Source organism: Nyctereutes procyonoides, unplaced genomic scaffold (assembly GCF_905146905.1).
Source record: "Nyctereutes procyonoides isolate TBG_1078 unplaced genomic scaffold, NYPRO_anot_genome, whole genome shotgun sequence".
Taxonomy (NCBI): domain Eukaryota; kingdom Metazoa; phylum Chordata; class Mammalia; order Carnivora; family Canidae; genus Nyctereutes; species Nyctereutes procyonoides.
The window spans coordinates 28,016,989-29,170,421 of NW_026575082.1; the positions used below are offsets into that span (position 1 = coordinate 28,016,989).

Sequence of the window (1,153,433 nt, forward strand, 5' to 3'; positions counted from 1 at the left end):
CAGAGCCAGGGAACAGGCAGGCCATCAAAACTCTCTCTCTCTCTCTCTCTCTCTCTCTCTCTACTTCTTGTCCCTGATTTCTCTTTGTATTGGCTTCCCTTTTTCTCACTGTAGATCATCCCCAACCCCCAACCCCCAAACGTCAGGAAAGCCAACTGCCAGGGGTCCCGGGGTTTCATTCTTCAATGTCTATCACTAGATAGGGATAAATGTTTGCTTGGAGTTTCAGTTTGGAAAAAAAAGCTAGGGAAAGTCTATGATTGGCCAGGGCTTATGTGTCTACCCCTAGACCACTCAGTCCGAGTCAGAAACTTTGTAAGATCTTTGAGGAATACCATGGTGGGAAGGTTCCCAAAAGAAGAGGGATGACATTCTCAGAAAAAGAACATGGTGCTGGGCTGGCAAAACAATTAGATGACCACTCTCTCGTCCCAGGGCTACCTTTTTCTCTTACTCACTCAAACCTCCTTCCTTAAGAAGGCTTCCCTGACTTACTAAACACCCACCACGGGTAGGTGTCCTCCTTGTTGCCCTCATAATCTCCTATGCATATCTCTATCACTACACTCTCATGGGCAATGATACCTGCCTCACCTGTATGTCTCTAGCACCTAGCACAGAGTAGGCAGCATGCTGAATAAGGAATCCGACCTAGAAGGAAGCTCTCCTGAGTAAGAATCCCAGCCCTGCCACTCACTAGATGTGGGAACCATGGCCAGGTATTTAATTTCCTTAAGACTCAATTTTATCTCCATAATTGGAATAATAATCATCTCATAGCGTTTTTGAGGGGATTAGATGAAATAATACTGTTAAAGTACCTAGCATGGCACCTGACACACACATGGTATAAACCTTTAGATATTAGTTGTGATTGTTGCTGTTCTGTGCTGAATAAGTGACGGTAAAACAAATGTATTACTTGGTTCATTTAAGGAGTACATCTGTTGCTTAAATGCAAGTGCACCTGGGAATACAGTTTCTCAGCCTAGCTGAGAAGACAGACCTACTAAAATAAACCTTCGTAATCCATTATGAGCAGCACCAATTCGATTTCCTGTCCTCAGATGCAGCGAAAGTAGGTTAGAAAAAGACCCAAGCACCACATTCTCATCATTTCTGTAGTTCTCAGGCCCTGGCTCAGACACCCACCAACTTCAGCAGTCACCCTCACGATATACTGGAGAGGTCAGCCCAATCCCCGGTTTCCCCGAGCCCACTGAGGATTACCAGAACCTCACGCACACTGAGAAGGTCTGAAAAAGTCAGCACATGGATAACCTGGGGTGGAGAGACCTGTGTGTCCCTGGGTTCGTGTGTCACTTATTCATTCGTCTATTCCCTCATCAACTATTAATGGAGCAAATGACGTTTGCTGCCACTATATATATCTAGGTTTATTAAGTGAGCTCTTTACAGGAGAGTTAATTAAGAGGGTGCCTGGGTGGCTCAGTCGGTTGAGCGTCCGGCTCTTGGTTTTGGCTCAGGTCATGGTCTCAGGGTTGTGAGATCAAATCCCATGTCAGGCTCTACACTCAGTGGGAGTCTGCTTGAGATTCTCTCTCTCCCTCTCCCTCTGCCTCTTCCCCCAACCACCCCCTGTCAAAATAAATTATTTAATTTTTTTAAAAAGGGGGTTAATAAAGACTTCCCCCTTCCCTCCCACCCACTTGCTACTTGAGAGGAAATTACCTAAAGGTAATGACTGAGAAGTAAGAGTACCCTGGGCAGACTGCTCTCAGTGGTGGCTAAAAAGGCTTAATCAAGGAGATGGAGTGGGGGGAAAAAAGGAGACAGACTAGGTAGGACTGAAAAATCATAGGGAAAGCCTATGAATGGCCTGGGCTTAAAAAAATTGAAGAGATACCCGAGCACAGAAAACAAAGGAGGAAATAGATAAATTGAACAACATCAAATTTATACACTTTTATGCATCAAAGGATAATATTAATAAAGTGAAAGGGCGACTCACAGAAAGGAAGAAAATATATGCAAATCACATACTGGTTAAGGGATGTCCGGAATATATAAAGAACTACTACAAATCAACAGTAAAAGAAAATCTGATTTTAAAATAGGCAAAGGGCTTGAACAGATATTTCTCCAAAGAAGATATACAAATGACCAATAAGCACATGAAAAGATGCTCAACACCATTAATCTTGGAGAAGTGCAAATCAAAACCACAATGAGATACCACTTCTTCGCATGCATTAAGCAACAACAGCAGAAAGTAAGTGTTGAAGATGTGGAGAAATTGAAACTCTTGTGTCCTGTTGGTGGGAACAAAATGGTGCAGACACCACGGAACACAGTTTAACAGCTCCTCAAAAAATTAAAAAGAGATTAGCATATGATCCAGCAATTCTACTTCTGCATATATACTCCAAAGAATTGAAATCAGGGATTCAGATATTTATACACCCATCCTCATAGTAGTATTATCTTCAATAGCTAAAATGTGGTGGCAAACCAAGTGTACATCTATGGATAAGTGAATACACAAAATGTGGTATATACATATAATAGAATATTATTCAGTCTTAAAAATAAATTCTGAGGGGACGCCTAGGTGGCTCAGCAGGTTGAGCATCTGCCTTTGACTCAGAGCGTGATACTGGAGCCCTGGGATTGAGACCCACGTCGGGCTCCCTGCATGGGGCCTGCTTCTCCCTCTGCCTGTGTCTCTGCCTCTCTCTCTCCCTCTCTGTGTCTCTCATGAATAAATAAATTTTAAAAATCTCAAATAAATAAATAAATACTGATATAAGCTACAATATGTATGAACCCTGAGGAAATTATGTTAAGAGAAACGAGAAACTCACAAGAAGACAAATACTATATCATGCCACTTAGAGTATTCAAATTCATAGGAGAGAAAGTAGAATGGTAGTTGCCAGGGGCGAGGGAGGGGAGAATGGGGAGTTATTATTTAATGAGTATGGAGTTTTAGTTTGGGAAGATAAAAAAATGTTCCAAAGATTGATGGTGGTGGTGACTGCCTAAGAATGTGAATGTACCTAATGCCACTGAACTGTACACTTAATAATGGTTAAAATTGCAAATATTATACTATAAAATATAACATAAATTTTTTATTGTGGTATATTTTACCATGATTTTAAAAAGATTGAACCCCCTGTGTAGCATTGGTAGGGAGGCAAATCAGTGGAGCCACTATGGAAAATAATACGGAGATTCTTCAAAAAAATTAAAGATAGAAATACCTGATAACCCAGCAATCCCACTTCTGGGTATTTATCCACAGGAAATGAAATCCTGGTCTCAAGAAGATATATACACTCCTATGTTCATTGCAGCATTATTTACAATAGCCATGCTATGGAAACGACCCAAGTGTCCACCAACAGAGGAATGGATAAAGAAGATACACACACACACAAACCTACTGAGTGTGCAGGTTAAAATAAGAAATAAAATAGGAAACATCACCATTTGCAACAACATAAATGGACCTTGATGGCATTATACTAAGTGAGATAAGTCAGAGAGACAAAGATAGCTACCGCATGATCTCACTTATATGTGAAATCTTATTTTTTTTATCTCACTTATATGTGAAATCTAAACAAACAACCAGACTCATAGACACAGTAAACAGGTTGGTGGTTGCCAGAGGCATGGGATGGGAGTGGGGAAATTGGAAGAAGGGGGTCAACGGTATGAACTTCCAGTTTTAAGATAAATAAGTCCTAGGGATGTAATGTACAGCATGGTAATGACAATGTATACTGTGTTGCATGTTTGAAAGTTGCTAAGACAATAAAGCTCTCATCACACACAAAAAAGCTGGTCACTATACATGGGGACGGATGTTAACTAAACTTATCATGGTGATCACTTCACAAGAGATACATATGTCAAATCATTATGTTGTGCACCTGAAATTAAGGCAACTGTATCTCAATTTTTAAAAATATATGATAACTTGGAAAGAACAAGAAATTGACCTTTGAAAATTTTCCTGAACAGCTCTTGCCCACAGGGCTCTCTGCTTTGGCACCTGAGCACGTGCTGCCTTGCAATGACATTTCCTGCTGTTGTCTGGTACTGTTCTCTAGTTCCTTCCATTTCACAGTTCTTTCTGATAAATGTCTTTTTTAAAAAAAGATCTTGTCTATTTATTTGAGAGAGAGAGGACGAGTGGGGAGGAGGAGCAGAGGGAGAGGGAGAAGCAGATTCCCCGCTGAGCAGGGAGCCAGACATGAGGCTTGATCCCAGGACCCAAGAGATCATGACCTGAACCGAAGGCAGATGCTCAACCAACTGAGCCACCCAGGTGCCCCCTTCTGCTAACTGTCTTGTGTGTGTGTCTTGCTCTTGTCTCTGTGGGGATCGTGCATTATTTACATACTTGACAGATATTTTCTGAATGATCAATCCATGTCCATCATGATGGTGATGATGGCGAGGACAAATGAACCCAAAAATAAATTGCATTGGAGATGGAGCCCTGGGCTCAGGACCTACATTTTTCATTCCTGTTCTGCTGCTAATGAGTTTCATGACTTTGGAAAACGAATTCAGCTTCTCTGAATGATTTTTCTTTTTCTCCATCTGCCAAAATGGCGCTAAAAATATTATCTATTCTGGATGAGTGAGAATTGAAAGAGAGATCTGTGAGAAAATGATTTGGAAATAAAATCTGGAAGAGATTGTGAATTGATTGGGGGAATCACCCCCCACAAAAAAACATGAAAAAAAGAGAAAGAAGGCAAATATTAATATAAAGTTAATTATTCCAAGGGTTGGCATAGGGCCAGGCACAAAGTAGCAACTCAATAAACGTCTTTCATACATTCATACATCATTCATTCATTCATTCATTCACTCAAAAATATGAACCCTCGGGGGGGATCCCTGGGTGGCTCAGTGGTTTAGCATCTGCCTTCACCCAGGGAGTGATCCCGGGTCCCAGGATCGAGTCCTACATCGGGCTCCCTGCATGGAGCCTGCTTCTCCCTCTGCCTGTGTCTCTGCCTCTCTGTCTCCATCTCTTGAATAAATAAATAAAATCTTTAAAAAATATATATGAATTCTCCGTTACAGAACTGAATCCCCAAGGAGCCTAGTGGGTGAGTCATTTGCCTAAGGGGATGATCAAGTCCTGGTGCCTTGATGTTGGTGCCTGCTTAAATTAACAGGTGTGCTGTGCTCTTCCGGGACAATACCCACTCCGCTCCTCTCTTTGCTGACCCAGCAAGGCCTTCCCCAGGCAGGGATCTACGGGGCCTAGGAAAGCAGTCAGTGAACTCACTGCATAGCACAGGGTAAGGGCCTCAAACAGACCCGACATTCCCCAGCCACAATTTATCCCGACGCCCCCACCAGCCACACTTGTGTGGCCCTGAAACTTCACAACTGAGATAAAGCAGAGAGTGGGGAATTACCTGGATCATTCAGGCAATGCTGAACAGCCTCCCTCTGACTTGCTTGAGCCCAATAGAAGTCAAGGCCAAGGGCAGCCCCTGTGGCGCAGCGGTTTAGTGCTGCCTGCAGCCTGGGGTGTGATCCTAGAGGCCTGGGATCGAGTCCCATGTGGGGCTCCCTGCATGGAGCCTGCTTCTCCCTCTGCCCCTCTCTCTCTCTCTCTGTGTCTCTATGAATAAATAAATAAAAATCTTCAAAAAAAAAAAAACAAACAAAGCGATGCTTTCTCCCCCACACCCACATTCTCTCCCGAGTTACCAGAATCATTTTTGTGAGCACACTGCTTCTCTCTATTCAGCTCACTCCTAGAGAGCGGTTTCCATCCCCGTCTCTACAGCCAGTAAGAAGTGTAAATTGAAGCAATTATCTAGATTGTTCAAGGAAAAAAAGCTTCAGAAATTCTTCTGCCTGAGTGATCTAGGTAATTGCTTCAATTTTCACATCAGCTCCCCGTCTTCAGCAGTCACTGGGATAGCCATTTAACTCAGACCCTGGGGTCTGCAGGTCCCTGTGTGGGTTTAATCATTTCTGATTGCCCAGGCCCAGCTTCATTCCTATAAGTGCAAAAAATATCTGTACCCAGTGAAGATTAAAAACCAATCGGACAAAAATATTTTTAAAGAGGTTGAAAAAAACCTTTACAACTTGCAAAAATCGGCTATTGCCATTGAATAGGAAACCTGGATGCCTTTTAAGATACAGCATCTCAGTTCCAGCTGTCCAGGTGAGCCAGCTCAGCGGGGAAGCAGCAGAGGCTGTCGCCCCCCCACCCCCTTAACATGACATTAGCTGATCAGAGGGAGAGAGCCTGCTCTTGGTCTTGCTGACGTGTCAACTGAGATTCATTTTACGAGATTAGACTTTTAGTATGAATGTTTGCAGAAAAAATTCAGGGCTTTGGAAAAGTAAGATGCAGAACCGTTTATTCTAAGGAAAAAGAGGAGATGAGAGAGGAGCCCCATTTGGCCCTCCCCTTGGAGCCCCCTGGGCTCACCCTCAGTGCGGCTTGGGGTCGGCTGCTCCCTCCTCTGAGTCTAAGCCCATCCAGGCCCATCTGGAGACAGAACTCCACACTGGTAGTTCCTCTAAAACCTCCACTTTACTTAAAATAGATGAGGGATTTCTATTACACCCCACAGTGATCTACTCAAAAATCACTAGAGCCTTGGTGTCTCCAAAGTCCCGTCTCCACTGTGCCCCGCAGAGCGCGACCCGCATGGCTCTTCCCTCCTGGTCCTGACTGGCCCTGGCCAGTCCATGGTGTCCCAGCTCTGCCCTGGGCTTGTACAACCCAGCTCGTTGCTCAGCCAGGTGCAGGGCCTCCTCTAGGCAGCAGCCCCATCCTCCTCCTCACCGCGCGGAGGAAGAGTAAGGAGAGCGGGGCCCGGGCCCGCAGTGAGGACACACAGCGGCAGCCTCAGCCATCAGTGTCTTGGAAATATGTTAAGGACAACAGAGGTTTCTGGGGTTGATGTGATCCCCTAGAGAGGTTTCTCCTTTACTCTTTGAGACAGTAAATGAGGTGGGGGGGGGGAGTAATAAAAGTCAAAGAAAAGTATCCAAAGACAAGAAGCCTTTGTTTTTTTCTTCCAACAATTGTGTTCGTGATCTGTTGCTGTGTAACAAATAACCTCAACACCTAGAAGCTTAAAACACCTGTTATTTCACAGTGAGGAGGGGATCTGGGCGTCCCTTAGCTGAGTTCCCTCAGTGGCCCAGGTTCTCTCCCTAATGCAGCCAGGGCGAAGACCGTCTCGAGGCTCAAGGGGGGAAGGTTCCACTTCCAAGCTTGCTCTTGTGGTTTTGGTAGGATCCCATTCCTCACGACTGATGGTGACCCTCAGCTCCTTGTCCCGTAAGCCGCCCGAGAGCAATAGGCCTCAACAGAACAAGGGAGAGAAAGAAAACAAGGCAAGTGTCACAGTCTGTTTTCTTTAAAGATCTACTTTATCTATTTCAGAGAGAGAGACAGAGAGAGAGAGAGAGAGAGAGACTCAAGGGGAGGAGGGGCAGAGGAAGAGGGAGGGGAAGCAGGCTCCCTGCGGAGTGCAGAGCTCCTCGCAGGCCTCTATCCCCATCCCGTGCCTGGAGATCATGCCCTGAGCTGAAACTAAGAGTCCTATGCTGGGCTCCCGGGGTGGCTCAGCAGCATGATCCTGGAGTCCTGGTATCGAGGCCCATATCAGGCTCCCTGCATGGAGCCTGCATCTCCCTCTGCCTGTGTCTCTGCCTGCCACCACGCCCCACCCCCCGTGTCTCTCATGAATAAATAAATAAAATCTTAAAAAAAAAAAAAAGAGTTGTACGTTCAACTGACTGAACCACTCAGATGCCTTAGATATCATAGTTTGGGGTTTTTTAAGATTTTATTTATTTATTCGCGAGAGACACAGAGAGAGGCAGAGACACAGGCAGAGGGAGAAGCAGGCTCCATGCAGGGAGCCCAACGCGGGACTCGATCCCAGGACTCCGGGGTCACGCCCTGGGCCAAAGGCAGACGCTCAACTGCTGAGTCACCCAGGCGTCCCGATATCATAGTTTTTTATAGCTTAATCTCATCCATCCATTTTTGTCACACTCCATTGACAGATACACATCACTGGACCAGCACACTTTCAAAAGAAGGTGTTCCACGTAGGTGTGAAGAAGAGGCATGGATCCCTGGAGCCACCTTAGATAGCTGAATAGCCATTAAATGAATTAACTGTCACTTACTGATCACTTATACTGAAATTGGGCAGAGAGTAGAATTATGCAATACAATTTTGGAAGCAGATCCTTCTCTGAAAGAGTTTCAGTCCAGTTGGGAGATAAGATGTACGGTGAGTAGGGGCGCCTGGGTGGCTCAGTCAGTTAAGCATCTGCCTTCAGCTCAGGTCATGATTCCAGGGTCCTGGGATCGAGCCCCGCATCAGGCTCCCTGCTTGTTCCTCTGACCCTCCCCCCTCTCATGCTCTCTTCCTCTCACTCTCTCTCAAATAAATAAATAAAATCTAAAAAAAAAAAAGAGAGAGAGAGAGAGAGATACAGTGGTTAGAAGAGAAGCAACAACTATTTTAACTAAAAAAAACCTAAGACAGCAATCATCAAAGGAAAAAAGCAACATGTTAAATTGCATAAAAATACAAAATCCCATACATCAAAAGTCATACACAATAATAAAACAAAACAATCCACCAAGGAAGGTTTTTGCAACATATGTGACAAAGAGTCAATATCATTAATAAAGAATTCTTATAAATCAATGTGACAGTTGTAATGCACAATAGAAAAACTAGCCCAGAACATAAAAACTCAATATACAAAAGAATTACAAATTAACCTTAAATGCATGAGAAACTTTTCCACCTCATTAGTAACCAAAGGAACGCCTATCGCATTGGCAAATTACAAAGAATAATAATGCACAATGTTGTAATATATACTGGGAAGGGAACATTCTTTTATCCTACAGGTACAAAGGTAGATGTGTATAATTTTTCTGGGAGGGCAACATGAATCAAACCCTGAAAAGTGTACAGGTACAGGCCTCCCTGACATAAAAGTACTTGTACCTTCAGGGAACATAAGGATGGAATGGAGATATCTGGGGACTAAAATTGGAAAATGGGTTTATCCCAAACCACGGAGAGCCTTGGACAACAGATTGTGGTGTCTCGATGGTGTTCAACCGATAGAGGGAAGTCACTAGAAGTTTTTAAGTAGGGGAGTAATGTGACGAAAGATGAGTCCTAAGCCCGGTTAGAAACATCAGTGAGATAGGAATCCAGGGATAGAATCGGATAGACCCCGTCACTCTCTCCACAGGATCTCTGATTCTCCGTCTCTGCTTCACTGTCCAGCAGATCCAAACAGATTGCCCTTCTTACTGAACAGAGACTTGGAGGGATAGTCTAGCCTTTTGGGCTCCTTTGATCTCCGACATTTGAGACCTATCTGCAGGAGCCAGAGGGAGGGAGATGTCATCTCCCATCAGTCGCAGAACTGGACACACCACAAATGGCAGCGATGGAAGTGCATAGTCCAGGGTGTGTTCCTCAGGATTTCTTGGGTTGCAAGCAACAGAAGTCTACTCGAGCTAGCTCAAGCAAAAGCAGGAAGGGAGTTAATTGTAATTCTTAAAGGAATAAGGCTGGACTGCAACTGTTACTCCCCAAGTTCCATCAATACCAACACCATGGTTTTTTTCCAGGGCTTCCCCTTTCCTGGAACCTGCCCACTCCCCACCCCAGTCCACTTGGTTAAGGGCAACATCACGTTCAACGATCGTGGTTGTCAGAAGTAAGACCTTAACCAGCAGAGGCCATGAGAGAGACATCATCTTTCCCCTACAGAATTCTTCCCCAAAGTGTTGCCAATACAGCAATATTCAACACTGTGTGACTTCCGCCATACCCCTCATCTCAGATTCAATCCTACCAGCTTCACATCCCCATTTTCTCTTCCCCCCTGCCAACTTCTCTCCCTCGTTCTCTCTCTCTCTCTCTCTCTCTCTCTCTCTCACACACACACACACACACACACACACACACACAGATTACCTAATAACAGTCAGCAAAATCCAAAGTAAACAGAGTCCTGATATGGCCACCAGTCAGCCTCTCCTTTGGGAAACCAACTAACTCATTTGGTTCAGCTCCCGTGTGGACAGCTTAAAGGTGGCTTTTTTTTTTTTCTTTAAATGACCCATTCCTTTTGAGAGAACATAAATTGAACTATAAAGAACTAACTGGATAAAACACTCTAAACTGACCCAGAAAAGATATGAATTCGATAAAGTACTTTAAAAAACCCAACACTGAAAACAGTGATGCTTCCAGGCTCTGCTAGCATAAACACATAGTTGTGAGCCGAGTGACAGCTTGAACCCATTTGGCAAAAGATTCCCCAGCCCCATTTGAAGGACGTCTTACTCCTACAGTACATTTGTTGTCAATATTCAGCTTTTAAATTCTGATTAATGAAAATGAAATTAGTTAATGTTGTTTCTTTGTCCACTTTTACTGGCATTCATCTGTCCACCTCAGCAAATTTGCTGAGGTTTGATTGCATCAAAACCTAAATCCTTGGGCCCATTTTACTCTATTTGATCCATACCATAAGCACTTATATGTGTACATGTGTAAGTATCTGTATATATTTATGTTTATATACACACACACATGTACTATATATATGTGATGGAGATCTTTCTAGTTCTAGTGTTTTGAAAAATGTATTCATTTACTCACTCATTCCATTGCTTTCCATAGGCATCCATTCACTTGACAAACATTTATAAAATACTCACTAAATGCCAGATACTGTTCTGGGTGCTGGGGATGCAATGGTGACAAGACAGACATAATCCAAGCCCTCATTGTCCTAAATTCTACTGGAAGAGATAGACAATAAACAAATAAGTATGTGCCATAATATGTCACATAGTAATACAAGCACTGAAGAAAAGTAAAGCAGGGTGAAAGGCTAGTGAGGAATGGTGGTTTCTTTTCTAGTTCAGGTGATCAAGAATCAAAGGAAATTTGGAGATGTGTTTCAATCCTTAAACTCAAACACAAGAAGAAATGTAAGGGAAAACACGCACAAACATATACACACAAAAAAAAAAAAAAAGGAAAGAGAAAGAATGAAGGGAAGGATTTAGGAAGAGGGGGATGATACCAGTTAGCTATTGCCGAGTAACAAACCACTCCAAAATGCAGTGGCATAAAACAAGAACCATTTGTCACTTTTCACCAGACTAGGGGGCCTTGGGCAGTTCTGCTAAACTAGGCCAGGCCCTGCTGACCTCAGCTGGGATCTCTCACATTTCAGGGTATCAGCTGGTTGTCAGTTGGTTCTAAGATGGTCTTGGCTCTTCTCCAAATGCCTCTCGCATAGCTCGGGGAGGCTAAGCCAGGTATGATGTCATGGCAAGCTAGAGGTGTGAGAGCGAACAAGCCCAACTGTGTTAGGGATTAAATGCAATTGTGCATTTATTTTCAAGCCTCTGTTTGCCTACCATTTACTAACATTGATCATATCAAACCACGTGGCTGAGATCAGAGACACAGTGAGAGGTGATTGCAAAGCTATAGGGCCAAGGGGGTCCATATGTTGAAGTCCCAACCTCCAAAGTGACTGTATCTGGAGATAAAGGGTCTTTGGGAAGGTAATGAAGTTAAACGAGGTCATAAGAGTGGGGTTCTGATCTGATAGGACTGTGGCCTTATGAGAAGAGGAAGAGAGAAATCCCTTTCTCCTTATCCATCATGTGAGGGCACAGTGAGAAGATGGCCATCTGAGGCCAGGAAGGAAGTTCTCACCAGAACCTGACTCTGCCAGCACCTTGATCTGGGACTTCCCAGCCTCTAGAACTGTGAGGAAATCCATTTCTGTTGTTTAGCTACCCAGGCTATGGTATTTTGTTACGGCTGCTGGAGCTAAGACAGGTGTGGACACAGAAAGGCCATTTGCTACCACAAGAAGGGAGAAGGAAGGAAAGAAGGCAGAGAAGAAGAGAGGTTTGCTTGTTTTAAAATGTGCATAGTTAACAACAACAACAAAATAATAAAAAAAAATGTGCGTAGCTGAAAAGATGAACACATTTCACTCTCCTTCATCGGAAAGTGGGTCGCGTGCTCGGTGACCATCTGCAACCCCCATCTGTAAGCAGAAGGCAGTGAGAGGGTGAAGAGGATTGGGACCAGGGAGAAAGGGACCAGGACTGGCTCACTTCCTTCCAAAAATACTTAGAAATGGTTTGGGAATTTTCCATGCCTGGAACAAAACAGTGTTGTGTGAAAGGTTTTCGTTCCACCTGGACAACTCTCATCACAGCCTATTCTCTTCTTATCTTCAGAATGTCAGGTAAGCCTTAGGAGTAGATTTAAAAAACAAAACATGTCTTCCTATTTAATACATTTTGAGGACAACTATAGGCGCCCTACTTTAAAATATAAATATGGGGGTGTCTGGGTGGCTCAGTCAGGTAAGCTTCTGACTCTTGATTTCAGCTCAGGTCATGGTCTCAAGGTCATGGAATCAGCCCACTTCGGGCTTCACACTGAGCCAGGAGTGTGGGAGGGAGAGGGAGCTCCGTCCCCCCTCCTCCTCCTACTCCTGCTCTCTTTCTCTTTCTAAAATAAATAAATAAGTCTTTAAATATATGTATAAATATAACATTGGTTTCAACTAGCAAACCCACCTTAATAACACTTTGGGTTGAGTTACTGCAAAATCCTAATAAAAAAAAATAATAGCACTTTGGGTTGAGTTACTGCAAAATCCTAATCAAAAAAGAATATTTATTCATTCATTTGATGAGATTGATCCTAAGACCCTGTCCTAGGAGCTCTAAAGCCTCCGCTAACTCAAAACTGAAATGCATATTCTTGCTACCAGCCCCGGAGCTACTAAGATATGCAGGATAAGCAAAACATGACTCCTGTGCTCCAGGGGAGGAACACAGACACAGGAAGCAGTGGTGTGAATGTTGGGCTGGGCTTGCCTTCACACATTCGGAAGAGTGGACCTGGGCATTTACAGAGGAGCCTTGCTCTTGTGGGAGAGGAGGTGTAGGGTCTCCTGGGGGGGGGGCAGACATGCCAAGGTCACCACCCTGGAAGAGGGAAGGAGGCAGGCTTCAGGCAGATGGGAGATGGTTCCAGGTTCTCCTGAGCCCTCTCTGTTTGGGAGCCTGGACATCAGCAGGTCCAGGGGTGGGGGGACCCGAGAGTGTCCCGTGTATAACCCAAGGATGCCCCTTCCTCTGCTCTCGGGCATCAGGAGCAGGAGAGGAGAGCGTAAGGAGTGAGCATTGCTTCTCTTCCCCAGGAGGGCCAGCTCACCAAGGAATGAGGGCACGTGCCTCAGTGACTCAGGGAACGTCCTTTCCTGGCTTCCTCATCTCTGGACACTGGCCAAGTGGCTTCCATCAACAGGTCTGTAGTGATCCCCCCAGAGCGGCCGGCCTGCCGGGACCACCCGGCCCCAGGGGCCTCCTCTTCGAGGTGCTGCCTCTGTCACTACACTTACCACTGCCAGGCAGGGGGAGGTCTTCTCTGACCTGACAGAGAAGCTTTGTAGAGTGAAGAGGGTGTGTAAGGTGGCCCACACAGCTGTGTCTTAGGTTGAGCTCTCCAGGAGCAGAGCCCCCCATGGGCATCCCCGTGGAAGTAGGTTCTTGAAGGGTGAGGGGAGCGGGGAGTGGGGCAACAGTGCCATGGGGGGCGGGTTGCAGCCTGCTTCCACCAGAAAATTCTGGCACACAAGCTGTGCCACCTAGGGCAAGGCGGGGAGCGGTTTATACCCCTGCGTGGGGCCCTGGTCATGTGCTGAGCCCTCCTGGCTGGGACTGTTCACAGCCAACACTCCCAGAGGCTGGAGAGGGGAGCACAGCTGGTGAGAGGGGCTGGGTGGGGCACGATGGCATCCTCAATGTGGGGGGGGACACACTCAGCAGAGAGAAGGACCCACGTGTGCAAAGACCGTTCTGTGTTTGGAGATGTGTGTAAATTATGACAGTAGAGTGAGCAGCACATGAAGTCATGTAGGTGAAAGTACAGTCTACCCATAAGGCGCCAGTGAAATGTCCCACTTCCATGGTTCTCCCGGGCTTGACGTGAAGACCAGTTGGGGCACAATAGAAAAAAAAATGTTACTCTATAAACTGGAAAAGCTCTATACAAGGGTTAATTATTCAAGATATGTTTATTTTTGAGAGTCATGAATACATTTATTAAGCATTAAGATTATGTCCTGTATGCCAGGCACAGCGGGAACAAATCCAGCCTTGGCTCATGCCCTCACGGAGCGGGAAGTGGTTCTCACAGTCCTACAAATACCTCTTGACTTGCAACTGTAGCAAATAATTTGGAAAGAAAAATGCAGGATGCATGGTGGTATGGGTTGGAGGACTGGGGTGATGAGGGAGGGCTCACTGAGCAAATGCCATTTAAACTAAGATGGTGGGAAATAGGGAATAGAACGTGTGAAAAATGTGAGGGTAAGGATACTGGTGGTTTTGAGGGGGAAAAAAAGAAGCTTGTGGGTCTGGAGCAGACAGACAGGCAATGCGCCGGATAGTTCAAGGATCAAAGGCTGAGCCATGGAGATTTGATTTTCAAAAATCAGGTCAATACACAGGCCCATCCATAGGTAGACAGATCCATAGAGAGATGATGGATGGATATACAATAGACTCTCTCTCTCTCTCTCATCCATCTGCTAATGCTATCATACACTAGACTTGTGGTTCATTTCCTTCCTCTTACCTCCTTTTATTTATTTTTTACTTAATTTTTTTAAAGTAGGCCTCACACTGGGTGTGGAGCCCAATGAAGGGCTTGAACTAACAAACCCCTGAGATCAAGACTTGAGCTGAGTGAGATCAACAGTTGGACGGTTAATGCACGGAGCCCCCAGGCGCCCTCCTCCTAGCACTTTTTAGATGTTTTCAGACACGATCAATAGATACGAATGTCTGTTACAAATTTTCACCATTAGGTAGAGCGCACCAGATTTCAGGTAAGATGTATTTATTTATTGCTCACCCACAACCTTAAATCCAGTAAATTCTTTATCTGAAATGTCTTTCCTATATATCCCTTCTTTTTACGTCCTTATCAATCATCCTAGACTAAGCCATTATGACATCACACCAAAACTACTGCAGTCGCTTCCTCACTGCTCATTCTGCCCCTGTGCTCTCTGCTCTCATATTTATTCTTCCAATGGCCACTCTAAATCGTAATTCCACTTTTACTAGTCCATAAGCTATAGCCAAGGTGGTAAGGCAAGTTACAGAAATGAGAGGCACAGTTGTAGAAAAACTGGAGGCAAAACTATATGTAACTGCAGGAAAGATTATTATTCACCCCTCCCCCATTATAAGAGCTAGCGAAAAAGCTAATAGACGTAATATAAGAGTTCAGTAAAGTGGCTAGGTGAAAAATAAATATATGAAATCACCCTTTTTATATTCATCAAATATTTAGCTTCATAAAGGCGATGAAATGCCTTTGATAAGAGGTCAGGGTTTCCTGTAGAAGTGGAAGGAAATGGACAGTTTCCTTGAGCACACAGCAAGGGGAGTAAGAGCCAGGCTCTGGAAGTAAATGGCATGGATTTCGATCATAACTCCGCTTCTTCCTAGCTGAGGGACTTTGGGCAAGCTACTTAATCTCTCTGTGCCTCCATTTCCTCATCACTGAGTACGATAATTGTGTTATTTTAAAGGTTACTACGAAGACCAATGAGATAATGCACATTAAGTATTAGAGCACTGCCTGGCATAGAATAAGCCTGGTAAAAGTGCTTGTTATTATTATTTTTTAGTAATCAACTCTCAGCTACACTTTGTCATCTGCCCTGAAATTTTGCATTAACCCCTGAGTCCCACAAATTCTTTCATGAAAACAATTCTATTATCTCTTAATCTCCATCCCTTTGACTAATATAGAGGTTCAGTGCAAGTCTAAGGCCCAGGCACTGTGCTAGTACTTCCATCATTATTATTGCTCCCTCCTTAGTTAAGGGAATTCTCTCCAAAAGCAATGCAAGTATGTCCAGCTACAACTCAGCATCCAGCAAGGACACCTTCATTTAGAAGAGGATATTAACATTACCAAAATCCCCACTTGAATGTAATTCTAGGAGCAAAAGAATTATTTCTATAAGTAAATGACTTGTGACTTTTAGTGACAGAAGTTGTTTGTTTTTTATACTCTTAATTATCAAGGTTTCAAAAAAAAATATTAGGACCCAGGTCTCGGCTTGGACATGCCAGATACAGATGTCCATTTTCATACTCCAAAGGCTTTAAAATAAAGTAATGGCTGCATCTGGATAGTTTTGCCATTGGAATCTAAAGATGACAAGGCATCAAAGTGATCTCTATTTGGAGGCAAGAGAACAATAGGGACCTCAAGCTAAAGAGGAGTAAAACAGATTACCTAATGTTATTTTACTGTCTTTATTTCCCCTTTGTTACTGTGGGCTTTCAATAATCTTTAAAGAAATCTCCTAGTCTATTCTCAGCTGTGCCAAATGGACTTAAGGGAAGAGTTGTAAGTTGTGTATCCTCATACTTGAGCTGAACCCTCAAAATGAAAGCAGAGACCCCTGCGGCCAGCCGATAGGTGGTAGGAGCAATTAGTGAAGGAGCCCCAGGAGAGAAGTGAATCTCGGAGCAGCAATGAGGTCTTTGAGGTCCAGCCAGCACTCTTCTCTTGGTGATTCCTCCCCCACAGTCAGCCTTGAAGAATCTGAGCTAGATTTTATTAGGCTAGCCATCTGGTTCCTTTCAGGATAAACCTAAATAATGTTATTACAAGGGGGGGGGGAGTCATATCATGTATCAGTACCACAGGGAGTTAGAGGTAAGTATTATGAGAATTCAAAGAAAAAAAAAAGAAAGAGAAACCATTTTTAGCTGTCAAGGAGTCAGACAAGACTTCAGAGGAAGTGACGCTTGAGCAAAAGAATGGCTTAAACACAGAGGGATTTATGTTCTTTATAAGAAGGCAATCCAGGACTGATACGGCTCCAGGATATGACAAAGAACTCCGTCATCAAAGCAAAGAAGTTTTCACTGTTTCTACTGTGCCATCCTCACCATGTAACTTCCACCTGCAAGACTGCCTCATTGACCAGGATGACTTCTAGCACATCAGCCACCAACACTCTGTTCTAGTCAACAAGAAAAGCCAAAGAGTCACAATCCTGACTGAACAGCTCACTGACAGCCGTTTTTCTTAGACAGAGGCAACATTTCTACTTACATCTCAATGACCAGAGCTCATTCACATGACCACACCACATCACTTAGCTGGGTGCACTGCTGCTCCAAAGAATGCTGGGATTCCGTGCTTGAAGAGCAAGGGTGACATGGATATTAAGTCACAGGTAGTCCCTGGCACTAGTTGTGAAATTTTGACAATTTCTAACAAAGTAATGATATCAATCAAAACACCCCAAGGAAAGCCACTTCATCAGCAGAATATGAAATGGCCTGGATGGAAATTTCGCTCCTAGGTTGGTAGCCACGAGTTGCTGAGCAGACCTGTTCCCCAGCAATATAAGCAAAGGTCTTGGAAAGTATTTTTTAAACAACCATTTTGAAGTCTGAGGGTATGAAATTGTCCTAAGGGTGTGCAACACATAAAGAAACATTTATTCAAGGAAATCCATTAAACTTGATAAGGGCAGTGAATATGTGTGGCATTTGAGCCACAACTGCCTACCGTCCACTCCCTACCCTAACTCAGCTTAATGGAAGCCCCACCCCAAGTAGGTTTGGTCAAGAAGACAGGGCTTCCTTTTCCCTCATCTCTCAATCAATAGTTACCATGTCTCCCTGGGAGAGGCAAGCCACCAGCGTTTCTCATCCTTTCCAGCTTCAAGTTAAAGAGGCAATACTCCTCCTTCTTTAATCCAGCATTAACTCATAGGATGGAGGTTCCCTAACAGGTCTAACAAACCAAGAACACTGGGGCCTCATTCATCCCCATCTGAGCTTGCTCACCTGTAGGGTGAGGCTAAGCCAAGAAAACCAGAGGCCACCACACCAGCCAGTGCTCAGAGTAGTGTCTCAGAGATTTCCCCAAGGGGAGAGGCAGTCCATAAGAAAAGAGAGGTCTAAAGCTCTCATTAGGGCAGCCCAGGTGGCTCAGCGGTTTAGTGCCGCCTTCAGCCCAGGGCGTGATCCTGGAGGCCTGGGATCGAGTCCCACATCCAGGCTCCCTGCATGGAGCCTGCTTCTCCCTCTGCCTGTGTCTCTGCCTCTCTGTGTCTCTCATGAATAAATAAATAAAATCTTTAAAAATAAATAAATAAAAATAAAGCTCTCATCAAAGGGAGTGATTATTTGAAGGCCTCCTAGGTGGCTCTATTGGTTAAGTATCTGACTTCAGCTCAGACCATGCTCTCAAGGCCCTGAACTGAGCCCTGCATCAGGCCCCCACCTTAGGAGCCCACTTGTCACTCTGCCCCTCCTGCCACTCATGTACTGTCTCTCTCAAATAATTTTTTTTAAAAAGGAACTGATTATTTGAAACTGAGTGTGCAGTAGTTCAAGCTTAAGAGTGCTCTAGAAAAACAATAGCTCCTTTTAATTAAGAGCAGTAAAGCTAAGCCATAGACTAGCTAGTTCGCCAGAGAGAACCAGGGAAAGAGACTGCTAAAAACAGCCCACCTGGGGTCAGAACAAACCTCAATGACTGGCCTAAAACACTAGCCTTGGGAGGATTATTCTAAGAAGAGGGCAGAGTAGGAAGCGCCAGAAATCTTTCCCCTCACCTAGACAGCAATTGCAGTGGCAGAAACAGTCTAGTGTAACTACTTTGGAATTGCAGTAATTTCAGTCAATTTCAGTGCTTAGCACAACAGCAATGACCCCATCCCCTACCCCAGCTCCATGGAAGGCAGCAGCGCACATGTTCCAGGAGCAGCTTGCAGCCTGCACGCAAAAGCCAGGTTTGGCCAAAAGGACACTGCCCTCAAGATATTAGTGATCTGTTCTCTGGTCAGTAATTGCTGCTTCTGAGCACAGATGTACAGACAAAGAGTTGGTGGCCATTGTCATATTTCTCTGCACTGTTGTAAGCCCCAGCCCCTTTGGCTGAAGTGACTTCTAGGTGATTTAAAGGACCAGTGATTTTCTTCCCTTTCCATTTTTCAGTTTTTCCCACTTGGGGAGCCATGCATTGAAGACTAGGACATTCAAAAGCAAACTTGTATATGGGGGAAATTAGAAAGTCCCTGTACATGGCCAGGGAAAAGCATAGCCTCAGAAAAGACCTGAGAAGAACTACCGTTTACACCTGAGCCTGATCTTCAGCACAGAGACAGCTGACAACAACTAAAAAACAAAAGCAAAAACAAAACCCAGCAAACCCTGGGAAAGGGGAAGAATCTAATTTCCAGACTTACTATATAATTTTTTAACTTATTATTATTATTATTTAGTATTCTCTATACCAAACATTGGGCTTGAACTTACATCTCTGAGATCAAAAGTCATATACTTTTGCAACTGAGCCAGCCAGGCACCCTCAGACTTATTACATTATTAAATTCAAATGTACACCAGGAATTCCTGGGTGGCTCAGTAGTTTAGTGCCTGCTTTTGGCCCAGGGTGTGATCCTGGAGTCCCGGGATCAAGTCCTGGGATCGAGTCCCATGTTGGGTTCCCTGCATGGAGCCTGCTTCTCCCTCTGCCTGTGTCTCTGCCTCTCTGTCTCTCTCTGTCTCTTGTGAATAAATAAATAAAACCTTAAAAAGTTCAAATGTATAGTTTTCAGCAAAAACAACAAATCACAGTGGATACAAAAACAAGAAAGTATGGCCCATTCAAAGGGAAAATATATATCAACAGAAATTGTTCCTAAAAAAGCAGATCTATTAGAAGAAGAAAAAAAATAACTGTCCTAAAGATGCTCAAGAAACTAAAAGATGTTGTGGAGAAACTCAAGATAAACAAAGTATGAACAAAACAGGAATGCCAATAAACAGATAGAAAACCTAAAAAGAAACCAAAAGAAGTACTGGAGCTAGAAAATCACAATAAATTATGTGCCATCTTCACTAGGGGGATTCAAAGGCAGATTTGATCAGGCCAAAGGAAAAATCAGCAAACTCAAAGATAGGAAAATGTAATTTATTTAGTCCAAGGAACAGAAAGAAAAAAAGGTCAAATAAAAGTGAACAAAGCCTAAGGGATCTGTGAGATTCTATAAAGCAGACCAATATACACATTGTGGAAGTCTCACATGGAGAAGATAAAGGGTAGAGAGAATTGCAGAAGAAATAATGACCGAAAATTGCCCAAATTTGGTGAAATACATGAATATAAACATCCAAGAAGCTCAATGAGACACATTATAACCAAACTGCCAAATGACAAAGAGAAAGCACCAAGAAGGAAGTAACTTGTCACATAGAAAGGATACATAATAGGACCATCAGCAGATTTCTCACTAGAAACATTGGAGGTCAGTAGGCAGTTGGCTGATAAGTTTAAGTGCTACAAGAAAAAAAAATCAATCAAGAAACCTATATCCAGCAAAACTGTCCTTAAAAAGCGAGGGAAAATTTAAGCTACCCCCAAATGAACAAAAGCTTAGGGAGTCTAGCCCCAATAGATTTGCCCTGAAAACTCTCCCACAGACTGAAATGAAAGGACACTTGAGGGCAGATTGGGTGGCCTTCAGTCCGGGGTGTGATCCTGGAGTCTCGGGATCGAGTCCCATGTAGGGCTCCCTGCGTGGAGCCTGCTCCTCCCTCTGCCTGTGTCTCTGCCTCTGTGTGTGTGTGTGTGTGTGTGTGTGTGTGTGTGTGTCTCATGAGTAAATAAAATCTTTAAAAAGAAAAGAAAAGACACTTGATAGTAGCTTCAAGCTGCATGAAGAAAAAAGGGCCTGAGTAAAGGTAATATATGAGCAGTTATAAAAACGATATTATTGTCACAATGGTCACTTGACAGAAGAACCAGACAGGAGACGAGTATGGGAATAGGTGTAAACAACATAACACACCGCCTAGAGGTAAGGGGCACATACGAAACACTACCCAACAACAGCGGAATACGTTCTTCTCAAATGCACACGAGACATTTTCCAGGGCAGACCATGTGTTAGTCTGTCTGTATTTTCTCTGATTACAAAGAGATAGAGTTAGAAATCAGGACAGAAGGAAAACTGGAAAATTCACAAATCTATGAAAATGAGCAGTGCACTCTTAAACAATCAATGACAAAGGAAATGAGAAAATCCTTTGACATGAATGAAACTGAAGACAAAATACACCAAAACTTATAGGATGCAGCCAAAGCAGTGGTTTGAGGGAAATTTATACCCATGAATACTTATACCAAGAAAGAATAAAGATCTCCAATCAACAACCTAACTTTTTACCTTAAGATACTGGAAAAAAGAAGAGAACTTAAACTCAAAGTTAGCAGAAGGAAGGAAATAATAAAAATTAGGGCAGAGATACACAAAATAGCAAATAGTAAACTAAGAGAGAGAATCAATGAACCCAATAGTTGGTCCTTCAAAAAGATCAACCAAATTGACAAAACTACCTAGAGAGATCAAGAAAAGCAAAGAGAAGACTTAAATTGCTAAAACCAGAAACGAAAGAAGAGATACTGCTACAGATCTTAAAGAAGCAAAAAGACTTATAAAGGAGTACCAAGAACTGTATGCCAACAAAGTAGATAACTTAGATGAAACAGACAAATTTCTACAGAAACACAAACTACCTAATCTAACCCAAGAAGAAATTTTATTCTTCAACTTCTTAAAAGGCTTTTTTGAGGTAATCTCTACACCCAATATGGGGCTTGAATTTATAAACCCAAGATGGAAAGTTCAATGCTCTTCCGACTAAGCCAGCCAGGAGCCCCAAGAAGAAAATTTTACAGATACATTGCAAATCCACGCAATGGAACATTATTCGGCAACTAAAAGAAATGAGGTATTCACCAGCTGAGGCAGTGTTGGCTGAGCCTCTGCCATGCTCCGTGCTCCGAGGAAACAGTGGTGCTTAGGGAACCCGGCCCCATGGACCTGCCTGTCTAGGAGGGGAGGAGGCAGGGCACGGCACCCACGGCTGCGATAGGTGCCATCACCCGGTCATGAGAACTCTGGCGAAATGAAGCCGGTTAAGAAAATAAATGCAAGTGGTGGGCTGAGTGGTGGCATAAGTGAAGTGGCACTTGCAGGGCTGAGACTCGCTGCAAACAGATGAGCCGTGTGGCTACCCGGAGAGCGTGGGACTGGTCAGCAGAGAGTGGGCTGCAGCGCAGCAGCTCAGGGCAGACGGTGTGGGGCTGGGTGAGGGGTCAGCAGGCCCAGGTCACTCCTTAGAGTTTTAGGCCAAGGCAAAAAGCTTTCAGTCATCGTGTTGAGTTTATTTCAAATACAACGGGAGGCCGTGGGAAGGTTCTAAGGAAGGAAGTGACAAGATCTGATTCGTATTATAGAAGGATGTGTGGAAAGTGCAGGGTGTCAGGCGAATGTGGAAGCAGAATGTTGTGGGTTGAATTGTTGAGTTTGACCCCCTTGCCAAAGAAAAAAATAGATTTGTAGAAGTGCTAGGCCCGGGTACTTGTGTCTATGACTTTATTTGGAAATAGGGTCACTGTGGATGTAATGAAGTAAGATGAAGTCACCAGGGTGGGCGTGGATCCAACGTGACTCATGTCCTTACACAAAGAGGGAACGCAGACGCCCGGGGGACATGCCAAGGGGCGATATCAGTGTGAAGGCACGGGTGGAAGGTGGCATCGGGCTGCCCCCTGCAGGAGCCACAGGCGGGGCCGCTGGGGGCTGGATCGGCCGGGAAGCAGTGTCCCCTACGGAGCTTCCAGAAGGAGCAAAGCTGACACATAAGCTGTAGACCGCTAGCCCCCCGGGCCGTGAAGGGAGACGTTTCTGTTGTTTAAGCTACTCAGTTAGGGACCAAAGCACAGGTGAGCCGATTAGGCCGTTAAGACAGGTGTCCCAACCAGAGCAGAGGGTCCCCGGACATGGAGGTGGGGAAGAGAGCCTGATGCCCCGGCTATTCTGAAGGGACAGCTGCCAAAAACTTGCTGATGCACCGGGTTTTGCCAAGAGCTGTGATATAAGAGTGAGAGGGCCGGGGGTACATTGTAAGGGCACTGGCAGGGGACTCCAAGGGCCAGGGCCTCTCGAGGCTGGGTCTCCGAGGGGGATGCACCAGGGGAAGCCGGGTCTCCGAGGGGGGGGGAATGCACCAGGAGAGCCGCAGGTGCAGGGTCTCCGAGGGGGGGCTGCACCAGGGGAGCCGCAGGTGCAGGGTCTCCGAGGGGGCTATGCACCAGGGGAGCCGCAGGTGCAGGGTCTCCGAGGGGGGGGTATGCACCAGGGGAGCCGCAGGTGCAGGGTCTCCGAGGGGGGGCTGCACCAGGGGAGCCGCAGGTGCAGGGTCTCCGAGGGGGCTATGCACCAGGGGAGCCGCAGGTGCAGGGTCTCCGAGGGGGGGGGGTATGCACCAGGGGAGCCGCAGGTGCTGGGTCTCCGAGGGGGGTGATGCACCAGGGGAGCCTCAGGTGTAGGGTCTCCGAGGGGGATGCACCAGGGGAGACGCCGGTGCAGGGTCTCCGAGGGGGATGCACCAGGGGAGCCACCGACACAGGTCGCAGATGCTCTGCCTGTGGGGCCGCGTGACCCAGAGCTCAGGCTGCAGCGTGTTCAAGCCAGACTGACACTCAGCCTCGGATGCATCACGCGGGAGGGTCCCCGCGAGTCCGGAAGGCCCTGGGGGTCCAGGTTGCGACCCGGGCTCAGTGCCCCCGCCGCGCGCGTCTGCCCTTCTGCTCCGCCAGGTGTGTGCACGGTACCTGCAGCTGCCTCAGGTGCAGCCTGTGGGCGCAAGACCCGCCGCTCCTGCCTCCGCATCCCGGCCGCGGCCCCCCAGGTGCACCCATTGCTTTAGGAAAACAAGGCCTTTGGGGGTCCCCGGGGACTCAGCGGTCTGGCACCTGCCTCAGGCCCAGGGCGTGACCCCGGGTCACCGGGTCGAGCCCTGCATGGAGCCTGCTTCTCCCTCGCCTGCATCTCTGCCTCCCTCTCTCTCTGGGTCTCTCATGAATAAATAAATAAAATCTTAAAAAAAAAAAAAAAAGAAAAAGAAGAAAGAAAAAAGAGAGGCCTTGGGTCAGTAAATGCCAGGGTCTCCTGCAGACCCAGCTGCCTGGCCTGCAGAGGCCCCAGCCCGCGCCCCCCACACCCCCGGTGCCTTTCCGGCACTTGGTGCTTTGGGTCGTTCCAGAGCTTTTCATGGATCATCTCCCGTAGTCAGAAGGAAGGTCCTGGGCCTTAGCCTGGGCCCCGGAGTGCAGAGTCTGGATTGGGGAGACCCGGAGACTTGGAGCTTGACCAGCATCCCTGCACCCCCTGCCCCGCGGGACGACCTGGGAGCCCCGGAGCCCCAGTACCCCAGGCGGTGAGACCACACAGACAGGCCCCGCGGCCCTCGGAAGAACCAACACCCTGCGCCTGCCCCCGTGCCCCCCCTCCTCCCCTCCACTCTCCCCGTCTCTCATTTCTCTCTCTTCTAAAATGCCTGACTGCTGCTTCTTTACCAATTACAGCTCTAGCCTCATTCAGCCCCGGCTTCCCTATATCTAAGGCTTATTACCATGATGTCCAATCACAGATTTGCCCCCCACCCCATCCAATCCATAGCAAAGCCCCTCTGCTAGACTCAAGACCCCCCCATTCTGGACCTCCCGGGAATAGACCCCTGGAAGCCTGGCCCCTCTCCCAGGTCCTCCTTCCCCTTCCCCTGAGATGTCCCCGCCAGCCGAGGTGCGCCTGCAGCACAGGTAGGAGAAGCCAGGAGAGGATGAGGCCAGGAGACAGAGCCTCCCTGGTCCCAGACCCTTAGTCAAGCACCTGCTCAGCCCTTAGCATGTGCCTGTTGGCACCTCTGCGTGCAGTGCTCCGAGCAGTGGACAGTTGGCACTGACTGCAAAAAAAACCCATCTGAAAACACTGTCCACGCTGGAGGATTCTGTGAGTTAATCAGGAGGAGAGAACACACACTTGTAAGCAGGCAGCTTGGGCCAGTCTGGGTACTTTAAGGGGCACAGTTCCCACCCTAATCAACCCTTTGTTGTTGCTTCTACTGTCTTTTACTAGGTTTGGTGAAGCCACGGAGACTTGGTGGCTAAGAAACATGTTTAAGACACAAAAACACGTAGATTATGGAGCAGAATAGAAAACCCAGAAATGGACCCGCAACGATATGGTCAGCTGGTCCTCAACAAGGCAGGAAAGAATACCCGATGGAAAAAAGTCTCCTCAACAAATAGTGTTGGGAAAACTGGCCAGCCACATGCAGAAGAATGAAACTGGACCACTTTCTTATACCATACACAGAAATAAATTCGAAATGGGTGAACGATCAAATGGTGAGACAGGAAACCATCAAAACTGTAGGAGAGAACACAGGCAGCAACCTCTGTGACCTCGGCCACTGCAACCTCTTACTAGACACATCTCCAGAGGCAAGGAAACAAAAGCAAACATGAACGACTGGGACCTCATCAAGATAAAAAGCTTCTGCACAGTGCAGGAAACAATCAACAAAGCAAAAGGCAGCCTACAGAATGGTAATTGCAAATGACATATCAGATAAACGGCTAGCATCCAAAATCTATAAAGAACTTATCAAACTCAACACCCCAAACCCAAAAAATCCAGATAAGAAATGGGCAGAAGACATAAAGAGACATTTTTCCAAAGAAGACATCCAGATGGCTAACAGGCACGTGAAAGGATGCTCAACATCACTCATCACCAGGGAAATACAAATCAAAACCGCAATGAGACACGCTCTCACACCTGTCAGAATGGCTAAAATTAACAAGACAGGAACCAACAGATGTCGTTGAGGATGCGGAGGAAGGGGAGCCCTCTTGTCCTGTTGGTGGGAATGCAAACTGGCGCAGCCGCTCTGGAAAACTGTGTGGAGGTTCCTAAAAAACTTAAAAATAGAGCAGCCCTATGACCCGGCAATGGCATGACTAGGTGTTTATCCAAAGGATACAAAAATACAGATTCAAGGGAGCAGATGCACCCTGAGGTTTACAGCAGCATTATCAGCAAAAGCCAAACTATGGAAAGTGCCCAAGTGTCTGTAGTGTCCACTGACGGACAAATGGATAAAGAACATGTGATATGTTTAATGGAATATTACTCAGCCATCAAAAGCAATGAAATCTTGCCATTCGCAACAATGTGGATGGGGCTAGAGGGTATTATGCTAAGTCAGTCAGTCAGAGAAAAACATACCATATGATTTCACTCATATGTGGAATTTAAGAAACAAAACAGTTGAACATAGGGGAAGGGAAGGAAAAGTAAGACAAAAACCGACGGGGAGACAAACCATGAGAGACTCTTAACTATAGGAAACAAAGTGGAGGGAGGTGGGGGGGGATGGGCTAAATGGATGATGGGCATTGAGGAGGGAGGGCACCTGTGTTGAGGACTGGACCTTATAGGTAAGTGAGGAATCACTAAATTCAACTCCTGAAACCAATACACTATATGTTAACTAACTAGAATTTAAATAAAAATTAAAAAAATAAACAAATATTGGAAAGAAAACATTACTAAAAAGAGAGAGAGGGGGGATCCCTGGGTGGCGCAGCGGTTTGGCGCCTGCCTTTGACCCAGGGTGTGATCCTGGAGACCTGGGATCAAATCCCACGTCGGGCTCCCGGTGCATGGAGCCTGCTTCTCCCTCTGCCTATGTCTCTGCTTCTCTCTCTCTCTCTCTCTCTCTCTCTCTCTCTCTCTCTGTGTATGTGTGACTATCATAAATAAATAAAAATTAAAAAAAATAAAAATAAAGAGAGAGAGAAGTATGTTTAAGATTCTCTCTGGAAATCTATTCTGGACAATTTTATATGCTATAAAACCCCTCTGATAAGTTTAACATCCTCAGTGATAAGTCCTGCTGAAAGTTTAGACTCTGGGTGTGATGGGAAAAGAGTATCACTGAACCTCTGTGATCTTCCTCTCAAAAACCTGTAATCCAGTCTAATTATGATAAATACATCAAACAAGCCCAAATTGAGGGATATTATACTACATACTTGATCAATATTCCTCAAAAGCGTCAAGGCCAACAAGAACAAGGAGAGGCTGAGAAATTGTCACAGCCAAGAGACTCTAAGGAAACATGATGACAAAATGTCTTGCAGTCTCCTGGATGGGTCCCGAAACAGGAAAAAGACTTTAGGTAAAAACTGAGGAAATTCGAATAAACTATGGATTTTCGTTAATATTAGCTGAATTGGTTCGTTAATTGTGAGGAATATGTCACAGTAAGGTAAGATGTTGACAATAGGGGACACAGAAATTCTCATGCTGCCTTTGCATCTTTTCTGTGAATCTAATACTGTTGTAAAATAAAAACCTCATTACAATGAAACAAGCAACCGATGAACTTTGGAGTATTGCATTTTCTATGTACGACTCCCCTAAAGATGAATTCTGATCAGTTTAGTCCTTCCTATCATATAAAAACATTGGGGTGTGTGTTTGTGTGTGTGTGTGTGTGTGTTTATTTTTTATTATTTAAAATTTTTTTTTATTATTTATTCATGATAGTCATAGAGAGAGGAGAGAGAGGCAGAGACACAGGCAGGCTCCATGCCGGGAACCCGATGTGGGACTCGATCCCAGGACTCTGGGATCGCGCCCTGGGCCAAAGGCAGACACTAAACCGCTGAGCCACCCAGGGATCACTGTGTGTGTGTTTAAAGGGGCAATTACTGTACTTTGATTTTTAAAAAATCATCCTAAAAAAAAATCCATTAAAAAAGCCAGCCTATCTATGGTGATGGTTTCACAGACATATACATATGTCAAAATGTACCAAACAGCACACTTTAAGCATTTAAACAGTCTAAATTTTGATGCCAGAACAAATAAACACAGGAGGGGCCAAACTCAATTACTTATGACCTGAGAATTTCTCTTTAAAGGGAAAAGCAAACAAACCAACCTTAGGATCTTCCTCCAGAAAACACCGAATTGGCCGTCTAGGGAGGATGAGCCCCAACTCCCAAATTACAGGCTTCAGCAAATCTCCATGATCTTAATTAATTCAACCTCTGGAGGAATGATCCGGAGTCAGAAGAATTTTGATTCCTTGTGTGTCTGAGAATGAGATACTGGTGATAAAGGGCCAGGATGAAGGGAATTGTTCCTATGTTTTCCCCCTCGACACCCTAACCAGCCTCTGAAGTTGCCCAAATGCTCCGAAGGGACGCTCTTCAGGGCAAGTTTCTGGGGCTGCCAGGGGGGTGGCCTTCTTCTGACCTTGCCTTGGGGCTTCCGGACCTTCACTGGCTCCACGCTTTATCTTAAACTCCTCATCAGGGCACCTGGGTGGTTCAGTTCGTTGAGCTTCTGACTCTTGGTTTTGACTCAAGTCATGATCTCAGGGTCATGGGACCAAGCCCCATGTGGGTTGCATGCTCGGCGTGGAGCCTGCTTACAATTCTCTCCCCTGGCTCTGCCCCTCCCCTGCTCTCTTGCTCTCTCTGTCTCTCTCAAATAAATAAATCTTTAAACAAACAAGCAAAAAAACCTCCTCACCACCGAACTGCCGTCATCTGGGTGCATCATCTCTTCTGTCCCCGCATTCAGACAAGACCACTGCTATGCTTTCTGTCACTGTGGATTAGGCTGGTTCCCCACGTCCCATGAACGGAATCGTATGGATACACTCTTCAGTGTCTGGCTTCTCTCTCGCTACGAATGTTCTTGGATTTCTCTCTGCTGTCCTACTAGCAGTTCATTCCTTCGTAGAGCTGAGCAACACCCTCCAGTCTGGCGATCTGTTCACCAACTCACGGGCACTTGGGTTGTCTCCAGTATTTGCCTGTAAAGGAAGCAATGGTAAACACTCACCGACAAGTCTTCCGTGGGCACGCGTTCCCTGCTTCCGGGCTGTGGTTGTACTGTATTATATTGTAAACACACCTTTAACTTTAGGAGAAACTGCCAAACAGATTTGCAAAATGATCACGACCATGTACACTTCTACCCATGATGTATGAGCTTTCCAGTGGACCCACATCCTCACCGACACTGGGCGCTGGCGATCTTCGAAAGAATTCAGAATTCCGGCCGATGCAATGGATGTGAAGCGGTCTGTCATTGGGACTGTAATCTACATTTCCCCAACCACCAATGACATTGAGTATACTTTTATGGCTAATCTTTTATCTTCTTTTATGGAGCATCCATTGGAGTCTCTGGATCTTTTGTTCTTTGGGTTCTTTATCTCTTATCTTTTTAATCCCTGGTTTGTAGGCATCTTTCTATATTCTGGGTCCAAGTCCCTCATCATTTATTTGTGTATTGTGAATATTTCCTCCTATCCCTTGGCTTGCCATTTCATTTCCTTAGATTTTATTTTTATTTCATACTTCGTTTCTACATTCTGGGATCTTCCGTCGGTTGCCAACCCAAGCTCAAAATAGAGTATACCATTTATTGAGGGCTTGCTGTAGACCCTCTAGTGTGCTAAGCTCTCTATCCTCCTCGACCTCCCCTGCTACTCACCACAGTCTGGGAAGTCGGCAGGGAATCCGACGTTGAGCAGCCTCCCAGTCTCACCCAGCCAGTGAGTGGCGGGCAGGCTTAAAGCCGTGGTGTCGGGTGCTGGGGGCACAACAAATTCCCTGAGTGGAGGTGGGATAAAAGTCACTGAGGCCAGGGATCCCTGGGTGGCTCAGTGGTTGAGCACCTGCCTTTGGCCCAGGGCCTGATCCTGGGTCCCCGGATCGAGTCCCACGTCGGGCTCCCTGCATGGAACCTGCTTCTCCCTCTGCCTGTGTCTCTGCCTCTCTCTCTCTCTCTCTGTGTGTGTGTCTCTAATGAATAAATAAATAAAAATCTTAAAAAAAAAAAATCACTGACGCCGGGGCCCCAACCTCAGGGATCGTGATTTCATCGGTCTGGGGAGGAGCTCAGGCCCGGCTGTCTTGCAGAAGCTCCCCCAGTGACCCTAAGGTTCGCAGCCTGTTTCCCAGTGTGCTCTGTCTTCCCTGCTGCTGCTCAGAGTTTGGCTCCTGGAGATGGCCCGCCCCCCAGGGCAAGAAGGGGTAAGGACAGGGCTTCCCCGGGTCACCGTCTGCATCATCTAGGGGCTGTGCAAAGGGAAAGCTCCACTGGCTGAGGCCATTCTCTCTGCAGCCTGGAGAGGCTTCGGGTTTGGATTCGGGAGCTCTTGAAAATCGGTTTCCTCCTCCACCCCCCCTCCCAGGAGGCAGCACACCAGACACCAGCTCACAAAACCGGGTCCAGTTTGGGAGGCTGCAGCAATCTGGGGAACCTGCCAAGGTGTCCCCGCAGGCAGGCAGGCAGTCACCAGTCGGAAGTGACGGCCGCCTGGGGTTTCAGTGCTGCACGCGAGTCGCCTCCCTGTCACCTTGCATCGGGCTGTGGGATGAGGCTTCCCCGCTCCAGGAGAGCTGGCGCCAGGGGGGCGGCTGCTGTGCTTGCAGCATCCCCGCATCCCCGCGTACCCGTGTGCTGGGCTGGCAGCCGCGGGCCGCGCGTCCTGGAAGCCGGTGTTCCGTGATGAGGGATGGAGCCAGGAGCCAGGCGCCCCTCTGAGGTCAGATCCATCCCCAAGGTTGTCTCCCTGCCAGGTTTTCCGCTTCCAGCAACGAGGCCAGGAAATCCTTGTTCTGGAATCAGAAGCCCGGGTCACTGCTGAGGGCAGGGAAGGTGGTACCTGATGGGAACGCCCTGGAGCTCTGCAGTTGCCACGGGCCGGCGCCGTGGGACTCACGGACGGGAGACCAGGTGACCCCCGTGGGACAGCACCCCCCCCAAAGCTGGGTGCCAGGCTCGGGGTGGAGAGCGGGGGCCACCCCTTCCCACGGCACCTGGGCCCAAGCCTGGCACCCAGAGCAGCGCCCTGCAGGTGATTCCGGGCCCACCCCGACCTGCTGCATCCGCAGCGCCAGGCCCAGCTCCAAGGAGCCTGCAGTGACGGCAACACTCCCCAGGCTCCAGAGCAAGGGACCTGGTCTGCCCTCTCGGGAACCCCTCTCGGAAACCGGGGGCCCACGAGTTGCAAGCAGGAGGCAGCAGGAAAGGGCCCGCCTTGGCCCTTGTCGGCATTCCCTCCGGTGTGTGGGGCCCAGGGGAGGACTCCCCCTGGGGGCAGAAGCAGACGGAGTGAGGAGGCCGGGGAGCATCTTGGCTGCTTCATCCCGCTCCCCCAAGCAGCGCAGGCCGCCCTCCTGCCACCTTTCCTCGGGGAAGGAGGGCATGTCCCAGGGCAATAGCACAGCAGCTCCCTGGGCAGGAGCCCACCCTCTGTTTCAGGGGCACAGGCTCTGCGAACATATCTGGAAGGGCCCCGGGAAGGGTGGGAGTGAGGGCGGTGGGATGATGGGGGTAGGGAGGGACAGTGTGCCAACCCATAAGAAAAGGGGATTCTGGGAATCCCTGGGTGGCTCAGAGGTTTAGCACCTGCCTTTGGCCCAGGGCGTGATCCTGGGGTCCCGGGATTGAGTCCCACGTTGGGCTCCCTGCATGGAGCCTGCTTCTCCCTCTGCCTGTGTCTCTGCTTCTCTCTCTCCCTGTATCTCTCATGAATAAATAAATAAAATCTTTAAAAAAAGAAAGGAAGAAAGAAAGAAAGAAAGAAAGAAAGAAAGAAAGAAAGAAAGAAAAGGGGATTCCCTGGCGAAGAAAGAAGAAAGGAAAGAAAGAAAGAAAGAAAGAAAGAAAGAAAGAAAGAAAGAAAGAAAGAAAGAAAGAAAAGGGGATTCCCTGGCCAAGCCAGCGCCTGCTGGATATCAGCCCTAATTTGTTGCTGTATACAACCTGCCCAACTGTACCTGACGGGCCTGCTCAGCAATAGGAGCTTAACCAGGCAGGCACTGCATTCACAGAGCAAAGAGAAGTTGAGAAGGAGGTGCCAGGGTTGGGGAGCAGCTGGCTGGAAGGGAAGATGAGCCCCAGGACAGGGTGGTTTGAGGGTACAGGTGCTTTGTTTAAAACAGTATGGCAAGGCGTGCAGACACACGGAAAGGACTGTCACGAAGGAGGAAGCTGCTGTTCTCACAGTTGGTCAGAAATAGGAGGCGAGTTATGCAGTGCCAGGGCCACAGCCCGAAGCCCTGGAGTGGGGCCGGGGGTGGAAGGAGGAGAAAATACGGGCCAGGACCTTGACTGTGGCTTCCACAGGAACGAACAGTTGAGGCCAGGTGAGCGGGCTCGGAGTTGGCCACCTGAGTCATTGCAGCGGCCCTGGTGCACTGGGCTGCTCCCAGGGGCCTGGGTCGTGGCCCCGGGGTGGGGGAGCTCGACTGAGCTGCAGGGTGTGGACTCTGGGTTGGTTAGATTATCTACGAAAGGCACACTTTTAGTTAGTTGTTTGCTTTCTCTGGGAACTGGGGGGACCGTCCCTCCAGGGTCAAGGCATAAGAATATGGAAAAGAAAGGACGTGGTTAATGCACAGGGATAACGAGGAAGGTCCTGAAAGCTGGCCCACTTAATGGAGCTACCACTCGGTTCCCAGGGCTCTCAGCCTGGGCTGCCAGCACAGCAGCCCCCACCACACACGGGATCGATCAGCACCTGAAAGGGTCAGTGCACCTGAAGAATTGAATTTTACATTTTTATTAAATTTTAATCAATATAAATACTAAAAACTGAAGCCAGATAAAGATACTCTTCCATTAAACCAACTTAGCAAGAGTGTAAAATAACTCAATTATTGTTATACTGATTCCATGTTAAGATTCTAATATTTTGGAAATACTGGGTTAAATGAAATACATTATTAAAATTAATTCCACCTGTGTCTTTTTACATTTTTAAATGTGACTACTAGGAAATTTTAAATTACAGATGTGGTTTGCATTGTATTTCTGTTGGACAGTGCTGGCCGGAAGTCAAGTCCTTAACTAGCAGTAAGAGACTGGACTGCCCTAAGAGGCAGGTGCTAACACGGGAAACACAGAGCATGCCTTCCTCTTGTTGGGGTGCCACTCTTCTAACTGGGGATTTAGGAGAAAGTGGTGGGGTAGTTGGAGATTTTGACGTGACTGAAAAAAATTCATGCCCAAGCAATTTCTTGAGAGAGAGAGAAAATGACCTAGTGCCTGCAGCCCAGCAACAGCTGTAAGGCCCAGAAGCAATTTGCAGTATTTCCCGGCTATTGCAGTCCATGAGGGCTGCCAAAGTCCTCCCAGGACCCTGAGCTCCTCTTTCCTGCCCTGGACTGACTGCTGCCTGGATGGCCAGGTCTAGCAGAGACAAGGAACAGCAAAGAAGGACAAGTGGAGGGACCAGTTTCCAAATGGCCTAGTGCCCACTGTGCTGAGTGCCTGTGCCCTAGCGGCCCTCTACCCTGGATGTTCTTGTGTGGCTGCCAGCCCTGGGAGGTGTGCATGACTCACAAGCATCCTCAAGGTTAGAATCTTTGGTCATTGTGGTTATAAATTAGTACAAGAGGTTTCTTGGCACTGGATGGACCCAGGAGCCCTGGCCGTGTATTAGCTGCAGGAAAGCTTCTCAGCCTACGAGGGCGGGAGAGGGTATTGGTTGGATGGTGAAGCTGCTGCCAGTCTCACTAATGGGACCCAGACAGTCTGGGCAGCAGGGTCCATGTATAAAAGTGTGACCTGGCATCACTCTAGAGGATGAAGCACCACAGCCGGTAGCCACCTGCACCCACACAGTTTTGTCGGTGGGAGAGGAGCACTGGTTTCCATGCATATGTCATCTGAGCTGCTGGATCACATCCTCTATGTGCAGGGGGTGGGATCCCTTAGGAGAGGTTCGCTTAAGACGGGAAAGAGAATACTCTACATGATCCAGAGGAAGGACTGGTTTGAAAAAGGGCCCAACTTTCCCTTTCCCATTGATAGAAGCAATCCAGTTCATTCAGTCCACCAAGTCACATCTTTGTGCCTAATATGTGCCAGGTGCCGGTGTACAAATCACTTTAGGTCCCTCCCTGACCTCAAGTAGCTTAGAAGCAGATGAGGTTACTCTGTTATGATAAAGTGCAAGTATTGTGGGACATCTGGCTGGCTTAGTTGGTGGAGCATGCAACTCTTGATCTCAGGATCATGAGGTCAAGTCCCATGCTGCGTGTAGAGTTAAAAAACAATAGGGATGCCTGGGTGGCTCAGTGGTTGAGCGTCTGCCTTTGGCCCAGGGCGTGATCCTGGAGACCCGGGGGTCGAGTCCCACATCGGGCTCCCTGCATGGAGCCTGCTTCTCCCTCTGCCTGTGTCTCTCATGAATAAATAAAATCTTAAAAAAAAAATAGGGGTGAGCTAACTAAGCTCAGTTAGAAAGAACAAGCAACTCTTGATCTCAGGGTTATGAGCCCCACATTGGCTATAGAGATTACTAAAAAAGAAAATAAATGGAAGGAAGAAAGGAACGAAGGAACGAAGGAAGGCAGGCAGGCTAAAAGGAAGGACGAGGATTGTGAAAGGGAAATAAGGTAGCCTTACTGGAGAGGCGAGTCAGAGAGGCCTCCTCAAGGAGTATAAATGTTAGCAACCGGAGGAGGGGCTGAGGGCAAAGGATAGTTTTTCTAGCTGAGAGATTTGCACATACAAAGGCCTAGAGGCAAGCGAGAGGCTGGCCTGCCACGAATTCAATGTATTCAGCTGTAATGTGTGGAAACATGTTCTAGTGCCAAATATGTTCTGGGCATAATTGTACCGTCTTTACCTGCCCCAGAGGATACAAAGACAATAACATGCAAGAGTTGTCATTCATTTGGTCACAAGGCATTCAGGGGGCATCCACAGTGTGTCGGGCACAGGACCTCATTGTTAGAAGGCAGCAAGCAGCCGGACAACCCAAGGGATGCTGGGACTGTAGATGCAAAACAGGACAGAGTTGGGAGAGCTGTGGGAAGGATAGGGAATTAAGGGGGAGGGTGTTCACTCCTGAACTGAGTTTATGGCCTTCCTACCTTGAAAGCATGAAATGGAAATCAAAAGGTCTCTGGCACACAACCCCAGGACCCCGAAGGAAGAGGAAATATGTAGTACCTCTCTCTTTCTTGCTTCCTACATTTCACCATTTGTCATGGGCTGGAAGTTCTACTTCCCTATTGTCTCATATCTTGACCCCATCCCCACTGCCAGGGTCCCATTAATACTGCCCAGACTAAAACCACAGCCTAAAAAAAAGGGAGCTGATCAAAACACAAGGATCAGAAGAGACTGAAAAGTACAAGCTTGGTCCTTAAAAAAGATTGGTGGGGGAAGCCTGGGTGGCTCAGTGGTTTAGTGCCTGCCTTTGGCCCAGGGCATAATCCTGGAGACCCGGGATTAAGTCCCACATCGAGCTCCCTGCATGGAGCCTGCTTCTCCCTCTGCCTGTGTCTCTGCCTCTCTCTCTCTCCATGTTTCTCATGAAAAAAATAAATACAATCTTTAAAAAAATAAAAATAAAAAGTAAAATAAAATAAAGCAGATTGGTTAGTGTGATCACTGGCTAGGACTGACAGGGCAAGTGTTCAATGTGATAAGACAAATGGTGTCTGTAGCATTTAGTGTGTGAGCTCCATTGGAGGAACAGGGCAAAGGCAACCACTTGGAGTAAGTGCAGAGAGGAGCAAGGAGAGCAAGGAAGGCCAGGGTATCTGTTGCTGTTATGGAAAAAATAAGCAGTGGATTAATGGAGAGGTCATAGTTTTCCAAGTAATTTACAATAGCAACAAAAACCATACCTTGTGGTAAGACAACAAAGATGCAGATATTTGTAGGTAAATTCCATCCAATTTATCCAAGATTCAACACAATTCCAAGCAACTCGCCTACAGAGTTTTTCTTAGAACGTAAGAAACTGATTCTAAAATTCATATGGAAAGAAAAGTTGCAAGAATAACCAAGGTTACTTAGAAAATGTTATCTTTAATCCACTAAATACTAAGAAGTATTAAGAATTATAACAATTAGGGCAGCCCCAGTGGTGCAGCGGTTTAGCACCGCCTGCAGCCCAGGGCGTGATCCTGGAGACCCTGGATCAAGTCCCACATCAGGCTCCCTGCACGGAGCCTGCTTCTCTCTCTGCCTGTGTCTCTGCCCCCCCCCGTGTGTGTCTCTATGAATAAATAAATAAATAATTTTTAAAAAAGAATTATAACAATTAAAACAAAGGTAAGAGTAGTACCTGGGTGGCTCAGTGGCTGAGTGTCTGCCTTTGGCTCAGGTCATGATCCCGGGGTCCTGGGGTTGAGTCCAGCATCAGGCTCCCTGCAGGGAGCCTGCTTCTCCCTCTGCCTCTCTCTCTCTCTCTCTCTCTCTCTCTCTGTCTCTCATGGATAAATAAATAAAATATTTTTAAGACAAACAAAACAAAACAAAAACAAAGATAGGACTAGGGTTAATGCTATGCATTCTGACAATGTTTAAATATAAAACTAGCAAAAATGGGAGTTAAAGTGGGGAGTAAAATAAGCATAGTGACAGTCTCATGTGAAATAGCTGGGAACAAAAGACATCATTTATAGTTATGTAACCTTAAGTATTTTTAACATAAAAAGGTAAAAGCAAAGAAATGTCTTACTGATTAAGTTGGGTGTTGAAGAAGGAGGGTCAGCAGGGCAGAGAAGACACAAGCTAATTAAATTGTTATACACAGTAGGAACCAACAGGAATTGACTAAAGAAAGAAGGAACTAAGGGTATTACATAAAGATACACATGCAAAGGGAACCACCAAAATGAGAAATGGAAGCCTTCCTAAACACAAAGAGAACCACCACAACAAAAATGAACAAAGAAAGCAGACCACATAATGAATGAACATATACACAAATCGGCATACACACACACACAAAACATTCATACAAACATTAAGCATAAACTAATATAAAATAATTGAGACAGGATCCCTGGGTGGCTCAGCAGTTTGGCGCCTTCCTTAAGCCCAGAGCGTGGTCCTGGAGTCCTGGGATCGAGTCTCACATCGGGCTCCCTGCATGGAGCCTGCTTCTCCCTCTGCCTGTGTCTCTGTCTCTCCCTCTCTGTGTCTCTCATGAATAAATAAATAAAATCTTAAAAAAAATAATTGAGACAGAACAGATCTCTCATATCAAAACACGGAAATGGGCTGAAATGACTATTAAAAGCAGCACACAACTCTATGCTGTGGCAAGAGATGTACCCAAAACAATGTGAATGATGAAGATTATAAATAAAACGGTGGGCAGGAAGTATAGCTGCCACACGTCAGTGGAAATTGTGGAGTAGGTGGCTCCAAAGACCCATTGCTCCACAGATGTATCAGAAAATTAAGCAAAAAATTTTAGAATCAACCTTGTTCATTCTGGAAAACAAAGATTTACAGGATCCAAGAGAACTTTATAGCAAGAAAAAGGCAACCTAAAATTGTCAGAAAAGCTTTGCGATGTTTTCGTTTTCCCTTGTCCCACTCACCTGTGTGGTATGTCTATGGACTTGATGATGGTACATTGTGTTCCCAGTGTAGGACTCTAGTGCCTGTTTCCAGAAGGAGTAGAACAAACCTTCTGCAAGAATTGTGCTTTGCCTAGTCAAACCTGTCTGAAGGACTGACACAGGTGCTTTGTTTTTGTTTTGCCTAACTTGTGACTTGCTCAGGGTGGAAAAGTTGTGGACAGTTCTTGAAAATATCATAAGGCAAATCAATTAGCTGCATCAACGTAGGGGCAAATGATTATTTTTTGAAGTGTACGATGCAGGGCCAAAATCCAAGTTGGGGAGAGAGTTTCTTTGGGAAATTAAGGGCATGCAAAGGACTGTTGTGTACCAGGAATTTAGAAAGCCATGTGCATGCCCAGGGCAGAACACATGCCAATAAAGACCCGAGAGAACCTTAAGCTTTTGTCTCTGGCTGATTTCTTGGTTAACACAAAGAGGAAGTGAAGGCTTAAAGCAGAGATGTAAATAGTCTGGCTAAACATTTAGGAAATGCTCCAACACAGAATAAATTGCAGAAACTGGGAGATATTGGGTTTTTTCTTTCATTTGTTCTTTCTCTCCTCTTTCTGCTTTGTTTTGTTTCTCCCTGGGGGAGGAAGTAGGGCTCCTGGCATTCAAGGAAATCTCTGTTAAAACACTAACTAAACACAAGATAAAGAAGCAGACTTCAAAGACCATACATAACTAAGAATACAGACTTTACAAAAATAGTTTGGAAAAGTCACCAAACAGCTACAGCTTATGGCAAACAAGAAAAACATACTAGGAGGAGAGCAAACAGACCTGATTTCCAGAGTTACCACATTACAAAATTCAAAGTGTAGCTTTCAACAAAAAAATGATGAAGCATGTGAAGGAACAAGAAAATATATCCCGCTCTGTTTCTAGAATCGACAGAAACTATCCCTGAGGAAGTAAAGACATTGCACTTACTAGACAAAGACTTAAATTTAACTGTCTTTTTAAATTTTTTTTCAACTGTCTTAAATATATTCAAAGTGCTAAAAGGATTTCTTTTATATCAAAGAGCTAAAGGAAATCAGACAACAATATACAAACAAATAGAAAATATCAATAAAGAGATAGAGATTATAAAAAGGAACCAAACAGAAGTTCTGGAGTTGAAAGAGCAGTAAGTGAAGAACTCACTAGAAGGTTTCAATTGCAGACCTGAGCAGATAGAAGAAAGAATCAACAAACTTGAAGATAAGCCTGAAAAAAAAAAGAAAGAAAACATAAAAATAAGTAAATAGAGCCTGAGAGATGTGGGGTATCATAAAATATGCCACCATGTACTTAATGGGAACTGCAGGGGAGGAGAGAAAGAAAGGAACAGAAAGAGTATTTGGAGAAATAATGGCTGAAAATTTACCAAATTTGACAAAAGATACAAATCTATACACTCAAGAAGCTCAATGAACCAACCACATGAAGGATACAGGCAAAAAAAGACCCATTACAAAAACATCATAGTCGAATTGTCAAAAGGCAAACACAAAGAGGGAATCTTGAGAATGGCCAAAGAAAGGTGACTTGTCACATACAAGGACTACTCAGTAAGTCAATAGCAGAAGCATCAACAGAAATGTGGAGGCCAGGAGAGGGCTGAAAGGAAAAAAAAAATGTCAACCAAGGATGCCACATCTGACAAAACTATCCTTCAAAGATAGAGAAATTAAGACATTCTCAGATAAACAAGAGCTATGGGAATTTGTTGCTAGCAGACCTGCCCTACAAGAAATGCTACAGGGAGTCTTTCCAGGCTGAAATGAAAAGACACGAGATAGTAACTCAAAGCTGCACAAAGAAATAAAAAAATTCAGGTACCTATGTGGGAAAATATAAAAGCTAGTCCCCTGTGTTTTTGTTTGTAGTCTCTTTTTTTGTTTCCTATATAATTTAAAAGACAAATGTATAAAACAATATTTACAAATCTATCTTAATGAGCACACCACATATAAAGATGTCATTAATAACAACAGAAGAGGGGAGGTTGGAGCTATTTAGGAACAGAGTTTTTATATGCTGTTGAGCCTAAGTTGGAACCAATTCAAACAAGGTGGTTAGAAATTTAGGATATTAATTGTAACCCCCATGGTAACCACTAAGACAATATTTAAATACATATACACAGAAATAAATGAAAAGGGAACCAAAATGGTGTGCTACAAAATATCAGTTATATACAAGAAGTCAGTAATGGAAAAAATGGAGGGGAAAGGTGTAAGACATACCGAAAACAGACAGAAAAATGGCATAGGTTAGGCCTTCCCTTTCAGTAACCACTTTAAATGTAAATAGATTCAGCTCTCCAATTGTTAAAAGGTGAAGGAGTGTCGGTAATATATTCTCCTGACCGAAAAGGTATTTTAATACTGAACATTGAAGCCAGCCTCTCTGTACCACTTACACAGTTTTGTTCAGGGTAACTCACTGACGACGTTGGTCTGGAGGCAGACGCTCCAGGTGGTACCAACACAGCAATCCCTTGCCCATTTCCCACAGCTGTTCTGCACCCCTGCTCTCTGCCTCCTCCTCCAGACCTTAATCCACGGCTTTCACGGAGCAAGGGGCGTGATGATGAGGTCCCAGGGTAGTCATCTAAAGGGGCACCATCTGGGGGAGAACAAGATGGACGGCCAAAGATGGAGTCAGTTTGGCAGTATTCCTATACCAATCAAAAGGCAGCGTTTGGTAGGACGGCTGAAAAATAGTCCACTATGTGTGCTATTTTCAAAAGACTCACTTTAGATCCAAAGATACAAATTGGTTGAAAGGGAAAGGGAAAAAAATTCAGCAAACGGTAACCAAAAGAGAGCTGGATGGCTATATCAGAAATATCTGAAAAATATCAGATTGTATCAGGAAAAAAAATAGACTTTAAGTCAAAAACTATTATAAGACACAAAGAGGAGTATCATATACTGATAAGAAGATCAAGTCATTAAGAAAATATCACATTAGAAACATACACACCAAACAAGAGTGCCCCAAATGAATGAAACAAACTTTGATAGAACTGATGGGAGAAAGTCAGTTTTACAATAATAGTTGGAGACTTCAATACCCACTTTCAATAAAAGATAGAACATCTGAAAAATAACACCAACTTTTCTCAAATTCTACCCCAAAGGGGAAGATAGAACATTTCCTAATTCATTCTACAAACCCAGTATTAACTTGCTGCCAAAGCTAGACAAAGACATCTCAAGAAAATTATAAGCCAATATACCTTGTGAGTATTGATGTAAAAATTCTCCACGATGTACTGGTAAACAAATTCAACACCACATTAAAATGATTGATTATATGACATGACCAAATGGATTTATTCCGGGAATTTAAGGGTGGTTCCACATAAGAAAATCAATCAACATAAGAGGCGCCTGGGTGGTTCAGTGGGTTAAGTATCTGCCTTCGGCTCAGGTCATGGTCGCAGGGTCCTGGGATCCATCCTCACATTGGGCTCCCTGCTCAATGGGCAGCCTGCTTTTCCCTCTCCACTGCTTGTGCTCTCTCTCATACATAAAATCTTTTAAAAAAAATCAATCAACAAAATAAACAACATTAATACAATTACAGAACCCCCCACTCCCCAACATATGATCATCTCAGTTGACACAGAAAAGGCATTTGACAAAAGCCAACACCTTTGATGATAGAAACACTTGGAAAACTAGGAATAAGAGGGAACACCAGCAATATCGTAAAGGGCAATTAATGGAAAACCTACAGCTAACAACACACTCAATGCTGAAAGGCTGAAAGCTTTCCCTTTAAGATCAGGAGCAAGACAAGGATGCCCACTCTCACCACTGTTATTTAGCATTGCGCTGGAAGTTCCAGCCAGGGTAATTAGGCAAGGAAAAGGAATACAAGGAAGGCATCATAATTGGAGATGAAGAAGTAAAACTATCTCTGTTCACAGATGACATGATCCTAAATGTAGAAAAATCTGAAGGAATCTACAAAAGTGACTACTAAAGCTAATAAATATATTCAGTAAAGTTATAGGATCCAAAATCAACCTGCAAAGTCAGTTGTATTTCTATACACCAGCAATGAACAACCCATGAAGGAAACGAAGAGCATTCCTCTTACAAGGGCATCCAAAAGAATAAAATCCCTAGGAATAAATTTAACCAAGAAAGTGAAAGGCTTGAAATCTGAAAATGATAAAACATTGTGAAAGAAATTAAACACCCAAATAAATGGAAAGATAATCCATGTTCACAGAACTAGAAAACTTAGTGTTGTTAGGATCATAACACTACCCAAAGAAGTCTCCAGGTTCAGTGCAGTTCTTATAAAATTTCCATCCGTGTTTTTGCAGATTTGGAAACCTGAATCCTCAAGTTTATATGGAATTGTAAGGGCCCCAGAGAGCCAAGAGCCAAAACAATCTTGAAAAAGAAAAAGAAAATTGGAAAACTTATTTCTCAATTTTAAAATATATTTCAAAGCAATGGTAATGAAGACATTCTGAAAGTCATACAAGGGTATATCTATACATATATAGATAGATCAGTGGAATAAAGTTGAGAATCCAGAAACTAACCCATACATGGGTTAATTGATTTCTACAAGAGTGTCAAGACCACTCACGAGGGAAACAAGAATGTTTTCAATGAATGGGGCAGAGACAACTGGATATCCCATGCAAAAAAGTAAAGTTTGTCCGTGAACGCACAGCTTATCTAAAAATCAACTCAAAACGGATCAATGAAAACAAAAACAAAAACACAAAATGGATCAATGATCTAAGTATAAGAGCTCAAAACCAAAACATCTTATAAAGACACAGAAGTAAATCTTCATGACCTTGTATTTAGCAGCGAATTTATAGAAAATACTAAAAGCACAGCAAAAGAAAAAGTAGATAAACTGGACTTAGAATTAAAAGCTTTGTGCATCAAAGAACATTACCAAGAAAATGAAAAGAAAAGCCATTAATATTGGACAAAATCTTTGCATACAAGGGTTATTATCCAAAATACACTGACTCAAAATTCAACACAAAATGTGAACAATCCAATGTAAAAATGAGTAAAGGACTTGAATAGACATTTCTCCAGAGAAGATAAACAAGTGGTCGACAAGTACACACAAAGATGTCTGGTTTCATTAGTCATTAGGGAAATGCTAAATCGAAAGAATGAGATACCACTTCACAAAGACTAGGGTGGCTATAATTTTTAAAAGAAAAGGAAAAGAGGGGCACCTGGGTGGCTCAGTCAGTTAAGCGTCTGCCTTGGGCTCAAGTCATGATCCCAGGGTCCTGGGACTGAGCCCCACATTGGACTTCCTCTTCAGTGGGAAGAATATGCCTCTCTCCCTCCCTCCCTCCTCTCCCTCCCTCTCTCTCTGCCCCTCCCCACCACCACCACTTGTGTGCACTCTCTCTCTCTCAGAAAAAACTACCAAAATGTTATTTAAAAAATAAAATAAAGGGATCCCTGGGTGGCGCAGCGGTTTGGCGCCTGCCTTTGGCCCAGGGCGCGATCCTGGAGACCCGGGATCGAGTCCCACATCGGGCTCCTGGTGCATGGAGCCTGCTTCTCCCTCTGCCTGTGTCTCTGCGCCTCTCTCTCTCTCTGTGACTATCATAAATAAATAAAAATTTAAAAAAATAAAATAAAATAAAATACGAATTCCAAAGCATGCCCTTTTCAAGGGTCCCTAACCTATACAAGTATGAAAAACCATTTGAATGTTCATTAGTAACACGTCCATTAACACTTTCAAACAGAGAACTCCTAACTGAGCTGAAAACCACTGAAACAAGCATTTGTTGGACCAGGGTCATGAACGTTCAAAAGTACATAGGAATTGGCAAACTTGTAGGGTCAGTCCCAGGTTGGGTACCACCTAGCTAGGGACAGGCTTCTTCACCTGTTTGGGACCTAGTTTCTTCATGTGTAAGAGAGCTGGGCAAGATCATCAGTAGGGCTTTTTGGGTTATAGACAATCCATGCGGTATATTCCCCAAGACCAAATAAAGCAAGGTGAAGCCCTTGGGACAAGGGTTGTTCATCATTCACGAACGCGGAAGCAAATTTCACCTGTGGTATTGGAAGTTGGGGAGAACAGCACTTTCTAGAGTAGCCAGGACAGAATGGTTTACAGGTGAAAAATGAAGCCCAAGGCAAGCCATGTCTGGAGGAGAACTGGCGTCAAAGATCAACAGTTGGGTACAAGTATTAATTTGCATTTTTTTGGCAAACATCTGATGTGGCTTTGGTGTGAGCAAAGCATCCTCCCTCCAAAATAGCTTAAGTGGAAAGTTTTAATAATTCATTACATTCCTGGTAAGTGTGTTGAAATCTAATTTTTTGATAAAAATATACCCAGAAAGCATAAGGAAACATTGATTAGTCACAAAACCAGATATGAGTCTTACAGTAATCATTGATGAAGAAATATTTCTAACCCACAAACAATGACAGAACCAGCAGCTATCTAGTCTGCTCCCAGATTTTCTTATACTTGAGCATGACTGCTAATTCAGTATAAATATAAGTAGAAAAATAGCTTTTGGGAATCTTAAATCAAAGCCTATTTTCTGCCTCCATCCACCTACAACCATCTGCTAGACTATGAATTAAAGAAGATGACAGCAACCCTCTGAAGATGCTTCACAAAGAAAACCAGTTTCAGAAGCTATAGGTCAATCATTTTATGCATAATTACACTATTTTAGACTTTCAAGTCTATTTGGCTAATAAGTCCAAGAGAAATGAAACCATATTTAGTGATGACCATGTTCCGGTTTAAAATGACCATAAAAAGAATAAAAAATAAGACGAAATCTCTTGATTTTGTGTGATAGCACTAATTGTTATTCATTCACTTATTTGTTCAGCAAATATTTCAACAAATACCATGTACCAGGCTCTGTGCCAAGTGCAGGAAATAAAACAGAGAGCAAGTCGCTGTCATCATGAGGCTCATGAGGCAGACGAAGGGTCTAGTAAGCAAATAATATCAGTAAAAAATATTTCTTTCATATCATTCATAGATAAGGAGCTGGGCCAGAGAACAGCAAGGGTTGGCAGGAGAGTATCTCTGAGGAGGGGACCCTCCCAGCCTAAAAGATGAGAAGGAGCTAATAGGCAGAGAGGAGTCTTCTAAATGGGGCGGGGGGTGGGGGGTATGGGGGGGTTGGTACGAAGGCACTGGGGCAGGAAATCACTTGGTCAAGTGAGGATTGGATCTACCAATGTGGTGCGGTGAGGGGGTAATGGGATGGGTTTGGAGAAGACAGAACAAGGCCCGGAAGATCTTGGTAGGTAGGTGGACAAGATAGTGGCAATCTCACCAAGGAAAAAAATGGATGGACTCCGTATACATTGAGGAGCTCACGTCAAAACACTGGTGGACGGATCTGAACAGGGGTGGGGTGAGGAAAGGGAGGAGTCGGAATCAGTGGGTGCACGGAGGTGTCGTAGCTGAGATAGTGGAGACCGGGGTGTGTGCAGGTGCGGGGTGGGGGGGAACCTGGCAGTCAAGGCCACTGCGCACGGCTGCTCGGGCATGGCCGTGAGATTCAAGTGGGGCGTCAACAAGGTCTTGGATGCATAAGAGTGGAATTCAGAGCAGAGTTCTGCTAAAGATTTAAGTTTTGGAGGCCCCGGGATAAATACAGTATTCAAATCCGGGGTCAAAGGAGTGCAGAGAAGCCCAGGGGTCCTGGGAGAGAGGCTGTCGGTGTTGCGCAAGCCAGTCTACACTGCTTCTTGAGGGCAGGGCCCGTGTTCGTGTAGGCGAGCGCCCGGGTAGGAGTGGGAAAGGGGCTGCGACAGCCACGGTCCGGGGCGCCGGGGTCTCGAGCCCACTTGGAGGGCGGCTAAGAGGTCCGGGGAGCAGTCCTCTCCCGGCACAGCCGTGTTCTCGGGGCGCGTGGACGGAACTCGGGCTGCTTGAAATGGGCAAGTGTCAGGGAGGTTTACAGACCGCTGGGGAGAATTCCTTTTCCCTCCTGTGGAGCATTTAACCACAATTTAAATTTGTAAACTCTAAGAATTGATTTTTTTTTATTTTTAAGGATTTTAGTTATTTATTCATGAGACACAGAGAGAGAGAGAGAGAGAGAGAGAGAGAGAGAGAGAGAGAGAGGCAGAGACACAGGAGAGGGAGAAGCAGGCCCCATGCGGGGAGCCCAACGCGGGACTCGATCCCGGGACCCCGGGGTCACGCCCTGGGCTGAAGGCAGATGCTCAACTGCTGAGCCCCCCGGGCTGCCCAAAGAATTAATTTTTTAAAGCATACAATCTCAAAACCTTAAAAGAGCAGGGAAGGGCACTTGTACAAGGAAGGCATCATACTCAGCGCTTTTGTCGGCGGCCGTGGAGTTGCGCGGTGAGAGGCATCTTTGTAGGTCTTTGGAGCTCATGGGACCAGGGGAATTACTAACCCTCCACCTGACAGCAAAGGAAATCTTCGGCGCTTTCCCGTGAAGTTACATGTCCACGGTTAGACCCAGGAAGCAGAGCTTTGACAGAGTCCCTCTGCCCTTCACCTCTAACCAACGCCACCATCTGTTGAGGTCACGAACGAAAAACTGGTCCCTTAACCAATCACACAAGCAGATGAAGGAACCAAAACCACCACCACCAGAATCCCGACCCACTTTTGGGGATCTCGGCCCCACCAGCCTGGGAGGAGAGCCACACTTGTGTACCCTGAGCTCTCCGAGGGGCCGCGGTGGCCAGACATGCGGGACAGGACTTGAACTCAGGCCTTCTGACCACGTCATCACTGGACCTACCTTCAGTCCCGATAAGCTGTCGCCACTCGATTTCCTTCCGAGCCCAGCACTCACGGCTACCCGCTGGCCCTCCAGCTCTGCATGGTCCTTCCCGGCGGCTCCCCGGTCACTTCCGTCCCTCCCAGCCCCGCGGACGCTGAGGTTCACTTTCCTGCTTCTCCTACTCCTCCCCTAGCTGATCGCATCCACTCCGGCTCCCCCAGGGCTCCCCGGGCTGGTGACGGCCCCAGTCTCACGGCCAGCCCGGACCGGGCTCCTGCGTAGCGCCTGGGCTGGGACAGGATTCATGGGCTAGCCAACCGCTTCACCAGCGTACCTTAAATGTTTATCTATTAAAAAAAATGTGCTGTTCCTTTGAAATGAATCCAAAGCACAGAGATGGGAGGAGGGGGGGTGAAAGGTCAGTGGGTCGGAACTAACCTGATGATAGAGGCGCAGATGTGCCTACGGCGTCTCCCACCTGCTTCTCACCTCCTGGTATCCACGTCTGTGTAATTCCCTCCCCAAGTGTGAGCAAGACTCGGGACTTGGTCCTAACAGCCAGAACAAGTGGAAGGATTTTACAGACGTGACCAAGGTCCCCAAACAGCTACGTTACAGCACATCAGGTGCGTGGCCTGAGCCAACCGGTGAGCCTGCCGAGAGGGCCCAGGCTTCTCTGACGCCGACTTGGCGGGGCAGGAACCGCCTCCGCGGCTACCTCTGAAGCGAGTCACTGTGAATCCCACAGCCAGGAGCTAAGCCGTCTCCAACCGGAGGGGCTTAGAATTGGGCCCTTCCCTTCCTGAGCTTGCAGGTGGGAACACAGAGCGGCCTCGGCCTCAGCCCGGTGCTGGACTCCCGACCCGCGTGGATCAGATGCGCTGTGACAACCCGTCCCTCAGCACTAGACGGCAAGGACGCACGCTCAAAGTGGTGAGCCTGCACCCCCGTTACCCCTAACTGGGGCTCACGTGGCCGCTGGCCAGAAGCTTCTGCTGGCCCTGAGAGCACGCGACAGAGCCATGTGTCCGCGACCTCCAGGGGCCCTGGCCCAGAGCCAAGAACAGTGTTCTCTCCGCACAAACGGGTAAAGGCTTTCAACAGGGGCAAAAGGAAAACGCGGCTGCTGTCGGATACGCTTGCTGATCAGACCGACGCTTTGTATGTCGAAGGTGGAGTAGTGTTGGGATGGGAGCCAACCTCTTGTTCCAGCAAGAAAGGGAGCTCTAGAACCTTCCCGAGGGTAAGGTTCACTCGAGGGAGGGCCGGTGCTCCCAGACACTTAGTCATCTTGAACTTGCAGGATTATTCTCATCATTAGCCGGTGATGTAGGGGTTTGGTCCGAATATATGATGACATTACCCGGGAGCTTTCGTGAGAATAACAAGAGGTCTCAAGTACACAAGTACTTAAGTACACACTGAACTCTCAGTGGGACAAAGAAAACCTATTTAGAGATAGCCCAGGCCTACAGGTCACTGCTGGAGACATACGTAGCTTGGTGCTACCACCTTCCTCTTGGTGCTAAAATTTCAAGCTCTGCAGTAAACCACAGCTAAAAAGCTTAAAGTCCATGTTTGAAATAAGCAGTTCCCATCCGGGTAATAGGCAAAGGCAAAGGCATGGCAGTGAAGTACGTAAGGTCTGATTTGTTACGGATTCCTCTGAAGGGTGTTGGTAAGTTAATGGATAGTGACAACAGGGAAGGGGACTATTCTGGGAAGGGAACCACCTGGGGAAATGGGAGATTTGGTTCCCGTGGTATCAGAGCTGGTGGAGATGTTACAAATTACCTAGTTCTACCCATTTGCCCTATGATCCAAGTTGAGATAGCAAGAAATCAAAATCACGTGCCAATTAAATGGTAGAGAAGGGATTAAAACTACACTCCCCAAATTCTGGTTCCCTACTGTACCGCATTTCATCTTGCTTCCTCACGGACACCTCTAGTCAGCTTTGAGGACATTCATGACTTCCAAAAAAAAAAAAAAGCAGGGCAGCCCGGGTGGCTCAGTGGTTTAGTGATGCCTTCAGCCCAGGGCGTGATCCTGGAGTCCCGGGATCGAGTCCCGCGTCGGACTCCCTGCATGGAGCCTGCTTCTCCCTCTGCCTGTGTCTCTGCCTCTCTCTCTCTGTGTCTCTCATGAATAAATAAACAAAATCTTAAAAAAAAAAAAAGAAACTCAACCTTAAAAAAAAAGCAGCAGCTCTGGGCTAACTGTAGGCTCTGCTTTAGCTCCCACATCATTTAGTTCCTTGGTGAGAAACCACTGGTACATGGGCCACCCTTAATCCTTCACCAAGTTTGCCAGTGGCCTCCTTTCTAGTTTTAGGAACTTGCTCGTTCTACAGATAGGGAAACCAAGGTCCAGGAGGGGCTAAAGCTCAGCCAAGTCCTGGCCCCACTCCAGTTCCCAAGGCCCTGTGCGGACTGCGAGCTGTAAGCACTGACTGACTAGGTCCGGCTGACAGAGGAGGAGGATCGGATCGGATTGGGCTTGCTTGGCAGATGGCTGGAAGCCAAAGTTGGATCTAATGCAGTCTTGGAAGCAAAAACTAAAACATTAAATTGCCTGGTGGGGTAAGAGTGGAGGAAGTTGTTTTCTAAGTAAGTTTGAGACTGCTTACTAAGATGCTGCCAACAAGTGGACTGAGGAGTCCACTAAGTACTTCTTTGAAGAGTACTTTTTCCCCTTTAAAGATGGCAGGCAGAGACACCTGGAGGGCTGAGTCAGTGGAGCGTCTGCCTTTGGCTCGGATCGTGGTCCCAGGGTCCTGGAATCGAGCCCTGACTGGGGAGGGCGGTTCCTGCTCAATGGGGAGTCTGCTTCTCGCTCTCCTGCTCCCCCTGCTTGGGCTCCCTTCATAAATAAATAAATAAATAAATAAATAAATAAATAAATAAATAAATAAATAAATAAATAAATAAATAAATAAAATCTTTAACAAAAACAAAACAGATGGGAGGCAGTGGTTAGAAGTGTGGTGGTGACTACCTAAGTTTAATTCCTGGCTCAGTAACTTACTGGCTTAGGGCAAATAATTTAATTTCTCCAAGCTTCACTTTCCTGATCGGTAAAATGGGAATAATACTGGTACTTACATAACTGTTAGGATAAAATGGAAAAGTCACTAAGAGAAAACTCTACATGCTCCATGATATTAAGCATGTATCTTCCAATTAATAATGAAAAAACCCTCATCTTACAGGATATAATAGTGAAATACTTGAAATACACTTAACCTTTTGAAATTTAATAGTTTGCCAAGTTAGCTAAGGAATGACATTTCTGTCAACAGCGTATTACTGATCAAAAAAATTCTGCACAAAATATAGCATTATATTTGAATATGGCAGTATATCCTAGGGAGAAGTTTCTATAATGTTAAGTCTTCCTTTACTGCTCTCCTTCCCACAAAAAAAAAACCTTGCTAATAAACACTATGCACAGGTGCAAATACTGTATTCCCTATTTTTAAAAAAGACAGGAAGTGTATAAAAAATAAAATAAATAAAGAAGTGTGTGTGTGTGTGTGTGTGAGTGTGTGGGATAGAAGTGTGTGATGTGCCCTCCAGATATTTTTATTTTTCCTTTGGTCTTTTGCAAAAGAAAGAAGTGCAAAACATCCTCAAATATGCTTAGAGCCACATTAATCAGTGGTCGTGACGATCCTGAATTACTAGGAAGGGAAGGGTGCTCTCTTTAGGAAGGCAGGAAAATACAGGTTGTATCAGTATTTCTATCTATATCAAATAACAAGACACCCCAGGACACGAGAGTTATTTTGTTTAAAAACAAAGAACAAAACCAACCAGCCGGCTTTCTATTCATCCCACAAAAAACAGAAGAACCCACATTCTCCAAAGGACTCTGGAGGGTTACTGAACTACAAGTACCAACATCAGTTTCCTCAGAACACCGAGATACGGTGGTAGTGCCCGGTGGAGGGCCAGTGTGAAGACAAACGGCTCTTTAATAAGGTGAAAGTAAGTATCTTAAACTTAAAAGTTTTCGAAAAGCACTGGAAAAATGTGTGTGCAAATAACTGAAATGCCATCTGTGAAACAGTTACAACCACCAAAATAAGGAAGGCTTATTTTTCTATTTTACTTCAAAAGGAACAAATAAATTGGTCACCAGTCTTTGATAAGTTCTGGATTTGCCACATCTCCAGAAACTGTACAAATGGATAGTTGTTCTGTTTTACTTCCGTTATTTATAACATGTATATCACATAAGGCAAATTCACTTCATGCTTTACTAGTAAAATGGAAAAAAAAGCTTTCTCCAAAATTGGCACTAAAGTTGTTAAGTTCTTAATAGCAAGGAGATACATCCAACTATAAGCAGAATGAACACAGTCATAATACAAATCAAATCAAAATTATTTCCTTTATATCATCAGCAATGAGTAACTCCAGAGGTAGTATGGCAGAAACGAGCATGGATCCTATCAGGTCACAACCAATGAAGAAATTAAATTTATTTTTTTCTGTGGTTTTGACCATAAATTGCTTTACACATTTAGGACCTGAATAAAAACCACTCTCAGCAGAAATCTTGGCCCATTAATTCAACTGACATATCAATTTACAACTTTCAGGACTGCAGATATAAAAAATGTAAAGTATAAAATTATGTAAGTTTGAAATGGTTTTAATCATATTCATTAAAAATATTTACATTTCCCAGGACTTACTTGACAAAACCCCTTGCAATATAATTCTACTCTAAACTTTTATTTATAAAATGAGGCTCATTTATGAGATTTCAATGAATGTTATACTGCAAATTACTTACATTCCGTAAAATATTTTAAGAACTTTTCATATCAAAGGTAGTTTATATTGGATTATCTGAAACCCAATAGTGCCCACAGATGAGCTTCTTATAATTCTTTTCATTAATGCTTGGAAAGCACTGTGAAAATGAAAAGTGCTGTTAAGTGCTATCATCTCCCTTACATTTTCACTTACACTGTGTGCACATTGTGAAATAAACACATATGCAGCATGTCCATGTTTTGATATGTATTTTTATTTCCCTGCAGTTTTCACTTATCAAGAACAAGTAACAGGGAAAGTTGTCTGAACTAGTGCATAAACAAACATTCTGAAACACCACTACACGTATCTAATTTACAAGAACCGTATAAAAAAAGTCACTAAAACACTACACTATGAAGGTGTCCAACGCTTACAGTCAGACTTTTTCCAACCCGTTACTTGCCTTGTAGCCACAGGAAAACTCTCCAAAATTGAAAAGACAATCTTGCCACAACCCTCCCCCCTCCCAACACCTGGGATGGCTCGATATCTAGACTTCCAATAATTATTGCAATGATATGATGCAATACATACCTGGTAAAATATCCTTTATGTGGTGTGTTACAGTTTTAAAGCCAGTTAAAATATGCAGTCTTCAGATAAAATGTAATCCTTGAAAAATTTTCTTATCTGCACAGTTTAAATGTGCTAGATGCATAATTTTTCCTAGTCCGTTTTTCCTGTGTAATTATTTTTTATAAACTGGTATTATAAATAGAAATATACATTCAAAATATATGGAAAAGTGAGTTACTAGATTAAATTTGCATGTATCGATCCATCCCTTTCCCCTGCACAGTAATAGAAAATACTATTTTGCCTTGAACTTCATATTTGACAGTGAAATGCCACTAGTATTTACCAAAAAGTCCATCTAGTCAAATTGTGAAACAAAATGAACCAAGTGAAAACTTTACAGTTCCTTTAGAAAAAAATTACAAGAATTTCATTTCCTAGCTATGAATCTTTAACTTTTTAGACACAAAGTTGGATTTATTTTTACAAGATACAAAATGTAAACATGGCAAAATAAATAGTTAAAACAAGTGATGCAGGATCCCATTTCATGCTCATGATCCCATTAAAGAATTATTTTTTAAAATCCATTCAGTTGCAAATTCAAGTGCAAAAGCATGATGATGAATATCTACTATTCAAGTAACAGAAATAATATTGATGATACAAATAAACTATTTTACAAGGTAGTGATTTTCCCAATTTTACAAAATATACATCATATATCGATTTAATATCCGATATACTGTAGTCCATTTAGGTCCATTGTTACGCTCTGTGATCCACAGAGTGTCGCCTTTTGCATTCAGCTGGAATATGAATGACTGTACACCATCAGCACAGGTCAAAAGCCACATGTTTTAGGTTATGTCACTTCCATAGCTACTGTTGTCTCTGCTATTCCATTTAAGCCCAATCTTTCTGGTTCATGGTTCTCTCTAAAATGAGGCAAGGAGTAAAATCAACATTAATACTCTCTAGAATATTATCAGTATTTACAGACATGTTTTTATGTAACTACAGCTAAATACGTACTTCACAAGAACATTTCCCATTTTTATAATTTCTATACAGGAACGAGGACAAATTTTCTTCAGCTAAGAAATCCTAAAAATTCCTAATTCCTTGATTATAACTATTTACTTAGGAAAGACAGTAATTTAACATAGTATTTCAGTAGAAGCCGAAGACAAACTACTCATGAAATATGTAACACAGAACCCATCCAAGTTTTTTACAATAGATGAAATATGTAATACTCAAAAAGAATAATCATTAAAAGTACAGTATTACTTCCACTGCAGTTTAACTTTATAGGCTTAAGGTTATGTAGTTATTAGTTCATGCACTTCAATTGTTTTCTGATTCACTGTTCTCATGAATTAGTATCACAGAAATATAAAAACATATCCTGAAATACCACAGATTTAGCTAAACCCAGAATATTCTTAATTTTAATATATACATAGAATCATTTACTTTCCCTTTGTGTACAATGTTGAAGAGAATGCAAATTTTGATTTGAAAATTGAGGCTCTGGGACGCCTGGGTGGCTCAGTGGTTGAGTGTCTGCTTCTGGCTCAGGGCGTGATCCTGGGATCCGGGATCGAGTCCCTCATCAGGCTCCCCGCATGGAGCCTGCTTCTCCCTCTATGTCTCTGCCTCTCTCTCTCTCATATGAATAAATAAGATCTTTAAAAAATAAAGAAAATTAAGGCTCTGACAAGGGAATTAATAACAACTCCTCTAGCCTTCCCAACTATCTATGCTACAAAAAAGTAACATAGGACTGAAGGTTCTAAAATATTCTTTGATGTAATTTTGGAGGTTTGATGGTTCCCAATTTGATGTTTCCCCCTTGTTTTTTTTTAGTACTTCTGGCTGGCATATAAACAGCCCACTAGTGACTTCAAACAAAATAATCTTAGTCACACAGCTCCACACTAAGCAGATCTCAGTATCTGTTAAAAAGCAAGAAAATCAACAGATATCTTATTGCTTGGGCAGTAAAAAAACAAAACAAAACAAAAAAAACGCCTTTTTCCTCCCACAAGATAGCCAGCAGGGAGGGGTGGAATGCTACTGGAAACACACACATGCACCCACCTTGCTATGCTGCTGATGGCACTGCTGGGAGTAACCTTTGGCACTCTGTCCATACTGGCAGCAACTGTGGCAAGTTTTAAGGCTGTTGGCGATGGTGCTGAAGTCCGTGTATTGATATGCACATTGACTGGAGAAACAACACTGACGTTATTGAGGTGCACTGCATTTGTCAGGCAGGAATTGTTCATGGGAAGTGTTTGAGGACTGCTTGTGCACAATGCTGGGATTAAGTGGTTTGTAGTGGTGTGGCCAACTGTCCTTACAAGCTGTACAGCGGAAATCCCTGGGCTGGATGATAAAGCCATATTGGTGGAGTATAACGTTTTAGAGGTTCCTGAAAGAGAAAATCATTCAATTCACATCATGAGACATTAATTAAACTCTCAAAAAATCAAGAGTTTAATAAAAATAAGTGTAAACACTACTATTCTAACTAAATCCCAAGTTAATTTCCACACAATGGCCTCTCCAAAGAGAGCTCCTGATCACATCCCTAACCCAGTACAACCCAAGGACAGATCTTTCTAGTGGCCTGCATAAAAATAAAAAGGCTTCACAAAGTATTCTGTTGCATCCCGATTTGGAAAGTAGGAAATAGGACACAGGAGGTTGAAAGCACGTGGAAGTGATGGTTGGATTTTACCAGAATTCACACAGGCAAGAAGAAATCAGTAAGCGGGGCAATCAGGATCATGGGCTTCACTAAAAGCAAGTGGAAAAGCCAAAGGTGTAAGCAGTAGTTGAAAGCTGATAGGAACAGCAGGTCTTTGAGGACTCAGGGTAGAAAGAAGCAGGTAAGGTTGCAGAGGAATACTGGATTTCAAGAGGCATCAGGAAGGCAGCCCAATGAATATGTGCTAGTGGGACAATAAATCTGATTTTAAACTTATTTTTTTTAATTAATTAATTTATTTATTTATGACAGTCACAGAGAGAGAGAGAGAGAGAGGCAGAGACACAGGCAGAGGGAGAAGCAGGCTCCATGCACCGGGAGCCTGACGTGGGATTCGATCCCGGGTCTCCAGGATCGCACCCTGGGCCAAAGACCGGCCCTAAACCACTGCGCCACCCAGGGATCCCCTGATTTTAAACTTATTGAGAGAGGAGCCTGGATCATACTTTTTTGGTTGGTGATTAGATCAACAAGTTTCCTAAGATGTGACGCAACTCACAGTAGTACGTGGATAAAGCTAGGCAAGGTGGAAGAGCTACAGAGGAAGGTTATCTAGAGGGTGCACGAGGAAACCGGGAGTAGGTTTTACGTGAATTCTAGAAAAACATTCAGCCATTCCACCACACTTCCCCACAGAATTCTGAAGAATCCTGACTTCTTGTACAGTGTTTTCCCCTTGCATTTAAATAACAAAAGTCCTATCTCAAATCGGTGAGTTACAGCTTTGAGCTATTAAGCACCACACGAAACCACAAGCTTACCTGAAGGTTGGACAACACCGTTTATGTTGTTGTGGCCAGTGTTCTGTTCCTTGGCTACCTCACCGCGACTTGGAACAGGTGCACTGACCACTGCGGATGCAGCAAAGTGGGCGCTGGCTGAGTCAAGTGTTTTAGACATACAGTCAGAGGTGCTTGAGCCCTAGAAAATGAATGAAATTAAACTCTTGATTTTTCTGATGTGATTTCATGAACATGAATATTAAGAAATGGGCAAACCAAAAGGCAGTTGCCTTTTTCGTCTTGAAGAGTTACAGGTGTTTAAGAGATCTAGGACTCCACAGACTATTTCTGGCATATGAAGCAAGGAAAGGACTAAAAGTGGGAAACAACTATTTCAGAGAAAGATCTAGGGAATTAAAAACCTCAAATGTATAATACTCTACTAATTTTCCTAGTATGTGTTAATGAATGCCTTTAAGAATACTTGACAATCTAGATACCATGGACAAATGAAATCAAAAGGACTAACTCACCATCACTTTTGTCACAATTAAAAAATATGTCTGGCCTACCTTGCAGTTGGCTACTCAAGAGATTCAGAAAAAGCAAACAAAGGCAAGTTTAATGGCCATTCCTCTTGATTCCGTAGGAAGCTGATCAGCTATTCCTAATAGCCAATAGCTCTAGAATGTGGGTCATTCCCAAATCTACCTGGACGCTAGAAGAGTGCTGAGAGGTCCTGGTGTCAGATTTTCATGTTTTGGGATTCAGGATTTCCAAGGTCAGGGTATTTAGTGATCCCCTGAGAAAGAACTAAAACTACCACCATCAGCAGATACTGGCCTGAGAGCTCATAGAATACAAAGAAGACTGAACGCGTCTCAGTTATTCCTTCAGCATTACTTTTGGAATTATGAGGCAACAAACCTAAGACCTAAACACTAGATGTCTTTCTTTCAGATGGCTCAAATTTGAAACCTACTTTCCAATTACAGTTTAATTTTTAGTGGCTTAAACAACAGAAACTTATTCTCATACAGTTCGGGTGGCCACGAGTTCAAAATAAGTCTTACAGTGCTCATATCAAGGTGTTTGCAGTGCTACCTTCTTCTGGCAATTACACTTTTATATTTTTATTCTTTGTGTATTCATTTAATCATGCCAGTGGAAAACTTCACCTGGTGGCCATTGTTTTCTTCAGGGGAATGTGATTCAAAGAAGAAAAGGGCTATCAAAGAAGAAAAGGGCTATGTTGTTCAGATTCACTGTACAATTCAAGAGAATTACCTCTTGGCCCATGGGGCATATCCAAATGGCACTTAAACACATAGTTTAGGAAGGGGTTAGGAAAGTTATATTCTTGGGGAAAAAAAAGTTTTGAGGACTGTATGAGTGGGGATGATAGTCCTAAGAGTATGTAATTTCTTCCACAAATTTCTAATAACCATTTAAAACAATGTAGTCTCCTTCCTACATCACAAATACCATATTTGACTCTAGTACTCCCTTCATTAAATATAAACTAGTTTTTGAATGTTATCCTCCATGACTTGACTAAAATTGAATGAAAACAATGTACTTATGAAAGGGAGAAAAAAAAAAAGAAACATAACCACAACTAAAAGACAAGTTTACCTGTGCTTTTGGATGTGTCTGTTGCGAGGAATGCTGAGATTGCTGTTTCTGCTGAAGCTGAGCAAGCTGCTGCCTCTGCATTTGAACTAACTGCTGTTGATGTGTCTGAAACTGCTCTTCTGTGATACCCCCTGTTACTGGTAAAGGACATTCATTTCAGAAATAAGTATGTGTTTTAAAGTACTTATAACAACACAAAGTATGATACAGTATGACACAATTGCCTAATTAAGATGAAAAGCAATCGCAAATCGACATCAGCAAAGAACCCAACAAAAAGCAAAAGTGGTTTTATGGTAATATCCATAATCTTCTAATGTCACATGCTAAAAAAGTTTCTATATGTAGTGTTTACTGTATAACGTAGTTCTAACAAAAGGATTCTAATCATTTATTCAGATTTAATGTCTTTGAGATCACTTTTAATTCACTATATTGTGGTAACAATAAAATAAAAAAATTTTGATTTATTAACTGAAATAATAATAATGACTAAGTGATAGCTTTAGTAACAAAGCAGGACCATCCAGAAGACTAAATGATTCTTACTGCTGGTGTCCATTCAGGACATTTTCTCTGATTACAAATCAGAGTAGAGAACAAAGATGTTCATCTAGTTTAACCATTAACTATAGTTTCAAGCCAATAGATTGATGCTAAAATAAGTCTTATCTATACAAATATGGGCTAGAAACCAGAGAATCGTTCAGAAAATTAAAGGTAGAATGTATCCTCTCCAATGTAAGCAATTATGCTGTGATCAACTGTGTTAAAAGTTAGTAGATTTCAAGTAAAAGACATCTAAAACTTCTGTTTACAAGTTAGCTAAGAAAAAGTTATAACAGAAAACATTTTTCTTTACTTTCATTCACTAGTTTTCAAGTACATTATTGATAAACTGAGCTTGAGGACAAAAGCTATTTCCATACATTATCAAAACCAAGAAATATTAAGTCACATCAGAATACATCTATTACTAGAATAATTTTGCTCTACTTTTCTTCATTGCTTTCTTTGCTCTCCCCAACTATTTCTTTCAATCACCAAATATTTACTATCTACCATGATGCAGAGTGCTACATTTAAGAGTTAAGTGAATACAGGGCAAAATAAACTAAGAGGGCCCCTGCTATAAAATCCTATGGTGTAGTTGGAAAGATACGTAAAAGAAATACCAACTAATATGAGTCAACCTTTAAGTGTAATTGAGCAATCAAATCAACAGAACCTAAAGGGGTTTAGCTAGAAGACTATAGACTACACCCTAAACCTAGGTTACTTAACTACCCCCACCCCCAAGTTTTCCATTTAGTACAATTACAAATGAGAAGTTAAAAAAATATGATAGTAAATTAGATATATAATACGTTTTGAATACAGTCTATTTTCTATGAAAAGGCAGTTAGGCCCCAGAGATGGACAAAGCATTTGATATGCCTTCATTTCTGTTCTGCAACATTGAAATTTGTATTGGACTATGGGGGAAAAAAAAACAGTTCCTAGATAGCAATTTTAATTTTTAGAAGATTAAAAGACCTGGTGTTATGAGAACGCTCACTCTAAAATTTTAATATTACCTGTATTTTTGAAGTACACATTAGTTATCTTACTGAATTACCAACAAAATCAAATGTTTTTCTTTGTTTGCACATATTAAATTCATTGCAAGTGTTCTATTTTTAAATGAAAAATATATTTTTAATTCTAAATTTACAATCTTCAAAATCAAATGAAAATGTGAAGTATTCATGAATTTCCAGCTGTTTGAAAACCTTGGGAAAGAGATGAAAAATAGTTTATTAGATAAAAAGCAGGAAGGAAAACTCTTAAGTTAAACCCAAATAAATCTGTTTAAGTCTTAGGTGTGCCAATTCAGATGAAATGGACTTGGAATCTGGTGTTAGCATGGTCTACTCCCTCAAATCCAAGATTATGTTTGTCTAGAGCTAAGTTTTTGTTGTGAAAAGGTGGCAGGTTATGGTGATTGAGGAATAAACTAAATTAATTATAATTTTAATGGCTATTTCAAAATTGAGAGAGAAATGAGAACAGTGAGAATCATCTCTAAAATATTTTAATTCAGAAAATCATGAAATCGAATTCAGAGTAAGTATGTATCTAAATTAGTAGAAAGAAAATAAATAAATAAATTAGTAGAAAGAACAAAAAGCATTTTTTAATTTAAAAAAATGGTTGGTAGTCCATGACAAAGTATTGCCTACTACAGGTGTTCTAATTGCTTTTTATGAGCGATGACCATTTACATATATATATTAAAAAGGAATACTGATAAAATTGCCTGTCTTGGGGAGGGGGGGTGGTATGTCTACTTACTGCCTTGTCTTGTTGAGACCATAATTTGTTCAGAAACCCCATCCTTTCCCCATAGAAAACTCATTAAAATTTCAACCAAGACTCAATTCAAATTATTCAAATTAATGGGGTTTCCTAAGTTTTTTAACCTAGGCTGACTTTGATACCAAAAATTTCATCCCTGATCCCATTACCAGTTCAGAATCACTGGTAATATAAACTCAGCTTAATCCTATAATATGCTTCGAAAAATGACATTTTTTTCCTCTTCCCCTTATCTCAAGCTTAGCATGTTATATTCTTTCTTGACACCTAGTTTTCTTTGCTATAATGTTTTGTGCTTGAAAAACAAGCTGATGTTCCTCATTCAGTATTTTCTAGAGCACTGTTCAGTATTATTTCAATTCTTTAGACAAAAAGAGCAATTAGTAATTATGACACAGAATTTGAACACATAAAATATCCTTTCTAACTGACCTGTTTCATTTTGTTAGGGTGAATGGAAAGTGCTAAGAAATGTGTGATCTTAATGGCACAGACACAGTACTGAATTATCATTCTTAGGGCTGACTTAATGGTAGATGGAAGTAGGTAACTTGGTAGGTAATTTGACTGAAAGCACCTTCTCTACTGATTATTCTTCCTTTCATAATCACTCAAATAGTTTCACAAGAAATTTATTTTGCACACTGACTTGCAGTCATCAAAGGGGTAAACATTAAAACACTGCAGGAAAAGGTTGCAGTTATACTGTGAGGAAATCTGTTTCGAAATGAGATAGAGAATAGGAGGTTCCGTAGTGGCAAAAAGGGGAGTTGGGAATGTACAAATCTGTTTATCTGCTTCTCTTGCCAAGACAAGCTCTTTCTACTAGTTGCTCAAAGGTTGCTAGCTTAAAACTAAAATTTATGCTGGTCGTAAGTCTATCCTACCATGCCCCTCCAAGTGCTGTCACTTTAAAAGTAACCACAGGGATCCCTGGGTGGTGCAGCGGTTTAGCGCCTGCCTTTGGCCCAGGGCGCGATCCTGGAGACCTGGGATCGAATCCCACGTCAGGCTCCCAGTGCATGGAGCCTGCTTCTCCCTCTGCCTATGTCTCTGCCCCTCTCTCTGACTATCATAAATAAATAAAAATTAAAAAAATAAAAAATAAAAAATAAAAGTAACCACAAATCTGATTGTTTTGTAAAGGTACCAATATTTCACTAATCTAGATAGATGGTAAGGGTCCTTTTACCTGAGTAAGAAGTTTTCCAAATCTCTGTGGTTAATACATACTAATAGATAGGTATACATATTATAGAATTTTCCTCTTTATATGTGCAAATATATCATTCTATACACTAGTGATGTACTTGCATTTCTAGGTATCTTGTGTATATAACCAACAGTTGTTTTTTCACTAAAGCCTCTAACCTCTCTATTTTTTTGATCTGGCTCAGTATCCATCTTTTTTTTTTTTAAAGATTTTATTTATTTATTTATGAGAGACAGAGAGAGAGAGAGAGAGAGAAAGAGAGAAAGAGAGAAAGAGAGAAGAGAGAGAGAGAGAGAGAGAGAGAGAAGAGAGAAAGAGAGAAAGAGAGAAAGAGAGAGAGAGAGAGAGAGAGAGAGAGGCAGAGACCCAGGCAGAGGGAGAAGCAGGCTCCACGTGGGGAGCCCGATGTGGGACTTGATCCTGGGTCTCCAGGATCAAGCCCTGGGCCAAAGGCAGATGCTCAACCACTGAGCCACCCAGGCATCCCTCAGCATCCATCTTAGATATCAGTTGCCTTATTCGCCAAATGAATCCATGTATTTTTTGTTAGAATACCTGTCACCATCCTTGAAATGTTGATTCTGTTTTCAAAAGTCCTAGGTATTCCTCATTTCATCTTTCACCTTTCACCTTTCAGGTATGTGGTTCCTGTGTGGTAATCTGCTAGGCTCACCCCTTATCAGCTTTCCCTACCATATTCTGACAGTGGTCCATCAAAAATAAACTCAAGGTGTCACCACTATATTTTATACTGGTTTAATGATTCTAAAAGCCCTAGATCACTGCTTCTTAAACTTAGGCCCACAGAGGTAGTATTCATGAGTATGTGGGAAATCTTTTACAAGTATTTGCTAACTTTTGTTGATAGAACTTAAAAAAAATCTAATAGAAACACATTCTGGATCTTCTTGATGACCATCTCACAATAGGGTATGAACATATGATTTTGTGCTTGTGTGTGCCTTTTAAAAATTATCTTTTAATGCAGTGTTTCTCTAAGTGGGCTAATACAATGTATTCTTGGGAAGCTATGAATTTTTTTAAACACTAGTCTAGACCAAGTTTTCAAAGTTTACTGAAGAACAACTAATACGGTGGTAAAGATTATCTAAGAGTCAAAATGCATATATTATTATCCAGCATTTCTTCATCTACAGGGTAGGTCTTTGTTATAAAAGTCTTAATATATGCTTTATTGAAGCAATACTGACTATACACATTTTTGGTTTGTTTTAAAAGATAGATCTGGGGCTGTTGGGAGTAGGGAAGACAGACAACTTATTTTAAACCTTGTAGGTTTTAGTGAGGAGTCAGGTGAAAGTTCATATGAACCTTTGGAGCTACTATGAGGACAAATCTTTCAATCCTTCAAAGTTGACATTATTCGTCCAGGACTATACACACCCTATGAGGTAACTCTCACAGTTAAAGGCAAACTAATGAATAGGCTACAAAACTATGGGGGCACAAAGGGGTGAAGATGGGAGGTGAGGTCAGGAGTGAAGGGTGAGGAGATGAAGAATGAGGAACAAATGTATGAAAATGAAGACTCATTTAAGGGGTGCCTGGCTGGCTCAGTTGGTAGAGTGTGTGACTCTTGATCTTGAGGTTATAGGTTTGAGCCCCATGTTGGGCTGAGAGGCTACTTAAAAAGAAAACAAAATCTTTAAAAGACCCATTTAGCGGCGAAGGAAGCCATTGAGGGTTTGGTCGCAGTTTTTGAAGATGCCGCGCAAGGGAAAGAGCGGTTCCAGGAAAGGGGGGAAAGGGGGAGCCGCCTCTGGGAGTGACAGTTCTGACAAGAAGGCCCAGGGTCCCAAAGGTGGTGGTAATACAATAAAGGTTAGACACATTCTGTGTGAAAAACATGGGAAAATCATGGAAGCCATGGAAAAGTTAAAGTCTGGAATGAGATTCAATGAAGTAGACACACAGTATAGTGAAGATAAAGCCAGGCAAGGGGGCGACTTGGGTTGGATGACCAGAGGTTCCATGGTGGGACCATTTCAAGAAGCAGCATTTGCCTTACCTGTAAGTGGGCCGGATAAGCCTGTGTTTACCGACCCTCCAATTAGGACAAAATTTGGATATCATATTATTACGGTTGAAGGGAGAAAATAAAATGGTATGAAAGACGGAAAAAAAATAAAATAAAAGACCCATTTAAATTTGTGATACTCAACCTAAAGAGTTGTAACTGGAATTTCAGTATTAGTCCTTCAGCAAACTAAAAAATTTTAACTCCTGAAATCTGAATTTATTATCTCATACTTCTGGAAGCAATCATAACTCAAAAATAAATCCTTGTATCTTAGCTAGTTGTGAAAATATAATTTTACCTATTCAAAAACTTTCATATTTGCCAATATTTTATGGCAATTTAGGAAAGAACAGGAAAAAACCTGAAAAAATTAAAAAATCAGGAATTTCTCTGGAAAATTGTCCAAAATGTTGATATTCTTACAAATTGGTATGTTAAAATATTTGCAGCTGGTGAAAAAGGCTGCTGGTATCTATCTATTCAATATTCAAAGACAAATGAGGGGAAAAAATGTTAACTGCAACCACAGTCAAAACCAAGGTTAAATAAAAGTAAATTAATCCAGCTCTTCAAGTCTGAACAAGCAAAGCTACATCCATCCATCCATCCACCCATCCATCCATCCATCCATCCATCCATCCATCCATCCATCCATCCACCCACCCACCCATCCATCTTTAAAGTAATTTACACCCAACACAAGGCTTGAATTCACGATCTGGAGACCAAGAGTCACATGCTCTACCAACTAAGCCTGCCAGGTGTCCCAAGCAAAGCTAGTTTTAGATATACATTTTCTTAAATTTTGGATTTAAGAACAGTATCTCAAAAGAATAAATAATACTGCAGTTTCAAATGACTAAAAACTTTATTTATGTAAAAAATGTAATACTTGCTTGCCATGTGCTGGAAGCTCCTTAAAGGATTATTCTTGTAAAACTGCAATATTAAACACTTAACATAGTGCTTTGCATATAATAATTCTAAGTAATTATGTGTGAAATTAGTTTTCCTTGGTTATTCACACTTGCTATTTTTCAGCACAATCTATCTTTTCTTTCTCTGTCCTGGTTCTATTCTTTGAAAAGAGTTTTTCAGTTAAGAAAACAGATCTTCATTTTACATAATACTTAATAAGACATGTGTCTTTGCTTTAAAATGAAGTCTTTGGTTTTAGTTCTTCTACTACCTAGGACATACATTCTAATTTGTTTTAAGTACTTTAGTATGACATCAAAAAGAACAATTAGAATCTATTTAGGACACAGGGATTATGACTTGAAAAATATTAACTGGGTTATTAACAACATAAAAAAATTCTTTGCCACTAGCACTCAAGTTCAAAAACTAAAAAAGTTGTGATTAAACATTATTGTCAAGAGTATCACAGTTCTATTTCTGATTAAACTATTTGTTGTGATATTCCAGCTGTGAAACAGAAAATTTAGTACTTATAATTTGTCTAGCTCAGTGACACACCCTGTAAGGTAAAAATAGGGTCCTGTGTCAGTCTCGTCACTCTTAAAGACAAACATGCTCTCATGACCAAGTCCACTAAGAATAAGGCAACAGTATTAATATAAAGGCATAAAGACTGAAAGAAATAAAAAATAAAGATTCTTTTGTCTGTGTCCACCAAATATAAAACTACAACTTTCTAAAAACTCTTACATTCTTCTCTTTAATTCGATGAAGGAATTGCTATCAGTATTTACTGTACTGTAATGGAATCCAACTAAATTTTCTAACCAGAACTGAGAGGACTATGTAACGAATAGAACTGGTACAAATGGGTACTTCAAATGTTTACAAAAATGCTGTTAAAAGACTTGTTCCATTATGCATTTATATACCTGTGCCTAGTATTTTGAAACAAATATATTAGGAAAAAAAAAAAAAAACACCTTGTGGCCTCAATGATTAAAGGGTCACAGCTGAGAAGGAAAACTTCAAATATAACCCTTTACTCTAGGCAATAGAATATATATTTGGGGGGATCCCTGGGTGGTACAGCGGTTTGGCGCCTGCCTTTGGCCCAGGGCGCGATCCTGGAGACCCGGGATCGAGTCCCACATCGGGCTTCCGGTGCATGGAGCCTGCTTCTCCCTCTGCCTGTGTCTCTGCCTCTCTCTCTCTCTGTAACTATCATAAATAAAATAAAAAAATTAAAAAAAATTAAAATAATCTTCTAAAAAAAAAAGAATATATATTTGAAAATTTCTATTTAAGACACTGATTCTAATGTAGCTAAGTTGTTGCTTAAGTCTTGAAATCTGTCAAGGAAAGAAGGAAATGGTACTATGTTGAGAATACTAAAAAATTAAGACAGGAAATATACAGACCAAAAAGACTATTATTTTAATGATAGGAGAAAGGCAGAAATTAATATATTTGTTATTTATTTGAAAAGTGCATCCATGCCTAAGATACTTTAAATGCTTATTTTATGCTAATATATCATGATAGTGTCATAAAATTCTAGAGCTAATATTATGGGATTATTGAAACTATAGTAAGCCATATTCTGGATCAATACAAACAGAATAAAGATGATACAGTAACATACAAAATCTATGCATATTTTCTGGAAAAGAGTTTAGTTAAATCCTTCTGGAGTTTATTGGGAATGTACAATAGAAAGCTGCAAATATCTGGCCATGTTCAAAGTGAGATGAAACACAAAATCACTTTTTTGGTATGGCATTCATTGTTAGAGAAGAAACTCAAATCTACTATCAAATCTAATTATTAGTGCCTATATTGAGATATTTTTAAATTCCCCTTTTGGCAAAAATTATTTTGAGTAATTTTTGATACAGGAATTCCAGTTCTGTTTATTTGAACACTGTCATGGAGTTGCCTTAAAAAAAAAAAAAAGACCTAATATTCATCAACTTCCTACTACCTTTAGGTTTCTAGGAAGACTGCCACCACAAATCATATTAGGAATTTATCCATTTCAGCATCAAAAGCTCATTAAAACTTCACAGACTCATGAACTTTATATAATGAGATACCATTTTCTTTACCTAAGTTTATTTGGGAGAAAATTAACCAATTAATTTGGAGGAATGACATTATCAACTTCTAATTATTCAAACAAATCTAATTTTCTAATATAATCTTTAAATGGATAAGTGGCCAGATCAAGTTTAAAAACAAGCAGTCCAATAACAGAAAGACTGAATATGACTGAGACCAAATTTCAAACTAAAATGATTTGCAACCACTTTAAAGAGGTTTAACATAATTTCACATAGTAAAATGCACCATCCAGGTTAAAGTAACTTCGAAATACATACGTTTTATAGAAAGAAAGGATATCAACAGTGTAAGAGAAGTCACATCTAGTTTTGTCTCTGGATACCATGTACTGATGTATCTATCATAAGGATATTAAAAATTATACCTACTTGTATACATGTTATAAAGACTATCCGCAGATGAAAACAAATCAAAATTACATTTTAGATTGTCTAGATACTATACATTTACAATGTACATGTCATAAAAAATTAATTTGAGCACAGTGTTTCTTAAAATGCTCTCCAATCTCAATCAGAGGTAAACTACCAGACAAAATTACGACTAATCATAGGGAGCTTCTTAAAAAAAAAAAATCATTTTTCAGAGAGAGAGCTTTAAATGGTACTCTTGAGGAACAATACCTACATTTGAGCAAAGTTCATATACACAAAAAAAGGAAACTTTCTTTACCAAGTGCACATTATGGCTATGAAGATCTGCCAGCAGCTTATAACCATTCTGCCCACAGAGAACTCCCTATGTTTTCCACCAACACATTCACAAAACCAGGCACACACATTCAAAACAGAAGTCAGGAGTGCCTGGGTGGCTCAGTTGGTTAAGTGTCTGCCTTTGGCTCAGGTCAGGATCCCGGGGTCCTGGGATCAACCCACATCTGGCTCCTCACTCAACAGGGAGTCCGCTTTTCCCTCTCCTCCCCTGCTTGTGCGCTCTCTCTTTCAAATAAATCAATAAACTCTTAAAAAAAAAAAAGGGTTTTATAGGTAGTAGGAGACTGGTTAAAATATGAACCCCAACAACAGGATTTAGTTTCTTAGGCTGGAAAAAAACTATAGTAGGTTAAGATAAAAAAAAATTCCTTTCTTCAGTGGGATTATAAAAATAAACCTTAAAATTTACCCTGAGCACTTATGTAGTGAATAATGAAAATTAAGGAAAAAAAGAAGAGCAGGATATACTTTTAAAAAGTGACAGCTTACCTGATATGCCATTCTTGCTGGTGTTCAATAAAGCTACAGATGCTGCAGAAACTCTTTTATTGTTCACAGTCTGCCCTGATTTTCTTGAGGTACATTCTTCACTATCACTGTCCTGTAAATTTAGTAGCCTTGGCTGGAAACACTGTAGTCGACATGATCTGATATTGCTTAATATTTCAGAGAGGGACAGTCTATTTTCACAATGTTTACTGGAAGCATTGGTCCGAGTGAAATTAGAAGAAAAGTCTATAGTTTGGGAAGAGCTTGAAAAACCATTCAGCATTTCAGGGTCTATCTGTTTTAGGACTGGGTCATGTTCTGTGGATATCCGGTCCATTATAACCCTGAAAAGCAATATAAAACCAAATATTATCTGGAAGAACTTAATAACATTTTCTCTACATCCTCCTTGCTAGCTTGTAAACAAAAACCAGGCCAAAAGAAATAGTTTACCTTCCACCTCTGCCAATTCGCCTCCTTGCAAATCCTATACATCTTCTTGGGACTGTGAGCGTTGTAAGGCAATGCCTATATCTCAACTTATCCAAATCTGCCAATTCTGAATTTTCAAATGAGTGGTTAACTTGGTCCAAACGAGGCTGCAAAGAAAGAAAAAAAAAATTAAAAATCAGGGAGTAAATGTGAAACGAAGAAAAGTTAAATCATGATAAAAATAAAGTACAGCATTAGAAGAACAATTGAAATTTAGATGTAAAACTGTAAAATTGGAGTTTAAATGACATTAACTAAATAAAATTTTATAAAACTGAATCAAAAGTTCACTTACCAAAATAACTCAAACTGAATATTTTAGGGTATAACATATTTTAGAAGAAATCTATCTTTAAAGAATATTATGACTTTTAACATTTATGTAGAAAAGCAAAGACACTATAGTTAGTAATGTATAGGCTTCTTATTGAGATAAATCAGAAGGAAGTTTTTTGTTTTGTTTTGTTTTGTTTTTTGTTTTTGTTTTTTTTTTAGCCAAAAATTGTACTTTAAAGCATTTATGGATTAGGCTAACACTTCTTTATTTTTCTGGGTCTTAACATTACTCTGCCTTTTCATAGTAACTTTCTTTTTCTTATTAGCATAACTCGTAAATAACTTCCTACCTCTTCTACACTAAACAGACACACACACACACATACCCTGAATTGTTGGAAGTGTAGATGTTTACCATAATGCAATAAGAAAAATGGTCTCTGCAAGTCATATCTGAAAGCTATCCTCGTAACGCTATAGTTAGTTATACCTTTATGAAAACCCGAGCATTTGGGAGTGAGTCTCTCCTGATATAATGCTGCACCAAAACTTGACTTAATAGCACAAAGCAATTTCTAAGTATGTCAAAAAGCTTGAATATAATTATTATATAAGATATTGCCATGAAGAAAGTTTAAAAATGATTCTTTTTTTTTTTAAATATAAATGATTCTTTTATGTTTGATCCTTACTTGGTATATGCACAAGATGGACTTGACTAAAATAAATTTTAATAAGCAGCAACTATCAAAATTTTGGGGCACCTGGGTGACTCAGTCAGTTAAGCAGCCAATTCTTGATTTTGGCTCAGGTGATAATCTCAGGGTCCTGAGATCAAGCCCCATGCTCAACAAGGAGGCTGCTTCAGGATTCTCTCTCTATGCCCCTTCCCTCCGCTCATGTGTGTTCTCTCTCTCTCAAATAAATAAATCTAAAAAAAAATTTTCAATTAGAGATTTTGGGCTTATTTAACTCTAGCAGTGACAGTAATTTTCCTAACTACTAAGCTATAGTTAAGGCTCAAAGTAAAACTAAATTTCTAAAATTTAGAATTCGAAATTATCAATTTCCAAGTAAAAGGATTCTGGTATTTTTTAAATATCTTCTGAAAGGACTCAGTACTTTTCAGCATCTTTCACTGGTATGTATAGGGGATAGTAAATAAAAAATGCCGATGGACTTCTCATTTGTAAATCAAGACTAAGTTACCTTGACAAGAACTACCTATTAATTCCAGTTCATATATATATACTACAAAAAAATGAAGTTCTTACAGCATAATACTGGCATCCTGCTCGCCTCCTGAAAGCACAGGGACCATCAGGATCATTTTCCTCTTCAGGTTCTGATACTGGGGATGGTACCTAGAAAAAAAGAGGCATGAGACATTCCATTCAGGAGTTACCAAAGTCAACAGTTCAGTCTTTATAATGGTCTAAAATCAGAGTCCAATCATAAACAGTAAATCATTCCTACATTACTTCTGGTAGGCAATAAATCCTCCCAAAGAGTTAAAGACCAGCAAAGATTCTCTATGGTTAAAAATGATTATTTTGGATGGGTTAGTTCTTGCAAGTAAGTTAACATGGTTTTGTGTAATGGATTCTGAACATGTAAGTACTTAAGAATTAGTAGTTTTTATATACCCACTTGCATATTTTGTAAATAATGTATGTGACCATGAATGCTTTATTTTTATTTTGACAGTTATGCTTCACTTATAAGTACATGTATTTTTATGCAATGACTTTCTCTGTAATAGAGTCAAACCTAGGAAGTTAAAACACTATTTATAAAGCTTATGAATAGTGCTCCCTCCAAAGTGATTAAGGTCATACATACATTTTTCTCAAAGGGAGTCCCTTATTTCCCTACCCATTTTTTAATAATCACTTTTTTAAAAAGTTTTATTGAAATTCCAGCTAGTTAACGTATAGTGTAATATTAGTTTCAGGTGTACAGTTTAGTAAAACCACTTTTTAAACTTAGTAGATTAGAAGCAGAAAATTAGAAGAAAACTTGCTAAAAGTAAGCAGACTGGTTGCAGAGAGAAGTGATAAGCCCATAATCTGACAGCAAAAGAAAAAAAACCTTTCAAAAAGCTGTCACATAATTAAAAAGCATTCTGCCTGGAACTATGTGATCTTAGATGAAATATCGCTGTATAATGTGAGTGGACCCCTGGGGCAACACTGATCAATTAGAGCAAACTTTATGTCATAAAAGATGGATTAAATGATATACAAATACACTCTGATACAGCAGAAAATAATACGGTTTAGAAAAATTTCTACTCATAATGGTTGAAATAAAAAAAAAAGTTTTGGTACTTAAGTTTCAGTTGTCTCGCAATTTCACTTTGGAGAACATCTCTTTTTCTGACAATGCTGGCTCAACCATATTTACTTGCAAATTTTGAACCTCACAAATCCCTCTCTTCCTATTTTGAGAGGAAAAATGTGTTCTCTACATTATTTCCAAACTGTGGTAATTACCACTGAGCAGGGTCATCCAGGGGATAAAGGCATTTGTTTGAGGTTGCAATATACCTCCACCAACCCTATGGGGGAGACACAGAAACAGTAAGCTGGGGCTGATTCTTCTTCCCAGGGAACCAAGCCCCCAAACCCAAATTTTGAAAGGAAATCCCAAACATGAATTTTATACTTTGGTTCCTTTGCAGATCATCTACCTCCTCTAAAATACACAGAAGGAAGCGTTACAAACTCTTAGAAATTCTTTTTTTTTTTTTTTAAGAAATTCTTTGCATAAAGTATACCACCCCTTTGTCCTGACCATCATTCCCCAGGAGTGGATTCCAGGATTCAGTGTGAGACAAAGGAAGAGAGAGCTGTATTAGAAGAATCAGAAGCATAATCAAGAAAAGATAGGGTTTTTAATTCTGCTCTGCTGCAAATCAGTTGGGATAGGTCTGGTTAAAATGTTCTCTTAAGGCTCCCTATTCCCTATGTTCCTTGTTTACTAGACAAAGAAGAAACATATGATTATTTTAATGATCTTTTTAGCAATAAAATCCTGATTTTGTAACAGCTACATCCTAAATAGCTGCCTAATGAATGATGTCCAACTACATAGGTAAATATGAATTCTTCAGCAAGAAGGGGATATCATTATAAAAATTTATAAGAGTTTTTAAAGACCTAGTTAAAGGACTCAGGAAACTAAGTTTTAAAATACAATTCGAAATTTCAAAATTTTCATGTGGGTTTGAGGGCTGGGGACTATAAGAATTCAGAACAGAAACAAAGGTCCCTTAATGCACGAGGAATATATAGGACTAGTATGTGAGTGTGCCTTACCATCAGGGTAATGGACTGATTTTAGCAAGAAAGGAAGTTTCTACAGGTCGTAATATCCCATATGTCACCTTAAATGGCTAAGGTGTAAAAGCAAAGCTTTATAGGCTCTCCTGAGTACCACCAATATAAGGCTATTATTGATATATAATAATCCATGTCATACCCTTACTTAAAATTCTTTAATAATGCTTCAGTATATACAATGTAGATAGATAAAAGCCATTTGCCACCTGGCTACTACCACTCCAAGTATCATCCTGTTCAGCCTCTCTTCCCTTTTGCAATTTATGCTCGAGCAATGCTGAACTGCTAGCATTCTCATTCATATGCTGTTTCCTCTGCCTAGAGCCCATCCCTACTTCTTGTATATGGAAAACTACTATTTGTTAGGACATTATTTTCCTCATTTCTTCAAAATGGCCACATCCCATGGCTCTTCAAAGCACTGAGTCTAACTGGATTTTCCTTTGACAAAAGTAATGAATTATTTCATTTAGTGCTTTTTAAGAGTGTACTAAATTAGACATATCTTTGTGCATTTGTTACAATCCAGATGAATGCTAAAATATTATCTGGGATAGAAAAACTAAATTAGTGATAGAAGAGTAAAAAAATATGTAATATAGCAAAAGGGGACACATTTCACAATTTCATATAAACTCTAGATTTTAAATAGTTATAACCATAAACTATTTTATAGATAATCTTGCTTCCAGGCATATCTGTAATACTGGTTTAAAAAGTTTTTTCTTTTAAAGCAATGAAGCAAAAATGTTAAAATAAAATAACATGTATTTGTTGCAGCATCTCTTTAGGTTGCCTATACCATATGAAAAAGAAAAAAGAGAAGGGTATTGCTAGATGAGGTGCTAAATATAAATATGTATCTTTTAAAATTGATCCTTTAATATACAAAGGTCCTGTTTTAAAAATAGCACTTGTCAAAGTAAAATTAAGATTTTAAAACTGCAAACATTTTGCTATTAACTGTTGCAATATAAACCAAAGAATTATCTTCACAATTTATAATTTGAATCACTTCTTATAAATCTTCAAAATTAAATGGTTATTGCCAAACAAAGTAGCAAAATTTACATTAAAAGTTGTAGAATAGGGCAGCCCTGGTGGCGCAGCGGTTTAGCGCCGCCTTCAGTCCAGGGCGTGATCCTGGAGACCTGGGATCGAGTCCCACATCAGGCTCCCTGCATGGAGCCTGCTTCTCCCTCTGCCTGTGTCTCTGCCTCTCTGTGTCTCTATGAATAAATAAATAAAATCTTAAAAAAAAAAAGGTAGAATAAAATGCAAGTGGAATATGGCAAAAAGAAAAAGGGAATTATTATTGGTGAATATTTATATAATTATGTATTAACTATTTTAAAAGATCATAATCTATTTCTAATAATCTACCTTAAATACAGAGGGAAAGAATACTAACATTCATTTTTATATAAGGGAAAACTGAAAACCACCTAAATGCTCCACAGAGAATAAATTCTACCCAACTGATAGAAAATAATGTAAAATAAATACCATTTCAGTGGCCACATAAATAATGTGGAAAATGTATATATATATGCTATATAACATTAGGTGAAGAAAGTTAAGACTCAAAATTAAGAGGTCAATTATGTTTTAAAATATAGCAATATAAAAGACTAAAAGGAAATGTCTTTAAAATAGTTTTAAAACAAGCACCTGTGGAAATTCATCTTCATCTGAGCTGTGAAAGTCATATTGCTTAATGTCACTCTTATTGATCACAGGCAATGTCTCAGGAGTGGGTTGCTGAGATGTTATCAAAGCCTCTGCTTTAGGCTTCTTTGGGTACTTCTTCTTTTGACGAACCACATCAGAAGCCTCTTCTTTCAAAGACAAATGATGAGGGTGCTGTTTACATGACGATTTTTCCCCCAAAAGGAAGAAATGAAAATCATTTTAGAAATCATGAAAAACTATACTGCTCTTTGAAAAACATACATTTTTACCCAGGAGGTGATTTTATTTACTGTTTTTAATATGCAAAAACTATGTGATCATAAATTGAAAAAGGTTTTACTTTTTGCAAGTTATGATTAAAAATCATAATCGTACTTAATTTGCTTTTTATTGTTATTTTTACTTAAACTAAGATATTAGTGATTTTTAAAAATTGCTCTATTATTATGCAATCCAGCATTTAACAGTACCTCAATTTTTATTTAAATTCACTGTATTAATAATTAATGACTATTTTAAAAGTAATTTGATTTAGATAATAAATTCATTGATTTATTTCTACACTTATTTCCAATTTTTAAAAATGTCTACAGCTGGTACATTTTTGGAGAAAAATAAGTTTATTAACTAGAAAAAAAGCTTACTTTTTTAGAATGCACAATTACTGCTTCAACCGAACAATAATCAAACTGTTCTCAAGTACCCCAGAGTTGTGACAGCACTTGAGAGGCCATCTGGCAGGAGACTAATGGGGAGGGTTTCCAGCCCCACCTTGCTCTCAACTCCTCAGCCAAGAAGCTATATCTGTTTTAACATAACGGTATTTCTTTTAGTAAGTAGGGATCTACTGCTTAAAATGTTTGAAAATGATTGTTCTAAAAAAAAAAAAAAAAAGAAAATGATTGTTCTAAGCACCAAAGTACAAGCAATATGAAAGTGAAAAAATAATTAGGAAGTTCTACATTTTCCCATATAGTCCACATTTCTGTTAAAACTACCTCAGGGTCAAGAATGGTACACACAATGAAAATGCTGCTTACTTAGTGATATAGCTGGGTTTCGCACAATGGATATAGCTAGGATGTCAAAAAGAAAACCCCTACCTCATTCTTAGAAACTACCTATATTTTAAGGTGGGATGTATGACTAAGTAAACAAGGTTAACTGTGTTTAATGGGGTAGAGCAACAATGGATGCAACTGTATCCCTAAAACTAGTAAACAGGGTGAGCATTTACATTTATAGATGGTCTGAAATAAGAATCAACGAACGTATAATAAAGGCCGAGTCTGTCAGTTTTTTCTGGTTGAGATTTCATTTCTAGGCCTACCAATCATATACCTGGAAAAAGCACTGGTTTATATAAAATGGATTTTAAAAAATAACTTAGAAAATTACATGTATTGCACTGGTAAATTTTTGGCTATAGAGGCAAGTATGATTTTAAAAGAATCAGGTAGATGGGCTAGATGCCTGTGATGAATAAGAAAGAACTTTGGTGTCTGAATTGACATCAGTTGAATAAAAGGAGGAGGTCTTGCCGTTCCATATTCTTCTTTGACCTTTAAGAATAAACCCACAGAAAGTAAGAATTGTGTACATTTTTAAAAGATGAATTTTCCACAAACACCCTATGTTGCTTTTTAAATCTTGCTACAAAGTAAAGCTCTATTGTCTAAATAATCAATACCTATTATTTAAATTTAAACTCCTTAGAGGTTTTAGTAACTTTTGTATTTCTCAACTGAATATTTTAATTAATGTACCAAGTGAATACTGAATAAATACAATTCCTTTAAATCTAAGAGACCAAAATAATCATGTAGTCTGGCTCTTTCTATTAGGAAGAAAACAGGATCTGGAAGTTACAGGACTTCTTCAAATCACTCCAACTGGACAGCAGTTGATAAATGCTGGTTCTGGAAGTGATGATGAAAATAAGAATAACTTTAAATATCTCAGTGAATAAAGCTTTAATAGTAGATTTTGATGCCTGCCACTACAATGCAGGATTTGCTTAGGCTAATGACACGTAAACTTTAATTTATCGATATTCTGTAGGAAAGCAGATGGCATAGTGAAAAGCACATGGTTTTTGGTGTTAGTTAGACCTGGACCTAAACCTTGAATCAGCCACTTATCAGCTATCTCATCTAGAAGTCACACAGAGGTAAAATCTATGTCAAAGGGCTGCTGTAAGGATTAATGAGTTAATATGTATGTAATAATTCCTAGCAAAGTGCTTGGCAAATAGTAAAAACAATGCATGTTAATTATGTTTTTCTTTAACCAAATTATACTAAAGGTAACTGATGAAACCAGTAATTGTCTGATCATTATTACCATATGTGCTTCTCCCCGGAGGATATTCACCTTAGTTTTACATTCTTGGACTTTGTGATGATTTCCATTGTGAAGAGTTGCTGGAGTGGCATATAACTCTTTGTCTGATCTATTGATTTTCACTTCATTAAGGATTTCACCACCATAGTCTCCCAAGTGATATCTTGGAAAGGTAACAAAATGTAAGAAAACGTTTTATAGTTCAAAAATAAAACCAATGATATCTCAGTGAAATAGAACACAACTAATCAAATAGAGCCAACAATTTATCAGATTATTCTTAAAAGAGAAAATTCATGGGAATAAAGAAGTTCATATTTGCGACTTGGTAAAAACAAACAACCAAAAAACACAAAAAATCTCTAAGGGACACAGAAGACAAATTTCTCATTTATTCAATGTTTTCAAACACTGGGAAATGATGTTTAGAATGCTTACCTCAGGAATCACATAAAATTCTGTTCGGTTTAGTATAGTTTAATTATGCAGCTATGCAGGACAATGACTATTGCATTAGAGGACACTTTTTTTTTTTTTTTTTTAAGATTTATCCATTCTAAAGAGAGTGTATGCAGGCAGGGGAAAGGGAGGACACTCAGAGGGACGGGGACAGAGAAAATCTTCAGCAGATTCTCGCTAAGCATGGAGTCCTCCACTGAGGGGGGCTCTATCCCAGGACCCTGAGATTATGGCCTGGAGCTGAAATCAAGAGTTGGATGCTTAACTGCCTGAGCCACCCAGGCACCCCACAGAGAACACATTTTTTAAGTGTGTTGAAACAAAACATGCTTTCTACCTAGTAAGAAATAAAGTCATTTATAATATTCATTCCCCTCAAATTTTAATATAAAGTTTAATAATAAAAATGGACAGAATGATCCCTAGGTTCTTTTCTAAATAAGATTCAATGATTCTTTAAAACAATGACGCATGTTAGAGGATCTATACATATTATACACCAAAACATTCCTCAAACTTGTAATTCAAACTGATAATCTAGTTTTTAAAAAAACTAGCAACACAAGAATTCTTAAAAAAAAATGTAGGTTTTGCTTGAGAATCTATTTCAATTGTTCTAAAGCTAGGCAACAAATCATATTTTGTTCATCATCTGGCTATTGCTGCAATTAGTATATAACAGTAGCAATGTTACCTTTTTTCCACAACTTCTAAGGTTAAGTGCAATAATTCTCGTTTTGTTTTCTCTCTTCTCTTAATCATTTCCAAAATTGTTATGGCTCTACTAAACTCTCGTCTCAATTTCAGCATCTTTTCATAAGAGGCTTCATCATTCTTACGATTCTATTGAAAGTAATTTTAAAAGAATAAACAATTAAAATCCAGTTATCCACATTTCCATTTTCATTCACCAAATCTTAGGAAACACAAACATGTTCCATAAAATGTTAAATGTAAAAATGTTTTAAAAATTATGTTAAACAGCAACTACATAAGACAACCTATCTACTTAACTCTGAAAATAGAAATTTAAGCAAATAGTTCTTAAATATTGAAAAAAAATGTTGCCTACTGTTGAAAAGATGGAATAATAGAAGGGATCATTCCAATGTAAAGAAATATTTAAAAGTCTGCCTGAAACAAAACTGAATGTATCAGAAAATGTAATCCATTCAAATTGATGCAGGGTATTTTCCAGTGACGAGAGAAACAGTCCTGTCAAATCAAGGTTACCTAAAAATAGCCAAATTGGGTCTCCATCCATCCATCCAGCTCTGTAATTGTGGGATGAAAGGATCAATAACACAATGTAAACACTTACAATGACAAGCAAAATTTCACTTCACAAACTCAGATATAAAACTGAAAGTGGGATATAAAGCATCTCAAGGAATGGGATTATTATGTTTCAAAGTAATAACACCTCACTGCAGGGTAGAAAACAAGTGAAAACTCTGCATTTCAGAGTATTGTTAAGATATTCTCATTCTGAAGCCTAAGATTTAATTTGAACAACTCAGAGTGAAAGTCCTGCTTAATAACTAGAGAAGGCTCAGTTGTAATTAGCAGCATCTATTTGCATACGAAAATTACTGTGAATATATTTTGTTTAATCAAATAACCACAGAATATTTTTATTAGGCATGAAACTATTTGTTTAAAAACAGACCATTACCACCTCTCATTCTATGAATCCAGACTGACTGCACTTAAGGAATCTTTCCATCCTTGAGTTAATAATGCAATTGCACTACAGGGTATTTACTCAAATGATACAAAAACAGTGATTCAAAGGGGCACATGCATCCCAATGTTTATAGCAGCAATATTCACAACAGCCAAAATATGGAAAGAGCCCAAATGTCCATAGACTGATAAACGGATAAAGAAGATTGTGTGTGGGGGCAGCCCTGGTGGCTCAGCAGTTTGAGCGCCATCTGCAGCCCAGGGCCTGATCCTAGAGACCCAGGATCGAGTCCCACGTCGGGCTCCCTGTATGGATCCTGCTTCTCCCTCTGATGTGTCTCTGCCTCCTTTTCTCATCTCTGTGTATTCTCATGAATAAATAAATAAAATCTTTTTTAAAAAAAGAAGATTGTATGTGTATATATACACTATGGAATATTAGTCATAAAAAAAGAATGAAATCTTGCCATTTGCAATGGCAAGGATGGAACTAGAATGTATTATGTTAAGCAAAATAAGTCAGAGAGAGAAAAATACCATAGGATTTCACTCATGTGGAATTGAAGAAACAAAACAGATGAACACAGAGGAAGGGAAGGAAAAATAAAAATACCAACAGAGTGCCAAACCATAGGAGACTCTTAACAATAGGGAACAAACAGGGTTGCTGGAGGGGAGGTAGGTGGGGGAATGGGGTAAATGGATAAGGGGCATTAAGGAGGGCACTTGTGAAGAGCACCGGGTGTTATACATGTAAATGATGAATCCCTAAATTCTACTCCTGAAACTAATACTACAGTATATGTTAACTAACCAGAATTTAAATAAAATCTTGATAGAAAAAAAAATCCAATATATTACAGAGATGACTGCTAAGGACACAAACTCTGCAGGAATAAAAGAGATTGACACTTCATCAAGCAAGGATCACAAATATTTGGTGTGCTTACTGAGAACAAAGCAGATATGGAACATGCTCTAGAAGATACATTCTATGACCATTTGAACAGCTAAAGAAATAAGGATTTATGAACATATCCTAATTGATTTGATGTGAAAAGTTACTTAGTTTTTTTTTTTTTTTTTTACTCTTATAAATATTAACCAAAGGCAGCCCCAGTGGCCCAGCGGTTTAGCACCGCCTTCAGCCCGGGGTGTGACCCTGGAGACCCGGGATCGAGTCCCATGTTGGGCTTCCTGCATGGAGCCTGCTTCTCCCTCTGCCTGTGTCTCTGCCTGCCTCTCTCTCTCTCTCTGTGTGTGTCTGTAATGAATAAATAAATAAAATCTTAAAAAAAAATATTAACCAAACCTTTTGTATTGCCCCTCTCTTTTATTATCAAAATAAAGTATGCTAAAAGTGGTTTAAAAATGAATGCAATAGGACATTAAAAGGAACCTGAAGCCAGGTTTCATATTGGAAGATTATAAAGGAGAAAATAAAACCTGAGAAAGATTCAATGTTTTACTCTCTTTTCTCTTAAAATGCTGTTATTAATTCTTTTACCTTATCAAATGGAAATTAATCCCCCCCCACCATACTATGTGACAAAAGGCAAAATGTAAAATACGGTTTTTAACAAAAAAAAAAATTTTTTTTTGGCCATCAGGCAGCAGCAATACCTTCCAACTGAAAAAAAAAAATTAACATTACCAAGAGCAACTATTAAAGTGTCCCCTATACAGAGCACTGCACATGTTCTCTACCCTCAAAAGGCTTAAAGTCTAAAGATTAATTTCCTTTTGATAAGGTAGAAGAATGACTTACACAGCATTTTAAAATACAGGCATGCAGTACCTTAAAAGAACTTAGTTTAGGTTATACTTTATAGGTGACAATTAATTTTCAAATATAAGAAACTACACCTAAAAGTCTAATAAGGACATACAAATTCAAAGATGAATAATGACACAAAGTTACATACCAGCTGAACAATATTCAAAAGTGCACCAGAACCTATTAAGATGAATCCTCTCTTCGCTAAGTGTTCCTTATGGATTACATGTTTCTGCCCTGTCTTTACTAGTCATTTCCTGCTCTCTTTAGGCCCAAATAAATAACTATCCTTCCTAATTTTTCCTTTTTACTAGTCCTGTCCTTTCTTTTCTTTTTTTTTTTTTACTTTTTATTTTGAAATCATTTCAGATTTACACGAAGTTTTAACAAATTCCTATATATCCTCATCCAGATTGCCCAAATGTTATTATTTTACATTTGCTTTATCTGTCTCAATGTATGTATATCTATTATTTAGTCTGTACTATGACGGACACTATTTGTGTCCCCTGAAAATTCATGCTGAAACTCCAAGTCCTCAATGTGATAAAGGCAGTTAGGTCATCAGGGGTGGAGTCCTCACAAATGGATTTGTACTCTTATGAAAGAGATCCCAGAGAGCTTTCTTGCCCCTTCTCCTATGTGAGGACACAGCAAGATGTCTTATGGACCAGGAAGTAGGCCCTCACCAGACACTGAGTCTGCTGGTACCTGTATCTCAGACCTCCTAGCCTCTAGACCTGTGACAGATAAATACTGTTTAAACCACTCAATCTCTGGTACAGCCAAAATGGACTAAGACAGATATACATGAATATATACAAATACACACAGATATATAAAACAGTCATATTTTTAAATTTTTTTGAGATTAGTTGAATATATACTGCATCATCTCTAAGCACTTTAATATGGACTTTCTAGAAACAATGATACTCTTCTTATAGTATCAAAATCAGGAAATATTGACTTTATTCATATTTCACTGATTGCCCTAATATCCTTTATAGCAACGAATACAATTGTTAAACATATTTTTATGTTATGTAATTATTGCTATAAAGGACATTAACGGAAAAAAAAAATAAAGGACATTAACGGGACAATAATTTTTATTAAATTCACTTAAAACAGCAACTTTTTTCCTGGTCTAGGATCTGATTCAGGATCACAACTGCACTTAATTGTCATGCACCACCTCAGCTGAAACTAAGAGTCAGCTGCTTAACTGACTGTGCCACCCAGGCACCCCATGATCTCAACATTTTTGAAGAACAGAGGCCACTTATTTTTGTAGGGTGCTCCTCTACTTGGTTTCTTCAATGTTTTTCCACAATTCAGGTTATGTATTCTTAACAGGATTATCACAGAAGTGATACTGTATCCCTCTCTTATATTAAGAATTAAACGAGGGATCCCTGGGTGGCGCAGCAGTTTAGCGCCTGCCTTTGGCCCAGGGCGCGATCCTGGAGACCCGGGATCGAATCCCATGTCGGGCTCCCGGTGCATGGAGCCTGCTTCTCCCTCTGCTTGTGTCTCTGCCTCTCTCTCTCTCTCTCTCTCTCTCTCTCTCTCTCTCTCTCTCTCTCTCTCTCTGTGTGTGACTATCATAAATAAATAAAAAGTAAAAAAAAAAAGAATTAAATGATACCTATTTGATTACTCATGATGATAACTTTGATCACTCAATTAAGATGGTGTCTGTCAGGTTTCTTCAGTCAAATAACCTTTTTTAAAAAAGATTTTATTTATTCATGAGATACACGGAGAGAGAGAGAGAGAGGCAGAGATACAGGTAGAGGGAGAAGCAGGCTCCATGCAGGGAGCCCGATGCCCTGAGCCGAAGGCAGATGCTCAACCACGGAGCCACCCAGGAGTCCCAGTCAAATAACTTTTTAATTAAGAAAGTATGTTGTAGGATTATATACTTGTTTCTCATTAAATTTCCTCCCATTAGTTTAATATCCACTGATTCTAACTTTTGCCTGAAAAAATTGACAAATGGTGATTTTCAAACTTCCTCATTCCACTGACACTTGGAAGTTAAAATTCTACTGTAAGGAAAAGTGTTCTCTTCTCTTTTATCAATCTCTTTAACCTACCAATCTTCCTTCCTTCCTTCCTTCCATCCATCCATCCATCCATATTAGTATGCACTCATGGGTTACTTATACTCCAGATGTTATTCATTACTCTATTTATCCCTCTCAGCAAACAGAGCTAGGAAATACAACTGTAATATATGTGTGTACGTATACATGCACAGATCTGTATCTATTTCTAACTATCAATATAAAAACAGTGAGTTCATACTGACATCTTTTCTATGCTTTTAAGATGGCCCTATCCTTGTTTTCAAATCCACTCACTTCCTTTACTCTTCCTCACAGTGGTCTCTACCCTGGATCAACTCTTCTTTTTCCCAGTTAAAGTTTTCTCTCTATTCCCATATTATAGTTCTGATCTACTGCCAAATCTCTAGGGAAGTGGTTCTCAATCTGCTGCACTTTTTTTTATCTTTTATTTTTTCAAACTGCTGCACTTTAGAATTAACTATAGATCTTTTTAAACCAAGTATCCGGGTGGGGATGAGTGGGTGACGGGCACGGAGGGGGGACACTTGACGGGATGAGCACTGGGTGTTATTCTGTGTGTTGGTAAACTGAACACCAATAAAAAATTAATTTATTAAAAAAAAAAAACCAAGTATCCTTGATTGTTTTGAAGAATAATCTTCATAGGAGATTGTTCTAAGGAGCCAGATTGAGACACACTATCCTGTGTTCCCTCTTCTGTCGATCTCATTTTTTCTGGGCCACACAGAAGGGAGAGAGAAAGCACAGATGTTAACAGTTGTGTCTATGGGGTTAAACATATTAAACACACATGCTGATTCAAGACTTCTTCCCAATCAGTGGTTTCAGACATGCTGGTGCCTTAAGACTGTCTCATTTAAGAATGTCCTTAAGTACTTAAGCATTCACAAATGAAATATTAGTTTAGTTTCAGAAGTCCACTATTCTTGCACCTTTGTATCTAGCTATACACGGGTTTTCTATTTTGTGGAAACAGAAAAGGAAATAGAGAGCCTTTGTTAGCTGTATTCATTCTTGCATATCCCAAAGCTTGCTCACCTCTGGAACATGTAGGGGTATTCACTATTGAATGACTGAATGCTTTCCCAACTTTTTCATTTTGAAACACATAAACATTTCTAAACAGCACTGGTATCATGAAAGGGAAGTAGTAGGTCCCACAACTGAAAACAGAGAGGAATAAAAAAAACTACTAGAAAAGAAAATGTAGCACTCTGCAGAGGAAGGTGAAAATAACAGATAAGAGAAAGGGTAGGAATCAGAGAGTCAGGAAAAAGTGGTGCTAGTTATTGCACAGTGGTGAAGCACCTAAATATCTGAACCCATTCTAGCAATTCTCAATATACACTGCGTAGAAAACAGTATTTTAACCTACTGAAGAATAAAATCAATGTAAATATTTAGAATATTGCTTACGTGTCAATAAATACTGCTAATTTTAATTACGTCAGACCCATTCACTTAAAGAGGCCAAATAGTATTCTTCCTTCAAAAGACATTGCTAAAAGTCTGTTTTGCAATATATCTGAATCAATTATATTTCTTTTAAAAAGCAGTTGGTAGTTCAGATTTTTCAATGGTTCAGATAAACTTCTTCATGTCCAACTGCCTATATTTATAAACTTATTTTAGTCTTTTTTAAGCAAGATGTTAAATCTTCACAAAGTATCTTAGATTTCCTTAGCTAAGAACTAAAACCAATTTGAAACCTTAGCCTGGGTTAGAGAATGTCATCTACTCTTGAGAAATACAAGAAAGACTTACAGAAAATAGTTGCTTGCCAGTAGGAGAATTTCTCCTAAAATATACTATTCCTGGCAGCTGTTATGCTTCACAGCTGTTATATTAACAACTGACAAGGACAAGCTTTTAATGTTAGGAGAAACAGGAATCTGATTTGGAGGAAAATGCTTTGCCTCCGAATCAGAATTCCTTATAATTTTACATTTATATGTTCCAATTTTTTTTTTGTGTGTTAGAAAATGTGTTACTATGCATGGTGTTTGGAAGACAGTGAATACCTCCTATGAAATAATACCTTCCGCTATACCATATCATTCCACAACATGAGACCCTGTTTCTTACTTAAAATTCCGCTCACACTGCTTCTGAAAGGCAGATGGGGACAGGTTCATCAATTTGAAATCTGACACAATGGACAACTCAGAAAAGAAAAACATTCCACTGTTACTTTTGACTATTGGCAGAACAGGCTTGAAAATGAACCTTTCCCTACTTCTCCATGACACCATAGTAGCTAGAGGCAGTAGAGTCCATTTTATTTGCAAGAATTAGAATATGGTTTTATTTTTTTTTAATTTTTAATTTTTATTTTTATTTTAATTTATGATAGTCACAGAGACAGAGAGGCAGAGACACAGGCAGAGGGAGAAGCAGGCTCCATGCATCGGGAGACCGACATGGGATTCGATCCCGGGTCTCCAGGATCGGGCCCTGGGCCAAAGGCAGGCGCCAAACCGCTGCGCCACCCAGGGATCCCCTAGAATATGGTTTTAAAGAAGCTATAAGCTCTTAAGCTTCACATACAAGAGGATATGTATAGAACGTATATACAATGTACTGAAGAACTCAAATTTCTGAGGTACATAAAGATACGTAATTCCTTTTACCACTTCAATCGTAAGTCTCAAATGGTATAAGCAGTAGACTTATAAAGGGCATGGGTATTAGGTATTATACCAACAGAAGCCAACCAATAGAAGATACTGAAGAGCAGGATTTCTAACCTCAGGTTCAACAACATTATGAGCTTCCGTGTATATCAAGGTATTCAAAATTATTTGTCATTAGCAGAAAAAAAAATTGGTCTTAAACACTATGAAGGTACACTCAATTAAATCTAATTTGCACATTACCTTTCGAGTTTGCATTTTCTCTGTTCTCCTCCGAAAGGCAACATAAGGGTCATTGTTGGTAGAGCCGTCCCTTTTCTCTTGTTTTATCTGAGGAATGAGGGACGGTCCCCTGCAGTTTTTACGTTTTCTTACCCAGTAGTCATACACAGCTTTAATAAGGTAATCATCTTCGTTTAGCAGCAGTTTTGCTTCCTGAAGTGTTACAAGCTAAATGAAAAACACAAATTATCATTAACTGTGACGTTTGAAAAAGAGAAATCCAGGTTACTATGCCTACAGAAAAAAATGTGATCAGTCTAACAATTATGATCAGACATCATGATGGCAGAAAACACAATTCAATCTGACAGAGGATTTACTAATAAGGAGATGTATCCAAAAATTTGTATTTTGCTCTGAGAGGTAGTAAGTACAACTTAGTAGTTTAGAAGACTAAATGAACAACAGCTGGGAAGACTGCATAGATTTATGCTTTAGTTAAGTCTTGGACTAGAAAATATCTATAGTCCACCAAAATTCTGATATTCTGTGATTCTACACATTTAAAGATCTACTAGTTTTCAACTTTCTGTGCTTTTGTTCTTCAACAGAAACTAGAAGATACAGAAAGGTTTTTTCTATCTCCCTATAAAATGAAAGATGATTATTCTCTAATATATTGTAACGAATATAACAAGTTTATTATTTTTAAAGATTTTATTTATTTATTCATGAGAGACACACAGAGAGAGGCAGAGACACAGGCAGAGGGAGAAGCAGGCTCCCTGCAAGGAGCCCGATGTGGGACTCCCGGATCCCAGATCCCAGGATCATGGCCTGAGCCAAAGGCAGACACTCAACCGCTGAGCCACACAGGCGTCTCAACAAGTTTCTTTTGAAAGTATAAAAGAACTCTTCTTGCAAAATAGTAAGCATATTTCTAGAAGTTTCAACACTGTACAATTTTGGATTTCTTGTACTAATTAATAAAGGCAATTCCTCTACCCAAACTGGTTAAATACTAGAGAATCCTTGTTCTCAACACTGATTCTGCTGACACTGTTATGTCTGGGACAGTGACTCTAGCATGGTTCCTCTAGAATCTCTCACATTGATATCTCAGGGATCTAATTCTCCTTTATCAATGAAGTCAATATAATGTTGACATATCTCAAACCAAGGTTTGTAAAAATTTGCTTGGTCACATCTAATTTTTTACTGCTTGTGAAGATCAAATAGACTGATCAGCTTTAGCAGGATGGATTATGAGTTATCCATATCCATTTACAGTGAACTCTAGAAAAAGATTATAGAGTTTTAAGGCTGGAAAACCTCAATGAAGTGCTCTTATTTACTTTTATCATTTTGGAGATGAAGATTCATTTTCAAAACAAGTTCTTCACTAGCAAATGTTTTCCTAAAACTTGGAAATTAAGGGAAAAATTTTCTCACTGAAACATAGGAATTGATCTGAGGGTTGTATGAAGTCTACTGAAGATAGCATGATTCACCGAAGAGATTTCTGATATCTGATTTCTCATATGGGTATAACTTCATGGAATAAATGCAATGATCATTTGGATTTCCAGTCCTATGATGTTGATTACCAGGGCTAATTAGTTGGTTTCTTACTATAATTAGGCTGCCAAGATTGGCTGCAGGAGAAGAATACACTGACAATGTCAATTCAAGTATTCCAGTCCATGTAATGATTACATTTAGGGCCATAAAACTGTATGTGACCACACTTTGGCTTACTCAATGTCTCAGTCAAGTCACCTTAAATGCACCTAAGAGGCTGAGTAACGTGGTCTTTAAAGTAGGGGGCCAAAGCCTAGAACGGGAGACCAAACCAAAAGAACCAGTATTTCCACATCAACTTTAAATGGGCGCCTTTGTTTGCTGAAATTCTCTGGAATAGTCCAAAGTCTACAATGCCAGTGGTAGAGTTAGAACCAAGCTTTCTGGATCTACTAATATTTGACCTCATGCTTAAAAGCATCAGAACATTATCACTGGAAGCTCTCATGTGCTCTGAGGACCATGGGAAACAATTGTTTTTTCAGCTGTTTGGTCATTCTATTTCTGGTAAAGTTTTATCACCTTCACTAATTGTATCAAGAACATGCTCTAACTTATAGAGTGGAGAGGAGGATAGGTTTCTTTCCATCAAGCTGCAGAGCAGTACTGAGTTTCTTCTACAATACTATCAGAAGGACACTGCTTCCTATCTTCCTGAAGGAGATGTCAGGCAATTAAAACACTGCCTCATATTTCCTTCTCTGGTGATTCTTGCTCCTTTCACAAAGGTTCTTCTGCCTGGTTGATAAGTACCCTCTTTATATCTCAGGTAACAAGAATTCAATACACTGTTTACAGTTAAAAACATCCTGACATTCCTTTCCAGTGTTAACTATATTTCTCGGCTAACTGATGTTTTTATGTTGCTATACAGTAAACTTTTATTGGGTAATCTGGGTTTTAATCATTCTGTTAAAATTATCTCTGGCTATTCTAAGGCAATCGGTATTCACTTGCATCATTATTATTATGCTGACAGCATCAATCTGAGAGAGCAAGAACTATCTGCAGATAAAGTAGCCCCAGATTATTATGACACAGGATTAAATCTGCAAAATCTGAATCCTACTACTTTTTTACCTTAAGAAAAAAAGTTCTGCCATTTAGCACTTTCTCTACCAGAAAACAATGGAAACCAGTACTTAACAAAAAGGTCCAGGATATTTATTATTTCTAAGACACTTCTGAGTTGTCTGATTTACTTGTTTACATAGATTCATGATTCAGCATTTTTAGCAAGTACATTTAGAATACACAAATGAATAAATTACATACAAAAAGTAATGTTTTAAAAATATAGTCAGTTAAGCACTAAATAATCAACTATATCAGCCCATCCGGTGTTATATAGGTTGTGCAGAGATTAGGAAAAAAACTTCAAAATAAAACCACTACCTACAGAAACTTAAAATATGGCAATCAAGGCAAGACAAATACAATTTTTAATAAGAGAACAGTGTCAGAACTTTAGAACTGAGTATTAGTGCATTAAGATAGAGGTCAGAACTATAAATTACTCCCTTCTAGGAGTACCTATGTTGCTAGCTTAAGATATAAGGATAAATTCTGAGGACAGATAGCGAAGGAAATAGCAACAAGAGGTAGCGGAGGAGGAGGAGATGAAGAAAGAAGATTCTTCTAATACTACAGGGGATATTTAGTAGGATGTGGGCTAAAATGGATGGATGACAATGAGAAAGCCATTGGTGATCTGGATACAGTTTCAGTATACTGAAATGCATTGGGGTAGGAGTAAAAGTTAAACAATATGACTAACCTTTTAAAAATGTAATAGACCAAAAAAAAAAAAAAAGAAAAAAAGAAAGAAAGAAAAAAGAAAGACAAAGGGTGGCAGTTTACTGAGAAAGATGAAGTCAAATAAAAGGGTCTCTTGTAAATAGGGACCCTTGGCAAAGAGGAAGATGAAAGAAATAGAGATAATTAAAGATGGAATATGCAAGGAATATACAGGTGCATGAAGAAGAGTTAGAAATTTAGGGACTGAATGAAAAGGGATAAAACACACATCACTGTGAGTTTTGGGAGTCAATGGAGAGAGAAGGAATACAGAACAGGATCATGTGGAGCTAAGAGAGTAATTCAGAAAAATTAAACTTGAGATGTCTGTGGATTATCTAGGTGGGGATGGCAATAGGCAGCACGAAAAGAGAAAAAGGAAAAGTCCTGGAGCTTGAGAAGGAGGTCAAGGGTAAAGATACATATATATATAATATTCACCCTCATAAAAATGCTTGCTAAGGTGATATTAACCCCAAACACATAGGATAAAAATATCAAGAACAGAATTTTGAGAAACTCTAATGTTTGCAGAAATTAACGAAAAGGACTCAGTAAAGGACTATTAGAAGGAATGATCACAGAAAATAACACACACTCCCCCCAAAAAAATCAGAAGAGAATGAAGTATATTCAAAAGACCAAAGGTGATGAGTTTCAAGAAATAGGAGCACTCAATTAAAATGAATGAATGGGGACTGAAAATAGTCACAGCATTTGGCGACAGGAATCTTCAATAATGGCTTCATTGCAGCAGTCTCTACAAAATGATGAGGGCAGAAGCTTTGTCTCAGTCTTTTATGTCTTCTCTACCAACCTAACAAATATTGCTTTAACCACAAACTTGATTCCTTGCCTTGAGATCTGCTACTATGTTAGCTGCCAAGAAAGGAAAATAAAGAAATTCATGAATCCACATTTCAGGCACCTAAAATAACAGCCTTTGGTATCTTTAATCCTTTATCCTAATAACAGGACCATTATCTTGTCCCTAAGATGAACCTCTACCTTTGTCTACACTGCTGAAAGCAGGTGCAATCATTCTCTGGGCCTACCCAGTTTTAGGATTTAAAAACTTGTCACTGAGCAAAGAGAAGTAATAGGATATTTTACTGACTATACATGGATCGTTAATTGTATTGTTCACGCATGCTTTTTGTGTCCCCACTTAGAGAAGAAGCTCCCCAAGGGCAGAACATGTGTCATCTCTCTTGTTCACCGAAGTACTAAATAAATATTACTGACAGAAATGAAATAAAGCCAATTACAGAACAGAGAGCTGAAGGCTTCTGATGATACAATTTCAGCCACCACGAGCAATTTCTGAGCAATTATGGAAAGTAGCAGAAATGCTGAAATAAAGACTATATTTAGGATTGCTAGAAAAGTTTGAATATTAAGAAAAATGAAATTATACCTAATGCCAGTGGATCAAAACCTCAGGAAAACTGTGAGCACTATTAAGAATATTTTTGGTACTTAAATCTGATAATTAAAACAAATTTCCAATAAAAAAAAAAGAATCTCTCAAAAAGCCAACTAAGTTGAATTTTACAAAATTCAGTTTTTAATGTCCTTTTGATTGCACATTAAATATTACTTTCCATCCCAAGGCGGGCAGGGGTGGGGGGAGAGGGGGAACTGGTAGAAAGGCTAAATGTGCAGCAAAGTCCTTTCGCCATGGAAAAGTTATTTAAAGGACTCAAGTTGGGAGGTAAAGGAAAATAATGAATTTCTAATAGGCAAATTAATGAAAAGTGTTAACAGTCTACTGTAAAACATTTATTTCTATAACTTCTTACATCAATAACAATTAATATATATTAATATACCACACAAGTACACCAGAAATTTTTTTAAAGTAGTTTATTTTTAAAATCCAATTACAATATCTAGAAGACGTTCATAATAATAAACTTGGAAAACAGAAAAACAGAATAAAGAACATAAAAATCACCAAAATTTGATCACCTAAATAGAACCGTTAGTGGTATTTTGTTGGGCTTTCCTGATCTTTTATTCAATGCACACATATAAATGTAAATTCTTTAAATGAATCTCATAGTTTTGTCCTTAACAATTCTGTTTCCTTTTTTTGAACTCTAACATATAAGGAACAATTTCCATTGATATTCAAAATAATGGTTTTTAATGGTTGTGTGATATCCTACCCTACACACAATTTATAGGTTATTCTAAACATCCTTGTTCAAAAATCTTCGAATTTTCACTATTTTTTTTTTGAGAATGATTCCTAGAAGTAGGATTACTAAACCAAAAGGTATATTTTAAGGTTCCTGAAATATGCTGCCTAATTGCTTTCCAAGAAGGCCATACCATTTTTAATCCTCTCTACCATATTTAGAATGACCCACTAAAGAAAATTATTTGTGAAGTTTCTTCTTCACTAAAAGTTTTAAATAGTATATAAGTAAAACTAAAATACATCTAAAATGACAGAGTACCTTAATAAATCTAAGCAGCAAGTAAGATTTGGTATGAGCTATCTGCCATAGAGACACAACCAAGCAAATTTAGCCTATGGAAAGGATGAAGAAGATATTATATAGCATTGCAGCTAGTATTATTTTTATATCCAAAAAAGAAGAAAGGTCAGAATAGTACTCTTCATACTTATTCAAAGACATTATGCTTAAGTTTTCAGTTCCAGGAATACTGTAAATAGAAATTCTAGGATGTCAGTAAAATTTAAAAGGCAGTATAATACAATATACTTAGGTCTAAAGAAAATGCAAAATAAAGCTGCTAATTGGATTAATAGTAAGACAGGAGACATTTTTACAAGGTACAGTACCTGATTAGAACTGGCTTTTTCAAGTCTGTCAATCATAATTTCAAATTGCAAAGGCTTAATTTCCATCTTTCTGTTAAGTCTATTTAATAAGGTCTCATCTTCTGAATCCATATCATAATCTGGTTGCTCGTTGTCTAGATTGAAGGCTAGAAAAGAAAAGAAAAATTCTTCAAACTGAGGAGAAATTATGGAGTTATATAGTGTTTATATTTGACCATATAATATTCCTAAATTATAACACATAGACCAGAGAGGAGCTCATGAGCTGACATCTAAAAATCAGTTTCAGAGTATACCTGAAACTAATGTAATGCACACGTTGTGTCAACTACTGTAAAAAAAAAAATCTTAATTCATATATGACACAGTAAAAGCAATAACTAAAATTATTTTAAAAATAACAGATCACAGTTAACTACTGAATGGGAAAAAATACTTGCAAATGACATATCTCATAAAGGGTCAATATTGAAAATAAAGAACTTATCCAACTCAACACCAAAAAAACAAATAATTCAACTAAAAAAAGGGCAGAAGACATGAACAGACACATGAAAGGATACTCAACATCACTCATCACCAGGCAAATGCAAATCAAAACTACAAAGATACTACTTCACACTTGTCAGAATGGCTAAAAGAAAAACTCAAGAAAACAGTTAAGTGTTGATAAGGATGTAGAGAAAAAGGAACTGTTTGGCAAGGTTGGTGGGAATGCAAACTGATGCAGCCACTGTGGAAACCAGTATGGAGGTTCTTCAAAAAGTCAAAAAACAGAACTACACTATAATACAGTAATCACACTACTGGGTATCCATTCAAAAAAATATAAAAACACTAATTCAAAGGGCTATATGTACCCCTATGTTTACTGCAGCATTATTTACAATAGCCAAACTATGGAAGCAGCCCAAGTGTCCAACAATAGATGAATAGATAAACAACATGTAGTATACATACAATGGAATATTACTCGGCCACAAAAAGAACTGAAATCTTGTCATTTGCAATGACATGGATGGAGCTAGAGAGCTTAATGCTAAGTGCAATAAGCTAATCAGAGAAAGACAAATACCATATGATCTCACTCATATGTAGAAATTAACAAACAAAACAACTGAACAAAGCAAAAAAGAGAAAGACAAACCAAAAAACAGACTCTTAACTAGAGAAGATTAGATGGCTACCAGAGGAGATGTAGAGTCTAACAGGTGAAGGGGATTAATGGTACACTTATTTTGATGAGTACTGAGTAATTACGAAATTGCTGAATCACTTTATTGTACACCTGAAACTAATATAATGCTGTATATTAACTACACTGGAGCTAAAAATTAAAAATAAATACCTTTCACTAACTGAAAATAAAGCATCACGAAATACATGCCTTTTGGCATAGATGTTTTCATCAGCAATTATTGAGAGGATATGTCTTTTTTTTTTTTTAAAGATTTTATTTATTTATTCATGAGAGACACACAGAGAGAGGCAGAGACACAGGCAGAGGGAGAAGCAGGCTCCATGCAGGGAGCCTGATGTAGGACTCCATCCTGGGTCTCCAGGATCACACCCTGGGCCGAAGACAGCACTAAACTGCTGAGCCACCGGCGATGCCCAGAGAGGATATGTATTTATCAAAATGGTAGTTTGGTAACATGATGAAAAGCTATAGAAGAAAATTAAGAATCTAGAAATAAGGAGTGCTTCGCTGGTTCAGTCAGAAGAATATGCAAACTCTTGATCTTGGGGTCATGAATTCTAGCCCCATGCGGGATGTAGAGATTACTTAAATAAAAACTTAAAAAAAAGAGTCTAGAAATAAACTCCAGTACAAAGTGTATGATAAGTAATGGCATTTCAAAACACTGAGGACAAAGCGGATCATTAATAAAAAAGGGTTATACATACTAATTATCTTTAAAAAAACTTAAGTTGGAATTCTACTTCATTCCTAATACAATAAATTATATATTTAACAAAATGTTATAGTAAAAAATAGAAAAATGCAAAAAGGAAATGCAAAGGGAAAATGTATGGGCAGGTACAAGCTCAGAAGCCATAAATCTGATCAAATACATGCAAACACAAAAACAAGATACGTGTCACTAATCAAATAGACTAAGATCTAAAACTTGATGATACGCTATTTTGGAATGAATGGGGGAAGGAAACCTCAAATGCTGTGAGGAGGAAATGAAAGCTGGTATTAGTTCAATTAAAATACATACTCTCGGACTTGGCAATTCTATTTCTGGGAATTTATCCTATAAATTCATACATAGAGACAAAGATAAATATACAAGAGTATTAGATGTGACACTGTAAGGAGTAACAAATATAAAACAATAAAACAATTAAACAATAAATAAATAAATAAAGTACGTGGGAATAGAGAAACGTGATGGTTTGTACATACATGAAATAGAGGAAGCTCTGAAAATGAATGACAATGATATGGAAAGAAACCAATCTTTTTTTTTTTTTTAATTTTTATTTATTTATGATAGGCACACAGTGAGAGAGAGAGGCAGAGACACAGGCAGAGGGAGAAGCAGGCTCCATGCACCGGGAGCCCGACGTGGGATTCGATCCTGGGTCTCCAGGATCACGCCCTGGGCCAAAGGCAGGCGCTAAACCTCTGCGCCACCCAGGGATCCCGGAAGAAACCAATCTTAACTGGTGAGAAAAATTAGGGTACACAATAGTGTACATGTGCATTTAGACACATTTTTAAAATATAAATAGTATATGTATACATATATACTATTACAAAAGCACAGAATATTTTTTAAGTTTTGTTTGAGAGAGAGAAAACACGAATGGGAGAGACAGAAAGAATCTCAAATAGATTCCGCGCTGAGCAGGAGCCCAATGTGGGGCTTGATGTCACGACCCTGAGATGACAGCCCCAATGGAAACCAAGAGTCTAATGCCTAATTGACCACACAACCCAGGCGCCCCTGGAATACTTTTATATAGTGCACAAATGTGTGTTTTTAAAGGGTAAGGAGAACACACACACACATACACACACACACTCTCTCTCATAAACGCACAGAATACTTTTGGAAGGATATACAAGGAAGTGATAACAGCTTTCCACTTCTGGGAGGGAGGCTGTATAGATAGGGAAGTAAGTACAATCTGCTGTTTGAATATATTTAAACATTTACAAGTTGACTGCTTATAGTATAGAGAATTTATAGAACAGAGGTGGTCTAAAATTAGCTGATAAAGCACATATCACTTCTAGTTGCATGTAGCTTTCAACATCCCTTAGATTTCCTTTTTCTTAAATATATTCATAAGCAAGCATCCAACGGGCATAGCTATATAGTGGAATGAAAATATGAAGAATCCAGGAGAAGAAATAATACAAGAAAATTTCCCAGAGCCAAAAAATGACAAGAAGTTTTCAAATTAAAAGGGTTTATTGGGGGTACCTGACTGGCTCAAGTCTGTTAGCCATCTGCCTTTGGCTCAGTCATGATTTCAGGGTCCTGAGATTGAGCCCCCTGTGGGGCTTCCTGCTCAGCGGGGAGCCTGCTTCTCCTTGCTTGTGCTCTCCTGTCTGTCTCTCTCTCGCTCTCTCTCAAAAAGATAAATATTTTAAAAATAAAAAAAATAAAAGGGTTTACTGCTTATAGCAGCATTATCAACAATAGCCAGCTATGGATGGAGAGAGAGAGAGAGCGCGCGCACGCGTGAGCAGGAATGAAAAGTATAGGAAGAATACTTTTCCAGCTTCTCTCCACCCCTTCACTCTTCCCCCAGCCAAGGAAGGAATGACTTAAACTGAAAGGTGAACTTGGGAGGAAGACCTAATTACTTTAATATCTTTGGAAGCATAATCTTTTAATGGTTCTTCCTTCTTCTGAAGAGATGCATTCTAATCAGCCCTCTACTATGTGGCAAACATAGGTGCTGATTCTGCCCTTGTATAGGTAGAACTGCTTTGTCTCCAACCATTCCCCAACCAGTGGTGTGGTAATCTTGTCTAATTCAGGGGTTAAATATGAGAAAGTCTACTGAGGTCATACATCTATGTCTTGTCTTCCAACACCATCTTTATTAGTAACAAAACTGAAATTTTATGTGTCCATGTCTGTTTCTCAATTAGTTCTAAAGTAGAAAAGATAAAAAGACTGTTACTTTTGCCCTCCTAAGCAAAATTTGCAGGCTATCCAGTCAACATTGTAGGTTACTCTCAATAGTTTATTATATAAGTGGTTATGCTTTTTTTTTTGACTCCAGAACATTCTACCTTCTTCTGTATTTCGGTCTCCATCATATGGCTCTTAAGATTATATTACTCTATGCTCCGAATTTATTCCGCTCAACCTATTCTGTCTGGTTATTTCTGTAAGTTGGATGCAATAGCACATGTGGCATTAAGTATTCCCTAACACAATGAGTGTAAGCCAAATGAGAGGGCTCTAAATTCCAGGCTTTGTAAAAGCAAAGTAAAACAAACATGGATAATTTCCCTACCTTAATTCTGTGAATTCAGAACTCTTCACATAAACCTATCCTTGTATTTACAGATTCAATCACTGTATCTACCAGCCTGTGAACCCTCCTATACCATGTTTGATACCATGTGATGTTCCATTCCACAGGCAACTATACCAGAGATGAGTAACTGACCCTTGAACACCCAACTCGTAGGTTATCAGTGACCTATGAAATGGAACAGGGTTTAAAGCATACCTGGGCCAGACTTCCTCTAACAGAAATGTGAACATAAAGATTGCTTCTGGTTAAATAAGGCAGAATGAACACATAAATATGTGCCTCGAAATCCCAAAATAAAAGCAGAACAATTTTTTTTTCAAGTGGCATTTATCTTTAGAGGTGATGAGATTGAGCAAGTAAGAATTACCCATCAACTTTTCAGACTTCTAACTGAAACATAAACAGTCCAGCCAGGGGAGTAGAGGGTAGGTAGAAAGAACACAACTAGAAGCAGGAAAATTCCCCTTATCCATCTAAAGACTTAAGGAGAGTTGAAATTAACAGTTACTCTCTGAATGAGCGGGTAGGTCGTCACTTCTGAAAACAGGAAGATTAGTTAAAAATCTTTATATGGATAATTAGATCTTTCCTTCATCTACTGTAGCTAAGTAACTACTCTTCCTCCCAAATGGTAGAAGACTGATGGCTTATTCTGCAAAGGCTGATTCAGAGACCCTATGGGCTCTGGCACAGCAGGCATACTGAGGGAAAGTAAAAGGCTTCATACCAAAGGACTTGAAAGATTACACAGAAGTCTACATGTTGAATAGTGAATTTTCCCAGCACTCCCATCCACTGCCATCTCACCCTGCCATCTCTACCTCCCAATTCTGCTATAAAAACAAAAACAGTGTCAGCCACCCAAGAATAAGAAAATTGATCAATCCCCTAAAAAACACCCTCAGATAAATGATCTCACTCAAATATAAATGGGCAGTCAAGTAATCCAGATATTTGAGGAAAGACAGCAAAACATCATAAAAAAAGGAATAAATAAAAAAAAATCCTCACAGAAATACTACTGCATCCATGAAACAAGAACAGAAACAGGATACTATGTTAAGGGAACACTTAGAGAATAGAAAACTAAAAGCAAAAAATAAATAATATCAGATTTCTCAACAACACTGGATGTCAGAAGACAACAGTGTTCAAAATTCCTAAGGTTGACAGTTTCCAAACCAACCTATAACCCTCTGTTCAGTCATAGTATTAATCAAGTATGAATGAGTCTACAATAAAAATATCAGACATCCAAGAACCCGCCCAAAATGCACCTTTCAACATACCCGTTCTTAGTAAGCCACTGGAAGATGTACTCCATTAGAATGGAGTAAATTTAAAAGTAAAAGTATGGAATCCATGAAAGAGGGAAGCAAACGAACGAGAGAAGTAAAGAAATTACCAAGATGATGTATGATACATAACCATACAGCAAGCCTAAGAGCAACCAGTCTAGCATAAAGCAGCAAAATTAATGGTTACAGGAAAAACATGTCAATAGAAGGAATAAAACTGACAGATTATTTAACTATTTGAACATATTAAAAGAGTTACACTTCCATGAGTTACACTTCATTTGAATTGAATTAATGAAAGGCACACAGAAAAAGAAACAAAGATAAGTTGTTTCCTTTGAAAATAAAAATCTAAGAAAGGAAATGAAATCACTGTTAAGTAATTGTTTCAGCTGTTAATATTTGCAGAATACTGTATACGCTAAGTATTGATTTAACAATGTAATGACAGAGAAAGTGTGCTGAGAAGTGAGATAAGAAAATTTTAAATAGAAGAGAGAATATATTTTAAAACTTTTAAAAGATAGTTATGTAAGCCCACTATTTATTTTTTTAATTTTTTAAATTTAATTTTTTAAATTTATTTTTATTTTTTTATTTTTTATTTTTTTTGTAAGCCCACTATTTAGAAATATAAAGGTAAATACCAAAAGAAACAAAGGATTTGAAGGCAGCTATCTCTCAGAATGGGGGAAAGACTGCCCTTATAAGAGGAAAAAAAATTTGGGGATCCCTGGGCGGCACAGCGGTTTAGCGCCTGCCTTTGGCCCAGGGCGCGATCCTGGAGACCCAGGATCGAATCCCACGTCGGGCTCCCGGTGCATGGAGCCTGCTTCTCCCTCTGCCTGTGTCTCTGCCTCTCTCTCTCTCTCTGTGACTATCATAAATTTAAAAAAAAAAAAAAGAGGAAAAAATTTTCAACTAAACCTAATGATATGTGTATTCATCTGACAAATATATGTGATTTAAGAAACTTAAAAACCCAAGCCCCCCCAAATCCCACAAACACAATAAGAGTGTTAGTGATGGGGCAAAGAGGTGAAAAAGTCCCATTTAGAATATGGGCCATGGAAGACCAAAGCTGTGATAAGAGGAATGAGGAGAACGAAACACGTAAAAGATCTCCAGTTCTAGTTTATAAGCATTAAGAATCCTTACACTAATTCCTCCTTTTTTGATTCAGTTGTTTGCATGATCATAAGCAACCTTATAGCCAAAAGTGCCTATTTAATACTTTAACACTTTGTAAAAACAATGTTCCCATGAGGATTGGTAAAATTTTTTTGAAGTTTTAAGTTTTAAGCAGGACTTTATTTTTCCTGTGATTTTTGCGTAACCCTAAACATTTCCATTTAGTTTTCACTAGCTTATTAATAAAATCCTAATTCAGTTGTTGCTTCTAAGTACTGTGAATTAATTACAATTACTCATAACAATGTTTACCACTGAAGCAATTCCTATTATTTCTAAATAAACACTTCATATACATTTTCTCTAATGTTCACAAAACCTGAAAAGGTATGGTTATTTGTATCTTCATTGCAAAATGGAATGGAGATTCTAGAGGTGTTTTAATTAGTTTGTACTTTGTCACATAGAATTTGAACCCACATATACTGGATTCAGAAGTGCGTGTTTTCCCTTTACCACAATTTGCCTAAAAGGATTACATTTATATGTTCTTCTGAGGGTCTGTGTGTTGTTCTTAGGACTCATTTGTTGTAGAGAAATTTTAAATTTTAATACACTATAATTTATCCATTTTTCCTTTATGGTTTCTGCTCTTTGCCTTAAGAATTCTTTATCTTTAGGTCATAAAGTTATCCTTACTTTTTTTTTCTAAAAATGTTAACATTTTGCTTTCCTTATTTATTCCTTTTTACTTTTTTCTATATGGATAACCACTGTCCCAGCACTATTTATCAAATATTTTCATCCTTTCCCTACTGATCTGTAATACCTCTTTGACCAGACATCAAATTTCCACATATGTAATGGGTGGATGGGTTTCTTAGCTTTTTAACTTTCCATGGGTCAACTTATCAACGTATCTCAAACCATGAAATTTTAAGTGTTAACTATAAAAGGAAAGAATCAAATTAGGGCAGAGGAGATGGGATAAATGGCAACTAGACTTCTCTGAATATGGTTTACTTTATAGATAGGACTTTCAGAACGAATTTTACATAATATGAAGCAAAATAAAATCTTAGAACAAAACCCAAGAATAAAATTAAATGGAATAAAGCCAACTGTCACTTGAGTTCTATTACAAGTATCTTTAAAATACAGTAAAGTTACATTTCTAGTAGGAAATACTCTCAGAGCAAAAGCAAAAATGAGGCCAACAACCAAAAAACTTAAAACTATTTTTGACAATTATATTGCTGGTGCACGTGCTGGCATTACTATTCTGAGACTACTGTGGTGTAAAGTGGGATAAAACCTGGTAAATTATGTAGACATTCTTAGATGTGAAAGAAAGTTTTAAGTGTGTAAAATTAAAACCCTATAGTCTTTTTTTTTTTTTAATTTTTATTTATTTATGATAGTCACACAGAGAGAGAGAGAGAGAGGCAGAGACACAGGCAGAGGGAGAAGCAGGCTCCATGCACCGGAAGCCCGACATGGGATTCGATCCCGGATCCTCAGGATCGCGCCCTGGGCCAAAGGCAGGCGCCAAACCGCTGCGCCACCCAGGGATCCCAAAACCCTATAGTCTTAAAGTAAGAAATATTAGTATAAATTCATGATGTATTTTATCTTTCAAATTTTAAAAGTACCTATTTCCTTATAAGGTCCACTAAAAAGTCTGAGAAACAGTGGCCAACTTGGTAGCAATGAACACACTCCTAGTGCCTAGACTGTAGTCTTCAAATACGATTTCCCACTAAAAAGAACACAAGCTGCCTGGAGAAATGGGTGCTTTCAGATCTGAGCCAGGAAATACAAAGGTAAGCCTATAACATCTTACTTTCAGTACAATACAGCCATGTTAAAAGGACTTCAAAGCTAACCTGAATGTTTTTTTCCTACTGGCCAAAAATGGATATGAGTATCAATAAAGGTAATAATGTAATGAAATGAATCGTAAAAATAGTCCATGATCCCTAACTATTCTAAAAACAATAAACATCCTCATACTCGCTTTTAGAAAGTACTAAGAAACCAACCTCCATCAAATAGTATGGAATTTTTGGTTCTTTCTCTCTCCTTTCGTTTTGTTTTTAGGATCTAGAGACTCCCCACTCCTAGCTCCCAGCATATGCATATAGATAGGGTTGTATATGCAATGGAGGCCCATATAGGCTGTAGGCACTGTGAGGGGTTCAGGGTGGTAAGCGGTGCCCTATCAGTCCTTGGACTTCAGTGTGAAGTGACTCCATCCTAGGGTGAAGAAAGGAGGTGGTATTTCAGAGAGAATGAAGTGGGGAGGAGACCTGAAATGTAATTTTCTTCATTGTTTGAGCCTCCTGCACAAGCAAAGGCTGGCCACAGGTCTGACTCAGGCCATTTCTCGTACCTGCAAGTGATACGGACAAGTTGTTCTGCTGTGGAAGCCCATGCCAGGGCATGGGAATTGCTTCATTCCAGACTACTTATGAGCACAGGGCCTCTGCCAGAGACTTTTTCCTAAATGACTCTCAATGTGGAGGGAGATGCTCATTTTGGTGCCTCTGCAGACCAACTAGAATATACTCTATGTTTTTTCTTTTTTCCATACTGTATGATTTTATTTATGTGAAATGTTTAAAAAAAAAAGACATGCAGAGAAAGATCAGTGTTTGCATAGGACTGGGTGTGGGAAAAGTGACTGTAAATGGACATTAGCTTTCTTTTTAGGGCGATGGAAATTAAATTACAACAAGAGGCAGGAGTGGGGGGACCCAGGAATCAGGATGTGATGAGTCAGGTTAGCAAGAGGGTAAGGAAATTTAAGTCCTAAGGGAGAGGATGAAGAGATACAGTTTTCAGTTTGGCCAATCACAGCGGAAAAGCATCACAAAAGTTCTCACACGTTGAGTGTGCTCTGCCCTTTAAAAACTAAGCCTAGATATTCTGTTCCACTGCAGTTATATGCTTTGTCAGTTTATTTGTGAGCTCAAACCAATTCACAAAACACTTGTGCCCACTCAAAAGGGGAGCAACTATCAGATCTCTATATGGGCTAGTGAGTTTTTGTGTTTATGTTTTTCTTTTTAACACCTTTATCAGGACATAAGCTCTACACCATAAAATCCACATGCCTTTAAGTGAATATTTAACATATTTACAAATGACTTAGTGTATATTATCACCATCAAACCACATCAGCCTAATTGTAATGTCCACCCTTCTGTGATGTTGTCAGCCATTAACGATCATAACCTTGATCTGTTAATTCCTTAGGGGCTGCAAAATAGTGATATTCTATCATTCCTTCTTGTTTTGTGTTAGCTGGAATACTTCTATAAAGAGAAATACCACCTCTTCCCAGAGACCCTGAGATACAGCTCACAGAAAAAAAGGTAAGATAAACACTCAATTCCCAGTTATATTAAGAAAATGCTGTTTTTCTTTTAGGGAGTGGTGTAAAAATGATATTGTGCTTATGTTCAAAAATTCCCAGACGACAGGACATTGGATTAGCTATATAAAATCATGAGGTGGGGAGAAATGGTGTAGGGAAACAATATTACAATGTTGAGTGATGAGTTCATGGCAATTTGTTGTACTACTATTTTTACCTTTGAGTATGTTGAAAACTTTTTCGTAACAAAAGCTTTTTAAAAGGTAACTATCTAAAATATATAAAGAATCCCTTAAAAAAAAATCAGTAAATGATTCAGAGAAAAGTGGATCCAAAGATATGAAAAGGTAATTCACATTGCAAAATGTTTAACATCACTGTAACTGGGGAAAGGCAAATTTAAATCAACAAAATCCATTTCATATCCATCAGATTGGAAAAAATTATAAAGTTTAATAATAAGTTATAGGAAAAATATGAAAAAAAAAAAAAACCCAAGAACTCTTCAATACTACTAGTGAAGATACAAAACAGAATAACCAGTTTGGAGGGCAATTCTGCAATAGTAAAATTAAAATAGTAAAAAAAAAATAGTAAAATTAAACATGCACATTCTAGAAGACCCAGTAATTTCACTTTGTAGGTCTATCTCACAGATGTATCCATTAATATAGACATGTATAAGGCCATTCATTCATTGCTGCATATCACAAGAGAAAAAAAATCGGAAAAAAACTAAATGTCCATCAATAGAACAGATAATATTTACACAAAATTATATTTATTTATTTTTTTAAAATTTTATTTATTTATGACAGTCACAGAGAGAGAGAGAGAGAGGCAGAGACACAGGCAGAGGGAGAAGCAGGCTCCATGCACCAGGAGCCCGACGTGGGATTCGATCCCGGGTCTCCTGGATCGCGCCCCGGGCCAAAGACAGGCGCCAAACCACTGCGCCACCCAGGGATCCCCAAAATTATATTTATAAAATGAAAACTTATGATGACATCAAACAAGCACACAAATGTTCATAAGCAACTTTATTCATAATAGGGAAAGTTGGAAAAAAAACCCAAATGTCCTTCAACAGGAGAAGACTTAAACAAACTGTGGAACATCTATACCATGGAATTACATTCAGCAACGAACAGGATCAAACTAATGATACATGCAACAACTTGGATAAATCTCAAGGGAGTTATATGCTGAGTGGAAAAAAGCCAATTCCAAAGGTTAAGTACCATAGATTCCATTTCTATAACGTTCTTGAAATGACAAAATTATAGAGATGGAAAACAGATTATAAAACAATGTTGATAAATGCACATATCTCACAAGAGTCTTATATCAGGATTAAATAATTTATGTGTATCATATAGTATATAGTAATAGTTTACTGCAAAAAAAAAAAGTTACTTTTTTCTATTTCTCTGGAGGCTAAGACCTCTCAGATAAGAGTCGTTACATCTCTCTCTAGCTTATTTTCTTAAGGCTACAATTTGTACCCAATGTACTTTTGATTTATAAAACAAAGTCAGAAATGCTTTGACAGGGACATGTAGGTGGCTCAGTGGCTGAGCATCTATCTTCAGCTCAGGGCATGATCCTGGGGTCTGGGGATCGAGTCCCAAATCCAGCTTCCTGTGAGGAGCCTGCTTCTCCCTTTGCCTATGTCTCTGCTTCTCTCTCTGTGTGTGTCTCTTGTGAATAAATAAATAATCAAAAGAAAGAAAGAGAAAGAAAGAAAGAGAAAAAGAAAGAGAGAAAGAAAGAAAGAAATGCTTTGACAGGGATCCCTGGGTGGCGCAGCGGTTTGGCGCCTGCCTTTGGCCCAGGGCGCGATCCTGGAGACCCAGGATCGAATCCCATATCGGGCTCCCGGTGCATGGAGCCTGCTTCTCCCTCTGCCTCTCTCTCTCTCTCTCTCTCTCTCTCTCTCTCTCTCTCTCTCTCTCTCTGACTATCATAAATAAATAAAAAATTTAAAAAAAAATTCCCTTTAAAAAAAAAAAAAAGAAAGGCTTTGACAGAATCTAAAGAAACTTTTCAAATTAACTCATGGTTTAACCATGTATTCAGTCATAGTTATACTTGGGAATAGTTTTTTTTAATATTATTCTGTGAGTCCATACATGTGAAATTCTAACTTAAAGCAAAAAAAAAAATATCCAAAGGTGGAGGCTGGTTAAATGACTGACAGGGATGTCACAAATGGTTTCTTCTGTAAGTTTTACCTACCAGGGAGGAAAACATGGTTTCAGGCAAGCTATCGGTGGGTTTAAATAAGTATTTTAGTTAAGATAATAAAAATCAAGAAATGGCGATCTATGGCCTATGAGTAAAATCTGGCTAGCAGCTTATTTTTGGTAAGCCTGTGAATATATAAAAAGATTCTTACATTCTAATTACATTTTGGAGTAATTACCAAAAAAATTCTTTTTAAAGAGGAGAAGAAAGTAAGAAGTAAAATATGTGGTAGAGACTTATGTGATACCCAAAGCCCAAAACATTTTCTATCTAGCCCTTTACAAAAAACTTGCTAACCATGGTCTAGATTAGTACACAAAAAATTAACTGTTTCTGAAACACTGGAGTATGCAAGATAAGCAAAGATTTATCAGGGGAGTAGTTTTCAAAATTTCACTCTTTGTGGAGTACAGTTTCTTCTCTTGTAAGTATCTCTCAGGCTCACCACCCATTTTAAGAAAGAAAATAATCAATAATGATAAGCTACCAGGAGATACTCCCTGAGATACTCTTAGGAATGTGAACCAAAAGCATGAAATCTGTTGTCTAAAAACTGAAATCGTCCTTAAGGATGGTCTAGATCTGAAAAGTTGAGGTCTGAATTTGGCCAGAAACTTACTTCCAGGTCTTTGAAGTCACCTGCTTCTTTTTATGAACTTAAAAAAGTCAGCAAGAGCTACTCACTAATATTCAGAATGAGCCACTATAATTTATTAATATTACGAAAAAGTATAGACATTTCTGCTGTAACATGGTATGAATTCCTAAAAATATTTTTATATGTAAAAATTATATACTAAAAATAACAGGCTTACAGAAAAATCTACATAACTTAATTAGAGACCAAACAAATTGTAACTGTTATATTAGTATATGTGCCATTCAGAGTGGCTGGCTACTATCTCAAGGGATACTAAAAATGCACAAACATAATAGAATGGAATTGCTGGCTGTGGGTACTAAGACAATACAGATTATAACAGACTTCTGCACTGGGGCTCCAGAAGGAAATGCAACCTGCCACTAGCTAAGAGTTGTGCAAGGCTGGATATAACCCTCTTGGAAAAACAAAAGCCTAGGTGCAAGCACTCATTTTTAATTTTCCTCAATATGTAGTTGAAAGGGCTCTTGCATGTGCAACAACCAAACTAAAGCCTTTGCGCCTCCCTTTTGAAGATTTTTAATTATTTCCTCACTATTCCAGTCCCCTTTGGCAAGGAAAAAAAAAAAGATTCCGAACAACTTCCAAGTAGTACTGACATCATTCACAGTGTGAGTAATCATTGCTGAGCTAACTGGTATTAAAGAAACACACACAATGTAAGAGACTAAAACAAAACTGTATTACTGAGGACAAAACAAGGATAAAATTTTATCTAGATCACATGTCCTGATACTATTTTTCTTATAAGATTCTAAATTATAGGGATCCCTGGGTGGCGCAGTGGTTTGGCGCTTGCCTTTGGCCCAGGGCGCAATCCTGGAGACCCGGGATCGAATCCCACGTCGGGCTCCCGGTGCATGGAGCCTGCTTCTCCCTCTGCCTGTGTCTCTGCCTCTCTCTATCTCTCTGTGACTATCATAAATAAATAAAAATTAAAAAAATTAAAAAAAAAAGATTCTAAATTATACAAATTCTCTATGCCACAACTCTTTTTATAAATAAGTGAGGTATTATTTATGAATCTTACCAATCAATAAATGAAGAGAAATGTACATAAAAGTATTTTACAAGCACTCATCTATGCAATTCTTTAGTTATCTGTTACTATTCATGTCCAAGTTGCACCCAAAGGGGTTTCTTCTTTTGGGGTGGGGGTTATAAAACAAAGTTTGACTTTATTTTTTAAGATGGTAAAATAAAATACACTAACATGAATTTATCATCTTAACCATTTTTAAGTGTACAGTCTAGTGGCATTTTTTCACAATGCTGTGTGACCATCAGTACCACCCATCACCAGAAGGACCCAGAGTTTTTTCCATAATTTCCTACTAGCATTCCTTGTTATTCTGCCAAAAATATGGAGATAATTACTACTGTATAGAAATAATACCTATCTCTTACATGCATCACAGGAACCATCTGTAGAGTTAACCAAAAGATGCCTGTAAAACACACGAAATTCCCATTCTAGGACCACATCTATTTGTTATTAAGTGCTTATTTAACGGATCAGGTAGAGACAGAGGGGCGGGAAGTGAAGGTATTTACCCCTGTCCTAGGAGCTTCAAAGCCTCTCACTCTGAGGATGATAGTACGGACTGTTACTGCAAAAACTCTCTTGGATAGGAAAAGAACTTTATGAGGAAAAGAACCATGGTTTTCTTCACAAACACACTGTGCCTGGCCATTGGGCTCAAGCACTGTTTATCTTTTAACAAAGTGTGACCCTGTAGCCTTTGAATTACTTGATCATATCCAGCTTAAGCTTTTTCTATCCTCTGATTCAGGCGAGCAGTTTGGCTCCATGTCACCCTTCGTTCTTTTGGTTACTGGCAGTAAAGAAGTAAATTTAGGTACATATTTCTGAATGTTAGTTCTGTGGAAGGGACTTCCACCACTGCTGGATACCGTATGGGACTGATGAAAAGGATTCAATGACCCTTCCAAAGGAGCTAACCCCTTAAAAACAAGTCTGTCAATGATCCCTCTTGTTCTTCTTTTTCTACCAGCTCCTGTGTAGTATGGCTCTAGCAAAGAAAGAGGTACAGAGAGAGAGGGAAAAAAAAAAGCCATTCTGCTATCAAAAAGAGTTGACCAGAGAATACACTATCAGTATTCCCAAACATGTCTGTAAAACATGCACCTCACATACCAAGAGATCTGAAAAAAATAAAAATAAATAAATAAAAATGCACCATGAAGGAGATAAAAACACCAGATGTGTATACTGCTAACAGACTGAACAAAGCAGTCTGGATTAAAGGAACAGGAATGTACTCTACCATATTTGGGCATGTTTGTTCAGAAAATATAAAGATTTACCAAAGAAGCCCTATACATTGGTCACCTATGTACACATCCTCACTTTCAAAAACTTATAGAAAGACAGGATAGCAGTTTACAACAGTGGGGCTTTGCATTTCTTCTTTCCACCCAGCAGACAGTAATGAGCATCTTTCAAAAACAATGAGCTAACTAAGGTCATCTATGTGGTCTACAATGCATTTAAGTAATAAACTGGTCTGCACCAAGACCCAAGAGAAACCACTGTGCTCATCAACAGCCCATAATACCTGGCAATTGCACAATCCTCACTTACACTGTCCCTGACCGTAGGGGCGATGTTAACTCCTGAGGAAGAAGAAAATTTACACAATACCAGTAAAAAAATGTTTTCAAAAAATATGATTAATAATAAAAATTACTGAAGAAGTTCCTTCTTTAAAGCATAAGCAGCTTCTTGAAGCCATCATGTTAGGGTATGGCCAAAGCGGCCAACTGGCTAAAGCTGATAGCTATATTGTGGAGAGCAGTAATTTTGGAGTTCCACCTAAGGAAGACCTCTTCCCTCTCATCTTAGTTCATATAATAAAGTAGTCTATTCTCTCTCTGTGTAGCTCTCATGAATAAATAAAATCTTTTAAAAAGGGGGGGTGGACACCCCCGGTGGCTCAGCAGTTTAGCGCCACTTCAGCTCAGGGTGTGATCCTGGGATCCCAGGATCAAGTACCACACGTCAGGCTCCCAGCATGGAGCCTGCTTCTCTGCCTCTCTCTATCTCTCATGAATAAATAAAACCTTAAAAAAAGAAAAAGAAAAAGAGAAAGAGAAAGAGAAAGAGAAAGAGAAAGAGAAAGAGAAAGAGAAAGAAAAAGAAAAAGAAAGTAGTCTATTAAGGAAACAAATCTAACAAAAAACCAAAGGACATTTAATGTGATTATTAAAAAGTGTGTAAAAGGCTGTCAAACCCAGCTTGAAGACTTCCTCTGAAGGGGCAGACAAATGTATTGCTTGACAGCTGCTTCCTACCTTAAATCCATAACCCATCAATATACTTTCTTTTCTTATACCTCTTATAGTTCATTTACTTTGAAATTAAAAAAAAAAAGTTTTTGCCTAAAAATTCACTCATCCACACACATTTGATATAGCAGCAAACTGTAGGCAAACTTTACATAGTTTGATGTAGGAGCAACCAGTAAGCAAAACTCAGATTTAAAACAGTATATATATGAATGGCAATTCCAGATTAAAAATTTTTTATCGGGATCCCTGGGTGGCGCAGTGGTTTAGCGCCTGCCTTTGGCCCAGGGCGTGATCCTGGAGACCCAGGATCGAATCCCACGTCGGGCTCCCGGTGCATGGAGCCAGCTTCTCCCTCTGCCTGTGTCTCTGCCTCTCTCCCTCTCTCTCTCTGTGACTATCATAAATAAATAAAAATTTAAAAAAATAAAAAAAAATTTTTATCATCAAAATTATTCCATTTCTAATATGGAACATTTTTAACCTAATGTTACTTGTCTTCTGGACAGGAATCAAAGAAAATAAATTCAAGAGGCTGTAAACACTAAAGGTAGTGAGGAGAGAGATAATATTTATTACTATCCTTTCAGTCCTTTCTGTAGAAGCTGATTTTTCTCTGAACTGAATATATATTTTCGAGGGTCTTTAATTTGCTAGGTACTAATAATTCTATAGAAAAGAAGAATATGGATGCCCAGATACAGTGTTTCCTGAGTCTTAATTTTTCTTTTAATTTATGTGCAACCTGTCAAGTGGAAAACTAGCATAAACAGAGATACGCTGGCACATCCAGACTCCAATTAGCATAACCCAAATTATACAGTAGTTACTCTTTTCTAGTAAATAGAGGTAAAAGCCTTAAAAATTAACAGTTCCTAAGGGTGGTCACAGATCAGAACTCAGCTGTTCAATAAATCACATAATTCCTTTTCCTCATGTTGGTGGAAAAATGCCAGGTGTGGGGGAAAATTATGTAACGAAATATGGTTACTCAAGCAATATTTTTTTAAAGATTTATTTATTTGACAGAGAGAGAGAGAGAGAGCGCGCGCACACAAGCGCACACAGCAGGAGGAGAGGGAGAAGCAGACTCTGCTGAGCAGGGAGCCTGGTATGGGGCTTAATCCCAGGACCCTACATCATGACCTGAGCCAGAGACAGACACTTAACCAACTGAGCCACCCAGGCACCCATAAACAATATTTTAATAAAGTAAAAATCTCACTGTCATAAAGTAAAATCTGGATAATTTTCATTTTTAGAAAGTTTTTTCTTATTCATGAAATCTATTTTGAATTTTCTCCCTCTTTCAACTCTTCCTCTCTCCTTTTCCCTGTCATCATTTTCTCCCTCTACTGGAGCTATATTAAAAAACAATACAAAACAAAAAAGTAAGTTGAAGATCAGACATACCAGTTAATTTACATTAATGCAAATTTTTAAAAGTTACATAATTTAGAGTCGGAAACACCTTATCTTACAGATCAGAAAACTGTGAGAGGTTAAGAACCTTGGTGAGTTGAACACAGGTTTTAGGGTTTTGATTCATAGGGCTCAGAATTTATCCCATTACAACACACAGACACTATTAAATCCTTCTAATCATAGCAACAGTAATGAAAAATTCTTTGAATTTCAAAGGGAGCTGGGATCCCTGGGTGGCGCAGCGGTTTGGCGCCTGCCTTTGGCCCAGGGCGCGATCCTGGAGACCCGGGATCGAATCCCACATCGGGCTCCCGGTGCATGGAGCCTGCTTCTCCCTCTGCCTGTGTCTCTGCCTCTCTCTCTCTGTGTGTGACTATCATAAATAAATAAATTAAAAAAAAAAAAAAAAAACAAAGGGAGCAAAAATATAGGCATATCAAAAGATTGTTTTTGTTCCACTTTGGACTTAAATGTTTAAGTTTATAAATTATATTTAATAAACAAAGACAATGCACATAAAACAAGCAGTTGTGAAACAGATGTATTAGGCACTCAAGGATTTATTAAAAAACAAATGTGAAAAATTAAAAAGAACAAACTCTAAGAGTTTTTTACTTAAAAGTTATTTCAAGACAACATTTACCTATGAATTATCAATGGTGATTTTTTTACTGTAAGAAGAAGCAAACTTCATCTTCATTAACTAAGCTCTTACTTTCATACATCTTCAAGTTTCCCAAGTGTTTAACTTCTGGAAACTGTTTGCCAATATCCAATCCCTTTAATTCAGACAACAAAGTTAAGACTGAGGTACAAGTACACCTTGTTTGTAAAGGGTCTTCCTTTCAACTTATTAACAGCACTTTTTAAGAATGCCATTTATTTACAAACTCACTGGTGTGATATCTTCTTCCAACTGTGCATTTCCTTTCTTATACAACTTTCCAAAATTACTTTTATTAATCCAATGAATCCAGTAACAAACACTAATGACTGTATCTCAAGTACACATATATGATAGGCTCCCTTTTAAATCAGAATAGATATCAATGCCATATAGCATCAAGAAGTATATGCAAAGGTACCCCAGACAAAGGAGCAAGAGCACAGAAATGGAATATGCTTAACTACAAAGAAACATAAATTACCAATAGTGAGTCTGGATAGACTTCAACTAGCAGAATAAAGATTCAGAACTATATATCCATGGAAGTTGTATGCACATATGTAAAATGTATATATATATTTTTAAGTAGAGTTGAATAGTTTTATTACAAGTCTTAGATAAGCAATGCTACTGTATCATCCAAATCTCAGTTAAATGGGACCTAGTACACACTGAAGTGAACTCTGACTAGGTGGTAGACTTATGTACTAGGAGCAGTTTATTTTTTTATTTTTTTTTATTTACGATAGTCAGAGAGAGAGAGAGAGAGAGAGAGAGAGAGAGAGAGAGAGAGAGGCAGGCAGAGACACAGGCAGAGGGAGAAGCAGGCTCCATGCACCGGGGAGCCTGACATGGGATTCGATCCCAGGTCTCCAGGATCGCGCCCTGGACCAAAGGCAGGCGCCAAACCGCTGCGCCACCCAGGGATCCCTAGGAAGCAGTTTAAATAAAACATTTTCCTAGAATCCCAAATATACTTCTTAATCCAAAAGCAGTCCAGGGATCCGAGAAAGGCTCTGAAGGCTCTCTTTTAATATGAGTATCATCAAAGCATCTAAATCAGTATTTCTCAAACTTTAGCATTCACCAGAATCTTCTGGATGACTTCTTAAATCACAGATTACTTAGCCAGACCACCAGTATCTGACCAAGTCTATCTAGAGAAGGGCTTATTAATTTGCATTTTTAAAAATTATTTATTTATGACAGTCACACAGAGAGAGAGAGAGAGAGGCAGAGACAAGGCAGAGACATAGGCAGAGGGAGAAGCAGGCTCCATGCACCGGGAGCCCGACGTGGGATTCGATCCCGGGTCTCCAGGATCGCGCCCTGGGCCAAAGGCAGGCGCTAAACCGCTGTGCCACCCAGGGATCCCCTTAATTTGCATTTTTAACAAGTTCTCAAGTGATGAGAAGCAACATTTTGAAAACCTCTGATCTAAACCTAAATCATTGCTCTTAAAGATAATAAACTTTATTTATGCCTAATTTGAAATATGCTGAATTTTTACAATTTGTAAATTTTTAAGGTCCTCAGGGTTCAAATAACTTTCAAAGATAGGTAATGACAACTTAGTGTATCTCAAAGTTCAAAAGCAACATCTCCGCTTGGAGCTCTCCAAGGTTCTGAGAGCCTCCAAGCCTAGCATTTTTCAATTGTGTACCAAGAGACCACGAATGTAGATATAGCCAGGACTCTTTTATCCCCCCAAGATTATCTATTTTATACAGAGAGAGCACCCGTGCAAGGGTGGGGGGAGGGGCACAGGGAGAGGAACAGAAAGAGTAGCAGACCCTTGCTAAGCATGGAGCCCAAGGTGGGCGCTCGATCTCAGAACTCAGAGATCAAGACCTGAGCCAAAACCAAGAGTGGGACACCTAATGATGTGAGCCACCCAGGGGCCCCTAGCCAGGACTCTTGACTTTCATTCTCCAAGATTTCCGACAACTATTTAAGACTCAGCCAGAGACCTTACTTGTATTCCCTACCCGGTGTACAAATAAAGTGAAGTACAGAAGAATCCAAGATGACTTCTGATCCAAATCTCTCTGACAAAAAAATAAAATAAAATAAATCCACTCCAGATTTATAATGTAATAAGGATTATTTTAAGCCTTTGGCTGGCTAGTCAACTAATAACTACATCCCTCTCCCACTCTGAAGAATTCACATTTTATATAAATAACAAGTATTACTGGCCAAAATTAGTAGCAAAGATGACAACCATGGGAACCACAAACCATTAGAATGGGTAAGCGGATTCTTTGAATCTTTCAGGGAAATTTTCATCTTTAGAGTGGGTCTACAGCCTAATGATATTAGACAAGACCTAAAGGATGTAATGGTGATTTAAAATTAAAAAGTCAAGTACATAAAGATAATGATCCTTTTATTCTCCCTCTAATTATGTTTTTTCTTAGTCATCTCTCTTCTCCTTCAGACTCTTCCTCTCTTGTTTTCTAACAACTCAATAGGTAACTGGGCAAAGGACTAACAATTCAGGAGATAAAAATGCTAACAGCTCCTAAAAAAGTAAGAAAAAGACTTAACCACATTCATAAGGAATACATTAAAACTATACCAAGAGGGATCCCTGGGTGGCGCAGCGGTTTGGCGCCTGCCTTTGGTCCGGGGCGCGATCCTGGAGACCCGGGATCGAATCCCACATCGGGCTCCCGGTGCGTGGAGCCTGCTTCTCCCTCTGCCTATGTCTCTGCCTCTCTGCCCCCCCCCTCTCTCTGTGACTATCATAAATAAATAAAAAAAATTAAAAATAAAAAAAAATAAAAAAAATAAAACTATACCAAGAGAAATTAAAGTCTGGGTTTTGGTCAATAACTATGTCCCAATATTGGTTTCTTAGGTCTGACACAGTAATGTGTGATGGTAATATTAGAGAAAATTGAAACCAGAAGTGAGGTATAAAGGAACGCTCTACTACCTTTGCAACTTTTCTATAAATCTTAAGTTTTTCCAAAAGAAAAGGTTTATTTAAAAGAATAATACACTAAGGTATATCATCTCTCACCTATTAGAATGTAAAAAATTTTAAAATCCAAAGCAGTCTTTTGATAAGGCTACGAGGAAGTAAGTACTATCACACATTGCTAGTGGAAGTGCAAAGTGGTATAACTCCTATAGAGAGCAATTTGGCAATTTCTGTAAGAAATAGATACAATCGCACCTTTATGAAATTCTGTATATTCAAGTTATTCACTTAGATACTATTCGTAATAAAAAAAGTCTGGAAACAATCCAAGTTCCCTTCTATAGGAAATTGGATAATAATCTGGCACATCCAAACACAAAGGACTATTATGCAATAGTAAAAAAGAAATGAGAACATGTTCTACATGCTGTTATGGGGGGGATAAGTTCCCGACTATACTCTTAATAAAGAAAAGGAAAAGAAAAAAAAGTCAAAGTGCCAAAAAGTACATATAGTATGTTAAATTTTGTGTAAGAGGAGATATAAAAATATAAATTCCTATGTGGCTTTATTTGCATAACAAAACCCTAAAAGAACACATAGCCTAATAAAAGTGGTTTCTTATAAGGGAAGGGTGAGGGCAGCCTGGGTGGCTCAGCGGTTTAGTGCCTGCTTTCACCCCAGGCGGTGATCCTGGAGACCTGGGATCAAGTCCCACATCGGGCTCCCTGCATGGAGCCTGCTTCTCCCTCTGCCTGTGTCTCTGCCTCTCTCTCTGTGTCTCTCATTAATAAATAAAATCTTTAAAAAAAAATAAATAAGGGAAGGGCGACTGGAACCTGTTTTTTACATACTTTTTGGTTTTTTTTCATACTTTTTATTTTGAAATCATCTGAATGCATTACCTATTAAAAATAAAATCTATTACTTTGTGAAAACAATTTTGTGTTTTAAAAAATATTCTGGGTCAGTGATCTCCATGTACTACCTGAGATTCTTCCCTACTTTCTGTTCAGACCTCCTATCTTTCTCATTCACTCTCAATGAATCAAATCATTCAGTAACATAGAATGGGGGGCAAAAGCCTCACTTAGATATCTGGGTATAGTCAGTTATCTTTGCTTAACCAGTATAAACTAATTCTACAACTATATATGTGCAAAAATATACATGCTATTAATACCTAATAGTATAAAATAATAAATAAGTCACAGAACAGAGAGCCTGGGTGATTTGGCTGACGAAGTGTCTGACTTGGGCTTTGGTCATGATCTCTGTTATTTTACTAATAACAAACCCACAAATAATCTGGGTCTAAAACTCCTTGTTCATTAAAGTGTAATGAGGGGCACTAATTAGAGTGTAATAAGAGTGCTGAGTCAGGTGCGGGGCTTGATCCCATGACCCAAGAGAGAGATCCTATCTCTATTGCCTAAAAGAAGAATGGATGTTTAAATGACTGAGCCACTCTAGTGCCCCACAAAGGAGATGCTTAAGCCAATGATGAGAAGCAAGTATTTTCAAACAAGGTCCAATTTAGAGGGAAAAGGAAGGCTTTACTTAACCTTCACGGGGGGGAAAAGGGGGTCCTATAACTCTGATTACTAACTATCAAAGAATGTGAGAAAAAATTATTTTAATCACTAAAATACTATCTTGGATTATTTAAAAAACACCATCATGGAGGCTTTTATTTTTTCATCTTTTACATAACTATTTCCCATTTTAGCCTTTTCTGAAAAACCATGAGAAGTACTATTTACTGATTTTTTTTTCTTAAACATAAACAATAAAACCTACTTGATCAAGGTCCTATGAAGTCCAATCCATTCTACCCAAAGCAAACTTTGTCCACTGTAAACATTTAGTTGGGAGATTAAAATCATTAACTGCCACACTGTCCTTTCCCAACTTGGACCTCCTTCCATGAAAGTTGCAGGACTGTCTTCAGAGTTCCTCACTACCCTAAGCAAAACTGAAAAATGTGCTTTTATACTTGTTTAGATTACTCTCATGGTTCCCTTTTCTTCAAGCTTTTCTTTCTTCCTGGCATCTCCTTCATCCTCATGCACAGTGCTCTTCCATTCATCAATCAACCCTGACAGGCCAAACCAGCAAAGTGTCATAACAAGTGTTTGTATCTGCCTTTCACATCCAGGATTTCCTTTTCTATTGACAACAACCATCCTCCATCCTGCAATTTATCCATCACACACACACAAAACAAATGAAAAAAGGAATTCTTTACTCCCGTTGTTGATTCTATCATCAGCCACATTTGAACAGAAATGTATTTGTTTAATGTGTATCAGTATTTGCATCTTAGAATGATAAGCTATGACTGAAAAACTATACCAGAGTTAAACAGGCACACTCTAGAGCCAGAGGACCTGGTTCAAATTCTGACTCTTCCACTTGCTAGCTGCATTACTTTGACTCTTTATGAAATATTTCTTTAAAAGGGGAGTAAGAACACTGGCTGCCTTGTAAGATTCCTTTAAGGCATAACTGACTTTATACATGTAAAACACGAACAGGACCTGGGCATGGCAATCATTAAATGCTATTTTACTATGCCTTTTACCCGTAACTGTGGAAAGAAAAGTTTAGTCTTCAATTAAAACTGTCAGGAAATATGCATGTAAGAAAATATTTTTATAGGTAGGCAGCCCATTAAATTGTATTACGGAGTAAGATGGGAAGGAAACTTAGTCTTTTAAGGTAGATAGGAAGACATACAAAATGCTAAAAGGTGCCAACTCTCAGGGCAGTGCGGTGTCACTGAAGAATCTTCCATGGAGATACTAGCTGCTAGGTAAATATGCTGAAAGCCTGTTTCTGGTAACCCCTATTAACAAAACCAGGTGTGCTGGGTTACATCACAGTATCTTCTTTGTGTGGCCCCACAGGAGAGTTCTAAACACTTCAGTGCCAGGAAACCTGTACTGAAATATGCACCTTAAAGCCAATCTTACTTTTCTGCTTTTGTCTATTAATTGCATCATGCCTAAAATATGTACTATTACACATCAGACTTAACCTCTTACTGTAGTGTCTTTGTTTTCTTCTCAATTTCTTTAACCATGCTCTTTAGTCTATGATGTATTTTACTCAGTCACTCCAATTTTTTAATAGTGGGCATAAATAAATACATAAAGGCCCAAAAGGCACTCTCTTTGTACTCCGACTTCTTTTTCATCTCTCTAGTCAGACCACCAAATGATTATTTTGCTTTTCCCCCCAAACACCTGGTATTACTTTAACACTTTCTGACTTTTGGATTTCCTCCTCTTTCCTGTATTCATAGCTACCCAGGTACTGCTCTACCATTTCAGCCTTCACACCCACACTAACAGCTTTACCCAAGAATAGGAGGCTCAGCATAATCCTGAGAAGCGAGGAAGATCCTTAGAGCCAGCTGATCTGAACGTGAGTTGCCGTCAGGGTCTAGCCTGGCTCACTGTCCCTGTTATCATGCCTTCAAATCATCCCAGTGTGGAATCTAGCTTCACCTGGAATGTGTTCTCCACAAATCTGATACACTCTACTTCTGTATTCACGGCACTGTTTTTTTCTAATATTTATTTTCGTAAATGTGTGATTCATTTCATCACATGCTCAATTCACCTATTAATATACACCCAATAACATTTTTACAAAAAGTGATGTTCTTAGAATGCATCCTTTTTCAAACTAAGGAGTTTTACTGTATAAACAAAGCAATACTCTTCATTTGGGATCTTTTCCAATGCTTGCCAATCAAAACACGTTTGTCCCACCAGCATAAAGGGTCAATTATCATCATTTTTGTTAATGAGAATAGCAACGGCCATTGCAAGGATAGTGAGACTTAAGTTAGATATTAGGCCAGCATCTATCTCACTCCTGCTGAAAACGCAGTGGAATATATTGGTCCACTTTACGTTGAATAAGTTTCTTCTTTTCCCAATGTTGATTTGACAATGGTCAGCTTTATCAGACTGAGGAAGCCACCCTCACGTGTACTGACATGTTATGTATTATAGAGGCAAAGATCGGCACTTTCCCAAGGCTTTATTATTTTTGTTGCCGATACAAATAGCAGAAGTCAACCTCCTTTCAGTAAGTTCCTCTCCCTGCCTGGCAGATAACAAGGAGGCTACTTCCTACCTATATCTGTCCTCCTAAACTCTCCTTTCTTTCAGCCAAGAAGCAGGGTGAGATGGTCTGCTGATCTGTGTTCGTAGGTGTGTAATGCAGTGAGAAGAGGAAGAGACCTTTCCTTTCAAAAAAAAGATAAGGAGTCCTAGTTTGCAGATCCATTTAGGGGAATTCAAAACTAGATACAAATTAACTTCAGAACACTTCGAAAACAATATTGAAACAGTATCTCAAGTTCCTTCATGTTCTAAAATTCTGAGATAATGTCAACTGTATAATATTATATTAAATAAAAGGGGTAATGGAAGGTCAAAATAAGGAACTTAAAAAAAAAACAAAATAAGGAACTTATTACAATGTAATCAAAGTCATATCCTCAAGGAGAAAAATTTGGGTTCTGAATTTGCTGAAGTTCTTAAATTCCAAGAGGAATGAATGAATTATAACATCTGGGTTGAGGTACCCAAAGTAAACTTGTTGTAACAGTAAGTAAAAATGGAGGCAGCATCTTATGCAGGTGTCATCCAACTGACCAGTGTGGAGAATTAGCCAAATGAGGAACACTTTGGAGTATCTTACGTCATCTAAAACTCTATGCCTCCAAGATGCTTCCAACTTGGAAAGAATACCCCAATGTTTCTGATTTAAAGAAGTTCCTCAGACTACCAGCACAGGCCACTATGGAGAACTAGTACTGAAAGAGATGGGAAGAAACAATGGTGCCTCATCCATACCAAGACTGGAATCACTCTACTCCCAACTCCTGGCATATATGAGTTTTGTCCTAAAATGACACTGTTGTAAATAAAAAGCTCACTTTTCATTTCCAACTCGGATCCACAAAGGTCCTCAATTTCACTGTACATATCAATTTTGTTACTTTTGATTCTGTGTACAATTCTGTTATTTTGATTCCTACAAGATCAGTATCTCAAAAATGCCATAGTGTGTATACTTTTATCTTCAATCACCCACTGATTCACTCATTTATTTATTCAGCAAATATTAAACTGCATACACCCACATGCTAGGTACAACTGGGCAGTGAAAGGAAAGGAAAAGGAAAAATATGTCCCTGCTCTTAATGACTGCTATAGCCTAGTGAGACAACAAAGGGCAGACAATCACAACCAAAGGTGGTTAATGCCACAATGACAGTGTGCACATGGGAAGGCTTGAGGTAAACAGTGCCAAGAATTTTGCTTAGAGAAGGCTGTTATATGTAATCCTGGAGATGAGACAGAGAACAAGTTATATGCTAACAAGAGAGGACAGAAGTAAAGAGGTATGTGAAAGTGTGAAGGTATGAGAAAATATGGCATAAGTCAGAGTGCTGCAAGGAGCTCATTAATTCACAGCTGAAAGTGTGAAGGCTTAGAGGAATTGGAAAAAGAAAATTGTATTGAGGCTGTATTCTAGGACTGCATGGTGAATGAGGTAAAACTGTGCTGCTGAGGATCCTACCATCTAGAGAAGGAAATAGACCATTACTTCCAACAGACTCAGTAAGGTTGGTGTCCTAGTGGAAGAACCCACAGAGAACCACAGCTGGATAGGCACAAAGAAGGGCCTTAAAGTACAAAACTAAAATTTTATCCGATAGACAACAGAGAAGCTTTGAACAACTCTAAATGGACAATAATCACATTAGCAGCAGTGTAGACCAATAAAGACGCTTCTGCCAAAGCCCAGGCAAACAATGTGATGGACCTGAACTAGTCCACCCTACTGTGGCAATTGTACGTCTTTTCCTAGCCAGGCAAATAGGGATACTTTGAAATCTATTATGTAAAGAACAAAAGGAAAAAGCCAGAGCAATATTTTCTGGAATTCTTATACTTAAGGACTCAAGAAAGAAGTTATGTCACAAAATATTTAAAAGACTTGCCTTGAGGGGTCCCTAGCTAGCTCAGTCAGAAGAACATGTGACTTTTGAATACAGATTTGTGAGTTTAAATTCCACATTGGGTATAAAGATTACTAAATATAAATAAACTTTTTTAAAAAAAGCTCTTCCTTGAAAAAAAATCTCTATGATAACATGAATTTAAGTTTTAGTAGAGACAAGTTTAAGGCCAGTAATAGGCACACAGGTAATGAAATGTGGAATATCAATTTGATAAAAAATTAATAGGCATTGAAAACGACAATCACAGACTATAGTAAAATCTGAGAAGCTTAAAATGTACATAGAAAAAACAATACTTGTATGTACAGAATACTGTGTATAGTATGTAGAATAGCTACTTTGACTAAAAGAAAAAAATGAAAGTTAAAATGTTATTTTTATTCTATCTTCCACAGTTACACAATGAAATTAAATTTAAAAGCCAACATAAGATTAATGTTTTTTGTATCTAATGGGTTTGACCCAGGTGGGTTACACCCAATTTCTTCCTTCTTGGTTTTCTAGAGTGGTTTTTACATATGGTCCTGATGTCTAGCTGTTACTAAACTGTTACTAGCTGTTACTAGCTGTTACTAAACTGTTACTAAAAATACAAAGACAACTACGACAGACACTTTGGCTTGAAAAATCCTTAAAATTCCTATTATGAATAGTTATCTCCTTCCCGATACAAACACAAAGCAAATTCAGGAAGATAAAGGGCTCAAAGTCAAAGAACACAGAGGGAAAAAAAAAAAAATCACATAAATAATTTCTGTATCGTATTTCTCTCAAAATTCAAAGAATCTCTGGAAAATGGTTCTGATATTTAAGAGCCTTTTAAAAGTCATTTAAAAACAATTCAGTCAACACACATGCCATTTATTGTGCATCTGTAAGCCATGAGCTTTCATCTAAAGACACAAAGAGAAAATAAAACATAAGTCTCTGCCCCAGGAGCTCATAGTTTAAAAGGAGAAAGAGAACGGTTAATAAAGTACAGTGAGTCCTCTAATAGAGGTATATACAACAAAAACAAGATAAGTAAAAATCAGAGGTCAAATGAACAAGGTCAGGATAAGCTTCTTAGGGGAGTTTTAGGTCTTAAATGAGTTACAGGACAGGAAAGAGGACTTGAATAGCACATGCAAGGAAGTGTGAAACGTGAAACAACCAGGCAAATGTGAGTAATTTACCTTAGTTTCTATACTAAAGAGAGTGAGGGGAAGAACAACTGGAAATGAGGTTAATAGAGTAGACAGGAAAAAAAAAATCACAAAGGGTCTTGTGTTCAAACTAGAGATTTTGGCTATTATGAATTCCGTCAAATCTAAATTGTCATCAGTTACAAGGTGCATCATGACTTTATATGTACTCTAAGAAAGAAAAAAAAAACACATCTGCTGGAGTCTATTAAGAAGTTTAATAGAATATTCCTGCATAAAGATACACTACTAAGTGGTAACAAACTCAGCTTAAGATAAAGAAATAAACCAACTATGCAGAAAGAACAGCAAGGAACTTCATTTCTCAACTGTATGTGAAAGGTGGAGGGGAAAATCTCCCCCTGAGAACTGAACTCTAGGTAGGTCTAAAGCTTAAACTAAAGCTACCAGTACAGACTAAAAACAAGTAAACAACAAACACTTTAAAGTGGTCTCCTGTTGGAAGTATCCCTAGGTGCTTAGCAAAAATAAGTTTTCTTTAGATAAAATAGACCTGAATTCAGGACAACAGCAATTTAATATGCAATCTCATTCCAAAGATGATCAATAAAAAACGTGCATCTTAGAACTGATAGAAAAGTCAGTCTTATAGTCAGTCTTAAATCTAGAGAGATTTCATAATTACCTGGGGAACTTTTTAAAAATACTTATTGCCAGGCCACATACCTCAGAAAGGCAGACCTAAACCAGAGCCCTGGAATCTCAATTTTAACTAAATTACCCAAGGCTTTTTCTTACACAATCAGACAAGATACCAAAACATGAGCATCTGTCTGACCCATCCTTTGAAAGCTTCTCTTATAGACTGTAAAGAAGAGCATGATTTTAAGCCAAAGAAAAATTAGATCAGATTGACAGTTCAGGAAGACCACTCTGGTGCCAGTGGACTTTGTGGAGAAGATACATTAGAAGAGGGTAAGGAAAGGCAATAGAAGAGTAGTAAATAAAATAAGACATTAGTGAAACCGTTTTAAGAAAAGAGATGGTTGTTATTTAAATAGTAATAGGGAGAAAAATAAGAGAGTATCAAGGAGGCAGAAATAGAATTTTATAAAAATTAGATGTAGAGGGGTAGAATTTAATTCTAAAAAATTTCTGAAGATTCACCCCAATCAGCATCATAATAGCCACTAGGCCTTTAAAAATAAATCTTAAATTTGAGTACAGTAATCCACCAACTTTTAGATGTATAATAATAAAATATAAGTGCTACACAAAATTCTATACTAAAGATCAAATGTTCCAAATGCAACTAACACTCAAAATGATTTCCAAGTTCAGATGTTAAGCACAGAGAGATTTTATTCCATAATGTTTTACATTTCTATGAATCAGTGTATATGCACTGAAAAATTAAAATCTCTTTGGGCATGAAAGAGAGAAAGGATTTTCACTGATTGATAAATTTAAATTACAAACAGAAAACAATGAATCAACAAACTTACGCTGAATATGAATGAACTGTTTTGGCTGTTTAAACTCTCCTTTGTACAAGCGATTGTAATAGTTGACGTTGCTCTCTGCCTCAGGAACTGGAATGACCATGCTCTCTTTTTTTTCTCTAAACACTTGCTGTGCTGAAATAGCTCGCTGTAAATGATGTTCCTGGAAAATGTAAAGTAGGCAACATAAGTCGTTTTAATATTGTTAATTCAATGCATAATGCTATTTAAAATTTACTTTATTTAATAACTGCAAAGTGATTTAAGAATTATAGATTCTTCAGCATAGAACTATAGAAAAAAAAACTATAGAAAACACTGCCAATGATGTCTCTTAATACTTGTGCTCATCCTGTTATCATCTTAGATGTTTATAATTTTATTACACAGAATTTTCTTTAAAGATTAAATATACATATATTCCCAAACTAGAATTTAACATATCAATTAAAAGAAAACTGATCCCTTGTTTGCTACATTAACAGAGATGTTTGTCAACCAGTACCAGGATACAGGAAAATATGCAAATGACAGAAAAAGTATTTGTGTCACAGGTTTTAATTATCTTCTGCAATTACACACCTGAAACTTCAAAGGTAAAAAATTTTGAGTAACTCAAAAAAAAAAAATGTTCAACAGACTGTATTACTATCACAGCAAGTATTTTTAAACTAAGGTTAAACAAAAGTTCCTATTAAAAATACATAGTGATTCTAGTAATTTTCATCGGCTCTACCACTTAATGCCTACTTTCTCCCTTGGCCACAAGGGATCATTCTCAACAAAGTACTTTTACTTTGTGGAAGGCAAATTAGGTCATGTCACTCCCCAATAGATCCTCTTCATATTCAGATCAAAGATTAAAATGATCATTGACTTATAAGGCCTTATTTCTCTAACCTTAGCTTCTACCTCTCCCTACCCATCCTTTATTGTAGCCACACTGCCTTTCCTTAAAGTTCCTAAATATCCAAAAAGATTGTTCTTGAAATTCCCTCAAGTCTCACCTTATCAGAGAGACATTCTGTAATTTACCTAAGAGATAAAAGAGTACTGGCTAAGAATTTATTAGTGTCATTCTTTCAATACTATTTCAGGGCATCTAGTAGGTATCAGATACTACTCCTGTTACTGAGAATTATAAGAATGAATGAGAAACTCTGCTATTAAGGAATTTAGCTAGTAGAAGAGAGATACCTAATTATGCAATCATGTTTGGACTTGACAAGCATCTCTCTTCTCAATTAGTCAAACCACTGTCTAAGGAGGATAGAGAAAGATATCCAAAGAAAGTAAAATCTAAACTAAAACTTTCAGGATCAACAGAGATTTAGCAAGGCAAAAGCCAAAAAACCCCACAAAAACCAAAACCAAAAAACCACAATCGAGGCAGAGAAAAAAAATGTTCAAAATAGGCAATCTCAGACACATTCAATAAAAGGCAAGCAGCTGAAATAAAAGACGGGTGGGTGCTAGCTTAGATTTGAGTTTCTCCACTTCCAATACCAGGAAGAAGTATGTTTTTCTTCATAGGATAGGATCCCAATTTGGAGCACTAAATACACCACCCCCTACAAATATTACTATCAGTTTAGAATCTTTAGTAATAAAAACTTCTGAGTTAACTAAAAAATTGTGAGAGGATCAAATACAACCACAGAGAGCATCAAGAAATGAGGAAAGCCAGGCTCTGAAAGAGCAATTGCTAGCATTATTTAAGCCTACACTCTTACTACTTGCTGACATTTCACCCCTCTGGTCAAAGTGATACAATATGAAAAGCCACCTTGCATTTATATAATGTTTCATAGTTCTCAGAGTATATCCATTATCACATGCTTATTAACTCCTCAAAATCTGGGGACAAGAATAGATATTATAACATAAATGATACTCAAGAAACAAAGGATTTGCTCTTAGTTATGGTATAAACACAGGAGAATCAAATTTCAGCACTCTGAATTGAGTGTTATTGGACTATTTCATCTTTGCTAAAATGGGCTGTTAAAAATAAAAAACGGAAAGGGGGATCCCTGGGTGGCTCAGCGGTTTAGCGCCTGCCTTTGGCCCTGGGCGCAATCCTGGAGTCCCGGGATCGAGTCTCACGTCGGGCTCCCGGCATGGAGCCTGCTTCTCCCTCCTCCTGTGTCTCTGCCTCTCTCTCTCTCTCTCTCTCTCTCTCTCTCTCTCTCTCTCTCTCTCTCTCTCTATCATGAATAAATAATTTAAAAAAAAACAAATAAAAATAAAAAGCAGCCTGAAAATTAAAAAAAAACAAAAACAAAAAAACAGGAAAGCCTGGGTGGCTCAGTCAGTTAAGCATCTGCCTTTGGCTCAGGTCATGGACCCAGGGTCCTGGGATGCAGCCCTGCATTAGAGGCTCCCTTCTCAGCAAGGAATCTGCTTCTCCTTCTCCCTCTATCCCTCTCCTCCACTTGTGCTCTCTTTCACTTTCTCAAATAAATAAATTCTCTTAAAAATAAAATAAAATTTAAAAAATAAAAAACCATGTACTTGTAATGCTAATATTCTAGAAAAATGGGTGACAAAGAGGAAACTGAGCTAACTGGTAGCACATTTTTGATCTGAAGAGATACTTTTGATATATAATGGACTTTCTTCTAAGTACAAAACGTTTTTAGGTATTATCCAATTATTGAAATACATCTTTAATAGATGAAGATTTAATATTTTAATTTTACATGTGAGGAAATTTAAAAATAGATCATAGATGACTCTCTTCTTGTTAATACAGCTGGCAGATGACAGAGCTGCAGCCAGAAACTAAGGAGCCAGATCATGACACACTCCCCCATTTTAATTTACAGACCAAATTTAGCTCTAAAATAAATCCTCAGCTATCATTTCCCTCCCCATACTATCAGACAGACTCTCAATCTAAAAACTGAGGAAAAAAAAAATCAACAATGACATGACTGCTAGAGGCCTGTGCTTCATTTTTTTTTTTTTTTTTTGAGGCCTGTGCTTCATACAGTAACAAACGCCAGTGACAAACATACAAAATCCTGGAACTAGGTACCAGAGTTTTCATTTGTCTTTATTGAGGCAAAGGACTGGTAGGAATAATGATGATTCCTTGTTACATGCTGCATTATCATTAGTAAAGTTACTTGGTTTTTAAAAGTATATTAAAAACCAAGTGCTACTTTATTTCTTTTCCATTAAGAAGGCATTCTTTTGACCCACCAACTTCATTAGGAAATTCATCAAAGGCAACATACAAATGGGCAACAATGACTAAATAAAATACTTCTCACGGCACTGTTTATAACATCAAAAAAACCCATAAAGTCTAAGTGGCAATACAGAGTTAGATATATAAATCATGTTTTATACATAAAATGGAACTCTTAGGTAGTAGTAAAAAACAACATAATGCAGACCTTTCTTAACCTGAAAAGATGTTAGAATATATTTTTGAGGTAAGGGACAGGTGGGTGGATGCTGGCTTACATGTATAAACATAACACATATAAATAACATGTATAAACATAAATGAATATAAGTGTAGAGAAAATAAACTAGAAGAATATAAAATAGAATATGCCACAAAAATTTTTTTAGGTGGGCCATGTATTTTTCTGTGTGTCTGCTCGCTCATATTTTCCAAATTTTCTATAATAAATCTGTATTATTTTCACAAGTTTAAAAAGTGGTATAAAAGTTTTTCATCTTGGGCAGCCCCGGTGGTGCAGCGGTTTAGCGCCACCTACAGCCCAGGGTGTGATCCTGGGGATCCTGGGGACCCAGGATCAGGTCCCACATCGGGCTCCTTGCATGGATGGAGCCTGCTTCTCCCTCTGCCTGTGTCTCAGCCTCTCTCTCTCTCTGTGTGTGTCTCTCATGAATAAATAAATAAAATCTTTAAAAAAAAAAGTTTTTCATCTTAAATAGACTCACCACCAAAATACACAAAGTCACTTCCTATGACTCTTACATTCTGAAATATCCTTTTGAAACGTACTGTAGTATACCTAAATATTTTTTGGTGTTTTCCTAGATATTTACATATCTCCGTGCCTTCTGTTTTTCCTGGCAATATATGAGAAACTGTTAAAAGCAAACTAAAAGAAACTAAATAACTTATGGCTTTTAGTCATATGTAAGTACCAAGCACAACCATGCAACGTGCAGGGCAGAATTTTTTTTCTTTTGGAGATGGGTAAACTAACAAGGTTCTCTGGCCACACTGGTAGAAATCAGCAGTGCTGAAATCTGAACCCTTGTTTGTATGTCTCTTTTCCATCTTGCCAAGCTCATGCCCCAACTTGTTGGGTATCAGAATCTATCAATTAAGATAGGCTACATTAAACACACACACACACACACACAAACACACCTCAAAAATTATTTATTGGTTTTTTAAAAATTCACATGCAAAACCCCCAGTTAGAGACAGCAGACTAAATGCCTACATGTATCTACTTCACCATCTTACAATAGTAAATTTACCAATAAAGGATTAAGAAATTTATAAAGCCACAGGAACAAAGAGAATGAGAGATGAACCATCAGCACAAACAAACCAGTGTGGCAAAATTCTGGGAGATCAAAATCAAAAGATGAAGTTTTGAATCCCTGCAGAGAAGGAAAAGATAAAAACTGAGTTCATCTGTCCTGCAGAAAACAAGGTAATGGGGATTTTGAAATACTAGCTATAAAACAGCCAAAACGAGACAAGCCCTTCTTTGCCTATTCCTCAAAAGCAGATCATTTTACAGAGCCTGAAGAGGGCACCATAGAACTAGTAAAACTGTGAGCCACCCTTAACCTACAGAAGTGAAGATAACCTAGAAGTCTATCATTAAAATTTTTTAAAAGATTCAATTATATCTCTAATAATAAATTCTCTCCACTCTGCACTTCAAGAAAAACACAACAAATGAACTTAATGCCCCAAAGAAACCTTTAGAGATATGAAAACACACACACACACACACACAGATCAGAAAAGGAAGGATTTGGGAAAAAAACGGAAAGAACTCAGGAAAAAAGGAAAAAGACAATTATCTCAGAGATGAAGACTGAAATTACTAGTAGCCAAGTGCCAATATACTCCAACAAAAACATATCACATAAAGGTTTTTAAATGACCAAGAGAATGAAAATGACATAAAGTAAAATGAATAAAAAAAGATGGCAAGGTCAGCCCCGTGGCCCAGCGGTTTAGCGCCTCCTTTAGCCTAGGGTGTGATCCTGGAGACCGGGGATCAGGTCCCACGTCGGGCTCTCTGCGTGGAGCCTGCTTCTCCCTCTGCCTGTGTCTCTGCCTCTTTCTCTCTCTGTGTCTGCCATGAATGAATAAATAAAATCTTAAAAAAAAAAAATGGCAAGATGTAAAACAAAGAAGGAATGACATTCATATAATTGGAGTCCCTGAGAAAGAGAAACAAAACAATCCAACAAAACGAATATTCAAAACAACAACCCCCCAAAATACCTGGAAATAATAGATTTGAGTCTACGTATCAAGAAGAAACCCATAATGGAGCAAGATAGCACACAAAAAACCCACCACCACAGGCACAATCTGACAATGCTCAGTGCAGTAAGAAGAAAACACTCTGCGCACAGCTTCTCTCTAGGGAAGAAAAGAGAAAAGTAGAATGTACATCCAACATTCCAGCTTTTTGGGAAACCCCCCAAGGGACTAACTTCTGTTTCAGCTAACTCAGAGGGCTGACTGAACCAGCCAGCATTCTTTGGATGCCTACGGAACAAAAGAGAACTCAGTCTCCTTGATGCACCAAAGAAGTTATAGCACTGCAGAGAGACACCAGATGGAGCAAAAGATTACAAACTCCTGGAAAACTAATAATACTCTTTAATTAGGGAATTACATGCACATGCCCAGAGAAGATGCAACTCTTCCAGATTTCCCTGCTTGTGCTACTAGAAAAGGTCTTCTGGATATGAAGCCAATTCATAACTGACTAAGAGAGGGGACTGTTTTTTAAAAACACACAAATTAGGGGCACCTAGCTGGCTCAGTCAGAAGAATGACTCTTGATCTTGGGAGTCATGGATTCGAGCCCCAACTACGTGTCGAGATTACTAAAAAATAAGTAAATAAATAAATAAATTTTAAAAATAAAATGCACAAATGAAAGCAAAAAACAAGATGCATGAAGAAACAGGGAAATGTAGCTCAAAGAAACAAATCTCCCAAAAGTAACCCTAAAGAAATGGAGACCTGTGAATTATTTAACAAAGTTTAAAATAATTATCTTTACAAAGTTCAATGTGTTACAAAAAAAAAAAAACACATAAATAGCTAACTGAAATCAAGGAAGCTGAAACATGAACAAATGAGAACACCAAGGAAAACAAAGGAATTATCAGAAAGAACTAAGCAGAAATTCTGGAGCTGAAGAGTACGGTAACTAATTGAAAGATCCACCAGAGGGATTCAACAGCATGCTTCACCAAGCAGAGGAAAGAATTAGTGACATCAAAGAGAAACCATTTGAAATTATTTAGTCAGAGGAAAAAAAGGAGGGAAAAATGAAGAAAACCTAAGAGATTTATATGACACTATTGACAGATCCATATAAACATTATGGAAGCCCCAGAAAGAAAAAAGAGAAAGGAACAGAGAACTTGTTTTAAGAAATAATGGCTGAAAATTAAATATGAGGAAAGAAGTGGACATCCAAATTCAAAAAGCTCAAATAATATCAACAAAGATAAACTCAAAAAAAAAAAAAGAAAGAAACAAAGATAAACTCAAGGAAGCCCACACTAAGACACATTGTAATCAAACTATCAACAGTCAAGGACAAAGAATCTTGAAAGTAGCAAGGGAAAAGCAAACCATCATGTATATGGGAACACTTATAAAATTATCAACAATTTCTCATCAGAAATACAAGCCAGAAAGGAGTGGGCCAATAAATTCAACGCACAGAAAGAAAAAAAAACTGCCAACCAAGATACTGTATCTGGAAAACCTGTCCTTCAAAAATGACAAAGGAATAAAGACCTACCCAGATAAAAGATGAGGGAATTCATCTGTATTACACCTGTCTTATAAGAATTGCTAAAAGGAGTCCCTTCAAGTTGAAACAAAAAGACACTAGACAGCAGACAGCAACACAAAAACATTAAAAAACATAAAACTCTCTGGTAAAGGTATACATATAGACAAATACAGAATCTTGGAATACTGTTAATGGTGGTACATAAGTCATTTTTTATTCTGGTATAGAACTAAATGGTTGATTCTGGTATAGAACTAAATGGTAAGGGACACCTGGGTAGCTCTGTGGTTGAGGGTCTGCCTTTGACTCAGGGCATGATCCCCAGGTTCTGGGATCAAGTCCCACATCAGGCTCCCCATGGGGAGCCTGCTTCTCCCTCTGCCTAAGTCTCTGTGTAATTAATTAATTAGTAACATCAATAATGTAAAACAAAGAAAGAGATGTAAACAATTTAAGCTTTTCTCTGGGACTGAGTTTACCAGTTAAAAGAGACTGTTAAATGACATTTTCATTTGTCTCAGTGTTTTGTAAGTTCCATTGTGATTTCTTTTTTGACCTGCTGGTTGTTTAAAAGTGTGATGTTTGGTTTACACATATTCGTGAATTTTACAGTTTTCCTTTTGCTGATTTCTAGTTTCATTCCACTGTGGTTGGAAAAGATACTTGGTATGATTTCATCCTTCTTAAATTTGATAAAAAGTTGTTTTGTGGCCTAATGTAATCTATCCTGGAGAATGTTCTGTGTGTGCTTGAGAAAATGTATTCTGCTGTTTTTTTTTTTAAGATTTTATTTATTTATTCATGAGAGACACACACAGAGAGAGGCAGAGACAGGCAGAGGGAGAAGCAGGCTCCATGCAGAGAGCCCGACACGGGACTCGATCCTGGGTCTCCAGGATCAGGCCCTGGGCTGACAGCGGTACTCAACCACTAAGCCACCCGGGCTGCCCATATTCTGCTATTGTTGGGTGGAATGTTCTGTATATGTCAACCTCTTGCCAAATTATTGAGAAGGAAAAACTTCCATATTCATTTAACAAAACCAGTATTACCCTGATACCAGGATCAGACAAATACTACAAGGAGGGATGGGAAAAATGGATTAAGGTGGTCAAAAAGTACAAACTTCCAGTTACAATTTTAATATGTTCTGGGGATCTAACATACAGCATGGTGGCTATAGTTAAAAATACTATACTGTATACTTAAAAATTGCTGAGAGTAACTCTTAAAAGTTCTCCAAAAAAGTTCACAGATTTTAACAATAACAGCCCTACTATAAGATCTGGCAATCCCACTTTTATGTACATACCCCAAAGAACTGAAAACAGGATTTAGAAGAGATACTTGCATATCCATGTTCTCCACAGCATTATTCACAACAACCAGTGATGGAAGGAACCCAAATGCTTATTGACAAATGAAGGTATAAACAAAATGCGGTATATATATATAATGGAATATTATTAGTCAGTCTTAAAATGAAGGCAATTGTGACATATGCTCTAACATAGATGAACCTTGAGAGCTTTATGCTAAGTGAAATAAGCCAGTCCTGGTCACAAAAAGACAAATCCTTTGTGATTTCACTTATAGGATACCTAAAGTAGTCAAATTCTTTATTTTTTTCAAAGATTTTACTTTTAAGTAATCTCTACACCCAATGTGAGGCTTGAACTCACAACCCTGAGATCACGACTTGCATGTTCTACTGACTAAGCCAACCAGGTGCCCTCTAAAGTAGTCGAATTCTTAAAAATAGAAAGTAGAGTGGTGGTTGTCAGGGACTATGTGAGCAGGAAAAAAACTGTTGTTCAGTGGGTAGAGTTGCAATGTTCTAAGATGAAAAAGTGCTAAATATCTGTGGCATAATACTGTGCATAGTTAAAACTATTGTACCCTTAAAAATGGCTCAGGTAGCAAACTTTTTTTTTTTTTTTGCAAACTTTAGGTTATGAAGTCTTCACTACAGCAATAAACAAAAAGCTTATCAAGTACCTGGCAAAAGTAATCCAAAACAACAACCAATTCGGACACATTCTTGAATAAAACTATTTCAAAAATAATGAAAAAATCTTCAGTAATGAAAAATCTTCAATCTTAATCACTACAAATAAATGATCATAATAAAATAATAGTACTGATTATTATAAATTAATATTACAATAAATGAAATGGCAAGAAAACCATTAAAATCAGACTTCAAAAACATCAGTGCAAAAACATCAATGAAGCAACATTTTCAGAAACCTCAATGAATGAAAAATATGAACCAAGGATTTTACAGTCAGCTAAGCTGGTCTTAAAGTGAATTTAGTTTTTAAAATATATTTTATTTAAGCCACATCTACTCACCTACAACATTATCATCTCGACAATCAATTCAAAAATGTATGGCTATACTTTACATTTTCCTCCCATATCAGGTCTACAAAATCTAGTGTGTATTTTACATGCATGGATCATATAAATTCAGACTAGCCATATTTCAAGCGCTTAAAAGCCACCAGTGACTACTAGCTACATATTGGATAGTATGGTCCATCTTCACCTTGGCTTCATCCAACTAAGAGATAACTGGTAAATTCTAGTAAAAATTTATACCCACACACCCACAAATCTCTCAAAGATGGGAAGAGAATTAAAGACTAATATACAAACATCTCCATAAAAAGTGGAAATAATGCAACTAAGAATGGAAGAAAAAATACAAACCGTCTCAAATATAAAATATAATCTTTTAAAATAACAGCAAAAAGAGAGGGCCACCTGGTGGCTCAGTCATTTAAGTGGCCAATGATTTCAGTTCATATCAATAAATATCAATGGACTTATCTATAAAAACTAAAAAAATTTCAACTTGTCTGAATTACAAAATGAAAAAATTTTCAACTGGTCTCATAACCCAAGACTCAACTATACAGTGCGTATAAAAGAAACACACACAAAAAATGTGGTTCAGAAAAAGTAAAATTAAAGGAATGAATGGAAGTTTATCAGGTAATGGAAGACAGTAAGAAAAATGAGCAGATCCTAATTACCAGACATGTAGAGTGTAAGTCAAAGAGCATTAAGCATGACCCAAAAACCACAATCACAATAAAGGCTTTTAATACCCACATATCATTCATGCATGTCTGTATCTATAGGTTTTGGACATCCTATATGTATTTAACAGTTATCTATGCATCAAATAAAACAACCTTTTTATAAAGCAAAGCTACAACATATGCAAGGACTGATTAAAGACACACTAATAGTATTAACTAACTTTAACACGTGACTCGCAGCATAAGGTAAGTGAACAAAGAACAGCATGGGCCCAAGCATGGACCTAATTTAGTAAGACAAGACAGATCTTATAGCTATATATAAAACTTTATACCCAATGCTCCTTCTTCTCAAATACACAAGCAACTTTAATAAACATGATCATTTATCAGTTAACTAAAAATTTTTAAAAATAGGGTATTATGAAGAGTAGAATAGACAAGGAAAGAAACAATTCTTTGAGCATATCTCTTGTACGGTTCTGAATTTTAAAACCATGTTAATGTTTAACATGCTCTAAAAAATAAAATCAACAAGGATGTGAGGAGAAACCAAAATAGTGCACAAGGAGAAACAAATCTCACTTATTAGAAATGAATATTCATATAGCCACAATGAAGAGAACAGGAAACAAATTTTAAGTTCCTTTGGAACATAATGATTTGAAGCTCATCTGTAAAACTTAGATAATACATACTTCAAAGAAGTTTTGTAATGATTATTTAAGTTAAAAACGTGTTCACAATAGTTCATGGCACATCTAAGAGTTTCTTTTTATTAAAACACATCACAGAGGTGCAATATTCAAAATACTGGAATTTTAAAAACAGGATAAAAAAATTTAGGAATTTTGACAATTAAAATGCTTTTTTCAACACCCATTCATAACATAAAATTCCCTGAAAGAAATGTCCCCAATCTGGGATGCCTGGGTGGCTCAGTGGTTGAGCGTCTGCCTTTGACTCAGGGCGTGATCTCGGGGTCCAGGATCGAGTTCTGCATTAGGTTCCTTGCAGGGAGACTGCTTCTCCCTCTGCCCGAGTCTCTGCCTCTCCCTCTGTGTCTCTCATGAATAAATAAAATCTTGAAAAAAACAAAAATTCAAAGGAAGTCTGTTACCACTTCTGGCGTACACTTCTCCTAAGATTCTAGCCATAACAATGAAGGAAGAAAAAAAATACAGGCATGCAGATTGGAAAAGAAGACATAAAATTATTTGTACATGGTATCTTCATATAGGGGGAAAAATCCTAGGGAATCTCAACAGAGCTCCTAGAACTAAAAAGTGAATTTAACAATATCACAAGTCAATATTAAACACTCAACTATTTCCACATATTGGCAACTGAAATATGAAAATAAAAAGCAATAACATTACAACAGTATCCAAACTCCTAAATACTTAAGAGATACAGGCCTAAGAAATAAATGTGTAAAACTTGCAAAACAACACAGAAGGAAGTACAGCATGTTCATGGACTGGAAGGGTCAACATTATTCCAAAAAACTTTACTTGGGTAAATTTTCCTCCAAATTATCTAAATTTCTAATAAATTCCATCAAAACCCCAGAGTTTTTTTTAAAAAACAAAAATGGAAAAATTGATTCTAAAATTCATATAGAAAGGCAAAAGAAAAATAGCCAAAATCACCTTGAAAAAGAATAAAAATCTGAAGGACACAATCTGATTACAAACTAAATCATAAAGCTAAATTAATCAACACTGTCACTAACATAACATATAAAGCAACAGAAAACAACCACACAGAAGTCCAGAAATAGTCATACACACATATAGAGAATGAATTTTAGACAAAGGTGCCAGCCAATTAATGAGGGAATTAAAGGAGGGTAAGGAGGTCAGGCACCTGGGTGGCTCAGTGGTTGAGTGCCTGCCCTTGGCTCAGGTTATGATCCCAGGGTCCTGGGATTGAGTCTAGCATCAGGCTCCCCATGGGGAGCCACTTCTCCCTCTGCCTATGTCTCTACCTCTCTGTGTCTCTCATGAATAAATACAATCTTTAAAAATAATAATAATGTTGATAATAAACAACCAACCCAATTTTTTAACAAATTCAGTCAATGATTTAAACAGACATTTCACAAAATATAGTAAGGACCAGTAACTACTTGAAAAGATGTTCAACTTAAAAAAAAAAAAAAGACAAAGAAAAAAGATGCTCAATAACTTTACATCAGGAAAATGCAAAGTAAATCCACAGGTTTTGACTACATAATCACAAAATGACTAAAATTAAGAAACTGACAACACCAACTGTTGGTGTGTCACTGGAAAACTATTGGGCAGTTTCTCATGAAGTAAATAAATACATGCTTATTATGGGGCACCTGAGTGGCTCAGTCTGTTAAGCATCAGACTCTTGATTTCAGCTCAAGTCATGATCTGAGTCAGTTTGAGATTATCTCTTTCCCTCAGCTCTCCCCAACAAGTACTCTCTCTCTCTCTCTCTCAAATAAATAACTTTAAAAAATACGTACTTCTCACATCACCCAGCAATCCTACTAAATAAGTATGCACCCAAGAATTGAAATGCATGTCCACAAATAACTTGCACATGGATGTTAGCTGCTACTTTAAACAGCCAAAAATTACAAACAATACAAATGTGAGTTAACAGGTAAACAAAGTGAATACATTCATTCATTAGAACATTACTCAGGTAAAAAACAATAATAATAATAAAAAGGGATGAAACTAATGATATGCACAACAATGATCTTTTTTAAAGTAATGATTTATTCATGAGAGAGACACACAGAGAGAGGTAGAGACAGGCAGAGGGAGAGAAGCAGGTTCCCTGCAGGGAGCCTGATGCGGGACTCAATCCCAGAACCCCGGATCATGCCCTGAACAGAAGGCAGACAACTGCATCCCGTCACAATGATGTATCTTAACCCAAGCATCCTGTCACAATGATGTATCTTAAAAGTATACTGAGGAGAAAGGGGAACCCTCATACTGCTGGTGGGAATGAAAGCTGGTATAGTCACTCTGGAAAACAGTATGGAGCTTCCTCACAAAGTTAAAAATACAGCTACCCTATTATCCAACAATTGCACTACTAGGTATCTCCCCAAAAGATATAAACATAGTGATCTGAAGAGGCACCTGCACCTCAAAGTCCACAACAGCCAAACTATGGAAAGGAGCCCAGATGTCCACTGGCAGATGAATGGATAAAGAAGATGTGTATATTCTCTCTCTCTCTCTCTCTCTCTCTCTCTCTCTCTCTCTCTCTCACACACACACACACACACACACACACACACACAGGAATATTACTCAGCCATCAAAAATGAAATCTGCAACAATGTGGATGGAAATAGGTGATATGCTAAGGGAAGTAATTTTATCAGAGAAAGACAAATACCACATGATTTCACTTCTTTTTTTTTTTTTTAAGATTTATTTATTCATTCATTCAGAGAGCAAAGAGAGAGGCAGAGACACAGGCGGAGGGAGAAGCAGGCTCCATGCAGGAAGCCCGATATGGGACTCGATCCCTGGTCTCCAGGATCACACCCCAGACTGCAGGCGGCGCTAAACCGTTGTGCCACTGGGGCTGCCCACATGATTTCACTTCTATGTGGAATTTAAGAAAGAAAATGGAGGCTCACGGGGGAAGGGAGGGAAAAATAGAATGAGACAGAATCAGACAGAAAGACAAACCATAAGAAACTCTTAACTGTAGGAAGTAAACTGAGGGTTGCCAGAGGGGGAGGGGGTGGTGGGAGGATAGTGTAACTGGGTGATGGACATTACAGAGGGCAAGAGATGTGATGAGAACTGGGTGTTGTATGCAACTGATGAATTACTAAACACTACCTCTGAAACTAACGATATATGTTAATTAATGGCTTTTAACTTAAAAAAAATTTTTTTAAATGAGTCCACTTTAGGGAAGGAGTTTGGAGGATGGGCAAAAAAACTAGGTGAAGTGGATACAAGGTACAAACTTCCAGTTACATGATATGTAAGTCACAGAGATGAAAAGTACAGCATGGGGAATATAAAAATATTGTAATAACATTACTTGGTGACTATACTTCCCATGTTGTACACTGAATAATAATGTATGGGATTGTGGAGTCACTATGTTGTATACCTGAAACTAATATAACATTGTGTGTCAACTGTACTTGAATAAAAATTTTGGGACGCCTGGGTGGCTCAGCGGCTGAACGTCTGCCTTCAGCCCAGGGCATGATCCTGGAATCCTGGGATTGAGTCCCACGTCGGGCTCCCTGCAGGGAGCCTGCTTCTCCCTCTGTCTGTGTCTCTGCCTTTCTCTGTGTCTCTCATGAATAAATAAATAAAATCTTAAAAAAAATGAATAAAAAATTTTTGAAGTCCAAAAAAAATGCATAGAGAAATAACCAGACACAAGTGGCTAAATACTGTTATGTTCCCTTTATCTGATATGTGAGAACAGACAAAACTAATATACAGTGATCAAAATCAGATCATTAGTTCACTGAAATGGGGGTGGAGGATATGACTGCAAAAAGGGTTAAAGGGAACTTTTGTGGGGAATAAAATGTTCTACTTATTGTTTGGAATGGTGATTACACAGAGAATTTGTTTTTAAAAATAAAGAAACCACACACAAAATAAATGTTTTATACTGTATGTAAATTATACTTCAATAAAGTTGATTTTTATTTTTTTAAATTTTTTTAAAGATTTTCTTTATTTATTCATGAGAGAGACACAGAGAGAGAGAGGCAGAGACACAGGCAGAGGGAGAAGCAGGCTCCACGCAGGGAGCCCGACGTGGGACTCGATCCTGGGTCTCTAGGATCACACCCTGGGCCAAAGGCAGGCGCCAAACCGCTGAGCCACCCGGGCTGCCCTAAAGTTGATTTCTAAAAGGAAGAAGAGGGGTGGCTGGCGGGCTTAGCCAGTAGAACAAGATCTCCGGGTCATGAGTTCAAGCATGACATTGGGCATAGAGCCTACCTAAAGTTTAAAAAAGAGGAGGAAGAGGAGGAAGAGGAAGAGAGAGAGAGAGAGAGAGAGAGAGAGAGAGAGAGAGAAGAAGAAGAAGAAGAAGAAGAAGAAGAAGAAGAAGAAGAAAGAAAGAAAGAAAGAAAGAAAGAAAGAAAGAAAGAAAGAAAGAAAAAAAATAATAACATGAAACAAAGAGTTGATGTAAACAAAACATGCTGGAAAGACAATATTTACAATGCTGGTAAAATTGTGATGAGTAAAACCGACACTTTCAAGAATGAGTGCTAGTCAATGTGTTAAAGTGTAAATTGGTATAATCTGGAAAACAGTTTGATGTTTCTAAGCTTTAAATACATTGCCATGTAAGACTTCTTGAAAAATAATGACATCTGAAAATATTTATGCGTTAAGTAAAAAAAGCAGAAAATAAAACCATATACTGAAGATAATCTCAAATATATTAAGGTACATAGAATGTTAAGATGCTAGCATGAGGGGAATCTCTGGGAGGCTCAGCAGTTGAGCATCTGCCTTCAGCTCAGGGCGTGACCCCAGGGTCCCAGGATCGAGTCCCACATCGGGCCCCCCACATGGGAGCCTACTTCTCCCTCTGCCTGTGTCTCTGCCTCTCTCTCTGTGTCTCTCATGAATAAATAAAATCTTGAAAAAAACCCAAAAAGATGCTGCCCTGAGGGCGCCTGGATGGCTCAGTCAGTTAAGTGTCTGCCTTCAGCTAAGTGAGGTCAGGATGCCAGGGTCCTGAGCCAGGTCAGGCTACTCTCTTCCTCTCTCTTACTCCTGCTCATGTTCATGCATGCTCGCTCGCATGCTCTCTCTTTCCACCCCCTCTCTCAAATAAATAAAAACATTTTAAAAAAGATAGCATGAATAAATATAGAATTAAAAAAAGGCTAGTAAGAAATGTGCCTATGTATTAACTAGTGAAACTATACATGGTCTCTAATTTTCTCCTCTACATTTTCTACAATTTACTCAAATAGTATGTATTACAAAAAGCAATCAGTGTCAATCTTTAAAACTACTGATCAGGGGATGTCTGGGTGGTTCAGTGGTTGACTGTCTGCCTTTGGCTCGGCTCCTGATCCTGGGGTCCTGGGATCGATTCCCACATCGGGCTCCCCTAGAAGAGCCTGCTTCTCCCTCTGCCTGTGTCTCTGCCCCTCTCTCTGGGTCTCTCATGAATAAACAAATAAAATATTTTTTAAAATAAAACTACTGATCAGGTATCTCTTCCACAATCAAAAGAAGACAGAGATGGAGGAAGACAAAAGAAAAAAGATTCCAGATAAGTAATTTTCTTATTCTAATTAAACCTGCTTCTCTTCTAGTACTTTCTAAATCTGATTCTCAGTCCTGGCAGCATATTAAAGTCCCCTGGAAACGCCAAAAATGGACTACATGAGAGAAAATAGTTAAAAAGATTCAGCAGCTGACTTCCACGCCAACAAAGATGAAAGGCATGCAGTGGAATACTAATCAGCTATGAAAAAGAATGAAGTACTACAACATGCATGAATCTTTAAAACACTGTACAATGTAAAAGTCATCAGATATAAAAGGCCACATACTATTTAATTCCATTTACAGGAAATGTCCAGATATAGGCAAATCCACAGAGAAATTAAGTGTGTAAGTGGTTGTCAGGGAGTGGCAGAGGTTGTAGGATGGAAAATGACTAAGGTATGGGATTTCTTTTTAGGGTGATGGAAATGTTCTGGAACAATATAGTTATGTTGTAGAACAATGAATATAGTAAAAACCACTGAATTGCACACACTTTAATATGGTGAATTACATTATATGAATTTTAGTTTTTAGTAATTGCAAGGGAACCTGAGTGGCTCAGGTCATGATACTAGGGTCCTGGAATGGAGCTCTGCATCAGGCTTCCTGCTCAGTGAGGAGCCTGCTTCTCCCTCTGCCATTCCCCCTGCTTGTGTACACGTGGTGTCTCTCTCAAATAAAATCTATTAAATTGCAAGGAAATAAAGAGGTGAAGTAACAAGGAATGAATTCACCCTTCTATACCTGAAGCAACAAAAAAGTCTGAAGAGAGTTGAAACAATGGTTTTCCAAATACTGGACAGTAGGCAATGAAGGACAACGAATACTTAAGAGTAAACAAGGGCAGCCCCTGTGGCGCAGCGGTTTAGCACCGCCTGCAGTCCAGGGCATGATCCTGGAGACCCTGGATCGAGTCCCACGTCAGGCTCTCTGTATGATGCCTGCTTCTCCCTCTGCCTGTGTCTCTGTGAATAAATAAATAAAATCTTTAAAAATAAATAAATAAATAAATAAATAAATAAATAAATAAATAAATGTATGTATGTATGTATGTATGTATGTATGTAAAACAAAACAAACAGTCCCTACAATTGCCTCAGCTTACTATCCTGGAAAAGTTTCTATGCCATGGAGCATGAAAGAGAAGTAAGACAGAGCCTAGAAGACTTCATGAATTGAAGAGACAGAAACAAGGGTCTAAGAAAATGAAAGCATCTAAGCTTCATAAGACAGAGTACCAAAAGGGAAGGTTCTGCAGAGAGAACCCAGGAGATCTGCAGAGTTCTCTGTAGTATTCGGCATAGTACTCATCAGCACATTGTGAATAAACTACTTAACACTGGAGAAAGAACTATCTATCCCCCAAAGGATTAAAAGGAAAAATGTCTGTCAGGGCCAAGAAGAGCACCTGTTCCCACCAACTAGGCTAGAGAAAAAGACATGCTACACATAGGGGAACAAGGTAAGTATGACACAGAATTTCTCATCAGAAACAATGCAAGTGGGGGCAGGGGCACCTAGGTAGCTCAATCGGTTAAGCATCTGCCTTCAATTCAGGTCATGATCTTGGGGACCTGGGACTGAGCCCCATGTTGGGCTTCCTCTCAGCAGGGAGTCTGCTTCTCCCTCTCCCCTCAACCTTCTCTTGTGCATGCTACCTCAAATAAATAAATAAAATCTTTTAAAAAGAGAGGAAGAGAGATACAATGCAACTGAGAAGACTGGAACACCATTTTCTAAATAGTGGAAGAAAAAAGGGTCAAGTTAGAATTCTATATCCAGCAAAAATATTTTCAAAAACAAAGCTGACATTAGAGATTAAAGATCTGTTATACAATAATGCACATGTAGTTAGCAATATTGTAACTTACTTACATCTATAAACCGTTAAAAGGGTAAATTTGTTATGTGCCTTACCACACACAAAAATGGAGAAAGAACATTTTTAGATACGTAAAAGCTGAAGTACTCATCACCAGCAGGCCCACAATACAAGAAATGATAAGAGAAATCCTTTTGGAAAAAGGAAGATGATACCTGATGGAAGTCTGGATATAGAACAAACTGATGGAAAGGAGTAATCATAAGGATAAATACCTAATCTTTCTCTTTTCATTTTAAAGCATTTGAAAAATAACTGCTATTTAAGTAAAAATAATAAGAACGTGTTATAGGATTACAAGTGTAAAATGTATAGAAACAATAGCATAAGGTTTGGGCAGGGAGAAATGGAAATAGACTATCATAAGGTTCTTACACTGTACAATACACTGTATGTGGATCACTTGAAGATTGTGATAAACTAAAGATATACAGCTAATTGCCTAATGATGATTCAACTTACAATTTTTTCACAACGGTTTGAAAATGATATGCACTCAGTAGAAACCATACTTCAAAATTTGAATCTTGATCTTTTCCTAGCTAGCAATATGTCGTACAAAGCCCTCTTGTAATGCTGAGCAGAAGCAATGAGCTAGGGATGCCTGGGTGGCTTAGCGGTTGGGCGTCTGCCTTCAGCTCAGGGAGTGATCCCGGATCTGGGGACCCAGTCCCGCATCAGGCTCCCCACAGGGAGCCTGTTTCTCTCTCAGTCTATGTCTCTGCCTCTCTGTGTGTCTCTCATGAATAAATTTTAAAAATCTTTAATAAAAAATAAAATTAAAAAAGCAGTGAGCTACAGCTCCCCGTCTATCATACAATCATGACAATGAACAGCCCATACATTTGCAACCATTCTGTACCCATACAACAATTCTGTTTTTCACTTTCAGTACAGTATTCAGTAAATTACATGAAATATTCCAAACTTGACTATAAAAGACTTTGTGCTAGTTGACTTCGCCCAACTATAGGCTAATATAAGTGTTCTGAGTACAGGTTTTAGGCTAAACCATGACGTTCAGATTAGATACATTAAATACATTTTGACTTACAATATTTTCAACTTACAATGAGTTTATTAGGACATAACCTCATTGCAAATCAAGAAAGATCTGTATATCGTAAACTATAAATCAGAATTTCTCAATCTTGGCACTAATGACAATCTGGGAAAGGTACGTCTTTGTTGTAGGAGGCTGCCTTGTGCATTGGAGGATGTTTAGCAGCACCCCTGACTTCTACCCATGATATGTTGGTAACACACCCCACCTGCTACAGTAGGAAAATAAAAAATGTTTCCAAATGTCCCCTGGGAAATAAATCAGACTCTTCCAACAACCATGCCCTGTATCAATCACTTAAACAAAAGACAAAAAAAAAGTTACAGCAAATAAGCCCAAAACAGATAAAACAGAATCATTAAAAAAAAAAAAAAATCCAAAAGAAGGCAGAATAAGAGAGAAAGAAAACAACCAGAAGAAACAAAATAGTGCTTGCTTTGGTAGCACATACACTAACAGTGGAATAATACAGAGAAGATTAGCACGGCCCCTGCACAAGGATGACATACAAATTCATGAAGTGTTCAGTATTTTTTAGGGGCGCCTGGCTAGCTCAGTTGGGAGAGCGTGCAACTTTTGATCTAGGGGTTATAAATTTAAGCCACATACTGGTACAGAGCCTACTGAAAAAAGAAACAGAAAACAGCAGATGACAGAGTGAAACCTCATCATAACGAAAACCATATTAAATCTTACTGAACTAGGAATAGAGGTGTGTGTCAATTCCACAAAGACTATCTACAAAACATCTATAGCTAACATCATAGTTAACAGTGGGAAACTTGGGGATCCCTGGGTGGCGCAGCGGTTTAGCGCCTGCCTTTGGCCCAGGGCGCGATCCTGGAGACCCGGGATCAAATCCCACGTCGGGCTCCCGGTGCATGGAGCCTGCTTCTCCATCTGCCTATGTCTCTGCCTCTCTCTCTCTCTCTCTGTGACTATCATAAATAAATAAAAATTTTAAAAAAAATTAAAAAAAAAAAACAGTGGGAAACTTGAAGCTTTCCCACCAAGTAAGTTACAAAGCTAGAATGTCCCTTCATCACTTTGTTTCATCATCATACCGAAAGTTCTAGCTAGTAAAATAAGACATGAAAAGGAAATAAAAAGTATACAGACTGGGAGGAAAAAAAAGACAAAACTTTGTTTACAGATATTATGATCATCTATGCAGAAAATCTGAAGGAAATGACAAAATATTCCTCAAACTAGTAAGTGATTATATTAACAAGGCTGCGAGATTCAAGGCTAAAATACAAAAGTAAATCACTTTCCTACATACCAGCAAAGAATAAGTAGAATTTGAAACTAAAAATACAATAGTTTATTTACCATAGTATCTCCCAAAATGAAATACTTAGGTGTAAATCTAACAAGTATGTACAATATCTTGAGGGAAAACTACAAAGTTCTGAAAAACAAATGCAGAGAAAAACTAAATAAATAAATATTTCATGTTCATGGATAAGAAAACTCAGTAAGTCTTCAACAAGGGGTACCTGGTTTGCAGTCAGTTAAGCATGTGACTCGGTTTCAGTTCAGGTCATGATCTCAGGATAGTGAGACTGAGCGCTGCCACCTCAAGCTCTGCGCTCAGCACAGAGTCTGCCTAGGACTCTCTCTCCCACTCCTGCTGTCCCTCCCCACCATGATCATGCTCTCATAAATAAATAAACAAACAAACAAGATTTTTAAAGTCTTCTACAAATGGTGCTTGAAAAACTGTGGGCAAAAAAAAAAAAAAAAAACTGTGGGCATCCACATGCTAAATTATAAACCTAGACACAGGTCTTACAACTTTACAAAACTTAATCCAAAATTGATCATAAACCTAAATGTAAAATGCCAAAATTCCTATAAAACAACACAGGAGAAAATCTAGGTGACTTTAGGTATGGCAAAGACTTTTTATTTTATTTTTTTAAGATTTTATCTATTTATTTGAAAGAGAAAGAGAGCACGGTGGGGAGTAGCAGAGGAAGAGGGAAAAGCTCAGGACCCTGGGATCATGACCTGAGTCCAAGGCAGACACTCAACGGACTGAGCCAACAGGCACCCCTGGCAATGACTTTTTAAATACAACACCAAAGACACCAGTCATGAAAGAAACTGGTAAATTAGACTTCATCAAAATTAAAAACTTCTGTGGAAAAAAAAACACTTAAGATTAAAAAGAAGTGCAAAGATAAGCCACAAACTGAGGAAAAGAACCTGATAAAGGACTGTTATCCAAAACATACAAAGAACTCTTAAAACTCAACAATAAGAAAACAAGCAACCTGATTAAAAAATGGGCAAAAGACCTTAACACACAATTTATCAAAATAGATATACACATGGCAAATAAATATATGAAAAAAATGCTCCATATGGCTTATCAGGAGGGAAAAGCAAATTAAAATGAGATACCACTGTACATCCATTAGAGAGCCGAAATTCAGAACACTGACAACATTAAATGCTGGCAAGGATGTACAGCAACAAGAATTCTCATTCATTACTGGTGGTGATGCAAAATGGTAAGGGCCACTTTAGAAAAAACAGTTTGGCAGTTTCTCATCAAATTAAACATTCTCTTAGCATATACTCCAACAACTGCACCCTTGATACTTAAGCAAAGGAGTTGAAAACTTGTGACCAAATAAAAATCTGTCCATGGGTATTTACAGCAGCTTTATTCATAATTATCAAAATTTGAAAGAATCAAGATGTCGGGCAGCCCGGGTAGCTCAGCAGTTTAGCGCCGCCTTCAGTCCAGGTCGTGATCCTGGAGACCCGGGATGGGGTCCCATGTTGGGCTTCCTGCGTGAAGCCTGCTTCTTTGTCCCTCTGCCTGTGTCTCTGCCTCTCTCTCTGTGTGTGTGTGTGTGTCTAGAATGAATGAATAAATAAAATCTTAAAAAAAAAAAAAAGAATCAAGATGTCCTTTAGGCAGTGAGTAGATAAACAGTGGCACATCCAGACAACAGGATATATTATTCAGTGCTAAACAGAAATGAGCTATCAAGCCATGAAAGGCCATGGAGGAACCTTAAATGCATACTAGTAAGTGAAAGAAGCCAATTTGAAAAGGCTAGTACTGTAGGATTCCAACTAAATGATGTTTTGCAAATACAAAATAGAGACAGTAAAAAGATCAGTGGCAAAAAAAAAAAAAAAAAGATCAGTGGCTGTGGAGGTATTGATAAACAGGTGGAACACAAAGGGTTTTTAGGGCACTGAAAATACTGTGTATCATACATACAATAATGACAGATACATGTCATACATTTGTTTGAACCCATAGAATGTTAATGTAAACTATGGACTTTGGGGGTTATAAGTCCACTAATTGTAACACTCATGGGGGATGCTGATGATGGGGGAGGCTATGTATGTGTAAAGACAGGGGATATATGGGAAATCTCTGTACATTCCCCTCAATTTTGCTGTGAACCTAAAGCTGTTCTAAAAGTGTAAAATCTTACCCCAAAGATACAGATGCAGTGAAACACCAAAACACCTGCAACCCAATGTTTATAGCAGCAATGTCCACAACAGCCAACCTGTGGAAGGAGCCTCGGTGCCCATCGAAAGACAATGGATAAAGAAGCTGTGGTATATGTATACAATGGGATATTAGCCATTAGAAACGACAAATACAAAAAAAAATAATAAAATAAAATAAAATAAAATAAAATAAAATAAAATAAATAAATAATAAAATAAATAAAATAAATAAAATAAAATAAAATAAAATAAAATAAAATAAAATAAAATAAAATGAAACGACAAATACCCACCATTTGCTTTGACGTGGATGGGACTGGAGGGTATTATGCTGAGTAAAGTAAGTCAACTGGAGAAGGACACACATTATATGGTCTCATTCATTTGGGGAATATAAAAAATAGTGAAAGGGATTAAAGTGGAAAGGAGAGAAAATAAGTGGGAAAATGAGAGGGAAACAGAACATGAGAGACTCCTAACTCTGGGAAACGAACAAGGGGTAGTGGAAGGGGAGGTGGGCGGGGGTTAGGGTGACTGGGTGATGGACACTGAGGGGGGCACTTGATGGGATGAACACTGGGTGATATGCTATATCAGTATGGCTGATATATCAGTATAGCTGATTAGGGATATGCTATAAGTTGGCAAATTGAACTCCAAACAAAAAAGTTAAAAAATAAAAAAATAAGGGGTGCCTGGGTGGCTCAGCGGTTGAGCACCTGCCTTCAGCTCAGGGCGTGATCCTGGGGTCCCTTGATCGAGTCCCACATCGGGCTCCCTGCATGGAGCCTGGTTCTGTCTCTGCCTTTCTCTCTCTGTGTCTCTCATGGTAAATAGATAAAATCTTTTTTAAAAAATCATATTAAAATTAAAAAAAATAAAAAATAAAAAGTGTAAAATCTTAATTAGAAAATCATGTTAAATGCAAATGATGTCAACACCACTGTTAAGACAGAGACTATGAGACAAGATAAAAACAAGTAAATCCTTATTATAAGCTGCCTTTGAATTGCAGCTTGAATACGAAGAAACACATTTTGAATATAGATTTAAATAGGTTAGAACCTAAATATATATATATATACTATGTTAACACTAGTCAAAAAGACTTTGTGTGACCGTATTGGTATGCAACATAGATTTCAGAACAAAGAATATCACCAAGGGTTTATTTCATTGAGGCCCCTGGCCGGTTTAGTTGTTAATAGCATGTGGCTCTTGATCTTGGGGTCATGAGTTCAAGTCCCATGTTAGGTGCAGACATTACTAAACATACTAAAGAAAAGTTTATTTCATCATATTTACAGAAATCAGTCAACAGGACATAACAACCCTACTCACTTATGTATTCAATAACAAAGCTTCAAGATACATGAACAAAAACCAGTATAATTTCAAAAGTAAACAGACAAACCCACAATTACAGAGGTTTTAATACCATACTCTCAATGATAGATAAAACAAATAGAGAATCAGCAAAGATACTGTAGACTATAACACTAACAGCTAACTTAACCTGATTTTTACAGAATGCTCCATCCAACAAAGGCAGCACATACCTTCTTTTCATGTTCACAAGAATCATTTACCAAGACAGGACATACTCTGAAAAGCATATTACAAATTTCAAAAAAGTCTACAAGAATTGAGAGAGAGAGAGAGAGAGAGAGAGAGAGAGAGAAAGAAGAGAAGAGAGAAGAGAAAGAAAAGAAAGAAAAGAAAGAAAAGAAAAGAAAAGAAAAGAAAAATGAAATTCCTAACAGAAGGATCTCTGTGAAACCACTAAGTATCTGGAAACTAAGTAACACATTTCTAAATAACCCCAGGGTCAAAGAAGAAATCAAAAGAGAAATTAGTATCTTAAAATGAATGACAATTAAAACAAAAAGTTGCAAGATACACTAAAACAGCACCTAGGAGGAAAGGTACTGCACTCAATACTTATATTAAAATAAAGGTTTCAAATCAATGACCTTAACTTCCACCCTACGCAGCTAGAAAAAGAGCAAATTAAAACCCAAGTAAGTAGAAAAAAGGAAATGATCAAAATCAAAGTGGAAATCAATGAAACCTAAACAAAACCTACTGAGAAAAATTGATTAAACCAAAAGCTAGTTCTTTAACAAAATCAATAGAATTGATAAACTTCTAGCCATACTGATTAGGGAAAAAGTGGGAAGACACAAACGACCAATGTCAGGAGCAAGAGAGGAGACATCACCTTAGAGAGTATCATGAACTTCTTAACAATAAACTCATCAATAAAGTGAAAAGGACAAACTCCTTGAAACAAACTTTTACCAAAGCCCACTCAGAAAGAACAGAAACTGAACTATAGTTAAAAATCCTTCATACAAAGAAAACTCCAGGGACAGATGGCTTCATTGGCAAATTCTACAAAATATTTGAGGAGAAAATAATACCAACTCTGTGCAAATTTTTCGGTAATACTGAAGCGTTAGGAATACTTCCCAATTCATTTTATGAAGCCAGTATTATTCTGATACCAGTAACAGAAAAAGACATTACAGGAGAAGAGAACTACAGACAAATATCCCTTGTGAACAAAGATGCAATCATCCTAAATAAAAATTTAGCAAATAGAATCCAACATGCTAAAAGAATAAAACATAACCAAATGAGGTTTATCCCAGGAATGCAACATTTCACCAGATTGATTCTTTAAAAAGCCATGATCATTTCTATACACAGAAAAAGCATTTGCAAAATCCAACATCTTTTTAAAACTTCTCAGAAAACCAAAAATATAAAAAGGAATTTCTTCAATCTGATAAAGGGGGATCTACCAAAAACAAAAGTCCCATCATACTTAAGTGAAATACTGAATGTTTCTCTCCTAAAATTAGGAAGATACTCTAAATATGGTCTTTGTAAGTAAAGTGATATGTTTTTCGTTAATTTTTGGCTCCCAAAGAAATACATCAGCTTTAGCTAAAAATCAATAAACAACCACATTACACTAAGGTTCTTTTTTTTTCTATAGAACTGGACTTAAAGGCATTTATCAACTAAACAGATAAATATCTATTTGCATAAATTCCTTTTAGAATTTAATAACACAGAAAGATTTTTCTCTTCTGAAAAACAGCTGTGTTAAATTTTCAATGAATAAGAACTGAATCACCCATAGCTTCTCTATCTTAACTGCCTGTGGGGATATGAAGAAAGGGGGTGAGGAGACTTTAATGGCCAGATAACTGCTATCTTAAAACAGAAATGTAAAAGTGAGAGCAATCTTATTGTATACAAATATCTTTTCATACCCATTTTAATTCTAAAATACCTGACTTACAAATCAACTTTTGGAAAACAATTCAATTAGAAGTTACATAACACTAATGACTTCCACTTCATAAAGTTAGCAAATGTTTACTCTTTCGTTATCTAATTGTTGCTTTTCTGAAAACTTGTTTTAAATTGAGAATTGCCCAATGCTGATTAAAACCATGACCTTCAACATAATTGAGGAAGGTGACAGTAACATCAATGGCTGGCCTGCTCTTAAGTATCCAAGCAACAACAGAAATAAGCAATAGTAGAGAAAATTCAAAACAGTAAGCAAAATAAATCAATAACACAAGGCTTTAAAAAGCATTATTTGATAACCGGCTACTTTGTCTAGTGATTAACAAAGTCATTTCTGATATTATTTTGCATTTCTTAAATACTAACAGAGCACTCTTACAGAAAATTTCAAGATGCCTGTATGTGAAAACCACCAAGAATTAGATCACTTGTTATGCAAAGTAAAAATAAGAACATTAAAAAAAAAAGGTAGCAAATGGATTCATTCACCCAAGAAATGACACAAAATGAAAATGAATCTCACCCACAAAAAAAAACTGTGCCAGGCAACAGAATTCCGTACTTGAAAAAATGCTTGGGAAGCAATTCCTCCAGAAACTACAAAATTTGAAATAGGCAACAGACAAAAACACTTTACTGCCATAAGTAAAAATCACTATGAAAGAAGTAATCATTGTGGTGGGGGCACAGAATACACTTATCAATATCACCTATCAGACTTAAAAACATCCAGCATCTCCCAGACCCATTTGAGAATTTTATATAAGCATATCAAAACCCTCAGATATTACAGAAAAAAAAAAGATTGAGAACTACTGCTTCAAACCAGAGCTTCTGAAATTTTAATGTGCATTTGAACCACCTAGCGATCTTTTTAAAATGCATGTTTTTGATTCAACAGGTGGGACTTAAAATTAAGCAATTTTAATGAACTCCTAGGTAATGCCATATCCACAGACCAAACTCTGAATAGCAAGGTTCTCAACTATGCAACTCAGAAAAGGTATCTTTATGGTATAACCACTCTGGAAAACAGTTTAACAGCTCTTTAGAAAAGTTATAGAGTTTTAATATACTCACCATACAACTAAGCCATTTTATCCCCAGGTATTTACTCAAAACAAATGAAAACAGATGCACACAAATGTTCATAGCCAAAGACCAATCAACAAGTGAGTGGATTATTTGGTATACCCGTAAAATTTACTCAGCGATAAAAATTCTCAGCATGAATTACTGATACATGGTATAGTAAGTATGAATCTCAAATAATTACACTGAGTGAAAGAAACCAGACCAAAAAGAGTATATGCTTTATGGCTCCATTTATATAAAAAGTCTAGAAAATGCAAACCACTAATCTACAGTGACAGCATATCAGTGTTTGCAGAAGGACAGGAAGCTTATAAAGGAGCATGAGGAAATAACTTTTAGCGGTGATGGAAATGTTCATTAATCTTGACTGTAGTAACAATGTTTTTACAGGTGTATACAAAGGTCAACAAATTGTACACGTTAATTATATTCAGTTTATTCATCAATAAACCTCAATAAATCCGTTTTAGAAAGAGATCTTCAAATTCAAACTTCCAGCTAAACAAAATAATGTCACTGTAAATATATAATTTCTAATTTTTGAAACTTCATATAATACTACAGTAACAAGAAATATATATTCAGGGCAGCCCGGGTGGCTCAGCAGTTTAGCACTACCTTCAGCCCAGGGCGTGATCCTGGAGACCCGGGATCGAGTCCTACATCAGGCTCTCTGCATGGAGCCTGCTTCTCCCTCTGGCTGTGTCTGGGCCTCTCTCTCTCTCTCTCTCTCTCTCTCGCTCTCTCAAATAAATAAAATCAAGAAAAGAAAGAAAAGAAAAGAAAAGAAAAGAAAAGAAAAGAAAAGAAAAGAAAAGAAAAGAAAAGAAAAGAAAAGAGAAATATATTCAGCCTTTGTCCCCATTCCTGACACAGAGCTCCTAAAACTCTTGGAATTTCCTAAGTGGTAAGTGTGTCTTGATATTCCTAAACAAATCCCTTTCAAACACATCTGAATTTATGTTATGAGGTCACTTTCGGAAAGCACCTACAGATGGGGGCTTTGCCAGGAGAATCAACATGTGACTTAGAGAGTTGGAACTTTCAGTCCTACCGCCTAATCTCTGGGAAGAGGAGAAGGGCTACAGACTGCAGATCAATCACCAGTGGCTCAGATCTAATCAATCACACCTATATAACGAAGCCTCCTTAAAAAGCCCTGAAAGGAATAGGTTTAGACAGGTTACAAGCTGATGTATACACGGAGCTGCCGGGAGAGTGGCATGCTTCAAGAGGATATGGACACTCCATGCCCATTTCCCCATATACTGCCCTATGCATGTCCTTCTGCTGGACTCTTCCTGAGTTTTATTGTTTTATAATAAATCAGTAATCCACCAAGTAAAATGTGTCTGTGTTCTGTGAGCCAGTTTAGCAAATTAATTGAGCCCAAGGAGGGGGTAATTGGATACTCCAATCTATAATCAATTGGTCAGATGCACAGGTGACAACCTGGACTTGTAACTGGCTTCTGAAGGTGGGGGAGGGGAGCAGTCTTATAGAATTGAGCCCCTAACCTATGGGATCAGACGTTATCTCCAGTGTCAGAATTGAGCTAAATTTAAATTGTAGGGTATTCCCTGGTGTCAGAGAATTGCTTGGTATAGGGAAAAAAACCCAAACGCTGGAATGAAGGTCAGAATTAGATATATGCAACTGTATGCATATTACCAAAAATATTACCCTCTTGGGATGGGGTGGGCAGTGGAAAGTGACTCAGAGGGCCCTTTAGGATCTTTCTTAACTCCAAGTAACCACTGAAAACATGTACTATAAGTAAGAAAGCCAGTGGTAATCCAGTAATAGAATACAACTTAAGAAATCTTAGTCTGTTCAATAAAACCTGTAATTTTGCTAAAAACATGGTATTTGTAAAATACAAAACTACAATTAGACACCTTTTGAGGGGCCAGACTCACTCCCACCAATGTCCACTCTCTCCCCAGAAGTGGGTTACCATCCTCAAATTGTTAAATCATCTCACCTTACACCAAACCAAAGACCATCAACTAAATCAGGCTAGATACCTTATCTGAATTAGGCCAATCATATTCCATCTCCTGGAAAGTTAGAAATGAGAGTGAATCACTATTCTCAGCCAGAGTTGGTTGCTTAAATAGATATAAATTTAGTTAGAAGTTACAGAGTGGCCACCTTGGGTCAATGAGAGGCCAAAACCTGTTTGTAATTCCTTTTACAGAGAAGAATGCAGTGAGACTAAAAACATTTTTTAAAAGAGTAATACTTCATTACTAAATGGAGTTTATTCCACAAATGCTGGGATATTTCAGTATTATAATTCATTGATAATAAACAGATCTGAAGGAGAAATTTCCATAAATTCCAAAAAAGCAGATCCCTGGGTGGCTCAGCAGTTTAGCGCCTGCCTTCAGCCCAGGGCATGAACCTGGAGTCCCAGGAGCGAGTCCCATGTTGGGCTCCCTGCATGGAGCCTGCTTCTCCCTCTGCCTGTGTCTCTGCCTCTTTCTCTCTCTCTCTCTCTCTCACATGAATAAATAAATAAAATCTTTTAAAAAATAAAAATTAAAAAAAAATCCAAAAAGGCATTTGAAAATATTAGAGATTCATTTGTGATAGAAACACTGGAGATTTGACATACACTTTTGCGAATTATATACATGTTTATAATACCTATTAGATCTACTTCAGTTTTCTTTAATTTTTGTTTTTTTGAGAAAGAGAAAGCTGTGTGTGAGCACAGCGGGGGGCTAAGGGAGAGAGAATCTGAACAAGGCTCCACACACAGGGCAGAGCCAGCTTGATCTCATGACCCTGAAATCATGATGTGAGCTGAAATCAAAAGTCAGATGCACAACCAAATGAGCCACCCAGGTCTCCTCCCTATTTTATTTTCTAACATGCCCTCCCTATTTTATTTTCTAACATCTATAAATCAATCCAGGGAAATTTACATCTTATTTACTAGAGAAACGCTAGAGGCAGTCACAATGAAGTAAGAAACAAAGATGCCCAGTATCTTCGCTACTATTAAACATGGAATGGAAGTAATTTCCAACAAAAATTTTAAATAAGGGAAGGCAATTAGAAGGATACTATTTGAAAACGGGAGAAGTAAACTATCTCTGTGAGCAAGTGATACGTTATCTTTATCTCAATAACCCAAGAGAATCAATGCAGAAACAAGTATAATCAGGTAACTTAAAGTCACAAGATATAAAATTAACATATAAAAATAGTTTAAAATACAAACAATAACAAGTTATAAGGTATAATGGAAAAAAGTGACACAATAGTAACCAAGTATGTAAGATTTCTAGAAATAAGCTGAACCAAAAATAAGTTTAACTAAAACCAAAGCAAATGGAAAAAAAATGCTCCTGTTAAATAAACATAAGTAGACTTCAACGAACAAAGGAGACAAACCATGTTCAAGAGACAAACCATGTTCTTGGACAAGAAGTCAACATCAGAAAGATGTCAATTCACTATAAGCTAATTATAAGTGTATGATAAATGTCAATAAAAAAACACCAACATCTTCTCCCTGGAGTTAGACAAAAATCTAAAGTTCATGTGGAAAAATATGTAAGGAAAACTGAAAAAGGAGAGCAATAGGAATGGGAGATGTAACTAGCCTCACCATATAGTTTTTAAAATAGTAAGAATATAAAGATAAAACAATGAAATGATTAAAACAGTAAATCTTCAAAAAAAGTTAAATATAAGTCAATCTTTTACACAATGAAACAAAATAGGAAGTCAAAAAATAAATCCAAATGCTAAGAAATTTTATTTTATTTTAAAGGTGTTATTTATTCATGTGAGACACAGAGAGAGGAAGAGACATAGGCAGAGGGAGAAGCAGGCTATCTGTGAGGAGGGAGCCTGATGCAGGACTCGATCCCCGGACCCTGGGATCACCACCTGAGCGGATCAACCACTGAGCCACCCAGGTGCCCCCCCCCCTCCACAAAAACCAATATCCAGCAGGAATGAACTGATTAAATTACCATAAATATATACAATGAAACAAAGTCTATAATATCAACAAATTAAAATCAATGCCGAACCCATAGGCATTTTTTAAACAACTGTATTTATGCTTTAAATTCCCTTGTTTTGGAGGATCACTATTCCTCCCTTCCAAACTCCCTTTACATCAATGATTAAAATGCAAACTGCTATTCTCTTATACCATCCACTTCTCAGGCTACAGTGACTACAGCTAATTTAATAATTGCCAAGATGACTCAGACTTGGCCAGTCTTTCTACAGGTTTTTCATTCTGAAAGGAACCAGTTAAAAAGCAAATGTCTCTCTCTGTCTCTCACAGACACATACCCCTACATGTGTATATGTGCCTATAAATATACAAGTACAGAGGGGCAAAAGCATTGGAAGGAAGTTACATCCACCGAAAGGTCAACCATGGATATCTCAATGCTAGGATTGCAAGGGATCTGTATTTTCTTCTTTATGCTTTTTGGGTATATTCTGAATTTTTTTACAAATAAGCATATATATAAAACTGTCATAATGAAGAGGTATTTTCATTTTTTTGTATATTTTTAATTGGAGTCCGATTTGTCAACATATAGTATAACACCCAGTGCTTATCCCGTCTAGTGTCCCCCTCAGTGTCCGTCACCCAGTCACCCCAACCCCCCCTTCCACTACCCCTCGTTCATTTGCCAGAGTTATGAGTCTCTCTTGTTCTGTCAGCCTCTCTGATATTTCCCACTCATTTTCTGAAGAGGTATTTTCAAAAACATAAAATAAAGTGGATGTTTTTGGGGTTTTGTTTTCCAATTCACAGAGACATTAGCTACGCTCAAGATACACTCAAACGGCTGAGCACATTTCCAGTGATCATTCTGTACTGCTTTACTAGTCTACACAATGAGTACCTTCCTATGCTGTATTAATGTCCTAAGAGCAAAAAACAAGTCAGGCAAATCTGAATTATGCCACTGTTTCTAAACACAAATCCACTGAAATACAGGCAATCAATATCTAAATGTTACTTTAGTGCTTAAAACAAAGAATTTTCCCTATACTCAGTACATTTACATTTCTCAGTGACATGCTCTGTAAAAATTCTGCATTTCATAACATGAACAGTCTAAAGGTTTTTCAATGTCTTAGAATTCTCAAAAACTTAGAATGTTATGATTCATATGCAATTAGGATTAATAACGGAAAAAAGTAATCTGTATTATCTACTAAAATGTAATTCTTAACCTCCTCTAGGTCTTTTACTTCATTAATAATCTGATGATGGAGTAATCAAGACACATACATATAAAACTGGTTAAAAAAATCAGTTAAGTTCACAAACCCCATTAGGTCTATCTAGGTACCAGAGACTTCAATTATGAAATCTCTGATATAAAATTAAGACTCAATTGAAATCCCTTAATCCACAAGGCATCTAAATTGTCATTACTCTGTCACAAATCTGCTGAAAATACATAACTAGAAATCACATTTCTAGTGCATTGGCCTTATAGCTAGCCTAGTCTCTGCAGTCTGCCATCGCCACCACCAACCATTGCCACCCATGAACTGCCCTCCACAATCTATCCATCAACAATCTTTCACAAATACAAACCCAACAATGTACCCTCCAAAACCGCAGCTCCCTATTATCAAGACTAAATCCTATAATTCTCTAAATGAAGGAAATCATATACATATAGTTTAATATCACTTACTACTTATCATTGCATAACTAATAAATAATATGCAACATGTTACTGAATTATAACAGTATTTTTCAAGCTGAGGGCTGAATCTAGTTTACCATAAAATCACTAAGTAGCTCATTTAACAAAATAGAAATGAAAAGGGAAAAAACACGTATGTATAGCCAATCCTCATTACAAATTCTGTATTTGCAAATTCACGTACTCACAAAAATTTGTGACCCCCCCCCAAATCACTATATGCAGTACTCTCAGTCATTCAAAGAATGTACAGAGCTGCATTTGAGCCCTCCCAATCATCTGTTCCCAGTTGAGGTCAAATAAGGTGACGCTTCTTGTTTCAGCTCTCACACTGTAAACAAGTGTGCTTCTAATGCTCTATTTAGTGCCACTTTTTTGCATTTTTGCAGGTTTTGTTGATGTCATTGTAGTGAAGTGCTGTGTAGTGTTCCTAAGCACAAGAGGCTGTGATGCGCCTTACAGAGAAAATATGTATGACAAACTTCATTCAGGCACAAGTTTGAGTGCCACTGGTTGTGAGTTCAGTGCCAAGAAACTGCAGTATATGTTAAATAAAGTATCTTTAAAACAAACATACATAAAACAAGATTTTACATCGATGTGGTCGAAAATGCTGTGACCAGAGCTTCACAGGAATCCAGCCTTATATCTTCTTTAGGAGCGATGGTTCAGTACTCATTAATTCATTGTTCACGGCAACGTGACAAAACATAACTACAGAGAACATTTGTGCGCATGTATGTCAAGGTGCACTTTATTTTGGTTATACATACAATCGAAAAAGTTCAAAAGCCAATATATTAATTGGAGTAGAAATACCTCTGACAGGAGAGGTAAAATAGCAAGGCAGACAGGCAAGGGACATTGGCACACATACTAACCCTTTTTTCCACTCACAATCAGAATCACCTCCCATAAATTGTGATTCTGTTAGTAAATCTAGGGTAAAGGCTACACACATATTTTATAAAAGCATCCCAGATTATTCTACTATGTGGTCAAAATGAGAACTGCTATTCTCCCTTGTAAAATTAGTAGTTTTCAAAGGGTGGTCTGGTCACTGGACAGGCAGCATGAGAACCATGTTAAAAATATGAATTCTCAGGCCTCTTTCCAGACCCACTAAAAACCACCATATCAGAATGGAGCCCACTGACCAGCATTTTAACAAGCCCTCCAGGTGATTCTGATGGATGACAAAGTTGGAGAATCACCTAAATCTTTTGTATTTCTTTTGGAGGTATTCTAAAAGCCCTCCTCTAAGATGGCTGAGCTGATATTTCAGATAGTAATGATTAAAACACCTCTAACGTACAGAAAAGTACTTCATGGAAAATGTCATCTGTGCTTTAAAGCAAAATAAGTAAAACCTGCACATTACTTGTATAATAATAAAGCAGCACAATTTCTTTAGGTCATCCTCCTTATCACAACGTTTCTTTCCCCAGAGCTCATTAAATAGGAACTGTTTTGTTTTGCTTTTAAGAGAAGGGGGAACAGGGTAGGGAGACGGAATCTTAAGCAGGCTCCACGCCCAGTGTGGACCTTGTGAGGGCGCTCCACCTACAACCCTGAGAACATGACCTGAGCTGAAACCAAGAGTCAGAATCTTAATTACCTGAGCCACCCAGGTAACTCTAAGAACTGCTCTTAACTCAAGCTTGCCTATTCTAAATGATAACTCTATACTAGACCACAATTCTTTCAACCCCCTAACAACTCTCCGGGGCATCACAAACTTTCCAACATTTTTTTTTAAAGATTTTATTTATTTATTCATGAGACACATAGAGAGCGAGAGCAAAAGGGGGGGGGGGGAGGCAGAGACACAGGCAGAGGGAGAAGCAGGCTCCATGCAGGGAGCCCGACGTGGGACTCGATCCCCAGTCAACAGGATCAGGCCCCGGGCGGAAGGCAGCGCTAAACCGCTCAGCCACCTAGGCTACCCAAACTTTCCAACATGTTGAAAAGCAATGACATGCACCCAAAAAAAAAAACAAAAACAAAAACAAAAAACAAACTCCTAGCTTCCTGACTTATGAAATAACTTCAAAACTAATTTGTAAAAAATAACTCAGTAGTATCTTATTACTGATTTAGCTATTACATGAACTCAAATATACTCTTGTCCAAATCATGTCCCTTTCCACAATATCATTTTTATCTTCAACATAACACATTAAACCTTATACAGAGTCATCGATGTACAACTCTTTTCTTTGGGACTATAAACTGTTTGAAGACAGTACCATATCTTACCCCTTTCTGTACATAGCAGGTGTTGCTCATTCCATCAGCAAATATTTAGTGAGCAACTACCATATGTCATTCACTGTACCAGATGAATACAAAAATGGTCATGGAGATAGTTACTCAATGAATAAACACAAACCTCAGTGAAAGTTAGAGTGCAATCTGAATGAAAGATCCACCAACATGATCACCCAAAATAAGACCATCTTCTTCAAAAGGATAGCCTACTGTTGCTCTTCTGACACAAACTGCTATTTAAGGCCATAAATAACTGGTAGAGAAAATACACTAAGTCACTTAATCAACAGTTAATCTGACTTTAAAATATTTATCCTACATATAAGAAAGTAAACAAAAGTCCTACCCACAATGCAAGGCTTATAGACAGCCAAACTGCCATACAGGAATATCTAAACTCTAAACAATTCCATTAGAAAGCTACAATTTGCCAATTCTCAATTCCTCAGAGATTTTAAAAGAAATTTAAATCAAAATTACTTGACTTTATGACTCTAGATTAAGAAACTAACTCTAAGATCACATATTACTTATAAAATGAATACAAAAAATATTTGCCTACTTTATGAAGAAAAAAGCATTTGTTTAGAAGTTTTCTAGGACACACATACACGATGCCAACAATAGCTGCCTCTAGAGTGTCTGGGGATGTGGGGAAGACAAGACACTTTTCACATATCACTTTGTTCTAAGAAGTTATCTTTAAATCACATAGGCCTACTATTTTTCAACTTAAAAACCTAGAAAATACCTTAAACATGAAGATAACATATTGTTTATCTCCTTTATAGTAATGGAAATAAAATCTCTAGCCTGACTATATATTTGGGACAAAGATAACACAGGTATAGGATTGCCATTTGGGCCAAAGAAATTCTTGAGGCATTCTGAACCTCAACTCAGACTCAACATATCCAAAGAAAGAATTGAGGAGTCCATAAATCTGGATGAGAAAATAATCGTTTCTCTAAATCCACTAACTTCTACCAAATTTGACATTTTCCTTCAATTACTAATGTCGACAAAAGGCAAAACAGTAGTAGTAATACACAAGACTAGCAACAGAAATCACAGGTCATTTCAATGTCATTTTACAGTAGCTGCATTTGTCAAAATTTTATTTGTATCTATCACTACTTCAAAATTAAGATAATTAGACTCAACTCTAGATCTTGTCATAATGCGTTAGTTAAGCATGTAAATTACAAATTGTTTTACTATTTTGGTAACTTTCAGTATAACTGGCTTATGTGATTTCATTGTATGCATTTAAAACATCATTCTGATTCAGGCCCTCTGCCCATTTTTTTTATTGATTCTTTTCAGTACTGAGTTGTAAAAGTTCTTTACATATTTTGGATTCTAACCCCTTATGAGATACATCACTTGCAAATATCTTCTCCCATTCAGTAGGTAGTCTTGTCATTTGGTTAATGGTCTCCTGAGCTGTACCAAAACTTATTTTGGTGTAGTCTCGATAGTTTTTTTTTTTTTTTAAGATTTTATGTATTTATTCATAGAGATGCAGAGAGAGAGAGAGAGAGAGAGAGAGAGAGAGAGAGAGAGGCAGAGACACAGGCAGAGAGAGAAGCAGGCTCCATGCAGAGAGCCTGACGTGGGACTCGATTCAGGGTCTCCAGGATCACGCCCTGGGCTGCAGGCGGCCCTAAACCACTGCGCCAGCGGGGCTGCCCTCGATAGTTTATTTTTGCTTTTCTTTCTCTTGCCTCAGGAGACCTATCTAGAAAAATGTTTCCATCGTCCCTGTCAGAGAAATTACTGCTTGTATTTTCTTCTGGGAGTTTCATGGTTTTAAGTCTCACATTCAGGCCTTTAATCCACTCTGAGCTTATTCCTGTTTGGTGTAAAGAAGTGCTCCAGTTTTCCCACTATATTCTCGCCTCCTTTGTTACAGATTAGCTGACCTTACAAGTACAGGCTTATTTTTAGGGTCTCTATTCTACTCCATTAATAACCTACGTGTCTATTCTTGTACCAGTACCATATTGTTTCGATTACTACAGCTCTGTAGCATATCTTGAAGCCTGGGATTGTGATGCCTCCACCTTTGTTGTTCTTTCTCAAAACTGCTTTAGCTATTTCAAGGTTTTTGGGACTCCATACAAATGTATTATTTGTCCTAGTTCTGTGAAAAATACTATTGGTATTCTGATAGGAATTGCATTAAATCTGTACATGGCTTTAGGTAGTGTGAACTTTTTTTAAGTAGGCTCCACACCCAGCGTGGAGCCCAATACAGGGCTTGAACTCATGACCCTGAGATCTGGACCTGAGCTGAGATCAAGAGTCAGATGCTTAACCAACTGAGCCACTCAGACATTCCAGGAATATGAACATTTTAACAATATTGGTTCTTCCAACCCATGAGCAGGAAATATCTTTCCATTTGTTTGTGTCGTCTTCAATTTCCTTCACCAATGTTTTATAGTTTTCGGAGTACAGATCTTTCACTTCCTTGGTTAAGTCTATTCCTAGGTATTTTATTCTTTTTGGTGCAACAGAGATCTTTCCAAAGAAGACCTACAAATGGCCAAAAGACACGTGAAAAGATGTTCAACATTGTTATTCATCAGGGAAATGCCAGTCAAAACCAAAATGAGGTATTACCTTAACACCCGTCAGAATGGCTAAAATCAAAAATATAAAAAATAACAAGTGTTGTTGACAATATGGAGAAAAAAGGAACCCTTGTGCACTATTAGTGGGAATGTAAATTGGGGCAGTCACTGTGGAAAACAGTATGAAGATTCCTCAAAAAATTAAAAGTACAATTATCGTATGATTCAGTAATTTCCCCACTGGGTATATACCCAAAGGAAACACATCTACTAATTTAAAAAGATACATGCACCTCTTATGTTTACCACAGATTTACAAGCCAACAGCCAAGCTATAGAAGCAATTCAAGTATCCATAAATAGATGAATGAATAAGGAAACTGTGGTGTGTACACACACACACAGGAATATTACTCAGCCATAAAGGAGAATAAGAACTTGCCATTTTTGCAGCATTATGGAAAGACTTAAGAGAGTATAATGCTAAGTGAAATAAATCAAAGACAAATACTATATGATTTCACTCATATGTGGAATTTTAGAAACAAATGAACAAAATAAAAAGAGAGACAAACCAAAACCAAAAAAACAGACTCTTAAAATACAGAAAACAAACTGGTAGTTGCAGAGGGGAAAGTAGAAAAGTTAATAAAGGAGAGTAAGAGTATACTTATCTTGAAAAGCACAGAGGAATATATACAATTGCTAAATCGCTATATTATACACCTGAAGCTAACAAAGTATGTTAATTATACTTCAGAAAAAAAATCATTTTGAGAAGTTTTATCAAACTGCAAGGAAATCCAAGTCACAAAAAGTTAAGAAGCCTTGGAAATGTTTCTTAAATCAGATGCAACAGCCCCCATTTGGAAAATGAAGGAGAAACCTTTAGAGGTTATCCCAATTGGAATGCTATCAGAATTAGCAGGCAGAGTATCAATAAACCTACTACTTACTATGCCTGTGACAGTCCAATAATCCAACAAATTAGAATACCAAAAATGTGCCAGTCAAGAAACATCTCAAGGATCAAATGGCAAGATACCCTCTTCAGTGCCGTGTTTTCCAAAGTTTCCAAACTTAAACGTTCATCCCAGAGTGCACTGGTATATTAGAACTTCTCTCTTCATTTAAGTCTCTAGTATACACACCAAACAGATTTTCATCACTTGGACACGTGGGTGGCTCAGCTGTGGAGCATCTGCCGTTGGCTCAGGGCGTGAACCCAGTTCAGGGGTCCAGTGCCACATCGGGCTTCTTGTGAGGAGGTTCACAAGCAGCCTGCTTCTCCCCCTGCCTATATCTGTGCCTCTCTCTGTGTCTCTTATGAATAAATAAATGGAATCTTAAAAAAAAATTTTTATCACTAAAACTGATTTTCCCCCATGACCAACTAAATAATCCAAGGAAAAAATCACTTCTAAAATCAAATACAATATTTAACTATCAATTATTCAGGAGTCAAGTATTACTCTGAGGATTAGCTAAAGATTTAGTTTTCTTTGCTAATTTTCAAAGTCTTTAATTTCTTAAATCATTTTGATTGTTAAATGTTCTGCCAAGAACAGAGATGGAAAGAGGAAAATACAGTATCTGCTAATGTTTGACAACCATACAAATATACTTAATTGACTGAAGAAAAAATATGAAACTATACCACAAAATAATGTATGGAGATACTCTGTATTTTCTTTTCTATATTCCTTCACATTTATTATCCTGAATAACTGAAAATTGTTATTAATAAAAAATTGCAATCGCCTGTATAAGGCACTGACTTATGTCTACCAAAAACATTAACCTAAGATTACCTTTTGAAATACTCCTCATTAAACAGATGAAGCAAAGTGGCTTAATGAGATGAAGTAATTTATCTTGCCCAGAGGGAAAGTGACAGAGGCCACGACTATGGACCCTATTTGTGGTTTTTGGTTTTTTTTTTAAGATTTTATTTATTCATTCATAGACACACAGAGAGAGAGAGGCAGAGACACAGGAGAGGGAGAGGGAGAAGCAGGCTCCATGCAGGAAGCCCAACGTGGGACTCTATCCCGGGTCTCCAGGATCACACCCCAGGCTGCAGGCAGCGCCAAACCGCTGCGCCACCGGGGCTGCCCCTATGGACCCTATTTGTGAACACAATTCTGAAGTACCAACTTCATCAAAACAGTACTACAAATAAGGGCTGCTTGTCCACTCCCCAACCAACAACCTCATATCCTTTGTCCAGACTCCTCCGAAAAAAGGGAAGTGAGAAAGCCGGAAGTAAAGATATGAGTTAGAGGGCTAGCAGAGAGCCTTTCACTCTGCATTCTTCTGACTGCCCAGTGGTATCAGCTGGCAAGAAAAAAGAACCAAAAAGCATATATAAGAGAATGGTGCTGTGGAGAATGTGGAAGTGACGTCGACGTGTCCTCCTCCACTGTTAAATCCGTAAAGAACGATGCTGCAAGGTAGACTACATAAACCCAAAGTTCTGTTTCATTCAAGTGTAGACAAGGTGAAATATAAACAAAGATCAATTTTAAGATAAGATCACATAATCACGATGGACCTACTGTTATCTACATTGGTCTCTTCGTGGCTTACTCCTATTACCCCTTCCTCCTCATCTATCCCCTACACATCCATTACTGTTTTTTTTTCCATTACTGTTTTTCTACTTCAATTCTACTTGTAATCAAATGAAGCTGTAGAGCTGTATGTTTAAGAATACAACCAAATTCAATCCCAGTGTCCAGTATATTGGTCACTGCCTGTGTTATAAACTTTCAATCACTTAAGTGCCTGGGTAGGTATCCAGCCTGTACCGAGTAAAATGAAGACAGTATACCTTCCTTAAGGCATCTGGTCTAATTGGGAAAATAGGTGTCTATTCTTTCACTGTCTCATGCATATATCCGTACCTATCTACACACACACACACACACACACACACACACACACACACACACACTCTCCTCTCAAGTGAGAAACATGAGGTACTAGAAAATTAAATGGTATGGGCTAAAACCATACCAAAATTCAGGACACAGCAGCAGTAAGAGTAGTAAAAACAGTAAAAGAAAACCTCAAGAAAGCAAGGGAACTGATCATCTCCAAAACATACAGCATGGACTTCTCTATTGATCTCTAGGAAAAATGAGTATCAAATAATAGATACATGTAATTGAACCTCACAAAAAAAGGACTCTCAACCAAATTAACAGCATCTCAATAAATAACTTTTTTAAATTTTATTTTCTTTTAAGATCTCATTTATTTATGAGAGACACGGGGGGTGGGGGGTGGGGGGAGAGACACAGGCTGAGGGAGAAGCAGGCTCCATGCAGGGAGCCCGACGTAGAACTCGATCCCGGGAGTCCAGGATCATGCACTGAGCCAAAGACAGACGCTCAACCACTGAGCCACCCGAGCGCCCCAATAAATAACTCTTTAAAGAGTTAAAGCTCACCTACTAGGAGCTTCCTAATATTTAGTCTCTCACTTATTAGTTCTTTCCATCTAAATAATATTCTGGACAATATGCCTAGTAGGTAGAAATGTGGATTCACAGATGCTACTAATTTTTAGATCCAAAGGTACTGTAAAGGTCACTCAATCCAATTCTATTTCACAAATGAGGAAACTAAGGGCCAGGAAGGTTAAGTGGTATCTTTGAGGTCACACAAAACACATCCCTTACTACTCTGAAAATTAGTATAAAGGGTTGTTATGTTTTCTTTAAAAAGATTTTGGAGACTTCTTCTATACTCCTTAAATTTCATTTTAAAAAGGCAATACACATTCTACCATTTTATTGTAAAATATGTAAAACATTGTTATCTAATTACAATACTTTTCAAATTTAAGGTTTGTAAAAACACCCTAAGTATGTAAATTCACCTTGGGTCAAACCATGGATTAAAATAATTTAACTTCAGAGGAGGGTCAGGGTGGGGGTGAATGGGTGATGGGCACTGAGGGGGGCACTTGACGGGATGAGCACTGGGTGTAATTCTGTATGTTGGCAAATTGAACACCAATAAAAAATAAATTTATTTATTATTAAAAAAATACTGTTAGGTGAAACGTTAAAAAATAAATAAAAAATAAAATAATTTAACTTCAAAACCTTTGGTCATTATGTTACATACATGCCAGGAGTAAATCTCTAAAGGGCCACTACCTGACTAAAGTCTCATTCTCAAGGGTAGCCCTTAACGGCACATGTGTACTAACAAGCCCGAACCCCCACCTCTACCTCCACACACGTAAGAATTACAGGTGCACAGATACCTGATGCAAGCTAAACCAGTATGCCCTCTAACACCAGGATCTGGGATTTTTAAATGAAAAAAATGTAACAATGATGAGAATAATAGCTAATATTTATTGACTGCTTACTAAATGCCACAAATTGTCTCAAGCACACCACAATTCATCCTAAAACTTTATGAAATCTTATAGATCAATTTAACCTGCTGGAGGACTCAAAACCATTCAGTCTGGCTCCAGAACATTTGCACTTAATCACTACCATTCGCATACTACCTCTCAAAAGATTAAGAATTGTTTAAAAAAAAAAAAAAAGATTAGGAATTGTTAATTTAGTGATGTTAATGTTACTTGCTGCTAAAGGGCCCATAGCAGCCCTGGTTCCTCGCTTTCCTAAGCCTTGACTGTTAAAGCAGTCTTTAGGATCTTTGAGACCACACCCAGGAATCTTTAATGAAACTAGATTTGGTTTCTGTTACTTAAAACCAATCTAATGATCCCACCTGTTAAATATTTTTAGGCCTCATTTTTAGAGAACTGATACTGCTGAAATCTAAACTTAAACCATAGATAAAATGTGTTGGGACGCCTGGGTGGCTAAGTGGTTAATTGCCTGCCTTGGGCTCAGGGTGTGATCCTGGAGTCCCAGGATGGAGTCCCGGGATGGATGGAGTCCCGGGATGAAGTCCACGTCAGGCTCCCTGTATACAGCCTGCTTCTCTCCTTCTGCCCGTGTCTCTGCCTATGTCTCTGCCTCTCTCTCTCTCTCTCTCTCTCTCTCTCTCTCTTTTTCATGAATAAACAGAATCTTAAAAAATAAAGAACTTAATTAAATAAAATCTTTTTTAAAAATATGTTTACAAGAGGTATTCACCTCAAAGTTTCTTTCGTTTCATTCCCTGAGGCAAAAACTTTTAATGACTCTTCCTTGTTACAGAATAATAAATGACAGAACAGTGGAAATGTAATAAACTTTAGGTATCACCTAGTTCTCAAGCCACTCACCGTATAGATGAAGCAATACAATGGTAAAGATCAGAGCCCTAGAATCACTCACTCATAGGGTCTGAGTTCAAACACTGCCCTTACTATGTTCCGGTCCAGTTAAGAGATGCCATGGTCACCTTTTCTAAGTAAAAAGGATCAGTTTCTTATTCTAGAAAAGAGACAATAGCACCTACTACACATCCTGCCATTATAATGAGTTCTAAACCATCTAGTGAGTTTAACTGAGTGCCTGGTACATACAGCACACTCACTAACACACACTCAATAAATGGCAGCTGTGATGGTAGGGATGAAATGACCTGAGGCTTGGAGAAGGTAGCCAACTCTCCCAGATCTTTTGGCCACTAAGAAAAGAAACTAGAAACAGACTTCACACTTCCAAGTCAGTGCTCTTTTTCTACACCATCCTACAAATTCCTGGGCCTAACGTTCTAAACTATCTATAATCTGGTATAATTCTACCCTTTTTCAACCTTACCTCCACCTTAACTTTTATTCATTCATTCACCAAATATCTGCTGAGTGCCAACTTTGTTGTAAACAATTTCTAGAGATATCTGGGTGGCTCAGCGGTTTAGCGCCTGCCTTCAGCCCACCGCCAGGATCCTCCATGGAGTCCCAGGATCGAGTCCCACATCCGACTTCCTGCGTGGAGCCTGCTTCTCCCTCTGCCTGTGTCTCTGTCTCTCTGTCTCTCTCTTGAATAAATAAATAAAATATTTTAAAAATAATAAAAGCCAAAAATAAATAAACAATTTCTAGTGTTGAACATACAGCAGCACAGAACAAAGGAAGGGGGAGAAAAGAGATAAAAGTCATCTGTGTGTCCAAAAAAGGGAGAAAGAGCTAAGAGAATAACATGCTCAGAAATGACATAGAGCTACCTTCCTGAAGTTTCAGGATGATGGATTGAAAAGGACAGATAAAAAACATGTACATTGGAAGAACCTTCAGTCTACTTAACATCCATAGAAATTGCTTTTTTTTTAAGAGATGTATTTATTTATCTGCGAGAAAGAGAGGATGTGAGTAATTGTGAAGTGGGAGGGGCAGAGGGAGAGGGAGAAAGAGAATCTTAAGCCAACCTTGCATGGAGTGCAGAGCCCCATGTGGGGCTTGATCTCAAGACCCTGATTTCACCATCTAAGCCTAAACCAAGAGAAGGACTCTTAACCGACTGTGCCACCCAGGCACCCCAACATCCATAGAAATTGCTTCAAACATTCCTGCACTAAAGTATTTGCTTCAACACTGTACAACCAAACCCAAAAGCCCAAATTGCTAAATCTCCCTCCAACCCCTCTAGATGTTCCAATAAGTTCTCTCTCTCAACCGTACTGACATTTAGCTTTTTCTAATGCTCTTTTTGTCAGGTCGACTTAACTTGGTAGCTTTTGCTAACTTTCCAAATATGTTTTTGACTTCAATGACTCCTTTAAGTTCCCCAAAGTCAAGATCGGTATCATAGTCTTTTAATTTTCATCCTAACAACACTCCAGTAGATAGCCTTACAAATACTTTTAGACGCAGTTACCCCTTTAAAATAGTTTCCTAATGTCATACTTAAATTAACACCTGACACTCTTGATACCTGGCCACTATTTGCTTTTGTTGAAAGAATAAATGCTAAATGTTCTTACAACGTCAGCTTACAAAATTTTATTTTATATCCTCTCTAGAACCCTATTTTGAAACATGAAAATATATTAGTGCCAAAAATAACTGAGAAATGTGAGAAAGACTGAATATATTCCTACTCTATCCCTGGAAATGTCACTTCAAATATTAAAATAACACCAAAATTAGTCAACTAAAACATTAAAGGAGAAATGGCAATTCAAATCAGTCATGGTCTTTTTCTTTAAAAATAAGCAGATTTATATGCTTCATACGGATTTTGGTTCATTTTACATGTTACTATGAAGATATCTTTACATAAATTTACACACATCCATGACAATAATACAACATAAAAACTAATACTGCAGCCATACCTATGCATAAAAAAGTTCTATGTTTAAAGGAGCCTCTCATTCAAGAGGAAAAAAGAAAAAAAAAAGGCTTAGAGTTTAGGTATATGTTGTACCAAACTAAGAAACCAAAAAGAATTTCCAGAAGACTAATTTACCAAATTCTGGTATTTTACACACACACACACACACACACACACACACACACACACACAGTTTCCCAAAAATATAGACTTTGATATAGAAAAAAAAAATTAGGAGATCCCTGGGTGGCGCAGCGGTTTGACGCCTGCCTTTGGCCCAGGGCGCGATCCTGGAGACCCGGGATCGAATCCCACATCGGGCTCCCGGTGCATGGAGCCTGCTTCTCCCTCTGCCTATGTCTCTGCCTCTCTCTTTCTCTCTCTGTGACTATCATAAATAAATAAAAATTAAAAAAAAAAAAAGAAAAAGAAAAAAAAATTAGAGGTTCATTCAACACTGAACCATCATTTATTTAGCAAGCATGTATATTATGTGCCAGGCTCAGTTCCCGGATACTCAAGAGTATATTAATGAACAAAATATGCAAAGATCTTTGCCCTTATAAAGATTACATTCTATTAGGATAAAATCTAGATAACAGAATAGTTTCCCACAAATTTCTTATATCCTTAAGACAACAAAAACATTTAGATAGATAAACACAATGGTGCCAGTATAGGGAAGCAAAGCTAACAAACTTCTAAGGAAAAAAAAAAAAAACCTTTTGCCAAAAGCAAAAGTCACACACAGTTAAGTGACAAAAAACTATACTTAATAATTTAATATTCCAATCAAATCAATGTCATCTTTCAAAGTTCCCAAAATTATAAAAAGTGAAGCATTATTTACAAAACTATAATGAACTTGACAACAGTTCAGAAGGTAATCTGTGGTTCTGTAAGAAGTCAGTATGAAGCCTAGTGGTTACAAGGATGGTTTTTGTGATATTAAAGGCAAGGGCATGAATGCTAGCCCTACCAGTTACTAACAGTGAGACCCTCAGTTTCTTCATCCATAAGCCAGAAATAATAATACCCCCCAGGACTGTTACAAGGATTAAATGAAAGCCAGGAACAGGAAGCAATTCAAATATCCAGGCGTATGAATATATTATATATCAACTCACTAGAATACTATTCAGTAATAAGAAGGAGCGGACTGATACATGTAACAAGGATGAATCTTTAATGCATCATGCTGAGCAAAAGAAGCCTAATAATAAAGTATGTGAAATCCATTTAAATGAAATTCTAGAAAAAACAATACTGATCTGCAGGGAGAGAAAGCGCATCCGTAATTGCTGAGAACTACTAAGGGAGAGGGACTGACTTGCAAAGGAGCACAAGGGAACTTAAATGTTTGTTTGAAATGTTGCTTCATCTTGATTGTGGTGGCATCTCCTCGGGTGTACACATTTGCCAAAACTCATCAAACCCTATACTTTATTTTTTTTTAAACCCTATACTTTAAATGAACACATTTTATTGTATGTAAATCATACCTCAAAAAAAGTGAACTTTAAAAAGAATTGAATAGTATGTGAAGTGCTTAACACAGTAACTGAGACACAAGAAGTATTCGAGAAATGGTAAGGAACATCAAGAACATCAACTACCACTATAAAACACTAAGGGGGCCATGGCAGCACCACCGACCACCTCATCTTTCTCGTTGCTTGAATTGTAAACAAACATATGTTTACAGTATTTGACCTAAATCAAGTGCCATGAAGAGCTCTACAGAGATCAAGTTTAGGAGGATGCCAACTGGCAGACTTAGGCAAAAGACAAAGAAAATAAGGAAAGGGAAGAGAAGACGGCTGCATGTCCAAAAGAGCTAAGAGAAAAAGAGAGTGCTATCAATGCCAAAGAACACCTAAATTATATAAGTATCACCAAAATGTAACTCAGAATTGAGTCAGTGACTCCATAAACAAAGTCTAATAATAATCCAACAGATAACAGTCCTTAATTTTACTGGGAAGCAGGAAGGAGCATAAGATCCACGGCAGGGAGGGAGTCACACTGTGGACAGTTTAGAAATGCAAAGAAACAATTACAAACCTACAGGTTTTGGGTTTTTGCCTTTTTACAAGTCTACAATTAAAAGAAATGCTTACAAATGTAATTAGAACATGTTGAAAATGGAAGTTGAATTGAAATAGAACTCAAGTGAAACACAAAACATGTAGGAGATTTATACTTTACTGCTGCTTAGAACTGTCGATCAAGGAAGAACATTTACTTAAAGAATAATTCTGCTGAATAACAGAAATCCTGTAAATAAGACCAAAAGAACTGAATTGGCTTTCACTCCTGAAAGCGTAAGTCTTCTGACTTACACGTTAACTTAAAAGAGGAAAAGAGAAAACGAACACCCCACCTGGACATCCTGGGAAGCAAAAGACTTGGCTATAAATCAGGGTTTGTCCAGTTTTGTTTTGATTTTAAGTAAAATCAGATTTGTAACATTAAAGAGGCAGGAAGGCCAGGACCAAGAGAAATCCTGGGTGTCGACTCTAACTCCATCAGAAGGTGATTTCTTTTTTTTTCTTCCCTAAAATTGGGCAGCTGAAGCAGGCTCCTGAAAACAACCCAATGTAATCTAACTTCCAACGTCTAGATGGGAAACCACAACTTTTACTGAAAAAGTCAATAGTGAAAGAGTTAACATTTATTTTTAATATATCACCAAAAAAATAAATAACTGAACTGCAAGTTTTCTTCCTAAATTCAGATAAAACACCAAGATACACGTGGCAAACTAAGGAACTAAAGCAATAGCTATATTGCTGATCACTGTTCACAGAGAGCGATTTATATTCCAGGGGCTAACTATTCATTCTACAAGTTTCCTGACTTTAGTTCTTCCCAAACCAAACTAACTGGATCCAAGTGGCTACGTACATTATCGGTACTCTAAGGCTCCTAAGTTACCTCTCTCCCCTTTTGTCAAAACCCATAAAATACTCACAAAAATTTAACTTTGTGTAATGCACACTTGTGCATTAAAGTTCAATTAGGGATCCCTGGGTGGCTCGGCTCTTTAGCACCTGCCTCCGGCCCAGGGCATGATCCTGGAGCCCCGGGATCGAGCCCCACATCGGGTTCCCCGCGTGGAGCCTGCTTCTCCCTCTGCCTGTTGTCTCTGCCTCTCTCTCTCTCTCTCCCTGTTATGAATAAATAAAAATAAAATCCTAAAAAAATAATAATAATAAAGTTCAATTAATTCCCGTGCACACTATGACCTTATTTTAACCAACCTTCCCATGGAAAATCGACCTAAGTCAGACACAAACTTTGTTTTACGCGCAGAACGCTCTCACGTGACTTGGACCTTCATCTACAGCAAATACTGGGCTTTCCACCTCGCCATCCGAAAAGCCGAGCACTGAATGTTCACGTCCCACTATGTTGCCCATATTCTTTTTTTTTTTTTGCTGAAAGTTCACGACTTTCAAGGAACCAGAGACCGAGGCGAACGAAACGTGAGCAAACCCCAGCAAGAAGGTCGTGATAACCGGGCCATGGCAATGAGGTCAGCCCCCGAGCAGCCAATCAGAGGCGCGACAGCGTTTCCTGCAATATTAATAGCCAGAGGAGGAACACCAATCCGGGACACCCCCGAGCCGTCCCTCTGACAGGCACGGGCGCCGGGCAGCCAATCCACGCGCGCCCGGGGCCGACGGCGAGGCGGGACCGCAGGTTCATTGAAGAAATTGGTGAGGCCGCCGTTACTAGGAACTTCGCATGCAAACTTTAACGCGGCTCCTTCCACCCTGTGGACACAGGGGAGGTCCGTGCGGAGGCGACACGAGTCCCGTGGAGGGCGACGGGGCAGAACCGCGGGTGCCCCACCGCGAGGCACCCACAGCCGCAACTTGCAGAAGCGGCCGGTCCTGGCCGGGGACCGTGCTCGGGGGGGGGGGGGGGGGGGGGGGGGAGGGGGCGCGGACGGGGACGGGTCGCCGCGCGGCCCCCTCCCCCTGCCCCGCCGCCCGCCCCGCGCCCCGCGCCCCGCGCGCGGGTTACCTGGCCACACGACGCGGACGTTCGTTGGCGACGCGCTTTACGGTCCATAAGTCATTTCAAAGGGGCCCGAGGGCACGACTGAATTTGAAAGCGGGGAGGCGGGAGGGGGAGGGGGGGAGGGAGAAGAGAGAGAGAACGAAAAACAACCAAAACAAACAAAACAAAACAAGAAAAAAAAAGAGAAAAAAGAAAAAAAAAAAGGAGAGAGGGACTGTGTCCTAGCGCGGGGCTGCCGCGTGAGCCGCTGAGGTAACCCCGCGGCGGGGGGGGGGGGGGGCGGGCGCGCGCCGGGCGGCGGCGGCGGCGGCGGCGGGGCCCCCTCACGGCGGTGGCGGCGCGCCGAGCTGCCGGCGGCGCGGGGACGCAGCAACATGGCGGCCGCGGGCGCGCGGGCGCTGCGCCGGCCGGCGGGGGCTACGCTACTCCGCCGGCGTAGGGTCCCGGGCGCGGCGGCGGCGGCGGCGCCCTCCAGCGAGCGCAGAGCGCGCTGTGAATGGCGCGGCCCGACTGACAAAGGGGAGGGGGGGAGGCGGGGGGGGGTAAACACTCGCGTCCCTACCGATTCCTCCTCCTTCTCCATCCCGGTGGGCATCTGGGGCACGGCCCGGTTGATGGAGACGCAGTCGTTGAGGTCAGGCATGTCCTTGCCGCGGTAGATGGGCAGCGGCTTGGCGGCGTCCAGCGCCCGCGCGCGGAAGGAGAGTTTACTCATTGTCTCCCCGCCTCGCAGGAGCGGCCCGGGCGGCGGCGGCGGCGGCGGCGGGGCGGGCGCGGAGGGGGGGCAGGACTCCCGCCGCCTCCTCCGCCTCCTTCCTCAGTGCAGCGCGGCCGGCCCGCTCCGCCTCCTCCTCCTCGCTGCCCCCGGCCCCCGCATGGGCGCCCACCCCGCCCGAAAACAGCCCCCCGCCGCCCGCGGCCGCCTCCGCGCGCTAGATCCGCCGCTCGCCCGCCCGATCCGCTCCCTGCGCCATGGCCAACATGGCGGACATTACCACAGCGGCGGCGAGCGATCCCGGCAGCCCGCGCGAGAGCGCGCCCCCGCCGCGGGCACGCGCGCCCCCGCCCCCCCCCCCCCCCGCCGGCCCACCCGCTCCTCCGCGCCGCGGCCGGCCGGGAGCGTGCGCCGCCTCGGGCCGCGAGGGGCCCCGCCGGGCCGCAGGTGCCAGGTGCGCCCCGGCCCGTGCCCCCACGCGGCCTCTGCCCCCGCCGCCGCGCCGCCGCGCCGCCCCGCAGCCCCGCTCGCCGCCCCGCTCGCCCGGGCCCGAGGACGGCGCGTGGATGCCCCGGTCCGCGAGCGCCGCGGCCACCCCGAGCCCGCGCCGACCGAGCGCCGGACGCCGGACACCTGGCGGCCCCGGGCCGCGGAGGGCCGCTCCGTGTGCCCGCCCAGCAGACGGCCGTGCAGCCCTGCACCCTGCACCCTGCGCCCAGCTGCCTGCACCCTGCACCCTGCGCCCTGCACCTTACAGCCTGTGCCCTGCGCCCTGTCGCCTGCGCCCTGCAGCCTGTGCCCTGCACCCCGCACCTTGAGCCCTGCAGCCTGCAACCTGTGCCCTGCAGCCTGGGCCCTGCAGCCTGTGCCTTGCGCCCTGCAGCCTGCGCCCTGCACCTTGTAGCCTGCGCCCTGCAGCCTGCGCCCTGCACCTTGCAGCCTGTGCCCTGCAGCCTGTGCCCTGGCCCTGCACCTTGCACCCTGCAGCCTGCACCCTGCATTTTGTGCCCTGCAGCCTGCGCCCTGGCCCTGCACCTTGCGCCCTGCACTTTGCGCCCTGCAGCCTGCACCCTGACCCTGCACCTTGTGCCCTGCAGCCTGCACCCTGCACTTTGCGCCCTGCAGCCTGCACCCTGGCCCTGCACCTTGCGCCCTGCAGCCTGCAGCCTGGCCCTACAGCCTGCGCCCTGCACCCTGTCCTGCCCCAGGGAGCCTAACCTGATGACCGGCCTCACCTCCGCCAGGAAGATGCTGCTGGCAGCAGCGGGGCCTAGCATTTGAGGCTGCAGATGCAATAAGTGCCCTTGAACCTGCCACCCAAACTCCTTAGAGTTATTTAGTGGATGGTAGATATATTTCTCTGACTTCAAAAACAGGCTTCTCAAGAATTCAACTTAGTTCTAAAAGTCAACCAAGACAGCGCATGTTTCCAAAGCAGCAGATGAGTGTATGAAATAGTGGTCATGGTGGGAGAAGCAGTTTGAAATAAAGTCCCTGCCCTCATGGAGCTTTCCCATTAGTAAGATGACTGGATGGTTGGAAAGAGGAGTGATGATTAGAGACGGGAATAGTGAAGAACTGGGCAACAGCAAAGATAAATGATGGAGGGGAAATTAAAAAGTGTAAATACTCAGGGCGCCTGGGTGGCTCTTCTGCTGGGGTCATGGTCTCAGGGTGGTCAGATCCAGTTCCATTCTGGGCTCCCCCAGGCTGGAGCCTGCTTGCGATTCTCTCTCCCTGCTCCCCCATCCTGCTCAGGCACACAACCTGTCTCTTAAAAAAAAAAAAAAAGTGTAAATACTTTACACAGGAGATGACAAGGGCAGTAGAACATGATTAGTTACCGAATGAGTCGTCCAGGCAACGCTTGCCGTAAGAGATCAGAGAAAAGAGACATTACTTTAGCCTGAACTGGTTAGAGAAAGTTCTAAAGAAGAGGAGAAATGGGGCAGACTCAAAAAAAGTATCAAGACTTGTTGACATCAGCTCTGGTTAGCCGAGAGTTTCTCGGTTGGTCTTTAAGCATTACAGCTTTCGTACAAAATCCCTGGGAAAATTATAATGCATTTTACAATTTTCTAATAATTGATCAATATCCTGTCAAGCTCAGAGAAAAGTAGGTGGTTGGCTGAAGTCCAGAGTGAAAAAAAAAATACATCTACAGTCATTTCTCTGTGACATCAAAACTCTCTTTTCCTCCATTATCTCCCCCTCCCCACTTATTCCCCTTTCCCTTTTTCCTCTTCTTCCTCCACCCTTTTCTCCCCACCTCCCCCTTTGAAGGCAAAATGATGGACTTGGACTTCATGGCACCGTCCTAATAGCCTAACGCATTTGGCCCAGCCAGACTTCCGGCATTGTTTAGCAAGGCTGAAGTGTTCTCCATCCACTTTGTTGTTGGAAACAGTGGAGGTGCCGGGACTCACTGCATGTGAGCAGTACCTTCCTCAGGCTTAGGAGCATGTCCTGCTCCGAATACTCTCCTCTGGAGCAGTTCTAGTTCTCTGCAAAGAATAAGATCTCGTTGGTAGGGGGTCAACACTGGATTCAAGCCTGCAAGGGGGCAGAGGGAGCCACAGTTGAAGAAATGAGTCATCCAGAGCTTTTTTTCTGGGTGCCCAGCATTTCTCAGGTTCAAAAAGGATACCTTTTTTTCTATATATTTCTTGTTTCTCTCTCTCAAGAAGAGAACTTTGAGTACCTATAATATGGCTGGCACTGCAGTAGTACTTTATCTGTATGATCTCAGTGGGATTGTGCTTAATGCTCATTATAACCCTATGAAGAAACGTTTTGATTTTACTAATAAGGAAACAAGCACAGACAGTTCATTTGCTAAGTCTCAACACTAATAACTCACAAAACTGGGTTCAAAATCCAGATCTAGCCTGACTCCCAAACTCTTCTCATCAGTGCCCCCTGCTTTCCAAGCTTTTCAGTTTATTGACCATTCATTATTCTAGAGTTGCTCTTCCAAATTAGTGAGACCTTCCGATAGAGTCATAACCCAGAACCTCAAGGTGCAGTGGCCTTAGGAGGGCAGGAGCAACACTTGCTCTGCTAATCACTAGATCTCCAGTTCTGTGCCTTACATGGAGCAGGCCCGACATATATGTGTTGACTGATATTCCCTGGGGAAATTTAGTGATACTGGGATCCCTGGGTGGCTCAGCGGTTTAGTGCCTACTTTCGGCCCAGGGCCTGATCCTGGAGTCTCAGGATCGAGTCCCACATCGGGCTCCCTGCATGAAGCCTGCTTCTCCCTCTGCCTGTGTCTCTGCCTCTGTGTGTGTGTGTGTGTGTGTGTGTCTCTCATGAATAAATAAGTAAAATCTTAAAAAAAAAAAAAAGGAAAATAAAAGAAAAGAAAAAAAAGAAAAAAGAAAAGAAAAGAAAAGAAGTGATACTGACCCCATTCCCTTCCAGCTTGGAGTTTACATACACTATTGGCCTGTCATCCAACCCAGCCTGCTGACAAGATTTGCTCTTATTATGGCCTAGCCTGAGTTTTAGGACAAATTAAAGCAGTTCAGATGAACCTTTTTGAAACCTGAAATGCTGTTATAGTAACAGGTTTTGGCTCTAGTAGTTCTTGTTTTATTGTTCTTTATCGTTGACCCTGTAACAGATTTCTTCCCAAATCTCCACTTTCCTCTTGCCCTGTAGGCAATGATTATATAGCTGGCAATAAAATAGTTTGAGGCAGATGACAAACACAGTATGCTTTTCAAGGGGGACACAGCCTGTGTATTCTTGGCTTCCAGTTCAGTGCCAAAAACAGAGTGCCTCTTTCGCATTTGGAAATTAGCTTTTATTAGTATACAAAAACTATTTTTCATAAAGTTGATTTTTAATCTATTTGTTAAATACACATATACTTGTTAGAGCTAAAAACAGAAAATATCTTTTCAACTTTTGAAATAGGTCCTGTTATGTTTTTACCAGAACCTATTTCAAATGATTGTGCTGCCTAATAGTTTATTTTAATTTCCACATACAAAGCACTGAGTACAGTTATCCTAAAATAGGTCCGCTTATATATACCCCAGGCCAATTCCAAATGGCATGCATTTAGCCAAGCAAGTGTAATATATAAACACCTAAGAACTAGAAATAGTTTGGGATGCCTGGGTGGCTCAGCCGTTGGGTGTCTGCCTTCAGCTCGGGGTGATCCTGGAGTCCCGGGATCGAGTCCCACGTCAGGTTCCCACATGGAGCCTGCTTCTCCCTCTGCCTGTGTCTCTGCCTCTCTCTCTCTCTGTCTGTGTGTGTGTGTGTCTCTCAAGAGTGAATGGATAAAATCTTTATTTTTTAAAAGATTTTATTTATTCATTGGATAATTTTTTTTTAAAGATTTTATTTATTTATTCATGAGAGACACAGAGCATGAGAGAGAGAGGCAGAGACACAGGCAGAGGGAGAAGCAGGCTCCATGCACCGGGAGCCCGACGTGGGACTCGATCCCAGGTCTCCAGGATGGCGCCCTGGGCCAAAGGCAGGCGCCAAACCACTGCGCCACCCAGGGATCCCTGGATAATTTTTTTTTAAGAAAAAGAACTAGATACAGTTTTAAAGCGGCTGTCTAAATATAGTCTAGATAAGAATAAAGGTCAAATAACTGTGAAGATTGGGATTATATTCCATTTTCCATTTCCCTGTACAGCAATCAGGGCAGGCAGCTTCCAAATAATGAACAAATTACTTTTTGAAAGAAACCTTAAAACTAGTAAACACAGTTGCTATTCAACTATTACAGAGTTTTGTAAATGTCATGTTCTTTCTAATTGGCTCCTTATTTCAGCAAACCCAATTGAAAGTTAATTGGGTTGGTATGTGAACTGCATCCCTCCCCTCCCCTTATGTTCCCAGCAATGAGCCCAGTACCAATAAAGCTTCGTTGTTTTCCATATGTAATCTGAATGTGGGGTCTGCATTCATTACCATCAGCTGGAATCAGCCCCCTAGTCCCAGTGCTCTTTACTTGAGGCAACTCTGAATCGTCGAGGCATAGGGATGGAGACTGCAACTCAGGGGTGACATGCCAAGCATCTACTACCACCTTTATATTCTCCACAGCGAAAAAACAAGATGCTAAATAAAAATGTATGACTGTAGCTCAGTCTCTTAGCAGCATCGCTCCTCTCAGACCTGGTTGGAATCACAGGGTGCCACCTTGTGTATAAGCCGACGATGTACTTCCCAGTTCCACAAAGGATCCAGATAGACTCAAAAATAATCAGCCCCAAAGCTCTCTATTTTATTAATCGAGGAAAAATGAAACAGATGTCATTCAAGGAAACAGATTGGAAAACACACAGCCCCAGAGAGTCCATGACCCCCAGTTTTGAACCACGCTACACCCTGTCTCCTTTTTTGCCCGACCCTGACCACTAAACACCCCTCATGTCCCACACATGGACTAGATTGCTGCTGTTCACTCAAGCTCTTGATGGAGGCACCAAAAATTAATAAAGCTCCTGTGGCAAAGCTACTGGATTCAACTAGGACAGCTATTTGTGTTCAAACAGCAAGCAAGCTCCCTAGGTTTAATTTCAGGACTTTTGATTTCGGAGAGGAACTAGCTCCATCAATGTGATGAACATGATCCTACTTAATAAAGTGCTGAGTTTGGGTTTTTCTGTTTTGTTTTTTAAGATTTTATTTATTTGGTCATAAGAGACACAAAGAGGCAGAGGCATAGGTAGAAGGAGAAGCAGACTCCCTACGGGGACTCAATCCCAGGACCCTAGGCCGAAGGCAGATGCTCAACCACTGAGCCTGGCTCCCAGGTGCCCAAAGTGCAGAGTTTGAGACAGGGAAACACAATAGGTGGAGCAAGGTCATGAGTGGTAAAATCGGATCCTTTCCAGTTCAGCTAGCTACCTTGCCCCTGAGAAATTCCACACTTCTCTAAAATCAGTACAACTGCCATTCAGTTGAAACCACCATTACATTCCTGGAACTGACTGGGCCTTTCATGTTATTTTCAGGAGCGAGTTGAAGAGCCTGGTGTTGGGGGCTACAGGTACACCCCTCGTGTCTGTTTAGGTCTCCTGTGACATCTATGCCTCCCAGTTGCATTCCCTGGCCTCTTCTGTTGTACATCTTTTTCTCCACAAGCATCTCTGAAAGGCAACTTGGAAGGTGTTTCTCTCTCCCTGTGAAGGCGGTGTAGTCTCACTGGTGTGCTGGCCCATCTCAGACAACTGAAGCAGGCTCAGAGCACCAAGGGGTCTGACGTGTTAGCCAAGAGAAGTTCATCGTCAAGAACCGTGGGTTACTGATGTAAATGTGGCCCCCCTCGCCTGTTTTTTAAATCTCTACCCCCACCAAAGGACTAGGGTTTATAAACACAGATTTGTGAATGGAATATGCATTTGGAATCCTGAGTTAAAACTGGTGAATTGATTCCATAACTGCCAGTGCCTTTTTTTAATTTTATCTCTGTTGTGCCCCAAAACAAAATGACCTGTTTCCTAAGAAAAGGTTCTGGTATTAGCATATTGAGAGCCCCTAAACAAAAGCTCCTGGTATTAGCATACTGAGAGCTCCCTGAGCTCCAGAGTGACTTGTTAGGAGGCAGAAAGGAAAGCAATTTTATGTCTCCCAAGTTAAAAAACAGGTCTGCTTGTCTTTCACAAGCTATTAAGAGGTGATTTTGGAAGAGGAAGAAACAGAAACCACTGAAATAAAATACCCTAATTACCTAGATATTTAGTGGTTCACCCACACCCCTCACCCTATTTCAGAAAGCATTTCAGGTGGCTTTCGTGAGGAGCTAAAGTGCCCAAGGGTAGCATTTGGGCTCTAAATTTCCTAGTTAACATGAAATTTCCTAGTCACGTGAAAATAGGAAAGCTTGTCGGCTTCACAGTTCATAATATCCATTAGATACAGTGATTGATCAGGAGATTTGTAATTGTTCCTGGTTCTAATCAGAATATCCAAGAGTTCATAAATAGAGCAACTAGGTGGTGTGACGAACACCTCAACAGTGTCCTTATGAAAGACACAGAGAGACACCCCAGGGCTGTTTCTTAGAGTGGTTCTCCATATCAGCTGATGGCATCATATGCAATCTAGCACAAACAATCCCGCAGGGGTTAGAATGTCTGATGCCATGAGACCCACCCCAAGCAGATCTGGGCTTTGGAAATCGACTCCATGGACTCCAAGCAATCCTCCCTAAAGAATGTTTGTCTTTCAACTGTCTCCTGATAAATGGACTCCTGTCTCCTGTGGCTCAAAATTGTGTTCTGCCACAATTACCTAAAGCGTGGCTTTTCTAAGGGTAGACCCAGGGACGCCTGGGTGGCTCAGGAGTTGAGTGTCTGCCTTTGGCTCAGGTTGTGATCCCACATCAGGCTCCCTGCAGGGAGCCTGCTTCTCCCTCTGCCTGTGTCTCTGCCTCTCTCTCTCTCTTTCTCTCTCTCTCATGAATAAATAAATAAAATCTTAAAAAAAAAAAAAAAAGAGTAGACCCATATGCCCTAAGTGACTGTGTTGCAGAGTATAGAGTTAATATCCTTTTCTGGAAACAAAGAGGCTTACCAAGGACCAGTGCCTGAGTAGGAAGTTGTCCCTCCTGCTCTTGCAGTGAGCTTCAGGTGTATCCACTGGCAGTACCTAGAGGTAATTTTGCCTTTGCATAAACAAGGTGTGCACACTGCTATCTCAGGTTAGATGGTATGGCTGGGGGGAGGGAGGGGGACACGGAGAAAGGGTGTTCTTGCACACCGCGTCCTCAGGAAGGCCATCCTGCAGTTGGTGGCAACGGCTCTTCTTTGCCTGTTTTGTTTTATAGCTCTGATTCTGCTTCCTTTATCTTGTTGGCCTTTACTTAGAGCAGCCCCGTCTCTGCTACTCACTACAGGCAGCTTTTGTAGCCCAGCAGTGGTGCCAAGGCTGGTTTTGAAGGAAAGCGAGCTTCAGACTGTCCTCTTTTAAAGGTAGACATTGGATCCTCAACTCAGCGCCATCCAGAAGGCACTTTTGCACCAAGTCCCCCATCTTCCACACTTACCCACTCCAGCAATCCTTCACAGCACTGGGCTTTCCCGTCTAGCACTGGTACACAGTCCCATGCCTACTGAGGACCCAGACTTGCCATTTTAGGTTAACTTAGCAGAACAAAGGGATGTGGATTTGAAGGCCAATTCTTCCCCCCACATGGAAGCCTTTCACTAAGTCTGGGGACAGTTGCAGCTCAGTATGGAGCTCGTTACTTGAAGGTCCTACTGATTTTCTTGGTCCTTTCTCCTACTACTTGTCTATTTCATGGGGATAAAATGGCCTAAGTAGTATGTTCCAACTCATGTATGCAATAGCTCCAGCTATTTAAAATGTGCCAGAGTGGTTAACCAAAGAAAACAACATGTGAAACCTATTTTAAGCATAGAGATAATTCTGGAATATTCTACCAAAATATTCCCTCTAGTGAGGGAAATGAGATTGCAGGGAAAGGGGTGTTGGTAGAGAGAAACCCTTACTTCTCACTTCATAAAGTCCCTCTGTAGGGTTAAATAATAATTCTACGTAGAGGGTTGAAAAAAAAATCATGAAAAAAAATAAGTCAGATAATGGAGCACACTTGGGCTTTGGAGAGAGACAGAGCTTGTCTCCATGTATTCTATGACCCTTACTATGTTGCTTAACCTCTGTGACTTTATTTGTAAAATGGGGATACTGTGCCTGTCTCATAGGCTCCTGATGAGAACCAATGAGATAACATGATACAAATTAACTAAGATGGTGCCTGACAAATAGTAGAGGCCCGATCAACATTAAAACTATAGGTTTTTTTTTTTCCCTTTGCTCTGCCTTTTTATTTATATGGCTTGAGATGATTCAAAATAGAACTGTAGCACATATGAGATGAAACCTTGAGTTTCTGCTTTGGTTTACAGTTTGTTTCAAACTCTTTAATTTAAAACTAAACTAAATGGAACATTCCTCCCACCCCCACCCCCACCCCCAATAACACCTCATTCCCTGGCCCTATTTCTGTTTCAGGCATGGAATGGAACTATTATTCAGATCATCATCATCATCATGGCCATAGGGTCCTGCCAAAGAGGCAACACTAGATCCTTCAAAAAGAGGAGATCTTATCTTTATTATGGACATACTTATGTCTAAATACCTAATCAAACTCTCTGAAAAGTCCAATTTATTTTTCATTTTCCAAAAGTTCTCTTCGATAACTAGGCTTAGATGAATCACATGACCTTAAGACCCAGATTTGAGAGAAAGGATCTGCTTTTCCTTCCTTATTTCTGCTCACCTCCCCTCCTCCCTCCTTCTGTCCCTTGCTTCTATTCTCTTCTTATTTTAGGAGATTCTGAAGCTAATTTTTAAAAGTTAAAGTTTCTATCTGAATAGCAACAGGGTTAGCTCCTGTTCAGAATCATGAAGGGATGGGCTACTTACCCTTGAAAAATCCCATCATAATCCCGGGAGCTAGCTTGTCTTGTCTCAGAGTTTATGTTCATCTGTAAAATAATGCTACCATGTTCACAAGTGAGGTCATAAAGGATATTAGCAGGAGTCATAATACAGCATACTGAGAGGCCTTCCAAAAACATTTACAAATGTTTGAATATAATATTTGTCTGTTTCCAACAAATCTGTCAGAATGTATCCACCCTAATGTGTGCCCTTCTACGCATCTACCTTAGCTTTGTAAAGAGCCAAATATCTCTCAGAGTCAAACTGCTGACTAAAATTCCATTTGACATTGTGGGGCAAGATGGGTGGGGGAGGAAGAGGTAGTAGGAAGAAGGAGGTAATCCTGGTTTGTTTGCATGATTTGTAAGCTATCTCATTTCCAAAAATAGAGTTCCACAAATACAGTAAACTCATCCAACTTTCAGCTTTGGAGGATCAGTCTGATTTGGATGTCTGCGTGCTGGTGTGCATATTAACCCAGGCCTGTCACCGACTGACCTTCTCTCCTTTTATTATCCATTGATATAATTTAATTTAGAGGAAGGTATTGGAGCATAAGACCGGTAGTCTTGGTTTTACCAACCTTTCCTGACTCCTGAAATCTAAGAAAATTCTCCCGATAAGAGTTTAGCCAAAAAAGAGCAAATGTCCTTCTCGGTGCTATGTGGCCTTACAGGATATTTATTCTTTACTAATTTTACCAACTTACGAACAGCTCTCAAGTCATTCTGTTTGAAGAAGATATAGTATGCAAGCTTGATTTTATTTGTTAACTTTTATATAGCCTTTAGTCTCTACAAACTTTATCACCTTTAGAATCACCTTGTCCTAATGTGACATAATATGAAATAGTAAAAGGGAGAACAGCCCCAAGATACTTAGAATTGAGACCATCAACTTCATTTCCATCCACATACTAAAGATTTGTTTCCCACCCGAGAAGGTGATTCTTACTCTCAGTAGTACAGCTAACAGCCCAGAACAGGCACAATTATTGACTTCTGTGCCCTGTTGCCTAATGTATGGCAATAAATTCCCAGGGTGGCCACGCAATTACACACGATGTGATCACTATCACAGCAGGCCTGGCTACGTATGGATACACAACATGATCACTTACCCAGTAGGCACCATTCAATGGGGTTAGACAACACGATCACTACGCAGCAGGCCCCTTTCAATATGGATTTCTAACATGGCCATGACTGATGCACCAGGCCAGTTGCATGCATCCAAACTGCGTTCACCATCCCTGCAGAAACTGCTTGATGGGGACATGTCGTATAATACCTAACTGCACATGTACCCTCAGGTAGACACACCCCGCACAAGGTGTATGTTTAGCACAGCTGTCCCTACCAACGGAACATTGACCCCGGACACGATGGAAATAGATTTGGCCCTGCAGACAACACATGGTAGGACTTCCCAACAGGACTGCTAAGGTGGCAGGCAATATTCTGACTTTAGCCAACTGTCAATAACCAAAAGCCGAATGATGAACAAAAGATCTGTAATTTAGGAAAATGTCATGACAAACGGGACCCAAGGAAAAGGCCAGGGGCACGCTGTTTTATGGGGAGTGTGGATTTTCCTGCAGCCATACCACCAGGGCCTCTGGCAGAAGAAGATGCGTTTGACATTATCCTGCTACTCTCATTAGAGCACATCCTTTTGATGGAAGGTGCTGTGTTTCTGAGCTGCTTTGATACATGTGAAAATATGCCAACTTCTTTGTGTAAAGTAATGTTATCAACAGTTGTGTGGAACAAAAAAAGAAAAGCTTTTTAGGCAAATAAATGGAATACTCCTTTTTTGCCAGCTTTAAAGAAGCAAATGAATTTGCAAATTTGAAATCAAAATAACAAAATTTGAAATCAAATTAACAAAAAGGAGAGTAATTATTTTATCAAAAAGCTTTTCACTTACTTTTAAATGATGCTATTCCCAAAGATTCCAATTTGGCTGATCTGGAATGTGGCCCAGAAATGTACATTTAACAGCTATGCCAGGTGATTCTGCTTCAGAGTATTTTATATAGCTTCGTCCCACTGCTTTTCTTTCCTTCCTCATTTTTTTCTCTAATTTTCATCTTCCTTTTGCTCTCCCTACATTTCCTCTCCCATTCTCTTCTTTCTTTCCTTGGCTCTATCGTCTTCCCTTAATTTTCTTCTTTTTCTCCTTGAAGTATGGGCAGGGTTGGAGAGGTTAGTTGGAGGATCATAAGGAAAAGAAAATAAAGAAAATCCTGTTAATTTCATAAACGTGGCCTCAAGCCACGTTCCAAAAACAATATAAGGCACTGCTGAATTCTTTGTGCCCCTTTAATTCTAGTATAACGGTCATGCCACCAAACTTGCTATAGTCATGCTTACTAGGGGGAGGTCACCAGGAGCCAAGAAAAGATAGCCAGAGTTCTTGGATTGGGCCTGCAATGGTCCACATTTGGTTCAACCAATTAGAAGATGCTGCATTCAAAATACTTAATAGCAAACCTGGGATTGGAGCAATTGTTCTCCAAATTTCTCACCGATGGTCTTTGTATATAAGGATGCTCCAGCCTTGGTGGTCATCCCTTTCCTCTGTCCTCCACCCCCATTCTCTACCTATTTACTGCTTGTCAGGTTTTGTTTACTTTTCTCATAGACTATTTTGTTGAACATGAGGGAAGCAATATAGTTTGAAGAGCCCCAATTTAGGACATAGGAAGCTGATACCCACATCTGGCCCTGGCATTAGCTACCCTGTGACCTTGGATAAGTCATGCAGCCTCTCCAGTCTCATAGTCCTTGCTCTAAAGTGAGGGGTTATCTGCAAAGAACAAAAAGAAGTGAGATTCTCCTTCTGTGAGGCTTCAAGATAAATGAGGCTAGGTGTAAATTATAACAGTGCTTTTTAGCATCCAGTAGAAGTGATCATTTTGTCCTAAAAAAAAAAAAAAAAAAAACCCTAAAACTTGCAGTATCTTATCTAGAGTTAAACTTAAATGGCTGCCAAATTTCCTACCGGTTTTATTAGAATATAGTGAAAGGTAGTCTGAATGGTAAAATATAAACTTAAAAAGAGGTTAACAGGTTTTTTAAAGATGTTATTTATTTATTCATGAGAGACACAGAGAAAGAGAGAGAGAGAGAGAGAGAGAGAGAGAGAGAGGCAGAGACACAGGCAGAGGGAGAAGCAGGCTCCATGCAGGGAACCCGATGTGGGACTCGTTCCTGGGTCTCCAGGATCACACCCTGAGCCAAAGGCAGATGCTCAACTTCTGAGCCACCCAGGTGTCCCTCATCTTAACCATTTTTAATTGTTCAGTATATTCACATTGCTATTCAACTGGTCTCCAGAAATTTTTCATCTGGTAAAACTGAAACCCTATACCGATCAAACAACTCCCCTTTCTCCCTCCTCATTAGTCTCCGACAACCACATTTTACTTTTGTTTCTAAGAATCTGACTACCCTAGGTACCTCAGGTAAATGAAATCCTACAGTATTGTCTTCTTGTGACTGGCCTATTTCACTTAGCACGAGATCCTCAAGGTTCATCCATGTTGTAGCATGTATCAGAATTTCCTTCCTTTTCAAAGCTAATAGCCCATTACTTGTATGTACCACTCTTGTATATTCATTCACCTGGCAACAAACACTTGGATTGCTTCCACTTCTTGGCAACTGTGAATAATGTTACTATGAACATCGGTGTACAAATATTTCTTTTTTTTTTTTTTTTTAATTTATTTATTTATGATAGTCACAGAGAGAGAGAGAGAGGCAGAGACACAGGCAGAGGGAGAAGCAGGCTCCATGCACCGGGAGCCCGATATGGGATTCGATCCCGGGTCTCCAGGATTGCGCCCTGAGCCAAAGGCAGGCGCCAAACCGCTGCGCCACCCAGGGATCCCCAAATATTTCTTTAAGATCCTGATTTTAATTCTTTTGAGTATATACCAAGAAATGGAATTGCTAGATCACATAATAATTCTATATTTAATTTTTTAAAGATTTTACTTATTTATTTGAAAGAGAGAGAGTTCACAAGTGGAGGGGACAGGCAGAGAGAGAGGGAGAAGCAGGCTCCTTTGCTGAGCAGGGAGCCCGATGTGGGGCTCAATCCGAGGACCCTGAGATCATGCCCTGAGCCAAAGGCAGACGCTTAACCAACTGACCCACCCAGGCACCCCTATATTTAATATTTAATTTTTTGATAAATCTCCATACCGTAGCAGCTGCAACATTTTACATTCCTACCAATATCACACAAGGGTTTCAATTTCTCCATATCTTCATTTTTTTAATTTAAAATATTTTATTTACTTATTCATGAGACACACACACACATACACACACACACAGAGAGGCAGAGACCCAGGCAGAGGGAGAAACAGGCTCCATGCACGGAGCCTGATGTGGGACTCGATCCCGGGAATCCAGGATCACTCCCTGGGCTGAAGGGAGACGCTAAACTGCTGAGCCCCCTCAGGGATCCCCTCTCCATATCTTCATTAACACTTTTTACTTTCTAGTTTTTTTAAAAAAAAATAGTAGCCATCCTGATGGCTGTGAGATGATATCTCATTGTGGTTTTGATTTGCATTTCACTAATGATTAGTGATGTTAAGCATCTTTTATATGCTTGTTGGCCATTTGTATATCTTCTTTGGAGAAATGTTTATGCAAGTTCTTCACCCATTTTTTGTTTTTTAAGTGAATAATTTGATTAAAAAAAAGTAACCTGATTGTATAGCTTTTTTTTTTAAAGATTTTATTTATTCATTCATGAGAGACACAGAGACAGAGAGAGGCAGAGACACAGGAGGGTGAAGCAGGCTCCATGCCAGGAGCCCGATGTGGGACTCAATCCTGGGTCTCCAGGATCACAACCTGGGCTGAAGGCGGCACTAAACCGCTGAGCCACCAGGGCTGCCCAGCTTTTTGAAGTTTATATAGCATTCACACATTTTGTTCTGTTTTTTATTTACAATAACTCTGTGGAGTTGGCAGATAGATATTTTGCCATGTACAATAACAAAAACTGGGAATGAGAGAAATAGTACTTTGACAAAATAGCCATTAATAAGCAGGTCCAAGAGTTCTTGAGTTAAGTTCTATATTGTTTTTGCTTGAACACTATAAAATACATATTGTCTGCAACCAATAGAAAAAGCACAGAACGAGCTTAGAGACCACCTATTAAAAATCACAGAGAATAAAATCAAGCTGTGAGTTGGATATAGATTTTGCGGTGTCTTGTGGAGCCAATCCCAAATTCCATGTCCTGCTATACTCTACACATTTTCTTTTTCCAGGTATCAGAGCTGGGAATCCACTGTCAATGGGAATTTTTCTTTTCCAGACTATGATATAGACCTCTCCTGGTGGCCTTCCACCTGTGTGCTGAGGAAGGTGCAACTAGAGAGCAGTGGGAAAGAACCCCAGGAAATTCAGTGGCCGACTTTCCCTATCATGGCCCTAGGATCATTGTTCTTAGAGATTAGTTAAAAGTCCAAGACCCATAGAGGCACCTGGGTGGCTCAGTCAGTTAAATGTCCGACTCTTGATCTTAGATCAGGTCTTGATCTCAGGGTCGAGAGTTCAAAGCTGCCCGCTGGCACGGAGCCTATTTAAAAAAATCGAAGACTTGCAAACATATCACTGGTTTACCATATATCTTGACCTAAGTATAATGCTCTATACCTGACTGTGTAAGTAATTGGGTGCCCTCTCCCATAACAATTAAACAGAAGGTACATTGACTGGGAATCTTTGAACTTTTCTACAGTATGTTTCTGCTCTCAGCTCTGGAATAAAGAGGAGATATGGGGGAGGGATGGAAAGTGTTAGAAACAGTTTATTTTCTGAAGACTGTATCCTTGAGACTTTCACCTTTTTCATTTCATTTATGCATTCGTATATTCAGTAATGCCAACTATGCTTTCTACTTCCTAATTAAGTAAAAAGCTTTCTACAAAGTAGAAAAGCTGTGATGATTAAAGATGGGACAGTATCTGCTCCAGGTGCCTACCGCCCGGTGGAGGAGACAAGACTTGTATACACAGTTCACTATGGTGCAACGTAGAAAGTGATAGGTATCTTAGAGAAATCCATACAAAAAATGCAACGGGAAGAGCAACCGTGGCGAGATACCTTCTGGTTGATTGGCTTGGCAATAAGTCAGAGAAAGCTTTAGGGGGAAATATTATCTGAGCTTTGAAAAATATGTGACCAGGTGAAAATGGGGCAAGAAGTACATTCTTGGCAGAAAGAAATGTGTACGCAAAGGCATGAAGGAGGGAAGGATAGGATGCATTCCAGGGTCAGGAACCTGAAGAATGAAGCATGGTGGGTGGAAAAATATGAGAAACATCAGCCAATCTTCCACTCTTGGTCCTGCCTATTAAAGACTATTTGGTCAAAGTACTCGGTTTCTCTCATCCTTAGTGTTTGTTTTTGCAGATGGCAAATCTGTCAACCCTACAAGGTTATTGTGAATATAAGATACAACACAATGTGTAAAAGTGATCTATAAACCACAAAACTCTACCAGTGTGAGGAGTTCTTACTGGTAGGTTGGGGCCCAATGATGGAAAGCTTAGGGGACTTCACAAGCCATGTGCATCACACGAAGAGGTTCTCCACTGAGAGTTCCCCTTGCTTCTCAGGGAAAGTCTAATTATCTCTTTTCCACAGAGGAATATAATCTGGTGCACCAGTTCTATATACACATTTGATAACTGGTATAGGTTACATACCTGTAACTCTTGTTATTAAATTAACTTGTTACAGAATCAAAGTTTTAAGTAAAGTCTTCTAGGTTTCCCTATTTTCCTCTTCAATAGGCTGACAGGCTTGTCCTTTGGCCTGGACACTAGGGTCACCATTTTGGATTTTTTTTGTTCTCACAACTGTACCTTTTCAGGTCCATGTTAGGTCATTCCTCCCATCTCCACTGATTCCTAGAGAATAGAACTCAATCCTGGTCGGGGGCACAGAGTCCCCTACTCACACTGAAGGGAAATCCTGCTTCACATAGCAGAAAACAATCTAAATTAATTAAAGGTGAGGATATTTGTGTGCCACAATATTTCAAAGGACTGCAGCAGAAGTTTAATTGTCATTGTCTCTAAATTTCTGTTCATTTTTATCTTATGCTTAACTTTTTGGTTGTCATTAACAATGGATTATTTGCAAAATTTAAACCATTCAGGAGTGCCCAGGTGGCTCAGTCAATTAGGCGTCTGACTCTTGATTTCAGTTCAGGTCGTGATCTCGGGGTCCTGAGATCAAGATGTGTCTGGCTCCCCACTCAGCAGGGAGTCTGCTTGAGATCCTCCCTCTCCCTCTCCCTCTGCCCTTCCCCTCATCTCAAATAAATAAATTAATTAAAAAAAAATCAAAGTAAAGATAAGGTGAATTCCTTATGTGTACGGTGACCTCTTCATTCCCATGTGCCACCCACTGGCTGCTCTCAGTTGTGGCACCATTTCTCCATAATCAGATGCATTTTCCTGGACTCTTACTGGTATCCTAACTCCAGTGGTCTCCTAACTAGACATTCTTGCCCAGCCTTGCCTTCTTCCCGTCCAGCCTCTACAGTATTTCTTGATTGGTCATTCTAAACATGCAAATGGGGGCAGCTGAGTGGCTTAGGCAGTTAAGCGTCTGCCTTGCATTCAGCTCAAGTTATGATCTCAGGGTCCTGGGATTGAGACCCACAACAGGCTCCTTGCTCCCGGGGAGCCTGCTTCTCCCTCTGCCTCTGCCTGCTGCTCCACTGCTTGTGCTCTCTCTGTCAGATAAATAAAATCTTAAAAAAAAAAACAAACAAACATGCAAATCCATTTGTGCATCTCCTTTGCTTCCTTAGCATGACACACAGCCCGCCATGACCTCGCCCTCTGCCACCACTCTCCCTCTCTCACTTCCCCAACCCCAACATCCACATCTCCTCTGCCATCTTACACACCTGATATACTCCGAGTCAGCCATGCTCTTTCAGGGTTTGCTTCTTTACGTGCTATTCCCTGGAGTTTCTGTTCAGTACCCTCATGTTCCACCTGAGGCTCATATCTATCAATCCCTTCTCTGTGAAGATATCCTGATGCAGGGGAGCCCTCCTATCCTCTCCTGACCTCTGGCATCATTGATTCTGGCCTTCTCTCACTATTTAATGAAAAATTAACTCTACTGGGACATTATTCATATAATATTATCACTGTTTGCTCATCTGTTGCGTCAATCTTATTTTTTCAAGTCCAGATATCTGGGCCGGTTGAGCCCAATAAATAGTTGTCAAATGAATGAATAATGTACCCAGGGGCCTTGACTTTGGAAAGTACTCTACAAATCTTACACCCTTTCACTCTTTTTTCTAATCTCTATTTTATTTCATTCCTAAAAGTCATAATTTCCATTTCAGCCCAACCCAGGTCACCATATGGAGACTCCAATTACAAATGTCCACTTTTAATTTTTTTTTATTTATTTATGATAGTCACAGAGAGAGAGAGAGAGAGGCAGAGACACAGGCAGAGGGAGAAGCAGGCTCCATGCACCGGGAGCCCGATGTGGGATTTGATCCCGGGTCTCCAAGATCGCGCCCTGGGCCAAAGGCAGGCGCCAAACAGCTGCGCCACCCAGGGATCCCTAAATGTCCACTTTTAAGAAGCCATATTATCAGTCATGATGAAGAGGCCATTTTCAATTTCCAGGAGGTTTAAAGTAAAAAAAAAAAAAATTGAATCCATCAACTAAATTTCACTCTTTTGCCTGAATCAAGTTTTCAGTTATAAATACACTTTGGAGAAAAATGGTTTTGTCATATTCATTCTTATCCCTACCTTATAAAAGAGAATTTCACCCAACAGAAGTCAAAAACAGAAAATAAACAAAAGAGGTGATACCCCAACCAGTTTAAACTAGAAATTCATTTCAATATTGGATGCCTTCTCTGTGCCAAGATAAGTGTGAGGTAGGTCTTTGTATATATTCTTCTCTCTGGCTAACATTTACCTACTTCAGGTTTCTCAACATTGGCCCAACATTGGCAGTTTGAGCCAGATAAGCCTTTGTTTTGAGAGTTTTCTGGTGCACCTTGGGATATTGAGCAGATATCCCTTGCCTCTACCTACTAGATGCCAGCAATACGCTACCTCAACTGTGATAACCAAAAATGAAAAAAAAAATGCCTCCAGACATTGCCAGATGTGCCCTAGGGGACCAAATGAGCCCTACTTGAGGCTCGAGGGCAGGGAGAAGCTAGGGGACCATGAGTGGGATCATCACTCCCAGCTTCTGATACATTCTGGATCCACGGCTGGATGCAAAACGAAGTAAACCCTTTTTCCTTTCCTTCAACGAATGAATAACAGGCCATTCTCCTTCATGAATATGTAAGCACGGTAAGAACCAAACCATACCCTCTTATCTATCTGTTGTCAGCACCTTTTCTAAATAAGGGGTCTTAAACTGTTCTCTTCTTTTTCTGATCTAAACTTTTTCCTTTGACTTGTTTGTTGTTTGTTTATTAGCAGGGTGTTCGAGGCAGGGTCTTGACAGGAAGAAGATGGACTTGATAAAGGAACTGTTTACAAGCTGTATTGGGAAACCAGAGGACAGTGCCACATCTGGGTCTAACAGTGAGTCACTCTTGTCACTTTTAGGCCTGAAGGAGTATAGGAGGGAAGAGTGGTTACAGGAAGAGAAAGAGAGAGAGCGGTATAGAGTCATCTGCAGAGCGCCTGAGTGGCTCAGTTGGTTAAGCATCTGACTCCTGGTTTCCGTTCAGGTCATGGTCTCAGGGTCCTGGGATAGAGCCCTGTGTCCAGCCCTGCATGGAGCCCACACTCAGCGGGGAGTCTGCTTGAGGATTTCCCTCCCTCTCTCTGCCCCTCCCCCTGCTTATACTCTTTCTCTAAAATAAATGAATCAATCAAAGAAAGAAAGAAAGAAAGAAAGAAAGAAAGAAAGAAAGAAGAAAGAAAGAAAGCCATCTGCAATGAACTATGGTCACAGAAGAGGATGCAGCCAGCTTGCAGTGGACCAGTCAGGGAGGGAGTGCAGAGAATGAATTGCCACCTAATCTTGCTCTCTTTTTCTTTTCTCTCTCTTTCTGCTTCTCCTCCCTCTCTGTCACCCTCTCTCTTTATCTCTCTCTCTCTCAACTGCTATCATTCCTTATGGATAGCAATCAGGTAGGCAAGGTCACCTGCTGATTCAGTCCACAAAGGTGAGCGTCCTTGGTCCCAGGACTGGGAGGAGAAGGGTGCAAAGAGAACATGAGGGGCAGCAGAAAATATGCAGCACAGTGTATCATTACACACCATTCCCAAAAGGTGGATGATAACATTATTTCAGACTTAGTACCAATGATTTGAAAATTGCATTGATTTTGTGACATACTTGTCGCTGGGAAATGGAATATATACACACTTGGAAGTAGATACAGCGTTGAGAAATTCTACATGACTTGATAATTTTCAGTCATTGTACTGGCTCAGATTAAAAACTATGCTAAGTTTAGCTTTCAAGCCCCCATTATATTCTTGGACATGGCTGTGTGAAAGAGATGGATAAACCTTAATCTACCTGTGCCTCGCTCCTTGAGGAGTACAGTAGGACCACATAATGGGGCCTTCTTTCCTTTCCCTATGAGGGAAGTAGAAGTGGCCTAAGTGAGAAGAACCATCATGGCCCTTTGAGGAAGGTTGGTTGGGGATGGGGAGAGAAGCAGCTGTCGGGATGGGGAGGGACCTTAGTGCAATAGGTAGATAAAGAGGAATGTTAGGATGTTTGCTGGTGTGTCAAACAATATTAGATCTCTCCTTTTGGAATTTTCTGAGAGACTTAAGTAAAGATTTAAATCACTTCCTAATTTTTTATTTGAATATGAAGCTGTTCAGATAAAGACCCCAAGTCATCCCAGCCTTCTGTAGGCTGCAGAAGCAAAGAACAGATGGCCATCTGGACAGGGGCCCTAGAGCCAGAAGGAAAATACAAAGAGCATGGGAACTCAGAGATGCCAGCCTCAACATGATGCCTAGGTGAGCGCTCCCCAGCCCTCACCCACATTTTCCAGGAGGAGAGAGCATTTTCATCAAAGGCAATATGAAAAGTTCATGGATGAACAAAGTGGAGCCTAGCTCAGTATACTATCAGGCACAGATGTTTAATAACTGTGATCTTCTTAGCTCCCCTTTCAAGGTAACGAAGCCTACTAGGGATGATTCTAGTTGCCGTCTGAGACCAAGCCTTGGCTTATGTCTGCCCCATGTTTTGAGTCCTGATCTGGGCTTGTCGCCCATGCTCCCATCTGTCCTGCTCACTGCTTGGCACTCTCTCCTGTTCATAACCTCAGCCTCCACCTGTCTGTGCCTTTGATGAGTCCATTCTGTAAGCTGTAGCCCTAAGCAGGCATGGGACGGAAGAGTTTCAATCACTGCTTTTCTCACCAATATATTTCTTGCAATCTTCCTTGGGATTCTAGACACTGGCTTGGCTCTAGAAACATACTAGTCCTATATTATAACAAGGATCACCTGGGGCCTGATACTAAACCAAGGCCATGACGCTGCCCTTGGGATACTTCCGCCTGGCCACGGCCAACTATTTCAGTTCCTACAAACCAGTATTTCATCACTACTACTCATTGATTTTTTTCCCCAGGAGCCTGGCACTTAGCATGAATTATCTCATGAAATCCACAGGAAAAACCTATCTGCAAGAGTATATTAGCTTTCCTATTTTATAGATAGAAATACCATAACACAGAAAGGCCGTCTGTCGATTATATGTCTGTAAAATGCCCTCTCCTTTCCCACAGGCTGAGTAAATTCTCTGTCAGATAGCCAGCTGGTAGTAGAGCTGGGATCAGAACCCCGGCAATCAGACTTCTCATCCTACGCTCTCAGCGACTGTGCTACATGTGCCTGGAATGTTCCTAACCCTCCAGAAAGTGAATGATCCAAGACCTTCCCAGATCTGTGCCTTCCAGTCTGGAACACCCTCCCTCATTCTGCACATGATGCGCTCTTTCCCAGCCTTCAGGTCTCACTTGCCATGTTTCCTCCTCAGAGAAGCCTCCCTGCCGACCAGTCTAAAGATGGTCTCCCTTGCTTTTAGTCTCCCTTGCATCCTGTTTCTTCTCTCCTTTGGTGCATTTATCCCAATAAATGTTCCTTTGCATGTTTACTTGCCTTATGTGTTGTCTTGCTGTGCAAGAGCTAGGAGTAGGTCTGTGGGCTCAGCACCATATCCCCAAAACTCAGCTCAGCAAGTGACCCACAGCAGTCAATATCTTTTGAATAAGGGAATAAATGACTACACTTCCTTCTGGCAATCTTTTCACACTGGAATCTTTCAAAATTCCATCTGTAACATGCATTGTTGAGCTTATGGCAAATGTTTTTTTACTGTTTGTTTACTGCTGAGAAAGCAAACATTCATCCTTTGAAGGTAGATTTTATTTTCAGAAATAGATAATTCTTTTGAGGTCAAATTTGTAATGAACAAGTTTGTCACAATTAGGTAACCTAATTTTGATTCAAAATGCCTTGATCATAAAGTAGTAGGACTGTGTCCTATAGAAGCTGCAGAAGGGCTTCTAACAGTTGCCCAACGACAGTGGTCCCAACCAGTGTGCAATCTGCAGGCAACAACTCAATTGGCTGCATAAATTCTAGCACATCTGTTGAAGATTACCTTTATTGCTTTCTAATCCGATTTCCAACATGCTAGTTTAGTTCAAGCATCCTCAAACTTTTTTTTTTTTTTTGCATCCTCAAACTTTTTGGACTTAAGAGACTTTTATATTTTTAAAAAGTATTGAGGATCTCTAAAGAGCTTTTTTTTTTTTAAGATTTTATGTATTTATTCATGAGAGACACAGAAAAGCAGAGACACAGGCAGAGGGAGAATCAGGCTCCCTGCAGGGAGCAGGATGTGGGACTCGATCCCGGACCACCCAAGCGTTGCATCTAAAGAGCTTTTGTATGGATGCCAGGGTGGCTCAGTGGTTGAGCATCTGCCTTTCTTCCGCTCAGGGCGTGATCCCACGTCCAGGGATTGAGTCCTTTGGGCTCCCTGCAGGGAGCCTGCTTCTCCCTCTGCCTATGTCTCTGCCTCTGTCATGAAGGAAGAAAAAGAAGAAAAGAAAGAAGAAAGAAGAAAAGAAAGAAAGAAAGAAAGAAAGAAAGAAAGAAAGAAAGAAAGAAAGAAAGAAAGAAAAGAAAGAAAGAAAGAAAAGAGCGAGCTTTTGTAATGAGGGTTATATATCTATCAATACTTATCATACTGAAAATTAAGATGGAGACATTAATTTATTACATCATTTAAAAATATTTCTTTTGATATGTTATTTTGGTTGAAGCATATGAAAAATCCATCACCCAGATATCTGGTTGTAAAAGGGAGAAGTGTGTTAGTAGCTTTTTCAGATAATTGTGGGTATTTTTTCATACTGTTCCCAAACTCAACAATTGGTAGTTTCTTTCTCTCTTTTTAAAGAATGTATTTATTTATTGAGAGAGAGAGAGAGAGTATGAGTGGGGGAAGGGGCAGAGGGAGAGGGAGGAGAGAAACAGACTCCCTACTGAGTGGGGAGCCTGATGTGGGGCTCTCTTCCAGGACCCCAAGATCATGACCTGAGCTGAAGTTAGATGCTTTACAACTGAGCCACTCAGGTGCTCCAATAATCGGTAGTTTCTCAAAGATTAATTCAGTGTGAAATATGAAACTATGTCAATGAAATTTTTGTTCCTTGGTGCGTTCCCCTATCTCATATTTTGGACTCATGCATGATTTTGTAATATCAAATTAAATGGTTTCTTTTTTAAAGATTTTATTCATTTATTCGTGAGAGACACAGAGAAAGAAGCAGAGACACAGGCAGAGGGAGAAGCAGGCTCCCTGCAGGGAGCCCAGGACCTGGGGACCATGACAGAGGCAGGCACTTAACCATCCGAGCCACTCAAGCGCCCCTATATTAGTAATTTTTGTTTGAAGGCTTGAGTTTTATTATTGACAATGATATTATCAGTTATTTTCCTCTATACTGACAGGCCCGCTTTGTTCATTTTCAAGAAAAGTTCTGCAAAATAACCATGTAAAAGTGGTAGCTCAACTCGCAATTCAAATCCTCACACAAGCACTTTCCTTTGAGCTACAGTGAACTTCGACACAGAGAAGTGCTTTATGCATACTTCCCATTGTATCACACGGAATATTAAAAAGGCATGAACTCAAGAATCAATATGAAATGAAATTAATAATTTTTATGGCCCCACCAAGGAAATTCTTAACTGAAACTACCTTTCCTTTTTTCTTTGTGAATCTCCTTTTTCTTTTCTCTTCCTTTCTTTTCTTTTTTCCTGCCTGGTGCTACTATCTTGATTTGTGCAAAGACACCAGCAGTTTGACTGTCACTGCTTTCACGTTGTCAGTGCAGATGTCGACATGGCAGCAAAGGCAAATGACATCTTAGTATTATAATGAAAATAGTTTTGACCTTGACCTTGTTAATCCCCCCAAAGGGGCTGTGCACTCCTAGGAGTATACAGAGCACTCTTTGAGGAGGGTTGTATCAGTTTATCTGCTATAAAACCTTCCAAAACCTTCTGCAGAATTGTGGCATTATCTTCCACTATCATGTGACCACACAGCACACCTGTAGCACAGTGTCAGCCTAGAGCTGGAAAATGGCTCCAAAATCACAAGAGGAAAAATAAATGGGAAGGGAGAGACTCAGTTATAGACAAGATAAGCAATTTTTGTTACGATGTGTTTGGATACAAATGCGTTAGGGTGGTGCTGATTCTAAATCTGCTTTTCTTTGCATGGAAGGTGCTTCAAGAACAATCTCAGTGGTCACTCTGTCTCGCTGGCTTCTTCTGATTCCTAATTCTCAGAGCACACAAAAATATGAGTTTGCTTTTGAGGGAAAAGGAACAGGAGTTTGGGGAGATGTCTTATTTTGTAACCAGAATTTGCTTGTAGCGCAAATTCGGTTGCTTCCTATCAGTCTGATTGGAGTTCTCACCTGTGCTCGATCCTGTCTCTCCAGGATGCTTAGTGGCTAATTAATAAATGCCTATGACAAATGGGAGAGGTCGATTTGTAAGACAATTATTATTTGTTTGGGGGAGTGGGCTTTACTTTTTAAATGAAGAGCTTAATTGTTCCTGTAAAGAATGTTGCAGCTGTGGGGACTCCTGGGGGGCTCAGCAGTCTGCCTTTGGCTCAGGGCATGACTGGGGTCCTGGGATCGAGTTCCACCTCAGGCTCCCTGCGTGGAGCCTGCTTCTCCCTCTGCCTGTGTGTCTGCCTCTCTCTCTGTCTCTCATGAATAAATAAATAAAAAGAATGTTGCAGCTGTAGAGTTGTGAGTGGAACGAATGAGTTGTGTTCACGACCAAGGATAATGAATAGAGGAGCCCATCGCTTAAGCCCTTGTGTGTAACACTGAAAACCTGGGGGGAAAGAAAACCTGAGATCCTGTGTTGGCACAGCTGGCCATAGGGGGAGAGGTGGTAATCCAGGTAGAATCTGGATGAATGGGAGACAGAAGGGGAGGGAACAGGGAAAACAAGACTTTCTGTCCTTTTGGCGTCTTCCTGGCTCTGAACGGTGCAGTTCTCCTGGGCAGAACCCATGGCCTCCCTGGAGATGACCTTGTGCCAACACTTCACACCGGCTCCAGGCCAGGGGGCCAGCGACAGGCTGGAGGAGGCTGCTGACCAGCGACCAGCAGGTCTTACCTCGAGTCCGTGGAGAAAGAGCACGGGGACAGACGTGGCAGGGACATCCCAGAAATGTGACCACAGCAGCTCCGTATCCCTGACCCTCAAGTGGAGACCTGGACCCTGCCGGGACCCCTGACTTGATGAATTGGAATCAAGAGGAGTTTCCAACCTGCTGTGTCAATAAGCAGGAGGGAAAAGATTGTGAAATAAGAACCATGGGGGGGGGGGGGGAAGGGGGAGGGGGAAGGGGGAGGAGGAAGGGAGCCAGAACAATTTTCTTCTCATGAGGGAAGGCTCATTGACTGGAGCAAACCCAACTTGAGCCAAGGGTATGGTTGAAACAAAAGCAGTGGTGCCCCCCATTTTCAAAATCACTTTACCCTTACGGAGCATTTTCATGTTTCCCCCTCCCATACTCGCACCTCACGCCGACCAAGTGACGTCGGCAAAGGGAAAAGTGAGTGTCCCAGCTCTCAGCAAGGCTGGGGAGTTTTTCTCTAACAAGGAAATACACAGATTATAAGAGCTGCCCATATATTCAAGCCACAAGGCTGTTCCTCACCATAAAGCTCAAGGTAGAAATGAATGCCAATGTAAGCTCCTTTAGAAAAAAATTTCTTTTTGATGTCATGAAAAACAAAAAGAACCTAACCTTTCTCTCAAATGTAGAACATTCACAATGAGAACAGAAGGCGGTCTGTTTTGGATGTTTCTGATGAGATCGTTACATTTTTCTTTTCTTTTTTCTTTTCTTAAAAACAAGAATAAAGGCTTCCGGTGACTTTCACTTTGCCTTCGTCTTTACTACTCCAAGGGCATTAAGAGTTGACAGTGCACACAATTCTACTAATAAGTACTTATTGTACCAGGGTAAAATTGCCAGCATTTGGAGCTTTGTCAGCCCTCAGCTCCCATGGGGCTCCTGTTGGTACCTATAGTCAGAAGAATTGGTAAAAGACTCTACTTCCTTGAAGCCAAGCTTCCCATCTGTGAAATGTGATGATAATATCTACTTCCCAAGATGTAAGGACTATAGTACAGGTGATATCAAACAGATAAAAGTGTATAGCGAATTGCTTGGCACAATAGTATAGAGTGGATTTATTTGGTGATGTGCTGGAGACTTATATGAGCTCACAGGAGCTCATTATCATATTTTTGGGGAATTTGCTAGCCAGTTGCTGAACCATTGGCAGCTGGAAACCAACCATGGTAAGAGTGCTCATACCATGGGAATCAACAAACTATAAATCAGGGTTCCTCTGCAGCCAGTGGCTGAGGATTTATAAGCACACCACTACTGCTCATAATAAATAATTTTTTCTCATGGTTTTCAATTTCCTATTCAATATTGTTTTACAAAATAGGATGAACTAACATTTTTTTGTTATAAAAGTCTTGAAAATGGAATACAATTTCTTTCACTGTTATAAAATCTCTGTTTGGGGGATCCCTGGGTGGCGCATCGGTTTGGCGCCTGCCTTTGGCCCAGAGTGTGATCCTGGAGACCCGGGATCGAATCCCACATCGGGCTTCCGGTGCATGGAACCTGCTTCTCCCTCTGCCTATGTCTCTGCCTCTCTCTCTCTCTCTGTGACTATCATAAATAAATAAAAATTTTTAAAAATTTTTAAAAAAATAAAATAAAATCTCTGTCTGGTTAAACCACCAATAAAAAATAGTGGGATCCTAGGCATCAGCAAAGTTAGTGGTCATGGTAGACACCGTTGGCTCTGACCCCAACCACCACTTTCCTTGCTCTGGCCTCTCTTCCCTCATTACAGAACGAGATTCCTTGATTTTCGACAAGGTAGGCCCAGTGCTAATTTATAGCTCCAGACTGAGATCATCATGCTCTAGTCAGTCATGGTAATGTGATTCTCCTTCACCAATAATTGGTTTACCAATGGGCATATAATTGAGTTCTAATTTCTCAGATTAAAAAATAAAAACAAACAAACAAACAAACAAAAAACAGACCCTGATTAGAAGAAAGCCTGTGAGTCCTTTGTCCATTCACTTTGGTACGGGGATGTGATGCCATGTGATTTGAAGGCCACTGGCAAGCAGGAAAAAAGTCAACTCCCTGAAGATGTCTGAGAGGAAGAGTGGAGAGCGTCTATTTCTGTGTCAGCATCATGGAGCCACTGATTGAACTCTGGACCTGTCCCTCACAATAACAATATGGTGTCAACCACAATTATATTTTTCCATTACTTGCAGCCAAGAGTATTCAAACCTAATGTGGGGAGAGTAATATATTATAAAAGCAGCTGTCTCTTCAAAGTCCCCAACGTTGGTATCTATCTACTTATAAAGCCCTTCCTGGCTCTAAAGAGCACAGGGCTCAGAGTGGGAGGGCACCCTATTATGGTGAGGAGAAGACAGGGATGGAGTGGGGAGGACTGGGGACTTCCCCTTGGATCCACCTAGATTGATTTGTTCAGCTACCATCATTGAATCAAGCATGGGTGGACATCACTTTGAGGCCCTTAAAAGGACTTGCTCGTCTTGAGATCCTGCTCACGGGGTATTCCTGTAGGCACAATATTCATTCGGATCTTTTTAGAATTACTTTATCTGGAGTCATCTTAAATGCTTATCAGAAAGGAATTCTGGGAAATTCATTCACAGCCGGCACATAAATGAATGGTTTTAAGGGAGTGGTAGAGATGGGGGTGGGGCTAGAAGCTGTACCCATTACCCTTTCAAGCAAGATTTGAAAAGAACATGTCATCATACATGTGAGAACATAAGAACCTGAAGAGGATGAGGCCCTTCTAGAAGAGGAAACAGTGAGCTAGTCCAAAGTGTACTGGCCAGGTGTCAGAATCTGCTTGTGACCGCCCCCCACCCAAGACTGGGGGTTCTTGCAGCCAGGTCAGTGGGTCAGTGGAGCCGAGAGGGGGACACTGCGAAGAGGTGGCTGAGCCAGGCCTAGTGCCTGGAAGCAGCCTGGACGCGGAGGCCGGGAAGCCTCTGTCTGTCCGTGGCTTCCCCGTGTGCCCCCACGGCAGGGCTTTGTCCAGGCTGCTGTAGGAGCCCGGGTCACAGGACACAGGAGCATGATGGGGGACGCTGTGAAAATAGCCCTAAGTGCGCCAGCCCAGCGCCATGGCTCCGGCTCCTGCCTTTTGCTCCCCGGGCACCAAGGAGCGTGGTGGCAACCACTGCCCTCACCCCAAGGCCGCAAGCTTCAGGGGGCTCAGCTGCCGGCTAGTGCCGGGGGACAATGACGGTAGTGAGAAGCCACACTGGGGCCTTCAACCCCGGGAAGTGGCAGAGAATGCTAGGAAGTCTATGAATGGCCTCCCGGGCCGCTGCGCGCTTATGAAGTCCTCCTTTCTCCTTGGGCTGCGAACTCCCAGGGAAGAGAAAGGAATCTCTGTCTGGTTTCTTTCAAAGGGGGGTTTGTAGAAAAAAAAATATTCAACATTATCCAAGGAGCAACTTACTGGCTAATTTTCAGAGCTAAATATCCCAGCTGCTCCCAAACATTTCTTTTTCATATTCGTCCAAAGGACCGGCGATGGGGTCCGACATCAGATGCATTTTCCACTTACGTATGCTGGTTCTCTCTCTAGGGAGGTCGCCAATGCTGAGGCCTTCCCAGAAACTATTTTTAGGGAACAACTGCTCGGTGGTAAGAGTTCACTGGAATAAAATCAACTCCAGGAAGCTGGGGAGTAACTGCAAAGTGTTCTTGTTATTTGGGGCGCCGAACTCGAATCTCTTCAAGCTGTCCCAGGCCCACGGAAGTCACCTGTCCCTCTGCAGAAAAGCAAGCAAGAGCGTGCCAGGGCCACTCGAGAGTCGTGGCCTTTATTCGGAGGCGGTGAGTGGAATTCTGGAAGCGATGTCTGAGCGGGGGACACGGCAGCCACCTCCCTTCCCTCACGTCCAGGAAGCAGGCCCGAAAAAGCTGTGCGCACACACGTGTGAGCTTAATAAGTCTCAGTCATGCCACCATTACGTCACTCAAAATAAGACTATACATAGTTTCAGTGGCAGAGACGCACTCAAGCTACCTCGACATATGTGTGTCGGGAGCAGCGCTTCTGCTGCTGCTGGGGGGAGCCCGGGAAAAGCCACGTGCCCTCGTGTGGGGAAGACAGGCGGCCTGCGTTCGCGCCGTCCAGCTGCCCACTGGAGTCTGAGCCACCACCTCCTTATTTCTGGTCTGTCAGGGTGTTTGCTTCCTCATGGCGCGCACACTTTCTTGTCCCTTGAATGTCTCGGGTCACGGATGGATGCAGCTGTGCCTCTCGTCTCCCTCAAGGCACCACGTCAGCCCCCGCCTCAGTCACCGAGGGTTCCCTCAGTCCAGGGTCTGGCAGACGAGCTGACGGCCTTGTTCGGCCTAGTTCGTCTTCTGCTCTGTTTCTGGCCATCCTGAGGACGGTTCGCCCTCGGGCCCAGCCGGCTGCAACCTGAGGAGTGTGTGGTTCAAAACCCAGCAGGGTGGGCAGTCTCCTGCTTGAGGGCGGTAGTTGAGGTGGCGGTGGGACGCTGTTTGGGGATTGGCAACAGTCCTGTTGGCGGCGGGTACCGCGGCTGGCGTGTCTGATGTGATGTGTGAGCAGGCAGCTGACGTGTCCTTACACTGAGGAATTCCTTCATTTGATCCGTCTGACAGGACTAAAGCTCCTACGTGTCTCTGTGTCGTGTCCTCAATAAGAATTCTGAGGGGAAAAAATACTGTAGAACATGTACCTCAGTTAAAAAGTTGTCTCCTCATGGAGTCTTTCTTGACCATCCACTCTAAAGGAACCAATAAGCCACTCGCACCCCAACGCCCTATCACTGTATTTCCTCCTTACTTCTTATTATCTGAAATTATATATATATATATATTTTAAATAATGCATTAAAAACATAAATAAAATAATGCATTGCCTCTCTTTCCCCTGCCCCCAGGCTGTAAGTTCCTCGAGGCAAGCACCTACCTGACCTTATTTACCTCTTTCTTCCCAGCACCTGGGATAGTGGCTGACACAAATAAATATTGGTTAAATAAATGAATAAATAAATGGAGTGTAGAAGAGGAAAAATACCATGTAGGCTTTAGGTCTCCAGCTTTAGTGTACATGAGAATCACTTGTTTCTTGTTAAAAATGCAAATTCTTTGCAGATATTCTAATTGAGTATGTCTGAGGTTGAGCCCAGGATTTGTCATTGTGAACAACCACTCAGTGGTTCTGACGTGACCGGCGCAAGGACCACATTTTGATAAACACTTCCATTGTTGAACCTGCAAGACCTTCAATTTGAAACTCCCCACCTGACTAATAAAAGGCAACCGTGAGATTACAGGGGGGCAGCACTTGGAAGATCAGAGCTTCCTCCCTTGGTTACCAAGGGCTGTTATGACCTAGGCTATCAACTAGCCTGTTGCCCCCAATTAGATCATGGGCTGCTTTTACCAGAAGAAAGAGAAATGGATGCTGGGTGAGTATAAACACTAGATGTCCACTCAAATATCTTGGCAAGACAGTATCACCCCCAGACTCCTTTGTGTCGTGTTGAGGCATTTCATGACCGAATTCCTCATGACCCACTCAGCCTCACCTGTCACAACTAACCACTCATTAATAACAGCTGACATGCCGTCCTTCTGGTAGTTTCCCCTAGACACCAGGTCCTTGATGACCTCTGGGCAGTGGTGTGTTGGCACATGTTTATCAACTGGCACATGTTTATCAACTCCTTAAGGGCAAGAAGCCCTGGTGAGCAGTGTGTGCCACTTCCTGTGGTGTAAACATTCCCACCACGACCACTTTCGGACCATCAACATGACGTCACTGAACGTGGAATTGGGAAGGGAGGCGCACGGTCCTCTCTTCCAGTAGGTGGAAGCAGGCTCCAGCTCACCATTCCTCTGGATCTTCCTACACCCTGCTCACCCAGGGCCTCCTGCAAGGGGGCCTTCACACCACTCTTCCCCGACAGGTGTAGGCCAATCCTACAGAGCTTGAACCTGTGGCCTCACTGGAGCTGTCTTGCCTGGGAGCAGGGCTCCTCCTACCTGTTTCCAAGCCCCTGGACTCCCCTGTAGGACAGGTGCTCGCGGGTGTCTCCATGAGACCATGAACTCACAGCAGCCACACTTTGCAGAGTGCCTAGTCCACTGGAAGTACTTCAAAATACTCAGTGCCCGGATGCGTGAATGCAGGCCTTGTGTCTCATGAGCTCTCCTCCTGGGGGCAGCTGACAGCTTGAACCGGTACCAGACCACACAGAACATTTTTATTAAAGATGTAAACAAGGGCAGCCCGGTGGTGCAGCGGTTTAGTGCCACCTGTGGCCCAGGTTGTGATCCTGGAGACTCTGGATCCAGTCCCACATCTGGCTCTCTGGATGGAGCCTGCTTCTCCCTCTGCCTGTGTCTCAGCCTCTCATTCTCTCTCTGTGTCTCTATGAGTAAATAAATAAAATCTTAAAAAAAAAAAGATGTAAACAAAAAAAATTTTTAATAAATTAAAAATAAATAATAAATAAATAAATAAATAAATAAATAACTAAAAATGTAAACACGCGGCCCGGAAATCACTTTCCAAGGATAGGTCTGGTTGCCGGCTCAGTCTCACTTCACTGAGATATGTGAGCCCAAAGGACCAGTAGTAACTCACCTCCTGCTCCTGGGTCCTGTGTGTACCTTCACTGTCCGCAGGCCCGCGGCAGGCCTTTGTTGGGAAGTGAGCACCTCCTGCAAGGATGGAAGACATGTGTGGGGGCCAAGGGCCTTGCTTGGTTTCATGTGTCAGCCAGGCCCTCCAGAGGGGCAATAAAGCCATCAGGATGGGGTGTGTATGGCCCGGCAGGGGATGCCTAGCCATCGTGGGAGGGAGATGGGGACATGGGGGCACTTGGAAGGGAAATTTGAGAGAGATGGATTCATTCTCAGCATATTTTCTGAGCTGGGAGGGAAGGCAGACACTTAACTGAGCCACTCAGGTGCCCCAGAAAAAAGTCTTGTTAGTAAAGCCAAATATTTGAGCTATATAATTCCCCAAGTTCTTTTCTTCCCCGCAGCCATGTCATTAACATAAGAACATACCCAGCAAACCAATAAGAACATGAATGTGCTCAAGGAGGTGAGTAAAGGAGCAGAGAGTGCCCCGGTGCCATCTCAGAGCCCAGAGATCCACTTCAAAGAGTTCTCTCTGTTCGAGTCGCACACCAAAGACACTTTGAGGGCTGGAAGCAGTGGAGGAAGTGGTTTCCCACCCCAGCAGGTCAAAGCATCATTTAGAAGGTCTTTGGAAACTCCGATTCCCAAATTCTACTCCTAGAGCTGCTGATTCAGGAGGCCCAGAGTAGGACTGGGAATCCGTTTTCAACAAGGGTGACTGTGACCAAGTTGGCCAGCCAGCTTGGGGGACTGACCTCCGAGGGACCTGTAATGAGTAGTCATAGGTGGGTGCTCAGTGACTCACATCTAGAGCAGTGGTTGAAAAGGTGAAAGAATCACCCACACAGCTTACTGAAAATGCAGATTTGACAACCAGTAGAAAGTGGCTCAAATGACAAACACAGACAACAGCAAATATTGGTAGAAAAAAGGGGGGAGCAGCTGGAGCTCTCGTTACATTGTTGATGGGAGGGTAAAACTACAACCAGTTTGGCATTTCTTACAAGGTTAAGTATCTGCCTGCACCGCAATCCAGCAATTCCCCTCCTAGGTATTTGCCCAAGGTAAGTAAAAGCACATGTTCAGGGGCGCCTGGGTGGCTCAGCGGTTGAGCCTGCCTTCTATGTCCGCTCAGGTCATCATCCCGGGGTCCTGGGATCGAGCCCCATATCCGGCTTCCTGCATGGAGCCTGCTTCTCCCCCTGCCTGTGTCTCTGCCACTCTCTGTGTCTCTCAGGAATAAATAAGTAAAATCTTAAAAGAAAAGTATATGTTCACATAAAAACGTGTGCACTAATATTCATAATAGCTAAAAACTAGAAACAACTTCAGTAGACATACCCTAAATGACCTCAAAAGTCCACAGTCCTGTATTAATCCCTTTTCCTTGAGTCTGGGTGAAATTTGTGACTTGCTTCTAACATGGCAAAGGTGACAAGGTGCCAATAAGAAGCCAACACCTACAGTCCTACAACTCTGTAAGAATCTCCAAAGACTCATGCAGTTTGGCTGATACCATAGTTGCGGTTTTGTGAGACTGTTTTGTGAGACCAAGCACAGGGCCCAGTTGAGTAAGCCGTGACAGGACTCCTGAACCACGGGAATTGCGAGATGATCAGTGTGTGTTTTTTTTAACTGCCATGTTTGTAGTATTTTGTTACACAGCGTGGGGATTGATACTCAACTCAAATGTCCAGGTAAATGTATAAACAAATTATAACACATCCCTGCAATGGACTATGACTTAGCAATGAAAAGGAACTAACTCCTGATGCATGTAGCAACATGGGTGAATCTCAAAAATATGTTGAGTGAAGAAGCCAGACTCAAACGAGTATGTGTAGTGCTCTCTTGAGTACATTGGAATGGGAATAGTGATTGCTTCTGGGAGAGGTAGAGTGATTAACTGGAAAGGGACTTAAGGAAACTTTCTGGGGTAATAGAACTCTTGGCTGGGGGAGGATTTATTTGTCCAATCCCATTGAACAGTGTGCTTAAAAGATAAGCATTTGATTGTTTGAAAATCATACCTTGGTTTTAGAAAATTGTAAGTACCTCTACCTCTCAGATTCTGACTCAGTGGGTCTGGGACAGTGGGATGTAGGTTTCTTCATTTTTTACGAGTATCCCCAGACAATCCTAATACATCAGTCCTTGGGCCACACTTGGAAAACACCCAGAGCAATGGGTCATTTAAGAAGGAGGGATGGAACAATCAGGGACATGTGGTTTCTTTGGATTCAATCTAGCTTTCTTCCAAGGACCTGTATTCTAATAAGAACAACAATGTTTTCCTTCATCTGTTATTCAGCCAGTCAATGGGCATTTTCATTCAGTTCAAATTAATTGAGTATTTTCCAAGTACTTGCTATTTATCTTAATCAGAGTTATTAGTAAGACACAGCTATTCTTCCAAAAGAGCTAAAAATCTAATCGAGGAAAAATGCCCATATGTGCACGAAACGAAGCTGTTTAATCGCAGAGCGAAGAGGACAATCACCCACTCTTTCTACATATTGAATCTAGTTTTTCTTGGTGACTTTCAAAGTATTCCCAATAGCCCTACTTCATGTCAGTGTATCTTCAAAGTTACCTTTTAATGGAATAGTTAATCATTTTAACGATCATCTAGATGTTGCTCCTACTAGGTTTCCTGTGTTTTTCAACTTTTAAGAGGTTTTTTTTTTTTTTCTTATTTTATTGATTTTTTTTTTTTTGTTGTTGTTCTTACTGGCCAAGGATCATGTGTCAGGGAGGTATCAGGAGCTCTCAGTTAAGGACAAAACCATGAATTGGTCCCGTCTGTCTTCCCCAATGTCTTGGCAAAGATCTTGGTACTGCACCATGTTCCAAGAAACAACGAAGGAAACTTCTTCCTTTGGATGCCCAGATAGACAGATGAGATTCAAGCTTTTAATTCCCAGGTGCTGCTGATTTTCATTGAGCCTCTTTCACTTGGGGAGATTTCTGTTAACTACTTAAGCATCGAATTTTAAGTATCACAATCTATAGTGTTCATGCAGATTCATACTTTTGAAACCTTCCCAACAATTTTCTACTTCATTTTCTTCAATTCCAGGACATTCTAAATGATGCTCTTCTATTATGGACAATAGAATGGCCAATGACCAATAAAATAATGTTTATCGGGATACTTGGGTGGCTCAGGGGTTGAGCATCTGTCTTTGTCTCAGGGTGTGACCCCAGAGGCCCCGGGATCGAGTCCCACATTGGGCTCCTTGCATGGAGCCTATTTCTCCCTCTGCCTCTGTGTGTGTGTGTGTGTGTGTGTGTGTGTGTCTCATGAATAAATAAACAAAAAAAAAATCTTAAAAATAAATAAATAATGTTTATCTTTGGTAATAAACATGGAAAATTTCTCCTTTATAATGGAAGAGTAAGATAATCTAAATCTGCAAAGGTTTTTCAAACACATGGTTGTTACAATAAATTCCTATTTGTCTGGAATATAAATCCAGGGACCTAAATTAAAAATAATATATTTGAGAAAAGTAACCAGGGTGGGGAAAACACAAGGAATCAAAGAAGGGAAGGCTCAGAAAGGCCGTATTCAAATATAGGATGGGCTGTCTACATGGCTCCAGGAGAGAAAATTAGGGCTAATGGTGGAAGAAACACAATAACAGATCTTAGTGCAACAAATAAGGAAACTTTTCCTTACAAGGGGTGCTAATCAGAGATAAAGCAAGCTTCTTGGGAAGGCTGATTCATTTTCTATGACTGCCATAAGAAATCATCACAAATTTAGCAGCTAAAAACAACACCCATTTATTACCTCACAGTTCTGTACATTTTGGAGTAATTTGTTACATACAGTTCTCTACAGTGGAGAACTATTACACGGAGCTTTATCCTTAATGCCTCTTTATTCTCACATTCCACATCTAATCCATCACAAAATCTTATTGACTCCACTAATGATACCTTCAGAATTTGACCATCTCTCACCAGCTCTACCGCCACCTCCGCGGATCATCTTTCTGCTTGCACACCTTCACCACCTCAGTCTCTTCTCAATGGCACATCCATAATCCTTGTAAGACATCAACTGATAATATCACTCTTCTGCTCCGAGCCCTGCATTTTTTTCTCATTTTACTCATATAATAGCCAAAGTCTTACAGTGACTGTGTGCTGTTCCCTCCCCACCTCCATCCTTTTGGATGTCATCAACAACTATTCTATAGTCCTCCCATTCCTACCTCTCAGTGCCCCACAAAGCTCCTCACTCAACCTCTTGCCTTTATTTAAATGTACAACCCCTTGAGCCCTCTACACAGCCTTACATCCTTAGCACTCGCCACTATCTCACACATTGTTTGTGGCCAGGCCATTTCTGCCTAGCCCAGGTCTCTCCTGATGGGCAGTCTTGCCCAGAGTTCCCCAATGGGTTGGCCGAGGTGCCATCAGATCTGCATCACAATCCGAAGACCCAGTCTTGCCTCCTTTTCCTTTTATCTGTTATGGGCATTACACCCAGTAATGGTTTGCACTCCTAATTTCATCTCAGCGGCTGCTTCCCAGGGACCAAAACTAACACGAGGACTGTTGGAAGCACTTCACTTATATATTAACTCACTTAAATGCTTGGCTTTTTCACTCTTCTAGCTTCTACTCATAGAGCCTTCAAACTTTCCTAGGATATAAAATCCCAGCAGCCTGGGAATTAACTAAGCTCCCTAAATCCTTACTCTTATCAGCAAAATTCTCCTCATTCTTAACCTTAAATCATGGCAAGATTCCCTCAGTTTTCTTTCTTTCTTTCTTTCTTTCTTTCTTTCTTTCTTTCTTTCTTTTTTTAGAAAGAAAAGAAACGTTTGTTAGAGCCTTTCTTCCCTCTCTCCTTTTCTCTATCTTTTTACTGCAGTAATTTCTAAATGAGCCACCTTCCCTTTCTCCCTGCACTCTGGTGGTGCCCAGTACCTGGCAGCCTGATTTCCCGCAGCCCAGGAAGCTGCTCTCCTGCAACTCCTGCTGTAGTTGGCACTCTCAATAACTTCTTGCCCTGCAGCTCTTGCCTCTGTTTGCTAGTGACCCGCATCCCTTTGTTTTCCCCCTTCCGCACTCATCTATTTCCTCTGGATTTTCTTTGCTTTCTCATCTTCTCCCTCAGTCTCTGATTTAGATATTCCCAAAGGCACAGTACTTGGTCCTCCTGTCCCTTCACACTCCCTTCCAGAGAACTTCTTGATTCTCATGGCCTCATCTGTTTTCGCTTGCAGATAGCTCATGCCGTTGATCTGTATCACTTCAATCTACAGACACATCTTCAAGTAACGAACTTCTAAACACAAAGCAAGGAGGCCAAATGCTTACCTGGAAAAATGCAGTCAGTACTTATTTTCTCCATATTTTGAGACTTTTTTGAAAGCTCTATAGCATCCTGAAATTTAGAAGACTTTTACATGAAAAGTTGACTGGAGGCTGAAGAAAAAATAATATCTCTCATGATGTTGATCTCACATATTACTTGATTCCATTTATAGGAAACGTCCAGAATAGACAACACCATAGAGTCAGAAAATAAATTAGTGATTAGTGAGCTGGGACTTTGGAAATAAGAGGGCTCTGCTAGAGACTGGGGCAAGGAGGATGGGGGTGACTACTAATGGGCATGGGATTTCCTTTTGGGATGATAAAAAATGTCTTGGCACTAGGTAGAGGTCTTGTAGATAACTAAAAACCACTGAATTGTATCCTTTAAAATGGTGAATTTTATGATATATGGATTATATCTCAATTAAAAAATGAAAGAAAAGGAAGTGCCTAATAAACATGGGAATAGAGAATAAAAGTCACAGCAATCTTGAATATGTGAATTAAAACAACAGTCAGGATTCATTTTCCCATAATTGGCAAAGACTTATTTTTTTTTAAAGATTTTATTTATTTATTCATGAGAGACACAGAGAGAGAAAGAGAGGCAGAGACACAGGCAGAGGGAGAAGCAGGCTCCATGCAGGGAGCCTGATGCGGGACTCGATCCCGGGACTCCAGGATCATGTCCTGGCCCTAAGGCAGCCGCTAAACTGCTGAGGCACCCAGGGATCTCCAAAGACTTAAAAATCTCTTACACACAGGGTGTTTCATGATCATAGAGAAACTCTTATGTCCTGATGGAGGAAGAGTAATCTGGCATATTGCGTTTATACCCTGAATAAATAACCTTACTTCCAAGAAGTTACCCTATGCTTATATCTGCACATAGGTATGCATAAGAACAGATACTTAAAGGTGTTAGCTGTGGCATTGTTAAGAACAAACAAACCTCATTTTATAGCCATACAATAAAATCTTAAGCTATTGCTAGAATAGGGTACGTTTATATGGAAATATATAATATATTATAAAGTTAAAAAAGATCACAAATATATATATTATATATATAATATAGATGGATCCCATTTTTTGTCCAAAACATACATATGTAAGCACATCAATTTGTAAAATAAAGACTAGAGAAACATACACTGAAATGTTAGTAATAGTTGCTGGGCCTGGGGTAAGATGAGATTTGGAGGAAATTTTACTTCCTATCATTATGATTTAAATTTGTAAAAATGAATATATTTGGATCTCCTACAATCAGAAAAATTGATCACTATTTATAAAAATGAGTGAATATCTCAAAAGCCCACAACATAATACGTGTACATTATGGCATATTTTAAAGGTACTTTAAAGAGACCATTTTATTTATTTATGACGCCGAAAGATCTTTTTTTTACACTGAATTAGCCAACATAAAGTACATCATTAGTTTCAGATGTGGAGTCAGCAATTCATCAGCTGCATATAACACCCAGTGTTAAAAAAAAAAAAAGTGTTCCTCACATCATGCGCCCATCACCCAGTTACCCCAACCCCCACCCCTCCAGCGACCCTCAGTTGGTTTCCCAGAGTTAAGAGTTTCTCAAAGTTTGTCTCCCTCTCTGATTTCTTCCCATTCAGTTTTTCCTCCCTTCCCCTGTGATCCTCTGCCCTGTTTTTAAAGAGACCATTTTAGAGAAGAAAATACAATTTCTTAGAATCTGCAATTTAGGATATCCTAGAGTACTTTTTTTTTTTTTGAGTATTGCTTTATATGTCCTTATCATCAGTTATTTTTTTTCTCTCCCATACAGTTACTAAGAGTTTTTATCTTTTCCTTCCTAAAGAGAAAAGAGATGGGGCTTTGGAAGTTAAGAGGCTTCTGATGTGGACCATAATCCTGCCACACAGAGGATAGCTATGCCCACGAGGAATGATTAATGGCTAACATTACCACGATTATCAATAACTTCGTGGCTAACAAAGAACTTCTGCACATCTCATCTCATTGAACTGGGGGCCTGATGCTGTTCCGTGCACCTTAAGAGCAGGTTATTTCATTAGCCGCTGCGTCCCCAGGATCTAGCTCAGGCAAGGCGCACAATAGGTGTTTTCAACTGAACTGAAGCTGCAGAGGGAAAGAGGCACAAGGATTCCAATTACCCACTGGCATTAGGGGAAAAACAGGAAGTGAGGGGGAGAAGGTTGAAAACAGGAATAACACTTTTAATAGGATTTCAAGCTTCTGTCTCCCACCTCCCTCATTCCACCTTTGAAATCTAGATAGGAAGGCAAGACAGGAAGGCCAGAGGAGAGTGACAGGAGGCAAATGGACAATGGGACAAGACAAAGGCAAGCTTCACCTAATCCTTGTTTTCCAGAGCCAGTCAGGAGCCCTGAACTGCAAGGTAAAGAGTGTGAAGCTCGCCTGGATTAGATACAAGTACCAGGAACTGGATCTTTTGTCCTCCAATCACAGGAAACCATTTTGCGTTTTTTTGTTTTTTTGTTTGTTGATTTGTTTGTTTTTAAAGCCCACATCTGGTCTATCCTCAGCATTTAGCTAAGTTACACTGGGAGGTCGCATTTGGTGTTGTCACAATCTTCATACCCCACAGTTAGTGACAAGCATGGCTCTAATGCAAGTGGCCCTTTGAACCCACCAAACTGGAGGTTTGGGGCTGTGGCTTGCAGGAGCTTTAAATTCTCTCTGCTCTCAATTCTGCTCGGTTCAAATGAAATTCATGCTTTCTACATCGGGAAAGACAGGAACCATCTGAAATTTTTTGAAACACCTGGTGCCAGGCAGGTTGAGGCAGGTGATCCCATCATGCTGCCCTTGACAGGTTTGTGATAACATCTTTTTTTTGGTCTTTATGTTATTTACTGGCAAATTCCAAGAAACGTCAGTGCTGATGAATGCAAAACTGCCACCATAACTGTGCTATCAGTACCCCCTAGAGCACAGATTTTGATTGATCTAGAGCTGAGTTTTTCAGATTAGAGATGGTGTGACCCATCGGTGAGTTGAAAAAACAATTCAGTGGGAAATTTTTGCAGCACTGTTACATGGTGTGTGTGTGTGTGTGTGTGCATATACAAACGGTTTTAGACATATAAACAGTTCAGTGGATTGTGGCAGCATTTAAAAATAAAACCAAAAAAAAAAGTAATAAAACCAAGTGGGATAAAATGAAAAAAATCAACTTATAGTTCATAGAAAACATAAGAAACTGAAACTTAAGTTTTAATCACATTGTGTATGTAGGCTTATGGATGGTGTAGGTTATAATATAATATTAAGTGCTTTTCTTATAGTTATGGTCAAAAGAGGTTGAAAGCCGTTGATCTAGTTCAGAAGTTGGCAAACTATTGTTCCCAGGCCAAATCTGACTCACTGCCTATTGTTCCTACAGACTGCAAGCTAAGCATGGCTTTTACATTTTTAAATGTTTGGGGAAAAAAATCAGAAGAATATTTCCTGACATGCGAAAATCATGAGAAATTCAGATTTCAGTGTCCATAAAGGATTATTGGAATGAAGCCCAATCTGTTTATGTATTTTTTTAAATATTTATTTATTTATTTATTTATTTATTTATTTAGTTAGTTAGTTATTTATTTTTCCAATCTGTTTATGTATTGTCTGTGGTTGCTTTTGCCAGAGTTGAGCAGTTGCAACAGACATTTTATGGTCCATAAAATCTAAAATATTTACTATCTTTTTTTAATATTTTATTTATTTATTCATGAGAGACACACAGAGAGAGAGAGAGAGAGAGAGAGAGAGAGAGAAAGAGAGGCAGAGATACAGGCAGAGGGAGACGCAGGCTCCATGCAGGGAACCCGACGTGGTACTCGATTCCCGGTCTCCAGGATCACGCCCTGGGCTGACCGCGGCGCTAAACCGCTGAGCCACCTGGGCTGCCCAAATATTTACTATCTTTATGGAAAAAGGTTATTGACCCCAATTCAGAAGAGTCATTTTTATGATGCATTTCTTTCAAGTCTGTATATCTGTTCAATTTAGTTTATAGAAGAAATCGGAAAACTACCTGGCAGGATTGGAGTATGGTAATTTGGGAATTGTAGTGGACACTGTGCTGCTCCCCACTTCCCCTGGGATCCCCTGTCCTGTTTTGTGTGTTACCCTTCTGCTATCTGTGCATTCCAACGGCTGGCACCTGCAGCATTCACCAGAGGCCCACCCTAGTGCTCCTGGCACGGTTTTGCCTACCTGTGCAGGAGCTGGTGCCCAGGCATTTCAGATCTTCAAAGCAGGCTGTTGGCCAAAATGCAAGGGCATGAAATTCTAATGATCTTGCCTCAAGTCATGAGGACAAAACTGTGAGGGGTCATACCATTCCACAGGGGGCCTGTGGGATCAAGCCAAAGTTCTACTCCAGACTCCACCAGAATCACACCCTTGCTTGCTTTCTCACCCTTTTCTGTTCTATTTAGCCCTCAATCCCTTCCAGGTTTCCTGGAGTACTTCTTAACACTCGGAGTCATCTTCTGGGGATCCCAGGCTCAAAGAGGAAGTAGGGGGAGAAGTTCATGAAAGGCAACTATTTGACAAACTCTGGCTCAGTGAGTGTCACCAACCTCTCATTGACTGGACTCTTTGCACACTGTTGGTGTTTTCAGAAAGTGGGGGGAAAAGGTGGTTTCCTCATTGAAGATGAATTTGTAACGTGAAAGAGCTCCGGGATAAGGCAAAATAATTAGATTCCATTTCCAACTGATCCACTGAGCAAACAGGAATCTCTATAAGACTCATTCCCCTGACTAGAAAAAGAGTTAGACTAGCCAATTTTTTAAGGTTTCCTCTAACATGCAGGGTCTCCTTGTGAAGTGGGCGGTTAAAACGATCATCTTGATGCTGACTAATACTGATCGGGCCATCCAACCCACAAGCTGGGCTGGGCTCCAAAATTCAGACTTCAGCATATTCCCCATGCAGTGGAGGTGTTAGACCTGTCATCGCCATGTGGGTACCCTCGGTGCAGAGAGCCCCCTTGGGGGCCCAGGGCTCCCCCTCGCACAACCTAGACTTGGGCAGCGAGTCAGCAGCACTCAAGACTTTGCTTTCCTAACATGGATCCACTAGGTGTAGTTTTCAGTCTTAAAACTATGAACTCTCAAAATAAATAAAATAAAATAAAATAAAATAAAACTATGAACTCCCTCCCATCTCCTCAATCCCAGCCTGGGCTCTGCTGCACTGGGCTTCCTACTTGGCATCAAATCTTTGGTCTGTTATTCTTTTGTGCTCTGGTTATGCTCCATAGCTGGCCATTTTTGCATCAGCCGTATCAGGGTACCAAAGCTCCTACCTGTGAGACAAGAGCATCTCTAGCAGACACCTAGTGGGAGGGAAAACCTTGAAAAGGAAACAGGGAGCCTAGGGTGGGGTGCCGAGAAGGTAGATGATTGTAAGATGGCACCACTTCATTTTTATCTTGCTCATTATAAGAACTTTAGACAACACAGAAGAATATAAAGTATTTCTTCAATCAGGTTTGCAGACCCCTAGGCATTTGGGGCGTATTGTCTGAGGCCTGTGAGTTCTTTACAAAAAATTATTTATAATTGTATCTGTTCACTTGGATAGTCATCCTAGTGATTAAATATGAAAACACCATCATCCAGATTCTAGAAGATGACTGCATGCCGCTTAAAGCTAGATCTCAATTTTATCATCTTTGTTTTCATTTGTGATTATGATCTTCAAGGAGCCAAGTGATAAGGTGACAGCATATTATCTTTTTAATTTTTTCCACAATGGAATCACTTTTATCATTTACTTTTAAGCTTAGGTAAATAGTCATAATCATTTAAAAACAGTACAATAACACATGAAAGGAGAAAAACATTTTACTTTTTTTTTGAATAAAAGTCACTCAAAATCCTACCACTCATTTCATAAACATTTTGACCTTCCTTTCCTGATTTTTAATCTTTCATGAGTTAGAAAATATGTCTTACTGCCATAAGGTTGGCAGATCCCAACTTCAAAATGGTAACTGTCCCCTTTATGTTGAATTCTTTTCAACTTATCAAGACAAAACTTCACTTTGGCTGTGATAATTTGCACTTGAGTGGCATTTTCATATACAAAGACTTAAGTTTTTAAGACTATTTAATAAATTGAGAATTCAAGTTGATATCCTGAAAATTAACATAAGTAAAATAGTAATGTACTACTTTTTAAAAAAAATATTTTATTTATTTATTCATGAGAGACACACAGAGAGAGGCAGAGACACAGGCAGAGGGAGAAGCAGGCTCCATGCAGGGAGCTGGATGCGGGACTTGATCCCAGGATCCTGGGGTCATGACCTGAGCCAAAAGTAGAGGCTCAACCACTGAACTACTGGGGTGCCCCAGTAATGTACTACATTTTAAAAAAGTTTTTAATTAAGTTCCAGTTAGTTGAGGTGCCTGGGTGGCTCAGTTAGTTAAGAGTCTGAATCTTGACTTCAGGTCAGGTCATGATCTCAGGGTTGTGATCTCAGAGTCATGGGATCAAGCCCTGCATGGGGCTCTGTGCTCAGCATGGAGTCTGCTTGAGGTTCTCTCCCTCTGCCCCTCCCCCCACTTGCATGCTCTCCCTCTCTCTCTCTCTAAAATAAATAAATCTTAAAAAAAAAATTCCAGTTAATTAACGTATAACATAATATTAGGTCAGTTTGCAATATAGTTCCATATATCTCCCAGCGCTCCTCACAACAAATGCAGTCCTAGACTCCCATCACCTGTCACCCAAAATGAGTAATGTACTTTAATTAATGGAGAATAATGAGAAAAGGCCAGAAGCAGACTTACCATGAAGATGGCATATTTGAACTAGCTGAAAGCCATAGGACATTATGCTGGTAGTCATTTCAACATTTCACTTGTAGACCAATAGCAACACAGATAAGAAATCTTGAATTGTGGTTGTTTTCTAAATAATATAAATGTCTTATTTCCTGTTTTTATCATTTCCTTTCTAAACTTTGTGAACTCTATGTTGAAACTGCATTAAAAAATCTATAAAAAATAGAGCAGATTCAGATATTATCTTCTTGTTCCCTCAAATATTTGATGCTCTTTTTTTAAAAAAAAAGATTTTATGGGCAGCCCCGGTGGCGCAGCATTTTAGTGCCACCTGCAGCCCAGGGTGTGATCCTGGAGACCTGGGATCGAGTCCCACGTTGGGCTCCTTGCATGGAGCCTGCTTCTGCCTCTCTCTCTCTCTCTCTCTCTCTCTCTCTCTTTGTCTCTCTCATGAATAAATAAATAAAATCTTTAAAAAATGAATAAAAATTAAAAAAAGATTTTATTTATTTATTCATGAGAGATACACAGAGAGAGGCAGAGACACAGGCAGAGGGAGAAGCAGACTCCCTGCAGGACAGGTCGATCCTAGGACCTGGGATCTTTGCCTGGGCCAAAGGCAGATGCTCAACCACTGAGCCACCCAGGTGCCCTGATGCTTTTTTAAAAGTTACAATAATAACCTTATTTTTAAGGAAACAAAATCAGTTAAGAGTTGTCAAGTGTTGACAAGAAATAACATGTTAGTGAGGATGTAGAGAAAAAAAGAACCTGGGTACACTGTTGGTAGGAATGCAAAATACTGAGATCACTATGGAAAATAGTGCAGAGTTTCCTCAAAATATTAAAAAGAGAAATACCATATGGGGGTACCTGTGGGACTCGGTCAGTTAGGTGTATGACTCCTGATTTCAGCTCAGGTCATGATCTCAGGATTGTGAGATTGAGCCCGGCGTCAGGCCCTGCACTGGGCATGGGGCCTTCCTAAGATTCACTCCCTTTCCCTCTACCCCATCCAGACTGTATGCTCTCTCGCTCTCAAAAAAAGAAAAAGAAGGGCACCTGGGTGGCTCAGTGGTTGTGCATCTACCTTTGGCTCAGGTCATGATCCTGAGGTCCTGGGATTGAGTCCTGCACCAGGCTTCTTTCAGGAAGCCTACTTCTCCCTCTGCCTCTGTCTCTGCCTCTGTCTGTGTCTCTCATGAATAAATAAAATCTTAAAAGAAAAAAAAAAGAAAGAGAGAGAGAAAGAAAGAAAGAGAAAGTAAAAAAGACCAAGCATGTGACCCTCCACTACTGGTTATTTACTCAAACAAAATGAAAACACTATGTTTATTGTAGCATTATTCACAATAGGCAAGATATGGAAGCAGCCCAGTTGTCTATCAATAGATGAATGGATAGAGAAGATGTGGTATATATATACACAATGGAATATTACTTAGTCATAAGAAAGAATAAAATCTTGCCATTTGCAACACCGTGGATGGACCTAGAGGGTGTTATGCTAAGTGAAATAAATCAGAGAAAGACAAACTTCACTCATATGTGAAATATAAGGAATGAAAGAATGAACAAAGAAAAAAAGAGGCAAATCAGAAAACAGACTTTTATTTTTTTTTATTATTATTATTATTTTTTTAGAAAACAGACTTTTAAAGATCAAACTGGTAGTTGCCAGAGGGGAGGTGGGTCAGGGGGTGGGTGAAATAGATAAAGGGGATTAAGAGGTACAAACAGCCAGTTACACGATAAGTAAATAGTGGAGATTAAAAAGAACAGCATAGGGAATATAGTAAAAAGATTATAATAATGTTGTTTGGTAATAGATGGTGACTACCCTTATTGTAGTGGACACTGAGTAATACATAGAATTGTTGAGTCAGCATGTTGTACATCTGAAACTAATACAACACTACATATTAATTATACTTCAATAGAAAGTTTTACAAAGAAAAGATAGTTACCAACTGTCATATTATTAAAAATTGATCCATAGCTTTGGTAAAATGTGATCTGATGATCTTGAATTTCAAACACAGATGTGAAATTTTTTGTATTTTTATAACATAATAGCAATATACAGAGTATTATCAAAGTCAAATGCAAAAAGACTTAATATACACTTGTACCTGAGGTACATCTTTTTACAAATATATTTCATTCAGAGATCTCATATAAGCATAACATCATCTATCAGTTTGTGTTTTAATTTCATAGATTTTTTTTGGCACTTAATTTATAAATTGCCTTTGGGTTTATATTTCTACTAATGCAATAAGGTTCTGAGATCCCCTAGTTGATGATAAAAGCCCCCAAAATACACTGACTTCCATACATCTACACATTTTAAGTAAAATTTATGATTAAAAATTTTAAGCTAATAGTGAATACCCAAAGAACATTTCCCTTTAAGTGATCCATATGTTACTCAAATTTGAGAAATCCTGGTATAAGGGTAAAACAATGTTTTTCTGCTACTGTTGCAGGCATATATCTGTATACACATACACATAAACATACATATATGAGTATATGTATATACATATTGGGTAGTATTCTCATGTAGACAGGAGCCCCAAATAATTGTAGACTTCCAAATATATTGTGCTCTGAGCACTCTTTTTTGAAAGAAACAAAATCATACGTGTGTGTGTGTGTGTGTATATATATTATATATGTATATGTATGTATATGTATATATATGTGTTTGTATATATATTTATATGGTCTTTTAGTCAATGAAATCCTCCCATATATACTATTCTAAAAATTGAATTTTTAAAAAAGATTTATCCATTTATTGGAGCGAGAGAGAGAAAGAGTGAGAGTGAGTGAGGGGAGTGGCAGAGGGAGAGACTCTCAGCAGCCTCCCAGCTGAGCCTGGAGCTTGACACAGGGCCCAGTTCCACGACCCATGAGATCATGACCTGAGCCAAAATGAAGAGTCAAATGCTCAACTAACTGAGCCACCCACATACCCCTGTAACTTGAATTTTTACTTGATGTTACAGACCTCATTCTTTTTGTTGTTGTTGTTAAGATTTTATTTATATATTTGTCAGAGAGATAGCACAAGCAGGGGGAGTGGGAGAGGGAGAAGCAGGCTCCCCATTGAGCAGGGAGTCTGATGCAGGGCTCAATCCCAAGACCCTGGGATAATAACCTGAGCTGAAGACACTTAACCTATTGAGCCACCTAGACACCCTAAACCTCATTCTTTATAATGTGTATAAAGTATTCTATTATATAACTGGTTAGCGAGTCCCTCATTAAGATATTCTTGTTTCCAGATTTCAAACACTCCTAAGGAATGTGGTGATGAACATCACTGTGCATTTTATAAATGTGTGTAGAATAATTTTATAGATGTGAACTTACAGAGTCAAAGTGAATGCATGTTTAAATTTTTGATAGATATTGTCCAATCTATCCAATTGTCCAACTTTCCACAAAAGTTTATTTATTTTTTAAAGATTTTGTTTATTTATTTATAAGAGACAGAGAGAGAGAGAGGCAGAGACACAGGCAGAGAGAGAAGCAGGCTCCATGCAGGGAGCCCGAAGTGGGACTCGATCTGGGATCACACCCTGAACCAAAGGTATATGCTCAACTGCTCAACCACCCAGGTGTCCCTCCAAAAAAGTTTGTATCAACTTTCTATCCCGCCCACAGGGAATGACATTTGGCCACACTTTCATCAACACAGACTGTCACAGAACTTTTAAATCTTTGGAAAACTGATGGTTAAGAAGAATTGTGAGTAAACTGAGTCAATGGTATTTTGTGTTTCAAATGTATATAGATGCTGCTGTGATTGTTCAGATGCAAAATCATTTGAAAGTGTTGTCGCATTAATTTATCATTGTGCGTTTTCTCAGTGACAGCTACCCAAACAGTGGTGTCATGCAGAAGTTTATGATTTTGTTTCTTCAATAGAGAGTGCTCAGAGTAAACTATGTTTGGAAGCCTGAAATTATTTGGGGCTCTTGTTTATGTGAGAACACTCCCCAGTATAATGCAGAGAATCTGGTAGAGCAGGGCCCGGGATGCGGCAACCCTGGCAGCTGTTGTTACCCTTTGTACTGACACAAATACCACCCAGCTGCCCCTAGGTTCAGAGAGGGGCCAAGGAATAACAAAGTTCTTCTTTAATAGAAGCTTTTTAAAAATTAATTAATTGATTGATTAATTTTTAAAGATTTTATTTATTCCTGAGAGACACAGAGAAAGGCAGAGACGCAGGCAGAGGGAGAAGCAGGCTCCCTGCGGGGAGCCTGATGTGGGACTTGATCCCGGGACCCCAGGATCACACCCTGGGCCGAAGGTTCAACTGCTGAGCCACCCAGGTGTCCTCCCAAATTAATTTATTTAAATTTTAGTTAGTTAACAGTGCAATATTGGTTTCTGGACTATAAAAGTTTTTTCTTAAGTGAGGAAGAAAGATATCCTTTGTCTTTTTTGTTTTCCAAAAAGTCTTATTTTTTTTTAATTAATTTATTTATTTATGATAGTCACAGAGAGAGAGAGAGAGGCAGAGACACAGGCAGAGGGAGAAGCAGGCTCCATGCACCGGGAGCTCGATGTGGGATTCGATCCCAGGTCTCCAGGATTGCGCCCTGGGCCAAAGGCAGGCGCCAAACCACTGCGCCACCCAGGGATCCCTCCAAAAAGTCTTAATGTCCACTATTGAGGAGTCACCGTAACTAGACCATACTTTAAAAAACACAGCCCAGCCCACGTGCCCATCTGCAGTTCTTTGACGGCAGCGATGAGCCCGCTCCATCCTTGTGTCCGCCAGTGCCAGAAATCCTGGCAGGAGAACGGATGGTGAGTGAGTGAATATTGGGATGGGCATCGCTGTCCGTTCTGTAAACCTGGGCAGGTGACGTGCTTCCTCACACCTTCATCATTCTCACTCCTAATTGGACTTCAGCTTTTAGAGAAATAGTTTTAGAAACTCCCCGTAATAGGTGCTTTTGACTTAGGCTTGTTACTGAAACTGGTGACAGGATATTTAAAAAGCCAACCACAAATTCTCTCTGAAAACACAACCGACTTCTTAAACGTGAAGCTTCCTATTGCAAGCGCAGACCATAACCTCGTATCCTGGTTCAGGGGACGCTGTTCCAAAGAGAAGGTTTACAACTCTGTAGTGTTGTGGAGACTGGGTTAACCACTGTTACCAATTCTACGAGTTAGCTTCCTTCAGAGAAGCAAGCGACTCTGTCACTAAGTCAACCCATCGTATCAAACATCAGATTTCTGCCTACCGTAAAAACGCCACAATTGAGTGGACAAAAAATAGAAGGCAAATCCAACAATGGCCAATAAGAGAAGTCCCTCTGAAGTATTGTCCGAATTCTGTTGCTTTTTTATGTCCTTCAAAAATTTTTAAAAATTGAAATATAATTCACATACCTGGAAGTTCACACTTTCAAGTGTACAATTCAGTAGTTTCCAGTATATCCACCCATAACCACCACCATCTAATTCCAAAATATTTTCATCACCCCCCAAAACATCCCCATCCTCCAGTCCCTAGCAACCACTAATCTATCTCAATCTTCTTTTCCTTACCTCTAGTTGATAGTGCCTCAACCTGGAGGAGGTAGTGGCCTTTAGCATCACAGGCCTTGGGAGAGTTGTTTCCCAAGATGCCTTTCTCTTTCTCCCACCCTCAGTAAATGCCATTGACCAAGAACAGACATCCCAGGGAATTCTCCATAGGACAATTATTATTTGTCATCCATATATAATAAAAAGTGTGCATGTCTCCCTCTCTGTGTATGTATGTGTGGTGTGGTGTGGTGACTGGGGAAAGAGTAACTGATGAGCACATGCATTATTGCCTTTGCTGCAGTAGAGTATTGATCATCATGGAAGGCTAGAGATCACATTCTCTCCAAGAGATAAAATAGCAAGGCAATTTCTTTCAGAGTTAGATAAAGACATTTGCCATCATAGAGTCCAAGACTGGGTCTTAAATTTGTTAACATAATACAAAACTCTTAACTTGCTGACAACTTGTGTCTGGAAATGGAACAAGATGGCTGAGGAAAAAACTACATAGGAAGGCGTGAGAAGAAAAGCAGCCTCAAAATCCAGGAGTTGATGTGGCACTCACAGCTAGGTCTTGTTCTTATGTTGAACATAAGCAATTTCGCAGAACCCTAACGGCCCGCAAGGCCATTCTCTGCCCATGATGGATCAAGCCAAAGACCAGAATACTATGTGATTATGTCTGAGCATGAACTAAACAGGAATGCTGCCCAGACCACCAAGATGGCCAAACACCCTCCTACCCTGGCTCATAGGAGTGAGTGCTGCTTCCTTACCAATCCCAGTTTTAGCTCACCTCCATTTCTCTCACCTTCTAGGTAAGACTTATTAAAATGTCAAATCACAGAATTACCTTGCCTTCCTGACAGCATCCAATTCAGAGCAAGGCTCCACTTCCTCAACCCTCCTCAAAATCATATAAGGTAAGCCAAATCCTATTGTAAGTCCGTTCTAATATCTTTTGCTGAGATGCTGCTCGCAGTTCTCCCTCACTGAGATGAGTAACAGAACCAACCTGCTCACTTACAGATGTATTCCTGTTGGTCTTTGGCTGAAGAACATTGACAGGGGGAATAGACTAAGGGTAATTTCAGGGGACTGTACCAGGGCTCCTGCCCCAAACTATTTCACTTACTTTACCTGCCACAGGTAATACCTGAAATTCCACCGTGAGAATGTTATTCCTTTAGGTCAACACTTTAATGACTATTAAAGCAGAAATGCTCTTAGAAGAGGGAATAACCAATAAAACACTCATTCATAGATGTTTGACTTTGAGGAACCCACTTCCATATTTCACTTATTCTTTGAATTTTCTCACATTTTAGCCCTTTGAAATTAGGACATATCCTATGATTCATGACATCTTAAATTCTCTGTAACATTGTGATACTTCTGATCTTCAGTTTTGTCAGTTGTGAGTTCTAGACGTAGATTAAACACTATTTCCCAAACCACAGTTATTTACATAAAAATCACAACTTCTGCTACATTTGTGTGCTTCAGTAATGATATTCATATCATATTTGTCTTTACAGCAACTCACTTAGAAAATTTAAGTAAATGTACCTTTCTCCTCATAATAGTATCTATGAAATCGTGGGCAAAATACACTAGTTATAACATTCCTTAAAACATATAAAAATATACACAACTATAAAAAATATATAAAATGGTTGTCCATGTTCCATATCTAATCTCATCTCACTTATTGCCCGATGGTAGCTGTGCTATGCTTGGACTGCCCTGAACTAGCTGATTCCCTAGGTGTCTCCCTGGCTTTTTTGTTTTGTAGTTTCCAGGCTTCTACGAGGGACACAATCTATCCCCTAGAGCTTATAATCTAAAGGTCAAGACTGACACGAACAAATAAAAGATAAACATACAACCATACATATTTTTAAATATAAAAATAGGTCCTATTTATATGGCTTTTAAATAAGGACAATTGTGTTGGAGTCCTTGGAGCTTTATATTGGAAAAAAGCATCAGATCTCTTGGTACCTGGAAACAGACCTGACGGATTTCAGATTTGATCTTTGTTTCAAATATTTTGGGGGAGGATTTTGTTTGGAAAATAAAGAAAATTGATTTGAGAGTAGTTTGAGAAAGGCTCTTAAAGGAGAAAAGATTTTAGAAATTATATAAACTCTTTCTTTGCTCAGCACCAGCCAGAGGTCCTCTAAGCCCTTCCAACTCCAAGAATGTTTGGCAGACATTGGCATGGCCTGGGAAGCTTCTTGGAAATACAAGTTCTCGGGTGTTAACCACAGTCCTACTAAACTGAAATCTGCATTTTCCCTGAAGATTTATATGCCCAGTAAGTTTGAGAAGCTCTGCTCTAAACCACTTAAGCCTAAGTGGCTTACCTGAAAATGGTCCTTCAGTGACATATCCCAAGCCAGGTAGCCAGGAGACCAGATGACATACATTACATTCATATGTTTCCCTTCTACCATCTTTGACAGACCACATTACACAGTAGACTTAGGAAGTGAACATTTATTTTATTCAGGGGGAAAAATAAATATCAGTTAAACTAACATCAAAACCCCAAGCCATAACTTGTGGTCCTTCAGCTGATGGAAGCTAAGAATAAGATTAAAATCACCCTCATTGGGGATCCCTGGGTGGCTCAGCAGTTTAGCGCCTGCCTTTGGCCCAGGGCGTGATCCTGGAGTCCCTGGATTGAGTCCCACGTTGGGCTCCCGGCATGGAGCCTGCTTCTCCCTCTGCCTGTGTCTCTGCCTCTCTCTCTCTGTCTATCATAAATAAATAAATTTTAAAAAAATCACCCTCATCTACTTCCTTCTTCCAACCACCTCGGCTATCTCCCTCCCCTGCACTTGCTGGCCCAGAACCTATCTGTCCTCCATTGCAGACTTGCAAGCTTCGACAAAGATCCATATGAATGAAAATAATTGTGGATGACTTTATTCACATGGAAAAGAAAATGTCATTTTTCACTTGGGGCAGTCATAGGCATTTCTATGAAAAAACATCTTCCCTGGAAAGTATTACCCCAGAAGATTCCTTCACTATCACAGGATCCCAATTCCTTCCTTCATTTGTTTAGACAATACACAACACATATTTATTGAGTGAATGAATGAAATCATTTCCCCTCATGGACAATGGCTTAGAAGGCCATTCCCCTCTTAGTCTCTCTGGTAACTGGATTTTTGCCAAAGGCCATGTGATAGCATGTTTTCTGTCATCCCATCAACAGAATAAAATCAAAAGCATTTTAGGTGTGCCTGGTGGCTCAGTCTGTTAAGTGTCTGCCTTTGGCTCAGGTTGTGATCCCAGGGTCCTGGGATGGAGCCCTGCATCAAGCTCCCTGCTCAGCCAGGAATTTGCTTCTCCCTCTCCCCCTGCACCTGTACCCCTGCCAACTTGTCCTCTTTCTCTCAAGTAAATAAATAAAATTTTTTTTATAAAAGCATTTTTAAAATGTTTAGTGGCTAAGCAGAAATTGTTTATTTAGAAGGTCGAATGAAACAAGCCAATCAGAAAACAAATAGCCGGTGGCCACACAAATTCTTTTTAAGTGAGCTGCACTCTAATATTTAGATATAAGAGAAAACTGCTTTATTTTTAGTGTATTCATGTTCCTTATTGCTAGGTTTCCTTTCTGAATCCAAAATATACCAGGCCCTAGTACTGTCAATGTTATATTTGTGCGCCATACTTTATCAGCATATTCAAAAGTTTTCCCAATGAGCCTCTGTGTTCTGTCAGAGGTAATAAAATATTTTTCTCTGAATATTATCTCATGTAATTGTATATGATCATGAACCTTGATATAGCATATGAATAAGCGGACAATCCTTTATATGAGCTTAAAAGTCCCTCAATACGGATATTTTGGCAAGCACATTTCAAACCCTACATACTACTTTATAGCTTTTCTCCAGGTACTTTCTAGCAAGAAGAAAGAGTGAAAAGGAGTAGCCAATTGCTGTGTCCCCATTCTGTGCCAGGCACTCTGTGGGGAGCCTGGTAAGAAACAAGGGCGAACAAAATATTAGAACGAAAGATATTGTTGGTGGTTTACTATGTGCCAGATATTGTTTCAGGCTTGAAGTGCTGAAGCAGAAATTCTAATGTAATGGTTTTCAGTGCTATCTGTGTAGTAGAATCACCTGGAGTCTTTAAAAAAAAATAATAATGGGGATCCCTGGGTGGCGCAGCGGTTTAGCGTCTGCCTTTGGCCCAGGGCGCGATCCTGGAGACCCAGGATCAAATCCCACGTCGGGCTCCCAGTGCATGGAGCCTGCTTCTCCCTCTGCCTGTGTCTCTGCCTCTCTCTCTCTCTCTGTGACTATCATAAATAAATAAAAATTAAAAAAAAAATAATGATATCTGGACCCCATTCCCGGAAATTCTGATGCAATTTGTTGAAGTGGGGCTGAGTATATCAAGGTTTTTTTTTTTTTTTAAACTTCCTAGTTGATATGCCTGTGGGCCGAGGCTGAGAACCTCTGCTTTGAAACACGTGTATTGTAATATTATGTTAATATCTTACGTATGTGAATAAGAGTGGTAAATTCATTGAGATTTCAGTGTAAATAATAGATACAACATTTAAAAAAATATAATTCTTGGGAATATGGGCCAAGTCCTCTATCTTCAGTACCTATCACAGTGTGCAAAATATAAATGTGTTTTAAAGATCTTAACATTGGTGCGCCTGGGTGGCTCAGTAGGTTAAGTGTCTGTCTTGGGCTCAGGTCATAATCCATGGGTCCTGGGATCCAGCCCCACATCAGGCTCAGCAGGGAGTCCTCTTGTCCCTCTCACGCTACCCCTCCCTTCTCTTGTGCTCTCTCTCTCTCTAAAATAAATAAATAAAATCTTAAAAAAAAAAAAAAAAGATCTTCACATTGATGATTAGAAAGCTTCTTGAAGCCATATTCATGGCGCCAGGCCCAGCTCAAGCACTTAACACGTGTTGATTAAATGAAAAAAAAAAAATGCTTCGATTAACGAAGGAGTGATGATGAGATGACACGGTGCCACATTGCTTCCTGGAAACAAGGAAGACAGAAGCTCTGCTAGCTCCACTGTTGCTAGCTCTATGGAACTTCTGCTACCCATGTCCTCGGCAGCAAATGCATAACATGAGTTCTTTGCCACAGATGAACTAGAGAGCCCTAGCCTGTCTCTTGGACCCTCCCCTGCTTCATCTGAGGCTTCTCATTGCCAGGGTCAAGTTGTGATCAGGCAAGGAGACAGGTAGGCCGTGCTTCTGTGGGGGGATTAGCCAGGGCCACTAGCACCGCAGGCGAGGAAAGAGTTCCACTGACTTTGGTAGCTAGTAACTGAATTCTGCTGTGAGAGTCTATCTTTTACTTTCTTACTTGGGGTCGAACATTTGTCCTTTTACAAATTCTTCCCCCTTTGATCTAACTAAGTACAGGGGACTGAGCTCTCAAGCACTGAATGAGATTCAGAAGATCAAGGGATATCATGCACGTACATGGTCTCTAAAATATGTTTAAATGTCACCTTCTGTGGAATGGGTTCTTTGACCCCATTTGTGATGCCAGAGTCTACGTAACACATCTTGCTGCCTTAGTCCATACTATGTAAGATGTATCACATAGGGCTGTTCCCGCAGGAGCATCCCCTACATTATAATACTTCATTACAGTTATTTGGATACATTGAGAATTGAATTGTTTTATGAAGCCCCTAACACTATAAAAGACATGTTCTAACACTGTCGGCCTGTTTGGCGGATGTTAGTCTCTTCCCTCAATGTCAGTGTGATAAAGAACTGCCCACTATTGGACACTAATCTACGTATCTGGTGTGTGAGGCTCTAGGTAGGGCATTTGAGGAGAAGGGCGTGTGCTGTAGCACCAGCCATTGCAAATGTGATTAGAGTTTCCAAGTGTCTGACCAGGGAAGATACTATGTCCAGTGGAAGCATCCACTGCAGACTGCAAAGGGCAACCACTGGGGATACACACAAGGGCTGTAAGAAGTTCCTCAGAATTCTAGAAGCCCTGATCACACACAGATCTGTGTCTTTATACCATCTGGAAAGGAAATGATGACATGGGCACAGAGAGGGTCCACTTCTGGATGGTACAATTGCAGGGAAGGATTCTATGAACAAATTAAACAGCATCTCTCTCTCTCTCTCTTTTAAGATTTTATTTATTTATTTCTGAGAGAGGCAGAGACACAGGCAGAGGAAGAAGCAGGCTCCCTGCGGGGAGCCCGATGTGGGACTCAATCCCAGGACCCCGGGGTCATGCCCTGAGCCGAAGGCAGATGCTCAAGAGACGCTCAAGGGCTGAGCCCCCCAGGCGTCCCTAACAGCACATCTTTAGCTCTTGCTTCCTTGCTTGGTCCAGCTCTCACAAACGCTCTTACCCAATCCTTCACTTTGTGTTGATTCCATTTAAAAATGCACCTGATTTCTAGAGCAAGGAGGTGGAAAATGAATATGTATCTATATCATACATAGATCCATGTCTCATTTTTTGAAGATTACCTGTTATTATAGTTCATCCCGTTTCACCTGCAGACTGCCTCTTTATCAACTTCTCTTCTACCATATTTCTTGACTCTTGTCACCTACAATAGCCTCTCTCTTTCTGCTCCAGCATCCTTAAAACCTTCCACCACCCATTTACCAAACCAACTCTTCCCATCTCCCCCACTAATATTTAACTGCTATTTAACTTCTTTCTGATGAAGAAAATTAGATAAGGTGCCAGCCATATGGTTTTTATTTTCCTAACAAATCTTTCCTGGGATTTTGTTTGTAAAAGACTAACCACATTGTCTATAGTCTGATTTTTTTTTTTCATTTCACATTCTTTCAATTTCCCAGTTTCTTTTCTAAAAGGAGATGATTGCAATCACCAAGGGAAATAGGCCTGACAATTAAAGTTGGATACCAGAGGGAATATAGTAGTTTGCTAGAGCTACTGTAACAAAGTCCCATAAACTGGGTAGCTTAAAACAAGAGAACTTCATCGTGTCATAGTTCTGGAGGCTAGAAACCCGAGATCAAGATGTTGGCAGGACTGGCTGCCTCTAAGGGCTGTGATGGATGTGTTTCACGGCTCTCTCCTAGTTTCTGGTGCTTTGCTGGCCATCTTCGGTGTTCGTTTGGCGTGTAGAAGCATCATCTTAATCTCCGCTTTCAACCTCAGCTGGCATCCTGGGTGTGTGCATGTCTCTAACCTTCCTCTTTTTTATAGGGGCACGATCATATAGAGTGTATCCTCATGGCCTCATTTTAACTTAATTACCTCTCTCCAACCCTATCACTAAATAAGGCTACGTTCTGAGGTACTGGAGGTTAGGATTTCACATTTTCAGGGGACTGCAATTCAACCCTGAATGGGATTACTTTCTCCGTGTTGTGTTGGCTGGACTCGTCTAGGTCTTGCTTCCTCAACGGCAGACTTGACTAGACAATGGGCCACTCCCAGTTCCATTCTGCCTCTTGACCACATGACATTGATCTCACTTGGTATCATCCTTCAAAGGAAATAGTCATTACCAGAGAGGGTGAAAAGAGCGACTTGGTTTTGAAGAGCCTGCTCACCATCCCTGGGGGAGAACATAAACTCATTCATACCCTGCCCCTCCTAGTCCCTCTCCCTCCTCAGCCCTCCCCACTCCTCACTCCGTCGTCCAAGCTGTAACCCCATCTGACATTTTCTTCTGACCTTCCTCAAAAGTCACTCTGGCTTTCTGGCTTTCTTTTTTTCTCTGTGTAGAGAGCCAAAGAGGCCGAGCTGGGTCTTTCTCCAACAGCAGAACTGCTGAGCCTTCCTGCTGTGAACGCTTTGTCCCTCTCGGCCAGTACCACAGAGGAAGACCTCCTCTGACCCAGAGATCAGCAACAGGCTTATCTGTGAATAAAGAGTTCAGTGGGATGAGCTGAAAATGCCACACCTGAGGGTCAGGGGGGCCTTACATGTTTGAGTGAAAATAAATGGAAGATCCGCATGGTCATCCAGAAAATCCTCCAAGTTGCGGTTCCTTTTCCCCACGCCCCCGCCAAGTGTCCCGTTGGCCTCCTCCTGAACAGAGAGTACCCCTTGGCCACCTCTCAGGCCTAGGAGAACAAAGCTGCAAAGCAGAGTTGCAGTAGGTTCAGGTAAGTTCTGGTTTTGTTTTCCCGATGGAAAAGCTAGCACTTTGCTCCCAACCAAACCGTGTGCAATCTTTGTGTTCTTCCCATGCTTCAACATCAACCACAATAGGAGGCACTTCTGCCCCGGGGAGACTTGTAAGCCAAGCTACAGAGCCTGGGGAAGCTTATTGAAAAGCATCTCCCAACACGTCTGGGTATTAGGCCTTCCAGAAAGGTGATTAGGAGGAGGATCAGAGAGACCAGGGGCCCATGAAAGAGAGAAAGCCCCTTTTGTCTGAGGAGGTTCAGGCCTGGCGCTCAGACCAAGGGTGACCGCTTGGGAGGAGAAACGCTTCTTAGGGCCTCTGTACTTAAACTCTCTGACCCTCACCTTTTACGTTTAAACTCGCTAAATCAAGAAAACGGTCCTGCCTCATGGGGCGATATTGAGATGATGCACAATTATAATGTTTTTGTCTCAACAGGTCACTCAGAGGCAAAAGCTTCTGCCTGTGTCAGTGGAAATATGTCAGTGTGGCGTGGGTGCAAGGGCAGGAAAGGGACGGATGGAGAGCAAGGGACAAAGTGCGAGAGCCCCGGGGGGCTGGGACCCCGCTTGCTCGCTGTCGGAGGCCGCTGGGCCTCATGCCTCCCACCCCCCCAGTCCTTCCTTCTCCGCGTGGTCTGGACACAGAAACCAACCACCCAGTAGGCCTCGACGGGGAGCCTCCCTGCGGGCTCTGCTGGGGGGGCTGAGGAACAGCGACTGGGGCGATCCAGGTGGCCTGTGCCTGACCCGCGGCCAGTCCCTCTCTCGCGTGAGCAAGGCAGCCAGCAGGTCCCTGGCCCAGGGACTGCAGCCCCACCAGCCGGGCAGAGAGCAGGTGGGCAGCAAGTGCCTTGTCAACGGGCTCCTCTTGGGCTGCGGGGCCCACTTGTACTAGACCAACTGCACCAATCACGACTGGAATGGCTGGAGTTTCAAAAGATCCATCTGTTTGAAGTCATGGGAGTTGCCACCAGGCAGCAGTTCGGGCCGGGTGGGGAGGGACAGGATGGGGAGCCCACCCGGGGCTCCTGGGGCTCCTGGGCCCCCCCACCCCACCTGGGGCACCTGCTGACCCACTGGGGGGTGTGGGGCTGAGAGCCCAGGATGCAGTTGGAGAGGGACAACCAATCAGTTCTGCCTCAATAAAGCTGGGGGAACCCCCGCCCCCAAAATAAATGCTCCTGGAACCCTAAGAGGAACTTGTTTTAAGGGTTGGCTAAGAGTCAGAGCAGCCGTGAGGCTGAGGAGGCAGACGAGGGGGCTGGGGGCCGCGAGGCCAAGGGGCCCGGGTGTACCGAGGCCCACAGCGGTCCCCTCCCATCAGCCCAAGCCTGGACCGAGGTGGGCAGCCCAGTCCCACTGCCTTCCGGAAGCAGAGGAAATCCACTCTGGAGGGAGGCAGCCTCCTCGGGAGCTGCTCCACTTTCTCACGCAGCTGCTCAGTGAGAGTTGCCTTCCTGTGTCTTGTGCACACGCACCTCTCAACCCCCTGGTGAGGCCTGAGAAAGTATGGAGAGGCTGAAACCTTGGCCCCTGGGCCTGTTTCCTCACTTCCAGGGCGAGACAGGTTTATCCAGCTTGGAAGTCCTCTGGGTCTCTGGGTGGAACTGGCCTCCGCCTCACCTGCGTGGGCCAATCACGTCTTATTCGCGTGGCTGCTGAGGGAGGACTCCCGCCTGGGGTGGTGAGATGACCGGGGGTACCCAGCACCTATCCACCCAGAGCCACGTAGACTCAGAGCCCAGGGAAGAAGGACGCTGCCTGCCATGCACTGGGGCTGCACTGGGGCTGCACTGGGGTTGGTACTGGGGCTGCACTGGGGCACGGAGCAGAGAAACCAGGGCTGTGGGGGGCACTCTCTGTGGTACCAAGAGGGAGGAAAGGCTCCTGGTTCCCATGAAAAGATGTGATTGGTTTGTTTGAAATTGCTCCATGGGCTGCTAGGGAACTGGAACCCATTTCTCAGGGATAAGCAGGAACTGTACCTGGTCCCTTCGATAGGGAGGGCGCTCACCCATAGAATCACCTGTGGGGGCAGAGGTGGGAGGGGAGCTTGCAGTTAGGCCATTTGAGGCTCTCTTGATTTTACCAGTTGTCAAGGCAGCACATCATACTGAGTTTTGGGCCTTATACCACACGTCCTACGGGAGAAGGCCCTATACCTACACCCCCTGCCCAGCTTTGCTTCCCTCTTCCACTGCCTGGACCTTTCACTTATCCTTACATCTCATACTCTTTGCTTGAGCGCTCTGGCTCTTACTAGACTTTGGGTCCTTGTCGCCTCCAATCTGTTGTGATAACATCATATAATAGGTTTCTCTGTTTCTGTTTTTCCCCTGGTTGAATCTATTCTTGTCACAGCTGAGGAATTAATCTCCACAAAATACTACTTTAACCACATTGGTTCCCTGTAGCACCTCATAACCCTTTGATCACTCCCTGCTGAACTTGTGATTTGGCTTCCCCAGCCCCTGTGAAAACACAACCGAAACTAGCCCAATGGCAGGCCAACTGGGCTAACTGCGCCCCATGGAGTGTTAGGAGCCAATTCTCTGACTGCAGTCTGAAAAACTAGGTACCCGCCTCCATGTTGCTACTTTCTAAACATGATCACATAATCAAACTTAAGAAGTTCAGTTAGTGCCAATTTTGTTATTGACATTTTTCTCATTAAAATTAAGGTAATCTTGGTTATAAGAATATGTTTTTTATTTATCAGAGTCAAAAAGTCAGAGCTATTTTCTTTAGGGTTTTTTTTTTTTCCAGGAGGAGAGTGCTTTTTATTTCTCATTTAAGTAAACTTGATCCCCAACATGAGCATTGAACTCATGAGACCCTGAGATCGAAAGTCACATGTTCAACTGACTAAGACAGCCAGGTGCCCAAAAAGGAGCTATTTTCATTTTGAATGATTAAAAAAAAGATGTGGCTATAACTTTTTCAAATTTTTCCTGGGATGCCTGGATGGTTCAGCAGTTGAGCATCTGCCTTCAGCCCAGGGTGTGATCCCTGGGTCCCAGAATCAAGTCTGGCATCAGGCTTCCTGTGAGGAGCCTGCTTCTCTCTCTGCTTATGTCTCTGCCTCTCTGTCTCTCATGAATAAACAAATAAAATAAAAAATAAAATAAAATAAAAATTTTCCTGAGTTGATTCTTTGCAAGAAAAGATTTGAGAAGATAGGTGCAGCATAAAGGCTTTCATTTTCCCCGCTTCCTATTTCCTGGATCCACTGCCTATCATGGGCCCCAAACAGGATCCTCATCACATAAATCCATCACTCACACATCCAGCTGCCTTTTTAAAAATAGAATCTATATTTTAAAATAATTTCAAGTTCACAGAAAAAATTGAACGGGAATTTCAGAGAGTTCCCATATATGCCCTGCCTCCACACATGCACCATCTCCTCTACCATGTTCATCCTGCACCACAGTGGCACATTTGCTACAGCAGATGAACCTACGCTGACACATCATTATCATCTCAAGTCCACAGTTTACGTTAGGGCTTATGCTTGGTGTTGTAGGTTCCATGGATTGGACAAAAATGCATAATGACATGTATCCATCACCCTGTATTGTACAGAATAGTTTCACTGCCCTAAAAAATTCCTCTGTGCCCTGCCTATTCACTCCTCCCTCTCCACTAACCCTTTTACTGTCTAGTAAAAGTTTGGCCTTTTCCAGAAGGTCAGGTAGCTGGAATCCTACTGGATGTAGCCTTTCCAGTTTGGCTTCTTTTACTGCGTGTAAGTTTCCACCATGCCTTTTTATGGCTTGATGGCTCATTTCTTTTTAGCACTGGGTAATATTCCATTGTCTGGATTCACCTACTGAAGAACATCTTAGTTACTTCAAAGTTTTGGGAGTTAAAAATAGTCCTTGCCCTGTAAACAAATCTCCCTGGGCTGTCCAGGCCAAATAGGACCGAGATGGTAATCCCAACGAACAGCAGCTTCGTTAAGTGCTGCTGTATGGGGTTATGTTTGAATAAGATACCTGCTAACTACACCCATGCAGTATAAAATTCAGGTCCGGGCATTTTTCAGGAATACGAGATTTCCCCAATAGAAATTATTCGGTTATCCTCCACAAGCATTTATAGAGTGGTAATATACTCAATGTGTGGAGGGGATAATGAAGTGACTTAACTGACTGCCCGCCCTCAGGATGGCTTTCAAGTAGCATAGAGAGCCCATGATGACTATACTGTCCTCGACATATACTGTTATATTGTCCTCGACAATAAAAGTTTCTTCAGCAAGTACTAGATGCTAAGCTCTGTGCTCGGTATATTTAATCCACATAGTGACCCAGCAAAGCCATTTTATAGAAGAGGAAAATGAGGTTAGGCCAATGAGAGAAAGGAAAGCCCTCCCCAGCTGAACTGCAGAAACTTGAAGTACATTTGGGACAACCTCCTGAACCTGCCCCTGTCCATTTGCTGATGCTCACTGGAAGCTACTCCTTGGACCCTAAGGTCCAAGATTATGTTTTCTTTTACTTTCCATCCAAGCCAAGGGCAGGTTCAAGGATGCACTGGAAAAACTCCTTCCAAAAAAAAAAAAACAAAACAAAAAACTCCTTCCTTGGATTCCATACACAGCAAAACCACAAAAAGCATACCAGGCCTCTTATCCTAGCAAGGAAACTTGATGCCTTCCTGACAAACTGTTGGGCGTCCCTGAATTGGAGTAAGATGAAGACATCTAGCCAAGAGTGACTACCCACCTTAGAAGGTGAAGGAAAGAAGGGAAGTCATTACGGGTCTTTGTGGCAGACTCTGCAATTTTTGGCCAACCCCAAAAGCTTTCTGTGACAAGCCATTCAAGAGATGCACTGATTTTATTTTATTTTTTTTTTTTAAGGATGGGTAGGGAAATTCAGAAAAAGAGCCAAGGCCACCACAAAATAGCACAGCACTAAAGCAAATCAAGAGGAAAATAATAATAATATAAAGAGAAATTAATGAACTGGAAACAGTAAAACTAATATAAATAAATGCAAAAGCTGATTATTTAACAATAAGAAATACAATCGGTAATCTATACTTCTACTCACCAGGGCTGGTCTAGCTCTGCCACGGCTGAATGTCCAACTACCCCAACAGAAATAACAGTGAGTTCCTAATAAAGCATTGTCCCTTGAGGGAGGACCAACCAACCAACTGGTGGTAAGCTGGTCACACGGAGTCCTCCCATCCAGCAAGGTCAGCGACTCCCCTTGACTGGAATGGTCACATATTATAGATTTTGATTTGTCTTTACAGCATCACCATCCATCCACTGACCTTTAAATATTTTATCCACTTACAGAATCCTGCATAGTATCACAAAGGATCAAGGGTCTCACTTTACAGCCGAGGAGGCCTGCTATGAGCACACATGGGATCTGCTGATCCTATTACCCACCACTCCAAACAAAAGTTGTCAGCATGATTGAATAATGAGACGATCTAATGCCGAGGTGCCTTAGAAATATCATTTTAAGACGATGACCATTATGAAGGATTGTGTCCCTGATAGAATTCATGGGTCCAGGAGTCATGGGGCAGGGGAAGGGGTGCAAGACGAGAGCTGTGTTCGCTATCGCTTCCTGTGATCCACTTGGGAATTTTATGCTTGTAGCTCCTACAACCCTATGTCTGCTGTTTAGAGATCCTGGGCCCCAGAGGAAGAAACCCTTCCACTAGGAATCACATACACACACGCAAAAGTCCCATTTAACTTTAAGCTATGACTGCAACTTGTTCACTTTGGGTTCCTTGAGCAGATAAACCAGCTTCTACACAATGGGGCAGGGTGGATTATGTTTGGCACCTGCGGGTAATCCACTGGGATTCTCTTGATACTCCTCTGACCAATTATGATGGTAAATCAACAAGGCAGCAACTCTGGCCACGGAGGGCATGGCAGCCAGGGACTCAGAGAGCTTAGGGTTGAGGATCCTCATTCTCCTCCAAGAGGATAACCACCTGGACTACGAGAAGCACTAGCTGTGGCTGAGAAAAATTGAGAGTGGAGGGTAGACAATGAGCACCAGTTGTCTCAAGATCAGCTGTAGCAGTGGAGTCTATATTTTGTGCCACTAACCATATTTTAAGTTTCTCCCAGAGAATTGAGGAATCTTGGGGAACAAGTTTCCAATGAGATGCATTTCTTCTGCTAAAGAGTAGATCTTAAAACAAAAGGGGTGGACTGTGGGGTGCTTCCTAGAATCCCTGTGCAGGGCTGGGGCACTCAGTCCACCAGTGGCTCTGGGAGGGCCATTGCTGCGGGCTTGGCTCCCACTTGAGTCCCTCCCCAAGAACTGCCCTTGGCTAAAAGGACCTACCTCACCCACAGTGATGTCCCTTGCTGGTCAGCCAGGAGCTAACTGACACGAGCGTTCAGGAGCCTGGCCCCTGCCTCGATTTGAGACATCTCTGGTGGGCCACCCCAGCTTCCGAGCTGAGGCCTCTGTGATGACTGCTTCATGCAACAACTTCTCTGTCACCCCGCTTCCTCCATCCCCCTCCAGTTCCTGAGAGCACATGCCAACAACCTACCCGCACACCAGCTCCACCTTGAGTCTGTTTCCTAGGAAACCCAACTCCCGGTCGGTGACTGGACATGGTAGAAGCTGATTCCACCTGTTTTTTGTGGATACCATTAAGGGAGGCTGCAGGTGGGGAGTGCAGAGAGCTGGCAGAGAGGTAGCCCTTGCATCCTCAGCTACGAGGTGGAGGTGGCGACAGGAGTGAAGCCAGGGGTTCCACTGGCTCATACATTTCCCGTCACGGGTTCTCACAGAGCCTGAAGCCAGAGGACCCAGCTCATTGCTCTTCTGCATGTCTTATTCCGCCTTTCACAGCATCCTTGAGAGGCCTCCTGTTAAGCAACCGGCAAAACAGCAAACTACTGCCAGAAATGAAAACACAAGTGCTCCTTCCATTCTGGTCTTCAGTGCCTCCTAGAAGAGAAACTAAGGGATATTTCCTAAACAGGATGTGGCTTAACATCTTTCTTTTAAAACACATTTTTAGCAGCCTACAATAAAAGGTGGCTTTATCCAGAAAGGAGCTTTATCAACCTCAAAACCATTTCTTCACACTTCGATTCTCTTCAACCTTTAAAAATGTGTCCTTCAAGGCTATGAGTCATAAAAGAGACATTTTGAGCAGACCAGGAACAAAGTTACAGAGACAATGACTGATTCAGAAGAGAGCCCTTGTGGTTGGGGGCCCCGCACGGGGTGAGCATTTTTTCCCCCTGGTACCAGTCCCTGACTCTTTGCTCAAAGGCTGGGCCCGGGGATGTTTCCAGAAGGCCCAGGAGCCTTCTTGCACAAGCCTCCAGGCTAGCGCTATGGAGGAGTCGCTGTGCACGGATAAGTGCTCACGAAGCCAGGGTGCAGGATGCTGAGAAACCCCCCACGCACAGTCGCCCACGCTGCTTCCACGAGCTCCCTCCCAGGCTGGGCAACGTCGGCCCCACAGGGATGTTTTCTACTGCAGTCCAGGAAGCTTTTATTTGGTGTTCATGTGGAAGTTGGCATCCTGAGGCCGGCCGCAGTCTCCTACCGTGCCCACCCTTGGGCTCCGGTTCCAAAGAAAAACAAAGAGGACTGTGATCCATCGCAGGTACAGATTTTCTGTTTTTTCCCCCAAACACTTTTTCCTGTGCTTTTACCTCATTTGCCACGTCCTTTCATCAGAAGCCTGTCCCCCATCCGTGGGTCCTGCGACCTCTTTCGGTCCTGGGGCTCCCGTCGGCGGGCCTGCAGAGGAGGTGAGGCAAGACCGTGGCTGTGGAATGAGTCGGCCAAGATCACACTGTCATTGGGCCATTTCTAGAAAAGTCTCTCCACTTTGACAAACTCCTCTGTGCTAATTCGGAATAGGAGGCAGGCCGAGACGGCGCAGACCCGGGGTCCTGCGTCGATGTCCAGGGATGGGGGCCACACGGAGGGCGCAGAGGGAGCGCCACAGTGTCCTTTTTCACCTTTTCTTTATTCTCCTTGTCTTCCTTTGAAGGAGTGGGGTCAGGCTGACTCCACAGGGCAGGTGGCCGGGTGGACGCTGAAGCGCAGTCCTCTGGCCTCCTGTCGGGCCGGCTAGTCCTCCAACTGTGACGATGGAGGAGGTGACATGCGTGAAGCTCTAGCACCGTCCCTGGCACGTACTAAGTGCTCAGCAAACATTAATTTTGGCTTCTCTGCTTTCACCCTTCCTGTGACCAGGGTGGCCTCATCGGGCCTGGCAGAGAGAGAAGTAGAGGGAGAAAGCTGTGGCTGGGGGCGGGGGCCAGGGGACAGCAGGCAGCCCCGGGGTGGGCAGCCGAGGGCGACGGGCTCCTCCGGCCGAGAGGCCCTGGGTCACACAGGGTCACACAGGCCAGAGAAGGCGCGTCGCTCGGGCTCTCACAGGAAGTACAGGGGAAAATTGACAGGATTTCTGAGAAACCTGAGAAGCCATGAGGGCGCAGCTGCGGAAGACACACGCCCTGCAGGGTCGCCCGAGAGGCCGGGATGATGGGGCAGCGGCAGAGGGCGACAGGCGACCCGGCACACGGGAACCCAGCACTCCACGTGCTCAGGGAGGCTGGGGCGAGGGCCTCGGCTGCAGGCCAGCCGCTGAGGACCCGATGGCAAGCGTCTGTCTAAAAACTGCCTCGGGTGGGGGGGTCCCCGGGGGGTCAGTGGCTTAGCACCGCCTTCAGCCCAGGGCGTGACCCTGGGTCCTGGGATCGAGTCCCACGTCGGGCTCCCTGCGTGGGGCCTGCTTCTCCCTCTGCCTGTGTCTCTGCCTCTCTCTCTCTGTGTCTCTCATGAATAAATAAATAAATAATTTTAAAAAATGCCTCGAGGGGTGTTGGCCTCTTGGTTTCAGCGGGCTCAGGACCTCAGGGTCGGCTGGGTGCTGAGCTGGGAGCCTGCCTGAGGTCCCCTCTCCCTCTTCCTCTGCCCTCTACCCCTGTCGCTTGAGCTTAGTCAATCAAATCTTGAAGAAAGCCTCCTTGCTGTGGGTAGCACCGAGGGACGAGGGACGAAGAGGAGCTTCCCTGCAGGCGAGCAGGAAAGGCAGGCATGCCAACGCTCACGGGGCAATGTGCCTAAAACCCAAGTATGAAGAGGGGCTTGGGACATGCCCGCGCAACGCTCCATCCACCTGAGGATAAAGTGCAAGGAGAGGGGGATGAGGCTGAGAGCCGGGGCGAGGCAGGCCGCGGGCGCGGGGTCCTGGCCAGGCGCCTGCATTGACCTTCCCGAGTGGTGAGGAGTCCCTGAACGGTGCTGAGCAGGGGCTCGTCAGCTCCGAGCACCGAAGGGGCTGTGACGGGACAGCAGGGACAGCGGGACGGATCATCTGCAGGAGTCCAAGCAGCGGGACCCCTGGGGCAGGTGATTGTGAAGGACAATGACCTAACATTACCTGCTAGGAGGAGCACCCTACAATATCCAGGTAAGTACTTTTTTTTTTTTTTAAAGATTTTATCTATTTATTCATGAGACACACAGAGAGAGGCAGAGACACAGGCAGAGGGAGAAGCAGGCTCCCTGCAGGGAGCCCGATGTGGGACTCGATCTGGGGACCCCGGGGTCATGGCCTGGGCCCAAGGCAGACACTCAACCGATGAACCACCCGGCGCCCCAAGTAGTTTTTTTTTTTAATGTAACCATTTCAACTACGTGTCTGTATCAGAGTTTTCTCAATAAAACACAGAAATAAATTTGGAAGCTGAAGCTGACACAGGACAAGCTGTCACCCACCACCCTCAATTTCATATATTTGTATTTATCAAACAGCCCAAGTAAATGACTTTAAAAAATAAGTGTTAAATTTGAACTTATAAACCTGAATTAATAAAATTACTGAGCTCATTCGGGGGAAACAAACAAAAGGCCTGCGCCCTATGAAGGAATTGGGAAAGCACTGGTCTAGGGCATAGGACTCGGTGGGCCCCAGGCCCTCGGGGGCACTCACTGTGCGGAGGAGCAGCAGCCTGAGTACCTGTCTGGTCCAATGCTGCAGTCAGGCCCCGCAGCAGACCCCGCAGCAGTCAGGCCCCGCAGCATGTCAGGCCCCGCAGCATGTCAGGCCCCGCAGCAGTCAGGCCCCGCAGCATGTCAGGCCCCACAGCATGTCAGACCCCACAGCATGTCAGGCTCCACAGCAGTCAGGCCCCGCAGCATTCAGGCCCGCAGCATGTGTGGCCCCACAGCATGTCAGACCCCACAGCATGTCAGACCCCACAGCATGTCAGGCCCCGCAGCATGTCAGGCCCCGCAGCATGTCAGGCCCCGCAGCATGTGTGGCCCCGCAGCATGTCAGACCCCACAGCATGTCAGGCCCCGCAGCACGTCAGACCCCACAGCATGTCAGGCCCCGCAGCATGTGTGGCCCCGCAGCATGTCAGACCCCACAGCATGTCAGGCCCCGCAGCACGTCAGACCCCACAGCAGTCAGACCCCGCAGCACTCAGGCCCCGCAGCATGTGTGGCCCCGCAGCATGTCAGACCCCACAGCATGTCAGACCCCACAGCATGTCAGGCCCCGCAGCATGTCAGGCCCCGCAGCATGTGTGGCCCCGCAGCATGTCAGACCCCACAGCATGTCAGGCCCCGCAGCACGTCAGACCCCACAGCAGTCAGACCCCGCAGCACTCAGGCCCCGCAGCACGTCAGGCCCCGCAGCAAACCCTCTGAACCGGAATCGGCGTTTTCAAGGAGACTCTACACACCGGGATTTGAGGGGCGCGGGCCGAGGGGCCTCACAGGGCCGGTGACAGCAGGGCTCATGGTGTGAACCACCAGGCCGGGCGGCCCTCGCAGCCGAACAGGGTCAAGGGGGGGGGCCGTCCAGCCGTGGGCAGGCGAGGCCCAGGCCCAGGGACCCAGCACCCAATGCTCAGGAACAGCCTGGAGATGCTGGGAGGGGAAGCCGAGGCAGGGGAAGGCGCCGGCGGCCCCTGCTCAGATCCCCTCACCCTGCGGAGGGAGCAGCGCCGGCTGCCTTCTGGGACCCCAGCCCCGACCACGTCGCCACCATGAATCAATTAAACCTTCAATAGCCCCAAGAAGTTGGGGCTCATTATCTCCATTTTCTGGATGGGGAGCCAACCACTTCCGAAGCTGCAATTACTGAGGGTCAGAGGGCACCGAGGCAGGAAGTCTGGTCTGTACCGGCGCATTCTTGGCCCTCGGCTCCCCCTCTCCAGGGCATGGACAAGCGGCGGCTCCCGGCTGCTGGGGGCCCTGGGGAGCCCGGAGCCCTGGGGAGCCTTGGCCAGGAGCAGGGGGGCCGTTGGCCAGGCTCCGGGTCAGGAGGCCAGGGGCTGCTGAAGGCTTTGCTGGGAAGACGCTGGCGGTGCGTGGGGGCCTGTGGCCCGGCCTCCAGTGGGGCTGCTCCTGGGAGGAGCCGGACCCAGCAGCTCCCCACGCGAGCGCAGAATCACTGGCTTTTGTTAAGAATACGATGGGCTCAACTGGAGCCTCGATGTCAGCTGGACTCTTTAGAGGCACATCTAAACCCTGGAAGGGAGAGGGGGCGGCTGGGCTGGTGGCCTGGAGCGCCGGTTCCCAGGGGGCCTCCCAGTGCCCGGATTCTGGGAGCTGTCACAGGGAGAGACCCGGGAGAGAGAGACCCGGGAGAGGCCTGGGAGAGACCCGCGCGCTCCCTAAGCCAAGGCAACCTACTCTCCACGTTAGTAGGAGACAAGCGCCCGAGGACCAGGGGAGGTGGCGGGGCCAAGCCAGCCCGTCCTGGAGGCCCCTGGGGCGCCCTGTCCTGAAGATGGAGAGGCTGAGACACCCTTGGGCCTGTGGCTCCCCGCTGCGGGGGGGGGGGGGAGGGTGCTGATACCCAGCGGGGGCCCCTTAACTCTGCCCTGAGGCTGATTCATCAACTCCTGGAGGCTGTGTGGAGGCCCTGCCTCCCCTTGATCCTGCCCTTTGATTCCTGCTTAATGACTCCCAGCTGTGCCGTCCTGGATTTGTTGGACTTTCAGGGAAGAAACTGCTCTGAAACCTGAGCTCTTCACTAGGTGACTGAGGACAGGTTTGCGGACAGGGCAAGTGCTGCTGGTCCCGGTAGAGGCCGCACGGTGGCCTGGGGCGTCTCCGCAGAGGGCGGGGAGGCAGGGGCTGAGGCTGCCTGAGGGGAGGGCAGGGAGGTCGTCCCGCCCCCTGGCCTCTGGGCTGCTGGACAGGCCTCAGGCACGAGGTCTACCGCTAAACTCAGGGACGAGCTGTGAGAGGTCTCAGCCTACAGAGCCGAGGACTTCACCAGAGCAGGGGGGCGGGGGTTTCTTGCCTCTCCCCCGAATTCCTGAAACAGACTCTTCTGGGATATTAAGCTGTTCTGATGGCTGCAAAAACCCGGGGAGGGGGTAATCTTCAGCGGAGAGCACCTTGCTGAAAGAAGCCTACTGGGGACCTTCAAGGTACCCCAAGTGGAGAAGTTGGCAAAGGAGAGGAGACTGAAGACACACAGGGAGGCCCCACGTTTATAATGCATTCAGCCAAGGGGTGACTTAGGAGGGGTGCTCCTCTCTGGGAAACAAAGGATTGTGGAAGGGGAGGTGGGTGGGGGGATGGGGTGACGGGGTGACGGGCACCGAGGAGGGCATGTGATGGGATGAGCACTGGGTCTTATACTATATGTTGGCAAATTGAATTTAAGTAAAAAAAAATTTTTATTAAAAAAGAGGGTTGCTCATCAATTGGGAGGCAGTGTGGGCCGTGACAACCTCCAGAGGAGCACTTCAGGGTAAAAGGGGGGCAAAAGAGAGAAAGGAAGACGATAAAGCTCAAAGCTGAGCGGTGAGCCCCTATCCCAGGCCAAGTGTTGGGTCCTGGTGTGTCGGAGAGGAAGGGAGGCCTGTGCGCTGGGCTGGATTTGAGCTGCTGGGGCAGGTGATGGATGGGGAGACCTCTGGGGACAGCTAGGCCTTCCCAGGGCCACGTGACTGTAAAACTTGAAGCCCCAGGTGAGTGTAGGATAGCCAGATACTCCTAGTGCATAATTATATCACTATTATATATGCTAGATCGCTGCTAAAAATCACACTATTCTTTAAGAATGTTTATATGGAGACGTTCTCACGATAGATATGTTTGTAATAGGAAGGGAGCTAGTGCTATGAGTAGTACGCACAGATTCCACTTTCTTTGCTGAATACACACACGGACACACACGTGCACGCTGGAAGGCTGCCAACACGCCCACGCTGGTTGGACGTTGTGACCTCTGGGTCATAGCATTGCAAGGAGCGTTTGTTGTCTTTCTGGTTTCCCATACGTCCCCAGTTTTCTATAAGCAGCATGCCTTACTTTTGTAAACAGAGGACAATGACCGTTACTTCCATGAGAGTGCTGCTGCCACGTGGACGGGCAGGTCTATGGAGAGCGTCAGAGAGTCAGGGAGCTGTGAGCCAGGGTGACAGGGGCTTGGTGGACCCTGCTAGTTGTGTAAGAGCACCCATTTCCCCTTCTTCCTTCCTACCTCTGGTCCAGTCAGAGGGCACCCCGGGGCCTTCCAGGCAGTTGCGAACTGCCGTGAGAGAGTCCCAGGAAGCCATGGTCCTTCTAGTCCCCTCCTTCCTCTGGACGTGGACCTACAAGTGCCGCTGCTGTCAGAGAATGAGCCAACGAGTCTACAGGCCGCGATAGTGGTCCTGCTCCGGCCTTCCCGTCACGCGAAACGCCGTATTTCTGTACCGCTTGTTGACCTAGGGCTGTGTTGTCAGTGGCTGGAAGTCTACTAAATGATAGAGAATTAGATCGGTTATATGTGCCCTTCAGCAGGGTTGTCTTACAGTCTAAGGATCCCAGCATCTTTAAAAAAAAGGACTTTCAAAAGTTGAAAACTCTTTTTTTTATTTTTTTATTTATTTATTTTTTTAAATTTATTTATTTATGATAGTCATACAGAGAGAGAGAGAGAGGCAGAGACACAGGCAGAGGGAGAAGCAGGCTCCATGCACCGGGAGCCCGACGTGGGATTCGATCCCGGGTCTCCAGGATCGCGCCCTGGGCCAAAGGCAGGAGCCAAACCGCTGCGCCACCCAGGGATCCCGAAAACTCTTTTTTTTAATAATTTTTTTAAAGATTTTATTTGTTTATTCATGAGAGACACACAGAGAGAGAGAGAGAGAGAGAGAGAGAGAGAGAGAGAGGCAGAGACACAGGCTGAGGGAGAAGCAGGCTCCATGCAGGGAGCCCAACGCAGGACTCGATCCCGGGTCCCTGGGGTCACACCCTGGGCCCAAGGCGGACTCTCAACCTCTGAGCCACCCAGGCATCCCAAAAGTTGAAAACTCTTGATAAAAAAAAAAAAATTTTTTTTTCATGATACGTTCATGGTGCTTACACTTGTTGGGCAAATAGTAGGAAAGCAAGATGAGTATTTAGTCAACCACCGTGTTAGGGAGAAGGTCTGAAGTAACACTAAGGTCACACAAAAACAAATCTGCGTAACACAACTGGACATTCATTCGGCAAACAACTGTGAAACCTGCTATAGGCTCGGCACCTAGCAGTGGGGGCTCAAGGGGAGTGGACACTGGCCATTTGCCTTCAGGAGCTCACAGATTGTTTTAAACCATTTTTCCCCTAGGTGATGTTTTATCCAAATCATGGAAAAATAAATGCAAAACGATCCATCTAGCAATACTCGTACTGTTCGCCTTCTGTACTGCCGTTGATTACATACCTGGTAAGAAATGTACTGTTACGGGCAAAATGAATGCAACTCAGAGGCAGAAAAACAGGAAGGAATTGGATTCAGAAGGATCCCATAAACCAATTATGAAAACCACACTGATCTTTACCCCAAAATGTGAAAAACTATGTTCTGCTTATAAAGTATTGCTTGGAATTATTACAGATATTTCCCAGGGTCCAGCTTATTTTAATTTTTTTTGAAGATTTTATTTATTTATTCATGAGAGACTGGGGGGTGGGGGTGGGGGTGGCAGAGACAGAGGCAGGTTCCCTGTGGGGAGCTGGATGTGGGACTTGATGCCAGCACCTGGGGTTCACACCCTGAGCCCCCCAGGTGTGAAGAGAATGCTTGAGGCTCGAGGAAGCAATGACGACGTGGCCCCCGCCAACTTCACAGGTCACACAGGCAGCCACGGACCCGCGTCTCCACCAGCTGACACCCCTGCCTCCTAATTCCGGGCCCAGGAAACAAAACTCTCTGAGTAGTTTCCTCAACCAAAAACCACTCCCACAAGTCTAATGGTCCAACAGAGAACCTTCCCTTTGGATCAAGTAGGATGGCTCCCTAAATCCTCTTCAGAATTCTAGTACTCTTAGGAGGCGTAGTCATTATTTTTTTATTTTTAAATTTATTTTTGTATATATTTTTTTATTGGAGTTCGATTTGCCAACATAACTGTATGTTGGCATCCAGTGCTATCCCGTCAAGTGCCCCCCGCAGCGGCCGTCACCCAGTCACCCCATCCCCCCAGAGGGGTACTCACATTAACTCACAACACGGGCTGATTTTTCCAGTTATTCAGCAGAGCTCTGAGAGAACGGGACACCGAGGATGAAGAAGAGTGGGATTTAGGGACTGCCGTTCGGGAAGTCTGGGACAGGCTGGACACTCAGCTTGGGAATCTCAGGGCAGGCAAAAGGCTGAGCAAGGGGCCTGGCTTTTTTCTCCCTCCAGGGTCCTACTTCTCTCTCTCCTCAGCCGTCCTCTTTCGAGGGATGCTAAAGTAGATGCCCACGGCCGCCAGTGAGCCTTCTCCAGTTCCGCTCCATGGAACTCTGCGTCTCCGAGATGCCCTTAAAAAACGCAGCGCTGGAAGCCCTCAGAATAGGTCCATGCATCGATGCCTCCGCCTCTGGTGGCTGCAGTTAGGGATCTTAATCTGTGTCTGTGTGATCCAGCACTTTCCGATCTTTCTGATCAAAGAACTCTTTAGTGACCGTGAATCACCATGTCTTAGCAACATATTCCAAGAAATGTTTATCTGATGCTCGGTGACAGCGAGTGTTACCTGAGTTTTCAGGTGATACAGCCCTGAGCTTCCTTCTGCTGCGGTTTCCCTCGCTCGCTGAATGTGAGGAGGAGAAGAGGCCCGATGCACGCTGCACCCTCAGCTATTCCCTGTGGGCTTTCCTAGCAAGCGGTTTGGTGGGAATAGATTTAAATAGTTCCTCATTTAAAGTAAGCGTATTAGCCACAGCTTGTGACCATCTAAACTCTCAGTTCTTCATTTGCCTGCAAGAATTGGAAGTTGGCTTTTACCAAGTTACTCTCAGCAAAACTTGGCTTCCTTGGACAGCCGGGGTGGCTCAGTGGTTGAGCACTGCCTACAGCAGGGGACGTGATCCTGGAGAGCTGGATCGAGTCCCATGTCGGGCTCCCTGCATGGAGCCTGCTTCTCCCTCTGCCTGTGTCTCTGCCTCCCTCTCTCTGCATCTCTTGTAAGTAAATAAAATCTTAAAAAAAAAAAACAAAAAACAACTTGGCTTCCTTTAAAGCAGTAGCCTCCCTTATGAAGCCTCTTTTCATTATTCTGTAATCTTTGGAAAGAGCCCAAACACCTCTCCTCCCCCAGGAGAGCTGGTCCAGGAAAACTATTATTCGTGGCCTGAAGATATTTCAAACAGGATCATCACAGCTATAAGTGCATAGTCAGGATGCTGCCTGGAAGCCACCAAACTACCAAGCGTTTGCGACCACGAGGGACAGATCCAAGGGCTCTCACTCTAAAACTTTGCTCCTCATACTGAGCAATCTGAATTAAGTGCTGAGAACAGCTGTTAGAAATGCAGCATCTAGGGTCCCCTGCTGGACCCCAGAAGCAGAATCTGCATTTGAACGGATCCCCAAGTGATTTATATCACTTGTATATCAAAGAAATATGGGGACTCATCCATTTAGCCCTCACTTGCCCATTCATTTGGTAATTTTTGAGCCCCCCCCACACACACAGCAGGCTCTCTTGTAGGTAGTGCAGTGGTTTTTAAAAAAAAAAAAGAAAGAAAGAAAGCAGAAAAGTTCCCAGTTCTCATGCAGTTTACATTCTAAGGGGGAGAGAGATAGAGGCAAGTTTAAAATGAAAGATTTCAGGAAGCAGTAAATGCTTGAAGAAATAAACATCATGGCTTAGAAGCGGAGCGGGAGCCGGGGTGAGATGCAGCATCAGGAAGGGCCTGTCTGAATGGAGACGTGCACTGGATGGGGTGGGGTGTCTCATGAGGGTCTGGGCACAGCTAGAGCAAAGGTCACCAGGAGAGCAGGAGCTCGGGACGGAAAGAAGACAGGCCAGTGTGGCTAAAGCTTAGGAAATTAGGAAACGCAGAGGTCAGAGGGGCAGGTCCAGGGAGCACAGTTTGAGAACCACCGATGTGCAGCCTTGTGGGGTCTTGTAAGGAACTCAGTTATATTCTAAGTACGATGGAATGTCCCTGGCGGAGTCTCAGCTAGGGAAGGATGAAATCTCACTGTCGGGATCCCTGGGTGGCTCAGCGGTTTGGCACCTGCCTTTGGTGCAGGGCGTGATCCTGGAGTCCCGGAATCGAGTCCCATGTCAGGCTCCTGGCATGGAGCCTGCTTCTCCCTCTGCCTGTGTCTTGGCCTCTCTCTCTCTATGTCTACCATGAATAAATAAATAAAATCTTAAAAAAAAAAAAAAGAAATCTCACCGTCATTGTCCCCTGTCACCACCAGGAGAGGAGCAGCCCTTGCCTGTTGTCCATTACCATCTGCACTTGCATCCTTTTACTGCTTTGCTCACCACTGGACTTAGGGTTTGTATTTTTATTTTTAGTTTTTAGTTTTTAGTTTTTATTTAAATTCCAGTCAGTTAACATACAGTGTAATATTGGTTTCAGGTATACATTTTTAAAATATTTTATTTATTAATTTATTTGAGAGAGAGAGAGAGAGCACAAGCCAGGGAGAGGGAGAAGCAGGCTCCCCACGGAGCAGGGAGCCAGAAGCAGGGCTCGATCCCAGGACCCTGAGATCATGACCCGAGCTGAAGGTAGCTGCTTAACTGACGGAGCCACTCAGGGACCCCTCAGGTCTACAACATTAGCATAACCTGATTTCTTTCTTTTTTTTAAATTTTATTTATTTATTCATAGACACACACACACACACACACACACACACAGAGAGAGAGAGAGAGAGAGAGAGAGAGAGAGAGAGAGAGGCAGAGACACAGGCAGAGCAAGAAGCAGGCTCCATGCAGGGAGCCCGACGTGGTACTCGATCATGGGTCTCCATGATCACGCCCTGGGCTGAAGGTGGCGCTAAACCGCTGAGCCACCCAGGCTGCCCTATCATCACCTGATTTGACCCACTTTCTCCCCCTTCCCCTCCATGTCCTCCCCAACATTTCCGCTGTGTCTTCTGGAACCTCCCTCACCCCCTCTTTCCGTGATCTGTACAATTCTTTCACATCCTCAGCCCATGGCTGCCTTCCCTGCCATCCTTGCCTTGAGTAGAGCCAGGCCACTCCCAAGGACACTGGATTCCCACAGTCCTTTCTGGCAGAGGATGTTTGATCTTGGAGGGCACAACCTTCCAGGCCAGGAGGCGGATTTGGTGGCTGCTGGTTCTCCCATGTTGTTTCCAGACCATATTCCCTCTTACAAAGCCCAGTGTTTTAGCAGGTCCCCCTGCCTGGTGCTGCCACTGGGTCATGTGTCCTCATCCACTGAGGGCTACAGGCCCTGCTTCTCACCTTCCTCTCCACACAGCTCCCTTTTGTCAACCTCAGGGAGGCTAAGCACACTGATGCCCATTCCAGCACCCCGGCTGCTCGTTTAAGCACACTGATGCCCATTCCAGCACCACGGCTGCTCGGTTTCCTTGACCTTTTCATCTCTAACGGCCTTTCTTCCTCCATCCCACCTCAAGGGTAGAGCCTGAACCTTGTCACAGCCGGAAGCTTTCAATCCTCTGCAAGCCCCATGCCCATGGTCTTCCCCAGCTCCCTCTCTTTCAAATGTCCCCTGCAACAATCCTTCAGCTATCTTGAGATCTCCTTTCTACTGGCTCCAACACTTTGTACCGCCCATCGGCCACCTCTTGTGTTCAATCTTCTTTCCCAGCGTAAGGTCTATCATCGTAAACACTCCCATCTAAAACTCTCATCTGCACCATCGCCTCGACTTCTAATATAGAACCTTACAAAGCACCAAATGGATCCAACCAACTATTGCTCCATACTTGCGCTCAAGTAATTTAGTGTTGCCATGGAAAACCATGTCTGCCCTGGAAGCAGACTCTTTTCACTCTAAGTTCGTGATCACAGACCTCAAAGGAGTACTCCAAGCTGCTAGGCAGTATTATTGTGTTTTTCTGGTAAGCCAGCATTCATATTTTGTATGGCAGCTTTTTCATACCTTTTTTTATCTTCAAAACTCCTACATCCCTTCCTGTTTCTTACTCTCAGCTGATGAACCCTACCCATATTTCATTGAGAAAAGAGAAGCTGTCACATGTGAACGCCCTCATTTCCTCATTTTCCCTGAAATTGACACAAGTACACTTGTTGACCTCTTCTCCTCCCCTCTAGTCGGGTATGTCTGTTCCCGTTGAAGGGCCACCAGTCCACCGGTGCTCAGATTGGCCTCCCCTCATTCATGCGGTCACCCTCAGCAGTGCCTCCCCCTCTATTGGATCATTTCCACTGGTGTACACACATGCTTTAGCATCTCCATCTGTTTCTTCTGTGATTTATATCTGTACTTCTAAATAATATAGCTATTTTTAGCATCTTCAATTTTAGACACTTTCGATTGCTTTCCTGCACCCCCCCTGTACACATTTCCCCCTCCTTCCATGCTCCCAATGTAGTTATGTCACCATTTTTAGCTAAGTCAATGTTCAGTATTTGCATTACTGTCATTTAAGTACTCACAGCTGAATCATTAGAAGATGTTATTCTTATATGGGTCGACTTTGTTTTTCTTGGGGTTACTAATCACCTCATTTTTTTATTCCTTAGATTTTAAAGTATCTGTTACCAAGTTTTTGTACCAACTTTCCAATCAAGTTATAAAACCCCTCTCATGAATCATAGGTAACCAATCAAGATGGCTTCTTCACTCTTGAGTCTGGCGCCTTGGTTGTTGGGGCTAAAGTATGGGAATCTCAACACATGGGCTTACGTGTGGTCTCTCCAGTATGGTGGTCATAGATAGCTGGAGTTCTCACATCATAGCTCAACACTTCAAGAGTGAGTGTTCTGGCAAATAGGGGGGAAGCTGTATGGCCTTTCAGAACCTTGGTTGGGAAGTCCCATTGTTTCGCCATATTGTATCGGTTGATGTAGTCAAAGGTTCACCCAGAGTCAAAAGAAAGGGGCATAAACCTCATCTCTCAATGGGAAGAATGGAAAAGAATGGCTATGCTTTAAAACTGCCACAGAGACATATACACTTGTACTCGTATTTGAATAGAATGTGTCTTTGGAGGGAATCATAGGGAATTGCTAAGGGGAGAAACTGGTTGACTAGGGAAGGAAGTGGGAAAGAAACTAACTTTGTCCTATAAAATCTTTTGAATTTTGTGTCATGTGCTTGAACAACCTTTTCTTTTTTTTCTTTTTAAGTTTTTTTTTTAAATTTTTATTTATTTATGATAGTCACACACACACACACAGAGTGGCAGAGACATAGTCAGAGGGAGAAGCAGGCTCCATGTACCGGGAGCCCGGCGTGGGATTCGATCCCGGGTCTCCAGGATCGCGCCCTGGGCCAAAGGCAGGCGCTAAACCACTGCGCCACCCAGGGATCCCTGAACAACCTTTTCAAAAAATTAAATACTGTTCCCCCTGTCACAGCTTTGCCTAGAGCCGCACCTCCTTCAAAGGTCTGTTTCTAGGACATTCTAGACCAGTGCTGTTCGATAGAACTTTCTGTGATGGAAATAGTCTATGTCTGCGCTGTTCAATATGGTAGCCACTAACCACACGTGACTATTGAAGTTAAAATCAAACTAAATTAAAATTTAATTCCTTACTTATATTAGCCACATTTTAAGTCCTAACTGCATGTAGCTAGTGGCTACATACTGGATAATACAGCTGAAGAAAGTGGGAGGAGCTTACACAAGTGGGAGGGGGATAGGGACCGTGAGATTCCTTGGGTCGGTGGTCTCCAAACACTTTCACAAGCGTACCTCCTAAAACAATTTTAAGAAAATTCATAACCCTGCTGCAAAAATGAAAGTTGACATCTAAGCGCTTTACCCTTAGTTTAAAAGTTTATTTTCATTTGGAGTCACAAAAGATTCAACATTTTATAAGATGAGAGCTAACTATAATTAGGATAAATATTTCATGAGATGGTTTGATAAGATAGGTTTAATTACTGAATAATGCAGACTGAATCTGAGAGAAATTGCTTAAAAAATTTAGCACCACTAATCTATCTGCTTTAGTTGTTCTAAATTTAGAGTACCTCCATGTGGGCCATGCTTCACCCTTAACGGAAATACACGCCAGACAGGGAAAGGCAGGAAGCCCTAAGAGGCGAAGATGCCTTGATGAATCATTAAAGAGGCTCTCCAGAAAGCCATGTATCAATCTTCCCTTTCTTTGGCTCAAGGAGATCTTTATACCCCAGAGCAAAGCTCCTTGGTGAGATGATCATGGGTGAGGGGACGTGGGAACTTCTTTGAGGCAGATTTAGAAATCTGTACTTGGAAGTTGAGACTCTGGCAATGAAACCTCTTCAGACCACTCATGGGCCTCTAGTCCCTTGAACGTAGCCCCCCGGGTGTGCCTGAGCCCTGGTGTGGAGGCCGCCACCTAGGAGGATGGAAGCTGGGCTCGGCACCCACTTGCCTGCTGCTGCTGTGAGTTTCCACGGAAACCTTCCAAGGAGTAGAGGCGAGGACAGGTCCCCGGTGCCCCCGGAGCTGACACGGGGTGGCCCTGCCGACCTCGCTCCACAGCCCCCAGCCCGCTCTCCAAGGCTCGTCTGCCACTAAGGTGGGCCGATGGCCTGGGTCACTTTCACAGGAGCTCCTTGTCTGGAATCGTGAGCCCGTGGCACGTGGAGAGGGCCAGACACGGAGCTTCCCAGACTTGGCAAGATGCGCAAGGCCAGACTGTTCCCTTTCATGGTTCAGTTCTGCTCGCACAGCCCCCTCCTCACTGCCGCCCCCCCCCCTCTGCCCCTAATTACGTCACACGGGACACAGACTGCAGAGGACTCCGGAGAGCCACGGTCCCTGGAGAGGGGGTGCAGAGCAGGGCGGTGACCCGGGCAACCAAGTGGCCACTGGCCGCCCGAGGCCTGGGAGAGCATCTCGCACGCGGCCGCTGGTGTGACCCGGGGGTCGCTCAGGACATGAAAGCCACTAGTCCCAGCTGAGCTGCCGTCAAGAGGCCCAGGGCGGAGGCTGAACGCAGCTCACCAGCGGGTCGGCGCTGGGGCCACCAGCAGGGAAACTGCGATTTCCTTCAGGCCGAGGACTGGGACCTCGGTTTCTTTAGCCAGACGGTAGCTGGCTGGTACCTGGGAGTCAGCTGGGTAAGCGTCTGCCTTCAGCATGATCTCGGGGTCCTGGGGTGGAGCCCCCATGACAGGGCCCCCTGCTCAGCAGGGAGTCTGACCCCGTCTCCTGCTGCCCCTCTCCCTGGCTGGTGCACGTGTGCTCTCTCTCTCCTCCTCCCTCTCTCCCCCCTCATCTTTCTCTCTCTCTCTCCTCCCCCCTCCCCCTCCCCCCTTGTCTCTCTCTCTCTCTCTCTGTCTCTGTGTCTCACTCTCCCCCCCCTCTGTCTCTCTCTCCCCTCTCTCTCTGTCTCTCCCCCTCTCCCCCTATCTCCCCCTCCTCCCTCTCTCCCCCTCTCCTCCCCTCTTCCTGTCTCTCCCTCTCTCCCCTTCCCTCTCTCTCCCCCTTCCCACCCCCAGTCTCTCCCCCCTGCCCCTCCCCCCTCTCCCTCTCTCTCCCCCCTCACCCTCTCTCCTCCCCTCAAATAAATAAATAAATAAATATTTTAAAAAAGAATCACACTGTATAAGACCCCCCTCCTCTAGGGCCAGGGTGCAGCAGATGCGCGGGGGGGCCCCTGTGCTGGGTCCTGGTCGGCTGCCTCTGGGGCCCGCGGGTACCCGGGAGGGCTCGGCGGAGGCCCCGAGGTGGCAGTGTGGGGCAGGAGGGGCCCGGGTGGCCGCGGGGTCTTCCAAGGGGGAGACGTAAGGCAGCAGCACACTTCCCCTGCTCTTCTGCTCTGGGGCAACAGGCAGGGCGCCGGGCCCGCAGATGTTATCGCGGGGAGCACCTGGCTGGCTGCAGGTGTCATTTCTGGGAAGGCCCACTGGTCCCTCGGCTGTGCCCACACTGTCCCCGTGCCTGCCCCCTGCGCCTCTCCTTCCTCCAGGCCTGGCGCCCAGCAAGGGTGTCCTGAGCCGACCCTCCCGTCACTGAGCCGGCACCCCCCGGTCCCTGAGCCCCAGCAGCCCTCCCAGGCGCCCGGTTCTGCCCGGAGCCACAGCTGCACGGCTGCACACAGGCCTTAGCTCCCTCACCAGGCAGGCTTTCCCCTTCTCAGGGCTCCCAGCTTTGGCTCATCAACCCTGGAGCCCCCTGGCCATGCCAGCCGCGCGTGGCGGTGTCCTGCATGGGAAGGTTCGGCCTCGGGGACCACAGCCTGTGTCCCAGCCCAGCCGGAGCTTGAGCGGCTCTTTGGCCACCGAGGGCTCCTCCGGCCTTGGGCCTCCCTGTCCCCTCCTGGAACCAACAGGCCATCTGGGTGCGGCCCAGAGGTGGCCGTGGGCTGGAGTGCGAGAACGCGTAGAGGAATCCTTCCTGGCCCCCACCTGGCTTCTGGTGGCTGCCACCCATCTGTTCAGCTGCCTGGCTCCCATCTCTGCCTTTGTTGCCACATAGTGCTTTCTGTGTTTCTGCGTCTTTAGGTTGCCTTCTTAGCAGGACACCAGGTACGCTGTATCGGCCCCTTGTAAAGCCCGTCCTACTTCAGTACAACGTCATCTTAACCAGTCACACCTGCAATGACTCTACTCCCTTTAAAAGAATTTGCTTATTTATTTATTTAGGAGAGAGAGAGAGAGGGTGAGAGAGAACATAAGCAGAGGGAGGGGCAGAAGGAGAAGCAGACTCCCTACTGAGCAGGGAGCCTGAATCGGGGCTCGACCCCAGGACCCCAAGATCATGATCTGAGCTGAAGGCAGATGCTTAACCTACTGAGCCACCCACGTGCCTCTGCAATGACTCTACTTCTAAATAACATTTTGAGCTACTGGGAATTAGGACTTCAATACATCTTTCTTAAGGGGACACAGTTCAACCATGACAGCAATGGATTGAGAAGTAGGTCCAAAGATAGATGTGCCCTCAGAGCTGGGAATCCGACAGGAGAGAGAGGTGGGTGTGGCCACGGAACAGCCTTGCAAGTGGAAATATTTTCAGAAAGCGGTCACGAACACCAGGGCATGGGTCAGGAAGAAAATAAGTAAAAAAAACAAACAAAAAAAAAAAAAGGAAGAAAATAAATCTTGCAGAGCAGAGTGAAGAGGAGAGAAAGTAAAGCAAGAATAAGGAGAGAGGAGGTTGAGGGGAGGAAGGGGCATCTGAGCCCCAAAAGACACGCAGGCCATGGGAGGCCTAGGAAGAGAGGGCAGAAGGAACATTCTGAAGGACAGGAAACCACAGACGCAGTGTAAGAAATCTCATCTTTGCAAGCGATCATTCTGGAGTTCATTAAGCAATTTCCTGCACGAAGCTAGAAGGGCGGTGGGTACTCTGTCCAGTGAGCTGCTAATTTCTCTCTCTCTCTCTCTCTTTTTTAAAAGGTTTATTCATGAGAGACACACACAGAAAGAGAGAGGCCGAGACACAGGCAGAGGGAGAAGCAGGCTCCATGCGGGGAGCCCGACGCGGGACTCGATCCTGGCCCCGGCTGCCATTATCTCGCTTCATCTTGGTTTAAAAGGTGGAGGACAAATAAAAATAAAAAATAAAATAAATAAAAATAAATAAAGCGTGGAGGACACACAGGAGAGGCCCAGGGTCATGGCACCCTGAGCTGGGGGCCCAAGACCAGATGGATGGGCACCCCAGCTAGGGGCTGACAAGTGCCCAGGAGAGCAGAGCTGCTTCGGGTGGGAGCTGAGCCCAGGGCCTGGCTAGATACCACTCGCCCTGGCCCCACGTCCTCCCAGTTCTCTCTGCACAGGAAGACAGCCCACCCCGCAGCCACCTGGACTCCCCAGTACCACCCTGTCCATCTCAGCCCTGAGAGCACGTGGCCGTAGTTCCAGCTGAGAATGAATGAGCTGGGGTAACAGGAGCATATCCTCCACATATCACCTCCTTTGAGGCGCAGGCTGTATGAAGCGCAGATCTTTATGGAACACTGGTCTATTCTTCAGGTCACCCCTCAGATTTAGAAAGGAGGTGGTGTTTCCCCCACAGCTCCCAGCTACTCCACATCCTGGGCCAACACACCAGACCTCCAGGTCCTCATGGTGGGTTCTGAACCTCTTGTGTCCCCCCGCAGCGTCTCTCCAAACGCCCCTATCTTGTGTACTATTTTGTTTCCGAATGGTTGGCAGATATTTAATTTGATAAGGCAATCAGAACAATGTAGTAGAAGGCCTAACATGTTAGTGGATTATTATTATCAACTGACCCTCTCAGAGGTCTTGCTTGCCCAGAGCCGGAAGTGGCTCTAGGCACTCAAGTAGAAGTCGCTTACTGCAGGGGGGAGGTGGTGCATGGGCAGAAGGCATGGCCTGGCTGCTGTGGGAAGCGTGGCTAAGCAGAGGTGACTCTTGGAAATGTCTTCTTGGCCATCCCCCCGGTGGCCCTGGATGTGTGGTACTGCTCCCTTGGACCGGACTTGGCTGCACTCCCAGTGGATAATCCCTGCCTGGCCTGGGCCTTCCGTCCTGGGCTGCAGCATGTGGTTGGAGCACAAGGTCCTATGTCTCTCCAACTTTCTGAAGGTGGGGAAAGACCATCCGTGAATTCAGTTTTTGTAGTAAAAAGTGGAAAGGAGAACCCTTTTTCTTATTTTAGGATTTTCCCAAATTAGGAAGAGTGTTCCATGTAGGCAGCTCAAAAGAACAACCGTCCACTAAAATAATATGGTGAATATTCAGAAGAGCCTCCCGAGAGAACACCCGAACCCAGAAGAGGGTCCCTCCTGGAGATTTCAGGCACTGCAACGTGGATGGGGAGACTTGCCTGAGTCCTGGACGAGCCCCGGAGTCAGGCAAAGTTCGCTTCCTCCTATGACAGATCCAAGTGCTGGTGACGCGCTGGCCCTGGTACATGCCTCGCACATAGCTGATGCTCAACCAATATTTCTTCAATGAATGAATGAACTGTGGGTCTCCCAGTACGTAATCGCCTGCCTCACATGCATTATGAAGTGAAGCAGGATGGAGTCATCCATCAATTAAAGAAAACCTGAGGACCGTGGGGCAGGTCCCGTCCTTGCCCCCACACCTCACTCTCCTTATCTTCTAAGTTCAGAAGGTTGGCTGATCTCTAGGAATTTACCTTTGAATGAACTACAAAAAGAATTTTCATCACCTGTAAGACAATTACAAATTTAAACACTGACTCGCTAATTTGATGAGGTTAAGGAATGACTGTTCATTATTTTTCAAGGAGAAAAATGAGGATATGGTTTGGTTTTTAAACGTGCCCCCCTAAAAAAAATAAAAATAATAATAAACGTAATCCTCAGCATGGATGGACCGAGAGGAATTAGGCTAAGTGAAATAAGCTGACGGAGGAAGACAAATCCCGTATGATTTCACATACATGTGGATTCAAAAAAACAAAACAAACGAACAAACAGTAACAATGACAAGGCACGGAAACAGACTCATAAATACAGAAAAGAGACTGGTGGTTGCCCGAGGGAGGGCGCGGGGGAGATGGGTGAAGGTACAAAGTTCCTGTCACAAAATAAAGAAACCACAGGGGAAAAAAGTACAACACAGGGAATATAGTCAGTAATATTACAATGCACGTATTGTGAGCATTTTGCAATGTGTGTGCAATTGTTGCATGACTTGTATACACCTGATGCTAATTTAATATTACATTCCAACTATATTGCAACTAAAACTAAAAACAAAACAGAATGAAAGTATTCTTGTCTTTTAAAGATACGCGCTGGAATAATAGGGGATGAAATGTCACAGTGTCCAAGGTTTGCTTCCTAATGAATTGGAGCAGGAAAGCAGGTTGGAAAACAGATGAGAAAGGCCCCGAGTGGATCCGTGGCGACTTAGCAATGTGTACACGGGCATCGGCTGCACTGTTTGGTCTACTTTTTATGTTGGAAAATATGCACGCTAAAAGGATTTTTTAGACCCTAGAAGCTGCTGTCCCAACATCTCTTGCTCCCTGGCTCTTTCCTAAAAGAACCTTCGGTGCCATCCGGGTGTCTGCTTCCACAGCGCCCCTGGGACTCAGGGCCAGGTGACCCCTTCCCCACCTCCCACCCTCATTAGTCTCTGCAGATCAGGGCAAGCCTGAAATGACCTGTCAACCCTCTCACTGGGGAGTGCTTCGAGGGGGACGAGGGATGAAGAAGAGCTTTGCGGGGATGCTCCACTGGGTCCTCCTGACTCCGAGAGGGCCGCCGGAAGCACTTTCCTCCTGCTGGAAGGCAGCAGGTGGCCCTAAATGCCCAGCAGCCACGCTGCATCTAGAGGAAACCAGGGCCAGGAAGAAGCCAACATGCTGAACAGCAGAGCAGAGAGATGACAAAGACCCAAGTCCCTGAGAAGCGTCCTGACCTGCTGGATCAAACAAGTCTGAAGTCCACCCTCTCTCTGGACTCCTCGTTACATGATACCATAAATGTTCTAATTCTTTTTTTGATTATTTACAACCAAGAGCATTCACAACCAAGAGAATCTTAGCAGATTCAGGCTCAGGGAATCCTCCTCTTGACAGTGGTGGAGTGGGGACTGAGCTAAAGGGAGGGATCCCTGCACCCCACAGTCACCACCATCGTCTGGGGTGCAAGCAAGCAGTCAGTGAAGGAGACCAAAGGAGGGCAGTGGTAGGAGGGGTCTTTCGGGAGGGGACACACTGTCCTACTCTTACCATTTTCAGTCCAGATAGACGGTTCTCCCTAATGTCAGGCCTTCCTACTCTGAGTGACGGCGCCCTAAAGCTACAGACACAAATTCAAGGGTCACCTTTGGGAAAGTTGTGCCCGGCTCCTGCTACTGTGGATTGCCTCCGAAATACGATGGCGCCCATCCCTTGGCGGAACGTTCATCCCAGAAATTATGCAAACCCGCTGTCATCGTCCTGGGAGGCATGAGCAGGTGGCCCGGGAGGGTGCGCGGCCTGCGGGGGTGCTCCTTCCCCACACATTACCCTTGGAATTCCAGGCCTTCTCTTGGCCCAAGTGGCTTCTCTTCCTTCTCAAGTTGATTGAAAGCCAGTGGATGGGGCCCTTGAGGGGAGCCTGGGATCGTCCATAAAGCAGAGAGGGGCTCCCCAGTTCCCTTCACTCTGTCTCCCAGCGGTTCCTCCTGCCCTGTCTGCTGTCTCTGCCTCAGCCCCCCCGACCCCCCAAATTACCTCCACCCACCGCAGCGGGGCCCAGCGCCTCCCCGTGGATTCCCGCCTCCACCAAACCCCATTCTTCCCACAACCGCCAGAGCCACCCTTCCAAGTGCAAGTCTTTTCCTTTCCTAGAACCTGTCAGCCACATTCCCTTGCCCACGGGGTCGGGGTCGGACCTTGGGGTCAGGCCTTGGCATCCCCGTAGTCACCCCTCTGCTCCCTCCCCTCCCTCTCCTCTCACCTCAGGGCTCTCCACGCAGGCGGTTCCTCAGGCTTGGAACCACTGTCTATACCCCATCCTCCTCTCTCATTTGCACAGAAGCAGCTCCTTTAGGTCTTATCTTAATGTCACCTTCTTGGGAAGAATGTTCCTTACCCTGTCTCTTGTCCCCAGTGAGTGGCATCGCCTTTACTTGCATCCACGGTATCTCGCCCTTCTCTCTCACAAGTCAGTGTAATTGGAAATTTTGCACAACACCTCTCTTCCCTGTTGGATTTTAAGCTGAAAGAGGGTAGAGATTTTGTCCACTTTGCCCCACACTCCATCCCAAGGCCCTACCACAGTGTCTAGCACATAATCAATGATTAGTAAATAAAAATCGGTTGGCTGCCTATCAGGTGTGGCCGCAGCTGAGGCCTCCCAAAAGTATGGTCCCAGGGACCCCTGCAGACCCTCTTGGACCTCTGGCATCCATGGAGCTCCACACCTAGCAGGCTCTGGCTCTAGAGGAAAGAGTGCAGAAAGGGACAAATGTGGACAGATCCGAGTCCACCTGGGAACCTGAAAGCCATGTTGTTGCCTTACAGGGAAACTGGCTTATAGAATTCAGGACATTCCCCTCCCAAGCACACTTGTTCCTCACTGTTTGCTCTACAATGTTTTGTGTGACTCCGAGATGCAGACTAAAGACTAGAAACAGAAAGCAAAGGCTGAGAAGAAGAAAAGTCAGAGCCATTTCTTGTTCATGGGCCGCACGCACCAGGGGGTAGAGCGTCCTTGTCCTCCTCCTGCCTCAGCAATAAGGAGAAGCCTGCAACGCCTCCACATCGGTGGTGCTCCCTCTTGGACTGCAGGCAGAGGGCTGGTGGGAGAAGCCACAGGTATGACGTCCAGGGGATGGGGACCCCTGGAAGCACCATGGCTGCGAATTGCTGGTTCCTTTCCCTGGGACATTCGAGCAGCTCAACTTCCTGAAAAGTGTCCCTCTAGGAAAATCATGGAGTCATTCTATCCTGTAGTCAGGTGTGGAATGGGTGAGACTGTTCCTGCCAGGAAACGGGTTTAGTCGAAGGTCAAGAGAGTCCAGTGGCAGTTTCCTGGACCAGTCAGGTGGCGAAGGCATCATGGCCTCCTGTAGGTGGGCCTGGCCTCAGGTACTCTGGGAGCCTGCCCTATTGGAGATGGGGAAGGCCAGAAGATGGGAAGCATGGGGACAGCTTTCAGAAGGCGTGGGGGTGGGGAGAGTCAGCAGGTGTAGGCTTGAATTCAGCCTCTGCAGCGGAGGGCTCTACCCCCTTTGAGGCTCCATGTCCTGTGATAGTGTAGGTCTGGCTGTGAACCCGAAGAGAAATGCTTACGGATGCCCCTGCACGTAGGAGCCTCGAGATCCAGAGGCAGCATGGAGGATTACTACCCAGGGGCTGAGCTCAAGAACCTAACCTTCAGTCCCTCCTCACTGTGCCTCCTTCACACTGGTTTTCCCAACACATGAACTGTCAGTTCTCAATGAGGAGTTTTCAAGGCCTCCCGGGGGTCCACACCAGAACTTCTCAAACGTTTCCACGAATTTGTCCCCAATAAGAATGAATGAATGCCTCAGAGCAGCACAGCTGAAATTCCTTTAGGTTCCTTGTTTTATCTTAAAAATTCATGTGAATTAGGGGTGCCTAGCTGGCCGTCAGTGGAGCATGAGACTCTTGATCTCGGGGTTGTGAGTTCAAGCCCTATGTTGGGTGTAGGGATTACTTAAAAATAAAATCTTTTTAAAAAAGTCATGTGAATTTATGTATCTTAATCTGTAATACAGTCATGTGTGTCTAACATAAATATATTATTTTAACTACTCAAATAAAATGTACAGTTCTAGGAAGTTGCTGGGAGGAGGAGAATGGACAATGAAGAAGAGTTGGGAGGACTTGGCTCCTCACATCTGAACCCTGTTTCATTCTCCCCATAACTTTATGAGGTAGAAACTTTAACAATTTTTATGTATTTGTTTGAGAAATAAAGTGAGTGGAGGGAGGAGCAAGGGGGCGAGACAAGGAAGAGGAAAGAATCTCAAGCAGACTCCATGCTCAGTGTGGAGCCGAACACAGGGTTTGATCCCATAACCCTGAGATCATGATGTAAGCCCAAACCCAAGCACCCCGAGGTAGAGTTTAAAAAAAGAATTAAAACATTACAGCCATTAAAAAGGAGAGTGTGAGCATTCCTCACGGGGTAACTCCCTAAAAGAAATCCTTGTGATCCGTATCTGTGGCATTTTTCTCTCCGCTGGCTTTGCAAGTTGTTGGACATCCTGCCCCCTGGGGTCTGCGAGGTGTGTCTCAACCGTGCGGTCATTCACAGACACTGTCCCTACCCCCTCAATGGAGAGCAGTAGCCTCCTGCCCAGAACCCATTCTGCTAACTCAATGTAAGCTTTGGCCTCAAGTCAGCTCTGTCAGAAACCAAGAGACAGGAGGGAATCTGACTTCTACAGACTCTTGCCTGATCTTCCTTTTAGAAGTAGCTGAACCGGGATCCCTGGGTGGCGCAGTGGTTTAGCGCCTGCCTTTGGCCCAGGGCGCGATCCTGGAGACCCGGGATCGAATCCCACGTCCACGTCGGGCTCCTGGTGCATGGAGCCTGCTTCTCCCTCTGCCTGTGTCTCTGCCTCTCTCTCTCTCTCTGTGTGTGTGACTATCATAAATAAACTAAAAAATAATAATAATAATAATAATAAAATAGAAGTAGCTGAACCTGGCGGGAGCGTTATGTCTGGTGGTTCCGAGCTAGTAGCCAGCTACTCAGGGTCAGTGTGCATAAACGAGGAGGTGCTATGGACTTCAGGTCAGAGCTGGTGGGGAGAGGGCGGAGCTGGAGGCACGCTCTCTGGGGCCCTGCCCTGTAGAGAAGGGGCTGGGGCCGGAAAGAAGCTACAGCAGGTCCATGACCTGCTTGCAATGGGGGCTTCTGAGACCCAGGCCCTGAGGACAAAATAACAGCACAAGGTTGAGGTGAAGGTCTCTCTCCCCATGTCTGCAGTGCATCCAGGGGCTCAAGGAGGAAGGCACTGCTCCCCGAGATCTTGGCCAAAATGGCCAGGATGGCTTCACAGGCAGCGGTCAACAGTGAGGGGCCAGACAGGAGGGCCTGGGAGCAGGGAGTGTTCTTTCACACAGAGACACCTCCATCGACACCCAGCAGGAGCCTCACAGGGGGGTGCCAGGGCACAGGCAATGGCCTGGATGGCTGAATGTCAATGCCTCTGTGGCCTAATAAGTATTCACATCCAGGGAGGGCTTGAGGAAATTCGGGTTACAGAACTCTTTCAAACAGGCGTGGAATCATGGGATCTTTCTTGCCTATATATGTTCCTGAAAACAAAACCAAAAAGGAAACAAACTGGGCCTTATATGTGGAATGAATTTACTCCTTCCAAGTAGCACCTCAGGAGGTTACGCGCACATTCTACGATTCCTATGATGTTTGCAGGAATCGTCTTTGGGAACTGACTTCGGAGCCATCCTACGAGTCACACCTCAGAGTCAGCTGGTCTGATCACTCCACTGATTCTTCAGATTTGTCTTTGAATAATTTTTAATTTTTGCTTGATTCTAAAGATAAAATCATCCACCAAATGATTATGCTTTTTTTTTTTAAACAAGTCTGTTTCTCTGTAGACTGTAAATTTCTTGAACCAATGGAGCGCGTCTAGTTCATCTTTGGCTACAGAGGACCTGGCCAGGCACTTGAGAAATGCTTGATCAATATTTAACTCTGTGCTCGTTCACTCCACTTAATGGGCTTATTTCTGCTACTGTTGTGTCTTGTACACATTGCGGACATCAAAACGTTTGACTTCTCAGGTGGCTTTTTGGTATTAAATAGTTAATATTTATTCCAGAAAAGGAAGGGTTATTCTAAATCTGCACCCACCAAAACCCACAGTAGAAATGCCTTCTGGAACGAGCATCAACAGTTTAGCTTTTTCTGTTGGTTGACGTCACAGAGAACAGTCTGTCAACATTTCCCCCTATGTTGCTTTTCTTTTTGAGGGCATAGAATAAAGATGAAAAATCACAGCTCTGAGAGCACACAGAACAGAGAGCTGGCACTCGAGGGATTGATTATGTATTCACTTATTTATTATATTTTTAAAAAATGGCCCAGCTGCTTCAGCTTACACAAGCTGGGCTGAAATATTTCACTCGATGGTATTCTCATCTGGTGGTTATAATACTGGGTGACTCAATGCAAAGGTTTTTTTTTAACCCTAAAAGGAGAAAATCAGAATTAGGTTGAAAAATAATATTAGTGCTTAAAACTGAGATTTAAATATTCAGGTATTTTCAAGAAATGGCTGCTGCCTTGCTCTGCCAGTGGTATGTGTCGGAACCAGCGCATCTGGGAGAATTTTCCAGTTGCTCACTAAGTGTCCCTCACATGAGCTGCAAGGTCCAGGCCCAGACCTGTCCACTTGTACCTTGTAATGTGATTCCAGGTGATTCTGATGCAGACCTGTGGTTGAGAACATGTGATCTATAGGCATCTGACCACTGCTTCCCTGTTAATTTCTCTCCTGTGGTCATCATTATGACTGATAAGTTATGTTTTAGTCAAATGATGGACTAGCTCAACTCCAACTGTCTCATATAGAAGGAGGAACTCATTGGCTCGTGTAACAGGAAAGCCCAAGGTCAGGTTTGGCGCAAGACATTGCTCGATTCAGCGACCCAAATGGTGTCAAGATCAGGCTTCTCTCTTGGCTCGGCCTTCTCATGTTGGTGCTTTCCTCAGACAAGCTCTTTTGTGAAGGCAAGATGGCTGCCCAGAAAGTTAACCTCTACTTATCAAATGTTAGAATGAGATTCTATGATCTGACTCCCCTTGGTCCACATGGGGTCCCAAGTATCCATCTCTTCTGTACCTGGCAGGATTCATTCGTAGACTACAGAAGCCACTCTAGATACTTAGCAGAGAGGGATTTAATTCCAGTACCGAGTGCTTGCAAAATTGTTGGATGATCTAAAGGAATGAGTTTTCTTCTTTTCTTTTCTTTTCTTTTCTTTTCTTTTCTTTTCTTTTCTTTTCTTTTCTTTTTCTTTTCTTTTCTTTTCTTTCTTTTCTTTTCTTTTCTTTTCTTTCTTTCCTTTCCTTTCCTTTCCTTTCCTTCTTTCTTTCTTTTCTTTTCTTTTCTTTTCTTTTTTCTTTCTCTCTTTACTTACTTATAATGGGAGCACTAGGGTTTATTAAGCTGCTTATGCTTTGGTACAGACTCCGGGACTTGCCCATGGGGCTCTTGATGTATAAAGCCCGGACATTTTGCCAATTCTTGAGCAAAATGACACCAGGAAATTGACAGCTAAGCGGGTGTCGCACCCAAGTTCATCATCTGTCATCTTCTTGTGGCCGTCAGCCACTGCCAGACACCACACCCTCTTCACCGGCAACTTGATCGTGGACTTCACTTCATCTACTCTCACTGCACATCAGCAAGGCCTAGTCAGGCCTGCACCCAGAATCTGTGGGATCTGCTTGATCAGAGATTCTGAGGCCAGCAAGGCATCATACTTCTTGGCCAACTTCTTGACTAACTTTTTATTCTTGTTAAGTTTCTTCAGTGCTTCAATGTCCATGTGGGAAGTAGTCACAGTCCTGGCCTCATCCATCACAGTGCTGCTGACCCCCAGAACACAGATGCAGAACGTGGGGCAGGGAGTAGGCTTACATCTGACCGGTGTCAGAGTCCTTCAAGGGCATCTACAGCTCCACCACCTGAAGGGGTGCTTTTTAGACTGAAGCTTTAAAAATGACTCCCAGAACACAGGAGAACTAACTTGTTGGGGAGAACTCTGACTCTTGAAATTCTCAGGAAAGAAGGGCAATCAGGAGGCCACCGTGGGAATAGTTGAATTCAAGCCCACATGTCATATTTGTGATTTGGGGATCAGGAGGCCCGGAAGCTGGTGACGTTGCCTCCAAACTGCTTCTGAAACCCAACACATAATTGACCAGATGTGGAACTACTGCTTCATAGGAAGGGTCCAGAAGCATGTACACCTATAGAAAATGTGGATGTGTAGGCAAGCTGTCTCTTCTGCACTCCTGCCTTCCAAATCTAGTTTGAATGGAAACTTTTGGATAACAGTTTGCATTCATGTCATTGCCTGTGGAAAAGTCTAGAAAGGTGGTTTTTAGCTATATAACCACAATAATGGGAGCACTAGTGCAGGGTGGTTAGAAAGGATTCTGAGGGCCTGTCCAACACAGCAGGAGGCTGGGAGGGTACAAGTCTCTCCTAGGCAAGGAACCACACCTCCTACTTCTGGGAGTGTCCAGGGTCAAGTATACCTGTAGCCCAAGAAGTAATCATGGGGTCAGGTTGGTTGTCCAGATGCAATTTAGGTTACAGTTTATAATTTAGGTTAAATTTAGGTTAAATTATGCTGTTACTAGAAGGAGGGGTAAAGATGCTGGGTGACAAAACCCAAAGATGTCCCCTGTAAGGTGTATGATGTCCCTGCAAGGGACATGATGCTTTATCATGATCAGTATCGTCACCTACACTGTTTCCATTCCACTGTTTCTTCTCCTTTGCAAGACGGGCCCCCTCATCCTCCCTGCCCCGTAACCGGGGAAGGTGGGGGCAAGGAGGGTGAGAGGGTCCGTCTTACGAAGGAGAAGTTCAGACCCAGAGGTTAAGAGCCTGCCCAAGCTAATCCTACAGCTGGTGAGAGGCAGGGCTTACATTCAGACCCAGTGTCCTGACTCAAATCCCATTCCCTTGGGCTGGGCTAGAGCAGAATGTGGAAGAAAATTCTTCTGAAACAATGGTTCCAACCCCCAGCCCACATGAATACAGCCGTGTGCCAGGGGCCTTGAGGGAAAGTATTCCTCCACTTTCGAGCAGCTCTGGCCGGATTCGAGCACAGGGTCACGGCGGACTCCGGCACCAGAGGAGAGGCGGGGAACCTGCACAAGAGCTTGGATGCTTGGCGCCACCCTTCATTTGGTCTTAATCTGAAGAATGAAACAGGGAGTTTCACGTTTGTTTGTTTAATGCTGGGTGTTCCAAGATGCCACAGTATCATTTAAAATATCTGAATATAGGACATAGATTGGCTCGTGTTTCTCCCAAACAGCAATATTTTTAGCATTAGCCATTCCCACGTAAATGCAAAATCATCTTTGATAACAGATCAAAGCAAATCCCTCCTCCTAGGCTTCCTAGCCGGCTGCAAAATGACTGGGTTTGCATAAACCAGATTAGAGTCATGCAGAGCTGCTAGCAGCATTACAAATGCCTCCTGGCGTCAGCACCCAGGAGAACCCCCCACCGCGTAGCAGCAAGAGTCTCCGCTCCACAGTGCTCAGACATTCAGGCCACCCACCACAGGGACTGAGACCTCAAACTGGACTGCAGTGTCCCAGGGGCCCTGCATGTCAAGGACAGGGACTTGCCTCGAGGCCAGTGGGCCTACAAGGATATAGGGGCTGGAAGGGCAAGCTCCAGGGCTGCTCCCTGAAAGTCCTACCTCGAGGTCAGATCCCATGAGGCCTGTGCAGCTGCCGCACGCAGACAGCTCCACCCCACTGGGCAATGGGGCCAGAGCTGTTTGTGATCAAGGAAGTTCTTCCTTTTCACATGTGAAGTTGGGTCACACTCCCGGAGTCCTCACCATCTGCCTTAGCTCAGGCTGCTCTAACAAATTACCACGGACTGGGCCCTTGAATACTCCTCACGGTTCTGGAGGCTGGAAGTCCAAGGTCACGGTGCTGGCAGTTTCTGGTGAGAGCCCTCTTCCTGTTTGCAGATGGCCTCCTTCTCATGGTCTCACATGCTAGAGAACAGAGAGAAAGAGCAAGCTCTTGTGTCTTTTTAAAAAATAAAAACACTAATCCCATTCACAAGGTCTCTATGGTCATTGCCAACCACCCCTCGAAGGCCCTGCTCCCTCCTACCATCACTCTGGGGGTTGGGATTTCAACATATGGATTTGAGGGGGCCATTCAGTCCATAGCATCATCTTGCTGTAGAGAAGGAGTTTGGGAGGAGCTGCTCACTCCTGGGATCCTGGCCTACAGTGGCGGGTTGGGACAAGTCTTCCTTGTCCCTGTCACTCATACCAGGTCTTGGTGAAGCCTTATTGACATTTCATACAGTGAGCTGGTTAGTTCTTTTTTTTTTTTCTTCTTTTTTTTAATCTCATGGCTTCATTTTAACAAAGTTAAGAAAATACTTCTGTCATGGGCTGAATTATGTCCTCTTCCAAAATACATAAGTTAATGTGCAAAGCCCCAGAGTCATAAATATGACTGTATTTGGAGATTGGGACTCTAAAGTAATCAAGTTAAAATTAGGACATTAGGGTGGGTCCCAATCCAGTATGACTGATGTCCTTCTACGAAACAATTAGGACACAGACAGGTACAGAGGGAGGACCATGTGAGGACACAGGGAGAGGATGGCCATCTGCAAGTCAAGGAGAGAGACCTCAGAAGTGGCCTTGTGACACCCTGATCCTAGATTTCTAGCCTCCAGGACTGTGAGACAGTTTCTGTCGCTTATGGCACCCAGGCTGTGATAGTTTGTTACAGCCTAGTTTGTTACAGCGCACCTTCCCTCCAGACCAACTGGTAGTATCATCTCCTGCCTCGGGTCTCCAGCCCTTTTTCTTGAAAGCACTGCTGATAATCTGTCCTCTGGATGCAGAGATGGCAGTGAGGCCATCAGCAGGTGTGAGCTTGGAGTCCTTTCCTAAGTATGACCATGGAATCACCCACTCAGGGGATCCCTGGGTGGCGCAGCGGTTTGGCGCCTGCCTTTGGCCTGGGGCATGATCCTGGAGACCCGGGACTGAATCCCACGTTGGGTTCCTGGTGCATGGAGCCTGCTTCTCCCTCTGCCTGTGTCTTTGCCTCTCTCTCTCTCTCTCTCTCTCTCTCTGTGACTATCATAAATAAATAAAAAATTAAAAAAAAAAAAGGAATCATCCACTCATGCTCTCTCCCTCTCTGGGCTCTTTCTAGGGCTGTGGAAACAACAAAGGCTTCCCAGGTGCTTCTCGCTGGGGGGCATTTCATGGAGAGGAACTTCCAGGGGGAAAGGGCCCCACATGGATTCGACACGCCTCCTTGGTCCCCACATTTACCTTTCTAGGCAACCAATGCATCAAATACTCACACCTCCATTTCCTCTCAGCATCAGTGGTTTAATCCAGTTGGGCCTTGCCTTCCTGAGTGTGTTTCCAACTACGTTGGCACAACACTGGGACATGTGGGTTGGCTGGATTGGCTGATGTGTCCTAGATAGCATTAGTGCCATCAGTGCGGGCATGATGGACTCACACGGGGAAACTGATCGGACATTATGGATGATGGCAGTGACACACCATCTTGCTTTCAGCCCTCTGTGGTACGGCTTGTGTTCGTGCTATAGTATACGTGATAAGCACTGTGAACTCTTAGGAGAATAAGGGTTAACTGTACCACGAATGGTTGCACAGGGCAGGATGCCTCTCCCTGCGGAAGTCTCCTGGGGCCTGGTGTTTTAGCCATCCAGTCATGCCCTCTGCGTTCCAGACAACTGTACTTACAGCTCCCATCTCCTTAGCGATCGCCACTCCGTGGGCGCGCTCTTGCTGGGACTACCTGGGAGCACCCCACTGGACCCAGCACAATTGATATTTCCTATAGGAATAAATTATGCTCATGATTTCGATTCCTTTGTACTTATTAGCCATTTTGGTTTCAAAGTTGTTCTCCTTTTCCATCCTCACTGTAACCATCAACATAGGTAAAGAATCAGACATGTACCCAGTGGGATTGGCAAAGGCTTAGGCCGGGGTGCATAGAAAGTACTGGAGTTCCTACCCATCTGTATTTTTAATCTCATAATTGAGTGTAGGTTTCACCCACATCATTAACCTGTCATACAGTAGAGCGTGTGATGCAGTGCGAGTGTTCACAAGCCAACAAACAACACACAAGGCAGGTGCCTGCGGAAGACGTTCTCACTGAGGGGTTGGATTTCAGGAAGTTTGGAGACTGAGCCAAGACCAAGAATCAGCCGGGCTTGCCCGTCTGGGCCTCATTTCCTTCCTTGTGCAACAGGACGTGAGCAGGACCTGGCCTGGGCGGCTCCCTCCCAGCTCCCAGCCCCTGCACAGCGTCTCCTCAGGGGTGCATCCCCTGGAGCAGGAGAGGCTCCTGCCTCGGACGCTGCGGCCTCCGGCCTCCGGAGTGGTGACATGCACGCGGCGCGGGGCCCTGCTCGTGGCCTGGAGAAGCCCACGTGCGGTTGCCCGGGGCCTGCGGAGGCCGCACAGTGAGCGCCCAATGCGTGTTGGCCGGATAGCGTGTGAGGGTGCTCTGAAGACCGAGTCCCCAGCCTGGCCCGAGGGCACACGTCCCATCCGCCTGCTCGGCCACTGGAGCCGAGGCCTGTGAGGCCCGCAGCGTGTGCCCGCGTCCGCTCCTCTCGGGCGGGAAGGGGCAGGGCCAGAGAGGCTCTGACCTCATGGGAAGACGCAGCGCGAGCTCCTCAATCTTTTACCTGAGGGGCTGCTGATGTAGGGCATCCCCGGGGGGCGTCTGGGCGCCCTGCCCTGCTTCCGGCCCGGTGGCAGCAGGACCCCGTCCCCTCCGTCCTGGCCCCCAGGGCTGTGGCCAGACCAGGGGATGACAGTGCTCCCGGGGGTCTGGAGGAAGTGGGGCTGCTTGTCCTACCCCTCAGTCCACCTGGAGGTTGCTGGAAGGAGAGCAGCGGCAGCCGCAGAAACCTGGCCTGTAGTGACATCCAGAGGTCATGGAGAGAGCAGCGTGGGCAGGGGACCACGGGAGGCCGGGACAGCTTAATGTTAACCGGGCTGCGTCCACAGCGGCATTTTCTGCTTGACAACACACGAGCCTTGGCCCAACCTTCCGGACGTTCTGAACCTTCTGGGCACGTTCCCAGGGTGCAGGCAGACGGAGCTCGGGCTGCTGAAGGGAAGGCCCCAAGGGGAAAGGGATCTGATCCAGAGCCACAGACACAGGAGCCACCCACACCCCAACCAGGGTCCACAGGGCTTCCCGCAGCTTCCAGAGGCCAAAGCGCATCGGAATCACCTGGGCTGGGCGGCTGGTTGCAGCCCCGGGTGTGGCAGCCCCACCTCAAGGGTTGTGACCTGGAGACCTGGGTGGGGGGAGGCTCTAGGAAATTGGCACGCGAGCTCCTCAGGTGATGCTGATGGACGGTCTGTGGGCCGCACTTTGGGGGAAGCTTTCCCAGCGCCCAGAATCACAGCGATGAGCGTCTGGACGGCGAAGCCTGAGAACGAAATAATTTCAGAGACGGGGTCACTTTGGGGGAAGGCAGGTCTTTCCCCACCCAATTGTTCTAGAACTTTGGGTGGGGGGGATGTGGTTAAGGAAACAGCGTGCCAGGAACGAATGAAGGCGGAGATCGCAGTTTAGCGAGGGAGGCAGAGGATGCAAGGACTGGCCTTCCGGATCCTTCCAAGTGTGCCGCCTTCCTTTCCCCGCCTCTGTACCTTGGCTCGCTGTTGGGGGCCGCGGGGCAGGGACCAGGGAACTGACTCTTTACAGAGGCCCGGCTGGCCAGCCTCCGGGAGGCCCCAGCGAGGCCTCGCTCCCGCCTCCCCTGACCCGCCGGGCCCTCCAGCACCTTCTCATCGTCCCACCCACCCCAGGCTGCATGGCCCCCCACCTACCATCTTCTTCCCCAGGAGAAGCCTCAGGGAACACGCTTGGGGCTAGGACCTGGCCCCCTTGGCTCCGTCTCTACTGGCTGCACCGTCAATGAGATGATGCCAAATGCTTTCGTAAAGCTCCACCTCGGCGGCCCAGGTCCTCAGACTCACTCCTCCCCTTTGGCCCAGAGCAGCCCAGCTCTCAGGTCCCTCCTTTGTTTCTGCTTCGTGCAAGACTTCCTTTGAAGACCGGCTTCTCATGGTTTGAAGAAAAAAAATTTTTCAACCACAAATTTAGTGTGTGCCCCATTTTTTGATAAGGAGGCCCAGAGTGTGAACTCTCAGCCTCCTAGTTTCCAGTTTTGATGTGCACACTGGGTATTTTATTAAAGGGGCTCGTCTTTTTTATCCAAGTTCTAAAGCAGAAGTAAAAGAATTGCAGTGAGACAGGTGGTTTTTTGAGAAAGCTGGACTCAAGTGGGTGACATGGGGGCGACCTGACACAAGGGTGAGTGGCGGGAAGCCAGGGGGCAGGTGCGCAGAGGTGGTGCTCCTCAGGGTCTTCTTCAGGACCTTCCTCCGGGCCTCCCTCAGGCCTTCCTCAGGGCCTCCCTCAGGGCCTCCCTCAGGACCTCCCCTCAGGGCCTTCCTCAGGGCCTCCCGCAGGACCTCCCCTCAGGGCTTTCCTCAGGGCCTCCCTCAGGGCCTCCCTCAGGACCTCCCTCAGGGCCTCCCGCAGGACCTCCCCTCAGGGCTTTCCTCAGGGCCTCCCTCAGGGCCTCCTTCAGGATCTTCCTCAGGGCCTCCTCAGGACCTCCCCTCAGGGCCACCTCAGGACCTCCCCCTCAGGGCCTCCCTCAGGACCTCCCTCAGGGCCACCCTCAGGACCTCCCCTCAGGGCTTTCCTCAGGGCCTCCTTCAGGACCTTCCTCAGGGCCTCCCTCAGGATCTTCCTCAGGGCCTCCCTCAGGGCCTCCCTCAGGACCTCCCCTCAGGGCCACCCTCAGGACCTCCCCTCAGGGCCTCCCTCAGGACCTCCCTCAGGGCCACCCTCAGGACCTCCCCCTCAGGGCCTTTCTCAGGGCCTCCCTCAGGGCCTCCCGCAGGACCTCCCCCTCAGGACCTTCCTCAGGGCCTCCCTCAGGACCTCCCTCAGGACCTCCCCTCAGGACCTTCCTCAGGGCCTCCCTCAGGACCTCCCTCAGGACCTCCCCCTCAGGGCCTTCCTCAGGGCCTCCCGCAGGACCTCCCCCTCAGGGCTTTCCTCAGGGCCTCCCTCAGGGCCTCCCTCAGGGCCTTCCTCAGGGCCTCCCGCAGGACCTCCCCCTCAGGGCTTTCCTCAGGGCCTCCCTCAGGGCCTCCTTCAGGATCTTCCTCAGGGCCTCCCTCAGGACCTCCCCCTCAGGGCCACCCTCAGGACCTCCCCTCAGGGCCTCCCTCAGGACCTCCCTCAGGGCCACACTCAGGACCTCCCCCTCAGGGCTTTCCTCAGGGCCTCCCTCAGGGCCTCCTTCAGGACCTTCCTCAGGGCCTCCCTCAGGATCTTCCTCAGGACCTCCCCCTCAGGGCCTCCCTCAGGACCTCCCTCAGGGCCACCCTCAGGACCTCCCCCTCAGGGCCTTCCTCAGGGCCTCCCTCAGGGCCTCTCGCAGGACCTCCCCCTCAGGGCCTCCTCAGGCCTTCCTCACATCCTGTCATGTGTCCCTTGAAACAGGCCAGGTAAGTCTCAGGAACTCTTTTTTTTTTTTTTTTAGATTTTATTTGTGAGAGAGAGTGATGGGGGGCAGGGGGCGAGGGAGCCGCAGGTCCCCACTGAGCAGGGAGGCCTGACCCCAGGCCCCGCATCATGACCCGAGCCCAGGCAGCACTTGAGCAACGAGCCGGCTGGGCGCCCCCAGGAGTCCGCCGGCAGCGGCCCAGTGCCCCAGAACCAGCTGGTTCCTTCTCTTTTGCTCTTGAAGATCCGGAATCCTCCAGACGCAGCCGGGGGCGCGAGCCGCTGTGCCCGCGTCTAAAGTGACCCACGAGGGACGCCCTGCCCTTTGGAGATTTAGGGTAAAATTGGCTCAAAGTCCAGCTGCATGGCCTTCCCGCGGTGTCCTTGCCCGTGTCGTCCCGCGGGCCGGTGACTCGCCCGTCCTGGCTCCTGGGGCGTCGCAGGAGCCTTCCCGCCCGGCGTGGCCGTGGCCCCCTTCCTGAGTCCCGGCGGCCGGAGGGAGATACAGGAACCCCCTCTGCCCTGGCTGGACTCCCCCAGCCCCAGGGCGCCCCTCCGTCCGGGTGTGGACCCCGAGTGCGCCCCAGTGAACTCCTGCGCCCAACCTCCATCCCCGAGGGGCCTCCGGGAAACGCCGGGTCTGGCTGCCCCAGGCCGGCCCGCTGGGGCGGTGGGCACCTTCCGGGTCCCCAGAGTCCGAGGAGTCCAGCGCTCTCAGTGTTTTGCTTTAACGGCCACCGCGGCCTACTGACAGAGCCACGGCCCAGAGGGGAGCGCGGCCTGGCCCCGCGGCCTTGGTGGCTGAGCCCGGGAAGGCGCGGGTCACGGGGCGGCTCGTTTGGCTGTGGCTCCGCGGGTGCCGGCCGGTAGGACTGGACCTCCCGGGCTCTCTGGGGCAGGAAGGCCCCTCGCCTGGTCCCCCCCCCCCCCGCCTTCCCGTGGGGCTGCGGCACCGACCCTGGCTGTCTGCAGTGCCTGGCTCCCTCGCCCCGAAAGCCCACATGGCCCATCTGGCCAGCCTGGGTATGTTGCCTGCCAGGGGCTGCGACTCCCTTTGCGCCTTGGGGGGCCGAGGAGGCCGGATCGAGGGCCACGCCCGCCCAGGACGGGTAGCCCCCATCTCCCCTCCTGCAGGTGGCTGAGGGCGTCACGGGCCGCCTGCCTGCGTCTGCCTCCTGGCCACCGGCCACCGGGCCAGGACTGGCGCGCCCTGGGCTCCGCACCTGGGCAGCCGGGGTGGTCGTGGCACCCGTCCCTCCATCCCTTGGCGTTGCTGCCAGAAATGCAGGAGGTGACGTGAGCACAGGGACCGAGGCGCGCGCGGGCACACAGGGAGCACCACGCGGGGCCCCGGGCTCCTGCTCAGGCCTCACTCTTCCTCCTCTGTGTGCGTCCCTCCTTCCTTCTCCCCCGCCACGACCCAGCAACCTGCTGTCAGCTCGAGGATCGTCCCCGAGGAGTGTCTTTCATCTGTACCTAGAGTTGGGGGCTGCAGCGAGGACGGGGCCTGTCCCCCAGTGGCTCTCTGAGCCTGGTTATTCCCATGATGGCAAGACTGGCGACTGCCACCGGCTCTGCTCACTTCAGGGCACACATGGTCCCATCGTCGGAGGCTGGGAGCGGGGGCCGGCTCCGTCCCGCGGCCGGGGCAGAGGAGGCCCCGGGAGCAGGGCGTGAAGGTGGCAGAGACGCCCGCTGCTTGCCGCCTCTCCCACCCCTCCAGGCCCAGGCTCCCCGCACTACACGTGTTGAAAGAATAATCTTTTATTTTAAAAAAAGTTTTTTTTTGAATTTTTAAAAAGATTCTATTTATTCATTCATGAGAGATCGGGAGAGAGAGGCCGAGACCCAGGCAGAGGGAGAAGCAGCTCTGCACGGGGGCCCGAGGCCGGCCTCGATCCTGGGACTCCAGGGTCACGCCCGGAGCCCCAGGCTGCCGCTCGACCCCTGAGCCCCCCAGGTGCCCAAAGGAGCAGCCTCTTAGGGTGCCTGCTGCCCTTCCGCCCCCCCACCCCCGCGTCTCTGACTGTGCCTCTACTCTCCCACCTGGGGGCTCCTTGAACACCTGCTCAGCCCCTTTGCCCCGAAGCGCCTGGTCACTGAGCCTCCGGACCGTCCCCCTCGTCGTCACGCTGCTCACCAGCCTTCTGATGCCCCCGCCTCCCGTCAGCTTAGCCGCTTCTGCTACTTCAGCAGACACGTGGGCACCTAACCTTCTGTCTTTGATTGTAAGCTTCTAGAAGGCAGACGCTGCGTCTGGCACAGCCACGTCCCGCAGAGGCTCCTGCGCAGTAGCCACAGGACGAGGGTTTTGCCACGTTAGGCCGCAGCCACCGCCCCAGGCCCTCGTGGCTTCAGGCAACGGAGGTGGATTTCTTGCTCCTGTTTCCTGACCCTCGCAGGTCGGCCCCAGCTCTGCTGAGCTCTGCTGGCTCCGTTCTTCACGTCTCCCCCGGTGGGGTCCAGACCGAAGGACTCCTCCTCATCTAAAATATGGATTTGTGGACACAGAAAATAGCAAGAAACAGGCCAGAAACACAGGGCGACTCCTGAGACTTCTTGGAGCAGGCGCGGTCACTTCTACTCACAACCCGTCAGCCAGAACCAGTCCACAGCCAAGGGCGGAGAGGGAGGAAAACAGTGAAGTCCTTTTGTAGAAAGTGGGTTGTGGGGACGCCTGGGTGGCTCATGGCTCGGGGCGTGACCCCGGGGTCCCGGGATCAAGTCCCACTCCGGCTCCCCGCATGGAGCCTGCTTCTCCCTCTGCTTGGGTCTCGGCCTCTCTGTCTCTCATGAATAACTAAATAAAGTCTTTAAAGAAAAAAGAAAGTGGGTTGGGAGCAACTGGGGAAAATGATACAGTATTCCGCAAGACCACTAAACATACCGTTTAAGGGAAACTTGACAGGGGGACGATTACAGGTATCGCGGGGAAGGGTCACGGTGTCCATGTTTCTACACCATGAGGGGTCTGTGTTCAGGTGGGACTCCAATCAGAATATACCTGATTCCACCCGTGAGAAGGGGCATAAGGCATTCGCTTCTCCTGGTGCTGTGAATGTTTATCTATATCCACGGGGGAAACACACCAACCATCAGGGAGTTCAGGCCTTAGTGACGGGGAAACTACAGAACTCACAACACCGGGGCCAGGTTTTTCAGAGCTTGATGGAGGAAATGGAAGCATTTTGGAGGAAACCATCGAAAATTCATGCTCAATGACTATGTTTTGTGCAAAGGCTGAGCCTCAGCACCAAGAATCTGTAGCAAGAGGCAGCAGATGACCATGGAAAAGAACGACGCGGGAAACCCAAAACTGGCCTCGATCTGACCGGAGCCGTGCCTTCAGCGAGGCAGGTTAAGAGTTGTTGTCATTTCCCCAAAGAAACAGAACCAGAAACAATCCTTGAGGTTCTCTGGTGTTAAGCTCAAAGAATGAAACTTCCTTGTTCCCACCACAGTGTTGGTTTAGTCTGAGTTCTCGGAGTTGGTTTCCGAGACTTACTGCGGCATCGTTACGTATCTGGCCCAAGTGAGACCTACTTTCCTCGTAAATTCCTGGGAACTAGAGTGGGCAAAACAAGGTGAACGGCCCTTCAATCCAGAATTTGGTCTTCCTGAGGCTCGTTCACATCTGGGGATGACAAGTGCTACCGGCCCCCGGTAGGCATATGCTCAGTGAGGAAATGCATTCTTCCTGCAACAGATTGGGCTCGATGCCAATTACTGAGAAGAATGAACGGCCCCCAGTGGGACTGAAGCTAGTTAACGAATTCCATCACTCTGGCAAGGACACGACCTGCTTGTTATAGGGCACGATTTAAAAACCCAGAGGTTAGTGCTCCCCTTTATTAGCATGGGCTAGTTCCGAGCGATCCATGATACAACGCAGCCTCTAAATTGGCTCCAACAACAAATCCAACTACACCAAACTCACTGTGATGTTTTACAATTTCACTGAAGATTTTCAGAGGCGTTGGGGGGCGGGGAGCTTAAAGAAGTCTCTTCTCCTAAAATCTCTTTCTGATTCTCTTGTGGGAAACGGGGTGGGTTGGAGGACCAGGAAACTGCCTATTTCTTTGTCCTTCTTCCACGACCCCCAATACCTCTCTCTTCAGGAGGCTCCCTTGTGCCCTGCAACCTGGACAGGGAGGCTCCCTTTTACCCCACAAAGGGTAAGTTATCACAGCGTCTTTCCCTCAAATCCAACCTCCTCCCTCCAGAAATCTTCACATCACAGCTATCAAGGGGATATTTTCTCCATCTCATTAGGAACTGTGCAAGTGTATTTCCTGTGCGAGGTTGGATCCTGTTATGTACCCACTTACTAAAGCTGAGAAGTCTGTTTCACGTGCCTGAAACTCCTCTTCCATCTGGAAAACAGGCTGAGGAAACGTTGACAGTTTGGCCTGATGGACACGCCTGCCTGAACTCCTATCTGGGGGCTGCCACTTTCTGTCTGGGTAACATGGACAAATGACCTAGGAGCTTCAAGTTTCAGATCCCAGAGTGTGAAATGGGGAAATAACGGTACCTGTCCAACGGAAGAGTGGACGGTCTGCCGGTGACTCTCCAAACATGGAGAGTGTTTAGTCCTCCAGAAACATTAGCAATTATTTTCATTTTAGCAATACTTCATAGAGCAAGCCGATTATGTTCCAATCACATAGTGTGTTCCGAATTTATGCAGTTGTTTCAAATGTGCCAATTTTTGTCACTCCATCAATAATGGCAGTTGCAAAAAAAAAAAAAAAAAAGAATGGCATTCGCATTTCCCTTTTCAAGAATACGAGCTGGCATAAGGGCCTAGCTTCCAACCAGTCAAATTGGGCAGAAGCAATGACATAGGACTCTGGAGGCTGGGTTACAAAAGGCAACGCAACTTCTGCCCGGTTCTTTCTTTTGTGTCTTGAGACATCTGCTCTTGGAAGGCAGACACAATGTGGTGTGGAAGTCCAGACCACACCGAGAAGTCACGTGTTCTGGCCAACGGCCCCAGATGAGGCTCCAGGTGACAGGCAGCATCAATTGGCCACTGGACACGTGGAAGGGAGGCCTTCATCAGGGCTCCTCGGTCACTGTTTGACTACAGCCAAGATCTCAAATGACAACCATATAGCTGAGGTTGGGGTAGGCACACGCAGGTGACGTGCACATAGTGGTGGTGAGTCCACCATTTACGTTCTTGTTCTTATCTCCCGGCTTGAGAACTGAGTGAGTTTCACAGATGTGGAACAACATAGGAGTTTCAGGTCATCATCTGAGTAGCATCATTGTTAGGCATGTTGACAAGTGCACCCCCATTTTGTTCCCTGGAATGAAAGAATGTGATACTGGGATACCCCACCCCCATCTTCCCTGTCATCCTCACTACCGTTGTCAGGCTGTCAGGTCATTTCTTTGATCTCATGGGGATTAGTTCACGTAGGCCCTGGACATTACAGGCACTGAGATGGGCTGGTAAGGGGTTGTGGCGCCCATCACAGCTCATCCTACGGAGCTTGCTGTTCTGGTCCCGGAGAGAGCACATTATCTTCTTGTCTTAGGAGTTGTGCCTCATATAATCTTTTGTAGTGAAAAAAGAGAGAAGCAAAATCCAGTCTGAGGGAGCTAGTAGCCTGCTGTGAGGTGTGAGGACAACATGTACACATCAGTTGGATTGTTCCTCGTAACCCCATCTGTTTGATTTAATTCCGTCCAATGAAAAGGACAGCGTGGGATCCCTGGGTGGCGCAGCGGTTTGGCGCCTGCCTTTGGCCCAGGGCGCGATCCTGGAGACCCAGGATTGAATCCCATATCGGGCTCCCGGTGCACGGAGCCTGCTTCTCCCTCTGCCTGTGTCTCCGCCTCTCTCTCTTTCTCTCTCTCTGTAACTATCATAAATAAATAAAAAAAAAAAAGAAAAGGACAGCGTGCAGTGCAGGACTGTGTTGGGGGTTGGGGCAAATTATATGGAGAAAGTGCTTCAAAATAGAAACTTAAATGAAAAACTAAAACTAAAACTAAAATTAAAATTAAAAAAGAGAAAGTGCTTCAAGAAGCTGTTCGTTGTCAGGCCATGAGTAGGTAACCGTGACAGAGATTAACACAGAAAACCCTAGCAGAAGTTTCCTCTGTAAACGTGAATTAACTAGAAAATGCTGATTAGCAGCCTTCCTCCATAGAATTTTAGAATATTAATATGAGGAGAACTCTATTATTCCCTTAAAACTATTAAGCCCAAGGAATGGTGTGTCTTATCCAAAGTTGCCCACACGTGGGCAAACAGGAACAGAGCGGAGAGCACACGGCTCCCAACCTTAGGACTCTGGGTTCTCAATGTGGCCCTTTCCAGTCGCCGACCTTAACCTGGCCATTTCCCACACCTTAGTGCTGGGGGTCAATGATATCCTGACTGAGCACCTCAGAGAGCAGCTGGGTTTTTACCTTGAGGTCAGTCAGTGGAGCAAACTTGAGCTGTTGGCATTTTTCCAGGAGGACAGGAAAAATGATCTGACCAATTCTGTGGCCAGAGTGACCTTTCTAAAACAACCTTAAATGGTGGCAGAGAATCCTATAGCCATCTTAACCCTCATTACACTTTAGTAATTTGGGGGTGTCCGTCTCTGACCTTAGGCTCTACGTTCCATGAGGGCAGGAACATGACGGTCATATTTGCCCCGGTGTCCGAGGGTCGTACCGGCATCCGCTAAGTGTGCAATCAATAGAAGTATTTGCTGATACGTGTAGAGGTAAATGGTTGCTGCTCACCCGATGCAAAGTGTTTCAAATAGCTTTCCACGTTCTGCTGGCCTAGAACACCTGCCAGCACCCCGCTTCCACCATGAGCTGGCTTTTGCTTACCTTCTGGGCGTACTGTCTCCCTCTCTCCTTCCTGGAAATTAATTCAAGACTTCCTGAGTCCTTCAGAGCTCCCAGAAGATCATGTTGGTCCCGACCCCTTTCCGTCCTTCCCCCAACCCCTGCCCTTCACTCCATTCCGTTCACTCAATGTCCTTTACCGCTGCTGGCAACACCTGAATTTCTCCTCTTCCACACGTCACTTAACCTGATTCCCCAATACTTGAACCTCCCAGTATTCCCGAGCTCTTCATAATTCACACCTTGCAGAGTCTCATGATGTCAGTGACGTCAGTGATGGCGATGACGGTTTACAGGTCTTCCTCATTGGAACCGGAGCCCTTGAGGGAGGGGCCCTTTTAACTTCATCTTGGAGATAAGATGCTCCGTAAATATTTCCTGAATGAATGGACAAAAATATTACATCTCTTGGAAATCTTGGCATTATCTGGAAGCATGGAAATATATCCACATTTTTAGAAGTCATCACTGCCCATTTGGCTCATTCTTGAGGCTTGTAAAGCCTCTCGGGCTCTGCGTTCAGATGAGAAATCTACCATGAGCCAATTTCCCTCTGGGTCGGGCTCCTGAAGAGAAAGTTCCATAAGATAGTTAACTCCAGGAAACTTTTCTAGGAAAAGTTCGTCTTTATACCTTGAAAAGACCTTACCACATGGATCGGAATCCCGCAGGACCTCGTGTACAACGTTTTGCCATCCTCAAAATGCCTTCGCAGCTAGGTTCATGTTCGTGCTAACTTGGCGATAACAGTGTGGGGCACGTGGTGTGATCCCAGCTCCCCGGGGACAGATTAGAAAAGTCAAGTCAAAAGAAGTTAAGGCACTTGCCCAAGGTCACACAGCAGAGCTGGGACTAGAGCCCAGTTCAGCTCCTTTTCCGCAGTATCACGACCTTATGAATGAGCTGCCTAGACCTACACACCTCGGCTGCTCGTCAAGAAAGCCCCAGAACATTCCTGAGACTGGGAGTGGGGATACATGTGCATAGGAAGGGTGCCCTCTCACTCCACCAGGGGGCCCGGGCACCCTGGGCTGGTACCTCTCCTGAGCAGCTGACAGAAGCCGGCAGCGACCCCGTCTCACATCCAAACAGACCCATTTAACAGGCCCTTCTGGGAAGACTGAGGTTCCTCATAACCTGATAGAACGTGGAGTCCGTGTTAGCGCCAGATGCCCGGCAGCGCTTGCTTTCCTTTACCAGCCCAGTAGGATTGGGCGCAGAAAGTTACATGAGAGGGGCCGCCTGGTGGCTCAGCCGCCGAGCACCGCCTGCGGCCCAGGGCGTGACCCCGGGGTCCCGGGATCGAGTCCTGCGTCGGGCCCCCTGCATGGAGCCTGCTTCCCCCTCTGCCTGGGTCTCGGCCTTTCTCTGTCTCTCATGAATGAGTAACTAAAATCTTAAAAAAAAAAAAAATGTTAAGAGAAACAGGGTCCACCCCAGGAGTTCCCGTTGACGGTTCAGTCCCATCACTGCCTTTGCCATTGAAGCGACCTTCTGTGTCCTCCCAGTACTTTGTCTGGGTGCGCACACCCCAGGCGCCACGCACGAAACCCTCTACCGTGGGATGGGGGGGGGGACTCAACACCTGCATCTCTGTTCCGTCCTCTTGGTCTTTCCTCACTTGTTTTGTGTGTCTCGTAACACAAGTCCATGAGTAACTCAGCAGCGCACACGCACACACATTCGCATGGAGCACGTCCTCATCGTCTGGAGGCCACTGCATCTCCACGAGGAAACCTGGTCCCTGAGGGGGGAGCCCTCTCCTCGACCGGGAGGCCTGAGCCCCTCGCTCCAACAGCGCCTGCAGCCCTGGGCGCGCTGAAGCAGGAGGCCACGCATGTACCCCCCCCATGACACCCCACCTGCTCTGGGCCACCTGGCGAGAGCTGGAGAGCCAGGGGAAGGGCCAGGGAGAGTCTGTCGCCCTTGGGGGCACCGAGCATCCCCCCTCCGTTCCAGGCCGTGTGCGCTTCGCCAGCGCCTGCGACTGCTGGCTTCCCGGGTCGGGCACATGAGCCAGGCCAGGGGGGCTCAGCCTGCAGTCGCAGCCCCTGAACCCCTCCCCCCGTGTGGAAATTTGAAGGACCTTCTTGATTCTAGGTAATCTCTATTTGATTGGAAAAGGGGGACAGAGCCCGTAAGGGTCACAGAAGACTTCCTCAGGCTGTCCTGCCTGACCCCAAGAGCTATTGAGGATGAACTGGCAGGGAAAGCTATGTTCTAGGGGGATTCAGTCACAATCCGGGGGCCAAAGCCCCTGGCAACTGGCCTCCCTGGCTACTTTCCCACCTGCGTTGGTCTGGAGCGGCCTGGGAGGTCCACCAGATGGGAAACTCCAAAGAGGCCCTGCCCCTGACACCTGTTTAGCTACATCTAAGTTCACCAACTACATCGGCGTCCACCAAATTCTTCTCCCTCTTTTAGCAACATGTGGCTAGGAACTCATAGTCTGAAAGGGCTACGTACAGTATGTAGACATAAACTTCCTATTTAAAAATAAATAATATGGGATCCCTGGGTGGCTCAGCGGTTGAGCGCCCGCCTTCAGCCCAGGGTATGACCCCGGGGTCCTGGGATCAAGTCCCACGTCGGGCTCCCCGCATGGAGCCTGCTTCTCCCTCTGCCTGTGTCTCTGCCTCTCTCTGTGTCTCTCATGAATAAATGAATAAAATCTTTAAAAATAAAAAATAATAATAATAATTCTTAATAGCACTTGAAAATACTACCACTTCAGATTATTTGTTCTCCTCTCTCCCCCTTTTGAAAGCATGCCTCGGTGTATTATTTCTTTTCATTTTCTTACTAGTCCTCCGAGTACAGCGAACTCTAGGATGGTTTCGAACACCCTCCTCCCACCCTCCATATTCTCAGATCTTTTAGGAACTTGCTGCCTCCTGCTGGGTCAAAGTCTTCCTCCTGTCCAGAGCACCCACATTTAAATCAGAGAAGAGAAATAAATGGTTAAAGGTGAATAGCAGGAGCCTCTTAGGTGATCGTCGCACAGAAGACGGGACCTTCCTCTACGGCAGGTAAGGGTTAGGTCATTCCCATCTATGGAGAAAGGAAGTGACTGAGGCTCAGCCTCTATTATTAGCGGTAATAATAATCACAATATCTGGACTTGCATAGCATTTACTTTTTGCCTGATACTCTCCTAAGTGCTTCACGTAGATGGGTTTATTTAATCTTCAAGCACATTGATGATTCTATTATCCATCAGTTTTCAGATGATGAAACTAAGGCACCAGGAGGGTAATTTGCCTGAGGTCACACAGCCCTGAATAACTGCTTTCGCACCCTAGATATCTAGCCCCGGGATCTTTTTAGAGATTTGTCCTAAATCATGGAGTCTAGTGGTAAGAACTGGGACCCCAGACTTCAGTCTCTTAAACACGCTCTTCTCTGAACGAAGCTCTGCATTCCCTGATTTTTTTTATTTATTTATGATAGTCACAGAGAGAGAGAGAGAGATAGAGGCAGAGACACAGGCAGAGGGAGAAGCAGGCTCCATGCACCGGGAGCCCAACGTGGGATTCGATCCCGGGTCTCCAGGATCGCGCCCTGGGCCAAAGGCAGGGACTAAACCGCTGCGCCACCCAGGGATCCCTGCATTCCCTGATTTGACGGATTTTGTGTTGTTTAAACTTTTCATACCTTGAGCTACTTATTTGAAGAGCTGGGCCCGACTTCACTCTGAGGCTGAGGGTTAGTTCTGTCTCTGCTCTGGCTGCCACAGCCAATGAGGTTCACTTCTCAGAGAAATCATTTTCCAGACTAGTTTATTAGAAACCCATTTTGTAGGTGCCTGTGGAGTGATGGACAGTAGAGTCATCTAAGAAACACCCTGGGTAGAAGGTCCAGAAGCTCGGGGCTGGACGGGGAAAACCAGAAAAGACCTCATGAAACAGCTTGCTTTGGACAGAACTGCCTTAGACAGGTAGATACCACGCTCCTGCCTTTAAAGCCTTCCTGGGCTTTAAATAAAATAAAAATAAATAAATTAATTAAAAATTAAAAAAAATTAATAAAAAAATAAATAAAATTGGGGAAAATGTATTTCTGGGCCAAAAAATTATTACACAATTTTTTGTTTCAAGTGTATGTTTAAATTTTAGTTAATGTATAGTGTGATACTGGTTTCAGGAGTAGAATTTAGTGATTCGTTACTTACCTGTAACACCCAGTGCTCATTTTACACAATTCTTCAAATGTGAAACGTATTAGGATTTTTTTTTAATTGAGAGGTTCTCATCTCTTCCTGTATTTCTTTAATATTTCTCTCCTGTTGTTCTTGTTTTCTTCTCAATATTTCCCCTATCTCCTTGTGAAGCCATTAAAGGTATTTGAAAAAAATAAAAAAAAATAAAAAAATAAAGCCTTCCTGGGGAGATGGGACAACTCTACACTCAGCTCCTGCTCCCGTGTGACAGGAGGTTCCCTTTCCTAATCTCAAACTTGCCTGCTGTAGTTTACCAATGACCCGTCTCTGAGGGCTGGCTCTGTGCCAGGAGCTAAGAACTTTGCATTTCCTCATTCAGTCCTTACCCTCAACCCCTTTGGTAGATGAAGCTATGCATGGATGGTAAATAACTTGCCCAATGTTAGACAACTGGTCAGTGGCACAGTCTAGATTTGACTGCAGCTGATCCCTCTCCAGGACCCAGTTTGCAAACATCAGGGGCCGCCTCCCCCTTGAGGGTTCATCTCCTGTGTACAGGACCCCGTGCTAGAGACAGGGGTTATTTGCTGGCCTCTGGGTGGGATTGAATGCCTGTTATTGTACTGCCTCTGTAGTGTGTGTGGCTTTTTTTTTAATTGATAATTAGCTTTATTATTATTTTTTTGATAATTAGCTTTAAAAAGCCCTTATGTTCAATGTTCATCGAATGTAGGAGGTGATTAATTGTGGTTGGGGATACTTTCATGGGCATGTACATAATAATGGGTTGGAATGGATGATGAAAGACCATTGTGGTCTCCCCTGCTGTGGGGCACAGGTCCTCATAGCCAGATGGCCTTGTCCTGGGCCCCGACTCCCTGGAGTCCACTTTCAGGCATTTTTACAACCCTTGGTGCTTACCTGGTACCTCTGGCATCTTGTGAGTTCCTCTGCAGCTTCCTATTGCCCACTGGAGGTATGTGGGAGGATGTGGGCAGGCCAAAGCTCCCTACCTGACCTACACCTACCTGTGCATTCTGGTTAGCAGGCTTTACTTTCTAACACTGTAACTTTTAACACTTCAGGGCTTTGGGATTTTAAACTTCCCCAGCGTCTCATCATCAAAGTAGAAACATCATCGGTCTACCAACACAGCACGAATTTGTGTGAAGGAAATAGGGAATTGGTGCTGATGGCAATAATTGTAAGTGTGCTGAACAGCACTTACGTATGATTATTAAAGTGAACTTACACAAATATATTTATATACATACCTCAAGACTGGGATGGAACTTACTCAACAAATGTGATATGAAGAGTTATGGCGGGCCCAGAATATTTTTTAATTTTTGAGGACGTAGGTGCTTTACAAAAATGCTGCACTAGAAATGAGATACATGCTCCTCCGTGTTGTCTCACTCCCAGTGCCTGTTCTTCAGACTGCAGCAGGATAATCTTTCTAAAACACAGACCAGCTCCTATCATGCCCCACCTTGAAATTGCAGCAGTTTCCCATCGTCACCACGCCGCCAAAGTGGGGTCTGGGCAAGAGTCCCCCGGACTGCTTGTGCTGCTTTACCCCAATTCTCTTCTTGACTGCTTCAACACACTCCTTTCCCCTCCTCCGGGCCACACACTTCTTTGCCTGAATCCTATTCATCCTTCCTGGCTCCTCACTAAGCTAGGTCGGGGGCCTGCCCCGCCCAGGCCCCATCACCCTTTATCATACTTACACGTCCCACTGGCCGGCTCCTTGGGCTGCTCTGTGCAGGCAGAGAATGGGCTCTGACTTGCTCACCACCATATCCCTACTGCTACACACTGGATGTGGCAGAGAGAGGAACTCAAGAATATTTATTACGTGAATAAATAGATCAATGATATCACCTAGATCCGCTCAACTGCTTCCATCAGAACTTCTAGAAGGATCATGCAAAAAGTACTGATACCTGAACCAGCTGTGGTAGAGAGCTGTTAAAATACATAAATAGCATGGTCCCCTCAGCCAACATCCTCATCTTGACCCAAGGCAGGCAGCTACACTATTATTGAGAAGTCTTCCACTCACTGCGGCTCCTAACACACATCCAAAGGGGGCTATTAGTCTTCTTGCAAACTGAACCATGGTGTATCTAGGTAACAACTCTCCTAAGCCCTACATGGGACTTCTCAGAACATGACTGTCTTGAGTCTCATGATCCCGAGTGTCAAATGTGCTCAAAATGAAGCTGAACCTAATGCTTTGACTTCCTTAATGATGGACCGAGAAGCACTACTTTGGTGTGGATTTTGTTTTGGATTTTGATCTAGGAATCTGTTTCCTGTTGATTACGGCATGCGAAACTTGCCAATATTTCACACAGACATGTGTTCCCTGATTTCGTTAAGGCAGTGGTTTTCAAGTCTCACTTGGTCCCTAACCCCATCCCTCCACTCTCCACCCTCACCCCAGGAGACATTGGGCAACGTCTAGCATCATTTTGGATTGTCACAATTTGGAAGGGACGCTACTGGTTCTGGTGGGTAGGGACAAGGGAAGGGGCCAAACATCCTACAATGCTGCGGACAGCCCTCACAACAGAGAATGATCTCACCCCAAATGTCACTAGTGCTGGGGTTGAGAAGCCCTGCATTGGAGTGTCACTCTGTAGACACCTAGGTGCACAAGAACCAGGCCCTGTTTACCTGTGGAGTACTTTCCAAGATGTGTGGAAACAAAACAGGAAAAAAAAAAAGTTAAAAAGCAGTAAGAAGGCTGTGGCTCTCCCTCTGCCTATGATTTAGAAATTAAGATGCACAGCCTGTTTCTAAAGTAGAATAATTCCATTTGGGGAGGTTTCCTGGGTAGAACCCAGTCCTGGATCAAAGAATCTCCTATGGAAATATAATAAACGGCATTTAGTGTGGAATTGAAGAGGCCCTTGAGTGTGAAGAGTTTTGGTGAATTCAAAACCATATTTGTTTTTCACATTGAAAATGTTCAGGTCATTTTCTTTTCCTAAGAAGGTAACCATTTGGACAAAAATACCCACTTGAAATGCAGGTGCAATGTAAACTGCTACTCTTCTACACAGACAATCCAGTGTATTTATACTTAATCCATAAAGGCATGATGTTACAAAACACATTTGTATATTGTGAAGCCATCTGGCATCAAATTTTCCAATTTATAGACAACTTTGTATTTACATAACAAATTATTAAATCAACCATTTTTCCGGTTTATAAAAGGTCGCTGAAGTACACACACAGTGTGTATAAAAGCAGATAAGGCTGATAATACATATTTACAGTAGATACAAATTAATCTTTCATATTTGAAGATAATGCTTTTTATATATTTTTTTCTGTATCAGACTCCCCACTGTTAGCAGGATTTCCCATGCTTGAGTTGTTTATTGCTTTTTGGCTCACTGATTTAATATTCACTTCTGGGTTGTTTACACGTATGAATTACTAATGTTCTTATCTCTTTGGCTAATGCAAATGTGAGAGAGTGAATGAAAGAAAAAAGATAAATTAATTCAATATTACAGTTCTGGCTGGTTGATATTATTTCTCCATAGCCCCCAAATGAATCAAGTAATGCACAACTCATTTTATACACTACATTGAAAAGTCTCGAGACTTGTGTTACACCATTTGGGCATACGTGGGCAAAGTAAACAGGTATCAGATTCTCAGGAAGGTCTAGAATCTTGGCTTTCTCACCAGAGAGCGTCACCAGCATCTTAGGCATCCTAGATTTTAAAATCTCAGTGCAAAACCGCTTGTGACTTACAAGGGCACATTGCAGACTGCAGAGATTACCAAAGTTAACGACAACCAGTTATCATGGCCTGAAATGAAAAAAGGAATCACCTCATGGGATGGGTCAGTCGGGAATCTTCATAAAACTTACAGAAAGCAAAAAACAGCCCTCTGCTTGTTGCCACAATTCTGCAGTGTTACATTCAAAAAAATAAGGTTGTGCGTACTTGAAAAACAGACATAGCAAATAACTCAAAGTCAGGGTCCAAATGCATGGCTAAAAGTGGCCCATGATATCACAAGGATGGATATTCTAAAGCATTTACATTCACAATGAGACTAAAAACTACAAACCAAAAATATTCCTTTAAATAAATAAAAACCCCGATTGCTTTTAATGCTACAAATGAGACAAATCAAACAAGAGCTGCTGAGTTCATTTTTGTTCATTTGAAATAATCTTTAAAAACTCCTTAAAGGTGTAGTTTCTTCTTGTGCTTCCTAAGACTGTTAAGGGACACAAAATCATATTAGATTTTCTTTTCCAAAGGGGATATTATGTTCGTTAAAGGTGCAAAAAATTTTTCATTGTTTCCATTTGTCAGATTTGTTGAAAAGAAAAAAGAGTTTATTTTAGGGCATAAAAAAATGTAATAATGTAGAAGGGCTAGCCTTCATTTTTTAAAAAAATGAATTGGCTTCAATACAAAGAGAAAGAAATGGCTCTATGGGCAAAATTCAAGTATGAGTGACCAATTTTTTAATTGTAAAGTAGGTGCAACATTTAAAAAAATGTTACAGCACTGCATGACCTGTAATGCTAACAATATTTACATTAACTGCTTACACGAAACCATAGAACTGTAAAAGAGAGGGAAAAAAACCCGATGTGGACTGAAACAACAACACCTAGCATCCACATCAAAGCTGTAAGCAACCAGTGAAATCATGGGCACAAACATACTTTACATGGTCTACTGATGTAAAGTACACATCAGTGGGGAAGCACACCCCTAATTAGCTTGAAATATCTAAAAGAAGGCTTGGTAGACACAAACTCAGTCTAAAGACGGACAGCAAGGGCTAAAAAAACTTCTACACATCAACACACACACACACACAGGCAGACAACATACAGGCACACATACACATCTACCCGGGAAAAAACATAACCGTGTAGATGAAACAGTAGAAAAGCAGGTTGGTGGCAGAAAAAAAAGAAAAGAAAAGAAAAAAGGGCATCTATGGTTTAAACATCCCAAACACACAAAGATGCGTCAACTAAACTACACAAAAGATCAAAAGATTACTTAGGGCGACTGCATGAAGGACCAGCAGGCAACCCCACTGTTACATGAAAGACAGGATGAACCTACCCCCAGAAGGAAGGACTCCTGCCTCCAGGCCGAGAAGCCCGGGGTAGCCAGCTGCATTCCATCAGGCCTGAGGGGAGGGGTGAGGGAGGGAGTGAAAGGACAACTTGACACAGGAGACCGGAGGGGAAGAACTAAGAGCTGTTGCTATCAAAAGTGAGCCCGGGTGGAGTGCTCTGTGCTGTGGCCCCAAGAAACCAACTGGAAGAATGACCTTGGTCTCCTTTTTCCTGAGTTGCTGGAACTCTGCTACATCGTGGAACTGAGAAGAATGGGGGCTGGATGAGAGAGGAGCCATAACGAGGTGGTGGGTATTGGGGTGGGGGGCTCCAGAGCCTGCTACTGAAAGGCTCCCAGTGGTTGGAGCATTAAGCTGTTGAGTTAGCCCCAGGCTAGGTAGGGGCCCAGGCAGCGGAGAGCTCTCTAGGGGATGGGGGCTGGTGATTCTAAGAATAAAGGGATAATGGATCCCTTCTTTTGACAGTCCATCAGCAGAAGTCAGGCTGAAGGCCTGAAACTTCACGTAAGTGCGTGGGAGATAGGGTTATACCACCACCACAAAAATTGTGAAAAAAAGACGGAAAATTATGTTGTGCTACATTTCTTATTAATAACCTTGTACTTTACAATGGCTCACAGTTTTAGGTTTGTATACTTGTAGTATTTTCTCTCTACATTTGTTTCACATTTTTTTCTTACTTAATATAATATAAATAATTTGGTTAATAGATTTAACCTGCACATTTCAGCCACATTAATATATATAAGAATCTGTTAATGGTATAAATAATTCTTTAAATAAAATAAATCTGATATGTTACATAATACTGATAAAAAATTACCATTGCTAATAATTTTGTAAGCCACCTTCACTTCTGGTTTAAGTAATACTGATGAATGGCTATGAAACTTGCTTTGATGATTCGTATTCGTTTTTGCCACTACAAAAAAACTGAATTATAATCAACCTTACCTCTGATAATGGTCTCGAACTGGGGCTTTTGCCTCCATGTATGGATACAGAGAGTTTTATCTTGTCAGGTACTGTTTGCAAACAAATTCCACTCTGAGCATCAATGGTGGTGCAGCATGAGCTAGCTAGATCAATAGGTGGCTATCAAACGTTAACTACAGAAATGACTGAGTAAAATATTCCATCTAAGATTTTTTTTTTATAAAACCTATTCTACTTTAAAACTTAGGTAAAAAAAATATGCAACAAATGGTTGCAGTTTCTGAATTCTCAATTTAGACCTGTGAGCCCTCATCCCTTTAGAAATCTGCAAGGTTTTGATTTCCTAGGCACCCGAAACTGAGTCCAGTGCTTCCAGGCAAGGTTCATTCCAAACAGACAATATAAATGGACACTCGGTGGTGTGCAGTGTATGTCATCATTCAGGTAATACATCATCATGCCTTTTCTCTGCTGTTAAATACAAAAACAGCATTTTTACATTATCATAGAAAAGCATTTAGGTTGTATTTTTATTTATCACTTTACACTGGTAGTCTCTGGTAGGTGTACTCCATAGAAACCAAAGAATTTTGTACACTATTTCTTTGTACAATAAAAGATAAAGTGTGCATTAGGTACGCTTGTACATGACAATATTGTACAATATTTACATTTCTGATATCACCATGAAATTCTGTATTTTCTATATACAACATTGAAAAGTCTTCAGAAACATTTGGACATTTCTTATAATCACAATTTTAGTATTATAGAAAAAGTTTCTCAGTAATCTCTTGACCATTTATCACTCTCATCATTCAGGGATTCTGATTGGTTTTCCAGCATTCATTATCCTTCCTGTTCAAAAAAATATTGTATCACTGTTTCTTTTAGCACCCTGTGGTGGTAGTAGCTATCTGCCATAGTATAAATACTGATATAACAGTGGCTATATCAATACCTATATATAGATATATCTGTGCACGTTCCTTTAATAAACACTGCGCATTGGTGGAGTAGTCCCTGTTATCTGGAGATCTTCCTCCTCTTGGGTTTGGGGGGTCTCATTTGTCTGTCTCCCTGTGGGATTTGGTGAACCTGGAAATAAAGAGGTGGAAAAAAAATAACAACAGAGGTTGAAAGTACAAACGCCATACGATCTCTGACAAAAAACAGGATAGGGAATAGGTTTCCACCTCTCGTCTTCAATCACTGATATCATGAGGCCTTGAAATTTTTTGTCAAGACCCCGGATCTCAGTGTGCCCATAGTCACTACAGAGAATGAGGAATCCTAGGAACTAAGAAGCAGAACAACACTGTGGGAACCCCATAAACTGTGGAACTCAAAGGAGGAAGCGGAGAAGACCAAGTGTGGGAAAAGCGATGTGCAGTCGCTACCCCTGCTGTCCATTTAAGGCAGAAATAAAGCTTTTCCTATTAGAGATCCCTAGATCACCAATTTCAGTAGAGTCTAGGAAAGTGGAAAAATACGTACCGGACGTGTTTTCTTCTTTATTCCGTCACCCGACTTACTTTTTAACTACTGAGAAGGGTCAAAGATGGTAAGAACACGCACACAGCTCAGCCCAAGGAAGGTTATTTATGAGAAGACTCAGAGTAAAAATGGAATACCGCTACCATCGTTGGCAGATCTGAGCTTATATAGTCTGGGATGAGCAATTAGTACAACTCATCTGTTATATACTAATGCAGAAACTGTAGCAATTAGGGCTGTGTATCATATGGAGCAGGGGTGGAGCATTGCGGAGTGTGATCGCCAGGTATGAGACAGCAGGTATGGTTTTGGGAGGCAGAGGACATGTGCTAGGGGGGTGCCCCACATTGTATGTGGTCACTGATAGGAGAGGGCAAGGTCAAGACCCAGGAAAGGCAGGCGTGTCCCAAGGCAGTGGTGTAGCTAATGCTTAACGACCAGCTCCCTGTTGGAGGAACACGAGCCTATTGCAGCATTTGCCCATTTCCATGGTGTAAATACTTCCACCACAGCCAACTTCAAAGCTACCAACATAACGTGACGGAACTCATAGTTAGGAGATGTGCCCAGTCAGCTCTCAAGATCTGCTACACGTTGGCTTCACTGCATGTCTTCAAAATGCTTAGATAACAGCACAGGCCAATGCTGTTCAAAGTCAAATGCAAAAGGCTTAAAAAAAAATTTAAATTTAAAAAGTAACATAAGTTTCTCAAACTGCCTTTTCCTCCTAACCTGTCCATATACACTTTTAAAAACCATTAGTTTCTGATGAAGATCCATAATGGAAAACTTGTTTTAACTGAGGAAAGAAGATGTTATCCAAGACTGCAAGCAAGTCTTGGTAATCTGTGGACCAAATGTGGCCTGAAAAGGTATTTTGTTTAGCTGTATGATGCCTTAATGTCTAAAAAATTGTCAACACTAAAAAAAATTGGGAAATTTTACTTTCCAGACTTTTAGCATCTTATGAAAACTCGGAAGAGCTTGCAACTCTGGCACAATTTCCCATGTGGTTCAGATCTGCAGGAGTGTGGAAGGAGGAAGGAGCTCCTTCTGGAGAGAGTATGGACTCCAGCTTGACACAGTCCCCATCAGTGCTGACTACCTGCTGGCCACGAGGGCCAAATGTCCTGCAGCGAAGACCAGCAAGATGCTTACTGAAGTCATTTTTTCTTCCTCCTCAGCAGGCACATCGTATAACACGTTTCCTAGTACATTTGAGTTAAGGAAGCCATATGAGGGGGTCAGACCAGAGGAAAATGATGAGCCTATCCCTGGCAGCCCTTGGCATATTCTCTTCTCTCACCTGATGGATGGAATTCAAGTGAAATGAGGAGCAGTGTGAGGCCCTAAGGACTGGTGGATGGTGGATGCTGGATGGAGCAAGCCTTTCTCCAACCAGCACCAGCTGAAGTGGGCAATAGTCTTTACTGTGTGGAACCTCTAAGCCGGCTTCCCCCGACCTCTTGGTTGGCATTTCTCGATCCGCTTGAGTGGCTGTTATTCTCATACATGACCCACTTTACTTACTGACAGTATTTGCCGGACCTTAGCAGGCGTTTATATTTATAATTCCCACTTTAGACCTTTCCTAAATTCTATCAGGAAATTTAACATCTTAGGGTCTTGGGGGATCCCTGGGTGGCTCAGTGGCTTAGCGCCTGTCTTCGGCCCAGGGCATGATCCTTGAGTCCCAGGATCGAGTCCCATGTTGGGCTCCCTGCATGGAGCCTGCTTCTCCCTCTGCCTGTGTCTCTGCCTCTCTCTCTCCCTCTCTCTGTGTATCTCATGAATAAATAAATAAAATCTTTAAAAAAAAATCTTAGAGTCTTCATTCATTTGCAAAATGATGGGTTGAATCTCCAAATCTCTAAAGCCTGCACCAACCCCACCATTCTGGGAATCTATAACCTACATGTCAATCAGTAGCCACTGAATGGTTGTTGGGATCTAGATAACTTGTTAACACAAAGCATTGAGTAAAAGTAAAAGAAATTAGCTTTCATTGCTGAATAGCCTTAGATAATTCACATTTTTTTTAGAAATTACTAAAATCATATTTTGAGTGTTTACACTAGCCAGTTTGTGAATTAGAGGACAACAGGTAAACTTCTCACGTTCAATACTACTGTATGAATGGTTCAGTAAAAATGTAAAGAAAGAATAGACACAACTTCTCAAAAACCAGAGATTATAAGGTTCAATAATTTAACAATAGGATTTTGTGCAAAATATTTTGCTTTTTAGGCAACAGTACAAAGGAAACGAGAGGTCTTTGCACTCTTGATCTTGAGCCTATTGTTCAATTTCCCTTTTTTTGAGACAAAGTGAAATTTGCATTATTGACTAGACAACAGTAGTGGCCACTGTTATTCAGGGAGTCAAATGCAGAAAGCTGTGGTTTGAACAGGAATATTTTGCGGCTCACATTTAGAAAGAATGTTATGTGGGAAAAACAAAAGTTATCTCAGAAAAAAGACATAGTTAATACTACCAGGTTATTTTTTCTTAAATTACTTTGAATCTTTTCTGATATGTCTTTTTTTTTTTTTTTTTTGGAGCCTAGTAATTTAGTATTGCTACATGAGTTGCTTGTCAATATTTAAGAGACTTTACCAAAAAGTGTAATACAATTTATTTTCAAAGAAGCACAGTATAATGGAAAAATAAATTAACTTACAGTCCCAGACATTTTGTCCAGTTCACTCATGGCCTCATGAATAGCAGCTTCTAAATGGTTATTTAGCTTTCCACTTCTGGAATTAATGAAAACAACACACCAGGTTAATAAATTAAGGAAACAAAGTCTCCATTTAATCCCCTAATCAGAAAACAGAAGTACCAATTCCACCAGAGAAAGTCAATTTATATTTACATTTGAAAAAGTCAGATGACAAACGCCCTGGGATTCTCACCACTGAATACTCATAATAATAAAGTCACGCAGCAACGAAAAGATGGAACACATGATGGGGGACAATGGCTTCTTCCCCCTTCCACACGCTTCTTCCCCAGTCTGATGGTTTTGCAAGAAAACTGGGCCAGGGGTCTGCTTTCCAGGAGGTGGCTTGTGGGCCAGGAGTCCTGCCCGCTGCCACCCCGCGTGCCTGCTGGTGTCTGGCCAGGCCGAAGGCCCGCGGGGAGGGCGCAGGCCTGAGCTGCAGACTCCGGCCACTAGGGAGCTCCCTCTGCCCTCTCTGGCGGTCCCGGCTTCCAGAGTTGAGCAAGTGAAGGCTGAAATCCTGGTGTGCCTAAGCACCTTGCACACTTGCACGTTCTGGGTGGGAAACAGCTCAATTTGTCACGCCCAAGACTCCCTCCATGCCTGGGCCTACCACATTTCCCCAAAACCCCAAATGACTTAAGTATTTGAACAGATAAAGAATGACTCAGAGTGTCAATCACTCGTTTGACTTTTTCTCTCTACTCAGGCTAGCACGAGACGACGTGTGTGTGGCTTGAAGAACACAAAACAGTGCATCTGCTGCTACTGAGACTATGGGACATTGTTGAACTAACTCATTAATATCGCAAACCCACACCATCTCCTTCTGTGGTTATGTACCCTTTGTCTATTCTAACTTCTTCTGTCCTTTTTAATGCATAGAAATACTTACCCAGTTAGTCTGAGTACTAAGGTGATTCATTCATTTATCTTGTCACAACAATTACTAGAAAAGGTGCAGAGATAAGCCCTTTCAAAGCAGGCTGTCAGTGTGGTTTTCCAAGAGTTAAGTCTCAGCATCTACATGAAGATTGGAAATTCGCAGTTGTGGAAGAATTTGGCTCATATTCCCATTTAGTTTGGCTCACATCGTGTTTAAAAACATATTTGAACTTTAGTGGAATGCCTTCAGATGGGGCCTTTGGTTTACCACAGCCCCCACCAGCTTTTAGCCTCACACGCCGGGACTGGACAATTCATACATTTAGTTTCTGTGTACGGCCCCGAGGACTGTTCTGCTAGGCACATCACGGATGCTCCACGTATTTACTAACTAAAAATTTTGTCCAAAGCCAATACGATGTCTCGATATTTTGGGAAACATACGTGAACTTAAGTCAGTTTAACTGAAAAAAAAAATTAATGTATTGGTTTTAACTAAATTATGTGGGCAATACAGCACCAACTCCTTCCCCCACCTTTTGCTGACCTGCAAGCCAGCCTCTGGTTTTTTACATTCTTCCCATCTATTTTTAGAAATATAAACAATGCAGAGAAGTGCATAGAATAAATTAACCCCTAACAAACCCACTTCCGAGAATAAACTGATAATAAATGACCTATTTCCTTTAAGTCTTTTTTATCAAAAAAAACAACAACCCTGAAATTCCCATTTATTATCAGTTCCCAGTCCCATTCTCTCCTCCCCTCAGGTTGTTGTCTATCTTTTTAGTATGTTTTATACTTAATTTTAATTTTATTTATTTATGAAAGAGAGAGAGTGAGCATGAGCAGGGGATAGGGCCAGAGGGAGAAGGGGAAGCAGGCTCCTTGCTGAGCAGCGCTGACATGGGGCTGGATCCTGGGACCCTGAGATCAAGACCTGAGCCGAAGGCAGACCTTAACCAACTGAACCACCCGGGGACCTCTGCTTTTATATTTCACATGATATATCCATGAACAATACCTAGCATTATCTTTTATGTGTATTTTTTGAATACGCACACAAAGGTGTCCGTCAGGTATGCAATGGTAGGCATACCATTCTGCAACGTGTCTCTTTCTCCCTTAGCACTGTCCAAGCACTGAGCACTGTCCAAGTTGATATCATCTATTCATACACTCGTTTATTTACCTACCCATTCTAGTTTTAAGGGACCATGGCGAGGATCCCTGGGAGGCTCAGCGGTTTAGTGTCTGCCTTCGGCCCAGGGTGTGATCCTAGGGTCCTGGGATCAAGTCCCATGTCGGGCTCCCTGCATGGAGCCTGCTTCTCCCTCTGCCTGTGTCTCTGCCTCTCTCTCTCTCTTTCTCCCTTTCAATCTGTCTCTCATGGATAAATAAATAAAATCTTACAAAAAAAAAAGGGACCATGGGCATCTTGTGGAGTCAGTCTGGGTTGCTTTCCTGGTGAGAAGTTTGCTAAGCCTGATTCTGAGTGCCGGGAGGTGAGGGGGGGTGCGGGGTGTTGGTCTGATCCTAGGACTCTGTGGGTCCATGTAAGTTTGGCTGGGGTTAGGCTGGGGCCCCATTTATGGGCTGTTTGGGAAAGGTCTTGACTCAATATCACATGTTGCCTAGTTGCCTAACAATATTACACCTTGTGTAATGTGTTAGATTTGTCTTTTTACTATTTCTAATGTATTTAAAAGTATGAATATAAATTTCAAAAGATATTTATGTTACAGACCTTTATTATATCTTATGGGTTTACGATTGACTACTTACAGCTCTAAATGTCTAAAACAAAGGTAAAATATTTCAGCGAAAAGCCACTAGGGAATTTTGGTTCTCTCACTTTTATCTTAATATCTTAATAGCAAAAACAGCTACTATTTATTGAAAATTGTCTATGTGCCAAAAATTGTGTTAAATCTTTATATACATTATCTCATTAAATCTTACAGCAAGCCGATGAAGTAGGTATTATGACAATTGTTTATATGTAATAAATACTTCATGACTTTTTAGGGAGAACTGGTGAAGCCAATTCGTTTTTTTTTTTTAATTAATTAATTAATTTTTATTTTAATTTTTTTTTGGTGGTGAAGCCAATTCTAATCTGGCAATGAAGAAGATGGATATTTAACTACAGTTTTTAAAAGTAGGAAGTTCAAAGAGCTATGAAAAAACTTTCCCTATGAAAAATTGTTTTTTAAAAACATTTTATTAATATGTATTTATTCATGAGAGACACAGAGAAGGAGAGACACAGGCAGAAGGAGAAGCAGGCTCCCTGCAGGGAGCCAATGCAGGACTCAATCCTGGACCCTGGGACCATGTCCTGAGCCAAAGGCAGACACTCAACCGTTGAGCCACCAGATGCCCCTCCTAACTATGGAAAAATTGTAATAACATCACCAATCAAAGTATAAAAATAATTCAACAGTACTTGTTGAATAAAAAGATAGAATTTAGGACTTTGTGATCTCATTCTTCAACAAGATGTTTAAAATGTTTGTAAACAGCCTGTATTAATTTAAGCTAAATTAATAGTGTTTTTCCTTTAACAGACTTAAGTAGTTCTTAGGGGGAGAAATGACTACTTGTGGAAGATGGAATAGATACAGAGAGGTGGGGCATGAAATTACTTGAATGCATCATGAGATTCAAGAGGTAAAGGGAGATGCTCCCAGGTGCTAAAGCTGCTGACTAATTTTTACACTAACTGGTCAGGTCAGGAAAAATGAACTTAAAAAAGGAAGAAAAATTTCCATGAGTTCATGAAATGAGTAATTAGTCAAAATTCAGTCTTCCAGTACCAAGGGCCTCCCTGTGGAGTCTCTTCTACTATTTTCGATTCCCTGCTGACATTTAATAATAAACATTTTTACTAATGGACACTCTAAAACCTACTTGATTAAGCAATAGATGTTCATATAATCACATTTCTAGTTATTAATGGAGATAATTGCCACTTCTATTCTTCATTGCCTATATTGTCACACATTATCCTTATCTTCGCTAATTGAGAAAAAAGGCAGGTACGCATCTGTGAATGGTACGAGAAATGAGGGAAATGAGAAACTGCACGTTGCTCTACACTGTCAGTGTAGAATTTAAGCAACTCACTTCCTGTAGAACAGAACAAATTTGGGTGAGACCTAAATGTCAAGAATCTTAGATTCTGAAACACAGTCCATAGAGAAAGTAGGAAGATCTAAGAAAACTTAACATGCTGGGGCAACTGGGTGGCTCAGTAGTTCAGTGTCTGGCTCTTGGTCTTGGCTCAGGTCACGATCTCAGGGCTGTGGGATCAAGTCCTGCTCCGGGCTCTGGGCTCAGCTGGAGTCGGCTGGGGACTCTCTGGCTCCCCTTCTGCCCTTCCCTGCTATGCACTCGCACACTCTCTCTCTCACAAATAAATAAATCTTTTTTTAAAAAAGAAAATTTAACATGCTAAGTATAATTTCTTGGTTTCAAAGTGGAAGTAGGATTTATTTGATCACTTTATCACTTTTCAGCTTCACAAAAATCAGGCTACCAAATTTTAAATGATATGTATGTATAGGTAGAATATTTGATCATTTCAGTGGAAATCATAACAAACTTAAAGCTATAAAACTTTTCCTTTAATGAAGCTATTTCCTCTTTTAAGTATGACCTCACCCCCAGTAATGTCTTCAATATACATGTTAATATTTCTCTTGGGATTAGGCTGTAATAAGCCTATCAGTTTAAAGATATTTATTATAAGTTTGATTATAGAATATTAAAAATTAAAATGATCACATAAAATTCTAAATATCTTTTTTTTGCAGATTTCATTTTTATTTATTTTTTATTTTTTATTTTTTTTTAAAATTTTTATTCATGATAGTCACAGAGAGAGAGGCAGAGACACAGGCAGAGGGAGAATCAGGCTCCATGCACCGGGAGCCCGATGTGGCACTCGATCCCGGGTCTCCAGGATCGCGCCCTGGGCCAAAGGCAGGCGCCAAACCGCTGCGCCACCGAGGGATCCCCTTTATTTATTTTTTAATTCTAAATATCTAATAGAATGGTAGGATGTTTCAACTGGGGAAAATATAACTGTGTTTGTTTCACCTGTATCTTTTAATACAAATATCTGTTTACTAACTACTTACCATGTACCAAGTATTGTGTGTTGAGGCTCTCTTTATATTGTCTATACTATAACAATGCTAAGAGGTAGATGTTAATATGCCCATTTTAAAAATGAATTTAGGCGCAGAGAGGTTAAGCAACATACGCAAGGGCACATAGCTCTGATGCGGTGGAAACAGGATTTGAACTCAAACCCCAAACCAACTTCTTAACCATCTTATTCCAAATGCCGCCTTCCTTTTTCAGTTGCTTCCTCCCTCCTTTTCCTGTCTGCAAAAGCAGGCCAATTTTTGTCATCTTAAAAATTCTTCCAGTTATTTTTCAGGAACTTTTCATATTAAGGATAGGAAGAAGCCTAATTAATTTGTATCAGCTCTCTGTACTTCATTCATATTCCCTCTTCAACCCATGGCCACTTGTTTTTACACCTTCCACTTTACTGGAGATGGTTTTCACTAAGGTTGCCTGCAGCCTCTAACTTGCCCATCTAATGGAGATTTCTCTCTTCTTGGCTTAGTGGACTGCTGTTTATCATTTTATCATCCTGGAAGCTTTTGGTCTTTGGTTCTGAACACCCTATTCTGCTGCCCCCTGGTTCTCTTCCACCTTTTTGATTGTTCTTATCTTCTTCATTATCTCTTGCAAATGTTCAAATGCCCACATGGGTCAATCCTTAGCCCACTATTCAAATGGGCCAAAGGATCTCTGTGTGATCGCAGCCATTTTTACATAGTGTCAGACTTGTGTCCAACACAGTCGACAGGCACTCTACATGCACTCAACAGGTCCCCTTTGTACTCTCCACTCGGCCAGTGTTTCTACTACCAGCCAAGTCACCCCAGCTAAAACCCTGAAAGTCGTCCTTGATTGCTTGCTCTCCACATTCCGATCATTCACCATGACATTCTGTGAATTTCACCTCCTAAATATTCCTCGACCTCCATTCTCCTGGAGAATGTTCCTCCTCCTCCATTCTCATCGCTCCCATCGTGGTTGAATCATCATCCTGCCTTGACTTCCGCCATGGCCTCCTAAACAATGTCCCTGTCTCCAATATGGTTCCCCTAAAATTTATCCTCCATAGAGGATAATCTATGTGAAAAATCCAACCACCTGACCCCTCAGGCACTTCCAATAAGATAAAGGATCCTATGGGTGCATACTAAACTCTTCATAATCTGATTGCTGCTTATGGCTTTGGCTGCTTCTCTTACAATTTCCTGTCTGATGCTTTACAGTCTCTCAAATCCAACTGCTGATCTCATTTGAACACTATCCCACCCCATACCACCTTGGTCCTTATCTCCTTGTTCTGGCTAATACCTATGTAGCATGTAAGGCTTGGCTCAGATTATCTCCTCTAGAAAGTCTTCCTTTACGCGAGTTTAATGCCACTTCTCTATGATCCCCAAGTATACTATACATATTGCTGTCATTGCAATTTTAACATTTTAATTATTTCTGGATCTGTCTCCTTTGCTCAAGAGAGCTCCAGGGACTGCAGCACAGATTTTTGCTCAATTACTCTCCTTAAATTGGGGAATAACTAAGTGATTAAATAAATGAATAAATACATGATTGGGTTTAAGACATCATTTGTCACTTATATGACTGACCTTCAATTAATTATTTAAGCTATTTGGGTCTTGGTGTCCTCATCTATAAATGGGCTTAGTAATTCTGGCCCATTTTGTCATTGGGAGAATAAAATAATGGATTTTAAATAGTATATGCAAAATGTAAAGTATTCTACTGGGCCTTTATAAGGCAGGTTAGTCTGTGTAGACAATAGCATGATAAATAAAACTGTTTTTTACAAAAGTTCATTTCATAGTTTCTTCTTTTATATCTCTCATCTATATTCTAACTTCCTGGTTTCATGACAGTCCCTTTAGATAAAGCCACTTAAGACTTAGCAAATTCACCATAACTAGTAAACTAGTTCTGAAGAAAAAAATTTAAAATAGCTATTTATTACTTACTACCTTTCAGAAATCGATTAATACCAAATTTATGGGAAAAATACAGCTCATTTCAAGGCAGTATATTTAAATATTTGAAGGAGTCATTTCATTTCTGTGTTATCAATTGTTTTGGGTATTTTGAATATAATTCAGCTTACTGGCATATCTCACTGGAGGAAAGATTTTAGGGTTCTTTTACATCAAATAAATGAGTACTGTTGAATATTTCATAGCAAATGGCCCATTGCAAATTTGTGATGTAGGTAATTTGCAATTTCCCTCCTGTCATCCAGAACTTGTATTAATTTTGTGGGCCTTATCCTACCACAAAGCTCTGCACAGGAAGTGTTATTTCAGTCAGAGCAGAAGGGACTTGCCTCACCATATTCTTTATCATATCTGTAGTGAATCTGGCAATTCACTCAGTCATTGATTGCTACAGTCAGTGCCAACTTGCTACCATCCAAAAAATTCCCCAACATAGGGGGACAGGAGTTTGCCCCTTGTGGTTAGCATCTTTCCGTGAGGCAGTTTATTGAGATGAAGAATTTCCCCAAGAGATTTCAGTTCTAAAATTTTGCCTCTGGCACCACTAAGAGAAAGAGTGCTCTTTGATAGATAATATTGATATCATTATGTGCACGAGATACACTACCGATCATTCTGACCTCATAATTCTTGGACCTGAACAGGCATGTCAATCATATGTATTTTTAAATAACTTTCCATGTGCATTTGCAAAAGCACATTTGTAATTGTCTACCTTAAAATGAAATAATAATTATGATACATAAAACTATATTGTATTACAGTGGAAACTGTTTCTAACGTTATCTGCTTGTCCAAACAACATTTACCTAGAATAAAAAGATCAAGAAGTACTTGAAAAATAATGTCTCAAAGTACAACTTCTTATTCTAATTTCAAAGAAAACCTATTATTCCTGCCCTAAGAAAAAAGAATTATTTACCATCACTTTGAGTAACAGTTAATCTGCCAAAATTATTTACCTGTGTACAATTGGGGGTATCTTCCAAAAGGGATAGAGTTTTGCTACACTTTTATTTTTTTATTTTTAAAATTTTATTTATTTATTTATTTATTTATTTATTTATTTATTTATTTATTTATTTGTAATTTCTACACACAAGAGGGAGTTTGAACTCATGACCCCTGAGATCAAGGGTCCTATGCTCTTCTGACTGAGCCAGGCAGGTGCCCCTTTGCTCCATTTTAGAAACTATTTAATTGCTACATGTTGAAAGTGTTTCTTTTCCAATATATGACAGGGATGGAAATGAAGGGAGTGAGGAAAGAGCTCATGAAGAGGGAAATCCCACAGAACAGTACAAATGGTTAAGAAAATACTCTCTGTAATAACTAATTTGGCTTAACTATAACGGTCCTCTTGGGTAACAACTACTAAACTGTACTTAGTACAGTACAGGCCCTAAGATGGACAAAATTACTGAGATTTTCTTGTCCCTATGAACACAAACTAGTAAATTATATCTATGAAAAGCAAAATGGCAAAAAAAAAAAAAAAAAAAATTCAGTGCTTACTTTCTGTTCCTTTTCCGGGCTCGGCTGTAGGCTTCTAAACCTTCTGTTAGTGTCTTCAACTTCTCGGGCTCCACCTGAGTGAAGGCATGAAGACCAAACCATATTACCCAGACCTGCAATTGTTAACACCATTTTTACTTTCCTGCTGGGGGAGGGAGGCTTAACTTTCACTGCCCTGTCAAATGTCCTGTCCTTGCTCAAGCAGAGGTTGACTGTGTGGCTCCAGGCTGTAACATCAATGGAAACGAGAGATCGTTTGGCTTTCATACTGTCAACATTTTGAAAATAATATTTTAAGAACACAATTTGGAACTTCAATAGCCTTCGATTCACAAAATCGTATAAATCAGAGATCCCTGGTTTGCTTTCTCTACTTGCTTGATACTCAGCAACTGCAAATCTGTACTCCATCCGAGGCGGACAGGAGCAGTGGCAGTGAAGGGGGTGGGCTTTGGAGCCAGTAGACTGAAGTTTGAATCTGACCTTGCTTTCTAGTGTGAATAAGACACTCCGATGTTCTGAACCTCAGGCTCTTTCTCTTTAAAATGAAGACAACAATACCTACCTTCCAGCTAGAATTGCTGGGACAATTAGAATGCAACAAGGCAGGTTGAATACAGGTAAGCAGAGAGTGGCTGTTATTACCTTGTAGTCTTAGGTATTGCAGAGGCCACAAAATGCATGGAAGGAGACTACCATAGTCCTTGCTGTCTAGGGAAGAGGGTGTTGCTACACCTGTGGGCGTGTCCTCTCCTTTCTTACTTTATCACTGCCGAGAATCTTGCTACTTCATCACCCTATGGCCACCAAAATGGTGACTGGGGGACTTATGAGGGTGGGGAGGTGCAGTCTTTGCCACTTCCCCCCAGTAATCTCCAGCATGGTTCTTGAAGCCACCCCTCCAAGATAAACAATTAATAAATAGTAAAACTTGTATGTGACTTGTGAGTAAAAACACTTTTAGAAAAACATTGCTATTTTTATTGATCTTAAAAAAAACAACAGTTTAAGTAAAAACAGTGTCGATTGCTGTGTAAACACAGCTTCAAGGCAAGTCTCCCAGCCGTCCCTTAACCCAGTTTTTTCCCTGCCCCTATGCTACTTTTACAGAAAAATTTGAGAAGGTGCCAAAATGCCTCATGGGTAAAAAAATAAATACTAAGAAGCAAGGAAATTATTATTAACTTTTCTCTTGAAATCTTCTTGACTCATGAGTATGCTTTATAAATAATTTTTCTTTGACCTCTTCAAAATTGAGTACCCAGTAATGAGTAACAAAGGATTTCCTTTGTCAGTTTGAAAACAGGCATGTCTAAATACTCAAGGAGAAAAACAATCAAATAAAGAAAACATTTTCCTTTTCACAATTTTTGTACTTTGTCCTAAAGGATGCAAATCTCATATTTCTATATATCTATATCTCCATTCATTGGAGACACCCAATTTTTTGTGTGCTGGAACAAGAGAACAATTTTGTTCTAATAACACTTCATGGAAGCCATGAAGAAAAGTGTCTTGCTGAAATAACTGGAAAAGCTTAAGTGAGATGAATATATATGTGTTGTTTTAAAAAAAATAGTGCCTGGGTACATTTTCACATTTCACGTTGAAGAGGTTTCATCTTGTATTTACTCACGTGAAAAGAAAAAGAAAGATATTTCACACATTACATTTCTATAATCTATCGCTAATTCCACTTATATTTAAATGCCCCACCCCCCCACCTTTTGGCAGTAGAAAGGAAGCTCTCCTATGTAATAAACTTATAGTAAGCACAAATTGAAAAAAGTGAAAGATCTCAGAAGGGATTGATGCAAGCAACAGAAAGCAGATTCACAGTGAAACAAAGCAAAACATCAATATGAAGACTTAATCCACTGGTGTTAATTCTTAAACACTAAGTTAGGTAAAACTATTTTTTAAATTTTCAGTTTTTATTTTTTTATTTTTTTAATTTTTTTTTATTTATTTTTTTAAAAAAAATTTTTTTTTAATTTTTATTTATTTATGATAGTCACAGAGAGAGAGAGAGAGAGAGAGAGAGAGAGAGAGGCAGAGACACAGGCAGAGGGAGAAGCAGGCTCCATGCACCGGGAGCCCGACGTGGGATTCGATCCTGGGTCTCCAGGATCGCGCCCTGGGCCAAAGGCAGGCGCCAAACCGCTGCGCCACCCAGGGATCCCCTCAGTTTTTATTTTTAATTAAATAAGGAATAAGGGGCAATAAAAACATTTCTTGTGCATTTATTGTGGAAAAGGCACTGTTTCATTGTTATATGATAATACTGCAAACTAGTATTATTTTTGTTATTTTACAGATGAAACTCAGTGAATTTAAGTAACATGGCCAGCACTGAAACTCAGGTCTGACTACAAAGCACTCAACCTCTCTCCACCACACCAACTACAATATACATTGATGTTTACAATCATTTTTACACACACTTACACACACACGCAGACATACTAAAAAAAAAAATAGGTCAAATTATTTTAAAACAAATTAGATTCTTCCAGAAATTTAGATAATACATGCTCAAATTTATCTTTAAAAACTTTTTTATGCTTGGATAATTTTCTGAACTAATAATCTACCATGATTTTTCTTTTCATTTAAATTGCCTCTAAGGCTGTAAGGTACTCTATAATGAACTATATTATTTATAAAGGATTCAAAATGACCTTGAAAGAGAAAGCAATGATGGTGCTTTCTGAAACTAAATACAAATAAGTTACACAGCACTGTTTATTTGTGATATGACAAGATCATACATATCCAGAGGTAAATGTTTAGTTTATTTTGTTTCAGAATTTTAGTACTCTACTGAATTGTGAAATATATGAACAGCGTATGTTGTTTATAAGGAATTATTCATATACTTATGCAATATTCAAGAAACTCTTTAAAGATACTGCCGCCCCCTAAGATGGGATCGGAGAAGAACAAAATAAATTCAATTTCTAGTCAAATAGAAATCATATTTAATGATTTAATGAATACTCCCTCATAAATTACTTAGCTAACTTGTAAATGAAGAAAGTACTGAGAAATCAAATACATAAATGTAACATTAAAAAGGATAAACACAAATATTTCTATAAACCTTACATTGAAGGAGCAAGTAATTTAAGATACTTAATACTGTGATCTGTAATTACAACCTTATATTCCTGTACATTCATAAGCCAGGAGTTCTATAAATTATTTAATTCCTATCCTGGTGAGAAATCAAGGGAGGACTTTATAATGTACCTTTACTCATAATCTATCCCATTTTCTCACTCTGGTAATGATGAGGCTAATAGGAATGACCAACATGGTATAACCCTCTGCACATAAATCATTTAAGATTTAGAAAAAATTACCAGAACTTATACATATTTATAGTTCAGATATTACCTCATGTATAAATATACACACATATTGGATATATTTTGACTCCTAAAGCCTCGTTCACTCATTCACATTCTTTAGATATCACAATTCTTCACATGAATAGTCCTACAGCCTGTTCAAGCAACAGAAAGCAGATTCTGAACCCTACCTGTTCAGTAGGGTTGGAAACATACCCATACACTCTTTTGGGTGGATTAAGACTTTTCTGAACAACTCTGAATCTCTGGTTGCTTATTTTGTTCACAAGGCACACAGTAAAATTTGGCTATTTAATTAAGTTTGATTTGGGGTCAACACAGTAGAATGTAGTGATCTTAGAAGTAACTTAAATCTATGACAAAGGGAGACACAAATCCTTCAGAGAACCAAACTGACCCTCTGAAAATGAGGTAGAGTATATATTAGAAGAGCTTGGATCAAAGATCCTAGATCACTTTTGAATAGAGCCAATTAAGTAAAGATGATGTCAAAATTCCCCATAGGCTTTAAACCTGGTAACAGGATTGAATTTCTTGGTGATTTACTTCGCTGCTACTTAGTGGTGAGGGGAAGCTGTCACACAAAGGTCAGACAAAGGACAGAGTACAAGCCACCTCCCAGGTTTCATAGGAGAGGCAGGGCAGCTGAACTCAAGCGCCTTCTCATTCTTTACGTCTTTGTTCATGTCATCAGCTCCTGTGTTGGGGGAATGGTACTATGCAAAGAGTACTAAGCTTAGAGTTAGGAGACCGGGGTTGGGTCCTGGCTTAACTGCCTGTCACTTCTGTCCTTAGGAATGCTACTTCGCTGAGTTTCAGCTCCCTCATCTGTACCATGGGGATGGTTGTGCGCTTCTTTATGCATCACTGAGAGAATCTAAAAAGACAATGAACATGAAGGTACTTTGTAAACACCAAATCAGTCTTTACCAAAGTGTCATTAGTGGCATGTGAAACAAGGACAGACCTTTAATATTTTTTAACATTTTTAATAGCTATATATTCATATGTTTATATTAGAAAAATACAAAAAACATCATACTTAGGATTTTACGCATATTATATCTTAGAGTAAGACTGAAGACATTATTTGAAAGTAACTTCAATGGTGCCTAGTTCATATTATGAGTCCAAAAAGTATTTGTTGAATAAATAAATAAATAGTAAATGAATTTGCATAAAATTTTTAAGTATAGTACAGGTAGCACGCAACTTTCTGTTTTTCTTGGGGGGTGGGAGGAACAGAGGGACAAAGAGGGAGAGAATCTTAAGCAGGCTCCACGCCCAGCATGGAACCCAATGAGGGGCTAGAGCTCAAGACCCTGACTGAGATCACAACCTGAGCTGAAATCAAGAGTTGGACGCTTAACTGACTCAGTCACTAGGTGCCCCTAAAGGAACATGCATGCTATTTGTTTTTCTGTTTTTAGAGATTAGTGGGAGTGGGAGTGGGGGAGGCAGGGGGCAGACAACTTCAGTTGAAACCTGAGAAATAAAGCCCTGAAGCAATCAGCAAATATGAGGCATTTATTAGCTTCATTATTGGCAAACACTTATTAAATAGTATTAAAAAAATCTTCCACCTGGAAAAGTCCTGCTAACTTAAGTGCGATATTGCAATATTTTTTTAAAAATGGGAATTAACACTAAATAATTTGGAGTAAAAGGGGATCCCTGGGTGGCACAGCGGTTTAGCGCCTGCCTTTGGCCCAGGGCGTGATCCTGGAGACCCGGGATCGAATCCCACGTCGGGCTCCCGGTGCATGGAGCCTGCTTCTCCCTCTGCCTGTGTCTCTGCCTCTCTCTCTCTCTGTGTGACCATCATAAATAAATAAATAAATAGATAAATAAATAAAGAAAGAAACTGAATATCTTTAAAAATAAATAAATAAATAAACAAATAAACAAACAAACAAATAAATAAATAAATAAATTGTAGTAGAGTTGACTCACCTGTGACAGAGAGGATGAACCTCATTTTCCATCAATAATACTCATGGAAAAATTCCTAAAGTGAACCCCTTTTTATTTTTTCAAACGAACTAATCAAATACACATAGACGATTTTTGTCAGTGGCCTTATCTGAGGCTTTGTGTGCGTGAATATGGGTGTGTGTGCTTCCTTTCCTCTTCACTTTGGAAACAGTGTTTTTAGGTAGGAGAAAAGTATACTACAGGACTAGAGTAAATCTATTCTAAATGTACAACATATTTTATACTGACCCACCACTCATCCTTGGAATTAAATGCTTGGAGTGAGCTCGGATTTCTAAAGCAGCACTGTTTAAAGTTTCATGTCACAGAAGCACGTACCTGCCTCAGACCTGACTCCATTTGTTACTATCCATATGGAAACCTTTCTGACAAGCTCAAGAACTCTGTGTGGGTCTCAGTTACGTGTAAATGGAGACAGGCCTCCTTTTCCTCTTTAACCTTGTTCAAGGGAAGAAGGTTACCATATTCCACAGTTCGCTTCAGGGACATTCACGGTCTTACCTAAGCTTTCTCTGTTTTGTCTTTTTGCTAATATTCACATTTTTGGTCTTATTTGGTTCTTCATTGTTATTATCTCCCAAATTTCTGTCAGGCGCTGAATTTGTCAGCCTGGCTTTTATCTTGCACATTACTTTTCAAAAACGATTTTCCTTCCTTTTCAAGGAGATTCTGTTGCTACAGAGCATGGACTGCCTCTGTCGTCCTAACCAGCCGCAATGCAGCCCAAATACTGTGGTTGGTGATTGAGTGCAGGGACAAGGATTCATTCCCAACCGCAGTTAAGGAGCTATGTAAGGCAAGGGCAATATACAAAGCACACTTTCAACAGAGAATTATAGTACTAAAGAATAAAAACAGCTAATGCTGATAATCAAGCACAGAAAGAGTGCTCTTTAAAGTAAAACTTTTAAAAATCATAAGAGCTCCAACTTAAGTTACACATCCCCAAAACACGATGGTCAGCTGTCTTTGGATACGTTTCACACTGTCAGAACATGTGTGTGTGTGTGTGTGTGTGTGTGTGTGTGTGAGAGAGAGAGAGAGAGAGAGAGAGAGAGAGAGACGTACTCACCTGACATATAGAAAGTGTATTGTTCCAAAATAAGTTTGGTTATGAGTTCTAATAATGATGAGTTTTGTCTTATTTGAATGACTGACTACTCAGAGAGTGATTTTCATCTTTACCTGCCAAATATAACCACGTGAAAAAAGGCAAAGTGGGATTCTCAAGAGAGAGCACCCTGCCCGCTACTTATAAAAACATGTCTTCATTTGCTCATCTAGTGTGTCACTGAAATGTACAACTTTTCTGAGTAATCAGAGCTCCCTATCTGTCCAAGAACAGCCAGCATTTCACTGAAGAGAAACATTGCGGCGCCAATCTGGAAATAAATCCTTTCCTAAATTTGGCTCAAGTCAGAATACACAACGACTATAAGAGCAATGAAATATGAAGACCAGTGGGAAATGTCCAAAAAGAGTAAAAGCTATGTACTAAAGAAAAAGTTTTATTTTTTGATTATCACTTGAGTGTCAATTCTTTCAGGTTAGTTAATATAAGATCAGAGAGGGCGGAATGTAATCACAAAATATATTTTAGGAAACGGGGACTTTTCTGACTTTTATGTAATTATTGAAACAAGTACATAAAGATAACCATCCCCCCCTCCATAGCTGCACAGGTTTACAATGATTGCTAATTGGGGTGCCCGGGTGGCTTAGTGGGTTAAGTGGTTGACTCTTGATTTCAGCTCAGCTAATGATCTCAGGGTCCTGGGATTGAGCCCTGCCCTGTGTCAGGCTCCAGACTCAGCAGGGAGTCTGCTGGAGACTCTCTCTCCCTCTATCCCTCTGCCCTTCCTCCCCGTTCTCTTTCTCTCTAAAAAAAAATAATAAAATAAATATTCTTTTAAAAAAAAAAGTGTTTGCACTTTATGGTGGATAGGTGTGATGCCAGCAAAGCCATTTCCCTTTCCAAGAATGTCCTAAGGCCGTGCCAAGATCTGGCAATGCAGCTCTCTGGCTGCGATGATGTACTGGAGCATAGCACTGAGGTCTTATTCTTGGTCACTGAAGCTTAAACTATAAAGGATTCATGGTTCAGAAAGAAACTTGCATCATTTATTTAGAAAAAGTATAAATATCTTTCAGACCATACTTGATTACAAACTGATAACCAAAGGAAAGAATGTGTTAGAGAGTGAGGAGACACTACTTTCAGGACGGTCTGATACCGGACACATAATATTCTTTAGTGTTTTACACAGCTTTAGTATTGGGACAGCAGTCTATAGGGGTGATTCAGTCCAAGTTTCCATGGATGGCTAAAAATCTCTACTAATGAATATTGTTGTGTGTGTGGAGGGGGCGACGAGATAGGAAAGTAAAGGAAGAAAGCCTGCGTTGGTATTTTTTACAAACAACGTTGGGAGGTGGACTTCCAGGTTCACTGAATAAAGTGCTTGAAAATGCTTCTGAGTAGAACTCCTGCTTGAAACGAACCGCCCACGATAACATAATCGGAAATGCCACTTGTGTGTGACGTGCTGAACTTCATCAAAAAATGGCTGTAAACTATTTGACTCATTGAATATATTCATTATAATGCTCTCACTAGATTGGAGCCTCAATCTAGTTTGTAAACCCTTGATCCATGGATAATGCATAGGCAAACAATAACTAAACTCAAACGACCACAATTCCAGAGTGGAGAAATCCAAATTAATAAGGTTGTTTAACATAAAAAAACACAGGGGCCAGGAAGCTAATTTCTATTGAGCGTCTCTCGTGTGCTGGATGATCTGTTTGTGGTAGATCATTTAATTCTGAAAACATCATTCTGAGTGAGAACTGAATAGTCCCACTTGAGAGGTGAGGGGACTGTGGCCCAGGGTCATTAAGACACCCACCCAGGAGCAATTAGGGAATGGATGGGGCGGGGATCAAGCTCACGGGAGGATGCCCAGAGCCCATGCCTCTTCCTGCCACACTCCGCGTGCTCTCTAGTTCTCCGTAGACTATGTTCATATGATGTTTGATGTTTTGAAATAAAACCCTTTACGAAGCAATCTCCAAACGTGCAGAACAGTTCCAAAGGATTATTAGTAATTCTGCTACACTTAACACCCCACCAAAGACGAAGGGTGCCTTTCTAAGATCATAAAATGACCAGGTCGTTGACTATCATGACAGCTGGGTGAAGCGTCATCAACTTAGGGACAGCATGGACACCTCGGCCCTTGGCAGTAGTCCAGGGACAGCATTGATCTGTCAGGCCAGGGACCACCTGTATGGCCTGAAAACAAGAGAGGCGCCCAGCTTACTCTGAATTAGTAGCCTGCAATATTGCCAATTAATTACTTTTTAAACATTTTTTTGCCTGCTTCTGAAAAGAATCTGAAGTGGTTTGCTGAGAACAAAGACTGCAACAGAAAATAAATGACAGGTTCCTATGATGAGAGGGGTGGGGAGAGATTAAGATAATCGATCTATTCTAACACTTGAGTTAACATAGATTGTATCTGGAGGGATCTAACAGACTCTCCGGTTAATTTACTTTGTGGACATGGAAATAGTATGAACAACTGAGAATCTAGAAAGGTCTACAATGATAACATATAAGAAAATTGTTTACCAAACCTTTGCATCTGAGATACTACAAAGATAAACACTAGGGGATGGGGTCCCACATTTTGCATTGGCAAGGTGGAATTAATTAGGTTTTACTGTTAATAAACACATGGTTTATGGAGTCAGTCTGTATCTTTGTCTCTCGACTTTATAAAATGTCAGCCATTGCCACAGTGTAGAAGAGACCCTAATGCACTGCTTGGCTTTTTAAAAGCAGAAATCCAATTATTCATGCACAAGACTTTATTTATCCAACATTGCTGAGGACTTAGGGATTCTATGTAAATCATATTTACATCATGACTGGTTGGTTCACTGGACTAAGAGTACGAATTTTAAAAACGTTTTTGCTGGAAATCTTTTCAAATAGATCACGCTTTGTCTTACACAGCTATTGAACATAGTTTAAATTTTTCTTGATGAACCAGGATTACCAAGACATCAAGCAAAGGCCATCTGGCTTGAAGTCAGACAGACTTGTGTTTGAAATTTCACCTTTTCTGGTCTTATAAATCGAGAACACTGTTTGGCTTGATAGGCATCATTAAATAAGGTATGAGGAAGCCCTTCCTTTGTTTTGTGAACCACAGAAGAAAAAAAGAGTGCTTGTGAAATAGTACTTTATTTTTTTAATGTGCAAATGTGAGTAGGTCCTGGAAAGACCAAGGTTTTTAAAAATGTTAAGTGCCCTAGAGCTTTTAAGGCTGTTATACCTTGCTTTCTAATGACAGATAAATATTTCATGTGTTGTCATTAATAATGTATTATATGTTTTCAAGTTTTGTACCTCTAAATGTGGGCTTTAAATTATTTTTTTGAATTACTAAAAATATTTTTGACATATCCTGATATCAAGGTTTTGATATTCAGGTTGTCAGAATGCAAAATCACAATGTCCTTTGGTGGTGAGGGGAGGGGAATATTTGAGTTGACAGAAATAATTTTATGCTCCCTGTTAGAAATTCATCTATTGCTTATAACAAGGAAGAAGATTCTGGATTTTTTAAACACTTACTATTGTAGAGTGAGTGAAACCCAGTTGCTTATTTAAATGAAGCAACATAAATGTTTCTTGGACTCGTAGATAATGATTTTTTTTTTTTAAAGTGTATCTCCCCACACATCAGTGAATAAGTCAATCCCAGGAGTTTTGCAAACACAGACTAATCAAAAGATTAGGACCATTGTTTAATGTGAAATGTGTTAAAAGTACATGCCTTTATTCTCCTGAGGACATAAAAAGATATTTAGACAAGGCATTTAGGACAGGAAGAATGTTTCCAGGAAAGGGAGGCTATAATCTTTTCTTTCATTAAGCTTTTTGTAAAATGGCACCTAAAAAAGACTTGGTTTCATTTGCACAGAGATTGTAAAACAGTGCAGTGTCTACATCTTATATTTGTAGCAGTCCATTTATATCCTAAAAGCCCAATTTTGCTGTTTCTAATTACTTTTTGAATAAACTGTCAAAAATATTTAGGTTTATCAACCTAGAGAATGTTTTGTCTGGGCTCAGAGAGATTAGAGAATAAAATGTTTTGTGAATAGGGGTATGGAATTCATTTTCTTATCAAACGTAGAAACACTATGCCCAGAGCACACCCTGACAAGTATATATTAGGCATTATAAGCGATGGGCTTAAGGACCTCCTGGTCATTTGGAGAAAGACAATCTTTTTATTGTGCTGGCAAAAATGTTTTCAGTTTCCTGCCATTAAACCTAAGTGCCAGTGGAGGTTTAAGCAGAGTTGAAATAGCTTTATACAATATACTCTTTAAGAGAATACCATATATTTGTTAAGAGTAGTTTTTATTTCCTAAGGAGATGAAAAATTGTTTCCTCATCATATGTGGGGAATGTGCATAATTATCTCCTCCTGGTCAGATATAATTTTTTCTATCTGCTTTAAACATTCTGCATGTTTCTCGCCTAGTGAGCCAATTTATCAATTGTGAGGGGGGAGGGGGAACCCAGAAGACCCCTACTAATTTCTTCTAAATTGAATAGTAGTTTCATGGAGAAGTTTTCATTTAATTTATATGATCAGATTGTGTTAAGTAGAACCAGACGGTGGGGTTAAACATTTCCATATGTTATAAAGGCCCAGAACTTTTCCTTGAAAGGAGACACCATTCTGAATACAGACATTACCTGCTGCTTCCAGAAATGGCTGCAATTACACCCGGGTTTTACCCTCTGCTCAGCTTTATGCAGCTCCTGTGAGCGCACGGAGGAGATGCTGTCCCCCAGCGCATCCTGTTGCCCTACCTCTGCCATACTGCTGGACTTCAAAGGCCACCAGATTTTTTCCCCCAGTCCTTGCCACTTGCCTTCATCCTCTGTGTATGGAATGAAGAATTAAGTACATACAGGGAAGGAAGGCAGGATTAAGAAAATTCTGGAAATCTGGTTCCTGGGTTAGAGGCCCTAGTGGGATCTCTACAAACACGGCACAACTCACCCCTTGATATGACATTTTGGTGACTATAACCATCCCCTCTTCATTTTATGCTCCAGAAGTTTGTGAGAACTTAACGAGTCATGAAGAATCCTAATTTCAAATCCAAAGAATCCAAAGTGACGACAACAAAAAATAACAATTGATATCTGAACAAAGGTTAGTATTTGACAATGGATAAAGATTGGTATACCTTCCCTTCCTCGGGGCTTTGTTGACATGAATTGTGAACGTCGTCTTCTCTTACTAATTTTCCAGGCCAAGAAGTAAGTCCTTTGATTTGGCCCCAGACCAAGTCGCCAACGTTGAACGTCCTTGGCCTATAATGTATCAACTCATTTGAAGAAGGGGAGTCTGGATTCCTTAGGTCATCTTCACTACTAATGCTTTTAGCATCTGAAGGGCTAGGCACACACCCATTAATGCTTTTGGCATTAAAGTCTCCATTGTAATGGATGTAGTCTTTGACTAGAGAATTTTCCAAACTATTTGAGGAGCTCGGAGACTGCTCCTCTAGGACCAGGTCTTGTCTTGTGGTATTCAGCAGCTCTCCAAAGCCCCGACTCTGTCGAGGTCTGTTCCCATTAATGTGTGCACATCTTTCCACAGTGTTCTCTAGTCTCTCCTTAAAACTCATCATAGTTCTTTTGTAGTTATTATACCTGAAATTTTCCTCCAGAATTTTATCCCCTTGACAGTTTCTTGGTGGTAACAGTACCGGGTGCTGTTCCCCAGGCAGAAATGGCAGTGTAGAGACATTGTTGGACCTTTCGTGACAAGGACTACTGTGGATATGGCCTGGATGATCTAAAAATTCCTCACACTTCCACCTGTTTCGCTCCCCTCCAGGGCTTTGCTCCCCATCCCACTGTTTTTTGGATGTGTGGCAACTTGCTGACTTGAAATATTCAAACCCATCTCCTTCATTTGAGTTTTTCCCATGGTCCAGATTCCTGGGCAGCCGAGCCCCTCTTGCATTCCTCAGCCTACCATCATGATCGACACTGCCCATGTTTCGTCCATGAATGACCGCACTGACAGCACTGGGGAGACTTAACGGGTCACCAATCGAGGCAGTGAAGGCACTCATGGCACTCAGAGCTGGAATGGGGCTGATCTGAGTTGTACTGTTGACTGCAGTGGTGATGACAACCTGCATTCCTTTGCTGGCTGCATCAACAACTGCTTTGTAAATGGCATCTACAGAAGCATCACCTTGGCCACCCACAATGAGGCCATCTTTCACCTGCTGACCAAGAGATGGGTCAATCCTCGGTTGCAACTCACAAGATGTATCTTGGAAAGGTGGAAGTGTAGTGTTTGGATTCTCAGGAAGTGCCGTGAGCCCCGGCTGAGTGCTTATTCTTTTGTTTAGGAGAGCTGCATCTTCCTGCATTCTCACCTTGAAGAAACAGACAGGAAGCAGTGAGAGACAGAAAAGTTTTTAAAGACGTCAAAGAGAAAGACCATAATTTTAAGGTTTACCGAAAGGCAAACAAATATAACAAGGAGAGAAATATAAAGAAAGAACAAGGCTCAAAATGTAATAAAAAGTCACTCTGTATAGTAGAGTTTATGTCTTGATCATACTTGGGTAGTTTCTTTGGTTGAAATTATTTCATACATTTGTTTTAAAGAACTCATCACTGGGGCGCCTGGGTGGCCCAATCAGTTGAGTGTCAGACTCTTGGTTTCTGCTCAGGTCGTAATCTTGGGTTCTTGGGATCAAACCCCTGGTCAGGGCTCTGTGCTCAGTGGGGAGTCTGGTTCTCTCCTTCTCCCTGTGCCCCTCTCCTTGCTCATGCACTCTCTCTTTTCTCTCTAAAATAAATAAATCTTAAAAAAATAAAAGAATGTATTTCTAAAATAAATGAACAAATAAATAAAAAATAAAAAACTCATCATTACCAAACATTCTCTAGAAAAGTTAAAGGTGAGGTGGTTGAACACAAACTGTTTTCAGGTAATGACTCCATGTATTTAAATGTCATTACAGGTTCTGTAAGTTGGGTTTCAGAGAGACAAGTCCATCACCAGCACTGCTCAAATTACGAAGGGAACCAGATTTTGGAAAGGAGTTCTAATTCACTGATATTTCTACTGAACTACAACATAAGCTAAAAGAAAATTTTCTCTCTCTTTCTCTTTCTTTCTCTCTTTCTCTCTCTCTCTCTATATATATACACACTCTTTTTCTTTCTCTCTCTCTCTATATATATATATATACACACACACCTTTTTTGTAACAATAAAATATTCGTAATTTATTTCGTAACAATAAAATATTCGTAATTTATTTCGTAACAATAAAAAAATATATATACACACACACGTTCTTTCTCTTTCTCTCTCTCTCTCTCTATATATATATATATATATACACACACACACACACTTTTTTCGTAACAATAAAATATTTCTGATATGACATTATATTTCTGAAGACTTCAGATAAAGCAGTGACACCCACTCTTCAATCTTACCAGGCTACTGACTGGGGGACACCACCATGCGGTCAGCAATGACAATGGCTCTCTATAGAAGTGATTCTTAATTGGGAAGAGGGGAAGGAAGGGGATGCCTAGCAGGTAAGAATATCAATGGTCAGCACAGGAAGGATGAATGCACTTTGAAAAAGTCCCCAAGGTTATTGTAATTGCACCAACCCCACCTAAAAACTGCTGCTTTAGACCCTTGCTACTTCGGATTTCCTCTTCAATGATTTCTCCCTTCTTGTCTTCACATCTTTTCCCACTAAATCAGAATCTGGGATCCATCAACATATCAACCACTCTCATGTTATTCTCCCACTGTCTACACCTACCAGATAAAAATCTCAATGTGGGATCAATTTAACTGCCCTTATCTATATCCAGTGAGAATGCTGAGTATCTGTCTAGAAATTTAGGGCTTTCAACTACAGCTGGGGGCTTATTGTTTCCATCAATCTGATGATCCTCAAGTTAGGTATCATTCTCCTTCACAACTGTTCAAATCTTTACCCACTTCTTCAAGCTGGTTGTTACAGCATCTCCAGCACTATTCTTAGTGGATAACCCTTACTTAACAGAGAAAATGGAGTTCACAGGCTAAGAATTCTCATAGTTCTTATACTCTGCTACTCCCTACCCCCTGGCAGCACACACTTTGCAATTATACACGCCTCACATCCTGCCCTGCTTCCCAGTGTTAAGAGGGGCCTCTTGTTTTCTGAAGGTAAGTCCTCTTACTTATGCTCTGATTTCCAAGGCACTCCTCAGGGATTTTGCCTCATTTGTTATCCCTTCTCTTCATTATGCTCAATCTTTTCCACATTTTTTCTTTTTTTGCTCTTAAATTTTTCTTTTTTTAGCATACAACCATGTGCATAGCTTCCATATTTTAAAAGTTTGCTCATACTATGTCTGCCTTGGAACACCACCCTATTTCTCTTATGTTCTTTATGGTTAAGTTTTTGAAAGACTAATCCACACTCTTTAATTCCCAACCTTTTCATCCTTCCATCCACCTCCATCCATCCTACCACTCCACCAAAACTGCATTCCACCGTCATTGACGATGTCCTAAATCTAGTGGGTTCTCTTCAGGCTTTATTTCCTTGTTTGAGATTTTCAGTGACATGGCTGAGTCCTTTTCTTCCCTTCTAAATTATTTTATTACACAAGATGTATATGAATATTATCTCATTGTCAGAAAAAGATAAAAACTTTCTTTGTCACTCCTCCCCACCCAAACTTGACTCTCTCTGATTCCAGTCCCTCTCTCAGGAGTAATCAGGCTGGAATGCATTCTTGCAGACATTTATGTTTAATACACTAAGGTGTGTAGATACATATCTAGTTTTCTTTCCTTCCTTCTTTCACATAAATGGTAGAGTATTTTAGTATTGTTCTATAATACCACAGTATTAAAGTCTTGCATTCTTGTGGATCTTTCCATATCAGTTATGTAAATCTATCTAAACCTTTTAAAATACTTGACAGAGGGCAGCCCGGGTGGCTCAGCGGTTTAGTGCCACCTTCAGCCCAGGGTGTGATCTTGGAGACCGGGGATCGAGTCCTGCATTAGGCTCCCTGCATGGAGCCTGCTTCTCCCTCTGCCTATGTCTCTGCCTGTGTCTCTACCTCTCTCTCCCTGTGTTTCTCATGAATAAATAAATAAAATCTTTAAAAAAATACTCAAAAGGCAGATATATCATAATATATTAATTATTTCCTTACTGATGGACGTGGTTTCTAATTTTTGCCACCACAGATCATGTTGTAATGAACATTCTAGCCTGCACCCTTTTGTTCACGGTTGAGGATTTCTCTAAAATAGATACAAAGAAGTTGAACTTCTGCATTAGAGGATATGTATATTTAAAAACCTGATAAACTATCAAATTACCCTCCCAAAGAACTATATCAGCATACAATCAGACCAACAGTATATCTGAAAGGATCCATTTCCCCACACCACTCTCAGCAAGGGATATCAATCAATCTGATAGACACATTAGTGTTGTAATTTGTATAACTCTGATTACTCTTTTCATATGTTCATTAATTATTTACTTTTCATTTTCTGTGAATTTTCTGTTCATATCTATTGCTCATTTTTCTAATCAATTATCTTTTTTTCTTCCTGATTCATAGGAGCTTTTTTTCTATAATGAATGTCAATTATTTGCCATTATCATGTAAGTATTTTCTGCTGGGTGCCACTTGTCTTTAAGTTTGTTTAGAATACCTTTATCATAGAGAGATTTTAAAGTTTTATATATTCAACCTTATTACTTCTTTTCTTTTTGACTTCTTGATTTTGTGTCTTACTGAAAGAACCTTCTCTACCTCAAGATTATTTTAAAAATACTTCTAAAAAAAAAATAAAAAAAAATACTTCTATATTTTCTCTTTGTATTTATTAAGCATTACTCTTTCCATCTAGCTCCTTAATCTATTAGGAATGTATTTAGCTTGTAGAACTAAAGGAAGACTAAGTGATGGAAGCCAGGAAGGGTGGTGAGGGCTGGGGCTGGTGAGTGAGGCCAAGCCAGCTGCTTAAAGATATGGATTTCAATCATGAGAGCAATGGAAACCACAAAAGGGTTTAAGAGGATCATATGATCAGTGTTTACTATCAGCTCCAAAAGGACCACTGAGATGCCTCAGACAAAATAAAATAACCTTCACGCAAAAGACTGGAATGTTTAACAATATTCATTATTGGGAAATAATAGTAATTGGAGGTGAGAGGGCACATGACTTCCTTCTCTGGTCTCTTGCCTTCAGTTAAGCATTTTAACAGACCCAGACATTGCCTAGACATTGTGTACTATTCAAGGAACCCAGGAAAGAGTACCTGAAAGTTCTGAAACAGACAAGCCATGGGGTTACTGTTAGCCGGGCAAGGAATTGTGGGCTGTCCTTGAAATGCCTGCAGGTTCTGGTACCCTTGAAGAAGCTGCTGCTGCTGCTGCTGATTTGGAGGAAACATCTGATTGTTGTTTAACAGCGACTGCAGATGAGTCAGTTGATGGTTATTCAAAGTATTGTTTATTGAGGACATGTCACCTATAGTTTGAAAAACATAAAATGTAAGTCAATGTGACTCTTTGGAGATCCTATGCCTCTCTTTGTACCTGAGGATCCCTGAAACAAAAACGGAAAACTAGACTTGACATGGTCATTGTTTTCTCTTTTTCTCCTCAACGTCCTACTAAGTGGTAAATAAAGAGGAGTTTTATTACTCAATTTTATCGTTCATAATCAGTTTTTTGATTTTATATTCTGGAGACACTACTTAGTCTTTGCTCTATCCCTATATATTGAGTTTCAGTGTTACATAATTCCTCAAAACTGTTTTTGTTAGAGCACTTGAAACTAAAGGCTGAAATTACCCCTAAAATGTTTTAGTAATCATAAGTATTTGAGCAAACTATTATGAGTGGGTCTCAATAGGCCTTGTTTACAAAATTTAGTTCTCAAGGCACAGTCATCAATAAAATAAAAAATAAAAAATAAAATAAAATCAGATTTGGCCTAGAAATACATATTTTGTTTTTAAGCAAAAGGTTTACTATCAGTAAAAGGTTGGTTACCTAAAATTAAAATCATAAAGAAAGCTAACAGTACAAAAGAACTCATTGTCATAATCATTAAAATAAATGTTACACAATCAGACGGGATTAGTTAATAACTAAGTTTATACTCAGAATTCAGGTTTAACTTGTTTGAAATTTTATTGAAATTATCTTGAAGACAATGTCATTGCCATTTGTCTTGTAACTTGAAATATGTAAATCTGTAATGTTTTTTAAATTATTTAACTGTTGATTTCAATGCCAAATAGAACTAGAATAAACCATAGCAACTAGTAAACTATATAATTAATAAACTATATTCTAAAGGTGTCCATAAAGCCTAAAAACATATTATTCATAGATTTTTACCTATTGAAGATGCCCTTGTGGCAATATCAGGTATATTTGCCTATTTCCAGACTTTATGGACACCCTTTCTGTACTTAATATTACAGTTACCTGCATGAGTCAGTTGGATATACTTGACATTATTTTCTAACTTTCTTGTGATAGAATAATCTATATGAAGGATTTTGTTTTTAAGCCACAAAATTCTAAGGAATTATACTGTCTGAGGAAATCTAACGCAGCTATTGAGACTGTTTCTTTGAACTTGGGCAAAGTTTATCTCTGGATATTTTTATGCCCTGTTTCTCATTTTGCTGGATAAGCATTTAGTTTTGTTTATTTAGGGATCACCTGGAAAAAACACTTCCTCAAGCTGTTTCCATCCACAGTGCAGCTGCTCATACTAACCCTGTGATGCCACACCAACTAAAATTCAAGTAAAAGTTATTTTTAAGATGGACCTGTGCTTTATTGTTTGAAAAATAAGACTCTACTTGGCTTAAGAGAATGATAAGTAGGTTAGGGTTAAGTGGCATCAGAATCAGAAGATCAGAGAAAAGCAGATTAGAATGATATTTAGTACTGCTAGAATAGGGGAAAAGGAAAAAGTCATTTTCATGTTTGTATAACTAGGGATGTGTGTGGGTGTTATTATATTTAGTTCCTTAAGCAAGCTGTGACATAATAAAAACATTTTTTAAAAATAGTGTGACAAAATGGAGTTTTTAAAAAGGAGAAAATAGAATTAGAAAAACGTTTCTTTTGTAAAAATTTGTGAAAAAATTTAACTTACCAAGCAGACCTGTCCCCAGTAGAGGGTTAAGTAGCTGTGGCAGCACAGAGTTACTGTTGAGTTTAGCTGGACCAGGTGTATTCCCAGCATTATTAGATATATTCAGCAATGTTTCTGCCATTGACACCACTGCTGTCCCACCAAGTGTTGAGACAGTCAGTGCTGCCACTGCTGATGATGTAGTGGTTGTGGTAGTGGTTGCCTGGGAGGAAGTTGCTATGGAAACCTCTGGATGATTAGCGGTGTTGGCCGATGCTGAGTTCAGGACACCTCCCAACAGCTGGGGATTCAAGGCCATTAATCCTGAGGCCCCAGTGACAGCTGGGAGGAACAGGGGGTTAAAAGTAGTGTCACTGCCTGCAAAGCTTGGTAAAGGGTTCCCCAGGGGGCTGGTTAAAAGGGTCTCAGCTCGGCTGTTCTCTGACTGATTGCTTGGCAAATGGTCTGGTGGGGCTGTCATCTGTGTTAATGAGGGTAAAGGGGTATTTTGCTGTTGCAAAAGATCTGAGATGGTCAGATTGAAAGATGGCAGGGGAAGCATGGCAGCTGCTTGGGCTTGGTTCTGAAGCAGGGCTGCTAAGAGCTGAAAGTGAACAGGCTGCAATACCTGCCCATCCATGTCACCGGAGAGAAAAGCTAAAGCAGCGTTTACATTCGGGTTGAGAAAACCTAAAGGGTGGAGGTTGATCTCAGACTTGCCTTCTCCTGCTGAAGGCTGGAGGATATTTAATAGATTCTGGTTTAGGAGATGCTGTTGATTCACTGGCAAAGAGATAGGTAGAGAACTGAGGAGGCTGGGGTTCAAGGGGTGTGGAAGATGGTTGTTTGAAGTGCTGTTGGATGGAAAATGAAGTGCGTGCTCCTGGCCAACATAAGGAAAATCACTCCCAATAGGCAGCTGACTCTGCAGTGGGTTTCCAGCTGCGGTGGTAACTATGACGCCATCTTGAAGAACAGATGTTGTCTTTGTGATGGCAGGGTGGTTGGTGCCAGCTATGGATATGGAGGATGATGGTCCTGAACCGCCTAGAATGAAGAAGGAGAAAAACCAACCGCTTATTAATTACGGATGCCAAGGAAGACGAGCCCATGCAAATACATTAAGATACATTTCAGTTAATTCATTACATGTCACCTTTGAGGATTTAACTCAGATGAATTGCAATCAGACAGGAGTTGAAATCTGTTAATAAAACTTAAATTTAACTTTATACTTCCTAATCTACTTTGAGAAAATATATATTGAAGAAGTTTAGAAATATTAAAAAATATTAAGAAATAGCTGTTTCTAACAAATAGCTTGTTTTTCACAAGCTGGACAAGGTGAAGAGAGGGAAATCTGTGTTGTAGTTCATTCAACTGACTAGATAAAGGTAACAAGGCTTTATTTTTAGAAAGATACTTTTTCATTTAAGAAAACATTTTGGTCTTTATTTATAATACTGCCTCTTGATTTTAGGGAAAAAAAACCCTGGAATATGCATGAGACTACAAAACAGAAAATAAAAAAATACTGATAAAGAGAACTATTAATATGTTAGTGATAGTGCTTCAGGCCTTTCCCACCTGTATGTTTATACATATGCAGACATATATACATATATTACATATTTTAACAAAAATGGAATCATGCTTTGTAACTTTTTTCTTTTATCAATACATTATTGTGTTAACTTCACATTTTACAACTATCATCTACGAATATACCAAAATTTAATCAATCTCAGTTGAGGATATTTGATTGTTTACAATCAAATTACAATTACTCTAGTAAGCAACAGTATGATAAGCATTCTTGTTAATTTAGCTTTGCCAATACACTCAATTATTTTCTAGGGATAAATTCTTAAAAGTGGAATTCCAGAGATAAAAGGGTTTACATATTTTTAAAGCTTTGGATTAATATTCTCAAACTGTCCCACAGCAAAGTTGATCAATGCACATTCCATTAACATTTTTATAAACAGTGTATGGCAGTGTTCATTTTTAACCAACACTGTATTTTATCATTATTTTTTAAATCTTTGAATCTTTGTCACTCTGATAGCATAAAGATACTCTGCACTTAGCATTCCTTAAATCAGACCAAATGCTACCACCTAAATAGCATTCTTAATCTTTTTTTTTTTAGCATTCTTAATCTTGAAAGTCTTACGCTTGAGTGAAAATTTAAGAAACTTAATATTTAAAAATATAAACTTTCAGTTGTTTATTATAATCCTTTTAGTTGTTCTCAATACAAGCTGCACAATAGAATTACTACCTGGAGGACTTTAAACAAACAAACAAACAAACAAACAAACAAACAAACAAGCAAACAAACAAAAACAATGCCTGGGCCCTATTCCAGATAAGTCGAAAACTCATCTCTTGGGAGTAGAGCCTGGGCAGTAGTATTCTTTGAAATCATCCCTGGTGATTCAGATGCACAAGAGATGGGGTAGGAGAATCACATTCTGTTGAAAAGGAACCTACAGTCATATTTTTCATAAAAGGTCTTTCTCTAAAGAGATGCATTATGTAATATATGCATTGAGCAAATACTGTTACAGGCTTATGCATTTAACTTTATATTAAACATGTATATGATGTAATGAACAACATCAGTGTTATTGAAAATCTAAAGTAATTCTAACACTGTACTGCTGTGCTACGCCATATAAAACTTTATATTTGATCATGTTACCATTGAGGCCTGTCCAAATACAAATACACAGAAATGTTTCCATAGTTGTAGTAGTATTGCAAATATAATTTTATATTCTTTTTGTTTTCTTCTAACAGAATAACACCAGAATTTTTCCTCTTTTTTTTTGAATTTTTCCTTTTTGATATACAGACATTTCTATTAATATTTTTAACCTTGTAACATACGGATTGATCATATTTATTGAATTATTCTGATAAAGTTTGGCATTTATATTTTCATTTTTTCATCATTATATGTAACACAGGTATGAACATCTTCCGGCATATGATACCTTGCTACTTTTGAATTTTTCCTCAGGAAAAACTGGTATGAGTGGCATGATTGTTGTGAGAATCAAAAATAGGTAAGTGAAAGGCTCGTAATGTGTAAAGTCTGTACAAGTAAAAGGAGCAATCATTGTCAGCATTATTATTTACATTAGTAGTTGTAGTTAGTAGTGGTGATATAGTAATTGTAATAAGAATACATCAGTATAATCCAACACACCTTCTAGAATATCGCTATATTGAACGACTGCAATTTTTTCCAGGTGTCAGGTCTGTTTTTTTTAAGTTCTCCATATTTCATTTCAAGAATGAGATATAAAACCCTCTGTTTAAAAGTATATAAATATTTATAAAATATTATTATGAAACAATGACTATGTTCACAAAGAGCAGAGTAAGAACATTTCGAATGTTGAAGTAGGCATATGGTGTACAATTCTTTAAATGTTAATTCAGATTTGTAATAAAACAATCAACACCTTAAACATTTCATTGCTTCTGAAAATTAGCTATTTCCATAAATAGGCACTATGCTTTATTTGCATTTGGAAACCATTTTTTTAAACAAGGTAATAACAACTCTTATTTACTGGTAATCGCTATCTGTGGCCTTTTTCCTTATCTGCTAACCAATAATGACATATTTAAAGGTACAGATCACCATTTCTCTAACCGCAGTCATAGCATACATTTTCAAAATACTCTAGCAAGGCTTTGTAGATGTACGGTTTCCTTAGAGGTTACTGTCATTCATATTTTTGTCTTTTTGTTTTTATATGAGAAGCATCCATATTTAGGATTCAAGAAAGTAGCCATTTGGGGACATTATTCTACGAGTTCTCTATTTAAACATTCTTGAGGAATGACAATAAAGAAATATGGGTACTCTGTGTGTATTTTTGTATTACAAACAAGAAGGTGGTGAACACCACAAACTTCTTAAGGGTAATATGTAAATCAAGGCCTATTTTTTATTTTCTCCAATTTTCAACAACAAACAAGAATGCTCTGTTGAACAAAAGGATAGAAATGGTGATACAAAACAATGAAAACAAAAACAGCATGCTGCCTTTTTCTTGCAGAAAGTCAGAGTTTAGGAAAAGAGATAAATGCACAAAACTCCCAGTCCTTCTTTTTCCTCTCAAATACACATTTATTGAGTGCTTCTATGGATCAGGAAATTTTAAAGCTCTATTCATACAGCTCGTGTAACTGATAGTGCAATATGCTAAGAGATTTAACAGGTATATAGCAAGAGGACAACTATAAAAGTGAAGGTGTAGGGTAAACTAAGTGAGTGGTAACATTTGTTTGGGGATTTGAGAGTGGACAAGGAGATAATAAAGTGCATGGAGGTATGCATCCTGAAAAACAAACAGATGTGACTGAAAATATCGTAAGCTGCTTTCCACACACCTCTACCCTCCCACCATAGATAGACAAAGTAGCACAGAAATTCGAAATCATCTTTCTAAACCCTTTAAGGCAAGGATTACTTCTTATTTCCAAGGCCTAACGTGGACTTTCACACCTAGTTGGTATTCCAAAAATGTTGGTTGAATCAATCTATTAAGATAAAAAAAAATCTGCCTTCAACTTCTAGAAATCAGAACTTTTGATGCTGTGTGTGTAGCATGTGTGTTTGGGAAGTAAGGGAGAAAATACCACCCATTTGTGGAGAAAGGGAAAATTGACTCTCCCGTGTTTGTCCACAGCTGGGAGAAAAGAGACAGGAAAGGAGATCCTTAGAAGAGAACAAGTTACTTTAGACTCTCATGTGTTCCAGGCAGTTAAAAATCCTCTTATGGAGGAAAAGGTCCGTCTCAAAGTACTCTGAGTTCTTCAAGCCACTCAGTAATGCTTAGGGTCATCCAGAGGACCTTGGATTTTTATATCTGGAGCAAAACTGGAGATTGCTTATTTCTGAACCACTTAATCTTGAATAGGCACTCTGGCAAACTTACTTCATAGTTCTGCATAAAAACCATATGGTCTCTTGAAGTATGTGGGGAAAAATGTTTTCTTAGAGCTGAATTTTTTTTTTCCAGCCAAGATGTTTTGTGCTTAAACTAATGAAAGGGACAGTTGCTAATTTTTTTTTTTTTTTTTTTAAGCAAACTATTCACAAAACATTTAGCAGTTTAACAACCAAAATGCAGCTGGGGCTTGGAACAAGTTAGTGAGTTGGAGAAGTCCTTTAATGGGAAAAAAATGATTATTTTACACCAGCCAGCAGCACCATAAACTGGCATAATCTCTTTCTCATTGTCTGTTGATTTTAATGAAGCCGAGATAAGACTGGAAAGCCACCCAGATAAACTTTCCTGGTGTGAGAGCATGTGCCTAGACACCCAATCGGAGATTGAGATAAACCAGGACAATCAGGAAAGGACAGTGGTGGCTTGCCCAGTGGGGTAGATTTCCAGATATAAACAGTACTCTTTGTCCACACATGTAATTTGATGTATGTCAGTGTATATGTGTCTGTACATACCGAAATGGCACCACTAAACAATTTTTTAGGAGTTTTAAATGATTTTTTTTATGATTACTAGTTTGTCTCCTTAAAACAAAAAATCTTGCTTTTTGAAACAAGGCAATATCTACCTCTTTAGACTTATTTCTCTCATCACCAATATTCTTTAAGAAAAGTCATTGTTCATATTATCCTAAACTCTTAATTTTTTTTAATTTTTATTTATTTATGATAGTCAGAGAGAGAGAGAGAGAGAGAGAGAGAGAGAGAGAGAGAGGCACAGAGACGTAGGCAGAGGGAGAAGCAGGCTCTATGCACCGGGAGCCCAATGTGGGATTCGACCCCGGGTCTCCAGAATCGCGCCCTGGGCCAAAGGCAGGCGCCAAACCGCTGTGCCACCCAGGGATCCCTATCCTAAACTCTTCTATGGTTGGCTCTTAAGTATTAATATTGCTGGACATGTCTTTGTATGGGCACAGATTTGACAAGTACACAAATAAGTGTTTTAAAAATGTCATTATACCAGTTTGATCTATATTTTCAATTTAGAATAAATATGACTTTTAGAAAATTTTTTCTAAGTGAATATGCCCAAATTCTAAGTTGATATACCCAAATACTGATTTATATTCATAAAAATTCAAGAACTAAGAAATGATCATATAAAAGATACACCTTCGCCATTTGACCTTTATCATTTGCTTTGGCAAGTATACTTTAAATGCAAACAAGGTCAATGGTAATCCTTAATAAAAACAAATGCTTGTAGAAGCAAGGGAAAACATCATACTCTAGTGAATAAATGTAACTCACTTTTTAATCCCATGAAAATAGTAACATTTTCTCCTCTATATTTAAGGGATTGATTAAAAAAAATAGATAACTTGTATGAGAAGTCTAGATCTTCCAACAAGATATTATTTTAATGGCATGGTATATGTATTTACAAAAATACATCAATTTCAATCCTTGTGCTTTGGATCCTGATGTAAATTCCTAGCATTCCTTTACCAGAAGTAGGCAGGAAGACCTAGGGACTAGTAGCTGTTTGTTCCCTAAAAGGAAGGGAGGGAGGGACCCTGAATCAAAGTGCTCACAGAAGAAGAGGGGGAAGGGATCCTCGGCAGTATCTAAGGAAATGCTCTCCACCCTTAGCAGAGCTAACCTGCTGGGAAGGAGGAAAGCCGGTGGAAGGGACGCAGCTTGAATATTGGAATATGTTTGAATCATCATGACTGTATCAAGATCAGTCTTGTGTTGGTAATGGCGTCAGACAAAAAAAAAAAGAGACAGATTTTTTTTTTTTTGCTACTGATCATTTCTATTTCTTTAACACAGAGAATCACTCTGAAAACTTAAAATAAATGCAAAAATGCTTGAGATTTTCCATTGTTTACTCAAGTCACAAAAGTTTTTTTTAATTTTTTTTTACAAATCCTTTTTATCACAATAAAAAAATACTTATTGTAAGGAAACAAATATTGAGAAATGAGGTTAAATCCCTTGCTTAGTGAGATTTCTGCTCTCTGAATATGGGGGTAGAAGTTTTCTCACCTTATGTTGTTTAATGAGCAAAGTAAACTGAGTTTCTAAGTTATAAATACAGTTAATTTTGAATTCTTCCATTGTATACTACTTTATCTGTAGTGCTGTAAGTGGCTTAGCACATACTAAGTGCTCAATAATTATTTGCTGAGTTAATTACCTCGGGGATATTCTAAGACAGTTTAGGCCTATTTGGGGCTGTAAAACCAACTTAGAATGCCCCAACCATTATATTTTGATAAATGAAATAGAAAAATAAAAGAATATATTGTATAACTGGGGTATTATTTTGTGTAAACTGTTTCTGTATATATATATATACACACACACACACACACATATAAACAGAAATATAATATAAATATAAAAGATACATATTTTAAAATGTTTATATATTTAAATATATAAATAAAATTCATCTCTAATATAAATAAAATATATACACATATAAGTACTAAATTATATATAAATTATATATTATATATTATATATACATAGTGGGTCGTGTTGCATTAGTGGGTGATAAAATCATTTCAGTGGGTCATGACTTAGAGAAAAAAAGTCGAGTAAGATATGATTAGAATGGGATCAAAAAAGTCAGGGTGCATCACCTAAGATTTTTAAGGAAACTTTCGTTATACATTAAAAACATATCTCTAGTGGATTATAATGCAAGTTAGTTTCTCACAGTACGAAGAAATACCAAAAGGTCTCTGGGTTGCTCAACTTTATGGAGTTGTGTTCCAGGAAGCATGTTTATCAGGCTATATAGTGTGAGAGGTGTCCCTGTGGAGTTGCGCAGCACAAGAGTTCTGCTCTAGGGTCTCTATGGTAAACACTCTCCCTTATACCTGTACCCATGGGTCTCTGAAATTTCCTGGAGCAGCTCTCCCCCAGGAGTACCTCAGCTACTCCTTCAGACTTCTGTCGTTTAGTTCCATTTTTAATCTGTAAGAAGGTGAGTTGTTACTTTGAATTTTCAAGAAGTGTAATCCTTACAAAATAATTTTTACTCTACTCTTTGCTTGATTGGCATTAATGTTGTTTGATAAAAGTTCCTATAAAGGAAAAACTTCTATGATTTATCTAGTACTACACGCATGTGGAAATGAAATCTATTTTGTTAATACCACAGAAATGGTTTTAAGCATGATTTTTAATGAGTTAAATTCTTGTAGAGTTAACATTTACTGCCTAGAATTTGGGCACTTTTAGAAGCTGCATCAATGTTTTCAGACCACTTGATTTTAGTAAATAATAGCTTAGGCATGTCCTAGGGAACTGAAGGATTTCTAGTGATTTTATAAGTGAGTTCAGTGTATTGCAATGGAATAAAATTCTCCCAATTTTCATACTGGGACAATTTATTTCTTGAAAGGTACAAAATAGATCATTGAATCAGCAAACATATCACACCACTCTGAGTTCTGTTTTCACCTTTGATTATACAGACTCAATGTCTAAAGTCAAACATATTTTAACTCCTTCTTTTGTACACAAGGAAACATTAAACCTGGAATATGTAAACAAAAAAAGTGGTGTAACCCTGATAATAGGAAACCTTCTTAAACAGCAAGACATTGTTGTAAAAATATCTTACAGCAAAGAAGAAATGGCTCATTTTGCAAAAACTTAACTGAAAGAACAGACATAGATTTTTATCACACAATCAATAATTTAATAGAGTTTTGGTATTTGGCTAAAAAACAGAGCAGAAGGCAACTTTGAACCTAGAAGCCTTGTGCATCAGATGAGGGATAAAATCTGGAGCACTTAAAAATTTGGGTGGAAATACTTTTAATAGCAACTATTATTAATTCAGTCACAACCTGAAAGGAGCCTTTGCCCTTTACTCTACATTAGTCTCTCTACAATGAGAAGATTATTTCTACACAGACTTCCGGTACCCTGAGAGGGCTAACTTCTATAGTACAATCCACCCTAAGCCCTTTTATCCCATAATCTTTTTGCACTTGTAACTTCAAATGTCGGAAATGATGATTTCCCTTTATTTTCTTTACTGGCATGTTCTGAGAATAAATAAATACAAAGCATAAAAAAACCAAGCTCATTACTTTGCAGTTTTACCCAGTGTTCTTCTGTGGTCTCTATTTCATTCTCTTATACCTACCATATCAGTGGCTGTACTGAATTTCAATCAAATGCATTTTGTGCTGAAAGAAGAACACTTTCTTTTCCAGAGTTTAAAAAAAATATGTATAAATATCCATGAACATATATTCACTCATGGGTTTATTTATGTTCTTGTTAGTCAATGTATCTCTTTAAGAGTTAAGGCAAATCAATGTTCAACTTATTTTCTCTTCTGGTACAAACTCATGCCCTGCCTCTTCAGAGGATTATATTTTCAGGTTTAGAAGAGTTGATAAAATGTTTTTTATTGAAAAAATAATAAGCGACTATAAAAGGGCTTTTAAAGCGAAAAAGTTGTATTTAATGATTATCACATTGGAGAAGGTAAGGTTCAGTTATTAAGTTGGTGAGCAGAGTAGTCTAAATTTTTTGCTTCTTTGAAAATAGTGAAAAACCATAGGCCACATGGACACTGACGGGACGAGGTCCTCTGCAGAGGCCAGGGTTACTGGCACGTGGGGTTTTGTTCTATGGCCAGCAGGTGGGCAGCAGTCAGGAGGCACGGGCCTGATAAAATTTGCCAGTTGAGGGCACTTGATTTTGGATTCCTCTCTAAACCCAAACACAACAGGACACGTGCTGGACCTCTTAAACTGCTGGAACTTGGTTCTCTTCATACATGGAAAGTTGCTTTAAATGTACACTACTGATGGACTTCAGAACATACCTGCATTCAGCAGTGTGAGTGTTTGGACTGAGAATCAGGAACTTTGGGGTTTGGTTGCCAGATCCACCAGAGCTTTGCTTTACAACTTGAGGAATGTCAGCAAGTATCCTACTGGTCATTTTCTAAATCTGTTACATGGAAATATTAAACTTTACTTGTCATTTGATGTCCAAAAAGTTCATAGAAACCTGTAAACTTTACAATGCAAAGTGTTCAGAGAGCTTTCATGGGAAGGCAATTTCAAACCACCAAATAGAATTAATAAAGCCTTGTATATTCTTAAATTTTAGAAATATTTTCTAAGCATTTTATATCTTTTATCTGATTTTTTAAAATGACTTCTGCCTCCAATTCCCATACTTGAGATGTAATACATTTTTAAATGTGTCCCATGGCCTAATTCACATATAGGCCTAAAAAAAAAAAATCAGTATTTGGGTTGTTTATAACAGAAAAACTCTCTTTAGATGAAGTTTCTTAAAAAATAAATTACCAGTCGAATTAAGTGTTCTCAAAGTGTTCTCAAATTACTCCACTTAATTGAGGTCTTACTGTAACATTTTTGAACTGCTTAGGAGAGTGGAAAAGGCACTGGATCGAGCAGGTCACTTGAGTTCTGTCCAGGTTCCGTTACCAAAGGGAAGAGGAGAACATGTTCCCGTGGGGGCTCTTTCACCCTTGCTGTGTTAGATCATGCTTGGAAGGGCAGAACCAGCATCTGCATAGTTGCCTCCTTCAAAGATCTACCAGGATACCCATTTGTATCTGATCAAGTGAGGTGATACAAATTCATTAAATGTCACCAAATGTGATTCACAATCAAGGGGCAGTTCTCTTGATAGTTTGGACATTTCAACTGTGTTGACACATATACCCTAATCATTATACACTGTGAGACCAGAGTCCAGAAAGAAGGCAAAAATAACTGACAAAAAGTGCATCAGAAGTTTACAAATGTGGCTTTTAACACACAGTGATGTGCTTTAATTCACTATCTGTTGAGCATTTTCAAAGATTTTGAAACTGAAAACAGCATTTTTGACTACTACATGTTTTAAATGAAGAACTTACACAGTTGGGAAGAAACTGGTTCTTCAGCATCAGTTGAACCTGAGTTCAGGTCTTAATTCAGTTATGCATGATCTTGGACAGCTATTTATGTTCTCCAATGCTCATTCATCTCTAAAATGGGGGCAATAATACCTTATACTTTGGAAAAATATACAAATTAGAAATAATATGGGTAAATCAGCTGGGACACAGTAAGTACTCGATAACTGTAAGCAACATTTTAGGAATAAAATGTGTTTTTCTTTTGATGTCTTACTGGTATGCTAGGAATACGTAGCAGAAGTTACAGGGATAGCTTGACTGTCATCTGCTAGCTCACTCTGCATGCCTAGCCTTGGTACTTATTTGATAGGTGAATAAATGTCAGTGTAAATAAATATTTAGGCTAAGCAATTATAATGACAGTCATTCAGTTGATACAGTTTACTGTGTATCAAAAAGAAACGGCATTAGAGACCTCTTCAGTATTCAACTCAACAAAAGAATTACATTAATTAGTAAATCTACCCATTTTCACAACCAGCTGCACATCAGATCTATGCACATTAATTAGTATTTAATTTTATTAGATTTCATATTTTAAAAATTCTTACTGACCTAGATTTTTATCAAGTAGATGCTTTCTGTTAGCTTACATATGATTGGTCGCATCCATATCATTACTAGACATTTATTCTTGTCCCAGTTAGCTATTTCTATGCTAACACTTTTCTCATATTAATACATTTTCAACCTGTGTGTCTGACACTCCCAGCACTTGCAATCCAGATCTGACACTCTACAGAAGTGCATGGAACAAGAAAATACATGTCTAAGATTATTTAAGTCCATAAACTTAACATTCAGAAGAAACAAAAATATAAATAAATGTTGGTCTTTTCCATTATGGATGAACTTAAATACATCACTAATAAAATATGTACATGTTGCAATATGAACTCAGACCTGAAACAAAGTCAGTTGAGGTAAAGGGTATCAATTATGTAAAGATATATAATACAAGGAGACTAAACGATGTCTCATCTAAATGACTGAAGGCATGCTTAATAAATACGGGATATCTTAAAATAGCTACAGATTTTATGTGGCTTTAATCTCCTAAAAGCATAAGATTAAATTTTCACTTGTGTGGAATTATTTAAAAAGGAATATGAGTCATTGTTGAAAAGTTGGAAGCCCCTTTGGAATAAGGATCCTGTTAAACACATACAAAATAGTTCCATGAGATTTTTCTAGGCTAAGAATATCAAGAAGGCACTAATCATTTTGATTATCTTCTCCACCATATATTCTTTTTAACACAATAGGGTCAATGAGCAGTTCTTCATTAAACACTGATATCCAGACATAAAACGTAACACAAGTTGTGGAGGATGGCAGGTGTAAGTAGTGACACCAGGAAGGAAAAACACTGGATTTTACTATCAGCAACACAGACATGTAGGTTCTAATGCTTTTCCAGCATGATGGTATATTACAGTCTATACATAGCTATACAATAGCTTATTAGTAAAAGCCTCAGCAGTTTTCTCATTTCCAGTAGCAATCTGGTTGGCAAAGCCCACTGTTTTCATATCTGAATAATACTGTCCCTACAATTATCTTTCCTTTCCTTTCCTCCCTGTCATTTCCTACAAACCTCTGAAATCATCAGTGTTGGGTTTTGAATATTCTAACACTTCCATGGTCAAATTTTCTGATGTCTCAAAGAATTTACCTCTTTCGTGCTTCTTTATGATTTTTAAAACAATTTCTGATGATTCTATTGCACAAAACACAAATCTTTCTAATGTGTCTACTTTTAAATAAATTTGTCTCCTTCATTACAGTGGATGAAGAGATATAATAAATTTGGGTTCAAAACCTTAATGTCAATAGTAAAAATAATGGTTAACTTCTATAAGAGAATTGTAAAACAATTTCAAGATCAAAAATTCTGGAAATCAGGTTTTCAAGCCTTTTTTTATTAGAAAACTTAAATTATTACCTTTTTTAAAAGGGAGTAGCCAATATCCATTTTTGAATTTTCTCAAACAAATAATAATAAAGGATAGCAAACTAGGATAAGAGAACACATTAGAAGGCAGCTTTCTACTTCATACAACTTCTAGTTACCTTTTCCTATCCATTCACCTATTTCTGTTCAGCAGCAAGAACAAAAAAAATCCATTTATTTTTGCCTTTTTTGGGTTTTCCAAGATGAGTGTCATTTACCTGAATACAAACACAAGCTAGGGGAAACGGCTTTAATATTGGCATAGACCAAGTACATGTCTCATGAACCGGGAAACCCTGCCTTCTATGGCTTCTTTCGTAGTTTAGAGTCCAATGGTTATATAACCAACTGAAAGTCAAACAAAATTCAAAATGACACAGATTGACAACAAATAACGGAAACACATGGAATCCCCTTGGTTGTTCTTTTTTCTAATAGACAATTCCCTAGCATTCTGTAAATAAAATTATAAATACTAAAGAAATGACAACAATTTCACAATGGGGAAAGGATCATTTCTTATCATAATAAATATTTTGGTACAAATTTTAAAAAATGTAGAAAAGTTTAGTACCTTGGGGTACTTTTTTCTAATAAAACCATACCTGCTTCAGAACTTGTTTGATTATAGCTGCTAACAATGCTGTTTGGTATCACTGGAGTGGAGGACGTTGAAATTCTTGACTGAGGTGGATTGGGATGTAATGAATTTCCTAAAGCCATGCCCGACTGACTGAGCATCCCACAGTTCCCGCTAGCCTGAATCTGATTTATTAAACCTGCAAGATGGTGGTTTGGGACTGGACTGTTACTGTGAACAAAGTTAGTGTTTGCATTGTGGCAGTGCACGGCTTCCCCTCTCAAAGGTATGTTCTGTGTCAGTGAATTCTGAAGAGCACTGGAGTTCATACTGGGATCTGTAAAATGCAGCTGGTTAGCAGAGCAAGGCAAAGCAGTATTTGAGCCCCCACAACCCGGGGTACTATTGCTACTCAAGTGAGAGCTTTGACAACTCATAGACTGTAGTAACTGAGACATTGAACTGATGGGAAATGAACCCTGACCCTGCTTTCTTAGCAAGTCGGGTCCAGGTTTAGGAACCGCAGAACTATCCATTTGAGACTGTCTGAGCAAACTCAACACTGTCGTAGGTGGCTGTTTTCTTTTCCGCAATGAGTCTTTTTGCTGAGACATCAGCTTATCTCTTAGTGCTGCTCGTCCACTTTGCCCTTCCCCTGTTGGGAGAAGCATGTTGGCAGTAGGAGGGAACATGGTGTTTAAAGTGCTATGTCCTTCAGTGTTGCCACTGCCAGCAACAGCTCCAGAATTGCTACTGCTGCTACAGTTGTTACCAGCAAGTTTGTTTTGATTTGCTAGCTGTGCTTTGGCTGCTGCTGAGAGTAAACTACTTGCTGGAAAGGAGGCAGCATTGTGCTGGTTCAAGATCTGATTTAAAGGCATTCCCAGCAAACCAGGCTGACTCTTTACAGAACCACTTCCGGCAGATGCAGTAGGAAAAGCTGCACTGCTTGGGGTATTTAGTACATTACTCATTCCAGCAATTAATGGGTTAGGGATATCCTTGTACTGATGATGTCCATCGGACTTGGTAGAAGGGCTTGATGGCATTGATGGCCTTGGGGACCCTATCGTTGACCTTGGTGACCTGGGTGGAACCTTAATACCACTACAAGTGGCCTGGGGTCCTAGAGGTGGCATCATGAAATTTCCGTGATCTGATGATGTGGAAGATGAGCGTGATCTTTGGGGCGATGCCTCAATCCTTCCAATTCCAGTCCCCATCATGTGCACTGGGGATGTCACTGGAGAAGGGGACAAGGAGGTTGAAGCTGAATGCTGAACTCTTTGTATATGACTCCCATGATTCATATGACCAGGTTTTACGGTTGGCAAAGGGAGATTACTTGGCAAAGGAACAACAGCAGGAGGCATGCTTACATTCATCACAGGTACCTGAGAGTGGACATTTGAATGGAAACTAGTTGGATTAATGATAACAGGGTTCTGATTCACCGGTTTACTAGGAATAGGGTCAAGAATGCCAAGTGGATCTTTCTCAGATGTTAATGGCTTTTTCTGAAGAGCACAAGAAGGTGGAGGAGGGGGAGGTGGGCCTTGGGGTGGTTTGTGGTGGAACATTGCTCGTGGTATTTCCATATTAGTTGAAAAATTACACATTGGTTTTTTCATTACTGGACTCTTTGTAGTCAAGGTTGGGGAAAGAGGTATATTAGTCCTTCCAGCCATTGCACAGGATGACTGTATAGGAGAACCATGTAGCATTACTGAAGGTGGAGAAAGAGGAGTCCTATTCAAATGAATAGGACTAGAATTGGGAGCTCCATGAAAACCAGGATTATTTCTTGTGAAGACATCTGGGCTTCCGAGTGGGTCAGTCCTTGGAGAGATTGAGCCGTCTCCATATATCTGGGAACCTGACGATGCTGGGCTGGGCAGGCCTCCGTGGCTGCCACGGAATGGAGATTTCTGTCCGTGTTCACTGCTGCCCAATCTCTGCCGGGGGTAGACAGGGTGGAGTTCTTGTTGCTGGCTTCCAGGCAGTTCTTGTACGTATAGCCTTCCCATGGCATTGGATGATCCGATCATTAACTTGAAAGGATTCTTACATTCAGGCATTACAGAATTTGTAATTCCTTCATGCGACTTATTTCTTACGGATCTTGGAGTTGCTGCCCGTGAAGGTACTACTGGAGTTGCATCTGATGTGAAAGACAAACAGAAATTCTGTTAGCAGTCTCAATTCTTTTGTGTTGGCATGGGGGGGAGGGAAGGAAAGGAGGAACTGCAGAAGGGAAGGTGTCTGGAAATAGAAATTGGCAAAAAGAAGTTGTGACTCTGTGCAATTAAAAAAAAAAAGGTTCTGGACTTGATAGTAAACTTGGATGGAAGAGAATTCACATTTTTCTCCCTTAGCTCACCAAAAGTTCTCCATAACTGTTCATTATGGGTGTTTACTTCTTATTGGATGAGAAAGGATGGGGATCTGAATCAGTACATACAGAGCCATTTAGCCATTTTAATAATATTTATGATATAAAAATCAAGATTGAGAGCCTATATGGAAATAGTAATGTTACTATCTTGTTGGATATGAGTTTTTTAAGAATGGGGTTACAGTAGAAAATTACAATCTGTATGGCATGTTCTCCTCTAATTTAAATGAATTGCTATTTTCATCAGAAAATGCGTTACCCTCTAAATGTTTCTGTTGCCTTACTCAAACTTCCCCAGGATAGCTACAAAAACTCTCCCTTATCTCAACATTCTTACTGTGAGAACAAGAGAATCTTAAATTTTGTGAAGTAAGTGAATGGGATTTTGAATCTTTTAAACTGGGAGTGATAACTAACAATAGTAAGTGCAGTGATACTGCAATCATGCTTAGCTTCATCAAGTCTGTAACAGTATAACGTGACAATTTCTTTGCCCTCCATCAGCTATTATTGTCAAAACAGCCTTAGTCAACCAACATAGGTAAAAGATTGTGATTCTTTTATCAGGATAGAGTTCCTATGCAAAATTTACTCGGAATGCTAAAATCTTCCGTACCGGGTTCCAATTGAGTATTCTCTTTTTGCAGCAAGCATTCCTCCCTCCCTGGCTTTTTGGAATCCCTTCTGTTCTTTTGGAGATCAAATAGAATATAGGCAACAAAAGCAAGCTGGCTCATCATACAGAATTTTCATTCTATCATGTCAGAATCCTAGGTTTAAGCTTTTTAGCCCTTGAGGACGTTTAACAATTTATAAAGTTGTGCCTTCTAAATAAAATCAGTTTCACATGCCGATTCCCATCATCTGGTGGTGGCTGCTTAGAGAGCTATGTTGAAAGGCTGTTGCACCCTAGCTGGGCTCTGTGAGAAAATGCGAATGTGTCTGTTACAGGCGCAGGCAATGGAAGTGGTACCTTTATAGTAGATGTTGGCCACCCCAATTCTGAGACTGGCAAAACATTAGCAAGTATACTTGGGTTCCCTTGCAATCAGAGGTATATTTACTTAGGTGGATAATGGTACACTTAAGATAAATATACTTCTCCTACCTGCTAGATAGTATACAGGTAAAATTATATTGTAACAATTTCTTTTTTTTTTAATTTTTTTAAAAAATTTATTTATGATAGGCACATAGTGAGAGAGAGAGAGAGAGGCAGAGACATAGGCAGAGGGTGAAGCAGGCTCCATGCACCGGGAGCCCGACATGGGATTCGATCCCGGGTCTCCAGGATCGCGCCCTGGGCCAAAGGCAGGCGCCAAACCGCTGCGCCACCCGGGAATCCCTATTGTAACAATTTCTAAGACAGTGGTTTTCAACCTGGGGTATACAGGAGTCTAGGTAGAGCACATTAAAGAAGTAAGAGAATGCAGCGAACATATATACTTTTCTTGGAAAAGTGGGCTTTCTGTTTCTAGTATGGTAGAGCTTATTTGATAGAGTGGTTTTGGCACATAATATATGAAAAGTTGAGAACCACTGATATACGAGAACTGCAGCAGATAAACCCAACTGAACTTATTTTCATGTTAAAGACAGAATTTTAAAGTTCACAGTTAAAGGAATACTCTATGACAAATATTTGAGGCATTGTGCCTAGCAGCTAGTGAGAGCACAGTTGTCTGTATTAACATCACTAGCATTATTATATGATTAACTGTGTCCTCGTTAGCACCAAAACCACTGAGTTGTGTCTTTTATTGTTATTTATATAATTATCTATAGTTCAATGATTGAAAGTATAGATACTGGCATTCTTATATTCCACAGAATTTAGAAAACAGCTGTGGCTTAGAAAGGATTTCTTCCATACCTGGGGAAAAGTAGTCACCATCTTTAAAATGGCAGGAATACTGAATAAACAAACAAAAGTCATGCCAATGTTATGTTATGTTTAGGAGCTAAAGTATTACAAGAGTTGGCAAGTGGAAATGCTGGGCACTCAAGGGGCTTACATGTACACTCAAGTAGACCTTTCAAAAGAACAGACAGAAACTAAATATATCCTCATGTATGTAAACTAAAGAGGAGTGAAAATTACTACATGAGTCTTCTTAACTTTTATTTAAATCCCAACCCTATAATACAGTTTAATATTGGGAAAGTAAGATAAATGCTATGTCTGAAGCTAGTAAAAGAGTAGCAGTTAATCCAATAAATCATATCATTTTAAAAGGGGGTGAGATGTACCTTTTATGCCTATGCTGGTTAAAGATTTACCTTTAATTTCAATAATGAAGCCTGTATGCATAGGGTGTGATAAAGGACCTAGATCAAGATTCTGCTAGGGTAATTAAAAAAAGGGGCAAGGCAGACTTTGTAGAAAGAGGTAAAATTGATATACTGTGATATGAGAATGGCGGTAGACATATGCAAGGTAATATGCAAAATAAAAATGTAGCTAATCAAGGTGGCAAGATAATGGTAAATTCCAAATAATTTATAACAGTTAAATATATCTTTAAGCTTTTGCTGTATCTCTTAACTTAAAAAAAAATGTAGCTCATAAAAAAACAAAAACAAAAACAAAAACAAAAAAACAAGAAAAATTCCCTGAATTTTTTTTCTTATATACCTTTGTGGAGCAATTTTTTCCTGATCATTCTTGTTAGAGTTCAAAGGTTAGAGTTACTGAAGAGTAGCTCTCTTCAAATTTGTCCCTTCTTGTTCTTTATAGGAGTTCTAAGTGTGATTCTTTAATTACCTATATGCTGTCACAACTACTCTATCTAAAGCTGTCAATAATTTGGCCTCCACTTACCTACACATATTTAACCTTCCACTCAAGTCAGATTAGTGTCCACATCATCTCTTAATTATGTTATACATAATGAATACTGAATAAGAATCTTCTTATTTCCCTCATATGTCCAAATCTTACCATTTTCCAGGGATGGTTCAAATCTGGGGTTGACCAGAAAGCCTTCTCTGATCACTGCAAGTTATACTCATTGTTCCTATTTTTCAGAACTCTGCAGAATGATATCATTTATCTCTCATAAACAAATGCTTTGGTGCTCAGCCACATGTTATCTCGAATTATTACTCAAGTGTTAAGTTGATTGTAATATTTTGGAGGGAATTCACATCCTAGCTCATATAAAAAGAAGTTCCCGAGTCTCAAAGTATAATTCCACAAATTAAATATGAGTTATAATGGGAAAAGTTACCATAACAATGGAGAAATTGGATAAGTATATAACCAAGCACTCAAGCTTAATGTCTTCATTATAGGATAAATTGACATTATGTGCCTCCTAATAAGGACATAATATCACCTATGCAGGGGCACCTGGGTGGCTTAGTGGTTGAGCATCTGCCTTTGGCTCAGGTTGTGACCCCGGGGTCCTGGGATTGAGTCCCGCATCAGGCTCCCCGCAGGGAGCCTGCTTCTCCCTCTGCCTGTGTCTCTCCCATGAATAAATAAATAAAATCTTAAACAAAACAAAACAACATCACCTATGCAATATTCTACCAAATTGTGTTTAACCTGAGTATAAGTAAATATGAGGAAACAATCAGGCAAATCCAAATTGAGGAACATCTATAAAACTGAACTGGGCTCTCCAAAACCAGATTTTAAAAGACTGGGAAATTGGTGTAGATTAAGGAAGTGTAACAATTTAGTACAGTTGTACAATCTTTGATTGCATCCATGGTTTAAAAAAATCTAAGAAATTATTAGGACAACTGGAATTTATTAGGACAATTACATTCTAATTATATATACTGCATATTGGATAATAAGTGCTAAAGTTTTTGAATGTGATAATTAGATTGCGGTTTATATAGGGAAACACCCATATGTGCGGAAATATTTTGGGATGAGTTGTCATAATATTTGCAACCTCTGCCACAAAATGTTAATTGTTGAATTTAAGTGAAGGGTACTTGGGTGCTCATGAACTGTTTATGTAATTTTTCTGGAGCTTTGAAATTTTTAGAAAATAAAAGCATGTGTGTGTATGTGTGTGTGCGTGTGCGTCTGTGCGTGTTGGAGGTATGAAAAGTTCCTGACAAGGTGATTTCTCTTAGTAGGTGCTCAAGAAATAGCTATTGAGTGACTGAGAGAATAACACTGCTAGCTCTGGCAATACTGCTGGTTCTGCTTGAGGACTTGATACCAAGCATCCAAACCAGCTCTAGGAAAAAGGTTACTTGACACCAATGGCACTTTCTCCTTTGTTAGTTCAGCTCTGGGAACTTGCATAGCATTTGTTATGTGTTAATTGGTATTTATTCGGCTGAGTTAACTCAATGATTCAGGAAATCTGGGAAGACAACTTCATAGGAATTTTCCAGACTGATCTGCTATTTGTAAAAAAAAAAAAAGAAAAAAAAAGAAAAAAAAAGAAAAAAAAAAGATAAGACATATATAACTTTAAAAGCATTCTGCATGTTTCAAAATGGGACTCAGAAAATGTTTGGCAAAGTGATTTCCAGGGACTCCTTTAGGAGAGAAGTTGGGGAGGCAAATTTCTAAACCTTTCACTATATTACATACTTGTTCCTCCCCCGGGACTGGTGAGCACCAGAGAAGGATGTGGGGCTTCCATGCTTTTGTGAAGTGTGGCCACGGCAATGATTTTTCTTTTATGTATGCATAGCTTTGTGACATCTTCATCTGCTTTAACATCTTCTGCAGTTCTCTGTTTCACAGCAGCTCCAGGATCAAAATTAAACACCTGAAAAAAGAATTCTCTGTTTAGAATATGTCTATAAAAACATTAAATTAAAAAAAAATCCTCTTGTTAAAAGAAAAGTTTTGCATAGATTAAGCCATAAATTTGAATAAAACTGTCTGAGGTTTTTAAATTTAAGAAAACAACTTTATATATAAGAATAACAAATACTTCTGCCGAACTCTTGGTTTTTAGTGACAAAGTAAGTAGTGGAAATAAGACAACCAAGATAAAGATATGGAAAGGCATAATGTCTGATGTTTCCAATTTTAGATACTTTCTGATGTTATAACAGTACAAAAACAAAAGTACAGTTAAAAATCCCTAAAAGCTGACATTTCTACCTGCTAACTTTTTCTTTGGCTTTATTTTACTACTGTATTAATTTTACCTTTCCATGGATTTAAAAAGTCTATTACTCTATTTTTTAAAAATCTTACTACCTATTGCATATATACTTAAATGCTTTTTTTTTGGGGGGGTGAATGAGGTGACATAAATAAAAGGAAAAATTATTTATTAATCTTTAGTTCTAAAATTAGCACATAATAGATATTCAAAGAACAGTGACCCATTTCTATTCTATTCTTAATATTTTATCATTTAAAATAACTATTTTTTACCTTGTAAAGGACTAAAACTGTTTTACTTTTGGCTCGGAGGGTTCAGCTTTGTGATTTTAGAAATATTTGTGGCAGATTTATCAATACCAGTGCAAAAAAATAATATTGCAAATTGAGCAGTTACAGTAGGGGGAAAATGCACTACTAAATAGCATGGGTATAGCTCAAATAAAAAGGTGCCGAAAAGATTTTGGTGAAGTATTTAATATGAATATAGATTTGTCACCTTTGAAAATGGCTGGGAGTTGAACATTTTCTACAATTTTTAAGCATTCCAGAACACATGCAAAAGATACCTAATTAGATAAAGGCTCTAAAATGCACATATGATTGGGGAGAAGTAATATAAAAATGAAATGCCAAATGAGAAAAGCAAATATATGAAACACCTAAAAAAATACAAAACTGCCAACAGATCTATTGTGAAATGGTTACCTTGGGAAGAATAAGAGGACATTCCAAGCCACACTTGCATGTTCCGTCAGTAAGCAGGTATGTTTTAACCTGCTCCAAGCAAGATAACAAAGACCCACTGGGACTGTAAAAATAGTTTAAAAAAACATCAGGAAATAATTCTGACTACACATATTATATGAAAAAAGGCATAATTTATAGTCTTACTGTCCTTCACAAGATAACATTTTCCTACTAAGGAAAAACATTTGCTTTGTCAATATTATGTTATCTACTAAATTATAGCCTTTAACACTATTGCTCTTTCTTTTAACCAAAATATTTCTCAGAAAAATAAAGATTTTTCATAGAAAATTAAATAAATGTGTTTTGAAAACCAAGAGTGGATTACGGATGAGAAAAATGCTACTCTTAAGAAAGTACAGAAGCAGGCAAGAAAGGAAAAGAAAACTACATGAAAGCAATCATTATTTTAAACTAGAAGCTCAACCTTTAAAGCTGTTTGAAGAAATACTAAAATTTAGGAACATGTTGGAAGTCAAACCAGAAAGTCCCTAAGTTTGCAAGTTTCCTTTAATCTTGGAGTCTAGAACCAAATTGCCCCAATGTAAAAACAGATTTCTCTTTTTTCCCCAATACATGTGTTTCTTTGAAGATCGGCTAAGTGTGGCCCAATCAAATAATACTGAGGAACCAAACCATACTGGCGAGGAAGAAGAGCATGCAGAACTGACAAAGGATGGGGAACCCTTAAGAAAATAGGGCTTTACACGGCAGAAAAGTGCCTTGCACGTCTTCTGGTTTGTAATTGCAGTAGTGGTTTCAGTGTTTCTACCCTGTGGTTCATAAAAGTCAGTATAATATATGCATACTGACCAAGTTTAAGTCTTCAGAATAGGTACTAATTCTAATGACAGAATAAGTCTTTGATTTTTATTTACAAGGGGTGTTATTTAAAACGGGCAATCTACACTTTAGGACTTTCATTGTTAATATGCTCATTTTACAACTTAAATCCATGTTATGCTTTGAAAATTATTATATATTTTTCATTCAAGAATATCTTTTATTTATGACTATTTACTAAAACCTTTATTTTAGCTTTCTGATTAAATTTATCCAGAAATAATACTATCCTTTTTGTAAACAAAGCATTTTTCTACTGTGGGCAGACTGTCTATATAAAAACACAGGTAACAATTTTCTATCTATAAATAAACCAACTTTAAAATGCAATTCACATTTTATTTAGGGACATTCATATAAATGACTTATGAATGTAGAAAATCTCAATTAAAATCCTCAACATTGTTGACTCAACTATTCATTTAGACTAACAGTTTTTTTCAGATGATATGCAAAAAATAATAATCCCTATATTACAGACTTGAGTTCCACCCCAGTGGTAGGGCAACCAGATGATTTTAAAGGTCTGGTAATTTTGATAAAACAAGATTACCAATCAGTTGTCATATGAAGACTTCATGAATTTTGTGAAAAGAAACTGCCTAGCATTTTACAGTTAAAGAAAGTGTATGGACTAAATCCTAGAAGAATGTAATTGTAAAATTAAACCTGAAGACAAAAATTCCTGAATTCTATTAGAGTACTCTACTTTAGACACTTTAAAAACATTTCCTCTCAATCAGTCAGTTGAGTTCTTTCCTTCAGTTGGAGCTCTTTAATTAACTTTTGGGAGTAATAATTAATGTAAAAAATAGTTACAAGTCTTACGGCATAGATAAAGCTCAAAAGATTGAAAGCAGGTGGGAAATTTCCTGTGCAGCTTCAATGCCGCCCTGAGGCAGGAGCAGCTGGAGACTAACCTAAATATTACAAGCAAACTGTACAGAAGGAGGGCTAGCCTCCTATATATGTTTAAGTCGTAATTTAACCAGTTATATATACAAATAAAAAGCAAGCTGACTAAATTTGTTTGATGGTGCTTTACCTTATTTAGCAAAGTTTGTTTCTGTAATAATTCTTAGTGTATAGATCTGGATTTGGAGAACTCACACAAACAGAAAATGAAGTCCTTGTACACTTGGAAAATCATGAATGGCCAAGATAAATGACAGATTCTTACACTTAACTTGGTTTAACCTAGCTCTCTGCAATCTAAAAAGCTGATATGTCTTTCACTGGGATAAAGATTAAGTAAAAAATTAAATTATTAAGATTTTAGAGTCATTTGTGCTTTAAGCTGAATATATATTTGCTCTTTATGGGCTCAAATAATCATAAATATAAACAGTAATAGTGATATCTTGCTATATTATATTTACAACAAAGTATTTTTAGCAGTTATTTTTAACAGCATTGGCAATAAAAACACTTTGAAAAAGTTATGTGTCCTTGTTCATCTTATCTACTGGATGAGCACCACATTCTCTGCTTTCTTATCCTTTCATTCCAATTAATATAGAGCACATCTTTACTATTACAGAAATAAAATACTTATGTACAAAAGAATTTCAAGAGGTAATTAAGTTTACCTCAAGAGACAAATTACACAAAGCAAACAAAACTGAGATAGATTCTGAACTGACTTCTAAGTTGTTAAGGTATGAAATAATTTGTATTTATGTAATAGAAAATAACTCATTTATATAAATACATCTTTGTACAAGTAGAGAATTCCACTGAAGCTGGGATACAAATAACCACACTGAAAGAAATAGCATTAATTTAATGATGCAATGTGATATCTTTTAAAAAGTCCTAAGTCTGTTTTTATATTACATCACAAAGAAAGGTTTATGCTATCATAACCTTTCATATACTTCCAGATAAACTACAAAATAAGTCTCTTAGATGCCATTTGTTTAATAATAAGACTAAAACTTGGTTAAGGGTTCAAGATTATAGGTAGGAAGGTCCTGAGCTCAACTCCTTCCATGGACACAATAAGTCTAAACTACACATGGAATACTGTCCCTTAAAGACCTAGAAACCATGAACAGAGAGCGTCCACAGCAGGGGCAGCACCGAGATGGGCGGAAGACGCAGAGATGCAGTCTCAGTAAGGAAAAAAACCACACCCCAGGCACGAAGTCCCACAGTCAGGAATATCTCAAAGGTATGGGCCTCTTCCCTAAAAAAACAAGAGATTTAAGCTCTACATCAGGCAAACCCAATCCTTAGATCTTACAGAGGAGGGACAAGCCCCCCAAATAGCTGGCTATGAAAACCAATAGAGAATATATCCAGATAAACTGTATAATTATAGGGGGAAAAAAAAACCCTGTTCTCAAAGGGCTCATGCATAGACTCACTTGACCCAGAAACCAGAGCAAAAACACTATTGAAAAGTGCATAGACCACAGTGAAAGATACCTACTTACCAATCTTGGAGAGCCTGCTGGAGAGGCAGAAGGTAGCAGGGCCTCTCCCCAAGGACTAAGACACTGGTGACAGTCATTTCTGCTACCTCAATCTGCCATGCTGATCCAGGCACTGGTGGGCACCATTTTGGTATCCTCTTCCTAGAACACTAATGCAAAGGAGTGTGCTCTGCTGAGAGTTTTACAAAACCTGGCACATCTGCCAGGCCTTGCAGCTAATAGGACACTAATCTTGCCCACCAGCATGCCTGTAGCAATTACCCTAGGGCCACACAACCAGCCAGGCCAGGGGCCAGCCCTACCCAGCAGTACACCCACAGTAATTGCAACCCCACTATAACAGGAGGGTATACATTGCCCACACAAGGGATACCTCTATAGCAGCTGGTTCTGGTGATTAGGGAGGATTGCACTTCTGGGCCCCATGGGACATCTCTTATATAAGCTACTCCTTCAGGATCAGGAGAGGTAGCTGAACTGCCCAATACATAGAAACAAACACAGAGAGGTAGGCAAAATGAAAAGAGAGAGGATTATGTTCAAAAGAACAAGACAAAACCTCAAAAAAAGAACTAAACAAACAGAGAAACAATCTGTCTGATAAAGATGTCAAAGTTATGGTCATAAACATACTTACTGAACTCGTGAGAACAATGGATGAACACAGAACTTCAACAAAGGGACAGACAATATAAGAAAGTACCAATCAGAGATGAAGATTACCATAACAGAACTGAAAAATACACTAGAAGGAATAAACAGCAGATTAGATGATACAGAAAAATGTATCAGCAATATTCCAATACCCTGGAAGACAGGGTAATGGAAATAGCCTAAAGTGAATGACAAAAGAGAAAAAAAATAAAAAAAAAAGAACAGTTTAAGAAATTCCTGAAACAAAAGGAAAGAAAAGAAAAGAAAAAAGTCCCGAATCCCTGAAGCAACATTAAGCAGACTAACATTCACATTATATTTAGGGGTTGCATAAGTAGAAGAAAGAGAGAAAGCACTGGAAAACTTATTTGAAAAAATTATAGTTGAAAATGTCTTTGACCTGGGGAAGGAGAGACGTTCACATTCAGGAAGCACAAAGAATCCCAAACAACATGAACCTACAGATCTACATCCAGACACATTATGATTAAAATGTCAAAAATTAAAGATAAAGAAAGAATCCTTAAAAAAAAAAAAAGAGAGAGAGAGAAAAGCAATTAGTTACATATAAGGGAATTCCTATAAGACCATCAGCTGATTTTTCAGCAGAAACTTTGCAGGTCAGAAAAGAGTGGCATGATAAATTCAAAGTGCTAAAAAGAAGAAGAAGAAGAAGAAGAAGAAGAAGAAGAAGAAGAAGAAGCAGCAGCTTACAACCAAGGATATTTACCTGGCAAAGTTATCAATCAGAATTGAAGGGGAGATAGAGTTTCCTAGAGGAGCAAAAGCTAAAGGAGTTCATCACAACTAAACTGGCTTTACAAGAAATATTAAAGGGACTACTTTAGGTGGAAAAGAAAAAGCCATGACTAGAAATAAGAAGATATATGAAAGAAAAAAAATCTTACTGGTAAAGGCAAACATATAGGAAAGGTCGTGAATCAACCACTTATAAAGCTAGGATAAAGGTTAAAAGACAAAAGTAGTAAAGTCAATGATATCTGTAATAATTAAAGGATACACAAAATAAAAAGATGTAAAACATAAAATGTGGATAGAGGAAAGCAAAAACATAGTGCTTTTGGAATGCTTTCAAACTTAAGCGACCACCAACTTAAAATAGATTGTGATATGTATTGACTGTTCTGTATGAACCTCATGGTAACCAAAACCCAAAAACCTAAAATAGATATGCAAAATATAAAGGTGAAGGAATCCAAACATAAAACTAAAGAACATCATCAAGTTACAAAGAAAGATAGCAAGAGAAGAAAGGAGAAGAGTAGAACTACAAAAACAACCATGAAACAACAAAATGGCAATAAGCACACACTTACCAATAATTACTTTAAGTGTAAATGGACTAAATGTTTGAATCAAAAGACACAGGCCAAATGGATAAAAAACAAAAACAGAACCCATCTATATGCTGCCTATATAAGAGACTTCAGATCTAAAGACACACATAGAGACTGAAACTGAAGGGCTGAGAAAAGATACTCTATAGAAATGGAAACAAAAACAAAGCTGGGGCAGAGATACTTATATCAAACAAAACAGACTTAAAACAAAGGCTGTAACAATAGATTAAAAAAAAAGGAAATTACAAAATGACAAAGGGATCAATTTAACAAGAAGATATAACACGTTTAAATATTTATGTGCCCAACACAGCAGCACCTAAATACATAAAGCAAATAGTAAGAGACAGAAAGGGAGAAACTGACAGTATAATAATAGGGAACTTAACACTCTACTTACATTAATGGATAGATCATTCAGTCAGAAAATCAATAAGGAAACTTTGGCCTTAAACTACCCACTGGACCAGAGGACTTATTAGATATATACAGAACATTCCATCAAGTGCACATGGAGCATCCTCCAGGATACATCATGTCAGGCTGCAGAAGTCTCAATAAATTTGAGAAATTGAAATTATATCAAGTATCTTTTCCAATTACACTAATGAAACAAATGTAAAATCAATTACAAGAAGAGAAACTGAAAAAACACAAACACATGGAGACTAAACATCATGCTACTGAACAACAGTGAAGAAATAAAAAAATATTTTGAGACAGATAAATACAACATCCTAAAATTTATGGGATGCAATCAAAAGCAGTGTTAAGAGGGACATTTAAAGTGATACTGTTCTGCTTCAAGAAACAAGAAAAATCTCAAATAAGGATTTTAACCCCACACCTAAAGGAACTAGATAAAGAACAAACAAAACCCAAAGTTAGTAGAAAGAGGAAATAAATATTAGAGTTGAAATAAGTGAAATAAAGATTAAAACTTAAAAAATTGAAAAGATTAAGGAAACTAAGCACTGGTTCTTTGAAAACATAAACAAAATTGATGAACATTTAGCTAGATTCATCAAGAAAAAAAAGAAGAGAGCACCCAAATAAATAAAATATCAATGAAAAAGGAGAAAAGATCCTGAATAGCCAAATCAATCTTGAGAAAGAAGAACAAAGCTGGAGGTAATCATAATCCCCATTTCAAACTTACTACAAAGCTATTGTAATCAAAACACTATGGTATTATCACTAGCACAAAAACAGACACACAGATCAATATAACAGAATTTAGAGAGCCCAGAAATAAACCCATGATTATAGGGTCAATTAATATACAACGAAGTAGGTAAGAGTGTACAATGGGGGAAAAGACAATCTCTTCAATAAGTGTTGCTAGGAAAACTGGACAGCTACATGCAAAATAGCAAAACAGGATCACTTTCTTACACCATACACCAAAATAAGCTCAAAACTGAAGACTTGAAGGTAAGATCTAAAACCATAAGACTCTTGGAAGAGAACATAAGCAGTAAGCAAGCTCTTTGACATCAGTCTTAAGCAATATTTCTTTGGATCTGTCACCTCAGGCAAGGATAGCAAAACTAAAAATAAATAAATGGGACTGTATTAAACTAAAAAGCTTTGTACACAGTGAAGGAAACCATCAACAAATAAAAAGGCAACTTACTGAATAAGAGAAGATATTCACAAAAGGTATACCCAAAAAGGGGTTAACGTCCAAAATATCTAAGAACTCATACAACTTAATATAAAAAAAAATCAGATTAAAAAATGTGCAAATGACCTGAACAGACATTTTCCCAAAGATATACAGGTGGCCAACATGCACATGAAAACATGCTCAACATCGCTAACCATCAAGGAAATGCAAATCAAAAGCACAACAAAATATCTCCTCACAAGTGTCAGAATGGCTGTCATTAAAAAGATAAGAAATAACAAATGTTGGTCAGGATGTGGAGAAAAAGGAACCCTGTGCATTGCTGGTATGAATGTAAACTGGAGCAGCAAGTTTGAAAAACAGTATGGATCTTCCTCAAAAAATTAAAAATAGAAATACCATATGACCCAGTAATTCTACTTCTAGATACTTAACCAAAGAAAATGAAAACACTAATTCAAAAAGACATTTGCACTTCTATGTTCATCAGCATTATTTGCAATAGCCAAGATACGGAAGCACCCTAGATGTTTACAGATAGATGAATTGACAAAGGAGATGTGGGACACACATCCCCCAGCGCACCCACGCTGGAAAATTAGTGATAAAAAAAAGATGAAACCTTGCCATTTGTGACAAGGTGGATTAATGAAGAGGGTAGTAAGCAAAATATGTCAGAGAAAGACAAATACTGCATAACTTCACTTATATGTGGAATCTAAAGAACAAAATAAGTGAATAAACAAAACAGAAACAGACTCAGATACAGAAAACAAACTGGTGGTTGACAGAGGGGAGATGGGTAGAGGGATGGACAAAATACATGAAGGGGATTAAGAGGTATGATCTTGCAGTTATAAAATAGGTAAGACACAGAGATGTAATGTACAGCACAGGGGATAGTCAATAATATTGTAATAATCTGTATGATGATAGAGGGTAACTGGACTTACTGAGGTGACCATTTCATAATGCATATAAATATTGAATCACTAAGCTGTAGTAATAAAACTAATACAATATTATATGTCAGTTAAAAAAAAACCCTTGAAACTTGCTAACGGTTCAGTTATTCCATTCAACTTGGACACAAGATATATATCACCAAAATTTAAAAGATCAGACATTTGCATTTTATTTGTATGATTTTTACTTGTGAGATGAAGAGCCATCTCCAACATGACTTTTTCTTTTTTACTATTATATGCAGCAGAATAAAAACTGCACAGAAAAAACAGGGAAATTATTTTTAGTTAATATCAGGAATTAAGAAGACTCATGACTAAAACTGCCTACAGATAAAAACACTCAACTTTACATCAGAAAAGTCAGCTGAAGCACTAGACAGACAGAATAATATTGTCCAGAGATATCAGGTCTATTTCTAGGATTTTACTTTCTCCTGTGAATGTGGTAATGATGCTTATATGTTTCTTTTAGAAATCTTCATATTTTTCTTTATCCTCGTTACAGAGATAAGCAGAATGACACCTTATATAAACACAAGTAATGCATAAAAATTCTCTCTTGTAACCTAAGGCAATTTACATTGCAAAACAGGACAGCATAAAACACTCAAATATTTCCAGCACGAAGGTCATTTATTCAAATTTATGTGAGGTGCTGTCAGTGATGGTATTTTGCTCCCTCAAAGGAATAGACTCTACCTTCTTAATTTCGGGATTGCAAACTTGTAGGAGACCACAGGTAATAATAAGGCTCACCTGACATAAAGCACTCCATTTTGATCCACACGCCGCTGCCAACCCACAGGAACTTGTATAGCTGGAAGACCTCCATCTTTGTCCCCTCCGTCACAGTCCTTGCCTCCATTCATTTTCTGTGTCTGCTTGGGACTCTCCAAAGATATCAGCAATAAGATGATATCCTTATATTACAGGGCATGATGGCCTTCAAAAATGGCCAATGCAGCACAGTTTTTCCCAGACTGTACAAAATGCATTGGGAAGCTTCGGCTCAGTTTGGAACCAAGTCCTTGAAATCTGCCATTGTGGAAAAAATCAGTTTCCCATTATAATCTACATTAAATAAACAATATTTAATTCCTAAGGATGGTCTACATGGGTAAAAATGAGTGCTTCTGACTAAGGAAAATCATATTCGCCAATGCTGGTACCTGCCTGGATTGGGGGAGGGGAAGAGTGTAAAGTTTTTAGTTCAACATTTTGTCTTGAACCTTGATGTCAGACTAAAATAACCTCTATTGTCTACAGACCGGTCTCATTTTTACAGTGTGAGTCGGTTAATATTTCCAGGTACTACCCGCCTTTAGAGACCACATTCTTTAAACTTTCTCTTCATCTTCCAATCTGAATCCAAGATGTTGCAGGTTGGTTCATCTGATGTTTTCATTCTTCAAAATTCCAATAATGCAGCCTGAAACATATGTAAATATGTAAACTGTATATTTAATATTGAAAAACTGAGAAGTGCACAGTTTTAAAGATATATTAAACAGCTAAGTGCACCAAACCACTTTGATGTTCTCTGCAGTCAAAATCACATGTCAAATTCGTCTTGTTTTCTTCTTCCAACTTGATCTACTCACTCTAGTTAAACCAATTTGGTTGCTCTTCACCACATGCAACTTTCTAATTAGAGATAGATGCATAATCATAGCATTTCACAAATACACAAACACACACACACATGCACACACAAGGCCTCCCTACATTAAAAATGTATCCATCACCTCATGTTCTGATAATTGGAAAGTTTTGTGCTAACCCAATTACATTTTATCACTCTTTAATTGTACATATGCTTATGATTTTCTTTTCTAATCATCATATTGGCCTAAAGGAGAAAAAGCTTCTTTTATTTAAGAAAAAATTAAAAGAAAATATACAGTACATTTCCAGATACAAGAAATTTCCCCCACAGTTCTTGAATAGAAGAGTGGGAGTTGCTTTATAGTTAAGATTTACAAATTCCCATCTATTATGGGGTACTCTATTACTTCCTTTATTTTTTATTTATTTTATTTTATTTTATTTTTTTCTTACTTCCTTTATTAAGTCACAAGGTCCTGCTTGGGGGAAAATATACTGGCTTGAGACAACAAGCAATCAGTGCTAGTGTGGAAAGCTTGAAAGAGGTCATCTTAATGGAATTGCTAAGTAAAAAAAGATGGCAAATAAAATTTGAAAAGATTTAGTACTTAATCCTAACGGAGAATGTAACAGTGGCTAGTGTTACTTCTTGTGGTACATAAGTCTTTCTATCATCAATTTAATATGTAGTGTGTAATTACTTTGTGGGGCCCATGAAATTATACTAAGGGATGAATGAAAAAAATCATTCTACTGTTATATGAGGGAGACACGTGGCTTGGGATAAAACTGTCCTGTGACAGCACCATCACAGATTTTTAAAAAATGCCGTACTCAGGCAACTTAACTGAAGGTGAAGGTGATAATGCTCTGGAAAACTGTTAAAAGGCTTAAGACTCATGAAAATACTAAAACTGTTTTTAAAAAATTTAAAAGATTTATATTTTAGAGGTTTAAAATATGTATGCATAACTTAACAAATTAAATCTTGTAAATAAAGACATAACTACTTTATCCGCATTCCTAAAACCCCACATCATTTAAGGTAGCTCCAAACATTTTTGGGGCTGTCTTCATTGAGGAATCAGGAGAATGCCTCAAACTAAAAGGCATCATGTATTCAGGCAAGTGCTCTATTTGCAGCCTGGGCTCGGAGACAGATCGAAGGTGCTGTAATGAAGCATATACTCATTTGGCTGAAAGTCACAGGCCATGGGCATGGGTGTTGTAAACATCAACAGGCAACGGGAAAGTGGCAAAATCTGTTGGGAAAAAATGTGAGGTACAGGGAAAAGTGCCCAGTAGTAGCATTCCCAATGATGTCTCAAGCTTAACATCGCAGGGGCCACTCCACTGAGTCTACGCTTCTCACAAAAATGACCCACTTGTCTCCCATTCACTGCACTTTTAACCAGTCGGCAGCTACTGCGCATGGGGTACCATGCTGCGGCAGTCCAGAGACGGGGGGCACTTCTCTATCCATGGCCCAGTGTTATGTTTGGCACCGAAGAGCTGTTCAGTGTGGAAGAGTACAAAGAAAAGGGGGAGCAAAGATGAGAAAGGCTGGAGGGAGCAAGAAAGGGGTCAGTCCCTCAGCAGCCTTCCCCGCACTGGTTAATGATGGGAAAGACACATTAATTTTGTGTCATCCTGGATTCCCAGTTTTGCCAAATAGTAAGAGACCCTGATGATTGATTGAACCTGTGGTTTTTTTTTTGTTTGTTTTTAAAGATTTTATTTATTATTCATGAGAGACACACACACACAGAGAGAGAGAGAGAAAGAGAGAGAGAGAGAGAGAGAGAGAGAGAGAGAGAGAGAGAGGCAGAGTCACGGGCAGAGGGAGAAACAGGCTCCATGCAGGGAGCCTGACATGGGACTTGATCCCAGGACCCCAGGATCACGACCCGGGGATGAAGGCGGAGCTACACTACTGAGCCACCCAGGCTGCCCTGTTTGTTTTTTTAAGTCTTTTTTCATGCTCATTTTATTACCTTGCTTTTCCCAATAAAATCTGTTCGGTGGTTTGTGATCTTTAGATTGGACCGGCTCTCAATCTCCCTACTGTTGAGCTCTCTGCTCATTGGATGCCTATTTTCTTCTCTTTTCTTAAATTTTATTTATTTGTTTGACACCGAGAGAGAGAGCACAAGCGGGTGGAGCGGCAGGCAGAGGGAGAAGCAGGAGAGCCGGACGCAGGGCTCGATCCCAGGACCCTGAGATCATGACTTGAGCTGAAGGCAGATGCTTAACCGGCTGAGCCCAGCCAGGCGCCTCCATGGCTATTTTCTTTCTGGTTTTCCTTTCCCTCCCTCCCTCCTTCCTTCCTCCTCCTCTCTCTTTCTTTCTGCCTGCATGTGACTGCATGTGACTCCAACTTCCCTCTGAGACCGGCTGGCTCACTCCATCAAGTAAATTTGTGGATCTGCCAGATAATAACACTGGATTGATTCCTGCCAAATGTCTCTCTCATATTTCAGCAATGAAAAATACAAATATCTGATGGTTGGGTTTTGCTTAGACCAGCAGTTCTCAGAGCGCGGTCCTGGGACAAACATCATTATTGTCAATAATGCCCAGGAACTTGTCAGAAATACAAATGCACAGGCTGGCACCAGATTTAACGAATTAGAAACTCTGGGGGGCTGCTCAGTTCTTTAAGAAGCCCGCCAGGTGATTCTGACGCATGCTCAAGGTGAGACCCCCTGGCGGGGACTGACGCCCCTGCCTCCCTGCCCAGGACAGGACGTGGCCCTTCTGTATCTCCACAAGCGCAGGCGGCCAGCCCGCTACTCCCTTTTGGCCCTGGGAGGCTCATCCTTCCTTTGCTGATACTTCAGCCTTCTAGGAGCAGCGCGACCCAAGAGCCTAAGGGACTCCTCACAGAGCAGAGGTCCACTAACTACCCAGTTATCATTTATTTATCTGTAATGGCCCTGATTTTCTCAACATTCATTTTTTGAATTTGGAAAATTCAGAGATGTCTGAAGGTTGAAAATTAAAATTGAAATGTAATCTCACTGCTGAATAATAACCACTGCAAATTTGAATGTACTTTCTTTTGATCATTGTTTTTAGAAGGCTTTAAAAGCACACTTTAAAAAAAGAATTTATCATAAACAATACACTGCCACTCCAAATTCACAATGTAAGCATTTTGTCAGTTTTGCTTATTTTTAAAAATAAAGCACTATTACAGATAGAATTAAATATTATTTCCCTCCCCACCCCATCTCTCTCTAGTCTTATTTCCTTCACTCTTACCTTAAAGGCAACCACCCTCATGAATCTGCTCCTCATTCTTCCAGGCTATGGGGAAGCATGCTTTTTTATATGTTTATTTACTATGTGTATATGTAAACAATATTTGGCATTGTTATATGTGTTTTAAAATTTTTATATAAACACAATTTCACATATGTATCAATCTGCAACTTGATTTTTAAAATTCAACAGTTTTTTTTTTTAAGATTTTATTTTTTATTCATGAGAGACACAGACACAGGCAGAGGGAGAAGCAGGCTCCATGCAGGGAGTCCGACGTGGGACTCGATCCTGGGTCTCCAGGATCACGCCCTGGGCTGAAGGCGGCGCTAAACTGCTGAGGCACCCGGGCTGCCCTCAACACTGTTTAAGAGATAGCTCAGTTGAGATACACAGATATGTCTCTGTTGCAGAAATATAGATCCAATTTGTTAATTTTTACCATCTGATGGTATTGTATCATGTGAGTAGAGAACTATTCATCTATTGATATATCAATCATATTAATGTTAGGTCGTGGGGTCTGCACATTCTCAACTTTTCAGACACTGCCAAATTGTTCTCCAAAGCTGTGCTGATTCCAAGTTCTTTCCATGTTATAAACACATCTTTCTCCTTTAAATATTTAATTATTACCATTTTATACTTTATATTCATGCTGAGCCTTTTCCTATGGCATTAAATCCTTTTTCCAAAATATGATTTTTAATTGCTGGATAGAATTTTTGAGGATAAACATATATATGTAATTTATTTACTTCCCTTTTGTGAACATAGATCTTTTCCTGAATTTTCACAACTACAAATAAATCTGAGATAAATATATCTGTACATAAATCAATAGCCATTTTGTTAATTTACTGAGAATTATTTACTAAAACAGAATTGCATAATTTTAGGATCCTTGATAAATTTCTTAAAGTGACAAAAAAGGTAGTTTTGGGAAAGCATTTCAGGCCATAATTCTCAAACTTTAGAAACCCACGTGTATCCTCTTCTGCTAGATATTAAAATCTTCTCTTTGGCTCTAAGATTCTGATAACCTTATCACTTAGATAGACCCATCATTCAAGATTAAGTCAGGCTTCATTTTTATAGTTTATATTGTAAAAACAATAGTTTCCCCTCTTTTCTTTATTTAACATAAGAAACTATATATCTATAAGATTTTTCCTTCATGTCCCCTGGAGATTCCATTATGACTCACCTTGTTCATATGGCTTGGTTTAAGCCTAATAGAAGTTAAAACAGAAAAGATATTGTGATATGAAGTGTATCTCCATCTTACTAACACTCAGGACCAGGGATAGATCTTACACTTAGGACAGAATTTAAATTTATTTCATAAATAATTCTGGCAGCAACAATAATAAAATTCAAAAAGTGGTGTGTGTGCATGTCCTGAGGAGATCTACCACAATTCTACCAACATTTTTTTTTTTTAAAGATTTTATTTATTTATTCACGAGAGACACAGACACAGGCAGAGGGAGAAGCAGGCTCCATGCAGGGAGCCCGACATGGGACTCAATCCTGGGTCTCTAGGATCTCGCCCTGAGCTGGAGGCGGCACTAAACCACTGAGCCACCTGGGCTGCCGTCCACAAACATTTTGGTTTTCTTACTTCCTTTCAATATGTAAATTAGTCTGAGAATTGGCTTTTGGTGAATTGAATTTAATGGCTTGATTTACTTCTCAGCATTGGCTTCCTCTTACTATTCGGAATTCAAATTAGATGTCACCTCCTCCAAGGGACTACACTATAAACCACAGGTAATCTCTCAGACTTTGCTAAGTAAGTCACTGATATTTCTCGTCATCCATTTGTTTCTTATCACTTATTTGTTTGTCTATTGGCTGTCTCTCCCCGTGGGAATGTAAACTGCCTCACAGCAGGGACATCTCTCTAGGTCCTTCTTTTGTTCCTGGTTCCTGGTAGTGCCTGGCCTGCAGTAGGTGTGTAAGTGCTTCATGAAGACTGCATATTCTAATTAGTCAACATATCTCTATATTCTGAGTTTTGTTATGGAGGCTTATAAAGATTTTTCTTTTAGCAATACATACATCTAAAATGAAAGAGAGGTTTTTAAATGAAGTCAACAGAAGAGAATGAGTATGAATGTTGACAAAATATACGAAAGATTTTTCACTCTAAATCTGTCCCTGATCTTATAATCTCTGAGCGATAATTTCGGTGTAGAAAGTGTGATAGGGCTTCTCAGAAAATTAACACATGGACTTTATGCTTTATTTGTTAGGTGCATTGGTTTTGTTTATGAAGTGGTTTATATACAGATTTTAATTGGATTAATAAAGAAACCATTAAATAAATCCAACAATATAAAAATTAAACTCATATTTCAATAGGATGCTAATTAATGCAACAGACCTTTTTTCTTCATCTGCTTTGCTGACATTCTTGTCAACCTAAGAATACACTCACTACTTAATGCAGTGTTAAATGTATATTTTAAAGTTATATTCAAAACATCATGATATCAGATTGTGACATCATGAAAACTAAAATGTAGCTATTCTTCATAAATCTTTCTGAATAATAAACATTATAAATTCTTTTGAATTATGTCACACAAAATTTACTAATGGTAAAAATAATAAATTGATTTTTGAGTCATCGGATATCATGAGTAAATTCTATTAAAATGTTTATAATGGAAAAAAAAAATGTTTATAATGGGGCTGCCCCAGTGGCTCAGCAGTTTAGTGCCGCCTTCGGCCTAGGGCGTGATCCTGGAGACCCGGGATCGAGTCCCATTCCGGGTTCCCTGCATGGAGCCTGTTTCTCTGTCCCTCTCTCTCTCTGTGTCTCTCATGAATAAATAAATAAAATTAAAAAAATATTTATAATGGCATCACACATTGATCTTGTGCCCAGTGGGGTTCCTTGGTTACGTAGTATGATATCATGAATACCAGATAAGCTGCTGATTTATCAAGGTAAGACTATGTAAATCAGGTAAGGTACCGATATTTCATATATTATATGTCTAACTCATCATTTATACTTTCTATGCTATGATTATAAACTTAGCCTTTGAAATATTTAAAGTTACATAAGAAGTCTATTCCATTATAGCATTTACAAGTGAATGCCTCATGTTTTCCAACTGAGAACAACTCTCACATAAAACCTACCTCTATACTTAAATTCCAAAACAGCATGTATACACCACGACAGATATGACTGGAGTAAAAAATAACACCAGCATTAGCATTTTGGAGAGTAAAGTCTGAGTGGCTACAACATTATTATCATTTGATTGGGTAATAAATGGATGTACTCATAATCTTTCCATCATTATTAGTTAAATTATGCTTGTTAGAGTAACCCTAAATCACGTTTATCCTTTTCAATTATCTTTTACCCTCATATCAATTATTCAAACAGCTCCTTCAGAGCACTTAGCCAGCCCTCACATCCAACCTTCCCATCTGTTTCACCTTTCACCTATTTATTCAGACTATGCATTTTTATTTATGAGCATATTTATCTTGCAGTTACATCTTTTTTCATTTTGAAAAAACTTCCCCATAGATTATCCCTGTATTCATTCTGGTTATTATTGCCATTTGGTTATCTTCATTGTACAGTCACTTTTTCTAAAACATACTTCTCAGATGCATCTGATGTAAGGCTCTATCAGGCTCTACTTACCCTAAATTAGCCTCAGTACATTACATTGTTTTACACACTTGTATCAGGATACCATAAGCACTTCTTTCCTGCCCTGATTACTGAGGCTCTCTAGTTCAAAATGTCTTTGCCTTTTTAGTGCAGAAAGGTATAAATATGTCTACAACCTATACACGAGGGGTCATATTCATGTAGGAAGGTTACATTTTTTCACCAACTCTGAAGGTATGGGGATAGGCTCCTTAGAATGAGGCTAGTTCTCAAAGTTAAGGTAACAAGCATCTTGGCTTATGCCCATCTGTGGTTAGGGGAATTATTTATACCAGGCCATTTCTTCCTACTAGCATTAAGCAACTTACACATTCTAGTCACATAGAACCTTTCAGAGAACTAAATGATGAGTATAGTGGACTGCAACTGGCCTCAAATATGTCCTAGCTCTGTTTATCAGGAGGTAGGATTTAGGAATCCACACTTTGAATCTGGGCTGGCCTTGTAACTTGCTCTGACCAATGGAATGTGATGGATGTGCTACTGTTTAAGTGTGGAGTCTAAACCTCGAGAGGCCTTGCGTCTTCCACTCTTGCTTCTTGGAATCCATTGTCACAAGGACAACCTGAGTTAGCCCACTTAAAGATGAGAGTCCAGGTGGAGAGAGTGGTCCAGCCAGCCCAGCTAAGGGCCCAGACATGTGAGTCTAGTCAACATCATGTGAAACAGGGGTGAGCTGGCCCAGCAGAGCCCAACCTAGACTGCCAACCCACAGAATCATGACTATTTTTTCAAATAGCCAAAAATTATACCAGAAACAACCTGGAGGTCTAAAAATAGGGTTTTATGTAAATTAATTACTGTATTGAGAAGCTATGTACCTCTACCCTTTATTAGCTTATGACCTTGGGCAAGTTTTAAAATTTCTTTCCTTTGAAAAACAGACAATAGCCCTATAGAATGGTTCTGTGGATACAAGTTAAAAAAGTCTTAAGCCAGTGGCCAGCACACAGTAAGTGGCCAAGTTATTATTTATGCATAGCTATTAAAATCATGTTATGGAAAATTTAATAGCCCTGGAAAAGATCCATGATATTATCAGGTGAAAAAAAATACTACAAAGTTGTATGTATAACTATAAATCTTCAATTACAAAAATGCTGCTACATATGTAGATGTAGGAATAAAGCAGCATTACCTTCTCAGTGGTTGTCTCTGGGTAGTAGGAATATGAATGACTTATATTTTCTTCATTGCTTTCTGTATTTTCAAAATTTTCTAGAATAAAATGTCTTTACAATCAGGAAAAATATTATCTCCAAAAAACTATCTATTATATTCACAGATAAGCTAATTAATGTTTTCCTAATCCTTAAAAGCATTAGGGAAAACTTTTTATTGGAAATAGTCACAAGCTTTGTGTCTAGTATTATGCTATTAATTCTCTTTCTGTTTTAGCCAAGTAGAGAAAAATATATATGCTGCATTAACCTGGATGCTCTAATTACTGAAAAGAAAAATTAAGACTATGCCTTAGACTAAAATGCTTCAGAGTGGCACTCCTAATTTTCTACTTGGAATACATCTCCCAACCCCACATTCTTGTTCTTCATTAAACCAAATTCTAGGGGCACCTGGGTAGGCTCAGTCATTAAGTGTCTGCCTTCAGCTCAGGTAATGATCAGGCTCCCTGCTCTGTGGGGAGTCTGCTTCTCTTTCTCCCACTCCCCCTGTTTGTGCTTTTTCTCTCTGCTAAATAAATAAATAAAACCTTAAAAACAAAACCAATTTGTTTACCTCAGTTTAAATGTCACTTTCGCAGAGAGTTTCCCCAATCAGTATTTGATTTTCCAAGTCTAAATTGGGTACCCTTACAATTCTTCCTTATAATATCCAGTAATTCACATAAATTACTACACATAACTGAGCTTTCTTTTCACCCTTGCCATTCTACTTGAATGCAAAGAAAGAGCAATTGAGACAGTTAACTTCAAGTTAAAGCTTTCCATTGTGCCTTTAAAAATATTTAAGGAGGGGCATCTGGGTGGTTCAGTCAGTTAGGTGATTAACTCTTGATTTTGGCTCAGGTCAGGATCTCAGGATTGTGAGATCCAGCTCTGTGTTGGGCTCTGCACTGAGCTGGAGCCTGCTTAAGATTCTCTCTCTCCCTTTCCCTCTGCTCTTCCCCCCCACATGCTCATGCAGTCTTTCTCTCTAAAAAATAAACAAAAAATAAAAATATTTAAGGAAGTGGTGAGAATCTGTATACATGTGTAGAAAATACTATGCATTTACTTTCTTTCATTTTTTTAAAAAGAGATTTTATTTATTTATTTAGAGGGGGAGAGAGAGAGAATGAGCAGGGGGAGGGTTAGATGGAGAGGGAGACGCAGAGAATTTCAAGCAGACTTGCAGTGAAAGTAGAGCCGAAGGTAGGGTTCATGTCAGGATGCTGAGATCATGACCTGAGCCAAAACCAAGAATTGGATGCTTAACTGAGCCACCAAGGTGCCCCCATTTTATTTTCTTAAAAGCTGAAAAGTGCATAAACACCAGCTCCCAAATACATATTCTGTAAAGAAATTAGAGAACTGTTTTAGTATAGTAATAGGTTTTATTAGAATATCTATAAAGTAAATTGATAAACTCACTATACTGAGAGAAAAATTATTTATGATTTCTTCCTGCATATTAGCCACCAGCAGAGTTTGCTATTTTTGCTTTTTGATAGTACAGTGAAGTTTCTCCTAGAGAATATTTATAAAAAACACTTGTCTGCATTTACATAATCTATTTTAGAGTAGACTAAGCAAATTTAAGGAGTAACTTACACATCTTATCTGTACATTACTGGTATTTTGGCTACTCCAGGAACAGCTCAATATATATAGGTCAAATCATTGTTGAGAAATGATGTACAGGAGCAGCGGGGTGGCTCAGTGGTTGAGCATCTGCTTTGGCTCAGGTTGTGATCCTAGAGTCCCGGGATCGAGTCCCATGTCAGGCTCCCTGTATGCAGCGGGCTTTTCCCTCTGCCTGTGTCTCTGCCTCTCTCTGTGTGTCATGAATAAATGAATAAAATCTTTAAAAAAATTATATACATCAATATTGTTTTTTTCTCAAAACTGTACTAAGAATGAGACAATTATGAATTATGCCCATTTGGGGCTGTATAATATATTTAAACAACTAGTATTTACATGCCCTTTAACTTACAAATGTTTAGCACTCTTCAGTTCATCTGGCAATGGACACCAAGGACCTACTTGAAGTAATCAGTTCTGTAGAGAGGTAATGGTGCCCCCTAGTAACCTTGAAAATCAGCTTACTCAAGGTGGAAATAAGATTCCTCAGCCCTTGTAGAAACCCACCTGAAGACACTGTCTCTAAACATGTAGCAATATGTGCCTCCAATCAGTGCCTCCAACAAACGTAACTAAATGTAAAAGATAACTATAGTCTAATTGTTCAATAAGGTCTCTCAAGAAGGAAGGGAGGAATATGGTCTCTGTGTGGATTCTATAAACAGGAGTCCAAACCATACAATCTATAAGTCCCATGAAATAAGTGATATTTTATTGTGTTTATTAGCTCACACATCAGGAACAATATGAATGTGTAGTAATACCTGAAGGTATTTTATGGTGTCATATGAAAAGTCTCTCAAGAAGACTCCATTTAGCATTGGACTACTCACTAGAATGCTGAGGGAGGCAGAGAAAATATAGCGGCCGAAGAAAAGTTATGCACAAAGTATTCAGGTTGGAGAGGAAGGGAGTTTCAGTATCATAGAACCAGGCACAGAGTATCTTAGAGAAATGCTGAAGAAAAGTAAAACCTTTGGAGAATAAGGTCTCTAATTTAACAAATAGGTTTTTGTTTTTTTTTAAAGATTTAATTTATTTATTCATGAGAGACACACAGAGAGAAGCAGAGACACAGGCAGAGGGAGAAGCAGGCTGCAGGGAGCCCGATGTGGGACTCCATCCCTGACCTGGGATCACACCCTGGGCCAAAGGCAGATGCTCAACCGCTGAGCCACCCAGGGGTCCCTAATTTAACAAACAGTTAAGCAAAATATAAGACCAAGTCAAACAAGAGGACTCTGGGCCAAATTCCACCTGTGGAAGCTTTTGGCATGTACACAGTTTAAGAAAAATACAACGAATTAGTTGACAATATTTAAATTAAAAGATTTCACACGAAAATTTGCATTTCCTGCTTTACCTGAGAAACCGGACAATGTGGTAACACTAGGTCAACATTCCTGCCTTGCAACAATTATCTGGAACGGAGCAGTGGCTGCTCCTTCAGAAAGGACTTGGCTCTCCAGTTCAGGGCAGTGGCTTCCTGCTTCATTCTCACCAGCCTGGCCTCTGTAGGCACTTGGGTTTCCAATCTCTGGAATAGAAAGGACCTTGAGATAAGGTTTGATGGACTCACTGTAGCCCTTGACAAGGAGAACAACTTATTATTTTTTTAATGACCATTTAACCTACACTTCATAGTTTCTTCACAAAGGTGGAGAATGAACTCTCAGTGGATCATCATGCATTACTAGTATGTGGAGGAGTGCTAGGAAGACAGCTAAAACCAAGAACAAACAGCTAATTTTCTTGATAAAACTGTGATGACTCGGAAAACCGAGGTGATTTTTTGAGTTAGAGGGTACACAGAATTCTCAACCAGCTTCAATCTTCTATCTCCCCTTCTTTCTCAGTTCTGTCATTAGTAATACCACATTAACATTATCTCAAGAACTCATCTTGGGATCAAAGAATTATGGAACCAAATTGTACATTATCATTATTGAGTTATAAAATGCCATCCCCCTCTCCAACTTTTAACTCTTTCAGCAAAAAAGAAAAAAAAATAACTTATAAGGACTTTCAAAAGTGCACTTGAGACCTTATCACCCCTTACTCTATTTGACAAGGTTCTTTCTCAGTCAGGGCAAAATAATCCTTGGGAGAGTGTAACTCATTTTGTTCTGTTTCCACAGCTAAAGAACAGCCTTCTGATTTTTGTTGGATTTCATAGGTGCTCTGATATCATTAAATTCATAATTTGGGTATTAGGTACAAGTATTTCAATGAAAGAAAATAAACAAATGGTTATATTTGGCTTATAAGCTAATTTCTTGTAAATACAGATCTGTATCAGACCCTAGAAGCATATCACCCATGAGAGCAATGGCAAATAAATTTTTTATTTTATTTTTTTAAAGTAATCTTTACATCCAATGTGGGGCTTGAACTCATATGACTCTGAGATCAAGAGTTGCATGTCTACTGACTGAGCCAGCCAGTCACCTTTAACTTCTTTTAATTGGAAGAGTAAGGACCACATCATTGGACCATAATCACTGGACCATAATCATTGCACAGTATCCTCCTTCATCTTTAGGTATTTCCTGATAGCCAGCCTACTTGTTCTTTTTTCTTTTTGGTTTTAGGCCAAAGGGGACAGGGGAATGTGTGTGTATAGGACATGGTAATACAGCTTGCTGGAGCTTCGCTATTCCTCAGAAAGCAGCCAAGAGAGACAAAGGAGCAACTAAGGGATGTGGGACTAAGATTTAAATCACTATATTTCTATAATCCTGATATTTTAAAGGTACTCCAGGCATTAGATTGTTTTAAGTATTTACTGGCCATCAATTACATGTGAAGCACAGTAATGGATACTAAGGAAGTGGACGTAAAGAGAATACACACCCAGGAGGTGGAGGGTAGGGAGTGGGGCAATCAGGGAAATCAGTAATTACAACACTGAATGACAATGGTTACAATAGGGCTAAATATGGAGTGCCAAAGCACAAAGAGTTAGTCTAGTTTTCAGGGAGAGAAAGGGGGATGCAGAATACATTTAAAGATGAACTGAAGTTAGACAAAGAAAGGTTGGTAGGAGACCTGAAACTTCACGTAATCCATGCAAATGATCTTAGTTCCAAAAGATTAATATTAAAGATTTCACATTTCTGTCTGATGATAACAATTCCAATATTGTACTTATTTTTAGCTGGTAAGCAAGCATAAGGGTCTCATTTTATCAGAACTTTTAACCTTGAGATGGGATAAGTGATGAAGCATTAATGAATATTTTCCACAGGAAGATCTGGATGCCTGCCTCATGCCTGAAATAGAAACCGGTGACTTGACATCTAGATAAGCAAATATTGTTTTCTAGAAGAAATACAATCAAAGGACAGTGATTCACGTCAATAAGAAAGTATTATTAGATGTGAATGCATTGGAAGCAGAGGCTAAAAGGAGGAAGATGTGGATGAGGGAGTCTTAGCCTGCAGATAAAGTAGTTCAAAACCGTTTGGAAGTATATCCCTTAATAAAGAGGTTCATAAGTAATGAAAATAAGATGACTACTGTTCTAAAGCTATTCTAGACAAATGTATAAATAATATTAGCTGACTTCCTACCATCTTCTGGGAACAGCACTGAGCATTTTATACACACATACATTAACTCGTTTAATCCTTGTCACAACCCTATAAATAAGTACTATTATTTTTTCTTTTCCTAGAGTTAAGGAAATGGAGACAAGATAAATTAAGTAAGTTTACCTTCTCCTTTCCTCTCCAGTAACTTATATCCTTCTTTCCTATTTTATTCTTTTTCTCCTTAGTGTTTATCACTAACATACTATATATTTTACATTTACCCTATTGTTATTTCCCCTGACAAGAACATAAGCTCCGCAAGCACACGGCCATATAAGTCATCACAAAGACAAAAGTCCTTATAGTTTTTTGCTTTAGGTTCAATACTCCTTGAAAGCTGGCTGTATTTCAACTTCTTTTATTTCTCATAGCAGATAGTACCCAACCTTACAAATGCTGGAGCCAAAAATATTTGTTGACTGAATGATGAGCATAATTAATCAGTAAGCATGTACTGAGCCCTTGTCATGCTAAACACTGCAACTGTCACTGTCGGATAGAGAAGTACAAAATACTATCAGTGTTCTCAGAGAACTTAACACCTAGGAACAGAAAAAGGTGGAGGCATGAGGAATACCCAGGCTACAAATGAAGAAGGCCTTTGCTACTTCCATTCTTCAACCTAATGATGTCTAAAAATGCTTATTCACCTCCTCCCAAGACACTCTAGTAGTTTGCTGCCTTAAAATTTCGTGGAAATGCCAGGATTGTTCATAACTCTATGCCTTTGCACATGTTGTTCCCTGGACATTGAAAGATTTCCTTCTCCGTTCTTTTTTTTTTTAAATTTTATTTATTCATTCACGAGAGACATGGAGAGAGAGAAAGAGGCAGAGACACAGGCAGAGGAAGAAGCAGGCTCCATGCAGGGAGCCCGACATGGGACTTGATCCTGGGTCTCCAGGATCACACCCTGGGCCGGAGGCAGCACTAAACCGCTGAGCCACCTGGGCTGGCTGCCCGTCCTTCTCCATTCTTGAAGCAACCTTGTGCTCTTTAAACTCTAGAGTCAATTCCTCCAGGTAGCCCCCTCTAGCCTCCTGCTCAGAGTTACTTATTCATTCTTCTCTCATCTGACAGTGCTGTTTACATGTATGTAGCAGCATGGCTATACTGTTTTATGTACACACATTGCCTATTTCATATAGCTTTGTTTCTGTGGTTTCCAAACACATTACCAGGTATGCACACCATGGTACGCAAACAATATGCTTTGAGCTGAATTGGTTTTTCTCACCTTTCAAAACAGTAAAGAACTTTTTTAGTCCCCTAAAATATAGTCATAAAATAGAAAAATTCTTTTTAGTAATCTGTTAAAACCACCCAGTGATATATGAACATGGCTAATTGCAGTTGTGCATTCAGCCAAAATCTAATGGAGGCTAAATAGAATCTACTTTTATTCTATTTTCAGCACAATTTCTAAATTTGGAGACTGTCTACAGTGCCTAGATGAGAGCCTGGCACAAAGAGAATTACTTGTTGAATAAATGACATGAATGTTTGTATACAAACTAAATGCCATGGCATAGTAAAAATGTACTATAGAAACTCAGAGATGAGGTAATAAATGATAGAACAGTGAGCTAATGGTTAGGAAGTTGGGAATCTGAAATTTTCTAGCTGTATGTAACTTTGAGTAAGACACTTAACCTGAGCTTTAATTTTTCAATTTGTAAAATTCATGGGTTAGGCTGGATCAGTATTTTAAAAATTATTTTAGTATCTGTCTCTTTTATCTAATGAAATCTAACTAGAATCTACATCATATAAAACAGAAAAAGAGACTTACTAGTAATAATTCATTTTATAAGACCAAATTATAATATTACTTGTTAAAATCCACCAATGAAAATAAGGCACTATTTTGATTAGTAAAAAATATGAAATCAAGAGATATGAATGACAGTTGCAATTTTAAATCATCTTTAAAAGAGTGATTTTTGTACTTTGTTTGGCTTTATAATATTGATACAATTCTGAATACCACAAAAAAGCTATTGCCAAGGGTAACTTCTTTTAAATAAAAAAGTGGATTTGGCTTTGGCAACATTAAGATCTTTGCAATTAAAATGGTCTAGAAGCTTGAAGGAAGGAAGAGTAAAGAAAATTTTGTTTCTAAAACTGAATGAGTGTATCTAATCACTACTCATGTTTCTGGGCATAAATGTAAAATATGGGCAAGAAATACTCAAAACTAAAATCAAGCAAGAAAATTTCCTTTAATACAATATTATCATATTAATTTGCCATTGCAAAACTGTTAAGGAGTGATAAGGATACATGGCAGAAAGCTGCCCCAATGTCATGCCTGTATTTATTCAACGAAGTATATATGCTATAGCAGTGCTCTTACTTGCATAACTTGATTTGGATATGTAATATGTAATAATGAACTCAAGTTTTTTTTTAATTTTTATTTATTTATGATTCTCACAGAGAGAGAGAGAGAGAGAGAGAGAGAGAGAGAGAGAGAGAGAGAGAGGCAGAGACACAGGCAGAGGGAGAAGCAGGCTCCATGCACCGGGAGCCCGATGTGGGATTCATTCCCGGGTCTCCAGGATCGCGCCCCGGGCCAAAGGCAGGCGCCAAACCGCTGCGCCACCCAGGGATCCCTGAACTCAAGTTTTTAAAAAGCCCAGCTAAAAGCTTAAAAATAAAAATGCATACTCATAAGTTCAAATATGTATATGAATATTGGTAGCAAAGTTTTATTTATTTATTTATCTATCTATCTATTTATTTATTTATTTGGTAGCAAAGTTTTAGTCAGCAGTTCATAAAAATATAAACTAGTAGCATGGTTTATTTTTGTTTCACTATGTGTTTATGTGCTTGTTTCATGATGTGTTTACAACTTGGTATAACATATCTGAGTCTACACATTACTTTTATTATGGTGTTAATATATTTTTAAAATTTAAATTTGTGTCCAACATTTGGAAAACTTTGAAGAATCTCTTCTGAGCTGGTTGTTCTTCTGGTTCATCCAATTCTACCATTTTTACCAAAGCTAGAAAAGCAAGAAAGACTTCAAAGATGACTTCAATTTTTTCAATTCAATCAGGTTTACTGAGATTAGACTCCCTTGGAACATGAAAAAACCTGTTATCAGATTGAAGTTAAGAATTGTGTTAAGAAGTATCATGAACATAGCTTTATTATTTTTTTTTATGAACATAGCTTTAAAAATATGTCCATCTTCCTTGTATAAGTCGAATCTTTATGTACATAAGCTCAAAAGAGTTTTGGTATCATAATCCATGACATTCTAACATAAACATTGCTGGTCTATAGGTATCTTAACTTAAAAATGCAATCTCATTCCTATGTAGTTATTTGCTGACAATGATATCTGTCAGATGGAGAATAACTTGTCAGTGATTTTGCCATTATTTACTTGAGGAACATATTCTGGTTTGAACTACAGAGGAAACTCACTTAACTGACCTCTACTTAAACAAATCAATCAATTTATCAAAACAGCATTTCTATTTGAAAACAGACAAATGTTTACCTCTGCTCTTACCATTTGAGTTGTATGTTTTCCAATATTAGTTGTGTTGTTTCCAAAGCTGTCTGAGTCAATAACACTTGCTGGTTAGGAATTTATTAATATTTCATAAACTAATGAACATAAGCATAAAAAGAAAATGACTGTTTCTGTGAAAATTAAGTTGAAAGCATAATGCTTAACACCAGCCTCCTAAAAATGAGGTCAAATAAGATGGGAAAGTGGCAAGGCTCCAGAAGGCGGGTAACCCTAAAAATCTTGAATAATTCTGTATTCAGATTACTTTGCAAGTGAATTCTTGTTCCTCTCCAAAGTTAAAACAAAACAAAACAAAACAACAGAAACAAACCACATTGATATAAAGACACTGTTGTACTCCAACAAGTAAACTCATCAGGAAAGGCTTTGATCCAAAAAATTGTTGATTACTTTTAACTATAGAAATTACTTTTATTATAGATTATTTTGAACTGATGGTTACCAAAAGGGAGGTGGTGGGGGGATGGGTTAAATAGGTGATGGAGATTAAGGACTGCACTTGTTCTGATGAGCACAAGGTGTTGTATATCAGTGTTGAATTATCAAATTGTACACATGAAACTAATATTACACTGAATATTAACTAACTAGAATTTAAATTAAAACTTAAAAAAATAAAAAGATTATTGGCTGATTGTACATTTATAGATTGAAAGATATTTTTATTATTTATATTTTTAAATGTGTCCTTTTAATGAATAAATCAACTACAAGTTCAGATTGTGATGGATAAGAGGACTTCCCTATTACTGTTACAAAAGCAGTATTTGTGACTGAGAATATGAATTAATGTTGAAATGAAGTTGTTTGGGACTGAAGGTCTATTTTCATTTGATTCTCATTATTTTAAAACCACATTGATAAAGAAGTTATTATATAATCATTCAATGAAGAATCTTTAGTGAGAAATAAACTTTGAAAAGAGATATATCTAACAATCTCCTAAAAATAACTGACACCAAGAAATGACAGGATTATAATCAGAAAGTAATTAATTCACAGTCAATATACATTTCTCAGAAACTGATACATAGGCAAGAAGTTAATAAAGATATAAATTATTAGAACTACATAAAATGCTCAATCTAATGGAAAACACAGAGGATTATACAAATCAGTAAGAATTATAAATGCACATTTTAAAAAAGAGCACATGATATGGAAAAAAATTAGCATAGTATCACGGTTGAGAGCATGGGTTCTGGACCCAGACTAGTGGAATTAAAATTTCAGCTCTATTACTCTATTACTTAACGTAGACTTAGGATAACTTACATTTCTGTCCCTCAGTTTTCTCATTTGCAAATTGAAGATGATAATCCTACCTAATACATAGTGTTGAGCAAATTGAATAAATGAAGGACTTAGTGCCTGGCCCATAGCACTATGTAAATATTTGGTAAATAAATAAAAATAACTGGCCACAAAGACAATCTCAAAGATTCCAAACAACTGAAATCACATAGAATGTATCATCTGATTAATTTCCATATAGAACATCTTAAGAAAATAATATTCCCAAATACCTTTGTGTTTGCAAATTAAAAAAACAGTGATTCATATATAGGCAGCCTTGAAAGTCAATATGAGGTCAGTGATCGTATATTTATGGCATAATCCAAAATGTGACCTTATTTGCCAGAATATACTTTATCAGACAAGATAGCAGTATAAAAAGAGTTGGATTTCTGGGTTACTGAGCATAGGTATGGAAAAAGCAAAAACAGAATAGATCACATTTGCAATTTAATATCAAATTGTTCTAAAAAATATACACAAATACCCATACAGAGTGTGTGTGAGAATGATAAAGCAAATATGGCAAAAATGTTAATTGTTGAATTTGTGTTTATAAATAATAAATACATACATAGATAAAAGATTATTTAATAAATAGTATACATATACTATTATAACTTCTTGATAAGTTTGAAATCATTTCAAAATAAAAAGTTTTAAAAACGTAGGGAAAACACAAAAATAAAACAGGACCAGAGTTGTGGAGATGGTTAAGCAAAAGAGAGAGGGGCAATGAAGTTTGAAATACGGCAAATGTGTTACTGAAATTACAGAAAATAGAATCTAAACTAGATTCTCTATAAAATAGAATCTAATCTAGAATAGAATCTAAAGGTCTATATGAAGGTAAAGAACATGCAATACAGGTATAAGGGAAGGAGGAAAGGAAATGTAAGTAGATAAAAGACAGGAGAAATAGTCTCACCTGAAGGAGTTAAAATGTAGACCCAAGAAAATTATAAGGTAAAGTAATTAAATGCTCAAATAAATAAAGGGCAAAGTAAAATTCCGTAAAGGGCTACTGTACTTCTGAATTTCTTCCTTACTTTGCCTAACTCCCTCAACCACACCTATCAGTTGGAATAACTCAAATTTAAGGTAAAGACTGTTTAGGAAGGAAGGAAAGAAAGAAGGAAAGAAGGAAAAGAAAGATGTGGAGGCTATAGAAACTGAGAAAAAGAATCCATGTGCACACATGGAGAAGGGTGAAATTTGGGAGAGGCAACAGGTAGAGAAGGTAAAACTTTCTGGAGAAGTGGATAGAAATGGGCCCCTTCATAGTAGGTATATGTGTGAAATTGGATTGGTCCTATTGACCAGTGAATTGGTTTTGCACATTTATCAGGAGAAATAACTATTGTATGAGATATAGTTAACAAATAAAGAAATAAAACTGTCAGGACTTGAAGTCAATGTGATCATTTATTCAGAAAGCTCAGACTGAAAAATTATTAGAAGCAATGACAAAGATATTTAGAGGGTAGCTGGGTATAAAACCACATACAAAAACAAGAAAGGGATAACTGTCCTATCTACTAGTAAAAATATTAAAAAGCTGTAGTATTGGGGCACTTGGGTAACTCAGTTGGTTGAATATCTGACTTTTGGATTCAGCTCAGTTCATGATCTCAGGGTCATGAGATCAAGCCCTGCATCCAGCTCTGTGCTCAGTGCAGAGTCTGCTTGAGATTCTCTCTTCCTCTCTCTATCCCTCTCCCAATCCATCCCTCAGCTCTCATCCTCTCTCTCTCCTCAAATAAATAAATGAATAAAATTTAAAAATAAATAAATAAAAGTTATAGTATTGATTCAATAATAGGCAAGTAGTGTACTAAAAGGGCGTGGCCATGAATAAACCCCTAGATATGCAAATTTAGTTCATCATACAGGTGTCATTTTAATTCTGTAGGAAAATGATGGCCAATTAAATACATACAGTTGGGACAACTGGATACCCATTTGGAAAAGAAGAATAAGTTACTTCCATAACACATGTAATTCATAAAAATACACTCCAGATGATTCAAGACTTAAGTAAAAAACAAACATTGAATCAAACTAAAATATAAATGCATTAAAGCAATATAAAAGAATATATTAATTTGTGCTAATCTGTGCTATATTCATGAAGGACTTTTTTTTTTTAAAGATTTTATTTATTTATTCATGAGAGATACAGAGAGAAAGGCAGAGACACAGGCAGAGGGAGAAGCAGGCTCCTTGTGGGGAGCCCAACATGGGACTTGATCTCATGACTCTGGGATCAAGACCTAAGCCAACGGCAGAGGCTCAAACACTGAGGCACCCAGGCGTCCCTATGAAGGACTTCTAAAAGAGATGAAAAGCAAATGCCATAATGAAAAAGACTGTTCAGTTTGACACCAAAATTTAAAACTTCCATTCAGGGGAAGAATCACAAAAAACTTAAAAAATAATTGAGAGGCTGGGGAAAATATTCAGAACATAATCAACAAAGTATTAATATTTGGAATGTATTAAGAGCTTATAAAATTAGTAATAAAAAGACAGAAAGCCCAAAAGAAAAATGGATAGTAAATATGGATAGGTAAAGAGGTAAAGCAAAAGGCCAATTTAAGAAAGGATACTCAATCTTAGTAGTAATTGGAAAATGCAAAATAAAGTAATAAAGAAGTATCACTTTTCACTCATATGACATGTAAAATGAAAAGATTGGTAATATCAAGTTTGGTTGAGTATGGGAAAATGAGTGTAATAAACTACGGGTAGAAGGACAAACTGTAAAAAAAAAAAGGACAAACTGTTACCTCCTTTTAGGTGGGTAATCAATATCAATATGAGTTTAAGACATGCATATCCTTTGAAACAGCAATCCCTCTTTACCATGCATGGAAAATAATCAAATATGTGCACAAATAATAATGTAAAATGATCTTCACAGTAACAGGATCATTAGAATGAAAAACACAAAACAGCCTGCATGTCTATTAATTAGGAAATAGGCAAATAAATAATATAACATTTATAATATGGAAGATAATACAACACTTAAAAGAGGTAGTTCTATAAGTGATATGGGAAGATTTCCAAGACATACTGTTAAGTGAAGAAAAGCAAGTTGAAGAACATATTCTAAGTGTAAAAACATTTAAGTGACATTTAAATATCACACATAACAGAGTACTTTTAGTATCTATAGATGGTGAAATTGGGTTCCCTTTTACATAAAATACCATGAATTCCCATCCTTTCTTTCCTTGGGTGGTCTTAGTAAAAATAATCTTTGTATCTTAATCCTTAGAGACTAAAATTACAAGTTCAAACAAACGTGGACTCAGTACCCACTATACTAGTGCTCAAAAACAAATTTACATGGTATAATTCCTCCAAACCTTTTTGGAAATCACTTGGGAGCCTCACTTAAGTGGCATGAAGCAATCAAGTACTTAGAACAGAACTATGTTTATTTTTGGCAATGGACACAAACTGAAGTTCTACTTTCAAGAACTGACTCAGGAATAAATTTTAACACATAATAGAGGTGTATGAGGTCCAATTACTCATATTAAATCTTGGCTTTCTGTGTTCATTAACATGGACTTTATTTACTTATTTATTTTAATAAATTAATTTTTATTGGTAACATGGACTTTAATATTTTATAGCAAAGAGCCTAGAATGCATTCTTTTATAAAAGCATTTGATTTTGTTTATTTTTATTATGTAAATTTCCTTAGGATTCTTTAGCTTATAATTTTAAAGTTTTTCCTTGAAGACTTAAAATGCATAAAAGAATTTTTTGGGACCAAGAATGAAAACACGACAGCGACCTTGATACAATGAACATACCAGTGAATTATGTCTGAGTTTTAAGAATACTCAGCATGGGAGAAACTCTTGGGCATCTGGACTAACTAGGACTCTAAAACACTAAAGTTGGCTTAGGAGGCTTTAGGAACATGAGGACATAAGATGATGCGAGCAATTTCATTCCTGGGCATATCAATCTAATGTTAAGGAAAAAATTTCCAGGGCAATTTAATATAGAGGCAAAGGGGCAGAATCAAAGGATAAAGCTTTTTTTAGTTCTAACCATAGGTACCATTTATTGCAGCTTTTTGTTTTTAAACTTCTAATTAGGATATGTTTTAATAATTTTATTTTTGTAATTTTCAAGATGGATTCTAATGACTCAGATTAACCCATCAGCTAATAAATTAATGACTCAGATTAACCCATCAGCTAATAAATCAGTCTCTACCAACTTACAAAATATCTAAAAAAAGGTTATAAAGCTTTAAGAACATATATTAATTTAGCACATAGCTGGGCAGTATTACTAGCTATTGATTCATTATACTGGTCAGAAAGATACCCAAATTAGAATCAGATGTTGACACATAAATCATCTATTAAACATAGCAGGCAACTACAAAACAGCCATGAATTTTTACACTAAAAATAAGAGGGACAAATAGAAGGAGTTTGTCAAATTTGTAAGAAAATAATCCTGAAACCCTCATGCAAACTTCAAATTACCAGGCCATTTCCTATTAATAATAACAATTAATAAATAAATCTGAAAATATGACTGCAATGGTAATTCTAATGCTTCAAGAATGAACAGTTCAATAGACAACTGTAGTAGTAATTTTTATATTTTAATCATGAACACTTCAAAAGATAAAATCACTAAAAAGATGCCAGGATATTGCAATACAAATGCTATGATTTACCTGTGTTATATGACTAATGCTGAATAATAAAGCAATGAAATTCCATACTATTTCATATTTTCAACTATGGGTTTATATGAAACATTGTCAAACAAGTTCACCACTAGAGAAGTTCCATTTTTTAAAGAAAATTCCTCAATCCACTTTGTATATATTATTCATATAAATCATTTTAATATATAACATAAAAAATGACAGCCGCTGGAAATTTTCATGAATCTTACAAAATATAAAAGGCTATAAACAATTAAAAATGAAATTATATTTAACAAAAATGCAGGTTGTGAGATGATGTTGATGTTACTCTTTTTCATTGTTCATCAATAGATGAACAAGGGTAACTAGGTCACAGTGAATTAGTAATTTGGATAATGAGAGTTTTTACAGTACCAGTATCTTTTTTTCCCCTCATTGGACTTTACATTTTTTAATTTTTATTTTTTAAAGATTTTATTTATTTATTTGTGAGAGACACCGAGAGAGAGAGGCAAAGACGGAGGCAGAGGGAAAAGCAGGCTCCCTATGGGGAGCCTGATGTGGAACTTGACCCCAGAACCCCAAGATCATGACCTGAACCCAAGGCAGACGCTGAATCACTGAGCCACCCAGGCGTCCCCCTCATTGGACTTTTTAATACTTTGGTTTAAAGAAAATCTTTGTTAAAAAGTGAATTTTATTCTAAATTTTATGATTTGCTTTCTTATATGTTTATTCACTCATTCACTAATTCAAAAACTCAATCAGGTATCAACTCAAATGAAATAATTTAAATCCTTCATGAGGGCCTTCTATAGATCAGACACAGTTCTAGGGACTGGGGACATTGCATTTGGGAGGCTTACACTGAGTGTTGGTGACAGAACAAAAACCTATAAGCAAATACTTAAATAACTGCAGGTCATGTTAAGTGCTATCAAAGAAATAAACAAGGGCCAAAGAGAAAACAAGGATGTAGGGTGGTGGGGAGAGATCTCCTTCGAGACCAGGGAAGTCCTCTTTGAGGAGGTGAAATTTGAGAGGCGTGAAGGATGAGAAAGAAACTGACCATAAGAATGGAGGGTGGGTTGGTGGGGAGTATTCTAGGCAAAGGGAAAAGCATGTGCAAAACTCCAGCGCTGAGCATGAGTTGGGTGTGTTACAGAACTGAAGTTTAAGATTGATGTTGCTAGAATGTATTGAGGGAAGGGAAGAGGGGTAGCATGAGATGAAGTTGGAGAAGCAAGCAAGGAAGGAACCATGTAGGGCCATCTTATTTATAGTCATATTTTGAATTTTATTTTATTTTAATTGCAATGGGAAAACAACTGAGGAGTTTAAGCAGAGGAGTGACAAGACCCTAACTGCACTTTAGGAAGGTACTTCTTTTCAGCTGTACTAAGAATGGACTGGGAGAAGCAATCTGCTAAAGTCTTTGTGATAAAAGCTGACAAAATTTTGGATGCCTGTTCTCAACGGTCTCTTAAAACGACTTCGTTCTATTTAACTGAATAATAATAGGCACAATTGGAATAATTGGAGAAGTGGGTCATATTATCTTGGGGATTGTAATAGCCTAGGAAGTGCACATTGGGAGTGGTTACACAGGTACTTTAGACTTTGGAAAGCATAGTTCAAAGTATTCAAAGAGGTAAAAGTGCATTGTAAGCATCTATTACAAGGAAGGCAAAAAAGGTTTTGAAGTTATTAAAAAAAAAAAAAAAGAACATTCTGACCATAACCATACAAACAGCCTAAGCCCAAAGATAAAGAAACCAGAGAGAAATCTGTAGAAGCTCAAGGAGTTGTACAGGGAGTTTTCTATGTTGCTGAGCTATAGAGAAGCTGTATATAAAAAGGCAAAAGGAAAGGCACATAAACCCAATTCAGCCTTCAAGACCTTGTGTGATTTGACCTCTGAACACCCATTTTGTGAGTGTCTTTCCCTGAGCATAGTTTATAAGTGTTTCTCTCCATTCATGTCTTTTTTTCTGTTCCCAGAATATGTCAAATTTATTCTTGACTTTGGGCTTTTGCAGTTGCTGTTCTTTGTTCTAAAACCCTTCTAATATTTGAGCTCCAAAAGCATCTCAAAATGTCATCTTGTTTATTTTCTTCACAGCATATATTCCTAACTTAAATAAAATTACAGCTTATATGTTTATTGCCTTTCTCTCATCACTAGAATCTCAGCAAGAGAGCAAGGACTTTGTCTATCATTTTCATGGCATTATCCTCAGTGCTCATCATAGCATCTGGCACATTATAGGCTTTTGATAAATATTTTTTGATTGGAAAGAAGGAAGAAAGGTAGAAACAAGGGAAGGAGAAATGAAAAGGCATCTGAGAAAATTGTCAAAAAAGTTTATCAAATCCAGAATAAAGTGAAGTTTAGAAAAATCCTAGAGATATAAAAGGTACTTTTAAAGTTATGATTGGAATAGGAAGATTAAGGGATACTTGGGTAAACAACTGTAATAATAAAATGAAATTAGGGATCCCTGGGTGGCGCAGCGGTTTGGCACCTGCCTTTGGCCCAGGACGCGATCCTGGAGACCCGGGATCAAATCCCACGTCGGGCTCCCGGTGCATGGAGCCTGCTTCTCCCTCTGCCTGTGTCTCTGCCCCTCTCTCTCTCTCTCTCTCTCTCTCTCTCTCTCTGTGACTATCATAAATAAATAAAAATTAAAAAATTAAAAAAATTGAAATTAAAAGAAAATTAAATTTTAATTTAATTTTCTTTTTTCTTTTCTTTTTTTTTTTTAAATTTTTATTTATTTATGATAGTCACAGAGAGAGAAAGAGAGAGAGGCAGAGACAAAGGAAGAGGGAGAAGCAGGCTCCATGCACCGGGAGCCCGATGTGGGATTCGATCCCGGGTCTCCAGGATCGCGCCCTGGGCCAAAGGCAGGCGCCAAACCGCTGCGCCACCCAGGGATCCCTATTTTCTTTTTTCTTGATAAAAAAATAAATCTCGTGTCAAAATGAAAAAATATATCTGATTAAGAATAAATCATAGAGGTCTTTGGCTTCAGTCAAGATGGACTAACAGGGGTGAGATTTGCCCTCTTGCTTGAAACAACCCCCACACAGTGAGGTAAAAAATCAGTCAGTCTTAGATGAACTTCTAGGGAATTATATTATGTGAAAAAGCCAGTCCCCAAAGGTTATATATACTATAGGAGACCACTTATTTAGCATTTTTTAAATGATAGAAGTGAGTATGGTCAGGGACACCTGGGTGGCTCAAGTGGTTGAGCATCTGCCTTTGGCTCAGGTTGTGATCCTGAGGTCCTGGGATCAAGTCCTCCACGTGGGAAGCCAGCTTCTCCCTCTGCCTGTCTCTACCTCTCTCTGTTTCTCTCATGAATAAATAAATAATATCTTTAAAAAAAGAAGTGAGTATAGTTATAAAAGGACAAGACGATGGATTCTTGTGAGGATGGAACTGTACCTTGACTGTGGTGGTGGATGAAAGAAACTCAACATGGAATAGAATTGCACAGATCTGAAAACTCAGGCATACAAATGAATATAAGTAAAATTGGGGAAATCTGAACAAGATCAGTGCTTTGTATCACCACATTCTGGCTATGATATTTTACTAGTTTTACAAGGTATTACCATCAGGGAAACGTGGGTAAAGAGCACAGGAAATTTCTCTTTATTACTCTTCACAATTGCATATGAATCTACAATTAGCAAACATTTCAATTAAAAATAACAATGAACTGGGATGCCTGGGTGGCTCAGCAGTTGGGCGCCTGCCTTTGGCTCAGGGTGTAATCCTGGGATCTGGTCCCACATCAGGATCCCTGCAGGGGAGAGCCTGCTTGTGTCTCTGCCTCTCTCCTTCTGTGTCTCTCATGAAAAAATAAATAAAAATTTAAAAATTGGGATCCCTGGGTGGTGCAGTGGTTTGGCGCCTGCCTTTGGCCCAGGGGGTGATCCTGGAGACCCGGGATCGAATCCCACGTCGGGCTCCCGGTGCATGGAGCCTGCTTCTCCCTCTGCCTGTGTCTCTGCCTCTCTCTCTCTCTCTCTCTGTGTGACTATCATAAATAAATTAAAAAAAAATAAAAAAAATAAAAAAAATAAAAAATAAAAAAAAGATTTTATAAAAAAAATTAAAAATAAATAAATAAAATATCAATCAATTAAAAGTAATCCAGACTGACAGATTTTAGAATTAACAGGTAAGAACATTAACACAGTTATAATAATTGTATTCCATATGTTCAAAAATAGAAAGAGATATGCAAGATAGTAAAAAAAAAAAAAAAAAAAGACCAAAACTGAAATTCCAGAGATGAAAATGATCATTTATGAGATGAAAAATACACTGGATGGGACTAACATTGCAGACATTGCAGAAGATAGTATAAACTTAAAGACATAATATTAGAAACTATCCAAAATCAAAGAAAAAAGACTGAAAAAAAAAAGTATCAGTGATATGTGAGGCAATTCAAACGGCTTACTATATGTGTAAGTGAAACTCCAAAAGGAGGGAAGAGGGTGGGGGACAAAAAAAATATTTAAAGAAATAAGGGTTGAAATCTTCCCTGATTTGATAAAAAACTATAAACTCAGAGATTTATTTATTTTTAAGGTTTTATTTATTTATTCATGAGAGACACACACACACACACAGAGAGAGAGAGAGAGAGAGAGAGAGAGAGAGAGAAAGAGGCAGAGACACAGGCAGAGGGAGAAGCAGGCTCCATGTAGGGAGCCTGATGTGGGACTGGATCCTGGGACTCCAGGATCACACCCTAGGCTGCAGGCAGCGCTAAACCGCTGTGCCACCAGGGGTGCCCTAAACTCAGAGATTTAAAAAGCAAAACAAATCCCAAGCACAAAAAGCATAAAGAAAACTATATACTAAGGTACATCATAATCAAATTGTTCAAAATTGGAGACAGAGAAGTCTTAAAAACAGCCTGAGGGGGGAAAATATGTACATAAGACAAAAATAAGGATGACAGTAGATTCTTCAGTGAAAACAATGGATGTGAGAAGACTGTGGACTCTCACCTTTAAAGTACTAAAAAAATCTGTTGGCAAATTGAACTCCAATAAAAAAAAAATAAGTAAAAAAATAAAGTACTAAACAATCCCCTCAACTCTGTCAACCTAGAATTTTATATACAGCAAAAATATCTTTCGAAAATGAAAGTAATATAAAAACTTTCAGATATACAAAAGCTGAAAGAACTTATCACTAGCAGATCACCAATACAAGTATGGTAAAGAAGGCCCTTAAGGAAGAAGCAAAATAATACCAGATTGAAACAAAGATCTTAGAAAAGTAATGAAGACCACTAGAAATAGTAATCATAAGACAAAACATACATCTCTCTCTCTCTCTTTTTTTTACTTAAATAATTTCCAAGCCCAGTGTGGAGCCCAAGGTGGGGTTTGAATTCACAACTCTGAGATCAAGAGTCAGACGCTCAACTGACTGAGTCACCCAGGCACCCTGAAACATACATTTCTTATATTTTCTTTCTTTCTTTCTTTCTTTCTTTCTTTCTTTCTTTCTTTCTTTCTTTCTTTCTTTCTTTCTTTCTTTCTTTCTTTCTTATATTTAAATTAAAAAATATATTTGACAATCTATTTTTTATATTTTTAAGATTATTTATTTATTTGAGAGACAGTGACACTAGCAGGGAGGAAGGGCAGAGAGAGAAAAGAGAAGCAGATTCCCGGTCAAGTGGGGAGCTGGATGTGGGGCTCAATCCCAGCATCCTGGGATCCTGACTTAAGCCAAAGGCAGATGCTGAACCAACTCTGCCACACAGGTGCCCTAATAATTGACAATTTAAAAATTTAAAATAAAAAAATCCAAAAGAGGAGAAATGGAAGTACACTAATCATAAGGTTCTAATACTACAAGTGAAATAATATAATATCACTTGAAGGTAGATGGTGAGAGTTACACGGGTATACTACATATCTTAAACAACCAATAAATAGCAAAATGAAAAGTTGTATCTATAAAGAGCCATTAAAGGTGATAAAAAAGGGAATCATAAAAAGTACTCAATCCAAAAAAAGGAAGAGAGAGGAACAAGAACAAAGAACAGATAGGACAAATATAAAATAGGAAACATGGGGCAAATAGCAAAATGATAGATTTAAACTTAACAATAACCATAAAAATACAAATGTCTGAACACCAAATTAAAAGGCAGAGGTTATCAGATTCTATGTCTGCAATTAGACAGTAAAAAGAAATAAAAGGCATCCAAACTTATGAGAAAGAAGTAAAATTGTCACTATTTCCAGATGACACAGTACTATACATAGAAAACCCTAAAGACTCCATCAAAAACTATTAGAAGTAATAAATGAACCAGTAAAATTGCAGAATACAAAATTAATATACAAAAACTGGTTGCATTTCTACGCACTAGTAACAAAGTACCAGATATAAATAATTAAGAAAAAAATTCCATTTATAATTGGAATAAAATAAAAACAATAAAATACCTAGGAATAAACTTAACCAAGAAAGTAACCTCTACTCTGAAAGCTTTAAGACCTGTATTGTGAAAACTATAAAACGTTCATTAATGAAGTTGAAGACGACACAAATATATGGAAAGATATTCCATGCTCATGAGTGGAAGAATTAGAATTGTTAAAATGTCCATTCTATTCAAAGCAATCTCAAATTAAACGCAATCCCTATCAAAATATCAATAGCCTATTTTTCACAGAACTAGAACAAATAGTATTAAGCTTATATGGAATAACAAAAGACCCTGAATAACCAAAGCAATCTTGTAAAAGAACAAGCAGGAGATATCACAATCCCAGATCTTAAGATATACTGTAAAGCTGTAATATCCAAAACACATGGATTGTGGAACAAAATAGAGAACAGAGATAAACTCATTTTTTTAAAGGATTTATTTATTTATTTATTTGAGAGAGAGACAGAGAGAGAGAGAGAGAGAGAGAGAGAGAGAGAGAGAATGCATATGTGAGTGGTGGGAGGGGCAGAGGGAGAGAATTTTCAAGGAGACTCCCCACTGAGTGTGGAGCTCAATGTTGGGCTCAGTCTCACAAAGGATGAGATCCTGACTGGATTCAAAACCAAGAGTCAGACACTTAACCAACTGAGCTACCCAGGTACCCCATAAACTCCTGCTTATATGGTGAATTAATCTACAACAAAGGAGGCAAGAATGGGGAGGGGCATGTGTGTATATATATATGTATATATATATATACACAGACACACACACACACCATATGATTCACTTATATGTTGAATCTAAAAAACAAACAAATGAACACACAATAGAAGCAGAAACACACTTATAAATAGAACAAACTGGTAGTTACTAGGGGAGAAGGGTGGGCAAATGAGGTGAAGGGGAGGGAGAAGTACAGGCTTTTAGTTATGGAATGAATAAATCAGGAGGATTAAAGGCACAGCATGAGGAATACAGTTAATGCTACTCTAATAGCTACATTTGTGTTAGCAAAGCATAAGGTACAGAGTTGTTAAATTACTAAGTCATACACCTGAAACTAATGTAACATTGTATATCAACTAAAATAAGTAAAAAACAGATTTGGATAAATGTCCAAATAAAATAAAATACAATAAAATACTGTGAATGGTAATAAACAAGCAAACAAATGAACAATAAATAAAAATGCAAAGCCCAAATATATGCTGCCCATAAAAATCACAAGTTAAATATAATGACACAATAGATCAAAAATAAAATTGTGGACAAAGGTAAATTCTGTTAACACTAATACAAGAATGCTAAAAGGGGCATTTGTGATAGGCAAAACTAAAAACAATCCAAATATCCATCACAGGCGGACAGATAGGTAAAATAATTTTGATACATGTGTAAGTGAAATGAAACTCAGGATAAAAAATGAATTATTATTATTATTATTATTGATTTATGAAACAAGAATAAGTCTTAAAATGATTATCTTGACTGAAAGAGGCCAAATGAAAAGAGAATGTATACTGTATTTTCCATTTACATTAAGTTCTATAAAGTGTAAACTAATCTACTGTGACAGCAGTTTAGTGGTTGCCCGGGGACTTCAAGGAGAGTAGGAAGAAAAGGGAGGTACGGATTAGAAATATATATAAGGAGGGATACCTGGGTAGCTTAGTACGTTAAGTGTCAGACTCTTGATTCCTGCTCAGGTCATGATCTTAAGCCCCAATGATGGCTCTGTACTCAGCAGGGAGTCTGCTTGAGATTCTCTCTCTCCTCTCCCTCTGCCCCTCCCTCCATTCATGGGCTCATGGGCTCGTGCTCTTTCTCTCAAAATAAATAAATCTTTAAAAATATGAATATAAAGAAACTTTCGGTTGTTATGGATATGTTCATTATCTTGATTGTAGTGATGGCTTCATGTATGTTAGTTAATACATCACGTTGTATTCCTTAAATACATGTTATTGTATGTCAACTATATCTTATTAAAACCATCAAAAATAAATATAGTCAAGGTGTTGAAAATCCTCAAGGAGAGGCTAAGGAACTCTTATAGATAGGAGGAGAGTAAAGAGACATGACAACTAAAATGTAATGTGGGATCCTGGACTGCATCTTGGGGAGGAAAAGTACATAAATGGAAAAAGTGAAATCTGGATAAATCTGTGGTTTGATTAATAATATTTTAATAGTATTAATTTCTTAGTCTTGATAATTGGATGATAATTATGCAGGGTGTTAACATTACGGAAGGATAGGTAAAGGCTATATGGAATGCTCTGTACTATTTTTGCAACTCTTCTACAATCTAAAATTATTGCAAGATTAAAAAAATTAAAGAATAAGTCACAATCTTGGACAGGTGAAAAAGTAACAACAGATTTCTTACCTGCTTTAACAGATCTTTTATTTGTATCTTGACGTATATAACTGCCTGAAAAAAAATGAATGAGAGAAATCTGGAGATAAAATGACTGATTTGATAATGGTAATTTTGAAGAACTATAGAGGCTAGAAGAGATGCTAGACGACTAGATAATGAAACAGTTTCTAATTTTTTAAAAAGGAAAATAATATGGAGACCTCAAAATATAAGCTAGTCAGGCTTTAAATCATGCCTTTTAGCCTTGTAAGATTTTTAGAAGGAATTAATGAACAGGTAGGTTTACGTGTACTTAGGAAGGAAGAGAGCAATAATTGAGCTAGTTTAGTTTCACCAGGAACAAGTTATGTCAGACTAACCTTAATCACTTTCTGAAAGGATTGCTTGCTTAGCAGATATAAAAAAATGCTCTACTCTGGACCTAGTACCTTTGATTTCAAGAAGGTATTTGGCAAAATCACTAGAAATCTTGTGTACCAGATGGTAAAATAAGAGATATTTCAAAAGGTGTATATGTTCGTTGTTCACTGAATGATTATTTACAGGTTTATGACTCAATCTCTAAATTCAGTCTCTTATTGGAATTCTCTATTGGCAGATCAAAAGGCTTTCTCTGCAGTTCTACCAAGTAAACATTGTCCATTAAAGATAAACTGCACTGAAAGAATGGTTGATGACTATAGAACAGAATTAGGATTTTTTTTTAAGATTTTATTTATTTAATCATGAGAGACACAGAGAGAGAAAGAGGCAGAGGCACAGACAGAGGGAGAAGCAGGCTCCATGCAGGAGCCTGACATCGGACTTGATCCTGGGTCTCCAGGATCACGCCCTGGGCTGAAGGCGGCGCTAAACCACCGAGCCACCTGGGCTGCCCCAGAATTAGGAATTCTTAAAGGGATTTTGAAAAAAAAAAAAAAAAAAAAAAAAAAAGAAACTTTACAAAATAAGATTAAATGGAAGATAGAGGTAATATAATTTATAGTATATAATATAAAAAAATTTTTTTTTTGGCTGACTGCAAGTTCACTCTTTCTGTACAATGAAGTTGGTTAAAGGGTTAATAAGATCATACTTATCAGAGAGTAATATTTACCCTAAATCAGAATGTGAAATTCTTCTGATAAACTGGAAGCATTTTCATATTTCATTCATCAAATTTCCTTAATTCATAGAAAAAAATGAGAATAAATAAATCTTTGTGAAACAAGAGCTATGAAAACAATGATAGAAAATAAATAGGAGGGCAGCCCCGGTGGCGCAGCGGTTTAGCGCCACCTGTAGCCCAAGGGCGTGATCCTGGAGACCCTGGATCGAGTCCCACGTAGGGCTCCCTCCATGGAGCCTGCTTCTCCCTTGGCCTGTGTCTCTGCCTCTCTCTCTGTCTCTATGAATAAATAAATAAAATCTTTAAAAAGAAAAAAAAAAAGAAAATAAATAGGAAAAGACAAATACTTATTAATCATTGGTAGACTGTAAAGTCATATTCCTGTTGTGTCTTTTTTTTTCCTGTTGTGTCTTAAGTGCTAGCCTTACTTTAACTAGAACCAGTTCTACCTTTATTTTATAATTATATTATGATTCCATAAAATCAGTAATCTTTTAAAATATAAGGATTAGAAGACAGAACAGGGGCCACAGGATAGACATTCATGAATTAACCAGAGAATAATAAAGCCAAATATAATCAAGTAGGCCATGTAATCAGCTTGCCAGGGATTGGCAGCCTTTGCTAAATTGTTTGCTTCAATATAAATCCTTTTCCATTTCACATATTTATTTCACAGAGGGACATTAAGAGCCTGAAGTAGAATTCTGAGAGTAAGAGTAGAGAGAAGGGATACAATTGAGTAATATTTGGGATCTGAAATAAGCAAGTCTTAGTAAATATATGGATGTGTGGGGCCTGATAGTGAGGAACGTAGGAAGGGATGGCAAATAGGTTTTAATTCACACGCTGTATCAGTCAGGGCAGAAAAGAAAACAGTACACTCAAATTGGGTAATCTGTGGAAAACTTTACCTACAAAGATGGGGGAAAGAATTAGGGGAACTGACAAGGAATACTGTATGAACCCAGCGCTAGCAACAAGAGACCTATTATTACCCTAAGACAGAAACCAGTTTCTGGAAGTGAAGAGGTTGTTGACAGGAGTTGTGTCTTTCAGTAAAGAAATGCAGCCAAACTGTGGCAATCCCTGTAAGAATAAATATCCCAACATCACTCTTGACCCACTTTCTAATCTTCTGTGAATGTCTCTGAGCAAACCCAGTCAGAAGACAGAGGACAACAAATCTCTAGAAGTAGTCTTGCAGTAAAAGGCACAAAGAACAGGGTAGAGAATAAGCAGGTACCAATCCTAACTGATTGACAGTAGTTGCTTGAAACACCATGTAGAAAAGGATTCTGCAGTATCATCCAATCTCATTAGGACACATAAGCATGAAAGTCATATGCCTATTATCATAACAGGATGAGGCACTGTTGGCATGTGTGTTCAGGAGTCCTATGTCCGTAATAAGCATGAGATGGAGGAATGGTAGCATGTGTGTCATGTTTTCTAACCCTGGGCTATGCATACTTTCACACTTTTAGTTTCCCTGAATGATAAAACATCTATAGTAATAAATAAAACAAAAAAAATACAAGAGAACAAATTTATGAGTGGGGATGACAAATTCAGTTTAGGATATGTTGACTTTGAAATGTGTTGACTCTGAGATGCTCAAAGATGATCCAGAGATATATGGATCTGAAGTTCTATGGGGAATTAGGTTGGAAATAGTTTTAGAAACAATACTTTATATGTGGTAGTTGAAACATAAAAGTGAAGAGAACACAGAGTAAAAAAAGTAGTAAGTACATAAGAAATCAGGAGAATATAAACATTTTAAGAAAGGGGCATAGAAAAAGCCCACAAAAAGAAAAAGAGCAAGAACAGTCAAAAGGTTATAAGCAGCACCAAGGAAGTGTAGGTTCACAGAAACCAAGAAAACAGAATATTTATAAAAGAAAATTGCCATGAACGTCAAATGTTGAAGAAAAGGCAGTGAAGTATAGACTGAAAATTTTCCACTGGATATGACAATTAGATTACTATTGCCCATGGCTAGAGTGGTTCCAGGAATATGATAAGAAAGGAAGCCCAATTTCAATAGGATGAGAAGTTAATGAGAGAAAAGAATATGACTACAGCAAATAATAACCTCTTGAGTACAATGGATAAGGTGAAAAGGAGAATGAGTTGGTAGCTAGAAGGAAACAGGATTAAAAGGATTTTTTTTTGGAGTGGGAAAGTCAATAAAATTAAAGTATGAGGAGAAGAAACTAATGGAGTAAAACTGAATATATTAGAATGAGAGGACTATTAGAGATGGCTGGAGCCTGTCCTACCAATGCATTCTTGAGGAAAAATGTCCTGCCCACAGGCCTTGCTCCTCAGAGCACAGGTAACATGGTATAGTTTCTCACCTCTCAGTACAGGTAATTGACTGATAGTAGGCACATAAGTTAGTTATCTATTATGAAAATGTGAGTTGAGCTAATTGGATTCTCTGTTAGGATTATGAACTAAGAAATATGTAAATAATTGACTGATTAGCAGTATAAAGTCAGATGTAAGGGTGGTGAAATAAAAAGAAAAGGATAGTGTACTCAACACACAAAAACCTCAAACAATCCAATTAAAAAATGGTCAGAGGACCTCAACAGACATTTTTCCAAAGAAGATCTATAGATGGTTAACAGACATAGGAAAAGATGTTCAACATCACTAAACATCAGGGAAATGCAAATCAAAGCCACAATGAGATACCATCTTAAATCTATTAGAATGACTAAATCAAAATGACAAGAAATAGCAAGTGTTGGTGAGGATGTGAAGAAAAAAGAACCCTTTGTGCAATGTTGATGGGGATGTATATTGGTACAGCCAATTGTTTTCCACGATGTGGAAAACAGTATGAAGTTTCCTCAAAACATTAAAAAAAAAGAGAAATACCATATGATATCAAAATTCCACTACTGGGTATTTATCCAAAGAAAATGAACACTAATTTGAAAAGATACATGCACCCCTATGTTTACTGCAGCATTATTTACAATAGCCAAGATATGGAAGCAATCTATGTATCTATCAGTAGACGAATAGGGGAAACATGACATACACACATGTGCACACACCCAAAGAATATTACATAGCCATAAAAAGAATAAGATTGTGCCATTTGAGACATGGATGGACCTAGAGGGTATTATGGTAAGAAAAATGAGTCGGGATCCCTGGGTGGCTCAACGGTTTAGTGCCTGCCTTTGGCCCAATGCGTGATCCTGGAGTTCCGGGATCGAGTCCCACACCAGGCTCCCAGGATCGAATTCCACATCATGCCTGCTTCTCCCTCTGCCTGTGTCTCTGCCCTCTCTCTCTCTTTCTGTGTGTCTCTCATGAATAAATACATAAAATCTTAAAAAAAAAAGAAAAATGAGTCCAAGAAAGACAAATACCATATGATTCCACTCATAAGTGGAATCTAAAAAAATAATAATCAAACAAAAAGTAGAATTAGACATATAAATACAGAGAACAAATCAATGGCTGCCAGAGGCGAGGAGATTGGGCAAAAAGGGTTAAGAGGAGAGGGAGATACAGTCCTTTAGCTGTGGAAGAGTAAGTCACAAGGATAAGAAGCACAGCGTAGGGTTACAGTCAATGATATTGTAATAGCAATGTAATGCAGAGAAGACAGCTATACTTGTAAGTATAGCAGAATGTATAAACTCATCAAATCACTAAGCTATACACCTGAAATTAATGTAACATTGTATGTCAACCATACTGAGAAATTTTACAAAAAGGATGTGTAGCAGTAATGACTCATGTTAAAGCTAAATTTAGAAAAAATAAAAACCATGAGTGGCTAACTGAAGCATTGATAAGGTAGAGCATGAAGAAGCTAGCTCTTAGAGAAACAGAGGACAAAGATGTGCGGAGAAAGGCAGAGTCTCCCTGAAAGACCATGACCCTCTAAAGGAGATTCAGAGGTTTTCTGAATCTGATACTTTCAAGTTATGGTTCATTGATGTCCTTATATTAACTCCTCTTTTCTTTTAACACGAATGGGTTTCTGTTCTTTGCATCCTAAACTCCAACTCTAGGACAAGGACTAAAACAAAGTCATGGAGGAGTCAAAGTGGAAAGGGTTTCTTTGAACAAGAAGGGAAAATCCAATCCTTAGTAACCTTAGGAAATAAAGGAAGAATGGGTATTAAGACAGGAGTCAGAAGAAAGTCTATAGCTCAAATACATTTATCAAAAAATAAAAAAAAGATTAAAATTAAATGAATTAAGCATTCACTTAAAGAAGTTGGAAAAGAACCACAAAGCAAGCCTAAAGAAACAAGAAGGAATGAAATATAAAAGCAGGAAATACAGAGAACAATATCAACAACAACTACACTAATAACAAGAAAAACAGAGCCAAAAGCTGATTATTGGAAAAAATTAATAAGCAGACTTCTGACAACACTGAAAAAAGACAAAAGAATGTGTAAACAAACAAAATACATAATGTAAAGGGGTAAATAAGTATACACAACAGAGATAAAAAAGTAAGAATGGGTATTATGAAAAACTGTATATTAAAATATGTGAAAATAGTTTTGTTGATTGCTTCCCTTGCTGTGCAGAAACTTTTTATTTTAGTGTAGTCCCAATAGTCTATTTTTGCTTTTGTTTTCCTTGCCTCAGGAGACATGCCTAGAAAAATGCTATGGCCAATGCTAGAGAGATTACTGCCTGAGTTCTCTTCTAGGATTTTTATGGTTTCAGATCTCATTGTTTAGGTCTTTAATCCAATTTTGAAGTTGTTTTGTATACAATATAAGAAAGTGGTCCAGTTTCATTCTTTTGCATATAGCTGACCAGTTTTCCCAACATCATTTGTTGAAGACACTGTCTTTTTCCCATTGGATAGTCTTTCCTGCTTTGTTGAAGATTAACTGACCATATAATCGTGGGTTTATTTCTGGGTTTTCTATTCTGTTCTGTTAATCTACGTGTCTATTTTTTTTTTTTTGCCAGTACCATACTGTTTTGATAACTACAGTGAAGGAAACAATCAACAAAACTAAAGGCGACCTATGGAATGGGAGAAGACATTTGTAAGTGATATTATCAGATAAAGAATTAGTATCTGAAATATATAAAGAACTTATACAGCTCAACATCCAAAAAACATATAATCCAAATGAGACATGGGCTGAAGACAGAAACAGACACATCTCCAAAGAAAACATACAGATGGCCAACAGACACTTGAAAAGATGCTCAACTTCATTATCATCAGAGAAATGCAAAAGAAAACCAGAAGGAGATATCACCTCACACCTGCTGAATGGCTAAAATCAAACACACAAGAAACAGTAAGTATTGGCAAGGATGTGGAGACAAAGGAACCCTCTTGCACTGTTGGTGGAATGCAAACTGGTAGAGACACTCTGGAAACTAGTATGGAACGTCCTTAAAAAAATTAAAGATAGAACTATCATACAATGCAGTAACCACACTACTGGTATCTATCCTCAAAACAGAAAAACACTAATTCAAAGGATACATGCACCCATATGTTTACTGTAAAATACTCAGCCCAATGTCCATTTACAGATGGATGGATAAAGAAGCTGTGGCATATAAATGGAATGGAATATTATTCAGCCATAAAAAGAATGAAATCTTGCCATTTGCAATAACATGGATCGAGCTACAGAGTCTAATGCTAAGTGCAATAAGTCAGTCAGAGAAACACAATACCATATGATTTCCTTCATTTGTGCAATGTAAGAAACAAAACAAATGAGTGAGCGAGAGAGAGAGAGAGAGAAAACAAGAAACAGACACTTACCTATAGAGAACAAACTGGTAGTTTCCAGAGGGAAGTGGGTGGGGGATACGTAAAATAGGTGATGTGTATTAAGGAGTGCACTTGTGATGAGCACTGAGTAATGTAGGCTTGAAACTAATATAACACTGTAGGTTAACTGTACTGGAATTAAAATAAAATAAAATATTTGAAAATAGAGATGAAATGAATAAATTCCCAGGAAAATATGAAACATCACTATCATTACAAAAAGAAATAAATAACTCAAATAAGTAATAAAGAAACTAAAGTGGTAGTCAAAGACCACCTCTGTCTTTAATATTTTTTATTTTTTTTAATTAAGTAAACTCTACTCTCAACCTGTGTAGAGACCGAAAGTCACGACCTGGAGATCAAAACTCACTAGGCTTTACTGACTGAGACAGCCAGGTGCCCCAAAGAAACCCCAGGACCAGGTTATGCTGGTAGCTTCTACCAAATTTTCAAGACATACATAATTCCTATTTCATGTAAGTTGTTTCAGAGAACATGAAAAGAGCAAAAGGTACCCAAGTTATTTACAAAAGCTTATATAATTCTGATCCTAATAAAAGATAAAAATACTGCAAAAAACAATCTAACCACATGGTGAAATTAATATGACAGAAAACGAGAATAGGACTTCATGTGTTTGTTGATACAATAATGTGTTTGCTATTTGCAAAATCTTAAATCAGACTTATAACATAAAGCAGTAAGTAAAATGTATATGCAATAAACGAGAATAATAACATTGACTAAATTTCTACCTTAAAATTATAAGCATGACCTTTTCTTTCCAATTCAGAATTATAATATGTTCTCAGTGATTTTCAACTCCTCTTCTTACTCCCCATCTGTCAACTTCCCTTCCTTGTGACTGTACTGTATCACTGCTACTAATTGCTTAGGTGTGTCAGGGTTAAACATGAACATCATGAACATCTGCTCGGTGTCCAGTTTTTTGAGGAGGAGGCTGGGCTTTCCTTTCAAAGTTGGTGGACTTCAGGTTAGAAGATCAGACTTCCCAAACCAGGATAAAAGTGAGAACAGATCCGTGTCCTGGACAAGGAGATATCTGCTATTGGCTCCCCAAATCTGGTATGTCTGATTAACTTGAGCTAGAATAACTTAGAAGCACTGGTTTGTAATCATAGGAATGAATGAAATTAGCTGTATGTTCCTTTCTTCTTGATTTTTGGGGTATATAATCTGTCTCATTATGGCTTCACCATCTATTTCCTGCTAATCGGTCAAGATGACATAAGGCTAGAGATGTCTTTGGAAAAGAGGGATGTCAGTCACAGACCATGTTGCTTTTTTGTTTTGTTATTTTAATCAGGAGGGGAACCAGAAGAGTCTGGTTCATGTACTGTTTACTTTCCTTAATTCTAGACTTTTGACTTGAGGTGATTTATTTCTTTACATTAATATCATAGGGATTAAAAAAGAGATTCTGAAGCCTACGGAAAACAGATTAGGTGGACATGAATTTAAAAGATTAGACAGGGGGCAGCTCAGGTGGCTCAGTGGTCTAGCGCTGCCTTCAGCCCAGTCTGTGATCTGGAGACCCAGGATCGAATCCCACGTCAGTCTCCCTGCATGGAGCCTGCTCCTCCCTCTGCCTATGTCTGTTCGCCCCCCTCCCCCCGTCTCTCATGAATAAATAAAATCTTTAAAAAAATAAAAGATTAGATAGGAATATTTTCCCATAGGATTGTCAAACTTCAGTTCCCTAAAACATGCAGGTAGTGCTTCCCCACCCCCCCACCTGTCCTGTCCCTCTATCCAGTAACTCTTACAGGAGTGAGACCTGAATAATTTGTTAGAAGCCCTTTATCTTTACCCTTTTTGGTCTTTATATAACCAAAAGGATATCAGAAGGTCTGTGGCTTATATTGTTTCTGGAGCTAAGGATATCCCAGTAATGCAAAACTAAAAGAAATATACCATGACTCCTAGGAGAGAATTATAGAGTATATAAGAGGTTGAAGGTTAGCAAATTTTAAAAAAATTATTTATTTTTAGGAGGAGAGAGAGAGAGAGAGAGAGCGAGAGAGAGAGAGAGAGAGAGCCACGAGCTTGAGCAGGGGGAGGAGGGTGGGAGAGGGAAAGAAACTCTCCAGCAGAGTCCCCATTGAGTGCAGAGCATAACAGGGGGCTTGATCTCTCCATCATGACCTGAGCCAAAACCAAGAGTCAGACGCTCAAGCTCAATGGACTGAGCCACCCAGGCGCCCTGGCAGTGAATGTTTTTAACTTAGTTTTAAACTGCTTCAATTTGTAACTACATTGAATGAAGAAATGAAAGTGAATCTTTCTTTGTAAATATCTCATAAGTGAATATTGGACTAAATATTTATTTAAATATATTAAGAGATAACAATTCAGAAACTTCTCATAACAAGTGAGAATAGGACAGATTTTACAAATGTTGTCTATACGCCAGGACTGACAAACACAGGGCAGCCGTCCTGTAAAGGATGAAGAGAACTTCCTCCAATAAACTAGTGTAGGGCAGACCATTTAGCACCAAGTCAGAGCTCAGGCTAGTTCTTCTTGCTTTAAGCTGTTGTTTCATTTAGAGCCAAAATACCGATATAATACTAATTAAGAAGTAATTTGGAAAGATGCTCAACATTATTAATTATCAGGGAAATGCAAATAAAAAACACAATGAGATATCACCTCATACTTGTTAGAATAGTTATCTAAAAGACAAGAAATAACAAGTGTTGACGATGATATGGAGAAAAGAGAACCCTTGTGCACTGCTGGTGGGAATGTAAATTATTACAGCCATTATGTAAAACAGTATGGAGGTTTCTCAGAAAATTAAAAATAGAACACCCATATGATCCAGCAATTCCACTTCTGGATATTTAACCAAAGAAAACAAAAACATTAATTTGAAAAGATATATGTACCCCCATATTCAGTACAATATTATTTACAATAGCTAAGATATGGAAATTAATGGAGTCCATTGACGGATGAATAAGGAAGGTTATATATATATATGTGTGTGTGTGTGTGTATATATATATATATATATATATATATATATATGATACTATTCAGAAATAAAAGAAAAAAATCTTGCCACTTGCAACAACACAGATGGACCTAGAGGGCACTATGCTAAGCAAAATCAGTCAGACAAAGACAAACACTATATGATTTTGCTTATATGCAGAATTAAAGCAAAACAAAACAAAAATCAAGCTTATAGATATAGAGAACAGATTGATGGTTATCACTGGAAGCATTGGGGGGGAGGGCCAAATAGGTGAAGGGAGTCAAAAGGTACATACAAAAGAATAAGTAAGTCATGGGAATATAATGTACAGCATAGTGACTACATGGTACTGCATATTTGAACGCTGCTAACAGAGATCTTAAAAGTCCTCATCACAAGGAAAAAAAAATTTGTTACTAGGTATGCTGATGAATGTTAACTAGAATCATTGTAAAGACCATTTCACAATATATACAAATATCAAATCATTATGATGCATACCTGAAATTAGTAGAATGTTATATATGAGTTATACCTCAACAAACAAAAAGGATTTTGAAGGATGAGACACAACTATAAAGGCAGGGAACAAAGCTCTTTCAGTACTCAGGCTATAGTGAACATCAGTGGTTCCTGAATTGAAGCAGGCTTAAGAATTTACCCATGTCATTTGTTAAAATGCAGATGTCCAGGCCAGACTGATGGTATTCTGACTAAGAAGCTAGCTGGAGCACAGCAGTTAGGCATCTGTATTTTTATCAAGCACCCCCAGGTAATTTTGATAGAAGAGGAAGTCTGGATAGAGCAAATTGAAAAACACTGGTCTATAATGTAAAAAAAGGAATAAAATATTTGGCAGTTCTCCAGTTGATCTTGTCAATAAAAAACAATCACACGGGTTAACAAAACCTTGGAATTTGGATTTATGCTGTGTTACTGTGTATTGTCTATACTGCTCTTATTGTAGAAACAGCTATAGCAATAAAGAAATGCGATATCATGTCTTCCAGAAAGCCCATTCTTATATGAACTTTGTCTACATTATTAGAAAAATAGACATTTTCAATAAATAGCACCATTTTTATATTCAGGAAAAAATGAAGTAATTTCTACTTTGTGAGAAAAAAGCCAAACAGAAATTTACATAATGTAGTACACCAGACTGAAGGAGGCTACAGAAAAAAATATCAAATGTTCCATTTGTTTTTCAATAATTCAAGTCAGAGAGAATAGAAAAAATACATATAAAGGTCAATAAAAAATTATTTTATAGAATACATGTATATTTATATTACGTGAGGAACAAATATAAAACATAAGACAAATGAATACTAACGTGTTTTTAGAACAATGATTTGTAAATATTTGCTTTTATCTGACAACTTTATCAATATGTCTATTAGCTTTCAAGCTATTAAGCTTTGACAAGATACAGACTAATTGAAGAAATATGACTATTGGAAAAATATCTAGAAGCTTCCATTAATTCTTTCTTACATGCTTACTAAAATCAGGCAGATGAACACACTAGACGGGAAAGCTGCCTGCTGATAAGAAACTCGTTCTTTGTTTTAGGTGACGCCCAAAGTACATTACTTATGAAATATATGATGTCAAAAGAAAAGCATTCTAGAATCAAAAATTACTTTCAGGCTGGAAAAAGAGATTTAAATAGTATAAACTACATTAAATCATCTGGGTATTTGCTAAAATTCAGTGCACAGAAATATTAAGTCCTTGAGTCATTCAGTCTGAGAAAAGCAAGAATATGTCAAAAATATAGCTGGGCTGCAAATTAAACCTGAACATTTTTGTTTGTTAGTGTGCTAAAATATAAACTCATGTGGTTTATTTTTAGATACGATTTTTTCTTTTTTGGTCTAGTAAGTACTGTTCTTTAACATTGTTTTTTGAAACTTATCCAAAAAGTAATCAACATTTCTGTAAGCCCTTTATGGAAGATAAAAAACAACTTGAAATATACCTTGAGACTATCTAAGATTAAATAAAATATTCAGAAACCTCAAAACATTTTCTTCTCTGGTCTCTTCCATCATAAGGTTTATTAAAGAGTCCTGGGAGTTTCAATTTACTGACTTGAGATGTAGACTTTACAGACTTATTCAGAGTGATTTATGAATATGCCTGTGAAGGGACATAACCATTCCTATCCTAATCAGGCTCTTTTATTTGCTTTTCTTAGAAAAATACTAAAAGGAATTCCCAAAGGGATTAATATGAAGAATTTCTGAAATCCAAAAAGGATAAGGGTGGGGTGCATGTTCTATTTAAAGTTTTTAATTAAAAATTATTGCTATGGACTGAGTTGAGTGCACTTAGAATTCTATATGGAGATCCTTAACCCCCTCAATATGACAGTATTGGAGACAGGGCCTTTCAGGAGGTAATTAATGTTAAATGAAGTCATAAGGATGGGATCCTCATCCAATAGACTACTGTCCTTATAAGAGGGGAAAAAGACATTAGGGGTGGGACAGCACAGAAAAGGCCATGCGAGGACATAGCAAGAAGGTAGCTATCTGAGGCAAGCCAAGGAGAGAGACTTCAGGATAAAGTAGACCTGCTGACACCTTGGTCTTAGACTTTAGCCTTGAGAACTATGAAAAAATAAATATCTATTCTTTAAGTCATGAAGTCTGTGGTAGTTTATATGGGAACCTTATACAACTATGTTATGTATATAATGTACACGTCATATATGTGAGTTATAAAGTATAATAACAAATGCCCATGTACCATCCCTAACTTCTAATCTCAAACACACTACCTCAGAGAGCATCATTGTTTTAAATTTTCTATTCATCATTCCTTTGCTTTGAAAAAAAAAAGTTTTGGTATCGCATATTTAGGGATCTCAAAACAATATATTTTGTTCGTTGGTCAAGCTGTCTATCCCTCTGCAATATCACACTTTCTTCAGTTCTCAACAGAACAAATTCATTTACCTTATTCTTCTATAGGAGTGTGTTGGCTCTTTTAGGCTCTTTGCTTTCCCAATAAAATTTAGACCCAAATAGAGTTCCTCAAACACTGTTAGGATTTTTCACTGGAATCACATTGACCTATAAACCAATTTGAAAAAAAAACCTGACATCTTGTCTATATTTAATCAAATATATTAGTGCAACCTCCGTTTAGACTTTAATGTTCCTCAATAAAGTTTATAGTTTTTTTTCATAAAGATCTTGTACGCTATTATTTCTTTGTATTTTACGTCTTTATGGATGTAGTAAATAGTATTTTTTCTAACTTTTTAAATATTAGAAATGCAGTTTATAATTGTACATTGATTTTATAATCAGTCTCCTTGCTAAACTTTCATTATATTTCTATAATGAGTTTACCCGTTAATTATTTTGAGTTTTCTATGTAGACAGCATGCCATCTACAAACGAATGTAGTTTAATTTCTTCCTTTCCAAATGGTTATACTTGATATTTCTTTTCTGTTCTTGTTGTGAGGACTCTGACCTCCACTACAATGTTAAATGGACTTGTTCCAATTTTAAAGTAAATGTCTCAAGTATTTTTTTGGTAAAAATGATATTTGCTGCATATTCTTGACAGATACCCTTAATCAAGTTAGGGAATCTTCGCATCTTTTCCAGTTTTGCTAAGAGGTTTTTTTTTACCCTTCCATGAATAAGTTAACTGTAATTAAAAAAAAAATCTATCAATGCATTACTAGGTATTTATCCAAAGGACACAAAAATGGGGATTTGAAGGGATATATACATCCTGATGTTTATAGCAGCACTAACAACAACAGCCAAATTATAGAAGAGTCCCAATGTCCTCTGACTGATGAATGGATAAAGAAGGTGTGGTACACCACACACACACACACACACACACACACACACACACACACACAGGAATATTACTCAGCCATCAAAAGTATGAAATCTTGCCATTTGTAACAACATGGATGGAACTAGAGTGTATTATGTTAAATGAAATAAGTCATTTACTTATTACGACATATATGATTGTATGATTTCACTCATACGTGGAAGTTAAGAAACAAGACAGATGAACATAAGGAAAGGGAAGGAAAAATAAAATAAGATAAAAACAGAGGGAGGAAAACCATAAGAAACTCTTAAAGACCGAGAACAAACTGAGGGTTGATGGAGGTAAGAAGGGTGTGGTGGTGGGCTAAATGGGTGATGGGTGCTAAGAAAAGCACTTGTAATGAGCACTGGGTATTACATATAAATGATGAATCAGTAAATTTTACTCCTGAAACCAATACTACATTATATGTTAAAATCTATTGAGATGACCATGTTTTTTCTCCTTTAATTTGCTATGCTAAATGATATGTATAGATTCTACCTTCTGCCACCAAACCATACTTGCATTCTTTATTCTTTTGATGCCCTTCTTGATCACGGTTGTATTTTCCTTTTTTTTTTTTTTTAACACATTGTTATATTCTGCTTGCTAAAGTTTTGTGTAGGATTTGATATTAACTTCCATAAATGAGAATGAATTGTACTTTTCCTTCCTCTTGCTCTTTTTGTTTGGTTTGGTTATTAAGGTTTTGATATAGATGTATGTAGTCGAGCTTGGGGATAATTCCTTCTTTTTTTCTTTTCTGTTAAAGCGTGTAAATTTGAAATATCAGAGGATATTTGACCATTACCAGGTCAGCTGTAATGATATGAGGCTTGTGTGTTTAATGAGAAGGTTTTAACAAAATATTTAATTATTTAATGATTATGGGAGTACTTTCGATTTCAATTTTTTTTTTGAGTCACTTCTGGATAAGGTATCCTCTCATCTTTTATTTTATTTTATTTTTTTCCTCTCATCTTTTAAATTTCTATTTGATCTGCAAGTATTTTTACTCATAATATTGTCTATTTCAGATTTTTCTCCTGATTAAACTTCCAGAGGTTTATCTATTTTGTAGGTATTTAAAAAAAAAAAAAGCAATTTCAGGCTTTGTTGATCCTACCTGCTAAATGTATGTTTTCCTTTCATTAATTTCTGCTCTTTGTTATCTCATTCTTACTTTTTTTAAAAAAGATGTTGTTCATTTTCTAACTCATTAAATTGGAAGCCTATATCATGAAATTTCAGCCTCCCTCTCTTTTTAATGTAAGCATTTTATGTATCCTATAAATTTGGTATGTTTAGTTTTTGTCTAGTTAAAAGGATGCTATTTTTTGGTTCATAGTTACTCCTTTTTAAAACAAATTTCCAAATGCATAATCATTTAAAATTTTTTCTTTTTGCTATTGACTTTTATGTCAGAAGATGTGGTCTGTAAGACAATTCTTTGAAATGTACTGACTTTTTGTGCTAAAAATATAGTCTATTTTTGTAAATGGTTAATCATTTAAGAATGCATATTCTCTATTGTATGCAGTTATATGTAGACAAATGTACATTAAAATTTATTATTATATTGATAAATTTCTTCCTTTAATTTTACAGAATTTAATATATTTTGAGGCTAAGCTTTGTGTATGCAGGCTTAATATTGTTACTTTTTTCTAGTGAACTGAACCTTTTATTATTATGTAGTAAGTTCTCTTTATCTCTAGTTATACTTGTTCAATTAAAATTGATACCCTAGCTTTTGTTCATTTGGTGTTTGCCCAGGATAACTTTTTACTATTCTTGTATTTTCAACCATTTCATGTTTTCAGAGTGTCACTAAGTGTAATTGCCAATGTATTTAGATTTGTTTTGAGTATCTTATCCTTTGCTTTTCATTTGTCCCACTTCTCCTACACTTAAAAATGAAAAGCTCTCTTTTAGCCTTAAAAAATGAACTGGAAAAGTTTTTATTTGTTTGAAACTTACTCCATTTTCTCTTTTTTATATGATTGGATGTCATATACTCCTTTTCTACTCCTTGATTGGGCTACTTTATAAATTTTACTCTGCACTGATAATCCCTGCTGAATTTTTCTAGTTCTTTCTAATAACCTGTGTAGCCAATTCCCCATATTAAATTGTCCCTTTAAGATAACTGGAATAGTTTCTATTTAATTGACTAAATACTGACCAATATATCTATTTATTAAAGATTTATTTTCATTGGCAATTCCACTTTTGTAAGTTCAATTCTGCCAATTTATTTTGTTAAAATATTTCAAATTTGTTTTTATATATTCTATATCAGCTAATTGCAGCAATACCTTTTAATCCTGGGCAGGGTGGAGGCTACATCTGCAATTTGTCTTTTCTGCTCTCGCTCATGGTAGCTTATTTTCTTATGTGTTTGCTGGATTTGATTATGAACTCCTATTTGGTTGATATGATCTGTAAACAAAACAAAACAAGAGGAAAAAACTCCCATCTTAAGTGAGAATTATTTCTTCTAGCTTCTCTGTCTTGCTAGTGGCCTTTAGTTTTCTTCTGGATTAGGTGTTATTATTCTCATTTACCGTTAAGAAGACCCCAATCTGCAACGTGTTTATAGCTTATACTTCAGCTTCAGTCTAAGTTTTTTTCTTCATTAAGATTTTATTTCTACCTGTGGAACTTAGCAATGAGATAACATTAAGTTTTATGCAGGATCTGATTATTTTGTATTAAGGCAGCTCTTCAGAGTAATGTTACATTGTTAAAAATAGATGTCTTCATACTGATTTTCTACTTATTTCACTTCTGTGCTATTTGAATATTTTCAAATTCATGTTATTTTTATAATAAAAACTCTGGTTCCTAAAAAACTTTAGGAGTTCAATGAAGTCTTTAGCAAAAATATACTACATTCTTTTTTCCAATTAGATATTTCATTTTAACAATAACAAATAAAGTATTAATATCATTTTCTTATGTTTAATATTTTTATATGTTGCACCTCAATTTCTCTAAGTCCTTTTCATTTGGTACAATAATATGTAAAATTTAAATCTCACAAATATTAAAAGTAGGAAGATATAAGCCACAAAAAATTTACTTTCCAAATAGAACAATGGATAGCCAATAAATATATATATGTAACTACCTAACCATAAATTTGTAAATAAGTATTTTTCATATATATACTTATTTACAAATATATATATGGAAAAATATGTATTTTTAAATATCTAAGCTATACCAAATTCTAAGTGAATTTTAATTAGAATAATAGACACTATGAAGATGCATTACAATAAAGCTAGCCAAAATTAATAAATAAAAATGTATTGATTAGAATTAGTGAGTTATTCCAAGATAATATAAGATAAACATTTTTCTCTCTCTTTTTTAATAATAGAAAAACCTTAAGTATTTCTGGTAAGGAAGAAAGTTCTCTCTAACACAGCTGGAGAGCTATTTATGATATAGTATAAAAACTGAAACTACACTGATAAAAAGCTGAATTATTTATTCTACTTAGAAGCAATATGAAAAGAAATTTAATCATGCCCTCATACTTGCAAAGTTATAACTTATTAAGCTGTAAAAGAAATGCTTAATGTAAGGAAATTAGATACTACTCTTCAATTTTGGAAAGGTATGCTCCTAAACTCTTAAAACAGGTTAGCAATTTTGGAGGTTAATTTGAAAAAGTAGCAATATGATTCAGGTCAACTTTGAAATTTATCATGAAACCAAAGGTTATTAAACTGATTTTTTACTATTTTATCTTTGCTTAGAATAATTAAGGATTAATATATAAACCATTTCACTCACATAAACTATCATTTTTTTAAGGAATGAAAATATATATAAGTTAATGAATGCTGTACAATGCGTTAAAAGAAAAAGACAATTTATATGGCTTATCTCTGGTTCCTTGAAATGTTCTGAATTACAAAAGGAAACGCAGAAAGATTTTTAAAAGAGGGTTTCAAGGCTCAACCCCAAATCCTGACTACATAATAGATAATTTCTATATTGTGGGAACATCTTTTCAAGTAACTTTAATGTAATGACAAAACGGATACTTTTATTTCATTTGTTCATATGATAACCTTAAGAAATATGTACTCAATTCACCAAATTTCTGAAGCACAAAGTTTAAATTCAAACCATAATCCAACTTTTCTTTTCCTTCCTTCCTTCCTTCCTTCCTTCCTTCCTTCCTTCCTTCCTTCCTTCCTTCCTTCCTATAGGTACCCACTGTCAAGACTATCCTTGGAGAAGGGAGAGGACACAAAATATGCTGACAGAATGGGAAGAGACAAAGCAAAAGGAAAGTACTGGAGGAAGCAACTGAATTACTTGAGGCTTACATGGAAGACATAGTTTTTCAATCTCCTTTTTAGATTTATATAATTTCATACATTTTGAAAAAAGAATTTAGAGGAAGCAGCGAGAGACATATAATTACAAATGCAATGGTCAGACTCTAAGACGTGGAGAAAAAGTAGTCAAGGATGGCATCTATTTATTTGCATGAATTGTTTGTAAGCAAAGGCATAGTTGCATCTTAGTGGCTTTCAACTGGCAATGACTTAGTAGCCTAGAGAACATCTGTCAATGTCTGAAGACAATTTTGATTATCATTATGGGTGTGTGGGTGTGTGTGTATGTGTGTATACACACACTTGCAAGCATGCTACTGGCATCTAGTGGGAAGAGGACAGAGATGCTGCTACACATCCTACAATGTACAGGAAATCCCCCTATAACAAAGAATTGTCCATTCCAAAATGTCAACAGAGCTGAGGGTGAGAAACCCTGCCTTATTATATAATTGCAGATGTGCTTCTCTCTTTCAGTTCAAGTATGAATGATGGTTAGAGGAGCTAACATTTGGTAGAAGTGACTCACTAAGAAAATAATTTAGGTGCTTACTGAAGGCAAAAATTGGGATAAATTTCCCAGAGAAAGACAATGACCTGTACCTGACCCCTAGAAATTTTAAATGATGCAATGAAGACTTAAGAGTAAAATTAATCTAGTAAACTATTATCTCTGGACATTGGTTACCCATGGTTTTGAATGCTTTTCTTACTTAGGCATACTTTGTCTTATTGTGCTTTATAGATACTGCACTTTTTTACAAATTGAAGGTTTGTGGCAATCCTATATTGAGCAAGTCTATCAGCACCATTTTTTTTCCAACAGCATTTGCTGTTGTGCGTGTTCTGACTGTTGTACTGACTGCCTGTCCTTTTATCTCTCTCCCTCTCCTCAGGCCTCCCTATTCCCTGAGATACAATAATATTAAATTAGGGCCATGAATAACCCTACAATGGCTTCTAAGTACTCAAACGAACAAAAGAGTCAGTTAATGTGACAAACTTCATTGTTTCGTTTTAAGAAATTGCCATAGCTACCTCACCCCCAGCAACCACCACCTTAATCAGTCAGTAGCCCTCCATATCAGGACAAGACCTTCCACCAGCAAAATGATTACAACTTGCTGAGAGCTCAGATGATGGATAGCATTTTTTAGACGTAAAGTATTGTTAATTAAGGTGTGTACAGTGTTTTTTCTGTTTTTTTTTACAGTGTTTTTTCTGTACAGAATGTTATTGCACACCTAATAAATCATAGTGTAGTATAAATACAACTTTTACATGCATTGGGAAACAAAAAAAATTCATTTCACTCAGCTTATTGTAATATTTGTTTTATTGTGGTGATCTGGAACTAAGCCGGAAATATCTCTGAGGTATGTCTGTATTTTGTTAACTTTCTACAGTATGAATCTAGTTTTTTTTTTTTTTTAAGATTTTATTTATTTATTCATGAGAGACACAGAGAGAGAGGCAGAGACACAGGCAGAGGGAGAAGCAGGCTCCCTGCAGGGGGCATGACGTGGGACTTGATCCCAGGACCCCGGGATCATGACCTGAGGCAAAGGCAGCTGCTCAATCACTGAGCCACCCAGGTGCCCCTGATTCCAGTTTTTGTAAGGCAGGAATCAGAAAACTAGAATTCCCAGACTGTCTTACAGCAAGGTAAATAAATACCTTAGGTTCCAGCAATCGAATTCAGAGTGTGGCTTGCAACTAGAAGCAACCTGAGGATGCAACTCCTCTTGGAGAACTTGATTTGTTGGTGGCGATATCAGGTTCTTTGTGGATGACAGCTGCATTCAGACTGATGCATCTTAAGTGCTTGGTGCCAATGCAAAGTGTTTTGCTACAAGAGCTTCTGCAATATGCTTTTACAATGTTACTGACTGGGTAACTTCAGAGCTGCTCTCTGGTCCTGCGGGAGTCTATTAGCTACCCAATTAATAACTTTCAGCATGTCTTCTTTATTGTTAAAATGGCCAGAGAGGATTATATTTTTTGTAATAAGGAATCTTGACTGATACAAAAATGGATGGTTTAAAAAGATTTCTTTCCTAAACTCCTTAGCTGCTAATAAAATTACTGAAGTATCAGCAGTAAGCCTAAGACATGCTATTAAACTATGGTGTTTTGGAGCTGGTGCTTACAATATTCTCATTAATAACATGTATAATACTTTGGAAATAATGCTAAAATAAAAATCCAAAGCTATGGCATTCAGGATCAATATTTAACATAATATTTATATGCAGCAGGCATTATATTATGGTAGCTTAGATGTTACTTTGAATTCAAAATAAATTCATTATATTGGAATAGTGATCAAGTATTCAAAATAGTTTTTTTTTTCTAGTACATCTGCCTGAGAGATCATATTCTTCAGTATCCCAACACCCTGAGAGGATGTACTACTCTGTCTTCCATACATCAATTTCAGGGCAAGGGAACAGACTGGTCACTTTCAGGCTCTCCTACTATAGGAAAACACTAAAATGGAAGGTCACGAGGGGCTAAGCCTTCATTTTCTTCTCTTTAATATCATTTAAAATTTTAGGTTTCACTTAAAAAGTTTTCAATCGGTACTTGCTAATTGTAATTTATGGAGGTTAAAAAAGTAAAATAAAAATAAGACACCTTACTAAGACTCATAAAAAGAAATACAGAACCTGCTATCATATTGCAGGTTCTCCAAGAGTCTTTTACAACGTAAATGGTAAGATGATTGAGGGTTATTAAATACCTACATACACATTCAGAATTGTTCTATCTGACTTTGTAATAAAAAAATACAGGAACACATGCAGGTTTATGTGTGTAAACACACTCACATATACAAAGATTCTTATTTTTGTGCAACAGGTAAACAGGCCTGTGTGCTATGTACTAAGCTTTACAACATTCTGGTGTGGCAAACTAGCATCTAATAAGGTTTTCCGACATAATCAAATATTTCAGTATATTTTGTCAGTAAGGTAATCAGCTGAACCTAGATTCAACATTCAAAAGGAATTTGTGTACTGAAAAAGGAGAATGTGGAGGAAAGCCGCAAAGTCAATAACAGTATTACGAATAATTCTAATCGGTACTAAAAAAAAAGATTGAATCACCTGATGACTACTGTATTTTATTTGGTTCATATTTTCATTAAGGATCTTCCAATAAATGTAACTGGTTTGAGGTCCCCCCCCAAAAGTGACTTGCATTTAGATGGAAGCTTATCCATCTAATTCAGCCAGCATCAATTTTTATATAATATCAATACTGTTTGAGATTTTTCAAATCTTAAAGGTTCTAACACACGATGATCCAGAAAGTCTTATGGTTTATCAATTATTGAAAAGATAATGGATGTAAAGTATAATAAAGGAAAGCAAAAATGGCACTTGTATAGCCTCTCTTTTTAAAAACAAATAAAGAAGAACATGTTTGTATTTTTCCCATATCGGATATAAGTCACCAAGGATCACTACTACATTAGGTCATTATCTGGTTATTCAATATGTACTTTTCACTGTTATGAAATACTACCACTGAGGAAGAGCTATTATAGCCTGAATTGACTGAAATCTACCAAAGTCATGCATAGAAAAAAAAATAAAAAAATATGATCAAAGATACTATCTCTTGAAAAAAGATTTAGTTGAAAGATGGTTTCTACAAAGACTGGATTCTTCAAATATATGACCTTTCCTTATGTTTTCACACATACTTTTGAAAATGTTTTTTTTTTCCATGAATAAAGATGTTAGTTGAAACATAAGGATACTATCTCTTCTGCTCCCTGAAAAATTTATATATATACATATATGTATGAAAGTATTTGTTTATTATTATTTTTAAAGTAATCCAATGTGGGGCTTGAACTCACGACCCTGAGATCAAGTGTTCAGGCTCTACTGACTGAGACACACAGGCACCCTTGCTCCCTCAAAAATTTGAATAGTTAAGCCTATTAAAAAAATTAGGTCTGCTTGTTTTCTTATGATATCATAGAACTAATTTTCAGTGTTCACTAAAGTTTGTTTTTACCAAAGTTAAAATTTAATTTTGTATCCATATTAACATAAAATTCTTTTAAAAATTAGGTAAGGACTATATCCAGCTAAACTATGTGTTTATTCCAGTATGCAACTACAGGAGGTCTTCATTACACTCGAGAGAGCTAATTAGAACAACTGCTCAAAGGCTAAACTGCTGTTCCTCAGTTACTCTGCTAGCAGAGCTGCTGGAGATCGGAGGCAGAACTGTAGGAAACGATAATGGCTGCCCAACCTCTCTACTGCAAGTACCAGTGACTTTCCACTAAGTCTTTTTGCATCCATCAAACTCCTCAAACTTCTTGAGCCCACTATATCTTCTTTCGTTACCCACTCCACTTGAGTTCATGTTCTCTTGGCTCACCTTTCTTACCTTTCATCTTAATTTCTGTGTTCCCACTTTTTCTTGTGTTTAAAAACCTCTCCCTATGTTTAAGGTTGTTTCTAAATTCATAATTGCTAGTGTTTCCAGAAACACTGCAAAATAATACTTTTCTACTGGTGATGATTCACATTATAATAATGATTTACTGGTCTCCACACCCAAGGATGAAGGTAATGATCCAACAATATTAGTAGGCCATGAGTTGGAGTTGGCTATTTAGTAGTAAAGGATGGGATTTTCATTAATGAAGCCATATTATTCTCCCTGGGTACCTCAGAAAGCCAATGGTATGTATGAGTGGTATGGCCTGAATTGATATAAACCAGTTAACTAGAAAGAGCCTAATAATCAGAAGAAGTAAGGCAAATATTTTTTAGGAAAAAAAGTCCACTATTAACATTTTATTTTATTTTAAAAGATTTTATTTATTTATTCATGAGAGACAGGGAGAGAGGCAGAGACACAGGCAGAGGGAGAAGCAGGCTCCATGCAGGGAGCCCGATGCGGGACTCGATCCCAGGACCCTGGGATCACACTCTGAGCTGAATGCAGATGCTCAACCACTGAGCCACCCAGGCGTCCCTTCACTATTAACATTTTAGATATTTAACACAAATGACAAGATTTGTTCTAACACTTAGCATATCACAGATAATAAATTGTTAGTGTTAATGAGACTACTGTTTATCTTGAAATATGCTGATTTGGATCACAAAATTCATCTCATATATTTTTAATCCCATCTTTGGTAATCAAAATCACTGACTTCCAAAACTACTCAGTATAAGTTAGGAACTCTTACTACATACCCTGATAACACATTGTACTACTTTTATCACATTTATTATACTGCATTGTCATGGTTCAGAGTTTGCTTGTAGTAAGCAACTTGAGAATGGGGATATATCTCTTATGCTTGCAACTTTAATCCAATCAAAGTACTTAGCATGAATGTATATGATTTATTCTGAATGAATAAATGAATGAATGAATGAATGATTGAATAGAAGCCAAAGCAGCTTTTTTTTTTTTTTTAAACAGGGCATTCAATCAATAGAAAATTTAGTATATTCATTTTTTTAAGTAGAAAGGTCACTAGATGAATGAGAGTCTTAAGAGAGTCTTAATACTGGCATTATGAAGAAAAAAATGCTGGGAAAAAACTTGCTTTTACATACCCAATTGAGCTACTTCTTTGTATCCAAACCAGTTAGGAGATTAGAGGACCAAAAATGGCCTTTGTAGGAAGTGTAAGAAGATGATAAAATCATCTGAAGTGACATAGACCTTACCTTGAGATTCTGTGTCTTCCTTTCCCACTCTGAATTATGAATTTCTTACTAAAAGATCAGACAATTTAGAGAAGCTTTAGCAAAATTTTGAAAATCTTAAAGTTCTGGAATTAACCTAGTATTTATAGCCTAGCTTCCTAGAGCATTTTTTTCCCTCCATCTGTTGGTTGTTGATATCGTATAACCTTATATTCAGATTACAGAAACACAGCAAGAATGGGTTTCTCTTTTTTAATATTTTGCAATAAAATTCTGGCTTCAAATCTTGGTGTGAGACACTCACTAAAAAAATCTGAATGAAAGAAAAGTAGGTCAGTATTGGAGCTGAATCCTTTCTTATGTAAATAAGAGCTCCAAGATTTAATTCTATAAAATAATTTTACATGATGCCACATGACCATTTTCTCAAATAAGTTATACAGTCATTAAAAGGGAAAAAGTATTATTGACATGTTTTATATAATACATTTTGAATGGAGACTATAAAGTTCTTAACGGAATTAAAAAAAAGAAACTAAAATAAAAACCTAGTTTATTTGCTGAAATGCTTATACATTTTACCTTTCCTTAGAAAGCTATTAAATTTTCTGTGAGGAAACAATCCTTCATCTCTTTTAATATTTACAATGTTAAGAGTTATAATATTCTTTCTTACAGAGAAGCATCAAAACAATTTTAAAAGCCTGCTTCAGGGGCGCCTGGCTGTCTCAGTCGGGAGAGCGTGTGACTCTTGATCTTGGGGTCATGAGTTTGGGCCCCATGTTGGCTGTAGAGATTACTTAAATAAATAAAAAACTAAAAACAAACAACCCTCCCCCCACTTCAAACATACATATCCATGCATACTTAGTCTTTCTTAGTTTACCTCTTACTTAGATTTTTAAAAAGATTTTATTTATTTATTCATGAGAGACATAGAGAGAGAGGCAGAGACACAGGCAGAGGGAGAAGCAGGCTCCATGCAGGGAGCCCTATGCAGGATTTAATCCCAGGATCCCAGGATCACGACCAGAGCCAAAGGTAGACACTCAACCATTCAGCCATCCAGGTGCCCCATCTTTTACTTAGATTTTTGCTTAGACTCTTGTGTTCAAAAATTAATCAGGGGATATCTGAATCTATGACAACCTTCGCCTGTTGATTGTCTACTAAATGGTAAATAACTTAAAAAAATTTAAACTAAAGTACAATTTAGTCCTCTGGATTTTTCTTTGACTTGCCAACTCTCAAGGTCAAGCAGCTAGTAAGTAATATTTGACTCCTGAACAGAAAACAAATATTAATTTGTTTATGAAGACTATATATCTTATGAATGCAAAGAGGACAGAATTTGAGAAAGTAAAATTATGTTTTATGTCTATATATATAAGTACATACATAATATGTGAAAATAACATACATACTATAAATATATATTAGTGCCCAGTGAAAAAATTGTGATGCACTCAAAATATTAAAAATTGAGATTGTTTTAATAATTATCCCACTTTAGAAATAAAATGTATTGTAGCACTTTATGACAGAGTAAGTATCAAAAACTAGGCAATTTCTTAAAAGAAAGTCTTTTAAAAAAACATGTTTCTCAATTCAATACATAATCTATCACCTTTATAGAGTGGTGACAATGATTTATTATAAGAAGAGGGCAAGAAAGGTTCCTGGACAAAGCTTTTGTTATACTTAAATTAGCCAGGTAAAGTGGGGCATGAAGAATAAGTAAATGTGTGGCAGGTGGGCTGGAGGTTGGGGAGAGAGAATAGAGGTAGTGGTTTTATGTGTGTCTTGAAATCGCTGCCTATTGTACATCCTCTAAAGTGCATTCACTTAAAATATTAATACTCTGAATTCATATGGTACATTTAACATAAAGAGTTTAACATGTTCACAAATATACTATCAATGACCTTTTCTTGAAGGAGGGAGATTATTAATCATCATGTTAACTTAGCTTCATAATTTTATCAATTTGGACAAAGAGCAAGGGATGTATCTGGCCTTTTTCCTTATATACTTGGAACAACTGACCCATTATACTGAAGTTAGGTTTTAACTCTTGGGGGTGGGGGGCATACTCAAACTCAAAAAAAGTGCTACAACTTTTTATTTCAGTGTAAGTCAAACTTAGAGAAATGTTGCAAGAATAGGATGAGTAACTCTAGAAACTTCATCCAGATTCCTTGATTGTTTACATTTTGCCCCATTTGCTTTATCATCTAAGTATCTAATTTATTCTTTTGAAAGTAAATTGGAACAATATGCCAATTCACCTCTAAAAATTTCAGTAAGCACTTCCTTTGGACATGGATATTCTTTTACATAACAACAATATAATTTTTGAAATTAAGAAATTTAATATATCCAATCCAGAGTCCATAGTCAATTTTCATAACTGTCCTGTAATGCCCTTTGTAGCATTCTGTACTTGTTTTTTTAAACCTATGGGCCATGATCCAAAACATTATCACACATTACATGCAGCCAATAAAATCTTAGATTTTAAAAGATTTTTAAAGCTGATAAAAACCATCTTAAAAATGGAAACTTCTCTGCCTTTGTCTTTTTGATCTTGACATTTTTGAAGAACACAGGCCAGTTATTTTGTTTAATGTTCCTCATTTTGGGTTTATCTGATGTTTCCTCTTGATTAGCTTTAGGTTATGCACCTTGATGGGAATACCTTAAGAGGCAATACTTTTTCCTTTTCAAGCACATCCTATCAGGAAGCACGTGAAATATTAGTTTAATCCAATATGGGTGGTTTTGATTAGTTTGTTGATGGGAAGTCCCCCAGTCTCTCCAGTGTCAAATTACTGTTTTCTTTATAATTAAAAAGTGATTCGTGGGAAAATATTTTGAAACTGTTTTATATAAAATTTAGCTCACTAATTGTAGTATCTGTTGATGATTTTCTAACCCCATTACCCTTTATATTAGTTGGCATAAGGAAGAGGTTTTTCTTCTCTCTTTAATTGATTTATTCACTTACATTATGGGCTGATGGGCATATTTATTCACTTACATTATGGGCATATTACATATGGGCTGATGGATTCTTATTTTATTTAAGATGTAGTAATTCATTATTATCATTATTTATTTTGCTGTTCAAATTGTCTCAGATTTGGCCAGTGAGAATTTCTTCAAGCTGACTTCTATTCCAAATATTTTTGCAAGTAAATTTTTCTTGAAAAACTCCCATATTTCACTCTATCGCTAAAGATATAAAATATTCTTCCATCAGTGTTTCTTTTTTCAGAGCAGAAAGTTACTATAATGTCAAATTCAAAAATGTTCTGGAAGAACATGCTAAGGATATGATACTGACGATTACTAAATTAAGTGATGAAAGCAACTGTGCTCCTATTTTGGAAAAGCTATTTCTTCTTTCGCTATTATTTCCTTAGAGTTGTAACGTATGCAAATTTTTAAAGTAAAAAATAATATGCACATGATTTTAGAGTATTTTATCTAGAAACCATAAAGACTAACGCTATAGTAACGACTTTAACAATCTTTAATACTCTACCCTACTTTACTCTACTGTAAAGTCATACATATATTATTTTTAATTAATTAAAAATATCTAACTAAATGTGGAGTTGTTATTAGAAAATGCTGCAACCTAAGATATTTTTCAAATAACACTAGTCCTTCACAAGCACACAGGTGGTTATAATGCACATCTTCTTTTTCTTTTAAGGATTAAAAATGTAAATAGATAATTTAAAATCGTTGAATATAACATCTCAGAATTACAAGGAAGACTGAAATATATTCAGTCCTATAGTTCCCAAACTATGCTCTGAAGATCATTTAATACACATAGTATAGATATAGGGTAACACAGAAAACTTTAATACTATATCCATCTTTTGGAAATTCACAATACACATTAATATAGTATGAAAATTTGCTTAACTTTGTTTAATCCAGAATTTCCCAAATTTCAGCATGGAAGTTAGAATCTTTTTAGAAGTTCACCCTTAATATCTAGATGGGAAATTAGTAATCTTTTCATTTTTCAGAAAAGAACTATCTTTTATAATGTCTCATATATAGCTGATGGCACATCTGAACAGAAAATGCAAATCTCTTGGCTACTAGCAGTTTTGTTGTTGCAACATGCTACTTCCTTTTTTTTTTTTAAGATTTTATTTATTTATTTTTCATGAGAGATACAGAGAGAGAGGCAGAGACACAGGCAGAGGGAGAAGCAGGATCCCTGCAAGGAGCTTGATGTGGGACTCGATCCCAGGACCCCGGGATCACATCCTGGGCCGAAGACAGAAGGCAGTCTCAACTAACTGAGAAACCCAGGGATCCTACTGTTTCTTGTCTTAACATAAGGACCACTCCTGGATCTTTTAGTTGGAATCATTTACCAAGAATTAGTAAGAGCAGAATATACTTATAATAAAACATGCTTTGAAATTCTTGTTGATGTCTAGTTACTGCTGTCCAAAATACAGGATCAGTGGTTCTGTGTTGTGGAATCTAGCTTCCATGACTTAACATACTCCGATCTTTAAAAATAAGTAGCTGTGGTACTTTGTCTGACTATATAAGTAAAGTCAGCCTTTCTTATATCAACAACCGGATCCCGTGCAAGGTTTCAACGGCTATATTAATAAATACTAGACAAATTCATTCATTCACTCAAACATACACTCTACATTTCAAAAATGGCTTTGCAACCAATTGGTTCATTGAAACACTAACTACACAGGATAGTTAGGTCCCCAAAATGATGTCCTGAAGAACACAGCTCCAAATGATGGGATTTGATATGATGCAAAACACTGTCAAGGTCAAACAAGTGTGGGAAATGTTGGGTTTAATTTTTTTTAAAATTTATTTATGATAGTCACACAGAGAGAGAGAGAGAGAGAGAGAAAGAGAGAGAGAGAGATAGAGGCAGAGACATAGGCAGAGGGAGAAGCAGGCTCCACGCACCAGGAGCCTGACGTGGGACTTGATCCCGGGTCTCCAGGATCGCGCCCTGGGCCAAAGGCAGATGCCAAACCACTGCGTCACCCAGGGATCCCGGAAACGTTGGGTTTAAAGAAATTTCTCCTGCTAGGACTACTCAGAAGCTTTTTTTTTTTTTAAGATTTTATTTATTTATTCATGAGAGACACACAGAGAAAGGCAGAGACATGGGCAGAGGGAGAAGCAGGCTCCTCTCAGGGAACCTGATGTAGGACTCAATCCCAGGACCTTGGGATCATGACCTGAGCCAAGGGCAGATGCTCAACCACTGAGCCACCTGGATGCCCCTACTCAGAAGCTTTTATATGATAAAGGGTGTGAATTTTCAAGAAAGAAAAATATTAAGGATGAGTGTGTGTGTGTTCACACGCATGTGATTTTAATTCCCCCAATTTACTCAACTGAATCTCCCCACCTTCGTGATAAAGCTCTTAGAAGATTGTCCTATGAAATACCAGTTTGGGAAACGCTGATTTGATTAAAGAGGAAAAAGAAATCATCTAGGCACAGGAGACAAATCAGAGTTAGGTTTACTGTTCAGTTATAGTAAGTTTCTAGTCTTGATAAATCTCTCATGCCTGCTCCCCCAAAAAGGTATTAATGTGCTCCGCCCACACTTTCTGTTCAGAGTCCTGCTTCTGGGCTACTCTCTTATATCTGTTTATTGTTTTTTTTTATTGCATCTCATTCTGCTCAGCTTCTGCCTCACATAGTTGTAGGCCTTACTTTTTCCTGTCTCTCCCTCTACTTCCCATTTGATTCTCAGCCCTGGGTTTCCAGATTATGGCCTTAGATTCCTTAATACAGAATCTGGCCATCTGCCCTGGTACTTTGTAATTTTCCCTGGCTATATAAAAAAAAAACTCAGGAAGTACTTTGGCAAGTAAGTCTTTTTTATCATCAGGAAGACAAACAAAACTACATGGTTGATCCTTAGCACATCTTTGCTTTAATTTTATTAGCTGAGAATTATGATGTAATCTGTTATTTCTTCTACTTTATAATGTTTTTGGAATGAGCAAAGAGAAAACAAATGGGATTCTTTCAGTATGTATAGGGCTCTCTACTTGAAAGTCAGTCACCTGTGTACATACTTTAACTCATTCAATGCTTTCCTTTCAGGGTTTTAAAAGACCAAAGATTTATATGATCTGAAGAGAAACCAGAGTATTCAGGGTTTTATATTTTACACAGAATTGTTAAAGGGTGAACTAGCTTTCTATACTAAGAGAATACGGCTTCCTGAAAGTAAAAGCAGACTTTTTGAGAGATGCTCTACACCAAATTGACAGATGATAAAATTAACTTCTCCTGATGAATATAATTTCATAAAGCAGACTCTAGATACTATTTTATTTTTTATAATTTAACAGAGTTCACCCCAAATTAGGAATTGAAAACTAATTGCATCTTATTGGGGTTAGATTTCAAAATTAGCAGATTACTATACTAGGGTAAATAATGGGGGGAAAATCCATAGAGTCATATCTAACATGATATAACATTTACAAATGGACAATGATTATATGTTCATTTTCTGGAATATAAAGGCATTATGTTTTATTATTTGAATCTTTTTAAACAATATTTTAATGTCACCTTAAAAAATGATTGTGCAGACTTTCAGACTTTCTTTTAAAATACCAGCAATATTAAACAGTGTGCATTCTGTAATTCTAGCATGTGGAACCAGAATGTTTCTGAGGTTTCACAGTAAATATCAGCAATGCAGCACACTCTACCTCGATTTTCAATATCTAGGTCACATGGATCACTTTGAATACTGTGAATAGGAAAAAAAAACAAGCAGGAAGATTTCTATAGAGCTAAGAAATCATAACAACATTCAAATTTTGAAAAAAAGCATAACATGGTTTTTAAAATAATAATTCCTATATAAAATAGAAAATAGTGCCCTAAAATGAATTCCTGATCTATTATATAAGCTGAATAAAACCTTTGAGGAGTATTATTTACTTAATAAAATATCTTTTGTTTTTACTGCTCCCTCAGATGTGTGTGTGTGTGTGTGTGTCCATGCTGAACAGTCAGGAACGGAGAAGAAGAAAATACGGGAAATAAATGTACTGTTAATCAAAAAGCATATGCAATTTAGGAAAAAAAATCCTACAGTTGTTAACAGTAATCAGAAACTAGAGCTTCCACTTACAATAAAGGCAAATAGGTATGATAATGATATCTGAAATTACAATCTTTATTTATATGAAAGAGACATTGAAGGTTGACAATATATTTTAATTATGAAAAATGCACAGGGATTTGTTAATTTTTCTTATCCATAAACATAGTGTTGCAGATATTTAGAGCCTAGAATCGTCTTTACTGTAGTTTTTATATTTTCCTTGAAATCTACTGAATTTATTAGGTAATGAATTTAAAATTTCCACTTGCCCCTTCCCCAAGTTATTACATGAAGGACAGGGAGCAAATGTTTCTCAGCAAAATGAGAGACTCTCATAATATATAATAAAGCTCTGCTACCATTTATAATTTTTATACGTGTATAGCTCTTTTTAAGAGAGACAGAAATGAAAACAACTTGACTGAATGCATTTTTCTTAATCTATTCGATAACACCAGAGGGAAATCACACATGCGTCAGCACAACAATTAAGACAAGAAACACTGAAAAACTACATTTAAATGACTAGGATTTATAGAGATAGAACTTTGATAAAAAGATTGTTCATATTATAAAGACTTGGCTATAATCGATGTATATTATTTAACAACACTAAAGCTTGCAAGTATCTTTTAATCAAGCACACAAAGGAGCTGCTTAAGCCTGCAAGAAAGCAGGGAAAACACTTTTTACATACAGCATACCGTTAGTTGGCAGCAATTCTCTTTAAGGCACCCAAATTTTCATACAGATACAGGTTAGGGGATTTGGATTAGAAAATTTACTCTAGTTATCGAGATATTTTAGAGGTGGTTTAAAAATGGGTCCATGGTCCTCATATGAAAACTCCACAATGAATATCACACTTTCAGTTTTTCCCCTAAGGTCAAGAACAAGAAAAGGATTTCCATTCTCACTACTTCTATTCAATATAGTACTGGAAGTCCTACCCTCAGCAATCAGAAAACAACAAGAAATAAAAAATATCCAAATTGGTAAGGAAGAAGTAAAACTTGCACTATTTGCAAATGACATGGTACTATGTAGAAAAAACCCTAAAGATGCCCCCAAAAAACTACCAGAACTGATAAATGAATTCACTAGCCTCTCAGGATACAAAATCAATGTACAGAAATCTATTACATTTCTATATACTTATAATGAAACAGCAGAAAGAGCAATTAAGAAAACAATCCCTTTTACAGTTACACCAAAAATAATAAAGTACCTAGGAATAAATTTAACCAAGGGGGTGATAGACCTGTACTCTGAAAACTATAAAATATGGATGAGGAAAAGTGAAGAGGATGCAAAGAAATGGAAAGATTTTCTATGTTCAATGATCAAAAGAACAAATATTGTTAAAATGTCTATACTACCCAAAGCAATCTACAGATTTAGTACAATCCCTATTAAAATACGAATAGCATCTTTCACACACCTAGAACAAACAATCCTAAAAATTTGTATGGAACTACAAAAACCCCTGAATAGCTAAAGCAATCTTGAAAAAGAAAAGAAAAGCAAAGCTGGAGGTATCACAATCATAGACTTCAAGCTATATTACAAAGCTGTAGTAATCAAAACAGTATGGTAATGGCACAAAAATAGACACAAAAACCAATAGAACAGAATGGAAAATCCAGATATAAACCCACAATTACATGGCCAATTAATCTTTAACAAAGCAGGAAAGAACATGGGCACCTGGGTGGCTCCGTGGTTGAGCATCTGCCTTTGGCTCAGGTCATGATCCCGGGTTCCCAGGATGGAGTCCCGCATCCAGCTCCCTACAGGGAGCCTGCTTCTTCCTCTGCCTCTGTCTCCGCCTCTCTTTCTGTGCCTCTCATGAATAAATAAATAATTAAAAAAAAAAAAAAAGCAGGAAAGACTATCCAGGGGGAAAAAGACAGTCTCTTCAATAAATGGTGTTGGGAAAACTGAACAGCTACATGCAAAAGAACCAAACTGGTCCACTTTTATACACCATTCACAGAAATGAACTTGAAATGGATTAAAGACTTAATTGTGAGATCTGAAACCATAAAAATCTTAGAAGATAGTACAGGGAATAATCTCTTTGACATCAGTTGTAACAACATTTTTCTAGATACATCACCTGAGGTAAGGGAAATACAAGCAAAAATAAACTATTGAGACTATACCAAAATAAAAAGCTTCTGCACAGCAAAGGAAAGATCTAAAAGGTAACCTATTCAATGGAAGAAGATATTGCAAATGACATATCCGATTAAGGGTTAGTTTATATAACTTAATACCCAAAAACAAATAATCCAGTTGAAAAATGGGCTGCAGACGTGAACAACATTTCTCTAAAAAAAAAAAAAAAAAAAAACCTACGGATGGCCAACAGACACATGAAAAGGAGCTCACCATCATTCATCATCAGAAAAATGCAATGAAAACCAGAAGGAGGTATCACCTCACACCTGTCAAATGGCTAAAGTAAAAAATACAAACAAGTGTTGGCTAGGATATGGAAAAGAAAGAATTTTCTTGAACTACTGGAAGGAATGTAACTTGGTGCAGCCATTCTGTTAAATAGTATGGAGGTTCCTCAAAAAATTAAAAATAGAACTACCCTACATACCAGTAATCGCACTACTGAATACCTACCCCCAAAATACAGAAGCACTAACTCAAAGGGATACATTCCACGTCTATAGCAGCATTATTTACAAAAGCCAAATTATGGAAGCAGCCCAAGTGTCCACTGATAGATGAATGCATAAAGGAGATGTCATATACATATGTATTATTCAGCCATAAAAAGAACGAAATCTTTACCATTTGCAACAACATGGATGGAGCCAGAGAGCATAATGCTAAGTGCAATGAGTCAGTCCAAGAAAGACAAATACCATATGATTTCTCTTATATGTGGAATTTAAGAAACACAACAAACAAGCAAAAGAAAAAAAGAAGAGAATGAGAGAGAGAGAGAGAGAGAGACAAACCAAGAAACAGACTCTTTGACTACAGGGAACAAACTGATGGTTACCAGGTTACCAGAGGGGAGGTGGGAGGGGGGATGGGTGATTTAGGTGATTTCGATTAAAGAGTACACTTGTGATGAACACTGGGTGATGTATGGAATTGTACACCTGAAACTAACATAGCACTGTATATTAACTAAAGTGGAATTAAAATAAAAACTTAGTTAAAAAAGTAAAAACTAAAAATGGGTCCATAGAATAAGGAAAAAGGGAAACAATGAACATCATACATTTTATCTCATTTTAGCCATCACTGCCACCCTATAAGATAGGTTTTTGATCCTCATAGCTGTTTTTTTAAATTTTTTTTTATTGGAGTTCAATTTGCCAACATTTAGTATAACACCCAGTGCTCATCTCGCCAAGTGCCCCCCTCAGTGCCCGTCACCCAGTCACCCCAAACCCCCGCCCACCTCCCTTTCCACTACCTCTTGTTCATTTCCCAGTTTGGTGTCTCTCATATTTTGTCACCATCACTGATATTTTCACTCATTTTCTCTCCTTTCCCATTATTCCCTTTCACTAATTTTTATATTCCCCAAATGAATGAGACCATATAATGTTTGCCCTTTTCCGATTGACTTATTTTACTCAGCATAATACCCTTCAGGTCCTTCCACGTTGAAGCAAATGGTGGGTATTTGTCGTTTCTAATGGTTGAGTAATATTCCATTGTATACATAAACCACGTCTTCTTTATCCATTCATCTCTCATAGCTGTTAATTTACATACATTAAAGATTATAAGACTATAGAAGTTAAAGGTTGGTTTAAGACTAATTTAGTGCTATTCTATGTAAAATCACATTTACTTTCAATGATAAGAGATGGGATGGTCTGAAATGATAGATGGAAAGCATTGCTAGAGTAGTTAGAGATTTGATTATTTCTGAAGAAAGTCACTTCGTTTTTGGCCTGGGGAATTGTATATTATATTGATATACATACTTTGTTAATATATTTTATAATGTAATAATACTTATATTTTGCTTTTAGTAGGAGAAAGTATTTAATTTGTTTCTAGATTATTGTATTTTATTAAATATTAACCCGTTTATTTTTTATCTAAGAATGTACTATTTACATCAGTATTTTATTTTATTTTATTTTATTTTTTTTTTTAAATTTTTTATTTATTTATGATAGGCACACAGTGAGAGAGAGAGGCAGAGACACAGGCAGAGGGAGAAGCAGGCTCCATACACCAGAAGCCCGACGTGGGATTCGATCCTGGGTCTCCAGGATCGGCCCTGGGCCAAAGGCAGGCGCTAAACCGCTGCGCCACCCAGGGATCCCTACATCAGTATTTTAATAAATAGATCTATTATCTATATCTTTTGCTAAGTATAATAAGAATCACATATAATTAAATCAGGAAAACCTAGTCTGTTAGTTGATGCTGCTATAATTAAACTTCAGCTACAGTGAGTATTTTATTTTTAAAAAAGATTTTATTTATTTATTCATGAGAGACACAGAAAGAGAAGCAAAGGAAAAGCAGGCTCCCCGTGGTGAGCCCAATGCAGCACTCGATCCCAGGACACAGGGAACACGACCTAAGCCAAAGGCAGACACTCAACCACTGAGGCACCCAGGTGCCCCTAGAGTGGATTATTGATCATCATTTTTCTGATTAGAAATTTGCAAGGGCTTCTAAAGATGGTAAATAGACAATACATGTTTTTACTTCTAAGACCTGCAAAAATGATAGTACTGGAATAAAAAATAAATAACATCACAATGGATGGGCTATGCACAGATGAGAGATTTCAAAAAATTAATGTGAGCTAGAAAACAGAAACACTGCAGCCTTGGGGCACAGGAACCACAGCCTGGTAGACATGGAGTCGCAGAAGCTAAGACAGGACCCATGGATCTGTAGAATCAGAGGGAGATTGAGGAGGTGAATCTCACAGATACCTGGTAAGAGGACAGTGAGAGCAGGAGGGACAGGTGGGGCTGAAAATGGGGAGATTAACTGAATATTTGTATAAGGAACAGTCGGCATCCACATCCACTGAATTCCTAAAGCAACAATCAATGGGTTCCTCTTGGAGGAAATCAGTCCTAGACCAAAGAATAGCTTTAGGGGCTGGCATTTAGGGGACACCCCACTGCAAAGGCTAGTTCCCTGGCCTAAACACCCAAAACATCTGAAATCAAGAAAAGCTGTCTTTGTATGTAAATCTCCTACTAATCAGCTGTTTATTGTCTAATTGTCAAATATGAACCTTTCACCAAGAAATGCCAGGTATTTAAAAAAAAGCCTCCTGTGTCAAAGGGAAATAAACACAAGCAAACAGGAAAAAGAAGGTGAACTGGAGGAAATGGGTAATTTAGTGAAAAAAGGGAACTTTAAAAAGACCCCTACCTGGTATCCTCAGGGACAGTGAGCAGATATCATATTCGCAAAATAGTAATAATGATAATTGTAATAGAGGTGATAACAGTAAATATGTATAAGGCTTACTCTATTCCAGATTTTGTTCTCAGTGCTTTATGTTTAGCAGCTCATTTAATTCTCAGGACTCTGAGATAGGCATACTATCATTATCTCCATTTCAGGTTAGGACAGAGACACAGAATTTAAAACTGCTCAAGATCACAGAGGTAAGTGTGGGAGACTGGGATTTAAACTCAGTCTGGCTCCAGAATCTGTGTACTTAATTACCACCCTTTTCAACTTGAAATAAACAAAACCCCAAGAGAATATGAAAGACTCTTGGAAAATAAAAACAAAATTTTATATTTCAACACTCCTACAGATTTCTTTCTTGGAATGGAGAGCACTGCATGGAAGTAGATTTAAAAAGACAGCATCATAGAAAAGATGAGACATTCGATGTTCAGCCATGTGGTACTTCATAGAATAACAGAAGTCATAGAAAGAAAGAAAGAAAAGAAAAAAATAAGGAAGAAAGGGTGGAATTATTAAAGAAATAATACAAGATAATTGTATCTTGTATCTCCGGTGATCACACCGGAGAAGGGGTGTATGAAACCCCTCAGATGAAAATGCTCACTGAATTCAACAGAAAAATATAAACAGAAAAAGGCTTATTACTCCAAGACACATCATCACCATGAAAAGCACCAAGAAAGCACAAAGACGGTGCCCAAAAGTTGCCAAGCAAAAAAACAATGAGCTGCAGGCTCACGCTGGTGTTAATGAATTTTAGAAGACTGAACCATCACTTTCCAAGTTCAGAGAGAAAATTATTTGTGCTCTAGAATTCCAGAGAAACTAGAATTCAGAAGGAAGCAGTTAAGTAGGCAGCAAGAGCTTTTCTTCAGCATATTCTTTTTGTTTTAAGATTGTATTTATTTATTTATTCATGAGAGACACACAGAGAGAGGCAGAGACACAGGCAGAGGGAGAAGCAGGCTCCATGTGGGGAGCCTGATGCAAGACTCGATCCCAGGCCTGGGATCACACCCTGAGCCGAAGGCAGACGCTCAACCACTGAGCCACCCAGGGGTCCCTCTTCAGCCTATTCTTTAAAGGTGGTGCCTTTCCTATAAGGTTTAACACAATGATCATTAAGACTTCCATAAAAAGAAGTTAGAAATGGTACAAAATGTCAGTTTTTAGACAGTGTCTCATGTGGAGCAGGCGGTCAAAATATGGCACCTTCAAATGTGAATTCTCCCTTTCCAATACTGATGCACACACGCCCACCTCTTCCCTCTCTCCCAGTGGGGCCCTGCTCCCAGCGGGGCCCTGCTCCCAGGCCGGCACCTTTGTGATGTTAGAATCTGTATATATCTCTAGTGAGATTAAAATAAAAAAACGTTTTAAACATGTTAAAGTTAAAAAAATTGTCATTCAAATATATTTTTTAATAGAAAGTTGCTGAGGGATATGCTTTATTAAAGGAGGATATACACTGAGAAAGAGAAAAATGTAGGTTGTCTGCTGTAGTGCCAATGAAAAGAGCAGGAAAGGGAAGCCAAAGAACGGTGGCTGTGCAGCCAGAGTATAGGAGGCTCCAGAAGAGTAGTTCCCAGGGAAAAACAAAAAACAAACAAACAAAAAAAAAAAACACAAAACACCAGAGCATTTTATATGGTGCAGAGTTGGAAAGAATTGGGAATATGATAAAGAAAAATAATGAAAAAAAAACCCAAAAAAGAAATAAGAAATTTTAAGAAAACTGAAAAATTGCATAAGTAAAGACACAAAGCAAAGAAGACTGGGATGATAACCAGTCATTGATTAAAATGATTCTGTATCAGAAATGGTTCTAGCTGTCAAGAATATAGTGAGGAGGGGAAAAGAACAAACAAAAAATCAAACAGATTAGTTAAAGTAGATGATAATCCTTGTCTTCTTGAAGCTATAGGCAAGAATGGGGAGAGTGACAATAATTTCAAAAATGAAATGAAATAAAATATATAATCTGTACTAACAATAAGTGCTATGGAGAAAAACACAACAAGGAAGGTACAGGAAGGATCCCAGGTAGAGGAGTTGCTATCTTTAATAACATGGCCAGAACAGCCCTACTGGGAGCTGCCACCTGGGCTGAGTACTTAAGGAAGGGATGGAGTGGGCAATGTAGTCATCTGGGTGAATGGAGGTTCCAGGTGGAGGAGGAAGCAGCAAATGCAAAGGGCCTTTTCACACAATCATGTAAATACTTAATTGTGGTTATAAAATAGATGTAGGGATGCCTGGGTGGCTCAGCAGTTGAGCATCTGCCTTTCGCTCAGGGCATGATTCTGGGGTCCTGGGATCGAGTCCTACATCGGGCTCCCCGCAGGGAGCCTGCTTCTCCCTCTGCCTGTGTCTCTGCCTCTCTCTCTGTGTCTCTCATGAATAAATTAAAAAAAAAGAAAGATGTAAATGGCATCAATTTTAGAGATACAGAAATGAAAGAACTGAGGACAGAACCACGGAGGAGGTGAATGTACTAATATCTTCATCTGACAAGTGGGCCCAATCCCAAAGTGGCACCTAAAGCTAAAGGTATTCATTTATTAACCACAGAAAAACTGTTGCAACAGAAAAACCAGACATAAAGATAAAAGTAACTGAAGAATGACAGACAAAAAGTAGAGGCAGACTGAGTGTAGAATGCCTCTTTTATTTATGTGTGTTTATATATGATGCCTAAAAGTGATAAATAAAAAATCTGAGGCAAGGGGAGCCTGGGTGGCTGGTTGGTTGGGTGTCTGCTTTCAGACTGAGTCATGCTCTTGGGGTCCTGAGATTGAGAACCCTGGTGGGCTCCCTACTCAGAGGGAAGCCTGCCTCTCCCTCCCCCTCTGCGCCCCCCCCCCACTGCTTTTGCACACACTCTCTTGCTCTTTCTCTCTCTCTCTCTAATAAATAAATAAAATCTTTAAAAAAAATCTGAGGTGAAAGCAAATTACTTTTTACTTGAATACATGAAGATATCAGAAGGCAAAGCAGAAAGAGAAGTGAGGCTTAGGTGGGAGAAGGTGATCACACAACTGATTGTAACCAAGTGCGCAAATGTGATTTACACACACACACACACACACACACACCTTTTGGAGGTCTATTACTCTTAGGATAAATATCAAAATCCTAAACAAGGCCTACAGGACGCTTTCTGTCTCACCAGCCTCATGCTCCCTTCCCTGAACTCTGCTCTGGACATACCTCCCTTGCATTTCCTGAGCAAGCAAGGACCTCTAAGCTTCTGACATTCCTTCTATCTCAAATGCCTCTGGCCCAATATTCTGCACTCCTGGACTGACTTATCCATTAGGACCAGTAGGCACAAGTGCCTAGAACCCACAATACTCTTAGGGGTCCCAGAAAAAGTTTTCTTTGAAAATTAGGAATAAAACCCTTTTAGGTCAAACAAAAATACTTCAGTATATCATATTAACATATTTATCTCTATACCAGTATCATACTGCAAAATACAATTTTTAATGTTTCTTATGGAAGAAGGGGCCCATAAAAGCAAAAGTGCCTACTGAAGTTGTTAAAATGGCATCCACAACTCTCTTAAACATATTTACATAATAGATGAAAAAGGGGGGGAATTAACAAAACAAAATATTTACCTAATTCATCTATTATATGGAATACTACTATACTGTAGTATTAATACCAAAGTCATAGTGTAGTCCTTGAATCTCCCTTTCCCCAGTTCTACTGACCTAGTGACTCCTACTCAACCCTCAGATCTCAGCTAAATTGCCCCCTTTTCAGGTGATAAGGGACAGTTGGGGCTAGGTAGGGGGAGAGAGGTAGGGGCTACGGGATCAGGCTCACAGAAATCCCAGAAATGCTAAGGCATAAGGAAACCAGAGATAAGGGAACAAACCAGACCACTCTGCCCTGGGCATCAGAGTTGGGGTCTTTCTATGGCAGTCACATTGTGGCCACAAAGAACGACCAGACCTCAAAGAGTAAGTAAGCCCCTGACAATGTTATCACCAGTCCTTACTCAAACCAAGACATCACAAGAATAATAAGGCCGCAAGCTCCTTGGTCAGTTCTAATAAAAGACCTGTCAGTGGAGGTCCAGACCGGTCGGGGGCCCCTATCACTCCTGAGAGCTTTTTTATCTGTATCTTTGCTTAATAAAACTCTATTGCTATACTCACTCTCCTTCGTCTGCGAGATTCATTCTTGAACTCTCTGAGAGAAGAACCTCGCTCTCCTGCTTCATAGGGACCCTGGCTGATTCTCCTAGACAATATGAGGTCCCTATATACGTTCTCCCATCACCTTGAAATACAGAAATGAAATAATTATGTAGATTTGCCATTAATGAAGTCAGGAACTGTGTCTACCTCGTTACCACCATATCCCCAGCACAATATGTTGTATTCAGCGATGTGAGATCCTGAAAGACAGAATTTTCTACTGTGGCTCTCTCAAGTCCTTGGTTGAGTTTTCTGATCCTAGATTCACTACTATTTAATCTCTTATTAACTATCTCTTCATTTTAAAAGTGGGAATAATAATGGGAGCTATGAGTTAGAATGAGTTAGAACAGTGCCTGACACACAGTGAAGCTCATTTAAAGTCTAGCTATTAAAAAAACAAAACAAAAAAACCCTACCTTTTCTTTGTGTTATTAGATTATTACTACTATACTATTATTTTTTATTACTATTATCATCATCATATTATTCCATATGCTGGGTGAATTAGATAAATATCTTGTCTTGTTAATTTCCTCCTTTTTACTGTCTATTATGTAAATATGTTTAAAAGAGTTGTGGATACCATTTTAACAACTTAAGTGACAAGTTTTGGGAAAAAGAGCAAATAGCTGTAAAGACAGAAAAGAACTGAAGTTGTGGTAACTAAAAATACATAATTATCCATGAATTCAAGATGTCAGGGCTTTTAAAAAATATCCATACCCACCAATTCATAATTTTACATGGTAAGATCAGGCTAGAAGAACATTTTTAGCAAAGAATAGTAAATCAGAATTCTCTTAAACATAAATTTCCATGAAAATCTAATAAAAATGAGAGGTAGAATTTATTATCTTAAAAAAATTTTCTTACCTATTTCCCTTAAATAGATGCTCTACAGAGTTGAACACAATTTTCAATAGTGATATTACTTTCTTGGAGTTATAATTTTTTATACATAATTCCTCTGCACGTAAATAAAAATACATACCCCAAAGCAGTAAAAATAAAATAAAGCAACAGTAACTGAAAAGCCTACCAAGGGTTTTCATTTCGGCAAACATTTATCTTACCATCTAAGCTTCAGACTCCAGAGATGACCCTTGGGATAAAATGACAGACTTAGGTTTGATTCCCACTGGTATTTCAAACAATACGGCACAACCTGAGGACCATTTTTTGAGGATAAATGACTGGCTAGGAGCAGTGCAGTCCTGAGGCTTTGCCTGGGGCCTATGCTCTCACCTAATCATTATTCACAATCCCCCAGAAAAGCCTCCAGCTAAAATTGTGATTGGTATTTAGGACTAAACTTGCAAATTCAATTTGGAAAATCCTTTCTTCGTTCATGATTTCATTTTTTGTTTAATTCATGTGCACCTTTAGATATCAACTATAGCAAGCATTAAAACCTAGAGCCATAGTCCATCTGTTTTGAGTGTTACTTTCTTTACCCATTTATAAAAAAGATATTTTAATAGCAAAAATGCCTAAGGACTACATTGCATAATGTATGCAATTAAAAATGTAAAGTCCTCAAAGGGGGTATGAAAAGCAGTGATAATGAACAAGAGTTCTGCAAATTTAGAATTTTGTAATAGAGTTCTCATAAGCCATTTTTCATTTGAAAAGCCAAAACAGTTTTTATGAATGCAAAAATGAACTGACGGATGCAACAGTCTCTGAAAATCAGGGAATAAGCTAGAGTCAAATCAAACCACAAATTTCTTTAATTAGGCCTTGCACTTTTTAATTAGGCCTTTTTTTTTTTAGTTGTAAAAAATATTTTTTGCTGTCTATCCTGCCAATATATTCTACTCTTGCTTTATTTCTAGGATTGACCATTACAACTCTCTCACTGTTCTTCCAGTAATTCTGTCTGCATTAGTCGATAGTAACGCATTATTTCTTACTGATTATAACACAAGGGTCTCCTCTCTAAAGACCAGCAATTCAGAATGAGGGCTGTATGTCTCAGACTGCTTGAGCTAGAGTCAGATTCCTTATCTCTATAAAGGGGATAATAATGAATGTTACCTCGAAGTACAAAGTGACAATAAGTGAGACAAATGACTGAGAGTATTTAGTAGATTGAGAAAATAAAAAAAAAAAAAACCCACATTTGTATGATTTGGGACAAAGTTGAGTCAAACTCTCTGCTCTTTTGTTTTCTCATTCATAAAATGAAATAATTAATCCAAAGTTCTTTCTTAACTATAAAAACTTACATGATTTTACTTAGCTTTTGCTAAGGTTAAGACTTACTTTCCTAAAAAAAAAAAAAAAGACTTACTTTCCTTCTCTCTTTTTAATGTGTATTGACAATTCTGTTTCTAGTTGTGACTCATTTGCTTTTTGTAGCCTTTTTCTTTGAATGAGAACCACATGTGATGATATTCTGTACTCCTACTGGCCCTAGTAGTCATGGGATATTTTCCTAATTGCTTATGATGAAGTACTACATTATCAAACTCCACAGAAGATCCTGAGAAGGTATTGCTTCCTTCTGAACTTGTACCTTAAAAGTGAATCAGACATTAATTATATATAGTATGTAAAACTTGTTATGTTTCTGGAGAGGCATATGTAAAGTTTTACTCAAAAAAGCTAACCACATACGGCAAAAATGAAGCCCATAATAGCAAAACATATCAAAACATTAAAAAAATAAAAATAATAAAAATAATTGTATTACATGTGACTTGTAGTGTTAATATTCTTAATATGATTCTTGACTCTTATTAATAAAGAAAAAACATCAAAGACCCCCAAGAAAAATTTGGTATGGGGCATAAGTGAGATAGGCATAAAAAATATAAAGGGTAAATAAACAAAGATAGACACGTCACTACTAACCAAATAGATGAAAATTAGGATGCCATATACTTTTCTCACTCAGGATTTATTTAAAAACAAAAACAAAGATTCCAGATTTATTTATGAAAAGACTATAGAGAAAGTGGCATACTGATGGTGGAAATGTAAACTGGTAGAGGCTTTCAATATATTTTTACTTTGATTTACCACTTCCATTTTTAAGAATATACCATAAGCTAGCATTTTCCAAAGTTTTCAGATGTTATTTTTGTGTGTGTACGTAAAAGTCTAAATTTAATTTTAAATGTATACAATAGCATTTAAAAAGTTTTCCTTTTTTAAATAAACTTTATTTTTCAGAGAAGTTTTAGGTTCCCAGCAAAACTGAGTGCAAAGTACAGCAATTTCCCATATTGTCCCCTGTCCCCATATAACTTCTCCAACTATCAACATCCTGCAGACAGATGCTATTTTAAGAAAGGATTCCAGAGCCAAATATATATTTGATTACTAAGACCATTGCATATGACTATGCATTGTTATTCTCCAAGATGGTGAATAATAGACAGTGGTTCTTTATGTTATAGGCGATGGAACCCTTTCATCAGAGAGCATGATTAGGAATTAAGGCTCTGCAACTAGAAACTGTCTGAAAAAATCATTAGACACAGTACAAAGAGGTATGTAAAAGAATGTTCACTGAAATCATGTTTAACACAGGAAAAAAACTGGACAGATCCCACATACTCAATAATTGGAAAGTGGTTACATAATTTGTGTTATATCCTTAAACTGGAATAGTATATAACCATTAATAATAGAAATGCAGAGGATATTTACAGACATGAAAAATACTGCAATAACTGCTAAGTAAAAGAAGCAATCTAGCCAAGGAGCAGTTATATTCTATCGTCCCTAATTCTAATCATAATAATTAGATAGATACATATATTATGCATTATATACAAACATATCAATAAATTCAGAAAGACATACAACAAAATATAAAGAGTAATTATCACACAGGGGCAGGATTACTATATTTTTCTGTATTGCCTTATCTTTTTTTTATAATGAACATCTATTAATTTTATAATAGAAATATTTTTTATTTTATTTTATTTTTTTTAAGAAATATTTTTTAAAGGCTATGTGTTTACGTGTCTTTACTGTTTGGGGACATCTGGTATTTTATTATATAGGTATCAGATGCTTGTCACATTTAATAAAAATTAAGTTCACAGTCAAGAAAACTGTAATTATATAAAGAATTCATAGATAGAAAACACAATTCCTACCTTCTGGAGAGAAACTGATAAAAACATAACAAGTGCTGCGAGAGCCAGCAGCGTAATGGAGGCAGTAAATCTCTAGATGCTCTATGTCTTTACGAGTCCCTATAAGGGAGTACCTCTTCTCTCTGTAACAGAAATAACATAAACACACACATTTATTTAAAGGAGCAGCTGAAGGAAAATCATCCTTAGCTTGGAGCTATACAGGCTGCCTGTTTTCAAGTGGGATCTCTCAGGTATAAACAGTTGGAAATATTATCACCTACTTTCTGTATGACCTTGGAAAAGTTACTTATCATTCTTCATGCTCAATTTCCTCACCTGTAAATGGGGATAGTGATATTATCAACCATAAAGATTAATATTCATAAAGTACTGATAGGAGTGCCAGATACTGTTGCTGTATATGTGGTTTTTAAAAATAAAAAGTGGGACTGAGGGCAGCCCCGGTGGCCCAGTGGTTTAGCGCCGCCTTTGGCCCAGGGCATGATCCTGGAGACCCGGGATCGAGTCCCATGTCGGGCTCCCTGCATGGAGCCTGCTTCTCCCTCTGCCTGTGTCTCTGCCTCTCTCTCTCTGTGCCTCTCATGAATAAATAAAAAGAAAAAAAAAAGTGGGATTGATGTTATTAATAGAGATCCTTCACAGAGCATGTTACTATCAGATACATTTTACTTCTGTTACTATTTCAAGTAATTCTCACCTTGATTCTATGCGGTATTAGTATTATTACTACTTGGCCTCCAGCTGTGCATTAATTTTATCAGCTCCCTAAACTGATATAAAGAATTTCACAAAAACTGATCAATTGAAAAAGGATTATTTTTTGTGTTTCCAAATGATATCCATTGGATAAAATACTATGTACTAATGGTCTGGTCTATTTAAGTACTGAACCACTTAGACATTACTTGATAAGTTTAAAATAAAAGCAAGGTCAATTGAAAACGTGTGTCGGACCTTAAGCCATAGCAGTATGATACGCTTTTCTCCTATGTACCCAGTTTCTTCTTATTTTTGATATGATACCTTGAGAAGGCACAGCATCACCAATGAGGTATTCTTGCCAAGAATATTTAATCTGAAGCTAATAATAAAAAAAAAATTCAGAAAAATCTAAAGTAAGGGACAGCTTGCAAACACTGGCCCAGACTTAAAAATATCAATGACATGACACAAAGAGGATGGGAATTTTTTCTAGATTAAAGGGTATTAAATGGATATGACAACTGAATGCAATGAATGATTCCTAATTGGATCTTGGATGAGAGAAAAATAAGACAGCTATATTTACCGGACAATTGGTAAATCTAAAATGCAGATTTCAGAAATCTTTATCAGTGAATAAATCTAAAATTAGGTGATTTGTACTTATAGATAAAATTATGAATTCATGCATTTATATTGATCACAATTTATTAAATACACCTATTCAGTGTGATATGCCTGAAATTACAAAAGTTCCTGTGAGTAACAAAGATGTGGCTTAGCCAAAGAGTTCAGGTGAAGGGTATTGAGGACCTTTTTACCTAAGTCCAGCAAGTTAGCAAAATAGCTAAACTATGTATTTGTTATATTTGAGACCCAGGCCCTCTTCCTACTAAATTATTTTCCCTTCTAAGGGAAAGGAAACATTAAGAATGTTGGAGTAAGTTGCTTCATGCATTCCTCAGTAAAGAGGGGCACATCAGGAAGCAGAGAAGGCAAAAAAATAGATGGCTTTGCCAAAAGAGCTACTTGCTGCCTGTGGCTGAGAATTAGATAATCTGAAGCCTGGGAAGTTAACAAAGTTAAATTATAAGTGTTTTATAATTATCTTTTACTTATTTTTTAATAGGCTATTTTCATGATGTAGAATTTGAAAGATATGAAGGGACAGTGAAAATTACTCTTCCAGTCTTGTCCCCCAGACAAGACTGTTTTACCTCCTCAGAGGCAACCTCTGCTAATAGATTCATGTATTCTTCCAGAAATGTTTAATGCACTGTGGTATCTACACTAGTGTTTACAGAAATGGAACAGGTTATATATACTGTTCTACACCTTACTTTCTTCTTAGTATGTTTTGTTAATTGATCATTCTAGTACCGTTGCCTTATTTTATATTATTATTATAATGCTATACCATAAAAACTATTGACAAGAATTCAAGAGGATGTAAAGATGTTTTCATATGCTAAGGAAATAAAATGATGGCCATCAGGAAGAAAGAGCATTGAGGGGTCTGAGTGTAGAGTACTGAAGACACTAACTAAGTAATGTACCTGGGAGGATTTGTCTGAAGACTTCTTTGGATTCTAAGCAGGCCAGTGTATCGTGACAGAGCTTCTGAATAGTTGCTGAAGTCTCTATCCTGAGAAGGGTGCAAAAGTGGCTAAGACTGAGCTGGCATACACGAAGGAGACTAGGGTTTGAAGAAACAGGGTGAAGAGTGCATGGTCATTACAACTGGAGATCATGGCAAGAATCATGGCAGTAGATCCAGTATATGAATTCCAGAGGCCAAGCAAGAGGAATTACGAATTACGTCTTGGTGGATGCTGGCACATGCCCCATTGCTGGCCAAAATGTCAAGGGTCAAGCAATAATTCAGGGGAGACAAGCAAGCAGAGAGAAGAGTATGGAAACCCATACATCCACTGATGCCAGGATGATATGAGTCTCCCAGGAACCTGGAGAAGAGTAGAAGGGATGGAGAGAATCCTTCTAAGCTCAAGGGAAGAATCTTGGTTTAAAGCCTAAATTGACACAATTTTACTTTCGAAGTAACCAAGCAACTACCAGTTGGCAAGATTAATTTTTCCTTATCTGTGGTTTTAGTGGGGAGTGCCAGGAAAACGGGTTTGTGAGATAAGTCAATTTTTAGATTTGGAATACTGTACTTTACACACTTGAGATAAGCAACTATAAAATTTAAATCTACATAGCCAGCTTATAAGGCTGTTATAAAAATTCAATGAAATTGTTCTGTAAAAATGTACAAAAAATATATGGTGTGATTTTCTGGTTATGATTTCTTTTTTTTTATTTATTTTATTTTATTTTTTATTTTTATTTTTTGGTTATGATTTCTAATAGTAATTCTCCTTCAACTTCTTCCTAAGTTCCGAGGACCTTTAACGCAGTCCCATAATGCCAGATTTTGTATACACATTCACTTCACAAGAGTATTAGCTTTGAAGTAAGTGAATCCTGGTTTCAAATTCTACCTTTGTTGCCACTACCTGTGTAAGTGTGGGGAAATAACTTCTTTGAGTCTTGGGTCTTTAGTTGTAAAACAGTATGACAGCACAGAAAATATAATCAATAATATTGTAACAGTATTATGTGTATGATGAGCACTGAGTAACAAATAGAATTGCTGAATCAATACACTGTACACCTGAAACTAATATAACATTGTATATTAATTATACTTCAATAAAAAATACATCCCTTCTCAATATTCTTAATACAAATCTATCCAAAAAAAATGTGTGACTGGGATCCCTGGGTGGCTTAGCAGTTTGGCGCCTGCCTTTGGCCTGGGGCATGATCCTGGACTCCCGGGATCGAGTCCTGTGTCAGGCTCCTGGCATGGAGCCTGCTTCTCCCTCTTCCTGTGTCTCTGTCTCTCTTTCTCTCTCTATATCTATCATGAATAAATAAAAATAAATCTTAAAAAAATGTGTGACTATCAAAAATTATTTCTTACATGTATGTATAACACATTGGCCCATTGTTGGTGGACCTACAGATTAAAGTTTATATTGCCCAGTTTTTGATTTGAAAAGTTTGATTACATCATATGTCCTTACTATGCAAGATTGATCTCTGTAAAATAAGGTTTCTAGTTACTATTTTCAGGATGATGGAGTAATAAATATCCCCATATACCGTGAAGGAAGCAGGTCTCTGTCATAAAAAAAGCATTTAAATATAAAATATAAACATAAACAGCAATCTTCCTAAATCTTACCCTGAGACTGAGTATAGGGATTAGCTATAATTATTTTCCATTTCCTCTAAATAGAAATTTTCTTTTTTATAAAAGGTATTTATTTCAAATCTAACAAATGTTAAAAAGAAACTAACTACTCAGTGGATAATAAAATCAATAATATTGATTTCTTTTTTTAAAAGATATTATTTATTCATGAGAGACACACAGAGAGAAGCAGAGACACAGACAGAGGGAGAAGCAGGCTCCTCACAGGGAGCCCGATGTGGGACTCAATCTCCAGATCCCGAATAACGCCCTGGGCAGAAGGCAGACGCTCAATGCTGAGCCACCCAGGCGTCCCAACAATATTGATTTTTGAATAAAAGAGGTAGATTGAACATACAGATTTAACTCCATTCCTTTTCAAAACCATACTAAAATACAATATTAAAATTTTTGTTAAAAAGCATAAACCAAGGATGAAAAGGAGAGTGAGAGATAAATGAATAACTGTAACCAAAATTTGGAAGCTAGAATGATGACAGCTAATTGACAGCAGATTCAAACAGGTTGAATCTGAAGCCAGCAGTAGGTAAAGTAAGGAAGCAGTTTTATTTGCACTAATTTCCAAAAAAATTTGAGAACTGGTGGCACCCAGACTTCTGGAAATAGGTTAAATCACAGCAAGCCTGGTTAGAAATCAATTTATGAATTATTCTCTTGCATTCCCTCTCTACCATTCATCACTAGACAAGTGCTCCTCCCTCTCTTATCCTGGCCAAAGATTACGTGTTTATTCTTTGGAGTATATAAAACAGAAGATTGCCAAACTGGGAAATTTTGAACAATTCTGGAGGGCAGAGTACTCTGCCGCTGAAAACAGAATTGAATGAAGTTTTATATAACAAATATTGAAAAAAAAAACAAATATTGAGACTCCCAAGTCCTCTCCTACTGGGTTTGCAGAATGCTAGTGATCCATTATAAAGCCTCGAGGCAGGAGAGTGGAAGACTCCTTTGGTGAATATGACTTGAGTAAAAAGTAGTGTTCAGTGAAATGATAATGGGGGTTCCTGAAGAAAAAAGCATGTTCAAATGTAGGGAGTTCGCAACTATTAAGCTTCAGTTATGTGTTATCCTGGCATTCCCCCTTTCTTCCTACCTTAAATATGAACTGACAGCCAATGACCACTAGACATCTGGGGAAAACCCCTGACATGAAAGATGGAGCCGGAAACAACCAACCAACCAACCAACCAACCAACCAAAAAACCAACCAAACAAATAAAACCAAGCAAGCAAACAGAAAATAGAACTGTTCAGGAAAAGAAAATTTCTTTAAAGAGAAAAAAATCTTTAAAGAGATAAAAAAAAAAAGAATTGCATCCATGAAACAAAAACAGATTGCTTAAAAAAAAAAAAAAGAAAATCAGGAAACAAGAGTTTCTGGGAAACAAAATTATGATTGGAATGGAAGCCTCAATAGAAAGGTTGGAAGATGTCCCCAGAAAGTAAAGATATTGAGAGAAAAAACAGATGAGAGAAAGGATAAGAAAATTAGAAGACTCATCTAGGAGGTTCAACATCCAAATAACAGAAAAATAGAAAAAAATCATCAAAGAAGTAACTCATGAAAATTTTCCTGAATTAAAGAACATGAATTTCTAGATTAAAAGGGCTCAGTGAGTGCTTAGCCAAATGAATGAAAATAGATCCCCTACAGGGCACAACATAACCAAATTTCAGAACTCTGTGACAAACAGAAAATTATAAAAGGTTCCAGAAAGCAAAAATATATAGAACAAAAAGTAGAATATCTTTCAGCTTTTCACCACTGGAAACTAAAAGGCAATGGAGACAGACCATAAAAATTCTGAAAGAAAATAAATTCCAAACCCAAATTCTGTATTTAGCCACAATGTCAATCAAATTTCAGTAAAGCTGAAAGCCATTTTCAGAGAGGCAAGATCAAAGCTATTGGTAGATGTGCTCCATCTAATTGAGAGTAAATGAAGAAGGAAAAGACGTTAAAAACAGGAGTTTTAACTCAAAACGGGAACAAAAGAAGCCCCAAGGTGATAATGAAAAGTCATCTGTGCCATAGGGGACAGAGGTTGCAGCTGAACCAGAAACAAGTACACAGAAGCAAGCAAATGAGGAACAAGGCAATCATTAATTTTAGGAAAAACAGAGAATTGGAAACATGATGTGGTTCAGCCATGAATTAATTTTATAGTTATAAAATTTGCTAAATTGAATATGAAACATCAAAATCATGATATAACTATATTGAGAAGATGCTGTGTTTGTGGCAATGCGGTAGGGGATATAACAAACTTAACTCTATGGTTTCCATAGGGAGAAAGTAATAGATTATATGTGAAGCTGAAAAAAAATGAAGAGGTAGAAATATAATCATATTATTTAGAAATGTTCTTTTATAAATATAAAAAGAAATAGCTAAAAATGAACTGATTATGACTGCCCTGGGAATCAGAAAAATAGTGGAAAGAATTGCTGAGTAGGAGACTGCTGGTGTTTTTTTTAAGTCTCATAGGACTACTTGATTTTTTAAATCATATCCATGTGTAATTCTGATAAACACAAAACAAAAGAAAAAACAGCGTAAGATTGCCATTAACCATGATCTGTGGAAACTTAGTAGGCATTTATAAATTCTTAAGTGTCACTGTATGAAGTGCTTTATTATATAACCTTATACGGTAAGTTCTAGAAAAACAATGTTGAGGCAGAGGGAAATCTGCTTTGGTAGCCAGCCCATGACAGGTATCTAAACATTGCTAATTTAACTGGTAATGATGAAAAACAAAAAGAGGCACTGTATGGGGTTCTAGACTTTCTAGGTTCTACCTCTTTTTAGTTACATAATCTTGGACAAGATATTAAATCTCTTTTTGCTTGAGACTTCTTCAGTGTAAATCCTTATTTCACAATAATGCTGAGTGTTAACTGATATAGGAACAGTGGTTAGCAAGTGCCCGAGACATAATGAATGTTTAATAGATGTTTGCTATTTTAATTTTGATTTATTTTTTATAAAAATACTTATTCATTCATTCATTGATTCATGAAAACACAGAAGAGAGAGAAGCAGAGACAGGCAGAGAGAGAAGCAGGCTCCATGTTGGGAGCCTGATGCGGGACTCAATCCTGGACTCCAGGATCACCCCCTGGGCCGAAGGCAGGCGCTCAACTGCTGAGCCACCCAGGCGTCCCTGCTATTTTCATTTTAATCCCAAATTCCTAACTCTGGATTGTAAGGATCATATCCACTGTACCTCCTTCTACTCCTTCCATGGAATTTGGGACAATTTATTCCCCATGTATGTCTTGTTCATCTACTCCACAGAGATCTGACTCAATTTTGCCCTAAAATCAATCATGCCTGGTTTACTTGGAAACATAGACCAGAAATAAATGTCATGCCTGGAACCACCTCTCTTTTCTTATCCACGCCTCTTTCCCTTTCTCTTATAGCAGCCAGGAGCAGGATTTGTAACCAGAAGACCTAAGTTTGGGTAAGTCACTTAACCTTTCAGAGTATTGCTTTTTTTTGCTTGTAAAGTGGACATGAAAATACCTACTGGAAAAGACATTTGATGTTTGCCTCCCTACCATGCTTTCCTTCTACTTCTGAGAACTGTATCCTGATTTTCACTTGGACAACTCCCAGCTATAGAGGAGGGTCTAATTGGCAAAGCCCTACCCCCCACCCCCCCGTCCACAGTTACATGCTCAAGGATGAGCTCTTAACCAAATGAGGACCAGTGACACTCAAAACTGTTCATGTCACCAAATGTGGGCTGACAATGGAGCCAATTTAGCTCCAAATTAGCCTATCTGAAGACCATTCCATGCTATGAACCAATGTATCATTTCTTTAGTCAAAGTCAGTGTCTGTGTGTGTGTTCATGAGTGTGTGTGCACACACATATGTGTTTTGGCATGGGGTGGGCAGAGAGGGAGAATATTTTTCATTGCAACCAAGTGAGTCTTAACTCCTACCCACTATGTAAGTATTATCTCCACTATTTCTATGACCAACTAAGATGATAAATAAGCTGAAAATTTGGTAAACATAAAGGTGTACACAAATGTTAACTATTATTACCATAGTTTTTTTTTTTAAGATTTTATTTATTTATTCATAGAGACAGAGAGAGAGAGGCAGAGACACAGGCAGAGGGAGAAGCAGGCATCATACAGAGAGCCTGACGTGGGACTCGATCCAGGGTCCCCAGGATCACGCCCTGGGCTGCAGGCGGTGCTAAACCGCTGCGCCACCAGGGCTGCCCCTATTACCATAGTTTTTAATAACATAAACCCAACTTCTTCACAGAGCAAACTATGTGTTACAAAAGATTTTCACAAAAACCAAAGTCATCTTACAGTTGATGTGTTGGATATTATTTGTGAATATCTATTTTGCATGAAAACATAAGGCTATGCCATTGTTCAACTCATTCCAGGTCATTCATGTGACAGCAGCTCAGATGGCTTCCTTATTCATCAAACTCAAAAGGTTAGGCTAGTAACCCCCATATCTCTATCTTACTCTTTGATATTTATGGCTGTATGCTCCATAAACCTGTGTGAATCCTTTTGAAAATATGAGTTCTGTAGTAGCTTCCTAAAACGGAATTTTATCAGATCAATTAGTCAAGTCTGGAGTACTTTGATAATTGTTTTATAATTTATTAATAAAACACGAATTAAAGGGAAATTTAAAAATAGTACCTATTTCATATAAAAGCTGGTTTTATAAACCTGTAAAATAAAATACTTTTATTGAGTAAAATTGGAGTAAAAATTGGAAGTAAATGGGTATTTCAAATGAGCTTGACAGCTTTAAAAAAGGCATTTGTTTTCTTAAATAGATCATTTCTTCATGTGTATAGGATTAATTTGACTGGCAATGTTTTTCTTTCTGGCTAAGCAAAAGTAACCTGTAGCTCGATTCCTGTTTCATTTCTCAGAAACTGAATAAGTGCAGTTGAAATAAATGCCATTTTAAAGTATTTGCAGGGATCCCTGGGTGGCGCAGTGGACTGGCGCCTGCCTTTGGCCCAGGGCGCGATCCTGGAGACCCGGGATCGAATCCCACATCGGGCTCCCGGTGCATGGAGCCTGCTTCTCCCTCTGCCTATGTCTCTGCCTCTCTCCCTCTCTCTGTGACTATCATAAATAAATAAAAATAAATAAAAATAAAAAAATAAAGTATTTGCAGTTGAAATAAATGTCATTTTAAAGTATTTGCTCCATCTGATATGTTCTTGGTCTTATTTCCAGGTTAGGTTCTTTTAGCTAAAGGATAAGCTAATAAGGCAATGAGGATGATTTTTGGTCTCACCCTCCATATCACTTCCTGATGACAACAATGAATATAATGATAAAAAAATCGTAAGCATGAATGTCTACACCTTCTTATGAGGAAAATATCTATTAAAAATTTAAAAAACCTGGGCTCTAATTGTATTTTTATAGAATTAAAGTGAAGAGGTAAGAATGATAATCTCTAGTCAAAAATAAGTTAAAGTATCAGTGCCCCTGGTGAAAGTTTCATACTAATTCCAAATAGTATCAGACTGATTATTAGTCAGAAAAAACAATATGATGTTTAAATTCCAGTTCAGTTAAACCAACAACTCTTTTTAATAAACCAGTTACAAACTAGGCCTATGAAGAGTCTGGAATTTTAATAAATATACTTTAAATCAGTTTTATCTTTCAAAATGGCTATGTGGGGAAGCTATAAGACAACCCTAGAAATCCTGGAATTGTTAGAAGTCTTTTTGAAATTTCTGATTTTTAATTGCCTTTACAATTATCTTTTGTACTACACAAGATCTCTTGTGTTTTTGACCCAAAAGGCATACATAACTTTTGACCCATTAAACTTAGTTGGAGATGACATTTAGTTGGTTTCAGAATTCAGATGAAACTAGTGTGTATATTTAAGTGTGTCACAGAACAAAAGCAATTCCATAGATATTTTGTTCAAAGGCAGTGCCCATGGAATAAGTCTATGGTTTCAAAAGTTCTACTAAGAAATAGTCAAATAATAACCTAGATTTAAAAATGTTGTGTTTGTCACTTTCCCTACAAGACAAGTACATCTTAAGTTAGGAATAAAATAGTCTGAATATGCAGACATAATAAATTGTAGAATGTGTAATAAAGTTTTTTTTTTTAAATGAGCAACTCTTGGAAATTAATTCACCTTAACAAACATTTACTGAATGTATTCTATGTATCTGTAGTAGTGCTAGGTAGGGAAGGAAATAAACAAATAATAGGAGGCCAGGTCCTAAAGGTACTTGTAAGCTAATAGAAGAGGAAGTCATGTACAATAACCACTACAACATCTACTTCACTTAATTCTAGACTGGACTATTCTAAATGAAGTCAAAATCGTAGTTGTGTAAGTTAATTTACATTTAAATATTGTAGTCCTGTATTTTCTCATATCTACCCTATTACCACCACCACTGCGATAATATAAATACTTACCACATTAAATTGTAAAAATTTGTTTACATATCTGCCCCCTCAGCTAGTTTATGACCTCCACCACAGTAAGGACTAAAGGTCAGGAGAATTAATGCACAATGCCTAATACATGCACAACAGCTGAATAGATAAAGCAGGAAGTTAAGTGTATCATCACTGAAAGAAATGTAAAGTGGTATGAGAACACTGAACAGGGAATGGTTTAATTTTCACTGGTGAGCTTGGGGGAAAGCTTCATAAGGAAAGTAGCATTTAAAGAAAATTAAGATCTTAATACACAGAAATATGAGATGAAAGAGGATTACACATAGATGGAACAAGGAAGGTTTGCAAGAGCATGAAAATTTTAAAAAGTAGTGGGTATGCTTTAAAACTTTTCCTAATCTAGTATCATTGGAATTATAAGCTTTTGTGGTTGATTGAGAGATGTATTAGAAGCACGAAGAGGAGTAGTGGGAGAAATACCTGGACAAGTCAGTAGTGATTTGAGTGGGATTGTTTTCTCATACCTGGGCAGCTATAGGGGTCAATGCAGATGTCATGAAAGTCACCCTTGGGAATCTACCACAAGACTGAACATCATTCAATTGTCCATACTGTTTTAGAATAATGTAGAGCACTGTTTACCAAATGGTATTTCATAAAATAATATACACAGAGAGATGTAATGCATGCTTGCAGTGCCCAGTTCAATCTAGCATATTTTCCCAAAGAATTTGACTATGGAAGCCTTTCGAAACTCCTATTAACATCTCAGTTTGAAAAATATTATTGTGAATTCCCTAATTTTAATACATATGGTATCATAATATTTTAACTCAAAATTTGAGTCATCAGATGGGTCTTTTTCGAACCTTTTGATTCTTTATTACTAGTGGAAACAACTCCTAAATATCCACTAATTTGGTAGCAACAGAGGATACGAGATAGTATATAAAAAGTAAGATTGTCAACATAAGTTTACTTTCGTCCTATATACCCAAACCTACCTGAAATACTTAATAGTTCATGATAGATTGATCAAGACTACAGTGAAACTTAGTGAAATAAACATGAGGTTTAACTTAGATATAACACCTTAGAAATATTAAGAAACTGGAAACAAGGTGAATCTCCATAAATGGAGGAATAGTTGAATAAATTTTGGCACATTCATACTGTACAATATATTGTAGCCATTAAAAATATTAGAGCTATTTCTACAAAGTACTGTAGAATAAAAAAAATGCAAGGTGCAGAGCTGTGCGTGCGTGCGTGTGTACATGTGTACATGCATGTGAGAGTGAGAGCCCATTTTTTAAAGCAATGCACAAAAAAAAATAAAAAAAATAAAGTAATGAACAAAATTCCTGTCTGTTTGTATATACATTGAATACAGGAAAGATATACAGTGGGTTAAGTTAAAAAATGACCTCATAAAGATAGGATCATAATTTTACATATATATGAAATAAAAAAATAAGATCTAAGAAAATGAAGAATATCAAAAGATACAGGATTTACATCAAAGTTGGTTATGATCAATATAATAAATTATCACCTGTTTGAATTCTTTGTTTCCTATAATTACAGTGGGAGCTCAGGTGGGTGGGATGTACGTTTCTCAGCATGTATTACAGATTTTATTTATTCATGAGAGACAGAGAGAGAGAGAGAGAGAGAGGCAGAGACACAGGCAGAGGGAGAAGCAGGCTCCATGTAGGGAGCCCGACGTGGACTCGATCCCAGGACGCCGGGATCACGCCCTGGGCTGAAGGCAGCGCTAAAGTCCTGAGCCACCGGGGCTGCCCTCTTAGCATTTATTATATATCCCTTCATGATCTGGTCCCTCCTTTTTTTTATATTAACAGAGTATATTCTACATTCCAGCTATTCTAAACAATTGAGCATTTATTGGAATGCTCTGTTCTATTTCATATTCCTGTGGCTGCGTCTTTTTCAACTCTCCGCATGTTGAACTCTTACTTAAAAAATTTATGTGTTGGGGAAAAAAAAAAAATTATGTGTTGGGGATCCCTGGGTGGCGCAGCGGTTTGGCGCCTGCCTTTGGCCCAGGGCGCGATCCTGGAGACCCGGGATCGAGTCCCACGTTGGGCTCCCGGTGCATGGAGCCTGCTTCTCCCTCTGCCTGTGTCTCTGCCTCTTTCTCTCTCTCTCTATCATAAATAAATAAAAATTAAAAAAAATTATGTGTAAGACCTAGTCATACAAATATAAAAAACATATTATATAATAATGATTAAATTAGTGTAATAGGAATTCAGAGTCCTGACTGGGATAGTAAGGAAAGCTATTTGAATTAGGTCTTGAAGGATTAGCAGTCAAATAGAAATGAGGTGAGAAGGTATTCCAAGCAGGGAGAAAGGACAAAAGCCAAGATATATAGGTGATAATCAGTACAGGACATCTTTAGGAGGCAGTGCCTGGTACATAGTGGGTATGTGGTAAATAACTGGATGGTTAGGCGGATGGATGGATGGATTTATCAGAGAATTAATGCAGGGAAATAGCAAGTTGTAAGATGGGAAGGATGGAATGGGACCAGATAATTGGGTCTTAAATATATAGCAAAGATACCCCAAATCTATTCTGTACACCTGGGCTCTTCAAACAGGAGTATGTGTACTTCACGGGGCACCAGAAAGACCAGGACACACATGAAGTATCTTTCTGACTCATCAATTTTCTTTGGAAATTTAGAATTAAGTAATTTAAACGATATCTATTTCAAACATTATTTTTATATTAAAACAAACAGATGTATTATGGAGTAGGATGCAAACTTTGTGTCGGTTTTTAAGATAAAACAAAAAAACTTTAAAGAAATATTGAGCTTGGTGGTAAAGGGCTTTCAGCTTATGCAACCAGATCCTGTGATGCTTGTTGACATCCTTTCCTGGCCATGCAAATACAGAGTCATGAAATGGATTCGAGCAAGGTAGTGACATGATTAGTGATGATTTATTTATATTAATCTAGCAGTAGGATGTCAGCTGGCCCAGAATGGAGAGAAGATTAGAAATCTGTATCCTAGCTAGAGAACTACTGCAAGAGTCCAAAATAGTAGCTATTGGGATGGAAAGAAGCATGATAAGCCCCGTTAAAAAACTTAGTAATTCAACCAATATTTCAACTCCTGCTGGTATTAAAATTGATTCAGTGATACTAGACTTTCTTTATGCTGAGAAGCAGTTTATTATTGGTTAAGTAGTGACTGTGGTGCCAGCCTACTTGGGTTTAAATTTTGGCTCAGGCACTTATTTGTTGTGTGACTTTATACAAATTGTTTAACTGCTCTGTATCACTATTTCCTCATTTGTATGAGAGGGATAATGATACTTACTATTAACTACACCACTAGATTGCTGTGAGGATTAAAAGAGTTAATATATGTTAAGCACTTATTTAAAATAATGCCTGGCACAGTAAATACCATTTAAATGTTACCAGTTATAATTACTACTATTATTTTTAAAAATTAATTATACTGACCTTCATCTTTCCTGAGATTTTAAGTTTCTAGGAATTAGGGAGAGCTATAGTATAACTATGTATCATCTAATTCTGTGATGGCTCTGGAAAAATCCCTGGATTTTAGAATATCAATCAAGAGGGCATTAAAAACATTATAGGCTAGGACAGTTCACAGGTGTATTTGTGCCCTGTTGTCCCTTCTTTACAATTAAAAAGTCTCTTTCAAATTTAACAAGCTGTTTTTAAAATGTCCACAGCAAGTGTTTCTGGTACCTAATAAGATTATATTTATTTGAAAAAGTAAATATTTTCTGTTAAAAGTAACTGTCAACAACAAATGGAGAAAAAAATGTATTCAAAGAGCAAACTCAATGATATACTGTATGCCTCCATATTCAATCATTTTTGACTAGCAGAAATGACAATTTCATAGGATTCAACCCAATATTTCCTTAAATATACTTTGTCCAAAGAATATACATACTATTAATTTTCCTTAATCAAATTCTACATTTGTCTTTGTTAGTTAAAATAACCAAGAAATAATTTGGACAAATAAGATCAACAAACCTCTAACATAAAATAATAGTCTAGAATTCAGAAAACTTTGGTCTTTGCCATGAACCTTTGATTCCTCCCCTTGACCCGGCTGTGCTGTTGTGGTAAGAAGGCTAGTCTTACAGTCTTGTTCCTACCAACTTTGCATATATCTGCCACCACATGCCTTGTCTTTGTTTGGGATATTGCTTTTTAAAGTATGCTTAGAAAGATTTTCTGGAAGGGTATACTCATTCTTCAGAAATTAAGGCTATTGAAATTAATGAATGAAAAACCAAATTGTTTGATTTACCACTGAATGCCTTTTGTAATGATTTGGGGGATTTACTAATATTCAGAAGGTCATACTTAATTAAAATCAGTAGCAGCTCTAATTATTTAGCTGGCCATCTGCAATCTGGCCATCTGCAATCATTACTTGACTCTCCCAGACCAAATAAAAATATAAATAGTATCTTCAAGCTTAATTTTAGTTTTGAATAGCTCTTGAAATAAAGACAATTATATATAAAACATAAAATAATATAAAGACATGATTAGCATACATTTTGGTGTGGTATATATTTTTTTGGTTTGCAGTTTTAGTTTTAAAAGAATAAGATGAAAGCTACTCCAACTCTTTAAATATACAAACAAACCCTGAACTGCATTAATACCTGGATATCAAAAGAATCCAATCTAAGTTATAGATCTATGTGAAATTAAGTGAACTTAATAAAAATTAGAGTCTCTTCATTAGTAACTGTTACTAATGCCTGTAAGAAATATGGAAAAATATTGCCCTAGCCTGTTCTGCTTTTTAGCTTCAAAGGTTAAAGGGCTCAAAGATGAGAGAGGAGAGGTCTTCACTTTGGATTGCTCCGAAAGAAAAAAATTAGAATGAATAGGAGACAGAAGGAAGTGATCAGCTATGGAACAATACAGACCTCTAAATATTAAGAGCAAAACTCAAATCCAAGTAAAATCACAAGCATTACCCCACCTTCAATTTTTTTTTTTTTTTTTTTTTTAAATATTTTATTTATTCATGAGAGATACAGAGAGAGGCAGAGACACAGGCAGAGGGAGAAGCAGGCTCCATGCAGGGAGCCCGATGCGGGACTCGATCCCGGGACTCCAGGATTGCGCCCCGAGCCAAAGACAGGCGATAAACCTCTGAGCCACCCAGGGATCCCCCCCACCTTCAATTTATTATTCATGCCACAGAGTAGTTTTTTCCAAAATACAAATCTGAGTATAACATCTGCCATTAAAAAAACCTCAATAGCTTTACATTGTTACTGAACTCAACAAAAATAAAAATGTCTTTATATGGACTTGTAGAGCTACTGTGATCCAGTTATTTAATTCTTCTAATAGCTTTCTATTCATTGACCTCTCTCACCAATTAGTTCACTTTATCATTTAGGCACAGGATCCCTTCAGTTACTGATATTCTCTGTGTTGCTTCCAGCTACTTGGCTTCTTGCTATGCTTTCTGCCTTAGAATGTTCTTTCCTTCCCTTTTGACACAGAAAGCCCATATTCTACTGGCAATTAACAATAAGACATATGATTTATTTCCGCTTGTTCTGTGAATAAAGTGTTATGAGGGCTATAGAAAGGTGATTTTATTAGGTGTCTCGATATCTTAATTACCAGAGATAGAAACTAACTTGGTGTAATTTCAGGAGAAAATAAATGTATTAAAAGATAGGAAGCATCTCACAGAATTCTCCAGGAAGCTGTAGCACTGGCTTTGGAGGCTACCAGACCAGGAAAGGAGGCCGCAGTGTACAATGCTCCTGGTTAGAAGCTTCAAGCTAAGATGCTGCCACTAGATAACTTTTCTATTGTATTTGGAAACTGGAAGTGGCTGCCCATTTCTATATGTTTACCTTCTCGAAAAATGGAGTCTATGGACTGTTTTTTCATGTCTTTAATTTTTGCTTCAAAGACTGTGGTGTATATATGCCTGAATTGGCAGAGTCATGCTTGTAGACTTGTGTGAGAGAGGCAGGGAAAGCAAGTAGTTGGCATTTTGAGCCTCTAAAGTAGAAACTATCTTTAATTCAGAGGCTAAGGGACCCCCTAAACACAGAAAGAGGGCTCTGATACTAATTCACCAAGAACAACAACAACAACTATCCACTAGATTAAAAATGAAGATAGAACTGAGGAAAACTTTTTTGGGAAAACAGTATTTTAGGTGGGTCTCTAGCTCTCAGTTTTTTTTTTTTTAAGGATTTATTTATTTATTTGTTCATGAGAGACACAGAGAGAGAGACAGAGACACAAGCAGAGGGAGAAGCATGCTCTCTGTGGGGAGCCCAATGCAGGACTCGATCCCAGGACCCAGGGATCACGACCTGAGCCAAAGGCAGACCAATGAGCCACCCAGGTGCCCCATCTCACTCTCACTCTTATTCTCTCTTTCCTAACTCTTTCTTTCGTGGCAAGATTTTGCCAAAGTGAAAGCAAGTGATAGGGAGGACACTGCAGGGAAAGAAAACATTATAGGAACAGTTCTTAAGTAGCTTTAGAATAAATTGCTTTTAAATAAATCATCACACATAAAAATTCTGACTCAATCGGAGTGGACTGAGGCTCTAGTACCTCACATAATTATCAGATGATTGTTGTACTCACTTGGTCAAGCATTTCTGATCTCAAAAGCATGGACATGTGAATAAATGCTATGTTTGGAGAATAGTAAGTTGTTGGCCCAGTATGAGAGGAACATAGGCAGATCAGAGGTAAGGCAAGAAAGGTAAACTTGGCCAAACAGGGAAGATTATGAAGGACTTTCTCAACAGTTTGAAGTGTATTCCACAAGCCATCAGAGATTTTTGAAAATAGGAATGGTATCATATAGAAACCTATTAATCTTGCAAGTGGGCAAAATACAATATAATAAATACTTCAGTAAATAATAGGAAATGACTGCACATCAGTTATTACACAGAAGAGAAAAATATCCTCAAGAACATGGAATAAAAGTGGGATTTTATATAGGTGCCTGGTTGGCACAGTCAGTTGAGTGCCTGACTCTTGGTTTCAGCTCAGGTGGTGATCTTAGGGTTGTGAGATCAAGTCTTGCATCAGGCTCTGCACTCAGCAGAGAGTCTGGTTAAGATTCTCTCCCTTGCTCCCTCTAGCCCTCCTCACCATGCTCTCTCACTATAATAAGTAAATAAAATCTTTTTAAAAATTCCTGAAATTAAAAAAAAATTCCTGAAATTTTATACATCTTATATGTAGGTGCCTGAAAGTTTAGTCAAGCAATAGAACCAGAAGATGTTTTCTCTAGTTTTTGTGGGTGAATGAGAGTAGATGATTAGTCAATGGAGATTAGAAGAGGAGAAGTAAGAACTCTTAAAATTCTTTTAACTTTTTGGGGTTAAGCTCTTAAAATTTAGAACTCTTAAAAGTCTAAACTTTAGACAAAGATCTTTAAACAGAGGAAAGGTCAAGATTACCTCTTGCCAAGCAAGCTCTGAGAAGAGAATCATTGTTATAGAAGGAAGGAGGGCCCAGCCTGGATTACTGGTAGTTTGGGTTAACTGGAGAATAGTCTTCTATCAGAGAAAGGGAAAGTTTCCCTATCCCTGCTTTGTCACACTGGGTATGGATGGAGGCAATAACATAATAAAAACTGAGATTGGCTATGACCCAGAATTACTTCTTTTCCTTGCAGAGGGCCTACGAAGTATCATCTATATAAACAGATGATCTTAAGTTAAGTTGCATCTATTCATATATGTTGACTTTAAGTCTAAACATGTTTTACTGATATTTGGGGATGCTGTAATTCATTGCCCTGTAGTGTACAAAGTGGTTTGTGGCATGATGATGCTGATTTCTAGAGATAAAACCAATAGACCAATAAATGATAAATCACACAGTAACAACGATCCTTTTGTGAAAAACAGAAAGGTTGATGGGATATCATACAAAGGTTAACGGCCCAGATCCACTTCTGGAATGGATGAGGAGTAAGGAACTACCAGTGTTAACAATCATAACTGGAAAAATTATAAAAGCCCAGTTAGTTAACATTTCTAGAAACTGTCCTAAGGGCAAAAAGCAAATGAAAAACCTTTTTTTGCAACTGCAGTTAGCCCTTACTTACATAGCAAAAGTTTTACTTCAGGTGAGGAAGACTGAATAAGTGGCCCCTATCACTCTTGCCTCAACTCAGTTTTGGCATAGAAGTTTCACACCAGGAGGGAAAAGCCAAGAAGATCAGAGGCTACTATCTCACCAATTGCCCCACTCATAAAACAGGAGAATCATTTCAAGAAAAGTTGTCCAGTATCCCTGTCCTTAGTTTCAGAGCAGTGGCTCAGAGATTTTGCCTAGGGATAGATGCAGGCCATGAAAACAGAGTTTTAAAGTTCTCTCCACAATAAGTAATTTTATTTAAAACAGAGTGTAGAAAAGTTCAAGATTAAGAGTATGCTTGAAACAAGTGAGCAAGTAAGAGGAGGCTAGCAACTTTCCCTGGGAAACAAGACAAAGAGCAGGCACATGAATGAAGAAATAGAAATGGTTGGATTTATCAGTTCTTTTTTATTTATTTATTTATTTATTCATTCATTCATTCATTCATTCATTCATTCATGAGAGACACAGAGAGAGAGGAAGGAAAAGCAGGCTCCGTGCAGGAAGCCCAATGTGGGACTCGATCCCGGGACTCCAGGATCACGCCCTGGGCCAAAGGAAGGCACTAAACCGCTGAGCCAACCAGGGGTCCCGGATTTATCAGTTCTCAAACAAAACAAAACAAAACAAAAATACCCTAGGAAAATAGGGCTTTTACCAGAGACAACCAAGGCAAGAGAGAGCCAGAAAGAGTCCTTCTAAGTAGGAACAAACTTCAAAGAATAGCCCAAAAACTACTCTAGTAAAAGGGCCAGAATTCAATTGGATCAGACTGTGGAGTAATTTGTGTTGTTAAACCTTATCAAAAAGAACAGAGCATTACACTGGCAATCAGGGAAGCTCAACAGATGTGCAAGATACCAAGAGCCAGATACCATAACAAAGATCAAGGAAGAAGACAGTCCAAGAGAGCTCGGTTATAAATATTGTCATTACATGGTGACCATGTGGATGGGCAAGTCCAAACCTTTGGAGGAGTATTATCAGAAGCTTGACACAATGGGGGAAATAGACTTCACTAAAATAGCCTAGCTAAGTAATTAAACAAATAAAAAAGCAAACAACAATAAAAAATCCTGGAAGAGAGGATCAGTATCTAGAGTTGACATGCTAACTAAAATGTCAAGTTTTCAACAACAAAAAAATTACAAGACATGCAAAAAACAAGAAAGTAATACCCAAACACAGAGAAAAAAAGTGAATAGAAACTAATTTGTGAGTGAGCCCAGATGTCAGATCTAACAAAGACTTCAAAGGAACTGGTATAAATATGTTCACAGAACCAAAGTAAAGTACTATGACAAACATTTCAACAGATCTAGAATATTAATAAAGAGAAAGTAATTATTAAAGAAGAACCAAATGGAAATTCCGGAGTTGAAAATATAATGATTGAAATAAAAAATTCAATACAAGGACTCAATAGATTTGAACTGACAGAAGAAAAAAAGTAAATGAATTTGAAGATAGATCAACAGAGATTTTATATTCTAAACAGAGAAAAAAAGAGAAATGAATAGAGTTTCAGAAGAATATGGACACCACCAAGCAAACCAACATATGCCAAATTGGGAGTAAGAGAAGGAAGAGTGAAAAAGGACTTGAAAACTATTCAAAGAAATAATATCTGGAAACTTAATAAAGTGTGTATGAATTAGTCTCTAGGTTAGACCATATCTAGAGAATAAAAAATCCTCAATAAATTTAAAAGAACTGAAATCATATAACATATATTCTCTAATCATAATGGAATGAAATTAGAAACCAATAATAACAGAAAGAAATTGGTAAATTGAAAAACATGTAAATATTAAACAACACATTAATGGGTCAAAGTAGAAATAAAAAATGATATTAGAAAATATCTTAAGATGAATTAAAATAAGATACAACGTACCAAAACATATGAGATGAAGATAAAGCTGTGCTTCAAGGCAAATTATAACTGTAAGCATCAATATTAAAAAAGAAGAAAGATCTCAAATTGATAACCTAAACTTCTACCTAAAGACAATGGAACAATAAACAAAATTAAACTAAAAAGTAAAAATGAGATTGGAAATAAATGAAATAGAGTATGGACAAAATAGAGAAAAATCAATGAAACTAAAGTTTAGTTCTTTGAAAGGTCAGAAAAATTGTGAAACTTTTAGCTAAAGTAACGAAGAAAAAAGACTTACATTATCATAGCAGAAATGAAGGAGATGACATTATTACTGACCCATAGATAAAAAAGTATAAAAAAAACTCAAAGTAAAAAAATTAGGTAACCCAGATGAAACGGACAAATTCTGAAGAGACAAACTATTCAAGAAGAAATAAACCGACTCAAGAAAAAATAGAAAATTTAATAGATCTACAAGTAGAGACTGAATTAGTAATTTAAAAACTTTCCACGATGCATCAGTGTAAGTTCATCAGTTGTAACAAATGTACAATTCTGGTGGGGAATGTTGATAATAGGGAAGGATACACATATATATGAGCAGGAAGTATATGGAAAATCTCTGTACTTTTCCTTTAATTTGCTGTGGACCTAAAACTGCTCTAGAAAAATAAAATCTAAAACAAAACACTTTCCACAAATAAAAGCCTAGGCCCAGATGGCTTCACTGGTGATTTCTGCCAAACATTTAAAGAAGAATTTATACCAATTATTTACAAACTTTTTCTCAAAAGTACAGGAGGAGAGAGCATTTCTCAACTCATTCTGAAGCCATTATTACTCTGATACAGAAATTAGACAAATACATCACAAGAAAACTAAAGACTAATCTCTCTTATGAATATAGACACAAGCATCCTAAATTAAGTAGAAGGAAACCAAATCTAGCAACTTATAAAAAGGATCATACACCATAGCTATGTGGAATTTATCCCAGGAATGTGAGGTTGATTTAACACCCCAAATTAATTAATTTAATACACCAAATCAATAGAACAAAGACAAAGCCCATGCCATGATCTCAATAGACACAGAATAAGCATTTGAGAAAATCCCAAACTTCTTGATGATAAAAAATACTCTACAAATTAGAATTAGAGAAGGGAACTTCCTCAAATAATAAAAAGCATGTAGTAATAATCCATAGCTCATATCATAATTAACAGTATAAGAACGAGCACCTTCTTCCTAGATTAGGAAAAAGACAAAGGATATCCACTCTTAACACTTCTATTCAACATTGTACTGGAGATTCTAGCCAGGGAAACCAGGCAAGAAAATGAAATTTAAGGCATCTAGACTGGGCATAAGTAAAACTATTCCTATTTCGATGATACGATCTTATACATAGAAAATACAAAGGAATTCTCTAAGAAAATATAAAAATTTATACATGAGTTCAGTAAAATTTCATGACACAGGATCAACACAAAAAATCAGTCATTCTCTACATCAAATATGAAATGAAATTAAGATATAATTACATTTAAAATTGTATCAAAGAATAAAATATTTAGGAATAAGTTTAGCAAAAGAAGTATAAAATTACATTCAAAAACTACAAAAGAAACTACAGTTGAAGAAAATTAAGACTTAAATAAATGAAAATACATGTTATGTTCATGGATAAACATGAGCCTTAATATTGTTAAGAGGCAATATTTTCCATATTAATCTTTAGATAAAATGCAATCTCTATCAAAAATCACAGCTGACTTCTTTGTAGAAATTGACAAGCTGAACTTAAAATTTATATGGGGATTTAAAGGACCCAGAATATCCAGGACAAACAATCTTGAAAAAGAAGGACAAAATTGAAAACTTAATTTCTTATATTAAACATCACAAAGCTCAATAATTAAGACGCTATGGTACTGGCATAAAGATAAACATACAGAGCAATGGAATCCAATTGGAAATCCAAAATTTTCATAAATCCATAAATCCAATTTGTGGTCAATTGTTTTCAACAATTGCTAAGGAAATTCAAAGGGGGAAAATAGACTTTCCAAATGGAGCTATGACAAAAAGATACTCATATACTGCTGTATATGATTTTTAAAGGATTATTAGGGAATACAAGTGAAGAATGAAAACCGTTCTCAAACACAACTCAAACACAACTCACTGCCAAATTGCTGATTTTTGCATATCTTCTTCCAGACTTTCATCTATGCTTTTTCTTAAAAAGCACTGATAATACTGTACCTAAATTTTATGCATTTTTAACAAAAAAAGCCCAGGCTTCAACAAAGTCTTTGTAAACATTATGTATGATAATATCATAATACTGCACTGTAATTTGCTTTTACCATTCACTACTGTTTATCATTTAAGTTCTTTCCGAATTTAATTATTATAAATAAGCTTGCAAAGTTTCCTTGGGATAAGGTTTTTTCTATACTTCTTTGGAATAGATTTTTAGAAATTGGGTCAAGGATAATAATATCTTTAGGCTTCTGATATACACATATATCTTAACTACTTTCTAAGAGTTGTACCAGTTTACATTTAGTAGCAGTGTAAAAAAATACAGTTGACCCTCGAACAACATGAGGGTCAGGGGCACTGACCCTCTGCATAGTTGAATATCCACATAGAACTTCTGACTCTCAAAAAACTTTACTAATGATTATCATTGACCTGAGCCTTACAGAATAACATAAAGTCAATTAACACATATTTTGTATGTTATGTGTATTATACACTGAATACTTGCAATAACATAAGCTAGAGAAAAGAAACTGTTAAGAAAATCAAAAGGAAAATATATTTACAGTATTGTCTCAAAAACAATTTGCATGTAAGTGAACCCAGGCAGTTCCGATCCATGTTGTTCAAAGTACAATTGTTCCTGCTTCTATACATCTTCACAAACATACTTCATTTTCATCTTTAAAAGTCCTTAGACCATGGATCTGAAATTCTACTTACAACCTATATTAGAAGAAGAACACATTTTAAGTTTGGTAATGGGGATAATATCAATATTTTCTATAAAGGTTTTGCTTAACAGCAAAGGAAGCAATAAACAAAATTAAAAGGCATCCTACAGAATAGGAGAATATATTTGCAAATGACATACTAGATAAATGACCAGTATCCAAAATCTATGAAGAACTTATCAGGGACGCCTGGGTGGCACAGTAGTTGAACATCTGCCTTTGGCTCAGGGAGTGATCCTGGTGTCGCGGGATCAAGTCCAGCATCAGGCTTCTCATGGGGAGTCTGCTTCTCCCTCTGTCTCTCTCTGTGTCTCTTATGAATAAATAAACAAAATCTTTAAGAACTTCTCAAACTCAATACCTCAAACCCAAACAATACAGTTAAGAAACGGGCAGAAGACATGAACAGACATTTCTCCAAAGAAGACATTCAAATGGTCAAAAGATACATGAAAAATGCTCAACATCCTTCATCATCAGGGAAATACAAATCAAAATGAGATACTGCCTCACACCTGTCAGCATGGCTAAAATTATCAACTCAGGAAATAACAGAGGTAAGTGAGGGTGTAGAGAAAGGGGAACCATCTTAAACTATTAGTGGGAATGCAAACTGGTACAGCCACTGTGGAGAACAGTTAAGGAGGTTCCTCAAAAAGTTAAAAATAGAACTAACCCTATAACTCAGCAATTGTACTACTGGTATTTATCCAAAAGACGCAAAAATACTGATTTGAAATGAGACATGCACCCCGTTGTTTACAGCAGTACTATCAACAATAACCAAATTATGGAAAGAGTTCCAATGTCCATTGATCAATGAATAGATAAAGGAGAAATGGTATGTATACATATATATAAATATATATGTGTGTGTGTGTATGTATATATAATGGAATATTATTCAGCCATCAAAAGAATGAGATCTTGCCATTTGAAAGATGTGGATAGAACTAGAGTGTATTATGCTAAGTGAAGTAAGTCAGTCAGAGAAGGAATACCATATGATTTCATTCATATGGGGAACTGAAGAAAAAACAGATGAAAATAGGGGAAGGGGGCCAGTTCGGCAAATCCCTGGCGACCGCGGTGGGAAGATTCCTCCGGGCTTCGATTGCCGGACACGTGAGTGTTAGTCCATGGGGCATCTTTGCCTCTGCAGCCCTTAGACCTGCTGCTTCCAGAAGAACATGCCTGACAAATGTATTGTGGTCTGGTTCTGGTCAAGCAAAATTCGCTTTTAGCACCAGTTCCTCCTACCACGCTCCTGCCGTCACCCAGCACGCGCCCTACTTTAAGGGCACTGCCGTTGTCAACGGAGAGTTCAAAGATCTAACCCTCAATAACTTTAAGGGGAGATATTTGGTGCTTTTCTTCTATCCGTTGGACTTCACCTTTGTGTGTCCTACAGAAATTGTTGCTTTTAGTGACAAAGCCAAAGAATTTCAGACATGAACTGTGACGTTGTTGCAGCATCAGTGGATTCCCACTTCACCCATCTCGCCTGGATCAGCACACTGCAGAAGAATCACAGTTTGGGCCACATGAACATTGCACTCCTGTCAGATCTGACTAAACAGATTTCTCGAGACTATGACGTGCTGTTAGAAGGCCCTGGTATTGCTCTAAGAGGTCTCTTCATCACTGACCTCAATGGAGTCATCAAGCATTTGAGTGTCAATGATCTCCCTGTGGGCCCAAGTGTGGAAGAGACCCTCTGCTTGGTGAAGGCATTCCAGTTTGTGGAAACCCATGGAGAAGTCTGCCCAGCAAACTGGACCCCGGATTCTCCTTTAATCAAGCCAGATCCAAGTGCTTCCAAAGAATACTTTGAGAAGGTAAATCAGTAGGTCATCCTGTGTCCCCACCTCTTCTCACATCAGGAAAGAGTGCAGTTGGAACTCACCTTTAGCATTTCAAAAATGATTATTTATAGAAGATAAAATACCCATTATGCTTATATTCGTAAATAATCTAAATGTTTTGTTTTTGTAACACTGGCCAAGGCTTTTAAATGTATTCACATACTTTAATTGGTAACCTCTTGATGGCTGGCTAGCTAGTTTGTAGGATGCTAGTTCACCTAGTCCTTGCATTGTGTCTTCATTGGAAAGAGGAAACATTCTTCTTTGTTGGCCTTACTTGAACCTTTATGTTCATCAGAGTAGTACAACAAGCACTGAAGCTTGTGATCAAAGGTCCTGAAACTTTGTTGAATTTCTTTGCGATAAACTAAATTTTCTTTTAAGGCAGCAAAAATCATACATAGTTTTAAGGTGTTAACATCAGTGGTCTAATGTAATAACTCTTGCAATGGCTGTATGTGTACTTGAAAAAAATGTGAATCATGTTTTTAAAAAAAACACGGTGGCAGAGTGACTTAAGTGATCATGTGTGTCTCTTATCCCAGAGATTAACATAGTTATTTTACTTATTTGTTAGCTGACGTAGGGTCTACATACTATTCTAGATACTGATTGGATATAATTATAAAGGACATTTATTGAATCCAGGAATTGCATTCTGAAATCATTGCAATTATTTTCTTTTCTGAAGTGCTCAATGTAAAGTACATAATAAACATATTTTAAAATAAAAAAAAAAAAGAAAATAGGGCAAGGGAAGGAAAGATAAAATAAGATAAAAAGAGAGAGGGAGTCACACCATAAGAGACTCCAACAATAGAGATCAAACTGAGGATAATGGAGGGGAGTTGGTTGGGGGGATGGGCTAAATGGGTGAAAGGTATTAAGGAGGGCACTTGTGATGAGCACTGGGTATTGGTAGATGATGAATCATTAACTTCTACTCCTGACACCAATACTGCACTATATGCTAACTATCTTGAATTTAAATAAAATCTTGGAAGAAAAACAAACAAAAAAACACCAAAATAAAACAAAAACAAAAAAAACAAACACAAAAGGTTTTGCATAGTTTTATGAGATTAATGTACCATACATTAAATAGGAGTCAAGTTAATTTTTCTTATTCTGGAAAAGAATGGATTTTTATCAGTCAGATCACATAAATACAAGGCACTGTAGCAGAAGTGGAAGAATGTGATGGAAAGGTATAAGCACAAAAACAGTTCAATAACAATACGAGATTTTAAGGTTTCAGAAAATAGCATAAGGTCTCAAGGTCAGTATAAAATTATTGTCAAAAAAGCAGCATGTGGGTGTTGTACATAAGTGATGAATCACTAACTTCTATTCTAGAAACCAGTATTATACTATATGTTAACTAAAAAAAACTTAAAAAAACAAAACAACATGGAAAATAAAGCTTCTATATGTTCAAAGGAGAGAAATCACCTCAAGTTAGAATGAGATTTATTTTCTAATCACAGAACTTAGTACATATATAGGAAACTAGAAAAGTCTTAACATATTCAAAAGTCCTTAAACAATAAATGTCAAAATTTATAAAAAATCCTAATGTTTGATTAATGTTTCTAACATCTGAGCATTAATATGCACACTAATAGCTTTCATTTTGAGATTACTGTTTTTTCTCTCTTCATTATTTCTTCAAGACTCTCTTCTAACAAATTTGTTTGTGATATATGATAGTAAATTCATCCTTGCAGTGAGTGGTTAATTGTACCTGTGGTTCATCTAGTCCTGTCATCAGGGCTTTCTTTTCCTTGGTATGTATGGATTTGTGCTTGGAATATCTATTCTAATACTAGTGAGTTGATGGCATTGCATTCTTTGGTCTAATATCTATCACACAGAAAAATATCTTTCTTGGGTAGTAGTAGAATATTATTTATGTTAAATGAAAACCACTATCAGTTTAGTCGATGCTATGGATGAATTTCCATCTTATTACTTTGAATAAATCAATTCACTTTTATTCAATGTCTGATGTTTACACACACGTGCACACACATACACAAAACGCATTTTTACAGTACTTTTAAGAAATAGCTCATGAGTTTTTGTAAGATGGAGAAGCTTTTATGTTAAACTTGAAGAGCTTCAGAATCTGCCACCAAGAAAGCCACAGTTCCATATCCAAAGACTGAAGACAAAACAGAGTTCCCATAACCTATATATTCATCAACCAAACAAAAGTTCTCATATCATAAAATACTGATTAGTGTATACATCACTCATTAATTATTCCCTACTCAAATATTCTTTCCTCTTTAACACTAAAAAGCCTGTCCTTACCTATTAAGATAAAGGTTCTGTTAGTTGGTCTTACCTTCATCATTGGATGTTGCAACTGTATCTATTCTTTTAGGATTCTATTTATGACTATAGAAAATATAACACAATTGACAATAATATAATATAAAATGACTCAAAGTCAATATCAAAGAAAAATGCAGGATTCCATGAGGCATAGGGTTAGTGAAAGTGGTACTTGAGCACTACTCAAATTGCACATAACCCCAGTTAAGACAGTTAAAAGGTGAAATAAAGAAGATTAGCAAGGATTATTACTCCACTGATGCGCCAAAGGTGAATAATCTGAATATCTAAGATTGGAGAGATCCTTGGGAAAATTGAAAAAATAAACAAAAAAAAGACCCTGAATATTTTTGCAAAACAATCCTCTTTAAAACATCCTAGAAGGTTAAGCATTAATAGTTGGATATCATATTGTGTTATCAACTGTGATAGAAATAACAAAAAAGAAAATGAAAATGTCATTCATTCTTTATGGAGTTTCATTATTTTACAGTTAAAATTATAACCTGTACTTAAATAGCCTTTGGTTTAGTACTTTTCATAATAAAGTCCTACTAAACCTTCCCTTTCTATTCCCATGCTCCCACTATTTACTATACATCTTTCATTTCTATTTCATTTAGATTCCTTGTTCTGGTATGGATTCTTAGGTAAAAACAATAATACAGGATAGGCATAAAAAGAATTTTGATTCTTAAAAATGAATACAGATTAAGTGAATTCCTTTTTAACATGGATGTGAAACTTAATTTCATGTGCTCATAAACAATGCATTCCATAGGCCTAGTATAGTGTTAACAAAGAAAGCAAATGTCATCCTCAATCTTTGTTTATACCTTGAGAGATTTCAATGCACAATGTAAGGTATTGGGTGAACAAGTAATTAAAGCTCACCTATATAAACAGAGGTCTGCAAAGTCTGGGAGATTAAAATCAATGCAAAGTTATATGGTAAGTCAGCTCAGGGATTGAAATACAGAAGAAATATGATCATAACTCTGATTAACCTTGCCGTAATATTTCTCAGCAACTAAGGGTTTTTAAAGATATATATTAAAAGTCAAATGACATGGATATGGAATAATCAATCTATCATATGAAAAGCAAGGATCATTTGGAAAGTGATAAAAATCAATTGATAGTTTTCCAAGATGATAGGAAAATATATTTATTTACTTAGAAGAGGAAAAAAACCTTTATGTTAAGCAATCCAACCGTTAAATAAAATGTCAGATTTCATGTTTGTAAGAACAATTACTTTAATCACAATAACTACTTTTTTTAATTGAAATATTATTGATATACCATATGGAAACGAGAATACCAGTAATAGAAACAAATGTTTGCTGATGTTTAAACAACTAAAACTTTAACCTAAGGATAGTATTCTGAAGAATAAGTAGGAAAAAGGATAGTATTCTGAAGAATAAGTTGGAAAAAATGAATGCAGTAGTCAGGTATAAGTACAAGTACCAATTAACAATTGCCATATGATAATATGGGTGATTATAGCCAGATATTCTGATTATTCAATTAACGTCAGAGAGGAGAATTTTAATGTAAAATTTCCTAACTTTGAAAGATTATAGGACACAAATGACATAAATCTGCCCGCTGAATCTGGCCTATAGGCCAGTGGTGTTGCAAATCTAGAATAAAGTAATGATATTTTTATTTATAACTGACATATTTATAGTAAGGAAAATGTTTCAAATACTTTAGTTCAATTTTCTCATGTCAATCCTATTAATATTCTTTAGTAAGTTTACAAATGGGAATAATAAAATTGTGATATTTTAAAAAATATTTTATTTATTTGAGAGGAGGAGGAGAGAGAGAGAGCACAGAGAGAAAAGCAGACTCTCCTCTGAGCAGGGAGCCTGATGCCACTTGATCCCAGGACTCTTATCACGACACGAGCTGAAGGCAGATGCTTAACTGACTGAGCCACCCAGGTGCCCTTGTAAGATCTTCTCAATTATGCTTTCATTTCCAAATGTCTTGGCATTGGGTAGGAGGCAGAAAAGAGAAGTTAAGTGTGCATCCAAACTTGTGAACATTTAGTGAAGAACAATGACAATATCAAAGATACACAACTACAATCTAGACTCCTTTCTTTGTTTTCCTTCAGTTATCCCTCAGTTATTCAGAATGACAGAGTGCTATAAACTGCACTGTCTATTTGTTTCAGGAGCAGATGGGAAAAGTAGCTGCTTTAAAATGTGATTAAAATATGAGGCCTCTGTTTCGTATTTATTTTTCTTTTTAAGCTTCAGATTTTAGGCTTAAGCAACATTAATCAAGGGAAGAAGAACCAGACAGCTGCTGTAGCCCTAGTCCAACGTTTATGTCTCTGCATGGGAAATGCTATAAAAACAAACAAATAATCACACCAAATAGACAATCGACTCTATCTTTTGCAAAATCTGAGAGAAAAAAAAATATCACTCATATATTGTTGGAGTGAGTCCAGTGTGGTGTACAATCTTTATGGAGGGTAACTAGTCAATATTTATTTAAATTAAAAATGCATTTACTATTTTGTATTCTGGTTATGGTGATGGTTATGCAAATCTATGCATGTGTTAAAATTTACAGACTGGTACATCAAAAGAATGTAGTCAGTTTTACTGTATAATAATTTTTTAAAAAGAACAAGTGCAAAAAAAAAAAAAAAACAAAAAACAAGTGAGCCTAGTAAGCCTAGTATACTAGTATATCCTAGTACCAGGGTTGTGGCCATTTTCAGGTTAATAATTACATCATCTTAATGGTGGGTAATGCTGACAGTTCCCATCCATTGTCTCATCTAATTTTATAATTACCCAATTAGCATAGGGACTAGTCTCCAATTTTTGCAGAAGAGTACACCAAGGCTCCATGAGAGGGGAAGTGACTTGCCTAAAGTCACATGGCAATGGAATAATGAAGGCCAGACCAAAACCAGGCCTGTCTGCACAATTATAAACAGCCTCCAACCCCTATGTTCCCACTCTGTTGCTCTGAGATGGCTGAACAATAAAGATATTTTTAAGTGCATTTACTCTTTGATCCAGTGATCCTGCTTTGGAAGTTTAACCTACAGATATCCTACACATGCACAAAACAACAATATTCAATTTTTTTTTCACTGAGGCAGTGTTTACATCACCAAAGATTGAAAGTAACTCAAACATTCCTCCACAAGGCGCTGATTAAATAAACTATGACAGACTTCCAATGGAAAATCATGTGGCTATGAACAGAAATAAAGAATATTAAAAAACACCAAACCAGAACAAACAACCTCCCCGTTCAGAACTCCAAGGTAAATTGTTCAGCAAAAAAAAAGCAAAGTGCAAAACAAAATATATTGTACACTGCCTTTGTGTAAGAAAGGTGGGTATACATCAATACCTCTATCTGTTAGTATGCTATGTGTACAAAAATGAAAGGGTACACAAGAAACTAGTAACAGCTTTGACCAGAATGGGTTGGTGGTGGGAGAAGATGGAGACAGTGTTATAAAAGCAAGATTCTCGGTGAGATCTTTTTAAGATCTCTCTCTCTATATATATATTTTAAAGATCTTATTTATTCATAAGAGACAACGAGAGAGAGAGATAGAGAGAGAGAGGCAGAGTCATAGGCCGAAAGAGAAGCAGGCTCCTTGCAGGGAGCCTGATGTGGGACTTGATCCCGGGACTCCAGGATTACGCCCTGGGCCAAAGACAAACACCCAATCGCTGAGCCACCGAGGCATCCCTTTTTAATGTTGTTTTGAGTTTTGAACCATATGTGAAAAGTTAAGACAGTTAAGAAAGAAAGGGATTATAGGCAGCTGAGTGGAGCTATAAGTTTATGTATTAACCTTTTACTTTGTTCCCAAAAGCAGCAATTTTACTCAATCTTTCTCCTATTTCTAGCAAGAACAAAGCATGTTTCACTTAGAGTAGTTTCTGCTACTGTGAGTCTGAAGGAAGGGAAAATCTGTATTGGGGACTTAGGTGGAGAACACATTTATTGTGACTTAAAAAAAAGCCATCAATAAAGGATAAGCAGCTTTAGTTCCTAGATTTGTTCAGTATAGTCCACTAAAGGTATGTATTAATTTTACCTGAATAGGGAAGGAAAGACCTGCTCATCTGACTTCAGAGCTAAAATTAGGATTCCTTTATTTCTGTTTCAAATTCCTAAGAACTAAATATTGTATGCTGTGTGTTTGAAAGAGCAAAGGATTCTAAAACCTTGGTCTCAGCAGTTAAACTGTCAAATACAAATACTAGATAATCTGTATCTACTTCACTGCCATCCCCTAAGAATCATTCTTCATAGAACCCTTACTGAGAATTTTTCCTTATTGCAAAAAGTACAGAATGATTTGTTAGTGAAACAAACTTTCTGGCTCAGGTTACCTGCTTTCCATAGGAGCTCTGTAAAACTGCTGTAAATGATGAGGAACAATCATAGCTTTGATTGATCTAGAAACATTTCTAGAGTGATGTGCAGTTTACAGATTGAATTCTCGTATCTTATTTCATTTCATCTTTACACTCTGGTATGTGGGTATCATTAGCTCTGGGGTGCCTGGGTGGCTCAGTGGGTTGAGCATCCGACTCTTGATTTTGGCTCAGGTCATGATCTCATGGTTGTGGGATCCAGCCTCTTGTCCAGCTCTGTGCTCAACACAGAATCTGACTGTCCCTCTCCCTTGGCTCCTTCCCTCTGTTCATGCTCTTGTTCTCTCTCTTTTTCTATCTCTAAAACAAATAAAAAAAATAAAACAAATAAATAACATCTTAAAAATTCATCCTCCAGAGATTGCCAGAGGCCAGACTGGAACCCAGAGCTGACTGTGAGACCACCTGATTTTCTATTTTCACACAGTTATAAATATATATGGATATACATATGTAACTATATGTGTGTGCATATATATAAAACTATATAATTATAAATGCCTGCCACACATGACTAGTTTATTTATTTATTTTTAAATATTTATTTATTTATTCATGAGAGACAGAGAGAGAGAGAGAGAGAGAGAGAGAGAGAGAAGAGACACAAGCAGAGGGAGAAGAAGGCTCCATGCAGGGAGCCCGATGTGGGACTCGATCCTGGGTCTCCAGGATCACACCCTGGGCTGAAGGCGGCGCTAAACCACCAAGCCACCTGGGCTGCCCACATGACTAGTTTAGAGATAATAATAGTTATTATCTGATAAGAAGGTTAAGTCTTAAAATTGATCTATAAGGAAAAAATATACAGTCATCAAAAATACCTTTGGAGATAATTTAAATCACCCACCAAGCAAAAAAATAGTGTGGGTGGCTTAAAAACCTGGTTATCTTAAATTTCGAAGTACAAATTAATATATCATATACACTAGGGTATATATACTTAAACATAATTATCACATTACATGTATTTCCCAAAAGAGGATGATAATGGGTGAATTTCTACAACTAAATGTAAATATCATGGAAATCCACTGTACAAATAATAGCCAACATTCAATGAGAGCTTATTGTGAGTCACATATTATGCTAATGTTTTATATATTACCATATTTAATTGTTTACAGATGTCTATAAGGTAGATCCAAACTCATAAATACAGATGAGGAAACAGAAGTCTTTGAACGTTTGAGTCACACAGGAAGTATCAATGCCATGATTTGTACCCATTCATTTTGACTCTAGAAGTCATTAGCCCTAGAATATGAATTGGTGTTCATATTCTTATTTGGATGCACCATAACTGCATTAAACAAGGCAGCAGAAGGAACCTTATATATCCAAGATGATAAGATGATAAGTTTGACAAAGATTCGTAACCTAATTTCCAAATTCTTATGTAAAAATTATGGCAATAGGACTTCTGGTCAAGATGGCACCGGGAGTACACATTTTAGAGACATATCTGTCAAATACTTAGTATTGTAAAGCACAGAGAGAGAAAAAATTAAAAGATATATGTGTACTAAAAGTAAAAATCCCCATGTAACAGAATACAAAGCAGTAAGCAAGGCTGATAGTGTAGACTTGTTAGGTTCCAGGTCTGATAGCAGTCAGAGGCACCAGTGGTTGGAAGTGCACGGTAGTGGAGATTAAAAAGAACTACCTGGCAAAAGAGTTCAGCCAGTTTTGCTGCATAAAATCTGCACTGAGGTGTGATTCATCAAATTCTGAAAAAGAGGCTGTAAAAAAGCTCAGTTAAAGCTTATGCAAACCCAGGGAGCCAAAGGATGAAGACAAAGCCTACCTCTTACAACACAGGCCAATCTCACTCCCCCAACATCCTCTCTGAATCAGTGATTAGAATAAGCAGAAAACGATGAGATAAAAGAAAACAAATTCCCCTCAAGATAAGCCTGCAAATTAATTTCCAAAGCATATGAGGAAAACTTAAAGCCAAGAAAGACAAAAACCTCAACAATTTTAGTAGAGTACGTAAAGTTAAAAGAGAAATATGCAAAACAAATACATACGCAGAACAATCAGAAAATATCTTAAAAATAAAACTTTAAGATTCTTAAAGAAATAAAATAACAACATCTAAAAAGAGAACAACAAAAACCCTATGAAACAAAATCAACAGAAAAGATAACAGATGTATATGAAAATATACAACAGAAAACTTTGAAAATGAAAATATATTAACTGGAAAAGAAAACCCTAATGGACATCAGAAATTCTAAACTGGTGCAGTAAACTGGAAAACAGGATCGAAAAATTCACAAAGAATAAGATACTGAGAGGGGTGCCTGGCTGGCTCAGTCAGTAGAGCTAGACTCCTGATCTCGGGGTTGTAAGTTTGAATCCCATGTTGGGTGCAGAGATTACTTAAAAATAAAATATTTAGGGGGTGCCTGAGTGGTACAGTTGGTTAAGCCTCTGACTCTTGGTTTTGGATAAGGTTGTGATCTCAGTGTCGTGGGATCTAGTCCTCCATCCGGCTCTGCCCTCAGGGAGGCTGCCTCAGATTCTCTCTCCCTCTGTGCCTCCTGCTTGTGCTCCCTCTCTCTAAAATAAATAAACAAATAAAAAAAAAAGAATAAGATACTGAGGTAAAAAGAGATGAAAGCTGGGAAAGACTAGTTAACAGTCATGGGGGAATAGATGCTTTAACATGTAACCAAACAAAAATTTCAGAAGTAGAAGATAAGAAGGCAGATAAGCAATGTTTGAATGTTAATGGCTGAGATATTTCCAGTACAAAGGTCAATATGGTATCTGTGATCAAAAGCATCATCATTAAATCTATAAAAAATATATGAAAATAAATTCACACCTCAACCTTTCACACAGCAAAGTGCAAAAATCAAGGTTTAATAAGAAAATCTCAATACTATGAGAGGGAGAGAGAGGGAGAGAGAGAAAGAGAGAGAAGGGGGAGAAAGATTACTTGTAAAAGAACTATAATTAAATGGCACACTTCTAGTCTATATCCAAAGATTCTTTTTTTTTTTTATCCAAAGATTCTTGAAGATATTAGAGTAATATTACCAAAGTACTGATGGAAAAAAATTGCAACCTAAACATTTAAAACAAGCTAAATTACCATTAAGTAGTGAGCTAAAATAAAAATATTTTTAGGCCTATAAAAACTAGCTTACCACTTGACATGTTTATTGAAATAACTACTTATAGCAAAAGAAACCCTGAACATTGTGGGAAGGCATGAGATGTAAGAGACAGTTGTAAGCACAGAAATCAAACTAATGTCTCTTTTAAAATAAAATTAACAAAACACAAAAGTGGAATTACAGTTCTAAACAAAATTGTTAAGGAAGGTGACAGATAAAATGTGGAGATTATTTAGGGACAGGATATTCTAAGTTATTTTAAATTTCATGAGGAAATTTTATATATATTAAAAATTTATGAGTAATAATTAAAAGAATAGAAACATGAATTTATAGCTTCCAAACCAGCAGAATGGGGGGAATAAAGGAGAAAAGGAAAGAAAAAAAAAAACCTAAAATGGTAAAAATGAGTCCAAATGTAACTGTAACTACAATAAACATAAACTTTTTAAAAGAAAAATACTATCAAAATGGGATTAGAAAAATGAACCCAGCTTTATTATGCTCAGAGGCATACACCTAAGAACATGAGGTTTGGTGGCATAAAAATAAAAAAGAATGGAAAAGATATTCCAGGCAAGTACTAGCACAAGGAAACTATGAATGTAGAAGACTTTAACAACACAATTAATAAGCTTTTCAAAAGCTGCATATAAAAAAACCCCGCTCTTTGTAAAGCTTATTAATTGTGTGTTCCTCTGAGCATAGAGCTCCTATGAAGCATACATGATAATTGATTTAATTTCTTCACTACCGGTCTGTTCAAGTTTTCTCTTTCCTCTTGTTTCAGTTTTGGTAGTTTATCTAAGAATTTATCCATTTCTTCCAGGTTATCCAATTTGTTAGCATATGGTTTTTCATGATACTATCTTATAATTGTTTGTATATATGTAGTATTGGTTGTTATTTCTTCTCTTTTATTTGTGATTTTATTTATTTGGGTCTTTTTTCTTTTTGGTAAGTCTGGCTAGAGGTTTATCCATTTTATTAATTTTTTCAAAGATCAGTTCCTGGTTTCATTGATCTGTTCTACTGTTTTTTTTTTTTAAAGTTTCTATATCATTTATTTCTGTTCTAATATTTATTATTTCCTTCCTTCTCCTGACTTTAGACTTTATTTATTTATTTTTTTTCTGATTCTAGCTCCTCTATATGTAAGGTTAGGTTGTTTGAGATTTTTCTTGCTTCTTGACATAGGCCTATATTGTCATATACTTCCTTTTTAGGACGGATTTTGCTGCATCCCAAAGGTTTTGAACAGTTGTGTTTTCACTGTAATTTTTTCCATGTATTTTTCAATTTCTTTTTTGATTTCCTGGTTGACTCATTCATTGCTTACTAGCATGTTGTTTAGCGTCCAGGTATTTGTGTTTTTTTCCAGATTTTTCTTGTAATTGATCTCTATTTTCTTACCACTGTGGTCAGAAAAGATGCTTGATATGATTTCAATCTTCTTAAATTTATTGAGACTTGTTTTACGGCCTAACATGATCTTTTTTGACAAATGTTCCAAGGGAACCTGAAAAGAATGTCTATTCTGCTGTTTTGGGGTGGAATATATATGTGTATGTGTGTGTATATATATATATATATGTATACACACACACATATATATTAAAGGATCAAAGGATTTATTTATTTATTTGAGAGCAAGAGCAGGGGGAGGGGCAGAAGGAGGGGGGAAAAGCAGACTCTCTTCTTGGCATGGTGCCTGATGTGGGGCTCAATCCCAGGACCCTGAGATCATGAAAGCCAAAGTCAGATGATTCACTGACTGAGGCACCCAGGAACCCTAGATAGAATATTCTGTATATATTTGCTAAGTCAGTTTGGTCCAGTGTGTCACTTAAAGTCATTGTTTCCTTGTTGTTTTTCTCATTAGATCATCTGTCCATTGATGTAAGTGGGATATTAAAGTCCCCTAATATTACTGTGTTACTATCAATTAGTTTATGTTCGTTATTAATTGTTTTATATATTTGGATGCTCCCATGTTCGGTGCATAACTATTTACGAGTGTTATATCTGCTTGTTGGATTGTTCCCTTAATGATTATATAATGCCCTTCTTTGTTTCTGCTGTCTTTTATGTATTTATGTATTTTAAAAAACATTTTATTTATTCATTTGAGAGAGAGAGGATGAGAGAGCACAGGTACGGGGAGGTACAAAGGGAGAAGCGACTCCCTGCTGAGCAGGGAGACAGACATGGAGCTCAATCCCAGGACCCAGGAATCACAAACTGAGGCAAAGGCTCACAACTGAGGCTAAACTGATTGAACCACCCAGGTGTCCCAAAAGTCTTAAGTCTATTAACAGTTTTAAAGTCTATTTGTCTAATATAAGTTACTACTCTTTCTTTTGACATACATTTGCATAATAAACGTTTCTTCTTCTGCTCATTTTCAACCCGCAGGTGTCTTTAGGACTAAAATGAATCTCTTGTAGGCAGCATATAGATGGGTTTTCTTTTTTTTTATCCATCTGACACCCTGTAACTTTTGATTGGAGTGGTTAGTCTATTTACATTTAAAGTAATTATTATAGATGTATATTTATTGCCATCTTATAACTTGGTTTGTCATTATTTCTGGAGATGTTCTTTCTTCTCTTTGTCACTTTCAGTCTCTCCCTTGCTCTCAGAGTCTCCTTTAATATTTCTTGCAGGGCTGGTTTAGTGGTCATAAGCTCTACTAGTTTTTGTTTGTCTGGGAAACTTCTGAATGATAGCATTGCTGGACAGAGAATTCTTGGCCTAGATTTTTCCCATTCAGCACTTTGAATATATCATGCCACTCCTTTCTGGTGTGTCAAATTTCTGTTGAAAAATCTCTAGTTAGCATTATGGGTTTTCCTTTTTAAGCTAAGGACTTCCTTTACATTGCTGTTTTTAAGATTTTTATTACTATATTTTGCAAATTTAATTACATTATGTGTTGGTTGGCCTGCTTTTGTTGATTTTGTTGGGAATTCTCTGTGCCTCCTGGATCTGGAGTATCTATTTCCTTCCGCAGATTAGGAAAGTTTTCTGCTATTATTTCTTGAAATAAATTTTCAGGCCCCTTTTATCTCTTTTTTTCTGGGACTTTGATAATATGAATGTTATTATGTTTGATGAAGTCACTGAGTTCCCTAAGTTTATTCTCATGTTGCATACATCTTTTTTCTCTCTTTTGCTCAGCTTCATGATTTTCCATTATTTTGTCTTCCAGGTGACTAATTCATTCCTCTGCTTCTTCCAGCCTGCTGTTCATTGCACCAAGCTTGTTTCTAATCTCATTTATAAGCATACATGAGACAATCATGAAAAATGATGACATGCTAAACCTCAAAATAAGTGTCAAAGATTCAGAATCATGTGGAATAGCCTATGATCATAATCAATTAATGATTTACATAATAATATAGATGAATCTTGAATGTATTATATTAAGTGAAAGAAGACAAAATCAAAAGACAACACATGGTATGACTATATTTAATCATCATTAGTAATATGAACTATATCTGGAAAAGGCAAAACTATAGACAAAAAAGAAACCACTGCTTGCCAGAGACTAAAGGAGAGGGATTGACTACAAAGGGCACAGAAAAATTTTTGTGGGTGGTGAAGGAATGAATAGGTAAATTTGCCAAAAGTCAAAATAGCACACTAAAAAGATGATTTTACTTTATGTAAACTATACCTTAATTAACTTGATTTCAAACGTTCTGCTTAATTACTTAAAAATAGTGATGAAAGCATTGCCTCAAATGCATTTATAAATTAGAAAAATGATTAAAAATTGATCAAATATTTTAATCAAAGAAGTGAGAAAAAATCAGAGAAAACATAGGAAACAAGGAAAGAAATGATGAACATAATAACATATACCAATCTCTAATAGTATGAATAAATGAATAAAACAAGCAAAAAAACATTATAGGTGAAAAGAGGACATGATTAAGATACGGTATATGTATTAACCTATTAACAGCAACTTTAGGACATACTTGATACCTTGGATGAATTAAACAATTTATAAATATATATGCCTGGGTTTTTACTGGTAAAATTCAAGCAAAGGAATGGGTTTTATAAATGCTTCATAGTTTCATACTACAACCAAATTTCAATGATCTGTTTTTGTCTCAAACTCTCACTAGAAATATTTTCCTTATTATTCAGATCTTATCCATCTTTTCAGTCCTAAAGCTATGAGCTTTCCATAAGCTTTTATCATTTCTCACTACCGCTCTGTAATTGCCTTACCTATATGATTATTGTTCATTCAACCACAGCTTACATTTACTTTGTATTTTATTTTCAACTGGATTTGAAATAATGTTCTATAAATATTGTGAATGACAAATGAAAATTGTTTCTTAAGAGTGATATTGAAGAAAGGGAGACAAAATTGTTTTTTGAAGTTATACAGCTAAGAGCACTTCAATTGAGTATATTAAAACTAGAGAAAAAACAAACTTTCCCTTTCTTCTTCTCTAGGTTTAAATTTTTAAAGGACCAATAATATCTTAGCCAAAAATTCTGAATTCCTGATACTGGATACTTATAGAGCTGCTCTTTATGATGAGAAAACAAAGAAAAATCATATAAAGAAGGCTTCCCTCTAAGGAATCATATTAAATATTTCCCTATGAAACAGATATATGTCAAGAAAGAGCAGAGCACTTCCAAAAAATCTTTTGCATTAAAACTAAAAGCAATGTATAATTCTTGACTGGAACTTAGATTGGAGAAAGTAAATGCTATAAAATGGTAGTATCAAAATAAATGACAATATTTGATTATAAGACTGTATATTAGATGATAGTATTGTATTGACGTTAAATTTTCTGAGTTCAATAACTAATTTATTGTTGCTTTCTAGTTTATAAGAAACATTTAAAATGAAAAAAAATCAGGATGATATCAGACTTCTCTCATACAACCATATGTAATAGAACACAATGGAGCATGCTCAATTAATTTTTAGAAGTAAAAGATTTCTATCCAAGAATTTAAAATTAGCCTAGCTCTATCATTTATTTCTAAAGACATAAAAGTATTTCCCAGTCATGCAAGGACCCAGAAGCCTTACTATTTATCCTGAAACAAAAATAACCTTTCAAAATGCAAAATATTTTAATTATGAAGAAGCATCAGCAATAAAACCATTAAAACTTTAGGTTATATGCCTAAATTAATATGGTTCTAAGACAATACACATATTAAAATAATCATTTAACAAAATTTAAATAATGTAAAAACATGACAATCTAAAGCTAAAAGTCAAAATTATTTCAACAAAAAAGTGGTGTGTGTAGTGCATGTGTGTGCATGCATGTGTGTGTGGTGGCAAGGGTAAGAATGGGAGGAAGTAAAATTTAGGTGAGTTTCTTATTGTACATATAGGAAACTATTACATAATTTTATTAATGACACTGAAAGAAGAATGTAGCACTAGTAGAATAAAAATATAAAAGTTCATAATGTGAATGAGAATAAAGATCAAAAGAAACTTGCAGGTGCAGCAAAATATAGGAAGAGAAAAAGAATAGGAAAGAACAAAGTATTAAAAACAAACTCCAGCACTAAATACATATGATAAAAGTGAACTTCCCATATCCATAAGGAACATAGCCAAATTTAAGTTCTTTCACTTTCCAGAGCATATATTAGATGAGATAAAGAAAGAGAAGAGAAATTTTTTCTAAGAAGTAAAAAAGTAGAATAAGAACAAATATATTTTTTTCCATAGTAGTATGATCATTTGGTTCTTTGTCCAAAAAAATAACACCCATAGGCTTATCTAAAAAAAAAATCCAATTATTTGCTGATTTCTATGTTATAAGAAAGCAATCCTATATTACATAAGCAACTCTATGCTAGAAGACTCACATCTTAACATTTTATAAGGTTAAAAGTAAAGGAACAGGGAAAGATAAATCAGATGATACAAACCAAAAAGAAAGAGCAGCAATATTAATAGCATACTAGTAAGAAATCAAAGCAAAGTATATAAAATAGGCAAAGTGAATTATTTTTTGACTGATTAAAAAGTATAGACCTACAGTAAGGACATATTTTTTAAATTTTATACTACAAATAACATAGAATTTAAATATGAAACAAAGTCTATTTGAAATTCCAGAACATGAAAGTATGGAAAATAATTATTTTCGGAAAATAACCTTTCTCACATAGTCATTTTTTACAAATCAAGCATCCAGAAGTAAATTAGAGAATCAACAACACAATGGATGTGCATATTTTGCCGATAACAGAGAACATAACTTTCTTCAAATATCCATATAATGATTATCAAAATTGACTATATACGATACCACAATGACAATTTCATTGAACTTCAAAAATTAAAATTAAAAAACAAAAACAAAAATTTTAATTTATAGGCCCGCAACTAATCACCAGACAATCAAACTAGAAACTATTGACTCAAGATAAAAAGAATATATAATACACCTAGAGACTAAAAATCATTCTCAAAAGAGGAAATAAAGTTATAAATAATATATTTTTATTTAAAAAATAATAAAGGCAGTCAAAAGCTTTTAAGATAGGTTTCTGTTATGAAATGATAGGCGGAATTCATATTTCTAACTCTTCTCTCTTGAGATCTCATTAAAACACTAGAAAAGAAATAATTTTTAAAGAGAAAAATATACAATAAGGAAAAGGGATCAGAGGCTACCCACCAGTAGAAAAGGGAGTTTAACAATTTCAGAGAGAAGGAAAGTAAAAGGAGTTATAAGTAGTAAAGCAGAACAGTGGAGCAGGGGGGCAAACCACTGGAGGAAGCCTGGAAAGGCAGAAAACACAAGAAACAGGAAATAATTGAAAGAAGACAAAGCTGTGGATTTCCCAACTGCTTGCCACCCTAGGATGCTTAGCAGACAGACACCTTCCACCCCTACTTCAATTAAAAAAAAAAAAAGTTTTCTTATCCAAAGAAATTTCACACACCATCTAGTATGAATCAGGGTGGCTACAATGAGAGGCAGAGCTCCCTGTCAGACATCAGCATTTTACACTTAGGATTTGTAAAAGACAGTGACTATGTTCTTTTCCTTTTAAAACAATTTTATTTATTTATTCATGAGAGACACACAGAGAGAGGCAGAGTCATAGGAAGAGGGAGGAGCAGGCTCCCTCTGGGGAGCCTGATGCGGGACTTGAGCCCAGGACCCAGGAATCAGGACCTGAGCCTAGGGCAGATGCTCACCTACTGAGCCACCCAGGCAACCTTACAATGACTATTTTCATGTACATTCATCCAAAGTAAAGCCAGCCAATAAACTAGTCTACACGGAACTCAGTGCTCTTCTATTACTCTATTTAAAATGTAAACAGAAGCCAAAGATCACCAAATACTTGAGGTATATCTACCACAATGAAGAGAAAAATAAAGACAACAAAAGGAGAGAAACAAAAGATTATGAGAGAGTGGAGAATATTTACAGAATGTAAAATAACTGAAAAACTTTCAATACATCCATAAAACAAGAACAGGATATCTTTAGGAAAGAATAAGAATGAGTCCTTGGAAATTAAATATATGATTACCAAGTTCAATAGAAAGTTTGGAGAATAAAGTTAAGAAAAATTTTCAAATAATAGAATAAAAAGAATAAGATAGGATATGAGAAAGAAGTTAAAAGTTACAGAGGACTGATTCTAAAAGGTTAACATTCAACAATCAGAAGTCTCAGAATGGAAAAAACAGGGACATATACAGGCAAAAATAATCACAGAAATAATAAAAGGTAGATCTATAAATTAAAAAGGGATATGAAACTTCAGATTAAAGGATCCCATATGCCAAGTACAAGAGATTTAAAAAAATCCACGACCAGACATATCTTTATGAAATTTTAGATCCCTAGGTAAGGAGTTCTTAAAGGCTTCCAATAAGAAGAAACAAGTCACATAGCAATCACCTGATGAGCAATACTGGAAGAAACACAGAAATGTCTTAAAAGTTGTGAGGAAATGATTTCAAATTCTTGTTTCCAGCAAACGTGGTTTTCAAATACAGAAGTAGAATAAGGACTTAAAAAATTAATCTCCCATATATTCTTTCTTGAATGATTACTTGAGCTTTTGCATCTAATCTAGCAAAAGAAGAAAGGAAGCCAAGAAGAAGGATGACGTGGGGATCAAAGAAATAACTCTTACTCAGGACAGTTGATTAGACACATCTCTAACTCTAGGACTAAAAAAAAAAAAAACAGTCTACCAAATGTAAAAAAAAAAATGAAGTGACTGAAGAGAGGAAGAGTATTTTAAGGAAGAATATTGAGCAAAACACACACAAACTTTAGTTAGGTCAAATTGCTGACGTACATTGTCAAAGGAAAATTTCATAATAATCTATCATGGTTGTGGGTGTAGAGAAATGTGAGAGAAAATTCAAGCACCTTAAGGTTTTTGTTTTGTTAGAATGTACTGATTATCTCCATATTTTATTAGAGAATAAAAGTTCATATGTATGTCTATAGACAAAGATTAAAACAGGAAGCAAAATTTCCAAACCACCAAAAGAAAGCCCAGGATAAGAAAGAAAATTAGATCAGTTCAACACAAAGCAGGAAAAGAAATAAGATTAACAAATATGCAAGGAAGTAGTAAGTAGAAAACTAAACAACTACAGGGCAAGAAATAGTGTAAATATATCAAAAGTCATAATGCATCCCAGCAAATTTTATTCTTCCATAAAAAGACAGACTCTGGCTAAAAAGGAAGAAGAAAAGGAAGGAAGAGAGGAAAGTGGATGGAATGAAAGAAGAAGGTAGAAAATCCAGTGACAAACTAGTTAAAAAAGGCACACTTAAATCAATATGATGAGAAATGTTGAAAATCAAAGGATAAGAAAGATAAAAAAGATAATCCATAAAAATGCTAGCAAAAGCAATCAGGTATCAGAAAAAAACTTTTTTTTTAAAGATTTAAAAAATTTTTTATTTATTCATGACAGACACACAGAGAGAGGTAGAGACACAGGCAGAGGGAGAAGCAGGCTCCCTGCAGGGAGCCTGACGTGGGACTTGATCCCGCGTCTCCAGGATCACACCCTGGGCTGAAGGCAGCATCAAACTGCTGGGCCACCAGGGCTGCCCCAGAAAAAAACTTTTTAATTGAAGACAAAATCAATTAATTAGAACAAGGATATTAAATTGGTAAAAGTCAAATTCTGACAAAAACATGTAATAATCTTGACACCTTGCTCAGATTTAGAAAAATATATTCCGTATATATACACACACACACATACACGTGTATATTAATATATACATATACATATATACTATTAAAATGAGATTAATATATGCTTGTTTATATAAAACTCTTATTCTTCTATATTCTTAATAAGTATTAGTAGTATATATGTATATACACTAATATATATACTATTAATATATGTTAATAGTGTATTAATATATGTGCATCTAGATAATATACATTATATACTATTATATATGTTGCTTAGTATATAATAACATATGTTATATAATATTATGTAACATATATTTTGTAGTATATACTATGTATTAGCAAATAACATATGGTGTAATATACAATATTATATATATACTATTCATAGTACATATCTGTATATGTATACATACAAACACAGATATTGCTTAATAATTAAGGACAAATAGTCATCTACAACCATGGTAGAAAATTAAATACAGTGCTCTCATAAATGAACAAACAAGTAGTCAAAAATAAATGACAGAAATATCAGGCTTCATCAACAGAAAATACATACTGTTTTTAAATGCCCATGGAGAATGATTATGTATTAGGCTATAAAGAAAATTTCAAAAAATTCCCCAAGTAGAAATTATGAAGACCACATCACCTACACAAAGAAATTACATTACAAATCCACAACAAAAGAATAGCTAAATCATATCCTCTTAGAACTAAAATAACCAAAAATGTATTTTCCTAAATAATGTCTGTATTAAGGAAGAAATAAAAAATACATTACAGACTATTAGAAATAATTGCCATCAGAAGAAAACCTAGAGCTTTAAGTCTATGTATTAAAAAGGACCTAATTCAAAACATATGAACCAATCATTTAAATCAAGGATCCTGAAAAGAAAAATAATATATACCGAAAGAAAAGAGAATGAAGAGGCAGTGATAAAAACAGAAATAAAAGAAACAGAACCAAAATGGTAGACTTTGACAACCACAATAAAAGCTGGCTCTTCTGCAACCCAGTAAAACACATAGTTCTGGTGCTATTTTAATATTTCAAACGATTTTAGAGAGAAAAATAAAAGCCTTTAACTTAATTTTATGAAATTGATGTACTTTGCGATAAAAGAGGACAATGACAAAGCAAAAACAAAAACTGTAAACTAATGTCTTATTCTCTCATTTAGTACATACTAATTGTCTCCTCTACTACAGGTACTGCACCAGGCACTACAGATAAAGCAGTAAATAAAAAGATAAATCCCTACTCCACCTCCATGGAGATTAGATTTTGAAAATAAGCAAATCAATGCATGATCAAGTATAGTTTATAAGAGGAATATGAGAAACGTATGTTGAGAAATTTAATAAAATATATTATTATGTTAATAGGTAAAAAAAAACCCATATGGTTATCATCATAAGTGATTAAAGTTATTTGGCAAAGTTCAACATCTACTTCTATTTAAAATTATTTAAGTAAATCAGAAAATGTATAGGTTACACTTATTTACATTATTCTGCAAGAATTAGCTAAGGCAACCAGATAAAATTATATAAGATGCAAACATTGGAAAGGATTTGGAATTATCATTTGTTAATGATAAAATTATCCACCTGAAAAAACCCAAATGTACCAACTAAATTAGTAAGATACTTCATGAAGTAAGATAGTTCATGGCCTGATAAAAAATAAATGTACAATAAAAGAGTAAGAAAAGCTTTATATAAACAGAAGCACATAGTAGGACATGTAATAGTAAAAAAGAGATAGTTCACAGAAAGTATATATACTTAGTAATAGTAATAAATTTCAAAGAAGCTGCACTATAGAAATCAGTGGGAATAGGAAGAGCTTTTCTAGATTATACGTTATTTATACGGAAAAATAAAATTAGATCGCAACCTCAGATTCATATCTCAGGCAAATTCTGGGTGGAATAAAACTGACACATGAACAGCAAATTTAAATACAAGATTTTTAAAAATTAAAGAACATTATATAATATTCATTAATAATATGTATATTTAGTAAAAATGTTAAGACATCCATGCATATGGGCCCATTAATTTCAGTACAGTGGTTACCTTTGGAGACAGAGGGCAGGAGGAGGGCTAGAAGTGGGTCAGTAATATATCATTACTTTAAATATTTTTTTTTAAAGGTTTATTTATTGTAGAGAGAGAAAAAGAGAGAGAGTGGGGGCAGAAGGAGAGGGAGACAGAGTCTCAAGCCGACTCTGCTCTGAGTTTGGGGACCTACAGGAGGCTTGGTCTAGAACCTGAGCTGAGATCGCAACCTGAGCTAAAACCAAGAGTCAGTTGCTTAACCAACTATGCCATGGAGGCACCTGTATATATCATTACTTAAAAAAAAAAAAGTGGGAGATAAATTAGGAGTAAGTGTTTAGTTTGATTTGATTGAGTTATTTAATTACTTTTTATATTTTTTAGTATGTTTGGAATATTTCATAATGAAGAATAGAAAAATTACAACATCTATAATCCATTTAATCTTTATTTTGGTGTAAATTGTGTTTAGTGGATCTATTCCAATTGTCACACTACTGAATAATCCAAGCGTTCCCTGTTTTAATTTGAGATGCCGGTATCACATTGTAAATTCTTCTATACTTAGGCCTATTTGTCTATTTTTAGTCTGTTCTTTTCAATCTGTCTATTCTGGCCTCAGTACCACTGTTATAGTTATTAAAATTTTACAGTAAGTTTACAAATGAATACATGGCCAAACCTGCATTACTTCTCTTCACTGCCCTTCTTCCCCTCCCAAACCAATATTTGCCTGATATCTCCTTTGTGTTTATTGTTACTCATAGCATTCAAAGTAAATGTTAGGAATAACCTCTGATGAAGCTTGGAATCTTTTATGTCAGCTCCATAAAGACAGGGATTTCCATTTTATTCTTTGCCATATTCCAACAGCTTCCACAGAGTTTGACACACAGTAGTCTCTGAATATTTGTTCAGTAAATTCAGTCGTTAAAAAAAAACAAAAAAACAAACATAAAAACCCTGAAAAGCTAGGGTTATATTATATTTATAGGCTAATGTGGAGGAGAATATTTATCTTTATTGTACTTAGTCAAACCAACATTTATCTATTTGTTAACCATGGTTCTAAATAACTCTCAGCAAAATTTTATGAATTTCTTCAGCTAAATTGCACATGAAATTCCCTTTATGTTTACCCTTGATAGGATTTTTGTTATTATTAATTTGTTTTTCCTTTCTTTTTAAAAATTGATTATTAGTAAGTAGGGGAGTAACTGATTTTGTGAGTTTTTTTATCCAGCAAACTTGCTATCTTCTTTTAATTCTGTATAGATAATAGTAACATTTACAAATAACGTTATCTTGTATATTGCTTAGCCAATCTGTATATTTCTCTTCTTTCCCCTTTCTTACTGCATTGGGTAGAAGAACTTCTAGTGGGTTGAGAAGTTGGACTGACAAGAGGCAACTTTTTTATTCAGATTTTCAAATGGAATGCTTGCTATTTTTATTTTTTTTTAAAGATTTTATTTATTTGAGAGAGAGCAAGAGTGAGAGAGATCATAGAGGGAGATAAAGAGGGAAAAGAGGGAGAAGCAGACTAGCCACTGAGCAGAGAGCCTGATGTGGGGCTTGATCCCAGGACCCTGAGATCATGACCTGAGCCGAAGGTAGATGCTTAACTGACTGAGCCACCCAGGTGTCCCTGGAATGCTTGCTATTTTATAAATTTCATTTTTAGATTTTCATAGATACTTTTTTATCAGATTAAGACAGTTTCCTTCTATTCCTAATTTACTAAGGATTTCTTATAATTATTGTTGAATTTTATTGAATGCCTTTCATTCATCTATTAAGATGAACCCATGGTTTTTCTCCTTTAACATTCAAGGTACAAGATTATCTTGGTAGGTTTTTTTTTTTTTTTTTTTTTTTTTTTAAACACATTGAACCATTCTTGTATTTCTTGGATAAAGCCTACATGGTCAGGAGATAACACTCATACACATAAACATTATTCACTTCAATTTGTCAATATTTTATTCATAATTCTTGGTCTACAACTTTTCTTTATTATATTTGCCTGATTTTGATATTAAAAGCAAAAGTAGGCTTTCCCACTTCTCCTGAAACTTTCCTTTCCTATGCTAGCCCAAGCCACCATCTGAATTATCCTCTAATCCTCCCCTTTTTCAATTTCATTTTCTCTCTTCCCTGACCTCATCTTTTTTTCTCACAACCTACCACCTCACACATGCTCTAGAATGTAAGCTCCAAGAGCAAGGAGTTTGCCTTTCCCCAGAAATTTGACCTCCGTGTAGCCTTAACAAGGGTTCCAAAGTGTCTGTTGAATAAATGAATGAAATAAAATCTTACTTTTCATGTATCAGACTGGCAAAGACAAAAAAATTGAAATGTCCATATTGACACTGGGGAAAAATGACCACATATTTATATGCATATATTCTAAAGAATAATTTGAAGATAACAACCAGAAGTCTTTAAAACATGATACCTTTGACCAAGCAAGTGTATTTCTAGCAATTCATTTTTCTGATGTAATCTAATAATGTGAAAACATTTTTTATCAAACCTTGTTAATCAGGAAAAATGGTAACTAACCTTTCAATGATATGTGATTTTTAAATAAATTATGATGTATCTGTACAATGGAACTGTATATATTTCTAAAATTGTCACAGAAAGATGTTTAGGACAAATTGTAAACTTAAAAAAGATGGTAATAAATGTGTATTATCATTCTATTTTGGTAAAAAGAAGTTTACTTCTATGCATTGAACAAAGTCTGAAAGAATATATACAAAAATATTGCTGTTGCTTACTGCAAGTCCTAGGAAAAACAAAACTTTTTTCCTTTTCCTTTATCTATATTTTTCTACCTTTCTATCATGAACGCTGTTTTGGTCACAAAGCATAAATTTAAAAAGAAAAGAATTTTAATATCATGCTGTTACCAATTTAATGAAAAATCTCTGGCATTGGGGGGAGTAAAACCAAATACTAGAGTGTATGTGTATAAATGACATCTGTTGAAGGCTGCCCAATATCTGAACACACTTCTTTGGGGAATCTTTTTTTTTTTTTTTTTTTGATTCTTTGGGGAATCTTGAAACAAATTACTAATGAGCAGTAACCAGACCTAGGATGAGCCAAACTAATGTTTCCATCCAGAACTCTCAATTCTGTGAGAGGAGTGCAGAGATACAGAAAATCATTAGAGATTACTCATCGAACCTGTGGCCAAATGGCGACATCAAACTCCCAAGAGTGTCCACAGGCAGCAGAGCATGACAAAGAATGTCTAGTGGAAACTATATCAGCAGCAGCGTCTAAAGCATCATTTTCTTAGATATTGGCTCAGCTTTGCCTTTTTTTGGATTCTACTACGTTTGTAAGACTGGTTCTCCAGTGCCCCTTCAGATTCCGTAGAGCTTTATGATATTTTGAAAGAAAAGTCCTGTTCTGCTTCAGATAAGTTAGTTTCTATTGTTTAGAATGAAGAGTCCTGGTATAATTCTCAATGAGTAAGATTGGTGACTGGTGCAACTGCTTAGCAATTAACACCAATTATCATCAGTTAAAGCTCCTGCATTTCAGAAATTGCTACTATTTTTCTAGGTAGGTCAAAAGGTTACTAGAGAGTGCATGGGCATAAATACCCCAGAGATCAGGAATGAATACCAGCCATGATATTTACTATTTGTGTGAACTTGGACAATAGATCTAATCCCTCTAGGCCTTAATCTATTTGTTTGTAAATTATTTTGAGCATTCAATAAGATGTTAAAACTTCACATATCCCATATTTATTTTAAAATTTTAACTCTGCTCTGTTATTTTGTGGCTCACAGTATACCTATACTTTTTTAAAAAATATATATTTATTTATTCATGAGGGACACAGAGAGACAGACAGAGACAGAGAAAGAGAGCCATAAGCAGAGGGAGAAGCAAGCTCTCTGTGGGAAGCCCCAGGTGGGACTCGATCTCAGGATCCCAGGATCACGCCCTGAGCCAAAGGTAGATGCTCAACCACTGAGCCACCCAGGTGTCCCTACCTACACTTTTGAATCATGTATTTTCCCACCATAGACACCACTTCTCTATGTGATCAACTCTATCTCATCAGAAAATGAAACTCCTAGGCATAAATCTAAATGTATGCTTTCTTCAGTACTATGCATTGGTTACTGCAGTCTGGTAGAGAAATCAGAATAACCTATATAAAGTCACACTGCATTTTTGCCAGACTCACAATGCTATATTCAGATAAAAACAAAGAAAATGGCAGCCCATATCCAAAAAAGCACTGAAATGTGAAAAAAGAACTTAAATCTTACTGAACTCTCATGAAGAACTAATATAAGATTCCACTGCTAATGCATAGTAAAAAAATATTAAAATTCTCTTTGTCTCCTTAAATTATGGAGAAGGGCAGCTGCCCCAAAATCCCATCTCAGACTTCCAAATCTTCTTCAAATTATGTCTCTAAGTTCAACCCAATACAGCTTTTTCCCTCAACACATCCCCTCCTCTTTCTGGATCGATTATTTTCTCCCTCTAACTTCCTAATGTAAATCAATCAGGCTTTCTCAGCTTCTTTTAATTATCCTCCCTTCATTCATATATATATGTATGTGTGTGTGTGTGTGTGTGTGTGTGTATATACATATATATAAAACAAACACCCACAAAATGGCCCTGAGCTTAGCAAACAGGGAAAGATTTATGAACTTTTAGGTATTCATAATCTTTTATCCTCCCCCATGCCTTCCAACATTTCTCCTTTCTCTCTTCTCTCATATCTCTTCCCTTCCCTCCTTCCCTCTCCCACCACCCGAAAACTGTATAGATTTGAGCCATGATATATTTTGATCTGAAACCACAATTATGTCTTTACAAATGTTTGGCAACCCTACATTTTCTGGCTTGGTCCTTTTCTCTATTTGTCAGCTCTGATCTTTCTCCTGAGCTCTAGATTCACAAATGTGTCTGCCTTCTGAACATCTTCATTTGGGTGCTTTATGAGTATTTCAAACACAAAATTTAAAGTGAATGAAACACTCAGCAACTTTCTCCCTAAATCTCTTTTTTTTTTCCCCTCCTGTATTCTCCATATCAGCATCGACTTTCACTTGGTCAAACAAAAAGCCCCAGTGTGATTCCTGACTTTTCTGCTTCCTTTGCACTCTACATTCATTAATCAACAAGTTCTGATCTGTTAAAATCTCTTGCATTTGTAACCTATTGTACACATTAACTGCCACTACCCTAGATCAGACTAGCATCCATGTTTTCCTCTGTCTGGTCTCTCTGTATCCTAGGGTCTGTCTTATTTCAGTTTACTGTTTTTACTATCATTAAAATGATCTTTCTAAGATGTCAATCTCACTCTGTCACTTAACTACATGGGTTCTGGAGTCTGACTGCTAAGTTTGAACCAGATTTAATGATCAACTAGGGAGGAAGGAAAGTGCATGCTACAGTGGTTAAGCACACAGACACTACAATTTATTTGCCTTTGTTCAAATGTCAACATTGTCTTTATTAATATATGACCTTGGAACAATTACTTAAATTTGTAGCACTTAGTTTTCTTAATTGTGAAACTGAAATAAGAAAATAATCTATATTATAGAGAAGTTTTGAGGACTGTATTAAATAGAAAGCTCTGACAGAGCCATGTAAATGTTTGCTATTATTATATGGCCTTACATGGATTATATAGCCTTTCAGTACTTCAGTCGCTCATTCTATAAATAGGAGTAGTATGTTATGACATAGGTTTCTTTTTGATATTAGATGACATACAGGGTCTCACATTAGATGTCCCCACATCCTCTGTGAAAACATTCTCTGATCCCCCAATTCCCCAAGACAGGAATAAATGTATATGACGCCACTCCAGTATGTACTCTATATCATAGAATTTATCACATGTAGTTACAATTGACTGCTTCTCTGTCTCCATCCTGACCCTGGACATTCTTGGATTGCATCCCCCAGTGGTTTTCCCACTGTACATCATAGTAAAATTTTATTGTACAATGAATGAATATATATATTCATATATATATATATAGTGTCTTTCCCAATGTCTAGCAAATAATAGGTGGTCAATATATGTCAATTCTTTTTTATCAATTTACTCAGTCTAAGTGGGGAGGGTGGTAGGACAGTTTCCTACTAGAGCTCTCTTTCCTTTTAATGTTAACCTTTACCAAAGTACCAGGCCATTTGGCGATAAGCCCTTTTACCTGGATCTAAGCGAATTGTCAATGCTGAGTTTTAGTATCCCAACCTCAATAATCTTACAAGAAATCAAGTCACTATTTCCAAATGTGGGTCTTTTTCTGAAGGTCCACCAGTGAAGAAAAACATCTTGAACGATGTTAGAGTACATTCTTCAAATACTACAATGCCATGGTGACATCATTAAACTTGATTTTTTCCCACTAAACATCTTTATGGACTAGTTGAGTTTTGTTATAAAAATTTTTGGTTAGATGAAACTGTTCCATGCTCTGTAAGAAATGGGAGATTTCTGGACCCTTCCAGTCGCACTCTCCAATGGCAGTAACTCATTCCCACCACTGTGACAGCCAATGATGCCTCTAGACATTTCCAAACTCTCTCTAGGGAGGGAGAGTTGGGGAAACAAAAATGATTACACACTTAGTTGAGAATTATTTTCAGTTAGATCATTCATCTGACCTTTAAAATATATCCATTTCTCTAATACACTTATTACTTTGCCCTGATATCTTACTGATGAAATCAAGGCAAAGTTAATGGCTACTGATTTTCTCTCTAAAGAAATGACTTGTACTTTTGACATATAGAAGTATGATGCAGGAGGAAATCGATGATTGCATTAATTGCTGAATAGGTATACATTTGCTAAACATTATCTTTGAACTATTTTTATTTGTATTTAGATAAACCTACAGACCTTGGCACTCCCTCTGAAAATATGAAGGAACTCCTTTGAAAAATGACAACTCTTTAAAAACCATGACTAACAGATATTTTAAATTGAATAGAAATTATGTAAGCTGTTTTATTTTTAAAATTTTTAAAAAGATTTTATTTATTTATTCATGAGAAACACAGAGAGAAAGGCAGAGACACAGGCAGAGGGAGAAGTAGGTTCCCTGCAGACAGCCCGATGCAGGATTTGATCCTGGGACCTGTGATCTGATCCTGAGCCAAAGGAAGATGCTCAACCACTGAGCCACTCAGGCATCCCTTATTTATTCATTTGAGAGAGAGAGTATGGGGAGGAGCAGAGGGAGGAGCACAACATGGGGCTCAATCACATGACCTTGAGATCATGACCTGAGCTGAAACCAAGAGTAGGACGCTTAACCAACTGAGTCACCTAGGTGCCCTTAAAATGTATGTTTTAAATAAATTTATACGGACAATTCTATCTAGTGTATTAGGTGTAGTATGCAACTGGGAAATTAAAAAAAATACTATGAATAGATATTGAATATTTTCAAGTACCTTTCTGCCATTTTCATCAAAATGGTCATAAGACTAAAATTATAAAAATGAAGACCAATCACTTTTAAAATTTTGATGATAATAAGAATGATAAACCATAGTGAAGTACAAAATACATGGAAGTTCTTTCCATTCTTTACTTACGACACTTAATCTCACTGCAAAAAGACAAAAAAATCAGTGAGATAAATGATTCAAATATATCAATAAAGACTTCTGAAGTACAGTATTTCCTGAATCAAAATAAAAGATGAAAAAGTCCTAATTTATAATGCAAATCTAACCTTTTCTGCTTTGAAATAATTGCTCTGGCAAGTTTCTTACATTTTTTTGAGTTAGGCATTCCTACCTTTCCTCTTTGTGCCCATTTGACCCCTATGTTTTTCTTAAAGAATATTTATTAATCATTTTTTATACCCACAGCAGTATATACTCTGAATTATGTCAGGGTAAGAAATGGAGGAAAGGGAAAATGCCAATTAAATCAACAATGAGATACCAGTACACACCTATTAAAATACCCAAAATCTGGGACACTAACAACACCAAATGCTGGCAAGGATGTAGAGCAAAAGGAACTCTCATGTATTGCTGGTGGGAGTGCAAAATGATAGAGTCATTTTGGAAGACAGTTTGGTGTTTTTTTTTTTTTTTTTATAAAACTAAACATAATCTTACCATATGATTAAGTAATTGCACCCCTTGGCATTTACCCAGAGGAGCTTAAAACTTATTTCTACACAAAAACCTACACATGGATGTTTACAGCAGCCTTATCCATAATTGCCAAAACTTGGAAGCAATCAAGATGTCCTTTAGTACATGAATAGATAAATTATGATATATCCAGACAATAGAATATTATTCATTACTAAAAAGCTTTTAAGCCATGAAAGCATGAATTCTTTTTTTTTTTAAAGTTCTTTATTTTTATTTTTATTTTTTTTATTTTTTTATTTTTTAAATTTTTATTTACTTAGGATAGTCACAGAGAGAGAGAGGGAGGCAGAGACACAGGCAGAGGGAGAAGCAGGCTCCATGCACCGGGAGCCCGATGTGGGATTCGATCCCGGGTCTCCAGGATCGCGCCCTGGGCCAAAGGCAGGCGCCAAACCGCTGCGCCACCCAGGGATCCCCGAAAGCATGAATTCTTAAATGCATATTATTAAATGAAAGAAGTCAATCTGAAAAAGCTACATAGTCTAGGATTCCAATGATATGACATCTGGAAAAGGCATAATTAGGTTATGGAGACAGTAAAAAGATCAGCCGTTGCCAGGGGTAGGGTACGAGTAGGGATGAATAGACAGAGCAGAAGACTTTTACAGCAATGAAAATACTCTGGTATTAAACATTTGTCCAAACCTATAGGATGTGCATCAGGTGTGAACTCCAAGGCAAATTATGGACAGTGGGTGATTATAATATGTCAATATAGGTTCATCTTTAATAACACATGTACCATTCTGGTAAGTGATGTTGATAATGGGGGAGGCTATACATGTGTGGGGTGAAGGGGTATATGGGAAATATCTCTACCTTCCTCTCAATTTTGCTGTGAATATAAAACTTCTTTAAAAAGTAGTCTTTTTTAAAAAATAAAGGAAAACAAGAAAAAAAGATACATTTTTAAAAACACTGTTTTTCAAATAGCTTATATTCTAGACATCAATCAATCAATCAATCAAGCAAGCAAGCAAGCCAGACTTAAAAAAGAACTACATGGGGCAGCCCGGGTGGCTCAGTGGTTTAGCACTGCCTTCAGTCCAGGGTGTGATCCTGGAGACCTGAGATCGAGTCCCATGTCGGGCTCCTTGCATGGAGCCTGCTTCTCTCTCTGCCTGTGTCTGTGCCTCTCTCTCTCTCTCACTCTCTCTCTGTGTGTGTCTCTCATGAATAAATAAAATCTTAAAAAAATACTTTAAAAAAGATAAAAAAGAACTACATGAAACAAGCATGCTGTGGAATAGCAGAAAGAGCCCTGAACTTGAGTTAGAAAACTTGAGATCAAATCAAATTTTTGTGTGAAACTGGGCAAGGCATTTACATTTACTTTTTCTAAGTCTTGGTTTTCTCTATTGTAAACTAAGAATAAAAGCATTTCTCTTAGAGTTGAGAATTAATGAGCTAAATCTCTTAAAGTACACTTACGTAGCCAACTATTAAATGTTTCTTTTTCATAAAATATAGGAATAACAAACAAGATGGGATCACTACCTGGTGGGATTTTTTTAATACAGTTTTGTTAATTTCCCTAAATGTCATAATCTACAGGGGAAAACATACTGTCTATAGAAAAACAGGAAAGCCCTAGATATCTTCATTCAAACCTATTTCTGCCAAGTCATTCTCCACTATTCTGCACTATTTTATGGGACCCAGTACAGAAAAAGATGTATCATATGGATAGGTGTTAGTTATAGTGGCAGAGTTCAGAGCATATTGTTTTTTACATTGGGAAAATGGTCTGGAAGGGCAGGTATGTTCAGAAGAGCCAGAAATAGAAAGTAGACAAGCATGATAGGAACGTAGTTAGAAAGATAGTTATAGAGCAGGGTTTCTCAACTATGGCACTGAGTTCATTTTGGGCCCCATAATCTCTTTGTTGTAGAGGGCTGTCCTGTGCATTGTTTCGGACTCTTGCCTTATATCATATCCCACCAATAATGACAACCCCAAATATCATTAGATATTGCTGAATGTTCCTTTAAGGGGAAAAACTGCCCCTGGTTGAGAATCACAGATTTAGATGGCAACAATGTAAGGGGAAAAGAATGAGATAAGTAATAATTCTGACCAAAAGATGCACAGTTAAAACAGGCACAATTTAAAAAGATTTATCAATGCAAAAATGATATGTGTTAATATGAATCATGTCTGGGGAAAACTATAAGCAGTAGCTCTCAAGTAGACAGTGTAATGAACAGAAGAGTAAATGTAATATAATGACTGTGTCAAAGATCAGAAGTTGAGAGAAGGAGATAATGAATTGGGTGGGGGTAGACACAAAAATTAAAGAGTAAATTAAGTCAGGGGTAACTGTTTCAGTGTACCGATTTTAGTTTTCTTCTAATTTTTCCCCCAAAACTGTAACTAAAGAAAATATGGTAATAGATTTTACCTCTCTAGATAAGTGAGCAGGTAGATAGGTAAAAAGGTTAGAAATAGGCATTTGACAAAATATAGCATCCTTTCTTGATAAAAACTCTCAAGAAAGTAGGGATAGAAGGAACATACCTCAACATCATAAAGGCCATATATGAAAGATTCACAGTTAATATCCTCAAAAAAAACCTGAGAGCTTTTCCTCTAAGGTCAGGAACATTACAGGGATGCCCACTCTCACCACTGTTACTCAACACAGTCCTGGAAGTCCTAGCCTCAGTAATTAGACAACAAAAAGAAATAAGAGCCATCCAAATTAGCAAGGAAGAAGTCAAATTTTCATTCTTCACAGACAACACGATATTTTATCAGAAAACCTGAAAGACTCCACCAGAAATTTGCTCGAACTGATACATGCGTTCAGCAAAGTCATAGGATATAAAATTGGTGCACAGGAATCTGTTGCATTTCTATACACCAATAATGAAGCAGCAGAAAGAGAAATCAAGGGATTAATCCCATTTACAATTGCACCAAAACCCATAAGATACCTAGGAATAAATGTAACCAAAGAGATAAAAGATGCTCAACTTGGGCAGCCTGGGTGGCTTAGTGGTTTAGCGCCACCTTCGGCCCGGGGCCTGATCCTCCAGTCCCAGGATTGAGTCCCACATCGGGCTCCCTGCATGGAGCCTGCCTCTCTCTCTCTCTGTCCCTCATGAATAAATAAAATCTTAAAAAAAGAAAAGATGCTTAACATCTGAAGACTATAGAACACTCATGAAAGAAATTGAAGAAGACAAAAGATATGGGAACACATTCCATGGTCATGGACTGGAAGAACAAACATTGTTAAAATGTCTATACTACCCAAAGCAATCTACACATTCAATGCAATCCCTATCAAAATAATACCATCTCTTTTCACAGAGCTGGAATAAACAATTCTAAAATTTGTATGGAACCAGAAAAACCCCTTATAGCCAAAGTAATGTTGAAAAGGAAAAGCAAAGCTGGAGGCATCACAATTCTGGACTTCAAGATGTATTACAAAACTATAATCATTGAGATAGTATGGTACTGCAGAAAAACAGACAAATAGATCAATGGACCAGAAGAGAGAACCCAGAAATGGATCCACAACTGTATGGTCAACTGATTTTCAACAAAGCAGGAAAAACCCAATGGAAAAACGACAGTGTCTTCAACAAAGTTTTTGGGAAAACTGGAGAGCATCATGCAGAAGAATGAAACTGGACTTCTTTCTTACATTAGACACAAAAATAAAACCAAAATGGATGAAAGACATAACTGTGAGACAGGAATCCATCAAATTCCTAGAAGAGAACACAGGCAGCAACTTCTGACTTCATCTACAGCAACTTTTTACTACATATATCGCCAGAGGAACGGGAAATGAAAGCAAAGATTGACCTATCAGGACCTTATCAAGATAAAAAGCTTCTGTGCACAGTGAACTAAACTCAAGGCAACCTGCAGAATGGGAGAAAATATTTGCAAATGACATATCAGATAAAGGGCTAGTATCCAAAAATCTATAAAGAACTTATCAAACTCAACACCCCTGGCCTAAAAAAAAAAATCCACTCAAGAAATGGGCAAAAGACATGAACAGACATTTCTCCAAAGAAGACATACAAAAGGCCAACAGGTACATGAAAAAGCTCAACATCACTTGTCATAAGGAAAATACAAGTCGAAACCAACCACAATGAGATACTACCTCACACCTGTCAGGATTGCTAAAATTGACAGGAAACAACAAATATTGTCTAAGATGCAGAGAATGGGGAACCCTTTTGCACCGTTGGTGGGAATGTAAGCTGGTACAGCCACTTTGGAAAACAGTATAGAGGTTCTTCAAAAAGTTAAAAATAGAACTACCTGATGATCCAGCAATTGCACTAGTAGGTATTTATCCAAAGTATTCAAAAATACTGATTTGAAGGGGCACATGCACCCCAATGTCTATAGCAACATTACCAACAATAGCCAAACTATGGAAAGAGCCCAGATATCCATCAGCTAATGAAATGGATAAAGAAGATGTACACACACACACACACACACACACACACACACACACACTGGTATATTACTCAGCCATCAAAAAGCATGAAATTTTGCCATTTCCAGTAACATGGATGGAACTAGAGTGTATTATGCTAAGTCAGTGAGAGAAAACACAATATGATTTCACTCATATGTGGAATTTAAGAAACAAAACATGAGCATAGGGGAATAGAAGGAAAAATAAGATAAAAAGAGAAAAGGAGTCAAACCATTAGAGACTCTAAACTAGAGAGAACAAATTGAGGGTTAATGGAGGGGAGGTGGGTAGAAGATGGGCTGAGTGAGTGATGGGCATTAAATAAAGAGGGGACTTGTGATGCACACTGGGTGTTAGTAAGTGATGAATCACTAAATTCTACTCCTGAAACCAGTACTGTACTATATGTCAACTAACTTGAACTTAAATAAAATTTTGGAAGAAAAAAAAGGATTAGGAATAGTTACTTGAAAACATAATCAGAGTAAATGTAAAAATTCCTTTGTCCATTTTTCTTTTTTTTTTTATAGGGGTATTGATTTGTAATTGTTCTTTTTTGATTTTATGTGTTGGAATGTCTTCTTCAGTTCGTAACTTGTGTTTCCTTTTTAAAAAATATTTCATTTAGTTATTCATGAGACACACAGAGAGAGAAAGAGAGGCAGAGACAGAGGCAGAGGGAGAAGCAGGCTCCCTGCAGGGAGCCTGATGTGGCACCCAATCCCCGGACCCCAGGGTCATGCCCTGAACCGAAGGCAGATGCTCAACCGCTGAGTCATGCAGGCATCCCTGTTTTCTCATTCTTTTAAGGTGACTTTTGAGAGAAGAAACATCACAGTTATAATGCAATTAAATTTAACATTTTTTTTCTGTAATGAGTTTGTAAATTTTGTATCTTAAATTTTTCCCTATCCTGAATAATCAATGAATCCAATACCATTTATTGAAAAGTCAACCCTTATCACAATGCTAGCTCTGTTATATAACTCTCCAACCTCTCACAGATGTCTCTGGGCTGTCCTATTTCACTCCACTGGTCAATCTGCCTATCTTTACACCATTAAAATATTGTATTGATTGCTACAGCTTTATATCTATCACATCACCTTTAGTTGTTTACCATGAGATGGAGGGTATCTAGTTCACCATACTAGTAAGACACAAAGGTTAAATTTTATTTTCCCCCTTATCATTTCTATTCTTTGCCTTATTTCTCTTAAAATGTCTATTTTTTTTCCTGGTTTCAAAAAATCAGATACTCATTTTGAAAAAAAACCCTCAAGTGATATAAAGTAGAAAAGTAAAAAGTCACAGTCCCCTAATTCACCCCCTTTATCTTTACCCTAAGGTAAAAACATTGTTATAGTTTGCTTTCATATAATATATATTTTTATTTTTACAAAAATAGTATTATGCCTACAAATATTACCCTATTGTTCCCTAACATTTAAAAAAATAAAAAAATGTATCAAGTAGAATTTAACATGTCATTAATTATAGATCTACTTCATGAATATTTTCAAAAGAAAACACTGTCTTGCAAATATTGAATTTCTGTTTCTTCAATTTAGAGTCCTATTTTCTGAGAGACATTCTGAAAATATATTTTAACTTGTTTTATTAAATATGTAATGTTTTATTACAGGTTCACATTTCACTTAACTGTTACTTATCAATAAACAGATTCACCATGACATATTTTCAAGGTTTGATGTTCTCATCTCTCTTTATAAAACTGCATGATCAGAAGTTGTTAACCTCAATGTATTTAGAATTTTATTTTTTTAGATTTTATTTATTCATGAGAGACCCAGAGAGAGAGGCAGAGACACAGGCAGAGGGAGAAGCAGGCTCCCTGTGGGGAGCCTGATGTGGGACTCGATCCCAGGACCCCGGGGTCATGCCCTGGGACGAAAGCAGGTGCTCAACTGCTGAGCCATCCAGATGCCCCTGGATTTAGAATTTTATAAGTCATTAGGTACTGGGCTTACAAAATATTCTCAACATGCTAAGCAAATGTTATTTCAAATGACACTTAGCAGAATTAAAGTAGGTGTTACATTCCTTAAAGGGACTAAATATTCTTTTTTTTTTTTTTTTTTTTTGGGACTAAATATTCTAACTGGCTTTGAGCTACTGTCTTCTCTGGCTGTTCACATATGCTATGAAAGAACAGCTCTTCTGAGGGATCAAATGAACAATTAGTGACACTTGCCATCTCCAATATTCTGAATGTCCATTATCCAAGAAGGTAAATGTTACACATATTTTTAAGATGTGAAAACCCATTCTAATTTATTTAAAGTACTTAATGATTAAAATAAAATATTCCCCCTACTACAGAAGTTGCTTATTGTAGGAAAAAGATCAAAGATCTTTTTTCAAATTTTGTCTACTTTTTCAAGAGACATTCTATTATTATTTTTAAAAAATTTTATTTATTTATTTATTCATGAAAGACACACACAGAGAGTGAGGCAGAGACATAGGCTGAGGGAGAAGCAGGCTCCATATGGGGAGCCCAATGCGGGACTCGACCCTGGGTCTCCAGGATCACGCCCTGGGCTGAAGGCAGGCGCTCAACCACTGGGCCACCCAGGGATCCCCTCAAGAGACGTTTAAACATGGCTTCTGGAAAACTTTTGGAAACAAGAGAATAAACTCTTTAAGAATTAAAATTCATTTCTGGTAGGGATGGGTTGCAGAGGCTGCAACAAAACCTGCTACAAGGTTTAACAAGGAAAACAATCGGATAGAGGGTGCCTGGGTGGCTCAATTGGTTAAGCCTCTGCCTTCAGCTCAGATCATGATCCTGGGGTCCTATGACTGAGCCCTGCTTCTCTTTTCCTTTGGTGCTCGCTCTCCCTCAAATAAATAAATAAAACCTTAAAAAAAATAACAACTGCTTAAAAATTAACTTTTATACCGACCATGGTTTCATTTTTTTTTTCCGACCATGGTTTCAAAGAATAATGACAGAAATTGTTAAAATAGGCAGAAAGAAAAATTCTTTCTAATTATAAAAAGTTCATGCCATAGAATGAGAGAAAAACTCTAGGCCATAAAAAGTACTCTGCAAGAGATGTAATTATGATATATTAGGTTTTGTAATGAACAATATTTACATAACATTAATAAGCTAATCATTTACTTTTTAAACTATATTGGCAAGATGGGGAGACAGAGTTACGAGTAAGTTACATCATCAATGGTAATAGATAATCTGTAATTTCTATCTATAAGCAATATCTAATAATGGTAAACCCAGATGTAGCCGTAAAAAAACCCTCCCACATTATTTACAAATACGTAGCTGAATTACTTTTGGTGAATAATAATAATAATAATAATAATTATTATTATTTTTAAGATTTTATTTATTTATTCATGAGAGACACAGACACAGGCAGAGGGAGAAGCAGGCTCCATGCAGGGAGCCCGACATGGGACTTGATCCTGGGACCCCAGGATCACGCCCTGGGCTGCAGGCGGCACTAAACCGCTGAGCCACCCGGGCTGCCCACTTTCGGTGAATTAAAAGGAGGATTAAAGCAGTTAAACATTAAAAACAGTTATCTCTAGGTAGACTCATAGGGAGGGGACATTAAATATTATTTGACTTTACATGTACACATAATACGTTATTTTTTTTTTTTAAGGGAAAAGAGTAAAGTCGTAACAGGGAATCTAATACGGCTGCATATGCCTTCTCACTCCACTTCTGCATGTTAGTATCCAATTGAGAGGCAATATGCTGCGACAGGGGTTGGATATGGATCCACACGAATGTGGGTTTGAATTCTGTCTCTGCAACTGACTGATTCTAATGTATGTGGGAAAAATCAGTTAATACTTTTGAGACCATATTGTTTTTGTATATAATTTGGCAATAATGATTTCTAGCATTAAGAGAGAATGTACGAGCTACCAATAATCTACGTGAAGCATATGGCCTGTAGAAAATGCTTATTTAATAGTAGTTGCTATAACTAATCATTATCTCTTATTAATGAAAACAACAGCACACTATCAAAGCTTATAATTTCTAAAGCTACAATCTTATTTTGAAATCTGAATCATATAACTGAGTTTTATTATCTGCATTTTACGGTTGAACAAAAAGGATAAGCATACTTGCCCAAATCTATTAATAGGAACTTAAACTTGAAACAAAATTGCAAATGCTCAATCTTTCCCCAAAATAATTCTTATTCAGACAATAAAGAGGAAGGCTGAGAAGGGCCTTTCTGTGGTTTAGAATGTTTTAATTGTTTAAAATTATGAATGTTTTAGAATGTTTTAGAATTGTTTTGTTTAACAAAATTCTTTCAATATAGTTAGCAATAGGGTGATCAATGATATAAGAAAAAGGGGAACATATAAGAAAAGTTTCAAAGAGAAAATAGCTGTGAATCTGGGTATCAGTTTCAAGCCCAAGGTTTCCTAATACTCCAAAGATAGAGAGAAATTTAATTATTTTTACCTAAAGTAGCCTACATAATAATACAAACTCTAATAGTAGAGTTTTGTGATCATGTATTTCCTGACCTAACTTTGTTACTCATTTGTACCTAAGCCCTCATAATTTTGTAAAGCATGCTCAAAAAATTTATCATTTCTGGAAGGTGGGCCATAACGTAACTTTTCAAGTCCGATGCTGTCTTGCCTTGTTATGATTCATGGAATCAAAGAAAGAAACCTTCGTTCATATGACATCTATTCCCTAAATCTCAAGCACAGTATCTAGGACACTGTTAACCACCTGTGAAACACCTTTCATTGAAAGGCTGGACTTGCATATCCAGGTCTGTAAACAATGGACTAGAATTCCAACTAAATTTAAACTTTGATGAAGGGAAGTTGGTCAGTCTTGTTCACTACTGTATCATCAGTGCTTACCAAAATGCCTGGCAAACAAGAGGTGCTCACTCAGTATTTGTGAAATGGATAAATAAGTGTATGAAAGAGTAAATAATAATACCTAAGTGATTATTTGAGTTTTCATTCTGCAAAGATAAAATGACCAAATACAAAATTAATAATTTTATTTTATTCGTAACTCATGAATTATTTCTCCTCAATTTAAAAAATAAAATAATGCAGATCAAGTGAAGTGCCACTTTTTGGAGTAAAAATTCTGCTATTTGCATACATGTAAAGTTATGTTATAGTTTAACTACTTCTGTTTCATTTGCTATTAAGGGGTATTTTACCCCCCTTAATAGCAAAAATAATGCAAACAGTCACAGTAAATGTAACAGTATTTTCTAATTTAAAATACCAAAGCCACTGTAATATAGGCCTGACATACATTATCTCATTCACACTTTACAACAAACTTCTGAAAAAGATATTATCACCACATATGACCGATGAAGAAAATGAAGTTTAAAGAGGTAATTTGTGCAAGGTCACAAAGACGGTAAAATCCAGATTTAAAAAAAAATCTAATTCTAAGATAACAGGTCTAACCGTAGAGACAGTTAACACACACACAGTCACACCACATCCAGCCTGCTATCCAACCCCAACCATGAGAGAATATTTTATCTCTTCTTTCACAACATTTATTGTACGCTAATTATGCTCCTGGTACTATGCTAGGCTCTCCTAAAGATCACTTGTAATTCTGAAATACAATAAAAAGTGGCACATACCAACACTGCTCCCTGGAACCACACTGTTGACAGCCATACTCTGAAAGTTTCCACACTCTGTTCATATGCATGTGTGACATGTGTGCTTTTGTTTGTCTTACTAAGCTACACACTTCTTTTAGGCAGGGTGGTACCAGGTTTATTTTTATATCCCCTAAAAATGCCTAGCACAGTGCTTTGCTCATAAAAAGTTCTTAATAAACACTGTTCAAAAATAACACTATGTGTAAATTGAACTAAATTTCCTTGGCTGAGAGAAAATGTAAATGAAGATTTTATCTTCAAATCTTCTGTGCAATTATCTTATACTTAAAAAAACCATAAATTCCAAAAACAAGACAGTTTTATTATTTTAAATATTTCATTGGTAAGCTTTAATAAAATTGTTAAGTTTTCATGGAACAAGTATAAAATCTATTTTGATAAATCTCATTTAGTATGTATATAGACTTTATTTGCTTTTCATATATTATAACCTTAGGTAATGTTCTTTTTATAATACGGCCTTCCCCTACAATCCAAGTTAGTACATATGATTGCAAAGGATAAAAAGATTCCATTTTAAAAAGTATAAATAATAATTTTTCTATTTTTTCTCAGAACCATTATTATGATTACAGAACCATATGAATACCTGATTCTATAAGAATTATATATAAAAAAAGAAACCACATCCTGGGAGGAATTATTTTATTTCCTCTTCTGACATTGCATTTTGCTTCTTAGTCTAGATAAAAATAAAATCAATTTGAAAGGAAAGATTTTAATCTCAGATGATACTGAACATTTATTTTTTATTTTTTTGGAGGTAAAAAGATATGTGGTAATTCATACTATGTATTAGGGATCAGAATCTGGCCCTGAGTTTACATGATTGATGGGTTTCTATCTGAACAGGCATAAATGTGAATAGTAACTATAGTAATGCTTACCAGAGAGAGTGGATGCGACCTCAACTAGTTTCCCTTTTTATCTTTAGCATTAAATTGCTTCCTCTATAGCATACTGTTTTTGAAAAGCACACACAGTATCATAAGCATTACTTAAAATATAACACATAATAACACATATACATATCCATAACATGATTTCAGTAGACAAAACAATGTTGTTAACTATTCATAGAAAACATCATTCAATAACCAATTTCTGAAATTACATGCTTGCCCAGGGTATAAATCATTCATTTGTGAGTTACAACTAACCTACAGGACAGAATAGTTAATTACATAGTGGTATATTTTTTTACTATTTTCTTTAATGACCACATACCTAAACAGTATTTATTTTACTAGGCCTGAGTTTCTCAAGGAAATTCTGTCTGACTCTAAAATTGGAAATTTAATTAGACTTGTTCTTCTCTGTTAGGAAAAAAAACATTACCATGGTTATCTTCTGGTCACCAGTCAGTTGGGCAGCTCCTAAGGGCTCATAGAAGAGAAAAGGGCATCACTCAGACACTGACCACATAGCCTTATTGTTAGTAATTTTTGTTTTGTTGTTCCTCCTCAAATCACGATCAGGCAGTTTTTCCTTCTTACATGGGATAATACTGAAACTGGAACTCCTGGGAGGCATAAACTTATCTTGTAGAAATGATTTAATTAATCTATAGTCCTATTATTTAGTAGTAAGATCTTAGGTAAGTCATCTCACATAGTAATATTTGACATTCCACCCTTATAGAATGATTATGGTAATAAAGGGTAGCAGCATTTATGAATATCAATGAAGTTCTAGGCTCTGTGTCATATGTTTCACATATATTGTCATATTTAATATTCAAAAACAACCAATTTTACAAGGTAACTATGATCACTTCCATTTTACATACAGGAACACTAAAAATCAGAAATTTGAAGTAATGCTGTAACAATTGGCAGAATCAGGAATCAAACCTAAAGTCTAAGTGATCACTAATCATGAAGTGAAATAATATACATGAATATAAAATAATGAAGTGAATAGTTAAATATAAAAGTAAAAAAATCCCAGGAACTGAAATTCCAATAATGGTAGAGTAACTTGAACCAGACTTTTGTCCCATGATAACAATTATAAACTTAATAAAACAATAAAACAAATAAATAAAAAACAGCTATTTGGAGATTGACCAAAAGTAGGTAAAAACAGAAAGAGGCTTAGATTCTTGAAAAAAGAGAACATTGCTGGACAAGATCTGTATTTATATAGCTTTTCCTTTGAGGTAGAAGGTTGTGGGAATAGCCATAACTGAAGCAGAATGCTACATTCTTATTGGCTTGAGGTATTAAAAGACCAGAGTTCAGGGCTGAAAGAATGGCTGATAATTGAAGGTGGGGGGAGGTAGATTTTGGAAAGTGGTGAAACACAGAGGGGAAATTAAAATTTGCATACATCCCCCCCCACCCCGCCCCACAACCATATATACATGGGGAAGACTCCAAAGAACCTACTGGAAAATAATAGCTAAAAGGCTGAAAGGAGATTTTTGGTGTTGTTCACTGCATGAGACAAAGACTTTGGAGTTTGAATCTTACCAAACTGATGCAGGTGGGTGAACAACTTAGGCTTTCCACAGAAATCCCCAAAGGGCCACATTTCAGGATAAGATTATATCCCCGTATTAAAAGAGTCACCCTAGGTTTAAAGGCAAAACCAAAAGAGACCCACTTTAACAAAATACAGAACCAAATCTTTACTAGACAAAGATAAGCAGCCAGGAATTTAACCGTTAGAAAAAAAAAAGTCAATATTCTTTAGGAGAAGACAACAGAATCCATAGTCTCTAAAGTATATAATCAATCCAGTATAGAATAAAAATTTCAACAAATGAACAAACTGGAAAATGTGACCCAAATTCCATAGAAAACAGCAATAGAATAGATTTAGCAATGACTCAGGAGTACTTCAGTGCAAGTACTTTATTATCGAGAACATGGGGCAGCTGGCTGGCTCAGTCAAGCCTGTGATTTTTGATCTTGGGGTTGTGAGTTCAACCCTCATGTTTGGTATAGAGATTACTTAAAAATAAAATCTTATAAATAAATAAATGAATGAATAAATAAAAAATCAGGAACTTGGAGATATACCATAATAATGAATGCACAAAGCGAATCTTAGGAGAAATGGAAACAAAAAAGAATCAAGTACACTTAAAAATGGTTAAAATTATGAACTTTATTATGCATATTTTACTACAATAGAATTTTCTAAAGATTTAAATTGAAATTTCAGAACTTAAAGTGCTATATCTTTTTTTAAAGTGCTATGTCAAAATAAAAAATTCACTACATGACTTAACAGCATATTTAAGATGAAGGGAAGCCAGTCAGAGAACTTGAAGACAGATGAACAGAAATTTCTGAAGAGTCTCAGTTGACTCATATAGCCAAGATACAGTACCATGTAATTTATCATAGATGTATATGAAGTACCAGAAAAAGAAAAAAAAGAAAGAGAAAATGGAGCAGGAAAATATATTTGATAACGTAATAAATAAAATTCCCCATGTACGGTGAGAAAATATCAACCTACAGATCAAAGCAGCTCAGCAACACTCAAGAAGAAAATATACAAAGAAACATAACCTAGGCACATCGTGTCAAATTGCTAAAGAATATGGATAAAGAGTAAATCTTAGGGTAGCCACTGGGGAGGAAAAAGACAATGTAATTCTGTCATCAGAGAATTGATTCTTATTATTCATATAAATCTAGAAATTCAACTATTCATTCAATTCTGTTTCATTTTTTTTTCTGTTTCATTTTTTAAAGAATTTCTTGGTTTGCAATTACCCATTTTCCCTTTACTCAGAGCTATGAGAACTATAACAGTTAGTAATTCCATGGTGGGAAAAGTATTCGTAGGCCAAATAAAAAAGTTAAACAATTATATTAATATTGTTCTGGATGTACTAGCTAATTAGATAGCAGAAAGAAATAGAGACGCAGGGATCCCTGGGTGGCGCAGCGATTTGGCGCCTGCCTTTGGCCCAGGGCGCGATCCTGGAGACCCGGGATCGAATCCCACGTCGGGCTCCTGGTGCATGGAGCCTGCTTCTCCCTCTGCCTATGTCTCTGCCTCTCTCTCTCTCTCTGTGACTATCATAAATAAATAAAAAAAAAATAAAAAAATTAAAAAAAAAAAAAAGAAATAGAGACGCAAGTATTAGAAAGGAAGAGGCACTACTCTCAACAATGGATAGATCAATACAAACAAACACTTTGTAAGAAAAAAGTGGATTTGAATAATACCATAGACCAAATGGACCCAACAGACGTGTACAGAACATCCCATCCAATAGCAGCAGAATATACATACATTTTCTCCAAGCACATAAGGAAAATTTTCGAGGACAAATCATATATGAGGGCACAAAACAAATCTCAACAAATTCAAGAAGACAGAAATTATACTAAGTATGTTTTTTATCATAATGGTATGAAATTAGAAATCACAATAGGAGGAAAGCTGAAAAAAATATACAAATACATGGAAATTAAAATGTACAATTCTGAACAACCAATGGATCAAAGAAGAAATTAAGAGAAATTTTAAAAATATCTTGAAACAAATGAAAATGGAAACACAACATACCAAAATGTATGGTATGAAAAAGCAGTTCTAACAGGAAGGTTTATAGTTATAAAGATATACATAAGGGAAATAGATCTCAAACAACCTAATATTACATACATATCTCAAAGAATTAGAAAAAGAACGAACTAAATCCAAAGGTAGCCTAAGGAAGGAAATAATAGATTAGAGCAGAAATAGATGAAATACAGAATAACAATAGAAAGGATTAACAAAACTAAGAATTTGTTCTTTTTTTTTTTTTTAAGGATTTTATTTATTTATTCATGAGAGACACACATAGAGAGGCAGAGACACAGGCAGAGGGAGAAGCAGGCTCCATGCAGGGAGCCTGATGTGGGACTTGATCCTGGGACTCTGGGATCATGCCCGGGGCCAAAGGCAGGCGCTAAACCGCTGAGCCATCCAGGGATCTCAAGAAGTTGAAAAGATAGACAAAACTGACAAACCTTTAGCTAGACTAAGCAAACAGAATGATTCATAAATAAAATTGTAAATGAAAGAGAAGATATTACAACAGAAACCACAGAAATACAAGGGAAATAAGAGACTACAATGAATAATATGTCAATAATTGGACAGTCTAGAAAAATGAATACATTCCTAGAAACCTACAACCTACCAAGACTAAATTATGAATAAACAGAAAGCCCAGAGACCAATGAGTAAGAAGACTGAATTAGTAATCAAAAACCTTATAACAAACAAAAGCCCAGGCTTAGATGGTTTCACTGGTGAATTCTACCAAACATTTCAAGAAGAATTAATACCAATCCTTCTCAAACATTTCCAAAAAATTTCATAGGAGAGACTTCTAAATTCATTTTTACAAGGCCAGCATTACCCTACTACAAAGGCAGATAAGAATGCTAAAAAAAAGAAAACTACAGGTCAATATATCTAATGGATATATATATACAAAAATTCTCAACAAAATATTAACAAATGAATTCAAGAGTATATTAAGAGAGTCATACATTATGAACAAGTGGTACTCATCCCTAGGATGCAAGAATAGTTCAACACATGCAAATCAATAAAAGTAACACATCACATTAATAGAGTGTAGATCAAAATCATATGATCTCAACTGATGCAAAAGAAGCATTTGACAAATTTCAGCATCCTTTCATGATAAAACCCTCAAAAAATCTCAATATAATAAAACCCACATATGACAAGCTCAAGCTGAAATCTTCTCTTGTAAGATCAGGAGCAAGACAAGAATGTCCAATCTCACCATTCCTATTAAACAAAATACTGGAAATCTTAGCTGGTGCCATCAGGCAAAAGAAATAAATAAAAAGTATCCAAATCAGAAAGGAAGAAGTAAATTATCCCTGTTTACAGATAATATGATCTTATATAGAGAGAAGTCTAAAGTCTCCATAAAAAAACTGTTAGAACTAATAAGTGAATTCAGTAGTTTCAGGAACAAAACCAATACATAAAAATTAGTTGCACTTCTATACAATAACAATGAACAATTTGAAAAAGAAATAGAGAAAACAATCTCATTCACAGTAGCATAAAAAATAACACAATACAAATAAATTTAACCAAGGTGGTGAAAGACAATGAACATTATAAGATAGTGATGAAAGAAACTGAAGAAGACACAAATAAGTGAAAAGTTATCTCATGACATGGATTAGCAAAATTAATATTGTTAAAATGTCCATACTACCAAAAGCCATCTACAGATTCAGTGAAATACCTATCAAAATTCTAGTGGCATTTTTTTTTACCGATAGAAGAAATCTTAAAGTTGAGTGGAATCACAGAAGACCCTGAATAGCCAAAGCAACCTTGAGAAAGAACAAAGCTAGAGGCATCATGCTTCCTGATTCCAAACTATACTCCAAAGCTAAAGCAACCAAAACAATATGGTATTACCATAAAAACAGATGCAAAGACCAATGGAATAAAATGAAGAACCCAGAAATCAACCCTTAGAATATGATCAGTAAGAGCCCACAGTGACAAGGAGCCAAGAAAATTCAGTGAGGAAAAGATAGCCTTTTCAATAAATGGTGTTGGAAAGACTGGATATCCACAAGTGAAGGATAAAACTGAACCCTTATCCTATACCACTCACAAAAATTAACTTGATTTGAATTTAAAGCTTAAATATAAGACCTGAAACCATAAAACTCCTAGAAAGAGGGGAAAAGCTTCTTAACATTGGTCTTGGCAGTGATTTTTTTGATATGACATGAAAAGCACAAGCAAACAAAAGCAAAAAGAAATCAGTGAGACTACATTAGCCATGTTTCTATACCAAAAAACAAAAATCAACAAAATGGAAAGGTAACCTATGGAAAGGGAGAAAGTATTTACAAATCTTCTATTTGATAAGGGGTTAAAACATATAAGGAGCTCCTACAACTCAGCAGTAAAAAAACAAAAAATCTGATTTTTAAAATGGCAAAGAAAATATATAAATATTTTTCTAAAGAAGATATACAAATGGCCTAAGGTACATAAAAATTGTCCAACATCACTAATTATCAGGAAAATGCAAATCAAAACCATAATGAGATGTCATTTCACACACGTTAGAAGGGCTATTTTAAAAAATACAGGAGATTGCAAGTGCTGGTAAGGATGTGGAGAAAAAAGAATGCTTGGGCAGTGGTGGTAGGAATATAAATTGTCACAGGCACTATGGAAAACACTATGGGGGGGTTCTTCAAAATATTAAAAATAGAACTAGCATATGACCTAGTAACCCCACTTCTGGGTATATATTTGAAGAAAATAAAATCACTATCTCAAAGAGATATCTATACCTCCATGTTCCTTGCAGCAAACTTTACAATACCAAGACATGGAAACAACCCGTGTCTACCAATGGATGAATGAATAAAGAAAATGTGACATATGTATATGTGTGGGTTTATAACATGAAATATTATTCATCCATAAAAAGAAGGAAATCTTGCCATTTGTGACTATATGGATGGACCCTGAGGGCATTATGCAAAATGAAGTAAGTTCAACAGAGAAAAACAAATATTGCATGATCTCGTAAGTGGAATCTAAAATAAAACTAAACTTATAGAAACAGAAAGGAGATTGGTGGTTGCTGAGGTGGGGTGGGGGATAAGGTGGGAGAAATGAGTGAAGGTGGTCAAAGGAAACAAACTTCCATTTATTAAAATGAATAAGTTCTAGGGATCTACTACACAGCATGGTGACTATAGTTAACAATACTGTGTTGTATACCTGAAAGTTGCTTAGAGAGATTTTAAATGTTCTCAACACACACACACACACACACACACACACACACACACAGACATACACACACACACCTTCTCCATAGTAACTACATGAGGTGATGGATATGGTAACTAACCTTATTGTGGTAATCATTTGCAATATATATTTATATCAAATCATCACACTGTATACTATAAACTTCTGTTATGTGTCAATCACATGGTGGCGGGGGAGGGAAGAGATAATTATATCCTTATTTCCATGATGACATGCATATATACTTGAGAAACCCAAGAAAATCAATGGAAAAACTCTAGAAAAGAGTTTAGAAATGTAGCTGCTAGTTACATAGTATACTGAAAATCAATGATTCTCCTATAATATAAGCCATGCTCAATTAGAAAATAAAAACTAGAAAGAAATCCATATAATATGAAAAACAACAAAAATAAGTAACTCAGAATAAACAAATCCAGATATCTACAAAACACGTAATTTGTCTTCAGGACAGACATAATCAAAATTCAAAGACTCACTTTTCCAACTAAGTTAATCTATTATTTTAATAAGATTCCCATTAAATAGCAATAGGATTTCTTATTTTCAGAACTTAAGAGATAATACCAAAGTTCATCTGGTTGAAAATATGCCATTATCTACAAATAGGGCATACACTATATATGCATGTATATGTACACATGTGTGGTACATGTACGTACACACATAAACATGTGTGGATAGAAGATTTCTGAAATGATGCCTAAAATAAGTCAATACAAGTTACTTCTGGAAAGTAGAAACAGGATGGTTTCAAATTTTATTTTTTATTTTATACTTTCCATATTATTTGTTCTTATTTTAAAAACCATGAGTAAATATTGCTTTAATAATTCAAAACCAAAACCTAAAAAACATATTCCTTCTGAAGAGCCTCACCAGTAATATGCTGATTGTTTAAACATACATATCATCCCTCTCTTCACTCACTGACAGCATTACATACTGAATTCTATCCTGGAGTTAAGACATTTTACAAAAGGGAGTGACTTACTAAAATCCAGTAAAACAAAAAGCAATAAAACTCTGGAATAAGGGAAGTTATCTAAATATAAATGTAAACTCACTTTAACTTGTGGATTTTTTTCTTCTCAAACTGTTTTTGAAACATACGGCAGAAAAAAAGGAAATAATTATTGCTGTTTTCACTTTGTTTCTTTCAGGTCAGAACTACAGTTTTCTCTAGAAATTCCTTTCCCTTCACTCCCGCTGAGGCTCCAGAATCAATTGAGTCCTGTCCTCCAAAGCCCATTACACTCAGACCTTTCTCTTATGGATGCTGTTTCTCTATCCTCAGCAGTTTTTATTCCAGGAAACTGGCCTCTCTCCCCAAGATTCTGGCTATTAACAAGCAATAGCTGCATCAAAAGCAACTTGATCAGTTGTTTACTCAGGAAAGGAGCATGCAAGCAAGGAACGATGACAGTAATTAACGTTAGCATCTGAGACTTAGCCTTTAGTAATCTGAGATATAGTATATTGCATATGCATAGTTTTCAAGAAGTTTCTCCTCAAACATCCTGGATCGAGATGACACTTTTTTCTAATCGTTATAATGCAGCTTCTTTCTGAACATTTAAGTACACTGGAATTCCTAGCTTGTGTATTTTGGTTAACTCCTAAATGGTAAAAAGAAATAACACATGCATAAATGAAATACAATTATTTAATTATTTCCAAGATACCTTACTGTAGTGGTTATCAAACCTGGTATATTATATTCTCTTTTTCTTCAGGTTCACAGATTTTATTTTATCTTCTAGTATGGTGTCTATCATAAGTTTTCAAAATACATAGATGAATAAATACATGTAAAGAAAGCACTGTCAACCATTTACAATCGTAGCATATTAGAGTTGGAAAGGACCTTAGAGGTTTTCTAAACCGTAAGAATTCTATAGGCCGCCCCTGCCTATCCCTACTCACCATCATAACCACCAGTGTCATACTCCTAGCAAATATGCTCATTCACTCTCACCATGAACACGCTATTGATGTTAAATCCTCCATCTAAGAAACCAGTCCATTCCAGTTTCAGACATATCCCGGGCCTTGAATTATAGACATTTGAGGGGCTTTCCAGGTTACGCTGAAGCATAGTCAGGGAGAACCACTGTGCTAGTAATTTGATCCATAGTTCAGAAAATCAAACCCCATACTTTAAATAGTCGACTACTCACTTAACCTTGCGCTTTATGTTTTCCTTTCTCAAAGTTTCAACATTCATTTGCAAAAATGAAATAAAAAAAATCAACTAGAGCCATAATTCCTTCAGTTTACTGAAAAATCCTGGGAATATAGAACATGTCTCCACTTGGCAGCATCTCAAACTCTCTAGTTCCTGTCTTTTATACAAATTAAAAGAAGTATTTAACACGAAAGGTGTATAACTTCTGATAGCTTCAGAGTTGCCTTACTTTCGATATCACTCATGGATGCTGTCTATAAGCAGAGGGGCTAATTACAATTTCCTTCATAAACATTTATTGAGTATCTATTATGTGCAAAGAATAATTTGAAGCAGGTTTTACCTGCAAGAATAATATATTTTGGAAACTTTATGTGTTTCATTCAACAATGAAAAAACACAAGGGCCTAGATATAGGATTTTTTCTTTTTGTTTATCTTATTTTATTTATCTTATTTTGTTTTAAATACTAATTCCAGCATAATTAAAATACAGTGTTTTATTAGTTTCAGGTGTGCAGCATAGGAATTAAAAAATTCTATGCATTACTCAGTGCTCATCATATTTGTACTCTTAATCCCCTTGACCTATTTCATCCAGTCTCCCCCCACCTTCCCTCTGCTGATCAGTTTTTCTATAGTTAAGAGTCTTCTTTATAGTCTCATTTTTGTTTGCTTTTGTTTCTTAAATTCTACATATGAGTGAAATCATATGGTATTTGTCTCTTTCTGACTATTTTACCAAGCATTATACTCTCCAGCTCCACTCATGTTGTTGCAAATTGCAAGATTTCATTCTTTGTTATGGTTGAGTAATATTTCATTGCATATCTATACCACGTCGTCTTTATCCATTCATCGACGCATGGACACTTGGGTTGCATTAAAAATTTGGCTATTGTAAATAATGCTGCATAAACATAAGGGTGCATATATCTTTTCAATTTAGTGTTTTCACATATTCTTTGGGTAAATACACAGTAGTGGAATTACTGGATCATATAATAATTCTATTTTGATTTTTTGAGGAACCTCCATACTGATTTCTACAATGGTTGCACCAGTTTGCATTCTAACCAAGAGTGCATGAGGGTTCCTTTTACTCCACATCCTTGCCAAAACTTGTTGTATTTTTTATTTTAGCCATGCTGACAAGTGTGAGGTAATATGTCCTTGTGGTTTTGATAGGTATTTCCCTGATGCTAAGTGATGTTGAGCATTTTTTCATGTGTCTGTTGGCCATCTGCATACCTTCTTTGGAGAAACATCTGTTTATGTCTTGGGTTCATTTTTCAATTGGATTATTTGTTTTTTGGGTATTGAGTTGTATCAGTTCTTTACATATTTTGGATAGTAACACTTTACTGGACATGTCATAGGCAAATACTTTCTCCCATTCAGTAGGCTCTTTTAGTTTTATGATTATTTCCCTCACTGTGCAGAAGCTTCTCATTTTGACATAGTCCCAATAATTTATTTTTCCTCTTGTTACTCTTGCCATAGGAGACATATCTAGAAAAATGGTGCTACAACTGATGTCAGAGAAATTACTGCCTGCGATCTCGTCTAGGATTTTATGGTTTCGGATATCACATTTAGGTCTTTAATCAATTTTGAGTTTATTTTTGTGTATGGTATAAGAAAGTGGTTCAGTTTTCCCAACAGTTTGTTGAAGAGACCTTTACCCATTGCATGTTCTTCTCTCTTTTGTCGAATATTAATTGATCACATAATTGTGGTTTTATTTCTGGGGTCTCTATTCTGTTCTATTGATCCATATGTCTATTTTTGTGTCAGTATCATACTACTTTGATTACTACAACTCTATGGTATATCTTGATATTTGGTATTGTGATATCTCCAGTTTTGTTCTTCTCTTTCAAGATTCCTTTGGCTGTTCAGGGTCTTTTGTGGTTCCATACAAATTCTGATTATTTGTTCTAATTCTGTGAAAAATGCTTTGGACAATAGCCAAACTGCGGAAGGAGCCTAAGTGTCCACGAAAGATGAACGGATAAAGAAGATGTGATTTATGTATACAATGGAATATTCCTCAGCCATTAGAAATGACAAATACCCACCATTTGCTTCAACGTGGATGGAACTGGAGGGTATTATGCTGAGTGAAGTAAGTCAATCGGAGAAGGACAAACATTGTATGTTCTCATTCATTTGGGGAATATAAATAATAGTGAAAGGGAATATAAGGGAAGGGAGAAGAAATGTGTGGGAAATATCAGAAAGGGAAACAGAACATAAAGACTCCTAACTCTGGGAAACGAACTATGGGTGGTGGAAGGGGAGGAGTGCGGGGGGTAGGGGTGAATGGGTGATGGTCACTGAGGGGGACACTTGACGGGATGAGCACTGGGTGTTATTCTGTATGTCGGTAAATTGAACACCAATAAAAATTAATTTATTAAAAAAAAAAAGAAAAATGCTTTGGTATCTTGATAGAGATTGCATTAAGTCTGTAGATTGCACTGCATAGTATGAACATTTTTGCAATATTTGTTCTTCCAATCCATGAACATGGAATATTTTTCCATTTGTTTGTGTCATCTTCAGTTTCTTTCCTCAGTGTTTTATAGTTTTCAAGGTACAGGGCTTTCACCATTTTGGTGAAGTTTATTCCTATATATTTTATTATTTTTGGTGCAATTGTAAATGGGATAGTTTTATTAATTTCTTTTTGTGCCACTTCATTATTACTGTTATAGAAATATGATGGATTTCTGTATGTTGATTTTGTATCCTGCAACTTTACTAAAATCATTTTTATCAGTTCTAGTATGTTTTTGGTGGAGTCTTTAGAGCTTTTTTTTTTTTTTCTTTACAGCTTTCTATATATAGTATCATGTTATCTCTTTGAGGGTTTTAACCGTGAATGTCAAATGCTTTTTATGCATGTATTTAAATGATCATATGGTGTTCATTTTCTTGTTGATGTGATTTATGACATTAATTGATTTGTGAATATTGAGCTAGACTTATACCCCAGAATAAATCCACTTTTGGTGAATGATTTTATTAAAAAAATATATTGCTGAATTTGATTTGCTAATATTTTGTTGAGGATTTTTCTATGTTCATTAGAGACACTGACCTGTAGTGTTGTTTGTAGTGTCTTTATAGGTCTTTGATATCACGGTAATGCTGGCTTCATAAATAAATTTGGAAGCTTTCCTTCTTCTATTTTTTGGAATAGTTTGAGAGGAATAAGTATTAATTCTTTAAGTGCTGGGCAGAATTCACCTATGAAGCCAACAATACTTAGCTTTTGCTCGTTGGGGGATTTTTGATTACTGATTCAATTTCATGGTTGGTAATCAGTCTGTTCAAATTTTCTATTTCTTCCTGATTCAGTTTGGGAGGTTATATGTTTCTGGGAATTTATTCATTTCTTCTAGGTTGTCTTACTTGTTGGCATATGATTTTACATAATACTCTCTTATAATTCTTTGTAAATCTGTGATGTTGGTTGTTCTTTCTCCTCTTTCACTTCTGATTTTGTTTATTTGAATCCTCTCCAGTTTTTGATGAGACTGGCCAAAGGTTTATCGATTTGGGTGATCTTTCTAAAGAACCAGCTACGGGTTTCATTGACCTGTTCTACTGTTTTTTTAGCTTCTATTTTACATATTTCTGCTCTAATCTTTATTATTTCTTTCCTTCTACTTGTATTGGGTATTTTTTTCTAAGTTCCTTTAGGTGTAAGGTTAGGTTATTTATTCGAGATTTTTCTTGCTTCTTGAGGTAGGCCTGTACTGCTATAAAATTCCCTCTTAAACAGATTTTTCTGCATTTTGAAGATTTTGGACCATTATGTTTTCATTTTCGTTTTTCTCCTTTTGACTTCCTCTTTGATTTCCTGGTTGACCCATTAATTGTTTAGTAGTATGATATTTAACCTCTTTGTGTTTTTGGTCTTATCAGATTTTTTTTCTTGTCATTGATTTCTAGTTTCATAGTGCTGAGAATGGAAAAGATGCATGCTATATGACTCTAATCTTTTTGAATCTGCTGACATTTGTCTTGTGGCCTAAACATGGGGTCTACTTTGGAGAATGTTCCATGTGCTCTTGAAAAGAATGTGTATTCCACTGTTTTAGGAATGGAATGTTCTGACTATATCTGTTAGATCCATCTGGTCCAATGTGTCATTAAATGCCACCGTCTTGTTGATTTTGTATTGAATGATCTATTCATTGACTTAAGTAGGGTGTTAAAACCCCCTACTATTATTGTATTGCTATTAATAACTTTTATGTTTGATTAGATTCTTTATGTATTAGGGTGCTCCCATGTTGGATGCATATATATTTACAATTGTTTATCGTCTTGTTGGATTGTCCCCTTTGTGATTATGTAGTGTCTTTCTTTGTCTCTTGTTTTATAGTCTTTTTTTTTTTAATCTATTTTATGTGATATAAGTATTGCTACTCTGGCATTCTTTTCACTTCCATTTTCATGGCAAATAGTTTTCTATGCCTTCACTTTCAACCTACTTGTGTCTTTAGGTTGAAATGAATCTCTTGTAAACATGCAGGATATAGATGGGTTTTGCTTTTTTTTATCCATTCTGTCACTTCTTTTGATTGGAGTGTGTAGTCCATTCACATTCAAAGTAATTATTGATAGATAAGTAATTATTGCCATTTTATTTGTTTTACGGTTGTTTTTATAGTTCTCTGTTCCTTTCTTCTCTTACTCTTAGGTTGCTTGCTTTCTTTAGTGATGTACTTGGATCCTTTTTTTTTTTTTTAACATATTAGTACCTGTTTTTGATTTCTGGTTATCATTAGATTTATAGATGACATCTTATGCATATAGTAGTCTATATTAAGTTGATGTTTCCTTATGCTGAAACCCAATCTAAAAGTACTAAATTTTAACTCCTTCTTTCCCCATGTTTTAGGTATATGGTATCATACTTTGCATCCTTTTATTTTGTGAATCCTTTGATTCTTTGGTAGATTTATAGTTAATATCACTGATTTTGTGCTTTCTACTTTTCTTCTTCCTGCTTATGGTCTCTCTTTTCCACTCAGAGTCCCTTTGGGATGCCTTGGTTGTTCAGTCATTTGAGCATCCAACTCTCGGTTTCATCTCAGGTCATGATCTTGTCCAGCTCTACATTCAGCCAGGAGTCCGCTTGGGATTCTCTATCTCCTTCTCCCTTTGCCCTTCTTCCTGCTCACATACTCTCTCCCTTTCCTTCCCTCTCTCAAATAGAATCTTAAAAAAAAAAAAAAAAAAAGAGTCCCCTTATAAGGCTAGGTTAGTCATGATAAATTCCTTTACCTTTGTTTGTCTGAGAAACTCTCTCTCCTACTCTGAATGATGGCCCTGCTGGGTAGACTATTCCTGGTTGCAGGTTTGTTTTTTTTTTTTTTTTTTGGAACATTTTGAGTGTATCACCTTACTCTCTTCTGGCTTGCAAAATTTTGCTGAAAAACCAGCTGATAGCCTTATGAGGTTTTTCTTGTATGTAACTGTTTTCTCTTGCTGCTTTTAAAATTCTCTTTAATACTACTTTTGCTATTTTAATTACTATGTGTCATGGTGTGGTCCTCCTTGGGTTGATTTTTTGGGGGGCTCTCTATGCCTCCTGGATCTGGATTCCTGTTTCCTTTTCAGACTTGGGAAGTTTTCAGCTATTATTTCTTTATTTTCTGCCCACGCCTCTCTCTTCTTCTATGATCTCTATAATGTGAATGTTGTTATGCATGATGGCATCGTTGAGTTCCTTTAATCCATTTTTTTAAAGATTTTAACTTACTTATTCATGAGGGCCATACAGAGAGAGGCAGGGACAGGGGAAGAGGGAGAAGCAGGGTCCCTGTGGGGAGCTTGATATGGGACTCGATCCCAGGACCGCGGGATCATGACTTGAGCCAAAGTCAGATGCTGAATGACTGAGCCACCCGGGTGCCCTCCCAAATCTATTTTCATTTTAAAAATATTTTCCCTCTTTTCTGTTTACCTTCATTGCTTTCTATTACTCTGTCCTCCAGGTCACAATGATCCATTCTTCTGCTTCCTCTAGTCTATTGTTTATTCCCCCTAGTGATTTTTAATTTTAGTTATTGAGTTCTTCATCTCTTACTGATTCTTTTTTATGTTTTCTTTTTTAAGGGTCTCACCAAGGTCTTAAACTCTTTCCTCAAATCTGATGAGTATCTTATGACCATTACTTTACATTCTCTATTAGGTTTATTACTTACCTGGGTTTCATTTAGCTATCTTGCTGTGATTTTGTCCTATTCATTCATGTGGGGCATATTCCTCTGTCTCATTTTGTCTAACTCTCTGTATTTGTTTCTACATGATAGGAAATGTCAGCTCTATCTTCTACTCTTGAAAGTAGCGGCCTTAAAAAGAAGAGGTCCTGTAGTGCCTTGCAATATAATGTCCCCTGTTCACCAGAACCTGGTGTTTCAGGGATGTCTGCTGTGTGTGTTGCATGGGCCCTGCTATTGTGGCTCAGTTGCATCTGCCTTTAGTTCAGTCATCTGCAATGGCTCACTTTGCCTGTTATGGGCAGAGTTTGGTCCCTGTGTTGTTAGTGGGCCAGTGTGGGGCCACCTTGGGCTTGAGCTGAGTAAGAGCAAGCATTTACCAGAGCTATGGTAACAGTGAACTGCAGTGCGCTCTCCCTGTGTTGTCCCCTCAGAAGCTTTTTTGGATGAGTGGGGCCTGCCATCAGACCAGAAATCTGCCTCTAGCCTATTGCTGGGGTTGTAGTGGGACTGGTGTGTGTGGTTATCTTTCCCTCTCCCTCTGGGACAAGAGTCACTTTAATGTGGTACTCATCACTTTTGAACATTGCTACACTTGTGGCACCACCTTGTTTGGACTCCTCCTAAGGGCAGGTCTGAAGGAAAATGCAGGGGCAAGGCATGTGGCACCAGCAAGGTTTGCACTGGTATATTGTGGGAAGGGATCTGCTGCTGCTTCAGGAAATTCCTGCCCCTAGGCTGGAGGGGGCAATTCCGTAGGAGAGCACAGGGGTTGGGGAGAAGGCGACATGCTGTTAGCAAGCTCCATGAAGTCTTCTGCAGGAAGAGACCTGCAGCTGCCTGGCAAAACTCCTGCCCAAGCCAGGATAGAGAGGGTGAGTCTGCAGGAAAGTGTGGGGGTGGGGTGTGCTGTTAGCAAGACAGTGTTTATGTTATATTGGTTCCTACAGGTGTCCATTTATCTAGGCTGCGGGTTGGGGAGGGAAGTGGTGCCTATTAGCTCTTTTGTTGTTGGAGATGTCTCCAAAAGATTCTTGCCCCTCCAGCACATACTGAGATTAGTAAATGAATCTTCCTCCCTTATACCCAGGCATTTTTCAAACTGCTGCTTCTAAGCTGTATTTCAGCAGGGCTGTTTGTTGTGCTCTCTCTTTAAGGATGCCGGTTCAGTTTTCTCTTACCCTCCAGCTCTCCCAGAGCTAAGCTTGCTGATTTATAAAGTTCTAGGTGTTAAGCCCACTGATTATAAGACCTCGTGAATTATGCCCCACTGGTTTTCAAAGCCGAATGATACAGAGATTTGTCTTCCCTATATGGGTTCCTGTGTCTGGGGTGCCTGGTATAGTGTCTGTTTCTTTCCTCTATTCATGCCCTTAGCAGCCTTCCCTCCTGCAGACAGTCCTGTGGGTCAGTCTGACTCCTGGCCACATCTCCTACTCTGTTTGATGTGGCCTCTTCTCTACATTTGTCTGTGGAGAGTCTGTTCTGCCAGTCTTTAGGGCATTTTCTGGGTTATTTGCACTGATATGGAAGTTACCTAGTTGTAGCCATAAGATAAGGTGAGCTTAGGATCCTCCTATTCCATCTTTCTTCACTCCTAAAACAGGAGTTTATAATGCTTTACCTCCCTTCGTTTTCAGAAGCTCAAAGACAAGAAAATGCACATAATATCCTCTCATTAAATTCTGAAATAAGACTGTACATCCTATGTAAGTGTTATTGCATGGAGAATTTTTGACAGTTATCTAAATATATGGGAGATGATCATAAAGAAGATAAAAATGTACTGATGATCTACAGACCACATTCCAAATTATATATTAGAAAGACTTCACTAGAATTAGCTTTACTAGAATATGCTGTAGAATTAATGTTAAAAATATATAGTGGCTATGTTCATTTTGAAAGATCAAGAATATTTCTTAATTTGAATTTAAAGCAAATTTCCTACCCCTAAAATAAAAAGTGGCTCTGGTTTGCATCAAGATTAGTAAAGGAAAGATTAACTCAGTTCATTAAAAAATTGTAGATATCAGTACAGTTATAAATGCAAATACAATACCAGCTCTAAAGTCCTTAGAGAATCCTATTTGTTGATGTATGTAATATGGATATATGCCTTAATCATAAAACTGTGACCCTATTATTTGAACTCTCAGCTCAAGTAAACAAATGAAATGATAGATATTGTTTTATAATTTTAAAAAACAGAGCTAAAGAGTAGATGGGAAAAAGTATTATCAAAAAACCAGTAAACTATCTATGTTCAAGAAATGGTATTACCAAATCATAAGCAAAATATGTGCATCTACTCATAGATCTTATCTTGTCAGAAGTGAAACAACTTCTTCCCCAGGAAAAGAAAATTCTCTTGTTTTTAGAATCAATTCTTATGCCCTAGCTTTATTCTCAGTTCAAAAAAATATATTAGAGAGTGTCATTGTTTGAATTGCGTTACCTCCCAAACAATATGTTTAAATCCTAATCCTTAACACTTGAATGTGAACTTGTTTGCAAATAGGGTCTTTGTAGATGTAATCAAGTTAAGATGAGGTTATACTGAATTGTGGTGGGCTCTAATTTAATAAGACCATGTCCTTATAAGAAGAACAGAAGAGACATAGAAACCCAGGGATAAAATGCGGTGATGAGGGAGGCAGAGATTGAAGTAATTAGTTTATGAACCAAAGAATGCTTAGGATTGTCAGGCAACAGCAGAAGCTAAGAGAAAGGCATCTAAAAGATTTTTCCCTACAGCCTTCAGAAAAGCATGGCCCTGTAGACAACTTGATTTTGGACTTTTACATTCAAGAATTGTGAAAGAATAATTCTTTAAAATTTAAACCTTCCACAGTTTGTGGTAACTTATTACAGCACACCTAGGAAATCAATATATAGACTCAAACTACTTGTTTGCTTTTCTTTTTCTAGTGGAAATATTAGTTTCTCAGACTAAACATATGTCCTATGTATACATAAAAGATACTTAAATTCTTTTTTGAAGATGAAGAAAATTCTTCACATCACTCTGGCTTGCACATGGAATATTTCTCCAAACAATAATGGTTGATATGAAGTCAAAATTTAATTTTTTAAAGATTTTATTTATTTATTTGAGAGGGGGAGGAGAGAAAGAACATGAATGGGGTGAGGAGCAGAGGGAGAATCAGACTCCTAGCTGAGCAGGGAGTCCAGCGTGGGGACTCCATGATCATGACCTGAGCTGAAGGCAGATGCTTAACCAGCTGAGCTATACAGGTGCCCCAAAGTTAAAATTTTAGAGCAGGCACTGAGTCCACAAACACTCAAGTAAAATTACTCGCAAGATTTGGAATGTACATTCAAAGGCTCAAAGGTTAACAATCATTTATTTTAACAACTACGTTTTTAAATAGTTGGGGGTCTTTGGTTTTTTAAAATTTATTTAAATTTTGTTAGTTAACATATAGTGAAATATTGATTTCTGGAGTAGAGATCAGTGATTCATCACTTAGATACATGAACTCTCTTTAATACCCATCACCCATCTAGCCCATCCTCCACCTGCCTCCCTCCAACAAGTTTTAGTTGGTTGATATACATATATACATATGCCACATCTTTCGTATTCATTTGTCAGTCAATGGACATTTGGGCTCTGTCCATAGTTTGACTATTATTGATAATACTGCTATCAACATCAGGGTGCATGTACCCCTTCAAAACTAAACAGTGACTTTTTGGTAACTTGTATTTTCACGTTTAAACATAAACTGCTTGTGGGGAAACTTCAATGAACGGTATTTAGTAGCAGTACAACAACATAATGATGTAAAATTAAATTGGCATGAGTATAATGGACAAATTCATTATTTCTTTTGTAAGAATTGAGCTTGCCATGAGGAAACTTCTTTTCAATCATTTTGCAAAAACCGGAATAACTATATCACTTATTTGTTGAATTCTGAGCTAGGCAAGTGCTAAATACTTCATATTTATTTATTACATCTATTCCACTTAATCCTTGAAATTATATTCTTATTAGTATTCAAATTTTAAAGACATACAAATTGGGAGTCATAAAGAATCAGTAATTTGTCTAAAGTCACACAGCTGGTAAGTGTGGCAGACTTGTGGCTGACTAGTCTGTCTTAATATGTTCTTTGAATTTGTGTTCTTATACAGCAGACTTAGAATACCTGATATGTTCTAATTGCCTTTCTAAGTACTAAAAGCAACTATAATATTCAAGTAAGCCTTAAAATATGGGAAATAAATGAATTAGCACTTTTGATTAGAATTATAAATATCTGTGGCTTATTAATTAATGACATCGTCATAAATAGAATGCAATTCAAAGAGAACAAAGGGCTGGTTCTTAATATAATGTGGAAGAAATATAAACTAGAGCTATCTGACATAAGATATATTGCTGTGGTTAAAGAATAACTTAAGATCAAAATAGGATATGATAGTGAATGAGCTAAAACAGGAAATATTAGAGGAAAAAAATTGACCAAGCAGGTTGCCTATGGAGAAGCAGTGTTTATATAAATTATTTCTACTAATTTTAGCAATGGTCAATTTTAAGTTTTTTTTTTTTTTTTAAGATTTATTTATTTATTTTAGATAGAAAGAGAGTGAGAATGGGAAGAGGGGTAGAGGGAGGGAGGGAGGGAGAGAAGGAGAGAAAGAGAGAGAGAGAGAATCTCCAGCAGACTGCTTGCTGAGTGTAAAGCCCACCACAGGGTTCAACCCTGAGATCATAATCTGAGCAGAATTCAAGAATTAGACACTCAACAGACTGAGCCAACCAGGTACCTCATTAAATACTTTCTTAAAATAGTTAAGTTGATTATATCAAACTAAGAAAAGATTTAAATCATGATTTAAGGTGTACCTGGGTGGCTGGCTCAGTTGGTTAAGCTTTTTGCCTTTGCCCCAAGTCATGCCTCAAGTTTTGGGATTGAGCCTTGTGTCTAGCTTCCCTGCTTAGCAAGGAGTCCACTTCTTGCTCTCCCTCTGCCCCTCCCCTGCTGTGCTCTCTTTCTCTCAAATAAATAAATAAATAAATAAATAAATAAATAAATAAAATCTTAAAAAAAATATCATGATTTAAGTATAGGTCTAACAAAACCTGTTTTAGAAACAATCACTAAAAGTGCACAAAGGGTTATTAGAACTTCCTACTCCCAAGAACTGTTATACTAGATTGGTTCGCTGAAGGAAGCAGTGGAAACTATTTCTTTAAAAATCCTTAGGAACAGAAGGCATACATTACCAGCAGTTCAGAAAGGGTTAGGTGTGTCTCTGCCAGAAGGCAGCCGGTGGATAACCACTCTTGTTCTATAAAGCCCAGTGACTACATAATAATGCTATTCTTATAACTGTGAGGCAAGGGCAACACAGCTGCTTTTTCCTTTCTTTAGTGATCAGGATTTGCTGTCCAAAAAGTTGCAGAATAATTTGAATGTAATTAGATGAAATTTTCCCCAACAGAAAAGCAGGAATTAATTTTGACTCTAGTTACTGAAAGAAAACTCAGAAGCTCTACACTGGGCTTTTTAAACATTTATGTCCTCCTTTACTTAGAAAGCATTCCTCTACATACAACTTAAAAAGCAGACTTGTTTGCTAGATGACCTTAGGCCTATGAGTTGAATTAATACTAAATAAAAAATTCTGAGCATATGTACAGTTTCTTTGTTTGTATAAAGTCCTTTGAAAAATTCAATTTTAGTGCATTCTACTTAAAGTTTTATGAGTTTATTTTTATTCCATTTTTATATTCATCTACTTAAGTCTTTATATTTCATTAAGGTAGAAAAGGCAGATTCCTCAAATTTATAATTTCTTTCTTTAAAATACAGTCAATTTCTTTCCAAGTAACCTTTCCCTTTAACTGGTAATGTAATTAATTTCAGTTTTGAAGACAGCACTGTGGTCCACAATCCTTGGCTGACTGTTCTTCCAAGAGTAATAAGAGCTGTTGAGACAGGAACTAAAAGTTCCATGAGTTCTTTTGATGCAGGATTCTTATAAAAATATAAAACTGTGAGGAATGTAAAGGGATTACTTCCCAAGACTTTGGAGCACTTCAGAATAGTTGTTAAAAATAAATGAGAAAAAAAAATGCTGGAATTAAACAAAAAAATTCATAAATGCTGTAGATAATCCCAAAGTAAACAGAAAATAATTTTAACTTCCCAAAGTACTTAGTATTTGTAGTTAGATGATTATGTATTTCGAGGTGGATATACATGGCACTGTTTTCAAAGATGGGTACTTAATTTCTGTAATTTAAATTTATTTTGTATTTAGGGATTTCATGCAGCTCTATACTATGAAATACAATATGCAAAAAGAGCTTAATATAATTTTTGACATGCAATGGTGCTCAGGAAAAAAAAGGAAGAGAGAAATAGCTTAGCTATAGGTAAAAAGCTATATTAGCTATGCTTAATATATAAAGTTGCTATATTAAAAAACACTTTCTTTCTTCATTAAAATGCAAGATAACACTACCTGTTTCTATATGCTTAACGACAGACAACTCAAAATATAAATATTTCATTGCTTACCTCCAAAAAATTGTTGACATTCTCTGTGGCCATTTGCCAAGGTGGTCATTCCTTTGTGTGTGATGGAATTAGAGAAGTATCAGGGTTCTGTGGATTGATGAAAGAAAATATTCTGTGCTCTTGGCTTCTGGTATTTATTTCCTTGGTCCTGTTAAAAAGGAAATTAGTGTGAACTTACTGATTTTGAACAGACAGTATTTCTTTAGATTCACATTTCAGGACATTTTCAGATTTTTATGAGTTTGCAGTATAAGAATCATAGAATTTGGAGAGGGTGGCAAGATGGCGAAGAGTAGAGGACCTCATTTCATCTGATGCCTTGAATTTAACTAGATAACTATCAAATCACTCTGAACACATATGAATTCAACTTGAGATATAAGAAAAGAATTGCTGGAACTCTACAAATAGAAAAGTGACCACTTTTTACATGGTAGGAGCGTGGAGAAATGAAACAGGGGATATATAGGAAGGTAACAGGAGCTGCGGGTGGGGGTGGGGGTGGAGGTGAGAGGGAGCCTCCATAAGCCAATTACTGGAAAGTGAAATAGTTCAGGAGCACAAAATCAGAATCTTTAGAAAAAATAAGCTCCAATGAGACATTCCTGCCTGAAAGGTGCTCAGTGGTGTAGTGGGGCAATATCTTAGGTGGGACAGTGTAGTCTTAGGATCCCTGGGGTCAGAGAGAGAACAAGGGTGCCAAAGCCAGCAGAGTATTGGAGCCAGGAAACTGGTTACGGTTTTTGAGCCCAGGAGGGGGCTCTGAGCTCTGTTCACCATAAACCATGAGCTGTTGCTGCATGATCTGGCAACAGCTCTCAGTGTAGGGGTGCCTTGCAAAGGATAAAAAAGCAGTGGCCCACCCCCTTCCTGCAGGTGGGGCAGTGCCAGCAGGTGCAGACCAGGGGACTGCTCTCCTTGGAGTCCTGCAAAGGACAGAAGTGCAGGACCTTCCTGCCTTCCTCCTGGGAGGATCGGTGGGGGTGCACACTGCAGGAGTCCGCAGAATGTGGCACGCACAAAAGTAAAGATTGCTTATGCCTGAGGGTGTACTGAAGAAAGGGGATCATGATCTTTCAGCTCTGAGCTGGAGATCAGCGTTTGTCCATTTTTATTTTCATCTTCTAAAGAGGCTCAGAAAATCCTCAAGGAACAAAAGCCATATAGAAAAACCAGAAACAGCTTACATTGAGCTGGGCTACCTGGCAAGGGGCAGTACAACTCTGCCCAGACACAGATACCTGAGAATTAACTCAGTAGGTCCCTCCCTCAGAAGACCAGCTGGAAGAACAGGGAACATCAAGTTTATGGAGCACACGACACTGCAAAACTCTAGCTCTAGGGTAAACAGCATATAGGATTTGAGGGTTTTCCTCATGATTCATTTATATTTCAGTTTAAAATTTTTCCTTTTCTTTCTTTTTCCCTTTTCAATTAGTTTATTTTATCAACTCTTTGTTTTCCAATTTTTTTTTAACTTTCATTTTTTACATTTACATTTTATAGATATATTCTTCATTTTTGGCTTCCTTTCACTGTATTATATTATATATATATAAAATATATATATATTTGTTTTACTTTCTATATAATTTTGGGATTTAGTATCTTCTAACACCTGGACCAAGGTGGATCAGGACCAAGTGGATCATCCTATTTTGTCCACCTGGGAATTTATATTCTCTCCACCTTCCTTTTTTTTTTTCTTTTCTTTTTTCTTTTATGTTTCTGACCTCTCTGGATTTGTCTAGTGTGTATTTTGCTTGAGTCAGGGTTGATATAGTTTTGATTTTGCTCACTTGATCATCCATTCTTCTCTGGGCAAAATGACTAGAAGGAGGAATTCACAACAAAAGAACGTACCAGAGGTAACACTTTCTGCCAAAGATCTCATCAATATGGATATAAGTAAGATGTCAGAGCTGGAATGCAGGCTAACAATTATGAAGTTACTAGCTGGGCTTGAAAAAGGCATAAAGACACTAGAGAATCTTTTAGTGTATAAATGAAATCTAATCAGGCTGAAATTAAAACTGCTCTGAGGTGCAGGCTAAATTGGATATTCTAACAGCTAGAGTAAACAAGGCAGAAAAGAGCAAGTGACATAGAAGACAAGTTGATGGAAAGGAAGGAAGCTAAGGGAAAGAGAGAAAAATAACCATGGACATGAGGGAAGGCTTTGAGAACCATAGAATGAAACAATGTTAGAATTATTGGGGTCCCCAAGGAAGAAGAAAGAGAGAGACAGAAGAGAGGGACAGAAGGTATATTTGAGCAAATCATAGCTGAGAACTTCCCTAATATGGGGAAGGAAACAGGCATTCAAGTCCAAGAGGTAAGTTACCTCTCCCAAAATCAATAAAAATATATCAATACCCTGCCATATAATAGTGAAGCCTGTAAATTTCAGAGATAAAGAGAAAATCCTGAAAGCAGCTCAAGACAAGAATTCCTTAACCTACAAGGACAGGAACATTAGACTGGCAGCAGACCCATCCACAGAAACCTGGCAGGCCAGAAAGGGCTGGTATGACATATTCAGCATACTAAATGAGAATAACATGCAGCCAAGAATACTTTATTCAGCAAGGCTATCATTCAGAATGGAAGGAGGATAAAGAACTTTCAGGACAGACAGAAACTGAAAGAATATGTGATGACCAAGGCAGCCCCGCAAAAAATATTAAGTGGGATCCTGTAAGCAAAGAGAGTCCAAAGGTAACGTATCAGAAAGAAACAGAGACAATCCACTGAAACAGGGATTTTATAGGTAATACAAAGGAACCAAATACTTGTCTTTCAATAGTCACCATGTAAATGGGCTAAATGCTCCAATCAAAGACAAAGGGTATCAGATTGGATAAAAAAACAAGACCCATCCACATGCTAGACCTAAAGACACTTTCAGTTTAAAAGTGGGGGGGTGGGGATCCCTGGGTGGCGCAGCGGTTTGGCGCCTGCCTTTGGCCCAGGGCGCGATCCTGGAGACCCGCGATCGAGTCCCACATCGGGCTCCTGGTGCATGGAGCCTGCTTCTCCCTCTGCCTGTGTCTCTGCCTCTCTCTCTCTCTCTCTCTCTGTGACTATCATAAGTAAATAAAAAAAAGAAAAAGATTTAAAAGTGGGGGGGGTGGAGAACAATTTATCATGCTAATGGACTTCAAGAGAAAGCTGGAGTAGCAATCCTCATATCAGACAAATTAGATTTTAAACCAAAGACTGTAGTAAGAGATGAGGAAGGACACTATATCATACTTAAAGGGTCTAACCAAAAAGAAGATCTAATAATTACAAATATTTATGCTTCTAACTGGGGAGCAACCAATTATATCAACCAATCAATAGCCACATTAAAGAAACACACTGATAATAATACAATAATAGTAGGGGACTTCCAACATCCCACTCATAGCAATGGACAGAACATCTAAGCAGAAGCAACGAGGAAATAATTTGGGTTTTGAATGACACCAGGACCAGATGGACTTCACTGATATATATATATATATCAGTGATATATATAGCATTCCACCCTAAAGCAACAAATACACATTCTTCTCCAGTGCACATGAAACATTCTCCAAAATAGATCACATACTGGGACACAAATCAGATCTCAATCAATAGCAAAAGATTGGGATTATTCCTTGCATATTTCCAGACCACAGTGTTTTGAAGCTTGAACTTAATCATAAGAGGAAATTTAGAAAGAACTTAAACACTTGGAGGTTAAAGAGCATCCTACTAAAGAATGAATGAGTCAATGAGGAAATTAAAGAAGAATTTTTAAAAAATCATGGAAACAACTAAAAATGAAAACACAACTGTTCAAAATCTTTGGGATACAGAAAAGGCAGTCCTAAGAGGGAAGGACACAGCAATACAAATCTCTCTCAAAAAATTAAAAAAGTCTCAAATACACAAGGTAATCTTATACTAAAGGAGCTGGAGAGGGAACAGCATATAAAGCCTAAGTCAAGCAGGAGAAGAGAAATAATAAAGATTAAAGCAGAACTCAATGAATAGAAACCAGAAGAATAGAACATACCAATGAAACTAGAAGCTGGTTCTTTAAAAGAATTAATAAGATTGATAATGCTAGCCAGACTTATCAAAAGAAAAAGAGAAAGGACCCAAATTAATAAGATTACAAACAAAAGAGGAGAGATCATGACCAATATCAAAGAAATACAAATAATTTTAAGAACATATCATGAGCAACTATATGCTAACAAATTAGGCAACTTGGAAGAAATGAATATATTCCTGGAAACTGAAACAGGAGGAAATAGAAAACCATAACAGACCCATAACCAATAAGGAAATTGAAACAATAATAAAAAATCTCCCAATAAACAAGAGTCCAGGGCCAGAAGGCTTCCCAGGAGAATTCTACCAAACATTTAAAGACGAACTAATACCTATCCTTTTGAAGCTGTTTCAGAAAATAGCAATGGAAGGAAAATTTCCAAACTTGTTCTATGAGGTCAGTTTTACCTTGATCCCCAAACCAGACAAACACCCATCAAAAAGGAGAATTACAGAGCAATATCCCTCATGAATATAGACGCCAGAATTCTCACCAAGATACTAGCCAACAGGACTCAAGTGTACATTAAAAAGATTATTCAGGGCAGCCCTGGTGGTTCAGCACTGCCTGCAGCCCAGGGTGTGATCCTGGAGACCCGGGATTGAGTCCCACGTCGGGCTCCCTGCATGGAGCCTGTTTTCCCTCTGCCTGTGTTTCTGTCTCTTCTCTCTCTCTCTCTCTCTTTCTCTCTCTCTCTCTCCTGCCTGTGTTTCTGTCTCTTCTCTCTCTCTCTCTCTCTCTCTCTCTCTCTCTCTCTCTGTCTCTATGAATAAATAAATAAATAAAAAATCTTAAAAAAAAAGATTATTCACCATGACCAGGAGGGATTTATTCCTGGGCTGCAAGGGTGGTTCAGCATTTGCAAATCAATCAATGTGATACATCACATTAATAAAAGAAAGGACAGAATGATATGGTCCTCTCAATTGATGCAGAAAAAGCCTTTGACAAAATACAGCATCCTTTCTTACTTAAAACTCCCAAGAAAGTAGGGATAGAAGGAATATTCCTCAACATCATAAAAGCCATCTACACAAAAGCCCACAGAGAATATTATTCTCAATGGGGAAAACCTGAGAGCTTTTCCCCTAAGGTTAGGAGCATGACAGGGATGCCCACTCTCATTACTGTTGCTCAACATAGTACTAGAAGTCCTAGCCTAAGCAATCAGACAACAAAAAGAAATAAATGGCATTCACATTGGCAAAGAAGAAGTCAAACTCTCACTCTTTGCAGATGAGAAGATACTTTATGTGGAAAACCCAAAAGACTCCAGCCCAAAATTGCTAGAACTCATTCAGCAATTCAGCAACATGGAAGGATACAAAATCAATGCACAGAAATCAACTCCATTTCTATACACTAACAATGAGACTGAATAAAGAGAAATTAAGGAATTGATCCCTTTTATAACTGCACCAAAAAACCATAAGATACCTAGGAGTAAACCTAACTAAAGAGGTAAAATATCTGTACCCTAAAAACTACAGAACACTTATGAAAGAAATTGAAGAAGACACAGAGCGATGGGAAAACATTCCTTGCTCGTGGATTAGAAGAATAAATATTGTGAAAATGTCTATGCTTCTTAGAGCAACCTACACATTCAATGCAATCTCTATCAAAATATGATTGACATTCTTCACAGAGCTGGAACAGATAATCCTAAAATTTGCATGGAATTAGAAAAGACCCCAAATAGAGGAATGTTGAAAAAGAAAACCAAAGCTGGTGACATCACAATGCCTGACTTCAAGCTATATTACAAACTTGATCATCAAGACAGTGTGATACTGGCACAAAAACAGACACATAGATCAATGGAACAGAACAGAGAATCCAGAAATGGACTCTCAACTTTATGGTCAACTCATCTTTGACAAAACAGGAAAGAATATCCACTGGAAAAAGAAAGGAGAGTCTCTTCAATAAATGAATGTTTTCCCATCGCTCTGTGTCTTCTTCAATTTCTTTCATAAGTGTTCTGTAGTTTTTAGGGTACAGATATTTTACCTCTTTAGTTAGGTTTACTCCTAGGTATCTTATGGTTTTCCAGAATATCCACTGGAAAAAGAAAGGAGAGTGTTTCCCATCGCTCTGTGTCTTCTTCAATTTCTTTCATAAGGAAACAGGAAAGAATATCCACTGGAAAAAGAAAGGAGAGTCTCTTCAATAAATGAATGTTTTCCCATCGCTCTGTGTCTTCTTCAATTTCTTTCATAAGTGTTCTGTAGTTTTTAGGGTACAGATATTTTACCTCTTTAGTTAGGTTTACTCCTAGGTATCTTATGGTTTTTTGGTGCAGTTATAAAAGGGATCAATTCCTTAATTTCTCTTTATTTATAATGGTGCTGGGAAAATTGGACAGCCACGTGCAGAAGAATGAAACTAGACCATTCTCTTACACCAGACACAAAGATAAATTCAAAAATGGATGAAACACCTAAAGACAAGAATCCATCAAAATCCTAGAGAACACAGGCCACAACCTCTTTGACCTCGGCCACAGCAACTTCTTGCTAGCCACGTCTCTAAAGGCAAGGGAAATAAAAGTCAAAATGAACTACTGGGACTTCATCAAGATAAAAAGCTTCTGCACAGCAAAGGAAACAGTCAACAAAACTACAAGACAACCTAGGGAATGGGAGAAAATATTGGATAAAAAGGTATCTAAAATATATAAAGAACTTACCAAACCCAAAAACCAAAAACCAAATAATCCAGTCAAGAAATGGGCAGAAGACATGTACAGACTTCTTTCTCCAAAGAAGACTTACAAATGGCCAACAGATATATGAAACAAATTATCAACATCTCTTGTCATCAGGGAAATACAAATCTAAACCACAGTGAGATACCACTTGACACCAGTCAGAATTGCTAAAATTAACAAGACAGGAAACAACATATGTTGGGAAGCATGTGGAGAAAGGAGAAACCTCTTATACTGTTGGTGGGAATACAAGTGGGTACAGCCACTCTGGAAAACAGTACGAGAGTTCCCCAAGAAGTTAAAAGTAGAGCTGTCCTACGACCCAGCAATCGCACTACTAGGTATTTACCCCAAAGACACAAATGTAATGATCTGAAGGGCTGCCTGCACCCCCGTGTTCATAGCAGCAATACCCACAATTGCCAAATTGTGGAAGGAGCCTCGATGTCCATTGACAGATGAATAAAGATGTGGTATATGCATATACAATGGAATATTAGTCATCAGAAAGTATGAATACCTACCATTTACATTGACGTGGATGGAACTGTAGTGTATCATGCTGAATGAAATAAGTCAATCAGAGAAAGACAATGATTATATGGTTTTACTCATATGTAGACTATAAGGAACAGTGCAGAGGATCATAGTGGAAGGGAAGAAAAACTGAATGAGAAGAAATCAGAGGGAGACAAACCATGAGAGACTTTTAACTCTGGGAAACAAGTTTAGGGTTGCTGGAGGGGAGGTGGGTACAGGGATGGGGTAATTGGGTGATGGCCATTGGGGAAGGGATGTGATGTGATGAGCTGGGTGTTATGTGCAACTGACAAACTGTTGAACACTACATCTAAAACTAATGATGCACTATATGTTGCCTAATTGAATTAAAAAAAAAAGAATCATAGAATTTTAGCCTTATACACAAACCTTGCTAAATTCATGACTGCAAGAAAGAAAGAGCTATGTCAATCAGATGATTCAATCTCCACACTTTGCACTACAGTAAACTGAAACCCAGATGTTAAACAACTCAACCAAAATTATAGACAATTAGTGGCAGAGCTAGCATGAGAAAACAGTTCTTATTACTCCAAGTTCAGGGCTCTTTTTTTCTAGCTGTTCTCCCAGCAGGTACAAAAGAAGAATTTTTTTTTTTTAAAGATTTACTTATTTTGAGAGAGAATAAATAGGGGGGAAGAGCTGTGGGAGAGATCTTTCAAGCAGACTCCCCACCAAACCAGGAGCCTGACTCGTAGCTCAATCCCACAACCCATGATATTATGACCTGAGCTGAAACCAAAAGTTAAACGTTTGACTAACTGAGTGACCCAGGTACCCCAAGAGAAGAATCTTTGATTCTTTTTTTTTCCCTGCTGTATGCTCAGTGCCTAACAGATAAATTCTCAATCAATATTAGTTAAGCGGGGATAAATGAAGGTTTTTATAAGGACTAGTTGTTTTTGTTTTTCACAGAAGTATATCCTACCCTACAATATAGTTCTTCTCAGTTGAAGGAATAGTAAGAAAACATAAAACTACAGGAGCAACACCTGGGCTGTGTGATACAGTGGTAAGAGTTTTCAACTAGAATTCTACAGATCTAAGTTGGCCCTTCTTTGCATTCCCATTTTTCTACTTAATTCCTTATCTATCATTTATCCACCCATCCTTATCCACCTAGCTTTCTCTTTCATTTGGATCTCACTATTCTTGGTCCAATGCATTATCTGTAAAACAAGAGGATTGGAGTCAATGATCTTTAGCACGTCTATGATTCCAACAGTTAAATAATTGACTATCCCAGAAGTTGGCTGACCAGACCAGTCTGAATGACATATAATCTTGCTCATCTAATCACAGTAATGAAAATAGAGACTAGTTTTAAATTAAATTTAGCATGTGTGTTCAACGCTAAGGAAATGACATGTGCCAATTATGTATTCTATGTCACATTTACACAACACTGAACTTTTGTGTGTTTCTGCTAAGAATATGCGCAATAATAAATATTTATCGAGCATTTATTCTGTGCCAGGCATTATTCTGAGCTCTTTACATATACTGGATTTATAAAAACTACTGTTAGGCAGTAATTTTACCCCAGTGGTAGATTAGATGATTTTTCCTTTCCCTAACATAGGTCTGTGGAATGTATATGTGTACCCCTCTGCCCTATGACTTTTGGCTTGGCCACGTGCCTTGCTTTGACCAATGGAGTAACAGCAGACATCACACAAACAGAGACTTGAAATATGCTTGTGGAGTTGCACTTTTTTGACAATAAAAACGAGGGGCAGAGATTGAGTAATTTATCCAATCTCCAATCTTTTAGTTAGTTAAGTGATATAGGATATGAAGCCATGCAAATCTGGCTTGAGGGCCATTCTCTTAACACCTGTGCTGTAGTGCCACTACATTATACTGGTTGTATTATATGATATTAAGACATTTATTAATAAAGCAGCAGGTGATTTGGCACATACTAAAATTCATAATTATACAGGTAGTCTATCTGTCACTAGAAAAAGTCGTCTTGCAGTGAAATGTTTCTTCTGGAAAAATTAGTAAATATAAAATAAATGTACTATTTCCTAGAAGCCGATTAATAAAACAATATATCTCTTGGGTGGCTTTCCAGCTTATCTTGCTACCATACAGTGGCCCTCAGCACTGGTATGTCTGTTACATGATTCCACCCTCTGACCTTAGCTAATTCAGGCATGCGTCTATGATCCAAGCTGAATCAGTTAGGTTTCTCTTCTGGTATTTTGAATTTGGACCCATCACTGGCAGCCACCATAAATGGCCCTACTCTGGAGAAAGCTGAAATCTCCAGAGCTACTCCTGTTACATTATTTCCCACTTGTCAATTCTATGATGGTATCTTCCCAGACAAATGTGCTTTCTGAGTAAGCTTACTAAAAACCTACTTTTCTTGTTGTAACCAAAATAAATTTAATAAAATAGCTTTAAAAAAATCCATTGTTTTTATTTTAATTTAAAAGTTCAAAGAATACTTAAAGAAGAGACTTGAAAGCTTGCATTTGTTTTACATTCTATCAAAGTAATTCTGCAATTTACTGTTATGAATTGTGTTTCCTGAAAATTAGTTAGAAATTCTTCCATATTTTAAGAACTAGCATCCATGAATTGTCTGTGAATAGAGTTAAATTTCAGTAAATCTGAATAAACTCCCATTTTTCTTTGTAATCCTACGTATTTTATTTTATGCATTTAAAAACATTTTATGATGAGCTTTCTATATTCCTTTTGATAATAAAAATCAAGTAAACATGTGGGATTATTTGCATCACTAATTCAACTCAGAAACTATATGTGAGACCCAAATATATTCCAGACTTTGTTTTGGGTTCCAGGCATACGTTAAGGACAAAATAGTTTCTGCTCTCACAGAGTCATGATAAGAAAGGATATGTGGAATAGAATCTGAAATTTTCGTGGTACTATTAGTAAAGAACTATTAGTAAAAAGAAAAAAGTAGCTTAAAAGTGTGAGAGTACGGAGGCAAAATGCCTGAAGAAAATTTATGTGCAATCCTTAATCTATTCCTAATCGTCAAGAGGGATATATCAGGAGAGGGAGCTCATATGTAAGAGTAACTAAAAAGTGTAACCACTACTACAGTGGCATATTTGTTACACTTTTTTTCTTTACCAGTGATTTTCATAACTCAGTGATTTCATATATTGTAATATGACCTCTTAATACTTCACTGAGATGATCAAGTGAGAAAATGGAGCCTCAGAAGTCTGAGAAACTTGAGTACTTTGAGTAGTGGTAGAATGAGGGCTACTCTCTGTTTTCTAAGTTTCCCAGTTTTATGTCCATTATATGATGCTGTATCATCTTAACAAAAGACAATTAGTTTCACAGCAGGCAGGGATGAAGTTTCTTTACTTACTTCTGTGAGATACTTGTGGGAATGCGAAGCAACATTATTGGAGTCAAAAGGAAGCTGCTGTTGACAAAATGAACATCTTTTGTCATCAGGCATATGCCCAAATTAGTAAGAACTTTGGAATGGTATGATAGACTTGGTAGTGTTGGAGTTTATGAATGCATTACTAAAAGCAGATTTTCTCAACTGGTAGATTTAACCATTTAGAGCAGGGGCTGGCAAACTTCAGCCTCTAAAACAAATCTGGTCTCACACCTGTTTTTGTATGACCTGTGACCAAGAATGGTATTTACATTTTTAAATGGTTCAAAGCATCAAGAGAAAAAAAATTCTATGACATCTGAAAATTATATAAAATTTAAATGTCAGTGCCCATAACTACGGCTGGAACACAGCCATACTTATTTGTTTATGCATTGCTTATGGCTACCTACACCCCTTAGTTAGCACAGCTGAATAGCGCCAGAGGCATGCTGGCCTGTGAAGTATTTACTACTGACCTTTTACCATAAAAAGTTTGTTGACCCCAATCTAGAAGATCACCGCTTTCCAAGGAGTTCATAATATTAATGGCAGTAATGACATTTATTTAAACTTGTAATTTAAAAAATTAATAATTGTATGGTTATTTAAATATTTCTTCCCCTTAAGAGCATCCCAGGCTTGTGAATGGCTATTTAGAAGCATGCTTCTAAGTCACTCAGTTGTTCATGTGGATGACCTCGACATTGTGGTCTCTGTGATTATTATAGAAGTTTAAATTGTTTAGCTCTCAGTCCTACCTTTTAAAACTTATTGTCATATAGATTGCTGGTTAAAGATAACAAGCATGGGGCACCTGGGTGGCTCAATGGTTGATGTCTAACTTTGGCTCAGGTCGTGATCCTAGGGCCCTTCTCCCTCTGCCTAGGTCTCTGCCTCTCTCTCTTTGTGTTTCATGAATAAATAAATAAAATATTTAAAAAAGAAACAAAGAACTTTTGGTGATATATAATTAATGAGAAGCATAAAATTCCTATGAAGCCTGTAAATTTGTGTTAAGACAACCATCACCAAATCTGTAAGTTACACTTACCTAAAAGGAACTTCTAGCAGTCTCAAATACTTTTAAAAAGTCAGAATTAAAAAGAATATGGTCCTATCCCTAATTTTCTTAAGCAGAATTTTCTTATTTAGAAATTAAAACCTTTTGATTTCAAAAGCAAAGAAGATAAAGAACTCCAGAAGATGAGATCATAAAAGTAGTTTAGCATCTACTTTTGATGCTATAGCTTAGTTACTTTTCAGTATACATTTAAACACTCATTTGGCCACAAAATTAAATATTATTTAAAATGTTGTCATAATTTTGTATTTACTATTGTCAAATTATTTTCTCTCCACATAATTTAAGGTAAATTAATTAGGTCACTTACTAGAGTGAAACCCTTTGAATGTCTTTAATATGTATAAGAAATACTAGTTTACAGGGGCGCCTGGGTGGCTTGGTCTGTTAAGCCCCTGCCTTTGGTTCAGGACATGATCCCAGGGTCCTGGGATTGAGCCCCACATCAGGCTCCCTACTCAGAGGGGAGCCTGCTTCTCCCTCTCCCTCTGCTTGTCCCCCTGCTTGTGCTCTCTCTCTTTCTGTGTCAAATAAACAAATCTTTAAAAAATATTAGTTTACATTTAAAGTAAATTTTATTATTAATTTGTAACAGAAGGGGAAGGGCAGAGGGAGAAGGGGAGACAGCAAGGGAAAGAATCTTAAGCAGGTTCTAAGTCCAGCTGAAATCAAGATTTGGATGTTTGGGGTGTCTGGGTGGCTTAGTAAATTAAGCATCTACCTTCAGCTGAAGTCAGGATCTTTAGCCTGGGATGGAACCCCAACCCCATGTTGGGCTCCCTGCTCAGCGGGGAGTCTGTTTCTCCCTCTCCTTCTGCCTCTGCCTCTCTCCTCCCTCCTGCTCATGCTCTTTCTCTCTCTCAAATAAATAAAATCTTTAAAAAAAAAAAGTATACAATCCATACAATGGAATGTTATTGGCCATAAAAAGGAATGAAATTCCAACACGTGCTACAAGATGAATGAACGCTGAAAACATTTTTTCTAAGTGAAAGACGGACACAAATATCCACATAGTGTATGATTCTATGTATATGAAATGTCTAGAAAAGGCAAATCCATAATGACAAAAAGATTCGTGGTTGCTAGGGAGTTGGAGTAGAGGGAATGGTGAGTGAACTGCTATAAGGTGTAGGTTTCTTTTTGGGGTGATGAAAATGCTCTGAAAGCAGACAGTGGTGATTGATGCACAACATTGTAAATATATAGAAAGGAACTGAATGGAACAATTTAAAATTGTGAAGTGTATAGCATATGAATTGTATCTCACTAATGCAGTCATTACAATTTTTTTCCTTAAAAAAAGAATGAATTCATTTTAACAGATAATCTTCTGTTTCTAAAGTATTTAAAATAAGTCGCCAAGATAAATTATACTAGGGCAATATTTATGTTCATGACTATGAATAACTTCTTATTGATCTTACAAGATATACCTAAAAGAAAATACTAGTATATTTCTTCAGGTATTTCACATTTAAAAACCTAAACATATATAAATAAGTCTAAACATGGCACACACATAATTAGTATAGATAAGAACAAAAATTAAAAATTTCTATCAAATGCTGAAAGTAGTTATAAAAAGTTAATCTGACAATTTTCTTTTCATTCCAATTTAAGTTAGAAAATGTTTATAAACCAATATAAAGCTACTTATATTGGTGATTAATGGCTTTTGGAACCTGGAGAAAATTTTAAATTGAAGATTCAATCAGAAAAATGAAAGAATGAAAAAGCTAGAATCCATCTGCATTTGAACAACCTTAAGTCTTAACTTACAAAAGATGGATTATAGTGCAAAAAAGAAAAAGAAAACAAAGAGAAAGCAAAGTCCGCCAAAATCTATGTTTATTTATTTGGATCCCTGAACTTGATGTTCATCTTGCATTGAAGATGTTATTCACTAGAACACAGAAACTGGCTTGATGGGTAGGGTATTAAGATCTGCCAAATGGGGATGCCTGAGTGGCTCAGCTGTTGAGCGTCTGCCTTGGGCTCAGGGCGTGATCCTGGGATCTGGGATCGAGTCCCATGTCAGGCTCCTTACAGAGAGCCTGCTTCTCCCTCTGCCTGTGTCTCTGCCTCTCTCTCTCTCTGTCTCTCATAAATAAATAAACTCTAAAAAAAATAAAAAAAGATCTGCTAAATGGCTCTTTCCACTAGCAGATCACAGCTAGTCAACAAAAAGTAAGGAGACATTTTCTTCAGTAAATTTAGGATTAGGAAAAGCTATACTGATTTTACACTGCATAGTCTTCTCTCATATATATATATATGTATATGTACAAATAATATATTTGTACATATACATATATAAACATATACACTTATACATATACATCTATCTGTATCTATGAAAATAACTATTTTTTAGAATATAAATAACAAAATATAGGTACAACTGAAAATTTTTATAAAAAAACCTGAATATATGTAGGAAAAAACCAATACACTTTCTTTGATATTCCTAGAAAATAAATTGTAAAAGGATAAAATTCTTTTTTTAAAAAAATATTTTTTTAAATTTATTCATGAAAGACACACACACACACACAGAGGCAGAGACACAGGCAGAGGGAGAAGCAGGCTCCATGCAAGGAGCCCAACGTGGGACTCGATCCTGGGTCTCCAGGATCAGGTCCTGGGCTGAAGGCTGCACTAAACCGCTGAGCCACCTGGGCTGCCCTGTAACAGGATAAAATTCTTAACAAATTACCAACGTTTATTTAGTCATCTATATTAATTTTTATAATTTATGTTTTATTCACATTGAAAAATGTAAGTAAAATGGATAAGCTTTGACTTATAAATACAACATGATAATATGATTAATAGATTCTGTTTTATAACCATGAGCTAAATTCAAGCTGTTCCTGATATTTATCCCAATATGTGGTAAAAAAAAGAATCAAAAATTCTTTTTTGTTGTTTTGTCCTTTTATGATCACAATATAAGTTTAATGTTATGAAAATATTTAATAATATAAAGTTTGAAATATAATTGGATCTAGGTAATTTAGCAAAATGTGAGCTTCTCAATCATTTTATAAAATCTGCTATTTCTTGAATAGTCTGTAAAATAATGTGGCAAGTTTGAAGTATTAGAAAAATAATTCAGCAGTCTTTCATAAATGGTATATTCTTAACATTGAGGTAGAAAGGAATAATGGGAAGGCTACATGTTAAGATAATATAGCAGTAGCAACAGATTTGTATGAAAATCAATCTGTAGTTCTTATTTTAGATAAAGAAATTTTGCTAATGCTTGCAGCTGGAAATAAGTAGTCTCATAGCTTTATTTTTCTTTTCTGAAATGAAAATGATATTAAGATCTATTACATAACATGAAGATACGTGATCAAATAGTATTTACAAAGCTTCTTAAATAAAGTCCATATTAGAATTTTAGTTACAACTGCAAAAGCAATAAAAAACAAATGCCTTCCTTCATATATATATACACACATATTTTTTTTTGAGAGAGAGAGAGAGAGAAAGAGCATGCATGCATGTACACATGGAGGGAGGTGGCAGGTGGGAAGGAGCAGAGGGAGAGGGAGAGAGAGAGAATCTTAGGTAGCTTCCACAACCAGCGCAGAGCCCAACAAGAGGTTCGATCTCATGACCCTGGGATCATGACCCCTGCTGAAATCAAGAGTTGGTTGCTCAACCCACTGAACCACTCAGGCACCCTCATATTTTTATTACTAAGTAATACAGGAAACTAAAAATATAAGAATATATATAATTAAATGGTCATGTGTAGCAAATTCAGCTATATGGACTACTATGTCAACATAATGTTTTAAGGTCTTAGAAAAAAAACTATGCATTCATGGTAAGATCAAATGAAGTGACATATTATGCTAATAGCAAGTGAAAGAAATAATAATAAGGATTAAAATCACATTTGGATTTGGAAAAATTTTATACTAAATATAAAGATGTTTAATAAATACCATACAGAAACATAACTGGGGAGACTTAAAATTTAATTTACTTCAAATAAATTCTTTTACTATAATTTATAGAAACTTATAGAATAGAGGCATGTGGTGACACTATGTCTATTAATTTTATTATTCATGGAAATATTTGCTTTGTTATTAAAAGCTCTGTTTGAGAATTTCTAAGAAAAATAAGTAATTAAAGAGAAAAGTTGAGGAATGAAGTGCTCATATAAGTGATAAGCAAAAAGAATCTATAAAAATAACTCTAACAGTCAAATGATCTTTGCAAGTAACTTTAAAAAAACAGATAACTAAACATGTTGAATAAGAATTAGGTATATAGCAAGATCACAAAATTATTTCCAGTTACACATTTCACCTGGAAGAAATGAAGAGTCTTATAATTTAAGCTTATTAAAGTAGCTTCCTGGGTAAAGCAAAAAACACAGTATAGTGCCTGTATTTCATGTTTTCAAAATTGTATGACATGCAAGCTACATTAAAATTAATTGATTAATTAACTAATTAATGTGGAATAATGAAAGGAAAATTCTACATTCCCCATTGCAGAATATTTTCAAGTTCTATAGATGGAATATAAAGTATAATTGGGTATTAGAAAGTAAAAATTAACAGATTTGTACAATTAGCAAGGCCAGACCAAAACCAAAGTATACACCATATAGTTTTACCTTATATCTTCTTTCCTTCTGCTATGCTCTTTCATTGTTGTCTCATTATCATATTTTAAGACTTAACCCAAGTCCCAAATCTTCCATAAAGTCCAGCCTATTCACACTAGCTCTTGGTATCTCCTCTTTCTCTGGACTTTTGCTTAAGAGTACCATCCACTTAAAAATCATGAGATAGACTGACACTTTTTCCTATCACAGAGATATATCATAATTCACTTTTAAAATTACTTTTTTTAATTAAAGTAATTCATGATCAACATAAAATTCAAAGTGCATAGAAGGATATGAAGTGGAAAAAAAAAGCCTGAATCTTTTTCCCACAGATAAATACCACCAATAATTTTTTATATGTCTCATTTTATAAATTTTATATACCTCTTAGAAACTCTTGGGGACAAATTATTTAGGAATTTGGAGTTTTTCAGATTTAGAAAGGTAATCTGATGCTTTTACTGCATTTTACCTAACATCAGCCAATGGTATCTAGGCAGGATCTCATAATAAATGAATTACTATTTCTGTAGTGATATTCACCCTTTGATATAAATATAGAACATAAATAACTTCACATTCACAAACAGCTTTTGTTGTTTTTTTTTTTCTTCAGAGGATAGGTCTTTACCCTCCAACTTCACTGAGATATAGTTGACATACAACACTAGTAACTTCAAGGTGTATAATAACATGATGATTTGATACACGCTTATGTCGCAAAATGATTACACTAAATAAGAATGGTTAACAAATTCATCTTAACTCTTTATTTTATTTTTATTTATTTATGATAGTCACAGAGAGAGAGAGCGAGGCGCAGAGACATAGGCAGAGGGAGAAGCAGGCTCCATGCACTGGGAGCCCGATGTGGGATTCGATCCTGGGTCTCCGGGATCGCGCCCTGGGCCAAAGGCAGGCGCCAAACCGCTGCGCCACCCAGGGATCCCTCATCTTAACTCTTAAATGTAACCTAATTACATTTTGTGTGTGTGGTGAGAACATTTAAGATCTACTCTCTTAGCAACTTTCAACTATATAAAAGTTATTGTTAACTATAGGTACCATGCTGAATATTAGATTCCCAAGAACTTAATGCATTTTATACCTGAAGTTTGTGCCCTTTGAACAAAATCATTTCCCCATTTCCTCCACTTGCCAGCCCCTGGCAACAACCACTATTCTATTCTCTGTTTCTGTTTAAATTCCAGTTAACAGGTTGAAGCAAATGGTGGGTATTTGTCATTTGGAACTGGAGGGTATTATGCTGAGTGAAATAAGTCAATCCGAGAAGGACAAACATTACATGGTCTCATTCATTTGGGGAATATAAATAATAGTGAAAGGGAATAAAGGGGAAGGGAGAAGAAATGGGTAGGAAATATCAGAAAGGGAGACAGAACATGGAAGACTCCTAACTCTGGGAAACGAACTAGGGGTGGTGGAAGGGGAGGAGGGCGGAAGGTGGGGGTGACTGGGTGGCGGGCACTGAGAGGGGCACTTGACAGGATGAGCACTGGGTGTTATTCTGTGTGTTGGCAAATTGAACACCAATAAAAAAATAAATTTATTATTAAAAAAATCCAGTTAACATACAGTGCAGTATTAGTATCAGGTATAGAATTTTGTGATTCAATACTTATATACACACCTGGCGCTCGTCACAATTTTTTTTTTTAAAGATTCCACATATAAGTGTGATCATATATGTTTGGCTGACTTATTTCACTTAGCCATAATGCTCTCAAGGTTTATCCATGTTGTCACAAATGGTAGGATTTCCTTCTTTTTCTATGGATGAATTTTATTATCTATGTTTTCTTTATCCATTCATTCACTGATGGGCACTTAGATTGTTCTTATGTTTTGGTTATTGTGAATAATATTACAATGACAATAAGGGTACAGATATCCCTTCAAGATAGTGATTTTATTTCCTTCAGATATATATCCAGAAGTGAAATCATATGGTAGGTCTAGTTTTAATTTTTTGAGGGCCTTCCATTCTGTTCTCCATAATGGTTGTACCAATTTACATTCCCACTAATAGTATACTAAATTTCCTTTTTCCACATCCTTACCAGTACCTGCTATCTCTTTTTCTTTGATAATAGCCATTCTTTTACAGAGGTGATATTACATTATGGTTTTGATTTGCATTTTCCTGATGATTAGTGACTCTGAGCATCTTTTCGTGTACCTGTTGGCCATCTGTATGTCTTCTTTGGGAAAATATCTATTCAAGTCCTTCGGCCCATTTTCAATTGGATTATTTTCTAGCTATTCAGTTATAAGAGTTCCTTATGTTTTGGATATTAATTCCTTGTTTGATATATGGCCATGTATAGCTTTTAAATTTATGATGAATTTAAGTAGGCCTGTAATGTTCCCAGGTCAGTTAGGTTTTGCCCAAATGTGCTGAGGGAAAAGAAACTTGGATTGTGGAACTTTTTGCCTTTTAAATTTTTTTTAAATTTTTATTTATTTATGATAGTCACACACACACACACACACACAGAGAGAGAGAGAGAGAGAGAGAGAGAGAGAGAGAGAGAGGCAGAGACACAGGCAGAGGGAGAAGCAGGCTCCATGCACCGGGAGCCCAATGTGGGATTCGATCCCGGGTCTCCAGGATCGCGCCCTGGGCCAAAGGCAGGCGCCAAACCGCTGCGCCACCCAGGGATCCCCTTTTTGCCTTTTAGAACTGTGATTATAGGCCTGTACTAACTCTACTCATAAAAACGCAATGCACTACCTACCATACATGTAAAATGATAAATTGTGTCCTTTTGTTCATTCATATGCTTCACTATGAATGAAAGATAATCTTGTTCTCAGTCACAGTGCTCAATGATTGAAATCTATAGAGAACATTACATATTTGACACTCAACTAAATACAGGTAGTAATTTAGTACCCACTAGAAAAAAGTCTTATTGCTCAGTTATTTCTGGATCTGTATATATTTCCTAGGAGATCTTGCAGAGAATTCAGACAGTGGGTCAACTGAAGATGCTCTATCAGATGGCAGAGTGCGTATTCATTTAATATCTTTAGCTGCCATCTCCAATATCTTCCCTTAAATTGTTTCTAGATGTATTCTACATTCTGTCTTTTGCCAATGATTATAACTTATTAATTACAGACATCTTTTATACATGTTTGATTCATCTTTTGATATTTTTCTCTTTTCATCTTCAACTGTTGTGGTTATTCTTTCTATGTTCTCTTACCAGCTACACTCAGTAGACGCTCATACTGGCTGATAATCCATCTAACTCTTTCTGATATGCAGATATGGATTCAGTTTTTCTAACCAGATAGCTAACCCACTGCCCGAATAACATGTATTAAATAGTCCATCTTTTCCCACTGATATGTGATGCCATTCGTATCATTTTCAGTATTTCTGCACTTATCAAGTCTATTGCTAGAGCTCATAATCCTGTTTATTCTCTCAATTCCTATGCCAATACAGCCTTTTCCAACCAGGGTTCTGTGAAAGAATTAAGTTCTAAGAAAGTGATATGTGACTATTTTTTAAATGATCCCACAGGTAGTACTTTTTTGATTCTCCCAAAGATAGCTCCCATTTTACACACCATAGAAAGGAAGTTAATTCATTATATACATCAGCTGAAGAATGGCCCCCCCCTAGTTATCATGTCTTAATGCCTGGAGCCAGTAAACATCACTTTACAAGGAAAAAGGGTATTTGCCAATGTGATTAAAGGATTTTGAAATGAGCAGATTATCCTGAATTATCCAGAAGGGCCCTAAATGCAATCATAATGTTCCTTATAAGAGAAAAGCAGATATATACAGAAGAGCAGGAAGCAACGTGGCCATAGAGCCTGAGATTGAAGTGATATGGCCATAACCCAAAGCATGCTGGCAGCCACTGGAAACTGGAAGAGGCAAGGAAAGGACTGCCCATCCAGAAATCTTTAGAGAAAGAAGGACCGGCCAACATCTTGATTTTGGCCCAGTAACACATCTTTCAGATGTCTGGCATCTCCATGTTTAGTTTTTATCTCTGTTCCAGTAGTTACTTTATGCAACTTTTTATTTACAAATTGACTTACATAATTCTTTTTGACTTACATAATTTTTATGGCCTTGTTTATTTATGTATTCAAGATCTATCTGTTTACTTCCATAAGCAATTATGATATTAACATATTTTCCACTGCTGTGTCCTGCACTCTTTCATTCATTCATCACATTTTGGTTAATGTTTTTCAGTGTTTTTCTTTATACTGTTAAATTCTGCTTATCCTTTCATTATTTACAGCTTTAATTGACATTTTTTTTATTTGAAGTATTAAAGAGGAGGAAATCAACAAATGACTATGGAAACCTGGGAGGAAGGGAGAAAATAGTCAAGGTAGTAAATCATTCCAATTTTTAGGGAATATAGTATTTATATTTTGTTCTTAAATTCCCACACTTGTTTTAGTCTTTATTCTATAGTTAAATCTTTTAATACTCACTGCTTATTCTCTGTGGTAATTTTCCTAGTTATTACTATGTAATTGACCATTCATTTTCTAGAAACTTTTCCAAAAAGTGCACATTTGAAACAATATTCTCTAAGTTCAAAACTGTCTGTACACTATATCTAGAGACAGTTTGAATGAATTAAAATACAAAACCCTTTCTTTTCTACAAGATCCAGTAGATATTATTTCATTGTCAGCTGTCACTAAATGTTGATGTGAATAAATCAGAGACAAGCCTGATTATTATTCTCTTGTATCAGTTCTTTCTTCATGTTTAAAGTCCAGGATATCCATGAAGGTATGTCTCGTTACTGATAGCTCTGGCTCATGGTGTGCCCTTTCAGTATGTGATTCAAACCATCTACTACTCTATAGAAGAGTTATTACTTTAACTATAATATTTAAAGAATATTTAACTTAAAATATTCTTTTCTATTATTTTGGTTTTTCTCTTTAAGTTTCTCAGTTTCCATTTACCTCACCATACGTATATACATAACATTTTCTAATTATTTTGTTATTTCTTTGGTTTATTTTATTCATTCTCATTTTGACCTTTTATGTTTCTTAAGGCACATTCTTTTAATTTTTATTTTTTAATTTGAATTCCAGTTAAATAACAGAGTATAATGTTAGTTTCAGGCATACAATTTAGTGATTGAACACTTCCATATAACACCTAATGCTCATCACAAGTGCCCTCCTTAATCCCCATCACCTATTTAACCCATCCCCCTCACAACCTCTTCTCTAGTAACCATCAGTTTGTTCTCTATAGTTAAGAGCCTGTTTCTTGGTTTGCCTCTTTTTTCCCATGATCATTTGTTTCCTAAATTTCACATGAGTGAAATCATATAGTACTTGTCTTTTTCTGACACACGTAAATATAGTCTTTTTCTGACTACATATATATGTATATATACATACCAACTATATATATAATGCATATATACCACATCTTCTTTATTCATTCCATTATAATATTCCATTATATATATGTCTAGTCCATTCCATTATAATATTCATACATACACACCCCACACCTTCTTTATCCATTCATCAGTCGATGGACATTTGGGCTCTTTCCATAGTTGGTCATTGTAGATGCTGCTGCTATAAACACTGAGGTACATGTATCCCTTCTAATTATATTTTTTGTATCCTTTGGATAAATCTCTAGTGGTGCAATTGCTAAATCATAAGGTAATTTTATTTTTAACTTTCTGAGGAACCTTCATACTGTTTTCCAGAATGGCTGTACCAGTTTACATTTCCATCAACAGTGATGAGGGTTTCCATTCTCTGCATCCTCACCAACAAGCTCCTTAAGGTACTTTTATAATACCTAGTCTCTCTTGGGATGCCTGGGTGGCTCAGTGACTGAGCATCTGCCTTCACCTCAGGGTGTGATCCCAGAGTCCTGGGATCAAGTTGCACATCAGGCTCCCTGTCTGGAGCCTGGTTCTCCCTCTGCCTGTGTCTCTGCCTCTCTCTCCATGTCTCTCATGAATAAATAAATAAGATGTTAAAAAAAATAACCTAGTCTCTCTTGTGGTCTTTCCAGTTTTATCTTTGAAATTAATACTTCTTTTATAACTTTGGCCAACTCATAATTCACCTCTTACTATCTTTTCAACATTTTCTCTGACTTCTTACTTTCTGGATCATGAGTTTCACTATCAGAGGTAATTGCTTTATGTATCTTCTCTCTTCTCTCTCTGCCTCTGTGTCCATCCATCTGTCTATCTCTCCCATCCTTCCTCCTTGCTTTCCTCTTTCTTTTCCCTTTTACATGGAGAGGCCATACAATAGGTTTTCAGCAATAAAGATGCAGATATAATTCCCAAAACCTAAAATAGGCAAAAGTAGCTGAGACTAGCAGAAACCACGTAACAGTAGGTGAGGAGAAACACTGTTGGAGAAGTGTAGTGGTAGTGCAGATTCCAGAAAATGAAAGCAAAAAGTATGGCCTGAAGTTATATAACATACCTAAGTTGTCTTGTTTGCAATCACAGGTATGGGAACAGAGGTGAGCTGAGTTGTCAGCAGAATCCAACAGAGTCAGGTTTAAAGAAGCAGAGAGGCTGGGAGCTACACAAGGAATACAGACAAGCCTACTCCCTACACACACACACACACACACACACACACACCCCTCTTGAAAATGCCTAGCCAGATAAAACTTATAATCTGCCATGTGCTATAAAAGGAACTACTACAGTAATGTTAAAAAAATACTCGATGAAAATAGCAAAACATAGTAACGGGCAGCAATCAATCACTAGAAAATGGTACTACAGTACAAGGGAGAGTTTGGAAAATTGAATATTCTTATATGCATATTAGCCATTTGCAATTCTTCTTTGATAATTTGCATGTTCATGTCTTTTAACAAATGGGTTTTCTTTTCTATATTGAATTGTTAGCATTCTTTCCATATTAAGAAAATTAGCATCTTCTTTATTGTAGTTACCAAATATTAATTCTTAGGATTTCATGTAACTTTTAATTTTTGGACTTTTAATTACTTAGAAATTTTTATAGTTAAAAAAATAAGTCTATTATTTTATGGCTTTTAAAGAGTTACTTTTTAAACAAAACCCATAAGTTATCACTCAATGTTTTCCAAAGAGGTTTTAAATTCCACAAATCCCATCAATCCCATACTTAAAACCCAAAAGTAGCTTCTTGTCATGGTTACAATAAAACCTATATTCAGCATTCCTTAACATGGCCTCTATGGTCCTTACATGTCTGGCCCCTTCAATCTCTCCACTCTGATTTCAAATCACTCTTTTTCGCACTTTCTCCATATCAGCACATGAGATTTCTTGCTATTCCTCAGACACATTAGTTCTTGCTGACCAACCAGCCTTTCCATTTGCTGTTCCATTCTGCTACTCTGGCCACTCTTCCTCAATTCATGGCTTCCAATTCCAAAATCTGGGTGGCTTCTGCTTCAGTATCATTTCCTCAGAGTTGTTCCTGACCACCATATCTAAATTAAAATAGCACTTCAGTTCTTCTTCACTTTCTGCTTATCATATTTTATTTTTCTAGAACATGTCACTTTCTGAAATTACATTACTTAACTATTTACTGGCTTATTATTGAAAACTACAGGACATAATAGTAAAGAAACTGGAGAAGTTACAAATAATTGGAAAGATATTCTGTGCTCATGGATTGGAAGAATTAATATTATTAAAGTGGCCATGCTACTAAAAGCTGTTTATAGATTCAATGCAATCCCACAAAAAATAGAAAAAGTAATCCTAAAATGTATATGAAAACACAAAAGACCCTGAATAGCCAAAGTGATCTTGAGAAAGAACAAAGTTGGAGGCACTCTGTTCCCAAATTTCAAACTACATACAAAGTAGTAACCACAACAGCATGGTATTGGCTTTAAAATATACACATAGATTAATGAAACAAAATAGGGATTCCAGAAATAAACCCATGTATATATGGTCAATTAATGTATAACAAAGGACCTAAGAATATATAATGAAGAAAGGACAATATCTTCAATAAATGGTGTTGGGAAATTGGATAGCCACATGCAAAGGAATGAAACTGAATCATGATCTTACAACATCCTCAAAGATTAATTTAAAATGGATTAGACATGAGTATAAGACCTGAAACTATAGAACTCTTAAAAAAGAAACAAAACAGAACAGGTGGTAATCTCCTTGGTATTGGTCTCAGTGATGATTTTTTGGATTTGACAACAAAAGCAAAGTCAACAAAGGAAAACAGTAAGCAAATGGGACTACATCAAACTAAAAAGCTCTGCCCTGCCAAACTATCAAAATGAAAAGCAAACTAATGAATGAAAGAAAATATTTGCAAGTAATATATTTGATAAGGGGTTAATATCCAAAATGTATAAAGAACTTGTAAACTCAATAGTAAAACAAACAAACAAAAAATATGATTAAAAGGGGTAGAGGATCTGAATAGGCATTTTTCCAAAGAAAACATTCAGAGAGCCAATAGATACATGAAAAGATGCTCAACATCACTCATCATCAGGTAAACACAAATCAAAACCACAATGAAATATCACCTGATACCTGTCAGAAAGGCTATTCTCCAAAAGACAAGAAGTAACACATGTTGGAAATTATGTGGAGAAAATACATTCACTGTTGGTAGGAAAATAAATTGGTACAGTCACTATGGAAAACAATATAAAGACTCTTCAAAAAAATTAAAAATAGAACTATATTATCCAGCAGTTCTACTCCTGGGTATTTATCCAAAGAAAATAAAAAACCCATTAATATTTGACAATATATCTGCACCTCCATGTTCACTGAAGCATTATTTACATTAGCCAAGACATGGAATCAACTAAGAGTCCATCAATGGATGAATGAACAAAGAAAGTCTGGTGTACATATGATTTCACTTGTATGTGGAATCTAAGAAACAAAAGAAAGAGGGAAGGAAGGAAAGAAAAAATAGACTTAAATACAGAGAACAAAGTGATAGTTGCTAGAGGGGAGATGGGTGGGCGAGGGAAAGGTGAAACAGATGAAGGGAATTAGAGGTACAAACTTCTGGTTATAAAATAAATAAGTCATGAAGATAAAAAAAATTCAACATAGGGAATATAGGCAATAATACAGTAATAATGTTTGGTGAAAGATGGTGACTGTACTTGAGATGAACACTTCAATATACAGAATTGTTAACTTAATATGTTGTATATGTGAAAATAATGTAACACTGTATGTTAATTATACTTCAGTAAAAAACATGTTTAAAAGAAGAAAATGCATATATAATGGAATATTACTGAACCATAAAAAATGAAATATATATATATATATGTCACAGATACAGACAACAGATTGATGGTTACCAGAGGTGGGGGTGGGAGTGGGCAAAATAGGTGAAGAGGGTCAAAAGGAATAAATTTCTAATTATAGGATAAATAAGTCATGGCACTGTAAAATACAGCATAGTGACTATTGTTAATAATACTGTTCTCCATTTTCAAAAGTTGCTAAAAGAATAGACCTGAAAAGGAAAAAAAAAAAAAAAGAAATAGAATGGCCAGATAAACTTTGCAAAGGAGCTGAAATTTAAAGAAGGTAAGAGGACTTATCAACATAGTTAAAAGAATGCATTTCAGGCTCAGAAAACAATTCTAGAAGAGCAGTTTCAATTTTTAAGGAATGTTAGCATGAAATAAATGTACAATTTCTTAAGATGATTATTTTAGAGGACTTAACATTCATTTGCATGGCATGATATATTTGTTTAAAAGTCAAACACTTTAGTCATATTTTGAATGATAGTATACTATACATGGTATCTTTGTAGACTAGACACAGGAAATACGTTATAGAGAACTTTTGTCAGTAAATTCACAGAATCTATATTGATAACAAATGTTTTCCCCTTTAACATATTAGTGCATTTATTATTTGTTGTTTTCCTTTTAAATGCCACAGTTGAAGGTATGAATATTGAAATGCTAAAATGTATTAATATTAAAATCACTATCAAAAGCCTGCCACATTATTTCCCTTTCTAATGGTTAGTTTTTTACCTCACTCTTTCCAATAACTTCTAAAATAGTGTAGAACCTACATAGGGGTCATGAACAGAAGCTTCCATTTCTTAATTTGTTGGCTGAAGTGATATGTAAATACGGATGACTACAAAGTTCATGAACTATTTTATTTTCAAATTCTGATAAGCATTGGAAAGAAACTGACTTGAATAATGAAGATTTCCTTTTTCCTTGCCTGTTTTTTCATTGTAAATATTTATATACTACTGACCAGATGTGGGGGAAACTCTTTTTTGTAAAAATGTCATATCAAGTCACATAAATCTGCCTTGATGGTGTTGCATAAGTGAAACTTAGAGAATTAAAAGCAATTTTCTTTCAGAAAAACAATAACAACAACAACAAAAAACAATGGCCAAACTAACCATGGTTAGTTATTCGGCTAAACAGTAATCTAGGTATGACTGTGAAGCTATTTTACATATGTTTTATAGATATTAACATCTTCAATCCACATATTCTATAAAGACATATAATCATTATAAATTCTCTATGAGAAAATTTAAGCTTACTGAGCATTCTTTGAGTGCTTAAAATATCATAATATGAAAAAATTAAGTGCTTTACATGCAGTATTTTATTTTCTCCTTACAAGAACATGAGATAGGTATTACTCATACTTCCATTTTATGGAGGAGGAAGCTAAGGCACAGACACTGGGAAACAAAACTAGGTATTCAGAGATATAGTTGTCATGAAACCACGAGAACCCAGGCAACAATAGTGTTAAACAGGGCAGCCTGGGTGGCTCTGCGGTTTAGCGCCGCCTTCAGTCCAGGGCATGATCCTGGAGACCCAGGATCCAGGCCCACGTTGGGCTCCCTGCATGGAGCCTGCTTCTCCCTCTGCCTGTATCTCTTCTGTATCTCTGTCTCTCATGAATAAATAAATAAAATGTTTTTTTTTTTTTAAATAGCGTTAAACATGGAGGATACAAAACAAAACAAAAAGGCATCTAAAAAGGGTTCGATCTTGTTGGCTTTTGGTAAAGATTAAAGAAATTCAAACTACAACAACTCTGTAGTATAATTTTACATTTTTAGCAATTAAAAAGAAGGATAATGTTAAAAAACTATCAAGGCTTGGGAGAAAATGATACAATCTGTATTGATTATGGTAATGTAAAATATTTTAATTTTTTAGAAGTTAGTATAGCCAGTCATTAAAAATTTCAGATGCTGTGGCATAATAATTCTACTATAAAGAATAAAGTGTCTGTAAATAACTAAAAACAAACAAACAAAAAAGAAACCCAAGTTTTTCCTAAGTCACATGTGATAGCAAAATGTTGTAAGTAACTTCAATGTTCAAGCAAAGATAAATGTAGAAGTGTGATGGTTTATCAATAGAATATATAACCATTAAAATGATGACTATGGAGAACCATTTTTCAATAACATATGAGATGCTTTACCCAAAGTACTCTATGATCTTCTTGGAGAGCCTCACCCATATTAGCACACTGAAGGTTTTCTTACAGAAAAGAAACGTCATTTGATGTTCACTTAAGTATTTTCCAAACTTATCTGCTTTATGTACCAGTTACTTACTGCTGCAGAATAATCTATGTATATTGTTTACAAGTTTAGGTAGAGTTCAGCAATTATAGCTTGTTTCTGCTCAACTCAGTACCAACTGGGGCAGCTTGAAGGCCTGGAAGTGGAATCATCTGAAATTTGCTTAATCACATGGCTGGTTTGACCTCTCATGTGACCTGGGCTTCCTCACATTATGGGGGCTGGGGCTTGAAGAGTGAGCCCCCCAGAAATAGAGTCAGGCAGACCTGTACTATCTATAATGACTAAGCTTCTGCAGCTGCCTAGTGTCATTTCCTCTGCATTCTATTCATCAAGGCAGCCAAATTTCACCTTTTAGAGAGTGGAAAGTTTCTGGAAGATCATATGCCATCAGAAATATTTCTGTTGTTGGTTTTGACAGATAGAATTTGCCACATATTTTTCAAGTAAATTACTAATTTCCCAAGTTTGGTATATGTTAACGGCCATATAATATATATATATATTACATATATGCTATCTATACTCATATACATACTCATACATATATTCACAACACACACACACACAATTTGGTCTAGAGAAAAATTCGCTGTGTTTTATGCAGTAAAACAGTCCCAATCACTGTGAATGAATTAAGCAATTTCCATTCACATTTATATGAAACAATAGAAATTAGTTTACCCACTGACCACTTGGGTGTTCATATTGTCTACTTTCTTGTATTTCAGAAGAGACATCAGGTTTTCAAGATACTAAATCTCACTGACATTGGTGATGAAAAAAATCTTAAGAAATCCACACGAATATGTATCTATTTTGGCAATCACAATTCTGAGTAAGAAAGTATACTGAAGGGAATTGATTCTTATAATAGCAGTGTCTTCTGGAATTATCTTTTTTTTACCAGAGAGAGTTTTTCAGAGTACCTCCCTTGTGTAGTTAAAGCAAGTAAATCGAAAATATTTTTTAATGGTGGTACAAAAACATTTTTAAACAGCTGCTATTAATTATCTTCACAAAACACGACAGGTTAAGGCAATATAAATGAAATCAAAGTGGAAAGATCTAATGTCTGTGGACATTTAAAACTTAGTCGGAATGTTGGGAATGAAAAGTACAGCATAGGGAATTTAGTCAGTAATACTGCAATAACTCTGTATGATGACAGATATGAACAACACTTTGTAATGTACCTAACTGTTGAATCATTGTGTTGTATACCTAAAACTAATGAAATATGTCAACTATCCTTTAACTTTTTTTAAGAAAAGTAATACAGGAGTGAAAAAAAATCTTAGAATTAAAATTACCTCCGATACATTCTTTCTCAAGAAACATCTGGAAAATTCACTCCACAAAAATAGGAGAACAAAAGAAAAAAAAAAGTTTAAGATAGGAGTTTCGCATAGAAGAGAGAAAAAGGAAATCTCACAAACAAGGAAGAGATATCCCAGAATGATACACCTGTGCCATCAGGGATAGCAGCCAGACCGGACTGCAATGTGACTCAAGTCTTTCATCAAGTATACCCACGGGCTATTTTAATGTTTTTCCCTCTTTCTCTCTTTTAATTTTAGATCAGTCTAGCGAGAAGTTTATCAACTTTATTGATATTTCCAAAGAATCGCCTTTTGCTTTAACTAAGCTTTTTATTGTTTGGTATTTTTTAATTTATTGATTTCTGATTTTATATTATTTCCTAGTTTATAGCTACTTTGGGTTTAATTTACTTTTCTTAAAATTATATTTCTCTTTAAGCACTTAATTACATTCTACAAGTTTTCTATGTGTTTTTATTATCTTTGAGTTCAAAGTATTTCCTAATTTCTCTTATGATTTCTTATTGACTCATAGGTTATTTAGAAGTACGATGTTTAATTTCCATATATGTGGGAAATTTTCATTCTTTTTTTGTTCTTGGTTTGTAACTTAATTCTGTTTTTCTCACCCCCCCCCCCACACTCTGGTTGGTTTCAATCTTTTGAAATTTGTTTAGACCTGTTCTATAGCCAAAATATAATCTATCATAATGAATGTTCCATGCAGAGTACTAAGGAATTCATAGTCTGCTGTTATTGAGTATATGTTCTATAAATGTCGATTAGGTCAGGTTAATTTTTACTGTTGTTCAAGGTCTCTATTTACTTACTGTTGTAAGAATTGTTGAAAGAGGACAGTTGAAACACCCAACTATACCTGTGGATTTGTCTATTTCTCCTTTCAGCTCTTCTCAGTTTTTGCTTCATGTATTTTTAAGAGCTATTGTTAGGTGCATACACATGACTTGATGAATGTCTTTTATCCAGTATAAAATTTCCCCTTTATCTATGGTAAAGATGTCTTTCATCTTTTCTAGATGTCTATTTTGTCTAATATTAAGTTAGCCACTTCAACTTCTTGATGATTTGTGTTAGCATAGTTCATTTTACCTTTAATGTACCTGTGTTCTTATATTTAAAATGTACTTCCTCCATCCGGTATACTAAGGGTTGGCAAACTATGGCCCAAGGGACAGGTTTTTTTTTTTTTTTTGGTAATAAAGTTTTATTGAAATATAGACACAACCACTTGCTTACATTTTGTCTATGGCTGTTTTTGTTTTTGTTGTTGTTTTGAGCTGTAACAGCAGCACTGGGTAGTTGTAACAGAAACTGTATGGTCCTCAAACCTAAAATATTTACTATCTACCCCTTGATAAAGTGTTTGCCAACCCTCGTGGTACAGAATTGCTTACTGGATTTTTATTAGTCTAACAAAATATACCAAATTCAATGGAGTATTTTGACAACTTACATTTCATATAATTATTATGTACTTGGATATAAACCTACCATCTTGCTATTTCTTTTCTATTTGGCCCATCTCTTCTTTCATTTTCTGTTCCTGCCTTCTTTTGAACAAAATCAATTTTTTAGTATCCCACCATACTCATCTATCGACTTATTAGCTACCTCTCTGTGTATCTTTAGTGGTTATTCCGGAGTTTAGATATGCAATCTTAACTTATCACAGCATAGATTTAAACAATACCATACTATTCCCTAAATAATGTAAAAATCTTATGACATTTTACCTTCAGTTCTCCCTCTCATTTTTTGCCCTATTGTCATACATTTTACTAGTTATATACATCAAAAACCTAACAATATTTCATATTTTTATTACATTTTATGATTTAAACAATTTTTTAAATTAAAAATATATTTTTTGGTATAATTAAGTGTTATTTCAGGTGCAAAATATAATGATTCAACAATTCTATACATTACTCACTGCTCATCACACTAACTGCATTCTTAATTTCCTTTATCTATTTTACCCATCCCTCCACCCACCACCCGCCTGTCAACCTCTGGTTTGTTCTCTGTCTTTGTAAGTCTGTTCTTTGTGTCTTTTTGTTTGTTTGTTCATTTGTTTCTTAAATTCCACGTATGAGTGAAATCATATAGTATTTGGCTTTCTCTGTCTGACTCATTTCACTCAGCATTATAGTCTCTAGGACCATCCATGTTGTTGCAAATGGCAAGATCTCATTCATTTTTATGACTGAGTAATATTGCAATATACATATACCATATCTTCTTTATCCATTCATTTATGGATGCATACTTAGGTTGCTTCCATACCTTAGCTATTGTAAATAATGCTGGAGTAAATCCAGGGGTACATATACTTTTTTCAAATTAATGTTTCCATTTTTTTTGGGTAAATACTCAGTAGTAGAATTATTGGATCATATGGTATTTCTATTTTTGATTTTGAATTACCTTTTAAAATTTTTAATGAGAAAAAAGTCTTTTTATTTACCTATGTATTTACCATTTCTGGGGCTTTTCATTCCTTTGTGTGAATTGTGCTCCATTTAATGCTGTTTTTCTTCTCCCTTAAGACTTCATTTAATATTTCTTGCAACAAATGTATGTTGGCAATAAACTCTTTCAACTACTTTGTTGTTTTATCTGAAAATGCCATTATTTTAGATTGTTTGCTGGACATATAATTTTAAGTTCATAGTTTTCTTTCAGTGCTGATCTTATTCCAATGTTTTTTTAATTTTCATTGTTTCTGTAGAGAAGTCAGTACACTTTTTAACTTTTGTGTTTTGTACATACTGTGTCTTTTTTCTGGGCCTTTATGATTTTTCTTTTTATTACTGGCTTTCAGAAATTATGTCTTGGTGTGGTTTTCTTTCCTGTTTGAGATTAGTTAAACTTCTTGGTTTTGTGAGTTTATATTTTCCATCAAAACTGGAAAAACTTTGGTCATTATTTCTCAAGATATTTCTTTGTTTTGGAAGTCCAATTACACATTTTTTTTTTTTTTTTTTTTAGATCACATGGTAGTGTCAGGACATTGAGGTGTCATTTGTTTTTTGTTCTTGTTTTTTGTTTTTCAGTAGTTCTTACTTACTCTCTGCTTCCATTTGGAAAATTTAAGTCCACTTATATTTTTATCTTCAGTGTCTAATGCATTGCTTAACCCATCAGTGGATATTTCATTTCATATGTGGGAATTTCTAGAGCTAAAAAATATATTTTCCATAACTGTCCTCATTATTTCAGTATTTTTCTTTAAATCTTAAATAGTAAACAATTAGCTGTTTTAAATTCTTTGCTAATTATATCATCCCTGTCAATTCTTAGTCTCTTTTCCCCTGGTTTGGCTATGGTATCTGGCATTACACATGGGGAGAGGTCAACGCTCGGTCCATGCCATTCTCAGTGAGCTTAGAGGACATATGTACCATATGTATGAGGACCCATGGTCAAGTAGGTACAATACCTTTTTCATAAGAATGTTAGAGTTGGAGATAGGAGGTAACATAGTTTGAAAAGTGTTTTTATAGAGATAAATAATGCTAAATATCCACATATAAGGGCTATCTACACAAGCCCACAAAGGTCAAATAAGCCTTCTAAATTAATAGTATGAGTCACTATGATGTCTTCTGTTCTTTATACTGCTAAAGAAAAATGTCTGATTATTCAGATGAATTAGTTTATTTTGATAAGGCAATGAAAATTATATAAATCAATATTTTTTTACATCTTTCCCTTAATTTCAAACTTTCAGGAAAAAAATCAAGTGAACAAATGAAGAAAAATGCAAACTAAATGCTTAGCACATCCAACCCCCCATATTCTAGTTGATTGCTTCTGCTTTATTAAAATACATATTTGTTCACTAATCTGGAGTACAAAAGGAATATGTTTATTTATTTTTATTTTTTAAAGATTTTATTTATTTATTCATGAGACTCGATCCTGGGTCTCCAATGAATGAAGGTGGTGCTAGTAAACCGCTGAGCCACCTGGGCTGCCCAAGCAACATGTTTTTATAGAAATTTAGGAAAGCATAAAAAAGGACAGCAAAAATAAATTCACTCATCATTTTATACTAAAAGATAATCTCTGTTACATTTTGGTGCATGTGTATAGACATTCACTTTTTTAAAAAGAAAAATGAGTAGTAAAAAGTTAGTTATCTCAGAATAGTTTACTCTATCAATATACATTGAACATTTTAGACATTTGTTGGACATTTTAGTTGTTTTCAAACATCATGAAAAATAATTCTTTTAAAGATTAATTTATTTGAGAGAGTGAGCGAGCAAGAGAGAGGGAGAACACGCACAGCGGAGGGATAGAGGGAGAGAGAAAATCTCAAGCAGACTCCCTGCTGAGTATGGAGTTAAATCCTAGGACCCTGAGACCATGACAAAGCAGAAAACAAGAGTCAGATGCTTAACTGACTGAGGCACCCTGGCACACCAAATAACTCCTGATGATATGCTTAGGAGAAACTTTTAGAAATGTGATCCTTGGGTTAATGAACAGTACACAAATGTAAAGGTTTTGTAAGAGTTTCTTCCAGGAAGATAATACCAAGATGTTGGACTAGAACAGCTGCTGGATCCTTCTCTAAGCATCAATTCCAGTAGGAATTATAGACAGAAAAAGCCAAGAATAAGAAAACTCAAAAACTCCTAGGGAAGGCAAGGTGATATAGAAGACCATTGTGAATTGTTAAATGTGCTTGGGCCTTGGAACCCAGATTCTAGAGCAGGAAGGAGCCTATAGACTGTGGGAGGACAAAGCTGGAAGTGAACTATTATTAGAGTTCTGCTTCTGATTCTTTCCTATTCTTTCATTGCCTTGAAACAAAAATTGACTGCCCTGGGGATCCCTGGGTGGCGCAGTGGTTTGGCGCCTGCCTTTGGCCCGGGGCGCGATCCTGGAGACCCGGGATCGAATCCCACGTCAGGCTCCCGGTGCATGGAGCCTGCTTCTCCCTCTGCCTGTGTCTCTGCCTCTCTCTCTCTCGCTCTCTCTCTGACTATCATAAGTAAAAAAAAAAAAAAGACTGGGCATAAGATAAGGATGTGCCACTACTAGCATTTAACATACTTCCAGAGGAATTGATCAAAGGGATTAGAAAGACAAAAGTAAAAGTATGAGGATGGGAGAAGTAGAAAGAAAACTTCCATTATTGGAATTGAAATATGATCATCTATCTGGATATAAGAACAACCTATTAAGAATTAGAGAGTTCAGCAATGTTGTTTCAAAATATCAGTAACATTTCTCTACACAAACAACAGACATCAAGAAAATATTTTAATTAATATTTTAAAATACTGATGTCTACTCAAAGAGTATCATGCACAAAATTAAAAAATTGAAAGAATGGAAGCAGATTTTTTAAATATCTAAAGCTAATAGGAAATGAAATGCTCTTAGAGAGCATTTATCAAAAGACAAGAACCCATATGAAAAATAAAGAGTATGAAGAAGCAATTTCAGAAAAGGGAAGCCAAAGGCCAATTTAAATATGAAAACATATTCAAACTCATTACTGATAGGAGGAATTAAAATTAAAACAATAGGCTGTAAATTATGCATATGAGATGGAAAATATTAGCAAGCTCGATAATGTCCAGGGTTGACAGAAATGAGAGAGTTACTGCTAGTGTGGACCAAAGTATTTATTTGGTAGAGCAACTGGCAGGACTTGGTCAAATTAAGTATAAACATGTCTCCTATTACTCAGCAATTGTGCTCCTGAGTATACATCCCAAAGAAATCCTTGCAAAGTTCCATGATAAAACAAGCGTGGGGATATTCATCATAACAGTGTTTGTTGTGACAGAAAATCTGGGTGGCCATACTAGGAAATACAGGTCGTTAAAACATGGTATCCACAAACTATGGAATACTATGCAGCACTTAGCAGCAGTGTAAACATGACAACGTAAGTAAATGATAAGCACAAAAGGTTAAGCAAAATAAAATAGTAAGGAACAAAATGAGATACATAGCATAATACCATATATGCATAATAAAATTTCATATACTTAAAAAGGGGAAGGGGGCACAGTGGAGATATAATTAACACAAGCCAACGAAAAGACCCATGAAGGTTCATAATATATTCTGTTTTATTTATTTGAAATTTTCGGTTTAAAATATTTAAAAACACATGTATATAAAATAATACTTATATTATGAAAAAATATATAACAAAAGAGAGTGTTTCAGTAGTTATTATAATGACAACCATATTAGAATGCTTCTCTATGGGTTAAGGTCAGAAGCATGGGACTAGAAACAAAAATAAAATAAAATATATAAATAAAATCAGTGCTTTGTGAGGACCAATGATGACAGTGTGCAATGAACTAAGGAGCATGTTTAGCTCTATTCTCTATGCAAAAGTTCCTTTAAAAAAAAAAAAAGATTCCTTACAGCTATTTTTTTTTTTTTAATTGGAAGGATCTGGTTTTAGACTGTGGAGATGAAGGAACTACAAAAATAATTGTCTAATTATTATAATTCAGAAAACAATTGAATAGCTGTTCCAAGTAACCAGCTCACCATATATAACTATAGAAATGAACTGGAAATAAATGTCATTTATATTTTCAAGATAAGTCATTTCTGACAATATTCATCACAAAAAACTAGCAAAATCAATAAGCTGCTACCCACAAATTAAGGAGAAAAAATAGACTCTAAAGTACTTGCACTCTAAAAAGATACAGCAAAAAAGAACAAAGGGAAAAAATTTCTGCACCAGAGGCTGTAAATTGTTTTATTTGGTTCACACAGTTGGCAAAAGTAGGTTTTTTTCACAGGCAAAATTTTGTGCTGATATTAAAAAATTAGGACTTCTCAAAATCCACATTTGATTCTTCCAAAAAAGTCATAAAATTAGATTTTATAGGCCTCTTATTTCTACCTCGAGAGGATTCTAGAGCTGAACAAAAGTGCCCCATTTACTGGTCACATATTCTCCGAGGCTGTATGTCTCTGCCTGACATACATTATTTAAAATACCTTTTTTGCATTTTGTGCTCCTCATATCTCACTCAAAATTTTACAAAATATATAAAAAAAATTACTTAGTAATGTAAGCATGTAAGCAGTCATAGGAGGCATGAGCAGAGCATGTTAATTGAAAGGGTATGACGGGTCACAACAAATCTTTGGGGACTGGAGAAATAGTATAAAGAGGTTTGGTGAATATGACAGGGGTTTTTGGAGTGGTTAAAGAACAAGTTCCTAATGTAGTTAAGGAACTGATTAATGAATATAGTACATTAAGAAGAAAGTGCAGTAGATAGTAATTTTTGTTTAATTATTCTTTCAAATTAAACACTACTGAGCTCTGCTCACAGATTTAATGGAAGCTACATCATTTCTTCTCCCTTCTTCTTAATTGGTTTGCACACTTCTATAATAACATATCAATTTTACTAACTGCCTGTTATACATGAAATATGATACTTCCTGTCAAGATAGTGTTAGGGCATAAAAATTTGGATATGAGTATGAATAAATGGGGTTTTAGGACTGCTTCGGTAGGACCAGTGATAGCGTACGGTTAGTAGGTCAAAGTACTGTCTGGAAATTCTATTCATTTAAATGAGATTATTTATGATGTTATATTTATTACTTACCTTGAGTGTCTATATTTTAAAGATCTTGTCTGTAAACCATATAACCTTCAAAGTCTACTTCCCACACGCAGAAACTGATTTCCTCAAAAAGCATCTAAAAAAGAAAGAAGAAAATATGAATTTGAGGACATAAATATTGTTTCATTTATCTTAAATATAAAAGGAGATGTTAAAATTATTCTTTATGACTTTAGTAAATTTGGACAAGGGGAGGTGTATCTCATAAGACATATTTTATATAAATAAACAGTAGTAACAATGAGATTTTTTTCCACCTAGAAGAATCAGAAAGTTCTGTGAAACATATATTTTGATCTATTCTACAGTACTAATTTTATCTGGCTACCTAGTTTCTATGACCATTTTTAAGAAATCTAATTTTAGGGACATCTGGGTGGTTCAGTTGGTTGGGCCTCCTACTCCTGATTTCAGCTCTGGTCGTTATTTCATACGAAATGTTTGAAACGTTTTTCTGGGTTGTGGGACTGAGCCCCAAATTGGACTCCCTGCTGAGCATGGAGCCAGCTTGGGATTCTCTCTCTTCCTTTCCCTCTGCGTTCCCCCCTCCTTCGACTCACACTTACTCTAAATCAATCAATCATTGTAAAAAAGAAAATATACAAACTACATTGATTCTGACGTCCTACATGAACATATCCCTACCCTAGAAAATATTTTCCTTATTCAAAATAGATCACAAAAAATATATTCTTGATTACATCTGAGTTGCATATAAATGCCATTATCATACAGATCAACTAATTAAATATGGTCTTCATAAAAATGGTCAATATCATTTAAACCACCCAATCAGTACTTTATACCAAACTAGGGAGACTCTGCAGAGGTCTTTTAGGAGAAATTGCCACTAGTAGAGAATTAGGATTCTTTGCTAAAGAGAAAATGTTCTTTGCTAAAAGATTTTGATTCTGACTCTCCTTGGCTTTTAAACAAGCCTAAAACAAGCAGTTAGGGAAATCGAATTTGGAGGCTAAAATACCATACCTTTAGTACGTGGTTGTGAGTACTATGGATTCCCAAGCCAAATATCAATAATTTTTGGATTAAATAACATGATTATCCCTTTTGGCCATTAGTGTAGATCTCTCATTAGTTTCTAGTTGCAGCTGCATGTTAAAAACACTCAGGACTCTTTTAACTATACTGAGACTTGGTATATTTCTCAGATATTCTGATTTAATTGGTATGATGTGGGGCCAAGGCATAGATATTTTTTTTAAAACCACTAAGGAAGGATATCTGTTCTTCAGGTGAAGAAACCACCTCACTGCAGTTATTTGATTTAATTTCTATAAATCAATGAGTAACAAAAAAATACTGTCTACAGATATCTATGAAAACTACTGAATACTTGCTAATCTGACTACTAACAAGCATTACATAAAAGGTGGTGGCTGCGAATCTCAAAGTACAATGCAGTTAAGGACCAAAGATACTACTTTAAAATGTAGATTCCTGCCAGGTGTCATGCTGTAGACTCTGATTCAGAGAAATTAGGCTAAGGCCATGGATTCTCTATTTTTACAGATATCTCTGGTAATTATATAATACAAAAGGTCTAAAGTCCCTATAAAACAGTACTACTACTAAATCTTCATTATTAGCATTTATAAAAATACTTCTTGAGTTTTATTGTAAGATTACATTTCTAATCTTAAAAGAAATCCTGAGACGCTCAGGATAAGAAATAATATAAATAGGGCTTTAGCAATCAATCAATGTAGATAAGCTAAAATAATGTTTATGGATAATCTCTTTTCTAAATTGTGTATTCTCCTAATCAACAAAATACTGTGCCAAAAGAGAAAAAGAGAGAGAATAGATTATATTCTGTAATGAAAATTTAACTTAAAACTACATATATAACTACAAACATGTCCTCAATGTCTCAGAATTAAAAATGTTTTGGCCCTAAATTAGCAGGGGGGGGCGGGGGGGGGGGGAGTTCTTCTATCATCATTTGCTCTAAGAGCAAAACTAAAATTTTTTTAAAGAAAAATCTTGAGTCATTTCCTTCAACACACACACTAACATAACTTACTAAAAATAACATGAAATAGGCTGTTAACATTCTAGCTTTGAAACTTCTTATAAACAGGTCCAGAAATACTTTGTAATAAACATAATATATTCATATGCACATATTCTTTAGATTCTTTCTGAAAAAGAGAAGTCTAATAAACAGAGATAAATATCCAAGTGTCTGCTATACATAATAAGGATGCTGATCTCAATAACTACTAGCCCTTTAAAGAAAACTATACTTATTTTCACTTACCTCCCTAGTATGGAGGTGCTCCTAATAAAGTATTCTTTCTACATGTATGTGCTACTAAAGACTTCAGGTTTTTCTATTAACTTAACATCAATCTTTAGTTTATGACTAAAGTTGATTCTTTTCCCAGACCTACTGCTGCTTAATAGTGAGTAAACAGCCATGGACTTCCCAAATGTCTTCCTGAACACGGAGCTATTCCACCTCTCAAATCTGCAGGATCAGACGCAAGTCGGCCTCTGGTTTACAGCTATGCAATGAAGTCCAATGCCTTTTGGCAAGTCTCATGATCTACTATTTGACCCCGGCTGCCTTTTGCTGTTTATCTCTCATCTCTTCATCAACCAAAACTTGGCTCAAATACTGCTTCCTCCTTGAAGGAAATTTCCATCAATCTGACACTAAAAGCTTTCTTCCTCTTCTGATTTCCAACACTAATTATTGAAAATTACTTAGGTAATTAATCAGATACTCACTTATTGTCCCTTATTTCTATCTTTTATTATTAAGATTTGGCATATTTGTTTTATTCCCTCAACTAAATTATAATTTCCCAGCAAGCCCTAGCCTGAAAGCATTTAATAAATATGTGATGATTTTATTTGTTGGTCTTCTCAGTAACTGAGTATAGCATTTTACAGCAATTGAATGAGGCATCCAGCTTTTCTCTCTAGTATATTTTACAACAATTAATGATTTAAAAATTGTAATTTCCCTATGCTGCAATAACTAGCCCAACTCTTTTGAGGATACCACACCCAATTCTTTTAATGTCTCATAATCCAGGTAATTTTAGTCAACTGAGGGGCAATGGTGCAATAATTGTTGTTAATAGTAACAAATGAATTAACAAGAATGAACATTTTAAAAATTAAATTAGACTCTAAATATACTTAACACAGATGTTATAGGGAACAGGTTTAGTGTAGTTTCCTTAGGAAAACTATATACTTTAATAAGAACCAATAACTTTGTAAATAACACAATATATTACAAAAGAATTCAATCTATACATATAACTCTAATAACTAAAAATACATGGATAATAAAGTGTCGGCAACTTTGTTTATTTAGATGCTAACACTTCTTCTTTGAAATACAGTAATAAGAGCTAACATTTATTGATTTCTAAATTCTAACCATCATTAATTTAATCTTTATAACAATCCTAAGAAGTACTATTATCATCTACGTATTATAGATAAGGAAATTGAGGAACAGAGAAATTAACTTGTCCAACATTTCACAGTTAACAACTGTCAGAGCTGGATTTCAAACGCATGCAGTCTACAATTATCTACGGTATTTCTTGAAGTCACTGTCCATTAAACTAAAATCTCCAGTAGCTCTGGAAGCCTTACTTAACATATCTTCATATAAATTTCTGTCTTAAGACATTCCACCCTTTTACAAGGTTTATCAGGTTGCACACTCAAAGGAGAATGCCATGGGGGTTCACTTCCAACTCTTCCACAAAGAGGTAATTTCTAAGTCCTCGTTTAGTGCTACATACATTTTATTATTTTTGTGCAATTTAAAGAATAAAGTCTTTGTACAATTTGCCTAATAAAGCATAATAAATACTAAAGGTTTATCCTAAAAGCCTCAGTCTTGCTTTGAATGTAATGTTCTAGAAGCCTAATGACATTATGATTTATTACGTATGGCCCTATGCTGGGATATAATATTTATGGTTTTAACTTATTAAAAATGTTTTTTTAAAATTTTTTTTAATTTTTTTATTTAGTTATGATAGTCACAGAGAGAGAGAGAGAGAGGCAGAGACACAGGCAGAGGGAGAAGCAGGCTCCATGCACCGGAAGCCCGACGTGGGATTCGATCCCGGGTCTCCAGGATCGCGCCCTGGGCCAAAGGCAGGCGCCAAACCGCTGCGCCACCCAGGGATCCCCTTAAAAATGTTTTTTATGATAAACTAAACCTTCTTAAAACATTATTGCACTGCCAATTTTGAAATATGGAAGTTTTTACAGGAAGAAAACATGCTTTCTACTTCCCTGAGCTATGGGATGATATAAAAAAACCTAAACATTTTTTTTTAAGAGAAAGTATGAGCGTGGGGGGAAGGGCAAAGGACGGAGAAAAGAGAGACTCAAGCATGTTCCACACTCAGTGTGAAGCTCCATGAGGAACTTAATCCCAAGCCTCTGAGATTATGACCTGAGCCAAAATCAAGAGTGGGACACACAACTGACTGAATTCCCCCAAGCACCCTCAAAATCTAAACTTTTATAGGTGATTGCTCTCATAGCATTAGCAAAATGCAATTCTGTAGACCTTAAGATCCCATTCTAAAGGTGACTTTAAAAAAAAAACTATTTCACAAATTTCATATGTGGTTGAATGCAAAAAGATCACAGCAAAAAACAAACAAAAAAAAAAACAAAAAAATCAAATAAACAAAACATAGAATAAAATAAAACTTTCCAGTATTTTATTTCAGTAAAAACCAAAGAATTAAAAATACATTTAGCTCTTGTCTGCTTATTTGCCATGTCTACTCTTTTAAAGTTTCCAAATTTCTTCAGTATGACAAGAGTTCTAATCATGCAATCAAATGGAAGATTTGTTTTCTCAATTGTTTTTAGCATAGAGAATAATCTTAAGCCCTAGTGTATTCAAGCCATTGCTTACTACCAGTTAAATCCATTATAGCTTTATTTCAGATCACTTATTTAGTGCACCTTGCATAACTTTTATTTATGTTTTTAATACAACTGTTCTATTTATGTTGAACAGCATAAAATTCCCTCATTGGATGTGCCCCAGTCACTGTTAAAATTAAAAATAAAGAACCACAGGTAATTCTAAATTCTGCCCACCAAATTAGGCCTTGTCTTTAGCCCTCTTGCAACTTGTCCAGATGATCTGGCTTCAGTTAAGACACTATATTTAAAGTCCAAAGTAACTAAAGTTCTTTCATAAAAGTTGATAATAACCAGGCTATTCAAGGTATAATATAAATGGCATTTATTATCATTAGAGAAAGAAAAGCAACCATCTTTGTTTCTTTTTATCTTCTTTCTGCACCAGCATTCTCTAAAACTGTGTATCTGATCTAGACAGGGCATCTCTTCCACTGGAATAAATAATCAATTTGGTTTTCACAAAACCACCTTAATTACCTGTTATTTGGGAAATACCAGTGAGTGATTTCAGTGATATCTGAGTGATATGCAAACACCTTGAGAGCTACCCTTTTTGGACAGAAAGAATTATGCACACCGTTTTGCCAAATATAGTTCCAAGAACATGCATACTAATATTCTGGCAATAACAAATTTATTATGCCTGTTATCCCACTGGGCTGGTTGATAGACAATTAATGAGCTAATAGGGTTGGGACCTCATAAGTGGGTTGGCAGCTCATTTATTAGTCTAATTCTATGTAGTTTTTCCCAACCTCAAAAATAAGGTTCTTGAAAACCATTATGGATTGAGAACTCAAGGTTGAGAAAATAAGTATGGTGTAGAGAAAGAAATCCAGGATTTGGAGATTGAAGTCTGGTGGATATCAAGGTCTAGGTTAATAGATTACATTCAATAAAACAAAGACATTTTAAAGAAATCTTTTCCATTTATTCTTTCATGTACCAGAACTTTTCAAGGATTTCCTCTATGGCAGTGTTATAGAAATAAACTGTAAAACTATTCTATATAGCTTTATGATATTTTGTAAAGCTATTTTACTTTTGGAAATGATAAATATACCAGTGACCTTGCTCTCTGCCTTGCTCTGAATGTTGGCACTGTTAAAATTTATGACTAGGATGATATTGATGCTATCATTGTATCTTCTCAGGTTCTGACTCTTGCCTCTCTGACTCCTGACTCAGTAGTCTCTCCTACACTTTTATAGCAGTTTATCCCTGTTATCTTTCTCACAGCATCTTCAGAAACCGCCACCACTGACATCACCTCCATTTTCTTTGTAAAAGCATCACAAGGGAAAAAAAAAAAAGAGAAGAAAAGCAACAGTGATTAACTACTGCTAATTTCAGTGTTCAAGATTGTGCTAAAAGCACACAGGAGTATCTTGGAGATATTGAAGATTTGTTTCCAGATCACCATAATAAAGCAAATATTATAATAAAGTGAGTCAATTGAACTTTTGGGTTCCCCAGAGCATATAAATGTTATGTCTATCTATACTATAGTCTATTCAGTGTGCAATAGCTTTATGTCTAAACAATGTACATACCTTAATTAAAAACCCGTATTGCTAAAAAATGCTATTATCTGAGCTTTCGACAAGTCATAACCAATGATCACCATAACAAATGTAATAATAATGAAAAAGTTTGAAATATTGCAAGAACCACCAAAATGTGACACAAAGAAAGAAAGTGAGCAAATGTTATTGGAAAAATGGCACTGAGAGACTTGCCCAATGCAGGGTTGCCACAAACCTTCAATGTGTAAAAGAAAAAAAAAAGTAATATCCATTAAGTACAATAAAATGACATAAGGTGGTAGGTGGAATTACTGGACAAGAAATGAGTATATCAAAGGAGAAATTTCAACATCAGAAGGTGCTTAAATTCCTTCTGAAACATGGCAACCTTAAAGGTCCCTTCCAAATTCATGATTCTAGGAATCTGATTAAGAATCATAAGGAATTTTATGGGCAAACAAAAGAATGCTTTGGGGGGGGGGGAAAAAAAAAAGCATTCACAAGTCAAAAACCAAAGTTGTACTGCCCCCTTTTGGAGGGAGACTACAGAAATTCATAAACATTTAACAGGACGTCATTAATATTTTTCAATTCTAAAGCAGGATAGTAAAATACAGGCATTAGTTGTATCAATCAGCAATTTATTTCTTAACATATTTAACTAACCCCAATGTTTATTTTATTATTTTTTAAAGATTTTATTTATTTATTCATGAGAGACACACAGAGAGAGGCAGAGACACAGGCAGAGGGAGGGAGATGCAGGCTCCATGCAGGGAACCTGATGCGGGACTCCATCCTGGGACTCCATCCAGGACCACGCCCTGGGCCAAAGGCAGGCACTAACCCGCTGAGCCACCCAGGTGTCCCCTCACCCCAGTGTTTAAACAAACAAAATAATATAAATTGCTGGGAGGCCAACATAAGAACAAAACAAAATATTTGGAAGTGATACTGAAATTCATGACACACAGTGAAAAATTCCAAAAGAACTGAATTTAGCCCAACACAACAAAAAATGTTTCTGTTAATGATGCAACAGAAAATGGGTCCATAACCCTGTGTGTGTGTATTTGAGAGAGAGAGAGAGACTATTGCTTTTGTACACAACAATCAGAGGTCTTTAAAGAAGTTTCACATAGTTTCAAGTATTTAACATTTTGAGGTATTTGATACATAAGACACTAAACCCCAAAGGAAAACACTATTATAAAGATCGATTTCATGAAACGTTCATAAACCTACTTCAATACCCAAAAAGAAATCCAGATCCAAATATAAAACATAATGCTTTATTTATGTGGTGATAATGAAGATAATAACAGTCCTAAAAGTGACTCCACTAAAATGAGCTAATCAAACTATTAGAATGTTGTAGGAGCTTAAGTAGAAAATACTGAATCAGAACTGAGAGAAAATCTTTTTAGAAGATGTTCTCTGCATAAAACAAAAGAAAATCATGTTAGCTAAAAATTTAAGAAAATATATACACTTATTAATTAGTACTTGTTAATTAAGGCTAATTTAAAAGAAAACTAATTAAGGGGAAGATATATTTAAATTAACTTATACAAAAATTTTAAACATAATTTTTTAAATATGTGCATAAAGACTAAAAATTGTTCTTATAAGATTCTTAATATAAGTGGCTTCAAAACGCAGCCATATATTATTAAAATCATCATATAAACTCTTACAGAAAACATCAAATTTATGCTATAAGATTTTTTAAATGTTCTATGATATGGAAATACACTCCTTCCAGTATTTATGGTGTTGATAATATAAAGTATGATCTTTTTATATAATGCATACTGTAGCCAAAGTAACTTTTCAAATTATCAACAAAACAAAATAAAACAACCCTCCAAAATGAGGGGTCCTCATTAATGGAAATAAATCCTCCTGTATTATCGTAAGGGAAGAGACGCTAGCCAGAATTAACTGAAAAAAAAAAAAAAAGCAATAAGTAGTTGCACCTTGGGAAAATCTAATTCTACTATGATTTCCAACAAAAACAAAAATATATCAGAGAAAAATATTAGAACCCTGTGCAAGAAGGTGAAATCCTCACATGTCAACACATGGGAAATAATAAAATGACAAGCAGGGAAAATGCAAATAAATGCACAGAAGAGTAGGAGTATCATCCTTAGTGATGTCTGAAAAGGAAGTTAATGTGACTGGGGACTATCAAAGTCACCAGTGAGTGTTTGGGGGAAACATCAGTCTCTGGCTTTCTGCATTTTTTTGGTGCAGGCACTCATAGCAGCAAAAGAAACCATATTACATGAGAAATTTTATGAGCCAGTAGTAATGCCTGATTTTATGATGTCTGGAAACAGCTTTTACCAAAAGAGAACAATATTTCAAATCCTACCAAGATCAGTTCAGTATTATGCCAACCTGCCAAATAATGAAGAGTTTTATTAAAGAAAATAACACATTGACACAGGAATAAAATCTTATAAAGGGAAAAAGATGTCTGGATTACACAAATTACCTCCAGGAGTAAACAAAGATGGGGTCATTATTGACCGAGAGATAATTGAGAATCAAAAAAAATGAAATCTAACTAGGAGCAAGTGCAAACAAAAAGAGCTTGAGTCACTCCTGTTTATTAGAGATTTTTCATGTATAGAGGGTTGCCTTGTCAAGTTTCTTTTTCAAGATATACAAAAGATAAATGGAATATCATTTTAGATCTTTCAAAGATTACAAGAATTAATATTGTGAAAATGTCTATGCTACCCAGGGCAATGTACACGTTCAATGCAATCCCTATCAAAATACCATGGACTTTCTTCAGAGAGTTGGAACAAATAATCTTAAGATTTGTGTGGAATCAGAAAAGACCCCGAATAGCCAGGGGAATATTGAAAAGGAAAATCAGAACCAGGGGCATCACAATGTCGGATTTCAAGCTGTACTACATAAAGCTGTGATCCTCAAGACAGCGTGGTACTGGCACAAAAACAGACACATAGATCAATGGAACAGAAATAGAGAACCCAGAAATGGGTCCTCAACTCTATGGTCAACTAATATTCGACAAAGCAGGAAGGACTATCTAACCACTGGAAAGAGGACAGTGTCTTCAATAAATGGTGCTGGGAAAATTGGACAGCCACATGCAGAAGAATGAAACTAGACCATTCTCTTACTCCAGACACAAAGATAAACTCAAAATGGATGAAAGATCTAAATGTGAGACAAGAATCCATCAGAATCCTAGAAGAGAACACAGGCAACACCCTTTTTTGAACTTGGCCACAGCAACTTCTTGCAAGATACATCTATGAAGGCAAGGGAAACAAAAGCAAAAATGAACTATTGGGACTTAAAAAGCTTCTGCACAGCAAAAGAAACAGTCAACAAAACTAACAGACAATCTACAGAATGGGAGAAGATATTTGCAAATGACGTATCAGATAAAGGGCTAGTTTCCAAGATCTATAAAGAACTTATTAAACTCAGCAGTAAAGAAACAATTCAATCATGAAATGGGCAAAAGACATGAACAGAAATCTCACAGAGGAAGACCTAGACATGGCCAACAAGCACATGAGAAAATACTCCGCATCACTTGCCATTAGGGAAACACAAACCAAAACCACAATGAGATACCACCTCACACCACTGAGAATGGGGAAAATTAACAAGACAGGAAACAACAAATGTTGGAGAGGATGCAGAGAAAAGGGAACCCTCTTACACTGTTGGTGGGAATGTGAACTGGTGCAGCCACTCTGGAAAACTGTGTGGAGTTTCCTCAAAGAGTTAAAAATAGACCTGCCCTATGACCCAGCAATTGCACTGCTGGGGATTTACCCCAAAGATACAGATGCAGTGAAATGGCAGGACACCTGCACCCCGATGTTTATAGCAGCAATGTCCACAATAGCCAAACTGTGGAAGGAGCCTTGGTGCCCATCGTCAGATGATGGATAAAGAAGCTGTGGTCTATGTGTACAGTGGGATATTCCTCAGCCATTAGAAATGACAAATACCCACCATTTGCTTCAACGTGGATGGAACTGGAGGGTATTATGCTGAGTGAAGTAAGTCAATCGGAGAAGGACAAACATTATATGGTCTCATTCATCTGGGGAATATAAAACATAGTGAAAGGGGAATAAAGGGGAAAGGAGAGAAAATGAGTGGGAAATATCAGTGAGGGTGACAGAGCATGAGAGACTCCTAACTCGGAAACGAACAAGGGGTAGTGGAAAGGGAGGTGGGTGGGGGGATGGGGTGATTGGGTGACAGGCACTGAGGGGGGCACTTGACGGGATGGGCACTCGGTGTTATATGTTGGCAAATAGAACTCCAATAAAAAATATACAAAAAATCTTTCAAAGATAACAAATAAAAACTATGCATATAAAATGCAAAGAATTTCCGGAGATTTGCTCCATCTTCTCAGTTTATAATGCACTAAAATGACTATGCAGAAAAAGAACTACTTAAACGTTTCAACCACAACATTATAGGTCATTGTGTTCTGTAAGAGTGATTTGAGTCTTAATATCATCTCTCTCGTAAAGCTTCAAATGCTATTTAAAATTAATCAAATATTAAATGTTCCCTATATTCCTGGCATGTATAAGGCTGTGATTTTTCTGATGATTCCTTAGTACTGAGAATATAGTTGTAGATACCACTGTAGATGTAGATACAATAAAATGTACCATATATATATAAAAGTAAATATAATATATAATTTTAGCTTGGTATAGTGAACTGCAAGTCAGTGCACGCATGGAAGTAAAACTTAGTATGTTCGGTAAAAGTTAAATATAAAACATTTAAAAATACCTATTGATGGGCTGATTATAACAGAGCAACTAAAGCAAAAAATGAAATACTCAGTTGATTCATATAGAACAAAAAAACTATCTCAATACGTTGGGATGCCTCTCTTTTGGACTGAATCAGGTGAAATTATTTTATTGTTCAAAAAACACTGAATATTGGGAATTTCATATGGTTTAGACAAAAACATTAGTTAACATACTTAATTCATTTAATTCTGTGAAATATTGCAATACAAACCAAGAATCAATGTATTCATTGACTAACATCTTGTATTTCAAATAATTTTACTACCACACAAAAAAGTTGAAAAAGGAGTAAACACTATTAGTGATTTCTGTTGCTCCCAGATTATTAAATTAAGAGATTAGGTATTTAGCAAATTTGAGCATACACTAGGTAGATTATTATGTATAGAAAATTATCACTGTTTTATTTTTCTTGGATGTGGAAAGAAGATGTAATAAGAGAAAGGCTAAAAACGAGAGTAAATTTACATTTAGAAGAGAAGGAAACCAACGAAGTCCTTATGGTATTTACAATTTGGCAAAGTACTGTAAGGTGCAAACTTCTTTTACCATATTACTGCAAGTTCGTAACTTAAAGTAATGGTTGGCTATAAATGAAGGCAATCTATGTTAACTGGCGATTGATCAATCAATGTTATTGAAAAAGGATCATATATTTATGTAATAATAATTCATTATTATTTCAACAAAGGAATTCTCAATTTTGCCTGATCCTAAAAATGTGTCTTAAAAAAAACAACAGCAAAACCAAAACTTAATACAGCGTTTAAATTTTTATATACCTAATTGTAACTTTAGGTGTATCAAAATTATGTACTTTGATATATCTAAGGTTTGGTCAGAATGAAGAGTGTGGCTGTACCAGTTAAAATACTTAATAGTAAAAGGCTTCCATACTTATTAGAAAATGGCCACTCTCCCCATTCCACCTGTCCTCTTCTCTAGGAACCTCACCCCCACCAAGAAGACTTTTTTGAGTTCTAATCTCTAAGGAGATAACACCCAGCAGAACAAGGGATCCACTCAAAATAGTTGGTGCCTAAGCCATACCAGTTGTTATACATTTCAAATCTCACTTCTGTTAATAAAACAGGGATAGTTGCAGAAGCTTTGTGTTTGAGGTCTGTCAATGTTATAATAGTTGTACTACCTGGGTAAGTCACTGGACCTTAGTGAAATTCCAACTTCCTTTTTTGAAATAGTTATTACTAAGTACTTAGTAGAGCTGATTGTGGAGTGTGTGAAATTACATGAAGTGACTATTAGCAATGGTAGACGTTACTCTCCTCTCATCTTACTAGAAATATAGTAAAGTTAACCCTTGAACAACAAAGGGTTAGGGGTGCCAACCCTGCATGCTGTCAAAAATCCACATATAATGCTTGACTCCCCCAAAACTTAACTACAATTAGCCTCCTGTTGACCAGAAGCCTTACTGACACCATGAACAGTTAATTCACACAAATTTTTTATGTTATATATATTATATACTACTGTATTCTTACAATAAAGCAAGCTAGAGGAAAGAAAATGTTACTAAGAATATCATAAGGAAGAGAACATACATTTATAGTACTGAATTTATTAGGGAAAAAAACCCTGCATAGAAATGGACCCACACAGTTCAAATCTGGGTTGTTCCAAGGTCAGCTGCAAATACTACATGGGAAAATAAGCAAAAACTACAGTCCTTCACTCACAAATGGGCCACATTTCAAACACTCATTTTGAAGCTGGTAGTTTAGTAATTAGAAGGCATTTTCCTGACAATGTTCCTTATACAAAAGTAGTAATGTATCTCAGCAATTTTACAAATTCATATTTCATCTATAATATACTGTTTTCATACATGGGAAAAAACCTTATTGAGTATTCATATATGCCAGGCACTATTCTAAGAGTTTTACATTTAAATTACTTAATCCTCAAAACAACCTTATGGAATAGTATGCTCTTATCACGCTCACTTAACAAATGAGGAAATCTAAACAGAGAGGTAAAGTAATGTGCTCTAGGTTGTATTTGCTAGTAAGTGGCAGAGCCAGGATTTATCCTATACAACCGGGCTCAAGAGCCTACGTTCCTGATCACTGTATTGTCTTTGGAGTTATTTGAATCATAAAACATATATAAAACACTTATAAAAATCAAAACATTGAGAAAAATTACATGGTAGTTTCTCAACTTGTGATAGAAATTGATCAAATTGAGCAAAAGAAGGAAAAAGTATACTGAATTAATCTTGCATACTGGTGACTTGAAAAGCAGCCCGAGATAGATTTGTGGAGATACTGTCAAAGACTTAAATGCCACTATCTTTGCTTCTTCATCTTAGCTAAAGCTCCTGAGTTACCTTTCCTTCCCTTTCCTTAGTTGCATATCTATCTTTCAGAGTGTCTTTTTAATTAATTATTTTTAAAGATTTTATTTATTTATTCATGAGAGACACAGAGAGTACAGAGAAACAGGCAGAGGGAGAAGCAGGTTCCCCGCAGGGAGCCCGATGTGGGACTCAATCTCAGGAAGGACCTCGGTATTAGGACCTGAGCTGGAGGCAGATGTTCAACTGCTGAGTCACCCAGGTGCCCAGAATGTCTTTCTAAAAGACATTTTGCAAATCAGCCCAAGGCCAACCGGTATTGACCTGGGTTCCCAACTCTGGATTATCGACAATGATCAGGCTCTTGTTTGGCATTTTCCCAAAGATCAAGAGAATGGGCATATTTGTGCCAAGGAGAGTAAGTTCAGCTACTGCCCGACTCCCATCTTCTTCAGACTACATCGAGGACTTCCTTTTATACGTTAGACTCCTCTGAATTCTTCCTGTGACAATTTCTGGCTTTGAAAGCTTGTTCTTTAAATTCAATTTTTGGTGTGCTAAAATGGTTTCCAGTTAATGTTCTTGGTACTATTTTAGATAGTTCATAATATTTTCATTTGAGCTTTCTGTTATATTTTACTTTTAGTATCAAGGTGACTGTTAAATATTTTATTTGCTTATTTGGTATGTTAAATGCTCTGAATACTACTTCGCAGTATCTTAGAATCATATTACTTTACTATTTCATTTTTAATTTGTTAGCATTTTAGGTATCCCTAAATATTTATACTTGAGCATATTAGTAAGATTTTAGTTTAGACTATAGGTCTCACTAAATTTTTTTGTTGGAATTACATTCAACTTTTTGGTTAAAATGCATTTTTTTCAACTTCCATTTTTTTTTTTAAAGATTTTGTTTATTTATTCATGACAGAGAGAGAGGCAGAGACATAGGCAGAGGGAGAAGCAGGCTCCCTATAGAGAGCCTAATGTGGAACTTGATCCTAGGACCCTGGGATCACAACCTGAGCCAAAGGCAACCACTAAGCCACTCAGGTGTCCCCCTACTTCTATTGTTAAGACTTTACTATATATATATTGACTTCAGTATTTTACAATTATGTTCAGAATTTCAATAAAATGGTGATTATGGAAGATCCTTTTACTCATCTAACTTTGTTAAATTTTACTCATATTTGATGGCTAATAAATCACTTTAACAGGGTAGAGCCACAAAAAAAAGAGAAAAGGGATCTATCATACTATATTTTTAGCCCCAAATTCAAATAGATCATCTTTATAACTATTTATTCTAAATCGTAAACTGTCTATTTACAATATAAAATAAATAATACCAGTCTATATGGGAAGAATTCTTATTTTGGGGTTTGTTGGATAGTTGTCTTATTGGGGTTTCTAAGGAAACAGACTCTGAGACTAAGACTGAGTGTACATAGTATATTAGGAAGGTTCACAAGAACTGGAAGGGAAATGGGGAAAGTGATAAGAGGAGAGCAGGTAGGTAATAATAGGGTACATTATTAAGCTATCTAAAACGGAAGACAAGGGGATCCCTGGGTGGCGCAGTGGTTTGGCGCCTGCCTTTGGCCCAAGGCGCGATCCTGGAGACCCGGGATCGGGATCGAGTCCCACGTCGGGCTCCCCGCATGGAGCCTGCTTCTCCCTCTGCCTGGGTCTCGGCCTCTCTCTGTGTCTCTCATGAATAAATAAATAAAACCTTAAAAAAAAAAAAAGAAAGAAAGCCAAGTGGAACATAATCTCATGGGGGAAACTGGTAAATGGTATTAAGATATAGGTCTCAGAACTATCTAAGCCAGGGCCAAGGAAGCTGAAACCTGTCAGTCATTGCTTAAGTCCAGCCCCAGTGGCTTCTAGAAGCTCAAAGGCAGTCCTATGGCTTAGATGGAGGTGCTGGCCTTCAGAAGGCTAAGGCAACAAGATGGTAAAGGGCTACAAGGGTGTAAAGATAGAGTATCACATTAACTATTACATTAGTAAAACTATTAGGCATCCCTCACCTCCAATCACCACAGTCATCTTTTTTTTTCCTTTCTTTTCTTTTTTAATAGGCTCCATGCTTATGGAGCCCAAAGTGGGCTTGAACTCACCACCCTGAGATTGAGACCTGAACTGGGATCAAGAGTCTGATGCTCAACCAACTGAGTCACATAGGCATCCAAGTGATCATTCTGTCAAAGTAAATTTAGCCTGAATGTTGGTGAAATTATGGCAAAGCAGTTTTATCTGGAAGCAGAAAGTATACTAACAATATTTAAGTATTATGAATACTACGGTAGTGTGTAACTTCTCAACTCAAAATGCTAATAGAACAGGAGCCTTGTCCTAAGACACTAGGAAATAAACTCAACAAATCATATCAGCCTATGATTTAACTCTTCCAAGAATTAATCTTCTTTTCCTCCCTGACTCTTAAAGATTGGCTACTATCATGAATGACACAGTAACTAATCTGGACCGGGAAGTTCACAACCAACAGACTAGTTCAGGGGAAACAAATGGTCATTGATGTTCTTCACCCCTGAAAAGCAACAGTACCAAAGACAAAATTTCAGGAAAACTAGCCAAAATATACAAGACCACACCGGATATCATCTTTGTATTTGGATTCAGAACCTGTTTTGGTGGTGGCAAGACAACTGGTTTTGGCATGATTTAGAATTCCTTGGATTATGTGAAGGAAAATGAGCCCAAACATAGAGATGCAAGCAAGACACAGCCTGTATGAAAAGAAAAAGACCTCAAGAAAACATTGAAAGGAACAGAGGAACAGAATGAAGCAAGTCAGGGGGACTGCAAAGCCAATATTGGTTCTGGCAAAAAGTGAGCTGGATATTCAACAACAGAAGAAAGATTCTGCAGTGACTTTATCTTGGTGATTATGCAGATTTTTTGTTAGAGAATTAATAAATCAAGAATTAAAGAAAAAAAGAAAGAATCCTTATAGATCCTGATAGTGTCCTAAACCATTGCAAAAACACCCACCAGAACAAGAGATGTGAAGCATCATTCCAAATAATCAGTCTGTTTTACCTAGTGATGGGTACATTCCTATTGCAACTTGAAGGTATATGCTATAAAAGAAATAAACTATAGAATAAAGTCATTTGGAGAATTCACAAATACTTTCTCCAAGAAATGCTTCCCCCAACTAAGTAAATTTTTTCTGATTTAATTCTTTCTTATCTTTAAAGTTTTTCTTGCTTCCTTTCAGTATTTATCTGACTAGAATCTTAGGATCTTTTTTTGGTGTGTGCCATACCATTTGTTTCTCAAGGTCAGGTGATAGGTACCAACTTGGAGAGCTCAGGTCCAGGTCCCAGTTTCATCGTAATTCCAGAGCTCCTTTGGTCAATGAGATACTAAGTCTGGATCTGGACTCTGTGAACTGAATTAGCACGTGCAGCCACTGGACAGCTAAAACAGACTAAATGGCTAAGCCTTGAGCTCTGTGGGCCAGACAAGGGCATCTTTGGTCCCATACTGTCCACTAAGGTAGTAGAATAAATATTCAAGAGTAATTATCTTCTGAAAGCTGAACATAGTGAAAGAGTGAAGTGTGGGGCAGCCCGGGTGGCTCAGCGGTTTAACGCCGTCTTCAGCACAGGGCCTGATCCTGGAGACCCGGAATCAAGTCCCACGTTGGGCTCCCTGCTTGGAGGTTCCTTCTCCCTCTACCTATGTCCCTGTCTCTCTCTCTGTCTCTCATGAATAAATATATAAAATCTTAAAAAAAAAAAAGAGCTAAGTGTAAGTAAACATCAATAGATGTGAAACTGATTTGTAGTTGATTATTTTTTGCACAGGATAGAGAACAAAGGTGGAAAATGTGTGTGTTTGTGTGGGTAAGTGAAGAAATGTCATTTTCCCCCTAAACTGTGCAAGGCTATAAAACATACTATTTGGGACAATTATGCATACATTTACTTCCTAGGAATTATATTTTCACAACATAGTTGCCAAGCATCGGTCTATTTCTACTGTAGAGAGCAATGTCTGGAATTTGTCAGGGCACCTCTGCTATTACTCTGGGCTGTGTGGTTGTCAGACTCGCTCGCTTTCAGTGTGTAGGCATGGGGAAGTTGCTTGGGGTGGGTGGGAGGTGAGTAGGGGGAGAGATAATGGAAAATATGAAGAGTAAGTGATTTACCTAAGAAGATTTTCTTTCTCAAAAAGAGTAAGTTTGGTGAAGAAATATAGTGCATAAAGCATAAACATTCAAGAAAAAAGATTAAATAATATTTTTATATGTTTTAAAAGACCAATTTACAATATAAAATTATATACTATTAATAACCTGAGTAAAACAATTTTATATAGAGCATGACTAATTTCTTATAATTTTAATAACAATAATAGAAATTTACAGCTGGAAGGAATCTTAGTAATCCCCCAGACCTCGCCCTCATTTTCAAGAAGAGGAAACAGAGCTAAAAGGTCAATTTGCCAAAGGTCACAGTCAGTGATAAAAGGGCTAGCATCCAGATCTCATCATTTCCTCTTAGATGTCCTTTACACAAATAATTTTGAAATATTAACTTTTTTTTCAATTTGCAGAGCTTTTCATTAGAACTCCACATTTCACATAAATAATATTAGTAGGAAGTATTACTAGCATTGTACCACCTCCCAACATGAATATATTTCAAATCTGTACATCTCTACTTTTAATTCACTTACTTACTAAAAGAATAGTCAAGAAAAGATGTTTGTATATGGGTATATATTAAGAACAATAGCCTTAGCCTATTCTCACACATTTCATTAACATGAAATATATCTGAATTACTGTAACTTAAAAAATTTACAGCAGCTATCAGTCTGAAAGGTAGAACTATTTTCTAAAAGTCATACCTTCTAAAATCAAGGAAGTTGTGGAAAAAAGGGGAAGTGAACATGAATCTTTAAAAAAATTACTCAGTACTCTAATTCAAAGTTTTTTCCTTCTACTCTTTTTATTATTTTTCACTTTTCCCAAAAACTAGATACAAATAATATGAGAAAAGCTTTTCATCAATCCATACAAAGTTTTTAAGTAACAATGTCATACTATTTCATTAAGAAGTCCTCTGGGTACAGAATTTTTTGTCACGGACATGAACAGATTGAAGGAAGGAAGTTCCAGTCTTCAAAGAGCTGGCTCAGAATAAAGGCTAACATGGAGAAGACCATAAACTAGTCTAGATCTACCTGAGAAAAAGACCCATGTACAATAAATAATAGAGTGAATACACTTGTATTCTTAAAAATGTGCAACTATTTACGTTAAGAATAAAATAGCTTTTGGGGAGGAATGTGTTTTAGGTTCCTGCTTTGGAGCCTGAGAGAGTGTTCTCCTTTTGCCATGGATGATGGCAACTGGCATAGAGGCAACACCGAGGCTCAAGGAATAAGCCTTCCTCTCCAGAGGAACACAGCATGAGCACGGTACAAAGACAGATTAGTTATATCTTCACAAATCAGATGCTCAGAATCCACAATACCTAGACTCATATTACCAGTGAATGGGATAATCTATAACAATTTGATTGTAGGAATTATAGGTTTCAAAGGGACAAAATAAAATTTCTCTTCCCAATCCATAAAAAATATGGACTAGATCCAATGAACATTTAACTAAGTTTCTAGTTTATGTCATATACTTTCCCAAATATAATGTGATTTAATTATCACCAAAATCTTAGTGTATAGGTATTATCATCTTAATTTAGCAGATGAGAGAACTAAGAGAAGACAAAGCTCTGGCTCTCAATTGGAAACTGTGGAACTAGAGCCTGAACCCAAGTCTAATACTTTACTCCATCTTTCCACACTGCGTTATACCCCTGATAAGGGCTCAGAGTCGGGTTAAAATGAAGACTTACACATTGTAAGATGATTGTTTCTGGTTTTTACAAATGATTGAGGTAGCTTATAAAATACCAGTGCTGTATTTTAAAGTGTAAATAAGTGAAGAAATTGAAACAAAGAAAAACTATGATTGGGCAAAAAAAGTTGTAGGAAATGTATGTTTTTACATATCCTTGTGATGGTGGTACAGTAACATAAGAATTTTTTTCAAAATATCATCACCAAAAAAGAAACTGCATGGGAAGCACGGCAATATTATAAGGTGTAAACTCCCTCTGGAATTCTCTTTTCTAGAGTTTCTCTAATTTCCAGTGACACAGCTGTCAACAATGATCCAAAAGCAGACAAGGCTTCCTTTTTCCAGGTGACTAGAATTATGTGATCTCTGGAAACAATGCTCTAGGAACCTAGTCCTATTTACTCTTTTCTTTTGAAGACAAACCGCAATTTCCTGGGAAAAAGCAGAGTGTATTCATTTAACATATTACAAAAATAGTGTACAATATAACAAGGTTTTACAAGCTTAGCTTTTATCCTATAAATTCTTTTGGATCTTATAACAAATTCTTCATTACTTTGAAGAAAGCTGACACACACCTCAACTGGGCTGAGGTAAAGTGTCAAATGCATCTGTCAGTTTCTGAAATGATATGGTGGGGAAAAGTGCAAAAGGAAAGGACTCCTCCCCAGCTCAGTCCTATTGGTACGATATTCTCCCAATCAGCCCATACTTTGGTTTTCTGAGTAGACATTGTGCTCTATGGTTTACTAAGAACCTGACATTCCAGGTCCTCTGCTTCCAAGCCTCCCACTGTAAGCTCTTGTCAGGAGACAAAACTACACATGATACACATTTTAAATTCTCCTCTCTGCTCACCTACTTACCTATTTTTCATTCTTTTTTCCCTCTTTCTTGCTTCAAGGATAGAGATTAGAAGTGGTATTGCTTACTTCTCCAAATAGTCTAAGGGAATAAATGTATACTACCAGTTTAATTAACACTGAAATTTAAATAGAATGAAATATATCTCTGAAGAAATAACAAATGCTTACCTACCAAAACTATTTCCTGTTTTGTTAACAAAACCTGGCTCTTAAAGCTATAAACAATTTATTATTTCTAATAAATTTCATATATAATTGGATTTGTTTGTAATTTAGACTTCCATAGTGCTACCATTATATATACATCACAGTTCCTCTATGAAACTAACATTAAAGAAGATAACTGAGTCTTCTCCCTTAATTCACTACAATAATATTTTGAAACCATACTATGCCCAAGACAGATTTTAGATGCTCTTGGATGTTTTAAGAAGAACAAGCTTAAGAATTGGGAAGGGATTACTGTCCCTCCGCTGGCTTTCATGGCATAGTTGGTGATGTAAAATATGCACAAATCACTTTAACAGCAGAGATACAAATAAAATGCCATGAAAGCCAAGAGGAAGGGAAGGGCAATAAATAATTCCTTCATAATTCTTAAAGAACTGATATAAAGCAAAGTAAATTATGGTAGACTGAAATTCAAAATCTAATATTAAGGAGCTTAGACACAAGAGTATTTCTAATTATAAATTCTAAAAAAAACTTACAAACTTTTCCTGCTTATGTTTTAGAATGATTCCACTCAACATCTTCCTGCCATATTTCATATCACCCCTGAAAATGCCATCACCCCTAAGAGGCTCTCTCACCTGATCCCAAGAGCTCCAGTTGTCCTCTATAGCATGTAATGACTACATGACCCACATTATCTACTATAATATATTATTTAGTGTACAATTACATACTCACCTTAAACTTTGGGGACTTACTATGTGTCAGTCACTGTGCTATACTGTACTTGTACTTACTTTCTTGATCCATACAACAACCCTGTATACTACTTAATAAAACTTACCCTACTTTATGCATCAAGAAATAAGTTTAGACAGATTAGTCACAGGCTCAAAGTAGCAAAATGAATGAACTGCAGTTAGGAAGTCTATCTCAAACCACATACCAATCAATAAGTAACACTACTTTGCTTAACATATTTATAAATGTCATATTACAATTTTTTGGATATGAGATACCATGACAATTCCATTTGCTTCATGCATACATGGGACAATTGTACAGAAAATCATTTGTGGAGCATTTCATCACAGATAACCATCACCCATCCTGAAAGGTTGATTCATTTTGTCCAAAGTTGGATTGGCCCTCTGTAGGTCTAGAAAATCCTATAGGTGTTTCTGATGTGAAACACCTAAACAACATAGGCTGTGATGTTTCACAGCCAGAGTTGAAAGCTATTAAGCATTACACACTTCTAGGGATCTAGACAAATTTTAAATAGCAAGCAGCAAGCTCAGGCTTTTAGATTCAAATCTTGGCTTTGGTACTAACTACCTATGGGAGCTTGTGCTTCAATTTCTTTATATGAAAACAAGGATAACATTGCTATTCACTAGGGTTGTTGAGATGATGAAAAGGTTTACTATATAAAGAATTTAGAGTGGTGCCTGGCACAAGGAAAATTTTAATAAATATTAGCAATTGTCATGGGAGTGGCATCAGATGTACTAAGTATTTGCCAACTCAGATCTGAGAAACACTCTTGGGGGTTGGATCTTAATAAGTCTAATGCTATACCTATGAGAAAAGATATTACATATATATGTTTCTAATTCAGAAAGTCATTTGGAATACAATTTATTTGCATACTGAGGATTGTTTATATTTGAAGCTTTGTGGTGGTGATGTTCAGTATGGCACAGAAAAATAAAAGCTATGTGGTATAGTTGAAAAAGCATGGATTTGGAAGTAGGGTACTAGTGTTTGAGCCTCTATTTACTACCTCTGCAAACCAGAGCAAGTCATTGGATTTTCTGTTTTCCCCTCTGTAAAGTGAGTATGTAAACAGTTTTCACTTTTTAATGTTTTTCTGAAGATTACATGAGATGATGGATGTGAATGTATCTAGTATATAGTTGGACATATGGCAAATATACAACAAATTTGAGGTTCCACACCAGCTTTCCAAATCCTATTTAATCTATTTACAGTTAAAGGACAGTACAAATTGCCAAGTATAATCTTTCCATTCAGCATGTTAATAACATTTTCTTCTGTCCTGGCTTTTTGTATTATAATGGTTAAAGCTGTGGGTATAATGAAAGTCCACTAACAAAATCAGAGTCCTCACGGCTGAAGGTCTTAACACAGAGACAACTGCAAGAGACTCCACTGGAAAATCTACCACTTAAACTCTTTAGTACAGGGGCTTCTTGTGCTTAAAGGAGCTTAAGGAACACTTACAATTTTCTTCCAGCCTTATTCTATGTATGCATATTTTACAAAACTGTCCAACTGTATAATTTTGTATTCAATGTTCTTCATATGATACACTCTCTTGAGCATTTCCTCACTTCATTAAGAGTCTTTAACAAATATTATTTGCAATAGCTGCATAGTAGTCTAGCACATAGATGTATCATATATGATCATTCACTTTCTATTAAATATTGATATATTTATAAGTTCTTGCTATTATATATAACACTGAAATGAACATCTCTATTCATTAACATTTGTATATTATTTCCTTAGGATGAATATTTAAAACAATGATTTACAGGAGTGAAATCCACATAACATAAAATTAACCCTTTTAAAATGAACAGTTCGGTAGCATTTAGTACACTCAAATGTTCTATAACTACCAAAGAAAACATTTCTGTCAGGATTAGCCTTTTGAGGTATTAATGCATATGAACATTTTGAAAGTTTTCAACACATACTGTTAAACTTCAAAAAAAATTAGACTAATTAACACTTTTATCAGCAGTATTTGACAGAACCCATTTTAGAGCACACTTATTTTCAAGTGTATAATCAATATTAAAAAATTAAAAAAAAACTTTGACAGTGAGGAAGGCATAAAAACATTATCTCTTTATTTTCAAGGATTGCTAGTAATGTTTTAATTTTTAAAAATATTACTTGCCATCCAATTTCTTCTTTTCAGAACTAACCACAGTAGTAAGATAGAAAAATTCTGAGATATCCTACAAAGTGTCTGCAGTAGTTTTTATGATGGATGTTCTAAAGACTTCTATCTATTAAGGCATATCTAGGCTTAGGATCGATGAGGATGAGCTTGAGACTGTTCAAGGTCTCTGGAAGTACTAGGAAGACTAGTTTTGTGCTTTGGTTGGTGAAATCATTCATTGCCTATGATAAAACACGACATTTTTAAAAATATTAACCAGAAATGGAAAATTTTAAGATTATAGGAAAACAAAAAGGAATAAATATTTTGATTCAAATATGTTAATGTACAAAAAGATTTAAATGTTTAGTGGAGATCATATCACTTGACTGAAAGTAAAACAATTTTAAAGATCATAAAAACAATAATATGCACAAAGTATGATAAGGAAGTTTTTGTAAAGTTTTGAAAATCAGAACTAAAGAACTGCTAATTGAGAATGTAGTGCATTCAAGGTTATTTAAAAAAAAGAGAACTCACTTTCATAGATCAGACTGACTTGGGCAGGATAGGCTGAGAAAAGTCTGTTTTCACTTTACAGAAAAATGAACTCAAAATGGATGAAAGACCTAAATGTGAGATAGGAATCCATCAGAATCCTAGAGGACAATATAGGCAGCAACTTCTTTGACCTTGGCCACAACAACTTCTTGCTAGACATGTTTCCAAAAGCAAAAACAAACTATTGGCAGCTCATCAAGATAAAAAACTTATACAGCACAGGAAACCATCAACAAAACTAAAAGGCAACCAACAGAAAGTGGTAAGATATTTGCAAATGACATGTTGGATAAAGGGCTAGTATCCAAAATATATAAAGAACTTATTACACTCAACACTCAAAAAACAAAAAACAAAAAATCCAATCAACAAATAGGCAGAAGACACGGAAGACACGAACAGATATATCTCTAAAGAAGACATACAAATGGCCAACAGACACATGAAAAAATGCCCAATATATCTACCATCAGGGAAATACAAATCAAAGCAACAATGAGATACTTCCTCACACCTGTCAGAATGGCTAAAATTAACAACTCAGGAAACAACAGGTGTTGGTGAGGATGCAGAGAAAGGGGAACCCTCTTGCACTGTTGGTGGGAATGCAAGCTGGTGCAGCTACTTTGGAAAACAGTATGGAGGCTCATTAAAAAGTTAAAAGTAGTACTACTCTAAGACCCAGCTATTGCACTACTAGGTATTTATCCTAAGGATACAAACAGTGATTTGAAGGGGTGCAGGCACCCAATGTTTATAGCAGCAACGTTCATAGCAGCCAAATTATGGAAGAGCCCAAATACTCGACTGATGAATGGATAAAGAAGATGTGGTATGTGCACGCACACGCACACGCACACACACACACACACACACACACACACACTGGAATTACTCAGCCATCAAAAAGAATGAAATCTTGCCATTGGCAACAACGTGGATAGAATTAGAGGGTATTATATGAAGTGAAATAAGTTGATCAGAGAAAGACAATTATTATATGATGTCACTCATATGTAGAATTTAAGAAACAAAACAGATGAACATAGGGGAAGAGAATGAAAGCTAAAATAAGACGAAAATAGAGAAAGAAGCAAACTATAAGTGATACTTAACTCCAGGAAACAAAGTGAGGGTTGTGAGAGGGGAGGTGGGTCAGGGGAAAGGGTATTAAGGAAGGCACTTAATGTAATGAGACTGGGTATTATATGCAACTGATGGATCACTAAATTCTACCCAAACTAATAATGCGGTATATGTTAACTAAACTGAACTTAAATGAAGAATTTTTTATTTTTTAATTTTTTTAAAAGATTTTATTTATTCATGAGAGACACACACAGAGAGAGGGGCAGAGACACAGGCAGAGGGAGAAGCAGGCTCCATGCAGGGAGCCCGACGTGGGACCTGATCCCAGGATTCCAGGATCACACCCTGGGCTGAAGGCAGGTACCAAACCACTGACCCACCCGGGCTGCCCCAATTGTGTGATTTAAATAAGCTATAAATTAGTGTTAATTCTTTCCTATAAATAATTCTCATTGGGACGCCTGGGTGGCTCAGTGGTTGAGCATCTGCCTTCACCCCAGGCCGTGATCCTGGAGACCTGGGATCGAGTCCCATGTCGGGCTCCCGGAATGGAGCCTGCTTCTCCCTCTGCCTGTGTCTCTGCCTCTCTCTCTCTCTGTATCTCTCATGAATAAATAAATAAAATCTTAAAAAAATAATTCTCATTGTTCTTTAGTCAAAATTAACTGAGCCTTATTAAGTGTGGTTAACTGCCAGACTAAGGACACACAGACAAAAACAAAACCAAACCCCTAGACCCTCAAAGAACTTACACTAGTGAAGTTTAAATTTTTTTTTAATTTTTATTTATTTATGATAGTCACATAGAATGAGAGAGAGAGAGAGGCAGAGACACAGGCAGAGGGAGAAGCAGGCTCCATGCACCGGGAGCCCGACGTGGGATTCGATCCCGGGTCTCCAGGATCGCGCCCTGGGCCAAAGGCAGGCGCCAAACCGCTGCGCCACCCAGGGATCCCACTAGTGAAGTTTAATATAGAAACAAACTGTTATAGATTGAGGCAACTGCAATGAAAAGATTGCACAGAAGTGGGTGGTAGCATGGAAGAGGAAATGACTAGCTTTATTTGAATTTTCTAGAGATTTCTATAGAAGATGACGTCTGAGGGGCCCTTGGGTGGTATAGTCAATTGAGAGTCTGCTTGAGATTCTCTCTCCCTCTCCTTTTACCCCTCCTGCTTGTGCTCACTCGCTCAAACTCAAATAAATAAATAAATAAATCTTTAATAAAAAAAGATGACCTCTGAAATTAATTTTGAAAGATAAAAATGAATTTACGAGGTTGGGCAGGGCCAAAGAGCATTCCAAACATTTGATAGGGCTTGGAGACTTGAAACTTCTCCCTTCTGGGGTGTAATTATAAACTGTCCTGCACTGCTAGTGTTTAACAGTGGGGCCTGTGGGAGCTGATGCTGAGGAGGCAAAAGTCAGATAAGACAACCTCACATGTGCATGTTGCAGAGCTTGAATTTAACGTAAAGCCAATAGGGAATTATTGGTGAGTTTTAGTTCTGGGAGATAAATTACGTATTATATTCAAGTTTTAAACTAATGATTTTGGTGATGGATGGATTAAGCAAATACCCTAAAAGGGCTTGAAGATATCATACATAATCTGGCTCCTTTGAACTTCTCCAGTTTGATTTTGAACCACCCTCTTCTGTCCTCTATCTGGGAATACTAAACCACATTCGGTTCTATATTCGAGGCATTTGCACAAGTGGTACCTTTGTTTGGAAACTCTTCTTTTTGAGGGTCTAACTCCTCCACTTATTTTTTTTTTAAGATTTTATTTATTTATTCATGAGAGACACACAGAGAGAGGCAGAGACACAGGCAGAGGGATAAGCAGGCTCTATTCCGGAAGCTCAACGTGGGACTTGATCCTGGGAACCCAGGATCAACCCCTGAGCCAAAGGCAGACACTCAACCACTAAGCCACTCAGGTGTCCCCCTCCACTTATCTCAGATCTTAACAGGAAGATAATTTGTCGGAAATCTTGCACTAACCCTCATAAATTATATCTACCCATCTACCACGTGCTACTAAGGCTGCTTGTACTTCGCTTCTCAAAGCACTTACTTCACTGTCATATGACTAACTGCCTGTATGATTTTCTCTTCAGTTACTGTGAATTTTGTAAGGATAAGTTTGATGGCCTATAGATCCACAATACCTAGTGCAGGGCCTGGAATACAGAAGATGTTCAAAAAATAGCTCTTGAATGGGTGCTGAATATGAATTGTGCAGCTAGCAGCAGATCAGTTGGGTGACCAATGATAAATGCCTGCAAAGGCAAGGAGAATGAAGAGGATAGACAGGAGAGTTGGAATCAATTTAACTTGGTGACTTACCAGAGATAAGAGGAAGAAAAAAAGGAAAATGATAAAGTAGTGAAGGATAGTTTCCAAATTTTTTTTAAAGATTTTATTTATTTATTCATGAGAAACAGAGAGAGAGAGAGAGAGAGAGAGAGAGAGAGAGAGAGAGAGGCAGAGACACAGGCAGAGGGAGAAGCAGGCTCCATGCAGGGAGCCCGACGTGGGGCTCGATCCCAGGACTGCAGGATCACGCCCTGGGCCAAAGGCAGGCGCTAAACCACTGAGCCACCCAGGGATCCCTAGTTTCCAATTTTTAAGAATATATGCAGAAAGGACAACACAATCATGGTTCCTTATACACTCTCTGACCTCTCTCCTATTGTTCCTACCTCAGCTTCCCCCAAATGCCAGACACACTCTTGTGTCACAATATGCAGCTATTTTTTCACCCTGCAACACTCTTCCCCATAATTTCCCCATGGATTCCTCCTTCACCTCCTCAGGTCTTTGCTCAACTGATAGCTTTTCAGTGATGACTTCCTAAAATTCCTACTTAGAAATATAACCCTATCCATATCTTGGGTCTCCTTAGTTCTTTTGCGTGCTTTATTTTTTTCCCACAGAATTTGGATCAGACACACAACATATTTATATGCTTTGTCTCTTCTCACTACAAATGTGTTCCCTTAAGGGTAAATATTTGTTAATTTATTGACTTCACTATTGTACCCTCAGGGCCTAGAACACAGTAGGCATTCAATATATGTTTAATTAATGATTGAACAAACGAATGAACATTATCACCAACATGGGTACAGAGAGGGAAAAAAGTATGTAGAAGATGATTACGTTCACTTTTATATATGCTTCATTACAAGAAGTCTCTGAGAAGGAAGATAAAGATGGCAGAGTAGTAGGGGGACCCTGGGCTTGCCTCATCCCTCAAACACAGCTAGATCAACATCAAATCATTTTGAACAGCTAGGAAATCAATCTGGGGATTAAAAAAATAATCTGCACAATTGGAGGGAGAGAATGTGGCAGACGCGAGGTTGGGAGCGGTGAGGTGGGAGAGAGAAAAGTTACTGTGCTGGGAAGGGGAGCAAGCCATGTTTGTGAAGTGAAGCCACAGAGAGGGAGACAGTGAGGGAAAGGGAGCAGCTTATAGGGTTCACACAATATGCTTGGGTGAGGGCAATCCCCTGGGTTACACTGAGAGGAGTTGCTCCCCCTTTCTGGAGTACATTTGGAAGAAGGTATTTCGCCTAAGAACAAAAGGCCCATCAGGAGCCACTGCGGAGCTGTTCAGCAGCAGGGGACAGAGGTGCACACAGAGGGTGGATAACCTAGTCACAGCTTTCCACTGTGGGTCACAGCAGACTTCAGCCACCGTGTGGGCATGCTCTGTGCAACGGCTTTTCTGGGACAGAAAGGTGCCTGGAGCTGCGAGCCTCTCCTCTGAGGGAGAGAAGCAGGTTCACACCTTGCTGGGTCCTTTAAGATTTTGGAGTTTTGAATCCCAGCCCCACGACAGAGATAAAACACACGAGAACTGTGGTACTGGGTGTGCTGACAGCTGGGCACACACAGGTTGAGGGCAGAGATCAGCTGAAAGTCTGGGACACAGGAGAGGAGGTTGTTTGCTTTCCTATGAGACCTTTTGAACAGCAGCAGCTGGGAGTTCTCCTCCCTGGGGCTGAGAGGGCAGGATGATGCCATCTTCTACACATCCTCTCTCCTCCCCAGCACGGCTGGACTTCAGAGAGAAACACAGCACCTCCAGTGGAGGCTGGAGTTGCTTACACCAAACCTTGCCCCTCCGCCCAGAAGGGGCATCTGTGCTAAGGCAAGTCTGACTGTGAGCTAGTGCAGAGGGCCTCTCCCTCAGAAGACCAATACAGGCCCCCCTACAAGTAACAGCTTTGCTAATCATAGAGTACTCTAAAATGTCAGCTTCAGTTTTGGTGGAAAGAGGACCACTTTTTTTTTTTTATTCTTTTATTCCTTTATTTTTTTCTCCTTCTTTCTTATTCTTTGGAATCAGGGTTTTAGTTTTTTGTTTATCTGTTTGTCTGCTTTTTTGTTCATTTTCCTTTTCTTTTTCGTGATAGAGTAGTCCTTTTGTTCTTGTTGTTGTTTTTAGTTTTTTCTTTCTTTCTTTTTTTTTAAACCAGGCTTATCTTAACAAACAAATAAAAGCACACCTACTGGAAGGACCAAACAGTCCTCACTGCAAGCAAGGAGGAACTCTGTAGGGGTCTGACCTATGGGGAAAAAGCAGCCAAAACATAACATCAGAGTGCACAAAGCATACATCAGAAACACTTCCTGAAATGCCAGGCCCTGGACAGTTTATGACCCCTTCTTAATATAATATTACTCTCAGGAGCAGGAAACATAACATGCTTTCATAATATGCAAAAGACAGAAACCTAGACATAATGATGAGACAGAGGAATTCTCGCCAAAAGAAAGATCAAGAAATCGCAGCTAGGGATTTGCTCAAAACAGATATAAGCAATGTATCAGAACAAGAATTTAGAACAATAGTCATAAGAATACTTGCTGGGCTTGAAAGAAGCATAGAAGACACCAGAGAATCCTGGCTGCAGAGATAAAAGACCTAAAAACTAGTCATGCTGAAATAATAATAAAAAAAAATGTTATCACTGAGAGGCAAGACCAACTGGATGTAATCACAATGAGGATGGAAGAAACACAGGATCAAATAGGTGGTATAGAGTTAAAATGGTGGAAAATAATGAAGCTGAAGAGAAGAGGGAAAGGAAACTCTTAGATCACCAGTATAGACTTAAGGAACTCATTGATTAAACAAAGCACAATACTATCTGTATCACAGACGAGGAAGAGTATGAAGAAAGGGGAAGAAAGTTTATTTGAAAAATTATAGCTTAAAAAAAAAGAAAAAGAAAAATTATAGCTGACAGTTTCCCTAATCTGGGGAGAGTAACAGGCATTCAAGTCTAAGAGGCACAATGAACTCCCCTCAAAAATCAACAGATCAACACCAAGAAATATCAGAGTGAAACTTGGAAAATACAAACAAAAAGTGAGAATTCTGAAAGTAGCTAGGGACAAAAGGTCCTTACCCTACAAGGGTAGACACATAAGGTTAGCAGCAGACCTGGGCACAAAATCTTGGCAGACTAGAAAGAAGTGGCATGATATATTCAACGTGCTGAATGGGAAAAATATGCAGCCAAGAATACTTTATCCATCAAGGCTGTCATTAAGAATAGAAGGAGAGGGATCCCTGTGTGGCGCAGCGGTTTAGCGCCTGCCTTTGGCCCAGGGCGCGATCCTGGAAACCCAGGATCGAATCCCACGTCGGACTCCCGGTGCATGGAGCCTGCTTCTCCCTCTGCCTGTGTCTCTGCCTCTCTCTCTCACTGTGTGCCTATCATAAATAAATAAAAATTAAAATTAAAAAAAAAAGAATAGAAGGAGAGATAGAGTTTCCAAGACAAGCAAAAACTAAAGGAGTTCATGAACACTAAACCAGCTCTGCAAGAAATACTAAAGGGGACCCTTTAAACGGGAAAGAGAGACCAAAAGCAACAAAGACTAGAAAAAGGCAGAGACAATCTACACCAACAGTAATTTTACAGGTAACACAATGACACTAAATTCCTATCAATAATTACTTTGAATGTAAATGGACTCAATGCTCGAATCACAAGACACAGCCCATCAGAGTGTATAAAAAAAACCAAGATCCATCAAGATGCTGCTCACAAGAGACTCATTTTAGACCCAAAGACACCTCCAGATTGAAAGTGAGGGAGTAGAGAACCATCTATCATGCTAATGGACATCAAAAGAAAGCTGGAGTAGCCATACTTAGACAAACTAGATTTTAAACCAAAGACTGTAATAAGATTTGAAGGGCACTATATCATAATAAAAGAGTCTATCCAACAAGAAGATCTAACCGTTATAAATATTTATACCCCCAACTTGGAAGGAGCCAAATATATAAATCAATTAACAAACTGAAAGAAACTCATTGATAATAATACAACAATAGTAGGGGGCTTCAACACCCCATTCACACCAATGGACAGATCATATAAGCAGATCAACAAGAAAACAAAGGCTTTGAATGACACACTGAACCAGGTGGACTTAACGGACATATTCAGAGCATTTCATCCTAAAGGAGCACATGGAATATTTTTTGAGTGCATATGGAACATTCTCCAGAACAGATCATATATGGGGTCACAAATCAGGTCTCAACCAGTACAAAAAGACTGAGATCATATCATACATATTTACAGACCACAGTGCTTTAAATCTTGAAGTCAACCCCAAGAAAAAATTTAGAAGGCCCACAAATACACTGAGGTTAAAGAATATCCTACTAAAGAATGAATGGGTTAACCAGGAAATTAAATAAATAAAAAAATACATGGAAGAAATTGAAAATGAAAGCACAACAATCTAAAACCTTTGGGATACAGCAAAGGTGGTTTTAAGAGGGAAGTATACAGCAACACAGACATTCCTCAGGAAAAAAGGTCTCAAATACACCACGTTACCTTATACTTAGAGAAGCAGGAAAAAGAACAGCAAATAAAGCCTAAAATCAGCAGAAGAAAGGAAATAACTATGATTAGAACAGAAATAAATGATATACAAGTAAAAAAAAAAAAAGAAAAAGTACAACAGATCAACAAAACTTGGAGTTGGTTCTTTGAAAGAATTAACAATTGATAAATCTCTAGCCAGACTTATCAAAAAGAGAAAGGACCCAAATAAATAAAACCACAAATGAAACAGGAGAGATCATAACCAACACTGAATAAACACAAACTATTATAAGAGAATCTTATGAGCAATTATATGCCAACAAATTGGACAATCTGGAAGACATGGATAAATTCCTAGAAACATATAAACTACCAAAATGAAACAGGAAAAAATAGAAAATCTGAACAGACCCATAACCAGCAAAGAAATTAAATCAATAACCAAAAATATCCCAAGAAACAAGAGTTCAGGGCCAGATGGCTTCCCAGTGGAATTCTACCAAACATTTAAAGAAGAATTAATACCTATTCTTTTGAAGCTGTTCCAAAAAACAGAAATGGAAGAAAAACTTCCAAACTCATTCTATGAGGTCAGCATTACCTTCGTTCCAAAACCAGAGACCCCACTAAGAAGGAGAATTACAGACCAATATCTTTGATAATAATGGATGCAGAAATTCTCAACAAGATTATAGCTCATCAAATCCAACAGTAAATTAAAAGGTTTATTCACTGGGACAACTGGATTGCTCAGTGGTTGAGCATTTGCCTTTAGCTCAGGGCGTGATCTTGGGGTCCTGGGATAGAGTCCCACGTCGGGCTCCCCACAGGGAGCCTGCTTGCTTCTCCCTCTCCCTATGTCTCTGCCTCTCTTTCTGTGTCTCTTATGAATAAATAAATAAAAAATTTTTTTAAAAAAGGGATTATTCACCATGATCAACTGGGATTTATTCCTGGGCTGCATGGGTGGTTCAATATACGCAAAACAGTCAACATGATAACACCATATTAACAAAAGGATAAGAATCATAGTATCCTCTCAATAATGCAGAAAAAGTATTTGACACAATGCAGCATCCTTCTTCACCCTCAAGCATGCAGGGACAGAAGGAACATACCTCAAAATCATAAAGGCCATATATGAAAGACCATGAGATAATATCATCCTCGATAGGGAAAACTGAGAACTTTTCCCCTAAGGTCAGTAACATGACAGGGAAGTCCTCTCTTACTATTGTTGTTTGACATAGTATTGAAAGTCCTAGCCTCAGCAACCAGACAACAAATAGAAATAAAAGACATCTATATCCACAAGGAAGAAGTCAAACTTTCACTCTTAGTGGACAACATGATACTCTATGTAGAAAAACCTGAAAGATTCCACCAAAAATTGCTAGAACTGATACATGAAGTCATAGGATATAAAATTAACATACAGAAATACATTTTATGCACCAGTAGTGAAGCAGCAGAGAGAAATCAAGAAATTAATCTCATTTACAATTTACAAAACAAAAAGATACATAGGAATAAACCTAACCAAAGAGGTAAAAGATGTATACCCTGAAAACTATTCAACACTTATGAAAGAAACTGAAGAAGACATTAAGAAATGGATAAACATTCCATGGTAATGGATTGGAAGAACAAATGTTGTTAAAATGTCAATACTACCAAAACCAATGTGCACATTCAATGCAATCCCTATCAAAATAACACTAGCATTTTTCAGAGATAAAACAAACAATTCTAAAATTTGTATGGGACGAGGAAATATCCTAAATAGTCAAAGTAATGTTGAAAAAGAAAAGCAAAGAGGGAGGCATCACAATTCTGGACTGCAAGCTATATTACAAAGCTATAGTCACTAAGACATGGTGTTGGCACAAAAACAGACACATAGATCAATGGCACAGAAGAGAGAAGCTAGAAATGGACCTACATCTATATGGTCAACTAATCTTTGACAAAGCAGGAATATCCAAAGGAAAAAAAAAACAGTGTCTTTCTTCAACAAATGGTGTTGCAAAAACTGGATAGTGACATGCAGTAGAATGAAACCGAACCACTTTCTTAGACCATACAGAAAAATAAATTCAATATGGATGAAACACTTAACTGTAAGATAGGAAACCATCAATATCCTAGAGAGGGACATAGGCAGTAACCTTTTGGACCTCAGCCATACAAACTTCTTACTAAACACATCATCAGAAGCAAGGGACACAAAAACAAAAATGAACTATTGGGACTTCATCAAGACAAGAAGCTACAGCACAGTGAAAGAAACAATCAACAAAACAAAACTAAAAGGCAACCGACAGAATGGTAGAAGATATTTGCAAATGACATATCAGATAAAGGGCTAGTATCAAAATATATAAAGAACTTATTAAACTCAACACCCAAAAAAACTAAATAATCCAGTTAAGATATGGGCAGTAGACCTGAATAGATGCTTTTCCAAAGAAGACATCCAGATGGCTAATAGACACACGAAAAGATGCTCAACATCACTCACCACCAGGGAAATACAAATCAAAACCACAATAAGATACCACCTCATATCTGTCAGAATGGCTAAAATTAACAACACAGGAAACAGCAGGTGTTGGTGAGGATGCAGAGAAAGAGGAACCCTCTTGCACTGTTGGTGTGAATGCAAACTGGTGCAGCCACTCTGGAAAACTGTACGGAGGGTCCTCAAAGAGTTAAAAATAGAGATACCCTATGATCCAGTGATTGCAGTAGTAGGTATTTATCCAAGAATTACAAAAATACTGATTCAAAAGGGCACAAGCATCCCAATATTTATAACAATAGCTTAATTATGGAAATAGCCAAATTATGGAAAAAGCCCAAATATGCATCAACTGATGAATGGATAAAGATGTGGTATATGTGCACAGTGGAATATTACTCAGCCATCAAAAAGAATGAAATCTTGCTATTTGTGACGACATAATACTATGCTAAGTGAAATGTCAGAGAAAGACAAATACCATATGATTTCACTTATACATGGAATTTAAGAAACAAAACAGATGAGCATAGGGGAAGAGAAGGAAAAATAAAATAAGATAAAAAGAGAAAGGGGGGCAAAACACAAGGGACTCTTAAATATATAAAAAAAAAAAACCTGAGGTTTCTGAAGGGGAGGTGGGAGGGATTAGCTAAATGGATGATGGACGCCTGCTTGGATGAGCACTGGGTGTTGTATATGGGTGGTGAATCACTGGATTCTGCTCCCGAAACCAGTGTTGTACTGTATGTTAACTAACTAGTGTACTTTAAAGATGTTTTTGAGAGACAGACATACAACTGGTGCTCAGGGAAAGATTTCCACTGGCATAAGAAGCATATCAGAAACAATGTGCAGGGAGAAAAGGAATTTTTAAAAATCTATAGAAATTGGAAAACACTAGTATTTAAGGATTGAGCAAAGGAAGAAGAGTAAGAAAAAAATCTGAAAAAAAAAAAAAAAAAAAAAAAAACCAGGGACGGCTGGATGGCTCAGTGGTTGAGCATCTGCCTGTGGCTCAAGTCGTGATCCCAGGGTCCTGGGATCAAATCCCGCATTGGACTCCCTGCAGGGAGCCTGCTTCTTCCTCTGCCTGTGTCTCTGTCTCTCTGTATGTCTCTCATGAATAAATAAAATCATTTATTTATTTATTTATTTATTTATTTATTTATTTATTTATTTATGATAGTCACACACACACACACAGAGAGAGAGAGAGAGAGAGAGAGAGAGAGAGAGAGACGGGCAGAGACACAGGCAGAGAGAGAAGCAGGCTCCATGAACCAGGAGCCCGACATGGGATTTGATCCCGGGTCTCCAGGATCGCGCTCTGGGCCAAAGGCAGGAGCCAACCGCTGCGCCACCCAGGGATCCTGAATAAATAAAATCTTAAAAAAAAAAACAAACAAAAAACTAAAGGGTAAGAAGAACACCAGGAAAGGAGAAAGGAGAGAATTTTAAGAGGTTCAGGAGTATCAAGTGTAATAGAAACTAAAATAAAGGAAGAGAAGGACCCACAGTATTTCATAATTAGGTCACTACTGACTTCAGGCAATGAAGTTTTACAGGAGCACAAAATAACAATCAGAATAACCCCCACTTACTTAGCATTCACTTATAGGCTATGCAAGCTGGTTGGTGCTTCAAATATACTGTCTCTAATCCTCCCAGTCATACTACCAGGTACCTATTCTATTATTTAAATTTTATAGAAGAAACTTAGGCTAAGAAAAGTGAAGTGGCTCATGGTTGTATAGATGACAAGAAGTGGAGGAGCTAAGGTTTGAGTCATAATAAAAATATACTTTATAAATGTTTTGTTCATTTGACACTCTTGATACAAATTACACATGAATTTAATTTTCCAGGTACAAAAAGCTTGCCACTTTAAGCACCAACACTCACATATATTTTAAAGATCTTTAAAAAAATTTGTTTCAAATCTCATGCTTGATAACTTATGAATGCCATTATGAGTATCAAGTGCTGTACTTATGCCTTTGGGAACTTTTGAGTTGTTTAGGTTTTTTGCTTTTATGATGAAAGGCACTACGGGTTTTTTGTTTGTTTGTTTGTTTTTTAGAATCTGTGTCTTCATTTTATAATTTTTCTGCCTGTGGGCTAGGACCATGCTAAGTGCTATACATATATCCTCTCAGGTAATCCTCACCACAATTTTATGATTTAAGTTCTACTATAAGGAAAAAGAGGCATAGACAGGTTAAATAACTTATCCAATGTCACATATTCAGTCTCAGCAGAGGTTTGAGGTCTCTGAGCCTCCAATTCCAAAGCTCTCAATCTTAATTCTGACTCAGCTGTTTTCCAGGGTGATATGCCAATAAGGTCCTTAGTCACTTTGCAGATAGACCAATTTCCAGATAAGTATTGCCCTAAATGAACTCTGAGATATTTAGCTTCCAAAAATTTTGCTGTTAATTGGATAAAAAAGTCAATCTTGGGATCCCTGGGTGGCGCAGCGGTTTGGCGCCTGCCTTTGGCCCAGGGCGTGATCCTGGAGACCCGGGATCAAATCCCACATCGGGCTCCTGCTTCTCCCTCTGCCTGTGTCTCTGCCTCTCTCTCTCTCTCTCTCTGTGTGACTATCATAAATAAATAAAAATTTAAAAAAAAGTCAATCTTTTAGAAATTTAGACAAATTCTAACAGTTGAAGAAAAAAAGAGGAAGCATCAGTATTTGTGAGTGCCCTGTCCTAATAGCTTAATAATTGCATTAATTTCTTATCAGTTCCCAAAACAAATGACCACAAACTTATGATTTATATTATTTATTTTTTTAAAGATTCTATTTGTTTATTCATGATAAAGAGAGAGAGAGAGAGAGGCAGAGACATAGGCAGAGGGAGAGGGAGAAGCAGGCTCCACGCAGGGAGCCCGACGTGGGACTTGATCTTGGGACTCCAGGATCACGCCCTGGCCGAAGGCAGGTGCTTAAACTGCTGAGCCACCCACCAGGCTGCCCAAACTTATGGTTTAAAACAACACTTATTATCTTGTTATCCTATAAGGTAAGTAACTTTGTATAGGTCTCACTGGATTATGTGTGCATTTAGGACAAATCAGTTACCATGCCTTTTCCAGATTCTTGAGATGGCCCATATTCCTTGGCTGTAGTTCCTTTCCTCCATCTTCAAAGCCCACAAGAACAGGATGAGTCAGTCTTTCTCACATGAAGGAGCTCTCACCTCCTCTCCTGCCCTCCTTTTCCTCTTTTAAGAACTCTTGTGATTACACTGAGCCCATCTGGATAATCCAGGATACTCTCCCTCTTTCAAGGTTTGCGGAATTAGCAACTTTGACTCCATTCATAACTTTAATTCCCCTTTGCTATATAAGGTAACATACTTACACGTTCTGAAGATCAGAACATGGGCATCTTTAGGAAACTAGTATTCTGCATACCTTGGTAACTAAGAAAATTCTCATTGATAGCATAGTATGTTCTTATTACTGAAGACCAGGATGTAGGACAAATATTCTCCATTTCTTTTTTTTAAGATTAATTAACTAATTAATTAATTTATTTATTCATTCATGATAGACAGAGAGGGAGAGAGAGAGAGAGAGAGAGAGGCAGAGACAGGAGGACGGAGAAGCAGGCTCCATGCCGGGAGCCCGACGTGGGACTTGATCCTGGGACTCCAGGATCGTGCCCTGGGCCAAAGGGAGGCACTAAACTGCTGAGCCACCCAGGGATCCCCATATTCTCCATTTCTTTTTATATTTTTTACCAATAGAAGGAGAGGGAAAAAGATGCTAGGCTGATTGGAAAATACTAATTTGGATTATTCTATCTTACAGAAATATTTAGACTGAATTTTAAAAATTTTTCTTGTAGATCTTAAAAATAATCTTTAGCTATCCTCAATCTAGGCAATAAAACATAGGAGCATATGCTATGGTTCTGAAAGGTGCTTACTTTCTATAAAAGCTAAGAGTATTTTTTTGTTAGTCTTCATCCATTCCTTCATCCTTTGTCCTTGCAATTTACACAAAGACTTTTACCCTTCCTTGGGATTGTCCCTTGGCCTCTAAATTTACATATATAATCAAAATTCAAGCTATATGAACATAACACATCTCTGATATTAATAATTCCTCTTACATGGGAGTGAGGTCTACAGTTTTCAGAGGTTTTACTATAATTTAGAAAAGCCATTTGTTCCAACTAATTTTTCCAGCAGGAAGATAACATGAAGGAAACATTTAGTAGTGGAGTGGAAAAAGTTTTAGTAACATCTGCTTATCAAAGCTCACCTTCCTCTCTTTCCCCAGTATTTCTTCCAATTTCTTTGAGGGCAACATAATTTTATTCCACTTCCACTGCAAGAAGTTGAACAAGGAAGACTTGCTAACCATAAATATTTAAAATGATAATTCAAAAATTGCCAAATAAGGGGGAAGTGTCTCTGATATCAAATAATTACAAACTAACCTTTATTACAATGCAACAAAAGGACAAACTACATAGGAATAAATATAAAACATAAGTAGTATCACTATAAAGAAAACACTGAAACTCTACTAAGAAAGTAGGGCATAAATGGAATAACATTCCTTGCTGTTAGAATGAATACTGGAAGGGTGACAACTATCTCAATATTAATATGTATTTACTTTGCAAAAGTAGGGTGCCCCAAACCAGCAGCATCAATATTTCCCTTTGAATTTTTTAGATATGCAAATTCCAAGGCTCCAACTCAGACTCAGTGAATCAGAAACTCTGAAGGTGAGGTCCAGCAAACCATGTTTTAACAAGCTTTTCACATGATTCTGATTGATACATGCAAAAAGCTGAGATTACTGTATTAATGTAATCTCAATAAAACTGACAACAGAAATTTTTCCTTAAGAGGGAAGGAGAACTAGACAAGCTGATTTTAAAGGTCATATGGAAAAATACACATTAAAATTTGGCACCAGAGAAGGGACAAACTGGCAAAGAAATCAATGGAAAAGAATAGAGTCCAGAAATATTCTCTCTATATAAAGCCTTTTTTTAAAATTTTTATTTATTTATGATAGTCACACACAGAGAGAGAGAGAGGGGCAGAGACATAGGCAGAGGGAGAAACAGGCTCCATGCACCGGGAGCCTGACGTGGGACTCGATCCCGGGTCTCCAGGATCGCGCCCTGGGCCAAAGGCAGGCGCCAAATCGCTGCGCCACCCAGGGATCCCCTATTCTCTCTATATAAAGGAATTCAGTACCTAACAAGAGTGGCATTTTATTTTATTTTATTTTATTTTATTTTATTTTATTTTATTTTATTTTATAGTGGCATTTTAAATCAGAGGGGAATGATGCAGAGACAATTGGTTAGCACTCACAAACAATAAACAAGCCAAATAAATAAGTAAATGGAGCAGTAAGTTCATGGAAGAAATAAGAGATGAATTTTTATAAACTGAGAAGAAGCAATACCCTTCTATGCTGGACATAAAGACAGGAAGAAGACTGAAAAATCTGACTTACAGAAAGAAAATAAGCAAATAAAAAAATACTGTAAACTATGCCAAATGACAAATAATCAGAGAAAAGAATATTTGTAATACATAAAACAGACCAAAAGTCCAACTACCCTAACTTGCAAAGAGCTACTACAAATCAAAACTCAATAAAAAAAAAATGAGAGAAGGATATGAAAAGAGGTGCTGGTAGGTGTGATGTGTGTGGTGAGTGAAGGAAGGCTTACAAATATACGAAAGGGTATTATATGGAAGAAAATTAAAACAATGAGGAATATTTCATCTTTGAAATTGGCAAAATACTCTTCATAATGCAATATGGCAAGAATGAGGAGAAACAACATTCTCCTTTACCACAAACAGAAGTATAAACTGATGAAATGTCACTGGAGAGGCAGTATTCTAAACATCCATCAAAATCTAAAAACAAACACACCTTACATTTTATGGGTAAGAACTTATTCCCTAGTAATACAAGAACACATGGCCAAAATGATGAAATGCAATAATGTTTATTCCATCACTGTTTGAAATAACAAAATAGTAGACCAACTCAAATATTTGTTACTAGAAAATATGTAAATAATGGACTATCCATCCAAACAACTACAATAACAAATTGAGACAGCTCCATGTATCAATACCTAAGGTAAACTACCAAGTGAAAAAAATGATGAATAACAGAGTGTAAGCAATATTTCCATAGGTATATAAGGAAATATAGATCCTTTATCTATACACATTCATGTTTCCCTAGGCATATATTTATGAATGATACAGAGTTATTGTTAACACAAGTTAATATTCTGGGTGGGACCCAGGATTGAGGTGTTTAGGGTAGAAACCTTATTTTACAACACTGTTTTGTTCTATTTCTATTTGAATTACTTTTTAATTTTTTTATTTGGATAGAGTTGATACACATTACATTAGTTTCAGGTATACAGCACAGTAATTCAACAACTCTATATATTATACCATCCTCACCACAAGTGTAGCCACCATCTGTCCCCATACGTTGCTATTACATATCATTCATTATATTTTCTACACAGTACCTTTTATTTCCATGATTTATTCATTCCATAACTGGAAGCCTATATTTCCCATGCCCCTTCGCTCAAACCCCCACCCCTTCCTTCTGGCAACCATCAGTTTGTTCTCTGTTGTTTATAGGTCTGATTCTGCTTTTTTGTTTGTCTGTTTTGTTTTTATTCTACATATAAGTGAAATCATATGGTATTTGTCTATTAAGAAGTATAGCTCAGTATTGGGAATAGTGGAGTAAAGGCAATGATAACATCGGCAAAACTGTCAAAGTCATCTTCAAAGCTCTCCAAATTAACTTCAGTTAATTATCTCATTTTGCTCTTAAGGAGTAGCCTTGAAAACCAAAAGCCTCACAACTCTGGTAGCTAGATAAACTAGCAGCCTATCAACACATAAGGGATTAGAGAAGGTTTAGAATTCCCTGAAATGTCCATACCCAGAAAACTGTCACTATCTGGCATCTGCCTTATCTGGCATCTCACTAAATGGTTCCACTTTTAAGGCATTTTATTTCATGACTCAGAGTTGCCTCTAAGCAAACAGTCTTAACTTCTAAGCACTTGTTGAAGAAAATCAGTAGCAACTGTTTAACACTGAAGATGTTGGAGGTGGCTTTAACACCTGGGGCTAACAAGAGGCTGATCGATCACATAAAAATTAAAGGGAAAATTTAAGAATTAAGATGTTTACATGGAGCTATGAAAAACTCCAACATATTCTTGGGACTCTAGAGGGTCATGCACATGCAACGATCTTGGCCCATGACCATGAAGGACTTGAGAAGGCTTGAATAAGCTCTCACCTCTGGCTGACTTTGAGACTCTGTGCAAGCAGAAAGTAAAAGCTAACCTTAGTGGAGTACTAAGGTTATGCCCGCAACAAATATGCAGACCCCCTCAACAAAGGTTAAGAGATTTATTTGTTCAATCTCCCATCAATCATTTGCTAACTACTAAGGCAACAGAACAGAGATGTTAGTGGCCACACACAAAAAATACGCTTTACAGAAAAATTACTTAAAAAACAAATAGCAACAACATCAAAAACCCAAATAGAAAAAACAAAGAGCAACAACAAACCCTGGGGAGGAGGGCATCTGGTTTCCAGAGTTGACAAATTATTTTAACTGTCCAGTTTCAACAACAACAACAACAAAAAGGAGATATAATCAAACAGAAAAGTATAGCCCATAAACAGGAAAATTAGCAGTTAACAGAAACTGTTCTTGAGGAAGCCCAAAAGTTGGACTTACTAGATAAGAATTTTAAATCACCTATAATAAATTAGTTCAAGGAACTAAAAGAAATCATGTCTAAGAATTAAAGGAAAGTATACAAATGATGTCTCCCCACATAGAGGATAACAATAAAGAGATATAAATTATTAATTATTTATTAATTAATTAATTTTTAAAGATTTTATTTATTCATGAGAGAGAGAGAGAGAGGGAGAGAGAGAGGCAGAGAGACACAGGCAGAGGGAGAAGCAGGCTCCATGCAGGGAGCCTGACGTGGGACTCAATCCCGGGACTCCAGGATCATGCCCTGGGCTGAAGGAGGTGCTAATCCGCTGAGCCACCCAGGCTGCCCGTATTTTTAAAAAACATTTTATCTACACCCAATGTGGGGCTCAAACTCACAACCCTGAGATAAAGACTCATATGCTGATTGAGCCAGCCAGGCACCCCTATTATTTTTAAATCAAAAAGAAATTCGTTTTTATTTTTTAAGATTTTATTTATTGATTGATTTAGAGAGAGCACACAATTTGGGGGAGGGGCAGAGGGAGAGGGAGGGAGAGTTTCTCAAGGAGACTCCGCACTGAATGTGGATTCTGATGTTGGAAAGTGTAGCTGAAATGAAAAACTTCACTTGTCTGAATAGCATATTAAACTTGCAGAAGAAAGAATCAGTTAACTTGAAGACAATGAACTGAATGTATATATAGGTCAACTGAGATGATCCAGTATAAGAAGGAAACAACAAAAGGAATAAAGGGAAATTAACAGAGACTCAGACACCTGAGGGAAACCATCCAACAATACAATACATGCATCCAACAATGCAAAATCGGAATACCACAGAAACAGAGTGAGTGAATGAGGATGGGAGAAAGAGAGAGAAAGGGAGGAGAGAAAGGAAAAAAAGCAGAAAGAATATCTTAAGAAATAATGACTGGAAACTTTCCAGATACAAAAGAAAAAAAAATTAAGCATAGAATCCAAGTATTTTTTTAGGGAAAGAAGGGACTACTCTTTCTTTTCTACTATCACACTTAATTTGGCTGAGTATAAAATAAACTAGTAAAATTATTTACTTTACAATTTTGAAGAAACTGTTTCACCGTGTAGTTGTGGAGAAGTCCAATGCCATTCTACTCCTTTGGGTGTGAACTATCCCCATTTCTTGCATTTGGGAAGCTTTTACAACCTTTTCTTTATCCTTGATATGGTCCAATTTTGTGCTTTTTTTCTTTGGTGTGGGTATTTTTCATTTATTGTGCTGGATATTCAGTGGGCTCTTTTTTTTAGATTTATTTATTTGAGAGAGAGAGAGAGAAAGTGAGAGCAGGTATGAGCAGAGAGCAAGGGAGAGGTAGAACTTAATATTTTCCCTGATTCTTTGAAAATATAGTTGTCTCCAACTTATTTATGTTTCTTTTTGCTTTTATATTTTAATCTTTTAGTTACTCATTGTCAGTTTCCTCTGGATCACATTACACTGTTTGATTAGGTTTATCATGTCTTTCACGTTGGAAATTCATTCATATTAAGAAAGAAGCACCAAAAGGAAGTGTATGGGCAGGACCTGTCAATGGGTGGCTTTCACTGAAAGTTAATCAGGTTAATAAGATAAAGTGTCCTATTTGTAGGAGAATCTCCAAATGTCAGGATCCGAAAATCTTTTGCTCTGGGGATATTAAAGTGCTATTCAACAGTAAAGTACTATTTCTTTACTCTGTTTTACTCTACAGGTTGAAATTCAACTTTGAGCAGGCTTTCTAAAACCTATATCAATCTCAAAGATATTTCATAAATATATTCATCTATTCTGACATTATAAACATTATTTTCTAATTAATTCTGAATATAATCTTAATCTGTGATTAAAATGCTTTAGCTAAAATGAAGTTCAAATCATTTAAGACATCTTCACAGATTTTCATATGTTAGACATGTTTTATACATCATTCTTACTTCTAAATACATTAGGAAAAAAGGATGACACAGCAATGTAAAATTCAAGTTTTAGATAACTCTGGCTCAGATAAATACAGAACTAGAAAGGATTTTGAGCTATCATTCCAAAATATTATTTTGTAGAATAGGGAACATCATTTGGATCATTCCTTCAGGAGATTATCTAAGTTGGAGAAGTGTGACTAGTTAACCATCTTTATATGACATGCAAAAATGTAAATAAACTTTTAAAACAGTAGTCATCTCTTTAAAGTTATGCACAATACAACAGTCTCGTACCTGCTTTTGTCTAACAAAAACATACTTACAGAATTTGGTCAATACCAAAATTTATTAGTGGTGTTGAGTGCTTTTGATTTAGTTATATAAGAAATACATTCTTTTTCTAAAATTTAAATTAAAAATTTATTCCTATTATTCATGGAGAAATGAAATGCGTTTGGGATGATACTTAAATCACAAGTCCAATATGATGTGGTAAAAGAGTACTGAAATAGGAATAAATGAATCTGGTTCTATTTCATTACTAGTATTTTGAACATGGGCAAATCACTTAGCCTCTTTGGGCCTCAGCTTCTTCATCTATAAAAGTATTAGACTAGGTAATCTCTCTCAGAGCCTCTCTTATCACTGAAAGTTACGTTACTTCAACATAATTATTTTCACAGCAACATTATTATTTACTAATTGATAACTTGAATGATGGACTTAGTTTTACAATTATGATGTTTAAGTTCTAATTATTCACTCTGCCATTGCCATGCAATAGGAACTTGATCTTAAAGGCTGGCAAGAAAACAGGGTATGTTAGGGCCCAGCAAGCCAGGGAAGAGCAGGAACCAAAGTTCAGAGGTGAATAAATCCCACATGTCCAATGAACATATCAAGAGACTATGGGAGCAGAGGGGTCAAGAGAGTCTACTGAGGACTGCAGGGAAGGGCACAATAATGACTGGATCTGCACTTCAGGTTTTCTTGGGAGAGTGGGTGGACCTAAAAAAGACACTATCTATGGTTATTTTCTCTGCATATACCAAGGCCTAAATGCCACACTAACTTTTTCTAATTTTCTCACATCAGAGATTCAACAATCACCACATCTATATGTTACCTTAAAAAAAAAAAAAAAGTATAAAGTTTGGGCTCCTGGTTGGCTCAGTTGGTTAATTGTCAGATTCTTGGTTTCGGCTCAGATCATGATCTTAGTATTCTGGGATGGAGCCCTGTATTGGGGCTCTGTGCTCAGCAGAGTCTGTCCCTCTCCCTCTGCTGCCCTCTGTACCCACGCTTCCCCCCCGCCCCACCTCTCTCTCTCTGTCTCACTTTACAATAAATAAATGAAATCCTTAAAAAAAGTTTAAAGAAAACATTTGGGGACAATATGCTCAGGAAATCAACCATTTCCCCTGTACCAATCAGTCCCCAAACGCAGTCTCTAATTTTATAAATTATAGGTAATCCATATGATTATAATATATACTATAATATTATATAATTTGCTAAAAATTATAACTCAAAAATAAAAGTGTCTCTAAAACATATAGAAGTATTTTTCAAATACTGTATTAATGACATTATAAAGTATTACTTTAGCTTTTAGAAAGAAACAAAACACTAGAAACTGTATTCTCTGAGAAATCTCACATTCCAAGAAGCAAGAGGTGCATTTGAACTGTTGCCTCAACCTGAAAGTCAAGTAAATTGTTCAGTAATTCCTCCAAGGTAAACTTCTTTTGAAATTTCAAAATGAATGTTTTAGCAATTTTTCTGAAAAGGGCTTATCTTGTGGAGTTCAGCAGACAAAAAAAAATTGAGGATTTGAATTAGGTACTCTCTCTTCCTTGCCCTTCATATCCATTCAAATGTCAGGATATATACAAGCAACATCTGTATCTCAAACATTGAAATTCTCTTTTGCATTCCTACTACTTCACCTAGTTAAAAGTCACAGTATTATTATTTTCTTAACAGTGAACACAGACATAAGTGTGGGTGATGGGAAGAGAGGGAGAGAGAATCTCAAGCTAAGATCCACACTCAGTGCAGAGACCAATGTTGGGCTCCATCCCATGACCCTGAGATCATGACGTGAACTGAAATCAAGAATCTGACACTTAACTGACTGAGCCACCCAGGTGCCCCAGAAATCTGATTTTTAAATTTAAAAGTAAAACAATTGGAAAAAGGTGTGTCCCTTTTTGGGGTTGAATCCAGAATTACTGGCTTATAAACCAAGTGGAAGAAATTGTGTCTGGTACCCTCACCATCAGCATCTTTGCCGTAGACATTTTTGCTGCATAAAAATTGGTTGTAAGGCAGTTTCGCCATAAAAGATAAAAAAATCATGAAAAACATAAGAGGGACATTCATGGACATAATAAAATATAAAAGATGAATAACAAAAAGGCTTTGTTGTGAAATACAAAATATTTGAAAACAGTCAAATGTATAGATTCATAGCAATACTGCATAAATAATTGCTTTTATTTTGTGGATTTTATCTTAGTTTTGTCTTCAAATTCTGTTGTTCATAGCATTATTTATGTTTTTAGTTTCATTTTGCATTTCTTAGCTGGTCGATTGACCGGCTAAGAAAAAAAAATGCTTGTTTTTTTTATATTCACTAAAACTTCTTCCTTCATTCAAAGAGATATCAGTTTCCAAATACAAGGATGCATATTTGTAAGTGAGCTTTTTATTACATCATGAAAACCTTTTGAACTGTTTGTTGTTGGCATATTGTTACATCAGTTGGTAGGTGTTTCAAAGTTTCATGGGTAAAGTGGGTTCAAAGCTCTGCACCAAAAAAAAAAAAAAAAAAAAAAAAAAAAAAACTCTGCACCACTGTATAGACCAGTATGAGAACTTAGATTTATATAATATAAAAATGGAAGTACTTTATCAATGGAGAAAAAAATCCAATCTGTCAACCAGTTGATGAAACTAACAAACTGTCAAACTAAACTGTCAACCAATTATTTTTCTACCTCTTATGGTAAAAATGCTGTGGCAAATATGCTTATGGTTAAACTACACAGAACCAGATGAAATATCTCAAAATATAGAGCAAATACAGAAAGAGAGGGAAATCTTCAGGGAAAAGATAAAGATTTGGAAAATAACTCCAAGAGAAATTTCCCGTAAAGAAGGTAATAATCATAAAAGAAAATGGAAGAAAAAAAAAAACAGAGGAAGGTTAGGAATATAGAAATGGCACAAAATTCCCCGGGTTGAAAAAGAATTGTGTTTGCAAATGAAAGGGCTATGTTCTAGGTAGATTAATCAGAGTAAGGCATACAACTAGATATATTTTGGTAAAATTCATTTATTATAATGATTAAAAGAAAACATTGCAAACTCTCAGAAAGAACAAGTTACTTAGCAAAGAAAAAGAATCATATTGACATCTTTCTACCTGTAATACTTGAAGCTGGAAGATACTGCAATACTGAGGACAGAGAGAAAAGACTGCCAACAAATAATTCTATGTCCACTCCAAAAGTTATCATTCACCTTGCAGGCTAAAGGAAAGAATTCAGGGTATATAAAGATGAGCTATGATACCACTCCTCCATCTCATCTGATGAAAATTCTCAAGAAAAGCACCTGAACCAAATAACATAAGAACCGGAATAGAAATCTCAAGATGGAAGATGATGAATAGAAAATAGTGTAATAAGCCTTGCAAAATACGTGTTAAAACTAAATGGATAATGATTGTCTGACTGGGAATTGATAATACAACTGCCAAGTAAGGATTCTTAAAATAGAAGAGACATATGGCAAGGGAAAAATCTAATAAATCTGGAACCAAATGTATTGAACTCTGTCAGCAAAATCAAAAAGTTGGAAGGGGTTAGGGTGAATAAAAGCACCCTAAAGGCCAAGGGGAATGGAATGGGGAATTAAGACATTCTAAAGCATTCATCTAAGAGAAGGGAATGGAGTGGATTGGTAGAGAGTTTGTCTGGCTTTGGTCTTTATATAACATTATGTAATTGTGGAGAAATATGTGTTATGTAAAGAGTATCAGAAATATCAGAAGAAAAAAGCACATTATTTCCAGATTAACAAAGCACAAAGAAAACTAATGATGCACTGAAAATGAAATTAGTAATTTTAACAAATCAGTAAAAATAAAGGGAAAAAAGCAAACTACAAAATAAATAATGAACACAAAGTAGTATGAAAGGAATATAATGAAGTATATAAGTTGTCACTCTACATAGTGATAAAAGGATCCCTCTTAAACAGAGTTTCAGACGGGGTAAAAAGCAAAAACCAGCTATATGACATTTTACCAAAAACCACAATTTTTAAAAAATATTTTATTTCTTTATTTTAGAGAGAGAGACAGAGAGATCTCTAGAGAGAGCAGGAGCGGGGAGCGGGGAACAGATAGAGAAGCAGGGAGCTGAACAGGGAGCTCTATGTGGGGCCCCATCCCAGGACCCTGGGATCATGATCTGAGCTAAAGGTAGATGCTTAACTAATTAAGCCATTCAGGCACACCCAAAAAACACATTAAAAGAAATTACTAAATATCTTTCTTTCTAGTGTTAAGAATGTCAAAATATAAATGTAAATATGTAAGTGTATCTCTATATCTACTTATTTATCTAAGTAAAATTAAGATAAAATAAGAGGTAGGCATGGTAAGTACTAATAAAATCAAAATCAGTACAAAGATATATGATGCCTGGACAAGTAGCAGAAAAACTTTTTTTTTAATATTCCACACTATTCTAGAGGTATATTTTCTTTATGATATTCACAGCAATTTGGATACCTACCTTCATTACATTGCTCTGCAAATAAATTTTCCTTAGTGTAATGTGAATTTGGGGTCAATTATTTTCTTTCAAAATAAGCTAAAAATAGCATGTTTAACTTGCTTCCCCCCCCCCCCCGAAAACAGTATGGTTTTATTTAAACATGCTATTTTCTATATTTGACAACCAGAATGACAAGAAAAACAGAAAAGAAAACAAAATGAAGGCAGAAATGTCATACAAGGGAAACATCCTAATGGAGATAAAAATTTGAGAGTAAACAAGGGCAAATTCATACCTCAGTATTCTGAGAATAACTTATTTGGAATGGCATAATTTGTAAATCATGAGGTTTATAAGGTAAATAGCAATACCAAATCTCTTGAAAAAAGAAAATATACTGTACCCCCCCCCAAGAAAAATGTATACGATACAAAGATATTCTAGAAATATGATATGCTCCCTTAAGAGATGAAGAAACAGAAATTAAACTACTATTGGAGCTCAGAAAATGCAGAAGTAAACTTTTTGGTTTCCTTTATAAATGACTGAATAATCCCTCCAAACCATGTATTTTGAGATATTCTTTTTTTTTTTTTTTTTTTTAAGGACCATTCTGGTATAGTACTATCCACACTTTCCAATTAAAACTATGCTAAGCATGGACCACCCAATTCTTTTCAGGTAGCAAAGACAGTATATAAATACGTAAGATATGTTACATTACTAAGTCTTCCTTTGGATAAGATTTCACTGCTTCATGCATTTTATGTAAATGAACAAATATTTTTATGTAAATATGTGTATGTCACTGTTAAAAAAAGTTCATAGTATCTATAACCTATAAAACCAAGTTCTGGTTAACAGGAAATCATATTAGATTTTAATATTACAGTGAAATCCAAAATATCTTGAAAAATGATGTATGACTAATTGAAGATTTAAAAAATTTACCAGTCCACCCTCACTGAACTAACCTAGATGAAGAGAATGATTAGAGCTGAAATCTCACTTTCACTCCTGCATAACTTTCTCAAAGATTTGTTTGGGAACTGTCTCATGCTTAGTCATCCTCCAAATATGATTTTTATGAGCAAAAGCAGTTAGCTATTTTTGTGTTATGCAAGATGGGAAAAGATATATGAGTATTCCTTTTTAAGCAACATAATTTGATTTTTATGCTTATTCAATATTAAAAAAGCAGCTCATTTTTACATTTTAGAATTGCCATATGGATATATTTCACTGAAGATCCATTCCTATTGAAAGCCTGGAGAACTTTTGTTTACAATAAGAGGTAGACCAACAGAGGATAATTTATACATTGTCTATGTATTTTTTATTTCCATTCCAGTTTTTAAACAGTAGACTTTGAACAGCAAACTAAGTAGACATAGTCTCTAGAAAAATAAAACCTGAAAGAGCAGATTCTAAAAAATCACCATAATGTACATAAAAATTCTCTTTCGTAATCCTCTAATAATAGTTTTGACTATTTATTGAGTACTTTCAACGTACCAGGCATTGTCCTGTGGAATATCTCATTTAATCCCGGTAACAGATGTATGTATCAAGCATAATTATTCCCACTTTATTAAGTGAGGAAACAAAGGTGGAGAGATCACCTGGGCAGAGTCTTAGCTCAAGTCTGACTCCAAAGTCCTTTTATCTAAAATAATGTAAAGTTATTATCAAACACATTTAACTTTAAGATGACAATGTGCAAAGTAGTCATTAATAAATAGAACCCAAAGAGCAATGAACACAGGTAGTCATTAGTAAACAGTATCCTAAAGAGCGACGCACGGGCACATGCTGAAAAGATAATAATAATATCTCATTCATCTGGAACCATCAACGAATCAGAAGCTTTAAGTGAAGGAGATTTTTCTAGATAATTAAAACATACCACTCTCTCAATATTTAAAATATTTAAGGACATTTTTCTAAATACAAATAATATATTTTCCTATATTCTTAACAGAATGAACTTTGAAAAACGTAACTTTTCATGATAATGCAGGCTTATTCTTATGAAAATTGGGATCTCTTCCGGTTAACAAATTCAGTAAATGTGCTATAATTATAGTGATGACTTTAGCTGTCAACGCATGTGGTGCTATTTGCCCTTACTGTAATAGGACCTGGATTGCTTTGTGATTTCCTAAATATTTTCTAATATTTTCCTATTTTCTCTTATTAGTTGGCTACTATAAGCTTGCCTACCTCTGCCCAGTATGTTCCTTAGAGAAAAATCCCTAAACAATTGCAGGTTGGGCTACAGAAAAACAAGCTAATTTTTCAACCCTCCTAATAACTTCTGTCCTCTTTTCTGTCTATTCATTCAACAAGTATTATGTGGATATTTTAGGTGCCAGGCACTGTGTTAGATGCTGGTTAAAATTAAATTTTATGTTATAATAACCATGAAAATGACTGATAAACAATTCCTCTATAATATTAATTCTTGTGCCTTTGGGACACATAGCTCAACAATATATCGAGTACCCTATACAGCAAGAGAGCAACTACCAGACAGGATAAATTTATAAAGTCTCCACTTAGGTCTTACACTTCTGGAGTGGAAAGAAGACACTGTCTCCTAGGTAGAATGACATTGTGATACTGTAAAAGGTGCCGTGAAGGCTTTCAAGCAGAGGAGACCCAAATAAGATTCAAGTAAGATAAAGGCATCTGGGTAAACAAGAGCAGAGAGAGAGAAAGAGAGAGAAGAAACCATTAAACCTATGATTATAATTATATCCTGATAGATTATATTGAAAGTATATGATCATAAGGCAGAAGTCACTTGCCCTGGCCTGTGAGATCCCTGGACTACAGGGCCCCACCCCCACAGCCTTTATTCAGTCTTAGATTCTCCCTCAGAATGCTTTATTAAGTCATTCAGCTGATGCTGACAGTCCAGGATCCACATTTTGTTCAATACCATATTGTATGACACTGGAGTAAAAATAGTATTAATATTGCACTTGAAAAATAAAGGTAATATTTTATATAAAATGGAAAAAGAAAATGGTTGTGGTAGTTCAGGTATGACCCAGGCACAAGTTCGGGTGCAGTGTTGCTCAGTATGGCTCACTTAAAATCTATAAAATAATCACCTACAGTGCTTATTAGTAAAACATGGATTCCTCAGCCTTATCCCAGATCTAGTGAATTAGAGAAACGGGACCCTAAGCCCCCAAATCCTCATTTTTAAGAAACTCACGTCTAAGAATCTAAAAATCATCTTTTATAATAAACAGCTATAACTGGAAGGTACATCAGAAATAAAATTCTCTTACGACAAGTTAAAACAGATTTCTATCTAACTATATATAAAGGCCATTCTTTTGTTCATTCGTCAATGATTTATGGAATACTCATTACATGTCATATAGTATATCTAGATGTTGGTAATATAAAGATGACCAAGAGACAGCCCCTGAAATCAAACGGCTCAGTCTAATGTTTGTAAGGATAGTAGAGTCTTTTCACCTAAATTCTAATTAATTTCTATTATAGAACATGAACATGTGATCATTTTAGTTAGTTAATATACCTTGACCATAAATTGTCTTTAAGAAAACAGCAACAAAATAAGTCCTTTTGAATGACCTCTATACCGCATTTTAGGACAAAGAACTTCTCATTCATCTCTTATTATGAGATAGTATGGAAGAATGCAGTTTTTAGGTAAGTGAAGTTCACTTATAAAGCAACTAAACTATTTTGACTTCAATCACTTTGGTGAGCTTTCTAAAGCTTAATACATATTACCCAGTCTTTCCAGCCTTGCCCACGCCAATCATTAACCATTATGAAGTGAGTAAATTACTGCAGCATGCTACATGAGAAAGAGCTGGATAGCAAATATAAGTCTGCAATTTAGCAGGCCCATCCTTGGAACTTTTGATTGGAGATTCACATTTAACAGCATTAATTTCTGTCTTAATACATACACTTGTCTTTCTTGATCAGGAATTTCTAGAGCAAATTTTGTTTGTATTACATACCTCATGTTTTCTGTTAGACAATCTCAAATAAGCATTTTAAATTTGTTGAAAATTTCATGATTATTTCTAGATGTTTGTATGGTAACAAACGGAAATATCCCTGTCAAGTTAGCATATTGCATATACTAAGCAATATATCAGAAACAATTTTGCATGGCTTCAGTGACAATGTTCATCATTTACTGTACCAGTCTACAAAATGATGATATTCAAGAGGCATCTAAGGTATAGAGGATCATTGCTATACTGTGTCAACTTGAAGAAGTACAGTGCTTCTAACATACAAAGAGGAAGAATTGGGAGCTATCAGAAGAAATCAGAAGATAAGGTTTATTTAATCAATCTAGCTAAAACTTAATATTTTGCCAAGATTGTGTATTAATATTTTTAAAAATAGCAATAATGGTTATAGTCTTCTCTTTTAGGACAAAAAGCATGGGCTTTGCCCAGAAATAAACCCACGCTTATATGGTCAATTAATCTACAACAAAAGAGGCATGAATATACAATGGGGAGAAGACAGTTTCTTCAACAAATGGTTTTCGGAACACTAGACAGCTACATACAAAAGAATGAAATTGGACCACTCTCTTACACATATACACAAATAATAAACTCAAAATGGACTGAAGATCTAAAGGAGAGATCTGAAACTGTAAAACTCATAGGAGAAGACATCGGTAGTCATTTTTTTGACATGAGCCATCACAACATTTTTCTAGATATGGCTCCTGAGGCAAGGGAAACAAAAGCAAAAATGACTAGTGGGGACTACACCTAAATAAAAAGCTTTTTGCACAGCAAAGGAAATTACCAAAAGAAAGAGACAACCCATTGAGTGGGGGAAAGTTTTTGCAATATACCCAATACAGATTCATATCCAAAATATATAAGAATTTATACAATACAAAAAAACCCCACCCAAACCCAAGTAATCTGATTTTTTAAAGGCAAAAGGGCCTGAATAGACATTTTTCCAAAGAAGACATACTCATAGCAAACAATGAAAAGATGTTCAACATCACTATACAAGGAAATGCAAATCAAAAACACGATGAGACATCACCTCATATCTATCAGAAGGGCTAGAATCAAAAAGATAAGAAATAATAAGTGTTGGTGAAGATGTGGAGTAAAAGAAACCCTCATGCACTATTGGTGAGAATGCAAATTGGTCCAGCAACTGTAGAAAACAGCATGGAGGTTTTTCAAAAAATTAAAAATAGAAATACCACATGACCCAGTGATTCCACTATTAGGTATTTACCCAAAGAAAATGAAAACCCTAACTTGAAAAGACATATGCACTCCTACGTTTATTGCAGCATTCTTTACGATAGCCAGGTATCCATTGATAGATGAATGGATAGAGAAGATATATATCTTCTTTAGATAAAATAAGATATAAAGATATATAAAATGGAATATTACTCAGTCATAAAAAGAATAAGATCTTGCCCTTTGTAACAAGAGTGGACACAGAAAGTATACTAAGTAAAATAAGACAAAGATAAATACTATATAATTTCATTTATATGGGGAATCTGAAAAATAAAACAAATACCATGGAATTTAATTTATAAGGGGAATCTAAAAAACAAAACAAAAAGCAGAAAATGACCCCATAAGTACAAAGAACTGACGTTGCCAGAGGGATGGGGGGGGCAGCTGCAGAATGTGTGCAGGGGAGTGGGAGATATAGGCTTCCAGGTATGGAAAGAATAACTCTTGGACATAAAAGTGCAGCATAAGGAATATTGTCTATGGCATTATAATAGTGTTGTATGATGACAGACACACTTGTGATTAGCACAGCATAATGTAGAGACTTGTTGAATCACTATATTGTATAAGTGTAACTAATGCTACATTGTCTATCAATTGTACTTCAATTAAAAAAATGTGGGGTGCTTGGGTGGCTCAGTCCCTTAAGAGTCGGCCTTTGGTTCAGGTTATGATCTCAGGGTCCTGACAGGCTCCATGCTCAGCAGGGAGTCTGCTTCTCCCTCTTCCTTTGGCCCTCCCCATCCCACCTCCTGCTTCTGTATGCATGCTCTCTCTCAAATAAATAAATACATAAATAAAAAAATAAATAAATGCATGAGATTTGAAACTATTTTTCCCAATATGTTTAGAGACTTTGTTTCTAGATCCATGGTTCTATAACAAAGTTATTTCAAAGCCTAAAAATGCCACAGAAATGTCTTCAATGCCACAAAATTACTTAAATTTGAAAGCTGTATTTGAATCACAAACTTTTCAACAGTGGAAAAAATCTTATTAATCCGGAAAATTTTAGAAGTGTCAATTAGGGAGGTAGTCCAAATTTCAAAATGATACTTATTCTATAGATAGAAGTTAGTACAGAAAGTAAAAGGAATTTAAAGTCTCATATTATTTAACAATAAATTAAATATGAATACCATATTCTACAAATAACTATTCAATGATGCAGTAAAATATATTTATGTCTGAGTTATCAGATTTTGTAGTGTACAGCCACAAAAAAGTGGATGTAGAACTAATGAGTCTTTCTCCCAAATTTCAACGATCGTCATATGCTTAAAACTTAGCAATGAAATGTTCCTTTTTGCTGATACTCAGTGATATTTTAAATACACTGACAACCTTTTTTTTTTTTTTAAAGATTTTATTTATTTATTCATGAGAGACAGAGAGAGAAGCAGAGACACAGGCAGAGGGAGAAGCAGGCTCCATGCAGGGAGTCCGATGCAGGACTCGATCTCAGGACCCCAGGATCATAGCCAGAGCCACGTAGGTGTCCCAACCTTCTTTCTTATTTTTTTAAAATTCATTTATTTTAGAGAGAGGAAGGGGAAGGGCAGGGGGAGAGGGACAGAGAATCTCAAACAGACTCTCTACTGAGCGTGGAGGCCCAAGCTGAAATGGAGAGAACGCCCCAACTAAGCCACAGGGACCCCCGACAACCTTCTTTATACAATGTATCAGCTGTATTTTCCACGGGGTCTATCTTTTTGGACATAAGACTATGATTTGGGTCACTATTTTGGTTAAGAAGTTCCTTAAGTTTCCATCAGCCATAGTTTGCATTCCATTTTCTTGTTAAGGACTGTTAACAGTTCTTTACTGCTTTTAATTCTTCTGTAGTGTAAGACCTTTAAAATTGGGGTTGGATGAGTAAAGGCATTTTGGAGACTATTATAAAACTGACAAAAGGCAATATGAAATGCCAGCCTAAAGAAATAGAGCTAAAGATTCAACTTTTATGAGATCAAAATTTTGCGCTACACCTTAAATTGTGCTGATAGGAAGCATTCAATCTGATGCCAGAACTTCTTTCTTAAAAAAACAAGAACTGTGCTGGTATAATAAATAAGAATAAATGCAAACATTTTATACACACAGAGAATGCACTAATTTAAAATAATCTTAAGACAGAAGTGGAAGTGTAGCTTTATATATTTGCTGCTGGTAGAGGAGTGTTCAGATATTTAGAATGCCTTGGCAATACAGGAATGTATGTATATGACTGTGTGTATGTATATGAAAAGTTATGCATTACGTTTTTGTGCTGATTGTCATTTTCAATTACAGAGCAAGGTGGTATAAAAGAAAAAGGACAAACCCACGAAGGAAGAACTTGGGATTTAGTTTCTGCTCTAAGCCTACTTAATGTATAACCTTAGACAATTGTTTGTCATTGAACTTCAGGATAGTAGTACTTTTTCTACCAAAACTACACAGTTATTGTAAGGATTCATAACATAGGTATTGTATATATTATATTTACGTAACGTAATATACGTAGACATGCTTTTTAAAGTATGGTTTTTCAAGTAAGATGTCACAAAAATGTATTACTGATAATTAAGTACTAAAGTTTGCAAAATCATTTTATTTATTCTTAATGTAAGAAGCATTCAATAAACCCTATAGTATAAGTCATATTCTCTTTCTCACTGTCCTTCAACTAAGTGCATTCTGACATGCTTTTTTGAGTAAGGAATGTGTTGTACATGTGACTGCCATCCATCACACAGTCATGTTGGATAAGAGACTGTCAACCACTACTGAAGTATAATTAGCTAGGGGAAAAAGATGGTATTATCATTGTCCCTATTATTAAAACAGCCCAGGGTAGAGGTCTCCTCTTAATGCTATAATTTATACAATTCATGCAATATAATTCATACATTCAGTGAAATGCAAATACAAAGGATTGCCTTGCCTGTTTTTTTTACTTTGGGTGTGTGTGGAGCATGGGATAAAGAAGCACCTGGGATATAAAGTACTGACTGTATAGTGAGAGACAGCATAAACACTCTGGTTATCAATATAGAATGTAATATTTAGCCATCTAATAACTAAAATTACATTTCTCTACTCAAAACCTTTAGTAATTTTCCCTTTCTAAGGTACCTACGTCTTGACCTACAATTCTCAATACCCAGGTTGGGTACTTAACAAATCCCTTGAACAGATTTTTATTTTAGTTACTGCTTCCTCTTTGGATGGCTAAAAACAGAAGAAAGCATGTACTTGTAATGCCAACATATTTTTCGTTTCCTTTTAAGCCAGTCATGTAGCTTGCTAAATTTCATTTTACTTTCACTTTCAGCATAGCAAAAAACTGGTCATAGTCAATCTTTAAAAAATATTTGGAAACATTTTAAAAAGATTTCACAGCCTGATTCATTCTTTCAATATTTACTGGCCTATTAAGTGGCAGCTACTTGCTACCTACACAGTCCCAGACCTTAAGCAAGCCTAATACAAGAGATAGAAAAATTAATAAGGCATCTGCAGTAAAATATGATAAATGTTGAAAGGAGCTAAGCATAGGGGGCTATTGAGCTATGCTGGAGGCATCTTGGAGGTTAAAGAATGTCTTCCAAGATGACACCAAAGTGGGGTCCTGAAGTCTGAAACGGGAAAGTGAAAATTCAGAAAGGGTATTACAAGCAAAGCAAACAGTGTAAGAATTTACATCCTACATTACATGTCTGTCATGATCACATTTACCTTTTAGAAAGCTGATTACAATTGCAATATAGGGAATGGACTTGAATAAAGCAGAAACAATGTATTAACCAACTATTCCATTTTCATAATATATGCAAATTCACAATATAGCTTACAAGAACTTACATAAGATGAAATAAACACAACATTTAAGATAGAAATATAATGTTCATTAAGCCATGTTTGGTAATAGTAAAAAAATTTTAAAAAGTTTCTCCCAAACCATTAAAAACAACAAAAAACCCTAATATATAAAGAAATGATTAAAAAATTATGAAATGCCACAAAGAGAAAGAATTAATTACTATAGTTTCATTGCCTCTAAGATGCTAGAACTGGTAAAATATAACCTGTATTCAGAGATGTCAAAAAATACCTCTTAGATTGATGAAGCATACTAATTATATCTATCTATATATATATAAATTTCTATGTTTCAAAAAACATCTTAAATTTAAAAAGCATGTTTTAATAGTATATGTATATACCACATCACATTACAAATTTGACCAGTTATAGGCTATTGACATGCATGTGAATGTGTGTGCACACAAACTCACATACCCTCTGAAGCAAAGTATGTAACACACAACAAGAGAAATTTTTACAGGTTATTTTTTACCGTAATTTAATGGAATTACATGCCAAAAATTTATATTTGTATATACAGAGAGATATAGAGATATATACATATGGAAAGAATATTATAGAGCATAAAACTCATATAGGTGATACTCTTTTGCCACATAGTTCCTCCAGTAATGTGATTAAGATGAAAATAATGTGGGTGGAAGAAAACAGAGGTACATACGGTGAGGGTAGGTGAATGTAAATTGGAAAGATCAGGGAAAGTTAAAGAGACGGCTGTGATGTGTGCAGTGTTTGAGGAATGCATATAAAAACTAATAATGGGAATTGAAATAAGTATTTCTAAAATATGGTTCATGAAGTCTAAGACCAAATGTTTTTAAAAATTTATTTAAGCTTCACAGATTGCTCTTTGACCTCGATCATAAGGACTGAATCATGTGAGCTGTGATTTATAAGAACTGTTTTTATCAATGGGAAAATTAGAATCAAAATAAGTATTTGGGAATGATTAAATTTATTCACTTATTTAAAAAATCCATTAAACTTATATACATCAATTGTAAGACATAACTTTAGAAACATTAAAATGTGAAAACTTTTGCATTTGAAATGGTAGGAATGCAGTAATGCTTGCATGTGCAAGAGAAATGATTAGAAAGATGCAAGAGAAACATAATATTTACTACTTAGGGAAAAATACAGTCAGGAGAGGGGCATTCACTTTTATCTCTTAAAACTCTTTCAGTAACTTAAAAAAATAACATAATGCATTACTCATGAAAGTAGAGCTTTGGTTAAAAAAAAAAAAAAAGATCACCAGAGACATTTGTGTTAATGGATATCACTGAAGTGATCTGTCCTTTGTCTTGGATTCTTCACTCTTGAGTTTCTACTCTATCTAAGTGTTCTATCCAAGTGTTCTATCTAAGTGTTCTATCCAATCTCCTTCACTGGGTTCCCTTCTATTGCCCAATTTTACATGTTACCCTACATTTCAATTTTTAGCAGTCTTCTTCCTGCACATACCTCTCTTGGAAACATTATCTATCTTAATGGCATCAGCTCATATTATATGTTCCTCAGACGTTACCTCTCTCATGTGAATAGTAGATAAATAAAACTAGAAATAGTCTATAACTAGTTGTCTGATGGACATTTCTAAGTGGATATCCCATAGTCAACAAACAACATATTTAAACACAACCCATTTTATTCATTCTCATTCCTTCTTTGACAATTCCCTTACATCTTGGGTAATGAATAATGAAGTTTCATGCCAGATACTTCAGAATCACTTCTGACTCCTATCCTTTTTACAAGGTCCCAATCTAGGAAGTTATCAGTCAACAAACAATGTTGAATTTACACCTACATTGTTTCACACAGTGGCCTGCTTTCAAAGTCCTATAGCTTGCACACATCTCTCGTTTAGATTATAATAGCTTTCTGAGTTCTCTCTTTCTAATCTCTCTATGTCAATTCATATTAAAGTCACTTTCCTAAAACACAGTAAGCCCATTCAGTTAATACTCTTGTAACTTAAAAATCTGAAAAAAACCTTCCACACTATTAAGCTCAAACTCGTTTTTAATATTTCCACAAATATTTAATAAATACTTATTGTGTGTCTCTATAGGCGACAAATTGGAGAAAGACTTCAAAAAACCATTGGAACTAAAGGTAAAAACTAAAGAGAAGAGCAGTGCTTGATGAGACCACAAAATTGCATATTCTTAGCTATTACTACATTTTCACCCTACCCTCTAATGCCTACCTCCATCTGTCTATCCTTAGTCTTCTCTGCTTTCAGCCAACTCATTCAGCTCATAGATGGCCTCTTGTATTCACCTCTTCTTCTTTAAGAGATTAAGAGATATGGAATAGTAAGCATAGCTTTAAAGGTGACGAAAATGACTAAGAATAAACTCTATATAACGTTTAAGAGTTTACAAAGGCTGCTTTAACATTCACTGCACTTAACATTAATTATTGACCATTTTACTTGACATTTAGAGTCTAACATAGCATAGTTCACTGATCACAAGCAAAAGACAGTCAACCTAATGAATAGGTAAGCCTAAATCTTATTTTCATCCATCAACCTAAAAAGTCAAAAAATAAAATACCTGATTTTGCAGTTGTTAGGAAACAAAGTGTTTGACATAACTGATTTTCTAAGTAACTGATATTTATCATTTCAAATGTTAAACTACAAAAAATTTATTTTATTCTAAAATACAGGCATATCTCATTTAATCGCACTTTGCTTTATTGTTCTTTGCAGATATTGTGTTTCTTTCAAATTAAAGGTTTGTGGCAACCTTTCATCAAGCAAGTCTATGTCATTTTTCCAACAGCATTTGATCACTTCACGTCTCTGTCTCACATTTTGGTAATTTTCACAATATTTCAAATACTCTCATTATTATTATATTTTTTATTGTGATCTGTGACCAGTGATATTTGATGTTATTTTTACATCGTTCTGGGGTGCCACAAACTATGTCCATACAAGATGGTGACCTTAATCAATAGATGTGTATGTTCTGACTATCTCCACGCACCAGCTGCTCCCTCATCTCTCTCTCTTTCTCTCTCTCCCTCCTCAGATCTCCTTATTTCCTGAAATTCAACAATAATGACATTAGGCCAATTAATAACCCTACAATGGCCTCTAGGTGTTCAAGTGAAAAGAGTCACATGTGCATCACTTTCAATCAAAAGCTGGAAGTGATTAAGCTTAGTAAAGAAGGCATGTCAAAAGCCCAAGATATGCCAAAAGCTAAACCTCTTACGCCAAACAGTTAGCCAAACCATGAATGCAAAGGAAAAACCTTGAAGGAAATTAAAAGTGCTACTCTAGTGAACTCACAAATGATAAATAAAACAGCCTTATTGTTGCTATAAAGTTTTAGTGATCTGAACAAAAGATCAAACCAACTACCACGTTCTCTTAAGCTTAAACCACAAGAAGGCCCTAACACTCCAATTCTACGAAGGCTAAGAGAGGTAAGGAAGCTGTAGAAGAAAAGTCTGAGTGGGGCACCGGAGTGGCTCAGTGGATGAGCATCTGCCTTTGGCTCAGGTCATGATCCTGGGGTCCTGGGATAGAGTCCGACAACAGGCTTCTCCCTCTGCCTGTATCCCTGCCCCTCTCTCTGTGTCTCTCATGAATAAATAATTAAAACCCCTTTTTTTTTTTTTAAAGAAAAGTCTGAAGCTAGCAGATATTGGTTCATGAGGTTTAAGGAAAGCCTTTCCAACAACATAAAAGTGCAAGGTGAAGCAGCAAGTGCTGATGCAGAAGCTCCAAGTTATCCAGAAGATCTAGTTAAGAAAGTAATGATGGTAACTGCACTAAACAACAGATTTTCAAAGTAGACAAAACAGCCCTCTACTGAAAGAATCTGCTATCTAGGATTTTCATAACTAGAAAAGAGAAGTCAGTGCCTGGCTTTAAAGCTTCAAAGAACAGGCTAACTCTTTTGTTGGGGGCTAATGCAGCTTGTGACTTTAAGTTGAAGCTAATGCTCACTCACCATTCAGAAAATCCTAGGACCCTTAAGAATTATGCTAAATCCACTTTGCCTGTGCTCAAAAATGGAACAAAGAAGCCTGAATGATAGCACATTTGTTTACAATATGGCTTACTGAATATTTTAACCCCACAGTGGAGATCTACTGCTCAGAAAAAAGATTCCTTTCAAAATATTACTGCTCATTGACAATGCACCTGGTCAGAAAAGAGTTATGATGAAAATGTACAATGAGATTGATGTTTTCCTGCTTGCTAATGCAATATCCATTCTGCAGCCCACGGATCAAGGAGTAATTTTGATTTTCAAGTTTTTAAAAAAAGACTTTCAAGTCTTTGATTTTTAAGCATTTAAGAAATACATTTAGTAAAGCTATAGCTGCCATAGACAGTGATTCTTTTGATGGGTCTGGGTAAACAGAAAACCTTCTGGAAAGGATTTGTCATCCTGGATGCCATTAAGAACATTCATGATTTATGGGAAGATAAAAAATATCAACATTAACATTAACAGGAGCTTGGAAGAAGTTGATTCCAACGCCCATGGATGACTTGGAGGGGTTCAAGACTTCAGGGGAGGAAGTAACAGCAGATGTGGTAGGACTAGCAAGGGAACTAGAATTAGAAGTGAAACCTGAAGATGTAACTGAATTCCTGCAATCTCATGATAAAACTTTAACAGATGAGGAGTTGCTTCTTACAAGAGCAAAGAAAATGGGATAGAAATGGATGAGATAGAAACTGCTCCTGCTGAAGATTCTGTTAAGATTGTTAAAATGATAACAACGGATTTGGAATATTACATAAATTTAGTTGATTGTATGGTAGGGTTCGAGAGAATTGATTCCAATTTTGAAAGATGTTCTATTGTGAGTAAATGCTATCAAAAAGAATCTCACCCTACAGAAAAAATGTTCATAAACGGTAGTGTCAATCAATGTGGTAAATTTTATTGTCTTTTTAAAGAAATTGCCATAGCCATCCCAGCTTGCAACAACCACCACCTTGATCACTCAACAGCCATTCAATCTTGAGGCAAGATCCTCCACCAGCAAAAAGATTACAACTCCTGGAAAGTTCAGACAATGGTCAGCATTTTTTAGCAATTCAGTATTTTTTTAATTAAGGTATATACATTGTTTTTTTTTAATATAAGCTTCATAAACTACAGTATAAACATAACCTTGATAAGCACTATAAAACCAAGAAACTCATTTGACTCACTTTATTGCAATATTCACTTTACTGCGATGGTCTGGAACTGAACCCATATTATCCCCAAAGTATGCCTGTTTTTCATACATATTCCTACCTTCCTAAGTAGAAGAGCAAAGAAAAATTTTAACTTTACTCGTAATTCCAGCACATCCAAAATGATACCCTTATAATAATATCATTTTGTATCTCTAATTGTTTTATTAGATTCCTCTTTAAATGGAGGTTGTTTCTTTTCTATTCAAATACTTTTATAAATCCCTATATTCAGGTATTGCTTCTTAGCTTTTTTGTTCTAAGAAACTAGAAAACTATGTTAAGAGTAGATCAAGTTAGTGAAGGTCTGAGGAGAAAAGGAGTTGCTATAATACAAGAGCTTTGTGGTAAGTATTTTCCGTGCTCTAGGTCTTTATATTATTTTACCTCAGTATTAGGAGTTGTACTCAAATGGCTACTTGTGCTAAAATTTATTTCCTATCAAAAGTGGGGAGGTCAGTTAAATATAAATTTTCCTAGGTAGCTAAAATGGGATTCAAATTTTATAAGATAAGAGTGAATCACATACAATTGTTCACAAGGAAATTAACATGATGAAACTGATGCTTTTATAGCTGACTCCAAAGAAATCCAAAGGATTTCATTTTGAAACTTCTTTTCAGATCTATATGTCTAACTCATAACAACAGGAAATAAGAAAACATTATGTCTTCTTTCAATTTACATCCAAAGGAATTCTCAGAACACAAAGTATTTTTTACTCTGATATAAAAAGCTTAGACACTCCTTTAAATTTTAGGATGTCCTTAATGAATCTAGTCCTTCATGGCAAGAAGTATTGCTTTCCACAGCTATTCATTCACATTCTCTAAAGAAGTAGTTTAGCTAAACTAAATATCAAAACTGGTTAAGATGCCTCTGAAACTCTTTTACAGACATGGTACATGGCTTTTTAAAAGAAACATAATCTGAAGAACTGAAGTCACCTCTAATAACAGGCAAGGCATAAACAAAATCAAACTAGCTTAAAAACTTTCCAAAAATTAAACAAGGGTTTCTGAATCTTATGTAATTTTGTAGGTGCTAAGTATGTAGCCTTAGACAAATTTGCTTCAATAACCTCCTATCAAGAGGAATACGTGCATATCGTTGTAAAAGCAAGAACAAAAATACACGGGCAGCCCGGGTGGCTCAGCGGTTTAGCGCCTGTCTCTTTGGCCCAGGGCATGATCCTGAAGACCTGGGATCGAGTCCCATGTTAAGCTCCTTGCATGGAGTCTGCTTCTCCCTCCTCCTGTGTCTCTGCCTCTCTCTCTCTCTCTCTCTCTCTCTCTCTGTGTCTCTCATGAATAAATAAATAAAATCTTAAAAAAAAGAAAAAAAAATACAAAAAGAGTAAATAAATAAATGAATTTATGAGAATATGAATAAAACATGAAAACATGAATAAAATGTTTTTTTTTTCTTAAAGAAATGCCTTCTACATGTTACACCTGTGAAAAACGTATTGTGATTTTGTGCATAAATTATGCATACTCTTAATAACAACATATATACTCGTGCTTACAATGGGGCCAACTATATTCGAAATGCTTTGCTTTCAAATAGCTCAGTCTTTAAAGGCCCTATAAGTTAGGTACTATAATAGTCAAACCCAGTTTTGCAGATAGGAAATTCAGGTGCACAGAAATTAAAGCTGTCCAAGGTCCCACAATGAGAAAGTAGAGGCATTGTTTAATAAATAGAAGAGCTGTTAATATAACGTAAAGATATCTTAGTACACTCTCTATATAGTATGAATTCTGAAATACAAAATGTTGAATACAGTGTAAAAATGGAGTAATGAACATTTTTAATTCAATAATTTAAACATCACATGAAACAAACTAGAAATAGAAGGGAAGTTCCTCAAACTGATAAAAGGCATCTATGAAAAACCCACAGCTATCATCATACATAATAGTGAGAGACTACATGCTTTCCCCCTTAAGATGAGGAACAAAATTTTCAGCACTTATATTCAGTATTGTACTAGGGTTTCTAGCCAGGGCAATTAAGGAAGAAAAAGAAAGAAAAGACAGTCAAGTCAAATTTGAAAAGAAAAAGTAAACTGATCTTTATTTACAGAGGACATGATATTATATAGAGAGAATCCTAAAGAATTATTAGAATAGAGGAGCTCAGTAAGGCAGCAGGGTAAAAGACCTATATACAAAAGTCAATTGTATGTCAATACAATCTGAAAATGAAATTAAGAAAACAATTCTATTTACATTAGCATAAAACAGAGATAAAATTTTTTAAAAGTGTAAGACTTAAAGATATGATAATACTGTTCTAAGATATTAAAGAAAACCCAAATTAGTTAAAGGATATGCTACATTTCTGAATCAAAAGACTTAACACTTTTAAGATGATAATATTCCTGAAAATTATCTATAGATTCAATACAATCTGTAAAAATTTCCAGCTGTTAATTGTATAGAATTGACACAATGATTAGGATTTCACAGAGAAAGGCAGGAATAACCAAAACAGTCTTGCAAAAGAAGAACAAAGTTAGAGAATGTACACTTCACGTAATCAACATAATGTGGTTTTGGCATAAGGATAGACAGACATGCAGATTAATAGAACAGAACTATGAGTCACAAAATAAACCCTTACATTTATGGTCATTTGGTTTTTGACAAAGAAATTAAGACCATTCGCAGGAACAGAATCATCGTTTCAATAAATGGTGGTGGGTTCAACTGGAGATCCACATGAAAAATAACAAAACTGGACTCCTTCCTTATACCATACACAGATATCAACTTAAAACTGATCATAAACTTTAGTGTAAGAGCTAAAACTATAGTACTCTTAACAGAAAACAGGAATAAAATATTTGTAACCTTAGGCAAAGCCTTCTTTAAATATGTCACCAACAGCACAAGCGAGAAAAGAAAAAAAATAATAAATTGGACTTCACCAAACTCAGGAACATTTGTGCTGTAAAGGATACCATCAAGAAAATGAAAATATAATGTACAGGATGGGAAAAAAATTCTGTAAATCATGTAACTGATAAGGGACAACCCAAATGCCCATCAATTTGGTGAATGGACAAACAAAATGAAGCGTATCTATATATTGGGGTATTGTTTATCAATAAAAAGGAATGAAGTTTGGATACATAGTATAACATGGATAATCTTGCAAACATCATGCTAAATGAAAAAGCCAATCACAAAAGACTACATATTATATGATTCCATTTGTATGAAATGTTCAGGATAGGCAAATCTATACAAAAAGACAGTAAATCTGTGATTTCTTAAAGTTTAGGAGGTGAGGGAGGCAACAGGGAGTGACCATTAATGGGTATGTGGATTACTGGGGAGTTAAGACATTCTACAACTGACTGTTTTGTTACACATTTCTATGAATATATTTAAAGTCATTGAATTGTACACTTTGTTACTTTTAAAATTTTTATTTATTTATTTGAGAGTGTGTGAGAATGAGAAAGAGAGCATGAGCAGGCGGGAGGGGCAGAGAGAGAGGAGCACACTTGCTATGGAGCAGAGAGCCTGAGTGGGAGTCGATCCCAGGACCCTGGGATCATGATCCGAGCCAAAGGCAGATGTCCAACCAACTGAGCCACCCAGGGGCCCTGAATTAGGTGAAATACATGGTATAAATTTTATCTCAATAAATCTGTTAAAATAACTTAAATGTCATTTTTTATCTCATTTTAACTACTTGTAGATAATATTTACCTTAGATGGTGACCTTGGGAAATGCTCTCTTTGTGAAAGAGAATAAAAAATTTAAATTCTTTTTGTCATGTGCTCACTAGATTGACCAATACCAAGCAAGAGCAATTCTAGTATTCAACTATTTCAGATAAAATGGTTTAATATTAATCAATGTGAAGCTAAAATTATTAACTTTTAATTGTTTTTCTTGGAAATATAACTGATTTATAGCAATGATTTAATATGGGAAATTAATTCATTTTTGCAACTTGGGGACACATTATAAAACTAACTTATGTGATAGAACGAGACTATGTCACCCATCTTTTTAGTTAGTGCATTATCACAGAGATTCACACATTCTCTGTGGACATTTACTGAGTACTGATTATGAGCTTGGTATTGTGATAAGTGCTGGGTAAATGATGGTGACCTTTTTCGAGGCTATAGTGGAATACTGGTAATGCCTGTAATGCCTACTCTAATAGTAAGCAAAACAAGATACTTTATGGTGTTTTATGGTGAAAACTTCCCAGGACTGAGTCAACATTCTTTTTCCTGTGTGGTAAAGTAGATCCAAAAATCTTTTCTTAATATTTTTACTTCTTACTAAAGATCCAATATGCTATAGGCATAAATTCTTAATTATGATTTCATGCCTTTATTTTTTCTCTGTATATTAATTTGCACATCCACAAAACGGGGATAATTGAACCTACCTTATTAGGCTCTTATGAGAATTAAATGAGATATACATTTAAAGCACATAGATTATTGACTATGTGCTTGAATAAAGACTCAATAAACAACGATGGTAATGATGCTGATGGTAGTGGCAGTAGCAATGGTGATAATTTACATATAGGTATTCCTTTATCCCTATACAGAGGTGAATTCTATCTCCATCCAGGTCTGTGTTCTGGTTCAGATATCTATTTATTTATAAAAGTCCGTATTATTATCCTTTCTTCATCTGGTTTTCAAAAATAAATGGATATATACTGAAGTAGAAACTATGTACAACTGGTTTCAATCCAGCCACTATGCTATGTCTAGCTACAAAAACTGATACATAGGAAATTACTTGAAGGTCATGTAATTTGTCCATTCTTCTATATACTGTAAATTCTATGGTTGCATAAAACACAACTCTCAAAAGGCTACAAACTTGGACTATATATATCTTAGCCTTTTGCAGAAATCCCATTTTTTTCATTGAAAAAGAATAAACTGCCACAAAAATCTATTTATGCACTTGTTATTGCAATTCTGTAGAAGCTATAGCTATATACCTTTTCATCATAATCTATAAAGATGCTTTCACATTCTAGAAATTTTTTAGCTTCTATTTGAGTAATCATTTTATAAAAAAACACTGAGAAAATGATATTTATGGAAAATTATTGGTAAGCTATGTCTAAACTCTTTTAGGTACTTTTTAAAGATTTTATTTATTCATGAGAAACACACACACAGAGAGAGAGAGAGAGAGGCAGAGACACAGGCAGAGGGAGAAGCAGGCTCCATACAGGGAGCCCAACGTGGGACTTGATCCTGGGGACTCCAGGATCACACCCTGGGCCGAAGGCGGTGCTAAACCGTTGAGCCACCTGGGCTGCCCTAGGAACTATTTTTAAATAAACTTCCACCACCGGAAAGCTGTAAACTCAAATCTATATTATTGCCCCATGAAGAGAAAATATACAAGAAACAGGAGAAGTCATTGAAATTTTCTAATTTTGTTTTTGGTTATATTTGAAAGGTATTATGTCCATAAAACAAGAATATACTATCATGGAAACAGAACATTCAACAGTAAAACAGAAAAAAAAAAGTTATACTAATCTACATATTCCCCTGGCACATAAAAGTTGGAATTTCTCAGATATACTCAACTGTTACTATTTAAACTCAGTTAATCTGATAGGCAATAGATTACATCCATTGTTATTTGTATTTATAATTCTTAGATATTTATTTATTTATTTAGATGCAGAGTTTTATTAATTTTATTTATTTATTTATTATTTATTTATGATAGTCACACACACACACAGAGAGAGAGAGAGAGAGGCAGAGACACAGGCAGAGGGAGAAGCAGGCTCCATGCACCGGGAGCCCGACGTGGGATTCGATCCCGGGTCTCCAGGATCGCGCCCTGGGCCAAAGGCAGGCGCCAAACCGCTGCACCACCCAGGGATCCCAATTCTTAGATATTTAGTTTTCAGATGTTTGTTGTTGGCAGAAAGCAATGATAAGATTCAGAGGTCTGGTAGGGCATTTCAAACCCAAGTAAGAATTCTTTGGAGTCTGGCAGATATCACTGGCTCCTGATCAGTCACAGTGAAAACCTAAAATATATGGATATAAAAAGGCCCCTAACATTTCCAGTATGTCCCTTGGGGAAGGAGAGGAAGAGTATACATACATTTAAAAATATTTTTTTTTCAAATGGAGGTAGTATTTAAGTATAGAAAATAAAAGTGATAAATATCTCTAAAACATAATATAGGAATTTTATATAATTAATTATATTTATTATAATTTCATAATCTTGCAGTAGTGATTTCCTTTCTTACCATGACATAACCCGAAATCACAAAAGACTGACACACTTGACTAAACAAAAATGTAAATTTTTTTTTCAAAAATGTAAAATTTTAATGCAGCAAAATATATAAGATAAAGCCAAAAGACAAGATGAATTGGGAAGAAATATTTATACTTACAAAATAAACTAGCAAATATTCTTAGTATTAAAAAATTCTTCCATTAAATCAATGAAAAAGAAACTATCCAAAAGAAAAATAAAGAAAAGAAATGAATAGGAAATTCACTAAAGAAGGAAATTTAGAACTACAGAGATATTATTAGGTCTTCCTATGTGCCAGTGAACTATTACATAGCAGCTATCTTATATGAAATTCCTCCTTAGGAGAGGATACAGAATTCTCAACAAAGTAGTTTCTAGATTCACATCAGTTTTATAGTAAGGTCAATTAGCTCACCAATGTTACACAGCACATTAGTGGGAGAAGCTGGGAATCAAAGTCTAATACCAGAGCTCAGAGTCTTACCATTGCTCTCTACCAATAAAAAACGATTTCACTGTTGCAGGTATACTAATTTTATGGAATTAATAATAAAGCACACAGGTGCCTGTATGAGAAAGCAAGGGCACTCTCTATTTGTAAAAGAAGAAAAGGAAATAATCTAAATAATTTTTAATAGGGAATTTGCTTACTAAAATACAGTATATCCATAACATGTAATATCATACAGAAATTAAAGTATATGGGAAATAATATGTAGCAATATAGGAAGATGTTAGAAATATGACTTTTTTTTAGAAATATGACATTTTTATAAAGCAACTTGCAAAACAGAATTAGAGTATGATCTCATTTGTGTAATTTTAAAAATTAAACATATTTGTAGATATATGTGTGTATACATTATATATATAAACTTAGAGATATCTCTAAGGAACACAATTCTAGATAGTAATTCTTATGTTCTGCTGTTTTATGTTTATATTATTGATTTTGTCTAAAATATATTAAGCTATTTCAGTACAGAGTACTTTTAAAAAGTAGTTGAAGAATATGCATCAGAAATTTTTAAATTTCAATCTTCTTGATATACCTATTACATTTTTTTGAAAAGAAATTATGCTCAAAGATTTATTTCTTCAAAGTCATCAGTGTACTAGTAAAATAAAAAAATTAAACTAACAATGGGAAGCTATTTAAATAAGTCATGGCAAAACAGCACAATATTATACAGACATATGAAATAATAGTGCAGAAAAAACTATAGAACATGGATAGATGTTTGTTAATGAAAATGACAAGTATAAAATGGCTTATACAATATGAATTCATTTAAAAAAGAAAAATCTCTAAAGAGAAATATATGGGAGGCTAAGCACCAAAATGATTATCTCTGGATAGTGTAAATACATGCGATTTTTATTTTCCTCTTCTATATTTTCTAAAAGAAATAAATATTACTTTGTAATAACAAAATTAGCTTAAAAGTAGAAAAAAATCAAAATCGTGTGTTGTGGTATGTTTATCATATGGTATACAGTCATCATCAGATTATTCATAGAAGAAAAATGAGATAGAAAAGCAAAATAATGGGCAATCATTTATTAATCCAGTTTTACTGCTCCATTCCACTTTTCCTAGCACCCCTTTCCATGATGAAAATTGGCTGTTTACAACAGAATAAGGTGTATTTAGGCTACTCAAATCCTTTGCAAGAGGGGATGGTAGTGAAATGGTTCCTCTCTGCGTGCCATTTTAGGATTCTCTAAACCTCTAACAAAACTGGTGATGTCAACATTTTATTAGAGATTAGAAGCTGTTAACAGCAAATGCCAAAAATATCAACAGTACAAGTTTGAGAGTAGGTACTATAAATAAACAAAATAATTAAAAAAAAAAGGTTTTACTGGGTAATATTCCCAGCGGTGAAAACACAACGTACTTGCCATTATCTAAGAGTTAAACTTTACGTACAAAAGGGAAGCACCAATTACCAGATCACTGACTGAATTATCATAAAATATAAGAAGCTGCAAGTCATATCATCTATTTTTCAAGCCCGACCTCACCTCAAACATTAGAGTTGGAAAGGATTTGTGTAATAAAATGAGCAAGCTTTTAAGGTAAGGTTTGAGAGTGAAAAGCTGCAATAATGGGGGCATTATTGATTCACTGCATGATGCAGAAGTGACATTGGCAATTCTTGCCTACATATCTTGTCTAATGAATTTTTCAGATTACCAAACACACCCAGATGTTTAGATGACCAAAGAGATACTTGAGTTTTAAAGAGAGTCAGTGGCAGAACTGGGTCTCCTCAGATTTGAGTTATATTGAAAGATTTTTCCTTCAAGTTCAGCACTATAATAATAGACCAAATGAGACTGACAAGCCATAAACAGAATATTATGGGAATCGAATTTAAATAAAAATTAATATAGTTGGGTGGAAAAGTAAATAGATGATGACTCAACGATAAGCATTTTAAAAATTGTAAATTTGTTAAATAGCATTTAGATTCCTTTTTTTTTTTAAGATTTTATTTATTTATTTATGAGAGACACAGAGAAGCAGAGACATAGGCAGAGGGAGAAGCAGGCTCCCTGCAAGGAGCCCAATGCAGGACTCAAAAACCAGGACCCTGGGACCATGACCTGAGCCAAAGGCAGACGCCCAACCACTGAGCCACTCAGGTGCCCCTAGATTCTTTTTAAATTAAGTACTGGAAACCATGAATTGCAAAGAGGCTCATGTGGCAAGTCTTAATGCTTATTTTATTTTGCAACGTGAAAAATTCACAAAGACACATTCATTTTGCACCAAGTAGAAAGGTATCTTTTACAAAGGTTTGTTAGGCCATTTTTGAAAGCATTTCAAGAAAAGCTAATAAAAAAGTACAGTTTTTTAAAGAAGGAAAAGAATATTGTAGTTCAGGATATTTATGACAGAACAAAACCTCCGATAAGAAATTTACATGCTGAGGAGATTCCTTGGGGAATAGGATTTCAGTAGAGACAGCGAAAGTTCTCATAAGTGAATGTGTACACACACATGCACAATTTCTTGTGAAAAAACATGAACTAAAACATACTGTTAGAGAGAAATTATTACTAAGGTGATACAGTTATGGGTATAAGAAAGCTAAATTTAAGTTTTTTGACATTATATACGAAAGTTACTGAAAAGTTTCTCACTGTTGCAACTTTTTGAGAAACATCAAACTTAAGGAAAATTCCAAAAACAGTATCTCCATAGAATACTCAATTACCTATCACCTAGTTTAATGATTTTTTAACCCCTTGCCACATTTGCAGTTCCTGTCTTGAGTATCTGCTTGTGTGTGTGCATATCTATATCTATATCTATATATATATATATATATATATATACTTGTACCTTTTTTTGCTGAAACATTTGAGAGTTAGTTGTATAAAACATGGTACCTGACCCATATATACTTCAGTATGTACCTCCTAAGAACAATGATATTCTCTACACAGTTAAAATAACATAATTATGATATTCAGGACATTAAAAATTTATATTTAATATATAATTTACAATCTGCAATTAGATATGATATAATTTACAATCTGTATTTTGCCATTTGTCCCCAACGTATCCTAACCTTTTATTACTTTTGCCTTTTTTTTAAAATTAGGATTCAATCAATATTTATTCTGCTTTTATCTAGAGCATATTCTCTAGTCTTGTTTAGTTTTCCACATTACTGACATTTTGGAGGAGTCTAGGTCATTTGTTTTTCAGAGTGTTCTTCAATTAGAATATTCTGGTCAATTCATCATGATTAGATTTAGATTAAACAGTATTGGCAGGGCTACAACAAAAGTGGCAGCTTCTTCTTAAGTGCATATTAGGAGACACCTGATGCCAGACTTTTACTGATGTTCTGAAGTTTAATTTGGTTAAGGTGATATCTGCCAAATTTCTCCATTGCAAAGGCACCTCTTCCTTTCTAATTAATAAGTAATTTGTGAGGTGATACTCTGAGACCATGTGAATATCCCATTGCAAACAGTCTTTTACTCAATAATTTTAGCATCAATTGGTGACTGTTGCTTGAATCAGTTATTACAACGGTTGTAAGTAAAGGTGATTTCCTATTTCTATTATTCTTTCTTTCTACATTTGTTAGCTGGCATTTTGTCTTCAAAGAAGTACTTTACATTCACCCTTCTAATTTCTTTTAGGTGTCAGTGTGGACTCACTGATTGCTATCTTTATTTCACTGTGTTATAATCCATTTCTATCATTATTTATTTTGATAGTCCAATTGTCCCAAATTTTTCCAGAGGGAGACCCTTTAAAGCTGGCTTTTATTCCCTTTGGATATGTCTCCCCAGTTTTGAGTCTGTTCTAAAAAACACTTTAAAAATAATGAGTTATTTCAAAGCAGAAGTCAGTATTATTTCCACTAATAGAACCCTACTAGAAGTATTCCCTCCAAATTAGAAAATGGGAAAATTCCTCCCAGGGATAAAATAAGGATGTGAATTATTATCAATATTATTTTAAATGGTTTTGAATATTTTTATAAGTGAAAAAAGGAAAAAGAAACAATGACTTAATATACCAGGAAAAGGTAAAATATTATTTTGATAAAATGATTGTATGCTATGAAATCTAAAAGAATCAGCACAGAAGTTATAGAACTAATGAGTTTAATACATTTTCCAGATATAAGTTGAATATACTAAAGTAATATTACCAAGTAATAACTAGCCAGAAAATATAAAGAAAAAAAGATTTCATTCCAAATAATAAGGAAAAACTGCATTATTTATAGTGTAATTTAATGAGAGGTACATTTAATCTTTATGAGGACAACCATTAAATTTAATTACCAGATTTAAACTATGACTTAAATAAATGGAGAAAATGTCATATTCTTGAATGGACAGCCATAATATTATAAAATGAGTTTTTTACATAGTAGATTACATATGTGTTCATCTCCACTCCTTTCTGAAACACCATTTAAATAATAGTAAATACAATTTCAGAAAAATTTTAATACTATATGAAAGAACAACACAGAAACAGAGAAGATATATCAGTACAATTTTGGAAACTGGAAGATGGATTGATTGAAGATAACCCAAGGGATATGAAAGGTATGGATATGAAGGGAAGGGGCGGGGGGAAGAAAGGAAAAGGAAAGGAGAGAAAGCAGTAACTAGCACAGAACCTCAGAAAAGCTTAGGAATCGTCCTCTGGATATGTGTAGAATAGAGCAGGCTTTAAGTGTTCACAATTTTTTAAAAAGAGGATGCCACATAAACTAATGTCCTTCTCTAATCTGGAGCCAAGTGACTACTCAAGTCAGTGACCAGAGTTTTATTGTCCAGAAGGCTGCAGGGAGGTCTCATTGTGAGACACTCAGAAGAGCTGAGAGTGGAATAATGTGCCTTGTTTAACAAGTGAGTTTAAATACAGGTTTATTATTATATCACGTCTCCCTTCCGACTGATTGCCTCCCAGAATACCGTCATCCAAGCTTTTACCCCAGAGGCAAGAGATTGGAAAATTCCTCTGAGTATGACCTGAACTACAAGAATAAATACCTTGAGTTACTGATATTTGGTGATCCCCCAACAACATGGTCACTTCATTGCTCATTCAACTCTCTTAAGGAAGCTCTTCAGTCAAGATCTGCTTATAGGATTGAAACCATAGAAAGAAAAACAGTGAAGTTGGAGAAATCAATACAATTTAGGAAACAGAAGAAACTTCAAAAAATATATTTAATAACCTCTCAGAAAAAAGAAACTCTATTGTATCTAAGAAACAAAAATCAGAGGCTATAGGAAAGAAACTTTCAGACAATTAAGAACAGAAGTGAAAAAAAAAACCATAAATGTGTAAAAAGATAAAATCAAAGACTACTTTCACAAAGTAGAATAAGAGAAATGAACAATAGGAAACAAAAGATAAGACACTTAGAATCTAAGAGGTCCAATATCTAAATAAAAGGAGTTCCAGAAAGATGAAAAAAACATTACCAATAACAGCAAAATTAAAAAGCAAAATGCTATAAAAAAAATAACATGAGGGTAGCCTGGGTGGCTCAGGGGTTTAAGCGCCTGCCTTCGGCCCAGGGCGTGATCCCGGAGTCCCGGGATGGAGTCCCACATAGGGCTCCCTGCATGGAGCCTGCTTCTCCCTCTGCCTGTGTCTCTGCCTCTCTTTCTCTCTATCATGAATAATAAATAAAATCTTTAAAAAAAAAATAACATGAGAAATTTCAAATGGAATACCCAGGTCAAAAGATGAAAACAGAACAAACAGCAAGGTGAATCATTAAGGAAGTATAAAACACTGAGGAGAGAGAGGGTTTTCCAAAAAGCGTCCCGAGATTGTGAAGGGGGAGTTACTATGTACAAGATGAGAAATCTGGAAGTTACTGGTCTTTTTTTTTTTTCCCCCAATGGTCTTTTTAACAACACTGGAATCTAAAAGATAATGGCCTTAAAAATTCTGAAATAGACATGATTTTCAGGAATTAATGCAAACTAATTTTCATTACTGTTAATATTTCCTGTTAACAGTTATAGAATAGTTTTGGAAATACTACCAGAAAAAGTTCAGACAAATCAGAAAAACAATCAGACAAACCTGAATTGAATTCTTGTTCAATCTTTCAGTAGCTTTGTAATTAGTGAGTTCCTTAGCTTCCTTAAACCTGTTTCATTCTTAATAAAAAGTAATAATGTATACCTCACAGTTGTTCTAATAATTAATTATAACTTTTACAAAACAACAAAAAGTACTCAACAATTTATAGCTATTATTATCTTCAGAATTATCATTTTTATTATTTAGTTGATGTTCTAGCCATAAGAGATAAATGCTTAACAACTAAATATTTAAACAATTGGAGAAAACATATTAAATTTTAGTAATTAAAGTAATATAATGTGGTCATCAAATTGATAATTATAAAGCCATGTAGAAACATGAGAAAATTAGAAAATGCCAAAGAAAAAGAGAGATCACAAAATACATGTACAGAATAGTTTTAACTACAGAAAAATGCATGTGCCTAAGCATTATAGAACTGAAAAGTCCATATGCAAAAAAAGTTGTATTAGAGTACTGGCATTATGAATTATTCTTATTTAAGAATTTATTTAATGGCATGTTATCTATTTTTAATAATGTTCAGATCTCTGTAGAAAATACATATAAGTAAAAAGAAAATGTGTTAAAAATCATCCAGAACCTCATTCCCAAGAGCTATTACTTTTAAACTTTTGAGATTGATAATGGTTACATATACTCTATTGTTTAACAAAATTAGATTGTTTATTTCAGCTTGCAAACATCTCCGTTTCCTCTCAACCAATTATCACGAACTTCTTTTGATGGCATAGAATATATTTCAAAGACATTTTTTTAAAACTGCTAGTTAGTATTTTATTATATGGATAGCTCACACCCAACTCAACCCATTCTCTTGTGAGGTTACCTGTTTCTAATATTTTAATTTTCTATAAAGTGATGTAATGACCACCCTTATGACTAAATCTCTGCACATAACTTTTTTTTATAAATTCTTAAAAGTGAAATTTAGTTAAAAAAGTGAAATTTATGCGTCACATATATTAAGTATTTAAAACAACTTGGATATACACTGCCAACCTGCTCTGTAGTTCTGAGTTGTAGCAATTAACTTCTTGCCACTAAGAGATATGTAGGAATATAGATTCTTGAATGCTTGCTAATTTGGGGTTTCAAATTGTTTCCTCCCTCTCTTCGTTCATTCGTTCCTTTCTTCCTTTACTTTTTAACTTGATAAGAAAAGTAGCATTATATGACTATTTCCATCAGTATTGAATTATTAAAGATGAATATGTGAAATATTTGTGTCTGTTTATGGCCTTTTTTTGTTCAGTTGTTTCTTGAAGCACACATTCAGAGTCAATTTTGGATTTTACTCTTGGCTTTGCCATTTACAAGCTGTATAATGGACTTCTATATCATGTAACCTAAGTACTACCTGAAAACACTAAAACAACTTAACTAAAATAAGAAACATAAAAATATTTCTCAAATATTCCCATGAGTTAACAAAAAAAGTAAGGAATTCTGACAAAATTAAGTGAAGACTGATATGCAGAGTGGTAAGGCAAGCACTTAAATTGTTTTTTTACCTTGAGAATACAAATGTGAAGTAGCTGAAACTGAGTATTAATTTTTGTGGCCTCAAAAGGTAGGGCGTTCAACAGCAGACTCCATATAGTGCTGCTACCATAAAGTCAGTAGTATAACAGTAAACTGTAGGTGCCTGGGTGGCTTAGACAGTTGGACATCAGCCTTTGGCTAAGGTCATGATCCTGGGGCCCTAGGATGGAGCCCCATGTTGGGTTCTCTGCTTGGCGGGGAGCCTGCTTCTTCCCCTCTCTCTGCCTGCCAGTCTGCCTACTTATGTGCACTTTCTCTCTCTTGGTCAAATAAATAAATAAAATCTAAAATAAAGAAAAAGTAAACTAGACAAGATAATGATGATCATCATAGTAATAGTAAACACATATAGAACTTACTGTGTTCTAAGTGCTTCAAAGATATTAACTCATTTATTCCTCATAAAAACCATTAGAAAGGCCCCATTATAACCTTTTCTAAAAGGTCAAGACAGTGAAGACCAGAAAGCTTAATGATAATTTGTTCATGGTTAGTAGAGCCAAAATGTATCAAACAGTCTTGGTCTCTAGACACTGCTCTTAAGCACTCTGCCATACTAATCCCCTCACTCTTATCTAGAGGAAAGGCAAGGGAAATTGTCTATACAGAACTCTGGCATTGAGGAGATGAGAAATAAAAGTCACCTCTGAAAATTTGCAACCATAAGCTAACCTTCACTGAGGTCTGCAGTTTGGAGAAGCACTATTATTTTGCTTCATAAAAACTCCGGCCAAGAATTTAAACTGGGCTTATACTAGGGGTATCATACTAATAGTATTCTCACGCATCTGACGGAAATAAAGATAAACCTTGAAAAATCCACTTTCATCACAGGTAGTCCAAAATTTCAAAAATAATCACTTAAATACATAAAAACAAAGCACTGTATTGTAAAACATACAAAAATATTTCTCAGAATCATTACTAAAAAATTTCTGGGTGTTAGAATTACTATACACACAATATAAATATGTTTCAAGAAATAAAAATAACATTATAATAACACGAATTCTGAATAAAAGAGAGAAAACAAAATTTTTAAACATGCCAAACAAGAAGCACAAGGTAGGCTCTGTCAGTTAAGCATCCAACTCTTGGTTTTGGCTCAGGTCATAATCTCAGGTACTGGGATTGAGCTTGGTGCTGGCCTCCTCCCTCAGTGGGGAGCCTGCTTGAAGATTTTCTCCTTCTGCCCCTCATACCATTCATACACTCTCTCTAAAATAAATCTTTAAAAATAAAAATGCAAAGTATGATAATCAAATCGAAGGAAAAAAATCAACCAGTAAGTTAGACAATAATTTTAATATAGCTGAAAAGAGAATTAGAAAATTGGAACAGGAAATGAGTATCATGTCAAATGTAGTCCTGACAGGTAAAGAGACATGGGAAATATCGTGAAAAGATCTAACATGTACCTGAATTGGAGTTCTAACAAAAAGAGAAGGAAGTGGAGGCTATGCTAGAAGAGTAAAACTATAGAAAATACAAGAAGAAGAAAATATCCCAAAAGCAAACAAAGAAAAAAATAAATTACATTCAAAGGACTGACAGACCAATAATTAAATTTTTGAAAAAAACAGTAGGGGCCAGTAGACAGTGAAATAATACCTTCTATGGGCTAAAGGAAATTCTCCAGTAACCTAGAATTCTATATTCAAAAATATTCCTCTAACGGTGAGAATGAAATAAGGTCATTTAGAGATAAAGACTAAGAAGCTTTAACATTCTTATATCCTCACTCAATATACTTTCAAGCAAAGGAAAATAATCCCCAATGGAAGATCTGAAATGCCAGAGAATTGATGAGGCAAAAATAGTTGTAAATATGAGCAACACTAACATTATAAAACAATGATATTTCTTATAGAAATAAAAATGGCATAATATATAAAATAAAAATATATAAACTGGGAAAAGGTGAACAGAGTTAAAATGTTCTTTTTAAAAATATTTATTTGGAAAAAAATATTTATTTGTGAGAGAGAGAGAGAGAATGGGCATACGTGTGGAAGGAGTCAGAGGAAGAGAGAGAGAATCTCAAGCAGACTCCTCGCTAAGCTTTAGCTTGATGCAGAGCATGATCCCATGATCCTAAGATCATGACCTGAGCTGAAACCAATACTTGGACACTTAACTGAGTCACCTAGGCACCCTAAAATGTTCTCTTTTAAGGTCTTTCTGTTTGTTTGAGCAGAGATTAAGGGTATGCACATTATTTGAAATGACATCTGATAACATTTTGGGGGTAACCAAGTAAAAGCAGAGAGTATGACTTCCAAACTAGTAGAACCATACAATAATAAAATAATGAGAACAAAAATAATGAAGTAAACAAAAAGGCAATAAAGGGTAGAAAAAGAAACAAAGAAACAAAGAAACAAAGAAATGGTGGGAAAATAAAACTCCAAAATACATGGTAAGAATAAACCCAAATATATTAATAATTACAATAAATGTAAATGGACTGTATGTTCCAATTAAAGATAAAAATTGTCAAGTTGCATTCAAGATTATTTTAAGCTATATTGTTTTATTTTAAGATACATAACATAAATGTACAGTAGAAAAATACAGTAACAGCAAATATTACTAAAAATTAATATCAATCAAAATGTACTCTCAGGCAAAAAAACCAAACTAGAAATAAAAGTACCAATTTTAAATGATAAAAGGTTTAATTCTCCAGGATGACATATCAATATCCAATTTATATGCAACTAATAACATAATCTCAAAATAGGTGAAGCAAAACTTGACAAGAGAACTAAATGCTAAAGCTTTTTAATATAGCTTAGTAATTGAAAGGTCAAGAATATAATGTCATAAGAACATAGAATATTTGAATCAGAGAAAGATAATTACCATATATCACTCATATATGTAATTTAAGAAACAAAACAGAGAAGCATAGAGAAAGAGAGGGAATAAAGCAAGACAAAATCAGAGAGGTAGACAAACCGAGAGAGACTCTTAACCCCAGGAAACTGACTGAGGGTTGCTGGAGGGGAGGCAGGTAGAGGGATAGGGTAATGAATGATGTACATTAAGGAGGGAACATGATGTAATGAGCACTGGGTGTTATATGCAACAGATGAATCACTATACTCTACCTCAAACTAATAATACATTATATGTTAATTAACTGAATATAAATTGAATTTAAAAAATAAAACTGAACAAAAGACAAAAAAACAACACAGAAGACTTGAACAATTACCTTTATCTAATGGACATAAATATAAAATGGCAGCAATAATTGTAGAATACACATTTTCAAGTACATTTCCAAAACAGAACATTTCAAAAACCTGACCACACACTAGGCCACAAAAGCAAGGTTCAGAAACTTATAAATAATTGACATTATACAAACCACATTCCCTAACTAAATAAGATTAAGATAGAATTTAATAAAAAGCATAGTTCTAAATAACTCAAAATGGAAATTAGCTCTAAATATTCAGAATTAAATAACAAAAAACTAATATGAAAAGTGTATATAGCAATAGCAATAATTGTCGAAGATTTTATAACCTTAAATACCTACCATTGAAAAGAAGGATGAAAATTAGTGATATGAGAATCCAATAAAATGATTTTGATAAGAGAAATATAATAAACTTTAAAAAAGCAGAAGAGTCAATTATAACTCTAAAAATTTTAAAAATGCAGATGATAAGAAATAATTAAGAGAAATTGATGAAAATAAAAATAAAATAGACTTGATAGCAAAATTAAAGTTGACTGAAAAGCCTGTTCAAACTGCAAACATCTGGAGAGATTTAGCAATAATAAAAAAGGAAGGAAAAAAAGAAAGAAAAGGAGGAAGGCACATGTAAAAATAGCTATTAACAGAAACTACATAACTATAGATGCTTATGACATTAAAGTCATAAAAGGATATTATAACAGCTTCATGCCAATGCATCTGAAAACAGATAAAATGAACAAACTTCTGGGAAAATATACCTTACTGACACTGATTCAAGTTCAAATAGAAAAATCTGAACAATACTACTAAAGAAATTGAATCAATAGTAAAAATCTTCCCACAAATTAAATGCCAGGCCTGGCTGTACAATCTAAGGGTTTTTTGTTTTGTTTTTGTTTTTTTAAAGATTTATTTATTTATTTTTATTTATGATAGACAGAGAGAGAGACAGAAAGAGGCAGAGACACAGGAGGAGGAGAAGCAGGCTCCATGCCGGGGCCCAACGTGGGACTCGATCCCGGGACTCCAGGATCACACCCCGGGTCAAAGGCAGGCACCAAACCGCTGAGCTACCCAGGGATCCCTCTAAGGTTTTCATTTCTATGAGTCTTAGTTTATCTAATTATAAAATGTGATATTATAATATACCATTATATTATTTCATAACTACTATACTATCTCACAAACATTTAATTTCAGGATTATATTAAAGAATATATGAAGGAAATTTCCAAACACTAAAATGTTATAAAAAACTATATTATTTATCTAATTTTGGATTTAAGTCAGGAAATTTATAACTAAAAATAGATACATTCCAAAGAATCCACCAAAAAGTCAAGTTTCCACCATAAGGCAAATCTTATTTTGCTACTGTATCCACTAAATAACTAAGGGCATATTCTTTGGGAGGAAAATTGGCCACAAAATAATACAACTGCAAATTAAGAATGCTGAAGAAACTTTAAATTAAATTCATGTTTTTAAAAAGTCACTATTGTGTCTTAAGAACTAAGTTATAAAATACAAATAAACACTATACATAAATATATATATATATATATATATTTTTTTTTTACTGCAATAGGCTTAAGAGCTAAAACACAAAAATAATATTGCAGGATAGGAAGAAACGCATAACAATGACACTAGTTCAATGTTTCGTGTGTAACGAGTTAACGTTTTTTTTTCCTCCAAAACACAGTCTTCTATGAATGTGTGCTTCATAAAATACCCGTAGATCTATTCATATTCATTTTTTTCTCGTATGCATTCATTTAACAAAGCTGTTAGTGCTTACCAAGTTACAGGCACAGGATTAGTTGTTGAGGATAAAAAGACGAAAAACAGTGAGGGTTACAACAATTTTACAGTCTAGTGAGAGGAAGAAAGTACCTAGAGTCTTATAGATGTTCACAGAGGAGGTACACTTAATGCAAAGTGAAGAGATCAGAAAATATTTCCTAAATATTAGAAGAATAATAATAGAAGTCATATATTATAACCATATATTATAGACAAAATTAGAGTTAGCCATGGGAAAGAGAGGAGCTGCATGGCTATTCCAGAAGGGATCTCAGGCCACTGCTGTCACTACTCCTATTTCTTCCTACAACCTCATCACACATATATGTTATAGTACATTGGTCAAGCATGGTGCCTGCAATAAAAATTATTTCATAAAGAATAGGGTTTTAAATTTACTGCTGAATAATGTTAACAATGGGTTTTAATGATACGAGCTATATAATGTATTAAAATTATTTTAACTCTTGACAAGAGACCTTAAACTTATTTTGAAATCAAACTTAAGAGATCTAAGTTTGACCAAAATATGATGAAATTTTAAAAATACTGCTCATCTTCTTTCATTTTTCCATGTACTGTCATAGCTAGAAATTATAAGAAGTCAAGAAATCTATGATGGGATAGGAAAATGGGTCATATTTCTTTCTGGTCCAGAAACAAAGAAAGGGCACTTCACTGAATTGGGCTGACTTTCCCAACTAATCCATCCACTAACTTGCCACTTTAGCATGTAGCATGTATCACAACATCAATAGATTATATAGCTTCTTAAAAAGATTCTCCTAACTAAATAAGGCCACTATCCTGGTTCTTCCTCCAGCAGTGACTGGCTTTGGGGAATGTTTTTTATACCACTATTTCTATCTTAACTTTTCTATGATTCCTGTAATATTTATCCATGAGCCACTATATTAAATACTAAAATATTTCCAAGGCTGCAATGTTTTCAATTACATTAATTTTGATCTCTTTAAGAAATGCAACCCCACTGTTAGGGATATATGTTACTCCAAAGAGGAGAAAAAGTCACTGATGGAAAGCAAAATAATGGAAAGAAAGCAGTAAGTAGCAGCACAGCTGGGGTTGTGTTTGGCTTTGGTACAATAAAGAAAAACATAATACAAGTGGATAATGTACTTTTTATTTTCTTCATGCTGCCTACATGGATATGTGAGGAATTTATTCTAAGGCAACAGTTTGATTTCTCACAGAATGTTATATTTTCTTACAGGCAACTTTTTATGTTCTGATTAAATTTTTCCATCTATCTTTTCTTGGTGAGCTGGAATGTTGTGGTCTTATTCAACATAATAAATTAAGTTCTTTACAGTTTCTTTTGTATACATTTTTTGGTCATAAAAAAGACCTTAAAAATTTGATCTGGCAATGAACAGACTGTGCTCCTAGTAGGGCCAATGTTCTTGCTCTTGTAAGCCTTCCACTGCTCCTGCAAAAGTCCTATTATATAAACAATCCAGATTTATATACATGTCTAGCTGAATAAAACAAGCAATGTAATTCTGATCATTCACATAAATATACCAAAAATAAAATATTCACCTAAGAAATGTAGGGAAACTAAAGGTAGTGAAAACAACAACAACAACAACAACAACCCTGAAAGAACACAGCATTTGGACTTAGACCTGGCTTAGAAACTTACTGTCACCACTATGTAACAGCTGTGTAATAGAAAGCTATTTCATTTCTTCTAGCCTTTTTCTTTCTTTACTGTGAAATAAAGAAAATAATACATACTATTTTGAGGATTAAATGAGGTAACAAATGTACAGCACCCAGTGAAAACAGTGGACACCACAATTTTTCAACTCAACTTTTTATCAAAGTAGACTGGTAGGAACGTGTTTTTTTATGGCAGAGATTGTCTGAAATTTGGCTAAGGAAGTGAAACCGATACCGTGCTTACTTCACACCCAGCTCAACCTTGTTCATACTGTATTTCTGATGCAAAAGAAGGAAGGCATGATGTTTTAAACCTATCCCTTCAATTTAATTAAGACTTTCCTGCAGCATTTTATCTATCTATCTATCTATCTATCTATCTATCTATCTATCTATCTATCTATCTATCTATCTATTAAAAGTAGGCTCCATGCTGGGTGTGGAGCCCAATGCACCGCTTGAACTCACAACCCTGAGATCAAGACATGAGCTGAGATTAAGAATTCCATGTTCTTAACCTCTAACCGACTGAGCCACCCAGGTGCCCATTCCTGGATCATTTTATTTTATTTTTAAGATTTTACTTATTCATTTATTTAAGAGAGAAGGAGAGCAGAGGCAGGGGGGAGAGAGAGAGAGAGAGACACTCTGCGCTGAGCATGGAGCCCGATGCAGGGCTCCATCTCATAACCCTGAGATCATGACCTGAGCCAAAATCAAAAGTGACTGAGCCACTCATGCACTCCTCTTGGGTCATTTTAAATTAGAATATGCAGGGCAGCCCGGGTGGCTCAGCGGTTTAGTCCTGCCTTTGGCCCAGGGCCTGATCCTGGAAACCTGGGATCGAATCCCACATTGGGCTCCTGGTGCATGGAGCCTGCTTCTCCCTCTGCCTGTGTCTCTGCCTCTCTCTCTCTCTCTCTCCGTGTGACTATCATAAATAAATAAATAAATAATTCAAAAAAATTAAAAATAAATAAATAAATAAATAAATAAATAAATAAATAAGAAGATGCAGCGGATGGTTAAAACAGGGAAGTGAAATAAGAAAGGGGTTATATGGACTTATTATATATGTATATAGAGACTGTTCAATCTATTTGCATATATATACATGTATGTGCACATGTGTAGGCACACACACACATCTTGCACATAAACAATTATGTGCATGAGAAATTCAGGATCAATCAAAGAAAAAAAACCCAGAAATGTAATGAGTTGTAGTTTTAACTTTAATACCTATTTTTAGTGAGAGAACACAATTTTTTGAAGTTTAGTATCCTTTTTTACTGAGTATGCAGTATAGTGCAAGGAAATGAGGTTAAAAAAAACAAACTCGAAACTGTCTTACCTAGCTAAAAGACTTACAAAGACAATAAGGTACTACTGAAGTTTCTTTATATCTAAAATTGTTTTAGGTTCTGAAAACATGTTCATTTAATTACATTTATTTATATGTCTATGGTGACAACACACAAGCAGCATAGTTTTATCACTTTTAATTAAAAATCTTTGTTTTCCAATGGAATCGTATAATTTTCTTAGTACTACTTCTAGCCTTCTTTCTGCCTTTGTAACTAGTGAACAAGATGGGGCTACTAACATTTATAAAATGCCTCAAAAATAATATCAAAGTTATCATGGATAAATAACCACACGTAAGGTATAAAGGACAATTAGTGACTGTTGGTAGAGCAGTGGAACATAGATTTGTTCTTATTTGTGAATATTCTTAAGTGAGGAGAGTATAAGACTATTCTTTCCAAAGATGCTAATCAATCAATCCCTTCCCATATTCTCTTCTTACAACATGACACTCCTCCTCCCAGTGAGAGGTAGGTTCTATCCCGCTTCCCTTGAACATGGGTAAAGGCCTAAGATCGACGACTGCAACAGATACACTCTGATCAAGATCATGTTATATAATTTCTGAGGCTAGGTTATAAAAAGGATAAAGCATCCACCTAGTTTTCTTCCTGACATAATTGCTGCTGAATCTTGGTTACTATGCTGTGAGGAAGCTCAAACTAGCCTGTGAGGGAGGCCATATAGAGAAGCCCTTTTGGAGAAGAATTAAATCCCCCAGGCAATAGCCAGAAACAACCATTAGGTGAATGAACAATAATGCAAATGATTTTAGCCCTCGTAGACTGTCAGTCCCAAAGTTGAAATTCCAAATATGGAGCTGGGACAAAGCATCCCCACTGTGCCCTGTCTGAAATCCTAATCCAGAATCTGTGAGTGTAATAAATGGTCATTCTGTGCCATTGAGTAACCTTATATGCAGTATAACTGGAACAGATGTTTCTATAGACACAAGTTGGAGACCCTGACATTTGACGACTATATGTAGAGGTTTATTTTGTTTATGCTGATGTTAGACTAGGGAAGACAAGGGGGGCTAACATTAGGTCTAATTTTCATAGCATATGACTGTTTTCTCTTGTGTTAAGAACATTCTACTCTAACTCTCCTAAACCTGAACATTTATCCCCCCAGTGACCTGGCACTCACTCTGATCTTCACTTGGCAAATTCCTGCTCTCCTTAAAGATCTTATGTCTCCTATGAGACGTCACATTCTACCAGAAGATGCATCTAACTGCTAAGGAATGGGTTTGGGTGCCTTCTGTGAGATTATAGTGATTTTATCATATATATATATATATATATATATATATATATATATATATATATCCCAGTTGTTTAATTATGTGTTTACCCATTAGCCTGTAAGCTCCTTGAGGGCATATATGCTCCTACTATTGCATACCAAGCATGAAATAGTGCAGCATGATCAATAAATAGCAGTTCACTGGAAGAATTAATGCTCTTTTCTACCTCAACTCTGCTGTCAAAGAAAATGCACTGAAAGAGAAGACCTTTGAAAACTGGAAGAAGTAGATATTGAGAAATTGCAGTAAGTCAGATAGAAATAAATAAAGATACACTGAAGTTAGCAACTTTGCCAATGAGTCTTTCTAATTCAGAGCACCCCCAAAATACCAAAGGCATCATATCTGATGAACATCAGAGGTAAAACAGTCTCCATTCTGGTTCCAGAAAATTTTGCCAATCCGACACAGTTCTCCCTCTGTTCCTGTCTCCGCTGACACTCTCTCTCTCACTTCCTCATGTTACCCTAGTCTATAGACTCTCGATAACCTCCAGAAATCCAAAATCTCCTAATTTATCCAGATTTGTCATTATAAATGCTCTATTCTTATGATCACACACCTGGTAGGATTCAAGACAATATGGATTTCACTTTTTTTTCTCTCCATTAAGCTAAACCTCAATCTACATGAAATAATATTATAAAAACAATCACATAAACACATTCACAAATCAACAAAATAAGATGGATTCCATTTTTTTGGAAAGAAAATAAGTACATTTAACTAATGATTCCAAAGTTACTCTTTCCAGTTCTTGGAAGTTTTTACTTCCATTCCTTAATACTGATTTAAACTTACTGATTTAATACTGATTTTAAACTTACTGATTTCATTATAACAATTAATTCTAGAGTGCAAATCACTTTATCCCTCCCTAAGGTTATCAACAGGAGATGAGGGACTTGTTTACCTAAATGAAACACCTACAATAGATGTGAATAATTACTTTTGAGTTAAGAAGGTCTGTCAGTATTCTTGTCTACTCTTGGCATTCTATACAAAAAGTTTCCCAGGAAGTACAAACCCATGCTTTTTTCCATGTTCCTATATTTCCCTCTCTTCCTTATCTATTAAGTAACTTCCTCTTCAAAGACTCCTTTCATAAATTGTTCTCTGGCAATTGGTTCAAAGGTTTTCCTTCCTATCCAAATATTGCAATCAATCAGCAAAGCATTCATGTGCTACATGAATGACCCCATACTTATCTTCCATTTCTTGTCTTTTCTTAGCGATTCAATCACTTCCATAGACATGCCCATATGTCATACTGCTATACCCTCAAAATAATACATTCAGACATTTTACTCTGACCATGACCTCCCTATCCAGCATTCTCTTCTAATTACAATCCAATATATAGATTCTCAAGGCAAGTGATCTCCAAAGTGGGATGTGCAGTATGATATAAGCTTATATGAAGTATATTAGCATAGAGATAAATATACATATATACATTGGTGGTATGTGTTTTAAAAAACTGGTTACTTTCAGAGACTTTCTCTTTATCTACTTTTTGTCCTTTCTCTTCATTCCCTTTCCTACTCTTTTATCACACTGTTCATCACTTCAACCAGTTGCCTGTTAATATTTTCTATTCTCCTGCCCTCTGTCTTTCCATTGTACCTGGGGTTCTGAGTGCTTTGAGAGAATAATGACAAAATATAAAACTCTACAGATAGTGGCCACCATAGATCCTTGGTCAGCATCCTTTGGGCCCCAGTGACGTGAGGTTACCTTATTAGCTTTCCTTACTTAGTTCTCTATTCCTCCACAGTGATTATCTCAAATATTAATCACTTCTCTAAAAACTCTATCCGTATCATGTCTTCCCTCACTCCTAGCAGATGATATAGAGTGCTGGTTAACACAAAAAAATAATTGTCTTCAGATGAGATGAGAATTCAACTCCCTCAATTTTCTACCACCAATGCTAAAAACATAGATTTCCAATTCTCCCCTTCTCTTAGAATATAAAGGTATTTCTCTTCCTGTGCTATGCTTTTCTAGTCTCACTCCCCTCCCTGTTTATCCTTTTTTTAAAAAATTTTATTTATTTATTCATGACACACACACACACACACACACACACACACACACACACACACCCAGAGAGAGAGAGAGAGAGAGAGAGAGGCAGAGACACAGGCAGAGGGAGAAGCAGACTCCATGCAGGGAGCCCGACGTGGGACTCGATCCCAGGTCTCCAGGATCATGCCCTGGGCTGAAGGCAGGGGCTAAACAGCTGAGCCACCCAGGGATCCCTGTTTATCCTTTGTGATACTAATTTGTTCATCTCTCCACAGCCTTAGCAGTTCAACTTAAGTTTCTCCCATTATAAAAAGAGTCCTCCAACCTCAAATTCTCTCCAGCTACTATGCTCTTTTTCCTCTTTCGTCCTTTATAATCAAACTCCATGAAAGAGGGGAAACATCAAGTCTCCTTTTCTCTACCACTCACTTTACAAATTATAGCAGCTAGGCTTCCATGACCATTATTTCAAATCATTAATTCATATTCATATTGGCAAATCCAATGACACGTTTTGATCACTATTTTTCAAAACATTTCAGCAATTCTAACTCAGCTCATTCTTCAAAATTTGTCTTTCTTTGGCTTGAGACAACAGATAGTTTTCATCCAATCTCACTATTAGTCACCTTAGTGTTCTCTTTGTTCTCTGGCTAACCCTACATATATGGTTCTCAACCTTGGCTGTGTATTAAAATCACCAAGGAGGGGACGTCTGGGTGGCTCAGTGGTTGAGCATCTGCCTTTGGTTCAGGGCGTGATCCTGGGGTACTGGGATAAAGTTCCGCATTGGGCTCCCTAAGGAGAGCCTGCTTCTCCCCTCTGCCTGTGTCTCTGCCTCTGTCTCTCATGAATAAATAAAATCTTAAAAAAAAGTCACCAAGGAGGCTTTTGAAATATAGGATATTGTAGGACACACTGAGACAAATGAAATCACAATCCCTGGAGTGTGGAGACCAGGTACCATGTTTTCAGAAAGCTCATCATTTGGGATGCACTGTGAAAGTAAGAACCTCTGTCTTAAATCTTGTCTGCAGGGCTCTGCCACAGGCCCTCTTCTCTTCTTACAGTATGCATTTGCTGTACACAAACTTACCTACTCTTGTGGCTTCAGTTATGATCTATATCCTGATAAATTCCAAATCTGTATCTTCAGCTCAGATCTCTCTTCTGATCACAAGACTGATGTATTCAACCCTTTGTTTGGACATAAAGACTTTTATGTCTTGTATGTCTCAAACTCAACGTGTTCCATACTGAACCAATCACTCTCCATCCCACATATAACCTACTCCACATAATTGCCCACCCAACAAACACTAAACTCCAACAATTATACTTCTTAAATATCCCCCCAACTTCTTTATTTCCTCCCTTTTCATATACAGATCCCCATCATTGCTTAACTGGACTGATTCTAGAGCTTCTCAACTGGCCTTCCACCTGTGATTTTGCTCTCCTCCAATCTACACACTTCACTGCAACCAGAATGATCTTTCTAAAATGCAAAGTTTATTACATTACTCACATTACTTTGTCATGCTCTAAACCTTGCAGTGGCTTGTCATTGCCTTCAGAATAAAATACCTTAACACAGCTTATAAAGTCCTTTATGACTGAGCCCCTGCTTGTCCTCCCCCCACATTCAACGTTCAAGCACTAAGTTTTTAGTACTTAGAAGAGTCATCCTTCTCTCTCCTCTAGGCAGTGACACAAAATTTTGTATACGTGAAATAACCTATCTCTTTCCAGGTCTAGCTAACTACTTATTTTTCAGGTCTCAATTTAGATGCCACAGCTTCTAGGAAAGCCTTTCCTGACTTGCTCAATTAGTGGTAAACACCAATGGCAGAGCTGGTGCTCAACAAATAGTCAAATGTAGCTCTTCTGCATTTTCTACATTTCTAGTTAGGTTGGAGGAATGAATCTGATTTCTGACCAGTAAGATGTGGAGGACAGAGATAAATCACTTATAGGACTGTTCTTAAAAATGTCGGGGGTGGGAGGGATGGCGCCTGGGTGGCTCAGTCAGTTAAGGGTCTGCCTTTGGCTCAGGTCATGATCCCAGGGTCTTGGGATCAAGCCCTGTCAGGCCCCCCTCCTCAGTCTGCTGGTCTTTCGCTCTGTCTGTCCCTCCGCCCTACCTGTGCTCTCTCTCTCTTTCTCTCTCTCTCTCTAGTCTATCAAATAAATAGAATCTTAAAAAAATGTCAAGAGGGAATCTCCAGGTCTCTCTTTCATGGTCATGACAACTGAAAAAGCCATTTTTCACTTATGGAGATTTCTGGTTTAATTTGTGAGCAAGTTTGGCCTAGCATACCCATACTAATATCAGAGCTTCAGTTTCTATCCTTGTTCAACTTATATTTTGAATAATTTCTCCCATATTTTAAAAGTCTCACTTTCTTTTATCCTATAGTTTCCCCCCAAACTAGAATTTCATCTTTAAATTCTTAGGCCCTTAGGTATGCCTTGCTAGATGCCTGGAACTGACTAAACATGGAAAATATATATTGATTAACTTTTAATGGTGAAAAAATTGAAGCTATCAATTCCAAAAAAAAAGGGTACTTTAGATATTTTATAAGAGATCTGAACAAACAAAATATAAACCCAATTACAGTACAGTTAAAAGAAACCGAAATGGAGACACAGCTTTGACTTTGATAATTCTCTTGCTTCTTTTTTTCTCCATAATTCTCCAAAATTAACTTAAGTTTTGATTCTAAGAACAGTGGAAGCAAGGAAAGCACAAAATCTTGGGGTCAGAAGATCCAAGTTCAAGTTTTGGCTACTTCATTTAGTGGTTGTGTGGCCTTATGTGTATCTCCCTGTATTTCTATCGGTTTTGAAATATGAGGGGTGTGTCTGTTTCTAAAACAAGGTTTCTCAACCTAATACTATTGACATTTTAAATTGGAAAACTCTTTGTTGTTGGGAGCTGTCCTGTGTACTGTATGATATTTAGTAACTTCCCTAACCTCCACCTACTAGCTGCCAGTAGCAACATCCTGATTCTCTCAGGTGAGGACAATCAAAAATATATCCAAACATTGCTAAATATGCTCCATGGGGCAAAATCATCCACAGTGGAGAACTACTGTTCTAAAATAAGAACAATACTTTATAATTCTATAGCTTTGTTATTTCAGCAACTTATCCCCTCAAATTTTTTTCAGGACTCCTAACAAATTACTAGGTTAAATGTTTATAGTCTGTCTGCAGTATTTCCTTTTCTTTCTCTGTAATTTCCTTTTCCTTCTCTGCTCTCTTGTAATTTGCTTTTAAATAGTCAAAAGCATATCAAAGAAAAAGAAAATGGAAAAGTGTAAATGTTAAACTGATTAGACAATTTGTCCTGGGGTAATTAAATATTGATAATATTGCTCTTTTAACTCTTAGCAGTATTTCAATTATTTTTTTCTCTACTCTCTTTTAGAAGAAAAGAGTACCTCGATTTCCCCTCTCCCACATACATAAGACCACTTAAGGTGGCATCAGAGCTCAGGGATTCCAATTAACATTTAACACTGCCAACACTGAACATCTAAAACTGCTTCTTCATTCAGAACATTTTTTTTTTTTTCAAGTCTGTTGAAGGTTGCAAGAACACTCCACAAAGAATCTAACTCACAGTAATGGAATTAATTTAAAAACGAATGTTAGGCATACAGACATGTATTACCTATAGTAATTTATACTATACCACATACTCTCAAAACAGTTTGTAAATGTTAAATTGAGAGATATCTGGATGGCTTGGTCGGTTAAGTATCTTTTTCTTTTTTAAAGATTTTTTTTAAGATTTTATTTATTTATTCATGAGACACAAAGAGAGAGAGGCAGAGACACAGGCAGAGGGAGAAGCAGGCTCCATGCAGGGGGCCTGATGTGGGACTCGATCCTGGGCCTCTAGGATCACACCCCGGGGCTAAAGGTGGCGCTAAAACACTGAGCCACCGGGGCTGCCCGGGCTGCCCTGGGTTGTATCTGCCTTCAGCGCAGGTCATGATCCCAGTGTCCTGGGATCAAGCCTGGCATCAGGCTTCCTGCTCCAAGGGGCGCCTGCTTCTCCCTCTCTCTCTGCCTGCTGCTCCCCCTGCTTGTGTTCTCTCCCTTTCTCTCTCTGTCAAACAAATAAAATCTTTTTAAAAAATGTTACATCTAATAATTAAGTGTTCCCACCTTTTGTAAGAGAGGAATAAATTTTAAGCATCTAAAAACGAGTCTTCAAATAAAAGTCCCTCTTTAAAATACACCTTATATTACTATAGCACCTTAATGGTAAGTAAATCAAACATACTTTTACTTAAATACAGGTTGTATATGTGTAAAGGTATTATGAAACCAATAATATATAGTATGGCAGGGAGTTAACTATACTTCATTCCCCAGGATTACATTTGATTTTACATTCCCTTCAAGATCTACTGTAGAAATAACATAAGGAAGTACTGTAGTTTTAATTTCTAAAGCAACAGAAAAAAGGAAAATTTGTTCATTTCCAAATATTAATTTTAAAATGTTATCTTAATATTCACCGTATTCTTTCAGGAATTTGAAAATGAACATTTACAACAAACAACATTTTTCCACCTGTTAAAAAGAGTTGCTGAACCTGGATTTCTTAATTGTGATCCAACATTACATTTTCAAGTGATTAGGCATATACTGGGAGTAATGTCAACCTTTTAACTACATTTAATGAGTAAAGAGCAATCGCTTGCCATAATTTTATTTATTCATTTATTATTTATACCCTGCTAGCTTCCAATAATGATTTAAGATTATTCACCTGGTTTTTAATATACTGGAGTTATGAGGCAGCACTGTGGGGTAGAAAAAGTACTGCTTTGGAATTAGACACACCTAAGTTTGAATCCTGTTCCTGTGGCATAGTACCCATGAAACTTTAGTCAAGTCACTTATTTTACTCTCTGAATAGCAGATTCTATAGCTATTAGAACTACTAGTTCTAATATCTGATATATAGCTGGTTCGTGCCAGCATTCTATAAGTGTTTCTTCTTCAAAAATGCTTAATTGGAGTTGCAGAAAACTAAACATACTGGTTTTCACAGTATTCTCTTCTAGATCAAAAAAGTTAAGGCTTTGGTGCTATGCCTGAGAGGAAAAATATCAATATCTCAAAATATAAGTGCATATGCCATTCTGGATTCATTCTTTTTCTGAACCACATTATGTTACTCATACCACTAAATGTAGTTAAATACTACTTAAAGGGTACATATGAAAATGACAGTGTAAATTAATATTAAGAGATAAAATATAAGTGGGATTTCGAAAGTACTTTTTAAAAAAGATTTATTCATGAGAGACAGAGAGAGAGAGACAGAGACACAGGCAGAGGGAGAAGCAGGCTCCATGCAGGGAGCCTGATGTGGGACTTGATCCCGGGACTCCAGGATCACACCCTGGTCCGAAGGCAGGCGCTAAACTCCTGAGCCACCCAGGGATCCCTGGGTTTCGAAAATACTTAAAATCCCTGAGTAAACCTTCATATTAGAGCAGTGAGTTTCAAATACTCTGTACTGAATTTTCTTTCTAAAGATCTATAGGAGATACTAGACTATACTAATCCTTAAAATTCCAATGTACATCTTCAATCAAGCTATGTCACTAAAAATTTAATTAATTACTCTTTGGTGCAGTTGGTCTCAAAGCAGATTCAAGGAAATTCCAAACTTTAGAAACTAGAAAAATTTATTTTAAAAAATGCTGTTGGAAAAAAATACTTTTGGAAACCACGTCTTACGTTTCTTAAGTAGACAAAATTATGTCTTTAATTCACTGAATCAGCTATATTGACTCTCATTAGGGTTGTACATTTTTGATATTTCTACATGCATAAAAATTTAAAAATATACTGCTAACGAAATCATGCACAGAAAAAAATACATTTTAAATATGGCAACCTGGCTTAAAAACAAGCAAAACAAGACTGATAATTCTAACAACTGATTGGTACAAAGAAATGTCTAATTCAGTAGTTCTGCATCAGATTCACTACCTGGAGAGACGTAAAGACTCCAAGGCCCCACCTCCAGAGTTTCTGATTCAGTAGGTCTTGGGAAAGTCCTTGGAATTACATTTCTAACGTATTCCCTGGTGCTGCTGCTTCTGCTGTTGCTGGCAAGTTTAGTAGGCTATGAGAAACACTCTTCCAAATATCCCTAAACCTTTATCATTCCTAGTCTTCTTTTTTTTTTTTTTTTTTTTTTTTTAAATTTTTATTTATTTATGATAGTCACAGAGAGATAGAGAGAGAGAGGCAGAGACACAGGCAGAGGGAGAAGCAGGCTCCATGCACCGGGAGCCTGACGTGGGATTCGATCCCGGGTCTTCAGGATCGCGCCCTGGGCCAAAGGCAAGCGCCAAACCGCTGCGCCACCCAGGGATCCCCCATTCCTAGTCTTCTTAATCTGAATAATCTGTTATGCAATTTTCTCAACCCAATTTATTCATTTATTCCTAGAGCGATTTCTTGGCCAGGTTGTTTCAAGGTTCTGTTGTCAATGGAGCTTACAATCTACTGGTAAGAGGGACAATACATATGAAAACAGGAAAATACTGGATAGTAGTAGGGGGCATAAACAGAATTAAAACAAGGTGATGTGACGAGTGATTTCTTTAGTTTTGGTGGTGGCTGGAGACTTCTCTGAGTAGTTAACATTTAAGCTGAGACCTGACTAACAAGATCCAGTCATGGAAAGACTGAAAGCAAGAACATTCTAGGCAGAAGAAACCTGTGTAAATGTCTTAAAGGAGGAATAAATTTGGTGTGTCAAGACAGGTTAATTTGGATTACACATTAGGGTGGAGAGACAGTCAGAAGTCAAATCAATACTGTAGGGTCATTTGGGCCAGAGTAAAAAATCCGGAGAGCTCCAATACACCATACTGAAAAAGTATGCCATTAAAATACAAACAATGAATATGGCAATTAATCTCTTGGCACTGTATCTGTATCCTGTATTCCTAAGAATACACTTCTAATTGGTCAAAGGATCATGCCCATAGCAGTAGCCATGGTTTAAGGAATTTAGAGTAGTTTCAAATAAAAAGTCAGAAGTTCAGATGGCTTTGTTATTTATTAGCCATATAATCAAGGGCATGGTAGTCTTCAGTTTTCTGGATCTCGGTTTCCTCCATTGTTAAAAGAGAATAAGTATATCTACGAATTATTATGACTATTAAACAGGATAATGAATACCCAATAATTACTTGTTATTTTGTGAGTACTTCATAAACAGAACTATAAAAATGTTATTCCAAATCAATCTCTTCTGCTCTTTCAGATATATTAATCAGCCAAAACAATGAAAGAACGATTGAAACATGCTAGGTTTTCATGAAAACTCTCTTTTGTATCTGAATTCTCATAACTTCAATTTCCCAATGATTCCCATATATGTGTCTATATCTGGGTTTTAAATACGCTTGTACAATAAACCTAAGAATAATAAGCATGTATTTTATTTTATTTATTTATTTTTTAAAGATTTATCCATTTATTTATTCAGAGAGAGCGAAAGAGAGGCAGAGACACAGGCAGAGAGAGAAGCAGGCTCCAGGCAGGGAGCCCGACGTGGGACTCAATTCCGGGTCTCCAGGATCACACCCCGGGCTGCAGGCGGCGCTAAACCGCTGCACCACCGGGGCTGCCCTAAGTATGTATTTTAAATCAACATATACAAATCTACACGCCAAGTAAGTGTTGCTCCATTCAAGTACAGGATTACAGAGCTACAATTGTTCCAAATAACTGAACCTCTTGTTCTAGAACTAGTGTGAGAATCAATTTAAAAGACCCCCAAAAGTCTGCTTTTTAGCTTTCACTTGTTTTTGACCAAGAAGTAATAAACAAAACACAAAACCTCCCTCATTAGACATTACTCAGAAAGAGTTGTCTGTAAATTCTAAATTAACTCTCAAAAAGTGACTAATAATACAGATAACATTCAAAATAACGGCACAGACTGTGAAGGCAAACTAAGGAGTTCCAAAAGTAGTTATGCAAAAGCAGTAGCACTGAAATAAGTGCATAGCCTCCCCTGTAATTACTTTCTAAGAAAAGACACTTGCTTGCATGGATGGTTTCTAGGATATTTGTTTAAAAGCAATCTACCAATGTTTGCATTATTTGCATGTGGGTAGCCTGGAGTGAAAGTGAAAGATCATTTACAGGAAAAGTATCCCCCTTAGGAAACTGAATGTCCTATAAACTAATCATCTGCAAGAAAACAAAAGGTCAAAATAGACAAAAGGTCATGCTTCCAACTTTTCTAACTTCTTGGAAGTAGTACTCCAATATTTTTTCTACCCAGCCTCAGTCACTTAATAGCTCTAACCATCTATCATGTGTTTTTTAGTAAAAACTATTAGCCTTCCTTACAAAAGGAAAATTAAGAGACTTAAAGAAGAGTTAAGTGGTAATTCAAAATTGAAGATAAACGGAAGTGGCAAATAAGAAAGAAGGCAACCTAGTCCCATTACTTCCAAATAAATAGAAGAACTGTAGATGGTATAAATGAAAAAAGATTTAGGTAGAGCATTTCCTAGAGTCTATAGAAGAACGTAATGCAAAACAATAGTGAAGCTATGAGAAGCAAAACAAAACAAATAAAAAATCAATTCATCCCACTCTGCATCCTGTCAGTTAAGTGAGCCTTTAGCAATAGTCTCAGCCTGTTGGAATTCTCACTCTCAATGTGTGATGGGATAAATGAACCTCAGAAGTCACGTGAATATTGCACTAGGTGTGTTTTTATGTTTGAGGATGGGGCAGGCTAGGGTAAAGGGTATAGGTACATTCTAAAAATATTTTCCAAAGAAACATTGCCATAAGATCCATAGAACTGTTAATTTCACATCTTATATACGAAATGGATTCGTTAAAGGGACATAACACCACCAAGCATAATCACCATGTAAAACAGCATCTCTATGATAAACAGATTCTGAGAAAACTGATACGTAGATTAGATACTACCTATATTAGCCTCTTCAGGATGATGAGGCCTATCATTGTTAGCAGTTACTAAATATGTGACTCCAAGGTCACATGAATAAAACTACTAATGGTCACAATATCTGTCACCCAAAACCCTTTAGGGCCAGCAAAATTTCAGAATTGATGTACATGCACTTCTTTTAATTTTAGAAATTTAAACTAAGAAATATATATACTATATATTTATACTATATATGATGTAACATCCCCAGAGATCACTGGAGCAGCACCTGAGAATCAAACACATTAATATTTCTGCAGTGAAATACAGGAATATTCACATGGGGAAATACAAAGCCTATTAATGGCCTCACATAAATTCAGCTCCAGATTTGGCACCAAATAAGTTAAGTTCAAGTTTAAATTTTCTTATTAAAAAAGGTGTGGGATTTTCCCTCCAAACTTTTTGAAGCTTTGAGTTACAAATAAGGGACTATGGACACTTATATAAGTATTTGTAAATTCTCTCAACATCTTGCCTGGATGATGCATTGTCACCTTTAAAAAAGAAAATTTGGGAGCTTCCTAACTAAAGACTAATTGACAATAGACAAAAAGCTTTAAAAAACTCTTGTAATTGTACTAGTGCTCAAGGATTCCTGCAAAGGTTTCCAAAGGCTTGAGGTAACGGAGGAGAACAAAGTTTCTCTTGAACTGAGTGTTAGAAAATGCCATTATCCAAAATATGAGATTTAGATTAGCCTCTCTGCCACAATCAAAAATAATTACTTTAATAATGATAATAATGATGTGGGAAACCTTGCTTTACACTGCCTGCCAACAAAACCTGCCATTCCTTGTTTCCTCACACTCAAGTGGATTGCCCTAAACCTAAGCAAGGTTGCTCAATTCTGGCCTTGTTTCAGTGGTAATAACCTGCTGTGTTGCCTTCACAGACAAAATACATTTATGTGGCACAGCAGATGCTATCCCTGGGTCAACTAGCCTAGTAATTCCTTCTTCCTTCTTCCGATTGACCCCTTCTGCACCGATTTCTATCTCTATAGTTGGAATCTACTCACTTCTGCTGTCAGGAGCTTCTCTAACTTCAAATTAGACTCCACCTCCTATTGTTTAAGAATTTATATTCTCCTTTCTAGAGCAGCTCCTGTTCTGACTGAAGCTCTGTGTTTGCTAAGACCCTCATTTTCTATAACCTCTTATCAGCCTAAATCAACTTTAATCCTTCACTTCTCTTGGCTTGCCTCATTCTATAACATGGGTAGCAATAAAAGTACTGTTAATTCTCCTGAAAGTATTGGTTTATAGTTATAAAATTTGTCTTCCTTCTATATTTTCTCTTCTTTATAGATGTCCCATCAAACTCCTTAATCAAATAAAATGGAAGCCAATACTTTGAAAAAAGACAAAAATATCAGAAAAAACAGTAAAGGACAAATGTAAACCCAATCAAAAATATTAAGATAACTCTTTGTTATCTTAATCAGTGTCATCCATTGTCACTAACAGTATCAATTTCCAACCAAATAAATAAGGAAAAATTATGGCAACAAGGAAATATTAGTTGGGGATGGATTTGTGGGTAGGGGAGTGGACTGCTTAAGAATGGCAGATAAAGGCCCCAGAAAGAAAAAAAAATCAGCCACCATTAGAAGAATTGCAAAAAAAATTTTATAAATAGTAACAAGATACCTGTATTTATATAATGGATGTCTTCCAAAGAATTTCATGGTGATGTCGTTTTTAAAGTGAAGATATTTTTCTTAAAAAAAAAACAAGATGAGGGATCCCTGGGTGGCGCAGCCGTTTGGCGCCTGCCTTTGGCCCGGGGCGCGATCCTGGAGACCCGGGATCGAATCTCACGTCAGGCTCCCAGCGCATGGAGCCTGCTTCTCTCTCTGCCTATGTCTCTGCCTCTCTCTCTCTCTCTCTGTATGACTATCATAAATAAAACAAAACAAACAAACAAACAAACAAAAAACAAGATGAGCTAATAATATAGGATTAGCTTGAATTGGTCTTAAAAGTATATGATATTTGCTTATTGAAGATTTAATTACTCGGTCCTATAAAGAAAAGCAGAATCTAGTAAAGATACTAAAGTTATTGTTTTTCATCTGAGACAAAAATTTCAATAGGCCCAAGTTTCCATTGAAAGATCAATGTAGCAATGATGAAAAATATATTTGGAAGTCATTTTTCAAAAAAATGACTTGGAAGTCAAACATTGTACTGAAATATTTAAATATGTTTAAACTCTATCTTTTAAGAGGTAGAAAATAGGGTAGTCATTACCTTAGATCTGTGTCAAAATTGTTCTCTTTTCAATGGCTATTATAATACGTTATCTTTTGTTTTATATGTTCTTATACTTGGAATTAAATTATAATTGGGTAAACTTTATAATCCCAACATGGAGGTGAAGCTTCTAGTTATGCATATCACCGAGTTGGTGACATACCATACGAAACCAAAAGCACACAAAAGATTAAGTAATTTGCCCAATATTAATGGTAAAGCATGTTAGAGATCTTGTTCAATTTCCAGTCCAATGCTTTTAAATACTACATAGTCTATTATTCTAAAACATAAAATTAAGTATTAAATTGCAAAGAAGCAAAATAAAAGAGATTTTATATACTAGTATTTCTATCCAGAAATAAAAGTTTTCTTTGGGTGGGGGTGCAATCTTTATCTGGGGGGAAAAGTCTCCTGGTAGTGAAAATGTGAAGGATATAAAAAATATTTTTTATAAATGATACAAACAATGAATAAAAAACGAACTATTGAGTGAGGGCAGGGTGAAATAGATGGCCTTAGTTAGGATGCTCTATTTCTTATTTTTGTATGAAATACGTTAAGCGAGTATATAAAAAATGAACATAATGTGGGACCCAGGAATTTAACAAAAACCCCCTACCCCTGGACAAGCAGAGCAGGACTGATTCCATTTTGTGCTACACCTGCCACCTCCTGTATGACCCCCACATAACCTGCTTATTGCTTAAGGCGCTGCCCCACCCTAGTCAAGCCGCTGGGCACACCCTAATGGGAAATCCGCTCATAACAATGTAACCCTGCTTTGTGCCCACCAAAACTGCATGCCAATTCTGACCAAAGTAATAGGCCAGCTCAAATGGATACTATAGGGTAAGATGTAATTCAATTGGCCACCTGCGTGTGGACCGACAGGACTGTGCAACTTTCTGTGTATCCCACTGGCCACTGGCCCCTATAAAGCTGCTATGCCTCTTAGTCTCGGGGTCCAAGTCCCTGCTCCGCTGTGTTGGGTACACTTGGACCCAAGCTCGAGCTTGTAAATAAACCCTCGTGTGTTTGTATCGGTGTTGGCTCCTTGGTGGTTTCTCGGATTCGCAATCTTGGGCACAACACATACATAATATACTTCAGAGGAAATCATAAATCATGTCTTTTCATTTTCTCATTTTAAAAACTTTCATTTGTAATAAGGTTATGTTTGCTGACTTTCAATTAAGCAGAGATAATGATTTAAAATCATATATAATATTAACATGCAATCTTTTCACAAAAACATTTTCCACTTAATAGTAAATATTTCCCAGTGTCCCAAAAGTCATTGTCTCTTTCATAAACAAAATCAATCAACCCAAAAGTGGTTTTGCAAATACAGTTATATCTTGATTTTTGAAACTAAGATTCCCTGACATTTTATAGAGCAGAAATATTGGATGGTAAGAGAAAGGGGAACACAAATCTTACATATTTGACTTTTGATTGATTTCACTAGTAATGGAAATCAGCAATCAGGAGAGAGAAGAGAGCTCAGGTTTGGGGAACAAACAGACTTGGATTTGAAATCTCTTTTTCAATAACTTTGATCAAGTGACTTAACTTCTTTGTGCTTATTTCAACCTCATATGTTTGTTATGAGAATCATAGGAAATAATGCCAATAATGGGCAAGAAGCACAAAACTTAATAAATATTGGTTTTAATTATTTACAAGACTTTTAGAGAGGATAACGACTCATTTTGTTGGAAAAATTCCAAATGGTTTTGAAGTTGTGCCAAAGCTACCAACAAAAAGGTAAGATTATTTTATTCCTTTCGGGGTTGCAAATGTACAGAGTTTTGTAATAGAAACCTCCTTCCCCTGAATTCACATGCAAATTCAGTAATGGAAGTGTGACAGTTGTAGATGTGTGAGTTTAATGTTTTACGCTTCAACTGGATAGGAAATTCCACAAGGGTTTGGATTATGTTTGTTTACAATTTATCCTAACACCTAGAACAGCTCTGGTACATAGTAGTGACTCAAAAAATATCTGTTGAATGACTGAATAAATAAATAAATAAGTGAATGTGTTAATGTCAATCAGAAAAAATATAAAAGGGTCAAAAAATACATAATGAGAAATATAACCATCTAAGATGAAGAATAATCCAGAATGAAATGTTGATGGTCCTGGGCAAATGCAGAGAATGGAGCAGTTTAGAGAGCCTGTCAGAGCCAAAAGGAATGGACCTGAAAAAACAGGGAGATGGATATATGCTCTAGAAGAGGGAATATACACAGGAGACACTGGATGACAAGAATTGGAAAACTCGGAACTCAAGTAAATGACGTCATTACATAAACGTTCAAGTGGTTCTGGAGAGAGCAGTTTCGGCTTAAAACTATAGAGGTCTAGGACTAAAGACAGAAAAAAAAATATCTCAGAGTCTAAAGGATCCATCAGAAATGCCTCTGAGTTTGCATATGAACTGTGAAATATCTTCTCAAAGAGGAAAGGATGGAAGGACACAACAACCAAAAAGAATGAGGCTACAGAATAAACGAAAGCAGAAGACTGTTTAAAATTATTTAATAGAATCATGCTGAAGTGAATGAAAGGAAATAATGAGTATACTGGTCATGAGCAAGACTGAATTATTTATCAATTAAATTAATGCAATTATATTCAAAATGAGCAGCTACTGGTATTTTGTATAGTCTGTGTTCTAAGATATCAGGAATTCACCCACAAAACTATGAGTTGTGCTGTATTAGGCACTATGTAGGAGAAACGAAAAGATTAAAGTTATGATTCTGGGGGTAGGTTGCATCAGATCATTTAAGTATGCACAGTACCATTTGGGGAGGCTTGTGAATGAGGGCCACCTTGGATAGTGCTGCAATACAGGGTCCATTTATGGAAAGCAGACCGGGATTATGGGACATACCTATCACCTCTCTGCCCTACCTACTGTACCTCATTCCTCCTTAGAGTCACATCTTTTCCTATGAGTGATAGAGATATAACTCCTTATCAGCATTGGTCTTGGTTGGCTCCAGGTTGCTATATACTCCATAGTTCAAGACATCTTTAATCCTTATCAGAAGTTTCATATTCCTCTGGTTATATAGCTAAAACAGGTGGGATGGTGAGGGAATGGAACATAAGTAATTTATATTGGAACTATCTGTACATAATTAACTAGGAGTTCATTGCATACCTCTTTCATTTATTTATTTGCTCATTCAACATATACTTATTAAGCTCCTAGTATGTCCCAGAAATTAATTCTAAATGCTGAGTATACAATAATTTGAAATGACAGACAGAAACTCCATTGTTGCAGTTTTTATTCCAGGTGTTTAGGAGAAAGAGGGGGTTTGAAGACAATAAGTAAGTTAACATTTATTTTACTCCTTTTACTTTAAAACATATTTGATATTAATTTTGAAAAACTGCCTAGCACCCTGACATTGTGCGCTGCTTCTTATACTGAAATATACTCTAAAGAAAGGATAGTCCTTTTGGGTACACAAATTATCCTTATATTTAAGTGCCTTTGAAACACTCGCGATAATTAGAAGCAGCAAATGCTCTATATTTAATCTTAGGTTCCTTTATTGTATTTTATAAAAACATATTTATTCTTATCATAAAAATAACAACCATATTACAGAAATATTGGAATCTAAAAGAAAAAAAGGCCCTAACATTAGTGCCTTAATATGGCATTTTAACATTTTCTTCTAATATTTTTAATGTTTAAATAGTTGTATATTTACATAGTTGCAATCACAATATATAATCTTGACTTTTTGTTTTATTTTAAACATTTTTCATGACTTCATGATTAGATTTAAATTTAGATGCACAAATTAGTAAAAGAACTGCATATGTATTTATCATTCTCCGAGACCACATAAAAACCTTAAGAATGAAACTAAAAAAGTCAATTTTAAGTATAAGGAGTCTTTAAATTAATTAGCTGAATACTTAAATTAGCCCAGTACTAAAAATTTTAAGCCTAAACAATGTTAGATTCAAATCTGATGCTACACATTTTTTAAAAAAAGATTATATTTGGCAAAATGTTGTGTTTAGATTACCACAGTTTCCACTTAAGGTTTCCTATTGAATAAAGTGAATGAGAAAATGAGATCATTTTTCAATAATAAATATTTATTTAGCAATTAGTGAAATATCAGGTTCCAAACATATAATTTGGAAGTTCAAAAAACTAAAGAATCACACTTTTTAAAGAAAATAATATTTATCTAAATTAAACTTCTGCTTCTAGCATGACTCAACAGTCCTGATCATTTTTTGAAGTTATCTGTATAAGATATCTTTAAAACTAAATACAGAATACAGTGAATTTCCATATATACTGATTTTACCAAAGAATTATGATTTTCATAAATCTCTTGCATTACATGATATAAATGCTTCAGGTGGACCACAACTTACTCATAAATTTAGTATAGGCCCACCTCAGAGATACTGCAGGTTTGGCTGGAGATGAAAGAAATAGAACAAATATCTCAATAAGGTGAGTCAAATGAAAAAAAAAAAAAAGCGAGTCAAATGAATTTTTTGGTTTCCCAGTGCATATAAAAATTATGTCCACACTATACTGTAGTCTATTAAGTGTGCAATCCATTATGTCTAAAAAAATGTACATACCTTAATTAAAAATACTTCTAAGAAATGCTAACCATCATCTAAGCTTTCAGGGAGCAGTAATCACTCATTAACATACAAATACAATGACAAAGGTTGAAATGTGTGAGAATTATCAAAATGTGATAAACACACAGAAAAGTGAGAAAATGCTATTGGAAAAATAGCAGCAATAGACTTGCTCAACTCATGGTTGCCATAAAACTAATTTGTAAAAAACTCAGTATCCCGCAAAGTACAAAAAAGCACAGCACAATAAAATGGGTATGCCTGCATATATTATCTGTTGTTTTGAAACATCTGAAAATCACTGATATAAGACAGGCTGAATGTGGCTAGGCCAAACTCAACACCTAAAATGTTTGTGATATAAAGGCAGTGCTTTTGAGATTGGAGGATAAGGCCAAACTATTCACATTCTGCTGAGATTACAAGTTAGCCTTTTATGAATTAGAAGTGGCATAAGTAGTAATGAGTAACTTCAGACACATATCAGTTCAATTTTATTTAAAAAAATTTAATGATGTTAATCTGGAAACATTTCAGTGGATCACTCAAAATAAAGACAGAAAAGCTATACATCAAGATAGATGAGAGATGAGTTAACAATATTAAACATGGTTTTTCTACATACATGTCTAAGAAAGTTAGCTATGGGGTCTTTTGCTTTAGTCCATGTAGCATTCATCTCCATGAATAAAATATTTTGATGATAAAATAATTAACACTTATTCTTTAGTGGTATTAAATTTCCCAACATAATGGCAGGATTACTGGCTAATTCCAAATTATAGCTATGATATCCAGTTATGTGAAAATTACATTTGAAAAAAAAGAAAATTCATTTGTAATTAGCATTAGCCAAAAGAAGTTCACAATTACCAACAAAGAAACTAACCTTGTAACAAAGAAATCAGAGATCTAAAAGGGTCAAAAAATGCATGTTAAAAGAAGTATTAATGGATAATATATACTTAAACTGGATTATTTTAGCTACATAGAAAGAGAAGTTAGTCATAAGACCTTGTTATATAATGATACATGTAGGGCAGTTCATTTATAGAAATTAACTATAAAATGATTGCTAAGGAAAAAGTGATTTAAAATGATAATCTCAGGATTATATATAGCAGTAGTCAATAGCCATGAGAAATGGATCATACAAAATCCAGAGTAAACACTAGCACGTTCAGGGTATTTAGAGTAATCTACCAGTCCTAAAACAAATAGAAAGCTGGTAAAATACTATGCCAACCTGATATATAAGTAAACAGCACCCAGTGGATACCACAGGTTATTCAGTATACAAGCTGAGAATCTGATTAGTTACTTGAATCCACAGACCTAAGCCACATCTGTCATCTAATCATAATCAGTCATAACACTAGAAAGAACCCTAGGAATCATTTGGAAACATATGCTTGACCATTGTTTAAAAATTATCTCCAGCGCTTGTAAAATAGTTGAGAGTAACATTTAATGGTTCAAGCACCACTTCTGAAAGAGGGTTTTCCCCAAATGTATTAAAATTTGGTTCCTATAAATGACTCAGCAGGAAAGAAGCTGACCTTGACCAAGACTAGAGTTCCACAGACTGTTGTTAAACAGGTGTTTGTGGCACTGACAATCTACATTCCACATAACAGAAAACCTCAAATAGGTCCTAAAACTGGTGTGGAATCTGGTAAAGTCTATAATCTAATATGCAAGAAAAAAAGTGGGGATATAATGGAATTGAGCTCTAATGGTCAATACAAGACTATCTCAAATATAAGCTTAAGGTATCTTTTCTCATGTTATAAAAGTTACATATTGTAGATGCTTTTTCTCCAAAACTGTTTTAGAATAAATCACATTTGTCTTCATACAATCTTATTCCTCTCAAACTGAATCAGAATACCCTCTCTTCCTTTATTCTGAACTTGAGTATCTTAAGGGACTCTCACTTGTCCTTGTAGCTCAGGTGCCTCATTCATAGTAGGGAATCTACATATATAGTCTTTGAGCTCTATAAACACTGAACCATAGCCTATTATTCAGTTTCAGAAATACCTAAAGTTACATTCTGTAATACAGTGGTTCAGTCTGTAGTACAGAAAATTTTAGAAATTTACTTTTATATATATTGCCATTCATTGATTTTGATTTTTAAAGTCCATAAAATTTAGGTCTTATTTCTTTAAAGACACAAAGATCTTCATGGTTGCTTTACATCCTGTTCCTAACAAATCTTTACTTAATATCTGCATATACACATTTTAGGAGTCTGACCATTTTGTGGTCAACCATGCATCCATCGAATGTCTCCAATGCCCAGTAACAAGATCACTCAAGATACCAATAAAAATCACCATTCAAACAACACAGAAGATTTATATTTCCATAGAAATGCAGTATCAGATCAGCAAGGATGGTTCAATATTCATAAATCAATCAACATGATATGTCACATCAGTAAGAGAAAGAATAAAAATCATACAATCATTTCACTAGATGCAGAAAAAGCACGAAAAAATACAACATCCATTCATGATAAAAAACCCTTAACAAAGTAATGTTAGAGGGAACATACTCCAACATAACGAAGACCATATATGAAAAACCCACAGCTCACATCGTTCTCAAAGGGGAAAAAACCAAGAGCTTTCCCCCTAAAGTCAGGAACAAGATGGGGATGTCCACTCTTGTCACTTTTATTCAACATAGTACTGCCATTGTTAGCCACAGCAATAAAAAAAATAAATAAAAATAAATAAAAGGCATCCAAATTAGTAGCTAAACTTTCAGTATCTACAGATGACATGATACTATATATAGAAAACTATAAAGACTCCACCCCAGGCAACTGAGTGGCTCAGTGGGTGAGCGTCTGCCTTGGGCTTAGGGCTTGAACCTGGGGTCCTGGGATTGAGTCTCACATTAGGCTCCCCACAGGGAGCCTGCTTCTCCCTTTGCCTATGTCTCTGCCTCTCTCTGCCTCTCATGAGTAAATAAATAAAATCTTAAAAAAAAAAAAAGCCTCCACCAAAAAAGCTCTAGAACTGATAAATGAAGTCAGTAAAGTTGCAGCATACAAATCAATGTAGAAATGGAAATCCATTCCATTTCTATACACTAATAAGGAAGTAGCAGAAAGAGAAATAAAGAAAACAATCCAATTTACAATTGTGGCAAAAGCAATAAAACACATAGTTTATGAATAAACTTAACCAAAGAGTTGAAAGACCTGTACTCTGAAAATGTTAAGATGCTGATGAAATACTTTGAAGACAACACAAAGAAATGCAAAGACATTCCATGGGCATGGATTGGAAGAACACATATTGTTAAAATGTCTATAGTATCCAAAGCAATCTACAGATTTGATGCAAGCCTATCAAAATACCAGGAAGATTTTTTACAGAACGAGAATAATCCTAAAATTTGTATGGAACCATAAAGACCCCAAATAGTCAAAGTAATCTTGAAAAAAAAAAAAACTGGAAGTATCACAATTCTAGACTTCAAGTTATATTACATAGCTGTAATAATCAAAACATATGGCACAGGCATAAAAATAGACACAGATCAATGGAACAGAAGAGGAAGCCCAAAAATAATCCCACAATTATATAGTCAATTAATCTTTGACCAAAAAGGCAAGAATATGCAATGGGAAAAAGACAGCCTCTTTAAGAAATGGTGTTGAGAAAACTGGACAGTTACATGCAAGAATGAAACTGGACCACTTTCTTATACCATATACAAAATTAATCTTAAAATCAATTAAAGACTTAAATGTGAGACTTGAAACCATAAAAATTCTAAAAGAGAGAACAAGCCAGTAATTTCTGACACTGCTCTTTGCAATATCCTTCTAAATATGTTTTCTGAGGCAAGGGGAAACAAAAAGAAAAATAAACTATTGGGACTATATCAATATAAAAATCTTCTGCACAGAGAAGGAAACAAGCAACAAAACTAAAAGGTCAACTACTGAATGGAAGAAGATATTTGCAAATGTCATACCTGAAAAAGACTTAGTATCCAAAATATTTAAAGAAGTTACACAACTCAACACCTAAAACCAAAAAATCTGATTTAAAAATGGGCAGAAGACAGGAACAGACATTTCCCAAAGAAGACATACAGATGGCCAACAGACACATGAAAAGATGCTTAACCTCATTCAACAACAGGGAAATAGAAATCAAAGCCACAATAAGGTATGACCTCATACCTGTCAGAATGGCTAAAATTAAAAATCCAAGAAACAACAGATGTTGGTGAAGATGTGGAGAAGAGGAATCCTTTACACTGTTGGTGGGAATGCAAACTGGTGCAGCCACTGTGGAAAACAGAAGTTCTTCAACAAGTTAAAAGTAGAACTACCCTACGATCCAGTAATTGCACTCACTACTGGGCATCTACCCTCACAATACAAAAACACTAATTCAAAGGTATAGATGTACCCTTATGTTTACTGCAGCATTATTTGCATTAGCCAAACTATGGAAGCAGCCCAAGTGTCTATTGATAGATCACTGGATAAAGAAGTCGTGGTTTATATATACATCACAGAATATTATTCAGACATAAAAAAGAATGAAATCTTGTCATTTGCAACAACACAGGTGGAACTAGAAACTATAATGCTAAGTGAAATAAATCAGAGAAAGACAAATACTACTTGATTTCACTCATATGTGAAATTTAAGAAATAAAACATTTTTTTTAAAAAAGAGACAAACTAAAAACAGACTGTTAAGTATAGATGTAGAACAAACTGATGGTTACCAGAGGGGAGGTGGGGAGAGGGGGATGGGTGAAAATAGGTGAAGGGAGTAAGAGTACATTTATCTTAATGAGCAGTTAATAATATATGGAATTCTTTAATCACTATATTGTACACCTGAAAATAACACTGTATGTTATCTACACTGGAATTAAAATAAAAATATATATAAGGAAAAAAAAAAGAAATGCATACTCAGATCAAACAAAAGACACATTAATAAGAGATATCCGGAGCATACAATATAATTGTGTGTTTTATCTGACAATGAGCTAGATAACAAGTAGTTTGAAGAGCATCAAATTTAAATGCAGATGTTATGGAACAGATGTTAGACAACTTTTTTACAGTAAAGGGTTTCCGACAGCAAATATTTTAGGCTGTGTGGGCCACTTACAGTGTGTTCATATTCTTTTTGTTCAGTTGCTTTTTCAACCCTTTAACAATGTAAGACATTTTTAGTTTAAGGGCCATATAAAAACAGGCTGCAGGCTAGATTTGGCCTGTGGGCGATAGTCAGTTGATCCCTTATATAGAATTACTTGCCTTTTGCCTCTACAAGACTCTGAGATTCTGAAGCCGAATGATGTATTTTTATTCACATTAATATTTCTACTGTCTAGTAGTGACTTTCACATAGAAACCATTCAATAAATATTTGATTATTGAAACAAATAAGTGAATAAATTAATAAATCTGTTAGCAGTCCAGTAACAAAATTATCACTTATAGTGTTAGGTATCTGTACTGTTCACCAATAAGCTGGTTTCTTCTCTCTGAGGCAGACAGAAACCTAACTTCCCAGCCTTTTTGTGATTGGATTTGTGACTTCCAGGCTGGAACATTTAATTGTAGATGCAAGATCTTCCAGAGCTCTTTTTTTCTTTTTTTCCAGCGTGATGATCAGCAATGATTGAATGGTGGCTGCTTCATAAGGTCCCTAAGTGACTATTATGAGCATAGATATCTCTGACCATGATGGACATGCAAGGAGAGTAAGAAATAAACCTCTATTGTTTCAAACCACTGAGGTTTTGTGGTTGTTTCTTACTACCCCATAATATAGCCTATCCTGACTGATACACTACCAATCATACTCTCATGTTCAGGCTACATGCAATCTATTTTAAAACTTACATCTGTCTGTAGTACACAGCAGAAGAATAAAAGCATTTTTATCACTCTGCTAAAAAAAATTCAAGTGCTCTGAATTTTCAAACTAGTTTCTAAGGGTGACTTGGGATAGATAACCAATTTTTTAAATTTTTCTGACCTGTTTTCCTAACCAGGGTAGTATAAGGTTGATATTTTCATCCTAAGAGTACACTTGTAGAGCAAAGTAAGAAAACGACCATATAGATATTATTCACAATTAAATAAATTGGATAATTACTAGTGGCTCCTGACCTCTTGCAAACTAATTATTTTCATTAATACATTTATGTGAAAGCTGTATAAAAAACTGTAAATATTTTCTCATAAATTTAATTCTTACAATATAGATTGCTATTTTCTAAAATTTCCATGATTAGAGATATTGTATATAAAAAAGTATGTCTAGTCAATTATTAATCCTGAAAGAGAAAACCTATACAGATAAGATTCAGAAACACTTAGGAGATATCTCAACCAATTGTAATGTATGGATCTTATTTAGACCTTGATTCAAATGAAAAAGTACCAAAAAAACCCCAACAAAAACAAAAAACAAAACAAACAAAAAAAAACCCAAAAAGGCCAATATATAATGCAATTGAAAAAAATCTGAAAACTGACTGATGTATAATGATAATAAGGACTGTGTCCAACTTTTTAAAGTGTGGTAATGGTATTGTGGTTATTTTTAAACTGAGTTATTTTTTAGATATACACATAAAAATATCTATAGATGAAAAAAGTCCTATAACTGATGTCATAACCCTTTCAGAACAATTATTCGCATTTCTCTTAGCCTAGTCTGTTTTTTTGAGAGAGGGGCAAAGGGAGAGAGATCAGACAAGGAAAAGAGGTATAATGGGCAGGATTCTAGACTCCCATTCTGATTTTAAAGAGTACATCAGTTTTTACTTTTGACTGATTTCCAACCAACAACAACAACAAAAAAACCAAAGAAACAAACCTGACTAAATCTAGTTTATCACACTATGCCTCAAGCTCCATCTCTGATTACCCCCTGAAATATAAATCCCTCTTCTAGAGTCATCTATAGTCTTCCTTAGTTGCCTCATTCTACTCTGGGCTTCTTCCCTGAACTACTTTTTGAATAATTCCTTCCCATAATGTTTTTTTCTACTGTACCTCTATTCCTGCTACTATAATTACTAATTAGCAATTACAATCCCCTCTGCCTCATCTTCTTGACAAAATGCTCTCTCTAGCGACCTATTTGTCTTAGTGTAAACCCAGAGGACACCTTTCTCTGGTGGACCTTTCTAAAGGAAGAAATCTTTATTCTCCCAACATCCTCATATAACATTATGAGTCTGGGGGAAGTAGGAGGTCAGCATTCCTTAAACCACTCAGGATCTTTTCCAAATCATTACTGACATATCCTCATGTAAAAAATTCTATTCTTTTGGGGTTTATTATTTTCCAGTTAATACCCACTACTCTTTTTAAAAGGAAATAGCATATCTATAAACTGGTTTAATCAAACAAGACAGGAAACAACCAATGTTAGAGAGGATGTGGAGAAAGGGGAACCCTCCTGCACTGTTGGTGGGAATGTGAACTGGTGCAGCCACTCTGGAAAACTGTGTGGAAGTTCTTCAAACAGTTAAAAATAGATCTGCCCTATGACCCAGCAACTGCACTGCTGGGGATTTACCCCAAAGATACAGATGCAAACACCAGAACACCTGCACCCCAATGTTTATAGCAGCAATGTCCACAATAGCCAAACTGTGGAAGGAGCCTCAGTGTCCATCGAAAGATGACGGATAGAGATGTGGTCTATATCTACAATGGAATATTACTCAGCCATTAGAAAAGACAAATACCCACCATTTGCTTTGACGTGGATGGAACTGGAGGGTATTATGCTGAGTGAAATAAATCAATCGGAGAAGGACAAACATTATATGGTCACATTCTTTTGGGGAATATAAAAAATAGTGAAAGGGAATAAAGGGGAAAGGCGAGAAAATGAGTGAAAATACCAGTGAGGGTGACAAAACATGAGACAACTAACCCTGGGAAGCGAACAAGGGGTAGTGGAAAGGGAGGTGATCAGGGGGCTGGGGTGACTGGGTGATGGGCACTGAGGGGGGCACTTGGCGGGATGAGCACTGGGTGTTATGCTATATCTTGGCAAATTGAACTCCAATAAAAAAATTTTAAAAACAAATATAAAAGGGTCCTTGTACCAAAGACAGACCTGAAGGTAAGAAGACTAAGCATGGGGATCCCTGGGTAGCCCAGCGGTTTAGTGCCTGCCTTCAGCCCAGGGCATGATCCTGGAGTCCCTGGATCGAGTCCCACATCGGGCTCCCTGCATGGAGCCTGCTTCTCCCTCTGCCTGTGTCTCTGCCTCTCTGTGTGTGTGTCTCTCATGAATAAATAAATAAAATCTTAAAAAAAATAAAAAAAAGAAGACTAAGCATGTTACTGCTGGTTTGTAGAAGTTAAAGCACCAAAATTGATGGGGAAGGGAAGAAACACAAATGGAGAAGTGGAAGAGAGGATACTTTGAGCAGTGGTTTATTTATTTCCAAAACACAAATCTTTATTTACTTTTTCTGAATAGAAAAATCATAATTACTAACTATAAAAAATTCATAGAAGAAAAAAATTATCTGATATCTTATAAGCCTAAAATAACAAGGATTAACAATTTTATGCAAATAGAATCATACTGTATTTTGTATGTTATTTTTGCCTATCATTTTATAAAATGCACACTTCCATATTAGATCCATATAACACAGTTAACAGCACTGGCTCTGGAATCGGATGTCTGGATCCATAAATTAGCTTTTCTTCTTAATAGCCAGGTGATCTTCAGAAAGTTATTTTTGTCTAAGGTAAATCATCTTTAAAATAATGATAAAAATAGTACCTATCTCATGGGGTTCTGAGGCTATGAGATATATTCCATGCTAATTGCTTAGAATAGTACCTAGACATTAAGTATAAGTGCTCAATAACTATTAATAAAACAATTTAATTTGTCATTTTCATATTAATACTTATCATGATTTGATATATGTATACACTACAAGTGATTACCACAATAACTAATTAACATTCATCACTTCACATAGGTAATTTTTTTAATGAGAAATTTTAAGATCTTCTCTCTTAGCAATGTCCCAACATAAAACACAGTATTAACTAAAGTCACCAAACTGTACAGTCCATTCCCAGAACTTACCTACCTTATAACTGCAATTTAGGCCCTTTTGGTCACCTTCAACCATTCTAGCCCCATCTTTACCCCCCTACATTTGGTAACCATCAATCTGTTCTCTGCATCTAGGAGCTTGGGGTTTTTTTGGATTCTACATATAAGTGACATCATACAGCATTTGTTTTCTTTGTCTGAGTTATTTCACTTGGCATAATGCCCTCAACGGTCCATCCATGTTGTCACAAATGGCAGGATTTCCTTCTTAATGATTGAATAATATTTGTTTTTTTGGTGTGTGTGTGTGTGTATATATATATATATACACACAAACTATATATTGTTACATATATTATAATCATACCTTCTTTATAAGTTCATCTGCCAATGGACATAAGTTGTTTCCATGTCTTGGTTATTATATTAGTCTACATCTGCCATTTTAAGTGGCTGTACAGTGTGCCATTAAAAGAATGTACCATATGGATTTAAACTACCTTCTATTAATGGACATTTAGCTTGCTTCCACTGAAGCAATGTTTTTTTTTTTTAAATTTTTTTTTTTATTTATTTATGATAGTCATAGAGAGAGAGAGAGAGAGAGGCAGAGACACAGGCAGAGGGAGAAGCAGGCTCCATGCACCGGGAGCCCGACGTGGGACTCGATCCCGGGTCTCCAGGATCGCGCCCTGGGCCAAAGGCAGGCGCCAAACCGCTGCGCCACCCAGGGATCCCCCCGAAGCAATGTTTTTAAATGTAAGAGCAAGGAAGAGGGATGACAGTCATTTAGTTTTAATTTGATTCATGAAAAACAATTACGACACTGAATTTTAACATTAACTGCAAATCCACCAATTTTAGCAATGTGCCCTCCCCTTAACTTCCAAGAGTTTTATCTATACCTCACCCCCTCCCCCACCAAAACCCAGTGAATCTAAAATTAAGACAATGGTGACCTTTCTTTCTTCTAAACTGACTTCATCATCCCTGTGGGTTTCTTAATCTTATCTATCTTCTTGTCACACAGTAACAAAAAAGCATCACTGTGAGAACCTCACACTTTTGAGGAGTGCAGCATATTTAGATTACATCAGATACTAAAAAACTAAAATATTTTTTCTGAGGATTCTTGGCCAGTTCTATGGGATGAGTTTCAGGCCCTGGGTTTGCAAAGAAACTAAGATGTAGTATTTACTCCCTCCATTACTTAATTTCATCTCCCATGCAATTTTTGTTAAAAGAATAAACTTTAGAGCTGCATATGAGTAACCTAGAACATTAACAAAATAAAACAGAAATCTGTATTTCTTAATCAAATCACTTGTTTAGAAAGCTTAAAGAGAACCTACATAAACATTTACCACTGGTGAAAGGAAATACTGCTCCCAGTCATATCCAACTGATCTAGTTTTCATGGTATATAAAAATTTGGAATGATAAAACTTTTGAGGTAATAAATAAATCTGATATATTCATAATACAAGAGCCTGTTGTGTAAGTAATGATGTACTGTTAGCAGCAACTGAATGCCATTTTATTCAGTTTTCAAACAACTAATTCAATTATCCTCTACAGAATTAAAGTAATATGTTAAATTTAAAAGTATTCAACTTACCACTCAAGCAAATCCTTGGTTGGTATGTATATAGGTTATGCCTCCAGAAAAATAGAATGCTAAGCATAAATATATCACTTTAATAAAAAGAGCTAGTATTTTTCTTTATGCTGTATAACGTGTGGGTGTGTGTATGAAAACACAGACTTTAGAAGTTTTTTAGGGGGCTGGGCAGAAGGGGAAGAAAATCCTAAGCAGGCTCCATGCCCAGCACAGAGTCCCAGTTAGGCCTCAATCTCACAACCCTGGAACCATGACATGAGTCAAAATCAAGAGTTGGATGCTTGACTGAGATACACAGGTGCCCAAAAAATATTTTTTGGTCTTAGAGCAAATAATGTCAATTTCTAAAACAAAAGTTTTAGGTGTGCCTGGGTGCCTCTTGGTTTCAGGTAAGGTCACGATCTTGAGTTTGTGAGATGGAGCCCTTTGAGGGGCTCTCAACTCAGCAGGGAATCTACTTGAGATTCTCTCCCTCTCTGTCTGCCCCTCTCCTGCCCACACTGTCTCTTTCAAATAAATAAGTCTTTTTTTAAAAAAGAAATTTTAGGGAACCCTGGGTGGTGCAGTGGTTTGGCGCCTGCCTTTGGCCCAGGGCGCCATCCTGGAGACCCGGGTTCGAATCCCACGCCGGACTCCCAGTGCATGGAGCCTACTTCTCCCTCTGCCTATGTCTCTGCCTCTCTCTCTGTGACTATCATAAATAAAAAAATACATAAATAAATTTAAAAAAAAGAAATTTTATACATAAAGTTTAAAGTCTACATTTTGGCCTATACATTTTTTAAAAGTTTGATTTCTGGTAAAACAGGAATTCGTTTTGCATCTAAAAATATACTATCCTGAAGGATGAATTGTATAAGATGGTATAATTTAGTAAACTTATTTTTTTAACTAAATGACTCATTTTCACTACGCAGATTTCAGGTAACTATAAATGTTTACCCAGTCCCATTACTTAAAGGTATTTGTGATCAGAATTTTCAGTAGGTCTCAAGACATTATATCTACCATGGTAAATGCTATTATATTGGAGGGTATAAGCAATGTAGGAACCTATCTTCCAGTTAGCATAAATTTTCTAGGTGAATGTATATTGGCATACAGTGATTAGAGTGTGGAGAACAGACATGCACATTTTGCTATTATTTACTCCAGATGGTAAGATCATGTCAGACATTTTGTTGAAATGCACTGTCCAATGAACTTTTAAAATTTTCTTCATATAATCTTTCAAATTTAGTATTAGAATTCACCATGAACATTATTTTAAAACTTATTGATTCTAAAACTCAGTATGCTAATATTTTATTCCATTTTCAACTAAAAGACAGCCAACATAACATCTGTACAAAATTTGTAGGAGAAAAGTGTTTAAAACAAAGGTATTTTAAAGACAAAGGCCAGCGTGAGAGGTCCCAGAAGAGAAATGGGCAACGCTAAATTATCAGAGAGAAAATACTTCAGATCATTTTGGTAAACAGATCCCCCAAGAGGTACCATCTTGAGCATATATTTACATGTTAGTACAATGCCAGAAAACCCTAAGAGACATGAGTTTCAGTCCTAACATCTATTATTTGATGACTGTGTAGCTTTGGACAAGTTACTACTTATCTCTAAAGGTTAGTGTCCTTATCTCAAAAGAAAGGAGGGGGGCACCTGGGTGGCTCAGTTGGTTAAGCATCTGCCTTTGGCTCAGGTCATTATCCCAGGGTTCTGAGATCAAGCCCCATGTCAAGCTTCCTGTTCAGTAGGGATCCTGCTTATCCCTCTCCCTCTGTTTTCCACCTCCCTACCCCATGCTTGTGCTGTCTCTCTCCAATTAAGAAATAAAAATCCTAAAAAAAAAAAAAAAAAAAGAAAAGAAAGGAAGGATAAGAATAGTGCCTATTTCATTGGATTATTAGCTGGATTAAATGAAAATATAAAGTGACTTAGCACAACATCTGTCTCAATAAACTGGTCCTCTGCTAACTATTCACATATTTACATGCACAAAATGCACAAATACATAAATCCACATCTACATATATACACACAGAGAAAAATACATTATATATAAATATCTATGTATGTTTACATATGTAAGATAGCTGTAGTTTGTCAGAAAGAGAAATTGTAATATCGTTGTTTATGCTTAAACAAATGAGCCACCCAGGTGCCCCCTACATTTACATTTTCAAAGACTGTTGTATAAAAAAAATAGTGTTAAGATCTTCATTAATGTTATTTCTGTATTTCCAAGTTTTACACTAACGAAGTTGCCAGATTTTTCTATAATTCTAACAATCCAGAATTCGTTAGGCAGTATCAGAAGAATGGCATGAAGTTCAATGATGCAATGGGCAAAAAATTTCCAAAATATGCTTGTGGACAGGATGGCAAAATGTGAACTGGAGATATGGTCCTTAAACTTTCATACCTTGTATCCTACCAATTTCTCTCCATCAAAACCTTGGTCCCACCATGATAAAAAAGAATGATCATTTTGCCTGAGGAATTTTTGTTAGTTTTTCCAAGAATGCCTTATTGATGTAAGTTCTAACAATTCTGGTGGTATTTTCAGACAGTGCTTTGGCATTAATTAGTATATAGCAAATATACTATCAATATTAAATTACTAGAATGGATATATCATCATACAGAAGCACTAGTGGCTTAACAATCTTACCCCTAAAGTAGGGAGCTATTTTAATGTAGAGAAAAGTCTTTAGGGAAGTATCATATACTTTTGTCCTTTCATCTTTTTAAGTATTTTTATTATTTAATTAATGAAGGCACTGAAAATGGGAAAATCATTCAGTAATACTTTGTAGAAATGGGAACTGCATTCTAGTTCCCCATGAGCTCCTTATTATCCAGCTTTCCAACATAGCTGCTAAACACAGGTACATATTATAAGATGACACTTATGTAAATGTTAAATGCAGTAAAAAGCATTGGTTGGATGATCATTTACTCTGAGTTATTAAGAGAGATTCCTGTCACTAAGGAAAAAACATAAATGCCAACAATAGTGGATTGGTCAAACAAATTATGGTTCTTCCATTTAGAACTCTATTCTGTATTTTAATATTATAGTGATGAAAATCTATTGACATGGAAATACATTCATGAGGTATCAAGTGAAAACAGTCTGTATAACAGTAAGCAATTTTGGTCCCATTAAAATAGAAATAGATACATCTCTTTTTCTTTTTCTCACTTTCTTCCTTCCTCCTTCCCTCCCTCCCCCTTTTCTATGTATATAAAAGGTTTGGAATGAGAAATATGTATGCTAACCAGTAGGTATCTCTGAACAATGGAATTACACATTTTGAAACTTTTCTCTTATTTATCCAGACATGGAAAATTTTCAAAAGAGAACATAGTTTCCATACCATAGCAAAAATTAAATGAATGATCCTGTATTAGCTGAAAATTTGGGTTTTAGTTTAAAGTGTTTTCCAATTTTCAAAAATCTGTGATATTTTCCTTTACCCACTAATAACAGCACATCACTTAAAATTATTTCACACCAAGACTAGAAAATTTCTTACAAATGGCTTCAAAATAAAATTTTAAGTAAAATAATTGAATAACTCTATTAGTAAAATTAGATGTAGAATCTATCAGTATGGTACACAATGAGAGCAATGATATAGTGAAAAGTGAAATAAAGTACCCACAAAGTGCTAGTTAAAATTATCACCCATCATCTCTTCACCTCTTAAGGTGGTCCCTGAAGCATAAAAACAACATAAAAGGCGCCTATCGATGCACTATCAGTGGAATATTTGATAAATAAATATTGCAACATACAACTATATCAGACTTTCTCCAACAAAAGCTATTTGTTGTAAATATTCTACAATCTACTGTGGAAAGAACTCTTGGACTTGAGAAGACACTCATGTCTTCATGTATACTATGATCACAGACAAGCATTACTTTGAGATATCTAAACCAAGATCTTTGCTTGTATTCTTTCAATACAATCTCTCCTTAGTACAATTCTGGAGACAAAGTGTAGCCAGATCATCAATACAAACTAAGAAATCTTCTTAGGTTCAACTGAATATGCAGACTCAGGACAACCATAGGCTACTATCAACACGAATCCATACAGAATGTTACAGGATAAGCACAAATGCTTGCCAGCAACACAGAATCAGCTGTTCCTCTTCTGCAGAAGTCCTTGCAGCAGTCCACGTAGTGCTTCATACAGTCATATGGGAGCTTTCTTTCCTGGACTCCTGGATCACAACTTTGGTACAAGATGAGACCCACAGCAAACAGATGAGAAAGTTGCACTGACTTATAGGCCTCCTGCACCATCTGTAGTCAGTATCTCTTGTAACAACTCCATAAGCATAGCTTCCAGGATTTCTCCAAAGGACACGTCCATTTATAAGAGTCACCACATTCAAGGAAACACAAGATGTGGCTTCCTGCCAAGTATTTATAGTACAATAGTACCAATGAAGTTTATCAATTAGGGGGTATTTTTACCATAAGTAATGTTGTCTGCTGACACAACTGATATACTACTCTTATCACGTAACCAAGGAAACAGAGCTAGAGAGGTAGCAGAAGGTCAAACTCTCAAGCTGAAGGGGAAAATGTTTTTGTCAAACGTTTGCCCATATAGGGCAAGATACTTTCTTGTAGCACTGGTGAGATTTGACAGTAAGAATGAACATTCAGTCACAATGAGATTTCAAAAGTCAGCTTTGGAGGATGGGGGAGGTAAGGATGGGAAGAGGTAGAAGTAAGGAGTAGTGTAAAATAGGGGAAAAGAAGTGAATGAAATTATTTTGTAATCCTAAACACCACTTATTTCTACTTAATTCTAGTTAGTGTTTCAATACGATCTAAGTTCAGTGTTCTTATTTTGTAGGCAAGCAGATAAGTGAATATAGTTTAGAATCTCACTCTAAGTAAATAGTATCCGGAGTAAATCTATAAAATACAGATTCATCTCTTAAGTCTTGGAGGTCTCAGAACTTAAGGAAAATTTACTTATGCCTTGGCAAATGAAGTAAAAAGTTTACTTAGTTCTTGAAGATTGTATCCTGAGCTAGGTCTAACAATAATCTGTAAAGAAAATCAAATATAACAAAAATGCCTATTACTGAGTAATTCTTAATGGGGAGTTCAAAATACTTCTTTGTTGTTGATACATTTAAAGCTCCTAGACATATCAATGTTTATCATAATGTTTGGTTCAAAGCAAGTACTCAATAAACGTACTGAATTGATGAATATTCAGAGAGTATATCTTTTACATTCTATTATACATAATTACTATGAACAGAGTCAAAATTTCTATCAACGTTAACTAGTGTTTTCTTAGCATTAACCAGAATAGGTACTGATATTCTTAAGTCTACACTCAGTTCCACAAGTATTCATGAAGCATTTTCTACATGCCATGATCTGTGCTAGCTGCTCGAAATTCCATCTTTGTTCTCTAGATATTGCCAGAAAATTCTAATACGACAGAGTACAAAACTGGATGATGCCATTAGGTAAGTCACCGAAGGGCAAAAGAAGCCTCATACGCTAAATCAAATCTTAAATAATAATAAAGAAACAAGTACAGATAGGTGAAATGCATTCTTCTTGAAAGTATAGCTTGAGCAAAGGCCTGGAGGTGAGAAAAAACATACACATGCGGTAGACCTAAAAATGGTTTTCAGTTTAGTACTGAAGAAAATATTAAATACTAAAGAGGGGAGGTAGTGAGAGATGAGGCTTCATCATGAGATGAACATAAATTATTCACCTATTAAACATATGGCATTTAAGACAAACAAATGTCTATAAATATAACCAATGGAAATAATGCTGCACATGTCTCTTGCTCCCTCCCCCCCCTGAAGCTTTAACAATAGAGCATGCTTACTTTTGGAACATACAAATAACAGATATGCTTTAGCAACCACATATCAATTGAACGCTAAGTTCATGTTTTCAGCTTTGCTTTGTATATATTCCAGGCAATGAGCACACATAAACAATCTTCTTACTTTTAAGAAAAACTCACACAAGATGAGCACTGGGTATTATATGTAAGTGATGAGTCACTAACTTCTACACCTAAAACCAATTTTACCATGTGTTAACTAGAATTTAAATAAAAACTTTACTTTTAAATAAACAAATAAAAACTCTAAAAAAAAAAAAATCCCCTCACACAAGGCTCAGAATTCACAGTGTTTTCTACTGAAAAATCCACAAAAATTCAAATTTAGCATATTATGACATTGTTATTCCCCTACCTTCCATGCCATCTCTGGCTTATCTAACAGTCATTAACTTTAACATATTCAACTTTGAAAAAATTCATTTTATTACATTATACTGTGATATTACAATATTACTTTCCTTTCTTGAGATTGGTTTTTCCTACATTTTTTGTTGAATGATGATTTCAAATGCTCATGACCTTGCTTCAGAATTGTTACTATTAAAGGAAACAGTCTGGTTTCAACCATGGGACAGAGAACGTTCACAGGCTAGGAAAACACAGGAGCACCTCACAAATTCATAGGTTTGCCCTTTTCAACTGTTAGTTAGAACCTCTGGTCCACACAGCTTACTGGTTCCAGCTTCTTCCAATCTTAAAAATATTCTCACATTACCTAACTCCCCCTCCTGCTTTAATAATGCTGGGAAGGGATGCCTGGGTGGCTCAGCAGTTGAGCATCTGCCTTGGGCTCAGGGTGTGATCCCCTCCGGGGGCTGAGTCCTGCATCAGGCTCCCAGCAAGGAGCCTGCTTCTCCCTCTGTCTATGGCTCTGCCTCTCTCTGTGTCTCTTATGAATAAAATCTTAAAAAAAATAATAATAATGCTGGGAAATACTAGGCTATCAGGAAAGAAGAAAGGCTCATCCTCGAGGCCTAAATGGCTGGAAGGAGGCCTTTTTACACCCTTCTTGGTTTATATTCCAGAGGTGGGCAAAGATATTTTACACTTTCTCTATTCTTGCTCCAAGCAGGTAGGACTTATATATGTAAAAATCTAGGGATGAGATTGGGTGTTATCTAGCCCCAAATCTTCCTTTTGGAAAGTGGCGATGCCTTAAATTTATTGTCTCAGATGGTGTCTGTGCAACTCTACCTCTGCTAAAACTCCAAAGCAGTGAAGAATCTCTCACCTGCCTACTGGGTTTTGGGGCCTGAAGAAAGTAAGACAAGATGAACCATAATATTAGGTATCAGGAAGTGACCATAAGGGATAATTTCAGCTCTCAAGTAGGTTATCAGAAATACATAGTATAAAAGTAGTGAGCTACATATAAATATGAATTGCTGTCAATATTCCAGGTATTCGGTTTTTCATACATCAATTACTAAAGGAGTAAAAGAAAGAAAGAGGGGGAAAAAGGAAGAAGGAAGCAAGAGGGATGGAAAATTAGAAAAATTGGCTAATATAAATAGCCTCTAATTATTTGTAGTATTACCTAAAAATTATAGCTCATTTAATAGGTTTGTCATTAAGTGAGAGAAGGAAAGTGAGTTCAGTTATAAGGCTTGATGGGCTCTATGTAAAATTGCTGGGACTAGTTGGGGCTGGGCACATTAGCTATCATCAGAGAAAGGTGAGTATCAACCAGTTAGATACTAATTTGTGACAACCAAATTAGTATTAAGGGGTTAGGAAAAGAATGTAGATTTGATCCAAGGTAGCAACAATTTCCAAATGGATCTTTTCTGGTAGGAGGAGCAATATGAAAGAAATCTTTGTGTAGTGGTGACATCTGAAGACAATCGGTAGGAGCAGTAAGTTTCCTCAATATATACTCTATATAAAGCAGAGCCAGAAGCATAAGGATTCTGCTGGGCAAAGGGGCTGCAGATCCATCAGATCTCAAGAACAGGATGTTTACTAGTATTAAGTAAGTTATCAAGTCAGTCTGAGCAAACAGGATGGCAATGGTGGTGGGTCGCTATATAGCCTGTTGACACTGGATACCTATGGAGTCAACCTAGCATCTGGACACTGAGCTTAAGCCAGAAAGATCAAAGTCCATGAAAGAACGAGATCATTAGTATTGTGGTTCAATATCTGGGTTAGGTAGAGATGTGGGTAAAAAGTCTAAAATATTGATAAATAAAAAGTAGCAATATTATAATTGATATATTCATGGGTTTCTCAGGATGTGTAAACTGTATGGGTGGCAAAAGCTGCCATGAGAGAGGCCTCTATCAAGATCTACAATTTTTTAAAATAAGTGAGCCCTTGCTCACACATAGACAGTGTTGTCCAAAATATACATTAGCACAGGAGTCAGCAAATTAAGCCCATCATCTGTTTTTGTTAAACAAACACAAACCACTTTGTATTGGAACACAGGCATGTCTTATTCATTTGTGTATTGTCAATGGCTGGTTTCACACTACAAAAGCAATGTTGGGTCTGGCTCATAAAGCAGAAAGCAGGGCAGCCCCAGTGGCCCGGTTTAGCGCCACCCTAAGCCTGGGGTATGGTCCTGGAGACCCGGGGCCGAGTCCTGCATCTGGCTCCCTGCATGGAGCCTGCTTCTCCCTCTGCCTGTGTCTCTGCCCCCCCCCTCTCTCTCTCTCTTTCTCTCTCTCTCTCTGTATGTCTCTCATGAATAAATAAATAAAATCTTAAAAATAAAAAAAAATAAAGCAGGAAGGGCCTTACTATCTGACCCTTTACAGAAAAAGTGTGTTGGGCCATGCATTGGGTCATGCATTAGGGTAATACTATCTAGAACAAATCCAAAAGATCTCCAACTTCTATCCCTGCCATTTATTTTCCTTCTATTTCTCAGGTAAATTAAAACCTGGATTTTTTTAAAACGAAAGATATATACAAAAATAGAGACAAAAAATGCATAAAGGTTCTAAAATTTTAGGAAAAACAAATTCAAAACATTTGAATAACAAATTCTAAACAAATGAAAGTGGCACTGGTACTCAGTCCATCCACAATCCCTAAAATAAATTCTTAAAGTATTATGTACCTCAAATTTCTTTTAAAATATTTGTGTTTTTTCTATTAGTGACCAAGACAATTATTTTCAAATATTTTCAAAAATCGAATTAGAATACTGAAACAGAGAGAGGCTAAGTGAACTGCTTTCAAACTGGGTCATAGGGTCCCAAGGAGCCTCTGAATATATTCAGAGAAATTCTTGTCTTCTCCAAGACAATGTGTAATTTTGTTTTTTGTCTGTATTTTGTTAATGGGGCTGGGTGGTAGTTACAGTTATGTAAGAGATGAGAACTTGAGTTCATACCTGCTTCATATTGATATTGTTATACATATCACACACATATATATAAAAGAAATTTTCTAGAAGAGTCTAAAATAATTTTTTCCCTTTTAGAGTTGTACATATAATTGTAATATTTGAAAAATCCTTGTCAGAGAATGTCAGTAGAGGAAGGAAAAATAACACTAAAAATCCTAACAACATAGGTAAAACTTGAGTGATTTTATAATTTGAATACCCCTAATTATTAAAAACTCCTAAACAAAAGTTCAAAATAGATTTCTTTGCCTGTAACAGTAATCATACATCTGCAAAATAACACACTGTTTACATCAAATTAAAAATGTTAGCAACAGTTTATATATTATTCTGAGCTTATAGAACATAAAATTTCAGTGTTAAGTGTTTAAATTACTAAATACACCATATAAAGTTATATACATTTTGAAAATATGTTAAGGGACTCACACTTTCTATGGCTAGTATAAGCTCTGAAGAATGTAGTTTAAAAAGTATGCACAATTTGAATAAAGACTACAAATGCTTTAAAAGCAGGAACCAGGAGTTTTTTACTTTTCAAAAATTAAGATTCTATGAAATAATGTCAAATTTCAGCATTTTGTAACTTTCTTCTATGCAAAAAAAAAGCTAAAATGATGTATGTATGTATGTATACATTATTCTATCTATCCATCTCAAGGTTAAGACTGCCAACAGAACATTTATAGAATAGTTTTATGATAATTTTGGAACATGGGTTTGAACTGCACAGGTCAGCTCATATACAGTTTTAAAAGTACAGTATGGGTATCCCTGGGTGGCGCAGCGGTTTGGCGCCTGCCTTTGGCCCAGGGCGCGATCCTGGAGACCCGGGATCGAATCCCACATCGGGCTCCCGGTGCATGGAGCCTGCTTCTCCCTCTGCCTATGTCTCTGCCTCTCTCTCTTTCTCTCTCTGTGACTATCATAAATAAATAAAAATTAAAAAAAAAAAAAGTACAGTATGTAAATTCATTTTCCTTTTGATTTTTTCTCTAGCTTACTTTATTATAAGAATACTATATATAATACATATACAAAATATGTGTTTATCAGTTGTTTATGTTATTGGTAAGGCTCTGATCAATAGTGGACTATTAGTAGTTAAGCTTTGGAGAGTCAAAATTTATATGCAAATTTTCACCTATGTAAAGGATTAGTATCCTTCATCTCCACATGTTCAAGGGTCAACTGTACAAACAAATTGGGAAAATATTTTCAGCCAACATGACAAAATGTTAATATAAATACTGTATAATATACTCTTACATATTCGTAAATTAAAAAATTAAGGCCTCAATAGAATACATGAAAAGAACAAAGTGGATTTCATGAATAAATATGTTATTAAAAAAGAAGTGGTGATGGTAAAGAAGACAGGAGAAATATTTAACATCCTGAGAACCACTAAATAAAAATTAAAGATCTTAAAGTGGAGAAAATCCAAAGCTTTCAATTGTATGATAAGCCATTCTGATATACTAACAGATGGGATGTATCAGTCAGTTTCATCTTTCTTAAGATGTAAACTAACAACATGAGTCAATAGCTTTTAAGTTTTTCATAGACTTTGACTCAGAGATTTCACTTTCATGAACTCTAGTCTTTGGACATTGAGATGTTGACAGTCCTAGACAAAAAAGCATTCACTCTCATGGAATAATAATGAAATATTGGAAACAATATAAAGTCTAACATTAAGGGAATGGCTAAGTAAATAATGATGTACACACAAGAAAGACTACATTTAAAGTTTTGAATAACATGAAAATATATGATGCTGGGGTAGACTTCCCCTCTTTCTTTGAGTGAGAAGTACCAGATGCACAATATGATCTCAATTATGAAAGGGAACAGGGTACAAAAAAGAAAAATAACGCTAAAGTCTTAACAGTGGTTCTTTCTAATTGTATGTACTTCCTAGATTTACCAAAGTGAGTATGAAGTACACTTGAAAACAGAAAAGGGGAACATAAAAAGAAAAAACAAATTTGCTATTGTGCCATTGATCCTTTAAATACTATTACTAGTTACCTATAATTACAATAATCTTATAATTACAGTTCAGGTGAACTACATCTCCCGTAGGTAAGCAGTTCTTTAGGACACAGGGAAGAGCATTTTGTAAAAAGTAATATTCTAAATGAAAATTCTAAGGGATTGTAAGTAAAACTGGAAAACTGGTAGATATTATATTTTTTGATTTTAAAAACTCTGGCAAAATCAAATTCTGGGGACCCGGGATCGAGTCCCACATCAGACTCCGTTGCATGGAGCCTGCGCTTCTCCCTCTGCCTGTGTCTTTGCCTCTCTCTCTCTCTATGTCTCTCATGAATAAATAAATAGAATCTTAAAAAAAAAATGGAGTCAACTATTTCAAAACTGAGATTTGAAAATTTTTGCAATGTCGAAAAAAATATGTAAAATAAAATGAATAATGAAGAGGGCTAAGGAGTATTACCATCAAAAACTAGTCCTACCTAAACTTTTTATAATCTTGATGGAAATGTGCCAACCCTCTTTAGTTAGGTAATGAATAAATAATAAAGTACCAAAGTAACAGGATAAGCACTAGCAGAACCATTTCTAATTATGAAAGGAGGCAAAAATGGTACATAGGATTTGACTGAGGTTAGGTAGGTTTTGTCACTAAGGGATAAATGACAAAAATATATTTATAAAACAAATAATCATGCGTTATCAGTAAGAAGAAAAAGAAATTTGGAGATAAATTTTTCTATTTCTTCTGTGAAGTCTTCTATTTAACATGTTAAAAAATTCTAGGATAACTAACAACAAAATAAACATTTTAAAGATTTTATTTATTTATTTGACAGAGAGAGAGAGAGAGAGAGAGAGAGAGAGAATTCAAACAAGCATGAGCAGGGGCAGGAGCAGAAAGAGAAGCAGACTCCTCGCTGAGCAGGGTGCCCTACTGGGGCCTCAGGACCCTGAGATCATGCCCTGAGCCAAAGGCAGCTGCTTAACCAACTAAGCTACCCAGCATTCCCAAATAAACATATTTTTAACTTAAAAATTTCAATGAATTTTGGAATATTTGAGAGCAGTCCATACCTTACTTAGGCCCTAGAATAATGTTTTTAATTATATGCAACATAAAAACAGAGCAGTTCAATTAACCCTAACAGTGGAAAGAAAAAAACATGGAAATTTATCAAGTACTACAGGAATGAATGACGAAAATTGGTTTTGTATAACCCATATAATTAAAAGATTTAAAAACGGGGCATTTTAAGTCATGGCTCCATGCATTTGAGGCCTCCAAATACCTGAAAGCATCTCACCAATCACCAAGACCCTAGATTCCTCCTGGCCCTGTCCTAGAGAACGCCTTTAAGGAATTATAAGAATTTCCTTTAGTTATTTCTTAATTGAAAAGTAATTTTAAATGTATTTAAATTCAGAGTATTAAACGTTTTAATTATATTAATATATTTGCATAGCTCACTTAATATTAATTACATTACTACTAGTATCAAGTTAAACTCCTTTCATCCAAATTTAAGAGTATGGTGATAGCTCTACTGTATAGTATGACTACAGTTGATAACAATGCTATGTATAACAGAAGCTTGCTAAGAGAGTAGAGCTTAGATGTTCTCACCCAAAAGAAACGTGAGGTGATGGATATGCTAATTAACTCAATGGAGGAAATCCTATCACCATGTATATGTATATCAAATCATCACATCATACATCTGAAATTTTGTTTTTAATTATAGCTCAACGAAGGTGGAAAAAAAGGGTATTATGATACAAATAGGGTAAAAAGCTGCTTTCTGGGTATTACATTAATAAATGTGAATTGTTGTAGCTTATTGTATATGTGGAAGACAAATAATAAGTTATACTTTTCTTCCGTTGTCAGAACCAGCTTTCATACATGTATAAACATTTCATAATAAAAAAGTCATTAACAACTCTTCAGTTAAGTATGTATTTTAAATGATGCTAAGATGCAAATATGCAAACTATAGAAATAGATACATCACCTTTTATACAAGCAAATAATACCACCATCAGGGATTTTTAAGTTCTTGCCAGGGTTCTTCATGCAGAAGTCTTCCTTCTGTTGTATCTATAACATTAGCAACATTACAAACATACATATACAGGAGACTAGCTACTATAAAAACTTATATGCAAAAGTTTCATTTATTTACTCACTCATCTATCCATCCATCCATCCAGTACACTCTATGAAACACTTTTACTGTGTTCCAATGACTTAATTTAAATATCAAATAGCCAGAAGTTCTGACCAAGCTCACATAAGGCTACTATGTTCTTCTGCAATGCCATGTTTAATGCGCGCACACACACACACACACACACACACACACACACAAAGCATTCAGGCAGAAAGTTTTTAAGCTAATAACTCACTCATAATTTTTACCCAGGAGATACTCATTAAACAAAACTTTTAAAGTCAAACAGATAAACTGAAATCTACCTAAGGAAAGCTTCAAGCACTGTGTCTACCCTATACAGATGTTAGAGAAAAATAGAAAAGTATGTAGGGAGACAGAATCAAATTTTATGATTACACTTTGCTCATTTTTTTTTAATGAAGTGATGAAACTGAAGATAAATGACAGTGGAGAATATATAGTAGCAAATAAAAACCTCTGAAAACTTTTTTTAAAGCATTTGCAATGCAAATTAAAACAATCTAGAAAGTCAAAATAAATATTCATATATTGAAACATGTTAAGCCATCCATAATTTAAAGTTGTTTCTTAATAAGATCACACATATTACAAAAAGATCTACAGAATATAACTTATACAAACATAAAAGCTGACAACATTGGGGGTAAATGGGTTTGAATTCTGGCTTTTCACACTTACTAGCTAAGGGACATTGACAATTAAATTTAGCATTTCAGTCTGGTTTCATTATCTGGAATATATAGACACTATCTAATTTATAAGGTATTGGTGAGCATCTAAAAGATAGTTTTGGGAAAACAGTTCATGACACTGTTAAATGGCAAATAAATGATACTTAAATGGTAAGTAAATGATATATATTGTAAGATAAAAGTAGGAAAAAAGACAAAGGAAAAAAATGTGGACTGAAATTCTGAGGTAAAAGGTAGGGAGATGAGAGTTATACATTTTCTCCCTTAAGACAGAACTCTAAGAACAATATTCTTATATTCTTGGACTTTAAAGAATTTAAATTATAGGGTGAAATATGTCATCATTGATATAATGTCTCTGGGAATGAACTATGAGTAACATTGCAGATTTTTAATGTGTGTTCTTAACCACATTTACACTAGTGCTTATTTCAGGTTCCAGAAAACAAAATAAACCAATTAAAATATAAAACAACAGCACAATTCAATATAGTTTGTAGAATCCAATTTTTTTTTTAAGCATGGGAATAATTTTGTGGTCATTCCCTCTATGCTTCTGTTAATATCTAGGATCTAAGATTCTAGGGGAGAAATCTAAGGAATGATAGTATAACAAATGCATTTGGACTAAATTACAAATCCTAAAGTACACTGGATGTACCTTTTTTTAGTGTATTGGATTTAAATAAAAAAAAAAAAAATCAATCCCAGTAGCACAGTATAGGACTCTAAGAATCATGATCCCTTTACTAAATAGTGAGGTCTTCATATTGTTCACTTCTCATGACCACATGCCTTTAAAATATAGAAATCGTAACAAAAAAAAGATATTTTGAAAGGCTTTAGGCAAACAAAACAAAATACATTTAAAGAACAGGAGTCACTGAAGAGTAACAATACAAATCAAAATATATTTACAAGAAGAGAGTAATGGAAAACTACATTTCAAAACTTGTGAAATACAGTTAAAGCAATACTTAGTGGATAGTTAATGGTCTTAAATGCTTATAGTAAAAAAGGATAAAACCCTGAAAACTAATGAGAAAGCATCTAAATTGAAGTTTAAAAAGTCAGAAGAATATATAATGAATAAAGTAAAATTAAAAAGTTAAAGAAAAAAATAATAAAAGATAGTTATATCAATAAACATATTAGGAAATAAGCACATAATAGTATCAGTGGTACCAAAACCTAGTTCTTCAAAAAGAAGAACAAAATTGATAATGCCATTACAGGGTTAATCATACACAACAAAGAAGCATAAGTAAAAAATGTCATATGTGAAAAGTGGAATGTAACATAATAATGCATATATTAAACAGATTAAGAGAATATAACGTCTTTATGCCTATAAACAAGAATACATGCACACAGATGAATTCCTAGAAAACTCTAACGTTACTTAAAGAATAAACTAAGACTCTAAATATTCTTTAACCACTAAAGTAATTTTATCTAAAGTTAAACACCTTCTCACATACGCTCTCACAAAAACAACAGCTCTGATGGGTTGTAGGTATTTTTCAGAATGCATTTGAACAAAATTCTAATCTTATACAAACACTTCCAAAGAATGAAAAAATAAAAAGGGTAAATATCAACTATTAAAAAAAAAAAAAAGGACAAATACAGAGCAGTCTTGCTTCATTAACAGAGACGCAAAACACCCAAACCAAACATTTTTAAAACCTAATCCAGCAATGTAGAGAAAAGGTGTTACAATATGACTAAGTTGGTTTTTAACAGGAATGCCAAGTCAGTTTAATTTAGAAAATCACTTAAATGTAATTTAACATTCGCATTAACAGATTAAAGAAGAAAAATCACATAAACAACTCAATAAATGCACTTTATATGACTCAGTATTTACGTGTAATAAAAACTTTTAATACTAGGAACAGAAAAGGACTTTAAAATCTAATAAAAGAAAAAAAAAGAAAAAAAATAAAATAATATCTAATAAAAGGCATTCACACAAAAAAAGTCATGCTTAAAAGGTGACATGTAGAAAGCACTTTTTAAAAGAAGTATCATTACAAGGATGTTCATTATCATCAGGACTGGAGATTCTAGCCCCCATATAAAAGCAAAGAGGAAAAATAATGGGTATAAGGCTTTGAAAGGAACAAACAAAATTTTACTATTTGCTGAGAAAGATGATCTATTTTTAAAATATTCTAAGAATGTACAAATAAGTTATTAGAATGATAAAGTGTGTGCAGCAAGCTTCCTAGATGAACAACAGATATACGAAAGAGAACTGCATTCCTGTACAAAAATAAGATACATTGTATTCTAAAATATCAAAACTATATAGAAAAAATATACTGGGAAAAATCTCAAAACTCTGTGAAACATTAAAGAGTAAAATACAAGAAGTATCCTATATTCTTAAAGACTTGTTATGATGATGATGTCGATTCTAATAAAAATCCACATGAGGTTTCTTATAGACTATGACACACCAATCATCAAATTTCCTTGGAAGCACTATGCGACAAGATTTACGCTATCAGCTATCAAGATTTATTTTAAAGGTGTAGCAATTAAGGCAAAGGTTAGACAAACTGACCAATGAACATGAATAGTGAGTCCAGAAGATGACCCATACATATATTAAAACAATTTAAAACCAATGGAGCATTGAAAATTAATGGTAAAGGAGAATCCATTTAATAAACAATGTTGGTATGCTTAACTACTGAAGGAAATAATAAAGTTAGATCCTCATCTCAAATTCTACACAGAAATCCAATTCAGGTGCAGGTAAATATAAAGAAATGTAGAACATAATAGTTTAAAACTTAAAAAAATAATAGGTAAGTTTATTAAAACACAAAACAAGAAAAATCAAGAACTTCTTTTCATTGAAGCACCATAAAAACAAAAGACAAAATGGGAAAAGATATTGGCTATATGCATAGAATGTAGTATCCAGACATATAAAGAATTCCTAAAATATGAAAATGGAATCACAAACGTACCATATATATATATATATATGTGTGTGTGTGTGTGTGTGTGTGTGTGAAAATATACTTAGCCTCATTAGTAATTTAAGAAATGCCAACTAAAATTAAAAGATGCCATTTCACGCCTATCAAATGCAAAACTTTTATAAAAGGGGGTTAGGGGAGGAAATACCAAGGGTCAGAGAAACAATAAAGCAATGGAAATTCTCATACCCTAGTGGTAGGAGAATAAAGTGATAGAACGATTTTGGAAAACAGAATGAATTGATCTTGTAAAATTGAACATATGCATAGACTGTGATTCTGCAATTCTATGTAAACCCACCTCAGAGTAGTGCTCCTCAAATTATCCATTATGAACACCTAGTTGTATTTATCAAAATTTCCAATCTGTTACAGATCAATACTCATGTAAAATATAATAAAAATGAATTGCTGGATAATTAGTCATGTGCTTAGATGTTGCAGTTGTTAATGTTTCTAAACATTTTCAACTTTTGTACTTATTTTGTCACAAAAACAGTGATAGTTTGCAGATCAGCACTGGTCCATAAAACACATTTTAAAAAGCACTATATTAGAGCAGTGCTATCCAAGAAAACCTCTGATAACAGAAGTATTGTATATCTGAGCTTAAAAAACTGAACTCAAAGTGTGTTTTCTGGCCACAATGGTATGAAAGTCAAAGTCAGGGATCCCTGGGTGGTGCAGCGGTTTGGCGCCTGCCTTTGGCCCAGGGCGCGATCCTGGAGACCCGGGATCGAATCCCACATCGGGCTCCCGGTGCATGGAGCCTGCTTCTCCCTCTGCCTATGTCTCTGCCTCTCTCTCTTTCTCTCTCTGTGACTATCATAAATAAATAAAAATTTAAAAAAAAATTAAAAAAAAAAAGAAAGTCAAAGTCAACAGCAGAAAGAAATTTGAAAAATTCACAAAAATGTGGAAATTAGACAACACACTTCTAAATAACCAACAGGTCAAAAAACAAATCACAAGAAAAATTAGAAAATACCTTGAAACAAAAGAAAATGAAAGCACAACATATGAAGACTTATGGTATACAGTGAAAATCAAGTAGGGAAGCTGAAGGGTCTCCATTTTAGGAAGGCTCCATCTATGCTGCTTCTCTGGTAGGCCCCACTTACTCATGTTCCATAGTTTGCCTGTGAATAAGCCAAAGGAGGTATGCTCCCACCTCAAGGGGAAGGAAAGTTAATCATTCTCTGAGTTTTGTTTTAGGCCCCAAACACCTAATAAATAACACCAGAAGAAGAGTCAAAAACGTTTCAGGACATTAGCTTCAAACAAACCTCAGTTGTAGCTGGCATCAATACCTCCCACCTTCAGCAATTTAGGAAATGACACTTATTGTTCACCGGACACTCATCTTTGATTGGACCTTACCCTGGATTCCTGAAGGAACACATACCATAAACCCCTTTCCAACATAAACTCCTAGTCCCAAGTGACAAGACTCATTCTGCTTTCCTTTCCAAGCCTCCCAGAGACTTAGTCTGCTATTCTCTACATTTCACTTACACTATTCAATAAACTCTGTTTACACTTTCTCTGGTTCATGTTTGATTTCTATCCTGCTTGAAGCCAAGGACCCTCTTGGCTGGTCCTGAGAGGTCTCTCTGGGTCCTCAGACCCAGCATGCCTGCATCAAAAGCATTGTTAAAGGGGAAATTTATAGCTGTAAATGCTCATATTAATAAAGAAGAAAGATCTCAAATCAATAACATAATCTTCTATCTTAATAAACCAGAAACAGAGCAAAGTAAGCCCAAAAAAGAAGAAAAATAATAAAGATTAGAGCAGTGATAAAGATTTAAAAATAGATAATAAAAGAAAAAAAAATCAACAAAACCAAAAGTTGGTTCTCTGAAAAGATCAGTAAAATTCACAAACTTTCAGCTAGATAGACCATACACACACAAAAAGAAAAGATTATCATTAGTAATCAATAATCAAAACAGGGAAACTACTATGGACTTTATACAAATAAAAAAGGATTATAAGAATATACGATAAACAACTGTATGCCAACAAATTAGATAACCTAAATGAAAAGGAGAAACATACAGACTACCAAAACTGACTGAAGGAACAGAAAACCTGAAATGTACCTAAAATGTACCTAAAACTAAAAAGATTTACATCAATAATCAAAAAATTTCTAATATAAAATAATATAAAAATCCAGGACCAGATGGCTTCACTGGTGAATTCTTCCAAATCTTTAAAGAAAAATTAATAACAATCTTTCTCAAACTCTTCCAAGAAATAGAGGAGGAAAGAATACTCCTTAACTCATCCTATGAGACCATTATATCCTGATACAAAGCCAAAAAAAGAAAGCACAAGGAAACTATAGACCAGTATCTCTTATGAATATAAATGCAACAATCATCAACAAAATATAGAAAATCAAATCTAGCAGCATTTATATGGATTATACATGATAATCAAGTGGGATTTATTCTGGTAATGCATGGTTGGTTCAACATTTGAAACTCAATGTATGTAATACACTATATTAATAGAACAAAGTGAAAAACCATGTGATCAACTCAGGAGATGCAAAAAAGCCTATGACAAAATCCAACAACATTTCATGACTAAAAAATAAAACAAAACAAAACAAACCACTCAACAAACAAGGAGCAGAAATTTCCTTAACCTGAAGTAATATTAAAAAAAAAAAAAAAAAAGACAAGAAAAAAAAGAAATCCCACAGATAATACTTAATGTTGAAATAGTGAAAGCCTTTCCCCAAGATCAGGAACAAGAAAAGGATCTCTGTTCATACCTCTTCTATTCAACATGATACTAGAAGTTCTAGGAAGGGTAATTAGGCAAAAAAAGAAAAAGGCATCTACACTAGAAATGAAAAAGTAAACAAAAAATTATATCTGCAGGAAATATAATTTTATCTATATAAAACCCTGAGGCATCTGTAAGAAATTATTGGAGCTAATGAGTTAAGCATAATTATAGTATACAAGCTCAATATGCAAAAAGCAGTTGTACTTTTAAATGCTAGCAAGGAACAAAAAGAGGAAATTAAGAAAACAATTGCATTTACAATAGCATCAAAAGGAATAAAACAGGAATAAATTTAATCAAGAAGTGTAGGACTTGTACACTGAAAACTACAAAACATTGTCTAAAGAATTTAAGAGACCTACATAAATAGAAAGGCATCCCATGTTCATGGATTGGAAAGTAAATATTATTCAGATTGTAAAAATCTCTAACTGATCTGGAGATTCAATGCAACTTCTATGAAAATTCCAACAGCCTTTTCCTTTTCCTTTTTTCTTTTCTTCTCTTCCTTTCTTTTTCAGAAACGGACAAGCTGATTTTAAAATTCATACAGATATCCTGAATAGACAAATCATCCTGAATAGACAAAGCAGTCTTAGAAATAAAAAAAAGTTGGATTCATATTTCCTGATTTCAAAACTTACTACAAAGCTACAGTGCTCAAAACCCACTCAAAGTGGTAGCGACATAAGGAGAAACATAAATCAATGGCAAAGAACTGAGTCTGAAATATATCCATATGATTATGATCAATTGATTTTTGACAAGGGTGCCAAGATCATTCAATCAGGAAAGAATAGTTTCTTCAACAAACAGTGTTGGGAGAAGTGGATACACAAAAGAATGAATTTGGACCTTTACTTCATACAAAATGGATCCATACAAAATGGATGAAAGACTTATATGCAAGAACTAAATATATATAACTCCTAGAAGCAAAGGTTTAAATCTCTGTTACCTTGGACTAGACATTGTTTTTTTTATTAAGACAGTAAGAGTTCAATTAACAAGATAGTTAAATTGTACAATTAAAAACTTTTGTGCAAAGGATTTTTTTTAAAGATTTTATTTATTTATTCATGAGAGACAAAGGGAGAGAGAGAGACAGAGAGAGAGAGAGAGACAGGCAGAGGGAGAAGCAGGCTCCATGCAGGGAGCCCGATGTGGACTTGATCCCGGGTCTCCAGGATCACACCCTGGGCTGAAGGTGGCGCCAAACAGCTGAGCCACCTGGGCTGCCCTGCGCAAAGGATCTTATCAAGAAAGTGAAAGGATAGCACACAGAATGGGAGAAATATTTACAAATATATATATTTGATGAGTCTAGTGTCCAAAATATATGTTTAAAAATCTTCTTACAACTCAACAACAAGATAAATGGCTCATTTTAAAAAAGGGTGAAAGATTTTAATAAAAAAGACACAAAAAGATGTTGAATAACATTAGCCATTAGGAAATCCAAAACAAAATCAAATGAGATACCACTTCACATCAACTAGAAACAGCTGTCATTAAAGAGATACATAATAAATGTTGGCAAGCATGTGCAGAAACTACCCCTCATATATGACTGGTGGGAATGCAAAATGGAGTGATCACTTTATAAAAGAGTCTGTCTGGCAGTCCCTCCGATGTTAAACATAGAATTACTATATGATCCAGAAACTCCACTTCAAGTACATACCTAAGAATACTGAAAACATATGATTACACAAAAACTTGAACATAAATGTTTACAGCAGCATTATCCATAATAACCAAAAAGTGAAAGCAACCCAAATGTCTATTCAACTGATAAACAGAATGCACTATATCCATAAATGAAAAATTATTCAACCATAAAAAGGGCTTAAGTATTGATGCACACTATCACACGGATGAAACATTATGCTAAATAAAATAAGCCAGACATAATTATATGATTCCATTTATATGAAATGTCCAGACTAAGCATATCAATAGAAACAAAGTAGATTAGAGGCTGCCAGGGGTGGTGGACGGGGAAATTTTAAGTGACTGTTAACAGGTTTCTTTATAGAGTGATAGAAATATTCTGAAATTAGATAGTGGTGATGGTTCCACATCATTTATATACCCAAAACTACTGAAAACACTCTCAAACGGTTACAATGGTGACATTCACATTATGTCAATTTTATCTCAATTTAAAAAATCCTCCTCCACCCCCCTTCAAAAAAAAAAAAAAAACAACCAAGAAAGCAAGATAAAAGCTCAACAAATTTCAGGTTTTCTTCTTCTTTGCTTTCTGGTTTAAAAGATATTGCCAATAGCCTCATAGTCTGGATAGTCTGGAAATAGTTTTGGGGTATAAAATCATAGCATGATTATTCTATGGCTAGTGCATACCCAAAGATTTCCAGGGATTTCTAGTGCTATCCAAACTCCTCCACTGGTTCAAAAGAAAGGTAAAGAATAGAGGACTCCCTGGGATATGACCACATGCACATTTCACATGACTTCTAGCTTCTAGGGAGCTAAGGGGCTGTCCAATTTCTGGGTAAAAATCACTGGGCTGCTGAGAACCAGTGAATATGCCACCGTCCAGTCAAGCCACAGTCTAATCAGTCAGTCAGATCAGAAACTTCCAGCAACCACAAAAAAGACTTCTTACCATCCCTCTACAACGTGGTCACTTTTACTTTTGCTGCTGGCACCATCTCTCAAAGTAGTATCACTAGAGAAACCCCATCCCTTTGCCCCTCCTGCTTCCCCCCTTGACTCAGTGCTGACTGTTCAGAGCACTGCCAGTGTTCTCTTAGACCCAGGAAGACTCCACACCTCCTGAGTGGACCATGAGAGCATTCCAGGCTGTGATGGGGCAATTTTTCAGAGAGGTTTCTCTTATACTCACCCTGAGGGATTTATCACTTCTCTTCTCTCAGAGCAGCAAAGGTGGAACTTCAGGCACTCTGGGGGCCTTTTCAACCAGCGAGTTCCACCCGAGAATATTCAGTCCCTTGTATGTTTTCTACTCTCATTCTTTTCTTTTAGAGGTTTTCATATTGCTTGTTTTTCTCTGAACAAGTTTTGTTATCTTAACCTTCCTTTGGAATATGCTCTGTTCCCGGAAAGCCTCACTCCTCTCGATCTTCCAACTCCAAACCAGCAAGCTGTTCTTCATTCTCCAAGAGACAGTCTTCCTTGATGAAGACTTTCCTAACGCTCCCAAGTAGTTTCAGGTGCTTTTCTTAGCTCTTACATTATTAACCCCATTAAAGCATGTGTCAGGTTATAACTGTTGATTCTCAATATATAGCAGAATATAGTACATATCCTCACTAAATTATAAATTTTTCAAGGGCAGAGGTTGTGCCTTACTCATCTTTGTAATTCCAGCCCTAATAAATAGTAAGCATTCAATAAATCACTTCTTAAATAGGAGTTAAAAAAAATAGCCTGTCAGGAGTCCTACAGAGACTCTCTTATGGACCAGGTACTGTGCCAACAACTTTGTATGCTCTCTCAGAATCTTCTTAAAAACACTGAGAGGGAGGCAGGTAGGTAGAATTAATATCCCCCCCCCCCTTTTTTAAATAGATTTTATTCATTTGAGAGAAAGAGAGCACCAGCAGGGGGAGGGGCACAAGGAGAAGGAGCAGCAGACTCCTTGCGCAGAAAGCCTCAGGTGGGGATCTATCCCAGGATCCTGGGGATCATGACCAGAGCTGAAGGCAGATCACTAACCAACTGAGCCACCCAGGCGTCCCTCTCCATCCTTTTTTTAAGATTTTATTTTTCAGTAATCTCTACACCCAAGGTGGGGCTTGAACTTCCAACACAGAATATCAAGAGTCACATGCTCTACTGAATGAGTCAGCCAAGTGCCCCATTATCCCTTTTTTTGAATGGATAAAATGATACTTAAACTTTCAGGATTTGAACTCAAATTCTGATCTCCAAAGTTCATGCTCCTATCCACTTTATACTTCAAAGGGAAAGGGTAACAAATAAATTGATATAAAAGGATTTTTTTTAGAGAAAGCATATTTAAACATTTAAGTTGGGAATTACCTATGATATATTATTGGAGGCTTCTTTGTGAGGCTTTCTAAAATAAATCACCATATATATGAATGATTTTTCTGGACTTGCTGCTTGCTTTTCTATTTCATACCTTCATACATGCTGTTCTTTCTCTACTAAGTCCTTACCATCTTATCCACCTGTAGAATTCCATTTTACACTTTAAAATTTTGTGAGGGCATCACTTTGGATTTGAAGTTTTCTGCCAAAGAATATATTTTTATCATAAGGGGTTTCTGGAACTCAGAATTACTTTATAAACATACATTCTAGATATTATATTTATTTACCTATTTTCCTTATTCACTCTGAAATTTTTCAAATGCAGAATCCATTTCTTCCTATTTTTTGAACCTGTAGTGCTTGTGTAGCACAAAGCCACACATACATTGAGGAACTTAGTAAAAATCTTGGCTAACTGCATTTCTTTGTTTCCATATGGTTGTTGGGTAGGTTTGAGGTATTACTTGTCCCTAACTGGCCAAGCAGGTGTGAAAAACATCCAGATATGCCATTGCCCATGTTCCTTCCTTCTTGAAACTTTCCATTTCTCCACACAGAATGTACTCCATTCTTTTTGGTTTCAGAGTCCTTACTTCAATTCAGGTCTGTCTCTTTGCAAAGGCCATGTCCTTAATGACTACAATATATCTAGGACATCCATCATCTACTATGGCTTGGGCTAGATTTTAAAGCACAAATAAAAACAAAGCAAGCACTTCATAATCTTAGGGATAGGTAGACACTAAAGGTAAAGAGAGAACTTTAAAAAGATAAATGTGTGTGCCATTAACAAAAAAAGAAGCAAATTAATTCTGCCTGAGGAGAGTTAGGATGATTTGATAGAAGTAACATCAGAATTGGGCCTTATAGTAAAACGTATTCATTTGGCGGGGTGGGGGGAGTGGGGAGCAATGAGGAATGCGTAAGAGGCACTGTACAGAAGACGGCACATATGTAAAAGCAAGGAGACCTGAAGAAGCCCAACATAATATTGAAGCGGAAGCAGTCTGGTGAGCTGCAACAAGACAAGGGGAAAAGTAATAGTAAGCAAGGCTGGAGGTCTAAGATGGAGTAAAATAAAGATAATAGACTTATGTGCCAGACTGAAAATATGATTTTATAGAAACTGAGATGGACACCTCTGAATGACTTTAATCAGGGTAATGACAAAACTAGATTTGTGTTTGGGAACGACTGACTTCAGCAAAAGATAGAACACAGAGTAGAGGGAAGGCCAGAGGTAGATTTATTAGCTAAAAAGGCTACTTACTACCATTGTCTAGCCAAAAAATGAGCTAAAGCAACAGAAATAAGAATAACATGAAGATATAAATGGGTAGACTTAGGGGTTATGAAGGAGACAAGTTCTATAGGATTTGGTAACTGACTATGGAGGTAAAGCAAAGAGTAGAAGATGGTGACATTTCTAACTTGGGAATGGGGGAACAGAATGACACCGTGCAAGAGCGTAAATATAAGCAGAAGGAGATGTTTTGAGAGATGTAAATGAGTTTAATTACAAAAATGCTGATTCTGAAGGACCTTTGGGACATAATGTTAACCACTTAGTCTAAGACCTAATCATATGTTGTTGAATTAATTTGATGTGTTTATGTAGACTTCTCAACCAATGCTAAAATCTTTGAAGATCTTGTATTTTCTTTCCTTTGCAACATCACTAGCATATAGAAAGGCTCATTAAAACAGCAATAATAACAAATATCTGGTGAACTGACTTGATTTGTATGGACCATGATTCTGTACATAAATCAAGATATAATTTTATTATCCATTATAGGATTAAGAAGCAAAAGTCATCAAAATTTGCTAAATCGGTATGTACAAAGAATCCTAATATACTTTTACAGCATGAAAGCAAAAAAGAAAGAAAAATGACATTCCTTTACATTTACTAGTAGCTAAAGGATATTTTCCCCTCTAACTCCTGGTTTATCTGCTTTTCATCATGGAATAATCAGTATCCGGTCTACTTGAGAAAATGACATGATCCAAATTCAGTCTTTTACTCACCAGTCGCAAGGACTATGGTGTCAGATATTGGTTCTGTCAGAAAATACACGACTTTGAGCAAGTTAAAAAGTAGACCTTTAGTTCAAAACTGTACGAGAGGATAACAAGACTTATCTCATAAATAAGGATTAAATGCTGTATTTAAAAGTGTCTATAACTATCCCTGGTATTTAATAAGCAGGCAAGCTAACATTTTGCCTTAATGTGTTCTTCATGAGTGGAGAGAAGACTCAACATTTTTAAATATTGTTTTTCATATAAGACTTTGGATATTATACCATAAAATCATCTTCAAAGTTAGTAGGGCATACTGCTTAAAAAGTCAAATACTGACATTAAACCTAGTTTAAAGTTTATTTTCATGCAGCCTTCAAGGAGTTAGTTCACTTAAATATGCTTTCTCATCTATAAAATGGGGATAAAAATTATATCTACTTTGAAGGTGACTCTGTGGATTAAATGACATAATGCACACAAAGTATGTAATATTATGTACCAGTTACTTTGCTAATCCAAATGTTACCTATTAAAACTACAACCATTGTAATACATTTTGTCTATATAGAAATATATGTAATTCTTATTGCAGAGATAAAATAGCATATATACGTGTGTGTGTAAATACATGTGTGTATGCCCTCATGCATGTGAGGAGGAAATCAAAGGGAACCAAGAAATTAAATTCAATCCACTGAAAAATATATCATAAAAAGTTGCATATTGTAGGAAAACATAAATTTTTAGTCAGAAATAAGACACAGTGATAAATTATCAACTAAATGTTAATATTTGTAGAATATATAAACTGTCATTTTTATGTAAATTTGGATGATCACAGGAGACATGAAAAAAATTTTCTAGCGTATTTTCATGTATTTTCCAGAAGTAAGGACCTTAGGAATAAGAGAATTTACACTGGCAATATTTACCCAAATAACTTTAATCTGCTGTTAAGAAAGAAATACATAGATGAACATTTATAGGTCTTTTTATTTTACCAATAAATAATGTAATAATAGCACAAGTATTTTTCCCACAGAAAAATATTTCTGACTTATCACTGATCACCTTCCCCCCCCCTTAGCAATAAAGAGCCTTCACTGAGCAGTTTTACAGATCTCCCTTGACTCCAACAACATGTTTGATGAGTAAGTTGACTAAAATACAAGTTATAATCCTTAACTAGGGAATTTTCTCTTCTGTGTTTAAACAGAAAGTCCTAAGAGTACTGGACTCATAACCTGTTGCCCGGTGCCATGGTACAAAAATGTTTATGCATTAATACTAAATAGTTCAGCAACATGGGCATACGAGCTCATTAATCCAGATTTAATCATTTGAAATGAGATAACGGCATGTCCCTATTAGTCTAAAGTTCAACCCTGAATTTATCTATGAAGGAAACCAGCAAAAATAAATTAAGATCATAATAAGATTTAGAAGGAAATGTTTGTCCAATTTTACATACTATTTTCAAGCAGTCTTTAAACTGTTTTAGCAGCATTAATTTACATTCCACTACTTAATATGTGCATTACAAGTAACACTGATTCCTTCAGACATAGAGAAGTTTCTTCTTGGAAACAGTTATATCACTATATACATCTGAGGTAAAGCTGCATATATTTTTAAACAATTGTAAAAGTCATTGGATCCAAAAAAAAAAAAAAAAGTCATTGGATCCAACCTCAATTGTTCTGACTTAGCAGTACTCTCAAGAGCTATCACTGGAAATCCTAGTCTGAAGTCTATTAAACACTTGAGTAACCAGAGATATATTTTAGGAGCAAAAATGTGTATCTTACTAAGACTAAAATAAGTCTTAAAGTCTTAATAAGAAGTTTATATTAATTTGTATATTATGTACATGGGGCAAAATGTTTATAACCCGTATTTCCTTTAATAAAAATAACGAATAACTGCATGTCTTTAGCATCCTGGTGTTCATTAATCCATCAACTTGATATTTTTGTAGGTAAGTCAAGAATTTAGTGGGTAATGTATAGTAAATCAACTGAAAACCTTGTTCCCAGGCTAAGGGCAGAATTCGAATAATATGTAAAGCTCTGGAGCAGTGATTCTCAAACTTAACAGAGAACAGAAGAATCATGTGGGAAGCCTTGTTAAAATGCAGATTCCAGAAACCAGGTCCTTGGAAATTCCTACATAGTAGGTATGGGTTATGGTGTGTGTTTAAATAGGCAACTCAGGGGCCAGCCCCGGTGGCACAGCAGTTTAGCACCGCCTGCAGCCCGGGGTGTGACCCTGTAGACCCTGGATCAAGTCCCGCGTCAGGCTCTCTGCATGGAGCCTGCTTCCCCCTCTGCCTGTGTCTCTGCCTCTCTCTCTCTCTATGAATAATGAATAAATAAATAAAATCTTTAAAAAAAATAAATAGGCAACTCAGGTTCTTCTGAAGCAGGTGGTCTAGGGGGTTAATAATCAGTCTTCAGCAGATTCATAAACTTGCTGATACATAAGGGTTACAGAGTTTTTCATGGACTCCCTCCCTCCAGAGTCCAATACTTTTATCATATTTTCAAAGGAAGCCAAGCCCCAAAAGAGAGCAAAAGCCACCTTGCCTGTGGAAGCCCTGAAGCCCCAATAAAATAGTCTCTGACCAGCAACAGGATTCCCACACCTTATGAAGGTTTCCTTTAGCACTACTAGTCTGGTTCCTTTTCCTTTTTTATCTTTAGAGAAGTCACCAAATTGCAATTTTTATAAAATCACCAAATGCTGGGATCCCTGGGTGGCGCAGCGGTTTGGCGCCTGCCTTTGGCCCAGGGCGCGATCCTGGAGACCCGGGATCGAATCCCACATCGGGCTCCCGGTGCATGGAGCCTGCTTCTCCCTCTGCCTGTGTCTCTGCGCCTCTCTCTCTCTCTCTCTCTCTCTGTGACTATCATAAATAAATAAAAATTTTAAAAAAATCACCAAATGCTAGTATCAAAACTTTATCAAACATCACTATTTCCTTTCCAAGAGATTTTGAAATCTGCAACTTCACTTATTTGCAGGGTTTTTTGTTTTTGGGGGGTTGTTTTGTGGCTCCTTCCTCATCTTTCCAGATTTTTTAATATAAATTTCATTTTATTCTCTATTCAATGTAGATTTTAGAGGAAATGTATAGATTTTTTTTAAATGTAACGTGCCTTGATAATGTAAAAATTTAAAAATTATCCTTGTTTTTGAAAAGCTAAATAGCTTTTGGTATCCAACAGCATTATTTAAAAGTGGTGGTGGGGGGGCATTCTGGCTTTTTACTTGAAGTTCCCTATAGCTTACTCACAGCCGTGAGAGATGTTTTATCTCTAAGTCATAAACCCCTTTTCTTCCTCATAGAGGCATATACTTCTCATCAGTCATGCAAAGGAAGACTTAACTTTTAAAGTGTTATTCAGGCACAAAAATAAATGATAGGAAAAATTGCCAAAAAAGGTATAGAGAGATGTACAATCACTGAACTCTTAGTGTAGCAGCACCTTGTTCATCCAGATGTTTAGTTATTCTAATGACTATTCTGTAGAAAAAAGAAAGAAAATGTTTTTTCTGAACTATGGTTAACATCCACCTAATAGCTCTTATTAAAGTGATGTTTACTATTTTTATCCATGTAGATTCCTATGAACGAGAAATTCTGCCTTTTTTAAGAATACTATATATGCTGATCACTTACCTGCAACTTAACTGCTCACCGGAGGTTGAGAAGGGTAACAATACTTTTGTACATTATCTTTTATGTATCGATTTACAATGAAAGATAAGCAGCAAACCAGGAAGTAAGTTCTCCCTCAGTGGCCAGAGCTTTTCTATCCTTTCCCTCCCTCTCAGAGTAAAATACAGGTAAGGATAGGATGCTTCCTTCACCTCTATTTAAGGAGAGAATCTGTTCCCCTTAAGGAATTTCAAGTACTAACACACCGGCATTAAAAGTTTTTTGTTAATGCTTCTGGACAGTGGGAAAGCAGAAGAAAGGCAGTGGAGACAAAGAAGAATCTTCTTTTGCCTCAGTAATCAATTTCCGCATCAAAACATGTATGACTTACTGGATTTAGAATAAAGGGTGGCAGTGTGTATGAAATGTGTGAGTGTGCAGGTGTGTGCTGGGACGAAGGAAAGCACTGTTAAACAGCACAATCTGTTAATACCCAGTTCTCATCTTGCTCCCTAAGAAAGACTATCCATTATGGCCGGGGGGGCAGCTCTTTTGGAGGTCCATTTCAAGGCACTTCAGGACATGAATGGCTATATAATTGGCCATTTTTAACTATTACTTTCCCAAACTTCTAAATTCACTTCAATTTCACCTAACCAGTCAGAAGGCCCCTCTCCTACTTCTTCCCTGGGCCAAGCTATGATGAGTGCCCTCAGCTATCCTGCCCTAGTCTAAGCAACTAAAGTGAGGATCCAGAAGCCACCCTCACAGGATTCCTCATTACACTCTGGTGTCAGTCCAAAAATAAGTCCATATTCTGCCATGTCAACAGCCCTCTAGCAACCTGTGAACCTAGTGTTTAAGCATCTCTCAAGTGCAAGGCATGAGAATACCAACCCAGCAGACTTCAGCTCTAGAACAATAATTCTCAATACTGGCCATACTTTAGCATCTTCTGAGAAACTTTTAAAAATAAGCATACCAAGATTCTCATTCTCAGAAATTCTGATTTAAATGTTAGAGGATGATCTTTAATGATTTTAATGTGCATTCATTAGAAACAGTATCTTAGATCTAGGAGAAAGAAGTGTGTGCAAAAGCAAACAAAAAGTATTGCTTTGACATGTCAAACTGTTAAGGATGAGATAAATAATAATGGATTTATATATGATAAGGGTTAAAATGTATTTAAAGATTAAATTAAAAAACTGATACTGGTGTTTGAACAAATAAAACAGAAAAAAACCTGTATTAAAAAACACTATTAGTTATTTATAGCAATTATTTATTATATTTGCCTAATTATAAATTTCAACAATGATACCACTAAATTTACAAATTAGCCATTTTGGTTTTAATTAATTAGATTACAGAAATATAGAAAAAAGAGAATCATAGGACTGGATATCTAACTCTGTGCATATACTATATGCTCACATTTAATGGACAAGAGCTTACTTATGATTTTAAAAAATTAAAGAAGATATTACCTATCAGCAGGGTACTGATTAAATATTTTACTAGACAATAGCCCAATATTATAGACCACTAGATTCCCTTTTCTTAAATGAGGAGCAATAGTACATACCCAAACTATCAAATATTTTGAAACATAACTAACAGTCCAGTGCTCTCCTGCTTATTTGATACTCACATGTCATTTTACATGCAAAACTCCTTATTCTATATATTATTTTCATATAGACTGTACAAATTTGAAAGATAATAAAATTAAAGAATATACAGTAACTCAATAAAATGAATATATTCAGAAGCTATATGCAAACAGAGTTTCTGTACGCAGAATATTTTATTAGTTTATTGCTAAAATTTCAGAAATGTTTTACTCTCATTTCTGATTACAAGTCAAGCAGCAGTGGCTTCTGACATTTCAGCACTGAGTTTTCTTGTATCTCTTTTAGTCCAGAGTAGGAAGTGATTTTAAAAACACTTAAGTACATCAGAAGAGCTTTCTACTTACAGGAATTCTTCAGTGAAACTTTTCATCATTTACTTTACAGATTTACAGGTTCAATTTTTCATGTAACAAATTTATTAAAATTTGGCAAAATAAAGTGACTATAGTATGTACCCTAAGAGACAAAATTATGAATATATACCCCCCAAAATATAAAGCATACAGGAAATATTATAACCTAGTTCTAAATAATATATCAGTATGAAGTAGATATGTTAAAAAAGCTTTCTTATAAATAAAAATATGTTCATGTCTTGATACCTGGATGAAAGATATAGTATTATTATTTCTGAGATGATAGATCTAAGGTTGTAAAGCAGAATATGTGTTTTTAAGTCCCAGCTACTTCGTCTGTAGTCTGTTGCACCATCTTTCTCATTTACCATATGCATTGTAGGTGGGATGTTTCCTGTTGTTACTATGTCTAGCTTTGCAGACTCAACTTTCAAACACTTTATTTACTTCTCAAATGTGATCCTATAATTGTGCTTTATTGTCCCCAAGTCAAAGTAAGTTACTAGGATATGTACTTAGTTTTTCTATATAATATCCTTTAAAAAAAATCAAATTTTTTGTTAACCTAAAAAAATTTAAACTGTAACGCTGAAAAACAGATATGAAAATTACAATGGAAACAAAGATGAAATTATGAAACTTCTTTTTTACAAATCCTTGTAATTTATTAATCAAAACTTTATTTGTAATTGGAATACCCTTTATAATTTATTATGAAGCCTTTCTTATCAGATATATCCAGGAATGGTCTACAGGAACAGGATTTTAAACCAGTGTTAGATCAAAAGCATCCCAGGAAAAATTGTTTCTTTAATCTTATACCATCCTGTTTTTCTTTCTTTATTTATTTTTGCAGCAACAAGTACACTATAGCTTAGCAAATGCAAGATAATTAAAACAACTTTCTTTACTGAGACAAAAACCCCAAATATACCCCTGAAAAGTTTTGGTGGACAAGACTTCAGGAATCATAGAACCAACGTAAATGGTTTCTAGGGGCACAGAGATCCCTTTAAAAAATTCTGTACAAATATGAACACAGTAAGACCCTTAAAAACTATTTAGTAAATGTTAAAGGAGAGCCAAAAAAAAAAAATAACGAAATTCAAATAAAGTACAAACAAGCACAAAGCAATAAGTTTAACAAGTATAATTTCTATATTACATTAATGATATTCAAAGTCCAAAGTAGCTGATCCAAATTTCTAGGCACTTTGCCTTACTTTCTTCTCTTTCAGCTTCCTGTTTTATAAACTTTTTTTTTATTTTTTTTAAATTTATTTATGATAGTCAGAGAGAGAGAGAGAGAGGCAGAGACATAGGCAGAGGGAGAAGCAGGCTCCATGCACGGGGAGCCTGACGTGGGATTCGATCCCGGGTCTCCAGGATCGCGCCCTGGGCCAAAGGCAGGCGCCAAACCGCTGCGCCACCCAGGGATCCCTTCAGCTTCCTGTTTTAAACCAAATGGCAAATAGACCAAGAGGCAGGGGACCTCAGTCCTACATATATCACTTGCTATATGATCTTGGATAAACCATTTTTTTCTGGCATGAGTCTTTATTTCTTCATCAATAAAACTAAGAGATTGAAAATTACATGCCTTTATCATCATCTAGAAAAGTCTTACAACTCAACTTATATATTCACTCTCTAAGTACATCAAAGACTTGTTAACTCTTGGCAATGTTGATCACTCTTAAGTGCCATGGTCCCTCCCTGTCTTATTCATTGCTAAATAACTGACTCATAGCAAATATCATTTTGAGGACAAGTAACTGAATGAGTATTTATGCTTCTCTGATATTACTATGAAAAACTGAAAATTGTTTCTTGAGTCCTAGGTCTCTCTTTACCTAAATACATATATAACAAGTGTTAAGTACAACAATGTATGCTTTCTCTCTGAGAAAAATTCCTGCTTATAAAAATATTACTGCTCCCTTGAGTCAGGATTTGATGTCCCTTAGCAGCTGATGTTAGCCTTAATAGCCTAAAATGTCCATAACCATCTCATTTAAAGAGAATAATTCTTTTCACAAGTCAGAACTTAAAAAAAAAAAAAAGACTTTTAACATATTTTTTAGCAGAAACTTAAGTGGTTTAGTCACACCAGCATTTACAAAGTAATTTGAACTTTCAAACTAGGTTATCAGATGATTAGGATTCCTGAGTCTATGCCCCTATCAGCAGAGTGAACATATCAAAATATCAGAGAATGAGAGAGAGAGACAGAGAACATTTTGTAAAACGTCTTTACAAAATCTGAACATTACTTCATGAGGAAAGTAGCAAGGCCATTGTATCTTTGAGTTAGTATCTTGCTATTTTAGACACATACAGAATTATCTTTAAATTTCTATAATTTAAGTGGCAGTTATGTAAAAATTCCCATAAAACTCTGTAAATTTTAAGACTGGAATACTAAATTTTAAGTTTTGCTATTTTTAAAAAGAAGTTTAGTAAGAAATAGTAAGTTATTTTTTAATAATAATCCTACCTCCTAAGCAACTATGAAAAATAATTACAAATTTGAAATTGGATACTCTTCTATTACTTATTTGTCTAACAAATCATTTACAATTCTCTCTCAAAGAGATAGTTCTGAGTCTTTTGGTCACCATCAGTTATTATTTTTTGGATACCAACCAAACTGTTTATCACTCTCTTAAATTGATGAATTATAGACACTATATATTTTAAACAAGAAAAAACTTTTTAACGTTGCTTTAACGTGTCTTTATAGAAATATGCTGTTCTTATAATCCTAGTGCTTTTCAAAAGTTAATTGTAAAATAATAATTTATTCTTTGAAACTCAGAATTATTTTCCATAGGAATTAAATATTAACAACAATGGTTCAGTTTCTAAGATGGCTTGGAAAAGCACAATGAACCTATAATATGTAATATGTAGTATGAGAGCATTGATAACATGAGAAATAGGGGAGGAGTTTTTGAACTACTTTCTGAGGGTGGGGAGATAGAAGCTATTGATAATTTTTAAAAATATGCAATCCTTAAATATCCAAAGAGATAGCTTTCATTAATCTAATCCCATTTAAAATAATTTTTTCCATATAAGTTTCAGTGAATAAAAACTTAAGAGGACACATCCAAAGGAAACACAAGCCAATAAAATTTTTGAAGAACAAAATAACTTTTACCTTATTTATTTTGCCAACTAATAGATTTGTTGTTTGACTACTTAATAAAGAATAGACATAGCTCGGCTCAACATATTGGCACATGAAATACTCTGAATTCAAATTTAGGCTTTCTACTGACTTTTCTACTGTCGTGCTTTAAAAGATCTGAACTTTCTGTATGTCTGTTACTTTATGTGAAACAATAGGGATGCTTTCCCCCAGTATCTTTCAATAAGATCAAAAATTTAAAAATAAGAGAAAGAATCTGGAAAGTACAAAATTCTACATAAAAGTCTGGACATAATTCTCAAGTAACCATACATTAAACTAAATTAAACTGAATTTGTTTTGGGACTCCTGGGTGGGTCAGTGGTTGAGCGTCTGCCTTTGGCTCAGGTCGTGATCCCGGAGTCCTGAGATCGAGTCCTGCATGGGGCTCCCATGGAGCCTGCTTCTTCCTCTGCCTGTGTCTCGGACTCTCTCTGTGTCTCTCATGAATAAATAAAATCTTTAAGAAAATAAAAAATATACTAAAAACCAAACTAAATTTGTTTTATTGTGACAAATGAGAAACTACCAAGTTAGTCACTCACTATGACATTTAAGTTAACAGTTTTTCAATATTACAACTAATGCAGACAATACATATAATCACTAGAACAGTTAATACTTTTAAAAGTATGTGCCAGGCATTTTTAAAGATATATATAAGATATATATACATATATATCTTATTAGATAACCCTGCGGTGGGCACAATCATTATACGTATTTTACTAATGAAGATATTGAGGCACAGAATGTCATACAGGTAGGAACTGGTAGAACAAGGATTTGAATCCAGACACCCTGGCTCTATAGTCCAGGCTCTTAACTTTTTTTAACACTGCCTATTTAATTTGGGGAAACTAAACAAAGAAAAGTAACTTATTTCCATTTTATTTCACTTAATAAGAATTACCAAAACACTGCTGTAAGCTAGGAGTAGAATATTTACATTAATGAAGTGTGATCATTTATTCAAACTTCTCTAATATCTGAGTTCCACAATATTTATAAGGTGCCCATTTTATTAGCTAAGTGAAGAAAAGTAAAAAGGTAAGAGTAGATCAGATCCATGTGTAGAATTTCACAGAAAGTCTTAAAATATTTTTAGGAGTAATGGATAATTTCATTTTTTTAAAAAGACGAAAAAATTTAATTCATAATTTCACAAAGATTCTGAAACATGGTTATTACTAATAATAGAAGCACAGAAAGAGAAGGAAATGAATTGAAATTTTAGTGAATGTCCACAAGATGCTAGGATTTCATATGCACTCCAGTATTTATCAGTCACAACCCTTTGAGAAATCAGTCACTATACAAATTTTACAGACAATCCTACATTCGGAACAATCAGTATATGGAGCCAGTGTTCAAACTCAGGACCATCTCTGAAGCTCTAAAAGTTGTTCCCTATCAATCAAAAAAAGTATGGTTACCACTGATCATCTGTGAATATTTTACTACAGCCTTGTAGTGTATCTCAAATTCTGGAATTGTGCTATCTCCAGCTTTGTTTTTCTTTCTCAAGCTTGCTTTGGCTATTTGGGTGTTTTCTTGTGACACCATACAAACTTAGTAATTCTTATTTTAGTTCTGTGAAAAATGCTGTTGGTATTCTGATAGGCAATGAGTTAAATTTGGGCTATACAGACACTTTAACAATATTAATTCTTCGAATGCATGAGCATAGGATATCTTTGCATTTGTTTGCGTCATCTCTAATTCCTTTCATCAGTGTTTTATAGTTTTCAGAGTACAGGTGTTTCACCTACTTAAGTTTATCACTAGGTCTTTTATTCTTTCTGGTGCAATTGTAAATGGAATTGTTTTCTTAATTTCTCTTTCTCCTACTTCATTATTAGTATACTGAAATGCAACCAACTTCCGGTTATGGAATGAATAAGTCACAAGAATAACATGTAAAGCATAGGGAATATAATCAATGGTACTGTAATAGTGTTGCATGGTGACAGCTGGTAGCTACACTTGCAGTGAGCACAGCATAACATAGAGTTGTTGAATCAATCCATTACATACCTGAAACAAACATAATGTGTGCCAACTATATTCAGATTAAAAAATCCAATAAAATAATTCATTCCAAATATAAAAGATATAGAAATATATATTAAATTCAATATTTAAGCATAAATTTCATAATCTTTCTTATCCAAAGTTATAATGTTGTAACAGTTTAAAATGGTATCTGTCTCACTTTTACATTCTTAACAGAATTTTTTGCATTGGTGTGTATAAGCAGTGACACAATATGAAGAATGTACTTCTGGATGGTTCTTTTGTTGTTTTTAGGATGTTTAAATAAGATAATGTATGTAAAATGCTTAGCAAAGTGAGTGGCAAGAAGTAAGCACTCAATATACATGAATACTAACTACTACACTAAAAAATCCTATCCAGCATTCTTTAATCATAATTGTTATTTTCTAAACTGTATCTGATAAAGGCATTTTGGTGGGGTATATCTCATACCTATTAGCTTATCACAGAACTAGGGATCTCAGGACACTTTGATAGAAAGACAAGTAGGAAGTCATAAAATAAGGAACACATCAATCCCTAAACAACTCCCAAGTGATTCTTCATTTCTGTTTAAAAGGTATCCTGACCCTTAGTGTTATTAAATTTAGTAGACATCTTTTCAACACGAATAAGCTTCCCAAACACTTATGTCCTAGGACTGAAATCCTAAGTGGTCTGCTAGACACTTCATGAAAAATAAACCAATGGTAGTGATATCATCTCAGTAAGAATGTTCTATAAACTAGTAAAAAAGCAAATAAGTGAAGAAGCACTAAACTCAATTCTGTAGTTTTTGATTTTAGATGTTAACCAGCTTTAAAAGGACTGCCTGCCATTTCTGAGAATGCCAGAAAGTTAAATTCAAGATCATCTGATGGATGACCCAGTGGCAAAATTTACTGACCAACAATAATGTGACGCACCTTGTCTATTCTATGAATGCTTGTACATATTTTACCTCATCCTTACAATTTAACACATCTTTGCAATATCTTGGTCTTAATAAAATTCAAGTGACTTAATCCACTTTTTATAATGGTCTTAGCATTTAGGGTATTTCTTGAACTTTTATATTTTTATTTATTTTTATTTATTTATGATAGTCACAGAGAGAGAGAGAGAGAGAGGCAGAGACATAGGCAGAGGGAGAAGCAGGCTCCATGCACCGCGAGCCTGACGTGGGATTCAATCCCGGGTCTCCAGGATCGTGCCCTGGGCCAAAGGCAGGCGCTAAACCACTGCCCCACCCAGGGATCCCATTCTTGAACTTTTATTAATCAGATTGTTTATTACTTAATACAGATAGAAACTGGCGTTCAAAGAAGCAAATTAACATGAATATATTTTATCAACAATATAAGTTACATGGAAAACAATAATTAAAAATTTAATTTCTTCAAATTTGTCTTTGGGGTCCCTGGGTGGCTTAGTCAGTTAAGTATCTGCCTTTAGCTTCGGTCATGAAGCATTGGAATCCCTGCTCAGCAGAGTCTGCTTCTCCCTTAATTCTCTCTCCCTTTGCCTCCCCACTTGCTTTGCTCATGCCTGTGCTCTCTCTTTCAAATAAATAAATAGAATCTTTAAAAAAAAAACTACTACTCCGAGATACATCATATTTTCAAGGCTAATATGGAGGCCTGAAATAGTTCGTGCAACCTAATAATTTGTAATTAATTCTGACTGTATAAATTAATCTAAAAATAACCAAAATAAAGTTGGCATTGTATTGCGATCAGTCTGTAATTCTGCTTTTCTTAAAGGAATTTAAAAAATTTCTGTGTTCTAATAACATCAACACAAACATGCCCTAGATTTAGGACATTCAATTTGTGAGTATGTCTTCTACTCTGTCTTGGTTTGCTCCAGGTACCACAATGTGATATATCGAGGTGCCAGTTAAAAGTCTTTTCAAGTTGTCCTACAGAATGTGTCCCTTAAGATCATTTGCTATGATATCCTACACCAGCCTAGCACATTTGTAGGCTTTTTCTTTTTCTTCATTATTTACAACTCAGTTTATTCACACCAGGATATTCTCCTGAATACATACAGACATTAATTTTAATTCCCTTTCTTCTTTTTCTTTTCTAAACTCTGCCTACTTATGTTGAAGGCATAAGGTTATGGTCACTACTTCCCATTGTTTTCTGTGTTAAAGGGGTTTTATATAACTTGACCACTATAACCGTGATTCCATGGGGAAAATCACTATGAGTTTTAAACTCAAACAAAAATGAACTCTTATAATAAACCCTTTTAGAAGTTTTCGAACTGAGCACAAAGAATATTAGTCTAAGTATAAATATTAATCCTAAGGATAAAGAAAACGTAGGCCTATAACATCTTGCAGTTTGATTCCCACCTAAATCTCTAGCATCACCTTTTACATGCACTCTCTAGTTCTTACCATCTGTTATTGTCATTTAATGCTAGGTACTATGCTCTCTCACCCCTCAGTACCTTTATACATACTATTTGTTACCTCTAAAAAACTTTCCTCCCTCTTGATCAAGTTAACTAATTCATTAAGATTTCAGCTAAGCAGTTCCTCAAAAAAAAAAAAAGAAAGAAAGAAAGAAAGAAAGAAAGAAAGAAAGAAAGAAAAGAAAAGAAAAGAAAAAAGAAAAGAAAAACAAACTTCCCTTGATCCCACTGATTGGTTAAATTACTCTTCAAAACGCGTTCATATTAAATACCATGTACCTCTCTATTGTAATTGGAATAGTTTCAGCTTTGCGCTTATTTATATGATTATTTGATTAATATCTGTATCTCTAGGGTAAGTCCAGAAAAGCAAGATCCATGTCTATTTTTGGTCACTATTTTAGTGAGCACATAATAGGTGTCAACACATATTTGTTGAAAAAAAAAAGACATTGGGAAACCACTGGTTAAAAAAAAAAAAAAAGAGAGAGAGAAAGAATACTGAATCAATGACCCCTACATAAGAGAAAAATCACTGATTTTTCAAGTTAAAACAATACAGAGCCATATTTGATAGAACTCTTTTCCTCTTTTCAGGGGGAAAAAAGGTCCATTTGTCATGATAGGGATAGGTGGTATTGTCTGACAAGATGGGGCCAGCTAGAAATAAATTATGCCAGATGCAAATAAAACTCGCTAAGTAAACGGAGAAAACATAAGCTATATCTTTGTTATTTTTAGAATTTATTTATATATAAGAGTCATAGTTTTATTTGTGTACTATTTACTATTGATCCTAGGGACAACTAGAGTATTAATTTTAATTTTAAAAGGGAAAATATAATTTTCCTGTTTTAACTAGACAGTGTTTCATTTCCAAATCATATATAATATACTTGCTTTAGATTCTTCATAAATTTTCCAGTTAAAATTACAAAAAACTATTAACTTCCTTAGGTTTTCTGCAAGTTATTATTTCCCTATTTCTTTTCTGACCTGCATTCTTGGAAATAAAGTGTTAAAAACAAAAATGCAAGATATATTATTTCTAACCCCTTTTTTAATTTACCAGGTTATTTTGAATTTTAATCCTAGTTTTCAAATTACTAAAGGTAAGCTTCCCCATCCCCTCATCGCATTGGAAGCTTTGTCTTCTTGAGTTACTTTCTCCTGAACCAACCTACAGTTTCTCCTCTATCTAAACCCTGATTAACTCATGTTCTCCCAAGAAGCCCACTGTGATTAACTCTACAGAATTCTAATTGCTTCTTTACACTGCATATTTTCAGACTCAGTTTGATGTCATTTTACTAAAGCTCCTGAAGTGTTTTTTCATGTTTCAGTCCCTTAAAAAAAAAAAAAAAAAGAATTTTAAAAACTTGTTTTATCTTTGTCTTCTATTCAAACCATTACCTGAATACAGAAAAATTTTAAAAATGTTAAGTGACTATGCCATCCATATTTTGAAGGAGCATATAATTTGGAGCACTGATTAAAATAATAAGTCTATCTTAAGTCCAACATATATCTTATCTCAAACTAAAACTGACTTTATGACTGACATTCTTCACACCACTAGCTCCCTAGTCAAAATTTTGCTAGGTTAGTAAGAAATGCATTTTGCAATAAGAATCAAAGTATTTAAAGTCAGGTAGATTATAGCCATTGTTCCTCCCTCGATTGACTACACTTTTCACCCTGTTAGATAAGATTAGATCAGTCTAACAGACCTTATTCCGTATCAAGTTATGATGATTGTTAGCCAATACTCAATTCTCTTCAAGGTATTGAGGGATATATTCATGTGACGATTAGGGGATAGTACTACAATTTTCCTGGATTGTTCTTTTACTCATTCCTTTAATACACAAGTATTTTTTGCCTTTATAAAATTACTGCATGAATATAAACTTGTTAAAAATAAATCCAAGTAATGCTGAAGTATACAAATTGTAAGAGTTCTTAATCTTCCAGCATCCCACTTACACACTTTCTATAAACCAAGGATATAAATTGCTATGTATTTTCCAGACTTTTTCTTAAAGTATTTACATAAACAAAAGGCATATATTTTATACAAATTTTTTTTTTTTTTTTAATTTTTATTTACTTATGATAGTCACAGAGAGAGAGAGAGGCAGAGACACAGGCAGAGGGAGAAGCAGGCTCCATGCACCGGGAGCCCGACATGGGATTCGATCCCGGGTCTCTAGGATCGCGCCCTGGGCCAAAGGCAGGCGCCAAACCGCTGCGCCACCCAGGGATCCCTACAAATTTTTTATTTTAGAAATATATGTGCACATGGTATAAAATGTATTATATGTACATAAGTATACTTCTATAGTACATGCGTATTATTCTGTGTGCATTTTTTACATAAGTGGGATCATAGTGTTCATGTTATTTTGTGACATGTTTTCAATTTAGCTTATCTTGGAGATCTTTCCATGTTTTTTAGCTTACAAATCCAAATTTTGCATGGTCGTTGTTAGCTCTCATTCTGAGAGACCACAGGTAGTATTTTCTAACTTTCTTACAAAATTTCAAAATAAACGAATCATTTCTTTCAGTCCCCAGGAAAATGAATAATGTAGATTTTTCCATTGTAATATATTTTAATTAAAAGCATTTTAGCAAGTATTCATTGAATTTAATATGATTTTTTCATCTTTCCTTAAATTTTTAAACCTCCTTAAACTTGTATTTTAATAAAAATATATGTACATAAAGAATGTAAACATTTAGTAATCAAGGACAACAATTAGCAAAAAGCAAAATTTAGCTTTCCAAAAAAGAGAAAACATTATAATGTAGCAAATGTGCCTACTTATTAGAATAACATAACACATATACACATAACTCATATTCTAAATCAATGAGGTAGATTGCACAAAAATAGTGAAGCTGGTGAAGAAATTTTAAGAATTCTTAATAGCTTCAAAAAGAAAAAAAAAACTTTTAAAACCGTTTACCAACATACTTAGAACATAGAAACCACAAACAGCAGGAGCAGCAAACCAGAAAAGCAACATAAGATTAAATTAAAATCTGTATTATGTATGTTTAGTCTCCTCCCATACATATATCACTGCAGTAATGTGACTGTTTTTTTTTTTTTTTAGTAATGTGACTGTTATTTTTGTTTTCTAATAGGCAACATATTGCTATGTTCTTCAAACTGGAAAACAGGAGTTGAGTCAATTAGCAAACATCTACTGTAGAATTTACTAAAAAGAAAAAAAAACCCAAAACAAAAAACACAACACTAAACTGGGTCACTTAAATATGATACGTAATAATATAAGCTGTTAGGCTTTATTATCAAAAGAAACTGCTGAAGGAAATGCTATACCATTTCTGGTAGAAAATAGGCTGCATTTTTATATTTCTATAAAAGAATTAACGTTAATACTGCCTAAATGAAAAAAAAAAGTATTCATAAGGAATGGCATGATTTAGGAGAGCCTATGGCTACACAAAATCATTGCCATCATTACTGGTGATATTTGTAGCTGGTATAAAGCTTTCTGATATATAGTGAACTGAACACTGCAGCTTTAATTGAAGTTTGAATGTTATAAACAGTTAGATGTCTGGCTCTGGCCTGCATTCTAATACCATCAGCAGAACAGAGATGGGAAGTATAAACAAACCTTTTAACTAGATTACAGTCTCTAAAATGGCCAAGAAATCCTTCAGCACAAACTCCTGTGTGACAAATGTGGGAGAAGGAAAATGATTTTGGAATAATGCTAAAAAATAGCCTCTGCAATTTCTGTCATTACTTGGAACATGTATTTGACTTTCTAAATATTTGCTTAATATTAATTAATGATAAATTTTATATTTAACTTTCCAAATAAGTAAAAATCCTTTTTATCTTACATAGCAGCTGTTTTTTGGATCAGTATATCCCAAGTAAAGAAGCTATTTAAAAATCAATCCTTTTGTTGACTGTGGAATACTTGCCTCCCCCAACATTAGTGACTACATGTATATAGCCAAGACTATTATTTTTAGATAGTAGTAGTATTAAGAATGTAGGATTAAGTTAATTAATGGTCAACAGATCAGTAGACATTTCTGTACTCAAGGTACACAGAAAACAATAGCTTTGGATACCAGGATAAATCTTAATATAACTTAGCATTCAGCCAAACTTAAGAAACATTTTAGGTTCACTTCCAACTTCCAAGATATAGATGTTAAATTTTTAAAAAGGGCAGCATAAGAATGTAAATCTTAACACTGGCACCATACAGAAATTTTTCCTCTAATTGCCTGAATCTTGTTTGGTTGGCAAAGAACTCACTGAAGCATGGATGTGCAAAAATTTTTCAACACTGCAAGGCGGGTGACTGATTTATATAAATCATTTTGGTCCTTTAAAACAATACGTTCTGATAAATTACTCAATGACACAGATTTAATTACAAGTTCTCTAAGAAAAGGTTATATAGGTCAACTGAAACAGGACTCAAATTAGAATTAGTCAACATACAACTCTGAATGAAGTATATGGTTTTCACCAGGTTTGACATCATCATGATTTTCTTCTCTATTACGTGCAGCTACGTTAGAAGACATAGCTTAATATACGTTAAGCCTGGTCTCAACATGTGTCTGAAAAATTATACTGAGTCATTCCAACTTCTGAAATCTTACATAATATTACAGAAATACATCAAACAGAAACAATGATGAGTTAGAAACTGTACTTTTAACTTTTATCTTTAGGTATTATCTTTGCCTATTAGGAATTACCTTTAGGTTATCTAAGGAAATTATTTGAGGCCATAGACTTATTCTATCCCACTGATTACTTATTCTGTAAAGCAATAAAACCAATTTGTTATAAAATTTCCTTTCTGAAATATAATAAATTTCAGAGAATAGTTCTCAGCATTTAAAAATATATCCAAATTCTATGGGTCATAATGCATTGGCATAATTATTTATAGAACAATAGTCAATTCATGCATATAGGATGAAAGTATATTTACTTAGGATGCATATGAAAATTACTTAACAGAATTTTTAAAAATTACTCTTTTCTCCTAGAAGCGAAGGATGTGAAAGTAAATCTGGTTAGCTGGGACAAAACCTATTTTAATTCAGTAGTTGCTTTAAAGAACAACTATATAATAATCTAAACATCTAAGGAATCCAACAAGTTGTCCATTCTCATACTAAAAATATTTCTGACTTAAAGCAGTACTAAAAAGAATACATTAAACTTCATCCTAAAAAAAAATAAAATAAACTTCATCCTATATGTGTAATGTAGTAATTATGAAAATCTTGTAAGATACAGGGTCCAGGGATCCCTGGGTGGCGCAGCGGTTTGGCGCCTGCCTTTGGCCCAGGGCGCGATCCTGGAGACCCGGGATCGAGTCCCACGTCGGGCTCCCGGTGCATGGAGCCTGCTTCTCCCTCTGCCTGTGTCTCTGCCTCTCTCTCTCTCTCTGTGACTATCATAAATAAAGTTAAAAAAAAAAATTTAAAAAAAAAATTTAAAAAAAGATGCAGGGTCCAGAAGACTATACACACACACACACACACACACACACACACACACACACTCTCAACCACCAGGCAATATATGTTCCCTCTGTGTAGAGGTTTTCCATTACAACATTTACATTAAAAGGTTTACAGTAAATATTCATTAGGTCACAAATTGTTAGAACCTTCAAACTTCACCTAACAAAATGGTAAGTGTAACCCACCCAAGAGAGAGGAAGCTCAATATGTAGAAAGCCTAAATGTAATGTTTGCCATACAAAGAGAAAACTGACTTTATGTATACAGCTGGCCCCTGAACAATGAGCGCTGACCTCTGTACAGTTGAAAATCTCATGTAACGTCTGACTCCCCTAAAACTTCACTACTAAAAGCCTACCGTTGACCTTCTAGAAGTCTTACCTATAACATAAACAGTCAATCAACACATATTTTGTATGCTGCATGTATTAGATATTGAATTCTTAGAATAAAGCTAGAGGAAAGAAAGTTTAGAAAATCATAAGGCAGAAAAAATATATACTTATAGTACTATAAAAATTCTGCATATAAGTGGACCCGCAGTTCAAACCTGTGTTGTTCAAGGGTAACGTGTATTTTATTTCAAGTTGCACACTAGTCTGCATTTATGTTCCTTATAAAAAACTGGGTTTATTTATTGTTTTTCTGTCCTTGTAAACTTTAAGAAATTGTTCATCACTCTATCAATAAGCTACTGGGGCCATGATTTTACTAATGTTTACCAAAGTGCTTACTGACTGATAAAAACTATTGTGGCTGTGTTTTAAAGTGTTATGAATTTACTGTGATTAAGTGTTTTGCTGCTGTATGTAAAATGTGATTTTGTCAGTAATAGGTTTCCCCATTTGCAAAGTGGGAACAATGTTCAAAGTTCACAGGATCAGTGTATTGATATATTTAACACAGTGTTAGACACCTAAAATAAATGGTAACTATGTTTATTACTAAAATAAAAAGTTAAGAATGAATTTGAAAGAGAACAGAATTGACCTTCAGAAATCCGTTTAACTTCACAAAATACTGTATCAGCAAGGGAGTCCCTCCTTTCAAACTGAATCAGTATTATTCTAAAAAGTACAGTTTAAGGGGACAAAGATAATCCAGGAAATTTCTCCCTAATTACATATGAATGCCATGATAGGAACCAAGATAGTATTCTTTGGTTTTGAAACATTCATTAACTAAGAAACTTTCAAATCATTTTATTGAAGTTGTATCACATAATGAAGATTAAAAATTTGAACTAACCAATTTAGAGCTAGAACTAGAAAGCTTCTAATGAGGATCTTGGAGGAATTTATCTCGTGCACATTGAAAATTCCAAAACTCCTAAATAGGATATATTGTAATTATCCCATGATAATTATACTGTTAGATTAAACTATAGAAATTAAACGATCAAAATGATAATATGCCATGTCTTCCAATGAACCATGAAAGATAACATGTTATGTGAAATGTAAAAAGAAAAGTTACTTCTGAGAAAAAAAGAAAAGTTTAAGTTTGGAGAGTTTGGGTTTTGTTTTTGCAGGGGAATAATTTAATGAGATACTTCAATGAACAATGATGATAATCTTCAAATAAAAGTATTTATCAATAAAATACTAGCAATGATAGCCACATACACTAATTTTACGGTCTAAAATTAATGAGTTATACACAGAATAGAAATCCCCAGAATACAGTATTAACTGGAAAATTTTTCTTTATATTTTTCTATTTTAATAAAATACAGCAAAATCCTTCTTAAACATGCATTTTTTTTCCACCTAACAATATCCATTTAGTTGATATAAAATTTATTTAGGAAGAAACATCAAAATAAAGTCATGACCAATATACTTGTGGCATACAATTAAAGTATCTCTTCACATTAAACTGTAGGGACCATCCTTGTTTCTCAGATGCCTAGCACCGTGCCTGACAGACAGTAGATGCTCAATAGATGTTTAACGAATACCTAAATACAATCTGTTTTGCACATACATTCAAAATCCAGACAAGTTTGCAAAGGTACATAAGTTGGACATAGGCTTTCTGGCTGACTTCATGGGGTCCCAGTGATGACTAGGAGTAAATCTTCACATCCATAGAACACTGGAAAGTTGATAAGTGTCTGGGTAAGGACCAAAAAAACAAAGTCAGGGAAACATGTCACCTAAGTAACAGTTGCTTTATAGAGCTGGTAAAAGTGGCCTAATCATTCCAATAACCTATTGCACTAGTCAATCAATGAAATGAGATTTAAGTTTATCTTGAACATCTGCTAGTATATCTTTAATTGGAATTTTTTTGAAATCGCTTATTAAAAATAAATTACTTTTGTTGAATTGCATCCTGGACAAGGATTTGAGAGAATATGTTTTTACTTTCTATGAGCACTGTGTTGTTAGCAGGATTTAATTTGGCTAAGAGAAAAAGTGAGTGCTACAGCAAAAATAAATGTAAAAATTCATGGTAGTGGAGAAGTCATAGCAAGGGGGAGAGGAAAGGAAAAAGGAAGAAAGGAATCCCACATATGGGAGCAAGGAAATTCAAATATGCCTAATTCTATCGTCATTGACGACCAACAATCAGTAGGGCCTACTGTGCACCGGACGCTGTGCTGTAAGGGATATAAAATGTTAAGCCAAAAAATCCTTAGTCTTTAGTGGTTCACAGAGCAAGACTAACAGGTAAACATTTATAATACAATATGCCTCATTCTTACATGTGGGTCTTTCATCCAAGAGCAAGAAGCATATTTACTGATGAATTAGAAGTGCAGAGAAAAAATAAGCATCAGGGGAAGCTGAAATAATTCTCAAAATAGTAAATATCCAGAATGAGAGAGATCAGTACCTTTTAAATCAACAACAAATAACTGAATTATAAATAGACAAAATTTTGGCTTAAAGCTATTCACCTAAATATTCTTAGAATATTATGCCTCCACATAAAATCTGTAAGTGCTATACGCAAAATTGTGAATGACAGTTTCATTTCTGAGCAAAGAAAATGAGGTAGTGTAGCGTAGTGAATATTAAGAGACCTAAGTTGTCTGGTCCATGCATAGTCTGCCCACTTAGAGGCCTTGGAACCTAGGCAAGTTCCTCAAGCTCTCCGAGCTTCAGCGATTTGGAAAATAAAGAGCTGGATAAAGCGACCTCCAAGATATCACTTAGATGAAAATTGCAATCCCAAAGTTTCTTAATATTCAAAAAATAAGCCATAATAAAAAAGGTTTCTAAATATAAATCATTTTCCACCTTAGAGGAAGCCTAAAATTCTCAAGCCATACAGGGTTACCCTAGGAGTGGTGGGATAAAGAAGTGTTTTCCAAAGAAAAGCAGACATAAATTAAATAAAGGTATTATACTCAAGACTGTAAATTTTTACTCAGCTGCCGATGGGGCAACTACCATCCAATTATCTACACAATTCGCTTTACTTAAAATTGATTTCTTCACTAAGTTCTACTTTCTCCCTCTTACGTTAAGGTTGCTGAGGAATTAGGGTGAGGACGAGGAATCCTAGGTGGACCTGGAAGAGTAGTATTGATGTTGGGAGAAGAACTTGAACTTGACATAGATTTCTGCTGAAGTGCACCATTACACCTCAGAGAAAGGTAAGAAACTGTTCAAATTTATAACAGAAAGGAGGGAAATAAGACCATATTGTTTACTGCTACACAGCTCTGTCCCCGTGTCTCAATGTCTACTTTTGCACACACGTTAATGAGAATTATGCAGAACAAGTTTCTACATTTGCAGTTCATTTTTGCCACTAAAATAGAAGCGATAGATATTACGTTTGGGCTTCACCATCAAGAAAATAAAAAAAAAAAAATCGAAACTATTACCATGCTGTTATAATATGTACGTCAAACACCCGTCTAGATTTATTTTTCTTCGATCCTTTCTATTTGATCAAATTGCTGTTTTCATATTACCAGTCTGATCATAAAATTGCTGCTTTACAGGAGAATATTTTTTGCTGACATAAATTATGGGATCAGAGATACCAATGCAGTTACAAAAAAGGGTGTGTGTGTGTGTGTGAGAGAGAAAGACAGAGAGAGTGTGTGTGTATATGAATGTGTGCATCCATCTTCAAGGAAAGGATAAAGAAATGTTATGTAGGAGACAAAATGCCACTTTCCAATGTAAGCCCTAGTAAAAGGCCTACCTTGGAAACATACTTTCTAGCATCTGTGAGACAAAAAATGCAGCACTGAATTTGAAAGCCACAGTGATTTGTAGGAAGACTCTTCTCCTACAGACCTAAACCTGGGTTTATCTTTCAATTCATGTCCAACGAGAATGAATATCCTAACTAGGACTTCGCGACTGGACTCCTGAAGATGCATTTTAGAGGTCTGTCTCCTTTCCCATGCACTGAGCAATCTGGTTCAGTACCCCAGGAGATGAAAAACTCCTCTCCATTTACAACACTAAATAAATAATTCAGTTAAAACTGAAAGTGGTACCAATCCAGCAAACTATTGATGGAGAGGTCTGGCCTTCCATGAAGCCAGAGCAACGTAAAGTTTTCAATGGGGATTACTTGTTCAGACAAGTTACAAAGATCAGAAAAATACCCAGATTAATTAGGAAGCAGTTAATAGTCTTGTGTTATGGAAAATAAATCATCAGGAACGTATGCAGGGGAGAGACAATACCGGTGGCATTCGAACTTTGAGCATTTTAAGCTTTGAACTTTACATGCTGGTCTATGGAATGAGCATTTCACCAGGAAAAAAAAAAAAAAAAGCAGTCATACAATCAACACCTAACCAAAGGCCTCTATCAACTAAAGATGTGAAATCTTCCATGCAAGTCAGACACAACAACAACAACAAAAAAAAAAAAAAAAAGGAAAGAAAAAGAGAAGCAAAGCCAGAAAGCAAAAACCAAGTCTGTTCCTACACAACAACAACAAAAAAAAAAAAAAAAAAGGAAGGGAAAGAAAGAGAAGCAGACCCAGAAAGCAAAAACCAAGTCTGTTCCAACACAACAACAACAACAACAACAAAAAAAAAAAAAAGGAAAGAAAAAGAGAAGCAAAGCCAGAAAGCAAAAACCAAGTCTGTTCCAACACAGAAGTCAATTTCCAAATCACATACAGAATCCCCCCAAAAAAGGGGGGAGGATTAAAAAAAAAAACAAACACCACTCAGGTCTACAAATGGATAAGCAGTTCCGACACATCCCAGATCAGATCCCCACAAATGCAGTGGAGCTTTTCCTGGGCGGGGGGTGGGGGGGGGTGGGGGGGGAGGAGGAATTTAAAAAAAAAAAAAAAAGCTCTCCAAATGAATTTTTTCAAGTGACATCTACAAAGTGTGCCTCTTTCTGCCTCTCTCCCTGGCGCCTCATTGGAGGAAGGAGGGGGTTGTTTTCCTACGCTGCCCCCCCCCCCGGGGGGAGCAAAGACACAATCAAGATGTGAGCCGGAGGGGAGAAGCCACTTTTGACAACAGCAAATAAAAATAAAAGTGGCGCGGTCCGGTGACAGGCCGGCGCCCCGCTCGCACACCCCTCCCCGCGCCCCCCCAGCACCACCCCCTCCTCGCCGCGAGCTCCACTGCGTATGTGGTTCGCGGCTCCCGCCGCCCCGGAGTTCAAGTCGGAGCCGGGGGACGGCGGCGGGGCCCCCGCGGACGCACTTACCTTTCCGGCCCCCCACTTTTGAGCGCCTTCCCCGGAGCCGCGGAGGATGACACAAAGGGTAATAAAGGGGGGGCGGCGGCGGCGGCGGCGGCGGCGGCGGCGAGCCGGGGAAGCGGCGGCTCCGGGCGCGGGCAGGGAGATGTCTCCAGCCAGGGCCCGGCGGCGGCGGCGCGGCGGCGGCGGCGGCGGCGGCGGCGGCGGCGGCGGCGGGCGAGGGGCTGTGCTGCCGGGAGGCTTCTGCTTCTTTCTCTCCCCTCTCGCGGCCGGAGAGGAGGAGGGTGGAGGGGGCTCGGGAGGGAGGCTGGCGGAGGGGTGAGGGGGTAGGAGTCGTGGATGGGGGTTTGCGAAGAAGAAGAAACTCCTTCTTCCCCTCCTCTCTTCGGGCTCAATCCCCCTCTCGGGGCTCGGGGCTGGAGGGTGGGGGAAGGAACTCGGGCGCCTCCCCCCCACCCCCCTCGATTCAAGGTTGAAGCGGGGCAGAATTAGTGTCCTGTCCCTTTAAAAATAGAAATAAAAGGTGCCCCCCCTCTGCCACTGCCTCTCTCTTCATCATCAGCTGCTGCTGCTGCTGGGGTCTCTCTGCCGGGGGGGGGAGGGGGGGTTCGGGTAGAAGAGACGGGAGGCGCCCACTGCGCATGTCCCTCCCTGACGGGAGGCTTGGTTGGTGGACGGCAGGAGGAGGGGGAGGGGAGGAAATGAGACGGTCTCCCAGCAGCCTCCGAGGCGCGGGCGACCCGGAAGACGTTGTAGCGGGGGGTAGAGGGGCGGGGGCGGGGAGTAGGAGGAAGTTGCTACTCTTTAACTCTCCTCCCCCCCCTCTCCCGGCTCCCCGCTCCCGGCTTCACGCCCCCTCCTCTCTCCTAAGGGAAAGCGGAGGAGCGGAAGTGGGCGGGCACAGAGAGGAGGGAGGGAGACTGAGAGACAGAGAGAGAGAGAAAGAGAGAGAGAGAGACACGCGAGCGGGTCACGTGCCCCGGCGGGAGACGCGCTGCGTGCGCCGGGCATGCCGGGAGTGGTGGTGTCCCGTTGGCAGCGGCAGGTGGAGCTGAGGCGACTGCGCGGCGCGCGGCGGCTGCGGCGCGGTTCTCGTGCTCGCCGGAGTCCTCCACCGCCCTCCCTCCCCCTCCCCCCCCCGGTAAGGGCAGGCTTTTCCCGGGAGAGGCCCCGGCGCGGCGGGCTGGCCGCCAAACGGAGGCCGGGGTCTCGCCCGCGGCGAAAGGGCGACTCGAAAGGGATGAGGACGGATGGTGGCGGAGGCTGGGAGCGCGGGAGGCGGGCAGGCTTGTGTAGGCCGGGCAGGCCCGCGCCGGGGGCCGGCCTCGCCGCGGGGCTGCCGCGGGATCCCCCGGCCTGCACGGCTTCCCCGCGACGCCGGGTCGCCGGCGGGTCCTCCGCTCTGCCCCGAGGCGGGGGGAACCTCGGCGGTCCTGCGGCGGGACGCGGCTGGGGGCTGCGGCCTCCGCGGGCGGTCCTGTTGGCTGCCGCTTCCGCTCAGCGCGGCGGGGGGCATCCTGGAGGCCTCCGGGGAGCATCCTGGGTGCATCGTGGGGGCGCCCGTGGTGCATCCTGGGGGCATCCTGGAGGCATCCGAGGAGCATCCTGGGGGCTCCCGGGGTGCATCCTGGGGGCATCCTGGAGGCATCCTGCGGGTGCCCGGGGTGCATCCTGGAGGCATCCTGCGGGTGCCCGGGGTGCATCCTGGAGGCATCCGGGGGGCATCTTGGGGGCGCCTGGGGAGCATCCTGGGGGCATCCTGCCAACTCGGGCCTTAGCTGCACCACCCGCGCTGCGCGCCTCGCCGCCCTGCCTGGAGCCCCGCAGTGGGTTTGGGGAGGGGGTGAGCCGGGGGATTCCCCCTCCCGCGTCTTGGCGTTGCCGCAGCCACACGACGCCAGTGCTCATTTTCGGAAGGGGATTTGGGGTTGTGTCGTCTCTGTGCTGTCAGAGTTGGTAAAGGACAAGAAAATTTTCCTTTTCCTGTTGTAAGGGATATTTCGTTAAGTTTCTTTGGTTACCTGTCTCGGCTTTAGAGGCTCGGGTTTCTCAATTAAATGCCACTTTTTTTTTTCCCCTCGTATGATAGTAATTGCAACTCTTAAGGAATTCATGAACTCACATTAGTTAGTAAGGCTTTTTTAAGTAAATATCTCTGTTTCTTTTCCCATATTCATCGCGTACAATCCTAACTAGGAGCGTTGGAATCTTTAATCTTCTGTAAAAGTGCTTTGAGAGGCTATCACCCTTTATGGTTTCTTTTAAGACCAGGGAATCCAGGGGGGTACAGTGGTTAGCGCCGCCTTCAGCCCGGGCGTGACTCCAGGGTTCCGGGATCGAGTCCCCCCGTCGGGCTCCCTGCATGGGGCCTGCTTCTCCCTCTTCCTTGTGTCTCTGCCTCTCTGGGTCTCTCATGGATGAATAAATAAAATCTTTAAAAAGAGAGAGAGAGAGACACCAGTACTCTAGAGTGCTCCGTGTTTGTCGTGTTGATTTGTAATAGTTGATTCTGTAAGGGGTCCTTTAGGATACACTGTCAAAGTTGCTACTTTTCCACATTTTACTTCTGTTTTGGCAGTAGACCTATCCACAGACACTCCACTGCCTTACGACTTCCTCTGTGGATAGAGTAGTCTTGTCAAACGGAATGAAAACTACACTCCTGTGCCTTAAAATTTCGTTTATATTGCAACTAAACATTTACCACTTTATAAAAGAAAAAAGTTCGAACAAGGCAATTCAAGTGCCCTAGGTAAACAAATTTAGATTCTTTTTTAATGTTAAAATACGAAATATGCAAAAAAGTGCACAAATCCTAGGTATGCAATGTAGTGAATAATCACCTAGTGAACAGCCTGGTGATCTCCAACCAAAGTCAAAAACCAGAACATCGTTGGCGCTGGAGACCTACCTACTCCTCCCCCATCCATTCCTGCTGCCCCACTTCCGGAGCGCCACAGTGAAGTAATTTTTAGGGTAATTATTTCCTGTTTTTAAGTATTTTGTTAACCACCAAGGTTGGCTTTCCTACACGATGTAGATGAATTTTGCCTGTTTTTCACCTATATTAAAACAGTTGCACATTATGTATTCTCGTTTCACCAGTATTTAACCCTGTTAGTAGATTTTAGCTGTTGTGTGTATTTTTTTCATTTTTGTAATGTCTATGGTTAAGTGTGGTGTAGAAAGTCTTGTTATGAATAAACCAGTTAATTTAGCCTGATATTAATGGACATTCGGGTTGTGTCCTGTTTTTAGCAATCAGAAACAATGATGCTGTGAATGTTTTTATGATGGTATTTTTATGCACATAGCATGCATTTTTTGCCGAGCATAGCTTATGCCAAACGTTTATAAAATAGATATATCAATTTATACTCCCACCAACAATATATGATACATCCCTTTTTTTCCTACATTCTCACCAACAGTTGATATTTTTCATTTTTGCCAACATGATGCATGTGGCTTTCTGTTATTGTTTTAATTTACAGTGCTCTGGTTATTAATGACTTTGAGCCTTTTGTGAAACATTTTTTGGCTATTTTGATTTCTTCTTTGAATTGTCTTTTCCTTTTCACAATATTTCTATTGGGTTTTCTTTGTTTTACTTAAAGATTTGACCAGCGTGGCAAATATTTTCTCTATGCTTGGAGCACTTCTCGCTCCCTGAATGGTTTTATCTTCATTTCATTCTTTACTGGTTTATGTGCTATTAATATTTTAAAACTGTGACTTTAACTCAAAGTAAGAGGTTCTATAGTTGTGCTACCCCAATGCCTTAGCCCGCTTATGGCTGGCGTGGTCCACTTGAAATGTGGCTAGTGTTGCTGAGGAACTGAATTTTTAGTTTTATGTAGTGTTAATTTAAACTTGAAAATTGATACTTTTGATTCAGTTATTGAAAAACCCTTAAGTATGTTTGGAACAACTTGGGCTCGTAAATGTACTTTCTTGACTGGGAACTTGATAAAAATAAGGTCAAGTATTTCTGGTGTCAATTTAGCATCTGAATTGTCATATTCTGTAATTATCAAATACCAGATTTCTAAGACTTAGTATGAAAACACTGTAAAATAATTCAGCCTTTTATTATGATCGCATGCTGAAATTACAATAAGTGAATTTACTTTGTTTTACCTTTTTTAATGTAGGTACTAGAGAATTTTAAATTATATATATAAGCGCTATTTGTATTTCACTTGGACAGTACTGTTCTTACCATCAGTGTTTAGGTTACATATTCCTATATTTCTGTTACTTTCAGTTTTCATTAGTTGTTGCATCTCTGAATTTTCTTTGAAGATCTTTTTCGTTTTGCTTTTAATACACTACTTAGAGTATTTTTAATACAAATGTGCTGACAGCCAATTATCTTAATTTTTTGCTTCCCTTATAGTGTCTTGTTTCATCTTCAATCTTGAAGAATGTTTTGGGTCTTTTAAATTGTAGATTGTGGTTATTCTTCAGAATCTTGAAGAAAATGTTCCACTGTAGGCTTATTTGTTTATTTATTTATTTATTGGCTTCCATTACTGATTTTGAGCAGTCAGCTGTTGATCTAATACGTGCTTTGAAAGAAGTCTGTAAAAAAATGTTTTCTTTGTCTTAAGTTTCTGCTATTTCTTTATGATGTTTGTATAGAATTCTCTTTTACCTGTTTTGTGTTCATTGAGATACTTGAATCTCTGGATCAGTGTCTTTTTAAGAAGTAAATCATTTAAATTCTTAGTGTTTCAGCTACTAGCTAAATATTACAGCTGTGTCTTTTTTTGGCACAGTATTTGTAATTTCTTTTTGACCGATAATTTCAGTTTCTAATTTTTTAAGGGTCTATTTCTGCTGGTTCATGATTTTTTTCTTCTGTGCCTGTGTGCTAGTTGTTGGATTTGAAAAATTATGGAAATATATAAGTCTTAGGATAACAGTATCTTTTTTTAAGAAGACGTGCTTCCCTAGGAAAGATGAGTAGGCAGGCGTGCCACCAGTCCCAAGTCACTTAGATGATGTGCAAGACTTCAGATTACTTCTGTTGTATACGTGACAATAAGCAGGGCTTTAGGTGTTGAGTCCTTATGAGTTCTTTTGTACATCTAGTTCTCCCCAATCCTGGGAATGTTGCTCTTAGGATCTCAACTTAATTTGGGTGATGATGTGTTTGCATCCCACATTTGGTGGGTCCTGTGCTTTGATTTTTTTTTTTTTTTTTTCTTGTAGCCCTGCAAAGCAACCAGGAATTCAGCCTGCCTTCTGTTTTCTCAGCCTTATTTTCTGGATGGGTAAAAAGCCTCAGGAAGAAGTGACTGAGTAAGGGTTTTTGCGTCTCCCCCCACCCCCACCCTCCCACCCCCGGTTTACTTTGTAGATTTTGGCATGTGATTTCATACTGCTTTATTATTTTATTATTTGATTTCTATTGTGAAGTTTTTTTGTTGGTTTCAGCAGGATCATTCTGATCTGCCCTTACCATGAGTAGAAACATTATCCTCTTTTTTTCTTTATTAATTTTTGAGATTTGATTTCAAGATCTTTCTACTTCCAACCAAACTCGTGTATTTTATCCTAAGTCATACATTAGTTTACAGTTTTTAAGTCATACATGCCTCTTTTTTTTGAAGATTTGTATTTATTTATTTATTTATTTATTTATTATTAGATTATTTATTTATTCATGAGAATGACACACAGAGAGAGAGAGAGGCAGAGACACAGGCAGAGAGAGAGGCAGGCTCCAGGCAGAGAGCCCGATGTGGGACTTGATCTTGGGTCTCCAGGATCTGGCCCTGGACTGAAGGCGGCGCTAAACCGCTGAGCCACCGGTGCTGCCCTGGATTTATTTATTTTAGAGAGAACTCAGGCATGCAAGTGGGGGAGGAGCAGAGAGGGAGAGAACGAGAAACTCCAGCAGACTGCCTACAGTGTGGGGATCCCTGCCTGTACAGAGCTCTTTCTCACAACCCTGAGATCCTGACTTGAGCTGAAATCAAGAGTCATATCCTTAACTGAGCCATCCAGGCATCACTCACTTGGGTGAGTTAAAATTTAGAAAATAGTTTCAAGCAGTTTTTGAGTTAATGATTTAAAAGAACACGTTCTTGAAGTAGTAACTACTTGTACATGGCTTGTTAAAAACAGATTACATTTATTTATCTCAAGTTTAATTCTCCAGAATGTGGCTCACTAGAGTTGCACCACAGTGGACCGAAATGGTTGTGCCTTTATCCCCACACCTTGTTAAGCCTCGGGAAGTGTATGATGTTGGACAAGGTGGATGTTAAAGCTCCCATTTCCCCATCTTTAGGGGCAAACACCTTTTAAACTTTTTTGCGGGGTTCTTGTGGTATTTCTATTTCCAAATAACATGTGCTACCACTTGATTTTTCCATTTTAGGCATTATCTGTTGACTTCCTGTCTTGATTATTTAAATTGAGGTTTTTCCAAACCCTCCTCCATCATTCCAGTGACACCTTACTTTTTGGTTGATAATCATTCTATGTCTGTATACTTTCTCAATGTTTATCAGTAATTCAGTCCCAAAAGATCTACTCGTTGTTAGCATATCCTCTCCATAGGGTTTTAAATATTTTTTTAATTTTTTTTATTTATTTATGATAGTCACACAGTGAGAGAGAGAGAGAGGCAGAGACACAGGCAGAGGGAGAAGCAGGCTCCATGCACCGGGAGCCCGACGTGGGATTTGATCCCTGGTCTCCAGGATCGCGCCCTGGGCCAAAGGCAAGCCCCAAACCGCTGCGCCACCCAGGGATCCCCTCCATAGGGTTTTAAATCAGTTTAACCATCATTGAGTAATTTCTTCTAGAACATTCTGGTCTTCCGTTTAGACTGGCTGCTTGATATGGTCACCCCTCATGCAACCTCTCTCCATCCTGTGATGGATCCTCTCCTGTATTCCATGTAATTCCTTGTCTTGTGTTAAATCTTGCATATCTGAATTTTCTTTGGGGATCTTTTTTTCTTTTGAGGGTATGGTTTAGAATTTCTTTAATGTCCGTTATCATCATTAAGGATTAATAGTTACCCACTGAGGTTAATGGTTATCCTCATTTTGTTTGCTCAGAGTCTCCAGTAGCTGAGAGGCAAATGTTTTGAGGTGTTGGGTATCTCTAAATGTCTTTAGATTATTCTAACTTATTTGAGTGTAGGATTCCAAGTTGGAAATGTTTTTTCTCCAGAATTGCGAGCGAATTTTTAGTGTTTGATATAAAATCTGATGCTATTCTTATTTTCAACACTTTGCATTTCATTTTTTTCTTCTCAGTGGAAGCTTCCACACCCTATTTGTTTGAAGCTTATAGAAGGTTCTCTTTAGGATATCTTGTGTTCTGAATTGTCACAGTGGGACAGCCTGGGTGGCTCAGCAGTTTAGCGCCGCCTTCAGCTTAGGGCGTGATCCTGGGAACCTGGGATTGAGTCCCACGTAAGTCCCACGTCGGGCTCCCCGCATGGACCCTGCTTCTCCCTCTGTGTCTCTGCGTGTGTGTGTGTGTGTGTGTCTCATGAATAAATAAACCTTTAAAAAAAAAGTAATAGTGATGTGAGTTATAAGTCTATAGGTATCCACTTTGCTGTACATTTCATGGGTTCTTTCTGGCAACTTCTATTCCTTAGTTCTGAGAAAGTTTCTGATACTTTTACTCTAATTTCCTTGTCTGTGGTTTTGGTTCTGAAATTGCAATTAGATACTATATTCTTAGGTGTATTTCTCTTGCCATTCTTTTGCTTTAAGTTTCTTGGACACTTTCTGGATTTTTTTTTTTTTTTTTTTTTTTTTTTTTTACTTTCTGGATTTAAAAAAAAACATTTAAGATTTTAATTTCTATTGTTATATTTTTAATTTCCAGTACCTCTTTTGATCTCTACATTTTTAAAATGGCATCCTGATACTTTTTCTCTTCATGTATTAAAGTTACGTTTTGAAGTTTATTTCACCCTGCTTACTCTGTTTTCTCTAAGTTATCCTTTCTGTTAGGATGTTTTAAAGGCTTTCATCTTAGAGGCTTTTCTCAGCTATCTTGTGATCCTTGATTGTGTGTTCAAATTTATGTGAAGGGCATTAAGAAGCTATTTCATGCTCTGTGAATTTGGCGGAGGCTTGCTAGATATTACTAGATCTCCCTGTGGAAAGATTTAGTTGGAGCATATTTGGTTTGGGGAACCCCGATATCTGCTGTTTTGTGTGTTATTTCGAAGCCTTTTCTCTTAGGCTAGTAAGAGCCCAATGAGAAGAATTTTCCAATTTTTTGCCTCTAAGTCAGTGATTCTCTGCTGTGATACTGTGACCCCCAGGAGACATTTGGCAATGTCCAGAGACGTGTGATTATTAAGGGTGAATTGCTATTGAAAACTGGTGGATAGAAGCTGCAGGTGCTGTTGAACATCCTATAATGCATAAGACAGCCACCCACAACAGAGAAGTAATTCAAAATGTCATTAGTACCTATTATGAGAAACCTTGCTCACAGCATAAGCCTGATTTCCAGTGCTTTGAGAACCAGGTGAAAACAGCACAAGAATCACAACATTTGGTTTTATGTTTAAAGATTTTATTTATTTATTCATTTAAGTGATAGAACGACCTGGGGAGGCAGGCAGGGGGAAAGGAACCAGCAGACTCTGCATGCCGAGCCCGGTCCCACAACCCTGAGATCATGACCTGAGCCAAAATCCAGACTTGGTTGCTTAACCAACGGAGTCACCCAGGTGCCCCTGATTTTTTTTTTTTTTTTTTTTTTATGATACCCTCATCTTCTGCTGTGCCTGGTATTCCTCAATGTAGAGTTCTTATTTGTTACTCTATAGAGCCTTCTGATTGAGTGGGATAGAGGAGTCCATTTAACTACTTTAGTGCTGCAATTTTTTGAAGTTGAATTCTAGCCCAAATTAAAATACTGGTTATTTTTTTTTTTTAAGATTTTATTTATTTATTCAGGAGAGACTCAGAGAGAGAGAGAGAGGCAGAGACACAGGCAGAGGGAGAAGCAGGCTCCATGCAGGGAGCCCTATGTGGACTTGATCCTGGGTCTCCAGGACCACACCCTGGGCTGATGGCGTCGCTAGACCGCTGAGCCACCGGGGCTGCCCAAAATAATGGTCATTAAGTGACCTTGTTATGTGTTTACCCTATTTGAACAGGATTGCCCAATGAGACTACATTTTACAAAATGCTTTAATAGGAAAGTGAGATATTAGATGACCATTATAAATTACGAGGTAGATTAAATCTGGAATTGACAGTTTTTCCCCTTCTTCTATTTCAGTTTATTCCCTCCCCTCTTTATTAAAGATTTACTTACTCAACAGAGAGCGCCAGAGAGCACAAGCAAGGGCTTGTGTGGTACTTGGAGTGGTAGAGGGAGAGAGAGAGAAGCAGGCTCCCCCGCCAATCAGGGAGCCCGGATGGGAGGCTCAATCCCAGGACCCCTGGGATCATGACCTCAGCTGAAGGTAGATACTTAACCAACTGAGCCACCCAGGTGTCCTTATTCCCTCAGTTCACTCCAGATTCTTTTTGAGGTGCTTATCTTCAAAGAAGCATCTGCTGGGTTTGCTAGTTTTTCCTGATTTCTTTTTTCCTCTTAATATCACATTCTCCCAGTGTCCTTTCTCATCTCCAGTAAAAACATAATAAAATCTTAGATATACTGCTTCTTTGATTAATATAGCAATGAAATTACTATGATGGTTTGACCCAAAGATTGAGGTCAGATTTGACAAGATTAAAGGTCTAAGTATGTTAAGCTTTTCTTTCGGTGTGCACCCACATTTTCACTTTTTCCATATGCTTTCATCTTGCCGCCATTATAAGAGTATATATTTTTTTATATGGATGACCCAGAAATGTCAGCTTATGTTGTTTTCTTGAAAAAATCACTTCTAGGTTTGTGTATCTCTTAATTAACTTACTTTAAAATGAGTAAAAACCAAAAATATTTCCTATAAGCTGTATTGCAACTAATAGCCATTAGAGTTGAGTTCTGTTGTTTGAATCATATTCAGTGTGTTATATATAGCACCACTCTGATGCAATGTCTGGTGGGCATCATGTATTAAAAATTTATATTGAAATGAAATTCATATATGACATATGTTTAGAAGCTAAAATAAAATGTTTAGTGTTAGCATTGATAACTTTATGTAGTCAAATTACATATTATTTGATTTAAAGGTGCAGGATAATTGTTTTTGAAAATTATAAAAGGTAATATACATTCACTGTAAAAGTAATGAGACAAAATGAAAATAATAATAATACAGTATTATTCCTGTACCTGGAAATAATTCTAAGAAGTTGATACATGTAATTTTAGACCATTTTCTATAAATTTGCTATCAGAGCTGGATCATAAAGTTTTGTCCTGTACTTCTTTTAAGGGTTCTTTTTGAAAGAGAGGACAGTGTGTGCGCTTGCACAGGCAGGAGGAACAGAGGGAAAAGGAGAGAGAGAATCTTAAGCAGGCTCGATGCTCAGAACCTGATGCTGGGCTGCACCCTGAGATCATTACTTAAACCTAGATCAAGAGTCAGATGCTTGCTTAAAGGACTGAGCCATCCAGGCACCCATCCTGTACTTTTAAAAGGAATGATACATAACTAACATCTTTCCATTATACATTCTTACAAAGTATATCTGTGTTTATTTGCTTTGTATTGTAGAAATACCCTGCCAATCTCTGGGAACTATATTCCTAACTAGTGCCATGATCAGTGTTAACAAGAATGAATAAAATACAAGTATTTTTCTTATTTTCATATTGTAGTATGCTTACTTTTATATATGGATACTCTTCTGATTTCTGGTAAAAAAAAAGATGAATTAGTTTTAAAATAGCTAATATTTCATTTGAATTGCCATTATTGTTTTTGCAGACACACCACCTGTAGGGTCATACTCTGCCAAAGCTATATATTTTATTTTATACAGCTTTTCATCTTATAAGTTTCCTGTTTTACTAGCTTGAAACTGACTGCCTCTTGTGCTTATATTTCATTTTCACAAATCTTCCATTAAGTTTGTGTTCCCACCTGGGTTTTTCACAAATTGTCCTTAAAAAGAGGAGAGTTTTGAGGTCTGTTATTTTCCCATGTGTTTTGGGATCACCATAGTTAATGACCGGGAAAAGTTAAGATTGTGACTTTGATCCATCCTTGTCTTTTTGGATATTTTTTTTTAATTAATAGACTCATCATTTAGAGCAATTTGAGGGTTTACAGGAAAACTGACTAGTGAGTACAACAAATTCCCATATATTCCCACTGGCCTAGCTCCCCTACTGTTAACACCATTTGCCTTATTAGCATCTTGCCTAGAGTGATGTGTTTGTCACAATTGATGAACTAGTACTGATAAATTATTATTAAGGAAAATTCATAGTTTAGATTAAGATTTGTAATGTGTCATACGTAAGGGTTTTGACAAACGTACCATAATATCCATGGTGACAGTGTTACAGAAAATCATTTAAGTGCCCTAAAAGTCTCTTGTGCTCTACCATCCTCCCTTCTCTTGAACTCTTGGCAACCATGATCTTTTTGACTATCTCCATAGTTTGGCCTTTTCCATATAGTTGGAATGATACAATGTGTATCATTTTCAAATTGTCCTTTTCCCCTAGCAGTATGTATCTAACTTTCCTTGATGTCTTAAGCTAGCTTGATAAACCCATTTGTTTTTAGCACGAAATAAGATTTCATCTTATGGATGTACCACAGTTGTTGATCTGTTTACCTATTAAAGGATATCTTTGTTGCATCCATGTTTTGGCAATTTTTAATAAAATTGTTAGAAATAGTCTGGTGCAGGTTTTTGTGTGGACATAAGTCCTTGACTCATTGGGATAAATACCAAGGTGCATAATTGCCAGATTGGTGTGGTAAAAGCAGGTTTAATTTTGTAAACTGCCATAGTGTTTTCTAGAGTGGATGTACCATTTTACATGCTAGTCTGCAGTTTGTTTTTTTTATAAGATTTTATTTGAGAGAAAGAGGAGTGTGAGAGGGAGAGAGAATCTCAAGCAGACTCAACAATCAGTGCAGATCCCCTTATGGGGCTCATGAGCCAAAACCGAGAGTCAGATGCCTGACTGAGCCACCCAGGTACCCTGTGAATCAGAGTTCTTACTCTTTGTTCTTAGCAGCATTTTTGCCATCATTATGTGACTTTGGACATTCTAATACATGTAGACTGAAATGTCATGGTTTTAATATGCAATTCCCTAGGGATATATGAAACTGAGCATCTTTTCATATGTTTATTTACCACCTGTGTATTTTATTTGGTAAAGTGTTCAGATCTTTTGTTAATTTTTAAACCTTTTTTGTTTGTTTTTGAGTTTTAAGGCTCTTTGTATGCTTTGGATGCCAGTCTTTTATCATATATGTGTTTTGCAAATATTTTGTCTCAGTCTTTATTTTTGTTCTCTCAACAGTGTCTTCTGCAGAGCAAAAGCTGTTAATTTAAATAAAATTCAGTTTATCAATTCTTTTCTTTACTGAATTGTGCTATTGATGTTATATCTAAAAATTCATTGCCAGGGATGCCTGGGTGGCTCAGTCAGTTAAGCATCTGATTCAGGCTCAGGTCTTGATCTCAGGTTCATGAGTTCAAGCCCCACATTGGAGCCCAGTGTGGAGTCTGCTTTTTAAAACAAAAAACAAAAAACATATATATATATGGCAACTCCAGTGGTGCAGTGGTTTGGCGCCACCTGCAGCCCAGGGTGTGATCCTGGAGACCTGGGATCATGTCCCATGTCGGGCTGCCTTGCGTGGAGCCTGCTTCTCCCTCTGCCTGTGTCTCTGCCTCTCTCTTTCTCTCTCTCTCTCTGTCTCTCTCATGAATAAATAAATAAAATCTTAAAAAAAAAAAAAAAGCCAAACCCATAGTCACATAGGTTTTTTTATTGTATATTCCTTTTTATTTATTTATTTATTTTTTTGTGTATTCCTTTTTTATCTTGTTTATAGTCTGGAATAAGATTCTTAAAATTTTATTTAAATTCAATTTGCCAACATTAACATCCAGTGCTCATCTCATTGTGTGCCCTCAATGCCTATCACCCAGTTACCCTATCCCCCCACCCACTCTGTATTCCTTTTTAGAAGTTACACAGTTCTGCATTTAATGTATAGGTCTATGAGCCATTTAGAGTTAATTTTTATGAAAGGTTAATGTTCTCTGCCAACTAGTTTTTTGCCCGTATGTGTTCACTTGTTTTAGTACCATTAGACTTTGTTGAATTATCTTCTCTTCTTTGTCAGAAATATTTACATGTGTCTGTATCTGGCTTTCTATTCTGTTCCATTTATTTTTCTATTGTCATTGCCACACTATGCAGTTGACCCTTGAACAACCCAGGTTGCAACCCCCCGTACAGTTCAAAATGAGTGAATGACTCAAGTTCCCCCCAAACCTAACTACTAATAGTCTGCTGTTGACTAGAAGCCTTACCTATAACATAAGCAATTGGTAACATATTTTGTATGTTATATGTACTTATGCTGTAGTAAAGTAACCTAGAGCAAAGAAAATGTTACTAAGAAAATCATTAGGAAGAGAAAATACATTTACAGTACTGTACTGTATTTGTATATTTTAAAAAGCATGTAGAAATAGACCCAAGCAGTTCAAACTCTTGTTGTCCAGAGGTCATTTGTATATATTAGCCTAATTTTATAGTACGTCTTGTAGTGGGTAGTTTCTGACCTCAGACTTTGTTCTGTTGCAATATTGTGTGTTGTGTGTTTTTTCTTTCCATGTAAAATTTAAAATCAGTTTATCATATTCACAGAATAACTTTAGAATTTTGAGATTTCATTGAATCCTTAGATTAAGATCGGAAGAACTGGCACAATAACAATACTGAGTCTTCTTATGCATGTACATAGAATATGTTTATTTATTTAGGTCCTCTTTGATTTTTTTCATCAGAGTTTTATAGTTTTCCTTACATCCATCTTGTATGTTACTGGATTTATATGTGAGTATTCTGTGGGTGGTTTTTCTTTGGTACTAATAGAAATGATACTGTGTTTTTAATTTAAAATTCCAGTTCATTATTGGTGTATAGGAAAGCAGTTGACATTGGTATATTAACTTTGTGTCCTGCAACTTTGCTAGAGTAGTTTATTAATTCCAGTAGTTTGTCTGTGTATGTGTATTCTTTGGGATTTTCTACCTATCTGATCTTGTCATCTACAAATAGAGACCGTTTTAGTTCTTTGTCCCTATCTATACACCTTTTATTTCCTTTTCTTATTGCATTACTAAGGGTTCGAGTAATATTTGAATGCCAGTGGTGATCCTTATTCTTGATCTTAGTGGGAAAGCATGTAGTTTCTCACTATTAAAAGTGGTGTTAGCTGTAGATTTTTTTGTAGATGTTTTTTCCCTTCTATTTCTGGTGTTTTGGGGATTTTGATTTTTGGCTTTTTTGTTTTGTTTTGTTTTGTTTTTAAGAGATACAGCATGCAGGCATGCACAAGCATTGGGTGGGGGAGGGGCAGAGGAAAAAGGTAAGAGAATCCTTAGCAGGCTTCAGCATGGATAGAACCTGACACAGGACTCAACTTCATAACCCTGAGATCATGACAACTTAAATCAAGAGTTGGACACTTAACTGACTGAGCCACCCAGGTGCCCCAGTCCCTAGTATATTTTTAAATGGGTGGCAGATTTTATGAAATAAATGTTTTTTTCTGCATCTCTTGATAAAATCTTATTTTTGTGTCCTGTTGTTATGAATTACATCATTTGCTTTAGGAATGGTGAATGAGCCTTGCATACTTGGAATGAATCCCACTTAATTTTTTTTAATTTTTTTATTTTTATATACCGCGTGATTGAACTTGTTAATTTTTTTGAGAATTTTTGCATCTGTATTTATGAAAGATACTTTTGTATAGTTTCCCTTTTTTGTAATGTCATTGTCTGCTTTTCTTACTAGGGTAAAACTTACCTCATACAACGAATTAGAAAGTTTTCCTTTACCTTTATTTCTTGCAAGAGACTTGGTATCATTTGTAAAGAATTAATATCATTTCTTCCTTAAATGTTTGGTAGAGTTTATCAGTGGATCTATCTAGCCTTGATGATTTCTGTTTAATAAATAAAGGCTACTTATTAATACATGTAAATATATTCAGATTATCTGTTTTTTCTCGTATACTTGTTAGATGGTGTCTTTCAAAGAATTGGTTCTTTCATCAAGGTATCATATTTGTGGGCATAGAGTTCATAATTTTTATGATCAGCATTTTAATGTTCATAGAGTCAGTACTAATGGTCTTGCTTTCATTTCTGATAATCATCATTTATGTATTTTAAAATCTTTTGTTCTTAGGCTAGCAAGATGTTAATAAATTTTAAATATAAACTGAGCCAGTTATTTTGCTGATTTTCCTGATTGATTTCTATTCTAATTTGTATTATTTCTTTTGCAAAGTTTGTGTTGAATTTGTTTTTCTAGTTTTCTAAGGTAAAAACTTGGATTGATTTTTTTTTTAGGTTTTTTTTTTTTTTTCTTTTCTATGTGTTCAGTGCTATAAATTGTCCTCTTAAGGGCTGCTTTGCTGCATCCCTTATATTTGGTAAGTTCCATATGCATTTTCATTTTCCTTCTCAGTTTCTATTTTTCTTGATTTTTCACCTTTGGCCCATGTGTTATTTGGAAGTGTGTTGTGTGATCTCTGTGTTACGGGATTTTCTTGGTATCTTTCTATTATGAAGTAGAGCATTCCTTATATGATCTCTATTCTTTCAAATGTGAGGTGTATTTTGTGGCTCAAAATGTGGTCTTCATTGGTGAATGTGCTCTGTGAGCTTGACAAGAATGTGTTTTCTGTTCTTGTTGAATGCAATATTCTATAAATATAATTAGATCCATTTGACTGATGGTCGTGTCCAATTCAGGTATATCTTTCTTGATTTTCTGTAAATTACCAGTAGAGGAATATTGATGTTTCCAAGTATATGAGTGATTCATCAATTTCTTATAGCATTTTTATCATTTTTTTGCTTCATGTTTTTTGACGCTCTGCTAGACATGGATATGTAAGTATTGTTATATCTTATATGTAAGTATTGTTATATCTTATTGGGGAATTAATTCCTTTTTCATTATGTAATGTGTTTTATTCCTGATATGTCTGTCTGCTTTGAAATTGGTAGCAAAATTAGCTACTTCAACTTTCTTTTGATTAGCATATATCTTTATTTGTCTCTATACTTTGATTTGTTTCATTATATGTAAAGTAGGTTTCTTGGAGACAGCATATAATTGGGTCTTGTTTTTTTATGCAGTCTGACAATCTCTTTTTTCCTTGGTATATTTACTTAAACATTTAAGTCCTTGCTGATGTAGTTGGATTAACAGCTACCAGATATATTGCTGTTTTTCTGTTGTTACGATTGTCTTTTGTTTCTTTTTTTTCTCCATTCTTTTTCTGCCTTCTCTTGTTTTAATTGAGTATTTTACATAATTCAGGGTTTTTCTTTTTTTCTCTCAGGTTATAAATTCTACTTGTTTTTTACTTTCAGTGATTGTTTTAGAGTTTGCAGTGTACATGCATGAGCAATACAAACTCATTTTCAAAGAACACTATACCATTTAATGATTAGTACAGGCATCATGTAACAGGATATTCCTAATTCCTTATTTCTATTCCTTATAACATTTTTTTCTTATGTCTTTTCTGTACTGCTAACTATATCAGACCATTCTTTATTTTTTAGTATTTTTGATTTTTGGTATTTCCTTTTGATTCATTCTTAGAAATTCCATCTTTGCTTCCCTGTAATTGCAGGTTATGTGCTTTTTCCATTAGAGCCCTTAGTGTATTGGTCATAGTTGTTTTATACTCCTAGTCTGGTAATACTAAAATCTTTGTTAGATCTGAGCCTCATTCTGTGTCTTCAAGTTATGTCTTTCTTTCCTTTTAATATGCCTTGTAACATGTTGAAAGCCAGAAACGATGTACTGTGTATAAAGAACTGAGTGTACATAAGTCTTTAGTGTGAGGTTTTTGTGTTTATTCAGCTTAAAGGTAGGCTGTGTTTTATTGTTTGTTGTACTCATAGGTGTCAGAAGCTAAAATTTCTTTTGTGTTCTTTTATCTCCATCTTTTTTTTTTTTTTTTTTGGAATTCTCTAGAGAGTTCAAAAACAGGATGTGAGAGTTCTTTCACTTTTAAGTACTTTAGTACAGGAGCCCTATTTATATGGCAATAAAATGTTGGGGGTGGGGAAGCATTATATATTCTTATAATTAGGTCTTGGTTTTTTGTGTGTGAGTGTATGCCCTGTGCTGTGACCTTTACAGGTACTGCTTAACTTCCCCTCCATACAAACACACATTACCCCCTCTAAGTGAGTCAGGAAGGCAAGAAGGGGCTGGAGTTGGGTATTTCCCTTACCCAGGTCAGTTAGGCTCTGGTAAAATACCTTGCTTTGTGGGCAAGCCTTGTTAAACAAGGAGGACAGAATGTTCCTTCTCCAGATGTATTTCAGTATGACTGTTTTTTCCGTATCCCTGTTGAAATGAGGAAACTATTTTCTGATCCTTGCTGCAAACCTAGTAGGGTTCCTGGAGATAAAAACATGGAAAAATGTGGAGTCTTCTCTAAGATTCAGCCTTCCTGGAGCTTTTAACTCTTAAACTTATAAACATTGAGCTCCAGCAATTTGGTAAATTTTCAGTTTTCCTACTTTGGAATTGCCTCCAGTGCTGTTTCTATTCCTGGGCATCTGCTCCAGTAAGCTGTGATCCTCTATATGTGCCTGTGTATGTCTAATATTAGAAGAAACAGTTTGCCCTATGACACCATTCTTACAGAACTAAGAAGAGTTCTTGTTTTTTCAGTTCGTTCAGATTTTTCCTTGCTGTGAGGATAGGAGTGTTAACTTCCAAGCTCCTTACATGTTGGACAGAAAACCTTGATCCATTTTGAGCAATATATCATGTTTTTGTTGTTGTTTTTTTGTTGTTGTTTTTATTTTAAAATCAAATTAGTCAGGACTATTGTGGTAGAGTGTTTTTCACTGTGTGTGTATCATGACATAGCCTCCAATGGTATTCAATTTTTAAAAATAATTTAGTGGTATTTAATTTTTAAAAATAATTTAAAATTTAATTAGGACTGTTGTTGAAGAGTGTTTTTCATTGTTTGTGTATCATGACATAGTCTCCAGTGGCTTTTAATTTTCTTTCTTATATCTATATATTAAATATCTTTAGGCATTTTTCTATGTAACTATTTCTTTTAAGAAAGTTTCTGGAAGTGGAATTGCAAGATTGAAGTCTGTATAAAGTTGAGCCTTATAATAATAATAATATGTGTTTGTACCATTATTCTGTGTTGCTTCCATTATACACAACCTCACCGATACAGACTATCGTGTTAACTCAAACACAGAACGTTTTAATTTTGTATGCCAAATATGATACCATATAATCTTTTTAAATTTAGTTTTAATGAGAAAGAACTATGTTTTAAAAATGAAGTTTACTTTTTTTTAATTCAAGTTTAATTAACATGTATTACTACTTTTAGGTGTCTAACATGATTTAACACTGTACTTATTTCATTGCTCATCAAGATAAGTGTAGTCTTAATGTCTTCTTTATATCTATTTTAACCATCCCCCAACCCATCTACCCTCTGGCAACCACATATTTGTTTTCTGTACTTAAGAGCTTGATTTTTTGTCTCTTTGTTTTGTTTTGTTTTGTTTCCTAAAATCCACATATGAATCAAGTCTAGGTTCATTCATGTTATAAATGACAAGATCTCACTTATTTTTCCAAGGCTGAGTAATGTTCCATTGTCTCCACCACACCATCTTTAACCATTCATCTGTGGATGGACACTTGAATTGCTTCCATAACTTAGTTATTATAAATAATGCTGCAATATGCATAGGTGTGTGTGTGTGTACGTGTACATATATGTTTTTAAGGTATATATGTAAAAAAGATATGTTTTTATATATATCCTTTATACATATAAAGAACATATGTCCTTAATACATATTTTTTTAATTCTATTTTTTTTTTAATTTTTATTTTATTTATGATAGTCACACAGAGAGAGAGAGAGAGAGAGAGAGAATGAGGCAGAGACATAGGCAGAGGGAGAAGCAAGCTCCATGCACCGGGAGCCCGACGTGGGATTCCATCCCGGGTCTCCAGGATCGTGCCCTGGGCCAAAGGCAGGCGCCAAACCACTGCGCCACCCAGGGATCCCCTTAATACATATTTTGTATATATTCATTTATACATATAAAAGATACCTTTTATTTAAGTATATTTGATTTTATATTATGTAACATATTTAATATATACTTAATATATGTCTTTATGTATATTTAATATATAGAAAGACATGTATATATATATATATATATATATATGTATATATATATATCTTAGATTTGTGTTTTTGTATTCTTTGGGTCAGTACCTAGTATTGCAATTACTGGGTCATTTGGTAATTATATTTTTTAATAATTTTGAAGAACCTCCATACGCTTTTCCACCGTGGCTTCACCAGTTTTGCATTCCCACCAACAGTACATGAGGGTTCCTTTTTCTATACATCTTCACCAATACTCGTCATTTCTTGTGTTTTCAATTTTAGCCATTTTGACAGATATAAAGTAGGTATAAAGTGATAACTCCTTGTGTTTTCAATTTTTATTTCCCTGATGACTAGTAATACTGAGCGTCTTTTCATGTGTTCGTTCATCTGTATGTCTGGGGAAAATGACTACTCAGATCTTCTGCCTACTTTTTAACTGGATTGTGGTTTTTTGGTGTTGAGTTGGGTAAGTTCTTTATATATTTTGGATATTAATCTTTTATCCAATATATCATTTGCAGATATCATCTTCCATATAGTTTTGTTGATAGTTTTCTTGGCTGTACAAAAGCCTTATATTTCAGTGTAGTCCCATTAGTTTAATTTTGCTTTTATTTACCTTGCCAGAGGAGACATCTAGAAAAATGTTTCTGTGGCCAATGTCAAAAATTACTGCCTATATTTTCTTTTAGTTTTATGGTTTCAGATTTCCCTTTAAATCTTTATTATGAGTTTATTTTTGTATATGGTATAACAAAGTGGTCCAGTGTCATTCTTTTCATGTAGTTGTCCAGTTTTCCCAGTACCATTTTTCCCTTTTGTATATTGTTGTTAGCTTTGTCATAGAATAATTTACTTTAAAAGCATGGTGTATTTCTAGACTTTCTATTTTGTTGATCTTTTGTCTATGTTTGTGCCAGTATCATACCGTTTGGATTCTATAGGTTTGTAGTATATCTTGAAATCTGGGATTGTAATATCTTCTTTCTCAACGTTGATTTAGCTATTCAGGATCTTTTGTGATTCCATACAAATTTTAGTGTTATTCTAGTTTTGTGAACAGTGCTAGTTTTGGTAGGGATTTGCATTCAATCTGTAGAGCACTTTGGGTAGTATGCATACTTTAACAATATTAGTTCGTATAGTCTAGGAGTATAGAATATCTTTTAATTTGTATTGTCTTCAATTTCTTTCCTCAGTGTGTTATGTTTTTCCACATACAGGTCTTTCACTTTCTTAACTTTACTCCCAAGTATTTTATTCATCTTGTTTTAATTGTAAATAGGACTGTTTTTCCTGATTTCTCTCTTGCACTTTCATTATTAGTGTATAGAAATGCAACAGATTTTTGTATGTTGCTTTTTGTATTCTGCGACTTTACTGGATTCATTTATCTATTCTAGTAGTTTGGGTGGGGTGTTCAGGGTTTTCTTTCCTCCCCCCCCCCCCCCCCAGGATTTTGTATATGTAATGCCAGGTCATCTACAAATAATGAGTTTTACTTACCCTTACCACTTTGAATGCCTTTTATTTATTTTCCACAACTGATTACTGTGGCTAGGACTTCTAGTACTGTGCTGAATAAGATTGGTTAGAGTGGACATCCTTGTCTTGTTCCTGACCTTAGAGGAAGAGCTCTCAGTTTTTACCCATTGTTTGATGTGTGTTTTTCATATATGGCCTTTATCATGTTGAGATATGTTTCATCAAAACTTAATTTGTGGAGAGTTTTTATCATGAATGGATGTGTTACTTTTGTTAAGCGATTTTTCTACATCTACTGAGATGATCATAGGGTTTATATTTTTTCTCTTGTTAATGGGATGTGTTATGTTGATCGGTTTGCAAATACTGAAACCACCCTTGCATCCCTGAAATAAATCCCACCTGATCCTGGTGAATGATATGTTTAATGTATTGTTGGATTTGGTTTGCTATTTGTTGAAGTTTTTTGTAATTGTTCATCAGAGATACCAGTTTGTAGTTTTCTTTTTTTATAGTGTTTATTTGGTTTTAGTATCAAGGTAATGCCAGCCTCATAGAATGAATTTGGAAGTTACCCTTCTTCTTTTTTTTTTTAATTTTTTTTTTCTTTTTTTTTTAATGATAGTCACAGAGAGAGAGAGAGAGGCAGACACACAGGCAGAGGGAGAAGCAGGCTCCATGCCCCGGGAGCCCGACGTGGGACTCGATCCCGGGTCTCCAGGATCGCGCCCTGGGCCAAAAGCAGGCGCCAAACCGCTGCGCCACCCAGGGATCCCCAGTTACCCTTCTTCTGTTTTTTTGGAATAGTTTGAGAAAAATAGGTGTTAACTCTTCTTTAAATATTTGGTAGGATTTACCTCTGAAGTTGTCTGGTCTTGAACTTTTTTTTTTTTTTTTAATATTTTATTTACTTCAGAGATAAGCATTCATGTGTGAGCAGGAGAGGGAGAGAGAGAATCCCAAGCAGACTCCTTGCTGAGTGTGAAGCCTGACGTGGGGCTCAATCTCATGACCTTGAGATCATGACCTTAGCCAAAACCGGGAGTTGGATGCCCAACTGACTGAGCCATCCAGGTGTCCCTGGTTTTGGACTTTTGCTTCTTGGGAGTTTCTTGGTTACTTACTCTACTTCATTGCTAGTAAATTATCTGTTCAGATTGTTTTTCATCCTGATTCAGTTTTGGTACATTATCTGTTTGTAGGAATTTATCCATTTCTTTTAGGTAGTCCAATTTGTTGGCATATAGTTTTTCATAATCTCTTACAATCTTTTTTACATCTTTGATGTTGACTGTTACCTCTTCATTTCTGATTTTACATGAGTCCTCTCCTTTTTTGGATGAGTGGCTAAAGACTTGTCAGTATTATTGTTCTTTTCAAAGGACCACCTCCTGGTTTCATTGATATATTGTGCTTTTAGTCTTTATTTCCATTATTGTGCTCAGATCTTCATTATTTCCTTTCTTCTCCTGGCTATGGGCTTCTGTTCATTTTCTAGCTCTTTTGGGTGTAAGGTTAGATTGTTTTAAGATTTTTCTTGCTTCTTTAGATAAGTCTGTATTGCTACAATCTTCCCTCTTATAACAGTTTTTGCTGCTTCCCAAAGTTTGGATATTGTGTTTTGTTTTGTCTCCGTGTGTTTTTTATTCTTTAATTTTTTTTTTTGATTTATCCATTAACTGTTAAGTGGCATGTTGTTTTGCCTCTATGTATTCTCCAGATTTTTTCTTGTGATTGATTTGTCATTCTGTTGTGATTGGAAAAGATACATGACATGATTTTAATATTTGAACTGAAACTTGTTTTGTAGCCTATCATGATCTATTCTGGAGAAAAGTCCACATGCACTTGAAAATAATGTATATTTTGCTGGTTTTGATGGGAATGTTCTGTATATATCTGTTAGGTCCATCTAAGTCATAGTCCTGTTAATTTCTTCTTCATCTGTTATTAGTTTTATATATTTAGATACTCCTATGTTGGGTGCATAAATATTTACAATTATTATATCTGCTGGTTGGATTGTTTTTTCTATCATTAAGTGATTTTGTATGAACCTCAGAATATCACTTACTGATTTTTCCATTAATGGTAGTTAATTAGGAAAGTGGGATGTTAAATAATGGAACTTTTTATTTATTAGTTCACTATATTAACACAATTATAGGATGCTACAGTTAGTCACTGAAATAAGAGCTCGTTACAGATACTTGGCCAAACAATAATCTCTGATTGAGAAATAGATGTATTTTCATTAGTAAGCATATGTAGTTTAACGATGTATATATAAACATGTTCCAATGGCTGAAATGAGTTTGGAGAACTAAAATTTAGCATTTTACAGATTGAAGGAATCTTTCAGTTTCACTTTGTTTTGAAGAAAAAAGTTTAAAACTCCTTTCATATATAAAAACCACATAAAATTATGCTAGTGGGATTTGTTTTATTGGTGCTTGATTTCTCTAGAATAATATTAGTAGTAAGAAGGGATATAGTCTTGGTTTTATTTTGATACCTATTCTATTATAAATTGAAGCTTTCTAAAAGCTTATTACAGTTCTCTAAAAGGTAGTTTATCTTTTATTTATTAGGCTGTTAGCTAATATTTGATCCAGAATCGTTGATTCTGTTTATGAATTCTGTGTGAGCCATATATCTATATTTTCTGCTCTTTGTCTAGTTTTATTAACAAAGGTTATGTCAGGTGCATAGAATAAAGTCCAAAGGCCTGTATTTTTTTTTTCTAGGTATTGTGTACTTTTGTTTATTGTTGGGAGTTTTGTTTCAATGCTGGTGGTTTTTATTGTTGTTCTCTTTACCTCAAAGAATCAATTGAGGTAAAGAGTAGTCAAAGAATAGCAATTTTTTCAGAACAGAGAAGGGTGTTTACATAAGAATAAAGGAAACAGTATATTTGAACCTGTCTGTTCACAGTTGATCATCAGTTTAACCTTAGTTGAGTGGGGGTGGCTTGCAGAAAAGGATAGATATATTACACTTGAGTGCTTAACCTCAATCTCTGACTATAACTGGATTTCTGAGTAAATTTGTGCTCAGTGTTTTCATATGTGAGAATGAGGGAGTTATGTTTGATCTTGCTAAAAATAAGTGAGTCTATAACTTTTATGAAGACACTTTGGATATTGTCTTAAAGTCATCATGATGAACAGCTATTTTGCAGTACAAAGAATAATGTAAGTTACTGAAAATTCTGGTTTGGAGTCTCAAAAAGATGAAGTTTTCCTCTGTATTGTACAACGTTGTGTAAGAAAAAATTCTAAGCTGTCTTTTTATAGTAAAAAAAATACTTTTTTGGTGTACTCTTTTTTAAAAAATCCAATTACTTGTAGAGATCTTACTACAGTATAAATGTTTAAACTGAGATTTTTCAACTGTCATGGCAGTTATCTAAGCATGCTGATGAGGGATAGGGGCTGTATATTCATTAGCAGACACAATGGAAGATTATAATCTTGGGCCCTAGTACTCATATTGTAGGGATATGGTTTCCTTATGCTTTGTGCATAAGCGGAAGAGTCTCATTAGAAACAACAAACTGTTCTTAAAGTTTTTAGGGTAAATTATAAGATTTCGAGTTTACATGGAATAATTTCTAGGGATTCTCAAGTGGTTTCTAAGACAGTGTTTTCAATTTTTTCCTTCTAAAAGTAGTTTAATTAACATTTGCTAATTGGTTCACTGGGGTTGTAGCATATCATATTTATATTTGCATAAATTCAACTGTGAGCATGTCAAAGGGAGAAAAAACTAAATAGTGATGAGGATTCTATTTATTATTCTTTTTAAAGGAACATACACCCTGGAGTAATTGCTCTTGCAAGTACAATACTGTACAATACTATACTTTAAGAGTATAAAGCATACTCATGTGTTTTTCAAAAAAAAAAACCAAAAGTATATACATGTGTTCTCTTCTTACTGACTTTAGTGCCTAGGTCTTAAATATTAAGTCCTATTATGATACCTTCCTTCATCCAAAAAATGATGTTTCATTGATTCAGGTCTTTGTTGCCTTTATACTGTTTATTCATCCAAGTAAACACATTAGCTTTGGTTCACAAGCTTCATTCCTCTTCTTATTCAGCATATTTCTAGTCAGATTCCATGTGCTCAGAGAAAATCGGGTACTGTTGGTTTGTGTGACATTTAAGATGTAGTTATAAGTCAGTGCCAGTAGAATGATATAATAGATTTCAAAATCTGAAAGGATTTCTAGATTATTTGCAAATATGTGTTTCTTTCATTAGCCTATATAATTCAGAAGTGAATAGATTTTAAAGGTGTATTTTTAAAAAGTTTTTATTTTACACTAATACAAAATTGATACTTACATACGATGTTTCATGGTTAATAGTCATAAATGTTGTAGTAACTTATAAATTCCTTTTTTACCTGGAGATTTTGTGTCATTAAAGTTAATGATTTTCTCACGGATAGTGTTTACTTATTTTGTTGACTATTGATCCACTGGTGTCCTTAGAAACAACTCTGGGAGCATATTCATTAATGTCAGGATTCTAATAGGTACTTTACAAAGTAAATACATTTGCTAAAAAATTTATATGTGTACGTATCTTTGCACATATATGTACGTATGCATGTATATACATGTATTAGGTGTATGGGTATGTCTCCATATGTATATGTGGTTCCAGGTACATTGGTATATAGAATTGAAAACTAAGAAATAAGAGAGAACATGGCTTTTCTGGAAAATTGCAGACCTTTCAGTATGAATTATTTGGTCAGTTTTGAATGTTAAATATAAAATATTAGACATTATAAAATATCAGTGAAGAAAATAGCATGTCGTTATATAATTAGACTAAAGATGGTTAAACTTTGGATTCGTTTGATTTGAGTGATTTCTTAAGTAAATTGTTTCCCCTCTATATTCACTGGGAACAAATGGAAAGAAAAAAAATATATAATCAGGAGTAATAATAATTCTACTGTGGACAGCTTTATCTAGAAATCACATGCAAAAAAAGCAATTATTTGAGATTACTCTTCAGGTGTGAGGAGGAGCTCAGGGAAACATCTTACCAGAGACTGTGCCCCACCTTAACTAAACCCACTTAATTTTATAGACAACATTTTCACCTGATCCTTTAAAGAAGTACTAAAAATATATGTTTGCTTGTCAGTACACCTGGAATTTATACCTGTTTGTCCCTTATTTGTCACACCTTCAGCCCTTCTTTTAATTATATTTTAATCCTTTCCTTGCTACAAACACTCCAGCTGGCAAGAGATAAGTGTGGAAACTAATTCTGCCTGGCTGAAAAATAGCTCAAATATATTCTTTACTCAGTTTCATCTCAAAGAACAATAACAAAACATGGAAACTACCCACAGATTTCTCGTAAAGTGTCTTTCATTTTACATTATTTGACTGTTTATCCAATCAAGAACATTTTCCTAAATGGAGAGGCAAAGTTCTAACATTTTTGTCCATTTTTTTTTTAAAGATTTTATTTATTTATTCATGAGAGACACAGAGAGAGGCAGAGACACAGGCAGAGGGAGAAGCAGGCTGCATGCAGGGAGTCTGACATGGGATTCTATCCTGGGTCTCCAGGATCATGCCCTGGGCTGAAGGCGGCTCTAAACCGCTAAGCCACCCAGGCTGCCCCCATTTTTGTCCATTCTTAATGTTCTTTGAAAAATGTCAGCCATACTGAGTTAGACACTAAGTAAACAATAGTGAAATTTGTATTTTTGCTTTTACTTAAAGATTGGTGATAGTATTATTATTTTTAGTGTTTTCTTTAGTTATCATCGTAGAGAAATCTTTTTATTTTACTTTATTTTATTTTATCTTATTTTACTAAGAGTTCATGTCATAAAGTCATACTCCTCTCTGCTGGAACTTTAGGGTTTTGTCCAAAAGAGGGTTGTTGAAAAAAAATAATAATTTGTACGTTTTTCATTTTCAATCCTATCCACCAGTTTTACACAGTTTGTAGGAATTCTACTAAATTTCATCTTTTCTCATGAAATTTTGTTTTTCCAAACTGAAAAGTTATGTTTCTAACAGATGGACATAAATCCTATTTATGCACTTCATAGGAATACATGTTAGTTCTCTTTATAAGTGTTTTTAATGCCTATGTATGGCAATTTTTTACAGATAATACATTTTCAGCCACAATATCAGAAATAAAAGAGTTTTCAAAATGCTCTCTTCATAGCACAAGTTTCTTTCAAAAATCCATTTCTTTCCTATCTCCATTTTTAAGATTCTATGTAAAGTTTTTTTACTTTATTATTTTTTATTTTTATTTTTGCTAAGCAGTATGCTTTTGATAGGCCGTACTTTTTTTACTTTATGTATGTATGTATTTTTTTTTATTTATCTATCTATTTATTTATTTAGCAATATGCTTTTGATAGGCCGCACTTTTCATTCCAGGAAAGATCACAGGTTTTTTTTGGAATGTTTGAATTGTTTCACTTTCATTTAAAACATAGTATCTTTAAGTACATCAAGTTAGCTGCCTTCATTAATTCTACCCAAGTGAGCTCATATACCTATGTTGTGTAGTAATGAGCTCAACATGAATAACCATGCGGTGTCCCCCCCCCTTTTTTTTTTTAAGATTTTAATTTATTTATTCATGACAGACACAAAGAGAGGCAGAGACACAGGCAGAGGGAGAAGCAGGCCCCATGCAGGGAGCCCAACGTGGGACTCAATCCCTGGTCTCCAAGATCAGGCCCTGGTCTGTAGGCAGGCGCTAAACCGCTGAGCCACCGGGATGCCCTGTGGTGTCCCTTTTAACCTATCTCTTACTTAACTCCCATTCTTAGGTTTCCTAGGTTGCTGTTAGTGACATGACATGACTTGCTAACACAGATCAAGTGAAGATATTAATGTCAGTGTGTGTATTAAATATTATTTAAGCTTAATGTAACTTTAATTTTTTAGGTAAGTATTTTAAGTAAAAGTCTGTAAGTACTGGTTTTATCTGAGAGGATTATTTTGCACCAGTTAGCTTGGAGCTTGTTCATCTGCAGGGCAGGAAAAATTCTTTTGTTGTACCTTTGACCTACTTGGACAGCTTTGAAAACTAAGTAAATAGGACACATTCTCACTTGTTTTCTCTTGTAAATGCTTTCTTTGGTTTACAGTGTTACAGTGTCTGTTCACATTACTATAGTATAGACCTCTTGAATTTTTTTTTCCTTAACTTTGTCACTTAACAGACTCTTGAAATAGAAGTGTTGTTGGCCCTTGAACAACATGAAGATTAGGGGCATACTTTTCTTTTGTATGTCTTGTTCTTTTGTATGTCTTGGTATTTTCTATTTACAAACTGCCATTTGAAACTAATAATTTAGTAGCTTTGAAAATCAGATTTCTCCCTTCAGCAGGGTTTGCTGCTTTGTCTTTATTATTTTATTTTTTAAATTGTTGTAGCGTGCCCCTTTGCCAAAGATCAGTTTAAGGGATAAAACTAAGGTCTTTCAAGTCCCTGTAACCCTGTACCTTTCCCTGGGCATGCATCATGACTTTCTAATTCCCCGATTTTATGCAGTTTTTTTTTTTTTTTGAATGTCCTAATCTTTAATCTCTGGCTCCCAAAAAAGAGGAATAGTAGGGGCACATGGGGGGTTCAGTTGGTTAAGTATCCAACTCTTGGTTTCAGCTCAGGTCTTGATCTCCGGGTTGTGAGATGGAGCCCCATGTTGGTTTCAACACTTGGTATGGATACTGCCTAAGATTCTCTTTCTACCTCTGACCCCTCCACTGCAGCCCCACCCCTGCCTCTGCACTCCAGCAAACAAGCACTCTATCTAAAATAAAAAAAAAAAAAAAGTAAACACTGGAGAGAAAAGTGGCACTGGCCTTTTTAAATCCCGTGGAAGTTCTTTCTCAGAAGGAAGAGGGACTTCCAACAATAAGAGGAAATGGAATAATGATGGCAACCTGTCTATTTCTCAGAGATGAGAGACCACCATCAACACAAATCTCTGACATTTGGGCCTTAGGATTCCTTTTACCCATTCTATGACCACAAGCTGTGTGCAAGAACTCCAGTAACAGGTTCATAGCTGCCTCCCACTGGGCTCAGTAGTGGGGGATGGATAGCTGTTACTGAGCAAAGAGCTGAAATTAACCAAAATTAATGGCGATATGCTTTCCAAGCCTTTCTCTGGATATTACAAACCTTAAATAGACTCTAGAGTTCCAAAATAGTTATATCAGATTCTGTTCTGTACACTTGCTTTCTAGTGGAGATTCCTGGTGCTTCCTACTTTCCATAATCCATCTTCCCATAATGCCCTTAGGGCATTTCTTTTTAATTGTTTGTGTGTTTTATAGATATTGCAAGGATAGGGATCTCTGATTTCATTTTGCTCAAGATCCTTATCCACATGACTCCTTATTGGCTTTCCAAAGTTTATATGATAAACATGTTACTTTCTGATGTTAAAGTTACCTAATTTAAAAATACACGTTTAGGGAACGCCTGGGTGGCTGGCTCAGCGGTTGGGCATCTGCCTTTGGCTCAGGGTGTGATCCATATCCAGGGATCGAATCCCACATATGGCTCCCTGTGAGGAGTCTGCTTCTGCCTCTATGTCTCTGCTTCTCTCTGTGTCTCTCAGGAATAAATAAATAAAATCTTTAAAAAAAATAAAAATACACATGTTTATTAAACTATGCAGGTGCACATTTGGAAAAAAAACTAGATTGTCGGCCTTGAACATCTGGGATACTAGGAATTTTCTTTAAGAATGCATTCATTTGATACTTTTATTCACTTAGAGAAAAGCCTAGTGATGATTTTGATGGCTCTTTTTGATGTTTACGGTTTTGTTTTTTTTTTTTTTTTTCTTGCCACTTTAACAGAACGCTGCATTGAGTGTCACTAGAGGTAACAACTGCTGCTTATATGTAAGTTGTATGATCTTGGCAGGTTTTAAAAAATATCTCTGCTCAATTTCTACTCTTATAAAAAAGCAGACTGTATGTTCTTTAAGGTTTTTCCTTTACTAAATTTGTGAGTTTACCCCTTGTTTTATACTCTTACTGCCTTTTCTATTTTTATGTTCATATATCTTATTCCAATCAGATTTTAAGCTTTTTGAGGATAGAGACCAACTTTAATACTCATTTCTCTTATAGTGGTTTTCCCACAGCCTTATAATACATACTGATTCACTAAACATTTGTTAAATTGAATTGATTGATAATCCTTATCAGCTTGTGCTACTCGGTTTTCTCATTAAAATACAGGGAGGCACGTATACATTTAAATGTTTAATCCTTTTTTAGGTTGTATTATCTTCTATTTTATTTGTAATGTCACCCAGTGACAATTTGTGTTTAATATGGTAAATACATATTCCTTTAAGCACTCTCTGAAATTGAAGCCATAAACTCCTTTATATGTATACATAGACACACGTATGTGTTACCCATACACATATGCATGCAGGAATTCACACATGTACACATGGAAATTGGAGAATATGCCAAATATACGTTGCATAGCCATCTTACTATTTTCTTGGGCCAAATTAGTCATGGAATGTTATCCCCATATAATTATATTACCAAAAACTTTATATCTAGTTTACACAGCTGATAAGATGAGTGCCTAAAATTTGTGACATGAAAGGACTTAAAACAACAGTATTATTTTGATGAAGCAATATGTTTTTTACTTTGAAATATTTATTAAATCAATTCAGTAATTTATTGAACAGCTTCAGCTCTAGCTGGTGGTTATACAAAGCAGGTGTCATAATCTGTGCCTTCAGAAGATGTGATAATTCTGGGTCCTTTAAGACTGATAATTCAAAATCAGGTTTTATGTTACAATGCAGATGTTATATGCTGTTGCTAATCAACATGCTGAGAGATATTTGGTCAGTTCGCTAGATTTAAAAACAATCTGACTTTTTTGTTCAGATTAATGGTATATATACAATGGAGTATTACTCAGCCATAAAAAATGAGATCTTGTTATTTGCAACAACATAGATAGACCTAGAGGGCGTTATACTAAGTGAAATCTGAGAAAGACAAATACCAAATTATTTTACTTACATGTAGGATCTGAAAAACAAAACAAATAAGTAAATAACAACAACAAAAATATAGGAACAGACTGAGAAATACAGAAAACAAACTGATGGTTGCCAGAGGGGAAGGGGATGGTGGGAGGATGGTCAAATGGGTAAAGGGGTATAGGAGGTATAGGCTTCCAGTTATGGAATGTATAAGTCACAGATGAGTATACTCAATGGTATTGTCATAGTGTTGTGTGGTGACAGATGGTGGTAGCTACCCTTGTGAGCAGAGCATAATGTTTAGAGTTATTAAATCATTATATTTTACATTTGGAACTAATGTAACATGTGCAAACTCTAGTTCAATTAAAAAAAATAAATCTGACTTGAGGGATTATCCTAGGAGTCTATCCATGTTGATTGTCCCTGTATGGTTAAAAAAATAAGTAGTCATTTCCATTTTGTATTCTGAACCATTTGGTCTGGTGGTAATATATAAAGAAAAAGGTTATAATTTGGAGTCAACTTTCACTCTTACATAAACACATATAATAAATAAAGGCAGGTAGTTTACTAGGTTACATATGTATTCACCAAGACCAATGCATTGAAACATTAAGTAAAAAGAAAAGATAGGGTTTTCTAGAAAAGATAGGGTTTTTGTTTTCCTTTTTATTTATTTTTTTACTGCTCTTAATAGGATCTCTATGATGAGCAGCCTGGATTTTGGTGCAGTCCTCTCTTTCTGGGCAGTGTTCATAGCACCTGGCCTTTGGGAAAGAAAAGTATCTTTCTTCTGTGGATATTAACAATGAACTTCTCCATTTTGTTTTCACTACAGCTATAATGATCTCAAATGTGACACTTAATCCTCAGGAGATCTATATCCAGGGAAGTGGTCAAACTAACACAGACCTAAGTTGCTCAGGTTTTTTAAAAAAGAACCTTTTTGTCATTACCAAGAGCCCTACAGGCATGTTCTGTAACACTAATCCAGTTTTTTTTCCACCTCTACGTATTACAATAATAATATGTAGTAGAGAGGGTTTCTACCCCTGAAGAGTCAAGTCTGTTGCCCTGGGATTTATTTTATTTTTTATGATCATTCATCCTTTTTGCTTATGTCTTCCTAAAAACTACTTGCTCTTTGCCGCCTACCACCCACTTGGCATCATAGTAACTGACACAGCCTATCCAACTGCTACACCATTAGTGCTTTTTTCATCTTGTAATTGGAACTGTGAGGCTGTAATCTTCAGTTAGCACCATTATTTAGCTGGCTTTATCAGAGCAAATGTTTGCCCTCTCTTCTGAATCAAGCACATCCTTTTTTTGTTGTTGTTTTTATACTAGGTGCCTCTCATGTTGTTTGATACCAGTCTGAGACCGGTAATGGGTTGCTAACTACTTTTTAAAGTATTTTTTAGGTACTAATTTTTATTTTTGCTTAATTTTTTTTTTTAGTCTAAGGATTTTAATTTTTCCCAAGAAATACTGATTAATCAAAAACTAAAAACATTGTTTTCTATGCTATTAAAACATATTTGTCAAAATAATTTAGTTCTTTGCAGGAAAGAAAGTTGTTTTGTATTGTTTTGTTTTATTTTATTCAGGGGATGACATAAATATACAACATTCAAGCAAGTGTTTGTTTCTATATTTCACTTTTTTGCTTAAAGAGTTTATGTGAATATCCTCTGAGGCTCTCTGAATTATCAGATGATAGGGCAAAACCTTTATTACTTTTCAGTAACTGGAAGAAAAACTTTTTTTCCACTTGGGCTTATGCTCTGTTATCTATTTTTCTAATAGGAAGCCTTCTAGCTCATTTGTTCATTTACCATGAAGTATGGTTCTGGGACTGGCAATAGGAGCATCATCTGGGAACTTATCAGAAATGCAAATTTTGAAGTGCTACTCTAAACTTATTAAAACAGAAGCTCTGGGGATGCTGCCCAGCAATCATTATCTTGTTTTGGTTTGGTTTGGGTTTTTGTTTTTATTTTTTATTTATTTTATTTTATTTTATTTTAAGATTTTATTTATTTATTCATAGAGATGCAGAGAGAGAGGCAGAGACACAGGCAGAGAGAGAAGCAGGCTCCATGCAGGGAGCCTGACGCGGAACTCACTCCAGGGTCTCCAAGATCACGCCCTGGGCTGCAGGCGGCGCTAAACCGCTGCGCCACCAGGGCTGCCCGGGTTTTTGTTTTTAATTTAAGTTCAGGTTTATATACATACAGTACATTATTAGTTTTAGATATAGAGATTAGTAATTCATCAGTTGCATGTAATATCACATGTACTCCGTAATGCCCTACACCCAGTTACCCCATCCTCCACCCATCTCCTCTCTAGCAACTCTCAATTTGTTTCCCAGAGTTAAGAATTTCTCGTGGTTTGTCTCCCTCTCTGATTTCTTCCCATTCAGTTTTCCCTTTCTTCCTCTTTGATCCTGTTTGCTGTTTCTTATATTCCACATATGAGTAAAATCATATGATTATTGTCTTTCTGATTGACTTATTTCTAAGCTCAGCATAATACCTTCAGTTCCATCCATATTAATGTAAATTGTAAGTATTCATCCTTTGTGGTTGCTGAGTAATATTCCATTATATACCACGTCATCTTTATTCATTCATCTGTCAGTGGACATCTTGGCTCTTTCCATAGTTTGGCTATTCTGGACATTGCTATTATAAACATTGGGGTGCATGTGTCCCTTCATATCACTTCACTACATTTGTATCTTTGGGATAAATACCTAGCAGTGCAATTGCTGGGTTGTAGGGTAGCTCTAATTTCAACTTCTTGAGGAACTCGCATACTGCTTTTCAGAGTGGCTTCTTAACCATTACTAACTTGAGGTCTTTGAGATCCATGTAACTATAGATTGATCTACCTATAATTTCTTTTTATTACTAGTATTCAAACCAGCATTTTTTATATTGAGGGAAAACTCAATGAGTGAATGTATGCCACTGAAGTATGCTTTCATGATACTACAGTGCCTTAGTTGAATTTGCACTTTGTATTTATTGCCTTGTCAAAGAAGTACTGTCAAAGAAATTGTTTAGAACAAGATTCTGTGTTCTTGCTTCCTCCTGTTCCCCCATCCTTCTCTTGGTTCTTCTCTCTAGTGTAATGTGGTAATTTAGTAAGGGTATTGTGTCACTGTGCGTGGATTTTGATAGCATGGCGTATCAGGTAAACCATTTAATTTAACCCCCACAATATTCTTTGAATTAGATAATACTTTTATTTCAAATTTTGCAGAGAAGAAAACTGGGACTTAGGAAAGTTAATTTGTAAAGGGACACCACAAAACCAGAACCCAAATCTTGGTCTTGCTAGTAGTTAGTAACAAAGTTTTTGAGGACACAGTATTACCATCAGTCTCATTTGTCTTAATTCTACTTTTCTTTGGCTCTTTAGGAATTTGCATTTATATTAAATTTTATATAGAAATTTTTTTTCTGGACTTGTTGAATAATATTCTTAATTTCATCACTTGTGACTTTTTAAGAAAAGCAAAATTTCTAGAAAAACTCTGGTGTCTTCATCTTCACTTCCCATGCTTTTACTTTTTTTCTGGTTTAATTTAAAAAGTGAAAACCTCTTCATCTATTCAGTAAAACATTTAAGTCTATAGTGCCGAAATTTTCAGACATGCTAAATGCATCTAGTAACTTTAAGTTTGAAATAAGTAAGGAAAGTATTACAATCATGGCAAATTGTGTTAGAAGTAAAAGCATACATATTGACTAGTAATTTTAATCTTCATTTGAAATATTCCTCTTAAACCTCAAGTCTTTATTGAAAGCAGCAAATAAAAGATGAAATATACTACCCTAATTCCAGAAAGGAGAATATATTCCTAATCATTTTTAATGTGTTATTAGCAAGCTGTCAGTCAATTATAAAAGATACAAATACTTGACGCTCTTTGTCTAACAATAATTGACTTTTTGTTAGGTCAGATGTTGATTTATTAGACCTTTTTTATGTCAGAGGTGTTTTAAGCCACAATGAGGATATCATTTCATGTTGCTGAAAGGGTTTTCCCTATACATGCAGCTCTTGTTTAAGGAAAAAAATAATAAAATAAGCAGAATAAAGTAAAAATAATTAATATGAAGATTCTCAGAGTGCCTTGCATAGGTATTAGGCTGCTAGAAAGTGTGCCCTAGGGCAGCTGAGAAGACTGCTCTTCTTCTAAGAAAAAGTATTCTTATGTGATAAAACAACAATTGACTACTCTGTTCTTGAGTTTCCAGTTTGGGAGCTTGGAGCCAGAAGCCCTACGGAGTTTAGGCCGTGACTACATGAGTTATATAGTAAGGGGGAGACAGATTTCCTTGCTGTCTGTCAAGGCCTTGCTCAGATGCTATCCTGTTAGCTTTCCAGAAAAGAATAAAACAGCATCCGAAGGGTTGGCATCTAATTGTCAGTATGTAAAATTAATAAATATGAGTCATTAAGTTATTAAATGAGTTAAATGCAAAGCACTTTTAACAATTCCTGGTATATAAGTAAACACTGCTTAGGTTCTTATTACCAGACTAGTAAAGGATTGCTATTGGAAACCAGTGCTAAGAAAATTAGATTTTTAGCCGGAGATATTTATCTGTGAATATACTGCCTTGAAGAAGGATTTTATTTTTTGAAGAAGGAGTTTTTAAAAGTTGTCTTTTTTTATTATTATATGTTTTTCATTAATGTTATCATTGCCGATTTTATTTGGATATTATGTTAAATGCTCAGAATTTTAAAATGTACTTACTTTGAGGATACTGACCATTAAGTGAACAGTCTTTTTAAATGTAATTTGATTATGGATGAAGAGAAATTTAGGCAATTAAATGGATGTTCACAGAAGAGGCATTTTACCTACTCTCTAGTGATTATGTATGTTTGATGAGTAAAGCAAGAAAGTGAAGGCTTGGGGCACCTGAATGGCTCAGCCCGAAGGCAGGTCATCCCAGAGTCCTGGGACTGATGAACTCCATGTCAGGCTCGCTGAGCAGGGAGTCTGCTGCTCCTCCCTCTCCCCCTGCCTGCCTGCCTGTGCGCGCCCCCCCCCCCCCCCATGTAATGAATAAAATTTTAAAGAAAGAAAGGAAAGGAAGCGAAGGCTTTCTGGAAGGTGAAGATCCTGTGGAATGGATGAGGAGAGAAACATTCTGTATAAAAGAAGCATACAGGTTTTTTTTTGTTTGTTTGTTTGGTTTTTTTAAGTTAAGGAAGGGAATGTGAATATTGGGTTGAGAGGAAAGGTAGGAATTAGTTGTCTGTAAGAACCATATACTGTGTTGTATTGGAATGTCAAAGCCTACACTTAGACAAGAACTGTTGAGTTTTTTTCAGTTTTAGTAAGAAATAATTAACATACATTAATGTATAAGTTGAACGTATACAGCATGATTGATTTACATATGCTGTGAAATGATTACCACAAGAGATTCAGCTGAGAGTTTTTGAAATTTGCGAAATTGGACATTGTCATGTTTTAAAATTTGTGTTTTTGATTCTGTAATAGTAAATTTTTAAATAATGTCTTTATAAACCAATAATGTATTATATTCATGCTTTTTTGTTTTTTAAGGATTTCAGTGTATTAAAATGAGCAGTCGTAAATCAAAGAGTAACAACGTAATACATGCAGAGTACCTTTCACAGGTTAGTATGCATTTTCATTAACCTCAAAGTCTGTTACCATGCAAAGCTGATCAGAGAAATAGTCATCTTAATTTGAATTCTCCCTTAACACGAAGAATCACCCTTTCCATTCTCAGGGAGAGAACGTCTTACTCTACTTTCATTCTTTGTAAGTTTCTAGACAGTTGGAACCCTAACTTTACTCCTGTCTTTCCAAATGTGTTCTAATTTCAGTTTACTTCAGAGTTCTGTACTTCCTTTTTTAAATATATTCCTATTTTATTTCTTGTGATGCTGTTATAAATGGAATTGCTTTTTAATTTATTTGTTATGTGTCTAAATGCAATTTATTTTTATATATTAATCTTGTATCCTGCAGCCTTGCCAGACTTAGTAGTTCTAATATGTTTAGTTTATTCTTTAGTTTTTTATATATGAGCATGTCATCTGCAAATATAGTTTAACTTCCTTTTCAATCTGGTTGACTTTAATTTTTTTTATTGTCTAATTACTGTGCCTAGAACTTTCAGTATGATATTGAGAACAATGACAAGAACAGTATTGTTTTGTTTTTTATTTTGGGGAAATACATTCAGTCTTTCACCATTGATGGGATGTTAGCTATAGGTTTTTTTGACGTCCTTTATCAGGTTGAGGATGTTGGCCTTTTTTTCTAGTATGTTGAGTGTTTTTATCATGAATATTTAATATTATTTTAAGTCCATACTATATTCCAAGTTGAACACACATCTATATTTATATCTATATATCTTAAGGAATAAAGTAGGGCATGGATATAATAACTGTTCTGGCATTTCTGTTATCTGACTTGACCAGAACTATAGTTTTTTCTCATCAAAATTAAATGTGTGTTACTGGCATGCCTTCATGTAAGACCTTACGTTTGTTTGTTTGTTTGTTTTTTTTTTTTTTGAAAGAAAATGTTTAACTCTGTTTCATGAAAAATTTGTAGCTGAAGTGTAATTTACTTCCAAATAAAGGGCATAAATCTTTCACAGGCAGGTTGATTAATTTTTATACACGTGTACACCTGTTTAACCTTCATCTCAGATCACTTTGAGATTTTTTAACCTTTCACTGTTTTCTATAGCTTCACTTCACTTTATCCCTTAGATTTTATTCCTTTTTATTAGACTTCAATGAAGTTTAAAAAAGAAAAGGACTGTGGTTTATCTTTTTGATTTCTAATGATCTTATCAAGGTAGAGGAATACATATTATGATTAGTATTAAGATTTCAAAACTAATTTTAAAATCAAATAATTGGCTCTTCTGGCCTCACTTCTCTTATTCTTTCCCCTTCTTAAAGGTAGTTAGGATTATTTTATCTCCAGTGAATAATTTGCTTTGCTTAGCTTCTGGTACATATAAACAGAACTCAGATTTTATCTTTTTGATACATGAAAGATCAGTCCCATGCTGTCAGTCTGAGAGAAGCGTATAATCTTGGAAACTTCTTGTTTCTGATGATGGGACCGAATCTGAAATAGCCTCCTAAGGTTTTTGTCTTTGGAAGATTTCTGTATTAGCAGATGCAGAAAAGGAATGCTTTTAATGGTCTTTTTAAAGATTGTGCTAGATTATCTGACAATGTTTTACAACTCAGTATAAGGCCTTATTCTAAGGCAGATTCAAAATTTAGGTCCTTCCAAGAATTTTTTTTTTAATTCATTCCAGTGATTCCTCATTTTATAGATAGAGCTGAATCTAATTTCTTCCATGTACTCGAGTATTTCCTTAAATGCTGAATTACTACTTTTTTTTCAGTGTGTTATTTCTTTCCTGTTTATTTCTAATGTTTCTTTAGGCATGGATCATGCTCTTTAGTAGTAACATGCTCCGTTTCTAATAGGTCCTCAGTAACTATATGAACTTTTAAACTTATTTTCTTAGAATCTCGACTTTTATGAGAGATGCAGATAAATAGGGCTTGAGCTAAGCCGGTTTAGATTTGTTTGGTCTCTAGAGATTGAGGTATGGTTCATGAGCATTATTATTAGATGAGATTACATTATTAGATTCTCTCCTGTTCTTGTTCCGTGGCTTAGATGTTACATACAAAGTAAAGTACTCATTTATTCACATTGCAATAAACCAACCCTCAAATTGCCAGTGTGGCTAAAGTAAGTAATTATTTCTCTTGTTGAACCATACAAGTAAATTCTCACTCTTCCTCTGGGATTTGAGATAGGTAAAAAGAACCATTAATTTTACAATTCATGAAAATGGTACCAGAACTCTTAAAGACAAGTTATTTAGGTAGGTTTGAATAGGCTCATTAATACGTAATTCTAATTGCTATAAAAGTATATTCTCATTCATTTTTTATTTCATGTGTAACATTTTCATTTATATTTATTCACTTTGTTTTTATCAGGTACAAAGAATTTTACGGGAAAGATTTTGTCATCAGAGCCCACAGAGTAACTTATTTGGAGTACAAGTACAATACAAGTAAGTTTAGCTATCCCTTTGTCTGCTATAAATCTTTAAAGATGTCCTTAGGTTTTGCAAAAATTATCTTTTTATTTTTATTTTTAAGATTTTATTATTCTTGAGAGAGAGAGAGGGGCAGAGACACAGGCAGAGGGAGAAGCAGGCTCCATGCAGGGAGCCTGACGCGGGACTTGATCCCAGGACTCCAGGATGATGTCCTGGGCTGAAGGCAGGTGCTAAACCGTTGAGCCACCCAGGCGTCCTGCAAAAATTGTATTATATGGATTTTTATATTACATGGATTTTTATCTGAATAAGGTTGACATTTTTATAGGAATAAAAAAAATTCTTTTTTTTAATAGAAACTCAATATTTTAAAGCAAGAGCAGATAATGAAAAAGCTCCTTACCTTTCAATCTTGTGTTGCTCCTGCCATCTGGTATTATGGAGAAAATTCTGAGTTTTTTGTACCTAATATTGGACAGCCAGCTGCAGAGTGAAAGGTCCCAAGACTTACTGTTGTCTCTTGTCCCATACCATCATAAAGCCAGGATATTACAAACTTACTTGGTTTCCTCTTTAGGTTTCCAGAAAATTCATTTTGACCCACCCTCTCTTCTGTGTTTTTCTGTGTAGCACAATTTGGAGCATAAGTTAAGCGCCCAAAGAGAAAAAGGGAATGCCTGTTTTCTGTGCCTACTCAAATTCAACTTTTAAATAGTATTATCTTACAAATTATTCCAGCTTCCTTTTTAAATTTTGGCTTATTTATTGTCATTTCAGACACTTAATTGAGCTGCTAAAAAGAACTGCTATCTATGGAGAAAGTAACTCTGTTCTCATTATTGGACCACGAGGATCAGGAAAGACCATGGTAAATTGATTTCTGGTATATCCTTGTTTCTGTAGGCGTGCCTTGATTCTAAGAGACAGTACTGAAAATATTTTTTATTATTTTCATTATTTTGTTAAGTTTGCTTTTTTTCTTTTAAATCGTCGAACACATGCAAAGCCTTAAAACTTAGGGTGATATATTTGAGTTGAGCATAACTTTTATACCTTATTTTTCCCCACAGTAACAGATTTTCAATTGATGTTTTTTCCATTATGGCCTTTGTCTGTGAAGAGTTTGTGATTGCCAGTAGAAAAAAACAAATTAGCATTTTTTGAGCACATTCTTGGTGCCTTTCATCTATGTTCTGTACCTTACCTTATGCTTTTTATTTGTGTTATCATTTATTTCTTACCCTAACCCTGCAAGGTAAGCATTATTTCTATTTATAAATTAGGTAACTGTCATACGATGCATTCTTTTTCCCCCTCATTGTTTTATTGTTTATTGTTCAACCCTAACTCAAGTAATTTTTTCGTATGTACAGTTACATGTTCTAGAATTCTTTTCTACTTTCCCTCTCTATCTTATTTGCTTAGTTATCTCAAAAAGGTACTCTTGCATATTACTATCAATTTTCAGTACTTGTTCTATGTAAAAGCTCTTTTCTGCTATATTACATGCAATGAATTTAGATTTCTCACTAACATACTTTTTAAAAATTATTTGCAGAAGTAAAGTTATTTATTAGATAAAGTTATGTTAATTAGAAATAAGATTGTTTTTTGCAATGCCTTGGATGGCTCAGCGGTGAAGCGCCTGCCTTCAGCCCAGGGCATGATCCTGGAGTTCCGAGATCGAATCCCACATCAGGCTCCCTGTATGGAGCCTGCTTTTCTCCCTGCCTATTTCTCTGCCTCTCTCTCTCTGCCTCTCTCATGAATAAATAAATAAAATCTTTAAAAAATAAAAAAAGAAATGATTGTTTATAAAGTGATGAATGTTGACTGTATATTAGGTAAGGTGAGGAAACAAGGGTTTTACTGTAATCACCCATTTCCAGTGAGAATATATATCTAGATAATTTCTTTTCTTTTTTAATCTTTGAAGAATTTTCCCGTTTATAATAATTTTTTAGTTTTGACTGTATTTCATTTTGTTCAGTGCTTATGCTCATCATTTTATACAACCACTATTTCTTTATTCTTGAGTTCTTTAGTATGATTTTCCTTTATGTTTGACTTCAGTACTGTTTGGGTGGTTTTGACAGTAAACCATTGTGACTGGTATGCCTTTTAGCTGTAGAATGTTTTAAATTTTTAACAATAATATTATTAACAGTAGAAACACTGAGGAAAGGATATGTACAGAAATGTCACAGAAAATTAAATACAAATCTGTTAAAAACATTAGTAAATTTGTCTACCAGGTTGACATACCTATAGAATTGATAACATTAAGATTGTAAACTTACAGGGAATTAGACACGTGTTCCTGTGGGAAAATAAATTGACATAACTAGAATAAGAGACAGTATTTAACCACATTACAAAGTAATATACCCTTTGATTCAGCAACCCTTTCTAGGAATTTATACTTGTGAAATGACGTATATACAGTTACTCATTGCAACACCATTTTTAAATAGTGAAAGAAGAGAAACAACATAAATGGCCATCAACAGAATACTGATCGATTAATCCACATAATAGATTATTATGCATCTGTGAAAAGAAACATTTGTCTGTAGTCCAGAAAAAAAGGGAAGAAAAATATCATATTTTTATTAGTTTGTGCAGGCATACTTCATTTTGCTCTGCTTTGTTGTACTTTGCAGATAACTGCATGTGTTTGTGTTTTGTTTTTTTATTACAAAGATTTTTGGCAGCCCTTTGTTGAGCAAGTATGCAGGCACCATTTTTTCCAGCAGCATTTGCTTGTTTTGTCTCTATGTCACATTTTGGTAACTTTCACAATATTTTAGGTATTTCCATTATTATATTTGTCATGGTGATCTGTGATCAATGATCTTTGATGTTACTATTATAATTGATTTGGGGTGCCAGGAGCCATGCCTGTATAAGATGGCAAACTTAATGGGTAAATGTGTTCGTTCTGATTGCTCCAGTGCCTTCCACTCTCCCATCTCTCTCCCTTTCCTCAGGCCTACTTTTTCTCTAAGATACAAGAATAATGACATGAGGCCAAATAATAACCCGAATGGCCACCAGGTGTTCAAGTGAAAGGGAGAGTCCTGCATGTCTCACTTTAAATCAAAAGCTAGAGATGACTGAGTTTAGTGAGGTGGGCCTGTCAAAAGCCAAGATAGACTGTAGGCTAGGCCTCTTACACCAAACAGCCAAGCTGTGAATGTAAAGGAAAAGTTCTTGAGGGAAATTAAAAGTGCTACTCCAGTGAACTCACCAATGATAAGAAGGTAAAACAACCATATTGCTGATACAGAGAGAGCTTTAGTGGCCTACACATTCCCTTAAGCCAGTGCCTAATCCAGAGCAAGGCTGTAATTCTGTTCAATTCTTTGAAGGCCAAGAGAAGTGAGGAAGCCCCAAAGAAATGTTTGTAGTTGGCAGGATTTGGTTTATAAGGTTTAAGGAAAGTAGCCACCTCTAAAACATAAAAGTGCAAGGTCATGCAGCAAGTGCTGATGCAGGAAAAGGGACCATGATGAAACATGGACAATGGACACACACTCTTGTTGGATTTTGTACCGGGAGGTGATACAGAGCGCATCTTCTCATAGTTCACTGGCCAAAGTGTCACATGGTCACACCTAATTTCAAGAGAGTAAACAAGTGTATTCTGCCTAGGTGACTAGAAGCCAAGTTAACTAGTATTTGGTGAATTTCACTGGCGACAACAGCTAACTTGTTTTGAGCCTGTGTTTCTGTGATTTTTCCCTGTCTAGATACTTACAGATTTTCTTTGTCTTAGTATGAATATGACTAATATCTAACCTTAGGTCATAAAAACTGATACTTTGTAAATGCCCTTAATATGGTACACCTGGGTGGGTGGCTCAATGGTTGAGCATCTGCCTTCGGCTCAGGGTGTGATCCTGGAGTTCCAGGATCGAGTCTCGCAGTCGTGCTCCCTGCAGGGAGCCCGTTTCTCCCTCAGCCTGCATCTCTGCTTCTCTGTGTATGTCTCATGAATAAATAGAATCTTTAAAAAGAAACTCCTTAATATGAATTTAGATCTTTTTTTCAGTACAAGATAATTTTTTTTCAATCTTCATTATTTTATGATCTTTGGAAAATATATCATCATACAAATGTTTGAAAAACATTTTTAGGGACACCTGAGTAGCTCAGTAGGTTAGACGTATGCCTTCGGCTCAAGTCATGATCCCGGATTTCTGGGATCAAGCCCCAAGTCAGTCTCCCTGCCAGGCGGAAGCCTGCCTCTCCCTCTCCTCTCTGCTTGTGCTCTCTCTATCTCTGTGTCTCTCTCAAATAAATTTTTTTTTTTTTAAAGAAGAAAGGAAAACATTTTTAGATAGTGCTTTAATTTTTCAGGAAACTCATAGTGATACTCTGAGAAAATGAACTCTAGGGAATCAGTACCTTGGACCTATTCTATCCTAAACTATGCCTCTTGAAACAAAGTGGCATTATAACAGAGAAGTTGAATTGTAGTGATGTGTATGTCAAAGTGTCAAGCCTAATAAAAATGTAACTTGAGCAGCTAATGCCTGAAATTATTCTGAACTTCATCTTGGAAATTTGTCCCTAAGCGGATGGAGAAGGTTTAGAAAAAAAGGAAATAGAGTTAGTAAACACTTACAAAGATGTTTAAGTACAAATTAAAACTATACTCCATTTCATTAGTAAATCAGCTAAAATAGATCTATTTTTTACCAGGAAAATTAAGCATAAAAGAGAGTCTCCCCTATTATAACCACTCCCCCATGCACATACATAAAACTTCGCCTGTTATTAACATCTTCCCCAAGTATAGTACATTTGTTAAATTGATGAATCAGTTTTAGTATGTTTTTATTAACTAAAATCCCATGGTTTTCGTAAAGGTTCACTCTTTGTAATGTACAATTATGTGGGTTTTAATAAATGCATAATGTCATGTATCCACCATTACAGTGTCATACAAAATAATTCTACTACCCTAAAAATCCCCTGTGCTTTATCTACTCATCTTCCTACCTGCAACCCTTGGCAATCACTAATTATTTTATTGTCCCCCATAAGTTTTGCCTTTTCCAGAATGTTACATAGTTTGAATCATAAAATATATAGCCTTTTCAGATTGACTTCTTCCATTTGTCATATGAGTTTAAGATTTCTTTATGTCATTTCATGGCTTGACAGTCTCATTTCTTTTATTTGCTTAATAATAATACAGTGTATGAATGTGGCATTGTTGATGCATTCACCTATTAAAGGAAATCTTGGTTCCAATTTTTGGCAGTTGTGAATAAAGCTATTATAAAGACTTGTATATGTGGACATAGTCTTCAGCTTAACTGGGTAAATAACTTATGAGCACCAATTGCTGGATCATATGTTAAGACCATGGTTAGCTTTATAAGAAGCTATTGATCTGTCTTCCAAAGTAACTGTACCGTTTGCTTTTTTCACCATATGCATCTTCATTAGCACTCAGTATTCTCAGTGTTTTTAACTTCAGCTATTGCAGTTGAGAGGTGGTGGAATCTCAATGCTGTTTGTATTTGCAGTCCTCTAATTATGTATAATAAGTAATTTTTCATATGCTTATTTTCATCTATCTTTGGTATTTTATGACCATTTTTGAACTGTTGATTTGTTTCTTGATGTACATTAAGAGTTATTTGTATATTTTGGATATGTGTTTTGCAAATACGTTCTTCGAATCTGCGGTTTGTCTTTTAATTCTATTAATCCTTTTCTTGGCAAGCATTTTTTCATTTTTTTTAAAGATTTTATTTATTTGAGAGAGAGAGTGTGTGTATGCACACAAGTCAAGAGGAAAGGGTTAGGGGGAGAGGGAGAAGCAGACTCTTCACTGAGCAGGATCCCTACACGGGGCTCAATCTCAGGACCCTGAGATCATGACCTGAGCCAAAGACAGACGCTTACCTGACTGAGCCACCCAGGTGCACCCAGTTTTTTTTTTTCATTTTAAAAAAAGTTCAGTTTATCAGCCATAGATTGTGACTTTGGTATTAAATCTAAGACTTAATCACTATGCCCAAGATGTAGGTTTTCTCCTATGTTTCCTTCTAGAAGATTTTTGGTTTTGTGTTTTACATTTGGTTTGGTGATTGATTTTGAATTAATTTCTTTGAAAGGTGTAATAAAAAATTTGAAATCTTTGAAATCTGTGTCTAGATTCTTTTTTTTTTTTTTTTTTTAATTTTTATTTATTTATGATAGTCACAGAGAGAGAGAGAGAGAGGGAGAGAGGCAGAGACATAGGCAGAGGGAGAAGCTGGCTCCATGCACCGGGAGCCCGACGTGGGATTCGATCCCAGGTCTCCAGGATCACGCCCTGGGCCAAAGGCAGGCGCCAAACCACTGCGCCACCCAGGGATCCCTAGATTCTTTTTTTTTAATATGAATGTTTAAATTGTGTTAGAATTTGTTGACGAGGCTATCTTTTCTTCTTTGAACTACCTTCACTTCTTTTTCAGATGTCAGTTAATTGTATTTGTGTCTATCTATTTCTGCCTGTCTTGATTAGTGTAGCTTTATAATAAGTCTTAAAATCGGGCAGTGTCAGGCTTCTTTGTGTGCTTCTTCAATATTGTTTTGGCTATTCTGGGTACTTTCCCTTTTTGTATTAACTTTAGAATTAATATATTAATTTCCAAGTACTGGAAATTTTTGAGCTAATTTGTAGTTTCAATCTATAGATCACACTGTAAAAATTGGTTTCTTTAACTGTATTGAATTTTCACATTCATGAACATGGGCTGTCTTTCCATTTACTTAGGTATTTCCTTGGAGTTTTGTGGTTTTCCTCTTATAAATCTTATATATTTCATTAGGTTTGTACCTACATATGTAAATATTTTTGATTCTAATGTGAATAGTACTATATTTTAAATTTCAGATTCCAAGTGTTCATTGCTTATATATAGGAAAGCAAATTACTTTTGTGTATTGTCTTGTATCTTGCAATCTTGGTTTAATTGATTATTGGTTCTAAAAATTTGTCAATTCTTTGGGATTTTCTACAATCATGTCATCTACAAGTAGAAGAAAGTTTTATTTCTTCCTTTCCTCTTTCCTTTTATACCTTTATTTCCTTCTCTTATATTTATTATTCACAGGCTGTGTTTAAGCATTGAGGATAAAATTAACTGATATTATACAAACCCTCAATATGAATTTGTCTGTTTTCACTAATGAATAATTTTATTTTTGAGTATTCTCTTTCATTTCTTCTTGTCCTTTCTTAGGATTAGCCTTTGATCTCATTTCTCTGTGTTATTTCTCCATGTTTCTTTCTTTTCATCTTTTTCTTCCTCTCCCTCAGCATTCTGGAATATCTTTAGTGTGATTTTCTTCCTCTCGTCCATTGTTTGCTCCTTTTTTTTTTAAATTTTTTTTTTTAAGATTTTATTCATTCATTCACGAGAGACACAGAGAGATAGAGATATCTCTATCTAGAGATAGAGTCTAGAGACTCTAGAGATAGAGACACAGAGAGAGGGGCAAAGACACAGAGGGAGAAGCAGGCTCCATGCAGAAGCCCGATGTGGGACTCTATCCCGGGACTCCAGTTTTAGTATGTGTGCTGCTGAAGTGAGCACTATCCTGGGACTCTAGGATCTCGCTCTGGGCCAAAGGCAGATGCTCAACTGGTGAGCCACCCGGGCGTCCCCTGTTTGCTTCTTTTTTTTTTTTTTTCCCCCTGTTTGCTTCTAATGTGATACTGCATTTTAGTTTCTAATAATCCTTCCTTCTGGTCTGCCTCCTTGTCATGCACCTTCTTATCTGTTGTTTTGTGTTTATTTAAGTCTGACTTAAAGAGCCCAAAATATTTATTTTCTAAAATACACATTTTCAGCAGTATTTAATCTTTTTCATCAGCTTACTATCTCCTTTCATGTTATACCATCTTTATATAAACTCCTGTGTCAGTTTTTTTCTACTGTTTCAGGGCTTAGGGAGATGATAGCCATTAAGACGGAGTAGTTTTCAGTTAATAAAACATTGTTCTTGTTATGCTGGCATTTTGTCCTATTGTTACTACATCTTAAACCAGAGCCCTGTGATGGGGCTTTGACCAAGTCTGACTTCAGTAGAATATGGAAGAATCCTGTACTTGATGTTCCAGTTCTATTTGATTCATTCTTGTTGCACTCCGATATTGAGAGGTCAGAGAGCTGAGGAGCACTGTTTAACTTTTCTCACTTTTGTAGTTTATGTGTAGAGTATCCCAAGACATAAATTGTTTTAGACAAGAACTCTCATGTAAATTTTAATATAAGAAATAAAATTACAATATATTTGTCACCGAGCAATTTGAAGTACAAAAATTTTGGAATCTACAGTTTAATTGATAAAGATAACACTTAGTGGGGCACCTGGGTGGCTCAGTCAGTTAGGCATCTGCCTTCAGCTCATGTCATGATCCCGGGGTCCTAGGATTGAGCCTCACATTGGGCTCCCTGCTCCGCCCTCTCCCTCTGCCAGCTGCTCTGCCTACTAGTGCATGCATGTGGGCACGTGTGTGTGTGAGCGCTCGCTCTCTCTGTGTCAAATAAAATCTTTAAAAACAAAATTTGTTTTTAAAGATAGCCGTTATGGTGGCTTATTGTATTTCAAACATTTTATTAAAAAAATAGATGTAGGGATGCCTGGGTGGCTCAGTGATTGTCTGCCTTTGGCTCAGGGTGTGATCCCCAGTTCAGGGATTGAGTCCTGCATCAGGTTGAGCATCTTCCTTTGGCTCAAGATCTGACCCCGGGGTCCCCGGATCAAATTCTGCATTGGGCTCTCTGCAGGGAGCCTGCTTCTCCCTCTGCCTGTGTCTCTGCCTCTCTCTCTGTGTCTCTTATGAATAAACAAAATCTTTTAAAAAAGAAAAATAGATGTGATTCCAAATGACAGATTGTGCCCTAGAAAATACTCTTCAATGTAGAAATTACTGTAGCTAAAGAAACAAATATTAGGAATAATAATAGTAGATAAGCATAAAAATCCCTGGCTGCTGGCAGGTCTAAATAAACTATGCCAGTATGTTTATAACATTGTTAGCTACAAAGACTGGAAGTAGGGTAACCATATTAGTTACCCTGCTTGGTAGGATAACCTACCAAGTAGGATAACCAACTTTTTTTTGTAAATAATTAGTTTAAAGTATTTGGAAAGATGACATTGTATGTGAAAAATACTGAAATTATACAATTGGTTACCTATTACACACAGTAAGTTTTAGCAGCATCGGAATTGAGCTAAAATTATTTGAAAACACATATGTTAATACACTTAAATTCTTTCAGACCTCACAAACACATCATGAAAAGGTAAGAGCTGATCTAGGCAGATCATAGTAACTTGTTTGAAGTAAATTCAATGGAAACGGTGCTATAAACTTGTTTTAACTCTTTTTTTAAAGTTTTTATTTTAATCACCTGGTGTTCATCAAGACAGGTGCACTCCTTAATCCCCATCACCTATTTCACCCATTCCTCCTATCAACCTCCCCTCTGGTAATCATCAGTTTGTTTCCTGTCTGAGTCTGTTTCTTGGTTTGCTTTTTTTTTTTTTCTCTCTCCCTTTGCTAGTTTGTGTTCACAGTTCACTAAATTCCACATTAGAGTGAAATCATATGGTATCTGTGTTTTTCTGACTGACTTATTTCACTTAGTATCATACTCTCTACCTCCACCTATGTCATTACAAATAGCAGTATTTCATTCTTTTTTATGGCTGAATAATATTCCGGTGTGTGTGTGTGTGTGTGTGTGTGTGTGTGTGTGTGTGTGTGTATCTTTTTTATATCTTAATCTATTGATGGATACTTGGAGTGATTCCATCATTTGGCTAATGTAAATAATGCTGCCATAAACACAGAGGGGCATATTTTCCTTTGAATTAGTACTAGAGAGTTCCTTTTTCTACACATCCTTGGCAACACCTGTTGTTTCTTGTGTTTTTATTTTAGCCATTCTGAAAGGTGTGACATGATAGCTCATTGTGGTTTTAATTTACATTTCCCTAACGATGAATAATGTTGAATATCTTTTCAGGTGTCTGTTGTCCACCTGTATGTCTTTTTTTTTTTTTTTGAGAAATGTCTGTTCCTATCTTCAACCCATTTTTAAAACAAATTGGGTTTTTTTGGATGTTGAATTGTGTCAGTTTTTTATATATTTTGGATACTAACACCTTATAAGATACGTCATTTGCAAATATCTTCTCCCATTCAGTTGCTTGCTTTTGAGTTTTGTTGGTTGTTTCCTTCACTGTGTAGAACTATTTATTTTGGTGTGATCCCAATAGTTTATTCTTGCTTTTGTTTCCCTTGCTTCGGCAAACCTATCTAGAAAGGAGTTAGTATGACCAGTGTCAGAGAAATTACTGCCTGTCCTCCCTTGTAGGATTTTTATGGTTTCAGGTCTTGAAGTTAGGTCTTCAATCAATTTTCAGTTTATTTTTGTGTGTGGTGTAAGAAAGTGGCCCAGTTTCATACTTTTGCATGTTGCTCTCCAGTTTTCCCAGCGCTGTTGAAGTGACTATCTTTTTCCTGTTGGATATTCTTTCCTGATATGTCAGATATTAGTTGAACATAAAATTAAGGGTTTATCTCTTGGTTTTCTATTCTTTTCTCTTGATCTAATGGTCTATTCTTTACCATATCATAGTGTTTTGATTAATGCAACTTTGTAATATAACTTGAAGTGTCAAATTGGGATGCTTCCAGCTTTGATTTTCTTTTTTCAAGATTGCTTTGCCTATTCAGGGTCTTGTAGTTCTATAGAAATTTTAGGATTGTTTGTGCTGGCCTTTGTGAGAAATGCTGTTAGTATTTTGACAGGGATTGCATTAAATGTGTGGATTGCTTTGGATAGTATAGACATTTTATCAGTATTTGTTCTTCCAACCATCAGCACTTTTCATTTCCTTGTGTTGTCATCAGTTTCTTTCATTAGTTTTTACAGTTTTCAGAGTGTAGGTCTTTTACCTCCTCAGTTGTGTTTATCTTCTCTATGTTACGATTTTTAGCACAATTGTAAATAGTATTGTTTGCTTAATTTCTCTTTCTACTGATTCATTATTGGTGTATAAATGCAACAAATTTCTCTACATTGATTTTTTGTATCCTGCAACTTTACTGATTCCATTTTTTAGTTTTAGCAGGTTTTTTTGTCCCAGTCTTTTGGGTTTTCTATATGTAGTATCATGTCATCTGCAAATAGTGAAAAGTTGTACTGCTTCTTTACCTATTTGGATGCCTTTTAATTTCTTTTTGTTCTCTGATTGCTGTGGCTGGGACTTCCAGTCTTATGTTGAATGAAAGTGGTGAGAGTGAGGGTCGTTTGGGTGGCTCAGTTGGTTGAGCATCTGCCTTCACTTCAGCTCAGGTCATGATTCGAAGGTCTTGGGATTGAGCCCCACATGGGGCTCCGTGCCAAGTGGGGAGCCTGCTTCTCCCTGTCCTTCTGCTGCTTCCCCTGCTTGTGCTCTTTCTCCAAAATAAGTAATGGCTAAAATCTTATAAGAAGAAAAAAAAAGATGGTGAGAGTGGACAGCCTTGTCTTTTTCCTCACCTTAGGGGAAAGGGTCTCAGTTTTACCCCCATTGAGGAAGTTGTTAGCTGTTGGTTTTTCTTATATGGCCGTATTATATTCAGGCATATTCCCTCTTAAATCACCTTTTTTGAGAATTTTTATCCTAAATGGATGTTATACTTTGTCAGATGGCTTTTTCTGCATCTGCTGATCATACAGTTCTTATCCCTTTCGGTTATTGATGTGTTTATCATGTTAATTTGCAAATACTGAACTACCCTTGCAACCCAGGAAGAATTCCCACTTGATCATGGTGAATGGTTTAATGTGTTGTTGATTTTGGTTTGCTAGTATTTTGTTGAGGATTTTTGCATCTGTGTTCATCAGGTATCTTGGCCTGTAGTTCTCCTTTTGTAGTGTCTTTATCTGGTTTGCGTTTCAGGGTAATGCTGCTCCCATAGAATGAATTTGAAGCTTTCCTTTTCTTTTTTTTGGAATATTTTGAGAAACATAGGTATTAACTGTTCTTTAAATGTTTGATACAATTGGCCTGAGAAGCCTTCTGGCCCTGGAGTTTTGTTTCTTGGGCGTTTTTTATTACTGATTCAGTTTTCTTGCTGGCGATCAGTCTTTTCAAATTTTCTATTTCTTCCTCTTTCAGTTTTGGTAGTTTATAAATTTCTAGGAATTTATCCATATTTTCTAATTCAGTGTTGGCATGTACTTTTTTGTAATATCCTTCTATAATTGCTTGTATTTTTTGGTGTTATCTCTCATTTGTGATTTTATTTTTTTTTTTGTTTGTTTTGTTTTTTTCTTGTTAAGTCTGGCTAGAAGTTTATCAGTTTTATGGATTTTCTCCCCCCCAAAGAATCGCTCCCAGTTTCATTGATCTGTTGGTTTTATTTTGTGTTTCTGTATCATTTATTTTTCCTCTAATCTTTCTTATTGCCTTACTTCTGCTGATTTTAGGGGTTTTTTGTTCTTTTACTAATGCCTTTAGGTGTAAGGTTAGGTTGTTAACTTGAGATTTTTCTTTCTTGTTGAAGTAGGCCTATATTGCTATCGCCCCTCTTCAGACCACTATTACTGAGTCCAAAGGCTATTATTAACCCTTGTTTTTACATATTCATTTGTTTCCGTGTGCTCTTTAATGTCTTTTTTGGTTTTCTGGTAGAACCATTTATTATTTAGTAGCATGTTATTTAACTTCCATGTATTTGTGGTTTTTTTGAGATTTTTCCTTTGTGATGGACTTCTAGTTTCATTGCATTGTAGTCATAAAAGATACATGCTATAGCTTTAATTTTTCTTTTTTAATTTGTTAAGGCTTGTTTTGTCACCTAATATGTCATCTTTTCTGAAGAATGTTCCATGTGCACTCACGAAGAATGTGTATTCTGCTGTTTCAGGATGGGATGTTCTGACTATTAAATCCTTCTTGTCCAGTGTGTCGAAGTCATTGTTTCCTTATTGATTTTCTATTTCGATGATTTGTCCACTGATACAAGTGGGGTGTTAACGTCACTTACTATTGTATTATTATTTCATTTGTATTTAATTAACCCATACGGTGTTATTAGTTTCAGAGGTAGAATTCAGTGATTCTTCAGTTGCATAGAACAGTCAGTGCTCATTATTTCAAGTGCCCTTATTAATGCCCACCACCCAGTTAGCTATCCCCCTACTCATCTCCACTCCATTAGCCCTCAGTTTATTCCCTCTAGTTAAAAGAGTGTCTCATGGTTTGCGTCCCTCTCTGTTTTCCTCTTACTTTATTTTTCCTTCCCTTCCCCTATGTTCATTTGATTTGTTTCTTAAATTCTACATGTGAGTGAACTCATAGTGGTATTTGTCTTTGACTGTCTTATTTCACTTAATATATTCTGGTTCTATCCACGTCATTGCAGATGGCAAGATTTCATTCTTTTTGATGACTGAATAATACTCCAGTGCATACATATACCACATCTTCTTTTCCATTCATCTGGACATCTAGGCTCTTTCCACATATTGGCAACTGTACACATTGCTGCTGTAAGCACTGGGATACAGGTGCCCCTTTGAATCACTATGTTTGTATCCTTTGAATAAATACCTAGCAGTGTAATTGCTGGATTGTAGGGTAGCTCTATTTTTAACTTTTTGAGGAACCTCCATACTGTTTTCCAGAGTGGCTGCACCAGTTTGCATTCCCACCAACAGTGTAAGAGGGTTCCCCTTTCTCTGCATCCTCACCAATATCTGTTGTTTCCAGAGTTGTTCATTTTAGCTATTCTCACTGATGTGAGGTGGTATCTCATTGTGGTTTTGATTTGTAGTTCCCTGATGGAGGGCAATGATTTTATGAGTAAGAGGTTCTATAGTGCCCTGCATGTAGTGTCTTCTCTTCCTCAAGACCTGGCACTTCTGAGAATGTCAGAGGATTTGTGCTACATGCACTCTGCTGTTGTGTTGTCCTGGCTACTTTATCTTTCAGGGCAGTCATCTACAGATGCTCTTTTCCTCTTGTAGGCTGTGTTTGGTCCCTAGCCTGAATGTGATTCATCTTAACTAGATGTGCTCTGGTTTGCTTGTAAAATGATAACCTTTTACCACTATCACCTGAATCAAGTGTGAGGAGACATTGTATTGGCAGGAGTTTAAGCCAGTCTTATGAGGGCGGGGGGCCCCACTGTGGTGGGACTGAGGCAAAAGTGACTGGGAAGGGCAATTCACCAGGGCATGGAGCTGGGCTTGGTATAAGGAAGTTTAGTAGCAAGTGTGGGTGCTAGGCTGTTTTCTTTGAGTAGCTCTGTGTTTATGCTGATGAGTGTTGGAGGTAAATGGTGCCTGTCAGTTCATTTTTTTTTTTCCCAGAGAGCTCTCTGTGAATACCCTCTCCCTGGGACACTCTGAGATGAGCAACTAACCTTTGCACTGTGTGCCTCAGGCACTCTTTAGATTGCTTTATGTCTGCAGACTGTTTTCTCTGCCTTCTCTCCAAGAGCAGCCCCAGTGTCCTTCAAATTCTCCTAGGAACAAGCATGCTGACCTTTGGAACTCTAGTCTTTAAGCCCCACTGGTTGCAAGAACTCAAGAAGTTGAGGCCCTCTAGCTTTCCAAACCAATCTTTTGGGGATTCATTTCCTGTGTACTCCCCTGTGTGTTTGTCTCACTTCTCTGAGCCTGTGGCTTCCTCCTACCACGTTGGCTCCGATCCATTTCTCTCCCAAGATAAGTCTCTGCACTTCTACCATCTTTGATGTGGCCTCTTCTCTACTCTTAGTTATGGAACTTTCTCTGCCAGTCTTCAGGTCAATTTCTGGGTGATGATTTCATTGATTTGGATGATTTCATTCATTTGTTTGGATGATTTCATTGGTTATCTACTTGTATTTATGAGAGGAGGCAAGCCTAGGATCCTCCTACTCCACTGCCATCTTCCTTTGTGAAAAACTTTCTTCATGCGTATGTAAAATGAATGTGTTTTTATTACTGCCATTTCATTATGCAGAGAATTTGAAATAGTTTTCAACAGTTTACCAACCATAAAATAATTTAAAACCTATAATCAGACCCAGGGAAATGTAACCATTACGTAAGTAAGATATCAATTAATGGAAGGAAGAACATTGCAGATTACTAAGAAGCTGTTGTAAAGGCCGTATTTTGAGATACCATGTTTGTATAATCTGGGAATGAAGTCTTGTGATAGACTCATACTTGCTCTAAAGGCCAAGAAGTACCACTTCATTTTCTGACAGTTCTCTGTAAAGAATGTCACTTCTTAGCTGGTGTTTATTTCATAGTATGACAGTTGATATTTTGAGATTTCCCTTTTTAAGAGGACTTAGATTACCTATGATCTGAGGTAGAATTCTGTTGGGGTTTATTTAGATTTATTTATTTTGAGAGAGCACACATGCACACAAGAGTGAGTATGGGGTAAGGGGCAGAGGCAGAGAGGGAGAGAATCTTAAGCAAGCTCTGTGCTCAGCAAAGAGCCAGATGCTGGGCAGGATCTCACCACCCTGAGATCATGACCTGAGCTGAAATCAAGAGTTAGATGCTTAATGGGCTGAATCATCCAAGCATACCAGAATTCTATTTGTTATACCAGAATACTTAGTATTTTTGATATCCTTTCATGAAACCTAATTATTTATTTATCTATTTATTTTTTGAAACCTAATAATTTAAAATGATATTTGCTTCTATTTCACAAAGGTGTTGCAGTGACATATATAATGTTCCAAATACAAATAGTATTTTTTCAAAATGGGACCAGTTGTTCCAGTGTCTTTTTTGAGTATCCTTTTTGCCTTCACTTTTAATATATTTTTTTTAATTTTTATTTATTTATGATAGTCACACAGAGAGAGAGAGGCAGAGACACAGGCAGAGGGAGAAGCAGGCTCCATGCACTGAGAGCCCGATGTGGGATTCGATCCCGGGTCTCCAGGATCGCGCCCTGGGCCAAAGGCAGGCGCTAAACCGCTGCACCACCCAGGGATCCCTTGCCTTCACTTTTAATATCATCTTCACTAATTTTCTTTTGTATACATAGCCTATTTTGAGGGACCATTTATTTTCTCATTGTGGGAGTAGCTTTAATATTAGTAATTCTTTATCATTGTTCTTCTTTTTAAAAGCTTTTTGGGGACACCTGTGTTGCTTAGCAGTTGAGCATCTGCCTTTGGCTCAGGGCATGATCCTGGAGTCCCAGGATTGAGTCCCACGTTGGGCTCCCTAGTGGGATCCTGCTTCTCCCTCTGCCTGTGTCTGTGCCTCTCTGTGTGTGTGTCTCATGAATCAAACTTTAAAAAAAAAAAAAAGCCTTTTGGCTTTTCTTTATTTCTATTTATTTTTAAGTTTTAAAAATATGCAATATTAATGTGAAGAGATGTGTGTTATATTGCAATATAATTGTAATAAGATATCACTACTCAAAAAAGTAGAGAATAGGAAGTATGTAGCATAGGAATCTGTGGTTATAAAAATCTGAAACTTTTTAATTGAACAATTTAAGGTGGTATAACACTGTTAGTATATTTTTAGTAGTAATTATTAGTAGTAGTAATTTTTTTTTCTTTGCAAGCTATACATTTCTTTAATAAGGTCTTTCTCTGTATACAGAAGCTCGCCTTAACCCTTAGGACATTCATTACAAGACCCTAGTGAATGCCTGAAGGCAAACCCAGGGATAGTAACAAACCTTATATATACTGGGGTGGGTTTTTTTTTGTTTTTTTTTTTTGTTGTTGTTGTTTTACCTATGTTAAAATTTAGTGTATAAGTTAGGCACAGTAAGACGTTAAGAATAACAACTAGTAATAAAACAGAATGATTATAATAAATATAATAAAAGTTATATGAATGTGGTATTTCTGTCAAAATATATTGTACTTAACCTTCTTGTGATGATGTGAAATGATAAAATGTCTATATGATGAGATGAAGTTAGATGAATGATGTAGGCATTATTATGTAACATTAGGCTACTATTGACCTTCTGCCCATAATGTCAAAAGGAGAATCCATCTGCATCCACATCGCATGCAACTGAAGCTTCAGATAAGGGGTGGCTATTATACCTAGCAGCTAATAGAGGAAACCTCTCTTTTTCAACTTATCCTCTTGGTATTCTTTTCCAATTTTTATTTCATGATAACATACAGAGTAATTAACAGTATTTCATAGAAATTAGTATGTTGACTGGGGTAGACTTTTTGCAATCATATGGCGTTCTGATACATGTTTTTCAATAGCTTTTAAATGATTTCAGTTATATTTAGTTGAATAAATGTTAAAGATGAATAATGAACTAACACAGGAAGCTCTCAAGTGGCTGTAGTTATACGTGATTTATAGAGAAATATGTCTTTGACAGTTGTTTCTAAGCATTTATTAGTTTGGGAAGATGATTGAGGGACCGTGACAGTCCTGGCTTTTGGCATCTTGAGTTAGATGTTAGATGTTCCACTTAAACTTTTATCTACGAATAATGTGCAAATTTATTTGTTTAAAATGGCAATCTTTTTATGTTACTCTGTTCCCATTATTCATAGTTTTAAAAAGAATATGGGCTTATGATTTTTTATCTGTTACTAAATATTCCATAAACTTTTTAATACCATTTAGTTAATAAACCATGCTCTGAAAGAACTAATGGAAGTAGAAGAAGTGAGTGAAAATGTTTTACAAGTTCACCTAAATGGTAAGTAGATCATCATTTTGCCATTGGAATGAATATAAGCCTTGCAAGCTTTTTATAATATAAAATTTATTTTACTAGTATGTTTTAAAGGTAGATAATAATTATAATTTAAAAACATGATCCATGTTTTACTTTCACTTTAATATACCATACATAGTATTTTTAGAAATTAAATAATAATAGTAAAAGAGGTACAAAAGGACTCTTGGTTTTTTTGGTCTTTATTTTCTCTCTTTAAAACAAAAGAATGCCAAGGAAGGTAGTTCTCTGAGTTTACCAAATGTCTTCATTGCTGAGTTTCAAAAAGGAAGTAATATTAACTAACAGACTTTTGATATTTTTCTTTCTAGTTAAATTTAAAAATAATTAGAAAACTTACTTGACTGGAAAATAATCTGCACTGTATCAAATAAATATTTCATTTTAGTTAAATGCTTTTAATTGGACTTTATTTCAGGACTGCTGCAGATCAATGATAAAATTGCCCTAAAGGAAATCACAAGGCAGTTAAATCTGGAAAATGTAGTTGGAGATAAAGTTTTTGTAAGTATCCTTTTAAATAGGCTTTAACTTTTGTTTGCCATAGATATTTTTGTATTTTTGGAAGGCTAGGGACTGTTAGAGATTCTAAATTGAAATATAAAAGATTCTTAACCTAAAAAAGTATAATGTACTAGGATGCATTTATGCATATCTTTATGTTTAGATTTTTTTGAAGTAGATTATATTAACTATAAAATACCCGAGAAATCCATGTTTATGTAGATATTATCAGAGTTTTTTTAAGTATTTTGATTCCCTATCTTTGGAGATAGTTTAATATATTTTTTTAAAGTACTACACTCTAGCAGCCTGTTTTTAGTCTCCTGAGACTTGGGTAGCTGGGAGTAATGGGAAATGTGCTGAATTTGAAACTACAAAAGGTAGAGTTGAGTCTTGTCTTAGAACTATTGACTACTTGATGATCATGGCTAATGAATATTTCTGAAGTTCAGATTTCTCACCTGTGTTAAATATGCATTATCTTATACTTCACAGATTTATTTTAAAGACAAAAGGAAGCATTAAACAATTTATGTTTAAAATTGCTGGATTGGTAATGTAGCATTTATACATATTATAGCATAATATAAAATGTCAGTTACCTCTTATTATTAAAATGTTTTCAGGAACTTCATTCATATCTCATTATTGTAACAGCTTTGGAACCTAAGGATAATGAACATCAGGGATTTAAATGAAACTAATTAGAAATGTTTTGGAATTTTCATTAGATTTTTTATACTATCACTTGATTTATAGGGTTGAAGAGAAACATGATTAAATTAATTTATAGATACTTTAGTTTTCATAATGAAATGACTTAACCTCATACTGTTATTCAGTTGAAGTGGTTGTGTACATACCAGGTTCATTTTTTTCTCACTGGTGATCATACAGTGTTATCACTCTAGTGTGTACTCTTTTCTGCAGTGACACAGCCATTGTTGTGTAAGCCTCTGAGCATTTGGTAATTTCATTCTTTAGTAATAATTACCTATGAAAAGGTCAGCCAACCATGTGTTACCCTTCCACAATGTTTAAAGGTTCAGCATGCCCCTCTGTAAGTCTAACGTTTTATCTCCTGTTCAGAATGTGATGTTGAATACAGTGGCCTACTCGGTCAAGATTTACTATTATGTAGTCTCAGTTTGGCTTTTGGTTGCAATTGATGTTAGACTGGGGTTTCTGACTTTCCTAAATGGACCTATTCTTACTGGATTCATAAGAAACAATAAAAGGCACAATTATTTATCATTTCTATTGTTATCATAATCATCACATAGAGTGATTATTAGTTTAACCTCTACATTATATAGATAAGTAACCTGAGGCTCAGAGAGCATAATTAGCTTCCTTAAGGTCATAAAATGACAAAGACTGGACATTAGGAACCTAAGTCATTTAACCCAGACGCTTTCTGTTTTGGTATACTTACAGCAAATTTATATATTACTATACATATATACATACGTATATGTATATAAGGATATTCTCATTTGCATATGTACTTATAGAATAACATACTTAACACTTAATGTCAGGTATAACTGTCTCTTAAAAAATAAGGAAAAGGCAAGCAACCTTTGGATAACTTTGACCACTGATTTACCCACAGATTGCCTCTGAGGTTTTGTTTATATTATGAAAAATACCTCTTGCCCTACCTATCTTGGAAATGTTGATTTGACAAGATACAGTTATAAAATATGCCTATTAGCTATTTTATATCTGTTCTCTCCATTGGGAAACAAACGAGTGGATTTATTTTCTCCTTTATGTCTTTGCAAATTTTAAGTTGGCTATTTCTTTAAATTAAAAACTCTGAATGAAGTAAAAATTAATGATATAAATGAAAAAATATTTTAACAAGGCCTTTATCCACAAGTTGAAACATCTGGATAATGCATCTGCTCCTCTGTTAATTTCCATGTAGAATATTTAAGTTGTATCCAAAAATATTTTGGCTATGTTCCAAGTAAACATAGCCAATTTTGATATGATATATATGAATTCTATAAAATGCTCTTGAATAGGGGAAAACTATTATAGTATGTAATAATTTGAGGCAATTTCTTTTCGTGTACCCTTTTAGATCTCATTTAAATTTGTGCACATGTATTTTTAATAGTACGGTTTTTTTGGGATGCCTGGGTCGCCCAGCGGTTGAGTGTCTGCCTTCAACTCAGGGCATGATCCCAGAGTCCTGGGATTGAGTCCCACATGGAGCTTCCTGCATGGAGCCTGCTTTTCCCTATGTCTTATGTCTCTCTGTCTCTTTCATGAATAAATAAATAAAATCTTTAAAAAATATATAGTATGGGTTTTTTTTTTGTTTGTATTTAAATTCTAGTTAGTTAACATAGTTATGTATAAGTTAACATATAGTGTATACTGGTTTCTGGAGTAGAATTTAGTGATTCATCACTTATATGTAATACCCAGTGCTCCTTAATGCCCATCACCCATTTAGCCTATCCCCTGCCCAGCTTCCCATCTGTTGACCCTCAGTTTGTTCTCTATGAGAGTCTTATAGTTTGCCTCTCTCTTCTCCCTTACCCCTTCCCTTGTGTTCATCTATTTTCTTAAATTCCACATATGAGTAAAATTATATGAGCATTTTTTTTAGTGGTACAAGTTAATCTATTTGACGATACAAAGTGCAGTGATTTCTTGTTCTCTGGCTGTATTTAGAATACAGCAAGTCTTAAAAACTGACTTTAAATTAAAAGTAGCATTTTTACAGACTCTATCTAGAAAATATAAAATTTGAGCATGACAGAGTAATGCCATTTTCAATACTATACCATGTCTCCTTTTATATTCAAGTTTTTAATGGTGCACCTGGAAATATCCAGCTTAGAATCTGTCTACTTACTAATCTAGGAATACATACATAGTATCTATATAATGCCTAAGAATCAGATAGTCCTCTTTGTATCATTAAACTTTTAATTATGGTGTCTTTTTTTGTTGTTGTTGTTGTTACTCAGGGAAGTTTTGCCGAAAACCTTTCATTTCTTCTGGAAGCTTTAAAAAAAGGTAAATATTAGTATATTTAACATCATCAAAGGTATCTTTTAGCTTTATTTTCCCCTGATTATAAAAGTGATACATATTTTTCCAAAAAAAAAAAGTGAAAAGCCATAATACAATGATCACTGTAATCCCTCGACTGCTAGAGTTATTATCCCAGTTATTATTATTTTTAAAGTAGTCTCCATGCTCAGCATGGAGCCCAGTTTGGGGCTTGAACTGATGACTCTTGCGATCAAGACTTGAGCTGAGATCAAGAGTTGGGACCCTTAACTGACTGAACCACTGAGGCACCCTGTGATTATCCCAATTAACATTTGGTTTCATATCTTTATTTACCTGCAATTTCTCAATGATACAGATGGATCTAATTTTTTTTAAGAATAAAATAAGTTCCCATTTTGTATAATGTGTATCTTTTCACTAAGCAATATGTTGTGAGTTTCTCACCATGTCAGTAAATAGTGAGTTATAGCATCATTTTTATGGTTCTCATATATTGTTTAATAAATTACCTATACTTAAAAATGTAATAAATAATAAATTATTAATCACCAGTTATGAACTTTGATTTCTAACTTTATATAATTAGGAAGAGATGCTTAGATGATCTTTTAGATATTTCCTAGGGTAAATTTAATGAGTAGAGTTCTGGATTAAACACTACCATATTTAAAAGAATAATTATAGGGGCCTGGGTGGCTCACTTGCTTAAGTGTCTGCCTTCAGCTCAGGTCATGATCCCAGTGTCTTGGGATTGAGCGCTTCAGCCGGCTCCCTGCTCGGGAAAGTCTGCTTCTCCTCCTCCTTTCCCCACTCCCTTTACTCTCCCCCTGCTCCTACTGTCTCTTTTTCTCTGTCTCTCTCAAACAAATCTTTAGAAGGAAAAGGAAAGAGAAAAAAAGAAAGTAAAACTATAACCAGATTACCCTTGAAGTTCCATTTCAAATCTAAACATATTTAAGAGTACCTTTTCCTTTACAACTTTTACAGTTATTAATTTTCATGTCTGCCTGAGAAAAAATACATCTCATAGTTTGATATGCATAATTGTGTTGTTGATGATGCCCATCACTTCATATTATTATTGGACACTGATATTTCCTGGTTTATGTATTTTCTTGTTGGTTCTTTGCCTTATTTTGGTGGTGTTTATCGCATACTCACTTAGAATTCATGCACTCATTTTTCTCTTACCTTGGTTCGGACTTTTGTGCTGAGAAGAAATTTTAAATTTTTTATGTAGTCAGTATTTATCCCTCGAGTTTGAAGGTGTTCGTTTCTATTTTCATATAATACATATATTTTGTAATTTGACACGAATTATTTTGATAAGGTGTTAATAAGAGCTAATCTTGCTTACACTACTTTTCCCCGTTGATTTTAATGGTGTATTTTATCAAATACTACATTTCTATATTATACAGATTTGTTTATACACTCTTTGAGTAGTCCTTGTGATTTTAATGCCCTTTAGGTTACAGTATATGTTTTGTTATCTGTTCATTGTCCCCATATCAGATTTTCTTTTCACTTGTTTGTGTAAATATAAAGCCATAAACCTTATGATAATAGTGATTCTTCTGCTAAAGTAGTTTCCCTCATTGTAATGCGAAAAATGAAATCCCACAGACTCATATTGAACTTTTCCTCTGTTGAAATACTAAAATTGTGGTGGTGGTGGCTCACAAAACCTGTGGTTTGAAAGAGTTAAAAGTGGCTTTGGTTGAATTTCATGGTTTAACAGTTACTTGTAAAGTTACAAATATTTGGGAAGATACACTTTGCATTTCTACTAACTAAACAAATCTGCTTTGAAGCAAAAGTTTTGTTCATAAGTTGGTGGGACTCCCTTTATTATTAATCCCAAAGTATTTTGGTCTATGTAGGTGTTAAGAGATCCCTGTCAGTTTTCTGATGTTAGAAGATTATATTTACACAGTTTTAAAAACAATAGTCTAGTCACTTAGGTAATGTTCTTAATTTTCATCAGTAAATGACTAGAGTCTCATAATTAGACTGTGAACTAATTGAGGGCAATAGGGATGTCTTTTCTTGTGAATAATTTTTTGTTGTTGTTAAATAAATGTATAGGCTTTGCTAAGTATCCTTCCCAAAATAGGTTTTCAATATATGTTTGTTGAATAGAGTTTTAACACCTAAAGTGTAGTAAATAATTTGGAAATTTAAGAAAGGTTGATACAATTGCCTGTTAATATATAAAACTCTTATTTTATCTTAGGTGACCGGTCGAGTAGCTGCCCAGTGATCTTCATATTAGATGAATTTGATCTTTTTACTCATCATAAAAACCAAACGCTCCTCTATAATCTTTTTGACATTTCTCAGTCTGCACAGACTCCACTAGCAGTTATTGGTCTTACATGTAGATTGGTAAGTTTTTCTTTCTATTAAAAAATTGATTATCATATTTAGAAAATTAAACCTTAATTACTGACATAGTCACTTATGTAGGTCATTATATCAAGCATTTTTTCAAATGTGTTTCACTAGGGCCTGGTTCATTTATCCTACTTTTCAACTCAGATTGAAGAAAACAAGAAGACATTTATCACACATACTCATAAACTTATACCTTTCTCCCTCCCTCTAGTGGAATCACTGAATAAAAAATATGAAGTCAGATTATGCTAGTATAATTTCTACATTAGCAGGTAAAGAGAAAATTAAATAATTGCACCATTTTATTAAAATCTCTAATAGTTTATACTTAGGATTCTGTATTTTGACAGTGCTTAGACTTGAGTAGAAAATGATACTGTCCCATCTTTGTGGTATACATTTCCAGAAATGAAAGGGATTACTTCTATCAAGCTGTCACAGTAGATAGTGCCTTTTTTGCTTCTTAAAGATGATTTTAGAATGATTTTTAGCCATAGTCTCAATGTCACTATCACATTACTTTATGAAGACTTTTCTACATGTTGAACCTAACATACTTGGGATGACTACACAGGCCTTTTTTGTTGTTGTTGGTTATCTTCTTTTACATTATAAACTTTCTCCCTGAATTCAGGTAAAACTGGTTTATAAGAATCATCTCTCTTCTTATACTGTGGCTGCCATGAATCTGTTGTTTTCATTCTTCCTTTCCCTCTTTCATTCTTAGCAGATCTGTGGTCAGGCCCATTTACTTCTTTTCCTTTCCTACCTTTCCTACAGCTCTTTGTTTTTTAGAAAAGTGAAATGCTTTACTAAGTCTTTTTTTTTTTTTTTTTTTTTTTTTTTTTTTTTTTTTACTAAGTCATCTTTCAATAGTTCTCCTTCCAGTGTTGTTTTTCTGTGGAGCGTCTTTCTCTGTTGTGTTTTCCCCAGTGCTCTAGAGTTTATGATATATGCCTTCATAGTAAGCCTTCCTCACAGAACATCTGTCTGGTTCTTCACAGATCTTTATTCCTCCTTGCCAAAACATCAGTCACACTGCAGGAGTTAAGGAAGCATCTCCTTTCTTGCTTTAAAAAAAAAAAAAAAATCTTCCTTGGGTGGAAGTAGCACTGGCAAATGTTACTGACCCATTGAAGGACCAAATAAAGAATCTGTTGTTCTTTAGCAGTGTCATGATAAGCCTTTAAAAAGTCTAAATGTATGATTCTCCCAACTGTGCAATTAAGTCTGTCTATATGTCTATGTTTATAGGAGAAAAGCAAAAGGATAGATGGATTAGTGACTCTGTTAGCAAACAACCTCTTCTCTCTGGAAGTAGGTTTTTTTGGTTTTGTTTTGTTTTGTTTTGTTTTTTTACTATTCCCTTTATTCCCACATTGCCAACTTCTGTCCTCACTGTCCACCACTCTGATGTCTTTCACTTCCACCTCTTCCTTTCTCCTCCCAAGTTAAAGCTCTTAATTATTGCTTGCATAGAGTGTTGTTTCCACTGCCTTTCAACTTCCTACCTATATGGATGATCTAGAGCTGCTCCTTAATAGCAAATTTATAATATTGCTATCTCTATACATAATGTCTTCTCTTTTAATTATGCTGGCACTATATTTTTAACCAAAAAAAATTCCAGGTTTTTCATTCACTTTCTCCCTACCAACTCCAAGCTGTTAATCTTGCCTGTCATCTTATCTGGACTAACCATGATCCCATTTTGATCATTTGAATTCTTTCCCCTATTTGATACCTAGCTATTATGAAAATCATCTGGGTAGATTTTAAAATCGATAATTTAGGGCCTCACCACAGCTTTTTTTTTTCCTTAGAAAATTGATACTAAACTTGATTCCTAACTTCTTAAGGAAAAACAGCACAAATGCAAGCAGTTTCTAAATATCACTGTAAAAAAGCCAAGAGAGAGAATAACTTCTCACTGTCATGCTGTGTTCCTGCAAGTTTCCTCTCATATAGTTTATTTCAGCTTGAATTTATAGGTAGTTTTGTGTAGAACTGAATTTTTCTCCGTTATGTATGCTACTTCTTGAGTCTTTGTTACATAAAACAATGAAGATATTTAAATTTTCAGGAATATAATAAGTCTACTGCATTTTGCCCTTTTTAAAATCTGAATTCTTCATAGAATGTATGAAATTCCTTATTTAAAGTCTTGGTGTTACTGTAGCAGAGAAGTATTCAATACTAGTTACAATTTTTTGTGCAGCTATTGTTGGTCTTGGAATGCTGAAGATTAGCTGAGAATAGCATAGTAGGAAAAAGGCATGACATCACCATGCCCACAGATGCTTAGAAGGGGATTATTAAAAGTGGCTTGCATAACTAAGGAAGTCAAAGGAATGATTCGAGTTTTTGGAGGCTTGCATACATTTTTGTTTTTTGTTCTTTTTAATGCTTAATTGTGTATTATAGGATAAGCATCGTTACTTAAAGTGATAGTTCAAATATGTACGCCTCTAATATTGGTGTTTTTTTTTTTTTTAACGTGTAGCTAATATGGATTTTTGTTTGTTTTTAAGGATATTTTGGAACTCTTAGAAAAAAGAGTGAAGTCACGATTTTCTCACCGGCAGATACATTTAATGAATTCATTTGGCTTTCCACAGTATCTTAAAATATTTAAAGAACAATTATCTCTACCTGCAGAATTTCCAGACAAGCTCTTCTCTGAGAAGTGGAATGAGAATGTTCAGGTAACTTGGAACAGAGGCAATAATGTTTAAATAATTTTTGTGCCTTACTTATATATACCATTGAAACCTACAAGTTTAAACAAGTCTGGAAATTAGCACAGTTTGTAATATTATTGTAGCATAAAACTGCATTAATACAAATTATACACTTTTTTGTGTTATTTTCTTTTAAAGGATATTTGAAATGTCATATGCTAATTTCTCTCTCAAAAGAGCTTTATTGGGCAGCCTGTTTGCCTCAGCGGTTTAACACCGCCTTCAGCCCAGGGCCTGATCCTGGAGACCCGGGATCGAGTTCCACATCGGGCTCCCTGCATGGAGCCTGCTTCTCCCTCTGCCTGTGTCCCTGCCTCTCTCTCCTCTCTGTGTAGTCTCATGAATAAATAAATAAAATCTTAAAAAAAAAAAAGGGCTTTATTATTTTTTAAGATTTTATTATTCATGAGAGATACACAGAGAGAAGCAGAGACATAGGCAGAAGGAGAAGCAGGCTCCCCGTGGGATATGGAACTTGATCCCAGGACCCTGGGATCATGCCCTGAACCTAAGGCACATGCTCAACCACTGAGCCACTCAGTGTTCCGTCTCAAAAGAACTTTAATGAGATTTTTATTTCTATCTGGCTTGTATCTTAGATTATTCTAAATAATCTAAATTATTAATATTGTTTGATACAGAAAAAATTGTTAAATTGTGAAGATTGTTAATATTTAGTGCTATGAAAGTTTTATTTTCATGAATTACAAGTTTATCCATATATTAGCTTAGTGGTTTATATCTAACTGTCCAGTATGGATCCCCCCCCCCCCCAATTCTTGTACAATTTCAGTTTTTATCTCATTGGGTCTATTAAGCCAGGCTTGGCACCTCTGGTTATATTGTCTGTATTGGTGAATCTCATCTTGTAGTCCCTGGAGCCCTCAGGGTCTTAGCTATCCAGGCACGATCACATGCTGATTTAAAGGTTTACTAAACCTTTTGGGCTCTGTAAATTTATCTACACTTGAATTGGATAGCCTAACTTACATGGGCCATTCATATCAACTCTGCATACTAGCATCAGTTTATGATATGCTGACAGGAATTTTCAGTTGGCAGAAAGAAGGGAGAGAGTGTATGTGTGGGAGTGTGTTTAATAACAAAATTAAAAAACAGTGTTGCTGAATAAATCCCACATGGTAGGATCTTTCAAAAATACGGGTCTTCTGAAAGTAGAAAATAATGTAGAGTCCTTGGTCTTAAAAGAATTGGGGTAAACTGGTCTATGATATGAAATACTGATGAAGATGATTAGATCTTTGGATAATTAAAGTTGAAAAGTGTATATTAACTAGCTCTAAAAAAATACATTGTTTTATGTCAAAGTAATAATTATTTTATTATTTTTTTGTAGTTTTATTAAGTTTTTATTTAAATTTCAGTTAGTGGGGCACCTGGGTGGCTTAGTGGTTGAGCCTTTGGATTGCTCAGGTCATGATCCCAGGGTCCTAGGATTGAGTCCCATATTAGGCTCCCTGGATGGAGCCTGCTTCTCCCTCTGCCTATGTCTCTGCCTCTCTATCTTTGTCTCTCATGAATAAATAAAAATAAATCTGTAAATTAATTAACTTCATTTAGTTTATCGAATAAATAAAAATAAATCTGTAAATTAATTAACTTCAGTTAGTTTATCGAATAAATAAAAATAAATCTGTAAATTAATTAACTTCAGTTAGTTTATCTACCGTGAAATACTAGTTTTGGGTGCAGTATCCAGCAATTCATCACTAACGTATAACATGCAGTCTTTATCACAGGAGGTCCCTTCCTTAATACCCATCAACCATGTAATCCAGCCCCTGTGCACCTACTGTCCAGTACCCTCAGTTTGTACTCTGTAGTTAAGAGTCTGAGGGCACCTGGGTAACTCAGTAAAGTGTCCAACTCTTGGTTATGGTTTATGTCATGATCTCATGTCATGAGAGTGAGTTCAAGTCTTTCCTGTGTTTGTCTCTCTTTTTACCCCCTGTGGCCCTCTGTTTTGTTTAAATTCCACATGGATGAAATCACATAGTATATGTCTTTCTCTGACTATTTCCCTTACCATAATACTCTGTAGTTTCATCCATGGCATTGCAAATGGCAACATTTCATTCTTTTTTTTGTCTTAGGTAATATTGTATGTATACACCATAACTTCTTTATCCATTTATCTATTGATAGACATTTGGGTTCTTTCCATAATTTGGCTGTTGTTAGTAATGTGAGTATAAACAGTCATACACAAAACTAAATTCAAAATGGATAAAAGACCTAAATGTGAGACATGAAACCATCAAAATCCTAGAGGAGAACACAGGCAGCAACCTCTTTGACCTTGGCCATAGCCACTTTTTATTAGATCTATCTCCTGAGGCAAGGGAAACACAAGCAGAAATGAATTTTTGGGACTTCATCAAGATAAAAAGCTTCTGCACAGATACGGAAACGGTCAACAAAACTAAAAGGCAACCTTCGGAATGGGAAAAGATATTTGCAAATGACCTATCTGATAAAGGGTTAGTATATAAATATATAAAGCCACTTATTGAACTCAACACCTAAGAAACAAATAATACAGTCAAGAAATGGGCAGAAGACATGAACAGACATTTTTCCAAAGAAGACCTACAGATGGCTAATGGATACATGAAAAGATGGTCAATGTCACTCATCATCAGGGAAAGACAAATCTAAACTACAGTGAGATGTCACATCACACCTGTCAGGATGGCTAAAATTAACACAGCAAACAATAGATGTTGATGAGGGTGTGGAGATAGGGGAACCCTCTTACACTGATGGTGGGAATTGAAACTGGTACAGCCACTGTGGAGAACAGTATGGAAGTTACTCAAAAACAGAAATACCCTATGATCCAGCAGCTGCATTACTCTACTGTGTATTTACCCAAAGGATATACGAATACTGATTCAAAAAGCAGTCATGATTTTTAACCCTAAATATCAATATCAAATTAAAAGTGGGACCTTTGCATTTGTTTTGTTCTTAAACAGTTTTGTTTATCAGCTTTGTTGAGCTATAAGTGACAAAAATTATATATGTTTCATCTGTACAACTTGATTTGATACACGTATACATCATGAAATACCACAGTGAAACTATTCAAAACATCCATCACCCTTAGTAGTTACTATTTTCTTTCTTTCTTTCTTTCTTTCTTTCTTTCTTTCTTTCTTTCTTTCTTTCTTTCTTTTTTCTTTTCTTTTCTTTCTTTCTTATGGGAGGAGGTGAGAATTCTTATGAGCTATCTTATTCTAGCAAATTTCAAGTATATGACACTATTGTTAACCATAGTCACATTTTTAGTGTTAATTATTCGATCTCCAAAATGTACTTATCTTGCATTACTGAAACTTGATTCTTGCTTTGATTATAAAATACAGTCTTCTCATCTAAGCACTGTTAATTTGGGCACTTTCCCTTTTTTAAATTGTTAATTTGGGGACTTTGCTTTTTTTAAATTAAAAGTTCACTGAACAAGGGAAGATCTGGCTGGCTCACTTGGAAGAGCATGCAACTCTTGATCTTGGGGTTGTGGGTTCAAGCCTCACATTCGGTGTAGAGATTACTAAAAGTTCACCAAATAAAATTTCGTCAGTACGTAAGAATACATTGGTTGAAGGTACAGGTTTCCCGTATATCCATGCCCATTTTACCTCCTTTTACTACAGAGTAATTATTTGGTTTATAGCATTTCATACTAAAGGTGCTTTTACATAAAGAGTTCAAATTTTGCATATTAGTCTTTGTTTTACCTTTTCCATTTGATCTGATTGACAATTCTGTATTTTTTTCTAGTGGTACTCTACAGAATTATATGTAAAAATGGTTGATTCTATCCTTAAAATTCAGATATTGTTCTATGCTGTCCTTAGGTGTGGTTTTTCCTTCTCCCTTCTCCACAAATTAATCTTGCTGAGACTCAGGTATTTGTCAGTCCCAGGAAGTCTTTCTGATACTCTATCTTATTATTAAGATTATAGTCTTTAGGAACTCTTTATATTTGGTACTCCCACATTGTCCCTTTCCTTACTTAGATCCAGAGTGGGACAGAGCTCTGGATCTTTGGCCTCTGAATCCACTTTTCTGTGCCTCACTCACAGGCTTTCACCCACAGTTTCTGAACTGATGATATTGTTAGGACAGTATGTTTTTCTGACAGTATGTGTTTCTGCTTTAGAGATTCAAATGCAATCTTTCATGGTCTTTGCTTTGCCAGGACTTTTATTCCTGTCCCTGCTTCCTTTCTTTCCTAAGATGACAGCCCAGGTTGTACAGTGCTGACACCTGTCTTTGTATCCTTCCCAGCCTCTTCCATTTTGTGCATCTGAGTAGGTATATAGAAGTGTTAATTAGATGAAAGGAATTACTCCTGAAGCATAATTCTAGATGGCTCGGAAAATGGTAACCATGTGGCAGGAGTGTGGTTAACCCTTAGGATCATTACTGATCCTAATATCACTGAATTTAGGGGCAGATGGTAGAAGTGAATGTGAGCACTATCCTTTTGGTTTTGGGTGTTTAACAATCTTGCAGTTCTTTTATAATGTAGAACTGGTATCACTGAAGTTTGTGTCTCTTAGTTCTAATACTTTGTTCCCTTTATCCTTATCCTCATTTGCCACTTCCCTTTGGTATGCTAATGATGAACTTCACTTGAAATATTTGTCAGCACCATGGCCAGAGGCCCTGTCCAGGAAAAGTGGGGTTGCGCTGAGGGAGCTATCCTTTCTCTGAGTACTGACTACCCAGCAAGTTTTTTTTTTTTTTTTGATACCCAGATTAAAACAAAAACAATAGTATAGATAACAAATCTCACCTATGGAATCTCATCCAAGAAATAACTTCAGGATATAGGGTTGAATCCTGCCTAACTTGAATGTTGTAGCCCTACCTACCCCGGATGAGTCAAATAAGTTAGGCAGAGTAAATACCATCACAGCATTGCAGAGAAATCCCTGTATGAAGGAGCATTTTAAAAGATGGTATCTAATTCTTCTCAAAGGAAATTCCCTCCCAAAGTACTATAGCTCAGTTCCAGGAATGTTTACCTTCTGTCATAACCTTCCTGTTAGCAGTAGGTGAGAAGATTCAGCAGAAACTGACTAGGAGGTTTAGTACCTATTATGCTGCCACTAAGTTATCCCTGGACAGCATCCTGAGTTTTGAGTTACCAGTAAACTGTGTTACATTCTGCTTACGATCTACCTGTGAAGAGGGCACCATCCAAGCAAACTGTACAATCGGAATAAGAACTTGGCTTCTGCAACTGCTATTCATGTGTTCCATTAGTGAAAAGTTAATGTTTCAGCTTCCTTGAATAACAGGAGAGGTCTGCTTTGTTTCCATGTTCCTGTAAGGGGTGACATCAGCCATTCTCCATCTTTATTTCCCTTGCATCATTTCCTGAGCAAACTCCTATAAAGGAGTTTTCAATCCAGAGAAATAAAATCAGTCGTGTTTCAAAACCCAAGATCTTATATCTTCAGTGACTATCATAGTTAAATAAAATAGACATCCAAAGAGTGCTTTTTTTTTTTAATAATAGCCTTATCTCCAGGTAGTTTTTAGTGTTTGAATCAAGGTGAAAGTGTAATAAGAGATTGTTTTAATGGCTCACATATAGATCTAGACTTTTTTTTAAAAAAGCGTATTAAGTAATTAAGGAAACAAGGTGATAGCTTTCAGAAAGATGGGGAGTTGGATTCAGACCTCTATATAAGAAGAAAGAGTATAGGTTAACCCTTTAAAGCATCATGTGGAAGAAAAGCAGTTAACCAGCTATTCTTAAAAATAACTGAATTCTTACAGAGAAAATTTCTTTTATCAATATTTTTATCCCAGGTGATTTTTTTAATATTTTCAACAGCACTACAGTTAATTGCCAAAAGTTTATGTGTATTACTTTACTTTATTATTTTATGTTCGTCTACTCTACTTTCAAAGGGTACTTGATCCTGTTTATGATAAAAAGATATGTATAGTAATAGCAAACAAATGCTGTTAAAGTCAAAGAGAATAGTGAAAGTCAAAGAGACAAAGGAATGGGGACTTCAGCTAGGATAATGGGATAATGTATTCACTGAGGGCATAAAACTTTATTCCATTATACTAGAATTTATTCCTGAATTTGGATCTTCTTGCAGTAGAAGTAGAGGCAAACCAGTTTCATCTCTAGAAAATAAGGTTTTATGGGTTTTTGTTTAAGAAAAAGAATCCTTATTCCTTGCAGATGATTTTTGAGAATTTATGTCAGTCTTCCCCAGGCTATTTTTGGCTCTGCCAGCTGTTAATTTCCTTTCCTTACTTCTGACTTTTTGTTTAATGCTAAATGTACCTTTTCATTAATTCTAATTCATTGCGGTCACTTGGCTGTTTAGATAACAGCCTTTTCCAGAGCCTTATTGATCTCCAAATTTCCAAAGCGATTAGCTTCTCAAAATATATTTTAGTTTGCACTATTTACATTGTTGATCACTACTTCCTTCCCCTTGGTTTAATTGCTCTCTCTTAGATTCTCTTCCAGTCTTCAATATCTTTCTCAGTCTCTTTGCTCTTCTTTTTCCATTTACTTCTTAAATATTAATAATCAAGTTTCACTTCTTGACCACATCTTCATTCTTTTTAGGATATTCTGTCCCCAAAATATCATTTATGATTTTTTTCTTCCCTCTTAAGCCTTTGCTTTTCCACAAGTCACTATTTGACTTTCCATCAGACCATGTCTTCTATAAATGTCTTAATTCTCTACTTACACTATTAATTCAGACCCCTTTTGTCTCTAATATGGATAGTTGCAGTGGCCTACAATTAGGTTTTTCTGTCCATGTCTTACCATGAAATCACTTTGCCAATAACTGAAACTCAGGGTTACATGACTAATCATCTTCTGTGAGTATGCCACAATCTCTCTGTATTGCTCATGTTCTTCCCTATAATGCTTTCTTTTTAGCTTATTGACTCATATGGTTTAAGCATTCTTTGTATTGCTTTGCCTTTTTTCCCCAAATATGGTAATTCTTACTCTGTTGTGTTTTGTGCTGAGTTTTGATCATCCCCCTGGTATGACTGTATAGTTTCCCTTTTTATACCAGAAAGTTCGGGATAGGTATTATGTTTAATTTTTGTGTATATTTAATTAACATAAAGGGTTAAGAAGAAAATTAATAGACTAGAAATTTCATTTTGATTTTTGTATCCTGCAAATAAAACCAACACCTATTTAATAATCAATAAATAATCAGAGTTAATGAGGTACACCAACCAGTGAGGCACATTATAGTTAGGTTTTAAACTGCCTTCTTCCTTATCTTTTGTTTGTTTGTTTTTTTTCTCTCTCTAGTGTCTCATGGAAGATAGAAGTGTGCGAGAAGTACTACAAAAGCATTTCAATGTTAGCAAAAACCTACGGTCATTACACATGCTATTGGTTTGTATCCATTTTATTTTTGCTACTTATTTTATTTCACCAGGTAATTACATTTTGATGGGAATTGGATTGAATTTACAGATAAATTTTGGGAGAATTACCATGATTACTATGTTGAATCTTCCAATCTGGAATATGGTACATTTCTCCTTTTATTTAGTTTTTCTTTGATTTGTTTAATCATTTTATAATTTTTACCACAAAGAGTTTTTATGCAGTAAATGTATACCTAAGTATTTAATTATTTTTTGGAAATGATACTTTGTAAATATATTTAAATGACATCTTGTTTTTAATTGTTTTCAATATGTTCATTGTTAGTATACAGAAATATATTTGTTTCTAATGGTATAGTAAATGTCTGTGACTACTAAAATTTGTGGCTGCTGGTATAAATATGTCCAGGTACTTTGAAGCAATTTTGCAAATTAGATTTTTAGAGAAACTCAGATGCACAAGACAGCATATACAAGATTATTTAGAGCAATGCTGTTTATAATTGCAAAAAAAAAATGACAGCTGTCAAGGGAAAGAATAAATTGAGTATACATGAAGGAATGTAATAACAGAACAAAATGAATGAGCTGGAAGTGATACCTCAACATGCATAAGTTCTCAGAATAGATGTTCAGTGAAGAAAGTTACAGAGGTACAATATATTTATATAAAATTTAGAAATTAGTCTGTGTTGTCTAAGAATATATACATATGCATACATCTGTTTTTTCTATGCATAAATACTTACAAATGCAGTTGCTGGATTGTACAGTAGTTCCATTTAATTTTTGAGTAATCTACATACTATTTTCCATACTGACTGTACCAATTTATATTCCCCCTAACAGCAGGAGGGTTCCTTTTTCTCCATATCCTCCGTAACACTTGTTCTTATCTTTTTGATACTAGCATTCGGATAGGTATGAGGTAATCTCTCATTGTGATTTCGATTTGTCTTATTCTGATGATTAGTGAGGTTGAGCATTTTTTCATGTGTCTGTTGGCCATCTGTATTATGTCTTTGGAAGTGTCGTTCAGCTCCTTGCCCGCTTTTTAATCCAATCGTTTGGGTTCTGGTGTTGAGTTCTATGAGTTCTTTATGTATTTTGGATACTAACCTCCTAATCAAATATATTTACAAATATGGGAGAAGTAATGAGATTGACTTTTTGGTTTGTTGATGGTTCCCTTTACTGTGCGAAGTATTTTAGTTTTATATAGTCTCACTTGCTTTTTTTTTTTTGTTGTCCTCACATAAAGGCAGTTATAAAAAAATATGCTGAGACAGATATCCAAGAGTTTACTGACAAGAGTATTTTTTAAAGAGTTTTATGGTTTCAGGCCTTGTATTTAGGTCTTTAATCCATTTGATGTAAGAAAGTGGTCCAGTTTCATTCTGTTGAATGTCACTGTCCAATTTTCCAATACTATTTATTAAAGAGACTATCTTTTCCTCATTCTATATTTTTGCCTTTTTGTCAAATAGATTAATTAACAATAAACCTGTGACTTTATTTTTTTATTTAACTATTCAGTTCCGTTGATCTATGGGTCTGTTTCCATGACAGTAGCATACTGGATTGATTACTATAGCTTTGTAGTATAGTTTGAAATCTGGGAGTGTGATACTTCCAGGTTTGTTCTTTCTGAAGATCACTGGCTATTCCAGGGTCCTTTGTGGTTTCATACAAAGTTTAGGATTATTTCTTCTAGTTCTGTGAAAACCGTTACTGGTATTTTGATAGAGATTGCATTGAAGCTGTAGATTGCTTAGGGTAGAACAAACATTAACAATGTTAGTTCTTCAGTCCATGAGCACGGTATATTTTTCCATTTATTTGTGTCATTCTCAGTTTCTTTAATCAGTGTCTTAACAGGTTTTAGAGGACGGGTTTTTTACCTCATTGGTTAGTTAAATGTCTTTCTAGATATTTTGTTCTTTTTGATGCAGTTGTAAATGGGATTGTTTTCTTAATTTCTCTTTCTGCTAGTTTGTTAGTGTACAGAAACACAGCAGGTTTCTGCATATTAATATTTTATCCTGCGATTTTACTGAAGTTTTGTGTTGGTTCTAATGGTTTCTTGGTGAAGTCTTTAGAATTTCCTGCCCTAGTATTATATCATCTGCAAGTAGTGACAGTTTCACATTTTTCTTAAGCAATTTGGATGCCTTTTATTTCTTGTCTGATTGCTGCAGTTAAGACTTCCAGTACCATGTTTATTTTATTTTATTTATTTTATTTTATTTTATATTTATTTATTTATTCATGAGAGAGAGAGAGGCAGAGACATAGGCAGAGAGAGAAGCAGGCTCCTCACAGGGACCCTGATGTGGAACTCAATCCCCAGACCCGAGATCATGCCCTGAGCCAAAGGCAGACAGACGCTCAACCGCTGAACCACCCAGGGGTCCCAAGTACCATGTTTAATAATAAAAGTTTGAGAGTCTGCATCCTTGTCTTGTTCCTGACCTTAAAGGAAAAGCTTTCAGCTTTTTACCTTTTGAGTATGATCCTGGTTATGGATTTTCACACATGGCCTTTACTGTATTGAGGTATGTTCCTTCTATATAACTTTGTTAAGTGCTTTTATCCTGAATGGATATTGAATTTTGCCAAGCTTTTCTGCATCTCTTTTGCCAATTGTATGATTTTTATGCTTCCATTTTGTTAATATGGTGCATCATATTGATTGATTTGTGAATATTGAGCCAGCATTGGATCCCTGGAATAAATCCCACTTGATCATGATGAATGATCCTTTTAATATATTGTTTTCAGTTTGCTAATATTTTGTTGAGGATCTTTGCATCTGTGTTCATTAGGAATATTGGCCTGTAATACTCTGTTTCTGTAGTGTCTTGGTGTGGTTTTGGTATCAGTCTAATGCTGGCCTCATAGTCATTCTTCCCTCTTCAGTTTTTTGGAGTAGTTTGAGAAGTATGGGTATTAACTCTGAATATTTGGGAGAATTCACCTGTGAACCTATCTGGTCCTAAAATTTTATTTCTTGGGAGTTGTTATCATTTTTTAAGGATTTATTTTAGAGAGAGCATGAGCTGAAGGGACAGAGGGTGAAGAAGAGAGAATCTCAAGCCAACTCCACACTGAGTGGAAAGCCCGACATAGGGCTGGATCTCCTGACCCTAAGATCACAACCTGAGCAGAAACCAATAGTTGGGTGCTTAATCTACTACCACCACCCAGGTGCCCCAGAGAAGTTTTTAAATTACTTTTTTGATTTTGTTACTAGTAGTTCAGATTTTCTGTTTCTTCCTGATTCAATCTTAGAAGATTGTGTGTTTCTAGGAATTTATCCATTTCTTCTAGGTTGTACATTTTGTTGGTGTATAAATTTTCAAGGTAGTCTCTTAAAATCCATTAATTTCTGTGGTGTCAGTTGTAACTTCTCATTTATTTCTGATTTTGAGTCCTCTTTATTCTTGATGAATCTTTCTAAAGGTTTATCAATTATGTTTGTCTTTTCAAACAGCCAGCTCTTAATTTCATTGATGTTTTTTCTGGATTTTTAAAAATTTTCTTACTTGTTTTCATTCTGATCTGTATTCCTCCCTTGTTCTGGCTTTAGGCTTTGTTCTTCTTTTTCTACTTCTTTTAAATGTCACATTAGATTCTTTCATTGAGGTTTCTCTTGTTTCTTTAGGTCGGCCTGTTTCAGTCATATCAACTTCCTCCTCAGACTGCTTTTGCTCTGGCCCAAAGATTTTGGAACACTGTTTCCCTTCTCATTTGTCTCCATGTATTTTTCTGTTATCTCTGATTTCTTTCTTGACTCATTGGTTGTTTAGTAGTATGTTATTTGGTTTCCACAAGTTTGTGGTTTTTCTAGGTTTTTTTTCTTGTGATTGATTTCCTGTTTCATACCATTGTGCTCGGAAAAGATGCTTGATATGATTTCAGTCTTATTAAATTTATTGAGACTTGTTTTCTGGCCTAACGTAACTTGTCCTGGAGAATGTTCGACGTGCACTTAAAAAGAACATGTTTGGTGTTTTGTGCTGGTTTTGGATGGAATGATCTGTATGTATCTGCTGAATCCATCTGGCTAATGTATTTTTTGTTGTTGTTTTTAGATTTTATTTATTTGTTCGTGAAAGACACAGAGAGGCAGGTTCATCACAGGGAGCCCAGTGTGGGACTTGGTCCTCTGGGATCACGCCCTGAGCCAAAGGCAGATGCTCAGCCACTGAGCCACCCTGGCTAGTGTGTTTTTAAGGCCAGTGTTTCCTTAATTGATTTTCTGACTAGATCTGTGCATTGATGTAAGTGAGGTGTTAAATTATAATTAACATATAAAATTATAGTATTACATTCAGTTTCTCCCTTTGTGTCTGTTAATATTTGCTTTATATGTTCAGATGCTTCGGTGTTGAGTGCATATATATTTACAGTTATATTCTCTTACTGGATTGATCCCTTTATCATTACATGATGTTGTTCTTTGTGTCTTAGCACAGTCTTTGTTTTTTTTTTTTAGGTCTGTTTTGTTTGATACAAGCATCTCTATCCTGGCCTTTTGTTTGTATGTTTTTATCTATTTGCATGGAATATCTTTTTCTGTCCCTACACTTTCAGTGTGTGTGTATTCTTAGGTCTGAAGTGAATCTTGTATAGGCAGCATATAGATGGTTCTTGTTTTTTTTTTAATCTGTTCAGCATCGCTATGCCTTTTGATTGGTGCACTTAATCCATTGACATTAAAAGTGCTTATTGGCATGTATGCACTTACTACCCTTTCATTGTTTTCAGTTGTTTTTATAGTTCTTTTCTGTTCCTTCTTCTCTTGCTCTGTTCCCTTGTGATTATATGATTTTCTTTAGTATTATGTTTGGATTCCTTTCTCTTTATTTTTTGTGTATCTGTTTTAAGTTTTTGGTTTGTGGTTATAAGTTGGTAGTTGCTTAAATTCAAAAGCATTTTAGGGGCGCCTGGGTGGCTCAGTTTTTTAATCATCCAGCTCTTAATCTTGGCTCAGATCTCAATCTCAGGGTTGTGTGTTCAAGCCCCTCATTGGGGTAACCAATTTACCAGTGAAATTTTGTCATTTATAATTTTTTTTTTACTTCCTCTTAGGGCCTTTTCATTTTTGCTTAAAGAAGTACCTTTACCATTTCTTGTAAGGCTGGTCAATGAAGATGAATTCCTGTATCTTGGAAACTTTTTTTCTCTCCAATTCTGAATAGTAATTTTGCTATGTAGTATATTATTGTTTGTAGTTTTTTTCCTTTCAACACTTTGAATATTATGTGTATTGTTTGAATATTATATATTAGACCTCCTTGGATTACTCTTCTTTAGGGCTTTCTGTACTTCCTGGCCCTGGATGTCTTGTTTCCTTTCCCAGATTAGGGAAGTTTTCAGCTATCATTTCTTCAAATAAGAAATAAGTTTTCTTTTCTTTTTTTAAGATTTTATTCATGAGATACACAGAGAAAGAGGCAGAGAAGGCAGAAGGAGAAGCAGGCTCCTTGCAGGGAGCCCGATATGGGACTTGATCCCAGGATCACCAAAGGCAGACACTCAGCCTCTGCGCCACCTAGGTGTCTCTCTTCAAATAAGTTTTCTGCCCCTTACTCTCCTTCTTCTCCTTCTGGGACCACTAGAGGTGAATGTCTGTATGGTCGATGTTGTCTTCGTGATCCTTTAACATATTCTCATATTTTAAACTCCTTTTCCTCCTCTGTGCTGTACAACTTGGGTTCCATTACCTTGTCTTCAGATTGCTCATCCATTCTTCTGCATCTTTTAATCTGTTGTTCACTTCAAATTATTATATTCTTCAGCTATGATTGATTCCTTTCTATATTTCTTAGCTCTTTGTTGAAGTTCTCACTAAGTTCATCCACTTGTTTCCCAAGTGTGGTAATCATCTTTATGACCATTATTTTGACATCTTTATCAGGTAGATTGCTTAAATAACTCTTATTATTTAGTTCTTTTTCTGAGGTTTCATCATTTTTCATTTGGAACATACTCTTCTGTCTCATTTTATCTGAATCTTTGTGTTTGTTTATATTAGGTAGCTGTGTCTCCTGGTCTTAAAAGTAGTGGTCTTATATAGAAGTCATTCTCTGGAGCCCATACGTACAATCCATTCTGGTCATTAGACCCTGGAGCTTCAGGGCTGTTTTATGTTGGCTACTTGCACTTCTCTCTTGTCACTGGGCCACAGCTGCTGAGAGCACTCGTCAAGGCTGGTTCCTGGCCCATATGGCTGCATTGCCTCACCACAACTACTACAGGCACACAAGTGTGTAGAGCTGGCCCCAGCCCAGGTGGCTGAGAGACCCAGCTGCAGCTGCTGAGGGCAGGTGGGTTGGGCAGCCCCCATGTGGATCATTGTGAGATCTCTCCATGACACTTGTGTGCTTGCTAGTGGGTGGGGTTGGCTCCCCTTCCCTTGGGTAGGACTCATTTAGAAGGGGAACTTCGCTGGGTGGGTGATTCTGATGGTGCAATTCCACAGGGGGATGGCCCTGGCGTGGATAGTGGTGCTAACCAGGTTGATGGATAGTGTCACAACTGGCTCTTGGAAGCATGTAACTAGCTTCGCTGAAGAAAAACAAGAAAAATAGTACTGCTAGCACTTTCATTCCCAAAGAAAGCTCCTATAGATCCCTGTCTCTACAGCATTATGTATACTTTATATTAGTATACCTTCATATGTGGCCCAGACGTTTTTCAAACTGCTGCCTCTGAGCAATTGAAATTGTGTGTGGGCCCTTTAAGAATGGAGTCTCCATTTCCTATCATCCTCTGGCTCTGCCAGAATGAAGCCCCACTGATTTTCAAAGCCAGACATTATGGAGACTCATCTTTCTGTGCGGATACCCAAGGCAGAGGGTGCCCAATATGGGGTTTGAACCCCTCACTCCTCAGGAAGGATTTCCACACCTCCCGCTTGTGGGTCATTGCACTGGGTATTTGAGTTCCTACCCCAACCACATCTCTGCTTCTTTTACCCTTCTCAGTGTGGCTTTTAAAAGTATCTTTAGCTGCAAAAAAAAAAAACCCAAACCAAACAAAAACAAAAAACAAAATCTTCAGCTGCTACTTTCAGGGCATTCACAGAGTTGCTTTATATGTAATTGCAGCCTTGGTGTGTCCATGAGGAGGTGAGCTCAAGGTACTTCCCTGCTCCATTTTCCCCATGAAATCAAAATAACCTTTTAATAGCGTTCTTAACCCATTTTGGATCTCTTCTTGCCCTACTCTTTTCTAAATGTTTTTCTTTTGAGAAATTGTGAATTAAATATATAAGTGGGAAGAGATAGCAGCAAGAACTTTTTTTTTAATGCTTTACATTTATAGAGTTATATAGCATATGTATTAAAATACTATATTTTAATAGAGCCAACTATGAGAATACCTTTCCCAAGCATTGATACTAACTCTCCCATAAGAATAGACTCCAAATTAAATTTTTGGTAATTCAGTAGTATCTCCAGAATGCCTAATAAACCTGTTTTTCTGATCCACATTACCCTAGATGCTCGCTTTAAATCGTGTAACAACATCACACCCATTTATAACTGCAGCAGATCTGATGGAGGCAAACCAGTTGTGCAGCATGGACTCTAAAGCAAATATTGTACATGGTGAGAAACCTGCTTAATTATTTTTTTTATAAGTCTACGTTAATGGAGTTCTTTCAAACCTATACTTAATTATAACACAGAATACTTTTATACTCATAGAGCCTTTAACTCAGCCCTGCAAAAGATATCATCACCCACATTTAAAGTGAAAGAAACTTGAGGCGCCTGGGTGGTTCAGTTGGTTAGGTGTCTGCCTTCCACTCAAATCATGATCTCAGGGTCATGGGATCAAGCCCTACATCAGTAGTTCGGCAACGAGTCTGCTTCTCAACCTCTCCCTCTCCCTCTGCGATCTCTCTGACTCTTAAATGAGTTTATTTTATTCTTAAAATAAAATCTTAAAAATAAAAAACAAAGTGAAAGAAACTTGATACTCTGCCTCCCTTGCTACACTGGATATCCAGCTAAGACTTGTATTGCAGGCATTCACATTGCATCAAGTTCTGCTAAAGAGCATTGGCATTGAAGCGTTCACTATGCCTTTAAAGAATATAACAAATTTTCTTCTCTCCAGGAAAAAAATTTTAGATATAATTTCTACACATTTAGGGTTTCTCTGAATAATCAAGGACGCTATGTGATTTAAAGTTCATAATTGTAGGGTCACCAGGGTGGCTCAGTGCATATGCCTTCGTCTCAGGTCATGATCCCAGAGTCCTGGAATAGAGCCCCACTTTGGGCCCTCTGCTCAGTGGGGAATTTACTTCTCTCTCTGTCTTTCTCTCTCAAACAAAAAATTAAAAATGAAGTACATAATGGTAGTTTCAGTTTATGTTTATTATGGGACACACGATAAGTGCTTGATAATATTCTCTCATCCTTAAAACATCTCTGTAAGCTTTATGCTTCTTAGTTTGCTCTTATTTGTAAGCTACACAAACGCAGGAAGCTTGAACAGTTTGCTTAAGATTGTATAAGTTAGAGTGATTGAAACGCATTTGAACCTGGGGAAGGTCTTGATCTCCTGCCATCCCTCAAAACCATTGTCTTTGACTCTGCCATTCTATTTGGAGGACAGTTCTTTCAATCTTATGAATCAGTAAGTTAATATAAAACTCATAATTTGTTTTCCTTTTACTCTAGGTCTTTCAGTCTTAGAAATCTGTCTTATAATTGCAATGAAACATTTAAATGACATCTATGAAGAAGAACCCTTTAATTTTCAAATGGTCTATAACGGTGAGATGGGACTTTGGTGGTTTCTTTCTGACTGTACCTCACTGCTTATTTGAGCGTCTTAATGTTGGTATTGTTTTCTGTCCAGAATTTCAGAAGTTTGTTCAAAGGAAGGCCCATTCTGTTTATAATTTTGAAAAACCTGTTGTCATGAAGGTAAGACTTAAGTTCTTTTTCTACATACAGGTATATTTTTACATCCAGTTTGGTTGTATATGTCATAGTTGCACGCTTATTAATTTTGTAACATTAGGTGTTTATCTTAGAAATTTTTTTGCATAGCAGACAAAAATTACCTCAAGGTGAAATCTTTGAATAATCTGAAGCAGCCAGTTGTTCCCAGTTTGTGGAAGTATACTGCCCTCTACTGTCTGTTTCTGGCCCTGCATGCTGCAAAGAACTAGACATTACACTGCATGGATAAAATTCTGTCCCTTTACAACTCAAAGGTTGGCTTTATAATCTTAGCAGTAAAAAGACAAAAATGCAGGTATTAGCCATTAAGAAACTAGGGTAAAATATCATAGACTAGTGAGGACATACAAAGTGTTATTAGGGGTTAGTTAAGTCATGAGTTTTAAAACTTGAGAAATTTCATTAGAACATACAATTGTCCACTAAAATATGTGACCCACATAACGTAATTTTGGATTTTCTAGTACCAACAAAAAAAGTAAAAAAAAAATTAAATTAAGTTTAATGACAAATTTTACTTAACCTAATATACTAAAAATATTTTAATCTATAATCAATACAGAAAATTATTAATGAAATATTTTATCTTCTATTTTTTAAAAATTACATGTGTTTACACTTAACACGCATCTTAATTTACTAAATATTCATTGGAAATACTTGCTCTTTAGATTTCATAAAATTTGTAGCTGAAGAAGATTTACATTCTGAAATTGTTCCAAACTAACTTAAAATTTTCTAATTGACTTGAGTATCAGATTTTAAATTAAAATTAATAATAAACTTAAATAAAATAAAAAACCAAGTTCTACGAAAAACAGTAGCCACCTGTGGTTCCCTTACTGGACAGCGCAGTTCTAGAGGACTTTATAGGGAAAAGCATCTTCTTTCCTTTCATCCCTCCCTCTTCTCTTTTCTTTTCTTTTCTTTTAAACTGGCCCCATAAGTCCTTTATCATTCTTTATAGGCCTTAGTGATCAGACTTGTATTTTTTATACCAACTAAAAAATGTGAGTACAAGGCAATTACCATTTCTTCAGAACAACAGGGAAAGAATTTAGCCTACTGCAGGTTGTTTTTTTTTCCCTTTCCTAATGTCCATGTCTATCTGATAGTCATAGTTTGTGGAGGTTGTATTAGTACAAAGGGTTACATGAACATTTAAATTCTTGTGATTTGTACCTGCTCATATCTTAATTTTAAATAAAGTATTTTCCTCCCTAGAAATACTTTAAATCTGTTTTATTCAGCTCCAATAATACCTGCAGCTTCCAGTGTTTTCTCATTTTCAGAAACAAGTGGTGTCTGAGTTATTTCTCTTTTCATCAGAAGACTTTTTATGATACATAAAGAATAAATTCCAAAGTTTTTTGTTTGTTTTTTGTTTTGTTGTTGTTGTTGTTGTTTTTACAGTGTGGTTGTAAGGATTAAAAGCTCCAGAATCTATTCCATTTTGTCAGTATTTAATGGTTATTATGTCATGACTTAATGGTTTGTTTTCATACTCTAATAAAATACCTAAAACAACAATCAGGGTTGGAAAAGACATAATACATGAATATTAGAGGTAAGAGGAAACAGTAAACAGCTCTTTTGGGGAGGGAGATGGAAGAGAAGGCTGTTTTGACTGGTTGTGGCATGTGCTTCAGACTTCTTAGGGAAAAAGGAACCTGTCTTTCCTTTGTGCCCATACCACTCTGCTGAACCATTTATTTTATAGGATCAGCTGAACAGGCATGGTGTACTGCTAGGGATCATTCCTGCCTCTGGCTTTTTTTTCATCTATGTTAAACTTCTACATAGCAATGTCTTACAGAACTAAAAAGTGAATGTAAATGGAAATTTGAATGACCTAAGTAATTAGTTAAAAATTGACTAGTCTTACCAGATGTTAGGTTTTCATAGAGAGAGCTAGAAGCCCTTCCTTTAACTTCAGAACTAGCAGGTGTTAGATACAGAATGAGCTTTGGAAGAAAAACTATATTGTGCAGACTGAATTAGAGTTTGCCCTGTTCACATTCAACAGTGCAAAGACAGATAATTGTATATTGACACTCCTTCACCTGATAGATGAAGTTTTTATGAGGTTGATGAGAGTTGTTTTTGAGCCCTGCTAATTTCTATTAAGTTTTGTTTCCTGGCACTCTGTTCTACAGTTGACCACAACCCTCATTGTTCCCTAGATTAACATTATTTACTTCCTCTATTCAACCTTAACTATTTCTTTCATCTTTCAGGCTTTTGAACACTTACAACAATTAGAATTAATAAAGCCCATGGAAAGGACTTCGGTAAATACACAGAGAGAGTACCAGCTGATGAAACTCCTTTTGGATAATACTCAAATTATGAATGCTTTGCAGAAATACCCCAACTGTCCTACAGATGTCAGGCAGTGGGCAACATCCTCACTAAGCTGGTTATGAATATAACCAGTGGCTTCAGTTATGAAGTTTCAGGCCTACTTTTCTAAGGAACTCAAAGCTATTGTCCTTTAACAAGATATGTTACTACATTTTCTTATAAACCTGTATTTTTGTATTTATGGGGACTGTTACACATGTAGTATCTGGGCTTTGTCTTGCCTTTGAGTCGTGAACAGTTACTTACCATTCCAGTGAGTTAGATTATCTTGTAAGTAGCAGTTCAAAGAAATAAATGTGACTGTTTTAGGGAATGAACCATATGTTTATTTAATACTTGTCAAGTATTTATGTAGTATATTTGAAGAGTTCGTTTCAACCCAGCAGCCAAGTGCTCTTACAAATCCTAAAGTAGTAAAGAAACAATGGGAAGAGTTGAGGTGTACTGAGTAATCTTTTGGTCCATTGGGAGGTGCTGCATTTTTTTTTTTTTCTCTATCCATGGAAAATTTGGATTCTATCCCAGACCCAGGTCTTCTAGTTCAGAAGACTGAACAGTTTGGCCCGAAGGTAGTTCACATGGAAGAAAAAGGTGAAAAGTTCGAATATGAATTTCTTCCAGGCTTCTTTTCAGAAGGTGGTACTTACTCATATTGTCTATAGAAGAATGCCTTGTAGAATTTTTTAAAAGGCAAATTCTTGGGCCTGTCACAGTCCCAAAAGAACAAAATTTGTCTTTTTAACAGGGACTTTAGGAAATTCCTGGAAAAATATTCCTGCAATTAATGTGAAGTGTTTGGCACTATTAACTAAATTCATTTGTATCAAAAATTAAATCCCTCAAGGGAATGTGGAAGTGCTCACCTTACAGATTCAGGAGTTAAGGCAGGAACTCATTCAGGTATCTGTTTAAAGTGCAATTTAATAAACATTTGCTAAGTGGTAGTGACTTCATTTGTTCAAGAATATTTTATTGCCTATTTTCATGGAAGGTTTATCAAAGACAATCCGTATCCTTGTGTAGTTCATAATCCTTTTAACTGTCAAACACGCTGTGATATTCAGGGACTATTATTTTACAGTTGAGAAAACTAACATAGTAGTGGCAAGTGTTCGGAATCACACAGGTAGGGAATGATTGACAGACCCTGAAATTCAACTCAGATTTGACTGACACCAAAGCCCTACTATCAAGAGCTAAAATTCATTAATGGGTTCTTGCCATGTATTTTTTAAAGTACGCTCTAAGAAATGATTTATCTGCTTTTCAAGAAGTATCAGGTGTAGAATGGACTGTAATATTTCTGTGTGTAAATGTAGCTCTTCAGTTCAACCTTTTTTTTTGCAGACATAGCTGTTCATTCCCTGCCTCTAAGTCTTCAGATCACTGTCATTTACTTTTCAGCAGTGTCTCAGTAAAGGTAAGGCTGGCATACTGGTTCTGTGCAATAGTCTACAGATTTTTAGGGGGTATTTTGCCAAGATTGATGGTAGCATCACTCTTAACTAGAAGCAAGGATTTTACTCTTGAGCTAAAGTTTTCCTTTTAAAAAAAGTTTCCTGAACTATTTTAGGGAAGTACTTATCTGCAGGCACTCACTGTGAAAGCATCTAAAGAACTTGATTTTAAGATTGCAAATTACTAGCTTAAGATGCCACTAAAAGGCTGAAAGCTCTCATCTGCCTTCCTGGTTATGGAAGACCTACAGAAGATCTGTCAACAGCCAGTATACAGATTGTAAAACTTTAAGTAGCAGCGTGGGTTTTCATTTTCAGTGAAACAGTTCTTAAATTAGAAAAAAAAGTGGTTAGCAAAGGTCATACAAATAAATAAAGTATGTGCCTATATTACAAAGGCATTTTTTGAGGCGAGGAGCAATGTTGATGTTCCCCTTTACATATTCCATAATACAAAGAAGCTGAGATGTACTTAAAATTTAAGGTCCATCTCTTAAATTGCTTTAAACCATCAATAAAAAAATAAACTTGAAAAGCCCTAGTAAAAAGCTTTGAAGAATAAACAAATAGGGCTTAGGGAATGTTTTCTTCATGTATTAGAGGAGGAGTGTGGCCTTTTAAATAACACAACCCACAGGAGCTCCATGAGTCATCAGATTGAAAAACAGGTGAGGAAGTGCTAGAGGCTTCAGTAGGCCTGGCGGATGGGACCCCTCCAAGTACCCTTGCTGAAGCAGGATCTTCCTCAGAACACCTCCGGTTCACGCGTACACGTATGTGAATGGCTCTGGGGAATTAAAACTGGCTGGTCCTAATGTCGTGTGTTGAGTATATGCTGTGTATTAACTCCCCCGAGAACCTGCTGTGCAGGACATGCTGCGTGAGACCATTTCAGTCTTTGGCAGAGATTCAGCGCACGCTCCACCATAGTTTGCGTGTTCACTTGGTTTAGAAGGCGGTGCGGATCTTTCAAACTACCGTTACCTAAATGTTCTTTCCTTCACGTTTACCCTAAAAAAAATACTGAGAATCGCCCTGGTGTGAATTGTGACACTGCTCCCACCGCACTTCCGGGACTCTCCTTTGAAAGGAGAGATAAACACAAGATAAACAAAAGCCACAAGATAAACAAAAGCCTTAGCAACATTAAAAATGTAAATGGATGGCAGCTTCCTCACAGTTACTCTTCCCCTAAGTGTGAATACCAGAATTCTTCCATTGAGTCAGTAAATTAGTTACCATCCTTAGGAAATAGAATTTGTGTCTGTGATGACTACTCCCTAAGCCACGGTTTTCAGTTTCCGTAGGAACATGAGGTAACTAACGCGCACCAGCCTCTGGTTTCCTGGAACTGGCAGGACTAATAGCCTTCGTGGGGCGAGCCGTCTGCTTAGACGCAGAAGGGGGGACCCCAGCCTTGACCAGCTTGCCTTCTCTCACCATTGTCCCCATTCTTGCCGGTGTCAAGGTATGAGCCTTGCCATGGACGATAAAGCTGCTGTTCCCTCTTTAAGAAAAATAAATTTATTATTAAAAAAATGTATGTACAGCTAAAGAAAAACTGCATAAACATCATACCATATTCATTTTTTTATTTAACTCGGGGGTGGAATGGGGATAGCATACATTTTATTGTACAATATTTAACAATCACTTATTCAAGGTGGGGTTTTATGGGGCTTTTTTTTTTTTTAGCTTTTTGTTAAATACTTGCAGAAAAAAATAGCAAGTACAATTTGACAGTAGTACAACAACCTGTGCCCAAAACACTGACAAGAAATACAGAGTAAAGCTAAAATAATTGCTTACCAATATTTTGAGAGGTAACAAATAGGATGTGGATTGAGACTGCATAAAAAATGTACTGCTGGTTGAATATCTGAGGTAAATGATGTTCAATTAAGATGCTACTTGTATCATTTTGCCCATAAATTGGTAAATAATTTTATGCACATTATTCCAAATGTTTCTAAAAAGTAATGTTTTAAAAAGGTAAAAAAGAGAAACTGGAAAATACTTGTGGAGAAGCTTTTTTTTTTTTTTTTTTTAAGTAGTAATCACTTTTAATTCCACTTGAACTTCTCACCCGGCCAGGGTTTTTTTCCCTACCCACCTGCATGTTACGTAAATGTAGCTGTTACTTTAGGATTGAGGAAAGGAGGAAGAGAGGTTCTTTTTAAATTTCATGATAGAGGATTCTATTTTAAATTCCAAACTTGTTGGGCTTTTTTCCTGATTGTATTTTTCAAAACATCACCATGAAAGATAGTGCAGGTTCATGGGCCCAACCATTTTGAGGCACAGTCTCTGTTCTGGAATTCACAAGGTACCTGTAATAAACATTCAAACAAGAGTCACACTTCACATGCTAAAAACTTCCTAGCATCTAAGATACATACAAGAGCTGTGCAGGGCATAGACTCCGAGTAAAGCCGAACACTGGTTAATCCATCAGTCCTATGGCAGTTGATCATAAAGCATTCCATACACAGAGATTTGGGCAAGGTAAAGAGTGGAAGTTAGAGCAGCAGTCCTGATGGGTATCAGAAAGGCAAAATACAAGACGAATCATAAGGAGCACCATACACATGAGGAAAAAATTACTGGGGTCTCAGTGCACCCCAAAACAAAGAAGTCATCGTTTTTCTCATTCTTTGATTTTTTTTTTTTTTTTTTTTTTTTTTTTTTAGTATCCATAGCTCAAACTTTTTGTGAGCTTGCCCACTCTGCGCTGACTGTAAACCAAACACGAAAATGCCCTGCAAATGAAAGTTTTAACAAGACTAGGTGTCAGGACAGGTAGTCACTGGAACATTCTTATTTTACTGCTTATAAAAAGCATTTTCCTATTAATATAGTTTTCAAAAGGATACACGTCTTAAAGTTGGTTAGCTAGAGTTAAGTACGATACCCAGGATTTCTAAAAATTTTTTCTAACATGAAAACTATCTTTTGAATAACTGATCTTATAAAATTTATCTCTAGTGCTCACGTAAGCCATTCATCCTAATATTCCTTGTTTTGATTTGATTTGATTTTTTCCTTACTTTTAGAAATAGGGTTAAAATGTTTAGAACAGGAGATTGGCGATTTCCATGTGTGAAACATTGTCACTTTTCCATCTTGATTAGTTTCAGAGTGGAAGTAAAGCCAAATCAAGAAACTGAGGTGTCAAGTACTTTTTGAAATAGAGTGAACTCAACATCGAAAAGGGAATTTTAGGAATACACTGAAAACTTGGGTACACGTGCGACCCAAGAGCACAACGTCCTGGATGGTGTGTGGCACACAGACAACAATGCTATTACTCGTCTTTCCCTCCCTGCTTTAGAGTGTGTTGACCTATGCATTATTTATAAATAATTTATTATTCCCAGAGATTAAGTGCACATTATATGTAAAATGTAGTGTACTGTGTGGTTAAATAGCCATTTGAAGATAATACATTCACAGTGAGCTCCTGATAGTGACATGTAAAAAATCCTTTTATAAAATTAATGTATGGATTTTAAAATAACCTGATGAAAGTACATAGCATAATACTGGCTATTTGTTGGTCAGTAATCTAGGAATTCAGGAAATTGCTGTTTTACTTTGGCCTACATAAATTTGAGGAACAATCCAATCATATTCTATCTAACGCAGTATTGTTTTGAAAAGCACTTTGGCACCTACCTACCATCGCTTCCGTTTTCTTATCAAGGATAAGGCATGAACTATCCTAAGAATCCTGGTTGTCAAAGCAATTTGCGGGAAGAGGCAAGAGGCTAGGCGGTCTTACCTCTGTCGATGTCGGTTACCTCTAAATGTCATTGCATATTTTAACTTGTTATCCCTGATTTGTTTTAAAGCAGTAACATCTGAAATCTGTGCTTAGAATTTAAAACCTCTATCCTAGGATAATTCTCTACAGATCACAGACCTCAAATATTACTCTGACAAGATGGCACCAGGCAGAAATATAGTGATAAAGGTACGCGTCTCAAAGCAGAGAGTGAGGAATTCTGGGTAATGACACTTCCTGAGGTGATCCTTAAACAGTGATCAAGAATGTCCCACACACTGTTTGGTGAAAAGAAATACACTACAATTCTACACATATAAATAGGAAAAAAAAATCTATTTTAAAAGAATAAAAATGAAGAGCTTTCCAGTGTCACAGCTCACTTTAAAAAATTTAAATCATGCTTAAATTTTCAAATATTCCCCAAACACAGCACACCTAAAAAAAAGTACTTAGGTAAGTATGCAATAATTTGGGAACTGGATAGAAGATGAAGCTTTAAAACATGGGAGGAAAGGGGGAAATGACATTTTTTCATTTCAAAAAACACTTTTTTTCCTTAAATACAAAGCTAGCACAAGAAAAGCTAAAACACTGCTTTATGAATGGCCACTTAGTGTTGGCACTAAGCATAGCTTACCTTTTTTTCTTAAATAACACAGTGAATTTGTAATACCTTGTTACAAAACATGGATCAATTTATTATTCAAATTTTGTTAGTGTTTTCAATTTTATAATTTAGCAACCGTGGAACTGAGGTATACCTTGTTGAGGGAGGTTAAAGTAATGCTTGGAAGCCTCTTTACTGTACCCCACTTTGATGACTTTATGTACACAGAACAGCAGCACACTAAACATTCACAAGCTGTGTCATATTGGCATTACAATAGTCATTTATAGAAACACAACAGCAAATGCAATAAAAACAAGTTACCCTTTTTAAAATCTGAAATGAAAAGTTTTCGATTTAAAAAAAAAATAGCAGTAGTTCATTTAAGGAATTAGTGTCTTCCGACAGACATTTAGAAATCTGATGTCAGTTTTCAAACACTTGATTAGCCAGGTCCAAAAGATCCTTGATTTGGAGAGGGCTACGTTCTTCATGTACACGTTTTCAAAAGTTTCTTTATAGAGTCTGCAGCTTTCCTTAGTCTCGTGTCCTTGGCGTCTGCTGCGGGCAATGCTGGACGTCTCCCAGAGCCACATTTTGAAACGAGGGTCTTCTTTCTGACCTGTCCAGGAGACACCGTGTTCATTTCTCACAGAAAATAAACTGTAAGCAGTTCCGTTAGCTTAGCAGCTCCAGTTCAGAGTCCCGTTTCTCACTGTGTACACATGGTGCCACCATCATAGACTAGATTCTTTGGGAGGAAAGTCAACATTTGTCACCATCGTGACCACTGTTACAATGTCCTCTGTGGTAATGATATTTGTTAGTCTTTGCATCTGAGTGATTCTTTCACCTACACATCCAGCTGATAACCTGGCTTCTGCATCGTGATCCCAACATTCTTCTATCGTTTCACAGAGCATTGCCATCCCCTAAAAAGGAAAAACATATTCAAACACAGTAGCAAATTCTGTTTCTATTAGGAGACAATAAAATGTCCATGAAGACATGAAGAAATGGCTATTTTTGTCCATTGCAAGATTAGCCAAGTTTGATGTTCTAGGTCAACATTCACTTGTCTCTACTGTATGCGGGAAATGGAAGAAAAGCACCAAGAAAGAAAAAAATAAAATTTCTTACAGCACTGGAGACTGTCCCAAGAGGTTATTAGGGTTTTTTAATTCCAAAAACCCTTGTCCCATTGCTTATAAACCAGGTCAGTTAGAGGCTAACCCGTGAACTGGGCTCAATCAAAAACCAAGCCTAAATTTTTTTTTTAACCAATTTTTACTGTTTTCTTAGTTAATACCAGCATTTCTGTTTTGCAGTTAAATAGAAAAAAAGGTTGCAAAAGCATCCTGGAGATTCTCTGTCTGCTTTGTATCCATCTCCAGTTATATTTGGACCAAAATACCGAGGGCAGTTGTGTCCCATTCACCTACCTAAATCTCTAGTTTTAGAGCATTCTGAAGAACCCGAACATAGTCCAATCCCAAATCAAAACACGGAGAGCGGAAAACTTCACTTTTTAGCTTGGGAAGTTGCGGATCTTCGAGGTCCCCCACCTACCCGCAAGCTCAGGGTCAAGCACTTGCCTCCCTAGGAGCTTTGCAGACAGACAAGACCACAGCAGTGCGAGCCCCTTGGGTTCTAGGACTTCACCATCTCCCTCACGGCCCTAAAACTCTATTGCTTACAGAACTCTAGACCAAATACCCTCTAGGAAGATAACCTCCCCAGAAAATCCTCCCAGAAGAGAAGTGTGCAAATCTTTCCTCCAAAAAGCATTTGATTGGAATTTCAAATGAAAAGCTAACTGTAACTTACAGCATGTTTCTGCCAATAATCTCTTAAAACAGGCCGCTTTTTTTTATGCACAACAACTTCCTGCATGTCTTCAAGAGATGGATGCTGGCCAATTTCCTCCTCAAATGGCAACATGTATTCATCTACAGGTCCTGAAATGGAGGGGGGAAATCATTTTAATTCAAATCTTCCTGACGTCCTGAAACACTCCGTATCACCTTTTCTCAACTGCTGCAGGTGGTAAGGACGGGGGAGACCAAAAACTCCACGATTCGGCCTATCAGCCTGCTAAGGGCCGAGGACCCTGCCCCTCCGGTCTGGGAGGCATGCCTACCTCTGCTCGGGACAGGGCCACGGGCGCCATCAAGGTTGGCGAGTCCACGCCGTGATACCCCTTACAGTACTTCCCACAATTTGAACCAGACTGTCCACAGCGGTGCCTCCGTCTGCCCGTCTGGGGCCGCCTCCTCCCCATCTTCGCTGGGACACACCCTAGCCCCCTGCATGTTCTGCAGAAGGAATTCCGTGCCTTAGAGTCCCACCTCTGCCCTCACAAAACCTGCCAAAAATATTTAGTTTTTTAAAAATCACAATTCTACTCTCGGTTCCCAACAAGTCTTCAGAATGTGCCTTCAACAAACAAAATTTATTCAACAAAATAAGTGGCTTCTATTTTCTCAGGCATACTCCAATAGGAACATGCAGTTCCGCGTCCGCACGCGTACGTAACGAGCGCTTCTCCTGACTAGGAACCTTCCATGTTATTTGCTTCCGTTTTCCACCTGCCTGCAAAGTGACGGTGACATTACCTCTATTCTACAGGTAGGAAAGCAGCCCAGGAAGGTTCCGTAATGTGCACGAGGGCAGCAGCTGCTCCGTGCAGAGTTGGGCTCCATCTTTGAAGGACGCTGAAGTCTGTGCTTTCCATCACTGCGGTCTCCCCTTGACGGAAACGCATCACTAAAGAGCCGTTTCCTATAAAGGACCTGTATCCTATAAAGGCCTAAACCGTGTACAGACGCTCCTAGTCCTGGACAGAACAGAAGCTGGAAACCATGAGTCCTGAAGGAGAACCTCTAGCTCCACCCTCTGCAAGCGGAAGAACCTTTGATGCCTGGAGACTCCACTTCTGCTCTTGCACTGCCAGCAACTCCAGGGTCTGACGAGCCCACGGCTCGGCAGCAACGGCACGGACTGGCAGCCTGCCCGCCACGTCAACAGCAGGCCCCGGACCCAACCTAGACCTGCTGGGTCCAAACGTGAACTTTGTCAGGAGTTTGGTTCACATGAAAGTCTGAGAGGCACTGAATTTACCCATCCACGATTAGCCATCGAAGCCCTCACTTCTCAACGTTCACTGTCCCCTCCTGCCCTAACCTCTGACCTAAGAGTCAGGAATCCCCGACTCTGCAATCAAGTATTTACAGCATGTGCCAAGCATTTTAGAAATAGCAGCAGATGTCCTTTTCATTTGTCATGAAAACTTCCCGGCTAACCCCTCCACCACACAACAAAGCACGTTCATTGCACTAAACCCCAGTGACAACCCTGCATTCCTCAGGCATGACGCCCGTCCAGAGTCACTTCCTGAAGATCTGCGTACCGAGCGCAGAGCTAGACCAGGATCTAGGTCCTGCCCTCAGCTGAACTAGACATTACATCCAGGCAGGGCCTGGCATATCCCCCACACCACCAGCCCAAGTTCTTAGGAAGCATATTCTCCCGTAATTCCTGCCATCTGACTTATTGCTGCTTCCATAAATGCACGTAATAAATGTACTTCCTCTTCCACTTTAAGCCGAACTACGTGAACAGTTACTCTTCTTCCTGTAGACTTCCAAGCTAGGATTATTTCCAAACTGCATCACTCTCTCCTAGGTCTACGTACACACTGTGCCAAACCTCTAATCTTAGGAGAATGAATGGCTGTCCATTCCTGAGCACCTCTCCCTCTACTAAGGTCCCTTTAAGAGCACAGTAGCCCCAAATTTCATGCACCAGAGGTGTTCTGTCCTACACTGAGCCCATGACAGGGTGCAGAAAACAAAGTGTTCTTATAAACGAGATACGTTGGTTTAAATATTCTCCCGGGCTCAGGGGCTGAGCGTCTGCCTCCTTCGGCCCAGAGGGTGTGGTCGTGTGGTCCCGGGCTCCCTGCAAGGAGCCTGCTGCTCCCTCTGCCTGGGTCTCTGCCTCTCATGAATAAATAAAATCTTAAAAAAAAAAAAAAAATTCTACACAATTTCTTCTATGGTCCTTATGGTCTCTTCACCATCTGCAGGGAGTTTTTAGGTAATTATAAACTTACAAGAAAGGGGTCAAGCTAATTTACATTTGTCAAGATGTTTGCCTATTTTCATACCAAAAAAAGGTGCCGTAACACAAGTGAAGGGAATGGAGACCTTCTGAGAAGCACTAAAGACAGAACCTGGCACACTGTAATTGTGTCACACCCAGAACACAATCTATAAGTTTATAATCAATCAGTGCAAATATTTATTGACTTGAACAAGGACTTACATAACAAAGAATCCTTTAGAGCCAAGGTGTGCTACAGAATGTAACTAGTGTAACTCGTGTTCATCATGACGTCTGCATCAGCTCGGACCCCCAAGGCTGTAGGGAGGCAGGACTTAAGCTGTGGTATATCCACGGACCTGCTTAATCACGGAGGACGGACTAAGGTCAATGGGTCGGGTATGTGGCTGGCATCATGGGAGTGATGCCCAGAGTGTCCTGGGAGGGAAAACCCCCCCAGCTCTTCATTTATCTCTTCTTGCCGTAAAAGTGGCCTTGGGAACTGACTGGGGTCAGGCAGGAGCTGCAGGACCCACCAAGGAAGCCGTCCTATCCCTACATCTGGATCCGAGTTTCAAATCGAGGTTTCACCATTTACCACCTTGAAACTGGCAGCTTAATTTCTACTTAAAATTTGAGCCTCAAACTGCTCATGTGTAAAACTAACATAATAACTACCTCCAGAAGGGTTTTAGGAAATAAACTGAAGGCATGTGCCCAGTGCAAAACGCCCGGCAGTGGTAAAGGGCTGGCACGGCCCATGCCTTCCCTCTCCAGCCTGCCCTTCTCCGCCTCCTGAATTCTCTTTAAGCTACTACCTCTTCAAGTCTACTTCAGAAAAAGGTTTTGTACTTTAAAATATTACCTTTGAGTGTAATTATCCCTTTTCATATATGTGCAGTAGGCAATACATTGGCATATCTTTTTTTAAAAAATGTATTTTCCCTTACCATCTGCGGCAGTACAGCGAGAAGCCAGTTCCCACAGGACTAATCCCATGGCGTACATATCTATCCTCAAAAATGCATCCCTTTGGAAGTTTATAGCACCCTCTAATACCTCTGGAGCCATATATCTCCGGGTACCAACCTGAAAAAGATGTTGAAAGCAAACAGTACTCATTCATTAACTTTATGAACTAACATTTTATGATTTTGTAAAAAGAATCAAAACCAAGTGTGGTCTGCGATCCCATCAGGCCAGGTCACCAAGCTGTGACCACCAGACTAGAGAGTCCAGGAGCACTGTATTTCATTTCAAGTAACAACAGCCAACACACTGGGAACGGGAAGTTTCCATCGGTAGGGAGGTAGGGACTTCTTACAGAGAGTTCTACGCGGCTCTTAAAAAACAGGAGGTAAATCTGGGCTGAAATCGAAAGATTTCCAAAAACCGTGTACAGCAAGGAACAAAGCAGTGTATATACTGAGAGCCTTTCTGGATACACTTAATAAATACACCAACAGATATGCTTGGTTGGCTTAGAATTTTCTTCCCTTTCTGGAAGTAATCACAAAAAACAACGGTTTTGTGGGAGACAAAGGCAAAAAACAAAAATAAACAACCCTATAGTTCTCAATTGTACCTTTGGATCCTGTTTGAAATGTGTCTTTAAAAAAAAAAAAAACACCCCTTTTTGAGGGTTTCTCATTCTCTGTATTAACAAAAAATTACATAAAACTTAAAAAGAATTAGCCAAGTAAAGGATGGATAAACTTTTTAAAGTTCTATTTCTACAAAGTCTACATATTTATTTATTCATGAATTCTGTCCTGGCATTCTTTATTTATATCTGTCCCTAACAATTTGGTATTTCTTAGTATTGTAACTATGGTTACTAAGCTACTATAGCTAGCTTTGGTTGGTGCTTGACAATATTCATATATGAATGCTTAAGATTTTTTTGTAAGAAGCTGGGTGGATCCCAATCTAATTGAGCTTTTGGAGATCTAGGGAGCAGCCCAGATAATGGTATTTCCAAAAAGCTCTATCCTCAGATGACTGATCTCTAGACTAGAAGTTAGACAATTATCTGAAAACACACATAAAATGGAAATGTCTTAAAAAAGGAACAGATCACTAAGACTCTAAAGTTCAAGTTTTAAATTCATTTAATAAGATTTAATAAGAACGCTTTAAAGAAAGAAAAAAATAGGGTTTTTTTTTTGTTTTATTTATTTTTTTGCTCCTTTAACTAATTGTAGTGAAAGCAAGCAGCAGGTCTCAAAAGTTGACTTTTCTCCTAAAGATAAATGTATGTCACCCAAAGTACTCTTCTTATGAAGTGACTACTCAACTACCTTCTTAGTGTAAAATGTCCCTTCTTTTATAAATTAATGATAAGATAAAAATCTTTTTCTCCAGTGCTCTTTCTTTGCAACATATAAAATGTAGAGTCCTATGCATTTTGAAATATTCTGATCTGGGGCACTGAGTGGCTCAGGTGGTTAAGCCTCTGCCTTCAGCTCAGGTCACGATCCCAGGGTCCTGGGATCCAGTCCCATGTCTGGCTCCCTGCTCAGCAGGAGTCTGCTTCTCCTTCTGCCCCCCACCCCACCACACTGCTCATGCTCATGCACTCTCTCTCCCCCTCTCAAATAAATAAAATCTTTAAAAAAAAAAAATAAAAGAAATGTTCTAGTCCATGAAATCTAGAGTCAAGGAGCCAGTGATGTGTTATTTTTACCTCCTCATGTAAACCAACTGAGGGCAGTAGTGTCCAATTTTTTCTTTAAAAATGGGAGAAGAGGGCTATGAGGTAGGTGCCGGAGGGTTAACTCTTGCCCAAACTGAGTTGCATATCACACAACCAGCTCGGCTGTTTGTCCCAAGGCCTCCCGCACAATCTCCTATCTCCACAAGGCTGCCTTCCTTCCCAAACACATTCCGTGTCAACTTTTCCAGAACTATGACTGCTGACCACTGCTAGAAACCTAAATGCTTATACCATCAATCAGTATTGCCAAATCTGTTACGCTGTGATTCCTTAGCAACTATCCTTGGAGGTCAATAGGCCATACTGGGAAAAATGAAAGCTGAGAATTAGATAACCAAATAACTGCCATGATTCAAAAGATGAAGAAATAATCATGCCAATTTTGTAAGGAAACGTCACCTCTCAGGTCCAATTGGTTTTCTTAATATAAAGTGATCTTGTAGGAGTGAAAGCACCTTTCCTCGCCTCACAGTTTCTGAGAATAAAGTGTAGGGATAATGTTATTCTCCTAGGTGGCTTTCTTAAAGATTCCCATTGTTCAGAGCTCTTTGTGCAGACTTTGGCTCGATAGAGTTAATTAGACTCTTTGCTCAGGGCTTTGCAAGTGCTCTGAACTCTGGAGAGAATTCAAAGAAAAGCGGTAAAGTTGGTTAAAGAGTTAATGAAGCACTGAAGACCAAGAAGCAAGAAACTAATAACTGTTGTGTGGAAAAATCAGACAATAGATATTAACACACAGTAGCAAGAATAGTCTTTCCTTGTCCTGCCATTCCTCTTAGGAGGACGAAAGAATTAAAACCACTGCCCTAATACTGAGAACGCCCTACGAATGGGGTCTATGTGAACGTGCTGGAGTCTAACTTGATTAGTTTTAAAAATAGAATGGACATGTGTCCAGGTTGTTTTACGGACTGGTCTAAGCCACTTGTGTTCCTAACAATCCTTCATCACCAGATGAAAATGTCTTCCTCAGCAGATTTAACATACTACTTTTAAGAGTGCCATTTGATATTAGTCGCTGATTTAATAACCATCACAGTCATTTTAGATCAACTCCATCCAGATATGCCATTCTCAGATAATATGGGGTAAGATTATTTTTTTCTTACAGTTTATGCAGTTACAATCCTTACCTGTCCATGGGTATCACCTGCAGACTTGCCAGCCTCGAATTTTAATGCCAACCCAAAGTCAGCAATGCAAGCTGTCAGATTGTTTTTCAACAGCACATTTTTACTTTTGATGTCCCTTGCAAACAGAAAGATAAAGTATTGAAATTAATCGTAAACAAGTTATCTTTTAAAAATTTCACTGAAAGTAGGAAAGGAGGAGACTACACTACAGAAGTAGGATACACAGGAAAAAGGAGGGAGAACGAGTACGCAAGGTCCCCATACAGCCTGAAGCACAAGGGCAGTGACCACTCCTGCTCGTAACATGGACAATAAGAAGGGACTTTCTCCATAAAGCAGTTTTCTAAAGAGCTGCTATTCCAAAACCACGGTCTAGTCTAGATGTTATCTATGTCATTCCTACCTACCAGTCGTAAAACTGCTGGGGTTCTGAGGTAATACAAATATTACCGAGTTTATAGTTGGAAACTCCCACAGCAAGTGAAATTTAAGAAACTAAGTTAAAAGAATATTCAAATAAGATGAATGGAGGCCTTCTGCCTACGGGTCCAGGCCTACATATTACAACGGTCCCTTATTTTAGTGGTTCTTCGATTCAAAAGCCTTATTGGAGAAAAGCAACTCTGGAATGTATAACTGAAAATTTTCACCAAAAATATAAACTGCTCCAGCTGGATTGCAGTGTTCTGAAAAGAGTAACTGTTTTAAAGCAATCAGATATTCTCTTCTACACCCTAGCTTCAACTGGTTCATCCTAGAGATTACTATCCTCTAGCTACTCCATCGCTGCCCTGAGCGGTGGCTGGATGTACGTACACAGACCAACCGTGGAACAGAGACGGCACCGTAGACACACGCGATGCTACAAACACCAATCCACTTTAGCCTCAGAAGATTTTTAGGAACCCTACTCCTAATAACCTTTTCGGCTGCCAAAGGGATTAGTGCCCTATAGGACTAGGTGAGAGGAGCAAAAATCTGAGAAGAAACAGACTCTATGCAGGAAGGTGAGAAAAATGGGGGGCTATTTCTGAGGAGAAGTCATTCAAGGTTTGCCAAATCAGAATCTGTATTAGAGTTGGATTAAACTAATGCCTCCCAGGATGCTGAACACCACCTGGCAGCACTCAATTATCTGCTTAATGAAGCTGCTTATACCCACCTGTACAGCAGCCATCTCTTTATTTAATTGAGGTAGATAACGGACACACATTACATTAGTTGCACGTGTACAACATAGTGTGTTTCAACAAGTCTATATGCTGTGCACACCCAAGTGCAGCTACTGTTCCCATACAACACCACTGATTACACTCCCTAATGTTGTGCCTTTTACCCCATGACTTATTTAATCCCTAACTAGAAGCTTATAGCCTACTCCCCTTCACCCATTTCGTCTATACGCCCACCCCCACCCCCACCCTCTCCTCTGGCAACCATCAGTTTGTTCTCTGTATTTATGGGTCTGTTTCTAAAGCAACTATCTTTAAATTGAATACACAATGGCAAACTGATCCCATGTTTAAAGAACTAACATTTTTCCCTTTTTTGGTTCTGACAACTATTGGGTTTAAGTACTACTGCTTCACTGATAAAGACAGTTAAGAGTCATTCAAATGATGCCTCCCTCCACCTTAACTGAGGTAATGGTCACCTGGTCATTACAAACACAAGAAAACAAATACCCAAAGTCTCTCCTTAATTCATCTTATAATTATCACCAAAGTAAGTCATGTTTTGAAGCAAAACAAATTTCTTTTTCCTTTGAGATAGACAAAATACACTCTCATTCTTAACCATGCTTTCAGAAATGAAACAAACTAAGACACAGGTCAAGAATTAAACTTTGCTAATGATACTAATCCATACATTATACAAAATACTTCTTGGCCAATCTCAAAGCTAATTTGAAAAACAAATGAAAACCAACTGCCTCCGCTAGCATGATTAGGTAATTAGGGGGAAAATAAATTTTGCACAGTAAATTAATTAAAAGTTTAAATAACAAATACTGAATTATTTGGGAAAATAATATAAATTGAGCTCTACCTGTGAGATATGGCAGGTTTATGGCCATCTTTTAGGCCAGGTATATCCTCGTGCAAATAAGCCAATCCTCTGGCCATGGTTTCTGCAATATGACACAGTTCATTCCAAGAGACCACATTAGCCTTAAGAAAGTCTGACAGTGAACCCTAAAGAAAAGGAGAGGAAAAAAACAACTTATGCTCTGGATAAAAGCTGTATGACATGGAGACTCTCCTCTTTACTTTCAAGAGATGGGAGGCAGCATATCTTTACTTTTAGTGAATAATGATATCCAAAAAAGCAATCTTTCTGGAATGGTTCAAGTTTCACAATAGTAAATATCTGACTAGAATGGAATACGTCTAATCTTAAGATGTTAGTTATATCACAGGACTAGGAAAACACAAAATTAAGATATATAAACAACTACATCAGAATCTGCCATCCTTCTAATCAAGAATTTAGAGAAGTCCAAGAGCCACTTGTATCTAACGATAATGACACGGATTGCCAAGAAGAACACAATTTCCTATTTCATTAACATGTTATTCCATACTATCTCTAAAAGTAGAAAAATAGCAACTGTGTTTTGGTGATAATTACTCTACAAATTAGTGACAGATAAAGCGGAACACTGGGGTGGCTCAGCGGTTGAGCCTCTGCCTCGGCTCACGGCGTGATCCCGGGGTCCCGGGATCAAGTCCCACATCAGGCTCCCAGCAAGGAGCCTGCTTCTCCCTTTGCTTATGTCTCCGCCCCTCTCTGTGTGTCTCTTATAAATGAATAAATAAAATCATTTTAAAAAATGATTAGATAAATCTCCGGACTCTAGTTTTGTCACAAGACTACACTGATGAAAGAGTTGAAGAAACACAATTCAAGCTAAAGAATGAACCACATAATCAAGATGGATCATGAATGGTGGATGAAAATCACAAAGCACCAGCTACACTGAAAGGGCTATTTGTAAGAGGAAAACTGCAGCACCAGAAATAAGGAACAAAAGACTGGAACAAAAGACTGGTTTTATAAGAGTAGAAGGTTGGGTGAAAAAGGTGCCATCTTTGCTCTTGTATTAAATTATCTTTAAAGGATTTTTTATTTATATGTATTAACTAGCTACAATGACGTACTATTCCCAGAAAAAAATCAGTCTTGAGGGATCTGTAGCCAACATTAAGTAGGTAAGCCAGCCCTGACTTTCCTGAGTTAAAATGGAAAGTAGTTTTACCTTTTCATGAAATGCTGTAATTAGCCAAAGATCCACATCAACACTGGTGCCTCGTTTTTCTGCACCAATGAACTGTAGTATGTTCTCATGCTTCATTCCAGGTAAACTATAAACTTCATATTCATTTTGCCATGATTGTTTGTCCTAGAGTTAAAAAGAAAGAATAGTAATGCAAAGAACACAGGCAAATAAACCATATCTAAGATTACTCAAGTAGATTCAAAAATTAAAAATTAAAAAAAAATCTACTCAAGTAGATTCTAAGGCTAAATTTAAAATAAATAAAATTTAAAATAAAAATGAAAAAGTTATTTGGTTTGGTTTTGGCTTATTTTTTCATAAAAGAAATCTGACAATAAGGTAACAAATCCATGACAAATGCCTGCCCTGCCCTGTTCCCTCAAACATACTTTTCTGTGTTTCTCATTTGTAAATACAGGAGTTATCATCAGAAATGCTGCACCTCCGTATCTAACAATAGCAACACACTCTGCTGACAGTTTCCCTGAGATAAGGATTTCAGGTAGGACTTCATCTTGACAGAAAAAAAATTTTTTTGTTCAAAGACTAACATTACAGCAAACAGTCTTAACAAAATGTTGAGACTACCCTACAGAGTCCATAAGAGCAAACAGAGTATAAATAGGCAATACAATAATTTAAAACACTATATACTCATTTGTGCCTGCAAGTGACCCACACCTACTACATGTCTACTTAGAAACAATTAGTTTCTCTCCACAATGGAAAAATACTGAAAGCAGGAAGCACCATAATAATAATGGTTAGGAACCTTCTGGATCCAAACTATCTTAAGAACTTTTGCCAAGTGACATCATTCCGTTTCCTCACTAGCAAAATGGAGACTACAGTCTGTCCCACAGGGTTGTTGTATGATATGTACACTGAGTGTTGTTTTGTATCTATGGGTAATATATGGGCACATGTTACTGAGTACTCCTATGTAAAGCACCTCTACCTGACAATAAGAAGCACTCAATAAAATATTAGCTACTGCTATTCTTGCTGTTGTTACCCTTATGTTAATATCCAAAGGTCTTTACCTAATTTTTAAGCTTCTTCCCACAATTGAAAAAGAGCCCTGAATTCGCCAATCTTAGCAGAACAGACTAGTTTCTTCCTTTGAGAACTATAGTTTTAAAGAATCTGCATCACTACCAAAAAAAAAAAAAAGGTAGTACCCTTCTTCACAGACTATAAGAGGCTTTAGAAGAGGCAAGAAAGATAAAACCTAGGTATATTAAGACAACAAAAACTGATTCTATAACTTTGGAATAAGGAAGATCCACTGTGCAGATACAGTGGTGGACCCCGCATCACCAAAGCCAACTGGGACTGCAACACCACACAAGGCATTAGCTAGAGGGGGGCATAAAGCAAGGGACAGAGACGAAGACATCATCACAGATCTGTACAACTGATGGACTCGCACAAAACATTAGAGCAGCTCAGAGATGCATTAGACCAGGGTTTTATGAGGTGAGCCCCCTTTAAAAGAAAAACAAGTCAGCAGTGAACCAATTATTTAGAATCCTGATTCATTGCCTCTGAAAATTCACTAACAAAACCTGAAATGATTACATGACCCCTCAAAGTAAGACAAAAAAATGAATCAGTCTGGTAATATATGCTAAACAATTCTAAAACTAGCATGCTGTTCTTTCATTCTTCTCTTTGTTTTCTGTTAATGTCAATGGGACAAAGTTAACCTATGAAAGTCTGTAACTGGAATCCTCATCTTCACTTGCATTTCCATAGTATTTTTATTGACAAAAGATCTCCTGTATGTTCGTAATTCCACTGCTCCAAACAGACATAATGACTGCTTTACCATGAGTTCCATTCCTCAAATGAGAAGGCAGACAAAAGGGCTCTTTCCTCAGTATCACAGAACCACCCTGAAACAGTTTGTGTTTTCAGACTGTTGCTGCATTATGATAATCGAGCCAGTTGCATCTTTTACAAAATCAGATGAGAAGAATGCAATACCATACCTGTATTGGAAATATTTTCACAGCCACGTACTCATTGAGCAGTTGCGCTTTCCATACACAACCAAATCTTCCCCTTGCTTTCACTTCTAATAACTGCAGTGGCTTCAAACCTAGTAATGGAGAAGGTGGGGGTGGTCCTGGGTCCTATAGATAAACAGTAACAGTAGTTAGCGGAACATGATACAGATCAATGCTAAATATGAGAAGAAATTGTAAGTATACTAAGGAATCAACTGACAGAAACAGGAAACACATACAAATGACACTAACTTCAATCTTGCCAAAATTGAGTTCTCGAGCATTACTAATCATTTAGAGTGATCCTAAGGCGAGTCACTTGAATTGGGAGTTTTTGTAGTACAGCAGGAGAAATGACCTCAAATCATTTTGAGTCAGTCTCACTAATTGTCTGAACTAAAATTTTCTGTGACCTTTAGGATATTACTAACAGTATTTCAATGGTTTCATCCAGTTGGTACTTCATTAGAAGATGAGGACTTTAAAGTGTCGGCAACAGCAAATTATGGGTATGTCTCAAAGGAAAACACTCCTCAAAATCCACTACTTTCTGAAACAATGACTATTTATCTTTAAATCTTTTTCTTCAGTAATCTCAGAAATGCACAGTCATTCTCAAACACACTGCAGATAAGAAGTCTATCAAATACAAAGCACATGAAAGAAATAAGTTAACGGTCAAACTGTTCTTTTCATTCTCATTTTTCTACCTATTAACAATCACTTTGCTTATAATTACATCCCATAACTGACCTGAGATAAAAATTATTAGTCTGATTGGCAAAGAAAGTACAAATTGTAATCCAGAAAATGAGTGGTCATCGTAGTAGATAAGATAAATGAAAAAGAAGTGTACTGCTATAGTTAATCTTGAAAATGGAGCAAATATAGTATATAAATAGGCGTACAACATTTATAAAACACAAGGGCATCCTTCCTCTACAGAGCAGAATGGCAACCCCTCATTGGAAGCATTGTATCAGAGTTCAATATCTGCAACTAAAACAAGATGCAAGAAGTCTTTTGAAAAGCTTCCAGAGAAAGTGTTTGAAGGGCTACATAATGAGTATAACGAAGAACCAAAATTCTGTGGCAACAGTAATAGAGACTGCGACGCTGGGTGGCATCTAAGTCGCTTGGAAATGGTATGTCATCCCTGCATCAACGCATCTCTCTCCCTTGTATCCCCTCTTACAAAAAAAAATCCCTTCTCCTACTGCCCCAAAACTGTTGGTGCTCTGTTCACACATTATTCAGCCCACTGGTGTCATTCAAGATTTGAAAAAGTTGACGTCTGCTTTAGAAAGACCCTCAAAAACAGAAACACTGCACAATATTAAAGAGGACAAAGGTGCAATTTTTTTGCAGGCAATCTTTACAAAATGGCTGGAGAATTCCTATTTTAAAATAAAATATTTTAAAACTAGAAAACTTCTTGTGACTCATTTCAACCTCAGATATTTATTTTTAAAGTATCTACAAAAGTTGCTTTTCCTTCACACATTCAAAAGATGAAAGGTCATAGTGGAGCTAAAGAGTGTTTTCATTTAAAAGAGTGATGAGTCCAGAAAATCAGATACAAATCTGACAGAAGTGTGGCCCCTAAAGTTATGATCCTCAGTGGGAAGGGACACAAGAATTCTGGAGAGGTTTTATCACAATTAAACCCACCCTACCTCATTGCTTGACTGGTCACTTATGACTGGTAAGAGACGCTAGTGACAGGAGTATGCTGCTGCTGGGGATGTGGAAATGGGAGGGAGAAAGGTGGAAAACCAGCCTTGTGGAGGCAAAGGAAGTCATGCGCAAAGTCCAAGAATTATTAGATAACTGCATAAAATAACTATGCTGACAGGAGAAGTTCAATCTGAAATATTTGAAAAACTACGAAGTTAAAAATCAAGGATTCCCCCCTTCTTTAGAACGAAGTCATAAACGTCAAGCTTTCAAAGCAAGGTTACCAAAAACTAAAGTATGCAGATAAAAGCTGAAAGCTGAAGAGGCAAAATAACCAGGTAAAAAATAAAATGGCTCTTAAGCATTAAGATTTTTAATGACTTTTATATAAATTGATAAGATCTTTCAGTAACATACAACATTACCCATTCTCTGCTCTAAAGTGTACCAACCACACAGAGAGGATTCAGTCTATAATACAGGATTCAGAGGACTTAATCCACATCTCAAATTAAGACTATGTCAGCAGTCCAAAGTATAATTTTAATACAATGCTAACCTTAATTTAGGAAGCATACAATTACTTTCACTGTCTATATTTAGACGAAAAAGATCTCTGAATACTTTTCAAATGCACAAATAAACTTCAAGGTTCCCATAAGTTTCCAAGTCTTTGGCAAGTTTCTAAGCTATCATCATCAGTAAAAAATCTTAGATCACTATCCTAATGGTATTACCATTATTCAACCTTCTATCACAACAGCCTGAAAACAGATTGTTACCAAAATTACTTACAAATAAAAAGTTTACAGTTATGAAGAATACTGGTGAATTTTTAAAGGGTGAAGGAAAGGACTACAAAGGCACATTCCTATAGAATATCAAAGCTTTTAGAAATGGTATGTGTTTTTAAATAATATTCTATAATACTTAAAAGGTAAGCCTCAAAAATGAGTAACTAAAATATAGATAATAACTCTGTATATAAAATACATAATGCCAATTAAGATACCTTTTTGCTTTTTAATGAAAAATTACTAGAATGTTCTATGTCATACTTTTCAGCTCTTCATTAAAACTTATAGGAAGCTTTAACTACATGTCTAATATCTGGCTTTTACTTATCAGCTGAGAATATTGGAAATTATTTGCAGTTTATGAGCATCATCATAATTTACCCACAAAAAGTCAATGCAGTTTACCCTTGAACAGTATGGGTTTAAACTTGAGAAGTCCACTTCTATGTGCATTTTTTTAAAATAAATACAATACAGTACTGTAAATGTATCTTCTCTTCGTTAGGATTTCAACATTTTCTTTTCTCTAGCTTACTTTAAGAGTATACTATATTATACATATAACATATAAAATACATGCTAATCAAGCATTTGTGTTAGTACTCACAAAACTTAGTAGTTTTGTTTTGGGGGAGTAAAAGTTTATACATAGGTTTGACTGTGCACAGCATCAGCACCCCTAAGTCCTGCATTGTTCGAGGGTCAACTGTACTTGATTCTAGGAATAAAGAGTTACACCTTGAAAATGTATCAACCCCTGGGGAGACAAATTTGAACTTGGACTTCATAATGACAGCAACATTCTGATATTATCATAAAACATGACTTTGCCCTGCTACACAGAAAATCAGCTTTGGGGGATCAATGGTAAGGACCATGTAATTCCTGAAAACTTTTCCTAAGTCTCCAGTTGTCTTGCAATCCCCAAGCTATTCTGCACAGTTAAGAAGACATGAAGTAGAACACGGTTCTGATTACATCTCGTTTACCCATCTATATATGAAAACTATGGCATCAGAAGACATCACGTTGAGAAATAACAAATGGCAATCGCTGAAAACCATGCCCCCATCCCAACACCACTACCCAACAGAATATAATCAAGACCAGAATAAATTAGAAGTCAAGAGCTGCTACGCAGTCTGTGATCATTTCATTTCTTCCGAGTTCTCAAATGAGAAGGGTGAATTCTAATCTAAAATAGAGCCTTCAATCTCTAGAGAGCAAAAGATCAACTTGAACTTCTCTAACTAGCCCATTTGCTAAGTAGGCTAAAGATGAAAGAAACTATCTGAAAATACAGATTTCACATTAAAGGATAATGGGTTTCACCAGAGAGTCAGCTCCTGGTAAAAATGAGCATATGCTGACATTTAAGCTAGTGACATACTAGCCATTAGGTGTTAACATCTAATCAAATAAAATCGCTGTTTCTACATTCCAACTCAGATAAGTATAAATTCTGTTAACAATTCTTTGAAAACCAAAAACTATTATAATATGTAGCAAATCAATCATGTTTTCAATACTAAAAGTGGTAAAAAAAAAAAAATAACATAAAGGATGCACAATAAAGCAACAACAACAAAAATCTAAGAACAAAATGTTTAATATGCATCCACATAAAGTTCCACAACCATAAAACAAACATCAATGCATCTTACCTCTATCATTATATGAAAGGCGTGCTTGTGAAGAAAAAACACAGGCAAAAGAAATTACGATTTATATCCAGAATGAAATGAAAAATGACACATCAGTTACAAAAGTGAAGGAGGGAGAATAATGATTTAGCTTTTCAAAAGTTGGCAATGATCCAATGTATCATATTTTTAAAATAAGAACTGAGAACACTTTCCTTTTAAACAGAGGAAAGTAATATCAAACAAACAAAAAACTTGGATATTACCTTTCAGATTAGGGATGTTATTGTGTAGAGGACTCTAGTATGACCCCAAATTACCTGATCCAATGAACTTCAAGCTAGCAAATAAACTACACCAACTTCTTAAATAATCGTTACTTGTTTTTCTAAGAAGTTCTAGAGTCTAAACAGGAGTAAAACAAACTGAGAAAATATGGGGTGGAATTGGCTTCTGGACACCAGAGGGCAGTATTGCCTTTAACAAAGACTAGAAGCAGCACAGAAAAAAAATTTTTACGTAACTAGACTAAGTTCCTCAGCCCACACTCTGGCAGTTTTGTTAAGAATCTCTAAAACCTCCTCTTTCTTGAACTGCTTCATTCCCTTTTCATGGAAGAGAGTAGAATGGAACTGGAGGGTATTATGCTGAGTGAAGTAAGTCAATCGGAGAAGGACAAACAGTGTATGTTCTCATTCATTTGGGGAATATGAATAATAGTGAAAGGGAATATAAGGGAAGGGAGAAGAAATGTGTGGGAAATATCAGAAAGGGACACAGAACATAAAGACTCGTAACTCTGGGAAATGAACTAGGGGTGGTGGAAGGGGAGGAGGGCGGGGGGTGGGGGTGAATGGGTGACGGGCACTGAGGGGAACACTTGACGGAATGAGCACTGGGTGTTATTCTGTATGTTGGCAAATTGAACACCAATAAAAATTAATTTATTAAAAAAAATAAATAAAAGAAAAGAATCTCTAAAACCTCCTCTTTCTTGAACTGCTTCACTCCCTTTCCATGGAAGAGAGTAGAATCATAATATAAAAGTGTTTCTAATGTCTGTGCGTGCAACAGAAACAATATACTAGGGGAAGAAAATAAGACAGGGGAAGAATAAAAGAAGTGAGAATTAAGTAGAACATATGACAGGCCAGGCCCATTGCTGACTTAGCCACAGTGAGAGTGAAGAAGTCAAGCAGTGATGGCCCTGGGAACAAGTATCCACACATATTTTTCAGTCTGAGGACACTCAGATACTGATAGAGAACAAGATTTTCCTTTTCCCAGTCATCTTAAAATAGTTAAGGGCCTAAATTTAAAAGTAAAAGAAATATGGTCACCAGTGTAAAAGGAGGCTTCAAATCTCTCCAATAACTGAGTATTTATGTGCCCTTTCCAATATTTCTACAATATTTATACAGAGAATAGCATTGACAAAAAAAGATTTGACAACTCATTTATCTGTACCAGTAGCTTAACTAGTTTTGCTTCCTTCTTGATTTTCTCCTGTGATAATGATTCAGGATTATTTAGAATTCATCTAAAAGGCTTAGCTAATCCTACTATCAAAACATCTTATCAGTACTCCAGAGTAAAATTCATCCCTTGAAAGAAATACATGCCAAATGAATAACCAGACTTCAGCTTCCCAATCCCTAGTATCTCTCAGGTTTTGTTTTCATTACAGGTACTTTGGAGATAAACCTGCCACTATAATCACACTATTCAAGGAGGTGCTATCCATGCATCTTACCAAAAAGTGTATTTTTGCTCAATATACTTCTCAATAAATGAACATCAGATTAAGTCAGAGAATGATCAAGCTAAACAAGAGACACCAAGAACAGGCCTCAATGTGTAAAGTATGTTACAAAACAAAAGGGTCAAAACAGAATTCAAAAAAATTAAATCACTGAAATACATGGATAAAAAGTAACCAAATAAAGCCATCAATTCACAACATGGAAAATGAAACTTGAGTATCATGCACTGTAACTGGAGATAACAGTGAAAACCAAATCAGCACATTAATGTCAAGAAATTAGGCTGCCGGATGAGAAAGAGACTTGCTGCTTATTCCTTAAGGGGTAAAGAAATCTAACTATACTGCCAAACATCAGAAAAGAATGAATAGGACTTCTCCATTCCCTCATCAAATCTTTCCTGAACTCCTAGTTGTGCCAGGCACTGACTACCCCGGGTAGGGGAAAGAAGATGTATCAAAGACCCCATGCTAACTGAATGCACGATGATAAAATAAGAGCAGTAAAAAGGAATTCAGTCCCTTGAGCAGGTACCTGTAAGGTGAACCTGGACTTCCACTGGCATGGTAAGAGGATTTTCCCAGAGGATCCCTGAAAAATGAGGTAAGTACTTGAGGGAGACAGATTAGGTGGAAAAATGGTACTGGGTTACATCCTAAATTTCTGACTTGTGCCACCAAATGCTGTACTCATTCTACCTAACTGAGAACCAGGCTCAGAGAGATCATTACCACAGGTTGTTACATGCTTGGAGACATCCAAGTGCCGATATTCAGTAGGCAGTTAGACATACAGAACAGGAAATACGGATTTTAGTTCATTTATATACTATAAACAAACATATATGACATATATTATTAATTTTCCCTTATTTAGTATTTAAACCATACTAAGATTTATATATATGTACGTATTTTTTGTTAACTCACTAAATAGCTTCTTTGGACTATCAAGAAGAATTAAGGACCACCCCCCACTCACCCAAAGTATTTGAAAACTGACAAATTCTGAATTTGCCTCATCTTAGTCATCTAATTATCTCATGCTCTAAGAAATTTCACAATTGCTAATTTTAAAAAAAGACTATTGCCAGGCAGACTGAAATAGAATCTATAAAGAAATAATATAGTGTGTGTATCAGAACAAATGCTTCTGAGCTAGGGAAAGCAAGACATTATACATTAACAAATTCAATAATATTGATACTGCCAAATGCACAGCCATCATTCTATCCAATTAGATCTTCCAAGTTCCATTGTGATATACCAACTCCTACTTCCTACTGTTTCTCTCCTCTAACTCCTGAAAGCAAAGCAAAGACAGACCGAGGTGGATGAAATAGGATTCTGAATAAGTTGCTTAAGAAGAAGGCTGCTTCTCAGGGTAGCTAGCAATGGGGTTTAAAAGTCAGAACAAGATGTGAGGGATATGCATTCTTCTGGCCACTGCTTAGAAGCATCAGGTTTATTACCGAGGATAGAAGAAATTTTATTTTTATTTATTTTAGCATTTGTATTCTGCATGTAAGGCTGAAAAAAAGGAAAAGGATTATGCCATACATTATATAAATTGTGATGTAGTGAGATGGTTATCAACAAGGTTATATATTATTACAATAAAAACTTCCTGCAATGTAATTTACATACTCTGATCCCTCTTTATCCTACTTTAAAGTAGTTTTTTACGCCCCCCCTCCCACTAATATTTACTAAAATAAACCATTCTATTAAAATTACTTCAGTGAATAATCATCCCTGGGTCTAAATGCCCAGACTTTACCACTCAGCAGACTGATACTAGGCCAAGACACTTCATGTATCTGTGCCTTGATTTTTTTATCTACAAAATGGACTTAATAAAACAGAACCTATATCATGGGGGTGCTGTAAGTTTAATCGGTATAAAGTGCTCGTTGCAATCCTTGACAGAGTACTCAAAATGCAATCTTTTATTGAACTAATTTCAAAGTCTCAACATATAAATATATATATCTACAATGGCTTCCATAAATATACCTTTTGAGTACAATTTTGAAGTTGTTACTCTATCAGCAGTAACAGCTAACATATCTTGACCACTTAACATTAGGTAGGCACCTCACATGTGGCTCCCAGTCACTCCAAACTGGAGTCAGGCATTTCTCCTCTCCTCCTCCTTTGACCAAAATTGTTGAAGCAACTCCCCTCTTTCTTTACCTTTCATCTCTAAGCTGCAAAGTCAAATGACCAACCAACCACTAACCCATTTTTTATCTACATATGAAGTATGGGCTTCAAAACAGCCAGCAAGGACTGTCCCTCTGCTGCTTATCACTATACATCAGCATGATGCCTGGCACACAGCAGGCACCCAAGCATTAGGTGAGTGGTTAAGCTAAAACAAAACAAACTGGAACACCCGCTAGCCTATGTGATACAAACAGCTTTCACTAACAAATGGGCTTTTTCATTTTATTATCTCAATTAACAGAAGATTTTACAATGATGAAGTAACTAGGAATGAAGGAAGAAGAGATCTACAATGAGGTCCAGGAAATAAAAAATTAAGAGAAAAGCAAAGTCACTTCTTCCTAGCTTCCACCTCACTCGACAAGAGAAAGGAGAAATTATGTACTCTGGTCTATATGCATCAGCCCTATTTGAAAACTGGAAGATGGGACCCTCTACAGTCCAAAGGAAAACTGAACTCAAAGTTTTAAAAATTCAGTGGAAGTCATCTTTAAGTAAGTGCTTTCATTATTAACTTTAATATATAGCTAAACTTGTTTTAGGCTTTGGATAAAGCTTTTAATTTTTTTTTCCTTCTCCCCTTTCTTTCCTTTTTGCTTTTGGATATGGAATTTCAATGTATCTCCAAGTGAGCCCGTTCATGCATTTGTTAAGTAAAACAGCTCATACGCCTAAGAGTAATTTTTTAAGTAAAGCTGCAAGTCTACAAATAATTTATGACACTTCTCCCCAAAATCAGTTTAGAAGTATACATAAAGTTGTAATAGAAGTTGCAACAAAAATAATCACACATAAAGGTGAAACACACTTTTGTAGTAGCTCTGGACTATTTCTTTGGCATCTACAAAAAAAAAAAAAAAAAAAAGCCCAATGCCAAGACAAGAGCATTATATCACCATACTTTAAACATGCTAAAATAAGACAGTTAAAAATATTCGTGAAATGTGGGTTCCAGGTCTTAGCAGAAACCTAACACCAACTCTAGGCTAATAAAACATCAAGTTTTGATATTTCATGAGCATACATTAAAGCTACAGTAAATTTCACTTAAGAACACATCATTTAATCAGAATGAGATTGAAAATAATTGAGCTGAAAAGCTATCCACAGTATACTGTTAAATTAAAAGAAACCAATTGTGAAATAACATTCTATAGTTTATAAAAGGGGAAAAAAGCATATATTCAAACAAATGAGATCAGAAAAAGGTGTCAAAGGATACATTCCAACCTGTTAAAATTGATTATCTCAGGAAAGCGATAATGGGGAAAAAAAAAAAAAAGGAAGAACAAATGGCTCTATCTCCTTTCTTTTGCACACTTCCTTCTGTATAATTTGTCTTATTTTAACAGGCAAGTGTTTGGAATTAATTCTTAAAAAGAAAAAATTTAAAGGAAAGAGAAAGTGAGTCAACCTATTTCAAGATGTGCTTCTCTGGATATGATACTCATTTTGCAAGTATAACTTAATATTAGCATATTAATACTCATTTAATTTTAGTAAATTTCTCCTGCATCCTCTGCCAATAAGTAAGCAGTACCCTTTCCTAAACTGACTTGGCTGAATGATGCTACGCTACCCTTTCGGTATCTTATTAATTTTAAATGGGTACATACACAGACTCATGTTCAACAGGAAATCCTACACAGCATTTTCACAGATGGCTCGGTTTCTCGGTGGACCGTAATCTGACATAGCATGAAAGGACAACCTGTTATTCACTTTAATATTAAGGTCAGCAGTATTATTTTGTATACCCCAATCAGTATCCCAAACATCTGAAAACCTTTACTCTTTATCAGACCAAAATCTAGACAAAATGTCATGATGTAAATAACTGAAGAGACTGATGTCTTTAAGCAAGCATTACAGTTGCAATACTATAGTGCTACTTATATAGCCTTTAAAAATGAACAGGAAGTTGATTTCATACCTTTTTAAAGGTAGGTAATTTCTAGGCTCTAAAATCCACTTTCTTATCTAGTGTTTTTCATCAGCACAAATATAGATCTAATTTATTAACAGGAAACTTCAGCTCTCATATGGTTTTGAGAGCGATGCAAACACTTTTATTGAAACCACATTAACTCTAACCACGGTAAGACTTCTTAATCAGAGTCAATGCATCCATTCCCTCATATTCTTGACTCACCAGCACTAGAAAAACCAGTTTGTGTTCAGTTTACTCACTCTGGGTTAAAAGAGCAAATTCCTACGTGTGGAAAGCCAGTTTCAGCACAGATAAAAGAAAAGGACCTAGGGGATGCAAATTTAAGAGATGCTTCAAGCTTGTGATTCCAGAAAGAACTGTATACTGGCATCGTCTTACAAAAGCCTGAATACTTCAACTTATTTTACCCTAAAGAAATATGGCCTCAAGATTTATCTTAAAACTAAGCCATCAAGCTTTTTATTAAATGAATCCCTGGGCATGCTACAATTATCATCTCAGTATAACTCTAAATGCAACAAAGTCAAATTCAGCAATTCATCACTTACCGAACGGTTCTACACACAAACATCGGGTGAATCCAGTATGATTACGACACACAGCTGGTCTTCAAGGGGCTTACAATCAAGTGGGAGAGTGGAACACGTACACAAATGACTAGGGCCTCTCTCAATTGGGGTTATTCACCTGAATCACACGAGACGGAAACTGACTGCAGCACTATTTTCTCAATTATTTCAAGGGCAGTACATTACTAATACCATTCTAGATGCATATAATGGACGGCTTAGGGTGTAGTGAGAGGAAAGAATAAAAAAAGTAAATGCATGGAAGTACAGAAGGCTCCCATGTCATACTCTCAACTTTGTATTCTTTGCCATGGATCACTGAAAGCCCTCAAATAGTTTTAAAAACAGAAGGAAGATAATCAGACATGTAAAATGCTATTTTACAGCGATAATATAGATGGAGAGAAAGAAGACCAGCTATGAGATTACAGAAATAATCTCAGCCTCAGATGTAATAATGTCCTGAACTACAAGAAGGATGACATTAGTCTCCTAATCAAGAAGGACAAAAAAAAATGAATGAATGGGACTTGGTAAATGACAGGGCCTAAAGAGGTAGTAGTTGTCTCCCAGGCTTTCATCCAGAGTGATGGGGAAGACAGTGTCAGAAACATAATAGTTAGAAACATATATTAGAAACATAATAGTTACAGGTTATAAAGAAAGAAACAAGGCTTCAAATAAAAATAAAAACAGCAAAATGACTTTCTCCATGACTCTATGCTAGATTTGAGAATTAATATTTTTTACTGATTACTAAGAACCATAAGACCAGATTTTATATCATGTAGATCCCCAGGTCATTTCTTCACAATAAAATACAAGACTAGAAGAAATTCTAACTTGGTGTCTTAGAAATAAAGAATCCCACAATTTAGCTGTCAGAACTAGCTTAGTAAGAAGATATATATGGATATCTCGTGTCCTCCAGGATGCCAATGAGAAAAAAGACTGAGATCAGACCAATGAATGATCACAGTATATATAACTTCAGCTTGCTCTGTGAGATTCACTGTAAATTCTCTTCAAGTACAGTTCTTATTGTAGGCATGACTTGTCAATAAGATGTTACCACAATGAGACTAATGTCATACAACAGACCAGTTCATTCACAAACCAGCCTTCAGCCTTTAGCCAAAGCTTTAAAGAAAAGTTTCCCCAAGAAAAGGAATGAAAAATTTCACATCACTAAGTGTTTGAAGAATTGGAGGAAAAATGTTTCAGAAATCCACAAGAATATATGATCTTTTCTTAACTAGCCTTGGAATTCAGCTTTGAACATGGGGACATGAATATGGAGTGAAATACAGAAATCAAGACCTTAAGACTTCGAACGTATGTCTCCCTCACTTACTACTCCTATTCCTCATAAAAGTCTTGAGTATCAACTCAGAAGCACAGGAATCCTTACCTACAACCCAATCATGCTAACAAACTTTATTCTAAAATGTGCTAAAAAATGTTTTAATGGAAAACACTTGAATATGCCCTTGTATATATCCATGACTTTTCCTTTTTGTCTTATGTGAAATAGTGTGGTATTATTGCTCATTTTAGTAGTCAAACTATTCAACAACCGAAGTAGGAAAATAAATTAGCCTATAGAATGCTTTTGAAATGGCAGAGATATTTACTGAATTATCTAAAGCACCAGAGACACCAGCTTTTGGGGGGGGGGAGGGGAGAAGAAGAAGAAGAATAGCATAAGCAGTAAGAAGAGTAAAGCTTTACTGCCAGTCCTTGGTTCAGATTCCAGCTCTGACACTTGTGAGTCTTGCTATGTCTCAATTTCTTTATCTATAAAATTAAAATTAAAATTACATAAACCCTGTGAGGTAAAATCAAATGAGTGCTTTTCACACCTGGCTGTTCACAATCACCTTGGAAACTTATTAGAAACATATCATCTTAGGCCCCACTCCATACTTACAGGGCTGTGGCCCTGGAGTTTGTATTTTTTAACAAACTCCAAAGATGAGCCTTATATATCAGTCACAATTTAGAAATCATGAGAAAAAATTATGTATTTTATGTTTTTACATATTCTTATATAAAACTTAAGTATTTATACATATGTGTAACTTAGCAGTACCCTAGTACACTGTAAGAGTTCAATAAATCCTTGCTGTTGTTTTCAATAATTATTATTAATAATTATTTTGAAACTGGAGATAAAACTTGAGCATTTTTAACAAAATGGCCACTAATCAGTGTTGTAGAACCTCTCACTAAAAATGATACTTAAGGCATGACACTATACTTTTGAGACACAGTGAGAGATGACATAAATGAAATTTCCAAACTGATGACAATCCCTCTTCCACAGTTTATTTTTCCTAACAAAAGCTTGACCATTCCAGATCATTCCATCACAAAATCTTAAATCTAGTTCTCAGTTTTCAGTAATTCATGTAGTGTATGCAAAGTCACCACAGAGCAACCCAAGTGCTAAATAAATGTGTACAATAATACTAACCTGGTAACAAATAATCTAAAATCCAGAAATGGATATTCATTGGAGACTCTTGGTTCTCGGTTACTTACGAACAATAACTGCATCTTTCCATTTTAAAAGTCTAACCCCTTAAATTAATTAGCATTTCTAAGTAAAGTGGCCTCATGTATAGGATACTGAGCCCTTTTTAAAAAAGTCCAACTGTAACTTTGTGCTAATATTATATAAATATCAATGTTATCTATAAGAATACATTTTTATTTTTAAAGTTCCATTAAAAAACTTAAATTTATTTTTCAATTCAGTTTCTAGTTTTCTTCTATTATATCACAAATCTAGGGTAAATTCAGACACTAAGTACTAGACACTCTTTCTTCTAAAAATAGAAATCAAAAAGTAGTTACCACCAAAGGCAGATAAAGTGGATCCTATGGCCATTTGGAATAAGCTACATCTGTTTATTAGGCAGTGAAATTTTTATTTTAAAATACTTTCAGAGATAATTTTTAATAAATCCACAACTTGGTTACTAAGGTTTAAAAGTTAAAATATTTCAGCTGCATAAAACAGTGTTTACCTAATTTACTGAATAAGGTATTTTACCTTTGGGTTTATTTCTCCATGTATACATCTTACAAAGATTATGTGGATCAATAACCTAATGCTAACAGATTGCTGCCAAGTACTGAGAAAGTAGTATGTTATGTAAATAAAGCTTACAGAGAAGAAGTTGTTTTGGTCATTAAATTATAGGACTTTACCGTTCTTCTACCAAGTTTTAACCATTAATCCTAGTATTAGAGTAACAAAGTTAAACCACAGATCCAAAAGGCCAAGGTAATCTGATCTTAAGAGTTAAAAGAAACACAGTTAAAACTAGAGTTTGAAGATGTCGCAAACAAGTATAACTACAGTTTTCACCCTTCCTGAGTCTGCAGAATATTAACTACTTATATTAAAAGAACTTGTAAACCATTGTACCAGTACCAACTGTCTATGTGATAGAGAAAGAGGAAAATTTCATGAATTTAATCTGATTACCCACCATATCTATAGTTTAAGGTAGATTTGGGGTCAGGAGAGGGAGTAACGAGGGCACTGAAAAAATTTTTAGTATTAAAAAAAAAGCTTTTTAGTTTTCAGTACACACTTGATATGCTGCAAATAAAAACAGTAACAACAAAAAACACTTGAACTACTACTAATAAATTATGAAAAGCACTGTTTATCTGCTCCTCTTCCCAGAAACATTTTTTTGTATATAGCTTCCTGATGCCTTTGTGAAACCTCCTTTTCCACACTTTCTGGATCACCTTACTAAAACTCTCCCTATGGTTAAAAGGATATTTTGGCAAGTAGTCTTGAAAAAGGCAAAAAAATTAAGGAATGGAGGAAAGAAGAGAAAGGACAGGTTATGATATCACTTATCCATCAATTACTTCTCAAGAAACAAAGCTGGGTAAATCTCACACTTGAAAGTATTACAATGACAGTGAAACTGTCCAAAGAACAGAATACCCTTTGTTCTACTTTACCTCAGCTCCAAAGTGAGAAAAGTTTAGGACACAGCAAATTACTAAATTTGGAAAATTAGCTATAGTTGCCATAACAATAAGCATTCAAAAAGTAACACCAAAAGAAAATGATTTATAGCAACCCAGTGGGTTTCACCACAGTAATAGTTCTGTGAAATATACAACTTAAAACAGCACAAGGTACAAGACAACAACTTACTTGAGTTGGAACAAGTACAGGAGGGTAGGCCATCTTATGATGCCTATACACCCAAAATGCACAAATAACAATCCCCGCAATCAACATAAGTGGCACCAAGGAATAGAGCAATATGTTGTAATAGGGTGGCTTAGGTGTAACTGGGTTCGAAGTAGCTGTGGAAAATGGAAGGAAAAAAACAATTCAGATTTGGTCTACAAAATTCCACAATTAAGTATTTATTGATTTATAGCATCAAATTTTAGGAGAAAAACAAGAGTAGGAGAAGGTAGGAGTAAATTATTCCATCAACACAAAATATGTTTTGCTTTCAGTGTACTAGTTGAACAGATCTATGTATTTTCCCTGTGAACTTACGCTGTGTGACTTCCATCTCCGGAAAATAAGAAAACCTTTCGTTACACATATTGCCCTCACAGCAACAAAAATACACTTCAGGGCTGTCTTTTTTTTCTATACAATCAGTCCTATAAACAAACAGAGGAGAAATCATTAAAAAATCAACATTAAACTGAATCCATAATGGGTATTTTTCTAAAATTCTTCTCAGAGATAAAATAATGGAAAATTCATGGTCAACTTAAAAGATTTTTATTAATATCCAATGATCAATTCTTAAAAGCCAAAAAACATTCCAGTAATCCTTTTACTAAATCTCACTTAAAAACAAAAACCAGCTGCTTTTACAGCAATGACACTAGCTTCTTGAGGCCACTGCTATGACCTTAATCTGGTTTTAAATCATCAATCTAAGGCAACTGTGTTTCTTTAATTATTAGAAAAGTGTAAAAAGGAACATAGAGCCAACGAAGAAATTTGGCTTACGAGTGCTTTCTCTTACAGGACATATAGCTTTCCCATTGCATTAATTAAAATGCTGAACACTATAAATAAAACTATGTGTATGTGTATACACCAATACCCATATATACATATATGTTTATATATAAATATACACACACACACAAAATGACCTAAGTTCCTTTCATGGCAGGACCTATCTCAACATCACAGACCCAAGCTAGATTTGGGAATTAACAGTATCATTTTTTGGAGTAGATTTAAATTCCCTAAACACAATGAGCAAGGGTAAGATAACCAACAAGTAGAAAACAATATGTAACAAGATATAGAACCTAATAACTCAAAAACTGATATGAGGTTGACTGGGGAGCTGAGGAGATAGGGATTCAGCCACTAGAACAAACCCTAATCAGCCAATAAATAGGCATACCTGTTTGAAAACAAACAGATAACAACAACAACAAACCTTTAAATATGCTAATAAACATCAGGTAAATTTAAAGACATATCCTACAAACTGCAAACTTTTGTGATGGCTGTTAGAATAATAAGGTTGAATTTAAAATGGAAAGCTTAAGAAATTTCAAGGAGAAGCCTGTTTTAACAAAATCAAACATTAAAATTAAATCTACACCAATTCTATTTAATAGAAAGTAAAAGACAACTGAAAGCTAAATCTTAAGTTATAAAAAATATATGTTTAAAATCTTAACATTTAGAATCATGCCTCAAATTATAGGAGGGGAAAATGATAACTCAGCCAAATTAACTCAAAAAAGTACTTTTCCCTATCCAATTTCATTCTTTGTATCATTGTCTTTTCTCCATACTTTGATATTTCTTGAATCTTTTCTTTTTCCTTCTCTTAACTATCAGGTGAGACGAACAGTAGTTTCTACTACAAAAAGAACAAGGATCTTTGGTTTCAACTAATTAATAAAAATTTGGAAAAAATATTTTCCCCACTTTTTTGGAGATAAAACTGACATAGCACTACATTAGTTTCCAGTATACAACATAAATGGTTTCATATTTGTACATATAGTGAAATGATCACCACAATAATATAATGTCCAACATCACACATAGTTAAAAATTATTTTGCTTGTGATGAGAACTTTCAAGATCTACTCTCTCATCAAACCACCTGGCAAAGTTAGGCATATGACTGAATTTCAGGTGAAATCTCAGGGTCATGAAATCGAACTCCTCTCTCTCTCTCTCTCACTGCCCCTCCCCAACCTCCTCTCTCTAAAAAAACAAAACAAAACAAACAAACAAAAAAGACAGAAGAAAAATCTACTGTCTTATCAACTTTTAAACATACAATATACACTACACATTAGGTGAGATCATATTGTATTTGCGCCTTTCTCTACACAATTAATTTCACTTAGCATAACATCCTCTATGAGTGTATGTGTTTGTGTGTGTGTACACACCACATTTTCTTTATCCATCAATGTACACTCAGGTTGCTTCCAATCTTGACTATTATAAATAATGTTGCAATAACCATATGGGTGTATGTATCTTTTTACAAGTTAATATTTTCATTTCCTCCAGATAAATACCCAAAAGTGGAATTGCTGGATCATAGGTTAGTTTTATTTTTTGAGGAACCTCTATCCTATTTTCCTAGTGGCCCTACTTACCTTTCATAAAAGCAAATATCACTTGATGATCACCTCTATTAATGAGAGGCCAAGAATCAGAAATGCAGCTAAAATGTGTAATTACAGAGAAATAAGCCTGGAAAATCCACAGATTTAGAAGTATACCCTAAATACTACAATACCGTGTGTGTGTGTGTGTGTGTGTGTGTGTGTGTGTAAGATTTTAATTTCTCATGAAAAATTGAGATAATTCCATTTTCATGGGCTTATTCAACAATTTTGCTATTAATGACATATGGCTGGAGTGCCTGGGTGGCTCAGTCAGTTAAGCATCAGCCTTGGGCTCAGGTGGTGATTGGTCCTGGGTCCTGGGATCAAGCCCCACGTCAGGCTCCCTGCTCTGAGTCTGCTTCTCCCTCTCCCTCTGCAACTCCCAACCACTCCTATGCTCGCTCATGCACACAGTCTCTTTCTGCAATCTCTCTCAAATAAATAAATAAAATCTTTAAAAAAAATCACATGTGGCTAATCAACCACACGTTCATGATTATCAACTGAGCCTCTTGAAAGTCGATAGGCCAACTATCTAGGGTTCCATGAGTGTATCAGTATTTTCTGGCTCCAAAATGTCTGTTTCTCTAGGACTCTGCAGCCTCTGCCAGTCATCAGCACCCACCCACAGTGGAAATCCTGGGGCCCAGGCAGTTTGAGTGATCGCCCATTATCTACAGGACTCCTTATAGAAAGATCACAGGCAGTCAACAACATCTCTACTGTAGCTTACTTCCAGTACAGAATAAAACAATTTAAGCAAAATCTTTTAAATAAAATGTAGCTTTCTACGAGGACTCTGTTAGTACTGATGTAATTCTGAACGTCAAGTTAAAATGTCTCTCGGGGGTAAAGAACAAAGGCCTACTTTGCAAGAAAAAAAAAGGAAAAAATGCAGGAAGATCAATTTCTTCCAGATACATAAAGAGGGAAACTAAAAGGAAATTAAATACTATGATTAAGCTTTACTTTTTTTGAGGACAGAGGATAGATTTTCAACAGATATACTGTCGTTTAAAGCAATTTTAGAAATCCTTTTTCCTTAAAATTGACATTTAAAAAGTTTATCATTCCAATAACAGAAGGGAAAAAATGGTCGTATCTATAGTTCTCACTACTTGGTAGATTATTCAAAGTATATCAAAGATAAAACATAAAAATGCCATATTTTATTACTTTAAAACACGTATCTTATCATTAGAGCATGTTATAATGGCCTTCATAATCCCATATTAAAAAAGAAACATTTAAGTGAAAATACATGTATTGATCTTTCCCCCTTTAAAAAGGGAGCATGTGTGTGTGTGTGTGTGTGTGTGTGTGTGTGTGTGTAGGGGGGGTGGTTATTCAACATTCTCATAAAACAATAAAATGTTTCCTTACCTGTCATAACAGTTGATATCATCCAGCCAACAACCTTGCTTCACTATTTCAATGGAACCAGAAATATTCTTCCAGGTAGCAAAACAATGTCGCCTTTTATCTTTGTCACCATAACAGGGTTCAACACCAGTTCGATTGGTTCTATCTCTCTCCCAATTAGCATTATAGAAAATACACTCCTGAGTTTCTGATCTACCAAGTATAGCACCTATAAGACAATAAAACAACAACTTAATATAACCGTATTGGCTCTTAAGAGATTGTCTCACCATATACCAACCTCAGATATTCCTAAAATGTCAGTGACTTACGGTCTCCCACTGTGTAACACTGGGTTTAGGTTTCCACATCAATCTCTGTACTCGAAGTATAATACACAGAACAACAGAAAGTGACCAAAAATATCACAAGATTTCTCTGAAAAAAAAGTTTTAAGAATGTCCTTGATGAAAAGCTGTAAAATTGTTAATTTAATTAAATCTTGACCCTGGAGAGATTTATTTTCCAAGGTGACAACATAGGAGCTAGGCAAAAGCACTTCTGCTGCACACTGAAGCACAATGGTTGCCTCAAGAAAAAGCCTTTGCATGACTGAGCTGGTAATTAACCCAGTAGTGGTTATTCAGACTTGGGTATCTGACACACAAAAGTTCTCAAAAATGAACCAACTAACCCTATTACTTCCAGAAAAATAACTAACATTAAACAATGTCAATGATAAATTTGATCCTTCAAGCAAAAAAAGAAGTGTGAAAATTTTGTGTCACCACCGTTAGCCTGACACTTTCCCACCGCCTGGGTGGCTCAGCTGGTTAAATGTCCAACTCTTGATTTCTAGTCAAGTCATTTTTCAGAGACATGAAATCAAGCCCTGCTTTGGGCTCTGCCCTGGACATAGAGTCTGCTTAAGATTCTCTCTCCCCGCCCCCTCTCTGCCCCTCCCCTACCCTACTCAGACATGCATGCGTGAGCATGCTCTCATTTAAAAAAAAAAAAAGAAGAAGAAGTCTCTCATGAGATCAGTGGTGATAGTGATACGTGTAACTTTTAAATACTGAATAATGAAATGTGCCAATAGTAGGTCTACATAATTCAGAAAACCAATATTCTCTAATTGAATTATGTATGATGTTATAAAAGCATTTGTGAGTTTAAAAAAAAGCCATTTGATGTTCAAGATAGTCTCACAGATTTTAATATTACAGAGGTCAAAATATTCATTAATGGTTTCAGATTCTGCACTGTAAAATTAGCTTTTAAAAAACTATCTCAAAAAAAAAATAAAAAACTATCTCTTACCATATATGGAAAAACAAGGTAGTGGAATACCCAAAATAATTCTGAAAAAGATATACAAAGGAGAATGCATACTACTGGTTTTCAAGACTCACTATAAAGCTTCAGCAATCAAGACAGTGTGGTCTTAGCGAAAAGACATTGCTTCAATGGGACACAACAGAGGACCCAGAAATAGACCCACACATAATATTCAACTGACACAAAGCAAAGGTGCCAACACATTTTGATAGAGAAAACATAGTCATTTCAACAACTGATGCTGGAACAATTGGACATCTCATGCAAAAACCAACAACAAGACAAACTTCAACTCATATCTTACACCATTTATAAAAACTAACTATAATCAAATACCTAAACTAAAACCTTCCAAGTATAAAACTTGTAGAAAAAAAATATGAAAAATCTTTATGACCCTAAATTATGAAAGATTTCTTAAGACATGAAGTACAAAAAAAGAACTGATAAGCTGCATTTCATTAAAATGAAAACTTCTTGGGGTACCTGGGTGGTTCATTGGTTAAGCATGCGCCTTCGGCTCAGGTCATGATCCCAGGACCCTGGGATTGAGCCCCATGTCAGCCTCCCTGCCTGGTGGGGAGTGTGCTTCTCCCTCTCCCTCTGCCCCTTCCTCTGCTTGTGCTTCTCTTTTTCTCGCAAATGAATAAATAAAATCTTTAGAAAAAAATTAACACTTCTCTTTGAAAGCTAAAGGAAAAAAGTCACAGTCTAGGAGAAAATACCTGGCAAATTATATATCTAAAAAAAGCTGATATTCAGTATACAGAAAAACTTCTCACAAGTCATTACTTATCATTACTCATAAAAGTCATTATTTTTATTTTTTATTTTTTTAAGATTTTATTAAAAAATTATAAATGATTACTTAATTACTTAATCATGAGAGAGAGAGAGAGAGAGAGAGAGAGAGAGAGAGGCAGAGACACAAGCAGAGGGAAAAGCAGGCTCCATGCAGGGAGCCCGATGTGGGACTCAATCCCGGGACTGGATCAAGCCCTGGGCCTAAGGCAGTCGCTAAACCGCTGAGCCACCCAGGGATCCCAAAAGTCATTTTTTAAAGCCACTAAATTTCTTTTAAAAATGGGCAAAAGATTCAAAATAACACGTTTTGCTGAAAAGATATGAATGGAAAATACTACATGTAGAGTCTCAGTATCATTAATCATTACAGAAATGCAAACAAACTAATTATAATATTGATTAAGATGTCTAAAACAAAAACAATCTCAAATGCTGATAAATATGTAGAGCAATTGGGACTTTCACACATTGGTGGTTGGAATGTAAAATGGTCCACCCACTTTGTAAAGCCAGTTTGACAGCTTCTTATAGTTAAACATATATACACCTACCATACTACCCAACAATAGCATGCCTGGGCATTTACCTAAGAAATGAAAAACATATGTTCATGCAAAAACTGTACATGAATGCTTAGAATGGCTTTATTTACAATCAACCCAAAACTGGAAACAACTCCATATCCAATACTGGTAAATGGATCAACAAACATCCATACAATAAAAAGAAATGAACTAGTGATACCTGTAGCAACACAGATGAATTGCAAACACATTATGCTATGTATTATGTGATTCCATTTAAACAGTATTCTGGAAAAGGCAAAACTATGTAGACAGAAATCCAATCAGATGTTGCCAGAAGCTGGGACTGAGGGGCAAAAGAGTGACAAAATATTCTACATGATGACTGGCTAGAGGTTATATAATTTATGGGTTAATCCAAACTGACAGAATTGTATTATTAAAAAAAATACATTTTATTCTACGTAAATTATACTTCAATAAACCTGACTTGAGGGGAAAAAAGCAAAAACTCTACCACTTGTTGCGTTTAGGTATTATATCAAAGAAAAACATCCACAATTTCTAAAAATACTCATTTTTCTAACTATATATCTGTGTAAGGCCAGATTTCCTTCATATCAAAAGAACATACCACGGCAGACTTAATGGAGAGATACAACAATCTAGTTGTCTTCCACTAAAACAATTAAGGAGATTTGTAAAAATTTCACATTTTTTTGTTGTGGAAAATATTCTTCATAAAAATGTTCTTTGGTGAACATACAATGGATTATTGCTACTTTTAAATAAATATTTCAAAATTGTATCAATTTCTAATGTGATGATGATAGATATAACCCCTATTTAAAAAAAAAAAAAAGACTCTGGGATTCTAAATTTATAGTCTTTAAAAAGTTGAGACCAAAAAGTGTGAGAACTTGCTGCTGCTGTACAATGTGCTAGTACACAGATGGAATTATAAGCTGCTAAAATCTGTAGCAATATTAGTGCAACGGACTTCTCTCAACTATGGAAGAAATAATAGCACGAGCAGACATATTATAACCTAAGGCTGCTAACTCCATGCTCTTTGTATTCTATAAAAAAACCAAAGGTGCTTCTACTATGTATGTATATAAAAACTATTTTCTAAGTTATTCCTTTTCAGAAACCTGTTGAAAATACCAGCAAAGTAAGTTTCCTCCTCTACTAAACCCAAAAGCAATCATTCACCGTCACATTATTATCTAAAACAAGGTATGGCAAACTTTTTCTGTAGAGGGCCAGACGGTAAATATTTTCAGTTTTGCAGACCAACTGGTCTCTGTCACAACTCCTCTCCATTCTGCGCTTACAGCACAAAAGCATCCATAGGACACTATATGAATGAGCATGGTTATATTCCAATAGAACTTTATTTATAGACACTAAAAATGAAATTTGTGTAATTTTTACATGTCAAAAAACACTATTTTTGTTTTCAACCATTTAAAAATACAAAAATCACTCTTAGTTTACATCCTAATTTGGCTCACAGGCTATGTGGTCAGCTAACGTTTAAAACAATTTCCTAATTCCAACAGTCTAGCTAACCTGCCTTTTGTTTGATTTGTTTTGTTGGGGACAAATCCTCTGCAAATTACCACTCATGTAATTAGTATTAATTAATTTTAACTTCCAAAGAAGATGCCACTGAAGCATAGGACACCATAACACCATTTAAATGAAATAAAACTGACAAAAATAAAATACTGCCTAGAGCAGAAATGCCAAGTAAGTTTCATCTTTGGTGTCAATTCCAATCAGTTAATAGTAGCTGCCCAGAGTAATAAGGATTCTGAAGCAAAAGGGTCTTCGACTTAGTATCTGCCATCTCTGTTCTAGAGAAAAGATAAACAAATGACCATTTCTTCATTTTAAAAAATAATTTTTTCACTTAATTTGTAAAGGCAAACAAGATTTCAGGATGGTTTTCTAGATTTAGATTACCATTTGATTGATATTTTCCAGAGATACAAGACTGCTTATACGGAAAACTGTGACAATCTCATCACCCCCTCTTCAAGCTGATCCTGTAATCTGTCTCTATCTCATCATTTCTCCAACTCAACACTAAATACAGCAACATGATAATTATAAAAATAAAGTCAATTACACATACATTTTATGTTAAGCTTGCATTGTGACTTTAAAGGTGCAATTCTGAAAAAAAAAAAAGGCAAAAGTTGCTTACACGCACTAATTTTTAGCAGCAACTTCCAATTTAAAATTTTTTGAAACTTAAAGCTTCTACCCATAGGTTTATTCTATCAAAGTAATTCAAAATAGTTCATACTAAAAAAAAATAGTTCATACTATTTTCAAAAGAAATAAACAGACATAAAGGTATTCATGGTTCTTAACAAATCATATACAACAGAATCCTCTGTTTTCTCAAATTCCTGTTTGAGTCCATTTGTAGCCCTGGGAATAACTGAAAACTCTATGACAGGAGGGGTATATACCCAAGAAAGTGTGTGTGTGTGTGTGTGTGTGTGTGTGCGCGCGTGCACGTGTGCACACTTGCTTTCTTTGTCTTACTGACAAAGACCCACTGGTGATCTAATGTTCCTCCCTAGTTAAGTACCACTGGCTTAACAGATTGTGACATGAATTTAGAATTTCATTCACAAACTGTGGCCTTGAGTAAATTACCAAAACTTTCATTACCCTGTTGCCACAACTGATTCAATTTCCATAATAACTTTATAATTATTATGGATAATTCCATCATTTCATAATTCACATTCAGCCTAGTTATAGTAAATCAATGAGCCTAATCACAGAATCCAGTATCAGAGTTAATTTAGATAATAATTCTATTTCCAAAGTACTACTTTATGCTTTAATGACTGGTACCATTTTTTCCTACCATTTAAAAAAAAAAAAAAGCAACACACTGAATCTGAAATTTGGTAGAACGTTTAACTATAAAATAGCCCAGCAAAAGTCATATTTAAATCTAAAATACCCCTCCTATGATGAAAAAGCAGGTTTCACCTAAAGTAACTGTTTGAGGATAATTGGGGTTTTATTTTTTAAAAGCAGTAAATATTAACATAATGCCCCAACACTAATTTTACATAATCTCTTCCAGAAACAGAAAAGACAAGCCTACTTCACAACTGATTTTATGAGGCCACCTCATAATTACAAAAACAAAGAGCACAAAAAGCAAAATATAGACCCGTATCTCTTACTTAGATGTTAAAGTCCTCAGAAAAATTTATACAAACCGAATCCAACAGCATGTTTAAAAAGATTTTTAAAAACCCACACCAGGGCAGCCCCAGTGGCGCAGCGGTTTAGCACCGCCTGCAGCCCAGGGCATGATCCTGGAGACCCTGGATCGAGTCTCACGTCAGGCTCTCTGCGTGGAGCCTGCTTCTCCCTCTGCCTGTGTCTCTGCCTCTCTCTCTCTCTGTCTCTCTGAATAAATAAATAAAATTTTTTAAAAAAATAAAAATAAAAACCCACACCAAGCAGGATTTATTTCAAGTTCATAAGGTTGGTTAAATATTCAAAAATCAATCAGTGCAATCTGCCAAATCAAGAAGCTAAAAAATAAAAATAATATAGTCTATCCAGTACACCAGGAAGAGAGGCGAACTTCCTCAAACTCAAACTTTTCTTCTCCTTCCCCCTCTGAATCCTCCCCGCACTTGCATGCATCTGTGCATGCTCCCAAGTATGTGCTCTCTCAAATAAGTAAATACATAAATGAATATATTTTTTAAAAGGTAGTACCAATTACAATTGCTCCTATGATTATAAAATACCTAAGATATAATCAGACAAAATGTATAAAATCTGCATGATAAAAATTATAAAATATTAATGAAAGAAAAAAAAGACTTGAACATTTGGAGAGTTATACCATGATAATGTATAGATTTAATCCAATTCATATTAAAATTTAATCAAACGTCTTTATAGACATAAATGAACTTATTCCAAACATTTTTGAAAAAGAATAAAGTAGGAGAATTCATGCTTACTGATCTTAAGCCTTACCATAAAGCTGCAGTAAATATGACCATGTGGTAATAGAGGAGGGACAGACACAAATATCAATAAACACACAAAAAACCCAGATAGAGATCTATACAAATATGACTAATTTTGGAAAAATGAACAAAAGCAACTCTATAGAGAAGAAAAAGCCTTTTTGATAAATAGCGCTAGAGCAATGGCACATGGTTCAAGCAAATATTTCTTAAATGCCCTCCCCTCTGCTATCTATCATCGTTTTAATAGTTCCTGAAAGCCCAAGTCTTGCAAAAAAAAAACCTCTTAGGCTAAATCTCACATGTGACAATTTTCAGGTTTTCTCAAGGTAGATAGATGCAATAATCCTAGAATTTCTAATCAGAAGTCCTCCTGCCCTCAAAATGTACACACTTGCAATCCAACATAAAATGTATTCTTTTACATTTATTGACTGTTTTTGATCAATTGCCTACACACATTTTTTACATGTCTGAATGTCAGTGGGTCTAAAACTATCCTTCCAAATATAAATCGTACTTAATGAATGATAACATGTAAAAAAGCAATGTAACAACTAAATAACAAAACAAAACACCAACTACTGCTGCTTCTCAGCTTCAAAGAGCTGGAATTAAAATATCTTTAGCAATTAAGAATTGCATTAATTTGTTTTCTGATTAAGATGACGTTTTTCAGAGGTCTGTGACCTGCATCACCCTATCACGATGTTCCTATACATGTAACCAATATTAAACAGAAAGGAAAGTTGTTTGGCTATCTTACAAATATGAGGCTCTTTTCTGAAAAAGTTTTCCAATGGTGTCTGAAACTATCAATAAGTCATTGAGAATACAATATTAACAGGCATGCAACTGAATGTCTTCCCTAAACCTGTTCCTCCTACAGACAATTTAGTCCTTTAGGAAGGGTTAATGAAGTTTCAAAAATATTAAATAAAACTTGATAAGCTCTTCTTGTTTCTCTCTCACATGGTACTGCTTCCTGCCACTCTAGAGATAGAATATGCATCCAGAGAGAATCAATAGCAGCAGGCAGATAAAACTGAATGATGCTTTTAATCCAAAACATTTTATAGTATAAATTTTAAAAAATAAAATAGTATCAAAAGCATTAAACAAAAGAATGATTTTACATAAGTAACGGAAATTCTAGTATAGTACACTCCTTCATGGTGTATTATAAGAAACCCTAAAATAAGTAAATGTATACAGCATTTTATTAGTTCAACAGTTATTATTTAATAGTCTCTCACTATGCTAGGTAATCATCCAACTACCCAGAAACTTGCAACTTGAATGAATATCATACAAGTCTCAATTTGAAGGATTTCCCGATTTCCCCATAAGTTATTTTTAAAATTTTGACCAACTTAAAATATACAAACCTTTGTATATTCATATGAAATAGTCCAGTATATACTTATTTTAATGAACTTAGTTTTATGAATATTTTAAAATCATAAAACACAAAAATTTTACAAAACAATTCTGTTCAAGTTTCACATGCAATTCTCAACAAGTGTCACTACTTTCTTTCTGAGTCATTGAGAAGTATCAAAACATGAATCAGCTTCACTTACATTTAAGTTGCTTCAAAGTCATATAGAATACTATCCCTGGAAATGTTTTTCCAAGCCAATAATATCCATTCACATAATACTAAGAGTAATTTTTCATTGTTCCATAGGTATATTTTGTGCTCTTCATAAAGTAACTACTGACAGTATTGCTTTAAAAAGTGAGCTTTTCAAGTTTTTTTTTACAGCCTTTGTAAATTGTTTACAATAAATTTTATTAAACTAGTACCACCACCACCCCCAAGAATAATTCATTCATTTATACTCTTTATCCCCTTCTACCTATTCCCTTAGGAAACTGACATAAACATTCAATCTGGCACTGACTGGCATCATTTCAAGCTTGTCTGTCTTTTCCAAACATTACATTTTCATTCAAAATAGAATTGAAAGAGCCTCAAAATATGGAAAACTGTAAGGATTCAAATATAAAATTACTCTTTTCCTGAGGAATAATCTTTCAGAGAAAACTATGCTTATATTGAGCATTTACAGATTAAAAAAAAATTGACCATATGCTTATACTATAAATTAACACACCAAGATAAGGGCTACAGATAAATGCTGCAGAAATTAGAGTTGTAAACCTAGACCTCTATTAGACTATGAGCTTCTAGAATAAGCCCTGTTACCACTTTTGAATTACCAGAGCCCAGCACAGTATAGGAATTTAACAAGTATACACAAAACCAATCAATTCACACAGAAAAGAAAAAAAGAAAGGCTCTATGAGGAAGTGGAACTAAAGCAAACTATTAAGGAGAGACAAAAAACTATGGCAAACAGAGGCAGGGAAGATAATGACCACATCAACAGGAATGTGAATAATCAGAGTATTTGCCAAGACTGCTCTTATTAGACATGCGCATTCCATGTCATTTGATGTTGAATATAATCAAGGCAGGTTTGCAATACATCAGAGCTTAAGAAATGAAACGATATTTTAAAGATTAATCTGAATACAATGAGTATTAAAGTGTGTTAGAATAGAAAGAAACTCAGTAAAAGCCACACTAAACACTAATAAAAACCAAGGTTCTATACTATCACATACTTACCAGACAGCCACAAGTATCAAAAGGATTGGCAAATTAGAAAACAGAGATCAAGTTTTTGGTTTCTACAGTCCCTTCTTTGGTCCCTCTTAGTGTAATAAAATAAGGGATAAAAGTGATTTGGTTTATAAAAGTCTTTGGGGTTTAGATGGTTGGCGGTTTCTAAATGTTTATCTCGTATCATCTGACAAAGCTGGCTTCCACACTATCTCCCCTTTGTTTCTCTTTGTTGCTAACTCTGCTCCTGATATTTATTCCTACTGTCATGAAAGATACATATTTTCAGGGATAAGTAAGATATCTTCAAAGATGAGGCCCAACAGCAAAGTGTTTTTGCCTACAGACACAAAATGTGTGGGATATCTATAAATGCCCAGGATGCAAGACTAAAATAGTTCTATCCAGTTTTCTGGCACTCATTTGAAATATGAATTACATCAAAACAAATACAAGTAGATACAAGTATTACCTGCACTGTGTAAAACAGATTTCTGATATTAGATGTTCATCTTGCGAGGGCAGGGGAGATCGCAGTGACTGCGGCTAGAGACCAGTACTCCCACCAGAATTAATGGGCTATTTTGGAAATTATATAAAAGCCAAAACTCAGCATAAATTTAGAATAGTAAAATATAAAAGGTAAATTCTCAAAATCAGAACAGAACTCCTAAAACAGATTAAGGAAGCACACATACAGAATAGTTCCTACTAAAACCAACCTACACATCTCAATTACACTGAGAACACACTATGAAAATTAAATTTTAGTGCTCTATTTACTTGGGAGGTGTGGCCTTCTTTTTAGTAAATCATCAAACTCTGATGCAAAAAGACTAAAAATGGGTAATTTCAGCTGCTATACAAGTAACGTGAAATATCACCCGAGAGCCGGTAGTATCAAGGGTGAGAAACTGAAAAAAAAACAAAACAAAAAACCACCTTATTACAAAAGTTTTCATCAAAGTAATACCTGGCATTTTAAAACCAGCAAATGAAGAAAATTAGCAATACTTATTAGTGTAGCTTTAACTAGCAATACAATTCTATTAAACGAAAAGAATGCTGACTAGAAACAAACTTTGACACTGAATAACAATGGATATAGAATCAACCTAACTAACCTTATTTTTAAAATCACCAATAGCTTTTTTTTCATATTTATAACCAAGATTCCTAGTATTAGAAAAGAACATAATCTAAAATTCTTATTTACTACTATTGTGTGTTATATAATCTGTCCCTTTTCAAGAAACTCATTTAAATAATGTTTCTGTACAACTATAAACACATCATAGGTCTTCCAGTATCCTTTCTTTTCTACAGTAACACACACCACTGAAGACAAGTCACTTTCCCTATTTGGTTGCCTTGGGCTGTTTTTAAGTATTAGAAAGAAAAATAAATCCATAATGTGCCAAAAGCCTTCTGATAAACAAGTTAGAAATATGAGGAAGGAGAATACATTTTCAATTTTTTTTCTTAAAGATTTTATTTATTCATGAGAGACGGGGGGGGGGGAGGGGGGGCAGAGACACAGGCAGAGGGAGAAGCAGGCTCCATGCAGGGAGCCCGATGTGGGATTCGATCCAGGGTCTCCAGGATCACACCCTGGGCCGAAGGCGGGCACCAAATCGCTGAGCCACCCAGACGTCCCAAGAATACATTTTCAAATAAAATTTCTGGATGGTAATGAAAACATTTTAGGCCCTATCAATCTTTTTTTTATTTATTTAATTTTTTTTAAACTTAAGCACCTCCTTACTACCAATCATTTCTAAAGGAAAACACAAACACTTTCTGGCATTCTTCCCAGAATTTTTTTTCCCTTACCTGTTTATACTCTGTACTTAGTACTTACTATTAGTCTGACAAAATATTACAAGATTCTGTCCATCTAGCTCAAGTAATATAAACTAGAAACACAACTACTATGGAATAAACTAAAAATCTAAATGTTGTATGTTATGACACCAGATACAATATGTGCATGGGTGTGTAATAAGGAGAGTAAAACTACTTGTAAGTCAACATTTAACCACTGGTTACTTAAGGACTCCTAACATTAATTCCTAACATTAATTCCTGACAAATTACTAAGATAACCACCGAAAACGTATTACAACATTGTTAACTCATAAGTGACTAATTTTTCCCATATAGGTAGTTCAAAAATAAATATATATTTATTTTGTAAGGACGAAGAGATTTTTTTTTTGACGAAGAGATTTTTAATATTATTTTTTAAAATTTTAATTCCAGTAGATTTATTAGTTTCAGGTGTACCATGTAATGGTTCAACAATTTCAAACATCACCTAGTGCTCATCACAAACTTACTCCTTAATCCCCATCATCTATTTCCCCCATGGCCCCATCCACCTCCCCTCCAGTAACCATCAGTTTATTGTCTATAATTAATGAAGACCAAGGGGCACCTGGGTGGCTCCTGTCAGTTAAGCATCCTACTCTTGATTTTCAGCTCAGGTTGTGATCTCCGGTTGTCAGACTGAGCACCAGACCGGGTAGGGCTCCATGCTGAACATGGAGCCTGCCTAAGGTTCATTCTCTCTCTCTCCCTTCCCCCCCACCCCCCCCCCCCGGCCTCTGCTACTTCTCCTGCTTACATGTGAGTGCACTCTCTCTAAATAAAATCTTTTAAAAAAAGACCCAGATTTGAAGAAAAATACTAATTTCTCAAACCTCTTCCTTAAGAAGTCTCTACATAAATAAAGTTTTAGAGCCCCAAAGAGATAACCAAGTTGTAATGGTAGAAGTTCCTTTTATAAAAGAAGCAAGCAGCCCTCTTTAAATAAATACTTTAACAATTTCTCGTTTTTTTGTTCACTTAATTATACCAAAAGCTGAGCTTCTTTATTAACAAAACTTTTTTTTTAAAGATTTCATTTATTTATTCATGAGAGACCTAGAGAGAGACACACACACAGAGACACAGGCAGAGGGAGAAGCAGGCTCCATGCAGGGAGCCTGACGTGGGACTCAATCCTCGGACCCTGAGGTCACACCCTGGGCTGAAGGCAGATGCTAAACCGCTGCGCCACCAGGCACTGCTATTAACAAAACTTTTAAAGGACCTCATTTCTTAAATACTCTCTAAGCACAGAAGATAATCTAAAAAGGGATAGTTCAATAAAAGACACTAACCTGCACTTGATTACTAAACTGCTAACTAACTAAAGCCACCCATTATAATGTTTTCTCCTAAAAGAAAAATACTTCACATTAGTATATTTGGTTAGTTGCCCAGAATAAAGCATTGATTTTATCATCCACTACCAAAGAACTTCACTTTCCTAAATACATGAAGTATATATAGAATAACAGTAACCAAGAAAAGAGCAAATCACAAAACTCCAAATTTCTGATTCAACTGGCCAGCACTTGGGACTACATTTACGATTACTTTTCTAGGACAATCCAAGAAAGCCTGGCAAACTTCCAAATCTCAACCTTCTAATTAAAAAAGGAGGAGGGATAGTGGTTATAAGAAAAGTCCTGCTTTCTTCTAATTTTAAACAATGTAAGTAGGTTTCTTATTATGGGGGGGGGGGGTAACGACAAAAAAGAATAGGAAAATAGGAGCCCAAAGCTTTCCCCTTACAAATGAGAAAAATCTACCCTTCTACCCTTCTGTCCCTGGCAGGACAACTTTACATCTAGTTTGGTGACATGCTACATGAAAGCTTAAGGGATATTATTTATGTATTTCACAGAGATAGAGCATCAACTACATCCAACAAATATAGAGTGCTAGCATAGTATGTGCCAGGCACTTTGATCCTTTACTAAGCAGAAATAGTGAGAAATAAAGTATTTCGAAATTTGAGATCTTTAACCTCAACCTAGGAAGAAGGGAAAAAAATGAGAGGCTGAATTTTCAGAACAAGACACTAAGGTAGAAACAAATACCTCTAAATACTTCTGAACTTCAATTAAAGCTTTTTTTTTTTAAAGTTTTTATTTACTTATTCATGAGAGACACAGAAAGAGAGGCAGAGACACAGGCAGAGAGAGAAACAGGCTCCCTGTAGGAAGCCTGATGTGGGACTCGATCCTGGGACCCCAGGATCATGACCTGAGCCAAAGGCAAACACTTAACCACTGAGCCCCCCAAGCGTCCCTAAAGCTTATTTTAATTTCTCCAGGAAGGTAGGTGGGAAGGCAGACTAGGTTAATAATCAGAAGATCACAAAGACTAGGGAATTTCACGTATGTTTCTTTATCAACATTTTATTTAAAGGAAAAATTGTGCTACTGCATTTAAAAATGTAGACTTTGTCTTGGAACTGAATTTACAAGATAAAATGACAAGTAAAAAAATACAGGGGCTCAAGTAGGTTAAGCCTACAACTCTTGATTTCACCTCAGGGTCTTAGATGCAGCCCTGTGTTGGGCTCCCTAATAGGGAGTCTGCTTCTCTCCCTCTCCCTTTGCTCTCTCCAAAATAAATAAATCTTTAAAAAAGAAAAAAAAAAGGAAATATAAAAATCAAGTGAGATATCCTGACTTGCATACAAAAGTGCTCACCACTAATTACTGCTTGATATTACAAAGCAGCCACATCAACTCCTTATTGCTAGGTAGTAAGGACACTTTTTAAAAAGTAAATAAGCCCTTTACAAATGCATTCATAGTAACTATAAAGAAACCATCCATTCGTATTAACACCCCTAACAAATAAAACAATAAAATAATGTCACCCAGCTTGTCAAAAGAATATTTATAGGTAACTAAAACTTGAAAAGAACAAAACCAGGCCAGAGACTTAAGTTAAAAGCAACAGAATTAGAGAAAATCTAAGCTAGTTTTGTTTAGTTTTTTTTTTTTTTTTTAAGATTTTATTTATTTATTCATGAGAGACACAGAGAGGCAGAGACACACACAGGCAGAAGGAGAAGTAGGCTCCCTACGGGGAGCCCAAAGCAGGACTCCATCCCAGGACCCCGGGATCATGACCTGAGCCAAAAGCAAGTACTCAACCACTGAGCCACTCAGGTGCCCTAAGCTAGTTTTTGAAAGAGATGTCAGTAGAATAAGAAGGCTATTACTTCAAGTTACCAACATCTCTTCCTAGGCTAGAGCAATGACTTTCCAAGTTGATTTCTCAGCTTCCACTTATATCTCATCCAGTAAAGTCTTCATCCAAAAGTCAGAGCCTTTATTAAAGCAAACAAAATCAAGTCACTCCCCCAACCCAATGCCACTCAATGGTCTCCCACTGCTCTGGGCCTTAAAATAAAACTTGAACAAATCTTCTGAGGCTTCCACACTCTGGCTCCTCTTCAGCCTCAATTCACACCACACAAAGAACAAACTCAGACCTTGATACATTCTTTCTACCACTCCCTCCCTATTTCAGGTCCCTTTTAATGTTTGAGATAATGGAGTGGAGTAAAACATTAAAAAAAAAAAAAAAAAAGCTTGAAAAAGCTGAAGAGAAGTTACCAGATCATGGCAAAATATCAACTCTAATTTGGAAGTAGTTCTCAAACAACTGAGAACACAGTTTGATTACATTTAGTACGTTTTAAAAATATATACATTTACCATCAAATTTTACATTCCCAAGAAACTACTGATCCCTAAGCTCTCAAAAACTTAATGTTATTTTCTATGATATTTCTATAAAAAGAAAGCTTTATTTGCTAATTCGTAAGAGACAAAGCCCTTAAATATAATAACTTTTCTCTAAAAATCCCTAGTCACAATAATCCAAAACATGCACCTTCCTCCTAAACCCAGAGAAAGCTGAGCAAAAATTTCAGATAAACATTCCAAATCAAGTATCTGAATTTAGTTACTGGCCTCTTATTAGCAAAAATATAAAAGTTACACTTATGAAAGTTACATTTGCCCCCTTTAAAGATAAATACATCTATCTAATACCTTTCAATAATTATCAAAGTCATTTTAAGATATTGGTTTGTCTGATGCTATTAAAGAGTAGCAGGAATAATAAAATTAGATTAACACATTTTTACTTAATATTACGAAATACATTTAACCTAAATCTTTTACTTTTTACAATTTTAAAACATTCCTTCCAAATGCAGATTGTCTTTACCTTCTAAACCAAAAGGAAAAATTTTCTTCAACCCTTTAATAGTCTTGCCATAGTAATATTCATAGTAATATTGCCAAAGTATAATAATTTTGTTCTATGCTAATTACCACAAAATAATTATTTTAATACTATCTCAATAGAGTTTTCCCTCTACAACTAATGCAACAAAATATATATACTATAGGCATCGATTTTTACTGTAAGCATATTTCTCTGTATAACCAGTCAGTAGTTAAGAAACAGGGATTTCGAGGAATTAAAAAAAAAAAGACATGATAAATGTAACACAGTTTTAATCAAGGATCAAAGTTATAGCAAAACAGTCTACAATGAGCCTCCTTCAGAAAGCTTTCACACAAACATCTGTAAAGCCTATTACTTACATTTAGTACACAAATTTTATCACCCTCGCTAATATAATGTCCATTTGAAAGGTCATGTTTACACTGAAAACTAGGCATGGTTACTTCAACAATAATCAGTAACTGGTTTTGCTATGTGAATGATTAATTTACTTTCTAATATGCCACCACCTATATCTCATTAATGAAACCAGAAAAATATTGTTTACTTAAGCTAATAGTAAAAAGAACTTTTTGTGTTTAGGAGTATGACAACCTTGGAAAAGTAAAACTGAAGATCGGTCAATAAACTATTTACTTTTTAAATCCAAAAGTGGAAGAGTTGGCACCTCGATATATCTGTGTTCTAATAACTTAAGATCTTGAAACGAATTATGTTAGCCCACCCTGAATGGCATTTTACAATTCCTCCAACATTCTCCCTCCTAGAACTGTTTATCCCCTTTGTCACGTGAAGGAACAAAGATCTACAGAACCCTAACAATTATTGAGGCTGTCTGCACAGTCCTCTATTTGTGAAACACTTAAACACCAGGAAAAAATCCTTACCAACGAGCCACTGAAAGATACCTATAAAATAAGATTCAAAGACGTTCAAATATAGCGCACTTTTCTCTCAAGTTCAAAGCTACTTTCCCAATGCCAGAAACTAAGGCCACAGCTGGCCAGTGTTTAGGTTCAGATCAACCCTCGGAATAGAAGTCTGGGATCAAGATGTGTGACAGAAAGCAAAGGAATTCACAGACACAGAAACGTTAATAATAATGCCACTACTGTTACCCCTTTTCATGCTCAGTGATGTATTTGTGCACTGAAGAGACTGCGAAGGGATAGGAGCAACCGGACAGAAGAAAAGGATGGAGACAAAAAGCAGTTGAAAGGACATGGAGAACAACTGCACCCAGCAGACTTGTTCTCAGGGAAGCAGCTGGCCGGCCGCTGACTCAGGGGTCAACAATTCTAATCCCCGGCCTTCCACTAAGTCTGAAGACGAACTCCTGGTGGAATTCACACACCCTCCTCCCGGTTAGCACTTATCCCACCTGCCCCAATTTTCAATGAAGAACAATTTTGCTTTTAAAAAACAAATTAAGAATGGGAACAACTGCAATGAAAGTCTGAACCCAACAGGAACTTCTATATCTTTAGGTATTAAAAGCCTCAGAAGTCTAATGAAGAGAATGCCAGTGATAGGCTGATGAGAATTATGTCCTAGGTGCCACAGAATCCAAGATCTGCCTTTAATAATAGCATTTTCAAATATAAATATGCATTTACGGCATAGTCCTAACACTTGAGAGACATCTGGGGGATGAATACCTAAGAAAAACAGCAGCAGCACTGGTGTAAAGGAAAGAAAATTTCAAATTTTAGTGTGTTGTTTTGGTACTCAGAAATTTTAATTTTTTTATAAACTATTTCACTCTTTTTATAACCATTCATTCAGTAAAAAGAGAAACCAGTAAGAGGAGAAGAGAGACAAAAAAAAAAAAAACACAACACATTATATGAAAAACCTATATAACAGTGAGTAAGCATACTGTTTTTTTTTTTAATTTTTTTTTTAATTTATTTAGGATGGTCACACACACAGACAGAGAGAGAGAGAGAGAGAGGCAGAGACACAGGCAGAGGGAGAAGCAGGCTCCATGCACCGGGAGCCCAACGTGGGATTCGATCCCGGGTCTCAAGGATCGCGCCCTGGCCAAAGGCAGGCGCTAAACCGCTGCACCACCCACGGATCCCAAGCATACTGTTTAAATGAAAAATCGTGGGGGGGCGGGGGCGACCAAAAACAGGATTGTTCATAGGAGTGAAGGTATTTAGCCCCTTCAGGAGGTGAACACAAGTGTTGATGGAAGATGCCTGGGGGAGCAACCAGAACTGGACACACAATAAGCTTAGTAATTTTTCTTAATAGAAGTACCAGACACTGCCTGTCTATCCTATTTTCTGCCTATTTAGTTTGCCACATAATCTTAACAGTTTTCACTAATGGACTATTACATTTTTGGATCCCTGAAACTAACTTAAAAAGGAAGGCTGAGAAGTATAGACTCTTCTTAGAGCCAGTCATGTTCTATGGTTTTCTTTTTTAAAAACTGCTTTCTGAGATACTAATACATTCTGTGCTTTAACCTGCAGGTGATGGGTTTGTCCCCTGATTTGACATCTCTGTATTATTTTGAGTCTCTAGGGAAAACACAAATACACACACACACACACACACACACACAGAGTCTGATGTGCAACATTTTTAAGTTCATTTTCTTTTTTTTTAAAGATTTTTATTTATTTATTAGAGGCACACACAGAGAGAGACAGAGAGAGAGAGAGGAAGAGACACAGGCAGAGGGAGAAGCAGGCTCCATGCAGGGAGCCCAACATGGGACTCGATCCGGGGTCTCCAGGATCATGCCCTGGGCTGAAGGCAGCGCTAAACCACTGAACCACTGGGGCCCTTAAGTTCATTTTCAAGCTGGAAATATATTATTCTTAATGTATATCTGCAGCCAGTGCCTAAAATTTATGCTTCTGGAGGCAACCAGAAACTCAGACTAGTGTTTCTAAAGTGTGGGTCCTGTACCAAAATGTAGATTTTTGGACCCCAATCCTGACCCACTAAATCAAATTAAGTGTGTTGTCTATTACACTGCATTTTTATATATTATGTGCCGGGACAAGATATAAAAATAAGAGTTTTTAAAGCATGAAACACTGTATCTAACATAGAATAGATAATCAGTAATAGTCTACTCTCCCTGGAAATGGAGAAAATGGGGAATTATATTTTATTATCCCCAGAAGGTACCATAGTGGTAGGGGTGGCTTTTTGTTCTAGGTTGGTATTTTTTGTTTGTTGATGGTAAAGAGTATTAAAGGTAGACTTCAAATAATCCCTAAACAAGATTTCTATTTAAACAAGTCACAGGAATTATTTTTAAAAATTACTTTTAGTAATTATTATTCCTAATATTAATATTCCTATCAAACACTTTAAGCCCCAAATTTGAAAACTGAAATGGACATTTTCTTCCCTTCAAATTACATACTCACTTGGCTTGAATATCTGTAATCCTGTTTAGCCTCTATGCAACTTACAGAAGCAAAAAAATTAAATGGAAATGGGGAGATTTAAAAACTCAATATTTGTGCATAAGAAATCTGGTATCAAATACTTAATAACACCTGTGATCCACCCAGACTCACCTAGTGCAGAAATCATTATAGATTTACAGCTAAGAGCCACTGCCTATTATACATATATAAATTATATGTATTAGGTATTACAATGTATGCACATGTACTATGTATTATGTTACAACTTATAGAGATCTAGCATTTAATTATCTTTTTACTCAAATGGATTTTTACAAAAATATCTTGCTTGATCCTCAACAATCTTACCAACTCATACTGTATACTTATAATACAATCAGAAGATTCGTACTTGAACCAAAACAGATCTTAGAATCATCTAGTGCATTTCCAGTGCTTCTCAAACTGGATGTGGTATGGATCAGTTATACCTGACTGCTACATAAAACTTCCTTAGCACTACCCTCAGAGCCTGACTCAATGGGTCTAAGGAGGAGCTCAAGAATCTGCATTTTTATCCAAGTACTCAAGGTAATTCTAATGCTGAGAGGACCTCAAACCACAGTTTGAGAATCATAAAACAGTTCAATCCCAACTGAGTCTCAGAGATGAAGTGATTAGGTCATTATGTGGTAGAGTTGGGACTCAGTCCCAGACTTCTGTTCTCATTTTCACTATGCACACCATTCACAAAACAAGACTTAGAAAGTCTTTCTTCACTTAATAAGAATTCTGTGTAAAGAAATTTTCATCAACTATTAATCAAGAGGTTTCACCAAGCTGGACTCTGAAAGCTACTTTAAGGAGTCATAGTTTAGAAGATGTAGTGTGAACATGGATTCCAAAAACACTATGGTAACTCTTCTTCCAACTCTTCTTCCTCCAAATTAAAAGAAATAAAAGGAAGATCATACCAGTCAAGATCACAACATGCATACTCATTTAATTCATATAGGTCAATGAAGTAGATTCTATTTCTGCCCATTCTATGGATAAAGGAACTGAGACATGGGTGGTTGTAATTTGCCAATGAATATAAAATTCAGTGGTCAGGCCAGCACTGACTAAAGTCAAAAGTATGAGCTCTTAACATCACTGTGACCAATATCCCTATCACTAGGTCCTCTAAATTCATCGCCTAAGCAATAAATTTTGATCTAGTATTTTGCATAATCTTTCACTCGCTCTTAAGTCACCAAGAACTTTGTCCAGTTCTTATTTCATGAAAATAATCATTTACCTCAAATTCTTCCTCTACTATATTAGTGTAAATCATCCCCCCATGCCTCACTGCTACCCACATTATTTCTCTGCAATTTTATCTGCTGATCTCAATGGTTTCTCTTGGATGTCATTATGAGTAACTCCAGTAGTGCCATAGCCTAGGCTAAAAAGCCCTGGGTTGGGAAAGATGTTTTCCTTAAAATGCTAATTATTTTATTTTTCTTATTGAATACTGTCTGCTGTCAAGTCCTGCCATTTTCTATTTTCATCTTCTTTTGAATCTTTTTCTTATCTTCCAGATGATTTCCCCACCATCCACCAAAAATCTCTGTTTCACACTAGTTTCTCAATCTCTCTCCTGAAATTACAAACCATTTCATACAGAATTCCGGGCACCAAGTCTATCTTAAAAGATTCATGTTCATTCATCTTATGCCTTCCCCAATTTCCTGGCATTACCATAATTTCACCAAACACTCCAGACCCGAGCTGTCCGATAACGAGCTATGTGTGGTTAGTAAGCACCAGAAATGTGGCTAATGCAAACTGTTATGTGCCATTAACTATAAAACATACACCAGATTTCAAAGGCCTCATCAATAATTTCATACTGATTACATGTTGAAATCATATTTTTAATATACTGAGTTAAATAAAGTGTATTACTGAAATTAACTTCATTTTGGGGTTAAAACATTTCGCTTTTTTGTACCTTTTTTAATATGGCCACCAGAAAATCTAAAATTGTATTTTGTGGTTCACATCTGTGTCTTGCATTCTATTTCCTTTCCAATACTACTTTATACAGTCCACAATCCTGAGCCTGACTGGCCCAATGCCAGTCATTACAACATGTCATAGGAGACCTTAGAATAGATCTACTCCCTCTGTTCAACCATCTCCTCAAAGCTATATCAATTATCAATTAGCTCATCCCATTAAAATAAAAATTCTAAAACAATTCAGCAAAGAGGACAGGGAGCTCCAGCCTGAGAACCAGTGATCAGCAATGGGGAGCAGAAACAGCTGATGCTCTACTATCAGAGAAGACAAGAGGAGCTCAAGAAATTGGAAGAAAACGACGATGACTCCTGTTTAAATTCTCCGGGGGCAGATAACACTGCTTTGAAAAGACATTTCCACGGAGTAAAACACATCAAGTGTAGGCCAAGATGAAGTTCTCCAGCTGACGACACTGTCAGAAATACTAGCTCACCTTTCATTTGGGCAAAATAATACAAACTTAAAAAAAAATAGTAACAATAGTAATAGTAAGGTGCTGAATTTCTAGTTTTCCTAGTTTTTCTTTCAGTTTGTATGTTTAAAAGAAAAATTATTCAACATTTCAGAACTTAATAAATACATCCTCAAAAGATAAAAAAATGTTCCTCGCATTTCCAGGAACACCAGGTAGAAATGAAGCTACCATGAATGCCTTCAAAGCTGGAACTACAAGTTAGGTGTCAAGTAAACAAGCTACTGAAAAGCAAACAAACTAGTCTGCCTATTCTAAAAACCATCCTCTCCTATATCTGAAATTTTTCTTTTTGCCTTCTCTCCCATATACTTAAGCTACCCCAAGAAGGTAAGACAATGGCTACCTCTAACAAAGGAAAAAGGAAAACCCTAGAAACTATAGAAAGACAAATATAACTTCTATCACTAAGATTATCTGTATGTAAAACAAAACATATGTAAGATTCTGAGAGTTAGAAGATACATTGTTAAGAAAGAAAATTATAACTTTCAGAAAAGATGCACTTAACACCATCTACCTCGAATCCTGCTCAACCAGATAACCTGGAGACAGTGGCAGGTGACTAAGACTCCTACCATAGTCATCTAGTAGCATTTCTGTCAAAGGAAGAAATCACACTAATATTCCTCTAATTGAGCCAAGAAATGCATCAATAACAACTTTGCTGATTTTGCAGAAGTGGCAGTGATAAACCAAAACGACATAAAACCATGGCAGTCTGTTGATGTCCGACTGGAAAAGGAACAAAAGAGGTTTCTGTTGAGAACTGCCCTGCAAATATAAAGCACAACAAAATGTAAGCCACTAATGCTTTAAATCAACTGCTCAACATGTTGATTACGCACGGAACCCAGCTTTCCATTAAGACATAAGGAGCTTTTTGCATCAAGGCACACTTTATTAATTGGGCTTTACATAATACATTCTATGTGAAAAAAATAACGTATGACTCCTTTTTGATAGATGCAAAACATAGGTGAGACACATTTAAGAAGTCAGCTGTCAATCACTCAGATTTCACTGTAGTAAGAATACATACATACTAAAACATGGGCTCTGTGCTCTCAATGCTGATTCAGAGGAGATGGAATGGAAAGTATGTGATCACGTTTGCCACTGTACGGGGTAAAAAAAAAAACCTTTGCATTAGAGAGCAAGCAAGCTTCACCAGTAAGAATCCCTAATATAATAGGTGCTCAATAAACTGTTTTTCTCCTACTTATGCCAGACCAACAAACAAAATCAAATCACAAAGAATGTAAACTGGATAAAGTAACAAAAAAGCAGAAAAATGAAAAGATGTGAACTTGAAAAAGAACAAGAAGAAGGCAATGTGAGCAGCAATTTAAGATGTCCCAAAAAGCAGGAGGCAAGTTTTTCTTTAAAGTGAAATCTTAAAGGATGGTTAAGTAGGGGACTTAGTCCTCAGAATATTTATAAGATGAGCTTTTCAGCATATATCTGCTCAATGCCACTGACACCAGAGGCTTAATACCGTGCTTTTGCTTGTTAGGACTTACCTGCAGCAAATAGCACAGCTTTTTACTTTTTATTCCCTCCACAAAATATTGATACATTCGCTCTCAAAATTTATTTATAATTAATATAATATATACTTTACTGCACAGGCACCTAGGCTAGATATCTACAAATTTTCCTATGAGTGATAACACACAAAATGTTTATTTAAATAAAACCCTCAATTAAAAAGCTGGTCAAATTAAATTATTTACTGATGTTCCTTCGGGTCTTTAGAATTTAAGTATTAGAATTCAAAAGTGATTAGCAGAAGGTAAGTGTAGGAGAAAGCTTACATATTAATTTAATTTAATTAGTAATTATGTATTAACTTGGCATTTACTCAATACTGGCCAAAAGCAAGGAAAAAATGTCTTCCTAACAAGTTTTTAATATTACCAGCCCACAAGTATAAGTAAGAATCAGAATTTGTGGGATCCCTGGGTGGCGCAGCGGTTTAGCGCCTGCCTTTGGCCCAGGGCGCGATCCTGGAGACCCGGGATCAAATCCCACGTCGGGCTCCCGGTGCATGGAGCCTGCTTCTCCCTCTGCCTATGTCTCTGCCTCTCTCTCTCTCTCTCTGTGTGTGACTTTCATAAATAAATAAAAATTTAAAAAAAAAAAGAATCAGAACTTGTGACATAGCAGGGGAAACCTCTTCAAACTCATGAGCTTTGAGCACTAGAGAGGAGTACCAACCATCAGATAATAACTGTAATCTAAGTACTCAGGGCACTCCAAAACATTAGAGAAATATACCACAAGTCATCTTTTACTCTTCAGAAATTTGCAATCCATTCTGCATATCAAATATATCAAAAATTTGGAAGTTATTTAAAGTAATTTGTGTGCTTATTTGCAAACCAAGTACAAGAGGAATGTGAGGATTTCACTAGGAATGTGAAGATTTAAAGGGCTATATATACACAGACTATAAAGGATTTATTAGAAAAAGACTTCATAGAAAACGTTTATGGAAGGGGCGCCTGGGTGGCTCAGTGGGTTAAGTGTCTGCCCAGGGTCCTGGAATAGAGCCCCATATAGGGCTCCCGGCTCAGCGGGGAGTCTGCTTCTCCTTTTGCCCCTCCTCCTGCTCATGCTTTTGAGCCCCCCCCCAAACAAATAAATAAAATCTGTAAAAAAAAAAAAAAAGTTTATGGAAAAGACTCTTGCTATATTTGGAAAAGTAAAGATATTTGGTCATCTAAAGAAAGAAGAGGGTAGTCAGGGCCCATATGCAGAAAGCAGTCTGTACTGAGAAGTAACGAAAAAGCAAGCTCCTTTAAAAGAGAAGAAGGGAGTCAGTGGAGAAAGAAATGAGAAAAATCAGGGTCAACAGTTCCTGCAACTATAAGGCTTCTGATTAACTACCTAAGGTATATTCAGAGTCACTACGTATCGACTTTATAAATTAGGTCAGAGGGTGTAAAGGGTAAAACTCTATCCTAGGTGGCCTACAAGGTACTAGAAAGGCCAGAGAACTGAATAAACTGTGACACCTGCTCTCAACTTGCCAACGCACAAACAAGAAAAATCAGATGTGGCTTATTAAATTCAGCATTCTGGCAAGGTATTGGAGACATTCATAAGAAGCACAGATAGAGATGAAAGGTACACTTTTGATTAAAGAAGTAGCAGAGATGACCAAGTAGAATATTAAAGGGAGGAAGAAATAGACCAACACTTAACTTGATGCTATGCTACACAGGAGTACCACAATGGCGAACACACACATGTCTAAAGAGTAAAGATTTCCTTATATACTTGAGACATTTTTCACTCTACAACTTGTTGTTGCCTTGAAGAACAAACTCTTCAACTCATACCCTCCACCCTCCCACACACCCCACACACATCCCCCCACACCCAATCTCTTCTCACACAGCCCACAATACCCTCACACTCCTACACACACCTTCCTCTTACCGACCCCTACACACCTTCAGAACTCATATACCCTCATATCCTCTCCTCTCACACAAACCCACAACTTTCACAGCCCCACAGAACTCTCACATACCTCAACACCCATGCTCTCTCACACCCCCAAGCACATTCATACCTCATTCAACACAAATATGTCATTCTCTTATTTCCAATATCCATACCTTAGTTCATGTCCCTACACTCACCTCTCAAACCCCCCCACCCCACCCCCACCCCACCGCTTTCCCAACTATCTAAATTTTAAGTGATGACTTTCAAGGTCCACTGAAGTCCCAATTCCTTTATGAAGCTTTCCTGGCTACTTTGCCTCTTGATGATTTTTCTTGATCCTGTATTTCTTAGTTATTTAGCTAGTATTCAGCTGGTTTCTCAAGCAATTCAAAATTTAAATATAAACTATATTGTAACATTTACTGATTTATATATAGAATTCTCTCCAACAGAACATAAGCATAGACCACAGCTTTTTATTTTCTCTACAGAAACACAATACAAGGCACGCATGCACACGCACACACACACACACACCTTTTGAATGGCTGTTACTCTATATGCTATTCCATTTTGACATAATATTGTCTAACAATTTCCCAAATACATTCAATCCCTCGATTTCCTTCCACAATCTCCCAATAACGTATTTAAACACATAACTAATATGGTCTTACAGTCATAAATCGGACATTGGCTTAGGGAATACACAAAAGGCAAGAATGAATAGTCAGTCTCCCTGATGAATGACACAAAATCAATTTTAACATTTTTACAAATAACCTGGAAAAGTAGGTGTAAAGCAGAGCCTTCAGACTTAAGAAATTTCAATAAGCAACTCTAGGAAGCAAGTTACCATGCTAAATGGGAGCAATTTTACAAAGTAAAGGGTATAAAAATGTAATATTAGAATACTTTCTAATATTAAAAGAAGAATACAAACTACCTTTATTAAATGACTATCCCTAAGGGAAAAACTCTAAAAGTCACCAAGGATTGCTTTTAAAGATATTAAAAGACAATGATAGAAAGTACTGATCTAAGTACAAAGGGCAAAATCTTATAATCCTTCGGAAAGGAACAAAAATTAAAAAAACAAAACAAAACAAAAAACCTTGAACAAAAAAGAGATTGTCTACATCTAATATTTCAAGAAGGTATAGAGCCTTTCCTCAAAATTCAAGAGTTGGTGTTACTTCCCAGTTTAACAATCCAACAAGGGTTGCTACAAGGGAAAAAATAAATAAAATCTTAAAGCACAGACCAAAGACTCCACTTCATCTGTACCCAACTTATTTTTCTAACCCTATCTCCCATTTTATTTTCTACCTCCTTTCTCCTGTCGAAAAGGGGTATTCAACATATCTATAAATATAATATTTACTGCCTCAATACTCTTGCATATGCTGGTCACTCTATACAGAATCCTTCTCCCCATCAAAGGCCAATGGGATTACACTTGGTGAAATCCTACCATTCTTCCAGGGTCAGGTCAAATGCCACTACTTGCACACATAATTCTTTTTTTATGTCTAATCGTTGAACATGAGTTGAGCACCTACGTACTCCAGCAGCACTAAGCCAAGCACCAAGAATTTGGAGATGAATCAGACAAACCCCTGACAAATCTAATGTGGAAAAGAGAAAAATATCAAGAATGTAGGAAGTTTAACAATAGGTATAAATCAATAAGGTGGTATGGAAACATAGGAAAGAGCACCTAACAACTTGCTAGGGAAGGTCCCATAGGAACTTCAGGAAGTACAAAATGTGTGGAGTTTGGAGGCAAAATCAAAGTATATGGTGGGCGGGAAGAGATTAGAAGTTTTTTTTTTAGTGTCTGAGGATCAAAGTAGGAAGCAGTGAGTGGCAGGAAATGAAGTTGGAAAGGAATAGTCCCAGGGGGTACTGAATATGTCATGTTAAAAAGGTTGGCCTTCATCCTCTGTGGGTGACAAGTCAGTGCAGGGGATTTAAGCAGGTGAGTGTCAGGGTCAGATCTGCAAATTCATGACAGATCTCTTAGTTTCTGTAGTCTCCATGGTTTCCAGCAAATTGTGTAGAAGCTACAGGTTTTCTTTTCCTCAGGCGCTTTTTTGTTTGCTTTGTTTGCAGGAGAGGGGAGTAAGGGGGTGAATTCATTTAAGAGTCCAGGGAAGGGATGGTAAGGACAGAACACTCTAGTAATGGGAACGGGCAAATAAGAATAGATTCAAGAAATATTCAGGAGGTTAAAATTTAGGATTTAGTAATTTCATAGACTTGGCAAAACACTCAGAAGTGTTGAAGATGGCACCCAAGTTTCTGGTTCCAGAAGGTTTAAATTTCAATCTTTTCCTTTCTATAGTCTCTCTCCTAAACCAACTCTTTAAGCATATAAACATCCCTTTACATCCCTTCATCCCTTCTCAGCTAACATTTCTTTTTTTTTTTAAGATTTATTTATTTATTTATTTATTTATTTATTATTCATGATAGACGGGGGGGGGGGGGGAGAGCAGAGATACAGGCAGAGGGAGAAGCAGGCTCCATGGCAGGAGCCCAACGCAGGACTCAATCCTGGGACTCCAGGATCGTGCCCTGGGCCAAAGGCAGGTGCCAAACCACTGAGCCACCCAGGGATCCCCTCAGCTAACATTTCTTAAAAAGTAATTGGTCAAGCTGAACCCACTTCCTCATCTACATTTCACTCTTCATCTTCTACAATGGTTCTTGTCTCCATCATTCCACTGAAATGTCTCTTGCTAAAGTTACAAATAATCTCCAAATTGACAAATGTAGTATTGACTTTTCATCTGTATCTTATCTGGTCTCTCTGGCACTGTGAATATTCATTCCCTCCATCTAGATTTCTTACAATGACACTGTATTTGTTTACTTCTACCTTCCTGACCACATCTTGGTCTCCTCTACAAGCTCTTCCTTGTCCTTTCTCCCTACCCTGAAAATGTCAGTATTCCCCAGTTTGATCTTTAGAACTCTTTATTCTTCCTTCTACCTAGCTGATTTCATGCCTATACATCTATTAGCTGAAGACTCAAATCTCTCTCCAGCTATGATCTTTATCATCAACTACTTATTTGATATATCTACCCGGATAAGCTGCAAGTATTTTTTGACCTCTACTTGATGAAAACCTAACTGATCTCTTCATGCTATAGTTCTAACCTGATAAAGCACTCTCCAGCTCAAAATGGGCTTCACAGCCTTCAGCATGAAGTTAACACTCCTCCACAAAAGAAGCCCTTCGTGATCTGATCCCTGTCCACCTCTGCAGACTCATCACTGAGTCCATCACTGTGCTTCATGTCCCATGTCTCATGATCTAGGTCTCATGAACTAACTCTAGTACCTCAAACATGTAATAAATATCTATGTCCACGTATAAGTTGTTTCTTCTGCATGTCTCTGGTCATTCTTGGTTCTTTTAGTCCCTTCTGACTCCAAGTACAGGGACAGACTGCATAGATTCACTAGGAATTTGTTAGAAATGTAGAATCTCAGGCTCCACTCCCAACAAAGTGAATCAAAAATCTGCTTTTTTAACCTTATCTCCAAGTGATTTATATGTATACTAAAGCCTGAGAAGTAGTCCTTTATCAAAACCATTACTACAATGAACAACAGGTAACACAGAAAAGGACAAATCTAATACATGTTACTTCTGGAGCCTTAATCTAAGTCATTCCTTTAATACACAGTTTTTGACTGAGTAGTAATGAACTTTGTTATTAACTCTCCATTTACAGTCTCTTCTCTCCCTCTAGATTTAGTGCCTGATACCATTTTAGAGGCCGGGACTCTGGCTCCACTAAAAGATGCTCACTCTCTGCCCTGAGGCTGTATGTTCTCAGACTTTGGAGGCTTCCATAATGGGATGTCTCAAGACCAGGAAGCACACCCAACAGACTCGACAAAGACAACATAAAATATTTCTCCCACTCTGCTCCCCTGGTGAACTCCTAATCATCCTTCAAAAACACTGTAAGCATCATTGAAGGAAAATACTACGTGACTCCCCGCAAACTGAATTTGGGCCACCTTCTTCTGAAGTCCCAGGCACTCTAATATACATACAATGTGCTGCATAATTGCTATTTTACTAATGCTTCCTCAACAAAATTGTGAGTCCTCTAGGGACCGTGTAATCATTCATCCCCATATTCACAGTTCTGACATATACTTAATGTTTACTGGATGACTAATAAGTAAATCTGGAGCTCAAGGAGATCAGAGTGAGAGATATAATTCTGGACAACTACATTTAGTTAAACTACATTTAGTTAAACTACATTTAGTTAAACTACATTCTGGACAACTACATTTAGTTAAAAATGATAAGTGGGATTACTTTAGCAGGGAAAGATGTGTAGATTAAGAATTCCATAAGGATTTAACTCTTGAGAAACACAAAACTAAAAGGATGGGCAGACTGAGTATTGAGTGTTGAGGTAGTGAGGGGGCTATGGTCAGGAAAACTGGAAGAATAAAGGAATTTATTAAAGAATTTCAGGAACAGGTAGATAATAGCACCAAAGTTTTAGGAAAGTCAAGTAGTAACCAAATATAGATAAGAATCCTTTAGATTAGGCAATTAGGAAATCATTAATCTTTAAGGAAATTATTTCACTTACTTCAGGATGACAATGGGTTAAGGAGAAAACAAAAGGTACAGATGTGAAGCCAAAGTAGGACAAAAACCTTTCAAGAACTTAGTGAGAGGAAAAAGGGGGACCTTTACACATGATTTCACTCAAAAAATACTGAACATTGGACACTAGAAACGCAGTGATAAACAAGAAGGTCATAATCCTTATCCTCATGGTGCTTTTATTTTGGAGGCACTAAATTTAGGAAGAAACAACGCCAAGAAGACCTCAAAAAGATTAGACCAAGGAGAATCTGAAAGGCATCCCTTACTTACTAAAGTCCTAAAAGATAACTAAAACCTCCAGAGAGAGAGAGAGAGAGAGAGAGAGAGAGAGAAATGTCCCTTAGTGTATAACACCATTTTTTTTAGTAATCATGTCAACTGCCTTTGTATTTGAATTTAAGTTTCAAAATGTGTATTATGTTTTGAAATATAAAGTTTATCATTCCAAAGTGAAGAAACAAAGACTTCATATTCCTTTTACAACCTCCATAGTAACTGGCATACTAAGAAGCACACAGCAGGTACCCTTTAAATGTTGGCTGATTTCAATTATAGCAAAGCAGATAAAGAATATGACAATGTTCATTTTTCTATAAATTCAGTCGCTTAAATTTAAACCAAATCCCTATGGGTTTATTAGCTTCTACTACTCATTTGTCATATTTTATTCATTCTTCTAATCTAAGAAACACAGAATAAATAACGGATTTCCTTTTCTTCCTATTCTCTTCATCATCACTCAGTTTTCTGCAAGCTAACGTATAATTTAAAAGTTACAGTAACAGAAAAATTAAGTCCTTGGATTTTGCAAAACAAAGTATGTGTTTTATCTTATCAATCTGTCTTAATATGAATGTGGGCAAGGGAACCACAAATCCAAATGCCAGAATCATTCATACTTATCTAATATGTTCTTTCTCACTCACCCAGCATAGGTAACAGGCACCAAGTGAGCAATTAACTGCTACTACCATTAAATTATTTTCCAAATACCAGTCAAAAAGAATCTGGGTTTGTTTTCTTCTACAGAAGCAAATTTCAATTAATTCATCCTCTCTGAATCAAAGTATAATCATTTTTAAAAGATGCATTTGCTTTGATCCTTTCATTCATTAATTACTCAAGTAGTGATCAGCGCAAATGAATTCTGACCTAGTTCTGATTCTGGCTCATTGTATAGCCAAAAGGAACAACTTCTGTTTCTTAGTCTTTAAACAGTTGTGGACTTTTACTTAAGAAGTGGAGAAAGCTCTACTTTATCAGCTCCAGGAACTACGACAGACCATCAAAAACTCATTCTGATAACTCAGCATTGTTTACTACATCGTAAGTTTTTAAGGAGTAACAGCAACAGCAGCTACTGTCATGGTGGGAACATGGGGCAGGAACCTTGGTAGAACAGGTTCAAAGAAAATCACACTGTCCTGGAATTGGTTAACGTCTATTTTAATACACATTTCAAAATATTTGATTCAATAGAAAGAACAGATTTAAGCCCTGCATACCAAGGTAACATACCCTGGCTCTGCAACTTCAGTTATGTAGCCTTAGGCAAGTCACTGAGTCTCAGGTTCTTCATCTATAAAATGGGAATAATATCTATCTTATAAGGTGAGTCACCCACATTATCACTGAAACTTAAAAGCACTTAGCCCAGGGCATACAATAAGTGGTGGCTATTAATAATGGCAGCTTTAACAAATGTTAATCATTAATAACATTATCGTTTTACATAATGACCAAGCTGTGACATAGCTTGCCAGTTCCAATTTGACCAAAGAATGTAATAATGTAAAATCGTGGCTCAGTGTAAATGGGGCTCACCTGATAATGACCCATTAAGAAAAAAAATTTAATCATTCTTCATCAAAAGCAAAAGTGACTGAGAAAAGCAATCAAAGACAGGATTTACCTGCAGCAACAATTAACACACATGGATTTGTGGTTACTATCAAGCAGAAGCAAAACAACCTTCTGCCCTGGACTTTCGGCTCACTTTGGTGTTTCTTACTGCTGTACTGCTACTTCCAGCACCCTACTTCCCCACCAAGCATGGACTTCTCAAAGTAGTACAAGGATGATTTACAGAACTACCTCTATTAATGACTGTAAAGATTCCCCCCACTGAGAATGGGAAATGGCAGAGGAGGATGAGAAAAAAGTGAGTAAGCATTCTTTTACCAAAAAAACACTGAACTTAAAAATGGGGTTTTAATAAAAGCGCTAGCTCCACTGCTTAGTGAATTCAAGCAAATTCTGTTATCTCAGAGTCTGACTTAAACTAAAACATAAAATAGGAAACATACCTCAAACAGGTTCAAATGGGATCAAATAGGAACATACATGAAATCAGTCAGAAAACTGTAAGGCATTAATAAATAGAAGTTACCTTCCCAGAAATAGTGATATTCAAATACTGAAAAAACCAAGTAAGATTCACTTTTGGAACTTTCACTTATTTCTCCTACCACACTCACTTCCCTTTTGTCTTCATCTCATTTTAGAAAGATTTTGAGATGCTCCCCTTTGAGGATATACTATTGAATGCCACAGTACTCCATTCTATTTTATAGTTTTCTGAAAAGATCCCCCCATGCTATATAAAATACCATCAAATTACATAATTGAAAATGTTAGTACTCTTCCCTGAAAACCAATGTTCTAGAATTTAGACAGTCTAACAAATTTAAACCAATCTAATAAATATATAACTAATATAAATAAAACAAACACTATTGTATCCTGAAGAGCATGGCCATCTGCAGAAGTATAGTTTCTCACTAAATATACTGGGATTCCCTCAGTTTTAGATTCACTACACTGTACTCATTCATGTTCAATGAATAGTTCAAGCTAGACACTGTGCTAGACAAAAACAATTAGCAGCAACTTTTTTTTTTTGAGACTTAAAAACCAACGGTTTTAGGTTCACAACAAAATGAGAGGAAAGTACAGGGATTTCTCATATACCCTCTGACCCCACACATGCATAACTTCCGGCATTATCAACATAACTCACTAGAATGCTACATTTGTTACCAAGGATGAACCTTGACACATCAGAATCACCCAAAGCCCCTCATTTATCTTAGAGTTCACTCTTGGTGTTGCATATTCTATGGGTTAGGACAAATGTATAATGACACATATCCATCATTAGACTATCATACAGGGTATTTTCACCACCCCAAAAATCCTCTGTGCTTTGCCTATTTATCCCTTCCACCCCTGACAATCAGTGATTTTTTTCTTAAGAATTTTTCAGTTGGCCTCTTTCACTTAGTAGCATGCATTTAAGCTTCTTTTTTCTTCTTTTCATGACTTGATGGCTCATTTCTTTTTAGTGCTGAATAATATTCCATTGTTTAGATGTACCACAGTTTATGTATACATTCACCTACTAAAGGACATCTTGGTTCTTCCAAATGTTGGCACTTAGGAACAAAGCTGTAAACATTCGTGTATAAGTTTTTGTTCGGACTTAAGTTTTTAATTCCTTTGGGTAAATATCAAGTGCCATGACTGCCGAATCCTAAGGTAAGAGTATGTTAGAAACCACCAAATTATCTTTCCAAAGTAGCTGTGCCATTTTGCACTCCCAATTATATGAGTTCATAGTGCTCTACATACTTACCAGCATTTGCTGGTGTCAGTGTTCCAGATTTTGCCCTAATAGGTGTACAGTATTGTCTCATTTTAATTTGTATTTGCCTGATGACTTATGATGTAAGGGCACCATTTCATAGCTTCTTTACCATCTGTTTATCTTCTTTGGTGAGGTGTCTGTTAAGGTCTTTGGTCCATTTTTATTTTTTTTTAATTTTTTTGTCCATTTTTAAATCTGTTTTTTTTTTCCTTATGAGTTCTAAGAGTTGTTTATTTTGGACAATAGTCCCCCATCAGATATTATCAAATATTGCAAATATTTTCTTCCAGTCTTATCTTTCAACTAATGTCTCTGAGTTAGTTAGAACACTTACTACATGCCAGATATCATTTAAAGCACTTTATATATATTAATTCATCTATACTTTATATTATCTCCCTTTTCCAGATGAGAAAAACAACTTGATCAGAGAGCCAGAAAATAATGGAGCCAAGATACAAAACCAGGTACTCTGGCTCCAGTGCTCTTGAACACTAGGAACTACACTGAAAGAATCTAAACTCAAGGTCAGCCAATAGAGATGGACATATTACAAGGAATTCTAATACAGAATATGGTAAGCAGTAGCATAGGGGTAACCAAGAGGGCTAAAAATATTAAGTCCGAGTCTTCAGATATTACCAGTTGAAACTAATTCCATATAAAATAGTAATTCCCATTGTAAAACCAAGACTCCCAACTCAGCCTGAGAAAAATTAACATACTTTATAAGGGTTTGTCATCTTTCCATTCAATTAACCAGGTATATCTCTCTGTCTACTATGGTTTCATTACTTTTCTAGTTAAGAACAATAACAATAGCCTTCCTATCAATCTTTTTCCTCCCAAGACAATTCCAAATCAAGTCAGAGATCAGAATTAGCATAAATTAGTTTGCACCATACTTGCTAATATATAAGAGAAACAGAGATGTCTTAGACACTTAATATAATTTTTAAGTACTTAAAATGGGTAACTAAATCTGGACTCAGTATTGCTTAAGAGAAGATTCTCCTTAATAACTAGAAAAGAACTATTTTCAATTAGCATATCAAAGCTACTAGTCTCCAATGCCAAAACTTCTGCCGGTAACATAATTAACAGCAGTCCTTGTTTTACCTATACCCACTTATAAATAGCCACCTGGGAATAGCCAACCCATTCAGGTGGCCAGGTGGCCCTGCTACTTGGGTTTCCCTCCTTGTTCTCCTTTCAACTAAAGACAAGATTATATTACTCTTCCTCACTAAACTTCATCCTCAAGCCCTTGTTGTTTCTGGTATGAGTTAAGAGCCCACACTGGTGGTGAGGTATGAAGGAGCAAGGCTCGCTGTACAGACAGGGAAGAAGAAAAAGTAAAGGCAAAATGACAGAGCCTCTTCCTTTCTTACACATCATGTCATTCTTCACATAGTTCCTAATCATTTTCTTCCAGTAGCCCTGTCTTAATACTTAAGCCGGTGCCTTGTCTCAAGAAATTTGATGAGTTGCCAACAATTAAAACATTTTTTTTTTGTGGGACACCAGGGTGGCTCAGTGGTTGTGCATCTGCCTTCAGCTCAGGGCGTGACCCTGGGTCCTCCACATCGGGCTCCCTACACGGAGCCGGCTTTTCCCCTGGCTGTATCTCTGCCTCTCTGTGTCTCTCGTGAATAAATAAATAAAATCTTTTAAAAAAATGAAATGTTTTTTTGTACTCTGAAACACAATAGAAGTCATACACAGCTTCTTTCCCTACAGTAAAAACGTGTTATAACAAAGAAGTGCATATTCTAAAATAAGGTAAGTGTTCATATGAATCTCACTGGTGAAGCTTATTAGTTTAAGACCCTGTCTTTTTATCTATAAAACGGATAACTACTTCATAAAGTAACTTGGTACCCAAAACACTGTAGCAAGCAATAAAGACTTCCTTCCAATTTTTTCATTTGGGTCTTATATATAATAAGAGGGGGGAAAAAGATGTCAGGATCAGTATCTCAAGCCCTTAGTACAGGCTTTCAAACTTTCTGACCACAAACCACTGTAAGACCTACATTTTTCATTGTGATCCACACATATATACATAAAATCACACACATACCTGAACTTCACAAAATGCTACAATCACTCTTCTATTTTCTTTCTTTTCTCTGCACCCCCTACAACCTCTTTACCTCCATGCCCTCCCTCCCTAATCACATAACTCTCTTTTTAGTCCTGTCACCCTATCACCCTACTGGAGCCCCAGGGATCCAGATATTTCCCAAGATCCAAAGCCCAGCAGACAGAAAAAGAGGGATCCCAGAAGAAGGAAATTTTGATAGGTGTTGAGAATATGTCTTTCTTCTGGTCCAAGAAAGAATACCGTATCCATTCTCTCAGAGATAGTGTTATTGCTGGGGGGCAAAGCTGTACTGCTGGAATAAAGAACACTGAAGGTAAAAAAAAAAAAAAAAAGAAAAAGGCTTGTAGATTAGTCTGGGGACTTACCCAACTTATATAACAATGATCCTATAAGAAAATTCTTTCTAGGTTCCAAAAAAAGTTTTTAAAACACAAAATACTTCTTGGAGGGAGGGGTGTTATTTATACCATGTTCTACGTTAGGGGCTGGAATAGCTTGTATGTTTTTAAATGGCTGAAAAAAATTCAAAAGAATATTTTATGACACATGAAAATTACACGAAATTCAAATTTCAGTATCTATAAATAAAGTTTTATTAGAACACAGTCACACTGATTCATTGATTCATTGTGATTTAACACAAATGATTTTGTGTTAAAACTGGCAAAGCTGGGATCCCTGGGTGGCGCAGCGGTTTGGCGCCTGCCTTTGGCCCAGGGCACGATCCTGGAGACCTGGGATCGAATCCCACGTCGGGCTCCTGGTGCATGGGGCCTGCTTCTCCCTCTGCCTGTGTCTCTGCCTCTCTCTCTCTCTCTGTGTGACTATCATAAATAAAAATTAAAAAAAATAAAAATAAAAAATAAAATTTAAAACTGGCAAAGCTGGGAAAAAAAGAAAAAAAAAACTGGCAAAGCTGATAGTTGCAAAAAAGACTGCCTAAAATATTTACTATCTAGCCCTTTACAAAAAAAAAAAAAAAAAAACTTTGTGAACTCTTTAGTATTTGAAAGCTTTCAACCTACATTCACAAATACTGGTTAAACACCTTTTATGTGTCAGACGCTGGGGAAACTACAATGAATAAGTCAGAGATATGGCTCTCCCCTCCCAAGAATTCATGGAAGGCAAGTGAAAGCAAAAGCTCGGTAAAATAAAGAGCATTTGGTTTGTTGTAAGAACCATCAGAGGGCCAATATGGCAAAAGAGGAGACTGGAGATGACCATATTAAGCGATGCGTTTAAGGTCACTATAAAAACTAGACATTCCTCTAATATTTTACTGTATATTCAGTTTATTAACTCCTTTACTCACACTGTAAAGATAAATATCTACTGACGCAAAATCACAAAATCTAAATTAGAACTATTACAGTTCACTTGAACCTAGCATTCTAATGTTCTCAAAAAAAATCATTGCATTAATATAAATATCTGAAATAATATTTCGAAGTTTAAAAAGTTGCAAATGTATATGTAAGTGTGCTTGAGTTTATGTATGCAGTCTCTGATCCTCACTGTACTTCTGTGAGGTAGGTATTATAAACTCCATTTTACAGATGAAGAAATTTACAGAATTTTCCCAAGTTCAAATGGTATATCACACCACGGTTTTTTTTTTTTTAAAAAAAAAAAAAAAAAAGGCCCAACACCCAAGTTTTCTCCCTACAGAATGTCTGTTCTTTCTACTAAACCACTCCAAGAACTGCATAATTAATTACTTTCACTGAATTTGAGATGAAGAACCTTCCTACTGCTATTCATTTGTTTTTGAGAAAATCATTCTTTCTAACCAACAGCTACATTTGTACCAGTAAGATTAGCTTTTATTTCTATTAACTAGACCTTACTAGTCTACAACAGGTTCCAATGGTAGAAAATTCTACAGTCTGTAACAGACTAGGCTCTTATGATTTTTTTTCTACTCCCTGGCTTAGTGAGCTGATATCTTTCCCTATCACAGAAACAAGATCAGATATTAATTTAAAAATACTGTTTAATCAAAGCTGCTAAATATACGTTGCTAAATATATGTTGCTAAATAGGAATTACAACTCTTGGTGTAGGGCTATTATTTTCCAGCTACAATAGTGAAAGATAAAATCTGTGGATAAAAGATCAAAACCACTCTTCTACTGATTCAAAAATAAAAAAAGTATAACCAACATTCCTCTTCTCTTACCCTGATCTTTTAATTTTACTCCATCTTTCTAAAGTGAGGATCAGCTTGAGTAGACTTGTATCTCATAAAAATCATTCTGATAGAGGTAGTTACTAGAAAAAAACAGTACCTGACATTCTGTTTGACCCTCTCAGCAGTTAAAGCCTTCTAATTTAATCATTTTTATTATTTCTAGTTCTCTTGGCGAATAGGCAATCTCTATTTACATTTTAACAAACAATTAGCAATGAATTTCCTAATTCAACACCCAAACCAGGTTTATGTATGTCTATGGAAGAGAACAAAAAAAGGTCAGTTGGTAAGACATGTCATGTAACATTTACACCAAATAAAAAGATGATCAGTAGCTATGTAATCATTTTCCCAGTCACAAAGTAAGGTTTTCTTTTTTTTCCCTACCTCTGAATGCCTACTAATCAAACTGCTTTACTATTACCCTGCCCATCTGTATAAGCTAATCTCTCATAACTGCCCTTATTCATTACGTATCATTCTCTTTTAACTTAGACTTTTCATTTCTCCCCCATATCATTTTAAAATGTACTTGCACAAGTAATTTGAAGTCTAAGCTTAAATAAAAACAATTAGCAAATTCTATTCACAAGTAATGCAGTATGAAACTCCAGTACCAATTAAGACAAAAACTAGCAAACCAGTTATACTTCTAGAGCTACTTTATTTTAGGTAATAACAAATAAGATGGGTTTTCAGGGTGAAACTACCCTTCTTTACAATAGGTGGCTTAAGTTAGCTTTACCTGCTTCCATAATGAGAGAAACCAAATGAAAAGAGGCAGCCACCATTACATTTTTAAATTCAGTAAAGTTTAACGTCTCTTCTGGTTTTCTCTCTGTGTAATAATATAGTTTTTCCTAGTCAGAGATGATGCTGCTGAACTTCTGCCAATATAGAGTTGATTTCCCTGTGCCAAGCACCACCTCCCCCTCCTACCAACAATAAAGGCTTGAAATCTTTCACATATAAAAATATTCAAGCTGACTACTTAGAGTTAGAGGCCATAGCCCTGAGTAAAAATAAGAACCCATAGTATTAACTATTTATCCTTTCAGCCTTTAAGACCTTGATAACCTGTAAAGATATCAAATTCCTAAGAATTAAGACACAATATATGCTTTTTCTACTTATGAATCTTCAACCATACCAACAATACAATATATTACATGTTTAAAGCAATAAAGAGATGATCTTGTGAAAAAATAGACATATGAAAAGGAGTAAAGTCAAAGTTTCACTGGGAAATAGGACTGCTTAGTAAACAAGAATATAAATTAGCAAATGCACAAAATCTAAATATAGGAAATTGCCACAAAAATTCAATAAACTCCAATCTACATTTTATTATCTCTCTTTTTAGATTTTGGTTTTTTTTTTTTTTTGATGTTGTAGAAAGTTTTCAGGTGCACAATAAGCCTATCCATTTTTTTTTAATTTTTTTTTAAATTTTCTTAATTTATTTATGATAGTCACATAGAATGAGAGAGAGAGAGGCAGAGACACAGGCAGAGGGAGAAGCAGGCTCCATGCACCGGGAGCCCGACGTGGGATTTGATCCCGGGTCTCCAGGATCGCGCCCTGGGCCAAAGGCAGGCGCCAAACCGCTGCGCCACCCAGGGATCCCCCTATCCATTTTTCTTTAAAGAAATAATAGGTAGGAAAAAATGGGGTGACTAAGAAAATCTGAGAGGAAAAAAAAAAGAAAATCTGAGAGGAAGACTAGTTAATTGCAGGCAAGCTTTAGAGTATGGAGAATGTTCAAAGCTAGAAGGGGTCTTGGGAGAGTCTCTAGTTCAGGTTGATGGGAACAGCCTCCTACTCTCACCTCTTCACTCTTAGATTCCCCTAATTTATTGTCCAGAGAGCTGCCCAAGTGATATCACCACATAACCCAGATCTAGCTCCTCCTTAAAACTCTTTGCTTTACCACTACCCTTTGGATTTTATTCTAACTCCTTCCCACATTAGATCAAAGCCCCTACATGGTCTGGTCCCTGTCTATCTCTCCAGTCTCAAGCCTACACTCACTTCTTCAGGCAGGCAAACATTTACTGAGCTTCTCCTTTGCCAGACACTGTGCTAACCCCTGAGTGTATCATGACAAAGGTGACACACCCCTCTTAGAGCTTACACTCCAGTAGTGGAAAGTGTAGATAATAAATGGGTAGATAAACTAAATAACTGGAGATTTGTGGTACGTGATGTGAAGTGAATAGCTATCCTGTGAGTACCCTGTTTGCTTCTGTCAGAACTCATATGATGATCTATAATTATTTTATTCACTTGGATACTTTAAGACTGTAAGCTCCATAAGCACATAATCATATCTGTCTTCTTCACTGCTGCATCCCAAGCACATTGCAGTGTCTAGCAATGCAGTTCAACATTTGTTAATAAAAAAATAGTTATTTTACCCTTTTTAATTTAAAGATGAGTAAAATGAGTTCTTAGTGATGGCTAAGGTCAAGAAGAGTAAGCAAAGTAAGAATCTGAATGAAATTCAAGTTTTAGCCCAAGATATTATTATATCATATCCAAAACACTGATCTCAAAACTTGATTGTTTTCAAAGCTTGTAGCTGTCCCCCCAAAACAGGCTTGAGAATCTTTCAAGACTTTACTTTTATATGAAAAATCTTGCAGCACTTACGTTTTAAGTAAAATTATAAGTATATCTTAAATTCCAATAAATAGAAATGAAAATTTATTCAAATGTTTCCTTTCAATGTATGCTACAACAATGAGATCTTGAAGAATACTTTGTAAAAAAAAAAACTTATCTGAATGTTCTAAATATTTCTTGGCTCCTTTTTGGCACTCTATTGATATTTTCTTTGGCTAAATAATTTAGTCAGAATTTAGTTTATATTAACTCGTAAGTAATTTACTAGAAAATTTTAAAATACATTCCAAGAACTGAATCTATATTTTTAAATGTTTTACACACTACATTCTTAAAATAATAAGACTTAAAGATAGTTTACAAACTAATATGTGTGTGTGGTATCTACTGTGCGACTGTGTTATATGGCCTATTACTTCATTAAATACATCTTGGTTTACAAATTTAAAAAAATTAATCTAAGAGTTTTAGAAACTTGCCAAGATATCATAATTTACCCATGACCCCTCCTCCTAAAATAATGCTTTGGAAGTAGCTTGATTTATCATCTATAATCATAAAAATGTGAAGATCATGTATAATCATAAGGATATGAAGACTAACAGATTTTTTCCAATAAAGGTTTCATTTCTATTAAATATATATTGTAAAGTTAGTAATCATAAGTAGGAAAACTCCTCTCTCAAAGTTTTATATATGGATAGGCTTACTTTTATTACAATATGTAAAGATGGTTCATTTTTCAAAGCTTTTAAAAAGCAACCACTCCCTAGTGGGAACTTCTAATAATTATCGCTTTACATTTATTTTCTTCAGCAAATTAGAGAATACAATGATTCCCAATGTGACTATAGCTATTAAGAAAATAGTCAACCAAAGAAAAAAGTGCTTGTATCTAGTCCAAAAGAATGGTATTAAAAAAGTTTAGGATTCAGGCATGAATAACATACACCAAGTCAAAAAAGTTTCTAAATCTACTTCTATGCAAGAGTATAATTTACTATGAGGAAAATGCCTTATGTAGATCTCAAAGAATATAATCTGGATGGCCAGTATGAGCAATAACTGCAATTACTATAATCTATTAAACACAAACAACATACCAAGCCATAAGTGCTTAGAATTCTTTAACTTCACAATAAAGACATATCCATTGTGTGGTATCTCTGCCCCCATAAAAGAATATTACATGTGCTCATATTTTCTATGTACTCTTATTTTTCCAAATCATGTGGGTATTTTCACTCATCCTTATTATCTAAATCCATATCTGTCTGTAGAATTTCTTTAGTTATGAAAATGCTTCCTATTTTCTTCTGGTTTTTTATTTCTTTACCAATTTAGTTAGTAGCACCAGCATCCTACTTTAATCTTCAAATTGCTCTATCCTATATTCCACATATATATATTTGGGACATCCATCAAGAGCTATCTCATACACTCCTATCTCTCTTAGTTTCAATTACTGTTGCTCTGATTTAACCCCCTCAAATGAGGTTATTTTACTTTTTCAAGAAATTATAAACATCCTCTCATCACATAAATCTCCTCAGATTTAGTCAAAATTCCCTCATCTCAATTTGCCTTCCATCCATGGTCAAGTTTACCGGTAAATGCCCTCTGTGTTCCTGATCCTATTTTGTGCCTTTTCCTTCATATTAAGATGAACATCCCTCTCAAACACCTTCCAAGACATTTTCTCCCTATTACTAGGATCTATGTCCTCCAGAAAGCCTTTCCTAAATTTAAAAAAAATATGTATATATGAACCCTTCAAAATTACAATCTAATTCTGTTTTAGCACTTTTGTGTATACCTAATTTATCCAGTGAATCCAAAAGAGAAAAGAGCTCAGTCAGGGCCATGCTCTCTCTTGGGACCACTTTTCGTTATATTCTATACCTAAGTACTCATTCTCTACTGTAAGTTAAATAATGAGCACATTTTTCAGTATATGTATTTTTCATTCCACATGTTTACACTGCAGCTTCCTTCTCAGAGTACTGAGTAGAGAGAATAAGGGATTGTTGAACTGAGTCGCTATTTCTTAGGAGTTGAGAACCCATAAGTTCATCACTGAATTAATTAATGGATCACAATAAAAAATATTTTAGTGAACAGAATATAAAAATAAATAAAAGTCTCACACACAGAGTTCACAAAACTTCTATTCCTGACATATATACATATTTATGTATATGGAAACTGAGTAATGATGTAATGTCTATCTCTTACTGTGGGCTATGGTCAAAAGAGCTGAAAGCTACAGAACTTAAAGGTCTCTAAAATGCCTTCTAAATCTGCACAATTCAAATTATATTAAAAGATTTATTAGTCTAAGGATGAGAAAAAGCATTTTTAAAAAATGAAGAGAATTTAAGGATACCCAAAAAACAGCCAGCAAAATCTTTTTTTTCTTAATAAAATGTCACTATTAAACTCTAACCTTAAGATTATAGAATCATAAAGCTTTTAGAAAAGGAAAAACATTCAGAAATAATCTAATCCAACTTTATTGCTTTAATACATATAAAAGGAAAACCCAGGCCCAGAAATGAAAAAATTTCACTTCATTCATTCACTGAACATTTCCTCTGCACCCATTATGTGCCAGGTTCTAGGATTAAATCTGCATATAGAGAAGATGTCTCCAAAGAGCTCACAGTCTAACATGTATAAAGGTAAATAAACATTTGCAGTAATTAGTGGAATCAAGGTCATTTAGAAAAATAGCAACTAACTCAATCTGGGTTGGGTGGCAGAAAAATTGTTTCTAAACAAGTGATACTACTCAGTCTTAAAAACAAAGAGCTGGCCAGGTAAAGGAGAAGAAATAAAATATACAAAGATACTGTACTGATACACAATAAAGGATGACACATTCAAAAAACTGTAAGCCAAGTTGTATAGCTGGAATATAAGGAGGAGACATAGCAGAATACCAAGTATTTGTGATTTTTTTTAAGATTTTATTTATTTACTCATTTACTCTCTCAGAGAGAGAGAGAGAGAGAGAGAGAGGCAGAGACACAGGTAGAGGGAGAAGCAGGCCCCATGCAGCCTGACGCGGGACTCCATCCCGGTTCTCCAGGATCACACCCCAGGATGAAGGCGGCGCTAAACCGCTGGGCCACCGGGGCTGCCCTATTTTTTTTTTTTAAGATTTTTAGTTATTTATTTATCAGAGAGAGAGAGGAGAGAGGGGGGCAGAGACACAGGCAGAAGGAGAAGCAGGCTCCATGCGGGGAGCCCGACGCAGGACTCGATCCGGGGTCTCCAGGATCATGCCCTGGGCCGAAGGCAAGTGCCAAACCGCTGAGCCACCCAGGGATCCCAAGGGGCTGCCCTATTTATGTGATATTTAACCTTCAAATCACTCTCTGAGGTGGTCACTATTAATATCCCCATTTTGTAGATGATAAAACTGAAGTACAAAAGATGAAGTGATGTGCCCAAAGTTAAATTGTGAAGCCAGGATGTAAACCAGGGAAGCCTAACTCCAGAGCCTATCCTCTTAGTCACTATACCAAGAGGTTAGAGAACACAAGCAGGAACCAAATGATAAAACACCATTCTAAGTACATACCATTCTAAGACTTTAGATTTTATGCTAAAGGTGACTCAGTGAAATGTTTTAAGCAGGAGTGACATATTTAGATTTATTTTTTAATGAAGTCAATCTGGAAGTTATATGTGGACAGACTGGAAGAGGAAGTAGTTACAGGGACCTAGTCTTGGCTAGAAAAGTATTACCATAATTCAGGCAAGAAAAATGATAGATGTGCTACACAGTGGCAGTGCTGGCACTGGAACCAAAGTCTACTGACCACCGTGACCACATTCTTGTCCAGTATCCATAAGAACCTCCAAACTTCTTCCTTTAAACCCACCATTCTAACAGTTTAAAAAAAACTCAAAACTCGGGGAAATACACATTTTCTTTAGACCCTTCATTAAACCAAATGTGACTACTAGATGCATTTGGATATAGGAAAGAAAGTGACTAGCAGAAACCCAGTGGAGAATGACAGAAAGTCAATTGCTATCTACAGTAGTTTTCTTACCTTCTTGACTTTTTCCTTCTCCTTCCCCTATATACTATTCCTGGAACTTTCATGTTCAATAGTCAATTTGAAATCAATGTTCTGTCTAGACATGACTATTATAACCTAACAAAATTAAATCTACCACCGAGGAAGTCTGATGTGGTCCCAGCAATAAATATATTCTCTGGTCTGGTCAAACCGTGGCTTAAACAAAGGTGATGAATGAATAATAACAAAAGATAGACTTTTTGAAAGCAGAGAAGAGTTAAAACCAGAACATTTAAGAGGGAGTAAGAGTGGGGTACCTGGGTGGTTCAGTCAGCTAAGTGTCAGATTCTTGATTTCAGCTCAGGTCATGACCTAGGGTCATGAGCTTGAGCCCTGCATCAGGTCCCACATAAGATTCTCTCCTCTCTCTCTGCCCCCTCCTCAAAAAAAGGTTATGGGGGAGGGAGGAGTAAGAGCAATCTACAGTTGAAGCTATTTGATTCCAAAAGTGTGTGTGTGTGTGTGTGTGGTATTCCAGAAGCCAACAAATGAAAGAACAGTAGAAAAAAACTATCTGGTCAATTCTCAAACATTCTAAACTGAATCTGTTTTCATTTAAACCATGTGTGAGTCCCTTGAGCCACCCTGATGCTAAGCAACAAGTGGGTTCCATAAACAAGCTGCCTACAGTATAAGGAAGTACAGAAGGAACAGAGGGGGTTAAAGAGAATAAACAAAAAAGGCATAGAGTGGAAAGGGAAGCATAATGAAAAGGAATGGAAGAAATTATGAGTTATACAATATGGACTAAAAAGTGAAAGAGTACTAGTGACCCTAATCTCAAACACTGCTACCTAAGAGGAACCAAGACAAGTAGCAACATAAGAGAGCATGAAAAGAGGAAATTTAAATCACAGATTTTTTGAGACCCCCAAAGATGAGAAATAAGAGTACACTACTCACAAAAGTAAAAAAGCAACAAAACAGTTTTAGAATCTAAAGGAATAGAGATTATTAAATTCTCGTTTGATTTAGTTGTGCTTTACTTCACACAAAACGGTGAATCCAAAAGGTGAAAATGTCAGTAGTACCAGAGATACGCATGTATGAGAGGTGTGTTACAAAGATAGTATAAGGCTTATTTGCATACTTTTTGTGGGAGTGATTTCAGAATTTTTCCTTTCAATGCTGTAGTGCTACTTATACCTTTTCACTTTAATTCTTTATCCTGGCTGGGTTCACTTCCTTAAAACCAGAGTTCAAAACAAGTAAGCACTTATTAGTTATTGTCAAATTTTAACCTTAAAAAGGACAAGGGTCTGTGATAGATTATAGAATATTAATTAGCATAGCCTGAATGAGTCTAATAATTTAATTCTTTTCACTTTAATTCTTATCCTGGCTGGGTTCACTTCCTTAAAACCAGAGTTCAAAACAAGTAAGCACTTATTAGTTATGGTCAAATTTTAACCTTAAAAAGGACAAGGGTCTGTGATAGATCATAGAATATTAATTAGCATAGCCTGAATGAGTCTAATAATCAAAACCCAGCCAATGATTCTCCAGAAAATTATGTAATTAAGAAACCACTTTAAAAGTTTCTTCAAATTAAAGGCAGCTAAAAGAAAGAAGAAGAAGAAGGAAAAGAAGAAGGAGAAGAAGAAATATCCTTAAAAAAAAAAAAAAGACCTAAATTTATACTTCGAAACCTTTCAGGGACATATAACATACATAGTTCTTCCATAGGAAACTTATAAAACTTTCTGGCACCCTCACTGTTGATCTCACTTTCTCTTTCTCTCTTTCTTTCTCTCTCTTTCTCTAACACACAATCCGCTGCCACCACACAGTCCAGACAGTAAAATTTCAGTAAGATAAAAGGAAATATCCTTAAAGGTAATTATCACAGCAAGGAGTCTACTGGATCAGATGCAAATATAATTAAACTTGATACCTTGACCAATCATTCATCCTATTCATGAATATACCAGTCTTCATGGGCTCTCCATCATAGCAAAGCAATGGTTTTGGAGAGTTTATTCATAAATCAGCAAAATATTTTATTAAAGTATAATAAGGTGAAATAATGCATACAGCTATAGTCTAATATAATCATTCTAGTTTTAAAAGATAACGAAAAGATGAAAGCTCTCAACAAAAAGTCACCTAAAGATCAATATGCATGTACCTGCAAAATTTGGATGACTGACTGTGGGAGTAGGAAGCAGGACCCTTTTGCTAATATACTAATACTTTTGAAAACAGAGCTTCTCAACCTCAACATTACTGACATTTTGAGCCAGGTAACTCTTCACTGTGCAAGGCTGTCCTGTGCACCGCGGGATGATGAGCAGCATCCCTGCCCTTTCCCCGCTAGATGCTAGTAGCACACCCTCCCCCATAGTTGTGATAACCAAAAATGTCTTCAAATGTCCCCTGGAGGAGAAGTGCAGGGGTAGGTAGCAAAAGACACCCAACCTGAGAACTACTAGCTTATAAATAGAAAAAAATTCAAAGTGAATTGGTGGAGGAGGGAGTTTGTCTTGTTCCTCTTCTGGTTTTGATGTTCCAGTAGATGGTATCTGAATCTGATCACAGACTACACTTAAGAGATTCTGAGTGTAGGAAACAAAGCGTGTCACATCCATCACTTGTTAGCCAAAGTTCAGCTGAGTCCCAGAAGATCCACAGTGCTGCCAATTCCCCCTCCAAAGGCACATAGACTCACTCACAGAAACACACATGGGCATGGGCGCGCACACACCCGGCACTGCCTACCTATCTGAGGTAAAAGAAATGCACGTAATTACTTTATTTCCATTTCTTATTTCATCAAATATATGGACCAGGCTGCTCCAGTTCCCACAGAAACCCAAATTCCTCAACTTAGTCAGTGCAACTCAAACACCACAATAGCTGCATCATTCTAGATAGGAGAGACCTAAGTGCTAGAACAAGTATTAAACTCATAGTTTAACAAATGGTGAAGAAAGACACAAATTAGCCACACTGCTTTAAAAACAAACAAACAAATCCAATAAATCGATTTGTGTTTTGAAACAGAATCTGAGGAAGGATAAAAAGAATGGAAAAAAATGCAAATACAAAAGGAATCTGAAGGCATCTGAGGAATAGAACAAAACTCAAAAATGTTTCCCCTGGAATTACATTAAGAAATTACATACTTGGCCATATCCTACAGGAATAGTCTGCAAAATCAGTCTCCTATATACTATGCCATGGGATGGAAACTGAAAAATCAAAGTCTGCAAAATACTAAAAAAAAAAAAAAAAAAAAAAGTAAGCATCCATCCTAAAAATCTGATATACAACAGCTCTTTATTACTATTTTTCATTTGCTTAAAAAAATTAAATATCCAGAAACAAAAAAAAAATGACAACTTGAGAAATTTTTTAATTCTTATAAAAATAGCCATCCTCATGCTTCCAGCATGCCAGATTACATATTACCTAGGAAAATCAATTAGGAAAGGAAACATAATAATCTTTTAGAGTGCATTTGATTCATAACAAAAGCCTTTTAAAAAATCAGATATTTTAAGTACTAAAAATCTTCATACATAAATATGGATTAAAGTCTTTAAGATGATTTCAATTATCTTCAACAGAATTATATTTTAGTTCAACTAGGAATTATTCGGGAAAAAAAAAACTATGCAACAATATTCAGCACCAGTTTTATGTAATTCTATGTGCTATACATATCTATATGCTCTGTAAGCAAGAAAATTACTGTATTTCAGAATTTTAGCTATTAACCTCCTGGCCCACTGAAAATAATCCTACAAGAAACTAACGCTCAATTCTTTTTACTTCTAAACCAAGCAGAGGAGGCTGTAAGATCTGTAAGCGACAGCCTGCTTTTCCAGAAGTAATACCTTGAGACTGCTTAAGAATAACCCCCTTCACCAATTATTGTGACTCAGGTGGGTTTGGGAGGGAATAATGTCCACAATTCCTTGGTCAGTGGCCATGATGCCCCTCCTCCTCAAGGGCAGGAGATCAGAGAAAGGGATTTGAACAAGAGGAGTTCACCAACCAGAACATACAGGAACCAGGAGAGAGAGAGTACTACGGGAAAATAAAAACTGCATAGTTAAGTCATGTCACAAAAGCGAGAGGTTTAATGTTATCAAGGTACTCATTCATTTCGGAGACACCATTGTTTATCTTCCTCCCCAAACCCTGCACAAAAAGAACTGTCAGCCTGCCTTAAGCATGTTCCTTCTTCCATTTAAACAGACATGATTCTTTTGGTTAATCTCTGGCAATGATCGCCATTTCACAACACATTTAGCCCACCCGGAACTGATCAATACCACTACAGACATAAGACTAGACTTTATCCATTTATTAACCACAAGGAAATGTGCCATTCAGCAAAATTCTATACGTTACAAAGGATTCTATTAGAAGAGGGGGTTGGGAGGATGGACGGACACACACACACACACACACACAGCACAGAGGTACACAAAGAAAAGACTAACACCCTCTACTTTCCCTGTAGCAAACGAGATAAAGACGTGGCCGTGAAACCTGTCAATTCGTCCCCTCCGTCCCCCCCCCCCCGCCTCCAATAATTCTCTCCCACAACCTGGTAACCGAATATTGAATTCTATGATCACCAGATCCACTGCGACTTCAAAGTGTTCCATCCATCAAACTAACTCTCCTGCTTCGTACGTGTGCACACCTTGGAGCTGGGCTGCGTTCGTTTACAGAACCCCAAACACAAAAGACTAGTTTCCCCAACCACTGGTTGCAAAGGCGTACAACGTCCAAGCAAAAATCACAACGTCGGATGCAGGAGGGACCAGGTCGTCCCCTCCAAGCCTCGGGCCACAACCTACGCCAGGACCGCAACGTCTCTGACAAGCGCGAACCATCTCAAATGGCTGCTCTATGGACCGAAAACAATGCCTCGATACACCGCGCGTTAAGAGAAGTCTCCCGTAGGTGAGCGGAATCTGTGCCAGCCGAGAGCACGCAGAAATGGTGGTGGAGGGCCAGCGCTCCGCCAGCGCCCGGCCGCGCTCCGCTCCGCTCCGCGCCGCGCCGCGGTATTGTTAACACCCGGGCCACAGCAGCTACAACTATTTTTAACGCGGCTGGACGCCGAAGTTGAGGAGACCGTGAGGCAGGCAGGCAGGCCCGCGGGCGGGCGGGCGGGCGGGCGGGCGAGGGGGGTGGGGGGAACCCCGATGACACCGCCGCCGCGCCGCATTGTTTCTCGCGGTCCGCAGCGAGCGGGCGAACCCGCGAACGGGCGGGCGGGCGACAGCCGGCTGGACGTCCGTCGTGACGGCCACCGCGGAAGCGCTGGTTACGAGACAATCAAACCCAGAACAAAACGCGCCGCTCCGGGGGGAGGCAGGCCACGCGACACGCCGCTCCGCGGGGCGCCTTTCGGGGCTCGAACCCGCGGCCCCGGCTGTCACTTGTGCCGCTTGTGGCTTAACCGCCCCCCTCCCCCCCCCCCGCCCCAGGCAGCGCTGTCACCCAGGGCGAGGGCCACAGAGCGTGACTTTCCCACTCGCACGGCCGAGCCGTCCGTCTCCTCAGCCCGCCGGCCCGGCTCCGAGCGGGAGACGCTGACAGAGATTTCCGGGGCACGGTCAGAGCTGAGGTGGGGGTCGCGCGGGGTCGCCGGGGGGCGGGTGTGCGCGCGTGTGTGCGCGCGTGTGTCCGTGTGTGTGTGTGTGTGGAGAGCTCCCCAGGCCGCCGCCGCCGCCGCCGCCGCCGCCGCCGCAGCCGCCGCAGCCCCGCCGCGCTCGCTCCACGCGCCTACCTGAAGAGCAGGAGATAAGAAACACGGCGAACGCCAACTTCGCAGCAGCTCCCATTTTCCCGAGGCGCCGGGGAATCCGCAGCAAGTTCTCGCTAGATAGCCAGTTCCCTGGGTCTTCCTCGGAGACAAACCTCCTGGTGTGAAATCAACCGTCATAAAACATATTCGGAAGCCCCCGACCAAAAAGAAAAAAAAAATAAAAAATAAAAAAGGTTCACGGGGTTAAGAAAAAAAAAGGAAAAAATAAAAGAGCACAATAATAATATATATTTAAAAAAAAAAGAAAAGGAAAAATGCACCACGGGGAAGGGGTGGGGGGAGAAAACCGCCACACACACGCACAACACACAAAACCAAACAACGAAAAGGCAACAACAACAAAAGCGGGTTTAAATCACTGTCAAAATCACTGTCAGCGCCGCTCGCCTGTCGGGGCTCTCGGAACAAAACGCCAGGCGGAGGCGCCGAGGCGGCGGCGGCGGCGGCGGCGGCGGCGGCGGGGCGCCCGAGCCGCCCGGACAGTCCGGGAGCCGAGCCGGGTCCGACGTCCGGACCGACCTTCAACCCGGACACCCAAAGTCCGCGGACCGCTGGCGGCCGGGCTGGCGGCCGTGGCGGCCCGGGCGGCGGGGACGGCGCGGCGGCGGCGGGGACGGCGGCGGGGACGGCGGTGCAGGCGGCGGCGCAAGCGGCGGCCAAGTTCTGGTCCAGGCTCTGGCTCCGGCTCCGGGCTCCGGGCTCGGCCGCGTTTTCGGTCCCCTGGCCTCCGCCGGCCCCGCCCCCCACACTTCCGGTTCCGGCCCGAAGCTGGAAGCCAGGCGCGGCGGAGGAACGCCCGGCCGCGGCGGCGGCGGCGGCGGCGGCGGCGGTGGCGGCGGGGACGGGGACGGGGACGGCGGGGCGGCGGGGCGGCGGGCGCAGCGCGCGTGCCGGGCCGGGAGCGCGAGGAGATGGTCGGGGAGGCGAGGCGAGGCGGGCGCGGGGAGGGGCGCGCGCGAGGGCGGGGCGGGCCGGAGGGCGGGGGGCGGGGCGGACGGAGGCGCGTTCCCGCGAGGCCTGTGCGTCCGGCCTGCGCGGCCTGCGGGGCTGCGGGGCTGCGGGGCTGCCGGGCTACGGGGCCCGGGCGGGACGTGGGGCGCGGGGCGCGGGGAGCCGCGGAGCCCGCGCCCTGCCCTGCGCTGCCCCAGGGGACGCCGCGTCCGCGGAGCCGCCCGGCCGACCCGGTGCGCGCGGGCTGCAGGCGCGGCCCGGCCCCAGCCCCCGGCGCCCGAGCGCTCAGTGCCGCGGCCGAGCCACCGGGCCGGGCGTGCACGCGGGGCGGGGGGCAGCCGAGCGCCGCCCGGGATCGCGCGGGGTCCGCTCCGCACCCGGCGGGGTCGCGGCTGCCTCTTTCTTTCCTTGCATCTTTTTCTTTCTTTCTTTCTTTCTTTCTTTCTTTCTTTCTTTCTTTCTTTCTTTCTTTTTTTTTTTTTTTCTTAAATTTTCACGCCCCTTAAGCCAGGTGGATCGCTCGCACGGGGCCGGACCGGGCTCGGATCGCGACTCCGAACGCAGGGCGAGCGTCCTCCCTCGCGGAGCCCGCGGCGGCGGCGGCGGCGGCGGCGGCGGCGGCGGGTTCGAGCCCCGCGGAGGCCGGGACCCGACCCGACCCGACCCGACCCGGGGCCGCCCGGCCCTGCCTGCGGCGTTCAAGCGTGAGCTCCGCAAACCGTTTTATTTTTTTACTAATAAAGAATAATAAGCCGTACTGCGTGTGGCTAACTCCTCTGTTTTCCTGGTGCTTTACCGATCCCCACGTTTTTCCCACAAAGCCAAGCCTCCTCCCATGTATGTACACAGTGGTTTTTTTCCCCCCTTCCTCTAAATTACTCAATATCGCTATCTATGAAGCTCATCCTGTAATTATCTGCCCATTTCTACGACTTGTCAGGGTCATTAGTAATGACTGTGACTCTTAAACTCCCTCAGAGATCTCCAAGTCCTCACGTCGTGGTGCTCAGAATTTGTTTTTGTGTTTTTATTTGTTTTTTTGTGGGGTTTTTTGGTTTTTTTTTTTTTTGGTTTGGTTTGGTTTTTTGTTTTGTTTTGTTTTGTTTTGCTCAGAATTTGACTGATGTTGTGCAACAGTTAAGAAAAAGTCCCCAGTGGGTCTTCAAGGTGTCTAAATGGTCCCATATTATGTAATTCTCTGGACCTTATGAGCTGCTCAGAGGAATAAATATAAACATCCTTCCATTCTCTACTTGCACTGTTTCCACTAATGTTTCTGGAATGGAAGAGCATATTTAGTGCATTCAGGAATTTTCTGTGGGTTGTACCCTGGATCAGGCCTCCCTGTTGTCTTATCTCTGCATCACTTCCATATTTCGCAGATTGTGAAACCACAGCGAGTGGAATAACTGGAATAACCAGTAATAGGACTAAAACACACACAAAAAAATTATATTCCTTATCTTACCACCTAAATTTGCCAGTAGAAGAATTTTAAGAGAAGAAGGAAATTATTTTTCTCTGTCGCATAAAAGGGGAGCAACAAGGCAAAGTCCTCGCTGAACTATTCTTATAAAGACTTTAGCCCCCCCCCAGAAGTTATTAATATCCAGTAACAGTAGTTACCTATTTTGTTCCTAAAATCCCCCATCTTCTGTATATTTTTAAAAATTCAAAAATAATTTAACTCAAGACGTGAGAGTATGTGACTAACTCCCACTGGAATTCTAAAGCTTGAAAACTAGACGGAGGTAGCTGCAGCTAACCCTACTGCCCCTCTTTTTTCTATTTCTAGAATCACTTCTTCTTAATCCACAAATCCAACAACTCCCTAACAGTGCAAGCCATACAAGCTGAGTTGAGGAAAGAAGGAGAAGAAAGGGGCAGAATCGCAAAGGAACTCTGGTCCGACAAAGCGTTAGACGATTATGTGTTAAACACCTTTAGCTGACATCACTCAATCCCAACACCTGGTCTCAGTCTCTCTAATGCTAGAATTTCAGGTCCAGGGTTCTGACAAGAAATTTGATTGAACTGCAGGCTTTCCCCAGCTGGAAGAATTTTGAGAGACCGTTTTAGGGCGTGTTGGCTAGATGAGGAGACAGAGGTAAACAAGTATTATAGACTGCTTCCAAAATAGAGGATGATTTATTTTGCTAGGAACTCATATGGCTCAAAAAGGTATATGCATTAGGTTAAAACCTTCAGCTATGAAATAGGACTGAAATTGAATTAGGCCAGATTTGAACTTGCCTTTGAGATTGGGTAATATGCCATATATATTGTGAAGAAATTCACTGTAAGATATTCACCTGCCTTTGGACATAGCAACAGCCTCATATAAGCATAGAGATGCCAAATCTCTCTTCCTTCATCTTCAGTAAGATGCCTACATTCCTTTGGAGTATGAAGACTGTTGGATTTCCCTTACATGAAGGATTTAAGAGTATTTCTGCTGCTTTCTGTATGCTATAAAAGTATACATTTGTATGAGTATGTACAAGTATACTATAAAGGTACTATAAAAGTCTACTCATGTGTTCAAATTTCAAGTAACATGGGCATTCCTGAAGTGGCATAAGTAATGAATTTCCCATACACCGATGCTGTGAGGCATAACACCGATGCTGTGAGGCATAACACAAGGGAAAATCTTGGTAACTTGGTAAGTCAAAGAAAGGCAAATAATAACATATCTTCCATGAACATCCCCCTCCCTAAATGCTGAAACTGGGAATTAAGTTCCCTGTATCCTAGCTTTTGCTACTGTCATTCTTCCCTTTTTACTTAGGTCTACTAATAGCATTGCACTATGCCAATGTTGGAGTGGACGGAGACAGATAATGAAAAGAATAGGGATGTGGGAATGGATGAGGGACAAAACATTAGGGCAGAATTTTTTAGGACAGGAAGATGAGTTAGAAGAATTAGAGGAAACTAGCTGTGGTAGAAATAATGAGTCTAGCACTTTGATTAAAAGGCTATACTAACCCAACGAGGAATAGAAATAACCAATTGGTCACCATGTGACATCCCAAGAGTAATATTTGAATTTTCTCCCACTCTCACCTTCAAAATCCAGTCAAGGTATTTGGGGAAGATGTTTTCCCACCCTCCAATTTATATTCATGACCACAGAAACTTCATTTTCTGTTTGACTTCCATCATTTTAGAAATTTAATTTCTAATAGTTTTCTATTTTATTTCTAAATTTTACAACTCTTCTGTAAATTTTATGACTTTTATTTGTTTTGTTTTATTTCTAGTAGCTTTCAACTCCTCTTCCTGTAACAGGATGGATGAGCTTTGAGATACAGTGCCTAAATCAATCCCAATGACCTCAGTCATTCATCCAAGTTGGAGTAGAACAACACTACTCAAAAGTACAGATCTCCAACCAGCATTGGTCCCAAACCTTGTTACTGATCTTAAATGAGATTAGGGTAGACATTGGCAACAATTGATTAAAAAGTTTCATAGAGGGGTGCCTGGGTAATTCAGTCTGTTAAGTGGCTGACTCCATTTCTGCTCAGGTCATGACCCCAGTGTCATGATCTCAGAGTCAGGAGATTGAGCCCAGCATGGGCTATATGCTGGGCATGGAGCCTGCTTAAGATTCTCTCCCTGTCTGTCCCTCCCTCTTCTCACCCTCTCTCTAAAAGAAAAAAAAAAAAATTAAAAAAAATTTTGTAGAAACTTAAACATGTTAAGTCTGTTAAAGTTAATAATAAAAACAATTGGGTTTATATTTTGTTATTGTTTTTATTTCATGATGTTTTTTAGTAATTAAGTTTTATTGAATTTTACAAAAGTCTTATAGATGTGGAATTCACCATAGATAATTTGAGAGGCACTGGAGGAGAAAATAGACTATATACCAAAGATTCTCTCTCTCTCTCAAAAAAAAAAAAAAAGCTTTCCATCCATTTTGACAAATGCTTGAAATCTTCAATAAAGCTTTGATGCTATAGTCCTAAAATTTTCTATAATGTAAGACTGCATAAGAATCAGTCCTTTTTATCACATGGTCTATCATTACCTGTGCTATTCATTTATACAACAAGTAACTATTAACTTTAGCTTCAGGATTGTCCTGGGTATTGGTTGCATAGTGATAAAGAAAGTGGATATCATCTCTGCCCTCATTGAGCTTACAGTATCATGAGGAAGACAGAAAAAAATATTTGTCAAATGGGAAGGATTGTTTACAAAAGCAGACGGGGTGCTGAGATAAGGAAGAATGATGGAACTGGAAAGGAAAAGGACACTATTGCGAGGGAATAACTCAGGAAGGACTTACTAAGGAGGTAACATTTAAACCGAACCCACAAGATGAAAAGGAGATAGCCATGAATGGAGCTAGATAAGGAGAAACAGTACGTACAAAGCCTACGATGTGTTCCAGAAACTGAAAGGAGGTTCTCGTGGTTATAAAGACAGTGGTATGAATAAGGAGAGAGAGGAGCACAGGCCCCGGACCACAAAAGCTTATAAGGCAAAGTAAGGTCATTGGATTTTTTCCAAAGTGAAGCATCAGGCCATTGGAGTGTTTTAGTAAGGAAGTTATGTCTTCTAGCTTAAGTCCTTAAAGATTATTCTTGTTCTTATATGGAGAACAGGTTGCAGGAAATTACCAAAGAAAGCAGAGAGATTAGGAGAAAGGTGTTGCAGTAAGTCAGGCAAGAGATTATGGTACTGTGAACTAATATGGAAAGAAGTGGACAGACTCTAAGATATACTCGGGAAGAAGAATCAACAGGATTTGCTGATGCATTGGAAGACTCCTACTTTTTTCTTAAGCAGATGTGTAGACGTAGTGTCATTTGTTGAGTTGGGAAAGATTTAGAAGGAGAGATATAGAGAAAGTAGAGAGATGAATGGTGAAAAAAAGTTCAGTTTTGAAAATATTAAATATCAGATGCCTACAAGACATCTAAACAGAGATGTAAAAGTAAGCAATTGTATGTAACCAATGTTCGGAGGAACAGACAATGCTGCGGATATAAATTTGAGAATTATCAGCAGGTAAATGGTATGTAGGGCCATGGAAATGACTGAAAACATCTAAATAGAGAGTGGACAGAGAGAAGAAATTTAGCAAGTGGAGGAATAAGAGGCAGGAAAGGGGATGACAAAGTAACAGAGAGATAAGATAAAAATTGAGAAAGATGTCATACATGAGAGTGTTCTACAGAAGGGAGATGGGAACAGTATTGAGTCCCTAAGAAACATCATAGGGAAGGGCAAGATTCGGAAGAGCAGTCCCCAAATCACCTGTCCCCACCAAATTACCTAGATAACATTCAAACCACCTGAAAATTTATACGAATTCCCTGAATTAAAGAGAACCACTGAATGCTACAGTAGACAAGTTCGCGCTTCTATCAACTAGAAGACGTAGAAAAAGAAATAAAAAACAAAAGCCTCCAAGGAGGGCCCCTGCGAGAGCCAGGGCCTGAGGCCGCGATGCCCCAGGACAGGAAGCCCCCTCCCGAAAACAGGAGCGCACCAAACTTCCCGGAAAGGGGCTTCGCAGGGAGTTTGAGCAGGACCCAAGGGCGGGGCTGCCCTCGGCCCTCCCGACACTAACAACCACCTCCCCCCGGATAGTGCTCCGAGCTCCCTAAGGCTGCAGCGCGCTACCTGGCGGGCCACACTTGGAGGGCTCGGCGGCGGCTCCGGAGGGGCTGCGGGCGGGAGCGCGAATCCCACACCAGCCCCCAGCAAACAGGCGCCGGACACAGCCCAAACCACCGGCCTCCCCCATGACAGGCAGAGCCGGGAGGCCCAACAGCGAGGGACGATCCTGCCCGGATCTGAGCAATCACGGCCCCGCCCGCAGCCTCCAGCCCTATGGCGACAGATCTGAGAGCCCCGACCCCCTATTCCTCGAGGCTGAAATCCAGGCTTCCAGAGTTGCAATAGCAACTCGGCTGTTCCTCCTGGGGCCTGGCGGTAAACAACGCCCCCTGAGCCCTGTCAAGCAGCAGCGGGCAAGAGCACTCCCCCAATCTAACCACCTGAAAATCAGCACAGCAGCCCTCCCCAGAAGACCCATGAACATATACTCCCCCGTGTTCCAATATCAATTTTTCTTGGCCACTCACACTGACAAAATGACTAGAAGAAACTCTCACCTTCAAAAAAAATCAAAACAGCCCTCTCTCCCACAGAGTTACAAAAACTGGATACACTTCAATGTCAAAAGCAATTCGAGCACATTCTACAGCTACGGGGCTCTAAAAAAACATTAAGGCCTCACTAGACTTTCATGACTGCAAGATTTAGATCCAATCAGGCAGATAGAAAAATCAATTGAAATGAGATGCTATCCAAACTAGAATCCTAAACGTCGAGTTAACGATGTGGAAGAACGAGTTAGTGACATAGAAGACAAGTAAATGCCAAGAGGCACAGAGGAAAAAAAATAACAAATAAAGAAACATGAAGACAGATAAGGCAAATAAATGACACTCTAAGGAAGAAAAACCTACGTTTAATTGGTTCCCGAGGCGCCGAAAGGACAGAGGGCCAAATATGTATTTGAACAAATCCCCCATTAGCTGAAACTTTCCCAATCTGGAAGAAACAGGCATCTCAGATCCCGAAATACGAGAATCCCTCCCCTAATATCAATAAAAACCGTTCAACACCTCGACATCTAATAGTAAGCTTCAAATTCCAAAGATAAAGAAAACCTTAAAGCAGCAAGAGACAAGAAGTCCCAGACTTCATTGGGAGAATATTAGGTAAACAGCAGACCTCTCCACAGAACCTGGCACAAAAGGCTGGCAGGATATATTCAGTCCTAAAATAAAGAACATGCAACCAAAAAACTTTACCAGCACTCTCATCAAAATGGAAGGAGAGATAAAGACTTCCAAGACAGCAGGATCTGAAAAAATAAGTGACCTCCAAACCACTCTGCAAAAATTTAAGGGACTCTTAAAACTCCCCTTTAAGAAAATTCAATAACCTGAATGTATGGGCTTAATGACCCATCATAAGCGCAGAGATTCAGACGGATAAAAAAACAACCCATTATTTCGTCTATAAACAAGAGACTCATTTTAGACAGAAGACACCTACAACCTGAAAATAAAAGGTTGAGAACCATTTTCCTCAAATGGTTCTCAAAATATCCCCAAAAACGACAGAACACTTCTGAAAGAAATTGAGAAGACACAAAGAGATGAAAATATTCCATCTCAATGATTGCAGAATATATTGTGAAAATTCACGTATCCCAGGGCAATTACACGTAAATGCAATCCCTATCAAAATACCATGACTTTTCTTCAGAGACTTAGAACAAATTATTTTAAGATTTGAGAATCAAAAAGACCCCAAACAGCCAGGAATTTTGAAAAAAAAACCATATCTGGGGCATCACAATGCCAATTCAGGTTTACTACAATCTGTGTCATCCAAGACAGTGTGGTAACTGCACAAAAACAGACATTTAGATCAATGAACAGAACTAGAACCCTAAAGGGTCCCTGAACTTTATGCTCACTACATATACATAAAGAGAAAGACGATCCACTAAAAAAGACAGTCTCTTCAATAAATGGCGGAAAATGACATCCACCTCAGAAAATAAACTGACCACTCTCTTGCACCATACATAAAAAAAAGATAAACCTCAAAATAGATGAAAGATCTAAATGGAGACAGAATCCATCAAAATCCCAAGAAGAACTCAGGCAACACCCCTTTTTGAACTTGGCCACAGTAACCGAGAAGACAACATGTAGGATCTCATTCATTTGAATATGAATAAAGCGAAAGGAATATAAGAAGGAGAAGAAATGTTGAAAATAATCAAAAGGAGACAAAAACATAAAGACTTCTAACTCGGAAATGAACTAGGGTGGAGGGGAGAGTGTTGGGGTTGGGTGAAATGTGCGGCACTGATACACTTTGACGATGACACCGTTTTTATTCTGTATGTTGTAAATTAACACCAATAAAAAATAATTTATAAAAAAAAAAAAAAACATCATAAATTGAAGAGCAAAAATAAATAAATAAATAAATGAAAATAAATAAAAAATAAATAAAATAAATAAATAAATAATAAAATAAAATATTAAGCTATGGATGGTGCATCATGGGGAGAGAAGTCAGATTGAGGCAGGCAGGACGAAAAAAGTGCCAGCAGAAGCAGGTGAGTTTGTAGAACTAGTCACTGGAGGGTGTATTTCCAGCTGAGAGCTCTAATTTCCACAAATTATAAAGCAAGTTTTCAGTTTAAAGTGGAAGATGCATAGTGAAGAGTTGTGAAATATTCCTAATTGAGGTTGGAGAGCAAATATTTATAGTGGAATTCTCAGGGTTGAGTAGCTATTGGAAGTTGGAGATCATGTTTATCACCACTGCGGTCAGTCCAAGCTGTTACTGGTTACTTCCTGAAACACACAGGGGTGTCAGGTACAGAATTGTCAGGCAGATGATTGAGTTCTATCATGATTGGGTTTGTTAAGTAAGTGATTTTGAGGAAAAGAAAAAGAAAGAAAGGTATGGGAATTGTATTGAAACACCGAATAATGGAATTTGAGTTGGGTAGGAAGAAGGTATAGTCTAGAAGAGGCTGTTGTGTGTAGAGGAGTGATAGGAGTCATGGATTAGAAGATTGGCCAACACCGTTAAGATAGTTTGTTGCTTCCTGCTCAATATTTAAGCAACTAGAAGGCTAGGAGCTAGGATCAAAGAATAAGAATGCAAAGTTTTAGAGAGAAGTTGTGTCTGGCCAGGGAATTACCATTGCTGTGAAAGAAAAAAATATGGTCACTAGCAATGAGAAGATCCAAAAATGGGATGCCAAAGCATCCAGTGAGCTGAATGGGTCATTTCTAAGGAGGTTGAAACTACCTAAAATGGTGACAAATACTAGACAAGGGAGTAAAAACATTGAGATTTCAAGAACATAGAGATGTTTCTTGGAGTCTGTTAGATGACAGCATTCCTCAATGTTATTTTAAATTTCTCCATATTAAAAAAATTCAATCTTTACATTGTTTCAGAAGCATATATTATGCAAAGTAAGAAAGTACCAGGCAAAGGAATGACCTGAATATTTGCTCCCTTTTATATGGTGAGAGCATTAAAAAAAAAAAAAAAAAGAAAGAAACTGTGTTGAGATAAAATTATCACAAAATGTAACAATCATTATTATTAAAACTCCATTTCTAGGGTAGCCCCGGTGGCTCAGCGGTTTAGCGCCGCCTTCAGCCCAGGGCATGATCCTGGAGACCTGGGATTGAGTCCCATGTCCGGCTCCCTGCATGGAGCCTGTTTCTCCCTCTGCCCGTGTCTCTGCCTCTCTCTGTGTGTCTCTCATGAATAAATAAATAAAATTTAAAAAACATAAAACTCCATTTCTAAAGAATTATAAATAAGAAAATGAAAAGAAAAAAAAGAAAATGAAAAGAGTAGATGTGAGTTTATTGTTGTGTGTAAATGTGAATTTTTGCACTTAAGCAATAGAGAATAATACCTGTGTATAACATATAGTACTTTTTATAATTAAAAAAAACAGGGGAGACAGAAAAATTATTTTTCTCTTTATTTCCAAAAAAATTTTGTTTTCTCTGGCTAAACTACACTGGATTTTCCCATCTGTTTAAGCATGCAAATTAAAACACTTAACGGCACTTTATTGTGCTTCATTTTAACTTAGATCAGAAGAATTTTAATCAAAGCAATACTGAGGCTTTAGGGGAAACTGAATTGTAGGAATGTTTGTAGTAATTTTAACTAGTCACAATATATTGTACGCATTTCTTTATATTCAAAATCAGTTATTACTAGCTACTCTTGCAAATAAGTGATAATTTTATCCCATTTTTTAGGTGAACAAATGCAAAGGTTAAATGGTTTGCCCAGGGACATAAATTGAATCAGTAGCAGAAGTAGGATTATAACTCCAAACTACTGACTCAAAGCTTAGTCCAATGAGCCATGCTGTTTCTCAAGTAGTAAGCATATTAATTGTCCCTCCAAGCAGGAAACAGAGTTCTAAATGGAGCATGTCCCATCCAGACCTACACAACATAGTAAGGAGACCTATTTCTTCCACTTAAAAAAACCAAAAGCCAAAACCAAAAAAACTTACATACCAAACCGTCAACCTTTCTGTATAGAGACAATATATGTCAGAAGTTCAAAAAAGTAGTACAAAATATATATACTGTAGAAAGGCACTACATTTTATACTTACAAAATCAAAAGAGTGTTTTAATTTTGTTGGCCAATACTGACATTAGACTTGGGATACACAGAATATGAATTTGCAGTATTAGACTAATATCTACGTAATTCAGGAATCCATTTTCCCTTTGTTATTTAGGCTAACCATAGAAAAACAGCGACTGTATACATTTTATGTAACGTTTGAACAAATGCTTTCCTGACTCGTTTTTCTTATTCCAAGTTCACCCAGGTACGTACTTTTTCTGACTCAGTTTTAAGTCTGCAGTTTCAAAACCACAAATGGAAGACTATATTGAAAGCAGAGATTATGGAAGTTGCAAATTAAAAGTGAATGATTCAACTTCCACTTCTAGCTATGAGAGAATAGCTTGTAATATTTTAACTCTCCTGTTGAGAACAACCGGTTAAACATAACATATACAACAACTATTTGAAGTCACTAGAGAAGAGCTAAGAAAACCAGTCCCGGAGGATCCAAGATCCCAGAGGAGAGAAAACTGTGATGAGTTGAGCCCCACATTCATCTCAGCTTTTCACTTGTATTAGCAGATTCCTGGCATGCATAAATAGAGGCCAATAAGAAAGCGTCAGCCTGAGCTTACGGCAGGCTCACTGGGTTGGGAATGCTATATGACAGATGATGATACAGTTTGAGACTACCAAGGTGATTGCGACTTGAGAGACTAAGATCCAGGATTTGAGAAAGCCACAAAGTCAAGGCGTATGCTGACTCTTAAACTGTGCAGGGTAAAATGCAGAGAAACTGAGTGTAAAGGACTAGCTTGGATGTTAAATAGCTGAGCAGAGATTTTGGCAGGCTTGGACAACTTGGGAGGCAGAGATGAAAATTTAGAAACCACCAAGGTGCTAGAGCCTAAGTAAACGTTTTAGGATTTCAGAGGAGAATCTAAGAGTGCTACTCCTTAAAAATTAAAGACTATGCTTTAGGAGTAGGAACAAACTGGAAATCATTAAGGCTAACAAAGTCTGAAACCCAGCATTTGACTTGAGTAGTGTGATGAGTCCATACATTATATGACCAGAGCATATTAAATCCTTTCTGGGAAAAGGATAACTTAATGTTGAGTCTTTGCAAATTTTCACACATGACATTTAGCATCCAGTTTAAAAATCACCAAGTGTGTAAGAAACAGGACCAAGCAGAAATGCTAGAGAAAATGTTACAAGAACTAAAATAAATTATAAGATGAATTAATAATAGATTAGGCACATCAGAGAGAAGAATAGTGAACTAAGAGAGAAATAGAAAATATTCAAATATAAAGATTAAAAGGGATGAAAAACACAGAAGAGAAAATAAGAGTTAGGTGAAACAGTATTTAAAAGTCTGACATACCAGTAATTGGAGTCCTAAAAGAATATGAAAGCATGAAGTGAACAAGAGCAACATTTCAAATCTATTGGCAACAAATTTTACAAAATGGATGAAAGCCAGCAAGTCATGAGTTCAAAAAGCTCCACAAACCACATGCAGGATAAATACAAGGAAGCTACACCCAGGGTATCATAGTCAAACATCTGAAAAAAAAAAAAAGATAAAAAGAAAATATTGACCAAAGACTTCAGATGACTTTTAAATAAAAACCGTGGAATCTAGAAGACAATGGAATGACTTTAAAATTCTGAAAGACTGAAACTGCTAACCAAGAATTCTATACCTTACAAATAGATTCATCAGAAAGGAATGTGAAATAAATAAATTTTCAGAAAAACAAAACCAGAGAAAATTTTTTTCTAGTATACCTACACTACAGAAGACAAAAGGGATTTTTTTTTTTCATGTTTCAACATGGAACTGTAGGAAAAATATTAACACAGGGAAGGGTAAATGAGTAAATCTAAATACAAATAATAGTAAGTAAAGCACTATGGGGTTTAAAATAGCTATAGGATTAACATACATAACAACACAAAGATATTATCTAAGAAATTGTAAATGTACAAACTTAGAGTAGATTTCAATGAATGAATGAATGAATCTTGGAATCTCTTATTTTAGGGTAATCAATAAAATAATAAATATATCACTACAATCCAATAAGGCAAATGGAATAATAAAAACTTGATTAATATAAAAGAAGATGGTATAGTATAAAATATACAGTAAGAAGATACATTTCAATACAAATAAACCGATAATTATACTTAAGTAGTTGGATTAATACTCCAGTTAAATGACAAAGATGGGCAAAGTAGACAGAAAAACAATAACAAATCATATGTTGCTCATAAAGATAAACCCTAAATATAAGGACTATTTAAGGCTGAAAGTAACAGTATGAAAACTATAAAATGAAATCATGACCAAAGGAAAATGGTGTAGCTATACTGATGTCAGACAACATAAACTCTAAGGCAAAAGGCATTACTATAGAAAAACACAGTGTTTGATAATAATAAAAGAATCAATAGGAATATAAACTTAAATTCAAACATACCTAATAACACAGTCTTAAAATATATAAATTATTATAAATATATTCAAATTTTCCCTTTTTGACTCTTTGATGTCCAGAAGTGTTTTAATTTCCATATATTTGTAAATTTCTCAAATTATTTTTTGTTATTGATTTTTTTGGTATTTATTTATTTATTTATTTATTTATTGAAGTATCTGACACACAATGTTACCTTGTGTTATTGCTTTTTAAAAATATTTATTTATTTATTTATTTATTTATTTTAGAAAGAGCAGAACGAGGGGCAAAGGTGGAGAGAGAGGATCCTAGAGCACACTCCCCGCTGAGCTAAGAGCCTGGCGTGGGGCTAGATCCAAGGACACTGAGATCATGACCTGAGCTGAAATCAAGAATTGGCCACTTAACCCAGGTGCCCCTGTTATTGATTTTAATATCAATCCATTAATGTTGGAGAACATATATGGTATGATTTCAATTATTTTCCATTGATTGCAGCTTGTTTATTTCCTGATATATGGCCTATGCTGGAGAATTATTCGATGTGCACCTAAGAATATGAATTCTGTTGTTGTTGGGTAATGTTCTATAGATGTTATTAGGTCTAGTTGGCTTGTGGTGTTGTTACAGTTTTCTATTTTCTTCTTGGTCTTCTTTCTTTTTATCCATTATTAAAAATGGGATATGGAGGTCTCGAACTAATATTTTTTAATTGTCCATTTCTTCAATTCTATAAGCTTTTACTTTGCACACATTGGAGCTCCCCAATTAGGTGCATATGTATTTATAATTGATTGTCATCCTGACAAATTGACTCACTTTTTATTTTAAAATGCCTTTTTTGACTCTAGTTACCTGTTTTGTCTTAGAGTCTATTTTGTTTGATACTAGTATGGCCGTCCAAGGTTACTTTTGGCTACTAGGTCTTTTTGGTTAGTTACTAGGTCTCTGATTATAGTAACCAAAGAGACCTTTCCTCTATTCTTTTACTTTCAACTTTTTTGTTTCTTGAATCAAATGTGTATCTTTTATAGCCAGCATATAGTTGGGTCATTTTTTTCAAAATACATCCGGCCAATCTCTCCTTTTGATTCAAGTGCTTAATCCAAGGTTACTTTTGGCTACTAGGTCTTTTTGGTTAGTTACTAGGTCTCTGATTATAGTAACCAGAGAGACCTTTCCTCTATTCTTTTACTTTCAACTTTTTTGTTTCTTGAATCAAATGTGTATCTTTTATAGCCAGCATATAGTTGGGTCATTTTTTTCAAAATACATCCAGCCAATCTCTCCTTTTGATTCAAGTGCTTAATCCATTCACATTTAATGTAATTACTGATAAGGTAGGATTTATATTTATCATTTTGTTATTTGTGTTCTGTCTTATGTCTTTTTCTTTCTCAGTCACTGCCTTCTTTTGTATTAGATATTTTCTAGCATACTTTTTGAACTCCCTTGTTGTTTCTTCTATTATATTATTGGAATTAATTTTCTTACTGTTTTCGATGGAAATTACAATTAGCATTCTAACTTAAAACAATCAATTACAATAATGTATAAAATTATTGGTTCCTTTATTGTAAAAAAAATGTACAAAATTATTTAGTTAGTTCCCTTTCTGCTTTTCATTTTTGGTGCCATTATTGTCATACAATTTACGGTTTTGTATATTAAAGCCCATTAACCAAGTTTTATAATCTTTAAAAATATTTTATTTATTTATTCATGAGAGACAGAGAGAGGCAGAGATACAGGCAGAGGGAGAAGCAGTTCCATGCAGGGAGCCTGATGCGGGACTCAATCCTGGGTCTCCAGGATCAGGCCTTGGGCTGAAGGCTGCGCTGAACCACTGAGCCCCCCAGGCTGCCCCAAAGTTTTATCATTTATTTATAACTCATATAAAAGGTGAAAAGTGTTGCAAACAAAAATACAGTTTTACTCTTTGCCATTTGACAGTGTGACTATCATTTGTCTATATAAAAGAATGGATCTCAGGGTGCCTGGGTGGCTTAGTTGGTTAAGTCACTGACTCTTGATTTTTGTTGTAGGACTGAGCCCTAGGTTGGGCTCCATGCTCAGTGCAGAGTCTGCTTGTCCCTCTCCCTCTGCTTTTCCCCCCCACTTGGACCCCGTTCACACTCTCTCTCAAATAAATAAGTAAATAATAAATAAATTCTTTAAAAATAATAAAAGAGTAGATCTCTTTATGTTCATCATACTTTAGGTTTGTTGAGTTTCCTGAATCTATAGATTAATATTTTTCATCAAATTTGGGAAATGTCTGACCATTGTTTCTTCAAATATTCTTTCTGTTTCTTTCTCTTGCTTTCCATCTGAGACTCTCATCATACATATATTAGTACTTTTCACAGTGTTTTGTGGATCAATGAGGCTCTGTTCATTTTATTTTTTTCACTAAAATAATTTCTGTTTCTCAGATTGGATAGTCTCTATTGACCTGTCTTCATGTTTGCCAATTCTACTTTTGCCAGTTCAAAAATAATCTTGAGTCCCTCTAGTGAATTTTTAATTTTTGTTACTGTACTTTTCAATTCCAAATTTATATATTTATATTTGGGATATATATGTATATATTTTGCTGTTGTTGTTGATATTCTTTATTTGATGCCATCTCTCTATAATTCCTTAGCTATGATTTCCTTTAGTTCTTTAAACATGTTTATAGTAGCTGATTTTAATTTTTCGTTTAGTAATTTTACCATCTAAGAGTCTTAGGGTTAGTATTTATTTACTGCTATTTACTCCTGTGTATGGGCCATAACTTCCTGTGTCTTAGAAAATCTGGAAATTATTTTTTGCTGTTGAAAACTAGAATTTTATGCAATATAATGTGGTACCTTCATACCACATGATTTATTGTAGGTGCTATTTGTTGTTGCTACTTATTATTTGGTGACTTTCCTGAACTAATTCTCTAAAATTTTTATTTTTTGTTATATGTAGCCATTGAAGTCTCTGCTTGGTGAGTTTAGTGGTCAGCTTACAATTGCAGGATGATTTTTGTAAAAGAACTATAGGTGTCCAAGATTTTGCCAAGAACTTCTTTGTGTGTTTGTTTTGGGGTATGCCTTCAATGCTCTGGCATTTTATAAGTCTGCCTTAACCTTCACTTCCTGTTTGCACAGGGCTTCAGATTGTGTCAGAGGAGAGAAAATGGTTTTTGTGAGGCATTCCACAACCCTGCACAAGCATGTGGCCTTCTAGAGTCTCAGAAATATTTTGGAGCTTTTCAAAGCCCACTATGCACATCTCATTTCCAGATTTCCCTTTTTTTTTTTTTTTTTTTTTTTTGGTCAAGCCTCTTGTTTTTGTCAAGTGCTATTTCTTTTTCTTTTTGTCAAGCCTCTTGTTTTTGTCAAGAGTGGTATTTCTCTTTCTTTCTTTCTTTCTTTCTTTCTTTCTTTCTTTCTTTCTTTCGTGGTATTTCTGTTTTAGGTGACTGTGATGTTAAACAATTGTCATTGAATGCTTTTGACAATGCCTTGGGGGTAGAGCTCTCTTCACTAAACAAACTCTGGTTCAGGTAAAATAAAGGCAAGAATTATGAATGGTATCTCCCACACATTTATTCATATTCCCCAAATGAGTGAGAACATACACTGTTTGTCCTTCTCCGATTGACTTACTTCACTCAGCATAATACCCTCCAGTTCCATCCACGTTGAAGCAAATGGTGGGTATTTGTTGTTTCTAATGGCTGAGTAATATTCCATTGTATACATAAACCACATCTTCTTTATCCATTCATCTTTCGATGGGCACCGAGGCTCCTTCCACAGTTTGGCTATTGTGGACATGGCTGCTAGAAACATCGGGGTGCAGGTGCCCCGGCGTTTCATTGCATCTGAATCTTCGGGGTAAATCCCTAACAGTGCAATTGCTGGGTCGTAGGGCAGGTCTATTTTTAATTCTTTGAGGAACCTCCACACAGTTTTCCAGAGTGGCTGCACCAGTTCACATTCCCACCAACAGTGTAAGAGGGTTCCCTTTTCTCCACATCCTCTCCAACATTTGTTGTTTCCTGCCTTATTAATTTTCCCCATTCTCACTGGTGTGAGGTGGTATCTCATTGTGGTTTTGATTTGTATTTCCCTGATGGCAAGTGATGCAGAGCATTTTCTCATGTGCATGTTGGCCATGTCTATGTCTTCCTCTGTGAGATTTCTCTTCATGTCTTTTGCCCATTTCATGATTGGATTGTTTGTTTCTTTGGTGTTAAGTTTAATAAGTTCTTTATAGATTTTGGATACTAGCCCTTTATCTGATATGTTATTTGCAAATATCTTCTCCCATTCTGTAGGTTGTCTTTTAGTTTTGTTGACTGTATCCTTTGCTGTGCAAAAGCTTCTTATCTTGATGAAGTCCCAATAGTTCATTTTTGCTTTTGATTCTTTTGCTTTCGTGGATGTATCTTGCAAGAAGTTACTGTGACCAAGTTCAAAAAGGGTGTTGCCTGTGTTCTCCTCTAGGATTTTGATGGAGTCTTGTCTCACATTTAAATCTTTCATCCATTTTGAGTTTATCTTTGTGTATGGTGCAAGAGAGTGGTCTAGTTTCATTCTTCTGCATGTGGATGACCAATTTTCCCAGCACCATTTATTGAAGAGATATCAGAAAGGGACACAGAACATAAAGACTTCTAACTCTGGGAAATGAACTAGGGGTGGTGGAAGGGGAGGAGGGCGGGGGGTGGGGGTGAATGGGTGGCGGGCACGGAGGGGGACACTTGACGGGATGAGCACTGGGTGTTATTCTGTATGTTGGTAAATTGAACACCAATAAAAATTAATTTATAAAAAAAAAAAAAGAATTATGAATGGGGTTCTTCAGGGGAGTTGCCAGATAGGTCAAACAGTGACAATCCGTTGGGGACTTGGGGGGATTTCCAAACTCATTCTGTCCCCTTCAGTGTCTACTAGGGTGGTTTTCATAGCTACTATGGTGTTAGGCTGCTGATTTTCAGGGCTACCATCAATCTGAGGAGAGGATAACCAGATAGGGCAAGTCAAAATGCCACAAAGCTCACCGGTTTTACCAAAATTCAGTAGGTTGTTTTTTTTTTTTAAATAAATGTTCTTTTGATTGCTGCAAGTCTTGAGTTTATTTCTAGAGGTCTGAAAAATTAATTTTGACATTTTTAATGAGTGTTCTCAATGCTTTTATAGAAGAGGATCAGAGGTTCTTACTCTGCCATTCCAGAAGTGCTTTTGTTCTGATATTTTGTTGAAGTGGAGTAGTATAGAGCAATAAAAATAATGAATAATGTTTCATGTAACCACATTGATGAGTCTCCCAGAAATGACAGTGAGCCAAAGAAGCCAGGCACAAACAGTACATATTGTTTGATTTTACTTATGGGACCTTCCAAAACCACCTAAAATGAGTCTATAGTGATGAAAGTGAGAATATTAGTTAGCTTTAGGAGAGTTAACTGGAATCGGACAAGAGAGAACATTGTAGGATATTGGGAATGTTCTATATCTGACCTGGGAGGTGGTTACACAGGTGTATTCATTTATCAAAATTCTTTGAGCAATACACTATGTGAATTTTATTGTATGAATATATATACTCTTGTAAAAAACAAGCCTTTAAAAACAAATAAAATAAATGGTTAACGTCAGTCCCTTCTTTAATTCTTGGATATAGATTCCCTTTCAGAGTGTAATGGAAGGAGTGAAAGTTCTCATATTTGTGGTTGAGAGAGTCGCATATGTATCACTGAAACATAGGAATGATTTGTTTCTAATATTGTTGTCAGTGTTAATAACAGGAGCAAATATATCTGCAAAGCTCTGATTCTTAAACTGCTTTCACATACATTATCTTGTCATCTGTACAACTATTGAAGTTGGAGGTCAAGTGCTATATTTTCCAAATGAAGAGACTCAGATGTAGAATTAGAATTTGTGAATAATAGAGTCAAGATTGATACTTTATGTGTCTAACTCTTAGATGATTATATTTCTTTATCACACAGTCTTCAGAATATTGCTAGCCACCAACTTATCAAAATTAGTTGTGTGCCCATGGTTTTAGACTTCTCTAAAATTCTCCTAAATCATTATTAAAGGATGATGTTAATTCTTGAATATGTGAATAATCCCAAGATTCTAGAAATAGAATTTTGAATTTCCTCTTTTCAGTCTGTGAGATACAAGAGTATTTATTATCCAATTTAAACATATCTTTTTGTTAAAGATTTATTTATTTATTTATTTGAGAGAGAGAGTATGCATAAGTGGGTAGAGGGGCAGAGAGAGAGAGAAAGAATCTTCAACCATACTCCCTACTGACTATGGAGCCCGATGCAGGGCTTATCCCATGACCCATGAGATCACCCCCTGAGCCAAAACCAAGAGTCTGACACTCAACTCACTGAGCCACTCAGGTGCCCCAAACATATCTTTTGATGAGATTTCACAATACATACTTATTATATATCACATCCTTTTTATGGTAAGGACCTTGTCCCATTGTTATACTAAGTTGCTATTTCTGTAGTCTACTTTTTCCTTGACTTCTACTCAAATACAGAGTGGTTAACCACAATGTAGGATTCCTTTCTAAATATCTGAGGAATATTAAAAATTATCCTAACATTAGCAATCTATGGTCCTACTTTATTTAGGCCTTCTTCCTATCATTTATTAAATATTTGCATATTGGCTGAGCTTCTCTCCAAGATCCCTGCCTTGTCGTTTCATCCATGGTATAAAACTATATCCCAGAAGACAGCACTTTGATCAAGACCTGGTCAGTGTTAAAGGTTTTGTTGTTTTTTATTGTTTCTGATGTATCATAATTATTATATAATAGTCTATCATGTTTATGTAAATTCTAGCATTTTTTCTTTCATTTAGGTGATTAAATCTGCATTTGTCCCCTGAATTAAAGGTCATTAGATTTGTGAAGACAACTTTGAATTCAATTGTGTTTCCTTAAGTAATAGACATGCAAGCTAAAGTTGCATCTTCCATTAGTTTAATAAGTACGCTCAACATAAATCCCGGGATCACAAATGAGAATAATAAATAAAGAGGACCCACAAAGCCGCTATGTATTTGTGAATAGCTACTAGAAAGCCTTAATTTGTTTTTCAGGAAAGTGAAGAATAGCACACAAGTGAGAAAGTGCTATTTATAAAGAGAATAAGGGGCTTGGAAAATTTATTTATGCTTTTGCAATTAAGTTCTATAGGGCTGATGGAGTGCCACTCCAGATCCCAAACAGAAAGTGTCTTTAGCTGGATTTTCTCTGTCCCGCATTGTGAGCAAAAAACTTAACTTCTCCACCACTTAAAGATTTATAGGGGTGGTTGCAATTTTTCCTTCAAGTCTCTCTCTATGGTCTGATATCCTTTTCCCCCACTGGAGCACGCCTTTTCCATTATATCCACCAAAATGCAGTACTCAGAATCTGTTTGGTCCCACAACTGATGCTACCATCTACTTGGCAATTTTAGGAAAAACTGTAGGTAGATGAAGTGCATTACTTCATCAGCTCAGGACAGCCTGAAAACAATAACCCTTCTTGCCTAAGCTAGCTCAGTTCTTTCATTTGCTGTTCTCTCCTTGAGGCCAAACCCTTGAAGTCACCACCTTTCTTCTTGTTCTGTCTGCTTCCATTCTCAAACTGAGAGCAGAGAAACCTTTTTTTAGAAAACTTCATCCTTGAAGGCAGGGTCATTTTCTGCCTGGATCAGTTTAGGCTTCAAACTGCTGTTGTGGTAGGCATCTGAGTATTCAACGTGTGTGGGGTCATTGGGATTGAACCCACTGAAATCCCATGATCAATCTTCTTTTCTTTTTTCCAGACATCTGATAATATGCAGAGATTGCCTGAGTTCAACTTTTCATTAGTTTATCCTTTCCTGGGTTTGTTTTTTCCCTTTTTTTTCTCATTTTTTTATAAAACCATCTGGACCCAGGGTGTCTTTATAACTTTATTTCCTTGTAGCACTTTTGTGCAGCCCACACCCTGTTTTTCCTCCCATCCTCTGTACATATAAACCAGATCACCAACCCACCTCAGTAGCCTACAGTTCCCAACATTCAGGGATACCAACACTTTGGTAATATCGCTCTACTTTTCTAATCATATCATTAAATACAGTAAAATAATAGCACATTTTACTTCAATTATACTTTTATCTCTGTCTCTAGACATAGATCCAATTTGGCGAATGAGGTCAAGGATAATTTAGAGGGTACCACACCAAAATTTAGAGATGCACCACAGCAAAAGAGATTGAGAATATAGTTTAATGTTTGCTTATTTTAATTTTTTGTTGGGGAAAATGTTCAAAATATACCAAAGTAGAGGCATGTTATATTGAACTCTCAGGTATCCATCACCCAGCCTTTACAATTATCATAGTCTGTTTATGTTATTTTTAAAAGAAATATTTTTGATCACTATATTGTATTAACATGGCTTTCTTAAGAATTGTTATTCTCCATGACCAACCTGCTCTTTATCCTAAATCCAGTCCTGAAACCAAATTAAACATAGTAAAAAAAAAAAAAAAGAGAGAGAGAGAGAGAGAGAAGTTAGGAGTAGAAAAAGAAAAAGGAACAAATTGAATACAGTTCTTTTATTTCCAGGAGTATCGCTTCCATATTATCTTTGCCATATAAGACAAATTGCAACATAAAATGTCTTATAAATTCTTAACAGTTGAAGGGAATTCTAGCTTATTGGAGTTACTTCTCTTTTACCACCCTAGTGTTGTCATAGGTACCCTACACTGTATTCTTCGGTGAAACCTCAACAAAGATTGAATCCGTTTCAATCTAGGCAGGTGATATCTGGGCTGGGGATATCTACAGCATCTGCAAGAAGAGAAGAAGCCTTTGAAGAACTACAGTAGTAAGGTCTGATTTATACTGCTTCCAGGTAACCAAACAATTTGACAAAAACAAAGAGTAGTTAAACCATGGTTGTATTTCTAGACGGGATGAAGCAAATGACAGTTAATGGAAACATGCTATGAGGATAGTTTTCTTCATATCTTTATTGCTATCTTGGATAAAAGATTCAGAACATATTGTGAGACTCACAGGGAACTGAATTAGGTGGTGTTCTAATATCCTAGAACACACAGAGAGAAATGACATGAAGGCTGATAAACTGTTGGTCTGAATGCAAAATGTGAAACCAGAGGTGACAAATACAAGATGAGGTTTAACTTCAAAGAAACTCCCCCAAGAATTCAGTTTGAAAGATAATCTTTCTCCTATACTTTTCATTTGACAGACTTGTACTAAAACAATGCTTACATCTGGATCAGGAAAAGTTTAAAATTTTGCAGATAAGATTAAGGAGTTTTGAAGATTAGTGGCAAAATCAACAATTGTAGAAAAGAAATCCAGCCTACAAAATAAAATTCAAAATGTGTAAAGTACGTAATGAGGATTGCTATGGTCTGAATATATATATATATTCAAATTCATGTGTTGAAATCTTCACCCTTCAAAGGTGGTGGTATTAGGAGGTGGGGCCTTTGGGAGGTGAATGGAGCCCTCATGAATGGAATTAGTGCTCTTATTTATAAAGGAGTTTCTGGAAATACCCCTAACTCCTTCCACCGCTCGAGGATACAATAAGAAGTCTGTGACCTGGAAGAGGGTCCTCACCCAAGCATCCTGGTGTTCTGTCTCAGACTTCCAGTCTCCAGAACTGTGAGAAATAAATTTCTGTTGTTGCAAGCTGGTCTGTAGTATTTTGTTAGAGCAGCCAAATGCACTAAGGTGAGGAAAAGACTGAATGATTTATATGTGTGTGTGCTTAAAAAGGATTGAAAACAAGAGACTGGCAGGAGGACACACTGTATTTGGGCCTAATTCCCTTTATCTTGAATAAAGCAGCATAAATAAGTAGGAAAATGTATTTTCCTTGGTTCTCTTTCCAAAGTGTGGCTTTCATGGTGTACTTTTTAATAGAAAGCGTCCTCTGGCAATGAAAAAGATAGTCTTAATTGACTCCCACTCTACCCAGCAGCAAATGATTTGCTGGTGACTAGAGCTGTAGAGGAACAGAAAGTTTAGGCAAGTAGTGTCCTCCTCCCCTCCTTTGCCCTGAAATGGCATATATTCACATAGTGCAAACTTTTCAAAAATGTAAAAAGGCATACCGTGAAAAGTTGTGCTCTCATCCTGTCCACCATTTACACAGCTCTCTTTTACACACACACACACACACACATATACACACAGAGCCTAATTAATTCTTATATACTCTTGGCAGATTTCTTTATGCGTTGACCCAGAAAATATGAATATATAGTCTTATTCTTCCTTTTTCAAATAAAAAGTAGCACACAATATACACTGTTTTATGCATTATTTTTTTTGCAACACTACATCTTGATGATCAATAGTAGATAGCTTCCTCATTTTTTTAAACCACTGTGTAGTACTTCACTCTGTAAAAGTTCAATGATTTTTTAACTAGTCTCCTATTAGTGGGTATGTGAGTTGTTTCCAGTTTTTAAAGCAATGCTGGCCTAGAAAACATTACACATAATGTCGTTTCACACGTGGGCAAGTATATCTGCAGGATAAATTTCCTAAAAGTACAATGTGAACGCAGTTTTGATAAACCTTACAAAAAATCTTTCCATCGGAGCTGTACCAATTTCAATTCTCCCTAATGTATGAGAAGGCCTATCTTCCTACAAACAAGAAAATGTGCTATCAAGCTCTTAGACCATTACCAAACTGGCAAGTGATAGATCAGCCTAGTTTTAACAATGTATTTCTCTTATTACAAGTGGATTTGATCATCTATTTATATTTATAAGCTATGTCAGTTTTTTTTCTGACATATATATGTATTTCTGCCTATTTCTACTATGTGATTGGTCTTTTATTGGTTTCTAGTAGCTCTTCATACGTTAGGGAGGTTAGTATTTCTCTTGTCATAAGTTTTTCAGTTTACCACTTATCTTCTGAGTTTGTTCATAGTTTCATATGTTGTTAATTTTTTTTTAATTTTGTGGATTCTAGATCTGAATTACAAAGGTCTTCTCCAATGAAATGTTACAAAGTACTTCTTGTGCTCTCTTCTACTACTCGCATGCTCTCATTATTTTGTATGTACATCTTTGACTCAAATGAAAATTATCCTAGTTGTACTAGATCACTAGAGTGTGATAGAGTAATGAGTACAATATCTTTTCCCCATACATTCTATCACCATTTATTGAAGTGTTGTCTTTTCCCCACTGATTTGAAATGCTACCTTTTTCGTCTGGTGAATTGCAGTATGCATTTGAAATTATTTCTGGACTTCGTATAATATTCTGTTGGTCAATCTGTCTAATGATGAACCAGTGCCATCCTATTTGAAGGTTTTTATGTTTATGTTTTATAAAACATATAGGGGTAATTCCGCCTCATTGCCCTTTCCCTCCCCCAATTTTCCTTCCCATTTTTGATAATTTTTCCATATAAACCTTACGATAATTTTGCCTAGTTTCAAAAAACCTACATCAATATTATTCTTTTTGGGTTTATGTTTAAATTATAAATTAACTCACAAAGAATTGACATCTTTTTGTTGTTAACTCTACCAGCTAGATACATCTTCACTTTGTACAAAAATTTCTTGTATGTTCTTCAGTAGAGTTTTAACATTTTTTAAAAGATTTTATTTATTTATTCATGAAATACAGAGAGAGAGAGAGAGAGAGGCAGAGACATAGGCAGAGGGAGAAGCAGGCTCCATGCAGGGAGCCCGATGTGGGACTCGATCCTGGGTCTCTAGGATCACGCCCTGAGCCGAAGGCAGGCCCTAAACCGCTGAGCCACCCAGGGATCCCCAAGTTTTAACATTTTTTTATTAAGTTTATTTGCCTGCCTTTTATCTTCCTTTCTTTCTTAGGTGAGTACTTTCTTCCATTATATATTCATAGTGTTTGTTGTGTTTCTTTTATATATTAATTTTGTGCCCCACTACTTTGCTAAATAGCTTTTCAATTGAGTCTCTTGAGTTTTCCAGGTATATAATTATAATACCTGGCAGGAAGATTCCTAATGGATGCTGTGGAAGAGAAGAAATTGTGTTTTTCAGTTTAATGGATAGAAGTCCCTTCTGATAAATCTCAGGAAGGACAAATATAGATACATTCTGGATGCTTGGCTTCTCTAGACCAGACCAGGTAATGAATGCCCTCAAAAGCTGTAGTATCATTTTAGAAGGGAAATACTGGAATGAGGATTGTTTTAAAACAAATAAGTCATTGTGATCTTAATCTTAATCATTATAATTGCCATTACATCTTAAATTTATAGAGAGTACTCTATTTTTAAAAATCCCTAATACAAAGCTACCGATTTTGTTACTCCTATTATTATTACCAAGCATTTCAAAAAATACCTTTAAGATATCCATGTGTGGTTCATGGAGTTTAACTCTAATACAGAATGGTAAAGAAAAAAATCCAGTTGTATGCAATCAACTACCCATCCGTCTTGAAGTGGGATTTGTATTTAAGTAGCTTAAATGAGTTGCTTTGTGTTTATGATGGGCACAGCAAATAACCTCCTTGCTGGTTGCTAAACCCTCCTCACCTAACAATGATCTTCTTTGTCGATCTTCATGGCATGGTGTCTCATCTGTTTAGTTTGGCTTTTTATTTGACTTTCATTGACTTCGCGGCCAAGCCTGTTTTCTTTGTTTGATATGTTAGCTCAAATATGTAGGTGAACTCAGCCATTTAGTGATAGGCATATAATTTTTAAAAACCACACATACTGGATTTGATGAAAGAATGTAATTTCCTCATGCAAATGGAGAAGCAAATGTTTGACTTTTGAGTAATATCATGCTCTCTTTTCGAGGAGTTGTCCAGCTGTCTTTTGCTAGGAGACGTAGACTTCTAGTTGCTGAATCTCTGTCAGCCCTTTTTTTCTATACACAGTGCTCAGCCTTAGATCACGTAGAGATAATTTTAAATCTTCTTTAAGTGCTTCCTGAGGTTTTAGCACCTCTCAGTGCTAGTTTCTAAAGAGCTGCTGCTGTCACCCGAGTGTTAGCACTGAGCTAGCCACCATAATGTGAAATCTGATGTGTTGAAGAATCTTCTCATTTGAGGCACATCATGAGTTGTGTCATGTTTCTAACTACTAGAAAAAATGTAAATATACATATTAGGCAGGATGTCAGCGAAGATAAAAGATGTGTAGTGGAGAAACCAAAGAATGTGAATGTGTACCTTCGTACCTGTTGGTGCTGAAATCCTGATTTGCCTCTAAATTCAACTTCATTGCCTTCCCTCTGGTATGATTGAACCTCAATATTTTATTTCTCTTTTACAACATTCTCTTTAAAAAAGAACCAAGATACAAAATGCTTTTAAAATCCTAAAGTTTTATATGAATTTCAGTTTTCTCTGAGGCGTTAATTCTGATATAAAACCAGTGAAACTTCAGCTCGAATAATGTGAGGTATTGAAATTTTAAGGGACTTCTGTGTGTGTTGAGAGATGCTGGCAATTGGAATATTCTCATCAATAGGAGGTTTCTGTTGGCTCTAAATGTGAATTACTTATGTAAATGTCCCTTTAGAATCTGTTTATAAGGTAGAGAGCTTAGGGGATATTGGAAAGAATATTGCCTTGTTTTATAGACGTTCTGATTTGCTAACACACTTGAAGTTTCAATTCAAAAGTCACTCATGTAACCTCTTTTTTTTTATTGATACAATTTTTGTCAAGTTTCAGATAACTTACATTTCCCAAGAACCTTTCCTTGTGTCTGGGGTATCCTATGACATTTACCCTCTTCCTTTTTCTTTTCTGGATTATTTTTTGAACATAGTGCATCTTTCAAAGAAAGAAGACAGAGAAGAGGTGAAACCAATCCCTGGTCTATTCACATGGCCAGCAGAAGAGCCAAGGAAGCTCCCTCCACTTTTTTCTAATTGACCAAGATAGAGGAATTCTTTAATAAAAAGGTCTCTAATTTTATTTCTGGAATTATTTGATTATCTCAGTTTCCTGATGCAAATTGATATCAACTCAATAAGCAAGAACTTGAAACAATCTCCCATCCTTTTGTGCAGTGGGAGTACAGGGCAGCTGGTAGACCACAGGGACAGGGCTGGGGAGGTTTGTTTGTTTTTCGTTGTAGCAGTTTGTATAGGGAAGGTTGTATTTTAGATTACTTTACTCCCAAATCTTCTCAGTTGTTGCTTCTCTATACTTGCCCTTTTCTTTTCCCATCTGACAAGTTTTGGCTTTACATTCAAAGACCTCCCTGGGTCTGTCCAGTGTTAGCCTGGTGATAAAACCACCTTGTAGGGCCCAGTGCCCACACAGGCAGCTGTGGGATTGACTTCTCCCATTGCACAAGTTCGGGGTAGATGACACACTTCTTTCTGTAAACTTGGACAACTTTGCCAATTCGCTGACCTTTGTAGTATCCTCATACAACCTGAACTTTATCATCCTTTCAGATGGACGGAGGGAACATTGTACTTCTGTCTCAGCTCTTTGGAAAGAGGGAAAGACACAATCTTCCTGCAAATGTGGGAAGGTCAATTGAAATGCCTTTTATGGCTCTTGCCCTGGTCAGAAGTCACAAAGGGATTGAACTTCATTTTGGCTACTGCTGCTTCAACAATGGCCATAAAAGTGGGGAAAAAAGATAGTGCTTTCAGAGCAGTTTCTCTACCTACAATCTCTTGGTCTGCATGAGGGTGCAATTCTGGCTTTCTAATCTGTGTCCAGCCTTTTGCTTGGCCTATCCAGTATTTTTTCTTCTAAAAGCTAGGGCTTAGAATTTTAACATACTTGGAATCCTAGTCAGACACTTAGTTACCCTCCTTTTATTTATTTTTAAGATTTTATTTATTTATTCATGAGAGACACAGAGAGGCAGAGACACAGACAGAGGGAGAAGCAGACTCCTTGAGAGGAGCCCTATGTGGGACTCGATCCCAGGACCCCGGGGTCATGCCCTGAGCCGAAGGCCAATGCTCAACCACTGAGCCACCCAGGAGCCCCAGTTGCCCCCCTTTGAAATGAAGGTTTGCTTTCATCGTTTTTATTGCTGTTGTTGTTTTTTTTTTTTTTTAAGTTTAAAGAGGCATGTTTTAGTCATATCAGAAAGAACATGGACTCTGGAGTCAGACATGTCAGTATTGGAACCCATATTCCCCATGTACTGACGTTTTCACTTTTTAAACTAGTTATATAACATTTGTCTGCAAGTTGCTTATAATAAAGATCTGCTATGAAAATTCCTTGAGTTCATGCTTGTAAAGTACTACCCATTACCTAATAGATGGTGAGCACTCTATGCATATGAGTTTCTTTTAAATTTTTTAAATCTGTTGAGTTATTCTAATGCCCATGTATTTTGGTGAAAGGCTTTATGTTAAAGAATAAAAAATATACACTTTCATTTATTTATCAAATATTTGTTGTGTATGGTTTAAATGCCAGAAACAGATTTAAAAGCTGTGTATATGTAGTAAATAAAACTGAGAATATTTAAGAAATACTAAGTTCATAGAAGATTTGCCTTCTTATGGGGAAGATAGATGATGAACAAAATAAACATGTGAAATATATGATTTGTTGAATGATAGTAATTACTATGGGAAAGGGTTGTACCCTGAGCAGATAATGCTTGAGCAGAGACTTTAAGGAGATGAGAGAGTGAGCCATGTGGATACCTAAGGTGAGAGTGGATGGCAGGTATGTTATCCCAAAACAATGAGGTCAGTGTGTCTGGAATGGAGTAGGAAATGTGCCCAGACAGATAGCAGAGGCTGTATTATGTGGGACCATGTAGGCTATATGTAAGAACTCTGGGTGTCACTCTGAATGAAAATGGGGCTAGGAGAAGGGTTTGAACAGAGAAATGACATGATCGGACTAAGGTTTAAAAAGGAAGCACTCAGGCTGCTCTATTAAGAAAAGACTATCAGATGGATGAGAGCAAAGGCAGAGTAGACCAATGAGGAGACTACTGTAGTGATCGTAGTGGCTTGGACCAGCACAGCAGGTAGCAGAGGAAGTTGTGAGAAGTGATTGGAATCTGGATATATTTTGTATATAGGGTTGACATAACTTTTTGAAGGATTTTTGTTAAGGTATGACAAAAAGAAAAAGAGAAATGAGTAAAAGATGGCCCCAAGTTTTGGGGCCCAAGAAACTGGAGTTTCTAAGAGAATAAAACTGGAACATGAACATATTTGCAGTGAGGGTGAAGAAGGAGATCCAAAGTTTAGATTTGGATATGTTAATTTTAAGATTAAAATACCTATTAGGCTTAAAAGTAGAAAGGTTCATTAGTCCTATAAAGTCATAAGACTTGGATGAGAACTACCAGGGAAAGAGTATAAATAGATAAGAGACAAGTTACATAGAACAATAGGAATGAGCGAGTTTGCACAGAAAGCAGGCAAAGTCATTTCTACACAAGAGACACTAAAACCTCTAAAAAGAAGCCTAGAGGAAGCATTAATAAACTTAGAAATGGCTTATAAATATATCAAATTTAGGTAAGTGGAGTAATAGAACTGGAAAGTGATGGCCAGTGTTTTTAGGAAGTAGAAAACCATGCAGCTAGTTTAGAAATGATTCATGAAAGAGGTGAGACTTTTTCGATCCAAGTTTAGGAGGAAGAGAACATGGATTTGTAGAAAGGAGACAGTTTCAAAATTGAGAATGGCTCACTAGCCACTAGATTAGTAGGACTAGTTTTTTGGTGAGTGAATCTTTCTTCCGCATTGTATCACTCAGGATTCTAGGAACAGATGGCTCATTCAAAAGGAGCAATTTAGGAGAATATAGATACTGAGCTACTTTATACAGTTGTAAGCAGAGTTAAACCGATAAGAAGGGCCTGGCTCGACTCTCTGTAGGTCCAGGGAAGAGGCAGGGCACCTATGGCTGTAATTGTAGGACAGGACAGCTGACAGGAGCTGTGGCCCTCAGTGGAGGATCACAGGAACTGCCAACCTACAGTCTGGCTGGCATAGAGAGAAGCAAGGGAGTAAATACCCAACTTCATTATCCTTTCATTGTCAGATGTCCTGCTGGAGCCTCTCATAGGTGGGGTTTAGTAAAATGCTAAAAGGCAAGCAATATCTAGCGATATGATCCATACAAATCAATCTCCTGGGGTACAGATCAGATGGGGAAGGATGGGAAGTGGATCCAAGGCACACACCGAGACCATTCAGTACACTTGTTTCCATAAAAAAGTTTGTAATAAGGTTCTGTGAAAAGCCAAAGGATGAGAATTTCAGCACCAGAAGACCTTTGAATAATTGTAAATAGAATCATATACTCCCAATCTCTAATGTTAGTTCTTAAAAAAAAAATCATTCATCTTTGTTTCCCTTTTCTTTCCTTTTTTTGGCATTATGGTTTGGTTTATTTGTTTTGTTTTGGCAAATTTCTGCCCCTGATTGTTGTTCAACATTTATACACCTTGACTTGCTACTTTCCATTTAAAATTAATCTGCTTCTATGGGACACCTGGGTGGCTCAGTGGCTAAGCATCTGCCTTTGGCTCAGGTCATGATCTCAGAGTCCTGGGATCCCCTGCATGGAGCCTGCTTCTCCCTCTACCTGGGTCTCTGCCTCTCTGTGTGTCTCTCATGAAGAAATAAATAGAATCTTTAAAAAAAAATCAGATTCTAAACTGGGTACCAGGTTTTAAGTCTTAAGCAATACAAAGGCTTGGTTGGCTACAGCACTGTGCAGATAGTTTATGTCTTCAATATCAATACCCTAGCTTAACTTTTCTTCTTGTTAGTTGTAATTGGATAACTTGTCACTAGAGATAGGTAGTTAAAAGTCTCATGCTAGCAAAATAGTCACTCTCTAAATTGTAATTTTTCCCATTCCATACACTGTTTCTTGTTGACTCCAATATTTGCAACCAATCTCCTTATGACTTTAAAACTTTCTTGCCATGGACATCTAATGAACATATTCAGGCCAACTATGTAAGTAGAATTAGTAAGATAAGATAGAGACTAGAGAAACATATCAGAAAATTACAATATTAAGGATGTGTAAAGTTATCTTGAAAATTATGTCAGAACAGACTTCATAATCTATTAAGAGTATGCAAATTATTTGCAAAGAACCATTATTTTCTCCCACGTGCGTGTAGCTTTTGTTAAGGATTGCTAACTCTCCCCTAATATTGATTTGCTCCTTCTTTCTTTAGTATTAGAACCTTCAACATCTAGCTGAGCGCCTGGCCATCCAGATAAAGACTATATTTCCCAGCTACTCTTGCTGCCATATATTTTAGGATCTGACCAATGGTGTCTGAGTAGAATCCAGCCACATTGGTGAGAGCTGAAAAAGCCATCTTAAACCAGGGAATGAAAGCCATGTCTTGAGAATGATAGAACAACAAAGTAGAAAGTGCCAAGTCCTTAGGACCGAGGAGTTGCCACACAACCCCTGGACTGTTTGTGCTCCAGCTCTTATGTGAGAAAGAAATCAGTGTCTATTCATCTGAGCTATTATTTTTTTGGCCTTTGTGACAGCAGGCAGACTTATCTTCCAGTCTACTCATGGCCCTTCTAATAGAGGCCAGTGTGTAAAAGTACCCTAGTGGTTCTCCCTTAATATCTGCTGATAGAGAATATACAAATGACAAAGAGGTATTATAAATACAAAAAGACTTTAAATGGATTTTTATTAATTCCAGCTGTGTACATTTGAAAAATGATAGTACTTACCTAGGTGAAATGTATTGCTTAGTTACTCTCTTCTTTTTGAAGTCCCTGGACTTAGGCCTTAGATTTAAAAATGAGGTTAGATAGAATAGGAACCAGCTCAGGAGAGGTTACATAGAATAGGATCCATTTCAGAAAATCTGAAATGCGGGGTTAACTGTTGTCTAAAACAGGTAAAAAGAGAGCTGAGGACCAGAGGTCCAGCATCTAGTGGACATTGTGGGAACTTCCCCAACATTACTTTGCCACTTCCCCATCGCATAGCAGCCATCCCCCTTGGAGGGGTATACTGTGTTGAATAGTGTCCCTCCCAGATTCATGTTTCACTTGGAGTCTATGAGTATCACTGTATTTGGAAATAAGGTCTTTGTAAATAAAATCAAGTTAAGATGAGGTCATGCTGGATTAAGGTGGGCCTTGATCCAGTGACTGGCGTCTTTATAGGAAGAGGGAAATTTAGATATGGACACATAGGCAATCATCATGTGAAGATAGAGGCCAAGATTGGAGTTATGCTACCATAAACCAAGGAACACAAAGAACGGCCAGCAACTAGCAGAAGCTAGAAGAGGCAAGGAGTGATTCTTCCCTGGAGCCTCTGGAGGGAACATGGCTCAGCCAACAGCTTGATTTAGAATTTCCAGCCTCCAGAACTATAAGGGAATAAATTTTTGTTGTTTTAAGCCACCCAGTTTGTGGTACTTGGTTATGGTGGCCACAGGAAACTAATATAGGGGGGTTGACAATGCCCTCAGCTGTACATTGAGATTATATCCAGTATGTTTCACAACCAGGATATGATCCATTCAAACAGGAGAGATGCCTGCTGCATTGCTAGAGCAGGGACCAGATGGATCCTCACTTTGCAGATGTTAACTTTGTAGTTGCTGGATACAGGTAAGTCAGGAGGATTCCAGGATGGATTGTTGAGGCAGTGAGGAACATGTAGGGGGTCACAGAGCCTTGGCTACTTATCATCTGGTTTAGGAGCATTTCAGTATTTAAAAAAAAAAAAAACCTATGTCAGTGTGTGCTAAGCAGTTGGCTTGGTTGGTCTAAAACAATATGTCTTTCCTTCTTGCCATTGCAGATAGTTCAAGAGGAGTCCAAACTGGGCCAGTCAGAATGAAGCTCAGGCTTTCCTTCTCTGGGTAGGAGAGAGCATGCCCTGTCTTGGGAGATGTGAATGGGAGAGGAGGTGACCCTCGTTGCTGTGAACTAAAATTTTGTAACCTGCCCTTGTAAAGCCTAAGGGGACAACCAATAATCAAAGAAGGGAAGAGCTGAGACAACTGCAGCCAAATCACCTGGCACTCTGGTCATTTGCAGCTGAGTCTCTGCCTTCCTCTGGACTATTAGTCACATGAGCCAACAAATTCTCTTTATTGTTTATGCAAGTTTGGGTAGGATTTTCTTTTGTTTATGACTAGAAGAATCTTAACTGATATGGCCTCTGTGACTTTCTTAGCAGATATTTATTAGGGCCTCTCCTCTGAAACATTTTATTTTGATGTCTGCTAGGGTAATTATTTTGCAATTACCTTTTACGTTTGTGTTCTGTTAGTAAATGAAACACTAGCCAAGCTTCAAGGAAATAGGATTTCGCTGAAAGACTATTATCATCAATTTTATACTGAATCTTTATTTTAGAATACAGCCTAAAACCAAACAGACACACAAGCGCATCTGTGTGCACACACATGCGCACACACACAACATGTACACACACCTGCTATTTCCCCCACCGCATTCCTCGCCATAAGTACTACAAACTAACTTGAATTATAGATGCTATTGGTGGGCAAAATGGTACAAACAAATGGGAGAGGATCTAGAACCTGTGGGGGGTAGTGAAAAAATAAAGGAAAGTATTAACTCAAAGAAGTATGGCTTTGTGAATGAACTCCTCTTCTATAAGAATAACTCCAGAATAAATCAAATGGTAGTGCAAGGGCCAATTTAAATACAGAGGCTAGCAAAGGAATGGAGATGGAGAAAGATGAATAGAGGCAGCCAGGGAAAAATCACAAAGTTTAAACTCCTTTTCCTCTCAGTCTTCAAAATAAATCTTTCTCTTGCAGTTATAGGGGCCGTTTCAAAAACAGGGCTAAGGAGGGGCAGACACAAAGTACCGGTGTCCTCTGTGGCCCCCTAAAAATAAAAAACTTGGGTTGATTCAATTGATTCAGATTACCTCGAATTACTGTTCATCTGTTTGTGTGCTGAATTTGAGCCTCTGCTTCATACTCCCCATGGTGGTTACTGTCTATAGATTGTTAACAATAAATATTAGAAAATGCGATTCCAGATTTAGCCAACATTTCAGTTGCCTTTGATTGACTTTGAAATTAGGATATTGCTTTCAATAATAAGAGGAAAAAAGTTTAGAAAGGAGACTGTACAAGTGCTAAAGCAGCTTTTCATCGTGTGCAGTTCATGTTAAATTGCTGGTGTCTGAAGAATACAGAACTGAGATTTCATCAATACATGCAGTACCACACATTTCCTATTTTAGTTGCTAATTAGTATTCAGGTGTGCAGTGGAATACATGAAATTAAATGCTAATGCCGTTTCATTTGTGACTTAACATGTACAAGTTGTTACTATATGCACATTACCCTGTCAATGCACATGTATAATTGTTGTTTATTCTCTTTGTAATCATCATATCTTCATGTATTCATTTGATTCAATCTTCTGAGGGCATGGTCTGAATAAATCTTGGATACAAATAAATGATTACTTTCTATAGCTTAGAAATGAAAATAAGAGATACCTGAGAGTCATTTTTAAAAGGCTTCAGCTGAGGCCTTACTTTAATTGACGGACTAGTAGAGAAATTGTCATTTTTCCCCCTTATTTTGTTTCACTGCATTTGTGATTAACAGCTGCAAAAATTTTGAACCGTCTAATGGAAGTAGTTTTATAAATATTGCATGCCATTTTATGTTCTTCAATTTGTACTTCCCCTTATCAAGTATTTTTATGTTAAAAAATTTCAAAGTTAATGTATGAGGAAGTAACTAGCTACTTTAGTTAGTAGATTTCTCTTTCTTGAAGAAAATTACTATAATGGTTACTTTTGCTAAAATGCAATTACTGTCACTGTAACAATCAATCATATTTTTATATAAGAAACTTTAACAACTTTTGAATGCATTAAGAAAAGTAAATGAAAAAGACTCAGTGTGAAATAAGACTAGACACCCAAATCCCCACCCCTGACATCTGATGTGAAAAAAACTCAGCTACCTTTCCTGTAATTCACGTTAATGCCTTAGCTAAGATCACTGTAAAAATCTTATAATGTAGTAGTAAGCAAGTTTCTTAGAACGTCATTGAAAAATGCAATGTATATGCAACAACTAGTAGCTATTATTGTTTCTGGCGAATGGTTTGCTCCTAAACCGTCAGAATCTGCGATCTTTGAGTCTTGCAAATTAAACCAAAAGACATCATTTGCAAAGGTTTAGCATTGTTAGACTCCTGGAGCTGAAAATACTGCACTTGAAAAGGGAAGGTTAGGAAGTATGAACTGTATCAGTTCTTGGCTTTGATGAGATCGCTAGTTGAACTTAGGAAAATATTTTTTGCCTCAAAATATTATGCAGTCACGTGGAGACAGTATTTTTCCCCCAAAGCATCTATAATATACGCATAAAGCTGGAGTACAACACATAACATGAGATTTCTGCACTGCTACTCAGAATATTATATCCTTCATGCAATATCGGAAATAGAGGACGTGGTCTGTACCGTTACTTAATAACATATGTTTTGACAGGATGAATACATTGAAAGGGAGGCATTAATCAAAACCTATAACAAAAACAAACAAAACAAAACCTATAATATAATAACATGTATGGGTAAACAGATTATTTTATGTAGCTATTGTACTGAGTCACCCAATCAACACCTGGGCACATAGGCCATCCCAGCTCCATTCTCTCTCCTTCTCCATCCCAGATCCGCCCTCTACCTGCATGTCTGTCTCTTTCCGTTTTCCCTACAATCTTTAATGGTATCTCCTTCCAGCTAATCTCCTAAACTGGGTACAGGAGATGTATTCTGATTCCTCTCTCTTCCTTAAGTCCTTCATTTGCTACATTGCTAGTCAGGTCCAACCTCACTTTGGCCCCATGTCAGCCTTCTCTGTACCCACCTCAAGGCCCCAGTGTAACCAGTGTCTCTCCTAGGTCACCCACCCTCTTTCCTGCTTCCAGAGTTATTCTTTCAAACTCCTTGGCATGACACATAATTCCTGTCCCCTTTTGTCTGGTCTTACCCCATTAGTTTTCTGGGAGCTCCTCCCCACTGTGCCCTGTCCAGCCAGTGACACGATTAATCCACATAGTCCCTAACGGTGGATGCTTGCCTTTGCTTCCTGGAATATCATTTCCTAGGGCCTCTGATCAGAAAATTACTATTTTCCATCAAGACCCTGATCTAAAAGGCCTTCTCTGACATCCCCAGCAAAATTCACTGCTTGCTCCTCTACGCTGTCATAGCTGTCTGGACATAAGAGGTTTGTGGCTCTGTCTGTGTTTCTTGAGCTTGCCTCTGCTACACTGGAAGCTTCTCTAGGGCAGGGACATGTCTGACTCTTTTTGGTATCTTTAGTGCTTAGTTCAGTGCATGGCAATACGGTGGGCTGTCGATACAGAGTGAATGTGGGGACAATGACTAAATCCTTTAGTACTGTTAGTTGTGAATCAACTTCAGTGTTATTTCTTATGGAGTCACATTTTGTCTGAAGCAAAACCATTAAGAAAAACAATACTTTTACGTCATGCTATAAAAATTAGCTTTAACCAACTTACCTGAAAGTAACCTCCATTACAATGAGAGGTCATTCCTCATTATTAGGAAGCCTCTCCATTCTTATGGATTCTTTTCTTTCTTTCTTTTTTTTTTTTTTGGTATTAAAAAATGTGAGGTGTGAGTGACCAATGACTAGCAGCTGCACACTTGATGATTTGTTAATAAAACATCCCCAGCAAAGGCAACCCATTACAAGATATCTATTGGACATTGGATTTTTTTTTTATTTCCCTCAACGCTAAAGCTGGCCATAAAGTTCATCTAGTGGCAATTTTTTGAATGTATTTTAAATTGAGATAGCAGCAGGCCAGTGCTATCTATAGAAAACTGCATTTGGTTCTATTGCCAATATGTGCTGCTTTTTTTTTTCTACACTCCGTCTGTTATCAGGTGCTTCTTTATGTCACTGTCATGCTTTCTAGAAAAGAGAAAAGGATCATAGCAAAAACATCAACATCTTCCTTAACGAAGACCCTACAATTATTTGATTTAAGTTACATTTGCATTAAACATCAGTCATTTTAATCTGGCCAGAACCCCTGTGTTATTTGAGGAGTGGTGTCTCCCTCTTCCTCTGGGTTTTGCTGGAGAGGACAGTCTCAGTGTCTTGCCAGCTTCTGCTGCAGGAGTGGGCAGGGGACCTGAGCCTGTCCAATCATAGTATCTCACCCTTCTGTCTTGTTGTGTTTGGTGGGCATATGACCTAGACAAGGCCTCTTAGAACGTGTGTGTGTGTGTGTGTGTGTGTGTGTGTGTGTGGTGAAAGGGCTCATATTTTTTGCATCTCAAGATTCAAAGATGCACACTTGGAAATCCTGGCACTTACGTTTTCTGACATGTGATGATAGTCGTTCAGAGTAGGAAAACAGGTACCTTACATACAAAGAGAAGCAGAGACGAGCATGGTTGAGAGATGTTAAGTGAACCTTAATGATACTATTTGCACTCCTGTTCCTAGCCACTCCCCAAGTGAGAATCATCCTTAAATTTCCAGGTATATGAGCCGACACAGTCCTTCTTTTCTACTTAATCTGGTTTGAATTTTTCTAACCAAAATAGTATATATCAAAGTGACATTATGCTAAGAAAAACTAAGTGTCGTGGCTCCTTACGTATGAAATGTCAGGGTTAAATAAATACAAAGTACTCACGATCTGTCACTGTATGGAAAGAAGCTTCTGGATGTGCATTCCCTGACATCTCTCAGTATTTTCGACTCTAGATACTTGAAAGTTCTAGAAAATCATTTTATTTAAAATACAATATTTCAAATACTAAGCCTGTCCTCTCCACCCAAACCTGGAGGAAGAGGGAGAAGCCAGTCCTCAAAGAAAAGGGGTTCTGGCTAGATTAAAATGTTTGATGCAAATGTACCTTAAATCAAATAATTTTAAGGAAGATGCTGAAGTTTACACATCTATTCTTTTCCCTTCTTCAGAAAGCATGACAGTGACACAAAGAAGTTACTGACAACAGACTTTTATTTTTTTTTTAAAGATTTTATTTATTTATTCATGAGAAACACAGAGAGAGGCAGAGACACAGGCAGAGGGAGAAGCAGGCCCCCTGCAGGGAGCCCGACATGGGACTCGATCCCAGGTCCCCAGGATCACGCCCTGGGCTGAAGGCGGCACTAAACCGCTGAGCCACCCCGGCTGCCCCAGACTTTTAGTTAACATATAGCAAAAGTGCTAACAAGGGGTGATGGCTTTGTACCGTGTCAATCTCCCCAAATTCTCTTCCCATAATGGTTGCAGGTTAGGATTTGCCAAGACACAAAGTTGTGCAGGATTAGGCACCGAAGGACACCCATTTCTAGGTTTTGAGGATTGTGGCCGGACCAGTACTTTGGGGTTTGTGCATGCTGTCATGGATCTGCTGTTGGCCAAGGGCAGCTGCTGGACCCACGGCACCTCTGGCTGCCATCAAACTCCTTCAGCCTCTGAGAATCCGGGGTTGGGGCATGATTGGCTCTGTGGTAAAAGATGCTGGCTTATCCCAGAAGTTACCCAAATTATCAGGACGGAAGGCAGAGATTAGGTGATCTTTCAGTTTTTTCCTAACAGGTTCTGGTTTGTCCTTGGTTGCCCCTACTTTGTGCCCACATTCTCTTCCTGACTGATACTCAGGCTCAGTACCAGACCTGTAGGCAGCAGACATCTATAACTGCATACAGGCCAGTGCCTGTAAGAGTGAGCTCTTTGTGGTCTGTCGCTCAATGGTTCTGCCTGCCTGGCTCAACTCCACCTGATGGGTGATCTGTTTCTGACATTCACTTCTGAAGGATTATGAGAGTTTATTTATTATTGGGAATCAGTATTGGTGAGGTTGAAAGAATGTAGGCTTTACCCTCACTCTTCATATTCTACTTTTGCCACATGCTATCTGTATGACTCTGACCAAGTTGTTTGATCTTTTGATGCCTTAGTTTCTTTAGCTATCAAATGCGGAAGACTATATCTATCAAATGGGGTTGCTATGAAGATTTACAGGGAAATGCCATTTGTTTTGCCACTAGACTATTGTTCATTATTGCGATCCTAGCATCTAACTCAAAAATCAGTATATCGTACCTACTTTACAATCTTTTCTAAATTGATAGATAAACAGGTATGTGTTTAACACATGTTGATCTCTTCTCCTCATTCTTTATTTGCAGAATTATGGTAGAGTAAGTTATTTCTCAGATAATATTTAGTTTCTTCCCCCAAAAAACCTCCAAGGGAGAAGTTTATTGCCCTGTCTCATTAATGTCGGTCTTGGCCCTGTGACTTACCTTGGCCAATGGGCTGTTAGAACATACAGCAGGTAGCCACTGCTCCTTCAAACTGGGCCTCTGAATGAGACCAGTAAAGCAAAGCATTTCTGGTCTAGTCTGAAGCTGACACACTGCAGCTGACTCATACACACGTGACTAAGGACCAAAGCTTATTATTCTATGACTTGAATATTGAGGTAGTTTGTTATGGAACAATTGCTGACTGATGCAGAGGGCTTAATTATAAGATAGAGTCCATATCTATAGATTTAGCATGTAAAAAAATTAAAAACTAATTGGGTTTATGTGCCTATTATAATTTACATAAACAATGAATTTGAATAATAGTTTAGAACAGTCTTTGGCCAGATCCATTCACTAACAAAATCCATGAGCACAACTCTGGTTAGAGTTCCAGCCTGGCTCTAATGCGTATTTGAAGAGTGTAAGAGTTGGTAGTGATCTTCAAAGAGCATAGGACTATGTCCCCAAGGAAAAGTGAGAATCTTCTTTTAAAATATACCTCATCTCAGAGCTCTGCAACTGGCTCAGTATAGGGTCATTGTGTTGCTTCTCATCTGAACATGTAGAAAGGACTCTGCTTAGAGGCTGTGGCCTTGGAGAAGAAGAAATGCAACTTCATTTCCTCACTTTTCAAAGGTGGACAATAATAGTTACCACCCAGTGGAATTGTGAGACCTAAGTGAAAGCATGCATACAAGGCTCTTAGCACACTGTCTGGCACATAATAAGCAGTCAATAGAAGTTAGCCCTTGTTACAGTTGTTATTACTGTGAGTGATAGAATGCTTAGGCGAGTTGCCAGGCTAATACCGCCACTCTAAGCCACTCACAGAGAGGAGCGAGAGAGCATTCCAGTGTGGCTCCATGATTGGACAGGGAGTCTCCCAGCAAGAAGAATTCATTAAGGGGACAATCTAGGAGAGCAGCATTTAGTCCTTATGAAAGAGAGAATAACGTAGATCATAATTTTTTTATAACTATTCTAATGGAGTTTTCTGGATCAGATTTCAGATTTCTTTTCCTTGGGCTAAGGAATCCAAATTCATTTGTTAACTTTGTTGTTCACCTATGAGTTGTATTGATTTTTCATATTTCTCATTTTATTTTGTGAACACTATGGACCAGGCAAAGTCTGATTTGAGCCAACCAGGGCGGAACAATAATAGGTGGGTATAGAGTACATATTTTGCTACTTCGTTTTAAGTATTCTGTTTTATTTTATCTTGCAGTATTCATTACGATTGTATCTTCCTCTATTCTTAGTCAATGATTTGGTAGGTGGCATTGACCCTATTCTTAGCACTAGACTGGGTCTTGTTTGGTTTATCAATATCTTATTGCTGTGGCCCTGGTGATTGGTTCAGACTTAGGCATATGATCCAATCTGAGGCCAAGGAAATCCTGAAACAAAAATTTGTATTTGATTGTTGGGATTCTTTCTTTTCTCAGCTGGAATGATATGAAGATACCACATTTGCAGCTGCCGTAGATGGTGCCACTAGGGGCAGATACGTGGAACTGGAGAATAAAATCAACAGCAAGGAAGATAAAACGTGGGAGATAGAGACAAATTGACTCATTGGTAAAATCAATGAGGCTGCTAAATTCAGCCTTACCTGAAGTGAGAACTGCCTCTGGATTTCAGCTCCTTATGCATTGTTTAAGGCAGTTTGAGTCTGATTTTCTGTTATCTACAGCATAAAGAGTAATGAACCTACATGTCACACCCTTATTTATATGCCCCATGTAGAGCTCAGGTGATCAATAATAATCATGGAGTTAAAAAATTTTTATATATGAAAGTTCTGCTTTAGCACTGTGGCACATTCAGCGGGCTGCCCCTTTTGTACTATTCTTTTTCCTTCCTTTTGACTTGGGGTGTGTAACAGAATAAGGATCCTCTAATTACACTTTTGAAACACTTTCTTAAGAAAACAGAATGTAAAGTGTAATGTTAGATGAAAAAGGCAGGGCCAAGAAAATGGCATCTATATACATATATAATACACTCATATAACACATGTATAATCTCAACTATGTGGACATACATAGGAAAATATTATTATTATTTTCAAGATTTTATTTACTCATGAGAGACACACAGAGAGAGGTAGAGACACAGGCAGAGGGAGAAGCAGGCTCCATGCAGGGAGCCTGATGGGGGACTTGATCCTGGGACCCCAGGATCACACCCTGAGCCAAAGGGAGATGCTCAACCACTGAGCCACCCAGCTGCCCCAGGAAAATATTATTTTCATAATAAAATTAAATATTATTAAAAATGCTCTTTCCTACCATGGTACTACTAACATAGATGTTGTCTTTTTAGGCATGAAACACTCCCTCACTATCTAGATGGTCCTTGTGACACTTATGTTATGCTCATTTGTCACACAATCTTTTCCCTTAACAACTAGATTGTGATCAAACATTACAGCACATTAATTCCCTAGTGAGACAAGTTAGAATATAGTGTGCCCTGCTGTTTTGTCACATTTTCCTCTTTTTATTGTAATTTTCTTTTAACATCACCAAATTTGGTGCTTTTATCAAAATGATTGAGTCTTAAATTGGAAGATTTGTTTGATGGTTAGGCTCCATATCTTGAGTTAGAGAATTTTGCTTAAGAGTTAGAAGAGCCTGAGAATGGCGTTATCTACACTGGCCTTACATAACACATATATCAGCTACTAGATTTCTCATTCCTAAAGTTTTGAGTTCAAAAACAAGGAGAACGTGAAGGAAAACCTTTTCACTCTTGAAAGTAAGTGTAAAATATCTTAATGATTTTCTATGCACTCTCTAACTTTATGGAATTTGATTGTTGCTATCTTGACATAGACCTTTAAAATAGTTGCCTATCTGACAAAGCAAAGGAAATGAGTTATTCCAAGTCAAGGGCTAATAAAGCTGACATTAATTTAATAAGAACTTTGAAATATCTTTGACACGGTTGATTTGTAAGCTTCATGACTAATTTTTGTTGTTTTTAACAGCCAAGAGAGTACGTTTACACTTCCAGGAATACAGAGGATGTGATAGAATTGTTACCAGGAAGGAAGTAACAAAGGGTATAAGGCATACATCTCCCTAGTGAGTGATAGAATCACTACAGTGTTTTAGAAAATGTGAGTTATTTTCTAATGTCTTTGACCATACAGGACTTCCTAGGGCCTTACCTCTTGCCCTTTCAAGGGATGAGGTGGGGAGGGAAGGGAATGTGATAAGAGAAGGAAGACTAGAGAAGTAGGAGGGAGCCTTAAGGATTTGCTCTGTATTGGTTCAACAAAGAGAACTCTGTAGCTTTCTCAAAGTTGGACTTTTAAAGCACTGATGATACAATGGAGCCACTGTTATAACGTTGGTGACAGAGATAAAATTTACATTCGTCATTTAGGTTTTTTCTGCATTTTAATGAGAAAGATATTCAAGGTCCTTATTTGAACTAAAGTATAAATCCCATCCGCAGTAAAATGAAGTTATTGCAGGATGATATTATACTTTGATTCCACCTAGATGTTAAGTCATGTAACTTGGCACATTCAATTATGGTAAATGAGCATTTCCTTTTCTATCAAGATATTTGTAGTAAAATACTCAATTATAGATAAGATGATAGGCAAAATTTTAAACAATTTTCTTCTTCCTTGCCAAAGATTCATAACAGAAATTCAGTAGATGCTGTGTGCATGAAGAATGCTTATTGAATATCCACTGAATTTACTATGAAATTTGAAACCATAAATGTTGACCAAGGTTAGTTAGATTTCATTCTTTCCTGATATGAGGATTCTATTCCACTTGTTCTTAGACACACACACACACACACACACACACACACACACACACACACACACGTCTTTAGGTACTTTGCATATCTAAAGAAAAAATTTTACATATGGTATTTTTTTCCCCACTCAGTGTTAAGTTTAACAGTTGTTTTAGAAGTTATTAACAAATTGACAGATTAAAAATTCAGAAAATTAATTGTGGTTAGTATCAGAGAATATTTTTAATATATGTGCATTTAAAATAATTATTGAGCGTTAAAATCCATCTTGAAAATATGAAATCTATCATTATTTTCCCCAAATCTGAAATGGTGCCAGAACTTTGGCTCATTTTCCATATTCCTAATTATGTTTAAGACTCTGAAGAGGCATGGACAGATTGTATCCTAATAACTGTCCACAGACCTTTAACCTACAATCATTTTTTAAAAAATAATTTACTCTCAGTTGTGAATTTAACAATATACTACAGAGTTCAAGCCTGCAACCGGGCTGCCTGGCTGAGATCCCTACTAGCTGTCTAACTGAGTTCATATTATTTAACCTCTTTTCTCTCAGTTTCCTCATCTGTGATATGGACATAATTGTATACTTCATTATAGGGCTGTTGCCAGGATTCAATGAGCTGATAGATGCAAACCACTTAGAATTGTGCCTGGCAGAGAGGAAGTTCGATAAAAATGAGCAATTTTGACGATTTTTTACCCTCTCTCAAGGGTTGATTTAAAATAATCCAATTAATATTACTTTATTATGCTTTCAAATCGCAGTATGTCACCCCAAATACACATTGAGTCTCAAGCTCTCTGTTATTCTATTTAAATGAAATTAGAGAATATCTAATCAATACTTTCTATTGCATTATGGAAAGAAGATAATTAGTTAGTGAAAATGGTATTTTCCTCATCTGTGTCACTAATATTCTGAGGAACTAAAAAACAAAGCATTTAATATACATGTTCCAGGAAGCACATAAGTCTAATATAATAACTTTCTCATTCCCAGGGTGCTTGTGATGTTTAATTAGTTAACATTTGAAAAGTGCTTTGTGGATTAAAAGTGCTACATAAGTGCTAAATCTTTATTGTTAGTAACAAAAGACCAAGTTTGAAAGAACACATCAAGCGTATTTTACAAAGGAATTGTATTTTATTGTAATTTTTGCTTTTCAACTTTGTACAAAACTGCCATTAAAGTTTATTCTTGTAAGAGATAAAAGCAGAGCACTCCCACTGAAAACCTCAGCTCAGTTAACCCAGTGATAATGGTGGGCTTTGACTAAGTCACCCCAAACCAATGTCTTTTACCTTCATTATTACTGAAGTGAAGATAATCATACTTAACCCCTACCTACTTAATGCAGACATGAAAATTTTTTTTTTATAAATTAATTTTTATTGGTGTTCAATTTACCAACATACAGAATAACACCCGGTGCTCATCCCGTCAAGTGTACCCCTCAGTGCCCGTCACCCATTCACCCCCACCCCCCGCCCTCCTCCCCCTCCACCACCCCTAGTTCATTTCCCAGAGTTAGAAGTCTTTATGTTCTGCCTCCCTTTCTGATATTTCTCACACATTTCTTCTCCCTTCCCTTATATTCCCTTTCGCTATTATTCATATTCCCCAAATGAATGAGAACATACACTGTTTGTCCTTCTCCGGTTACTGTGGCCAAGTTCAAAAAGGGTGTTGCCTGAGTTCTTCTCTGGGATTTTGATGGAATCTTGTCTCACATTTAGATCTTTCATCTATTTTGAGTTTATCTTTGTGTATGGTGCAAGAGAGTGGTCCAGTTTCATTCTTCTGCATGTGGATGTCCAATTTTCCCAGCACCATTTATTGAAGAGACTGTCTTTCTTCTAGTGGATCGTCTTTCCTCCTTTATCGTATATTAGTTGAGCATAAAGTTCAGGGTCCACTTCTGGGTTCTCTGTTCTGTTCCATTGATCTATGTGTCTGTTTTTGTGCCAGTACCACACTGTCTTGATGAACACAGCTTTGTAGTGCAACCTGAAATCTGGCATTGTGATGCCCCCAGATATGGTTTTCTTTTTTTTTAAATTCCCCTGGCTGTTTGGGGTCTTTTCTGATTCCACACAAATCTTAAAATAATTTGTTCTAAGTCTCTGAAGAAAGTCCATGGTATTTTGATAGGGATTGCATTATACGTGTAAATTGCCCTGGGTAACATTGACATTTTCACAATATTAATTCTGCCAATCCATGAGCATGGAATATTTTTCCATCTCTTTGTGTCTTCCTCAATTTCTTTCAGAAGTGTTCTGTAGTTTTTAGGGTATATTTTGAGAACCATTTGAATGGTAAATGGTTCTCCAACCTTTTATTTTCAGGTTGTAGGTGTCCTTCTGTCTAAAATGAGTCTCTTGTAGACAGCAAATAGATGGGTCCTGTTTTTTTATCCAGTCTGAAACTCTGCGCCTTTTGATGGGGTCATTAAGCCCATTCACATTCAGAGTTACTTGAACTTCTTCTTAAAGGGGAGTTTTAAGAGTACCCCTTAAAATTTCTTGCAGAGCTGGTTTGGAGGTCACATATTCTTTCAGTTCCTGCCTGTCTTGGAAGCTCTTTATCTCTCCTTCCATTTTGAATGAGAGCCTTGCTGGATAAAGTATTCTTGGTTGCATGTTCTTCTCATTTAGGACCCTGAATATATCCTGCCAGCCCTTTCTGGCCTGCCAGGTCTCTGTGGAGAGGTCTGCTGTTACCCTAATATTCCTCCCCATGAAAGTCAGGGACTTCTTGTCTCTTGCTGCTTTAAGGATCTTCTCTTTATCTTTGGAATTTGCAAGCTTCACTATTAGATGTCGAGGTGTTGAACGGTTTTTATTGATTTTAGGGGGGGATCTCTCTATTTCCTGGATCTGAATGCCTGTTTCCCTTCCCAGATTGGGAAAGTTTTCAGCTAGGATTTGTTCAAATACATATTCTGGCCCTCTGTCCCTTTCGGCGCCCTCGGGAACCCCAATTAAACGTAGGTTTTTCTTCCTCAGACTGTCATTTATTTGCCTTAATCTGTCTTCATGGTCCCTTAATTGTCTGTCTCTTTTTTCCTCAGTTTCCCTCTTTGCCATCAACTTGTCTTCTATGTCACTCACTCGTTCTTCCACCACGTTAACCCTCGTCGTTAGGACTTCTAGTTTGGATTGCATCTCATTCAATTGATTTTTAATTTCTGCCTGATTGGATCTAAATTCTGCAGTCATGAAGTCTCGTGAGGCCTTAATGCTTTTTTCTAGAGCCACCAGTAGCTGTATAATGGTGCTTCTGAATTGGCTTTCTGACATTGAAGTGTAATCCAGATTTTGTAACTCTGTGGGAAAGAGGGCTGTTTCTGATTCTTTCTTTTGAAGTGAGGTTTTCCTTCTAGTCATTTTGCTCAGTGCAGAGTGGCCAAAAACAAGTTGTATTGGAACACGGGGGAGTATCACTGGTCCGTCCAGCTGGTCTTCTGGGGGAGGGGCCTGCTGTGCTGATTCTCAGGTGTTAGCACTTGGGGGAGCTGCTCTGCCCCTGCCTGCTGCAGGGCTCAGCGGGGGTTGTTTACCCCGTGGGGCCCCAGGAGGAACAGCCGCAGTTGCTATGGCAACTCTGGAAGCCTGGATTCAGCCTCCGCAGGAACTACGGGGCTCGGGGCTCTCGGTTCTCCATCCGCAGGGCCTGGAGGCTCCGGGGCGGGGCCGCTGATCTGCTCAGCTCGGGGCAGGAGCGTCCTCGCTGTCCTGGGCCCTCCCGGCCTCTGCCTGTCCCGGGGGAGGCCGGATCCTGGGCTGTGTCCCGGCGCCCTGTGCTCCGGGGCCTGCGCTGGTGGATTCGCGCTCCCGCCCCGCAGCCCCCTCCGCGGAGCCGCTCCCGAACCCCTCCGAGCTGCTCCGGTGGGTCCCGCCGTGCGCGCTGCAGCCCTTAGGGAGCTCGGAGCACTCTCCCGGGGCGCAGGTGTCTGTTAGTGTCCCAGGGAGCCCGAGGGCATCCCCGCCCTCCTGGGTCCTGCTCCAACTCCCCGCGAGCCCCTTTCCGCCCGCCCGGGCAGGTTGGTGCAGCTCCTGCTCCTCCGGGACGGGGCTCTCCTGTCCTGGGGACACTCGCCCCGGCCTCAGCCCGGCTCCTCGCGGGGCCCCTCCCCTTCGGAGGCCTTTTGTTCCTTTATTTCTTTTTCCCCGTCTTCCTACCTTGATAGAAGCGCGGACTCTTCTCACTGTAGCATTCCAGCTGGTCTCTCTTTACATCTCAGGCCGAATTCGTAAATTTTCAGGATGGTTTGAAGGTTATCTAGGTAATTTGGTGGGGACAGGTGATTTGGGGACCCTGCTCTTCCGCCATCTTGCCCCCGCCTTCCCAGACATGAAAATTAAGACTCTTGGAAGTATTAGCTAACATTAGCTTTGAGATCCTTGCAGGACAGTGCAATTTATAATTGTTGTGATTAGTGCTCAGAGACGCTGCACTCACCATGTACTTGGTGCACCGGTGTTAGGGCAGCTGAAAGGTCTTTGCCTACAACACTGATGGCAGAACCAGGCAGCCTCCTCTCCATGACCTTCCATCAGCAATAAAACTGGTTTTTAGAAAACAGTTGCATGAGCAAATGTGTTGGTGTGGTTGGGTTTAAATGTCTGCTTCTTTGGCCATTCCCTAAGCTGAGTGGCAAACCCACTTCGCTGACCTTGTTTTCCTTCATTTGTGGCCTTCGATGGATGTGGAATGCAGCGCCGTTGGTCAGACAAGAACCCCAGATGATCTCTTCTTTCTTAAGAGCTAATGGCAAACAAGGAGGAAAAGGTAGTTAGGCTTTTCTCTTTATCAGACAGCATTGACTTTTCAGAAGTTCTGAGGTCTGGGTAACCTATCAAACTTTCCTTTTTACACTCTTTCCCAACTCAGTTTCTTACCCAGTCCCAGCTGTTGGTTTCTGACATTTCACCTGGGAGCGCCCCTCCTTTAGTTCAATGGTTCGCAGCTGGGAGTTTCTGATGGGGCATCTGGGATTGAGAGGACACTTGGGATGACTACGATCAATTGGAACAGGGAACAGGGATGAAGAAAAATGTCTTTCATGAGCCGTCAGTCATGTAGAGCAAAGAATTATCCTACCCCAATGATGACAGTGGACGTGGTGAGCGACCTTGACAGCATCGAGCCTAAAACAGTGGTTCCTTTTAACTTGTAAATACGGTAACCTCCCCTTGTGTGCAGTTTTGCTCTCCTTGATTTGGTTACCTGTGGTCAACCAGCCGTGGGCTGGAAGCCCCTGATCCTCTTTTTGACAAATCATCAGAAGGCCAATCAGTAGCCTAACGCCTTAACACAGCGCCGACGTCTTTCGCCTCCTGTCATCTCCTATCATCACAAGAAGAAAAGTGAGTACAGTACACTAAGATATTTTGAGAAATAGCGACCATATTCACGTAACTTTTATAATAGTATTGTGTATTGTTATAATTCTACTTTATTATTGTTGTGGTTAATCTCTTACTGTATCTAATTTATAAATTAAACAATCTCTAGTTTGTATGTAGAGGAAAACATGATGTATACAGGGTTTAGCCCCATGTGCAGTTTCAGGCATGCACTAGGGGGCTTAGAACGAACGAACGTATCTCCTATAGACAAGGGGGGGGGACTACTGTACTGGAATTGTCACTGTCACTCAGAACTTATCATAAGTTCCATGTTGTTTCTTTGGAATTGGTTTTGATAAACAGTTAAGAGTTGGTGGGAAGAGCACAGTCAGATGAATTTCTTGGGAATAATGCTCCTATGGAGGCAAAGGAGATGAGAAGGGAAGAATCTGAGTGTGGCAGGTACTGTTGGTTGAATGACCCACAGCAATTTCCACCCCCCTCCTTCTGTCTCCTTTCACTAAAAAGGCTGGAAAAAACTGACTTCCTCAGCTTTCCTTGTGACCATGTGACAAAATGCTAACCCGTAAGATGTAAGTGAAAATCTGCCCTGGGTGGGAGGAGGGACTTCTGTTAAAGTACTGCTTTCCTGGTAAAAGTCATGGTGATTCCCTATCCCTTTTTTCCTGCCCTAGATATAGATGTGAGGTTCAAAGCCATTCTTCAACATAAAATGAAAATCATGCCAGGGAAAGGCTGGAACAATGAGTATGGTGAAGAGTAATAGGAAAATGCCTGAACCCCAGTACGTCCTTGAGAAGCCAAACTAATTTTGGCAACTGCTATCCTTGATCTTGTTATGTGAGAAAAAGAAATGCCTTATTGATTTGAGACAGTTAGGTTCATTATTATTTCTAACTGAATACATTGCTAACAATGTAGAATCAAAAAGAAAATTGTATGCATAATTTTGCCTATGTCTATGCCTTCATCTTCCCCAAATAGTCTGTAATCAGGATCACCTGTGCCCTGAAAGGGGCAGCCCAACTTGACAAGGCCTTCATTGAACTAATTTCAATCTTTCTTGAGAGTCCACTACTTGAAAGACAATATAGCTCAAATAAAAATGAATAAGATATAGTCCCTACCTCAGTAAGCTTGAATTTTGAGACAAATGAGGGAGATAAATGATTTTACGGAATCATTTCTGATTCATTCTATGTTAGAACCCTTAATATCATTGATTCAGAAAGCTGTGGTTTGGAGGTGGAGAGATTGGAGGCAGAGAGGACAGGGAGGGAGTTGCTGCTATCACTTAGACAAGGGTGGTGACTATAGTCTGGCTAAAGAGATTTCACTGCTCCGTGGCCAAATATAAGGCAGAGCTTCTGAATTATCAAGGATACTCCCCTTTTTACTTGAACAATTGGCCTTTCAACTGCTTTCCCACATTTTCCTGAACCTGTAGGCTGTAATCATCTATCCTCATATCAAAGTATGATTAAACATCTGCAGTGTGGAAGTGTTGCTTAGTGGTCAGGAGTGTATACTCTGACTTCAAATTCTAGCTCTGCTCCTTACAATGTGGATTTGTACTTAGGCAAGTTACTGAACATCTCTGTGCCTTAGTTCCGTCATCTGTAAAGTGGGGACAAAATTACCACTATTTTATACCACTGTTAAAATGATTACATGTGATAATACATGTTAAATGTGTAGGACAGTTCCTGGCATACAGTATGTGCTTAATAAATATTAGCTTTTGTGTATGCAGCACTGGATGAAGCCACTGGGAAAGCAAAAAGGGATACAAAGAATGTAAGGCCATAAGCCTGACGCTTAGGGGTTTAACGTTATGGAGGAAGGGATAAGTTCCTTATGGATTTTGGATACTTACCCTTCATCGGATATGTCATTTATAAGTATCTTCTCCCATTCATTAGGTTGTCTTTTAGATTTTTTTTATTAAATATTTTTTCTTTATTTATTTATGATAGTCACACAGAGAGAGAGGGGGGGGGGCAGAGACACAGGCAGAGAGAGAAGCAGGCTCCATGCACAGGGAGCCCGACGTGGGATTCGATCCCGGGCCTCCAGGATTGCGCCCTGGGCCAAAGGCAGGCGCCAAACCGCTGCGCCTCACCCAGGGATCCCTGTCTTTTAGATTTTTAAAATTTAATTTTAATTCCAGAGTAGTTAATACACAGTAGCATATTATCTGGTGTACAATATAGTGATTCAGCAATTCTTTTTTTTTATTGGTGTTCAATTTGCCAACATATAGAATAACCCCCAGTGCTCATTCCACCAAGTGCCCCCCTCAGTGCCCGTCACCCAGTCACCCCCACCCCCCACCCACCTCCCCTTCCACCACCCCTAGTTCGTTTCCCAGAGTTAGGAGTCTCTCAAGTTCTGTCTCCCTCTCTGATATTTCCCACTCATTTTTTCTCCTTTCCCCTTTATTCCCTTTCACTATTTTTTATATTCCCCAAATGAATGAGACCATATAATGTTTGTCCTTCTCCGATTGACTTATTTCACTCAGCATAATACCCTCCAGTTCCATCCATGTCCAAGCAAATGGTGGGTATTTGTCATTTCTAATGGCTGAGGAATATTCCATTGTATACAGAGACCACAGCTTCTTTATCCATGATTCAGCAATTCTATACACGGTTCAGGCTCATCACGACAAGTATGCTCCTTTATTCCCATCACCCATTTTACCCATCCCTCTACCCATCTCCCCTCTGGTAACCATTAGTTTGTTCTCAATAGTGTAGAGTCTATTTCTTGGCTTGTTTCTCTCCCTCTCCCTCTCCCTCTCCCTCCCTCAACTGTCTTTTAGTTTTGTTGATGGTTTCCTTAGCTGTGCAGAAGCTTTTTATTTTGATGTAGTCTCAATATTTTTACTTTTACCTCTTTTGTCTTAGGAAACATATCTAGAAAAATGTTGCAATGGCCAATGTTAGAGAAATTACTGCCTGTGCTCTCTTCTAGGATTTTTATGTTTTCAGGTTAACCCATTTTGAGTTTATTTTTGTGGATGGTGTAAGAAAGTGGTTCAGTTTAATTCTTTTGCATGTAGCTGTCCAGTTTCCCAACACCATTTGTTGAAGAGACTTCCTCCTATTGCATATTCTTGCTGCTTTTGTCCATGATTAATTGAATATATAATTGTGGGTTTATTTCTCGACTTTCTATCCTATTCTTTTTATCTGTGTATCTATTTCTGTGACAGTACCATACTGTTTTGATTATTACAGCTTTGCAGTATAACTTGAACTATGGGATTGTGATAATAGCTTTGTTTTTCCTTTTCAAAATTGTGTTAAGCCTGGTAATTTTTAACACTCTCATACCTACATACTCCCCAAAACCCTTTGCTTCTAATGAGAAGCTAATGTGTCAACATGGTGCTGAGTACTTTTCCTAAGGCAGCTGGATGATAAGCTTTGGACACAGAGTCTCTGAAAGGTGGAGTCCACCTGCTTGTTAGGACTGGGGAAAGACGTGATTGGGTTTACCTTCCCCATTGTCTAAAAAGGATTTACAATGGCTTGGACACAATACAGTAGAACAAAAGGGAGAGGACATTTTTGGGTAAAAGAAAAGAAACAAGAATAAGAAAACAGGACTTAGCCTGGATTTGTAAAGCTTGGAGATAATTTGTTGGACTCTTTTAAACTGGAAGGAGAAAAAGGAGTAATTCAATTTTAATCTAACAGAGAATTGATCAAAATACTTTACATGAATGGCTGCCTTTGTCATTTATTTTCAAAAAGGTGGCAATATTTTTTATTTATAAACAACACGTATAGATTTATATAAATGCATGGTTAATCTCAGTGCTCAAGAATGCACATATCCCAACATCATCTTGTAAATGTATGAGTTTTCTGAGATTGAATTACATCATTACGCCCACATAGATATGTAAACTTCATGCTGCATTTATTTAACACAACAAGACCCAGTTACTAAAACATCCTTTGTGTCTTTCGTTTTCACCACATGATATTGTTTAGAGTAGTGTTTTGGTTCCAAGCACATAAGACATTTTTTAAGTAAATGAGAATTTATTTTCCTTGTTAGGATGTGGGTTGTCTATTTGAAGCATTAGCAAAGCCATTTTTTGGGGCTTAATGTTTTCATTTGTGCAGAGATCTGCAGGGATATACAGTGAGTAAATTGTCAAAAGTGAGTATAAGGCATCTCTAAGTGTTCAAAGAGCCAGGACTGGAGATGCCCCTTCTTTATATTTCTTTCTCCTGTCCTCACACACGTGTACAAAGCCACAAACAGATTCCATTCACTCAGCCATGAGTAAGTATGGATGATCCCGTGACAGCCCCCTACTGGTTTTTACCACCTCTGTTTGTGGACATACAAAGGGCCAGGGGAAAATACAACGAAGACAAAGCTAATCCCACATTCAGGGATGGAGCCTCAGAACTTCATTCCTACAGTCCCCAAAGGCACAGAGGGGTGCTTTTTGTGATTTTGCATCTTTTAGCATATTTAAGGCTAGAGAGCTAGCTGTTAGGTAAAGGGCAGATGAAAGTGCTGTTGAGAAATTGGGCGAAAGCATTGCCATTGGTGTGTTAGAGAAGTTTTATTGCAGTGAGCTGAAGAGAGATCATTGAACCGAGTTTTTAAAAATATTTTTTTGTCATTTATAATAAGATTTGAGATTGCCTTTTTTGTAACGCAGCAAAGATGAGGAAAAGAATTTCTAACAAAAAGCTATTAAGCAGACTTTTTTTTTGAAAGCAAACTACAAGGTTTTATTTGTTTGTAAGATTCACAAACATGTTAATATTAATACAGTTGGTGAAGTTCTTAAATTGGAAAATAAAAAGAAAAATAAAAAACCCAAAGAGTAGTTTTCTCCATTTTTTGTATGATAGAAGAAAATAGAACTAAGAAACTTTGCAGGTAACCAGTGTGAGCTTTAGTTCTGTATTTAACAAACTACTCTTTGATGTGCTTTGAAATAACCTATAAATCCATAAATAAATAAATAGGCTAGCTCTACTTTTGTCATCTTGATATTTAATAATATTTTATAATGAGGATGCATAAATTATATTATTTAAGAAATTAAATAAAAATTTGTGAAGCTTGGTTTACTATATATTTACAGTAAATTACTATGCTATAGGAAAGAGAGAGGGAGAGAATGCTGCTAGTTTTTGTCTTTTTTCTTCTTTCTTTGAGTTGGCCTCGTCCATAATGAAAGCTAGTGATTACGATACTTATGCTAACTCCTCCAAATGCCTTTATATCTATAATTGTATTTAAAAGGGAGGAATGAATGATTAATTTCCTTTATTTTCAGGAATAAGAAATTGTTGAGATGTATGTCATTGTATTCACATCCATGGCCAATTTTATGATTATTCCCAATGATTCTCCAGGTACTTTGTTCCATCTCATCATGAATTATTTGAGTGACTGGGTTTCCCATAATTGGTATAATAAAATATTTCATAATGGAGTAGAGGAAGACTTCTCAGCTTCTGGGCTGTAAGTGGTAATGAAAACATGAAGTTTTGTCTTCTATCTTGAGGCTCAAGAACAAAATGGGAGAGTTTCTGATATCAGTATTGAAGGGCATTTGAGTATCAAAAATGCACATGGTACTGTTCAAGAGTGTGCCAAGAGAATCAACAAGACATGATGTCTAGTTACCTGAGGCTGATAGTAAAAAAAAATACAACCTGCCCATTTCCAGTTCTCTCTTAGAAGTGATCAGAGCCTGCCTTGATTACTTCTAGGGTCCGGACCACCATGTTTGTGGCCCTGTTAGCAGATTTGCAGAGAAGGTGGATGGTTTTCACGCTTAAATCTATTCATTTTTTTCCCCAGGCTCCTTTCCTGTCAAACAGAAAGCTGTCCTCTAAACCATTGCTTGTTGCTGTCCTTCTTATTAAATAATGTCAGAAAACAGTTTTCTTTTGTTGCTATTGTTGTAAGAATGAACTATATCAAGCAGCTGGCCAGCTTCTGTGTAATTATGCTGTATAACCATAAAAAGCAAAAAAAAAAAAAAAACAACAAAAAACCCCAAATTATGAAAAGCTACAATTGAGATGCAAGACCTCAAAACTAAAATTATTTCTACAGATTCCATGCTTTATGACTTTTTACTATTCAAACTAATATTAAGGAGAATTTTCCTCCTTAACATTGATGATATTCTGTTGGACTGCAGAATTTTGCTTATATACATATAGTTTTATAATTTGAAGGACATCGAAAGTTCTTCACATCCTGCCTCTTTACTTCTAGTGCTACTTCACTGACTACAATTTGCACAAACAATCCTGGGTGTCATAAAATTGCAACCATGAAACTGCTGCTGTGTTCAGCATATGTATCTCTTTTTTAAAAAAAGATTTTATTTCTTTATTTGAGAGAAAAAGAGAGTGCAAGTGGGGGGAAGACTAGATGGGGAGAGAGAGGGGGAAAGAATCTCAACCAGACTATGCACTGAGTGTGGAGCCTTGATCTCACAACCCTTAGCTCACGACCTGAGCCAAAACCAAGAGTTAGTTGCTTAACCGACTGAGCCACCCAGGCACCCCTCAACATATGTATCTTATTATAAATTTGTGATTAAATGTGGACAACTGGAAATGGGAGAGAGGACAGGTACATCTTGTTGGGAAAGAGATGAGGAAAATTGAGAATGTCTATGGCCACAGGGGGTTCTCTTATGTGGCCAAGGAAGCCCTGCTACCCTGATAATGGGAGGAAGATGCTATAAGGTTCATTTTTTAAAATAAAAGGCAAAAAGTGCAGAAAAAAATATTTGAAAGGGTACACAAGGTTATCTATTTCACATTTTTGACCAGAGAAGGCCATATCTAGACACCACACTGAAAAAAGATCTGCCAACTTATGACTTTGTAAGAAGTAAATGAGCAGATGATTCATGCAAATTTATTCTAACCACAAAATGAATTTTGAAAGCCCCAGAAGTTTAGAAATATAAATATGTGCTTTATTCTAAGTCCATTGAGCATAAAAAAAAGTTATATAAGGTAAGTCTAAGGATGGTATGCCAAAATAATATAAATAGTGAGATCAGATAGTGGAGGCTTGAGGTAGGCTGAAATATGCAGGGGAAGTTAGGAGGAGGCCACATAAGCGATCTGAGGAATTGGTAGGATTTAAATAGATCAGCAGAGAGGAAAGGAGCTGATATTCCAGAAGGCAAGAAAAGCATGAGCAAACACAAGAGGATGGGTTTTCCATAGCATGTTTTGTGGAAAGAATGGTAAGCACAGCGCTCTTCTCAGTTGGGCAGCTCAGGTGGGATGGGCCAGAATGTGACAGTCATGTCTGGTCACACAGTTGAGGAGTCTACACTCTATGGTGGTGCCGAAGAACAGATGATATATGTATAGTTAGAGGCATTTAGAATAATCATGTTTCTCGTAAGGCACCTTTCACTTCCAGTTTTAATATACTTGATTACCCTTGTGTAATCTATGAAAACTATACTGGATATAAAAGCGAAGGGTGGAGTGAGATGACTAGCATTTATTATATGCCTGCCAGGCACTATATATATGTTTATATATATAAACATATATATATGTTTTAAAACATACTATTAGTTACTAACTATAAGACTTATGCAAGTCAATCTTTCTGTGACTCTATTTACTTGTATATAAAGTAAGGATAATAATATCCCTACATCTATGTATCTACCTGTCCACTCATATATCTAATGGATTGGGAAATTGTTAAGGGAGAGTCTCCTTTGTGGTTAGCATGTATAATGAATTCAACAAATATTTGTTCAGTGGATACTTAAATGGGCTGCTTTGAGGAATAAGTGACTTGAGTACTAACTGAGGGAAGTATTTCATAAACAGCCAAGTAACACATAAATGAAGGAAAAGTCTCTTCCTTCTGCTTCTGTCTCAGGTCTCTGCAGAAATTCTTCTAATTCCTAGTCTGAGCAGAGAGTCAGGCCCACCTCAAATTCAGTCTACCCAGCTTGAGCTAGGCTGTTATAGCAAGGACACTTTTATGGGCTCACCAAACCCTTTTCTTTTTGTTCCTGGCAAACAGCTAAACAACTCTTCTTACCTTTCCTACAGTGAAGTGAGGCCATGTGATTGAGTTACAGCTAACGGTATGAGTTATAGCCATAGCCCCTCTAATCTCTAGGGATTGACCCTAAAATCTCTTAAAGTATTCTTCATTCTCCCTCTCCCTGTCTGCTGGCCAGATGACACCTGGGGACTAGGAACCCATATTAGTTTGCTAGGATGGCTATATCACAGTATCATGGACTACGTGGCTCAAACAATAGATTTTATTTTCTCACAGTTTTGGAGGCTAGAAATCTAAGACCAAGGCAGGGTTGGTTCCTTCTGAGAGCTGTAAAGGAAGAATCTGTTCCAGGCCTCTCTCCTTGGCTTGTACTATGCATGGATGACCATCTGCACCCTGTATCTTCACATCTTTCCTCTGTAGGTGTCTTTGTCCAAATTTCCTCCTCTTCTAGGGACACCAGTCAAATTGGATGAAGGCCCACCAAATGGTGTCATTTTCATGTAATTCCCTCCATAAAGACCCTATTTCCAAATGTGGTCACCTTCTGAGAGAACTGGAAGTAAGTACTTAAATATATGAACTTTGGGGGAGATACAAGTGATGCCCTAACAGATGCTATGTGTTAAAATTAGGGGGAGGCTAGATACCCCCTTGTCCCTAACATGCAGTTACTGTGACATGAGCTAGAAAACTTTATTATTTAACTCACTTAGATTTGGTTTATGTAGCAGCTAGGATACCTTGACTAATACAGATATTGGTATCAAGACTGGGGTAATATATAATAAAAACCTAAAATATATGGCATTGGCTTACCAGTGGGTGTGGTGGGGTACAGGTAGCAAAGACACTAGTATTAAAGGCAATCCATGTAATGTCGTGGCAAATTGTTTAATGAAGTGAACTGTCACCTCTTATATTTTGAGCAGCAGATAGGTCTATGTTGAGAAACAGCTCTAAAGGAAAGAGTAAAAAGAATCAATCTGTCAATGTGCATTGACCACTGTTGGCTAATTTTTGAAAAATATTTCAAAAATAGATAAGGTCAGGAAAAAACTGGCCACTTAGTGAGCAAAAATGAATGAATTGAGTCTAGAAATTTGGGACCTTAAAGAATGGGCAAGTGTGACCATTTCTAAGCCCCAGTCAGTAGAAATAAGATTGAATAAATTAAAAACCCATTAATATCCAAGCATCTGGCAAATATCAGATTATGAATATGGTTTTCCAACTGAGCTTGATGACACTGAGGTAACTGCCATTAAATTGAGACAGCAGGTGCAGAGTGGGGAAAAAATATTTGAGAATTTTTGTTTAAAAGATAATTTGGGGATGCTCACTTCACTAATGGGATGAGTAAAGTAGATTAGGAACATTCTATACTTTTGAGGGAATCACATTATCAAAGAAACTGCAAACTTTAAATTTGGATTAAAAACAAGAAATCTTGATTGTTTAAGGAGTAAGACCACACTTAGACTCCCAAGTTGTCCTAACAAGAAGCAGCCTATAAAAACCACGCAGTCTGTAGGAAGGGAATACTCCCAAGTACCCATTTTAGACATGGCCAAAGATGCTGCATAAAGAAGAAGCTCCCACATGGTCAAAGAAGTCCTCCCAAAGTGGCCTTTACAAGAAAATCTTCCTCTATCCCCACTCTATGTATGATAAGAGGCCCTCATAGTGTCTGACAAGTAGGATTTTAGAATCGTTTTAACTCAAGTCTGCTTCTGTTTCCCAAATGGGGTGTTTTGGGTGGTAATTCTGTGCCCATTCCACCACTGAGTTTTGAAAGTTTGTGAGTTGGAAGGCAGATGACTTGTGGCTTCTTTTTAGTTCATAGTTTATAAGAACTTGAAAAATCCTACCTGGTATCGATGGAGAGCTTGACCATTATTGAGAGATCCAGGTCTTTGACTGGATGCAGTGATCGAATGGGAATCTGGGCTGTCTCATATGAGGAGGTGGTGATTTTGTTCTGTGTTTGGGAGAAGAGGTTGAAATAAATATGCGATGACCAGGAGGGCAGAGTGTGGCGGAAATATTTTCACAGGCTCACCAAATCTAATCTTTTTTTTATGTGTGTGTCCAGCTGGCCTGCAACACAACTACTTTTCACAGCATTTTCTGCAGTTAGATGAAGTCATGTAACTGAGGTCTGACCAGTAGAATGTGTGTAGAAACAAGGTATACCTATTCTGGGCCTGACCTCTAAAATGTCTTAATTCTCTACAATCCCTCTTTTCTCATCCTCTTTTTGGATGATACTAGAGTGGCCTTGATACAACATTTGAAGAATGAAGAAATGAGGGTCCCTGAATGGGTACATGGAGCAGAGTCAAGCCCCTCACCTACCCTAACCCTTTGCTCAGAACCTCATTAACTCCCATTGAACTGTGACCCTAGCAAGAGATGCACCATTATTGTGTTAAACCCCTGAGATTTGGGGGCTGTTTGTTACAGCAGTTGATGTAGTCTGACTGATATAGCCACTGATCCTTTTACGCCTTCCCAGTGTATGCTTTCCGAGGTTCCCCACAATGACCTCTTCACATAGCTCATACATTCAGTGGAGGGGCAGAGAATTCAGCTAGCCTGCCCTCACATTTAAGGACCCAATTGATCCCAACCCCCTACTCTCTGTACATCCAAATTCTCTGAGAAGTAGTCTCATGTACTAATTTGAGTAGTACCTCTATAAAGACGACTCCACACCTACCTCTCCAATTTCGACTTCTCTCCTGAATTCTAGACCTAATTTCCAACTGGCTGCTGAGCATTTCTTTCTGTATCAAACTGAGTTTGATTTTCAAGTAAGAAATATATCACTACAGTCATTGTCTTTTTCTTAAAATCTGGGCCTCTGTTTCAGTCAATGATCACAAATCTTCCTGAAATCCAGCTTGAGGCTTGTGAGTCATTTTTGACCCCTCCCTACATCCGACCCTCCATCTTCACTCTGACACTGGAGAGTTTTCTTTTGCTGTCCCATACATCTTTTCATTATTTTCCCTCCTTCAGTAATCAGAACCTCCCCATCTTATCTCTGGCCCATCAATGGCTTTACGTAACTCTAGTTTCTACCCCATTAACTCCATCTTTCTAAAGCTTTGAGAATTATATTTTAAAATATAAAAGGAGTGACACTCCTTTTCTAAGAAGCTCTCGTAGCATTTCATTATTTACAAAATAAATCCATTTTCTTTAACTTACCATTTGAGAGTCTTTATTCTTTACCCCAACCTTTTAGATTCTACCTGGTCTCTTACCACATCAGTCTTCTCTGCATTGCTCTGCATGTCTGTCTTTGCTGTAGCACAGCTAATAAAGATTCTTAAATACTCTCAATGACTGTCTACCTCAGAACCACTAGAGAATTTTAAAAAAATTATATTTCCAGGTGACACCCTTATAGATACTGTGGTCCTCTTAATCTGTTTTACTGTGCAGTGCAAACAATCTCTTTTTGGAGATGGGAATACGAATAAGAAAAAGTTGTAGCAGCTTTAAAAACAATACAGTTTTTTGGGTGTTCCATGGACTACTGAATCAGAATCTGCAGGGGTAGTATTTCTCCAAGCATATCTGATATACAGGCTTAGGAACCACTGATAGGCAAGCTGGAACTAAGAAAGAATAGAATAAGGCATTAAACATATTCTTCAAATAACACTGACAAGGGACAAAAATGGGAAATATCATTATGAAATCAGGGAAGATATATTTGAGCTAGCATGTTTACAAAAAGCCAGACGCACTGGGATCTGGAGTTTGAAGAAGAGGGGTCCCCTTATTTTTGGATATTCATCATTGGGAAGAATAGAAATAAAGGGAAAGTGACTTTCTTGAAATAGGTAAATTGTGATAACTTACATTAAACTCAAATTGCACTGTGCTAAACGCCATGGCTAGCAACAAAGAGGGTGTATATGCTCAGGAAACCTACCCTCTCAGCAGACAAGAAACAAAAGCACACTGACAAGTGGATGAAGTGGGAAGGCATGAGGCAGCGAGATGACAACGTTATTTGTGTCCAACTGGCAATGCTGTCAAGTGGGGAAGTGAGAGAGAAAGAGCCATTAAGGACTCTGCTCTTGCTGGCCTAGACCTTATGTTTCTGCCCTGAATGAAGAAAGAAAAACAGCAATTGAATAGCTCATAATAACAAATGAACAAACGAGTGGTAAAGAGGACTGTGACTTGCTAAGTAGGGACTCTATGGTGAGTCAGCCTCTATTTTGACCTCGACATATGAATAGGAGAATTATATCCATTTTGCTTTTGTTCTTGGCTTCAGCAATCTGTGAGCCGTTGGATGCCATACAGTGAGGAGTTTAAGGTAGACTGTAGCCACCACTGCTGAATACCTTAGCTTGAGATCCGAGCAAATATTTGGATACAAGATGACTCTCTGTGACGTTTTTTCTCTTTAAGTTTGAGGATAATCATTTCAAGGAATTCCAAAACTTGAAAAGGATTAAGGATATAGTGTTTTGAAACCAGATCTGATCTGTTTTTTAAGCTGTGCTGTATTTAGTTAGAGATGTATTTAGTTCTGTGAATGTCTTGAGTCTATCATTGGAATTGGACTTTCCCATTAAAACCAGACGCTGATTCTTGAGAAGCCGGAATAGAGTGCTCGGTGTTATTTGGTGGAATGATTTTCACTTTGCCCTCCACTGTCTGAAGCAGCATGGCAGCCAAAGAGCGCTACCGTTCTTCTCTTTCTGTCTGGCCCCGGGGAAGCTATCTCCAATTGGTTGTGCAATGCAGGGGACTGAGTTTTTTTGGGGGGGATTTCCTTGACTAAGAAAAGTCTCCAGGAGAAGTGTAATTTAATCACTTTCAAAGTTTTTAAAAAGTGTAGAAATAGGAATTAAAAAGCATTATTTGGAGTTTAATTTATATTCTTTCCAGAGACGAGCTGTTGACAATGTTGGAGGATGAGGGGGATGTGATAAAGAAGGGAAAAGTATCGAAGATTCTGGTGGTTTAAGATTCTATAATGAGCCTCCAGCCTGTCAAGAGGTGGGGACCCAAGACCTGAGGAGCTCAAGATTGTATCTGGGGTGGGAATAGACCAAAGTAAGAACCATTCTTTTTTCAATTTGGGACTGAATTTTTAAATGGTCTAAGAATCATTGAGTAGGGCAAAATCCTGGCACATATCTCATCTGATTGAATAGATTAAAAAAATCATTCAGGGTAAAATGGCTTTCTATTGCTATTGTGTTATTTTGTCCAATTTTTTCCCCAAAGGTGTGATTTACATAACAAAGTTAGCAAAAAATTTCTAGGCCTAATTATCACTTTCAAAATAGAACCTGGAAATCAGCCATTGGTAACTGAAGATTACAGATTGTTTTTTAAAAAGCAAATCTTGAGTTCAGCTCAAATGTTACCCTTAAAACTGGGTTGTATTATTTTGCCACATCAAATCAAATGCCTTTTTGGCATCAAAGAAAGCAGCTCCAAGCTAATTCATAACTCAAGTGCTGTCAGTTTAGGATATATTAAAGCTTTAGCTTTTTTAAAGGTAAAAAAAAAACAAACAAAAACAATTGTGCCTATATTGTTTATAATGACAATTTGCCTGCGTGGTATTAGACATTAGTTGGAAACCAAAAATATGTTCTTTTTCTTCAGTCCATGGTCTAGTACAGGAGCAGCAGAGGAAGTAGTTCGGAGCATAGGCTCTAGGTTAGATTTCCTGAATTCAGATTCTGGCTCTCTACTCCCCAGCTCCAAGTCCTTGGGCAGGTTCTGCAACTCCTCTGTGTCTCAGTTCTTTCATCTGTAAAAAGGAATAGTAATGACACTTCTCTCATGGGGTTTGTTGACAGGGGTAAATGAGTCAATACATTCAAAGCACTTAGCTCAGGGCCTACAAATAGAAAGCATTCAGTATTTATTATACTCTGATATGTTCTCTACATTGAATTCAGGAAGATTCAGACTTTTGTGCATAAAAGGACATTCATATACTAAGCTAGCTCAGATTTTTAAAAAATGTAGAAATCATAGAAATTACTACAAAAAGATTTTTTTCAATGTGGATGATTTAAGCAGTTAAGATTAACTTATTTATGTCTTTATTTACTTTTAAAGATTTATTTATTTATTTATTCATTCATTCATTTATTCATGAGAGATACAGAGAGAGGCAGAGACACAGAGAGAGGAAGAAGCAGGCTCCCTGTGGGGAGCCTGATGTGGGACTCGATCCTGGGACCCTGGAATCACGCCCTGAGCTGAAGGCAGACGCTCAACCACTAAGCCACTCAGGCATCCCAAGGTCAACTAATTTAAATAATACTATCAAATAGAGGCTTCTATGCCCAATTTTTCTTTAAGAAGATTTTTTTCCTAAAGCATTTGAATAAAAGCCTAACTTGCATAGTTCAATTAATAAATGATAAATAATTTTTCAGTTCTTATGGAAGGGAAAGCACTATGCTAGTCCCTATGGGCAAAATGATATTGGTGATTAAGGAAGTCACACATATAAATAAATATACAACACTGATCCTGCTCTACAGGAACTTAATTCATTCAATTTTATCCCTATCACAAACTATTGAGAATCCAAAACGCTTTAGATTATACAATGAGTAAGAAATAAACTCTGTGTTGAAATACTGAGGTTTGAGACTTTCCTATTAGAGCAACTGTAGTTATTTACCTTAACTAATAAAGTTGGGTTTTGAACTCTCTGGTAGATCTCAGAATATGAAATTCAGAACTGCTGTTAAATTTATGCTGTTGGTGGGTCCTAAGAAATCCTGCTTCAGGAGCACAGCAGATAAAACTCCTTTGTTCACATTTTGAAATTTCGTTGTGTATCTACTGCATAAGGAGGAGCTATATAAGACATTGGGAATAAAAAGAAGAATAAAGAGAGCCTGACTGACTCAGTTGGAAGAACATGCAACTACTGATCTTGGGGTTGTAACTGAGCTCTACATTGGGTGTAGAAATTACTTTAAATAAATAAATACATACATACATACATACATACATACATACATAAACTTAAGGAAAAAAAAAGAAGAGTTGCTGTCCTCAAGGTGTTCATGAACTAATGACAGCAGCAGTGAAAAATATAACTAACACTTATTGAGTGACTACTGCATGCTTTGCATTCGTTATTTTCTTTATTCCTCGTAAAAACTTTATTACGTACTTATGCCTAAGCCCATTCTGAAGAGGAGGACTATGGGGCTTCAAAAAGTTAAGGAACTTGGGAGTATTTCCAAATACTATCATAGAAAAAATATGCAAATAAAAGACAATGGAATTAAAGCTAATTGAATGCCTGCAATGCCTATGGCATGCTGGGAATGATGCTGTATAATTTATATGTATAAGCATTGCATTTTATCTATATAATATTTCCCTAAATGTATGTATTGTTATCCTTAAGTTACATGGAAAGAGTATAAGGCTCAAGAGAGTTAAGTAAACTCCTCTAGATCACTCAGTTTATGGTAGTGGAGTAAGAAATTTAAACCTGCATCCTTCTCATTTCAAAACACAAGTTTTCTTCACCGCATCAAATGGTCTGTGCAAGGTTGGCAGAACGAAAGAGAACTGCAAAAGACAAGGCCAGATCATGATGAACCTTGTAGGTGGTGAGAAACCACTGAAAGATTTTGGCAGAGGAATATCAGATTTGTGTTTCAGAAAGAGCAGACTGGTAGCAGCTAAGAAGAATGATTATATCTTAAAAAGTTGTATAAATTACAACTCCTATGCTACTTTCTTTTCTGACTCACAAGCGTCACCAGGATGAAGGTCATGAAAAAGATGCTTCATTATTCCTCTCTCTTTTTGGGATTTAGATTCTGTACTTTCCCTTTATTCCAGGGGCAGCTGACTCATGCCCTGGTCCTACCCTGTCCTGAGTCAAGGCTCCAGCTTTTATTAGCGTGCCACTACAGACCTACACCCTTTTCTGTGTGCTCTTATTCCATTTCATATCTTCTTTCCACATTATATATATACTATATATATACATATAGTATATATATATAGTTATCTAGATTTGACTATAGATGATTTTCTCAAATCAAGGTTGCAAAAGAGCTATCTTTTGTGTGTTATCATAGTGTCATAAGGTGGAATATGTGGTTGTTTGATGAAATTACCAATGCTATATTATTTATCAAGAAGCATACAATGTTGATGAAGAACTAAGGGCTCTATGTAAGAACTGCCTGGGAGTAAAAATTCTACCAAGCTGTTTACTAGCTGTTAAGCACTTTGCTCAAAGTCATTTAGTTTAATAAATAATTGGAGTACAGTGCAAAGAATATGCTAGGCACTATGCTGCATGCTTCACATGTCACCCTGCCTTTCATAAGCATATAGCAGACCTCGGTAGATACATGCCTTACATATATGCTCTGCAGTTCATGAGAATATGGTGAACCTGGAAGTGGGTATTATCTCCTAAACTTGACCTCTACATTGTGCAGTAATTTCCTTTCTTTATAAGGATAATGACAGTAAGTATTTTAGGATTATTATAAAGATTAAATGAATTAATCCATCACTATGTGTCTAGCCCATGGTAAGCTCTCAATCAATATTATTACCTGATGAATCAAGGAAAGATTCAAAATAAAAGCTTGTGGGCTTTGAGACAAAAGGATAAAGTATGAAAGGGACATATCCATATAGAAAAAAACAAAAAGAAAGAAAAAAAATCCAGCAGGGAGAAAACAGAACCATTTTTTTTTCCAGCTGGTTTATTAGATTAAAGTAGAGCAAGCTGACTAGCTGCAAAAATTGTGCTGTGTATCTATGACCACAAGTACAGAAATAGCACGTTTTTAGATTTAAACATCCTTGATAATTTATTGAAAAATCTTATAAAATGAATACTTTAAGCAATTACATGTTCACTGATTAAACCACAGAAACCAAACTTTAATGAAAGAAAATCAGCTTAACTCTTAAGTGTACCAATTTAATGGAATCCAAGTCAGAAAATGCTAAATTTAAATTCTGTGAAACTGAAAAATAAGCAGATGAAATTGCCTGTAAATATCAATTGGATGTCATTTTGATTTTTTAACCAATTTTATATATGCAATTAACATTCATTTGCATAAAGAGAATATTAGTTAGATGAAAATACAACCTTATCAAGAAAAACTTATAGGAAAACAATTTGTAGAAAGAAAAAGGGACAATGCTCATCAAATCAGAGTATGTGAATGTGAGTGCCCTGGGCTCTCCAACATGGTATTCCTTTCATTAAATGACGGAATAATTCTCAAATTATCCTCTACTAAGCATTAAAGTGATTCTTGACAAATGTGAGTGGCCACACTGATCAGTTTTCCCAGGCTGAGACATAGGCCAGGGACAGTTCTGTTTAAATTGCCCTTTTCTTCAGGGGACCTGGTGGCTCAGTGGTTGAGCACCTGCCTTCAGCTCAGGGCGTGATCCCAGAGTCCTGGGATGAGTCCTGCATCGGGCTCCCTGCATGGAGCCTGCTTCTCCCTCTGCCTGTGTCTCTGCCTCTCTCTGTGTCACTCATGAGTAAATAAATAAAATCTTAAAAAAAAGTAAATTGCCCTTTTTCCTCTGTGATAGATTGTTGGGTGAAAAATACCAAATTGTTCGGTTGTCACTCTTCTGAGTATTTAATAGCTATTCAATTCCTGATACATTGGTAACTTTAGTTTCTTTATTCATTGAGTATCCATTCAAAGAAGGAACTCCAGAGATAAATGTCAAACTGTATTTTCTAACTACTGAGGAAAATTTAAGTTAATTTTCTTATTTCAAATTGTTTCCTTCATGTGTCTGGATTTTTATGCTGTTTTTATGCTTGGAACTTTTTCTCAAATATAGATAGTCGGTTTGGAAAAGGATGAACCCCTGGAAATTTGAAGATGAAATGACTGGTTATGGGTTGGAGACAGTATAAGTAAGGAGATGGTTATATCTGCTAATACTAAATAATAAAGAAATAGAATAAAAAAGGATTCAGAAGAGCTATTAACGAGGCATTAGCCCCTCAATCCACAACCAGATACTATTTGGGAGTCAATAAAAAACTAGAGATGGTTGGTTTGTATTGTTTTGCCTTTTTCTGTCATACCAACCGGCATCTATTTGGAGTTGGTGGTGGAAGGAAGGTTGTGTGAGTCTGTGAGTGTGTGCACGTGTGTGTGCACCCGCATACGCATGTGTAGGAAAACCCAGGTTAGGTGCTGAAGAAAGGGTTCCACAGAGACCTTTCTTTGTGAAGGTTTGCTTCTTGACATGTTATTTGTTGAGGTGCATTGGACGCTCAAGGAGGAAGTCTAAGTTTGCCGGAATTTGATATTGGTTCTGCCTTTGTTTTTATTCTCTTCTGAAATTCCATGAATTCTTTAGGAAATTTGCTGGAGTCTATACACTTAGTTATTCTTGTGGATACAGAAAGGCTAGTGTGGAAAAAAGAAGGAGGATCATTTGATCTCCTTCTCTCCCAGTAATACTCTGTGTTGCAGATGGAAGTCTAGGACTGAAGGGCATCCCACAGAGAAGCCATCAGGGAGGGAGCAACTCCCGGGGAGGACATGGTAGTGAGAACAGGCTGTGATTGCAGCCACAGGACAGACACCACCATCTTCCTGAAGGAGGAGGGAGCAGCCCCAGGGAACTCCTGGGTGCCTTGTAAGTACTGTAGCTCTTGACCGACAGCTGGTTGTGGGCAACACATCTCCTCCCCCATCTCCACATACGCTTCTCAAGAAGCATCTTACCTCTGTGTGACATCTCTTCCCCTTCTTTTATCTTTCTAGGTTGTCCTCCATGTTCATTTAGGGATAACATACATTTTCATGGTAAAATAATGTTAATTTGAAGGCACCACTCGGCAAACATCACCTTCTCAATGGGAACCTTATTTACAGTTGCAACCTCTCCTCTATACCAACATTCTTTATCCTCCTTCCCTGATATATTTGTTCCACAGAATTTATCACCATCCTTATATGTCACACATTTTAGTTACTAATCTATTTCTCCATTACAAAGATAGCTCCCTCCATGACGGCAGAGATTTTATCTTTTTTTGCTCACTACTGTATATGTCCACTGCCCAGAACAATGTCTGTCCTAGTGGTCATGCAACGAATATTTGAGGAATGTTGATGCAGATGACAAATGAAAGCCCCATGTTCCCTTCTGTTTACTCACAGAGCATTCAGGTGAGTCCTCATCTCACATGGAAAGCTCCTTCTTGAAAGTTAGTTTGAGCCATCCAATCCAATGGCGACAGTCATATTCTTCATATGGTCAGTTACTGCACAATCACTCCCTCTAGCAAACTCTGCTTTCTGTGTCACCAGCTCCTTTGGTCCTTCAGGGGCCTCTCACCTCCTAAAATACCTGCTATTACTTGCCAAAGGTACTGTGTGAGTAAAATTGTTCAAATTATTCTGGCTTCCCCTTCCAGGTCTCAGTCAGAAGTATTGCTCCTGGAACCATGGACAGGTCTCCCTTTTTGCTGACCTCCTGGGGTTTTTCTTCTTGCCTTCACCATCATCTTTGCTGCCTCCCTCATCAAGGCTCTCCCTCCTTCCCAGACCTAATAGCCACTTCTTTGATTCAGATGTTTGGAAACAAACAAAAACTCTAAGCAAAAAACTGTTCCTAGAAGGTCATGCACCTGGATTCTAGGTGCTCCCACTTTCATTCTGAAATCTTTGGGAACTGAGAAAACAGGAAGTCCAAACTCCCAGGGCCATTAACCGTTCCTGCCTGCTGGTGGGTTTGTGTATGGCACAGCAGCACAGGCTTCCTCCCTCGGCTTCCAGCGCTCTCTCCGACCCCTCCGGTTCTTTGCCTTCTATTGTGAATCTTGTGCTTGGAACTATTTCTGGTTCTATGCTTGATCCCTGGGCTAGATGCTTTGGGCTGTCTAATCTGGAATTAGGACTGGGTCCCCTTTGGCCAGCCACTGGAGAGACCACTGTTCTCTCCTAGATGCTGTGACTCTTGGAGCTGGGGAGGTTGAACTCAAAAGGTTTCTGTCTCAGCCTTCCATTCCTTGTTAAGAATGGTTGGTTTCAACTAGGGGAAGTAGAAATGGACGATGAGAAATCAAACACCTAATCCATGTGCACCGGAGCATTGGATCTGCTGATGGCAGAAGCACAGTTGACCCCGAGAAAATTTAGACAACTGCTCTCTAGACTATGACATTCACCACCAGCATTGCCCTAGACCAACTTTCAGCAGCTAAGAAATCTTCCCTTCTCCACTTTGCCCCAGCCTATGGGACAGTCCTCTTAAAGCACATGCATGTTGTCTCACAAACTCTGCTTTTTCCTGTCTAGGGGAGCAGTTGACTCTCTCACAGATTTGAGGGCTGGGAAAGTCCAGAGGGATGTCCTTGGAAAGAGGCTCAACCTCAGAGCACATGGCACATATTTGGTATCACGAGAAGACTTAGGGGTAAGAAAGAATGTTATGTCATTCAATCAAACAGCAGCTCTCAGGCCAGGTTGTGGGGAAGGGGACGTGGGTGAGGGATTACTCATCTATCATATGCCCACTTGGGAGTCTTGAGGTCATCAGGGCTGTGATGTTGACGACCCCTTATCTTTATATGAGGAAACAAATGCAGTCTCTTGCACAACTTTTAAGTTTTAAAATCGCTGCAAGGAAACATTTATTGAGCACCTACTATGTATTTATACATCATTGCGCTGGGACAGGGAAGTGCTGAAGTTTACAATGAACAAAATGTATTCTCTACTATCCAAAGAGTTTCCTGTTTTGTGGGGGAGACAGATAACTACAGAAATAATACAAAAGGGTAAAAAAGGGGCATGGCAAGTGCTGAGTGTGGAGGCTGAGAATGGAAGTAGCCAGCAAAAGTTTCTAATTTTGAGCATTAGTGTTACAGTGCATGTGGCTTTTATTTCTTTTGCAAAAGGAAGAATAAAAATTCTGTGATCTTTTTTTATAAGACTATTAAGCTAAACTACTTCCAACAACTTAGAAAAATTTGGTTATTCATGAGAATAACACCTTTTCTAAAAGAAATAAAGTTAATTTTCTACTCTTCTGCAAAGGAGGTCATTAATTATACATTTTAGATTTCATCAATTTCAGTTAGATGAGACTAACATTTTAACTAGATGTCAAGGAAGACATAAGATATTAAGTTAAATACACTGGATGACAATAAATGGTTATTAAAGAACATAATTCTGTTACTCTCATAATTTTCTCACTTGGGTATCTAACCAAAGGCCTGAGTTTCACATGTAGGCAGATAAGTCAATGTATAGCAATCCTGTGAGCTTTAAACAAAAGCTTCTAAACCATTGAGTCATTTCCAGATTAAGGACAGATGGATGGCATTTTTTTAAGCACTTAAAAAAACAAAATCAACAAAACACTGGCATCCACAGTAGTAACCATCTATCTGCAAAAGAATCAACATACCTCTTATCCTGCTCCCACTAGGAATTTACTATTTTTGAGATAGGAACTTTATCTTGAAAAAATTTAATGCATGTGATTCTGTGTTTTGGTGACTCTCATTGCCAACAAATGTAGAACAAGAAGGAAGGAAAAGCTAAGAGCCCTAGCTGTTTGGCATGCTTGGTGATTTTCCCAGGTTGCTCTTCTGTGTTCATCTTCTACTGTTTTTTAAAAATTGCCCTGTTTGGACAGCCCCCTATCAGGAGAAACAGGAGAAGTAACACCACACTGTTTCTGATGCTGCATGGGAGAGCCAGAGCCATCTTTCATTTTTTCACATTGTCTTCTGCTTGCTTGGCCCAGATTCACAAATGGAGAGAGTTGTTTCTTTTTAAAATTCCTTTTTTTTTTCCTTAGGGAATCCAATGAGAAATATTAATGAACTTTGTTTTGATTTAACCAGGGGAGGGAGGGGCATTCACTTTCCAATGAATCTTTGAATTAATTTCTACAGTGTAGTTTGGGCATTAAGAAGCTCCTTTAAACTGTTTGAATTCACACATCTGTAGTGACATTTGAATAGTTCAGACAACTGCATGATGAAAGATTGATCCATGTGGGTTGCATCTGTTTGACCCTGCTTTCGTATCCTATGGTGTATTCCAAAGGTGCAGCAAAGCAGTGAAGATGCTCACAGAAGTCAGGAGTGAGCTGAACCATGCCATACAGAAGTTAGGGTGGTAAATCATACTCATCTTTGATTTTGGTCCTGCATGGATACCCAGGCCGGCCATACATCTTCTCTCTATATTTTTGCACGTCACTGTTTTTGTATTCGTCAGTCTCTCTTAGGTTTGTTCTGTCCCTGTTAGGTTTTGGGTTCCTCAAGAGGTATGGTTCTTCTTATCTTCTGCTTCCTGCTTCCTCGTGCAGCATCTATTCCCCGTACTTCACACATAATGTCTACTTAATAGATAATTATTAACAGACCAATCTTTTTCTTTCCAGTAATGGATTGAAATTGGTTCTTTTTCCTTTTTTTTCTTGTTTGCTTCGTGCTGCTCTGTGCAAAATCAGTGACCTTAATCTGCAGTGTGGTACATAAAGAAAAGCGATCGCTAGAGTTGACATGAATTTGAAACAGCCAAGAAATGGGTCATCCAAACTGAAGTCCACAATATGGAGACTTTATGTGTAAAAGAAGCCTCTGCTTTGTACGTGGCCACTTACTATTAGTAACTGTCATTTATTTTTTGTTTCCAACTATTATGGACTTGATTTCCTTCAGAGTGGCTTTGAAAGATCTCTAAGAGCAAACTCATCGCTTAACAATGTTTATTTATTCACCGTTTTGCCCTCTCTTCAATGTGATGTATGGGCATTAAACTGGAAGATTCCTGTTAAATGTGGTTGGAGCTGAGGAGATAAATTCCCAGTGCAATGAAGGGGGAAAAAAAAGACTTCTCAGTATTCTTTAAGAGGAAAAAGCAATTATAATTTTGTAGGTTTGGGAGAGTTTCCTTCCTTTCTTTTCCTTTTTTCATTCTGTCATCATTTTTGCTTTATTAGAAAACAAGTACCATCTGTTTTTTATATGAAAAGATTTCTTAATTGTATTTATATGCAAGCCAATAATTCCAAGCAACATGATTAATATAAAGCAACAAATAAATGACTTCAAGAAAACATTTATAAAGGCCACTATGCTTGAAGTTTTCAGTTTTTCTCACATTCTCAAGTTTCTTGGGTAAAATCCTTCTCGATTTCCCAATTGTTACAAATTTTTATTGCATTTATTACTGAAAAAGGAAGGTCAGTAGGAGAAAATTTAATCACTGCACAAAAGAGAAAATTTGTAGCAGCTACCTGAGCTATGGCTTATCTTTCTGTGGGCAATTGGATAAATCTAGAGCCAAAGAAACTAGTGTTTAAAAACCCATTTTGGCCATGTCCTCACAGGAAAAGCCTGTCTAGACAGCATGGCCTATTAGGTCAGGAAAAAGTCAGACTTTTCAGTTTGATAGAGATTTTCCCACATAATTATATTGTAATATGGAGTCTAGAAATACTTATTCCAATACATAAAATAGTTAAGATAATCCCACTGACTCTCACTGACTAAATGTTTTAGTTCAACTCTTTGTTAGATGGTCCCTGTTGATTACTTCATTTGAAGAAGCTTTTCCTAGTGCATGTAGTTGCTTATATAAGCAGAGCCATAAGTTTTTTTTTTAAAGTATTCAGTTAAGGCATTTGTGGAACGAATATGAATTTTCCTCTCATCTTCTTTGTTGTAAATTATAGATTTCAGAAGAAAAAATACCTGATTATTCAGAACATTTTGCTGTTTGGACCACAGATCACCTTAAGCCCTTTGGAAATTTGAAATTTAGTTATAGTGCATTTTTACATACAGTGGAAAGGTTGATCAGTGATAATCCACTATGAAAACATCATTTAATGAATAGTTTTCATGCACCCTATAGGTGCCAAGGACTATGCTAACCTCTAGAGACAATGTTTTTTCCCTATAGAGGCTATAGGCTAGAGGATCTGAAAGTAGGGAAATATAATGGCACTTGAGAGGCATGTGAGCATTCTGGGAATTAATCCTCTGTCAGTAGCTGTTCTTCTAATACTAACAGATACCTTGAACAAGGAATGAGGTGCACTTCTGGGCACAAGTAGGGTTGTCTTCGTCTTGGTAGAGACAAATTAGAAAAGAAGCTTTAGGTATCTTCGAACTTGGACTTAGGAAGGGCAGAACAGGTATTTCACTATCTAGTCGAGAGAGTGGAAAGGATACCCAAGAGAAGTTGGGTCATCATGTGTGTAGAGTGGGGAAAGAAAATGGAATTAGAAAAAAGGGAGAATGGAAGATATATTCAGCCTCATGTGTCCATATTTTATACCTAGCAATCTCAAAGAAAGCTTTCTACCTTCACTGGGTGTTCCAGTATGAAAAGCCAATAATGAAGACAATAAATCCCAACCCTATTTGATTCTGAAATCCTAGTCTCTTTTAATTTATTGAGGTGGCCTTGGAAACTCAGTAAAATATGTAGAATTATTGGTTGTGAATGCTGTAGCTGAGACTGTATATAATTTAGCCATATTTAGCTAATAAATGTATAATATATTTTAAAATGTAAAATATATATTATAAAATAATATAAATATATTTTAAAATATAAAATATAAATATATACAATCAATTAATACAACATATATTAATATAGTATAACATACAATATATTAATATAATATATACAATATATTAATATATATTAATATATTCATATTAATATAATATAAAATATATATTATACATAGATAATATATGTAAAGTATATAATATATAAAATATATGATATATTACTTATTATATAATTTAGCAATATATAAATATTGTGGATTAAGAGTTGTACATGAACATGTATATATATACAATATAATATATGTAAAACATAGAAAATATATAATATAATAATTTGGCAATATATAAATATTATTTCACTGTGGATTAATACTTGCACACGAATACTTAATTTGTGTGTTCAAGCATACACGTACTTAAATCTTCTCTAGACACACTGATGGCCAATATTAACAAGGATTAAAAACCACCAAATTAGCAAATTCACACATTTTCTCCATAACACATGGTTAATTACACAACTAAGGGATCAAAGTCCTGGGCTATGCAAGTATGTTTGTTTTTCACACTAGGGAGCCAAGTTTAGCAGCACTTGAGGAATTCAAACAGAACCTGTGTTTACTAGCCAGAGGTATGTAAAGGCACAATTAGATAAATGCCTAGGGTATAGAAAGATAAACATAGGCACAATCTATCCATGTTTGCTTATAGTTCTTTTTCCTTAGTGTCTATTACATGAATTTCCACCTTTCATCTATAAGTTGTTCAGAGTTTCTAGTTGCAAGCCACAGAATCCACTCTGGCCAGTTTGAAGAGAAAGATGTATTAAATCTTTAAATTTCGGGTAGCTCAAAGAATGTTTGCAAGGGCCATCGGACCAGGTTTAGATGCAACACATTCTCTAACAATGCAGTCTGGAGGATTGCTCCATTGCTACAGGATTATCATCACCAAGACTCCACTGCTGCCCCCCTTCAGGGATTGTACTCCGTGCGTGCTGTATGCCAGCACCATCCCAGGGTCAGATGCTTCCACTCCCACGTTTGCCTGAAGGTTACTCTCCCCATGTGCGGCCATTGGTTCATGTTACTACTGTCCACATATTTCTTCCAGACTCTTATAATAGGTGTTTTTTGCTTAACACAACCTGGGCTTGATATTTGCACTGTAGCCACAAATGAGGCTGGAAGAAGTAGTTGATGGTGGTGGTGGTGGTGGGGGGGTCCTTTCCGTTGTTTTTTTGTTTTTTCAATTTTATTTCGGCAAAGCTGGATTCATGATCTGAGAAACTATCAAAATATTGAGAATGTTTGGAAGATATCAAACAGCTACAAGTGACAATGTTCCAAAGGCTATGACTACAGAACCTCAGTGAGGACATATTTATTTCAGGATGAGCTAGAAATTAAAATTAGGTGGCACATTAGCAGGATGTGCTGACTAAAAATTGGAGGCTAAAATCCTTTTTGAATCTTGATGTGTAGGATTTGGACAAATTATAATTTCTAAACTGCAAACATCCAAAATACCTAGGGATAAACTTAACATGAAATATGCATGACCTGTGAAGAAAGTGATAAGATGTGCTGAGGAGCATAAGAGATGACAAAAAAAATTAAAGACACCTTCTCTTGGCTAGAAACACTCACTAATGTAACAATGTCAATGGTCTCAAAGTCAATCAACGCATGAATGGCAATCCTAATCAAAACTCCAAATGGGTTTTTGGAGGGAACTTGACTAAATGACTCTAAAGATTATATTGGATCATAAATATAGCCAACGATACCCTGAAAAATATGAACGAATGTAACAGCCAATAAAATTCTGAAAAAAGGAAAGTGGTGGAGGTAATAAAAAGTCTAGAAGAAGACAAAGTTAGTAGGGGAATAAAATACGATCAAGATGGCAGAGCCAACAAGACAGATTATTTAATAAGTGATATTAAGATGTCTAGTTAGTCATTCAGGAAAAAAAGCCCGCTATTGACTTCAATCACTGTGTTAATAGAGAATCCAAATAGATCAAATATTTAGTTCAATAACTAATCCATTGAATTACTAAAACAAAACAAAACAAAAACAAGGGTGGCTAGTATTACACTCTTGTGGTGAGAAAAGCCTTTAACCATTGTGTAAATGCATACATACAGACACTCCCTCTCATATACACCACAGGAAACTATTGAAATACTTAAGTATATAAAAAAAACTCAATATAGTGAAAGGAACCATGAAAAACAGAAAGACCATGAAACAAAATGGGAAAAATATTTGAAACAAAGTTTTGAGAACATATAGGAAAATAAAATCGGGTGACAGTACAGTCTTGTGTTTAAGGAGCTCTCAATCTTTCATACACATGTAATCCCTCCCTCCCTCCCTCCCTCCCTCCCTCCCTCCCTCCCTCCCTCTCTCTCCCTCTCTCTTTCTCTCTCTGTAGATGTATATACTGACACTCTGTGTCTCTTCCATAATTTAGCCCCTTTATAGAATTGCCATTGGCTCTATGTTTTACGGTACCTAATAAAGCAGCTATTCTGAAATTTTTTGAGAGTTTTGGTTAATTCATCTGCCAATTTTTTTTAAGTTCAAGGAACATATTTCTTTTTTTAAAAAAAGAGTTGGGTTCATGTATTAAAACAAATTTTGGATATTGACTATGTTTCTCTTAACAAAACATCTTCAGATCTTTCTGTGAAAAGTAATTGAAAAGTCCTCTGGGCTTATGCAGACTTTTCTAGCTTCTTCTGCTTTCCTGGTTCCAAGGAAGAGAAGGCAGGATTTTTTAAAAGGGGGATTGCATTCCCTTCAGATTATTATTCTAAATCTGACTTGATGGCAAAATCCAAAGTACATCATCTCCCAAATAAAGCTAGCTGCTTGCCAGACTGCTCTGTTACAATTGAACTGTAAATGGCTCACATCAGCACATTCTGTCAACTTTATATAAACCCTACTTTATGTAATATGATTATAGATCCCCCGAACACTGTTCTGTACCTGCAACTTGCAGACTAATTCTCTTGATATTCTCTATCTGATATAATCCCCACGAAAAGCAGCCTGGGCTGATGTTGAGGACGCAGGCAGAGATAACAAGTGGCTAGGGCCTGGTAGTTTCATTTTGCTAGAAGCCTGTTACCTTGCATGCAAAAGACAGGTAATTGTGTTCTTTCTCCCTTTTCCCCTCAAGCCTTTACTTCTTGATCCCTGTTTTTATCTCGTGTAGAGATGTCTGGGGGGACCAAAGGCCCTTCTTTGACCAAAGGCCCTGAGCACTCCACTGGAGCACGCGATTCATGTGGTCAGCATGCCCTTCTGTGCAAGTGATTTACCCAAGAAAGCTTCACTCTCTGTTTCTCTTTGACAATATGATTCCCACCGGTCCCCAGTCAGGCTGACCGGCCAGCATGAAGAGTTCTTAGGAGATCCAGTTCAGATCAACAGGTATTTACAGAGCCTCTATTGTGCTTAAGCACCAAGTGAGGCAGTGGGGATACCAAGACCTATAATGCAAGATCCCTCTTCTGTGGAGGTGACAGCCTAATGGAAAAAACAGATGAAACCAGAGTTTGAATGTAATGTGATTAATGCCAAGATAGAATTCCTGGATGCGTAGCGCAGGCCAGATACTTAGTCTAACCTGGGATCCAGAAAAGGTTTCTCAGGGAGATGAGGCCTGAGCTGGGTCTGGGAGATTGAGAAGGAATTGTATAGGTGAGTAAAGAAGCCTATGCAAAAAGTAAAGCTTGAAAATTGTCACAAATATGTGGAGTGGCATGGGGACATGGGCAGGGGAGCTCCCAGGATTCGGCTGTTGAAGGGACATGTATCAGGCATGGAATGGTGGGAGACGAGGCTGAAGAAGGAAGTAGGTGCCAGGTAGGGAAGGACTTGGGTGCCTGCTAGAAGCTTGGACCTTACTTTACAGGCAGTGCCATGTCCTTCATTTCCTGCTCTCTCTCTCTCAGACCTATTTTCAACCCTTCAGCAAACCCTCCTGATCCAGCACCATAGCCAACTAGTTCTAAGCCACCGTGGATCATGGTGGTGGCTCAGCAATGAGACTGGGGATCAGTGTCCTTCCATTTCTGCCCTCTGAGTTCTACCCTCTTCACAGAGGTGAGATTAGTCTATCTGAAATATAAATCAGATAACGACATTCCCCAGTGAGTACCCACGCCTCCAAAGATGTCTGCCCATTTAGAATAAAATTCATATTCTGGGGTGCCTGAGTAGCTCAGTCAGTTAAGCCTCTGCCCTTGGCTCAGGTCATGATCCCAGGATCCTGGGAGAGAGTCCCATATCAGGCTCCTTGCTCAGCAGGGAGCCTTCTCCTTCTCCCTCTGCCTGCTGTTCCCCTGCCTATGCCCTCTCTCTGTCAAATAAATAAAATAAAATCTTAAAAAAAAATCCACATTCTTACCAAGGTGTAAAAGGCAAGTCCTTATTCGAATTGGCCCCTGTCTTGTTCCTCACTTCATCATCAACCTCCTTAAACTTTGCACTCCAATCAGGCAGGCCTCCTTGAGAAGCCTTGGACATGCTGACATACCTCTGAATTAGAGCTTTGCACCTGCTAATCCCTTTGCCTAGGGTGCCCATCCATCCTTCCTTCCTTCCTTCCTTCCTTCCTTCCTTCCTTCCTTCCTTCCTTCCTTCCATGGCTGACCCTCTCCCCTCATTCTCTCTGCCAAGAAAGGGCCCTCCTTCATTGACTACCCACTCTAAAATTTATCCTCCACCACCATTACTCTCGGTCTCTAATTTCTGCTACATCTATAGATCTGTCATTGTATAGTTTTCTATTGCCTGTCTTACAGGGATGTAAGCTTCAAGACGGCAAAGATGCGTGTGTTTTGTTTACCGTTGTATTGTCAGTGCTGAAGCACTGGGGATTTATTGAAGAAATGGGTGAATGAATTCAGAACCATTCAAAACTTGGAATGAAAGGATTAGGTGTGTGTTTTAGCCAGGTCAGCCTGGCTGCGGTGTGGAAGATGTATGTCGGGGAGTAGATTTTGGTTGGGAGAGGTTAGGTAGAGAAGAATTAGAGACCAGTTTGGAAGTTCTTGTGTTACTCCAGGTCAACAGAATGAAGGACTGAACTAAGGCAGTAGTATTTTGCACAAAGAAAAAGGAGCTAGATTTGAGAAGTGTTTTGGAGATAAACTGGCCAAACATGATCAAATTACATCTGGGCCTCCCTTCAGGCTCTTGACTACATGAGGGATGATAAAGGATGCTGGAACTGGAAATGGCCCAGAATCCGAGGGAGCAGGATGATGTCGCCCAAGTGCCTTCTGGGACTAGTGCTTTTCCATTTCAGTACTTCCCTGGATTAAAATTTCCAAGGCATCCATGTGTCCCTTGTGAAGCACAGAAGCATTGTCTTGCTGCAGATCTGAATGACTACAATGAGCTGGATGTATTTTTGGCACCAGATAGATGTTCAATAATAGTTTTAATGATAGTTTCTACAGCAATTGGGTTTACCCTGGAGGCTGTCCATCTCTCTAATGACTAGGACCAAGCCTGCTTAGTTTATAAAATCTGGCAAAATTACAGTGTGAACTGGTAACGCCGTGGGCTGTTATACAAATTATACCAGGTCTGTCTTTGAGAAACTCATCCCTGCCCAGTGCCTCAAGATACTTCAAGGATACTGACTTCAAAGGAAGTACTGTGTTGTTATGAACCCCACAAACCATGTACCTAGCAAAATGAGAAAGGGCCCCACGGTGCCTAACTTGCAGAAGTATTTGATCAACTTGAAATTTTTTTTAAAAAGTGTTTGAGCTGTTGAAATTGACGGAGCATTACAATTTTTTTCCACATGGTTTAGGAAAGTTCCTTTTAGCTTGGGAAAATTTATTATCTTAGCCAAGGAAAGAATTATGTATAGGCCTCAAATCTATAAACTCTCAATCCAAGAGAGATTATGAAATTATTTTGGATGATTGAGACAGAAGTGTTTCCAAAGAAAAGGTTTATCACATGGGTGATTTAAAATACTACTAAAATTGCCTCTCCAAGCGATGACCTAGAAATCTGACAATGCGATAATGAATTCTCCAACAAATAAAACAAACAAACACAAGAATCACATTGGAACATTTCACAATTGGCAGGGTGAAAACTGGCAACAATGACTTCTGGAAAAGTGAGTTGGATCTTATAGCATTAAGATGAATTTTGGGACTATAACATCAAGTCAACACTTTTGTGAGAATTTTGGAATGCTCAATTTCCCACAATCTCATCATTTCTCTGCCTGACAATTGTAATTATTCTTCATCAACTTGACAGTCAAATTTGCTTCCTGTAGCGATAATATACCTGCTACCATCCTGGCCATATTGGAGAAATAACTTTTCCTTTCATAGGTTTGTTCATTTTGAAGCTAACTTTCCATGCTATTCTAACCACTTTCTTACATTATTCATTAACTAATCACCATTCATGTTTCTGACAGTAGTTTGTAACTTTAGAGAAAATGAGGAGATACACAATTGTCTCCCTGATTATGAAGAAAACACTACTTCACTTAACTTCACAAATTGAAACTAATTAATTACTTGGCCAAAGTATGCTATATGACTTCGGAAAATATTGGACGTTAGTGTGTGTTCCCAAAACATCAAAGGTCGTTAAGAAATTGCAGATTTAATGTAGGAAACATTACAAAGGAATCTCATTTTGTACAGGTTGGGAAAATATGCATGGGACTTTAAGACCCAATCACATGTTTCAAAAAGAACAATAATAGGAAAATATAGAATTATAAAGTAAAAGTGCCTACTGGTTACAGAAGATATTGATTTGAAATCTCCTCACTTAATTATTTATTCAATACACTTCTACTCCCTTCTGAGGAGGTGACATTTGAGTAAAAGTTAAAGGAGGTAATGAAGTGCACCTTGCAGTTACCTGCGGAAACCACTTTCCAAACAGAGGGGACTGCAAAGGCCTTGTGATGGGGGTAGGATTGTGCCTGGGACTCCGGAGGTGGTGCAGGGAAGAGGGCAGAGGCTGTGGGCTGGAGCAGAGCTGTGCACCGGGGACTGAGGTCTGGTGGTGAAGGGGTCTGTACAAGCCAACATGGGCATATTGGCTTCTTTTCTGTGTGAAATGGGGAGTACTCGCAGTGTTTTGAATTGAGTTTTCAAGGATACAGTCTGTCTGGTGCGTTGGGAGTAGGCTGTAGGGGGCACGGATGGGGTCCTGGAGACTCTTTAAGGGGCTGATACAGGACAGTGGCTTCGACCAGAGGGAGAAGTGGAAGTGCTAAGAAGTGGCCAGACCCCTGGCATATGTTACCTGGAGCTGTTGGATGACTCGGCAGTATGGAAAAATAAGCAAGCCCAGGGCGACTTGGGTTTTTGTTTTTGTTTGTTTTTTAAAATATTTTATTTATTTGAGAGAGAGCACATGAGCAGGGGGAGAGGACAGAGGCAGAAGTAGACTCTCCATGAGCAGGAGCCTGACACAGGGCTTGGCCGTAGAAGATCGTAGGAACTAGGAACATGACCTGAGCAGACGCTTACCCAGCTGAGCCACGCAGGCGCCCGGTGACTTGGGGTTTTGGTGAGCAACTGGAAGGAAAGATTTGTCATGTGTATTAGATGCTGTAAAAAAATTTACCACAAACAGGGTGACTTACAACGACAGAATGACAGAAATGTATTCTGTAGGTCCAAAGTCAAGGTGTTGGTAGGCCTACACCGACCCCGAAGACTCTGGGGGAGAATCCACTCTTTGTGTCTTCCAGTTTGAGTGGTTGTTGGCTTCCACGGGCTTCCTTGGCTGCAGGGCTCCAGCCTCTGCCTCCACGGTCAAGTTGCCTCTTGCTCTTGTGCCTCGTCGGGCCCACACGCGGAAACCTAGGATGATCATATCACAAGATCCTTAACTTCATTATGTCTGCAAAATCCCTTTTACCAAATAAGGTAAGATTAATAGGTTCCAGGGATTCGGATTTGCATCTGGATCTATTTGGTGGAGAGCATCACTCAAACTACTTCACCATTCACTGAAAGAGAGGAGATTGTGGGTATGTGGGTAGGACAGGGTGGGTGAGAGGGAGAATGTATATATTTCTTTACCTGACCGAAGACCAGATTACCTGAGTCGTTGAATTAAATAATCAGGTATTATTATTATTAAAGATATTAATTATATTGGTCATGCAAAACAATAGATTATTAAATCTCCATGAAACCCCAATATTCTCCAATTTCACCATTGTCCTTACTCTTTATGAGGTATTTTACCTCGAACTGTTGAGAAAAGTGAACTGTTCATGTCTGAACTGTATTTCCTCTCCCTTTCACCAATCTATGGTTTGTTTAAGACTCTACTTCTTCATCAGATATGTATTTAGTGTCTAGGGTGTGCAGTTCACAGTCTAGGCAATTCGGAGCTGTAAAGATTATTAAGAAATAGTTTCTATCATTCAAAATGATTATTTGACTCAAACCAGCACCCTCCATCCTGTCATAATGTGGCTTATTAAGCAAAGAGCTTACTTACAGTAGGTATTTTGTGAGCAAGTCTCCTCTGCTGGTCAGGGTTGACATCAGTCACAAGATCTCTCTCTTCCTTTTCATTTCCCAGCCACTTTCCTTCTTTACATTCAGAAAGTTTAGGCAATCCCAGACGGTGAGCTGTAGGTCCCAGAAATGATTCAAAATGCAGAAATAAGACTCCTGAATGAGTACATCATGGGGTTGCGGTGGCGGGGGGGGGGCATCTGTTTTACTTGGAGGTCTTTCCCTAGAATTCACCTCCCCACCACTGATCTCGAGGAGAGTGAGAGTTGGCTGAAGAAACAGAAGTGGGGGGAAGGAAGCACGTGAAGTGTAATGAAGGTAAAAGAACCAATGATCTTGGAGGTGGGAAGGTGAGAGTGGCAGGTAGCCCTACGGAGTTCAGGGAAGGGAAGGATGGGGAGTGACTATGTTTATCCATGACCACTCAGCAGAAGGAAGAGACTGGAGCTGTCGGGGTGGTCTGAACCCTTGAAAAGTGATGGAGTCTCTGGTCCCTCAGATGGCCCGATTTGAGTAGCTCCTGGAACTATCCAACCTCCTTCGCAGTGAATCGAGGCTCAGCAGACACTAGCTAATTCCTGTAAAGAGCTTAGGGGGCAGTGCCTGGCACATCATATGAGTTCCACAACGATGAGCTATTATTATAAGTTACTGTTTTATTTTCCTTGCTACTTGATCATTTCTCACAGAGCGATCAGACTGTTTGAGGGGGTAACAGAGGAGACTGAATGCATAAGCCTTCTTGGCCCTGTCTACACTGTGATGATTCTGGTCAAGATGTAATGAATTAGGGCACCTGGGTGGCTCAGCGGTTTAGCATCTGCCTTTGGCTCAGATCATGACCCTGGGGTCCTGGATCGAGTCCCACATCAGGCTCCCTGCATGGAGCCTGCTTCTCCCTCTGCCTGTGTGTGTCTCTGCCTCTCTGTGTCTCTCATGAATAAATAAATAAAATCTTTTTTTTTTTTAAAAAAAGATGTAATCAACTACTTAACTAGCCACTCGTGAAACAGTCTAATTCTCTCCTAATATTGCAACCAGAATATTTGTCCACATTGAGATTATATTTGCTGCAAATTGCCACGTATCACCACCTAATTATAGTCTCCTTTTGTAATCACATTGAAGCACATTGAAGCTCATGCCCTTCTTCCTCGAATGCCTTTCAATAGATCACCCGTGTCCACCACATAGTTTAAACTCCTGAAAGCAGCATTCAAGACCTGCTTATTACCACTTGATTCTAACTTGTTTCCCACTGACTTTTTCCCACCACTCTACCATATTATTTCTAGGTTACCACCAAAAAAAGACTTTTGTCTCTTCTACAAAATGCACACTCTCCTACCTTTATGTCTCCTGCCTCCCAGAATGATCCAACTTCTTATATTACTCATCTCCTGTTAGACCCCTTGCCATTGCTCCAGGGCCAGCTCCAAGGCCGTCTCCTCCACCAAACGCTTCCAGTTCCCTCTGGCTACAAATGACTGCCATAAAAACCTGCGGTTCATGGGTCTGCTTTTAGGATGTTTTCCATGTAACAATAGTTTGTCAAATTGGGAGATGCAGTGTGATATCACAGAGGAGAGCTAACGCTCCTTGGAGTCAGACCAACAAGTCCTACTTACTGGTTTCATAACCTTGAACCACTTATTTAAACTGAGTGAGCTTAGTTTCCTTATCTGTAAAATAAGCATAATACTACCTACCGTGCAGTGTTAATATGAGGATTAAATGAAATCCTTCAGTGCGCTTTAAAGCTCTTGGTGTAGTCCCTGACATATTATGTGACCCAACATATGTTTGAAATTATTATTTTATTGCTATTATTATGTCCTTTCATACTTGAAGATTATAGTCATTTTGAGGTCAAGGACACGTAGTCTCATTCCTCTCTGTATTCTGCTTAGCATAATGTCTTGTGCAAAGGTCCCCTTGTGCTACATATGTGAGTATCTGTATATCAGTTTTGACTTTCCAACTACACTGTATGCTTCGAGAAGTCGGGGACAATGCCATGTATACTACAGTACACGTGTTTAGTGCCCAGGTAGAGGCTGGCATAATATGTATACTTGCCTGGGTAGGAGTATAATCTGTTCAGGCACCCTCTGCCAGCAGTGATACTTATTTTTTGTTTAGAGATTTGATCAATTAATTTATTTGAGAGAGAGGGAGATAGAAAGAACATAGACAGGATGTGGGGGTATGGGGGGAGGAGCAGAGGGAGAGGGACAAGCAGACTCCCTGCTGAGCATAGAGCCTGATGCAGGGCTTGATTCTATGGGCCTGAGATCATGACCTGAGCAGAAATCCAGAGTTGGACACTTAACCAACTGAGCCACCCAGGAGCCCCTGGGCAACTGAATCTTGACTGTGGTTGTTAGCCGGGGTCTTTGGAATCACCTCATCCAGACCACACTCTTCAAAAGGTCTGAAGGAATTGTGTATAGCTGAGAATAACGAGATCCATTGTATGAAATCAGTACTTCTATACTTAAAATTAAGTTGGGCTTAAATATGTTTTCAACAAATTGCAATGGAATATTAAATGTTATTCTAATGGTGACATTCCTCTCTTCACATGAAGCAATTAGTGGGATCTTTGGTAAGTGTGGATCAGAGAAATATCTCTGACCTAGTGTTGGTCCCTTTGCGCGGCTCCGTTTCTGGGTCTTACGCTCTGCACAGGCTACAGCTGCCTGCCTCCGAATGGGCATGTATTGCCTCGGACTCCAGACTAGCACTGTAAGCAGCAGTTTGTTTGCTACATTGACGGTTGCGCAGGAAAGCCTTTAAGTAGAGTTTTCATAAACCATTTCTTTAGGTGATCATGTCAGATGTGATTGGTATCAAATTCACTATTGCACCAAATGTAAAGGGGACGTAAATGTGCCTCCACTATGTTTTACAAAGTCCTTGCCCTTATTTGGTCTTTGGAGTGGAATTGTTCTTTGCAAGTATTGCTGCAACTTGCTTTCTCCAGGAGTTCTTTGATTTGCCCTGTATTGCGAGACTGGAAAAAATTATATGTTTTGCTATGGATTTTTGACATATGGAGCAGCTAGTGGCTGGATTCAACCTGAAAAATAATCCTCTGTTGTACAGAAGCCATGTCTATGACTTCCTGAGTGTCATAGTCAAACATCTTATATGCCTACCTCTAATTAAAAACTAAACATTAAAAAAATAATAATAAAAAAATAAAATAAATAAAAACTAAGCATTCCTTGAGTTACATGACACTATTAAACTTTCAATACTTATTGAATAATTTTGGAGTTTATGTTATTATTCTTACAGTTTAGAAGATATCTGAACCCTAAGTATAACAAAATTGCTACATATTTACGTAAATTCACAGTGTCTGAGAAGTGTCTTATAACAGCCATGTGAGCTATGTATTACCCTCGCAGATGAGGTGTAGGTGATTATGTATCATTATGACAGTGGAAAGATTACTAACTAATTGTATTAAGTCTAGTGGTGATAACATTATCATAGCATGAAGGAGTAAATTCCGAGAAGAAGGTAAGATGATGAAGGGAAATTAATAAGAAACCTGAAATCATTTAAACTTTTTCTCTGGTGGGTTGTTCCCCAAGGTCTCTCTTTCATCAACCATGTGATATACATTATACATGGTTTTCCAACATTATAACCATCTCTCCTATAGGTAATGGAATTTATTTAGTTCTAACAACAAAACTGGGGTTTTGTTTGGAAAAGATAATTTTTGAAAGAGAAGGGGAGTGATAATTCAATCATCCCTTCACAGCTGGACAGAAATTAATTTTAGCTGGCATCAGAAAAATTAAGTGCTCTAACATTCTTTTTGCTCCGAACAAATGGAATATTAACTATGATGGTGAGTCTCTAGTCCACCTGTCTCGTTTTAACACCTGGAAGGGAAAGAGATTTAAAGACACACAATGAGTTGTAATATAAATCTCTTGACTTCTAATCCAGGGCATTTTTCGCTACTTTTCATTCTCTATAATTCTTTTAATTGTACAATTATATTAGAAATGGCCAGTATTATGGGCTGAATGTTTGCATCTCCCCAAAATTTAAATGTTGAAGCCTTAAACTCCAGTGTGACTGTATTTGGAGATGGAGCCTTTCCGGAAGTAATTAGGGTCACATGAGGTTATGTGTATGGAGCCTTCGTGGTGGGATTAGTGCCCTTATAAAAAGAGTTACCAGAACACTTGGTGGCTCTCTCTCGGTCATGTGAGGACGCAGGGAGATGACAGTGGTTGTCTGCAAGCCAAACAGAGAGTCAACATTAAAAAGCAACTAGGCCACCACCCTGATCGTGGACTTCTCAGTCTCCAGAACTATGAAAGATAAACTTCTGTTGTTTAAACCACCCAGCCTATGCTATTTTGTTAATGGCAGCCCAAGCAGACCTATACAACGAATAAAAGAAAAAAATATTTTTATATGACCAAATTTGTCTACTTTCCCATTGGTTTGGTGTTGTTGCAAGTAGACATAGTGATGTTGCCTTGATGAAGTACAATTAGAAGGTGAGAAGGAAAAGAGAAGTCTTTATCTTTACTCCTGCAGTGCTAAGTTTCTGAAACTCAGAAATTCACATTCATAGATAGAGATGAGTTGCGTGATTTATGTGCAAATTCTATCTTGGACCTGCCCTAGAGATGGAACTGCTTATGCAAACACAGATTAATTTGATTAAAAAGAATATTTATTATGTCTTAAAATTTCTCTTTCAAGTGGGAATATGTTATTCACTACTGAATGTTCAGGGCTAAATTAGGTGCTTCCTAATTATCTTGGTCAAAGGGGTTAGTAGCAAAGGGAGTTTTACATTTTTTATTCTGCAGGGCATCTATTCATATTATTGCCCCAGCTTCCAATGAGATAAGAATTAGCTAGCAAGGTAAAATTAGCTCTACAACTTCTACTCAACATTTAAGAAGTCTAAACCTTTAGGAAGGAACTAAAATCAAAATGGATTCTTTCTAATTTTTCATACGAGTTTTCTTTATAATAGAAAATACATTCTTGATTTTCTCATTGTAAGTCAAATCCCGATGGCTAATGTGTTTGGAGGAGACACTCTAGCTAATGTTTTAGTTTTGGATTGAGAAGTGTCAGGAGGAGGTTAAAGATAACCAATAGGATTTTTATAGCTTTCCTTTTTAAAGCTATAGCCTTAAAATTAATGAGTTTGAAGTCAGAAATAAAATTATTTTGGAAAAGCAGCAGTATCACAATATAAACACATCTAGAATGTAAATAGATTACCATTATAAAAATGGACTGATAGAGCAAACCCTAAATCTCAAACTTTCCAAAATACTTCCCTTAGCATTTTTTTCTGAAGTACCAGGTAGTGATAACAATAATGATATGTCTTACCTAATTGGGTTTCATAGTTTATCAGCTAAAGAACTTTCTCTTATTTGAGCCCAACAAGAATACTCTCCAGTAGGCAGGGCAAATGTAGCTTTCTTCACCTTAGTCATTAAGTAACTGAGGTTCATAGAAAGTAAGTGACTTGTTCAGGTTGAAAGGGTAAGAAATGGCTGGGTCAGAAGTAGAGATAAAGTCCAGTGTTCTTTCTAGCATAGAACTCTATATCCATGATCACCACTTACCTTGCCTCCCGCTCACTTAAATCGCTCTGGATTTGCATCCATACCACTTCAGTGGACTCACCCTTAGAATGATCACCAAGGAACTCCATCTTGCCTTGTGATAGTCCATCCTCATTTTACTTGGCCTCTTGGCAACACTCTCCTCAAAATTTTAAAAATACTTAAAAAAATGGATAATACATGTTAATGCTACGAGTTTCAAAATGCATGAAAGAATATAAACACAGTTCCCACACAGTTCTCACGCCCAGAGACAGCCTCTTCATAAAATTATTGTACATCCTTTCACAGATATTCTAGGCATATCTATCTATCTATCTATCTATCTATCTATCTATCTTCTTTTATTTACTCATACAAGAGAGAGGTAATATATCAAAGATTCTAATCTAAACTGTGACTTGTTTCACTTAATCATGTATCTTCAGGAGCCTTCTATATGGTACCTTTAGAGCTGCCTCATTTTTTAAAAAATAGCTAAATAGTATTCCAGGATGAGCCATAATTTATTTAACCAGTTCCCATAATTTTATTATTTATTTCAGGATGAGTCATAATTTATTTAGCCAGTTCCCTGATGATATACACAAGTTGTTTCCAACCTCTTACGGTTGAATATAGCTCTTCAATGTATGTCCTTATACATTTATCATTTTGTACAAATCTAAATATACAAGATCAATTCCCAGAAGTAGAACTACTTGGTCAAAGGGTATATTCACACTTAAAATTTTGATATTGCCAAGTTGCTCTCCAAAGAGAATGTGCCAGTTTGTACTCCTATCTATGATGCATGAGACTGCTTCTCTACAATCCTACCAATGAGATGTGTTATTAAACTTTCTGATCTTTGCTAATCTAATGGGTGATCCATGACCTTGCAATGGTGTTTAAATTTTATCTTCTTTTATTTTGAGAGCCATTGAGCATCTTTTCTTTCCCAGGATCCATTTACATTTCATTTTGCATGTACTGTATTTCCATATCGTTTATGCATTTGTTTTCTTCTGGATACTCTATAATTCTTGATTTCTCACCTCCTTGTTTTCCTGCTGCTAAACTGGTTGTTCCTTCTTAGTCTCTTGTGCTGGGTCTTCCTCTTTTATGATCTTTAAATGGTAGAATGCTCAGGGCTCAGTCTTCAGCCCTCTTTTATTTTCTACTCATTATCTAGTGATCTCCTCCTGTTCCATCTAAGAGCTGATACTTTCCAAACTTACACCTCCAACTCCAGTCTCTTCCCTAGCGTTTTGTCTAACTGCTTGTCCACCTAGGTGTCTAATAGGCATTTCAACTTTAACATGTCTAAGTATAACTCTTGGTTAACCCCTTTTCTCTCCAACTCCTCCTCATTCCAGTGAAAACTGCCACTCCACCAGTTGAGCAAGCTGGAATACAACATATCCTTGATTTCTCTCTGTCTCATTCCTGATAGCCAATTCATCAGTAGGCCTACCACCTCTAACTTTAGAATATATCCTGAAAGCTATCAATTCTGATTGCCCCTACTGCTACCATCACTCACACTACTGCTGTGGGCTCTATTACACCAGTCCAGTCCAATCAACCTCTTGCAGCTTTATCCATGTGTGGAGGTATAGGTTGTGTTCTCACATCGATCAAAGAATCACTGACCATACACTCCAGCTTCATTGTGGAACATTGGCAGGCAGCTGAAATAACACATGGAGAAGAGTGCTTGGTCTACAGATTCCTGGTTGCCAAAAGGTTACCACTGCCTGTTAGATTGGGAGCATTTTGAGAGCCATGCAAAACTGGTTTAATCATCTCTGTATCCACAACACTCAGAATAGGGACCAGCATGTAGTTCAATTAATGTTGGTAGAATGAATGAATGAATGACCTATTGGTGGGAGGTGATAGGCATCATGCTAGAGAGGTTAATGATTTATTGACCACAAATCATTCATTCAACAGAGGTAAGTGGCTAGAGCATAACATCACCTTACAGTCTGCATTCCAGATCATTTAGTGTTAGCAGAAAGCACAGAGAATCAGAGAAAACCATTTTGATTTCTTGACTCCATAGTTCCTTCGATTCACTCAGATTGAATCTCTGCATTAAGTCTGCCGTCATGAGTCTTTTTTTAATTTTTATTTTTATTAGGGGCATTTTTGTTAAGGGATTGATTCAGGAATGCAAATGTTCAGCTTGCTGGTCTACCTCTTACTTTCTGTATAGGGCTAATAATCAAGTCTCTTGTTTTGCTTCAGTACCCAATTTCAGTAACCAAGCCACCGCCATCCTAGGACTACCTTGATAGTTTGCCTGATATGCTCTGGGATATATCTTACTTTAGAACTGTTTCTAGGTTTCTAGAACCTTTTGGTCTCCATGCCTGAGGCTGAATATTTCATACTAGGTATCAGACCTAATCATCTGTTTTCCTAGACCCATGCTTATTGACTACTGCCTGACTCCTTAAAACTTGCCCATCATCCCAGGCTTCCTCTAGTCAGCGTTCTTTGACTCCCTCTTTGACTCCCTGTATTGAGATACAATGAATGAGAAAGTCAACTTGGATCTCTCAGGTCCAGGTGTGATCCTGGAGGAAAAAATCGTGGAGATGAAGGAAAGAAGCTATTTCTCTTTCATCCAAGTTCACAAGTGCTATCTATGAACATTAACTACTTTGAACTCTATGGATTGCTTTCTGCTTTTGTTAAACTCCTACAACACATTATAGGTTTCCCAGCGTGCACTGTCATCCTTTAGATGTCCCATGTGAGTTAGTGGTCTCTTCCCAACAAGATGGTAATGTTCTTACAAGTGTGTATCTCAAGCCTTCTTATTCTAATATCACTTCCAACATCAGTATCGAGTACCATTTTTGAGCACTTGTAGTATGCTAGACACTGTGCTAAGTGCTTTATTTAAAATAACTTACTTAGTTTTTGGAATGACCTTATTAGGAAGGTGTGAATATAAGGGAAGTTGTTATTTAATGGGTATAGACTTTCAGTTTTGCAAGATGAAAAGTTCTGGAGACCTGTTGTATAACAATGTGCAAATATTTAACAATACTTAACTGTACTCTTAAAAATTGTTAAGATGGTAAGTTTTATGTTATGTGCATCTTACCACAATTTAAAAAGTTCTTACACATAGATGGTAGACTGAGATACTATACAGTATTGTGCTATGCCCAACAATACAAACACAATGTAATTTTACTGTTAAACATGGTGGTTCTCATGATGACAATGGTCAAATCCTTACACAATGCAATTGTTCTAAATTTTTGACTTAAAATTCTACTGTATTAAAAATGCGTATGGGAAATTTTTATGAATATTATCGTACTGTTGAATAGTAGTTAAGAAAAATTAGTGAAAGCCTAAGACATTGCCTCATGTCTCTAGAACTTGGTTGGAGGTGTTTTTTTTTTTTTTTGGAGGCCCATAATATATGTATTTATATACATTATGTGCATGCAGACACATAGCAATACTACACATATTCTGACCCTGCAACTTACTCTGCAAATGTATATTATTTAGTGAGTCACTAATAAATGTATATTATTTAGTGAGTCTAAAGGTGTCACACACCTTTCTTGTGTGACAACTGCGCTTGTTTACATTCTAGAAAATGTAGAAAAATTATATCTAGAAATATTACACATCTGTGACCAAATATCTTAGTTAGACTTATATATTTCCTAATGTTTGAAAAGAATATCTTCTCGAGCTCATGTAGTATATTACAAAATAGAACAAAATCTACATTTTTTGTGAGAAAATGCTCTTTATTTCATAGCTTTTTGGTATATAGAATAGATATTCCCATTGTTTGTTTTTTTTTCCATTGATGAAAGTTCATCTTGCTTTGGCTTTTATAATAATCAAAATGTATTATTTTTGATTCTTAAACTTCCAAAAATGTTTGAAGTGTTTCAATTTATATAGTATAAATAGATGCCTGTGGATCTAACAGGAGGTTGAGAAGTTTCCCTCCTCAAAGATATAGGCCTACTGTGGATATTTGAAATGCCGCCAATGATGATTCATGCTTTCTGTTAAGCTTTTCCCTCATATAGTGACTCTTTTCTAAATTGCAGATACTCCACGAAGGAGTAATATACTGAGTAGCGCACACCCTATTATGAAATAATTGATCATATCTTTTCTATGATGGGAGGAACTATACAGGAAGTACTGACACAGGACCCATGAAAGACAAGTAGCTAAGGACAGGCCTGAGCAGGTAAAGGATTTCTCCTTCCACCTGAACAGAAGCTGAGTTCCTGATCCTTTTTTTAAAATGAGTTTCTTAGTTGCAAGTTTAAGTTTTATGGATACAAGCAAAGTGCAATGGAAATCTGGGACAATTACCTAAATTATTTCATTTTTAAAATCCTTCATTAAATCTAAACAGGGATTTTTGGCTTAAATTATTCAACAGGACTAACTGCATTAAAATTATCTAAAATTGCCTTGCTCTCTATTTCACCTTATCTGTTTAGAGAGACAGACCTTAGGCTGTGTCTGCTTCACCCGGTATGGATTGATTTGGGGCCAAAAAATTCAATTAATTCTATTCACAGAGGAGCATCGTGGTACTGAGCAAATGGCAAAATTAATGCTTCTGATTTCTTGCCACCCTATTCCACTGTCAAGTCTGGGAGGGACAGAGCCTGACATATTTCATGATCTCAGTTCAGTTGGTTCACCGTGTGTTTGTGTGGGTTTCCACTTGACATCTTATTTTAAATATATTGGCTTCAAAAACTGTTGTGCTTTGGGATAATCAGCAGAGCCACTTCATTGTTTGGGAAGCAAAGAAAGCAAATTGAGGCAGTGTGTCGTGAGCCAGGATCTACTGTGTGCTTATCATGTGCTGGGTATTTATTAACTCATTAATCTGAGCTTTATTGTAGGTGGTGCTGCAGCTTCAGTGCTGGACTGTTTAACTCTATAACCTGTGTGCTTGAGCGCAGCTCTATGCTGAAAGTCAGGGGAGCACACTGGTGAAGAGTGTGGGCTCCAGACTCAGATCGCTGAGTTCTATCACTTCATGCCTCAGTTTCCCTTATGTAAAATGAGTGCAGGAAGAGTTTCTGTCCCATTGGGTTGGGGGGGGCGGATAGTTAATATATGTTAAGCACCTAAAAGAGTGCCTAGTGCACATTTACTTAATAAATATCACCTATTATTCTTAATGACATTATTGTGATAGTCTCTATAGTCAATGAAGCAATGCTCGGAGAGGGATCATGTAGAAATCCCTGTCTCTTGCTGATGAATTTACCCCTCCCCCAACCTTTTACTCTTTCTTCCGCTGCTCCCACCCATCCGCCATTGCATAGTCTTCAGAATTAAGGTTGGCTTTAGGACTCTGAATTTAGGCAGAGTTATAAATCAAAATCAAGTGAGCTATTTTGGTTTGTGTGCCAGTCATGTGCTTATTATCTTTTTACTTAAAAAGTGATCATAAACGTCATCACGATGATGGGATCTGTGTAGCACTTTATGGTGTTAGTATATTTTTATATTCATCTCATCTAGTGTAGCAACACTCTGCAAAAGATTGTGCAGATGTGACTTCCATCAGTAGAAATTGTAACACAGAGAAGTGGAATCATTTGCAGAAGGGGAGGGGTTGCAGGGACTCCCCAGGGGCCTGGGGCAGGACAAGTTGAGGGAAGGAACGTGAGAAAAGTTTGGGGTTAGCCTGAGAGTTTGGAGTTATTGGGATTGTCAATGTCAGGCCTATGGCTATGGACAGGGGTGAGGGAATCTTTAGAAAGGAAGGGAGAGAGAGAGAGAGAGAGAGAGAGAGAGAGAGAGAGAGAGAAGAGGCCAGGGGAGGCCAGTAAAGCAGAAAAGGGAAAGAAAACGCAAAAAGGGAAAATGCGTGGAGAGTCTGGGAAGAATAGAGTGCTAACAGCAGTTTCTTCCAAGATGCTGACTATTCACATCTAAAAATGGAGGTTCCTCAATGGCAGGATCTTAATCTAGGTCCTTAATTTCTTCTCCGGGCACTTAGTGTAGTATTGTTGAGTGCCTAATGAATTGTTCTCTCTTGTGCAAAGGACTTCCACTACAGCAGCAACTGTGAGCTTAAATGATGGGAAATGGTTCATTTGTCCCATTGAGGAGAAAGGAAGACCTCCTATGAAGTCCAGGAATTGGATGAAAATGATGAGTATTCTCTGGGGTGGTTGAAATTAGAGCTCTGTGGTCCGGAAAATAAACTGTGCTTCAGTACAGATACATTTATGGAAACATCAATAAACACTGTGATTAAACTGCAGATAGGATTCCATCAGAGAGAACAATTCAAATGGTGTACAAAGTTATTTTAAACCCCTATTCATATTTGCAGGTAAAAATTCCATTTTAATTAACTAGATGGGTTATTTAGATGGTTTTGTTAAATTCAAATTATGTTAAAGTAAAAACCTTATGCTTCAGGGTATGGAAAGTCTACTCTCTGCCCTGTGCTTCATGTGCACTCCTTGCAAATAATAGCTTTCTAACACTGAAAGCTCTGGTGGGGGCATGGATTCTTCTACACGCAATCCTGAAGTAGCTATTGTGTGGTGAGGGTTGGGTTTACGTCGAGGAAATCCTGACAGAGTCCTCACTCCTGAGGAAATTGAAATCTTTTGGAGATTAAAAAACAATGTGGCAATGACAAGGGCTCCTAGAGAGACAGGCTCAAAGGATGGTGGGAACTCAGAGGAAGGGCGGCCAGGAAAACGTGCTTGCTCTGTGCCCTCGCTCTGCCTCTGGGAGGATGAGCTGGGGAGGGTGACGGGCTGGTCTCTACAGAGAGCCCTGCATGTGCACAGCCGGAGAGAGGAGAGCGCTCAGGAGCCGAGGATCCTGGCGGGAGTGGAGACAGGGCCTGGAAAGAGAGATGGGGGGAAAGATGAAGAGGCATTGTCGGTGGGGTCGGGCCTTAGAAGGGCTTGGGTGTCGTTCTACAAGCTTAGAGTTTATTTGGAATGCCACGGGGGTGCCACTGAAGGCCTGGAGGCATCAGGAGGGGCAGAAAGATGGGCGTAGAAAGAGTGGATGTAGATGCACTTAGGTGATAAATGTTGCATTTTTTAAAATAAAAGCCCTCTGGGCTGCTGGCTGGAGCCTGGATCGGAGGAGGGTGTGACTGAGGGCAGTAGGAGGTGGTTGGAAGAGGCTTCGTGAGAGGTGATGGCAGGAACTGAGAGAAGATGACAGGTGTGAGCAACAGTCAAGCGGAAGAGTTACTGGAACTTGGGGATTGACTCGGTGCCAGGGAGCGAGAGAGAGGAGTCTGGGAGGCTCGCAGACTGGAGGCTTGTTATGCCAATCCAGGGGTTTCTGTAGCTGAGAGCGGTGTGTGGGGGGAGGAGGAGGAGTAAGGGAGATGATGGTTTCAGGTGCCTGCACTGGGGGAAGCACCGGGAAACTGGCAGGGCCTGCAGTGGTGAGCACCAGCCTTTCGGGATTTCTGCTGTCCGGTGACTGCCTCTGAAGCTTCGGTCGTCATTGTCCTGCCCTGGCTCCCCTTCCTCCCTGTCCCAGACCTCCTGTCACCTCACACCCCGGCTGCTTTCCTTCATCCTTACCTGCCTCTGCTAGTGCTTCTCTCTGGGTCTCTCCGGCCCACCGCATCCCCCGCCCACCCTTCGCTGAGACTCAGCAAACCCACAAACTCATAATAGATAGAACAAATACTGAACCAACGTTTTTGTTAAATAGCTTGACTGCTTTGTGGACAGGGATTTGTCAACACATCTGTTCTAAAGGATTTTCTTTTAATAGATTTTTTTTTTTTTTGTGAAAACCAGATCAGCAAAGCACTGTTACCATGGTCTATCCTTAGAGACCTGAAAATTGCTATACTAAGCAGAACTGATTAAATGGTATTTCACCTGTTTGCAATGAAACTCACAATCTGTTCCTGAAAATGGTTGCCATTACTTGGCTAAAGGTGACTGAGGGGAGGAATATACTATCCTATTCCAAGACTGAGATTTGCGACCTAGGTCTACGGACGGCGGGCTCCCTCCCTAACTGGATAAATGCAGACTGTGAACCTTGAAGGGGACCCGCTCGGAACAGAGGGGGCCCTGCAGGAGGGAGCCACCAAAGCTCATCATCAGGGTAACTGGGGACACCACCAGGTACAGAGCTGGGGTGCAGGTTGAGTGGAAGGCCACCTGCACCCCGCATGGATGAACTAGTGCTCCTCAGACATGCCATTCACGTGATGCTGTGGCAGGGTCTTGATTCCAAATCCAAGGAAAAGTGGAAGATGGATCACTTGGGTGTGTAAGTTCTGACGGTGTTTGGCCTGCAGAGTGAATGTTATCCTGCTTCAGGGAAGCAGCGGGATTCAGAGAGCTGGCCCCTCTCTCACCCTGTTCAGGTGGGGAAGCTGCAAGGTTGCCTTGTCTTCGCCGAGGACAGGGACACCTACCCTGGAGGCAGCGTGGCAGGAATAACGCTTGGTCCATCCAGGCAGCCTGACACAAGCAGGGACTGCGACAGAGAGGGTCCAGCTTGGCCTGCCCCCCTCCCTCGATCTCCAGCAGCATAACTTTGAGTAAGTTCCTTACCCAATCCGAGCTTCGCTCTTCCCTCCCTATGAGGAGAATGACGTTCCTCATGGCAGTGGGGTGTGGGGGAGAGTAACGGCCACTGTGCTTAGGGCGTTGCCTGGCATGTAGTGAGAGGGGCCTAATAAATGCTAGCTGGCATCTCAGTGGGTATCTGATGGGAAGAAGACGTTGGAACCAGAGAGCTGTAATGAATGGCTTTGCAAAACAAAGACCTTTCTCATGCCATGGCATTAAGAAATGGGTCTTTGGGGGTTTGTTTACAATGAACTTGTTACAGGGAATGGTCTTAGACTACAAAAGCATTCTGGGGCTTTGTAAAGTTTTGTCTTCCCTCTGCTCACAGTTCACCATGTTCGACAGCATTCTGTGACCTGCTGTCGTGTAAAGCCCATGGCAGCATCTATCTCTAATTGCTCTTCACCCCCAACCGATTACCAACCTTCATAGGGAGTTGCTGTAGGACCTGTGAAGGGTCTGCCTTGGGAGCCAGAATCCTGACTCTGGTTTTGCCCATCTCTGGCCCCTCTTCTTCCTTTTCTTTCCTAACGGGCATTGCCAAGGGCATTAAGCATCTTCTGGGAGAGAATAGAGCAGTGGTCCGCAATTCTGGCTGCATCCCCATCAGCTGTAGAGCTGCTGATAAACTGTGGGGGTCCAGGTGCCTGCTGCTGGACGCACAGAGGGCAGCTTACCTAACTCACCCTGGAACTCCAGTGCCGTGTCCTTGTCAAATCTGAAGCAGCCGAGGACCCCCTTACAGTTGTACTAAGCAATCAAGACACCCATGAGCATCCCCCTGTGGTTGTAAGTCTCTGCAGGCGCCTCTGGGAGCCAGCCCACCCCTCTGGGAATTGGCCTCACTTGGATGTCAACCGATGTTAACCCTCCAGTACCCTTCCTGCTTCACCCATGGCCTCGTGCACCCATTTTTCCATTGCATTTGTCTTTGACTCAAACTTTTCCCTTTGCTCTGGTGCAAATGCATCGAATGGGAGGAGTGTAGGATATGTGTTGTCCCTCATATGTGGATCACTCTTTAAAATGGGCTTACAACAAGACTTTCTTCCATATCTGAACTAAACCTGGGAGGAGTTAACTGGGCAGAGAGAAGATGGTCTCCTGTTGGCATTTCTCCTGGAAGATTTCCCCCTATTGGTCAGAAGCCTTTTTGTGTGTGGCAGTTCACTGTTTCAAGCTACCAAACATACCTCCTCCCCCAACCCCAAACTGGAACAGCCTGGGTTACAGACTGTTCCCTTGTGGGGAAAGCATGCCTCACTGGGGCCCTGCCTTTTGACAACTTAATGCCAGCATCTCTTAAAGCTAGAGCTGCTTCCTCCCCATGAAGTTTATTCACAGGTAAATTTTAAGGTTACAATGTTTTTATCAGTACTAGTTTGAAGGTTGTCATTTTTTCCCCCATAGATTATGTTGCATTTCCTTCTTTGGCCCAAATTAAAACAGACTTGTGAGCGTTTCTCAAAAAATGTTCGTTCATTCCAGGGGTGTTTATAAGTGTTACCAAAAAAGGAAAATGCTTCCTGGTGAACAAAGCTTGGGGAAATACTAGAAAAACAAGTCAGTTTCTCCTCTATAGAAGCACTTAACGTGGTAATATTTGTCGTGAATGCAATATTTTCCCATAAAACTCTTTTATATTCACAGAACATCTCTCAGGACTAGGTTTTGGGGAAAACACCTTGGGAAATGGTGTCCTAAATTTCTTCAAACAAGAACTGTGGAACAGAGAAGAGAGAAGAGCCATACCTTGAAACAGAAACTGATACACATGATGCGACATGTTCTCTGATAATAAGACAATTCGAAATTGGATCTGCCCCAAATAATTCAGAACTTTGGATCAATGTGTACCTCATGCCCCGAGGGTGATGGGGGACAGCCCTGCCTTTCACAGGCAGCCACCTGAAAACAAGGGTTTTCGACGTTGTTGTCCTTGGTTAGGGCATCATTAAAAAAAAGTGGGTGCACGATATTTAAAATGGGGTGATCCAGATAAATCCCGTAATCCTATCACTGTTGTCTAGGGAGTTAAGAGATTTGGAACGGAAACCATGGGGCCTTTCAAAAATAAGCATGACGTTGAATTGCATCAGAGATAAGTAGGCAAGATGTCAAGTGTGGGATAGCTGTTGTGGCTGGTACCGCTCCGTAGACGGGCAGGCCTACCGGATCATCTCCTTGGTTCACATCAGCGTAGCCAGCTATTAAGAAAGAATCACATTCCTGTTGTTCCAGTTCAAAGCATCCACTGATTCACTCCATGAACACTTATTGGAGGCCTGCAAAAGTAGTAGGTACTGTGCTAGTCACTTGGGCGAGAGTGGTGGTGACAAGATAGACAAAGTCCCTGATCAACCTGATCTAACAGGTTGACTGTCTTGTTTAATCTTTATAATGTCCCCATTTAAGAGGTGAGAAAACCATTCTGAGAGATTTTAAGAGATTGAGACTGTCGATTTTCAAGTCTGGAGGGTACCTTAGAAAACATTGTTAGTCAAACTCGACATTTGACTCAAGATGAAATGCGTTGAAAGGGCTACTCTTTTTGATTGAAAAGAGTGACAGCTAAGGAGCAAGAGCCAGGTCTTCCGGGTTGCAACTCTGGTCTCACCCTGTTGCCATACGGTGCTTAGAAAATTGATGTGGCTGCGTAGGAGGTAGGCATTCAGCACAGGTGTGATTCTCAGAGAGTGGATGCATCCTCTGCCCTAACACGGTCGGAATTTGACACCGTCAGATCGAGCTGCTAACTGCAAATCCAAAAGCAGCAGTGGCTTGAGGTCCATGCCAAATAGTATTTCTCAGGGTAAAGAGGGGAAGGGACCCCCATTAACTGAGAATGAGATAAATGGTCCCAGAGCTCGTACTTGCATCTTGCGGGATTATGAAAGCACAGTGGATGTGCTCTGATTTAAACTTGGCCACACGAGGAGGGATTAAGTTTCATGACACAGGAGGTTGGTATTGTAACCTTTGTGGGTTCTCCACGGGAAGATGGAACTCTTATATGTCATTACGTGTAAGGAAGCGATTTACGGACTGTATTTCTGTTACAAACCTATTAGAAATAAGGATTTCATTTCTCCTTGATTGCAACACTGAATCTAGGAATGTCAAGGGAGAGAGAATGTACTTTGTGGAATGCAAAAAACTTTGTCAAAAAAAAAACCCCTTAATTGGTAAAAATGTATTAAAGAAAGTATATAAAACAAACAGTGCACATTTCATATTTCAATTTTTTATTTGAGTTATCTAAAAGGATGTTAGATTGATTGATTTAATGCACAAAAGGGAGATTAGATGACTATTAATCAACAGACACGTATTAAGCATCTACTGTGCAAAGCATCATTAGATAGTAAGGAATAGGAAGATGAATAAATCCTGACCCCTGAGAGATGATAAATGCTGCAATACAAGGATGAAAACTGTCATGTTCATTAGAGAAGTGTGACATGTTTGGGAGAACAGAACTATTTCTCACTCTGGGAAATATAATCGTAAAATAGTGAGCAGACTTTTGTTGTCTATGAGACTGTTCGGTCTTGAGAACCTGGTGAGGAATATGCCACCAAAATTGTGGAGTTACGTGATTTACCTCTTGGAAACTGAATTTGGTATGGATGGTATGATTCAAACTACCATTTGCAGTGCGATCTATAATAATAGCTGTTATTTTTTGAGATGATGTTATATTGGCCCAGATCCTTCTGAAGTCGGTTCTGACATTTATAAGGGAGCAGTTAGCTCCTTTGCAGACAGCAAGCTCACCATCCTTGCATACTTGTATCTAAAATAGTCCTAAAAATTCTCTTTATTGCCACTACACTGTTTCCCAAAATGAAGCATGAGATCATGGTAGTATTTAGTTATTGGTTCAGTTTCCTGTCTTCTTAGATCTTTTTAAAGCTCCTATGTCCTTACAGAATGACCTCCTAGCTTAATGCTTAATCACGTGATCAGCTATTTACAAAGTGCTGCTGTTCTAATTTGATTCCTTTTGATAACATAAGAGAACATTTAGTTGTACGGTCTGTGGTGAGTATAATTTATTTCGTACTCTGAGAGTCTTCTGAGACTGCTATGGCCGAAAGCAGCCCAACTAAATAGTAACAGTCTATGAGAAATTAGATCAGCCTGTCTGTAAAGGAATTTCTTCCGACTATTTCCCCTTATTGATTATATAGTTCTAAATGAAATAGATAAAAAAAAAATTTAGTCGGCGAATGTGCCAAGCCATGCTTTGTCAACTTTATGATAAAAATGTGTTGAATGTCCTATGTATCACACACGTCACATCTTATCTGCATAGGGATGCATACACTTTAAAATAAATTTAAATTTTTTTTTACTGATAGTATTTGTAGTCTTGTTTACTAAAATCCTTATCCTAGAACTCATGGCTGAAGGTTCCTTTAAGGCAAACTTGTTAAATACCAGTCCCCAACTTTATTGCCAACCTATTATGCATACATAATGCATTCCACACTCTTGCAAGATGCAAGTCACTACTCCCCAGTAACATTCCTACACACAACCTTACTTTTTTTTTTCTTTGTAGGAATGAAATAACCTCCTGAGTTTGCATTATCTTGTTTTGTGATTTTTTTTTTTTACCTATGACCTTAGAGAACTAGTTGTGATTTTATTGAAAAATGTAGCACGTTATTCTTATGCAAGAATCCATGAGTGGCTATTTTTGTTCTCCGTTCTCAACAGGAACAAGTAAATACTGCAGGATGAGTTATTTTTAAAGGCTTTTAAATAGTGTTTGTTATTTCAAGGCATTAACGAGTAAAACTTCTTAGAAAATGCTGGTCAGTTGTGTTTATTGCCTTATGTCAACACGCTTGTCATTTTGAGAAAGTGTCATAATCCTAGAAGAAGATGGTTTGCACTCCTTGCCTCTGATTCTAATCTGAGAAGTGTTCTGCGTATCCCTGCGTATCTCTCAAAGGATCTGTGGCTGCACATCTGCGAGCATCTTGCTTCTCCTAGCAGAGCACACGCATGTTGGGAAGACTCAGATTCGTTTCTTCGGCAGTGTATTTGCTAATTGAGGAAGGGTCTGCAGTCCCTGCAGTATTTTTTTTTTTTAACATCCCGCAGTCTTCATGTTGCTGACATATTTAGAGTAAGCCAGTGTTACCGAATGGGATGGACTGACCACAGAGATCTGGATTCCAGGCTTGGACTTGCCCACAAGCAGTGAATATAAAGTTCTTTGAGTATAAAGTTCTTGAGTCCCAGTGTCCTCATTGTGTGAAGGGAGAGATTTGCAAACTGCTGGCTCGTGGCTTATATCTAATGTGCACAGGTGCTTCATGTGGGCCACAGACTGCTTCAAAAGTCAGGAGATTTTGCATATGATTTCTAGTATAAAATGGCAAGATCTGGCAATCTGGCCTGCATTCTCAAACAGCACCAATTTTCTGGGCCCTGTATGTTCCTCAGTTTGCTCTCCTTGCTCTTGACCGGGCTTTGTTGCCTCGATCTTCTAAAATGGTATGATTCTTTAGGCTTTGTCTCAAGATACTTGGTGGGAAAAATTTAGTTCCTTTTAAAATTCGTTAGACATGTTACTTTGTTACTTTCTTTTCTGCCACATAAAGCCTTAGTTTTCCCTTGGTTCCTTTGTGACCTAGCGCTCCGACAAAGGATACAGCACCCTACCTGTGTATGTTCTGTTCGGCCTGTGTATGGCCTGTCCTTCTCAGCCTCCTCTTTAAGGGCAATGGTTGGGGAAGAACCTTGGCTTTATTTTTTCATACCCCCATTTAACTTTTCTCCTTCCATGATTTTACTACTTCCAGATGTATAATGTAAAATAATTTATCATCACTTCTATGGAAATTAGAGAAACAATGACTTTCTACTCATGAAATTCAGAAAGTATGTGGAACTGAGAATAGAATAGTAAATCTCACTTTCTGAAGCTGTGCTTGTTCACATTTTTTTGGTTACCACACTGTATCTAATCAGATTCTTGCAAAGCAATGCTATGCATGCAACGATTCTCTTATAATTCTCTTTGGCGACGGAGTCCAGCTGCTGTGGTGAGGGTTAGTTGCTTCTTATGGCTTGGGATCATCTTTCATTAACGATCACAGATGGTAGTATATCCATCTTAGTACAAGAACTGATATAAACGTTGGTCAGGCAAAGGAGGACTGCATGACCACGAAGGGTTTCTTCCAGCACAACATCCCTGAATCATGTCTAGTGGTTATGTGTCTTCAGTTGAATCCTCATCCCAGATTCTTGGAGAGAATCGATATAGTCAATAAAAATCCAGGTAGTAAGATAACCTTGGATCCAAAGGGGGGCTGGTGGAGAATGATCAATGAAATAAACTTATTTTTAATTGTCTTATTGACAGTTGAATTTGTATAGAAAAATGGTTAAAATTAGGGATATGGTTTAGAGAAACAAAAATGCTTATTTGCCAAAATAAAGCCTTGGTTTCTTATTTGGTTCTTACAACATGGCTACTCTTCAACAGTTTTAGAGCAAAGCAAATGTTACTTTTTGTCAAATGGGATCCTTGAGGTTGGTTATTGACAGCCAAGGATCATCAAAAGATAATACACGTTTTGCAAGATTATTCTCATTCACCTGCTGATTAAATTGTGAAAAATCTGAGAGCCCAAATGCAAATGTTTGTTCCTGTTTTACTGGATATGCTCCCAGGCCTAGGCTAGAGGTAATACAAATTAGAGAATTTCCACCAGTTGATTCAGGGAAACAGCTAGCCTGAAAAGTAAACCTCTCAGCAGTGAGGTTCTGCAGAAAAATACAAAAGTAGGAGCTTGGGTTCAGTCAAGGAGCATTGGAGGCAACAAAATTCCTTTTGTAGAGTTATTATTCAGTGTACAGAGCAGACTGACCAGATTCTCAATTTGTGAGCTTATTCTTTCTTTTCCTCCTCATCTCTTGTCTGGCTTCTCTTTGCTCAACGTTGACTGCTGAAAGTGAAACAGAACTTCTTAGGGTAGGCCCCCTACCTCTGCTGTTAGAGAATGCATGTCCTCCAGTCTCTCATTGGGAAATGCATTCTAGGATAATGTTGGAAGCATGAGGGGGTACCTTTTGTGAGGCACGTGGGCAGTTAATGGCTTGGGTAAAAAAGGTGGTGAGTTGATCTCTGCTTCATTTCTGGCTAAACCTCTTAAGAACTCCATGGAAAGTGGGTGGAATATTTTGAGTATCTTGTTGTGAAAACTCAGATATGTTTCCACAGAAGACAAAGATGTCTGGAAGAAAGCATTTTTTGTGGTTGTTAACCTCACGCTTTTCATATCCTATCATGATTTGGCTCTGGAAGTTCCTTAATACTATAAAGAATTCGGTAAAATTTTATAGCAAGTTGCTCCCTGTTGTCTTTGGAGACCTCAAGATCTGCTGTAGGATTATCTTCTGTCAAACTGTTCAAGAAGGGTAGCAATCAGTCCTGGGCAAACATTTAATGAATTAGCAATTGAAAAAAATTGAGGCGGGGGGAGCTGAGTTCTATTCTATAAACTTCATTTATATTTAAGTTTGGAAGGGGACTTGAGGGCAGATGGACTAACATCTTCATTTTACAGATGAGAAAACTGAGGACCAAGGACTATAAATACCATCATTTAGGTTACATAACTCCTTAGCTGCAGAACCAGAATGAATTCTTGATTCCCAGCCCAAGGCTTTGTTATTAGGACATGCTGCCTTAGATTTTCCCACCAGATCAAGCTGCTGGCTTGGGTAGAATTCTAATAATTGATATTTCATTTTTGATAAAAGTTTGTTTTGTGAAGCCTGCATCACATTATGTCCTTTCAGCACTGTAAAAAGGAGCTTAATTTGAATGTCCTTGTAGCATACTGCACCAACTAAGTGTACCAGCTTAGCCGGTACAGTATTATCACCAGGCTCCAAGAACACTGTGTAACTTTTCCCACCTGATGCTAGCCTCTCTCTGTCATGTTCAGCTTTAATTTTTGAAGAGCTGCCCAATTCCTCCTGTATCTGACTAATCTTAGGGAAGGATGCTGCCTTTAGTGTATGGTGATTTTCAAGGAATCCTCCCCACCCCCAAACCTGCTTCCAATTAATGCACACAAGTAAATGGAGTTATTTCTTTTCCATAGAAAACATTGGCACAGATAACGAAAACAAAAATAATAAATTAGTTGACCAGTATGTTGAGACTTCTAAGTTTACATAAAAATTGCTCTTGTGCTAAGTCATGGAGCCAAAGCCAAGTATGTATATGAGACCTAGCCTTTGGATTTCTTAAGCTGTCTGTTGAATGTTAGGCATCTTGAAATTGTCACAATTGTCATTTTGGATGTCCAACTTATCTCTATTTTTTTTAAGGATTTATAAAGTCAGATTACTCAGTGGGAAAAAATTTTTTTCTTAAGAAAAGGGGAGATCTGAACATGGAGAAAGCCCATCCGAAAATCTCTGTGACTCAAAGGTGATCTTTGAGTATTATTTCTGGGCCTGAGAGAGCTACATGCATTTTGAGTGCCACAAAAGTCATGGCCTGGTTGAAGGAAAATGTAGTTATGGAGGTTAAAAAAAAAACAAACAAATAAAAAAACAAAGGAGAGAGTAAAAGGAGAGCATAGGAGGACAGAGAGTACTCCCAGAAATGGTTCCAGATATCTGTGTATGTGCTGTGTTCTCTTACTCTTGGTTTTTTTTTTTAAACAGCTTTATTGAGTTATAATTTACTTACCTCAGACTTCATCTGTTGCAATTATACAATTTAATTTTAAATTTTTTAAAAAAAATTATTTTAATTATTTTAAAACTCTGAGTTTGTCATTTAAGTCTGTTACTTGGCCTCCATTGTTTCTAATGAGAGGTTAGTCATTAATTGCACTGTTCTCTTTTCCTCTTTGTTCTTCAGATTGGGTAACTTCTGTGGATCTATCACCAAATTCCCATATTTTTCTTCCATATTACATTTTCAGGTGACACTTATGTGTGAAGTTTTCTTTGTTTTTAATATTTTTTATTGAAGTTTAACTTTTTTTATTGAAGTTTGATTTGCCAACATACAGTATAACATGAAGTTTTCATTTCAGTTATTGTACTTGTTAACTCCAGAATTTCCATTTAGTTCTTTTTACAATTTGTATCTCTTTATTGAGATTCTTTATTTGCTGAATCGTTGTCATCATAGTTTCCTTTAATTCTTGTTTCCTTTCATTATTTTTTTTAAAGATTTTATTTATTTATTCATGAGAGACAGAGAGAGGCAGAGACACAGGCAGAGGGAGAAGCAGGCTCCATACAGGGAGCCCGACATGGGACTCGATCCCAGGACCCCAGGATCAGGCCCCGAGCCAAAGGCAGATGCTCAACTGCTGAGCCACCCAGATGTCCCATCCCTGGGACACCATTTAATTCTTTAAATATATTTATGCCATTATGAGTTTTTGTCTACTAAATCCAACATCTGGATTCCCTCAGATATAGTTTCTGTACACTACTTCCCCCTTCCCTCCCCTGCTGCAAGTATGGGTGGTAATTTCTTATTTTTTTGTATGTCTCATAATTTCTTTGTTGAATATTGGGCATTTTAGATAATTCCTTATAAAGATAAGATTCTTTTTTTTTTCCCCTGATGGATTTTTTTGTTTGTTGAATAACTTGCCTGGTCTAAATCTACGAAGTCTCTCTCCTCTGCAGTGTGTGGTCCTCTATGTCTCTGTTCTATTTCTTTCCTCCTCCTCCACCTCTTCCTTCTTCTCTTTCTTGTTTTTATTTTTAAGTCCGACTTTCTAGGGACCATCTCTATGCCTACATACCTTAGGGTTAGCTAACAATTGGTCAGTGGCTGTGCTCAAACACCTTGAATCAGTATGGCTTCCATCATCTGCTGATGGATCTGTGTGCGCCCAGGAGTATATTCAAATTTCAGGTCACTTTCAAGTCTGTATCATATTTTTCCTTCTGCTGATCTCTCCTGAATCTCCTTTTCATATGCCTAGGCTCAGCTCTGTTGACTAGGAACAGTTTAGGTGTCTGAGTATGTGCACAATCTGGTCCATTCAGGGTATTTGAATTGTTTATCACATCCCCTATGGATGTCTCATTTCCCATAATTATTTGTTAAAACTCTAGCTAGTCCCCTAGTCTAGTGCTTGCCCCAAACACACCAGCAACCTTAGGCTAATGGAGCCCTGGGCCTCTCTTGCCACCAGATCTCCTCTTTAATTGACAATGCTCCAAATGGAGTGAACCCCCTCCAGCAGCAGCAGCAGCTTATTATATTCATGACCTGCCCCACTTTGGTTGTACTACCAGGCTGAGAACTGAAGGAGAAATGATTGCAGCCTCAGGCAAAATGCCACAGACTTGTGCTGTTCTTATCCAAAGTTTAGTAGTTGTCATGAATAAATGCTTCTCAGTTTGTTATATGTCTTTGGTCAAACTCCAGGGTTCCGAGATGATTGGCTTTGACTGTTTTGTCCAGCTTTATAGTTGCTTCTGGGAGAGAGGATTTTTATTGACTTTTTAAAAAAATTCTTGACTTATTTTATCCTGTCAGGGTGGAAGTTGGAAGTCTCCTAAACTTTATTTTAATGACAATATCTTCATTGAGGAGAAGAGGCCCATACCCTTCGCATGTGGATGTAAAAGCTCAGCACATGTTCCAGAGGTCATGCACTATATTCAATAGTATGTCCCAAACCAGGAAATACTCCATTCATTACCCATCTTTTAAGAAGCAGACAGGTTTGAGGCTCTACCCACACCTCTGCTTCTATTTCCTTATGAATGAACATTGAGTGTTTTCATTTCTGAGTGCTGATAACCAAGGGGCAGATGATTCTTCTCCTTGGCAATAATAGCACTCATTTAGTTTGCAGGTTGGGACAGTGACAATGAAAGGGCATTATCTTTCTGCCTTCTTAGTAATAAAGATTTAAAAAGTAATAAGAATGTCTACCATTTAGTGAGTGCTTATGATGTGCCGCTACTTTGTTAAGCATTTCACAGCTTTGTGTATCTTTATCTCCATTATGAGGCTTAAGTAACTTGCCTGACGTCCCTCAGCCAGCAAGTTGTGGAGAAAGGATTCAAATCCACATCAGTTGGATGCCCAATTCCATGTTATCAATGACCAGACTATACTCCTTTGGGGCATCACACTCCCAGATATCAAGCCGACAAATTAGGTTCATACTTGTTTTGAGAGACGGGCTTCCAATCAGGTGGCATTGTGAAGATCTGCCCATGATGATCCTTGTCTGCTTCAACTGCCATCTTCCTTCTCCAGCCCTTCTTTACTGGCTCACTAAGTCTAGTTATGAGTTGGGTAATGTAGGTGGGGGTTCAAGGAATTGGGCTTAACAATATATTATTTTTCTGCATCTTTAATTTTCTCAACTGAAGGGTACATCTTGTCACAAGTTGGGTCTCCTGGGAAATGGCATCTAAAATGGAGATTAGCATACAAGAGGTTGATTAGGGTATGCTCTTGGGATCAACACCTTTGAAGAGAATGGAAGGAGGCAGAACTGGGTGGTGGAAAGAAATGGAGCTATGATGGGATTTCAACAGAGTTCTCAGACAGCCTTGGTTGTGAAGCTAGGATCACCTTGTTAGAAGGCTAGTAGATGGGCCTTTTTTTCTTTTTAAAAAGATTTTATTTATTTATTCATGAGAGACACACAGAGAGAGGCAGACACACAGGTAGAGGGAGAAGCAGGCTCCATGCAGGGAGCCTCATGTGGGACTCGATCCCGGGACTCTAGGATCATGCCCTGGGCCAAAGGCAGATGCTCAACTGCTGAGCCATCCAGGTGCCCATCGCTGGGCCTTTTATATCCACAAAGATCTGTCGTTGAGTATGGGCTACCCTGGGAGAGCGGGGTGTGACTTGGGGGTGAGGCAGGGCTCTTCGCTCTTCGTCTGATGTAAGCCCCACAGTGGGGCTGACCACTGAGAGTTTTCAGCCAGCAGCACCTGCTCCCAGCTGGGGAAAATACATCCATTGTTCCTTAAGGAACACCTGGGCGGTTTGTTGGAGTGCCCAACACAATTGTTTATATGCATACATTTTTTTCTGTAATTATTATTTCCTTAATTTGGCAAAGTAGTTTATTGGGAAAATATTTTTTTTGTTGAGATACAATTGACACCATATTGTATTCATTTTAGGTATACAATATGATGATTTGATATATGTATCTTTTGTAATTCTTTATTTGTCTTATTCAAACAACATGTTTTTTTTTTTTCAAGCAACATGGTTTTTAAGTGTGAGTTTTACATGGGCACTGTATGAGAGGCTGAAGATATGACAATGAAAAATATCTACAGAGTTCCCATTCTTCTAATGTTTATAGCTTAAGGGAGGCTATTTGTATTTAATTTTCTTCCGTGAAGTCTCTTGTTTAATCAGAAATTGGTTCTAGGTCAGTAACTCAATGTGGCCTAATTTAAGCCAATTTTAATCTCTCATCCAAGCCTTAAGCACTTGCTTGTTGTTTCCCAAATCCTTTTAAATTAGAGGATATCTTTCTTAGAATTGTACTAGACAATGTTTAGAAGTTTTTACCATTTGTAAAGTTACAATTACCAGTTTAATGGACTGTGAGCTGAGGGAAAGGAACCTCTGTATTTAAAAAAAAAGGCATTAAAAATTAATTATAATTTTTGACAGAAAGTGGTGATAGCAGCAACTGAATTTGTTGCTCAAGATTATACTGGCTTCTTAGTGTTATCCATACTAAAAAAGAAATAGTGTATTTTAATTGTAATTACTTTTGATAATTTTTTTTACCCTAGGAGGTAAATTATTAATTAGGGTGTGCATTATAAATTACTTTTTTATTAGGTGATTTCTGTCTGACAATAGTTTCTAGGTTTTTTTTTTTAATTAAACTATGTCTCTAGGATTTATTATTAATAGCTTTGGGCTCTATTAAGAGGGAGGCTAATCTGATTTCCACCTTATGATTCTACATATAACTGGAAAAATGATTCTGTCCAACTGAGATAACTGGTGAATTACATGTGGCCAATATGAATGACTCTTGGTGAGGAATCCCTTTTAAACGAATATTTCCTTTTCACGTTTTCCCCCCATGGTATTTCACTATAGATTCTAAGTTAATTTGCCTCACCAATACATGTGTGTCAGGAGAAATAGCTCTTTAAGGAACTAATCCAGGCCTAAAAGGAAAGCACGGAGAGAAGAAGAAAACTCAATGTGGAATCAACTCTAAGTGAGAAAACAAATAAATGAATAGATCACCAATAATGTTACCATATGTATAGAAGTGGGGTCAGTTGGCCGAAACTGAATCCTCAGACTTTTTATTCTTCTGAAATTTCATAGGTGTGAGTGGGAAAAAAAACAAACAAACCAACAAACCATGACCAGTAAAGACCTGCAACAACAAAACTGCTCTTAAAATAGGACTATTTAAAAGTATAAATTATTTTTGTCTTTAGTTTACCTTTTGAGCAACCAATCTTTTGTTTTGAGAAAACTCTTTGAAAGAATGGGGTCATAGAGGAATATATATTTCGTATAGGTCTGGGACAGCACCTTATAACCAAACTCTTTAATATTTCTACACTTAAGTAGATAAATAAAAACCGTGGCAGCTATAGTCTCTTCAGGTCAGATTTGCTACCTAATAAGTCAGCCCCAAACTTAGGAAAAGAACATTTGGTTTTTAGAGATCTTTGGATTTCAGAATTTGTGGGTAAGAGATTATACAATGAGGTATACCTGTATAGTATTAGTATACCTGTATTAATGAGGTGTCTTTCTATCATTTAGAAACCTAGAGTCATTTCATTTACTCTCAGGAAAATATTCTGAGACCTCATCTCTTAAATAATTGAACTACCTTTGGAGGAAAGTGAGTGGGTGCCCATCTTCTTGTTTTGGAGAGCGGGTGGGTGGGCAGGGAGAGGGTCTGCAGCCTTAGAGTTGGCTCTTACCCTCACTCCCTAAACAAAGCCTGCATGTTTCTGCTTTAGTTCTCTTTTAGGTTTCCTGCTCAGAGAACTCTCCCAAGAAGTAGATTGGTTTGTTCTGCAGCAGTGGGACCTTCAGCAGCCTTTTAATCTTTTTTTTTTTAAGATTTTATTTATTTACTCATGAGAAAGCCAGAGACATAGACAGAAGCAGGCTCCCCACAGGTATCCTGATGTGGGACTAGATCTCAGGACTCTGGGGATCACGTCCTGAGCCAAAGGCAGACGCTCAACCTTTGGCTACCCAGGAGTCCCTAATCCTTTTTTCTTAAGTGTGGTAGGACAGCCAAGGAACCCAGAGAAATCTAGCACCATGAAAAAGAAAGAGCAAGATAAACAAACAAAAAAACTTGACCTGAAGGAAACCTAGATCATTTAGGAAACAGAATAAAACTTTAGAAGAAAAATACTCATATTCAAGAAAATATTACATAAAATAAGAGCAATCAGGGATGTAAGAGCTGTTCAAGAATAAAAATATTATTGCCTATATGAAAAGAATTTAGTGCAAGAACTGGAAAATGAAGTTGAGGAAATCTCCTGGTACGTGAAGCAGTAATACAAAGAAATGGAATATATGAAAATGCATGAGATAAGAGGCCAAACCAGGAGGTCCAACATCTTCTGAGAAAAAGAACAGGGAAAGTAAAGGGGAGGAAATAAAGCAGTAAGAAAAGAGTTTCACAGAATCAGCTTGAAAGGGCCTACCCAGGAAATGAAAAAAGCCTGTTCAGAGTGCTTTAGGAGGGCAAAGAGGAAGAGTGAGGCCTGGAGTCTCTTTGGAGACCCCAGTCGTATGCAGAGTTAGACTTGCTCTTTTTGGTGGATTGCTCTGAATCCTATCTGTAGGGTGAATTGTGATTTACTTCTCTCTGTCATTCTGATCAAATGGTGGTGGCGGTGGTGGGATGAGAGAGTGCAGCAGGTTTTTTTCTACCAGGAAAAGATAAAATGTGAGATTCAGATTCTGCTAGCACTTATTAGGGCACTTAAGAAAAAGAGGTTCGAGTGCCCTTAGTAATTCAAGAGTACAGGGGAAAAACAGATTACAACATAGAATGTACTCATGGTCTCATTCACTTGTATGTACATGCAAGCTAAAAAGTAATCTGGAAGGCTATATATCCCATTTCTGGATGATGGGATGATGGGTGATTTTTATGTTCTTTATGATTTCCTAAGTTTTATGAAATAAGTGTGTATTTGTTTTACAAATAAAAATGCTATACTTGCTTCGGTGTGTGTGTGGGGGGGGTGGTGGCGGGGGGAGCTTTCTGTATTTAAAATGCAAATACTCTTGGGAGAAGAAGGTGAAAATCTGAGGAGAGTAGCTTATGGGGGTAGGAGGAACCCCTCAGGGTGCTGAGAAAGAAAGCCTGGAGCAGGAGAAACTGCAAAATGAGGAGTTCATAAAACCCCAAAGATTAAGCTAAAGATAAGCTTCATCTACCTGGGGCTCATATAAGACCTGTCTTAACAAATTTCTGAACTGAGATAAATAATTTTCTTAAACTGATGACTCATTGCTTGAGGGGGGATGCTATCCAAGTTTACCTCCTAAGGGGCAGAAGAAACAGAACCAGATCTGGGAAGAGTCTGGCCAGGGCTCTGCTGTGAGAGGGAAGAGAAGGAGCCCGGGGTTTACGGTGAGGTGGTTGGGGCTTGGCTCACATAAGGCATTCTGTGAGTGCAGAGACCTTTCAATTTCTCTTAAATTTATTTGCAAATAGATACACAATGCTTTGCTGACCGTTCCTGCATCCTTAAAGAATAATTCTGTGGCCATGGCCCCCATTGTCATCATGAAGATACATTTATTCTCAATTGATCTATGGGGAGGGCTATTGTGGGCACTTTAAAAAGCAGGTTAATAAAGTAGAAATGGTTTCTTTTTCTTCTTCTTTTTTCTAAGAGCTTAAAGATTGTGAAAGAGAACAGTTTAAAAGCTTACTTTATGTAAACAGAAATTATAAAATGTAGCTTCTCACGCTGAAGCCCTGCCTGAAAGGCCATGTGATGATCCAGTTGGTTAAAAACATCCTTTAATTGAGTTTAGGTCACTAACTTTGGACTTGCCCCCATGGTAGCCCGAGTTTTTAGAATATTCAAGACTAAATGCATCTGGATTAATTTGATAATCCACTTAAAATAAAACTGTTGGAGAACCGTCATAAGATTTGCCATCCAGGTTAATTTTTTTCTCCCAAAAAGCATTATGTTCATAAGATTAAAAACAAATAATTCAAGCTTTGAAAGTTACTTTTCCTTACAAAAATACTATTGTGGAATTCTTTTTTTTTTTTTTTTCAAAGCAGAGAGTAACAAAAGCAGAGGGAAGGTAGGAAAGGAACAGAAAAGTGGATTTAAGAGATAATGTATTGCATTTAAAGAACTCGAATGCCATTACTTTTCATCACTTAACTTTTCAAAGAACACTTTCAGCTTCCTTATTTGCATGTTTCATTGTTTTCCAGCCTTTACACTGTATGCTTAAAATGCAAATGGAATAATATAAGAATAATGAGAAGTAATACTTGGAAATGTTCTGAGAAAATGTTGAAAAAGGGCCTGGTTTCCATCTGATTGAAAGGAGGTGAGACTTGGGAGAGCAGTCAGACCAGATATAATTTTATCTGAAGCTCTAACTAGCAACACCACTGCTATCCTTCTTTCTCCCGTGTACTCATATTTCTCCTTCAGGACTCACTTATTCTTTGTCCATTTTTCTCTTATTTTTCACATTACATGTGAAGTTCATCGGTTAACCTCAATTCCGTGAACATTTATTGAGCACTTATTAACTAGTCTAGAATGTAGAATAAGTAGTTCTCTAATAAAAGCAGGGTTTAGGGAGCCTTGGTGGCTTGGGTCACAATCTTGGGGGTATGGAGTTGAGCCCTCCATCAGGCTCTGCGCTCAGGGTGGGGTCTGCTTGAGATTCTCTCTCTCCCTCTGCCCCTCCCCCTGCTCGAACTCCCCCTTCAAATAAATAAATTATATATTTTCTTTTTTTTTCTGTTTTTTGTTTTATTTGTTTTTTAAGCAGGTTTTGTCTAAGGAATATACCTGGGTAAACACTTGTAACACTTGTCAGCCTCCTGCCCTAAGTCCTTTTGATATCTGACTCTTCATTGAATGGGCTAGAAAATCAGAGGTCTTGGGTTCCAGTCCTCTCTGCCATTTCCCCAACATGCTACTTACCTTCTCTGAGCTGCAATTTCTTCATCTGTAAGAGGGAATAATCATGTCTTTCTCCTTGGAGGCTGTGATTAATTGAGATAATATAAACAAGGTGCTTATAAAAATCGCTCAGATGATCTCTGGCCTTTGGTTTGTGATAAGCAAAGGAAGTATAGGATGACTAGCTCCTATGGTTTGCCTGAGACTGGTGGGTCTCCTGGAACATGGCTCTGTCACTTTTAAAATGGAATGGTGCCAGACAAATCTGGACGGAGTGGTCGTGGTCGCCCTAGAGATAGAAGAACATACATTCAGTTAGTCTTTTTTTTTTTTAAGATTTATGTATTTATTAGAGAGAGAGAGAGAATACAAATAGAGTGGGGAGGAGTAGAGGGAAAAAGAAAGGATCTCAGGCAGACTCCTTACTGAGTGCAGAGCTGGACATGGGGCTCGATCTCACAACCCTGAGACCATGACCTGAACTGAAATCAAGAGTCAGATGCTTAACCAACTGAGCCACCCAGGAGCCCCTATATTCAGTTAGTCTTAATCCCAAATTGACCAAATCCAATTACATGCTAGAGGAACAAAGTTGTATTGGGGCATAGGGCAAAGCATGGGCAATTCCTTCACAAAGAAGAAAGAGCATTCCATCGGAGGGAACCAAAGAAGCAAAGGCATTGAGGTGAAAAACTGCGTGGCCTGCTTGTGGAAACCTTAAGCACTCTGGTGTAGGAAGGACAAGGGTATGAGAGGATGTAGCAAGTTAAAGCTTCAGAAGAGTATGGGATGGCCAGACTACCCAAGCCTTGAGTGTTAGGCTGAGGACTGTGGATTCATTCAGAGGTAATGGGGAGATGGATGGCCATGAAGGGAGTTGGAACAGAAGTATGACATATACTTCTCAGACCTTAGTTTAACCCTGCAAGAGAAAGAGCTCCTGTGGCCATAATCATTCAAATTGATTATAATGATCAATTTGTCTATAGCTCTCATTTTATTATTAAGTAATCACAAATGTTCCATTACATCAACTATTTAAGTTGGTTCTCCTTATATGATGGCAGATAAAAGGAGCAAAGTCACTTTTGTTACCTTCCACATTTAAACTTGGGGGCAAAAAAACAAAACAACAAAACAAAACAAAACAAAACAAAAAAACTTGGGGGCATCCTGGTTCTTCGCTTCCCATTATCCTCCTTATCTAATCAAGGCACAATATGTTGGTTTTTGTCTTCACAGCCAAATTTTCTTCCTTTCCCTTTGCTAGCTCAGGCCTTAGTCGTGTTCTTCGAGATTCAGGAAACAATCATATGTGGCCCGTGTTCCCAGCCTCCTTCGATGTATATATTCATCCCGAATACTGTGACTAAGTAATCTTGTTAAACATTTTTGTCATGTCACTTCCCTATTCAAGAACCTACCACGGCTTCCTAGTAACACTTGGGTCTTGGCCACTTTCGTTAGCCTGCCTTTAAAATTTCTTCATCAGTGGGCCCTTCCCTGCAACTAACCACTCACACTCTTAGAAGCCATTGGTGATACTCATATCCACCTTCTCTTTGTCTTTTTGTTTTTAAAACTTTTAATTGTGGTTAAATACACATTACACAAAATTTGCTGTCTTCAGCATTTTTAAGTGTACAGTTCAGTAGTGTTAAATATATTCATATTGTTGTGCAACCACAAATCTCCAGAAACTTTTCATCTCTTTTTGTCTTTAACACCAGGCCTTCCTCACAAATCCAGCCCCTCCATCTGTTTCAAACCGCTTGCCACACATGGAATTGAGTTTCTTTTCTTTCTCTTTTCCTGTTTAAATCCACAGCCAAACTCCAAGAGGAGAAATCCTATGTAAAGTCTATAAAAGAGTAGGTGCTCAATAAATGGTCCAAGTTCAAATACTATTGTTCTGTTTTGTACTGGTGTGTAGTTATAGCTTGTCTGTGAAGAACATGTTGTCATTCGCAGGTCTCAGGCATGTAGGTCATCTCAACCAGTCCGCATCATAGCCTGCCATGGTAGAAAACGTAGATGCTCTTACATGTGGTTTCCAGATGAGGAACCCAAGAATGACTAAGGTACTCGTCTGAGGTGATGCAGGTAGTACGTGACAGACCTGGCAGTAGATTCCAGGTATTTTGGCTCCTAACACAGAGCTATTTCCACTATGTCCAGCTGCCTCGTTTCTTTGAAGCATATCTTATCTCCTCAACAAGAGTGAAAGTTCTTTGGGAGAAAGAACTACAAGAATTATCTTAATAACCTTAGCATATGCCTGAGTCCTGGGCACAAAGATTCTGTTTCCTAGGTACTTACCAGCTTATTGATAATTCATCGCACTGTTACCTATAGTCTCTAAAATATTTAAATCATTTTATATATAGTCCATGTGTTTCCTTATATAACTCAGCAGGAGAGATTTTTGGTTGTCACTTCATTCTTCTGGGTACGTGGGAAAACTATACCTTTCTTGCTTCCCCATCACACTTGGAAGAAGTCATATGACAAGTTCTGGCCAGCAGGTTGTAAGTGGTCATGCCATAGATCTCTCCAGTCTCTTTTCTCCTGCCACCCCAGCCATGGAGGAGGACTTGCTTAGAGATGATCTGGGCATCAGGGATGCTCTCTTGAGACTTATTGAACAGCTACCCTGGAGAGTGGCCCTGCTCTGCCATGGACTTTGTGAAATAATCAACTTGTATCATGTTAAAACACCAAAGATTTTAGTTTAGTTTTTCTTTTAACCTAGCCTAATCTACCCTAGTCTGACAGTACAAAGTGGAAACATTTAATGGACAGCCCATTGGCATCTCAAACTCTCAGAGTTGCCTTGGAAAAATAAGGAATTCTTCTTAATTTATGGTTGGAAAAAACCAGGGCACAGAGAGGTTAAAGGAATGACCGTGAGCCACTCCTCAGCTCAGTCCCTTAATCCAAGTTGGTGATCTTTCCCCACATACTTAAGGCCTAGCATAAGAAATGTAAATCAGGTGCAGAAAAATGCAGACTAACACTCCAACCCTCTCTGCTTGTACAATAACATCCTCCAGCCTCAGCTCTCTACCCAACTTCACAGTCATCTTCCCTTTTCTGTCTAGTTTCCTACTTAACTGCCAGTTGAAGCCTTTACCAAGGCAGGCTATGTTGAAAGAGGCATTATTTATCACTGTGTTGCCAGAGTAACACCAGTCTGCACAAAGACGCAGTTGAAGGACTGGAATGCATACAGAAGATAGTTCTGCTGGTCTTGTGTAGACTTCTCAGTCCCCATCTCCTACCCGTGGCCTGTATGAGGAAGAGAGAGGGATGAAGCTTGCTGTCTTTCTAAAGAGGAGCTTCTCTCAAAGAAAGGAGAGAGAGAGAGAGCTTGCCTAGTCTCATAGTTTCAGTTCAGGGATGTTCATTATAGTTTTCCCATTATTTCCACTTAAATCCTTTTCTAATCAAACAAATCCTTATTAATAACTCCAAATAAAATCCAATGGCCAGAAGTTAGGGTCTTCTTTTCATCTTTTCCCCAATTTTGGTTAAAATTTAGACTTTTGTACGTCCTTATTTCCCTAAAGTTTTACACATGCATACACACATATGTACTTCTTACATAATATATAAAACTTGATGCACATAAAGTCTATAATGTTTTTTCAAATTTCCTTTTTTTTTTTTGAGCCTGGGTTTTGAGGGTGCTAGAGGTATGATGATTGAGACATTAAGCCTTGGACCCAGAGTAATTTTTCTGTATAAATTTGCATGGCCTGGAGCAGCCCGGATGGCTCAGCGGTTTAGCACTGCCTTCCACCGAGGGCCTGATCCTGAAGACCCAGGATCGAGTCTCACGTTGAGCTTCCTGCATGGAGCCTGCTCCTTCCTCTGCCTGTGTCTCTGCCTCTCTCTCTTTCTCTCTCTCTTTCTCTGTGTCTCACGAATAAATAAATAAATAAAATCTTAAAAAAAAATTTTTTTTGCATGGCCTACCAGGAAGTTACTAATGTTTCTTTGCAGCATTATAAAGTTGAACAGATTATTCAATTCATATTTTAACCTCACAATTTACAACTATTTGGAAAAAGCTGAGAGGGATGCTGAAAAGATGTTCCTTGGGGGAATTTTCGTTGCTGAAATAAAAGATACCAATAGACTCACAAAAAGTTCCATAAAACAAATGGGGAAAAAAATGTTACACTGAAGATACAGATAATTTGGGAAGCTGCAGCCATCTGGTTATGGTCAAAATAGCTGCTTCTGATGTCCTTAGATGGTACAAATTACTGGCAGACCTCAAAAACCAAAACAGGAATCCATTTTGAGATCAGATTCCTTTTGCCTTCAAGACATGTTTATAAAGAAATCAAGATTAGAGGAAACAGAGGAAGAACTGAAGTGTGGAGAGAACATATCACCAAAGGGCCACTTAATTTGGTCAGTGATTAATACGAGCAGCATTTGGGCAAGAGGGCAGGTGGATGTACAGCCCCGGGTCCTTCATTTGGCTTTTTCACTTCACTAGAGCCCTCAGAGCCCCCCGTTTCACACCGGGGAGCTGTTTGGTGATCTCCAAAGGGCTCTGTTACCAGTGGTAACCAAGAGCCTTCTGCAAGCAGGGTAGTGGACATTGACCACAGAAGACATCCAGTGGTGACGAGTGGACAGTTACTTTTAAGCACGTTGGACTCCAGCAAAAATGTGGGGGGAGCACTTTGCAGGGTTTGGGCGGAGAACTTCATTTGTAGGAAGTACTAATGCGAGTTGAGCATTTAAAGTAAACGTGCTCCCAAAAAAACATAAATAAATAAAAAGGAAGTGAATTTATAATTCCCAGGTCAACCAAATCTTCGCGGACTTGGTCTCATTACTGAGCTGCTTCAAGCAGCCTGTGAGGGGATTGTCCACTGACTCATCCTCCCTGCAGTCACTACACAGCTCCACGCAGCACACCCTCAGATCCCCCTTCCCACCCCACGTTCCCTGGCTGTGTGAGCGTGGCACTTTCTTTCCCTTGTGTTTAAGCTTAGATAACCTTCCCTTCCCCTCACATCTTCTCCTCTATCTTCCTCCCAATCTTCCTTCCCAATTTCTAGGACTGTCCTCTGCTCAGGTCACTATTCTGATTTCCTGTCCCAACAATCTGTGAGGACAGAAACTAAGAAATCAAATAACTTCCTCAAAATACTTGTTTTGCAGTAATGGGGAGAGAAGAATGAGGAAGAGGGGGGTTGATATTCTTGTATGTAAAAAAAAAAGGAATTTGCATACTTTAACAGATAATTTAAGCATGCTATTTATGCAGATTTTAAAAATCATTTGAAAACTTTTTTTGAAACCACTTAAAAAATACTTCAGAGTAATTGCACAGAATATTGACGAAAACAGCTTCCACCTTAAGCTGGCTACAGGCACATTGTTTTTGACTTGGTCTGTATATCATTCAAAACACTGAATATCTTTTTTGTGTCTTCCTCGGCGATGGGAATTGATGTGTAATTTGTGTAAATAAAATAATCGTACTCAAACAGTTACTCTATGGCATCAGAGAAATTCACTCGTGAGGTTCCTGGGGGCCACTTCAAAGGCAGAGGTGTTCATTCTCTAGAAAGGCTGCAATGGAGGTCTCATTAAAAAACTTCTGGCCTGTGAATTAAGAAGAGGACTTTGCATGCATCAAGGTTCCCTGAGAGGAAACCAACAGTTGCTTCAAAACGAGTCTTGAGCGAAAAGACTCAAGGGCAGATGTTCTGATTTATGGATGTTGATGCACAGTCAAGCTACTCTAGGTAGCTGGGCTTCTAGGTAAATAACAGGAACTTCTCTATGGGTGGTTAATGCTCCTACTGTAATACCCAGGAGGTCAGTCAAAACTGAAATGATTTTAGCAAATTTGGAGCTGAGTTTTGCCTGAAAAATATGTCTGTATTAGGTAGGAGAGGCTAATTGCCATAAGGATAGACTCCAAAATAGATCATGGCTGACACAGTAGAAGTATATTTCTTGCTCACATGATGGTACTGGGTGAGTGAACAGGCCAGGAGGGTGGCCCTCTTTCATGGAGTCGTGTAGGGGCCTGGCCGATGAGGGCTGTGCCATCTTCAACATATGGCTTCCATATGCACAGCTGGTCGGGGAAAGGCAGAGAGAAGCAGGCTTGGAAGGCTCTCGTGGGCCGAGCCTGGAAGTGGCACGCATCACTGCTGCCCACATGTCACTGTTCCATGACCATATCCAACTGCAGAGGAGGGTGGGAAATACGGCCTACCTGGGCTCCCAGGGAGAAGTGGAGAATACGGCTGTTGGCGAGCAGCCGGCCGTCTCCGCCAATACCTGGTTGTCAATCAGTGGCTGTTGTGGCCTCTAGAAATAGATTTCATTCAAGAGAAGGAAATTTGTCAAAAAGATTTAAAATAAGTGAGACTTCATCCAAGGAGAGATGTTTATTTAATATACAGAGTTACAAAACATTCAGCAGTCCGGGTCTGTTAAGCCCGAAATCCCAAAAGGAACAGCCTTCAGCCTGTCTTCCCCAGGGCCGCCATTTAATACCTGAGGTGAATACTCAGTTTTTTAGCAAAGTGTTTAATAAAGGTTTACTTAATTCAATATATTATCATTGAAAACATTTGAGTATGTATTTGTGTGTGTGTGTGTGTGTGTGTGTGTGTGTGTGTGTTTCGTGGAGACTGGGGTCTATACCCAGAGAATGACATAATTTCTGAACTTAAGTCACTTGTACTGAAGCTACACCCACTCATGATTAAGATGAAGATAATATCCTCCTTTGGACTTTTGTGGCATTTGAAAATGAATAAACACACCCTGGTTGCATAGGCAGTGGGAGTAAGAGGCCTTAGGATAACTTAATGACCTTGTTCATTACTGGCCTTAAATTGTATTTAATCTAAGGGTGGGCCCTTGCTGCTGCGTGACTTGCAAAACCAGTTATGTTTCATATAGAATGACTTTGTTCATCTAAAATCGGAGGCGAAGTCTTTGTCTAGGCTAATTAGGTGGGTAAAAGGGCAAAGCCAACAAAACTGCTTCGGAGCCAACTTGATTATGCGGGTTTATGAAGAACAGTGAAAACTTTTGATAACTGAAACATGCAGATAATCCCTAAATCTTGCTCTACCCATTGGTTTTAATTACTTCCTCCATGGGCTTGGTACCAGGTGCGTCAGGTCAATCACTGTTTCTCCTCTTTCCCCTGCCCTCGCCCCGTGGGCTTGCTATTCTAAAGGAGAGTCTAACAGTGGGTGCCGGGAAGCAAGTGGTAAGGCTGGGTAGTTCCCTGGACCGTGTGAGGGGCCCCGGGCAACAGAGGGTTGCCAGCGATTGATCTTTTATCACTGGGTTTATGGCACAAGCCAGGAGGGAGAGAGGAGGTGTGGGCTCTGGACCCAGACAGAGCGGGGTGCAGATCTCTCCATCATTACTTATCAGCTATGTGCTTTGTGCTTTCAGCCAATTACGTAACTTCTCCGTGCCCTTAGCTTCCCCATCTGCAAAAGGAGACTGAACATGACCCTCTCTCAAGGCGGTGTGGTAAGGACTAAAGGAGATCACGTGCGGTACAGTCCTAGCCCGGTGCCTGGCACGCAGTAAGCACGTCATCGGCGTTAGTTACAATTACCCTCTGTGAAAAACTTGGATGTCCCTTCTTCTCTCCGTGTTCCACGCCCGTCTCCATTCCTGATAAGAATCAAAGGGGCGCGTGTTGTTGAAATTCCTCACCCCGGTGCTGTTTTAGTAGCTCACGCACTAGCCCCCGATGCCCTTTCTGACCTTAGGGATGAAACAGCTTGGTGTCTCAGAGCAGCTCTTTCTTCTCAGCTCTATTTTGTTCTTGATATAGCTGTTCTATTCACACACCTTGCAATCTGTGAAGTTAAAATTAACCTATTTGCCAACCTGCGTCTCAGTGAGAAACTGAAAAATTACACCTTCTCTACGCACTAGACAGTGTTTTCTAGTGCATCTTTGCTGAGGAATATGTTAAAGGAAGAGATGGCTTAAAGGGAAAAGACTGAGTTCTCTCTGCGCTGGGTTTATTCCCTTGGAAGAGTACTCTGCAAATGTCAAAAGCTGGATTGAGAGAACAGGATGTGACATGGAAGTCGCTCAGTTGTGTCTCCACACACGTTTTTGAGATGGGGAATCAAAGTGTGCCAGTGTAACTGTCAGATTTGGGCATATGGAACAATCTAAGGAATCTGACTCTTTCCAGTAACAAGTTTAGCAACTTCCTTTTAAGAGAGAGAGAAAGAAAAACACTCACTGCACTCGCAACCAATGGTGATCTTCAGTCAACAGTTCAGAGGGGTCCACTTTTCCACGTTGTATCTGAGCTGACATTTCCCGGCTCTGGAAGGAGGAGCGCGGCTGACCTGGGCGTTGTGGCTCTTCGATCTGAGGTGCCCTGGACTGCGTTGGTGGGCTTCTGCCTCCCGATCACTGCAGAGCCATGCGAGGTAGCCAAGGATGGATCTGTTTGCCTTGACCTTGTCCTGGAGGGCAGCAGGGTGTCCTCACCTGTCTCTCAGGTGGCCTGGTCGGTTGTGCCAGGCTGCACGGGGGTGGACTCTCTTATTCCCTGTCTCCTTCAGTGAGCCATTGTGACTTGTTCCTCAGGACTTCTTTCCCCTCTCTCCCCCACCGCTCCCCAATGATTCTTTTTTTTTTAAAAAAATTATTATTATTCATGAGAGACACAGAGAGGGAGGCCGAGACACAGGCAGAGGGAGAAGTAGGCTCCCCATGGGGAGCCCGATGCGGAACTCGATCCTGGGACCCAGAGATTACACCCTGAGCTGAAGACAGACGCTCAACCACTGACCCACCCAGGTGTCCCCCCAGTGATTCTCAGAGACTCTGAAGTTTCAGGTTTTAGAGACGAAAATCAGTGAGGATGGGGCGCCAACTTTGAGGGAGTGGTCTTCAAGGTCTGGGCCTGAGAATTCCTAAGCTATCAGAAAGCTGCTTGAGTCTAGACCCTTCGAGATATGATAAGAGGAGAGTTAGGGTTAGAAATAGCTGCTTCTTGCCTGGCACAGGGAACCCGAAATCAGGGCGAGTAGGTGGCTGTGGAGTGGGAGACTGAGGTCTTAGGCATAACTCTCCGCCCTGAGATATTCTGTTACTCTCTGTAATTTTACTACTGGAGACTTATTCTTTGGATCTGGAGGTTGTTCAAGTTTCCAAAAGGTCTTCGTCTACATCTGTTTGGGAAATAACATTTTAAACGTGCTTTCACGTGCTTTCATGTATATTCATCGAACCCTTAAAGCAACTATGTGGGTTAAGTGCTATTATTATTCCCATTGTACAGAGGCGAGACCTGAGGCATGGAGGCACTAGCTACTTGCCCAAGACCCTACAGCTGGGAAGCGGTGGACCGGTGGAGCCCGGGCAGTCAAGCTCCAGAGCCCCAGCTCTCAGCCCCATGCCCTTATGTTCTACACTGAAAGCATTAATTCTTACTTTGCTAGCTCCAACATCTAACTGCTGCGACAGAAACTCCAGTTTCCAGCAAGGCTCCCTCTGCTCCCCCTCTCAATTATTTCTGGGAATTCCCAGAGACCAGTAAGTGTGGACCAGTGGATACCAGCGTAACGTATCGTACCTACCAAATTCCTTTCTCCTGTTTGGGTGTCCCCTGGGTATTATCTTGCTGCTGCCTCTATATGGCAGCAGTTTAACCTAGGAAGGCTATGTTCTTTAGAGTCCCCAGGGAGCTAAGACCATGTGGTGTTCCATATTGAAGGAGTGAGGATTTTCTGCCAATGTGAGACATCGGGGCTTTGAGCAGCACGGTGCTGTGCCCAGCTGTAGAGGACTTCTGGCATGTGGGATTGTCTGCCAGGATCCCTTTACTAAAAATTGCCCCCACCCCCAGCCCTTGCCTCCATCCTCGCAGTTGACAGGAATAAACACCTCAGTGTCTTGCATGTCTCCATTCCCAGGCCGTACCTGGCAGGCCCACCGTGGAAAAGTGGGCTGATCCTAGCAATCCTCCCTCTGGCCCCAGATGATAGTCCAAGGCTGATTCAAACTGGGCTAATGGGCTTGGGTGGGGCGGTGGGTGTCCAGAGAGCTTGAGGGCAGCCTCTTTCTAGGGATTCAATCTACCTGGTGTGAAACTCAGCAGCTCTCAGAGGCCATGGATCCTCCCATCCAAAGGAAATCACTCTGCTGGGGGGAGAGGATACAGGGGGTGTGCAGAGCGGCAAGAATGAGGAACAGAGTAAACACCCAGTGTGCGCCTGAGTCCCCGATTCTAGTAATTTCAGAGGTTCAGCAGTGTCTCTGCTCTTGCCATGTCTTCCTGTTCTTCTTTTCTTCAATACCACGGACAGCAAAGTCTCATATATTTACTCAAGCTGGTTTGAATTGTGCTTTTGTCACTTGCAACTGAAACAAATATCACAGTCCAGCAGGTGACAGTTTCTGGCTTAAGCATCTTGATATTTATTTGCAACTGTCCCTTGAGCTTTGACAAGGGGAGCGGGCCAGTTGAGAATTTTCCACCAAAACACTTTTCTAAATTCTGTTCTACTCCCCCCCCTCCCGTATTATAATTAGTTCCTTAGACCTAAGGCTGATGATTTTAAAGCTTTCACTTATAGATGCAAATACACCTGGGAAAAGAAACACCTTAAACCAATATCAGCTAAAAGCCATTATCTGTAGAGAGACTAGCTGACAGCTAAGAATAAGACTTCTGGGAAATGAAAACTGGTTGGAGAGAAGCAGAAATTTGATGTGTAAGTCAGGGAAATGGAAGACAGAATTTGTCAAGGACAAGCCTTACTTTCTGGATGTCCTCCTTACGTTAGCAAGGGGGAAATCCAGACATTTGTATGTTTGTTGTACTTCTTTTCCTACTGCGAATGTGATTAAGACAAAAATATGTATTCTTTGCGATACTCGACTAGAGCCCAGGGGATTGTTGTTTATTTTATTGTACGTGCTTTAAGTTGGGGCCTTTTAAAACTTAATATTTAGACATTCCAAATGGGATGCAAATTGGTAATATGGTGTTTTGTTTTGTTTTGTTTTGTTTTGTTTTGTTTTGTTTTAACCAAAGCCTCTGGAACTTTAAAGGAATCAGATTACAATGCCGCAAATCTACCTTCCTCATCACAATTTAACGTTCACTGAACTGGGAAAATGGCTGGGGCCAGGAATCCTGTAAATAAATACCTTTGATTTTCTCCTGGGCTTCTAATCAGCCTGCTTAAAACTGAATCTTGGTTACTTTCTCTTGAAGGGAAACGGGAAAACAGTAGAGAATTTAGCTATCCCAAGTTTTGCTTGCTTGATGCCTCCTCCAAGTCTCCCCCAGCTTATTTTGTTGTTGAAGGAACGTTTATTGCTAGAAAGTTTGTACACCTGTGCTTTCAGAGCCACTCATCTGATCCAACTGTGGAATTTTATTTTATTTATTTATTTTTTAATTTTTATTTATTTATGATAGTCACACAGAGAGAGAGTGAGAGGCAGAGACATAGGCAGAGGGAGAAGCAGGCTCCATGCACCGGGAGCCCAACGTGGGATTCGATCCCGGGTCTCCAGGATCGCGCCCTGGGCCAAAGGCTGGCGCTAAACCGCTGCACCACCCAGGGATCCCCAACGGTGGAATTTTAGATCTTGAAAGGGGCTTCAAGGAACTGAGCGGTCCAAATCTTTTCATCATAGACTTTAGCAAATTGAACTAGTTTGATCAGGGTCCCAGCTATTTAGAGGTCTTTAACTCCTCGGATAGTGCTATTTCCAGGTAAAACAGAATTTTCCAAATTAGATCTGGTGATCACACATCAAAGCCAAATCGATGTTCAGTTTCCATTTGTGTCCTTTTGCTTACCTCTTAAGGCAGAGCTGATGAACTCGTTTTTGCTCATTTTTGACCCCCTCCTGGGTTCAAGGAGCTTGACCTGGACTCATAGGACCAGGGGAGGTGGGCAGCTTTGGATAGATGGGATTGGCTCACCGATTGCCTGGAGTAAAGCAAAGGGAGCTCCAAAAGCCTGTCCAGCTGAGGATCTGATGTTGAGTCTAAACTGAAACTTCTATTTCTAGGAACTGAGTGGAGATGGAGATCAAAGGCCGTATGATACAGGATCGAAACCAGTGAGGAGCAGGAAGTTGGGAAGGGAGTTCTAGAAGGCAGGGCTGGAGGAAGTGTCTGAAGCCTTATAGGTGGGGAATTCCCTTCCCACTCCCCCTACCTGCACCCCTCCTCGAGGGTGTGGGGAACTGATCTGTACCCACAAGATCTCAGTGACTAAAGAAAAGAGGAACCTCCTTTATCAGAGAAACTCTGATTCTGTATGGTACTTTTGGCTGGATATTGGTCATTCTTGCTCATCCCCTGGTTGGAACGCTCAGTGTGGGATAACGTGGTCATGCTTGAGAAGCCTTCTTAAGTCCATGAGTCTATTAAGAGCCTAAGAGATATCGCTGATACACAAAGAGCTAGAAAGTTGAAAAGCAGTGTCATATGCATCTTAGGAAATAGATATTTTTGTGGCAAATTCTTGATGTGCTTTCGTGCAAATAATTTATGATTAAAATTCTCCCACCTTTCAGTTTGACAGATTGGTGTTGAAATTAAAACAATGAATCCTTTGAGAAAAGCACTGGAAAGAATTGGAGAAAAGGGATTATCGTGCTGGTATAAGACTCTGTTCCCTGCCTGAATAGGGAAGGGTGTAGAACGAGGAAAACCGTAGGGAGAAGTCTAGTTAGAAAACTTGTTTATTTTTCTTCTTTTCATCTTCCATTTCCGACTCTTCCTTATACTCCTTATCCTCCCCTGCATCTCCTCCTTCATTTGACCTGCATGCAGATTAAAAATTTCAGAAGCCATGAATCATACGTGCATTTCTTGGAATAATGTAATACACAGGCAAATGAAAGTGTTTTGACCTTGCACGACGCGGGATGAAAGCGCACAGTGAGGGTATAAAGTGTCGTTTCCATATAATTGGTAGAAGACAGGGATGGTCCTAATCTGCGGAGAGTGATCAGGCTGGTCCCGTGTGCTCGCTAAGCTCCTGGCTGCTGGTGCTGCACCAAGTGTGTGCCTGCCTTGCCAGCTCATGTCAGATCATTACTGACATTTTCAGACACCCTTTCCAAGCATGCTTTTGAAGTTCTGTGCTTTGCCTGAACTTTATAAAACCGTGGTCGCAAATGAGGAGGAGATTTGGAAGTTTAGGGAAAGGGAGTGAAGGGAGGTAGCCCAAAGAATGGTTTGCTGCCAGGACCATCCTGGAGGTCAGGGTACGTGAGTGATGCCGAACCAGTGCTGATGGTCCTGGTTGGGCCACTTGTTTATTCTTCATTGACTTGTACAGACCCAACCTGGTTAAAGTGATGACCACGGCTGTCACCAAGAGGAACACTGGCCTCTTCACCCCATCCATGATCTCCCTGAGGCTGAGGCTCCAACTTCTTTCTTTCTTCACAGCAGGGAAGTGCTCCTCCCAATACTGGGGGTGCAGAGGCATCTCTGAGAGTGACTCCCTGATGCACCTCCGAACTGCAAAGGGTGAGAAAAACACTAGGAAAGCCTGCCTTTGTTGTGTGCTTTTCTGGTGCCTTTGACATACTACTACTGCCTAAGCCAATATATCCCCTCCTTTCTTTCTTTTTTTTTTTCTCTTGAGGAGTGGGGGTTAGGGGATTCAGCTAAAACAGGACCTTCACTCAAGGAGTTAGTTGTTCTGGAGTCTGTGCTCTGGGAGGTTCAGCCTGTTATGAATAGGTGCTACATAAAGGGAGTTCAGAGGATGAACATCCAGGGTAGATTCTGTGGCTCATTGATTACATCAACGAGTCCAGCTCTTTCAATTCTCTGCCCAGTCATTCTCAATGTGTTGGTATTTGGTCTTGGGCTGGCTACCTCAGGGCCATAAGATGGCTGTCACAACTCCTGGCAACACGGCCATGTTCAAAGAAAGGAGGAGTGGGGTTTGGGGTATGGGAAAGGAGAAATGCCTTAAGATAATTCTCTCTCTGTCTCTCTCTATAGGTAGGTAGGTAGGTAGGTAGATAGATATATGGATATATTAAAAGGCCCCTCAAGATGTTCACTCATATCTCATCAAGCAGAACCATGTCCTGTACCGCCCATAGTAAATGTCTGAGAAAGCTAGTATCGGGTAAAAATGAATGAGATTGCTAGCAATGGCTTAACTAATCATGATTCAAATGATGGGGGTGGAACGCATCACTGTTCTGCACCAAACTGTGGTTCTGTTGGTATGGAAGGAAGGGGTGGATGGCTGCAAGGGGCCAGGCAAGAGTTCTGGACAAGTTCTGGACACTAACAGAACCATGGTTTTGTTTTCTCCTCCTCCTCACTGGCATGAGAGTGTGACTCACTCATTCTGGGGGGCTTCCTTCCCAGTCCTAGAGAATGAATCATGATCATGAGTGATTTAAGCCAATCATGGTGCCCTAATTCCTCTTGCCAGTGGTTGGAGTAAGCATGGAAGTGTGGCACAATTTTGGCCAATGAACTGTAGGAGGAATCGGACAGGGGGCTTCTGGTAAAGATTTGCCTCTCTGACTAAAAATGACACGTGGGGGAAAAGAATATTTGATTTTTCCAGACGTTGGCATATATGGTGTGATGGGTGGTGCTCCTTCAGTCATGAGGGGAATTGCACAACGTGCCAAGAAACATAAAAGGGAGAGACCAAAGTTCATGGGTCCTGATGATAACTCTGATCTGCTGAATTAACTACCCCTGCAGACCCCTAATGAAAAGTTACCATGTGAATAATAATTCTTATTGTTTAAGATACTCTGGATCATTTTTTTTTCTGTTATTTTCTGTTCAAGGAATCTCGAGACAAGAGGCAAGAGTTAATAATTAGGTGAGCTTCCCAAAATGTATGACTCAAAATATTACTCCCTAGATTATGCTCTTCAACCCAAAGTAATCCATGATCAAATAAATGTGGGAAATTTGAAAACTATATATGTTTGTGGAAGTTAATGATCAAATTAGCATATCAAAGGCTCAGAGCAAAATCTTTCTTGAAGAGAATCTTTGCCTCTGCTTATATCCTATAGTTCCCATTTAAGAAGGAGTCAAATAAATACTATGTAGGTAAGAGAAAATGCTTTTGAATAGAAAATATACTTGATGTAGTAATCCCCCTCTCCTAGTAAGAAATCTGTAAAAACCCCTACTCTCCTCCACCCCTTGGACTTGAGTCTATCCTTGACGGGGGAAATCCCTAGCAGGACTCTTGTGCTTTGCAAGTATCTTCAGATGGTTCTTTGTTTCCACTTAAAGACCAGCTCTCAGTTATAGCTGCACAGACCAGCTGCCCTGATGTTTACAATCATCATAAAGTGTCCTTCCTGTTGGTCAATAAGCATTAATTATTGATCACCAGCCATAAACCCCAAACTCTGTGAAATCTGAAGAAATACAAGTATAAGGTATGTTTTATGTATTAGTTTCCTAGAACTGCTGTAACAAATTATCAAAAACTGGGTGGCCTAAAACAAAAATTTATACTCTCACAATTCTGGAGGTTCAAAGCCTCAAATCAAAGTATTGACCGGGCCATGCTCTCTCCAAAGGCTGTAGGGAAAGACCCATTCTCTTTTTATTTTTAAATTGAAATTCAATTTAATCAACATATAGTGTATTATTAGTTTCAGAGGTAAAGTTTAGTGATTCATCAGTTGCACCCAGTGCTCATTCCATCATGTGTTCTCCTTAATGCCCATCATCCTGTTACACTATCACCCCCCCTCCCTCCAGCAGCAGCCCTCAGTTTGTTTCCTATAGTTAAGAGTCTCTTATGGTTTCTCTCCCTCTCTGTTTTTGCCTTATTTTCCCTTCCCTTCCTCCATGTTCATCTGTTTTGTTTCTTAAATTCCAATTATGAATGAAATCATATGATATTTGTCTTTCTCTGACTGACTTATTTCACTTAGCGTTAATACCCTCTAGTTCCATCCATGTTGTGGCAAGATTTCATTCTTTTTGATGGCTAAGTAATATTCCATTATATATATATATATATATATATATATATACACACACACACATATACACACACGTATATATGATAATATATATAATTATGTTATATATCATTATATAATATATTATATAATTATATAGATATTATATATAATATGCATACATATGTATGTGTGTGTATATATATACCATGTCATCTTTACCCATTATATATATATATCCATCTTTACCCATATAAATAATATATGTATATATTATATATGTGTGTATACATACGTCTGGGCTCTTTCCATATTTTGGCTATTGTGGACACTGCTGCTATAAATATTGGGGTTCACATGCCCCTTTGAATCACTGTGTATCTTTTGGGTAAATACCTAATAGTGCAATGGCTGGGTTGTAGGATAATTCTATTTTTAACTTTTTGAGGAACCTCCATTCTGCTTTCAAAGTGGCTGCACCAGTTTGCATTCCCACCAATAGTGTAAGTGTTCCCCTTTCTCCACATCCTTGCCAGCATCTGTCATTTCCTGAGTTGTTAATTTTAGACATTCTGACCAGTGCGAGGTGGTATCTCATTGTGGTTTTAGAAAAAATCCATTCTTGTCTCTTCTAGCTTCTGATGGTTGCTGGCAATCCTCAGCCTTCTTTGCATGTGGTAGCATAACTCTGCCTCTATTTTTTTGTGCTGTCTTCTCTCTGTGTATCTGGGTCTCTCTCAATGACACCAGTCACTGGGATAGGGCCCACTCTAATCCAGTATGATCTCATCTTAGCCAATTATACCTGGAAAACCCTATTTCTAAATAAAGTCATACTCTGAGGTACTGGATGGGCACTATCAAACCCAACACAGTCTGTGGTTGAGGCGGATTCACTCTGGTTGGGTTTGCCCCCAATTCTGTTACTGACAGTGTTGTCCTTACTGTGAGAACCATGTGCTCAGAGAGAAGGAAGTGTTTACGTTGTTGAGTGGCTCAAGGAAAATGTGTAGATGAAGTGGAACTTGAAGGAAACCTTGAAATACGGCTGGAATTTCACTTGATGGAGGGGACAGAGTAGAAGGTTTTGGATCTTCTGAAGAAATGAATTACTTGACCCCTTACTCATTTGGACTGTGATTCCTGAGGACATATGTGGTCAGGGCAGTGCAAGCACACCCTTCTCTCAAGGCTTGCCTCTTCTTCATGGCTGGCAAGGGTTGTTGTAGGGAGAGGAGATATGTGTTTGTATGTGAAGGGTAGGGCACTGAGGAATTTCCTTTATTTTTTAAAGATTTTATTTATTCATGGAGACACAGAGAGAGACAGAGAGAGAGGCAGAGACACAGGCAGAGGCAGAAGCAGCCTCCATGTGGAGAGCCCATCGTGGGACTCGATCCCAGGTCTCCAGGATCACACCCAGGGCCGAAGTTGGCGCTAAACCGCTGAGCCACCCAGGCTGCCCAGGAATTTCCTTTATGTAATGAAAATGGCCTGTCTCTTCCCTTGCAAGAAAGAAGTTGGGGATAGTAGCAAAAAAAGGATCATATACTTTGAGGAATCATAAAAGCTTAACAAAAAAGATGGATGATGCCCACTTAAAATAGGTAGGTGAAGACTACAGCTGTAGGTCAAATTTAGATGCAGATTTTTTTGGCTTAAATTTAGAGGAAAATTTAAAATCTTTATTATTACCTGCAGGTTTTTTTTTTCCTGCCAGCATGGTTTTTTTTTTAAGTTACCATTACGATTTGTACACCTGCCTAAATTTATTCCCCAAATGTCCAATTAACTATTTACTTATAGCTGTCTAAATTCTTGTAGTGTTGTTTGGATGCTCCAACTATCAACCTTAGTCATTTTAATGTAACTATAGCATGGCTCCACATGCAAAAAATGACTAGAAAAGACTTTGCTCTGCTTCACATAGAACCAGCCGAGTATTTTACTTCCTTTTCCTTTATATAGCTTCTTTCCCCTATATATAGATCAAACAGTTTTTAAAAGTATCTCTAATTCCTGGTCTTCAAAGTCTGCTAGAGCAGCCCTGAAAATTGTCTCCAGAAATAAGTTTCTATGCAGCCTACTAATTTAATTCAGCCGTCCCAGAATTTACGAATGGTGTTTGCTCCAAAATGACATCCTTTTCCTTTGCTACAACCACAACTTTGGTTCAGTGCACTTTTGACCACTATTGCCATTCACAGTGCTCCCGTAGCACCACCGAAATTTTTACCTGTAACCTTCACATCATATGGGAATGAGTGTCCTGCCTGTCACTGGCTTCTTTAATAAATCTCATCACATTTTGGTGCAAACTTTGGATTTCAATGGCAAAATTGTCCCTTTCCCCTATCTCCTGTAGGTTGGGATCAAGGCGCACTATCCATGTTTAAATTGATGAACAAGATAGGAAAAGACATCCAGTGATATGAGTAGAAACCAAAAGAACCTATATGATGATCAAAGAGAAATGATTAAAAGGGGCATATGCAGGGGCAAGGGACAGACGCTGACAATCAGAATGGAGGCTGGCGGTAAACATCTGGAGCAATTACTCTCCTGCTTATGGATCCTGATTGCCTTTTCCAGACAGTTCTATTGCTTGGGTTCTTGCAAGCTCCGGGTCAGTTGGTCTCTTGCTCATTGCTATGATGGGCTGCTGGAAGGTGTGGTGTCTCACTTTCTAAGGTACTGAATGACTTTCCTTTTTGAAGAAAGCTGCTACTTTTACCCGAAGGATCATTTTACGTGGGAACTTTCCAAGGGGTCTTCCCAGTTTGTAAATTTGAAACTGGCCTTAAGCATTTTAGCTCTGGAACACTTGGGCAGGTCACCTTTCCAGTCGTAGAGGCTGAAGAGAAATTAAAGGCTTGACAGGTATCAGAACTGGGTAGTGCTTTTTAGCTAAAACTGTGATGGAAACTCCTGAGAGTGTAGGGGTCTCCACAGTACAGGGTATCTGGAGCGTGTTGCCTAAAATGCTGAATCCGGGTTCAGCGTTCTTCTGTGAGCCAGGATTGAGAGAATCGTGTATTTTAAGTTCCGTGAGGTCAGGAACTAGGTCTTCCATATTAGAACTTGCTCAGTGACTGGCACATTAGTAAGCTCTCAATAAATATTTGGTGACCAACTGAATAAATGGATAAAACAAGGAATCTCTGAGATCTGCACAGAGCTGGGTCTTATGGGCACATGGAAAAGACTTGAGATCCCATTAGAAATTCATTACTTTGTTTTATTTTTATTTTTTTAAGTTTTTATTTATTTATGATAGTCAGAGAGAGAGAGAGAGAGAGAGAGAGAGAGAGAGAGAGAGAGAGGCAGAGACAGAAGCAGGCTCCATGCACCGGGAGCCCGATGTGGGATTCGATCCTGGGTCTCCAGGATCGTGCCCTGGGCCAAAGGCAGGCGCCAAACCGCTGCGCCACCCAGGGATCCCTCATTACTTTGCTTTAAATATTGCCCTTTCCTCACCACCCTTCTCTGAGACACAAGTACCCCTGAGTAAGGTGACATGGTAGTCCTCTGATGTTTTATCAAAAATGAGGCTTCTTTTAAAGAATTAATTAATTAATTAATTAATTTATTTATTTATTTATTTTAGAGAGAGAGAGAAAGCATAAATGGGGAGGAAGAATGAAAGGGAGAGGAAGAGGGAGCAGGAGACTCCCAACCGTGCAGGGAGCCTGACTCCAAGCTCCATCCTAGGACCCTGAGATCACAGCTTGAGCTGAAGACAGACACCTAACAATCTGAGCCACCATGAATGGCACCCCAGCATGAATGAGTTAATAGATCATGTGCCCTGTGACGTTCATGAAAGGGGGGAGAGGCTAAATGGAGGCAAATTGTTGCAGAAAGGGAGGCCAGAACACAGGAGACCAATTTGACTAATCCAAGTATTTTTCCAATGGTGGTCTTGTAAGGAGAGCCCTGGCCCAGCTGCTGCAGTCATTCCTGGGCGCACCTGCAGCTTTTGGAAAGTAGCACAAATTAGGGGAAAGAGAAGAAAGGTAGTTGGAAAGTGGACTTTTTTTTTTTTTTTGTATTCTGACCTAGTTTTCTAATAATAAAATGTATTTATTACTTAGGCAACATTTTTCCCAGCAGGCAAATTATAACTAACAACATACAATTTTAAGCTAACATTCTTTTTGCTAAAGGCCTCAGTCATCGCAGGTGTTATTAAGGGTAATAAGTACTTGAGGAGGAAGAAAGAACAATTCTTTTATTGGAACATTTGTGGAAGGTCCAGTCAATGCATTTAAGAATTATGTCAAGTGCCTTATTTTTCAGCTCTCAGGGAAGACCACGATCTGTGAATGATTTTATAGCGTTTGGGCAGTGATGGATTCTGGTAGATACAACTGAAACAGATAGTCCTGTGGATGATTATGCCCTTGAAGGTAATAACACTGGGTTTGAAGAAAATGGATATTTACACGTAGGAATTGAAACAAACACTGAGGGCTCCATCTGCGGTGCTGTATGCTGTTAAGTTACTGGAAAGAGAGAGAAACCTTGTATATTCTCAGCTTCTAGAATAGGGCATAAGGAAGAGGAGCGCTGGGAGATGGAGCCCCACGGTCACCCTTCCATGAGCAGGGGTGGTGCTTCCGATGTGTGCGGAAAAAGCAGCAGCTGCTGAAAGATGTTCCTTGGGCCACTGTTTTTTTTTGGTGTTCTTTCTAAGCAGGGGTGTCTGGGGTGCATGGAGTTGGAAGAGGGGCAGGTGTGTTGTGTGTGTTGTGCCGCTCAGGTCTTCCACCCAGAACCTAGGGCCTAGGACATACAGCACCATTGTAGTAGTCATTGATTGCAAAGGTACTTTATTGGTTTTAAAAATAGCTACTATTTTAATCAGTGATAAAAAGCTCCCTTTTAGGCCCAAGGACCATATAGAGCCTTCCTGGCAAACAGTTTAAGTTCCCACTGGTACTAGTTTGGTATCACTCATTTCTTTAGCACGCTGAGTCTCTGCTATGTGCCCTATTCCGGGGCTCAGTAGGCTGTTATCGAAAAGACCAACAGAGTTTCTGGAGTCTCAGAGCTCATATTTTCGTGGGCGTGATACACCATGAGCAGTACAGAAATAACAGAGGTTACTTTCAAGAAATAGTCTCTACCTTGGAGGAGCTCTCGATGTAGCTGGAGAAACTAGTGTATCAGCATACACTTGTCAGGTAACATAGAAATAGCGTAGCGGCAACTCCGAGGGCCTCTGTAGATCTCCACTTGGTGCCCAGTGTACCCTGTCACGGGGCATTTTGCAGTGGAGTCTGTACACTTCAAGTTGACTCAGGTGTCCCTTGGAAACGTCTGCTGATGATGTAATTACTTACCTTCCTGAAGAAAATAGTATTCTGATGAAATAGGTCACCGTCACATAGTGACTGATGACTAGCTCGCTGCTCTCCTGCCGAAGGAGGGAGTATTGGAGCAGTCCCCGCTGTGGCTAACTGTCCCTACTTTTCAGCTCTCACTCAGATAACATCTTGAAAAGTGGCCTCTGCCCCCCCCCCCCCAGTTCTTTGTCTCCTTGGTTTATCCCGAGGTGTTTACAAACAAGAAGAGGAGGTAAGAAAAATATGTGAAGAACCAGGAAAAGAAGGCAGAAGGTGTAAAATGCTACAAATAATTATAAATAGTGTTATGGAGATTTTAGTGAAAAGGAAGTCACTTATCTTTTTCTTTTTTATTTCATATTTTAAAAATGCGGAATCCTTGGAGAAGATGAGGCCTTTATATATAGGTACATATATCTTTGAATCACTGGACAAGAAAATAAAGGTCCTGGAATGTTAACAAGATTTATGAACACGGGAACAAGGTCTTATAGAGGCGATTGAAATATGTGACAAGCATTAGCATTTCAGAGTAGTGATGAGCTATTTGTATAGATTGATGTGGCTAAAAATTAGACAAGGCATATTAAAAGCTGAGATCATTCAGGCTTAGGAGCAGCTGAATATGAGCAATTATGAAGCAGTTAAGCCATTAAATAAAACTGAATATCTTGTGAACTGCCAGAGCAAAAAGACACCTCTGTGTGACCGAGAGCTTTATCACCAACACTCTCCTCTCAAAAACATAAACATGAGGAAATGGTGGTGCCAAGGGCAATGGAGAGGCTCTTTAAAGGCAAATCATGTCACACGTTGCTCAGGACGGCAATCTCATGTGGAGAAAGCCCTCTCTAGCTGGGCATAGGGATGGTGTGAGCAGAATGTGGGGATAGAGGGATTAGGGCCAGCATTTGGGGTTGGGGGCCTGATAGGGGATCTGGGTAGCACAGGGGCCTATGGAGAATGGTTCCCCTGGTCTTCGTCATGCTCCTGTCATTGTCCACCCAGACTGACTGCCTTCGTCACCGGTCCCCCTGGTGTGAGGGATTGTGAACATGGGTAATGCTGTCTGCGTCAAGACGGTCATTCTCTTCCCATTCTGCTCGGGTGTCAGGCGCTTTGGCACGAGAGGGTTTCAAGAACACACTATGTGAGGGGAAATAATCTTTAAAACATCTGTTCTTTCCCCAGTCACTGTGACTTGGCTACATCATTTGATAGTAAATAAGATTATTCCGTGAAGAAGAAAGCTGAGGCGGTTTCGGAGTGGATGTGCCCCATGCCGTCGTGCTGGGTCTACACGCACGAGTCGTTGGAGTGGCTTAACTGGTTGTCAATAGAAACATCTAGTATTTAGTAAGAATCTGCCATGTGCTAGGCATGGGGTAAGCACGTTTACGTATTTACCAGGAGAAGCGGGGTGTCAGAGTAGAAGGAGCCCAGGCGTCAGAGCTTACGTCTTGGCATAGCCTCTAACTAGCTGGGAAAGCTAACCAAGTCATTTGAAACACTCAGCAAATGTACGGAAGAAAAGCAAAGTCTCTAGATCTGTATTTATTTTCTTGTTTAAAAGTGTTTGTGTGTGTATGTGTGGGTGGGTGGGTGCGTGCGCCTGTGCATCTATGTCTGGAAGAGATTATCTTTCATATTCCCTCCAGCTCCAAAGTCTATGGGCTGTACATGGGTACAGCCTTATGTATATTGACCCTTCCGCTAGTTCTTGGATAGTATACTTTCCACTTGCAGCTTTTTTCATTCTTCTACATCCAAGGCAGTCATCAAACTCCACTTTGATCCCTCTTTGATTATCTCTCAACCAGTCATTCTGTATCAGGAAGCCCAGTGGTTAGAAGGGCAGGCTTTAGAGTGGAATCGATTTAGGTTCAAATTCCTCCTTTACTGTTAGGAGTTGTGTGATCCTACGATCTTGTGATCTTTACTATTTATTTAATGCATTTGAAATTCAACTACCTTCTCTGTAAAAAATGATGGTAACTCCTACCTCTCACGATCGCTGTGAATGTTGAATGAAAAAATGCATATAAAGGACTTAGCAAAGCGTCTGGTACGAAAAACTCAGGGTTAGCCTGTCCTTACACCGCTGCACTCTTATCACTGGGAGTGGCAGTCAGATCAGTTTCCGACCATCACTACTGTGCTTGTCACCCTGCCATCCTTTTCCACTGGACTGTTTGCTGGACAGTTCTGTAGCTGACATGCTAACTCCATCCATGGACGCCTACTATGGTAAATAACTCCACTACTTGGTAGACTCTCTCAGTGTTTTGTTTTGTTTTGTTTTGTTTTGTTTTTCAGTGTTTCATTTTGGAGAGTTTCTATTGCTTTAGATAGATTGTTTCAGGTTTACTAATTTTTCCCCTCTAATCCATTGTTTATTTCATTCAGTGTATTGTTCATCTCATTGTATTTTTTCATCTACAGAAATTTTAATTTTGGGGGAAAGGGTATTACCCATGTCTCTCCTTAATTTGCTCTTGCTTTCCTCTACCTTAGGGGTTCTGAACCTAAGAATCACCCCAGTGGTGATTTTGCCCTTGAGGAGACATATGGCAATGTCTGAAGATATTTTCTGTTTGCCACAGGGAGGGCTGGGGAATGGTACTGGCATCTAGTGGGTGGAGGGCAAGGATTCTGCTAAAGATCGTGTAATGCACAGGACAGCTCCCTTAACAAAGAATTCCCTGGCTCAAAAAAAATAAAAAAAAATAAAAAAAATAGAATTCCCTGGCTCCCAGTATCAGTAATACCAAAGTGGAGAGACCCTGCTCTACCTTGATATATGGAATACAGTTATAGTGCCAGTTTCAATATTTTTGTCCACTTCTCCCATCATCTGTGTCATTTCTGAATCTGTTTCTTTTTTCTTTTTTAAGATTTTATTTATTTATTCCTGAGTGACACACAGAGAGAGGCAGAGCCGCATGGAGCCCGATGTGGGACTTGATCCTGGGACTCCAGGATCACGCCCTGGGCCAAAGGCAGACGCTCAACCACTGAGCCACTCAGGTGCCCCCTTAATCTGTTTCTATTCACTGTTCTCCCCCTCATTGTGCTTCTTCTTGCATGCTTGGTGAGTTTTCATCAGAGGCCAGTTACTGCAAATTTTATCTTGCTGGGAGCCGATTCTCTTATATGTGCTTGTACTTTGTTCTGAACACATTTAAGTTACTTGGAAACAGTTTGATCCTGTAGGCTTGTTTTAAAAATTTGCTAAGTGGAGTAACCCTTAGGGATACTTTTTTCTCACTACTGAGTCAGTTGCCTTCTGAGTCCCTGATGCTCTGTGTACCATAAGGCTTCCCACTCTGGAGGTGGCAGGGGAGAGATGGAACCATTTTCAGATGTGTGTGAGCTCTGTGGACTGCTTCTTGTCAGCAGTCCTTCCTGGCCTCGCTAATGTCCTCACACCCAGGTCCTGGTCAGCGGGAGGCTGAAGACACAGAGAAACCATCTGTAGATCTCCCAAGCGGACTCTGAGCAGTGATCCTCTCCCCGCCACCGTGTGCTGTGAATTCTAACCACTGTGTCCTCCCTTCTTAGTCAGCTCTGTCTTCTCAACTCAGAGGGGAAGCAAGGCTCTGTTTGGGTATCCTCTCTCCATTAAGGCCTAGAACCTCTCTCGAGGCAATAAAAGTGAGCAGTTGAGGGTGAACTCACCTGGTTTGTTTCCCTTCACTGAGACATCATTGACCTGTGCTTCCTAGTCTCCAAAGTCTGGAGACTACTGTTCCACATGTGGAGTCTGTTGTTTTATAGCTATTTAAGGTGAGAGGGTAGATCTAGTTCCTGATACCCCATCAGGATCAGAAGTGGATGCTCACGGTAGACTTTGGGGAGAGGTTTATAAACAGTTCTTTATATTATATTTCAAACAGAATCCCATTTTGCTTCTACAGCTGTGCCTCTTGAAGCATATTCCATCTTCAGAATCAAACTGGCGTCAGTGCTGAGATCTAAACCAAAAGGTATGCACTTAGCAGAATAACCTCTGTACCCTCCTACGTTGCTTCTCTTCTGCTCCCTCTCTCCACGTGGCACTCTTCTCTTGAGAATGTACTTCAGTACGTTCAGCTGCTCCATTTTTAAACCTCTTGCCCTCCTGGATCCTATTACTTGCTCAATTAATGTGGACCTTTTTGGGTTGCTTTTGGCCTTTTCTGCAGTCGGGTCCTAAAATTTATGTATGGCTCAATAATTCATATGCCTGTTTGTTGGTTACAATGCAATTTAATGGTGTATTTATATTGCTCTATTTATTAGCTTTGAAATTCCGTAACAGAGGTATCCATTTTCTGCCCTCAGGGCACGCTCACATTTTAATTACCACTTATGTATTAAAGCATATTTCTTTACATGTTTTCTAGTAACTCTTTTTTCTTAAAGTCTTTCATTAAGATATGTTTATTGAAGAGGATGGGGGCTGGAAACATAATGAGAACTGGGGAATGAAAGCAAAATAAAATACGACTGAGTCCCAAGTTTCAGTGCTTGCCAGCTGTGCCATTACTATTTCTCGTGGTGGCAGGATATTTTCAGATTTTTCCAAAACTAGAGAAATCTTAGCTCTTCATGGCTTGGTCACTAGCCTGGAAGCTACTAATCCTGATGCTGTTATACTGTAGCTTGAGCAAGCTTGATCTGGTTAGGGGTTTGTTATGCTGCTCCATGTACTATGATGCTTGACAATAAAGCCCAGGATTTAGGTTGAGTGGCTCATAAGATTAGAGATGGGAAATGTGGAGTCTTTCATCTTTTGGTTCTTAATTCAGAGCCAATCAAGAAGTCATTGGATTTAATGACCTCCAGTTAGAGGATCCTGTGAAATAAGCTGTTGCTGTCAATCCTATTTTTAATGGACAAGAATCCCCATAATTCAGTGCCACATGGTACCCTTTGTTCTATAGGGTTGATAAATGGGCTGTGAATTGACGGTTTCTGGAAACAATTTCTCCCTCCCTACTCAGAGCTTAGGCAATTTGATAGGATAAACTGTAGAAGTGTAACCAAACTTTATTACTGATCCAAATATGTTATTTGGAGTTGTTCCAGGATTTTCGGCTCATGGGGAGAACGGGGCCATGGTAGGAAGGGAATACTGTGAAAGTCAAAGGAAGCTGGGACCCACCATTGACCTAACAGCATAAGGAGCCCTATGAAAAGGGGTCAGCAGTTTCCAGGTCAGGGGGCCCACTCCTCATTCCAGGGGTCAGCAGCTGTTTGAGTTGCCAGAGTGAGGCCATGAGGTCAATGCCAAGAAGAGAGTAAAACACTGAGTATGTGTTTGATTAGCAATCTGAGGATATTAGTAATAGGTTAAAACTGAGGCTCCCCCTCTTGACAGCAAGTCTTTTATATTTTTCCTTGCAGTGGGTGTATATGAATCAATTTAAGAAAATAGTGTGTAGACTGAGTAGGATAATGCAAAATGACAACAGATTATGACAAATGGCAAGAGTTCCCAACATACTTGGATTTAGATCTTTGAATTCAACTCCATCTACTTGGGGAAAAAAAGAGAGGGAAAAGCAATTTAAGTAGGGTGGATGATTCTGCTTGCCATTTCATCTAAACAATGAGCAAGAGATAGGAGATGTGAACCTAGGTTGTTTCCTGGGTTGGTCTCAGTCCTTCTGCGCTTCTCCCACTGAGTATTTCTCTTCACAAAGGGTGATTCAAATGTTCAATGAGACTTAATTTTCATAACAACATGCCAATAAAAGCAAGCTAATAACAAGGTGATAAATAAATAAATAAATAAATAATAAATAAATAAATACAATTAAAAATAAAAGCCAGCTAACAACTTCATCTGGTGCTCAATCAGAGAAGAAACTGGGAGAAAATGGGGTTATAAACCTTCTTAATAGATTTTGTTTCCCCATTGGTAAGTTTGATTCTATGAGTTTTGCTTCTAGTGCTGATCCTAGAATCTGACTTCTACGAAAGATGCAACTACACTGAACGGCATTACACCCGGCACCTGGTTGGCACTCAGCAAATATTGGTTAGAGGAATGAATGTGTTAGATACAGGTAGAGGAGCAAAGTGATGGGAACTCTTTTTTAGTATATTCAATAGTTCTGCTAGAAACGTCTCTATGAATTGCCCTAGCCAGTATATATGTAATTGTATCATCTCTGTATCTATTGACCGACTGATAGATCAGTTTATCTAAAATATAGCTGTAGCTGTCACCCACTCTTGGTACTACAGAATGGCCTTGTTAAAATTTTAGTAAAATTTGAGTTGTAATACCGAGTGGTACATTTTGTGACTTGCTCATCTTTGAGTTCGAAAATCAACATCTATCACTAAAACAAATAAATCAAAGAGCAACTGTTGAAAGCATACATTGTGGCAATAGTCCACGTGGGGAGAAATTCACCTTGGGAAGCCAAATGGGTACTGGGACAAGAGCCAAGCGCTTAATTCAAAGCCTTCCATTGGCCTTCCTAGCTGACTGACCATGGGTAAGCTGTGACTTTTCTATTCTCACTTGCCTCTTCTGCAAAGTGAGTGGGTTGGATCAGAACAAACTCAGCTCTTTAGAGCTTAAACATTCCTTAGTGAGTTTGAAAAAACCAATTTAGATAGGACTTCAGCAGACAAAAAGATTAAGGGATTTTTTTTTTTATTAGATCACTTTCCTTATTCAGAGATCATTAGCATTGTGATTTGGTATTTACAGAAGGGGCCAATCTTTGGAGCTAAGATTTCCACCTGGATAGCTAATTTACACCTCTTTAGAAACATTCAGAAACACTGCTTGGAAGTCTCTTTTTAACAGTAGTGGTTCTTAAATTTTAGGATGCATAAATATCAGCTAGGGGGTTTGCTAAAAATGTGCATTCTGGGGTGAGGCCTAGGAATTTTAATATTTACGAACATCCTAATTTTGAAGTGATGGTCCCTGAGCTCTTTTTGAGAAACACTGATTTAAGGTATAAATAAAATTGTCTTTGGATAAGAAGGAGCTCAAGAAATAATCCAGTCCAGTCTATTCTCAAAGATAGAGTAAGTGTATTCTCAAGGTCCACCATAGAAAGGTATCATACAAAGTCCACTTTTTAATTTATTCCAATCTTTAGGAATTCCTTCTTTTTGTTAAACCTAAGACAACCCCATCTCACTTTAATAGTTGCTTTTATTTGTTGGCCCCAGTACTTCTAGTAAAAATTTTTTTATGGGATCATGAGATCTTGGAATTGAAAGTGACATCAAGGGATGGTTTTATTTAGTACCCTGCTTTTTGGCTGGACTAGAGTAAAATAAATTTTAAAAAACAGTGAAATGATTAGCAGGCTAATATAAAAAGATTTGTTTGGTAAAAGGCCTTAAAGGCATTTTAGAGCACACAAAAAAACTAGACAAAAATGAGGAAGTAATTAGAGACATTTCAAAGCACAGAATTTTCCCGGTCAGCTATCCTTAGGGAGTCATCTTTAAAAATAAACAACTGCCTGGAAGGTTGGTAGGTAAAAGGTGGGTAAGTCAAATCTGTCCTTGGGGATTTGTGGAGGTGTAGATGGGCCTCAGTTTGAGTAGGAGAAGGCAAGAAAAGAGAATAAATCTGAAAGCTCTTATGCACTGGTACTTGGTACCACTAAGCCTCCAGTTAGCCAGTGCTGGGCTTCGGTGTGCAGATGGGGCCTAACGACGAAAGAATTGTTTTCAAGGTCAGGCAGGGCTCACAACTCTGCCTTGGGGTACGGTGGAGGGTGGGAAGTGATGGTAGAGAAGATGGGTTTGTCAATACCTTTTGTCATAAGCAGGCACGGGCTTGAGCTTAAAAGTTGTGTTGCTTATCTTGGCTTCCTTGTCACCTTCCTGTAGTGAGAATGCTCTCCAGAATTTCATCATCTCTCAGAGGTTACACAGATGGCTGTTCTTTGTAGTATCAGAGGGCAGAGTATTACAGGCAATGGAGTTCGGGCTTTCACTCCTTTGGCCTTCTGCCTCCCACACGTGTCCCCTGGACAAGTCCATTTTCACTCTCAAGTCTGAACTTCATCTTTGAGTTTGATTTGAACAACGTAACATAATAGAAGAAGATGGAGGTGGAATTGAGAGCTATTCTTAGGGAAAATAACAGAAATCGGTCAGATAAGTTGGCCCAGGGATGTCGAAAGCAAATTTCAACATTGCCAGAATCTCAGGTTGGTGTTTTCAGAAAACATTTACCACCTCCCTTCTTCCTTTTTTAACCTAATAAAGCAAAGTCACATTATTAATTTCTTTTTTATTGAAGTACAATTAAGAAGCTCTAAAAAAAGAAACATTTTACTGGTTTGTTAAATACTACATGTGAAGTCATTCAGTTTATTATTTGCTCTGTAGCTCTGCACTTATTCAGAATTTATTCTCTTGATAAGTTGTTCTAAAAATTTTAAAGTTTGAGTTGAATTTAAACAAATAACTTGAATAAGTAATTTCCAATGTGGACAGCTCTCCCCAAATCCCCTTTTGTGAGTGAAATGAAAATTTTCTCATTCCTAATATTAATGCTATGAAAAATGAATAGTATTTAATTCAAATTTATTTTATAATCAATACTAGGGAAAAGATTCTCTCCAAAGGGGAAAAAAAAAATCAACAGCCTCAAACTCATGACATGTTTTTCCAGGAATTTCTGAAGACCTAGTGAGGTTATGTGTTCCTTATCTCTGCTCTCATAGCTTTCCATGGTTTCCTTTATCACAAATTATCCTAAAGTGTTCTAAGAAAGTAGCACAGTAGGAAGGACAAGTTTATGAGCTAAAACCTAAAGCTTGAAGTGTAATCCAAACTCCAGCATTTTACCATCTCTGTGACTTTAGAAAAGTTAATTGACTCCCTTAGACTCAGTTTCTTCATCTGTCATGTGAGGTTTATCACTAGTACTTACTTCGTAGTGCTGACATGAAGATTAAATGAGACAACCTGTATAAGGTGCTCAGAGCACTGCTTGGCATATATTGGATGCTCATTAAAAGTTAGCTGGCTCTATAATTGTCTGGCCCTTCCTCTCTGCTGTGAGTTCCCACAGGATGCAATTTATTTAACATTCATGTTTATTCCTCAAGTTCCTGGCATATATTCGGTACTTTTTAGATGTTAAATGAAAAAAAGTGCTTTACTGTTGGTGACAGTGTGGAACCCAGTTTGCAAAAGAACTAAACACAAGCAAAGCCTCAAAGCTTGTGTTATGGAGTATCCACACAAAGGAGCAACAGCTACATTGCCCCCAACGTTACGTTGTGCATGGTGGGGGAAACGATGGAGCTTTCACAACAAATCTTCAACTCCTATTCCCTACCTTCTCCTGTTCTTGCTAAACATATGCTAAATTTTAATACTCAGGAGATTTTCAGTTCACCAAGTTAACAGAAGACTGCAGAAGATTATAGAATTTTGGTGCTAAGAGGGCTCCGGTCCTCTCATTTCATCCCTGGGAATTTGTCCTTTGTGGTCCCTGTGGTTGACACAAAGACATATAACCAGTCATTGGAAAGTGTGGAGCCAATACCCGGGACACTTGATTTCTTGGCAAACTCTTTTGTGAACAAACCTGCATGACTGAGGATAGTATGTGGATCTACTGGGCAATCTTAATGGACAAAAAAATGGAGGTGGGCTTACAAAAAAGCCTGCTAGAAAACTCACAGTCCGAACAGTCCGAACACCCCAAGCAGCAAACAACAATTATCACCATCCAGGCTCTGGATTGCTATGGTGTCGCAGAAAAATTTTGCCTTTGAGGTAGAGGGATAATGCTGCTTAGTGGTTTGGAGTCTTAGCTACAGAGTCAGAAAAACCTGGGTTCTGATCCCTGCTCTGTCATTGGCTGGCTCTGGATCCCTGGAACCTTAAATTTTCTCTTTGTTTCCTCAGTTTGAAAATGCAGATAGTAATACCTACTTTGTAGAATTATTATGAGGATTCTATGAGAAAATTCACACATTTAGTACACAATATTCAGTAAGAGGTAGATGTAGCCTTTAAAATTTCATCAGACTCTCTGAGCCTCAGTTTTCATATCTATAAATTGGCATTATAGTCTGCAATTTACAAGGCAATTGTAAGAATTAAACTTTCAATAAATGTTCTTTGGAAAATACCTATAATCTGGATGCATTGGCTTCTTTCCTATATTCCTTTGTCTTTCCGCTTGTGTTCCCTCTTTCTTCTCTTCCCCTGTCCAAGGATCATGGACCTTGGATTATTTGCTGGTGGTCTAATCTCCTTTTTGACCTGCCAGTTCAAACCTGACTTTGGTAGTACCCAATGCTTCTGTTTTGATTCTTCTGTTCGAAAACTCAGAATTCTTTTAGTGTTCATGTTACATGAGTGTCAGCAAGGAAAGCAATCTGATCAAAGCAATTCACAAGCTAGATGTAGGTAACTGGTGAATTCACTCAGAGATATTTGTATTTTACAACTCATGATAGGAGGAATAGTCTTACCTAGAAAGAAAAAAATCCATAGACTTTTTTTTAAATCAAAGAAATCAGCAATATCTATGTGGAATATAAAGGGAGGAAGAAATATTTTGTGGAAGCAGTATTTTGGGACAGTATACTTTCCTCCTCCGGCAACGTTTCCCTTAATACATACAAAAGAAGGAAATGGGTCAGCATCCCCACCCTGGAATGGTTGCTGCTAGCAAGAGGAATCTTTCTAAGGTGAGAGTGGATGTAGGCATTTGGATCTGAGTCTCTCGTAGGCCTACGTGTCTCCCCCGTTCTTATGCCTTCTATAGAGATCTATTTCGTGAGATCTCATTTTTTGAGACAGCCCCAAGTACCGAAAACATAGACTTTTTTTTTCCTTGAGAGCACAATGGAACCCTCTATTTTTATCTTGGCTGGAAATGAAAGGGAATGCTTCCAAATGTTTCAAATCTTCAGATGTCTTTAGTTTGGATGGAATAATATGAAAGATGAAGGCTGGCGGGGATGTGATTGAAGTCTATAAAGTCACGAAGGGTCTGAGCAGTGTGAACACAGATTTGCTCACCAAATCTCTGAAAGCCAAAGCCAAGGGCAATGCCTGAAAGCTTAAAGGGCAAACTCCCTACACTTAATTGCACCTTAACAAACATCCTCTCAGCTATAAAGAAAATACAGTAGAATTTGAAGAGGCTGATTGGGAGTTTACCTCAAGAGGTGCTAACTGGACACGTGACTAAACTCTGGAAGAGTTCAGGTTTGTTTATGTTCCAGACTGAATCTGGAACTGGAAGACTTGGGTTAGCAAATACTTCAAGAGTCTCTGACATTCCGTGGCTTTGTAGGTAATTAGTGAAAAAATTATGGAATGCTCTGGGTGCATCCCTACGTTTCAGAGGCTGACATGGTATAAGACTGTAACTTCCTCAGGGGCAAAATTGGAAACTTGCTATTGGGCCCAAAGGGTCTCACCTTTGCAGGTCTTCACTTCTCAGGAGGTGAGTTTTATCCTGGGGGAAAGTAATTGCTGAAGTCTTAAACTAATAGGTTCAGCTCATAATTGCCCACATTGCTATGTGAAGAAGCAGAACGAGGGAATGTCCAAATCCTTGAGATTTATCAGATATTCCTGATGAGACCACATTGGTGTTAGCAACAAAAATATACACATTTAGTTAAGTCCCAATATATTTGTTTTTTGACCTGCAGTGATTCTATTAGTTTTCAAAAAACAGAGTGCTCGACTCAAAATGGATTGTGTGCTTGTTATAGCAAATGTATATTGATTTGATTAAAAATGCATTAATTTCTTTAAATTTCAATAACAGTGGATTCGTTTTCAGAAAGAAAGGGCTGGAAAATGTGTAGTCATGTAACCTGATAATCTCAGATAAGTGGTATTTAATATTGCTCAACAGGAAATTTTTCCCTTATACTTTTAAAGTGAAAATCTCCAATATTAAGTAATGTATGTAGTGCATATGAAGCATTTAGAAGAAAAGAAAGCTCTCTAATTTAACTCAAGGTCATATGCACATTGTCAGAGCAAAGAGGGAGCTGTGAAATTATCCAGGGAACTTGAAACAGTCTAGACAGTCAATCCAGATAATTTAAAAAGATATGTGAAAGATGCTCATAAGAATGAGAGAGTTATCTGCTAATATTAAGACATAGTTTTGGGACAAATCAAGTTTGGTGTTGTTTAACTCTGTTTTATTAGAAATACATACACTTAAAATATTCCTATAGATAGGAAATTATTTAATAAGTTAATATGTTTTATTTATTTTTCGCACACACACACATCCAGCCATAGAAATATCTTTAAAACTAACCTAGTGCCTATGAATGTTTATTTTAATTTTTTTTTCATGTCAAATGGGTGGCATTGAGCAAAGCCTATAAAACTCATTGCATTATGTAAAAATCCAAGCAGACCTCAGAAGAAGCACATGCCTGGAGGGAGGAAGAGCCCAGGACTCTCTCATTAAATCGTCCATTGACTACATTTAGGCAAGTCCTTTATTCTCTTTTAATTTTTTTTCACTTGTAAAATGAAGGAATGAGAGCTGAAAGGACACAGAAGGGATAGTCTCTAGGTATGGCTTCGCAAAACATCGAATAAGATAATCTCTGCACCTTTATATCCTACAGACACACCACAGTATAAGTCTGCAACAGTTAGCTATTTCTATAATGGGGAGAATAAATAGCAGATTAATAAATTATGCTTTTGTTTACTCTTCTGCAAAGGATAATTGCTCAGCAGCTCAAGCTTCCAATTAGTGGGAACTCATTCAATGATTATGGAATTGAATTGATTGTGACCCATAGTACATAAAAATGGGCTTGAATGCTACCAAGTAAGCTTGAATTTCACAAGTCTTGCATTCCACACTAGGGAAATCAGCCTCCAGAAAGTATTTTCACTATTTTCATGGCTTGGAGAAAGGTGGTAGGTTTCACTCACAAATAGCTATCTCTGAGAACGGAAATATAAACAAAATCACAGCTTGTATGTGAACTGATTCTCCTTTCCAATGCACACTGAAGGCCAAATGTGTAAATATACGTTAGCAGCGTGAAGGCTCTCTCTCAGACAAACTGACATGCTAATCCTGCCAGGGGAATGTCACACGCTTGGGTTTCTCTCCATTCTCAACCCTGTCATCGTGTTCAGCTCTCTCGTCACCCTGGATCACTCCTGGATGGCTTCTGTGCCCCCACCTGGGCTGTTCGGTACAGTAGTCACCAGCCGCTGCCGCTAGCTCCAACGTGGTTGTGCTCGACGTGTGAAAGCCCCAGCAGCCTTCGAAGATGCAACATGAAAAAAAGAAAGTAAATGAACTCGTTACTATTTTTTTTACGTTGACTAACCGTGGAAATGAGAGGATATTGGATATGGTGGGTTAAAGGAACTATGTTAGCAAAGTAAATCTCACCTGTCTGTTTTGAGTTTTTAAAATGTGGCTTTCAGGGGACGCAGAATTGCCTAAGTGGGCCCACACGGGCTCACCTTTTACTTCTGTTGGATAGTGCTGTTCTTGAGTATCGGCTGAAAATGCATCTTCCCCACACGCTCTTTCTCAGAAACTTTCAGGGGTGCTTTGATCCCAGCCACATAATCTACATGTCTTTTTTTTTTTTTTTAAGCTTTTGAGGCCATCTCTAATCTGCACCACTCCTATTTAACTATTTTAGGAGGAAATTACCCCTTCCCTCCTTGATGGTGTTGTTTACTGTCCTTTGTCTCTCCTTCCCTGTTTGTGCCAAGGCTCTGAGCACAGTTTCCTTCATCTCACATGTACTGGTTTTCCTGCTGGACTCTGGGGCTACAGTCCCTCCTCTCTTGGAATATACAGTCTAGAGGAAGAAAGAGACAAGTAAACAGGAAGTCACTCTACAGGTCGTTAGTGCCACCAGGGGTGAGAACAGGGTGCAGGAGGGGACACAGATGGGTCCCAACTCAGGTTCAAGATTGTAAAAAAGACTTAGAAGATGGGTTGAAGCCTGACTTGAGACCTGACGGATGAGTAGGAGTCTACTGGTCAAATGTCAGGTGAGATGGGGACCAGGCAGATAGAAATTGGGCTAAGGCCAGGAAGTGAGAGAACACTAGCTCTCTAAGCGAGATGCAGAAAGTGATATGGGTGGGAAAGGAAACAGGAAATTGAAGCTACACGTCAGAGCTGGCCAATGGGAAAGCCATGCCATGGAGCTTGGTCCTATATACCCTTTTGCATTTCCATCTTAGCTCTCCGCTGTAGGCCGATTCTGTTCATGGACCCACTTCTCAGCCTTTTCTGAATCCTTGCCCCTTGCCATGTGACATTGCAGTACCTCTCATTAAATAGGCCGAGTCTGCTTTCCACCCTTGAATCTGGATTTGAACATGTGACTTGCCTTGGCTATTGAAATATTGGAAGATCCCATTTAAAATGTTTTTGTGCATTTGCCTATGCTTTTGCACTCTGCTATTGCCATGAAAGGGCTATGCTCAGGCCAGCCTGCTGATTTCAGAGGGAGAATGAAACACATGTGAGGGGAGCTGAGTCACTCCTTCAACCCAGCTAAGACCATACATTAGTAGCCTACAGTCAGCCAACCCCTAGACACGGGAGAAAACCCACCCAAGATCAGCAAATTCACCTAACACCTGCAGCTATACGACTCCTTATTTTGCATGGTTATTTGTTATTCAGTATTATCATGGGAATGTGTAACTGATACTCTAGCCAACTAGATTGTGTGCTCCTTGAGGGCAGGACCATGTCTTTTCTCCTTTTTTCCCAGTGCTCAATAAACAAGTAGCAATTGATAGATTTAAACTTTTCTTGGGTTGATCAAAGATTTTAATGCCATAGTTGTAAGGAAAAATGGAAGCTTTCTCAAGGTAATGTTGATGACCTTGCTAAGACTTTCCATCAAGGAGAAAGACAGCACCTAGTCCTCCTCCTTTGCTCTATTAGAGATACCAAAGGCAGCCCCCGAGGGAGAAAAGATAAGGAGGCTGAGTGTGATTGCTTAGTGGTTTTTCTATACCAAGGAGAATCCCCCTGCCCCCGCCCCAAGGTGCTAGTGGGATTTAGGAGACCTTACAGGGTGGTGCACACAGTCTTTAAAAAGCAGCTGACAAAGGAGAAATGCCCAGTACAACTTCTGGAATGTAAATCTTATTTGACGGTTTTTCTAGAATGCCCGTCCTTCCCAGTAAAGCTTGGCTCTGACAGATGCTAAGTAGACTGCCAGAGAAAATTGCTGAGCTTCATGGACTTTGGTCAGGTGGGTCAGAGTTGATGGCATTGTGTCATAGTCATTTTCCATCACCAAAGGAGAGAGGGAGGCTGCTCAAAAGCTCCAGCTCTATTCTGTTTTGTGTAGCTATACTTCAGAATGCCACTAGACGTCTAAGAAGTGATGTTAGTCTCTGCTTTAGATCTCTTGGAAAACTTTCCTAGATCATCAAGAGTTATTGAACATCTAAAGTTCTTTCTTAAGTCAATAGACCAGGGTGATATAGACCTGCTGAGAAAGGCACACACAGGCAGATGTGAGGAATATCGGTCCACTTTGTGAAGTCAGTGCAGTGCTGTGGTCTGAAGTATGAAATCACATACCCAGGCCTTTGTGAGGAAATCCCTGCCCTTATGATGCCAGTCTTCCTTGTGAATCAGAGATGAAAAGTGGCTTTGGAGTCACATTGTCTGGCTTTGAATCCAGCTCTGTTACTTATCTGCCACTTGATCTTGAGCAGAAAAACTTAGACTTAGTTTCTAAGTTTTCTCTTGGTAAATTTCCTCTCTTGGAAGATGGAAATGAGAATTGTTCCAACCTCATGGAGTTGAGGCAGAGACAGAATGAGATAAAGCATGAAAAGTTATTGACATGGTGTGTGGCTCATGAGAACTCCTCCGTAAATGGTGGCTGTTACCATTAGTGATTTCTGTACCTTTTGTTGACCTTGAGAGCTGGGTAGTAAGCGATGCTGGTCTAGTTTGTCCTGTAAGGGAATCTCTAGCATAACCCTGTGTCAGCAAGAGTTGAATCTCTAGGGGAAGCTGAGGTTTGTTTAACAGTGAATTGCTTGTCCCCTGACCAGGCTCGCGCTGGCTGTAGATGATGCTGTCATGCCACCATTGCTACCATCCTAATGTGGGTGGCAACCAGATTGTTCCGAGAGTGTTTTAGGCTTGCCTATGCCTACTCTCCCAAGGTTGGACCACAGTCTACTAGGAAAGAAATTTGCTCAAGGATGGGAGCTGCTTACCACATTCATGCTCTTGGACAACTCTTCCACTCCCATGGTCAGGAGTCTGGCATGATGGTAACTTTGGATGATGTAGAGGCTGCATATTTCAACGGGCCAGTGGCCACAGATAGCGAGTATCACGGTTTTAATAAGTGCAAGGTATGCCTCTACGTTTGTATGTGTGCACCGAAAGGGTATCTGGCGTGTATTTCTCCTTTCGTTGTTTAGTCTTTTAACACATATTTACGAAACGTCTCCTGTATGCTAGACACTCTGCTCTAAGTAAAGTAGATATGCCCCACTGCTGAGCTATTTGCAAGTAGATTCATTTCCTGATCTTTTCCTGCAAACTCAGTTTTCCAGGTTCCCTGGCCAAGTGGCTTCTTGCTAGATGCAGCCAATGGGAGGTCCTAGAAGAAGAGACCTGAGCAGGAATAAGAGGAGAAGCCATGGTATTTCTCACTGTGGCTTCCATCACCCACTTGGGGAAGTGGCTACATCTCTGTCCCACCTCCTGGCAGGTACCTTCTGTCCTGAGTTCTGCTCAGCCCAGATGTTGGGATGAAGTAACAATCCTTCCTTTCTTTGTCCTTCCAGCCCTAGGGATGGTAGCGGTTTCCTGCTCTTGCTTAACTTTGGGCTGTTTCACTCTCGATTTTCTCAACCACTTTGCCACCAGTTTCCTAAATTAAATGCCTTCTGTTGAACTTATCTGATGTGATCTCTGTTTTCCTGACTAGATTTTGAGTGATATGATCTCAATACTTTTTATTCTTTGGGGAGGAAGCTGATATTCAAAGAGTCCTACCAATGTGTAATAGCATTCTGTGATACGCTATGAAGTACAGGTACAAGGAGGGCATGCAGCTGGGTAGGGAGCTGTGTCGATGTAGTTGGAGGTCTCTCTACTCTAGGTGAGCATTGTCACCCCCTGAGGGTGTGCTAGAAATGAAGGTTTTCAGCCCAAGCCCAGTTACAATTGGTTCAGAAGCAGCATTGTAACGAGCTGCCCCAGTGAAAGGAGTGATCCAGTGACAGCATCTACTTTCAGTCTGATTACTACACTGCAGGCCCCCAGCTCCTGTCCAGTGGGATGGTACGGAATTCATGGTGGCCTTGAATCTCAGCTCCATTCACATGAGGCAACTTTGCAGTGCCCACTTCTTGATCCTGCGTGAACAAACACTGCAGGACAGGCTGACTCTAGGGCTAATGCAAGAGAGAGGGTGGAGATTAGGGCAATTCAGGTCTGAGAGCCAGTACACTTTCTCTCGGCTGGCTATTTTGGGGTAGCTAGAGGACTGGGCCTTTGAAATAAAATTGAAGAGTGTTATGGGAAAGTAAATATTTCTCTCAAAGTGACCATATCCTAGATCGGCCAATGTAGGACATTTGATCACTTTAACCTTTCCACACCGGTAAACGTCAGATGAGACTCACATGCATTGTTTTTTTTAACCACAGTGGAAGAAGCTGTTGGAAGGAAATTGTACAAATGTGACAGGCAGGTTTTCACCCATGATCTCTTTATGGTTTTAATAGTTCGGCCCATTCACCAGACCTAGTCATTGATTTTGGACGTGCTCTTCTCTTTGCTCTGACCACTACCCAGAAGTGAGAATAGTGTGAGAGGAACAGAACCTGGCAGCAGAAGACCACGTCAGCTCCCACCTGTGCCATTCTGTGAGCCGTGCTCACTAGGGCCAGCATCTTAATATTTCTGACACTCAGTGATTTCACATGCCACATGACTGGAAACCCCTTCCTCATGAATTTATGGTGTGGCCCAGATGGTTCAAAAATGCGCTATAAAGTAACTGGCATTTAAAAACTATACTTATAGCAAACTAAACTGGCAAAACTGCAGGGAGAAAGCAAAAAGTGTCAACAGTATGATTAAAATAAGATGCTCTACAGCTTCTGTGCTTGGGTCAAAAGGACTAAAGACTGCATTTTGTCCTCTTGTAAATACGTGTGTGTGTGTGTGTGTGTGTGTGTATGTGTGTGTATATGTTTTAATGCTAGTCTGTACATCTTTCAACCACCCTCTGCTTCTTGTTTTGAGTTTGCAGTTGATGATACTCACTTCTTCCCTATTTGTGGCCGTGCATGTTGACATTCATTCCATGAATATTTACTGAGCTCTGACTCTATACCAGACACCAGTCTTGGTATTTAGGATACTCAGTGAAGGGAGCAGACCTCACACTCCTGTTTTTAAATTTTAGTAAGCTCAAGTGACCCTCCTAGTTACATTTGAGTCTATCAACTATCCATCAGCTCTGCCTAAGGATGTGAAATCTAGCTGGTCCTACTTGGGATAGGTATGAAGATCCCTAGTTGTTTACTGGCTGCAATGCTATTTATACAGCTCTGATTCCATATTTACCTCACTTCTTGGTGTCGTCTTCATGCTACCCTCCCGAATGATTGCATCTTCTCTCATGACTATGTCAAACCTACTTCTAATCTCCCAGGACAAGACCTTCTGCTTGCATGGAATTTCTTTATTCCTTCACTTATTCATTCATTCACTCATATCTTCAACTAATATATATTGAGAACATTATGCTTGTCACTATGCTAGGAAATGTGGCTATAGATATGAACAAAATAGAGAATGATCGTGTCTTCATGGATCACCCTTTCCAGCAGGGGAGCCCATAGATACAATTTATTATTCAATTATAATTATGAAGAGGACTCTAGAGGGAGAATACACCATATTAGTAGAGTCTCTAATAGGGGTACTTCGATGAGTCTGACCAGTTCACTTTCTTGAGGAAGACATTTAAACTGAGTTCTGGATAATAAGGGGGGGGAGGGAATTAGTCAGTGGTGGGGGCGAATAAGAATATTCTATACAGAGGAGCACATATGTAAAGGCTCCAAGGCAGGAAAGAAATTGGAATATTTGAGGACCTGGAAAAGACTGGTATCCTTGAATCACAGAGAGAGAGAGAGAGTGGAATCAGGGAACAGGATGAGCTGGAGATGTATGTAATCTTGTAGGCTATGTAAAGTATTTGATGTTTATTCTAAAAGTAATAGAAAACTGTAGAAGTGTTTTATGTTGAGGTATGGCTTTTATGATCTCATTTATGTTTCTAAGTGAACATTTTGGCTGCAGTGTAGACAATGGGTTGGAGATATGGCAAGAATGGATGTGGAGAGACCAACTGGGAAGCTATCATAGCTATCCAGATAAGAGATAGAGTTAGTGTAGATTAGGATAGTGGCCTGGGTGACAGAGAGAAATGAATGGATTTAACAGGTATTGGAGAGTAAAAATGGGCAGGGTGTGGTGACTGAGTGGACACCGGTTATCCAGGATGACACCCAGGATTTTGGCTTGAGCATCTGGGTAAAAGGTGGTATTGTCTAAGATGAGACCTACTGGAGGAGGAATGGGTTTTGGGGATAAAATGACTTTCATTTTGGACATGTTGGATTTGTGCTGCCCTTAAATAATCCAGAAGGAGATGTTGAGTAGGTAACTAGATGTATATAGGCCAGGAGGTAAAGTTTGAGCAGCAGACTGCTGCTACTAACTACCTCGATCGTTGTTGACTAAACACTTCAGATATTGGAACCATACTTCAGATCTTGGCTGATGGCAAAAGCATCCTATCAGTCCTCTCCATGAAATGAGTGTCCCGATTAACACTATTTTCCATGCCTCTTGACAGACTATGAGGCGTTTATGATGCTTCCATGTTAAACCTTAGGCTTTTAGATGTAGGATGCCAAATTGCTCTGCACTGCCAACATCCAGATACCCAGTTATGATGATAATGAAACATGTCTATTGCAGATATTGGTAGCTGCCTCCCAATGTCCATTCACCCTTCCTCCTTAGTAACAGAATCTGGGCTCCCCTTCCTGTCTCCTTTGGAGCAATATGTGGCCCCATGAGTGAAAGGCTTGCCAGTGAGATGTGGAGAATAGTACTGTGTGGGCAGAGACATTAATGGGAGGGAAGTGGGGGTGAGGAGAAAGTCATCTCTTCCTGCCAGCTGCTTGGAATCCAGATGTAATGGCTGGAAAAAAAATGTCATTTTTGATTATGAGATTCTCATGTGGTAACACAAAAAGATAGAAGGAGCCTGGGTCCTTAATGACTTTGTTGAGTTAGGCTGACTAATGTATGCCTGCTTTTGCCCAAAAAAGAGATACATTTACCCTAGATTTAGCAATTGTCTGGATATCTTACTGTAAAGCGACCTATTCCAACATGAAATTTGGTGTGAAGAGAATAGGTTTGGATCTCATTCGAAGAAGTTTATTATTGGAGTGGTAATGGAATCTTGTGTTGGTACTTTTATCTCTTGCCCAAGGCCTGATCAAGAGCAGTGTAAAAACAGGAATCAGAAAGATCAGAAACTGAGATGGAATAGTAAATAGGAACTCCAACAGAGAAGAAAGAAACGAATTCGTTGTCTAAAAAAAAAAAAAAAAATACAGATTGTATCCGTGAGTTTTTGCTGCTTAACAAACTACCCCCAAATTTAGTGACTTAAAACAATAACCATTTATTTAGTTTATGCTTTCGCAGATTGAAAATTTGGGCTGAGCTCGGCTGAGCTGCTCTGATGATCTGGGCAGGCTTGTCTGTTCTTGGCTGGAGCCCATTCAGGCAATTGTAATAGGAGCAGGTCAACTGGCTGACTGACTTTTGGCTGGGGGGGCTCTGGTTCTCCTCTGTACAGTCTCTTGTTTTCCAGAACTTGTTCAAATGATGATGGTGGCAGGGATCTCAAAAGAGTGAGTGAAAGTGTGTGATGCTTCCTGAGGCCCAGGCCTAGAACTAGCACAAAAAAATTGCACCTGCATTTATCTTTTGGCTAAAGCAAGTCACTAAGCCAACCTATATTTAAGGGGTGAAAAAATAAATTTTATTTCTTGATGGAAAATGGCGGAGAATTTGTAGCTGTTTTTGCAATGTGCCACAACACAGACCCCTATAGATCTAATTTCAAGTAGAGATGAGGTAAGATATACAAACTCCCTCTGTAGGAAATGTAACCCAGGGGTTAGGAGTGTGGCTGTGCTATTAGACAGAACTGGATTCAAATCCTGACTGTGTTGTTGACCGGCTGGGTTTCTTATTTATAATGACTATCTCAAGGTTTTGTGAGGATTATATGTATATAAAATATACTCTTAGGTACTGTGCCTGGCATGTGCTAAGCAATAATAAGAGGCAGGTGTTGTAGTTGTTGTTATTATAGGATATGGCTGTGGCAGAGGACCTGGGGTGTAGACTGGGTTTATCAGGTGGAGGGCTGGGCAAGAGAAAGGTTGGCTCACATTGGCAGAGAGAAAAGAGAACTATCACAGGATTTATGTAGTAGACTACAGGATTGGTCAGACTGGGGACTCATCAGAGCAATAGGCACATGCGTTGTCAAGGTCTCCTACCAACAACAGTGATGATTGACATTTATTGAGCAGCTACAATGTGCCAAGCACTGTTCTTAAGTGCTTTATAAATATTAACTCACTGAATCCTCATAACACATTTATCTAGGTTTTGTTATTCCCATCTTATACTTGGGGAAATTGAGTCACAAAGATAATTTTTTTTTTTTTTAGCATGTTGTCCAAGGGCACACAGCCCACGAGCATTGAGCTGAAATACCAGCCAGGTTTGTCTCGCTCCTGACTCCAACCTTCCAGCATCTTCACTGCACTGTGGGATGATCCCAGGCATGTGCCAATGGCAGACAAATGAGGTTCAGAAGTTTCTAGAGAGATAAGGAAGTTGCAAGCAACCACTCGTAGCACCCACAGAACCACAGCTGAGGAACTGCTAGGGCCAGGGGGGAGGTTGTCTTAATAACTGAGACCTCCATAGCTCAGCAACTCCCATTTGCACTATCTCTGGCATTTAAATTTCTAGTACTCAAAATGAGGAAGGTGAGAATTGCTTTCCCTTCACAACTCAGCTACTTGAAAAAATAGTCTCCACTTGTTGACTTTTCTTCCTCCTGTCCTGCTGCCATTAGCCCCCTGCAGTCTGACTTCCAATCCCTACTGTGGTCAAGGTCACTAATGACCTGGATGGTCACATCCAGTGGACTCTATTCAGTCCTCATTGCTTGGAGCTGAGGAGCTGAGGTCTTTCATTTGTTGAAATGCTTTCCTCCCTGCCTCGATAATCTTGGCCTAGGGGGGAGGTGAGCCACCTCTTCCAAACATGGCCTCAGGCGGCCTACTCCTGCTCCAGGCCAACTAGCCTCCCGTCCTCAACTGTCTTCTGCATTTACAGCAGCGTATTCTCATTCCTATGGCCAATTTCAGGCATCTCCACTGTTTCACACTTTTTTTCCCCTATTCCTTTGAATGAGAAGAACATAAGTACTCATACAGTCTCTGACTTGTGGCCTAGAATGCTGGCAACTGAAGTGGGAGCAGTTACTATCAGCGATCGAGCCCACATTGTAGTGCTTATTTATACAACAATGTAATCGACCTTCGTACAAGCCTGTGAACTAAGTAGTGTTATTTCTATTTTACATATAAAGAAACTGAGGCTCAGAGAGCAAATCCACATACAGCTGGTAGAGGAGTCTGGACTCAAAGACACCCAGATTGTTTTGACACCCAAGCCTGTGTTTTCCTGCTACCTCATGCTGCCTCTCATAATTCACAAATTGTATACCACGGGATCAATAGCATTGTCTGCAATAACGCAAGAGTCTAATTTGCATTTATTTGTTTCTTATTTATTTACTCTCATTGCCTTTGGGACACAGCAGAACCTGCCAGATTGAGGAGAGTTGAAGTACAGACCTGCTGCCCAGTTGCCCAGGGTATGAACGGCCAAAGGTCTGAATTCTGTTTGGATGCCTGGGTGCCTCCTTTTCTGTAATTTGTAGCCAGGCTCTGTCTTTAATTAGAATGTCCCTGGGATTTTATGAGGAGGGGAACATGCACGGGTGAGATTATAGATCAATAGCTCTTCCACAAGACACAGATATAGAGCAAGGAACAGATTAGAAATTGCAATCCAGGCATGAAGGCACCTTGGAAAAACACATATTTTATCCCACCCCCCTTGGGGATCATTGAGTGTCACTGAAGCCAATAAGTTAAAACTTAATATGTGAAGCTGAATGGGCAAAGCAGCATATTAACGGAGGAAAACGAGAGGCATTTTCTTGACCCAGTAATTTGGAAGGAGAGTAGGTGAAGTGTGTAAATTAGAGAAAATTCAAAGGTGAGTCATTTTGGAAATGTATAGTAGGCATATATCACACTAACTGCAGCTCAGAATTGTGGATCTCACTTCTGAAATCCATTAGAGCAGGGCTTCCTAGCATTTCTTACCATTTTAATACTTGCATCGTTGTTTGCTTGATTTTGTCATATGTAGTCTATGTTTATTTAAAACTTCAAATGAATTAAAATGCTTCTTTCTCTGAAGTTTTAATGATGTTCCCCTGAGGTAATTAGAGGCGCTCTGTTGTGGGAGGTGTCCCAGGGCTGGGAATTATGGCATTATGGAAATAAAACCCACGTACTACCTCCTTCCATTTTTAATTTAGAAGGAACAGCTGGATGCAGTGTTTAAGTGCTGGGGATAAAAAAAGAAGGGAAACTTGGTGATTGAAGGGACTGGCCTGAAAAGAGTGGTAGGAAGAGTGATGGCCTTTGACGTCCTTACCCAAATGGAAGGAGGAATTAAAGTTCTAACCCCAGGAGAGAAGTCTGTGGCATCTCATTCTGTCAGGAGTCTCATCCCCAGCCAGTCTTAGGATGCTATCTCTAGGAGCCTGTTCATTCAACAGATGTTTCTCACGTGCCAGGTTCCGGGGTACGCAGTGGGCATTCAGCTGGGGAGTGAGATAGGGTCCTTGTCCTCAAGAAATGACATTCTGTCAGGATAGATTAACAACCAACAAAGAGAGTGTTATGTCAGCTGGTGCTAAAGTGCTATTCAAAAAAGAGAGAGAAACAGGCTAAAGCAGACTTCGAGGGAAGAGGTGCTGTTTAACACGGAGCGATTAGAGAAGGGCTCTCTGAGATGGCACTTTTTTTTTTGGATTTATTTACTTATTAGAGAACATGAGCGAGGGGAAAGGTCGAAGGAGAGAATTTCAAGCAGACTCCCCATTGAGCACGCAGCCCGACTCTGGGGCTCGATCTCACAACCCATGAGATCATGACTTGAGCTGAAACCAAGAGTCAGATGCTCAACCAACGAGCCACCCAGGAGCCTTGAGATGATACTGTTTGAATAAAGGACTGGTTTGTACCAAAATTCAATGGAGCAAAAAATACTAAGTACAGTGTGCTTGTGGTCACAGGATGGACAAGGCAGACAGTTCGCTGGAACTCATGTGAACGCCAGCAAGGCCTTTGGCTACGGTATTAAGTGGATATTCAGAAAAGACCTTGCGTTGTCATAGGGTCTCCCTGGGAGAAAGCTCCCAAACCCTGGCCTTGAAATGCTGCGGAGCTCTACAGCCTTGCTGATGACATGAGTCCGCTGAACTCATAACAGATGAGGGTAAGGACCGCTGAACAATCCCAGGTTGGACACTGATTTAGTCCACCATTGTGCCTGGTCCCCAGCCACATCAGGAACAAGCAAGGCAATTATCCAACTCCGGGGAAAAACCAATCAAGACGCGTGGACCACACAACACACTGTAGTCATTCTTTTTGACAAGTTGTCACAGTGTGTCAAATAAAATTTCTCATCTATACATCTGAGGGTGAGAAGTGACGTGGTGTAGAAGCTTCAGGAGGAAGAGAATGGCTATTTGGGGGGGAAGTTTTACCTTCCAGACAAAAATCACTTGTTTACTTAAGCAAGCCATTATCCATCTGCTTTCTCATGTCTGTCTGAATCTTCTCTGGTATCTTTCAGGTCTTGCCTGGGTTAGCAGGTTTTTTTTTTTTTGTTTTGTTTTGTTTTTTGTCTGTTAGAAATAACCCATTCAGACAACCTTAAGACACACTTGGGAGATTTATCAGGACATGCAGGGCGATAGCATGGAACCCGAGGGAAGGAAGTCAGTCGGGGCTCACAAGATGCTGGAACCCCAACTAGAAAATCATAAAGAGTGGGAGTTGCTTTTTCTAGGTCTCTGGAATCTCATAGTCTCTTGTCTTGGCCTCTTCTCATCTGCTCCATTCGTGTCTCTCTCTCAAGAGTGGCTTTCTAGGTTTCTCTGAGCACATGGCTGCTCTAGCTTCTGTCTGTACATTACTTCCTTGTTCATTCTTAAAAAGAGACTCACTAGAACTAGTCCTATCCAATGAATAATTATATGTAAAAAGCAAGTTATAAATAAATATACATGGTGTAATCCTATTCTATAAACAGTTTCAGTACGTGTATGTATGCTCAGAAGAAAGGAAGGAAATGCACTGAAGTGTTTTTAATGGTTATCTCCATGTGATAGGATTATGTGCGATTTAAATTCTTTTTCTTTGAGTGTGTCTGTACTTTTCCATCATTACCATAGAGCATTTTTGTAATCGTGAAAAATTATTGAATAAAAAGAGGAGGTGAAACATATGTAGTAAATCCACGTGGTCTAGGACTAAGCCCAACAGCGGGTCGGGCATTTGACAGCTCTACGACAGGGAAGGAGGGCTTCCTGAGGGTGGTGGCCAACTGTGCCGGGAAAGGCAGCAGGAAACACTTGACCCACAGAGAGGCGCTGGCTCTTTATTTCTTCATTTATTCGATGGTTCTCAAGAAAATGGCCTCAGATGGTTGTCAGTACCACCATGGGAACAGGATTTGCAAATAATAAGGACATGCTCCCCAGGTCTGTGGATTTTCTTTTCCCCTTGTATAACCTGCGAAATCCTGTGTTGTCTCAGACCCAGTCAGTCCTGTGGCAGCCCATGTTGTAGGAACATCCGGGGGATCACATGAGATCCTGATTCCATCTGTTCTCTGACCTGCCCCCTTCTCAGGAGACAGCAGAGTGATCCAGTATGTGTCTCTCCCTCTACGAGACACCACCTGAACAAGCTGGATCTTAAAGCCTTTCTCTGGCTCCCAGCATCCATGGGGTCAAGTCCACCAGCTTAGCATAGCAGAGAAAGCCCTCAGTGCCCTGGCTCCTGCCTCCTTGCCGCCCCCTTCCATGTGGGTCCTCTCCCCCCTTCACTTCAGCGGCAGAAACACTGAATTGCTTGAGGTTCTTTTAACACATCATAACATTTCACGCGTACTTGCATTTGTATATGCTATGCCTTCCTTCTGGAATGTTCCTTTCCTCCCTTGTCTGCTTGGAAACCTTCTCTTCCTTCCTTCTGCTCAGATGTTACATTTCTGGATGGATTTCTTTGAAATCACAAATGGAAACCATTCTCTGTGTACCTTTATGCCTTCCCTCGCCCCTGGTATTGCTTCTACACAGCCACAGAGCAATTTGTCTGTTTACACGCCTACCTCTCCTCCTAGAGGGCAAGAACGATTTTGTGGTTTCTGAATCCTCAGTCTTGTTACGTAATAGGTGCTCAATAAATGTTGCTTAAATGAATAAACAAATGAATAGTTCCAATTTGGGACGCCTGCAAATACTGTGTCTTGGAAGGTACAGTGGACTACAGGGGGAGCGAAGCAGGTGTGGAGACTGTAAGGAAGTCTCTACAGACAGTACCTCCTTTAATCCCCAGAGTAGCTGTGTGAGATTTTTATTATCCATCCCATTTTACAGATTAGGAAACCATAGCTCAGAGAGATTAAAAAACCTGCCCCAAGCCCTGCTTCCAGAAAGCGGCAGAACCAGGATTTAAACCTATGCCCCAAGCCCTGCTTCCAGAAAGCGGCAGAACCAGGATTTAAACCTGGCCCTGAAGCCTATGCTCTCTTACCTGCAGGATCTGTGTGAATCTGAACCTTTGTCTGCTGCTAATGAGCCACATGATCGAAAGCAGTTCATTTCATGTTCAGTATGGTCAGGCTTTCGCATCTGCCAAGCAAACTGAACTCCAAGGAATGAGTTTTCAAACCCTGGGTGCACATTAGAATCCCCTGAAAAGCCGTTACAAGACACTGATGTGTAGCTCTCCCACCGAGAGAGTCTGATATCATTGGTGTGGGGGCGGTGCCAGGACATCAGTATTTTTTCAAAGCTCCCTGGGTGATTCTAATGTGCAGCCAGAATTAAGAAGCTTTGCTCTAGCTCAGTACTTCTTAAACTTTAATATTCATATAACTCATTTGGAGATCTGGTTAAATGAAGTGTTCTGATCCAGTCATCTGGAGGTGGGGCTTCAGATTCTGCAACTCGAACAGGTTTTCTGATTGCACTTAGGGTAGGGAGCCTGCATACTATCCGACCAAACCTAAATTACCCCAAGATGCTTGTCGCTGTCACCAGCTCCTCATAGCCAAATGCAGCTTCCTGCGTGGACAGACCATTCAACTCAGCGTCTGTGGGCCTATGGTCTTTGGCCCTGAGGGACCCTCACCACCATCAGCTTTCTTGATAGGTCTGGCAGTTGACCGCAGTGCATCTCTTAATGGGTTTTCAAAGATTAGGAAGCACAGTAGGAAAAGATTTGGCCTGGGCACAGTGGAAAAGGACCTCGGCTAACAATCAGGGTGGCAGATGGTATCCACCAGAACCCCAGGGAATCCAGAGTAAGGCACAGTGGAGGGTACGGCAAGGCCGGTTGAGGCCTAGAAGCTAGCACAGTAATGGGTGTGTTAAGAGGGCAAGGGAAGGTGAGGGCAAGGTATACGACAACTGTTAAAGTTTAACCAAGGGCTTAGAAAGAGACAAGATGGTGTCCATGAGGCCAAGCTGTCAACAATCATTCATCAATCAATATTCAGCTGTTCACTATTTACTACCTACCTAAGATCAAGTCCTGAGCTGGGTGTGTGTTCTGTGGGAGGGTGTGTGTGGGACAAATGGTTCGTGTAAAGGTTTGTGAACAGGAGAAGAAACCTGGCTTGTGCAGACCTTGCTTCCATCAGAGACTGGACCCTGAGTTCCCACTCGACCCACAACGCCACTCCATAGTGAAGAGCCGCAGGTGTCTTATTAGTGGCAACCGTTCCATCTTGGCGGAGCAAGCTCCCGGAATTCCGTGTGCATATCCCTGCACGAGCCTGGGACACGGTCCAGGATGTTTGGTGTTCCTATTACCAATGAGAGGGAGATGGGTCCCTTTATGGGGAGAACGCAGAAAGCAAATTTAAAGTGAATCAGCTGTCACTTCTCGGCCTTTTGGCTAAGATCAAGTGTAAAGGGAATTAGATATTGTTGGGGAGAATTTCCTCCCCCAAAGCTTGAAGAACCACAGAAGGGCCACCGAGGAAGGACTTTTTGTTTGTTGAGCCTTAGTCCACAAACTTCAAAGGATCCTTTCAGGTTCAGGTTGTGCTTGGCCTGGCGCAGGGCAGGGCCCAGCTGGCCCCTCAGGGTCCTCTTCCAGTGCCAAGTTTAGTCCTGTGTTTATGGCTTGGAAGAGCCAACACCTTAACTGCTCAGATATCCTAGACGCTGGATGGTTTTCACAGATTTGGTAGCAGGAACACCCTACCTCTTTGTTTAGTCACTTGAAAAGGAGGATTAAAGACCAAAAAAAGAAAAAAAATGAGAGACTCGCCATGAATAGATGGAATGGAGCTGGTCTTGTAACACTGCGCTTCCCATCGTGCCCATATTCCTTGTGGGAAGCGAAGGCAAAGCCAAGTCCGCTCTGTGCAGATTCAGCAGCACCAGGCCCCCTGCTTCAGAGAGGTTTGTGCAGAAGTTTCCTTGGTGAGGCCTTGCTTTCTTCCGCGGAGCAAACAGGTGGAAATTCCTGCTCCACCTCCTCCGTATCACTGGTAATCTGACCTGCACTCTGGTACCTGAACACTGAAACCTGGGGGCTCCCCACTCAACTAGAATACTTGGGAAAAGAAGAAAAGGAGTAAAGAGACTTGTCTTAACCTTTGCAAATGTCACATACTATTTATATAACATTTACCACTTTTTCCTTCCACAGCCCAGGATTTTGTGAAGAGGGAGGTGCGGGCACTGTAAGCTAAACTGCATTCCTACAGGTTTTGGATCGCAGCTTCTCGAACCCTTGGAGGGCGAAGCCAATTGTCCGGACATCATTCTTCGGGGTCAGATTGCCTCACAAACAACTAGAGTTCTACTTCTTGGATAATTCCCAAAACTGGTTTTCTAATAACTTCAGGTGAGAACAAATTATTATTATTATTATTATTATTATTATTATTATTATTATTATTCCTCTTAAATCAAGTAAATCCCCAGTCTTCAAAAACAGATCTGTCGGGTAGAAGTTTTGGAAGTCGTTCAGTCTGTGTCCTAATAAACGCGACAAGCTTTTTATTTCAGATCCAATCTTATTAAATAAAAATTGCACTGGACTCAAGTTTGTGTTGTCTGCCTTGGGTCCCCACCAGAGGACTGAACTTGACCGAATCGGTTGCCGTGTGAAAGCTGGTAAGTATTCTTATAAATTCTAGAAGGGAGGAAGCCACAGAGTCTCATTCTGACAACCTCCCTAACTGTAGGTAGATAAGAAAAGCAGAGGTTGATGCCACCCAGGGATAAAGAGAACATGAGCCTCGGAGAAATATGATCGATGAGTGTGTAAATGCTGAGGGCTCGTCAAAGGCACTGGTTTCAACTAGAATGCAGGTTGCACATACTTGATCCTTGAATAAAAATAGATCTTTTTAGGCCAAGAGCTTCTAAATAGCTGAAGCGTTGGAGTTTTTAGACGAACACACTCTACCTTGGTCTTAAAATGGTGACCGTGACTCAAGTCAGAGGTCAAATGGCAGTGCGTAGGCCATCCCTGACCTGAGAGCTGTACTCTGGCCCTCACTGTGTTCAGAAATGGATTTGTTGCAATATCTTAAGGTGAGGATATTCCACAGAAAAATCCAGATTTCTGGATTGCTTTGGAAAAGGGGGTAGGTTCTGAAAGAATTGGCCACATTCCCGTTTGGTGTCGATTGGCTGGAGGTAGATGGATGTGCCCTAACCACGGGGCACACAACTTTTCCCGTTTGGCACCCACTTTGCCTCATTGACCCCTGCAGGGGTTTGGTTTTTGACTGAAGCCCAAGCCTGGGTGCTTCACACTGGTGTGGGGGCGGCCGCTGGGGGCAGGAAGGCTCAGGGGAGCCTCCAAGACACACCGAGTCTTTTTCTTTCAGTCTCTGGTACCGACAGTTGTTTTCTTTCTCTTCTTCTTGAGGAGGCGTTGCAACCTAGATGAGGGAGCCCGGGTCGAGGGGGGACTCGGCTCGAGGGAGAATTCCTTTCATGGAACTGAGTGAATCCAGGAAAACCACAATCCTTCAGAGCCTCGGTTTCTTCATCTGTAAAATGAAAGGCTCGTTGATTCATTTATTCATTCAACTGATGGCTCAAGGCACCCCTTACTCTGCACCCCAGCTTTGGAGATGTACCAGAGTTTTATAAATTAGAAAATGCAAATTCTTTTTTTTTAAGATTTATTTATTTATTTATGAGAGAGAGAGACAGAGGCGCAGAGACACAGGAGGAGGGAGAAGCAGGCTCCATGCAGGGAGCCTGACGTGGGATTCGATCTTGGGACTCCAGGATCACGCCCTGGGCTGAAGGCAGGTGCTAAGCCACTGAGCCACCCAGGCAGGGATCCCCTATAAGTTAGAAAATGAAGCAAACGGATGTGCAGACATGCCCTGGGTCAGCGTCTAATGCCTTTTTTTAAAAAAAGGATGAATTTGAAGGCCTGGGACAGTCGGCCCACAGCCCCCCCAGGTGACCCCGGCTGGCCTGCCGGTCGTTTGACTTAACGAGTGACCCCTGACCCCAGGCCCCTGTCTGCTAGGATGGCCTGCGTTTTTTCTCTCTTATGCCACATTTGCCTCTTCTGCTACCTTGCCTCTTTCCTTTGTTCTCTTCCTGTCTCCATCTCCCCCAGCCTAAGGCTTGCCAGGGGCTTCGCTTTTAAAGTCTGCCATAGAATTTCTGGAGACAAAATTCTTTTGGCTTCGTCCTTTTTTTTTTTTTTTTCTTTTTTGCTTTTCATCCTCACCTTGACAATAAGGACAGGATTCTCAGTTTTACTCTGTAGTTTGGTTTACTGTTAACCACGTCCCCCCCCCCCTTCTTTGCAGCAGCTGTTCTCATTCTTCTAACCAGTTTTTAAAAGGCTTGAATTTGGAAATACGGTCGCTGTGCGCCTCTTCAGAGATTCATCCATAACTGTCAGAGCCTTTTCATTCCCTGTCTTTTGTATAGGTTTCTTTTATGAGCAGAGTAATTTGCATTTGTCTTTAATTCTTAATTTGTCTTTGCATTTACTGTGGATGTAACATGCAGCTGAATTTGCATTTTCTTTTCACTTCCATTCTCATGGACTGGGGCTGTCTGAGGTGTAAACCATGGAGACGTTCAGGAGCATGTTTGCTGGTTTTATCATATCCTCCCCTCCCCTCATTCCAAGTTGTCTTATTATATTTAGATGCTTGCTCTAAACTGTAATCAAACATAGACTACGCTTTCCAATCCATTGGCTACTTAATCCCATTAACCTTTGAACAGCAGTTGTATTGACTCATCAGAAGAAGTCTGATGTATGAGGATTCGATTAGGTTCTTGAGTATAGGACGCTGAGGACTGGAGCGCCCGGGTGGCTTAGTCCGTTAAGCATCTGCCTTCGGCTCAGGTCATGGTCCCAGGTCCTGGGATCGAGTCCCACATCGGGTTCCCTGCTCAGCAGCAAGTCTGTGGCTCCCTCTCCTCTCCCTCTGTCATCTCTCTTGCTCTCAGTCTCTTGCAAATAAAAATAAAATCTCTAAAAGAAAGAAAGCGAGCTGGGGATTTAATTCTGTCCTTACCGCTAACTATTTGGACACACATCATGTAGCGTCCTGGTCTTCGGTTTCTTTGCCTGTTGAAAGAGGACTAATACTATATTTCTGGCTATTTCAGAGTTCATCTAAGTACAAATGGTAGGAGGGATGTGGAACCCTTTGAGGAGTATCCTATTCTGGACCAACATCAAGTATGGTGCCCTGAGGACTCCAGGCAGCACTGCCCTTCAGCACTCTGTTCAGATTCTGTTTGGTTGATGATAGAGCTTTGGTCCCGTGGGGTTTCACCAACAATAGCCACTGTATTTCAAATCATATCAAAGCTTCCCATTAGCAAAGGTAGAAAGGACTAGGTTAAAATCCACCTACGGCCTCACGCTAGGGGGTCCTCTCCAGTGGTGTGAAATAACATTTAAACAGAAGGTTAATGCCTTACACTAAACCTCTGGTCCTGATGTGCCAACAAAAAGCATTAGTTCTAATTACTCTTCATAGAAAAGCAGAAACTAGAAGTGGCCTTATATATTCCAACATTCAATTAAAAGGTTGTTCTTGAGAAATAGATTAAAAAAAAAAACAACTACGTTGTAGAATGTTGAGAAAATTGTTAGTTGCTTCTATAGCCCATTCCGTAACAATATGTAATTTTTTGCCTTGCTGAGAGGGAGGAGAATTTTGAGGCAGTGTGAACTAATTGTAGGGTATACAGAAGTAGTTTTCAACAAAGTCCAATGATTCCTCCTCACCACTTCCCTTCATCAGAGCTTAATTGCCAGAAGGCCCTTGAGGCATTGGAGAGGTGTCTAGATTTCCTATAAGATGCACCAGGTCCCGGAGAATGAGCCATCCCCTTAAAACCATGAACATCTTCCTTCCCTGCCACCCACTTCTGCCGAGATCTTTCTCGGTTGGAAGTGTTGGAAACCTATGGAATTAATGGAGTGATCTGAGTCAGAGGGCCAGTTGGATAGGTCAGAGAGTGGGAAAGTTTACTCTGGCTGAGGATCCATTCTCTCTCAGTTATGCTTGTTGCCCCTTTCCCACTCCAGGAACCCTCGTTTCAGGTTCAGGAAGAGGAAAGATCTCCGGTTACTTTGCAGAGATCTCTGCTCCACATGGTTCAAGTGTGCACGATAAAGACTTTGATGGGACTCTAAGCCCATTGCTCTTGAGACATACCCCAAAACCCAGAGGCCAGAGAATAAAAAGAGGAAGAACTCAGGTTGAGAGGTCAGAAGGGTGCGGAGGACATCACCAGGAAAAAAGAAAACGAAGCAAATACAGTAATTTTTAGGTAAACTGAGAAAATCATTGGTTTTCTTGAAATTTTAGGATGAAAAGTTGGGTTCAGAGGGTTACATTTCATTGCATAACCTCTGAGCAATATTTCACTGTAGCAGGGAGGCTCTTCACTATAATCTTTGTAGTTGCAGAAGACCCTACTGTTCTCTTGAAGCATACCAGAACTTTATGACACTTTTAACTCTCAACTATGAATCAGAGTTTAGGAAAATGGATTTATTGTCCTATTTGCCCTTGTCCAGGAGGGTGAAATGCAAAATTCATTGCAACTGATTTCTCTGGAAGCAGTTTCCCAATTTCTCTGGTTGGGAGGACAAGCCATTTGTTCCTTAAAACTTGATGGGTTTCAATGGGGCAACTGTAAATTCTCTTCTGACCTAATACCTCACCTAGGGGAGGGTTATTTTCTTTCCAGATTGCTGACTGGCTTCCTCCCTGTAGTGCTGGAAAGCCTTGTTCAAAGATCTTGAAGACTGGCTGCATCTCTTTCCTAATGAAGCACCCTTAGCTTGAAGCTGGGGAGAAGGTCCATCTGGCTTCTGCCATATGTGTGTATGCTGTCAAACCAGTAAACACAGCAGAGTTTGCTGACAGTGAGGAGTTTCAGTTAGTCAGTCATAAATTAGAGATGAGATATGCTGTGTTCCTGCTGCTGCGAGCTTTCACACTCCAGAAAGGAATCTTTACTTACCTATCCCCAAAAAGATGAAAATGTGGGTCAAGGACCCATCCGATGGGATGCCACGGCAAGTCAAATGCACATATACCATCCAGAGACGGTGAGAATACACACAGGATTAGGAAATCAAAATCATTTCCGAAGCACCTGATTTGTATCTGTTTGCTCACACAGTTGGTACATTGACTCTTTTGTTTTTAACACATATATATCTATTTATGGGCTTTTTTCCCTCCCCACTTGGAGTGGGTATGGGGGGAACAGTTCCGTGAAGAGTCTTTAAAAACACTCCTGTGCGGGGCGAACATATGTATGGTCTCCCCCCAAATGTGCTTTATTCTTGTCTGATAATCAGATAGGGAGACAATAATTAAATTTTAATGTAGCTGTCTTTTTAAAGAGAAAAGTGCTTTCTGACTCTTAATGGCAAAATTTCATTATTATGATTTTAATGCTTTTAGACTGAAGGAGAGTTTACATTGAGGCTGCAAAGAAGCACAGCTAAACTGTTCCTCTAAGACGTATTTATTTCATTTATGGGCTTGTGTTGAGGTGTGTTTTAATGTATTACATTTAAAACAGACCATGATATATTAGACTATTTCAACATTTAAACCAGAAGAGCTTCAGATAACATTGCTATCTGGATCTGAAGGTATTACCGCAAGAGAGTCATAATTTCTAAAACAGATAATCATACTTTTTATTCTGAACACCCTTCTTACCAAAGAGGTTCTGTGACCCCCACACATCTTCAAACCTTCTCACTCAAAAGCAAAAGAAACAGGATGTTAAGATAGTCTCACTAATATGAGAAGTGGAAAATTCATGGCAATTTATTTGTTTGATTAGTTCGGAAATGGTCCCTGACCTCAGCTATATTTTATTCCTGTGAGTTGGAATTTAAGGCTGGGAAAGAAAGGTGATGACAAATGGGGTGAGCAGAATAAGGAAGTTTCTAATTCATAAAAAATCCCAGCTATTTGGGAAAAAAAGAGGGGAGGGGGCCACGATCATGGTTGGAAAGAAAAGAGGACGGTTGGTTTTATTTGAGTCCCAGAAATAAACACTATAGGCTCTTTGAAATTCCCTGTTTGATACCTAATATGAGTAGGATTGACATAGTTTTAGAAAAACTTCAGAACTTGAGTATGTAATTCGTTTGGCCATTGTTCAATAATATCAAAAATTGGTATATGGCTACAGTGGGTTGAATAGTGCAAAATTCTTGGCCACTTAGAACCTCAACATGAGTGTTACCTTATTGGAACATTGGGTTTTTTAATGTAATCAGTTGAGGAAAGATGAAATCATTATGGATTATGGTGGGCCTTAAATCCAATGATTGGTGTCCTTATAAGAAGAGGAGAGGACACCGAGGCCTTTCTACGCAGACAAGAATGTAACGTGAAGACAGAAGCAGAGGTTGGAGTCAGCTCTCTATAAGCCAAAGAACACCAGGGATTACTGGCAAACACCAGAAACTGGGAGACAAACATGAGTCAGATTTCCCTCAGAGCCTCCAGAAAAAACCAACCCTGCTGATATCTTGATTATGGACTTTTGGCCTCTAGAACTGTGAGAAAATAAATTTTTGTTGTTTTAAGCCACCAGGTTTGTCGTGATTTGTTATGGCAGCCCTAGGAAACTAGTATAGTTACTTAACAATTTTATTCCAATAGTTAATAACCTTTCCTTTAGGTGCTTTACCAAAACAAACACAGTCATTTTCCTGAGCTTCATCTTTCAAGCCACTGACTGTTCTTCAGCTGGGACATCAGTCCTCTGCCCTAGACTGCACTCAGACTCCGTCCTTGGCACCATTGGCTCACCTGGGTCTCCAGCTTGCAGACTGTGGGACTTCTCTGCCTCCATTTTCTTATAATTATCTATCTATCTATCTGTCTATATCTCTCATCTCCTCTTGGTTCTGATTCTCTAGAGAATTCTAAGGCACTTTGCTTACACAATCTGGTCACTCCAGCCTCATCTCTTATCAATCTCTCCCCTTCATCAAATGCTCTGAATTTCTTCCCATACTGTGAATTAAAAAGCCCTGTCTCTAGACCAGTGGTTCTTCTCCTTGGCTGCCCACTGGAATAACCTGAGGAGATCTCAAAATGATTCGGGGGTCCCATTCCTAGAAATTATAGTTCAACTTGTGGTGGTACAGTGAGGAGTTTAAGAATCTTCCTGGGTGATTCTAATGTCCAATTTAGGCTGAGAACCACAGAGGCTTTGCACATGGTTTTGGACTCTCATCCCCTATTCTGTTTCTCAAGCTAATACTTCTTGTCTTTCTGGTCTCCATCTAATGAACACCTGCTCCAGAAGTCTTCCTTGATTAGTCCTAGACTAGGTTAGTCTTCTCCTTATAGATTCCTTAGCATCCTGAACTTCCGTATCATACCTCTTGTCACATTTAATTGTATGTATGTGTGTATTTATTACACAGGCTCCATGTCCAGCATGGGACTTGAATGTACACCCCTGAGATCAGAGTCACATGCTCTACTGACTGAGCCAGCCAGGCACCCCTGTAATTACTTCTTTAATTCTTTTCCTTCCCCATTTGAAGGTAAGCTCCACAGGGTCAGGTATTATATCTAATTTTGCTCCACATTTTATCCTCAACATCTGACTTTGTGCCTGGTATTTTGTAGTTAATATTAAACTGAACGCATAAACAGATGTAAATACATCCGGCAATTTACACTGAGAAAGGTTCTTATTTGTTTCAAGCAATCCATTTGGGGGAATTGTCCTCAGTGTGGTCTGGAATTCTTAGTGTCTCCAGAGTGAATACCCTTCAATGACTGTGTCTTGCCCTGGGGTGCAGTTTTTGGGACCCATTCTTCTTGGCTGCCATCTTTTCCAGTCACCAGGTCTCAAGGATACCTCTCTCCCAACCCCAACCCTAACCTTGACCTGCATGCCATTCTGTCTCTGGCAATTGTAAGGTAGGAGCTTGCATCAGAATGCCTATAGCAGCATTTTTAAAACACACTTGTTCAGACCTCTACTACTTTCCCAATTCTGACTTGATAAGTTTGGGGTGGATCCTAGGCATTTATATTTTATCAGAGTTCCACAGAATATTCTGGTACGCAACCTGGTCTTTCATTGTTTCTAAATGTGTGGGGTGCTTACTAGCAGACCAAAGAGAGTGAAACTCAAGTGGGAGAGGGCCAGAAGGAGAAAGATGCCTATAGCTTCTGGCCACCAACCAAGGCCTGTGCCTGTAGTTGTACCTATAGCACATTTAGGCAATCCTAAGTGTCCTTCCAGGAATTATGACTCTTCTTTCATTGCCTAATCTATAGAAGTGACTGTGGTAACTCTGTTGGGATTGTTGAGGCCACGGTAGACCATGGGAGGAGACATTTGCGGTTGGTGGAACCCTGGGGGGCTCTCCAAATTGTGGACAGGGCTGACCTTTTTTTGGGTTTCAGACAATGGGAAAGTTTTCCTCCCAGCTGCCTAACCGAGGCTGGCTTGTGTCAGTCTGTGAGAAAGGGGACCCGGCACTTTGCTGTGGTGTCACCAAGGGTTCCTTCCACTTTATGTAACACAGCCTTTAGAACATTGCTCTTAAATATATGTTAGGGTTGGGCTATTTAAAGCTCAAGACTTCTGCTGCTCAGACATGAAGCACAACACTCCAACATAGCTTTAAGTTATGCAAATTGTTTCTTCTCAGTTGCTGCAAGAAGCTTTGTTTTGTGAGATTGGCCTAGGGCCCAACAGGTAGCGTGCTCTGAGAAGGCAGCCCTCCTACGAACCCTTCCGTCGAAGGCTTCAGCCAGTGCTGTTCTCAGACATCCACCCAGGGCAGAAACGGGTCCGAGGAAAGATGAGGTAAGCGGTGGCATGGGCTGGTTCCACACGGCCAGCAGCCCACCGGGAGTAAGACCCCAGGGACTGGGGCTGGGTCCCCTCACCTCTCTGCCTCCCATTCTCCACCTGCTCCAAGCTGAGCAGGGCCACCTTTCTCAGCCTAAAGTTTTTCTTCTTCTAAGCTTTACTTTAACATTGGTAAGCATGCATAAATCACCAGCATCCATAGACATCACGCATCTCTGTCCTTACGTCAGCAGAGGCTCTTTGGCCCTCAGAGGTTTAGTCTAATCAGCTTGGATCCTAGTCAGTCCCAAGGCATTGGAAGTCCCCAGCCTCATCGCCTTTTCTCTGTTTCCTTACCTCCATCTCTGGCTATACATACACTCCACCCAATTTACGTAGGAAACCCATCTCCCTTCTAGGAGTTTGTGAGCTTTGGTGGAATTTATTCTAACTTTGGAGAGGGTAGAGAAGAGTCCCTTCCTGTGAGCCATGGCCTCCTGCTACCTTCCTGCCTCTCTTCCCTTCCTCCTGTCTCTGCTCCCTCCTCTTCTCTCCTTCCACACACCCTGTCTTCTAGCCCCAACCACAAGTCATCACTGCCATGCAGAGCCGTTTGTCTCTGGGGTCAGTGGAGGGTGGCTGGGTTCAGCCTCTATCCCTGAGCCTGCAAGCCCAACCTCAAACGACTTACTGCTTTTGTGATTTCACGCTTCTTAAGAAGCAGTCTTGGTTATGGATGATTTTTTTTCTTCTCTGGTATATATTTGTTTGATATCTTACCATGAGTTAAGGTTTATCATGCATATGTATACAGTGGAAACTGTAGAAATTTTAGAAGGTACAGGTGGGTTCTCCTGCAGGCAAGCTGTGTGATGTTATTAGCCTTAAGCTATATAAAGCCAGCAAGACTTTAAAGCTTGAAACTGCACTATTTTGGTGCAAAAGAGAAAGTGATGTTGAGGAAGAGTGAGAGAAGAATCGGAGTCTTTAGGTATAGATGTGCAACTTCCAAAGTGAAAGGTAGAAAAATATATAAACCGCCCTATGAATATTAATAAGAATACTTTGCAAAGCACTCTGAGTTCTCAGAAGAAAGACGCTATGTAAGCACAAACTTTAGCTCATTAATCCTAACAGCATTCCAGTGAGAGGAGAGCCAAGGCAGATTATTCCACTTTAAAGACTAGGAAATGGAGAAAGGAGGGCACATAACTTGTCCCTAACATCCTCATTACCTCTGCTGTTGAGATGGTTGAGATTATGCAAATCTCTCCTTTAGAATGTGTCCCCACACAGGCCGGCCTCCCTGCTGCCTGCAATAAATCCTTACTCCTGGATGCTGTTCACCTGTGAAGGGAGAGCCTGGGCCCTCCATCCCTTGCATCTGTCCTTTCTATTACATCCAACAGAACATCAGGGTCTTAATAAGTACTTAGTAAATGCTCGTGGACTGAGGAACAGTCATTTGTACTGTGGAAGTGATGGAGGTTTCACTAGCTGTACTTTCACTTTCCAGTTATTTTTATTCTTACTAAGTTTTAAATAATTACAAGCAATACAAACATCTTGCTTTTATAAAAGAAAAAAAAAAGCATTCTAGAAGTTTCCTTCATCTGTCAATCTATCATCCTCTTCCCAGATCTAATCGGTGATATAACACAGAACAGTTTTAGTGATATATTTTGGAAAAGTAACTACATGTGCATAGTACAAAATTTTAAAGGTTTTATAAGAGGATATTCTCTGAAAAGTAACTATCCTTCTCCCCTTTCCCAGAGGCAAATGTCATTACCAGTCTTGTGTCTTTCTAGGCATGTTCTGTGCTTATACAAGAACGTGTATGTGTGTAGCTTTTTAACCCAAATGGTAGAGGATCATAGACCTTGCTCTGTCCCGGGCTCTTTTTGCTTAACAACATATCTTGGAGATTGTCTCATGCCAGCGTTTATAGTTGCCCCATTCACAGTATTTCTTTTGGTGGACAGACCATCATTTCACTACTCTCCTAGTGAACAATAGGTTTTTTTCCATCTCTGCTATTATAAACAATGTTACGATAAATGTTTTTCTACATATGACAGATTGCATATGCACAATGTCCTACGTGCAAATTCCTAAAAGTCGAATTGCTGGTTCAAAGAATTTGTGCATTTACAATTTTGACGGATGTTGGTAATTGCTCCGCATAGGAAAAGAACCAATAGATGCTCCCAACTACAATGGAAGAGAGCAAAGCACATTTTAGAAAAGCCATCTATAAGAGAAGAGAACATGGAGGAGGTACAAAAATTAGATTACAGCAAAGTAGCGTGTCACAATGAAGACATTGATGGCTAACATTCATCTGTAGAGCTTACTGTGTACCAGGCTAGGTACGGGCCCTCAGATTCATGGACTCAAAACAATTCTGTAACTATTAGGTGATTTTATTGAAAGGACTTTAAATTGGTACCTTGCCTAATAGTTAAAATGGCTGTTAGAAAAGAACATTTATTGAATATCTCCTAAGTTTTGGGAATAGAGAGAAACAGTTCCAGTTCTCTGTTATTCAATCCTATGAGGTAAGCATTATTATTATCCTCTTTTTTTTTTTTTGAGGAGGAAACTGAAATTCAGGTTAAGTAATTTGCCTGAGGTGTGCTATGGAATTAAAGAAGGACTCTCTAACTTTCTATGATGCCACTCTGGCTTGTGTGATTTGGAAGACTGAGCATTCTCAATTAAGAATCGAAATGGCATTTTCCTAAGGAAGAAGGTTATGAGTCCCATGGTATTGCAGTAGGGAAGGATATCCAAATATATGTACTTTAAACTTGTCTGCAGAAATACAAACCACCTAGTAATCAAAGGATGTTTTCTGATGTAAAAATCTCAACAACATCGCTGTTCTCTCTCATTTAGTGAGGGTCTTAGAGACAGATCTGTCACCGCGCGTGATGACCCCACTCAAGAAGGAACAGATTTTAATCTCAGCATCATTTTAGAAATTGGCAATGTGAGGAAAGGGAACATAAGGGAGTGGGACACAAGTTTCATTTTCACATTAGGGTACACAGCTGAGCTGAGACACTATCAATGACCAAGATTTGTATCCTGTGGTTACTGCTGTGATGAAATCCTGTGGAAAGGGGAGTTTCACTTCCAGACACAGATTGACCACTGACAGAACCAAGAAAACCCATGCAATCATCTGCTGGTTTTTCTCTACCAAAGAAAACTGACTGTGGACCTTTTGCCAGAAGCCAGGAATGGCAATGTGTGTCTTCTGTGAGTGGGTGTTCAAAAGATGGTAGTGCTGGGGCTGTGAAAGTACCTTTATAATAGGGGCATTTTGTGCATTGCACCTCAATGAGTGGGCTTAATACTATCAATTAGCTTACTTCAACAGTTATGTACTGTGTTCTTGCCAATATGAGGATATATCCATGATGTATCTGCTGGGAGATACAGGAAATATAAATTCTTGTCTTTATGTACTATATGCAGGGGAATATCTAGCCTAATGGTGCAGCTAAAAACACATACACATGACAAACTATAAGACATTTCTCCAACAAATGTTTTCTCAGAATCTACTATGTGAAAGGCACTGAGCCAGTTTCTCAGAATACTAGGTTCAGAGGAAAAGAGAAATGGGTCCCTGCCCTCCGTATTTACAGAGTAGATGGGGAGACAGATGATTGAACAGTTACACCAAGTGAGAATTACAGAAATAACTGCTAGAAGTGTTCAGAGAGGTTATGTTATTCTGGGTTGGTGGAGGAAGAAAGCTTTCAGTAGAGGGTAGACATGAAGTAAAAAATGCACACTACCAAATATTTTTATTATCTTTCTTCTGGGTGGAAGAGATTTTCTAGTAGAAGGTGGGTGTGGAATCATAAACGCTGCTGACCAAATATTTCTATCTCTCTTCCTTCTGGGCACATGGGGGATTATACTTTCCCACCCTCTTTGAAGTTAAGCCTGGCTATTACAACTTGTTTTGGCACAAGAAAGCAAGATTGATATGTGTCACTTCTCTTTTTAAATTATTTTTTTAAATTTTAATTCCAGTATAGTTAACATACAGGGTTATATTATTTCCAAGTGTACAATATACTCTTTACATATATAACTTTATTATTCAGTGCTCATCAGGTTAAGTGTATTCTTAATCCCCATCACCTATTTCACCCTCCCATAATGATTCGTTCATTCCATTTTAAGAGTCTGTTTTTTGTTTGTCTCTTTTTTCTTTGTTCATTTGTTTCTTAAATTTCACACATAAGTAAAGTCATACGGTGTTTGTCTTTCTCTGTCTTATTTCACTTAGCGTTAGACCCTCTAGATCCATCCATGTTGTTACAAGTGGCAAGATTTCATTCCTTTGATGGCTGAGTAATATTCCATCATATATATATACCATATTTACATATATATTCCATAATACTCCATCATATATATATCATATTTATATATATTCTTTGCCCATTATCTATCGATGGACACTTGGGCTGCTTCCATTGTGTGGCTATTATAAATAATGCTGCAATGAACAAAGAGGTGCACATATATTTTTGAATTAGTATTTTCATATTCTTTGGGAAAATACTCAGTGGTGGAATTACTGGATCATATGATAATCCTATTTTTAAGTTTTTGAGGAAACTCCATATTGTTTTTCACAGTGGCTGCGGTATGTATCCCTTCTTTCTGGAAGCTTTAAATGCCTCATGCTATTAAGCACACCTTGGTGGGCAGATCCTCAGAGACACATGTGTTGAGAGGAAGCTTCTGTTAGTCATGGTCCCCACAGGACCATGATGAGCACAGTCCTCTAGCCTTTGTAAGGTATACATTGTCGTGGTTTTAGCTCTCTGAGATTTTGGAATTGTGTTTTTATGTAGCCCATTCTGACTAGTCCATTCATTTACATTTTTTGGTGAAGATTTATTGAGGAATTCTAAGTATTATGCTTAGGTACTAGGAATAAATCATAGAGAAATATAAGTTTCTTTTAGAACTTATATTCTAGTTATGTGGAGGCTAAGAGATGGAGCTGGAGGGAAATAAACAGATAAACAAGTAAAAACATAATTAGTAGGATTTTGATTATGATAACTTTTACTGTTGATAAGATAGAGAATGCCTTTTAATAAGAAATGCTTTTTTTTATGATTTTACTTATTTATTCATGAGAGACACAGAGAGAGAGGCAGAGACACAGGCAGAGGGAGAAGCAGGCTCCCTGTGAGGAGCCTGATGTGGTACTTGATCCCAGGACCCCAGGATCACGACCTAAGCCAGAGGCTGACCTCAACCACTGAGCCACCCAGGAGTCCCAATAGGGACTGTTTTAGAGAGAGTAGTTAAAAAAATACCTCTCTGAGAAGATGTTAATAGTTAAAATCGGAAGGATGAGGAACAATCAGCCATGTGAAAATCCAGCAGAGAGTGTCCCTGAAGGAGAAAACAGCAAAACCCCTGAGGTCAAGAAAGAAGTTGGCTTATATGAACAATGAAAGAGGACCAGTGTGGTCTAAACGAGGGGTTTATAGGGAGGTGAATGTGGTACCAAGAGCCCAGTGCTACAGGCTGCAGTGAGAAGTTTTAAATTTTTAGTTTAGGTAAAAATGGAAGGTCGTTGCAATATTTTAAGCAGGAGGATGACGTCATTTATGTGTTAGAAAGACCACTCTGTTTGCTATGGAAGAAGGCCAAGCATGGATGCAAGAAGGCCACTTAGAGGACTATGACAATATTTCAGAAAATCGACTTTGGGGACTTGACCTAGGGTGGCAGCAGTGGAGATGAGGAGAATTGGGTATAATATTGAGCAAAGTATATCTCGATAGATTTTGCTGGTATAATACACAGGATTTGCTGATGGATTGAATGTGGGTAGGTGTTAAGAATGATGTCTAAATGTTTGGTTTGAATTAAATATAGAAAGAGGATTAGAGTAGAAGCAAGAAGGAGATGGGAGAAGTGAACTAAGAGTTCTGTTTAGATAAGTTTAGTGTACACATTAGATATCCAAGTTAAGATACCAAGATAAGAGTCTGGGGCCTAAAGTGGATGTTAAGCCTGGAGGGAAAATGAGGAGTCCCAGCAAATAGATAGCATCTAAAGCCATGGCAGTAGATGAGATCATCTGGGGAATGTTTGTAGATAGTGAGAAGAAGAGCCTAGGACTGAACCCCTGGGCTCCCTCAAATTTAGAGGCTGAGTAGAAGAGTCATGACAGAAGCCTGGGAATGAATGACCCATGGGGTAAGAGAAAAAAGTGGAAGTGTGGAGTGGTGGATGCCGAGAGAAGAGTGAGGAAGGGAGGAATGGTTAGACATGTTGACTGCTACCGAGAGGTAGGTAAGGTGAGAAGACAGATCTTTTCACTGGTGTTGGCACAGACTTGGTTCTTAGTAAATTGAAAAGAAAATTGAAAATTCAGTGGAGCTGGATGCCAGATTGCAAAGGGTTGAAGAAGGAATGAATGTGAAAATGTAGGGAAGCTGTATGTAGAGAAGTTGCGAAAGCCAGAAATGCTCTGATAGATGGTAGGTAGGTAATGATTCATATGGGTCAATGGAATTTTTTTTTTTTTAACAGATATGTTGTGTGGTAATGGGAATGATTCAGGGAAGAGAAGGAAAGTGGGGGAGGTGGTGGCAAGAGAAGAGGAAGAAGGAAAAGGAGAAGAAGGCAAAGCCTCTAAGTGCAAAGTGCTTGAGAGCATATGGAGTTATGAATACCAGTAGAAAGGAAGGCATTGACTTTGAGGTGATTAGAATTTATGTGGGTGGAGAGAAGTAGAAACATCATTAGCAAAGGTGTATTTGTGGTATTTAAGATGGTATTTTGGTGAAAAAAATTAGTAGGATTGATTGACTAAAGCCATGACTTTATTAGGGAAATAGTACAACTAAAATTGGAAATACCTAATGCAATTGGAGATTTGGAAAGGAAGTTCACTCTGTGTAGGAGTCTGTGCTACCACTGCCCTGACAGGCATCTGTCTGGCCTCTGCTCAAAGGTGAGGGCAGATTGCAAAAATGCTTATATCTAAATTAGCTTTGGAAACTCATTATTTAGACCATGAGAAGCCAGAGTGCATGATAGAGACGGGGGGCCTTGATGAAAACAGTATTTTAAGCAGCTTCTCAAGGAGGGAGCATTTTGGAAGACTGGAGCAGGGAGGTTGTGGAGGGGGACAAGCAAGGTGGGAGGCCCATGGAACAGAGGCTAACAGGGTGGTGGCACTGGGATTACAGAGGAAGGGAGACAACGTGACCGATGACATTAAAGGCTGTAAGAGGAAGCATTTAAGACGGTTGATATGTGGGAGGAAGTGTTAGGAAGGGGTGAGGGCATATATTTTTAAGCTTGGAGAAGTTGTGATCAGAACAAGGTAAGTTAGAGATATAGAACTGAGCTTTGGGGGTGATTTTCTTTTTCTTTTTTAAAAAAGATTTAATTTATTTATTCATGAGAAACACAGAAGCAGAGACACAGGCAGAGGGAGAAGCGGGCTCCCTGCAGGGAGCCCGATGTGGGACTCGATCCCAGGACCCCGGGATCACGACCTGAGCCAAAAGCAGATGCTCAACCGCTGAGCCGCTCAGGTGTCCCTGGGGGTGATTTTCTTCTAAGAGATTTTTGAGCCACCAGTTTCACTAGATGAGTTTGTAGAGAGAAAAGCAGGGCAAAGAGGAGAAAGAAGAATGAGGGAAGGAGACCAAAAAGGCCAGTGGAATAAAAAACAGTTTCAAGAAAAAAGTGTTCCTTGGGATCAAATACCACAAAAAGGTGATTCCGCTGTATCGATGACCACCAGCGCTGTGTCTGCTTAGTTTATGAGGTGCTTTCACGGTGTTTCATTTCATTGACAAGTCTAAGGTCTTCTTCGTAATTCTCCGAGGTAGGGAGATGGTATTTCTACTTTCAGAAAAGAGACTTGCTCAAGGCCACACAACAGCTTCCATTGGGTTGTGGTTCTCAAAGCGAGGTGCCCGGAACAGCAGCAGCAGCCTCACCTGGGAACTTGGAAATGCCAATTGTTGGACTCCATTCCAGACCTACTGAGTCAGACACACTGGGGTTGGGGCCCGGCAATCGGTGCTCTAGCAGGCTTCTCAGGTAATTCTGTTGCATGCTAAATTTGGGAACCACCAGCTTCCATATAACAAGCATATGGCAGAAGGAAGACAGATGCCAGAGGGTTAAGGAGTGAATGGGAAGTACAAAGTGAAGGCAGCTGGGGTGGTTACTTTCCTGAGTTAGGTCTGAGCTCATTTCCTGGGGTTGTGGTTGGAGGGTGCTCATTCAGGACCTCTGGATTCTGCGTTTTCGGTACTATCTTCACTTCCATTTGACCATAAATTGCTGTGTTGGTGCAACTTGTTCAGCGCTATCTGTGGGAGGAGGGATTTTTTAATTAAAAATCAAATTTTATTAGTGCAGGGAAGGAGCATATAGATATAGAATAGATACAGATATATGTATAACATTCTCACCGTGCTTAACACGGCGATCACACTCCATGGTTTCTTAGTAGAGACTCATTAACATCTTTGTGCATCTAGAAGCTACAATGTCCAGGCACGAACGTGGTATGGCTACGTAGGAGAAACAGGGAAACAGACTAACAGAGCAGTCTGAAGCGACAAGGGCCTAAACTAGGATGTGATCTGGTCTTGGGGCTATTTGGTGGTCCTGAGAATCTTTGGGGGAACGTTGAACAAGGGGTGATTGCTGAGAGAGGTCTGTAATGTGGCACAGGTTGGTGAATTACCACAGTGCTAGTGCAAGGAGAGGAATTGAGAAAACTTTTCCCTTTGACGATTCAGTGTTCTCTAAAGGAGAGGACAAGCATGTTTTCTATCTCTGCCCCTGGTTACCAGTAACACTTCCCCTTGCCCCAGTGCCAAAATGGTGAGTTTACTTTTTGACTTCGATGACTGGCTACTGTTCCACTGAACCCCAAGTCCTTGGCCTTGACCTTTCCTCCTAGGCATCAGGGTAATTTCTCACGTACTTGGCTCCAGGCTCTCGCTGGGATGCTCCCTACCTCTTTAGGGGCCTAGGAAGTCTGTGTTCCTCCCTCTCTTTACGGCCTTGACTCTTCATCACTCAGGCTTAATGTCTTCTGAGTGTTGTGTGTGGCTCAAGGAAGGAAGTAAACAGATTCTGAAGGCGCCATGCCTGTGTATCGGTTGCTTTTCCTTCTTCTATTTGGGTCAGGTGTGTCTTCCGTAGGGGTCAGTTAGGGTAGGAAACACCGCATTTCCTAGTCCTCAAATAACTTCTGCCTGAGAGAATTTTTGATTGACTTTATAGGGAAGAAAAAAAAAAAACCTCAAAAAATGCTTTTGGCAGTCTTCAATAGGACAGATGGAAATGTGCCTGGCAGGGTTTGACGTTCTAGGATGAAGTTTCCCTCATCTTTTGTCTAGTCACAGAAGGTACTTTGGAGTAAGGAAAGTAAAACTGAGCTTGATGTGGGCTCATTTGGCTAGATATATGCTAGTCGGACATGCAAGTGTTTGGCATGGGCGTCTAGCATTTTCTGCAGTGAATGGGGAGCTTAGCGAGCATTTGATGAAGAAAACATAAGACCTCAACCATTGCAGCAAAGGAAAGAAAACATTACAATAGGGAATTAAAAGCCACACATGTGTCTGTACGTATCTGTACGTTTTGTGGGACAAAAACATCTTTACAGCCAGACTAGACCAGACCGAGGGAAAGATCTAGGTTAGATCAACCGAAACAGTGAGTACTGTTGGCAGGTTTACTGAGCTCAGGGGCTGAGCAAAGGTATTCTGTAGTTTATATTTTTGATGTGTGTTGTTAATTAATTAAATGCATGCAGCCTTCCTGTGAAGTGAGTCAGTGTTCCTCATTTCACGTGTGAGGAGACAAGGGCAGGGAGGATAAATGACTTGCCATTTTGCCAACCGGTAGCATCACCCTGGCCGTATTGCTAGGATTTCCAGTGGGGCTTCAAAGGATGACTTTAATTTCAGATGTAGTCTGGGTTCACGTAAGGCTACTCAGGTGAAATTTTCATGTCTGTGCAGTCCCTCCCTGGGTCCTGCCTGGGAGGAAGATAATGGTCAGTAAGAGTCTACTTGGAAGGTGTGGGGGTTTCAAGTGCTTCTCATGTTGACTTAGATTAGCACTTGTCTCGCTTTCTTAGTATAAACTTGCCATCCCCGAGTGCCACTTATGTGCTAAACAGAACAAAGAGCAAGCTTGCTGGAAAATTAATTAATTCAATAATTGATGGCAAAGGAACTTGAAAAGTTGCCAGACCAGTGGCCCAGTGTGATTTGTAGCAACAGAACAGAAAAATACCTGAGGAATGAGTTTCACGTTTATTTTTGGGGGCACAGCAATAATCAGCGATAAGGGGAAGGGGCCAGTGAGACGAAACATCACGGATTCAGTCTTTCACTTGCCTGATGGGAGCTCCCCATGTGCCGCGACCCCCTGCACACGATGGAGCGCTCCGTGGGCTGGGACAGGAACAAAATTCCCAGATTGTTACTGGACAGCTAACCTCACCGAGCTGTGGGAGCCTGAATCAAGCCGACTTGATGAGTGAAGTCAGTGTGCCTCCGTAGGCAAGGTGGGTGGACAGAGCCAGAAACTGTAGTGTGCAGATGGAAACAGGGTTTAGGAAACACCCAGGATGTTGAGGGATGAGATGGGCAGTGATGCTCAGTGGCAGGGAGGGGGGATGAGGTGAGTCCACTATTAGGTTAGGGAGAGGCACCCCTGGAAGATGGGGATGCCCAGGCTGGTGGGCAGTGCAAGAGTCCAGCTGTGCACTCCATTCCATGGTCTGTAAATAGATCATTACTCTTGCCTTTTGCCAGTGGGAAAGGGAACTAATTAATTAGAGGAACAGAGGATCCTACAGTATTGGGACACTTTGAATTTCAACGGAGAAGTCGTTTAAGTGTTTCAGAATGAGTCAGAAGGAGCTTAAAAGTTTAGGGGTGCATGGTTTGTGAGCCTGTGAGTCATAAGGGGAATTTTATGTGCTATAGATGTCATTGAGTAAGTAGGCTTTCCTTTTTTGGGGAGGGGGAGTTCAAATTTGCCTTATTAGCAGCAAAACTGTCATATGATGTGATTATATTTAGGGAACTATGTTTCAAAAATCTAAAACTCAATTAATTTTGTAGATAAATTTTAATATGGTAATTTCTTCTAATGACCTTTCTTAAACGAACCTTGATAAAAATAGCAGCAGGTGTTGAATGGCTGCCTGAAGAACATCATGTCAAGTTCTGAAGGGGGTTCAGAAAGAAATAAGGAAAGATACATTTATACTCTAAAGCCCTACTTTCAAGATCTATCAAAATACCCAAAGACTGTTGAACTCGTTCTTTCTCTAACTCTTTCTGGGGGAGGGGTGTCTGTCTTAAGGGGATTATCTAAATATGGAAAAAGTCAACGTACAAAGATATTGATAACAGTTACCATTGTGAAATAGGAAAAAAAATTTTGAAATTACAATAATACTCATTTGATAAGACATGCCATTTATGTTCTAGCAAATATTAACAAAATGATGGTAAAAGAGGCTGTATAAGGAACATGGAAAAAGCATATAAACTTCCGTTACATGGAAAGATTAAAATAATAATACCTAACGTTGACTTAACATTTATGAGGTAGTATTTCTGTTTTATGTCCTTTAAATGTTTTAACTCCTTTAATTGTCACAATAATCTCAAGTGAGGGGTATCGTTACCACCCTTATTTTGCAGACAAAAGAACTGAGACAGAAAGGTTACATAACTTTTCAAGTTTACCAGCTAGAAAGAAGTAGAGCCAGCAGGCCCCAGAGACAGGCATAGAGCTATATCTACTATACGATTAAAGCTATTTTTAAAGCATGTATGAGAGAATATGCTGATTTTAAAGAGTGAAAACACTGCTTGTATATAACCATACGTCTGTGGGCCAGTCAGCTTCCGTGGTCGTCTCCTTAACTAGCCGTGTAAGTGAATGTGGCCTCGTTAAGGCTCAAGGTGCCGAATGGGTTGTGTGGCTCCTTTTGGGAATTCATGCAGTCCCTTTCCTGGCACTGGTTGTTCTCTCTCTGGTGAACTCGGTTTCACAGGATCGGAGACCCGAAGAGGTGGCTGACATCAGTGTGGATAGAGCCAAATACAACCCGGCAAGGAGATACTACTTTGTAGAGCCTAAACTTCAGAATCAAATGAGACTGTCTTATAATAATATTATGATGTGACATTTGATTGCTATTTGCAGTTCACGCGTCATTTTCATCATCTCATTTGATCTTTGCAAAAAGATTACCTTTATTTTGCAGATGAAGACTGTGAGGTTCAAAGAGCACTCAAATTGCAAAGCCTGAAATCCAAACCCTGCTCTTCTCTTCATTTACACAAAGATGTGAACATCCTGTGTATGTGAGTGTATACGCCTAGTACTTTGTATGCATCTGTCATCGAATTTCTCTGCAACTTGCTCTTCTCACTTAATACTGCATCATATATTTCTCCAAGCGATGATGTGAATCTGACTCGTTCTTTAAGTAGTTGCACGATAACCTGCACCATATGGATGCATCTCAGTCTATTCAACTATTCCATCTTTTTTTTTAAGCTTTATTTATTTAAGAGAGAGAGAGCGCATGTGCACACATGAATGGGAGGAGCAGAGGGAGAGGGAGAAAGAACCTTAAGCAGACTCTTTGCTGAGCACGGAGCCTGATGTGGGGCTTGATCTCATGACCCTGAGATCATGACCTGAGCCAAAACCAAGAGTCTGATGCCTAACTGACTACACCACCCGGGCGCCCCTCAACTATTTCTATTCTTCTGGACATGAAGGTTGCTTCAAGTTTTTGCCATCACAAACACAACTGCATGCAATAAACATCCTTGTGTCTATGTCCTCCTGTACTGGTACTTTAATTTTTATGGGGTTGATTCCCAGAAGTAAAATTGCTGAGTCAAAGGATATGTGCTTTTAAAATTTTAATATATCGTGTCAGATTCCTCTCCAAAAGGCTGGGTCAAACACTTCTCCACTCTGATGTCTGGAAGTGCCTGCTTGTCTGCACCCCCATCAGCTAGGAGTTGTCACTCCGGTCTCTTACAGAAGAAGCCCTGGCATTCGGACAGTAAAGCTGGGCCTCTGTCTTTTCAATGAAGAGGTCTCAAATATCAGGGACTTTGGGCGGATTTTTAAGAAATAGCTATCTTTAGGGGATTATTCATAACCTAATAGACTTGGGTTCTGCAAGGAGGCTGCTTTTGGTCTCAGCCATTGCCTTGTATACTTACCACATATCAATAAATAATAACCATTACGGTTGAACATTAGAGTTGACAGTGTAGTAACTTATGAACAAATCTCCTCATTAGCAGCACTATTTTTTTGGTGTTTGCAGCAATCTAGTAGTCACAGCTAAGTTGGAACCAGAGCCATTATGTATGTAAGACATTTTTACCTCATTTACTCTGAACTCACTTTGCATACAAGAGCACTTGGCCAGTGCCATATGGTGTAATGTCAGAACAAGACGCAATCTGAAGTGAAGAGGAATAGGACCTCTTTGATATGAGAGTGCATTATCCTGTACTTGGGTGCTTGTGGTTTTAGAACTGAGTTAACAATTGTTTCTGAATAGATTCAGATTTTAATTCCATCTGATTGACCCATGTATTTTCTTGCTGTTGAAAGGGATGGGCTCCTGGCCTCATATATTTATTTATGCGTGTCTGTGTTTGTCGACCACTCAAGAGTTGGAATTGTAACATTGCATCACTGGACTTAATTTCTCCTTTTAAAAATTCGTGTTGGTGTCTTACAGGCTGGGGTTGGGGAGTTAATTAATTTGAGTGTTGGATTGGGTGTCTGGCCACCGTTTCATTTTCTCTAGTAATGGCACCTTCATTTTACTCTGGGGAGCCTCCTTCCCCAGGATCTCCCCCCTTCACTCCAAGAGTAGAGCTTGCAAGCAGCACCTCCCTCCACCTCTGGTCTAGTATATTATGCTCCTCTGCATATGGTTGGTTCAGGGATGGGCATATAACCTGACCCAGGATGATGACACTCCGTTCTGAGACATCGGTCAGGATTGTGGGGAAGAGATAGTCCCTCTCTGCAGTGATCACTAGCTCTAGGCTGAGGTAAGTGTGAGCTATAAATCTCCAAGAGGATAGGGTCTACCTCAGAGGTTTGCAGAGCCATGAGGTGGAAAGAACTTGATTCCTGAGGATACACTTGAGCTTTGAGTTCAGGGTTGTATGGACATTACCATTATGTGAGCCAATAGTTTCCCTCCTTTTCCTTATTTAAAATACTCTACCCATTTGGGGTTGAACCACTTACTTGTATACAGTTGAATTCTAACTGATTTAGGTTTTTACATTGTCTTGATTTTTTTCTACTGCATCAATTGTATGATTTTTTCAGTGGCTTCACTGTTCCGCTGCATAAGCAAAGATGTTTTCAAGCAGCTTCTAATGCAAAGTATTAATTAGATTAAATAAGAAAATGTAGATGCTGAGAGATGAGCTTCTCTTTGGCAGTTCCTCAAATATAAAAAGGTAGTCTCTCTTGTTTTTCTAGTTAGTTGGTTTAGTATGTTTTTAGGTCAGATGTTGGCATCTGAGTTTCCTCCCTCCCTGGTCAAAGTCAACAACTCTATGGGATTTTTTTAATGTTTTCAGTTCTTCGAATAATAGCATACAGAAGCTTATTACCCCAGCACGTTCAGTATTGCTCTAGGGGCTGAGGATGCAGCAAAAGCTACTGATAGCACTAACTGCAGCCAGGTTCCTCCTTTAGGGACCCATTTATGTGAATCACAAACGATTTCTTAGCTTGTGTTTTACTGTGTCTTGTTCCAGGCACCTAAAGCAGCTTTGGAAATTAATATTCTTTCCTCTAAGCTGAGATAGATCATATGTTAACTGTCTTATAATAGCCAATAACAATGTTTAATTATTTTAGAAGTAAAGTATAAGGATGGGTGGGGAATGACAGTATTTTTCCCCCCAGAGTTTGGGGAGGGCAAGTCATCCTCTGCTTAAACCCCAATCTGAAAAATATTTGTCTCAACAAAAAGATCTGCAAAAGAAAATAAACATTTCTCCAAGAGTCTCAGAGTGGCCAAACACAGGGGCAAGACTGGGAGTCATCTGAAGTAGGGACATGCAGACAAGAACAGCACTGTAGGACCAGGTACATGAAAAGAAGAGTCTTCCCTGAGTTGAAACTCTGTAAAAAAAATACTGGAGGAAGCACACATTCTTAGAGATACCATTGCTATAAACTCCACATTTAAATGATGTCCCATGCAAGGCAAAAAGAAAGACTGAAGATATCTGGAATTAATCATAAGAGAACTAACCTGAGGAAATGACACTACAAAGCATAGAACACAGGCATGACAAGGATCGAGTGGAGTACCCAGAGTATGATGGACAGTGTAGGAGAGATTTAGGAACTTTAGGGCAGAGACATTTCTCTCATCCCTCCTGGCTGAGTCTTCACCAATATATATATATATATATATATATATATATATATATATATATACATATATATATATTTTTTTTAAATTTCATTATTTATTTGTCAGAGACACACAGGGAGAGGCAGAGACACAGGCAGAGGGAGAAGCAGGCTCCCCACAGGGGAGCCCGATGTGGGACTTGATCTCAGGACCCCGAGATCATGACCTGAGCCAAAGGCAGATGCTCAATCACTGAGCTACCCAGGTGCCCCATCTTCACCAATTCTAAATGAGTGTAGTTGATGAAGAAAAATATTTGTAGAGTGAGTACTATTGGCCATATATGGTTAGGCAGTCCAAAGTCAGATGGATTTTGTATTTCATTCATATAATTTTTACTTACATTAAATGAGTAGAACACTACTCGTGGTTCTCATTCTGCAGAAAGAAATTTATTATTGTAGATAATAATTTGTAATTTCCATGAAATCTTTAGCCCTGTGCACCTCTCCTAAGTGGTATAGTTAAGACCCTGGTACCCAATGTGGGTGGACAAGAGGGGTATGTTCTTGGTGGAATCATGCTTTTATTGGGGTGAATTCCAGGTAATTGTGCTATCTGGGCCATCTTCCCATGCAGCTTGTTCAAGGAGGTTTTAGGCTTCCAGTCACACTTTGTGGCCTCAAGGCCGCAGACCTGGCACATACAATGCCAATCCTGTGATAGTCTTTTTAAATAGTTTAATTGGTCCAAGGAAGTCTCCCCAGTGGCATCTCTGCATCTCATCTATTCAACTGGCTCTCTTCTTTTCTCTTCTTTCACTTTTTTTTTATTGTGGTAAGATATACATAACATAAAATTTACCATGTTAACCATTTTTAAGTGTTCAGTGATATTAAATATATTCATAGTGTTACACGATCATCACCACTATCTGTAAATACCTCTTTTTATCTTGTAAAACTGAAACTGCAGACCCATTAAACAATAATTCTCCATTTCCCCTTCCCTCCAGCCCCCGGCAACTACCATTCTACTTTCTGTCTCTATGATTTTTTTGTTTAGCTCTCCTCTTGGTAATATTTTAGCTGGTCGAGGAACCTGGGGGGTGGTGGGAGGAGGTAGTCAAAATATGGAGCTGTTGGAGATGTGACAGGAAAGATGGGACCTATACTTTGTTAAGCATCCAACACAGTTAGTTGTATGACTTTGTAGTAGTTCCTTAACCATACTTTCCTCAGTTTCCTAATTTGTAAATAATGGGGATAATAATAATACTTACCACATATGATATATATGATGGAGAAATAATTATACATGTAAAATCTACAGAGCACATACTAAGTAAGCACTAAATACATTTTATTGATGGTGGCGATGATGGTCTCTCATTAGGATAATTACCTCGGTTGAATTAGCCCATTTGAGCAGAATATGAAGTTATAGCTGACACGAGCCCTTCTACCCTGCCCACAACAGGTTGTGTGGGATTAGAAATTCAGCTATAAGGATGATTTGGTTGTTCAAATGGTCTGTATACTGTTTCATGTTCATGCCAGCTTATTCACATTGTGTAGATTTACAACATTATTTTCTGTTGAAAACACCCTGTTACATATGAAGTCAACACTTCTCGTGTTGGGGAGGAAGCCCATATGTCTATCACTGAGGTTAATGATCATTTTAGTGACCATACCATTCCCTGGGAAATTTTGGGTTACCAGAGAAAGTATCCAAGGAGATATAAAATTGCTGTTAGAGAAATTGACATTTTGGGATCCCTGGGTGGCTCAGCGGTTGAGCGCCTGCCTTCGGGTCCAGGCTGTGATCCCAGTTTGGGGATTGAGTCCCACGTCAGGCTCCCTGCATGGAGCCTGCTTCTCCCTCTGCCTGTGTCTCTGCCTCTCTCTGTCTCTCATGAATGAATTAATAAATAAAATCTTAAAAAAAAAAAAGAAATTGACATTTTCTTTACATAGGGCATCACTGCGTAGAACCTGGGCTTTAAATAGCTCAAGAGATGATATGGCTTGAGATCAAAAGGCCCAACTGAGCATGTGCTTACAAATGGTCTACTTGGGCTTTGCAGATAGTAACTAGAGCATTTTTTAATTCTACTCCTACCTTGATGCTGTTATTTGTTTCCATGACACTAGTTCTGGGAATGGCACCAGGCACATTCAGCATCTGCAAGTGACGGTTTAGATAGTAATTGATGTGTGTTACAAAACTCACATCTGGGCCTTCCACCAACTGAGAGTCAGTTTGATTTGATCTGGCAAAAGGAACTTCAAAGCATTTGGTTTTTAAATTATAGTGATTTATAGAAAAGTACCTCTTAAGATGACTATCAGCTGGTAGCAGGTTGAATTTCCAGAAAAAAGTGTGCTTTCATTGTCCTGATTTCTCCAAATGGCAAGCCCACTAGGGCACTCCTCTTCAGCATGGCCTCCTGGGGCTAGCTCTTCCTTTTGTTGAATATGCTGCCTACAGATAGGATTGCTGATGCTAAAATTGTTGTTCGCTGTGCTGAAAGTTTATTTTGTTTACTGGATAATACTTGGATTATCAAAATTGTGAGAATAAAGTACTTTGGTGATAAAGTTGGAATTTAAAAAAATCTTCATAAATTTATGTGAACTTTTTTTTTCAATTCAAAGTGGTGTTTGTCCAACAAAAGTCATCATGCCTTAAATTCCATTTTTGTACATTTCCCTCTTTCTGTCATGTTATCTCTCTAGTATATAATCCTTCTTCCTTCTCTCTCAACTCCTCTTTCCCTAGCAAAATCTGCAGAAATTGCTATCAGTCTTTTATTCATGTTTTTGAATTTTACCTTAGTGTGATTAAGTTTCTGTCTATATTTTACCTTTAGGCTTTGGGTATTTGCACTTTAGGCTTTGGTTGGAAAATGAAAGGCTCTTCTCCTCTTTTAAAGGAATTTCAAGTGTCATTAAGTAGCAAGAGAATCTTTCTGGAACTGGGTAAGACAGCTTTCCGATACCATTCTAGATCTTGTACGACAAGTGCTGGAGGTTAACCACACTTGAGGGATCTGAAATAGAATCATCAGGAATCACCTTCCACTCAGGTGTGGCTGCAGGAAGCCACCAGGTGAGGAAGGACATGTTTTGGTCACTGAGTAAAGGTGCCCCAGCTGGTTCCCAAGATAGTGCTTCTCTAACTTCAATGTGCATACGAATCACCTGGCACCTTGTTAAAATATTGATTCTGAATTAATAGATGGGGCATGGGATCTGAGATTCTACATTTCTGGATTCATCCCATGTGATGTTAATGTGGTTGGTCCCTAGACCACACCATTAGAGTAGCAAGGGTATTATCATTCATTCAGAAAATATTTATCAAGCACTCACAATGCACTAAGTATTTTTCTACATATGGGCATATAGGAGTGAGCAACACAAAACTCTGTCCTCTTGGAGCTTTTACTCTACTGGGAGAAGCAAACAACCACCAAATAGTAAACAAGTGTACACAAGCATGCCTGGTGGAGATAGTGCTATGCAGAAAAATAGGTGAGGAGGATGGGATAGAGAGTGGTAGGGTAAGGGCGGGGATGTAGGTTTATGGTAGGGTTATTTCCCTCCTCTGCAAACTACAACAAAGGTTAAACTATTAAGTTAATTATTAAACAAGCTAGTATTTAATTTCTTAGAAACCCAAGGAAAGGTTTATTGAATGAAAACAGAAAGCTGTGTTTTCTCAAGGCCAAAAATTTTGAGTTTGCGAATGTAGTGTACATCAAATTACATGGTTCTCTCTAGGAGTAAACCACTCACCACCTGACATATGTGAACTTCTCCAGGTTAATTAGGGCACCACTTATATTACCTATTCATACTTCCAAGTAGCCTAAACATTGATGACTTCTGAAAAAAAATCAATAAACCTTTTTTTTTTAAACTTAATATCAAAAACCGATTTAGAATAGAACCATGACTATAGTCGACTGATCTTTGACAAAGGAAGAGTGGAGTTCAATGGAGTACCAAATGGTACTGGAACGATTGGACAATCACATGACATCCACATACGGAAAAGTAAATTGAGATACAATTTTCCTGCACAGAAATTAATTCAGAATGGTTCATAGATCTAAATGTAAGATGCAAAATTATAAAACTCCTAAAAAATAACACAGAAAACCTAGATGAACCTGGGTATGGTCATGACCTTATTTATATATAACACCAAAGATATATCTGTGAAATATATAAATGATAAGCTGGACTTCATTAAAATGAAAAACTTCTACTCTGCAAAAGGCAATGTTATTAGAATGGGAAGACAATCCACAGACTGGAGAAAATATTGTAAAAGACAATCTGATAACGGACTGTTATCCAAAATATACAAAGAACTCTTAAAACTCAACAATAAGAAAACAAGCAACCTGATTTAAAAAAATTAGGCCAAAGACCTTAACAGACACTGTACCAAAGGAGATATATGGATGGTAAATAAACATATGAAAAGCTGCTTCACTTGACATGCAAATTAAAACAATGAGGTACCACTATGTCCTTATCATCGAAATGGCCAAAATCCTGATCACTGACAATACTGGTGAGGATATAAAGTGAAAGGAACTCTCCGTTCGTTGCTGATGGGTTGCAAAATGATACAGCTACTTTGGAAGACAGTTTGGTGGTTTCTTACAAAATGAAATATACTCTTACCATAGAATCCAGTCATCATGCTCCTTGGTATGTACCCAAAAGAATTGAAAACATGTCACACAAAAACCTATACGTTGATGTTTATAGTAGCTTTATTCATAAAATCCAAAACTTGGAAGCAACCAAGATGTCCTTTAGTAGGTGAGTGGATAAATAACTGTTTCACAGCCAGACGGTGGAATATCATGCAATGCTAGAAAGAAACGAGCTATTAAAGGATGAAAAGGAGGAATCTTACATGCATATTACTAAGTAGGAAAAAAAAAGGCACTCTGAGGGGCGCCTGGGGTGGCTCAGTCAGTCAAGTGTCTGCCTGTTGGTTTCTGCTCAGGTCATGAGTTCAGGGTCATGAGATTGAGCCCCATGTCAGTATCGAATCTGCTTAAGATTCTCTCCCTCTCTCTGCCCCTCCCCAACTTGTGTGCACACTCTCTTTCTTCCTCAAAATAAATAAAAATTTTTAAAAATGCAAAAAAAAAAATCAGGAAAGGCTATCCATTATGTGACATTTCTGGAAAGGCAAAACCATAGAGACAGTAAAATGAGCGGTGGACTGGTATATGACACTATAGTGATGGGTACTTGTTAAACAATTGTCCGGACACATAGAATGTACACTAAGAATGAACCGTAAGGTAAAGTATGGATCCTGAGTGACTGTGACGTGTCTATCTGGGTTCATCAGTTGTGACAAATGTATCACTGGTGGGGATGTTGATGATGGAGGAAGCTCTGCATGTCGGGGGACGGGGGGTTCTGGGATACCTCCGTATTTTCTTCTGTTTCACTGTGAACCCGAAATGGCTCTAAAAAAATTCAAGTCTTTCTCACTTTGCTGATAAGAGGCCCTGATATTCTGTTTTCAGTACTTATAACAAGCCAAACGTCCTCATTTTATAGATGACAATGTTGAGGTGAAAAGGATGGGAGCTTAATGACCAAAATTCCACTGACAGCCAGTAGGAGCTGGGACCCTGAATGTTGGCCTCTAAATTAGCAGCTTCCTTCTTTTCACTCTCCATTGCTATCTCTGCAAAGAGGACTTTAATAGTTGGAATTATGTAGAGTTTTAAACACAATGGTCTTAAGACTTCAAGGAAAGATCAAACAAGTATTCTAATTGAGACCCTTTGTCCCCCTCCACATATTTGTGATTCTATGTGATGAGACCGTGTGGAGTCTGTACTTGGTTGGTGCAAATCTCGGGAGATAACACCAATAAACAAATTGGCTTCTTTTAAATTAACGAACATCTTTTTTGAAAAAATAGAATTGGTGCCAGTATGATATGGTCAGTATGTCTGGTCAAAACACAGGTGTTCCTTCAGAGAAAAGCAGCTGATACTACAAAATACACTTTTGAAAAAGAAAAAAAGAATGAAGTCACTTCCAAGCAAGTTTTCCATTCTTCCGAGAACACTAACTTTGTGTCATTACTCTAAAAATTAGCCAATTGAGATTGTTTCTTTACATTCAAAAACCTATGTTTTGGGTGGCAGCTTGTTGAATGGGTGGCTTGCTGGAGCACCAGCAACCCCAGTTTGAGCTTTCCTAGCCCTTGGGCTGTCCATTGACATTTGCAAACAAGATAGGTAAGAAGGAAGCAAAAACCATCTGGGTAATATGTCTTCTTGATTTAAGGTTGGTTTTGTAATTCTAACCTCTAGTTTTACCCCCATTTGATCCTTTAGCTGGGGAACTTGAATTGGTTGGGTTTACCCTTGTGTGAAATCTGTGTACCTGCAACAAAGAAAATTACTGTAGAAAGGGTATTTCCTGTTGCTGAAGCCTTTCTTTTCTGCCTTCCCTCCCTCCCTCCCTCCCTCCCTCCCTCCCTCCCTCCCTCCCTCCCTCCCTCTTTCCTTCCCTCCCTCCCTCCTTCCCCCTCTCCCTCCTTCCCCCTCTCCCTCCTTCCCTTCCTTCCTTCCTTCCTTCCTTCCTTCCTTCCTTCCTTCCTTCCTTCCTTCCTTCCTTCCTCCCTTGTCTGTCTCTCTCTCCCTCTCAGAACAGCAAATCTCTATTGTTACTATTCACTGATCATTTTGGAACCGTCGCATGAATTATACCAATGGTAATTCCTTTAGAAAGATAAAATTTTTAGGTTTTTGCCAATTGAAGTATTCAGTGTAAAAACAGATTTCTCCAAATGTAGCAAATTGTTGGTTCATTTACTAACCATGTTTGTTTCATGTATTTGCATTTGCCAGACAAACACTGAGAATATATATTTTAATTTTATTGCAAAACTACCATTTCAAGGCATACCGTGAAATTATAATTTATGTTCCTGAGATTTTTGTAGTTTTAGAATGATCATTTCAATTTAGCCCTGGGTACCTTATACCATTATGCTAGGAACACTTCCAGTTTAAACATATATAATTTATTTTTAACAGATTTTGCTTGGAGTACACAAATGAAATGTAACAGTCATTACAGAGATTGTCTTAGTTCATTTACTAAACATGAATCCATGTCCTCCATTTCCCTTATTTTGTGCATGACTCCCTGGCTGGGCTTCTGTTCTCTGCTTTGATGCAAATTGTAGGTTGAAGGAGGCTCTGAGCATAAAGTCCCTTTTAGGGAACAATCCTGGCAAATGGGATGTGTGGGTTATTCAGATATTCTGTATTTTTAGATAGCTCTTTCTGAAAAATCAAATTTATAAATTGATCTTTCCTCCATTCTTAGTCACTTTACACCTGAAACCCCTCTTCGCTTCAAAACACCCCAAACAAACAGCCTTGATCTTGAGACTTTTTCTTTCCGGAAGATGACAATTGTATTTTTTGAAGTTGTTTTACCTTTATTCAGAAAGAGTTATCCAAACTCAACTTCTAATTAGAGTCCTCATTCTCTCTCAAGCGGCACAGATCAAACAAAGGTGGAGATTCGGCATGTCACAACTCCATGAGTTTTTAGCAGGAATCACACACAGCATTGAGTATATAAATTTAAAATAACGTAAAAACACTTTTGATAGGCTCTGTATTGAACCTAAGCCAGCGAGTTTTGGCCTCCAAATATTTACACTGGGTTTGTGTTACCTTTGCACACCAAATCTTTGTGGCTTATGATGTATTGTCAAGCTCAGTACAGATGGTGTACAAAATATTTCCTTTCTTTCTCTACTTAGAAGACTGAGGAAGGTCCCACAGTATAAAGTTGCTTGTTGGCGGACAGATTTTATGCCATTTGAAACTGGAATTATGGAGAGCAGTTATCAAGAGTGTGAGTTTTTGGATTCAGCAAAGAGGCGGGGCTCACAAATTAGGTTTTCATCAGTAGTGAATAAATGTCTCTAAGGGATTAAGGTAGCAGAGCAAGCTTTTGCAGCTTTGTATACACTGTGTACCGAGCTTTCACAAGATGCCATAAGGAGCTGTGGAACTTCCCTGGGAGAAGCTGAAAAATAAAGATGGATTCTGTGAGCGTTATGGGTTGTTGGGTGATTTTGCTTCAGGCTATCAAATAAAAGTGGCACATGTCATTAGCCTTATGGAGAGAGGGTTTTAAATATCTTTTCTCAAAATTATGTTTCTTTTGATTTATTCTGTGATCCCTTTTGTCTCATATTTCTGAAAGACGCCTGTGACAGGAGGGCCTAAGGGATCATCCCTCTTATAATCTGACATGTTGAATTTTGTATAATCCACACATTTTTTTTCTTTGGTATTGGACACTTTCCAAGCACTGAATTAATTCCGCTGTTTAAAAAAGAACAAATCAAAACAAAAGTCTTCTTAAGAGAGCAAAACCCTCAATATGGCTGTGCGTCTTCGCAAACCAGAAGCCTAAGTGTCATATTTGAATGACTACAAATATTAAGCACACGATGAGGTGCTCTGGCCTCTTCCTAGAGGACATTTTATGGGGCTTCCAGCTTTCGTTCATGCCCATACCCTCTATTATCTCAGATATTCCATCTGCAGAGGAGAAAGATGCAGAGAACCTTCAACAGGGAGGCACATAGGTAATAAGAAGGTGGAAGTGACTTCAGGGCATAAAGATCTGCCAAGCACTGGCCCGCAGGCTCTCATTACATTGAGGTTGGAGGGGAGCAGTAAAAAGATCAAATTCAGCAGAGATCAACGGCACGCATCATCCTAACTGATCCATAAGCAGCTCCTGAGAGTAACCATTGTGAGCTGAGCTGGATCAGTCTCCCCTAGACTCCACCAAGGAGTGAAGATCACGTCCCTTTCAGGCTCAGAGGCCTCTAAAGCTGGAAAACCCCATAGGGATCCAGGCACGTTGCGATGATTTCTCTCTAACATTTTGAAGGTCTGCTTTACTGATGGAAATAGAATAATTTCACCAATGCAAGTAGTGTGAATTAAAAAAAAAACAAGATAAATTATGCCATTATTGCCACATTTTTCACAGCCACCCTACTAAACACTGACATTTTAAGAGGAGTTTATATAAAGAGGAACATTATTTTTGATACAATACTGAACTTGCAGGTTACTAAAGCGAATACTTGAGAACAGTCTGAGCATGTTCTGACTAGAACAAAGTCTTAGAGGTGGCTTCCAGTCAGGCATAGCTACATATTTCATTTAGACATTTCTAGAATGAAAACGAGAGAGAAGTTTTAAGAGGCCTTAAACCCTATCTCCCCACCCGCTCCCTCAAGTATAAATTTAGATAAGTGTAATGTACAGAAAATAAGCATCCAAATAGACTCATTTGATTATATGGCTTTTCTGTCTAGGAATTATGGAAACAGGATGCTTTATTTGATCTTGGGTTATAATATTACTGAAAGTTTTTGCTAAGGTTAATAAAAAGGAAATTCAATAGATACATTAAAATGTCTGAAACAGGCTCGTGAGTTAGGACACTGAGCTCACTGCACTTAAAGCTTGGAAGTCAGAATTCTGACGCCACTCAGCAGCGAGTCTGTGTGTGTGTGTGTGTGTGTGTGTGTGTGTGTGTGCGTGCACGCATGCGCCAGCGAAGTGGGAGGTTGCTCCAGGAGAAGAAATCTCTTTGGCTCAATATTTTAGAGCATGTTGCTTCAGAGTAGCATCTTTTAATTGGCATTTAAACTCTTCTATTATTACAAGTTGGTATAAGAAGGACAATTTTCAATTTTCATTTCTGGAGACTGTTTACTGCCCTTCTCATCAATATTTAAACATTGGGAAGCAAGGAAGGCCTATTAGGTTGTCTCAAGGATTGTTTAAAAGTCCATGAGAATTTGAATCAAAATTTAATCTGAGAAAACTTGGGAAACCTGTCTGGCTAGAAAGCTTTTCTTTGTTTCTTCCTCCCCCATCCCTTCCTAAAGTTCTTCTGATTTGTGAGCCCAGGGCAGGTTTAATTATAATTAGTTAATGTTAGTTAATTAGGTAATGTTCATATAGTGCTTTGAAGATGAAAAGTGTTTTAGAAATGCTAAGTGCTATCATTATTAGTATCAGCAAAGGGGAAAAGAAAGCATGATGAACAATTTTGGAAGCTGCAGAATTTGAACGTGAAAATGCTTGATGCCACTTGACTCTCCAGCCTTCCACCATCTCATCTGTTCCTGGTGGAATGTGAAGTAGCCCTTTGTCTTCATTGTTTGGGTGGCCAGAGCTCCTTTCCTTCCTCCTTCCCTGTCTATACTGACCCTGTTCAAAGAAGTGAAGCGGGAGTCAGTCTTAGGCTAAATACCACCCCGATGTGTACACTTGGGAACAGACTCACATGCAAGGATGTTCCCACACCTAGCTCGGCCCTCAGTGTGAGCTCATGCTTAGGCATATTTCTGAAATCTGAGACCTTCCATAGGTCCCAACGATTCATAGTTTCTTCAATCTTTCTTGTTCTCTATTTCAGAAGAAAACAGTAGAAAATTAGAACAAAAAGAACCACTGTTCTTTGGATTATGTTACTTATTTAAGGGAATGAACCTGCAGAGTAAAAAGTAGCATCGCTTACTTGCAAACACAGGGAATTCTCTTAATTGTAACTGAGACGCAAACTTTGGAGGCACATGGCTCCTAAGCTTTAGCAATGCAAGGCGGTCCCATGCAACTTGCAGAGCAGAATGCATTTGCAGACCATGGTGTATCTGGATGGCACGTCACACAACTTTTTATTAGCTATGCTGAGGAAAGTAGGTCAATGTGATATCTGATGTTCAGGTGGAGGAAAGTGGGCCCTGGCCACAACTAAGTCCAGGTGAGGATAGAGGCTGCTATTTGGACGATTGTGCTAATTGGGGGCAGTGCCTTTCTCCAATCTGTCCTCCAAACAGAAATCATATTTCTTGTAGACTTAATTTTGAAAAGGCTTATAATAAATAAGACAGGAAGGCTTGGGATCTCAGAATGAAATAAACCAGTGTGTGGCAATAAAGACTCTAAAGGGCAGATAGAGGAGTCAGGGCCAACCTTGCCATCTCACATTAGGCTTCTACAGAGGAAGGGTAGATGATGTTTGAGTGATCCAAGTTCATGGAAAATTGGATAGGAAACTCTCACCTCATGATTCCTCACCTCTTTGTTTAGCATATTGATTCCTTGCTCTCTTTCCTTAATATAAATTGTTTAGGTGGCAGTAATACTGGGGAAATGGCATAGATGTGTCTTGGACTTGAGTTAAATTATTCCCAAGAGTCCAAATTGGTTTCTTACTGTTTGGTCGAGTAATTTGTGCATCTCACTAAAGGGCTAATGAACACTTCACTTTGGCACTTGGAAACAGACACATTCAGATCATGTTAATCAAACACAATTAACTTTCAAGGAAGGAGGCTGGAAGAGCGGGCCAAAACAAATATGCTGAAATAGAACAGAGATGAATGCAAAGTCCTGCAGTTAAAAAAAAAATCGACTGCACATACATAGAACAACTATGTGGTTTATTAAAACAAAGCAAGACACAACAGCATCCACCCAGCTTTAAAGGCTTTAGTTGACTAAAAGCTCCATATGCATGCAGTAGTGTGACCTGAATGCAGAAGTGCCAGGGTGCCTCAGCCTCACACAGAAAGTATCAGCACCAGCACCGAGGCTGAAGGAGGGCCACATCCCCAATACCATGTTTTCCTGGTCTTAGAGTTTTTAGGATGCTTGCATGTCTTTATAGGATAGGGTTGAACTGGGAGAGATTCAGCCTAGAAAAGTAAAGATTCCAGAGACAAGTCGGATGCCATTTTAAATTAAAAAAACTTTTTTTAAAAAAAGATTAATCTGAGAAAACTGGGAAGGAGAGAGAGAGAGATTAGGCCCCAAATGACTATGGCCAAGGAAGAAATGACTAGTCAGGCTATGTTGCTGGACTTTCAATCCCTCCATACATCAAACCAGACCTTTTCCCTTGTGCTATTCCTCACTGTTCCTTTATCAGAATCTGCCTGGCTTGCCTCACTGTTCCCCAAATTCACCTTCCCGGTCACCAGCAGGGCTTTCCCTTGCTTTTATGCTGTCCCTAATGCTTTTTTGCCCAACTGAATCCTTCAAACTCTTGCCCAGTGTTTCTCAGCGTTGGCTGCATGTTAGAATTACCTAGAGAGCTTTTAAAACCTCTATGCCTGGGCTCTACTTCCAGAAGTGCTAATGCAATTGGTTTGGGGGGAGGCCCAGGCATCAGTATTATTTTAAAGCTCTCCAGGTGATTTTAATGGAAGCCTGGCATTAAGGACCTCTTGTTTGGTTCCCGCTGGACTTTGGCAATGCATTGCTCCATTTCACTTATTCCTTTGACCGCCTGCTGAGAAACTCACTTACAATTAATATTATGTCTGATTTAATTCATTCAGCAAGAAAGAACTACCTGCTTTGTATTATTAATCATTTCAGGGTACATACATCTCACTTCTTTAATTGAACCCTCAGTCTTGTGGAGGTGTTTTATATTCCATATTCCCTTCTGTCTGGCACAATGCACAGCCCGATACCTTACACGTGGGAGAGTGTGTGTGTGTATGGGGGGGGGGCAGTTCTTCTTTAACTTTCTATGGAAAATCAATAAATATCCCTTACTTAATGGGCACATAAAATATGCTTGATAGTTGATACTAAAGTTACAAAAATCATTTATGTCCAGAAATGTAAGAAAAGGGTGAGCCGTGAAAGTTCAGCTAATCTATTGGGTGAGAACACAACAAGTTAGGAAATAAAGAGTATTTGGGCTGCATTCATTGTCGCAGGAGACATAATGGAGAGTAACTGCGATGGCTCACCAGACTTTCTGGTATCACCAGAAAGGCACAGAATAACCGGGGCGGCCACCCTTGGAGTCGCTTAGCATGACTGTACTTATGAGCAGAAGTTGGGTCATGAGGCCACAAGAGCACACGAGGTCCATTATTTCTGGCTAATGAGGCTATCTTTGCTTTCTTTATTCTCTGACGGAGGGTGGCTTTTTGAATCCTTGTACTGAATTTTGTTTTACTCCTACAGGTGGATTTGTGTAAGCCAGAACAGAAACTAATGCCAAGAAGACGGATGGAGTAACTAAGCTGTTAATAAATTCCAGTGCCACCTAATAATAATACTTTGTATTTATACAGCGTCTTTCTTGGAGGAGCTCAAAGCACTTTATGGGCTCTGAAAGTTAATCAAGTTGGGAATTTTCAATCATTGTGCGAGTGAGATCCAGGGCTACAAACCCCCCAGCTGTAAAGCTTGCTTTCCTTATTTATACATGTGGACCCTGTTAGTGTGGGGACTTCAAAAAAAAAAAAAATTGAGGCTCTTTGGCCTGAGAGACATTGTACCGTGGAGGGAACTGGAATTCATTTCTAGCCAGCTAGTATAAAGATCCCAATAATGTTTCAAATATTTTAACAAATAAAAACATTAGAAAACATCCTATGCAGCTGTCTGGCAATACTTTGTCACCATGACAATTGCTGAAATATAATGATCCCTGTGTTTGTGTTTCTGGCTATTAGAGGAGTAATTGTAAGGGGGAAGAATAAGTTTTACTTTAAGTTTTGTTTACTGGAATTTTCTTGTTTCTCTTTATTCGGATGTGTATCATTTCTGAGTAATAGAAGGGACTGGGAAAAGAAAACAAGAGAAGTAAGTTCTTCTCTGGGCTAAGCTATAACAGAAGATGATTTTTTTTCAGAAATCTGGCTAATAATGAGATTCATGGAAATGATCTGATGTCATCAGAGACTAGTTATATGAACTTAACCTTCAAATCTGACCTGTGCAACCCTTGCTTAGGAACCCCTTCCTTAGCACTTGGATTTAGAAGTTTTATTGTGGAGCTGGATTTTGTTTAGGCAACCACTTTTTTTTTTTTTCCTGGGGTCGGGCCTTGGGACTTGAAACAAGTTACATGGAGCATGGTTTTATGTATCTTCTGAAGAGCCAGATGGAGTTGACTTTGAGCATCTGCCATATTGTAGTGGAGTAGGTCTTCCAAAATTAGAATATTGGCTCTTCATCCAAATAGACTTTGTAATTCCAAATACAGTGCAATGAAAAATCACTGGGCTCAGTAAGTATTTGTTGATTGATTTTCTTAATACAGGATTTTCCAGAGTGAGATGAGTAGCACGGCGATGGTCAAAATGAGTTTAAATGGGGCTGGAGCCCTACACTTCATAAAATGGAATCCCAGAGAAAGTGATTCTTTTTCCAATTTTCCTTCCATTTTTCTGATTCTATAAAGGAGACAGGCTTAGCTGGGTACTAGTATGTCTTTAACACTACTACCTTTGAAACAAAAAGAGTAAGCCTCAGCCTTTGACTGCAATAGCCTGTAGAGAGACCATAATATAACAGTATTTAATGGAACACTGCTTGTTTTTTTTTTTTTTTTTTGGTATAAATGAAACTGGCTTTCCATTTTTTGGCAATGATATAAATAAATGCATTTTATTTAAATTTATTTTTATTTTTTATTTAAATTTTAAATACATTTAAGTGGAAAAGAATGAAGATATTTGAAGAAAACACTAAATAAACAACAGCACAGGTGGTATGTATATGTCATAAAAATTCATCTATGAGATGACCAGACTGCCTTACTATTTGGGTTTATTGCTAAAACCTAACACTTGTTTTCATTTTTCTCTTCTTCCTTTATCAGAATTGCTTGCTACTTTTAAAATGTGAATTTGACTTCTCACTATCTCTAAATTATATGGCAAAAACCATTAGTTAAACAAAAAACCCATTAGTTTCCACTAGTTTCTTACTAACTGTCTAGGTTAAAGGGTATCCTCTTCTAAGTAAAGGTTCTGGGATAGAGTTGAGTGTCCACCGTGTGTAACGAGTAAACGTTTCAGGGATGCCTTTAGAATAATACTATCTATGTACCATTTTGGGGAGACTTGAAAATAGTCCTTTTGTGTTCAGTGATTTATTTATTTTAGAGAGAGCAAGAGAGAGAAAGCATGTGAGCGAGGACAGGAGCAGATGGAGAGGGACAAGCAGACTTGGTGCTGAGAATGGAGCCCCATGAGGGGCTTGATCTCAGGACCCTGAGATCCTGACCTGAGCTGGAAGCAAGAGTCAGACGCGTACCGACTGAGCCACCCAGGCGCCCCTGTGTTCTGTGATTCAGATGAGGCGTCATGGTTGAGAAAGGTTTTTGAAGTTGTTCGTCAAGTCAAACCTAGTAGCTTAATTATCTTCGCTTTGAGAACATTCAATGATGTAAAGAAAGGGAAGAGACATCAGAGAGAGGTAAGAAAGGAGAAGGCAAACGGTGCAGGGAAGGGAGTGGGTGCCCTGAAATGGCAGGGAGGGCTAGAAGTGAAAGAGGAATCCCGCAGGGTCAGAGGAGAGAAAGAGAGAACAATGTAAAACCACACCGTGAATTAATATGTTTGTTTATGGAATACTTGGTATTAACAAAATGATTTTTAAGTGTGTTGAAATACAGAGAATTTATGTCCTGATAGTGTTTGTTCTCAGCTGCTTAGCGATTTCAAAAGGGAAGACAGATTACTCCATTACTGATACCTGCAATTAGCGCTGCGACCTTGGCCAAATCGTGGAACTGTTCCTGGGAAAGGCCATTCCAGCATCTCCGCTCGGAGGCTTGCTGGGTGGGTTCAAGGGAGAGCTGGTTAGTGAGGGGAAGTAGGACTGCAAGGCCACGCACAAGTGCCTTGTAGAGCTGGGGGCCCCAAGCCCCAAGACAAAGCAGGAAAGGTGGTTGGTTTTTTCTTTTTTCTTTCTTCTCTTTTCTTCTTTTCTTTTTTCTGTTTTTTTGTTTTGTTTTGTTTTGTTTTACAAAGCCAACAGATAATCTGAAAGAACGTGTTTCTTTGCTCTTTTCCTTAGCATCCCTCAGTATTTCTTGTTGATGATGCTCTCTCCCTGGCTGCAGAATCACTGTGAGCTTGTGACACCAGGCTCTGGAATCTGCTTCTGGCCACCCTCCAGAGATTGACTTTTAGGCTTAAGCTGCATTGGGGTGGGGTCATTAAGACAGTTGCTCTGATGTCTGCAGCCTGTCAGTGAATGTAAAAATGAGCAAGAGAAGTTCTTCCCCAGGCCAAACCAGGGCATAAGGGAATTTTATCTCAGACATCTTTTTTGCCTTAGTTTCTTCCTCCGCAGGACAACTCCTTTTCAAGTACACAGGATCCTTGTCTTGTAACTCCTCCCTGTTATCACTCACCCTGCATCCCCACATCCAAAGCACTCTCAAGAAAGCAGCTATTTAGACTTCATGTGAAATCAAGTTAACAGTTTTACCTTTCCCAGGTGTGTTTGCAACCTGAGGTTTTTATTGCAAGTTGTGGAACTCTGTTCCTGTTAAAGGGATTACAGACAATTCCAGAATTTTCTGGAAAAGAGCCCATGGGAGCAGGGTCTTAGAGGCAGATCCTGAAAATGAGCCATGTCCTCATGCCTCATGGGCTGGCTCTCTGGGCCTGTCCTTACAGTCTGCAAGGCCAATGGTTACCAAATACTCTATTCTGTGTATCAAATTATTTTCTTGGTTTGCTGGGGTTGGTTAGGGAAACATAATGATATCTGGTGTATAGCCGACACTTAGTTCTCATTTCAATGGATTTGTTAAATGGTGAAGTACACAGGCAGCGTGCCCAAGTGCCTCTAACTGTTGGTGCTAAATTGACCCTCTATCCCTCTTAGGGTATCAATAGCTCCTGACCCTGTTTCACTGTGCATGATTAGGGCATTGCACCTTGCTAAGCATATTCATAGCAGGCTCAAATCCATGCAGCGATTTTATCTATCTCTTGATCTTTTTTCCCTCTCTCTCTCTCTCTCTCCCGTTTTTTAAGAGAGAGAGAGTGCATGCATGTGGACATGTGTGAGAAGGAGAGATGGGGAGGGGCAGGGAGGGATGGAGAGAGAGAATCTTAAGCAGGCTCCACACCCAGTGCAGAGCCCCACATGGGGCTCGATCTCATGACCCTGAGTCATGATCTGAGCTGAAATGAAGAGTTGGATGCTTAACTGACTGAGCCACATAGTCAGTTTCTTTTCTTTCTTTCTTTCTTTTTTTCTTTCTTCTTTCTTTTTATTCTTTTCTTTCTTTCTTTCTTTCTTTCTTTCTTTCTTTCTTTCTTTCTTTCTTTCTTTCTTTCTTTCTTCTTTCTTTCTTTCTTTTTTTTCCAGCTATCATCTACCCAACTATCCATTATAAAGAAAACAGAAGGAGAGAGCAGAAGGCTTTGAGGCATTTTCTTTAGATAAGTGAAGATTTTGGATAGCTCTTCTTACCATATTCCTTCAAGAGGCTGGGCTTAATAACATATAGGACAAAGTGTGAAATGCCGCCTCTTTCCACAGTGCTGCGTGGTAGAGGGTCTCCTGAGATTTGCTGTTACAGGCTGCTAGCATTTCGTTTTGATGTTATTGCTGCTGCTCTGGGTTTTAAATATTTTAATGAAAATTTTTATTGTGTTTGTGGACTGGCTTTTAGCAAAGGCTGCAGTTTAAGAGATTCTAATAAATGAATGAGAGATGTGTATAAAGAGAATGAGAACTGAAACCTAGTTAACTCACAGCTACAGAGAATTTTATAAAACACAATAGAATCTGATGTTGTTTTAGAAGGTGGAGTGCATGACTAGGTACTGGAGAAATAGATTAGGCCTCTCTTTCAGAACCATTACAAACCACAAAAGTCTGCACATTCTTAGTTGGTTTAGTGACTATTTGATTGTCTCCTTCTTTCAAGTGGATCATTATTGTTGTAATGGGGTCTACGTGTTTCAGAGCAATGCCTGCTTATACAAAGAACAAAGACAATGGGGAAAGTGATGTCCTACCTAGAAAACCCAGCCTTGTGTAACTATCGTCTTCCTCTTGCAAATACGTGATGAAATCTTATCCACAAGAGCTCTCTGTTTATAAATTTTATGAATAGGCCTAAATATCTAAGCCTATGTATAAAATATTTCCAATGAGCAATGCAGCTCATTTTGTGAACTGTACTCCTTCCTCCCACCTCTGGTTTTGATGCCTGAGGGCCTTTCCATAAAAAATGATCTTATGCAATCCAGCTTGGTGGTTTTCACATGCTTTAAAAATGCATTCTCTTCTGGTGCGATGGTGCCAGGAGCACCGTAGGATTGTGTGGGCTTATCCCTCCCTTTCTCTGCTTCCAAATGTCCAAAGATGAAATGGAAAATAATTCTGAAAAGTGATGGTGCTGGGCATTTCCTTGTTTGCTTGCAGATGTATTCCTTGCCCTTCTTGGGCTCTGGTCTGCCTAGTGGGCGTTGGCCAGAGAGAGAGGCCGGGGCAGGAAGTTGGAAGGTGGGAGGAGAGGAGAGACCTGCGTTTTCTGCTTTCTTTCTGTCTGAGGTAGCAGCTCCAGCAGTGTTTCCAGTTCCCAAACTGCTTCCCCCGGGGACCCCAGCTGCCCCCAGGCAGGCTTGTGTCAAGCCAGCTGTCTCTGGGCTGCCCTAGCCCCTGGGATCTGGGAACACCACCACTTTGTCACGAAAAGTCCATTATTTTCTGATTATACATATTTCATGACCATTGTAAAAAAAAAAAAAAGGAATTAAAAGCAAAGTTATAAAAAGAAAAATGTCGAATTACCTGAAACCCCACCATCTGGCAATGACCATGATCAACATATTAGTATGTTTCCATCCTGTGTTTTAAATACGTATAAACTGGGAATGTTTTTGGAAACAGCTACTAGATGCTATTAGTGGCTTCTTGAGGCTATCATTTGTGGACGAGCTCTTGCGATAAAAGCTTTGCTATCACAACATCATTCCTCTTCTCAGGATGATGGGCACAAATGCCAAGATGCAGCAGGTTGTGGATATGGCCCCCTGACCCTCTGCCAAAAAACACGTGCGCACACAGATGTGCACATGCACACCCACCACCACCACCAAACCCAGGGGTTCTGAAGCTACCTCCAGGTAAATGTCTTTGGAAGGGGTCCCACCTGTATGTTGTCCACTGCAGATGGGTCCCGACAGGCTCCCGAGATTTCCTTCCAAGGGGAAGCTGGTTTGTGCAGCAACTCTAGGAGGCCCACGAACAAATGTAGGCGGAGTGACAGCAATGACAGACCCTGTATGTCTGCGGTGCTTTTCTTCTGAGGAGCTCAGGGGTGCCTGGCATTCTTGGACTCATTGCTTTTTCATCCCCGTGAGGAAGTGGGGAGGCTGGTTTCATGCCTTCTTCACAGATGGGAAATCCAGGACCCGCCAGGTAACCACATGACCGACATCCCCGGAGGCTTTCTAACTCTGAGAAGGGAGACTATGATTTCCCAATGGCAGCCCTGGGCCCCGCTCCCAGAGATTCTAGTTCTGTGGGTTCTGGTGTGAGGCCAGACAATCTGCATTCTCCCCTAAGCTCCTCGGGTGCTGGTGTGTAGCCAGGTTTGGGTAACCTTGTTACCTCCACACCAACTAGTGTCCTTGGAACTCGTGCTAGGTGCTAGTGTCTGAATTCTTGTGGCCTTTGCGATGTCAGCCCTTTAAGGTAGCTAACGTGGGGCCTTTTTTTGCTCCTGATGGGTCTCCTTCCTGTTTCTGATTGTCTATAGAGATGGTTTCCTGTAATTGTCGCCCTGCCTCATTGAGTTTCATGTTTTGGGACCCAACTGTGGGCCCATACAAGAGGCGAGCTTTAGACGACCCTGGAAAAGGGTCAGACCTCCTCTCTGGATCCCTCCCGTGTCTCCTTCTGGGCTCTGCTGTCGTGAAATTCCCCACTGTGCTCCACCCTGGCTGGTCCTCTCTGAAAGCAGGACTCGACCCTAAATGAGAAGAGGATACAAACGATCTGACTTTCGCCTATCTTGGAAACTCTTTAGTCCCAGACCTGGCTTCCTCAGCGGCCACATGCTCAGCTGATCGAATCAACCTGTCAGAGGAGAAGTGGGGGTCCGAGGTCTCTACTGCTGCAAAACAAACGAATCCAGGACTGAGTGGGCCAGGAATTTGGGAAGATCTTTGGGTCAGGTGTCTGGGTCAGGAATTTGGGGAGAGTTTACCTGGATGGTTCCCTCCTGGGTCTTCAACGACGTTGCCGTCAGCTACCGTCTTGGGGCTTGACAGAGGCCTGGAGACCAGCGCCCAGGATGGCCCACTCACGTGGCTTTGGCCGAAGCCTCAGCTCGTGTCCTCTTCCCCAGGGCTGTTTGGGTGCCCTCATGACATGGCAGCCGGCTCCCCTCAGAGGGGGTGACACAAAGGGAGGTAATAGTCAGTGCTATTGTAATAGTGACGCAATGGGACGCGTGGCAGCCACACTTGTGGGAACACAGTGTCATGTAGAAACTTGTCAAGTGGCTCAGGTGTACACCTGAATCGGTTACACTGTGTGTCAGCTACCCGCAACTCTTCGCAGTGATTATGATGATAAAACAAAAAAAGAGGGGAGACAAGAAGGCACACCTCATTTGCTGCCCTAATCTCAGAACCCCACAGTGTCACTGCCACTTTTACCACAGTCTGTTGGCTAGATGTGTTGCTCAGTACAGTCTGCACTTAAGCAGAGGGGGACCAGGCTCCCCCCCTTTCGAAGGGAGGAGTGTCAAAGAATTTACGGAGCATTTTTAAAATTTTTTCAACTTTTTAATTTTTTTTTTGTATTTTTTTTTATTGGAGTTCTATTTACCAGCTATATTCTAAAGCTATCACAGGGGATAACACTTTAACATGCTCACCCTTCTCCATAGGGTATTTGCATATTAATAAGGCCTCAAGCTGTTCAATGCTTAATCAGTGTTAGAGCTCCCTTCTCTGACCTACTGACTTTAGGGAGGAAATAATGGGGACATTTCAGTCTCTGGTTGATTTTTAATACCCTGCCCCATTCGTGATGTGTGCACACACACCCCCACCCACCCACACGCACGCACACACATGCAACCGCCCTTGCTAGTTCTGGATCTGCTCCACCTCTGGTGAGTCATCTGACCACTATTGCAAGCAAAACTTTCTCTCCCACAGGGCTCTCCCCACCCCCACTCCCAGTCAGGCACTGGTCTCTCTGGTTTCTGACCTTTTATTTTGAACACTTCATCCCGGTAATCCTATTCTTTGTCCTCAGTTTGGCCTTGAAGAAAAGCAGAGCAAGAATTGGAATGACATTTGTAAGGAGGAGGAAAATCTTTTCCTTCCGCCTATGTATTCAGGAGTTGTGATATCCCTATATCCTAGCAACAGTCTTGGAGGTGAGGCAATGCTTTGTGAGAATCAAAGCAAGTCTGACTGTAGCAGCGTGAGTATTGAAAAGGCCTTTGAAAGATGAAAAAACTGCCAATTATGTGTCTTTGAATTGGATCCCATCCAAGCCCTCCCTGAAGGAATCCCATTTACCTGGTGTCTGAGCAGGGCCAGGAAGGGAGGAGGGAGGCCCGGACCAGGCATGGAGTGCCCGAGCTCATGAAGCCATTCCTTTTGACAAAGAATGATCCCTGTTTCCCAGGTTAGGTTAGTGAAATGTGATGGATGTACGAACCGAAAATTACGCCTTTGTCACGCTTCACTCAGGACACCACAAGTTGAAGACTTGTAAATCACCTGCCAATATGCCATTAATCAATGGTAAAGAGGAATAAGAATGCTTCTCTGTGCAGGTCAAATATGCAAAGGAAATTGCCCAAGGAGGAGACTCCTCTTCCAAATCCTCCTCTCCCCATCGAGCCTGGGGAAGACTTGCTTTTGTACGCCTGTGGGAATAAAGACCTCCTTATTATAAAGGATATAGGAACAGTGATGCTGATTAGGAAGTGCCATGCTTTTATGTCTTCCTAGGGACACGGATGGAATCTTCCTTGGTTTGTTATTTCATCTGGGTGTGTTTATGAGGGATGTTAATTAGGAGAAGCAGGTGGCACTGTGTAGATTTGATATAAAGCATCCTTTTCGGAGTGGTTAGTGAGTGCCAGGCATCAAAGCAAGGCTGTGACTCGCATTATTTTATTTAACCATTATAGCAACACAGAGAGCTTGCTTATTATTAGCTTTTTTTTTTTTTTTTTTTTTTTTTTTTTTTAACAGATGAAAAGTTGGAGTTTCAGGGACGGCAGGTAACTTGCCCAGGGTCGCACAGGCCAGTAAGTAGCCAAGCCAAACTTAAATTCAGATCTGGTGGTTTCTGGCACCGGCTGAACTCCACTTTGCCTGATACACATAAACGTTGCTTGAAGTGGGAGGGTCACCAAAATCTCCCACCTCCCATGCAGCACAGTTTTAGACTAACTTTTCTGGAAAGCAGTGAGATGCCTTGGTGCCTCTTCTCAGTGTCTTAATCTGTAAAATGGGCTAATGGCTAGATTAATGTGGGAATCAAATGAAAATATGTTAAAGCATTTCTTAAGCTGGAACGTATGATTTAAATATCAGGCATCACGCTCTCATTTCATTTAGAACCTGCCTCAAGAGTGGTCAGATTAGCTACAGGGCAGGCATGGCGTAGTGGCTTCCAGCTGTGTCCGGAGCCTCCTATCACGACTGAATGTTTGCAGAGTTTGGGCGATGATGCGATTTCCACCTAGTTCTCTTGTGTTATTTCTGGAGAAATGGAGCATAATGAGGATTAGGGCTGGCTGAGATTGTCACAGCAAAAAGGTAACGTTGTTTGCGTGGGTCCCATGCACTCACACTTTCGAAATTGAGCTTTGCGAGTAGTAAATCACCACCTTTGTAGAAGATAAGCAGTTGCCCGTTTTCAAATATTAAAATCTAGAAAAGGCAAAGGAAAGCATGTTAAGATTATTATTTAGTGCAAAATACAGGAATGACCCTGAGTTTCAAGTACAAAAGAAAAACAACCGGAGCTCTTCTCCCATATAAATTCAGGTGGGAAGGAGCAGTATACAATGAAGTAATTGAATAAATAACATGAGATATTTATAAGATGAAATTTCTCTTCCTAGAGAGGTCTTGAATGCAAAATGTAAAATATTTATCTTCTTGCTATTCACCATTGTCTATTTTAAATAAGGTTGTCTAGTTCATTAATAATGAAGAAGACAGCAGAGCACCATCATTCTTGAGATGATTGTGCAAATTTATAATAATTTATCATTTCTAGGTGCTTATGTTCATATATTAGTTTTCTGTGCCTCAATATCTGCAGAGTGAAGGCTCTCACACCTGTTCTTGCTTAACGGATTCAGAAATCCTGCGGTGCACAGAGGTGTGCCTCCTCTGATGGGATACTTTGAAGAAAGAGTGGCTGAAAACACTTGACATTAGGTTTATTTCGGAGTCTGACATGCAGGAGTCCCTAGTCCATGGCCTCCTACCGCATCATTTTTCAAAGGAAACAGCTGAAACCTTAATGGACCAACTTGGAGGTGAGGGAGCTATTGGTAGAAACTGGGACTCTGGTTCTTAAATTGCACTTTTAAAAAAATATTTTATTTATTTGATAGAGAAGAGGGAGAGCAGTAGGGGCAGAGAGAGAAGCAGGCCCCCCTGAGCAGGGAGGCGAACCGGGCTCGATCCCAGGACCCCGGGGTCATCACCTGAGCCCAAGGCCGACCCTTAACCAGCTGAGCCACCCCAGCTCTGCGTGGTAACCCGGGAGGCTGCCTTCCTGAGCCCTGCTTTGCTTTCTGGCCGGAGCAGGGTATGTAAGGGTAGTGGGTGTGTGGAGGTGTGTGACACGATGGGGGTCAGCCCCGTTAAACAGTTCGGAACCCCCAGAGTATGTTGCCAGCCCACGGCGTTCACACTGGCCTCCCGCCCCTGTCAGGCCACACGCACAAATGCCAGCAGCCGTGGCTTCGGTTCCCCCAAAGCCACCGGTTCCCGCAGAGCCAAGGGAGCGTTCGGGGGAGGGCCGAGGACGCTCAGCTTAGTTTTTTCTTGGAATTGGCCAAGGTCTCCTCTCCTTCCTCCAGGTTGCTCGTGGCCTCTCTAGTCACCTGAGCTGATTCTCGGGGCCGGTGCGGCCGGTGGAAGCAGAGCCGCAGAGCTGTGCCCACGGGTAGCCACGGGGGCCGGGACGCCGCTGGGAGACTGCTGGATGCTTCCAGAACCAGACAGATGGTCATAAACAAAGTGCAAAGCGTGGCTGAGCAGCTCCGGCAGGGAGCAGGTGCAGGTGCTGCCCGGGCCAGTGGGTCTCTAGTGTCCCCCCAGGGCCTCCTGCTGGTCCAGCGCCCCCGAGGGGGACTGGCTGCCCTGGGCTCCGAGCAGCATGCACCTGCCAGACATCATGCCACGTGCTGGGAAAACTGGTCAAGGCTGAGCCCCGTTGCCCCGGCCTCCGAAGGCCATCGCCTTCGTCGGCGTCACCTGCACACCTGATAGAAGTCCAGACACCTGAGCTTCACTCTGCAGAGTTTGCTGAACCTCGACCTCTGGGGCTTGGGCCCAGGCTCTGCTGGGCTCACTGCCTGCACACGCGAGAGAAGGCCGTGCGAGGGCCTGCAGGCGAGTCCCGAGGCGGAGGGACGCTTGTGTCCCGAGCTGGACACAGACCCCATGGGCTCCTGGTTCCTCCAGGGACAGCACACTGGACTTCAGAGCTATGGGGGCTCATGTGTGACCGGCCTGCAGGGGTGAGGGAGGGACAGCTCGAACCCCCTAGGGCCTCCGTCTACTTGTCGCAGAGTACAGTCCGCATGGGCCCCAAGGTACTGCTGCCCACTAGGGGCACGCGACGGGAGGGAAGGGCCGGGAGGCAGGCCCTCGCCTTCCAGGTGGCCGGGCCGGGACAGGCACCGACGGAAGCAGGAGGGTGACAAGTAGCACTCGGGCTAGGAGGGGCATTCATGTATGTGCCTGAGGGTCCTGGGCAGCGAGGTCAGCACCATTCCAGGTCACTCCTCTGTGCTCCCCTTTTGAACCACGAATTGAGTGTCCCTCCCTGAACAAAAGTGTTTCTGTAGAGTCGTGGGGTTCGGTGCCATACGTATGTGGGCCTTGGGGGAGTCCTGCCCACCCATGCATCCGGGATAAACAGACAGACAGGCCTTGGTTGGGGTGTGTGGAGCCGGCAGGAGCCCGCAGAGCGGCCCAGCCCATCGGGGTTTGGGGCAGCTGGGGACAGCCTGCAGCTTGCATGGGGTGGGGGGGTGGGGGGGTCTTGTGGAAATCCAGCCTCCCCAGGGGAGATGGGAGCGCTCCCTGGCAGGACCCTGGGAGACAGGGCAAGGGGATATGAGGGGTGGGGACACAGGTTTTGTTTTGTTTGCTGGTGAGGCTTCATGCAAGAAAGAGGGTGCTCCCTTCTACTAGTTAAAGCTGACGCTTACCGAGCCCCGTCTGTAGGCTGTGGCTACTGATCTTGTAGTGCCGGAGCCACACAAGGAGTTAGGGGGCCTTGCTCTTCCCACTTTCCAGATGAGAAAATCGAGGCCCGGGGAAGTCAGCTGCCCCCCAGCTCGCCCCCCAGCCGAGAAGCAGCCGATGCGGACCTGCACCCAGCACTCTGTCTCTGGGCCTTGCTCTCCCCCGGGGAGCGGGCTGGGGGCCGTGCAGCGCCCCGAGCTCTCCTGGAGCGCTCAGGGAGGCCGGCCCTGTGCGGGAGGGGGTAAGTCGGGGTTTTATCAAGGGGGCCGAGGCTGCACAGTGCTTCAGGGTGTCGGCTCCTGGGGTGGGGGGTAAGACAACCTGCGGCCCTCCTCCTGCTCAGGTACGCACCTGGGCAGGTGCCAGCGAGCACTCCTCCGGCTGCTGCTGCCAGTGGCTCAGGCCGGGACAGCGGGCCCGGGCGGCTGGGCTCAGGGCCGAGGGCCGGTGACACGGGCTACGGTGGGAAAGGTGACTGTTCTCAGGAATCCTGGGGTCCTGGCGAGGCCCCACTTGCTGTCCTGCCCTAGACGAGGAGAAAGGGGAAGCTGAGGGACCAGGGTTTCGGGAGCCCCGCGGGGCTGGTGCCAGAGGGAGGACACATGGCAGCAGCTGGCAGGTGCGGGCCCTGGCTCGGGGTGACCCAGGTGAGCCAAGTGGCCGCGTGGGGGTCCGAGCCCCTCCAGGCTGCTGGAAGATCACCCGTGGAGGCCGAGGCACCCAGCTCGTTGGCGGGGCCCAGGAGCCTGGGCAGAGGGCTTCTGGAAGGCCCCGCGGGCCATCTGAGCATGCTATCCTACACCCACCACCCAGAGCCCGGATACCTGTGGCCCATGGCCACTGTGCAAAGAGGACCTTGAGGTGGCCACCGTGCAAGGAGGACCCTGAGGGGCCAGGGACCTGCGGGCGGGGTGCCTGAGCTGAGCCTGAGAGCCGGGGAGCAGAGGGGGCAGGAGCACGAGGCCAGGCGGGCGACAAGCCCTAGGGCCTGCATAGGTGATTGTGCCCCTCAGTTGTGCAGATGGGCACATTGCTCATTAACAGAAACTGCACTGGGGGCTTGTTTTAATGGGATCGCTTCTTGGCCCCCGCGGCCTTTGAAGGGCAGTGCATTAGGTCCAACAAACCCTGGAGCTACAAGGGGAGGCCAGGGTTTTAGAAAACTTCCTTTTGAATTTCTGAACCAGGCAAATGCGTTACTATATGGCAACAGGGAGGAGTTCACGGGTCTTTCTCTCTTATTGCCAAGATGTTCGTCTATTATTTTTTCCCTGGAGAGAGAGAAACTTTTTTTTTTTTTTTGAAATTTAATGATCCAGAAAATTAACTTTTATGCCCTGATCAATACCTTTGGACAAACCCCTGTATCCCAGAACCTACTGGGGACATTGTGGCATATCTTGGGTTTGGGTGTATGAAGGAGCCTATGGATTAGAGGTGTCTTCTCGGAACAGACCTAGAGATCTTTGAGTCTTTGGGCATTTCTAATGAATTCTTAGTAACTACTATTTGCTAATATTTGGGGGCTCTGGTGAAAATTGAGCTGTATTTAAATGGAGACCGAGAGAGCGTGCTTGTGAGAACATGCACGCCTGAACACAACACTCCCACCCTTTTTCCTAGAGTTGGCGCTGGCCCTGCTCAAAGCTACTGTTCCTTGAGATGCTGATGGGTGAAATAATTACACCAGATATTATACCAGTTACTGCATCCAGAAAAACCGGGGCCTAGTGTTCTGTGATGTGTGGGTTAGAAAGTTGGCTTAGAGAACTTGCTTTAAAAGAGTCCTTTAAAATGGAATGAAAAGGCTTTAATGTTTTGGAAAGAAAAGAAAAGGTGACTTTTGTATGCTTCTTAATGCATATGTACAGCTTTGAATGGATTTATTATAGAACTCAAGAACAGAAGATTAAGAAATTAAGGATCATGATGCTTAAAATAGATACCACAGGTTTTTTTTTTTTTTTTTCCTCACTTTAAGCAAAGCAATCTGCTAGGCAGGTGAGATTCCTGACATGATAACAATAAAATATCCAAAATCCTTGGGAGGCTATTCCATTACCAGTCATATATCCCAATGGATTTTTGATGAATATGTTAGATTTTTTTTCCTAGCTACATCTAGATAAGCAGAACTAGGGAAAACAAGCTTCTGATGCCCTTCAGGCTGGCCAAAGTATACTAAGTATAAACAGCTGCCGTGCATTTAAAAATGTTCCTAATCTACAAAATCAAATCAGTGCCCAAGTCTTTGCTCTCTTTATCAGATTACAGATTTGTCTTTTGTTTTTGGAATTGGTGACAGCTAGGAAAGAAAAAAAAAAAAAAGAACCATCCTGGGTCTTTTTAAAAGCTGTATCATTGTGTTTCTTATCTCACCAGATAACTTTCTTCTTCCGTTTGCTGTTGCTGCCATTAAACCACAGGCCGAGATGGGGGGGTTAAGAACCCTCGCTGGGGTTCCAGTGAGACCAGTGTGCGTGGTTGAAAAGATGTAATCCCAACTGTATGTATATTGAGTTTGAAATTGACCCTTGATCTTTGCCGATACTCCGCTTCTCCGGAGGAGGTAGTGGTTACCTTTACCTGGGAATGGAGCCTTGAGGGTGTGGGACACAGGTGGGTGCATTTCGAGTAGGGGAGGCCGGTGGGAAGGATGTGAAGTTGGAAGCGCTCCGGGCGGAGACGGTTCTATCTACTCTGAGGACACCTGGGGGAAGATGCTGCTAAGAGACTGTATCAAAAGATATTTTTTGCATCTTTCGTAATTTTCCCAGCATAAGGGATGGAGATTTTTAAAACACTGGGCAACGAGAAAGTCTTGTGTGTTAGGTTTTGCAATGCGATCCGAGGCCTCCCTGCAGAGCTACCACCACCAACGTAAGTGCTTGCACCCACATCTGCGGGCCGCCCCTGTGACTGCTCTCTGCAGAACTGTAGACACCTGTTGTCTGGCCAGGTGAGCTGTCACCTGCGAGGGCATTCGTCCTTTCCAGATCCACAAGAGTTGATTCTGTATATAGAAGGCATTTCTAAAAGCATTCACTTCCTTTAAAATCCTCCAAAAGACTGCAGCAGGATGTAAACCCAGAGAGCCATCCCAAGGGACCATAACAATCCTAGAACTTTCCAAGAGGAAGGAAACTCTGGCAACAGTCACGGGCAGCGTGTCCTAAGACCCCACCCTCTGCATCCTTCACGACCCCCTTCCACTGCTCCTCCTGTGCCTTTTCTCAGAGCCTATCACACAGTTAGCAAGGGACTCAGATATAAAGGACTGGCGATTACTGCTGCTGTTTTTGCCCTTCGGACTCTAACTGGGGATGTCTGGGGTCACACGAAGGAGATACTGTTAAGTAGTTTGTTCTAGGACAGACATGTCAGTCAAAAATACCACGGCTTTTGGCAAATAATTTTTTTCTTAGTTTTTCTAGCATAGGGTGGGGTTTTCTTTGAGTACAGAAATCAGAATCTGGTCAAAAAGTAGCTCCATTCCCTTTTGGTAGTGGAAATGAGAGGAGCAATTGAGAAGGTAGGCAAGGGGAGTGGGGAGAGATAATGAGAAAATAAGAGAGAGAAAGAGCGAGAGAATGAGAGAGAGAGAGAGAGAGAGAGAGAGAGAGAGAGAGAGAGAGAGAATGGCCCTGGGTACCAGGCTGTATTTCAGGGTTTGTCAATAATTCCATTACTGAGACTTCAGGTGACTATAACTTAATGTATCCATAAACATTTACCCTCTGAATTGAAGTTTATCACCTTGAGCCTCATTTTGATGATATTTGTGTGTTTTTTTTTTTTTTTTTTTTTTTTGGAGAGGGGGGAAGGAAGGATGTATTCCCCTCCTGGGCCAGGTTAAAGTTAGAAAAGAAACATGCCTACTTCATTTGGCTATTTTTGAGAGACCTCTGAAGTAAGATAATGTAATGTGGGCTTGGAATTAAAACTTTTTCTGTTTCCACAGCTCCCTTTTATTTTTAAATACTGTCTTAGTTTACATCTTCTTCTCTGCCTTCCAGAATATGTGTGCGCTTATGTGTATAAAATATATTATTCTTTATGTCAATCCTCTCTCTACCTCCTCTCAGACCAAACATCTGTTCTTCTCTGTGAGGCAGTGTGCTTCGGGCTCAGAAAAACAAAAAAATAATAAAATATTCTCTGTCCCTAATAGCATATTTCTTTTCTCTTGGAGAAACATTTGGTAAGCTTCTTTTTCTTTCTTTTTTAAATCGAGGTCAAATTGGTATGTAACTTTATGAAAGTTTCAACTGTGTTTGTCATTTGACATCTATATGGGCTACAAAGTGACCACCAAAAGTCTAGCAACCATTCATCACCATACAATTGACCCCCTGCACCTATTTAGTGCCCCCAGTCCCCCCTCCCCTCTGATAGCCGATCAATCTGTTCTCTGTATCGGAGTCTATTTTTGTATTATTTTGTTTGTTCATTTCTTACATATATTTTTTAGATCTACATATGAGTAAAATCGAATGATCTATGTCTCCCTTGGGCTAACTTGGTTCACTTAGCATAATACCCTCAAGTTCCATTCATGTTATCACAAAGAGCAAGATTTCATTCTTTATGGCTGAGTAGTATTCCATTGCACACGTAAAGCCTATCCTCTTTATTCACTCATCTATTGACGGACGCTTGGGTTGTTTTCATATCTTGGCTATTGTAAATAATGCTGCAATAAGTATATGGGTGCATATGTCTTTTTGAATTAGTGTTTTCATATTCTTTAGATAAAGATCCATGAGTGGGATAGTTGGGTCATATGGTAAATCTATTCTTAATATTTTGGGGAAACTCCATACTGTATTCCACAGTGACGGCACCAATTCACATTCCCACCAACAATGTATGAATTTACAGTCCCTCCAACAGTATGTTCCCTTTGTTCCACATCCTCTTCAACACTTGTTTTTTCTTGCTTTTTTATTTTTTTAATTTATTTTCTTTCTTTTTGATGCTAGCCATTCTCACAGGGGTAAGGTGATACCTCATTTTAGTTTTGCATTTCCCTGAAAATCATTAATATCGAACATCTTTTCATGTACCTGTTAGCCGTGTGTATAAGACATTGGAAAAACACCTATTCAGATCCGTTGCCCATTTATAACATAATTTTCAGTCCATATATAACATTTAGTTGTTCATTTTCTTATTGTTGAGTTGTAAGAGATTTTATATATTTTGGATTTTAACCCCTTATTGGATATGTGGTTGGCAAATATCTTACTTCTCTCAGTCAGTAAGTTACTTTTTCATTTTGATGATGGTTTCCTTTGCTATGTGAAGCTTTTTAGTTTGATCTAATCTCACTTGTTTATTTTTGCTTTCCCCCTGCTTTTGGAAGTAGATCCACAAACACATTGCCAAGACTGAGGTCAAGGAACTTGCTACCTAAATTTGCTTCTAGGCATTTTGTAGTTTCAGGTCTTACATTCAAATATTTTATTCATTTTGAGTTAATTTTTGTGTACAGTGTAAGAGAGTGGTCTAGTTTTATTCTTTTGCGTGGTTCTTCGGTTTTCCCAGCACCATTCTGAAGTCAGTTCTTTCTCTGTTGTATGTTCCTGGCTCATTTGTGGCAAATTGTTTGTATGTGTGTAGGTTTGCTTCTGGGCTCTCATTTCTGTTCCATTGATCTGTGTATCTGTTTTTATGCCAATGCCATAGTGTTTTGATTATTAGAACTTTGTAGTATAGTTTGAAACCAGGGAATGTAAATGCCTCCAGCTTTGTTTTTCTTTCTCAAGATTGCTTTGGATAGTCAATATCTTTTGTGGTTTCATATAAATTTTAGAATTATTCTAGTTCAGGGGAAAAAAAAGCCATTAGAATTTTGATAGGGATTGCATCAAATCTATAGAGTGCTTTGTATAGTACAGATATTTTAATGATATTCTAGTCCTTGAGCATGGAATATCTTCCTATTTGTGTCATCTTCCGTTTTTTTCATCAGTGTCTCATAGTTTTCAGTTTATAGGTCTCTCCTTTGTCTTTTTAAATTTATTCGTAGGTATTTTATTATTTTTAATGCAATTATAAATGGGACTGCTTTCTTAACTTCTCTGATAGTTTGTTGTTGGTATATAGAAATGCCACAGATTTCTGTATATTGATTTTGTATACTGTAACTACTGAATTTATCATTTAACAAGGTTTTTGTTTGTTTTTTGGTAGAGATGTTGGGATTTTATTTATATCATGCTGTCTGCAAATAGTGACAAGTTTATTTCTTCCTTTTCAATCTGGAAAAATTTTATTTATTTTTCTAATTGCTGTGGCTAGGGCTTTCACTAATATGTTGAATGGCAGGCAAGAGCGGACATCCTTGCTTTGTTCTTGATCTCAGAGGAAAAACTTTCAGCTTTTCACCTTTAAGTATGATATTAGCTGTGGGTTTCTCATAAATGACCTTTATTATGTTGAGGAAGATTCCCTTTATACCTACCTTGTTGAGAGTTTTTTTATCATAAATAGATGTTGAATTTTGTCAAATGTTTTTTCTTAATCTGTTGATCAGATGATTTTTGTTTTTCATCATGTTAATGTGTTGTATCATGTTGATTGATTTGTGGATGGTGGGCCATCCTTATGTACCTGGAATAAATCCCATTTTCCTGCTTATGCTGTACGATCCTTTTAATGTATTGTTGAATTCACTGAGCTAATACTTTATTAAAGATTCTTACATCTATGTTCATTAAAGATATTGCCCTGTCATTTTCTTTTCTTGTGATAACCTTGTCTGGTTTTGATATCAGAGTGATACTAGCCTTGTGAAATGGGTTTGAGAGCATTCCCTCCTCTTCAGTTTTTTTGGAAGTTTGAGTATAGGTATTAAATCTGAATGTTTGGTAGAATTCACCAGTGAAATGGTCTGGTCCTGGGCTTTCATTTTTGGGAGATTTTTGATGACTGATTCAATATCCTTACTAGAAATTGGTCTGTTTGGATTTTCGACTTCTTCATGATTCAGTCTTAGAGGAATGTATACTTCTAGGAACTTATCCATTTCTTCTAGGTTGTCCAATTCATTGGTGTATTCTTGTTCATAGTAGTTTCCTATGATGCTTTGTATTTCTGAGGTATCAGTTGTAACCTTTTCTTTTCATTTCAGATTTTATTTATTTGAGCCTTCTCTTTTTACTTGGTTAGTTTAAAGATTTGTCAATTTGCTTTATCTTTTAAAAGAACCAGCTCTGAGTCTCATTGATCTTTTCTATTGTCTTTTCAGTCTATTATTCATGTCTGTTCTGATCTTTATTTCCATCTACTAACTTCATTTGTTATTCTTTCTAATTCCTTGATTGTTTGAGATTTTTATTGTTTCTTGAGGTAAGCCTGTATTGCTATGTATTTTCTAGTTTGGTATGCCATTTTTCTGTTTTCATTTGTCTCTAGATAATTTTTTAATTTATCCGTTGGTTTCTTCAATAACTTACTGATTGTTCGGTAGCACGTTGTTTAATCTTCACATATTTGTGGTTTTTCCAGTTTTCTTCTTATAATTGGTTTCTAGTTTCATAATATTGTGGTCAGAAAAGATGATTGATATGATTTCAGTCTTCTTGAGAATTGTTTTGTGGCATGATGTGATCTGTCCTGGAGCATATTCCATGTGCACTTGAGAAAAATGTGTGTGCTGTTGCTTTTGGATGGAATGTTCTATGAATATCTATTAAATCCATTTGATCTATAGTGTCATTCTAGGCCAATGTTTTCTAATTGTTTTTCTGTCTATCCATTGATGTAGATATGCTGTTAAATAAAGTCCCTTAATATTACTACATTGCCGCCAATTTTAGTTCTGTTAATATTTGCTTTATATATTTTGTTGCTCCTTTGTTGGGTACATATATATTTATAAATTTTATATCTTTTTTTCCTGCATTGACCCCTTTTTCATTAGGTATTGCCCTTCTTTGTCTTTTATTAAAGTCTTTGTTTTAACGTCTATTTTGTTAGATATCAGTATAGCTATATCAGCTTTCCTTTTGTTTCCATTTGCATGGAATATTTTCCTCCATCCATTCACATTTGGCCTGTATGTGGTGTTACTTCTGAAGTGGGTCTTGAAGGTAATATATGGTTGTCTTGTATTTTTTTTTTTAATCCATCCAGCTACTCTGTATCTTTTGATTGGAGAATTTAGTCCATTTACAGTTAAAGTAATTATTGATAGGAATATACTTATTGCCATTTTGTTATTTGATTTCTGGCTGTTTTTGTAATTCTCTATTCCATTCTTCTCTTTCTCTCTTTCCTTGTAGCTTAATGGCTTTCTTTGGTATTATGTTTAGATTTTCTCATTTTCTTTTGTGTATTTACTATAAGTTTTTGCTTTGTGGTTACTGTGAGGCTTATATATAACATTATAAGTATATGGCAGTTTCATGTTGATAGCAACTTATTTTAAAATACACTCCAAAATTTGACATGTTTATTCTCTATTAGCTCATATTTTATATTTTTGATGTCAGATTTTATATCTTATTTTCTGCATTCCTTACCCAATTATTGTAGTTTTGGTTAATTTTACAGCTATTATTTTTTAACTTTTATACTTGCTTTATAAGTGATTGATCCATTATCTTTTTTTATATATTTATATTTTCAAGTGAGATTTTTACTTCCTTATGTTTCCTTGTTATTTCTCATTTAATTTCAGCCTGAAAAAATCAGTTTACAATTTCTCGTAAGGTTTGTTTAATGGTGCAGAACTCTTAAGTGTTTGCAAATTTGGGAAACTATCTCTTCTTCAATTCTGAATGATAACCTTGCCATATAGAGAATTCTTGATTGGATTTTTTTTTTCTTTTAGGATGTTAACCTTAAAAATGCCAATTATTTTCCCAACAAAAATGGGTTTAGTAAGGAATAGCAGAGAATTACAATCTGGGACAAGGAAGCTACTGTAAAAGAATCAGCAAGTCTGGAAAACAGAAGAGAGGTATTTTTTTAGCAAGCAAGGAAGAAAGTGAGGAAGGCTATTATAAACTAAAGGTCCATTAGGGTAAACTAGGAATTTGAAATATAATGGCTTTTTAAAAAGTTTTAATTTTAATTTCAGTTAGTTAATATACAGTGTTATATTAGTTTCAGGTGTACAATATAGTGATTCAACAATTTCCTACATTACCCAGTGTTCACGACAAGAGCACTCCTTAAAATCCCCATTACCTATTTAACCCAACTCTCCACATCTCTCCCCTGCTGCTAACCATCAGTTCTCTAAAATTAAGAGTTTGTTTCTTGGTTTGTCTCTTTGACTGAGTTGTGACTCAGTTGTGACTCTCATTGTCTGAGCTGTTTCTTCCTGCTACTGGGATAGTAAAGTAGTAACTAAAGTAATATGGATTTGAAAGGTGTGTTTCTAACTGCTGTGCTTGCAATTGATGAAGACATGCCCCATGGGGCTCAGAAGTACTATCCCTTGCTACCTGGGCAAGGTGTTCAAGGAGTGTTGCCTATGTGAGCTGTGTGTGCCTACTTGCTTTAGTGGGGCCATAGCTGTGGTGTGAGGGTAGGTGAAGCTCTCATTTCATCTGGCCAAGTGCACAGCTGTGGCATAGGGTGAGCAAGCCCCTCAGCAAGGTGGGTCCTCCAATAACAAGCTAGAGGAACAGTTCCAAAATGATGCCCACCAGCACTGGCACCAGGAAACTAGAATGAGATTACAAAAATGGCCCCTGTTAGTGTTTCTGTCCTTGGAAGGAGTCTGAAAAAGTTTTGGCCTCTCTGACAGACACTTCAAGATTAGTGTGTGTCCTTCACATGTGGTCTAGGCATATTTCAAACTGCTGATTTTGTGCTGAGTCCTGGGGTTAAGTGAGCCTGTGTGTGGGCCCCTTAAAAGGAGGTTCTTCTTCCCTACAGTTCTTTGGTTTTCCTGGACATAATCCTCATTGGGTTTCAAAGGCAAGTGTTTTGAGTCTTCTATGTAGGATGTAGGTATTGGAATGCTTGGTGTGGCATACAGACACCCTCACTTCTCAGGAAAAAAAGTTCCGTATTTTTGAGATCCCTCCCAGTTGTGGATTGCAGAGCCCGGTGTGTGTGTGCGCGCACACACGTGCGTGCGTGTGTGTGTGTGTGTGCGCGCACGCGTGCGTTGGTGAGACTATGTCTCTGGCTCTCCTACCTGTTGTGATACTGAGCTTTTATCCTTTCTTGTGGAGGCTGTACTCATAGATTTTTCAGGTCTTTTTCAGAGGAAATTGTTCCATATGTAGTTGTGAATTTGTTGTGTCTGTGGGAGGAGGTGAGTTCAGGATCTTCCTACGCCACCATCTTGAACAACCCCTCTGACTGTTTTATTTTTCTATGTTAAATTTTAACCTCCTTGAAAGTAAAAACTGGCATTATAGTCATAAATGTACTTAACAAAAACAAAACACAACACAGTTTCATAAAAAAGCTTATGTCTTAAAAAATGGTGACTTTCTTTGATATCATTTTTTCTTCAACTTTCCTTCCTTTAAGCCTGAGTGAGCTCTAGAAGACATCCTACACAAGGTGTAATGAGCAATATAATGATCCCTCAAAGATGTCCACATTCTAATCCCCGGAACCTGTAAATATGCTACCTTACTTGGCAAAGCGGAATTAAGGTTGTTAATCAGCAGACCTTACACTAAGAAGGTTATCTTTTTTTACTGGGTAGATCCATTGTAATCATGAAGATCTTAAGAGCAAAGAAGGAGGCAGAAAAGATCAGAGAGATGTGAGATGAAGAATAACCCTCCACTGCTGGCTTTGAAGATGGAGGAAGGGGCCACAAACCAAGGAAGTGGCCTTCTGGAAGTTAGAAAAGGCCGGAAAATGGATTCTCCCTTACAGCCTCCAGAGAGCAATGTGGCCTTGTCAACATGTTGATTTTAGCGCCGTGAGACACATTTTAGACGTCCGACTTCCAGAATAGTAAGTTCATAATTTTTGTTTATAGTCAATAACTTTGTCATAATACATTGCAGCAATAGAAAACTAATACACAAGGTGAACACAAAATAGGTCACCCTAATAGATTACTAGTTAATTCCCCTCCTGGCTAATTGGATCCGTCAAATTGCCTGAATTTCCTGAGGGCATTTTCATTGGCCCTCATTCATGTGCTCTCCATTTCCAACTCTATACCATGGACTTTTTATTTCTCTGTATCTTCTATTTTCCCTGAAATTACTCGTCTGAGTTCCATTGTTTAGGGCTTTTTTCTACAGATGAGAACGTCTTTGATAGTTACTATCAAAGATGATGTTTTAGAAATGGGAAAATTAAGTTATGCTCTATATGGTCTAAATCAGTCAGGATCCAATAAAGTATAAACTGTGTAGTCGTTTGAACAAGGAAAGTTGCATGTAAAGAATTATTAGCTATAGCAAGGAATTAGAGGAATTAGAAAAACTAAAATGCTAGGGAAAATAGAAAAAGCACACAAAAGGAGCCTGCGCTAACCCCAGAGCACCTGAGGAAAAGTCTCCTCAGGGCTAAGATCCAGATCTTGCTGTAGCTGTAGATCTGGGCTAAGATCCAGATCTTGCTGTAGCTCAATGGCTGTAGCTCATTGGATAACCTTTGTTGTGGTGCCTTTGCTGGCAGAGCTTACTGAAAATCTGTCCTCTGGAACTTTCTGGAAGTCCATTCTCCAGAATGTCAATGAAAGCTTCACAGGAAGGTATCTTGCTGGAGACTTTCTGCTGAGAAAGGAGAGTGCTGCGGTAAGCTGTTGGCCACTGACTGATGCTGGCCGCTGTGCACCTAGGATCTGGATGCTGGAAAAACTATATGTGCTATAGGAGCTAGGTGTTGGAGAAATCCTGCATGCTGGATCTGAAATTAGGAAGGAAGTTCTCTTCCTCATGCAATATCTCTCCTTCACCTTCTATTGACAAAGGTTAACATCATGCCTGCTGACAGAGGGAAATATTTATAGGGCTCATCTCCATTCACAGAGCAGGAAATGAAAGGTAAATTTGGAATTGAGAGGCTGTGAATTGATAACTGGCCAATGGTCTCAAAGGGTATATGACATAGGACAGTGGTTCTCTAAGTATGATTTGTGGATCCCTGGGTTCCCTGAGATCCTATCAGAGCACGTGTGAGGTCAAAATTATTCTTGTGATAATTTAAAAAGATCATTTGCCTATTTACTGTGTTGGTGCTCATGGTACAAAAACCATGGTAGTAACATTGCTGGCACTTTAGCAAAAAATAAAGCAGTGATCCCAAACTGTACTAATGGTCGTTGTACTCTTTACTGCCATACATGAGACATACAAATAAATAGCTTCTTTTAAAAATATCCTTGTTGAAAAAGTAGGAATGATTAATGAAATTTCAAACCTTGAATACACATCTTTTTAATATTCTGTGTGATGGGATGGGAAGAATGCATAAAGGACTTCTTCTGTCTATCCAATTATAATGATTGCTCTGAGGAAAAACAAGTGTGCAGTTGTTTTAGTTGCAGGCTGAACTGGCTACTTTTTATCATAGGATGGTATTTTAAATAGAAAGAATTCCTGATAATCTATTGTTAAGCAGACTTGGGTATTTGGTACACATTTTCTTTCCTTTTTTTTTTTTTTAAAGATTTTATTTATTTATTTGAGAAAGAGCATGGGCATGAGCAGAGGGGAGAAGCAAAGGGAGAGGGAAAGGAGGCTCCCCACTGAGGAGAGAGCCTGATGTGGGGCTCCATCTCAGAACTCCAGGATCATGACCTGAGCTGAAGACAGACGCTTAACTGACTGAGCCACTCCGGTACCCCTTGGTATACATTTTCTTCAAAAATGAACAAAATGAACCTATCAATCCAAAGAAACCTGAGCATGTGTTGTTGCCAATGATAAAAATTCAAACTTTGAAGTGGAAATCAGAATTTTGGAAACTTCTATCTCCTATCATGAACTTGACAGCTTCCTAATCCTTAAAGACTTCTCTGATGAGATGAATAGCAATATCACTAATAGGACTTTTTGATATTATATAATGAAATATGTCAACATTTAGAAGATCTGATAACCCAGTGAATTAATATTTTCTAGATGACCATTACATGCTGTCACAAAATCATTCATGGATCAAAGATCCATTTAAAGCATAAGATAGATGAATGAATTTTAATGCAACAGAAGACAAAACGATCATTTATATGGTTCAGATTCATACTGCAGCTAACCCTTAAGACACTATCATGAACTGAGTTTTGGGTAGTATCGAAGATTTTCCAGTTATCTGAAAAAGCTACCAAAATTCTCTTTTCCAACTCCTGTGTAAGGCTGAATTTTCTTTATATACTGCAACTAACCTATCACAAATAGATTGAGTACAGAAGCAGGTATGAGACTCCAGCTATCTTCTATTAAGTTAGAGACATTAAAGTTATTTGCCAAGATGCAAAATAATGACACTCTGCTCACTCAATTTTTTGTTTTGGAAAATATGTTTTTTTCATATTTTATGTTAATATATAGTTTATTATTTTTATATTTATTACTAAATATTTAAATAATTTCCCATAAAATTTCTAATATAAAATATTAATAGAACTCACATGCTCAAAAGCTCTCTGGAGTACCCAATAATTTTTAAAGATATAAAGGGATTCTAAGGACAAAAGATTGAGTATTACTGACATAGGAAATGGTGTAAGTTGTAGGTTTTAGTTTAGGATAAGAAGTACTATCTGAAAATTAGAGCTGTCACAATCCCACTAGTAATTAAAAAAAAAAGTTAAAATACCAGATAGAAATGACTTCTTTCCCTCACATTGGCATAAATTAAAAAATCAAGTTTGGTGAGAGTGTGTGAACATAAGAATTTTCATTTATTGCTGGTAGAAGTTTGAGTGGTATAGTCACTGGGGAAGGCAAATTGACAATCTTGTTTAATTGAAAATGCATTTTCTAATCAAGCAATTTTACTTTTTATTATATGTTCTTGAGAGTCTGTCACTGTCATACTCGAGGATGGAATGGACACAGATGCCCATTGTTAGCCCTTTTTTTTTATAAATTTATTTTTATTGGTGTTCAATTTGCTAACATATAGAATAACACCCAGTGCTCATCCCATCAAGTGCCCCCTCAGTGACCTTCACCCAGTCACCCGCCATCCCCTCCCACCTCCCCTTCCACTACCCCTAGTTCGTTTCCCAGAGTTAGAAGTCTCTCATGTTCTGTCTCCCTTTCTGATATTTCCCACTCATTTTTCCTCCTTTCCCCTTTATTCCCTTTCACTATTTTTTATATTCCCCAAATGAAAGAGACCATATAATATTTGTCCTTCTCCGATTGACTTATTTCACTCAGCATAATACCCTCCAGTTCCATCCACGTTGAAGCACTAGAAGTCTTAGCCTCAGCAATCAGACAACAAAAGGAAATAAAAGGCATTCAAATTGGCAAAGAAGAAGTCAAACTCTCCCTCTTCGCCGATGACGTGATACTCTACATAGAAAACCCAAAAGACTCCACCCCAAGATTGCTAGAACTCATACAGCAATTTGGCAGTGTGGCAGGATACAAAATCAATGAATGCCCAGAAGTCAGTGGCATTTCTATACACTAACAATGAGACTGAAGGAAGAGAAATTAAGGAGTCAATCCCATTTACAATTGCACCCAAAAGCATAAGATATCTAGGAATAAATCTAACCAAAGAAGTAAAGGATCTATACCCTAAAAAGTATAGAACACTTCTGAAAGAAATTGAGGAAGACACAAAGAGATGGAAAAATATTCCATGCTCATGGATTGGAAGAATTAATATTGTGAAAATGTCAATGTTACCCAGGGCAATTTACACGTTTAATGCAATCCCTATCAAAATACCATGGACTTTCTTCAGAGAGTTGGAACAAATCATCTTAAGATTTGTGTGGAATCAGAAAAGACCCTGAATAGCCAGGGGAATATTAAAAAAGAAAACCATAGCTGGGGGCATCACAATGCCAGATTTCAGGTTGTACTACGAAGCTGTGGTCATCAAGACAGTGTGGTACTGGCACAAAAACAGACACATAGATCAATGGAACAGAATAGAGAATCCAGAAGTAGCCTTTTTTTTTTTGTAATGGAAACAAACTAATAGAAAGCAGCAGCATTATATAACAGTATCCCATATAACTGTTAAAGTGAATGCACTAACTCTCCAAATGTATATATAGATCTTTAAAACATACTATTGAGTGAAACAGCAAATTACAGAGAAATATATATATCATACAGAATCATTTATGTGCATTTTAAAAGCCACACGCACAAAAACATCTATGTGGTGTGTGGAATTACATGAAATTGTACTCTATGGGTCAAAAGTAGTTGAAGATTAGAAAAACCATATTATTCAAACTAATTATATAGAGTTTAAAAAACTTGTATATTTATCAACTTATCACACTAAATTCTTTGGGAAAGGAGATCTAGACTGACTAATAGGAATGGACTTCAACTTTATCTGTAATATTTAATTTCTTTTTTAATAATGAAAAGAAGATAAAATATCAAAATGTAAATTCTAAATGGTAGAAATTTAAGTGTCTATTTTCCTATGATATCTAATGAATTATTTTAACTGGAAATGTCCCAAAGAGGATGAAATGAGTCAAGAGGCAGCCTGTTTCCCTAAATTTACTGCAGTGTTCAGGATGCTGTAGGGGACATTCAAACATGCAGTGCAGGGGCTTCTGTGAAACCCACTGCCTTTACTCAAAAGGAATACATGTGGTTAGAGCAGCTTCTAGTTCTATGGCAGCTTTTTGTGGTGGAAAAGAGACATGACAACTGTGAATTTCTTCAGAGCTCCTATAAATCCTAATACCTAATTAGGTTCATAAAAGGCTGACTTCTGGTGCTTAGTGAAGGAAGAGTTTTATCTAGCAGAATATTCGCTTTATCAGACCTGAAAATATTGACTTCACCCAACCCCTCTAAAAGAGTCCATTTAGATATTTTTTCACCAGCACCGTGAAAGTTAGAATGGTCAATTAGACACAGACAAAATGGGCTTAAGATGTATAAATTGTAGTTAATAGGCAGCATGTAACCCAATGTATACTAAACATCTTCTTTGGGCTGTACTTTTTTTCCCCTTTGTTTCTGAATTGCCTCCCAAGTAGCATTTTTAATGGGAGCCTCACAAGATTGAAAACAAATGACACAATAAATTAGTATTTAAGCCTTTTCCACAGATCTTACTTGCAGAGCTCTGGATGGAGACGAAGAAGGATGATCTGAGTAGGATCTTAAGAAAATCCCAACCTAACTGGATAGCCAGAGCCCATACAAATGAAGTTCCTACCAAATAAGCCTTAGGAATTGATAAAATTGGGTCTTGGCAGCCATGGCTAGAGAGAGCACCAGGACTATAATGTAAATATTGTGATAGGAGTTGGCCAGGCATGTGTTTGGGAACAGCTTCCCAGGGGAGATGCAACCTCCAGAGGATTCAAAAGGGAGGTGATCCAATTTACCTGTGTGAGGGACCACTTACTTTGGGACTTGTAATTTTTCTGCTGAGTTTGGAGGTTAATTCTGGAAGAATGGATTAAGCCAGCAACACAGTTGTGATTCATGGCAGAGGCCTGACTCTTGCAAATGAGTCGGGAAATAGGAGGAGTGTGAAATATAGCAGGCAATGGCTAAATAGTTCAGTGGCGGTTATTGTTATTAGAATGTGTGAGGCAGTCTTCTATTTATAGCTTGCTGTTCTGAACGTTTGTTCAGCTCCCACCTCCATCCAAAGAACTCAATGTGACATCAGGCTGGAGAGCCCCTCATCTAGGTGAAATTACTTAGGAGATTCCAGTGGAGTTTCAGATTATTCACATTTCAATGACATTTTCTCATGAAAGCTCTAGGACTGTCTAGAGTCAGCTGTCCGACAGTGACACTGAAATATGCTCTGAGATGGGCCCTGGATACTACAGAGTTGATTTCTCTAGCTTACGGCCACACCAAAGTAGAATCTTCAGCGACTCTGCCCTTTTTTCACACGACCTAAGTCAAAGTGGGCTGAATGAATCACCTTTTGTAATAGATCTGTAGGACCTCTTCTCACTCTTAATGAATCTCTGTCTTCTAGGCTTAGCATCCTGATAGTTCATTCAATAATCCATTCATTTAATATGTGTTGAGTAGTCTTCTAGGTGCAGTTAAAAACAAGGAGGTAAGGAACATCCTCAAATAATCTTAAAATGAAACAAGAAGTGCCGTATCATTCAAGAGCAAGAAGAGTTCGGAGAATGGCAGTGTTCAGATGGTGATGGGTGGGAGAGGTAAGGAGATGATGACAGGGCAAGAGGGAGCTGAGAGCCTTTATCGGAGAAGCTGGACAAAGGTGTGAGCCCCATGACTGGGATTATGGCCTTCTAACTGGTGCTTAAAAAATATGTTTAACATTTGTGTAGTGGAGAAAATAAGACCCACAGAATCCGCTTCTTTACTGCCCTGAGTCTTTTAGCTCTGGTCCCCAGCTTGTACCTTATTTATTTAGCAGGGTAAGAGCCCTGCAGTTACCTGGATCCACTCCCCCTGGAAGGCAGTCTAGCCACCTGCCATCTGTGGTTATTCACACTTACCCCTGCCAATCCTCCCCAAGCCCAAGTGGCTTTATTAAATTATTCCTTCCTAACACCTACACTGCTGTTTCTGAATGGAGTCCTAGTAAACACAGTTTGCTCCATTTCACTACATTCTTGAGCACTGCTGGGGTAGTTGCCAATCTGGCCCTCTCCCTAATCTAGCTCTGAAAAGAAGCAATAGCCTGAGCAAAAGTTCAGAGACTGGAGAGCTTGGTGGTGACGTACCAGAATGTGAAGTATCATCTGTAAGGAAGCAGTGGGAGAAACTGCTGCAAAGGAGGGGTGTGAGCTTGTAAGAGACCTTTGAAGGCTAGTCTAGTTAGTCCAAGAGAACTGGCCTCTGTCCACTAAGTCCTAGTAAGGCACTGAATGATGATGAGCCAGGATTACAATTCACAAAATCAGATGTGTAGTTTGAGATTTTTTTTTTGGTCAATAAAAGGAAATAATGGACCTAAAGATGTATAAAAATACATTCTCATTATTCTTTATAAGTTTCTACATTTAAACAAGTCAACAGTCACTAAGAGTCCTACTTATGGTTAATATTTTACTGTTTCCGTCCAGTTGTATTTCTTTGTGTATGTTTGTATGGTTGAGATTACAATGTGTATACAATTTATTCTCAGTTTTTGTGCTTAACAACACTAATGACCCCATTGTTGAAAACTCTTCATGAACATAGTTTTTATTGGTTGTGCAGTACTTGTTGTGAACACTTGAGTTATCTAGTTATTATTAAACAATGTTATAATTATTTAAGATTCATTTGGCAGCAGCCTGATTTGGAGAAGGAGGCTGTCACACAAATAACACATAACTGAGGTGGGAGCCAATGACTGGAAGAAGTTTCATTGATTTCGTGTCTAATTTGGGTAGCAGCAGAGGAAAGAACGGAGGGAATCAGATGGGATTATTGTTAGCTTTTTAAGCTTTGATTTCCTAAAGGCCTGCACTAAGTTTTCTTCCTCTTTCATACCCAGTGAGTCCTCATTATGTATTTTTTGAATGAATTAATGAAGGAGCCAATGAACTTTAGGCTTTGGCAATGCTGCTATTGCCAAGAACTAACACATGCATCAATTCTAAGTAACGTTTTTACTCTTATGGCTTCCCTAAAGAGTAGGTCCTCTATCCTTCGCAACTATCATCTAAACAATCCCAATGCACCAATTCCCTCTGAATTGTCTGATGTATTTACTTTTTTCAGAGACAGAACACCCATGAAAACAAAGAGTGTCAGCAGAGAAGTTAATATAGATTTGCTTCTGTCTTTTTTTCAGTATTTCCCATTTACTTTTGGTCAACAGGCAAGCATTTATAAAAATTTCTGTAACGTGCCCAGGGCTGTGCTCAGTGCTTGGGCAAGTAAAGTGTGTGCTCTGCCTTATGCATGACTTATAATTTAGTTGTGTAGCAAATACTAACATGCAGAGGTAAAAAGAGAATGATACAGAGATAGTGTTTAGTGAAGAATGCATTTATTATCGACTGAAGCTTAGAAACAAGAATAGCACAATGGGATAGGAGTAATAGTAAACACCAAGAAGGCAGTGTGAATTTCATGAACCAGGTGGAATTTCTGTCAGGATTGTGGTTTTTGTCTAACTCCGTAAAATGGAGGTGGGCAACAGCTGGTTCCTACTTCCTGGGTAGGGCATCTTTCTTTACTTCCCTATGATAAATGGAGACCCCTAAATGCATTTAATCAGTGCTTTACGACCACATTCTCAGCCGAGATGCTGGCCTGCATATACAGCCCTAGAGACGGACAGACTTGCACCTAAGACCTGCTATAATCCATGTGAATAATCAATATTTGCTGGTGCAATGATCTCACTCTGGGAAATAATGCTTCTGAGCTAATTGAGCTAATGAGAATATATTAGCTATTGGTCTAGTGAAAGTGATGGCAGAGTAATCTAATTCCTACTGGTTCCTGGATAACCTTCAATTTAAAGGTAATGACATTAAGAAATGTTAAACTGAGTATGCTCAAGTGTACATGATATGTACTCATTAGGCAGTGCAAACGGCCATCAGTAAGTCATAATGATTCTGTAACAAGGGGCCCATGGACAGAATCCAGACATTTTTGTGGACTTGGATTGAAAAGAGAATACCTCGATTTTCCCTAATTTCTAATGAAATTTGACATTTTCTTTCTTTATGGATATAGGCACCTACTTACAATGATATGCAAGGTACCTGTGACTTAGTCATTAATAGAAACTACTGATATTTTCGTATCACATTAAGTTTGTTTCCTATATCCCAAGATACTGTTTATATTCAACACTGCTTTGAAAATATGATAATGAGATCCACAAATAGATCTTGTTATTTCATACATTAATAAAGAGTATGTTGTTATATCAGTAATTAGCTTTTTTTTAACATTTTGATATTAGTATTTAAATATAACTGGTTTCCTTTGTATTCCTTTTGGGTTTTTTAAGCTTTAAGAAACATTATTGCGAGGAAGCATCATAGACTTTGCCTGCTTGCAAGGGGGTTTATGCATAAAATGATTAGGGACCCTTTCTTAGGAAGAGGAACCTTTTGTTCCTGGTGAAAACTTTGCTATTTGCAATACAAAGTCTTTCTGTTTTTCTGACACCGGGGATCCTACCCTTCCCTTTCTATGGGGGAGAACTTGGAGTGGCTCTGCTGTCAGTTTACACAGTGAGATCTTACACCATATGTAACTCTAGAGGCTGGAGAGATGACACTCTGCCAAAATGGTTGGGAAACATGGAGAAACAGAGAGCTGGTGGCTGGACCATCTTACAAGGAGAAGTGACTTCTGTAAAATTGTATCATGTTGCAGACTGCTGCCTTTCCTCTGTGGCTATTCTGCTTCTCAACTCATGTCATATTAACAAAGTCTTAGACAAATAAACTAGCAAAATATAGGGGTGCATGGGCCGGCCTTTCTTCTTGCTGTCTGGTTTGGTTGAGGGATGGCAGTAGAGAAGGAAAGGAAGAAGGGATGGTAGGGGCCAAACTGTCATTTCATCTCCCAATATAAGCCCTCCTTGGTAGTGTGACATTGGTTAAGTAACACATCCTTTCTAGACTGTGATTTCATCATATTAAAATGAGAGGCCGGTTCTGATTCTGCATGGGTCTTGGGTGCTGGTAAAGATGGAGCAGTCCTTTAGGGCTCAGGATTTTGCTCGTGTGGCTCTGCCTCTCTGACCGCCCAGACATAACGCCAAGAGGAATGGAGAGAATGGATCAAACAGCTTCCCAGGAGCCTCTTGAAAGCTGATCTAGAATGCCACAGGGTCTGCTGGGTGTTGAGGGAGCACAGGAAGGCTCTTTGGCATTAGCTTCCTTGGGTCTTCAAAGGTGAAAAGTTGAATAATGTCACCAGTGAGGCAGTGCAGATTCCACTTCACAAGGACCTTTGGAAAGCAGACTCCTCCGTGAGCGTGCTCTTGGATGGCTGGTCTGTGTCTGTCAGTGTGGGAATAGGCTTTTTGGGCCCAAGAGTAAGCCTGGTTCAAATGGTCATGATTTTCCCTAGTGCTTACTTTACTTTCCGTAGCCTGTCTCCTTTTACATTTATTTTTTATTTTTTACATTATTTCTGCTGATTTTAAAAATTGCTTCTTCTCATGCACTTAGCTCTGAGGATGAAAATAAGCCTTTCAGATCAGGTTTTTGCAGCCTAAGCTGGGGAAGTAGAGAGGGTTACAAAGGAAAAATGCACAACGTTTGAAGTATAATGTCCTGGTTTATTTGGGTTTAATTGTGAAAATGTGTGGTTTCTCAAGCTGCATATCAATTTATCACAATATGAAAATGCTTATGGTATAATACTTCGTGGAGACACCTTGACTCAGGAAGCAGAGGTCGCAGTGGTCTGAGCAAATAGCTTCAGTTACTTTCTGAAGCTGAAACCCACTCCTTTTGCTAGCAGCTTACCTCTCTGTTATTGAATTCCAGGAGAAGAAACTGCTTGTGAGCTCTTAGGCCACTTTTAATGCAGCAAAAGATTAGCGTATTAGAAGTTCCCTAGCTCCACATGATTTCACCTAGGAACATTTTGTTTGTTCTTAAAGCATCAAGGCCTTAATGTAGCAGAATTTCTAGTTGATTGCGATTTTCATATACTCTATCTTTAGAAAAAAAAAAGGTAAATGCCAATGAAGTACCTATTGGAACTTTGTTCAAGAAACCATCTTTTAGATCATGATTTGAGATTAGTGAAAAATATGTTTGGTCTCTTCTACCTGCTATCTTCTGACTATACTTTATGACTATGATTAACATTCAAAAATGACCAAAGGCAAAGCAAAACCTCAAATCATTAGAGATCCAGAACGGTTTAAGAATAGCAAAGTTTGAAGCTCAATTTTTCTTGCTGAACAACCCTCATTATCAAATCTGATATTGAATATGCTGATTGATTTAACTTTTATTATCCTTTAGAAAAAGAGCCAAATCCTGTTAAGCTAGGTGCCTGAATGGAACAGTATATCACCTCCCATTTAGCAGGAAAGACAGTATATTTAAGGCATATTTTGAAGGCTATAATATAAATTTAGACTTAGTCACCAGGGTAGCTAAGGAATTAATATCCACTTCATTCTTAATTTATTTGGTTTGAGTATTCTGCAGAACAGAAGAAAATTATGCTTAGGAAATACCCAACAGGATAAAGGAAAGACCTTTAACATAGTTTTTCAGCTTCAGAATGACAAAGTATCTAGAAATGAAATAAGAAAGTAAAACAAACTTTTTAGGATTTTTAGGTTCTGACCTTTATTCTTTGGGGGGAGGGGGAAGCAATGGTGGGTTGAGGACTCTTTTGATTTTCGGTTCATGTAATTCCTGTGATCAGGAATATAACATTTTAATCCTTAGATCTGGACTGGCCCAAGAGTGGTATGAAATTTGTTTGCTGTTTCATTTTACTGGAGAGTCTACAAGAATATTATTTACAGCTCTGGATTCCCCCCACCCCATCCATGTAGCATCTCTTTCAGCCTCAGTATTTTATGTCTATAGCAGGATGAGTAATAAAATCAAAAGCAAAATGTTCTTGTTTGCACCCCTGGACAGAGGAGCCAGTGTATTGCTCCGTGAAATGAGACAGTAAACCTAATACTTCTATGCCAAATGTACAAAAGTATATACTTTTGTAAATGTACTTGAAGATTTCAGTCTGGTGGTTTAATAGAATCTTAAGTACATGAGCAATAGGAAGAGAGACATGAGAGGCAGAAATTAAAATGAATAGTTGCAACTCCATCTTATAGAATGTGTAACTTTAATCAGCTCTAATCTCACGTTCCAACCCCTTGTCTGTATGCCAGTCACTCAGAAAACTGAGCTGGGGTTTTATTCCACAGTATCTTGACCATGTCCCCTGCTCTGTGTGCTGTCCTTCTGTGTCTTAATGGTGTGCAGTCATTTTTGCCTTCTTTGGAGATCAGCAATTTCCTACCCTCCTAAATCAGATGAGGACAGCCAAATGCAGCTTTTAAAAAAATGCTCATTTCCTACCCATTGACAAATGTTTATCAGTGGGCCAGATGTATGTGCTGAGAACATAAAGTGAACAAAATGGACACAATTCCTCATAGAACTTATGATCTACTTGAGAAACAGACTATGCAAAATTATGTTATTTCAAATTGATAGAAGAACTGCAGTGGAAAATTAGAAAGTACAGTCTTTGAAGGATATAACTGATGTTAGTTTGGGAAGTCAGGACAAATCTTTCTGAGAATGACCTGAAGATGATGTGAAGGGTAAGTAATGATTAGCTGGGGAGTGAGTTGGAGAGAAGTTTGTTCCAGGCAGATAGAAACACAAGTATGAAGACCCGGGGCGGGGGGGTGGGGGTAAGAATTGGGAGCATTTGAGAAAGGAAAAGTGACCAGTGTGGGTGGACTTTGGTGTTCATGTGGGAGTGGGAATGATGGGATAAGGCTTGAGCTACAGGAAGGGGTCAGATCACACAAGGTGTGTGGTCTGTTTTAAGGATTTTGGCTTTAATCTTAAAAATGACAGGCCATTGCAAACTTTTAAGCAAGGGAACTACACAATTGGATTTAAGTGGCCAAGACCACGTTGGCTACAGTGTGGAAAATCAATTGGAGGAGGCAAGAATGGGAAATGGAGTATTATTGCTTTAGCCTAAGACAAGATAATAGTGGTTTGGACTCCTGGGATAGCATGAAGATGGACAGGAGTTAGTAGATTCAGGTATATTTTATCAGTAAGGTAGACGGACTTGGAAATGCCTTGGAAGAAGGGATGAGAAAGAAGGGAGTGACAAGTATGACTTCTAGAATTTTGGCTAGTGCAATTAGGTGGGTAGAAAAGATGCCATTTGTTGAAATAGAGAAGGCTGAAGTTGGAACAGTTGTAGGGGGAAATCAGAATTTAATTTTAATATATTATGGTTGAAATATATTTGAGATATTTAAGTGGTAAGGAATTAGATAAAGAGGTCTCTGTTTAGAGAAATAAGTGGAAAATTGATTAGTACATAGATGCCACTTAAAGCCATGTGAAGGTATAAGATTTTACTGATACATAACATATGGTAAGAAAGAAGAAGCCCCAGGGCTGAGCCATGAAACTCTAAAATCTAAAGGTCACATAGAGGAAGTCCTGTTGTTTAATGAGCCTAAGAAGGTACAAGTAGGAGAAATACAAAAACATTCAGGAGAATATGATGTCGTTGAAGGGCCTGAAGAGAGTATTTCAATAGGAAAAGAGGTCAGTTTGGTTGGTTGTGGTTGGTAGTTTAGTTAGATGATAACTTAATGATTTTGAGGTCCTTGGTGGCTTTAGTAAGAACAACTTTAGAAGCAGAGGCAGGATTTAGACTAGAGTAAATGGGCAATGAGGAAGTGGATATGAATGTGTAGAAAACCTTTTAGGGAAAGGTTGGCTGTGAAGAGAAGCAGAGAGAGGAGTGGTCTTTGGTGAGGGATGCGGGTCAATGGAGGACTTTTTAAAAAGTGAGAGATACTAGAGTCTGTTTGAGTACTGACAGGAATGGGAAAGAAAGAGGAGGTGTTTGAGGATGCAGGAGAGAGGGATTTAATGATGGGGTGGGGTAGCCTCTCTGAGAAGGTGAGAAGGGGTGGGTAAATCAAGAGTGAGTCCTGCCAAAATGCCATAGTTGAGAGTTGGGATTTTGCTAGGCAGGGGTTATAGAAGGGGGAAGGGGCGGGTGCAGATATTTGCCCAGGAGTAATTTTGGTGATAGACCAATGATTTTGATCTGGATAAGGAAGGAAGTGAGGGCGAGAGGGTCTTCACGAATAGAGAGAAATGGAGAAGTCTATGGATTTAAAGACTTGATGAAGAAAATGAGTGCTTTGGCCAAGACTTGCTACACAGGACATTGGCTTCCTCCATGCATACTAGGTCTTTCTCTTTCAACTGCCCTACATCCTTATTTGCATTGTGTATTACAAAATATCTTTAGAACTCTTCCACAAAAATTCTCATGCTTACAGACTAAAGTAGAGGAGTAAAACAAATAAGCATATCTTAAATTTCACTTAGTCTTGCCTCCTGTCTTAACCTACTTCTTTGTGGCCTGAGGAGCACTGATCATGTGTTTGTTGGAGAAAAATGTTTATTGGAATGTCAGGATCTGTTCACTTAATTCTGCTTCGAGTTAGGTGCTTGAATTTATGCGGTTCCCCTATGAATAAATTGTGTGTAAAAAAAAGAAATCACATTTTTTTTGCCTTTCCTATACAGACCCTCTAGACACAAGTGTATTTCCTGACTAGATCAAACTAAGCCTTAATTATTAAAGTTTTTTCTTGTTGATGTCTTTTCAAGCTAGATCTTTGCACTTCATGGTTATACTTAGTTATTTGTTGAGTACCCATCAAATGACTGGCAATGTGCTAGAACATTTAAAAACTAATGTACTCTGGGGCAGGCATGCAAATCACGATTTCTTGTGGTAAATGCTTACATTAAGCAGTTATAGAGGACTAGGAGAATATCAAGGAAGGGAGCAATTGATTTGATTTTGGTAAAGGAATTAGAAAAGGCAGCACCAGGGAAGAAGGTATGTTTGAGAAGGGCCCTTAAGTGTGAGTGGGATTAGGTGGCAAAGGCATGAATGAGAACGATCATGTTTACAACCAGGAGAGGAGTCTGTTGTGGTTTGAGACTAAGTTGTATGGATCCAGCTCCAGGATTTCAGTTTGGAAAGTCATGGTTGACCAAATTCTGAAGAGATTTAGGGTCGACCTAACAATTTGCCTATTATTCTATAGGATAGAAAGCTTTTACAGGTTTTAAAATAGAGGACTGCTTTGATCAGTTCTATTTTTCTTGTTCTACTTCTGTTTTCCTTCTAGTCTTAATATATTTCGGTTAAGCAACAACTTTTCACCTCAGCCGAAATTATGTCTCACAACTGACACCACTATACTCCAGATGCCTCAACTTGCACTGCTGATGTTGCCAGCTGTAATGTTGGCCCTTTTGCTTCTGTTGCCTGAGAAAGTGGACCTTGTCAGAACTGTGCCACCTAGGCCTGAAATGATTTTCTACCAGCCTTGCTTCTTTGAGTCAAAGTCCAGAGTGGGTGGGTCTGAATGGCTAGGGTTGGCCATGTGACCACACCCTAGCTGCTAGGTAGCTTGGGATGATGAATGTTCCACTTTTCCAGGTTCCATCCTGGGAGGCCATCTTTGCCTTGCATCAAGATTCCTAAAGGTAGAGATTCTACAGACATAAGTAAAGTCACAAATAATGATTAGCCTTTAATCAGCTAAAAAGGAAAAAAAAATGTTCATTGACCATGCTTTATGGATGAGGAAAATAACTTATGTAAGGCCACAGTGGAGTAAAGCAGTAAAGGCAGGACCTGGACAGGAGTCTGATTCCAGAGCGCATGCTCTGAGCCACTATGTCCTGTAATCAGGCTGTAGAGCGATAAAGACTCTTTGATGGAGTGTGCACATGGATGATAGTGATGTACTGAGAGAGTAAGGAGGTCTTTGGCTGTGAAACAGAGTAAAGGGCCTGCAGGAGTCAGGCACATTGGTTTGTTAACACCATAACATCACTAGAGTGGGGGGCAGGTTGGTATAGCCACAGTCTGGAACCAAACAGGGATGGCGCTTCATCAGTTTAGAGACTGTACTTTTCGGCCAACTTGAACAAGCAGCATGGCTGATGTCTGAGACTGACTTCTTGTATCTGTGGTCTCTGTTGATCTATTTCTCCTAGATCTTCGCCCTTTCGAGCCTCACATATGGAACCCTAACTCCCTGTTTCTCCTGTGACTGGCTTTTCTGTGTTCTTCTTCCTTTTGTCACTGAGAATTGAAACTCCAGTGAATCTTCAGAGGGCCTTTTCTGGGAGGAAAATCATCAGTGTCAGTCAGATCTACACACACCAGATGCAAAAGCAAGGCTAATAAAAGTGTGTGATTTCAGCTAAAGCCAAATCTGGTCATAAGATGCTTCTAAGAAGTTATTCCCCTTTCAAGTAAATTTTGAATTTTTTGGATCTTTCAATGAGAGTAAGTAAGTTGAAAGGTTTCTTGTAAACACCAGTCAAAATGTTGCAATAAGTCATCTTCTAAGCTACATAAACAATCAGGCCCAATTACATAATTTCTATTTTTTTAATCTAGAAAAACAAAACCAAACCAAAAGGAGATCCTTGTTATAAGTCCTTATACTTCATTTACGAAGTGTTGGTTTCTTAGTGACTCTAAGTTTGGAGGATGTGATATCACTTTCTCTGGGAATCAGCATTTCCAAAGCATCTTTCTTCTCTTGTTTTTACCTTGTGGCATTATCCAGCTACCAGTATCAGGATTTCATAGAGAGTTCTTTATCTACCTAGAAGTCTGTAGATTCTTAGTAGGACTTCCAGTTAAATTTTGTAAATGCAAGGCTATTGTTGAATGCTCTGCGGTAATAAATATTCCTTTCATTTGCAGTTGTCCTCGTGGAAATGAAAAGGCTCCTGGCACTTGAGGGAAATACATATCTAGACATTAAATACTCATGAAATCCTTGGTCTTTTCCATCATGCCACTTATTCGTGTTGCTCACGAATCTGATACACCCTTTTCCTTTTCTTTCAGCCACTGCCAATATTTATCTTTCATTTCTTCTGTTTCCCACAATTACCCACCTCTAAACATTATCAAAACTATCCTCAGGCATCTAAACTTTAAATGAGATTGTGACTTTTCCATTTGGGCCTTGTTCCATTAAACAAATATGTGGGTGCTACATGATTTTGCAGCAGATACTGTTTATGTGGGAGTTGGATTTGTACTGTTTACAGTTAAGGAGGAAAAATTCAACACTTTATTGGACATGTACTAGCATGTGGGTGAGGTTGAAGAAAATAATTGAGTGTTGAAATCAAACACATGCCTGGGAAAATATTCCTTTCTGATGGGCCAGGCAGGAAAGACCAACAGCTGGCACACATGGAGAAATTTAAGGATTGCACCTTCTTTTTTACAATATTCCTTCAGGACGCTCAGCCCCCTAACTGGAACTGATTGCCCCAGATGAATTCAAGGCAAACTTCTATTCCCAAAGCAAGACATGTCACCACAGAACAAAAACCACGTATCTTTATTTCATTGTGTATTAGCTTTCCCATGGTACTAAAAGCCACTCATCTGTCTATCTACCATCTATCACCAAATCTCATCATGAATGGTAGTTATGTTCTGTATAGTTGCTATGAACACTGAATTAGTGAATGGTGAACCATTGCTCTTAGGGGAAATGTAGGGTTGGTTTCCATGCCCATCAATTCATTATTACATACTCTCTCCCGATGTGTGTTTCTATTTAAAGACACCTCATTTAATAGGTATTGTTGATTCACTGACGTTGAACTCACGGCCAGCAGCGCTATAACTCATCCTGGGTGATGCTTGTTTAACACACTTATTTTCTTTATAAGGCACATCCTGGCCTTCTTGCACTTAGGAATCATAGCTAGCACTTAGCCATGATGCTTGGGGGCTATTTAAAACAGTGAAGTCATCAATGAAAAGCATAAAAATGTAAAAAAAAATAGGCCACAAAATATAATGCAAAAAGATCTGTCTATACCATGAGAACCAAAGCACAAAGGCAGAGCACTGCCTTGTTAAACCACAGCTGGGGACATGTACGTTGGGTGACTCAAATTTTTTTGCTGCTTTCAGCATGTGCATGAATAACTGAAAGTTCCCCAAGTATTGATTTTTGAAGTAACAAGTAAATTTTAGTGAGCAGGCAAATTTGGAAGTACAGAATCTGCAAATAATTAGGATTGACTGTATCCATCCATCCTTTGATCTATCTATCCATCCATCCATTCATCCATCCATCCCTTTATTTTCAGGACATAAAGTACACTGAGAATTTCTAGTCACTTTATTTGGGAGTAATCTATATCGCAAATGTGACTGTGTTATCCTGGCCTTAAGACTATTGAAAATAGGCAGTCCTGATATCAAAGACTTGCAGGTCTTATTGACTGTTATCCTTCTAGCCATAAAAGAGAGCCTGGAACAGTGTAGATGCTCAAAAAATATTTATTGAGAGAATCAGAGTGTTTTGCAAATGGCACTTGTTGCATAGAGTAGCCTGTTTTTCTTTCTCTCATACTGACCTCAGGTAGAAACATCTCAGAAATCAAAAATATCTCCACCATGTAGGTTATTTTTTGTACACAATCTTCAAAGAAGAGGATTAAAGTAGAATAACCTAATAAATACGAATCTATGGAATCAATGGACCTCACTTTAGCCGTAAACTTAGATAGATGAAAATCTATCTCCAAATTTTCTCCCATCTCCTACTTGTACAAATTAAGAAGAATCCACAACTTTCCTAAGAATTTACATCAGTATTTAAGAGTCCTGCCACCTGAAACTTTTTCTTTTTTGATGAGAGCTTTTTATCTTAATATATGTTAAATTTTCCCTCTTTGTCTCTCTTTGTGTCTTTGTTTCTCTTCCTTTCCTCCTTTAATTCTTCTTCTCCCCCCTCTCCCTCTCTTGTGCCAGGGTAAACAATAGCTCTATATATCAAACCCTCTTAGGATAACAGGGCTATAGTGTTCACTTTCCCAGGTGAAACTGTGTGTCAGAGGGTTTTTGTTTTTGTTTTTGTTTTTTTCTCAATATTTATTTAGAACTGAATTGTGTTTAGTCCTTATATGCATTTATTTTTATTATTTTTTAGCTTTTAATTTTTAATTTTTTTTGCCATGAACCAGTAGGTTGGAGATATTACCTCTGGGAGAGTGCCTTTGGGACTCTGTATGTTGATCAAGTTGTTTAATGCAACATATACCCAGAATTGTATAAAAAGCAAATAAATGTCCAAAAAATAAAAATGAGGGAGTTTATATTTTTAGCATGCAGGATAAGTTATGGCATATGAAAGTAATTTATAGAGTATGAGATTGTAGGACATTGTACAATTTAACAGAAGAATTAGATTTATAAGTACAGTAGTTCTCCCACTCCTTAGTCACAGGTTCAGTTACCTGTGGTTGACTGCAGTCCAGAGAAGACAGATGATCCTCCTTTGTATTGTCAGAAGGTCAGTAGTAGCCCAATGCTATGTCGCAATGCCTGTCATTTACCATACTTCATCTCATCACATGGGCATTTTATCATCTCACATCCTCACAAGGAGGAGGGTAACTACAGTTTGGTAAGATAGTGAAGAGAGAAAGAGAGACCATAATCATATGACTGTTTACAGTATATTGTTATAATTCTATTTTAGTATTATTCATTGCGGGTCACTCATTCAGGTTAAGCATCTGCCTTTGGGCCAGGTCATGGTCCCAGGGTCCTGGGATGGAGCCCCATGCCAGGCTCCCTGCTCAGGGGGGAGTCTGCTTCTCCCTCTCCCTCTGCTTGTGCTCTCTCTCTTTCTCAAATAAGTAAAATATTTTTTAAAAACTCCTCAGATATGGAAAGAGGTAATTATGGGGCTGAAATGAATTGCCAGGGAAGCTGCTGGAACTTAGCTGTATACACAATGTTGTTCTAAATAGATTTCTTTTCTCACCCTAGAGTTGAGTCCTTTATAACCCTGGAGGCAATATACTGCCTGGTATAGGGTGCTAATTGAATATCATCTTTAAAAGTTTGTTAAAGATTTTTATTTATTTATTTGAGCGGGGAGGAGCTAACATCCTACTGAGCAGGGGCTTGATCTCAGGATCCTGGGACCATGACCTGAACTGAAGGCAGATGTTTAACTGACTGAGCCACCCAGGATCCGCTGAACATCATTATAAACTTGGATGCTTGTGTTTGGGAAGTGTATGTGGTAGGGTTGTGGGGGCAAGGTTACTGAGAATATTATAATAGCTGCCATTTATTGAGTCTTTAAACCATTTTCAGGTATCATGATGTTATATTTTCCTGTTCTTATTTAATATTCAAAACTCTTTGAGGTGATATTATCTATTTTATTTATGAGCAAAATTCATCTCGGAGAAGATAATCTGCCCAAGATCATAGAGCTGGTTTATAGGGCAAATTGAAGTTCAACTTCCTTTCAGTCTTTTTCTGTGTCTTATATAAATATATTTTTTCATTATATCTGTTTTATATCTAGGTATATAAGAATATATGTATATAAAATATACATGGACAAAAAGTATAGGGACATATTTCTTTGTATACATATACACACATAATTGGGATCATGTGCCATATAATAATTTTATGGTCTATGTTAACAAACAGTATGATATTTAAAATTCCTCAAAATCAACATGCTTAATGATTACTTAATGCTTTATGGAATATATGTTCTGTAATTCACCTATTTTTGGATATTTAAACAATTTCAAATTTCATCAGTATTACAAATAATAGTGTGGTGAACCTTGTAGTTTTAAGAGTATCTGAATCCCACCTTATTTCCTCATAAGGGATACTTAAAAGTATTAAAAGTAATTACTGGGTATAAACACAACTTTTAAGGCTCTGTATACTTACATCAAGTCATATTCCCAATACATGCACTTAATTTTCAAATAGGGGAGTGCCGGTATCAATCTCTGCATACAGTATTATTATTAAAAATCCCTTGCAATTTTTGGTTAAAATAGCATATTGGTATTTCACACTAGCAAGACATAGTTAAACTTTCTTTTTATGTTTTTCACTTCGTGCCCTCTTCCACAGCATCATGTCCATCATTTTGCTTCTTCTAGTTGGCTTCTATAACACGACTAAATTTTAACTGCATTCTTAGTATCTCTACTTTTTGGCCAAGTATTATGTGGCTTTGAAATTACCAAGCCAACATTTATGCCCATTTTTGTGGCATAGGGACATTGGATGCCATGTGGTTTATGGGAACAGCTCTGGATGAGTTACATTAGTCTTTGTCTGTCCCAGTCTCACCTAGCTGGTTCTGGTAGCCTCAGCCAGGCTACCAGAGCCATGGAACCAGTGAACACAAATGGATATGGTGTCTGTAGCTGCATTCCTATTAGATATAGGGTTTGAGAATAATGGTAGGCTGTCCAAGTGTCTGGAGGCTATTGTAGTCTTGGTCTAGCAATGGCTTATACTGAGGCCTTCCTATCCATGTGTGGCCAGGCAATCCCAGCCGGACTTCTGAATGGAATCCTGGCCTCTGTTCTCTCTACCGTATTTCCTCCATGTGGAAGGTGTTCTGGGGTTTACCCTGGATCCCTTGTCAATAGGTCAGGAGCCTCTCCTTGACTTGGCTTCCATCTGTCTAATCTCTAGTGGCTAACCCTGCTCCCTAACAAGAACTACCACCTTGCAGAACCTATTCCTGCTTGAGATGGATTCGAGTTTGGCTCCTATCCTTTGGACTTCTCATTTTCTACTCTGTTCTTCTTCCTCCACTATAGGATCCCATACATTTTCTTTTTCTTTACTCCTTTCCTTCCCTACAGCTCTCTCCTCTTTTCCCATTGCAAGATTGGGTGTATCTACACATCCAGCGCAGTACAGAGCTGTGCTGATGCTGGGGATTCAGATCTGAGCTTCAGGCTACAGTTTCTAAAAGTGTGATCTGGCCGAAATATTTAGATTTTCTGCATCACAACTTGTTAGTCTGTAAAGTGGACTTTTATTTAAATCAATTACTTAAAGCAACATTTACTGAGTACGTACATTGGGGTAAGTGACCTTTGGTCTTTGACTTCGAGAATCACACCTCTTGCAGTCAGCCAATTCTTTCTACATAATGACAGTACATCTCCCATTTGACTTATTTTATCTTACTTATAATTTGCCCCATATGTTCAAGAATACTCCAACATTCCTTTAGAATTATATCCTATTTTACTAATAGCAGTGAAATTTCAATTCAGTGGAGAATATCTATAATTCATTATCACAATGTAACATCCTGCTCCTCCCCACAATATCAGGCTGAGAGGACCTAAATGTTTCCAGAAATGTGGCTGGCTTATTAAGCTGACTTTTAAAAAAATCAAATATAACTGTTAGAATATAAACGTTCTTTTGGCTAGAAATTCTAAATGTCTCCTATAAGTATATAACATTGTAAAATAAGTTAAATTCTTCTTGATTCAAGCAATGAAGAAAATAATCTCTGGCCTACATGTTGCTTTAATTCAAGTGTGTGTGCACGGGTGTGTGTGTGTGTGTGTGTGTGTGTGTGTGTGTTTTAATAGACTTCAAGCTGTATTTAGCATTATTCCCACATTGCCGACAGAATATTTGTGCTTCATTATTTGTAGGGAAAAACATATTATATCCAGTGGGCTGAAATGGGGAATAATAAGCAGTAAAACCATGCTGAATAGAGTCCAGTATTCAACTTCGATATTCTGAATCTTCTCTGGCTTAAAGAAAAAGAATATGGATCAAATGTAGGCACATTTTTCCCCTAATATATATGTGTATATGTCTATGTAAGTGTGTGTTAATATCAATGTGTGTATATACTGTTTTGTTTTTTTTTTTGTTTGTTTTTGTTTTTTTCTGGAGCAGCCTACCTCTATCGTACTAGAGGCTCAAACCTTATACTTCTTTTGAAATGACTGAGCAAAAACGAGGCTGATTTATAAACTTGCCAATATCCTGGCATCCTAGAGTGTGATGCTTTTCTAATCTGGAGATTGATGACCTTTCGAAGTGATTCTATACACCATGCCTGGTTCAATTTTTGTTTCAGAAAATAAAGAACCTAGTTATTTTTTTTTCCTGATACTGCTTTTCAATCTTTTTATGGGATTCCTATATTGATTTGCATTTTCAAATGTTTTCCCCATCTGAATCTCCTGCCATTCTGAATGATTCGAAAGGCCTTATTGATTAAGATGGAAACCTCTGTGAAGTTTGAAGAAATTACTTTTTATTTACAAATTTCAAACAAAGCGTTACTATAATGAACAGTCAAGTCCTAAGAGTGCATTTGTACATTAATCTTTAATACTTTTATAGGCAACTTAGAGCTAAAAAACAAACAAACAAACAAAAAAACCCACATACTCCAAGTCAGAGCGTATTGTCTCAAGTCTGGAGGCCTCCTTCATCCAGATACCAGTCCAGACCCACCTTCCTTTCTATTCTTTGCTTGCTCTCTTCTCCTTGGTTTAGCATCCAGTGATATTGAGGAGGAGGGGCAAGGATGGGGTGACTGGGGGTGGGAGAGGAAGAGACAGTTAGTTGGCCAACAATCATTTATTGGATGACTGTTCTGTGACAGACACTACTCTGGATCCTGGAGATGCAGCAGTGAATGAAAGAGACAATCCCTGCTTTCCAGCAGCGGACTTCTTCTCCTCTTAACCAGAATAGTGGGGGCAAGATGCAGGAGATCAGTAGCATGAAAACTTTGATGCTCCTAATCTCATTTTAATTTTGAGTGGAAGATGATACTTAGCATTTCTTGCATGTCTCTACTCTGTCTGAAGCAGAGTTCTAGAGGCTTTCCCTATATGTAATAACTGAACACATTCAACATAAAAATTATAACTGAGGTAAAAAAATCAGTCCATCTCTTTGAGGGACTCTCTTCTCTTCAGTAATAGTGGTGGCAGTGTGCTCACGTTACCTTAAAAGTTTCTCTTGTCTTCTTGTTCATTCTGGAAAAACCAAGCTTTTGCCTTGTGTCTTCCAAGAAATTCATGGAATCTACTCCTTACCTCAAACAACATGTCTTCTAAAAATATAAATGAATGAATATGTTTTTAACATTTAGTGTTACCATGAAAGTTAGTGAGGTTTGGTTTTAATGTCAAGAATATAAAATTCAAGGCTTTAATAAAAGTTCCACGTATATGTATCCTTATTTTTTTCAGCATGTAATTGAATGCCATGGGGTATGGTAGTGGAGACTTCTGATAACAAATTTAGTTTGAGTGGATTATTTCAAACAGCTTAAATATGCAAAAATAATTTTTCTACTAATCATATGTACAGTAGTTATTTTTACAAAGAACAGCATGATGGCTTTTATTAACAATCTCTATCCATGAAAGAATGTCTACATATCTTACCAGTAAAAGATCATCACATTTATTGTGGGTCTTTCCACTTAAGGCATGTTGGGACCAAAGAAAGAAATGTAAGTTATAAATAGAATTGAAATTAGAACATGTTTTCTTTCTGAATTTCTAGAAATTGTTTTTGGTAATTGACAACTGTCTTAGTCCATTCAGGCTGCCATTAACAAGACCCTGCAAGCATTTATTTCTCACAGTTCTAAAGGCTGAGAAGTCTAAGATCAAACACCGGTATGGTTGCCTTCTGCTGAGGACCCTTTTCCTGTTTCATGGCTTGTGCCTTCTCTTGCCACCCTCACATGGTAGGAGGGGTAAGGGATCTCTGTAGTTTCTCTTTTACAAGGGTACTAATCCCATTCCTGAGGGCTTTATCCTCAGGTGCTAGGGACCTCAGCACCTCCCAAAGATTCTACCTCTTAATACCATCATGTTGGGTACTAGGATTTCAACATAAGAATTGGGGGGCAGGTACAAACATTCAGAGCATGTCAACAGCTATATTGCTTAACAAGTAGACAGTCATTTCTCTGTAGCAGATAAGGTGGGATCCTGCATGGAATCTGAGAATGGGCTAAGGTGATATCTTACCATCTCCTCTGACTAGATGATTGTCTACCCTCCCAGTCATGACCCTGATATTGGGAGTAATAGGAAAGTAATCCAAGGATAATGACAGCATAAGGGTCTCTCTTGGCTTTTGGTGAAATAAATTCACCATTATAATCTTACAACAGAACCATCAGATGATAAAACAGATGTTGGGCAATAATGTCATTTTTGTAACGTTTTAAATTGGATGCTAACGTGAGGTTCATTTCAATGGGGAATTCATGTCATGTTGCAGATCTTTTGAAAAAAGGCATTATAACTCAATTCCTACAGATGCTCATTAAAAGTATTTTGAAATTAGAACATTATATGATTGTGAGATCCTTGGGCTCCCTGCAGACTTGCATTGAAATTGTGGTATCTTTATTACTCTGTATTTATTGTACGTGAACGTTTTCTAGGAGAGCTTGAACTTCATGCTCACACTGAAATGTTTACACTTATGCAGGAAGATTTGTTGGCAGTGTAAAACCACACTAAAAGGAGTGGTACCATTATTTTAAGCATGAGCTTTTACAGTATAAGGACCAAAATGTGAAGTGACTTCTACCCGAGGCAAACCTTTGAAGGTCTATGAACCATCTTGATACATTTATGTGTAGACAGCAAACTCCCAATAAAGCTTGCTGAGCGATTGACAGTATGTGGGGCACTTTGCACCTAATAGTGTTCAGTAGTGTTCCATCAGCGATCTTCTCCCCAGTCAACTCCCCAAGAGACAAGCATATGAAGCAGTCCTTCTCATAAAACATTTATAATCCAGGTGAAAAGTTCCAAAAAACCAATAATTTAAGAATATATTTTAAGTTAATTGGCCATCAAAGGAAGATAATATAGGACACATGGATTTCAATCTCTGAGACACAAGAGGGTATAATTCATTTAGTCTTGGGTAAGTGGCCATCACTGAACAAAATGAAATGGATAAGGTTAAAAACAAAGCTAATGAAAAACCTTATTTTTTGGCTTCTTTGTGTCAAGTCCTGAGGCAGTTACTTCACAAGCATTTCATTAAATCTTTATAAGAATTCCAATAAGCACAGTTATCCTATTTTATAGATGATGATACTGAGGGTTGGAGAAGTAATTGTTGAATATCGAACATCTAGAAGGTAGCAGAGTTGCAATTTGATTTAATGTCTGTTTCAAATTAATATACTCTGCTGTTTTTCTAGAGTGTAATGAGATGTTTGTTTATTGAGACTTAAAATGTTTACAATTGGGGTGGTGGAGGAGCTACAAATTGCTAGAGTTAGGGATTCTTGCCAATCAATGAACACCCTATGAGTTAGAATCATAAGGCATCTTTGTAAGCTCTCTGAGGCCCAGAGAAATAACTTTTTTGAGAGTTTTGTTTTGTTTTAGTATTACAGGCAGATCTTTGAGCATTCAGGTAATGATGTAGGTGATTGACTAAGGAGTTATGAGGGCTACAAAGAGGAAGTAGAGACAATAATAGAGACTTTCTTGCCTTTCTCTTAGACTATGACTTTGACAAGGAGAGTTTTTAAAAAACATGTTTGATGGAATACCATTCATTGAGGACAAATCTTGCCAGTCCAAGGTACTAAAGGAATCCAATGTATCTTTAAATTTTCCATGTATAAAACACAAGGTTGGGAGGCATGCAAAGTAAAAAGAGAATTTTAAATGCATTTAGGACAATTCTGGAAAGATAAGTACTACTTTGACCATGTGTGTATCTTTTGCTATAACTGGTTGAGTCAATAAAATTCTCAAAAAAATTAGTCATTGTCCAAGTGTAGTTTTAGAACTTTTAAAAGAAGGGGTGTGGAAGAAGGCCTAAAGTATACTTATTTTTGGCACAAAATGCTTCCAGGTGGTTAGTATTATTGATTGCAATGGAGTTCCCATCTTCAGAATTCCAATAATGGAATTCCTAGAGGAAGACAAAGGCTAGGATTCCAATCTCTTAGACATGTGAGCTCTAGTAGTGGCTGAGGAAAGTGGTCATTATTCTTTGCATGATTGTGGTTGCTGAGAATCAAAGTTCATTCCAAGCTAGTCTGTCCCAAGTTGACATACTGAACTTGGGAGGTTTTAGAGAAAAAAAGAAAGAAGGTGGGAAAATGCTGGAGGCATTTCAGCTTTTACTGAATGATAGACTAATCACATGCAAATTTGTATTTTAAAAAAAATCACAAACTTGAGGACTCCTCATAATAAGATTGCAGTCCTATTCCTTTTGAATGATGTAAGTATATTTCCACTTAAAATAATAATAATCTGTTCCCAACAGCCTCTTTCATATATTAACCTCTATCAATGTTACCTTTGAATAGTTCTACAACCTCCCCTGGTGCAAATGTCTCTGTTTAACTAACACTCTTTATTTTATTACATTCAAAATGTACTTGTGAAAATGAAAGTGCTTTGTATTGCTATTATAGCTCCAACAATGTGATTATTTAGCACTTTTCAGAGACTGATTTCCTCGTTAGTATTTATACAGCCCCATGTACCTGCTACGAGCATTAGAAAGGTGCAAACAGCATTGGAAGGTTGGAATTTTTTAGCATGTTTTAGAGCAAGAATGACAAGGCCTAACAGAGGAGAACAAAAAGTAACGTTTCTAAAAAGTGACATTTTTAGGCTCTTATTGACAAACCCTCTGAACATACGTGAAACATTATCAAAATAATCACCCACTACCTCTGAAAACCAAATTTTGGTTGAAGAAGTCAAGGCAAAAAAAATAAAATAAAATAAAGAAGAAGAAGAAGTCAAGGCCCATCCATTCTGAAGCCTCAGTGTTGCCTGATGTTTTAGCAGAATATCAAAATGCTCATAGAACACCAAACATAAATGTGTTTAGATGAAGACAGATTTCCCAGGTACTAGCCATGGATCCATCCTTAAAAATTCCCAGCTCCAAAGCTTGTGAGTTTATTTCAAACTTAAATATTTCCTAAAAGAAGAAATTGCTTTCCAACTGAGTTACCACTATAGAAATTTCTGCCTTAGATTTTCCTGGAAAGCTGAATCCAAGGTAACCAAGAATGACCTGGCTATAGTAGTGTCTACAACCTGGGATCCTTGATCAAAACCTGATGAAACTGTATGGGTTCACATTTCCAATTTTCTCTGTATTTAGAGACCAAGGCAGGCTGAAAAGTCCCTCTATGGAATGCATTTTGCACCCCATTTGCCATATATATTTTCTAGCCTGGAGAACATGACATGAGGCCCTGCTGGCACTTGACCCAGTGGTAATGTGAGACCAGCAGAGTATTTTGGTGGTTCCTTGTGAAGGTAGGCCTTCACAAGGAGAACTACAATCTCTGGCATCATGATTCCGAGGTTTTCTTGCTGTTTGACTCTGAAATACAGTCAGAGAATGGTTAACAAACTATAATGCATCAATGTAATGGAATATTCCACAGTCTTTATCAATCATAACTAGGAAGAAAGTGGAGAAACTTACCACTCTTTATAAAATAATTGAAAAATCACATTACAAATTGATACAAAAACCATGGTGTAATACCTTTCTAAGTATGTATAGGAACTGAAAAGTAATAGGCAAAATTAAGAATAGAGGTAAAGTTGGTTAATTTGGGGATTTTTTTCTTTTTTTTGCAAAGAGTTATTTATGATAGTTCCATTTTTTCCTTCAATATGTAATTTTTATACAAACAACCCAAGTTGCTTGGTGTAACTTGAGGAACCTCAAAAAAGATGAGTTTCTAAAATGTGTGTGCCTGAGAACAGCATTGCAGCTAAGATATTTGTAGGTAAGATATTGGGTAGAACTCATAGAGTTAACTTGGTTTCAAGTGATTACCTTTTACGTACATTGCTGTAATCAACCATTTTTAAGGAAGAGAACTGAATTAAGTAATACCTTCCTTCCTGAACCATCATAATGATCTTCCTTTCCCTGAAGAAAAGCAGCCAGGTATCTTTACTATGGGAATTTAAGCATAACAAGGGAGCACTGGAAAATACTATTAACATTTGCCGGCAGCTGGCAAATGAATAAATTGGCTATATTCTGTGGCCTTTCTGAAAGTATTTTCCCCAAAGAAAAGTTAGATGGACTACAATTAAGTTAAAACCTTAGTATAGGATTTCAGGATTGGAAGTGACCTTAGAGATCACCTGTTCAAGTAGTTTTACAAATTCTAGAATCCCAGTGGAACCCCAAAATAGGACCCAGCTATAAGAAGACCTACTCTTTTGAAGCATGGGAGCTATGCCAACTCCGCTCCACCAGATTGACTATTGAGACTGTCTCTGACCTCATATGTAATCCTGGTACTTCTAGGTCCTGACATGGGATGACAATGGCCTGAGCTCCATTTCTAGATGGAAATCCGGGTCTCCTGACACCCATCCAATGGTCTTTCTATTAAACCAATGGTTTTCAGACCTCTGGAAGATCCCCAGTACACAGCAAATTGGTCTCTGCGGCTGACAGAGGAAAGCAGAACTGGAAGAGGGAGATGGGGCAAGGATCAGCTCCTTTATCCCATCTGACCAGAGCAACTCCGCTTTTACCTTTTTAAATAATGAGATTAATTTTAATATTCTTCTGCGGAAATGTATTTCATTGCCAAAAAAGAAAAGAGGAAGGAAGAGAGGGAGGAAGGCAGGCTCACATAAGACTATTTTTCTTTATTTTCCCTTTTCTAAATAGTCTAATCTTAAAGTGCCTCTTTTTATCTATTTCAGGGCTGAAGATGGAGAAATATACACATACACACACAAAAGCATTTTAGAAAAAAAATCACAAAGCAATGGAAGCTGGGTGGTGAAGCAAAATTCCTGACTAGAAAGTGGATGCTTAGCAACCAGGACCACATGTTTCTGGCCTGGCCACATGGATTGATTTTCTTTTTTAAAACTCTGATAATAGCTGGAGACTCTCCTGTGGTCTGGATCAGTAATTCCCTGTGTCTTTGTGAGGTTATTTTGTTTGACAGGCAATAGTCAACTTGCCTTGACTTCACTTCTAGGTAGGGAGGGCATTTTGGATCACTTGCCAAGTGGACCACAAGCTGTGGGTAGCTGTTCTGGAAAGCAGAAGTCCATAACCAACAGCTTTCTTAAATGGAGAAAGATGGGCTGCTGATGGGCAGAAAAGACTCTGACTCCATAGTTCAAAGATACGGTGAAAAGAATTAGATGTTGAAGGTGATTTATGGGAAGAGGGGGGAAAGTGAGGTGTTCAGCTACGAGATGCAGAGGAAGGCATGCCTGTACCACTCTAATGGGAAAGCAATGTTTTATGTGTTTAGACTCCACTCCAAGTAAAATCATTGGTGATTTTCCTAAGAACAGAGAGCTGACATCTTACTGTACTTGGGAAACCAACACCATGAAAACAATAGTGATACCACACCTCACATGTATGTGTTACTCCCACTGACCTCTAATGAGTATGATGAAAGTTATTTTTTTTTTTCAGATCTGTAAATTTGGAGAATCTAATTCAGTAGAAGAATTTAAAAAGTGTTATAGTAAACACTAGTAAAGTAGAGAAGTTTGGTTAGGTTTGTGGGTAGTATATCATGCCAATGAAAATTCCTTGTGTGTTTGTGACTGTCTTGCATGTTTGTTTATATGTTTGATGACTTGGCTGTTCATCTGACTTAGCAGAGAAAATCTTGCACCCTTTTAGACCTCATAAGGGTTTAAACATACTAAGGAATCCCCAAAAATGGCCATTCTATCATTCAAAGCCATCCAGAGAGTAGGCTTTATTTTGACCAGCTTTTGAGTGGTTGGAGACCGCGTGGAAGGTGGTTCAAAATGAAATTTCTCCATTTCCTATCTCCCTGTTTCCCTTTTTGCCAGGCAGTCTTCTCTAGCCCCACATTTATCAGGACCTATGCTCTTTCCCTCTCCTGGGGTGTTCTGGGGGGCATCCCCCTGGATTGGGAGCAGTTTTGCTTCCCATGGTGCCTAGGGAGCTCCACTTCCTCCTGCATTGTGCAAAGTTGTTGCCCTTCAGTCATTTGGCTTCTTGGCTCGCTTTGTGTGTGGGGGTGTGTTTTTCCTGTTTTCTAACTTGCATTTTGTTTGGTGGGGTGGGAATATCTTTGTCCAGATGGTCCCCATCCCAGGACATTTTGCAGAGTATCTGTGAGCCAGAAACCACCGGGGATTTTTTTTCTTTTGACTCAAGAAGGTCCTTCAGTTTGCTTCATGTTGCCAATTCTTCTTGTAAATCTCAAGGCATGTTCCTTTTGCAAAACAACTCTCTGAAAACACACATACATGCACGCACACAAATAGTTTTATTGGTTAAAAAATTAGTCTGTGGTAAATTCTTGCTAAAAAGTGGTAAATTTTCTCTCTTCAAAGAGGCTGGCAAACTTTCCCCTTTCATGACTTTGCATTTTAAGCAAAATCCTTGACCCCCTAAAATGCTCTTAGAGCACATGCCCTGTGTGGACACCCTACAGAAGCTGATCCCCAAGACACAATGTCTAACCACCTCCTATCATCTCCTCCCAGAACAAACCTGAATCCGTTTGAAACAAATCACGTGGAATAATCCAGATTGCAAATGAAAGCCTTACGGTCCACTGGAGGCAGCGTAATTTGTGTTTATTATGCTCTTTCAAGCGATGGCTGTATTCCCCTTTGTCTCATTTTCTTGTTGCACAGTAGACATATGCTCATACCTGAAATGCCTTAGAAGAACTTGATCCCTTTGGACTTGGAGAGGCAAGGGTGAACAGGGGCAGCTTCATCTAAATAGTGCTTGAAAACCTTAGTCAGATAACCTTTTGCAGAACAATCTTCTCCCCTTCATGAGCATAGCACACCCTCCTCCCCATTGTCTTCCAGTATGCAAGATCCATCTATGTAAAGGATGTTGTGTTGGATGACTACTCCTGATGAGGGTTTTTAAATGCTTTAACATGTGGCATCATTGTTATAGCTGTCATTGCTGTCTTGGAATTTATTCTCGGCTCTGAGAAAGGCTTTTAGCCATGTGTCAGGCAGCACGTCAGCAGAAATTGCCAACAGGCACAATTTATACTCAGCCTTTTGGGGCTGAAGGAGTACTGCCTCAGGCTGCTTGAGATCTGAAAGAGGCTAGAACCACACGCTGGCTGTCTATGACCTATGTCTGCCCTTAGTCAGGCAAATAATTTTATTTGTAGGATTACAGACATTTTCAGGGGTGTATTCTTAAACTGCTTTCCCTGATGGAGGATAAGAAAGTGGCCTGGCTCTCTCATCCCATTGTCCTATTCCTCTCCGTATTTGCGCTTACCTTTCCCCCCAGAATACAATGGCTTTAAGGAAAAAGTCAATCCCGTTCTAGTTGCCCAACTCTAACCTAAAGTGAGACAGAATTGCTAATGTTTGTCTATTGGGATGTTTATTATTGTAAGATAGTTTGTAAATAGGGAACTGGATTAAGAAACATGGTGCATCTCATTCAGTGCATTGGTTCTTCTTCAACGGAATACTCCACACATATGAAACAGATTCTTCATTCCATGTTAATAAAAATTTGGTAAGCAAAACAAGTTATCAAACTAAATGTTCATTAATGGATGAATGGATTAATAAAACATGGCAGGTCTGTACAATGGAATATTATTTGGCCAAAAATGGAATAAAGTACTGATATCAATACATGCTATGACATGGATAAGCCTTGAAAACATTGTGTTAATTGAAAGAAGACAACCACAAAAAGTCACATACTATTATTATTCCATTTATATGAAATGCCCATAAAAGACAAATACACAGAGACACAAACTAGTGATTTCCAGGGCCTAGGCGAAGGAGGGAATTGGGAGTGAGTGCTAATGGATATTAAGTTTTGTTTTGGAGTGGTGAAAATTTTCTGCAATTGGATGGCTGCAAACTCTAAATATACAAACAAAACAAAACAAAACAAAAAAACCTATATTGTGCACCTTAAAATTATATTGTACACTATGTAAATTATATCTCATTAAAGCTGTTATTTTCAAAAAGTCTAAAAGTACAAAAAAAAAAAGAAAAACAAGTTACCTAACTCCATGCACTTATAATCTTGTTTTTGTAAAAAAAAAGATATATATTAATATATTTATTTAAAGCTCTATATTAACAAAAAAGAATTAAGTATATTATACACACACACACACACACATATATATATATATATACACACACTATGTGTATACATATTTACCAGAATGATACAGTTACCACTATGGATGAAATTATAAGAATTTTGCATTTTCCAATTCTTTGTATTTAGCATATTTTTTCTACTTAGAAAATTATGCTGGTTAGTTTTATAAAACTTTGAAGATGAATGTCACTATAAATGTGAGAAAGATGGGATAAATGATGGCTGCTTTAGACATGATGGCTGCTATTTAGGCATGTTTTAAAATGCTTATCTTTTTCTTTTTTTTTTTAAGATTATTTATTTATTTATTCATGAGAGACACACAGAGAGAGGCAGAGACACAGGCAGAGGAGGAGCAGGCTCCATGCAGGGAGCCTGATGCGGGACTCCATCCCCAGACTGAGGTTACGCCCTGAGCCAAAGGCAGACACTCAAACCAAAGCAGACACCAAGCACCAGGTGTCCCAGTTTCTTTTTCTTAAAGCAGCACTGTGGGCCTAGAAATGGAGCACCAAATGGGAGTCTTAAAATATGGTATTATGTACCAGAAAGGTTAATTTCTCATTCATCTACTTCGTTTCCTCCCACTTAGAAAATAGTATCACATTAATCTATTCTTTTAAACTTTTTTTTTTTTCTGAAAGAGAGAAAGGGAGAGAGAGAGCAAGATCTTGAGTGGGGGAGGAGCGAGAGAGAAGGAGAGAGAACTTTAAGCAGTCTCCACACCCAACTCTGGGCTTAAATCTCATGATGCTGCGATCATGGCCTGAGCTGAAATCAAGAGCTGGATGCTTAACTGTGCCACGGAGGCACCCCTAGTATCCCATTAAGCATATTGTTTTGAGTTTATGACAGATAACATGGGATAGAAAGTAATTGAACATTTATTGAGTGCACTTGGTTGCCAGGAACTCTGAAAGAGCACCACACGCTCAATTACATGAACAAATGTTCTCTGTGCCTGGAGTTAGGTACAGTCAAGACTTTCATTACAGTCTATCAGAGAGAACTTAGTCAAATAGTCATACCTAGCTGCAAGAGAGGCAGCAAAGCAGTTTCTAACTGGTTGGTCTAGGGCCTTTCAAGAGTTATGATAGTTTAGAAGAAAGGAGGAATGGATTTTGAGAGAAACTAGCAGAGTCCCATACCAATTATTCAGAGAATATCTTTCAAATGTAGCAAAACTACATGTATTCATGAAGCAAAATATCTTGAGCCAAAGAATAACTCTGAATTACTATGGGAGGACGTATAATTATTGGAGCTCTTTAAATTATGTAAACAACCCTTTGATTTGATGGAGGATGGATATTCATCTGCTCACAGGCAGGTTACTAAAGTTAATGACCCATAGAAGTCATTTTGAGCCACATGATCGTTAGTGTGCTTGGTTCTTTGTTCTTTTTTATTTTAAACAACTCGTGTTCTTGTTTACCTTTGAATCTAATTTTTGCCAAGTTGTGTCATATCAGGGTGGGGTTTCTTTTCTTTTTTTTTAAGATTTTATTTATTTATTCATGAGAGACAGAGAAAGAGGCAGAGACACAGGCAGAGGAAGAAGCAGGCTCCATGCAGGGAGCCTGACGTGGGATTCGATCCCGGGACTCCAGGATTATGCCCTGGGCCGAAGGCAGGCACCAAACCTCTGAGCCACCCAGGGATCCCCTGGGGTGGCTTTTCTATACAAAAAACTTATATTAACTGAAGTCCAGTTATAATTCCTGTATTAGTTATGCTAGTTGTTGTAACGAATAAATTCTCAAATTTCAGTAACTGAATGGGATAAAACTTATTTCTTGTTCAAGCAATAGTGTAATATGAATGTTCAAATAAGCAGCTTTCAATGTGGTGAGCTAGGGACCCAGGATCCTTCCTTCTTTTGACTCTACTACCAACTTTTAGATTTCTGTAGTCCTTAACTTCTAGCTGGTGAATGAGGAGAAAAAGAACCTGAAGGATAGAATGGAAAGTTTTTATGTCCCTGGCCTGGAAGTGGACTATAAAACTTTCACCTACTGCCCATTGGCCAGACAATAGCCACATGACCACACCTAACCAAAGGGAGGCTGGGAAATGTGGTCCAGTTGCAGTCTTACTTAGGAAGAAAGAAAAGAGAGTTGGGGAACAATTAACCAGTTTCTGTCACAACTCTTTATCTCAAAGGAGATAAAGTCTCAACTCCTTATCAAGGACTACAAGGTCATTTATGATTTGTTCCTGTTTACCTCTAGAACTGCATCTTGTTTCTTGAACTCTATTCCATTTCAAGTCACTAAATCATAGAGATCCTGAGGTGTTGATAGTTCAGGTAATAATATTGTTTGCCAGTAGAACAGTAACTAGCAATTATTCAAATCTTTTGATCTTCGTATCTTTAGTCTCCTGAGACCAACTAGCTTTTATCAACACTTTTCCCACAAAAAAAAAAAAAAAAAAAGAAAAAAGAATAAAAGGATTACGGGCACTACTGCTTAACTACTTGATGTTTTGTGGGATAAGTTGGGGGGGGCTTTTTGTTTTACTTTTTGTTTTTGTTTTTTGCATCTAATAAATCTTAAAGACTAAGAGAGAAGGAGTTTCCTCTTACACATCTCAGATAATTTGTTAGTTTTCTGAAGGGCTTTCTGATCTTTATTCTCTCGTTCTTCTGGATGGAGGATTGTTTAACTGAAGTTACCTAAGATACTGGTTCCGAAATGTAGATGTATTTAAGAATCACTTGGGCAGTTTGTAGAAAAGATGATTTCAAGGCCCCATCAGAGAATCTGATTCAATAAGACTGGTATGGCATCAAAGAGTACATATTTTTATGGTTCTATGGTAATGGTCCATGGACTGTGATCTGAGAAATATTAAACTAGGAGATTAGAAAGTATAGAGGAGTGGACAAGAACACCACTCAGACAAATTTATTCAGCTCTATAACTGAATAGTGTTGCAATCTGGGGCAAGTTTCTTAAACTCTGTTAGTGGCTGGGTGGAGACCAATGAAATGTTATTAGAAGCTCCTGTTAATGGTCCATTTGCTTTGTTTCTAGAGGCCCCTTCCTGCCCCTTCAGTAGTCTTACGCCACACTGTAGCTGGATTCCCATTCTTGCCAGCTACAGTATGTTTCTCAAGAAGGGGTAATGCCCTCATATATGAGGCCTAAGAAATTGGCTTTCAGAGCCAGGAATGTTTAGGCTCAGAGAAGGAAGGAGTCAGGGGCCTAGTCATTTTCTTAAGTTTTCCCTTTTAAACCCAAGTCCTTAGCTACTTACAGATAGGGAGATGCCGGTGTCATAGCTGCTAAAAATTCAACACAATCATGGATTGCACTAAAGAGATGTTAAAATTCATATAAATAATGGGGAAGGTTCTATTCTATTCTGTGGTGGCCACAGCATATCTGGAATTGTGTTCCCTCATGGAAACTCACTCCCCACCTAAACAAGAGCTTTGACAATCTGGAGCACATTCAGAGGTGAGTGAACAAAATGGCATGAGGTCTGGAACTATGTCCCATGAGAGGACATTCAGTCAAATTGGGAAGTTTAATTTTGCCGGAGAGAAGACTTGGCGGTAGTTCAGGGTGATGGTTCAAGAAGGACACAATGATTAATTAAAAATTTGCCAGGAGACAAAAAATCTAAGAAGATCTAGATTTATTATTTGATGCTTTTTAGAGTAGAGTGAGGACATGGGTGGGAGACAGATCAGGCTTAAAATATTTCCAAGCCCAGACATATCGTGTTGTGGAAAAAGTAGAGGCTGGTGACCAGTTCCAGAGGTGGTTGTGAGCCGTCTTTCTCTTTTAGGACATATAGGATTTCCACCTACCATGACTCCACCACTGCCAGCTAGGGCCTTGTCCAGAGGACTGAGAATGCTGCAGTTCAGTGGAAAGAAGAGGAGTAGGAAAAGCATCAAGAAAACCAGTTCTCTAGTAGATCTTGGCCTTTTCAGTAAAACCCACCTCATGGGGAGAGTGGCATAACATGGGTCTAAGGTAGATCCTGACTTGCTTATCTGGCCATTTAGCCACAAGGAAACAGGACAACAGACAGCAAGATGGCCAGGTTCCTAGGGAGATCCAGCTCAGCTCATGTTATATCGAATGGCAGAGGCCAGAGCAAGGTCACCAAATCAGCTCAGGTCTTAACTACCCAAAGGCATAGAAGCTGGTGGCATCTTTTATATTTTATATTTATACTTATATAATTTTATATTTCTAATGCACCGTGGTTTTGTCAGCAACCTGAAATCTGCCCAATAATATTAGTGCCCCTTTTTCTTGGTTTGTGAGTGGAGGTGGGTAGGGGGGGCTTAGGATCTTTCCATTCCCTGCTGAAATATTCATTCTACACGGAATGGGGTAATTTCTAAAAGGACATCTATGATGTGCTGGTTTGGTCTTTGGGCCCCAGAGAGAACCTGTGGCTTTTTTCAACAACGTTGGCTGAACCAGGATGGAGGAGAGCTGAACTGTGGGTGATCTCGCTGTCATACTGAGCTACAGAGCCAGACGGAAAGGAGGCAGGGAGACCAACCACAGCTGGCTTTAGGTGCACACTCTTGTCTTCAGGGGGTTGGTCCTGCAGTGTCTCTAGGGTCTGTAATAAACTTTCTGTCTCTCATTTCTTGTGACCGCAGTTGAGGTTATCCATTCTGAATGCCAGAAACAAACAGGCTGTTAGAGTTTTCAGAGATGATAGATCATCTTCTTTTAGCCTCTGCAGTTTTACAGATCACAAAATTGAGTCCCAGGAAGGTCAAGGAACTTGTCAAAGGTCAGAGAGCTGGTTACTGGAAAAGCTGAGACTGTAGTGTATATTGTACAACACAGAGGTTAAGACTGATGAAGAACACACCGGAGGTAGAAGCTACCAGTTTCCAAATGCCTTGGTCCTGACAACTGGCAAAGCATCACTTTCATTACATTCTATTAGTCCAAACAATTACAGAGCCAGCCCAGTTTCAAGGAGGGGAAAAATAGATCCTACCCTTCAGTGAGAGGAGTGTCAAAAATTTGTAACCATCTTTAATATTCCATGTCCTTCTATAACCAATTATCTTCAGAATATCACAAGCCAACATTAAAAAATATAAATCAAATCAAAGCCCATTGCTTTACAACTCTTATAAGTCTATCCACCACACTCAGGATGGTATGCACCAGACCCTTGGTTGACTTTCTAACCTCATTTCCTTTTCCGATTGTATTCTCTTACACTCTACCTAACACAGTACCGTGTTTTCTACACCCTTGCCCTGTATGATTTTTCTTTATGCACTTATCATTACCTGACATATTTTATTTTTATTGATTTGTCTAACTCAGCCCCTAGAGTATGAGTCCATGAGGGCAGAGGCTTTAGTCAATGAGCTATTGCCATTGCATGGAACAGTGTCAATAGCAGTGCTCCATCAATATTTGTTGAATTAATGAATGGTACATTGTGTATTGTTTTCTTTGACGTAAGAAGAAAAAAAAAACAACTTCTGTTTTTGTGTACTTGACTTTCTGCCATACTTTCCCTCTCTCCCTAGAGAGAGAATAGCCTTGGTGTCAGTTGAGTTTATTTACCCATGCAACATGAGGAAGGAAAGCAAGTTGAAAGACAAAAGGCTGGGGATCTCTGGGTGGCTTGGCGGTTTAACACCTGCCTTCGGCCCAGGGTGTGATCCTGGAGACCTAGGATCGAGTCCCATGTCGGGCTCCCTGCATGGAGCCTGCTTCTCCCTCTGCCTGTGTCTCTGCCTCTGCTCCCCACCCCTCTCTCTCTGTGTCTCTCATGAATAAATAAAAAATCTTAAAAAAAAATAAGACACAAGGCTTTTGGCAGGGGAAAAGACTGAAAATCAGTTGGCTAATATTAATTACAAGTCTCACTATTGACTCACGTATTTAGGCCACATATATGTAATAAGAAAGAAATGATACAATCTGTGCTCTCAAAGAGTTTAGAATTAGGGCAGTGTCATTATGATGATGACTCAAGGTGGCAGAAAGTCTAAATGAAGTTATCAATGGCACTGAAATTAGACAAACTTGGACACCTTTCTCTAGGCATGTGATCTAATATCCACTTGCTTAACTTCTTTGAACCTTGAGGTTTTTTCATCTGTGAAGTATAAATACTAATATTCTCTAGACATCTCTGTGAGAATGAAATGTGTCACTCTATTTGTGGTAGGATTAAAATACATCTGCAAATTCTGTTACTCCTGTTGAGAGGTAGGGTTCTATGTACCCTACCCTTGAATTTGGATGGATTGTGTTTGCTTGGGCCAAAAGAGTATAGCAGAAGTGATGCTATGTGACCTCCAGAGCGAGGTCATAAATGGCCAGAATTCCCATCTAAGAAGTCTGACTACTACCCTGAGGGCATCATACTATGTGGCCATATGTAGGCCTTCTGGCTAAGCCTAGTTGTTGCCCCCCTCCCAACGTGGGCAACAGCTATGTGAGTGAAGAAGTCATCCTGGTGTGGATCCTCCAGCTACTCCAGCCCTCAGGTACAGAGTCATTCCCCACCTGGAAGTCACTTGGGCCAAGGCCCCATACAAGATGAACAGAGAAGAACTATCCCACTATGTGCTTTCCCAGTCCCTGACACGTAGCTTTCATGAGCCTAATAAATGATGGCAGTTGTTTCAGGTCACTATGCTTGGGGGATGGTTTGTTACCCAGTGATAGATAACTGGAACAGAATGGAGACCACCTTACATAGTCCTTTGTATAACATAGGTAATTTAAGTATGTCCATCTCCCCCTTTCCTTCTAAATTCAGTAGGATGTTAGTGAAGGGGGACATGCCTGTG

At 38.3% G+C, this 1,153,433-nt stretch overlaps 7 protein-coding genes, 1 non-coding gene and 2 pseudogenes across 18 annotated transcripts; 4 read left to right on the forward strand and 6 right to left on the reverse strand.

The window, feature by feature from the left end:
- Positions 1-51,211: 51,211 nt before the first annotated feature.
- Positions 51,212-170,022, reverse strand: LOC129514576 (enhancer of polycomb homolog 2). Of its 2 annotated transcripts, none has more exons than XM_055333254.1 (14): positions 169,594-170,022; positions 120,005-120,164; positions 89,745-89,890; positions 83,573-83,779; positions 75,832-75,980; positions 74,709-74,841; positions 72,315-72,506; positions 68,574-68,663; positions 66,985-67,130; positions 66,532-66,875; positions 56,673-56,809; positions 55,077-55,236; positions 53,643-53,976; positions 51,212-52,474 (listed from the first exon to the last, which is right to left on the reverse strand). In XM_055333254.1, exons 1-14 carry the CDS (start codon positions 169,744-169,746, stop codon positions 52,402-52,404), a joined length of 2,424 nt encoding a protein of 807 aa, XP_055189229.1. In that variant the 5' UTR covers positions 169,747-170,022; the 3' UTR covers positions 51,212-52,401. The 2 variants fall into 2 exon arrangements, with proteins under 2 accessions (XP_055189229.1, XP_055189228.1); XM_055333253.1 differs by having other exon boundaries at positions 74,679-74,841.
- Positions 60,619-62,490, forward strand: LOC129514577 (peptidyl-prolyl cis-trans isomerase NIMA-interacting 4-like). Its single transcript, XM_055333255.1, has one exon. The coding sequence runs from the start codon at positions 61,969-61,971 to the stop codon at positions 62,362-62,364; it is 396 nt and encodes a 131-aa protein (XP_055189230.1). The 5' UTR covers positions 60,619-61,968; the 3' UTR covers positions 62,365-62,490.
- On the forward strand, positions 139,704-139,810 carry LOC129514662 (U6 spliceosomal RNA). The gene has a single exon (XR_008665475.1). It is a non-coding gene; the product is annotated as a U6 spliceosomal RNA (small nuclear RNA).
- Positions 170,023-254,923: 84,901 nt separating the features above from the next.
- Positions 254,924-261,826, reverse strand: LOC129514512 (60S ribosomal protein L10a-like; annotated as a pseudogene).
- Positions 261,827-283,748: 21,922 nt separating this feature from the next.
- Positions 283,749-717,251, reverse strand: LOC129514447 (methyl-CpG-binding domain protein 5). 7 transcript variants are annotated; one of them, XM_055333022.1, is made up of 16 exons: positions 717,134-717,251; positions 550,582-550,675; positions 513,539-513,686; positions 425,811-425,932; positions 381,070-381,114; positions 360,423-360,596; positions 348,437-349,109; positions 339,745-339,847; positions 338,509-338,689; positions 331,575-333,710; positions 318,085-319,110; positions 316,223-316,434; positions 311,073-312,281; positions 299,422-299,534; positions 290,843-290,918; positions 283,749-287,763 (listed from the first exon to the last, which is right to left on the reverse strand). In XM_055333022.1, the coding sequence occupies exons 7-16, from the start codon at positions 348,547-348,549 to the stop codon at positions 287,692-287,694; spliced, it is 5,241 nt and encodes a 1,746-aa protein (XP_055188997.1). In that variant the 5' UTR covers positions 348,550-349,109; positions 360,423-360,596; positions 381,070-381,114; positions 425,811-425,932; positions 513,539-513,686; positions 550,582-550,675; positions 717,134-717,251; the 3' UTR covers positions 283,749-287,691. The 7 variants fall into 7 exon arrangements, with proteins under 7 accessions (XP_055188997.1, XP_055189002.1, XP_055189001.1 ...); XM_055333027.1 differs by lacking the exon at positions 381,070-381,114 and having other exon boundaries at positions 299,422-299,495; positions 318,784-319,110; XM_055333026.1 differs by lacking the exon at positions 381,070-381,114 and having other exon boundaries at positions 318,784-319,110.
- Positions 450,367-451,175, forward strand: LOC129514513 (thioredoxin-dependent peroxide reductase, mitochondrial-like). Its single transcript, XM_055333127.1, is given in 2 exon segments — positions 450,367-450,769; positions 450,772-451,175. Coding segments are annotated over 2 exon segments (807 nt in total).
- Positions 717,066-802,335, forward strand: LOC129514450 (origin recognition complex subunit 4). Of its 3 annotated transcripts, none has more exons than XM_055333031.1 (14): positions 717,066-717,191; positions 753,640-753,713; positions 756,090-756,166; positions 756,932-757,022; positions 773,806-773,881; positions 774,339-774,424; positions 777,415-777,463; positions 779,700-779,851; positions 782,392-782,565; positions 789,950-790,036; positions 797,543-797,651; positions 798,735-798,830; positions 798,916-798,983; positions 801,260-802,335. In XM_055333031.1, the coding sequence occupies exons 2-14, from the start codon at positions 753,657-753,659 to the stop codon at positions 801,446-801,448; spliced, it is 1,311 nt and encodes a 436-aa protein (XP_055189006.1). In that variant the 5' UTR covers positions 717,066-717,191; positions 753,640-753,656; the 3' UTR covers positions 801,449-802,335. The 3 variants fall into 3 exon arrangements, with proteins under 3 accessions (XP_055189006.1, XP_055189008.1, XP_055189007.1); XM_055333033.1 differs by lacking the exon at positions 717,066-717,191 and adding an exon at positions 722,346-722,434; XM_055333032.1 differs by lacking the exon at positions 717,066-717,191 and adding an exon at positions 746,869-746,913.
- LOC129514514 (basic salivary proline-rich protein 1-like) lies at positions 718,098-718,808 on the reverse strand. Its single transcript, XM_055333128.1, has one exon. The coding sequence runs from the start codon at positions 718,806-718,808 to the stop codon at positions 718,098-718,100; it is 711 nt and encodes a 236-aa protein (XP_055189103.1).
- A 4,611-nt stretch (positions 802,336-806,946) lies between the features above and the next one.
- LOC129514449 (activin receptor type-2A) lies at positions 806,947-889,267 on the reverse strand. 2 transcript variants are annotated; one of them, XM_055333029.1, is made up of 11 exons: positions 889,014-889,267; positions 839,154-839,361; positions 835,657-835,766; positions 835,300-835,454; positions 820,465-820,608; positions 818,450-818,593; positions 817,240-817,385; positions 815,191-815,305; positions 812,292-812,430; positions 809,065-809,195; positions 806,947-808,169 (listed from the first exon to the last, which is right to left on the reverse strand). In XM_055333029.1, exons 1-11 carry the CDS (start codon positions 889,066-889,068, stop codon positions 807,975-807,977), a joined length of 1,542 nt encoding a protein of 513 aa, XP_055189004.1. In that variant the 5' UTR covers positions 889,069-889,267; the 3' UTR covers positions 806,947-807,974. The 2 variants fall into 2 exon arrangements, with proteins under 2 accessions (XP_055189004.1, XP_055189003.1); XM_055333028.1 differs by lacking the exon at positions 889,014-889,267 and having other exon boundaries at positions 839,154-840,084.
- A 27,577-nt stretch (positions 889,268-916,844) lies between these two features.
- On the reverse strand, positions 916,845-917,278 carry LOC129514610 (60S ribosomal protein L26-like; annotated as a pseudogene).
- Between the last annotated feature and the right edge of the window lie 236,155 nt (positions 917,279-1,153,433).

Excerpts from the sequence above, each read along its gene's own strand:
- LOC129514449 (XM_055333028.1), bottom strand. The coding sequence starts at position 839,425 with ATGGTGAGACAATCTCTTAAGAGCCAATACGGTTATATTAAGTTGTTG. Across the intron at positions 812,431-815,190 it reads CAGGTGATACCCATGGACAG|GTTGGTACCCGGAGATATAT; the intron begins GTAAGGATTGTA and ends CATCTTTTTCAG. Across the intron at positions 809,196-812,291 it reads TCGCTGTACTGCCGCAGATG|GACCTGTAGATGAATACATG; the intron begins GTAAGGGAAAAT and ends CCTCCATTTCAG.
- LOC129514576 (XM_055333253.1), bottom strand. The coding sequence starts at position 169,746 with ATGAGTAAACTCTCCTTCCGCGCGCGGGCGCTGGACGCCGCCAAGCCG. Across the intron at positions 74,842-75,831 it reads TTAGAAGTTGTGGAAAAAAG|ATATCACTTGGGAGACTATG; the intron begins GTAACATTGCTA and ends TACCTTTCCAAG. Across the intron at positions 68,664-72,314 it reads ATGAAGATGAATTTCCACAG|GTACCATCCCCAGTATCAGA; the intron begins GTGCTTGTTTTA and ends CTTTTTTTCTAG.
- LOC129514577 (XM_055333255.1), top strand. The coding sequence starts at position 61,969 with ATGCCGCGCAAGGGAAAGAGCGGTTCCAGGAAAGGGGGGAAAGGGGGA.
- LOC129514450 (XM_055333031.1), top strand. The coding sequence starts at position 753,657 with ATGAGCAGTCGTAAATCAAAGAGTAACAACGTAATACATGCAGAGTAC. Across the intron at positions 773,882-774,338 it reads TTTACAAGTTCACCTAAATG|GACTGCTGCAGATCAATGAT; the intron begins GTAAGTAGATCA and ends ACTTTATTTCAG. Across the intron at positions 798,831-798,915 it reads TTTTCAAATGGTCTATAACG|AATTTCAGAAGTTTGTTCAA; the intron begins GTGAGATGGGAC and ends TTTTCTGTCCAG.
- LOC129514447 (XM_055333023.1), bottom strand. The coding sequence starts at position 348,549 with ATGAATGGAGGCAAGGACTGTGACGGAGGGGACAAAGATGGAGGTCTT. Across the intron at positions 338,690-339,744 it reads GTCCTCTTATTCTTCCCAAG|GTGTTTAATTTTGATCCTGG; the intron begins GTAACCATTTCA and ends TTCTTTTTTCAG. Across the intron at positions 319,111-331,574 it reads TCAAACAAGTTCTGAAGCAG|GCGGTTCAGGACCATCATCC; the intron begins GTATGGTTTTAT and ends TCTTCATTCTAG.
- LOC129514514 (XM_055333128.1), bottom strand. The coding sequence starts at position 718,808 with ATGCCTCCAGGATGCACCCCGGGCACCCGCAGGATGCCTCCAGGATGC.